At 39.5% G+C, this 1,116,158-nt stretch overlaps 4 protein-coding genes, 3 non-coding genes and 2 pseudogenes across 10 annotated transcripts; 3 read left to right on the top strand and 6 right to left on the bottom strand.

The window, feature by feature from the left end:
- Nucleotides 1-142,505: 142,505 nt before the first annotated feature.
- On the bottom strand, nt 142,506-643,639 carry DOCK4 (dedicator of cytokinesis 4). Its single transcript, XM_032643431.1, is given in 56 exon segments — nt 142,506-145,117; nt 148,356-148,417; nt 151,381-151,494; nt 153,234-153,306; nt 155,210-155,319; nt 155,511-155,592; nt 156,578-156,698; nt 157,026-157,147; nt 157,504-157,623; nt 160,671-160,754; nt 161,488-161,664; nt 170,013-170,099; nt 172,815-172,852; nt 172,855-172,918; nt 172,920-172,958; nt 172,960-172,982; nt 174,357-174,506; nt 179,698-179,794; nt 181,609-181,626; nt 181,628-181,696; nt 183,970-184,118; nt 191,703-191,796; nt 195,930-195,990; nt 196,874-196,969; nt 202,046-202,131; nt 203,810-203,958; nt 211,694-211,752; nt 212,482-212,582; nt 214,483-214,558; nt 225,131-225,225; nt 236,638-236,736; nt 248,773-248,907; nt 251,208-251,335; nt 265,408-265,600; nt 276,139-276,309; nt 277,345-277,426; nt 279,491-279,591; nt 279,779-279,862; nt 279,973-280,070; nt 285,320-285,476; nt 307,708-307,814; nt 313,897-314,059; nt 314,859-314,983; nt 324,400-324,525; nt 365,305-365,393; nt 369,215-369,347; nt 373,293-373,353; nt 373,897-373,978; nt 397,705-397,856; nt 404,808-404,892; nt 412,682-412,830; nt 418,529-418,625; nt 422,570-422,625; nt 424,626-424,666; nt 427,428-427,511; nt 643,353-643,639. Coding segments are annotated over 56 exon segments (5,880 nt in total). The 5' UTR covers nt 643,390-643,639; the 3' UTR covers nt 142,506-144,688.
- TRNAG-UCC lies at nt 294,317-294,389 on the bottom strand. The gene has a single exon. It is a non-coding gene; the product is annotated as a tRNA-Gly (tRNA).
- LOC116759945 lies at nt 341,291-341,396 on the bottom strand. Its single transcript, XR_004351606.1, has one exon. It is a non-coding gene; the product is annotated as a U6 spliceosomal RNA (small nuclear RNA).
- Nucleotides 643,640-643,931: 292 nt separating the features above from the next.
- Nucleotides 643,932-768,669, top strand: ZNF277 (zinc finger protein 277). Of its 4 annotated transcripts, none has more exons than XR_004351520.1 (13): nt 643,932-644,073; nt 705,177-705,378; nt 713,029-713,117; nt 713,385-713,467; nt 734,160-734,251; nt 738,522-738,632; nt 740,649-740,781; nt 753,474-753,541; nt 755,700-755,796; nt 757,379-757,421; nt 758,433-758,607; nt 759,369-764,087; nt 768,640-768,669. XR_004351520.1 is itself a non-coding variant. In XM_032643630.1 (12 exons), the coding sequence occupies exons 1-12, from the start codon at nt 643,983-643,985 to the stop codon at nt 759,553-759,555; spliced, it is 1,371 nt and encodes a 456-aa protein (XP_032499521.1). In that variant the 5' UTR covers nt 643,932-643,982; the 3' UTR covers nt 759,556-765,038. The 4 variants fall into 4 exon arrangements, 2 of the variants coding, with proteins under 2 accessions (XP_032499521.1, XP_032499522.1); XR_004351519.1 differs by lacking the exon at nt 768,640-768,669 and adding an exon at nt 766,871-766,997; XM_032643630.1 differs by lacking the exon at nt 768,640-768,669 and having other exon boundaries at nt 759,369-765,038.
- A 74,631-nt stretch (nt 768,670-843,300) lies between these two features.
- Nucleotides 843,301-868,584, top strand: IFRD1 (interferon related developmental regulator 1). Its single transcript, XM_032643089.1, is given in 14 exon segments — nt 843,301-843,748; nt 848,070-848,174; nt 848,318-848,402; nt 849,167-849,291; nt 851,060-851,217; nt 854,323-854,373; nt 854,456-854,634; nt 854,724-854,832; nt 864,590-864,724; nt 865,224-865,287; nt 865,290-865,351; nt 865,827-865,838; nt 865,840-865,923; nt 867,817-868,584. Coding segments are annotated over 14 exon segments (1,617 nt in total). The 5' UTR covers nt 843,301-843,390; the 3' UTR covers nt 867,907-868,584.
- Nucleotides 859,568-859,676, bottom strand: LOC116759930. The gene has a single exon (XR_004351592.1). It is a non-coding gene; the product is annotated as a U6 spliceosomal RNA (small nuclear RNA).
- Nucleotides 868,585-872,088: 3,504 nt separating the features above from the next.
- LSMEM1 (leucine rich single-pass membrane protein 1) lies at nt 872,089-883,422 on the top strand. The gene is made up of 4 exons (XM_032643642.1): nt 872,089-872,458; nt 876,507-876,638; nt 878,983-879,111; nt 882,842-883,422. The coding sequence occupies exons 2-4, from the start codon at nt 876,512-876,514 to the stop codon at nt 882,970-882,972; spliced, it is 387 nt and encodes a 128-aa protein (XP_032499533.1). The 5' UTR covers nt 872,089-872,458; nt 876,507-876,511; the 3' UTR covers nt 882,973-883,422.
- A 70,400-nt stretch (nt 883,423-953,822) lies between these two features.
- On the bottom strand, nt 953,823-955,035 carry LOC116759638 (annotated as a pseudogene).
- Nucleotides 955,036-1,081,842: 126,807 nt separating this feature from the next.
- LOC116759626 lies at nt 1,081,843-1,083,455 on the bottom strand (annotated as a pseudogene).
- Between the last annotated feature and the right edge of the window lie 32,703 nt (nt 1,083,456-1,116,158).

Genomic DNA, 1,116,158 nt, shown 5'->3' with positions numbered 1-1,116,158 from the left:
CAAGAGCCCAGAAATAAACCCAAGCACACACGATCAACTAGTATTTGACAAAGGGGCCAAGAGTACTCAATGGAGAAAAGACAGTCTCTTCAATAAATGATGCTGGGAAAATTGGATAGTCACATGTAAAAGAATAAAATTTGACCACTGTCTTACACCATTCACAAAAATTAACTTGAAACAGATTAAAGAGTTAAATGTTAAGACCTGAAACCGTGAAACTCGTAGAAGAAAACATAGGACAGATGCTCTTTGACATAGGCCTTGGTAATGATATTTTGGAAATCGCTCCTAAAGTACAAGAAACAAAATCAAAAATAGACAAATAGGACTACAATAAACTAAAAAGCTTCTTCACTGCAAAAGAAATCACCAACAACCAAGTACTTAGATCCACGAAGGAAGGAAAGAGTTACCTGGAGGACCCTGGCCTGCCTCACATTTTGCTGTTTTTTAATTTGCTTTTGACTGACAATTCTGACATATCTGAAGGAATTGCTTAAATTTTCTCATGAATTAGCCATATAATAATTACAAACCACAAATCCATAGTAACTACTTATGGGGGGAAAAATTCAAAATAAAACTGCACACAGTAAAAATTTGTTAAAAGGGAAAATAAACAAGATCCATATCTTGTTGGTAACTCTGAAAACTAAAAACACTGAACAGTTGGGGCTTTCCTGGTGGTGCAGTGGTTGAGAGTCCGCCTGCCGATGCAGGGGACACAGGTTCGTGCCCCGGTCCAGGAAGATCCCACATGCCGCGGAGCGGCTGGGCCCGTGAACCATGGCCACTGATTCTGCACGTCCAGAGCCTGTGCTCCGCAACGGGAGAGGCCACAACAGTGAGAAGCCTGCGTACCGCAAAAAAAAAAAAAAAAAAAAAAAAAAAAAAAAAAAAAGCACTGAACTGTAGATTTAGTAGGCATAATCAGTACAAAATGATGAAGCAATGGCTAAAACTGCACATGATTAAAATGCATAATTGACAAATTCTGTTTTCCTTCATCTGAGCATATCTTTATTTCCCCCACATTCCTGAAGGATTATTTTCACCAGATACAGAATTGACAATTCTTATCTCTCAGTATTTTAAAAACGTGGTGCCACTTCCTTCTGGCCTCCATTGTTGCCAGATGAGAAATCTGCTCTCATTCAAATTGTTGTTCTTCTAGAAACAGTGTGTTGTTTCTGGCTGCTCTCCAGACATTTTTTATTTGTCTTTAGTTTTCAGAAGCATTGGGATATTCTGGCATGGATTTCTTTTCTTTTCTTTTTCTTTTTTTTTTTTTTTTCTACTTAGGGTTTTTTCAACCTCTTAAATTAGTAGGGTTATGCCTTTTGCCAAATTTTGGAAGTTATTAGCTATTATTTCTTCAAATATTCTCTAAGTCTCACATTCTTTCTCCTCTCCTTCTGGAACTTCACTGACACAAATGTTAGCTCTTTTGTCATTGCCCATAGGTTCCTGAGACTCTGTCCATTTTTTTTCGCCCCAGTTGATTTTCTCTCTGTTGTTCAGGTTGGGTAAATTCTATTGATCTGTCCTCAAGTTCACCGATTCATTCCATAGTCATCTCCAATCTATAGTTGAACCCATCTAACAAGTTTTTATTTTTTTAGTTCTATAATTTTCATTTGGTTCTTTTCTTATATAACATTTATTTCTTTGCTGAGATTTTTTTCATTTGTATCAAGATAATTTATAGTTGTTAATTGAAACATTTTTATAATGGCTGCTTTAAAATCTGTGTCAGATCACTCCAACATCTAATTCATCTTGGGTTTGACATCTGTTGATTTTCTTTTCTCATTCAAGTGCTGATTTTCCTAGTTTTTGATATGATGGGTAATGTTCAATTATATCTTGGATATTGTGGCTATTATAGGACTCTGAATCCCACTTAATTTTCTTTTTTAAACAGACAGTCCCCCCTGTTGACATATAACAGGAAGCCAGGGGATTTTGTATGTTTAGTCCCCCACTGGACTCCACCAACATCACCCAGGCAAAAGTGGAGCACTCATTCACACTGCCCTAATGTCATGGTTGAGTCTGACACCTTCACCGTAGAAGTAAGGCACTCACGCCATCTAGATACCTCTTAATGGGGGTGCCACCAGGGAGCTGGGAAGCAGACACCCTATTGACACCATTGTGTTGATGCAGAATTGAGTGGAATCTCAGCTCTCAATTCCTCCTTGAGCCTCATTGACACCAGGGAAGGAAAGGGCCGTAAACAGAGGGCCAACTAGCCCTACCTCTGAGAGTGGAGGCTCAGAACCCATTGGGCTAAGGCACAGCTTCCATGGGGGAATGGGGGGCTGGAGGAGAAAGTGGAATGTGACTAGACTTGAGTCACACCTTCTTGTTCAGTCTTGTTGATGCTGGCACTGGGGGTGGCATGTGAATTGAGACATAGTTGTGACAAACCCGCATCCTACTGCCTCATTAAGTCTGGCTGCTGCCAAGAGTGGATATAAGCTCAGCTCATTGCTGGACCCTGCTGACACTATCCTGGCAGGGAACTGAGGAAGACCTGCTTCTGCCAGACTGAGAACAGCTGTCCCCTCAACCAGTCAACACCACCCTGTGGGAGAAGCAGAATGCTGCTGCCTGCTTCCAGTGAGTGCGGTGGAAAATCAGCTTTCTGCTTGGACTCCATGAAACCTCCAGAGAGGGAGGGGTGTGGTTTTTCCATTGTTGTTTGACTGGAGTAGGGTGGGTATTATGGAAAATTTTGGCTAAACAGGCTTTTCTTGCAGCTTTTTCAGTATATGTCTGTTGCTGCTTCCAGGTTGGAAGCTTCTGCAAGGCCTTGTCTGGGATCTAAGGGAGGCAGCAAGGAAACTCAGGGAACCCACTGCCATCTCAGTCCTCAGGTCCCAAGGTGTCTAAATTGTCCACCTTCTTTTCAGACTTCAGAGACTTCCTATGCTTGTTTGTTGAGTTAGGCCCAGGCTTTTTCATTCTAAGAAGGAGGACCTGGGTGAAATGAGGCTATTTCAGTTTCACCAGAACCAGAAGTCATCTTTGTAAATACTTTAATAGAAGAAATGCAAAAATATGAATTGTTATGAAATATTCCAGCATGAAATTCAAAACTGATCTAATATCTCAATTATCGAAAGCAATATCAATTTCCAAAAGCAAGGCAAGCAGACAAAATAAAAATAAATAAGGGTGCTAATATGACGTTATATGTGCAATAATACTCAACTTCAAGATGCTTTTAGACACTCTTAACAATTCAACAAGTGTCAATGCAAAATAAAATTTTCTACATCTAGAATATTTGTTACAAAACAAAGATCAAGATTATCAGGGCAATTTATGTTTTCTGTATTTTAATTTTTTTATTTTAAGAATGATAACTTTTAAATAAATTTCAATTTTTAGTCAGCTTCATTTGGTGTTTATTATTGGTGTTAATTTTCTTGTCTCAATTTTTTCTGTTATCAGGGAGAGATAATTTTTATATGTTATTCAAATATATACTCTTGTAATATGCATTTGTTCTCTTTATTTTTACAGAAAACCTCTAAAACTTTTAGAATAACCCTATTATCAAAAAATGATACCCTCCTTATTATTATGGTCAACCATCATTATCTAAAAACACATAAGTACATTAAAAAATACATATTAACTTATGATTCCCGGAATTCCTATTTATTTCCTTAATAATGAAAGTATCTGTTGGGAATTTGAAATCACTGTAAAAATGTGAATACACAGACTCATTGCCTTATTAACAAAGTCTTTTTTTTTTTTTCAATGATGCAGACCTTAATCAAAATGTTTTCTCTCTCTAACTCATATATCCAAACTTACTTGGTCATTGTAGGCACTCTGATGCAGGGAAATCATGACATATTCTTAAAGAACATGAGAATATTCAGCCTTTAGAAGAAAAGGCTTAGGTGAGAATTTGATAGCTATCTTCATAAACTTCAAGGGCTGCCCTGAACAAGAGAAACTGCGTTTATTCTTTAAGACCCAAGAGGATAGAATTAGGATAAATGAGATGGAGTTACAGGGAAGAAAATTTTGATTTTATATGTATACCCATTTTCTAGCAACCAGAGAACTCTGAAAAGAGTACCTCCAGAAATAGTGATTTCCTGTCAAGGAAAAAGATTGGATAACCACTTATTGGGGATTGTATCAAAGGGACTCTTAAGAGTTTATGATTCTTTCCATCTCTATTATCTCATGCTATTCTCCTAGTGAGATACATAGGACAAGTATTAAAATTGCCATTTATGGATAAGAATAATGAAACTCAGAGAGTATATTGGGTAGGACCCTTGTTAAATTATAAAAGCAACTTGAGCTAGCCTAAGCAAAAATGAAAGACAGTATAAGATTGAATGCAATTTCATAGAAACCAAGGTTAGTATAATGCAGCTGAAAACAGAAGCCAGCAGAACTCTCTCTCTGTCTTGACTCTGCATCTCTCGATAAACTGCTTTGTTCTCTGTTTCTACAGATGTATTTTCTGTGCTTCCCAGCCACATGATAGGTAGAAGATATTTATTCCACAGCCCCCTAGTCTACATCTCTATCATTCAAGAGACCAGCCCAGAACGACTGACTGCCTCAATTATTTTGGACTTTATGGTACCAATTCATCACATCGTTCTCCCTTCTGATTCCTATGCCAAGTGATAAATAACCACAGTAAAACTGAGTTGGATAATGTGACTTGAACTTGGGGCAGAAATGGAGTTTTCTACAACTTTCCCTTGAATTGAACTCACTCGATCAAAGGCAGATCCTCTTGTCTGGAACTTTGAATCTGGAGCAAGTGATACACACAATTTGGAATTTTTTTTCAATAACCTTAGAATCTAGTTCTCTGTGGCAGTAGTGACAGTAGCAGCTTCCAGTATCTGGTGATATACTGATGACTACAGGGCAATGACAGCAGTCACATTCTACCCAGGTTCTTTCTGCAGCATGACTTTGTCCTATGTTATGGTCTCCTTTAGTTGTTGCTCATTTTTTCCCAAGCCCAGCTCTTCAGGTCTTCTCAGGGATTCTGTGAGCATTCTTAAATTCTTGAAATAATTATTTCTTCTTTTTAAATATGCCAGAATCATTTTGTGTTGTTTACAACTGAGAGCTTGCCTGTCTTGCAATCAGCTATACCAGTTGGTCAGGCCCTGGTAGAGGAAACCTGATTGTCAGAGATCCACCCCATGAATGTCAAGAGCAATTCCCAGGAAAAAAAAGGATGGGAAAATACCCCCCCAAAAGCATCTTTTTGCACAGATATTCAGTGAGTTGTCCAAGATCAGAGAGGAGTTTAATATCAGAACCCTAAAAAAAAGTCTTAGCAATCAACGTTGAGTTTATTCTTTTATCCTTAGGATTAATTTTAACTTGTAAATTAATAATTAGTGGTGAAAACTAGGGTTTTTTAATAGAAAAACCAATATAAGCATTTCAGAATCTCAATAATCTACTCTTCCACCAAACTTAGAAAACAATTTAGAAGAAAAGGCTGAATTCAATTCAACAACTCAGTTCTTTCAAAATAACTTGTTACTTAATTAAACTTTACTATTTCTTTCAACTATATAAGCGTATCCTAAACACTACTATGCTAACACAGGACAAAGTAATGAATTACTGATTAACCACATAGTTAATTGAAAATTATGTTTAAAATATTCTAATACTTTCCACCATGTAATATAAAATAAAACTGTGTGGTCTAAGTGTATCTCTTTTTAGTGACCTATTTGATTTCTGTGAGGGAGATAAATTTTGAAATTGAGCAAAATTAAAAAGAAAGGGAAATAATGACTTGAATAATCAGTTCCAAATAAACAAGGGTTACTATTTGTATTTTACTGTACAAGACTAAGATTAGATTAAAAATTCAAAGTAAACCAGATATGAAGCACAGAGATTATCGTTGAGCACAAATAACTAAAATTAACTAGAATCTTAAATAAACTGAGAATTCCTAGACTCCTGAGGATGTGAAGGAGGCTATTAGAAGTCTGTAAAGATTTCTCCTACTCAAAGATCTTTGGAACCCAAAGATCTAGGAGGAGCTTCAAGCTGTGACTAGACTCCCAGTGGACTCATCAAAGCTTAACCCAAACTGGACCCTGGAGTCTCCTCCAATGTTCATCGATGAAAATTCCCAGGAAGTTCCAGCTGCCTCTAGACCTATCTCTGAAGTATTAATAAAAAAACCTTAGCAAGTTGACTCTCATTCCTAGTACCAAATTGCCTTCCGTACTACCAGAATATCCACTTCAACAGAGTGGACAGAGACTTGGTAAAGGCATACTCTATAGGAGGAAAGGTGTGAGGACATTGTTAACTGCTTGGAAAGAAAGGGGAAAAAAAGACCCACTATGAAGTAGGTACTATTATTTTTTAATTTTACAGATTAGGGAACTAAAAAGAAGCTTTCCTAAGGTCATGAAATTAGTGTATGATGGACCTGGAACACACAAACACAGGTCTGCCTAACATCAAACTTTATGTTCTTAGCCACTCTGCTATCTTCTGCCTCATGAAATATATTGTTCTGTTTTCAGAGAGCTCTAATTACTAAAAAGTTGCTCTTTTATATTCAGTGAAATTATTTTCCCTGTAATTTTCAGTTACAGATCTTAATTTGGCCCTTGAACACAAGATAAATATAATATTTCATAAATTAGATGGTACAGTAAAAGTGCCTTAAAAACAGCATGTGTTCAATAAGAATTAATTTAAATCATCCCGGCAATGGGCATAACAGTCATTGATAAAATATTAATTAAGGCAGGGCCAGCTCTAATTGTAGTCTTCACCCAGTTGGAATTTCTCTAATTTATACAGAAACTATAAGAAAAGAATAAACATAATATTTAACTCCAGCTATACAGATAAACTGTTTTACAACATTTCCTTAATCTGCTAGCTGAGTGACCTTGTAGACAAGGTCAAAAAGGGAAATGACTCCTAGATTGGATAAACAACAGACAATTAGAATGTTTTGGCGGGGCAGGGAGGGAGAGAAGATGAGAGGACATTAAATAAAGCTTCTTAAAATTAATAAGCATTTATCTTATTAATAGGCAATATTGACTTTATAAACGTTGACAAGTGGAAAAGACTGAACTTGTTCAAAGGTAAAGTGTTGCTTACATTAAAAATTTACTTAAAGTGACAAGAGAACTAAGTACATAATCACTATTGATAATAAGAAGGTTGTTAAAGGATGATTTTCAAAATGGTAAAATACTAAGTGAACATATGTTAAAGAGTTTATTTAACTTATTCATTAATGAGGGTAATCTCGGGTGGCCTCTGCCTGAAGTGGCTTGAAGCAGGATTTCAGATCCCTGGCCAGAGATTCAAGTCAGGCCATGTCAGTGAGAGGGCTAAATCCTAGCCACTAGACCAGTGACCAGTGACAAGGCCCCCGCCTGTCAGTTTTGTAGAAATAAATTCCTACAAAGAGACGGAAAGTAGTAAAATAAGTAAAGTGTTTATCAGGAGGAAAAAGAGTACATGTGGATAGACAAACGGGTGGGCTCAGAGAGAGAGTTGCGCCCTCCTGGTAGTCTGAATCACTTATGTGGGGCATTTCTTCCAGGTTTCCTTTGACCAATCATCTTGCTTTGCCTGGTTCTAAGTTCATATTTGGTTTATCTCAGGGTGTGTGTGTGCATGCATCTCTTAGCCAAGAAGGATTCTAGCTAAGAGGCCTATGAATAGGTTGACATCACTCCCTTTTTGACCTCCAAGGAGCCTCTCTGTGCATGTATAGCAAGGAAGATCTCCTTGACCTTGAGAATGAAAAACATGTGGTCTCTATCTTTTATCTGGGCAGGGCGCAGCTTCTCTCTGCTCCTGCTATTTTGGAGTATCTGTCCACAGGGGACAAAGCGCAACAGCTCAGCCTAAGGCCCAACTATCTCCTGCCTCAAGGGAACCAGTAAGAAATTGCAACCTGTTCGAAAAAGAATCAGAACAGACATATGTAAGGCAATCAGGAATCCTGAAGTAAATTTGCTAATAGATGGAAAAAAATAGATCCTATAGGCACTAAATTATAATGCTAGAATCATCTTTACTACAGAGAGGAAATCAGTTGTGTTTCTATGACAAAATTTATTTACATGTCTACGAACAAGAATTATTTGCATTTTACTATCAGTCGGTTTTCTATAATGTTCTGAGTTACAAAATAGCTAAATCAAGGACAGTTCAAAGCACAGGCCCCAAGAGAATCAGAAAACCTGAAGGGAGAGCCAGCCAACGTCAGAGAGTCCATTGAAAGGACACCCAGTAATGGCGCCCATTTCAAAATCTTTCACAATTCGTCCTGATGGGGTTTCCTAACAGGATATGAAGGAGAAAAACTGACAAAGTCTTGGGTTAAATGAAAATTTACAAAGCTTGAAATATTTTATAATTTTTTTAAAAAACATGTGAAAATCTATAAGAAACTGAATAATCCAGAAAAATCATAAAATTATTTTCTTAGATTCTTCTTTGTCACATTCTTCAAATAAACCTGGTTACTCACTATACACAAGGTAAGATGGGAACTGGAGAAAAGAGAAAGAAAAGTAATAAATTCTATTCATATACCTTCTCAATCATCTGCCAAAAATTATATTTTAAAAAGTAGTGTTAGATAACTTATTTTATATGTCCATATGATCAACGACAAGCTGAAGCTTTCCCTGATCTTGTGTTAAAAGATGATTGGTTGGGAGACCTTCAAGATGGCAGAGGAGTGAGACGTGGAAATCACCTTCCTCCCTACAAATACATCCGAAATACATCTACATGAGGAACAACTCCTACAGAACACCTACTGAACGCTGGCAGAAGACCTCAGACCTCCCAAACGGCAAGAAACTCCCCACGTACGTGGGTAGGGCAAAAGAAAAAAGAATAAACAGAGACAAAAGAATAGGGACGGGACCTGCACCAGTGGGAGGGAGCTGTTAAGGAGGAAAGCTCTCCACACACTAGGAAGCCCCTTCACTGGCGGAGACGGGGGGTGGTAGAGGGAAGCTTCAGAGCCGCGGAGGAGAGCGCAGCAACAGGGGTGCGGAGGGCAAAGCGGAGAGATTCCCGCACAGAGGATCGGTACTGACCAGCACTCACCATCCTGAGAGGCTTGTCTGCTCACCCGCCGGGCCGGGCGGGGCTGGGAGCTGAGGCTCGGGCTTCAGAGGTCGGATCCCAGGGAGAGGACTGGGGTTGGCGGCGTGAACACAGCCTGAAGGGGGCTAGTGCTCCACAGCTAGCCGGGAGGGAGTCCAGGAAAAAGTCTGGAGCTGCCGAAGAGGCAGGAGACTTTTTCTTGCCTCTTTGTTGGGATTAACAGCGCTGCTTAAAAGAGCTCCAGAGACGGGTGCGAGCCGCAGTTACCAGCGCGTACCCCAGAGACAGGCACGAGATGCTAAGGCTGCTGCTGCCGCCACCAAGAAGCCTGTGTGCAAGCACAGGTCACTATCCACATCTCCCCTCCTGGGAACCTGTGCAGCCCGCCACTACCAGGGTCCCTCAATCCAGGGACAACTTCCCCGGGAGAACACACGGCGCGCCTCAGGCTGGAGTAACGTCACGCCGACCTCTGCCGCCGCAGCCTCGCCCCGCATGCGTACGCCTCCCTCCCCGCGGCCTGAGTGAGCCAGAGCCCCCAGTCAGCCACGCCTTTAACCCTGTCCTGTCTGAGCGAAGAACAGACGCCCTCAGGCAACCTACACGCAGAGGCGGGTCCAAATCCAAAGCTGAACCCCGGCAGCTGTGCGAACGAAGAAGAGAAAGGGAAATCTCTCCCAGCAGCCTCAGGAGCAGCGGATTAAATCTCCACAATCAACTTGATGTACCCTGCAACGAATCATCCCAACATTGAGGCAGTGGACTTTGGGAGTAACGATATATATATTTTTTTCCTTTTTCTCTTTTTGTGAGTGTGTATGTGTATGCTTCTTTGTCTGATTTTGTCTGTATAGCTTTGCTTTAACCATTTGTACTAGGGTTCTCTCCGTTTGTTTGGGGGTGGGGGGGTGTTCTTTTTTTTTAGTATGGTTTTTAACGCTTGTTATCATTGCTGGATTTTTTTTTTCACTTTGGTTGCTCTCTTTTTTTTTTAATTTTTAATAACTTGTTTATTTTAATAACATTATTTAATTTTATGTTTTTCTTTCTTTCTTTCTCTTTTTCTCCCTTTTCTTCTGAGCTGTGTGGCCAACAGGGTCTTGTTGCTTGGGTCGGGTGTCAGGCCTGTGGCTCTGAGGTGGCAGAGCCAAGTTCAGGACATTGGTCCACCAGAGTTCTCCCAGCTCCACGTAATATCAAATGGCTAAAGCTCTCCCAGAGATTTCCATCTCAACACTAAGACCCAGCTCCACTCAACAACCAGCAAGCTACAGTGCTGGACACCCCATGCCAAACAACTAGCAAGACAAGAACACAGCCTGACTCACTAGCAGAGAGGCTGCCTAAAATAATAATAAGGCCACAGACAGAGCAAAACACACCACTGGATGCGGTCCTGCCCACCAGAAAGACAAGATCCGGCCTCATCCTCCAGAACACAGGCACAAGTCCCCTCCACCAGGAAGCCTACACAACCCACTGAACCAACCTTAGCCACAGGGGGCAGACACCAAAAGCAATGGGAACTACAAACCTGCAGCCTGCAAAAAGGAGACCCCAAACACAGTAAGTTAAGCAAAATGAGAAGACAGAGAAACACACAGCAGATGAAGGAGCAAGGTAAAAACCCACCAGACAAAACAAATGAAGAGGAAATAGGCAGTCTACCTGACAAAAAATTCAAAGTAATGATAGTAAAGATGATCCAAAATATTGGAAATAGAATGGAGAAAATATAAGAAATGTTCAACAAGGAACTAGAAGAACTAAAGAGCAAACAAACAATAATGAACAACACAATTAATGAACTTAAAAATTATCTAGAAGGGATCAATAGCAGAATAACTGAGGCAGAAGAACGGAGAACTGACCTGGAAGATAAAATAGTGGAAATAACTACTGCAGAGCAGACTAAAGAAAAAAAAAATGAAAAGAATTGAGGACAGTCTCAGAGACCTCTGGGACAATAATAAACGCACCAACATTCAAATTACAGGGGTCCCAGAAGAAGAAGAGAAAAAGAAAGGGACTGAGAAAATATTTGAAGAGATTATAGTTGAAAACTTCCCTAGTATGGGAAAGGAAATTGTTAACCAAGTCCAGGAAGCACAGAGAGTCCAATACAGGATAAATCCCAGGAGAAACAAGCCAAGAAACATATTAATCAAACTATCAAATATTAAATACAAAAAAAAATATTAAAAGCAACAAGGGAAAAATAACACACAAGGGAATCCCCATAAGGTTAACAGCTGATCTTTCAGCAGAAACTCTGCAAGCCAGAAGGGAGTGGCAGGACATATTTAAAGTAATGAAATGGAAAAACCTACAAACAAGATTACTCTACCCAGCAAGGATCTCATTCAGATTCAAAGGAGAAATTTAAAACTTTACAGACAAACATAAGCTATGAGAAGTCAGCACCACCAAACCAGCTTTACAACAAATGCTAAAGGAACTTCTCTAGGCAGGAAACACAAGAGCAGGAAAAGACCTTCAATAACAAACCCAAAACAATTAAGAAAATGGTAATAGGAACATACATATCGAAAATTACCTTAAATGTGAATGGATTAAATGCTCCAACCAAAAGGCACCAGTTTGCTGAATGGATACAAAAACAAGAACAATCTACATGCTGTCTACAAGAGACCCACTTCAGACGTAGGGACACATGGAGACTGAAAGTGAGGAGATGGAAAAAGATATTCCATACAAATGGAAATTAAAAGAAATCTGAAATAGCAATACTCATATTAGATAAAATAGACTTTAAATAAAGAATGTTACGAGAGACAAGGAGGGACACTACATAAGGATCAACGGATCAATCCAATAAGAAGATATAACAATTATAAATATATATTCATCCAACATAGGAGCATCACAGTACATTAGGTAACTGCTAACAGTTATAAAAGAGGAAATAGACAGTACAACAATCATAGTAAGGGACTTATCACTCCACTTTCACCAATGGACAGATCATCTGAAATGAAAAAAAATAAGGAAACACAAGCTTTAAGTGACACATTAAACAAAGTGGACTCAATTAATATTTATAGGACATTCCATCCAAAAACAACAGAATACACTTTCTTCTCAAGTGTTCATAGAACATTCTCCAGAATAGATCATACCTTGGGTCACAAATCAGGCCTTGGTAAATTTAAGAAATCTGAAATCATACCAAGTATTTTTTCCAACCACAACGCTATGAGACTAGATATCAATAACAGGAAAAAAAATCTGTAATAAATACAAACACATGGAGGCTAAACAATACACTACTAAATAACCAAGAGATCACTGAAGAAATCAAAGAGGAAATCAAAAAAATATGTAGTAACAAATGACAATGAACACACGATGACCCAAAAGCAGTTCTAAGAGGGAAGTTTATAGCAATACAAGCCTGCCTCAAGAAACAAGAAACATCTTAAATAAACAATCTAACCTTACACCTAAAGCAATTAGAGAAACAAAAACAAAAACAAAAAACCAAAATTAGCAGAAGGAAAGAAACCATAAAGATATCAGATCAGAAATAAATGAAGAAGAAATGAAGGAAATAATAGCAAAGATCAACAAAACTATAAGCTGATTCTTTGAGACGAGAAACAAAATTGATAAACCATTAGCCAGACTCATCAAGAATAAAAGGGTGAAGACTCAAATCAATAGAATTAGAAATGAAAAAGAAGTAACAACTAACACTGCAGAAATACAGAAGATCATGTGGGATTACTACAAGCAACTATATGCCAATAAAATGGACAACCTAAAAGAAATGGACAAATTCTTAGAAGCACACCACCTTCCAAGGCTGAACCAGGAAGAAACAGAAAATATAAAAAGACAAATCACAGCACTAAAATTGAGACTGTGATTAAAAATCTTCCAAAAAACGAAAGCCCAGGACCAGATGGCTTCACAGGTGAATTCTATCAAACATTTAGAGAAGAGCTAACACCTATCCTTCTCAAACTCTTCCAAAATATAGCAGAGGGAGGATCACTCCCAAACTCATTCTACAAGGCCACCATCACCCTGATACCAAAACCAGACAAAGATGTCACAAAGAAAGAAAACTACAGGCCAATATCACTGATTAACATAGATGTAAAAATACTCAACAAAACACTAGCAAACAGAATCCAACAGCACATTAGAAGGATCATACACCATGATCAAGTTGATGCAAGGATTCTTCAGGATATGCAAATCAATCAATGTGATACACCATATTAACAAACTGAAGGATAAAAACTATATGATCACCTCAATAGATGCAGAAAAAGCTTTTGACAAAATTTCACACCTATTTATGATAAACACCCTCAAGAAAGTAGGCATAGAGGGAACTTACCTCAACATAATAAAGGCCATATATGACAAACCCACAGCCAACATCGTTCTCAGTGGTGAAAAACTGAAACCATTTCCACTAAGATCAGGAACAAGACAAGGATGCCCACTCTCACCACTATTATTCAACGTAGTTTTGAAAGTTTTAGCCACAGCAAGAGAAGAAAAAGAAATAAAAGGAATCCAAATTGGAAAAGAAGAAGTAAAACTGTCACTGTTTGCAGATGACATGATACTATACATAGAGAATCCTAAAGATGCTACCAGAAAACTACTAAAGCTAATCAATGAATTTGGTAAAGTAGCAGGACACAAAATTAATGCACAGAATTCTCTTGCATTTGTATACACCAATGATGAAAAATCTGTAAGGGAAATTAAGGAAACACTCCCATTTACCATTGCAACAAAAAGAATAAAATACCTAGGAATAAACCTACCTAAGGAGACAAAAGACCTGTATGCAGAAAACTATAAGACACTGATGAAAGGAATTAAAGATGATACAAGCATATGGAGAGATATACCACGTTCTTGGATTGGAAGATTCAACATTGTGAAAATGACTATACTACCCAAGGCAATCTACAGATTCACTGCAATCCCTATTAAACTACCAATGGCATGTTTCACAGACCTAGAACAAAAAATTTCACAATTTTTATGGAAACACAAAAGACCCCGAATAGCTAAAGCAATCTTAAGAAAGAAAAACAGAGCTGGAGGAATCAGGCTCCCTGACTTCAGACTATACTGCAAAGCTACAGTAATCAAGACAGTATGGTACTGGCACAAAAATAGAAATATAAATCAATGGAACAGGATAGAAAGCCCAGAGATAAACCCATGCACATATGGTCACCTTATTTTTGATAAAGGAGGCAAGAATATAGAATGGAGAAAAGACAGCCTCTTCAATAAGTGGTGCTGGGAAAAATGGACAGCTACATGTAAAAGAATGAAATTAGAACACTCCCTTATACCATACACATAAATAAACTCAAAATGGATTACAGACCTAAATGTATGGCCAGAGAGTATAAAACTCTTAGAGGAAAACATAGGAAGTACACTCTATGACATAAATCACAGCAGATCCTTTTTTACCCACATCCTAGAGAAATGGAAAAAAAAGAAAAATAAACAAATGGGACCTAATGAAACTTCAAAGCTTTTGCACAGCAAAGGAAACCTTAAAAACAGACGAAAAGACAACCCTCAGAATGGGAGAAAATATTTGCAAATGAAGCAACAGACAAAGGACTAATCTCCAAAATTTACAAGCAGCTCATGCAGCTCAATATCAAAAAAACAAACAACCCAATCCAAAAATGGGCAGAAGACCTAAATAGACATTTCTCCAAAGAAGAAATACAAATAGTCAATAAACACATGGAAGAATGCTCAACATCACTAATCATTAGAGAAATACAAATCAAAACTACAATGAGGTGTCACCTCAAACCAGTCAGAATGGCCATCATCATAAAGTCTAGGGCTTCCCTCGTGGCGCAGTGGTTGAGAGACCGCCTGCCAATGCAGGGGACACTGGTTCGTGCCCCGGTCTGGGAAGATCCCACATGCCGCAGAGCAGCTGGACCCGTGAGCCATGGCCGCTGAGCCTGCACATCTGGAATCTGTGCTCCGCAACGGGGGAGGCCACAACAGTGAGAGGCCCGCATACCGCAAAAAAACAACAACAACAAAAAAAACTGGAGAGGGTGTGGAGAAAAGCGAACCCTCCTGCACTGTTGGTGTGAATGTAAATTGATGCAGCCACTACGGAGAACAGTATGGAGGTTCCTTAAAAAACTAAAAATACAGCTACCATACAACCCAACAATCTCACTACTGAGCATATACCCTGAGAAAACCATAATTCAAAAAGAGTCATGTACCACAATGTTCATTGCAGCTCTATTTACAATAGCCAGGAGATGGAAGCAACCTAAGTGTCCATCGACAGATGAATGGATAAAGAAGATGTGGCACATATATACAATGGGATACTACTCAGCCATTAAAAGAAATGAAATTGAGTTATTTGTAGTGAGGTGTATGGACCTAGAGTCTGTCATATAGAGTGAAGTAAGTCAGAAAGAGAAAAACAAATACCATGTGCTAACACATATATATGGAATATATATTAAAAAAAAAAGAAAGAAAAAGGTTATGAAGAACTTAGGGGCAGGACATGAATAATGACGCAGATGTAGAGAATGGATTTCAGGTCACGGGGAGGGAGAAAGGTTAGCTGGGACAAAGTGAGAGAGTGGCATGGACTAATATGTACTACCAAATGTAAAATAGATAGCTAGTGGGAAGCAGCTGCATAGCACAGGGAGATCAGCTCAGTGCTTTGTGACCACCTAGAGAGGTTCAATAGGGAGGGTGGGAGGGAGACACAAGACGGACGAGATACAGGGATATATGTATATGTATAGCTGATTCACTTTGTTATAAAGCAGAAACTAACACACCATTGTAGAGCAATTATACTCCAATAAAGATGTCTTAAAGAAAAAGATGATTAGTTGGAATTCAAAACTGGACAAAGAAAATATTAAAATGGCCAATAGGCACATGAAAAGATGTTCAGCATCCCTAGTTATTAGGGAAATACAAATCAAAACCACAGTGAGATACCATTTCACACCCATTAGAAGGCTTTTATCAAAAAGGAGAAAATAACAAGTGTTTGTGAGGAGGATGACAAAAATTGGACTCCTTGTGCTTTGCCGAAGGGAATGGTGAGCCACTGTGGAGAACAGTATAGTGACTCCTCATAAAGTTAAAGATATGATCCAGCCATTCCACTTGCAGGAATATACCCAAAAGAATGGAAAGCAGTTCAAACAGATACTTGCACACCAATGTTCATAAAAATTGTCTACAAAGAAAAAGGCACAATGCCAGAGTTGTGGGTTTCTGTTTTATTCAGGGACCTTTCTGAGGACCATAGCCTGGGAAATAGCCTCTCAGCTCTGAGGTTATGCTCCTACGAGGTAGGAGGAGAGACATATATATTATGATTTTGGTTAGGGAGTGCTTGCAGTCAAGCATACATCTCAGCAAAATGTTATTGCTAGTCACAAGGATCAGATATCTCAGATAATGATTTTAGTGCTTTTCTATGTATGGGAAGATTCAAGAATCTGGGTTCATTAAAAATTTTTCCAGAGATATCGCTAACAATCTAAGGGGTCTGTTTTTCCAAAACACAGACTGCCTTATCCGGTTTTTCATCCTGAATTTCCTTCAGGGTGCACTGTCAGTCAGCTACTGCAGTGGCTAATGACTTGAACCTTTTATCCTTATAGAACTGGATGGTGGGCAACATCTTTGCTCTACACAGCATTATTCACAACAGCCAAAAAGTAGAAATAACCCAAGTGTACATCAACAGATGAATGGATAACAAAATGTGGTATTATAGGAAAACTTCCTTTTACCTTTGTAGGCTCTGTGGCTGGGCCTAAGAATTAAACTGACAAAACAGATCAACTGGAGAAAAACATACAAATTTTATTTCATATTTTTTCATGTACACAGGAAATCTTCAAAAGGAAAATGAAGACTGGAATAAACCATTAGGCTCCAAAACTTAAGTACCTTTTTAAACAAAGAATGAGAAATTGTGCAGATGTGACAAGACAAAGGGTTTGGGGTAGGGGCAGTAAATTGTGGAACAGTGACTTGAAAATATATGAGGGAAACTAATGGAAGTTATTTTAATAGGTTTGTTTTATTTTAGTAGATTTGTTTGTATAGATCCATTTTGGTGTAGGTTCCCAGTCTCCAGTGATAAGAATGTTCTTCTCTTCCTGGTACAGAGAGGGTACCTCTCTCACGGGAAATTTTATTAACCACTTTTAAGTAGAAAGAGGGAGATCAGAGATCCCTTCGTGGGACTTCCCTGTTGGTCCAGTGGTGGTGTGTGCTTCCATTGCAGGGGACACAGTTTCAATCGTTGATCAGGGAATTAAGATACCGGATGCCAAGCAGCACAGCCAAAAAAAAAAAAAGAGAGAGAGAGAGAGAGAGAGAGATCCCTTCCTGCATCAGTTGCTTCTCAAGTGCTTTCAGCTCAAAATAATTAATATGCCAAAGTGGCATACGTTGGGATGGCACATTCTGCTCCCCTTCATTATATAGATACTGTAGGGGAGAAACACTTTTCCTTCTACCCTTCTAGGGTTTTTTAGCTGGTCTAATAATCAAGTTGGCATAAGACAGATTAACAGGAGAAAACCAATTTAATTCTGTACATACGGGAGTCCATAAAAATATGAGACCCCAAAAGCAAGTCAAGCAGTAGAGACTTGTATGCCATCCTGAGCTAAGGAATGGGATAGGACCCTGGGGCCTCAAAGAGGAGGAAGGTGATTCATAGGACAATAAGAAGAGCTGATGTCTGATGATTAGATGTTTGCCCTGCCATATAGGTAGGTCATTCAGTTAAAAAGTTATCTCTGAAACCATAATTCAAAAAGAGTCACGTACCACAATGTTCATTGCAGCACTATTTACAATAGCCAGGACATGGAAGCAACCTAAGTGTCTATCGACAGATGAATGGATAAAGAAGATGTGGCACATATAAACAATGGAATATTACTCAGCCATAAAAAGAAACAAAATTAGTTATTTGTAGTGAGGTGGGTGGACCTAGAGTCTGTCATACAGAGTGAAGTAAGTCAGAAAGAGAAAAACAAATACCGTATGCTAACACATATACATATGGAATCTAAAAAAAAAAAAAATGGTCATGAAGAACATAGGAGCAAGATGGGAATAAAGATGCAGAACTACTAGAGAATGGTCTTAAGGATACGGGGAGGGGGAAGGGTAAGCTCGGATGAAGTGAGAGAGTGGCATGGACATATATACATTACTAAATGTAAAATAGATAGCTAGTGGGAATCAGCCGCACAGCACAGGGAGATCAGCTTGGTGTTTTGTGACCACCTAGAGGGGTGGGATAGGGAGGGTGGAGGGAGACGTAAGAGGGAGGGGATATGGGGATATATGTATACATAGAGCTGATTCACTTTGTTATACAGCAGAAACTAACACAACATTGTAAAGCAATTATACTCCAATAAAGATGTTTAAAAAAAATTAAATAAATAAAAAATTAAAATCACCCTAAAACTTAGTGCTTAAAAAAAAAAAGTTGTCTCTGGTGATAGCTCTCTCTCTGAGCTAGGCCCCCTATCTAAATTCTTTTAGGTAGTTAAGGGGGGGGAAGGTTAAAAAAAAATGCTCCCTGAGTTTTAGGGGCTTTGATTATTCTCAGCTCAAAACTTTTAAAAATGTGGCCAGTGGGGCTTCCCTGGTGGCACAGTGGTTGAGAGTCCCCCTGCATCTGCAGGGGACACAAGTTCGTGCCCTGGTCCAGGAAGATCCCACATGCCGCGGAGCGGCTGGGCCCGTGAGCCATGGCCGTGGAGCCTGTGCATCCGGAGCCTGTGCTCCACAATGGGAGAGGCCACAACAGTGAGAGGCCCGTATACCGCAAAAAAAATAATAATCCACATGCTAAAGTGGTACATTTTAGGTAGACTTGTTCCTAACCCCTTCAATACAATGCAATATGATTCAGCCTTAAAAAGGAATGAAATTCTGATTCATAGTATAATGTGGATGAACCTTGAAAACATTATGCTAAGTCAAGTATTGTAAGATTCCACTTATACGAGGTACCTACAATTGGCAAATGCATAGAAACAGAAAGAATAGAGGTTTCCAGAGACTGAGAAGAGTGGAGAATGTGGTTATTGTTTAATAGTGATGGGGTTCAGGACACACTACTCCAAAATAGGACAACTTGGCATATTGAATATTTCAAGCTGAAGGAATCTTAGAATGATGTGTGCAAAAAGGGCTTTCTGACCTACCCCTGACAAAGTTTATATAGGAACAATACCTGGAGAAAAGGAGCAGTATCCTTATCTCTAAGAAGGAAGGACACTGAGAAGAATCTGAACTAACTGGCCTTGCTAGGTTTCCCCCAGTTCACCACACTTGGCTCACCTTTGTCCTATCACATCTTCCCACAACTTTTCCTTCTTCATCACTTCTGGCATGAAAACGCTGAGGTTTAACCATTTCTTTGAGACTTCATTTCCTTATGAAGGCTCCCATGTCATGTGCTTACATTACATTAAATTAGTTACATTAAATCAGTTTGTATGCTCTTCTCCTGTTAATCTATCTTTGTCAGTTTAATTTTCAGACCCAGCCAGGGACCCTAAGAGGGTAGGGAAAACTTTTCTTCCTCCCATACTATATAGGCACAAAGTTCTAGAAAGAAACAATGGTGGTGGTTGCACAATGATGTGAATATACTTAAGACCACTGAATTGTACACTTTTAAAAAGTTAAAAGGGTAAATTTTATGTTGTATATATTTTACTGAACACACACCAAAGAAGCTCATTGGGTGGAAGTCAAGTAGGTTTTAAAGCTTTTTCATAGCTCCAAACACTCCAAACTGTCTTCCTTTTTTTCCTCTCAAGTTAATTGTTAAGCATTTGTTGAGAGGCTTTTGTGCTAAACACTGTGCTAGGCACAGCAGAAAATTCAAAATGAGGCATCTTTCTTTCCCTGAAATCCATCATTTAGTTTTCCTAAATTAAGATTAAAGGAAAGCTGTTCAGTTTTTAATATGGTTTTGTGTTCTTTTGTTGGGAAAGTGTTGTTAACAGGGGTGCTGAGGGGGAAAGAAAATTAAATGGAGTTTTTAAAACGTGGGACTTCTTTAATATGCTATTATGTATTTTGAATCTCCAAGACAGGGACTTAGTAAAGGGCATTCCTAAACTTATTTGATCAGGAATTCTTTGTCCTCTTGGAGCCCAATTAATTAATATCTCCCTTGTACTGTGCGTACAGAAGCTGAGCTACAGATGTACCAGCTATGGGGGGGGCGGGGATTGTCTTTCTGCCGGGCTAGATATGTTATGCAAGGTGTAAGTATGATACGAATGTGCACTTTATTTTATCCCTAAGTGTTCTAGCATGTATACATGATTATTTTTAACATTTTTTTTAAAAATTAAAAATATAGATTAAATGTTAGAGACAATAAAAGTAATTTTCTAAAGTAATTTCTTACCTCAATTTAGAGTTCACTGTCTCCTTTAGATGGCTTTTAATGTTCTTTTTAAAAAGTTATTTCCATTTTGGGGAGAGGGCTTGCTAATGGAGATTTTGCAGAAAATGTGATGCTGACTTTGTGGTCTGTAACTTCTAAACCTTTTTAATTAACAAAAAATAAAGCACAAATTCTCATTTTTTCATGATAAAAGTACAATATTTCTACTAAGTTGTATTCCAATTAACAGCTGTAAGGACCTGTGATATTATCTGTGCCTTTGGATAATTGCACTGTATTTTGCAGCTTGTTCTTAATCCATCATTTAAAATACGTCTCCATTTCTCCCATTACTAGACCTGGACTTCAAGTCATAACCTTCAACAATATACTCCCGCATTTTCTACATATTCTCTAATTTTGTACCATTTCTTCACAATTAAACATGGTGGACCAATTTAAGTGAAATGGGTATCTGATTAAAGCCAAAGATACAGCAAATCTGAGCCCATTTCATGATTTTACTGTTGGTCCCAATTATATTTTCATTAGTAGTATCACTTTCATGCTTATAAAATATTGACTAAATGCATTAGGATATTCAAATAATTACACGCGCATTACAAAGGGACGGGATGATGAAGCTGCCAAGATTAAACATTTGGCTGTCAGGTAGAAGGCCCTTGTGATGGTGTGAAACGTTTATCAGTGAAGGATGAAAGTGTACACTCAGCATAGGAAATGGTATTTAGCTGTGTAAATGCACAGAGTTTTCTGAAAGTAAAGCATTCCAAAGCTGGCAACTGCCTGAAACAGAGGAACAACGTCTTACATGAGTTCAGGGATTATTTCCTACTGGATGACTACAGAGGCCTTCATGGAGGAGGACATATTTGGGCTGGATTCTGAGGGATAAATAAGATTCCCACAAATTATTCCAGATGGACGAGAGAGGCTGAGATGTGAAAATACATAATACGTCTGGGAAAGCCATTTGGTGGCGCAAAAGGTAGAGCGAGTGAGGATACGGAAGTGAAATGAGACTAGAAAACAATAGATTGAGGCCAGATCATTAATGCTGACAATTTTAGACTTTATTCTCTAAGTAATTGGGAGCTGAGGAACATTTTTGAGCAGAGGGCATGATCTGTGTTTCAGAACAATTACTCTAGTGGACCCACAGGGAATAGATGAGTCTGGAATAAAGCAGGGAGGCTGGGAGCCTAATTAGGATGTTATAATTGTCTAGTGAGAAATGATGAAGATTTGATTGAATGGAAAGGAAGCAATAAATAGGAGAGATATTTCAAAAAGAAAACTAACTGAGCTTGGTGAGCAAATCAATTAGAAACGAATTTGGATGCAATAAACAGAATTTCTGTTGACTAGGGCTTAACACATAGGGACTTATTTTACTCAAGTAAATGCAGGCGGCTGCTGGTTTTGGTGCAGAAAATCGCCAATTGTTGGGCTGCACCCCACAGGCCTCAGGAGGCCTGTGCTTGCCCAGCTTCAAGACCAAAGAAAGAGCCTGGAGTCAGCAACAGAGACATTGGTAGTTTAATGGATGGGGGAGAACTTACACGTCTGGAGCAAGGTCCTTGAGCGACACCCACATCCTGCGCCATGAAAGGTGGGCAGGACATGGTGGCAGGCTTCCCTCCTCGGGGGAAGGGAAGATCTCCAGTTATAGGGGAATTGGGTCAGGTAAGCTCATTAGTTACCAGGGAAACCAGTAGAGAGGCACGCCCCTCATTGCCCCTTTGATAAGAACAATCACAAACTGGAACCTGGGGCAAGTATGTAGGAAGATCAGTCACGTGTGTAAGGTGTAGGTGAAGCAGACATTGAGTGGGCAGGGGATGTAGAGAGCAAGAGAACAGCCATCTTGAGTGGCCTGACCATACACCAATATCAGGGACATTTCTCAGTTCTCTCGGTTTTTGCCTCATGCTATTGAACAACCCTCTCTTTCACAGCAAACTCTAGGTGTCATTGGCCAGAGCTGGCTCACATGGCAGCCTCTACCTGCATTGGAGGCTGGGGAAGTAGGGGACAGGATGGCCTTGATTGCCTAAGACTGCCCATGGTCCATAACTAGGGGCTGATCACAATGTCTTTTTGGAAAAAGAAAATATTAGCATGGAATAAATAGGCATTGGATAGTAGGTGGACAATTAATAGAGTTTGCCACAGTGACTAATTGGATATAGTGGGTGCAGTGGATTGAATAGTGTCCCCCTAAAATTTCTGTTCACCCAGAGCCTGAGAATAAGGCTTTATTTAGAAAAAGGGTCTTTGCAGAAGTAAATAAGGTAAGGATTGTGATGAGAACATTACTGGATTAGGATGTGCCCTGTATACAATGAGAGTGTCCTTGTAAATATCAAAGATAAAGCCAGACAGTAGTTAAAGTTGTAAGGACAGACTTTAATCGGTAATAAACTATCACAAAAGGGAAGAGGCTCCTTCATGAATTCAATTTGTGCAGAGGTGACTGGGTGTTCTAAAGGCAGAATGAAGGAGTAGGGAAAGAGAAAGGTAGGGGTTTGAGAAGAGTCAAGGAAGCAGAAATTTATAAAAAGTGTGAAGTGGGAGGGAGATTTGGTCCATGTGAAATTCATCTGGGTTTGTTAACTGGCACTTATCAGAGTTAGGCTCCTACTCTCACACAGAGCCTGGGAGAGAAGGTCCTATCTTCAGGAGTTGGCTGGAACAAACAGTAAATTCTTTTGGTAGCCTTGAGTTTTCTGAGGCAGGAATTTAAGAGGGCTGGACTGGTCATCCTAAGAATTCAACCTTGAACTGTTAGAAATTACACTAGTGTTTATTCAAGTCTTTGTGTGTAGGTGGGAAGGGAGGATGGAAAAATCATTTGTGCCGAGCCCGCAGTTTGTTTTTTTTTGTGGTACGCGGGCCTCTCACTGTCGCGGCCTCTCCCATTGTGGAGCACAGGCTCCGGACGCGCAGGCTCAGCGGCCATGGCTCACGGGCCCAGCCGCTCCGCGGCATGTGGGATCTTCCCGGACCAGGGCATGAACCCGTGTCCCCTGCATCGGCAGGCGGACTCTCAACCACTGCGCCACCAGGGAAGCCCAAGCCTGCAGTTTTAATAGACCAAGGTAGAGGCCTGGTCAAGAAGACGGCTTAAAGGAGCCTGACTAGAGTTTGGTAAAAGAGAGAATCTTTGTCGTAAGAGACAGACACAGTGAAGAGGGCCATGTGAAGATGGAGACAGAGATCAGAGTTATGCTGCCTAAACCAAGGAACACCAGGAGCCATCAGAAGAGGCAAGAGGCAAGGTAAGATCCTCCCACAAAACGTTTGGAAGGAGCATGGCTCTGCCTCTTGAACTCTGAGAAAGTCAATTTCTGCTGGGTTTTTTAAAATAAATATATTTATTTTTGGCTGCATTGGGTCTTCATTGCTGCGCATGGACTTTCTCTAGTTGGGGTGAGTGGGGGGGCCACTCTTCGTTGCAGTGCGGGGGCTTCTCATTGCGGTGACTTCTCTTGTTGCAGAGCACGGGCTCCAGGCGCGCGTGGGCCTCAGCATTTGTGGTGTGTGGGCTCCAGGGCACGTGGGCTTCAGTAGTTGTGGCTCACGGTCTCTAGAGCGCAGACTCAGTAGTTGTGGCGCATGGGCTTAGTTGCTCCACGTCATGTGGGATCTTCCCGGACCAGGGCTCAAACCCGTGTCCCCTGCATTGGCAGGCGGATTCTTAACCACTGCGCCACCAGGGAAGCCCAATTGCTGGTGTTTTAAGCCACCTAGTTTGTGGCAATTTGTTCCAGCAGCTCTAGGAAACTAATATACAGGGTGAAGGAGAGAAGCTTCAAAGCATAGGAGCCTGGGAAGACATCAATACCGTGGGTTGAACATGGTGACTAACAGACATCTGGGAAATATTCATGAGGGGATGTTAGGCAGGGATTGGGGTTATGGATTAAGGCTTGAAGAGTGAAGAATAAAGAGACTGCTGCTGAAAGAAAAGTAAATTTCATCAAACAATAGTTTATAACTTAGAACATAAGTGTAGTATTGAATTGCCCACTTCAACACAGTTGTTTCTCTCCTGTTTCCAAAGTCTATTTCTGTATGTCAGGGGTAGAGAGAAAGCTAGCATCATTGAGGGTTAGTGAATTTGGTTTATAAGGACCAACAGATTTCCACAAGTTTGGAAAGAGTCACTAGCAGTGCTTTAACTTCCCATTTGCCCTAGTAACAAATTTAGCAGCCCTTCCTAAACTTCACCATGGAGTACTGTCTCTATTAGTTTTTTGTTTTAATAAGAAAACAATAAACACTAACCATAGCATTGCTATATCCTCAGTGCTTGTAATGTAATTTGTTCATATTTCTAGTATTATATTTGTCCCAATGCATTGTAGTTCTCATTCTGTCTCCCACTCTAAATTGTGAGTTTCTTGAGAGCAATGCACCATTTTAATACATATTTGTATCTCAATTACCTAGTGCAATATTCAATACTTTAAGTAATTTATGTAATAATTGTTGCATGAATTGCAATAACAATAGTAGTTAAGGGCCAGGCTCTGGAGCTAGACCACCTAGGATAAATCTTGCCCCTTACACATTATCTTGGTGACCTTGGGCACATTACTAAACCTCTCGGTGCCTCAGTTTCCTCATCGTAATCTGGAATAACAAGGCAATCCTCATAAAATTGTTGTGACGATTAAATAAATTAGCATATTTAAATCACTTAGAATAGTACTAAGTATATGGTAGATGCTCAATACATGATCAATATCTGTAAATATGCTATTGAATTATTAAGTAGAATAAAGCCTTCTGACATTCCATACTGCTATCCAAAGTAGGCCTTCTGTATTTTCTTTTACATCTTCCTATTTCCTTCATGACAATATTATAATCTGTAGATTCACTTATTTGTCTACTGACAAATCCCATGAGGGCAAAAACCTTGTCTGTTTAGTTTTCCACGCATGCCATGCTTAACCCCTCATCTGCATACAGTAGAGATTAGCAACAGTTTGTTAAAGGAATAAATTGATGAATGGTCCATTTCATTCAATGATCATTGAATGACTCATCTGTAAAGTCTAATTGAACTCTTTCTCACATAGCTAACATTTGTCGACTGAAAAAAAAAAAGCACAACCTAAAAGTTGAGGGTTATGTGGGTTTTTTTGTTTGTTTTTTGTTTTTTGCGGTATGCGGGCCTCTCACTATTGTGGCCTCTCCCGTTGTGGAGCACAGGCTCTGGCTGCACAGGCTCAGTGGCCATGGCTCACGGGCCCAGCCACTCCGTGGCATGTGGGATCTTCCCGGACCGGGGCATGAACCCGTGTCCCCTGCATCGGCAGGTGGACTCAACCACTGCGCCACCAGGGAAGCCTGAGGGTTATGTTTTATTCAGCAGACAAAACTGAGGACTTAAGCCCGGAACACAGTATCTCAGATAACTCTGAGGGACTGCTCTGAAGAGGCAAGGGGAGAAGCCAGGAAATATAGGAGTTTTTGCAACAAAAACCAGGTAGTTGAAACATTGGAAGATTATTGTTAATTAAAGAAAACCAGATATCTTGAGTTAAGGAATTTAGTGGTTTTCTATGCACGGGAAGATGCAAAAGTCTGGGCTCACTGAAATCAACCCTTTGATATGCACCTCAGCTATCTGGGGCCAGTATCCCGTGCTTCTCATCCTGTGTCTCCTCAGGGTATACCATCAGGGATGGCTGCAGTGGCTGACTGCTAGATGGGGGTACAAATCCTGCGTCCATCCTGAGTTCCCTCAGGGCTCACCATCAGGGCGACTGTAATGTGATGGCTTGATGGCTGCAACATCCTTTAGTGATATGGCAGGTGGCATTTTTAGTTCACACACTGAAACTCCTAGTTTGAAGTTCAAAGAAAGGCAATGTGCCATAACAACAGACCTTCAGGCAGATCTGAGAAAGAAGGACTTCCTCTCATTTCTAGGACTAACTACCTGAAAATAAGATAATATCTTATATCACTATAGGAACATACTCATTTTATCTCCTGTTTCTGTTCTTCAGGGCAGTTTTGACATTGGAACAACTAATAATAATATTATGTTCTTAGAGAAAGACTGATGACTCACGTGTGAGAGGGTTCAGGATAGGTTCAGGGAGCAAAATTTGCTGCCCTGAAGTGCCTTATTGGCTTGCAGATTATTTCGAGCTGAAAACAATCAATGCTCAAAAGCATCAGGAATAAACTTTGACCTTCCCCCTAGATACCTAAAAGAATAAAGATAGAGGACCTGTTCCAGGAAGGCAGCTATCACCATAGAAAACTATAGTATGAACTAGGTGTGGTAGACAGGGAAGAACCGAGCAAAGACTGTAAAATTCTTTTTATGTTCCATTGTCTCTGCATATGGCCCAGCAAATATTTGTTTACCAAAGATTTGCTTTTTCATCTTCATGGGAATTGCCTTCCTCCCCTTTGAAGTCCCGAACCACTACCCCCAACATTCTCTTTTGTCTTTATCTGAAGATGGTATGTAAAGTGAGCATTTTGGCCATTTTGGTGAGTTACTCAGTTTTCCTGGGTCTCTTCCATGCATCCATGTTACTAAACTTTTGTTTGATTTTCTCCTTTTAATCTGTCTCATGTCAATTTAATTCTTAGATCAGCCAGAAGAATCTAGAAGGATAGAGGAAAATTTCTTCCTCCCCATGTGAACAAAGAACCAATGACTGTTGCTTACCACCCAGTTCTACAATGGTTAAGTCATAACCCACAGCAGTCATGACCAACAGTGCAATCAGAGACGAATTCAGGATGAAAAACAGCAGGAGGTACTCTGTACTTTGGATAAACAAGTCCCTTAGGTAGTTAGATGCATACCTCAGAAGAATTTCAATGACCTCAGATTCTTGCACCTTCCATATATAGAAAAGCACTAAAATCATTAACTTGAGATATTTGTTCTTTGTGATTAGCAGTAATCTTTTACCAAGATGTATGTTTTCCTGCATGTATTTCTTAACCAAAAAAAGTCATATATAAACTGGCTCCTCTCCTACTTCTTCAAAGCTATTTCCTCAGAGCTGAGAGTCTGTCTCCCAGGCTATAGTCTTCAGTAAGACCCTGAATAAAACTTAACTCACAACTGTTATGTTGTGCATTTTTCTATGAGTTGACACCCTACACAGGGTACCCCCAATATACAGCAGCTTAGCATATTAGATATTTTTAGCTGATGAAATTTGAAAAAAGGCATGTATAGGAAGGACTTTCTTACCTTCCCCTGAAGCAAGTCACAAAACGCTCATGTGAGAAGGGCGCTCCCTATACCTGGAGGAAAGGAGTATCCTTATCTCCAAAGATAAAAGGCCAAGGAGAGGAATCTGAATGCATAGCCCTTTCTAAGTCCCACTCCCACCCCTACCCGCTGCCACCTCTTTTACTGCCCATACTCTTTATCCTGTTGTATCTTTCCAGGATTTTCCACTCTTCATCAAACCCAGCATAAAAACATTCAGGTTTAATCATTTCTTTGAGTCTTCATTTCCTTATGAAGGCTCCTGTGACACATAAACCTTACATTATATAGATTGCTATGCATTTTCCTTGTTAATCTTTCTTTTGTTATAGGCGTCCCAACAGAGAACTTAGAAAGGTAGAGGAAACAGATATTCTTCCTCCCCTCCACTGGAATAAAGTTTATTTTATGTGAATTTTCTTTTTTTTGCAACGTGATTCATATAGAGGGGAATTCAATGATGAAGAATTGGCTGTTTTTAAAATCAATCCCTCTTTTGGGACTTGAAAAGGATTTGGGAAATAAAAACTAATAGAATCTTTACAGTATTAAAAGTTTCCAAACCAAAATGCAAGCTAGTCTTATTTACCAGAAAGCCTTTCCCATTGCTTTGTTCTGACGTCCATACATTTGTCCAGAGAGGACAGCAACGAAGGAAGAATATGTAAACATTTTAATCATTTCTAACTTGCCATCTGTGACAATTCACAGTGATGAAATCAGAAATGATGGGATCATTTTTCCATTTCTTTAAGGTCACCAAGGACAGACAAGCTCAGGACATACTGTATTTGTCAGAAGCAAAAGAGATGACTGGGGAGGTGGCAGTGACAGATCTGTTCTAGGCTTAGCTCATTTTACTGAAGAATGTGTGTCCCTTTCTGACATTTATCAAAAGAAATTCAGTTTTATAAAAAGAAGGATGTCAAATAATAGTACATAGCTAACACTCATTCTGTGGCTGTCAGAAGGCCAGATGGGGCAAAAAGGAAAAGGGTAGATGGAAGAGAAAGTCATGCTGGCAAGAAACAGAAAACCAAATATGGTGGAAGGTCAGTTCTAATATACTTACATGCTTGAATACATTTCTAATTAAATCAGCTCATTTTGAGATCCATATTAATGTCTGGTTCACACTTTGGATTACTGTTTTTCACTTTCTTCAAATACAAGGAATGACACAAAGTAAAGGTTTTGTGTCTGTGTGTGTAGTTTTGGGTTTTTTTGTTGCTTTATTTTATTTTATTTTATTTCTGCTACATCAGGGAAGAAAGCTAATGAAACCTGGTAAAAATCCCACAGCACCCGGTACAATGAAATGCACCCCGTGGGCAAGCAATCAATACTTCTTTACAGTGATGATGATGATTTTTCTCTGGCAGGAAAGGATATTCTGGGTCAAAGAACAAAACCAAAAGTTGTGACAGAGGTAATAGAAAAAGAGAAGTCAGATTAAGATCAGAGGAAGGGATTCTATTAGGAGACTAATGATGAGGCTGACAAAACACTGTAACAAGTGATAGTGTTTTCCCATACGGCATAAAAATATTAGCTTCAGCTACAAATTAAATCTCTTTCTCAGTGAGGGGTTTCTGCAGGACATAAACAATTAGGCTGCTGTCTAGAGAAGGCAGGAAACTTGATTAACGGATCCACAAAGACAGCATAGGCAAGATGGGTTTAACACCAGGAGGTAAAACACCAACTGTTATGCAAATTGACTTTTCCCAAAATGTTGGATAATTTCAATCAAGGACTGAAATACACTTTTATTTTTTTTTAACATCACTGTTCTCTGGCCTTAAACTCGTCAAAGGAGTTTCTTATTAAGTAAATGCTACTGATGCATGTGTCACAGTCTCCCAAGATGAGTACTGAGGCACTACAGAAGATTTAACAATGAGACAGGTTTTTGCTTCTTTTCTGAATTTTCAAATATTCAAGGTGTTCTAGCTAAGGATGGCTGAGCAGGCAGCTTGTGGGACACTAGCTGTGAAGTGTTTGTGTCTGACCTCTTTGCGTCCCGTACTCTCTGTAAGTTGCCTATTCAGTGCAGTCCAAGGTAGTCTCATTTAGAATGGGGACTCTAAGAGGTGACTAAAATTTGTCAATGACAGAATACTTCTGTGTATTTCTCCCACAAATAAGGCATTGTGCTAAGGCCAGAGACATCACACCAGGAATCCAGGAAAAATTGTAACATTATATTCAATCCTCAAACTTGAGATTTTCAAATTCAAGGTCCTAAAAGTTATGCAGAATATTTTTAAATGTATCTGTAATCAAGTATCTTTCCTTGAACAAAAATAAATCAAGCTCAATAGCATATAAACCAGATCTTTCTGCTCCTTCTTCTTGGAAGATGTCGAGAAGAATTAATGTCATGCAGATGCTCTTCTACATGGCGTTAATATAGTCATCTTGATAAGTATTATTACCAGCACAGCTTTCAAGGTTTAAAATTTTTCATGGGACTGGCCACACACATTTGCATAAATCCTTTTGAATCAGGGAATAAATAATAAATGATCAAATAAACTAAATAAGTTAACATACAAATTTTTAACTCTTCGTGTCAGGGATTGGCAAACTTTTTCTCTGAAGGGCCAGATAGTAAATATGTTAGCCTTTGCATTCCAGACACACTTTCACAACTACTCAACTTTGCTGTTGGGACTCAAAAGCAGCCATAGGCTCTATGGAAGTGAACGGGCATGGCTGTGTTCCAATAAAGCGTTATTTACAATAACAGGCAACGAACTTTTGCCGACAAGCCTTAGTTCGCTGACTCATGCCTCATAGCATCATTTTTTCCCCCTTCATTTCTTTTCATTCATCCTCTACCACAAAGTCACATCCTTGCACTCAAAATGCAGAAAAACTGGCTACAGACCAAACATTGTAAACAAAGATTGCAGGGGGGGAACCTGAAAATCAGTTTGAAAAAATCTGTGCTAGGGCTTCCCTGGTGGCACAGTGGTTGAGAGTTCGCTTGCCGATGCAGGAGACACGGGTTCGTGCCCCGGTCCGGGAAGATCCCACATGCCGCGGAGCGGCTGGGCCCGTGAGCCATGGCCGCTGAGCCTGCGCGTCCGGAGCCTGTGCTCCGCAACGGGAGAGGCCACAACAGTGGGAGGCCCGCGTACCGCTAAAAAAAAAAAAATTGTGCTAAAGTATTAATAGAATATACACTGGAAAACATTAGCGTTAACAATCCTTTCCCCATCCTGCTGCTTAAGACCTCTTTCTAAAATGCAGATTTGCTCTTGGAGCTCTCTAGCTTAAAATGCTTTACCTGCAGCCGACAGCCAGCTCTTTAGCTTGTCACAATTGGCTCATCCCACAGCTGACCCTGCTTCCCTCCCAGCCTCATCTCTTGCCATCCCTTCCTCTCAAATTCTATGCTCTAGCTACACGGAGGGAATCATAATTTTCACAATGCTACCTGCTTTCTTGCCTTCCAACCCATGCACTTGTTTACTCACTTTGCCTGAAACCTTCTATAAGCAACCCTGACCTTGCTAAATAACTCCTAGAGGACTGAGCTTAGGTGTCTTAGGTGACCTTGATTCCCAGGCTGTGCTCTCAAAACACCCTTTATATACCTGCATTATAATATTCTCACCAATATCTAGAAATGATTATTTCCTTGTCTATTGCCCCTGATAAATATTAAATTCTTGAAAGCTTAAAGCATGGTGCCTAGCACGTGAAGAACAATCCATAAGTGATTATTAAATCAATCAATCAATTAAATGAGCTTTGGGTCCTTCCACTTTGGCCTATAAATTCAACTATTCCCAACTATGAGCAATCTCTTTTCTTTTGCATATTATCTATAAAGGATGCCCAAATAACTAATAGAGAAATTTTTTAAAAATCAGTTAAACCAGTACCTCAATATCATATAAAGGAGAAAACTATTAATAAAATTGCTTTACATTTACCACATAAGTAGGAATCTTTTCTCAACTGCTAGTCATATGAGAACAAGGTTTTATTTGAAGAGCAATTAAACATTTATGGGGTCTGCAGGAGACATGAACAGATGCTATATAAAGACATCCAGAAGAACAGACTGTAGAAAAAAATAAATTTGTGTTTCAGTGGAAAACTATACATTATCTACACACAGCATATCCTTCTGGGTTATTAGGTTTTAGTCCTTCATAATCTTTGCACTATTTTACAACTCTTTATAAGTTGATACACATGCACATTCTGTCTGGTCTGGAAGAATTTCAACTGACTTCCCTCCATTCCTTTACTCCATAGAAATTAGTGCCTTTTGACTTTTCCTTTAAATCAGTTATACCGTCTACCTGGTTCCCTCATTGAATAAGTAAAATAAAATCTTCAACACATGCTCATTTTAAAATCCATATGAGAGTCATGATTTTACCTTTTCCAGAAAATTAGCTTTTAACAGTTTTGGAGGTTCCACTGAGATGCTCAGTGGATTCATGTACCAGAACCAGGAAAACTTCATAAGGAGGGAAGTACACTCCATGGGCAGCTACACCCACAGCAGCCTTCTCTTGGCTCCCAAATGTGAATCCAAAATGGAAATAAAACTTTGCTTCCTCTCTGCTTTTCTAGTTTTAATTTTCCTCTCTACGAATTTTATGTTTTGTGTTTGGATTGTTTGGGGCCAATAAGTTATTTCCCAGTAATTGTTGAAAATTTGGTTTTATGACCTGATCATTTGACCATCTCTATAAATGGATTAATAGTTAATAGAGAACTCAGCTGGCTGCGAAACAGCAGAGAATCTGGTGTGTTAGTCTTTTCTGTTTGCCTATTTTGAGATCAAATCAATTAAGAATTTCTTGCCCACTGGTGAGTTTTTTTTTTGTTTTTTTTGTTTTTTTTTGCAGTATGCGGGCCTCTCACTGTTGTGGCCTCTCCCATTGCGGAGCACGGGCTCCGGGCGCGCAGGCTCAGCGGCCATGGCTCACGGGCCGAGCCACCCCGCGGCATATGGGATCTTCCCGGACCGGGGCACGAACCTGTGTCCCCTGCATCGGCAGGCGGACTCTCAACCACTGCGCCACCAGGGAAGCCCCACTGGTGAGTTTTTTATTTCTATGTTTACTCTTGATCCATGGCTAAAATTTTAGAATGAAAGCTATAAGCTTTCTCCCTCTCGCTATGTATATTTGTATGTGACTATAATTTAGAAAGGCTTTTACCTCTCATCATGTGAGTGTATAGAATTTTATTACTCCAAATAGTACTAATAAATTAAATTATAAAATATATCTTAAAGGGAGCTTCCCTGGTGGCGCAGTGGTTGAGAGTCCGCCTGCCGATGCAGGGGACACGGGTTCGTGCCCCGGTCCGGGAGGATCCCACATGCCGCAGAGCGGCTGGGCCCGTAAGCCATGGCCGCTGGGGCTGCACGTCCAGAGCCTGTGCTCTGCAATGGGAGAGGCCACAACAGTGAGAGACCCGCGTACCGCAAAAAAAAAAAAAAAAAAAAAAAATATATATATATATCTTAAAGAAATAAGTACTTATATAATTAGAATATTCCTAAAATAAGGGAATTGAACTTCTCATACTTTCAATGTGCCAGATTTTAAAAGTTTTCAGCCCAGAAATATTTTAAGAATTCACTTTCACATAATTTAGTTAATGAGACAAGTTTAATATTACTGGTTTTATAAAAAAAAAAGTTATGTCATCTATGATTTGTCAGTGTTAAAAAGCATAATACATAAGTATAGATTTCTACTTTACTTGGATGTGTACTTCATAATCTTAAATAGATTTGCTGATTGAATAAACTTAACATTACTTCTACTTAATGTTTAAGATTATGAAAAATGTAAATTTGTGTTTACCCAGATTAAATTATTATTCTGATAAACTTATGTCAACAATAATTGTTTTGTCATATGTCAGTTTCAAGACAAGTTCTAAGATCTCTAGGTAACTTAAAACCTTGGGCTGACACTAAGTTGAGTTAATTAATGGACTTTCATATGATAGTAAGTATCTTAAGACAGTAAGGTAGAGTACTGAAATACTGATTACTAATCATAATTTTAAGTTAATATACATCTACTTCTCATTGTTATGACTCTATCTCTTGAGTCCGTAATGGATGTGCTCATTTTCGCCACTTTGAGAGGCAGATATAAATGATGTGTGTGGCTTAGAAAACTGTTAGGTGTGTTCGTGGCCTCTGCAAATGTGCTACAGAATGCTGGTGCGTGGCAGACAATTATCCACTCCCCAGCCCCCTCTGTGAAATAGAAGTTAGCAACTTGGGGTAAAAGTTATAAATAATATATGGTTTAGACTATACTTAGGAGTCATTGCTTCAGAGAAATACAGCTGCACATGTACTTCCATTTTTTGAGAAAAAGAGTAATTTTGTCCTAAAGGAGTCAGGTATATGTGGTCTCCAAACCCCTCTGGGATCATCAAGCTTCTTGAGGACCTCAGAGAACTAAAACTGTCTTTGAGATTTTCCAGAGGGCTCCTTGAAAATCAAAAAGATTTGTTCTTTCACCTTATAAAAAGAGAGGTGCTAGAAAAAAAATTAGGTTTATTTGATATGTTATTATTGATGAGTCACGTAGAAAGAGTTGTCAAGTCAGAAGAGATGGCTAGCCTACTGTAGGTTAAATTTATATGAGTAAAAGCTTGTTAATACAACCACTTCAGAAATTAAAACCTAAATGAAACATTTCTAGAGATCTGTCAATGCCCTCACTGTCCGTGATGTATTTCCATTTATCAGAGTCCTGCTACAGTTTTGCTTAATATCAGACAACAGTATAATGTTATAGGTCATAATTCTAGTTATTATTTTTTATCCAGCTTTAGGTATAATTCATATAACATACAATTTAAAGTATATACTTCAATGGTCCTTGGTATATTATGCAACAATCACCATATACATTTTAGAAAAATTTTATCACCTTTAAACACTGTACCCATGAGCAATAATTCCCCATTTCCCTGCAAACCCACCAACCCAGATTTGCCTGTTCTGGACATTTCATATAAATAGAATCATACAATATGTGATCTTTTGTAATCGACTTCTTCCCCTTAGCATAACATTTCAAAATTCATCCATGTTGTAGTATGTACCAGGATTTCATTCCTTATAATTGTCAAATATTATTCCATTGTATGGATATAACACACTTTATCCATTCATCAGTTGATGGACATTTGGTGTCATTTTCAATTTTTTTGAATGCTGCTATAAACATTCATGTACAAATTTTTGTGTGGACATATGTTTTCACTTCTTTTGAGTGCATACCTAGAAGTAGATTTGCTAGGTCATATGGTAACTCTGTGTTTAACTGCTTTTATGGTGACTGTATAAACACACAGTCACCTGACAGACTGTTTTCCAAAATGGTGGCCGTACCATTTTACATTATGTACAGGAGTGTATGAGGATTCCAATTTCTCTACGTCTTTGTCAATACTTGTTATTTTCTGTCTTTTTGATTATAGCCATCCTAATAAATGTGAATTAGTATCACCCTGTGATTTTGATTTACATTTCCCCAATGGGTAATGATATTGTTCATCTTTTCATGTGTTTATTGGCCATTCTTATATCTTTTTTTGAGAAATCTTTATACAAATCCTCTGCCTATTTAAAAATTGAAATACTTGTCTTTTTATTATTGAGTTGTAAGACTTCTTTACATAGTTTAAATACAAGTTCTTTATCAGATATATGTTTTGCTAATGTTTTCTCCCATTCTGTGGGTTGTCTTTTCATTTTCTTAATGGTGTCCATTGAAGCACAATTGTGATGAAGTCCAACTCATCTTATTTTATTTTATTTTATTTTATTGGTCACTTGTGTTTTTGGTGTTATATCTAAGAAGCCTTTGCTTAACCCAAGGTCACAAAGATTTACCTCTTATATTTTGTTCCAAGAATTTTATTTTTTTAGCTCTTATATTTAGGTCTATGTTCTATTTTGAATTAATCTTGTGAATAATGTAAGAAAAGCATCCAACTTTATTTTTTTTTTATTGTTTTTTTTTTTTTTTGCAGTACATGGGTCTCTCACTGTTGTGGCCTCTCCTGTTGCAGAGCACAGGCTCCGGATGTGCAGGCTCAGCGGCCATGGCTCACGGGCCCAGCCGCTCCACGGCATGTGGGACCTTCCCAGACCGGGGCACGAACCCATGTTCCCTGCATTGGCAGGCGGACTCTCAACCACTGTGCCACCAGGGAAGCCCCCAACTTTATTATTTTGTATGTGGATATTCAGTTGTTATATTTGAGAATGATGCTAATTTAGTCAAATATGATCATGTATTTTAAGCAAGGAACATTTTAGATTTTATAAACAAATGTTAACAAAGCTCTCTTGGGTAAACTGGACTGGTACTTGGCTTACAGGGCTCCCAACCTTCCAGGTGAATGTGGAAGTTTACTTCCTAGTAGGCCCAAGAATCTTAGAATATTTGGGAGAACTTGGAAAAGAAAAGAATTTGCCCACATTTATAGGTAGTGCATGTGAAATCTGCTGGTGAGTTCTTACTTTGGACTCTTAACCTCAGAATAGCACATAACAAGAGGCTTTTAAAAGTTCATTCTGAGATTCCTTATGAAAACCTCCAGCAAAGCCAATTTAAGAAGGCCTATGTGGTATAGTATTCTTGCTGCATCTATATAAACAACCAGACCAAATCCACTAACAACAATCTTATTTTGTTTCTGTTTTTGTTAATTTTTTAAAGTTTTAAAAAATATATTTATTGGAGTATAATTGCTTTAAAATGTTATGTTAGTTTCTGCTGTATAACAAAGTGAATCAGCTATATGTATACATATATCCCCATATCCCCTCCCTCTTGCGTCTCACTCCCACCCTCCCTATCCCACCTCTCTAGGTGGTCACAAAGCACCGAGTTGATCTCCCCATGTGATGCAGCTGCTTCCAACTAGCTATCTATTTTACATTTGGTAGTGTATATATGTCCATGCCACTCTCTCACTTCATCCCAGCTTACCCTTCCCCCTCTCTATGTCTGCGTCTTTATTCCTGTCCTGCCCTTAGGTTCTTCAGAACCTTTCTTTTTAGATTCCATATATATGTGTTTGCATACGGTATTTGTTTTTCTCTTTCTGACTTACTTCACTCTGTATGACAGACTCTAGGTCCATACACCTCACTACAAATAACTCAATTTCGTTTCTTTTTATGGCTGAGTGATATTCCATTGTATATATGTGCTACATCTTCTTTATCCATTCATCTGTCGATGGACACTTAGGTTGCTTCCATGTCCTTGCTATTTTAAATAGTGCTGCAATGAATATTGTGGTACATGACTCTTTTTAAATTATGGTTTATCAGGGTATATGCCCAGTATTGGGGTTGCTGGGTCATATGGTAGTTCTATTTTTAGTTTTTTAAGGAACCGCCATACTGTTCTCCATAGTGGTTGCACCAATTTACATTCCTACCAACAGTGCAAGAGGGTTTCCTTTTCTCCACACCCTCTCCAGCATTTATTGTGTGTAGATTTTTTGATGATGGCCATTCTGACCTGTGTGAGGTGATACCTCATTGTAGTTTTGATTTGCATTTCTCTAATGATAGTGATGTTGAGCATCCTTTCATATGTTGGCAATCTGTATATCTTCTTCGGAGAAATGTCTATTTAGGTCTTCTGCCCATTTATGGATCGGGTTGTTTCTTTTTTTGATATTGAGCTGCATGAGCTGCTTGTATATTTTGGAGATTAATCCTTTGTCAGTTGCTTCGTTTGCAAATATTTCCTCCCATTCTGAGGGTTGTCTTTTCATCTGTTTTTAAGGTTTCCTTTGCTGTGTGAAAGCTTTTAAGTTTCATTAGGTCCCATTTGTTTATTTTTGTTTTTATTTCCATTTCTCTAGGAGGTGGGTCAAAAAGGATATTGCTGTGATTTATGTTATAGAGTGTTATGCCTATGTTTTCCTCTAAGAGTTTTATAGTGTCTGGCCTTACATTTAGGTGTTTAATCCATTTTGAGTTTATTTTTGTATATGGTGTTAGGGAGTGTTCTAATTTCATTCTTTTACATGTAGCTGTCCAGTTTTCCCAGCACCACTTATTGAAGAGACCGTTTTTTCTCCATTGTATATTCTTGCCTCCTTTATCAAAGATAAGGTGACCATATGTGTGTGGGTTTACCTCTGGGCTTTCTGTCCTATTCCATTGATCTATATTACTATTTTTGTGTCAGTATCATACTGTATTGATTACTGTAGCTTTGTAGTATAGTCTGTAGTCAGAGAGTCTGATTCCTCTGGCTCCGTTTTTCTTTCTTAAGATAGCTTTGCCTATTCAGGGTCTTTTGTGTTTCCATACGAATTGTGAAATTTTTTGTTCTAGTTCTGTGAAAAATGCCATTGGTTGTTGTATAGGGATTGCATTGAATCTGTAGATTGCTTTGGGTAGTATAGTCATTTTCACAATGTTGATTCTTCCAATCCAAGAACATGGTATATCTCTCCATCTGTTTGTATCATCTTTAAGTTCTTTCATCAGTGTCTTATAGTTTTCTGCATACAGGTCTTTCATCTCCTTAGGTAGGTTTATTCCTCGGTATTTTATTCTTTTTGTTGCAGTGGTAAATGGGAGTGTTTCCTTAATTTCTCTTTCAGATTTTTCATCATTAGTGTATAGGAATGCAAGAGATTTCTTTTTTATTTTTTTAAAATAAATGTATTTATTTATTTTTGTCTGCATTGGGTCTTCATTGCTGCACGCGGGTTTTCTCTAGTTGCAGTGAGCAGCGGCTACTCTTCGTTGCAGTGTGTGGGCTTCTCATTGAGGTGGCTTGTCTTGTTGCGGAGCATGGGCTCTAGGCATGTGGGCTTCAGTAGTTATGGCTCACAGGCTCTAGAGTGCAGGCTCAGTAGTTGTGGCACATGGGCTTAGTTGTTCCGCGGCATGTGGGATCCTCCTGACCAGGGTTCGAACCCATGTCCCCTGCATTGGCAAGCAGATTCTTAACCAGTGTGCCACCAGGGGAGCCCAGGAATGCAAGAGATGTCTGTGCATTAATTTTGTATCCTGCTACTTTACCAAATTAATTGATTAGCTCTAGTAGTTTTCTGGTAGCATCTTTAGGATTCTCTATGAATAGTATGTCATTGCAAACAGTGATAGTTTTACTTCTTCTTTTCTGATTTGGAATCTTCTTATTTCTTTTCTTCTCTGATTACTGTGGCTTAAACCTGCAAAACTATGTTGAATAATAATGGTGAGAGTGGACAACCTTGTCTTGTTCCTGATCTTAGAGGAAATGGTTTGTTTTTCACCATTGAGAACAATGTTGGCTGTGGATTTGTCATATATGACCTTTATTATGTTGAGGTAATTTCTCTCCATGCCTACTTTCTGGAGCGTTTTTATCATAAATGGGTGTTGAATTTTGTCAAAAGCTTTTTCTGCACATATTAAGATGATCATATGGTTTTTCTCCTTCAGTTGTTGATATGGTTTATCACATTGATTGATTTGTATATATTGAAGAATCCTTGCATTCCTGGGATAAACCCCACTTGATCATGGTGTATGATCCTTTTAATATGCTATTGGGAAATCTTATTTTGTAATCAAGAATAAACTTTTGAGATTAATTTTGATCGAAAGGGGAAAGATTGTAGAAAAAAATTTGTGTTTCAATGGAAACTGTGCATTGTATGCATACAGCATACCTTTCTGTATTAACAGATGCTAGCCTTTCATAGTCTTTGAGCTATTTTAAAACTTTTAAAAAGTTGATAGACTGCCATATTCTGATAGAGTTTCAACTGACTTCCCTCTTTCCTCAGGAAAAAAACACTTTTTCTTCCATTTGCTATTCCATTCCTTTACTCCATATAGATTTGTGCCTTTTGACCTTTCTTCAAACTGGTATAACATCTGCCAGTGTCCCTGAACAAATGAGTAAAGTAAAATCTTTAACACATGTTCATTTTTGTAACTGCATGAAAGTCATTATTCTTACTTTTATTTTTGTTTTGAAAATTATCGTTTAACAATACATTTCAGAATGGGATGGAGACAAAATCAAGTAAGAGAGAAAGGGACAAGCAAAATGCCCAGGTTTTGAATGTGTCTCATTTGGACAATGTATAGACAGTGAACAAAGCCTCAGGGAGATTGACTTGCCCAAAGTGATAGAAGAAGAAAATGGGGCTGCCATCTTGGATTGGGGTGTTGTGAGCAGCGCTTCTGCGCATAGCCCACGGAGCTGAGGCGTCAGTGCAGCCACTTCACGCCAGGAACTCTGGTTTGAAGGGCCTGGTGCGAGGCCACTGCTTGCAGTTCCCTGTGAGCGAGTGAAACCGGACTCAGCACAGAGAAAAAGAAAACAAAAAGGTCGTATATCCAGTCACCTGCTCTCCACATCCAGATGAGATGTCCTGAAGGAAATTCAAGCTGAGCAAGTCCGAAGTCCCTCCTTTCTTTCCTTCTTTGCTTCTTTCTTCCTTCCTTCCTTTCCTCCTTTCCTTCTTTCTTTCCTCATACTTCTAATAATTCTCTCTACTTTTCCTCCCTTTTATTCTGAGACGTGTGGATGAAAGGCTCTTGGTGCTCCAGCCCAGGAGGCAGGGCTCTGCCTCTGAGGTAGGAGAGCCAACTTCAGGACACTGATCAACAAGAGACCTCCCAGCTCCACATAATATTAAACGGTGGAAATCTCCCAGAGACCTCCATCTTAACACCAGCACCCAGCTTCACTCAACGACCAGCAAGCCACAGTGCTGGACAACCTATGCCAAACAACTAGCAAAACAGGAACACAACCCCACCCATTAGCAGAGAGGCTGCCTAAAATCATAACAAGGCCACAGACACCACAAAACACACCACCAGACGTGAACCTGCCCACTAGAGAGACAAGATCCAGCCTCATCCAGCACAACACAGGCACTAGTCCCCTCCACCAGGAAGCCTACACAACCCGCTGAAACAACCTTAGCCACTGGAGACAGACATCAAAAACAACGGGAACTACGAACGTGCAGCCTGAAAAAGGAGACCCCAAACACAGTAAGATAAGCAAAATGAGAAGACAGAAAAACACACAGCAGATGAAGGAGCAAGATAAAAACCCACCAGACCTAACAAATGAAGAGGAAATAGGCAATCTACCTGAAAAAGAATTCAGAATAATGATAGTAAGGATGATCCGAAATCTTGGAAGTAGAATGGACAAAATGCAAGAAACAGTTAACAAGGACCTACAAGAACTAAAGATGAAACAAGCAAAGATGAACAACGCAATAAATGAAATTAAAAGTACTCTAGATAGGATCAATAGCAGAATAACTGAGGCAGAAGAACGGATAAGTGACCTGGAAGATAAAGTAGTGGAAATAACTACTGCAGAGCAGAATAAAGAAAAAAGAATGAAAAGAACTGAGGACAGTCTCAGAGACCTCTGGGACAACATGAAACGCACCAACATTCGAATTATAGGGGTTCCAGAAGAAGAAGAAAAAAAGAAAGGGACTGAGAAAATATTTGAGGAGATTATAGTTGAAAACTTCCCTAATATGGGAAAGGAAATAGTTAATCAAGTCCAGGAAGCACAGAGAGTCCCATACAGGATAAATACAAGGAGAAATACGCCAAGACACATATTAATCAAACTATCAAAAATTAAATACAAAGAAAGCATATTAAAAGCAGCAAGGGAAAAACAACAAATAACACACAAGGGAATCCCCATAAGGTTAACAGCTGATCTCTCAGCAGAAACCCTACAAGCCAGAAGGGAGTGGCAGGACATACTGAAAGTGATGAAGGAGAAAAACCTGCAACCAAGACTCCTCTACCCAGCAAGGATCTCATTCAGATTTGATGGAGAAATTAAAACCTTTACAGACAAGCAAAAGCTGAGAGAGTTCAGCACCACCAAACCAGCTTTACAACAAATGCTAAAGGAACTTCTCTAGATAAGAAATGCAAAAGAAGGAAACGACCTATAATAACGAACCCAAAACAATATAGAAAATGGGAATAGGAACATACATATCGATAATTACCTTAAATGTAAATGGACTAAATGCTCCCACCAAAAGACACAGATTGGCTGAATGGATACAAAAACAAGACCCTTATATATGCTGTCTACAAGAGACCCACCTCAGACCTAGAGACACATACAGACTGAAAGTAAGGGGATGGAAAAAGATATTCCATGCAAATGGAAACCAAAAGAAAGCTGGAGTAGCAATTCTCATATCAGACAAAATAGACTTTAAAATAAGGACTATTAAAAGGGATAAAGAAGGACACTACATAATGATCAAGGGATCGATCCAAGAAGAAGATATAACAATTGTAAATATTTATGCACCCAACATAGGAGCACCTCAATACGTAAGGCAAATACTAACAGCCATAAAAGGGGAAATTGACAGTAACACATTCATAGTAGGGGACTTTAACACCCCACTTTCACCCATGGACAGATCATCCAAAATGAAAATAAATAAGGAAACACAAGCTTTAAATGATACATTAAACAAGATGGACTTAATTGATATTTATAGGACACTCCATCCAAAAACAACAGAATACACATTTTTCTCAAGTGCTCATGGAACATTCTCCAGGATAGATCATATCTTGGGTCACAAATCAAGCCTTGGTAAATTTAAGAAAATTGAAATTGTATCAAGTATCTTTTCTGACCACAACGCCACGAGACTAGATATCAATTACAGGAAAAGATCTGTAAAATATACAAACACATGGAGGCTAAACAATACACTACTTAATAATGAAGTGATCACTGAAGAAATCAAAGAGGAAATAAAAAAATACCTAGAAACAAATGACAATGGAGACACAACGACCCAAAACCTATGGGATGCAGCAAAAGCAGTTCTAAGGGGGAAGTTTATAGCAATACAAGCCCACCTTAAGAAGCAGGAAACATCTCGAATAAACAACCTAACCTTGCACCTCAAGCAATTAGAGAAAGAAGAACAAAAAAGCCCCAAAGCTAGCAGAAGGAAAGAAATCATAAAAATCAGATCAGAAATAAATGAAAAAGAAATGAAGGAAACGATAGCAAAGATCAATAAAACTAAAAGCTGGTTCTTTGAGAAGATAAACAAAATAGATAAACCACTAGCCAGACTCATCAAGAAAAAAAGGGAGAAGACTCAAATCAATAGAATTAGAAATGAGAAAGGAGAAATAACAACTGACACTGCAGAAATAAAAAAAATCATGAGAGATTACTACAAGCAACTCTATGCCAATAAAATGGACAATCTGGAAGAAATGGACAAATTCTTAGAAATGCACAACCTGCCAAGACTGAATCAGGAAGAAATAGAAAATATGAACAGACCAATCACAAGCACTGAAATTGAAACTGTGATTAAAAACCTTCCAACAAACAAAAGCCCAGGACCAGATGGCTTCACAGGTGAATTCTATCAAACGTTTAGAGAAGAGCTAACACCTATCCTTCTCAAACTCTTCCAAAATATAGCAGAGGGAGGAACACTCCCAAATTCCTTCTACGAAGCCACCATCACCTTGATACCAAAACCAGACAAGGATGTCACAAAGAAAGAAAACTACAGGCCAATATCACTGATGAACATAGATGCAAAAATCCTCAACAAAATACTAGCAAACAGAATCCAACAGCACATTAAAAGGGTCATACACCATGATCAAGTGGGGTTTATTCCAGGAATGCAAGGATTCTTCAATATACGCAAATCTATCAATGTGATAAACTATATTAACAAATTGAAGGAGAAAAACCATATGATCATCTCAATAGATGCAGAGAAAGCTTTCGACAAAATTCAACACCCATTTATGATAAAAACCCTCCAGAAAGTAGGCATAGAGGGAACTTTCCTAAACATAATAAAAGCCATATATGACAAGCCCACAGCAAACATCATCCTCAATGGTGAAAAACTGAAAGCATTTCCACTAAAATCAGGAACAAGACAAGGTTGCCCACTCTCACCACTCTTATTCAACATAGTTTTGGAAGTTTTAGCCACAGCAATCAGAGAAGAAAAGGAAATAAAAGGAATCCAAATTGGAAAAGAAGAAGTAAAGCTGTCACTGTTTGCAGATGACATGATACTATACATAGAGAATCCTAAAGATGCTACCAGAAAACTACTAGAGCTAATCAATGAATTTGGTAAAGTAGCAGGATACAAAATTAATGCACAGAAATCTCTGGCATTCCTATATACTAATGATGAAAAATCTGAAAGTGAAATCAAGAAAACACTCCCATTTACCATTGCAACAAAAAGAATAAAATATCTAGGAATAAACCTACCTAAGGATACGAAAGACCTGTATGCAGAAAATTATAAGACACTGATGAAAGAAATTAAAGATGATACAAATAGATGGAGAGATATACCATGTTCTTGGATGGGAAGAATCAACATTGTGAAAATGACTCTACTACCCAAAGCAATCTACAGATTCAATGCAATCCCTATCAAACTACCACTGGCATTTTTCACAGAACTAGAACAAAAAATTTTGCAATTTGTATGGAAACACAAAAGACCCCGAATAGCCAAAGCAATCTTTAGAACGAAAAAAGGAGCTGGAGGAATAAGGCTCCCTGACTTCAGACTATATTACAAAGCAACAGTAATCAAGACAGTATGGTACTGGCACAAAAACAGAAAGATAGATCAGTGGAACAGGATAGAAAGCCCAGAGATAAACCCACGCACATATGGACACCTTATCTTTGATAAAGGAGGCAGGAATGTACAGTGGAGAAAGGACAGCCTCTTCAATAAATGGTGCTGGGAAAACTGGACAGGTACATGTAAAAGTATGAGATTAGATCACTCCCTAACACCATACACAAAAATAAGCTCAAAATGGATTAAAGACCTAAATGTAAGGCCAGAAACTATCAAACTCTTAGAAGAAAACATAGGAAGAACACTCTATGACATAAATCACAGCAAGATCCTTTCTGACCCACCTCCTAGAGTAATGGAAATAAAAACAAAAATAAACAAATGGGACCTAATGAAACTTCAAAGCTTTTGCACAGCAAAGGAAACCATAACCAAGACCAAAAGACAACCCTCAGAATGGGAGAAAACATTTGCAAATGAAGCAACTGACAAAGGATTAATCTCCAAAATTTACAAGCAGCTCATGCAGCTCAATAACAAAAATACAAACAACCCCATCCAAAAATGGGCAGAAGACCTAAATAGACATTTCTCCAAAGAAGATATACAGAATGCCAACAAACACATGAAAGAATGCTCAACATCATTAATCATTAGAGAAATGCAAATCAAAACTACAATGAGATATCATCTCACACCAGTCAGAATGGCCATCATCAAAAAATCAAGAAACAATAAATGCTGGAGAGGGTGTGGAGAAAAGGGGACACTCTTGCACTGCTGGTGGGAATGTGAATTGGTTCAGCCACTGTGGAGAACAGTATGGAGGTTCCTTAAAAAACTACAAATAGAATTACCATATGACCCAGCAATCCCACTACTTGGCATATACCCTGAGAAAACCAAAATTCAAAGAGAGTCATGTACCAAAATGTTCATTGCAGCTCTATTTACAATAGCCAGGACATGGAAACAACCTAAGCGCCCATCATCGGATGAATGGATAAAGAAGATGTGGCACATATACACAATGGAATATTACTCAGCCTTAAAAAGAAATGAAATTGAGCTATTTGTAATGAGATGGATAGACCTAGAATCTGTCATACAGAGTGAAGTAAGTCAGAAAGAAAAAGACAAATACCGTATGCTAACACATATATATGGAATTTAAGGGAAAAAAATGTCATGAAGAACCTAGGGGTAAGATAGGAATAAAGACGCAGACCTACTGGAGAACGGACTTAAGGATATGGGGAGGGGGAAGGGTGAGTTTTGACAGGGCGAGAGAGAGTCATGGACATATACACACTAACAAACGTAGTAAGGTAGATAGCTGGGGGGAAGCAGCCGCAAGGCACAGGGATATTAGCTCGGTGCTTTGTGACAGCCTGGAAGGGTGGGAAGGGGAGAGTGGGAGGGAGGGAGACGCAAGAGGGAAGACATATGGGAACATATGTATATGTATAGCTGATTCACTTTGTTGTGAATCAGAAACTAACACACCATTGTAAAGCAATTATACCCCAATAAAGATGTTTAAAAAAAAAAAAAAAAAAAAAAAAAAAAAAAAAAAAAAAAGACCAAAAGACAACCCTCAGAATGGGAGAAAATATTTGCAAATGAAGCAACTGACAAAGGATTAATCTCCAAAATATACAAGCAGCTCATGCAGCTCAATAACAAAAAAACAAACAACCCCATCCAAAAATGGGCAGAAGACCTAAACAGACATTTCTCCAAAGAAGATATACAGAATGCCAACAAACACATGAAAGAATGCTCAACATCATTAATCATTAGAGAAATGCAAATCAAAACTACAATGAGATATCATCTCACACCAGTCAGAATGGCCATCATCAAAAAATCTAGAAACAATAAATGCTGGAGAGGGTGTGGAGAAAAGGGGACACTCTTGCACTGCTGGTGGGAATGTGAATTGGTTCAGCCACTCTGGAGAACAGTATGGAGGTTCCTTAAAAAACTACAAATAGAATTACCATATGACCCAGCAATCCCACTACTGGGCATATACCCTGAGAAAACCAAAATTCAAAAAGAGTCATGTACCAAAATGTTCATTGCAGCTCTATTTACAATAGCCCGGAGATGGAAAGAACCTAAGCGCCCATCATCGGACGAATGGATAAAGAAGATGTGGCACATATACACAATGGAATATTACTCAGCCTTAAAAAGAAATGAAATTGAGATATTTGTAATGAGATGGATAGACCTAGAGTCTGTCATACAGAGTGAAGTAAGTCAGAAAGACAAAGACAAATACCGTATGCTAACACATATATATGGAATTTAAGGGGAAAAAATGTCATGAAGAACCTAGGGATAAGACAGGAATAGAGGCGCAGACCTACTGGAGAATGGACTTGAGGATATGGGGAGGGGGAAGGGTGAGTTTTGACAGGGCGAGAGAGAGTCATGGACATATACACACTAACAAACGTAGTAAGGTAGATAGTTAGGGGGAAGCAGCCGCAAGGCACAGGGATATAAGCTCGGGGCTTTGGGACAGCCTGGAGGGGTGGGAGGGGGAGAGTGGGAGGGAGGGAGACGCAAGAGGGAAGACACATGGGAGCACATGTATATGTATAGCTGATTCACTTTGTTATAAATCAGAAACTAACACACCATTGTAAAGCAATTATACCCCAATAAAGATGTTAAAAAAAAAAAAAAAAAAAAAAAAATGGGGGTGAGCTAAAGGTAAAGGGGTAAACAACAATTAATGGAAAAGATAGTAAAATCACCAAAAACATGTGAATAAATGTTCAATCCCATAATGGCCTCAAATCTCCTTATCGAAGAGAGTGGCAAGAACTTAAAAGAGGGATACTACCCAGAGCAAGTAAGGTGTTGCTGGAGTAGGTACACTCCTGCTTTGTGAGTGAGTGTGTAAGTTATAGACTCTTTAGGTGGCTATTTAGTAATATTTATTAAAATTTAAATGCAGCTACTCTTTAACCCAGTGACTCTACTTTTAGATATTTAATCAGTGAAAGACTGGCAACAGTATTTGATGATATATGTTCAAGGACACTTATTTCTAGTATTGTTAGAAAAACTTGGGAATACCCTACATTTTCATAAATAAGGGGTTGCTTCAGAATAGAGTTCATATAATGCATTTTTTAAAAAATTATATATATATAGTAGTTATCTTAGAGGGCTGCAGTTATGGAAGACCACCAGTAGACATATTTTGTTTTATATGTTTGTATTACTTTTGTAACATGCAAAAATAATCCAGTGAAGATGTAACTATAAGAGAATCCAATCTTTTAAACTTGATGCAGCATCTTGTCCACTATTATGTGATGGACCGTATCATACAAATTAACTCATCTTTTCAATGCTTCAGTGGAAGTTTATCAGCAGGAATGGGGAAGGTTGTAGAATAGCATTCTTAAATTGACCTACATGGGATGGAAAGAGGTCATTACTCTCTGAGATTTTTCTATGGATGTGCACAATATTCAGACCAGGATCTAATAAAGATCCATACACCCTGCCCAAACTAATCATACCCTTTACCTAATTATTCGTCTTCGGGCAAATAAGCATGAGAATTTTACCAAAATGATTTTGAATAACTTATGGACTATGGAATATACATGTATGAGTGTGTGCATGTGTATGTGCGTGTACGTATGTGTGTATATATATTTTTTAAATTGAAAATGACTAATTGTCTTTTTTTTTTTTTTTTTTTTTATGCGTTACGCGGGCCTCTCACTGTTGTGGCCTCTCCCGTTGCGGAGGACAGGCTCCGGACGCGCAGGCTCAGCGGCCATGGCTCACGGGCCCAGCCGCTCCGCGGCATGTGGGATCTTCCCAGACCGGGGCACGAACCCGTGTCCCCTGCATCGGCAGGCGGACTCTCAACCACTGCGCCACCAGGGAAGCCCCGACTAATTGTCTTTTGACTGTAATACCCAGGGAAGAATTAAGTTGCCGGAAGATGAATTAATGTTAAAAGATCTGAATATTCATCATGTAAATAATCACTTCCAAGTGAATATAATACAGATAGAATCAATATATTTTTAAAAGTTATTTGTGGAATTAATTGATTTCAAACTGCATATACTTCCAATTTCAAAACAGGCTAATTTGCAACTGACCCTTATTAGATGAATAACATATTATCACTTTAAGAATTTAGATCATAAGTTACACTAAACTGCTATAGGAAATAGATTTGATCAGCCAACCAAACCAATGTCATGGTTCACTATCCATAAATACCATGGCAAATAATAATTAACATTTACCACAAGGTTAGTGCATTGAAATTACTTCTGTCAGTTGTGCATCCAAGCAACCCAGTGAAGTAGATTATGATTATCCTGGTTTAACAGGGGGTAACTAGCGGCACAGGACAAGAAAATGATTGATTCCAGATAAAGTGTGCAGACCAATCTCCTGTAGGACAGCTCCATAATTTTGTTAGTATTTATGAAGCCATATTTTGGAGTCTTTTACTTATTGAAAACAATTTTAGAGAAATAAATCAAACACAGACACATATAAGTCCCTCAACAAGGCTGTGTATATAGACGAGATAACATAATCGTCCCCAACAGTTTCCATCCCAAATTTATTTTTTGTTCAATGTACATGGTTTCCAATTGCTTTCTATTTACACTAATGCTACAACAAGAGGCAACAGGGATATTGTGCAGTAAAAATCATGCAACCAGACTGTTCAAACTTTTTGGCAATGGTGATGTTTAGCTTTGTCATCTGTGGTCTAATTCTCAAATTGCTCAGGACTGGGCTCTGAACATAGTAAACAACCAGTGGGTGCTACTGATAGAGCAAGAATATTACAGTGGGTCCCAAAGGGATACTGGAGACTCTATTTCCCAGGAGGTGCTCAACAAATATTTATCTGTCCAGAGTGAATTGTTGGTGTGGAAGCCACAGAAGCTAACCCACTGATAGATGGCACTTTCAGGACTATAATCCTTGAGGAAAAAAAAAATTTTTCCCCATTCATGGTTGGTTATCTAAATAGTTAAATATACCCTCTTCTGATATGGTACTTGTCTGCCATCCTCCCCTTTAGAGAAACTGATTTCTGAATAATTTCTCTTGTACGTGCATTTTAAAGGTGTGTAATTAACTGGTAACAGGTTGTTAGGTAGCTGATGAGGTGTGAGCCAGCCACTAATTTGTTTTCTTTATTTACAACTTTCTTTGCACTTGAAGATAACAGCGTGGTGTTTTTCATTCCCTGCTTACTTCACCAGATTAAAAAGTGATTTGTGAAGCCATTTTTAATTCCTCAAATTCCATTAAAAAGGAGTATCCAGGGGAGTCTTAATCATTAAGACATAATAGGCACGAAAATGTGATCACACAACAGCACTTCTAATGTGGCCCTATCAGCTAAAATGTTAAGGGATTGCCTCCCGTTAACTGAATTCAGCCCTAACACTGACCTACAACTTTTGGAACAACCTCCATTCACTTGGCACTGGCTTTATTGCAAGCCTTTGCAGCTAACATACCTTATTGCTTTAGAATTTATCACAGAACCCACAGGGATAATTTGTTACAAAAGTAAAATTATTGTATCATCACTAAAATAGTTTGCTTTCCCTTTCAAATTGCCTTGCCTCCTATATAATAATACATTTTAAAAAAAAATTACGTTGAGAAGAAATTAAAATAGAAACATAATGGAATGAGAACTGCTAAAAATACAAGACTGGAATATTGAAAATGCAGCTAAAACAGAAATGGCTAAGTGTAGAATCAGCAGGTAACCAAAAGGGGTAATTTGGAACCAGGGAGAATATTGAGTTATTAGATGAGTTTGAAAAGACAAGTAAGAATAAAAACTCTGTCTTGGCCTTTAAAAAATATATAATCAATAGTTAAGGTATAGAATATGTGAAAACATATGTCCAGCACTGTCCATAAGTCTTGGATAGACAGTTAACCAACATGCAGCAAAGCACAGATGTTGGATAAGTGGCAACATTCTCCGTTCTACCTGTCAAATCCCCATCAGTACTTATATCTAGAACACCGTGGCCTCCAGGATCTATTTCTAATGCAGGTATGTCTTGGAGCATCAACTCCAGAAGCTGCTATAGTGATTACTTTTGTATGATATTAACAGCCAACGTGTTTTGAGTACTTGATTTATAGCAGGCATTTGTGTGGGTTTTTTTTGAAATTGTAAAAACATATTTTATTTAACCAAATATATCAAAAATATTATTAGTTTAACATATGATTAATATAAAATTATTAATAATGTATTTTACATTTTTTTCCAACTAAATCTTCGAAATCCAATGTGAGTGTGACATCACATCTCAGTGTTGACCAGCCTCATTTCAAGTGGACAACAGCACAGTGTTGAACAGTGTCTTAGTGGTTACCAGCAGGAGATAGTACCCTGCCCAACTACCTAAAACAGCCCAGCTGCTCATCTACCACATTATCTATTTTGTCTTCTTTGCAGCCCTCACCAATACCTCAAATTTTATTATTTGCTTGCGTGGTTTTGTCCCTTTAAGACAAGGACTCACCTTGAACAGCGCCCAGCACAGGGTAGGCGCTCAATATACACTGTCTCTGTCTGAATCCGTGTCTAGGGATGGAGGTCGGGCCCCCGGGCCCCCTTCACCCTCGCCTGGAGCTGCTCCTCTGCCCACCTGGGCCACCCCTCACCCTTCCTTCTCCAGGGCCATCCCCAGAGTGTGGGTGTGCCTGGGAGAACTCTGCCCTGCCTGGGATTTCCATGTGCCCTGCAGGGACCACAGCTACAGACCACGGAAGGCCCCACGTGAGCTCCTCCCTCGGAGCTGCAGCTCCAGGACCTGCGCTGGCACGTGGAACTCTCGGTGGCCGAGCTCTGCACTTGCGGCAGGGAGCCCTCCACTGCTTCCCCACAGGTTCTGCCTGAAGTTCTTTATGGTATTAATTCATTGAATCTCCCCAGTGACTCCAGGGATAGTACTATTAGGATGCTTATTCTATAGTCAAAGGAGCTGAGGCATGGTTTACAGTTAAAAGTAACTTGCCTAAGGTTACAGACTGTTGGGGAAACATAGTTAAAATGAAATCTGCCAATCCAGAAAACCTCTCCATAGAGAGAAGAGAAAGAAAACAGTTTTATTATCAAATAAGCATCAAACCAGAATGTGATGCACATCACAGACAATCCACTAAGAGACTGATTGCAAAGACAGAAGGAAGACTTACTTTTTTTTCTGGAGCCAAACAGATACAACCCTTGACATATATGTTCTCAAGATAAACAGTAAATAGTTCTCAACTCAGAGGACTGGACGGCACCTTTTGTGACAGATAATCCATCTTAGCTATACCTGGTAATTGGGATGACCATCCATGTTAGCTAACTGGTTTTATTCAGAGGAAACACAAACCTCTTGTGGCTTTATGACAGGAGGAGTTCTGCAACTTGGAGCAAGGTGACTAAATAAGTGAGGCTTGCACTTTCCACAGAAATTAGGAGATAGTGGCGCTATCTCTTAATGTTTGCATTTCAAAGAGATGGCTCCCATGTCCTTCAGAAAGGATTACTGTGTCATAAAGCAGACAAAAAGCCTATCCACTATTCAAAAGGATTTTATACATTTCAAAGAGAGGAGAAAGTACTTCTGATTAAAAGTTTTCCAAAGTAAATGTTTTAAGAAGATGGGGATGGAAATTTCTTATTTTTAACACAGGCTCCGGACGCGCAGGCTCAGCAGCCGTGGCTCACGGGCCCAGCCCCTCCGCGGCATGTGGGATCCTCCCGGATTGGGGCACGAACCCCCGTCCCCTGCATCGGCAGGCGGACCCCCAACCACTGCACCACCAGGGAAGCCCCCAAAACATTTTTGAACTGTTTTTAACATCTTTCTAGTTCATTTACCAATTAATGAGTTAAAGAAAATATTTGACATGTATTCATTCTTTATTTGTCTAAGAGTCATAATTCTACCTTTTTGAAACTTATAATTTAGCAAGTGTGGTGCAAGGTTGAAACCGTGCACCTCAGATTGGGACTTGAACCCACTCGGTTGGGACTCGAACCCGGCCAAAACCCACAGTCTTCCAACTGAGATCACACACCTGGTTTTATGACCTAATGAAGTCCAGGTTCTTGATGTCTCATTGCAGAAACACTTCAGTGAGAAACAAAGTGATAGGTAAGAAGTGGATTTATTTAGAGAGAAACACCCTCCACAGACAGAGTGTGGACCATCTCAGAAGGTGAGAAAAGGCACAGGGGTGTGGGGTTGTCAGTTTTTATAGTGGTGGGTAATTTCATAGGCTAATGAGTGGGAGTATTCCAGCTATTTCAGGAAGGGGCAGGGATTTCCAAGAATTGGACCACCACCCACTTTTTGATCTTTATGGTCACCTTAGAACTGTCATGGCGCCTGTGGGTGTGTCATTTAGCTTGCTGATGTGTTATAGTGAGTGTATACTGAGGCTCAAGGTCTAGCGGAAGTCGCCTTGTCCGCCATCTTGGACCCTTTTGATTCTAATTAGTTTATGTCATGTCCTCGGGCTATGTCATTCTTTTAAGTGTTGTGCCCTGCCCCCTTCCTTCCTGCTTCAAGGTCTGATATCCTGTATTCAGGCAAGGGCTCTTCCTGGTTTGACAATAAAAACAAATCTGTTGAAACCGCACAACTCAGATGGGTCTTGAACCCAGCAAAAACTCAAATTGGGGCTTGAACCCACTGTCTTTTAATTAAAATCGCACACCTGGTCTCAGTACTTAAGCTTAGGTTATGTCTCCGCGCAGAAGGAATTCAGTGAGAGGCAAAGTGACAGGTGTGAAATGGATTTATTTAAAGATACACATTCCATAGACAGATTGTGGTTTGTCTCAAAAGGCAAGAGTGGCCCTGAGGGAAACACTCCACAGAGTGTGGACCATCTCAGAAGGCAAGAGGCCCCAAAATATGGGATGGTTAGTTTTTATGGGCTGGGTAATTTCATAGGCTAATGAGTGGGAGGATTATTCCAACTATTTTGGAGAAGGGGTGGAGATTTCCAGGAATTGGGCCACTGCCCACATTTTGGCCTTGTATGGTAGGCCTCAGAACTGTCCTGGTGGTGGTGGGGGTGTCATTTAGCTTATGCTAAAGTGTTACAATGAGCTTATAATGAGGCTCATGGTCTACTGGAAGTCAAATCTTTTGCCATCTTGGGCCTAATCGGTTCTAACCAGTTCTGTCGTGTCCTCAACAGCTATGTCATTCTTTTAAATGTTGTGCCCTACCCACTACTCTCCTGTTTCACTGTGACCATATTCCCATTATACCACTTGTAAGGTCGGATCTTAACAAATGGCACCGCGAAACAGAGGAACGCTTCAAGTGAGCTTTATTAGGGAGCGCTCCCGGGCGAGGTTCACTAGTCCGAGAGAAAGGGGCCAGAGAAGTCGCACCCGGGCGAGGGTTGGGCAAGATTTTATAGGGGAAGAAGGGAAAGGGGTGTGGTGAATCTGGGACGGCGCAGGGTATTCCTTATTTGGTGGTCTTTTCGGGTATCCTGGGGGACCGTTAGTCCCGCCCCTCGAAAGGCGGGAAGGCTGGGCTGGGTTCAAAGTCCCCAGGTCAGTTCCTGGAACTGGGTGGTCCGGAGTGTCTCCAGGGCAGTTTCTGGAACTGGGTGGTCCGGAGAATTTCGGTCTGATGCCACCTGTGAATCTGATTGTGTTCCCCTGCTTCGGGCCACTTGGACTTACACTACTCTGTATGGATGTCACATGAAATGCTCATCAATCCTTTAAACTCTCACCCCAAAAATCCTACTCCAAGAACTTTTATTTGGCTTACTAATCCTAAAGAAACTCTAAAGTTAACAAGATTCAAAGGGGGAAAAAAAAATAAACCAGAAAGAAAAAATAGGCCATACAAAAAATGTGGATCAGGCATAGAGAAAGCGCTTTAAACCTCCATAAATCCCAGTCAAATTTTAGCCAGCTCTGAGAAAAATTAGTATGAGGCTCACATCCCTTATTTCTCTTACTCTCCAGTCAACCTCTCTTTCAAATTTTTAATACAAATCAGCACACTCCCTGCCCTCCCCATCTCCTCTTAGGTAATTCTTCTGAAACAGGAGGGAAGGATGCAAGGCACAACCTTTGAAAGAATGACATAGCCCGAGGACATGACATAAACTAATTAGAATCAAAAGGGTCCAAGATGGCGGACAAGTCGACTTCCGCTAGACCTTGAGCCTCAGTATATGCTCACGTCATCAACCTAAATGACACACCCACAGGCTCCATGACAGTTCCATAAGGATCAAAAAGTGGGTGGTGGCCCAATTCCTGGAAATCCCTGCCCCTCCCTAAAATAGCTGGAATACTCCTCCCACTCTTTAGCCTATGACATTACCCACCACTATAAAAACTGACAACCCCACACCCTTGTGCCTTTTCTCACCTTCTGAGATGGTGCACACCCTGTCTGTGGAGGGTGTTTCTCTCTAAATAAATCCACTTCTTACCTATCACTTTGTCTCTCACTGAATTCTGTCTGTGATGAGACATCAAGAACCTGAGCTTCATTAAGTCCTAAAACCAGATGTGTGATCTCAGTTGGAAGACTGTGGGTTTTGGCCAGGCTCGAGTCCCAGCCACATGGATTCAAGTCCCAATGTGGGTTTTGGCTGCGTTCGAGTCCTGGGACGTGGGTTCAAGTCCCAATCTGAGGTGCACGGTTTCAGCTGGCAACCATGAAGGGACAGTAAAAGGTAAGAAAATGTTGAGAGCTACGTCTTGGTCCTAAAGAGGCCTGTGGGATGCCATGAGCCAGGCATACTGGGGAAGACGCTCTGCCGATGTCTGCTAATTTTTGACCAGCGGGTCAACCCCGTATACTTATGCACATCCAACAGTAAGTCCAGGACAGAATTACTACTCTCTATACTCTTCTCTTTGACTCTGAGGTTTTTCTCCTACATTCTTGTATCTTTGTTCATTCCTGCTCTATTTCTTTCTTCTATTAACCCCAGAAGACCTGTGTGACTACCAAGGTGTACTTTTTATTGCTTTTACTCCCCTTCCTCTGACCCTTAAAGTGCTGACCCTTTATTCCCAACTTATAGCTAGACCAACTCCAGCTCATCATCAACACCATTGGGGATGTCTTCTGTGCCATTTCTTTGCAACTTTTGGGGCACTAAAACCTGGTTGGGAGACTACCTTGGAAGGGATAGCATCTAAAATTGTAAGTGCAAATCTTTTTTTTTTTTTGCGGTACGCGGGCCTCTCACTGTTGTGGCCTCTCCCGTTGCAGAGCACGGGCTCCGGACGCGCGGGCTCAGCGGCCATGGCTCACGGGCCCAGCCGCTCCACGGCATGTGGGATCTTCCGAGACCGGGGCACGAACCCGTGTCCCCTGCATTGGCAGGCGGACTCTCAACCACTGCGCCACCAGGGAAGCCCGTAAGTGCAAATCTTAACTAAATTGCACGGTGGATTTTGATTGAAGAGTAGAACTTTTGATAGCCCGGGAGTCAGAGATGTCACCTCAGGCTTGTCTGAAATGGGTCAGGCTGCATCAATCCCAACCAATACCCTGCTGGGCCATATACACCAGGGTTGGGAAAGATTTGGACAACAAGAATTAAAAGGAAAGAACTTAGTAGGTTATGTAATCAGGTTTGGCCACAATATGAGTTAGGAAATTTAAAATGGAGTTAAGTACCTTATGTTCAAATTTTCATGGCCTTCTATCTAGACAATGGAACCCAAAAGGAATTTAAGGCATGTGTAGTTCGCTAGAGATAACTCTGAAAAGGACACAGCAGACATTAACTGACCCACCCTACAGGGCCATGGATCCCAAACGAATGTGGCTTCCTCCTCCCCCAAGGTACAGGCCCTTTTGGCTTTGCATTTCATAGCCCGGTCTGCCCCAGATTTCAGGTGCAAAATTCGGAAAGCAACTGCTAGTCCTCAGAGACCAATGAATGATTTGTTCCAACTGGCTTATTTGGTTTGCAGTAATAGGGATATGATGAAAAAGGCTGAACACACCCAGAGAAATATGCAGAATGGCCAAATGATTGCAGTGTCTGTGTCCGCTCAGAGACGACCCAAATGGCAGCCAGCTTTTCTGGGCCAATCTGGCCCTGGCAGACCACAAGGCCCATGGTTACCCATACAAGGCTAGTGTACCCTGTGTGGACAAAAGGGGCACTGGTGGGAGGATTGTGATCCATGTGTCCTTTGCAAACAGCCAGGTCACTGGAAGAGGGAATAACCCCAGATGCCAGAGAGCAATGCCGGCCCCTCGGCCATTGATGGTTTTGCAATCAGAAGACTGAAGGGACCCAAGGCCGAAAGTGGCTCTGCGTAGAGATACCATCTACATAACTAATGTTGAGCCTCGGGTGGTCATTGATGTGGCAAATCAATGTGATAGAATTTCTTATAGACACTGGTGCAACCTTCTCGGTCTTCACCCAAAGGACTGGAAACCTTAGCAATCATAAGGAATATGTAATGGGGTTGTCAGGGAAGAGACATGGGCAAACATTCCTGGAACCCCTTTTGTGCAAGATCAACGGCCAGCTGTTTTTACATTCCTTCCTGTTTGTGCCTGACTGTCCCATCCCTTTAGTGGGAAGAGATTTATTAACTAAGTTAGGGGCCACTCTGTTTCTCGAGGGGCAGGGGAACCACTCTCATCACCAAATGGTTCTAACAAAAAGCAAAAAGGAACAGATAAAATCTGAAGCTAAAATAGAAGCCTTAGTAGACCCTGGAATGTGGAATATCGAGGTTCCGGGCTTGGCCAAAGATATCCAGCAGGTGATTATTAAATAAAAAGGATTATATAGTGTCTAAATGTAAGGTACAAATTTCTTAAACCTAGGGAAGATCCTTAAAAATGTTTGTAAGTAGATTATCAAAATAGGAGATCACTGGTCTGCCTAAACTGACCATAGCTGATATTCAGAGCCTGATAGGAAGTTTGGAAGAGGCCTTCTCCCCTAAGCTAAATGAGGAAAAGTAAAACTTTCCAACATAGGTGAATGAGTATGTCAGTCCTTCAATATCATTGAGGTAACCACCCAATTCTTGGAAAAAGAAAACAAAACTGTCCTTGTTTTACAAATGTAGTCTATATAGGACCAGAGGTGTGGCTCCAAAAATAATCCAGAACCCACCCATCCTTTTACTACTCCCCAAACCTTCCCTATTTAAGAGGCTTGTAAATATTAAACAAAGGGGAAACAAAGTCATCCTAGGAGGAACTTGCCTGTAACTTTGAGATGCAAATGTCCTATCTGGTCTTCTCAGGAACGCATATCTCTGCCATCTTTTTAAATGCAAATTTTAAAGTAAATTTAGAACTTGGATAAATAGAAATCTTAAGTATCTTTACTGTAAAAACTAGTAAAAAGGGTTTAGCCATCTAGGTAGGTGACCTTGATTTGTTCCATCTCCTAGAAGCCCAATTTGAATCCAACCCCTTGTAAATGATAGCCTTTATGTTGTACCTGACTCAGGGCTGAATTTTGGAATGGGAACTGTGTGGCCTCTGTGTTTGTTTGTGTGTTCATATGTATCTATATGTGCATTGTAGTTGTATGGTATTGCCAAAAATTATTTTGTAAAAGAGTTCTACTTAATTGGCTTTTAAAAATTTAAGCACTTATATAAATACTCAGAAATAAAAAGCAATCTGGCCAGAATGAATTTCAGGTTCATGTCATCTGGAAAATATTCAGTACCAAACTGATATCTGGTATTGAACGTGGCTTAAGCTTGTTGGTTTGATTAATATGGACATGTTAGAGTCATCCATGTTAAGTATAATACTTCTGTTGTACCTAGGTTTATCAGAGGTCAAATAAGACCTTATTCTGTTACACATTTGTCGACAAGAAAAGTAACTCTGTGATAAAAACTTTATTTTTTTTTTTTGGTGTTAGGGAATTCCTTTTTTTTTTACATCTTTATTGGAGTATAATTGCTTTACAATGGTGTGTTAGTTTCTGCTCTATAACAAAGTGAATCAGTTATACGTATACATAGGTTCCCATATCTCTTCCCTCTTGCCTCTCCCTCCCTCCCACCCTCCCTATCCCACCCCTCCAGGCGGTCACAAAGCACCACGCTGATCTCCCTGTGCTATGTGGCTGCTTCCCACTAGCTATCTACCTTATGTTTGGTGGTGTATATATGAAAAAAACTTTCAAGAGAAGTACGATATGTGTTCTTAGTTAAAAAAAAAAGGTGTGAAGAATGAAAAATACTGAAAAGAGTTATGCATGATCAGGATTTTCTAAGACTGGATTGAATTTAGTTGGGTAAATGGATTTTGTTTGGAATGGGCTAGAACAAGACTGGATTTGGTTTCTCCCTCCAGAGTATTATTGAAATGCTGCTTTTGACAATAGATGAGTTTCTTTGCCTTTAAGTGACTTGTATTTGCTTTTGAGATCTTTTGTAACTTTGGTTAAGGAATAAGTATTGTCTCACAGTAACCTATGATCTTATTTGACCAAGTGTTTCAAACTTTTTTGACAAACTTCCCAAATATCAAATTTCAATTAAGTTTCTTTTGATTTCCGGCTAACTTTGGGGTACTTTAGAGGTCCCCTGAGGTACCTTAAAGAGAAATATTTAACTAGGATTATTTGGTATGTTCAATGTAATCATTCGTAATTGTGGTTATTGTAACCAAGTTTCTTTATCGATTACACTGTAATCAGATGTTTAACCATGCCTTTTATCATTTATGGATATTTTTGTACTCTGATGCTGTTATAAAAAGTGCTTCATCATCAGGGAGATTCATAGAAAGGCAATGGAAACAATTACAACAGTTCTATAACAAGATGATGGCTATGCGAGGATTCCAGCCCATACTGACTTAAAACAGGGATCTGCCCTGCCCCTGGGGTCCCTAGATCTGGCATCCAGAGATTTTTACTCCCTGACAGGCAGGGTCGACTCCCCTACTCAGCCTTGAAGCAGTTACAGAAGACAGACCATCACCCTTCAGCTTCCCATAACAATATGGGAGTAAAATCTCTGAGGGGTAATGAAACAGGAGGGAGGGAGGCAGGGCACAACCTCTGAAAGAATGACATAGTCCAAGGACATGACATAAACTAATTAGAATCAAATGGGTCCAAGATGGTGGACAAGTCGACTTCTGGTGGACAAGTCGACTTCCGCTAGACCTTGAGCCTCAGTATAAGCTCACGTCAGCAACCTAAATGACACACCTACAGGCTCCATGACAGTTCCATAAGGATCAAAAAGTGGGTGGTGGCCCAATTCCTGGAAATCCCCGCCCCTTCCTAAAATAGCTGGAATACTCCTCCCACTCTTTAGCCTATGAAATTACCCACCACTATAAAAACTGACAACCCCACACTCTCGTGCCTTTTCTCACCTTCTGAGATGGCCCAAACTGTCTGTGGAGGGTGTTTCTCTCTAAATAAATCCACTTGTTACCTATCACTATGTCTCTCACTGAATTCTGTCTGTGATGAGACATCAAGAACCTGAGTTTCATTAAGTCTTGAAACCAGGTGTGTGATCTCAGTTGGAAGACTGTGGATTTGGGCTGGGTTTAAGTCCCGGCTGTGTGGATTCAAGTCCCCAGTCTGGGTTTTGGCCGGGTTCAAGTCCCAGCCTTGTGGGTTCAAGTTCCAATCTGAGGTGCACGGTTTCACTTCCGCTCCTCTCCCTCACACTTTGCTTTTTCTCTGGTCATACTCCATTCCTAGGTTTCCTCCCACCAACATTTAAACAAAAGGAAGCAAAACAAAACTAAACAGAGCACTGGAATTCCAACCCATCTCCTCCAGTTCAAATTCACTGCTCATTGGAAGAGAAGTAGTCTCAGTTTGTTGGTTTGCACTGCTCAGCCAGCAGTGATCATTTTCTGATTAACAGCTGTATTAAAGACATAAATAAAGCCATATGAATATTTTGACATTTGGAATCACAGTGAAGTTCTAGAATGAGGTAGACAAAAAGTAAGATTAAAATCTGTCACTGTGAACTACTGGTATAGATAAGAAATGAATGAAATATTAAAGAATAAAATAGAAAATTAATAAGAATGAGTTAGAATTTAAAATATTAATTGGCAGTGCCCAACTTTAATAGTATTTTAATGGAATAGTTAGTACAGAATGTTAAATACCCTAAGTGATTTTTTCTAAAATTTGAATTCGATATTATCTGTGTCATTTAAAGTCCTTCAGATAGCTTCCCATCATATTACAGATAAATAATAAAGAATTTTAAGAAACTCAGACTATTTTTCTACTTTCATCTTGCACCCATCGCCCTTGCTCAGGATTTGAGGAGTGCATCAATAGCAAATTGCATCACTTTACTGCCCCGTCCCACGATTGCCCAGTATAGCATTCAGAACAGGTACATATCGGTACCTGTTCACTTCAACTCCTCTCCCTCACACTTTGCTTTTCTCTGGTCATACTCCATTCCTAGGTACATATCAGTGTATTGGCTGGAACTCTCCAAATTGTACCTCTACTCTCTCTAGGAAGAGCTATTCTTAGGGCTATAATCTGGAGCTCATTGTTGTGTGGGTTGTGGCAGGGGTTTTGTTTGTTGTTTTTGGCTTTTTTCTCTTGTTAGGAAATACTAGTCTATTATTGTGAGTCCATATTTGATGGCTAACTCCACCTATTCAGGTTGATGTGAGGGAGTAGGCATTTGCCTCTTACTAAATGGAAAAGTGTCTCGAAATGTTGGCCTCCCCGTGCTATCCTAATTCCTAGCATTGAAATCAATTCTATTTTTTTTTTTTTTTTTTTGCGGTACGCGGGCCCCTCACTGCTGTGGCCCCTCCCGCCACGGAGCACAGGCTCCGGAAGCGCAGGTTCAGCGGCCATGGCTCACGGGCCCAGCCGCTCCGCGGCATGCGGGATCTTCCTGGACCGGGGCACGAACCCGTGTACCCTGCATCGGCAGGCGGACTCTCAACCACTGCGCCACCAGGGAAGCCCAAATCAATTCTATTTTTAAAACGTAATCCTGTTTTAAATAAAATGGATTCCACTTTGGACACACTTTAGTATAAATTCATTGATTAATAACAAGCCCCAGTTACTTTCTTGAGGTCACAGGGCCTTGTTTCTGCCTCTACACAAGTCCTCCACACAAGGCAATCATCATGACTCTTGTTCCCTTCACTAATTTTCAGTGGGGACCAGCAGTAGAAGCCAGGGATACCCCTCCCCCAGCATGCGCATGGAAACACATCTTTTGGGGGGGGGTGTGTGTGATGGATGTGATTCAAAAAACTGCTGTCTCCCCAGTCTGATATGCCTTGCCAGAAAGTGAATCCCACTCTTAAGAATTTCTAATCTATGAGAATAAAACCTGAGAGAGGAGCATATAAAATTGAGGAGGTGGGAGAGACTTCCCTGGTGGTCCAGTGGTAAAGAATCCACCTTACAATGCAGGGGATGCGGGTTCAACCTCTGGTCAGGGAACTAAGATCCCACATGCTGTGGGGCAACTAAGCCCATGCACAACAACTAGAGAGAGAAAACCCACATGCCACGACTAGAGAGAAGCCCACGCGTCGCAACAAAAAATCCCACATGCCACACCTAAGACCCAACGCAGCCAAAAATAAATTAAATGAATAAATAATAAATAAATCTTTTTTAAAAAAAGAATTGAGGGGGTGGGAAAGGTGAGAAGAGAGGGAAAGGGTATAAAGATGGAGTGTTGCTCAGAGAGGTTAAGCCTGGACAGGACATCAAAACAAGAGGCCTCGGTGGACACCGGAACCTGGGAGTGGGAGGTGCATGTGGAAGGAGAAGGCCTGCCGAGCACCCGAAACATATTTAGCCCACTTTACACTTTTAGCCAGGGCCAAGTTCATCCACTCTCAGGAGAGTCTCAGCCTGGGGAAGAGCAGTTCTGTGAATTTACATGGGAAAATAATCGGTATCTCCCTGCATCTGAAAGTTTTCCCGAAAAGGAGAGTCTATAGCCTTCACAGCATGCCAAAGGGATCAGTGGCTCAAAAAATAGTTTAAGAACCTGAGTCTCAGCCATTTTCTCATTACCGTGTTCCTTCTCATTACTATGTTCTTGCAATGCCATTTTCTTTTCTTATCAACCTCCTCTCTAAAAACGTTTCCAATTTATTCTTTTGAGAAAACTTTATATCTTTGTGGATGTCTGATACTGTCCTTAGATGAACTTCTTATGAAATCTGTCCTGGTTTGTGGGGACTTGGAAAGAATGGGCTACCTGGTGAAAAATATTCACAGACTAAGGTGCAGCTAAGGACAAGAGCCCTACTTCAGTTTAGAACACGGTGGAGGACTTGTTGACAGTATCGGTGGTACATTTAAAATCTGCAAAATATTTTACTAACACATCCACCAGGTTTTGCCCAAATGCCAAAGAAGAAAGGAAAAGAGCAGACAAAATACCTTTAACAGGAAGACATTACAAACACGATGGTGTTCAGCTCTGCTGCCATGTATCTCAGGCTGTTCAATGCTAACCTCAATTCATCTTCTCCCAGGAAGGAGTGTTTGTAAATTGCATCAAAATGATTCCAGACTATCAGGCAGGCTGGTTGGCCTGGACTCCTGGAAGCAGATAAAGAAGCTCTCATTTGTAATGTCATGTTGGTTTCTTATTATTTACTATGTCAGCCAAGGGGGGAAAATGCCCAGATATTTCTGCTCACAGCAGTATGTGTTCACATCTCTTCTTGTAGGAAGGATTTTAAGGGCTTCCCTGGTGGCACAGTGATTGAGAGTCCGCTTGCCGACGCAGGGGACACGGGTTCGTGCCCCGGTCCAGGAAGATTCCTCATGCCGCGGAGCGGCTGGTCCCGTGAGCCATGGCCGCTGAGCCTGGGCGTCCGGAGCCTGTGCTCCGCAACGGGAGAGGCCACAACAGTGAGAGGCCCGCGTACCGCAAAAAAAAAAAAAAAAAAAAAAAAAAGGATTTTAAGAGGGAGATGATTACCTTGAAGTGCTTGATTGTAAGAACTAGGTGCATATCTGTCATTGGTAGCTCATAACAGTTTTTGGTTAACTTTCTGCTGCAGATGTTTTTAAGCATTCTGCTCCACATTATTCCAGCTGTGTAGTTTCAGATTTTAATGGAAACAACACAGTTCAAAACACATTCAAAGTATTTTAGTGATTAGAGAGCAACTTTAAATTCTGTTTACCTAAGCATTTTAGAAATGCTAGAAAAAAAGTAATTATTCTCTGAAAGACTGTTTCACACTCTGTCAAGAATATTCAAGAGGAAAGAACAGTTTCTTTCCGTTTCTAAACAAATAATAACTGTTCACTTATTTTGTTATCTAATATATATATGTGTATAATATATATAGTATTATACAAAAGTATTCATAAGGCTAAAAAATGTCAATGCAAAATGCTTTTAGATATATCTACCATTTTTCATATTTTCTTAAAACTTTTCATATTTAATTAACAATGTATATCATCAGACATAAATCTTGCTTGTGAATATAACAAATCTCCATTATTTAGGTTCTTTAGCCTGTTGATATCTTTGCTTTATTTATTGACAGGTTGCTACAATTTGAAGAACATTTAAGAATCTAAGACACCTGTAGATGAGAGGCAATTAAGTTTTTGCTCTCTAGTATTACACTAACTCTTTCAGACTATAAGAATCCCATTTTCTAGATTACCTTTTCTAATAGACTGCCCAGTATCCTAGAACCAAGGTTAGTGACATTTCAGGGAGTGATTGGGAACACCAAAGAGCATTGTTAGAAGCCTAAAAATCAATCAAGAAATCACTCACTTATGAGTTGTCAGGTTCAAAAGACATTTGAGTTCAGCCCGAGCTTGCTGGTAAGAAGCCAGTAAATTGCTCTCTTTCGAGAAGGGTATGATTTTTTTTCCAGGACAATTTGAACTGGTATAGTAAATTACTTTATTTAAAAAAGTAGAACTCCTCAACTAGAGTTCCTTTGAGTAACATTCTAACAGTGAAGTTAATGATGTTCTAGACAACCCCTATCTACCTTCAAAGGGGACCCCTGTATGGACCCTGCCCAGAGTTGATGAGACTGAAGAATTTTCTAATAAACTGCCACATTATTCCCTTAAACAGCCAAGGGACTCTTAAATCAAAATTAATGAAAAACCAGAGCCTGCAGAAGGCTCCGGGAAAACTGGCAGAAGCCAGCAAAAGTACGAATTCTTACCAGAGCAAGTTCTCCCAAATCTCTGTCTGTAATGCCCAGTTGTGAGAGGGAAATAAAATTTCACACTGTCCCTCCCTTTCCAAATCCAAACCCATCGTTTATTGATCCTTTCTCTCCTAGGGATAGTTATTGCCTTCTTGCTTGTCTTGTTTTACATCCTAAGTACCTGGACTTGGCTTTCTGCCTGCCTGGGCCATGCAAGTTGTCAGTTCTTTCTTTTGGCTACCTTTGGGAGTGACTCTAGATCTTGCAAAGACAATATGTTTTGCACCCTTTTGGGAGACACCTCTTGAGTCCAAGAGGTTGTTTAATATTGCCAGAAATAACCATTGCTTGTCCCAGCTGAGACCTGACAAGATATTTAAAAGGATTTCATAACTTTATAACCAGAATTCTGGCCAAATTGAAAACTGATATTCAGAGGCTGAAAGAAAAAAATTTTGTGACCATCTCCTCTTAGCTAAATGTAACCAGAGAGAAATATTCCAACATAGGTGGGTGTGTGTGTCAGCCCTTTAGCACCCAGGATACAACCCAGTTCTCTGAGGAACTGAGATCAATTGTCCTTATCTTATAAAACTTTACATAACTAAAAATATAGCTCTAGGAAAGAAAAAGGGAAAAGGGGACTATTATGAAATATGAACTGCTATAGAAGCACCCTCGCACAAAAACCTAATTCAAGGAAAATATTAAAACAAAAACTATAAGATCTCTGTTTACCTTTGTCTGTATGTTCATTTGTGTCTATAAACGTGTTGTAGATGTGTGGTATTTTTCTACCTTCAGATGACACTGATAAAATAAATTTGTAAGGAGCTCTATTTAATTGGTTGAACAAATTAAGAGCTTTTATAAATTTAGTATTAAAACTAACTCAAATGCTTTTCAAGTTTACGTGATCTGGGATAAACTTTAGTCAAAAAAAAAAGCTAGTTTAACTTAGTTGGTTTAATTAAAGGGGGTATGTTTTTAGAGCTGCCAACATTGAATATAATGCAGGCATACAACTTTTTATTCTACCTGATTTGGTAGTCAAATAAGTTCATGTTATCTCTTACAAAATTTTCTGCCAGAAAAATAACCTAGAATGATAACTGACTTTGTCTAATGTCTCATGAAGTTTTGTGTGTGGTCTAAACATAATTTTTGAGAATAATTAAATGGGTGTAAGGGAGACAAAAGTTTCTAGGTGAACTTTCGAAAATAGTTTTCCTAAATCCTTTTGGTACACTGAAACCTTAAAGTTTTGCTAAATTAACTTAAATGATGGATAGTCGTTGAATATCCAGATCACTTGCAAATAAGATAAAATACTGAAACATCAGTTACTGAACATAGGTTTATTCATGTTTTACTTCCTTTTACAGAGGAATTGAAGATATTTTGGTCTATTAGCAAACATGTTTAATGTCATGCCGAGAAGCATGTTTCTAGAAACTATAAAAGTATAAGTCTGCCAATCCACAGAATGCTAATGTAAAAGTTCATAATTGATTACTTCTTAGTTTTCACTAGAAACTAAAGGTTTCTAAGGATTAGTAATTCTAATATATGTCATTAAAATTACTAGAAATAATAAGGAAAAGAAATTTTATGTGTGGTGAGGACTGGATAAGATTGGAATAAATTTAATTAAGTAAATGAGTTTTAATATCAAAAGTTATCTGATGGGGACTTCCCTGGTGGCTCAGTGGTTAAGAATTCGCCTGCCAATGCAGGGGACATGGGTTTGATCCCTGGTCCGGGAAGATCCCACATGCCATGGAGGATCTAAGCCCGTGTGCCACAATTACTGAGCCTGTGCGCCACAACTACTGAAGCGCGCACGCTCTGGGGCCTGCGTGCTGTGAATAGTGAGCCCGTGTGCTGCAACTACTGAAGCCCACACACCTAGAGCCGGTGCAACAAGAGACGCCACCGCAATGAGAAGCCTGCGCACCGCAACAAAGAGTAGCCCCCACTTGCCACAACTAGAGAAATCTCACGTGCAGCAACGAAGACCCAACACAGCCAAAAAATAAATTAAAAAAAAAAGTCATCTGATGCAAAATTGGAATTTGTTTTTCTCTCTGTTAAAAGGACAAAGTTTCTTTTTTTTTTCTTTGTTAAACTCTTCTCTTGATAATAGGATCTTATGGAAGATTTTTCTTTACCTTTAAGTAATCTGCCTAGAAAAAAAAAGGATCTTGTGTCTAATCAAAATAATCACCTATGTTTTATGTTGTTTTTATTAGATCTTGTATTACTTGAATTAACCCAATCCTCTCAATATTAAAAGAGCTAGGTTTTGCTCGGTACTGTGTAAGCTTTTATATTTGCTATGAAGTCTTTAACTGTTATTTTAGTTGAAGAGATAACTAAGTATTGTTTCACAGTAACCTATGATCCTATTTGATCAAGTGTTATAAAACTTTTTTGACATTTTTGACACCCTTCCCACAAATCAAATTCTAAATGAAATCTTTTTGACCTTAAATTAACTTTGAAAATTTCCAGAAGACCCCTGGAAGATTTTAAAAGATTTGTTCTCCCTCTTTATAAAAAAGAGAGATATTAAACTAATTAGGCTTATTTGATATGTTAAATTACATGGGAAGCATTGCCTAATGAGAAGTACTACAAATCCTTCTTCATGTTGTATTTATATAGGTATATGTTACAAGTATTTCAGAAACTATGAAATTCCTAGAAATCTGATATGTCCTGGTATAATGTTGCCAGATGTAATTCCAGTTATTATCTAAAAACATTGTGTGTCACAGAAATAAATAAATTTCCTTGTCAATTCCATCAGATCTTTAATAATGGGTATTTTAGGTATTTTGTCATTTACAGAGAGTTATTATTCTACTCTGATTCTTTGGAAAAATGTTCCTACAAAGGTGTTTCATCTTCAGAGAAATGCAAGAAATAGACTTTTTGACAGGTACAAGTCTGATAATTTTAAGGTCGTAAAACTGAACTGGCAAGAGCAAACACTGCCCTTGAATGTCCTTGGAAAGGACTACACCATATTCTCCTCACCACCCAGATGGCAGTCAAACTTCTGGGATTTGAGCTTTGGGTGCACAGTTCACAGCTAAAGAAGAGTCCTCTTGAAACCTGGTCACATATAAATGCTGGAGACCTCTAAATCAAATTGACTAGGAAGAGAAGAATCTGACATCAAGGTAGACTGCTTCCTCCCAAGACATCAGATCAAGACTTGATACTTTAACCACACATGAAACATTCTCTTCTCTTTCTTTTCTTTACTCTGGCATTGGCCTGGAAAGATAATGCCATTGTTCATATCTCCCAGGCCATTGCTAAGGGGAGTAACCTTCCATACTGCTAGACTTGTCATTAGAAACTATGATCTGTTCATGATGCTAGAGACCCCCTGTTCTGTTTCCCTGTCTCTGCTTAACACCCCAAACTTGGGGAACTTGGTGTCCAGGCAAAGAAAGGAACACAAGGCAAAAGTAACCCAAATAAAACTACCTCCATGGCTGTCATCTTTCCAGTCCTGAGCCACAGATTCAAACAGAAATTATCAGGAGGTATTCATGACGCAAAATTAGCTTCCTTTGACAGATCCCTAATTCCTTGGTTAGGAGTAAATGTAAATAAGGCTATGATCAGGAATCTATTGTTAACTCTTGAAAACATTTCAGAATCTGCTGCTAAAGCAATAACTGTCCTCCCAAAATCCTTAGACTCTCTGGCGAAAGCTGTTATTAATAATAGGATAGCACTCGATTATCTTCTAGTGGATAAGGAGGTATCTGTGCTGTGGCCAACACCACCTACTGCACCTGGATTAACGCTCCTTGGAAAGTGAAATGCAATTACATAAGGTCACTAAGTAAGCCAATTGGCTTAAAAAAGTGACTCCTTCAATGAGGTCTTTCTTTGACTTATTTGATTTTTTTGATTGGTTTCATTCTTGGGGACCGTGGCTCCAAAGTGCACTGCAAACATTGGGAATTATCCTGCTTATTATAATCATAATAATCTCCCTGGTGCATTGTATTCTCTCAACAGCTTTAAATGTGTGTTCACAGCCACTAACTACCAAGCAATGATCTCTTCAAAACTGGAATGTCAGAAAAGGAATGAAGAAATTGACCAGCTTAAAGGCTGAACCTGAAGCCATGACCTGTGAATATCACAGGGATTAAGCAAAAACATCATGACCTGTGAATACCACACAAGGGAAAACAAAGCTGAACTTCAGAGCAGTAGCTGAGAGTGGCGTGAAAGCCTTAAGTTATGATTACATCTCTCAGTTAAGCTGAGAGTCTGATCAAAGGGGGGAAATTGTTAACAAAGAAACAACAGACCCCAAATGGATTCACTTGTGCTGAAATCAAGACTGAATACCTAACTTAACTGCAGTTACAACCTTCCTCAGGAATGTAATCCTAATTGGTCAGTTGGTGTGGAAATTTCTGGTCAGCTCTAATGAAGAAATCTGTCACATGGACCCTCTCCATTCCCCAAAGGATGATGAGGTAATCTGCCACATCACCCTTTCTATCCCCCGTAGGTAGGTTACCTAAGCCTGAAATAAACATTTTTGTTTATGGCTTCCTTGTCTTGCCTTTAAAAATCTCTCCCTTTCCGTAGCCCTTTGGAGAGTCCCTCTGTTCACTAGATGGGGTGCTGCCCAATACATGAGTCATTCAATAAATCCAGTTAGATCTTTAAAATTTGCTCAGTTTAATTTTTGCTTTTTAACACTACCAACTGACTTTAGGGCTTGAAATTTCCAACTTAGTTCAATCTTTGGATTAAGGAAACAAAGGGTTCCTGTTACAATGCAATTCAGCTACTGGTACTTTTATACATATAGTTTATCAGATTGGTCCAAATCTCTAGTACAGTTAACATTTGATGAGGAAACCAAGATTCTTCCCAGGCAGAGCTCTTTGTTGAGGGCAGCCTCGGGTAAGGCACCACTAAAAGGGAGCCCAGGCAGCTGTGGAAAAAAAAAAGGTTGGAATGCCCTGAAAAAGGGGTGCCTTGTGCCCCTTTTTTGTTTATAGCTATGACATTTGAGCAATGTCTTGAAGGATCAACTGGGTTATATGTGGCAGACTTTTCCGCTTGTCCCCAGGGCTCCAAAATATGTCATCAGAGATGGAATTAAGTGGAACTAGCTGATCAGGATTTACAACTCGCTCTAAATCTGCCTGGCTCTTTTTTGTGCTGTCCGCTGTGTTTTGCTAAGTCAGTTTTCTGGCAGACGTGAAGCATGAGAGGCTGACTTCTATGTTTGTCAGCATATATCCTGTCTTCCTTTTGACCACAGGACTTACAAACATTCTCCAGGCCAGAGAAGTGGCAAACACAGTATGAATCATAATGCAGAGAATCGACTCAGGCCCTCCCCGGAGTCTTGTGTATCCCACTTCACATAGTAACACATTTTGAAAAGTTTGAAGAAAACCACACTCTTATAAATCAAATTATATTCTGCCATTGATTTTTCATTTTCTAAGGTATATATTCCCTCACAGCATAAATCTTAACTTCAAAAACATTGTGAAAGATTCATATTTTAAACTGAAAAATAAAACTTTATAATAAAATAATAGCATTAAATAAACATGATTTTAAATATAACTGCTGTCCTAATGAAAAAGTGGTTGTTGTCAGTGAAGAATAGGAAAGAACACTAAACCTTTTTTAAAGGTTCTCAAAGAACAGTTTTTCTCAGAGTACGCTTTCTCGTCTCAGTTTTTAAAAATAGGTTGGTTTCCTTCCAGTAATCTTTAAACTAAAATTAATAACGGCCGACAAAAATAACAACAAAACCCCCACACCAAACCAAACGACAGATAGCTCCCAACCCCAATTAGCATTTGCTGTGTACTAAGAGAGCTACATGGATTCTCTAATTTTATCCTCACAGCAACGTACTATTATCATTACCGCTGGTGAAGATATCCAAGACCTGCAGAGGTATGAATGTGAAGCATCAATTAGTTGCTCTGCAGTATTTCTCAAAGTATATGGCTCAGACTGCCTGTACCAGAATCACCTGAGACCCCATTAAAAATTCATTTTTTTAGGCTCCCAGCATGCAGAGGTTTTAACTCAGAGGTTTGAGGTAGTAATCTGGAATTTGCTTTGTCATAAGCACTTCAGGTGGTTCTGGTGCACAATAAAGTTTATCACTTGAGAATATTCATTTTTAATGTAATGTTCATACATACTTTAATAGAGGCACAAAAGCAAGGAAAAATGGCCCATAATTCTACTCTTGTTATAAAAATTAAAATGTGCGTTAAATAATTCCAGTAAAATAGAAAGTTAGAGGTAAAATCCCCCTCCGTACCACACCCTTCATCACCAACATCCCCCCGACACACATGTAAACACTCCTGCTCCTCCAAATAACCACTCTCAAGCTTCTTGTTACCCCCAGAAAAATGTTACCATATATATGCATATACCTTGTATTATGCCCAGAAAGTGAATCATACTATGTTTACTGTTCTCCATCTTTTTAATGTATCACTCAAACTCTCTATACTGTATATAGGGCTCTACCTCATTCTTTTAAACTGCCGCACCGTATCATTAAATATATGCACTAAAGTTTAATACATTTTTATCTATCCAGTTATTATTATTATAAACAATATTGCCCTGAATATTATATATGATATATATTTTTATTTATATAATATGTTGACTGTGCTGTCTCTTTCAAACTGTAAATCTGGTCTTAAAACTACCCAGGTAGAGACTTCTATGTTTTCTAGAAGATTTAGATCCCTCTGTTAATCTCTTTTCTGTTAGAATGAAAAGAAAGATTCTCAGTAAGCATGGTTCATATTAAAGAAGTGAGCATTTTATTTGAGTTAAACTTAATTACACATAATTGTAGAAGCACATAATCCTATCATTTATTAAATTAACAGGACCACAAATGCAAAAGAAAGAATCAACTAAATTGGAATATGGCAAAATGGAAGAAAACAGAGCAAACTTAGCAAAACTGTAAGAAGGCAGGATTAAAAGAGACCCAGAAAGGAAAACTTAACTCAGTAACAGAGTTATTAAAAGGAAGACTATTCAAGCAGTGGTGATCGTGTCAAACATACATAATAACTTATTTCAGTGAAAGTTAAATTATTCATTTGTTCATTCATTCATTTATTCAATAAACATTTATTGTTAGGCACTGTGCTGAGTTTGAGGCTGTATGGAGGGAAAGATATAGATAGGTCTTACCCTCAATGAGTTTACTGTCTATGGCAATACAGATACAAAATACATACACAGATCAATACAGGGCAATTGCTTTTAAAAAACAATTTAAAAAAATTGCTTTTAGAAAAAGTCAGGGATTTTTTTAGAGAAGGGGTTTCCAGGTGGCATAGAGGAAGTAACATGTGAAGTCACTGACGATTATAAGAGCAAGCAGGTTAGAAATCAAAGTGTAATTCATGTTGCTGGAGTGGAAACTGCAAGGTGAGAACTGGAGGAACAAGAGATGAGACTAGACAGATGACACTAGATAGGGAGATGGGGTTATATCATGAAATGTCTTACTTGTCACGCTCACAAGCTGAGTATTTATACTATGTGCAATAGGGAATGGCCAAGAATTTTCAATGGGAATATCACATAATCAGATCCTCAGGAAATTGGATGGAGTTGAAATAATCTAGTTCACAGATAACAAGACCCTGGTGAGCTACAGCAATTGTGGTAGGGCTGGAGATGACAGGACTCTTCATGGGTAGAACCAACAAGTCTTAGCAATTAATCATCTGAAGAGAGGAGGCAGAAGGAAGAATTTATGATGTTGCCAAAATTTCTGGCTTGGGCAAATAGGTGTCGGGTATTCTTTGAAATGGAAATTAATGAAAGGGGAACAGATCTTTCCAGAATCTCTTTCAGATGTTCTCAGTTTATCAAGACCCAACACACTTGTTTTACAGTAAAAAAAATTTGTAATATCCCCTGCATACACTGAAAATTTATGGATAATATAACCTACTTATATAGAGAATTCTTAAACTTTTAACATAATGGCCCAACAGTAAGATAAAGTATAAACTAAAGGAAAGTAATTGAGGACAAAATATCTATATCAATATGCAAATGTTCAGGCATGGCTACGAAAAACCATTAAGAAGTAGTCAGAGGTTTAGACCTATTTGTGAAGTCACTGTCAGTGACACAGCCACACACATAGATCAACACACTCCACTATACTTCCCACTACACCACCATGTTCCAGAATGTTAGAGGAGAGTTCATCTTGGCTGCAGTATTGGAGAGGGCTTCATAATGCTGGTGGCATTTCAGTTTGGCTTTAAAAAGAAGAATAGAATTTTGAAATGGAGAACTAGAAGAAGAAGAAAAAGGCATTCCCAATACATAGAACAGTACAAAGTGGGCATAAAAAAGGAAAATACAGGACGATCTTTGGCTTTGGCTGTGGCAGAAGCTACATGGAGTTGGCTTATGAAGCTGAAGTATGTTCTGGTTAATTGAGAGAGAGCCTTGAGAGTCTACCAAAGAGTTTAAACCTTAATAATCTCAGTTGAACTTTTAGCTTGCTTTGGTAAGTTATTTGCATTAATCAGCAGCTGGAATAATTTTATTTTCCCATAAATATTGAACAGATCATCTTTAAGCTAACCCTGCCCAAATTATCTCAGATTCCAAGGTGATGACGTACAAATGAATGAGATTTTATTGTCCAAATTGATAAAGCTACATTAAAGAGAGTTTGAAGGTAATGAGTGGATATAAAAATAGATTTCTTTTCTTTTAATGTCAGACTTGGAAGGATCAAATGAGGTATTTTGTACTTTTTCTTCTGGATAATAATCTGGGAAGCGGACATTTATGACCTCTGCTGGCAGTGATGTCAAGAGTAAAAATCACATAGGGGATAAGCGCCAGCTTGAGAGAAGAGAATGAATTCTGTTAAATAACTTCCTAAGAGAGGGCCCATGTTAACATTCTATCATTGAAATCACAGTTTTCTTTTTAAAATATAAAGATGTTCTACATAATAATATCTAACAGTTCTAAGAGGTTTGTTAATTATCCTTGCTAGAAGACAATAAAAGATAAGTTCTATTCAAGCAATATTCTTCTGAGAAAAATTAATCTCTCTCTTTTTATTATTTTTAAATTTTATTTTATTTTTTGCCTGAAATGTCCCATTAGGTTTTCAAAGCCTTATCTACCTACCTTCTCTTCAAACATCCATTTGGCTAAGGAGTCAGCCCACAGAAATCAGGAATAGGACCGTTAAACTACTTCCACACATTTTAAATCTCACAAATAATTGAGATAAAATGGATGGTTGCTAGGCTGCAGTTGATTTCATCCTATCCCATTATAATGTAATTTATGTTTATTGGGTTTTTTTTTCTTGTTTGTAAACCTACGGGGAAAAGCTTTTGGTGATTGAACTGCTATATATGTAATAGTACCTATTCTAAGGCAATGACTTTGAGCTATTCATGTCATTTCTTCTCATATCTTTGAAAAAAGAATGTAAAGAAATCCAATGCTAGCCCCAGCAATGTCAAAGTTAGAGAATGAGTAAAGCCTGAAACTTGCTCTCCTTGGTCCCAAAGTGACTTTTAACTTCAAGACACTCGGAGCAGAGGGCCCCAAATTAAGTTAAATCAGCTCCTCAGGTGGAAATCAACACGTGAAAGGAGTCAACACTTAAATGTTGTAGCATCATGTACTTCAGCCCAGGAACACCAGGTAGGTCCCATCTTCAGACGGCAACTCTGATTGGTGGTAGGTATTTAGAGCAGGCACCTGCAAACTACAGCCAGTAAACCACAGGACTAAAACCCATAGGCCAAATCCAGCCAGCCTGTTGTTTGTAAATAACGCTTTGTTGGAACACAGCCAGGCTCATTCATTCCTTATTGTCCGTGACTGCTTTCACCCTACAGGGGCGGAGTTGAGTAGCTGCAACAAAAAACTGTATGGTCCGCAAACCCTAAAATATTTACTGCCTAGTTTGTTATAGAAAATGTTTGCTGATTCCTGGTCTAGAGTATTATGTTGGGAAGACTGCTGCGGCCTCCGCTAGTCTTAGAAGGAAAGAATGCTAACATTGATTTTTTTTTTTATGTCTGCTATGTTCACAGAGGAAGAGTGTCGTATATTTATCAGCCCTGCTCTGTGCCCTGCCCAGAAGTCAGAACAGCGTGACGGGAGGTATGAGATGGAAAAGAGTAGCTTCAGTGTCAAATCCAGCACCTAATGATCTCCACCAGAAATGCGAGGATGTTGAATAGGAAGTCAAAAAAGTTGGTAACAAGGAGGGGGGAAGTGATGTCACAGAAAAGAGATGACTTGTCAGTGGGGATGATAGAAAACATAAAACCAAGTCTATCATTCCAAATATAAGTGCATTAAGTTTAGTTTTCTATTCTGTGGATTGAATTATACTCATTGGCGATATAGAAAATTTGGAGGAAAAATCTTTCTGAGTTTATTTAAGGGAAGAAAGCAAGGCATCGTGGTAAGAAAGAATTCACCTTTCCTTGAAAAAGGGTGGCTCTTTTTCCTCCGTACCATCCTTCACGTGCACACACATACACTCCCATGCTCAGTCCTCCTCATCTCACAAAACTGACAGATTTCATACAAATAAGAACTCTTCTTGGTCCTGAGATATTGCAGTCAGAACTGGACAACCCTTCTCTAGTGGCCAGTACTTATTTTTTTGAAATGACCTTAAATACAGGACTTGTGAATGGACAGGGGGAATATTTTCACTACTCCCTGGATCCTAAGGGCTTTTTCCTATACCTCATAGAATCAGAATAGAAATTTAATGAAAGACAGTCTAAAAGTGTCCAGAGATTTTTAGAACATCGTGTTAGGGATGCTTGCAGTTGTCATGCAAAAACCTCAACTTGTGGCAAGATACAAACAATCCATTGACTGGCAAATTAACAAAATAAGAGGTGTTGAGTAGTCACCTACATATCTTTAGGAAGGAACCAGCCAAGGAAGTTTAATTTCTTTCTTTGACACACTGACAAAGGAGAAGTAAGAGACATAATATATCCAGACTTCAGTAAGGCTTTTGGTACCATTTCACATGACATTTCTTTTCAACAAGCTGGTAATACATAGCTTAGATCACTGTGCTGTCAAGTGGCTGAAGAGTTGCAATCAAAGAGGAGCTATCAGTGACTTCTTGTCATCCTGAGGACATTTATCAAGTGGTGTCCATCCATAATGGCTGGTTGAGGGCCAGAGTCATCCACAGGGTGATGGAAGTGAGCATAAGTTCAATAAATTTGCTGATAACACCAATCTGGAGCAGCCTCTTACACCTGGCAAGATGGGAATAGTTTTCAATGACCTTGATGAAGCTGAGCTGGTAGAGTAGAACAATCTCAAAGCCAGGATGCCGGGCCAAGACACAGTGGGCAGATTTCCTATTCAGGAGGGCTTATGGCATGTTGCAGTGTACTGCGGCAGTGCTTTATTTCGAAAATTTTCGGAGGCACTGTAATTAACAACTCTCCGTGATGCCAGTGGTTTAGAGCTACTTTTATTGTACCAGTTTTCTGATTTGCAAAATAGAAACTCAAAGACATGTCTCACCATATTCTTTTAAAATTTAAATAACTCCTGGAAAATGCCTGACAGATATTGGATGCTAAATGTTAGTTTCCTTCTTCCTCCCTGTTTTCCCACACTTGTTATAGTGGAACCAGCCCCAGGAAGGGAAAGCCCTGAATTCAATATAGAAATTCAAAAGGAAAAAAGGATCTTCCAAGAAACAAAAATGCTGGCATGAACCTTAAAGCACCCTCTGGCACATCAAAATGTTACCCCTTAATAATATTTTAACGATCAAGTAGAATACTTTTTCAAGGATGAGCAGTTATATGAGTAGTTACAAGAATTTTAAGAAATTTACCTTCAGCAATTGAGTCAGAGAATTATTGCTTCTTTTTCTTCACGGGTCTCATGAACAATCAGTCCCATGCATACAGTGAGTACTCAACAGGTACTTGTTTTATTTTCTTTGTAAGTTGTCAGGAGAAATGAGTTTTTTAAAATGAGTGCTTAATAATAACTCCAAAGCAGGTGTTCTTAACTCCTTTGGGGATTAGACTTTCCTTTGAGAACACGGAACAAGTGACAAGAGCCAGTGCAGCACCTATAACAAGTTTTACTCATAATTTCTTTTTTTTTCCATTTTAAAATTTATTTAATTCAAGTATCGTTGATTTACAGTGTTGTGTTAATTTCTACTGTGCAGCACAGTGAGTCAGTTACACATACATATACACTCTTTTTCATATTCTTCTCCATTATGGTTTATCCCAGGATATTGAATCTAGTTCCCTGTGCTATACAGTAGGACCTTGTTGTTTATATATTCTATATATAATAGTTTTCATCTGCTAATCCCAAACTCCCAATCCATCCCTCCCCCAACCCTCCTCCACCTTGGCAACCACAAGTCTGTTCTCTACGTTTGTGAGTCTGTTTCATAGAGAAGTTCATTTGTGTCATATTTTAGATTCCACACATAAGTGATATCATATGGTGTTTGTCTCTTTTTGACTTAATTCACTTAGTATGATAATCTCTAGGTCCATCCATGTTGCTGCAAATGGAATTATTTCATTCTTTTTTATGGCTGAGTAGTATTCCATTGTATATATATATACCATATCTTCTTTATCCATTCATCTGTCAATGGACATTTAGGTTGTTTCCATGTCTTGGCTATTGTGAATAGTGCTGCTATATTTCCATCTTTATTGCTAGAAAATGATAGCCTGCTGGAATTTCATAAAGACATATCAGTGACACACTGTGTATGTTTCCGGGGCAGAGTGGGCACATCTCTGATCAACACGTATACTAAATGACAGTCGTGCTCAAAGGCTCAGACCTTACTTGAGCAAAAAAGTTATTATTCATCAGAAAGGTACTGCTAACAGGACCACTCATAAATTCTTATCTAGGTTGAGATAGAAAAAGTCAAGTTTGTATTCCCATTAGTAATGACACCGGACAGACCCTGGGGCTTGGAACAGTGAAAGGTGGGTTAGGCAATGAGAAAGCTGGCAGGTGTTCTTGGTCAATCTCTTTCCAAAGTAAACTCAAAGATGTTCTCAACTGTAAACACCTTCTGCTTGTAAAGGATGAGATAAAAGTCTCCTGCTCCCAATTCCTTAAATTCAACTACGGAAAATAGAGAACCACTGCCAGAAAAGAAAGTTTCTGGCATTTAACATCTCTCCACTTATCTTCTTTCTCGGCTTACTACTTTTATTTCACTGAAATAAATTGGCCAGTTAAAAGAGAGCTTCCCCACACTTCCACCACCAAATCTACCAACCTCTCTGCATCTTTGCCTCTTTCCCTATCTAATCCAACCTTGTGCACTGATTCTATTCCTTTTCACCCCTGCCTTATGAGTTGCCCCCTGCCCCCCCACCCTGATCATCCCCATTAGGTTATATGCTTGTTGTTAAGTCTCTAACCTGAAAAATTAAAAATCGAAAAAACATTTTTAAAAAAACCCTCCCTAGATCCCTCTCCAGTTAACATTTCCAGAACTCCATTCTCTGTTCCCTTTTAACTCTTTGTTGGAAAGAGTTGTCTATATTTTTGTCTATACTCTTCTCCTCTAAGTCACTCTTGAATTAGACTCTGTTTAGGCTTTTGTTTCCTCTACTGTACTCAAGTTCCTGTTAACAAGATTCTGATAAACCTCCACATTGATAAATCTCTGTCCTCATTATACTTGACCTGTCGATCACTTTGCTTTATTTGAAACGCTTCCTTCACTTGTCCTCCAAGACCTCACTTTCTCTGAGGTTTTCTTCTACATCATTGGCCACTCCTCCTCAGTCTCCTTGCCTTGACGGAGCTCTTCTTCTGACCTCTAAACACTGGAGTGTCCCAAGACTTTGTCCTCAGACTTTTCAATTTCTGTATTTATCCTAAGGGGCATTTCATCCAATCTCATGGCCTTTATAAACCACCTAAACACTGACAATTCCCAAATATATATCTTGGGCTGAGACCTCACCCCTGAACTCCACACTCACGTACCTATCTTCTTGACACTTGTACTTCATTGCCTAATTGACGTCTCAAATGCAACATGTCCAAAACCAGATCCTTAATGCATTCTCCTGTGCCTCCACTCACACCCCTCCCCCCCATTGCTCCTCTCCCAGATGTTTCGATCTCAATAAAGTCAACTCCATTCTTCTAGTTGTTCAAGTCAAAAAACATGAAGTCATCCTTGACTCCTCTCTTTCTTTTTCAGTTCTGTCAGCTCTACCTTTGAAATATATCCAACTCTACTGTTCCATTATCATCATTTCCTGGTAGGATTATTGCCATCGTCTCCAACTAGTCCCCTTCATCCACCATTTCTCTCTCTAACCTTTGCAAATGCTCTACATACACACATACTCTGTTCTCCAGAGTAGCTTAAGGGAGCCTGCTAAAGCTTAAGTTCAATTATGTAAAGCGTCTGCTCAAAACATTCCCTTTGTTTTCCATCTAATTCCAAACAAAATCCTAAGTCGTCTCCATGACCCACAAGGCCCTACATGATCAAGTCCTGGGAACGTCTCTGGCTTCATCTCCCATCACGCTCCCTTGCTCACTCCTCTCCAGACACACTGCCCTCCTTGTGTTTCTCTAATATCCTGGACACATTTCTGCCCACAGTGCTTGCCCTTGATGCGCTCTGTGCTGGGATCTCTTCCCACTCATCAATCTGCACGACTCTCTTTCACTTCATTTAGATCTCTGCTAAAATGTCACTTACTGGGCTTCCCTGGTGGCGCAGTGGTTGAGGGTCCACCTGCCGATGCAGGGGACACAGGTTTGTGCCCCAGTCCAGGAAGATCCCACATGCCACAGAGTGGCTGGGCCCGTGGGCCATGGCCGCTGAGCCTGTGCATCCGGAGCCTGTGCTCTGCAACAGGAGAGGCCACAGCAGTGAGAAGCCTGCATACTGCAAAAAAAAAAGTCACTTATTCCAAACACTCCATATAAAATCCTACAAACACACCTTATCTCATCACTCTCCAGCCTAAAGCAGGGTAACTATTTTAGTTCAATTCTCTGTACTTATCACCACCTGACTAATATAAATTTGTTTCCTTTCTATCTCCTTCCATTAGGATATGAACTCCATGAAAGCAGGGATTTTGTTCTCTTTATCCTCTGCTTTATCCTCAACATTTAGAACAGTGCTTTGCATGAAATAGGTATTCCAAAAATATTTGTCGCATAAGCACTGCCAATGAAATGGCTCATAGCTGCAACCTTTGCTTCAGGAGATTGAGCTGAAGCTAGGATTAGTTAGAATACTTTAAAAACCAATATATAACACCCAAATTTTTCTCTAGAATAATTCTTCAAAATAAGTGTGAATTCTTGGCCAAGACTTTTGTTGTGGGTGTTACTTCTACTAAAATATAAAAATGGCTTTGGTAGCGTATTCATTAGGGTTATCCAAAGAAACAGAACCAACAGTGTGTGTGTGTGTGTGTGTGTGTGTGTGTGTGTGTGTGTGTGTGTGTGTGTGTATGGAGAGAGGGAGAGAGAGAGAGATTGATTTCAAGGAATTGGCTCATGTGATTGTGGAGGTTTGGCAAGTCTGATGGGGGAGGCCAGTAGGCTGGAGACTCAGGGAAGAGTGTAGTTTGAGTCCCAAGGCAGTCTGCTGACAGAATTCCTTCTTGCTCAGGAGAGGTCAGTCTTTGTTCTATTAAGACTCAACTTTTTGGATGAGGCCCTCCCACACTATGGAGGGTAATGTTCTTTACTTAAAGTCTACCAGTTTAAACGTTAATCTCACCCCCCAAAAAAAAACACCTTCACGGAAGCATTTGGAATAACCTTTGACCAAAATCTAGTCACTGTGGCTCAGAAAAGTTGACACATAAAATTAGACATCACGGATAGGTTATTCTGACTTTGCCTGCTTTGTCTCTTCACTTATTTATAAGCTCCCTGGACACATTGGTTTTCAGGAGAACAGGTGATTGATAGATGTGAGGTGACTGTCATATAATGAGGTCAAGGAAACATGGTGAATGGCAATCAAAGATTTACTTGCACCGTGAGGGGTCTCCATCATGGTGGGGAAGCTCTTGCTAAACTAGTCAGTTGTTTTTCCAAACAAGGTCATATTTGACCATTTATATCCTTTCACAAGCTAAGAGGTGAGTATGGAAAATCTTCCAACGTCAACACTTCTACTGGAGGTGGCCCAACAGAGTCTGGGTTCTTTAATTGACAATGGCCTAGAACATCAATGTCACATACAGCTCTTCTTCGCTTGGACGAAACTGTGAGGCCATAAGCCCAGGGCGAAAGTCTTAAGCCACACAAAATGTCCACAAAGAGGCTATGATCGTTGCAAACTGCAAAAGCTTAGCAACCGTTATGATCAATGCCAACTACATGGCTTTGGAGATCATTGTAAAACATGTTGATTCAGAAAATAAGAGGACGTGTGTGTGGGTGTGTGTATGTTTGCGTGTATGGTGGGCATGTGTCTTTTTACTTTATTGAAAAGAGTGTTCTTGAAGAGTGAACACTGATGCCATGTGGTATTTTGTAGTTAACCCCTAAAAGGTGATCTGTCACAGAATAAGGCAATGGTTTGTATTCATTCAATGTGCCAGCATAGATTTGGAAGTCAATAGATGCTTCACAGTAAACAACTAATTAAACAAACCATTTTGAAAGCCTTCATGTGTGTAAATCTAATGCCATGAACTGCATTTTCCCAGCTGTAGGTACAGTGTTTCAGCAATGGCTGTCTCTTATCAAAGAAAAAATTTGAGGGATCTTTTAAGCAGACTTGAAGCTCTTACTCTCTGTTTAGTATGGATTCAGCAAGAACTACCAAAATATGGGCTCCAGAAAATACTAACAATAAGAATACAGCTCTCTCAACATAGACACCGGTAGCTCTAATTTCATATTTCTATTTTTTTCACTTGGATCCCTGATAAATTGTAATTCAGATATCAGCTGAGGTCATCCTGCCCTTTCAGATTTAAATAAAATTGGTCTAAGTCTTTTTGTTCTGCCCTGTGGGAAGTCTAATGCTTTCCCTGATATTTTCACAAAGATCTTAGAGGTCACATTTCTATGGACGTATCTGCTCTGAGTTCCCACTTCTGCTGAACTCTTAGTGTCACTTTTGTCTGGTCCCCACCCTCACTCCTACTCCACTTTTTTCTGCTGAGTGCTGACCCAGATGTGGACCATTGCCCCATTTCCTTCTTGAGAAAATCTCACAGGTGGGGAATTTGGGTGTGTAGAAGTCTTTATCGATGATTTGGGGAATTGGTGGTTAAACCACAGCAGCAAGGCATGCAACTTTAACTTTTTCCAGCTCTAGCCATCTAACATGGCTTTTTCCTCTTGTATCCCCTAACCCCACCTTTGCTTCCTTCCCTTCTCTGCTTTCCCTCACCACCAAATTTCTGTTATTTCTTATTCAGAGCAGTTCAGTCTTCTTATAGATCACACCCTCAGGGCCTTATCTTCCTCTGAGGGTGATCTTTCAGTGTGTAGTCTTAAACCAACAATAACAACACTGCCTAAATGGTCTGGTGCCAGCTGTTAAATTAGTTTTTCCATCTATATCTGAAAAGGTGACATGAGAAGCTCCAATTCCAAATCTACCTGTCTCTGAACTTGTTTCTTTTTTTTAAAATTTATTTTTACTTTTGGCTGTGTTGGGTCTCCGTTGCTGCGCACGGGCTTTCTCTAGTTGCGGGGAGCAGGGGTTACTCTTCGTTGCCGTGTGTGGGCTTCTCACTGCGGTGGCTTCTCTTGTTGTGGAGCACAGGCTCTAGGTGCACAGGCTTTGATAGATGTGGCATGCGGGCTCAGTTGTTGTGGCTCACGGGCTCTAGAGCACAGGCTCAGTAGTTGTGGTGCATGGGCTTAGTTGCTCCGCGGCATGTGGGATCTTCCCGGACCAGGGCTTGAACCCCTGTCCCTTGCATTGGCAGGCGGATTCTTAACCACTGTGCCACCAGGGAAGCCCTGAACTTGTTTCTTCATGCACCAAAAAACTAAAGACTTGCTGTAGTTTTTTGCAATTTCGTCCTTCTCCTGATTCCATGATAAGCATCGCCTTGTAAATGTTGAATGTGCTTTTAAAAATTCTACATTTGTATTCCTATACTTATAAGCAGATCATGATGTAAACTCTTTGTAAGCTGAGAAGCAGCTAATGCATCTGAACTGACTTATAGACGGACTTTCATTAGAAATATTACCTATTCTACCATCACAGTTCTCTGCTTACATTATTTAAATCATTCTATATCCAGAAAACTAGAAAGCAGAATCTCAGTGTCATACTAGAAAATTTCAGAAGCATCAAGTTATAAAGTAAAGATGCTTGAATTTGAACGTCCCTCAGTTAGTAGGTGGGGACTGTTTGGGTACCTCCAGCAACATCACTAGCAATTGTTTATTGGTAAATCCAAAGACCTTAGTTTAATAGTTGCTCAAAATAACTTTTTCATTGGAGCAAAAAGTGCATTTTAAGAAATAACTTGGCGGAATATTTGGATCCAAATGGAACTTGCAGTTCCTCAGAGGATCCATTTCCTTTGTTTTGGCAAAAAAATACATTTAAGTGTTTACTATGTGCCAAAGACTGTGTTAAGATGTATATGAATTAAATAATTCAGTCATCATCACTGCCCCATGAGGTAGCTATTTTTATCTCCATTTCAGATATGAAAATACTGAGGTTTGAGAAGGTTAAGTAACGTGTCCAAGATCATGAGATGCTGGCACCCCAGGTGTATCAGACAGGGCTCTGGCCAGACAAGGTTGGCACACCTAAACAAGATAAAGGAGGAGAGTTTAATGAAGGAAGTGCTTGTCGAGGTGTGGGCAGGGACAGGCAGGATCAGCAATGGGAGCCATGACAACTCCTAGGCCTCCAAGGCCAAGGGCAGGGAGCAGGAGAGGGGATTCCCAATAGACCCTGACATCTTAGGGAGAGGAAAGCAGACACCGCCCAACTGAGCCCTAAAGGGATGGAGACTGACAGAATATGTTCCTCGAGCTCTCATAAAACCCTTTGATCTGCTAGTGCATCCCATCGTCCAAACTCAACCCTAAGGCAGAAGATAGAGGCACCTGTGAGATACAGTCCATAAAGGTGAGACTTTTTTAAGAGTAGAAACTTAATGAATGTAAACTCCTCTTCCTCTTGAATTGTGCATCGTGTGTTTCCCAACACATGATCTAAAAATCCCCCAATTTTACTGTTGAGAGAAGGGTCACAGCTTTGTCACCAAGGCAACAGGGCTTTCATCAGGCTGTGCATGATTTGGAATGTAAATCTCCAACAGTAACAGCTGATGAGAGTAGACTGCAGTCATCCTGTAAGCTCTCAATTACCTGGGTTTTGGTAAAACAGGAGCACTAGGAGGTCGTTATGGTGCTATGAACTGAATGTTTGTGTTCCCACACATTTATGCTTTGAGATCCTAACCCCCCACCATGTGATGAGATTAAGAGGGGAGCCTTTGGGAGGTAATTAGTTCATGAGGGTGAAGTCCTCATGAATGGGATTAGTACGCTTATGAAAAGACAGGAGAGAGCTTTGCTTCCTCTCTCTCTCTGCTCTTCACCATGAAAGGATATAAGAAATTGGCAGTCTGCAACCCAGGAGAGGGCTCTCACTAGACTCTGACCAGGCTGGCACTGCTATCTCAGACTTCCAGCCTCCAGAACAGTGAGAAATATGTTTCTGCTGTTTACAAGCTACTCAGTCTATGACACTTTGTTATAGCAGTCCGGGCAAACTAAGACACATGGTGTATGCAATGAGCCTGGCATGCTTCTGTATAAAGGCCTGTCTGTGGTAGGCAGCATAAGTGCCCCCTAAAGATGCCCACATCTTACTCCCTGGAACCTTTGAATTTTTCTTACAGGGCAACAGTGACTTTGCAGGAATTAACGTCAAGGATCTGGAGAAGGTGGGAGTAGTCTGGATTTGCAGGTGGAACCAATCTACTCGCATGAGTCTTTAAAAGCAGAGAACCACTCTCAGCTGCTGAGAACCGGAGAGCGTGAGTTGAACCCATCTTGCTGGTTTTGAAAATGGAGGAAGGAGGCCGTGAGCTGAGGAATGTGGGAAGTCTCGGGAAGCTGGAAAAGTAAGGTAACCAATTCTACTCGGGAGCCTCCAGAAAGGAATGCAGTCCTCCCAACACCTTGATTTTAGCCCAGTGACAATTATATCGGATTTCTGACCTACAGAACTATAAGACAGTAAGTTTGTATTGTTTTACGCTGCTGCAGTTGTTTGTTAGGGCAGAAATAGAAAAGCAATACAAGGCCCTTCATCTTTTTGTTTCGGGTTAGAAAGCAAGCCTCTCGGTATATACATTTCTGGATGTGTGATGACTGACATCAAGGTGTTCAATAAGCGCCAAGCATCAGTCTTTAAGCATGGGATCTCTGCAGATTCTAGGGTAGAAGCTGTTTTCAATTGCATACCAGTGTCCCTTGAGAGTAGACTGATGCTTCACACTGTTGTTTTCTTAAATATCTACCTCATCATTAGAAAAAGTTTTGTTTTGGGTGTCAGTAAAACAATCAGGGGAGAGTAGCCTTTGAAAAATAGTCCCAGAACTACTGGCCTAACTCCTGGCCGTGTGTAAGTAGAAGAACCAAAACTCTTTAAAAAAACACCAAGTGGGGCTTCCCTGGTGGCGCAGTGGTTGAGAGTCCGCCTGCCGACGCAGGGGACACGGGTTCGTGCCCTGGTCAGGGAAGATCCCACATGCCGTGGAGCGGCTGGGCCCGTGAGCCATGGCCACTGAGCCTGCGCGTCCGGAGCCTGTGCTCCGCAACGGGAGAGGCCACAACAGTGAGAGGCCCGCGTACCGCAAAAAAACCCCCCAAAAACACCAAGTGGATCACAAGGCCGTCAGTATACAGCACACCATTTCTGCACCAAAGTCATTGCTGGTTTGCATACACTCATGCCTGTGGGGTTCCTGATCAATCTGTGTTCACCATGGAGGAAATAAAATGCCAATGCTCCTCAGGTACCAGGGACTCTAATGGTTTTATGGAGCCACATAGGAAGTGTAAACTGAGTTAAGCCCAAGCCACCTGTGCCTGAGGGGTAATAAGGGTGAGAAGGGTTTGCGAAGACCTGAGTTATCCAGGTATGAACTTTAATTCTTCTCCTCTTGATGTATATGTGAATATAGACCTCAGATCTTCCAGTGTACTGAGAGGTAACTGCCACACGAAGCACGTTCTGGTGTTTTAGCAACTGCAGAACACTCAAAGCACAATTCACTCCACAAAACGAAGCTCATTTCCAGATTCTTCCCTCTGTTTTGCAAGTGGAACCACCTGAAAGGATGAGAATCTGTCTTGATATTAAGCTCCCTTTGTTATTTTTGCTTCAGACACAATTTCTGAGTTTGAAGTCCCAGGATTTTAGATGAAAAGAATTCTTGAATTAGTTAAGGGGTGGGGGGAGAGTCACTACATGAGAACGCCTGTTTCCAATCTCACAGAGTGACCACACGCTGAGGGCCTGATTAGACAAAGGCCACAGAAAGAAAACAAGAAAAACCATCGGGAAGGAGGATCAGAGTTTCACTGTGGTTGAAGCCTATTTATTTTGTGTTTGTAATCAGTTTCTCAAGGGAGAAAGGGGAAATGTGTCACTCTTATCCCAACATTGTTGCAGACCGGTCAGGGCAAAATGTAGGAGTATCCTGCAGAGAAATGGGGCAGGGACACAAAATGTCACCCTCTGTACCTGTGTATCTGGCTGTTCATCTGTATCCTTTATCATATCCTTTATAATAAGCCAGTAATTGTAAGTCAGTGTTTCCTTTGAGTTCTGTGAATCATTATAGCAAATTATTGAACCTGAGGAGGGGGTCATGGGAAACACCAATTTGTAGGCAACCTGGGAACTGAGTACTTGGCATTGGCATCTGAAGGAGGGAGCAGTTTTAGGAGACTGAACCCTTAACCTGTGGGGTCGTGTAATTCCCTGTGCATAATTGAATTGTAGGACACCTAATTGGTACTCAGACAGTTGGAGAATTGGTTGGGGTCGGGAAGACCCCCAAGCACTGGGTGTCAGAAGTGTTGTTGAGAAGAGAGGAAAAGCGAGTTTTCCCTCACTTTCTTTTAACTTGAAATCATGCGTGTGTGTGCGTGTGCATGCAGTTCTCTGCAGTTTTATCCCCTGTATAGGTTTGTGTAATCATTACCAGCATTAAGGTAGAGAAATTTTCATCACCACAAAAGAACTCCCTCTTGCTATCGCTATATATTTTCACCCAATCCCTCTCCCCATCCCCTGACAAGCATTAACCTATTCTCCATATCTATGGTTTTGTTATTTCAAGACTGTTACATAAATGGAATCACACTGAGTAAACCTATTAAGATTGGTTTTTTTTTTCACTCAGCATAATGACCTTGAGGTCCATCCAGGTTTTTGCAGTAGCTCATTCCTTTTTATTACTGAGTAGTATTCCATTGTATGGATATAAACCTTGTTTGACTGTTTATCTGTTGAAGGTCATCTGAGTTGTTTCCAGCTTGGGGCTATTAAAAATAATGCTGTTGTGAACACTGATGTACAGACTTTTGCAGGACATAAATTTTCATTACTCTGGGATAAATTCCAAGAGTGATCTTGCTATGAAGTATACTCTTTGATTCAATTCAATGTCTAATATCACAAAAATGCAAAACTTAAAAAAAACTTCATTTTCTGCAAAAAGATATGATTATTTAGTTTGTTTTTACACAGAAGTTTTTCTCCATGTTTACTGAGGTATATTTCACAAATAAAATAGTAGGGTTTTTAAAGTATACAATGTGATGATTTGATATATTTGATAAATGTATATACATTGTGAAAGAATTCCCGTCAAGTTAATTAATACATCCATCAAGTCATATATTCACTTTTTATTTGTTATGATTTTTGTTTTTTTGAATTTTATTTTTTCTTTATACAGCAGGTTCTTATTACTTATCTATTTTATACATATTAGTGTATATATGTCAATCTGAATTTCCCAATTCATCCCACCCCCACCCATGCTTTCCCTCCTTGGTGTCCATACATTTCTTATCTACGTCTGTGTCTCTATTTCTGCCTTGCAAACAGGTTCATCTGTACCATTTTCCTACATTCCACATATATGCATCAATATACGATATTTTTCTCTGACTTAACTTGACTCTGTACGACCGTCTCTAGGTCCAGCCACATCTCTACAAATGACCCAGTTTCATTCCTTTTTATGGCTGAGTAATATTCCATTGTGTATATGTACCACATCTTCTATATCCATTCGTCTGTCGATGGGCATTTAGATTGCTTCCATGACCTGGCTATTGTAAATAGTGCTGCAATGAACATTGGGGTGCATGTGTCTTTTTGAATTATGGTTTTCTCTGGGTATATGCCCAGAAGTGGGATTGCTGGGTAATATGGTAATTCTATTTTTAGATTTTTAAGGAACCTCCATACTGTTCTCCATAGTGGCTGTATCAATTTACATTCCCACCAACAGTGCAAGAGGGTTCCCTTTTCTCCACACTGTCTCCAGCATTTGTTGTTCGTAGATTTTCTGATCATGTCCATTCTAACTGGTGTGAGGTGATACCTCATTGTAGTTTTGATTTGCATTTTCCTAATAATTAGAGATGTTGAGCACATGTTCATGTGCCTTTGGCCATCTGTATGTCAGCTTTGGAGAAATGTCTCTTTAGGTCGTCTGCTGATTTTTTGATTGGGTGGTTTGTTTTTTTAATATTGAACTGCATGAGCTGTTTATACATTTTGGAGATTAATCCTTTGTCTATTGATTTGGTTGCAAATATTTTCTCCCATTCTGAGGGTTGTCTTTTTTTTTTTTTTCGGTACGCGGGCCTCTCACTGTTGTGGTCTCTCCTGTTGTGGAGCACAGGCTCCGGACGCGCAGGCTCAGTGGCCACGGCTCACGAGCCTAGCCGCTTCACGGCATGTGGGATCTTCCCAGACTCGGGCACAAACCCGTGTCCCCTGCATCGGCAGGCCAACTCTCAACCACTGAGCCACCAGGGAAGCCCGAAGGTTGTCTTTTTGTCTTGTTTATGGTTTCCTTTGCTGTGCAAAAGCTTTGAAGTTTCATTAAGTCCCATTTGTTAATTTTTGTTTTTATTTCCATTAATCTAGGAGGTGAGTCAAAAAAGATCTTGCTGTGATTAATGTCAAAGAGTGTTCTTCCTATGTTTTCCCCTAAGAGTTTTATAGTGTCCGGTCTTACATTTAGGTCTCTAATCCATTATGAGTTTACTTTTGTGTATGGTGTTAGGGAGTGTTCTAATTTCATTCTTTTACATGTAGCTGTCCAGTTTTACCAGCACCACTTACTGAAGAGACTGTCTTTTCTCCATTGTATATCCTTGCCTCGTTTGTCATAGATTAGTTGATCATAGGTGCATGGGTTTATCTCTGGGCTTTCTATCTTGTTCCATTGATCCATATTTCTGTTTTTGTGCCAGTACCATATTGTCTTGATTACTGTAGCTTTGTAGTGTGAGGTCAGGGAGTCTTATTCCTCCGCTCCGTTTTTTTCCCTCAAGACTGCTTTGGCTGTTCGGGGTCTTTGTTGTCACCATACAAATTTTAAGATTTTTTTGTTCTAGTTCTGTAAAAAAAAAAAAAATGCCATTCGTAATTTGATAGGGATTGCATTGAATCTGTAGATTGCTTTGTGTAGTATAGTCATTTTCACAATATTGATTCTTCCAATCCAAGAACATGGTATATCTCTCCATCTGTTGGTATCATCTTTAATTTCTTTCATCAGTATCTTATAGTTTTCTGCATACAGGTGTTTTGTCTCCCTAGGTAGGTTTATTCCTAGGTATTTTATTCTTTTTGTTGCAATGGTAAATGGGAATGTTTCCTTAATTTCTCTTTCAGATTTTTCATCATTAGTGTATAGGAATGCAAGGGATTTCTGTGCCTAAATTTTGTAACCTGCAACTTTACCAAATGCATTGATTAGCTCTAGTAGTTTTCTGGTGGCATTTTTAGCATTCTTTATGTATAGTATCATGGCATCTGCAAACAGTGACAGTTTTACTTCTTTTCCAATCTGTATTCCTTTTATTTTTCTTCTCTGATTGTTGTGGCTAGGACTTTCAAAACTATGTTGAATAATAGTGGCAAGTGTGGACATCCTTGTCTTGTTCCTGATCTTAGAGGAAACGCTTTCAGTTTTTCACCATTGAGAATGATGTTTGTTGTGGGTTTGTCATATATGGCCTTTATTATGTTGAGGTAGGTTCCCTCTATGCCCACTTTCTAGAGAGTTTTTATCATAAATGGGTGTTGAATTTTGTCAAAAGCTTTTTCTGCATCTATTGAGATGATCATATGGTTTTTCTTCTTCAATTTATCAATATGGTGTATCACACTGATTGATTGGCATATATTGAAGAATCCTTGCATCCCTGGGATAAATCCCACTTGATCATGGTGTATGATTCTTTGTTTGCTAGTATTTTGTTGAGGATTTTTGCATCTAAATTCATCAGTGATATTGGTCTGTAATTTTCTCTTTTTGTAGTATCTTTGTTTGGTTTTGGTATCAGGGTGATGGTGCCCTTGTAGAATGAGTTTAGGAGTGTTCCTTCCTCTGAAAATTTTTGGAAGAGTTTGAGAAGGATGGGTGTTAGCTCTTCTCTAAATGTTTGATAGAATTCAGCTGTGAAGCCATCTGGTGCTGGACTTTTGTTTGTTGGAAGAGTTTTAATCTCAGTTTCAATTTCATTACTTGTGATTGGCCTGTTCATATTTTCTGTTTCTTCCTGGTTCCGTCTTGGAAGGTTATACCTTTCTAAGAATTTGTCCATTTCTTCCAGGTTATCCATTTTATTGGCATAGAGTTGCTTGTAGTAGTCTCTTAGGATGCTTTGTATTTCTGCAGTGGCTGTTGTAACTTCTCCTTTTTGATTTCTAATTTTATTGATTTGAGTCTTCTCCCTCTTTTTTTGATGAGTCTGGCTAGTGGCTTATCAATTTAGTTTATCTTCTCAAAGAACCAGCTTTTGGTTTTATTGATCTTTGCAGTTGTTTTCTTTGTTTCTATTTCATTTATTTCTGCTCTGATCTTTATGATTTCTTTCCTTCTACTAACTTTGGGTTTTGTTTGTTCTTCTTTCTCTAGTTCCTTTAGGTGTAAGGTTACATTGTTCGAGTTGTTTTTTGAGGTAGGCTTGTATAGCTATGAACTTCTCTCTTAGAACTGCTTTTGCTGCATCCCATAAGTTTTGGATCATCGTGTCTTTGTTGTCATTTATCTCTAGGTATTTTCTGATTTCCTGTTTGATTTTGTCAGTGAACTCTTGGTTATTTAGTGACATTGTTTAATCTCCATGTGTTTGTGTTTTTTACAGTTTTTTTCCCTGTAACTGCTTTCTAATCTCATAGTATTGTGGTCAGAAAAGATGCCTGATATAATTTAACTTTTCTTAAATTTACTGAGGCTTGATTTCTGACCCAAGTTGTGATGTATCCTGGAGAATGTTCCGTGTGCACTTGAAAAGAAAGTGTAATCTGCTATTTTTGGATGGAATGTCCTATAAATATCAATTAAATCGACCTGGTCTATTGTGTCACTTAAAGCTTGTGTATCGTTATTAATTTTCTGTCTGGCTAATCTGTCCATTGGTGTAACTGAGCTGTTAAAGTCCCCCACTATTACTGTGTTCCTGTCAATTTCCTCTTTCATAGCTGTTAGCAGTTGCCTATGTATTGAGGTGCTCCTATGTTGGGTGCATATCTATTTATAATTGTTATATCTTCTTCTTGGATTGATTCCCTAGATCATTATGTAGTGTCCTTCCTTGTCTCTTGAAGCATTCTTTATTTAAAGCCTATTTTATCTGATATGAGTATTGCTACTCCAGCTTTCTTTTAATTTCCATTTGCGTGGAATATCTTTTTTCATCCCCTCACTTTCAGTCTCTATGTGACCCTAGGTCTGAAGTGGATCTCTAGTAGACAGCATATAGATGAGTCTTGTTTCTGTATCCATTCAGCCAGTTTATGTCTTTTGGTTGGAGCATTTAATCCATTCACATTTAAGGTAATTATTGATATGTACATTCCTATTACCATTTTCTTTATTGTTTTGGGTTTGTTTTTGTAAGTCCTCTACTTCTCTTGTGTTTCCCACTTAGAGAAGTTCCTTTAGCATTTGTTATACAGCTCATTTGGTGGTGCTGAATTCTCTTAGCTTTTGCTTGTCTGTAAAGCTTTTGATTTCTCCATCAAATCTGAATGATATCCTTGCCAAGTAGAATAATCTTGGTTGTAGATTCTTCCCTTTCATCACTTTAAATATATCATCCCTCTCCCTTCTGGAATGTAGAGTTTCTGCCGAGAAATCAGCTGTTAACCGTATGGGAGTTTCCTTGTATGTTATTTGTCATTTTTCCCTTGTTGCTTTTAATAATTTTTTTTGTCTTTAATTTTTGTCAGCTTGATTACTATGTGTCTCAGCATGTTTCTCCTTGGGTTTATCCTGCCTGACACTCTCTGTGCATCCTGGACTTGGGTGGCTATCTCCTTTCCCACGTTAGGGAAGTTTTTGACTATAATCTCTTCAAATATTTTCTCAGGTCCTTTCTCTTTCTCTTCTCCCTCTGGGACCTCTGTAATGCAAATGCTGTTGCATTTAACGTTGTCCCAGAGGTCTCTTAGGCTTTCTTCATTTCTTTTCATTCTTTTTTCTTTATTCTCTTCCACAGCAGTGAATCTCATCATTCTGTCTTCCAGGTCACTTACCCATTCTTCTGTCTCAGTTATTCTCCTATTGGTTCCTTCTCGTGTATTTTACATTTCAGTTATTGTATTGTTCATCTCTGTTTGTTCTTTAATTCTTTCTAGGTGTTTGATCTTTAATTCTTTTATGTCTTTGTTAAACATTTCTTGCATCTTCTCGATCTTTGCCTCTATACTTTATCCGAGGTCCTGGATCATCTTCATTATCATTATTCTGAATTCTTTTTCTGGAAGGTTGCCTATCTCCACTTCATTTAGTTGTTTTTCTGGAGTTTTATCTTGTTCCTTCATCTGGTACATAGCCATCTGCCTTTTCATCTTGTCTGTCTTTCTGTGAGTGTGGCTTTTGTTCCACAGGCTGCAGGATTGTAGTTCTTCTTGCTTCTTGGTCTCTGCCCTCTGGTGGATGAGGCTATCTAAGGGCTTGTGCAAGCTTCCTGATGGGAGGGACTGGTGGTGGGTAGAGCTGGGTGTTGCTGTGGTGGTGAGAGCTCAGTAAAACTTTAGTCAACTTGTCTGCTGGTGGGTGGGGCTGTGTTCCCTCCCTGTTGGTTGTTTGTCCTTAGGAGACTCAGCACTGGAGCCTAGAGGCTCTTTGGTGGGGCTAATGGCCGACTCTGGGAGGGCTCAGCCAAGCAGTCCTTCCCAGAACTTCTGTTACCAGTGTCCTTGTCCCCATGGTGAGCCACAGCCAACCCCCCGCCTCTGCAGGAAACCCTCCAACACTAGCAGGTAGGTCTGGTTCAGTCTCCTATGGGGTCACTGCTCCTTCCCCCTGGGTCCTCACGTGCACACTACTTTGTGTGTGCCCTCCAAGAGTGGAGTCTCTGTTTCCCCCAGTCCTGTTGAAGTCCTGCAATCAAATCCTGCTAGCTTTCAAAGTCTGATTCTCTGGCAGTTCCTCTTCCCGTTGCCTGATCCCCAGGTTGGGAAGCCTGACATGAGGCTCAGAACCTTCACTCCAGTGGGTGGACTTCTGTGGTATAATTGTTCTCCATTTGGTGATTCACCCACCCAACAGTAATGGGATTTGATTTTAATGTAATTTCACCCCTCCTACCATCTCATTGCGGCTTCTCCTTTGTCTTTGGATGTGGGGTATCTTTTTTGGTGAGTTCCAGTGTCTTCCTGTGGATGATTGTTCAGCAGTTAGTTGTGATTCTGGTGGTCTCGCAAGAGGGAGTGAGTGCATGTCCTTCTACTCTGCCATCTTGAACCAATTTCCACATGTTTACTTTTTCTCTAGTGAGAATATTTAAGTTCTACTCACTTAGAAAAGTTCAGTTATATAATAGTGTTATCAGCTATAGTCACCGTGTGATATATTAGATCCTCAGACCTTATTTGTTTTATAACTGTATAACTGAAAATTTGTACCTTTTCACAAACATCTCCCTATTTCTCCCATCCACCAGCCCCTGGCAACCACTTTTCCACCATTTCCATGAGTTTGACCACTTTTTTTTTCATATATCATATTTTCTTTATCCATGCCAGACACTTAGGTTGTTTTCATACCTTGCCTATTGTGAATAATGCTGCTATGAATATGAAGGTGCAGATAGTTTTCCGAGATGATTTCATTTCTTTGGGATATAAACCCAGAAGTGAACTTGTTGGATCATATGGTACTTCTAGATAAAATTTCTTCAGGAAACTCCATACTCTTTTCCATAGTGACTGTACCAGTTTACATTCCTACCAACAGCATACAAGTGTTCCCCTTTCTCCACATCCTTGCCTTGTTAACTTTTTTAAAATAATAGACATCCTAACAAGTATAAGGTGGTAGCTCATTGTGGTTTTATTCTGCATTTCCCTGATGATTAGTGATGTCAAGCACCTTTCCATGTACCTATTGACTATTTGTATGTTTTCTCTAGAAAAATGTCTAGTCAGATCCTTTGTCCATTTTTAAATTGATTTATTTGCTTTTTTTTTTTTTTTGCTATTGAGTTGTATTCCTTGTATATTGTGGATGTTAACTGCTTATCAGATGTGGTTTGGAAGTATTTTCTTCCATTTCTTGGTTGCCTTTTAATTTTGTTAATTGTTTCCTTTGCTGGGCAGAAGCTTTTAAGTTTGATAGAGTCCTACTTGGTTATTTTGCTTCTGTTGCCTTTGCTTTTGGTGTCAAATCCAAAAAATCATTGCCAAGGCTGATGTCAAGGAGCTTACTCTGTTTTCTTATCTCTCTGTGTGATACCTCCAGCTTTAGTTCCTCATTCTCATGATCCCTTAGGCAATTCAGGTTCTTTTGTGGTTCCATACAAATTTTAGGATTGTTTTGTCTATTTCTGTGAAAAATACTACTGAAATTTTGATAGGGATTCCACTGAATCTGTAGATGGTTTTGAATAGTATGGACATTTTTGCAGTATTAATTATTCCAATCTATCAGCACAGAATATCTTTCCATTTATTTGTGTTATTCAATTTCTTTTATGAATGTTTTATAGTTTTAGGAACACAGATATTTTACCTCCTTACTTAAATTTATTTGTAGGTATTGCTTTTGATGATATTGTAAATGGAATTATTTGCTTCTCTTTCTGTTAGTTTGGTGGTGGTATATAGAAATGTGAATAATGTTATATTGATTTGGTAGCCTGCAGCTTTATTAAATTCATTTATTAGTTCTGACAGTTTTTTAGGGGGGGGATAGAGACATTTTACTTTTTCCTTTGCCATTTGAATGCCTTTTACTTTCTTTTCTTGCCTAATTGCTCTGGCTAGGACTGCCAGTACTGTGTCGAATAAAAGTTGTGAGAGTGGTTACCCTGATTTTGTTCCTTATCTTAGAGGAAAAACTTTCAGCACTTTAGCATTGAGTATGATGTTAGCCGTGGGCTTAACTATATATGGCCTTTACTGTGTTGTGGTAAGTTTCCTCAATACCCAGTTTGTTGAGAGTTTTTTATCATCAATGGATGTTGAATTTTGTCAAATGCTTTTTCTGCCTCTATTGAGAGGATCATGTTACTTTTATCCTTCATTGTACAGTATTAACATGATATATCATATTTATTGATTCGTGGATGTTGAATCACCCTTGCAACTTTGGAATCCCACTTGATCATGGTATATGATCCTTTTAATCTGTTGTTGAATTCAGTTTGCCAGTATTTGTTGGAGTTTTGCATGGTCAAATATGACACTATTAAGGGCTTCTACTTGAAAACAAAGTTAGGGATAGGTGTGCATGATACATCTAAGGTGCATTTAAATTTAAAGTATTAATTGCTTTTTAAAAGTTAGGCCTGATGCTTTTTACATTTGTCCTAGGATCAAGCTGGCAATGATATTTGTTTTAAAGACATGATCCCCTCTAAAAAAAGGTGGTGGTGAGATACTTTTCAGCTAAAGTTATATATCCCCTTCACAATTTTTGCTATGTATGTGTGCTAACTCTATTATTATCTCTTTAAATCAACTCACATTTGCTTAAATGTAATTTATGAAGCTCTAAATCACTACTGTAAACTGGATAACATTATTGCTTGTCATGAGGAAAAGACAAATACACACAAAAACTGTTCTTAAATTCCAGCTGGCTACCATTGCTTCCTAAATTTTTTGTTAGAAAGAGATATTATCAGTACCAGAAAGATGTTACAGACTTAGTAACACCAAACTGAGTCTTCCACCTTGGGAAATCAGAAGGTAGAATTAAAAGAATTTTGAATATTAAGAAAACTGAAAAAGAATAGAAAAAATTATTATAATTCAACATATACATAATGCCATTTCAGTGGAACCACCTAAAACCAAAAGGAGTATCAAACAGCTGTGAAGCAAAATGTCCCCTCTTTTTCACAACTAATATTGTACATCTTCCTCCATTAAAATTCATGTAGAAAATCTGACTTATCAAAAGATTTATGTAAGGGATAGGAGTAAAAAATGTCTTACTTCACTAAAAGCTAATCTAGGTAACATTTTTGGGATCATCCCAGCTGAACCTGTTTTGCAATATTTCTGCAAACTGTATTTATAGTGTGTATCCCTTGACCCATTGACCTATATATTAGCACAGTATCTGCCTTCTGCTCTTCAAAGCTAAGTTCATTCCCCTCTGCAATACTCCTTTGGCTCAACAAGGGCTCTAGGCACCCAAGCCTGGAATATCATCATGGGGGTGGCCGACAAAGCCTGAGATGGGCACTAGGCAATGCCCCAAGGATTACACATCAGCAGGAACATACCTTGACCTCAAAGGTGAGAACAGATTCAGCCCAGGCAGTCCTTCCCTACCACTGGCCAATGTTTCAAGCCAACAGCCAGGTACTTACAACATGAGAAAGATGGAAATTGTAAAAGGCAGCATGACAAGCACAAAGACTTTAAAAGGTTTTAACAGCAGACCTTTCTGAGAATTGGTCACATAGTCATTATCCTGCAGGGGAAGCTTAGCAGCTTCACCTGATTCCTGGGAAGCTCCACAGTTGCCCCCCAAGGGGCATTAACCAGGGCTGCAGGTATCAATCACCTGGGGGCATTTAAAATGCCCACAGCCAGCCTCATTCTTAGAGACCTGTGTTTTAATTGGTGGGGAGTAGCTACAGAAGTATTTTCAGAGCTCCCCAAGAGGTTATGAGGTACAGTCAAGGTTGAGAGCCAAGAAGTCATCATACTTAACAGACTGTGTCCACTGCTGGGGCTTTAACAGCAGTCAAGGACCCCAGCCTGGATTGGGGATGAGAAGGTGAAGCAGGCTCTTCCAGGGTTAGATGCCAAGACTGTGCTGGTAGCTTGATTAGACCAGCTGTGTTGTCTGTCTCCTGAGAAACAGGCAGCCTAGATTCCTGGGCCAGGGGTGACCACCGTAATAATTGGTAAAATAACATTGGAAAGAAAGCTAAAAAAGAATTCCCATGTAAATTTTAACTTAGCTAAACAAATTAAGGATCTAGTTGTTTAAGCATCTTGATCTCTCCAGTTCACATCTCATGGCTAGAGAAGGGTCGTTGACGTATCCAGTTAGTACCTTCTTTTCTTCATTTCTCCATGTGCCTGGTTTTTTTTGGTGTTTGTTTGTTTGTTGTTTTTTTGCTTTGCTTTGCTTATTCTTTTTTATATTTAATTTTTAATTGAAGTATAGAATCTTTTTCAGATTCTTTCCCCATATAGGTTATTAAAAATATTGAGTATAGTTCCCTGTGCTATACAGTTGATCCTTATTGTTTAAGTGCCTGTTGTTCTTAAGCTAAGGTTATATATGTACCTTCAAAGGTGGGATGAGATCCATGTGTATCTAGACGCAGATACTTCTCTATCTATGCTCTCTGTAATTTCTCATTATCAAATGGTTGGTTGCATAAAATTTAAAGTGGTGCTACTGAAACAATATCTATGAATAGAACGGTATAGGTAGAACATTGAATTTCAGCTGATTTCAAAACATTAATGAAAAATCAGATCAGTTATAATCCTAGATAAAAAATCTTTATAAAAGTGAAATGATTTAATAGGAAAAGTCACCCCATCTTCCCGTTGGAGCCAGCATCATAGTGTCATTTGTAATTCTGGCAGAATCAGCACATCCTCTCCTCCCACAGGTTAGAGCTCCATGTGCTGATTCTGAGTGACAGGAACAAATGTCATTCCAACCACCCTCTCTGCAGGAGGAGGACTCCTGGGTATGATGCTGGTCTTCTTCCTTGCTGGGGTACTGCAAAGCTTGATTAATGTTTGCAAAACACTTGGAGGACCTTATATAGAAATTACTATGTAATTGCAAAAGATTACTGTGAGGGAAAATGTTAGTAAATCTTACTAGGAGAGGAAGAGGGTTTAATTGGTAAACCTTATGCTTTACTTTGAAAATTATATCAGACAGAAGTGCATGGATGTTATAAGCACCCAGGAATAAAGGGAGTTATCTTAAGAATAATGGTCTATAAATCCAAAGTATTGTCTCATGGCTCAGTTTAATTTTGTTTAAATTCAAGTATTAGTACAAACCTAACCACCTACATTAAAACCATTTGTTACAGAGATTAAGATCTGCTGTTTATATGATATCTGTCTCCTAAAAGCGTGCTTGTGCATAAGGATCTTTAGTTTTCTATGAATTTGAACCAGAAAACCTACCCCAGCCACCAAGATCGTAACTGGATTTACTTTGAGGTCTTTCTTTCTCCACGTATCTTTTGGATGTCTGTCAGAGCTGCATATTGTGTTTGTTGGATTATTTCTTGGGAAACTTCAGCAACATCAGAAGTGACTTGCATTTTATTAGTTTTGGGTTTTTTTGAAGCAGAACATCTAAGCTGAACTTGTTTGTCTGGTAACACAATTTCATAACCGTGTAACTTGTGGTCTCCCCACCCCCCAGACCATTTTATGGTTCAATGTTAATCTTATCTGTTGATTCTCATTTCAGGGCTAATGGATTAAGTAGACTCATTATTCAAGCCAATTCATAGAAACCAAGGTTTGCAAATCCCAGTTACTGTGTGGCTCAGGGCTTGAATGGCTGGGAGTTGAGCAACCCAATTCAAATGGTGCTTTCTCTTGGGTCCAAAGCCACTTCTGCTTACACCCCAACCTACAGGAGCTGGAGTCTAGATCCCAAGAACCAGCCCTTGCCCAGGCTGTGGGACAATGCCCCCAACTGTTGGGAGAGCAGCTGGGTTGCTGCAGCAATGCAGGATTTGCCAATAACTTTCTTTATCCAGGAAGGGCTATTGATCCAAGACATTCCTGGAATGGATTAGAAGCTATGGCCAGGTGTGAGATGGAGGGGAGTGAAAAGATAACGTTCTCTAAGAGAACAGGCCAAAATATGGTGGTGATTTTGTTAGGCACTGAGGTTTCAGGTGTGTGCAAGTCTCAGGGAAAGATGTGGGAACTAGAGACACTTGGTCATCAAACTAAGACATGTTGCTTGGAGTGGGATCCAGAGAACCCAGAGATGATGTCAAAGACAAAAGTGTTGCTGAATTGAACTTGGTTCTGCTCTCCTGCCTCGCTGTGAAGCCAATTTATTGACACCTGTCTGTAGTGAAGGAAAATACAGCGTTATTGCAGGCACCAAACAAGGAGAACAGGCAGCTTATGTTCAAAAGACCTGAGATCCATTATGGCTTTCTGGGAAGGATTTTTAAAGGCAAACTTAGGGGTGAGGGCTGCCAGGTCCATGGCTTTCTTCTGATCTGTTGGTGGTGAGGTAACAGAGTGATGTTTCAGGAATCTTAATAATCAACCTTCTTGTTCCAACCAGTCTGGGATCAGCATGTAGTCACCATCTTCCACCTGGACCAGCATCTTAGTTTCTCAGAACAACTCAAAGATATGAGTCAGATTGTTAGCTGTATTCCTTGAGGAGGAACTAGGATTGTTTTATTGCTGAACTATTTTCATTACTTCTCTTGATAGAGAGGTTAATCTTAAACTTTGCAGGGGAGCTCAGTTTTAGGGGGACTCAGTTTCAAAAGTAAGGAACAGCGGCCAAAGGCAAGTTTTTCTGAGGGGGCAAGTAATGGCAGCTGGGTTGCTTGTACTATTGCTCTATAGCACTCACCTGATTAGGTCTCACTCCTGCTTACAAACCTTGAGTACCTTGAATATCCTCTGTAGTACAACCAGGCTCAAATCTGACAGTCCTGAACTCTGGGTTCCATGCTACCCAAGGCAGCAGTGGTAGAGAAACCACCCTCCTATCCTTGTGATCCTTCTGTGTTCTGAGAAAAGACTCACTGAAGGACTAACATGGCCTTGTATGGTCCCAGATAAGACCCACCTCCACTTTTCCTCAGGGACTTGCCTATTTTATAAAACCTTGTTTTCTCCCTCTCTGAGACCGTCCTCATTAATGAATATTCTCTCTATTGAAATTGCCTGAATAAAATCATTTCCTTAACTGTTGGATGCATTTTCTTTCACAAGTCCAAACTCTTTAGCATTTCACAGAAGGCCCTTCATGGTCCAAGTCTAGGCTCCTCTTCTGCTGCTCTTCCAACAAACCCTGTGCTCAGCCCCATGGTCTATTCACATCTTACAATTAGCACCACGTTCTCCTGGGTCTCTCTGCATTTACACAAGCTACACCAACTGGGCAGAACCCCTTGCCCACTTCATCTTTCCAGCTAGTCCCAAATCATCCCTCAAGACTAAACAGAGCTATCCCCTCCTTTCTGGAAGCCTTCCTCAATCCCCTCCACAGCTCATAGCATGTTGTTTACCTACATCAGAGTACTTACCACACTAGTTTGGGCATATTGTGTTATAAGTCTCCCATTTACTTACCTTAAAACAGATAAAACCCTATTAGACTCCAAGGTAATGTGGTATGTGGTGAGAAAGTACTTCATAAATGTTTGCTGGAAAAAAATCTGCCTGATTAATGATCATAGGGTTAAAGTGGACGGGCTATGGCAATAACCACCTTTGTGCTGTTTATGTGGGAATGAGCATTGCTGCTGTTCTGATTTGATTGATAGCTCTCACCCTTTACAGATGAGAAGCCCTAATTAAATGTCAAAAGAGACTAAATTGCAAAGCATGAATTGTCTCTTAATTAAAGAGAGAAAGCAATTGAATTATATGATCTGGTAATCGTTTAAAGTGACCATGCTGAATTCTTAGACTCATCCTCAGTTTCTTTCCGGCCTCAGCTCCAGGTTAGAGCTGAGGGGCAGGCATTGCAATGTCAAAAACAGGGCCCCGAGAAGGAAACCTTGGGCTACCTAAATGAGAGTCTCCCTCTCTACATTCTTTTCTCTTTTGCCTTCCTCTTTTTTCTCTTTCACATTTTAGTTCACTCTTGGCCAAATTTTAGTCATTACCGCAGAGGATACTTCTAAAATTTCTGCCAATTTTACGTCCCATTTATATTTTTATGTGGCTCGTGTCTTATTTTCTCATTTTCTCAGTGCACACAAAAGGCAAACTTGATGTGACTACCTTAAACAGTAATCAGTATTGCTTGTCATGACCCAAAAGTCACCCCCAAACTATATAACATATCCTAGGTTTCTAGCCTGCCAGGAAATCTCCATCCTGATGGAGCAGAAAAATTCCAAAGGGGCCCCTCCCTAGGATCCTGGTTACCTCTAGAGGATTCTCTGCTTTGCATGAGCTAAAAGGCTGTGTTTAAAATTACCTTCCAGATCCTACCTAAAGCCAGGTAGCTTACAAGTCACCATTTTAAGGCAAGGCAAGAAAAATTTAAACAAAGTTTTCCCCTGCCTGTTCTCTCCCTCCCCTCTTAACCAGACCTCCTCAATGGCAGAAATACCTGCTCAACCATGAAGATCAGTTTTTCTCCTTCTGGTGCCAGCCATGTAACTCCTTAGATGATAATATTCCTTTCTAAATTCTGTAAGGGGTTACAATGACCCAGCACTCACCTTAAATATGCAGACATCTTTGGTAAACTTTATGTAAAATGCCGATATATCATTGCCCTTAAAGACAGCAACTGGTGCGGAACAGACTGGTCAGATGACCTGAGGAGGTGCTGGGCCTCGCCTAATGGAAGTTCTTAGCTTAAATACTTAATTATGACCTATTCAGTTTAGTACCTATATTACTGGCATTCTGCCTACTTTACAAGATTGTTTCTTGCATTACCAAATGTGTGGCTGAGCCTCAGATAAAATTAATGATTAGGTGACTTGAAACAATTGACCAAATATATAGTTCTATAAGATCAATGATTGTAATAGTGTAACTTTAGAAATAGGAAGAAGCAACTAGAGGGAAACCATTTCCTGGACCATAAAAGTCTAGTAAGACAGGTGATTGAGAGGCTTTTGGCTACTGTTAACAGGACCTAGTCCAGTAATAGCACATTGAGTGGCCCATCAATGAAATCCTTGCCTGACCTGGGAATGAGCATTCCCAGCACCATGGGACAAATTGGTCACGAGATGCTTCCCAAATTTGGTTGAAATTAAGATAGAAAGGGAAGGGATTGTGGAATAATGTTGCCCACCATTCAGTTCTACAAGAATCGAGCCATTAGCCACTACAATCGTTGACTTACAATACACACTGAAAGGAATTCAGGGCAAAGATCAGGATGAAGCACTCTGTGCTCTAGGAAAACTCGCAGAACAGGGCTTCGGATAGTTAGATATTTTCAGGAGCTACTTGTTATGAACCTGGATTCTTGAATCTTAGAAAGCACTAAACCTTTAAGCTACCTGTTCCTAGTGGCAGCTTCAATCTTCTCCTGAGATTGCATGTACGCCTTTGCGAAAATCGCATAGATACTGACCTCCCCCTTTACCTTTTTTGTACCAGTTCTCAGAACTCTCTGAGAGACTCTCTCCCAGGTTATAATCCTCAGTTTGGTTCGAATAAAAATTCCCATTTTTTCTTTAGATCGACCATTGATTAATTTTTTCATTGCCATCAGTGGTGGACCACTGCTGATACATGTACCATACTTTGGATGACATTGCTGGAGCTTTCAGTATCAAAATAGTTAAAAACCTTGTTACTATCTGTGTCAAGTAGTACAGATATTTTTCACTTATGTGCCACAAACAATTCTGATTACTTTAACATCTTCCTTATTTTACTTTCCATCCCTTTTAACCACTTGAGATGTGTTGCTCTGGGCCCCTCTCCATGTCCCTTTAAAAATCGTGTGGTTAGAATTTGGAACTGACATTTAGCAAGCACCTATTTTAAGGTAATTTACATGGTCTATCTCTATTAATCCCCATAACAAACTTGAGAAATAGGTATCATGATCCCTACTTCACAGATGATGTGAAAATTCAGCTGATCAATACAGAGCTAGGATTTAACTGGCCCATTTGTTCACCCCTACTCAGTGCTGCCTCTGAGAATGAGCTGGAGTTTTTTCAGTAGTCAAATCATGGCTGAGGATCACGGTAGCCCTGCCTCGAGGTTCCTACTTGCTATATTCCAAGTGATAAAATCAAATCAGTATGCCCATGACTCATTTTCAGTTTGGGATCACTATGACCATTTCATTCAGAGATGACAGATAGGTTTCATCTGAATGTCAATGCCAAACAACAGGCAGAAACTACCTAGGGCTCTGCATTGGGAGACTGTTTCAGGGTTTCTCAGGAAAGGATGATTAATTAGAGATGTCTCCCACAGGCTCTGGAGCAGGGAGTGGCAGCATGAGTACTATGCATTTGCTATGCTTACTGTAATCTTTTCTGGAAATACATATGTGCTTGGTCATTTCCCAGTTAGCACTTACATGCTTTCAATTTTCTCCCCTTATTTATAATGTAGCAGTTGTCTTTTTGGTTTCATATTACTTCTTGGGCTACCCAAGTATGAAATTTAAATTCAGTTTTGTGAAGGTGCTAGCAAACCTCATTACTTCTCTTCACGTAACCCAATAGTATCTACCTACCTAAGGTGATATAGCATAAACTAATACAGGTACCTGAGAGGGAGCAGCATACCCCACTCCAAAATGTACCACTTTGGCACATGGACTCCTTTGAGCTAAAGGCAATTAAGACCAAGCAGACTCAGGAAACGCCTCTTTGCCTCTCTCTTAACTGCCTAAAAGAATTTAGACAGAGGGCCTGTACCAGGAGAGAGCTAGTACCAAAGATAACTTTTTATATCAGAAAGACTCATCGGCATGGCTGGGCATACATTTGTTTCCCAAACATGTGCTCTTGTCATCTGCCTCTGATTTGTCTTCTTTCCCTTTGAAGCCCCAGAGCCCTCTTCCACTTTTTAGCTCAGGATAGCACATAAGCATCAACTGCCTGACTGCCTTTGAGTCTGATATTTTTATGGGACTTCAGCATTTACAAAGATTTTTTTTTCTCCTTCAATCTGTATTATGTCAAATTAATTATTAGGCCAGCCAAATAAACTAGAACGTGTCAGAAAGGGAGAAATTATCCTCTACACTTCTAGGTTCTTCTGGCTGGTCTATGAATTAAATTGACATGAGACAGATTAACAGGAGAAAACCAAACTGAAGTTTAATGACATGTATACATGGGAGAGACTCAGGAAAACTGAGTAACTCACTAAAATGGCTGAAACCCTCACATTAAATACCATCCTCAGCTACAGACAAAAGAGCATGTTGAGAATGGGGAGTCAGTTAGGGAGGTTACCAGGAAAAGCACAGTAAATGAGGGTAAGTTTGTTATTCAGGTGTAAGTCCTGGCCTTCTCCATTGTTAAGTTCCTGGAGGTTCAGTTATCCTCCTCTTCCAGGAACAGGGAGGGAGATACCCTTACAAATGGAGATTTCTCTTATAAGTGTTTCTTACAAAATGGTAACTCCTACCTGGTTATCAGTTTTTCCCATGTCTGTTGTTTCTTAGAAAATAACCAGCTTAAAAAAATTAATATGTCAAAGAAACATATTTTGGGGTGGCAAATTTTGCTCCCCTACAAAGGGAAGAAGGGAAAGTTTTCCTGCCTTACATATTTCACAGAAACAGCCACTAGAACTGTATGCCTCCATGAGATTTTATAATCTGTTAAAAATAAATTTCACAAAATACACGGTAAGGTTTTGCCAATTTTTGTGCTTGTGATTCCTTAATCCAAAATTGTTTGCCTCTGACTGAACAAGTCCAAAATAAAATGGATTACATAATTCATTTCCAATTTCATATATCATATTTTTCTAAGTTTGGAGACCAGTTTAAAGGTTCAAAAACAGCTTTGGTCATTTAAGAATTTTACCATTGAATTTGTTAACTGGAATTCAGTAAAAGTGATTTTGAAAATTTATCTATGGTTTTTAAAGCACCAAATCACCATTTTTCTTCCCTTTTAAATGTAAGTAGTCCCCAGATAACCAGTTTGGAAATAGATTTCCAATGAGTATCTAAGAACGTCTTATTTTCTAATATTCATACAGAGAAACTAAAATTCTTTTCCCTGATATAATTTTTTGATATAAGTATGGAATATATATGAAAGGGAGTGAAAACATACACATATTATGGTTGAATTTAAAATTCTTGTAGGGAATTTTAGGGAGTAGGGAAAACATAGTAACTTTTTCCCTACAAAAACCATCTTACTCATAATTTAAGAGGATGAAGTTCTAAGAACTATTTCATCTTTGTGAGTTATTCATAATTAGAATATTCTAAGCTTTGTATTTGCATACTGATTCTTAGTAAAAAAAATAAAATAAAATAAAAAATGTTGGTCCTGGCAACGAAAATTACCTGCTCCAAATTATAGTATTTTCTCTGAGAGTTTTGTTTTTCTGTTACCCCAACCAAAGGCAAATGAAATAAGAGACAGCACAGTCATATGGCAGTCTAAAGAGAAAATTCATTTTAATTGCATTGATCTTACTTCATAAGGTTAAATACAATTGTTCCCCAAGTTGTATATCATTTTTATTGAGGTTAATATTGAGTCAAGATCTAATTTCAGCAGCTCCTTAAAGTTATTTGAACTGTTTCCTCCAGCTACATGATGATACTTATTGTTCATCTGAAATTCCAATTCACGACTTCTTATTCCATTCATAAGTAGTTGGATATGATTTTAGTAAATTGTGTTGAAAAATAAGAGTATGTGCTAGTCAAGTAAAGAAACTTAAGAAGACTTCAATTTCTGAACTATGGTAAACATGATAACATAAAATAAGCTTGTGGTTGTTTAGAAAGCTTTTACAATATGGGCCTCACATTCTTTGAATCTCCTCCCATTAAGAGGTGAAGTATATACCCCTCCCATTGAATTTGTGTAGGTTTTGAAGATTTCAACGATATAGTTCAGCAGCGACATTAAATGATCTATGAAAACCTGAAACTTGTTTGCTGGCAAACTTGCTCTTGGAGCCCTAAGCCACATGTAAGAAGTTCAGCTACCTGAAGGGCATCATGCTTCAGAAGCTCCCTGTAAGTTTTCTAGCTGACACTTCTGGTTGAGTCCAGCCTTCCTGCCACCTGCAGAAAGCCTCCAGACACGAGTAAAGATGTCTCCATAGAACTCTGGTCCCCAGTCCTTTGAATCAGCTCCAGCTATTTACATCTCCGCAGCCTGAGGTCCCAGACATCATGAAACAGAGACAATCCATCCTCACCATGCTCTATATGAATTCATCACTTACAGAATCCATGAGCACAATAAAATGCCGCTAAGTTCTAGGGTTTTTTGTTATTCAGTAATAGTAACTGGCAGGTAGCTTGGTACCTGAAAAGGGGGGACTATCATAATAAAACCTAAAAATGTTATATTGGTTTTGGGGCCAGGGAGCAGATGGAAGCTTGATGGACATTGAGGGACTGAGGGGAAATATTGAAGGAAATTGAGAGAGATGTTTTGGGAAGTTGAAGGAAAGAGGATCCTTGTTACTCTTAGTGGAAAGTTTGGTAACACTGTCACCTGTGGTAATGTGGAAAATGGAAAATACACCTAATGAACTCAGTGATCTAGCTGAAGAGCGTTCTGTGCAGAATATCAAAGGTATCTCCTGGCTTCATCTATCTGCCTGTTTAAAAATGTGATAAAAGAAGGATACACTAAAGAGTAGAGTTTGGAAAAAAATGAAAAAGACAGAAGTGAGTTTTCCCAGCTAGTAAGTAGAGTGTTCTCAAAGTAAGAAAGGACCTCAGGAGAAAGATCAGATCCTAGCTGCTGTCAGGAAAATGGGAACATGGGGAAAAGACAGTACTCAGGGTGTGATTTATAAACCTGTGTTTAAAACTCACAAAAATTTAAGGTGGGGCCTCACAGACTCTTTCCCAAAAAAACCCCAAATATTCTAGGGATCTTAAAGGTGTGCCTTATAGACATGCTCCGTTAAACATAGGCTTTCTAAGAAGAACAGCTGAATGTAATGATAGACAAACCTAAGAACCTTAAAGGCATTGTTCCACAGCAGGCTCAGAGGAGGCCCAAAGTAGAGAAAGGCTTCCTAGCAGAGATTTCTAGGTATGTCTAATGAAATATAAATGGATAAACAGGAAACATAATTTTTAAAGAAATTATATGTGCTTGGAATAAAAGGGACAGAAATAATATAAAATGAAAGGAGGGCTTCGAACCCATGAACTTCTATGGGCAGGAAGCAAATTGAGAATACTTAACAGATGCAAAATTGGGTGATTTATTTTGGGAAAAGAAGGATGACACAGAAAGTGAAACCATGAACCCAGAGTGTGGAAGCTAGAATCATGATGATCCACTTCCAAGAGGACCCTGATCAAGGAACTGGCAACATGGGCTTGACTGGTTTCAGAATTGCTATGGGCCAGTGACTGCTGTGTGCCTCTGGTTCTCCCCACCACCTCCCTTTTTTTAATTGACATGTGGTTGACTTATAACATCATATTAGTTTCAGGCGTACAACATAGTGATTCAATATTTTTAAAGATTATACTCCATTTAAAGTTATTACAAAATAATGGCTATGTTTCCCTGTGCTGTATATTGATACACTTGTCTATTTATTGGTTCCCCTCTTTTTCTTTTTTTTTTGGTTCCCCTCTTTTTGATCAAGAGTATCACAGTAATTCTAGACGTGTCCTGCCTTTGTATGTTTGCTGTATAGGGGGCAGATAACTTGTTCCTTTAGTTCACAGGTTTTTTTTTTTTTAATTAATTAATTTATTTTTGGCTGCATTGGGTCTTCATTGCTGTGCACGGACTTTCTCTAGTTGCAGCAAGTGGGGGTTACTGTTCGTTGCGATGCACAGGCTTCTCATTGTGGTGGCTTCTCTTTGTTGCGGAGCACAGGCTCTAGGCTCACAGGCTTCAGTAGTTGTGGCTCTCAGGCTCTAGAGCACAGACCCAGTAGTTGTGGCACACAGGCTTAGTTGCTCCGCGGCATGTGGGATCTTCCTGGACCGGGGCTTGAATCCATGTCCCCTGCGTTGGCAGGCAGATCCTTAACCACTGCGCCACCAGGGAAGCCCCAGTTCACAGGTTTCTAAACCAGGAAAAATCATATCTGAGGACCCCAGGGGTCTCATCCACATCTGGACCTGATTTAGATAACAAGATCCTAGACCTCAATCCTGAACTTAATATTGTAGAATCTTGGGACTTTTGTGAGTTCTTGACAGAGAGTATGTTTTGTATGTGGGAGGAATGTAAATACTAATGGCCACTGGGCCAATTGTGGCAGTTTAATAACGTGGCCACAAATTCTTTGACACTTTTCTTTCTTTTTTTTTTTTGTTTTACATCTTTACTGGAGTATAATTGCTTTACAATGGTGTGTTAGTTTCTGCTTTATAACAAAGTGAATCAGTTATACATATACATAGGTTCCCATATCTCTTCCCTCTTGCGTCTCCCTCCCTCCCACCTTCCCTATCCCATCCCTCCAGGCGGTCACAAAGCACCAAGCTGATCTCCCTCTGCTATGCGGCTGCTTCCCACTAGCTATCTACCTTACGTTTGGTAGTGTATATATGTCCATGCCTCTCTCTCGCTTGACACTTTTCTCTTTAAAAGGTGAGGTGCCATAGACTTCCAATCCATGAACACAAATATCTTTTCATTTACTTGTGTCTTCTTCAGTTTCTTTCATTAATGTCTTATAATTCTCAGTATAGATCTTTCACCTCATTGGATAAATTTATCCCTAAGTATTTTATTATTTTGATGCTATTGTAAGTGGAATTGCTTTTTTATTTCTTCTTTGGATAATTTATTGCTAATGTATAGAAACACAACTGATTTTTATATATCGATTTTGAAACCTGCAACTTTGCTAAATTGGTTTATTAGTTCTCACAGGTTTTTGGTGGAGGCTTTAGGATTTTCTGTATAAGATTATTTCATATGTAAATAGAGAAAATTTTACTTCTTCCTGATTGTTTGGATGCCTTTTATTTATTTATTTTTTCCTTGCTTGATTGCTCTGGCTGGAACTTCCAGCACTATTCTTAATAGGAGTGGTGAGAGTGGGCACCCTTGCTTTGTTCCTGATCTTCAGGGAAAAGCTTTTAATCTTTCACTATTGAGTATAATGTTCTAGACATAGATCATAGAACATCTGGTGTAATGTAGGCTTGTCATATATAGACTTTATTATGTTGAAGTATGATCTTTGTATACCCAGTTTGAGAGTTTTTATCATAAATGGATATTTAATTTTGTTAAATGTTTTTTTCTGCATCTGTTGAGATGATTGTGATTTTTATCTTTCATTTTATTAAGTGATGCATCACACTGATTGAGCTGCACATGTTGAACCCTCCTTGTATCCCGGGGTGAATCCCACTTGATCACAGTGTATGATAATTTTAATGTGCTGTTGAGTTGGGTTTGCTAGTATCCTGTTGAGAATTTTTGCATCTAATTGATCAGAAATATTGGCCTATAGTTTTCTTTTCTTGCAGTGTCGTTATCTGGCTTTGGTATCAAGGTAATGTCAGCCTCATAAAATGAGTTTGAGAGTGTTTCCTCCTCTTTGATTTTTTTTTGAGGAGTTTGAGAAAGATTATATTTATTTCTTCTATAATTGTTGGATAGGATTCACCAATGAAACAATTTTGTCCTGGTGTCCTTCTATGATTGGCTCATTTCACTTAGCGTAATATCCTCAAGCTTCATCCATGTCGTAGCACATGACAGAATTTCCTTTCTTGTGTAATTACATATAATTTCCATTAATATAAATACCACATGATTCCACTTATATAAGGTATCTAAAATAGTTGAACTCGAGAAACAGAAAATAGAATGGTGGTTGTAAGGGCTGGGAGAAGGAAGAAATGGGAAGTTGCTGTTCAATGGGTTTAGAGTTTCAGTCATAAGATGAAAAAGTTCTAGACGTCTGCTGTACAACACTGAGCTTATAGTTAATATACTGTACTGTACACTGAAATTTTTGTTAAGAGTAGATCTCATGTCACTTATTTTACCACAATAAAAATAAACACATAACTAAAATAAAATCAGTACATCAAAAAAAAAATGGTTAAGGCACTCAAAAGCTGCAGATATGTCTGGAATTCAGGTTATTGTAAATAATGGTCTCTCTTAAAATATGCCTAACTGTATATGATATTCCAGATCCTCTCAGAGCACACCAGAACCTCACTTCGGTTCTGAGCACACTGTGGAGGAGATGACGTTAGAGCTTGTCTCAGAGTACTAAGGGGTCTTGGATCCATGGCACACAGAATGTTTGAAGGAATATATAGTCTGGCACCCAGACGACTAAGTTGTATTCACACACATGAAGAGTTGTCCTTGGGCAGAGAGAGACTGGTTTGCCAAAGAGTTAGACTTTAGTGGGCTAATGTTGCAGCAAGTAAGCCTTTTGTTCTGTCAAAGTGCCCCAAAGCTCCTCAGGGAGAGAATGCAATGTCTCATGAGGGGGTGAGCTGAGTCAAGTAGTGGCTGGGTGGCCATCTGCTAGGGAAATCATAGGAAAGTCCCTTCAGGCTCTGAAACTCATTGACTAAATGACAACACTTATCAATTAAATTAACAAATTATTCTGTGTTAAGCACTGAAGGTTCAACAAGGACTCCCTCTACTCATTCTCTGCTCTGTGATGAATATTAGTTGTGACTCAGAACTTGAAAAAAAATGTTGAAACCTTCTTTACAGACATCTGTGTGCATTGACATAGTGTCCTGACACTCAGGCTTTCTGGCCGCTGCAGTTGGGGCGATGTAACCTCCTGCTTGGAGAATCGGGCTCTTGTGTCTGTGAATCAAAGAAATTTACTTCAAACCAGCATACGAAAAATGTGGAATGTGCAATGAACATTGGGGTGCATGTGTCTTTTTGAACTATGGTTTTCTCTGGGTATATGCCCAGTAGTGGGATTGCTGGGTCATATGGTAATTCTATTTTTAGTTTTTTAAGGAACCTCCATACTGTTCTCCATAGTGGCTGCATCAATTTACATTCCCACCAACAGTGCAAGAGGGTTCCCTTTTCTCCACACCCTCTCCAGCATTTGTTGTTTGTAGATTTTCTGATGATGCTCATTCTAACTGGTGTGAGATGATACCTCATTGTAGTTTTGATTTGCATTTCTCTAATAATTAGTGATGTTGAGCAGCTTTTCATGTGCCTCTTGGCCATTTGTATGTCTTCTTTGGAGAAATATCTATTTAGGTCTTCTGCCCATTTTTGGATTGGGCTGTTTGTTTCTTTGATATTGAGCTGCATGAGCTGTTTATATATTTTGGAGATTAATCCTTTGTCGATTGATTTGTTTGCAAATATTTTCTCCCATTCTGAGGGTTGTCTTTTCGTCTTGTTTATGGTTTCCTTTGCTGTGCAAAAGCTTTGAAGTTTCATTAGGTCCCATTTGTTTATTTTTATTTCCATTACTCTAGGAGGTGGATCAAAAAACATCTTGCTGTGATTTATGTCAAAGAGTGTTCTTCCTGTGCTTTCTCCTAAGAGTTTTATAGTGTCTGGTCTTACATTTAGGTCTCTAATCCATTTTGAGTTTATTTTTGTGTATGGTGTTAGGGAGTGTTCTAATTTCATTCTTTTACATGTAGTTGTCCAGTTTTCCCAGCACCACTTATCGAAGAGACTGTCTTTTCTCCATTGTATATCTTTGCCTCCTTTGTCATAGATTAGTTGACAATAGGTGCATGGGTTTATCTCTGGGCTTTCTATCTTGTTCCATTGATCTATGTTTCTGTTTTAGTGCCAGTACCATATTGTCTTGATTACTGTAGCTTTGTTGTATAGTGTGAAGTCAGGGAGTCTGATTCCTCCAGCTCCGTATTTTTCCCCTCAAGACTGCTTTGGCTATTTGGGGTCTTTTTTATCTCCATACAAATTTTAAAATGATTTGTTCTAGTTCCGTTAAAAAATGCCATTGGTAATTTGATAGGGATTACATTGAATCTGTAGATTGCTTTGTGTAGTATAGGCTTTTTCACAATATTGATTCTTCTAATCCAAGAACATGGTATATCTCTCCATCTGTTGGTATCATCTTTAATTTCTTTCATCAGTGTCTTATAGTTTTCTGCATACAGGTCTTTTGTCTCCCTAGGTAGGTTTATTCCTAGGTATTTTTTTCTTTTTGTTGCAATGGTAAATGGGAATGTTTCCATAATTTCTCTTTCAGATTTTTCATCATTAGTGTATAGGAATGCAAGAGATTTCTGTGCATTAATTTTGTATCCTGCAACTTTACCAAATTCATTGATTAGCTCTAGTAGTTTTCTGGTGGCATTTTTAGGATTCTCTATGTATAGTATCATGTCATCTGCAAACAGTGACAGTTATACTTCTTCTTTTCCAATTCGTATTCCTTTTATTTCTTTTTCTTCTCTGAATGCCGTGGCTAGGACTTCCAAAACTATGTAGAATAATAGTGGTGAGAGTGGACATCCTTGTCTTGTTCCTTATCTTAGAGGAAATGCTTTCAGTTTTTCACCATTGAGAATGATGTTTGCTGTGGGTTTGTCATATATGGCCTTTATTATGTTGAGGTAAGTTCCCTCTATGCCTGCTTTCTGGAGAGTTTTTATCATAAATGGGTGTTGAATTTTGTCAAAAGCCTTTTCTGCATCTATTGAGATGATCATATGGTTTTTCTTCTTCAATTTGTTAATGTGATGTATCACATTGATTGATTTGCATATATTGAAGAATCCTTGCATCCCTGGGATAAATCCCACTTGATCATGGTGTATGATCCTTTTAATGTGTTGTTGGATTCTGTTTGCTAGTATTTTGTTGAGGATTTTTACATCTATATTCATCAGTGATATTGGTCTGTAATTATCTTTTTTTGTAGTATCTTTGTTTGGTTTTGGTATCAGGGTGATGGTGACCTCATAGAATGAGTTTGGGAGTGTTCCTTCCTCTGCAGTTTTTTGGAAGAGTTTGAGAAGGATGGGTGTTAGCTCTTCTCTAAATGTTTGATAGAATTCACCTGTGAAGCCATCTGGTCCTGGACTTTGTTTGTTGGAAGATTTTTAATTGCAGTTTCAATTTCATTATTTGTGATTGTTCTGTCCATATTTTCTGTTTCTTCCTGGTTCAGTCTTGGAAGGTTATACCTTTCTAAGAATTTGTCCACGTCTTCCAGGTTGTCCATTTTATTGGCATAGAGTTGCTTGTAGTAGTCTCTTAGGATGCTTTGTATTTCTGCAGTGCCTGTTGTAAGTTCTCCTTTTTCATTTCTAATGTTACTGATTTGAGTCCTTTCCCTCTTTTTCTTGATGAGTCTGGCTAATTGTTATGAATTTGTTTATCTTCTCAAAGAACCTGCTTTTAGTTTTATTGATCTTTGCAGTTGTTTTCTTTGTTTCTATTTCATTTATTTCTGCTCTGATCTTTATGAATTCTTTCTTTCTGCTAACTTTGGGTTTTTTTGTTCTTCTTTCTCTAGTTCCTTTAGGTGTAACATTAGATTGTTTACTTGAGATTTTTCTTGTTTCTTGAGGTAGGCTTGTATAGCTCTAAACTTCACTCTTAGAACTGCTTTTGCTGTATCCCATGGGCTTTGGATCATCGTGTTTTCATTGTCATTTGTCTCTAGGTATTTTCTGATTTCTTCAGTGAACTCTTGGTTACTTAGTAACATATTATTTAGCTTTCATGTGTTTGTGTTTTTTACGTATTTTTCCCTGTAATTCATATCTAATCTCATAGCGTTGTGGTCAGAAAAGATGCTTGATATGATTTCAATTTTCTTAAATTTACTGAGGCTTGATTTGTTACCCAAGATGTGATGTATCCTGGAGAATGTTCCATGTGCACTTGAGAAGAAAGTGTAATCTGCTGTCTTTGGATGGAATGTCCTATAAATATCAGTTAAATCTATCTGGTCTATTGTGTCATTTAAAGCTTCTGTTTTCTTATTTATTTTCATTTTGGGTGATCTGTCCATTGGTGTAAGTGAGGTGTTAAAATCCCCCACTGTTATTGTGTTACTGTCGATTTCCTCTTTTACAGCTGTTAGCAGTTGCCTTATGTATTGAGGTGCTCCTATGTTGGGTGCATAAATATCATGGTGCCCTGACACTCAGGCTTTCTGGCCTCTGCAGTTGGGGCCATGTAAACTCCTGCTAGGGGAATCGGGCTCTTGTGTCTGTGAATCAAAGACATTTACTTCAAACCAGCATAGGAAAAATGTGAAACTTTTTTTAAGTTTTAACAGAGGTATTTCACAAAATACAAGTCAGGAAGTACAGTCATGTGTGATGGAATCCAGACTGCGAGAGCCATCAGGCAGCCACTCTGTTTCTCTCCATGTCTGTCTCTCTGTATATCTTGAACTCTGTGGCCACGTGGTCTTTTTATACCTGTAATCAGCCCATTAGCTTCATTCTTCTGTCGGCAGATGAGCTATCTTGGCTTTTCCACACACAGTGCTGCCTCACAGTTCTACATACAAGATTAAAGCCATTTCCAAATTTCTAAATTTCTTGCAAAGATTTTTGATTGGCTGAGTTTGGATAAGGTATGCATACCTGCTCTGGATGGTCAGTGGTTTGTGGTATAAATGTGGTCTTGGGGTTTGTCTCTATAGGTAGAAGTTAGATCTCAGAGAAAGAGAGCAGTTAATGAACAGAGAAGATATCTAGGTGATAGGAAGTTTTATCACAGTACTTGATACATAGTAATTGCTAAATAAATGTTAGATTTAGATTAATTACAATTAATTAGTTATAATTGTATAATTACAATTATATAGAACATAATAACAATTACAGAGGACAAAAATGTTGACCTGAGATAGGGATTCTGCATGGGGTGAACTAGGCTCGTATATTAGCTAGGTGACTGGAAGTTCATGGAATTCAAATTTGTGTCTTAGCCATAGAGAACAGACTTGGTTGCTGAGGCGGGAGGGAGAGGGATGGATTAAGAGTTTGGGCTTAGCCGATGCAAATTAGTATATATAGGATGGATAAACATCAAGGTCCTACTGTATAGTACAGGGAACTATATTCAATATCCTGTGACAAACCATAATGGAAAAGAATATAAAAAAGAATGTATCGGGCTTCCCTGGTGACTCATTGGTTAAGAATCCACCTGCCAATGCAGGGGACATGGGTTCGAGCCCTGGTCCGGGAAGATCCCACATGCCGCGGAGTAACTAAGCCTGTGCACCACAACTACTGAGCCTGCACGCCACAACTCCTGAAGCCCACATGCCTAGAGCCCGTGCTCCACAACAAGAAAAGCCACCACAACAAAGAGTAGCCCCCACTCAACATAACTAGAGAAAAGCCCACGCACAGCAACAAAGCCCCAACACAGCCAAAAATAAAATAAAATTTAAAAAAATGAAAAAATAAGAACATATGTGTGTGTGTGTATATATATATATATATATATAACTGAATCACTTTGCTGTACAGCAGAAATTAACACAACATTCTTAATCATCTATACTTCAATAAAAAAAATTGTCTTAGCAAAGTTCCAATTTATAATATCACAAACTTCCAAGATCACTATTAATAAGTCAAGTTGGATTTTTAAATTCAGTTATGTCAGAGATATAATTCTCTCCTAACCACATCCAACTTATAAAAAAGAAAAAGAGCCAAGAGTTCAATAGGCAGTTTCTAATATGTAACATTGATTTTTGGTCAAATAAGATAGAGCTAAGCTACTTCCTTGAACATTTCAAGTTTGTTCCCACATAATGACCAAAAAAATAATTTAAAAGCAACAAGAAGAATTTTGAGTATGTTCCATCTTTGAAGTCATTTTTGGAAAGTATTAGGTAAACTTCAATATTTTACTTACAATCATCCATCACTTCTCAGTAAAACTTTCACTGGGAATATTGAAACCATCCCAATGGGGTTAAAGCAGGCCCAGAGGCTCAGAAATTTGCTTTACAGGAAAATATAATCTACAGAGCTCTAAGGTCTGAGTTGGTGTGATTTTTTTATATGACAAAGCCAATTATAGACATATTTACTTTCTACTTACTGAGAGTTAATTTAAGCTAACATCATTTCATATAATATTCCTTAGGAACTAAGTCCTTTGTTTTGTAGGTAAGTAAAATTGTTTTTGACTTCAAAAGGAGTTTTGCCCATCTTAGAAACAAGATCATGTTTCTAGGCATATTACCCTTTCGTGATCTCCCATTTCTCTTTACTTCTTTTTAGTTCCTTGATGTTTGAAAATTCTGGTGGACTGTGTATTAATGGATAGGTACAGCTCCCATGATAGTTTGCATTAATGTCTCTCCTCTTTGCCTCAACTGCATAGATTTTAAGAAAAATTCTGTTGGCATACTCCTGACAAATTGCACATTGTAATACATATAATAACTTAAAAATATACCAACATGTATTTAAAATACTAGGGTATGTGTTTTATATACAGTCCACAGCATTGGCAGAATGCACAGATAAGATACATGTGTTCTGTTTTTGCTCTGTTGCACTAGTAAATTACTTTTGAAATGCAGGTATGGGCCATGTAAGAGGGTAGAGAAGCTATACCAAAGGGTTGAATTTTACCAATTATTTGTTAGCTCTAAGAATTGATGGGGCTTCCCTGGTGGCACAGTGGTTAAGAATCCTCCTGCCAATGCAGGGAACACGGGTTCGATGCCTCGTTATGGAATATATTCCACATACCGCGGAGCAACTAAGCCTGTGTGCCACAACTACTGAGCCTGCTCTCTACAGCCCGTGAGCCACAGCTACTGAGCCCACATGCTGCAACTACTGAAGCCTGTGCGCCTAGAGCCTGTGCTCAGCCACAAGAGAAGCCACCATGATGAGAAGCCCACGCACCGCAAGAAGGGTAGCCTCCGCTCGCCACAACGAAAGAAAGCTGGCGTGCAGCAACGAATACCCAACACAGCCGAAATTAATTAATTAATTAAAAAAATTAACTGATTAAAAAAAAAGAATTGATGAGGGACTTCTCTGGTGACACAGTGGTTACAAATCCACCTGACAGCTCAATATCAAAAAAACAACGCAATCCAAAAATGGGCAGAAGACCTAAATAGACATTTCTCCAAAGAAGATATACAGATGGCCAACAAACACATGAGAAAGGATGCTCAATGTCACTAATCATTAGAGAAATGCAAATCAAAACTACAATGAGGTATCACCTCATACCCGTCAGAATGTCCATCATGAAAAAATCTACGAACAGTAAATTTTCTCCACCCTGGAGAGGGGTGGAGAAACAGTAAATTTTCAGTAAAAAATCTACAAACAGTAAATTTTCTCCACCCTGGAGAGGGTGTGGAGAAAAGGGAACTCTCTTGCACTATTGGTGGGAATGTAAATTGAAACAGCCACTGTGGAAAACAGTATGGAGGTTCCTTTAAAAACTACAAATACAACTACCATATGACCCAGCAATCCCACTACTGGGCATATACCCTGAGAAAACCATAATTCAAAAAGAGTCATGTACCACAATGTTCATTGCAGCACTATTTACAATAGCCAGGACATGGAGGCAACCTAAGTGTCCATTGACAGAAGAATAGATAAAGAAGATGTGGCACATATATACAATGGAATATTACTCAGCCATAAAAAGAAACTAAACTGAGTTATTTGTAGTGAGGTGGATGGATCTAGAGACTGTCATACAGAGTGAAGTAAGTCAGAAAGAGAAAAACAAATACTGTATGCTAACACATATATATGGAATCTAAAAAAAAAAAAAGATATGAAGAACCTAGGGGCAGTACAGGAATAAAGACACAGGCATAGAGAATGGACTTGAGGACACGGGGAGGGGGAAATGTAACATGGGATGAAGTGAGAGAGTGGCATGGACATATATACACTACCAAATGTAAAACAGATAGCTAGTGGGAAGCAGCTGCATAGCACAGGGAGATCAGCTCTGTGCTTTGTGACCACCTAGAGGGGTGGGATAGGGAGGGTGGTAGTGAGATGCAAGAGGGAGGGGATATGGGGATATATGTATACATATAGCTGATTCACTTTGTTATACAGCAGAAACTAACACACCATTGTAAAGCAATTATATTCCAATAAAGATGTTAAAAAAAAAAAAAAAAGAATCCACCTGCCAATGCAGGGGACACGGGTTTGATCCCTGGTCCAGGAAGATCCCACGGGCTGCAGAGCAACTAAGCCCATGTGCCACAACTACTGAGCCTGTTCTCTAGAGCCTGTGAGCCACAACTACTGAGCCCACACACCACGACTACTGAAGCCCACGCACCTAGAGCCTGCACTCTGCAACAAGAGAAACCACCTCAATGAGAAGCCCATGCGCCACAACAAAGAGTAGCCCCTGCTCACCGCACTAGAGAAAGCGTGTGTGCAGCAATGAAGACCCAATGCAGGCCAAAAATAAATCAATTAATTAAAAAAAAGAAAAAGAATTGATGAAATACATTCCATTGATGCTTGGAATTCCTTTCAAATGAAAATGCATAATCAGTCTTCCTTGCTTCTCTAAAGAGAGCAGGTATCAAGGTTTCTCTCTTGACAAGTCAAGGCAAAATTTCACTAGATGGATTTATGCAAATTGATATTTAGATGAAGATATCTAAAGTCAAGGTCAAGACCACACCCTGAACTGCATTTGGTTTTCAGAGGGCAAATGGGAACTCCAGAATCATTTGTTTTCATCATTATTTTGCTGCCCCCACAATACACGTCATAATCAAATTCAGTCTCAGCAGAGAAGGTTGACCATAGCTCCCTGATTTGTAATGGTACCTGGCTATAGAATCAAGATATATCCATATGACAAACATGCTTCGTCCCGTCCCGTCCCCCTCCTTGCTGTCAGTCATTACTTCATTCCTGTTTGGGAAAGTAATGTTAAGCTCAGTTATTTGAGTTGTTTTCTTAATTAATTGAGGTTATGTGATCATAACAAAGATTTTGGCAGCAGTGGCTAGAACAGACTTAGTAATGATGATCTATTATGACCAGGTGGACTTTTTGACGGCTGATTTTTACCTGACAAGTGTTGTAAAGCCTTTAATTAGATAAATATAGCTAACAAGCTGACCTCACCATCTGCTGTCATTTCTCTTCCTGGGTAGAGCATATTATGCTCTATGAAATGTTAACGCTGTTTAGTGCAGGCCCCTTCAAGCAGCCCTGCACAGAACTTACAGTTCATCTATCAGTATAATCCAAGGTTGCCTACGTCTCAACTTATTTATGGCCTCCTAACCAGAAAACAATTTTCCAAAATCAGTTGGTGGGGATCTAAACAATTCCATTCTTGCTCCAAACCCAAGGAAGTAAATTAAGCCCCTTTCTCTTTTATCCAGTCAATGAATCGCTGCACATCCAAGAATTCAGAAGCTTGAAGTGCTTGCTTTGCTGTGATAACTGGCGCCAGCTATGGTGACATGGTATAATAATGGCTGTGAGGCAGTGAGACAACGGGCAGCGTAGTGGAGCTGCTGTACCTGACTCGAGTCCTTTTCAGGACTAAGCTGTTCATTTCCCCAGCTGCTGGGAGTCTGGGCAGGGATGGCTCACAGATGTGCTCTCCCACCTCCCCCAGGAACTGCCCTTAGTCAAAGGCAAATGCCTGGCTCTGTTACATGACCTCTGCTACAGAGCTCCCCATGGGATCAGTTCAGGCTCTTTGGCAAGATTATCTCAGCTCAACTTCTCCCTCTGCCTAATCTTGCTTCCCTTACCCCTTACGACATTGTTCCTGAGTTCCCCAATAAAATCCTGCACCCAAATCTCTTTCCCAGAGGCTGTTTCCTGGACACCCAAGCTGTAACATACAGTTAGGTCACAAGGCCTTGCTTGCAGAAAAATGTTGGACTTGTACCAGGCTGATTTTGTTTGTTTGCCGTAAGACTTTCTCCACGTTTTTCTGTCTCCTCCCTGTGGGTAAGAGAGATTGTGGCTTTATTATGTGCTTCATTATGGATAGAGTATGGTGAGGGCTATATCTTATCTGGATTCACACACACTCTCCCAATGCATAAGTCGTATCAGATACAACTAAAGCACTCGTGCATTCAGTCAAGGATTTCAAGGGCACAAGTTGACCTTGGAATGTCTCCTGTCTACATCTTGTGCGTTTTTATGGTGCATCCCTCTATTTCCTCCCTCCCCAATGATCACCTACTCAAACTCCTAGCAGCTCTCCTAAGCTATAGTTTTGCTGCCAGCAGAGTTTGTGTATTTTGTATGCTTCAAGAGTTCGGTTTTTGGCAAACTAAACCTAAGATGCTTCTAAGATATTCAAGAAGAGATTTCAAGTAGGCTATTTGATCAAGCAATCGTGAACTTGGAAAAGAAATGCTGATGTTAGTATAAAAGTGCTATATGAAACCATGGGAACGGGTTGAGGCTATTCTAGGGAGAGAGGAAAGACAGAGAAGAGAAATTAGGATGAGATTGAAATCTCCTTTTAGAGACCTGGCAGAGAATGTAGGGCATGCAAAGGAGACTGAGGAAGAACAGCCACATAGAGAAAATTAGGAGGTGGTGGTATGCTGGGAGCCAGAGTGCTTCAGGAGGGCTGGGGTGGTCAACTGAGGGTTCTTTTTAATAACAGCTTTATTGAGAAATAATTCACATACCATAAAGTTTACCATTTTAAAGTACACAATTCAGACACTTGAGCATCCATTATCACTATCTAATTCCAGAATATTTTTATCCCACCAAAATATGAATTGGCCTATTCTGGACATTTCATGTCAATGGAATCTTACAATATGCAGTCCTTTATGATTAACTTCTTTCATGTACGTTTTCAAGATTCATCATGTTTTAGCATTATCAATACCTTATTCCTGTTTATTGTCAAATAATATTTTATCACATAAGTATACCACACTTTGTTTATCTGTTATTAATCCGTTGATGAACATTTGAGTTGTTTGACTTTATGGCTATTATGAATAATGCTGCTAGGAACATTAATATATAAGTTTTTGTGTGGATATGTGTTTTCAGATCTCTCGGGTATATTTGGAAGTAGAATTGTTGGGTCATACAGTAGCTCTAGTTTAACTGTTTGAGGAACGGGTAGACTGTTTTCCAAAATGGCTTCACTATTTACACTATTTTACTCTCCCCAGCAGCAGTGAACGAGGGCCCCAATTTCTCCACAACCTCATCAACATTTGTTATTGTCTGTCTTTTTGATTATGGCTATCCTAGTCTATGTGAAGTGGCTTTGATTTGCATTTCTCTGAGGATTACTGATGTCGGGTATATTTTCATGAGTTAATCGGCCATTTGTCAATCTTCTTTGGAGAAATCCTTTGGCAGATTTTTAATTGGAGTATTTGTCTTTTATTATTGTAAGAATTCTTACAGTCTCTTACCAGATATATAATTTGCAAATATTTTATCTCATTCTGTGGGTTGTCTTTTCATGTCCTTAGTGATGCACTTTGAAGCATAAAAGTTTTTAATTTTGACGAAGTCCAACTTAACTGGTTTTAATTTGGTTGCTCGTGCTTTTGGTGTCATGGTCAACTGTGCTTTGCCTGTTGGGAGAGATCAGGTAAAGCAAAGACAGAGAAATAGCCACAGGTTTGGCAACAGGAAGTCATTTGTGACCTTGGAAGAAGGTTTATAAAATGCTGAGGTTGGACTCCTGCTGCAGTAAATTGTGAAGGACTAAGGAGAACACCTAAGCCAAGTCCTGGTCCAGAAGTCCATGGGGTATAAGAGAAAACAGCCTCCACTTGACAGGGCTGCAACTTGCAAGGGAGATGTCCTGAGGTGTCAACTTTTTACTTAAGAGAGAGAGTCAAGGGAATGTTCAGGAAAGAGGTTGAAACATAAGACAGTCCTGTTGATCAGTGTTGGAAAGTTAGAGAAGGCACAGGAAAGGGTTATGGGGCTGTGGTATGACTGGTAGATTGGGCCACTTTGAAAGGAAGCCTGAATGAATTCTAAATGTATCCTTTGTCTTTGCATCACAAGACCAAGACTCAAAATTCTGAGACGATCCATCCAGTTAAAGAGACCTCTTTCTTCCAGGGAGCAGAGAGAAATAAGGTCTAGCACTCTTGGCTTATATAGTGGGAAACTGAGTACTACCTCCTACCAATACTACCCACAATGGAGGCATCCACAATTGGGAATGGAAATTGGATTCTGGGTTGCTATTCCTCCCCAAACAAAAAATACATAGACTATTTGTTAAATTTTTGTGTCTACTTTAAAAGAATGTTTTAGATAAAATTCTCTTGGCTAAGTGACAGAGATTCAATATCAAGTCAAATTCACATATAAATATCTGATTTGCTGTCACTTGTAACTATAGGCTTAGTCTAGATGGTTTGAGGTATGAATTAGATCAGCCTAGATTGTGGGGGGAGAGTGTAATCTTCAAAAGTATTTTTAAGGCATCAGATGTTCCTGGAGTTAAAGTATTTTCAACCCATGCATCCACATATAAAGAAGATTCATTGAAAATAATCTTTCCTGTATATGTAAAAATATGCTAAGCATCTGCTTTGATTTTTCCCATTCTACCTATGGCTGCTTGCCGCAGTATAAAAATCCAACAAGAAGCCCTTGGCAAACATGATTTAATTTTACTGACATACTTGCATCAATTCTCTAATTTAAATTCTACATGTGCTGGCTAGGGTTTAACCTAAGCTGCTTAAGTTCTGTGGATTAAATTGGATAGATTTTTTTCCCTTCTCCCCACATAAAAATCCAAATATTCAAGGATGGGTAAATGGCTCTGCTCCATACTAGTAATCTTTGCTCTCAATGTGTGGTTTCCATCTCCAGACCCAAGGCCACTGCTATAGCTCATCCCATTTCCAACTGGCAGTAAGGAGGAAAGGCTGTGGTCCAGGGCAAGCAACTTGTCTTTACATTAGAGTTGCCCCAGAATTTGCATTTGCCCCAGAATTTACATCGCTTATGATCACATCCCATTGTCCTGAATTTAGTCATATGGCTACTCCTAGCTGAAAAGGAGGCTGAGAAATGTCTTTGCCATGAGCCCAGCTAAAATAAACAAGTTCTAGTCCTCAAGGAAGAAGGAAAAAATGGATACTAGTTTAGCAACCTTCACCAAATCAGGGGACAGCTAATGTGTGAAAGTTTACCAGTTTTTCCACAGTTAACTCAATTCTTGTTACAATAAAGTGCAGAGAAGAATGTCCTATTGAACAAGGAAACTCTTCCTGTCTGCTCTTTAGAGGGAAGAAACGATTAAACATTAGAGTCAAGAGCATGGGAAATCTCTGGGTTGATAATTCAAGTTTTGTTATGTACTGGCTCTGAGACTTTGAGTAAATGACTTCACGTTTCTGTGCTTTATTTCCTCATAAGGATGATAGAAATGAAAAATGCTTGGAACGGTGCCTGGGTTATTGCAAGCATTCAGTTGATACTAGTTAATATTCTAGCAGCCACTGGGGGTAATTAATTACTTTTTAGCTAACATTTTTAATTATTAAAATATCCTGAAACTGCTGTTTGTATTAATATGAACATATACTGGGCTCCTAATAATTGTGAATGAATGGATAATAAGTCACTAAGACCAGGGAAACCCAGAGGTCAAAGTAAAAACAGGGCTTTATTTTCAGAGTCTGTCTTCTGAACAGCTTCAGGGAGTGTGGTCTGGTTGTAATTGATAAGGAAAATAGGGGTCTTTAATTGTTTCCAGTGCTGTCTTGTCTGATTAACACCATGATTTATGGCTGTAGTTCCATGGGGGAAAAATGATCTCAGCATTTCAGCTAGTAATTCCAAATGTGACACAGATGACCTGGACACCTCATGGTAGAAAGTAGAAAAGAAGCTTAATGTAAAATCCAATCTTTGAGGCCTTTTGTGGTCACCTCTGCTACTCAGAATCCACTCAGGCCTTATGGGCACCACATCCTGGGTTTAATGCATGTACCTGGTTGATCAGATGTTTCTGGGATCATTATATCTCGTGGGGTTCCCAAGGCTCTGAAACTAAGCCGCTTTGGGCTTTTTTTTTTTTTTTTTTTTTAATAGGGAGAGGAAACAAACATTTTCATCTTCCTATTTCTGTTTTTAGTGGAATATCAACATTTTGGGGGGGTCATATTTGAAGTGATGACTAGTCAGTGAGAAAGCACTGGAGCATGAAGAAATGCATAAGAAAAGATGGTACAAAGAAATGGCAAGTTGTCATCTAGAGACTAAAAATATAGGTGGAGGGGCTCACTTAGGACCAGTTCATGAAGAGAGATACCTCTGAGATTGTACCTCCATAGGCTTGAGTCAATAAAAGTTCATTTGATTCACTGTCAGTTCTTTGGAGATAGAAATGTTTGAAAACTTGGCTCATTTCCACTGAAGAAGAGTTTTTCAGCAATTCCAGACAAGGGTCCCAGAGTCCAAAACTTCCTGTGATGAATCTATCAAGGTGTTATAAAGAAACTTCCCAAATGTAGGTTAAGGTCTGAAGAAGTCTACTTTACAGTGTGTATCAGTGAGTGAGCCAGGAAACTCCACCCCATTTCCCCCGCCACTCCCGCCTCCCAGAAATTCTGACTCTACAGAATAGGAGGAATAATTGAGTATTCTGACCAATGGAAAATAAAAGCTCTCTAAAGACATGAGCGATAGTATATTTGGGGTAGGAAATTGTATTAGTCTTCAAATAATAAAACATCAAAAGTAAAGTATTCCAAGAAAGACTGCATCAAGGGCCATTACAGCAATCTACATTAGAACAAACATTAGTGTTATATATTGTGCTGTGTTTTGATTTCTGACTTTCACTTCCCCTTAACATCAACCACTCCCTTCCACTGCATCCTATGGACTGCTGATACCCCAGAACTGCTCTGAAATAATCCCCAATACTCTACCCTTGGCCCACCACTTCCTCTCCTTCCAGTTCTCACTCCTTCCACATCCTCTCTTTGGCTTTATCTAAACCTCCAGTCACATTCCTCCAAGTCTGTTAGACCTCCACAAGTTTTTACTTCCTTCCCTGCCTGGCCTAGCCCAATGACCCTTTGCTTTACATGTGTCTTTAGGCTTTGGTCTTTCATGCCCTACTAATCCTCAACTATGATAAACCAGGATAAAGGCAACTTTCATCTGCCTTCCTGGGAGCTAGACCTTGGCCACTGAATGCCCTTGGAGAAAGTTACAAAATTGCACCAACTGGTGCCATCACAAAATCAGGATCTCTAATCTCAGTGGGCCCTCCACTGCCTGGTGATTCTTACAGGTATTTAAGCATCACTGACTCTAACAAATTTGGCCAAAACTTCACAACTCTCCTCAGGCCTACTTTACCAACTCACTGTCCTTACTCTCAGTAAATAAGTCTCTTCCTGCTGCATGGATAAAAGAGGGCCACTAGTAGTAAACTGTATAAACTCCTGCTACATCTCTACTGTTCTTTATTCAGCATCAAGAGTTCGAGATGAATAGGCATCCCTGCTTTTCATCCACCCTCTGGATTCCTTCTCATCCTCAGGAACATCTTCACCTACCCTATAGGCCAAAGATTTCTCTCTCAGATGTATTCTGTTGCAGACAGAACTGTTCTGTTTGTCCTTCCTGCTTCTCCACAACTCTGCCTTAGGTCAGACTGACCTTCCTGCAAACCCCCAAAGGAGCCCCTAGCTGGTCTTCCAGCCTCCTCCATTCTTTGCTTCTTCCAGTCTCTCCTCCTCACCACTGTGAGTAATCTTGCACAGCAATCTTTCTAAAACATAAGTCTGAGCATGCTTTCCTCCTGCTTGAAATCATTTAGAGGCTCCTCATCACCACTAGAAAAAATGTCCCAAGATCCCTGGCATGACAAACCATGCTTTTCATAATCTGTCCCTGCCCACCTCTTTAGCTCCATCTCTCTACTCTTGGTTTGCTACCAGGTGCTCCTGCAGTCAGAGTCCACTTAGCATCCCCTAAACACTACATGCTTGCTCCCAGGTCTCTGTTGTGCAGGTTTCTCTTCCTGGAATGTCTTTTGCCTGTCATGTCATTCCTGGTGGCTCTTCAAGTCTTTGATCAAGAGCTACCACCTCTGTGATGTCTGCTCTGTCCCACTTTACCCCAGTACCCCTCACTCTAGGTTAAATGCCTCAAAACTACCATAGCATCTTCCTCATGATCCTTTTATAGGCCTTATCATGCCTTATCATTTATTCATCATTTTAGCTAGTTATTTTTTACAGAAGTAAATCAATCATAGAAAAATGGAAAATACATATAAGCAAAAAGAGAAAAACCCAAACCTAAAATTCCTCTACCCAGATTTAATCAATACTAACTTTTGGGCATATACTCTAGAATATATTTCCAAGTATGTATGTGTAAATAATTATTTGACAATGGGCTTATATTGTATATATTATACTACACATTTTTTTTTAAAAGTATTTATTATTTATTTATGGCTGTGTTGGGTCTTCATTGCTGCTCGGGCTTTCTCTAGTTGTGGCGAGCAGGGCTACTCTTTGTTGTGGTGCATGGGCTTCTCATTGCAGTGGCTTCTCTTGTTGTGGAGCACAGGCTCTAGGCACGCAGGCTTCCGTAATTGTGGCACGCAGGCTCAGTAGTTGTGGCTCGCGGGCTCTAGAGTGCAGGCTCAGTAGTTGTGGCACACGGGCTTAGTTGCTCCGTGGCATGTGGGATCTTCCCTGACCAGGTATCAAACCTGCGTCCCCTGCATTGGCAGGTGGATTCTTAACCACTACGCCACCAGAGAAGTACCTGTACTACACTTTAAAAATAAAAATTTTATATCATAGTTTTTGAGTTAGCAGTGTTATATTACCATGTCAAAAAAAATACATACACATCATAATTTTTAATAACTGCTGAGAATTAGTGTATACATATTTTATTAAAGCTATTCCCTACAGTTAGCCATTTAGAATATTTCAAGTTTTTACTATAATCAGTGTTGCAATGATTATGCATAACTATTTGTGTACATTTCTGATAAGGGTATTTTCTTAGAATAAATTTTTAGAAGTTCAATTCCTGGATCAAGGAGAATTTTAGAGAGTGTTGGTAGTTATTTGCCCAATAGGAAAATCATCTTTTGTTTAAAGATTGGTCTATTTCTCTTCCTTCCCATCAGGGTAGAGACTCCTACAAGCTGGACACATTGTCTTGTTATTTTCTGTGTCCCCAGGACCACACTTGGGAGTATCACTGCCTCACATCAAGCATGTCAGATTCATGCCATCTGGCTGATCGCCCTTTTCTAGGAATAAGAAAACACAAAACAGGTCAAGATCATTAGCCCTAGACAAACTTAGTTCCAGTATTTTCATGAAAATACATCAACCCCACAGTATGATAAACAGGGTATTTGAACCTATGCTTTGAATGGGATATATATCATGTAAATTCTGCATCTATGGGCCTTGCCACTCATTTGGTGATTAATCACTTGTTCATGCTCTCCATGGCACTTCTTGTGATTTTTTTTTTTACTAGTTAACATACATACCTCCATTTTTTTCTCAATTAAGAATAAATTCCTGGAAAATGGGGATGATTATACTTCTTTGTATGCCTGTAAGTTTGTGCCCTCAGTAGGCCCTCAATAAATATTTTTTAATTACCCCAATACATCTAATCTTGATCATGAAACTGCTAGGGGGAGGGACATGGGCCTCATTCTGCTAATGTTTTCACCCCTCATAAAGGGCCAAATAAGAGAATTAACTGCCTTTCACAGTGAGCCCTCAGCACACTCATTAAATATAGTTGGAGGTGACTCTCTGCTCAGTGTCACTCAGGGGTGGTAATGAGTGGATGGTCTTGCCTGAGGCAGCTGTTGGGCATTGCTAGGAGTCACATAGGAGGTCAAGGACAATTTCAGCACCTCAAAATAAATGCATAATTACTGTTGTCACCCAGCCCCCACCCTTCAGCCCACTAGTTTCTTCACTATGTTTCTAATATATATATATATATATATATATATATATATATAATTTTTTTATTTATGGCTGGGTTGGGTCTTTGTTGCTACGCACGCGCTTTCTCCAGTTGTGCTGAGTGGGGACCCTCTTCACTGCGGTTCATGGGCTTCTCACTGTGGTGGCTTCTCTTGTTGCAGAGCACGGGCTCTAGGCACATGGGCTTCATTAGTTGTGGCACGTGGGCTCAGTAGTTGTGGCTCGCGGACTCTAGAGCACAGGCTCAGTAGTTGTGGCGCGTGGGCTTAGTTGCTCCACAGCATGTGGGATCTTCCCGGACCAGGGCTCAAACCCGTGTCTCTTGCATTGGCAGGCATATTCTTAACCACTGTGCTACCAGTGTTCCTAATATTTTATGCATCTGACTTGAACAAATTTTCTGAATAACACACAGCCTTCCACCAATTTAAAGAATATGGGAATGTTCTTTTAAAGCCAGTAGCAGGAATATGGGAGCCATTACCCCCTCAACAGGTTGCTCAAGTGCTTTTGACTTGAAATCTGCAGCAATCAAGCACTCAAGGTTCAAAATGAACCCCACGATCTTAGTCTAGAAAGTCTTTGAAATCACAGCTGAGCATGATGAGGTAGAGAGAAAGAAGTAAAACAGGTTGAAACTTACTAAATAACATAAAATTACTATTAAGAGGCTACATCTCACTAAATACATGAGGTCAAGGTGATAACTAATCAGCTCATTTCTGTAAATTTTGACTTTTATTTTTTTAATTTTTAATTGAAGTATATAGTTGATTTATGATGTTGTGTTAATTTCTGCTGTACAGCAAAGTGATTCAGTTACACACGTATATATCTACATATATAGATAGATAGATACATTCTTTTTTAATATTCTTTTCCATTATGGTTTATCATAGGATGTTGAATATAGTTCTCTGCTGTACAGTACAACATTGTTTATGCATTCTATATATAAAAGCTCACATGTGCTAACCCCAACCTCCCACTCTATCTCTCCCCCAACCCCCTCCCACTTGGCAACCACCAGTCTGTTCTCTTTGTCCACGATTCTGTTTCTGTTTTATAGATAAGTTCATTTGAGTCATATTTTAGATTCCACATATAAGTGATATCATATGGTAATTTTAGATTCCACATATAAGTGATATCATATGGTATTTGTCTTTCTCTTTCTGACTTACTTCACTTAGTATGGTAATTTCTAGTTGTGTCCTTTTGACTCTTGGATTAGGAGTATTAAAAGTAGTTTCTGGGGAATTCTCTGGCAGTCCAGTGGTTAAGACTCTGAGCTTCCAATGCAGGGGGGATGCAGGTTTGATCCCTGCTCGGGGAACTAAGATCCCACATGCTATGCATCCAAGAAGAAAATAAAAAAAGGTATTTTCTGCATCTGTCCCATCTTATTTCATCAAGAGTAATGGAAGCCCCAGCCCCTAGTCACCTACCTACACCCAAACAATGCTCCACTCAGAGAACTGGGCCTCCACCTCCACTCCTCTTACCCTACTTCTCAGCCTTTGAGGTTTCATGAAGCAGTACAATAACAACAAAAAAATGGGGGGACGGTGATAAGGTTGTTACCTTTTAATTGTGCAAGTAAAGATATTGCGGGGAAAAAACCTCATCTACTACCACTAAAAGTTCAAAAACAGAATACTGTAATACCCTGGATAAAGAAGATCCCACAAAGAAAAGTTCTTCTCAAGTTAAGACAATTGGAAATTTAAGCCAATATATAAGCCAAATATATTTTTCTCATTTTACAAAAAATGTGTGAAAACTTCACAGTGGAGCAATATTGGCGTTTGAGAAGCTCCATTAGTCCGCGCTGGCATGCTTGCCACTTTTCCCAACCACACTCCTTTCTTTCTGTTTCCAGTCTATTGTTCTGGGCCACCACTCTCCTGCTCCCCTCACCTAGTACTTCTCCTCCTCTGCTTACACATCTTTTTTCTTGAAGCCCATGGAGCACTGATTCTATTGTGGGCCAGTACCCCTTTTTCTTGCCTTTTAACTCTATTTCTCCCCAGTTCTCTCCTTTAAGTTGCATCCCAGATATCCTGATTACACCCCATTGCCAGGGGACCCCAGCATTACTGAGTAGGAGGAATCAGTCTATCCCACTCACTTCTGGGAGATTGATGAACTTGACCAGATCCAGGCTTGAGGCTGCTCCTGCTTCTCCTGATCCAGAATTTACCCATTTCTAGATGATACTCTAAGTTGGTTGTTCCTTGGCCTTCTCGTCTAATTCCACTGAAACTTAAAAATATATATAAACAACTATTTGGTCATAAATTTAGAAAATTCAAAATAAAGACGTATTGTCACCCATAATTTCACTCCTTAAAACAACTATTACTGGTATCACTTTGGTGTATTTTTTAAGTATGCATCTTTGAAAACACTGCTGTAATCATAGTTTGCATATACATTTATTTATTTATTTATATCTTTGTTAATCAATTATACTCCAATATAAATGATGTTGTGTTAATCTCCTGTGTACAGCAGAGTGGTTCAGTTATACATATATATGTATCTATTCTTTTTCAAATTCTTTTCCCATTTAGATTATTACAGAGTATTTAGCAGAGTACCCTGTGCTATACACACACACCTTTCACTCCTGTGGGACAACTTCTGTAGTATAATTGTTTTCCAGTTTGTGGGTTGCCCACCTGGCATATATGATATTTGATTTTATCGCAATTGTGACTCTCCTACTGTCTTGTTGTGGCTTCTCCTTTGTCTTTGGATGTAGGGTGTCTTTTCTGGTAGGTTCCAGCACTTTTTTGTCACTGGTTGTTCAGCAGTTGTGATTTTGGTGTTTCTGTAAGAAGGGGTGAACTCACATCCTTCTACTCTGCCATCTTGTCTCCTTCTCCTGTACAACCAGTGTGTATACTTTAAATCTTGCTTTTTTTCATTTCAAACACTATTGGTTTTTCCTTGTTGTTCCTAGTCCTCAAATACATTTTTCAAATTAGCATATACCATTCCTTTTTTTTTAAAACATCTTTATTGGAGTATAATTGCCTTACAGTGTTGTGTTAATTTCTGCTGTATAACAAAGTGAATCGGCTATATGCATACCTATACCCCATATCTCTTCCTTCTTGCATTTCCCTCCGACCCTCCTTATCCCACCCCTTTAGATGGTCGAAAAGCACTGAGCTGATCTCCCTGTGCCATGCAGCTGCTTCCCACTAGCTATCTATTTTACATTTAGTAGTCTATAAACATAAGTGCTACTCCCTTACTTCGTCCCAGCTTACCCTTCCCCATCCCTGTGTCCTCAAGTCCATTCCCTATGTCTGTGTCTTTATTCCTGTCCTGCCCTTAGGTTTATCAGAACCTTTTTTTTTTTTTTTTTTTTTGAGATTCCATATACTGTGTTAGCATACAGTGTTTGTTTTTCTCTTTCTGACTTACTTCACTCTGTACGACAGACTCTAGGTCCATCCACCTCATTACAAATAACTCAGTCGTTTCTTTTTATGGCTGAGTAATATTCTATTGTATATATGTGCCACATCTTCTTTATCCATTCACCTGTCGATGGACACTTAGGCTGCTTCCATGTCCTGGCTATTGTAAGTAGTGCTGCAATGAACATTGTGGTACATGACTCTTTTTGAATTATGGTTTTCTCAGGGTATATGCCCAGTAGTGGGATTGCTGGGTCATATGTTAATTCTATTTTTAGTTTATTAAGGAATTTCCATACTGTTCTTCATAGTGGCTGTACCAATTTACTTTCCCATCAACAGTGCAAGGTTCCCTTTTCTCTACACCCTCTCCAGAATTTATTGTTTGTACATTTTTTGATGATGGCCATTCTGACTGGTGTGAGGTGATATCACATCGTAGTTTTGATTTGCATTTTTCTGATGATTAGTGATGTTGAGCATCTTTTCATGTGTTTGTTGGCAATCTGTATATCTTCTTTGGAGAAATGTCTATGTCTTCTGTCAATTTTTGGATTGGGTTGTTTGTTTTTTTGATATTGAGCTGCTTGTATATTTTGGAGAGTAATCTTTTGTCAGTTGCTTCATTTGCAAATATTTTCTCCCATTCTGAGGGTTGTCTTTCGGTCTTGTTTATGTTTTCCTTTGCTGTGCAAAAGCTTTTAAGTTTCATTAGATTCCATTTGTTTATTTGTGTTTTTATTTCCATTTCTCTAGGAGGTGGGTCAAAAAGGATGTTGCTGTGATTTATGTCATAGAGTGTTCTGCCTATGTTTTCCTCTAAGAGTTTTATAGTGTCTGGCCTTACATTTAGGTGTTTAATCCATTTTGAGTTTATTTTTGTGTATGGTGTTAGGGAGTGTTCTAATTTCATTCTTTTACATGTAGCTGTACAGTTTTCCCAGAACCACTTATTGGAAAGGCTCTCTTTTCTCCATTGTATATTCTTCCCTCCTTTATAAAAGATAAGGTGACCATATGTGTGTGGGTTTATCACTGGGCTTTCTATCCTGTTCCATTGATCTATATTTCTGTGTTTGTGCCAGTACCATACTCTCTTGATTACTGTATCTTTGTAGTATAGTCTGAAGTCAGGGAGGCTGATTCCTCCAGCTCCAATTTTCTTTCTCAAGATTGCTTTGGCTATTTGGGGTCTTTTGTGTTTCCATACAAAGTGTGCAATATTTTGTTTTAGTTCTGTGAAAAATGCCATCGGTAGTTTAATAGGGATTGCATTGAATCTGTAGATTGCTTTGGGTAGCATAGTTATTTTCACAATGTTGATTCTTCCAATCCAGGAACATGGTATATCTCTCCATCTGTTTGTATCACCTTTAATTTCTTTCATCAGTGTTCTAAAGTTTTCTGCATACAGGTCTTTTGTCTCCTTAGGTAGGTTTATTCCTAGGTAGTTTTATTCTTTATGTTGCAATGGTAAATGGGAGTGTTTCCTTAATTTCTCTTTCAGATTTTGATCATTAGTATATAGGTTTGCAAGAGAATTATGTGCATTAATTTTGTATCCTGCTACTTTACCAAATTCATTGATTAGCTCTAGTAGTTTTCTGGTAGCATCTTTAGGATTCTCTATGTATAGTATCATGTCATCTGCAAACAGTGACAGTTTTACGTCTTCTTTTCTGATTTGGATTCCTTTTATTTCTTTTCTTCTCTGACTGCTATGGCTAAAACTGCCAAAACTACGTTGAATAACAGTGGTGAGAGTGAGCAACCTTGTCTTGTTCCTGATCTTAGAGGAAATGGTTTCAGTTTTTCACCATTGAGAATGATGTTGGCTGTGGGTTTGTCATATATGGCCTTTATTATGTTGCGGTAGGGTCTCTCTATGCCTACTTTCTGGAGAGTTTTTATCATAAATGGCTGTTGAATTTTGTCAAAAGCTTTTCTTCATCTATTGGGATGATCATATGATTTTTATCCTTCCATTTGTTAATATGGTGTATCACATTGATTGATTTGTGTATATTGAAGAATCCTTGCATTCTGAGGATAAACCCCACTTGATCATGGTGTATGATCCTTTTAATGTGCTGTTGGATTCTGTTTGCTAGTATTTTGTTGAGGATTTTTGCACTGATGTTCATCAGAGATATTGGCCTGTATTTTTCTTTTTTTGTGACATCTTTGTCTGGTTTTGGTATCAGGGTTATGATGGCCTCGTACAATGAGTTTGGGAGTGTTCCTCCCTCTGCTATGTTTTGGAAGAGTTTGAGAAAGATAGGTGTTAGCTCTTCTCTAAATGTTTGATAGAATTCATCTGTGAAGACATCTGGTCCTGGGCTTTTGTTTGTAGGAAGATTTTTAATTACAGTTTCAATGTCAGTGCTTGTGATTTGTCTGTTTATATTTCCTGTTTCTTCCTGGTTCAGTTTCAGAAGGTTCTGCATTTTTAAGAATTTGTCCATTTCTTCCAGGTTGTCCATTTTATTGGCGTATAGTTGCTTGTAGTATTCTCTCATGATCCTTTGTATTTCTGCAGTGTCAGTTGTTACTTCTCCTTTTTAATTTCTAATCCTGTTGAGTCTTCTCCTTTTTTTTCTTGATGAGTCTGGCTAATGGTTTATCAATTTTGTTTATCTTCTCAAAGAACCAACTTTTAGAGTTACTGATCTTTGCTATTGTTTCTTTCATTTCTTTTCATTTGTTTCTGATCTGATATTTATGATTTCTTTCCTTCTGCTAACTTTGGGGTTTATTTGTTCTTCTTTCTCTAATTGCTTTAGGTTTAAGGTTAGGTTGTTTATTTGAGATGTTTCTTGTTTCTTGAGGAGGATTGTATTGCTATAAACTTCCCTCTTAGAACTGCTTTAGCTGCAACCCATAGGTTTTAGGTTATTGTGTTTTCATTTTTATTTGTTTCTAGGTATTTTTTGATTTCCTCTTTGATTTCCTCTGTGATCTCTTGGTTATTTAGTAGCATATTGTTTAGCCTCCATGTGTTTGTATTTTTTACAGTTTTTTCCTGTAATTGATATCTAGTCTCATAGGGTTGTGTTTGGAAAAGATACCTGATAGGACTTCAGTTTTCTTAAATTTACCAGGGCTTGATATGGGACCCAAGATATGGTCTATTCTGGAGAATGTTCCATGAGCACTTGCGAAGAAAGTGTATTCTGTTGTTTTTGGATGGAGTGTCCTGTAAATATCAATTAGGTCCATCTTGTTTAATGTGTCATTCAAAGATTGTGTTTCCTTATTTATTTTCATTTTGGATCATCTGTCCATTGGTGAAAGTGGGGTGTTAAAGTCCCCTAGTATTATAGTGTTACTGTTGATTTCCCCTCTTATGGCTGTTAGCAGTTGCCTTATGTATTGAGGTGTTCCTATGTTGGGTTCATAAATATTTACAATTGTTATATCTTCTTCCTGGATTGATCCCTTGATCATTGTGTAGTGTCCTTCTTTGTCTCTTGTAATAGTCCTAATTTTCAAGTCTACATGAGAATTGCTATATCTGATATGAGAATTGCTACACCAGCTTTCTTTTGATTTCCATTTGCATGAAATATCTTTTTCCATCCCCTCACTTTCAGTCTGTGTGTGTTCCTAGGTCTGAAGTGGGTCTCTTATAGACAGCCTACAAAAACGGTCTTGTTTTTGTATCCATCAGCCAGTCTATGTCTTTTGGTTGGAGAATTTAATCCATTTACGTTTAAGGTAATTATTCATACAGCAGGCTCTTTTTTTTTTGCGGTACGTGGGCCTCTCACTGTTGTGGCCTCTCCCACTGCAGAGCACAGGCTCCAGATGCGCAGGCTCAGCAGCCATGGCTCACGGGCCCAGCCGCTCCATGGCATGTGGGATCATCCCGGACTGGGGCACGAACCAGCGTCCCCTGCATCGGCAGGCGGACTCTCAACCACTGTGGCACCAGGGAAGCCCTAAGGTAATTATTCATATGTGTGTTCCTACTACCTTTTTCTTAATTGTTTTGGGTTTGTTATTGTAGGTCTTTTCCTTCTCTTGTGTTTCCTGCATAGAGAAGTTCCTTTAGCATTTGTTGTAAAGCTGGTTTCGTGGTGCTGAATTCTCTTAGCTTTTGCTCGTCTGTAATAGTTTTAATTTCTCCATCAAATCTGAATGAGATCCTTGCTGGGTAGAGTAAACTTTGTTGTAGGTTTTTCCCTTTCATCACTTTAAATATGTCCTGCCACTCCCTTCTGGCTTGCAGAGTTTCTGCTGAAAGATCAGCTGTTAACCTTATGGGGATTCCCTTGTATGTTATTTGTTGCTTTTCCCTTGCTGCTTTCAATATTTTTTTCTTTGTTTAATAATTTTTGATAGTTTGATTAATATGTCTTGACATGTTTCTCTTTGGGTTTATCCTTTATGGTACTCTCTGTGCTCCCTGGACTTGATTGACTATTTCCTTTCACATGTTAGGGAAGTTTTCAACTATAATCTCTTCAAATACTTTCTCAGTCCCTTCCTTTTTCTCTTCTTCTGGAACCCCTATAATTCGAATGTTGATGCGTTTAATGTTGTCCCAGAGGTCTCTGAGACTATCCTCAATTCTTTTCATTCTTTTTTCTTTTTTCTGCTCCCTGGCAGTTATTTCCACCATTTTATCTTCCAGCTCACTTATCCATTCTTCTAACTCAGTTATTCTGTTACTGATTCCTTCTAGAGTATTTTTAATTTCAGTAATTGTGTTGTTCATCACTGTCTGTTTGCTCTTTAATTCTTCTATATCCTTGTTAAATGTTTCTTGTATTTTCTCCATTTTGTTTTTGAGATTTTGGATCATCTTTGCTATCATTACTCTGAATTCTTTTTCAGGTAGGTTGCTCATTTCATCTTCATTTATTTGGTCTTGTAGGTATTTACCTTGCTCCTTTTTCTGTAGCAAACTTTTTGTTGTTTCATTTTTTTTTTTTTTTTTTTGATGGATGATGCTGTATTCCTGTCTTACTGGTTGTTTGGCCTGAGACATCCAGCATTGGAGTTTGCAGGCAGTTGGATAGAGCTGGGTTCTGGTGCTGAGATAAGGACCTCTGGTAGGCCTTACTCCTACTGATATTCCCTGGGTTCTCTGTTAGTCCAGCGGTTTGGACTCAGAGCTCCCACCACAGGAGCTCAGGCCCAACCTCTGGCTTGGGAGCCAAGATCCCATAAGCTTTGTGGCACAGTTAAAAAAAAAAAAAAAAAAAGGAAGAAAGGGAAAAAGGAGCAGTACAATATCAAAGGATAAAAAACAAAATAAAATTAGAAAGATAAAAAAATACATTAGGAAAAATAAAAATATAATTGAAACAATTGCAACAAGTTAAAATAAAACCACAACAGAAAAAAGAAAAAAAGAAAAAGGCGGGGGGAGAACAAGCCAAAAGGAGAGATCACTAACAAAGTATAAAGAATAAAATAAAATTAGAAAAATAAGATTATTAGGAAAAAGAAAAATATAAAAGAATCAAGAACAATGAATCAACAAGGTAAAACATAACCCCAATCTAAAAGAGGAATAAAGAGAAGAAAAAAAAGAAGAAAAGCCTTGGCTATGGGGGTGGAGTTTAGGTGGGGGGTGGAACTTAGGCAAGGCCAGTGTTTTGGGTAGGGTGGAACCTAGGTGGGTTGGAGGGTGATGTTTGAGCATGGGGTGGGGCCTCTGCTTAGGACCTGCACAGAATGGGAGAGGCAGCACCTTCAAAGGAGTGCCTCTGGACTGTGGGTTTCCGGAGTTTGGAGGTAGGGCTCTGAGTGAGGGTGTGTAGGTGGGGTTTAGGCCCAGCTTGTTGGAGGGTGTCACTGAGTGTAGAAGTAGGGTCCTGGGAGGGATTATAAGAGCGGGGCTTGGGCTCTGTGCGGCAGGAGGGAGGCTCCGAGGGCAGAGGATTAGGCCCAGGAGCCCAACAGGCTTCCTGGTGCCTAAGTGGACAGGTAAATCGCTGGCCCCATTCCCTTCCATTCCTTCATTCCCTCTCCCACTGTCTCCCCCAGGGTCTCCCCCATCGCCACTGGACCCCTAACCATGGGTGGTAGGTGTAGGAACTCCTTCCCTCCCCCAACCACCCCTCAGGGGTCCTGGTCTGGAGGTCTGGCCTTTACTTTTGCTCCCCCTTCCTTCCCTCCCACTCCCTCAGGACCCACATGGATGGAGGGGGCCTCGGTGGGCAGAGGATCAGGCCCGGGATCTCAACAGGTTCCTGGGTGTCCAAATGGACAGGGGAAACATGGCCATGGTGCCTTTTGATCCTCTGCCCTCCCAATGGTTCCCCAATTTCCCCCTTTGGGCATGGGATCCCTTCCCCTCCCCAACCCGCCCCTCAGGGGCACCAGTCCCATCCCTCCTCTACTTTTCCTCCCTCTTCACTCTCCCCACGCCCCATGTCCTACCCAGTCGCTGGGGGCTCCTCCCGTCCCCTTAGGTGTCCGTGGTCCCCCACCAGTTCCTGGTAGGTGCCCTAGTTGTGAGGAGATGTGAATTCTGCATCCTCCTAGTATGCCATCTTGACTCCACCCCCCATTCTTTTGATTGGATGTTATATTTTATGTAGCTATCGCCATACTAACATTTCTATGACTTTAAATTTTTGCCTGTTGTTTCCCCATATACCCATGTTGCATTTTGAATTATTTTCTTCTTGTAGATTTCCAGTCATGAGTTACAGCTCAAAGGACATGACCATTTTTTAGATTCTGGATCCATACTGCCTAATTGCATTTCAAAAAGGTTATCCTAATTTAGTGCCACCAGCTATATCAATGAGGACAACTTATCACCATACTCTTCCCAGAATTGGGTGCTGTCATTTTATACATATAGCTAATTTTATAAGTAACAAATGTTACTTTATTGTTGTTTTCATTTGTTTTTCTTTGATTAGTAGTTCAGTTAGTTATTTTACTATGTTTGTTTATGGTTCATTTTTTGTAAATTATTTATTTGCCTATTAGCATATTTTCTCCCTTCCTTTCCAATACTTATGTCTCTTAACAGTCTTAATTATTATTTTAAAAAATCAATTTAGGTGAATTCTTCATAAGGATATTAACATTGTCATATATGGTGCAAACGTTTTTTTAGTCTGTTTGCTCTTTCATCTTGGCTATATTTTTCTCTGACTTATGTAAGTTTTGAAATTTCATGCCAACTTGTAAATTCTTAGGCTCAGACAGTTGCCTTACCAAGAGGAATAAAAAAGGGAGAAAAGAAAAGTTAACTGAAGTTGGTAAATGTTTAGTTATATTTGTTCTTGTCTTCAGGCCCAGCCATCAGATCAGTTGCATTAATTAGATCAAAGGTCACAGCCAGATTCCCCCTCACTTCCTCATAGATATGGAAGGATTCAGAGGGAGGTGAGGTGGGGTCAACTCATGGGTAGAGAGCATAATCCTGATGAGGGAAGCCCCTTTTTCTGGGTTTGGAACAAGGACTTGGGTAAGTTGTAGGTGGTGTGGCAAGAGGTTGAGGTACAGTGAGGGGAGGGATGATGGATGTACCAGGAGACCCTCTGCCAAGTTTCATTACAGGCTTGAAGTTCTTTTAATGCTGTGTATTTACCTTTTTAAAAAGAATTAATTATTTTCTAATAAGCTAATTTTCTCCCGCTTGGAGGGAAATAATGTGGGACGGTTGCCTCTTGTTCCCAAGTCAGTCACACTAAGACCTGTGTGTGCTTTTTTCAGGATGAGAAAATTCACATTATTGACACAAACGGAACTTGTAAACTGGGGATATGTGCAGAATTCTTTCCAGACCTGTCTAAAAGTTGTTTCTATTGGCTGCTTAGTGCCGCTACTAAAGAACAAAGAGGAGCCAGCCCCTTAAACCTCTTGCAAATGACTTAACAGATGGGCTTTACTCATGAATGGAATTAAAAGTTGCTTGTATTACTGCCAACCACTTCTCCCAGAGGAGTTTCATATAGGACCAGAAACTCCTCCCCTTCACTTCCTACTATCTGCCACATCCATGCCTTTGAAGTAGAAATCTCCTGGCAAACTTTGTATGTGCTTCGCAAAGAGCTCCAAATCCACATCTGTTTTGGATTTGGAGGGGAAAAAAAATAAAGTGAAACCAGTGTGGTCGTATCTGAATGAATGTTGCAGAAATCATTTTTAAAAATCTCTTAAAATATATCACAGTCAAATACGCATACAGTTGTTTAAACCATTGTGAAAAACAGGAGTTTCCTGCAACATTCCTGTCCTGCAGCCATTTTCACTCCAGAGGGGCCATCATTTTCAAGTTATTTCTTAACTTTTGCTCTTATATCTAAATTAAAGCATATTAAATTGCTACTTTTTGCTTGTCTTTAAATTTTAGGCATTACTGATTGACATCCTTATATGGAAGATGAGAATTTGTTATTCTCCACATACACAGATTCCTTCCTTACCCTCATCCTTCCAATATAATTTGGAGTTAGACCAATATATATTTTGCATTTCCATGACTATGTAAATATTATGTATAGCTGACCCCCATGGTATACTATAATTACGTTACTTATCTAAACATTTTTTTTGTTTTTTCTGGAGTACATTTTTTCCCCCCTGACTTGCATAGCTTTCCAGGTACCTCTCTTATCCATCCCTCAACTATCTTACTAAAGTATAATCTCCTCTCGGTAAATTGAAACACATCAAGCATTTCATTAGCCTCATCTTTGGGACACTGCACTCTGGCATTTATTATGGTTGTTCAGGTCAGTGCCCTCACTTCTAGGTTTTTGGCTTCTTCACTGATTGTGAATGACAGGGGTAAACTGGATAAGTGAGATGGTACTTGTGTTCAGAATGTTGGGGATTTTCTAGTATTCTATACAAATAGAGAATCTAAAATGCCTTCCTAGCAAGCTCTTCTCTGAGATGAAGTATTTTCAGTAGGCGCTATACTGTTAGTGCCTGTTACTTTAATGTTGTCTCATTTCTCCTTTTCATTTTCTTTGTAGGGTATCAACTTCCTTACACACAATTCTGTAAAATACTTACCTGGTTTAGTAACATTTTTCTCAAAGTTTAGGTAAGGCAGCAATATTTTCTTCCCACACAGCAAAAAATCACTCCATCAATATCCAATCTTGGAAAAATATTGCTGGTGGCACTAAAATTGGTACAACTCTTTTGGGAAATAATTTGCCAGTATGCAAGGTAACTACAGAAATCATCCTTCCCTTGCCTTTGCAATTTTAGTCTAGGACTCCATGCTAAAGAAGTAACCCAAAACATGGAAAAAGCTGTATGTCAGAAGAGTCCCAGTGGTATTATTTGTGGTAGTGAAGAAGTGGAAACGATATCATGTCCATTAATAGGGGAATGGCTAAGTAAATGGTGGGAATATATACTTCCCTTTTTATGTACATGTAATAACATGAAAATACTTACTGTAACGTTAAACAAAAAATCAGAGTAGTCCATCCAGGTACACCGTCATTAGCACTACGTAAAATACACATGTGGAAAACTGAAACCATCTACTCTATACAGCTTATGTCTACATGAACATGACCTCACTATTCCAATGTTTGCTGGCATAACTTTACTCTTCCAGGAGTCTCTTTGCCAGGTAAATAAGTTTATTTTTCATAACGTAATTTCTCAACAGACCCATCAAATTGTCAATAGAAAGTATCAGTTAACAGAACCCCTCAAACCTGCTGTTTCTAACCAACCCTCAACAATTATATCATGCATGATCTTTACCCAATCTTAAGGTCTGCTCATTGAAAGATCTACCTTAAACAAAACTCCAGAATTTCAATAAAATCTGATTTTGCCCTTGCCTCTCTAAGACACTGCCAAAGCTCTGTTGAGGTGGTGCTCCCCCTTATGGCAGTGGGAAGTGATCTCAGCCCTGTATTATCAGTAGATTGTGTTGGGATACGTGGGAAACCAGCACTCAGCAAAGAAGGAAAACTATGCCACATATGCATAAAGAAAAAGACAAAAGGAATATGTAAAAATAATAGTTATGTTGGGAGATTGGTGTTCTGTCAAATTTTCAAGTCTTTTGAACGGTATCCTTATGTAATGAGGACAAGGTTTATTTCATTCAGTAACTAAGAATTTATTTATTCTGATGATAAAGCCATCTTTTAATGTGTAAAGATCAAATAAAGGCAAAGCTGTGTAACTTGTTATTTTCTTTGTTGTGTTTTGTAGAGAAAATATCAATCTGAAGAGAAGACTACTAAGGTAGGAAAAGAAGCTATTCATATTGTAATGAGGCTTGTAGAATCGAAAGACTCATGGGTTCAGTGGTAATGAAAATGATCCCCAAATGCTCTAAAAATCACTTAATGTTGAGAAATAATCAGGAAGACATGGACAGTGACCTTTAAATGGGTTTTGGTATTTAGTGGAACAGAGGCTTTAGACAGGGGTTTGCTTAGCACTGAGTGACACAAATGTAAATCTAACACAGCATCGACGCATCTCACAAAATTAAAAGCCAGGGTTTATTAACAGACTTGGTAGTCAGTGGATTTTGCAGCGTTAAATGTATTTCCTATCAATCAACATTTTATGAAAATCAGGAGGAAAGCAGGCAGGCAGATAGTTTGCCCAACTGGCAAAAGCTGCACTCAACTAACTATTCCTTTTGTACACTTGGCAGTTATTTACACAGCTTCTGTTCCAGGTAAAGATATGCTGATGACAGGAATAAACACAAATATCAAGATTAATCAGGTAATTTTATTTAATATTTACCATTCAGCAGCAACCAACATGAACATCTGGGCTAACAGAATCTCTTGAAATGTTCTGCTATATAGCTGCTTCAGAAATACACACACATGATCAACTGTTCATTGCCAAAAAAAAAATTTTTTTTAAATGGCTTCAAGAGCAAATAACACTGATTTATACTGTGCCCAAGCACTAGTCAAGGAATCTATTAAATTACAGAGGAAAAGGAAATCAAAGAAGCTTTGTTATCTTATGCATGTCACCTTATTTAAATGGAAGGAAGTCTTTACTTCTTTAAAGCAACAGAAATACGGATCTATATATATATATATTTAAGGATGTGATTACAAACACAAAGTGTTATCATCAAAAGCAAAAGCTAGTTCAAGAAATTTTCAACCGAAAAACTTGCAAGATACAAAGCTAAAATTCATGTTCCTTTTCTCTATTATGAATAATTTCACTAAACATAAATATTTTAACATATATTAATTTTCTGACATTCAAAATTGTGAAGTCAATATGGCAGAATTATTGTTAGAAGCACATATGTACAAATATTTTTTTCCGTACATAAAGTATTTGGCATAATTATAACAATCATACTGCATCCACAACAGTTTGCTTTTATTTTTACTTTTTTTTTTTACACATAATGGTATCTCTTATTAAAATTAACCAGTTATGTACAAAAATACTTGAACATTTATTATAGAAAACCTCTATAACCAGCCTCAACAGCGTATACCTGCTGAATGGTTTCATTTAGGGAATATAAAAAAGTTGTCACTGCCTTCCAGGTAAGCTATCAACAAAAACATACACAGTTAAACTAAATTGAGCTTCCCAACAAAAGAGGGAAAATATTCAACAGTATGATTTAAAATACAGTTCATATCTATTGTCAGTTGAGTGTTATAAACAGTCAGTAAAGAAAACAAAGATACAAAATACGTTCCCACATACAAGGTGCTTTTTCCACACTCCCATGACTGTGGCATGAGCGTCCCTATCTAGATCTAAGATGCTGTGTTGCAGTATTCAAGCTAGAGTGGTCTACGGCCATCCTCCTTCAACAAAAGGACAACAGGATTAGCTAAGAAGACAAGCTCCATCAGTAATAATGGAGAGTTGTGAGGAATTCCTTATTTTGTTCAGGATTGAAAGTTAATGCCCTTGCCTTTTGAAAGTCCTTTTGCCATTTAATCATGCTAATATATTTTCTCTCTGTTTCTTCATTTACTCTATTAATTTACTGCTGTCCTGTATTGATTCCTGAATTCTTGTTAATGGGACACATTAATTTGTGCCTACTTAACACATGAACATCTGTTCTTCTTTAGTGACAAATTTGGTAGAGGAAACTATCAAGTGAGGAAGCACAAAATTCAAGTAAACATTTCTCCTACGGTCTTTTGCTTCATCTACCCGATTGGAACTCTGGAAGTAAATTGCACCTTGAAAAGAAATACAGTAGATACCATGGTGCCAGGGTACTAAAGGGTTTACCAACCAATTGGTAAAGTAGCGTTTTAAGAATGTAGACATCAGCCAAGGTCAAAAGCAACCTTAAAGAAGTATTTTGCTTCAAGAACAAAACCACTTCCAGTCCCAATCCTTGCAACCCCTTAAGTTTACTGTCTCACTAGCTTGCTTTAACTTTTAATTCTGAAGATGTGCACTCATCATTCTGTTCATAGAAAGAGTCAGAAATCTCACCTTATTTACAGAAGTCTTCTAAAATAAGGACTGTTGTGTTTGTTAGGATGTACATCGACTTAATAAGCTTTCTTGAAGTATCAAGTATTCAGTAAAAAGTATACATTATCACGCTTCATATTGTTCGACAATATTCTATTGGTTTTAAGATTAAACTATGTAAAAAAAGTGAACATAAAAAGATACAAAAGAAGGCTTTATTACTATTTATCACTTCCAAATGAGAAACGCTGTAGTGAAAATTCAGCCATACTTGGAACACCTGGCGTTTGAGATCAGTAACTTTTAATATTGTGCAACATTCTATTAACTAGTGAGTTTTAATTCCATTCATCTAAAGACAAATCTGAGTAAGTTATTAAAGTGCCTACACTAAATGTCTTCTCACCATACCTCTTATTTCTTGTAAACGGCAGAGAATTCATGGCAGGGAAATAGAGAAGGGACTTCTTATAACTGGGAGACTTTCCGGGGCAGGGGTCTGGGCCGCGGGCCGGGGTCCATCCTCCTGGTCCCATTCTCCAGGTGTCCCGATCGCGCCGCCAGAGGCTTGGGGGGCAAGGCGGGCGGTTCCGCCGTGATGGGGATGGACAGGCTGTGAGGTAGCGGGACCGGGCGCCGCAGAGTCCGCTCGTACACGCTGTACGGCGGCGGCGTCTTGCTCTCCTTGCGCACCAGCTCTTCAGACCCACTGTGGCCCGACCCCGGCGCCACCGACTGTTCGTTCACCTGATTTTCAAAGCCTGAGGTTTCCGACGTGCTACACCGGCTGAGGGACGAAATCCCACTGCTGTAGCTGCCGGACAGGATGGGTGAGTTGGAGATGAGTCCTGGGGAGTGATACTCCACCGGAGAGGGGGTGAAAGACTGCAGGGATCCCTGTGCGGAGTGGAAAGGGAGGGGTGGGGGAGACACAGCAGAGAGTCACCGACAGACACTGTGATGAGCTCAACTGTGTCCCCCACCCATCCTTAGGTTGAAGCCCTATCCCCTGACCCCCCACCCCCACCCCCACCCCATGTCCCTACATTTGGAGATACAGCCTTTAAAGAACGAGTAAGTGAAATTGAGGCCCTCAGGATGGACCCCAACCCAATCTGGTATCCTTTTAGGAAAAAAAATTGGACACAAAGAGACACCTAAGATGCATGCACACGGAGAAAAGACCCTGAGGACATAGGGAGAAGGTGGCCGTCTGCAAGTCAAGGAGAGAGGCTGCAGGAGAAACCGAGAATGGTGGCACCTTGATCTTGGACCTGTAGGCTCCAGAACCGTGAGAAAATACATTTCTGTTGTTGAAGCCCTCCCAGTCCGTGGGGTTTTGCTCTGCCGGCCCTGGAAGACTCATGCAGACACCCAGACTCAAATCTGAGTGCTGGCGTGCCTCAGAACCGCACATATACATCAGGCATTTATCTGCCAGGGCCGCCAGTCCATTCAGTTCACCTCACTGACCACTTTACTCTTTATCATGGTCAGGACAGAAAGAGGATAAAGGTACTCAGGGAGAAAATGCAGAGGCATATCATTAGTCCCATGGTTTGAAGGATAGGAAACTGGCAAAAACCAAAACAAAACCAAACCCGTTGGAGGTACCACTTCCCTTTCTAGCTCAACAGAACCACTGGAAGTTCTAGCAACAACTGCTCACTTTCTCTTACTGGAGATATTATTTTGAAGCTGAGCAGGGCTGTCCCGTTTGGATGGGGCATGAATTCTTCACTTTCCCACCATTCCCACCCCAACACATTGAGGCCTCCTGGCCTCCTTCACTCATTTGTTAGCTGTCTAGCCCCGCTGGCATTGGAATGTGCTACTTCCCTAAGGGTTCCACCGGGAAATACTGCCCCCTACGTACTCCTTGAGTCCATTCAAAGCATATTAGCTTCTTAAGGTCTTATAATAAAGCAACCTAAATGATTTTGTTCAGCCCAGTGTTTCCTAAACTTATTTGACCATAGACCATTTTTTTCATGTATCACATAAACGGCCTATAAAACCAAGAAACGTTACGCTAGACTAACTTTACCTTGGTTTCTCCTTTGAAACGAAAACAATGCTAGTAGACACAAATCCTTTCATTTAGCAGGAGCCTAAAGTTGAGCATGGCTAGTTAAGAGATCCAAATTTACTGCAATTTTTTGTTAAAAATTAGACACTAAGTTCAAAATAAGGCAGGTAAGCTGAGTCTTCACAGGGTTAATTCCATCATTTATTTGCTGATAAAACTATCAGTCAAGGAGCTTTCTGCATTCTAAGCACAGCAAAGCTAGTAACTTGGTAGCACTACGCCCTCTAATGTAACCCAGGAGTTACAACACAAATGTTCCACCCATTTTCTCTTCAAACCTATTTTGTAAAAATACGGCTACGAAGCTACCTATGGCCGGTAAGAACATAGGCAGGTCTGTGGAGAGACAGTATACACCACTTTGCTAACTATTTGGTGACTACTTGAACATTTTCAGCCCTTCGATTCTTTCTATTTTTTAAGAATCAATTCCTAGTCTTATTACTACTCTACACAATCAAGTTAAAAAATGCATGTGTGAATTCCATAGCAACACGAGGGGCTCTTTGCAAGCAAGGGGAAGTGCAACGATGCGGAAACACCATGTTGCTTTTGTTCCCATCACATCAAGATGACAGTCAATGGCTCAGGGTGAATGCAGTCCCATGTACTTTACAATTAATAGCTGCTCTACAGAATGCCAACCAAACTAGCAAATAATTTGCACCCACCAGCAAATTTTGACATCAGCAATGTTGGCAATGCAAACAAAATCACACTTCTTTGCAGTTTTCTCCATTGGGGGGGGGTTTCCTTCCCGATTCTCAATTTCTACCAGCAACAATCCTTAGCACCACAGATGTATGGGATCACAATGTGATCCCATGTGTTTGTAGAAGCTAATTTGTCCTTTTATTTTACATTAGTTAGAAATGTCTCATCAACAAAGGACATGGAATGTGTAAATCCTAAGTCATTCAGGTACAAAATCATTCTTTCAACACTCTCTTCAACCTCATATTAGCCTCTGGCATAGCAGCTCTGAACACCTGCCTCTGAATGTACTGACAATCCTTGCAGCCAGTCTGATTCAATTTGGATAGAGACTAAATATTATTCTTTTTTTAAAATTAATTTTTAAAAGTTTTGGCTGCATTGGGTCTTCGTTGCTGTGTGCGGGCTTTCTCTAGTTGCGGCGAGTGGGGGCTACTCTTCGTTGCGGTATGTGGGCTTCTCATTGTAGTGGCTTCTCTTGTTGTGGAGCATGGGCTCTAGGCGCATGGGCTTCAGCAGTTGTGGCACGCGGGCTCAGTAGTTGTGGCTCGTGGTCTCCAGAGCACAGGCTCAGCAGTTGTGGCACAGGGGCTTAGTTGCTCCGCGGCATGTGGGATCTTCCCAGACCAGGGATCAAACCCGTGTCCCCTGCATTGGCAGGCGGATTCTTAACCACTGCGCCACCAGGGAAATCCCTAAATATTATTCTTTACCTTCGTGAGGGATTCTGTATGTTTAGAGATGTTAAGAAGCCTATGTCTACATATCAAATCAAATGTCTGACCTTTAAAGCTTTCCAGTTTGTTTCCCAGAAATTTAAAAATTCATTTTACTGCCTTGTTTTTCATGATCAAGTATGTATCTCTAATGTAAATGGAAACCTTGGTGTAAAATATTACAAGAGGAAAAGTTGGCTTTGGCGTTTTCAAAATGGGTGAGGCTGATGAAAAAGGCACTGGACAATATTTAGTAGATCTTGATGATTGTTTTTCAGTATACGTGTTTGTTTTTGATGTCCCTTAAACCAAAAGACCAGGCTGAAAATGCCCTAGGAGATACATGGGGACCATTTCTTTCTGAATTCAGTGTACATTCTCACTCTAGTTTGTACATTCTCTTGCCACCATTTGGAGAAAAAGCCTAATAATCTGAAAACAAACGGCAGGCTCCCCAAAGGGAAAGCCTAGTGCTGTTTTCTTACCCATCTTCCTCTCCCCCTTCTTTATATGTTCTTTGCCTGGTCTGTGCAGATGAGAGCACCTCATTGATGTACCAGGGAAAAAAAGTAACGTGGGGCCAATCTCTAGCCTCAATCTAAACAAGAGCCTGTACCTTCAATGGAGATCGCCCAGCAGGCGATGGGGATACCGACGTCGTGTGTCTTGCTGGTGAAGCTGTAAAGACAGAGAGATCATTTCAATTCAGAAAACCAGACAGCTGACTACCTGCCAAAGCCCTCTGTGTGTACATACCCATATAGATGATCTAGTGCACAAGGGTCTAGGCAAGGGGGTGGGGAGCGACTAAATGGTGCCCACCCAAAACGGATTCTTCACAAAGGATGGCAGCTCCAAGACATGGGGTAATTAGTGAAAAGTCACCAGTGTATACATGATGCTTCAACCACAGTGACAGGACGCCAAGCTGGTCCAAAGTCCTTCCCACTTCCTCAAAGTCCATATGCTTCTCTGCTGCTTGGTCTATTTCAAAAGGTGCTTTTAGGTGTGAGGTGCCAGGGAGCAGACTTCGGGAGATAACTGCTGACTTTGGCCCTGAGCAGGAACTGGAAGACCCAAGTCATCCAGACAGCTTAGAACAGGTCCCAGAAATCTACTGACATCAGCCTCCCCTTCCATCCCCCAATATCCCTGAAATTGACAGGAAAGCCTTGGCCATATCATACAAGAGGTAAGAAGTTTTCCATTTTTCTCCCTAATGTTTGTCCTCGGGTCTTCCCTTTATCTCTGGGAGGTGGTATCCTATGGATTTTATCATCAAGGCCAAGAAGAACCCTCTCTTTGTTTCTCCCACCAGATTTTCAAGCCCTACACCCGGGACACAGCTTGTTTGATGGCACTGCTCTGTGTGTGCGCTTGTGGGTCAGATCCAGCTCTCTAAAGCATAACCACACATACTAAAAGCCTGCCGTGACACCGTCAACATGGTGTGTATAAGCCAGATTTCCCAATTCTGCCTACAGAGGTTTCAATGAGCTCAGAGTTTGCTGCTCTGTGATGAGCTGCCATTCTCCCAGATGTCACAGTGAGGGCTGTAACTCATAAGAAAACTGCAGAAAGGCTGAAGGGAAGAGAGACAGTTACCGATCCCCCCAACAGTGACCACACATGATGACATGAGGACAGACCATGACAGCAATCAGCGCAGAAGGGAAGGCAGCCCTGCCAAGTTAACCGGGAAGAGGTACGGTCGTCCGTGTACTCTGAGCCTAAGGAACCAGGAAGAGTGGCCGGTCCCCACACTGTGGGGTTGTGTGGCCTCCATCTTACACGCTAGGGCATGCTGTCAGCGTGTGCCATGTTCCATCACCACTGTTAGTTCTCCCGTGGCATCAGTTGTGGGTGTTGAGTATGGAAGAAAATCATGCACGTATAGAGAAGCAGATCTTGATTGGGAATGGTATGTCTGGCAGAAATCAAGGTTTACTATTACCTGGGACCCTCTTCCTCTCAACTTAGGCGTTCCCCGGTACCGTCACTGTGGGATGTGTAGCAGCCCCTGTGCGTACTGCATGTTTACAGTGATGTTTCTCTGGAAAGACCTATAGTAGTTCTATCGGTGTCCTTGTCTACAAGTCTGAATGAGCAGGAACCTAGATACCATGAATATTACTGTTCCTTAGAAAATGCTTTTTGAGTTCCCAACTTTAGGTACAGGCCAGGTTTAAATTGGAGGTTGCCTGAAAATATGGACATCATGAATAAAATACCAATTACTGGTTGATGAGTTTTAAACTCTCATGGTCACACTGACCTACTTATGCAGAGTATCAATTAAGGCTAAAGTTATTTCTTTTTCTGTTTAGAGATCTCACATGTCTGTCTTTCCAAATCTATTGGTGACTTTTTGCTTTGGCGAGTATAAAACAAACTGGGTAGCACATAGTTTATTTTAAAAAGAGAGAGGGGCTTCCCTGGTGGCGCAGTGGTTGAGAGTCCGCCTGCCGATGCAGGGGACACGGGTTCGTGCCCCGGTCTGGGAGGATCCCGCGTGCCGCGGAGCGGCTGGGCCCGTGAGCCATGGCCGCTGAGCCTGCGCGTCCGGGGCCTGTCCTCCGCAACGGGAGAGGCCACAACAGTGAGAGGCCCGCGTAACGCATAAAAAAAAAAAAAAAAAAAAAAAAAAAAAAAAAGAGAGAGAGTCATTTTTCTTAGTGAAAAAAGAAACTAGAAAGATGAGATGCTAAAATACAGCAAATGAAACATGGACGATCAATCCCGAAAAATCCATGAAAAACACAGTGTCATATTTTCTCTTGCCTTTAGGCTGTTGTATTTGTAAAGCTTCAAAACTACTCTAAATATACGTTAAGTGTTGAAAAGGCTCTCCCCATCACCAGGATGGGATAAGTAAAGCAGGGTAGCCCCTCTTAAAAACCGCCCCCATATGCAGGTCACCAAGCAACGGCTTGTTCAGGAGGAAAGGGGAACTATTATTGTTATAAACTCACGAAGGAAGTTTCTGAAGCATAATTTTCAGTGGTTCTCAAGTCTAGAAAGGTGTGGTAAAATACAGATTCTAAGGTCTTGGCCCAGAAACAGTAAAATTCTGATTCAGTAGGTCTGAGGTTAAGCCCAAGAATTTTGCTTCTTAAACCAACACCCTAGGGGATTCAGTGCCTTGAATGAACCCTTTGAGAAATATGACCCTTGAATACAGACCTGTCTAAGCAGCAGATAACTACGGATTCACTGTTAGTTGTTTTCCATAAGCCTATCCAAATCACGGTTAGTCAATCCTATTTAGGGGCTACCGGAAACTGGGGCATCAGTCCTGAAGAAAGTGGCTAGACTTAGTAAAGGTTGATGAGAATGAGGTGATTCAGGATAGCATAGAAAAGATGCTAGAGTCTCAGCAAGGTGAGGGTACCCCCTAAATTCTGAGGATGGCATGTAGGAAAGAACATTCTACAAAATCTGTCTGTGGGGTTTATTAGGAATGGTGCACTGCTTGACTTAGTGTAACAGGAGTTCAGGAAAGAGGGGGAACACTACAAAGAAATTATATAGCTACTACTAAGAACACCAAATGCCTACCTTTTTGAGGAATTCAGGACAAGCTGGAGTAGTCAATAAAAGTTATTTTATGAAAGTGATTGTTAAGTGCTTCAAATACCCACCAGTCTGTGTGGGTCTTGGAGGGACAGGGGGAGAGATAAGTTTCCCACCGTCCGACATGTTCTTGGCTTCCTTCCCACTGTCCAGGCTCCAGCTGCTAGGGGTGGGATTCACAGCTGGAAGGGAAAAACACAGCTAAAAACACACGGTCTACTTGGCCCTGTAAACACTCTAAATCTTAGAAGAAAGTCAGAATTATCCAGAATGAAAAAATCAACTGGATTAAAAAAAAAAAACAAACTTCCTAAATACCGAACTTTTACTTACTTGCCTACCTCACAGTTATAGTTGATATTTAATTGGGTGATAGCATGTCTCTTTCTTTCCCTCAAGCAGTCAAACAGAACTATACATCTCTACATGAGAGTGTGGAAACTTGTTGAGAATTATAGATCTGTTTAGATGCTGGATAACAGATGGAAGATGTAGTCACTAGACTATTGTAAAGCTTGATTTTTAGTAGAAATTTCTGGACTAGTGGCACCCTGAAAGGGGGAAGGCAGTGGCACGCTAATATCTCCACTGTCTGGCAGAATTAGTGGCAAGAAACAGCCACGCCACACCGTCCTGTTGGCCCTTGTTTCTAAAGTCAATGGGCTATAGTGAAGAATGTCCTAAAAAAATAATTTGGAGTACTGACGGTATCATTCCTTTTTTGTAATCTGCCTGCTCCATGCTTCAGCAAGATGCAGAAATATGGAACAACCCCGTTAGGAACAAGGGCAAGACACACAAGGTTATAAATAGCCGCTCTGTGATGAGGTTTACATCAAGCCTTTAGAGATTTCCAGTAGCTTGCTGCCTGAACAGACACTGCCACCTGATGGACATATCTAGAATTTCAACATTTTACTATTCTTTATATTCCCACTTTCATTGGATGGAACTACCACTCGTAAAATACTTTTCCTCCGGTCCTTTTAAATGTGCTTTGTGGTTTTCTTTGGTATAAAAGGTGAGAAAAAGACCACGTTCCTAAATTCTCCCGACAAAGATCAATATCTGACTTGTAACTTTAAAGCAAAATGTGTGTTTTAAAATAACTGGCTACAGTTCCGCTGATTTCTATTTTGCAAGGAAAGTTTTAACGTATCGGTGTACTCAAATGACGATGCGGTCGAGCTCTTAATAAAGACAGTTACAATGCACTTTACACGGATATTTCGTTAGTGATTCTTAATTCACTGGCCTGGGGACTGCTGATTTTTTGAGGGCTGACCCTGGGAGGTGAGCGGGTGCCTTGCTGCCAGCCCTGCCCCTCTGGCTGAGGAAGTCGCATTTAATCTGCTCTTCCTCTGCTGTGTTGCACAGACAGATGCTAACTGGCTATATGAGCTGCTAGGCATATGTTTGTTTCTCATTTTTTCAGGTGACCTTGAGGCAGGGCACACTCCATCATGCACGGGATTGCAATTCTTAAAGAACATCTGAGTCCCCGCAAACGACAGATGAGCTGGCAGAATGAACTCTGTAAGGCAGACACAAAGTGGGACCAGGGAATCGATCTGAGAAGGTGCTTTCTTTCATTGCGCTGAACAAGTAGCCTAATTGGCCACTTTGTTTCAGGTAGCGCAGGCCTTGCCTCGGTGACTCACTGAATGACACCGAAAGTCATTAAACAGAGGAGCCCCTACCTTGCTCAGATTCTGCTGTTAAATCCTACAAGAACACAGTTTGTGAAGAACGCATCAGAAATAACTGTCTTTCATTCATCTCCTAAAGAGCAAATTAGTCCAGATCATTAAAGGTCTGGAGATCTGCCTTCCGCACAGACACACGGGAGACTGGAGGAAATGAGGACAAAACAAACCATTACACATTCCAGGACTGATGAAGGGGCTGGCTTTATACCCACCTTTCTCAGGTGCAGAAAGATTTGGGTCACTGCGTGGCAAGGCCCCGTCTCCAATATGATTAAACAGCAGCCTCTGGAAAGGCACAAGAATCTATTTTTATGATGCAATATGCTAATATGTGAGACCTTCTAGAAAATGAGATGATTATCTTATTACTGAACCTTTTCGTTGAAAAAAATGTTTTTATATGCTGTGATGAGGCTAGGAAAAAGAATTCAATTCTATTTAAGGGAAAAAGGGCAGAGACCCTTAGGGTTCAAACAGTGTTCTAAAAGTCTGTATTAGGGCTTTCCTGGTGGCGCAGTGGTTGAGAGTCCGCCTGCCGATGCAGGGGACACGGGTTTGTGCCCCGGTCTGGGAAGATCCCACATGCCGCGGAGCGGCTGGGCCCGTGAGCCATGGCCGCTGGGCCTGCGTGTCCGGAGCCTGTGCTCCGCAACGGGAGAGGCCACAGCAGTGACAGGCCCGCGTACCACACACACACACAAAAAAGTCTATACTAGATTTCAAATATAAATGGCAAATAGGTTTTGTAATAAAATGCAAGGAAAAAATAAACAGTAAGCAGTTAAGTTATGGCGCTCTTTGTAAATACAAATGCTAGACTGGCAATACGAAATGCAAGTAAGAATTAAAGGAGGAATATTAGCTCAAAAAATCTCTAGTGAATGGACTTTACATTTTAAATCCTAGATTAGGTTAAAACATATGAAATGGTCAATATGTTACAATTTTTAACCCACAAAAATGCCAGTTTTGCATGTTTCTACCTAACATATTAAACAAAAAGGCGCAAAGTCCTTAAAAGTAGACGCACCAGAGCGATGTGTATTATTGAAATTTTGGCAACATGCACACTGTTTCAGATTTGACCAAAAGCAGAAAACTCGAGAGGCTAACCAGCACGTCTTTCATGCTAACCAGCATGCTGGTGACATGCTCTCCAGGAGCAGATGGAACAAACGCAACATCAAGTGACAAAGGGAAATTAAACCAGTTGGCTGGTCCAGCCAAATGCACGCAGATATAATTTCTGCGAGACATCAGTGTCGTGTGGATGAGGTATGCTGGAACTTTGGGGAAGATCACACAATCAGCAAAGATAAACCCATCAAGCCAAACCCCACTCACTCTCATCCCTTTCCAGATGTAGCTACAGACTTCTGCCAGGATGGTGTAGAAAAACAGAGAAATGAGCTGGAGGATAAATAACTATTCTCTGCTCCCAAGTTTTCCCCAAATAATCGGTAAAACTCAGGGCTCCACATGAATCTTATCTTTGAAACCCTCCTTCAAAGCGCTTGAAGGGCCCAGAGGGTCAAAACCTTGGCCCTGCTCTCACTCGGACTAACAGAGATGATTGCAAAACCAAGTCTGGGGTGGGTGGTGAGGGCCACGTGCCTTATTCCTGAGGGCTGCAGGGGAGGCCCTAGGATTCAGCTTCCTCCTCAGTGCATCAAAGAAGAATGGCAAAGGTAAAAAGACATGTTCCTCACTCTTAGGTACCTCAGCAAGGAATCCGTGGCAGCTCTCTCGAGTTAGGTAGAGGCAAAAAGAAACGCTACTGGGCAGCCATGCGTCTCCTCAAGGGTCTTTGGCTAATGTAAGAAGTTCCTCCAAATTTCTGTTACAGACACATGCAGACAGACACCCCCCAACTCATTCACCCAATCACCCCTCCTAATGTTCAAGTAGCAGCAACGAAATTAGTCTGATCAAGGTGGGTAAAATCATTTCCCATTTCCCTATCAGCTTTCCTGCTCAGGCAATTACCCACGTATCCACATCAGACACACGGCTCACACAGAAATTCCTAACAACAGGCGCAGGGCAGAGGTGTGCTCTTTACCCAGCTGGACCCGTCAACACAGCCTATCTGGTGGCCTCTGGCAGCTACCGTGAGGTTCTGCAGAGAGACGTAAGCAACAACCAGACGTTGCCTCGTTTTCTAGAATTTCCATCCCACAAGAACTACCTGAGAAGGTTCCACAGGTGTCGGGTAGATGGCACTGCATGGCCGCTCTCTCGGGGACAGGCAAGAGTTTTCTCTGGAATGTTTGTGTTTGTCAGACAACAAAGGAGAAGCTGGCAAGAGAAGGAAAGAAAGGCTCATCAGGGTGGTGGGCTGGGCCCGTTTGGAGGAAAGAAAGGCTCATCAGGGTGGTGGGCTGGGCCCGTTTGGAGGAGAGAGCCTGAGCCTACGGGGGCCACCACAGCTCCTGGGGGCTGGAAGGTTCTCTGGGCACCCTTAGTCCACCCCACACCCTGGCGCTGACCTCTGGCACTCGACGGAGCAGAACTTGTCACATTAGGCGAGGCAGAGTGAGTAGAACTCAAGCTTGAGGTAGATGGACTTGGCTGGAAAACATGGGAGCTGTTATCAAACACGGCTTAGAGGCTGCAGACAACGCTGACACATTTGAAACAAAATCATCAGTTCTTTTTTCAAGTTAGAAAAATAAGTCCAGTAAGAAATATGGAAAAATCTCCCTAACTCAGACTGATAAGGATGCCTGTCTGAATTCATCAAGAATCTGAGATTTTGACTCCTGCCAAAGGAATGCATTTGTGTTCATTTCACCTACATACATCCTATGACTTAGGAGCAGCTAGCAGCAGCTCCCTGACTAAAGCACAAGCACAAAGACTCCCAGCCTCGGGCAGGTCGATAGGTGAGTGCTTCTAAAAGGCAGAGAACACACCTTTGCATTTTCTCCAATGTAATGTGTTCAAAGCATGAATTTGGCAAGATGTATTATGCCCCTTTTCCAAAGACAGTGGTGAGGAAAATTTCCGCTGAATCTTACCGAGTTACTATCAACACCCTATCAGCCGAATCTAAATATAAATTTTGGTTGCAAGAGTTACACTGACGCTAAAATCCCTAAAACCTATGTTTTTTCTTTTGTAAAAAATGTTTTACTATGGGAACTTTCCAACACGTACCTAAGTGGAGAGATCTTACAATGGGCCCCTAAACCATATCTTCTTAAAGGAAAAAAACAAAACACTTAGAAATGCTAAGAGATCAGTGGTTGACAAGCTCCAGGAGTCCCAACTGAAGACCCGACTCAGAGGCAGAGCTCAAAGTGCCCCCCTGCATGGCCTGCCCGGGCTTTCCCATGGCTCGCTCAGGTCTTCTTACAGTGGATGGGGGAGCTTTGAGAGAATCATCTTTGTAGACTCCAGAGACCAATAAGGCAACAGGAGTGTTTAAAGGTTTGTCCTTAAGTCAAGTGCTCGCTCATAGGTCTGTTCCTAAGCACAGCAGAGTGAACGGAAACACTCATGATTGAGACAGAAAGGGAATAAACAGGACCAGACAAAAAAGCTAATCAAGTACCTGCATGTTAAAGACTTCATCAGAGCTTTCTGATTGCCCTGTAATATTGCTTACTTCAGCAGAAGCTTGTGAGGACAGTGAGGAAGAAGAGTACCGGTTGACAGCTGGGTAACTTAATGGGCTGTTTTGGGGGGGAAAAAAAATGGTTGTTAACTCAGTCTCTGAATTGTACTTTATCACACGCTGGCACGGTATAAAACCAAAGGGGGAAAATATATGCACATCCCATTTTGTTGTCTCCTGTCTGCCTCAATATGATCAAATGTCTGAGTTTATTTCTCAGGCTGTTGCTGTTTTACCAGTGGCAGATGTCTGCAGCTGCCTCGAGGGTTAATTATTTCATTAAGAAATTGCGTATTTGACAAATTGTGCCGCAAAGAACGAGAGAATCGTCCCAGATCATCTTGTGGGGACGCCAAAGTGTCAGATAATTCAGAATATGACTTACCTGCGTCTAGGAATTACCCTGGTACCATCTGGGCTCATAGAAGCAGGTGCTGAGTTTCTACACACGCGAGGGCTTCCATTAGGAAAATGGACTGGACTGGCTTGTATACATGCAGAGAATTCCTAAAGAGGTAGTAAAGAAAATATTTCAGAATAGTAATTACAAGGGCAAAATCACTCGTGAGGTATTTTGCTGCACTAGATGTGCATTGTAATTGTCAGAAGTCTTTCTATAGGGACCTTATAAAGGTAAGTTTCATAATTATTAAGCTTTCTCTCATTTACTTTTTTGTTTTCATAAAGGTTGAGAGTGACAAACAGAAGTTAATGCAATTTTAGTATTTGAGGGCTCTCTGGTAAAATGGTGCAGTTTGGTAGAAAAACCAAAAGATGTCACTATTGGATATCTCACCGTCCCTCTACCAAAAAGCAAATGGCAGAGGTCAGACTGCCCCCCCATGGACACTTTGTGTACTTACCTGTATTCCTAAACTGGACTTCATCACAAAGAACTGGTCGACCAGCTTTTTGTGAAGCGGTCTCATATCTTGAGGTACAAACTTCTCATGCACGGCCAAGCCAAATTCCAAAATCTGTGCCTTGATAGTAACATAAGGAGAAAATCCACATCAGTGGGTACCTCCTCTAAGTGCCTGCTAGGGGATTCAAGCACGGTACCATGCATTTTGCATGCAATATTGCTAATCTCTCAATCTGACAAGATAGCAACAATCCTTAGTTTACCAGGGAGGACACTGAGGATAAGAAAATTCTGCATGTACTAAAATTCTGCATGTACTACAGGACAAATGAGGATTTGAACTTAGGTCTCTCTGATTCCAAAGACTTGATTTTCCTACTACCTCAAGTTTCTTTCCCATGATTTTCGACCTATAACAACAACCATTTTAAAACAGTTAAGTGTTTCTTTGGCCCCTTCCTGCACTTCTCAGGATGGGGCAGGGAATGGGGGTTCCCTGTTAGGAGGGTCAGGTGGTTCTCCCCTAGGGACCTCTTTTCTGGATGGCACCCTCTCTGCCATGTTTCCCTTCTCTCTCCCATCAGGTTCTTCTCCCTCCCTCTCTCAGATTTTCAAAATCTGTCAGGGAGGAAGGGACAAGTGAACGGAAATTCTGTAACAGTTGCAATGCTTCTTGTTTTTGTTAAAAAAATATTATTCTTGTTCACTTATTCTAATGCAAAAAGGAACAGCTCCTATTTTTAAAAAAGTTTTCCTGCTGTGAGAACCTAAACCAAGATGAATATAAACATTCAAGTTTTCTCTGTACAGGTATCAAAAGTGCTTAATTCCTTTGATTTGAGTAGCAGCTGTCTTTTACATTTTCAAAAATTCCCCATGCTATAGTGGTCAAAAGAACAAATTCCAGAGGCTGAGAGGAAAACCAATCACACATCACTACGATGGCGCTTTATCTTTACAGCCCGTGAAGGTTCAAGTTTGAAAGCCAGGGCAAACAGTACTGACTCTGGGGGGTGAGAGCATCCAGCACCTTCCAAAGGGGTCAGAACTGCGGCAACTTCTGCTCTGGATGCCCATCTACCACCAGCACATTTGCATAAAGATAAAAATACCTTGAAATAAACATCAAGGACACCTTAAAAGGAACAGCTTGAGTGGAGTGTATGTCTGAGGCATAAAGGGCGAGCTTGGTCTCTGTGGCGAGGGTAGGAGGGATGGAGGAGCTGAGCCTAAGTGTAGATGCCTCGGTCCTTTGCATCTTAGACACTAGCTGGGAGGGGCCCTCCCTTTTGTGCAGATAACATCACAGGTTGGGTTCTCCCAGAAGTAGGCTCCAGCATGGAGATTAGGCTGTTTACTGGGGTGTATCCTTGAGATCACTGCCTGTGGGAGGGAGGGAGGGAGGGAGGGGCAGAAGTGGGACTTGACCAAAAAAGAAACTGAACTGGATGGCAGCCTGGCAGCCTTCTGCCAACCCCAGGGGAGCTCTGGACCTTTAACGGTCTGTCACAGTTGTGTTATGTTGGGCCCAAATGGCCAGGCTCTGTCTCTCCTCCCCAGTCACTGGACGCAGGTCATCTAGGGAGGTGGAGATCTTAGGCTACGTGGCTCTCTGCAGCAGAGGCAACGCCGGAGGACCTGAGAGCCTAAGGTGTCTTCTAGCAGGTAGGGGCCACAACTCCCTTCTGGAAGGGGCACTGGGGCAGTGCATCTCCATGTCTACTAGACAGTTCTCTGAACTACCTCACAGAGGTCCAGAGGATGGTGCCCAACCCCCTTCCTGTGGTCCCACAAAGACATGTGACTCGCCCAAGCTCACATGGCAGTCACTTGCACTACATGGCCTATGATAGGATCTAATGCTTCCTAGGCCATAGCTCTTTCCACAAGGCCCCATGAACATAATCAGGCAGAATGTGGAGGAAACCAAGGTCCCTCAATTTTTATTTTTCTTGAGAGACTTCTTAACCCTTTTGATTTTAACTCGAGGGAAAGAATTCAGTCAGACTGAATACAGCAGGTAATTATCCTGGGGTGAGGCAAATCACTCATAAGAGACTGTACTGGTAAAATACAGACTTTTAAAAATCAAAAAAGGCTAAAGTCACTCCATAATCCTCAGTACTGGATAACCTAAGCTGCTCACTTCATTTCGAGAATCTACATCACCCCCAGGGCCACAATGAGAATTTAACTTATTCTATATTTCCTTGCAGGTCAACTTTAAGTAATTCCTCTCTCTTTTTCAGAATCTGTACAACTGACCCTCTTCCAGCCATGGCCCTTGTCCATGGCCACTTCTTTCCCTTCAGTATTAAGTTTTGTGGACTAGGCCTTCAGAGCATAAAATATGGACTAAAACAAGATACAACCTCATCATTTCTTAATCCAAAACAGCATGCTTTGTTTTTTAATTTGGTATTATCAAGTGGAAAGAGACGCTTTTGTCACATTTTATCGTACATATTCCATTTTTCATGGGTATAAAATTTCCTATTGAACCCAGCCTCCCAACCATAATGTCTCCCACCTCAGAGGTTTTCAAACCATTTTCAGGCCAAGAGCTATCAAAAGGGGCACAGCAGGCAACAGATTTTTCACTCTGGTTCTTTGTACTTGATGGAACCAAAGAAATAAAAACCAACTATGCTTCTGTAACGTTGAAAATGTTGAGATTGTATCTAGTTTTGTCCACAGCATATAATCTATAGGCTTAGTCTGCACAACAGAATACTTCTAAAGCAAAGGGTATTGACTGCCCACATCCTTATTCTAACATTTAAGTAAGAATCTCATTCATTCATTTACTTATTTATTCATTTTGAGTTAGCCTGAACTTATTTGATCCCAAAATCTTGAGTGAAGAGTTGGCATCAAGTCTTTGGGGAGACAGTATTCAAAGAACCTTCCAAGAGATTACATGAGGTTGTTTGTTGTAAGGGGCTGCCATAGTCTACTCATTGGTTTTAGTTTTTGTTTTGCATTAAAGTGGGAAGAAAACGTAGAAATTAGCAAGTTGGGATATATTACAAGTGAATCTGTAACCCCTGACTGCTAGCTTCAGTTAGATCACTGATGTTGAAAACCATGTAGATGGGTCTCCAGTTAAGCAAGTATGTATCTACGCAGAAGAGGGGGAAGGTGATGGGCTTCTGCTCCCCTTACCTGCTCAAGCATCAGCTCTCTTAACCGTGCAATTTTCTCTCCATCTTCAGGGTGACTTAAGATATATTCTTTGACAAAGAATGCCTAGTAAGACAAGGGATAGTCAGTTTACTTCAGGAGAGTTACAAAGGAAGTGAAAGACACCGTTGTTGTTTTTTAAAGCCATCTTTAAAGAAATGATACCATTATACACCACTTTTGGGGGGCAGACATAGTGATTCTGAGTACGGTCAGCTGGTCAGATGGGAATATAAGGAAATGATTGTTAACAGGAGATCAGAGATTGTATAAACTTTGTACCTTTGGTAAAACAAATAGCAAATCCAAATCAATAAGCTTTATGACATTACATCCTAAAATAAATTGCCTTAAGACTCAGAATGATCAAGATGGTGGCCTCACCTTCCAAGCTACTGTACCTTTCTGTTTAAAACTAAGACAGCAGATGAAAAGTCCACTTAAAATATCTTCTAAACAAGATCAAATTTTTTTATGTCCAAGAACCACTCTTTGCTCAGGGAAATGGGTTTAGGTAGACATTCATTAAACAATCCCGATACCCTCACTTCTTTTATTCATCCAAGAAAACACACACACACACACACTTTTATCCTCAAAATATCACATTTTGGGAAACAGAGTAAGTGTGCATCACAAATTACTGTATGTTTGCTCTATCTAACAAAGCAATCTGGTTGTGTTAATGGTAGCCCTATGATAGCAGGCTGATGTGATGTGTGCATATTTTGAAAAAAGATTTCTGAAACCTTAAGAAATCACATATGAAAACTTTCAAACGACACTATCTAATCCTCACCTCTTGATACCTGGAAACTCCACCATTAACCGCAGCATCTATGACTCCATTCAGGCACATGGTCAGGGGATTAATATTCTGCATCTGTCTTGTCTGACACTGACTAATCAGGGTCTTCAGCTGCTGATTCTTATTTTCCAATACTTCAGTTGCATTTTCAAGAGGACTCATTTCTACCTGAGAACAAATGAGCGTAAATATATATTGGATTTTGTGACATTCAGGAAGAAAGACAAGGGACTTCCCTGGAGGTCCAGTGGTTAAGACTTCATGCTTCCAGTGCAGGGGGCACAGGTTCGATCCCTTGTCAGGGAACTAAGATCCTGCATCCCGCATGCCGTGAAGTATGGCTAAAAAAAAAAAAAAAAAGAAAAAAGAAAGAAAGAAGGAAAAGAAAAAAAAAAAGAAAGACAAAGTAGATGATCCATGTTCTGAATTATCTGTGCTCCCCCTTGGCTCCCATCAATATCTCCACCAGGGGCCATAGTAGAATAGACAAGGATGTGGAAGACAAATTAGCTGTTTGTAAGGTCTGGGAAGAGAAGGTGATTCTATTCATTGGTTGAAATGTGGTTTGGATAATCAGCACTAATCAACTACATATGAGCAATGTAACAATCAATTTAAACCTTAAAAGAAAATTCAAGCATGTCTTTTAAAACTCTTTTAAAAGGCTAAGTGTTCAAGGGCCCTGCATATTATAACGTCTTTCTAGATACTAAATGCAAAGTACCACAGGAGATACAAAGATGCATTTACAGATCCTCTGATGTCAAGGAGATTTCAGCCTGGTTGGGAAGAGGGAACATATGCCCATATGAACCCCATATGCATATATAACAGCACCATAAGGTGGCACAGGATGCCACACAGTTGGGAGTTATAGAAAATAAGATACTCATATATGCCGCAGGATTTATTTGTTGAAGGAGAGCCAAATAGAATCATAATGACTTAACAATTCTCGGTTATGGGAGGCCTAATTGTGAAAATGATGAAAGTGCTCTTCAAATGTATAGCACTGTGACTGTTATTGTCACTGACGTTCTCTTTGAAGAGAAGGCCTGCTAAGCTCTCAGCTGTACAATAATTCAAGCTTACTGTAAGCACATTTCAATACTGGTTCTTTCAGTTAAGGAAAGTTTTTAAAGGTCACTTAGATCATCTTAAACCAACACTGAAAAGTACTAGAATAATTTGACTATGTCAAAATTAAGGATATACATTCATCAAAAGACACAATAAAGGAGAAGGAAAGATAAACCAGAAAGTAGAAGATATTTGTAACATGTAAAACCGTCAAAGAGCCTACGTCCAGAATATATAAAGAACCCTTATAAACCATTTAAGAGAAAGGCAAACAGCTGAATTAAAAATGGGCAAAGAAGTAGCCACTTTACAAAGGAAGAAACCCAAATGACCAGTAAACATATGAAAAGTGTTGAACCTCATCTGTGATCAAAGAAGTGAAAAATAATACCACAGTGACATACTATTGAGCACTCACCAGTATGGAAAAATAAATATGACACTAGCAAATGAGAGTGAGAATGTGAGCCTCTGAATCTCTCAGTTTCTGCTGCTGGACGTTCAAATTGGTTCAATCACTTTGGAAAACAGTTTGGGATTATGTATTAAAGATGAAGATATCTATATATTATATTTTATGATCCAGCAATTCTACTCCTAGACATATATCTGAGGAAAAGTATCTGTGTACATGTGTACCAGGAAACATGTACAAAAGTGTTCATAATCATCTCCAAGATCTGTATGTCCATCAAGAATAGAATGCATAAGCATATTGTAGGATACAATGGAATACTTTACAGCAATGAAAACAAACAAGTCACATATAATAACATGGACTAATGTTACAAATAATACTGAGTGACAGATGCAAGTTACAGTAGAATATATATAGTATGACACTGTTATACAGGCATACCTCATTTTATTGTACTTTGCTTTACTGTGCTTCACAGATGCTGTGTTGTTTTACAGATTGAGGGTTCACAGAACCCTCTGTTGAATAAGGCTACTGGCCTCGTTTTTTTCAACAGCATTTGCTCACTTCATGTCTCTGTGTCACATTTTGATAATTCTCACAATATTTCAAACTTTTTCATTATTATATTTGTTATGGTGATCTGTGATCAGTAGTCTTTGATGTTGCTATTGTAATTGCTTTGGCATTCTTTTAGCAATAAAGTATTTTTAAACTAAGGTATGTACATTTTTTCTTAGACATAATGCTATTACACACAAAACACTGCAGTATAGTATAAACATCACTTTTATATGCACTGGGACACCAACAAATCTGTGTGACTTGCTTTATTGTGGTGGTCTAGAACTGAACCCGCACCATCTCCAAGGTATGCCTGTTCAAAACCAGGCAAAACTAAACTGACTTGTTTAAAGAGGCATATATAGGTAATAAACGAAGCAAGAGAATGGATACCATAAAAGTTATGATAAGGGAGGGAGTAGCAATTGGGAAAGGATACACGGGAGGCCTATAGGGTGCTACTGGCAATGTTCTGTTTCTTTACCTGAGTGGTGGTAAACAGGATTTTATTTTCCAATTATTTAGGACATTAAACTTTTGTTTTATGATCACAAAAGCTAAATCATAAAGAAGAAGTCTGAGAGCTCTGATGAACTGAAAGTTAAAAAGTGAACAAAACATCTTAGAAACAGAAAGTAGAACAGTGGTTGCCAGGTGCTGGGGGGAGGGGGAAAGGGAAATGGTTGTTCAATGGATGGTGCACAACAAAGTGCTATAGTTAATACCACTGTACTATACATTTAAACATGATTATGATGGTGACTTTTATGTATTTTTGACCATAGCTAAAAAAATTCATGCTCAACATTATAGATTCAAATGTTATTAATATGAAGAAATTTAAAAAATAAACAAGATATAACACAGACAAAAAACAAATAATAACTTGGGAAAATATTTCCAACATATATTTCAGCTGAATTATTAATATATCTCAAATACTGAAGAAAACTACATAAAGAATATAATCTGTAAATTCACGAAAAAAGAGTCAATAAATATATGAAAACATATCATCTCCACTAGCACTCAACAAATGCCAAAAAAAAAAATCAACCCTACTGTGATCATTTTTGATCTATTATTTGGAACTTTTAAAATAATATTCAACAGGGCTTCCCTGGTGGCGCAGTGATTGAGAGTCCGCCTGCCGATGCAGGGGACACGGGTTCGTGCCCCGGTCCTGGAAGATCCCACGTGCCGCGGAGCGGCTGGGCCCGTGAGCCATGGCCGCTGAGCCTGCGCGTCCGGAGCCTGTGCTCCGCAGCGGGAGAGGCCACAGCGCTGAGAGGCCCGCGTACCGCAAAAAATAAAAATAAAAATAAAATAAAATAAAAAAATAATAATATTCAACAGCCAGTGCTGAAGAGAATGCTGGGAAAATGGTTATTCCCAAGAACAGCTATATACTCCAGACAGGGCATAAATTGATACATGCCATTGCTGATCGATGAATCACAGGTTATACTGTGGACCCTTTGATAGCTCAATTCACTTCTAGGGAAATTATTCTAAGGAGATGATTAAAGAAGTGTGCAAAGAATAATGTGTAAAAATGTTCATCAAGGAATTATTTTTCTTTATTCCCAGTTTGTGATCCTTAATTCCCATTTACCACTAAAAAGAATCAGGAGTCATTGGAGAAATGGTTGCTTTTGGGTCTGGGGCAGGATTGTACAAGTGAGCCTGGACTACCCAGCCATACCAGTAAGCAAGGAAGGCAGCTGGAGGAAGGCATTAGAGCAGCTGGCCTGTGGTCCATTCACTCTCTTTACTGGAGTGATGTCCTTTGGGAACAGAAAAGAAAGCAGGTGACCTGGTCTTATCTCCTTGTCAATTGAACCTTCAAATAAAAAGACTTAACTGCTAGGAGGAAGAGATGGTATCCATGGAATGCCCTTAGCGGGAAGTCCCCAGCTAAAGGATTGCTCACAGTAAATAAACCCAGAGTCCGTAAGGCACACGTCCCTAGAGAATGTCCCAGCGAAGCTTGACAACTCTCTGGAGTATAAAATGGAATGTTTCACAATTTAAGTTTCATAACTGAAACGTGCCCTTTGTATGAGGAACTCTGTGAACTTCACTTGGACACTGTGTCTCTTAATCAGGATTATTACTGACGTGGAGAAGAAGGACGTGGAGGACAAGACTTGAGGTCTCAGATGTCTCTCTGCTTCATCTGAGCCTCCTGATTGCCTAAAAGTTATTAGTAAAGCTTGATGCTGATTCCTACGCTTGATTTGACAAACCGGTCCTGTGTGTTAGCTCAGTAACAAAGACAACTTGGATACTGTCAAAAAGACTGAGGAAACCAATTTGAAGAGGCTCCCAATGGGCAAAGTGGAACAATTTGAAAAATAATGAGTCATAATTGCAATGGATTGAAACAAAACAAACACGTTTAAATCCATGAGTTACTACTGATACTAAAACCCAAGCTAACCAAACAAAACCCTCTTTGGTCACTTTTATAGGGTGTTAGGGAACCAAATTATTATTTTGAAAACTGGCAGGGCAATTCCATGGTGGTCCAGTGGTTAGGATTCTGCACTTTCACTGCTGAGGGTACCCTCTGTATGAGGAACCAGGGTTCAATCCCTGGTCGGGGAACTAAGATCCCACAAGCTTCGTGGTGTGGAAAAAAAAAAAAAAGAAACCATGAAAACTGGTAAATAAAAGGAAAGAATAGAGCATTATCCTTCCTTTCCTATACCTTAGGGTAATCAAATCGGTGATGAGGGCATGTTTCTCTTTACAGAAGTATTCCAATCAACAAACAAAGAAAGAACGATAAAATACCACTGTTTTGTAACCCTTAAGAGATGACTGGATGGGGGCAACGAGCGTCACTGGCTGCCAACCAGAGCATATAACACAACCCATGAAGTAGTCTTGCAAAAAATGAAAAGATAAAAAATAAAAACAAAATAACATCTTATCAAGCTTCTAGATCTAACTGCTAATTTACAAAAAAACAATAGGAAGAAACATGTTAAATGATCCCACTGATTCACAGTCTGCAAAATCCATACTTAAGGAAACACTTCAGGATAAACAACCTGGATTCTTCAACAAAAAAACTTCAAGGAAAATAAATTAATTCGGGGGAACCTACAGATCAAATAGGATCTAGGAGGTATTTCAACCAATTTCAATGTGTGGCCCTTATTTGGGTCCAGATTCAAACAACAGATGACAAAAACAAACAAAAACCTATAAAATAAAGACTTGGAGAACTGTGAATAAACTGGATATTTTATGATAAGGAATTATTGTTAAAATTTTTAGATGGAATAATGGTATTATGGTTATGTTTTTGGTTAATATACAGACTAAAATATTCTTACATAGCTGAAATGATGTCTGAGATTTACTTCAAAATAATCCAGTGTGAAAGGGAATGGAGGGAGGTGTAGATGGAACAAAATTGGCCTTTTTGATCGCTGGTGAAATAAAATGATGGGTAAACCAGGTTCATTATATATTGTCTCTATTTTTATTTGATATAACTTTAGTTTAAAAAGGACACTGGGGCTGTGTACAGAAGTGATTGCAGCAGGGGGAGGGCAGGAGGGCACAAGGTGACCTCTTATACTACTGCAGAAATCAGGCACTAGATGGCACTATCAGTAGGGAGGTGAGGGGTGGTCAGATTCTGGGTAATTTTGAAAGTACCATAGAGCCACACGATTTTCTGACGGATATGATGTGAACTGTGATGATGATTGTCATTATCTTTAGAGTTTAAAAAATCATTATTTGTACATTCTATTTTATAGCTTTTTCATCTTGTTTAAAATTTTTTAAATAAGCTTACTTTTTAATCAAAAAAATAAAGATCCTGTTTGTTTTGAAAACAATAAAAACAATTACTGAGGAAACAATTGTTCAAAGGCATTATCATCTTTGAAAGAATGGGAGAATATGTTCAATAATATGTTCTGGGGTTACGATTTAGAGAATAAAGGCCCACAGTCTCATCTGAAATCTTTGCTGCTACATGTTTTCAGAACTCAGAATATTTCTGATTTTAGAAAGGTAACATAGGGTGCATATAGTATATTATGTAATCCTCAAGATGTGAAAACATCTTTTGGTGTTCAGAATCTTTTAGATTCTGGCATGGCACATAAGGAATTTCAATTCAGTGTGGCATATATGTATTGAGTACCTACTCTGTGCCCAGATCTTTAGGACCTTCCACACTAGGAATTAAAGCAGTAAACCAGCTTTAATAGAAGGTGGGGACATGCCAGGCAGTGGGAATAAGCGAAAGACATGAGGTTGTCAGAAGTGGGCTGTGTTCAGGGAACAAAATGGCCCAGTTGGGTTTGTTCTGTTTGACAGAATATAAGATTGCATATTCTAATAAAGTAGGCAGCTGATATTTGAAAGGTTGTGTTTTGTAATGCTCCTTTAATCATTATCCCCATGCTGCTTTTTATTAGCGGGGTGTATGTGTGTGTGTATATAATATTTCCAAGGTTAGGAACATTGGTGAGTGTCACAGAATTTAATGCTCTCGGTAGCAAGTAGCTGACAAAGCTCTCTGAATCATTAATGCAGCATGGGTGACTAAGAACATCTCTGTGGGTTGGGCCCATGCCATTCAGCAGGAAGCATAACAATAAGACTTTCTGAGCACTGATGTCAGCAGCCTCTCCTCTTCCGCGAAGGCTGCAGGGTCCACCATGTAAGCAACCAGCTTTGTGGACCCTTGACTCAGACCTGACAAGAACACAACCACACTGATGTAATCTGCTGGACTGAGTTCAATTTGTTAAGGGAGCTGTATGAATTTTTCCACCCAGCAAAATGAAGATGCCATTAAATCCTTAGTGTGATTGAGTAGGATAAGCTGAGGGTGGCTTCAATGCTTAGAGAGATTTCAGGTAGGATAAGCCATTCTTGGAAGAGAATTTGGGCAAGAACTGCTCTTTCTTATTGATTGACAGAGGGGGCTTGTTACTTAAAAAAAGGAAGGGGTTAAATGGTATTTTCACAATTGGCACATTTTCTATCAGCCAGAGGACAGTGGCTTGGCCCGAGACATAATGGATATACCAAGGGTGGGAGAAGGGATGCTTGAGATTGCAGGGCTGTGGCTGACAGCAAGGTGCTGGCAGCTTGAAGAGCAGCCCAGGCACGGGGCGGGGTCTCAGTCCGGATGTGGCTACCTTCAGCAACTGCTCTCTCTGTTTCCACAACTGGGGACTGGAGCTGGGAGGTGTGCTTTACAACCCGAAGGCTTCTTGGGTGCTGTGGTTTCCAGGTTCTATAATGACACCTACTGATTTCTCCACTGGTGCCCAGGGAGACTAACACAGCAGCATCCCTTCTACTGTGAACTGTGACAGCATGGACGTACTGTGTGTCAGATACTGTGCTGGGGCTTGACACTGGCTTCATGTTGCCTTATAAGGCTAGAAGTGATAAACATAACTGGCTTTGGAGTCAGAAAAATCTGGGTTCGAGTTTATCTTTTTTTCAATATCTTGCTATGGAACCTCTGGCAAAGGCTTTTAACCTCTTGTCAAAACTTGTGAAAATGGGGATAAGAATACATACCTCAGATATGGAGAAATGAGAACTCTAGTCCACTGCTGGTGGGAATGTAAATTGGTTCAATCACCTTGGAAAATAGTATGGAGGTTCCTCAAAAAACTAAAAGCAGAACCACCATATGATCCAGCAATGCCACTCCTAGCTATATAGCCAAAGAAAATGAAAATACGAATTCAAAAAGATACATGCACCTCAATGTTCATAGCAGCATTGTGTACAATAGCCAAGATATACAAGCAATCTGAGTGTCCAGCCACAGATGAATGGATAGAGAAGATTTGAGATATATATATATATATCTACACACACACACACACACACAACGGAATATTACTGAGCCATAGAAAAGAATGAAATTCTGCCATTTGCAACAATGTGGATGGACCTAGAGGGTATTATACTTAGTGAAATAAGTCAGACAGAGAAAGACAAATACTCTGTTACCACTTATATGTGGAATTCGAAAGTAAAATAAATGTGTATAACAAAACAAACAAAAAAGAATACATACCTTGTAGCTTTGGTGTGGTGATTAAATAAGTTAATGTAGATAACTTTCTTCCAGTGGCCTGGCACTGAAGGTAAGCAGTGAAGGTCACACAGCTAGAGTAGTTAGCAGAGCTGGAATTCCAGTTCTTCTAACTCAAGGGCCCGAGGTGTTGACATGCTGCAGTCATAGCTATTTTTGAGGAATCCCTCTGACTGGCTGGGCTAGGTCAATGGTAATGTTTCCCTTCCTGCTTTGGTCATAGCGGTCAATAAATATCACAAACATTCACTAACTTACTATGAGTGTTTCCAGGGACTTCGAGTCCCAAGCAGAAGCAATAAATATACAGACTGACACCAGGTGATGAGAAAGTCCTTGAGAATAAGCTCTGATCCTTACCACTTCACGCTTCTCCACTTCAAACCAGCGGGAAATTCCGGGTAAACTCTGCACCAAGTATAATGATGTTCTCTCCACCCAGAGACTCTACGAAATACAAAACAAATTAAGTCCCCGAGTTACCTTTCTTTCTAGTTACTGAGCTATGACTGTTTTGCCGTTTCAGTTTTATCAAGTTTTCGGTTTTGTCAGCTTTTCTTTAGTATTCATTCCAGTACTTTAGCAACCCCTTTGCACTCAGGAAGCTATCACAGTAAGACACACTGAAGCTTATGTAAATTTCATTGTATATCACCTGAAACTTTTTTCTATGTAGAATAGATCATCTACTCCAGACAGCATGCTTAAAAATATAAAAACAGGTCATCACATTATTTTCTTTACTACTTCCCCTAAGTTTCTAATTTAAACTCTCTCCACTCTGCAAGGGGTCTAGCCATTTTTATTTGGAAGAGGTAAGTAGTAGTATCAGCTATTCGACACGGATTAGAATAACAGAATCCTCAAGGAGGAAAGGGCTTTAGGAATCACATAGCCTGATCTTTCTGTTTTAAAGATGACAACACTAAGTCTCCAAGGGGCATGTGACCTGCTCAAAGCTACATTCCCATCACCTGTAGAGCTGCCCCTAGGACCCCTGCACTAGAACTTCCGACTTCTCCATTGCTACAGGCACTGTGCCACGTTTTCTCGTGCCGATATTCACTGCTGTGATACAGGAGGATCTGTATGTAAGAGCCAGGGCTCCCCTGGCCAGGATGAGCACCCTCGTGACACGTGAAACCATGGCTGCCTTTGGTAAGAGCTGCTGTTGATGACGACTTTCTCTTTTGTCAACCAGGCTTCTGGAGGCTTCTGCATCTCTGCCTCATGTTTCTTACTTAAACAAAGCGTATTCCTGCATGGATAATAAACTTGACAAAATTCCTGAAATAGAGCCATTTATTCAACAGCAACGACAAATGGAAGGATTTCTTTGTGCAGCCAAGACCTACTGCAATGAATAGGGCAGAGGCCTGGTGACAGGGGCCCCGCGTGCTCTGCTGGTGACAGGGGGGTAAGCAGATCCAGAAGGGTTCAGGGAGAGGAGAAAGGAATGCTCCAGGTGCTGGGGGGGGAAAACAGAGGAGAAAGCAGGCGTGCCCAGCAACCTGTGGGAGGAGGACAGCGCTTCTCAGAGGAGGTGACACGTGAGTGGAATTTTGAAGAGTGAGTAGGAGTTTGCCAGGCAGAGAGCGGGGAGACGGTGCAGGCAGCAGGAAGCAGCAGGCGCAGAGATGCGAGCGGCTTGTGAAAGGGCGCTTGTGAAAGGGCATGGCAGGAGAGGGAGGGAGAAGCTCGGTGCTGCCGGAGCTGACAGGGAGGGTGGGTGCGTGCAAGGGCAGTTCGGAGCCAGATGCTGAGGGCTGTGAGCACAGGAGTAAGGAGCCAGATTCATTTATTTATTTTAGGAGGGTTGCTACAACACTGATAAATGTTTCACGTGATGGCCAAGAGGAAATGTGGTGCAGCGGAAAAAGCAATGGAGACGGCATCAGAAGGTGCGGGTTCTAGTGCAGCGTCTGGGGTGATTAGAACGCCACTCTGAGCAAGTCATCTGTCCAGCTCTGGTGGATCCTTGGACTTTTTACCTACCGGAAACTTGCAATGAAAAGTATATTACACATTAATGATCTTTAATTGGTTTGGAAGGCCAAAAGAAAAATTAAGGTATCCAAAAGGATTAGAAAATGGTCATGGATCTTTTCAATAACATCCTAGTGCTATTTTCCAGTGGTTTCCTGGCCTTGATATTTAACCCATCAACCTCCTTGCCCAAAGGACTATGCTTTGCTCAGTCCTATCAAAACACTGCAAAACTATCCAGATTTCCCTCTGATCACTTGGCTGTGAGTAACTCCTGAAGTTACTGCTGGGAGCACTGGGGACTGACACTTAGGCAGGGGTGACCAAGGCAAGTTCCACATCAGACAATCACAGCTGATAGGAGAACATCTCCCAGCTTAAGTAGAGATGTTGTGATGAAAGAAATTAAGCCAGGTCACCCACAATCCTACATTCATTTTACATTCTCTGTTTAGGGGGAAATACTGACTTACTGGGGATCTGTGAGGTCTCACTCTGTCACTGTTAACAAGGAAAGAGCAGATTATAGTTTATCGGTGGAACAATCTTGCCCCTTTCCCCCAGGGTGGCTGTGAAGAAACCTTTGCCCAGGCATATCGGAACTGCTGAGGATGGAGAACTCAACCCATGCAACAGTCTATGGTTTGTTTTCATTCTGGGTCCTCTCAGAAGTCCTAGTTACACACCGTTCTAATAAGAAAATGCAGCAAAAGATAGCACAGGACTCTCCCACTGCACCAGCAGGCTCCCCAGTGGTTCTGTCTCAGAATCCCCTGTTCCTTCAGTATCCTTTGCTCATGGCAGTCTCTTGTAACTGAGAATAAATATCCTGAGGTTCCCACAGTTGGTTAAACGTGGAATGAATGAGAGGACCGAGATGAATCATGAGAGCTCAAAACTGGACCGAGGACCACTGCCATTAGAATCGTCATAAACTTCAGGGCTTCCTCTATGACCCAATGAGTCAGAATTCCTGGGCTAAGAAATCTGCTTGATGAGAAAGCACCCCATGTCACCCTGATACATGGTAGAGTTTGAGAACTAGACCACATGATTTCTGGTCCCTTCTAGCTTTATCACTTGACTCTATCCTGAGTAATATTTATCAAGCATTTTGCCCCCAGGAGTTCACAGTCTATCTGAGGAAACCGCGTCTCACAAGACCGGCCCTAGTACCTTGAATTCATTCTCTTTATCTTTAGTGCCTTTGTGAACGGTCTGTCGTAGCGGAATTTCCAGATGTGATTCACTTTATAGAAACTTTTGATGTTGTCCGGGACCACCCTCTCTCTGCAGGACCTCCTGGCTGTCCGGGATGGGGAGTCACGGCATATATCTGCAAATCTAGGATTCAAGAGTCAGGAGGGAACCTGACTTGGCAAACTCCGTGGAAGTCTGGCTGAGCTGAGCTGTGGCAGAGAGGAAGAGGCTGGGGAACAATCTGGTGTTTCTATTTGAAGCCAAGTCAAAACTGCCAAGAAGGCACCAAGAACTCGGTTCATAGCAAATCACCTCTCAAACTACAAAGCCTTAAAGTAGTTTTACATAGGTGATTCTGACAAAGTATCAGTTTGAAATTTCTGTGTCCTGTGAATTTATTTTATCATTGATTTTTTTTTTCTTTTTGGTTGGGGGTGGGTGGGAATGGCTTGGATCTCACATACTCAGGATTGTTTTAATTTTAATCCTTGGTCGTGAGACACTCTGATCTTTAGTGCACATATGGTTCTTTTTAAAATCTGTTTGTAAAACAATGTACAAATACCCATGCAACCGAAGATAGTAACCAGTACTGATAGTAACTCATATGCTCCTGTCTCCAGCCTTCCCACGTTTGTGGTATCCACTCTCTCAATCTTGTATTGACAAGCAGAGTGTTTAGTTATAGTTGATACTTTTAAAAACTACTTTAAAGGCTATCATATTTACTTGTATGTTTACCTTCTTCTCTTCTCATTCAAAGAAGGATAGTAAAATTTTTTCCTTACATAACTTCTTGCTTCTGGTGCATTTAAGTTTCTACTTTGAAATGGCATCTGTAATTTTCAGGGGGGAGTTTTCTGGTCTTCTTTAAGATCATCAGTTTCAGAAAAAGACAGAGGAATTCAAAAAAGAGTGCTGAGGTGAATTCCCTTTGCCTCTAATGCCTGTGTAATTTCAGTTGAGTTGTTCATGTTTAGACAATGGGAGTGTCAATTATACGGCAATTATTAAATGATGAAGTGCTGTCCAGGATGCCATGGCTAAGAGTCCCTGGAAGATACGGGGTGGGGGGGTGGGGGACCCTCTCCCCTTCCATCCAGAATAAAAATAGCAAGGGGAAAAGGGGTAATGATATGTCCCAATAAACATAGTGCTATCATTTCCTTGAACTTGAATCAAGTAGTTTCTACAGGGGATGCCAGGGGAAAATTATTCTAAGGGAAATCCCTAAAAGAAGCTTTAAAAGCAGGGCTGAGATAAGAAAAGTTGTAACTAAAAGGAGGAAAATTCTTTAACAGAATCCTTAAGGGATTTCTTTTCAACTAAATCATGAGAATAACTATCATAATTCTGTCTGGAAGGAGCTAACCTAAAATTAAGACGATGAGAAAGACGGGAGCATAAGAACAGAGCTACTGAAAAGGGATCGGTAGTTGAACCACCTGCATGAAAATGCTCTGCAGCTAAAGGCCAGTGTGATCTAACTGGAATCCAGCCCTTCTAGGTGTGGGATACACTGAGCTTCTGCCTGGAAGATGGTCTCGTCGGGCTGGTTGGCATGCTGCATGGCGATGGCGTGGGGGAACTCGTTCAGCATTCTCTGCTGGAAGGCCTCCAGCCTTTCGTAGTCATGCCCTCGACACACAAACTCTTTATTCTGGAGGTGAAATCAGAAAAAAAAAAAAAAAATTAGGACCATAAAATTGGGTGCTTTAATTACAGAGAGAAGCCAAAATAAATGACAGTGGCGGTAACTAAGCATAGGCCCAACATCAATAGACTATAACCAAAAAATACACTGGAACAGTCTAAAGAATTTACCCAAACATTAAAAATGCAGAGCAAAGGTCATGAGCATAACTCTCTATTGCTTTTAATAAGTTCCAGTAGCATGCCTCACTCTTCTGGGTTCACCTGCATGAGGTGCAAAGGGGCGTCTGATTCTCAGAGCACCAAAGCGCAAAACAAAGCAATCCTGTTCCCTCCAATGTTAGCGAAACACATGCGTTACAGATTATTTTCATAAACTGGATATCAAGTTAAGTGGATAAATTTTCAATTTGGAAGAAAGCAAAGTGAGTGCAATCTCTAAAAATACATTTACTGCACTCTTTCTACAAAGGTCACTGAGATCACCCTTAACACGTTCATTCCTAGATCCTTCCGTATAAAGGAAGACTAGCCTGTCTGCATTCCAGTTCTCAACAGGGCTGGTACAGGATGCTTCCAACTCAGCTCAGCCTTCTGTAGCCAGGAATCCTGTTAACTGGCTGAAGCTAAGATTTGGGACTTTTAAGGTCTTGCTAAATTTTTGTCTGTTTTTGGTTTTGTTCTTACAATATGTATAAACATTCTGTGGTTAGGACTCTCTCTCACTGAGGAAAGAATGGTGAAGGTCATCCTTGATGGAGGCCACAGAGCTGGAGAGATGGGCACTTTTCTAACAAGTGCCTTTATGATTCGGTTATCGATAAGGAGGAACTCTTTCTGACAGTTTTAATAATAATGAAATTATAATTGTTGAGCACACAATCATTGACTAGGCTCTCTGCACATACCTTATTTAACGCAAATAAACTTGAGAGGTTGTTACCATCCGCCCCCCCATTTTATAATTGAGACCGAGGATCAAAATGGTTACATACTTTGTATGAGATTTAAGCTCAGGTCTGAGTCCAAGGCCTGAGCTCTCTCTGTTCTGAACGTGGCCTGGTACGTCCAGGAAAAACTCCTAGGAGCTACTGAGACCAAGAAAGATTGTGGGATAATGTGCCTTGCAGATCTTTAAGAAATACAGTGATTTGTGGTCTGGGGAGTTAAGGCCCAAGGGTCTCAGTGTTTCTCAGCTCTGTGAGGTTTCTGTGATTGCGTCAAAATGCCCCGAGGAAGAAGTCTGGGCCAAAGTGAGGAAGTTAAAAACCACCCGTGGGCAGAGGGCTCGGGGTTGCAGCTGAGAAAAAAAGCAGCTGCAGGCACGCAGAGGAAACAACAGCAGGACTGGGTGCTGAGAACCTGCCACAATTCCCACAAGCCTCTCAGTAAATCACGATCCTTTGAAAAACACAAGCTAAGACAGACTCCATAGAAATTAAGACCACTCCCCAAACAATCCTATATTTAAAAACTTTCTTGATAGAAGTCATACATTCTGATGCTGTATTATTTGCTTTTTTTCTACTCGAAAGATAATCAACAAGGACCTACTGTATAGCACAGGGAACTCAACTCAATACTCTTTAATAACCTGTATGGGAAAAGAATCTGAAAAAGAATAGATGTATGTATATGTATAACTGAATCACTTTGCTGTACACCTGAAACTAATACAACATTGTAAATCAACTATACTCCAATATAAAATAAACTTTTTAAAAAAGATAATAAATTGCTTAATAAGATAATACATACCTTCCTGCATCTTACAGAAGTCCCCAGATAAATATCTGAATACTCAAAAAAACTGAAACAGTTCTAAAAAAATGCTTATACATCACAACAATTTGTAAAATCAGGGGTGTTCCTCTAAGTGTAAAGTCATTCAGTGGTATTAAGAAATCATTTTGGAATAAACATAAATTTTGCGTCATATTTGAGTTTCTGAGAAATAAAGAGGAATTAAGCATTCCTCCATCAATGCTTCTTTTTTTTAAACCACAGCTTTACTGAGATGCAGTTCACATACCAGAAAATTCACCCTTTTGAAGTATGCGATTCAGTTGCTTTTAGTATATTCACAGAGTTGTGCAACAATCAGCATTACCTAATTTCAGATTATTTTCATTACCTCAAAAAGGAACTCATGCCCATTAGCAGTCACTCCCTAGTTCCCCTCCCCTCAGTCCTTGGCAACCACTAATCTATTTTCTGTTTCCATAGATTTGCCTATTCTGGACATTTCATGTAAGTGGAATTACATAACACGTGGCCTTTTGTGACTGGCTTCTTTCACTTATAATTTTCTCAAGGTTCAACCGTTTTGTAGCATATCTCATTACCTCGTTCCTTTCTTATTGCTGAATATTCCATTGTATAGCTGTACCTTATTTTGTTTATCCATTCATCAGTGGATGGACATTTGGACAATTTCCTTGTTTTGACAATTATGAATAATGCTGCTTTGAATACTCGTGTACATGTCTTTATGTGGCTCTATGTTTTCAATTCTCCTGATTATACACACTAGGAGTGGAATTGCTGGGTCATATTTATTAATACTTACTTTTTTTTAATCGTCTTTTTTTTTTTTTTTTAAAGGAAATACATACCTGTGGTATAAAGAATTCCCAAAGAGCACAGGGCATACAATAAAAGTAAATCTTTTTTCCCATCCTTGACCTCAGTCATTCTCCTTAGACAAATCATTATTCAAACATATTCTATGCATATAAAACATTGTCAGTAAAGAACCCATTTTCCATGAGGGTAAAAAAACCCTACTTTGATCATACAATCATATAAATATATTAATTTATGTGAGCTTTAAACATTTTCTGGAAGTTGATCAAACAATGAAAGGAAATTTTTAATGTTGATATTTGTTTTTAAATCAAAGAACAGACTAGAGTCTGATTTCCTAAAAAAAAGGTCTAGCTTCATGATTCCAAAGGGTACAGTGCTCTCTAGAAACCAATAGAGGGTGACCCTTCTCTTTCATTTTGAAGGAAATGCCATTTATTTCTAGAAAAAAACTGTTTTCAAAAGAACAGTGATACAGAGATTGATTTATTCCAATTGACTTTTTAACAAAATTCATTTTATTAGCTGATGCAGTCCCTCTAATTTGCTAAATTCCCTTTAAAATTATGGCTCCTAAACTGCTTCTGATTTTTACACTTTTAATTAACACTAATTGCACATACTAGATAGACATCTAGGATACTTCCTAATATACTTGCTAGCTGAATTCAGAATTTGATCAGGGCTACAACACTTTTGTGGGCTGCTTTCTCTATAAAAAATATTAAAAATCATATTGTATGACTCATTTGGTATAAAGACAAATAGATGAATAATAATCTAATGTATAATATACATTATAATATATACTATAACATTTTCTTTAACCTAAAAGTTCACTTTTTTTCTGGGACTTTCCTGGCAGTCCAGTGGTTAGGATTTCACCTTCCAATGCAGCGGGTGTGGGCTCCATCCCTGGTCGGGGAGCTGAGATCCCACATGCCTCATGGCCAAAAAACCAAAACATTAAAAAAAAAAAAAAGAAGCAATATTTTAATAAATTCAATAAAGACTTTAAAAAATGGTCTACATCAAAAAAAAAAAATCAAAAAAAAAGTTCACTTTTTTTCTTCTGATTTTTAAAAAGAAATTAAAACAGTTTTATGGGCCATCTAAGAATAATATGGTCTCTAAACACTGTATCTACTGTGCATAATGGATCAGGTAGCCCTGAGTACGATAAGAAAACATCATCTTTGCATGATTTTGAGCCAAGAGAGGAAGGGGATCTGCAGTAGCAGAGTCATGTCTGGACCCTCCTGTGGGGTCTCGGCCCTTTGTGCAGCTCACAGCTCTAGAACGTCCTTCCTTCCCCTCAGAACTTGGACCCAGGCCCTGTGTACTCTGTGGGGGGTGGCTGATGACAGCCTAGGACCAGCATGTCCATTTTCAAGATGTAGTCTTTCAAATTCAGCATGTGTTCTGAGTTTGCCACTATTTTTTATCTGGAATCAAGTTTTCCTTTGTCTTCAGGCAGGTCCATCTGCAGAGCCAACAATGTGACCGGGTACGTCACGTGGCTCCTCTTTAATCCAACAAAGAGATTTTACTTATGTCTGCGTGGCACCCAAATACACGGTCATTTCAATCAGCTAAAGATGATTGATTTGTTATTTGAGCATTTGTTCTATGTAATACTAAATCAATCTTTGCCTATGGTGTTTGGGTATTTTATATATATGTATGAATAAAGGTTTTATATATATTAAACCTTTATTCTGAAAGGCAGGTAAGTTAATGATTATTAAAGAAGAAATGAAGTCAAATCTTTCTTCTCTCTGTTCGCTTTCAAGTACCCCCATCCTGTATCTATCCATAGGTACTAACAGTTAAAGCAAGGTATTTAGGGCAACATAAATACCAAAATATTTGTATATTGAGATTTAAAGTTTGTAATGAATTCACTCAGTGTTACAAAATTATCCTCGATACTTCTCCTTAGTTGCCTGGGGAGGTGAATTCCCTCTCCCAACCAATGCTTTTAGGCAAGCAAGTGTAAGTGGGATGTTACTTATCGAAATGTTATATAAGTATTCAAGCACATAAGAGGACTACTCGGTACAGTGTGAACAATGGTGAGAATGGAATCAAGTATTTTACTATCCAGTAGGTACCTTAGAGAGTCTGGAAAATTTTCCTTTGTAGAAATAGTTTTCTACTAGCAATAAATTGCATCTCTTTGCTGGGTGCCATTTAGCTTTTCACAGAATCGACTAGGCCAAAAAATGCTCTTCACGTGATTCTGGAGGAAGAGTTTGCATATAATGTGAAACTGCTGTTTTCTGCAACTCCAGCCACTTCTATTCAATGTTAACTCTACGGAAACCGCATTCTGAAGAGAGACTCTCTATCATACAGGGGAAGCAACTGTAATTTCCAGAGACTGCTCATGAGATATAGTAAGCTTAGAAACTTAAGAAGAAAAATCAAATGATTATTTGGAATCTTGGGAAATTACTAGACGAGTGTGTTTGCAAACTACAAAGTTAAAAGAAAATCTCACGACGTTATTTTACCCTGTCTTAAAAGGATAAATGTCATTCAGATCTTAGTTTGCTTGATTGGGATATCTATATTGGAAGTATAAAGGCCAATTAAAGAGTATATTACTTACTCTTAGAAAATGGAAATTTCTTCCCATAAAATCCAACTCTGAAGAACTCTGGTTCAAGACGTTGCTGGTCCATAATTTTGTCATACAAAGAGGCTTCCATCATCTGGCAAAGAACAGGGGAAATTTTAATCATTTTATCTCATCTTTTAGCTCTACCACTTTATAGAAGAGGATATTTCTTCTATAAAAAGGAGAACATCACTTTAGTTCAGTTTGCAGAAAAGAAGGTTTGACTCCCTTTCTGTGCTTTAAGGCAGGGATCAGCAAACTTACTCTGTAAATGACCAGGCAATAAATATTTTAGACTTTGCAGGCCACATGGTCCCTGTCACAATCACTCAATTCTGCGAGGCACACAGGCTGCAGTTTCCCGACCCCTGCTTTAAATGATCGAGTATGTTATTATATGTTCTTACCAGAGAGAATGATTTCTATGCACCTGGTCTATCGAGGAAATATTTTCTTCACAGTAAGATAAAAATTAACATGAACTGTTAGAGGCAAATTCTGGAGAATTCTCGTACTCACCTGTGGATTTGGTTTTCCTGGGTCATGGTAATTTGGGACATTTGGAAGGTGCAACCTTGTACAGGTTGGACAGGGATAAACCAATAAACCAAACCAAAGGAAGGCCCATAGTGCAAAGTGCTGTCTGGGCTGAAAGCTCTTAAATGTGTCTTTGACAAGGTTGGAACTACGAAGTACATAAAGCTTATGGTTCCCCATTCATGGTATTATCATCCCCAGGGTTTTCCACAGAAAGACTAATATTTCACTTGAAAACATTCCCCCTTCCCCCACCCCCAGTAACAGCCCCCCAAAGAGCAGTTGGCAATGAAGTGCAATGCTTTGGGTTTATAAAAATCTTAGTGACTATGGCACCCAAGGGTTCTAATGGGTAAACACTGTAACCTCGATTCTATTCCAGGGACAGGATGCCAAGAGAAGCACAACACATTTTTATATAAAACTGCAGTGCCTGCCAGCGCCCGCATGATGGACTGAAGTTAAAACAAGGTTTTTCCTCCTTGGTTTTGATGTTAGGAGAAATATCGATGAACTGCTGACATGAAATACTACGCCCAAAGTACAGGGCCAGCTCCCGCCAGCTGAAAAAGTTACTTGTGGTGTAAGGGATTTTGAGCTGTTAAAGGTTTATGAGATCATCTCTTAAATTGCTACCTCAGAATTAAAAGGAAACATCATCGTCTTTTTTTAAAATGTATATATAAAAGCTGATGATCCTGTTTTAGAAACCCTGAAGAGCTTAAGTGTTACAAGATGACACCAAATGTTCATGACTTTAAAGAATAGGACTTGGAGTACCAGAGGGACTTGCATGAATTTGAAATAAAAGAAGTTATAAAAACATTTGTTCAGGGACACAAAATATTAGACTCCTTGGGCTCTTGGGTACTAAGACCTTGGTTTCAGTTTAGCAAATAAAAACATATTTCTGAAGTGAAAAAGATTTGACACCTATAGAAGTTAACCCCCAAATAGTTAAAAACGTGTCAGCTAGTCATTTTTACTCTTTTGCTGGTGCAGATTATGGGACTAAGAATGGTACATTGTTACAGAGATTTGTGTTCAAGTGGCAAGCTCTTCTAATAGTGTAGAGAGTTTCCTCAACAAACTGAAAGTACTTATCTTGGGTTAAATTTTATATTCATACGTCAGATGCGTTTAGAATAGATCAAGGGCTCCCTTTCTGTATATTAATCAGAAAAATCACACAGATCAACATGCTATTTCTCTGTATAAAATAGAGGAGTATGCTTCAGAGGAAAGGCATCTTTAAAAAGCTTTCTGCAAGACATATCAAGACTATCACAAAGCTAATCTCATTGCGCCATATTGGAAAGCTAAGCAGAAAAGGATTCCGTAACACGATTAGGATGCATCCAGGTACCTTACCCTCATCTTGCTCAGGTTTTCTATAATCATAATAACTTTCGTACTGCTCTGCAATCTTCCGGCACAAGAGGATGCCATTCTCCCAACACTGTGGACAAATGAATGACATAAATGTTCGTGATCTCACAACATTTACTAACTCCCACCCAGAGGTCAGGAGGTGACTGCTTTCAGATGATCAAGCCTTACTTCTTAATCTTTATAACCTACCCTTAAGGTACCACTGCAATTTTATGCATGAAAAACAGCATGTAATTAATGTGGCTAGCTATTAAAAATCTTTAGAGAATGGGAAATGATAACCCACCACAAGTCATTAACATATGGCACAAAAACAACACTTCCTGGCATCATTTCAAAATTATCAATGTTGAAGATGTGGTGTGTATATATATATATACATACATACATACATATAATGGAAGATTACTCAGCCATCAAAATAATGAAAATAATGTCATTTGTAGCAACACAGATGAACCTAGAGATTATCACTAAAGCAAAGTAAGTCAGACAGAGAAAGACAAATACCATATGATATCACTTGTATGTGGGATCTAAAATACAACACAAATCAACATGTCTATGAAACAAAGAGAGACTCACAGACACAGAAAACAGACCTGGTTGCCAAGGGTGTGGAGGTGGGAGAGGGATGGAGTGGGAGTTTGGGTTTAGCAGATGCAAACTAGTATATATAGGATGGATACATAACAAGGTCCCTACTGCATAGCACAGGGAACTATATCCAATAGCCTGTGACAAACCATAATGGAAAAGAATATGAAAAAAAAATATATGTACAACTGAGTCACTTTGCTGTACCAAAGAAATTAACACAACATTGTAAATCAACTCTACTTCAATAAAAAATTTTTTAAAAAGTAATAATTTATAGGTAAAAAACAAAGAAACAAAATTATCATCTTGAAATAACTGCTGTTCCACAATGGTCAAGGAGATGAATAAACAGGCCCTCAATGCTGGGGTGGGGGGAACTGCCACCGACCCCTAAGGCCCAATTATCCACAACTGGCACAGCGGATTCCTTGTTTGGCCCAATTTCACTTGGAAAATTATGAGGGTTTAACCCAGCTAGTTACTCTAAGGAGAAATGCAGAAATCCTTTGATCTAGCTCAGGTATCGGCAAATTTCTTTCACCAAACAGTAAATACTTTAGGTTTCGTGGACCATACAGCCTTTGTCACAAACCACTCAACTGCTGTTAAATCATGAAAACACATCCGTATAGACACACATGAGCTTGTCTGGGTTCCAATAAAACTTTATGGACAATGAAAAGGGAACTTCATGTAATTTTCTCATGTCAAATCATTCTTCTTTTGATTTTGTTCAACCAATTAAACATGTAAAAGTGATTCTTAGATTGTGGGTCAAACAGAAAACAGTCAGTGAACCATTTGACCCATGGGCCGTAGTCTCCAAGCCCTGATCCAGCACAAGCTCCTGAGAATGGGCCAAGAGATGCAGCCAGAGGTTTTGTAACAGCTCATCTTAAGGGGGGAAACTTTACTGCAGGAGGGCACAGAGGCATTTCTTTGCTATTAATCGTAATGAACGATATGTCAGTGTAGTTTGATAAATAATAGAAGAGGAGAGGAAAGAAGCAATTCCCTTTCATCAAATTTTTAGGTGTACCCAATTATGTCTTATAAGAGAACGACAGCCACTGGTTGTATTTTAATTTCCTGTTTAACCTTGGCACTTTGGAAGATATACGTAAATCTAAGACACATATCACCAAAGCATCCAAGTGTTCAAATCAACTGGGGTCAGATTCACAATTATTTTTCTTCAAGAGCACTGCAAACCCTTGAAGAGGGAGCAGGGGGCAGGGAGGTGATGTGCTGAATTGCCTTATTAGCTCAGGGAGGTTTTCAGCACCCCATGGCAACTCTCAGTATATGACGGGATGCCATAAAATGCTGTGAACAAATTTAATTTCATTTACTTTACCTTAAAAAGAAAGTGGAAGGAGGCAGATTACTACATGCCAATCTGGGGAGCTGAGTGAGGTGTGATAATGGTTTTTCAGAAAATAAAATGCCTGGGTGTCAAAACCTCTAGATCAGTGTTTCTCAAGGTGGGGTCCCATGTTCATACACATTGGAATTTCCTGGAGTCCTTGTTAAAATTGCAGAATCCCTTGCCTCAAGCCAGACTTACTTAATCAGAATGTCCAGGAATAGGGCCTGGGAATCTTAATTTCAATAAACTCTTTGGAGTCTTTAATGCACATTGAAATTCGAGGGCCCCTGCTTGAAGAGGTGGCCATCAACGAACTAAAGGAAATGTGACAATCACCTTGCGAGATGCCACGGGTGGGCGGGGCCACCTACCTTGCCTCTGTCAAAGTTCTGGATGATGGCGAGGTGCAGGTGCTCCTTGCGCTGCCATTCTGTCTGCATGGGGTAGGTCAGGAACTCCCGGAGGGGCCGATCAGACCATTCCAGCAGCTCATCATATAACAGGAGAGTATACGCGGCCTCTGAAATTCAAGTGGGAAGGTGATGATCGAGACAGGACCCCAAAGAACCTCCCTTCAAACGGGGCTGGTTTGGGACAAATTGGAGAAAATACTATTTTCTGAATGTCATGATACTAAAGAAAAAAATGTCCAGAATATATGCAACAGAAGGTTAATGAATGATGAGTTCCCCTGGGAGATGGAATTATCAGAGATTTGTGTTTGAATCTTTTGGTTCTCTTTATTCTCTCTTTCTCTCCTTCCCTCCTTTTTTTTTCCCCCATAACGTTCATATGCTACCAGCATATGATAATAAAAATAAAATGTTTAAGGGTATCTCTGTAGCTGGTTCAAAGATGTAGGTAGGGGAGACATGCCTTTGTTTGCTCGGAAGTTCACGGGTAAAATCCCTTGGAGTGGGACTATGGGCATCTTTCAAAAGGCATGCTTAGGAAGCAAAAATGGTAGCTAAATTCTCCTGGATAATAAAAGGCTGAAAAATCTGAGAGTGGTGTGTGTGTGTGTTGTGTGTGTGTGTGTGTGTGTGTGTGTGTGTGTGTGAGACAGAGAGGGAAAACAAACTGCGGGGGGCTGTGTGCTATGACCCCCATGGTTAGTCCCAACAAATCTTCAGTAATGGCTACTGAAGTCATGACATGTTTGGTGTGGTTGGAATTTCTTGGGGAAACGTGAAAAGAGATGACATTCTATACACACGTGTGAAAATGGTGACCCACAGGCTTAAGCATAGTTGACAGGTAGTGTATTTAACAGAATAATTGCTATTCTGCAGGTCTCTTCTTTTCCTGAACCATAGATATGGCCAAATACATCAAGATAGGAACCAGAATTCACTGTCACCCGATGAAGGACTATAATAAGAATAATCTAACACTATAACAGCCAACTCATTTACTGCATTGAATAAAATGAACAAACCCTTATGTTATTTATCTATTTAACTACCACCCTCCACACACGTCTCAAAAGACACAGTAGGAGCTTTTACCACAATATCCATAAATGGTAATTCTTTTTTTCACTTATTTGCTGGAAGGGTAACTACACATAAAGCTCTTAAGTAACATGTTAAGTTTTAGTACTATGATTTGGCTATCTCAATGTATAACATATAGTTGCGATAAAGAGCTAGATTCCTATCATTTTTCTCTTTTCTCTCAAGTGTAGAAGTCCTGTAAGGCACAGGCTCTGGCGGTTCTTCCTCTTTAATTACCTTTGGTGAGCTCAGTCCTGTAGCTTCAACGACTGTAGCAAAAGCTTTCATCACCCACCAGCAGTCTCCTATCCCCCAGCATTCAGTTTGTGCACTGTTACCAATATGACTTTCCTTCACTGCAAATGATCACATTGCTCCCTGATTAAAACTAGCCAATGACTCTAAGTAACTAACAGAACAAATTTATATTTCCTAAAGTGACAGAGAAGGCTGCCCATGATATGGTCCCTCCAGCTCACATATTCCCACTGTTCCTCCACTTATTGCAGGTAAGAAGGAGCCCACCACTGTCTCTCCTAGAGGCCTCCAGCCCCCTCGACCCCATTATCAGCTTTTGCTGAATGAAACAAGATGCATCCTGACCCAGAGACAGCTGCCCACCAGGGGACAGAGGTGGCTTCTCTTGCTTGGGCACTGGACCAAACCCTTTCTTGTGGTGAGATGGAGAGAGGGAATATCCGCTAAAGGGTGTTGGTTAATAAGTGGATGCAGAAACAGCTGAATTGCCACAACGTAGGTTGCCATGGAAGACTGCTTTACAGAGGACAAGAATGGTGATGATAATAACCAGATCATCAGAGCTGTGCTGTATTTGAATAGCCTTCTACTTTTCTCTGAGGCCTTCCTGAGATAATTTCCTAATCTTTAATTACCCACATATTCTTATCCTGCCAAGCACCTAAGAAAACCCCACGTGTGTCTTTGTTTTTCCATCCACACTCTTTGCTTGTGTTATCCGAACAAACTAAGGTTCCCCTCACTTATCCCACCAACTGACACCTATGGTCCTTCACAGCCTGTTCCTTCAAGCCTTTCCGCTTTAACTACTAAATAACTTCTATTTTCTCTTAGCGACGCAGCTCAGGAATTATCATCTTTGTCTCTCAAATTTCTTGTGTGTCTCCCCTGAGCACTCAAAAAATATACCCTTAGACTAACCATGTCACAGTGAAAAGGGGGAGGGGTGAGGACTGAGGGTCCTCACTCCCCACAGTTGAAGCCTGCAGCTGACCACAGGGTGGTACCTAAAAGGCAATGAAGGTCAAATTCACAGAGACAGAAAGTAGAATGGTGGTTCCCAGGGGCTGGGGGAGGGGAAAATGAGAAGTTATTGTTTAATGGGTACAGGGTTTCAGATTGGACAGGTGAAAAAGTTCTGGAGACGGATGGTGGTGATGGTTGCACAGCTATGTGAATGTACTTAATGCCACCGAACTGTCCACTGAAAAATAGGTAAGATGGTAAATTTTATGTTATGTATATTTTACCACAATAAAAAAGCGAAAAAAAGGGGGAGCAATGAAGAGTTTCTAATCCCTAAACTGCTTTCCAAATCATGTTTGCCCTGGGAAGGTCCAGGGGATGGCTGGAAGGTCACGTGTGGGTGACTTGCCCCTGGGAAGTGTGGAAAAACAAGTAAGCATTGGTGGGCCAGCGGAGGAAGCTGAAAAATGATGGAGTGGTGACATGGGAAAGGTGTGAAAACAAATTACACCTGTTTCAGAATTTGATTCGGGAAAATCATGATGAATACCTGAGGTAAACAGTGTGTGTAAAGGAAGCATTAAAGGAAACATGTATGCCTTTGAGGTGTTAACAACAGACTACTAAGGTTGTTTGAACACATTAACAAATTGTAAATGTTTTATTATATGTTGTATACTTATTCCTCTACATCTTTAGAAGACAATACTACATATTGAAAAGAGAAGGATGAATCACATCCAGAATTTCCAATAGACAATGTTTTTTAAAAGTGTTTATAATTCTGAACAAAAGGCATCATCACATAATTAAATATGGGCTATCTCATTCCATCGTTCTGAGATGTGTACAATGAGGGACACCAATATGCAAAAAGAAATGAACACAGGAGAAGAGTGGAGATGAATCAAGTAATGGAGGGCACTGTCACAGAGGGCTGGAAAGGGTTAAGCCATTTAAACTGAATCCTATAGAGAAGTTTTTCCAATCAATTTCCCTTTCTCCAAGGACACACAAAAATGAGGACAGAAGAGAAATAAGAAAAATGTTATATAGGAAAGAAGTTAATTCTTATGACTTTGGGGAACATAAAAACTGCAAGCTGAGTAAACAAATTAAAGAAAAAAATTTATTCGTTTCCAAATAGATTCGGATTTTCAGAAAATGAAAATGTATCTGTTACATATCTGTAAGAGTTTGTTCTCACTTCCCTCTCTCATTTCTTTTTTTTTTTATGGACTTTAAAATAAAACAAGTCTACTAGGTTGTTTTCACAGATAGAAAAACTAGGTTCACCATTTCTCTCAAAAATTGGCTACAAACTACTTTAAAATGACCACTTAAACTCCCAGACGACAGAGTCAGCTCAAAAATCTTAGCTTTATTCATCAAAACTATCAGCACATCTGTGTGAAGAGATACTGGGGGCTTCCTCAGTGATTAAGGAATTACCAATATTGAAGGAGAGAAGTCTGCTCAGGGTACTAAAATCTCATTGAGTGCATTCATTAGTAATGCATTTATTTAAATCTCACACTGCTAGGCACTAGTCAAAGAACTGGGAAGTCTAAGAAGAAAACATCATTTCTGTCCTCAAGGAACTTATCCTTCAACTAAAGATCTCTCTACTACCTACCTATGTACCTATTAACACACACACACACACACACACACACAATACACCTCATATAACGATGAATAAAAACAATATGATAAATGTTTTAATGGAAATCTGAAAAAATTGCAAGGGGAAAAGAGTTGTAAATATCAACTCAGCCCATGGCAGGGGAGTGCTGGGTCATGGAGTTGATGAGGGAAGTGAAGGAAGGTAAAACTTCATGGAAAGATGATATAGGAGCTGGCTCTTAAGGATAAAAATTAGGAATGTAGTGTAGTGCGAGAGGTAAGGTGAGGCTGAGCAGACAGGTGTTTGTTCAATTATGATGGGCTCCAAATAAAGAGTTTGAGCTTTATTTTGTAGAAGACATGAATTGATAGAGTTATATCTAGAGAAGGGGGTTGGCAAAATTTTCTCAAAGGGCCAGAAAGTAAATAATTTAGGCTTGCCGGCCACACTACAACTTTGTTGCAACTATTTAACTCTGCCAGGGGAGCACAACAGCAACCTCAGACAATATGTGATTAAGTGGGTGGTGGCTCAGTTATAATAAAACTTTCTTTACAAAATCAGCTGGCCGCCTGCAGGTTAAAGTTTGCTGAGGTAAACTCTGGGGATGGTTAGGAAGCAGTCCAGGTGAGAGATGATGAAGGCCTATTTTGAGGCAGTGAAACTGGAAATAATAAAAAGGAAATGGTTTTTGATGTTTAGGAGCAGAACCAATAGCACTTCATGAATAAGAGGCATCAAAGATATCATGAAGTCTCCAGTTTAAGAGTAAACAGTGGGGCTTCCCTGGTGGCGCAGTGGTTGAGAGTCCGCCTGCCGATGCAGGGGACACGGGTTCGTGCCCCGGTCTGGGAGGATCCCACATGCTGCAGAGCGGCTGGGCCCGTGACTCATGGGCCGCTGAGCCTGCGCGTCCGGAGCCTGTGCCCCGCAATGGGAGAGGCCACAACAGTGAGAGGCCAGCGTACCGCAAAAAAAAAAAAGTAAACAGTGATGCTCTTAAGTGATACAGTGGAACTGTAGCTAGAGGCATATTTAAATTCTGGAACAAGAGCACTACTTCAGAAAGGTTCCTTTACCCTTTTAAAGCTGAGGGAGGAACCATGATTCAGGAGTTCTTTGGAAGAACAGTGTGGCAAAAGACTAAGATTTGTAGTTCCTAAATCCAATTAAAGGGTTCTCATTCTTGTTAAGATGTAGTAAGCACATTCTAGTGTATCTTTCCCACTGATTCAACTAAAAACCCCAGACAAAATATGTAAAGCAACTATTGGAGAATTCTGAACAGTAAATGAGAAGGTAGACAGAACAGTAAAATCAATACTCAAAAGAAGGACCACAGAGTGGTGAGTTACTTGTTTTTATTTTTTGCCTTTTCTATCTCCTGGCTTAGCCTTCCCTGCCTCCTGGAACTGCAAATGGAAACAGACAGAAAAAGCTCCAAGAAAAGCTCCTCTCATCAGAGGACTGGGAAGAGGACCTTCTGTGGGATGGAGTACTTTTTTTTTTGCGGTACGCGGGCCTCTCACTGTTGTGGCCTCTCCCGTTGCGGAGCACAGGCTCCAGACGTGCAGGCTCAGCGGCCATGGCTCACGGGCCTAGCTGCTCCGCGGCATGTGGGATCTTCCCGGACCGGGGCACGAACCCATGTCCCCTGCATCAGCAAGCAGACTTTCAACCACTGCGCCACCAGGGAAGCCCGGATGGAGTACTTTTGACTCTTCTGGTCCACTCTGAGTCCCAGGGACAAAGCTGTAAACCTGAAGTGTGACAATAGGGGCAATCACAGTGGCAGCAGCAACAGCTTCCATTTTTCTCTTTTCTTTCACTGCTTTGTCCCCAGGGAGACCAACTGTACATAGTACATCATAGTGTGGAGGATCAAGCCTTGGCTCTGAGTACTTTGGCTTGGATCAAGTGAGAGTACTAGGAAAAGGAGCCCCTGGGAGATGGGAAGAGTGAGAAATATCAGAGAGAGGAAGGAGATGGAGGAAGGAATTTTTAAATTCTGTGTATGACTTCCTTGGGCTCACCCCCAAGCTGCACATGTGTAGAATGAACTAGAATCAACATAACAAAGATTCTGATAAATGAATTATGGTATAGATAAATGTCCATGTCCCAGACTCTCCCTGGGTGACATACATGCAGGAAAGACCAGGAAAGTGCTGCAAAGGCTTTGATAACTAAACTGACCTTCAAAAGGTGGCTCAGGACTTGAGGTCCGAAACTAACTGATTTTCTGCTAAAATAAAAATAGTCAATATTCTCCAGAAGATGAACTCTCATAATATTCAAAATGCCCAGGATATAATCCAAAATTACTTGACATTCAAAGAACCAGGAAACCTAAACAAATCTCAAAGGGGAAAGGCAATAACAGATGCCAATTCCAAGACGATTCAGTTGTTGAAATTATAGGCAAATACTAAGAAATAGCTATTACAACCATGCTACTTGAAGTAAAAGTGAACACTCGTGAAATAAATAGAAAGATACATGTTCTTTGCAAAGAAATTGAAGCTATTAAAAAAACAGCCAAATAAGAATTTTAGAATTATATAATAAAAATAAAATTTCACTGGAAGGGCTCAATAGTTGAATGGAAATGATAGAGGGGAAGCAAAGGACTTGAAAATGGATGAAGCGAAATGATCCAATCTGAAAAACAGAAAGAACAAAAATTGAAAAAAAAAAAAAAAACCCCAAAAAACAAACCAGGGTCTGAGAAACTTATAAAATGATACCAAAAGGTCATAAAACTGGCCATCCATAAAACTGGAGTCCCAAAAGAGAGAATCAGTGCAGAAAATATATTTGAAGAAATAATGCCTGAAAACTTCCCAAATTTGGTGAAGGAAATAAGTTTATAGATCCAAGAAACTCAGCAAACCCAACCAGGATAAACTTAAAGAAAACCATGCCCATATATATCATAACTGAACTGCTGAAAACCGAAGATAAAATCTTGAAAGCAACCAGAGACAATTACACATTACACACAGGGGAACAATTTAAATGACTACAGATCTCTCATCAGAAACAATGGAGGCCAGAAGAAAGTAAAACAACATTTTTAAAGTACTGAAACAAAGATACTGTCCAAACAAAGACACTATCCAGCAAACATTTCCTTCAGGGATGAAGGTAAAATAAAGATGAAGGAAAACTAAGAATTCTTCATTATTAGATCTGCTCTAAAAGAAATACTAAAACAAGTTCTTTAGGTTGAATGAAAATGTTAACAGGAAAATTGAGAATTTCAGGAATGAAGAAAGACCAACAGAAATGGTAAATATCTGAGTAAATATAATAGATTATTTTTAACCTCTTAAATTCTTTAAAATAGATATGACTTAAAAATTATGACATTATCCGATGGAGTTTTTCAATGTACCTAGATGTAATACCTATGACACTATAATGTAAAGTGGAGAGGTCGTAAAGTTCCTATATTTAACTTGAAGTGGTGAAATACTCACTTTAAGTAGACCATGAAAAGTTGCTTTTTGTAATCCCAAAAGCAACCTCTAAAAAACTACACAAAGAGATATAGTAAAAAAAAAAAAAAAAAAAAAAGCCAATATATTAAAAACATAGAGTACTTAGAAACATAAATCTAATTAAAAATAAATTCCACTTTTAAAGGAGAAATGCTCGAGTCCTCAGCTCTAATTCAAAAAACAGAGGAGTTATTATTTTTAATATACCAGTGACCTGCCCACTTCCCCCAACCTGAGCCAAAAGACACAATTACCTGTGAAGTTCTGTGCTTTGAGGTGCAGATCGTAGAGTTTGTGGATATAGCGTATATACATCTCTTCCTTGTTCAGTTCAGTCTTATAGAAGTTCTATAAAAAAGAGTACAAGCATGGATAATTCCTCAACAATTAGGTTGTCAAGTATCTGCCTTTTACTCTGCTTGAAGTTTTGATATCTTGAACCAAGAGAACAGATGAATTTTTCTGTATAAATGTCTTTAAAAAATTAAGTAAGGAGACCCAGTGACATATTTTTTAACTCAGCACTGTCTGTATTAAACATTATTTATCATTTATTGAATAGGCTGGTAATTCCTGGGGGGATGTTATTACCACTGATTCACATTTCATTTGTTACTTTCTGTTGTTTTTTGTTAGTTTAACTGCCAGTGGACAATCAGCCTATTCAACTAAAAATATTAAAATATGTAAGAGATTAACCTGTTTATTAATTTGATCATGGATAGTCAAAGGATAATTTCTTTAATTTTAAACTTAATTTAAAGGTTTCCAGTTTATGACTACAACATAAAGGGATTAATAAGAGATTTTATTTCAAATTACTGTTACAGGGCCATGCTTATTGAAAATATTTGGTTTATTAAAAAAAGGTATCCGGATCTTATTAAACTTCTCTAAACTGTTTTAACATTTGTCACCAAAAACTCAACTCTGACCTACCTGGACATATTACATTGCCATTTTAAAGGTACACTTTATAGGCATCCACATACACTCCTTTACCACATCAGACAGTACATTAGTCCTCACTGAACTTAGTAAACATACGAGCAAAAGTGTAAGAAGCTGGAGTCCAGCAAAAGCATGATGCTGTGAGACTCTACATAAGGCAATTTTAGAAAGCAGATCATTGTTCATTTTGAAATCCCTGCTAAAGCCATCTGAACTGCTATCATTACTACTGCTGTTGTTTTATTTTATTTTATTTTTTTGCTGTTGTTATTTTGACAGATGCTACTTGGTGTGTAGAAGAAGGGAACATGAATAGTGATGGGGGGATAAATCTGCTGACTTGAAGCAGTGACAGGCTTTTCTAGGGGGGGGAAAGTCCAGGAATTCTAAACGTTTTTGAATTTGATTAGCTAGAGAGGTGCTTTGGTAATGGACCAAACTAGCCAATGTGGCTGCTTAAATTGTACTTGGGCTCAAAGCCTGAGGAACTTCTGTCAATGTACTTTCTGGCCACTACCTAACAGGCGTCCATTCTTCAGTATGAGGACTCTTCTAACCTTGAGACACTGACATTTAGTTGAACACATCATAAAAAAATATTTTTTCCAATTTATACCATTATCCTTCCCCTTTTCGTCTTGTGCCTTGTAGATCTTGGCATTCTTTAAAAAGCTAAGTAAACAATGCTCTTCATATCTCTACTATAACCAAAATCATTTTAATTAGCAAGAATTGTTGTACCATAAACATAAATTTAACAACCTCATAGCAGGCTTTTATGTTATTAAAGGATAATTTGTTCTAATAACTCTCTGGTAAGAAGCGTATTTCTTTGGGAACCAAATAAGTGATCACTCTGTAAATGAACAGTTCTTGAAAAAAAAGAAAAGCTCTCTCCAGTCAGCAGATGAGAATCTTTCACATGTGTCTGGCAAAATTAGTGACACAAAGAACAAAACAATAATTACATTTCCTTGTATTAGTCATGTCAAAGATCACCCATTTTTACCAGCCTAATACTACAGTTTAACTCTGATCTTGTAAAGAAAGCCAGAGCTCTCCTGAAGACAATCTGGAATTGATCTTTCCAAAAAGTTAAGAAAAATCTCTAGGAGGGAGGGAGTGGTTAAAAAGAACCATATTGCAGCTAGAAATCAAAAACTTTCCATATGGAGTAGAAGCTAAAAAGATTAGCTTCAAAGTTATATATTTTGTCCTTTAATAATAAGTAGTCGGGTGCTGGCTGAAATTAGAACAGCTTTCAAAGCGTTAGCATTTTCTATACGGATATTCTTTTTTAAAAAAATATTTATTTATTTTTGGCTGCGTTGGTTCTTTGTTGCTGCGCGTGGGCTTTCTCCAGTTGCGGCGAGCGGGGGCTACTCTTTGTTGCGGTGCTCAGGCTTCTCATTGCGGTGGCTTCTCTTGTTGCGGAGCACAGGCTCTAGGGCGCATGGGCTTCAGTAGTTGTGGCACATGGGCTCAGTAGTTGTGGCTCGCGGGCTCTAGAGCACAGGCTCAGTAGTTGTGGTGCATGGACTTGTGGTGCATGCTCCATGGCATGTGGGATCTTCCAGGACCAGGGCTCAAACCCATGTCCCCTGCATTGGCTGATGGACTCTTAACCCCTGCGCCACCAGGGAAGTCTGATAAGGACTATTCTTGGTCAGTGCAAAACTAGCAAGATAAATTCATTGTCTCAGGTGGATACTGACGGGGCCACTGATTTTATTTATTAAGTCTCTGGCTTATTCCTACTGGGAAACTAGAATAAACACATTTAGGTGGAAGTATTCATTCTTTCATCCGAGGAAATGACCTCTCCTGTTATACCGGTTGAGGAAATGAACCTAGGGTCTACATTTATTTGTGTACCTCTAAACAGAGGACGCTGTGAAAGGAGATGGAGACAATGGAAGACGATTCCTTTGGAAAAAGGTAAAGGCTTTCCTTTGAGGCTATTTATGAGACTTTGTGTTTGGAGTTGGGGTAGAGTCAAGATTAAGGAGATAAACTGAGAAAACCTGAAGCTGACAGAGCACTTGGCTTTTCTCCCCAGATACTGATGTACAAGCAGGGACGTGGAAGGAGATCAGGCTGAGGACCTTGACCCTGGTGAAAGGCCCGCAAAAAGCTGGGAAAGCACAGAAAGGAAATTTAAAAGTGGAAATGACTGTGCTCAAGGTTAGAAATAAGTGCTAAGAGGAGAGATAATGGGTTGACCCAGTGAGCTTGGCCTGATGGCCTGCAGGTTACTATTGGGTCTGACGATAAGAATTACGGAAGAAACTGCATAACAAGAAGTAGCCTGATAGAGGATGATCAGGTCTTACTATTTTTAGCAACTGATATTGGAGGTGGAGGTGTAACAATTAAATGCAAAAATGAAGAGGAAGTGGTAGGCGTGGTAAAAAAGGATAAAGTCATATACTCAGAGATGTAGTACAGTGAGAAAACAAATTAGTGAAACAGATTAAAAAGACAGCCATAAGAAAGCAAAAAATCCTGAGCTCTGAAGAAGGGCTGTGAGGGGAATAAACAAAACAAAACAAAAAAACCTGAAATCGATGAGCTAAGACAGGACAGAATCAGAATGGGGGACAAAACAAATTTTAAGGTGCAGACAAATAGAGAAAAAAGGGCATGTGAGAGACTCATGGATCAGACTAAGAGTTAGAATTCTGTCTGTGCAAGTACTTAGAATAGATGGTGAGGTTTCATCTATTCTGCAAAACAAGAAAAACAAACCATGATATTCACTAATTTAGAACCAAAGCAGTCACAACGCATTCCTGTATTTTAAATCTGATTAAGGTAAATTATCAAAAGCATCAATTTATACTATGTTAAAATTTGAAAAAGGAATGTGAATGTATAATCCTTCTTTTGCTCTGTAGTGAGAATACCATTCTATTTGATAATTAGTTATGAGACATTTCAGTACAAATTTTGTGTTCCTAGAACTGTTCTGTTGTAGCCTATTATCCTTACCCAATATTTATTTTTATTCTCAAAAACGTCTTGTTTGGGTGAGAAATTATGTGGTCATCCTAGTTATAATCCACAACTTAACAACAGCGGTATTATGGATTTAATTTGCAAAGAAGCTAGAGAGTGAAAATTCATGTGCTAAATAGGAAACTGTCATTTGTTCAGAAAAGAACATTAATATTTATTAAAACCTAGAATACATATAAGAAGGGCAGAAAGAAACTGTCTACACAAAAGTGAAAAGACTTTTCTCCAGGGACATCATGCTTTTCCCTAGGAGAGCAACAAAAGACTCCAGGGCAGAGGAGCGATGCAACAGGAGAAGCCTGGCGTCACTCTGGGATTTTACAGTGGGACCATTCTGCAGTGTTCGAAGCTCAGAATTTTCTGGCATTTAATTCAACCTGAAGCAAAAACATATCGAAACTCTTTTAAGAAACACCCAGATAAAGACACATGGTGGCTGATAAACAAAACAGTATTTCTGTGAAAAAGCAAACGTTAGGATATAAGGAGGAAAAGGGAAATTGTTTACGAACCAGGAGGCTCACGGTGCAGCCAATCTTTTTGCCATCTACCTCGCCCATTTTCATGCAGTCCCTAAAAACAAAAAGCAAGAGTCAGAACACAGAACTTCCTTCCTAGGGGTGAACACAGTTTGTTCTTTTAGGAAGAAAAAATAAAAAAGGATCTGTCAGAGACTAGAGGCAATTTGCAAGTTGCTGTTCAGATGAGGCTCGTGAGGCTCGGCAGAATAGAGGCAGTGCCCCAGGAAGCGTGAGCTTGGGAGAGGCTGGGGAGGGGGGCGGTCAGACCCTGCTGAGCACCAGCGTCGCTGAGAATTTCACTGCCAGGTGGACTGTGCTCCCTCTCAATAGACGGGGGCTCCAGGAAGGGGAGGAGTGAAGGTGTGTTATTACACACCTCTTACTTGGGGTGAGAAGGATCTGCTAAGCCTGGCCATCAGCAGTGAGAATGAAGCGTTTATTCTTAAAACACCATGCGTTTAAGTGGGATGAACTGCTTCAACAGTTTAGATCATTTCCAAATCAAAAAATGACTCTGAAAGCTAACGGTGTGAGTTTCATCCCCCCTCTCCTTTTCTAAGAAAGCAGCATGGTTGTACAATTGTTGGTTTCACTGTCATCACCCTAAGATGAACGGATCTACTGGTTCTAACGGGTGAGTCTAAACACCAAGAAAAAAGATTTCTTTAATAACAGGACTGTCTCAATTCACTGAGACTTTAAAAGAACTGTCAAAACCCATACAACAAAACATAAAAAAGGAAAAGCAAAGAAAAAACTCTGAACCAGCTAGTTAGAGGTCTGTTATTTTACTGCTCAAGGTTCCACGGTCTGATTATCAATTCTTTGAGTGATTAACCCAAGGGCAATGTCGACTGTATTCTAACTCTCAGACTTTCTCAGGGGAGCGCGGCATATCTGGAAAACCGGGAGGGCGGGGGGTGGGCTCGGCTTACCTGTAATCTAACAACCTCTCCATTAGACGAGTTACAGTGGCGATTAATGAAACACCACTCTCCCTCCATGTTTCCCGCTCAATTTTCTTTAGTAGACTGGAAAAGAAAGAACCCAGGGCATTTTCAACATTTATTTTTATCAGTCACCATGACAACCATTTTACTTTCATCAATACCTTAAATGCCTTAGCAACCACTGCAACATCTCACAAGTAGCACAATTTGCAAACAATGTCTTACCTAGGATAGGGACCAAATAGTGGAATTCTAATCCAGGAAGCATTGACAAAGCAAATTGATTTTCATTATCCAAGTCATCAAATACGAACACATGCATATAAAACATATTTTCAAAATATGCAAGCACCTCACAGCTCAAAGACATTGTTTCCTAGCTTCTCTCTTCCACTAACAGAGGCTTGCACCTCACCACACCAAACCACACTGCGAAAAGCGAAAACAGGAGTGCCTCTAAGTTTACTTTTAAGTAAGATCTTGCTTTATTCACATAAAAATGTTTTCCTACCTCTCAGTGGAATGCATCTTCATCCAAGCAATTTTACTGCAATGCAACTGCTACAGGAAAATCCTTGTACAGACGGTATGACGTTTTGCGTTTTTTTCCTTTCACTTAACATTTGCCCACTCAATACATATTGTACTATCTGTGCACTCACTCAACAGTTTCATTCATTTTGTCATTAATCACAGAGGATTTTCTATGTGGTTGTTACAGCAGATTGATGACAAGTACCGAACCACATCTCTCCTCCTACATTTTCCCTAATCTTAAGCACCTTGGAGCAGAGGCACTGCTATGTAAACACAAAACAATAACAATCATAATAATTAGGCTCTGTTTTACTTTGACTCCCACCTCTCGGCAAATTAACCATATACTTGGCAAAAACCTTTACGACTGAACTTTCCCCAAAAGAAAAAAGTAAGAACATAGGCATGACAATATGAGGATACTTTGCCCTCCTAAATTTAATGATCATTATTTCTAAAATGTTGTTCCCCTTTCATCTTGGTTTCAGGAATAACATAGAGAGAAACCATTTCGTACAAGTACCATCTCAGCCTATCCTATACTGTGCTTTGTAGAAAAAAAGCTATTTTGTCAAAGCTGTTTTTTTTTTGCTCTGTGGCTACGTTCTCTCTCAATCTTCCTTCCCACTCCCCACTGCTTCTTCTTGCTATTACCATTCCAGTGCCCAGCCCTCTGTCTTATCTCCTCATCTGGTGTCTATGCATCCCTGATCATTTGTTTTTCTGGTTTATTCTGAACTGTTTCCTAGATTAAGGAGGGGAAGAGGGGAAGAAATAGCACATGAGGGATGGAACTCACCCTGACTAATCCCCCAGGGAAAGGTCCCCTAGTTTGTTCTAAATGTATTTTCTTTTAAAAAGCCTCTGAGAAGCACCTGTTTCAAGCTTAAACGCCAAACTGGTATTGAACCAAGTACTCAAATGAAAATCTGCCTGCCAAAGCAATGCAGGATGATGGAGAAATCTTCCCAAGTGACAGCCCACACCTCATATACTTTAGAGGCTGAAAAACAAAGAACTCAAGTTAGGTAATAATTCTAAAAATATATAGAGACTTCTTTTACAGGCATGAGTTTCATTAATTTGCACAGCCTCTGGCTGCAGGAAGAAATCTGAGCTACAGAATCCTCTTGTAAAAAGAGGCACAGCTCTGCACAGCCTGTTCCCTTGACTAACACAAGACCCAAATATCAGGACCAAGCCTAGAACCCAGTTCATCTGCTTTCTCGGCCAGGCTAGTTCTTTCTGTGGGGAAGCTTGCCCTCCCAGTTTACCTGATACACACTGATAAGGAGAAGCTATCAGACAAGAAGAGAAGAGTCTCTCTAGATAACCTGGGTGACACTGATCTACAATTTGGTATATTTCTATTTGGTCTATAATCATGCTGATGTGCCCATGGTGAGTACACAGGGAACTCATCTAATCACAGTGCAAGGTGATTTCTTCTTTTCTTTTTTTGAGGCACTAAAATGATGAATGGTTGCTACATGAACTAATGCACTAGACTTTACATACATGTCAAAAGATCATTAACTATGCATCATTCTTTTCTAATGTTTTTAAACCATTTTTAAAAACGGCAGTATAGTTGATTTACAATATTGTGTTAGTCTTAGGTGTACAGCAAAGTGATTCAGTTATATATATACATATATATGTATTCATTCTCAGATTATTTTTCATTATTGGTTATTACAAGACATTGAATATAGTTCCCTGTGCTATATAATAGGTCCTTGTTTCTATTTCATATACAGAAGTATGTGTATTAGGATAAATTAGGATAAACTCCTAATTTATCTCCCCCCCCTACTCCAAGGTGATTTCTTATTGCTAATTGATAGGCAATGGGACTCCATAACATTGAAGAGCAGGATAAGCCACGGTCCTGCAGGATGACACACTGCCCAACAGGCTTTTACTCTGTGAAGGAATATGAAGGGTGTAGAATTTGACCCTCAGTCTACCTCTCTCTGTATCCTAACAGGATTGTGTGGAGGCCAACACTTATATGAAACACCTGTGTCTGTGCACACTTCTTAATCCAAAGAGTTAGATACCTAAGTATGTGCTACATGGCTAATCCTCTGTCTGCAAACTATAATTAAATGTGTGATCACTAAACAAAGATCTATGAAATGATTTGGAGTCTTACTGAATTATTTAGAGCAACACACGATAGAGCACAGTAAAGGACTGAGGTGGAGGTTACCTCTTCCGGAAAGCCCCTTTAGAACCCCCGAGGCTACTGGTACCCCACTGTGTTCTCCTACAGCACAGTCACTGCTGCATCTCCAGCCTTAGAAGAGCACCTAGCACAGGAAGATGCTCAACAAATGAAGCTGAATGAGTGAATGAAGTGGATCCAGGGAAGCAGAATTTCATTCTGATACCTTATTCTGAATATCACATGGATGACAATGATCCACAATTTCAGCATTATCAAATCCTGACCCCTATTTATTCCAAAAAGATGTAGCGTGGGTAAATGCAGATAATGTGAGGGTCAGCGAAAGATGAGTTCTTAGGAAGGAAGTTACTATATAAATTTACAGTCTCATTCTAAGGAGGTTACTTTGGCAAGTACATACTACATTTTCAGTACATACTACATACATAGTACATACTACATACATAGTACATACTACATTTTCAGGAAGCAGTGAGCTCCTTTCAGCTTCTGAACAAATTTTAAGAAGTTTTAGACATGAAATACAGAGAGCAAACGAGAATCTGTACCATAGTGGCATGTGTTCCTAATTCATAATGTGTGCAGTGACTCACTGTGATTATACTAATTCATTGTGATTTCTATTGCCAGAAAAGCATTTTATTGTTTCCTGAAATATAGTTGGATTTTCACTTTCTTTTCTGAGCCCAGGTAGTAATGAAAGAAAAATATTTATAGTAATATTTCTAGTAATATGTTAAAAATCAACAAAAGAATAAAAATCTCCATGGAATGAATCAGGCACCTTAAAATAGTCCTAATTATAGAGGCTTAATATTGTAATTATTGGTTTGATTTTAACGTCAAGGTACATCTTCTATTTCAAAGCCATATTTACACACAAGCAATCCAAACTGCATGCTATCAGGCCTTTATTAAAGTTGATAAGAGGCACTATGGAGCTATGTGAGTGTTTATTAATCTTGTGAATTTATCATACATAATTAATCACAAATCTCAAGAGATTCATTTTACTGAGTGTTTTCTCATTTTAGTTCTTTGTTCAAACCAAGGACTAGTAACTGAACTGAGAGTGGTTTTCAAAAGCAATTTATTATATTGGATGAGGTTTTAATCAGAATTCTTGCTAAACTCCAGCTGTCACGAAAGACAGATGCTTTGTACACTAGAATGAACGAGGGCTTGGTGAATGATTATTAAAAGTTCCAGTTTAATTACAGTATCAGAGGAAAATGGCGTTGTTCAGGACTCAGTACAAAGAATGTATTTTATCATCCACCACTACCACAAGAAATCTGTGTACCCCTTCTTGGCTTTTCCTTTCAATATAATTTTCTTAAAAGCTTCAAGAATGATTTTGAATCAGGCAAGTTGAAATCTATCAGTCACTAGTAATACTTTTCAAACCTATATATTAATGTATCCACTGCCCTAAACTTACGATCATAAAACGAATTACAGAATTTTGTGTTTGGCTATCAGTACTAAAGCATTAATATTTAGTTTTAGGTGATACTTGGGTGTAAATATAAGTAAAAGCGTATTTTGTGATAGAAAAATGTATTGCTAAATTGTTTTTGCACTTATGAAAGAACCGCAAACATTTCCCAAGCACAAAGAACTGGTTCTTCCTTCAAAAAGAAACACTTCATAAGTATAAGAGGTTTGAAAATGACTAAGATCCATAGAAAGCGGTAGAGGAAACGAGTGCTAGAATTAAAATCCTAAAGCACTAGAACCTTCTATGTATCCTCTCTGGCCATTTCACACAGTGGATGAATACTTGGTATAAGCACTTCATCTCATGATAGTGATCACATTCTTTCCTTAGTAAGATAACCTCAAAGTCTCCTTACAATATCATTTCTCTATCCTCCATACAAATCCTAATCACAGAATTTACTAAAAACGACTTGCTTCTGTGATATTCTAATAAGAAACATTTAGGAAGAAATTAATAATGCTGAATGAGCAGTAAGTATCGATGAATTAAATGAATTGTTGAAGAACAGATGCAAACTGGGTTAATTTTCCCAACAGCAAAGCAACCAAGGATATCTCGTTTCGGAAAGCGCTGTGCACAAATACTACAATCACACCACTATCGTGTCTTTTCCTCTCCCACTCGTGACCCTATTTAAAATCATTATCTTGCAGCCCCAGTGTAAAAATTACTAGGCATGAGAAGAGTGGAATTTGTTATATGACGCTTGCAACCTGCCCTAATCAGAGATTAATACAAGGAGGTATGTCTAATTCTCAACATAACAAGATCCATTCGCCAGTTAAGCAATTCTCCTTTATTTCACACTCCACAAAGACAAAGCACTCCTGTGAGACCCGAGCTGTCTTTGTAGCTCTCAGCTGCTTAGCACTGACACCAAATCCCCGGAACAGAATCCACTTGAGATAAACATGTTACTCACATACTGTTGAAGAGCTCACGGTATGTTTCATCACCTTTGCCTTCTGACATCAGGCTGTCCAGTTTGTCAATGAGCTTGGCTTCCACCTGAAACAGACCCAAATGTTACTCTCCTTCCTCCCTTTCACAAGTAGGATTTTCTAGGTATATCGAAACATATTTATTTCTGCACAGGAAAAAGCCATAGTAAATTTTGTGAAAGCGACATTATCAGCTGTGGTTAACAGGAGACGACACCCCCTTGGAATTCTAGGGGGCCAATTTAGATGCAGGCACATACTTCAAACTCCCGGTAGGGTAGCATGTGCTGTCGCCAAAGACTTCTATTTGTTGATTCAAACACAAATGCCTGCAGCCCAGCTTAAATGTTTGAATTCTTTATTTAGGAGCTGTAAAAGCTGGCAAGTCTCATTTTTTTTAAAAAATCATGATATATATAAGAACATCAGCAAACTACCATATCCACAAACATTCATTTAAATCTTTGATGTGTTTTGTATCTATTTTCTTTCTCAAAACAGCTCGAGGTTGCACTAAATCTTTGCTAAAGTTGAGAATCTGTCCTAACCATGTACAGATGGTAGATCCATAGACATATTCTAAGTCAGCAATAGGCAGCGTGAGAGAGAAAGGACATATTTCCTGAAAACTGTAGTCAAAACATTTATATTTTCAAGAACATAAATCCTTTAGGACTTCAGTATCAGGAAGGCAGAAATAAATATCCCTCATCTGTCGGAGGCAACAGAGGAGACAGAAAATGAAGAATCTCTGCCTGGCCAGAGAGAGTTAAACAACTAGGGGTAGGGAGGGATATTTGACTTTGGCAAGGGACTAAACACAATTTCCCTTTGAATCAAATTTCAATAAGGGGATAAAGAGAAAAGGAAAGAAAAGTGGGTCTTCCCCAATACAATTTTTAAACAGCCTTTCATTCATGTACTAGCTTTCTTGAAAGTAAATGTAGAGATTGATACAGATGAAATGCCATGCTTTTGGCAACAGGAGGGTCCTATGTATGCATTCAGCTTGCTTGTACAGTTGACAATCATTTCTAAGACTTGAGAAGGCCTTCATCTGGAGAAGCAAGAAAGATCCTTCACACAGGAGAGTGCAATGACTGTGTGAAGAGATAGTAGGTCTGCTGTCTCCAATAGGAGTGACTTGGCATGGCAAAAGCAGTTGATTTCTGCTATGAGAACTGGTTTTGGAATAAGAACGTCTGTCTTTCCAAAACTGGAGCAGAGCTATTAGATCTTATGTCAAAGAGAAATGTTAGGCTCATCTCCTCAGAATTTCCTTTACAACAATTTCTACTGCTTTTCCCTTTAAATTAATTCTCAATGCTTCAAGCAAAGAGCAATAAAACATACTGTGCATCAAATGTTCAAAGCTAAGCCATTCACCAAATACAATGGGCAGACAACTGAGAGGTCAATGATTTTAAGAATCATTAACCTTCTGATTCCTCCGTGTTGTGTCTAGCTGGGAGCAAATAAAGTCTCTGCCAGTTCTTAAACACAGACCTAGGAAATCACAGGATTTTTTAGCTGAAAGGGAATGAAATTTTTTTTAGGGCTTCTCGGAGACCCAGTGAAACACACTACCAGAGAGGTGTCCGAGGCTACGCAGCTTGGGAGTAGGCAGCCCAGGCTGAAATCTGGTTCGGTGCTCATTCCGCAACTCAGAGTTGAATGCAGTGGCTCAGAGATGCTCAAAGAGAACTGAAACTCTTCCAGCTGCTCCGAGGAGCACATCCGCCTACCTGTTTAAAATTGCCACTTCGCCTCTGCTCCCAGTCCATCATATCGTGAAAAATAGGAATCATGACATTCCGGAGATCTGGCTGGGGTATCAAGGTCACTTCCAGGAAGGGGCCAATCAGGGCAGGGATGAAATGAAGCTTGTGTTCTCCTAAATTGAATACAATATTTATGTTTCAGTATATTTAGTTTGAATAAGATTTCAGAAAATTAGTATTATAGTTTGTTTAAAACTGTCGTCACGAGAATACATTCAATTACAGTTGTCTCCTCAAGCAAGAAAATATTCCCCTAAAGAGATATATAAACAGTAAATTTCCATATGTTAATATTTCTTCATTATTTTTAATTAAAAAACTAGGGATTTACCCTTTTCACAGTTTAAAAAAGCCATAAGATACAATTAAACATTACATAAATCATTGGGAATTGGTTATGTATACTATTGTACATTCACACATTAAAATTCTTATGCAATCATTAAAAATGAGGTTGAAGAATAACACAAGTGAAGTTTTTCAATATAATTAACTGAAAAAGCAAGGTACTATACAGTATACACAGGTACATCTTTCATTTAAAATGAAAATATATATAAGAGTCTAGAAGATTATATCCCCTAATACTAACCACAGTGGTTATCTCTGGGTGATGATATTACTGGTGATTTTTATATATGAAAAAGGTGGTTCCTATCTGTATTATATAATTTTCTTGCTTTTTTATATAATAAACATACAGCCTAAATAAACATTTAAACGTTGGTGCAAACAAAAAATAAACAATTTTCTGAAAAGACTACAACGTGGTAACAGTGAGCTCAAAATGGTGTTTAGCAAGTGCTCCAAGGTATGGTATCGATAATTCAGAGGAAAGGAAGGTGGAGGGTGGGCTGGACGTAGATGATTTTGTCTAGCATATGAGTGTTGAGTTCAGTCCATTATCCTAGTCATCCATGTTAAATCTCAGAGTTTCTATTTTTTTTTTTTGCGGTACGCGGGCCTCTCCCGTTGCAGAGCACAGGCCCCGGACACGCAGGCTCAGTGGCCATGGCTCACGGGCCTAGCTCTCCGCGGCATGTGGGATCTTCCCAGACCAGGGCAGGAACCCGTGTTCCCTGCATTGGCAGGCGGACTCTCAACCACTGCACCACCAGGGAAGCCCCGGATCTTTGTTTTTAATCTTTCCTGAGTCTGGCATTCCTTGACCTCTCTAACAAAGAACATCATTAGCATGCACTTATTTTATTTACCACTATTTCACTGAGTATTGTTGAATCTCCTTTTAAAAAGTGTTTTCCATTTATAGACATTTTACAATGTGATTTTCTTCTTTTAAAAATTTTTTACTATGAAAAATCTCAAATGTACACAAAATTACAAAGATTAGTAAAATCAATCCCCACATAACCATCATCTAGCTTCAATAATTAACAAATTTTTTTTGCTAATCTTGTTTCACCTATCAACCCAACTATTTTTTTCCCTGGGAAATTTTAAACCAAGTCAGAGACATCATAACATTCTACTTGTACAAACATCAGTAAGCATCTTTAACAGGTATGTCATTTTATAAATATAGAATCCCAGTGCCTTTATCACTTCTTCAAAAAAGGCAAACAGTAATTCCTCAAATTAATCTAAAACCAGCCTATATTAAAATTTTCCTGATTGTCTTAAAACATGTCATTTACAGTTGGCTTGTTTCAATCATAATGCAAACAAAATTCATATGCTCTATTTTGTGGCCTGATTTTCTAGGACAGTAGAGAAGCCATACCCACATTTAAATCATTGTGCAGGAATGTATGAGGCTAGCCTTCTTTACTGAAAACAGTTTGGGAACAAAGAATCTGTGCAACCCGTACAAGCCTTCCATCATAGAAAATTTTACTCTTATCCAATCCGCAAAGCAAAGTCTTGAGCTATGTATAGCAATGGTAAAATAAACTTCATTTAGATTATTTCTTTTTAAATCACAGATTTAGTATACTTTTCCCATCTCTAATTGTCAGCCACATGGTCTTGTTTTGAAGTATTTAGGGCACCTGCTACTTGGGCTGTTGTATATTTATTCACACAGAGCAGCCTGTTAGGGAAGTATTGATTTTTCTACAGCAGTTACAAGACACTGTGTTTGCAAATGTGGAAGAGAAGCCCACTTTATATTTAGTAAGAATGTTAGTTCAACTAAAAATAGAAAGAAAAAACTTAACCTTGCAGCATGATGAATGGCAAAGGTGGGACACAGCAGTAAAGAATAACCTCTTTCTTTGTAGACTATCCTTGCAAGTATAGGTACAAACATATAAATTTGGGGGAGAAAATTCATGCCTTCCCCCGTCTTGTTTTTTATTGAGGTAACAGTGGTTTATAACATTATATGAATTTTGGGCGTACAACATTATATTTTGACTTCTGTATATGCTACAGCATGCTCACCACCAGAAGTTTAGTTTGCATCCATCACCATACAGTTGACTCCCTTTACCCATTTCACCCTCCCCCACCTCTCTTCCCCTCTGGTAACCATTAATCCATTCTCTGTATCTATGTGTTTGTTTCATTTTGTTTGTTCATTTATTTACTTTTAATATTCTGCATTAATGAAATCATATGGTCTGACTTATTTCACTTAGCATAATACCCTCAAGGTTGTCACAAATGGCAAGATTTCACATTTCTTATGACTGAGTAGTATTCCATTGTATGTACACACAGCATCTTCTTGATCTATTCATCTGTTGATGGACACTTAGGTTGTTTCCATCTCTTGGCTATTGTAAATAATGCTGTAATGAACATAGGGGTGCATATATCTTCTCAAATTAGTGTTTTGTTTTGTTTTTTTTTTTGGCATTCTTTGGATAAATATCCAGAAGTAGCATTACTAGGTTATATGGTAGATCTAATCTTAATTTTTTGAGCAATCTCCATACTATTTTCCATAGTGGCTGCACCAATTTACATTCCCATCAACAGTATAAGAGCGTTCCCTTTCCTTCGCATCCTGTCCAGCACTGCTATTTCTTGTCTTTTTGATAACAGCCATTCTAATGGGCGTAAGGTGATAGCGCATTGTGGTTTTGATAGGAATTTCCCTAATAATTAGTGATGCTGAACATCTTTTCATGTGCCTGTCGGCCATCTACATATCTTCCTTGAAAAAGATGTCTATTCAGATCCTCTGTCCATTTTTTAATTGTTTTTTGTTGTTGTTGGGTTGTATGAGTTATTTATATATTTGGACATTAACCCTTTATTGGATGTATGACTTGCAAATATCTTCTCCCATTTGGTAGGTTGTCTTTTTGTTCTGTTGATTGTTTCTTTTGCTGTGCAGATACTTTTTAGTTTTATGTAGTCCCATTTGTTTATTTTTGCTTTTGTTTCCCTTGCCTAAGTAGACATATCCAGGAAGATATTGCTAAGACTGATGTCAAAGAGTATACTGTCTATATTTTTCTCAGAATTCTATTGTTTCAGGTCTTACATTCAAGTCTTTAATCCATTTTTAGTTAATTTTTGTGTAGGTGTAAGATGGTGGTCTAGTTTCATTCTTTTGCTGTCCAGTTTACCCAGCACCATTTATTAGAGACTGTAGTTTCTCCATTTATGTTCTTTGCTCTCTTATAGTAAATTAATTGTCCATATATGTGTGGGTTTATGTCTGGGTTCTCGGTCCTGTTCCATTGATCTGTGTTTCTGTTTTTATGCCAATACCTTGCTGTTTTGATTACTACAGCTTTCTAGTTTAATTTGAAATCAGGGAGTGTGCTACCTCCAGCTTTGTTCTTTTTCTTAGGATTATTTTGGCTATTCAGGGTCTTTTGTGGTTCTATACAAATTCTAGGATTGTTTGTTCTATTTCTGTGAAAAATGTCATTGGGATTTTGATAGAGATTGCATTGAATTTGTAGATTGCTTTAAGTAATATGGACATCTTAACAATGTTAATTCTTCCATGAGCATGGGATAATTTTCCATTTCTTCGTGCCACCTTCAATTTCTTTCAACAATGTCTTACTGTTTTCAGTGTACACATCTTTCACCTCTGGTTAAATTTATTCCTAGGTATTTTATCCTCTACTCCCCTCCCACTGCAACAGAATATTTTTTAGTCCTTCAACTAATAAATTGAAAATACTGAGGAATAACACACCTAAGAAAAGGTGTTCACTTATCACTATTTGTTTTACTCTTCAAAAATAAATCGTTTTATCAAAACCACAATGAGATACCACCTCATAGCCATTAGGGAGGCTACTGTAAAAAAACAAAACAAAACAACAAGACGAGAACAAACAAAAAAAACAGGACATAAGTGCTGACAAGGACATGGAGAAACTGGAACCCTGTGCCCTGTTAGTAGGAATGGAAAATGGTGCAGTTGTTATGGAAAACAGTATGGTGATTCCTCAAAACTTAAAAACAGAATTACCACATGAACCACTGCTCACAGGTAAATCTAGGAGCTATAATGATCAGATTTGAAAATCCTAAAGCTTTATGTTTTGTCTATACATTTCTGTATGAAACTTGTATGTATAGTGCAATATTTATATTATGTATCAATGATATATGAACTCTTGATATACATGTTGTATCAAAAAAAAAGCTTTATGTTTAAAAGTAGACTAGTCCCTAAATTATATATGCCCCTTTTTTCCTTGTCCTCAGCAGAACGCAAAAACTAACTTATTTCTAGGATATGGAAGAGTTTCCACACTTCTGAGGTAAACACCAATGACCAAAACCTGATTTTCATATATTGTCCAGTAAAATTTGTGTTTCTAAATTAGGCCAACTGGAAAGTTTCAAGTAATTGTGTATTTAGTGACTCCGGGCATTTCCTCTACTCAATTTATTTTCCAAAACTTAGTGCTTTTTGTATCTACTAAAAACTATTGAGGATTTTAAATTATGAAATCATAACAGCTTACTTGCTTTATGAAAACATGGTGAATATGTCTTTATCAAGCTTTTTACTGCTCCACACAAACTGGACAAAAAGTTTAAAATATCAGATTTAAAAACTAAGCTTTTAATAGGCATGGACCATTTTTTCTTATATCCCTCAAAATAACTTGCACATGGCCAGTGCTTTATGGATTATGTTAAATTGAATCTATTGGCCTGTTCCATTAAAAATGAAAATCTATAATTATCTGAATAAATTTTCCTTTAGCATTCAAAATACTCAATATGACATATTTATAGGTAAACCAAATTATAACTAATGTATTTTGATATTCTTACGTAACAAGCTGACTTAAGCTCTACAAAGGTGTCAAAATACCCTGAATACTTAATTTTTATTATCATATCATATTTATAAAAATATATGTTGGAAAAGAGGTTTTAACATTTCTAAACATTCTCCAATTCCAGTTGTTGTATAGTAGCAATGACCTTTAAAATTCACCTGATGTTTTGGAAGTCTCAGACTGCAACTCTAGGGAAATAATGCAGAAAGGAATGAAGTGAAGATGTACACTCACCCTATCCTTGAACTATGTCATGCTGGGAATCTGTACTTGAGTATAATAAGTCTTTTCTAACACAGTGCTAGAGCTAGCCTTTAGGGCTGGAAAAACAAAGAAAGGGGAGAGCGTTGTCTAAAGCTGTGCCTTTTAATCTTTAGCCAAGTGCAAAAGAATCACCTGGAGAACTTGTAAAAACTCAGACTGCTCTGCCCGTCTCAGAGATTCTCAGAGATTCTATTCCAGTGGGTCTGGGGAGGAGTTAGAGAGTTTGCATTTCTTACAAGCTTCCAGGTGATGCTGTCTACTGAGTATCACTGTTCTAAGAGCACTGACCTCATAACGTGTTATGGGGACCATATGCTCCAGAGATTTATCACATTCTATAGATTTCTGATGAAAACTAAGACATAACATAAAACCCAGAGGGGTAGAAATATTTTTGTTAAAGACAAAATAGAGGAGAAGAGCTCATGAAGTACACAATGACTTCTTTAGTGAGACAAAAGGTGCCAGCTTTATTCAGCAAGCCATGGGTCATGGGCCTAAGGGAACAGGTATGACGGCTTGAAGAAAGATTTATGTGGAAATAACCATACACGGCAATACTGAGATTTATCTAGAAGAGGCTAACCTGCCCTGTTTTCTAACATTCTGTCAATTTAAACGAATCTGTCCTGGTCTTATCATTCTGTTTTTTTGTTTTTTGTGCGGTACGCGGGCCTTTCACCGTCGCAGGCTCTCCCATTGCGGAGCACAGGCTCCGGACGCGCAGGCTCAGCGGCCATGGCTCACCAGCCCAGCCGCTCCGCGGCATGTGGGATCTTCCCGGACCGGGGCATGAACCTGTGTCCCCTGCATTGGCAGGTGGACTCTCAACCACTGCACCACCAGGGAAGCCTGTCCTGGTCTTATCATTTGAGCTCCAACAAGAGCCTAAACCACAACAGCATTTCAATGCAGCATTCTTTGGAAAACACTTTGCTAAATTAATGCCAAATGCAATAGGGACATTCCAAGGGTCTTGATCTGTTTTTGAAAAACAAACACACAAAGAATCAATGAAACATGAAGACTGAGAGAAGTGTTCTTCAAATAAGACAAACTGATTTTTTTTTTTTTTTTTGCGGTATGCGGGCCTCTCACCGCTGTGGCCTCTCCTGTTGAGGAGCACAGGCTCCAGACGCGCAGGCCCAGCGGCCATAGCTCACGGGCCCAGCTGCTCCGCGGCACGTGGGATCCTCCTGGACCGGGGCACGAACCCACGTCCCCTCCATTGGCAGGCGGACTCCCAACCACTGTGCCACCAGGGAAGCCCTGATGTTATTTTTGAGCTGAATCTAAAGACACCTCCTAGGCTTCTTCTGGCTGGTTTTAGACAGTCAGAGGTTACTTTCAAAGATGCTAACTCGCTTTATTTTTCCCTGAAATTATCAGCAAGCATTGAACACTGGGCTCAGTTATATATAACAAAGCTTCCTCAAATTGCCTTGTATATATTGTACATTTGAGGGATATCCTGGTCAAAAATCACTCTGTAACATGAATTGAAGTAAAATGATAATGGTTCTATTTTCACTTACAGAAAACAAATCCTGCCATTTCCAAGTTGTGCTTGGATGAGCCCAAGAGGAAAGATATAATACTTTCAGGTCATTATATATTCAATTCAAACACATCCATCACTTTAATAAATCACAAGGAGGAACTACAATGCAGTAACAGCAAATGAATACTATAAACTTGCATAGTTAACATACCAAAGTAAATACGTTATGACTTTCAATAAAGCAACCCTATGTCAATGAGATTTTAAAACAGCTTATCTTCTAAATATTGTTGTTTTCTACGCAACCAATTTGCTAGATAACATGCTCTATCTGCTGTGGTAGATTAACACAATTGGATCTAATTGTTTCTTAGCAACTGCAGATGCTTTAAAATCCTTTGGCTATACTCTTCATGATATAGGTCATTGGTTTTTAAGTTTCTAAGAGTACAGATGCTCAAGTCAATGTTTCATAAAGTTTATTCTAAATTTATTGTCATTCAGAGCCTCAATTCAGAGTTCTAGAAATTTTGAGCTGCTACAATTCCAAACTCTGAAAGGTTAGCTCATTGCTAGAATAGCATGTATTATTGGAACAATGTTAGATTATAAAATTTGTCATTCAGTAATAATGAAACACACAAAAGAAAGATGATTTTTCAGACAGACACCAATTTACAGAATTAGTTGTAACCTTATTCAATGCCAAAGTGTCAATTACTCTCTATAGATTTCTCTATTGATTTAGACATTTGGTTTCAAATGTTGTCATTGGTAAATTGGCCTTCTTCATTCGTTCACTTAAAAGGACAGTGATAAGCTAAAAATCAAGGTGCTTCTTTTTTCATCACTCACCTAGGTTCTGCCACATGCTGAAAATTTCACAACCCATCGTTACCCGCATGTCACCATACCTGAAATAGAACAAAAATCAAACCTGTTCAAAAGATTCCAGAACAAAGAAGTTATCTGTGTCTCTTTAGGACATAATCTATCATTCTGAATTAAAAGGCAATATGTTTGTAATTGAAGATGTTTAATGCAGGTGACTTTTCATTGAGGTATAACTGATATAACATCATATTGGTTTTAGGTGTCTAATGTAACAATTTGAATATCTGTATATATTGCAAAATGGTCACCACAATAAGTCCAGTTAATATGCATCACCATAACTAGTTACAAATTTTTTTCTTTTGATGAAAACTTTCAAGATTCACTCTCCTAGCTACTTTCAAATATGCAATACAGTATTATTAACTATAGTCACCATGCTGTATCCATGCTGTACCCACCATCCCCATGACTTATTTTTATAACTGGAACTTTGTACAATGTACATGTCTTGATGCCTCTAATTCAAATCCTCATGTAAATCCTTTTGTAAAACAGATTTGTCTCATAATTTTTCGCTTCTATGGTAATTTTGAATCCTGAAAGATTGAGGACAAAAATGTTTAAATAAGTTCAAAATAGTGAAATTTCCAGAAAGGACTGCTTGTTGTCCTCTTGGTCAATGTCTCTCCACTATGATTTCTAGTTATGGAGATCCGATTTATGAATCACTTGAACTAAAATACTCTTTAAAAGGCACCACATTTTATTTGCCTCATATTCTTACCCGATTATACACTGGTACTTACTTTTCTAACACCTTTTTCTTTTTGGAAGGTGTAAACATCTCTAACTGCAGACACAACTGGTTTATAAAAATGACTGCAAGGTAAAAGTAGGAATCCCAGATCTAAAACGAGAATGAGATATTTAAATACTATGGGGTTACAAAAATATTTACAGGTGAAGTGACATGATACCTTGGATTTGCTTCAAAAGTGGTAAGTGAATGGGGGGTATAGTTGCAATAAGATTGGCCATGAGTTGGTAATAGTTGAAGCTGGGTATGGGTACACGAGGGATTCATCATACTATACTCTTTACTTTTATATATGTGTGAAATTTTCTATAACAAAGAAGTAAACTAACTAAATAAATACTATCTATTTTTGTATTGCTTCAATGTTGTATCCCAAGTTTCATGAGCTCTCTGGTACATGCTAAATGGCAGATGTTTTGTTTCTCTTATAACATGTCTGCGTGTCTCCAAGGAGGCTGAGGTATAAGTTGGATTACTTTACTCCTGTGTGATTTCATTTCTGGAACCCCTTTTCATGTAGAACTGAAAAAAAAGATACGTACACTCTTTTGGATATGCTAATTGCTTTAAATTCAGAGAGTATATAAAAATTCCGTACCAAGACAAATCTTCTAAGTTCTCTTATACTAAAAACAGCATCAGAAAGAGATCAGAATAAAATTCCCAAAAATAAACCTAACCAAAAACATGGAGGACATCATGGAAGGAAACTACTTTTCTACTGACACCATGTAAAATTAAAGATAAATAGGAGAAATATTATAAAGAGTTAATATCTTTTATACATAAAGAGTTCTCACAAATAAAAAAGAATATAACACTCCAAGCAAAATAATGAACAAAAATCAAGAACATATTCTTTACAAAATATGAATTTTAGTCAATAATTATTCAATACTACTAGTTAATAACTAATGAATAATTAATAACATAACTAGTAAGAAATGTAAATTAAAGCAAAAAAAATTGTTCCCTTTATCAAATTGCCCCCCTAAATTGTCTCTTCTAGTGTTGGCGTACATATAGGCAATCAAATATAATTGGTACAGTCTTTAACAATATTTTCACTTACAAATATTTATCCAAAGAAATAGCTAGGAATATATGCCAACTTTTATTTTGTAAGAATACACATAAAAAGAGTAATTTATAAGAATAAAACAGTAGAAACAACTTGAATATTACAAAGTAGCACTGTGATTATGAAATTTTGATACTTTATTGTAAAGTATAAAGACATATTATGGAACCATTAAAATTTCATTGGTTTCTATTGTACTTTTTGTATTTCCTAGTTACCTGATAAGGACATTTTATTAAATGTTTAATATAAAAGAGGTTATTTTTAAAAGAATAAGAAACAAAGATGTAAAAAACATCAAACACCACTAAGAAGGGAAACCAGGATAGGCACTGCCCATTTTTATTTATCATTTCCCATTTTAAAAATGGTGTATCGAGAATTCTTAGAGACCCAGGCATATCACATTACACTGCAGACTTACACAGAGATCTGTCTTAAAGAATCTTACTAATCTTTCATTTTTTATTTCTTTTCACTAATTCATTCTAAAAAATGGGAAGAAGTAAAGGAACTAAAGGGTTTACTTTGTAAATACATTCTTCACATAAACTCTATTTTAAAAGATGTCTTAAAAACATTATGCTCTAAGTTCTTTTTGTCATGCATGCATAGGGATCAAAAAGAATAAGAATTAAAATTTACAGTAACAATAAAGAAATTTCTCTCCTCTTAAGCACTATGATTTCCACCAGGTTGATAAACATATTTATAGACCTAACTTGTTCAAAAATATAATGAAAAACTCTTCTAACATTATTCATAAACTAATAGGGCCCAAGATTAACCTGAGGTAGACAGAATAACTTTCTCTACTACTAAGAGAAAGAAAATACGTGAGGTAATTTCCTGAGGGACAATGTGAAACCTTTTAGCCCAGGTAGGATAGTCATCTAAATGGATACTCACCTTATAATCAAAGTTTTCATTTAAGAAGTTCTTACGAAGTGCATCTGACAGGTACAGAACCGTTGTAATAATAACGCTAGTGATAAAAGAGAATACATTTTAAGTTGGAAACATCACGTTAGTGAAAATCATTTATCAGGCAAGAATAAAGTAACTAAGAAGAAAACCTTCAGTAAGCCTGTGGAACTATACTAGATAATTCATATTTGAAATAAAAAAGAGAACAGATGCCCAGGAAAAAACAAGAAGGAAAAGAAATCCATCACTGATATGCAGAAAAATCTATGAATTCATATGACTTAGAATTATATTAATATCTTCATGTTTTGTAATTTGTAAATTTCCAAAGCAAAAATGATTTAATAAACCTATAATATTCTATATTTTATTAACATGGAAGAAAGTCAGACTTTTAAAAAATACAGAAAAAGAGATGGAGCCCAAAGATGAAATGGATAAAATGACAGACCATATTGAGTATTTATTAGACATCTTCTCCTGCTCTCTCCCGTTTAAGGTGTTAGGGGGCATGTAAGAGCTTTGGAAGTCAGATTCCTTCTCTCATGGTGACAAGATTGCCACTAAAGAAACCATTACAGACTGTGAAATTGTCTATAACCCAGTACTTAGCTATGTGAAACTGACAGTGAGTGTTACAGCAATATAGAGAATGGGGCATCTCTGAACTGGAGAAATTAGGGAAAGCCTGTCAGAGGGGGCATATATAGTCATATGTATTTTGTTAGGGAGATTAAAAAAGGAAGATTTGGTGAGTATTCTTGGTTAACTCTTGAGTTATCCATTTTGTTCAAAATCTGCTCCTTTTTACAGCTAAAAGAGTATATATTCAAAATTGAATGTATTTCCAATTGGTTCATTTAATGTTAGATATAGCATTATATTGAAACAAGATAGGTCACTCCCCAAACCACCCAAAACCAAGCACCAACGTATAAATGATTGATATTTAAAACCTCTTTGGCCTTTTTTAAGATGCACGCATAAGTAAGTGCTTGTGATGTGATGAGACCCCAGCTCTCATTACAGGATTTGTAACTGAAGGATATAGCTGTCTGACCCTATAGGTAAAACAACATGAAACAAAACAAAACACCCCCACCAACCTCACACCTCGGTTGTCCTACTGGTAAAATATAGATTAGAAGAGTATTTACTAATTACAAGAATATTTATAGTCTTTGAAGAACTTAAATGTTCATTATTGTAATCTGCTGGAAAACTCACTATTATAGTCTCCTTGTGGGGCAGGAGAGTAAGATTAGCGAGGTTAAGGAGTTGGATGGTTGAATGTGGAAGCTCAAGGTAAGAAGAGGAAAGAGAAGAAAATCACCATTTTCATGGGCATTTGCTCTACCATGAGCAAGCACTGTGTTACATACATGTGCCTTTTATATGTCATCTACATCTTTCAGTGAATTATCCTACGAAAATTAACTATAAGTAAAGCCTATGAGATTGAGAAGTCCTGTGGTTTCTCCTCCCCTCTCGAATGGCAGATATCAACAGCGAATTTCCTATCAGAGACAAATCACCTGCAAGTAACAGGTGTGTAAAGTGGCAATTGTCCAGACACTGGTGAAATCAATAATGGTAACTGATTAAGTCTCCCAAGTAGTTAATTCAAATCTTACTATATGAAACTAAAGCTTACTTGTCAGAAAATGAAATGCTATCAGGCAAGGAAGGGACTCTTTGCCCAGCATGTAGTAGATTGTGGGGCTTCTAAGTTTATTTATTTATTTTTTTAAATTAAAAAAAAATTATTTTATATTGGAGCCTAGTTGATTAAAAATGTTGTGTTAGCTTCTAAGTTTAAAAAAGAAAAATTTGCATCCTTAACAAATGTTCTTTGACATCCAATGGAGAAACACACACAGTCCCACTACACCTGAGTTTTACATCAAAAACCACCTTCTGGCCCACAACTCTAGCTTGGATTGTTGTTCAGAAACAATAACCTCTAGTGTTAGTGAAACATGACATATCTGGGACTTGGGTTATTGGGCCCAATGCTCCGGAAAGGAGCCACCAAACTCAATCTTCCAAGTGAGACAGATTATTCCATGGCAAAGATTACTCACTTGTTATTTATATGCTGGGTCCCAAACACATATACAAAATCCATGGCTTCGGGCTTCCCTGGTGGCGCAGTGGTTGAGAGTCCGCCTGCCGATGCAGGGGACGCGGGTTTGTGCCCCGGTCCGGGAAGATCCCACATGCCGCAGAGCAGCTGGGCCCGTGAGCCATGGCCGCTGAGCCTGCGCGTCCGGAGCCTGTGCTCCGCAACGGGAGAGGCCACAGCAGTGAGAGGCCCGCGTACCGCAAAAAGAAAAAAAAAAAAAAAAAAATCCACGGCTTCTTGAACTGTGCTTTCTGGTAAACAATATGGAGCCTCTCTGGCTTTATGAAGAACCCATGAGTCTCATCACTTGGGAGCTTTAAAAACACAGATGTCAGGATCACACCCCCAGAGATTTAATAACTGGGCTGGGGTGCGACCTGGACATCAGGATTGGTAAAGCTCCCCGAAGAGTCTATGTACACCCAAAACTGAGAAACACTGCTCTAGACTTTTAAAAGTTAGACAAACTTTCCCGGGTACCTGGTAATCTAGTTACGATGCAGATTATGATCCAGCAGGCCTGGGAGAGCGCCTGAGGTTCTGCATTCCTAACAAGCTCCAGGAGATGTTAATGCTGTTGATTCACAATCCACCCTTTGAAAAGCAAGGCTCTAGAGAGGTAGGTCTGAGTCAGAAGCACATTCCAAACAACACTGCTTCACATTCTCCTGCCTTCTAGAATTTTAGGCTGATGACTACTGTGGTTCTTTAAAGGGTCTTGCATCCTTGCTCTGGATTGAACACCTCACCCTCTTATCTTATCAAGGCTACTTTATCATCAGGCACAAGAGGTACAGGGTACAGGGCCTTTGGAAAATATTGAGCCCTGAAAAAGTGTTATGGAATCAAAAACTAAAACTGCAAAATAAAAACTAAAAAAAACGTTCATAACATGTCCACAGAATGCAACATTATCATTTTCATTAATTGTCTAATTTAATATTCATACAACTTCTTTTATATTGAAAAAACTAGAGGTTACTTTTTATAACTTAACAAGAATTCCTAAGTAAACAGAAGTGCTGAGAAATCACAGGTAATTGGAATTAAATGATTTACTCCATAGGCCAATAATTTAAAAAGCAAACTGTAGAGATTGCTTTTCATTCTGGCATGTGGCATGTGGGTCTATTTAATGTTTGATATGATGAAGGGTAAGACCTCCAAAAATAAGACTCCTCAGGGCTAGAAAGATCTTAAAATGACTCTACTTCAATTGCTTTTCATTTATGCTCATAACATTCAGCCCAAGTCACAGAGGCAGCTCCCAAAGCTTTTTATGTCTCAGCACTAAGACAGTTTCCTGGCACACAGGTCTCCAAGCCAGCTAAAGGCATATATACATTATTACTCCTTCACTGTAGTGGATACCTGTAGCGTTTAAGGATTTTTCTTTACTTGTTCTAATTTATCCAAAACCGTGTGGCTCCTTGGGTTTTATTCTTTTACTCATGACTCAGTTTCTGAATATAGGAACATTTTAAATCTCAGCGCTCCAACTCAACAGCTAAGAAAGGCTTTGCAATCTTTTACTACAAACGGTCAAAATACTGATGTCTGCTACAGAAATGCAGGCATAAGGATCACTTTTGACAGCCCTAATCTATGGAACAGCATGATAAATGTATACATAAAAGAGAAAGTGGTGCACAAGAAATCAAAGCTTTCTTCAAGTTTTCCAGTTGCCACTTCATTCCTGGCATTTAGAAAGTATTTTTTAAGCAACGCTATCCCTCCTATAGAAACCTCATCTCCTATAAATTGTCCTTTTGAAAACTACTCCAACCTGATAATTTGCTGAAGCAAAAGCCCATCTCCATAAATTATAAATGGATTGAGAGGAGCACCTTTTGGATAAACTGGGCATCAACAAGGCTGATGTTTGTGCACTGAAAAGCTATGGAGATCTAAATTTGGAGTACGACAATTTCCCTACAACCTGACAGGTTAAGAGGGCAGAAGAAATCACCACAAAGACATTTAGGGCAGATAAAAATCCTGGACAGCCATCAGGGAAACTGAGCTGAGCTAGTGGTCCTCAAATGTCAGTACATGAGCAACACCTGAAGGTTACATAAGACTTTAGGGCCTCACCAGTGCCTATGGCTTGGTGAGATCACACCGGGGCCCAGCCAGGTGATTCTGATGCACGTGACAGTTCATTCTGAGGTCTGGTGTTACAGATGGAAGAGAAGACAAACAAGGGTTGGAACTTGGAAAGCAATGACATTTGGGGAATTTGTCCTTGTTAAACACTGCATCATCAAGGGCCTAGCCCAGTGTTTGTTGAATGACTATAGCCTCAAACCTGTATTTAAATGTATGCTTTGTGATAATTACTTGCTGTACTAGATAATTCTAAAATGTAAAGCTTGTAGAACTTTTTATACTTTTCTATAGATATTTTGAAGAAGAGACTGAAATTAAGACAGGCAAAGCTGATGGAGAAAGGCACTCCAAGTGGAGAGCACAGAATCCGCCAAAATGGGGAAGAAGGAAAAGGATCAGTAATTTTGCTTTCGGTGAAGGAAGCATGCAGTGCGGGTGAGGTAAAAAGAAAGAACAAGAATTGAAATGGAAGAATTTTTTAAAATTCCTTGACCTCCTCCTCTGGGCAGTATTGGCAAAAAATCACTCATGTCACAAAAGCCTCAGTTTTTCTGACCTATTAGGCTTAAACCTTAATGTATTCTTGCCTTTCCTCATGTATTCATTCTCTCTACCAGCTCCTCACAACTCACCTGGAGATGCAGTGTGCAGGCAATTCTTGTGTAAATATTTGCTATAACTATCAAAGTTTTTGGTACATTCATCTCAGTAATATATAGTTTTGATAAAAATCACTATCTTTCCTCCTGGACAGTAAAAGTGTTTAAAGATAATTACCCTAATAGAAAAACACCACCATCAACAAAAAACAATAGTACAATGGGTGTTCAACAGATCAGCTACTCTAACATAAAACTTTTCATGGTCAGTGTCACATACTCTGTCTTCCTTCCTGTTACTATGGAAAAAGTATCAATGCTCCTAGCTAAGGCCAAGCTTCCTTGTGTGCACTAGATCAGTGCTACTCTGAGTGTGGTGAGCTTCCTTCACTGAGAAGTCTCACCACAAAAAACAACGTCAGATGAACTAAACTGCATGCTTACACAGTTGATTTAGTTTCCAGTGCAAGTCGATGGTGGACAGGTGCCACCCTTTAGGAAAGCTGACAGACAGGCACAATGAGAAATACTTGCTCTCATCCCTACTTGCCTATCCAAGGACACCGTTCCTTCACTTGGGCCTGATTTCTTTAGCACCATCAATATTTCTCTTTTCTGTGCCCTTCCTATCAGTAAACCAACATGCATAATATTCCATATTTAGAAATGAATCCTAGTACTCATATCTCCTTCCAGATATAGCCCCATTTCTCTGCTCCCTTTTACAGCAAAATCTTCTAAAGAGCTGATAATTATTGCTTTCACTTTCTCAATTCCCATCTGTTCGCAAATTCACTCTAATAAGACTTTCATCTCCAACACTCCATGAAACAGCACTTGTCAAGGTCACCAATATCTACACCGCACTGCCAAATCCCAGGGATAATTGTCAGTCTTCATCCTCCAACCTCCCAGCAGCTCTTGATACTCCTTCCTTCATGAAATATTTTCCTCATACGGTACTATACCCTTCTGGTTCGCATCTTTCATCACAGGCTACTCCTTTTCAGTCTCTGTTGCTGGTTGCCTCTCAACATTCTGGCCTTTGAATGGTTGGCATGTTCCAGGGCCCAGGCTTAAGTAGTCTTCTCTTTTCAATCTATACTTTCTTCTAGGGTGCTCTCATTCAGTTTGATGGCTTCAAATACTACCCAACGCTAATGACCCTCAAATGTATGTCTCTAGCCTTGACTTCTTCTCTGAGCTCCATACAAGCATGTCCAGCTTCTTCTCCTACATCTCCACTTGGGTATCTAGGAGCATCTCAAACTTCTGTTCAATACAGGATTCCTCACCTCTCCCACCCCTAACGCTACTCCTCTCTCAGCATCTTCCATCTAAGTGAAAGGCACCATCATTTGTCCTTCTGTTCAGGCCAAAATTCTAAGAGCTATCTTCAAATTTTTTTCTCTCTTGCCCACAGCCAGTCATCTGCAAGTCTTATCATCTCTGTCTTCAGAATTGATCTTCTCACTACCTTCACTGCAATCCACCTATTGAAGCCATCATCATCTCTTACCTGGACTGCTGTATTAAGCTCCTAACTGGTCCTTCCTGGTTTCTCCCTTGTCTCTCTACCCCCTAATATCTGGACCCTGTCTTCTTCCAACCTCATTTGTACTTGTTCCTTCCCTCCTGACATTTCTGCCCCACAGTCTTTCAGCTCCTTGAATGTGCCATCTTCACTCTGACCACAGGGCCTTTGTATATGCTATTCCTGCTGATAAGAACAGTCTTCCTTTGCTATCTGCCTGTTAACTCCTGCTTTAGATTTCAGCTCAAGTTTCACTCCTTCAAAAAAACTCCTCCTATCCTAGTCCAGAACAAAGTTCCTTTCATAACCCCTCTCATAGAACTGTGCTTTTTATCTCTATGACATTTATTTTTACACGTTAGACACTGGAAAATATGTACTGAATGAATAGGTCAGTGAATGAATAGATGACCTTCCCTAAGAATCTCTGATTCAATAAATCACTTATTTGCTACACAGATCTCATTTGAAAGCTAAACTGGTGAAGGCAGTAATCAGCTAAACAATTCAGTGTTTGGTGGGAAAAAAACACACACAAAAAAGTATATGTTTGAAGCCAAATGCACACAAGATAAACAAAATAAGGGCCTGAAATTTCAGCTGCAGGGCCAGGGAGTTTTTACTCTTCTCTGTAAGTAAGTCTGTTACAAGATTTATCTCCTTGAAAATATGTATAAAGCTGTAACTTTATTTTTGTACTGTATTTTGCAATGTGTATGGAAGGGGGTGGAGAGAAGCTTGTCTCAAAGTGTCCTGTATTTTTGGTACTTAATTTTCATCTCCCTTATGTTCTCTTTCTCAGGTTGAGCAGTTGTCCTCATCCTACCAAGAAATTACAGTGGATAGGCACAATAGAGCTTTGCAAGCAGGCAGAAGTCAAGTTTCTTATCCTTGTGAAATTTAGCCTGGACGCACTTACTACGTTACACAATGTGAGACATTCAGGTAGAAATAAACAAAAGACCATACTAATCGCCAGGTGTCTGTAGTCACAGCTTTCGGCAGGACTTCACATAAAGCCGAGAAGCTACAGGATTTGGGACAGCACAGTTGATGGAAGAAAGTTAAGGGCATTTAACTGACTTGAAAACACAGGAAGAAAGGACCAGCACATAAAATAACATATTTTGCGGGATGAGCTATTCAGTTGAGTTCAAGTGTAGGGCAATGGTGACTTCTCGGCCAGTTACTATAAATTTGACACGTATTAAGCAAACAAGTGGGTTGTAAAAGTGGGAGTCCAGGTTGAAATGCCTCTTTGAGGGGCCCTTATCAAATATTTGTCTAAGAGAGTTAGTATCATGGAAGAAAAGGTGGTCAACTTCAGGGACCTAGATCTAGCTTCTGCAACTTGCTTCTATATAGTTTAACAAAGTAAAAACTTTTTCCTTCTGGTGTGTGCTCTTTAACATATTTAAAATATCTTTAACATCTTTCAGAAATTTATTTTTCTACCAATATTATTGAGGTTAATTGTTTTTTACAGATAAGGCACAAATAGCTAAAGGCTTATCTCTGAACTACATTGCATTTATAGCACAAGAAAGATCCCACAGGCTTTCATAATTTGAATGGGAAATGGCTATGGCAGTTAAATGAGGAGAGGAGAGGGAAACTGAACAGCAAAGAGCAGGTGGTCTGTTCCAACTTGGCAGGTGCTTTACCAGGCCCTGGGGTCCTGTCTGTGAATCAGGTTGGATCTGCCACAGCCCGTCATCGCCAGTGGAAAAGTAGTGCCAGATTCCTATCGGCACTGACTTGGGTGGCAATGGAATGATGTTATTGCATTCAGCAAACGCTTATGGCCTTTTTTCTTGGGTTTGCTATGGGACTAATCTTCTGGTTAAATGCATTACACAGAGCTCATCTCTAACAAAATCATGTTCCTATTTGGTTAACATTATAGATGAAAATCTTGAACACCATATGTTTACTTGAAAACAGAATCTAGACTTCCAAGTCTTCTACCCACTCATGTGACAATAAAGTCTTCCTAAAGGGAGTAGAGATTTTTAGGTGGGGCAGAGCGTGATGGCATCTCATATCAAAAGCCACATGGTTGCCATGGTTTTCAGAAGCTCAAGCACCGCCTTTGTACAAAAGGAACAAAATGTTAAATTTACTTTCAGTTTGAATTTCTGCCACTGAAAATTCTTTTTTTCTTTTTAATAACAGCTGCTGGTTTTCTTTCAATTTAATTAATTAATTAACTTATTGGCTATGTTGGGTCTCGGATGCTGCACGTGGGCTTTCTCTAGTTGCAGCGAGAGGGGGTACTCTTCATTGCGGTGCGCGGGCTTCTCATTGCGGTGGATTCTGTTGTTGTGGAGCACAGGCTCTAGGTGTGCGGGCTTCAGTAGTTGTGGCTCGCGGGCTCTAGAGCACAGGCTCAGCAGTTGTGGCTTGCGGGCTCTAGAGCGCAGGCTCGGTAGTTGTGGAGCACAGGCTTAGTTGCTCCGCAGCATGTGGGATCTTCCCGGAACAGGGCTCGAACCCTTGTCCCCTGCATTGGCAGGCGGATTCTTAACCACTGCACCACCAGGGAAGTCCCCCACTGAAAATTCTAATTCAACTCAAAATATCCCTCTGCACACAGGGCAGGCAGAATGGCCAAATGATGATGCTGTATGATGATGATGTCAGCAGCCTGGACCCCTTCCCATGTGGCTCCCTGGAGCACTCCATAGCCCTTGCCAGGTACCCGGAATATTTGCTCTTTGGTAATAAGGCCAGATACATGACCAATGGCTCCCACTTAAATCTGTAGCATCTGGACATCCAGATGAAGAGATATTTGATTCTACTCACAGATATCAAGCTAAATATGCTAAACTCTAAAGAGAGCTATTTCAGGAGTCTCAATTAGTCTTCAAAATGGAAAAGCTGTTTCTGTACTTATGTAAAATATAATATGCCATATTATACTGTTTGTTACTTCACCAAGTTTTTAACACAGCATTTTAACACCTCCCCATTTATAAATGTATACTGCAGCAGAAGCCATATTAGGCATATCTAATCAAAATCAAACCCGATTTTCCTGAGGCTGTTACCACCATCATATCTGGGCATCTGGGGAGGACATACAGCGTCCTTGGCCTATGAATAGATACCTGGAGAATCTAACCTTCACCCTAAGCATGGGAGTGCTGGGGATGGGAGAAAAGGAAGAAGGAGAGGCAGGCATATGTGGGCTTGAAGGAAAGAATGCTTATGAAATAGGATAAACTACAAGTGTGGAGATCAGGCCACTTTCCTAAAAAAACTTCATCTTCATTTTGTATCCTGAGATACTAGAGGCAAGAAGGGTGACAGCAGATAAATCCATGACACTGTGCCCTCCAGGAACAGCTCCTGCCATTCTGACCATCCCCTACTCTCCTTTCCTGACTCCTATTCATCCAAGTATTGACCTCAGATCATTCTACCTCCCCCGCCCCCCGATATGCTTAATACAAGCTAATCTAATCAACTCTCAGAGATTCACTTTTACATCAATAACTTCCCATATGTCTGTATCTAGTTCTGAACTTCCTTCAGAGCACTATTTCAGCCTTCTGCTGGTCACATTTCTCAGGTGTGTAACAGGATCTTCAGTCTTCATGTGTCCCACTGAAGGGTCATATCTTATTCCCAGTGCTCAGTACATGGGAGATGCTTAATGGATTCTGCTGAGTTAAAATGAATTAAGAAAGATCAGAAACGACTCAAGTGTCCAGCAACAGGGCTGGTTAAATAAACTATGATACGTCTAGTTAATAGAATATTATACAGCTACAAAAGAAAAAGAAACCATAAATGAATGAGGAGCTTTCTATGTGTTGATTTGGAAAGACTGCCAGGATTTAAGTGAAAGAGAGATGTGCAAGGGAGTTTATCTATTGTGCTACCTGCTAGGCCCTGCATAAAGGAACAATGGAAGGACATGTAAGAAACTAATAAAAGTAGTTACTTCAGGCTGGGGGTAGGTGATAAATAAGGTAATGGGAGGGGGACTTCTCAAGGCATACTCTGTTATACTGTTTGATTTTGAACTATGTTAATATATTGCCTATTTAAAACAAATAGTAATCATCAAAAAAAAAAAACAAAAAATAAACAAGCAAAAAACCAAAAAATGAGTGAGAAATTAATTCAGAGGCAAAGAAAAAGAACTCCAGGATTTGGAGGTTTCAAACTTGAGATCAAAGTGAAAAGACTGTTTTGCAGTCTCCTCTCCCCCTAAGCAATGAGCTGCAATTATTATCAGTGTAAATGTCTTACTTGTTAGCCACCAAGCGCATGACAGTCCAGTCCTTTGGGAACATCTCTGGGCGTATCAATATTCGGAACACAGTAAAGATCTGCAGCAGGAAATCCTTGGATAAGGAGGAAAGAGACAATTTTACTGAGTTATTATAACTGTCAACACACACACACACACACACACACACACAGTGCTGTTGTTACCATTTCCAAAGCAATTACAGAGAAGGGAGCCCTATTTCAATAGTTTACCCAGGAGAGGGAATCATTGCCCTTCCCATTCTTAGCACCCAGCTGGTTTGCTACCCTTCCCAAATGTTCCTTCTTCCTTCTCTTTCTCATGCACAGTGGAAATGACTTTTGGTTTTTCTTCACAAGCTCCAAAAATGTAGATTTTAGAAATAAAATGGAAAACTAGTTAACAGAAGATTAGCAGGGAAATGTATTTTCTTTCTTCTATTACAGTGTCCTAAACTTCAGAACTTTTCAACTCAAGAGAACTGTAAATGGTCCTGGTTCGATTTTGTTTTCCTTTAAGTGGGTGTCAAAATTTAGAAATGTTTTGCTTAAGATGATTTCATGTTCATTAAAAAGCATCTTAAGCAAAAATCCCATATTTCTTAGAGGGCATTCTGAAGATGCAGTATTAATGGGATGCATGCAGGTTTATAGAATCTGAGGGTCCTATGCAGAATAAATAGAAATAATGGATGTGCGCTAAGCTGAGCCCAGTGACAAGTCCTTAGAAGCTAAGAGAGTGTCAAGGTATTCTTCACAGAGATGCCATACCAGGGGGAGTGGTATTTACGGAGATGTTATCTTTAAAGAGATCACCTGGAAACACTCTTGACAAGAAGCTGTTGTCAGGCATGGAAATATTTCTTAAAACGTTACAAGAGATAGGTTCAAAGTGCTGGAGCACATTATATTTAACAAGGAATCAAGAAGATAACACACCGCAGGTAATGAATGAAATGGAGCTTGCCCTACTCAAAAAGAGATTGGCTCAATCTAGCTATCATTTAGATTTATTAACTAGAAAACTTAATAATTTTTTTTGTAACTTAAGTACTGCTAGGAAAATATATTTAACAATCTGATTGAAGGCAACAGTATGGTTTTGCTTAGAAAAAACACCCCAAACACATGAGTTTTATTTACCAAACCCAACAATACATAACAATACATAATGTCAAGCACGTAAGCTGCTTGAACGTAAGATTACAATTGTCACTCATACCATTAGAAGACAGAAAGATAGAATCTAGAAAACTAAGAAACAGGTGGGAGCTGTGTGTGTGCGTTTACATATTCTAACAGCTTTGATCAAACCCATAAATATTTTGACAAGAATTTATTTTAGCTTCTTTGGCTTCAGCACACATACGTTGATGTGTGGTATGTGCCATGTGGAAACATGCCCAATAGGTCATCTTTCTTTAAATGGCCAGACAGATCCTCCCTGTGTTGTCAGAATCACCAGTTTCCCAAACGTATTCTACTACGGGTCAGATAATTTTGGAAAACACCTCCCACTCTAGCCCTCCTTTGGGATAGGACGTCATTAGCTCACTAAAACTGTGAGAAGCCCTTTTTAATGCATTTCTAAAACTTATTCCAAACGGTTTTCCGGTTTATTCTTTTGAGTTTCCCAGACATGAATACATATAATCCCTGAGAAAAATGATGTTTGCATTGTACCTTTCTTTTTTTTTTTTTTTCTTTGCAGTATGCGGGCCTCTCACCGTTGTGGCCTCTCCCGTTGCAGAGCACACGCTCCAGATGCACAGGCTCAGGGGCCATGGCTCACGGGCCTAGCCACTCCGCGGCATGTGGGATCTTCCCAGACCGGGGCACGAACCCGTGTCCCCTGCATCGGCAGGCGGACTCTCAACCACTGCGCCACCAGGGAAGCCCTGCATTGTACCTTTCTAAGTGTTACAGCTCACTTTAGTTTCCTGTCTTGTTGCATTTGCTTAGATAGATATTAAAGAAAAAATCATGAAGGTGGTGAGTTGCTTGTTTTTTCACAGTCTACAAGTACTTAGGAATAGTTTAAATAAATTCTAAAATACTGATGTTTCATCTTTTCTCCTCCAATCTTTTAACGGAATTGGAAATTGTAGGCAGCACCCTTTGCGGGGGGAAATAGGAGAGTGTGATGTCCATTGCACTGAGAAAAAAATTGGCTGAAAAATTGGCGGCAGGAAGCAAGATATCTATCTTCTGGGCTAGCAACTTGGCTCATTCTTTTGTAGTGCAGGGGACAAAGGTGACGTTATTCCAGGTATAGGAGCAGAGACAGACAACCTGTTTCTGTACCGTCTCATTTTTTTATTCCCACTTATCTCACAAAATATAATAAAAGGCGTGCCAGCATGGGACCTTGTGCCAATGCTTATGTATTGACATCAACCTTTATTTCCCTGAAGAAAACTTTTCAGTGTCTCAAGTAGGTTTCTAAACTTTATCTACCTTTACAGAACCAAGGACATTCATTTGTAGAAACCTTACAATGAAAATAAAAGAACATTATACTGAGAATCAGGAAATCTAGATTGTAATCCTGCCTCGGTCATTAACTGGCTCAGTGACCTTGTTAATTTATTTAACCTCTCTGGAACTCAGCTCTGAGGCTTTATAATGCAGGGGCTTTAAGGTCCCTTGTAGTTAGAGAAGATTAAAAATAATTAATATGATCACGTATCTATTCATACAGTATGCAAACATGTTTCTTATTTCTCAACTGTAGGCTAATGTTTTAGCAGATGGTAACACAAACACCTTCCACTGTGGTACTTACATGTAATTTAGTTCAGCAAGTATTTCTTGTCAGCTGCCATGCGACAGGTTACATTTCAAACTCAGTTCCAATGTTTTAAAGCACTAAGACCTGAACGCTAGATTCAGCATCCCCTCCCCCAATACAATGGTATTTCCTTGTCTGTTCTGAGTGCTTTTCAGCTCTGATTATTTCACTAAACAAGAGCTTCTGCATAGATACGTGAAATTATTTTGCACACATAACGATAACTAAATAACAGATTTTTTTATAATCTAGAAAAAGAACACTGCTGTAATAATACTCCTGTTTGGACAGCACACAGAAATAAGTGTTTCTCATATGCCATCATTTCAAAATTGGCTGCCTGGGAGCAGTTTCTTTTCTGTTTGTTTACTTCAAATAGTACAACATGGTTACTTCACTGTATTCCCGGTAATTATTCAAATAAGGGTTCAAAATAAAAAAAGACAAACAGGGAGGTGTTACTTTACAGAAACACTTTTTCTGCAGTGTAAAAGGTTCAAGTAAGAACGTTCATATGAAAACCTTCAAAAACAATAAAAAGTCTCACATTCAAATAGAAAAGAAAGCCGGAGCAGTTGTTATGATGTTACATTATCATTAACACTTACTCATTTATAAATATCGGGTCCTTTAATATGTGCCGGGCACTGTGTAAGATGCTGGGGACACCTAGTGGGGTAAAATATACTCTTTCATTTATTCATGCAATAATATTTACGGAGTGCCTGCAACATGCCACACCAGAGTTAAGTTAGTTGAATGTGACTTTTGCCTTCCTGGAGCTCAGAGTTTTGTGAGAGAGACGAATGCTAATCTATTTACGCACATGGTACAAACTAGGATACATCTGAGGGCCAGGTATTCCACACAGAGGGAAGGGCACCTCCAAGCCTCAGACTCAAGACAGAGGTTGCCCAGGCTGCAAAGGGGAGTGGCAAAAAATGGGGCTGGTAGGTAAGTAGGGATAAATAAAAGATGGATAGGGACTTCCCTGGCCGTCCAGTGGTTAAGACTCACGCATTCCAATGCAGGGGGCGGGGGTTCGATACCTGGGTGGGGAACTAAGATCCCATATGCCTTGCGGCACGGCCAAAAATTAAAAAAAAAAATTAAAAAAAAAAGATGGATAGATAAATAGAAAGATAATGATAAATAGGGACCAATCAAAGGTAAATAAATAAATACAAGGTAAATAAATCTCATACCTTTTCCCTGGTAAGCAGTTTGGAAATTTATCCTGAGGGCGATGTGGAGACACTGAGGGGCTTTATGCAGACATGTAAGAGGATCAAATTCTGGTTTTACAAAGATTTTCTGACTACAATATATAACACATTGTTTTGTGTTTACATGTACTATAGTATCAGAATAGCACAGATAGAAATCAGGTGTATGAAACAGAACTGGGGAGGCACAGAAGGAGGCCTTTTGAGATCATGAAACTTGAGTTAAGAGATTTGGGAAAAAAGCATCATGAAGTACGTAGACAGCCTGGGACACTGTCTCCTTATGTCAAGAGCAATGAATGGGACAGAGCCTTCTAGATACACATTTCCTTTACTTATGATTTAGACTATAGTCAATCTTATTTTAAAATTTTGCCACAAATTTCAAATGTGTAACACCCTTGATGCAAGGTCTGAATTCAATTAAAGACTGTTAATCATCATTATCACATTGAAACTAATATCCTTAAAATTGACTATTTAAGTACATCATGCAAAAATAACTCTCAAATCATCCTCAATCCTCAAGAACTATAGAACTATTTTTCTGTAATAAAATAAAGACCATAAGTTGAAATAACTGTATGGAAAAAGATGGCTTCTGAAGCAGGCAGACATTTATTATGACGGTTGATTCATTCAACAAAGATTTAATGTTCCAGGCTCTGTGCTTAGGACACAAAGACAGAGCCCCTACTCTCAGAGAGCCCATAGTCATCAAGAACACAAGGAAACAACAAATAATAACATGCATTGTTGCACATGCTGTCACAGAGGGGGACTGTAGTCTACGAAGGCTTCATTTAAAAAAAGTGATATCTGGGCCGGATTTTACTGCAGGAGCTGAAATCAGGGAAGGGATTAACGGGGTACAAATTAGGCAATGGAAGTGAGGTGTGGTGGAATAGGCATTTCAGGTAGACAAAAAAAAAAAAAAGATCCAGAGGAATTAAAAATTATCTATATGGTTTGTTAGGAATATACAAGTAATCGTAGTAATCTTAAGTGACTGGAATGAAAGGTATTTGGAAAGGGATGGAGGACAATGAGGATGGAAGGTAGACTGAAGATAAGGAAGACTTGATGAAAAGACTGGACTTTGTCCTGCAGTTAATGTAAAGTCCTCAGAGTTTTAATGTTGGCTTGAGACTTGATCAGATATGATTGTTGAAAGCTAGTGGGCCAGTATAAGGGAGACAATGAAAGGTAATAATAATGCTGTACATAACTTCCAGAACATGTACACTGTCAGGCTTAGAGCAAGATCACCACAGTTCTATATGAAAAGTCACAATCAACAAAAAACAGGAGTCTTACTGCTCTCTATATACATAAAATGCCAGGGATATGGCCCCAGTAGAAGGTAGGTGTATAATAAAACATTACTGACTACAGAAGAAGGAAAAAAAAACCCTAGTCACTGCTTAGTTTTTGCTTTTGTTCACTTCTAAAATAATGGCATGTTCTAGAGAAGGAAGGAAACAATGCAGAGGACCAGCGCTCAGGTCCGCGCTCCTACACACTTCAGGTGACGCTGTGACTCACAAGTACTTGAGGACCAAGGAGGAGAAATGGCCTACTGTTCACAATGCTGAAAGCCACTCCAACGGTAACCCTGGAGACACCCAGGTTCTCCAAGCAAGAATGAAGTTTAAAACTGCACTAGGCTTAGCAGATACTTGAGAATTACAGACTTTCAACTTTCATTTTGATTTAGAGACCCATGGGGAAATGCTAGGCCAAATCTCTCTTTGAATTGATAAGAAGAGAAAAAAAGCAGTGATGCTAGGAATAAAGAACCAAAATAAGATTAATTTGAAAATCTCAATATATAATTTGTCAGTATCAATTAAGAGTAAAATGTATATATCCCATGATCCAACAGTTCTACTTCCAGAAATTCATGCTACAGCAATAAGGGCACAAATCCATAGAGATATATGTATCAAGATGTACACCACAGGATCCTTTCTAATGGCAAAAATCAGAAACATCCTGAATGCCCACTAAAAGGGAAATAATTATGGATCATCATATAATGAGATTCAGAAGAATGAATAATGTACTGGGCTATATAATGTCCATGGTATATTACTGTGTGAAAAGACGTGCAACCAGTATGATTCCATTAAAAAATGCGCGTGAGCATACAGCATAGAAAATAGTCTATGAGGATACACCCCTATGTGTTAACAGCAACTATCTCTGGGGAACAGAATCATGTGCGTGGAGGAAAAGAGGACATACGCTTTATTACTTTAAACCAATAGGGTTATGTGGGATTTTTAGTGTCTAATCCCAATAACAGTTATCATTTTTCATTAATATCACTCTATTAAGTTGTACCTTTCCTTACTGATCATTCCCTTATTTACTCAGTTTCTAACCTAAATGTAGATACAAAAAATCCCCCCCCCAATCCCAAACTCTCCCTCTGCCAATTTAGCCTTTTTAGACGTCCTCACTTCATGAACAGAACTACCTCATTACTTTTAAAGAGCTGACGAAGGAAATGTTATACAATTTGATAGCAAAGATCTTCGTTTAGGGAAGTTTACTGAAGTGTAGGCAAAAGCTGAGTTTAGCTGCCTGAGCAAAGAACTGAGACGTTAATAGAATTCCTAGCCCTCGCAATTACTTGGGAATGATGATAGTATCAGTCTTCATCGCAGGGGGTAGTGAAATGAGACGCTGCAAGAAAAGAGTTTAGCGCTGCATCTGCCTCATGGCTGAGGGAGTGGGGCTGGGGAGGTACTACGTAACCGTTAGCCATTATCACTCTTGTTGCTTATACATATCACACTCATTTACAACTTATGATTTAGATGCCCCGATAACACTAAGGCATTAACAGAGATCGTTTTATTAGTCTTGATATTCCCAACATCTAGCCAAGGTGCTCAACAAATGTTTACTGAGTCAAGCAACTGACATAATAAAATAATAATAGTGCTTACCTCATGGGGTTCTTTTCAGGATTAAATGAGTTAATATTAATCAGCCTCTTAGAACAGTACCTTACGTGTACTAAGTTCTATATAAATGTTTGCTGTTTGAGGTCGTCAGTTCCTTTACCACAATACCCAAATCCCACAGTCCTCTAAGATTTTTGGTTTTATAATACATTTGGCAGCAAAACCTTACCCAAACTACTCATAGTCTTTATTTATCCCAACTAGAGCGAATATTTTATTTGGCTGCAGAAATACTGAGATGTTTGATTATACAGTTGACCCTTGAGCAACATGGGTTTGGACTGTGCAGGTTCACTTATACAAAGATGTTTTTCAATAGTAAATGCTATAGTACTACACAATCTGCAGTTGGTTGAATCCGTGGATGCAGAGCCATGGATGTGGAGGAAACATGGATAGAGAGGAACCACGTGTACAGAGGGCTGACGCTAGGCTATGTGTGGATTTTCAACTACACATAGTTCAAGGCTCAGCTGTAGTTGCTACCCCCAATTCTACTGGAGGTGCTATATGATACTATACAGTATATGTGCCATATTATCTTTCTGAAATCTCAAAAATTCTGATTTCTGAAATACATTTGGTAGAAGGACTTCAGACAAGGGACTAGAGATCAGTGCTATCATCTTTAGAAAATCTTGTAACATAGATTTCAGTAGCATAAATACGGATACTTGACTTTGAAGAAAATTGAGAACAGGAAAACTTTACTTGTTAAAAGGTGGTATCTGAACTTTTAAAATACAGATTAAAACCAGCTGACTAATTAGCCTTTAGTAAAATAAATGCCCTCCAGTCTGCCTTCACTCCAGTTATCCCCCCTTCCATTCTTACACTGGGGAAGGTGTCCTTCCTCCCAGTCAGTCCTTCCTCCCAGTCAAGGCTAATTAGGTCCCTCCTGCTGCTTTCTTAGAGACCTCCCCCTGTGAGTTAGGACCTCTTTTATCTTCAATATCTCCCTCTCCACCAGCTCTGATCATTTTTATTTAAATATGTTTAAGTCTCCTCCATGATAAATATTCCTCTGACATCCCAAGTTCTCCTTCAGTAGACACCTTATACTCCTCTTCTTGAAACACTGTCTACATCCACTATATCTTTTTCTTTTTTTTTTTTAATCCCTCAGTCCATGACATCTTGGCTTCTACCCTCACCAATGCATTGAAAATGCTCAAGTTCACCAAACATTTGATAATTCAATAGCGCAACCAGATAGGTCTTTCTTAACACAAATGTGATCATGTCTGTCCCTTCTTAAAACCCTCCATAGTTTTCCAATGTCCTCAAAATAAAGTCTATGCACATTCACAGAGCCTTATGTCTTACATCTCTCTTCCTCACACTGTATAGTCGGTCTATCAATCTACGAATGTTGCCTGAATGCCTACAGCATGCTAGGCAAGTTCTGGAATCTGAGGATACAGCAGTGAACCAGCCATCGTTTCAGACATCAAGAAGTTTATAACCTAGTAGCTAGGAGTTGGGGATACACGTAAACAAATAAACAAAAATATTCCAGATTCTAATAACCGTTATAAAGGTGGAATGGCAGCTGTGGTATGTCAGTTAGGATATTCAGGTGATGTTTTAGTTGAGAGATCTGAATGTCTCAGCCAAAGATGGACAGCACACTCCCACCCAGCTCTCAGCTGAGACCTCCCTTGGGGAGTTTTCCTCTAGCCTTGAGTTGGGGCTGGCAGAAATTCCTAGATGCTCCAAAGCACTGTGTGCTTACTCTGTGTCTTCACCACTCTCATTTGCCTATGTTACTGCCCATTACCAGTTTGACTCTTCCCCCTATAGGAACTGGCCTTTTTGTTTCTGGTTACATAATAATGCTGGTAGAACTTGGTACGTCGGAATTGCTCAATCTGAAGGACAGATAGAGTAATTAATATTGGTAAAAAAATTTCCTTGGCCTGAAGGTGCAGGTTTTTTTCTTATTTTTTTTTAGGCCCGGCTACTTTGAAGTGGGAAACATGTGTCCCTTGAAAAGGTGTGTGGCTGACTGAAATGAGGGAAAGCCACATAAAACACTTTATTCATTACTTTATTATTGTTAATATGACTATTAAAGCATAAAACTCAATACCTAGGTTAAACAAATCATGTTTTTCAACTTATGCTTTTCTACTATTTTTTTCTCATTCTCAGGACCTGTGAAAATATGTAGTTTTTCCTATGTGAAATTTTGAAATATGAAGTCATAGACTTCTTGAGTAAAACCTAATGGTTCCTCAGCTGTGTTAAATATTCAACTTGTGATGAAAATTAATAACTGCACGATTATTTTCCTTTTTAACCATATGGGTTTCTGTATGTAAGTGGGTAAGTTCTAAGATCTTTATCCATTTTTAATTCTAAACTCAAGATTAAATATAAACATGAAAAACACGATATTTTCAGGCTTGGGCACATGCCAATCAACTGTCAGATAGATTACATCTGCCCAAACCTATTCTTTGTTTCATATGACTCAGCTTGTCAACCGATCCAAGGTAACTGAAAGATTCTTCTGAGATGATACAACAGTTAAAAGTCAAAGATAAGTGATCCCTATGCGTTATCTATATTGAAAAAAATCTAGAAATCTTCCTCTAAGGCACTATGAAGGCTTGTAATCATGCAAACGTTACACGGTGCCTATAACCACTGTCTTATAATTCTCCATCCCCAAGTGATAGGGATAGAGTAGGATAATTAGTTTGTTTAGCAATCCCACTAGGGAAGGGAATTTTAAGGAAGTCTGGGAGACTGCTGTAAGTTAATGACCACTCAACAAAATAATCCAGTAACCTAGCAACAATCTATACTACCTTTTAGGAAGAGCAGGTGCATTCAAGGGCCAGGCACACTCAAGCCACAAATCCTGATAGTTAAAACACAAGACAGTAGGTATGGGATCTGAATCATGTTACACGAAGTCAGGGAATTAATGGTCCTTGATGAGTAGCATTCTGCATGTAGCCAAGACAGGAATATAGGTGAAAGGGGAAAGAAACCAGGTGAAGGGGGACATTATACCAAGATCTGAGATGAACTACCATGTTTAAGTATATGTTAATACCCTTTTGCTAATACACATATGATTTAAATACCGCCAAGACAGTCCCGGTTAGACCATTGAGGGTCAAAGGAGGAACTAATGATGTAAGCCTTGACATCTACCCAAAAATGAGGAAGAAGGTCATCTTCTCCCCTCCCCACTTTTTCTTTGATTATAAAAGTGTAGCCCTCTTTGTTCTTGGGGCCATGCTCCCTTGCTGGCCAGCTTCTATCTCTCACAAGCATCCTATGCTAATAAACTCACTCTTGGCCTATAGCTTTGCCTCATGCTGACTTCTTTCTCTTCTGAGACAAAAGAACCTGAGCTTCAGTAAGTCTTGATACCAGGTGAGTAGTTTCAATTAAAAGACAGTGGGTTCAAATGTAAAATAGATAGCTAGTGGGAAGCAGCCGCATAGCACAGGGAGATCAGCTGGGTGCTTTGTGACCACCTAGAGGGGTGGGATAGGGAGGGTGGGAGGGAGATGGAAGAGGAGGAGATATGGGGATGTATGTATATGTATAAGTAATTCACTTTGTTATATAGCAGAAACTAACACACCATTGTAAGGCAATTATACTCCAATAAAGTTGTTAAAAAAAAAAAAAGACAGTGGGTTCAAGTCCCCTCCTAGGTCAGAGACGGTGCGTTTAAGTCCCAATCTGCGGGTGACTTGGGTTCAAGTCCCAGACCGTGGGTTCAAGTCCCAATCTGAGTTTTGGCTGGGTTCAAGTCCTATCCGAGAAAGCGTACTTAAGTGACCCTTCCATTTTGATGTTTATGTATGAAGCTGTCTAGAAACTGAAGCGATGGAAGAGAAATAAAAGTAAATACGGACAGAAGATAGGTCATTCCTGTGACTGAGGACGATCAGCTTCTAAGGTTTTAGTGAACACCATGAAGGAAGTGTTAAAGTCACCTAAATCTTAGCAAGGATTGGATTTTTACAAACCCAGCATCAATATCTTCCATTTAATGTCACTGTCAGAGTAGCACAGCATATTGATTAGACCAAAGCCCACAGAGAATGGCAAATACAGCTCTGCCTCCCTAGTCAGAATATTGTAGCCAGAACTTCTCACTGTGTTTTTAGAGGGATGAAATCAGCTAATATTGTAATACATACTCCCTTATCTGCTATTAAGGCAATATTTCTAAGTCCACGTAACTAGACTCAGTCTGTTTGCTTTTGTCTCATTAGTTCTGTTATTCTGTTTCTAGGTTACTGGACTTTGATGGCAGGCATTTCAAATCCTATATGCTTCTCCAAAATAAGAATTAATTGCTTGGCTTGAGTACAGAAATTTTAAAGAATCAAGACAGAAGAGCAAATCTGTGTAGAAATCTGATAAAAAACAGAATTTAATGGAATCAGGTAAAGCAAGTGTCAAAAACCCATCTGAATGATGATGAATAAGAACAAGAGAAACTAAAAAGATATATTAGACACTTTAAAAAATGCCACTTACCCTTAGTTCTTCTTTCGTATTGAAACTATCAAGAAGCTGTTGATAATGTCTATCTGTCATTTGCCGTAACAGGGACAAGAGACAAGCAACAAACTCCCCCTAAGAGAAAAAAAAGGAAGCGTGTTTTTTAGTAAGTACATAAAAAAAATCAGTAACTTACCTTCAACTGATCTCAAATAGAACACTTGAAAAGAAAACCCACTATGATCCAAATTTACCCTATGATGTTGTCTTAATCTAAATTAACCATAATATTACAGTAAAATTTCTCCCTGTAATGATTACCATTTACTTGGTACACATGCATTTTAAAATTTAGAGTGGGGACTTCCCTGGTGGCACAGTGGTTAAGAATCCGCCTGCCAATGCAGGGGACACGGGTTCAATCCCTGGTCCAGGAAGAGCCCACATGCCGTGGAGCAACTAAGCCCGTGTGCCACAACTACTGAGCCTGCACTCTAGAGCCTGCAAGCCACAACTACTGAGCCCATGTGCCACAACTACTGAAGCCCGCGTGCCAAAACTACTGAGCCCGTGCGCCTAGAGCCCATGCTCTGCAACAAGAGAAGCCACCGCAATGAGAAGCCTGCGCACCACAATGAAGAGTAGCCCCCGCTCACCACAACTAGAGAAAGCCCGCACGCAGCAACAAAGACCCAACGCAGCCAAAAATAAATAAATAATGAAAAAATAAAATTTAGAGTGGATTTTTTTTTAACTTGGGTGGAAGCTTTTCAGTAGGGAAGTAACTCCACACACTTAAAGAAGATAAGGTACTGAGGCTCCTGACCATTTATTAAGCATTTACTATGTCTTCGTTCATTATACTGTTTGAGCCTCATATCAGTGTTATAAGGTAGGGGGTATAATATTAATTTTTTTTTATTGAAGTATAGCTGATTTACAACATAGTGTTAATTTCTGCTGTACAACACAGGGAATGCTAATTTAAAGAAAGTAAAATGTAGGTTTGGTGGGCTAAAAGACTTGCCCAAAGTCACACAGCTGGACACTGGCAGAGCTGCAGTTATTCCTGGGGTTTTCTACTCCAAAGCTCTTCCTGTACCTTCATGCTCCATTTTTTAATTCACATGACCTTCTCCAGCTCATCAGTGTTCATCTGCTGACTTGTTGGGTGTCAAAAAAGCCATACATTGCATAATGTTTGTTTCAATCTCCTTTTAAGAACAGGTTATTTTTTAAAATTTATTTTATTAAAGTCTAGTTGATTTACAATGTTGTGTTAATTTCTGCTGTACAGTAAAATGATTCTGTAATACAGAACATATATATACACACTTTTTCTTATTCTTTTCCATTATGGTTTATCATAGGATATTGAATATAGTTCTCTGTGCTATACGGTAGGACCTTGTTTATCCATCCTGTATAAACTAGTTTGCATCTGCTAACCCCAAACTCCCAACCCACCCCTCCCCCATCTCCCCTCCCCCTTGGCAATCACAAGTCTAAGAACAGTTTAAGTTAACTGTGATCCTTTTGTGCTTGGGTGCTATGTGATTGACTCCTACAAAGTCCAAATCTTAAAAATTAATAATGAAAAACAAAAAATATATATAGCATCCATAGATTTGAAGACTTATAAAATTGTTATCACTTGCATTTCCTGATGCATTTCTAACTTAAAATATATGTTTTCAATGCAAACTTTTTTGCTCAGCAAAGAATTTATCTACTTTTAGTTACATTTAAAACAATACAAGCACAACAGGAGAAGTAATCAGTGGTAATTGACTGTGGATTTAGAGAAATTCAGTTTAATTTGGAATTGGTTTCTTTGAGTTTACACGGAAAAAGATTATAGGCTCACATGTAAAATCTGAGACTAAAAGCCCTGAGTAATCGGATTTACCAAGAGAGGCAGCTAAGTCAGGACAGTCAAACGTATCCCTACCAAGGCCATGGGAGGCCTGAGGATGCTACTTAATGGCCATGTCAGGGTAACCAGAGATGCAAGCTGGCTCCTTGCATGTGGATAATCATCTGCAACACACAGATATGACAAGTAATTATCCCTACATACCTTTTAGGGCAAATATTTAAGAACTAATCAGTATGGGCTGGCAGAAATACCCTCTAAGCTCTACATATTACTTTGTTACTGCACAAAGGAACCCTTGATACTTAACACAAGAAATAGAAAATTTAAGGGCACAATCATGAATATTTTAGTGTATGTGTATGAAGAAACAACCCAAGGCTAGGAAGAAACTACTTGAAAGGACTGGGAGCTCATACACGACTGGTGCTCATATATGACTGAGAATAGTGTTTATTCTCACCAGTCAGACTGAAAAATCCTCACTATTAATAGGGCATCAGGGCATCAGTTAGAGTACTAAAAGTACTCGTTTCCTCAGTAGTGGGGAAAAATTACTCCTAGAATAAATGCTGCTCTGATCCTACCTAAAAAAGTTCAAAAGCAAGACCTGAAACAATCTAACAGTCCCCAAGAAACTGCCATCCTCATTCCACAGGAAAGGTCAAAGATATTTTTTGGAATTAAAAAAAAATTCACCTCCCAACAAGGTAAAATTTACAATGTCTGGCGTTCAATAAAAAATTACTAGGCTTACACAGAAATAGGAAAAAACATGATGAAACAAATGAGAAGAGAAAATAACCAATCAATAGAAACAGACCAGAAACGACACACATAATAGAATTAGCAGTCAAGGACATTAAAATCGTTTTTATTACTGTATTCTATATATTCAGGAAGCTTGAGGAAAGACTGAACATGTTAATTAGAGACATTTAAGATTTCAAAAGGAACCAAATTAAACTTCTAGAGATGAAGATTGTCATGTATGAGATGAAAATTCACTGAATGGGACTAATGGCAGATTAGACTGTGGACCAGGAATGTCACCTGCTGTTTCAGTATACAAAGGCTGTTGAGTCATCATCTACTACAGCCACCCCTGATGGTGCACCCTGAGGGGAATTCAGGATGGAGAAAACAGGATACTGGTCCTAGATAGTTAAGATGCACATCAAAGGAATAATTTCAATAAGCCCAGACTCTTGAATCTTCTCATACATAAAAAAGCACTAAAATCATTTACTTGAGATGTCTATTTTTTGTATTTAGAAATAATCTTTTGATGTTCGACTACATTTTTTTTTTTTTTCCAGTAAAAACTCCTATATATCCTGGTTCCTCCCTTACCTCTTTGGGACAGTCCGTCAGAACTATCTGAGAGGCTGCCCATCTGGGGCTATACTCCTCAGTAAGTCCGCTGAATAAAACATAATTCTCAACTTTTAGGTTGTGCATTTTTTTTCAGTCAACAGACAATATAGAAGAAGACAGCGTAGTAGATATCCTCCAAAATGAAACAGAGGGAAAAAAAACAACTAAAAGAGAAGAAAAAAGCACAGTGAACTCTAGGACAACTTCAAGTAGCAAAATATATACGTAATTGCAGACCTCAAGGAGAAGGGGTCAGAAAAAGTAGTTGAAGAAATAAGGGGGAAAAATTTCAGATTCTTTGAAAAGCATAAACCTATGTATCAAAGAATTTCAACAACCCTAAGCATACAAAGCATGAAAAAAATTACACCAAAGCACAACATAGTAAAATTGCTGATAGCCAGTGATAAAGAGAAAATCTTAACACCAGTGAGAGGAAAAAAAGACACATTATATCCAGAGGAAGAAAGATAAGGATGAGAGATTTCTCACTGGAAACAATACAAACTAAAGATAAAGATGAGAGATTTCTCACTGGAAACAATACAAGCTAGAAAACAGTGGAGCAACATCTTTAGAGTACTGAAAGAAAACAACTATCAACCAAGAATTTGTTACCCAGTAAAATTCTTTCAAAAACAAAGACAAAATAAAGACTTTTCAGACATCCCCAAACTCAAACAGTTCACCACTTCTACTCAACATTACAGTGAAGGTTCTAGTAAGTGCAATAAAGCAAGAACAAGAAATAAAGAAATACAGATTGGAAAGGGATTTTAAAAAAGCTGTCTTTATTCACAGACAACATATTTGTGTACAAAGAAAATGCTACAGAATCTACAATGAGCTACTAGAACTACTTAAGTGAGTTAATCAATGTTTAAGAATACAAGTTCAGTGTACAAAAATCAATTTTCTGCATAATGAAAATGAACAATTAGAAATTGAAATTTAAAATAATATAATTTATAATACCATTAAAATATGAACTACTTAGTGATATATATGACAGAATATATGTAAGATCTGCTGAAAGCTACAAAACCTTGATGAGAGCAATTAAAGATGACCTAAATAAATAGAGAGATATACTATGTTCATAGACTGGGCAATTCAATATTGTTAAGATGTTAACTCACTCCAAATTGATATATAAATTCAATGCAATCCCACTCCATATCATAGCAGGTAATTTGGGGGGCAGAAAGTGACAAGCTGATTTTAAAATTCATATGGAAGTGCAAAGGACCTGGAATAGTGAAAACAACTATGAAAAAGAACAAAGTTAAAGGTCTTAGACTACCTGACTTTGAAACTAAACTATAACGCTAAGGTAATCAGGATACTGTGTTACTGATGTCCAAACAGAAAAATAGATAAATAGAACAGAAAGCCCAAACCAGAAACAATCCAAACGCCCACGAACAGGTGAATGAATAAACAAATTATAGCATAACCATATAATAAAATATTCAGCATTAAAAAGAAATGAACTACTGATAAACAAAGTAACATTGATGAAACTCAAATAATTATACTGAAGAAGTCAAAATGCCCTCCTCCTGCCCCATTCCCCCAAAAAACCAATGACAATAACCACATACTGTATGATTCCATTCATATAAAAATCTAGAAAATGCAAACTTATCTATGGTAACAGAAAGTAGGTCAGTGGTTGCCTGGGGATGAGGTAATGAAGAGGGGCAAGAGGGAGGGAATACAAACAAGCACAAAGAAACTTGCGAGAGTAATAGACATGTTCATTATCTGGATAGTGATGAAGGTTCACAGGTATATATATTATGTCAAAATTTTATCAAACTGTAGACTTTAAACACATGCAATATTTTGCATGTCAATTATATCTCTAAACTTTAAAAAAGAAGACATTATGACAATATTATCATTTATGGAACTATGTGTATGTTGCTGTATTTTGATTATATTATTAAGTTTATCCCTCACTAGAGCCTTGTTGGGTGGACACTATTAACTTAACGTTACAGTGAGATCTGTTAAAGTTAATAAATATTTATCCCACGTTCCACAGTCAGAAAATGGTGAAGCTGGGGTGTTAACCTAGGTACCTCTGGCTCTTCTTCCTGCTGCTCAGAGACTGATTTATTTTATTGAGGAAATATAACTGAGCTTGGGGGTTATATTTCAAATACAAATAGATATATAAGAATCTGTCTGTTAATAACCAATGTCTGTACCTTTTAGCCTCTCTTATGTCTTGACGTGAAAATGTAAATCTAGTTGGTCGAAATGCATTCAATGTTTCATCTCTTAGTTTTTCTACATCCTATCTACACTGTCTCCAATGCAGCTACTAGATCAATATTCTTATTTATTTCAACATACATTCTGTGAAATATCTTAAATAACATTATTTTTAATAATTTTAGCAATAATAAAAATTATTCAAAAGTGAATAGACTTTCATTAAATCTTTACAGTCACCATACCTAGGAGAATACCTCTTTGAATCCATATCATTACCTATTTATATCTGTCACATCTGGTTTAGGCCCAATGCAAACAACTTGTCATCCCGATATCTAATCTTGGCACAATTAAGACATGTTGTCAATCCCAATATTTACTGTACAATGTCATTTTATTTATTCACTTCATCAATTTAGGAACTCCAAGCACATTTAACCCTGTTAAGAGGCCTGGACGTCCAGTATTTTTTACCCGTAATGTAACTTTGTTTCTAAGAGATTTTTAAGTGTCTACATGACAACCCTAGACTCACAATTTATTAAAAAGAATAAATAAAAAAACACTGTTGGCCAAGATTCACTTCATTTTAGTGTTGGAACTTTTTTATGTACAAATCACCGTCAGAAAGAACTCTATGCTATAGTGGCTTGCATCCATTTAACAACTAGATTGAGCATACTGGGCATTTCCACCAATAACTGTGAATAAAATTATTAGACGGCTACAACAGTCTTCAAGAAACCTTCTATTATACATACCCACAATTTAGAAACATCTCACAGAATTCTCCTGCCTTCTTCTCCTTCCCCCAACCACAGCCCATGGTGCGCAAAAACTTTCAACAAATGCGGAGTATATCTTAGACGTGGCTCCTGCTGAACTGAGTTACCTGCACTATAAATGGTGCTGAACAGAATTATGTGCAAAGAAAAGAAGCATTTATCACTTGTAAGGAACTCTGGAGTCCAATTAGTTTGAGGGTGTGAACAAACAGCCATGTATGCCTCTTTATAAAATCTGCTTCCACATACAATTAGACGTTTGAAAGGAACCGATTACAATGGTGCTGCCTTTTTTTTTTTTTTCCAGCCAGAGAGAGTATTTTAAACCTAAAAGAGCAGTTGGTAGAAGAACAAAAAGTACAATCCTTTTAGATAGTAAAACTAAGGCTACTATTACCTGGAATTATGACAATAGTGGAAGCCGATCGTCCTGTTAGTGTTACTGGGAGGCAGGCTGACAGCCGTGGTACTCAGAGAGAGCTGAAACACTTCACCATGACACACTGTGGGACCAACTTTTACCTACATTATGTCTGCTTATTGTGGGCACCTTTTCTGTAAAGACTGAAGGGTGCTCAGTGTAGGACTGCCATGTAAAGACTCCCTATTCAGAAAGCCTGTTCTCTAAATAAGAGAAAATGATGAAGAAATTAGACAGGTCTTCAGTGCACAGAGAAATGACCTTGTCAATGACCAGAACATATTTCTCACCATAGAATTCATTATAATGTAAGCGCTTTTTACAGGAAACTGCCCTGTTTGCTATAAGAGCAGGAAGCCCCTTTTCTTGTCACTTTAGCAAAGCTATATTGTAACTAACTTTTAAACCAGGGACCTCCATGCTCTACTCATCTCCAGCCCAAGCACACATTTCAAATCTTTTAATCACACAATACCTTGCCTAACTTGTCAGTTCTTTCCGTACATCAAAGAAGTAGAAATGAAGAATAAGTAATTAACAGATGACCAGATCTCTTCCCTAGCTTTCCCTTCAGTAATCTCCCGAACAGAATGTGTGACCAAACTGTATGAACAAGATAACATCCAGAGGAAGATCACAAGGGAGTTGACAAGCCTGCACACATTGGGGATGGCAATGACTGTGACCCGCATCTCAATGATGAACTGAGATTACTACCCTGTTTCCCTTTAAACCCTTTCATGGCTGAGCAGAATCTTCAGAGGTGGTTTTTGAGGGATGCTGAGTCCACCATCTCCCCAGATTGCCGGTATTCTGATTAAAGCCACCTTTCTTTTCTATACCTGTAAGTATGTAACTGATTTTGGTTAATTCGGTAACAATAACAACAACAACACTTATTACTTCTGTAATAATAATAATAATATTATTATTATTACAGAAGTAATAAGTGTTGTTGTTATTGTATACCTGTATACCTGTAATACAGGTATTACTTCTGTAATAATAATAATAATATTACGGACCACTGTTGCTACCACAATTACTAACGGTTAAAATGTACTGATATATTGTTTAAACACTTTTACAGATTTGATGAAACCCTCACACTAACTTTGAGATAAGTACAATTTTTTTCTCTATTTTAAAGGCAAAGAAACAGAGGCTAAAGATACTAGGTAACTTGCCCAAGAGCATGCGTAGTTAATCAAAGGGAAGAGTAGGATTCAAACCAGGTCTGCCTGAGGACTCAAAAAAAAAAAAAAAAAAAAAGAGCCTTAAAGCATAAAACTAAGGTGCCAAATAATTTAAGTGCATGTTTTCTTGCAAACTTCATCCCACATACCTAGAGTGAGCTTGGTTTTTCACACAGCAAGGGGCACAACATAGCTACGTGGGGGAAGGTTTCACTTTACGTGATTTTCCTAAAATTGTAGCACACCGGACGATGAAACTGCCTGCCCAAATCCATCCACGAGCTTCATGCATCGCCTTCTCAAATCTCTTAATTTGCACTGATTATTACACTGTGAAGCCCTACAGGCCATGCATGTCCCAGAGAAATTTGGTAGTTTCAACCCTGCCTATGGATACAAAGCAGTTTGAAAAAGTTTTTGACCTCGGGCAGTCTCTGACCACATGGAGCATTTCCTATGATTTTGTTTGCTCTGCCATTATAATTTTAGAATTGTGTTCGAGCTGTATTGCCAGGAAGCAGTTGAAATGTTACCATCAAAACCAAAATGAAGGAACCTTTCTTCTGCTTTTGGGAAGGTGGAGTATATATGTTTTTCCCAATTCCTCCTGCCAAGTACAACTAAAACCCCTCCATTATATATAAAACAAACAGAAGACGACTCTGGAAGGTGGAAAGAAAAGACTGGCTAGAGACCCTGGACCCAAGGAAGGACATAGTGCTGAGTTCTCTCGGTTTTCTTTTTGCCTTATATATCCCACCCCTGGAGCCGAAGAAGCTGGCCGTCTTGAAACACCAACTACTGCAAAGAAAATCCCCCCCAAAAGCCTATTCTCTTGGGCCAAAGGATCAGGAAATGGGCAGTTTAAGAAGAAAAAACTTTTAGCAGTCATTGCTCTACTGCAGATGAATTCTGCAAAACACTTTGGCCTTTCTCACACCTGCAAAAGCCAAATGGGGAGCCAGGACTTCCATCCTCACAACACTGTGATGAGGCACCCAACATCTCTCTCCAGAGCGGACAGCAAGATAGGGAGCAGGGACTTTCATGACAACTGGTCTGTGTCAGTGAAGACAATGCGAGGAACCTGGACTTCTACCTCTATCTGGCCATAATGAATTGGCACCCAACCCCTTACCCTGCCAAGTCACATGACATAAAGCCACCTGAGACAGGTATAAATAAGATCTAGAGTCTTATAATACAAAAATGTCCAGATTTCAATTGAAAATCACTCATCACACCCAAAATCAAGATATAAAATTGAATGAAAAAAGACAAGAGATGTCAACACTGAGGTGATAGAGATGTTAAAATTATCTGACATAATACAAAAATCAACTTAAAATGGTTCATGGACTTAAATGTAATATAGAAAACTCTAACACTTTTTAGGAAAAAAGAACTAGGAGACAGCCTTCACGATACAGGGCTAGACAAAAAGAGTTCTTCAGCTTGACATCAAAAGCATGATCTGTAAAAGGAAAAATTGATAAATTGGGCTTCATTGAAATGAAAAATTTTTGCTCTACAAAAGACCTGTTAAAAGGATGAAAAAAACAAGCTACAGAGTGGGAGAAAATATTTGTAAACCACATATTCAATGAAGGACAAGGATCTAGAATATATAAAGAACTCTCAAAACTCAAGAGTAAAAAGCAATCCAATTAGAAAATGGGAAAATGACATAAAAAGACATCCCACTGAAGGGGATATATAGATGGCAAATATGTGAAAGATGTTCAGCATCATCAGCCATTAGGGAAATGCAAATCAAAATCATGATAAGATGTCACTACCTACCTATCAGAACGCCCCCATCCCCTCTCCACTCTTCAAAGTGAAAACACCAAGTGCTGACTATGGTGTTGAGAAATGGATCATTCATCATACACTGTGTATATGAGAATGTAAAGTGATACACCCACTAGGGAAAACAGGCCATTTATTACAAAACTAAATATGCAACAACCATACAATTCAGCAGTCATACTCTTGGGAGTATTTAACCTGGAGAAATGAAGATTTATGGTTAGATAAAAACTTGCACACAAATGTTTATAGTAGCTTTGTTAGTAAGAGCCAAATTCTGGAAACAACCAAGATGGCCTTCAATGGGGATAGTTAAACACACTGTGGTACAACCATACCATGAAAACTACTGACTAAGGAAAAGGAACAAATTATATATAGATACACACACACAATGACCTGGATGAATCTCTAGAGGATTACACTGACTTAAGAAAAAAAAAAAAAAAAAAAAAAAGCCAATCACAAAAGGTTATATACTGTATGATTCTATTTGTACAACATTTTTTTTTTTTTAAAGAAGATGTTGGGGGTAGGAGTTTTATTAATTAATTAATTAATTTTTGCTGTGCTGGGTCTTCGTTTCTGTGCGAGGGCTTTCTCTAGTTGTGGCAAACGGGGGCCACTCTTCATCGCGGTGCACGGGCCTCTCACTATCGTGGCCTCTCTTGTTGCAGAGCACAGGCTCCAGTACGCGCAGGCTCAGTAGTTGTGGCTCACAGGCCTAGTCGCTCTGCGGCATGCGGGATCCTCCCAGACCAGGGCTCGAACCCGTGTCCCCTGCATTAGCAGGCAGATTCTCAACCACTGCGCCACCAGGGAAGCCCACGTACAATATTTTTTTAAATTTTTTTAATCGAAGTAGAGTTGATTTACATTGTTGTGCCAATCTCTGCCGTACAGTGAAGTGACTCAAATACAACATTCTTAAAATGACAAAATTATAGAAATGGAGAATAGATTTTGTGGTTGTCAGGCTTAAGAAGGAGGTGAAGATGGGAGGGAAGTGAGTTTGGCTGTAAAAGGGCAAGATGGGGGATTCCTGGGGTGATGGAAATATTCTGCATCTTGATTACATTAATATCAATAGCCTAGTTGTGATACTGTTCTATAGTTCAATAAGAGGTTACCATTGGGGAGACTGGAGAAAAGGCACATGGAATATCTATGTTATTTTTCACAACTGCACGTGACTCTACAATTATTGCAAAATAAAAAGTTCAGAAAAACATGAAAAGACAGAACAAAAAAATTCAAAACAAAACCCCCCAAACTTTCAAACCCATAATGAACTCCAGTGGTTTTCAGGAAAAAACGACGTTTTGAGCATTTACTATGAACCAAATAATAGCTAAATACACAAAGCCAACCCTATGAGGTAGGCAGCATTTTACACATGAAATTCCATCTGACCATGAGAAATTAACTGCTTGCTCTTCTTTTCTTTTAATGAGGCAGTACAGCTATTACACATTTTAGAAAGTTTTTTCATACTCTCTTTAACCTTAGTTTGTTAAAAGAAAGAATTTAACTTTACTTCCAAACCCAGGGCTTGGCAGGAGGAATCAGGTAAATCTTAGCTCTGAAAGCAGAGAAAATAAAGTTCAATGCAAGATGGCCATCCTTAAGCATTCAACTCTGGCAGGAGAGCCAGGGTGGACTTTTTATTTTTTTAAGTAAAAACAAAAATTATTTTCATCAGGGGCTAGGCAAACATTCTTAAGACAGGGGTTCTCTAATGCACAATTTGTAAAAATAATGGGAAAAGGCTGACATTTTTGTAAATAATCTATATGTGAAAACTATAGCATCTACTGCCATTTTTGCAAATGGTATTTGGAAGAATGTTCTTAATCAGACCTAAAAAAAACAAATGTTTGATCAATTGAATGTGAGTTTTAAATAGAAATCAATTTATGTACCAATCCATCCATCTACGTATCTCTCTCTCTCACTCTCCACACACACGTATAAATATATACACAAATGAACTATCACACAAATTATGTCTTAATATTTCTTATAAATCATGTTATATTAGATTCATAATAGTGGAGCTTGAAGACATCTTAGAAGTTACCAAGTCAAACTTTCTCAATTCATAGCTGAGGAAACTGAGCCCCCCTCACCCCACCCCAAATTAAGATTCTTACTAGTCATAGTGAAAAATTCAGGATCAGAACTCAGGACCCCCAGCTGCTATTGCTCTATTTCACTATTCTCACTTCCCCAAGCAATTCGATGGATGAAAAAAAAGAATGAAAAGTTATCAAGAAGACTGGGGATTTAGAACCAGGTTAACTTAAATTGGGCAAAGTGAAAATAAACTGTGCCAATTTGGCCTTTCTGTAATTAAAAGTATCTTATATTAAAAATATCTTATATGCTGCTTATAAACAGCAACCCACCCTCAAAGCAACTGAGGCTTTAACAAGCACAACTATGCTGTTTGGTGTGCCATTTGCTTTACGGCCTTACCGTGACATCCTGGAACTGGAGACGCATGGTGGAGCCGGATGGCTGTGGTCGACTGGTGATCTCCAATATGGTCCTCAGCAGGATGTCCAGCAGGCTGGCCACTATCACATCTATTTCCTCCAGCACAGATTTTTCCTTAAGAAAAGAAATAATGTGTTCAGGAAATTGTGGCTTAAAGTATATATTAATCTCTCTTTACTGGAAAAGGGGAAAAAGCACATTTCCAAATATAGAATCAAAGAGTCAGAGAACTCGAGAGCTTGACAGACCTGGACCTCCCCTAACTCACCTAAGTGAATGACCTTTGTTTATAGATAACAAAGGGCATGGAGATGTACACAGCTTATCCAAGAGCATGCAACTCCACTGTGAAGTGGGTAAAGTAAAATGATGGGGTGGTGTTCTGGAAAGCACCCCAGACTAATTCAGAACAGCAGCTATGTCACTAACATGGTGTGTGTCCCTGTGCAAGTCAGTTTACCTTTCTGGGCCAGATTCTTCACGAAACGTCCCTCTTGGTTTTAAGAAAAATTATAATTTTTTGATTTCAGTTTGTGCTTACATTTACTCTTCTCATCACTGGAGTTGCACAGGTCATTTTCCAAAACTCTATTTTAAGTGCAAATGACTATTTCTATAAAAATGATTTTTTTAAAATCCCTACATGTAAAGGTTAGCAAACAGCATTCAGTCTGGGTGAATAGTTAGTTACAGACTGGACTTAATGTCATTGGTCATGGTGGGACTGCTTCCCCAAAGCAAAATTAGTACTATCTAAGCCCCCAGGACTTGAGCGAGAAATGCAAATTGCTCTGCACTGACTGTATGTAGTGGATTTGAGTTATTATACCAGCACCAGACGAAGCACTATGATTACAAATACTTTGTACCAAGGAGATTGCCTTTGCAAAGAAAACTTTTAGAAAGTATGAGTTTAAAAGAGCTTTTTGGCTAGGATTTTATGATAAACTTTCTTACACTTGTAAGAAAACTACTAAGGATTTTCCCCCAGAGTTTCTGCTCTGAATTCCTTATCAGATAAGTACAAAAATTGACTGTAACTTTAACAATGAAATGGGAGGAAAAAAAAAAAATCACCTCTACTCTCACCTGATGTTTTCAGTTTTCTGCAGTGAACTTTTGAACTTACTTTTAACTCTTAGCAATTACAGTTAGCAAAAACATTCTAACTAGGCCCAGCGTAGCTATGCTTTATTCAATTGGGTGTGTAAAAAGCAACGGTCCTTCCCATGCAGGTGTCTTATACCATAGTTTTATATATTTTTTTCAATTAATTTTTACTGGAGTATAGTTGCTTTACAATGTTGTGTTAGTTTCTACTGTATAGCAAAACGAATCAGTTATACATATACATATATCCCCTCTTTTTTAGATTTCCTTCCCATTTAGTTCACCACAGTGTATTAAGTAGAGTTCCCTGTGCTATTGTACTACACTTTTAGACACAGAGCTTCTGGCCTTTTTCTCTCAAGGGCCAACTCTGTTCCCACAGCACTGGGGCCCTATCTCCACCACTTCCACTGGAAGTCCATGTCAGCTGACTGCTGAGCTCTTCAGAAGGTCATAAGTCAGAGGAACAAAAATGGGGAAACTGTAGCATAGCAGTAAAAGGGAGACAGAGAAATGAATCTTAGCACTCACTGCCAAACCCTGCTTTGTAAAGGTTGTTACAGATGAGGCTGCTTAGTGAACAGATGCAGACTGACAGAACTGAATAGGGCATACTTCATATGTTGACTTCACATCAGACCCCTGAGCCATGAACATGCATACTCCGAGTTGTCCCCGTTTATAAGCAAGCATGTGGTTTTTCTCTATTGACATTGCATTGTCTAATGCAACTGTATTGCCTCCAGAGTCAGGAACGCGACAGGAATTCCTAAAGCCATAACAATTGAATGATTACTGTCATAACAATTGAGTGATTACTGTCGGGTGAGTAACAGTTGTGGTGCAAGATACCCCCAGGCTCCTGAGGCTCTCCTTTGCTTTCTCTATCTCCACGGGGCTGGGCCCAAGGCTCACGGCCAAGCTTGGACCATCATCATGCAATCTTTCACATAATGGGCCCAAACAGGCTGTCTTTGCAAGCAATAATTTATTCTCGCCACAGAGCATTCATCAAGATTAAAGACACATGTGGGAGGCTTTGAGATTTCTAATTTTTCTCATTGGGTATTCAGTTCTTTCTTGAAATACAAGTTTAGGAAACCCAGGTTATTTGGGGTTACAGCGATCCCACAAGGTTAAAAAAACATTCCTTTAGAAGAAAAGTAAAAAGTCCAACGCAGCTGGAAATAAAAGTGAGAGTCTCAAAGGATGACTCTTTGGTGTGGTTTATCTGAAGACTTTTAAAATTTTATTTCCAGAAGCCATTTGATGGGAACTACATCTTATAACCTGTATTTACTTACTGAGCTATTTTTCTTGATGAGACAAAATACGTTGCTAAGGATCCGAGCGCACATGATCAGGTCCTTCTGTTCTTGCAAGTGCATGTGGAGGTGATGTAACACGACAGGTAAGAGAATATACCGGGAATCTGGAGGGAGAAGAAGCATTAGTGTCACATGGAAGAGTCCTGTGCAAACCTCGTGCAAATCCTTATCTACTCTTTCATCTAATTTTAATTGCTAAATTATTAATACATGTAGTTAGAAAGGTACTAGCTCTACAAGGTTGATATTGAAAAACAGTAGTCTCTTCCCCAACCCATGATTCCTGCACTTGCGAGACCTTTGACTCTTTTATTGAAATAGGTGTTTTTCTGGTTTTTTTGGTTTTTTTTACTTCCCAATACCTAAATGGCACACTTCTCTTGCTATTTCCAGATTTTTCATTGAGACGGATCATCTACTGACTTCCTAATATGGTAGATGAGAATTTAGTTTTTTCACCCCCTTTTCTTCTCCCCAGCCTCTCAAAAGAGCTGTATACAATTTCTGGCTAAATGAACACTTTGCGTTTGCTGTTATCCTGACTTCCAACCCTTTGTCCAAGATCAGATTTTTGTTGTATTTTTGTTTTTCTCTCTCTGAAAGCTTTCAGGAAATTATTCTTGGTAATTCAAACTTTCATGACTATTTGACTTGCCTTGACTCTTTAACTCTATAAACCCATGTCCTTCAGTGCTGGGAACTTGCCTTGAATTATTTCTAGGATTATTTCTTTCCCACTATTTCTTCTGTCCTCTGTCTGGAACTCTAACTACATTCACGTCATGAATCTCTTCAGCTTTCTTCTACTTTTCTTGAATATTTCTTTCATCTTCTGTCTAAAATTCTGGGCAATTTCCTTACTTTACCTTCCAACTCCTCTATTCAATTTTCTTATTTACACTATCATATAGCTAACCTCCAAGTGTCCTTCTCATTTTCAAGTCCAGTGTTGTGGCCGTACAACCTGTGCAGTCACACAGATCCCTGTGCCCACAAAGGCCCCGCGCTTGTGTGGACAAAAAATTGTTTCTCGCCATCTGCCTCTACAAGGATGAAGTCACTAGCCACTGCAGTCGCTGACCCTCAACATGCCCTGAAAGGAGTTCAGGGTGGAGATAAGGAATGAAGCATTCTGTGCTCTGGGAAAAACTGGCAGAACAGGTCTTCAGATAGTTAGATATTTTTCACAAGATTTTATGAGCCCAATTTCTTACATCTTCTCATGTCTAGAAAGGCACTAAAATCACTAACAGAGACATGTGTTTAGCAGCCACCTCCTACCAAAACGTGTGCTTGACTGCACATATCCCCCTTCGCCCGCCAAAATCACATATATACCGACCTCCCCTGCTACCTTCAGAGCAGTTCCTCAGAGCTATCTGGGAGGCTGTCTCCTGGGCTATGGTCCTCATTTTGCTCCAAATAAAACTTAACTCACAGCTCTGGGGTTGTGCGTTTTTTTTTTGTTTGTTTTGTTTTGTTTTTCAGGCGACACTTGGTGTAATGATCTGCTGTAGCCATCATGAAATTCTTAATAACTTTCAAACAAGAGGTGTTGCATTTTCATTATGCAGCCATTCGTCTTTATTTCTCTGAATGATCTCTTTATAGCTTCCCATTCTTGTTTCATGGATACACTATCTTCTCTCTCTGGGGAAATCAGAGACAACTTTTTGATTTTTCTTCTCCCTTAATTATCTTTGTCTTTCAAGTTCTTTTTGTTTGTTTGTTTCTTCCTTTGGGCCTCTGCCTTTCACATTAGAGGTTTTTCTCCAGTATTTGGTGATCTTTTATTGTCCCTTCATCTTTTCAAGTGAGGTACTGAAATGCTAACTGGGAAAAAAAAAAAACACCTGTGTGCCTAGGTAAGCTTGTGGACTGGTGAGGCTTCACCACAGGGAGGAGAGACATGCAGATGTTCCATCAGGGGACCCCCAAATTTCAGAATCTGAGATGTCTGCTCTTGGGCTGGTCAGTTTCTCCAGAGAGAAATCTGCTAATCTCCTCTCTGGGGAGCATGAACCAATCATTTTCTGGGTAATGTGGAATCAAGATGGTAAGTGGCTGGTGGGGAAGTGGCTGGTAGGGGTCCCTCTGTTTAATCTGCTTACAGTGTGGAGCCTCACCCCCCAAATTTAGCATTGTCTGATTCTTCTGAATCCAGGCATGTCTCATTGACTTACTCTAGAGAGTAAACTTTCCATTTTTGCTAAAATAGAGGAGGGATTGAGGTAGGGTGGAGTGGGATACTAAATATTCCTTCTAAAGATTTAAAAATTTTCTAGCACCCTTAATCTTCAGAGATACTTCATATTTTCAATTCCTGATCCTTTCTGATACCATCCTGGGTTTTCTGCAATTCTGTGGTATAAACTAGTTTGTTTCTTGGCTCTGCTCCAACTCCATAAACCTGTCTGTGTTTCAGCCTTCTCTTGTCTGCTGTCAGACTTTGTAAAACTGTTGATATCTTATGTGTTGCCATCTCCTCTCCCACTCTCCTGAACTTGTGAGATTCCATATTTTTTAAAAATTCCTTTACTGACCATAGATACGAAACCACAATTCAAAAGTTTAGCAAATCAATGCCAGCAATATATAAAATAAGTATTACTTCAGGACCAGATGAGGTTTATCTTAAAAGCAAGGTTTGTTTAACATCCAAAGCTCATATTCATATTCACTTTCATCAGGGAAGAAAGATACATAGAGTTGATTTCCTCTTATGCATGGTAGTTCATTCCTAAAAAGTCACCGGGAACAGTGAAATGGCGAAAAGGGAATCATTTCTCCTAGGAGAAATATATAGGTACTTGTGTATACCTCACAGAGATTACAATCTGAAATCCTAAAATCAACTCATCAAGGTAGATTCTATTTTCTTTATTTTACAAAAGAGAAAACGAGGTTCAGAAGTGTGAAGTGACCTGCCTGAGGGAGTCCCACTAACAGGGATAAGAGTTGGGAATTAAACTGGCCCCAGAGCTGGAGCTTCCTGCCCTCTGCTGCCTCTGCTCTCTGTTCATCCCCACGTGAGTGGAAACGGAAGCAGAGCATCGCCTTACTCGACCTCAGCTGGGAATGTGTGCATCCCGGAACTCAAAGTGCTCACTACTCTGCGCATGCCCGTGAATGAACATAAAAGTGCCACAGTACTGATTCGGGGGCTACAAATAAGTTTCAGTGAGTCAGTCTGTGAATAATAAACACATGTCTCAATCCTCCCTTAAATGGAAGTCTTATCTCGATCTCTAACTTGGCATTAGTATTTGAAATAGTAAGGTAACAGTAATCTAAAAATTGACTTATGCAGTATATATTTCAATCTTTTGAAAAAGTAACAGTGAATACGCTTATTGTCCTGAAGGTTTATTTTTCAGCATGATGTCATGAGCACAAAATTAGTGCCTACCGGGGGCCAATAATGGGCATATTATTTACGAGATGTGTACTTACAAATGCCCTAGCCCCTGTCCTGCTCTGCTTGATTTTCTAAAAGATGTCATCTGTGCAACAATTCAAATGGATTAATTTTGGTTTATAAAAAACCATGTGTCTTATAAAGAGTTTGCAATAAATTATAATTCTACTTCACTCATTCAAGGAAAAGTGGATAATCTAAATAACTCTATACCTATTAAAGAAACTGAACTTGCTGTTAAGAGCCTACAAGGAGAATTCTAGACTCAGGTGGCTTCTATGAATTCTATGAAGCACTTATTGGAAGAAAGAGTATCAAGTCTGCACAAATCCTCCCAGAAAATAGAATAAACAGGGGATACAACTAACTCATTTTATGAGGCCAGCACTATCTATGCCGAAATTAGCCAAAGACATTACAAGACAAAACTACAGATTTGACATTTCTCATCAATACAGATGCAAAAATCCTTATAAAATTTTAACATAACACACACACACACACACACATACACACACACACACACACACACAATGATTAAATAGGATTTATCCTGGGAATGCAAATTGATTTAACATTTGAAAGTCAATCAATCAATATAATTCACCATATTAGCAGTAGATGTAGGAAAAATGCAAAATTCAGCATCCATTAATGATAAAAACTGTCAGGAAGATAAGAATAGAAGGTAATTTTCTCAAATTGATAAAGGGCATTAATGAAATGCCTGCCATTAGCTAACATAATAATAGTAGAAGATTGGATGAATGCTTTCTCCTTAAGATCAAAAATAAGACAAGGATGGCCAATTTCACCCACTCAGTTTAACCATGCACTGGATTCCTAGACAATAAAATAAGGTATATCCATAGGTGAAAAAGTATATGACCCTGTATCCTAATAAAAATCGTAAGAAATGCAAACAAAGTGTTCACGATTCGGAAAGGGCCTTCAGCAGCGTTTGCCTGACTTCTCTTACTGTCTTCTTTATTTCTTTTAGGAGTGAGGTTAGAAGTCTCATATTTCTTTTAACACCTGCCACCAGGCTACCAGCACAAGGAGGTATGGCCTTAGGTTCACCATCAAAACAAACCACATAAGGCACAGGCACACTTCACTTTAAGAAAACGAACACGGAGTATTAAAACCCAAACTTGTAAAATAATTCATTGCAGGCTTCCTTTCAACAGGAAGCGTGACCGGGGAACTTAAATACTTATTTACAAATCAATTACTTGAGAAAAAGAACCAAGAAAAGGAAACTGAAAGCTTAAATGACAGGAGTCACTGTCTAGTGATGCTTAATTAGAAAGGAAGATAAAGCTTATCTGATATGTTCTTGCAGCCAGTGGGATTTGATTTCTAAAAATTCAATTTGCAGCCAACTGTTAAGAAAATCTCTACTGCCAAAAAAGTAAGTAAGGTAGACAAATAATTCATGTGTGGTGTGTAGATTTGCTGCTTCTCCATTAGTAGGGCAGTATCAGCCAATGCACAGGATAGAATGGGTGGGTAAATGCCAAACCAGCTGACCAGTTAAGAAGATGCTAACACTTACCTTTAAAAGAAAATACCTGGATTCATCAAGAAGGCTCAAAGGAAATAGAAGGGAATTCCCTGGTGGAGCAGTGGTTAAGAATCCGCCTGCCAATGCAGGGGACATGGGTTTGAGCCCTGGTCTGGGAAGATCCCACATGCCACAGAGTGCCTAAGCCCGTGCGCCACAACTACTGAGCCTGTGCTCTACAGCCCGCGAGCCACAACTACTGAGCCCATGTTCCTAGAGCCCGTGCTCCACAACAAGAGAAGCCACCGCAGTGAGAAGCCAGCACACTACATTGAAGAGTAGCCCCGGCTCGCTGCAACTAGAGAAAGCCCGAGTGCAGCAACGAAGACCCAATGCAGCCCCCCAAAATTAATTAATTAATTAAAAAAAGAAAAAAGGAAACCCATAGTTGAACAAACACTAACTTCCTAAACATTTAACAACAGTATCCGTTATACAGCTTCTATCCTTGAAAGGGTCAAAACGCTCATTATGTATCTCATATAAAGCTCACTGTATCGTGTCTCACTTTCTGTTTTGCCTGTACACACTTGAGTGGATAAAGCCAGCTCCTGATAGCAATTTCCAGTGGGCGTGGGGCTGGGAAGGAGGAGAAGCAGCTAAAAAATGCTGATGAATTTCCTCCTTGTGGTTGATTTCGAGGAAAGTCGTCATCTTTGCCTCCTCTATCAACAAAGCTTTAGACAACAATCCCTGTAGCCATCTGTCCCCACGGGAGTGAGGTCTGTGAGTCCTGTGGTGGCATGCAGGGTTGCTGGCCACTCTCCACAAACTGCCCCAGCGTGGGCTGGACATCAGCAAGGACACCTAAGCAGCTGCTCTGTGGCAGCCTCAGGACGGGGAGATGGTAAACCAGGTGGGCAAGAGGTCCAGCTGTGGCACAGCTTTGCATGTAGCAGAGCTGCTGGCTGCAGGGAAGCACCAGCCGCACAGGAAGCCCTGAAATCAGAGCTGGGTTAGGTCTTTGTCATCAAAGCCACCAGGAATTGAACTGCCAATGTTACAGATAGCAACAGAACCTGCAAACAAGCCCTTCAGACATTAGAGGACAGACAACATTCAGAATGGAAAGGATCACAGATGACTTAGGGGCTACATGCCAGGCAGACAAAGTCAGGATCACAGAAGAAAACAAAATACAGGGCTAAGGATGATCTCTCTGTGTGATTCTTACCCAGTGGATTCAATCCCCTCCCACACCCCGCACCTAAAGCAAAATCTGAAGGAATGCAAAGTATCCATCAGTGGGAAAGTGCCTTTATCTGTGTTCGCCTGTCTTCTCTTAGTGATTTCTTGATCTCTTTTGGGAGTGAGGTTAGAAGTCTCGTATTTTTTTTAATGCCTGCCACAGGGCTACCAGCACAAGGAGGTCTGGCCTTAGGTGTACTTTTTACTTTTGTCAACTGTGCTCTGCTCCTGGTCTGGGACTCCAGCACTGAACACTGTTCTGTTGTCATGTTCATGCTCAACCTTAGCTCAAAAGTTGCTTTTGTAATAAAACTTTCCTTCTTTAATTCAATAGCTATCACTGCTCCATCCTGATCCCTAGCCATGACCCAGTACCTAGTATTCACGAAACGTTTATCAAGCAACTATTATGTACTAGGTACTGTTACAGAAGCTAAGATAGAACTGTCATCAAGATAAATATAGCCCCTGCTCTCTGAGGCTTTCCTTCTGGGATAAGGGTAGGAGATGGACATTAAACAACTAAATCACCAATTCTTTAGTTATTACAGATGTGTTAGGTTATCCAAGAAGTAAAAAGCCAAAGAATGAGAGTAATAATGAGGTGGGCGAGGCAGATAGAAGATTTCTGGAGAAATGAGAGTTCAACTGAGCCCTGAAGGGTGCATGGGGGTCAACTAGGTTCAGAAAGGAAGAGGAGAAAGTGGGTTCCAAGCAGAGTGAAGAAATATGGAGATGGGACCAGGCAGGTGGGCCGGGCCAGGTCACAAGGCCTAGAGTGTATGAGTTTCTGAAAGGGAACTATGGCTACACAGATGGACAGGAGAAAGGAGATATGGGGAAAAAGTATAGAAACCACTGAGGCAGGTCAGAGCAGGCGGCAGTCTGTATGGAGAGGTGGGAGCTGGGGAGGGGAGAAATGGCTGGGCATGCGAGACGCTGTGGAGGCCCAAGAGCAGTGGTGGTGGTAGGTGGAGACGAAGGGCAAAGGGAGAAGAGGGCTTCAGGAACGACTCTGAGGTCTCTAGGTGGAGAGTGTTGCCACATAGACTGTATTGTAATTTGCTACATTACTTGTAACCTAATACCTGGAATGGGGTCTGCTCACAATAAACATTTGTTGAATGAATGAATGAGCTACACCATGAGTTCTACTGGATCTGACAGGCAACTGAAATGGACCTGACATTTCTGTGTTCGTGTTTTAACCCAGCTTAAATGGGAAGTAAGTAGGTTGCACATCACATTATCACAGTCCAGTTTGCAGCAACTCCACGGGCTGGCACTCGCCCTGGGCGCCCAGGAGAAAGCAGCTATTCCTAACACCATACTTCAACGCAAACCACAGCAGCTGCTTGTGGCATTGGAAACAAGACACACATCCCAGCTCTACTCCCCCACCCCCCGGAAGTCTGTGCATATGTGATTGAGTGACAGATAAGAAATGAAAAGATAGGGGTTCCCCCTTTCTCCAGAAACGTGCTTGCTCAATCAGTATTGAAGAGATCAGAAACAAGGTCAGAGAACAAAGTTGAAATTGGATGGTGAGTAGCCCAAAATATGTACATTTACCTTTATTTTCAAACGCCACAGATAAAACTTAGGGTTGGCTACGATTTGGGTGATGCATATTTTTCACCTTAAGTTCTATGTTCAGAGTGGCGCATTACCTAAAACTCCTAATTTTATCTTTTTCTCTTCTAGGGAAAGATATGGAAATTCTTTTCCAAAGAAGCCCCTTTCTAAGTACTTCTTTAAGAACCTACACTTTAACATGGTTTTAACTAATATATACACCTTAAAAATTTTATGTGTGCAAATCTTTAATAAAAGCCAAGTATAGAGATTGAACAACTATGAAAACTATGAAACTCTCAGCAAGCGCTTTCAGAGCTCCCTGATGGTGGAGGCCACCCAGAAAGGCCTTTGCTCCTAAGTTTTTCCACTTTGAGCAAGGGGACCTGGGGGAAAACACAGATAAGGGCAGCGAGCAGGGAGTGGATGAAGGAATTGAGACTAGAGGGGGCAAAACACTAAGGATATTTTAACAAAGACTTTCTTGAGGTCTCAGGGGATTTTTAAAGGAAAAAACAAAAAAAACCCTATTTTTATATTGGCTAACCAACATGAAATCTACATTAAAAAAACTAAGGTCTTTACACTTCTTCCAGTGGTCCTGCATTATCATTCCACTTCTAGGGAAAAAGAGCAGCCCTTATTCATGCAACTCTGCTCATCTTTATAAGGCGCATCTACTACAGTGCAAGCTCTGGCTAATAGAAAAGCTTTAAGCAAATGGCATTTTCAAAAGTGAAAGAAATTTAATCACTTGCAGTGCCAGAGAAGTCAATACTCAATTATGCTTTAACTATAGTTCTAAGAAATAAAAGCTACCAGGCACCCGTCAACTGTAGTAATATTTCCCTCTTAAAGTTGTCAAATTAATAGATAAACCATCACACATCCTTCCTTTATATTATGGCTTAAAATGGGAGGTGGAATGGGGAGGTGGAGGCATTCATTCCCAGAATAAACTGTAAAAATAGTCTAATAGTCCACCTTCCTCCCTCTCTCCTTTACTTTCATTGCAGCCTTGTATCAAATCCACAAAAGAGCTAACAGGGACCGAGGAGTTTCTGGTGAAAAGGAAAAAAAAAAAAAAAGACTTTTGGATGCTTTCTTAAGAAAGCTTTCTTTTCTTTGTAGGAAAAGAAAGTAGCACTGTCATGTTTCTCGTCATTACACACTCAGTGCACTTATGCTCACCTCTATTATCTGCACTGAGGTTTGCCTGATAAACTGCTCAATTATCCCAAAGCAGAAATGTATATGACTTTTTCTTAGCAAGCAAATAGCTCAGCAATGACTACAGACCTCTGCTGAACAATTCAAGTGACAAGCAATGGAGCCCAGTGCAAATCTGATGCAAAACCACAGTCCCCCAGAGCCTGACCTTGCTGTCTGAGAAGACTTAGCACCTGCCCTCTCACCCCCATTGCTTAAACCATCCCTCTGCTCCCGCTCTCCACACTTCCCTGCCCCAACCTCTATACTTCAAATCTACTCTTTTTGCCATTGCTAAAGCTGTCTTCTCCAACATCATTGAGACCTTTTCCTGGTCTTCAAAAAACAGGAAGAATAGAATTGTGGGGAAAAAGGGAAAAGTCAGTTGTTCAACTTTTATACCTTAAGTACGTCTGACTGGACCCCACATGATTTAGACATCAAATAACAACCTGCTTAAATTCTAAATCTGAGCTAAGTCTTTCAGGTCTGGCCAGATGCCCTAGACTCTCACCTTGAGGGTGCAGCTCAAAGGGGTTGACTCAGTCCTGCCTGGCTGTGGAATGCCTCCAGCCCTGAGGCTGCCCCTTGGCCCTTAACTCAAGATGGCTTGAACCTTCCTATCGCTTTTTTCATTCCCTTTTGTGGTGCTGACCTTGTATTCTGTATGTATTAATTTCTAATCTAAGCTCAACTAGAGGTATTCTGCAACCATGCTGCTTCCTTTGTGTGTCTCCTCCACTTTTTTTCTCCTTGGGATTTGTAATGGTTACTTTTATATGTCAATTTGACTGTGCCATGAGAGCCCAGATATTTGGTTAAACATTATCTTGGGTGTGTCTGTGTGAGTGTTTCTGGATGAGAATAACATGTGATTTGGTAGACAAAGTAAAGCAGATTGTCCTCCCCAATGTGGGTGGGCCTCATCTAATCCGTTGAAGCCCTGCATACAAGAAAAGGTGGAGTAATGGAGGGTTTACTCTCCCTGCCTGTCATTCAGCTAAGAAGTCCATCCTCTCCTGCTTTCAGATTTAGACTGGAATTTATACAATCACCTCTCCTGGTTTTCAGGCCTTGGGACTCAGACTGGAATGACACCATCTGCTTTCTTGAGTCTCCAGCTTGCCAACTGCAGACCTTGGAACTTCTCAGCCTCCATAAGCACATGGGGCAATGCCTTATAATAAATCTCCTTACATACACATACACACACGCACACAAACATACACTATTGGGTCTGCTTCTCTGCAGAACCCTAATATAGGATTCTAGTACTAAGCCAACTTTCAGAACTTTCTCTCTTTCCTAGGGGCTTGTAACATCTACAGTTTTGTTCTCCAAAATGTTTTGAAATTTATTTTCTTAAAGTGTGGGTCAATTGTGCTCCACATTCCTTTCTAGCTAATATGAACCCCCAGAAAATGAGGTCACTTTCTCAGATTCTTCTCACTTCTCTATCACTAACCAGTTCATCTTTGCTAATCAGAATTCAGCTCAGAGTAGCAATTATCTTTGCCATACACCATGTCCTGAGAAATGGAACTGTCATTACGGCAGTCAAGAATTAAGTACTTTGTCTTCAGCTGAATACATAGCCAGTTGATACCCTGTAACATACTTATCCCTACTTTATTTTGCCCTGTTCAGATTTATAATTTTAATCAGAAAAGTGTCATTTGTAACTTGCATCTGGCCAAGATGTGTATACTTACATGAATGCAGCACTTTGTGTTCCATTTATTTTACTTTCAATAAGTAAATAAAATTCATAGACTTCTGAGTGTTTTTGACCTTCTACGCCATCACACTGCTTCTGAACTGTTTGTTTTACCCATATGTAGTAGGCAGAATAAACAGTTGCCCCCAAAGATACCTACATCTTAATTCTCAGAACCTGTGAATATGTTATGTGAAAAGAATATGTTAGATGAAAGAGATTTTGCAGAAATGATTAAATTAAGGATGTAGAGATAGGGAGATTATCCAGGTGGGCACCATGTAAACATAGGGGTCCTTACAAGTGAAAGCAGCTAGACAGAGTCAGAGGGAGATGTGAAGACGCTACACTGCTGGCTTTAAAGATGAAGGAGGTGGCCACAAACCAAGGAATGCAGGTGGCCTCTAGAAGCTGTAAAAGGCAAGAAGACGAATTGTCCTCTAGACACTATACAAAGGAACGTCACTCTGTTGACACGCTGATTTTAGCCCAGTGAGAAGCATTTTGGACTTCTGCCCTACAGACATGTAACATAAGAAATTTGAGTTACATTAATCCACTAAGTTTGTGGTAGTTGTTGTAGCATCAATAGGAAACTAAGAGGCCAAAACTATATGTAAAACACGAGTCTCATTTCACCATATTTTGGTGATGCTATTCTTTTTTTGGTTATGCTTCTTAGGCAATATTTACCCATTCTCTGTCATTTGGTTATAGGTATTTTGGGGGAAATAAGACAAAACTGGGGCAACCAAATTCCAAACTCCCTTTATAAAAACTCCTTTTCTCATTTTAAGAAGTGTGTGTACTTTTTTTTTTTTTAATTTAAGTAGAGGTCAAATGTATTAGACTTAATCCCTTTACCTGTTGTTCTCTACCAGAGCCTCTCTTACTATGGTTCTCTGCACCCACACAATGCCCTTAGTTACAGTTTTATATTGTCCCTCTTCTTCTTCCAATTAGACAGAATCTGCTTATTTTTGTGAGATTTGCCATGGCCCTTGTAGGGTTCACACTCTTCTCTTAACCACCAGCCAAGACCTCCTACCTGGTTCTCTGACACGGTCTAAGGAGCCAATGATTTGCACTGCACATCTTTGCCTCCAGTATCTCATCTTTCAATCGGACTACACAGATGTGCTCTATCTATCCCCCAAGTCCACAGTTTCTGACTTAGAATTTCAGAGTCACTAGAAGTACTTTCTAGGTTTGCTAACACTATTGCTGGGTCCCATGTGATTTAAATAGAGGGTAGTTTGAGCCTTGGAAGGCTCTCAGAAATGCCTGCTGTTTTTCTCCATGAAGATGGCCTCCTTCCAGATGCGCTCTGCCATTTATACATGACGACAGTCTATTTTCCTCAGTAGTGAGTCACTAAACAGCAAGCTAATTCTATCTTCCTGGGGCACTGACAGAAGTCGACCCTCTTACTAACATCTGCACATGCTTCTAAGTGTTCCATTGATCGGGAGCTGCTTTGCTTCCCAAAAGTTTATGCTTCCCCATAATTATCCTCCATGGTGACTGTCCCACATATCATTAGAGGCAGGTTCCCCCACCTCCCCCTCCTCCTCCACACCAGTGTCACCATCACTAAATCCCAGCACTGGCTCTGAGCCTCTCCTCCAGATCACAAGCACAGACCCTCCAGGGTCCACACATCCTTGGTCTCTTGAGTCCCTCTATCCTGGCCACCTAAATAATCTCATCACCTCCCACAGAGAGCTGGTATCTTTTCTTCTGGCTTGTAGCAGCTACTTTTTGTTTCTCCTAAGTTCTGATTTCTCTACCACCTCCTGAGCATCAGTAATCAATAAGAAACTGAGCCCACAGACAAAACACATCTCCTAGGGGCAATTAATGAACACAACCCCCCCAAATAATTTCCTTATATTTGAAAACAGTTTTCATTACCTGTGTTGCTCTTTTGGTGTCAAATTTTAACCTAACAAAGAATTATCTGGCCTGTGAGGGAGAAATATGGTAAAAATCATCTATTCTTCTGAGAGAGGAATGAACTCTTCTCAGTTTGGTAAAAAAAAATTGAAAGTCTAGTCAAATTGGGATGCCTGGTCTGGACCTTAACCCCTTCCACTTCACACCACCTTTTCTTAACCCTGGAGGAAGCCCCAACCACTGAAGCAGAACCTCTAGGGCTCTCAGGGATAGAGTTTGAAAACTACCATGAGAAACATCTCTTTTCCAGGATGAGATGTGTTTTTATGTGGAAAAATCAGAAGGTTGAACTTTCTTTCATGTTGATTCAAGCATTGTTTACTTCAGAAAAAAAAATCAGAAACATACTAACAGTCTATCAACGGGACAAAAAATAAATTAACCATTATATATATACACACACACACACACACACACACACACACACACACACACACACTCAGTGGAATACTATACAAGAGTAAAAAAGAACTACAGCTATATCTAATAGCATGGATAAATATAAAAGTGTAATATTAGTCAAAAAGAAGCACTCTACTTAATGACATTCAACATAATGTCATCATATAAAGACTAAAAGATGAAAATATTTTCAAGAGGTTAAAAAAATATGTTTTTATAGCTACAGAATAAAGGCATAGAAAATAGAAATGGAATCTCTGATAGTGGAAACTTCTATGAAGGGAGCGAATATATACAAGAGGGCCTGAATATTTCTATAATGACAAATCTCTTAAAAGACCTAGAGCAAATATCTGATATTGCTGAGATTTACTCATATTATGCTTTATTCTTCTTTGTATGTTTAAAATGTTTTACAATAAAATAATGTAAGAAAGCTTTATTAAATATATTTTAAACACCATTTCAAAAATACTGCACTACACACACATATCCGCATTCATGTGAAAACATAATTCTCAGAAGAATTTCTAAAAGTTTTTGATTCAGTGATAATGACAGAAACTTCTTAAATTTTAAAATGAGACTGGTATTTTATTATTTTTTTCAGAAAAAAAATCAGAAGAAACAAGAGGCAATGGGATTTAATAATAGATATTATGACAAAATCAATTTAGTAATTACTCACTTGCTATTAGGATAAAATAAAAAATGACAATACACTGAAACTTTCACCCAGTTTCAGAACACAAATTGATGGAAAACTTTTAAGGACAAAAGAGACAAATAAACAAAGATAATAGCAGGTCCCTGTAAGCATCTCTGAAAGAAAAATGTTAAATTTTGTTGAATGTTAAAAAAAAAATCTAGAGCAAGGAAAAAAAGCATGCCCTACACTACAACTTGTTATGAATAGAATTAATAATTTAATCATTAGAGTTTTCATTCTTTCTAGAAATAAAGTTTGAAGAGCCATACTTTTGTATCTGACTATTTAATAAACTTATTCTACCATCCAAATAAATAATGCTTTTGAGAAAGTTTTTAGTTTCTCTTTTTAATTGCTTCTGCTGACCTATAAGGACAAAATGTAAATAATGGCTTTCTAGAGACACTGTTTCATCCAAGAGACCCAGCACCTTACCTGGGTTTGTATACAGCTGGCTTTCCACGGTTTTGCCGATGCACTGCAGTTTAACAGCTTGCAGGGCGTCATCCACGTGCACGATGGTCGGCAGACTGCCCAGGGTGTCCTGTACTAAGTTGGCCACTTCCCGGACATCAAAGAGCTTCAACAGCTCTGAGTACACAGCTGGGAAGGAGCTCAGAAACACAGCCTTAAAGAGATGAAATTTAAATCAATTCCCAGATATGACCTGAGAAATCAGCTATAAAACGTCAGTGAGTTTAAGATCGTGACAAATATTTTTGAATGCTAGAAAAATGAATGTAAAATGTTTCTGGTACTGAAACTAGAAAGACTAAAAAGGTTAAAAGGCAAAATTTAGAAAAGAAAAAAAGTGTACCAAAATAGAGCAACTTTTCAAAATATGCAAAGGTACAACATAGTAAAAACTGGGAAATTCTGTAAAACTACTGACATTAGCAAGATGATGGACAATATGCCCAGAGAATCAGCAGAATGCAGCATGATCAAATGGAAAGAATGCTCAGCTAAGACCTGGATTGTAATTTTATGTTTCATTCTTTTTGGAGAAGCTTTCTGAAGTGCTCAGTTAAATCTCATTTACTTTTAAGAAGCCAAACACATTAATTCTCTAAAGCACTCAATTTATGATTAAAGAAAAAAACATAGGACATCAGAAGACCTATATTATATGCAGGACTAGTTTGGCTTCTAATAAACTCTGTGACCTTGGACAAATCTTTTTAACCCTGTAGGTTTCAGTCTCATCACCTGCAAAACAACAAGATCATTAGAACAACTCCTTAGGTTTCTTCAAGATATACTGAAAACCCAGAACTGTCTGTATTCTTTATATAAGAAACCTGATAATTATATTCTAAGGGGAAAAGAAAAGATGCTAACATAAAACCCTGAGGAGCATACTTTAAAAACTGGGCTAGGAGAGGACCTTCCACATGGAAGAGGAGTAAGACAAGGAGATCACTTTCCTCCCCACAAACACATGAAAAATACATTTACATGTGGAACAACTCCTAAAGAACACCTACTGAATGCTGGCAGAAGACCTCAGGCTCCCCAAAAGGCAAGAAACTCCCCATGAACCTGGTTGTGTGGCTGACAGGGTCTTGGTGCTCCAGCTGGGTGTCAGGCCTGAGCCTCTGAGGTGGAAGAGCTGAGTTCAGGACATTGGACCACCAGAGATCTCCCAGCCCCACATAATATCAATCAGCAAAAGCACTCCCAGAGATGTCTGTCTCAATGCTAAGACCCAGCTCCACTCAACGACCAGCAAGCTCCACTGCTGGACAGCCCACGCCAAACAACTAGCAAGACAGGAACGCAACACCACCCATTAGCAGAGAGGCTGCCTAAAATCATAAGTTCACAGACACCCCAAAACACATCACCGAATGCGGTCCTGCCCACCAGAAAGACAAGACCCAGCCTCATCCACCAGAACAAAGGCACCAGTCCCTTCTACCAGGAAGCCTACACAACCCATTGAACCAACCTTATCCACTGAGGGCAGACACCAAAAACAATGGGAACTATGAACCTGAAGCCTGCGAAAAGGAGACCCCAAACACAGTAAGTTAAGCAAAATGAGAAGACAGAGAAAACCACAGCAGATGAAGGAGGAAGGTAAAAACCCACCAGACCAAACAAATGAAGAGGAAATAGGCAGTCTACCTAAAAAAGAATTCAGAGTAATGAAAGTAAAGATAATCCAGAATCTTGGAAATAGAATGGAGAAAATACAAGAAATGTTTAACAAGGACCTGGAAGAATTAAACAGCAAACAAACAATGATAACAAAGGAAATGAAATTAAAAATTCTCTAGAAGGAATCAATAGCAGAAAAACTGAGGAAGAAGAATGGATAAGTGACCTGGAAGATTAAATACTGGGAATAACTACCACAGAGCAGAATAAAGAAAAAAGAATGAAAAGAATTGAGGACAGTCTCAGAGACCTCTGGGACAACATTAAACATACCGACATTCGAATTATAGGGGTCCCAGAAGAAGAAGAGAAAAAGAAAGGGGCTGAGAAAATATTTCAAGAGATTATAGTTGAAAACTTCCCTAATATGGGAAAGGAAATAGTCAATCAAGTCCAGGAAGTACAGAGTCCCATACAGGATAAATCCAAGGAGAAACACACCAAGACACATACTAATCAAACTATCAAAAATTAAATACAAAGAAAAATATTGAAAGCAGCAAGGGAAAAACAACAAATAACACACAAGGGAATCCCCATAATGTTAACAGCTGATCTTTCAGCAGAAACTCTGCATGCCAGAAGGGAGTGGCAGGGCATATTTAAAGTGATGAAAGGGAAAAACCTACAAACAAGATTACTCTACCCAGCAAGGATCTCACTCAGATTCGACAGAGAAATTAAAATCTTTACAGACAGGCAAAAGCTAAGAGAATTCAGCACCACCAAACCAGCTTTACAACAAATGTTAAAGCAACTTCTCTAGGCAGGAAACACAAGAGAAGGAAAAGACCTATAATAACAAACCCAAAACAATTACGAAAATGGTAATAGGAACATACATATCGATAACTACATTAAATGTAAATGGATTAAATGCTCCAACAAAAAGGCATCTACTGGCTGAATGGATACAAAAACAAGACCTGTACATACGCAGTCTATAAGATACCCACTTCAGTCCTAGGGATACATACAGACTGAAAGTGAGGGGATGGAAAAAGATATTCCGTGCAAATGGAAATCAAAAGAAACCTGGAGTAGCAATTCTCATATCAGACAAAATCGACTTTAAAATAGAATCAATCCAAGAAGAAGATATAACAATTGTAAATATTTATGTACCCAACATAGGAGCACCTCAATACATATAAGGCAAATGCTAACAGTCATAAAAGGGGAAATCAAAAGTAACACAATAATAGTACAGGACTTTAACACCTCACTTCCACCAATGGACAGATCAACCAAAATGAAAATAAACAAGGAAACACAAGCTTTAAATGATACATTAAACAAGATGGATTTAATTGATATATATAGGACATTCCATCCAAAAACAACAGAATACACTTTCTTCTCAAGTGTTCATGGAACATTCTCCAGGATAGATCATAGCTTGGGTCACAAATCAAGCCTTGGTAAATTTAAGAAAATTGAAATCATATCAAGTATCTTTTCTGATCACAGTGCTATGAGACCAGATATCAATTACAGGAAAAAAAACTGTAGAGGATACAAACAGATGAAGGCTAAACAATACACTACTAAATAACCAAGAGATCACTGAAGAAACAAAAGAAGAAATTTAAAAATACCTAGAAACAAATGACAATGAAAACACAACAGCCCAAAACATATGGGATGCAGCAAAAGCAGTTCTAACAGGGAAGTGTATAGTGATACAATCCTACCTCAAGAAACATCTCAAACAAATAACCTAACCTTACACCTAAAGCAATTAGAAAAAGAAGAACAAAAAAACCCAAAGTTAGCAGAAGGAAAGACATCATAAAGATGAGATCAGAAATAAATGGAAAAGAAATGAAGGAAACATGAGCAAAGATCAATAAAATTAAAGCTGGTTCTTTGAGAAGATAAACGACATTGCTAAACCATTAGTCAGACCCATGAAGAAAAAAGGGAGAAGATTCAAATCAACAAAATTAGAAATGAAAAAGCAGAAGTAACAACTGACACTGCAGAAATACAAAGGATCATGAAAGATTACTACAAGCAACTATATGCCAATAAAATGGACAACCTGGAAGAAATGGACAAATTCTTAGAAAAGCACAACCTTCGGAGACTGAACCAGGAAGAAGTAGAAAATATAAACAGACCAATCACAAGCACTGAAACTGAAACTGTGATTAAAAATCTTCCAACAGGGCTTCCCTGGTGGCGCAGTGGTTGAGAGTCCACCTGCCGATGCAGGAGACACAGGTTCGTGCCCCGGTCCGGGAAGATCCCACATGCTGCAGAGCAGCTGGGTCCGTGAGCCATGGCCACTGGGCCTGCGCGTCCGGAGCCTGTGCTCCGCAACAGGAGAGGCCACAACAGTGAGAGGCCCGTGTACCACACAAAAAAATCTTCCAACAAACAAAAGCCCCGGACCTGATGGATTCACAGGAGAATTCTAATAAACATTTAGAGAAGAGATAAAACCTACCCTTCTCAGACTCTTCCAAAATATAGCAGAGGGAGGAATACTCCCAAACTCATTCCATGAGGCCACCATCACCCTGATACCAAAACCAGACAAAGATGTCACAAAAAAAGAAAACTACAGGCCAATATCATTGATGAACAGAGATGCAAAAATCCTCAACAAAATACTAGCAAACAGAATCCAGCAGCACATTAAAAGAATCATACACCACGATCAAGTGGGGTTTATCCCAGGAATGCAAGGATTCTTCAATATACACAAATCAACCAACATTAAACACCCTCTTAAAATGAAGGATAAAAACCATATGATCATCTCAATAGATGCAGAAAAAGCTTTCCACAAAATTCAATACCCATGTATGATAAAAACTCTCCAGAAAGTAGGCATAGAAGGAACTTATCTCAACAAAATAAAGGTCATATATGACAAACCCACAGCCAACATCATTCTCAATGGTGAAAAACTGAAAGCATTTCCACTATCAGGAACAACACAAGGTTGCTGACTCTCACCACTATTATTCAACATAGTTTTGGAAGTTTTAACCACAGCAATCAGAGAAGAAAAGAAATAAAAGGAATCCAAATCGGAAAAGAAGATGTAAAACTGTCACTGTTTGCAGATGACATGATACTATACATAGAGAATCCCAAAGATGCTATCAGAAAACTACTAGAGCTAATCAATGAATTTGGTAAAGTAGGAGGATACAAAATAAATGCACAGCAATCTCTTGCACTCCTATACACTAATGATGAAAAATCTGAAAGAGAAATTAAGGAAACACTCCCATTTACCACTGCAACAAATGAATAAAATACCTAGGATTAAACCTACCTAAGGAGACAAAAGACCTGTATGCAGAAAACTATAAGACACTGATCAAAGAAATTAAAGATGATACAAACAGATGGAGAGATATACCATATTCTTGGATAGGGAGAATAAACACTGTGAAAATGACTATACTACCCAAAGCAATCTACAGATTCAATGTAAGCCTGTCAAACTACCAATGACATTTTTCACAGAACTAGAACAAAAAACTTCACAATTTGTATGGAAACACAAAAGACCCCAAATAGCCAAAGTGATCTTGAGAAAGAAAAATGGAGCTGGAGGAATCAGGATCCCTGACTTCAGACTATACTCCAAAGCTACAGTAATCAAGACATATAGTAGTTGCACAAAAACAGCAATATAGATCAATGGAACAAGATAGAAAGACCAGAGATAAACCCACGCACATATAGTCACCTTATCTTTGATAAAGGAAGCAAGAATATACAATGGAGAAAAGATAGCCTCTTCAATAAGTGGTGCTGGGAAAACTGGACAGCTACATGTAAAAGAATGACATTAGAACACTCCCTAACACCATACACAATAATAAACTCAAAATGGATTAAAGACCTAAATGTAAGGTCAGACACTATATATAAAATTCTTAGAGGAAAATATAGGCAGAACACTCTATGACATATATCACAGCAAGATCCTTTTTGGCCCACCTCCTAGAGAAATGGAAATAAAAACAAAAATAAACAAATGGGACCTACTGAAAGTTAAAAGCTTTTGCACAGCAATGGAAATCATAAACAAGACGAAAAGACCACCCTTAGAATGGGAGAAAATATTTGCAAACGAGGCAGCTGACAAAGGATTAATGTCCAAAATATACAAGCAGCTCATGCAGCTCAATAACAAAAAAACAAACAACCCAATCCAAAAATGGGCAGACGATCTAAATAGACATTTCTCCAAAGAAGATATACAGATCGCCAACAAACACGTGAAGGTATGCTCAACATTACTAATCATTAGAGAAATGCAAATCAAAATTACAATGAGTTATCACCTTACACCAGTCAGAATGGCCATCATCAAAAAGCTACAAACAATAAATGCTGGAGAGGGTGTGGAGAAAAGGGAACCCTCTTGCTCTCTTGGTGGGAATGTAAATTGATACAAGCACTATGGAGAACAGTATGGAGGTTCCTTAAAAAACTAAAAATAGAGCTACCATATGACCCAGCAATTTCACTACTGGGCATATACCCTGAGAAAACCATAATTCAAAAAGAGTCATGTACCCCAATGTTCATTTCAGCATTATTTACAATAGCCAGGACATGGAAGCAACCTAAGTGTCCATCGACAGATGAATGGATAAAGAAGATGTGGCACATATATACAATGGAATATTACTCAGCCATAAAAAGAAATGAAATTGAGTTATTTGTAGTGAGGTGGATGGACCTAGAGTCTGTCAAAGAGTGAAGTAAGTCAGGAAGAGAAAAACAAATACTGTATGCTAACATATATATATGGAATCTAAAAGAAAAAAAATGGTTCTGAAGAACCTAGGGGCAGGACAGGAATAAAGATGCAGATGTAGAGAATGGACTTGTGGACACGGGGAGAGGGAAGGGTAAGCTGGGATGAAGTGAGAGAGTGGCATGGACATATATACACTACCAAATGTAAAATAGATAGCTAATGGGAAGCAGCCACATAGCACAGGGAGATCAGCCTGGTGCTTTGTGACCACCTAGAGGGGTGGGATAGGGAGGGTGGGAGGGAGATGAAAGAGGGAGGGGATACGGGGATATATGTATACATATAGCTGATTTACTTTGTTATACAGCAGCAACTCACACAACAATGTAAAGCAATTATACTCCAGTAAAGATGTTAAAAAGATAAAGAATACAAAATAAAATACACTTAGCCCCACTTTATATCACAAATATTTAAAAAATATTGAATAATCAATTTTTAAACAAATTCATTGCATTTGTGATGTACCAGGAATTCAGAATAGTCGAATAAAGCAATGATTAAGTCTCTGAAAAAAAAAATTAAAAAAAAAAAACAAAACTGGGCTAGGATTGTACATCGAAACAAACTCAGCCTTTTAAAATTCCACAAAAGGAGGGCAGTGGAAGGAAAAGTCGATCAGCCTCAAACACCTGGTGAAGGAAGAGGCACTTTTTGTAATATGAGATTCAAGGGCTGGTGGGTTTACCATTGAGATCTGACACCAGGAGAAGGTAGCTCAAGTCTACAAGTACTGATGATTCAAACACAGAATTAAATTCAAAGTCATGGAGTTTGGTATTTACCTGTATAGCAGCAGCAGAAATTGTAGAAGAGCCAAGACCTGTTTTTGATGCCAGAACCATCAGAATGCTTAAGGTGCTGGGGTCAAGAGCTATGTTTTCCCCTTGACTCTTAAAATTTATAGATTTTCTTGAATGTACTTAAAATTAATAACCTGATATTCCCTGGTAAAGACTATATTTATATAGCCTTCATTTCACTCTGCAAAGAGCTGAGTCATACAGATGAAATGTAAAAAAAATTAAAATAAAATGAGCCCAGTTTTCTGGTCACTAAAGTCACCTAAGTTGACTTTCCTCAGGAATCCCTTAATTTATCCATCAATTCTTTATTTATACCTCTTTATTTCAAAAAGGTATTTGAATGTGCTTGCAGTGTAAGATACAATTATTAAAAAGGATAAAGGAACAAGGGACGTTGTGATGAGGCAGAAAGACAGCTGTAATAGCTATCTAAGCTAAAGATTTTTACTGAAAATAAAAATAAAAACATGATTTTGTTTTGACCTTCTTGGTAGCCAAGGCAAATAGAGAAAGATAATTAATAGGAACTTGGGGCAGGGTCTTGGGCCTCAACTCCTTCTGCCATTCCTCTTTTCTTGGGGTTTCCAAGGTAGAGACCTGTCCTTGGAATGGGAAAACAAGATCCACTGTATATAGCTGACTAAGCCTTCAGTCCTGCCCAGGGCAGGGCTCCTAAGGACAGAGTCATTAACAGGCTGGGCTTAGGCCAGGAGTACTAAATGAAAGTCCTAGTACCAGGATGGCCAGATATACAGAGCAGCCATCCATTGATCCAACCTGAAGGATTGCTGGGACGGCTATTCTACCTCCAGGAGACGGAATTTGCTCTGAGTTGTAGCTCACATGGAAAAAATGCAAAATGGAGCAAGGATACTGGGTTTTTGTCTTTCAGGCAAGAATCTTTAAGGACCAGTGGGTAACCCTGGCTCTGGACACGGTAGGCAGAGTTCTAAGATGATCTCCATGAACTTTGTCCTCTGATGCTGTTCCCATGCAGAAGTTTTCTCTGGCTCATGGTGGGGGAACTCAGAGATTTGAAGCATGAGAAGGATGTGACAAACTGTGCCTGGCTTCGAGGATGGAGGGGCCACACACCAAGGAATGCAAGTGGCCTCTAGGAACTGAGAGCACCCAGATCCTCCTCCCACCCCTGGGTGACAGCCAGCATAGAAATGGGAATCTCACTCACAAGGAAACTAATGCCTGTCAAAAGCCTGAAAGATCTAGAAAGTGAATTCCTCCCCAGAGCCTCCAGATAAGCCATCAAAGCCAATACCTTGATTTTGGCTGTAGGACCAAGACCTGACCAAGCCTTCCAACCTACAGAACTTGAGCTAATAAAGGGTGTTATCTAAAGCCACGGTGGTCATTTGTTATGCAGCAACAGAAACCTAACTGTTGGATCAATCAGATTAGTGACCTTTCCTTCTTGGAAGAGAGAGCTAAGAAAGTGTGGGGTCAAAGGGGGACTTGGAATGGGAAGAAGTGTTTAGCATTCTCCCAAAACATAAAGGAACAAAGTCCTCATTGCTTAATGAAGAAAACTAACTGCTTCATTATTTTGTATAAATTTTCTCTTAGCATTAAACTAAATAAAATTATCATTTCAAAATTTTCAAGTATAGGATACTGCATAAAATAATAGGGAACGACTTCAGTAGAGTTTATGAAGATATTTAGAAACTATTATACATTTTATATATCATCTCTTGATAAAAAGCTAAGGGCCAAAAAAGAAGAATCAAATATGATTCTTTGAAGGTGCATAAAGTTGTTTTACTATCTTGATGGAGGGATAGAACTTAGAGAATCAAGAGCAGTTGGAGTTCAGTATGTTAAACAAAGAAAAGGAGGCTGCTCTATATTGTGGTTGTACCTCAGCAGCCGAAATCATCTCAGGGTGACTGCTAGGGTTCGGTGGAAACACAACTAAGGTAAAAGAATATTTCTCCAACTTTAAAGAAGAGAAAAATCTCTTGAGTCCCTACAAAGGCATCTCATTAAGAAACCATGACTTAAAGTTACTCTTAAGAGTAAGAGAATATTTTTCAGTTATGGATTAAGTAAGTTTTATCCCTGTAACTGATAAAGGCTTGTTTTGTTTTGTTTTGTTTCAGAAAAATCTCAAAATGAAAACTCAACTTTTCAATAGCTTTTGTAAAAGTAGTGAACTTCTGAGAACTTTCATCTAAAGGGATATATGTTAACCTGTTACAGTATCCTTTTCAAATATCAATGGCTGATAGGTAGGGTCTGGTTAGTGGGCCAACTTGACACTGAGGCTTCTGGCAAGTTTCCTAATGTGCAGTGATTGTACCGTTGACAAGAGAAGCCAAAATTGACATTAAAAGAGCCCGTATCCTTAACCAGATGGAAGATGAGTCCACCTCTGCAAAGAAGAAAGTAACAGAATAGCCCCAAACAGTCAGAAAAACATGGCTCTATTATTGGGGGGGGTGGTACATTTCTAGTGTTTTGCCATTACATATAACGCCTTCCAAATGTCAAATGACACCAAATTACAACAATACTCTTAGGGATCTAGTTTTGTCTCCTAATCTCCCATTTTATTTCCCAACTCTCAGTGATTATAAGTCTCAAGTCTCCAGGGGATGGTAGTAAAGAGGTTGCTTCTCCATCTGACAAGTTATTAAACCAAGTTATTAGAATTAAACATGTACAATAAGGATTAAGAAAGTGTAGAGAAAGATATTCAGAATTATATCTCGGCACATGTTCAAGGCCACGCTATTTGGAAAGTGTATAGATCCTGTTCTTAAACAAAACATGGGCAGCTACTCCTGGTCATAGAATTTGGCAGCAACCGCTCAGCACTGGTCATAGCAGATCAGTTCCAGGACGATTAGCGTCAAGTTAAATAAGACAAAACAACACGCAATCTAGCTGACACCAATATAATGAGTCCCAAGCCCACAGATTAAAATGCGGCACAAGGGAGTTCTCTGGTGGTCCAGTGGTTAGGACTTGGCGCTCTCACTGCGGGGGCTCGGGTTCCACCCCGGTCGGGGAACTAAAAAAAGAAGCAGCACAAGGCCTGGGGAAAACAACTGCAGCAGATTGGCTAGAGCGAAATTCCTTCTCCTTGGCTGACGCTGACAGGGTATCTCTATCAGTATATGTGTTCTAGAAACTGGAATGGAGGCTGGTGCAAACCAACAGGCTCTCCATTCAGAGCGAGAACAGTCCGAGGAAAGACAACCTAACTTCTGTTCTGCTGGCGTTCGGAAGCTGAGGGACTTTTTAAAAGTCTCAGTTAAGCTACAAATATAAGTTGGAGCTACAGGTTGCTGATGGAGAAAATATTCACTTATGCGGTTGTGTAAAAATAAATAAATTGGACTCATTTTTCCTCTATTCAGCAGAGATGAAAAAAAAAATTACCTGTGATTGAGATAATGCTCCAGACCCTTTGCTTTCTTGTGAAAGAAAAAAACGGACTGACATGAGGAGCTCCTGAATGCAGCGGCGAAATTCTTCCTCATTCTGTCCGCCGGTGGCGAGGGAAAACAGCCTTCGAGACTGAACGATATACTTAAAAATATATTCTTGGGCCTTAAAACAAAAGCTTTAAAACATTAGTTTCAAAGGAAACCAAAGGTATTTATTTGACAATAACACAGCACAAAAACCATAGCACAACATTAGACTTTTAAAATATTGACTTAAATACTAAGGCCCTGTGATATTTTTGAACAGTATTTATTTGTAGGGAAAGAGCCATTTTTCTCTGATGCCTAATGAGAGAAAACGTATAGATAATTTTTAAATTCTATGTAATTCTTGAGAGGTATGAACATTAAATGTTTCTGATCCTCAGATGATTTTTTAAATTTAATCAACAAATCTGTTTTTCAAAAATTATTTTGCTTTGCTGGTAGGTACTCTTGCCACTTGCATTTTACCTTCAATTGGTCCAAAATGACAAATTTATAATGAGTAAAGTGCTTGTTTTTTAAAATGTACACCTGTTTACTTTTATCTACTGACATCAAATAGGGTATACTCAATTACAGAAATCAAAAGACTGCCAGAGCTGTTATGGACAATCCTTTTAAGAATCTATATTCTTTACAAACATGTTTGCAGGTAAGGTATCAACATCTCCATATATACTGAGCACATAGGGCCCAGAGATATGGGCAGTGTTAAACCATGATAGTCAGTAAAACCTCAGGTTTCCTCACTGTGATCCCTGCTAAGCCATCCTATTATCCTCTCTTAAGACGAATGGCCCTCAGATGGTCTCTGTCAGGGTGGTGGAAGCAAGAGCCAGGAACTTCTAAGCTTAACTGCCCATCTGCAGTCTTCTTTTCAACCCTTCCTCCTGCCAATCCTAGACTTCAAGTGTTCAGAGCCCAGAGGAGTAAGGATTCAATGCCAGGCAGGTTCTAGTGGGCAAGCTTGGCAAAGTCCCTTTCAAATTTCATCAGCTCTGGAGTAGCCATAAACTGATTAAGATCCTTGAATTGGAATGTCAGTAATACATCATCACCAGTTACTGTCTGTGTAGAGGAAACCAATTCGTTTAGGCATCACCACACAACAGCACTGTTAGACGGTGATCTGTTTTTGACAGCGTGTCATTACCTTCAACACCTCCTGGATGTGCTCTTGTCTCTCCGCTTCTGTGATCCTGTCCACATACCACTTGAGCACTTTGATGAGATCTCTAAAATACAAGGAGACGTGCAGAAGGTAGAATTGCTCTCATTCTCAATTAAATGCCAACAAATCAAATGCTTATGTTTATCATGAGGAGGCTTCATTTCCCAACAGTTCTCACATTTTTCTGTCAAACTGCCATAACATAATAATTTTACAAAGTCTGCCTATCAACATCACTACCCCTTTTTTGAAGCTGAAGAGAGAAACAACACTTCCTCCCAGCGAGATTCCTTTCAATCTGGACATATTCCATCGGCCCTGCTGTTTCTGGCAGTGCTTCCAATGGGTGAACACAAATATCTGAGAAAAGGACTCTGGCCAAGGGAGTGCCTGAATATGACTGTCATGGTCAATCTTGGACAACTGCTAATTGGGATTTCCTCCCCAGCGACTACATAAACAGTTGGATGAAATATTCGGCTGGAGGCAAAAGGGGGTGTGGGGAGGGATGAAGGTAATACCTCCCCATTTCAAAGCACACCCCCATGGAGTTATCAAGCCAATTCTCTGACCTGTGGGAAGAATGAGGCTTACTGTCAAAGTATGCCTTAGTAATTTCCAGAAAACCCAAGTCTCATTGTTTTAAGAAACAAAAATTGAATTAACCTCCACCCCCCCAAATTCTCAAGACTGCAGTTGTGTGACCGTTAACACTGGTCAGTTCTTGGTTTCTAGGAAACAGAGCAGTTTTTAAAAATGCTCCTCTTTTCTGTCAGGAGAGAATCCATGGATGTGCCAGTAGGTAGATGCTGCTGGGAGCGCTATTTTGAAGATGATCTGTCGGTGAGTTTCTGGCCACCCACAGCTCAAGACAACTCCACAGGCCTTATTAGGACTTATTAGCTGCCTTCCTGGCCAACCTGAAATTTAGAAATTACACCCTCTTTCTCTACCTTCCAATGATAGTCTCAGTTGGAGGTGGTGACCACCTCACACCAGAGCCCAAATTGTTAGGCCAAGGGGCAAAGTCGGGCCAACATTTCAAAACTATCCCTGTTGTTACATTTCACCCTCTCATGCTGGCAGAGGGTCAAGTCTTGCAAAAATGATTCCATTCATTTAAACGCCAGAGGCGTAAATCTTACCAGGCTATGGTGGGGAATACCCAAAGGAACGGGATCAAACGCTTAACTGATTACCTACTATCTTTTATACAATACATAGATGGGGAACCCTGATTCCATGCTCTTTAAAACACACCTCTGGGAATAGATGATTGTGCATGTACATACCTATAGGTGCTTAAAGTATAAGGTAAAAACTTTGGCAGAATAGCAATGACAAGAGTGTAATGGGGAGATAGAACTTTGGGGTACATTTCAGGGCTGTATTTAAGCAAGGGCCCCAAACCAGGAAGATGTCATGATAGGACAGAAAGAGGGACGTTGTCACCTTCTGGCAACTATCACCTGGGCTACGTGGAGGCAGGAACCAGCTAAAGCATGTCATTATTCATTCACTTTTAGCCTTGCTTGCATTATCTGAGCTGACAGGAACGGACCAGCAGTTAAAATGGCAGCTGGTAACAAAGGGTAGAGTCCAATGACTGAACTGCTTGCAGCCAGGGACCAGGTCTTCATATGATCAGCACAAAGCATAGTGCCTGGTATGCAGTAGGCACTCAGTAAATATTAACAGATGAATGAACAAATGACTTTAAAATGGTATGATGGCAAAGATTCTTTTCCCATCATATTTCTTTCTTAAAGACATCTAGAATCATCAAGGAGTGTGGTGATTAAATGGGGCTCTTGACAGCCAAAGTGAAATGACCAGATATTTTAGGCTAAAGAATATCAAGTGAAACAGAGACAAGAAGAAAATACCTTATATTTTAGGTTTCAGGGACAGAATTCAGGAAGTTCCTTTTTTCCCCCTTTTAATCAAAATTAGTTCCAGCCATTAAAAGAAGGTGTGTGAGAAAGGAGGAATTGTCGCAAGAGACACTTCAGTGGCTGTGCTTCACTTCTTCCTACACTCCCTTCAAAATTTTCCTGTATAGTTGGTTCTGCTTTAAAAAGCTCAAAAGAAACTGCTTCTACACCAATTACAAGATAAAGGGCCTTACCTGTATGCAAGTGCCCCAGCAAAATGACTCTCAATATAAGTGTCCATTACAGGTTTAAAATGATGAAATTTGCTATCTTGCAGCAAATTTATTATGTGAACCTAAAAAAAAAAAAAAAAAAAAAAAAAAAAAGGAGCTTTATAAAACTGAACACAAACCAAGATTTTTTTTTGGTAGAGGGGAGGGGGAAGGTTTCTTTTCAAGTAAGCTCATGCTATTATGTGCACGATTTATAACAGCTTTAGGAAAGTCAAAATTAAGATATAATTAAAGTGAATTTAAACTCACCAAAGAATCAAACACTTTAGACCCATATTTTTGGGAATTTTCATCTAAAATTCCAAACAAGGTATCCAGTGTATCTTGCAGAAACTGTTGGATAAAGAAGTAAAAGCATAAATAAAATATCCGCTTTCCTTCCCCTCTAAATATTCTTTATCCCACGAATTTCCAAGAGAGGGATAACAAAATAGCATATATACCTTTACTATCTCTGAGCCATCTATTTCCTTTAATTTAGAAAGACAGCCTGTGATCTTGTCTGGGTGGGTTCTCCATTTCAAAAGATCAAGCATATCACCTTTCCAAACAGAAAAGGAAAATTAGTTGCCTTGATAGAGAACACGAAAGTGTTCTACTGTAAACACTGAATTCTTACACACATTGCCTCTTGGTCACCCAAGTTGCAGGCTCCCAGGTCCTCCCACTAGGCCTCTGAATGGCATTTATTACAGTGTATTCTAATTATTTCTCCCTTCCCAATGCCCTTGACTTACAAACTCCTACTTATCCTTCAGTTCTCAGGCTAGCTATCTGTCTTTGCCCCCACTAGACTGTAAATTCCAGCAGAACAAGAGAGTGTGCGAGTTTGGCCCTAACACAGTGCCAGCATCTGGAACAGGGCAGGCACATAGCAGGCACTTGGTAAATACTGGCTGAATGATTTTCTGCCTCCTCCCATTAAAGTGGGAGATTCTTGAGGGCTGGGAACCCACTTTATTCATATTTGTGCCCCCAGCATATAGCACTCTGCCTAGCAACAAATTCCACTCGGCAATGAAGGTCTTCTTGACAATGTGGCCCAAACCTGGCATGACTAGAAGGTCCCTGCACCGTGATGACAAAGCCAGTCAATTGTCAGACCATCTAGTGAGCCTTTGGACCTGAGAGGGCCAGTTCCTGGACTCCATGATCATCTTCCATCCTAGACTCTGGCCCAGCTCTTCAATTTCCTCCTTTCCCTGAACTGATAACATGTGGGTCCTGAGTCTAGCAGGGCCCTCAGGGAACCTCTTCACCTCGTGAGGGAATAAATCCTTCCCTCATCCTTCCTGGGCAGAAGGTCCTGAACACGGTGTCCAGCTTCACTGGTCTCCAAAGGGATCAGGGAGACGGTGGTGTCTGGAGGCCAATGAAAGCAGTGAGAACTGACAAGGCACGTGCGAGCAGGATGTGCCGCGGGCAGGGGAACCTGGCAGGGCTGGTCTCCTGGTGCTCAGTGGGGCTGAGAGACTAGAACGGCCAAGAGAGAAGCCAGGAGGGGTTTTCTACTTCAAAGCACTTGTTTCAAGAAAAACCCAAATGGGACTTGCTGAGAGACAGAAAGACCGATGTGGAAACAAGAAACAAACCAAACAAACACAATCCAAGAGATCAAGGAAGAGTAGTTATGATGAGAAAGAAAATATGATGTAGTGAATAAAGATGCGAAAAAAGCATAAGAATCTCAAGAGGAAATAGAAGCAACCTCTACCAAAGTCAGATTCAAAAGAAAAACTTTACAAACAACTTAAAAGAAAGAAATATGGTACTAAATGAGAATATTTGCCCATAACAAATAGGGGTAAGAGGAGGAGGAGGATTCAGAACTAGAAAAATGAGGGAATTTTTTTCAATACTGACAGTGAAAAAGAGATTTATGACTATTTTCATAACAGAAAATCCTAAAAATGTTAAATACTCATGTCTAACTCAGACACCCTGGAGATATGATTGAAACCTTTTAAAAAATGATTGGTCAGAGCTTCCCTGGTGGCGCAGTGGTTGAGAGTCCGCCTGCCGATGCAGGGCACACGGGTTCGTTCCCCGGTCCGGGAAGACCCCACATGCCGCGGAGTGGCTAGGTCTGTGAGCCATGGCCGCTGAGCCTGCGCGTCCGGAGCCTGTGCTCCGCAACGGGAGAGGCCACAGCAGTGAAAGGCCCGCGTACCGCAAAAACAAAAACAAAACAAAGATCTGTTGTGTGAGGAAACATTTTTTTTTTCCCTTAGCAAAATGTCATTGTTACAGAATTAAAATAAAAAATTTAAATACTTAAAAAAAAATTCATGTATGCCAAGAACTCAGAACCAAGTCAAAATTGTCATCTCTTGGGCCTCTATTTTAGCCATTTGAAGATACATTAGTTGCAAATTTGGAGCTAGGACCTACTTCTGAAAAATGTGAATTTTATAAATTCCATTCAATTATCATTTACGTGTATACTGACTGTATGACTAATCTACCAAGAGCTATAAAATAGGTAGATGGCATGATCCCTACTTTTGTTTTTTTTTAATCACAATCTCAGGAAGAGACTGACTAAACCACCCATCACTGGGGGTAGGAAAGGGACGTAGGGAGTCAGTACCTGCACAAATGTTAGACTTAATTTAAGCACTGTTTTTATTTTCTCATAACTTTTTAAACAGTTGTGTTTAACAGTCCAAGGAAGCTGACAAACAAGTAAAGTAATTCCTTTTCTGATCCCCACTTTTAAGAAGCTTAAAATATCTACTTGATTTGGCAATCACAGACGTCTAGCTGAGCGCTCTGGCCTCGGTATGCGCTATCTAAGAATGACATTGGAACACAGTGTGCAGACACACTTTAGAAACCCTGAAACGCAAATCTGCTCTAGGAAACTGTTCCTAGAGACCACATCACTTACTAAATGCCCAATTGTAATGGTAATGGGATCTGTAAACTTTCCAAGTCAAGTAAAATGAATACAAAGCAATTTAATTCCAATTTGGAACTGGATTACTTCTACACAGAGACATGTGTCTAGCATGTAAATTTCAGAAAGCTCAACTAACTTCCTTCCTCCTTCCCATGTCTGAAAAACACTATTCATTTCCTGCTTCATTTTGAGCTGTCTTACACTGACAAGGTTAATCAATGTCAAAATGATAATTAAGCACTTAGCAGTCTTCAACAATGAGTCAAGCATTGCCTTCCATATAGTGAGATGTTTAATATAATGGTTTCATGAATAGTTTATTTACCTGAAAATGTTCTCTGCTTTTACAAAGTAGCAGCTTCTAATTATCAGGATTTTGTTCCCTCTGTCTTATGTTCACAATTCTAATATCCTAAACCCTAGAACTAGAAAAAGTGAAGGATGCAGGGCCTAATATTTTGACGGCGGATAATCTATTGTTAGATTTGTGTCATTGGCAGAATAATGGTCCCCAAAGGTGTCCGTATTCTAATCCCTGGAACCTGTGAATATGTTTATCTTGGCATGGCAAAAGAGATTTTACAGGTGTGATTAAGTTAAAGATCTTTTTTTTTTTTCCCGGTACGTGGGCCTCTCACTGTTGCGGCCTCTCCCGTTGTGGAGCACAGGCTCCGGCTGTGCAGGCTCAGTGGCCATGGCTCACGAACCTAGCTGCTCTGCAGCATGTGGGATCTTCCCAGACCGGGGCACAAACCTGTGTCCCCTGCATTGGCAGGCGGACTCTCAACCACTGCGCCACCAGGGAAGCCCAAAGATCTTTAGGAATCACAGGGGTTCCTTAAAGATGGAAGACGGTTAGAGTCAGAGAGATTTGAAGATGCTATGCTGCTGGTTTTGAAGATGGAGAAAGGGGCCAGGAGCCAAGGAATACAGGTGGTTCCTAGAAACTAGAAAAGGTAAGTAAAAGGATTCTCTCCAAGAGATTTCAGAGGGAATGTGGCCCTGCCGACACCTTGATTTAGGCCCCATGAAACTGACTGCAGACTTTTGACCTCCAAAATTGTAAGATAATAAATTATTGTTGCTTTAAGCCAATAAGTTTACAGTAATCACTACAGCAGCAACAGATAACTAATACAAGCTGAAATAGTCTAATGGAGACAATCAATTAAATGTGAACTTAGACTCTATAACAGACACACAACTAATCCACATGGGATGAATAAAAATTCCACCGAAGGGAGTCACTAACATGTTGATTTTATTATCTTCATAACCTCCATGGGGTTAGACTGTTCCCACAAAAAATGCCTGAGGTAAATGCTTTATAGTCATTATAGAGATCTGTCAATGAAGGTTTTATTTAAGTAAAATCATTAACCACTGAATACTGATAAAGTCTGGTATAATGACATAACTTGGCAACAGCTACTTTCAATCAGATTTACTAAAAATGAATTACGTAGTTGATTTTTAAAAATATTTCCCAAAAATAATTTTGGAAGGGGAGAAACAAAAGCCAAGATAAACGTGAAAGAATCATTTGCCATTTGCCAACTTCTACATAAATACTGTAGCAATGCATGGCAAATAGAGCGGTATCTTAAAAGTGGTCATTGTAACAATGCCACAGTTTGCTTCTTTTCTCTTTCCATGTTCTAAGAAAAGAAATATATTTCTTACTATGTGACACAGAAGAAAGAATTAATAACACTTACAAAAGCATAGGAGCATTTTCTGACTCACAACACAGGGCCCTGACTTAGGATGGTTTGACTTAAGATTTTTTGACTTTACATGGGTGTGAAAGTGATATGAAATCATTTAGAAACCATACTTCGAATTCTGAGTTTTGCTCTTTTCCTGGGTTAGCCACATGCTAACACAGGTACAATACCCTCTTGCGATGCTGGGCACTGAGCCCCAGCTCCCAGACAGCCATGTGATCTCGAAGGTAAACAACCAACACCAGTTACAACCATTCTGTACCTATACAACCATTCTGTTTCTCACTTTCAGTACAGTATCCAATAAATTACATGAGATATCCAACACTATTATAAACTAGGCTTTGTGTTAGATAATTTTGCCCAGTTGTAAGCTAATGTAAGTGTTCTGGGCATGTTTAATGTAGGCTAGGCTAAGCTATGATGTTTTGTAGGTTAGGTGTAATAAATGCGTATTCTACTTACCTTATTCAAGTTACCATGGGTTTATCGGGATGTAACCCAATCCTAAGTCAAGGAAGAGCTGTGCCTTATTATGAAGTGATTCTCTTCAACATAATGAATCTGATTTTATTAATATGGCATTCAGGATGCTTTCCAGAAGGCTTACATGGCAACCATGAAGAACTCAAAAATGTTTAATTTGCTTCCTTCATTATAGACAATTTTTTCACGACAGTTTGCCAAGGAGAAGAGCTTGCTTTATTAATCATAACTTGCTAAACAATCACTGACATAAAAAGTAATGCTAGAACAGAAAAGCAATATCCATCTAATTAAACAAAAAACAGCCTTCACTCTAAAGTCTGCAATTAGCACTGTCTATGGAGCTATAAAGCAAGAGAAATTAAGGTGGTGGTAATCCTGGTCTTTTTTTTTTTTTTTTTTTTTAAAGCAGCTGGGTTTGACGGTTTATTTTGAAGAGTTGTGTACTTGGGTTCCAATACTGGGATAATTCTATAGTCCTTAAACTACATGCATTTAAGAGATCATTGGGTCACAATTGTTTTCATATTATTGGAAATCACAAACAGAAAGATCAACATTTTTTTCTAGTGCAAAGTTATTATACATAACATTGATGTTTATTGAATATCCTATCAAAATTCACATGACTACTTAAATACAAGGGCTTTCAAATAAAACAGTATTATACATTACCGTTTTGTGTGAGTTTTGTGGAACAGAGAAAAGATGTTATCCAAAAAGACTCCTTCGTGGCCTTCATGGCTTGATTATTATTCCCAAGGAGAATGCCCTTGGAAAAAGGAAGTTTGAGGTAGCGGGTAGTATCCTGAAGATTTGTGTTTTCTTCACACTGCAAAAAATATTTTTTAAAATGGGATAGGGGAGAGAAGAGACCTCATGAGAATTATTAAGCATGATATCCATCTCTAGTGTTTATGAACTGGGAAATATTCCAAATATTATTACAAATAGAATTTGGCTTTTAAGTAAAATGCAACAAAAATGTCTAAGAGGAATTACGCATGGATTTTGGACTCAGACCCGTTTGGGTTTGAATCCTATCTCTGTTACTTCCCACACAAGTAACTGTATCAAGTTGTTTAACCTCTTGTGATTTCCATTTTCTCTCTCTATAACCTCATTGTGCCGTCATGAGAATTAGATTACATAAGGCCTTTATCATAGAGCCTGAAACATTGGAAGTGCTCAAGAAATCATACTGCAGTGACCATCGCATTTAAAAGAAGTGCTTACATTCTTCCCACATCTCCTCTGAGGCGGATATTAAACAACTCCTCACTTTGAAAACTGGCAATTAAAGGACTCTGTATTTCAGGATAATCTAATAGCTCCACTATGTTGAGAAGTCTCTACAGAAAATGCCAGCCAACAAATGTAAAAGGAATTACAGGTTTTAAGAAATACAGTTTCATATTCCTAGTGTAATTCTTATTTTAGTCAATGATTGTCGCTAAGTGCTAAAACCAGCAGGAAAACTGTTGATGAGGAAATGAACATTCATATGATGCCACACAGGTTACCTCCTACTGGCCAGACGACAGACAGATGTCTGTCACGACAGATGCCTGTCACGACAGATGCCCGTGGGGGGACTGGGTTGTCAGCCCTCAAATGCAGGGCAATGCAAAGAAACACATCATCATCTGCAATGTGTTCTTACAAAGCTGTGGAACCTGAATCTGTTACACCTACAGGTTCAACTTCTACTTCACAGGAAATACGAGGGACAGAGCAACATGCTGAATGTTAGGGGGAAGCAACCAGACAAAGCCAGAGGCAGCACTTTCTGTAGGATGCTTGGCTTTGTACCTTCAAGTCAAGTTTTGTGAAAAAAAGGATTGTTCTAGACTTAAGAGATAGATAGCCAGATACAATGTAATGGTCCTGGATTTGGACAAACTTGCCAAGAAGGATTTTTTTTTTTTGAAATGTATACATTGACTAAGTTCTAGATGAGATTAAAGAAAAATTAATGATTGGAAAAGTCATTAACTGAGAAAAGGAAATTAGAAATATATATATAATGAAGCAATCTAGATATCCTTCAGTACATGAACAGATAAACTGTAGTACAACCAGAAAATGGAATACCATTCAGTGCTAAAAAGAAGTGAGCTACGAAGCCATGAAAAGACGTGGAGGAACCTTGATGCATATCACTAAGTGAAAGAAGCCAATCTGAAAAGGCTACATACTGTATGATTCCAACTACGTGACATTCTAGAAAGGGCAAAACTATGGACACAGTAAAAAAGATCAGTGGTTGCCAGGGGTTTTGGGAGTAGGAGAAAGGATGAACAGGCAGAGCACAGATTTTTCTAAGGCAGTATGATATTATCATGATGGATACATGTCCCTATACATTTGTCCAAACCCACAGAATATACAAAACCAAGAGTGAACCCTACGGTAAACTATGGACTTTGGGTGATGATGATGTGTCAATGTAGGTTCACCCTTGGTAAAAAATGTACCATTCTGGCGAGTGCTGTTGCTAATGGGGGAGGCTCCGTATGTGTGGAGGCAATGGGTGGAAGGGAAATCTCTGTACTTTACTCTCAACTTTACTGTACACTAAAACTGCTCTTTTAAAAAGTCTATTAAAAATATGTATCATTTGGGTAAACGAAGTCCATACAGAAAAACATTCAGAAAGATATACACTAAGGGATGAACAGTTAACATTGTTTGGGTAATAACAGTCTGGTGTTTTTATTTTATTTATCTATATACTGCTTTCATAATGAAGGTGATTTTATATTAAAATTCTGAGAAAAAATATTATAACAGATACAGAGATGGTATAGCTTAGCTTATTTTGAGTATAAACTTAGGAACCTTATTTCTTTAAATATTTTCAAGGCTAGTGTCTTGGGAACAGGTAGGAAATTAAGCACAGAATCCCTCTGGTTTTCTAGACTACTCTGTGTGAGTTACAAAAAATTTTTAATAATAAATCTTTAAGAAAGACCTCTCTAACAAGTTGAGAGAAACAGAATCAGAATATTACAAGATGTTCTTCCCAGCACACCTGTCCAGTAACGGGAGGACCAATGAACACAATAAACAGCCTCCATAACTCTCTTCTCATGTTATGACTCCAAATGCTTTCTTTTATTACTGCAAGATATTTCATTTAGACAGAAGAATGCATATATAGTTTAAAGAATAATTATAAAGTGAACACTTCAGATGCTTTCCTGAGAAAAAGTGCTTAGGTAAAGTAATGTTCTGGAACTTGGGGTCACCGTCCCCTCTCCTCAATCCTGTTCTTGGTATCAGGGCTTGGAGCACAGCAAGCTATAACTTGAGTCACAGCAACCCATACTGGACCTATTTCCTACCTGGGTCTGGTCTATGGGGTCAGAAACATGCTCTGGTCTGCCATCCCCAGCCTGACTTATGCTCCATTTGTCGAACCATACATCCTATTGGGACTGAAGTCTCATGCAAACCCAGTCTAGACACTGTCTAGCTATTTCCAGACCTCCTCCCCAGAAGCTGGAGTATGCCCTGGCCTGGTATGTTCCATCTGTTCACAGAAATCCTGCCCCTATAGATAGATCTCTTAACCCCCTTCCCCCCCAGCTAACTAGCTGCCTGCTCTTGAGCACTTCTGGAAACCTCTTAGAATTCCTGCTTGCTGAGCTCATGTAGTTCAAATGGCAGTCAGGGACCAGTCACTGCTGTGTCGTGTCCATAGTGGGCACCGTGAATAGAAGCCTTGGCTGCCTTCACCGGGGCCAGTCACTGTGGCCAGGTCAGCGTCACCTTTTCTAGTTCACTGCACTTCTCTCCCAGCCTGGGGGACCAAGACCTCAGCATCAGAGTCTCTCTGATTCCGAGATGTGACACCTTGAGAGCTTCTTACAGCTAAACTCTATCACCCTTACTCAATGCAAAACACAGTAACTAATACAAATATTACTCTGGACAGAAAAGTTATCTGAAGACCTTGCACCAACAATACTGGTGTGCATATGTGTGTGCTGTGTGTGTTGCTGTTGGTGTGGGGAGCAAGTGGGGGGTGGGCGGGTAGGAATTCTACCCTTAAATTCAGTAAAGAAAGGTACATAATTACCCTTTGGTCTCTGTGAACCCTTTACTATATTTACCAGGAGTTCAGAGCTGTTTTTTTTGTCCAGTAGGAGTCAAGGCCATACGCTAGGTATGGGGTTAGAGTTTTAATCTATTTCCAAAGAACTTAAGTGACCTGCAGAGGAAATCTCATGGCCTATCTTTTCTTGTCCTCTGAGGTTTTCAGCATGCACCCATAACACATCACACAACACTGGAGCTTTTAAAGGCAATCCAAGCAACCACCATTTAGGCTAAGCACTCTGTGTGTATTTCCTTATTCTGATAATAATCCTATGAGGCAGGACATTGTAACCTGGGGAGCTTATGTGATTTGCTCAATATCACAGTATTAGTAACTATCAGAGGCAGGACCTGAACCAAAGTTTGTGCTTACAACTACTATACGACACAGTAGTTATGACTACAATGACTCTTCCATTGACTCTTCCAATGACTCTTGTTTTAACCAGGTTTTGAGTTTTGCTATAACAAATTTAAAATGTATCAATTTATAGATAACTTGGTGGGTATGTCTAAGAAAGACCCCCCAAAAGTTCATTTTTCAAAAAAAAGGTATGTTTGTGGAAGACACCCTGGGAGAGAGCTTAGAGCGGTCTGTGGATCTGGAATAGTTTCATACATGAAGTGGCTATGAGTCCTACAGTGAAATGGCTAGTTGACGTTCTGAAACCACTCAGGGAGCAAAAGGGACCACGTGATCTGGATGCAGTGGGGAAGAGGGGCAGGTAGGAGCAGAGAAGGCATGACATGGGAGACTGGAAACACAACAGGTGAGATAGAGATCATTCGTTCAGTCACTTGATGAGAGAGAATTTATGGAAGAGAAATGAGGTTGAAGAGCAGTGAAGAGTAGAAATGGGTTCCAGAAGATGGGCCTGTAAGGCAGGGGCAGTGGTCAGCAAGGGTTTAAGCCAAAAAGGTTGTCCAGACTCTTAAGAGGAAATACACAGCTCGCCAACAGAAGCCAGGGAGTGAGCAAGAGTCAGCAGTGAATTCCTCGATTCTTCCGCCAGGTGGGAGAAGGGTCTGCACTGTGAGAACCACAGCATGGACGGGAGAAAACACACAGGAATGAGCAATCTCCTTCCAGGTGAAGGGCTAAGAGTTAATGAAATCAAGGAAATGGAGCTGGTAAAGGACAGCATGGCACTGCCTGTGTTTTAATTGGAAAAACAGTACAAAGGAGTTATGGCTGGGCGTCTGAAGGCCTGCGAATCTGAGCAATGTAGGCTCGACACCAAGAAACTGCAGTTTTGCACAAAATTACACTGCATGTAGTTGATAGATGGTTTTGTCACTGCAGTGCAATCCAGTCACACCCCTAAACTACACAGAGGGTTAAATGTGGATCACTTGCATTCCGGGGAACACTTGGAACACAACTGATTCGGTGTTGGCATAGGGACGATTTTTTTCATCAAATCCAGTGCAGGCATGGACCTAGGCAATATGGATATGAGAATAAAAAGGACTGTCCTCCCTGTCCTCTTGCGACAGACACAGACACAGCTAAAGTCTTCCTGGCGTTACAGTAGATGTATGATGACAGAGAGATGAGGGAATGATTCACTGAGCCATTCTTTCTAGGAGAGACAAGGCGACATGACCACAGCCTCTTGAGGCTGCTACTGGATTGTGGGAACAAAACAATATCATTGTCGTAGGAAAGGACAATTCTCTGTGTTTGCTTTGATAGGCTGGGATCTGTGCAAGTCATTTTAAAATGGCATGAAGTTAATTTATTACAAATTAGAGAAGAGGGAGAATAAAGCCAGCCCTTTGCTTTACTCGACATGAATCAGATCTGACAGGAGGGATGTGTTCCCTCAGATTCTTACAGAAGAGTTAAAATGCAGGCTATGTGGCAGCAGGAGTGGCCTCTGTCTTCTGTGAGCTTATATAGCATGGTCACAGTCTAGTTCTTTGTCCAGAATTAAAATCAGTTGGTACAGCATTAAATGTTGCATCACACCCCAGGCTACTTTTTGACCACTGTCCTAGGCACAAGAAAGAGATGCAATGGTCAGTCATAGACACTCTTCCAGAAATGTGGTATCTGCAATAATGCAAGCTATGTGATTGAGAGAAATAAATTAAAAATTTCTTCAGAGATACACTGGTACAGAGATTCATAGTATATTAATCAAATTAAGGGGCCTGTAATTTGCAGGAAGTAGAGAATTAAATTAAAAACTATAGTAATTTAGACAATCCAGTTGAAACGATATATTGCCAGTTAATTGAACCAATTGTGGCAGCAAAATACCTTCTTCTGGGGATACTTTCAACATGATTCGTCATCCTTAATGTCATTACTAAACATTTATTAAAGTCCTACTATTTGACAGTCCTTTAATTCGGTATAAGGAATGTAACAAGGAAATAAACACAGTCCCTGTCTGTGAGGGCATTACATGCCTGACCTCTGCATTCATCTGTTAATACTGATTACAAAGCTGTGATAAAGATCCCTGGATTCCAGCTCTGCCAGGGAAGGGAGAGGAAACCTTATGGGAAAGAGGCTATCTGACCTCAGTCGCAAAGAGTAAGGCTCGCCAGGCAGGTAAGGGAGAGAAAGGCAGGTTATGTGGAAGAAACGATACATAGAAAGACACTGGAGGAAAAACGTACATGTATAAGACTATGGAGATACGGCAACTCAATGCAATGTGGGATCCTGGATTAGATCCTAGACAAGAAAAATGACATTACTGGAAAAACTTGTGAAATCTAAATAAGTTTTGTGTTAACAGTATTATACCAAGGTTAATTTAGTTTCAATAAATGTGCTATGGTTATGTAAGATATTAACATAAGGAGAAGTTGGGTGAAGGGTATACGGGAATTTTCTGTACTATTTTTGCAACTCTTCTGTGAGTCTAAAATAACTTAAAAAACAACTGTTTTAAAAAGTACAGGTGTAGTCAGACAGCTATATGTAGTTTAGTGTGGCTAAAGGCCGTGATTCTTTTCAGTAGCAAAAAAGCCTTGGGACTACCGTAAACATCTTAAATAAAAACTCAAGGTGATTCTGACACCTGGTTTAAATTCCCTAGATTAAAGTACTACCAAGGAGGGCTTCCCTGGTGGTGCAGTGGTAGAGAGTCTGCCTGCCAATGCAGGGGACACGGGTTTGTGCCCCGGTCCGGGTAGATCCCACATGCCGCGGAGCCATGGCCACTGAGCCTGTGCATCTGGAGCCTGTGTTCCGCAACGGGAGAGGCCACAACAGTGAGAGGCCCGTGTACCGCAAAAAAAAAAAAAAAAAAAGTACTACCAAGGAGGGGAGGTGGCACTGACTGGTCGTGAAACCAAGCATTTAGATACGGGGATGAGTGTGAGAAGTCAAGAAAAACCGCAGGGTTCTGTTCACCGCAGGAGACGATGGAGATGGCATAAAGAACTTAGTTTTGGACAAGCTGAGTTTGAGGCATCTCTGCTGAACCGAACTGAAGATGTTCAGTAGGCTGGTAAAAGTTCTGGGCTACAAGCCCATAGCTGGCTGTCAGCAGCAGAGATTTGGCACGTTAATCCACAGAAGTGCATGAGATGGTGTTCAAGGATTAAATCCACGATAGCACCAACATTTAAGATGCAGATAAGATATAAACTAATATAGATATAGGATGGATACACAACAAGGTCCTACTGTATAGCACAGGGAACTATATTCAATATCCTGTGATAAATCATAATAGAAAAGAACATGAAAAAGAATAACTGCGTGTATAGCTGGGTCACTATGCTGTACAGCAGAAATTAATACAACATTGTGAATCAATTATACTTCAGTAAAATTTAAAAAAAAGATGCAGATAAGAGAGAAGAGTACTCAAAGGAGAAGAAGGATGAAACTAAGGTGAACACTGTCAGACAGACCATGGAATATGGGATTTTCAAGAAGGGTAACAAATAGTGTTTCATGCTACAGGGAAGTCAAATAAGGAAAGATTTAGAAAGGGTCCAGTAGTGTTGGCCCCCGCGTTAATGTTAGTGACCTCAAGGGAGAAACTTCATTTGAGCTGCGGGGACACAAATAGCCTGAGGAACAAATGGAAGAGAGTGGCGGGAAGTAGAGACAGTGAGTGAAGACTGGCCTTTCCTGCAGGTGGCTGAGATGGGAAGGGAAGAGGCAGTGTGGTAGCTATTACAATTTTGTTTGTCTTTAAAGAAAGAGGCTTGAGCATGTTAAAAAATCTGAGAATACTGCCAGAAGAGAAGAAACATAGCTGCAGGAGCAAAAGCAGACATTGAGAGGAGCAAGGTCCCAGGGGACTCGGGAGGGAGGAAGATCCTGAGGGAAGCAGGAGGAAGAATCAGCCTTGGAGGGAAGGAGTCTTGCCCCATCCCCTGAGACAGGAAGCAGGAAGGAAGGGAAGGATGCAGATCAGTTTGCAGATGGCAGAGGAGAGAACACAGGAAGTTAAGGAAGTTCCTGTCTGATGGCTTCTGTTTTCTCTGTTAAGGACACGGGAAGTGGTGAGGTAGGCAGAATGGCACAGTCTTGTCGGTAGCTCTTGTGGGGACTGAGACGGGGAGCTGATTAGTTGGCCTGCAGTGTGGATGGTCCTGCTTCTATACCCATCAGGCTGATGCTAACCTACAGGAACTGTATAATTCCCTCCACTAATTAATGTCTAACCACCTAAGGAGGAGTAGAGGAGGGGGCAATGTTGACAGACTGATCTAGGGCTGGTTTTTACTTCCCATGCAGGTACAGCAGAACTAAAGATTAAGGGATAGTCTGAATAATAAAAAGAAGAAAGTGAAGTCAGGTGGGGGGGTTTATTGGAGCAGAATAAGACTGAAAAATAGGTAGAGTATTAATAGAAAATTGGAAGGTTGAAAGGCTGCGGTCAGGATATCAAGAATTTACGATTTTTGATTAGAAGTGGCTCTGATGATCTCATTCATCCACGCATGCATCCATCTGTGCACCCATGCATGCATGCATCCAGTATTTATTTAGCACACATGGGAGGTCCTGCTGGCTGGGGATGAAGGATGGCCAAGAGAGACCACAGTGAAGCAGAACACAAATGAAGGTTGCTGGAGTTGAAGTGACCAAGAAATAAGAGGAGAGGGCACCGGACAGGTCAACCAAAAGGAGGAGACAACTTTGAACTAGGGGCTAGGCTGACTGTAGGAAAGGAAACAGCCACCCACCACCCCATCCTCCCCTCTTCTTTGCTGGCCAGGAATATCTATTATACAGGTAGAAGGCAGTAACTAGGACGGGTAGAAAGTTGCAGCTCTGTATGGAATGAGCCTTATGGAGGGCAGGGAAGCTCTTTACAAGAGGGTGGAAAACCAGTATCTTTAAAGGCACCGGGGCATTTAGAGACGTCCAGACACTAGACACAAGGCTTCAGAAGATGAGCCCTCTCTACTCCAGAGGCCACACAGGAAGCTCTCTCGGCAGGAGAGCCAAGGGTTCAGTTGAGACAGAATGAAAGGGCTTCCTGCACGTCACATTAATAGCCTTCAGTGTTAAGACCAAGTCCACTTATGAAATTATCTTAGACTTTTTTTTTTTTTGGCTTTGCTGGGTGGCATGTGGGATCTCAGTTCCCTGGCCAGGGATCAAACCTATGCCCCCTGCAGTGGAAGTGCAGAGTCCTAACCACTGGACCACCAGGGAATTCCCCCATCTTAGCCTTTTTTAGCCTTTTTTTTTTTTTCCTGTTCAGCTTCTGTGTTCAGTTTGGCATGCTTTCATGCTAAACTTACCAGGTTATCTACTTTTTAATTTAATGTTGCAGGTGTTTACTATTTAATTTCTCTCACAGTGTATAATAAAACAAGGGTTATATGACTGATTCTCCTATGCCCAAGTCCACGGTGGACAGATGTGTTTCAGGCTTGTCTGAGATCTACTGATCATGGTTACAGGGGCGTCTCTTTCAGAATAGTTGCAGCAGCATGCAGAGTTCTCTGGAGAGCAAGATGGGTGACAAACCTATCAGTCTATCTGAGTTTTTCAGATTCCTCTCATGTTTTTCATTATACTTATAAATATAAACATACTCTAGGAAAGGGTAAGTGGAGAGCAACTCAATCTGAGAAATCTACCTCAAAGACGGTAACAAGTGCAGAGAGGCTGTGCTGGACTTCCATGGACTAGGTGAGGAACTGCGATGTAGCATAAGAAACTGAAAAGTTGCAGGGAAAAAATAAGAGCCACAAAGTGTTTATGAACAAACTTAGGGAGCAAAAGTGAAATAAACAAACTCATGAAGAAAAAATAAGAGCCACAAAGTGTTTATGAACAAACTTTTAGGGAGCAAAAGTGAAATAAACAAACTCATAAAAAGACTCTTGTGATCTAGGCCATACATTAACTTAATCCCTTTCCAACCAGGAAACATGATCATCCTCCATTCAGCTGACTTCTCATCTGGCCCTTCTCTTGCTCAGAAGCAATAGATCCCACTCTAAGGCATCAGATTCTCTACCGAGCAAAACCCCAGGCTGGCTGAGTTGGGTCACTTCAGCCATAGTGGTGTTAATCAACAGTAATGAATTTGCAAAACTCCAATTTCTTTAAAGGTAAATTGTATTATTATTATTACTTGTTTATGCATACATCCTAGACCTGACGGTATTTTATTTTATTTTTAATTAATTAATGAATTTATCTATTTTTGGCCGCACTGGGTCTTCGTTGATGCGCAAGGGCTTTCTCTCCTTGCGCCAATTGGGGGCTACTCTTGGTTGTGGTGCACGGGCTTCTCATTGCAGTGGCTTCTCTTGCTGCGGAGCACAGGCTCTAGAGCGCAGGCTCAGTAGTTGTGGTGCATGGGCTTAGTTGCTCCATGGCATCTGGGATCTTCCTGGACCAAGGCTCGAACCCGTGTCCCCTGCATTGGTAGGCAGATGCTTAACCACTGTGCCACCAGGGAAGCCCCTGACGGTATTTTAGAACGTACTTCTAAGAACTAAAAATCCTTCACTGGAATAAGTCAGAATGGAGACTTGAGTGCACAGCTATTAACTTTCTATCCTCCTTCTTTGGATTCTCACACTATTCTCCTTAACAGACTTGACTTCCAGAAAATGAATTATCTTAAGCTCATTATTTCAATGAGCTTAACTTGCTTTTCTTAACTTTAACTTTTCTTAACGTGCTTTCCAGCAGGTAGCTGGCGGGGGGGTAGCCAAAAATATCCCTACAAAGTTAAGAAAGACAACAATCCTACCGGAATGCAGCAAAATAACAGAACTTAGTAAGATTAGATACTGTTACCAGCAAGTTAGCAATTCCAAAGACAGGTTTTGGGTTTAGCCATCAAACACTTGGAGATATTACTGATGTTCTGAGAGCTGAAAAGGGACTCTGGAAGCACAAAATCTTTAATGCTGACTAATCAAGTTCTTTCACTTACCTTCCTAAAGCTGTAGCATTCAGATTTTTGTAGATTTCAGAGTTTATCTCCATCGAACACCCCTCCAAACTTATTATCAATCATGCAAAGGTGAAAACGACCTTGAAAGGGAGCTTTGCCCTTAGAATTCTTTAGCTCCTGCCATAAAGGATGAGTCCAGGTCCTTGCCACACTACTGACTGTTAACTCTGTGAGAACCGTTTCCTTAAAACACACTCAGAAGAGGAGTCCAGCCATTGTCACAGAGGGAGACTATCTCTTTCACAAATTTTAGGCCCAAATTAAGCTATTAAACAGTCTTCAACACAGCAGCTTTTTTTCTTGGCTCACCACAGGATTGAGTCTTTCAAACTAATACCTTACACAAGGAGCAAGTAGATTTTAAATCTAAATAGCCTACTATGAGCCACAGTTATTCTCTGTGTCATATCTACAAGGAGTTAACGACACTTTATTTAAAAGCATTTTTTTCCATCTTTCATCAACCTTAGATTTCATAGACAGTATCTGTCAATGAATGACATGGAATATGGTTTATAAAGATCTGAGGCAATTAATGTTTCTTCAAAACCTTACCATTAACAATACTGTCAAGATTTTATGACAGAAGAATGGCCTTTAGTTAGATCAATCTCCATAATTAAATGGTATAAAACAAAGCTAAGTACAACTTTCTGTCTCTTCTCATTTTTACTTTATCAAAATGAAGATTTTAATGTTTTTAAATGACATGTGCCCACTAATAAAACCTTTAAGAAATGTAAAAATACTTTTGTGTCCAGGAGTCCCACTGGGTCCTGCTTGGTTTCAGTAAGGGCTCGGAGCCAGGCATTTTACATGCACTTATTCTCCCAGCAAAACTGAGTGCTAACCCTGACTCTGTTCTGAAGACAGGGAACAGGTTCAGAGAGGTCACTGGGGCTGAAGCCAGGCAGGATTTGGGGGGCACTCAGGATCCTTCTGATGGAGCTCTGCATTTGAAGCCTGGATGCAGGAATTTTCAGAAGAGGATGGTGCTGTGCATGACGGCTCTTTGGCTTGACAGACAGACCCCTGAGTCACAAAGGACACTTTGATGTCACCCATGGATTTCCCTGTATGCTGCACCGACACATGGCACGGTGTCCTACTTTTCAGAGAGGAGATCTCAGAGGATTCTTCTCTTGCTGCCATTGCTGAGATTTTAGAGGCCACGGCTTTCAAGTACACTGAAACTGGGGGCGCCTTCAAGATGGTGAAGGAGTAAGACATGGAGATCACCTTCCTCCCCACAAATACATCAAAACTACATCTACACATGGAATAACTCCTACAGAACACCTCTTGAATGCCGGCAGAAGACCTCAGACCTCCCAAAAGATGCCCTCAGGTGACCTACACACAGAGGCGGCGCCAAATTCAAAGCTGAACCCCAGGAGCTGTGCGAACAAAGAAGAGAAAGGGAAATCTCTCCCAGCAGCCTCAGGAGCAGCGGATTAAATCTCCACAGTCAACTTGATGTACTCTGTAATTCTGGAGTACCTGAATAGACAACGAATCATCTCAAAATTGAGGCGGTGGCCTTTGGGAGCAACTGTAGACTTGGAGTTTGCTTTCTGCATCTAATTTGTTTCTGGTTTTATGTTTATCTTAGTTTAGTATTTAGAGCTTATTATCACTGGTAGATTTGTTTACTGATTTGGCTGCTCTCATCCTTTTTTAATTTTATATATATATATATAATTGTTTATTTCCTTTTTATCTTTTTGTGAATGTGTATGTGTATGCTTCTTTCTGTGATTTGTCTCTATAGTACTGATTTTGCCATTTGTCCTAGGGTTCTGACTGTCTGTTTTTTGTTTTTGTTTTAGTATAGTTTTTAGCACTTGTTATCATTGGAGGATTTGTTTTCTGGTTTCGCTGCTTTTTTCGTTCTTTCTCCTTTTTTTTATTACCTTTTTATTTTTAATAACTTTTTCTATTTTAATAACTTTATTTTATTTATTTATTTATTTATTTATTTATTTCCCTCCCTCCCTCCCTCCCTTTTCTTCTGAGCTCTGTGGCTGATAGGGTCTCGGTGCTCTGGCTGGGTGTCAGGCCTCAGCCTCTGAGATGGAAGAGCCAAGTTGAGGACATTGGACCACCAGAGACCTCCCGGCCCCACATTATATCAATCGGCGAGAGCTCTCCCAGAGATCTCTGTCTCAACACTAAGACCCAGTTCCAGTCAACGACCACCAAGCTACAGGGCTGGACACCCTATGCCAAACAACTAGCAAGACAGGAACACAAAACCACCCATTAGTAGAGAGGCTGCCTAAAATTATAATGAGTTCAGAGACACCCCAAAACACACCACCGGGTATGGTCCTGCCCACCAAAAAGACAAGACCGAGCCTTATACACCTGAACACAGGCACCACTCCCCTCCACCAAGAAGCCTACACAACCCACTGAACCAACCTTAACCACTGGGAGCAGACACCAAAAAAAACGGGAACTATGAACCTGCAGCCTGTGAAACGAAGACCCCAAACACAGTATGTTAAACAAAATGAGAAGACAGAGAAATACACAGCAGATGAAGAAGCAAGGTAAAAATCCACCAGACCAAACAAATGAAGAGGAAATAGGCAGTCTACCTAACAAAGAATTCAGAGTAATGATAGTAAAGATGATACAAAGTCTTGGACAGAGAATGGAGAAAATACAAGAAACGTTTAACAAGGACCTAGAAGAACTAAAGGGCAAACAAACAATGATGAACAACACAATAAATGAAATTAAAATTCTCTAGAAGGAATCAACAGCAGAATAATGGAGGCAGAAGAACGGATAAGTGACCTGGAAGACAAAATAGTGGAAATAACTACTGCAGAGCAGAATAAACAAAAGAGAATGAAAAGAATTGGGGACAATCTCAGAGACCTCTGACACAACATTAAATGCACCAACATTTGAATTATAGGGGTACCAGAAGAAGGAGAGGGATAAAAAGGGACTGAGAAAATACTTGAAGAGATTATAGTTGAAAACTTCCCTAATATGGGTAAGGAAATATTCAATCAAGTCCAGGAAGAGCAGAGAGTCCCATATAGGATAAATCCAAGGAGAAACACCCCAAGACACATATTAATCAAACTATCAAAAATTAAATACAAAGAAAAAATATTAAAAGGAGCAAGTGAAAAGCAACAGTTAACATACAAGGGAATCCCCAGAAGGTTAACAGCTGATCTTTCAGAGAAAGTCTGCAAGCCTGAAGGGAGTGGCAGGACATATTTAAAGTGATGAAAGGAAAAAACCTACAACCAAGATTACTCTACCCAGTAAGGATCTCATTCAGACTTGATGGAGAAATTAAAACCTTTAGAGATAAGCAAAAGCTAAGAGAATTCAGCACAACCAAACAAGCTTTACAACAAAAGCTAAAGGAATTTCTCTAGTCAGGAAACACAAGAGAAGGGAAAGACTTACAATAACAAACCCCAAACAATTAAGAAAATGGTAATAGGAACATACATATCAATAACTACCCTAAATGTACATGGATTAAATGCTCCAACCAAAAGACAAAGACTGGCTGAATGGATACAAAAACAAGACCCATACATATGCTGTCTGCAAGTGACCCACTTCAGACCTAGGGACACATACAGACTGAATGTAAGGGGATGGAAAATGATATTCCATGCAAATGCAAATCAAAAGAAAGCTGGAGTAGCAGGTCTCATATGAGAAAACAAAATTTTTAAATAAAGACTATTACAAGAGACAAAGAAGAACACTACATAATGACCAAGGGATCAATCAAAGAAGAAGATATAAAAATTGTAAATATTTATGCACCCAATACAGGAGCATCTCAATACACAAGGCAAATGCTAACAATGATAAAAGGGAAAATAAACAGTAACACAATAATAGTAGGGAACTTTAATACCCCACTTTCACCAATGGACAGATCAACCAAAATGAAAATAAATAAGGAAACACAGCTTTAAATGATACATTAAAAAACATGGACTTAATTGATAGTTATAGGACATTCCATCCAAAACAACAGAATGCACTTTTTTCTCAAGTACTCATGGAACATTCTTGATTTGTGACCCAAGCTATGATCCAGCTTGGGTCACAAATCAAGCCTTGGTAAATTTAAGAAAATTGAAGTCATATCAAGTATCTTTTCTGACCACAATGCTATGAGGCTAGATATCAATTACAGGAAAAGTGCTGTAAAAAATACAAACACATGGCGGAAATAATACAGTACTAAATAACCAAGAGATCACTGAAGAAATCAAAGAGGAAATCAAAAAATACCTAGAAACAAATGACAATGAAAACACGATGACCCAAAACCTATGGGATGCAGTAAAAGCAGTTCAAAGAGGGCCGTTTATAGCAATACAGTCCTACCTCAAGAAACAAGAAACATCTCAAATAAACAACCTAACCTTACAACTAAAGCAATAGGAGAAAGAAGAACAAAAAACGCCCAAAGTTAGCAGAAGGAAAGAAATCATAAAGATCACAACAGAAATAAATGAAAAAGAAATGAAGGAAACAATAGCAAAGATCAGTAAAACCAAAAGCTGGTTCTTTGAGAAGATAAACAAAATTGATAAACCATTAGCCAGACTCATCAAGAAAAAAGGGAGAAGACTCAAACCAATAGAATTAGAAAGGAAAAAGGAGAAGTAACAACTGACACCACAGAAATACAAAGGATCAAGAGAGATTACTACAAGCAACTATATGCCAATAAAATGGACAACCTGGAAGAAATGGACAAATTCTTAGAAAGGCAAAAGCTTCTGAGACTGAACCAGGAAGAAATAGAAAATATAAACAGACCAATCACAGGCACTGAAATTGAAACTGTGATTAAAAATCTTCCAACAAACAAAAGCCCAGGACCAGATGGCTTCACAGTTGAATCCTATCAAACATTTAGAGAAGAGCTAACACCTATCCTTCTCAAACTCTTCCAAAATATAGCAGAGGGAGGAAAACTTCCAAACTCATTCTACGAGGCCATCATCACCCTGATACCAAAACCAGACAAGAATGTCACAAAGAAAAAAACTACAGGCCAATATCGCTGATGAACATAGATGCAAAAATCCTCAACAAAATACTAGCAAACAGAATCCAACAGCACATTAAAAGGATCATACACTATGATCAAGTGGGGTTTATTCCAGGAATGCAAGGATTCTTCAATATACGCAAATCAATCAATGTGATACACCATATTAACAAACTGAAGGATAAAAACCATATGATCATCTCAATTGATGCAGAAAATGCTTTTGACAAAATTCAATACCCATTTATGATAAAAACCCTCCAGAAAGTAGTCATAGAGGGAACTTACCTCAACATAATAAAGGCCATATATGACAAACCCACAGCCAATATCATTCTCAATGGTGAAAAGTTGAAAGCATTTCCACTAAGATCAGGAACAAGACAAGGTTGCCCACTCTCACCACTATTATTCAACATAGTTTTGGAAGTTTTAACCACAGCAGTCAGAGAAGAAAAAGAAATAAAAGGAATCAAAATCTGAAAAGAAGTAAAACTGTCACTGTTTGCAGATGACATGATACTATACATAGAGAATCCTAAAGATGCTACCAGAAAACTACTAAAGCTAATCAATGAATTTGGTAAAGTAGCAGAATACAAAATAAATGCACAGCAATCTCTTGCACTCCTATACACTAATGATGAAAAATCTGAAAGAGAAATTAAGGAAATACTCCCATTTACCATTGTAACAAAAAGAATAAAATACCTAGGAATAAACCTTCCTAAAGAGATAAAAGACCTCTATGCAGAAAACTATAAGGCACTGATGAAAGAAATTAAAGATGATATAAACAGATGGAGACATATACCATGTTCTTGGATTGGAAGAATCAACACTGTGAAAATGACTATACTACCCAAAGCAATCTACAGATTCAATGCAACCCCTATCAAACTACCACTGGCATTTTTCACAGAACTAGAACAAAAAAATTGCACAATTTGTATGGAAACACAAAAGACCCCGAATAGCCAAAGCGATCTTGAGAAAGAAAAACGGAGATGGAGGAGTCAGGATCCCTGACTTCAGACTATACTATAAAGCTACAGTAAACAAGACAGTATGGTACCAGCACAGAAACAGAAATATAGATCAGTGGAACAGGATAGAAAGCCCAGAGATAAACTCATGCACATATAGTCACCTTATCTTTGATAAAGGAGGCAAGAATATACAGTGGAGAAAAGACAGCCTCTTCAATAAGTGGTGCTGGGAAAACTGGACAGCTACATGTAAAAGTATGAGATTAGATCACTCCCTAACACCATACACATAAATAAACTCAAAATGGATTAAAGACCTAAATGTAAGGCTAGACACTATCAAACTCTTAGAGGAAAACATAGGCAGAACACTGTATGACATCAATCACAGCAAGATCCTTTTTGACCCACCTCCTAGAGAAATGGAAATAAAAACAAAAATAAACAAATGGGACCTAATGAAACTGCAAAGCTTTTGCAGAGCAAAGGAAACCATAAACAAGATGAAAAGACAACCCTCAGAATGGAAGAAAATATTTGCAAATGAAGCAACTGACAAAAGAATTAATCTCCAAAATATACTAGCAGCTCATGCAGATCAATATCAAAAAAACAAACAACCCAGTCCAAAAATGGGCAGAGAACCTAAATAGACATTTCTCCAAAGAAGATATACAGATTGCCAAGAAACACATTATTTCTTAATTATTAGAGAAATGCAAATCAAAATTACAATGAGGTATCACCTCACACCAGTCAGAATGGCCATCATCAAAAAATCTATAAACAATAAATGCTGGAGAGAGTGTGGAGAAAAGGGAACCCTCTTGCTCTGTTGGTGGGAATGTAAACTGATACATCCACTATGGAGAACAGTATGGAGGTTCCTTAAAAAACTAAAAACAGAGCTACCATATGACCCAGCAATCCCCTACTGGGCATATACTCTGAGAAAACCATAATTCAAAAAGAGTCATGTACCACAACCTTCATTGCAGCTCTATTTACAATAGTCAGGACATGGAAGCAACCTAAGTGTCCATCAACAGATGAATGGATAAAGAAGATGTGGCACATGTATAGAATGGGATATTACTCAGCCATAAAAAGGAATGAAATTGAGTTATTTGCAAAGAGGTGGATGGACCTAAAGACTGTCATACAGAGTGGAGTAAGTCAGAAAGAGAAAAAACAAATACTGTATGCTACACATATATATGGAATCTAAAAAAAAAAGAAAAATGGTTCTGAAGAACCTAGGGGCAGGACAGGAATAAAGACACAGACATAGAATTGGACTTGAGGACATGTGGAGGGGGAAGGGTAAGCTGGGATGAGGTGAGAGAGTGGTATGGACATATATACACTACCAAACGTAAAAATAGATAGCTAGTGGGAAGCAGCCGCATAGCACAGGGAGATCAGCTCGGTGCTTTGTGTCCACCTAGAGGGGTGGGATAGGGAGGCTGGGAGGGAGATGCAAGAGGAGGAGGTATGGGGATGTATGTATACGTACAGCTGATTCACTTTGTTATACAGCAGAAACTAACACACCATTGTAAAGCAATTATACTCCAATAAAGATGTAAAAAAAAAAAAAAAAACAGAGAAAACTTTCATGTGAACCACTGAAAAGGAAGAAAAAACAGAAAGAATGTAAAAATAAAGTCGTTGTTAATATTTTAGGACATCTTTCCAAGCATTGCTATGCACATATATACATGTGGACATGCAGTTAAATAATTTTATAAAAATGGTCTTACACTAAATGTATGCATATATAAAATGCTGTTTATCAATATATTATAAACATTTTTCTATGCACATAAAATTTTCACTAGACATTATTTCAATAACTATGTAGTATTTTCATTCATTATATGGATATAACTAACTCATGTATCTAACCAGACCTATGTTATTGGTAATTTAGATTACTTTCAAGTTTTTCCATATTTTAAGGAATCTGTATTGATCATCATTGAATCATGTTTGCTTACCTTATCTGATTATCTTCTCCCAATAAATACCAAGATGTGGAATGGCTGAGCCAAAGGATATACACATTTAAAATATTGTATTGCCAAACTGTCCTCCAGAAAGACAATACTATTCACATTTCCCTCTATGAATGCAAGAGAGTGTTTGTTTCCCTTTAATCTTCTTTGCCAATTCTCAGTTTTAAAAGTCTTTACCAACCTAATAGGCCAAAAGATTTCTCATTCTTTATTTAACTTACATTTCTTTGACTATTCATATATTTATTTTATATTCTTGCATTTATTATTTTTGAATAGCTTGTTTGCAGCATTTAGTGAACTTTTTCTTTTTTTTTTACTTATTTGTGATAACTTTTGGTAAACTGGGAATAGTCCCCCTTTGTAAGCTGTGTTGCAACCATGTTTCAGTTTATCATGTGTCTTTTAGCCTTGATTATGATGATTTTATCAATAAATAGGTTTTAAACTTTATTTAGCAAAAGTCACACATTTTTTTGTACTGATTTGTAACATTTGAGAGGCATCACTAGAAAGGCCCTCTTTACCTAAACTTTCTAAAAATGTTCACTCATAGTATGTAGGCTCTTACAGTTTTATTTTTTACATATAATCTGGAAATTGCTTTGGTATAAGAAGCAAGGTAGTGATCCAGCTCTTTATTTTTCCCTCTAACACCCACTGTGGTCATCTCAACACCACTTATTAAATGGGCTTTTTTTTTTACCCAGTAATTTGAAATCCACTCGTCTCCCTAACTTTCTTTGTTTTTTTCGTTCAATTTTTCTTTAATTAATAAACTCCAGGCTGCAATCGTCAGGAGGCTGTGCTCCTTCCTGCCATGGCAGAGGAAGGATAAGCATTATGCTCATAATATGGTTTTATAATCATAACCTGCAAGTGGCCTTAAGCTGAAACTGAACTTCTTGGCTCAGTGCTATGAAAAAGAAAACCATGGCATCAACTAGACGAAAAACATAAGATGTTATGCTTGGCAGGTATTCCATACCTCTTTAAGCAACAATAACCCTAATCATAAGACAACTCAGCTACTTAGGGTTTTTCTGTGGAGCTAATGCTTCCTGATGGATCTACACAATGTAGGTCTGCCTCAAATTAGATGATCTACAGATACCATCCTCAGCCTCCTTTGTGATGGAGAAAGATCATTGGGAACACCTGCCGTTTAAATTGTCGATGCTCAAATAAATTTTCATAATGCTTTATGGATTGTAATTCTAGGTATTCAGTGAAAATTTGTGGAAGGGCTTGAGATGATTCAAAGCTCTACTTCTGAGAAAAATGGTTCTGCCAAAGGCACCAGGACAGGCCCCTGGTAATGGAGTAAAATTGTCTGGGAATCAATACCAGTTGGACACCTAAATGCTCACATGGAGAAGGAAGCTCTGCTACTTTTCCTCCTGGCATTTTAAGTACATGGGTATCTCTAATTAGCAAGTAAGAATCTTGGTGTTATTCATACTAGTTTAGAGGAAGTCAACCTGAACTTGACTGGAAACTTAGCACCTGCCCAAAAAACACCCTCTGACCCACAGGTGAGAGAGCCCACATGGTGAAATGCCATAAAGAAGTGATTTATTCTTCTAAATATTATTAGGAAGGTAATGATAACCTTAGCTCTTGCCTTTTCTGTGTGAAGATTTAATGGTATGCAGAGGCAAGATCACAAACATTCATATCAGGTACCATTAATGTCTTTTGGAAAACTGTAGCTGAAGACATTGGCTGTCATGTTACCCATATCACATAAAGGGGCCTCAGACCTAAAGGTGATATAAATAGATTCTCAGGTGTCTACTGCATTTAGCTCCTCTGTTTGCTTTAGTGGTTACTCTGTTTTAAAATATTTTTTCTTTGTATTTTAACACTGTGAGCTCCTTTAAGTCACTTTTGAAGTCTAGAGCATGTACGTGTCAGAAATGGAGGGACTTTAACTGTTTTGTTTGCCACTATATTCCCAGTCACTAGAAGAGGGCCTGCCCTGCAGTTTATAGTCAATGTGTTGAACAGTTAGAAAATAAACGATTCAAGAAATATACACATACATATACATACACAAACAAAAATTGCCAGGTGTGTTGTGCAGGGACACTGATTTTACTAGCGATAATCCAAAGGTAAAGAAAGTTTTTGTTTGTAATCTCCTTCATTCATTCAGTATATCTTCACCACGCATCTGCCGCATGCCAGAACCCCTCTGACACAGCTGTTGCTCCTGAAGGGCTCATATATCTACCAGAGTTAAGTCAAGGGATCACCAGACAATCATGGGACAACGTAATGAGGACAATGGTAAGAGGTGTGTGCAGATATCCAGGGAAATCGTGGGAGCGCACTTAGCCAGCTGGAAATCCAGGGAGTAGGGGGCTGGGGCACGGGGATCGTTCTCCTGAATAAAGGTTCTGGCCAAGGTGTGCCTCTGTGGATGAGGAGGTGTCAGCTGCGGGGAGACAGGGGGAGGCAGGTGTGCCAGGAGTGCCAGGTGGAGCAGGGGGAACCAGCAGGCAGGAGGTGAGGAACCAGAAAGAGCTGGATGTGGCTATGGCATCAGGCAGACGACCGGAAGTGGTGAGAGGTGAAGCAATAGGGAAGAGGCAGCCTGACACATGCTAAGAGCCTGCAATTTTCCCTCTTGGTAATGGGGAGCTTTTCAGTGGGTTTATATCAGAAAGGGGCCTGGTGAGATCTGCACCTTAGATGGGTTGCCCTGGCTGGCTGGAAAATGGACTAGAGGGAGATAAGGTGCAGGTCGGCAGGACTAGTTAGCCCAGGTGAGAGTTCACAAGAGCTTGGAATAGCCTGTGCTTACAGAAATGGAGAAACGCAAAGGAGAAATATTTTGGAGAAGATCATGTACTTCCATTCTCTCTTTCATAGTTGCTAGTGTTTTTATTCTATACTTCATTATTACTGGTATTCTCCGATAACTTCTAAGGATCTCTTGTTTTGTGAGTTTTCTTTTTGTTGCCTCCTATAGTATCCTTTATTCCAAATGTTTTTAATGACAATTCTTGATGCAAAAAATAGAAACTAACAACCACTAAAGTTGTCATGACAAAGAACAGCCATTTCTCTGCTTGCTTAGTGAGAGCAGCAGACAAGAAAAATGAAAGCTGACCTTGCTAAATTTGCTTCTGGGGGTGTACAGATCTTCAGATAAGAAAGCAGGTATTGGGAATATTTAAAAATTTATTTGTAAGGTTTATCTAATCCTATTACAGCAAGGGAAAGGACTTTAACGTCACCCTATAGACTTACCCAAATACCTACACTTCAATTAAGATGAAAAAATAAATCATCTTTAAAATAGGTGTTAGAATATGACAGAATATAGAGACAATATTCTCAAAAGACACTCTCCCTGTCAGCAATCTTCCAGAAGAGTATCTTTGCAGTCATTCTTTTCTCTTTTCCACAGTGAGGATAAGACAGTGAGCTAATAATTCAGCCCTGTTTTTCACAGCTGCCCCCAGCATCTGACTGACGTTACCTTATGCACAATGAGCTCGTGAGTGCCATCTGGAAGAGTCCTACCATCTTCCTGCATCAGGGGGACAAAGGAGAAGCCAAACAACTTCTTCTCTCCTTTCTCCTTTGCTGTAGGGGAAAAAAAATTAGTCAATTTTTTTGAATTAATTGAAGTATAGTTGATTTACAATGTTGTGTTAGTTTCAGGTGTACGGCAAAGTGATTGTCATATATATATATTTTTTCAGATTCTTTTCCCTTATAGGTTATTACAAGATACTGAGTATAATTCCCTGTAAAAATCAGTCAATTATTTAAGTGTATGCTTATACAACCGTGTTCAGATACATAGACTGTGACGATGCGTCATCATCAAGAAATATACCACCCGACACACACACACACGCCAGCTCCTTTTACACAATGAAGAGCAGCTTTTATGATGGGACCTCTATGTACAGTAGCCACCCTCTAACCCCATATTCCTGCCTTATAATCTGCAAGTTACACTCCTTGACTAATTTGCTTCATGGGATTCACTATCTGAAATTATGGTGTTTTTTTTTTTTTTTTAATTTGTGGATTTCCTGTTTCTTCTCCTCACAACCTACCCTCCACTCCTGAACATAAGCACCATGGAGAGCAGGATTCTTGTCTAATTAAGTTAATCTACGCTTGGTCTCTCAAAGAATGCCAAGAACATAGTAGGTTCTCAGTAAATGTACAGTAAACAAATGAACGAGTGAATGAATGAATGTGAAATGCAGTATTTTGCTTACTCCCCCTGGAAAGGGAGGTTCTCAGCTCTGCTTTGGTCCATGACAGAACTCTCCCTACAGCCACATGAGCAAACACAGAGCCCTACAGAAGCCACCTCCTTGGAATAAGACGTGCTGAAAGACATAAACAGCATTCTATAGTTTGATAAGAGCTTACTGCAGTAGTATTCTGGAAGTCAGAAATGAGGCAATGAGGTTTTCAGATGCCTAATTGTGAATTACAACAGCTAGAAATGTCAAGGGTCATTGGCAATTGTTTATAGAGAAGGAAATTGAGATCTTACAATGTCAGGTAACCTGTTCTAGATCTCTTCAGTACCACTGCAGTTCTTTCCACACACCTTCCTTTTCTCCAAAAATGGAGAAAGCATGGAAAGAACCTGGTTTGTTCAACTGGACCCTCTCCTTGTATTTAGACGTGGAGGGAAGAGTTGCAGGGCTGGCAGCCATTATGGGCTGGACGGTTATTCTCTCCCACACAAGTGCGTAAGTAGAGGTTATACTTGATAGAGAAGTCCAGCTTTGGGATGCAGTAAGACCCTCACTAGAGGTGTCAGATATGGTGATCCTGAGGATTAGACAAGAGGCTCTAGCAACAAACACACTGCTTCTGGCATTTAACCACAGGGACATGGAACCCTGCACAGAGAGTAGTAATTCTGGCTGGCTAGCTTAGGCCCCTAGCACGAGGACATCCCTGAAAATGTGATTATAGCAACGGTTCTTCTTTTTAAATCATTGATTTCAACCCCAGAGGTAAATTGGGGAAATAGCAGTACTCTTTAAAGTTAAACAAAAGTCACAGCAAAGATCTCTGGGAAGAGATTTCTATGTCAATGAGCATGCTGGGTATGGAACTTATGATTTAGGGAAGACTTATTTACAAATAATTTTCTAAGTTGATTTGACTGTCATTTTGGTGTGGTTTTTGGTATTCAATTCAGAAAGATAAAAAGAATCCAAGATGCATAAAATTAGCAAAGATAAGGAACAAAGCAACAGTTTCCCCAAATTTGCCTTCTGCTATAAAATAAAAATAAATACCAAACAAAGTTTGAAGTGCATGGCCTTTTGTCCTGAGCTATTAGATCAGGATTAATAAACTGAATGGACTGTTATGTATAACATGCATAACACGGCCCCCTTTTACTAATAAAAACCCTGAGTTCATGGATTCTATCTCCTAACTTTTCAATTCATTCTTTCTTGTACCTCAACTCCAACAATTCTGCCCCCTGGGACCCCCAGCTTATTGACCCATCCCTCCATCCCCTCCACTCCAACTTCCCATTTCTGTGGTCCATCATTTCTAATCACTTCCTTGAAAATACCCTCAACCCCTCCCCCCTCCACACTTCCACTAATAACACTGCACCCTTGTAAAATCCAATTTGTGGGTCATTCCATGCCTACACTAATCTAAGTTTATTTAATGTGCACTAACCACAAAAGCGCCCCGGGACAGGCAAACTTCCTACATTTACCTAATAAACCCACTCTTCTACTTTTCCAGAAAATAATTTCATCCAGTCTCCTCTCCTCTCAACCCTCCAATACCTTGACACTTCCCTCACTTTCAGCTCATGTAGAGAGAATGCCCACATGCCCTAGCATCCACCTATTACCCACCTGCATCTGTCTTCCTGTACTAGGTCTAAACTGCTCTTACCCAAGGCGAATTCTTAACCTTGCGCACCGGGTCCCCTGCTCCTTCCCCAACTCAAGGACACTGCTCCTACAGCTGTCCCCACTCTACTACATCAGTTTCTCCTCTCTACTGAATGATTTCTCTCTAACAAACATGCTTTAAATGCTCCATCTTAAAAAAGAACACCACCAAAAAACCAACTTCTGGTGACCCACTTATTTTTATAGCTACTAACCCATTTCTCTGCTCACCTGTAGTCTTCATAGCAAAGTTTCTCAAAAGATTTGTCTATACTCACTGCCTGCCCTTCCTTTTCTCCAGCTTATTCTTTGACTCACTCCAGCCAGGCTTTCAACACCACAAATCCACTAGAACAACTTGTCAGGTTCAGTGACCTCCATGATGCCAAATCAGGTGATAATTTCTCTGTCCTTATCTTATTTATCACTGGCACCTGACACATCTGATCAATTCCCTCTTGAAAAACTTTCTTCATTTAGTCTCCTGGATTCTATTCTTCCTCGATTCTCCTTCAACCTCACTGGCTATTCCTTCTTAATCCACATAATGGCTACTTTATATTCTCCCCAAATCTAAAGGTGTCAGTGCCCCAGGGATCCATCCTTGGACTTCCCTTGCTATCTAAACTTACTTAGACATCTCACCAGTCTCATGGCTTTGAAAATCTTCGACACCTGTGATGTGCTGGAGCTGGCCTGTACTGGCTCACAAGAGCTGTCAGTGTACATCTTTCCCCAACTCCAAGATCAGTGACGTCATGTTGGCTTGAAATTGACCATGGTGGGAGTATTTACCCCATGGAATCAGCAAATGCTATAATTTAGGGCTTCCCCTCCCCTCTCCATCACCCTGAATGCTGGTTAAATATTTACAGCACACCACTGAACTATATGTTCTCATTGTCAAGTGTAAGTCTTCAGCTTGGATCTCATTCAACTGCCTACTTGATACGTTGAATGTCTAATAGACATCTCAGCCTTAACATATTTAAAATGGAATGTTTGATTTTTGCTCTCCAAACAGATTCTTCCTGTTGTCTTCCCCACTTCATTAAATGACCACTTCATAATGAGGCCAAAATCTTGGGGTCAACCTTGAATTTTCTCCTTCTTTCACATCCAATCTGTCAATAAACCTGTAGACAAGAATCAAACCATTTAAATCTCTTACTTTGAGGACTGCGTAAGCCTCCTAAATGGCCTGTTCCCATCTGGCCCACCTACAATCTATCATCCATATAGCAGCCAGACTTATCTTCAAACTAAAGCCTCTAATGCCTCTTCTCACTCCAAATAAAGTCCAAAGTCCTTCCCATGACCTAAAAGACAATAGGGGATCTGGCTCCCCTGCTACCTCTCTGGTTCTCACCTCCAAACTCTCTCACTTGCTCATTCTGGCCTCCTTGTTATTCCTTGACAGTGCCAACCATGTTTCATGCCAACCATGTTTCAACCTCAAGTGTTTTATACTTACTGTTCTATATGCCTGAAATAATTTTTCCCCAGATTCCCCAGATATCCAGATGCCTGAAATATTTTTTCCCCAGATACTTCACTTCTTTTATGTTGTTGTTGACACACCTCTTTATCAGAGATGTCTATCCTGACTGCCCTATGTAAAACAGCAACATAGCACCACTGCGTTCTAGCACCTAACTCCAGTTTAGTCTTCTTCACTGTATTTAACACTACTTGATATATTATAGATTTATTTGCTCAAGTGTTGTCTGTCTTCCCTCTCTAGAGTGAAAGATCTGAGAGGAGGTATTTTGTTGTGTTCACTGATGTATTTTCAATGCCCAGTAAAATGGTTGACATACAGCAGGTATTTAATAAATATTTGTTTCATGAACAAATATTTTAAAATAAATACATGTACACACAAAGAACACTTGGAAGTTCATGTGATAAAATGACTACACTGATTATTTGTAGGGATTTTCTTTCTTCTTTACGGGTTGCTGTTTCTTCTGAATTTTAACAATGAACATTAAAAACAAAACAAAACAAAACCCTGTGGACAATGTTTGAAGTACAAGGACAAGATGGCAGAGATCTAACAGGTTCTACTGAAAATCACCTTTAGTCCAGTTTCCATGTTCTGAGTTATAGTAACTTTCTCCAAATGTTCTTTTTCTCCCATTTCACTTTTATTTTCCTCTTTTTCTTCCTTAAAGCTCAAAGCTCATATTAGGCCTAAGTGAGAATTTATAACGAAGATTGGTGGAAGGAATGGTATGGCACCATGGAAAGTCCTTTTTTTATTCTCACTTTAAATCCTACCCATGAAACTCTTCTAGGAATTTGGAAGAATGGTAAGACCCTGCTAGCCATCTCCCTATATTCTGAAACATCCACAAAAGCATAACTTGTGGAGCTTCTGAGCTAATTCCAAAACATTCCAAAGTCCCAACAACAAGACAAAGTTCTTCTCCTCTCCCTGAATCTTGGGCGAGTTACATAGCACTCAGGCGAGGTCACCGCATATCTACTGGCAATGCCTCCATTCCTTTCAGACTGGAGAGGAGCCTGCTGGCTGCTTCCCCAATAATGTGATTCTTCTCTACCTCTTGATTTTATTTATTTATCTATCTATCTATCTATCTATTTATTTATTTATGGCTGTGTTGGGTCTTTGTTGCCGCACACGGGCTTTCTCTAGTTGCAGCAAGAGGGGGCTACTCTTTGTTGTGGTGCGTGGGTTTCTCATTGCAGTGGCTTCTCTTGTTGCGGAGCATGGGCTCTAGGCGTACAGGTTTCAGTAGTTGTGGCGCACAGGCTTAGTTGCTCCACGGCATGTGGGATCTTTCCGGACCAGGGTTTGAACCCACGTCCCCTGCATTGGCCGGTGGATTCTTAACCACTGTGCCACCAGGGAAGTCCCTCTCTTGATTATTATACTGCTCTTGAAGCAAGATTCACCAGAACCTTCTCTGGTCACAATGTACACTACCAGAAGTGCACACTTCTGGGGCACAGGGAAAACCAGAAGATCCCTGGACTGGGGGCTGGTGGAGGCAGGGAGTGGGGGCTTCAGAGGGTGGTAATGAATGCAAAAGAATTAAAATAGAGACAACAGGAAATGATAACTTTATGGATAAGTAATGTCCACATGAATACATCCTGTAACGTCTGTGTCTTGCGTTTTTTAGATCTATAAAATGGGGAAATTACTTCACATCATCTCTAAGACCTGTTTGAGTTGACATTACTTGATCCTCATTTGAATACTGTTTGAGAATGCACGGTGATGTAGATATATGCAAATCAATATGAATTGGAGCCAATCAGAGGCTTTTCTAGTGACTTCACTTGCCTAGGAAAGTCCCCGAGGGTACCCCTGAGCTGTCTGAGAGCTGGATCAGCTCTTGGCTGGAGAGACAGCAGATGGGTTAGGACTGCCTAAAACCACCTGAGCCAGTCAGGTCTTTACTGCTGCATCTTCTCTTTCTATCGAGTCTTTCCAGACTGTGAGAGTGATGAACTGGGTTTTATGAAAGTGACCAACTTAAGAAGAACCCTGTAGATTTCCATAGGTATTCTGTTTCTTTCCCCTCTTGCATCTATGTTTCCACAGAGGTCATTGGTTCTTCGAGAAGTGAGCCCATTCACCTCCCAGGACTTCATTCACCTTCGTTTCTCTCTTGTGGAGGTCTCTGGTTTGTCACACACTTTCTACAGATTAGCCCACACTGTTGTTTCAGCTCAGTTAGCAGACTACCCAGCACAACAAAGCCACGGAGACAATCCTGCCAAACACTTACTGGAACAATGCCGGAACTCGAAGCGGATGTGCGCTCCCCTGAATTTATCCACAGGGATAGGAAGTTTCAGTAGCTCAGACCACCTGGGACTGTTGTTATGATAAAGCACAAAGGAGTGGTACTCGCTAGCTGGTGGCTCTCCAGAGCCAAAGGAGATAAAATCCTAATAAAGGAAAAATGCAGGTTAAAGACAGCTTCATTTCAAGATGATGTGGGGAGGAGCAGAACAATTGCTCTGCTGTATCTACCTGCTCCCCAAATAGCACTTCAGGTGAAATTACCTCCCCAGTTCTTTACAGGCCTGTTTCTACACTTGCTTCTGCTGACAGGCTGTGTCTGTTTCATCCTGAGGCTGGTCTCCCAGGGTCTACTCGGCTAAGGGTGGACCTCAGTGACTTGAGTGAGATGGGCAACTGTGTGCCCAATTTGGAGTCAACTACATGACAAAATTCTCAACCTGCTACAGCCAAAAGCCTGTTCTGTGCCTCCCTGTAAAACTCACTAAGCCCCGGGCTCACATGAAACACTTCTTCCATAAAGGAACCTGATATTATAACCCCAATTAGTAAGAGCTTAATCCTCATGCCCTATTTTGGTTAAAATGAAAATACATAGGATGACCTATGATTTTTGTTTTGTTTTACCAATTGCCAAAAGCAAAAGTATGCATCTTCAAAACTATGAAAGATGAAAGGGGAAAAATGAAATGGCATAAAAATGCTGCATTTAAGGAGTAGCTGTTAGGAGGACATTGCTGACACAAACAAACTGTAAAAGCCTTTTTTTTCCTACTTTCTTTTCTGAAAGGCATTTTCATAATTAAAAAAAAAAACTACACAGGGGTGGAAAAGAAAAATAAGATTGGAAATACTGCAAATCAGAAATTAACTGATCTCATTAAAGATGAACCCAAAGCAAGGATGTGGAATTGTTTTACCACAAAGAATCCAGCATTAACGTACCTTCAAGGTCTGGCCGCTACTCTCTACAATGAACATCGTAACTTCCACATTTCTGGCCACACTCTTTCCTCCTTTCTCAAATTCTCCCCTTTCTATAGTGATGTATAAATCATTCCGCATTTCACCTAGTAGGAGAGGAAAATGGAAACCATGTTATATATAGTAAAAAGTGTGATAAAGTTCTCTAACAAGAAAAACTTTAGTTCATAAAAAATAGTGTTATAGCATACATATAAAAGTAAAATATACAATATTTATACTTTTATAGAAAGGTCCCCACCCTTACTACCAACATCCAAGGAAAGCAAAGGCCAGCTTCTGCTAGTCTGAGTTAGCAATACTGAAGATGCACATTTAGGAGGACAGTACTGGGCCTGGGTAGGAAGGTGTTGTCAAATTTCACCATTTTTCAATATTTCCCTCATTTCATTTATGAGGTGCGATTACAAAATGACAGCCTAGCAGGGGTGGCTCAAAGAAACTAGTCTTAATACTTTATAGTCACAGCATTTAGAGAAGAAGAAATACCTAAATGGAAGAAAATGATCGGACTGCAAAGGGTACAGTTACAATTTAAATCTTTTCCAAAATTCATGGATGAAATGACCTCACTACTGGAAGAATCCAGATTAGTGTTTATGAACACAGATGTAGAATAAGTCAGTCATACAGACACACTTGGCTTAATATTTCTTGCCATCAAGCTATAAAACAAATGAGAAAGGCCCTGGATTCAAACTGACATAGTCTATGTACATATATATCATCTTTTTTGTTTCTCCATTAGCTATTTATAAACTTGAATGCTTTTTCATCTTGCCCCCCTTTCTTAGTCCTGCAAGAAAAAAACAGAATATAATGCCAACTAGCAAAGCGAGGCAAACACGCTTGGCAGCATGCTTTGATCTCTCCTGTAAGAATTAAATTAGGGGTAAGCAGTGAATGGATACGGACATGAGAAGTAAGTAAACCAAGTGTGGCTAGAAAGTTTTTGAAGGTAAATGTTGGTGAGGTTGGCAAGGTTGAATTTACTTAACATAGCTTTCAAACAGTTGAAGGCCCAAACGCAATATATTTTTTTGCTAATAAAAAATCTCTCCTTAAGAAAGTAAATCACCAGAAGGAACAATAACCATACAGATATGCCCACACCTGGGAAATTTCTCAAACTTCCTGACCAAAGTGTTCATAAGAAAGTACCCTAGCTTTCAAAAACATGGAGGAATACAGGTGTGCCTGGTCACCTTCCTTCATGAAGACCAACTTTTAATGAGAACATCATTTGCAAATGACTTTGGCTGAACAGGAAACAGATGGGCCATAAAAGAGAGAAACTGAATAAGTTCTAAAAGGGATGACGTCTCACCCACCCTTTACAAAGAGTATATAAGGAATACATTAGTGGAAACAACTAATACAGTGGTCTCTGTCTTATGAATTTCTCAGTACTCTCACACAACTCATACATACTCTCATACAAATCAACCTGGAAAGGCAATGAACTTGGAATTCCAGGAGAAAAGCAACGTATTTCAACACATGTAAAATTATATGCTTTGAAGGTTTTTTGTTTTAACCATATCCATTAAAAAAATTTTTTAAGAGAAAATGGTCCAGTAAATTTTACAAGTTTTCTAGTTTTTTTATAACCCAGTTCATCTAATTACTATAAAGTTATCATTTTATATATATGTATTCATACATACATAACACACATTCTCAATGCTATTTAAACAATTACATTATAGAATAAATAAGCTCACAAACTTTGTCCTCTGAAGCCATCAATTTCAACTCAAACCAGGTCTGCAATGCTAATGGTCTGCACACGTGCTATTTCAACAATCCGAGAGGAAATTCTTTTTTTTTTTTTTTAATTTAATTTAATTTATTTTATTTTTGGCTGCGTTGGGTCTTTGCTGCTGCATGCAGGCTTTCTCTAGTTGCGGCGAGCGGGGGCTACTCTTTGTTGTGGTGTGCGGGCTTCTCATTGTGGTGGCTTCTCTTGTTGTGGAGCATGGACTCTAGGTGTGTGGGCTTCAGTAGTTGCAGCACACAGGCTCAGTAGCTGTGGCTCGCGGGCTCTAGAGTGCAGGCTCAGTAGTCGTGGCACACGGGCATAGTCGCTCCGCGGCATGTGGGATCCTCCCAGACCAAGGCTCAAACCCGTGTCCCCTGCATTGGCAGGCAGACTCCCAACCTCTGCGCCACCAGGGAAGCCCCGAGAGGAAATTCTTGACAATAGTTTTCCCGCGAACAGACTTGGCAGGTAAAAACACAACACAAAAATCAAGGTACTTCAGAGCAAAAGATGTTAGTTAACAGTAGTAAAATTCCTTTGCTTCTTGGAGTAGGTGACACATGATGAGTGGCCGTGCTTACACACAGACTATGAAACACACACTGATTAATGGGAAGTACAGCTACAGGAGTTTTTACCTTAGAAATTTCTCATAATGAGTGATTAGCTTGTCCAAACCACATGGGGATTAACTGTCACGCAAAATGGAGAGTAAGTGTTTCTTGGGAGGGGGACTTCCAACTCTCAACTGTTGGAAGGACCGGCAACTCTGACTTAAGCAAAGCGGGGGGTGGGGAGCGGGGGTGGTGAGGGAGGTTTGCAAGGCAACCTGTCTCCCCGCCGCTGTGTGCAGGCTGGTCCTGCAGAAGAACAGGGGTTGGGGGACAGTAACATACTGCCAGTGCCAGGAAATTCTTTCTTTGTGTATTCATTCAGCAAATATACCGTGAGCACCTACTATGTGCCAGATATTATTCTAGGCCCAGTAGATTCAGCAGTGAACAAAGCAAAAATGCCTTCCCTGTGAAGGGATTCTAGTAGGAGTAGGTCTTGGACAAAGAAGTAAAACACAGAGCACACTGAATAATGCTAAGTGCCATGGATAAAAGTAAGAGGGGATGGGGTGATGAATGGAGGAGAGGGGGTGTCACATGAGAGAGGCCCTCACTAAGAGAATGAGACATCTGTGGAAGCTATGGTGTGTTCCAAAGGGAACAAAGTTAAAAATGGCCTTTGCTTCCCAAATGGACCCCTAGAGCTGGTTTAGCTTATAATTTTGCTGGATTCTTCTCTCTCTTCTGAATTCAAATAAGCCTAAAAAAAGGTAGAGTCACAGGAAGACTGGAATAAGGAGATCTGGATTCAAGTCTTTCTCTGCTACTGTCTATTCTCTGTGACATTAGTCTAGACAGGGTAAGATAAACCTTGGGGCCTCAAGTTTCTGTGTTATGAAAGTGGGGAAGGGGTAAAGGCAGAGGTAGGGATGGGAGAGGCAGTAGGAGGGCCGAGACTATTATGTCATGCTTGCTGTTTCTGTGACTTACAAAAGAACTTCTGGACTGTAACACACTCATAAATTAAAACACCTTACACATATGTTTTAGTTTTCTGTTCTTTAACTATCACTGTCCCTGTCGCTGTAACCCTCTTTATCTTTTGCAAAACTTTTAGACTAAAATAAGATTTCTTTGAAAAGAGAATACATGACAAGAACATTTCTCCTGGATGTCATTCTGCATGTGTCCCCCCAGGAATCTGCAGCTTGCTGTGTTCTAATACTGCAAGGTGCCACGTTTTGCCAAAATACGCAGAAGGATAAAGTTGAAACAAGTGCTAATTAAAGTCAATACACCTGAGGTTGGCTCTGGAGAAAACTAATAAGCCCAAATGGTGTTAAGAAAGCACCTTGGGTAATTAAGAGAGAAATCATAAACTAAGTATGAAATGGAGTCATAGCACCAATCGTGAAAAGCTACTTGCCTGACAATGTTTATTAATACTTTGCACATCTTAAGTTTACTGCTCTTTAAATTTGATGTGCTGACACTTCTCTCTGTTTCACAGGCCCACTGACTGGGAAGCCTTCACACATGTGAAGGCTTCTCAAAACATCACTGTAGACGAGATAGGGATAAGGCCACAGCAATAGGAACAAACTCAAAAATAATTCAGTGACTACAATCAAATGGGGTTGATTTATGGCTTGACCTCAACAGGCAAGAGGTTTTTATCAGTAGCTGAAAACCTGATCCTCGATTCTGTCCTATGAATGAACTGGATAAAGGCATAGAGGACATGCTCATCACGTCAAGTAAACCACTGTCCCCAGCCACAGGGGCTAGTCCAGTGCCTTTTCTGTCCTAGATATTTGCTGTTATTTTTGGAACTGGAAAAGAAAAGTTCCTGTCCTTCTTAAAAACAAAAGAACATACACAGAAGACTCCGGGTTTTTGTGAACTTAGATGATGATGATGATGATGATGCTTAGTAGTAGATAGTAGCATGATAGACAGTAGTCAGGTACTTTGCCAAGTGCTATAAGTAGAATATCTCATTAAATCCTCACATTAACCATATAGAAAGGCCCTATTATTTCCATTTTACAGATGAGGAAACTAAAGTATAGAGATTAAGACACATGTCCAATGTACTATCCGTATCTCTGCTTTACCCATGAAAATGTAATTCAATAGGATGAGAACATCCATCAACTAAGCTAGTGCAATTCAGCCTTTGTCTCCAAAAGACTAGTGCCTTGAGCAAGGAAGGTAACAGGCCCACGCTGATTGGTCAGACCCATTATGAAGCACTGATTTCATTTCTAGGACAGAGACAGACAGAAACGGTATCATCCAGACCATAAAAGATATGGAGAAGGGACACATCAGAGGAGAGATGAGGCAGACAAGAGTTAACTGAATTTTAAAATGTTGAGGTTACAAGCAGAGAAAATCAACCCAATGGATAGGAGGTAGAGGGAGACGAGTTCAACATGAAAGAGGTCATTTTGAGAGAAGATGTAAGATGTGATGGTGTGATCTTGGCCATTATTAATACTCAAGTACAAGCCGGCAAACCATCCTCAGGGACCTCAGGAGGACATTCATGCACTAGACACATGGTTGAGCTGGATGGCCCTTCATGTGTGTAGCAGGCACCCCGTTACCTCCCCAAAGATGTCCAGGTCCTAATCCTGGGAACCTGTGAATAGATTACTTTACACGGCAAAAGGGACTTCGCAGATGTGATTAAGCTGACAATCTTGAGATGGGGAGATTTTCTTTGATTATCAGGGTGGGCTCAATATAATTACAAAGGTCCTTATAAGAGGGAGGCAGAAGGTCAGGGTCAGAGAAGGGGATATGATGAGAGAAGCAGAGGTTGAATGATGTTGGGCCATGAGCCAAGGAGTACAGGGAGTCTCCAGAAGCTGGCAAAGACAAGAAAATGCATTCTCCTTTAGAGAATGCATCAGAAGAAATGCAGCCCTGCTGACACCCTGATATTAGCCCAGTGAGACTCATGCAAACTTCTGATCTCCGGAACTGTAAAATAGTACATTTCTACATTGTTTTAAGCCACCCCATTTGTGACGATTTGTTACAGTAGCCATGGGAAACTAATATAATATGCCATCCACACCTAGGCTTCTACTACTTCAGGATACCTTCAGGGCAGCGGTGGAGGGGGGAGGGGCAGGGTAAGGGATAGGGGCAAGATTCACAAGTAACAGGAAATCAAGGCAGATCACACACAGGGAAAACTTATGCATGGGATGAAAAATTAACGTTGGATTTCTCACATAGAGTACACTTCAGTAAAACATATCTGTTCTCATTTTTGTTTTGCTTTATTTTAAAAGAATACTCTGAGATGTTAAACTTTTGAGGGGGTAGCTTTTTAATTTGTTTATGACTATCAAGCAAGCAATGGCAAATGATACAACAGCAGCCATGAAGGACTTTCCAGACAGTGGTGCACAAAGACAGGAGCAGGGATGGGCTGCCCTTCATAATCTAGGACAACGCATGCATTTCTGGTAGCGCCTGTTAGGGAAATCCTACACCCTTGGGCAAGTGGGGCATGTAAGCTTCATCATTTAGGGGCAGCAGCCTCTTCCCCAATGTGATCTGGGGCTGGGATCCAACCTCAGGGTGACATGCCTCCCCCTCTCTTTGGTCACTGTGGCATTCCTTGGGTGAAAGACCACCACTCCTTGGTGGCATGATCAGGGGTTCAGATCTAAGCAGAGTAGTTGCACCTATATGATATGGAGGTCCAGTGACTTGGACTGGGGCGTGGTGAGCTTTGGTTAGATTTAGGATATATTTTTAGGGAATATCAAATAAAGCAGGGTCCCACTTGCTTTCTCCAAAAGAAGGATTATTTGAGGCAATTCCATCTGGTGATGTACATGTCTCTATCAGTAAGTGGTAAATAATAATATATATATTTAAAAGAATAAAATTATATATCTTCTTAGATGGGAGGCAAACATCTCTACAACATTCTTCTTACCCCAGTCTTATAAATCACTATCTAGTCAAATTTGACCAAATAGAAATTTGACTTATTTGGACTATTGCCTAAAGACCAAAGGAAAAGGAGGCTTACTCTGGAAAATACTTGTAAAATAAACTTAAACAAATCTGGAAATCACTATCACAGCTACTACTGCTGGCAACCATGTGAAACATAGGCTCTGTTCATCGTTTTCAGTGCGAGCCTCTAGCCTCCAAATCTCAACCCTTCCCTCCCCTATCAGTCCACCACTTTTCCTTAATTCTTTTTAGGATTAGGAACTGCCAAGATGTATTAAAAGTGAATGCACTGGAAGGTATTAATTAGGTGTTCCTTAACAAAGAGGGATAGTTTTACCGGTTGATATGTGACAACAAGTCTCCAGGAGAGAGGGTACAGGTAGGGAAGATAAAGTAGGGAGACCATGATGATTGCCTAGAAAGAAGCATTAACTCAGAATACGAATGGACCCTTAGGGTGGGAGGAGGACACCGCCTCACCTCCCATGACATTCTTGACACATCAGCCAGCTTTGTTCCAAAGCGTCTGGTGGATGGAAACTTAGTCCTTCCTGATATTCAGCAACGGCTCGAGCTCTGCTTTGTACAGTCTGTTAAGACATTTAGAGCTTGGCTGTCCAATCCCATAACGACTGCCACATGTGGCAACTGAGTCCTTGAAATGTGACTTGGCTGGAAAGAGATGTGCTGTAACGTATAGTAGTTACCAGCCTTCAAAGACTTAGGTTGAAATAGTGTAAAATAACTCATTATGAGTTTTTTATATGGATTACCTATTAAAACGATATTTTGGATGCACTGGGTTAAATAAAATATATTGTTAAAATTAATTTCATCTTTCTTCCTACTTTTTTTAAATGGTTACTAGAAAAGTTAAAATTACATTTGTGGCTCGCACTGTATTTCAGCTGGAGAGCACTGACTGAAACATTTTCACTGCCCTCCCTCTCATGGGCTCAGAGGCCAGACCATGGAACTTTCTGTAGAGTTATTTGGTTCGTAGGTGGCAGTGATGGAGCTTCACAGAGGGTAACTTTCCTTCTTTGGAAACTGGGTACTCTAAGAAATAAAGTGCTGAATGACTGAGCCTTAGCAACAGGAAGGGTTCAGAGGACTTCGTGACAGGCCGAAAGCACATGGGCAGGTAGTCTCCTTATACCAGGTGACATTCCCGAGACCAGCCCATGCAAAAGCCAGACCAAGGGGAGAATCTCTGTCTACACGGTTTTCCCATCCCAAATAGAGTTTAGCATTGATGACATTCTGTGATCCTCAAGAAGAGTTTTGTGTACGTTCCTGTTAGTGTCAGGACCACAGATAATTCATTCTGCAGAAAGGCAGTAACTAAGTTAATGAAGGTCCTGTAGGTATAAACACGTGCTTCACCCATCCTGACCCCTATTCACAATACTAACTCTGAAGGACAAGTCTAGAAAAACAAAAGGAAAACAAACCAAAAAACCCATCATCCTAGCAGACTGTCAATATAACACTGGGATCAGAAATGCTGTTCACATATATTCTCTTATTGAAAATTCAGCTCAAGTTTTCATCAGAGCCACCAGTGAGAATTAACTGACAAGTCAAAATTCTAAAAAATAACAAAGGAAAACAAAACAATGGCTGTTATGTTTTCCAATGTAAAACATTCCATTGAGTTGTAAAGGTGCTTTCAGCTGTTTAAGCTAATACACACATCCTTCCCTTCTCCATCTAATTTGAAAGACTCAGAAGCCAAAGAAGAAAAAATGAGAGAAGAAAAAGAAGAAAGTGCTTTAAAAAAAATCTCTTGCAGTCTTGGGCACTGCAGACATGTGTCTGGGAGGACCGATTCCCTGGTCAGCATGAACCTCGCCATAACGTGGTGTGGGAAAGGGACAGAAGTGAGACTTATTCCACAGAAAGCTCATTTTCATCATTAAAGCCAGACAAGAGCTGCATGAGCACAGCACACCCCAGACAATTATTCAGCCAGTGAAGTGTCATGTTGCTTAATATTTTTCCATTTCTCAATGATGCTGCTCAAAGACCAAGCTGAGGAATTCTTTTAGCAGCTGGCTGCATTCTGTTCTAAAATATGCTTTTTATATTAGATTTACCCATCAATTTGCTTCCCAGTGGGATGAAATCTTTTTCTTTTTTGTTAAAGAGGAAATACCAGCTATTTATAGCAACTGAACGAAATAATGAATGGTTGCAAGAGCCACTGAATAACATGCCACCAAGTAAACCGTGCTGTAAACAGTCATTTTCGACGATAGTTAACAGAAGATGCTCAGGCAGACTGGGTCCCTAAGCTAGGTCAGGCCATCTCAGGAAACTTTCCAGGCTGTTCTCTTAGGCTTTCCTGCATGAATGCATTTCCGTCAGGAGATCACAAAATGCCGCGACAGTCAATGCCAGTCAGTTTCTGCATCATGTTAGGTCTTTATGGACAACAGTCCTACCATCAGTCTCATAACTGGGCCAGAGGCCTGTCAGATGCAACTTCCATTGCTTGCTTTTTACACATGGGATTTAAACAGTGATTTAAAGGACCTCATTTCTAAAAATACTGTTGACAACTTGAGACTATTTGGTCTTTCTATTTTTTTTTTTCTTGGTTGTGGAAAGTAGGATGTAGAGCCCTGAGAAAGACTTACTTGGCATTTACTTCGTTGGTGTGAATCTCCTTAACTTCTACCATTTCCACTCAGAAACGAACACTTTTTTGGAGTCTCTTTTGGTTGCTAATATAGATCTGATTTATATATACAAATAGAACTAGGAGATGCATACAAATACATATGGCGTTTGCATATGGCTGCTTATTTATATACACACATACATACATATCTCTGGTGGAAAAATCCTCCAAAAAAGGCTAACCATTGCTTAATAACTGTTCTTGCCAAAACCTGTAAGGATTTCCCCTAAGTGACTTCAATAACACTTCCCACCAGAGGTAAAATATTTTCTGGATTCAACTTCAGTTTTCCTATTATGGCCATAATGAAATGCAACCATGACCTCCACAAGTTATCCACCCTAATATAATAAAAATGTAAAGATTTTTTTAAAAAGGAATTAAATATCTAATTTTATTCTTAAGCATGGCCCATTTGAACTCTTTGAAGCTGACAATCTGAAAAACTTCTCAAGCGTCAAAAGCAGACAAAGTAGCCATATTTCATCATGTAGTGCATCCCAAGTCACTTACCAGGCATAATAATATTAGAAAAACCCAACTTCCGGGTAATGGAGACTCCATGAGAAAATACTGATGAGTATTCCCTTCTGATTTGTTCAATGTCTCCATGCAAGAGTTGTAGGGAAACCGCTAAACCTAAAACAAAGGAGACCAGAGTTAAAAAAAGGACAGAAACAGCATGAACAGAAACTGAAATTGTTTCAACAAGCCCAAATCTATGGTATCATTGTTTTAAACTGACAATTAATATTCAGACAAAATTAATGGAATCTATAAGACAAATATCTAGAGAACACTTTTCCAACTTGACTACCTGAGTTTTTCCACTTACAAAGAAGGTTCCAAGAAGCTAGAAAAAACCTGAACAGAACACTAAGAAGAAGGGGAAGTCTGGCTTCCAGTCCCATCACCACTTCTCCAGCACCCTGCCAGACAGAAACACCCCTGCACCAACCTCATCCTAGCAAATGGCAGGGGCTGTCCAGCCCTGGAAGATATTGATCTTAAAAAGGGAGTTCTAATTTCTTTAAAACTCTATAAGGCCTGTGAATAATTACTAATCAAATGTCATAAACATGGACACAAAGCTAAACACATAAAAATTCAAGGATCTTAAGGATATTCAGAGATTTTTAAAAAAAATTTAAGAAAGGTGATTGTAATAAAACCAACATTATATTCTTAATATTATATACAGTAGAAACTCATAATCACATTATTTTCTACTGAGCAGAATTGAGCAGGATGCAGGCCACTTTGATAAACAAGAGGGAATTTAGTCAGTAAAAGAGTAAAATTAAATTTTTTTGTTACCCCAATTATACTGACATTACCACAGCGGGATATACTGAGGACATTGAATGATACGCTTTTCATACCTTATTCTCCCAACTCTAGCTATAGGAAAAAATTAATGTCCTATCTTTTTGAATACTTATGTTTGCCTATTTCCAACATGCTGTTTCTCTTTCAGTCTTTTAATTTCCTGTTTCTTTTTTCCTCTATTATTTTAAAACGAAAAAGATAAAAAAAAAAAAAGTCCCTCACTTACATTAGTGATAGAAAATGATACCAGTCAAAGGTGACTTATCTTTTTAAAAACTTTCAATCATCATTAACCTGAATTCAATTTTAAAATGAATTTGGATGGTGGATCAAGGGAATGATAAATCTGTACTCCAAAGATCCTCCATCTACATCATTACTTATTACCCTTTTCACTCAGTTACATACATACTATGGTGCAAGTAGTCACTCCCAATTCCTAATGCACAGCACTACAATGTTATCTGCAAACATACACCATAAGCGTGGCAACAATCATGCTGGGATGCAACAGAAATGCAAGACATTTGCCATGCACGTAGATTGGAATCTTCCTTTCACTTGTCTTCAGTAAAATGAAGAAACAAACAACAACAAAAGTAGTGTTTTGTTGGTTTGTTTGCTTCCTTTTCAATAGAGTAGGTAAATCATCAGGAAAATTTGTTTTTTTAAAAAAGTACTAGGCTCGGAAAGAAGACGGAGCCTTTCCTGGGGTTAGAATCTGACCTAGATGAGGCATACCCAAAAAGGCAATGACATAAGAAAAGAAGGGCAGGATGTGGCTGCATCACTGTGTCCTCTGGTGTATGGATCTAATAGAATGCCGGTGTCAGAAAGTCGTGAGCATTAGATTAAATCTGGCAGGCACTCAGGAACTTTAATTAAATCTTCATCCTATTTTCACCTAACTATCCTTTAGCTCCCTCCCCGCCCCCAGCCCACACGAGATGGATGACTGAGGGTGATAGAGTGGAGGAGCGTCAGTCCTCCGATAGCCACATGGAATGAAGCAGGGGAGAATGAGTCATCTGGATGGTTGGATGCGGACAACTTGGATGTGGTACTACTGGTTCCTTTTAAAACCCAGAGGCTGGTGAATGAAGATAAACTAACACATGTTATAATCCATCTGTCCCAGCAGCTATTTCTTCCTGACTCACGCTCTCCCGGTACCCCCACCTCATTACTGGTGTCTCTGTTCTCCTCCTACTTCTGTCCTTTTGCCTTCAAAACACTCACCCACACTGTCATCATCAATATGAACATCAGCAGAAGCTGATGTTTGTAGAATAGCAGTGTGTGCCAGACACAGTACGTAACAACCATCCCTCTGCTGGGTAGAACACTGTTCTAGTACCCCAGGACACTATAAGCAATGCTTTCACATAGAGAATCACAAGCACTAAACAAAATTCTTGAGGTCCTGTGATGTTTTGCAAGGACAGATCATTTTACTAGAACTTCTCATCAAAGGACCTGATCAGAGATACTAGCAACCTTATGTGGTACGTACAATGTAAGAAAAGAACTAAACAGTAATGAAAAAACAAAGAGATCATGCTATTCAGGGTAGAGACTGGAGGAAGAAAATTGACCAGAATTCTTGTTTTGCTCTATTGGAGCCAGAATTCATTTAACCATCAGTGATTTATTTTATTTTATTTTTTACATAAGTTGAATACAGAGGATAAGACAATGAGAAAAGAAAGGCATTCAATCAATGTGGATTCTAAAGACAATTAAACATAGGAAATAGAGAATAAATATGTTTTGTGGAAAGACAGATAGATGTAAGCATGAACAAAGAAATGCATCAATGTTCTCGAGGATAGAGAGGACCCAAGGAGAAGACAACAGACAGAAAGGAGCCAGCTAATGGATAAGGGAAGGCAATGAGGAAGTGACAGGGGGAAAACAGACAAAACAGTAGAGGGGAAAAAGGAAAATTAGGCATTCAACAGTTGAATGAATTCTAAAATTTAGTTAGAAGATATGGTAGTTTTCAATCTGAAGGTTTAGAAAGATATAGATGAAAGCCCCAGGCATAATGATTTCATTTGTCTGGACTACTGATATCAATTTGGAGGGGAAGGTATTGTTGAGGTGACCCAATTTCTTCAGAATGAAGAACTCACCGAGAATCAAGAACTGGAAAGGTCAAGTGGGCCAAGGGCTTGACCACAATGTACTTGGCTCTTCCCAAATCATCAATTCAATTTCCATTAAAAAACCACAACACTTAACAAAGAAACATCAAAGAGGGGGTGTACTTTCAGTAAGACAAAGAAACATGACATAGTAGTGAATCTACAGGGACCAGCCCACCAAGAGCCACTGCAATACTATTTATTTTTCAATCAGGGAAACTCCTGTTTTTACAGTGGTTCTTAAATATCTCGACTAAAATGAACAGGTTGGCTAAATGACTCACTAGACAATAACAAATAATGTATGAAGACAAAGAAACTATTCTTCACTACAAAGGGGAGACTTATCAAATATTCGCCCATTCCAATGACCTGAGAATTACTCCTATCCTTTCAGGAGTGTAGCTTATGATACAGGGTATGTTCACAGTGCAGTATTTTCCTTCCTATTCTCTTTCTTGTCATACAACTTCACTGTCCTCGCCTTAGCTGTTACATCTGGGGCTGGAACAACTTCTAAAATTTTATCTGGACACTTTAACTTACTCCTTCCGCAATTCAAACTGTCCACTTTGGGCCAGGCAGCAACTTCCAGCTTGAGTGGAAGGTGGAGGGTGAGAAATAAGGGTGTACACAATAGGCTCTCTGCTCCAAACAAGCTGATCATCCAATAATGAAAGTAAGACACACATACGTAAGTAGAATATGAAGCAGCAAGGGTTAAGTTCATGATAGGAATATTAAAATAAGGAAAAATTATGACTGATTGAGGGAATTTGAAAGTGCAGGGAAGATTTTTTTTTTTAAACTGGGAGTTACGACAACCAATAAGCTAAAAAATTAGGTTAAATTTTTAATTTCACAAAATAGATCAATAATGTTCCACAATCAATTTTTTTTCTGGCTGTTAATATAAATCCCCAAAATGAAATGGCTAAGGGGGAAATGTTCCTCTTATTAGAAGAAACAATCATGAAACAAAACTTTTAAAAATCAGTCTAGATGTTTAAGACCCAATTACAAAGATTTGATATCTAATTTTAAACAGAGGCGTAGTCATTAATTAATCTAGAGTCACAAAACAACAGTTTTTCATGATTAAACTCAGCTTACGGAGCAGAACTACAGGAAAGAAAGGCTTGGTATCTGTTAAACCAAATGTGGTTGATTTTTTGGTAACTCTAACTTCTTAGGAATCGGAGCTAACTCACTCTATGATTCTTTTTAAATTCATGAAATTCTGCACTTTTACATAAAAAAAGGCAAGCACAGCATGATTTATTAAGTAGCAGGCAAAATTAAGTTTAGACTAGATCAGCCATTTTGCCACCAATGAACCAACTAACACCTAACTGCAAATGTATAGCAACACAAAAATGGAAAATAGTGACAAATATATTTGATAAATACATGTTGTGATTAAGTGTGCAGTTTAAGAAGTCTATCATACAGCATCATGACCCTGTCTCAGTGTTAACTCCTCTGTGCTTTGGTTTCCACATCTGTAAAATAAAGATGATAATGACACCAACTCCATAAAATACTTTAGGCAATACCTGGTATAAAGGAAGTGCTCAAAAATGTTAGCAGCTGCTACTACAACTACCACTGCCACTGTTGTTATATCACATTATCCTTTCTCTTTTCAGTTGTGCTCATTTGGTATTTAAGCAGTACACTAATTTTCCTTACATGACTTCTTCTTTAAAACAATTTTAGAAATTCTATTTAGTTCTTTCTAACCACTAGAAGCTAAGCACCAAGAGGACAAAGATTTGTATTTGCTTTCTTAAATGCTATATTACTAGTGCCTTGAATAATGCAGACATACAGATGTTCAATATTTTTTTGATGCATGAATTTGAAACTCTCCTTGTTCATTTTTTCATGGTTTCTTTTTCATTATGAACCTATTTTTCTACCTTTTATTTAGTCTTTTCCTGATAGTTTATTATCTGAACTTCTAGGAGATATAGCTTAGAGAATATACAAGTAATGCTTAGAAGTAAGTCCTCTAATACTGGGCTTGAAAGAACTGTTCTCTGTTTTAAAAAGGTGATGAGGGTACATGATTCTCTGGTGAGATAGAAACTCCAAGCTTAAGCCACTGAATTTAAATTAACTCAGTAGTTTGGAAAAATCCATAGCTATGAAATCCAAGGTAAGTAACTGGTCCCAGTTGAGTAGCCTGAAAACAGTAAATGTATAATCATTCCATACTGCCACTTTCACACCCACGGTGCATAGGATTCCTATGAAAAAAAGCAACACCCACTGAAGTTGAGTCACAATAAAATGATAGTAAAAACACAATCAATCGTGAAATAATCAGCAATGAGGGAGAGGGAGCAGATATAACAAATCATGTCTTGACTTCCATGAGACATTTAAAACTTAAGCCCCCAGTCATCAGGGCCTATATTCACACCCCCCTTCCCTGTTGGAGTGCTTACTTGAGTGTTTACACTTCTGGTATGGAGCTCCCTCTTAATGTCAGCAAGATGTCCCTTCCTTTCTTTGAAGCTTCATTTGCTATTTCTTACCATGTCTTAGTTGTAATTTACCCAGCAGTTTTACATGTTTGAAGGGGAGATTACAAGAGTCAGTCTACCATGTTTCAAAAGCCAATTTATTTTAAAATCCTTGAAATCCCTATTGTTTTACAATAACACAAGCAGTCTTTGAAGAATATATACTAGTGTGTCTTCAGTGCACAATTAAAATGTAATTGTAAATGGGTAAATTAATTAACTGAGCAAAAATTTACTCTACTTATATAGTATTTAAGAACTATCAATCTCATCAATATTTAATTCAAAAACTGTCCTTTGCTTCAAAAAATTTGCAAATGTTCCAAATTAAAGTATAAAATAAAGTCACAATATTGATTAAATAACTGACTTAAATGTAAAAAGTACTTAACATTACACAATTACATTTTTCTTTTTAATTCTCCTGAGTTTCTATACAAGTATAGAAGAAAAATGGTAGAATATTAAAGTATATGTTCTAAAAATACATGTGCTAAAAACATCTGAGCTAAGAATAGATGCACTAATAGTGCAAAAATATTTTCACAAGTGGGATATCCAAAGGTCACATTATAAACCCAAACTAATAACGAACAAATCCCTGAAGTGACGTATGGGGGAGGAAACAAAGAATACATTTGGCATATATCTATTAATCCTTACTCATTTAATTTTCTCAATCAGAATTTTCATGAAGTTTGATGATCAAACTGAAATGGTCTTTTCTTTCCATTTTCAGCATTTAAAAATATCCACATGCTAAGAAAAGACCAAAAAAATTGCTTCATTTACTTTTTCTCAAAATAAAGTGTCAAATAGAGAACGCTGAATTAGGCTCTTTATCTCAACTCAGCCAGAATATTCTAAAGTTTAAGAAAACTCATTTTAGAAAATGGGAGTATTTGAACAAGACTAAAAAGATTTGAAAAAAAATCATTATATATAACATGCAAAATCTAAATGAAAAAAGGCAGGGAATAATTTATCAAAGAAGGTCATTTTTTTAAAGAACAGAGTAGGGAGAGGACACACAAAATACAGCATGGAGTTGTGAGCAAAGACAGAAACACATAGAATGGGTAAAAGAAATGTCTTTGCCCTGTTTTGTTTTGAAATCACTGAGATCTTCTGATTCCTAGTAAAATTATTGAAGGCTGTATCACTAGTTCGATTTCTAATAAAACTATCATAAAGGCATTCACTTCTGGGGTATGAACATTTACAGTATCACAACTCTGTGTGGCTACTAATACCACAATCCAAAGAGGGTTATGTTGGGCTGAAGGCAGAATGTAGGGAGAGGCAATGAAACGGAGACTGGGCCAGATTTTGGAAGCTTGCCTTGCAACACCACAGGAAGGGGCCAAGCTGGCATCACAAGTTGATGAATCAATAAAACTTCAAATGGGGCGTGAGATGAAGAACAGATTTTTATTTGGGAAAGAGGATTCTGGCAGTACAACAGAGGAAGATTTGGCAGGATACATATTACGGATAAATTTAACAGTCTAGGTGAGAATTAGAGAGGGATTAAACTTAATATCATAGGTAATTATAGAGCATGAGAACTTCAGCAATTATCGTGAGCACACAGAGACTGTGAAAGTAAACCTACATTCTAAAACCAGTCTCTTCCATTCAATCCCCAAACAATTTCTTCATCTTTTTTCCACTTTTATTAATTAATACTGCAATTCTGAATCTATAGGTTCCAAACCTTTGAAAAATCTTTGATATCTTTCTTTGATGTCCTCAATAAACTGTCCCAAGTTTTATTCCAAAATGACAATCTCAGCTGCTTTTTATTTTGTTAATGTGGCAAAATTCATTAAAAAGCTCACACTCTCCCTTAATAATCCCATTTCTAAGGTTTTTAAAAAAATTTTTATTGTAGTTGATTTACAATGTTGTGTTAGTTTCAGGTGTACAGCAAAGTGAATCAGTTATACATATACATATATCCACACACTTTTTAGACTCTTTTCCCATATAGGCCATTAAGAGTATTGAGTAGAATTCCCTGTGCTATATAGTAGGTTCTTATTAGTCCTATTTTATATACAGTAGTGTGTATATGCCAATCCCAATCTCCCAATTTATCCCTTCCCCACTCTAAGGTTTTATTTTAAAGACATATTCCAAAATACAGCAGACGTTCCACACATTATTACTTATAAATGTGAAAAACTCCAAAGCCTTTAAGAGTACAACAGTGAGGGTTGGACACATAAATTAGGGCCTTAAATCTCAAAGCTAGGAAAATAATGCAACCTCCTTAGGACACAGTAAATTGTTTTACCTTCTAATTTTTTTTTTTCCTATTTGGTACTAGGAAACCAAAGAAACAAACTTGAGGCAAACAACTGATAATTGTGTTTTCTATTCATTTGTGAAACAGATACTGAGTGCCTGATAAACACTGGGCAACTTTAAATTTAACTAAACGTAAAAAAAATTTTTAAAGTAGTACATGCATACATACAAAAGGTTCTATTATGGAGGAAAATGTACTTCCCTACCTCAGTTACTGAGTTCTGTTTACTAGAATTAATCAATGTTTACAACTTCTTGAGTATCCTACCACAGTTTTCCTCTTTTAATTGTGATAACTGTTATAAAGAAGATAAACAAGAGACTGAGATAAAAATAATAAAGGCAAAGTGGTTATAGAAGGCATTTCTGAGAGAGTAACATTCAAGCTTGGAAACAGAAAAAAACGGCAATGCAAAAGATGGGGAGACGGGAGAGGGGAAAGACAGCAGAAGAGTTAGACGTGGCGATCACCTTCCTCCCCACAGATACATCAGAAATACATCTACATGTGGAACAACGCCTACAGAACACCTACTGAACGCTGGAAGAAGACCTCAGACCTCCCAAAAGGCAAGACACTCCCCACGTACCAGGGTAGGGCAAAAAAAGAAAAACGGAGACAAAAGAATAGGGACGGGACCTGAACCAGTGGGAAGAAGCCGTGAAGGAGGAAAGGTTTCCACACACCAGAAGCCCCTTCGCGGGCGGAGGCTGCGGGTGGCAGAGGCGGGAAGCTTAAGAGCCGCGGACGAGAGCACAGTCACAGGGGAGCGGAGGGCAAAGAGGAGAGATTCCCGCACAGAGGATCGGTGCTGACCAGCACTCACCAGCCCGAGAGGCTTGTCTGCTCACCGGCCGGGGTGGGTGGGGTTGGGAGCTGAGGCTCCGGCTTCGGTCAGAGCGCAGGGAGAGGACTGGCGGCGTGAACACAGCCTACAGGGGGTTAGTGTACCACGGCTAGCCAGGAGGGAGTCCGGGGAAAAGTCTGGACCTGCCGAAGAGGCAAGAGACTTTTTCTTCCCCCTTTGTTTCCTGGTGTGAGAGGAGGGGATTAAGAGCGCTGCTTAAAGGAGCTCCAGAAATGGGCACGAGCCGCGGCTAACAGCGCGAACCCCAGAGACGGGCATGAGATGCTAAGGCTGCTGCTGCCACCACCAAGAAGCCTGTGTGCGAGCACAGGTCACTCTCCACACCTCCCTTCCGGAGAGCCTGTACAGCCCGCCACTGCCAGGGTCCCGGGATGCAGGGACAACTCCTCCGGGAGAACGCACGGAGCACCTCAGGTTGGTGCAACGTCATGCCGGCCTCTGCCGCTGCAGGCTCGCCCCGCACTCTGTGGCCCTCCCTCCCCGTGGCTTGAGTGAGCCAGAGCCCCTGAAGCGGCTGCTCCTTTAACCACGTCCTGTCTGAGCAAAGAACAAACTCCCTCTGACGACCTACACGCAGAGGCGATGCCAAATCCAAAGCTGAACCCCGGGAGCTGTGCGAACAAAGAAGAGAAAGGGAAATCTCTCCCAGTAGCCTCAGGAGCAGTGGATTAAATCTCCACAATCAACTTGATGTACCCTGTATCTGTGGAATACCTGAATAGACAACGAATCATCCCAAATTGAGGAGGTGGACTCTGAGAGCAAGATTTATTATTTTTTCCCCTTTTCCTCTTTTTGTGAGTGTGTATGTGTATGCTTCTGTGTGAGATTTTGTCTGTATAGCTGTGCTTTCACCATTTGTTGTAGGGTTCTATCCGTCTGCTTATTTTTGTTGTTGTAGTTGTTTTTTTTACTTAAAAATTTTTTTTCTTAATATTTTTTAATTTTAATAACTTGATTTTACCTTATTTATTTTCTTTTATCCTCTTTCTTTCTTTCCTTCTTCCTTCCTTCCTTCCTTTCTTTCCTTCTTTCTTTCTACTTTTTCTCCCTTTTATTCTGGGCCGTGTGGATGAAAGGCTCTTGGTGCTGCAGCCAGGAGTCAGTGCTGTGCCTCTGAGGTGGGAGAGCCAACTTCAGGACACTGGTCCACAAGAGACCTCCCAGCTCCACATAATAACAAATGGCAAAAATCTCCCAGAGATTTCCATCTCAACACAAGCACCTAGCTTTACTCAACGACCAGCAAGCTACAGTGCTGGACACCCTATGCCAAACAACTAGCAAGACAGGAACACAACGCCACCCATCAGCAGAGAGGGTGCCTAAAATCATAATAAGGCCACAGACACCCCAAAACACACCACCAGACGTGGACCTGCCCACCAGAAAGACAAAATCCAGCCTCATGCACCAGAACACAGGCATTAGTCCCCTCCACCAAGAACCCTACACAACCCACTGAACCAACTTTAGCCACTGGGGACAGACACCAAAAACAACAGGAACAACGAAACTGCAGCCTGCAAAAAGGAGACCCCAAACACAGTAAGATAAGCAAAATGAGAAGACAGAAAAACACACAGCAGATGAAAGAGCAAGATAAAAACCCACCAGACCTAACAAATGTAGAGGAAATAGGCAGTCTACCTGAAAAATAATTCAGAACAATGATAGTAAATATGATCCAAAATCTTGGAAATACAATAGAGAAAATGCAAGGAACATGTAACAAGGACCTAGAAGAACTAAAGATGAAACAAGCACGATGAACAACACAATAAATGAAATTAAAAATACTCTAGAAGGGATCAACAGCAGAATAACTGAGGCAGAAGAACGGATAAGTGACCTGGAAGATAAAACAGTGGAAATAACTACTGCAGAGCAGAATAAAGAAAAAAGAATGAAAAGAACTGAGGACAGTCTCGGAGACCTCTGGGACAACATTAAACACACCAACATTCGAATTATAGGGGTCCCAGAAGAAGAGAAAAAGAAAGGGACTGAGAAAATCTTTGAAGAGATTATAGTTGAAAACTTCCCTAATATGGGAAATAGTTAATCAAGTCCAGGAAACACAGAGAGTCCCATACAGGATAAATCCAAGGAGAAATAGGCCAAGACACATATTAATCAAACTGTCAAAAATTAAATACAAAGAAAGCATATTAAAAGCAGCAAGGGAAAAACAACAAATAACACACAAGGGAATCCCCATAAGGTTAACAGCTGATCTCTCAGCAGAAACTCTGCAAGCCAGAAGGGACTCGCAGGACATATTTAAAGTGATGAAGGAGAAAAACTTACAACCAAGATTACTCTACCCAGCAAGGATATCATTCAGATTTGATGGAGAAATTAAAACCTTTACAGACAAGCAAAAGCTGAGAGAGTTCAGCACTACCAAACCAGCTTTACAACAAATGCTAAAGGATATTCCCTAGGCAAGAAACACAAGAGAAGGAAAGGGCCTATAATATCAAACACAAAACAATTAAGAAAATGGGAATAGGAACATACATATCAATAATAACCTTAAATGTAAATGGATTAAATGCCCCCACAAAAAGACAGAGACTGGCTGAATGGATACAAAAACAATACCCATATATATGCTGTCTACAAGAGACCCACTTCAGACCTAGAGACACATACAGACTGAAAGTGAGGGGATGGAAAAAGATATTCCATGCAAAGGGAAACCAAAAGAAAGCTGGAGTAGCAATTCTCATATCAGACAAAATAGACTTTAAAATAAAGACTCTTAGAAGAGACAAAGAAGGACACTACATAATGATCAAGGGATCGATCCAAGAAGAAGATATAACAATTGAAAATATTTATGCACCTAACATAGGAGCACCTCAATACATAAGGCAAATACTAACAGCCATAAAAGGGGAAATCGACAGTAACACATTCATAGTAGGAGACTTTAACACCCCACTTTCACCAATGGACAGATCACCCAAAATGAAAATAAATAAGGAAACATGAGCTATAAATGATACATTAAACAAGATGGACTTAATTGATATTTATAGGGCATTCCATCCAAAAACAAGAGAATACACATTTTTCTCAAGTGCTCATGGAACATTCCCCAGGACAGATCATATCTTGGGTCACAAATAAAGCCTTGGTAAATTTAAGAAAACTGAAATTATATCAAGTATCTTTTCCAACAACAATGCTATGAGACTAGATATCAATTACAGGAAAAGATCTGTAAAAAATACAAACACATGGAGGCTAAACAATACACTACTTAATAACGAAGTGATCACTGAAGAAGTCAAACAGGAAATGAAAAAATACCTAGAAACAAATGACAATGAAGACATGATGACCCAAAACCTATGGGATGCAGCAAAAACAGTTCTAAGAGGGAAGTTTATAGTAATACAATCCTACCTTAAGTAATAGGAAACAGCTCGAATAAATAACCTAACCTTGCACCTAAAGCAATTAGAGAAAGAAGAAGAAAAAAACCCCAAAGTTAGCAGAAGGAAAGAAATCATAAAGATCAGATCAGAAATAAATGAAAAAGAAATGAAGGAAACGATAGCAAAGATCAATAAAACTAAAAGCTGGTTCTTTGAGAGGATAAACAAAATTGATAAACCATTAGCCAGACTCATCAAGAAAAAAAGGGAGAAGACCCAAATCAATAGAATTAGAAACGAAAAAGGAGAAGTAACAACTGACACAGTAGAAATACAAAAGATCATGAGAGATTACTACAAGCAACTCTATGCCAAGAAAATGGACAACCTGGAAGAAATGGACAAATTCTTAGAAATGCACAACCTGCCAAGACTGAATCAGGAAGAAATAGAAAATATGAACAGACCAATCACAAGCACTGAAATTGAAACTGTGATTAAAAATCTTCCAACAAACAAAAGCCCAGGACCAGATGGCTTCACAGGCGAATTCTATCACACATTTAGAGAAGAGCTAACACCTATCCTTCTCAAATTCTTCCAAAATATAGCAGAGGGAGGAACAGTTCCAAACTCATTCTACGAGGCCACCATCACCCTGATACCAAAACCAGACAAGGATGTCACAAAGAAAGAAAACTACAGGCCAATATCACTGATGAACATAGATGCAAAAATCCTCAACAAAATACTAGCAAACAGAATCCAACAGCACATTAAAAGGATCATACACCATGATCAAATGGGGTTTATTCCAGGAATGCAAGGATTCTTCAATATACGCAAATCAATCAATGTGATACACCATATTAACAAATTGAAGGAGAAAAACCATATGATCATCTCAATAGATGCAGAGAAAGCTTTCGACAAAATTCAACACCCATTTATGATAAAAACCCTCCAGAAAGTAGGCACAGAGGGAACTTTCCTCAACATAATAAAGGCCATATATGACAAACCCACAGCCAACATGGTCCTCAATGGTGAAAAACTGAAAGCATTTCCACTAAGATCAGGAACAAAACAAGGCTGCCCACTCTCACCACTCTTATTCAATATAGTTTAGGAAGTTAAGCCACAGCAATCAGAGAAGAAAAGGAAATAAAAGGAATCCAAATCAGAAGAGAAGAAGTAAAGCTGTCACCGTTTGCAGATGACATGATACTATACATAGAGAATCCTAAAGATCCTAGCAGAAAACTACTAGAGCTAATCAATGAATTCGGTAAAGTAGCAGGATACAAAATTAATGCACAGAAATCTCTGGCATTCCTACACACTAATGATGAAAAATCTGAAAGCGAAATCAAGAAATCACTCCCATTTACCATTGCAACAAAAAGAATATAAAATATCTAGGAAGAAACCTACCTAAGGAGACAAATGACCTATATGCAGAAAATTGTAAGACACTGATGAAAGAAATTAAAGATGATACAAACAGATGGAGAGATATACCATGTTCTTGCATTGGAAGAATCAACATTGTGAAAATGACTCTGCTACCCAAAGCAATCTACAGATTCAATGCAATCCCTATCAAACCACCACTGGCATTTTTCACAGAATTTGAACAAAACATTTCACAATTTGTATGGAAACACAAAAGACCCCGAATAGCCAAAGCAGTCTTGAGAACGAAAAACGGAGCTGGGGGAATCAGGCTCCCTGACTGCAGACTATACTACAAAGCTACAGTAATCAAGACAGTATGGTACTGGCACAAAAACAGAAAGATAGATGAATGGAACAGGATAGAAAGACCAGACATAAACCCACGCACATATGGTCACCTTATTTTTGATAAAGGAGGCAGGAATGTATAGTGGAGAAAGGACATTCTCTTCAGTAAGTGGTGCTGGGAAAACTGGACAGCTACATGTAAAAGTATGAGGGTAGATCACTCCCTAACACCATACACAAAAATAAGCTCAAAATGGATTAAAGACCTAAAGGTAAGGCCAGAAACTATCAAACTCTTAGAGGAAAACATAGGCAGAACACTCTATGACATAAATCACAGCAAGATCCTTTTTGACCCACCTCCTAGTGAAATGGAAATAAAAACAAAAATAAACAAATAGGACCTAATGAAACTGCAAAGGTTTTGCACAGCAAAGGAAACCATAAACAAGACAAAAAGACAACCCTCAGAATGGGAGAAAATATTTGCAAATGAAGCAACTGACAAAGGATTAATCTCCAAAATTTACAAGCAGCTCATGCAGCTCAATAACAAAAACACAAACAACCCAATCCAAAAATGGGCAGAAGACCTAAATACACATTTCTCCAAAGAAGATATACAGACTGCCAACAAACACATGAAAGAATGCTCAGCATCATTAATCATTAGAGAAATGTAAATCAAAACTACAATGAGATATCTCACACCAGTCAGAATGGCCATCATCAAAAAATCTAGAAACAATAAATGCTGGAGAGGGTGTGGAGAAAAGGGAACACTCTTGCACTGCTGGTGGGAATGTGAATTGGTACAGCCACTATGGAGAACAGTATGGAGGTTCCTCAAAAAACTACAAATAGAACTACCATATGACCCAGCAATCCCACTACTGGGCATATACCCTGAGAAAACCATAATTCAAAAAGAGTCATGTACCAAAATGTTCATTGCAGCTCTATTTACAATAGCCCGGAGATGGAAACAACCTAAGTGCCCATCATCAGATGAATAGATAAAGAAGATGTGGCACATATATACAATGGAATATTACTCAGCCATAAAAAGAAACGAAATTGAACTATTTGTAATGAGGTGGGTGGACCCAGAGTCTGTCATACAGAGTGAAGTAAGTCAGAAAAAAAAGACAAATACCGTATGCTAACACATATGTATGGAATTTAAGAAAATAAAATGTCATGAAGAACCTAAGGGTAAGACAGGAGTAAAGACAGAGACCTACTAGAGAACAGACTTGAGGATACGGGGAGGGGGAAGGGTAAGCTGTGATAAAGTGAGAGAGTGGCATGGACATATATACACTACCAAACGTAAAATAGGTAGCTAGTGGGAAGCAGCTGCATAGCACAGGGAGATCAGCTCGGTGCTTTGTGACCACCTAGAGGGGTGGGATAGGGAGCGTGGGAGGGAGGGAGACACAAGAGGGAAGAGATATGGGAACATATGTATATGTATAACTGATTCACTTTGTTATAAAGCAGAAACTAACACACCATTGTAAAGCATTTATACTCCAATAAAGATATAAAAAATAGGGCTTCCCTGGTGGTGCAGTGGTTGAGAGTCTGCCTGCCGATGCAGGGGACACGGGTTCGTGCCCCGTTCCGGGAAGATCCCACATGCCACGGAGCGGCTGGGCCCATGAGCCATGGCCACTGAGCCTGCGTGTTAGGAGCCTCTGCTCCGCAGCGGGAGAGGCCACAACAGTGAGAGGCCGGTGTACCGAAAAAAAAAAAAAAAAAGATGTAAATAAATAAATAAATAAATGAAAACAGTTTAGTAAGGGATAAAAAAAAAGATGGGGAGACGATGCACCAGGAAGAGAAAAGAGCCCGTGCAAAGGTCCCACAACAGGAAAGAGCTTGGGGTGACGGAGAAAGTGGAGGAAGGCCACTGTGTCTGAAGCAAGAGGAGTCAAATGAGGCTGGAGGGGAGGCAGGAAATAAAAGCAGCAGTCACAGGAGCCATAATTAATTACTCTTATTCTAAATGCAACCAGAAGCCATTGGAGAATTTTAAGTAAAGGAAACATGATCCAATTTGTGTTTTAAGAAAGTATTCTTAGGGTTGCCTGGAAAACGGGATTGGAAAGAGGAAGAGTGACACTGATGAGTCATTGAGCTTCTTGGATGTGTAGATTAACGTTTTCATCAAATTTGGAAAGTTTTTTGTCAATATTTAAAAAAATATGTTTCCTGCTCCTTTCTCTCTCTCCTTTCCTTCTGGTAGTCTAATTTTATACATGTTGGTGTGCCTGGTGGGATTTTTCTGAGGTTCTGTTCATTTTTGTTTTCTTTCTTTTCTGAGAAAAAACACTTTGCCCCCCAAAATCTCCACTGTTTTCAAGAGTTCCTGTAGGCTTAAATTTCTGCAGACTCTGTTTCAAATAAAATCATTTTCGTTCAGCAGAGCTTGTGAGTTTTCTCTCTTTATACATGGCCTCTTCCCTGGGCCAAGTCTCTGACCCACTGCTCCAGAGCTGGATGTGGGTCCATTCTTTAGAGTGACACCTCTGATTTATGAGCCAGTGCTAGGCTGGGCCAGTAACCTCTGGTCTCTTCCTGTGGAACCTCTACCCAGTATGTGAGCTGGGGCAAGGTCAATTGATGCCCCCATATTCTTGGCTTGCTATGTCTACAATGGAGCCCCTGCCGTATGAGTGGGGTGGGGTGGTAGAAGGGAGCCCCCAACCTCTTAGCCACTTTTGCCAGGAATTCAGCCTCTGCAACTCAGACCTAATGGAGATGAGAAACACTGGAGGCCTTCAGCTTTTGGTCAGATACAGTAGCCCTTGATTGAGAGCTGAGGGGAGAAGCAGCCCCATCTTCTTGGCCACAAGTGCCTAGAGGAGAACTTCCATCACACTGAGCAGGGGCAGGTGGGAGGGAGGAAGTGGACTGTGACACAAGTGTCACCCACTCTCTCTGTTCTTATCAAGATTTGGTATTATTCTTTTTTGTTGTTTTTAACATTTTTATTGGAGTAAAATTGCTTTACAGTGGTGTGTTAGTTTCTGCTTTATAACACAGTGAATCAGCTATACATGTACATATATCCCAAAAATATGGAACGCTTCACGAATTTGCGTGTCATCCTTGTGCAGGGGCCATGCTAATCTCCTCTGTATCGTTCCAATTTTTAGTATATGTGCTGCCGAAACGAGCATAAGATTTAGTATTATTCTTGAATAAGTATTTCTTCATTTGCTGTATGTGCTTAACATTTTTTTCAGACTTTAATGCTTTTTAAAAATATGATCTTTGGGCTTCCCTGGTGGCGCAGTGGTTGAGAGTCCGCCTGCTGATGCAGGGGACACAGGTTCGTGCCCCAGTCCGGGAAGATCCCACATGCCGCGGAGCGTCTGGGCCCGTGAGCCATGGCCACTGAGCCTGCGCGTCCGGAGCTTGTTTTCCGCAACGGGAGAGGCCACAACGGTGAGAGGCCCGCGTACCGCAAAAAAAAAAAAAAAAAAAAAAAAAAGATCTTCACTAGTTACAGTTCTAATTTTGAGCGGTTTCATGCAGCTCCTTGTGCTGCTGTTCCGGGGCAAAACTCTAAAAACACTATTTCTTGACAGTACTTGCATACTTTGTGTTTGGAAGGTAGGGGGCTAAGGGTAAAACGTAACTGCTAGGACTTCTAAACCTGAACCACAAAATTACTAACATCGTGAGGCATCAGCAAAACGTCCTAAAGATGGTATTATTAGAGTCTATCATAAATTCATCTTCAGTAAAATTTGTTCTTTTCTTACATCCTAAGACCTCATTATTATCAGAGCAAGAATTTTTACTTCTATTGCCTTCTATGTGCTTGATTTACAAAATCTGTCATCTGATTTTTTGCTTTGGGTACTAGAATATTCTATATTGTGTCTATAAGGCAAGGTAATTGACTTCTAAAATAAAACACCAGAAGCATATATAACTTTCAGGGGTACATCCTGGCTGCATCAAACAGTAAAATCCTGAAGGGATGAGGCGAGGTGTTTATACAGGGAGGTCAGAGACAGGGTCTGAGGGTCTCTGGAACAGAGGGAAGAAAGGAAGCCAAATGTCTGTTAGGAGTGGTTCAAGTGAGACAAGACAGTTGGAAAATGAGTCAACTGAGGAAAACCCAGAAGCATTAGGAAGAGATGAGAGTGTAGAAATGGGCCAGGTTAGATGAAGAAATAAAGTGTGAGCTGTGACAGCACTCTAGGCCTACTGAAATGTGTGTTCATTATATGAAGGAGGGCACCAAGCTGCTCAAAGCCTCTCTCCAGCAGGACCAGATTACCCAAAGGACAAGTGTTCTTTAACATTTCTTTCTTTCTTTCTTTCTTTTTGGTTAAACAAAGGCATTTAAAATAATTCTTAAGGATCTGATCTAACAAACTAAGAACTGGGATATAAGAATGCATTTTATAGAGAATTACACAACTTTATGGATATGTTCCATGTCTCAATATATGTAAATGCAGCATCAGTTTACAAAGAACGAAGTTTTCCATCGCCAGAGGTTTTCCAACTATAAGCGTTCAAATGCATGGAACATATTTGCTTTTTTTTAAAAAAAGTACAGTTTGGCAGATAGCCTCAGAAGTGTTTTAGTCTAAAAAAGATGTTTGGTGACTTACATGGTGTGACTAAGGCCATCCTCCCAGCATTGGCTTCCTCCTCCTTTTGTACAAAATCTCTATGATCTATGAACTCTGCAGCAAAGTCAAAAATTATAAACACTACCAGCATCATCACCTTCCCCATGATCATTTTAATAATGGAGTTAATCTTATTCGAACTTCTTTAAACTCCACTACCATTAAACTGTTTTCCACTAAATCTATGGCATAATTCTATATTATATATTAACACATATATGTGGAACCTAAAAAAATGGTATAGATGAACTGGTCTGCAAGGCAGAAATAGAAACACAGATGTAGAGAACAGACATATGGACACCAAAGGGGGAAAGCCGGGGCAGGGAGTGGGATGAATTGGGAGATAGGGATTGACATATATACAATAATATGTATAAAAGAGATAACTAATAAGAACCTGCTGTATAGCACAGGGAACTCTACTTCACTTTGTTGTACAGTAGAAACACAACATTGTAAAACAACTATACCCCAATAAAAGAAAAATTTTTTAAAAAGACCTTTAACATTTTCATATTGAAAACCTAGACACTTATGTAATTAATGTTGTTACTGCTCAAATTTGGAGATGGATCTCCTCTTACTGATGCACTTTAAAAGCCAATTTAAGTTAAAAAAAATTACTCTCCTTTCTAAAGAATCACACCTTGATTTCTGATTTTCAGCCAGTATTATTCAATTTGTGAATACGCCTATTGCTGACCATTTTAACTGTTTGGTGAAATAAAAATTCATACTTTAAGGCAAGACAAGAAAACTTTATATATAAAATTTTTCTCTGCCCTTTTGGGCTTCTGCCCTCCCCTCTATCTTGCACTTTGCATCTGCATTATGTGTTAACAAGACCTCCCCAATGGCAGAAATACCTGTTCAACCATGAAGATCAATTTTTCTTCTTCTGGTGCCAGCCATGTAACTCCTTAGAAGATACCATTCCCTTCTCAATCCTGTAAGGTACCCAACACTCGCCTTGTGTGTGTAGATATCTTTGGTGAATTTTATGTATAGTGCCAATATATTATTTCTTTTAAAGAGAGCAATTGGTGAAGAACAAACTGGTCAGACAACCTGGGCTGAACCTAATTGAAATTCTTAGCTTAAATACTTACTAACGATCTTATTAATGTTACTAGCTATCCTACTTCTGTTTTGTCTATTTCACAAGATTATTGCTTCTTGCATTACCAAATGCATGATTGAGCCTCAGATAAAATTAATGATGATTAGGAGACCTGAAACAATTGACTAAACATATAGTCCCATAAGATGAAGGAATGAAATAGTGTAACAATAGACATGGGAAGACGCAACAAGAGGGAACCATGTCTTGGACCACAACAGACTAGTAAGACAGGCGGTCAAGAGGATTTTTGCTACTGTTAACAGGACCTAGACCAGTAATAATACACAGAGTGGCCCATCAACAAAATCTTCGCCTTTCCTGGGAATGAGCATTCCTAGCACTGTGGGACAAACTGGTCACAAAATGCTCCCCAAACCTTGGTTGAAATTAAGACTGAAAGGGAAAGAATTATAAAATAAAGAATGTTGCCCACCATCCTGTTCTACAATAATCAAGTCATTAGCCACTGCAGTTGCTGACCTACAGCACAGGGTGAAGATAAAGATGAGGTACTCTGTGCTCTGGGAAAACAAGCAGAACTGGCCTTCACAGAGTTAGATATTTTCAGGAGAAAATTTTATGAACCCAATTTCTTGCATCTTCCCATACTTAGAAAAGTACCATTGACTAAGATATCATTACCTCAAGAGCAGCAGTAACCTTCTACCAAGATACTTAATTGCATATATCCATTTGTCAAGGGGTATATGTAATATGTATAGTGCATATATATGTGTGTATATATATATAGATAGATAAATATGTAATATATCACTACATACTGGCCTCTCCCTTTACCTCTTCAGAACAGTACTCAGAACTCTCTGAGAGACTGTCTCCTGGGTTATAATCCTCAGGTTGGCCCAAATAAAATTTTCCATTTCTTTTTTATTTTTTTATGATTAGTATTTTTTAACATCTTTATTGGAGTATAATTGCTTTACATTGTTGTGTTAGTTGCGGCTGTATAATAAAGTGAATCAGCTATACGCATACATATCCCCTCCCTCTTGCGTCTCCCTCCCACCCTCCCTATCCCACCCCTCTAGGTGGCCACAAGGCACCGAGCTGAACTCCCTGTGCTATGTGGCTACTTCCCATTAGCTATCTGTTTTACATTTGGTAATGTATATATGTCAATGCCACTCTCTGACTTCGTCCCAGCTTACCCTTCCCCCTCCCCATGTCCTCAAGTCCATTCTCTACATCTGTGTCTTTATTCCTGTCCTGCCCCTATATTCTTCAGAAACACTTTTTTTTTTTGATTCTATATATACGTGTTAGCATACAGTATTTTTCTCTTTCTGACTTACTTCACTCTGTATGACAGACTCTAGGTCCATCCACCTCACTACAAATAATTCAATTTTGTTTCTTTTTATGGCTGAGTAATATTCCATTGTATATATGTGCCACATCTTTTTTATTCATTCATTGGTCGATGGACATTTAAGTGCTGCAGTGAACATTGTGGTACATGATTCTTTTTGAATTATGGTTTTCTCAGGGTATATGCCCTGTAGTGGGATTGCTGGATCATATGGTAGTTCTATTTTTAGTTTTTTAAGGAACCTCCATACTGTTCTCCATAGTGGCTGTATCAATTTACATTCCCACCAACAGTGCAAGAGGGTTCCCTTTCCTCCACACCCTCTCCAGCATTTATTGTTTGTAGATTTTTTGATGATGGCCATTCTGACTGGTGTGAGGTGATTCCTCATTGTAGTTTCGATTTGCATTTCTCTAATGATTAGTGATGTTGAGCATCCTTTCTCATGTGTTTGTTGGCAATCTGTATATCTTCTTTGGAGAAATGTCTATTTAGGTCTTCTACCCATTTTTGGATTGGGTTGTTTGTTTTTTTCGATATTGAGCTTCATGAGCTGCTAGTATATTTTGGAGATTAATTCTTTGTCGGTTGCTTCATTTGAAAATATTTCCTCCCATTCTGAGGGCTGTCTTTTCATCTTGTTTATGGTTTCCTTCACCATAAAGGTGCAAAACCTTTTAAGTTTCATTAGGTCCCATTTGTTTATTTTTGTTTTTATTTCCATTACTCTAGGAGGTTGGTCAAAAAGGATCCTGCTGTGATTTATGTCAAACAGTGTTCTGCCTATGTTTTCCTCTAAGAGTTTTATAGAGACTGGCCTTATATTTAAGTCCTTAATCTTATTTCTGTGTATGGTGTTAGGCAGTGTTCTAATTGCATTCTTTTACATGTAGCTGTCCAGTTTGCTCAGCACCACTTATTGAAGAGACTGTATTTTCTCCATTGTATATCCTTGTCTCCTTTGTCATAGATTAGTTGACCACAGATGCGTGGGTTTATCTCTGGGCTTGCTATCCTGTTCCATTGATTGATATTTCTGTTTTCTGCCAGTACCATATTGTCTTGATTACTGTAACTTTGTAGTATAGTCTGAAGTCAGGGAGCTTGATTCTTCCAGCTCCGTTTTTCTTTCTCAAGATTGCTTTGGCTATTTCTTTTGTTTCCACACAAATTGTGAAATTTTTTGCTCTAGTTCTGTGAAAAATGCCAGTGGTAGTTTGATAGGGATTGCATTGAATCTGTAGATTGCTTTGGGTAGTAGAGTCATTTTCACAGTGCTGATTCTTCCAATCCAAGAACATGGTATATCTCTCCATCTGTTTGTATCATCTTTAATTTCTTTCATCAGTGTCTTATAGTTTTCTGCATAGACGTCTTTTGTCTCCTTAGGTAGGTTTATTCCTAGGTATTTTATTCTTTTTGTTGCAATGGTAAATGGGAGTATTTCCTTAATTTCTCTTTCAGATTTTTCATCATTAGTGTATAGGAATGCAAGATATTTCTGTGCATTAATTTTGTGTCCTGCTACTTTACCAAATTCACTGATTAGCTCTAATAGTTTTCTGGTAGCATCATTAGGATTCTCTATGTACAGTATCATGTCATCTGCAAACAGTAACAGTTTTACTTCTTCTTTTCTGATTTGGATTTCTTTTATTTCTTGTTCTTCTCTGATTGCTGTGGTTAAAACTTCCAAAACTATGTTGAATAATAGTGGTGAGAGTGGGCAGCCTTGTCCTGTTCCTGATGTTAGTGGAAATGGTTTCACTTTTTCACCATTAAGAACGATGTTGGCTGTGGGTTTGTCATATATGGCCTTTATTATGTTGAGGAAAGTTCCCTCTATGCCTACTTTCTGGAGGGTTTTTATTATAAATAAGTGTTGTATTTTGTCAAAAGCTTTTTCTGCATGTAATGAGATGATCATATGGTTTTTCTCCTTCAATTTGTTTAATATGGTGTATCACACTGACTGATTTGCATATGCTGAAGAATCCTTGTATTCCTGGGATAAACCCCACTTGATCATGGTGTATGATCCTTTTAATGTGCTGTTGGATTCTGTTTGCTTATATTTTGTTGAGGATTTTTGAATTTATGTTCAACAGTGATATTGGTCTGTAGTATTCTTTTTGTGGCATCTTTGTCTGGTTTTGGTATCAGGGTGATGGTGGCCTCATAGAATGAGTTTGGGAGTGTTCCTCCCTCTGCTATATTTTGGAAGAGTTTGAGAAGGATAGGTGTTAGCTCTTCTCTAAATGTTTGATAGAATTCGCCTGTGAAGCCATCTGGTCCTGGGCTTTTGTTTGTTGGAAGATTTTTAATCAGTCTCAATTTCAGTGCTTGTGATTGGTCTGTTTATATTTTCTGTTTCTTCCTGGTTCAGTCTCGGAATGCTGTGGTTTTCTAAGAATTTGTCTATTTCTTCGAGGTTGTCCATTTTCTTGGCATAGAGTTGCTTGCAGTAATCTCTCACGATCCTTTGTATTTCTGCAGTTTTGTTACTTCTCCCTTTTCCTTTCTAATTCTATTGATTTGAGTCTTCTCCCTTTTTTTCTTGATGAGTCTGGCTAATGGTTTATCAATTTTGTTTATCTTCTCAGAAAGAATTAGCTTTTAGTTTCATTGACCTTGCCTGTCATTTCCTTCATTTCGGTTTCATTTATTTCTGACCTGATCTTTATGATTTCTTTCCTTCTGCTAACATTGGGATTTTTTTGTTGTTGTTCTTCTTCTTTCTCTAATTACCTTAGGTGTAAGTTTAGGTTTTTTTTTTGAGATGTTTCTCGTTTCTTGAGGCAGGACTGTATTGCTATAAACTTCTCTCTTTGAACTGCTTTTGTTGCATGCCATAGGTTTTGGGCCATCGTGTTTTCATTGTCCATTGTTTCTAGGTATTTTTTAATTTCCTCTTTGAGTTGTTCAGTGACCTCTTGGTTATGTAGGAGCGTATTGTTTAGCGTCCATGTGTTTGTATTTTTTACAGCTCTTTTCCCGTAATTGATATCTAGTTTCATAGCGTTGTGGTTGGAAAAGATACTTGATACAATTTCAATTTTCTTGAATTTACCATGGCTTGATTTGTGGCCATTACCAAGGCTTGATTTTTGGCCCAATATATGACCTATCCTGGAGAATGTTCCATGAGCACGTGAGAATAAACTGTATTCGGTGGTTTTTGGATGGAATGTCCTATAAATATTAATTAAGTCCATCTTGTTTAATGTATCATTTAAAGCTTGTGTCTCCTTATTTTTCATCTTGGTTAATCTGTCCATTGGTTAAAGTGGGGGCTTAAAGTCCCCTACTCTGATTGTGTTACTGTCGATTTCCCTTTTATGGCTCTTAGTATTTGCATGTACTGAGGTGCACCTATGTTGGGTGCACAAATATTTACAATTGTTATATCTTCTTGGATTGATCACTTGATCATTATGTAGTGTCCTTCTTTGTCTCTTGTAATAGTCTTTTAAAGTCTATATTGTCTGATATGAGAATTGCTACCGTAGCTTTCTTTTGATTTCCATTTGCATGGAATATCTTCTTCCATCCCCTCACTTTCAGTCTGTATATGTCCCTAGGTCTAAAGTGGGTCTCTTGTAGACAGCATATGTGTGGGTCTTGTTTTTGTATCCATTCAGCCAGTCTGTGTCTTTTGGTTGGAGCATTTAATCAATTTACATTTAAGGTAATTATTGATATGTATGTTCCTATTACCATTTTCTTAATTGTTTTGGGTTTGTTATTGTAGGTCTTTTCCTCTTCTTGTGTTTCCTGCATAGAGAAGTTCCTTTAGCATTTGTTGTAAAGCTGGTTTTGTGGTGCTGAATTCTCTTAGCTTTTGCCTGTCTGTAAAGGTTCTAATTTCTCCATCGAATCTGAATGAGATCTTTGCTGGGTAGAGTAATCTTGGTTGTAGGTTTTTACCTTTCATCACTTTAAATATGTCCTGCCACTCCGTTCTGGCTTGCAGAGTTTCTGCTGAAAGATCAGCTGTTAACCTTATGGGGAACCCCTTGTATATTATTTGTTGCTTTTTCCTCGCTGCTTTTAGTACTTTTTCTTTGTATTTAATTTTTGATAGTTTGAGTAATATGTGTCTTGGAGTGTTTCTCCTTGGATTTATGCTGTATGGGACTCTCTACACTTCCTGGACTTGATTGACTATTTCCTTTCCCCTATTAGGGGAGTTTTCAACTATAATCTCTTCAAATATTCTCTCAGTCCCTTCCTTTTTCTCTTCTTCTTCTGGGACCCCTATAACTTGAATGTTGGTGCGTTTAATGTTGTCCCAGAGTTCTCTGAGACTGTCCTCAATTCTTTTCATTCTTTTTTCTGTATTCTGCTCTGTGGTAATTATTTCCACTATTTTATCTTCTAGGTCACTTATCTGTTCTTCTGCCTCAGTTATTCTGCTATTGATTCCTTCTAGAGAATTTTTAATTTCATTTACGGTGCTGTTCATCATTGTTTGCTTGCGCTTCAGTTCTCCTAGGTCCTTGTTAAACATTTCTTGTATTGTCTCCATTCTATTTCTGAGATTCTGGATCATCTTTACTATCATTACTCTGAATTCTTTTTCAGGTAGACTGCCTATTTTCTCTTCATTTGTTTGGTCTGGTGGGTTTTTACCTTGCTCCTTCATCTGCTGCATATTTCTCTGTCTTCTCATTTTGCTTAACTTACTGTGTTTGGGGTCTCCTTTTCACAGGCTGCAGGTTCGTAGTTCCTGTTGTTTTTGGTGTCTGCCCTCAGTGGGTAAGGTCGGTTCAGTGGGTTGTGTAGGCTTCCTGGTGGAGGAGACTGGTGCCTGTGTTCTGGTGGATGAGGCTGGATCTTGTCTTTCTGGTGGGCAGGACCACATCTAGTGGTGTGTTTTGGGGTGTCTATGAACTTAGTATGATTTTAGGCAGCCTTTCTGCTAATGGGTGGGGTTGTGTTCCTGTCTTGCTAGTTGTTCAGCCTGGGGTGTCCAGCACTGGAGCTTGCTGATTGTTGAGTGGAGCTGGGTCTTTGCATTGAGACTGAGATTTCTGGGAGAGCTCTCACCGATTGATATTACATGTGGCCGGGAGGTCTCTTGTGTCCTATGTCCTGAACTCGGCTCTCCCACCTCAGAGGCCCAATCCCGACACTCAGCTGGAGCACCAAGACCGTGTCAACCACACAGCCATGTTTGTGGGGAGTTTCTTGCCTTTTGGGAAGTCTGAGGTCTTCTGCCAGCATTCAGTAGGTGTTCTGTAGGAGCTGTTCCACATGTAGATGTATTTTTGATGTATTTGTGTGGAGGAAGGTGATCTCCATGTCTTACTCCTCTGCCATCTTGAAGGTCCTCTCCATTCCTTTTTTAGATTGATATTTTTTCGTTGACATACTTAACTCTTAAAGGATGCAATTTTGACAACATGGAGGATTAATCAAAGGGTCTAACTACAGGCTTAACCTTCTGAAGATCATGTCCTCGAGACCTTTGAACAGGTAACCCTATCTACTGGGATGCCTACTTTCTAACATGTAAAAGGTATGGTAAGTATGAGCAAATAATCTTGTGATTTTAACTGCTGGTCCACAATCTGCTATTTCAAAGTTTTGGGAAGGCTTTTATGTTTTCTTTAAAGAAGTGGTTTGCCTAATGGCTAACAGTTATTGAGAAAATATGACTGAAGTAATACATAGTAAGTCATGGAATGTCAAACTAAGGAACATAAGTGACATCTGAAGTTGTTTACTTTCATTGAGTCTCAACCAGAAAAGAAATTTATTGGCCAGAAATGAGAGATGAAGAGGGACCATTGGCACATAGTGGAAGCTGGATGAGACCACTCAGAGAGAATTACCATTTCTTTTTTAACAAAGGAGATTTTTCCCCTTAAAGTTTCCATCTTTATTTCGGATTTGGGATATCAACGTTTCAGTGGCATACACTGAGGATTATGTCAAGGTCAAAACGGTTGTTTGTTTGTTTGCTTTCTACTGTAGCTATTATTACTTACTTGCAATTTTTTCAAGACATGAAACATATAGTAAACCACTGCCTAAAAATGACTTTTAAAAATATATAGAGAGCACAGCATATATGAATGTAATGTAATATCTGATTCTTTTAATTTACAGAAATACTTGTTATAAACTGCAAATTTTTTCTACACAGCAAATCTTCCAAACAGTATTGCTAGTGATTATATCTAAATTAGCAAAATATAAGTAATTTAGAGAATAAAATTAGGCTCTAATCACTACTTCCATTAGCTTATAATTTGGGTTTGAATTTGCGTGTTGTTTTTTTTTAAAGTACTGCATGCAGCTTTGCAAATATCTTAAAGCATATTTTAATATCATATTTTGAACTATATCTTTTTTGTTCACTGTCATTAAAACAGAATGGTTTAAAGGAAACTAAAAAGGTGTGACAACTGCATGCAACACAGCTTGAGTTTGTTTTGTTATAAAGGACATTGAGAAAATTGCCAAAACTGAATGAGATCTACAGATTAGATAAGAGTATTATATCACTGTTACCTTCCTGATTTTGATCACTGTACTGTGGTTATATTGCCATGCTACGGAGTAAGCAGGGGTAGGAGGAATAATTCCTGCAATTTGTTCTCAAATAGTTCAGGTGGGGAAAAAATGTATATAAGTGTGATATATATGTATGTACAAGTATATATATGTATATGTGTCTGTATGTGTATGTATATACATATATATATAAACATCAGGGGCATTAATGCAACCCTTAAGAATTATACCAATTAAGTAATATTAAATTACTATATAAAGAGTCTATATAATATACACAGATATATAATTATACACACATATATACATATATATATAAAGCATATGTGTGTGTGTGCGCGCGCGCACACAGAAAGAGAGAGAGAAGGATAAGCAACTATAGTAAAATGTTAACCTTTGAGAAATTAGGAATTCTTTGTACTATTATTGCAACTTTTCTGAAAGTAAAATTAATTGAAAATTAAAAACTCTAAGAGAATAAAAAAGAGAGCATGGTTTAATAATTACAAAATTCCAAAAGTGAGCAAAAAGACCACACACTATATGTCTAGCCAATAGGTGGTGCCAATAAGTACCAGTTTTCTTTAAACAATATTAGAAAACAAAGTTTCTAAAGGCGGTGCTCAAAAATCAGGAGTATTGGACTTCCCTGGTCGCGCAGTGGTTAAGAATCCACCTGTCAGTGCAGAGGACACGGGTTCGAGCCCTGGTCTGGGAAGATCCCACATGCCGCAGAGCAACTAAGCCCGTGTGCAACTACTGAGCCGGTGCTCTAGAGCCCGCCTGCCACAACTACTGAGCCCACACGCCACAACTACTGAAGGCCGTGAGCCTAGAGCCTGTGCTCCACAACAAGAGAAGCCACCACAATGAGAAGCCTGCGCACCACAACCAAGAGTAGCCCGCACTCACCGCAACTAGAGAAAGTCTGTGCTCAGCAACAAAGACCCAACGCAGCCAAAAATAAATAAATAAATAAATTTATTTTAAAAAATCAGGAGCATTGACACAATCTTTAAGAATTACAGGGGGGACCTTGAAGATGGCGGAAGAGTAAGACGCGGAGATCGCCTTCCTCCCCACGGATACACCAGAAATACATCCACACGTGGAACAACTCCTACAGAACTCCTACTGAAGGCTGGCAGAAGACCTCAGACCTCCCAAAAGGCAAGAAACTCCCCACGTAACTGGGTAGGGCAAAAGAAAAAACAGAGACAAAAGAATAAGGACGGCACCTGCACCAGTGGGAGGGAGCTGTGAAGGAGGAAAAGTTTCCACACACTAGGAAGCCCCTCCGCGGGCGGAGACTGCGGGAGGCAGAGGGGGGAGTTTCGGGACCGCGGAGTAGTGCACAGCGACGGGTGCGGAGGGCAAAGCGGGGAGATTCCTGCACAGACGATCGATGCTGACCGGCACTCACCAGCCCGAGTGGCTTGTCTGCTCACCCGCCGGGGCGGGCGGGGCTGCGAGCTGAGGCTCGGGTTTTGGTTTTGGACGGAGCTCAGGGAGAGGACTGGGGTTGGCGGCTTGAACATAGCCTGAAGGGGTTAGTGCACCACGACTAGCCGGGAGGGAGTTCGGGGAAAAGCCTGCACCGGCCGAAGAGGCAAGAGACTTTTTCTTCCCTCTTTGTTTCCTGGTGCGCGAGGAGAGGGGTTTAAGAGCGCTGCTTAAAGGAACTCCAGAGACGGGCGCGAGCCGCGGCTAAAAGCGCGAACCCCAGAGACGGGCGCGAGCCGCGGCTGAAGGCGCGAGCCCCCGAGACGGGCGCGAGCCGCGGCTGAAAGCGCAAACCCCAGAGACGGGCGCGAGCCGCAGCTAAAACCGCGGACCCCAGAGACGGGCGGGAGACGCTAAGGCTGCTGCTGCCGCCACCAAGGGGCCTGTGTGCGAGCACAGGTCACTCTCCACACCCCTCTTCCGCGGAGCCTGTGCAGCCCGCCACTGCCAGGTTCCCGGGATCCAGGGACAACTTCCCCGGGAGTACGCACGGCGGGTCTCAGGCTGGTGCAACATCACGCCGGCCTCTGCCGCAACGTCACGCTGCCTCTGCAGCCGCAGGCCCGCCCCGCACGCAGTGCCCCTCCTTCCCCCATCCCCCAACCCCCGGCCTGAGTGAGCCGGAGGCCCCGAATCAGCGGCTCCTTTAACCCCGTCCTGTCTGAGCGAAAAAACAGACGCCCTCCAGCGACCTACACGCAGAGGCAGGGCCAAATCCAAAGCTGAGCTCCTGTGAGCTGTGAGAACAAAGAAGAGAAAGGGAAATCTCTCCCAGCAGCCACAGAAGCAGCGGAGTAAAGCTCCACAATCAACTTGATATACCCTGCATCTGTGGAATACCTGAATAGACAAGGAATGATCCCAAATTGAAGAGGTGGAATTTAGGAGCGAGATCTATGATTTTTTTCCCTTTTCCTCTTTTTGTGAATGTGTACGTGTATGCTTCTGTGTGAGATCCTGTCTGTATACTCTTGCTTCCACCATTTGTCCTAGGGCTCTATCCGTCCATGACTTTTTTTTAAAAATTCTTTTTCTTAATAATTAAGTTTAATTGTAATAACTTTATTATACTTTACCTTCGTTCTTTCTTTCTTTCCTTCCTTCCTTCCCTCCTTTAGACAACGAATCACCCCAAATTGAGGAGGTGGTCTCAGGGAGCAGGATTTATGATTTATCCCCCTTTACCTCTTTTTGTGAAGGTGTATGTGTATGCTTCTGTGTAAGATTTTCTCTGTATAGCTTTGCTTCCAACATTTGTCCTAAGGTTCTATCCGTCCCTTTTTTTTTTTTTTTCTAAATATTTTTTAATTCAATAACTATATTATACTTTATTTTATTTTTACTGTATCATCTTTCTTTCTGTCTTTTTTCCTTCTTTCCCTCCTTCCTTCCTTCCTCCCTCCCTCCCTCCCTCCCTCCTTTCTTTCCTTCTTTGCTTCTTTCTTCCTTCCTTCCTTTCCTCCTTTCCTTCTTTCTTTACTCATACTTCTACTAATTCTCCCTACTTTTTCTCCCTTTTATTCTGAGCTGTGTGGATGAAAGGCTCTTGGTGCTCCAGCCAGGAGTCAGGGCTCTGCCTCTGAGGTAGGAGAGCCAACTTCAGGGCACTGGTCAACAAGAGACCTCCCAGCTCCACATAATATTAAACGGTGGAAATCTCCCAGAGACCTCCATCTTAACACCAGCACCCAGCTTCACTCAACGACCAGCAAGCCACAGTGCTGGACAACCTATGCCAAACAACTAGCAAAACAGGAACACAACCCCACCCATTAGCAGAGAGGCTGCCTAAAATCATAATAAGGCCACAGACACCCCAAAACACACCACCAGACGTGAACCTGCCCACTAGAGAGACAAGATCCAGCCTCATCCAGCACAACACAGGCACTAGTCCCCTCCACCAGGAAGCCTACACAACCCACTGAAACAACCTTAGCCACTGGAGACAGACATCAAAAACAACGGGAACTACGAAAGTGCAGCCTGCAAAAAGGAGACCCCAAACACAGTAAGATAAGCAAAATGAGAAGACAGAAAAACACACAGCAGATGAAGGAGCAAGATAAAAACCCACCAGACCTAACAAATGAAGAGGAAATAGGCAATCTACCTGAAAAAGAATTCAGAATAATGATAGTAAGGATGATCCGAAATCTTGGAAGTAGAATGGACAAAATGCAAGAAACAGTTAACAAGGACCTACAAGAACTAAAGATGAAACAAGCAACGATGAACAATGCAATAAATGAAATTAAAATCACTCTAGATAGGATCAATAGCAGAATAACTGAGGCAGAAGAACGGATAAGTGACCTGGAAGATAAAGTAGTGGAAATAACTACTGCAGAGCAGAATAAAGAAAAAAGAATGAAAAGAACTGAGGACAGTCTCAGAGACCTCTGGGACAACATGAAACGCACCAACATTCGAATTATAGGGGTTCCAGAAGAAGAAGAAAGAAAGAAAGGGACTGAGAAAATATTTGAAGAGATTATAGTTGAAAACTTCCCTAATATGGGAAAGGAAATAGTTAATCAAGTCCAGGAAGCACAGAGGGTCCCATACAGGATAAATACAAGGAGAAACACGCCAAGACACATATTAATCAAACTGTCAAAAATTAAATACAAAGAAAGCATATTAAAAGCAGCAAGGGAAAAACAACAAATAACACACAAGGGAATCCCCATAAGGTTAACAGCTGATCTCTCAGCAGAAACCCTACAAGCCAGAAGGGAGTGGCAGGACATACTGAAAGTGCTGAAGGAGAATAGCCTGCAACCAAGACTCCTCTACCCAGCAAGGATCTCATTCAGATTTGATGGAGAAATTAAAACCTTTACAGACAAGCAAAAGCTGAGAGAGTTCAGCACCACCAAACCAGCTTTACAACAAATGCTAAAGGAACTTCTCTAGACACGAAACACAAGAGAAGGAAAAGACCTATAGTAGCGAACCCAAAACAATATATAAAATGGAAATAGGAACATACATATCGATAATTACCTTAAATGTAAATGGACTAAATGCTCCCACCAAAAGACACAGATTGGCTGAATGGATACAAAAACAAGACCCTTATATATGCTGTCTACAAGAGACCCACTTCAGAACTAGAGACACATACAGACTGAAAGTAAGGGGATGGAAAAAGATATTCCATGCAAATGGAAACCAAAAGAAAGCTGGAGTAGCAATTCTCATATCAGACAAAATAGACTTTAAAATAAGGACTATTAAAAGGGACAAAGAAGGACACTACATAATGATCAAGGGATCGATCCAAGAAGAAGATATAACAATTGTAAATATTTATGCACCCAACATAGGAGCACCTCAATACATAAGGCAAATACTAACAACCATAAAAGGGGAGATCAACAGTAACACATTCATAGTAGGGGACTTTAACACCCCACTTTCACCCATGGACAGATCATCCAAAATGAAAATAAATAAGGAAACACAAGCTTTAAATGATACATTAAACAAGATGGACTTAATTGATATTTATAGGACACTCCATCCAAAAACAACAGAATACACATTTTTCTCAAGTGCTCATGGAACATTCTCCAGGATAGATCATATCTTGGGTCACAAATCAAGCCTTGGTAAATTTAAGAAAACTGAAATTGTATCAAGTATCTTTTCCGACCACAACGCCATGAGACTAGATATCAATTACAGGAAAAGATCTGTAAAAAATACAAACACATGGAGGCTAAACAATACACTACTTAATAATGAAGTGATCACTGAAGAAATCAAAGAGGAAATAAAAAAATACCTAGAAACAAATGACAATGGAGACACAACGACCCAAAACCTATGGGATGCAGCAAAAGCAGTTCTAAGGGGGAAGTTTATAACAATACAAACCCACCTTAAGAAGCAGGAAACATCTCGAATAAACAACCTAACCTTGCACCTCAAGCAATTAGAGAAAGAAGAACAAAAAAACCCCAAAGCTAGCAGAAGGAAAGAAATCATAAAAATCAGATCAGAAATAAATGAAAAAGAAATGAAGGAAACAATAGCAAAGATCAATAAAACTAAAAGCTGGTTCTTTGAGAAGATAAACAAAATAGATAAACCACTAGCCAGACTCATCAAGAAAAAAAGGGAGAAGACTCAAATCAATAGAATTAGAAATGAAAAAGGAGAAGTAACAACTGACACTGCAGAAATAAAAAAAATCATGAGAGATTACTACAAGCAACTCTATGCCAATAAAATGGACAATCTGGAAGAAATGGACAAATTCTTAGAAATGCACAACCTGCCAAGACTGAATCAGGAAGAAATAGAAAATATGAACAGATCAATCACAAGCACTGAAATTGAAACTGTGATTAAAAACCTTCCAACAAACAAAAGCCCAGGACCAGATGGCTTCACAGGTGAATTCTATCAAACGTTTAGAGAAGAGCTAACACCTATCCTTCTCAAACTCTTCCAAAATATAGCAGAGGGAGGAACACTCCCAAATTCCTTCTACGAAGCCACCATCACCTTGATACCAAAACCAGACAAGGATGTCACAAAGAAAGAAAACTACAGGCCAATATCACTGATGAACATAGATGCAAAAATCCTCAACAAAATACTAGCAAACAGAATCCAACAGCACATTAAAAGGATCATACACCATGATCAAGTGGGGTTTATTCCAGGAATGCAAGGATTCTTCAATATACGCAAATCTATCAATGTGATAAACCATATTAACAAATTGAAGAAGAAAAACCATATGATCATCTCAATAGATGCAGAGAAAGCTTTCGACAAAATTCAACACCCATTTATGATAAAAACGCTCCAGAAAGTAGGCATAGAGGGAACTTTCCTAAACATAATAAAAGCCATATATGACAAGCCCACAGCAAACATCATCCTCAATGGTGAAAAACTGAAAGCATTTCCACTAAGATCAGGAACAAGACAAGGTTGCCCACTCTCACCACTCTTATTCAACATAGTTTTGGAAGTTTTAGCCACAGCAATCAGAGAAGAAAAGGAAATAAAAGGAATCCAAATCGGAAAAGAAGAAGTAAAGCTGTCACTGTTTGCAGATGACATGATACTATACATAGAGAATCCTAAAGATGCTACCAGAAAACTACTAGAGCTAATCAATGAATTTGGTAAAGTAGCAGGATACAAAATTAATGCACAGAAATCTCTGGCATTCCTATATACTAATGATGAAAAATCTGAAAGTGAAATCAAGAAAACACTCCCATTTACCATTGCAACAAAAAGAATAAAATATCTAGGAATAAACCTACCTAAGGATACGAAAGACCTGTATGCAGAAAATTATAAGACACTAATGAAAGAAATTAAAGATGATACAAATAGATGGAGAGATATACCATGTTCTTGGATGGGAAGAATCAACATTGTGAAAATGACTCTACTACCCAAAGCAATCTACAGATTCAATGCAATCCCTATCAAACTACCACTGGCATTTTTCACAGAACTAGAACAAAAAATTTCGCAATTTGTATGGAAACACAAAAGACCCCGAATAGCCAAAGCAATCTTGAGAACGAAAAAAGGAGCTGGAGGAATCAGGCTCCCTGACTTCAGACTATATTACAAAGCAACAGTAATCAAGACAGTATGGTACTGGCACAAAAACAGAAAGATAGATCAGTGGAACAGGATAGAAAGCCCAGAGATAAACCCACGCACATATGGACACCTTATCTTTGATAAAGGAGGCAGGAATGTACAGTGGAGAAAGGACAGCCTCTTCAATAAATGGTGCTGGGAAAACTGGACAGGTACATGTAAAAGTATGAGATTAGATCACTCCCTAACACCATACACAAAAATAAGCTCAAAATGGATTAAAGACCTAAATGTAAGGCCAGAAACTATCAAACTCTTAGAAGAAAACATAGGAAGAACACTCTATGACATAAATCACAGCAAGATCCTTTCTGACCCACCTCCTAGAGTAATGGAAATAAAAACAAAAATAAACAAATGGGACCTAATGAAACTTCAAAGCTTTTGCACAGCAAAGGAAACCATAACCAAGACCAAAAGACAACCCTCAGAATGGGAGAAAACATTTGCAAATGAAGCAACTGACAAAGGATTAATCTCCAAAATTTACAAGCAGCTCATGCAGCTCAATAACAAAAAAACAAACAACCCCATCCAAAAATGGGCAGAAGACCTAAATAGACATTTCTCCAAAGAAGATATACAGAATGCCAACAAACACATGAAAGAATGTTCAACATCATTAATCATTAGAGAAATGCAAATCAAAACTACAATGAGATATCATCTCACACCAGTCAGAATGGCCATCATCAAAAAATCTAGAAACAATAAATGCTGGAGAGGGTGTGGAGAAAAGGGGACACTCTTGCACTGCTGGTGGGAATGTGAATTGGTTCAGCCACTGTGGAGAACAGTATGGAGGTTCCTTAAAAAACTACAGATAGAATTACCATATGACCCAGAAATCCCACTACTTGGCATATACCCTGAGAAAACCAAAATTCAAAAAGAGTCATGTACCAAAATGTTCATTGCAGCTCTATTTACAATAGCCAGGACATGGAAACAACCTAAGCGCCCATCATCGGATGAGTGGATAAAGAAGATGTGGCACATATACACAATGGAATATTACTCAGCCTTAAAAAGAAATGAAATTGAGCTATTTGTAATGAGATGGATAGACCTAGAGTCTGTCATACAGAGTGAAGTAAGTCAGAAAGAAAAAGACAAATACCGTATGCTAACACATATATATGGAATTTAAGGGAAAAAAATGTCATGAAGAACCTAGGGGTAAGATAGGAATAAAGACGCAGACCTACTGGAGAACGGACTTGAGGGTATGGGGAGGGGGAGGGGTGAGTTTTGATAGGGCGAGAGAGAGTCATGGACATATACACACTAACAAACGTAGTAAGGTAGATAGCTGGGGGGAAGCAGCCGCAAGGCACAGGGATATTAGCTCGGTGCTTTGTGACAGCCTGGAAGGGTGGGATGGGGAGAGTGGGAGGGAGGGAGACGCAAGAGGGAAGACATATGGGAACATATGTATATGTATAGCTGATTCACTTTGTTATAAAGCAGAAACTAACACACCATTGTAAAGCAATTATACCCCAATAAAGATGTTTAAAAAAAAAAAAAAAAAAAAAAAAAAAAAGAATTACATCAAAAAAAAAAAAAAAAAAAAGAATTACATCAGTTCAATACTATTGAATTAAACGACCACCTGACTATGTGATGCTCAATCCCCCAAATGCAGTCTAACTCTCTCAAAAGCCTCCTTTCACCTCAGCTAAATAAAGAACACTGTTCACTTCCTCCACAGAGTTAAACTGCCCTCCTTGTATGTGTGGGCTCCTTATCTAGGTAACTCCTTTTAACCTTCCGTGGGGGTTAAAATGTACAGTCTCGGCAGGAATGAAACCACAACATTCATGTTGCTAAGGCAAAAAGCAGATTGTAGAAATTGACCTCATTAGCAAATATGATTTCTGCTAGTTTTAAGTTACACGTGCAAACTATAGGAAATAGGATTTCATAAACACACAGATAATATGAAAAGATCCTGAATTTTCTCTTAGTACATACTGAACAGGAGCCAAGGATTTTTACACAATTTATTTCAAGTCGCAGAACCAAATGTGTCTCAGTAAATCACACTGGCTCAGTCTTATTTCACATTCCTAGAATTCGATTGCTAACGTCTATCAGAGGTGATGTTTACAATAACAATTTGCTGGACAAACCTAAACCAGGCTCATTTTAATGACTATTTTTAGAATTTCAAACTCTCACAATATGATTTTTGGATTTTAAAATTCCCACAGAGTACAACTTTGGAAATTTCGAATTACCGAACGTAACTAAATCTAACCATACAGATATGTTAATTCAATTATATTTTTATATTTAAAAATTAAATGAATCACGTGAAATTTTCTCCCAGTTTCTAATCTCAATAAAGATAGTGGTTAATGTACCTTCACTACGTAAGTTTTAGGTTAGAGGGAAAAAACCCAGTTATCTAGACAAATCCTTTTATCTATTAAAAAGACAAGATTACAACTTCAAGAGATAGGAGGACATCAATGAAGCATAAAAGGCCTGGAAAGTAGGTGGTAGAATTTGATTCTAAAACTAATTTCAAGGTTGTTATTTTTTTCTTTTTTTAGTACAATGACCAAGGAACAGTAGGAGGAAAGCAGGGAAAAAACAATACTTTGTTGAGTGAACTCAATTCTCTTGAAAATTCTCTTTGACTGCACTGTTTCCATTTAATCGACTACTCCATGGTCCAAGGAGAAAATGTCAACGTATCTTACCACTGTGATAGTTTAAACATCAGGCACCCCAATTTCCAACTTTAATTTTGTATACCCTTGCTTCCCCCTTAAGTAAGCTATCAGATGCCTCCCTTTCAATAATAAAGCCGAGCAGCTCCTAAAACCCTATCTACTGTTTTTATAACTGCCTTCCCTCAAGACAGGTGACAACAGAACAATGACCCACCAAGACTGAAGAGTGGAAACTTAAATGGAAAGAGTAAAGGGCTAATTTATTAATCTTTAAAAGTTTCTTTCTGAGCTTTCTCTCTCTGGAGCAGTTGTTTGGAGTGATGAAGCTTACGGCTGGGTTTGCCTTGCCTTGAGAGAGCTAGAAGATACCAGGAGGAGACCAAAGGAATACAATGCAGGTAGATGCTGGCTGCATGCTGCTGGCTGGAACTCAGGCTTGAGAGGAGGAGGATGGAGAGGGGTGGGTCTTAAGGACAGGAGAGCAGACGGGGGTTTGCAGTAAAAGCCAAGGATAAAGAGTATACATTCGGCTGATGAGAAATCTAAGCATTAAACGGTAGGCAGCAAAATGGAGGATTGATTCTGCCAAAAGGAGAGGAAACCTGGTAGACAGGGCTCTACAGTCTAACGGTTTCTTTTACGCTTTCCAAAGATGCACAAGTAGTTTTTCATTTCAGCACAATGGCTGCAAACACAACAGGTAACACCCAGGGAATAATATGGCTTGGATCTCACTTTCTGGTAGCCTCACACAGGATTCCAGGAAGAATAAGTGGTCAGGTCGTTGGTCAATAAAAGTGACAAAGCACATGGAAAATGTGGAGCATGTCTAAGCACTCGGAGGACTTCCCAAGGAAATAGAATGTGCTGCCCTTCCTCCCTGGAGTTAATCTATGTAATCAGAAGGAAGACCTGGGAAGAGATGTTAGCAGTCAACTGGGCACCGATGAGATGTTAGAAACACAGAGTATGAAGGGTCAGTTCAATGATTCAACCTGTCAATAATCCTGCTGCATTATTCTCAAAGTCTCCATTTAGAAGATCAAATCAGGATCCAATCTGAGAAAATGAAACAAGGAGACTTGACTAAAGAGGAAGGGGTAGAATATTCTAGATGATTACTCCAAAGTGAGTAAAAAATAATAATAGTTAACATTGAATAGACACTTATTATGTATCAAGTGCTGTGCTACATGCTTTGCATATGTTTTCTCTTTTAATCCTTCCAATAACCCTTAGAGGAAGACACTACTATTATCCCAGTAAAACTTGATTGATTCAAGCTTAGGACATCCCACTTCCAGAGGCAAAGCTCTTGGGGCTATATTCTCTGAGATGACTCCCATATGTAAGTAGAGAGAAATTTATGCTTTGGCTTGACTGGTATCCTGATCTCATGGGATACAGGGTCAGTTATGTTAAAGGAATCTATATGTACGTATAAGTCAAAGCCCATCATTGAGTACTTCACCATGATTCAAGAGGCAACTGGGTATCACCTCAGTCTGGACAATGATATATTCAAATGACCCAATAACAGAAGGATTTTAAGGCATATAGGAAAGAGGAAAGGCTTAGGAGTTGACAAGGAGTTTGGAAAGAAGTATATTGGAGGAGGCCAACACACCCTGCTTAGTCAAGACTGAATCAATGATGGTAAGGAGGGAAGGGAATATATGGGAAAAGTCAGAAGGTCAGGGTTAGTTTTATATTTATTTATTCACATAGGAGGCAAATGCAAGCAAATTAAGAGTAATGGGACTCTTGAGGAGAAAGAAAAAGATATACAATGGTTACAGACTTCTCCACCCAAAGTTAGTGGGCAGAAGGAAAGGAGCAAGGCATAATGAATGTTTATGAGGCATCAAAAGAACTCAAAAAGAAAATTCTTTAAATCAAGTCTAGAGCAGCACTGCATAACTGAACTATGATATGAGCCACCTATGAAATTAAACATTTTCTAGTAGCCATATTAAAAAGTAGAAAGAAACAAAATTAACTTCAGTAATATATTTTATTTAAATCAATATATCCACAATGTTATCTCTGAACATATAACGAACATAAAAATTATTAAAGGGATGTTTTATATTCATTTTATATGTATCAAGTCTTCAAAATCGAGTATGTAATTTACAATTACTGCACGCCTCAGTCCCAGTGCTGTACTAGCCTGTCTAACGCTCAGTAGCCACAGGTGGCTGGTGCCTATCAAAGTGGACAGCACAGGTACAGAATACAGTTCATGATATAGTTCACGGTATCAAGAAACACCAAAAGGTTTGAACAAAACTAATGGATTTGGCTAGAAGTTTGCCAATGAATTTGGCAAGGTAAGTTTTTAAAAAGCAGCAGCCCTACCATCTTATTGAAGGCACATTTAAGACAAATCATTTGGTCCCTACACAGTAAGCACTATTTTAATTCTTTCACAGAAAAAGTGAAGACAAGTGTACACAGCAGTTTCTGAAGTATTCGTATTATTTCATGTTATAGTCACTACTAAAATCTCCTGGTCCTTCAGAGACTCCTCTGCCTTCAACAGTAAGTGCAAGTCTTTTGTTTATTTAGTGGTAGATGTAGGACTTCGTGTGAATCAAAGAAAAGCCAAGTTACCTCCCCAGCTCTTGGGAGAGGGAAGAAAAAACTGACCTCACCATTCACTGCGGCCTGAAGCGCTGCCATGTGTGAGCTGTGGATACTTATGGCTCTCGTGGGAGCAAACCGCAAAGTTTCTGTCTGCAGTTACTTTTTCTTTGTGGGTTGTTTTGGCCTGGCAAGATGTGCACAGGTCTGAAAAAAAGGTGGTCTAAATTTAAATTCAGGTTCTTCTAATTGCCAGGCAAGTGGGACTGTCTCACAAATATCTGTATTCAGGGGACTTTAAAAATCAGCCACAAAAAGCAATGCATTCAGTTCAAATACCAGCTAATTTGATTTGAGGATTCTTTATGTAATTAAAGCACACAACTGCATAGTTTATTTTGCTTCAACATGGGTTTGAAGGTGGGATAGGGAGCAAACAATATTCACCAAGTTTTTGTCTACTGATCAAACTTTAAGACATCACTCTATATACTATATAATCTAGATATGCTATATAATATAATACAATCTATAGTATATTACTAGTATAAGACTACGTGACACATAATGTATTATATATAACTTATAATGCTATAGTACATTTCAGTTCCTGCTGGACAGGCATGCACACATTTTTCTATACATAAAACCGCAGCTGTAGGCAGTGAAGCATGTTTGCCCTGGACCTTACTGACAAAAATTCCTGTTTATCAAACCCATTCCACACAGCAGTCATGAAATCAGGCATATTTGTCCTTTGGTTTTTAGCAATCAGTAACAACTTGGAGGTCCCAAGACATGGTACTATAGAACAAATGCAGATACTCTACCTTGATTCAAACCAGAACAGAATATATTTTTTAGAGTCACAGCTACAAGCCTATCGTAGAAAAAGGAGACATACCAGAATGCGGACTGAGCATTTTTAGGGAGTAGAGAAAAAAACAAAGTGCTGATCGTTTTCTTCTTCACAGACAAATAAAAGAAAGCACCTGAAATGAAAAGTGTAGGGACTCAGCCAGATCTATTTACTCACCTGCGTTGGAGCCAGTCAAATTATAACGCGCATTCAACTTCTTGATGATGTTCTCGTGGATTTGGTACCACTCACTCTCTGTATTACACCTATGAAAACATGACCACTCTGTTAAGTTTTGATGATGCATGAGATGACCTTACTAGCACACCTGCCCTTTTTGTTATAACCACTATGATATACTTCCTTAAACCTCCTTGTAGACCTCAACAAGCCACTGCAAGTGACTGTCAGTTTTGGCATAGTTGCCTCAAGATGAGCAGGAATGACCATTTCCGGTAATGCATGACCAACTACTTCATGCCAGAAGTGGCTGGGATGAACAATTCAGGTTATGAGAGCTCCCCATTCCCTGTCTCAGAGAACAATGCATACACTGGAAGGAAGTACTGACTAAGAGTCTGACTCCCTGGATTCGAATCCTCACTATTAACTGAGTTATGTTCTTTGGGGAGTTATTTACTCTCTCTGTGCCTTGATTTGTTCATCTGTGAAATGGGGGTAAAATACTAGAACAATAAACAAGCCTGGGCTTGGGATAATGCCTGGCATATAGTAAATGCTCAAAAAATGTTAATTCTCATTAGCGAGTCTCCACCTATTATATCATGACCAAGTTGGCTAGCATCAAAATGCAACTAATCAAGCAAAATACAACTGAGGTTAACACAACTGGCACTGGCAAAAGGTTGGCAGGATTTACCGAAGGGTAATTAAGGTAACCCTTCCAGATTTTCCACTTGTAGGCCAAAAGGCATCTCTCCATCTTCTCACTCTGACAACCATCTGTACCTTGGTCTTTCAGCTCTTGTCAGCCACTGACTCATACTATCTTTGTATCCATGGTACATTCACCTAGGAGACACTGAAGGTTCTTGAGGATTGAATCTAGGACTGGTAGATATCTGTGTTCCCCTGAGTACTTTGAACACTGTGGGTACTTAAAAAATACCAGCTGCATGAATGACTGGATGGATCTCCCTCTGACTGGTAACTCCTGATGGTTCGTAAACATCTGGGTCTGCTATCTCCTTACTGCTGGGCCTCCCCCAGTTAGGCTAGGGAAAGCCTCCCTCATCTGGACGTGTTTGCGAATTCACTACTATCTTTTATTAGCCACAAAGGCTCCCTCCCAAGAATTCTGAATACCAAAGATTCTATACACTATCAATCAAAATGTTCCAGAGTATAGAGTCCTTTTCCTCACAACCTTGTCTATAGCCAATAATTGACAATTTGTTTACATATTTATTTATTTCATCACTATCAGCTTTTCCAGGAGGAACAGGATGGAGGCTGTTTTTGAACCAGTTAACAGTAGGATACCAAACAGACCACTGACTCTTAGAAGCCTGGAAAATCAAGATGAAATGAAACCATTCCACCTGTCCAGCTGTAAGATACAAAATTGCCATTTACTACATTCTGTCCCCAGTTTTCTTAGTTCAACTCAGTTGGGAAGGGAGAAAGATGGTTTGCTTCTTATTAGATAGATAAGTCATAATTTCAGAAGTCATGCTTTTAACCTACAAAACTCCTAATAAAATAAAAGCTCCTAAAGTATGTGACTGAAATATCTTCCAGGCTCCAATGAGGTATTTGTTATTGTTCTCTGTTTTGAGTCCTAGATGGGCTAGGGATTCGGTCACCCTAACAAATAGAAATTTCTTCCAATTTGTTTCTAACAGGTACTTCCCTAAAATGTTTTACTATATTCATAGTTTCTTCTTAATCTACAATGACTGTTTTGACTGCCTAGCATCCTTCCTGGAACAGATTTGTAATTTGCTGAACTGGAATTTTTAAGGGATCTCTCTTGCAGCAAGAACAACCCCAAACCTTATTTGATACTTGCGAAAAAACAGACAATAACAACCACAAAGAGCAGTACAATTTATTTTTATGGGCGTGAGTGTCTATCACAGAACTGGAATTTATGTGTCTTCCTTTGCTGGCTGCATAATCAAAGGGGATGCATGGAACTTCGGGTCCCTCAGTTTTCCCAGTAGCGAGATAAATCTAACACTTGCTACCCACACCTGGAAAGATCACTCTAAGAAACACTGAGACTGTGCTTGTAAGCAATTTTAGTTTTCTTGAAAAGCAACGCCACCTAACAGCATCACTGTCACATCACTAGACAGTGGTGTGAAATAACACCAGGAAACATAGAACCTTGTAACATGAGAGCTCAGGTTCTGAGTCAGACAGTCCTGACTTCACATCTGGTTCCTGTTCTGATTAGCCGGGTGACTTTGGGCGTTATTTAGCCTCTCTCTTCCCTTACGTGGAAACGGAGCCAACAGCAAATGCTTCATGGGTTTGTCATGAGGATAAAGTGACATGACACATGCAAAGTGCTTAACACGGTTCCTTGCATGTAGTTAGCACAAAGTAAATGGTGGCTATTATAATTAGTATTATTGCAATTAAATTATGTTTTATGAACATCAGTAGAGTTTAGAAAGGGGATTATCATGGATTTAAGCCCGACCATATGATAAAAAGAATAGTGTGCTTTACTACCCACTAGTTTCACTAGAAGTTTTCAAGTTTAAAATCAAGGTCACAGATTTTATTGCTCTTAAAAGAGATAAAGAGAGTTTCCAGTCCTAAACCACAGGCTGTAAGCAAATCTTTGTCAACTAATTAGCAAATGTGTGGCACGGGTCTCAGGGGCACTGGGTAGAGGATGGATAAATCCATGAGACCCTGCAGCTGTGGTCAAAAAGCAATTTGAAGTATATGACCCACAGGCAGTGCGCCACGTGCGTTCCCTCCACATATGGAAAAACTATTGGCACACATTGGATACATCGACTCAACAGCCAGAACAGAAAGCTAAAGCAAGCTCACTCACAGAGGAGGTCAGCCGTGTGGTCCTCAAATCGGGAATGTGGAAAGCAGATCCCCCATCCTTCAACCCCCCATGGGTCTGCTCTGAGGATGTCACTGTGTGTCAACTCTCAATTTTCAGTCCTGTGGGGAGGTGCTCAGGGTGGGGTGATCCAAAACCATGTGCATTTTTAAAAACTTAGGATTTGGAATACATTAAGTGATTTTCTTAGTGGAGTGTTTGAGCTGAACTGTGTCTGTTCCCACTGACCCTCAAAAGATGATGTAAGTCCAAACCCACAGTCTGAGGACCTTATTTGGAAATAGGGTCTTCACATAGTTAATAAAGTTAAAATTAGGTCGTTAGGGTGGGCCCTAACCCCATATAACTGCGTCCTTATAAGAAGGGGAAATTTGGACACCGAAACAGACGCACAAGCACAGAGACAGCCATGTGATGATGAAGCCAGAGATCAGGTGATGCATCTACAAGTCACCGGAAACTAGGAGAGAGAGGCAGGGGACAGATTTTCCCCTCACAGCCCTCAGAAGGAATCAATGTAGTCAACACCTTGATCCAGGATCTGTGGCTTCCATTACTGTGAGACAATAAATTCCTGTGGTCTAAGCCTCACTGTTTATGGTGCTTTGTTAGGGCAGCCCTAGTAAACTAATAATACACGAAGTAAGAGGGAAATCACCTGACCTGAACTTCCTTTTCCTAATTCTAATTAATTTATATTAAAAACTATTTCCGTTTTCCAAGGACAAATGAACTCTCTGAGGGTAAAGACATGTTAGGCTTTAAATTCACGGGAGGTACTCTATTCAGTAGATGGTCCACCCAACCGATAAACTGTCTGTATTTTCTGGTTCTTGATTTCATAATTCCTCTGACAGGCAAATGTTGATTTGTGGGCTCACTTGTAGTGAACCTACAGATTATTTAGTTTTTGAGGAATGAACGCAACCCATCCCTGGCTCTTCCATTACCCACGAAAAGCAGGATTCGCCACGTAGGGTCCCCATGTACCTCTGCGCCCACCCCAGCCCCCAGCCCGTGCAAGCTTCTTACATGTACACTTTCAGGATGAGGTCATCTTTTGTCTCTCCTGTCAGCAGGTCAGCAATGCTAAGAACCGCACAGCCAAAGGGTCGCCGGTACTGAACACTACAGGCATTCTTTTTTTCTCCTGCCCCCATCCGACCTGTTCAATTAAAAAGCACATATGGCCCAAGGAGCCATTTGATTAATCCACCTTAAATAGAGATACATATAGCTATAAAGTAGGCCATATAAAACGTAACTGGGTGATGGAAAAGACACAGCTTTGGGGCAACTGAAGATGTTGCTTCAGCTCTGGACTCTCCGCCCCAACCACCTAGCATGCCCAAGGTCACGCAGCGTAAACTCTGGCCATCAGCTGTTATCTATAAAACATGAAGATGGGAGCTGAGCCTACGTCTGGGTACCTTCCCCCAAGCATTCATGAAGGCATCCCAGGAGGCTCACATCAAAAAAGGCAGTAGTGGTGCCTATCTCATTTTCTACTTTTTAAAATTGCCATATTTAAAAACCTTTTCAAATATTTCACCTTTGAAAGGAAGCAGTTTGAGATTCCCTGAAGGTATAGCAAGTAAGCATAGGTGATCAAATGAGCACGCTCTTTCCTGACTCCGTACCCAGGCTGAAATCTCCAGGGATGTTTTCTACTCTGACACAGTTTCAACTTGTTTAAATTGTTAGACATTTTTAAGCGTGTGGTTGAGATACTGTTTTAATTTATCATTGCATTTAATTACCAATGGGTTATTTTGAAGACTGAAAGCAAAAAGCACACTGGAGCTGTAATATAGCAAGTTAATGTGAGGAAAAATAATGAAAAAAGTCTGTAAGTCTGTTTCCAGATGCTTGGTAACGGATCCGTAAGTTGTTTCCATCTGAGTGAAATTCTCCTACAGCACATCTGCCTGACTCTAGCACTCCCCAAATCCAGTGTTAAATAGGAAAAAAAAAAAAAAAGGAATGGCAACATCCAATTTAGCTTTCATTCTTCAGTAATAAAGGAGAATTGCCTCTGCAATATATCATCTTTAGAGAAATGCTTATAAATAAAAGCCGGAATACCACTTAAGGTGATAAAAAGCACAGAAGATACCAGTAAAAAGAGGACCTCTGAAATAATGGATTTTTCCCTATCGAAGTCCCTTTTGGACGATTGATGTGTGATAGCCTTGAAACATACTTTCTTGGATGATGTCTTGTCATCATTGATATATTATTAATATATTGGTTAACAGGCCTAAGGATAATACGAATGTTGAGCTAAAATGGATTCATATGCTAGATCGGATACTATAAGAGCCGAGAGGCTCCTCTGGGGTCAGGAGCTGGCGTTTACTACGTGACATGCATGGTTTTGGTGGGTCGTTAGGTATTACCATGTAGGTAAAGGCTTACTAATAGGGTTAATACGTAAACTTGACTACTGTGAACTCAAGAATAGTAAGCAAAATAAGAATAATAAATGTAATGAAGATTGTAGTAGAACTAACGATTATTAGGGCTAGCGTTGCTCCTCCGATTAAATGAGTTAGTAGTGCCCGGCTGTAATATTAGCTGTTGGTCATACAGCTAGGGCTACTGGTTGGATGAATATGCTGATAGCTCCAATAATTACTAATATACTGATAAAGAGGGATGGGTGTTCCTGGCGGTAGAAAATAGGTTAGAGATGCTTTTTTTTTTTTAATCGCAGTACGCCGGCCTCTCACTGTTGTGGCTCGTCCCGTTGTGGAGCACAGGCTCCGGACGCGCAGGCTCAGCGACCATGGCTCACGGACCCAGCCGCTCCGCGGCATGTGGGATTTTCCCGGACCGGGGCATGAACCTGTGTCCCCTGCATCAGCAGGCGGACTCTCAACCACTGCGCCACCGGGGGAGCCCCGAGATGCTTTTGTTTTACGGTGAAAGCCAGGAATGACTATTCGTGTTCAGAAAGGAATAGCCATCCCTAAATTTATTGAAAGGCATGGTGGGTACAAATGAATGGTGGTGAAAGACCTCCTGAGTTTGTTGAGCCGATAAGTAAATGATGTAAATATTAATGTTCAAGTCTGTCCTTCAGAGTTATGAATGGCCATTGGTTCGATGTAAGTTGAACTAATCACTGCTGAATAGAAATCATACAGTTATTCACGAACCTGGCGTGGGGAAACTATTTACTTCTCTTTGTTTCCTCCCCTTCTTTCCAATCAAAGATGAGGGCTTAAATTCTGAGGCAGGCGCTATTACTTCCTGCTCTCTGCAGCCAGTGAGGGTCAGCATGCCCTTTTCCCATTAAACAGTATGAGGAAAATTAAGAAGTATCTGTCCCTGATGGACAAGAATCTTCCACTCCTTCATTTCACTGCAGCAGACTAAGTCTTAATCTTTCTTAGAGTTTCTTACCTTCAGTCTTACGGAGTAATCATCAGACAAGTCTTTGTAGTAATGTCAATAAAGAATTAATTTGACCAAAGCTCAGGGAAGGAGGGTAGATAATTTCTAATTCAACATTCATTCTGATGACTTAATGATCATAAAAATCTTAGTAAAAAATACAAAATCAAATGCCAGGTATTTGAAAGGCAGCCCTGTGATGGGTAATACTGTGAAGTGGTTTCCTCAGCTCTATCCTGGGAGTGAAGGACAGAGTTGCCCAGGCCATGGGCAAGCAGGGCATGTGGTCACTCTACCGTGTGTGTTTCTACCACCGAAAACCTATAGATACCTTTTTAAAAGTTCTGAAAGCTAAAGTGGTTTATTTTTTTTCTCAATGCTGTAGAAGATTATATTCAAATTTTAGCAATGTTTACATGAAGATATCCAGAACCACATTTTACATTAACAATTGCTATTATAAATTTGAATAAATTTTTAAAAAACACAAAGAATTACATAAACTGCACCCCTGCCATCCTGGGAACAGAGGCTTTATCTCATAAATACACAGCAACACGCATTACAACTTTTCCAACGTTTTGAAAGATTCTTTCCAATTTCCACCCCACCCCATAGTCATCTATAAAAAGGAAATTAAAACCAAAAACCGTTTACTTTTTTATTTATTTCTATTGTCCCTCAAATATAAAAACAGGATAAAATGAAATGGGTTTTCAGAACAGATTTTTATGAGAAAAAATACTTAGAAAATCTATGTTGAAACGACATGTTTTATAGTCTCTCTCAATGCACAATGTGGTTATCATGTGCATAAAATTAAAAACTATAAAAATAATGATCACTGTGCAGGACCGCATGGTGAGATATCACGATCCTGCAGAAGTATCCCCAGCAAGTCATGTAGCACAATTCATGAGGAAGCGGGAACCAATTTCCAGTATCGGCTGGTTAGCTGCAATGGAAAAATGATGTAGGCTACACCATATAGTTCCTCTGCCATAAAATGCTTGCTTTTAGATGCCTTATATGTGTAAAAACTAGTGACCACATTTTGGCTCTGATGTGCAAGTTCACTGTAGAACACTCAAAGTGTGCTCTGAAAGATGTTAATAAATGTTACATCATATAAATGTTTCCACAGTCAAATCAAATTTGGAGAAAGCTAGGGTCAACAAAATTAGAGAAGCATTTTTATATTTCCCTGTAGGACTTCTCAGACCCTTTAATAAGCTGATGAAATTATACAAGTGAAAAATATATGCAAAGTTTTCAGTATTTCATAACCCTTTTCTTATAGCACTTTCTGTAATAATGCTCTGCAGCCTTCTGTACTTTGGAAAATGCCAATTGGTTTCATAAACCTGTAGGAAATCCAGCTCCTAGAAGTGTAATTTATGCTGTTAACAGAAATTAGAATTAAAAAAAACCAAATACCAAGTGCTTGAATCAAATATGTTTAGAGAGTCCAATAAAACAAAATGAAACACAAGAAACTAACTAATGACTTATACGGAAAGAGAACAAAATCTATTTATGGTGATATGAAAGTCTGGGGAGACCAGGGAACAATTCCCAAATTCTGTAATTACTGGATTCAAATGTGGCCTTGACTTCTTTCTGATCTAGACATCACATAAATCACAACTACATAGAGACCTCTCAGCAATTCTCCCTGTCGTGCTCCTGTCACACCAAGTATCATACCTACCAATTCGGATGATGTGCACGGTGATGTAGATGTCCCTTCTTAGCTCACTGCTACCCAAATCCTGCCAAAAACGAAGTCTGGTCATTTTAGAACTCATAATTTATGCAGAAGCATTTAAAAGGCATATGTAGCACACAATCTTCACAAATAACAGAAGAAAGACAAAGATAAACATAGACATTCTTAATGGAATTTCTGTAGCAGAAGCATAAAGTTCAAATCCTGTTCTAAAATATCACTACAATCAACTTTACTGTAAGCCTATGATGTCAAATAAGACTTAAAAGGAAAGCCCATTCTTATTTCAGCCTCTCACTTACTCATTCTTTAAACACTTATTAAGTACATACTAAATACCACCTGCCATACTGAGCCCTATCACCATTGGGATTTGGCCATAGTGTGACAGGCTCTAATACACACTAGGGACAAAGGTATGACTGTGAATGCTGGTATTCAGATTTTGGGGCACTACTGTAATTTATGTGTTATTTACAAAGTTGAAGCAAATCTACTATGTTCTCTCACAGTAACTTATTTCTCTTAAATAAGATAAAGTACTTAAGGAAGAATCTGCCTCCTGGATAAAACAAGATCCACTTACCACAAAGAGAGAGCACTGTCGTTCTGGTTTATCTGGGGCTTTGGGAAGCCCATTTCTATTCAGCCTCAAGAAAAATCTCTCACTACAAGAGAAAAGAAGTTTAATATTTTGAAAATTATTTAATATGTAAGGACTCATTACTTTTCTAGCTGCTCTTCACCCTAAGAGTTAAACTCAAAACTTATTAGGTCTTTCATTTGACATCAAAACTGCGGATATAATTTAGGAGAGAACCCAAGACAATAAACATTTGCTTCACTTCTGACAAAACTGGCAAAGAGCCAAGTGCAAAAGCAGAAAACATAAGTATATATGCAAGCAAAAAATTAACTTTGAAAAGAATAAGCTTCTATATCAGTGATATCATTATTTTAAAAAGTAGAAAAAAGTACACTAAAAGAAAACATGTGACAATGTGTTTTGTGTATTTGTACCTAAGATTTTTTTTTCATGTTTTGTGTCATAGTATTTAATAAACATTATACAAGGACACCATTCTGAGTGGTAACCATTTATTAGAAGGCTTAATATTTTATGCTCTTATAAACCTATAATCCAAAACACAAAAAGAGAGACCAAGAAATGAAACTTGAATTTTCTTTGGTCCACAAAGGAACAGAAGACCTCGCACTGTCTATAGAACTTGCACTGAAAATACAGTGACACCTAGATTTAATGCAAACACAAATAATGCTGTTGATCAGACACTAATTCAAGTCAATAAATACTTGTGGACACCATTTATACCCAAGATAATGTGTTACACTATTTATGTTCAAAAAAATAAAATGAATATCACCCTCGCTCCCAAATTAATCTACCAGCTACCACAAGCTTCTGAATTTTAATACCCTGGTGCCCACAATAGAATCAAATGGCTGGCTGCCTCAGGAAGAGAACACACAGCCAACATCCCCAAAACGTGAAATTAACACAGGGTATAGACTTGGTCAGTGTAGCTTCAGCCTAGGAATCAAGCAGGGAAAGGGAAGGTAGGGCATTAGTAAGGTTCAGACCCTTCCAAGTCTCCAAGCTTATTTATCACTTGGTCCTTGCCGTAAATAATGGCTCTGTCATCCAAAATCAGCCTTCTCCCCTACAGGGGGAGAAATGAGGACCATAATCAGATCTCTAAGGAAGCATATGGATTTGAATTTATGGTTGTTTTGGAACATTTTTATTCTCTTTTGCCATTTAAATCTAGATAGATATATTTAACAGATTCAACTACCTGGCTCACCCTGTCCTTTTCTTATATTATGCCTATCCCTGATCTCTCACATGAGAAAGGGCGACCAATACACATTTCTAGGGGTCATTTCCACACTTATTACCTATGTCTTGTTCCACAGAGCAGTGGCTGATGAGATGTGAATGAAGAGAATGTAAATTGCTGCAAGGATTCTCAAACGAAGACTATAAAGTTCCCATAGGAAATAATTCTGAAGCGGAGGCTGGAAATGACAGATCCAACCTCGGATGCAGAGTTAAATCAATCTTATCCAATTGTCATTTACTATAATTCACGGCAAAGGACTGCAAACTCTTCAGAAGGGAAGAATATTTACTATTATTTCAAATTTAATAGGTACTAAAAGGAAATGTGCAAAAATTCACCTTGGGATAAATGAATTACACTTTAAAATAGTCATTATTAGGTAATACTATTTTTTTGAGAAAACAGTATTTTTTAGAGAATGGGCACTCTGCTGAGGACTTTACATGGATTAATTCCTTTTATCCTCACTACGCCTTTAGGAAGTCAGTACTATTATTATGCCATTTTATATTTGGGAAAACTGAGAAATAGTAAATAGTTTTGCCCAAGATTACAGAGCTGTTGGAGAAAAGACAGTCTCTTCAATAAGTGGTGTTGGGAAAACTGGACAGCTACATGTAAAAGAATGAAATTAGAACACTCCCTAACACCATATACAAAAATAGAACTCAAAATGGATTAAAGACCTAAATGTAAGACCGGACACTATAAAACTCTTAGAGGCAAATATTAGGAAGAACACTCTTTGACATAAATCACAGCAAGATCTTTTTTTGATCCACCTCCTAGAGTTCTGGAAATAAAAACAAAAATAAACAAGTGGGACCTAATGAAACTTCAAAGCTTTTGCACAGCAAAGGAAACCATAAACCAGACGAAAAGACAACCCTCAGAATGGGAGAAAATATTTGCAAATGAATCAACGGACAAAGGATTAATCTCCAAAATATATAAACAGCTCATGAAGCTCAATATTAAAAAAACAAACAACCCAATCCAAAAATGGGCAGAAGACCTAAATAGACATTTCTCAACATCACTAATTATTAAGAAATGCAAATCAAAACTACAATGGGGTATCACCTCACACCAGTCAGAATGGCCATCATCAGAAAATCTAGAAACAATAAATGCTGGAGAGGGTGTGGAGAAAAGGGAACCCTCTTGCACTGTTGGTGGGAATGTAAATTGATAGAGCCACTATGGAGAACAGTATGGAGGTTCCTCAAAAAACTAAAAATTGAATTACCATATGATCCAGCAATCCCACTACTGGGCATATACCCAGAGAAAACCATAATTCAAAAAGACACATGCACCCCAATGTTCATTGCAGCACTGTTTACAACAGCCAGGTCATGGAAGCAACCTAAATGCCCGTCAACAGACGAATGGATAAAGAAGATGTGGTACATATATGTGATGGAATATTACTCAGCCATAAAAAGGAATGAAATTGGGTCATTTGTTGAGACGTGGATGGATCTAGAGACTGTCATACAGAGTGAAGTAAGTCAGAAAGAGAAAAACAAATATTGTATATTAACGCACATATGTGGAACCTAGAAAAACGGTACAGATGAACCAGTTTGCAGGGCAGAAATTGAGACACAGATGTAGAGAACATACATATGGACACCAAGGGGGAGAAGTGGCAGGGTGTGTGTGTGTGTGTGTGTGTGTGGTGTGCTGAACTGAGTGATTGGGATTGACATGTATACACTAATATGTATGAAACTTATGACAAATAAGAACCTGCTGTATAAAAAAAAAAAAAAAATAATAATAAAAAAAGATTGCAGAGCTGGTGTGTGGCTGAGTAGGAATTCTATGCCACATATAATTCAAAACGCTCGTCCTTCATTTGAATGCTATAGAATAAATTCTTTCTCTGCTTCATAGAATAATTGAGCAAATATTTACAGAATACTGAGATAAGGGAGAAGTCATTCATCCTCCGCGACTCCACTGACTCAGTCAAACTTGGTCCCAAGAGGGACCCCACGTCCTTCCTGGGGTAAGAGGAAAGGAAGAAGTAGAAACCCTGATTTAGCAGGTTTTCAAAGCCATCCCTGGTTTGAAATTGTTCCTTGGTAGTTTTTTCAATGAAACATACTTAGAAAAATGACTTGAGAAATAAATTATTTTACTAAACAAATGCAAACCTCCAGAAAGATTTAAGTATTTGGCTTTAGTTGGTCAAAACTCCGGAGGTTTAAGACCAGTGTTTGGTTTTGCTTCTTAGTCATCAGTCACCTACTAACATATAATGTTTATTGACTGTATTTTAGCCCCAAACGCAAGCAGTGTGGCTATTTTCCCCTCTCCTGATTATGGACTGCGTGCTCTTTTTTTATGTTTGAGGCTTCTCTTTATCCCTACTGAAACATTTGAAACAAATGTCACTATATCTTCTGACAGGTCAGTCAAAAATGATAAATAACAATAATATTAATATATAAAAATCGACATGGCGTTCTACATATGGAGACCTTAACTTTAATACTGATATAAAATACTATTCCATATTCACAAATTCCATCAATCTGCTGGTAAAATAATGTTTCCTAAAGCATTCTATTTCAGACACTCCTTTTGCTCTGTCACTATTTTAATTTCACTAGTCTAGACAGAATCCTGATTATGCAAGTATTATTATCATATCCTATTACAGAAAGAATACCAATATGTACTAAGCCATATCCCTTAGCTTAAGCATGCCTTAAAGGGGAGATAAAAATAGACTGAATATGGGTACTATGGAGAAATAAGTCATGCGCAATGTTTTAAAAACCAGACTTCTTTTAAAAGGAAAAAAAAACCTTTTATGGCCAATCAAATAAAACCTTTTTTATTCATTTGGTGAAAGTTGTTGGTATACAAACTCAATCAATTTCTCTTCAGCTTTGGTGATACAGCAACCACTTAATCAGCAAATGGTTTCAGAGCAAAAAAAAAGAACTACAGCAACACATTTCAGAATCTTCAGATTACAATAAATGCCACCCACACGCTCACACACGTCTGTAAAATGCCAAACTGTTGCCTTCAAGGCGGGGGGACTAAACGAGTGTATGACATTTCACTCCGGCATATCTTCCAAAGTTCTCTCACAGGCTTTTGTGGCCACACACAAAGGTATTTTCAACTCTCTACTGTAAGTCAAAGAGTGGCACCTCATCAGAAAACAGAACTAGCTTTTGTGAATTTAAGAAGTGTCCTATTATAAGATGTGCATACCTACATTACATCATTTGCACTTTTTTCCCCCTAATCGTAAAAGGTATGTGTGTTTCTTTCCATTACACTGTGACTAACTAGAATACAGGCCCATGACAATTAACCTTTACATTCCCAGCTGCTAGCCAACGATTTGGTACCTCCTTAGTGTTTAAAGACTGAACAAATACAATCTTTTAGGAAAAAATACAGCAAAATATAAATTATTGGGAAGCAACTTTTGCTCTCTTCCCTATAATATCTTTTACTTCACAGTAGTGAAAGGTATGAAATTCTCCAGAGACATTTCGATCAATGGCACCTTACCACCAGATGTGAGAGTCACAAAATTAACTTCACAGCCCCTCCAGATTCTAGATCATGCCATTTAACTCTGCCACGCATATCCTATGTCTTTATTATAGTAAACATATAGTAATGGAAATATCTATGGTGACATAATATGTTTTCAAATGAGAATACTGCCTCCTTCATCAGCAAAGAGTGAGTAAGCACATAGAACACTTCTAGACACATTAAGAAATGAGAGTTGGCATTATTACCAGCAGAGAAAAATCATCATTTGACTTCCTGTTATAGTGTCATGTCCTCCCAGAGGAAATATCACTGCCAGAGAAATTTAGTGTCCACCTGAATTCCTTGTGTGAGCCACTATAAATCACCAGATTATAAATCAACAATCTCAAATTCTTTCTTTGGAAATAAAGAACAAAAAATCACAATTATTTATAACCTGCCTTCTTCTACAAAGGATTTGAGAGAACCAAGATAATGAAATAAGAGTGTGCAAGAGTATCCCCAGATATCCCTGGGGAAAAATAGTAAAAGTCAAGATATACCCTGTCCTGGTGCATTTATATATGCTTTACATGGATTTTCTTATTTAATTCTCCCAACCACCCTATAAGGTAGGAGCCCCTCGCATCCCCATTTTACAAATGAGAAAGCTGGAGCTTGGGGATATTGGGTAAGTTGGCCAAAGTTGCACGGTCAGTCAAGGTGGGAACCAGGAAGTTAATTTCCAGGGTCTGATTCCAAAGTTTCAGCTCTTAACCACAATGTTATGCTGTTTTCAAAATAACAGAACACCTCAAAACAGACAAAAAGAACAAGCCTACCCGTGTCACGTGAACCAAGGATTTTATTATGAATATTTTCAGTAAAATACAAAAATAATAACTAAAAATGCATGAGGCCAGACCAAAAAAAATAAAGCCACGAACATATCTGTGTTTAGGGAGTTTATGTCTGTGAACCTGCTCAGCTGCACTACTGACCTTCTGATGTACTCAAAACAACCTCTGATAATAAAGGGTGTACTTCAACAGCATAGTTTGGTAGAAAACTTTTTACCAGTGATGCAAATAATATGGGAGGCACTGTAGGGTTCTGAAGACCCTAACGGCTTCTCCTTCCCCTTCTCAGCAGGATAGGATGCTCCTATCCTCCCACCCCCTCCTCCTATCACCATAACACTCAGAAGCAGCTGTCCTGTAGGAAAGGCCCTACCTAGGGTCTTGGAGGCCTCCAGGCCAGATGTGGGAGGGTCCTCCCAGCCTTCTGACGAATCACATAAAGTGGCTCTCCCATATGGCACTCCTAGGACAATCATTTGCCTTCAAAGAGCAATGCACCTAAAGTTAGGAATGACCAACGCCAAGGAGATTTTTGTATTTCTCCATATGGATTCATGTTTATCACTCTATAGCTCCCCTCTCACAAGAAACAAAACTGCCTAGTGCTTTAATGTTTGTGGAAGTTACACAGTGTACACTTTATCCAAAAATATGTGATTGGATAATATCTTGGGTTGAAGTCTGATTAATCTACAAAAAATTACAAAGAGTATTTCCAAAATCGTTTTGAACAGTTAAGTCACTGAAATAAATTTATGTTCTCCAAAACTGACAGAAACAGGGCTTCCCTGGTGGCACAGTGGTTGAGAGTCCACCTGCCGATGCAGGGGACACGGGTTCGTGCCCCGGTCCGGGAAGACCCCATATGCCGCGAAGCGGCTAGGCCCGTGAGCCATGGCCACTGAGCCTGCGCGTCCGGAGCCTGTGCTCCGCAAGGGGAGAGGCCACAACAGTGAGAGGCCCGCATAACACACACACACACACAAAGTGACAGTAACAAAAGAGAGCAAACACTTCAGTGGTCGTATTCTGGTACACTAATTGGAAAAAGAACTGTCTGGTTCTTTTATGCTTACACTTTTTTTTTTTTTAATTTATTTATTTATTTTTGGCTGTGCTGGGTCTTCGTTGCCGTGTGTGGGCTTTCTCTAGTTGCAGCAAGTGGGGCTACTCTTCGTTGCAGTGTGCAGGCTTCTCATTGTGGTGGCTTCTCTTGCTGCGGAGCACAGGCTCTAGGCGCATGGGCCTCAGGAGTTGCAGCACTTGGGCTCAGTAGTTGCAGCACACAGCCTCAGTAGTTGTGGCTCGCGGGCTCTAGAGCACAGGCTCAATAGTTGTGGCACACGGGCTTAGTTGCTCCACGGCATGTAGGATCTTCCCAGACCAGAGCCCAAACCCGTGTGCCCTGCATTGGCAGGAGGATTCTTAACCAACGTGCCACCAGGGAAGTCCTACGCTTACACTTTATAAAACAATTGTAAATACCAAAAAATAGTAGTGTCTTTGAAAAAGCCAAGTTCCTTGTCTTAAATTTAACTATGCTGTGTGTGAGGACAATTAATGTCTACTCTACACTGAATAGTAGTGCAGGGAGATGCACCCAGTCAGGGAGGAAACAGTGGGAGCGAGAAGACGGAAGGAGAATAGTGAGAAGAGGTAGGAGAATGTTTCAGCTGCGCTGACTCTAGGCCCTCTACCCAAAAGGCAATAGTACACAAATAGAAGATGATCTCAATGCTTCTATTTCACTGCTCCTCCTGCATTTTCTCAAATGCTTTCTGATTGACTAACAGTGTAAGACACTTCCAACCATCTGTGCAGGGAACTGTTACTGTGTTCTTTCCTAGAACGAGTGGCAAAGGACAACTCAAGGAGCATTCTAAATTGTCATAGTAACGCCCCCAGGAGCCAGCTGCCCTGGGGTGGCCACTAGACCAAGAGTTTTGGTGCTCACCATGGCACAGAAAAAGGGGCTCTCATCCAGGCCATCTCTGAACATGGGTGGGTACAACATTCTCCTGGGAGCTGTATAAAGCCCAGGCCCTAGCCTGGGGATCCTGACTTACTATGGACCTAAAAGCTCCCTGTGTGTTTAAAAACACAGTCATATTTAACAACCACTGTTTTGACCCAAATGCCTAGGCACTAATGAGTCAGAATTGTTGACTGTCCTTTATGATCATCATATACAACCAGAAAACAGGCAACAAATGCCTGATACCTTCAGGTCAACGATTTCTCGCCTTTCTTCTCCCAACCACATGACTGATACAAATGAAGTTTTTCCTTGGCAATAAATGAAAGCAACTCCTCAAGCAAGTCTTCCTAGATAAAGTTATTAATGTGCTTTCTAATTTTAAAACGAAAGCAACACAAGGGTCATGAGCTCTTCTGATTCAAGGGAAATGAAACAAGAAGGATCCTTGATACCAGGGTTGCCACAGTAGTTTACCTAAAGAGCAGAAAGACTCTGAGTTTTCTTTTTTAATATTAATACCCAAGTCCAGACTCGCTTTACAAATACTTGAGGTTGAAGGACTAAGCAACCAACTAATGGGATGGCTTTGTCAGGACAATAAAGGATTTTGCTTTAGTTGAATGATGAAAGGGGAGATAATTTTTTAAACTACAGTGAACTCTACTGCCAATGTTGAACATCAAGCTGATTCTTTCTTACTACTTAGAATGACTTAAAACCACTTCATGTTATTTTTCTTTTCAGAGAATAAAGCTAACTGAATCAGAATTCTTTTTGGGAAGGTAAAGCTCAAAGAAAAAGGAGTGCAATGCTTTCTAAAGTTATAAATAAGTGATGTACAGATGACCTGCTGATAGACAGATGAATTAAAGAAAAGATTTGGATCAACTGTTGATTTGAGAAAAACAATAATGACTCTAAGTTCTAAAGACTTGAGACCCTAAAAATCTCATTGTTGAATTCAAGTAAAATCCTTAGAAATAGCTAAACTGTTTAACTGAGCTACTCAGGAAAAAACTTGCTTATGTCTATCTCTAGAGAACCCATTAAGAATTTCACTAGAAAACAAGTTTCTCACAGAAGTAACTAAAAGTAGGTGATGATAGGATCTGGTCAACAGAAACAAGGACTGTGAAATAAGAAGACCTGTTTACAGGCAGAATGTCTTATTGTTCTTGGAATTTACATAATTTGATTATGGTAAACACTATGCCTTTGACATTTCATGAGGGAGGAATCGCTCTGATTTATATACAGTAATTATTCTGACCTTTTTAACAATGCCTCTTTTGTTAGAAAGTATCTGTAGTAAGCAACCTTGCAAGTAAAGCAAACCTGAGCTCTTTATAACTACGCTGGGTTGAAGCATGCAGTTCTTTGCAAAGGCAAAGAAACCTTAATGAAAACAGACTAAATGAAAAAAATCTAAGTAATTCAAGCCTTGCAAAAACAGTAAGTATAATGTCTTTCATACATTTATTATCTCAAAAAAAGTTCTAATTTTTAAAATGAAAGAAGCCAAAATCAAATATCCCTTTCAACAGCTTACTGATAGATTCTTTATATTAATTATAACTTAAAAAAATGAAAACTTATGATTACCAAAGGGGAAAGGAGTAGGGTAGGGATAAATTAGGAGTATGGGATTAACAGATACAAACCACTAGATATAAAAATAGATAAACAATAAGGATTTTCTGTATAGCACAGGGAACTATAATAACCTATAATGGAAAAGAATCTGAAAAAAAAATATGTACATGTACAACTGAATCATTTTGCTGTACACCTGAAACTAACACATTATTATAAATCAACTATACCTCCATCTAAAAAAAAGAAAAGTATCTAAATCATCATTAAATACTATTTATTAACAAGATGACTCATGCAATTGGACTTTCTAAAGGTCAAATGCTTTTTCTTTTTAATCAGGGAGCTACGAAGCCTCTACACTGATATGCAAGTGTTCATGTGTATGAGGATAGGTACATTAGTTTCTGTAGAGCTCCATAGTTTTCATAAGTTTGAAAATGAACTTTAGGCACTGAAAAGTTTAGGAAGCATTGCTTTAGACACCACAAGTATTTTTGGTGAAACAAAAACAGCAATACTGGTTACCATACAAAGAGAAACTCTAGCCTTTAAAAATATTTCTTGACTTAAAGCTTAATAGTATTTTGAACATCAGTAGAATGTAAGTTCTGGGAGGGCAAGAATTTTTTTTTTTTTTAATTCATTTATGTGTCCCCAATGCCCAGATCAGTGCCTTTCCCCGAGGAGAGCAGTACTTGTTTGCTGAATGAATGAAGATCAGTGATTCAACAGCGATAGTGTGAAACCTCTGTTGCCCAATGGAAATAAAAAGATGCAGTCTCTGTTCCATTTTCTAAATGGAAATACTTAGGAGAAGACGCTACACAGATACTCTTCAACTTACAGGGTTACGTCCTGATAAAACCATTCAGCTTTACAAGAGCATTGTACCGAACGTGGCTAGCCCAGGGAAAGATCAAAATTCAAAGAACAGTTTCCAGTCAATGTGTATTGCTTTCACACCACTGTGAAGTCAAAAAATCCCAAGTCGAACCATTGTAAGTCGGGGACTGTCCATAAATTTATCTGCTAATTTTTATTTACTTTTTTTTTTTTTAGCAGGACAGATTTTGCAAATGATGCTCCCATAGAGACATGTCTGACAGCAGAGTTCTGATTAACACAAGAGAACCTGAAACAAATCCATTACCATTGCTGATGCACTCAACTTTGAGTTCTCTCTCTTATCAATAAGCACATCCCCACTGGAGTGGAAGGAAGACAGAAAAAATTAAGACAATAATGACACAATCTTTTAATACTTTGCCTCAACAACAGTGAGAGACTTGTAAACTTCCTTTAACTGCATCGACGCCCAGTCTGTGTAGGGCATTCTGCAAGGTGCTGGAAACAGAAAGATAAGGAGAGGGTAAAGTCTTATCTTCAGAAAAGGAACTAACGAGGACTGTATCATGAGTAATTCCTTTGTCAACGGTGAATCACCTTACAGCACAAATGGCAATGAAGAGCAAAGAAGTCCTTGTAAGGTGGGTCGCTATGTGTGAGCATGATTTGATTGGTAGTGAATTTAGGAAAACTAAATTAATCTGAATTCTCTATAGGCAGAAGACACAGGGCAGAGGAGAACAGACAGAGACGACCAGAATCCTGGTGAAAAGAACACTCATCTGCTCATCTTTTAAAACACAGGAATAGGGGTGGAAAGCCCTTCTGATCAATTTCTAAAACTCTGCACTGTTTAAGTACAATGAGACAAATTGGCTGAGTAAGCGTTTAGAGCTAAAGGGGATGAGAAAGCCAGTTCTGAATACATTTACTCTATGAGTTTTTGGTTTTCTGCCACTTTAAAGTTCCAGCCACTTATTCTTATAATGTAGTAATTTAAAATTTCAAAAGTAATTGGAATTGTGTGGCTCTTAAAATGCTACAGAGAAAAACTGTGGATCACTTCTACGCTGGGTGTTCTCGGCATGAATAAAGTTATTTGTTTGCTTGTTTTTGTTTTAATTTAGATCCTCCTCCTGGCCCACTTCTTAAAATCTCTCCTATTAACATCACTACATCTCAATTTTTTTTTTTGTATGCAACAGAAGTGTGACCAAAGGGGGAGCAAACCACAGAATCTGATTAACTTCGAAGTGACAACAATCCCCATTTTCATGTACCTGCTAGAAGAATCAAATGATGGCAAAGAAGGGGGAGAGTGGAAAGCACTCATGACTTTAAAGAGGAAGCCTGAGGGAAGGTCACTGTGGGTCAGTGATGTACAGACACCCACAGGGAACTCTGTGCCAGCATGTATACACACAGCAGGAAGCACTCTGGGCCACATGGAATTGTTGATATTGCCACAGTCCAAGGAGGACCTCTGAATGCCTTCTATTTCTGTTCTCAAATAGAGTTGTGCTCCCTGCATGCATGGCCAGTCAGACATTTTCCCCTCCAATATTGCTGTACTTTGGAGAGATTATAATTTTGAGTTAATTTTATAACATAAAACTATAAAGAGAGATCTATGCCAACTATCTTTCTACGTTCAAAACAACAAATGCTCTTAATTTATGTAAAAATATAGAGACTGAATTTGTGTGATCACACTATAATAAGTTGTAAATGAGGTATGAAACGAGAAATTCTAGCACAGTGCTCAGAGAATTAAAGAATCATATGTGCTCCCTTAACTGTGTTATGTACTATAATATAGACACAAAAATATTAGCATTTTTTCCAAGAGTGGGCTAAATAACTACTCTCACTAACAGCTCCCTTCTGTAAGGTCTTTAAAAAATTTCCCAGTAACTAAGTCTTTTCAAAAGAAGCCCTAATTCTTTAATTTCCTCTTAAAAATGAAAGGCAGTTAGATCACATCAGCCTCTGAAGAGACCAAATGGAAGCTATTGTTGTAATGTCTTTAATTCTCCTCCTCCTGCTAGATTCCCAGTCTCAGTTTTTTCCAACTGTGATGTGTCAGACTCCAACTCTACCACCTGATACCTCTTTTCTGAGCACACCTGGCAAAAGCTGTCTAACTGGGGAGCCAGGATTCACCACCAATTTCAGATGTCTCTCTTTGGAGGTCCCGTCCTGCACTCAGCAGTCCCATTTTTCATCACTAACTCACTTCCTATCACATTTTTGCTCAAAGGCTGCTGACCTTGTTCCTGCAACTCACTTTCAGCCCTGAACTCCCTTTCATTCTCTCTTTTGCTCTCCAGCAGCAGCTCATCTTGTTTCCCCACTTTCCTTATAAAAGATCAAGGCCACAGACCTAGTCCCTGTTTTCCATTTCAATATCTTACACCCATTTCAGCGCTCTCCCTCCCTCCCTCCCTCCCACATTAGTAGAAGAAGGGACCTTCCTCCTTCTCGAAATAGCTGCCTTCACATGTGTCCTGGATCCCTTCTGCCATCTGCTCCAGGAGTCACCTTTGGGTCTCCAGCAGGGCCTCACGCTGCTCGCACACAACTGTTACTCTTGTGCACTGTGTGATGTGTGAATGAATGAACAAGGGAGTGGTGAGTGGTTTCCTCACCTTTGGGAGAACAAATCTCTACGTTTTTTTAAATTATTTTTTAAAAAATTTATTTAAGTATAGTTGGGTTGAGTTATAATGTGTTAATTTCTGCTGTACATCAAAGTGACTCAGTTATACATATATACATTCTTTTTCATTAGGGTTTATCACAGGATATTGAATACAGTTCCCTGTGTTATACAGTAGGATCTTGTTTTTTAGGACAAACCTTTATTAATTCAGAGTGGGGAAGCTGGTCCTTATACAGACACAGGATTTTGCTTAAGCGTATAAGGTATTCCCTCTCACAGAACATTGATCTTCTAAAAGTTGCCTATTTTGTTTTATATATGAGTCAAAGCTTATGGTTTAAAGATAATACTATTGTAATATATGTGTTATTATAATACTGAATGCCCTAGACCTTCAGAAAACATTCCTGTTAAGTTCTGCCAAAAACATTATCAAAAATATCATTGTCAGTTCAAAGGAACCCAGGATTATTATTCAAGGCAGAATGGAATCCAAACCATGTATGGGGCTAGTGACTAGACCAGATTAATAAACCCGTCTTCTTTCGAAGAGATTGAAAAAAATGCCTGCCCTCGTGGCTTTCCTGCCCACACGCATAAAATATTGATAATTTTAAGGAGGTAATTCATTAACCATACATACTATATGCTAAAAGGTAAAGCAAGCACCCATAGACCTGTCACAAGGAATTCACAACCATTCAATTCTGTCACACCGCTCCGCCTATCCCTTTGCTCTTTCTTTGTTTTTCTCTTTTTTTTTTCCTGTTGCTAAAGTGTTTTAAAGCAAATCATATCCCTGATGCCATTCGACCTGTTTACTAGTCTCTCTAAATCTTATATAACTATAATAACACATACCTTAAAAATTAATAATAATTCCTTAGACTGTATGATTTCTTTAAGAATTCAAGACCAAACACCACATATCATTTCTGGTTATGTTAAAGTACAGTTCCCGTTTTTAATCATCATCATCATAGCTTATAATTACTGACCAATGACCCGGTGTCAAGCATTAGACTAAAAAGTATATGCATTATCTCATGTAATCCTCAAATAATCCCATGAGAGAAGTACTATTATTATCCTCTTTTAGCAGCTAAATTACAGACATAAGAGACATGAATTAATTTGCCCAGGCTGATGTAGCTACTGAATGGCAATGGCAGATCCTCTGACTCTAGAGCCTGGCCACTTATATACTATAGAGTGGTATCTGCACAAGATACAAGATCTGAGTCTTGAGGATGGAGAGAAATTCAGATATAGTCCAGAAAGAGTTCATATAAAAAAAAAATCTGTGCCTCACCAATAATATTCACTACTTTTTCTTAAATGACAGAACTGAAATATACTAAAAAAGAAGGTAATTTTAGGCAATATAAAATGTATATGGAAATGAAGCATTTAATGAAAATGGAGAGTTTAACTGTGTGATGATAGAAAAAGCACATAACTTCAGTCAAGTATGTGAATAAGGTACCAGCAAGAAAGTCAACTTTATCTGAACTTAATTACTATGAAAAGCCTTTTTGTATTTAATCACCAGGATAAGACTTTTTAGAGAAGTACTACTCTGTGCTATTTTCTCAAATAGAAGCCCATGCCAACAGCTTACACGTATATAAGCAACCCTATACTAGGCTGAGGGCTCACTGGTGGAACTTAGGTCCTATTAAATATATCCTCTGATGAGAATGAAATACGGTAACAGATTAGTCCTGAAACTTAGAATATAGCACTAACCAAAGTACTGAAAGTTAAAAGGGAAATAGTCAACAAGTGGACTATGTCATTTTCATTGGCCCATGTAACTTATACTCTATTGTAGATTAACTAACATATTAATATGTCAACACAGGAAAGATAAGAATACACACATCCACAGCTGCACAGACTATGAAAAACATAAACGCTACGACTATTTCTATCACCAAATAGTACAACATCCAATTTTAAATGCAAGCTGAAAGAAACATTTGTAGCATAAGATGCTAAGTACAAGCAGACCTCATTTGATTGTGCTTCGCTTTACTGCACTTCACAGATATTGCATTTTTTACAAATTGAAGGTCTGTGACAAACCTGTGAAGAGCAAGTCTATCGGCGCCCGTTTTCCAACATTTGCTCATTTCAGGTCTCTGTGTCAGGTTTTCGTAATTCTAGCAATATTTCAGACGTTTTCCTTATTATTATATTTGTCATAGTGACCCATGATCGGTGATCTCTGTTGTTACCACTGCAATTCTTTCGGGGCATCTCGAACTGCGCCCATATAAGTTGGGTGTATGATCTGACTGCTCCACCATCATGAGATGTTCCTCATCTCTCTCCCTCTCCTGAGGCCTCCCTGTTCTCTGAGATACGATAATACTGAAATAAGGACAATTAATAACCCTACAATGGCCTCCAAGCATTCAAATGAAAGGAAGAGCCGCATGTTTCTCACTTTAACTCAAAAGCTAGAAACGATTAAGCTTCATGAGGAAGGTATGTGGAAAGCTGAGACAGGCTGAAAGCTAGGCCTCTCACACCAGCTAGCCAAGTTGTGACTGCACAAAGGGAAAGTTCTTGAAGGAAATGAAAAGTGCTACTCCAGTGAACACATGAAAGGTAAAGAGCAAAAGAGCTTTATTGATGATATGGAGAAAATTTTAGTGTTCTGGACAGAGATCAAACCAGCCACAACATTCCCTTCAGCCAAAGTCAGATTCAGAGAAAGGCCCTAACTCTCATCAATTCTCTGAAGGCTGAGAGAGGTGAGAAAGTTGCAGAAGAAATGTTTGAAGCTAGCGGAGGTTGGTTCATGGGGTTTAAGGCAAGAAGCCGTCTCCATAACATCAAAGTGCCAGGTGAAGCAGCAAGTGCTGATGTAGAAGCTGCAACAAGTTATCCGGAAGATCTAGTTAAGGTAATCCATGAAGGTGGCCACACCAAACAACAGATTTTCAAGGTAGACACAACAGCCTTATATCATAAGAAGACGCCATCTAGGACTTTCATAGCTGGAGAGGAGAAGTCAGTGCCTGGCTTCAAAACTTCAAAGGACAGGCTGACTCTCCTATTTGAGGCTAATGCAGCTGGTGACTTTAAGTTGAAGCCAATGCTTGTCTACCATTCTGAAAATTGTAGAGCCTTTAAGAACGATGCTAAATCTACTATGCCTATGCTCTATAAATGATACAACAAAGCCTGGATGACATCATATCTGTTTACAATATGGTTTACTGAATATTTTAAGGCCACTGTTGAGACCTAGTATCCTGGAAAAAGAGATTCCTTTTAAAATATTACTGTTCATTGACAATGTACCTGGTCACCTAAGATCTCCGATGGAGAGGTACAACAAGACTCATGCTGTTTTCATGCCTGCTAACACAACATCCATTCTGCAGCTCATGGATCAAGGAGTCATTTCGACTTTCAAGTCTTACTATTTAAGAAATACAATTTGTAAGGCTATAGCTGCCATAGATAGTGATTCCTCTTGTGGATCTGGGCAAACTCAATTGAAAGCCTCTGAAAGGATTCATCGTTCAAGATGCCATTAAGAAAATACTTGTGCTTCATGGGAAGATGTCTAAATAACATTAACAGGAGCTTGGAAGAAGCTGATTCCAACCCTCATGGATGAGTTTGAGGAGCTCAAGACTTCAGTGGAGGAAGTAACTGTAGATGTGGTAGACACAGCAAGAGAACTGGAATTAGAAGTGGAGACTGAAGATGTGACTGAATGGCTGCAATCTCATATTTAACCTCGAAAGGATGAGAAGTGGCTTCTTAAGGATGAACAATGAAAGTGGTTTCTTGAGATGAAATCAACTCCTGGTGAAGATGCTGTGAAGATGGTTGAAATGACAACAAAGGATCTATAATATTATATGAACTTAGTTGATAAGGCAGGGTTTAAGAGGACTGACTCCCATTTTTGAAAGAAGTTCTGCTGTGGGTAAAATGCTATCAAACAGCATTGCATGCTACAGAGAGATCGTTCATGGAAAAAAGGAGTCAACTGATGCAGCAAATTTCACTGATGTCTTAGTTGAAGAAACTGTCACAACCACCCCAGCCTTCAGTGACGACCACCCTCATCAGTCCGCACCATCAATATGTCTTGCTGGTGGCAAGACACTCCACCAGCAAAAAAGATGAGGGCTCAGATGACGGTTAGCATTTTTTAGCAATAAAGTTTTGTTTTGTTTTGTTTTGTTTTTTTGCGGTACGCGGGCCTCTCACTGCTGTGGCCTCTCCCATTGTGGAGCACAGGCTCTGGACGCGCAGGCTCAATGGCCATGGCTCACAGACCCAGCCGCTCCGCGGCATGTGGGATCTTCCCGGACCGGGGCACGAACCCGTGTCCCCTGCATTGGCAGGTGGACTCTCAACCACTGCGCCACCAGGGAAGCCCAACAATAAAGTATTTTTTGATTAAGATATGCATTTTTTTTCAGACACAAAGACTATAGTATAGTGTAAACATAACTTTTGTATGCACCAGGAAACCAAAAAATTCCTGTGACTTGCTTTATTGTGATACTCACTTTATTTCAGTTGTCTGGAACCAAACCTGTGGTTTGACTTCTTTATACAAATCCCCTCTCCCCTGATATTCCCAGTCCTATACCCCAGTTTATGCACATCCACTCTCTGCCCTTTCGCCCTTTCTCCAGTCCTTGGCTGATCTTCCCACCTGCAATTTCAAGCTTGTTTCCTGATGTCTTCTAAGGAACCTTGATCCAGCAATGACCTCCCCTCTCCCATGAGTGTAACCTCTCCCAGGTTACTGGATCCTTCCTGTCAATTCTTAATAAGCTCAAGCCTCTTCCACTTCAGTTTCTTAAAAAAACAAAACAAAAGGAAAATCCCTCAACAGACCCCTTGCTATACACTGGTGAGTAAAACATTGGTTGTGGAAGAAAACAGATTACTATTAATATCGAAGTTTATGAGAATGGGTATAGGAAAGTGATTAAGAACAGTGATGCCTGCTCAGATTGCATGTTAAAATACAGCTCCACTATATACCAGCTGTGTGGCCTTGGGCAAGTTATTAATCGCTATGTGCCTCACTTTCCCCATCGATAAAAAATGGGGATATAGTCAGCCTTCCGTATCTGTAGGTACTGCATCCGCAGATTCAATCAACTGCAGATAGAAAATATTCAGGAAAAAATATTCCAGAAAGTTTCAAAGAGCAACTATTTAAATAGTATTTATTAGGTATTATAAGTAATTTAGAGATGATTAAAAGTATATGGGAGGATGTGTGCATGTTATATGCAAATACTATGCCATTTTATGTAAGGAACTTGAGTATCTGTGGATTTTGGTACCTGAGGGAGGTCCTGAACCAATTCCCCACGGATACCAAGCGAAGACTGTATTAATATTACCTACCTCGTAAGGTTGTTACAAGGGATAAATAAGTTAATATTTATTAAACAGCTTAGAACAGTGTCTGGCACATGGTTGTGTTATATGGCATATGTGTTAGTTAAATAAACTGAATAGAACTGAATAAAATGAAATTACAGATGCTATCTAGGGAAATGATTCCCTGACTCTTCTAGCTATACCCTTACAGCTTGGAGAAATTATAAACTTTCAACCAGATAGATGCTCTCTAAAAATATTTTACTCATATAAAACTTAATAAAACTTAATTTGGCAAACATTTTTTTTAACTAAGAAATTATCTTTTATGGTGAGAAATCATGTCAAAGACTGTGCAAAACTCACTCAAATAATGTTATTTCTGATGATTTCTGATGATAATTGAGTCCAAAGTAGCTGTACCTGCCAGGGGCTCTGTCTGGGCAGATGCTGTTACATGAACAAATGAGGAAGGAGAAAAGGAAAAGAAGTACAGGTAGGTGTATGTTAGCAAGATGCTGTCAGAATATGCCTGCATCTTTCTGGTACAGTAACAGGTGTCTGCAACATGCGTCAGAGGCTTAATATTCTAGGTCACCTTCAGGCAGAAGCTGTTTCGAATAATATTAATGGGCTTTCTAAACACAGCTCAACATCGATGACTAATTGTTTTAAGTCTCTGTCAGGAAACGTACCCTTCCTGGTACTGAGGAAATACCATGTGCTTCATTTCTCCACACAGTGAACTAGAGGGGGTAATTTTCACGTGTTGACTCCTTTTGCATTTGACATCTCCAAGTACTGAATCTAAGATTCTGATCACTGGCACACAGTAAGAGTTGATGCTTTTTTGCTATTCTTAAAAGTATCTTGAGAAGGACTCAATTTGAAAAACCAATTTCTATAGCATAGGATATTTCTGAGGCCCTATATTAGTTTCAGTGTTATCACTATCAATAATTTATAACAACTTATTATTAGGGCTATCAGTCTCTGAAGATCTCTCTCTGGGCAATAAAATCCTGCTCAATGATGGAAATGTTCAGACAAATATTGAAGCCCTTGAGGAGGAACGTGGCTGAGGCCAACGCAGGAAGGGGGTGTTCACAGGGCAAACTCTGGGGCCAGATCACTGGCTTGAAGCTCTGTGCTTTGCCTCTTGCCTGTCTATAAACTTAGGCAAGTCCCCTAACCTTTCTGTGCCTTGCTTCCTCACCTAAACAATCAGTGCTGATAATATATTTAAAGCATTTAGAACAAAGTCTGGCAGGTGATTAGTGCTCAGTAAAATCCTGGCGGTTTGCTACTTAGAGGAGGTAAGTTAAATGAAAAAGTCCTAGCCAGTTGTCTGCCTTGTGAGAGGAATAAACATCTATCTTTCCTAATCAAACTTCTACAGGGTTTGTACATGTTGTGCCTCCACCTGTACCTGGACAAGGTAATTTCCTGTGATTAATGGTCAGGGCAACACCATAAAGATTACACTTAGATTGTATTTTATTTTCTGTAAATTACAGCACTAATGATTCTATTTAACAACAAACGCATTCCCTGAACTATACCATCTTTTGCCTAGTAAATTTTATGGTTTGGATTGGACTTCGAATGCTGAAAAAGAAATAAAAAATCAAATTATCCATTCTCTTCAACAAATAAATTATAAGGAATTTAAGAAGGAGAGAGAAAAGGAAACTACAGCTGCAAAGTGACTGGCAAACTTATCAGCCATGCAATGGATGGACTTTATTTGGATCACGTAAATTCCAAATTCCAAATTTGGAATCTGTAAAACAATATACATCAGTCAACAGCAGAACTCTGAATAGACTGGAAATGGATAGCTGATGATGTTAAGGGAATATTTATTTTGTGGGTGACAATTTCTTTATAGTACCTCTTTTTTTTTTTTTTTTTTTTTTTTTTTGCGGTAGGTAGGCCTCTCACTGTCGTGGCCTCTTCCATTGCGGAGCACAGGCTCCGGACGCGCAGGCTCAGCGGCCATGGCTCACAGGCCCAGCCGCTCCGCGGCATGTGAGATCTTCCTGAACTGGGGCACAAACCCGTGTCCCCTGCATCGGCAGGCGGACTCTCAACCACTGCGCCACCAGGGAAGCCCTTTTGTTTTTTTTTTTTAAACAGAGAGGTACACCCTGTAATATTTACATATGAAAATTTGATGTCTGGGATTTGCCTCCAATAAGCTGGGGGCAAAGAGGAGGACTAGAAAGGGATGTGGTTAAAACAAGATCAGCCCTGAGTCAATCACTCTTGCCACTGGTAGCAGGTCCGTGAAGCTTCACGATACTATTTTACTTTTTTATACATCTGAAATTTTCTAAAATAGAAGTTTAAAAAAGTAATACGAGTTGATTTTAAAATACCCCCATATGGGCTTCCCTGGTGGCGCAATGGTTGAGAGTCCACCTGCCGATGCAGGGGACACAGGTTCGTGCCCCGGTCCGGGAAGATCCCACATGCCGCGGAGCGGCTGGGCCCGTGAGCCATGGCCAATGAGCCTGCACCTCCGGAGCCTGTGCTCCGCAATAGGAGAGGCCACAACAGTGAGAGGCCCGCGTACCACTAAAAAAAAAAAAAAAAAAAAAAAAAAAAACCCCCATATCCCACACTGCATTCATTGTTGCACATAAGAAGAAACACAAAAATGCCTCAAAAATCATATCTTGCATTTATAATACCTTTTTCTGTGAAGATCCAAATACTTTACACTCATCAGCTATGCCAGAAGCAGTGAGGGAAGCAAGACTTGTCACCAGTTTCAAGATGAAGGAAAAGACAGAGGTAGGTGAAAGGATCAGGGCAGCAGCAGTCAACTGCAGAGACAAGAATCAAGCCCAGTCCTCAGATCTGTGCATCCTAAGGCCTCTTCAAAAGGTAATGGTGACACCACCCTGTGCAGTGTGAATCCGAGCTACTCATAGCAAGGTTTTGAACACTCCCTAAAAGAATAATCGCTGCACTATCTGAGGCCTCAGAGAGTCAAGAAAAGAAATCTGAGATGGTTCCAAACACCTAGTAAGTGGGTGTTTTCACGCTTACTCATTCTTTTGTCAATCACCTTTATAGCGATTATGAGTTTGGGAGGTGAAAGCCGATGGCCAAACTCAGTGAGTAGAAGCAGGGGAGAGAAATTCAGGCTTGATTTCTCCTAGGGTCATTCTGTATCAGGTGTGTGCGACAGAGGGAAAGGGAGATGGGAGGGAAAAGGGAAGCAAGAGGGGAGGGGGAGAGGGTGGAGGGGAAAAAACCGGGAGGGGGAAGGAGGGCAGAGGAGGGAGGCAGGCATATAAGGCAGCCCAACCACATCCAGAGCAGGTAAAAGGCCCAGCTCCCGGCCTGAACCTAGGGACCACAAAAACAGTATTTTAGGGTTTCTGTAGCCAGGTTATTTTCCTACTTTCACCAAGTAAGTAGGAATAAAAGAAAGGGAATTCTGTCGATCAAAACCTAAAAGAGGGCTTCCCTGGTGGCGCAGTGGTTAAGAATCCGCCTGCCAATGCAGGGGACACGGGTTCGATCCCTGGTCCGGGAAGATCCCACATGCCGTGGAGCAACTAAGCCCGTGCACCACAACTACTGAGCCCGCGTGCCGCAACTACTGAAGCCCGTGCACCTAGAGCCTGTGCTCCACAATGAGAAGCCACCGCAATGAGAAGCCCACGCACTGCAATGAAGAGTAGCCCCCGCTCACCGCAACTAGAGAAAGCCCGCATGCAACAATGAAGACCCAACACAGCCAAAAATAAATTAATAAATAAATTTATATATATAAAAAAAAAAAAAAAAAAAAAAACCTAAAAGAACATGTTAGAAAATCTGAAAATGTTTGTAACAAGACAAAACTGAAAGACCAGCTAATATTAATCCTACATAAATGCAATTTGAGTGGCAAAGGGGAATGTATATTCCTCAAAAACTTTAGCTGAAAAGGAATGAGCAAAAGAGTGACCTCATTTCTCCCTGTTACAATCCATAACAAACAATAGCTTGTTAAATATTTTAGAGACCATACATTATACAGACAATGTTATGAAGACTTTGGTTAAACTACACTACCTGGAAACCAAGCTTTCTAACACACACTTCAATATGTAAGCAGGCATTATCTCTAAATAAGCTTTCACATGTCTAAAGCCAGTGCTAAGCTGTAATTTGAATCCTTTTCTCAGGCCTTTATCTTCCCTTTTTAGTGGTGTTGATTTGGGAAGCGTTTTTTAACTCACTGATTCATTTTCTCCAACAGTATATAAAGTCGATTTTGAAACTGAATTACCATTGTTATTTCCACACCTCATAAACCCTGTCCTTGCTGCACAAAACCACCACCTTTAAATTCTATGAACACAGGACTTCCCTGGTGGTGCAGTAGTTAAGAATCCGCCGGCCAATGCAGGGGACACGGGTTCGAGCCCTGGTCCGGGATGGTCCCACATGCCGCGGAGCAACTAAGCCCGTGCTCCACAACTACTAAGCCTGCGCTCTAGAGCCCACGAACCACAACTACTGAGCCCACGTGCCACAACTACTGAAGCCCGAGCGCCTAGAGCTTGTGCTCTGCAACAAGAGAAGCCCATGCACTGCAACGAAGAGTAGCCCCCGCTCGCTGCAACCAGAGAAAGCCCGCACGCAGCAACAAAGACCCAATGCAGCCAAAAATAAATAAAATTTTAAAAATTAAAAAAATTCTATGGACACAGGCCACTGTCAAGAAATAGAAAGTACACTTTCTAGTAGGTAATGAATAACATATAAGTTAATTCACCAAAGATTTTATGGCTACAAATGCACTAAAAATGAACTTCACACATATTTCCTAGAAAAAGATTTTTTTTTACCAGAAAATACTCCAAGATTATTTTATATTTACAAAACAATATACGTGGCTCATTGTTGCTTAAAATTGTCAACGTTCATTTCAGTAAGTATTATTTCTTTAAAGTGTGGTACAATTATGTGTAATTTGTGGTACAATTTTAATTCTAAATTCAAATTTAAACATTTTAGTGTAAAAGAGGGTGTGGATTGTGCTCAACTTTAAGACTTAAAAAATTTTAAACATAAAAGAAGTCTCAAAAAAAGTTGAGACCTTTGGATAACAACCAAAACGTCCATTGTAAGTTTCTCCTAAAGTTTGAAAACTTGCCATAAGAGAACCACAACAGGTAAGACAGAGAAAGAAGAAAAATGTAGGTGAAAATTGTTTATTTCCCAGCTCTGAAACTCTCATGGGAAGGTTTCCAAGTCCTTAGTTGTTCTCAATATCATTTGATGCAGACAGGGTAAGAATCATATAATTGCTTACTGAAAATTTGAAAAATACAATGTATTGAACTTGATAAACAAACTTCAGATTTTAGAGATATTATGTCCTCCTTGCTTTATTAATACAAAATAACTCCAATAACAGACCTGATATCAATGACATACTTTCATTTAACAATAATTATGGTTCCACAGCCCTTTTGAGTTTTTCAAAAAACGTTTGCATGCATCATTTCATCTAATTTTCGGGGAAACTCCCAGAAGTTAGGCAGCTTAGAAATTCAGAGTTCTACAGATGAGAAAACAGGCTGATAGAGGAAAAATGTACAAGGTCATATATCCTGAAGCCTGCCAGTTGCAAACATCCACAATTCCAACATTAAGAAGTTCAAGTCATATCTCCACATGCAGTTACCTGATTGGTCGATTCTCTTTACTGTCAAAGAGTGAAAAGATGACCTCAAGCTCCTCTCCCAGGTTGGAACACATGAGGCTTTTCATCTGCACAAAGAGGTGATGACTGCTGGCCTGCGCTGGGGTATCTTTCTTCCGATGTCGATGCTCCATCTGAATGACACCCCCCCAAAAAACATGATCAGCATGGACCGAATTAGATAATGGAACCCAACAAGCTAGTTAGCTATGGTGTGATTATGCTGCCCTGTGCTTTCTGTTGTTGTTATTGTTGTGTATTTGGTATCTAGTTGGATGTTAAATTCCAAATTTTCTCCCAACTACTAAAATAAAAAACTGAAGTTTGCAGACCATCAAGGAATCCTGCTTTAAGGTTTGTTTCTTAATCATTAATGTTAAAATGATATCAACTCACTGAGTAGATTCAGGCAGCGTGAAGTTCAAAGGGTGCTATCGGTCCCTCATCAACTCCCAGGGTGAGAACAAATTATTAGCCATCTTTTAAAAATCAGACTAAATTGTATCTAGCTGATCATTTTGCTGAATAACGTAGCTATGACTTCACATTTCTCATAATTAAAAATTCTTTTAAAGCATACTAAATTTCAAACTTGTGGTAGTTTTCTGAGGCTGGCAGTATCAAATGATATTCAATCACTAGAGCAAGAAAATGTTTCTAACTTGCTGCAGAGCTACAGGGAAGCAGACCTAAGAAAGCCAGTGAGGGGTCTAAAGGCAGGAACAGAGTCTGTGTCCATCTCTTATTTCCGTCCTTAATACAGCTAGCCTAGGCTATACTTGGGAGGCGGGACCGGAAGTAAGAGTTCCCACAAGTTGAGGAAGGAAAGGCATCACCCATGCTTCCAGGGATGAGGAGAACATGAGAATGCTCATTTAGTCAACATATACTTGTTACGTATCTATTATGAGCCCAGCACTGGGAATGCAATGATGCGTAAACATAGAAACAGCCTGCCTTCATAGAGCTTTCCTACTCGGGGGAGCAGACATCAACAAAATTGTCCCACAAACGGATAGAAAACTACAACTGTGATGAATGGAGAATTTGACTTGTGTCTGGGCAGTCAGAGAAGGTTTCTTGAGAAAATGACACTTTAGCTGAGAGCGAAAGAGTGAGCAGGAATTATGAACCATCTAGGACAGTACTTCTCAAACTACCTGCAGTGAAGGACCAGGTTGGTTTTTCTGCCTAACCTACCGCAGATTGATATTTTCATAAAATATCAAAAATGCCATGGCAATGTCAAAATGTTATAAAGGTTTCTAAACGTTTACTCGCCATTTTTGTACTTGGGCCAGTTACAAGCAGTACACGGCCCAGCTAGTTCTTGGACCACAGTGTGAGCAGAACTGACTCAGGGTAAGAGCACAGGGAAAACATACAGAAAGGCTGTGAATTAACAGAACAGGTGCTAAGAATGTGTAAGCGTATTGCTTTCATAACACAGACTACTAAAGAGGCTACTTCTTGTGGATCACTTGACAATTAAAAAAATATATTAATAGCTCAGGGATTAACTCCAAAGGAGTCATAGCCTTTGTTGAGGCTAAGGTACAGAACTCTATGTCTACATTAGCCATCTTTTTATGTTTCTAAGTATAGTTCAATAACTAATGACTAAGATTTGAATGCAAAAAAATGCCATGTACAATTATAGATGCAACAGCATAAAATCACCAGAATTTTTTCATGCTTTTATTTTTTAAATTGAACCACTTGAAAAGTAGACAGCTAAAAAAATGCAATTAACCAAGTGCATCTATAATTATTGTATACTCAGCAGGTACACTGGACACGCCTCTGTGAAAATGAAGAGTAAGTGCATTTTCTTTTAAAGTTGACCTCAGCATTGCGGTATGTGTTGGCCATAATGACTAGAAAAGGCTTTCTGCAGAGAAATATTCTAACTAGAAAAAAAGCATAATTCTGTCTTTTTTTTCTATGAGGGTTGCTCTATTTTGGGCTTTAAAAATCCTTTATAACAGGGCAAAGGAAACATAATGCATTCATAAAACTACATCTCTTTAACTTCTCAAGCTTTTTATTTTCTGAAGTTGCTAACTTATTTACTGACTTACTTAAAAGTTCAGGGTAACAATGCGCAAACTGCTAGGAAGAAACGAATAACTACTAAAGGCTAGAGCTGGAAAAAAAGATATAAAAACATTATGAATAGAACAGACCTCAAAGAGATGTCTGGTCTTTACTTCAAACAGTGCAAAGTTCCCAGCATCATTCATGACATTCACGAAAAACTGAGGAGAAAAATTAGCTCCCTTATTCCTGCAAAGAATCCAATCTATCTAGATCAGTGGTTCTCAACCTTGGCTGCACTTTAGAATCACCAAGAGAGCTTTTAAAAAATACTTATGCCCAGGTCCCATCCCAGAACAATTAAATTAGAATTTCTAGGGGATGGGGGTCTGGACAGTGGTAGTTTTAAAAGCTCCCCAGGCGATTCTAATGTGCAATGAGGGCTGAGAATCACTGATTGAAATCATGTGCAGAGAGATGCAAATCCTAGAAGAGTGAAAAACGTATTGTTGCATCTCTTGTATAATTACTGCCTTGGTCTTTGCACACATGCTAGTAATAAGCCTACTTAATTCTACCCTTTGTACGTGTGACAGGGGCCGTCACAAATGGCACTGAAATCTCCTCTCTTCCTCACCCACCATCCTGCCATGCCTGAGACAGATTTGAACTTACATAGGTTAGGATGTCTTCTTTATCTTTTGGTAATTCACTACTTTTGGGAACTGCTAAAAAATCTCTCTGTGAATATATTATTGCAGTAGCAAAATTTAAAAGGTGTGTCCACACTTCAAGAACTATGATTTGGTAGTTTTAACACATAGACAAAAATCCATCTCTGAAATAATTTATGGTTACAAAGGCACCTAGCAGTGACTCTAAATGTGCTTACAGTTTAACTAGGCTTTTGATTAGGAAAAGAAACAGATGCATTCCGAAGATTTATTAAAGTGATACAAATTATTAACCCTCACTAATGCATTAATTACTGGGTGAATGGTCCACACCAGGGTTCGCACCTTCAGCACTCCTGACAATTTGGGCTGGTAATTTCTCTGTCGTGGGGCTGTCCTGGGCTTGGTAGGATGTTTAACGTCTTTTTCTGGCATCTACTCTCCAGATACCAGTAGTACCTCTCCCCACTCCCCACCATCCCCAATTGTGACAACCAAAAATGTCTGCGGACATTGCCAAATGTTCCCTGTTCTCTGTTGGAGAACCACTGGCCTACCCACTAAGTATCACAAAGCAAGCAGCTAACCTGATCTTATTAAAACCAAGAAAGGTTCCTAAAAAGATACTCCTCATGCCCAAACAACCAGAGAACCCAGCCAATAAAGTCCTCTTTACTACAGAAGGATTGAGCTCTGGTTGTTGGCAGTAAACCATATCTTCCAACGGGACATATGTCAACACAGTGAGGTTTAGCGCATTTTACTGCTTAGATGAACAAAATCGGGTGAGAAAGATCTGCTAACAGAACTATCAAAAACCCAAAACAAGACATTTTTTTCCTAATGATGCAGTAGGGAGTTTGTAAGATGCAAACACCTGTGTTTCAAATATTACGGGGAGAAGACATAGTAAAGAAAGAGAAGTGGCAACAATTAATCCAGCATCCTGTGTTGGGGCATTTTACCTCCATGCCACGATCCTTGATCTAGGAGTGACAATAAGTCACCACCCCACTCCCACCTTCACCATAAGGGATTGGTGGTGGTGCCTGCCAACTCCCCCTGGCAAAGTCAATACAATCAGTCACGTTTAGGTTGCATAGAGAAAAGGGCCAGTGCTACAGAGAACCTGATTACTGCTGGGCCAGGACATAAATAGGAACTTGAAGCTGCCTTAAAGAAAAAACATGTCCTTCTGAAGCTTATAATCATTTGGGGTTCTCTTGGGCTATTGTCTTTGCTTTAGAAGCAGTAAAATGCAATCACTATGGAGGAGAAATTACCATTTCATGTAAAATTACAATGTTTTATTTTCCTCATCTGTCAAATGAAGACTGTGGACTAGGTTCTGAGCTATAAAATATGAAAAACCCCCTCCAATGGCAGTCATTGCTAATCAATCACAGCCTGGAAGAGACCCCAGAATCTTATCAATATAACACTCCTAACAACCACAACTAACAAATCGGAATGTTCAAAGAGATGAAATAAATTTCCCATCCTATATATGACATTAAGTAAAAAGGAGATAAAATCACATGCATACAAAATCAAACTTGGGAAAATAAAACATATTTGTGACAGACACTGTTAGTTGCTTCTCAAATATTTGACATCCCTAGCTAAATATGGGGATGTGACTGTGTTCTGGCCAACGAAATGTAAGTGCAAGTATTGTGTGGTAGTTCCAGGAAGGCTCATTAAAATAGTTGAGTCAACTGAGAGAAATCTTTCTCCTTCTTAAAGCAGGAGAGCAAGGTCATGGCTAGAGTTCTTGCAGCTATGTTGTACTTTGAAGTATCCTTGATGATGGAGACTTTTTTGCTTCTGACACCATGAAACCACAAACAAGCCCAGGACTTCTGCCTCTGGGCTTGCATACTGTAAAGGAGAAATAATTTCCATCATGTCTAAGCTTCTATTATTTACTTATTTCATTGAACACAGCCAAATCTAATCTTAAGATTTAGCACATAAGGCTGCCATTATTCTTGCCATCTTACCTCCTTAATAAGGATGAAATAAAGATGACAAAGGAATGAAAACTGACTGAATGCTTAGGTGCTTTGCAAACATTGTCAAAGAAAGGCATTTTACATGCATTTCTTATTTAACCTTCCTAACAAACATGGTTAGAATTATTTTTCCATTTAATAGACTAAGAAACTGAAGCTCTGAAAGATTTAGCAGTAAGTCCAAGATCAGAGAGCTGGTGGAAGGAAGAGATGAAATTTAAACCTAGTTTTTTGGATCTATGCCCATAGTCTTCTCATAATACCGTAGTAACATCAAAATCATTAAGTGATTGCTTATTAAGTGCAAATCACTGAACGAGATTATGTTGGACATAACAGAGGAAGTATCAATATAGGACATGGTGCCCACTCTGAAGAAACTTAAAATTGAGTGAGAGATTAAAACAAAAGTGAGAGACAAAATCTGATGCCCAACAGTTAAATAAACTATAATAAAAATGTCCCATTAGAGGATGTCGCTGACAAATCAATTCTAGAGATTTTGTTTGTTACATAAGCTAAGAGTTAGTGGTGACTTTTACTGCGAATATTCTCCTTGTGTGCCCTTCCTCCATCTCTGCCCTCCTCCCTCCAACCAACCTTCAACTGTGTTTTTGCTCTGGGCCTGATACCCTGCTTAGCACTGATGCCACAGAGGGGTGCGGCATGAAACATCACCCTCAAGAAGCTCAACGTAAAGCAAAGGAAATTCTCCACAGAAACGGAATGTATTCCAATGGAAATAATGAGCTGTAGATAATCTGAACAGATTGATGATGAAGGGGAAAACTGAAAGCGGTATTAAGAACTGCTTTCTCAAATCAGACATATGCCTGATGGATTTACTGATGATTTTTTCCACCACGTTTTTCAGATAATTTCAGGTCAAGAATAATCTGCAATGCTATGAAGAATACTCTAAGCTTGGGAAGCTATCCCCAGAGAGGTAGGATCTTCCAAAAAGGAGTCAGCTATTTTCCACAGTCACTCCTCCTTGGAACGTGGGGTAAGATGCAGTGGTAACTAGAGCAAAGCAAAGAAACGCCTGGGATACTGGCTTCTTTGATTTGAGGTTTTAAAATAGCTCAGTGAGTATCTAGAGATTAGGTAAAACTTTATACAAATATTAAGAATACGAGGCTAGGGGGGCTTCCCTGGTGGCACAGTGGTTGAGAGTCCGCCTGCTGATGCAGGGGACACGGGTTTGTGCTCCGGTCTGGGAAGATCCCACATGCCGCAGAGTGGCTGGGTCCGTGAGCCATGGCCGCTGAGCCTGTGCGTCCGGAGCCTGTGCTCCGCAACGGGAGAGGCCATAAGAAGAGGCCCGTGTACCGCAAAGAAAAAAAAAAGAATACGAGGCTAGGGACTTCCCTGGTGGGGCAGTGGTTAAGAATCCCCCTGCCAATGCAGGGCACACAGGTTCGAGCCCTGGTTCGGGAAGATCCCACATGCTGCGGAGCTACTAAGCCTGTGTGCCACAACTACCGAGCCTGCATTCTAGAGTCTGCAAGTCACAACTACTGAGCGTGTTGCAACTACTGAAGCCCATGTGCCTAGAGCCCGTGCTCTGCAACAAGAGCACCGCAACGAGAAGCTCACACACTGCAATGAAGAGTAGCCCCCACTCACCGCAACTAGAGAAAGCCCACGCACAGCAACCAAAACCCAACGCAGCCAAAAAAAAAAACAAGGCAGATGGGACCAGACTTGGGGAACCTAGATGCCAAGTAAATAACTGGACTTCAACCTACCATGTAACTAGACAAAAACCTCAAGTCATGGGTGATGCCACAATGGGCAAGATGACCAAATATCTCAGGATTATTAACAAGCTTCAGCACTTAGGGATGGCCTGGGGTTTGGGAGAGGTGGGGGATAAGTCTAGCATTTGGAGAGCAAGGAAGGGATACTTTCAGGAGTCTGTGCATACAGTGATAGCAGGGCAGGGAGGGGAGCTAACATATTGGTGAGCACTAACTGGAAACCATTAGTCACAACAATATCCTGAAACAGAACAGATAAATATGTATGACTTGTAACCATTCCACTAGACTAGGCAAAATACAAAGATTTCACTAGACTAGGCAAAGTACAAAGATTTGCAAAATAAAACTTCAAACTTCTTTACTTCCTAGTGCCTGGGCATTGAGGGCTCAGTAGGAACGTCAGGGCATTCTGAGGTGGGTAAATTATCTCAGTTTTGTACTTGGGGCATGGTCACCTCAGCTCTCAATTCTCTTTACTTGCTCCAAATTAAACCGGGAACATCCTGTTCTTACAAAATCAAGCAAGTATGAAGAGTGTCATGGAAACCACAAAATTAGCAGTGAGGCTATGAGCCAAGGATTCCTATACCTACCAATCGGTAGAGCTCAGTAATGCTGATGTCCTCTGGATCCACCATCGCGTACTCTTTCCTAGGCACCAGGTCCAGTCCCAGTTGTCTAGAAAACAGATTGCAAACATTTGGTGGAAGAGTTACCTTGATAGGATATATTAAAAATAATTATCTTTGGGCTTCCCTGGTGGCGCAGTGGTTGAGAGTCCGCCTGCCAATGCAGGGGACACGGGTTCGTGCCCCGGTCCAGGAAGATCCCACATGCCACGGAGCGGCTGGGCCTGTGAGCCATGGCCGCTGAGCCTGCGCGTCCAGAACAGGAGAGGCCACGACAGTGAGAGGCCCGCATACACCCCCCAAAAAATAAAATAAATTAAAAAAAATAATTATCTTTACTGTATCACCCTAACATTTGATATATCACCCACCATGCTTCTCTCACCCATATTTTTTACCTTATATTAACCTCTCACTGTGATTGGAGTAAGTGACTAGGCTGAATACCGGTCATAACTTGAGAAACAGAAGATGACAAAGGCAATTAAATGGGGTCGGGTGGGAATGGGCTGGCACTCTTGGTGGAGCACTCCTGTCACTGGGGGCCTCGGTAATCTATGATGGGGAACCTTTAGCACCCTACAAGCTATTACCACAGAAACCCTTCCTCCTTGTACTGGGGTGGAAACTAGAGATAGACATAATTTTGTTCTAGAAACAGAGTTGAGGAGAAGGAAATGTAGCCTTTAGGATTTGACCTGGCACCAAAATTCCTAGTTATATCCAGAGCTAACACATTAATAATAGGAATCTCTGGCAACACATGCATGGTCCTTATTCATAGCAAGTTCTGGGGTCAGTCATTAGGAGAAACTCAGTAAAGGCAGGGGAAAGAAATTAGGACAGCATAGGTCTACGCCTGGGGTAGCAAAAATGGCTTAATCTCTTACATCAGGTTTCACTGTGACTGATATGTGAATTACTATGCTAAGAAATATTCTAACGTTATATCCAGCCTCAGTGGGACCAAGTATGGTATCGGATTTGTGATGTCTTACCATGGACAGAGGAAAATGAGTATAATCTTGCCAGTTTCCCTCTAGTGACCTTGATAACATACTCCTCTCCAGGCATCCACCTTACTACACTGATGTCAAGGCTGTATAATTCTACTCATCTCCGTAACCATCACAACTATCCCAAAGGCTTCATGATGTCTCTCTACCAGACTCCCCTCAATTATCCCACTCCGGGTCTCACACTTAATTCTCTGAGGATATTTTGCTCTACATCCCTTCCACATCATTACTCTCTCTAATACGGAAGCCTTCCTGCATGGCATTTCCAATTATACAACCAAAGCCTTCTTACTTTTGTATTTTAAAAACATCCTAAAATAGATGGAGAGATATACCATGTTCTTGGATTGGAAGAATCAACGTTGTGAAAATGACTCTACTACCCAAAGCAATCTATAGATTCAATGCAATCCCTATCAAACTACCCCTGGCATTTTTCACAGAACTAGAACAAAAAATTTCACAGTTTGTATTGAAAAACAAAAGACCCCGAATAGCCAAAGCAGTCTTGAGAACAAAAAAAGGAGCTGGGGGAATCAGGCTCCCTGACTTCAGATTATACTACAAAGCTACAGTAATCAAGACAGTATGGTACTGGCACAAAAACAGAAAGATAGATCAATGGAACAGGATAGAAAGCCCAGAGATAAACCCACGCACATATGGACACCTTATCTTTGATAAAGGTGGCAGGAATGTACAGTGGAGAAAGGACAGCCTCTTCAATAAGTGGTGCTGGGAAAACTGGACAGGTACATGTAAAAGTATGAGATTAGATCACTCTCTAACACCATACACAAAAATAAGCTCAAAATGGATTAAAGACCTAAATGTAAGGCCAGAAACTATCAAACTCTTAGAGGAAAACATAGGCAGAACACTCTATGACATAAATCACAGCAAGATCCTTTCTGACCCACCTCTTAGAGTAATGGAAATAAAAACAAAAATAAACAAATGGGACCTAATGAAACTGCAAAGCTTTTGCACAGCAAAGAAAACCATAAACAAGACCAAAAGACAACCCTCAGAATGGGAGAAAATATTTGCAAATGAAGCAACTGACAAAGGATTAATCTCCAAAATTTACAAGCAGCTCATGCAGCTCAATAACAAAAAAACAAACAACCCAATCCAAAAATGGGCAGAAGACCTAAATAGACATTTCTCCAAAGAAGATATACAGAATGCCAACAAACACATGAAAGAATGCTCAACATCATTAATCATTAGAGAAATGCAAATCAAAACTACAATGAGATATCATCTCACACCAGTCAGAATGGCCATCATCAAAAAATCTACAAACAATAAATGCTGGAGAGGGTGTGGAGAAAAGGGAACACTCTTGCACTGTTGGTGGGAATGTGAATTGGTTCAGCCACTATGGAGAACAGTATGGAGGTTCCTTAAAAAACTACAAATAGAACTACCATATGATGCAGCAATCCCACTACTGGGCATATACCCTGAGAAAACCATAATTCAAAAAGAGTCATGTACCAAAATGTTCACTGCAGCTCTATTTACAATAGCCCAGAGATGGAAACAACCTAAGTGCCCATCACCAGATGAATGGATAAAGAAGATGTGGCACATATATACAATGGAATATTACTCAGCCATAAAAAGAAACGAAATTGAGCTATTTGTAATGAGGTGGATAGACCTAGAGTCTGTCATACAGAGTGAAGTAAGTCAGAAAGAAAAAGACAAATACCATATGCTAACACATATATATGGAATTTAAGGGGGGAAAATGTCATGAAGAACCTAGGGGTAAGACAGGAATAAAGACGCAGACCTACTGGAGAACGGACTTGAGGATATGGGGAGGGGGAAGGGTGAGCTTTGACAGGGCGAGAGAGAGTCATGGACATATACACACTAACAAACGTAGTAGGGTAGATAGCTAGGGGGAAGCAGCCGCAAGGCACAGGGATATTAGCTCTGTGCTTTGTGACAGCCTGGAGGGGTGGGATAGGGAGGGTGGGAGGGAGGGAGACGCAAGAGGGAAGAGATATGGGAACATATGTATATGTATAACTGATTCACTTTGTTATAAAGCAGAAACTAACATACCATTGTAAAGCAATTATACCCCAATAAAGATGTTAAAAAAAAAATCCTAAAATTCTGTGACCTCCCCAAAACCTCATTAGAGGTTTCATAAGTAAAAACCTCTTATTAATTCAGCACATACTTCAAGCCAGGTACTTCCCCAGCCACCCTGAGGGATTGTTGGTTTTAAGATTACAAGACTGTGGCCCTCTTGACGGTAGGACTTGGCTTTTAGATACTAAAACAGTTTCTCACTTTTCTTCACTTATGTTTCTCTTTAACAAACTTAAAAATCACACTCCCATTCTCTAATTTTTGTTGAACTTTCAAAGCACAAACTCGGTAATTCATTTTCAAAATGCCCATGTCTCCCTGTTAGTTTCTGAACTGTGTCCTCCCAAAATTTGTATGTTGAAGCCTTAACCCCAATATGACTATATTTGAAAAGAGGTACTATAAGGAGATAATATAGGTTAAGTGAGGTCATTTGAGTGAGGCCCTAATCCAACAGGACCGGTGTCCTTAGAAGAAGAAGAGACTCCAGAGATTGTCCTTGTATGGACACAGTAAGAAGGCAGCCATCTGCAAGCCAGCAACAGAGTACTCACCAGAAACTGAATTTGCTGGTACCTTGCTCACGGACTAGTAGCCTCCAGAATTATGAGAAAATAAATATCTGTTGTTTAAGCCACCCAGTCTGTGGTATTTTGTTATGGCAGCCTGAGCAGACTAATAAATCCCCCTTGCTATACCTCATCAGGGGATTCTGATAGGGTCTGTTCCCCATTCTCCATCCCATCCCAAGAGAGGACCACTGCACTACAACATAAGATATCAGAAGACACCAGGTGAGTATTGCTGAGGAAAGATTATCTAGCAAAGGAAAGAGGATATAGGCATACCTTGTTTTTACTGCACTTTGTAGATATTACGTTTTTTTACAAGTTGAAGGTTTGTGGCAACCCTGTGTCAAGCACGCCTGTTTGTGCCATTTTTCTAATAGCATCTGTTCACTTCATGTCTCTGTGTCACATTTTGGTAACTCTCAAAATATTTTAAACTTTTTCATTATTACATTTGTTATGGGGATCTCTGATCAATGATCTTTGATGTCACTATCTTAATTGTTTTGACATTTTTTAGCAATAGAGTATTTTTAAATTAAGATATATATATTTTTAATACATATTGCCATTGCACATTAATAGACTATAGTACAGTGTAAACATGACTTTTACATGCACTGGGGAGTCAACAAATTTTGTGACTTGCTTTATTGCAATATCCGCTTTACTGCGGTGGTCTGGAACCGAACCTGCTTTATTGTGGTGGTCTGGAACTGAACCTATCTCTGCAGTGTGCCTGCATACAACACACGTGAATCATGGCACTTACCTCCTTCCCTGTGTCATGTTCCATGAGAAGCTGCCCTACCATACTTTCTTCTGGGAGGGGCAGGGGGCAGCTGAAGTAGTTTAGTCATCTGACCATCTCCCCTTCCCGAGCCATACCTGACTGGCCCACAGGTAGGCACCTGACCAAAGGACAAATAATCCCTGGACTGGCCAGCAGCTCATGAACAGCTGGTATAAAATGCTCAGTTTGAACATGAATAACGGATACTGGCTGTCAATGAGAACCTAGAAATTCACATAGCATCAACCATCTGAGAAACATGAAGGACAAGTGATCTACATCACTGCAGAATGACTGAGTTAAGACCAACTCCAGCAGCAGAGGTCTGGAGTAGGTGTGGGATCCAGAACCTTCCTCAGCTTTGGGGCCCCAGGAGCTGGTGATCTGCAAGTCTCTTCCTCTCATAAGGCTTGGATTATTCAACTTCTGCTGGCTTCCTGGAGTCCTAGCTGTGTGAAGAGACTTTGATATGTTTCTATTTTGTTCTGTTAATTCCTAGGTATATCCTTAGGATAACCCTCCCACTGTGTGAGGCTTCTAAGCTCACAGAAGAGGATCAGGACAGTGCTCTAAAAAACAAGAAGAAATGAGGCAAAGAGGGAAGGAACAGGATGGAAGGAGAGGACCTAGGACATGGGAAGCCAGCAAGGGAAATGGGTGGGTGGGGGGTTAGTTTTTATATTAACTCAGTCACTGAACTGCTTTGGGACATCAGGAAGGAAGAATGAATGGGTACTCTCTCCTGTATCATTATCACAGGAAAATCAAAGGACAGCACAGGACTCTACGGAGAACCGAGACAGGTGCTATTATTTTAAGTCTGTTCGAGGCTTCCAGGCGAGAACACTTCTTCTGATGGCCCCTTTAGGGAACAAGATGGGTTATCTCCTCCCCCTCCCCCTCCCCTCCCCCCTCCCCTGAAGCTTCCTCCATCTAGAGGGCTTCTCTTCACCACTCTTCAACAGTTTGACATACAACTTGAGATTGAACACATCTTTCACTTATGTTCATCCTGAGATCTACATGCTGATAAACAATTTTGCAGAACAATTTAGTTTAATATGCAAGAGAATTATCTGAATTTGCTTTCCACTTTTGCTTTTCCATTCAGTAAGAAAACTATATTTAAAGGAATACAGTAAATGTACAATCTGTAAACTGTAAGTCATTTTAAATAAGCTGTCAAAGAAATTCAAAGGAAACAGAATGAGACCTCAGAAAATTCATGAATTTGAGGATGATCTAAATAAATTATATTGCTCACTTTCATGCATCAATGTTTTACCAACTTACCATAAATTAGCCAAAGAACTGCCCAAAGTACAAGCTAGAACTTACATGAGTCCAAACTGAGCCATGATTCAGTCATAACCAATGTTTTTCCCTCCTTTCCCTTCTTTATGTCATCATCTTCCTTCCTAAAACTGAAAAAGTATCATCTTCTTGCCTGCTCTATATTTCTAAGCTATTTTTGATAAGCTAACTTCATCCAACTTTCTTCCTATTTACAAACTAGTCTTTTAAAGGAGGATCAGCACAATGACTAAGAGCCAATATAATTCAGAGAAAGCTCAAAGTTTTCTCAAAACAAACAAACAAAAAACACATGAAAGATGGGCAGCCTAAGTCATGGTCAAACAGTCTTCAGGGGCTCCCCTTGGTGGCGCAGTGGTTGAGAGTCCGCCTGCCGATGCAGGGGACACGGGTTCGTGCCCCGGTCCAGGAAGATCCCACATGCCGCGGAGCAGCTGGGCCCGTGAGCCATGGCCGCTAAGCCTGCGCATCTGGAGCCTGTGCTCCGCAACGGGAGAGACCACAACAGTGAGAGGCCCGCATACCGCAAAAAAAAAAAAAAAAAAGTCTCCAGATCCACCCCTCAAAGTGCTACCCCATCTCACACAGCGAGACCGGAGGCTCCATGCATGTGGCTGGCAAATCATCTCTCTCAGGAAGTGCTATGTGCTTTGAATCATGTTGCCCTGGAGCGGAAAGGGGCCTTGGACCTCTTCTAGCTCAACTTACTCCTTCGACAAGTGAGGAAACTGAAGTCAAGGAGGGCTCTGGAATTTGCCTCCCATCATAAAAAAGCAGAGTTCCGAGTACAATATCTTGCTGCATTCCAAACCTGCTCTTGTTTTTGACTCCCCAGAAGGAATAAATCTCCCTGAGATAAATGAATTAGGGCTGCTCTCCCGACTGTGGGTAAAAGGATGAATGGCACAGCTCACTCAACGAAATACCAGAAGGACTCTGGATGAGACAGAGGTTTAAAATGTGTTAGTGGGTCCACGTCTTCATACCTGTAGTATGTGACGTCTTGGCAGGAAACAAAACTGGCTTCTGATAAAGCGACTTTCTATGGTTAGAGGAAGCACACTCTCGTTTCAGATCAGTTTTTCCAGATTCAGCAAGAGGCAAATTTATCTGTGGTGCACATTTTACTGCCTTTTCCTTTTTCTGTCTGCTTTTCTTTTATTCTGTTGCCCTAAGATCCTTTGAAGGTCCAAATAGCAAATGGGGATTTGGGGAGAGGAAACGGAGGGAGGCTATGACCTTGTAGGATACCGAGGGACCATTTACCTTCCTTAAACTTAAGCCCATACAAGTCTAACATCATAGTCAAAGCCGGTTTATTCTAATTTCTCCCCCATATATTAACATTCATACTTAGCACAATATCAGCCTTCATCAGAGCTTTAAGTGATTAGAGATACTATTTAAAGTGCTTGGCTGTTATTTTAGTTAGTCACTCACAGTTTTATTTAAAAGTAAATCTTGGTCAAGAACAGCTTTTTTACTGAGCTCTCCCAAGTAGCTCCTCAAAGAGACTAATATGTATACACAGGCAGAATCAGGGCAATAAGGAGAGCGCGCCCCCCTCCCACCCAGGGTACCTGCCCGAAGACTTTTAACAGAAGCTATTAGCATTAGGGTATCCCTCCAGATTACACCAACGACCTACTGCCACAATAAAGAAGAGGAATATATCTAGAAGGAAATTCACATGCCAAACCTAAAGCCTTGAAACAAGATGAATTTTTAGCAGACGCCCTGTCTGATTGACCCCAGTGAACACTTTGTATTTCATGAGCATTTGCATACTGTCAGAGCACACAGGGCAGTAGAGAACTGACAATGTCCTGGGACCCCCACCAGCCCTAGAGGATGCAGTTCCTGACTCTACTAGTGAGAGTTTGCACTAAGCCCCCCAAAGGGGAAAGATGGAAAAGCCTCCTCTGGTGTCTTCCAGAGATATGACTGCATAGTGGCTCACACCTGTGTTGCAGTCACATCTGTTGTGTTCAGCCACCAGAGACCACCCCCTCAGTGGCCAGTACTCACTCGTTGCCCCAGTCCAGGCGGGCGGTGATGTGGCGCTTCACGTCCTTCATCCGATCATGGGTGAGATGCCCCACAAGCACCTGCCGCCGCAGATCCAGGATTTCATTCATGATGTGCCACAGCCGGTGGAAGAGATCGCCTTCATTTCTCTGGGAAATACACAAATGCGGAAATTCAATGGTCAGTCACTGACACACGGGGTAACCACAAAGGAAATGGGGGGCAGTCCTGCTTACCCTCTGTGTGCTGGCCACTCTGTGGACAGATTCTCCATTAACAGACAAACTCTCCCCTCGGGTCCTCAAATGCACTCATTGCTCTACATGCTTTCATCCCATTTCACAATGCTGTTCTCCTGCCCAAGAATCCAACTTCACTTCTCAGACTCCCCAACACAGACATTGTGTCCCAGGGTCCTCACTAAGTCTCCACACCCAAGCTTGGTCTCTGGCTTTACTTACTCTGCTTCCGTTTCCACCTCAAATCCTCTTTCTTTAGCTCCATCCAATTCTACTACCCTTCAAGGCTCCATCCGACTTCCACCTCCCTCAGGAAATCTTCCCCTTACAACTCTTGCTCACATTCTTTTTTCCCCTTCTCTGAAGTATGCCTGCATGTAATTAAAGCCAATTCAACAGAAAACACGGTTTTCCAATTATTTCTTACATGTTGGTCTTAATGCTTTACTGTGTTCCCATCAGAAGCTGGGTACACAGAGGGCTCTCACACTCGTTCATTGATGAATTTTCACTGCTATTATCTGGTCAGTATTTAGACTTAAAAAGAAATGTTTTCTTTCTTACTTGTTGAACATTCACGTAAATTCAGGCTATTCTCCTGTGAAATTCATCAAGCGAGGAGGCTTAGGTGGAAAAAAGACAGGTTAAACTCCTGGCTTCAAATCTTGGTTTTGCCACTCACTAGTTTTATAGGCTTTGAGTATGGCTTTTGCCATCTGTGAAACAGGCACAGCACTAACTTCCTGTAAGGTTATTTTATGGATTAGAGATAACATTTGTGAAGAGACCCCAATAGTACACTGATTAAGAGCACAGACTTGAAAGACAAACTACCTCAATCTGCATTCAAATTTTGCCCTTCACTGACTGAAAAACCTTTGGCAGTGTATTAACCTCTTTGTGCTTCTTTTCTTATCTGTAGAATGGCTGTCATAGTACCTATCTCATAGGCTTGCTATAAGGATTGATGACTTCATATATTAAAACTCTGAGAACAATGCTTGGCCCAGAATAAATATCATGTAAGTAACAGCTGCTACTAATGCTGTTATCATTAATGTTCTGATTCAGAATAAACCCTCTTATAAATATTGTGTCTTTATCAAAATCTAAATGTATGTCTCTTCCCCAGAGATATTTAGGGTAAACCTTTTATAAGCATTTCATCTTGCATCAACCCTTCATCTTTCTTAAGAAGAAGCCATGCTTTTACTTTCTACAAAAATTATTAGTAGGCTATATGAATAGTGGTATGAAAGTATTGAGATGATCGTTCATCTAAAGTCCTCTACAGAGATAAGCTGCCAGAAATACCAAGTTCTGGGTGATGGGTAAAGATGGTCTTTTTCTTTTTTTCTTTTTTTGGTAAAAAGTAGTGATGGATCTTCTGCTTTATCAATGCTTGGTGACTGGAAAAGCATTTTCATGTACTGTGCAGGTTAGGCAATGTGCCAGCTGACCAAGAAGGATTCTCCATGACACCATCCCTGATCCCCTGAGATATCAATAATCTTGCTCTCAACTCCTAGAGCACTCTCTTGAGCCTGTTCTTCTATAACCTCTCACTCTTTACTCACGTTATACACTCCCATACAAGTCATTACAAAGGTGCTATAATGTTTTAAGTCACTGGTCAGTGTCTGTGTTCTTCACCTGGTGTAAGCTCCCAACCACAATGGCTGAGACTGCACTACGTATTCCCAGCAGCTGAAGAATGAAATACCTTGATTTAGAGCTGTTAGTTTTGGTGGATCTTGAGAGGTGGGTTCTGTTTAGATCATATAAAAGAACAAGCAGGGAAGATCAGGAAAAACTTGAGGAGGATGGACCTAGAGATCATCCTACTAAGTGAAGTAAGCCAAACACAGAAAAACAAACATCATATGATTTCACTTATGTGTGGAATCTAAAAAAAATGTTGCAAATGAACTTATTTACAAAACAGAAGGAGACTCACAGACACAGAACAAACTTACAATTATCAAAGGGGGAAAGTGGGGGGGACAAATTAGGAGTTTGGGGTCAACAGACACATACTACTATATATAAAACAGATAAACAAGGACCTACTGTATAGCACAGGGAACTATATATTCAGTATCTTGCAATAACCTATAATGGAAAAGAATCTGAAAAAGGATATATATATATATATATGTATGTGTGTGTATATATATATATATATATATATATATATATATATATACACATATATATAACTGAATCACTATGCTGTTCACCTGAAACTAACAACATTGTAAATCAACTATACTTCAATTAAAAAATTAATTAAAAAAAAAAAAAAACTTGAGGAACTCTGTGGTCAGAAAGAAAAGTTCACTTGAGTCAAAGAAATTACATAAGGAAAATATAAGTCAAATCTCATGCAGCCGGGGAGAGAGTCAGCTCTGCTTAAAATGACTGTCACAGTGTGAAAGTCACTTGTCCTGCTCTTGGGGAAGGCGTTCTGCAGTTGTCCAGAAGAATGGGCTTGATTTCCTAATAATGTCACCTCTAGTTCTTAAGTCTAAGAGAACATTGAGCTGAGAAGAAGTCAGATCCTTTATAAAAGGAAAACAAGTTGGTCCGCTTTCCCTTTCAGGAAGAGGTGGCAGGAACAGTGACATACTGCAGTCCTGACCAGCAAACCCTCCCTACTAGTGCATGAAAACAGTACATATCTGTTTTGACAGCTAGTCAGAAAATGATGTTTCTTTAAAAACTGGATTTTAAAAATTGGATAGTTATGAAGACTGTTCAGGAAACGTGAAGAATGCTTTTGATTTAATGTCAAATGAAAAAGGTAGGGTACAATATTAAACACTTAAAATAGAAAAATATCTAAACATTTTTACAATGTATCAGAAAATTTCTGCAATATTTTTTGCAAAAAGTGAACTGTAAATATTTTAGTGTTGTAGAGAATGGGTAAGTTTTGGTTTGCCTCAAGATGAAAATAATATCATTTTTTGAGCAGCAGACCTCAGTTTACAGCCAGGCTTTCCCACTTAGCATGGGACCCTGGATAGATTATCTTTGATGAGCTTCGAGAATAAAAACTACCTGGCAGAGTCCCACAGAAGAGAGAGGTGAAATACCCACCCAAAGGCCCGCACAAAAGTACTTGGTAGAAGATGGCTGCTGTATTTCTCCTAAAAGTTTTGTGGTTAGATTACTGATACTTTACTAAGTGATATTTTAAAGGACATTAATTAGGCCATTACCAATGTTATTAAAAAGAGCAAGTAGCATTTCTCAAGCATCTGCCATGTGCTTTTTTATGCTAAATGCCCTACATATATTAAGTATATCTCATATACTACTTACAATTGACAAGATATTAGTGGCTCATCAAGCACCTTCCAGTGGAGAAGCTTGCAGTGGAGAAGCTAGCCTTAAAACTGTTAGGAAAGACCACAGACAGTACCCCAATACACTCAAGCATGATGAACTTGAACTAAAACATTTAGCAAAAACGTTTACATCAGGAAAAGAGAAACCAAAAGGTCTGACAGAGTCAAGTCAGCCTCCTTCTCAAGGTCAAAAACCTGGTACTTCCAGGATAAACTTCATATTTTTTCCTAATAGAACTGACTACCATTCCAGTATCCAAGGAAACTTAGAAAAAATTCTCTCTGTTTCCGTCACTTAGGACGGTAGGAGGTGAGAAGGTTACTCCTAGAGCTTACAACACATAGGTTTTCAAGCCAATCAAGTATGTCCCCAAAATAGATGCTCGCAGCCTCAAAAGCAGGCAAAAATAGCTAGATAAGGAAGAATCAAGTGGAAATTCAACTCTGTTCCTCACCAGCAGCTACATAAAAGGAAAAGTGCTGGTGCCTTAGCTCAGCTAATGGTTGACAATTACACTGTCATTATTTTTATAGTGGGTACTTAGGATGCAGTGATTTGAAAATTTCACATAGTTTCATTTTCCATGTTAGTGTCAGGTACAATATTAAATGAAATAATACTTGGGTTTTATATTCTTTCCAACACAAATTTTTTTAAGTCTAAAAAGGAGATCTGCATTTCCTTTGTAGTCTCCCAGCACAGAGCCCTTGAGTTCAGTTATCTTGACAGTGCATTTACCTCACCCCAGCAAAGCCTAGACACTGTGTTTCATCTAAGATCATCTTGTGGATTTGAGTAGTGAGCTCTAACGCCACCAGCTCCAGGAGGGCATGGTCAGAGAAATCCAACATCAAAAGGGTTTTTATTAGTGACTTTTAAAGATTTTCTTGCCTCAATGAACTATCCTATTACATTTCCTTTTTCTAATTAATTAATTTATTTATTTATGGCTGCACTGGGTCTTCATTGCTGCACGCAGGTTTTCTCTAGCTGTGGCGAGCAGGGGCTGCTCTGCGTTGCGGTGCGTGGCCTTCTCATTGCGGTGGCTTCTCGTTGCAGAGAACAGACTCTAGGCGTGCGGGCCTCAGTAGTTGTGGCTCGCGGGCTCAGTACTTGTGGCTCACAGACTCTAGAGTGCAGGCTCAGTAGTTGTGGCACATGGGTTTAGTTGCTCCTCGGCACGTGGGATCTTCCCAGACTAGGGCTCAAACCCATGTTCCCCTGCATTGGCAGGTGGAATCTTAACCACTGCGCCACCAGGGAAGTGCCCCTATTGCATTTTCTATGTAGCAGAAAATAAAAATGGTCATTTTGTGCCCATATCCCTCACTAATTTGGATTTTCTCTTTGACAGGCTATTTCAAATCATTTTGTCAGGATAAGTACACCTTTGTATTTTGAGCACATCCCTTCAAATGATTAAGCTGTTCTATAAATTCCTTTGAAAATCAGAGAAGAAATAAATTCATCTTCCCCAAAATGTCACCCCCAATTCCCCATATACAGTGGTTCAGAGTGAGGGGAGGATACTAGATTTACATCTGAATCCCAGCTCAGCCATTTTCCAACTACTTGGCCTCCAGCAAGTTCTTCACTCTCGGCCTCATTTTCCTCATTTGTAAACTCAGGATGATCATAGTCTTTTATTTCCTTGAGTGGTAGTAAGGATTAAATGAGATACTACATATAGAGTACTTCCCACAGGGTTTGCACCACAGAAGACTCTCAGTAAGTATAACATGTAAATAGGTATATATATATATATATATATATATATATATATATATATATATATACCCAAAACACTGACCCCTTTTTTCCCCAAGAAACATTTCTTTCTCTTGTATATTTAGAACATTCTCATTGATTCTGGCTAAGCAGCCTATCATTTTTATTATACTTGAATAATTTATAGAGAATTAGAACATAAAAAATACCACCAATATGAAAATTGTATTGAAAATAAGTTTAGTTCCCCCTGAAAATTAAATGTATTCAGAAAGCCTAACCCTGGTTCCATGTAAACCATCCTATTTGATTAGATGCCAGGAAAGTGATCTTTTACCTTCGTGCGGCTTGAAAAAGAACTTGCAAAATCCATTCTAGATGGACACAGGGATTAAAACAACACTGAGTCTTATTAAGCTCTCTATCCCTAATTCCTGGAGGAGTACTAGTGACTTACAGCATGTGCTCAAATATTTCTTAAAACAATTCTTTATCGGAAACATGATGCCATTAAAAAGTTACATACCACATAGAGTTGTTTCCACATGGTTCCCCAGTCTCTTAATGTTGATGTCATTTCCGTGATAACAGAGTCTTCAGTGGGAATAACCATTTCAAATTGTCTGTGAAATTGAACAACAACAACAAAGTGTATATGCAAATAACATAGGCAATAATCTTCTTTTAAACACTCTAAAAGACCAACCAGGAAAGGAAGCTGCAGAGTTATTTTTGGTTCTGCAGACAGTAACCAGGATCCGATCATGAACTTGTGTGAGGAATGCAAAGTGGGTTATGGCAGTACCATAACAGAACGACCAGCCACTTTATCCAGATCAAGTCTGAGCAGTGTGGTGGTGAAGCAACAATAGCAGAAGAGTTCTGCTCCAGCCACAGTTTGACCTCTAAAGAGCAACTCGTTTAACTTCTCCAAGTCCCAAAGTCCTTGTGTGTAACATGAGGTCACCAGGCTACATAAACTGTGAGACGGCTTTTGCCTTCCAAGCTCTATGACTATAGGACTCAAAGGGAGGGACAGGCTCATTCAACGATCAGGCTTTGATGGCTGCAAACATCTAAACTAACTCACCGTTCTAAACAACTAGACACTGATATACTGACTGAACACTCACTTGTTCTCATTAACACTTCATTTTCATGACTTGCCAACAAGACCATGAAAAATGATTACTACTATCAGTAATGTTGTCATGCATCACAGAACTTATTAAGGGTTTGACATCACAGATATTTGAATATCCATTGCAGAACGCTCCGCTCATGATTAAGGTAATATATTTCTCCTATTTCTTTTCTAAACGTCAGAAACTATACTTGGAAAATATTCATACCAACATCTAGCAGGGTATGTATAGTGGTCCTTATATTAAGGAGATATAGAAGGAGATGGAGGGAAAAAACAGAAGATTGAATTGGTCTTCTGTACTCTATCTTTGACATACAATAACCTTTTTTTCTTGCCTCTAGTTTCTTTTTTCAAATTCTTCCAGTTTTTGCGCAGCTTAAAATGGGTAAGTGCCTATTAATACTACAGCTTCTCAAAAGAATGCTAACTGACTGTACTGATGGGGATTATCTCTTCATTTGAGTATTTTTTTCCAAGGACAATATCTAATATGTAGACACTGAACCAGGTTACATGGACGATCAAGGAAAAATTACTTCATAGCATGAGGCCAATAACTGCTCTGCATTCCTTTTTGACGTTGTGTCCAAAGTGCATATAATTTTCTTTGTAAAGTTTTCTTGACAGCAAGTGTGGGAAATAAAATCTTGCCTTGATTTCTTCACCAACAGAGCCTCTTCTCATTTCATACTGCTGCTAAAGTACTGACCCTGTGAATGTTTTACTCCTTTCTAGAGATTAAACACTACTGAAAATGTAAAGCTGGGTTATAAAACTAGAAATAAAAGTAAACAGTAATATATGAACTGTGACATATATAGAACCTTTTATCAAGTCTACGTAATATGACATTTTTAAATGGTAGTGCATTTATTTTGCTTTTGAAGCAGCTGTTGCAATTTAAAGGATGAATATCTGGACACAGAGACTATAAAATGATAGAATGCAAGGTCAGGAGGGAACAGTGAATTTCCAGGAAAACTCAACAACCTACTTAACATTTAAAAACTGAAATGACCTCAGCAGGAATTAAACAATAGAGAAGTGACCTCACAAACTATAATTTAAGGACCCCGTCAGTCCTGCATTGCTCTGAAGACCCAGGAAAGAACATAAAGGCAATTCTGTCTGTGGGAAGTTGATTTGGGGTTTGTTCAACCAAAATGTAAATTTTTAAGAAGCACAGAATTGCCATTTTAGGTGAGGCAGCTGTTTCCTTTTAATTATACCAAAATCAACATTCAAACAGTCTGTCATAAGTAGTTGCCCCTGAAATTATATTTTGTTCAGTTATTCTGAGATGAACTTTGCAGCTATTTCATCCTGGTGGGCAATCAGGGTGCTAATCCTCTGAAAATAAGGCAGGTAACATCAAAATCCCAAAGAGGTTCCTCTCTGGGAAAGCAATCACCTGGCAACACGTGTTTTTGAATGTTTTCAGGCTAAAGTTTTTCTTCCAGTTAATAGTCCTAGAACCTAAAGTCTCAATGAATTCCAACATTTTTTTTTTAAGAAAATAAATTTTGGTTCTCCCCTGAAGTTCTCTTGCTGTATAATGTTTATCATGCCCTCTTTCAGGTGGAGAACCCACAACCAAGTCTTAAACTTACACGACCAAATTCTGAGACACCTTTACCCATATATAAACTTCCTCGGACTCAAGGGAGCCAGATACTCACCACTTACTGGCTGGGACAAAAATAAAAATAAAAAAATAAAAGAAGATACTTGTTTCAATTAAAATTATGTCCCACCCCAATACAGTTTGAGAGAGAGGACTTTCACTGGGTGAAGTGATGCTTGACGTTTTTGCTAGCATCTTCTCTTTTCTCTTCCTCGGTCAGAAGGTAAGATGGGGGCTGGGTGGCCCTCTGCTCTGGAGAGTTGAGGGGATCAGGGTGGGGCTTGGGGCAAAGGCAGCAAAGAACTCTGGCTGCAGGGGGTCTGCTCAAGTGGACTCTTTAAGGGACAGGGTAGAAACCCTGGGTTTCAACATTGCCTAGACCAGATCACTAGGGCAGAAAGGTCAGAACAAAGAGTAAGCATGTGTTTTCTGGAGTGTCCCTTGGCTTACTTGAAGGGAGCTGGATAGAGCCTGGTGGAAGAATTCCAAAAGGATTAATAACTCTGCTTGACTCACTTCTGGTGGATTATAACTGCACAACATTTCTGACGGACACATATTTTTTAAAAGAGTAATAGTAGTGGTAATTATTAGAATTATGTTTTTAATCTACTGTTTTAAATAATTACTACTACTATCAAAATAATAATAATAATACTGCTTAAAGTAACTGACATATAGAAGACATATAACATAAGGATCTCCTAGACTCTTTAAGTTTTATCCACATACTCAAAGTAGTTATACCATATACTCTCAGCCACCTGAAGAAATTATTTCACTGAGCTAAGATTTAATACTCTACCTTTATAGAGAGTGGATATAAGAATCACCCATTTGAATAGCCTCCATGGAACTTTTCTGGTAAAAATAAAGTTTGAAGATATAATTTAATATGCTTTAAAATGTGCTTTAATAAATTCCTATTTTTTGCCATTTGATGAATAATGAAATTTTTATGGTACAACCTGCATTGTTTCTTTTGTCATAAAATGAAAATTATTCAGTGATCCAATGCATATTCCTTGTGACATTGGCAGCAAATATTTGGATTCACTTAAAATGAATAATCTGCTTATGTTAACCACTTAAATAAGCAAGTGCTACTCTTTCATTCTGTGATATTGTATTTGAATAATCTTTTATCATAACAGCTGCTTTAAGTCCTTTTGGACACAGACTGGGAAAACCTTTTCAAATATATCAGAAATCCTAAGTGATCAATGAGCTCAATCAAACAAACAGCACAGAAATGATGTTCTCTGAAGCAGAATAGTGGCTTTGTGAAATGGTCACACAAGGATATGGTATTAACCCCAAATAGGAAAATAATGGCAGACTTGGCTGCTTATAATTCAGTAGTGAATCTAGGAAATTCCTGGGGTTGAGACATGACTCAGCATTTGATGGGTGTGACTGCCATGCGTCCCTACACAGCAGGAAACCAAGAAAAACCAACTCCTTTTGCTTAAAGTAGAAACTAACACACCATTGTAAAGCAATTATACTCCAATAAAGATGTTAAAAAAAAAAAAAAAAGATTAGGCCGATTCCATGATTTCTGGACAATGAGAGACCTCCAGAGCCCTAGATCCTACTGTTGTCCAACACACAGATGTGGTTCTTTAATTTTCTCCACCAACTGCCTTAGTGTAATCTGTCTTTATCAAACAACACAGACAACGGCATGATTTTCTATAGTTCATTTTTCAAGACAATTACTAAGTCTTCAAATTCCAAAATAAGTAATGGTTCTATGAAAAATCCTTCAACTACTAATAAAATTCATTTCTTACCCTTTGTTCTTTACACAGGCATTTTTCAAGTGAACGTAGCTGGAAGGAAATATACCCTGGAAGAGAAAACATGCAGGTTATGGTTCTAGCTGTCTATTACAGCAGAGTTAGTTTTGTAAGTCATATGTATAAAATATAGCCACACAACCATAACAATACTAGGAAGAAGGAATCTCTAACATATTCTTTAGGCTAAATCTATTGTAGCTTAGACCCATTCATTTTATTTTCTACTACTTACCAGTTTACAAATTTAGAGATACTTTAAAATAAATATAATCAAAAAATTAAATCCCACTCAAAAGTATATTCTTTATAAAACAGAAAATTTTTATATTTTCAAGAATTCTATATAGAAAGGATGTTGAATAAGAATTTTTTTTTAATACTCCAGTATTGAAAGAAGGGGGTTTTTGTTTGTTTGTTTTCATTGTAGTTCTTTTTCTTCTCTCCAAAAATACTCATGTGTCTATTTAAAAATATATACTAAAAAATACCACTATGAATCTGGAAACAATCTGTGTATTACATGTTAGGGAAGATCTTTGATGAAAACATAGCAGCAATTAATCACCAGGCTGCCATTTTGACGGGATAAAAATTAAACAAAAGAAGCCACGCTAGCTTAAAGCCTTTTATTGTAGGGAAAAGCTAGGGCAAGGAAATTATTCCTTTGTTCTAAATGAGAAATTGAAAAAAACAACATTAAAAAGAAGAGCATCAATTTTATTATCCATTAAACAACAATATTCTCTGAATGATTTTTTAGGTACAATTAAATGACAAATTCAATTAAATATTTAGGAAAACAAATGTCATTTGAATACATTATCACCACTGTGGATCCAAGGATAATATAAAATTTAACTAGCAAGTTCTCTAATATACAACAGTAGTAAATAGGTATATAGGTTAAAAAAATAACTTTTTTTTCCCTTTGGAATTTAAATTTACCTTAATATGGTAGGAATAACAAATAGAGTAATTATAGTAATTAACAAGAAAAAGTCAGAACTTGAGGTTCAAAGAGTAACAGAAGTAACAAACCATAACACATTTTTTCTCAAGCATGTACTAAATGAAAAATTAAATACTGAAGCTACATTTGCATGTGCCTGCAGATGTCCAAAAATAACTTTAAATGAGGGTTAAAGTATCAGGCTCTCCTTTAGAATGGCCTAAAATAAATGAAATAAAGTAATAAACACAGTTGGATGATCCGGAAAAAAGGTATATTTAAGCAGAAAGGCAGACAAAAGAGTTTAGATTACTTATATTAGACTTTGGTAATGAGAAATGATACAATTTCTTATCTACAATCCTAGTAAAACCAGAATTAAACTGAAAAATGAACATGACATGTAAAAAAATATTAGAGAAATGTGGGTAGCATGGGTAGATTAGAACAAAGTATTAGAAAAAGTATAGATATTAGCGAGGATTAGTGTCAAAACCATAAACTACATAAATGAAAGGTAAAAGAAAAATCATATTACTTCCTACTATAATTCTTTAGGATGTATATAGCTATATAAAGGATAATGAGTCTTAGTTTTTGTCTGTAATGGTAAGAAAGATGGACTCTTTATATGATTTTCCCACATTTCAGCTCCTCAAATCCAAAGGGACTCTTAACATACCCTACAATAAACCTGTTTCTCCACACCAACTTTTTACAAATGATGCCACAAACAACTTAAAGATTAAATACCTCTATTCAGTGTTTCTTTTGGAATATATATATTTCCCCTGCCTGAATTTTACTTTCACTCTCTGTGAAACTAACACTTCAAAAAGATTTTTTTATATATATATAGTAAGCCTATTAAGGTCTTCTCAGTATAAATTTCAAGAGCTACATAGGATTATCATTTGAATAGCATGTCTTAACTATAATCCAAGTTCAAAAGAATTTCCAAAATTATGAAAATCTGTATTGCCATTTAGTATTTCAACTAAGAGTCCCAACTGTAATTTCAATTGTATAATGAAATAAAGAAAAATAACTGTCTTTCTTAAAAATCCCATAATTATGGTTAAAAGCAATAATTTTTACCTTGATATTTGGGTTTTTTAAGGCAAATCCTCTGTACCAGCCTGTGGAGAAATAATCATGGTCATATTTCAATAAATCATTACAATACTTTGAAGAAATGATTAGAAATCAATCTGTCCTTTACTGATGGAATTTTACCCTACATATAAATATTCTAGGTATAAACATAATGGGGGTTGGGATTAGGCTCGACTAACAGTCAAGTGACTACTAGTTTAAGTCTTCTATTAATAAAATCATTTACAAATTGTATTGGAAACGTACATGAAAAATAGAAGCATGCATAACGGAAATAAAGGCTTTGGAATCAGAGTATTGCGCTTAAATTCTGGCTTTGCTACTTATTAGCTGTTGAATCTTGGGCAAATTAATTGACCTCTCTGAGCTTAGTTTCACTTCATTTTATAAAACGCTACACTACAGCCCAGGGAAATTCAAAAATCTACACAAGATTTAACATAGTTCCAAATTCTCTTTGCCTGACTACAAAGCCCAGACTATACCATCAAAGCATAGTGCTCAGCCAGCAGTTCTGTAGTGAATTCACACATTTCTTCAGCTTACTGTCTTGGGTTAGGATCAGTCTGATAGCCTAAGAAGAGTGAAGCCAAGTCTCATCTATTAAGAGAACTAATGGCACTCTTTCATCCACACATAGTTTTTATTCTGTAGAACGCCTGTTACTTAATCTCCAAGGAACTCTGAATCAATTTTACGGCACTATCCTTAATGGGGAACATATCTTTTTATAGTTTAAAACAATTACAGGGTGTGTATATATATATACATATATAGATAGATAGATAGATACATATACATATTTATATGGTTAATATATAGCCCCCTATTAATGTATTATTTTCAATTTATTTTTTCTTCAAGAACAAAAACCATTTTGCTTATTGGTAAGAAATTATTTTTATCATGTAACAAATGTTCTATGGAATTGAATCTTCTTTTGATTAATTGAACTTTTAGAAAGAAGTATTTGAGATTTGCATTTAAATATTTTTGCTCCTCATAAGTTTTCTCAAAAGAATATATTGTAAAACATCACTCTGAAATCAATCTGGAGAGAACAGAATGAATTGAGAAATGGAATCTCTATAATGTCAGGGTTTACTATATCCCTTAAAGACATCCATCCAAGAAATATAGCCATTCTTAAACAACTATTTTAACAGAAACCAAAACTTTTTGAGAATTGCAGATATGTCACAGAGAGGTCTCTGTCCAACTACATCATACAGAAAGGTTTTCAGGTTATAAAACAGCTCCCAGGGGCTTCCCTGGTGGCGCAGTGGTTGAGAATCTGCCTGCCAATGCAGGGGACACGGGTTCAAGCCCTGCTCTGGGAAGGTCCCACATGCCGCGGAGCAACTAGGCCCGTGAGCCACAACTACTGAGCCTGCGCGTCTGGAGCCTGTGCTCCGCAACAAGAGAGGATGCGATAGTGAGAGGCCTGCGCACCGCAATGAAGAGTGGCCCCCTCTTGCCGCAACTAGAGAAAGCCCTCGCACAGAAGCGAAGACCCAACAGAGCCAAAAATTAATTAATTAAAAAACCAAAAATACAGCCCCTATAGTTGTGAAGCCCATTTTCACCAATTCAAAACAGACTTTATATTTATCTGTAAAGAAAATAGAAACAAAATATATCTGGCAATGACAGAGAAAACCTTTATTTTTATTAGTTACATTGGACAAAATAAATGTCCATGTATCACCACAATTTAATAACAGGCTCTAACTAAAAGTAATAGTTCTATTTGGGAGAACACAATTTTGCCAATAATGAACCTTGATATGATAGAATCTTACCATATTATAAATTCCTAATAAGGACAATATATTAAGAGGAAAAACAGTTATCTTTGGATATACTGATAGAACTTTACAATGTGGCCATTTTGATAAGAAAAAAAGAGTAGTCATTTCATCTGGGATCTTTTTAAGGACTAGAGTTTAAGGATGTTTTGTTGACGAGGAACAGAAGCATTTGAGAACATACATATTAGGTCGATTGAATGAGATACATAAATTAATCATACAAGTTCATTTAACTTTTCAAATGCAGTGAATAACTTCAGCCCAGATTTGAGGGAGGTGAGGAGATGGCTGCAGGACTAGAGCAGAGTTGGCCTGGGCAGGAGTCCCACCTGGAGGCATCTGGTTACCCAACCTGGGGTAAGGCATTTCTGCTCTAGACCTCTTTCTTTCTGTCCTGGGGAACCCACCAGACTCCTGACATTCTAAGAAAGGCCTTCTTGTTTGGCCCCAAGTCATGAACTTTCACAAATTCAATAGTCTCAATTGCTTTCTATGTTGGCATCTAGTGAATATAAGTAAATAATATTAGGAAAAAATACAATCAGCTTAAAAATACCGAATAATGCTTTCCCATAAGCCAAACATTCAATATGCAAGAAAAAAGTTTTGTTAAAAATGGTTCACTGTGGGCTTCCCTGGTGGCGCAGTGGTTGAGAGTCCGCCTGCCGATGCAGGGGACACGGGTTCGTGCCCCGGTCTGGGAGGATCCCACATGCCGCGGAGCGGCTGGGCCCGTGAGCCATGGCCGCTGAGCCTGCGCGTCCGGAGCCTGTCCTCCGCAACGGGAGAGGCCACAACAGTGAGAGGCCCGCGTAACGCATAAAAAAAAAAAAAAAAAAATGGTTCACTGTGACTACTGGGGAAATTCCAGGGATTGATAGAAGTATGGAAACAATCTGTAAACTTTATGAACTGTCCAGTGTTGCAGGAGATTGTTTATACAACCTCAAACAATCAACACTAGTCTACTTACCATCACACTTCTCCAGGATCTGAACTGTATCTCCAATTTCCAATGACAGGCCATAGGGGACAGTTCCTCGAAAACTGGCAATAACTGTAAGAAATGACATAGATTATATGGAGATGATCATCATATCAGTTACAGCCAGTTAATACTGCTTACTATTAAATGTTATTGACTAGGAAAAATGAATGTGAGTAGGAAATATACATTGATAGCTAGAGCCAGCTGTCATATCCTAATTTGACAGATTCTTGAAGAAAGTCAATCTTTAAGTTTACATAATTCGCCAACTTCTTGGTTGAATAAGTGTTATTAATACAAATTTCAAAGATGTGGAATTGGGCTTCCCTGGTGGCGCAGTGGTTGAGAGTCCGCCTGCCGATGAAGGGGACACAGGTTCGTGCCCCGGTCCGGGAAGTTCCCACATGCCGCGGAGCGGCTGGGCCCATGAGCCATGGCCCCTGAGCCTGCACGTCCAGAGCCTGTGCTCCACAACAGGACAGGCCACGACAGTGAGAGGCCTGCGTACCGCAAAAAAATAAATAAATAAAAAATAAGTAAGGAATATATTTCTTACTTATTAATAAGCTTGGTTTACCTTTCTGCTATGCTGTTTGCAGGATATTTCTTTTCCAGAAAGTCCTCAAGAGAAGGGACTGCACCTATTTGCTCATTAATATGTCCCCAGGGCCTAGCCCAGTATGTGGCATTAAAGCAGTCTTCTGGTTCTGTAGTAAGCAATGGTGATGCCTGGACCTCTCCCCTGGGTCTAAACACACGGCCACTGTGACAGTTCCCACATGCCTCAGCTCTCAGACCATTTGGAATTGAGGGGAGTCACCATTTAGCCTTAACCTAATGGTTACAGACTGATTGGTTTCTGAAACATTTCACAGGGCTGGGCAGGACTAGGATACCAGAGAGAAAGAGTGCACAGATTAACCATCCCTACATGATTTGAGTGGTTAAGGGAGAATAAAAGCACAGTGATTCTCCCCGGGAAAGTAACACTTGAGTCATAAAGGATACAAGGATAGAAAATTTTAAAAATGTACCTCAACACACGAAAAGAGAAAGAGACATCTCCTGTTAAATACTATACACGCTGAAACCACCTTGCAATTCACATCCAAAAAAACAATAGTAAATGCTTTGACTGCATGATTTTTAAAAGCCCAAAATTTTGGAAGTGAATTTTATAATTCTCTTTCAGATGGTGAGACTTAGATACAACTCCAATCCCCAAAATAAATTATTGTTATTGCTATGAATGTGTTTTAAAAGCCTGAAGGAATACATGAACCTGTCAATAAATGAAAACATGCCAATAAGTAATGGGCTTTCAGAGAAGTCTAAAGCTGTTTTACGATCTCAAAACAAAATTAGCGGTAGCAGTCAAAACACAGGACAGAAAACATAACCTAAAGTACATGAGATAGATAAAAAATAACTACATGGTAACCAAGTTAGAACATTTTAGATAAGCACTAGTTCATGATGTCATTTTCTAACTATAACCATAAATACCCTATGACCTCATGTTGATGTCCTAGAAGACATGTCTGCTTGAAAAATAATCAAAGGTCTGTATATCTTGACAGATTACTTCAAATAATAATTCAGAGACCTCTTCTTATAAGGGATCAACAACTGAATAGACAGCAGATTGAGTACAATTTAAAAGACTCCAAAGCAAGCTTGTACCCAGAATTGCCTGTCTACACTCATGAAGTTACCTTAATCTCTCACAACCCTAGTGTCTCAACCCTGCACTACTGATGCTTCTATGAGAGGTCTATGTGTACGGGCACCCAACCCAGCTCTGTACAGCTCTTACCACTCACAAACGCTCTTGTAACTCCCAAGGCTGCCATGACTATGTCCCCTACTGCTGGTCGCTCTGTCCTACCCCTCATCGCCTTCTCGAACATGGCAGTACCATTCACGAATTCCATTTCTTCACCATCCCTTCATGCCTCGGCCCTTCACTTCACTGTGTTCTGAAACTGCCCTGTTCCCTAACTGTGACCACATTCATATTGCCTTTCAGGAGTCTATCTTCTTTTGAATTTTCTACTGCTTCTCTCATACCCTCCAGCCTTCTTCTGTAGACCTTCTTTCCCTAACCCTCTTCTTAAATGTTGCTGTCAAAAAGGCTGGGTGTAGGAAAATAACATCAAACTTGGCATCATGAGACGTGGGTTTGAACCCAGATCGGACCATTTATTAGCTGTGTGACTCTGGTCAATATACCAACCTCTCAGAATCTCCATTACCTCATGAGGAAAATGCGGGTAACAATGAAGAAACTGCAAAAGGTAGTAGAGGATTAAATAAGGCAACTATCAGAAATAATTTACCACACTGTCTGGTATACTCTAGCTATTTAATAAATATCTCAGTTGTAAAACTATACTTTTTTTCCTTCGATCCATATACATTCTCCCTATTTGGAGAACGTGCTAAGACTTCCAGAATCACCTGTCACCATATGACTTGCCAAGTCTCTCTCCAGTCCTGATCTGTGGCCTCAGCAGCTGACACAAACTTCCAACTTGTATATCTCTATTTAGAGGTCTAAGCACCTAAAACTTAGCATGGCTTCAACTGAATTCATTATCTCCCCTCCGCCTCCAGCCAAATCTAAGCAATTTTCTCTCTCCCAATCACCCACTCTAAAATGTTAGTCTTCTGCTGTAAGTCCTGCTTTCTCTCGCTATTCCTAGGTGGATTTCTCTGCATCACTCCAAAGGGCCGCTGGAAAGCCTTCCCGGAAGGCTCCCTGTCTCCACGGTTGTCCTTCCTCAATACAGCATCTATAAGACCACCAGAGGTCCCTTTGATTCTGTCACACTTGTACTTAAATGCTTTTTGGATATGTGGCATCAAGAAAATTTTATTAGGTTCAATTTCTTTTCTTTAAAGGAAAAGGTAATAAGACATATCATGCCATATCAGACAACAGTTTGATGGGGTTGTTTTCCTTTTATTTCATGCCACCATTTAGCTGATACAATCCTTACATGTCTCCAAGCCAGATCCTCGTCCATTGCCCCCAATTCTGTCGAATGGTAGCACTGTGTCCAACGACTCTACAAGCCAGAAACCCAGGAGTCATTCACATGCCCCCGACCCACATATCCAGTCCAAGACCCACATCACAATGGCCTTATCTCTTTGATATCTCCCAAAGCCATCTTCTTCTCAACTTCTCCACTCCCACCACTGCCCTAGCTTCGCTATCACCTCTTGCCTGGCCTTCTCTAGCAGTCTCCTTATAGGGCTGTGCCCATATACTCAGGTTCCTCTCCAATCCATTTCTCACACAGCAGTTACAGAGGTCTTTTCAAAATTCACATTTGATGATGTCATCATCCTCATAAATATATCAAAGCTCTGAGAATAATAGAAAAAATCAGTACTACAGCCTGTAAGGTCCTGCCCTTTTCTGGTTTCATCCTGTACTTCTCAACCCTGACTTTCTATACTCTGGTCACAAAGACCTTCCTTGTTATACTCCCTCCCACACAGGACTTTGCCCATGATCGACCCCTTGCAAGGAATACTCTTCCTTTCCCTCCCCACCAAGTTAAGCTGTATTCACCCTACAGATGTGGATTCAGTGGCCACTTCTCAGAGCAGCTTTCCTCGACACACATCCCCTCACCCCAACTGCACACTCTCATAGCACCATATACTACTCAACCATCCCCTCTTATTTGTGCAAGTTTTTGAATGATGTCTCCTGCAACAGACTAAGTTCCATGGATATAAGGACGAGGTTAGTTCTAGCTCCCAATTGTCTACCTAATTCAGTTCAGAGCCTGGCACACAAACTGAACTCGGTAAATAATCGCTGAGGGGATGAATGAGGGCAGAGCCATTACTGTTACGTGTTCTAGTCTTAGGCAGTCAGGTTCCTTTATTATGGGCAATTCTATTTTAAGAGGGTGCTCAAAATTCTAAGAACCAAACTATATTACCTGTGAAAACTCATTCTTTCATAGGAGCTGTTTAAAACTGGGATGACAGGTTGTCTGGGTCATAACAGTGTATCACCTCATTTCTTACCCAAGAAGTCTGCGTGGGTGAATTCTGACTTCACTCTTCAGCTATATCATATTTGATAACTATTAAAGGCAAGCTATTAAGTTCTTCAGTCTCACTGGGCTTCAGATGGCTCCTCTATAAAACAAAGGAGCTAGACAAGGTGAACTGAAAGGTCCCTGCCAGCCTGCAATTCTCAGAGTCTGGAAGAGGCCCTTCAGCTCAGCACTGCAGAGCATGATATATAACTGAAGCACTCGGTCCCCAGACCAGCCTTGCTTTGGTTTTAGTCACTGCCTGAGTTCTGAAAGAATGGACATCTGTCCCCACCTGCAACAGCCATCTGATGAAGCAGAGGGAAAGCCTGTTCTCAGTATCTCCTACAAAGTCCTTTACCACTGCTCTCCTGCTACCTTTCCAGGCTCCCATCCCAGCTACCTCTCCACACACTGCCCTCCACACTGTCATACCTAAATTCTCATCAAGTTCTTTCATGCAGGCCTCAGTGCCTTTAAACATATTATCCCCTTTGCAGGAGTTGCATTCCCCAGCCCTCCTACACCGGATACTGCAAAGTAGCCTTAGTTTTAGGTCTAGCTCCAAGGTTAGCCCTTTCAATTTCCTACTTCCTTTTCCCCATCCTTGGGCCCAAATGGAATCATTTACTCTTTCATCTGTGCTCCAAGGGCGCTCTGACCACACCTTAAATAGGGCAAGGTATCACATACTATTTAGCACTTTATTTATCTGTGTCTTTCTACTTGAGAACTTGAACTACTTTTTCTTTCTTTTTTTATTGACATATAGTACTAAGTTTAAGCTGTACAGCAATAATGATTTGACTTACATGCATCATGAAATGAGTATCACAGTAAGTTTAGTGAACATCCATCATCTCATATAGATACAAAATTAAAGAAATAGAAAAAAGATTTTTTTTCTTGTGATGAGAACTCTTAGGATTTAGTCTTAACAACTTTCATATATAACATATAGCCGTGTTAATTATATTTATCATGTTGTACATTACATCTCTAATATTTATCTTATAAATAAGTTTGTACCTTTCACTGTCTTCATCCAGTTCCCCCTTCCACCTAGGGTAACCACAAATCTCATCTCTTTTTCTATAAGTTTGTTTTTTTGTTTTTGAAGTATAATTGACCTACAGCACTATGTTAGTTCTTGGTGTACAATACAGTGATTCAATATTTCTATGCATTTCAAAATGATCACCACAGTAAGTCTAGTTATGATGTCACCATATATAGATACCCATAGTTATTTTTTTTCTTTTCTATTATGGTTTATTATAGGACCTTGCTGTTTATCCATCCTATGTATAATAGTTTGCATCTGCTAGTCCCAAACTCCCAAGAGAACTTGAACTATTTTTAATTCATCTTCCATAAACCAGCATACAAATGTGTCAGTGCATGAATGGATAATGAACACACACATGGAATGAATGAATGAAGCCACTGATAAATGGTAGTCAGGTTTTAATGGATTCAGAGAATGTCAGGGGCACCTCTCATAACTTAAAACATCTAAAATAAATATTAAACTGCAGATCATATTGGAGAGTAACACTTTTTTAGGCTACAGTTTAAGGCATGACTTTGATCTTTACCTTCTAAAATGGCAAGTCATTTCCAACCTTTGAATTACACAAGTAACTCTACCTTGCAATGTATGAAAGTCATGAATGGATGGATGAATGCTACCCTCTTTATGTTTCAGGTTATGAAAGAGAATGTTGAAAGGGGAAGGCAGTTCTAGGTAAAAGAGCAAAAGATCTGAATACATGACTGGCTCAAATTTACTAGTGGTAGTACATAATGTATCATAAAGTAAGGAAAACTGGTTTATTAAAGCAAAGATTCAAAGAAAACACAGGCATTCATGAAACCTCAATTTGCATTTCCATCAAGTGCACTTGAAGAATATGTTATGTTTAGATTCCATTCTGGATACAACTTTCCAACTAAATTCCCAAATCCTCCAAGCATTTTTGCATGAAACAAGTCCACAGTTGAAAATTCATCTTGTCCCCAGTTGTTGTAAAGTAGCTCTGTCTTTATCCAAAGGTCTTCTCATCCTACACTTTCCAGGGGCATTTCCCCACCAGTAATATTTGGGTTTACTGAACATGACCACACATTGTCTTGATCCCTCGATTTTTTTTTTGTTTGTTTTCTTATAAATTGAACAACTTTAGTAGCTACAGAAAAGATCATAGAGAATGAATCATTCATAGAGCTGGAAACATAAAGGTTCAATACTATTGTTTCAGTCCTAAGGATCCTGGGAGTACAGTTTTAAAACAGCACATAAAAACTACTATATGGTATTGTTTTCATCTCTGCCCCTTTGCTACTATATAAAAATTTATTTGGATTAACAAACATGCATGTAAACATAGTTTATACTCAAATCCTTTAAAATTGTGTGTGGGGAATTCCCTGGAGGTCCAGTGGTTAGGACTCCACGCCTCTACTGCATGGGGCACGGGTTAGATCCTTGGTCAGGGAACTAAGATCCTGCAAACCACGTGACACGGCCAAAACAAAAACAAAAACAAAAACACTGGCTAACATTATATGTGTAAGAAAAGTGTTAAATGTATAGGGTAACCATCTTGCAAATCATATCATGAACAGCTTCCTCTTACCACTTATTGTGTTATTCGTTTATATAATATCAGTTTAGTACCTAGTGACCGTTTATTAAAAATTAAATGTCTGTGAGAAACATCCTCATATAACTCACGAGTGTTTTCTATGAAGACGGTGAAAATAAAAGCAAAATTGTGCTGTGAAACAGGGACTCATTCCTCAGTTTCAGAGACACAGCTTGCTCATTCAAAGAACAAATTCATACTTTTAAACTTAGTACAGAGAAGCTTAATCACAGAGTTCTATGACCTTTAAAAGCAAAAAAAGAAACAAATTATAAAAAAACTACTAGATGACAATCATGTAGCTCTACATCACAGATGATAACATATTCATCATCATGGTCAAGATAATATTTACCACGATGCTACACACCACGATTCACGTCGAGCCTGGCAAATGCTGCCCTTGCCCTTTATGGGCTGACAATTTAAGACGAATGGAACATAATACAGGAAAAAAAAAGTAATGAAATACTCTGTCCCTTGTGACACGAAGGAAGGAAACTCATCCCTCAAAGTCGGAGTTCTGGCTTCATCTTTCTGATAAAAGGATCTCCAACTCAGGAACAGGCTGTGGTCTGAAAGGTCACTTGTGAGCTATTTACAACACAGAACACGATGCTATTATTCTCAAGCTCTGAGATTATCCCATGGAATCCCATTTAATACAAAAAATGAAACTCCTGTTTTTCACAACAGAAATGAGCTATGACTGCATGAGAATTTAAATAAACATTTCTATGTGAGTAGTTGTAAAATTCTGAAAGCTGGTACTTGAAACATGGCAGCGACAATGAGAAGGCAGTGAGAAAGCAGCGCATTGTAAAGGAACACCGTCTCTCAGAGGACATTTAAAAGTGGTCCTTCCTATGCCCACGTGCATTTCACACTGTTCTTGGCTTTGGTTTGTCATGGATGTATCTACATTTAGGTTTATCAGTTTTTATGAGTATCATTGCAGTAGGGGGGACACAAATGGAAAAAAGGGGAGAAAAAGGTAGAATTTCTGAAGGATAAGATTTTTTTCTGGATAAGAGCTGGAGGAAACAGTGAAAAGGGGAAGTGGATTAAGGAGAACTAAATTCTTTTCAGGGATTTTATTTCATAAAATAGTGAACTGTGGAAAAAGAGGACAAGGGGTCACCTCCTCTGCACACGCATAAAATTCTCTTGTAGGGAAAGATGAAATAAGGTGGGGGAAAAACAAGTTAACAGTCTTATCAAAGACACTATCTGTTTTCTAGCTGTCTGGATAGAGCTTGAGGGAGGCTGCAATAGAAGTCATCTGGAGATTTCTCTTGGTACGATCACTAGCACAGGATGGAACTGTCTTTCTCCCGTATCCCCCTCCATCTTGCCCCTCATGAGATGAAGTTAAGAGCAAAGTGTCATTTCTAACTTGAAGGGACTCCCAGCTGGTCATCAGTATGACAGTAGGGCCATGGCAGCAGGCTGTCCAGAAAGACTGAAAAAAAGAAATTCAAAGGAAACGTGTGAGGGGGAGATGGGGTGCTAGCTCCTGAACACTGCTTTGATGCTGAAAATGAACTCAGTAGGAAAATCAAAGAAACGCTTGCTAGGCTCCATCTTCTCTGTCCCTTGGACTTGCCACGCATTTGAGATCAGCCTCCATTCTGGTAACCGTCTATGCAGGTCTCACACAACTTGCATGCACGCCTGAGAGGCAGACATATACACATTTACAAACAGGACCCCATTCTTATGCCACAGGTACGGTCAGGCCTTGAGACAGGTCACAGGACTCTCTCCGGCCCTAAGTGACTTTGAAAAATCAGAAGCACACTGAATAAAATGTATTCATCTTCTGACATTTTACAAGTACCTCCTTGAAAATACACTGCTGTCCTTGACTGTTAAGAGGACATTTCTACCAGCTGCAGAACTTCACTCTGCTTGAACCACTGCCCTTTGGACTCGAGGTAAACGTAAAGGACAGTGGTGGGTGCTCCCACAGCAACACCCCTCTTCAGAAATGGATGACTTATTTTCCCAGCTGCCGAGAGCATTAGGGCTTGCGGCCAAGGGGCAGCCTTCTGGGGTTGCCTCAGCTGAAGAGAGCTGTTTTGCCCAAGGCCATGTCCTCTTCCCAGGGTGGCCTGCACCCAGTGACTAGGAGGGCCAGGCCCTCCTGCCACAACTTGGTACAATTCTGAAGGGCCACTCCAGCTGAAGTGATGACGGCCGTCACAGGGCTGGCATCACAGGTCATCTATTCCCTCTCTCCAGTTCTGCTTCTCCTCCCTCCCTGCCATCGGTGTGACAGCCAAGAACATTCCCTGATAAACATCCTGCAAGCTAATCTCCATCTCAGAGTCTGCTTTCTGGAGAGCCAAACCTGCTCCAAGCTTACAACATCAGCCATTCAGAATCGACTTCTTGCCAGATGCATTTTCAAGGGAGGACAGTAGCATGACTATAGTACTATCTTGTGGTTTTAGTAAGTTCTTTATGTATTATTTCTAATCTTCTATGATGTAGGTGTTTCTATTCCCATTTTAGAGATAGAGAAAAAGAAGAGAAGAGGAAAGAGGCAAACAAGGGAACGAATGAACATCAAGAGAGAATTGTTCCCCATTAAGATTTATTTGAAGACATTGTCACCGCGGCAGTAAATGAACACGTTTTATTCCCCAAAGAGTCATAAACATACTCTTCCCCTTGGTTTTAATGTTACAAATGCAAAGGCACTTTCCTAAGTGGCTAAAGGTCAAACAGTAAAACTCTGAACTGATGACTGCATCCACCCATCAGTACTTTTAAAAACAACTTAATATGATCGAAAAGGTTACGGTTTTGGCCAACTGCCAGTCAGGAGGAGCATCTTGGAAAAGACAAGAGTTTAAACAATTATCTCAGAAGTATCCCAGCACTTAGGAAAGGGAGATAATATTAAGAGTTCACAGCCCACCCCCACTTTTTTAAAAAAAATTTTTTTGGCTGTGCAGCATGTGGGATCTTAGTTCCCAACCAGGGACTGCACGTGCACCCCCTTCACTGGAAGCACAGACCGCCAGGGAGGTCTTAACCACTGGACGGCCAGGGAGGTCCTCTAGGGAGACAAATACTGAACAGGGAGATGGAGGCTAAGGGCTTAGCTCCACCACTTACGAACCATATAGTCTTTGGGCCTCTACCGTTTGCAGGCAGGATGACATGACCTGCCCGGCCTACCTCACAGAAATGTCATGAGGATCAAATAAATGTATGAGGAATGGATTTGTAAGCCTATAAATGTAAGTAAATATAGGATATTATTTTTCCATCATCACTGCTAACTGGAAGCTTGGAGACTAGATCTGAATCTGTCATGTGTGAAAATAAGGTTTCTGTGTACAATTGTGTAAATCAAAAACCGTTGCTCTGTTCTGTTATTACAGATTCTTGGAAATCATTATTAACAAGTTAAACTTAGAAAGATTCAGGTTCAACCGCTCCAGAGGGGTAAAAGGCTGACACTATTGTTTTTTCTAACAAAACAGGAAAAAAATCTTTGGCAAATGAGACAGATAAAAAAAAAAACCAGTAACAGAGTTAAGAGAGATTTTCCTAAAATGCTAAGGCAGAGATAGGAAGGGAAGGAGATTCAGCTTTTAATAGTCCCTCTGCCAAACAGCGCAATATTTGTCCAAGGGATACTAGACAGCATCGGGAGGAAAAATTACAACACAGACTTCATGTCACAAAGTGGAATGAAGTTACAGAAAATAATAATTGCTTCCCCCACACTCCAAGGGAAATTTTTTCACTAAGAAGTGAAATACCATTCTCCAAGCAAGCATAATAAATCTACCACCAAGTATTTGGTTTACAAAATTTATATATACATTTTATATACATATATAAATCTACTTAAATAAAATACATATCCTTTTTCCAGTGTGAGATGGCTAATGTTAAAATTATATTATTTAAGAGAATTTTTGAAACACAGGATTAAGTTTCCCAACCCTTTTTTTTCCCTTAATGTCTTGCTATAAGGGAAGAGAGAGAAAAAAACGGCTACATCCTTCTGTGCTTTGTTCTGATTTATCTCTCCAAGTACTAAATACTCAAAGTCAAAAAACAGCACAGGAGAACTGAAGTGGTACACCTGCACCCAGCCCTTTCCCCCTGCCCCAGAGGGACTCACAGTTTGCCCCCAAATGGGGAGAGGTCAGCTTGTTCTCACAGCCTCTTCTAACACCCTCTCCAAGCTAATATTCAGCCCTGCCTCATCTGGTCATTCATCTGCCCCACACAATAAAGCACTCGTATGTCTAACTTTCCCTCCATAGGCTTTTCTTTTTCAAACTTGAATTTGACTTCCATTCCCAAAGCTCACTTCTCAAGAAGTCTGCTAGGATACTACCTACAAACCATGGAACTTCCACCTAAAGAGAATCAAATCCTACATTCTTACTATTCATCACTCCCTCTTCTGCTCTAATGACTAAGCCAGTTTCCAGTTTTGAACAAACACTAGTTTTGACCACTGAAAACCAGTCAAAAGCAATTTCTCTAGAAAAAGGGGAACCAGTGAACAGGTCAATGGAGAAAAGGAACAAAGTTCAAAGTTCTCTAAAAATCTGGTTCCTGCACACTTTTCTAATCTCAGCCTTTACAAACCACGTTCAACAGTCACACTGAACCTCTCATCTGGGCCTTAGCAAGTGCTGCAAATGCTTTACGCTCTAGTTGGAATTCCCTTTTGCCCTTCCCCACAGGGTGTTCTTCATATCAACTCCACCTTCCCTGACTCCACAGTACCCGCCTCCCATTTACATCTAACACTGACTACACCCAGGGTCTCTAGGTCTGAGGCCCCTCTATGCTCCCAACACCACCTAGTGGCTACTCAATAAATAATGAACGAACGCACAATGTAGTTTACTCATTCATTCACTTCTATGTGCCAGCACTGTGGCAGGCACTGGAAAGACAACAGTGAAGGTCACACTTTGCATCTGTTTCATATAGTTCATTAGTCACGAGAAAGAACGTTTCCTATATATTTTTGTTCCTACAAAATACAATGCTGAATTTTGTATCCCCAGTGATTTTTAAATGTATGCACAAAACTGACACACTTATAATTCTATCATTCTTGTGGGGGGGGAAAAATTAAGATTATTGTCCATTTTTTTTTAACTTTTAATTTTGAAATAATTGAAGATTTATAAAAAACTTACAAAAATAGTATAAAAATTGATTCAGCCTTAAGTTAGCTTCAGCAAATGTTAAGATATTAAATAAATAAAGCACACTTACCAAAACAAGGAAATTAACGTTGATACAATATTCTTAACTATCCTACTGATCGTATACAATTTTCACCAACTGTCCAACCAATGTCCTTTGTCTGGCTAAGGATCCAACCCAGGATTCCACATTACATTCAGTTGTTATATTTCTTTAGTCTCCTCTCATTTGACAGGTTCTTTGCCATTCATGACCTTGATGCTTTCAAGAATACTGTCCAGTTATTTTGCAGAATGTCTCTAAATTTAGTTTTGTCTGATGTTTCCTCATGATCAAGCATAGGATGTGCAATTTGGGCAAGCATACCACAGAAGTGATGATGTGTACCTGCTCAGTGTACCTTAACAGAAGACATATGATGGTAATGTGTCTCATTGCTGGTGATGTTAACCTTGATCGCTTGGTTAAGATGATTTCTCCACTGTAGAATTACTACTTCCTTTGTAATTAACAAGTATCTCATGGGGACATAGTTTGAGACTATGCAAATATACCTTTTTTTTAATCATACTTTATAGCAACCATTAATGACTCTTGCCTACAACCTTAGCAAATTTAACTCTGACATTTCTTCATAGGGTTATCCAGACACGGTTTATTTTAATTGCAGTTAAAACCTATAATGGGTCCTTTTTGAAGGTGGCACATTACCCTGACTTTAGCCTTGATTTACTAAGCATGAAGCATAAAATTAACACCACTACTACCATAGGTATTCTTGAGATGACCTACTCATCATATCAAATAAAACCTCAATCTCAACATTTCATTCATTTCAGAAAATCAACAGAATTAATATTTTCGCTTAATTTCCAGTACACTACATGGTCTCCTTAAATACTACTTTCTTAACCAAAGAATGGATATATGTGTGTTTGGTGAAAGATAACTTTTGAACTGTTTCAGCTGACATTTTCAGAAAAGACTGAATGGATCTTGTCATTAACTATAACCATCCACAGATGTGAATTAAGCCTTTCTGTCTTTACCGTACTTATGGGTCACTGATAAGGGAACTGTGGTAAAATTTTCAATTTCTTCTATTTCAGGGAAGGAATCTAGCCTTCTGTGATGGCTAATTTTATGTGTCAACTTGACTGAGACACAGAGTCCCCAGATGAAACATTATCTCTGGGTGTGCCTGTGAGGGTGTTTCTGGAAGAAATGAGCATTTGAATCAGTGGACTGAGTAAAGCACACTGCCCTTCCCAATACGGGTAAGCATCATCCAATCTGCTGAAGGGCCTGAATACAACAAAAAGGTGGGAGGAGGAATTTGATGTCTCTGCCTGTTTGACCTGGGACATCAATCTTCTCTTACCCTGACTAGGACTTAAATCATCAGCCCTCTGGTTCTCACAACTATATCACTGGCTTTCCTGGGTCTCCAACCTCCATCGTGGGACTTCTCTGCTGCTATAATCATATGAGCCAATTCCTTATAGTAAATCATATACATACACATATATACATGTGTGTATGTAATACACATACATACGTACTCATGTACATACATATATTTATATGTATGCATGTATATGAACATATATATGTATGTATATGTATGTGTGTGTGTGTATATATATATATATATATATATATATATATATATATATCCATATCCATCCTGTTGGTTCTGTCTCTCTGGAGAACCCTAATACACCCTCCTAATAATTTTGTACGATAACACTGATTTTTAACTAAAGTCTTGGGTTTTACTGATGTTCCCAACAGTTCTTAAGTTATTAATTCTGTTGCATACTGTATTTGAACTGGTTATAAAAATCTTACTTAAAATAAGACGTTGACTACAAACTAGAGTAAGTCTTTAACTTACAAGTGATTTGCATTTTGGAAATTTTATAAAGTTGGTTACTTAGAACAAATGGATTCTCAAGCTACCACATAATAGTATACTTGATTGATGAAGCAGCTGAAACAATCATTTCACATGCAATGAAAACTAGGGGATGGAGGCACTTATAGTAGGGGAGGTATACTATGGCAGAGGTGGAGAGGTACTGGAAAAGGTGGAGAGACAGTAGGCATAAGCTAACTCCTTCCCAACACCAAGCTTCTCATCCTGGTCTCCTAGAAAACCCCAAGCCCAGAGAGGGCCACTGTACCTCAACTTTGCCACGACCTGGTGATCCATCCACACCAGTCAGTGCCCCCAATACAGACTGTATAATTATGAATACATGTTGGCCTTCCTTCATCATTTCCTTTTCCCCAAGGAAACGTAGTTGTTATCAGAACACCTCTCTCAACTTCACTCCCACCCCTATCCACAGAGCAAACCCAGCAGCTATCTGACCAGTGGGATGGGAGTGACTGAACATCCATGTCCTCTGGAAGCTGGTGGAAGCCCAGCCCAGCCATTCTTGAGATTTACAAAGTATTAGGACTGGAAGGACTTTATAGGAATGATCACATCATTATATACGCGGTATTTGTAAACCTGGTATTCATGTGGCTCATATTATCCAGGAAATTCATCTAAGCCTGATATTTCCACTTTATAAATTCTCCATGAAACCTTTCTGCTTCTCCTCAATGACTATTTTTAAAATTAAAAGATAGTAAAAAAAGAATGCTGCTAGTTTATCATTGAGATTTTAATGACAATTTAAGGCAAAACTCATGAAACTGTAATAGCCAAATCAGGGAACCAGGATAAAAATGAACATTACTGACTCAGCACTTATCAATTATAAATGAACTTTTAAATCCTTCCTCAGGGTTTCTAGAGGGCACCAAGTTCCCCTGGGGATCATGCCCTCTGTTCTTTGCCTCTTCCAATTTTATAAACTAATGAAGCAGTTGCTTCCCGTGCCTTTCTTCTCACTAAATTTCAGCTAACTATTGCTCCCAGATGTTGTCTACAGTAATTGAAATCTGCATTCTTTGTTAGCAAATTGATGCACTACTGAAAAGAGACTTTTAAAAACTATTCCCCCCCCAAATATACTCCTTTTTTCCCTTTTTTTTTCATAGAGATTAAAAATCACTGTGCTTGGCTAGGGTTAAAAATCTTTGTAAATATTTGTCCTTTACCCCCTCTACAATGAAACTTGCCAAACAAATTCGGTAAGTTTTCCAAAATATCTTCAAAAACAGACAACAGGCCTGGTGTTAGGGCCAAACCCCGTCATTTGTTTCATAATATGTTAATAAGGAAGAATCCATCTATTGCAATTCTTTGGTTTGAAGGATAATTTTGCACTTGTTTCTATTTTTCTGAGCATTACTGGAGGTGACTCAGTCTGTTCATGAACTAAATCTGACAATGTGAATGCCCTTGGGGGTTATGTACAAAGTGAGTGTCTTTAATATTCCAGCCAACACAGAGTGAAATAACAAGTGCCCGAAGATGATAAGATTAAAAAGAGAAAAACATTTCAAACAACAGAGAAATTTTTATTTTTTGGAACATAACTCAAATTCCCAAAAAACAACCTCAATGTAAAAAATGAAACTGAAAATGGAATGGATTCTTCCACAGGTGTGTGGGAATTTAAAGATAATTCCATTTAACAGAAAGAAAAATGAGTATGTCAACTTCCTAAGCATCGCTAGAAGAAGTTACATCTACATGAAAAGTACATATAAGAAAATATGGTTATTTCTTCTTTTATTCATGTCTATAATTAAAAGTATCTTATTTTAGAACCTCTGATAACAACCATGTGTTAGCTATGCTTTATAAAGTATTGACAATTTACTAAAAGTTTCACTATTAATAATAATAATAAATGTACGTAAGTGTAGTGAATTCTTGAAGTTAAGAACCTATATATTCATCTATATAAATGAAAAATTAGGTATTTCTAAATATAAATAAATGGATCAAAAAACTGATCGTAGGCTATCCAGATCCCATATGCTTTAAAATCCTGAATTTATGAACTTCTTGTAAACTTCAAATACAAAAATTTAAACAAATAAGTAAACAAATGTTCCTGCCATCTCTCCTAGCTCTAGCTCTGACATTTGAGCAAAATATTAGCAAAATATTAAGATACTTCTTCAAAGAGTTTTCAATCATTGTGTTTTAAGGTCATTTTGTATACTAAATATTTGTGCTTTTTTTTTTTTAACATTTTCAATGAATCCAGAGTAGCAAATCTGGCTAAAAGAGAACGCAGTTTTAAAAAATCCTGCATTTTTCTATGAGTTCTTCTGAAAAACATTCACAGCTAGCAAGGTCAACTTTCTATTTGTTTGTTTATATAGGAGATATTTGTAGGACTAAGTTATTTCATGCCAGGAAATTCCAATTTACAATTAGAGCTACACAGTTAAAAATACCAAACATTGGGCTTCCCTGGTGGCTCAGTGGTTGAGAGTCCGCCTGCCGATGCAGGGGACGTGGGTTCGTGCCCTGGTCCGGGAAGATCCCACATGCCGCGGAGCGGCTGGGCCCGTGAGCCATGTCCGCTGACCCTGTGCGTCCGGAGCCTGTGCTCCGCAACAGGAGAGGCCACAGCAGTGAGAGGCCTGCGTACCGCCAAAAAAAAAAAAAAAAAAAAAACATTATAGGGAAAAACTTTCCTACACTGTATTTGAAGCTGTGCGACAGATATATGTCTTAACTGTTTCTCAATCATCTCCTCCCCACCACCTGCCCCAATTCTGACAAACAGTTAAGCAAATAGGACACATTAACCAAAATCTCATCAAAATAGATAAGATGTACCTATTCTTCCCTCCATCAAGCTAATATTTTTCTTTCTTTGCCGTAAGACTGAACCTTTTTTAGTTCTTAAGACATGTAAAAGTAATAAATCATTCTGTCAGCTTCCCAAAGACTAGTGGGGTTCCACTTGAAGTAACATATGTCAAACTACTTAATGTGCACGAATCTCAAAGCCCCGAGGTGAAAAAGTTCAGCTTCATGCAATTCCTTAGCCGTGGCAGGTCCTTCTGTTTGTTAAAAAACAAAAAAACAAAACAAAAATATCTCAGTTTGAATCTCTGAGGCCCTTCATTTAGTCTGCAGCTTGCACCTGCTGGCCTTACGAAAAACAAATGTCTGACTTACATTTGTTTTTGGAAAATTAGAATAGACGTCAATCATTTCCTGAAAACTAGTCTTAGGCTTAAATGATCAAAACTTCAGTATCCCAAACCCGAGGGCCTTATAAGATCATGTGGCAAAGAAAATAGGCTGAAATTGGTTTTGTTTTTTATGCTAAAGACCCACTCATAGCCTACACGTAAAATTTTTTAAAGAAATTTAATGGATGAGCAAAAAGCTGGGCAAGAGAAGGAGCTAGAAATAATGAGAGGGTGTGGTAGCCACTCATCACAACGGCCTGGCTCTACGTGAACATTATGTCTAGAGATTAGGTCCTAAAGACGTTACGGTCTATACAATAGTGTAGTTTTAAAAAACTGCGATCGACTCATATAATCAAAAAAGAACATCCCTCACTTTGTATTTCTGCTCTCTCCACTCTCCACTCCCCCTACTCAACAGGATACTGTCATCAGTAAATTTTAACATCAGGAAATTTGGGAGGATGGTTCTTGGATTTACCCACCCACATCTGATTCTCAGGCTGGACAATATGTTCACATATCACTGGGCTGGCCAAAGTGACAGAGAAACCGAACGAACTTTTTGGCCAGCCCAATATCATCTGTGTTTTTCATTCTCAGTAATTTCCTGTGCTCCTTAGCCCTCCTCCCACTGAGGCAGCTGCATTGCTTCACGGGGACAACAAAACAAAGGAGACGATGCTCAGCCTTCCACTTCCCAAACAGATGTGGCTCATTTCCCAGGCAACAGTAGGGAAGGTCAAGGCTTCCATTTGCCAAGGCTTTCATTAACAAGAGCCTGGCTTTACTGGGAGAAGGGTCTTCTAAATTCCAAAGGCTGTCCTTTAAATACCCAGATTAGAATCTGGAGAACTCAGACTTTTGGTATAAACCACAGAGCATGAAAGATGCAGAAGGGTTTCCCAACATTGGAAGGAGAAAATCTCTACAAATCTAGAAAAGGAGAGAAGGGGACGGGGAAAAGAAAGATGTGACCCAGGGGGGTGTATACAATCATAGCGCCTGCCTGGTATCCTATTGGGGCCAAGACCCAGGAATGGGGAGAAAGGTTGAATAGATTCCCTAATGGAGTTTGGAAATTCCAAAGCAAAGCGGTCTGAGCTTCCTGTTCCGTGGTACTTTGCAAAGGACCTCAATAAGAACAGTAGCCAAAGTACAGTAGAAATGAATTGGGTCTCAGTAAGGTAACCTTCCTCCCTCCCCTCTCCAGGGGACAGTAGAAGGCAGCTGAGAACACAAAAATCACATTTCTGCCAGGTCTGCAGAGTCAACAGCCCAGAGCCTGCGCTGGATGGAGTCTGCAAGCTGAGTCTTGAAGGGTCAACAGCACCTGCTAGACCTAAGGTGGAGGCCAAGTGAGGATGGGAAAGGGCCCATCACCATGTCCCACCCATGCTGGGAGACAAACACGGAGGGTACACAGAGGGCAAGGGGTAATACCCAAAGCCATTGTAATTTTTCTCCTCTAAATTATTTTGGTCCAGAAATTATCCCTTTAGATTTAGACATGACAGAGAATCAATAAACTGCTAGAATGAGTGTCATGAGCTTTAGAGCACGGACTTCAGCAAATCTATCCTGTTAGTTCGGAAAATTACATGTTAGTTCTTGCCCATGTGGTATAAAGCGAGGTGAGTCTCACAGACATGGGATGTTACAGATACATAAGACTAGGTACCTGTCCTCAAAAGGCCTCTACCGGGCTTCCCTGGTGGCGCAGTGGTTGGGAGTCCGCCTGCCGATGCAGGGGACGCGGGTTCGTGCCCCGGTCCAGGAGGATCCCACGTGCCGCGGAGCGGTTGGGCCCGTGAGCCATGGCTGATGAGCCTGCGCTTCCGGAGCCTGTGCTCCGCAACGGGAGAGGCCACAACAGTGAGAGGCCCGCATACCACAAAAAAAAAAAAAAAAAAAGGCCTCTACCTAGGTGAAGAAAAGGGCAGGTACAAAAGAAAAATAAGTAAAAACTCAATCCTGTCAATCCTTTGACTAGCTTATTAGAAAAGGAAAGAAGTAGTACATGAAGTTCATACGTAGTTCTGCAGTATAAACTGAATGAAAACTTCCTAGGTTACTTGCAATTCAGGAGGAAGTATAACATCTTCCATCAGGCAAGTTAGACTAATCCAACTCCGTGAATCTGAGTGTTAACTTAAGCATTTTTTATCATCCACGAAGGTTCTCATCATCATTTTCATAAATTCACCAAATCTGCTCAGTAAGCTACTTTTCCTGCATCTTTTAACAGCTTCCTTAAAATCTATGTCTTTTCGTTCACCTACTGCACAGAGAGTTCTGGTCTAGTACTTCCTTAGACGATCCCCAAACCATTCCTATGTGTCAAACACGGCTCTACACAAATGGACCACGGCTCTTTCTTACAGGTGTCCTGCCCAGCACCTTCTCCCTAATTTCCCAGTTTAAATAAGCCAGTTGGTCCCCACCACCCACAGACTACCGGGCAGGCAGCTGGAACAATCTCCAAAAAGCCCAACATGTTCAGGGCATACAAAATGCTATTTTTATCAAATATGTATTTGATTATTTATGCTAATTAATGTCAAAATTGTAAGTAGAGAAAGACCACTAGCTAATTGCAGGGACGTGCGTTACTTAGTGCTAGTCTGTATCGTGATGGTGTGAGAGACACTTCGAATGGAAAGTTTACCTTTCCCTCTTCACATGCAATCTCCTCTGTCCCCACCTGAGTTTCCCCACAGAGGATGCTACGGTATGTGCTTAGCCCATTAGAATCACCCACTCAGTAAATGTTTATTAAAGATCTACCACAAAACAAAACAAAAAAAGAGATCTACCATAGACTGGGCACTGCTCTCAGTACTGAGCCAGGAGCATCCACAAATGTATTATAACGACTCCTCTCAGCAACTCGGCACTTTTATCTGTATCTCACAGAGGAGAAAAGCTGGGCTTAGACAAGTGAAGTCATTTGCTTAAGGTCACAAATCTTGAAAGTGGTACCCAGGAGGGTTCAAACCTCAGTTGGTTAATGTATGTTCCAGCTGTGATTACTGCTGCTTGAGAGGAGAACAGGTACCACAGCCATGGGGAAGAGCATTGTTCGGACTTTTGCATAGGTGAGCTCAAATCCCAGTTCTGTTACGTATTCACCAAGTGCCCTCAAACAAGCTATTAATCTTGTTGCGCCTGAGTTTCCTCAAACTGTAAAAGTGAGGTGATAACAGTTATCTGCCTCACAGCATTATGTGTCCATGGAGAACAGGGAAGGCATTCAGCACAGTGACCGGCACACCTGCACAGTCAGTATCTGTGAGCTGTCGCCATGCTATCTCTCCTACCACCACTACTACAATCACAGGCCAAGTCACTAATGTCAAGGAATGTTTCCCTGACAAAATGCTCATTTCCTAACTTTCCAACCTCTGTGATTTACTGGCTATAATTTTCTACTAATAAGCACTCAAAACTAAAGGTCCACAAGTCGCTCCAGAAATAAAGTACAACTTCTATCAAAAAGAAGCGTTTTCTAAGGAGCCTTCCTGACAGGACTTCCGGAGTCCCTACCAGAAGCCGAGGGAGGCATGTAGAAGTAGAAGCCCGGAAGTTGTGACATGTACTATGACATGGTGCCGGGTTCCTGCAGGGCACATTGCAAAGGCCTCTGTTTCCCTGCTAAAGATTTGGTGTTTACGCCCACTCAAATTGTAAAGAGCATCTAAGAAAACCAGCATCTTAGAAAACCATCTAAGATACGGGGCAAAGTTGCACTTCTCACTCACCAAGACACATCATCTGCTTCTCATGGGTCGAAATCTCAGTAAGAAAGTAAACTATTAGATAACATTATGCCTTCTCAATTTGAGGACAAAGATTTTAGGTTATTGTGCTTACTATTTTTTTTTTTTTTGCTGTACGCGGGCCTCTAATTGTTATGGCCTCTCCCATTGCGTTGCACAGGCTCCGGACGCGCAGGCTCAGCGGCCATGGCTCACGGGCCCAGCCGCTCCGCGGCATGTGGGATCTTCCCGGACCAGGGCACGAACCCATGTCCCCTGCATCGGCAGGCGGACTCTCAACCAGTGTGCCACCAGGGAAGCCTATGTTTACTATTTTTAAAATCAGTAAGGTGAAGGCTTTTTCCCCCCTAAACTTTGTCATTGGAATCTAACTAGAATTTCACTAGAATACTAATGAAAGAGAGACGGGCATTTTGTACTCCATCCCCTGAATGATGGTAGTATGTAACTTGTGCAGCATTATTTCTGCAACTTGAAAATCCACAGAGAAAATCCCCAACATGGCAATTCATGATATGTCTTTGAGAATTATTTTTGTTAATTCCTCAAAGACAGACTTGTTCTTTAATTCACATTCTAGCTCTTTTCATGCCATTACAAAATAAAACTTTGATATTTATTGTTGCTAACTGCTAGCCAGGAGACCAAGTGATACCAGCACATAAAAGTATTTCTTTCCCTTGATTTGTCAGTCATATGCTGGTCAATAGCTTTCCTTCCTAAACTGCTTTGTTTATGCCTTTCATAGGCAAGAAAATGTTCATCATGTACATGTTGGTTTGTCTTCAAGAAAGATTACTTATGTGCACATCTTTTAAAAGACATGATCAAGGATATAACGCTTTCAATTTCCTAATAAAATGACTTCATAAAAATAATCAACTTGCCCTAAAAACTTAATAAGTATATTATCCAAATGTTTCAAGAGACCTTTCTCAGCCTCCTGACTTTATATATCATCTAAATGCTAATGATTCCCAAACTGATCTACCTACTTGGGACCTCTCCCTTGAATCCCAGATTAGTATATTCAACTTTCTGCTTGATTTCTCCATTAAACTGAACTCTTAATCTCTCTTTCCCACACTACCTGACTCCACAGTCCAAAACCTGTTCTACTCTCAGCTGTCCATCTCAGGAAATGGACTGCATCCTTCCAGCTGCTCAAACCCAAACCTAAGAGTCATCCTTGCCCCTCTTCTCTTACATCCTTTAACCAACCCATCAACAAATCCTGTCCTCTACTTGTAGCATATCTCAAGTCTGATCACTTCTTACTTACCTTCTCCACCAATACCTACCTGATCCAACCACCATCATCTCTAACCTGGATTATCGCATTCACCTCCTAAAGCTCTCCCTGCTTCCCAAACCTTGATTTTCAAGCAGTCAATTCTCCTCATAGCAGCCAGAGTGATTCTTCTAAAACTGAAGACAGATCATGCCATGCCTCTGCTCAAAATAACACAACCTCTTCCTTGACTGTCCACTGACATTGGTTATTTTCATACATTTTGTTCTTGTAGTGCCCGCCATCAAGACTTGTGTTCTTAGCCATGTAAAATTAGCAAAGTGATACAAAATCTTTCACAAAATTAGCAAAGTGATACAACTTCTTCCTTGGTATTTCATGCTACTAAATACATTTACAAAACAACCAAATTTCCAAGTTTAGAAACTTGGTTTGCATAACACACACAGCTGGTCACTGAGAAAGCACTAATCAACAGAAATGTTGAAGACCAACCTAAAGTCTTCAGTGACACTGATGACAGTACAGATGTCTTCCAAATGCTGACACAAGCCAAATCGTCAACGTTCACTCAGTACCACCGATATGGCAGCACCATGCTGGGGGCTAGGAATCCAGTGATGGATTAAAAAATGCTGCTGCTTCTACCTGATCCTCACTGAGTTTCCTCAGCTCTCACAGAACTCCCAGTTCAACTCTATATTATGCGTGTGAAACCACCACCAGCTCAGAGACACCCTGGATGAAGACAAGGATTAAAAACAGACCCAGCTTCTGATCTAAATTGTGGGTGGTAGCGACACATTGTTCATTTGAGCTGTTTTGGATATTTCTTGACCTTTCTGTCTCAGTTCAAAGTGCTTAGTTATCAGACCAGCCAAGGAGAGGATAACCTACTTTACCAGGATGATAAACTCCTTTTTCAGCGACCCTCAGGCTGTCTCCTGCCTCAGTACCTCTGACGCTGTCTCCTGCCTCAGTACCTCTGACGCTGTCTCCTGCCTCAGTACCTCTGACGCTGTCTCCTGCCTCAGTACCTCTGACGCTGTCTCCTGCCTCAGTACCTCTGATGCTGTCTCCTGCCTCAGTACCTCTGATGCTGTCTCCTGCCTCAGTACCTCTGATGCTGTCTCCTGCCTCAGTACCTCTGATGCTGTCTCCTGTCTCAGTACCTCTGATGCTGTCTCCTGCCTCAGTACCTCTGATGCTATCTCCATTAAGGTGCCAGCATAATCTACCCCAAGCTGAGCTGATCAGGTTTCTGCCACACAAAACCCTTCAATGGCCCTCCACAACTGTTATAACGTTCTTATCCTCTGTGGCCTGGCCCCACTGCCTGCCTTACTTGGGACCTCCTCTCTCACCATCCTTTATTTTCCATCAGCAACATCAGTTCCTTGTATTGATAGTTCTGCTCACACATGATGCTGTCTCTTAACTCCTACTGGCTCATGTGGGTCCTTCTGCGGGGAAGAGCCTTCAGCCCATTCACTGCTTGGTTTATTCTAAATCATTTTAAATTCAGCTAAGAGGGTGTCACCTCCACCCAGGCAGCCTTCCCTGCCCATCTGTACAGACATAGAGCTCTCTCTTTATTCCCTTAGGCTGACAACCTAACAGGTGACAGCAAAGGTAAGAAATGGATCCCAATCTTCCTAGAACGCTATGAAAACATACTACTTTTCCAAGAGCAGAAGCATTTTGTTGGCAGAGTGGAGGCCAGAGCGTGCACCAAAAGGACCAATCAGTATATGTTTGAAAACTGCTGCCCCACTGCTCCTAACACAGGACTATCTCATCTCACTAGCATTAGCTCAGCATAAGTAAATGGCCACATTGCAATTGCCTAGTAATGCCTTAAAAAGATGTAGCTAACCTCTTCTCTTAATCATCACATGGCTGAAATCAAGCGGGAAAAAATTTAACCCAGAAGGAGAGCTTTCTGAAAGGACCTGGATCAAGTGAAATGAAAACTTCGAGAAGAATGAACATCTCCAATCATCCTCTACACAGCAAGTCACAGCGGTACTCTGAGTCTAATTGCCTCCCTGGGCTTCCTTCATCCATTTCTCACTCAGCATGGACAACACACATTTCACACTGAATCATACCACAACTCTAATCATTTAAAAATAATAATGCTAGAGCTAGCATTTTCCAACTGACTACCCAAAACGTAAGTCAGATACCCAGCCAGGCTGGTCCTGCAATATTATGATGCAAGCAAGGTACATTCTGAGTTTTTTCCCCCTTTCTCTCAGCACCCAGCTCCTTCTAGCTGCCCTCGAAGGATCTACCACTGAGCTGGTGGCCCCCAGCTCAGAAATATGCCTTCTCATTCCTTGGTTCTGTGTCACATCACTGGACCCACAGGATCCAAAGCAAATCTGATAACTTAATCGTTGTGAATGTGCAAGTACAGAAAGGCTAACCAGCCACTCTCAGGGAGCACAGTCACCTCAACGATAGCCTTCTGGGTGAAGAACACACACCCACGCTCCCACTCCAGCGCATCTGACACCCTGGGCACCCAAAGGAGGAGGAAGAGCCTTTTGGACCTCTCAAACTATGCAGTATAGAACCCCTTCTTTCATAGGTACGTCCTGGATCTAACTCTGCTTCGTCAAAATGAAAATCCTAAGCAGCTTCAAGGGATGAAAATAAATGGGGAAATACAATTCATAAAATGTCACCATCCATTTTCTGCACAGGACCAACGGCTGGTGTCAGCAACATCTTCTGCAAACTCAAGCTGACATTGGATGAGAACTCTTACTAATCCCTGAACCTCCACGCTAATGTGAAGGACAGAACTTGTCACTTGAGTTTGGATAATCTAAAATGTCAGCCAACAGTTGCTCTTGAACTTACATGGAAATTCATTAGTTCCAACAGACAGCAGTGTTAATAAACGCGATAACTGTACTCACTGGGTGGTTTGTTTGCTTGTGTCGACAGGAGATACTATTATGAATGACTCTGATCCCACTTAATCCTTGGAAGTACAAGGGTAAACTACTGATGCATTACAGAAAGAAATTATTTGTAATATGGCTGAACCTAAACAGGATCACGAATAATTGTTTCTCTAAACATTCATGACAATTAAATAGCTGCAATATTTCAGAAAAGATCCAGATGTCTAAATCACTGCAAATGTAACTTTCTGGTTCAAAACGTCTTTAGGAATTCACTTTCTTAGTATAAGCAAAGCAGTTAAGTGCACAAACCACTACATGTACAGGAAAAATTGATGTCAAGAACTGTGATACTGGTATATCGTGTCTCTAATTTAAATGTTGGCTTCAGAGTCATACTGACCAACCCAAAGAACCAGGACCTTGGTTTTGCAGAAAGCAATAAAGATGCACTTTTAAGGCTAAACTAGCATGTGGGCATGGAACAGCAAATCCTACAGGTATCTGTTTCCTAATGAGAACACACATCAAGACGGAGAAGAGGGCCGGCCTGGGAGCTCAGGCTGGGTCTGAACAGTGAATGCTCACATCTGTGGCACACACATCCCACTGTACAAATACAGTCACTGTCCAAAGCCACGCACAGAGAACCTTTGGTTATGTTAATACTGCCTCAACTAATGCAGTTAAATAATGGATTCACGTTTCCCAAGTGTTTCTAAACCACAATGAAACTACAAAAATCATGAAACTCTAACAAGATGGCTGGAGTGAACACACTTGTACAGTGTGCCTCTCATCTTTTCTACTCACTCTACACGGTCCATGTAGTTTAAGGGGGAATGCCCCACACATTTGACAGCCCAGCAATGAACAAGGTCTAACAGATCCTTCCCCTTTAGCCAGAGCTGATGAGAAAGAAGATCTTTCATTCTTTTGGGACTTGGAGGTCTAAGAGACGTGAAAGGCGAGAGCCACAGAGACAGACCTTACTAGAAAAAGAAGTCTTCCTAGAGGGATAAAGAGAGCTCTGATGGTACACTGAACTCCTGGATCCAGTAGTTGCTGTAATGAGAGTTAGCACTTCAAATTTCACAGTTCTAATGAACATTTTTTAAGCTCGTGTGAATTTGGGGGTATTGACACTTGTAACTAAGAGTACTGGCCATATACCATGGCAAATACACAGAAAGGGATGCAATGGAAGACAAGGGATGGAGCTTTATGAGGCAGAATACATTGTATCCTCTTTCGACTTGTATTCTCTTATGACTTAAGAGTTCTTCATGCCGAACACATGCATGTTGGTGGTCTTCATTTAGTGCCACCAAGCCAGAATAGAGCAGAGGGGAAAATAGCAGGAATATTATGTAAGTAGCAGAGGCATTATACAACCATGGTCATTACCTAATAACAACTAGGCAACAAAATCAGGCATACCAGCAAACATAAAAAAGCATGTAGCAATGACACTGGATCCACAGATGCTGAAAGAGGAGCTGGTTCAGATCCTGCCTTAGTCAGTTTAGGCTGCTATACCAAAGGACTTGGTGGCTTATAAACAAGAGAAATTTACTTCTCACAGTTCTGGATGCTGGAAGTCTGAGATCAGAGTGCCAGCAACATCTTCCTCATTTGCAGATGGCCAACATCTCATTGAATCTTTACATGGTGAAAAGAGAGTGAGTTAGCGCTGTGGCCTCTTCATATAAGGACACTAAGCTCATTCATGATGGCTCCACCCTCATGACCTAATTACCTCCCAAAGGCCCCTACCTCTAAATAATATCAGATTGGGGTTAGATTTCAACATATGAATTTGGAGGGAACACAAACATTCAGCAAGTAAGATACCCAGCAAGTACGGTTGGCCTTCACCTCAATTCACTGCTGACCCAACTAAGATATCTTCCATGCAGTCAATGGATTCCCTTTCTTCTCTGCTGATCTTCACTAGAGCTTCAGTATCACTCTCCCACCTATTAAGGTTAGATGCCAGAGAGTTTTTTCTTTAGAGAACCTTAATTCCATTCTCTTATTCTTCACAGTACTCTTCCTTCCTTCCTTCCTTCCTTCCTCCCTTTCTTCCCTCCCTTCTTTCCTTCCCTCTAAACTGTCCTTCATATGAGCTTTCTTTTCTTAAAGATTAAATCTTCTAGAACACCAGAATCACAACTAGCTGCTGGACAATCATCAACAGGAAGACACTAGAACTCACCAAAAAAGATACCCCACATCCAAAGACAAAGGAGAAGCCACAATGAGATGGTAGGAGGGGCACAATCACAGTAAAATCAAATCCCATAACTGCTGGGTGGGTGACGCACAGACTGGAGAACACTTATACCACAGAAGTCCACCCACTGGAGTGAAGGTTCTGAGCTCCACATCGGGTTTCCGACCTGGGGGTCTGGCAACGGGAGGAGGAATTCCTAGAGAATCAGACTTTGAAGCCTAGTGGGATTTCACTGCAGGACTTTGACAGAACTGGGGGAAACAGAGACTCCACTCTTGGAGGGCACACACAAAGTAGTGTGTGCATCAGGACCCAGGGGAAGGAGCAGTGACCCTGGGGGAGACTGAACCAGACCTACCTGCTAGTGTTGGAGGGTCTCCTGCAGAGGTGGGTGGTGGCTATGGCTCACTGTGGGGACAAGGACACTGGCAGCAGAAGTTCTGGGAAATACTCCTCGGCATGAGCCCTCCCAGAGTCCGCAATTAGCCCCACCAAAGAGCCCAGGTAGGCTCCAGTGTTGGGTTGCCTCAGGCTAAACAACCAACAAGGAGGGAACCCAGCCCCACCCATCAGCAGTCTACCAGATTAAAGTTTTCTTGATCTCTGCCCACCAGAGCAAAAGTCAGCTCTACCCACCACCAGTTCCTCCCATCAGGGAACCTGCACAAGCCTCTTAGATAGCCTCATCCACCAGAGGGCAGACAGCAGAAGCAAAAAGAACTACAATCCTGTAGCCTATGGAACAAAAACCACATTCACAGAATGACAGACAAGATGAAAAGGCAGAGGGCTATGTACCAGATGAAGGAACAAGATAAAACCCCAGAAACACAACTAAATGAAGTGGAGATAGGCAACCTTCCAGAAAAAGAATTCAGAATAATGATAGTGAAGATGATCCAGGACCTCAGAAAAGAATGGAGGCAAAGATCGAGAAGATGCAAGAAATGTTTATCAAAGACCTAGAAGAATTAACGAACAAACAAACAGAGATGAACAATACAATAACAGAAATGAAAACTACACTAGAAGGAATCAATAGCAGAATAACTGAGGCAGAAGAATGGATAAGAGATCTGGAAGACAGAATGGTGTAATTCACTGCTGTGGAACAGAATAAAGAAAAAAGAATGAAAAGGAATGAAGAAAGCCTAAGAGACCTCTGGGACAACATTAAAGGCAACAACATTTGCATTATAGGGATCCCAGAAGGAGAAGAGAGAGAGAAAGGGCCCAAGAAAATATGTGAAGAGGTTGTAGATGAAAACTTCCCTAAGAAGGGAAAGGAAATAGCGACCCAAGTCCAGGAAGCACAGAGAGTCCCATAAAGGATAAACTCAAGAAGAAACACACCAAGACACATAGTAATCAAACTGGAAAAAATTAAAGACAAAGAAAAATTATTGAAAGCAGCAAGGGAAAAATGACAAATAACATAAAAGTGAACTCCCATAAGGTTAATAGATGATTTCTCAGCAGAAACTCTACAAGCCAGAAGGGAGTGGCATGATATACTTAAAAGCCATGAAAGGGAAGAACCTACAATCAACATTACTCTACCCGGCAAGGATCTCATTCAGATTCGATGAAGAAATCAAAAGCTTTACAGACAAGCAAAAGCTAAGAGAATTCAGCACCACCAAACCAGGTCTACAAAAAATTTTAAAGGAACTTCTCTAAGTGGGAAACACAAGAGAAGAAAAGGACCTACAAAAAAAACCCCAAAACAAATAACAAAATGGTCATAGGAACCTATATACCGATAATTACCTTAAACGTGAATGGACTCAATGCTCCAATCAAAAGACAGAGGCTTGCTGAATGGATACAAAAACAAGACCCATATATACGCTGTCTACAAGAAACCCACTTCAGACCTAGGGACACATTCAGACTGAAAGGGAAATGGAAAAAGATATTCCATGCAAATGGAAATCAAAAGAAAGCTGGAGTAGCAATATTCATATGAGATAAAACAGACTTTAAAATAAAGAATGTTAAAAGAGACAAGAAAGGACACTACATAATGATCAACGGATCAATCCAAGAAGAAGATATAACAATTATAAATATACATGCACCCAACATAGGAGCACGTCAATACATAAGGTAACTGCTAACAGGTATAAAAGAGGAAATCGACAGTAACACAATAATACTTGCACCAATGGACAGATCATGCAAAATGAAAATAAATAAGGAAACAGAAACTTTAAATGACACAACAGACCAGATACAATTAATTGATGTTTATAGGACATTCCATCCAGAAACAGCAGGTTACACTTTCTTCTCAAGTGCATATGGAACATTCTCCAGGATAGATCACATATTGGGTCACAAATCAAGCCTCAGTATATTTAAGAAAATTGAAATCATATCAAGCATCTTTTCTGACCACAATGCTATGAGATTAGAAATGAACTAGAGGGAAAAAAATGTAAAAAACACAAACACATGGAGGCTAAACAATACGTTACTAAATAACCAAGAGATCACTGAAGAAATCAAAGAGGAAATGAAAAAAAACCTAGAGACAAACGACAATGAAAACACGATGATCCAAAATATCTGGGATATAGCAAAAGCAGTTCTAAGAGGGAAGTTTATAGCTATATAAGCCTACCTCAAGAAACAAGAAAAATCTCAAATAAACAATCTAATTGTACACCTAAAGGATCTAGAGAAAGAAGAACAAACAAAACCCAAAGTTAGCAGAAGGAAAGAAATCATAAAGATCAGAGCAGAAATAAATGAAATAGAAATAAAGAAAACAATAGCAAGGATCAATAAAACTAAAAGCTGGTTCTTTGAGAAGATAAACAAAATTGATAAGCCACTAGCCAGACTCATCAAGAGGAAGAGGACTCAAATCAATAAAATTAGAAATGAAAAAGGAAAGGTTTCAACAGACACTGAAGAAATACAAAGCATCCTAAGAGACTACTACAAACAGCTCTATGCCAATAAAATGGACAACCTGGAAGAAATGGACAAATTCTTAGAAAGGTATAAGCTTCCAAGCCTGAAACAGGAAGAAACAGAAAATATGAACAGACCAATCACAAATAATGAAATTGAAACTGTGATTAAAAATCTTCCAAAAAACAAAAGTCCAGGACCAGAAGGCTTCACAGGTGAATTCTATCAAACATTTAGAGACGAGCTAATACCCATCCTTCTCAAACTCTTCCCAAAAATTGTGGAGGAATGAACACTCCTAAACTCATTCTATGAGGCCACCATCACCCTGATACCAAAACCAGACAAAGATACTACAAAAAAAGAAAATTGCAGCCCAACATCTCTGATGAATACAGCTGCAAAAATCCTCAACAAAATACTACCAAACAATTATGACATAGTATGAGTGTGTTTCATGTTTGGTAACTGCAATCATTGTTGCTTTTGTTGTGGTCATCCATTTACAAAAAAAAAAAAAAAAATACTAGCAAACAGAATCCAACAACACATTAAAAGGATCACACACCATGATCAAGTGGGATTTATCCCAGGGATGCAAGGATTCTTCAGTATACGTAAATCAATCAACGTGATAAACCATATTAACAAATTGAAGAATAAAAACCATATGATCATCTCAATAGTTGCAGAAAAAGGTTTTGACAAAATTTAACACCCATTTATGATAAAAACTCTTCAGAAAGTGGGCATAAAGGGAACCTACCTCAACATATTACAAGGCCATATTCGACAAGCCCACAGCAAACATCATTCTCAATCGTGAAAAACTGAAAGCATTTCCTCTAAGATCAGGAACAAGACAAGGATGTCCACTCTCACCACTACTATTCAACAGAGTTTTGGAAGTCCTAGCCATGGCAATCAGAGAAGAAAAACAAATAAAATGAATACAAATTGGAAAAGAAGAAGTAAAACTGTCACTGTTTGCAGATGACATGATACTATACATGGAGAATCCTAAAGATGCCACCAGACAACTACTAGAGTGAATCAATGAACTTGGTAAAGTTGCAGGATACAAAATTAATGCAAAGAAATCTCTTGCATTCCTGTACACTAATGATGAAAAATCTGAAAGAGAAATTAAGGAAACACTCCCATTTACCACTGCAACAAAAAGAATAAAATACCTAGGATTAAACCTACCTAGGGAGACAAAAGACCTGTATGCAGAAAATTATAAGACACTGATGAAAGAAATTAAAGATGATACCAACAAATGGAGAGATATACCATGTTCTTGGATTGGAAGAATCAATATTGTGAAAAAGACTATACTACCCAAAGCAACGTACAGATTCAATGCAATCCCTATCAAATTACCAATGGCATTTTTTACAGAACTAGAACAAAAAATCTTAAAATTTGTTTGTATACACAAAAGACCCCGAATAGCCAAAGCAGTCCTAATAGAAAAAAACGGAGCTGGAGGAATCAGACTCCCTCACTTCAGACTATACTGCAAAGCTACAGTAATGAAGACAATATGGTAATGGCACAAAAACAGAAACATAGATCAATGGAACAAGCTAGAAAGCCCAGAGATAAATCCACACACCTATGGTCAACTAATCTATGACAAAGGAGGCAAGGATATACAATGAAGAAAAGACAGTCTCTTCAATAAGTGGTGCTGGGAAAACTGGACAACTACATGTAAAAGAATGAAATTAGAACACTGCCTAACACCACAGACAAAAGTAAACTCAGGGCTTCCCTGGTGGCGCAGTGGTTGAGAGTCCGCCTGCCGATGCAGGGGACACGGGTTCGTGCCCCAGTCCGGGAAGATCCCACATGCCGCAGAGCAGCTGGGCCCGTGAGCCATGGCCGCTGAGCCTGAACGTCCGGAGCCTCTGCTCCTCAACGGAAGAGGCCACAACAGTGAGAGGCCCGTGCACCGTAAAAAAAAAAGTAAACTCAAAATGGATTAGAGACGTACATGTAAGACCGGAAACTATAAAACTCTTAGAAGAAAACATAGGGAGAACAGTCTTTTACATAAATCACAGCAAGATCTTTTTTGATCTACCTCCTAGAGTAATGGAAATAAAGACAAAAATAAACAAATGGGACCTAATTAAACTTCAAAGCTTTTGCACAACAAAGGAAACCATAAACAAGATGAAAAGACAACCCTCAGAATGGGAGAAAATATTTGCAAACGAATCAAAGGACAAAGGATTAATCTCCAAAATATATAAACAGCTCATGCAGCTCAATATTAAAAAAACAAACAACCCAATCCAAAAATGGGCAGAAGACCTAAACAGACATTTCTCCAAAGAAGACATACAGATGGCCAAGAAGTATATGAAAAGCTGCTCAACATCACTAATTATTAGAGAAATGCAAATCAAAGCTACAATGAGGTATCACCTCACACCAGTTAGAATGGGCATCATCAGAAAATCTACAAACAACAAATGCTGGAGAGGGTGTGGAGAAAAGGGAACCCTCTTGCACTGTTGGTGGGAATGTAAATTGATACAGCCACTATGGAGAACAGTATGGAGGTTCCTTAAAAAACTAAAAATTGAATTACCATATGATCCAGCAATCCCACTACTGGGCATATACCCAGAGAAAACTGCAATTCAAAAAGACACATGCACCCCAATGTTCATTGCAGCACTATTTACAATAGCCAGGTCATGGAAGCAACCTAAATGCCCATCGACAGACAAATGGATAAAGAAGAGGTGGTACATATATACAATGGAAAATTACTCAGCCATAAAAAGGAACTAAATTGGGTCATTTGTAGAGACGTGGATGGATCTAGAGACTGTCATGCAGAGTGAAGTAAGTCAGAAAGAGAAAAGTAAATATCATATGTTAGCGCATATATGTGGAACCTAGAAAAATGGTACAGATGAACCGGTTTGCAGGACAGAAATTGAGACACAGATGTAGAGAACAAACATATGGACACCAAGGGGGGAAAGTGGCGGGGTGGTGGTGGTGGTGGTGGTGGGATGAATTGGGCTATTGGGATTGACATGTATACACTGATGTGTATAAAATTGATAACAAATAAGGACCTGCTGTATAAAAAAATAAATGAAATAAAATTTAAAAATTAAAAAAAAAGAAAAAGAGATTAAATCTTCTTACAAACTTCTCAAGAAGAAAACCAGCCCTGGTTTTTACAAACTTTCAGAGTGTGCTCTGCTTTCTAACCTTTAATCAAGTCGGAGCCTCTTCCCTCACTCCTCAACCTCCTCCTTTTCCTCTCTTGAGCTGTAACTCATGGACTGCCTTCTTTTCAAAGAGAATTCATTATGTGTAGCTCATCATTTCAAGCCTCTTCAAATTAATCTACAGGGTGATTTCTTGCTTTACTCCACGAACGTTTTTGGAACTATTAGATTAACCCTTGAAAAATACAGCCTTATAAGTAAAAGTGCTGACAAACCAGAATTAAAGTGAGGTGAACATATCATTAAAACGTTACCAGTCAAAATACCAAAAGATACATGCAGGGTACCTTAGAAACTCAAATCAACCAAATCAAATGATATTGCTTCCTGAGAGTCACAACACAAAGCATGTCTACCAAAAAAAGAAGGCAGTGGGTTTGCATGACAAGCCTGGCCATTATCTCCATAGGAACAAGACTGGAAAACACAAAGTGCAATTGCTGAATCCACTGCAGTCTGCCGCATGCAACTCACCAGAATTTTTAATCTTGTTATAAGACCCTTAAGTAGGTCATAGCAAGCTTTAAAAGTTTTGACAGCAAGAAAGTGTGATGGGTGACAATGTGTACATCATCTTGGAGGGAAAGTCAGTATTTTGTTATTCTGACCAAACCTCAGCTGCATTAAAATTATTAAATATTTAGGAAAAGCATGTACAAAAATATCTACTCTAACAGAGAAACTAAAAGACGTATTATACCACCTTCAACTAAAATATCTGATAACTAATTAGGTTTAAGGTGCTGCTTATCTAAAATTGGAAATCCTAAGTGAATGACTATAAACACCAAATACAATTAAGAAGTTATTTATACAAATGAACTGATTAAATAAAACTAAATCTTTAATGTCTTATTAGAGTGACATGTCACATAAATGCTGTCCTTGGCTTCCACATCTAGGGCTGCTTGCTTTGTTCTTAATAAGGGCCTTTTGGTGTTTTGGTATTCCTTGCAACGCACCAAAGCATTCAGGAAAGATTTGTCTTAATCTGAATTCCTCCCTACATGATAGTGTGTTACAGTAGATTCCTCTGTGTTATATGAACACCATATAAAACAGCAAGTAAGGAAGTGGCTGAAAGGTAGACTAGGTTTTATTCCATTCCACTGTGACCCAACCTTAGTTACTTTTCTCTCATTTTACCCCAATGTCCCTCACTAACCTAAAAAGGGAGGATGGGTAAGGAAGGGGTGAAAACAAATGTCCAGTTGTCCCTCAGTATCTGTTGAGGATTGGTTCCAGGACCTCCTGCAGATACCAAAATCTGAGGATGCTCAAGTCCCTTCTATAAAATGGAGTCGTATAGCTGGCCCTCTGTATCCATGGTGGGTTGAATCCACAGATGCGGAATCCACAGATATAGAGGATATAGACGGCCTACTACATTGCCTTTTATTTGTAGCTTCAAATTAACATTAATTGAATAATTTTGTCTAATATATTATAAGAAGAATACATTCTAACCTCTGAGGAAAAAAAAATCTTTATTACAATATCCCCAAAGGGAAGGGTAAGGGCCTTTATTTATTTAGCTAACAAATGTAAACAAAATAAAACTCACTGGAAGCACCTCTGATTACATTCTAAATGTATCTGTTTTTTTTTAGCTGTAATAAATCTGAACAAACAATCCAATGAGACATAAAGGTACATTTTAATTTTTTATTTTAATTAAAATAATTGTACGTATTTCTGAAAAGCTCAATATAAAGTAAATAATGCCAAAAGAAATACAATATACAAAGACAGATAAAACAGAATTTAAAAATAGGCCAAACTCCCATACCTTTCTAGACTAGAAAAAACAGGCTAACAAAAGCAAATATAAAAATGATTATTTCCTTTGTTAGCTATTGTTTGAAACTCGAAGAGAAAGATGAAAAAGCATAAAACTTCAAATTTATAAGTGAAGTTTCAATCCTCCCAGCCCCTTCCCTTAAAACAAAAGAAAGCCAAACACAAAACCCTCTTCCGGAGGGTAGAGGTAAATGTCTTTTACTCTGATGGCACACGCTATGTGCTACTAACAAATTCAGCAATACTTTTCAAAGTGTGCCTTCAACTTCTTCCTGAAATTTACTTGCAATGCTTTCTCACCTTCATTCAATACTTCAAACCTTCCCCTCTTTCAGGCTGTTATCACTGTAGAATTGTTTTCCTGACCATAACATTTAAGACCGGGCTTCTTTTTCGACTTCACCACTTATGACTGCTTGATCAACTTTAGAGGACACAAAATTCTTCAAGCAGTTGTGCAAAGGACATGGACAGAGAGCCAGCACTAGTTTCCAAAGTTCATACTCACTGCCCTGAGTAGCACAGTCCTCGGAAATTTGAGCCACTACTTCACTATTGGGGGATCATAATCTTCTTTATACTTAAAAAAAAAGACAAAAAAAAAAAAAACTTAAGAGAATAAGTAAGCTCAACATAAAACCCACATTGGCATTAATGTTTCAGTGTTAAATATAGTGCTCAGTCTGGAAAAATCCCTAGAAATAGAAGTCTTAAATGATAGCATCTCAATTGACAAACCTCGCAATAAAGGAGCTCATTTTCAATTCATGGGCTAATCTATTATGCTTTTGATTGGGTTTTGGTTACAAGCCTACTCTCAAACCTCTATTTTTATTTAAGGGGCCTAATATTTTCACTTGCATACATGTATGAGAAAGAGAAAATGAGAGAGATGTGTGTTTTGGGAGGGGGGAGAACAGAAGAAGATGAAAGAGAGAATATACAAGGATGAATCATTTGACCAACCTTATCAAACTTTTATAATGGACTGGGTAACAGCAGAGGAATCAAACAGGATTACTGAATCTATTTCCTCAAATGGTTAAATGGAAATTTTAAAATATCCTTTTAAAGTAACTAAACAAAGAAAGGAAACTAACCATGTACCATCTTTTGAAAAGTGCAACTGGAGGGATGGAGCGAGACTCTGAGCTCCATCCAGCACAGCTCTGAGTCCTATTCATATACTCTGCCTCAGAAGTGGTAATGAGGAAAAGGATGAGCTGATGAAACTCTCAACATTCTCACTTAAATGGTCGCAACTGGAGAGAAGCTGACTTGGAATTAGAAGTCCTAAAGAAAAAAAAAAAAAAAATCCATGAGACTAGAAGAGTCCTGTACTTGACCTCAAGTGCCCCAGGCTTGCCATATTCCAGGATACTAAGGAGAATTGGGCTCAAGCTGAACCAGCTGCAGCTAGATGGAGTGGATGAGGCCTAGAATATTTAAAAATTAGTAGAAAATAAAGTCAATTCAGATAGGTTGACTAACCATCCTGGTGTGCCTGACACTGAGAGGGTTTTCTGGGATGTGGGACTTCCGGTGTGAAATTTGGGCAAGTCCTGGACATACTGGAATGATTAGTCACCCTAGATCCAGGTCCTCCAGCAAAGACAGTACTCAGCTCCAGCTGAGATCTTACCACTCTTGCGTCCTTGGATTATGAGTCCTGCAGTGAAGCTGACAGCCAGCCCTCAAATTGTAGATAGGAATTTAGAAGACAATTTAGTCCCAGATAAAGGAGAAACAGGATCAAGTGAATTCACTTCTACTTGATCAGAATAAATAGATGATGTGGAGAGTGGCCTCTATCGTGCATGAGTGAGAAGAAATAAGAACAATTATAAAACTCTGCTAAAACAAAAAAATGTAAGAAAAGGATCCAGCATGTGAATGACAGATGTGGAACTAAGACTGTAAGGGGGACATCCCTGGTGGCGCAGTGGTTAAGAATCCACCTGCCAATGCGGGGGACACGGGTTCGAGCCCTGGTCCGGGAAGATCCCACATGCCATGGAGCAACTAAGCCTGTGCGCCACACTACTGAACTTGTACTCCTAGCCCGCTAGCCACAACTACCGAGCCCACATGCCACAACTACTGAAGCCCACGCTCCTAGAGCCCACGCTCCACAACAAGAGAAGCCACCGCAATGAGAAACCCACGCACCGCAACAAAGAGTAGCCTCCGCTTGCCGCAACTAGAGAAAGCCCATGTGCAGCAACAAAGACCCAACACAGCCAAAAATAAGTAAATTTATATATATTAAAAGAAAGACTGTAAGGAACATAACCCTAGAAACAGAAGACTCTCAGTGAGTGTTTCACATTCTATTAAAACCTTCATAAGACTATGGATTCTATAAAAGAAGGACTCAAAGACTAGATGATGAAAGAACAAAAGTTCAAAATGAAAGGAAGATTATGCTTCATAAACAAATTAGAAATAGCAAGGGTCAGAAGAGAAGAAAACCTAATTAATGGCCCAGAGTAAAGGTTAGAGATAATCACACTGAATGTGGCAAGAAAAGACAAAGGAATTAAGGGAACTAGAGAGAAGGTGACACATGGAGAATCAAGATAAGCAAATGTAAGGATGATTGTTGTTCTTGAAGCAACACACACATATACACACACAGGAAAGAGAAAAGAAGGGTTCATATTTAAAAAGTGGAGACTTACAACACACTCCTCCAAAGCTCTCTAAAATAAAGAACTGAAACTACAGATCAAAAGGACATTTTTTAAAAAATAAATTTATTTATTTATTTTTGGCTGCATTGGGTCTTCATCGATGCACGTGGGCTTTCTCTAGTTGCAGTAAGTGGGGGCTGCTCTTCATTGCAGTCTTCTCATTGCAGTGGCTTCTCTTGTTGCAGAGCACAGGCTCTAGGTGCACGGGCTTCAGTACTTGTGGCATGCAGGCTCAGTAGTTGTGGTTCGCGGGCTCCAGAGCGCAGGCTCAGTAGTTGTGGCACACAGGCTTAGTTGCTCCGTGGCATGTGGGATCTTCCTGGACCAGGGCTCGAACCCGTGTCCCCTGCGTTGGCAGGTGGATTCCTAACCACTATGCCACCAGGGAAGCCCCAAAAGGACATTCTTATGCCAGGGGAAATTTATACACAGTTAAAAAAAAAAAGAAAAAAAAAATCAAGCAATAGCTTAAGTTATTGAACATAAGAATTAAAAATTTTTCAGGCCTTCCCTGGTGGCGCAGTGGTTGAGAGTCCGCCTGATGATGCAGGGAACACGGGTTCGTGCCCCGGTCCGGGAGGATCCCACATGCCGCGGAGCGGCTGGGCCCATGAGCCATGGCCGCTGAGCCTGCATGTCAGGAGCCTGTGCTCCGCAGTGGGAGAGGCCACAGCAGTGAGAGGTCCGCGTACCGCAAAAAAAAAAAAAAAAAAAAAAAAAAAATTTTCAGACATCAAGTATAAAAAAGCAAGTCATCTACTAGAGGGAGAAAGACAACAAAACTAGGCTGACTACAGACATTGTCACAATAGTATTCAGTGTCAGAAGTCAGTGGGGCCATGTCTTTAAACGACAAAACGTATGACTGAAGAATATTAAATCCAGCTAACCTACAGTTCAAGTGTAAAAGCAAAAGGCAGACATTTGCAAACATTTGAAAACTCAGGAAATAGGATATCCAGGAGTCTTCCTTTAGAATAAACAAACCAAAAAAAAAAAACCTGCTTGACCATGAAATCTGCATAAACAAGAGATGAATCCAAATAAAGAACTCAGAAATGGAAAAACGGTGGCCAAAGGACCCATGGTTCTATTTAAATATAGAACTAAAACTAAACAACTAGGGCATTATGATTGCAAATCAGAGTATGAATGTTGTGAAGCCTGAAAAAAGAAAATCTGATATAAGCAACGTAAGGGGAGGTGGGAGGAAGCACAAGTTTGTTAATTCCTCTCGTTTCCTAACAGGGAGACAATCCATATAATATCTAAGATGTTTAAATTTAGTTTGTTTTTAAAATGTTTAAGTTGAGATTTAATTATATATAATAAAATACACAGATCTCAAGTGTACGTTTGATGGGTTTTGACATATATATACACTCATTTAACCAATATCCCAATTAAGATATAGAACATTGACATCATCCTAGAAAGTTCCTTTCCAGTCTATACTCCATTCACCTCATAGGCAACCCCTCTTCTATCACCAGAGAAAAGTTCTGCACATTCTAGAACATAATATAAATGGAGTTATGGAATATATACTCTTTTGCGTCTGTCTTCTTTGCTCAACAATGTCTATGAGAGTCATCCGTGTTGTTGCATGTCTTAACAGTCCCTTCTTATTTTATGATGTATGCTATTCCACTGTATGAATGTACCACAGTTTAGTTATGTACATTGTTTCTAAGTGCTTCTGAATGAATCTGAAATGAACATGCTTACACAGATCTTTTTGTGGACATGGGTTTTCATTTTGGGGAGGAAATTAACAGCGGAATTACTAGATCCTAAGATAGGAGTACATTTAATTTTATAAGAAACACTTTCTCATAGGGTCTGAATCATTTTACATTCCCACTAAGAGTGTACAAGGATTCCAGCTGTTCCACATCCCCATGTAAACTTTGTATTTTTAATTTCAGCCATTCTAATGGGTGCACAGTATTCAGTGGTAATACTGTGACGGCTCCAACCTCTTAATGCTTCTTAACTCTTCCTTACCTTGCAGGCATTATTTTAGATATTATTGTTTTTACAACACAGAAACTTAATCACAAGTTCAAAAATTCCTCCAGTTGCATTTCATTAAATATAATGCTTTAAATTTTAAAATAACATGTATACACACTGTTATAAAATTATTGGTGCCCATCTACCTATGTGCATTCATTCATCCTTCTATCCATAAATTTTCAGATGCTCATATTCCCCAAATGATAACATTTAACTTCTGGCAGGTAAGATTTGGAGGTGATTTTAATTGTCTTCGTACTTTTCTATATTCTTTGAATTTTAGAAAAATGAGCATGTCTCATATTTTAGAAAAATTGTAAAGCTATTTTTTATTTAGTGGGGATTGGACACCATACAAAGGCACAGAGAGAAAAATATGGAGGTGAAATCTAAGTACTTTTGAAAAATTAATTAACAGACATATCAGCAGGTCATCTGTACTTTGGGGACTTGTGATTCTTCAAAGACTTTGTAGGAGGAGCAACAGAAGAGGTTTAGTGGTGATGAGTACTAATGTCATTCTGCCACACAAATGGATGAGGACACAGATCAATATGCCAAGTGAGGTCAAGAACAAACAGCTTGGATGTGGCAGAATTGTCACGCCAGTGCCACCGCTGGCTGGGGAGCTTCATGTACACTCAGGACAGGCTACACCCTACTCTGTCATTGAGTTTGTCTCCTGAAAACCAACACCAGCAGGAACATGTTTCTCCTCCAGGTGACAAAGTGACAAAAATATAAAATCCAAGTAGAAGGTGAATAATCTTCGATCAGAGATGTAAATCAAACCCTATTTAGTTCTATGGAAAGGACATAACTTTTGGCACCAGCCAGAGCCCATTTCAACCCTTGCTCTTAGTTACCAACTCTAATGTTTTGTGACTATAAAGAGGATCATGTCTATTTCACTCAGTAGGAACTTTTCAGAAAAGCAGCATACTGGACCAATGTCACTACCTTCTGGGCCTAAGAAATGGTGCATATCAACAAGTTCACTCACACGGAGGTCCTCACGTCCACTTTAGTCAGGTCCTTGGCTTCTGAGAAGTGGTTTAGTCTCTTCACAACACAGAGTAAATAACAGGAAAGGGATATAAACAGGGGAGCCAGAACAGAGAGGCTGAGTGTTAACATTCATACATCATGATATATTGTATCGTTTTAGGCTCAGTGAATTTCCAAGACCTCCCAGAATCATCATCCATATTTAAACACAAACTTCAAATGCACTCCACTCAAGTATAAGGATGTCAAAATTGTCTCCAACTCTTACATTATTATTTCAATGGAAAGATATTTACTGATTACCCACAGTGGAAGGACCCCTGCCATAATTTCTGCTGATAAGGCTGAATTATCAAGCATTTACTGTGCTTCATAGAAAACTGAAGATTATATACCTATCCTTTTTTTTTTAAGGTATGATTGTCAACATTAAATAAAAATCTAGATGGCATCACAAAGAGATGTTTGGACTTCCTGGATTTCACATCTCCGGGTGAAATGGGGATTCACACCTCGGTCTTCATACTCTCAATCGTGAGCTCTTTCCATTAACCATTGCCAATAATAGTTTTCACAAACATCTTACTTTGGTTACATGTCATTCATGTTTTCCAGAAAACTGCACAGGCCAGGGGAACCAGAAACCTGGATGTGAAGGTGCCCCAGGTGGCAGGATGTTAAAGACAACTGGTTTCCACAGCCCCTTTTTGTCTGATGCTTGTTGGCTGCAGGAACATTCCCCACTGCAAAGGTCACATCTCAGGGTAATTGGTAAGTTTCTGGAAGGTGGTACCTGGGGAGGTTTCATCATCTGAATATTATACCTATCCTTAAAGTAACTCTGGAAAGATGGATGTAGGAAGCAAAGCCTTCTCTTTTTGAAGGATTTCCTGATCTCCAAAGAACTGAAGACTTGCCAGTGGGGCTACCTCTACATAGACCTGTGGGGTAGATTAGATCCACAGATGTCTCTTGTTTCACCTGCACTGTGTTTTAAAACAATTTAATTATTACCAACGTTTGAGAATTAGGAATTTTTCATAAATAAATTTAATTTTCAGCTTTTCTTGAAAAATGAGAAAATCCAGTTAATCGAGTCCTTATTGCCCATGCTAACAACTTATTTTGATTTAAATAACAGCTGACCTCTTCAGATGAAAAAGATCCCTCCAGCTACCCCTGTTGCTTACCCCTGGCCCTTTGCACTCAGGCCTGGCACCAATAAGCATTTGAATTTCCAGCCCCTCACCACACGTCAGGTGTATTCTACTGGTAACTACTTTGTTCATACTGCATACATGTTCATTAATAAAATGTGAGTGACTTAGACACGGCCTCAAGCCATCTTGTATGTAGCCCACTAGCTGGAAAAGTAGACTCTCCACATATGTATGCTGACCCAATCTAAAGTGAGGTCAAAATGTTTTACAGAGAAAATTTAATGAAGTCAATATGAAAACCAATAAGTGATTAAATGGGGGCTTCCCTGGTGGCGCAGTGGTTGGGAGTCCACCTGCCGATGCAGGGGGCATGGGTTCGTGTCCCAGTCCGGGAGGATCCCATGTGCCGCAGAGCGGCTGGGCCCGTGAGCCATGGCCGCTGGGCCTGCACGTCTGGAGCCTGTGCTCCGCGGTGGGAGAGGCCACAGCAGTGAGAGGCCCGCGTACCGCAAAAAAAAAAAAAAAAAAGTGATTAAATGGAAATCCTCCAACAGGATTCTCAAATGATTGAGATTAAATCTCTAGTTTCTATGCTACCAAATCTTATCTTCTAATTGATCAGAATTCTAAATAGAAAGGCCCTCATATTTAAGTGACACAAATATGGGAAGTTATGTCACAGGTAGACTGCACTTTTATTTTAAAATGTCCAATAATAGAGGTTTAATTAAATAAGTCATCACGTTCCATACAGAAGGATACTAGCATTAAGAATGTTATAGAAGGAAATTTAACTACATGAAACACTGGTATCATTCAGTGAAAGGATCACATTCTAAAATAGTATATTCAATGTAAATCCTTTTAAAAAATGTATAAACTATACATACATGCATTAAGAATGGACAGTTGTATATATCAGACTCTATAAACATGCATTTAAAAAGAGAGAAAGTACATACAATGTCTAAAGTAGTTATCTCTGGGTGGTGGATTTAGAAGTACTTATTATTTTTCTTTTTTTTTTTTTTTTTAACATTTTAACAGTAACTAAATATTATTGTTTAGTAAGACAATAACATACCAGCTCAGGCTGAGATGAAGCCCTAAGTTGAAACCATTAGGTGAAACATCTTATGAACTATTTTCCTTGGGTTTAACAGGAAAACATTGATGAACACTGCTGATAAAAATCCTTCCAGAGTCTCAAGTACCCATCTATTGTGACAGGAAGGTCATAGAATGCCCAATTATTATAATTCTTTTCAGGAGAGGTGAGACCCTGAGGTGTCGCTGTCAGAGTAGATAAGAATACACAATTATAGGAGTTAAAAAATGTATTTCCTCTGACCTCAAGGAAATGGGGAAGAGAAGAAAATGAGGTCAAAGTATATTTCCATATTAGTCAACATTTTTCATCCAGTCACAGCCTGAACAAATTTTAAACATCAAAATATGATATAACTCAATGAACAGACAACAGACAAACTTTAGAGGAAGGCAGGGTCATTGACAGATCTACCATTCAATGGATAACGAACAATTTCAAAAATGATTCATTTGGGACTTCCCTGGTGGCTCAGTGGTTGAGAGTCCGCCTGCCGATGCAGGGGACACGGGTTGGTGCCCCGGTCCGGGTGGATCCCACGTGCCGCGGAGCGGCTGGGCCCATGAGCCATGGCCGCTGAGCCTGCGCGTCCGGAGCCTGTGCTCCGCAGCGGGAGAGGCCACAGCAGTGAGAGGCCCGCGTACCACAAAAAAAAAAAAAAAAGATTCAGTTAATTACTTCAAGTCATACAACTACTATGTAACAACAGACCTGGGCATAAAACCCCCAGTAAACCTGATACTATTCCTACTCTATCACTCTATCTCTTGCTCCATTTCACCAGCAGGGTAACACAGGACTGAAAAACTTTTTAGTTATGGTCCCTGTACTGCTATTAACTCTCATTTTGCCAAAGACACTTCCCATTTATGAGTTTCCTTTCCTCATCAGTAAAATGAAGAAGCAAACCTACATGATATCCATGACCCTCCCAGTCCTAGAATTCTATGATTCGATGGCAAACAGAAGACATTTGCTTGGGCCCCAGACTGCCCCCTTTTGCACTGCATAACCTATTTCTGGAGTGCCAAGCTGTACCCCCACTGGTTTAAGAATGCCAGCATATGGGCTCATAGGGGAGCAGCTGCCAAAATAAATATTCTCCAGTTCATGACAGAATGAAAGTAACAACCAGCTGCAAGGTGATCAAGAGTAATAATCCCTGAGGATGTTAACCTATCATTTTAGTGACTCCCCAACTCTACTCACTGGAACAGACATCACTGTAGTCCAGAGGGGTCAATGATGGGGAGATGAAGACATTATTTTCATGCCTTTTTTGCCTTGGGACAGGAAGATCAGGTCAAAAATATGAAAGAGGATAGTGGACCACGGACAACAAGAAAGGATCAAGAAGTTACCAAACACCACTGGTAAAACTCACATCCAAGACAGCAAAGATTAATAAAACTTGTAGTTATATGGGGAAAAGCTAGGTCAGTATGTGCTGAGTGAAAATTCCATGAATGCCACATGACAAAAATTAGAGCTAATACAATGGGGGGAGGGGAAGGTATTTAGTTGATAATGTACACACTATACAAAATTATATCTTTGCTGTCCAATTGCTTGCTACAGGAATGACCAATTATCCATGGACAATAATGGCTCTATTCACTCACCTTACTTGTCAATTAGCATGTCAGGCAAAAGTGGAAAATAAACAGACATCATCACCTAGCCAATGAAATTGAGAGACGTTCACTTGTCTTGACCAAAACAGTGTCATTAAATCTCTTTTATAATCAGAAAGAACCTAATCAATAATCTCATTATTCCCTCTGAAATACTTAACAGCTTCACTAACAATCATATTCAATTCTTCTACACTCAAGAGACTGCCACAAATCAATTCTTAACCACAAAAGTGGGGCCTTAAAAACAGGAGCTTACTTGTTCTGATCCAAATACAATGATTCATTGATAACATAAAAACACACAAACATCCCAATCCAAAAATGGGCAGAAGACCTAAATAGACATTTCTCCAAAGAAGATATACAGATTGCCAACAAACACATGAAAGGATGCTCAACATCCCTAATCATTAGAGAAATGCAAATCAAAACTACAATGAGGGGCTTCCCTGGTGGCACAGTGGTTGAGAGTCCGCCGCCGATGCAGGGGACACGGGTTCGTGCCCCGGTCCGGGAAGATCCCACATGCCGCGGAGCGGCTGGGCCTGTGAACCATGGCCGCTGAGCCTGCGCGTCCGGAGCCTGTGCTCCGCAACAAGAGAGGCCACAACAGTGAGAGGCCCGCATACGGCAAAAAAAAAAAAAACCCAAAAAACTACAATGAGGTATCACCTCACACCCGTCAGAATGGCCATCAACAAAACATCTACAAACAATAAATGCTGGAGAGGGTATGGAGAAAAGGGAACCCTCTTGCACTGTTGGTGGGAATGTAAATTGATACAGCCACTATGGAGAACAGTATGGAGGTTCCTTAAAAAACTAAAAATAGAACTACCATACGACCCAGCAATCCCACTACTGGGCATATACCCTGAGAAAACCATAATTCAAAAAGAGTCATGTACCACAATGTTCATTGCAGCTCTATTTACAATAGCCAGGATATGGAAGCAACCTAAGTGTCCATCGACAGATGAATGGATAAAGAAGATGTGGCACATATATACAATAGAATATTACTCAGTCATAAAAAGAAATGAAATTGAGTTATTTGTAGTGAGGTGGATGGGCCTAGAGACTGTCATACAGACTGAAGTAAGTCAGAAAGAGAAAAACCAATACCATATGCTAACACATATATATGGAATCTAAAGGGAAAAAAATGGTTCTGAAGAACCTAGGGACAAGACAGGAATAAAGACACGGACACAGAGAATGGAATTGAGGACACGGGGAGGGGGAAGGGTAAGCTGGGACGAAGTAAGAGAGTGGCATGGACATATATACACCACCAAATGTAAAATAGCTAGTAGGAAGCAGCCGCATAGCACAAGGAGATCAGCTCCCTGCTTTATGTCCACATAGAGGGGTGGGATAGGGAGGGTGGGAGGGAGATGATGCAAGAGGGAGGAGATATGGGGATATATGTAAATGTATAGCTGATTCACTTTGTTATACATACAGCAGAAACTAACAAAACAAAACAAAAACCGCACCAGTGAGAGGTTATGGTGTAGATAACCAAGACATTGTTTAAAATGTTAAAGGCAAGATTAAGATCTCTGTTAAAAAGGCATCCATAAAGGCCATCAGTGGAAAGAATGAGGTGTCACAGAATCATGAATGTTTAATGAAGAGGCAGATAAGCCATTCTCACAGAACACAATCAATTTAAAGAACAAAATGATGCAAAAGAGCAGAGTTTGTTACCAACTAATTATGAGCACCAGTATATCCAAATGTCACGAAGAGCACAGGAAAGCCCGGATAGAAGGGATACGAGAATATCTGACTTCAATATGGTTTCTATGTAGTATTTGAATATCCCCAGATACTAGCCAATTCTGGGTCTCCCAGAAGTTGTAATAAAACTCTTAGCTTCAGAGTATTTCTTACTCTGAAATAAGAATCTTAAAGACAACATTTAGCAGGATACATTATTTTGCATGTGAGTCATGTACACTCAGGTTAAGAAACAGGCTTGCTGAAGATCCCCCAACTAGTTAATTAGAATAATAATAAAATTAATGATAATTGTTGTTATGGTTATTATTATTTTGCTGCAGCTTCACTTGGCTAGCACTAAGGTATTGTTTGAAGTGCTTTATATCTACCCTGTCAATTAATATTCCCATTTACTCTATGAGTTAAGTATTATTATCAATCCCACTTACAGATATGGAAACTAAAGCACAGAGAACCTAGGTTATTTATTCAACGTCACACATAAGGTGAGTGAGAGAACCAGGATTAGAACCCTAGGAAATCTGCTCCAGAATTTACGCCCTTCACCACTGCCCACTATCCTTGGCTTTTATGTTAGTGGGGTTCCACCTATTCTATTACTATAGCAACATGGATGGTAGGCTGTGCACTAAGATGGAGATAGTATTAGCTGATGAGTTGAGTGACATGGGTTCCACCAACATCCTGTGTGTCCTCGGGCAACTCACTCTACTTTCCTGGCTTTAGAGTCTTCATTTGCAGAAAGTGTGTTCTGTGTTAGATAATGCCAAATATTGTTTTTATCTAGTGCTCATCAATGTGCATGAATTTGTTTCTTCCACTTTCATGATAATATGCCATAACACATTTTTCTCTCTAGCCCAGACTTCTCCTCTCACTTTACACTCATGTATCCAAGTATCTACTTGATATCTCCATTTATGTCTAACCTATATCTCAAACATACCAGGTTGAAAATCACAGTCTTTCTTCCTACCCACCCTCTCCAAATCCCCTGATCCCACCCCAGTCTTAAACTCCCTACTAAACAATTCTCTTCTACCAGTTGTGAGGTCCAAAAACATTACAGCCATCCTTGATTTCTTTCCTTTTCCACACTCTACATCCAGTCCTTCAGCAAACCCAAGAATGGGTTCTTCAAAATATATCATGAATTCCTGAATTGACCACTTTCACCATACAACTAGCCCTACCCGAGATAGAGTTCTCCATATTCTCTAACCTGGACTATTTCCATAGCTTCTCACTGCCCCTGACCACCTGCAAAGCTTCCTCCCTTGCTTCACAGGACAGCGACCAGCAGGATTCCTCCTAACACTTAAGTTCCTCAGACCTCTTCTCTACGCAGGATCCTCCAAGTGCCTTCCCATCTCACTCACAATGAAAGCTCACATCCTTCCCACCAGGGTAATAAAGCCCAGGTGACCTGGTTCCTCTCTCTACCCCTTCTTTTTGTGGTGCTCACTTTCTGCCATTCTCCTCTTGCTCATTACACTGGCCACTCCACTCTCTCTGTGATTCTACAATCAGCCTCAAGCATGCTCTTCCATTTCTAGTTTTTATACCTACCTCTGTCTAGAACACTCTTTCCCCAGATGGCTGTGTGATTTGTCCTCTCACTTTTTTTAAGGTTCCTGCTCAAATGCCACCTTACAAAGAAAGGCTTTCCTAACTAGAGGAAAATATATAGAAACTTCGCACTGTGAAGATCTATCCCTTTACCCTAATTTAACTTTACAGCATTTACTATTTCTCCTTCCCATCATCCCCTCATTGAAATGTTACTCCATGAGACTAGGGAACTGTTTCCTGCTATGAACACACAGACTGTAATAGTATCTGACACATAGCAGATTCTCAATACATACTTTTTAAACAAATAAACCAGTAAATAATTATCACAATGTGTTATAACGATCATTTGACACTAAACGCTCCTTGGCTGAGGACAAGGATCAAGTCTTTTCATCCATATGTGCCCAAAATGTAGCACTTACCTGAAAGATAATAATTGCTCAATAATATTTATCAAACACTTCAGGGCATTTTCCTCCTGAAACATACTAACTCTTTTCTATGACATGTTAGTAACTAGTAGATTCAAAAGTCATGCCTCTAAATCTGATAGGGGTGAAAGTTTGCCTTTTTATTCAAGAGAGCACTGTTACTGCCCCGCACCCCCCCCCCCCCAAAAAAAAGCCCTAACAGATATCAAAGGCACTGCAATAGAAAATACCATTTAAAAGATGAGGGAATACATGTCAATTGCCATTTGGCAAAAAAAAAAAAAAAAGTACATTAAAATGTACGCCTCGTGATATGAAGTTAAGAAAAATAACAGTACTTTTTCCATGGAACAAAAAGCAAGCAGTTTCCTCTTAGCTATCATTTATCATTCATACGTTTATATTCATGGTATATTGAACTACTGCCTAGGGAAATCATTGTTCAGTACGCTATCTCTTGAATAACAACTGTACTTTAAAAAGACAGAAAAACTTGTCAGCTGAAAACCTACATCTGATTAATCACATCCATGCAAGCAATCATCATCCATACAACCTTGGAATTAACAAAAAGAGCATCCATAGGGGAGCACTGGGTACCAGTTGGCCTATGTTCAAGTCTGGTGCTGGTGCCAAGAACCAAAAGTCTGTCTCATTTGTCCCACCTTGAAATATTTAAGAAAGTTCAGACAGTGGAAAAAGTAGATTTAGGGAAATTGTATTCTTGTAATAAAAGGTAAAGGCCAGTAACAAAAAGGTAAAAACCAAGCTAAAGGTAAATAGTCTCCCAGGAAGCTGCCAAAGTGGAAAAGAAAAGAAAAATCCTTCAGTGAAAATTTACACCTGATACTTCTGTTTCCAACTGAGATGGAATAATAGGAAACAGATATAACCTGCTACCTGAAACAACCAAAAAACTGAATAAAATATATGTAACGATTTCAAGACAATGGACATGACACATCAAAGGACAGTAACCCTTGAGAGAGGAGATACACATGGGGTGAGCCTTATGATTTTTCCAGTTTTCTGCCTTAAAAGATGGTCCAGGCCATGGCACCCTGAGGAGAAGCCTGAATGGAGCCCAGCAGACTCTCTGAGTTGAGGAAATAGAGTTGGGAGTCTGGGGAGATCAAGGAAGCTTACAGGAGCAGAGAGGACAGAGATACACAGAAAGAACTGCAAAGCTCTGCAGAAGGTTTACCTCAAGTACTCAGAATACTAATCAGTACATGCATGTGAGGAAACTAGGTAAATCTGGGGAAATAAAACACCCTGAAGGATTAGGAAGGAATAGTGTCTGGGACTCACACAAGACCTGTTCCCAACAGTCAGACTGGAAATCCTCATAATCCATAGGGTATTAGGTAGAGAAGGGTTTTCCCTCAGTACAGAGGCAAAAGTAGTGCTAGACTAACCACTTCTCTATTCTGATAAACAAATCTTAAAAGCAAGACCCAAAAGGATCAAATTAACTTAAATGCATCCCATAATGAAGGTTAAGAATATGTATACAAAATCAAAATGTCCATCACCCAAAAAGGTAAAATCTACTGATACGCAATTTAAAAATTATCAGGAATGCAAATAAGCAGGAAAATACAGCCCTTCATGTTAAGAAAAGTTAACCAATGTAAAATGACTCAGAAATAATACAGATGTTAGAATTAACAAAGATATTGGAATAGTATTATAACTGCACTCCATATGTTCAAAAGTTAAGTAGAAACATTAAAAAGAAGATATTAGAAAGACTTAAATTTCTAGAGTTGAAAACTACCATGTGCAAGGTGGGGGGACAGAGGGAGAAGAGCCAATAATGGGATTAACAGTGAACACTGCAGAACAAAGCTTAAAGAATTTGAAGATATAAAAATAGCAACGATCCAAAATGAAATAAAAAGGAAACTTTTTTTTTAATAAACACAGTATCAGTGATCTATGTGACAACATCAAGTGGCCTATTACATGTGTAACTGGAGTCACCAAAGGAGGGGCAAGAAAAAAACATGTATTGAATAAATAATAGCTAAAATTTTTCCAATTTTGATAAGAACACAAACCCACATATCCATTAAGCTTAAATAAACCCAAGCATGAGAAACATGAAGAGAACTACACCACCCACATTATAATGGGATTGCTTAAAACCAGTGGTAGAGAGAACATCTTAAAAGCAGAAAGATAAAAAACATGTACAGAGAAATAAGGATAAGGATGACAGCAGACTTTTCTCAAAAAACAAAGGCTAAAGATTTTCCAGACATACAAAAGCTGAAAGAATTCATCACCAGCACTACAAGAAATATTAAAGGAAGTCCTTCGGGCAGATCAGTATGTAAATGTACTCAAAGGAATAAAGAGCACCAGAAATGGAAATTACATGGGTAGATATATTTTTAAATTTTTCTATTATTTAAGTCACTTTAAAAGTTAATTAACTGTTTTAACAAAATAATTATAATGTATTCTAGAGTTTAAAACATATGTTTAAATAAAATATATGACAATAGTGCAAAGGTCTGGAGAGGAGACATAGAAGTATATTACTGTAAGGTTCTTATACTATATATGAAGTGGTACATCACTTGAAGGTAAACACTGATAAGTTAACGATATATGCTAAAACCTTAGAGCAACCAGTAAGTAACCAAAACAAAGAGTTATAGTTGATAAGCCAACAGAAGAGATAAAATACAATCATAAAAAGAAGACAGAAAAAGAGCGAAAGGGACAAAAAAATGGATGGGACTAACAGAATACAACATAGCAAGATGATAGATTAAAATCTAAACATATCAACAATCACATTAAATGCAGATGGTCAAAACACCACAATTAAAAGGCAGGACTGTCAGATTTAAAAAAAAAAAATCAAGACCCAACTATATGCTGTCTATAAGAAAATCACTTCACTATAAAGGCAACAGTAACCAAAAGAATGCCGGAGTAGCTATCAGGCAAAGTAGATTTCAGAGAACAAAATATTAGCATGAATAAAGAAAGTCATTTCATAATGATAAAAGAGTCCATTCATTAAGAGGATATAACAATCCTAAACATTTACATACCTAACAACAGTTCTTCAAAATACATCTAATTACAGTTCTATCAAGTCATATGAGCTGGAAAGAGTATGGTGCTTAGAGGCCTAGAGACTTAAATCTGAATATTAGCCTTACACTGCTTTTGTGAACCAGGGCAAATGATTAAACCCCTCAGAGCATCATTTCTTTGTCTATATTACAGACATCCTCAAACTTACCTATTTTACGGATTTAGGAGGATTTGCCTCAGCACTTAGCATGTCTGATACAGAGCAGGAACTCAAAATTGGTTATTCTCCCCTCCTTTTGGAATGTCTGTTGCAGCATTCCTTCTAAAATAAGAGATTCACCATCAGAAATAAAATCTGGCATTTCCCCCCAGAACTTAAAGAGACTTCCCTCTCCTAAAAGTCTCTGAAGTATTGGTCACGTTTGGACCAGCTTCGTTTTTCTTTAAATTTTATGGGCAGCCTCCAACTGAGATAGAAGGAAAGTGGACTAGGGTGGTAGCTCTGTTGCCATCCAATGCTAAAGTCACTGGGCTTATTCCCTGACTTTAACCGTACACAAATCAGAACAATCTTCAGCTTGATGTTTACTTGCTCAAACACCCTCTTCGTATTCTGCTTCATCTGCATAGGTTATAGAACATTACACTGATCCAGAAAGAAATACTTTTGGATATTGAATTCAAATTGTTCTTCCACATTGTCAAACAACTATTTATGTAGAAAATTAAAGGTAGCCATTGATACAAATGACTTATAAAAGTAGTCATGATAATACTTTTCTAAACAAAAGCCAAATGAAATTCACTGAGGAGTCATTTAAAAAAACAAAACAAAACAAAAAACAAAACGGAGAGCTCTAACTCCCAGTGCAAATTTCCTTTCACCATTAACTATCACAGTAAGGAAACTGCTGGTCTCAATTCTGATTTTTCACTGATTTAAAAGTCTACATAAGATTTCATCTCATCAAGACAAACTAAGATTGCCAAATATTACTAAAATGCAAATTTTGAAGCTAGAATATCTATGGTCTGTTTTTTGTTTAGCTCAGTATTTCACAATTAATAATTTCTGATTATGGCAATATACAGATGAATCAATGATTTGCATAAGTTCTTTGTGGGTTTGCAATATGGCCTATCAGGTATTTAATTCTAAGTGTAAAATATGGTCATTACCCAACGTTTAAAAAAAAGAAAAAAAAAGACACTATTAGGTACACGTATATATTGGTGCTATGTAATACTACTGTACTATACCGTACTATACTCATACCTGCATCAATTAGTGGAACAACGAAAAATAAGGTTATTGTTAAGGTTTAGAAAGGTAGGGCAATGAAATAGCAACATGAGGGTGGATGGGCATCGTAATGAAAAGTTTCATGAACATGTTGGGAATTCCTCAAGGCTTTGCGGGAGGAAGGTTAAAAACTCTCAGAGAAGATGAGGTAGGACATTCCAGCAGCAGGATTTAGTCATTTGATGGCGGGTAAATTCAGTGGCATCAGATTACAAAACACCTTGAAGCTTCTTCATACACATTAGTTATACATTTTAGATGGGGAAGTATCAATGACACTAAATTACAGATTCTTTTTAAAGGACCTCTTTTATTGAGGAGAAGAGGAGCCAGGAAGAGTGAAGAAGGAGTTAGGAGAAGAATAAGCAGGCTCAATACATTTTGATGTTAAGTTCTGAAATAATATCTAAAAATGATTGCAATCATTTTCAGAGAAGCCATTAATAGGTCAGAAAAAGATCAGAGAAAAGAATGACATTTTGTAATAATAAAAAAGTTTAATTTGCACCTGGCTGCAAATATTTTTTCAATAAGAACTTGAGGGTATGAAGGAAAGAACCTTGGGAGCTGTTCAAATGATTATGAGATGATTTGATATTGCTATGAAAATTATTCTGGCATTTTTCAAAAAGGCAAAACCAAAATACTCTTACAGTTTCCCCAGTCTATTCCAATTTATTTTTCAGAAGACTTACTTTTAATTAAAACCTAAAAAAAGGTCTATCTAGATAGATCTGTATATATTGATATGTATAGATCTATACCCATAATATTTATATTTATGTAAATATAGAGACAGGTCTTTATAAAATTTTATTCAAGTATAGTTGATATACAATGTTGTGTTAATTTCTGCTGTATAGCAAAGTGATTCAGTTATACATATATATATAAGACAGGTAGTTTTATACATATATATATATATAAAACACACATGCACATGTATATTTAGTCTATCTTTTAACATCCAAATCCCAATACTCTTAAAGAAAGCTCTATAAATATGTTTTGTATTCAGGAGAATTTTAAACTTTCATTCAACAGTCTTTCCTATTTCCCCTTTCTTCCCCTTTTCGGGGCATACGATGTATTATAGATTTCCAAGCTTTATGTCTTTGAAATCCACTACAAGGTTATGTTATTTCTGTGCTGGATCACCAGACTTATGTTGGGTCAGACCTGATTCCAAACGTATCAATTTACCATCTGTATCTCCACATTATGTCATAATGACCCAGCCCCAAACTATTGTATAAAAAGCTGGGCTTCCCTGGTGACACAGTGGTTAAGAATCCGCCTGCCAATGCAGGCGACACGGGTTCGAGCCCTGGTCTGGGAAGATCCCACATGCCACGGAGCAACTAAGCCCATGTGCCACAAGTACTGAGCCTGTGCTCTAGAGCCCGTGTTCTGCAACAAGAGAAGTCACCGCAATGAGAAGCCCGTGCACCACAATGAAGAGTAGCCCCCGCTCGTGGCAACTAGAGAAAGCCTAGGCGTAGCAACAAAGACCCAACACAGCCAAAAAAAAAAAAAACAAAAAACAAAAGCTTTGCTGCTTCCTACTCACCCACTAGCAATAATGGTTACAGCTTCCTCACAACAGCAGCTGGACTTGTACACCCACCCCCTCCCACCACCACTCCCCTTTGATATGTCCCTACACTGTTTTCACACTCATCTCCAATATTATTATTAAGATCTTCATTCTTCCTCTCAACACTCTCATGTTACTGTTTTACAAACTAAAGCCCAATGAAATTTGCCTAAGTCACACGATGTATAAGGTCAGTCTGTTTTAGAATCAATTGACAGAACACACCCATATGATTCCAGTTTCTTGCTCTGCTTTCTATATCACCGAACTGACAGGAGTTAAAAGGCCAATAGAAAAGCCAGTTAAATACTACAGTTTCTCCTACCCAGTGTTTATTCATTTCAATTATTGTTATTTCAAAGGACTCATATAAAGAGACTCAATTCTCTTAACCATTCAAAGCCTGGAGCTAACAAAAGCACTGATTCTTACTGACCGGCGGTCATTCTGGAGAGGCAACAGCAGGCTATGAACCTTACTAATTATAGTATAATATTTGGCCACATGCAAGACCCTAAGGTGCTATTTATATCCTACTCCTCAGATCAAGTTCAAGGGTTTGAAGTTCAAGGGAAGAACGAGTGAGGTGGCACAATCAGACTTCACCACTGCAGACCATACCACAAAGCAAGTAAAAACACCCTTGTTCATCTCATTTTTATGACTTAATCCACGTGCATCTTTAAAAGTGTTTTCTGTAAGGAAAAAAAAAAACTATTCCACTCATTTCCTCCCTTCTCTAATACCTATTTCTCAAAAGTTCAAGAAGTAACTCTGCCCTCTCTCATGAAAGAAAGCACCACTAACAACTACAACCCAACAAGGCCTTATCCAGCTTAATTACAAAGTGTCACAAACATCACAATAACAACAACAACAAAGGCTCTTTCTAAACAATTGACAATACTCAACTTAGGCTATAAAATAGGAGGGTTTGTTTCCATAGCTTATTTACAATTTTGCTTGCTTTCCCACTCAATGATATGCATGCAATATCTTGGTCTTGCAAGATATCTGGTCTTGCAAAACCAGTTATGTGTCAGAACCTGTAGGAGAAAGGTCCCAGGGAAAGGCAGCGTCAAGCAATGTCATCATCATCACACCATGAGTCAACCCCTCGGGCTGCAATCTGACCCAAACACCTGGGTAAGTAAGGAGTAAAGGAGGACAAATCGCAAATGAAGAGGGGAGCTGGTCCCAGGAGAGGGGGCAATGGTTGCTGGAGGGGCCAACAACAAACGTCCAGGACCTCAGCCTCCGAGCTTCTCCAGCTCCCTCTGCGGGTGAAGTCTCAAGGCTTCTTAGGAAGCACGCCTCTGATGGGACCAATGAACAAATTAATGTATTCAGAAGGGAGGTTCAGAATACAAGTTCCTCCACTTCTGAGCTGGGTCACAAAATAATGACTCGCTCAGCATCAGGTTTGGGACTACAAAACCTTTAATTCCTCGGATAAAAGTTATTTAATATTGCTTTCCTATTCCAAAATAACGAGATCCATCATTACATATACTTTGGTAAATCTCCATTTGTACCCACCAGAACTGATCCCAGTTTTCAGAGAACACAACCTCTGTTCTCCAAGTAATCCCAGCATTAAACCCCTGACCCAAAACTACACAGAAGTCATGACTATATTAGCTGCTAACATAGAATGAGAGAGCTTGGGTGTTCCTCTTTTCTAAACTAACCTCTGAACTCGAGAATTTCTGACCTAAAAAAAAAAGAACTACAAAATAAAGAAATAAAAATGATGTATTTTCCATTTCTTACAGGGAGAAAAAACAATTTTCATGTAACATCAAATTTACCTGACTTTGCTCTCAAAGTAAGCCTAAGTCATTCACTACATTTTGAATTTGCTTATTTTACATTTATTTAGAACTTTCCTTCCAAATGTCATAAGGTTGATTTTTGAATAACAATAAAAAGTGCTATTTTCAGAGCCCTTGTACTTATTTCAAAAGAGATTAAAGTAATTTAAGCTATATATATATATTATGGGAAATTAAAATAAATTTAACTTGTTTAATACAAAAAGAAAATGTAAATTAAATATGAAGCAAAGGAAAATAAAGGTATGAAAGCAAGATAAAGCCAGGAGCAGGGCTGGTATCAAAAATGTATCCCATGCATCTCCATATACTGCAAAAGATACAACAGATGGAACTGAACACCGAACTGCTCGGAACCAAAGATGGAGCTGGCACTAACCTCTTCCTAAAGGAAGGCAAAGAGGAAAATGTGATCACTGACAAGAATCTCAAGATCCGGGGGAGAAAAACAAAGAGACAGCAAAGGAGAAGCACAGTGAGATCTGATACTAACATCAGAGAAGACTTTTTCCTTCCTATCTTGGTCAAACTGTGCTCTGCTACCTTTGCCTGGGATGGGGGAGGGAGGAGGGGGGAGGGGGAGGCAGGTGGGAAAGGGATGAAGCATGTGAGATCAGATGAGACCACAGCCCTTCAACGCTGCTGCCCCAAGAATAGCAGCTCTGGGTAATCTTACATAATTGGCCTCTGCATAAGAAGTTATTGGGGTGGGGGGAAGGTTAGGTGGCTTTAGTTTAAACAATAAATTGACAACCGTTAATAGAGTTGGGTCTACAAGATGAGTCATTGAGGCATAGGAGAACAGATTAGAATCTCCATGTATCTGTGTGTATGGTATGATATATATATATATATATATATATATATATATATATATATATTTTTTTTTTTTTTTTTTTTTTTTACCTTAAAAATAAAGTAAGCTCTCCTAAAGTCTCTTGTTTGAATTTTCCCTGGTGCATTCCCTAAATCACATGATACTGGAACTGTGAGGCATGGAGAGAGAAAAGGGGATTCTGCCTGGAGGGACAAATCCATGCAGTTCTTCACTCCCAGCATATGGTGAAAGACTGCAACACACCTGGGCCTGGCTAAGAGGATGTACAAATCAGTTTAACTGAACTCTTTTACAAATGTACAAATGGCTTAAAAAGATGCCTACGAAGGAAACATGGATTAAGGATAGCACTAATAACATAAGCACGTGCAAACAAACAGAAAACGGACACTTCTATGGATTTACCTTAATCAGCCATATGTTATAGGTAAAAATTGAAGATCTAATCAGATCTGAAAATAAGAGGGCAAAAACAAATCATGCAACACAGGCTGAATCATCAGGAAAACGACTTGAAAAACGGATTATATACCCACTAGCATTAATTATGAATTGTGTCCTATCACTTGTGTTTTAGACATCAGCTATTAAAACCAGATATCAAAATAAACTACTTGGTCCAAAACTCATCAAACTACATACTTTAAAACAGGTGCACTTTTCTGTACATAAATTATAAAGAAAAAATAATGAGGCAAAAGATATAACCTTCAAATGCCTGTATCACAAAGAAGCAAGCTTAGGTTAAAAATAATGAAGCATATTTAATCACATTGCTCTCTCTAAAATCATATAATTTTGTTACATGATTAAAAGGGCTTTATAGTATTAAAAAAATTAAATAATAAAGTTTATTTTACCTTTATCTCCTCTTATAAAATCTGGTTTTGGAAGTGCTTTATATTATGCTTAATAAGAGTATATAGTATATACACATAACTTGTAAATAAAAATACATGTTTTATGAGTGCAGACGCCAATGTTCTACCAATGGAATTTCACTAATACAGGAGATATTGTATGAATTATGTGAAATGGAAATGTTTGGAAAGTGTTTGGATAGGTCCTTGGAGAGAAAGAAGTTCGGTAGCAGTGACAGCACCTTATCTTTGCATCCCCCCCCTCTTTATTCCTCTATCTTCATCCCTACCATGGCAAATTTTTTTTATAATATATGGTCTAGCTAATTATTTTTTTTAATAAATCATTAAAACCTCTGTTATAAGGAATAGTAAGCATAGCCTCCACTACTCCTGGAAGGTTCCAAAAGCAAAATGCAGTGCTAACATAATGTCATGTGCCTAAATTATTTTCGTAATACGAATTACCCTAGCATAATTCACATTAAATTTCATTTGTGACCTTTCATCTAAGCCACACTGCTTGATTAGGATCTCTGGTATGTCTTTTCAGCCCTTTTAAATGCTTGCTGTCCTGAATGGGCCTTCCATAAACTAAATTTGTCACCTGCTCCGTTTCATTAACCCAATCATGAACACATTAAAAATTGAGTCCCTTGGGAAAAGGCCTCATGTAACCAATTCTCAGAGCTTTAGTAAGGCAAGTGCCTTCATTACAGGCTCGTTTGCTGTCTCAGAGGAAACATGGCCAGATAATGAGTAAGAAGGCAATAAAGTAAGCAGGAGAGAAGAACAATGGGAGAGAGGAGGAAAGGAAAAAAACCAACTCTGGAAGTGGGCTCTACAGGAATACACTGACAAAGGTCAAAGACTGCTTCCTCTTCCTCTTTCCACATCTCCAAGGATCACACTGTAAAGCTGGCAAGCTATGGTTCAGAGCGGAGAGAAAAGCTCTTTCTAAGTCATAGGTCAAAACTCTGAAGGAAAAGCTGATTTGGGTGAAAGATTAAGCTCCACTCTGAGGACATCAGGGGTTTCCTCGTCCAGCATGGCCTGAATTTCAGAGGATTCAGGAGTTCAATCTTCTTTTGAACCACTCCTGATATTTTTAGGCAAATGAAATCACAATAATGTTCTTAAATACATGTAACAATTTCACATTCATAAAGTTACACTACATTTCAGAATTTTTTCACTTCAGTGAATATAAAACCATCACGGCCAAACTTAGGAACCTATTCTCTATCATGTATCAGGTCAAGATGTAATGATAACAATCATCCTATATTTACCTTCAATTTCATTTAACAGCAAAAGTGATATACAATTATTTCACCAAGTCATGATATAATCGATCAAAGAGAATTCTAGATATGCAGCCCTAACCAACCCTGTCTCCTCAAAGAAGTCTCACCATTGGATTTAACAGGGATAGTTGACTAAAGGAATATTTTTTGATTAATATAAAACTTAATTTAAGATAAACATGGACACATAAAAAGAAAAAAGATAAAAGCCATGGGACATGGACACAGTTATAAAGATGAGGATATGAACACTTTCCCATGGCTGTGTCTAAAACTTTGAGAAATCCTCCTTTTCAGACACTAGCATTTTCTAAACTCCCTCACAGTGCACTGAACAGGTAAAACCACTCACAGGTACTACTGTCAAAGTCTATACCAACTCAAGAAGAAGAAGAAAGAGAATACATTTAAGAGCCAATAAAATTTTTTCTTTAAAATTAAGAATTTCTTTAACTTTTAAGAGCAAACTTTAGAAAAATTCTTAGTTGTAGCAGAAAGAATTAAGATCATTTCCAAGTGGGCTTCCCTGGTGGCGCAGTGGTTGAGAGTCTGCCTGCCGATGCAGTGGACGCAGGTTCGTGCCCCGGTCCGGGAGGATCCCACATGCCGCGGAGAGGCTGGGTCCGTGAGCCATGGCCGCTGAGCCTGCGCGTCCGGAGCCTGTGCTCCGCAATGGGAGAGGGCACAGCAGTGAGCGGCCCGCGTACCGCAAAAACAAAACAAAACAAACAAACAAACAAAAAAAAGATCATTTCCAAGGTGGTGGCTAAAAGGAGCACCACATTCAATTCAGGAACTTCAAAAGCTTGACCTCAAGCCCAGGTAGCACATTTCACAGGTAAGCAGAGAGAAGACACATCTGCAAAGCACTGCCAACTCCAATAGAAAGACGATTTCATCTCCAACTCCTTCAAGGAGACTTACAGAGAAAAAGAATGGATGAGCTTCCCTCTTTGATTTTAAGCCATTTAAAGGTTAAACGTACAATCTAACAGGAAAAGAATGGCCTGAGTTCATAAGGTTACAAGGTATTTGAGATAACTGTTAATAATCCCTCATGTCCTACTTTACCACTTGTTCTCTTTTTTTGCATTCCTTCATTGCACACAAATGGACACTTTCCAGTATAAAAGGGAACAGATGGAGTTAAAAACTACTCATCTCCCCCGACCCATCTGCGTGTCTTTCCTACAAAGTGATGGTCACACACGTGTACATCATCATTTCCATTAGTCACCACTATGGATGGATTCGAAGCTGCAGCCCATGGATAGAAGGGGCTGCTGTGCACCCTTTGGAGGACAGCTGCATCCTGCCCCAGCTGGCCTGCCCAGCGCCCAGAGGACTGCAGAAGTGGGCCAGACGAGCAGGCAGTGGCAGAATTAAACCACAGAAACATTCACAGTCACAAAGAGAATGAGGGCCACACTGGAAAAGACTGTCCCAAAGTGACAGGCTTTGGTTTATGGGGTAGCTCAAGACAGATGCCCAGGAGTTCGGATGCAGACAAGACTTCCTTCAAGGGAGGTGAGCCCTGGGCCTGCTACACACCAGCCTTCCTGTCACCTGATTTCCACTATCCCATCCTTCCATGTGATACCGAACAAGGGTCAGCACACACAGCAAAGTCTTTTTAAGCTCTCTCTGGCCACTTAAAACGTCTTCAAAATAAATACACCAAAGTTTTCCTTTAAAAAGAATTATGAATGTAACTTTGGCTCATAGTAGCCTTTCCCAAATTTTATTTTGTGGAACAATACTCTAGGAAGATGTTAGTAATATTCCACACACACCCACACAAACAGGTGTATAAGATTTTTTAAGATGTTAAGTGATTCTTTTGCTGGAGAACTTCCCAGTGTCTTTGTTATGTTAATCTTCACTGGGAATTTCCCAGGGAAGAATAAAGTGGTGATGGTGGTGGTGATAGAAATGTTTACTGAGTGGTTCAACAGAAACCAGATCAACATCATCTCATTTTTTTTTTACATGAATTCGCTTATTTAATCCTCAAAACAGATCTATTTAGTAAGCAAAATTGTACAGTATAAAGAGGAGGAAACTGAGACTCAGAGAGATCATCATAATGCAGCTAATAAGGAGGAAAGCAGGAACTTGAACCCGGATCTGGCTGAAGAGTTCTGTTATTCATTCATTCATTCATTCGTTCATGCATGCAGTGAGCTGGTAAATATTTACTGTGTGTAGGACACTCCTAAGATGTATTTTTCTCTAATAATAATGTTGCTAATTATGACCAACATCTTTCCTCCTACCAACTTCATATTTTTAAAAATATCAAACTTACATGAAAAAGCTTAAAAGAAAACCCCAATGAATATCCATCCTTCCTGCCTGTGAAATTCACTTTGTATAAAGTAAGTTTCAAAGAGGAAAAAAACATAAGGGAAGTCACGGAAGTGGGAAAAAGCACTAAACATTCAGAAGACATTTTGAAGGGTCAGTTCTGCCTCCAATAAAAGCAAGGCTAATTTCTTAAATCTTATATTTTATACCAGTTGTCAATACGTGTATATTTAGCTCATGCCTTAGACAGCACCTCTTGATGAATATACTGGAAGGATCATTAAGATGTGCTAATATATCTTTATCGCTGCTCTATCTCCAGCGCCAAAAACAGTGATACCTTGAGTGATAGCTGAGGGTCAACATTAAACAATTGAATTTGCAAACGTGTGCATAAATAGGAGTGTATATTCTGTGAGTTTTACTGTGTCCTTCCTGATAGGACAATAGCACTCATTGCCTTGACCTCACCTGTATACTCAGGTGCGGCTGAGCATCTGCACACAGGTGGTCCCCCCTCCTCCCCTCCCCACCAAAAGATAGAGAAGTTATAAGCAGAAAACTCATTAACAGAGTCCACTTAAAAGTCACAAAGCATGAAAAATTCCCCAGTTTAAAATAAGCCACAAAAGGCAAAGACATCTACAACACCTTCCACTCCGACCAAACTGGAAAAGACTATCTTGAAGATAAAGCTAAGGTTCTAGAGAAGCCTCAAGACAGAAGCCCGGGGGGCTCCAGAATGCTGAGTCTGCACTTCCTACCTGCCAGCCTTTCTCTCACAGCCTTCTACCTTCCTTCTCTCCTGCATAATACAATCATAAAAATGAAAGACATTTACTGATGGGACGCTTACGATCTCTGTCTCATCTCCTACTTGATGCCCTTTGTATCTCATTTGCACCCTCGTAAAGATGAATAGATAATGAATATAGACTCTGCTCGTGCCCTACAACCTTGCCAGTGTACGGTTGGGAGACTTACACTGTGAGCAAATCTTGGAAGGGGGGATAAGAGAGGAGGACACCGATTACAGGACATTTGGGGCATTCAAAATCTTCTTTCTTGTCTAGTTTGAAGAGGAAGGGGCTATCTTTGACAGCTCCCTATACTGTGAATCCTCCCTTCTGTCACTCAGATGTGAGGTTTGATTAGGAAGTAAACTGTGTGAGGAAAGAGCTAGGCCCTGGACACCCTTTGTGCTGGCACAGGTGATGGCAGAGGTGTGAGTACTGAAGTCAGACGTGCAGCAGCTTCATGGGTCACGGCAGAGGCAATGTGGCTCAGGGGTTGGCAACAACGGCAGCTCTCTTGTCCTTTCAGAGTCTGTAAGCCAGCTAATATCCCCTAACAAATCCCATTTAAACCAGCCAGGGTGGATTCTATTATCTTCATCAAAGAACTCTAGCAGATACAGAACTCTCTGGTAATGAAAGGTTTTGAAATTGCAAAAGATCCCAGTCAGTGGAGCAAAAATTTCATAAACCAGTTCCATACCACTCACCACCCCTCTATCTACATTAGAGGTTGTAAGGACACTAAGCCAGTCTTTTGCTTAGGGTTCTTTTAATCCAAAAAAGTAATACAGATTTCTCTCTTGGGGCTACTAGCAGAAGAGAAACAGGTGCTTTGTCTTGTTAGACAAGCTCCTATGATGATGGGGGATTGTCAGCTACAAGAAGGCAGCTCTTACTGGCTGAATTGTGTGTTCCTCCCACCTCAAAATTCATATGTTGCAGCACTAATCCCTAGTACTACAGAACGTGATTATATTTGGAGATCGAACTTTTAAGCAGGTGACTAAAATGAGGAGGCCAGGGTGGGCCCTAATCCAATCTGACTGGTGTCCTCCTAAGAAGAGGAAATCTGGACACACGAAGAGACACCAAGGAGGAAAGACCATGTGAGGACACAGCGAGAAGGTGGCCATCTGCAAGCCAAGGAGAGAGGCCTCAGGAGAAAGCAACCCTGATGACACCCTGATCTTGGACTTCCAACTTTCAGAAATGTGCGAAAATAAATGTTATTTAAGCCACCCAGCCTGTGGTCTTTCATTATGGCAGCCAGAACTGCCTAATACAGCAACATAAAGGGCATTGATTGGACATGCAATCAACAAAGTAGGTTCTGGCCTTTATTCTGCCAGTAACCAGTGCTGGTTCCTGGGTAACTAGTTAAAACAACTTTGAGCTCGTCTCTGCACTCTTCTTCTCTCACTACACTTCAGACGCACTGCCCTCTCAGTTCCTGAAACATGCCAAGCTTTTGCTCCTACCAGGGCATCTGTGTATGCCATTCCTCAGCTGAAGCCTCTTTCCCACGCTCTTCATACAGCTGGGTCTTTCTCAGCCTCAAGTTCTGAGACTTCGTGTCTTTTTCTGAGAGGCTATGCCCAACCACAGTAGCTAAAGTCACTCTCTCTTGCTGCTTTATCTTCAAACTACATACCATGATTCTAATTATTATTTTTGTTTATTTGGTATTTTGCTGTTTTCCCTGGTAAGACATAAACTCCAAGAGGGAGGATACCATGTCTACCCTGGCCATTATATTCCTAAAGGCTAGCAGAGTGCCTGGCTCCCCATTAAGCTGTCAATAGATATCTGGTGAATAAATCAGTGAACTGGCTCTCAAACTCTAGTCCACTGAATGGTGCTCAGCTGAGCTGCTGGTAGAAACTGCCTGGGCACCTTACTCTTCTCAGGCTCCATCACTAAGATTCTGAATCAACTGGCCCAGGATGGTAGCAATTTAACAAGTTCCCCAGATGTTCTCCTGCACAGCTGGATTTGGAGCCACTGGATGAGACAGCTTCCAAGATCCACTTTAAAACTTATTTGTCTCCATGGTACTTTCATGTCATGGTACTTTTCCCCCCTCATGTCATCATATAAGCTATTCTAAGATAAAACAAACACTGTTGGCAGAATTATGAAGGGAGAATCACTGTCATCACCATGTATTGACACCAAGCGTGCAAAATGGGGCTTCCATCCAAGGATCAAAAAAACTAAAAGAAATCCATGGCATTCCCACATGATAAAACTTCAGGTGTTCAGCTTCTGTCCAAAGACAGAACAAACATAAAGAGTGACATTCACACCTGACGCTAAAAGCAAAAGGCCCAAAATGTTAACTCTGGTTATCTCCAGATGGTGAGTTCATGGGTGATTTCATATCCTCTCTTTTTATCTCTTTAAAAAATGTTGGGCTTCCCTGGTGGCGCAGTGGTTGAGAGTCCGCCTGCCGATGCAGGGGATACCGGTTCGTGCCCCGGTCCGGGAGGATCCCACATGCCGCGGAGTGGCTGGGCCCGTGAGCCATGGCCGCTGGGCCTGCGCGTCCGGAGCCTGTGCTCCGCAATGGGAGAGGCCACAGCAGTGAGAGGCCCGCATACCGCAAAAAAAAAAAAAAAAAAAAAATGTTACACAATGAACATTATTACATTTATAATCAGGAAAAATAATCACGTTGCTTAAAAATAATCCTATTCCTAGAATCAAACTGGAAAGTGCCATGACACCAAGCAAACAAAACACACCGGCATCCGAATGTCAAGGGCCTGGCCAGAAAGGCCATGGAGGCAGTGCATCCGACCCCCTGAATGGTTGGCCAGAGCAATGTGAGGCATTCAGAGATGGGCAAGAGACAGGACTATGGGTATGAGTCAGCCGGGGAGGTACTCCCAGAGGAGGAGGTTCAACTTCAGCTAAGTTGTAAAGGAATGGAAAATGTACTGAGCAAAAAAATTAAGTCTTTTACATGCTCATTGGGTGATAACTGGAAGGCTAAAAAACAAAACAAAAAACGTGTAAATGACAGTGGTAAAGTACTGGGACTGCTGACTGCAGCTGAGAGGCATTCATTTCTTGCAGGAAACAGGCAGGGATAGGTTTCCTGCCAGCCCTTCTAGAGCTGATAGCTTTGACTCGCCTCCAGCACCTATGGGGAAAAGGAAAACTCCCCAGAGCAGCAGAGGTGTACAAAACATGCCTTCAAAGGCCACCATTCGAAATCCCCGGGAATTCTTACACCCTTGCCTTGTGATTGCCATAGAAATCTACAACATACACCTATCAGATGAACTCTGGCTGTCTGCTGCCACTAGCAGTTTAATGTCTGCTGCATTATTAGCATTTTTGGTGAAAGATATTGAAGGACTTTGACTGCCTGGTGACTACATCCCAACTCAGCCCATTACTCACTGCACTTAGAGTGTTCATCTCAAAGCAGGTATGTAATTATATACAGAGCCAAGAAAATTATGCATGGCCCACACAATAAGGGGAAGGAAAAAATGAATTGAAGGAAAATATAATAAACTCTAGATTGCTTTGCTCCTGCATAATAAGTCGTTCCTGTTTGTTTCATTGCTACTGGGAGTTGTATTAAAGACTGGACTGCTGTGTTCACAACCCAGTATCACCAGTTAGTAACAGGAGTATAACTTCACTGCAGAAAATCCCTCTGGGTCAGTTTCTTCAACTGTAAAATGGAAAGAGTGTCTTGTATCCCTCATTGAAATGATCATTAAAACGATCAAATGATGCTAAAGCATCCTGTAATGATCCTGAAAGTTCTATTTTCCTAGATTGCTTTGGGCCAAATAAGGAGGCAGACTAATACAGGGATTAGAGCACTGGCTTTGAGTGTGATTCCAGCTCCATCCCTTCTAGGTATGTGGATGTGGACAAGTTATTAACCTCTCTCTAAACCTCAGTTTCCTCTTCTGTAAGACAGAGATAATAATATCTATCCCATAGGTTTATTATGAACTTAAAAAAAATAATTCACATAAAGTGCTCGGCACAGTTTCAGGCATATTACAAATACATACAAATTATTATACTAATGATAACTTCTGTCTAAAGCAAGGATCAGCTATAAGGCAAACTAAAGCAAAACACGCCATACCAGATAGATACTTTCAGGAATCCCCCCTCTGGCTGGAGGGAGACTCACCTTTCTAGAGATAGAGGAGGTGTCCTATTCATCCCTGTATCCCCGAGCATCTCCTACAGGGCCCTGCACTTGGTGGGTGTTCATACTCTGGTCCAATTAATGGTCCCAAGATCCTTCTTGTTGATTCAGAGACCCTCTGATAGGAAGCAGGGTCTCTGTCTCCTTGGATTACCCCCAAGTGGTTCACCAGGAAATCACTTCTTTAATGAGTTAAAATGAAAGTACCCGCGTGAAACAGTTAAAAACAACAAAAAAGAGCGATATTAATGAATGATCTCATTAGGATGATTTCCCAACTTTCATCTCTAATTCCTCCGCGCTATACAAAACTGTGTCTCCTTCAGAGCAGTAAATGTGCCTGCCATTTAAAATGCACTCTGAGAGCCTTGAATAACACTGACTGGCTATTCTGAGCGCCCAAATGATTACCTGTTGCCTGACATGAGTACTGCCAGACAATGAATAAACCAATAAAACAAATCACCAGGTGGATGCAGGCTCAATGCTTTTCTCCTGAGAAGAATGAGTTCTCTTTGGCTCTGTAGGCTAAATACGTTTATAACACTCACACCTTTGCTAGTCTCATTCAAGCAGTCATTTGACCAGCTATTAATGAAAGACAGAATTCTTGCTTTCAAGGGGCTCTCAGCCCAATGAGGGAAGCAGCATGGGGTCACTGTTACAAGGCAAGGCTCAACAGTAAGAATAACTTCTTGAAATCTCAATTCTGCCTCTTGTTGGAAGACTTAGAGAAAATGGCTTAACTTCTCCAATTCTCAGTTTCCTTATATATAATATGGGGAAAATAAGACCTACCACTCTCATAAGAAGAGATCAGAGAGCTACCTAGCTCTCGTTCTGTCTCGTAAAGACAGAGCGAGAAGAGCTCTCTGTAAACCAGGAAGACGGCCCTCACTAAAGACCCCGACCATGCCGGCACCCTGACCTCAGACTGCCAGCCTCCAGAACTGTGAGAAATAAATGCTTGTTGTTTAGGCCATCCAGTCTCTGTTAATTTGTTAGAGCAGCCCGAACTAACTAAGACATGATTATCATTAGCAGTCGTGGTGGTGGTAGAGGAAGATGTTCCACTGACAGACGTGGGCTGGGGTCAGAGCACAGATCAAGGGTACCCAATTCAGTGGGAACTCACAAAAAAGACTTCCTGGAAAAGGAACTACTTACCTCAAAATAGTCAAACAGGCAAAGAAGAGGGAACAGGAAAGATGGCAAACCAAAGATGGCATTTGCCCACAGGCGTTTTTTACTTTGAAGGTAGGAAGAGGATGTAGCTGGGGGGTCCACACTTGCTTGGGTTTTCCTTTGAGAAGCTGCCACTGCTCACCTCGGGCAGGCAGGTGTTTAGAGTAAAGCACTGGGGCAGAAGATGCTTCTTTCTATAGAATTTCTCGCAAACAAGTCAGTGTTTTGGGTTACATGACAGATGGAAAAACATTTTGTTCTACAAAGCCATTCTGTTTTTTAAAATAACGGCATTGGTTATAAAATGATTTTACCACAGCCCACAATGAGGCTCTCCTTCTAAAATAGCTGGCATTTTTATTGATATCTGATACTGGCATCTTACACCACTTTTTTCTGCTCTTCTTAACCATTATTATTTAGTTCTCCTTCATTTTATCTTCCTCCCAACTAGCAGTTTTAAGTATTTTCGGATCAGGAACTTCTTCTACCTTTAGTATTTTCCAAAGCCCCTGCCTGGCAGGGTGTACTAAACATGTGAGAAGCATCAATAAATGTTGTCTAAAGAAAAAAAAAAATTTTTTTAGCATCATTAAGGATAGTTTGAAATTTACATGACTCTACCAGATTTAAGTTATAAATCTTTATGGTTCCACCACCTGAAGGCAAAAACTTTTTTTTTAAATTATAGTTCTATTACTTCTCTAATTGGAATGAACTCAAGAATGATCCTTAGGGCTTCCCTGGTGGCGCAGTGGTTGAGAGTCCGCCTGCTGATGAAGGGGACACGGGTTCGTGCCCCGGTCCGTCAAGATCCCACATGCCGCAGAGCGGCTGGGCCCGTGAGCCATGGCCACTGGGCCTGCATGTCCGGAGCCTGTGCTCCGCAACGGGAGAGGCCACAATAGTGAGAGGCCCACGTACCGCAAAAAAAAAAAAAAAAAAAAAAAAAAAAGAATGATCCTTATATAAAGCAGAAACTAACACACCGTTGCAAAGCAATTATACTCCAATAAAGATGTTAAAAAAAAAAAAAAGAATGATCCTTATTTCAATAGGAAGGCTATACAAACTGTCAAAGTGTTACATTCCCAGAGCAGTCTTCTATCTTCTCAAAGGAATGCAAGTATAATCTTCTTAAATATTTTCTAACTTTTGAATTGATTTTTATTCACAATTCCCAGCTAAATACTTACCTTCTTACTTGAATGGCCTTGCCCTTAACATAGAAAACTAAAAGTACACTAGCTTTAGAGAAATGTACCAGGAGCAATATTCAAAACCATCAGAAATAAAGCTAGAAGGAAATTACCACCTGACCCTTGTCAAAGTAAGGGGAGCCTTACTTGATACTTTCAGTTAAAAAGATTAGACTGATGAAACCCCAAATTACTCCTCTTCCTACATGTTTAAAATTTTAGTGGCATTTTCTTGACTCTCTTAGGTTCAAGTGAAATACATACCCCTTCACCCTGCTGAAATCACTTTACTATAAACTGTTAGGAAAATTCATTCCTGAGTCATAATCTGCCAAACGTCATACAGATTGGGATTCCAAAATACCTTCAGGTTTTTTCTCAAGGGCTCTAACTAAAGAGCTTCCACTTCCAGTAGGAAAGCTCTAATAAACCTTAATAGTTCTGTGTACTCAGGAAGTACAAATGCTCATAAATTATCTCTTCAGAAGTTCTCCTATTTAAAAAAAACTATCCATGACCAGATTATCAGCTTGCAAAATAACATGACAATAGCAAGTCAGTCAACAATTTATTTGCATTTCACTGAATCTTTACTGAATACCTCCACAAGATGATAGGGATGCTAGGCCCTTGAGATCCAAGATCACTTATCAGAAACCTCGGGATCAGATGTACTGTGTAATTCAGTACGTTTCCAGGTTTTGCCAAGTAAGCTGGATTAAATATCATGTTTTACTAACTCTCCCAAGCAGATGTGGGTCAATGTTAATATCTCTGCACCAACATGTATGAATATCATATCAACAAGTTAGATTAGGTTTTACTGTCAAATGAGTTATGGAAAGATGTAGATTTTAGAGGGATCTAGGGATGACAAATAATATACTACTCCTATATCAAGGAGCTCACAGATAAGAGGAAGATATTTATTTATCCCTCTGAGTCAGTTAATAAGCCAGTACCAATCAGCCCCAAGTTCAGCCTTCTACACTCTGTTCTGGGATGCTTGGCTCAGCAAACCCCATTTCTGCTTTGCCAGCTGCTGGCTCTTCTGTCTGCCAACAAACGATGTCGTGGGAGACTGGAAGACCAGAGAGGGAGAAGGGACACATTCCTTCCGGTGGATGGATGTTCCCATGTTGCCTCCTGTCTGTTGGCAGTTCCTATGAGTATCATCCAGGCAATGCTTCTCCCCTAGGCAGTGGCAGGTCCCTCCAGGAGCACTGGAATCCAGTTGGCCGGTTTCTCCACAACAGGAGAACCCGCCACACCCAGAGACCTCAGCAGGAGCTGGACCCCAGCCCACTGGGACTCTCTTCTAAACTCAGCCAGGGCAGCACCCTCTCCTCAGGTCTGCTTCAGTTCTGTAAGGTCCCCCCTCTAAGTTTCTAAGTTTTAGTAACCAAACCTCTTCCTCCAGTTGCTACATCCCTGACACTCTTAGTATTCTCTTCTTGCCTTGTCAGTTTCCCACGTCACACCTTTATACCTAGTTAACAATTCTTTATATTAAAGTATCGCTGTTCAGATAACTAGTGTGGTTACTATTCCTGATTGGACTCCTGCTGATATGCAATTCCCAACTTGTTATAATAAGCCTGGAAACACAGATTATGAAAGAAAATATTACAACAGCAGGACCAGGGAAAGATTCTGAGGGGCTAATATCGATAGTTGAACTAGAACCTTACAAGACAAGAAAACAGGGGAAAGGGAAATTCTGACAGAACATACTAAAGAAGCAAACATACAGTAAAGGCAAAGCCCTGCTCACAGAAAGAGTTTTTGTGAGGGAGGGAAAAGAGGCAAGGCTGCAGGACAGACTTTTTGCTAGTGCTAAGAAATGTTTTCTGGAGACAAGAGAGAGTTGTTGGAGGTTCACATGCAGTTCCCTGTTTTGTATGGCACAGCACTGAGGGGAGTGTAGAGGACAGCTAACAGGGGAGTATAGCATAGAGGAGAGCTTGGAAATCAGGTAGAAAGTTATGTGCTAAGACAAAGTCTCTCCTCTAAAAATTTATATAATAGCAGGAAATTCAGACACAACTCACTAAATACTGTATAATTAAATATAAATAGATCCCAAATGTTGAGCCATACTCATTGGCAGCAAACAATGGAATTTTAGTCCACTTCAAAAAGTGGTATGACAACTTTAATTTCTAAACTAAAAGTTTTCATTAAAAAGTAGTTTCACATAGGGCTTCCCTGGTGGCGCAGTGGTTGAGAGTCCGCCTGCCGATGCAGGGGACGCTGGTTCATGCCCCAGTCCGGGAAGATCCCACATGCTGCGGAGCGGCTGGGCCCGTGAGCCATGGCCGCTGAGCCTGCGCGTCCGGAGCCTGTGCTCCGCAACGGGAGAGGCCACAGCGGTGAGAGGCCAACGTACCGCAAAAAAAAAAAAAAAAAAAAAAGTAGTTTCACATAGATCCAACCACCCTCCCACATACACACATAACCATGATGAAACTTGTGATTATGCAAATGTCAGTAGGGCTAAAATCTGCATTTATTAAAAAAGAAAGAAAGAAAGAAAGAAAGAAAAATCCTCTAGAGAAATAAATATGTAATATAACAGGAATAAACTCTTCCAGTCCAAAAGAAGTACCCAAATAAATTCAGTGACTACTGATTTCCTAACTTGATTTTCTTTGGACTCATGTAGCACTTCTAATTTTAATACAATTATCATTGACTCATGTCCTTGTATTACCTGTTATTTTATCTTCTCTTTTAAGCTAGATCACAAAATTACTCTGTCAAGGGGAAGAATCACACATGACACTTTTGCTATATTCTCCTAGAATCTGTCACAGTGAGTAGAAACTCCTAAAATATTTGTTGATTTGTATGCTAAAATATATAGTATTTTCAGATATCCACTTAAAGAACTCTATAACAAATATTGTGAAATTATTTTGTCAGAATAGTTCTCAGTAATTTGAATAGTGTGATTTATTTACTTTTATATTCCCTGAAAACAAGCATAACCTCTTGCTCAAAGCAGCAATGCAATAAATATTTGCTGATTTGAGTTGACTGAGGAAGAGAATCAAGGGTCATTTAAATATTTTGAAATCAAATTCTTCATTAATTTAGGATCTGGACAACCAGAGTTAATAAAGACAAACTGGACTTGAGAAAAATAGTTAAAACTTTTGGAACTCATTTTCATATTAAATAGCTTATTTTAAAAAAAAAGATGAGGAAAGCTTAGGACACACTGGCACACTTCCACAGATTATTTGATGATCAAAGACATCTGGCTTCTTTGATGATTTATGGAATTCCACCCTTAAGGCCCACTTGATAGTTCCAAAATATGTTTTGCAATATTTGGACATCGTCCAGGTGGCTGGTTTAATTCACATTTCCCCAAACACTCATCTTATTGGGAAGTTTATTATTTCTTTATGGTTACAATTAAGTCCTAAATTCTAGGTAAAGTTTGTTCAGGGTTTTATGAAACAAAATGAGATTTTTTAAAAATTCATTTTTAATTTAAAATTGAAATTAAGCTTAGATCTGCTTAATTTTTCCTAAGTCTCAGTTTCCTGTGTATGATGTAGGGAAGAACTAAACATTACACAGAATTTCACTTTTCAGGAAAAAATACATTTAATCAAGAGATAATTAAATACACTACTTCTTAAAGGTCGACAAGTACAAGTATTATTTCCAATAGTATACAGCAACATAGTATAGTTTGGAGATTCTTTTCTCCAAGAGATCTGTTCAACGTAAATGTCAAGGTGTATATAGTAAGTAAAGTAGTTACACGTTTGATTTTATTCAATGTGATGCCAAATGAGAAAAAGGAAGAGAAAAGTCGATAGGACAGGGAAAGAGCCATTGAATGCCAACCTCTATGCAACAAGTAAGGTTAATCTCTGTCAGTAGCCAGAAGTTCGAAATCCAAAAGCAGTACAGTTTTCTGACAAAATTAACCTTTGGGATAAATCTTCCCCTCAAACCCAAAGTGGATGATTACAGAATAAATTAAGTTATCCAAAAAGGAAAGATGCTATAAGACTTAGCCAAACACCCTACTAGCCATAAAATGCAACGTATTTGGGCTTCTTGGAACATTAAGAACAAAAATGCAATGGTATTCACATCTACACAATGGGAAAAATAAACCATATAAAAGGAAACCAAATTAGAACATTCTTTACTTTATAGTATAAAAACATTTTAGGAATTCACTAGTGGTCCAGTGGTTAGGACTCTGTGCTTCCACTGCCAGGGAACTGGGTTCAATCCCTGGTCAGGGAACTAAGATCCCGCAAGTCATGCAGTGCAGCTAAAAAAAAAAAGGAAAAAAATTTTTAAAAAATATTTGTAGAAGTTAGCACATCTTTTAAAAAATATATTGTTTACAAAACAGAAAATTATAAATTTGTAGTGCCATGTACTTAAGAATGATGGAATAGGATTTTGGTGGGACCTTCAAGATGGCAGAGGAGTAAGAAATGGAGATCACCTTCCTCCCCACAAATACAACAAAAATACAATTACATGTGGCACAACTCCTACAGAACACCTACTGAATGCTGGCAGAAGACCTCAGACTTCCCAAAAGACAAGAAAATCCCCACGTACCTGGGTAGGGCAAAAGAAAAAAGGAAAAACAGAGACAAAAGAATGGGGACGGGACCTGCACCTCTGGGAGGGAGCTGTGAAAGAGGAAAAGTTTCCACACACTAGGAAGCCCCTTCACTGGCAGAGATGGGGGCTGGTGGCGGGGTGGGGGGGGGGGCGGGGGGAGGAGTTTTGCAGCCACAGAGGAGAGCTCAGCAACCAGTGCAGAGGGCAAAGTGGAGAGATTCCCGCACAGAGGATGGGTGCCGACCAGCACTTACCAGCCCAAGAGGCTTCTCTGCTCACCCACCAGGGCAGATGGGGGCTGGGAGCTGAGGCTTGGGCATGAGAGGTCAGATCCCAGGGAGAGGACTGGGGTTGGCTGCGTGAACACAGCCAGAAGGGGGTTAGTGCGCCACAGCTAGCCGGGAGGGAGTCTGGGGAAAAGTCTGGACCTGCCTAAGAGGCAAGAGACCATTGTTTTGGGGTATGCGAGGAGAGGGGATTCTTTCCCTGTCTGCTCAGAGAAGGCAGAGCGCTCCCTAAACAAGCTCCAGAGATGGGCAGGAGCCACAGCTATCAGCTGGGACCCCAGAGACAGGCATGAAATGCTAACGCTGCTGCTGCAACAACCAACAATCCTGTGTGCAAGCACAGGTCACTGTCCACAATTCCCCTCCGAAGAGCCTCTGCAGCCAGCCACTGCCAGGGTCCCTGGATCCAGGGACAACTTCCCTGGGAGAACATATGGCGCGCATCAGGCTGTTGCAATGTCACACCAGGCCTCTGCCACTGCAGGCTCGCCGGCATTCCTTACCACTCCCTGCCCTGGGCCTGAGTAAGCCACAGCCCCCAGTCAGCCTTGCTTTAACCCTGTCCTGACTGGGTGGGAACAGATGCCTGAGGGCAACCCACATGCAGAGGCAGGGCCAAAACCAAAGAGGAACCCCAGGAGCTGTGCGAACAAAGAAGAGAAAGGGAAATCTCTCCCAGCAGCTTCAGGAGCAACGGATTAAATCCCCACAAACAACTGGATGTACCCTGCGTCTGTAGAACACCCGAATAGACAAATAATCAACCCAAAATTGAGGCAGTGGACTTTGGAAGCAACGGTACACTTGGGGATTGCTGTCTGCAACTGACTTGTTCCTGATTTTTCATGCTTATCGTAGTATAGTTTTTAGTCATCGTTATCATTGGTGGAATTGTTTATTGGTTTGGTTGAGCTTTTTCTTTATAACTTTTTAAAAATTTTAATAACTGAAAATTTTTTTATTTCTATAATTTTATTATATTTTTAAATTATTTTTTTCCCTTTCTTTTTTTTTTCCCTTTTCTTCTGAACCATGTGGCTGACAGGGTCTTGGGGCTCTGGCCTTGTGTCAGGCCTGAGCCTATGAGGTGGAAGAGTCGAGTTCAGGGCACTGGACCACCAGAGACCTCCCAGCCCCATGTGATATCTATCAGCGAGAGCCTTCCCAGAGATCTCACTCTCAAAGCTAAGATCCACTTCCATCCAATGGCCAGCAAACTCCACTGCTGAATGCCCCATGCCAAACAACTAGCAACACAGGAACACAACCCCATCCATTAGCAGAGAGACTGCCTAAAATCATAAGTTCATAGACCCCAAAACACCACCGGACACAGCCCTGCCCACCAGAAAAACAAGATCCATATACATCCACCACAACACAGGCACAAGTCCCCTCAACCTGGAGCCTACACAAGCCACTGAAGCAACCTTACCCACTGGGAGCAGACACCAAAAACAATGAGAATTACAAACCTGCAGCCTGTGAAAACAAGACCTCAAACACAGTAAGTTAAGCAAAATGAGAAGACAGAGAAATATGCAGCAGATGAAGGAGCAAGGTAAAAACCCACCAGACCAAAGAAATGAAAAGGAAATAGGCAGTCTACCTGAAAAAGAATTCAGAGTAATGACAGTAAAGATGAACCAAAATCTCGGAAATAGAATGGAGAAAATACAAGAAACATTTAACAAGGACCTAGAAGAACTAAAGAACAAACAAACAATGATGGACAACACAATAAATGAAATTAAAAATTCTCTAGAAGGAATCAACAGCAGAATAACTGAGACAGAAGAATGGATAAGTGACCTGGAAGATAAAACAGTGGAAATAACTACCACAGAGCAGAATAAAGAAAAAAGAATGAAAAGAATTGAGGACAGTCTCAAAGAACTCTGGGACAACATTAAACGCACCAACATCCGAATTATACGGGGTCCCAGAAGAAGAAGAGAAAAAGAAAGGGACTGAGAAAATCTTTGAAGAGATTATAGTAGAAAACTTCCTTAACATGAGAAAGGAAATAGTCAGTCAAGTGCAGAGAGCGCAGAGTGTCCCATACAGGATAAATCCAAAGAGAAACACGCCAAGACACATATTAATCAAACTATCAAAAATTAAATACAAAGAACAAATATTAAAAGCGGCAAGGGAAAAGCAACAAATAACATACAAGGGAATCACCATAAGGTTAACAGCTGATGTTTCAGCAGAAACTCTGCAAGCCAGAAGGGAGTGGCAGGACATATTTAAAGTGATGAAAGGGAAAAACCTACAACTAAGATTACTCTACCCAACAAGGATCTCATTCAGATTCAATGGAGAAATTAAAACCTTTACAGACAAACAAAAGTTAAGAGAATTCAGCACCACCAAACCTGCTTTACAACAAATGCTAAAGGAACTTCTCTAGGCAGGAAACACAAGAGAAAGAAAAGACCTACAAACAAACCCAAACAATTAAGAAAATGGTAATAGGAACATGCATATCAATAATTACTTTAAATGTAAATGGATTAAATGCTCCAAACAAAAGACACAGACTGGCTGAACGGATACAAACATAAGACCCATATATATGCTGTCTACAAGAGACCCATTTCAGACCTAGGGACACATACAGATTGAAAGTGAGGGGATGGAAAAATATATTCCATGCAAATAGAAATCAAAAGAAAGCTGGATAGCAATACTCATATCAGGCAAAATAGACTTGAAAATAAAGACTATTAGAAGAGACAAAGAAGACATAAAGATCAAGGGATCAATCCAAGAAGAGGATACAACAATTGTAAATATTTATGCACCCAACATAGGAACACCTCAATACATAAGGCAAATGCTAACAGCCATAAATAGGGAAATTGACAGTAACACAATCATAGTAGGGGACTTTAACCCCCCACTTTCACCAATGGACAGATCAACCAAAATGAAAATAATTAAGGAAAAACAAGCTTTAAATATGATGGACTTGATTGATATTTATAGGACATTCCATCCAAAAACCACAGAATACACTTTCTTCTCAAGTGCTCATGGAACATTCTCCAGGATAGATCATATCTTGGGTCACAAATCAAGCTTTGGTAAATTTAAGAAATCTGAAATCATATCAAGTATCTTTTCCAATCACAATGCTGTGAGACTAGATATCAATTACAGGAAAAAAAAAACTGAAAAATATACAAACACATGGAGGTTAAACAATATGCTACTAAATAACCAAGAGATCACTGAAGAAGTCAAAGAGGAAATCAAAAAATACCTAGAAACAAATGACAATGAAAACATGATGACCCAAAACCAATGGGATGGAGCAAAAGCAGTTCTAAAAGGGAAGTTTATAGCAATACAATACTACCTCAAGAAACAAGAAAAATCTCAAATAAACAACCTACCTTACACCTAAAGCAATTAGAAAAAGAAGAACAAACATCCCCCAAAATTAGCAGAAAAAGAAATCATAATGATCTGATCAGAAATAAATGAAAAAGAAATGAAGGAAACAATAGCAAAGATAAATAAAATTAAAAGCTGGTTCTTGGAGAAGATAAACAAAATTGATAAACTATTAGCCAGACTCATCAAGAAAAAAAGGGAGAAGACTCAAATCAATAGAATTAAAAATGAAAAAGGAGAAGTAACAACTGACACTGCAGAAATACAAAGAATCATGAGGGATTACTACAAGCAACTATATGCCAATAAAATGGACAGCCTGAAAGAAATAGACAAATTCTTAGAAAAGCACAACCTTCTGACACTGAACCAGGAAGAAATAGAAAAAATAAACAGACCAATCACAAGCACTGAAATTGAGACTGTGATTAAAACTCTTCCAACAAACAAGAGCCCAGACTGGATGGCTTCACAGGCGAATTCTATCAAAAATTTAGCAAAGAGCTAACACGTATCCTTCTCAAACTCTTCCAAAATATAGTGGAGGGAGGAACACTCCCAAACTCATTCTACGAGGCCACCATCACCCTGATATCAAAACCAGACAAAGATGTCACAAAAAAAGAAAACTACAGGCCAATATCTCTGATGAACACAGATGCAAAAATCCTCAACAAAATACTAGCAAACAGAATTCAGCAGCACATTAAAAGGATCATACACCATGATCATCCCAGGAATGCAAGGATTCTTTAATAAGTGCAAATCAATCAATGTGATACACCATATTAAAAAACGTAATAAAAACCATATGACCATCTCAATAAATGCAGAAAAAGCTTTTGACAAAATTCAACACCAATTTATGATAAAAACTCTCCAGAAAGTAGGCATCGGGGGAACTTACCTCAACATAATACAGGCCATATATGACAAACCCACAGCCAACATCATTCTCAGTGATAAAAAACTGAAACCATTTCCTCTAAAATCAGGAACAAGAAAAGGATGCCCACTCTCACCACTATTATTCAACATAGTTTTGGAAGTTTTAGCCATAGCAATCAGAGAAGAAAAAGAAATAAAAGGAATCCAGATAGGAAAAGAAGAAGTAAAACTGTCACTGTTTGCAGATGACATGATACTATACACAGAGAATCCTAAAGATACTACTAGAAAACTACTAGAGTTAATCAATGCATTTGGTAAAGTAGCAGGATACAAAATTAATGCACAGAAGTCTCTTGCACTCCTATACACTAATGATGAAAAATCCAAAAGAGAAATTAAGGAAACATTCCCATTTACCACTGCAACAAAAGGAATAAAATACCTAGGAATAAACCTACCTAAGGAGACAAAAGACCTGTATGCAGAAACTTTAAGACACTGATGAAAGAAATTAAAGATGATTCAAACAGATGGAGAGATATACCATGTTCTTGCATTGGAAGAATCAACACTGTGAAAATGACTATACTACCCGAAGCAATCTACAGATTCATTGCAATCCCTATCAAACTACCAATGGCATTTTTCACAGAACTAGAACAAAACATTTCACAATGTGTATGGAAACAAAAGACCCCGAATAGCCAAAGCATTCTTGAGAAAGAAAAACGGAGCTGGAGGAATCAGGCTCCCTGACTTCAGAGTATACTACAAAACTACAGTAATCAAGACAGTATGGTACCGGCACAAAAACAGAAATGTCGATCAATGGAACAGGATAGAAAGCCCAGAGAAAAACCCACACACATATGGTCACCTTATGCTTGATAAAGGAGGCAAGAATATACAATGGAGAGAAATAGCCTCTTCCGTAAGCGGTGCTGGGAAAACTGGACAGCTACATGTAAAGGAATGAAATTGGAACACTCCCTAACACCATACACAAAAATAAACTCAAAATGGATTAAAGACCTAAATGTAAGGCCAGACACTATAAACATTTAGAGGAAAACATAGGCACAACACTCTGTAACATAAATTACAGCAGGATCCTTTTTGACCCACCTCCAAGAGAAATGGAAATGAAAACAAAAATAAACAAACGGGACCTAATGAAACTTAAAAGCTTTTGCACAGCAAAGGAAATCATAAAAAAGATGAAAAGACAAACCTCAGAATGGGCGAACATATTTGCAAACGAAGCAACTGACAAAGGATTAATCTCCAAAATATACAAGCAGGACATGCAGCTCAATATCAAAAAAACAAACAACCCAATCCAAAAATGGGCGGAAGACCTAAACAGACATTTCTCAACATCACTAATTATTAGAGAAGTGCAAATCAAACTACAATGAGGTATCACCTCACACCAGTCAGAATGGCCATCATCAGAAAATCTACAAACAACAAATGCTGGAGAGGGTGTGGAGAAAAGGGAAGACTCTTGCACTGCTGGTGGGAATGTGAATTGATACAGCCACTATGGAGAACAGTATGGACGTCCTTAAAAAACTACAAACAGAACTACCATACAACCCAGCAATCCCACTACTGGGCATATACCCTGAGAAAACCATAATTCAAAAGGAGTCATGTACCAAAATGTTCATTGCAGCTCTATTTACAATAGCCAGGACATGGAAGCAACCTAAGTGTCCATCGACAGATGAATGGACAAAGAAGATGTGGCACATATATACAATGGAATATTACTCACCCATAAAAAGAAATGAAATTGAATGATTTGTAGTGAGGTGGATGGACCTAGAGTCTTTCATACAGAATTAAGTAATTCAGAAAGAGAAAAGCAAATACCATATGCTAACACCTATATATGGAATAAAAAAAAAAAAAAAGGTTTTGAAGAACCTAAGGGCAGGACAGGAATGAAGACACAGACGTCCTAGAGAATGGACTTGAGGACACGGGGTGGGGGAAGGGTAAGCTGGGACGAATTGAGAGAGTAGCATTGACATATATACACTACCAAATGCGAAACAGACAGTGGGAAGCAGGTAAATTGCACGGGGGGATGGATCAGCCTGGTGTTTTGTGTCCACCTAGAGGGATGCGATAGGAGGGTGGTATGGTGACGCAAGAGGGAGGGGATGTGGGGATATACGTATACATAATGCTGATTCACTTTGTTATACAGCAGAAACTAACACAACATTGTAAAGCAATTATACTCCAATATAGTTGTTTAAAAAAAAAAAAGAATGATGGAATAAGTATTTAGAAAAAGTCTTTCTCTAATTTCTAAGCATTCTGTTATGAGTTGTGGTACCATGTGTTATAAAATCTTATTTTAAACCATGGTTTGTTAACAGATTATCTTCAAAGAGTACCTATCATTTATTTGTATACGTGTATGTGTATGCATTTTTTAATATGTCAGTTATTTGTCTGCAATATTATGGCAACATTTTAAGCTCAATGATACTAGAAAGCACTGAGTAATACTTATAATTTTCTCCATAATCCTCTCAAATTTTCATAAAATATTATTCATTTTAATACTTTTGGGAAGTAAAAACTATAATCAGTAAACTTAATGGATAAAATATAGCTAAGAAATATCAAAGCAGTACCAGAAAGAGAATAAACATCAATTACGCTGTGGTAGGTATGAATTAAAAGTACAAGCCAAAGTGAGTGAAATTCTGACTACTATATTTATTGAACACATTTTCATAGATGCTATACTATTTATGGATAACGCTGACAAATATATAAAATTGTTTTCTACTAAATAGGATACTGATAGATGGATTTTATCAAATTCTTCTTAGAATTTTAGGCTTATCAGTGTATGAATATAATTTTCTCTCTCCTCCATATTTTAAATTAAGAGATGTTAAAAGATGCTCAATTAATTGACACCTAAATTGGAGCTTTTCTTAAAACAAACAAGAAGTGCCCTTCCTCTCACATTCTACCCCATTTCTCTTAATATATTCTGCCCCCAGCTGTATTTAGTATCACTAAAGCTGTTATATTTCCTTACATGAAATAGAAATAGTCTACACTTGCCCAGGAAAATACATTTTCCTATTATTAACTCTCCCACTTTGATTATTGTGAGCAAAGTATTATGAGCAACTGTTTTATTATTTTGGGAGAAACTTTACAGCTGCAAGCAGGGCACCGAATGACATGGTGATTTAGGAATAGTGTATCTGAATAGGCAAGATTGCTGTGGATTATGAAAGGAAGGTTATTTGAGAGTTTGTCAGATTATAAGAGAGAAAAATGCTATAACATAGATCCAACCTTCTTACCCAAAGACGATATGGTCAAAGAGTACATACACACTGATGTCACTCTAGAGGATGTCTACGTAAACCAACTGCGAAGACAGGCAGAGGCTATAGATGGTACAGGGGCTCACACATCATACACATGCTTTCCCTCGGAGTCTGGGTCTCTGTTCTCAACACATATTACTACTACCATTACGATATCTTATAAAGCATTATACAAGATGATATCAGGCAGGAAGAGTGAGGTACAACAAACACTTCCTAAAAATTATACAAATAAACAAAACAAAACAAAACTGTGTACAAACTGAGGGAGACTTAACTTACTTGCATTTTGTGTAGATAGACACCCTAGAAGTTTTATCTGACTAAAAGTTCAGTCTGAGGCAATGGTGTTATATGGAAGTATATTCGCCACAAAAACAAACAAACAAACAAAATCTCATGTAAGCCTTGGGCCACTATTAGAACCACAGCATCCAGTACAAAGGCCATTAAAAATCCTGCTGTTCCCTGCTTATAAATTATACTACATGTGAAGCCAACTTTTAAATTTTGACCGTAACATATTCAAGGGCACTGGCAAACTACAGCAAGCCCAGAGTTGAGCGAAGACGGAAGGGGGTCTAGAGACCTTGTCCTGTAAGGTATAAAAGAAGGAGTTGAAAACTTAGAAGACTACAAAAAAGAAAATACTTCAAGAGTTGACAGAGAGATGTGGCCTTGGTTAAGCTAATTAATGTCTTCGTGCTTCAGTTCCCTAATTTGTAAGACAGAAACCATAAAAGCACCTATTTTATAAGGCTGTTGTAAAGATTAAATTAATTAAAGCAAACACTAGAACAGTACCTAGCATGTAATTGATCTCAGCAAGTGCTATCATTAATAACATCATCTTCATTGTTTTCTTCTATAGCCTCCAGATGACAGAATTAGGAGCAATGGGGAAACGTTAAAGGAAAACAAATATTGATTGAATATTAACTATAAATCCTACTTTCCTATATCAGGGATTCTGTCCAGTCTCTTCATTTTAATCTAATCAAGTTGCAGTCACGTCAGCTTTTAAATGCCTATGCTTCCTTGGTTATCTAAGTTAAATTTCTATCACAAGAACTAAATTTAGAGCAATTGCTTCTGTAAACATTATTTACATTTAAAAAAGAATAAATACTCTAACTTACCTAGTAGGTAAATATAGATCATTAAACTTTTTTAAAAGTAGGATTTCCAGATAAAAATACAGGATGCCCAGCTAATTATAAATTTCAAAAAAATTACAAATAAGTTTTTAGTATAAGAGGGTCCCCAAAATTGCACAGGACATACTTTTACGGAAAAAGTTTTCATTATTTACCTGAAATTAAAATTTAACTGGGTGCCCTGTACTTTTATTTGCTAAATCTGGCAAGGGTTTAAAAGGGTAAATGTTAACAAAACGCAAAGTAACTGAAAACATTTTTTTAAACAAATTTTTGGAAGATCCTTTTATATTTAGAATGTTTTCTAACATGGATAGGGTAATGTCATGTACCTACCACTTTTTGTTTAAACATCATTTAAGAAATTTTTCCTCCCTGACACATGCTTTAGTCATATCTCAGATTTCCAGTGCCAGCTGAAACGGATCCAGAGGAGGTTATCATCAGCCAGGTACTTATGGCAACTTGTAGGAACATCACTTCCCACTCGGCTAAAGGAAGACAGACCTTGTGGTCGATTTCTGTTTTCACCTCTGTTAGGCACAGATAGCACAGTTCCTCTGCTCTTAGGAATATTTACACGACCAATGTGTCCAAATATTTGAAATGACCATTGTCAAAGAACACATCTTCTGTCATTTTCCTCAGGCTCTACAAATAGATCCACCGTTACCTGAACACTATAAACTAGTAACTAGTAAATGGAGACAGTAAGATAGTTTGATGTTTCAACAACATTTATATTTATGCCATTAAAAAGTTATACTGTGGAAAGTGAGAAATGAAAAAGTAGATTTAGGTAACTTCTAGCTATTGTTCAACAACATAAAAAAATTTTAAAGATACAAGTGACCAGGGCTTCCCTGGTGGCGCAGTGGTTAAGAATCCGCCTGCGCATGCAGGGGCCACGGGTTCGATCCATGGTCTGGGAAGATCTCACATGCCACGGAGCAAATAAGCCCATGCGCCACAACTACTGAGCCTGCGCTCTAGAGCCCATGCTCTGCAACAAGAGAAGCCACCACAATGAGAAACCCGTGCACCACAATGAAAAGTAGCCCCTGCTCGCCACAACTAGAGTAAGCCCGCGAGCAGCAACAAAGACCCAACGCAGCCAAAAATAAATACAATTAATTAAAAAAAAAAAGATACAAGTGACCATCGAGGGGTAATTTTGGAGGGTCTGCCAGGTGGCCCCTAGGCCATGGAAGAGAAGCTGCCACCTGAGGAGACAAGGGTGAAACCAGTAACAAATGTGCTGAGATGTGAAGGGGAGTGGGGCTGCTGCAAAAAGCCCACGAAAGAAGAAGTGAAACAGGAGGAAGGAACCCCAAGTCAGAAGAATGCAAGTCCAGTGGATAATTCAAGGAAGCAGTGAGGTTTGGAGGAGCCTGGCAGAATGTGGGCAAGCTGTATTTACATGACTCAGTTTCGGTATGACTGCTGCTTCTCAAAGTTGTAGGGAACAAACAAGACAATCCATGTGAAAATATCCTGCACACTACAAAATCTACAGGAGATGCTGCTCGTCATGATCATGAATCAGGAGGGCTTGAACCCAGGGCTCAAGGTGAGGGTAGAGACCTCTAAGTAAAGTCTGAGGTGGAAAGTGCCCACAGAAGTATTCTCTATGTTCTGCAGAACAGACCAGATAGACAAAGAACATGAAAAAATGACCTGCAAGTGGGACTCTTCTAGATAGTTCCCTTTGAAGGAAGCCATCACATCTTCATGGTCTTTGAGATTTATTTTTATCTTTCTTATTTTATCAGCTACCTCAAATGTTTTATAGACTGTAATAGGAAAACAAAAAAAACCCAAATTTCTGTAGCTCCAGTTCCTAACACAGTACTCCTCACGCAGCTGATGTTTAATACGTCTATTAAATTAAATGATTAACTAATGGTTGTGCCCTTTAGCAGACCAAAAAGAAAGATGGTAACTAAACTTGGGACTCAAGAATGAAAAGAGGGAAAACTGCCTGAAGTACCATAATTCAAAATGTGAAGACCAAAGGAAGCGGATCACAGAGTAATGGGGCACATGGCATAGTGCTCACAGGTACAGCCTCGACAGAGACACACACTTAAAATTGGAGCTCTCCTCTGCTTCTCACCAGCCATGTGACAAACTGGGCAAACTGCTGATCCTCTCTGTGCCTCCAAATCCTCGTGCATCCAATGGGTTGGAGGAACACTTACCGAAGAGAGCTGTGGGAATTAAATGAGATTTCTATACATGCACAGTCTAGGAATCCTTAGCACAGTGCCCAGAATGGAATAACCCCTCAATAAATGATAAGACGAATAGTAATAAAATACTGAAAAACAAAAAACATCTTTTAAAAAACCTATGTCATGACTGGGATGAGAGAAAATCTATGCCAATTGAACCATGCTTTGTGGGATCTCGAACACATATTTTACCCTGAAACTCTCATAAATCATAATGTCAGCAGTGGTAACAACCGTCACCACGCCCTCATCTGTGGGTCTGGAAGACTGAGAACACACCAGGTAGGGATTGGTAATTCCACAGGAAAGTCATGGACAGAAGAATGGCTAAAAATAGGGGTAGTGGTTTCTGTGGTATAAAATCTTCCTTTTTTAAAATCTCTACTGGGGGATGACAAGATTGGAAATCCCTCATCAGGCTGGGATTTCCCATCAAATCAAACATCATAGTAGTTTATTACAAAATTCTTTTTTCTTCCTGTACGAAACTGAAAGGCCTAAGGAGAATTTATTGTGTTTTTTCTTTGTTATCGTTGTTGTTTTTATTGATTTTTTAAATTTAATTTTATTTATTTTTTTATACAGCAGGTTCTTATTAGTTATCCATTTTATACATTAGTGTACAGATGTCAGTCTCAATCTCCCAATTCATCCCACCACCACCAACAACCCCCCCCACCCCCCCACCCCCCCGGCTACTTTCCCCTCCTTGGTGTCCATACGTTTGTATGAGAATATACTGTTAAATTAAACCCCTAGCTAATGGAGATAGGGAGGCACTTATGGAGGTGACAGCTCCTCCTCTCTCCCACTTAGATTACATCACATTCGCTACGTTTAAGGCTTTATATACACACACAAAAAAAAAAAAGAGAGAGAGAGAGAGAGAACTCGAAGGGAGAGAAAAATACTAGCCACCAACCATATCACTTGCTGAGCCATTTCATATCAAAAGTAACTATATGAGATTGGCAGTGCTTTCCCTGTGTATGAAAAATACATACTTTTGTAAACATGGTAAAATCCTACCCATGTGATTTAGTTAAAAATAAATTTTGAATGAAGAAAATATGATTTATTGTGAAACATATTTAAAATCAAAAACACTCTATTACTTTTATTTATTTATTTTTGGCTGAATTGGGTCTTTGTTGCTGCACACGGGTGTTCTCTAGTTGTGGCGAGCAGGGACTACTCTTCATTGTGGTGGCTTCTCGTTGGGGAGCATGGGCTCTTGGCGCATAGGCTCACTAGTTGTGGCTTGTGAGCTCTAGAGTGCAGGCTCACTAGTTGTGGCGCATGGGATTAGTTGCTCCAGGCATGTGGGATCTTCCTGGACCAGGGCTCGAACCCATGTCTCCTGCACTGGCAGGTAGATTCTTAACCCCTGCGCCACCAGGGAAGTCTCTCTATTACTTTTAATTCATTGTGGAGATTGTGAATTTAAAGTTCATTGGGTCTGCTTTGTGAACAGATTAAGCACACTTGAAATTAGCGCTAATTATAATTAGCAATGATTATACCCCCAAATAAATGTTCTAATTTTTATAATGTACGTTTTTTCAGTAGGTTCATAACGCTAATTTTTTTAAATAATGCCTTTCTCCATTGACCGCACTAAGGTAAAGTAAATTTCAGCGCATCTCAGGCAAAATAATTAGGAATTCGAATTTTATATTAATATGATTTTAAAATAGTTGAAAATAATTTTATTTGATATTTGATTGCTACCACAACTCCTCAAGCTTTCATACTGATCATCTCTACTGGTTACATTTACAAGCACCCCCCAGGCAATTTGCCCCTGTTGTTCTGTAAGTTGGCTGAAGATAAAAGATTAGAATCTGAAAATCTAGAGTTACTGGTAGATTGCATGACCCAGTTACTGTAACAAAATGAATTAACCTCTGTTTCCTAGAGGTTTACCTTTACAGACTGAGTTAACCTCTTACTCCCAGAAGTCAAATTTCTGGCAACATCAGGGATTCTTTTTAGAACAAATTAAATACAGAAAAGTAAAGGAAAAGTTTACCAAGTATCCAAAATAGCCATGAAAATGCTTCACTTCCCAGGAGAAGGCCTTAAATCCTCATATAGAATTTATTTATCCTTACCTAAAAATGATTCTTAAAAGACTTAGTTATCTGTGGTACAGAATGAACAAGGTGAAAGGTAGGACTGATGGCTACTAAAGGTATAAAAAATAATTGTACATATAAGGTAAAACCATGTTAGATAATCATATCAATGACCTTGGTTAGTATGATCTACTGTTTAGCAAACTCTTTCCTTCCCCACATTTAGGAACGAAATATACTTCCCTGTGCCACTGATGTTAGGCTCAGTAAGGGACCTACTTTGACCAATGGAATGGAATCAGATGTGATACAAGGAGAGACTTGAAACATGCTTGAGCCGTTGGGCTAGCCCTCTTTTATCTCTGCCATCGCCATAAGAAAAGTTTTCCTTGGTTTGCTGCCCCTTCAGATTGGGCCCCAGACCCAAGCCCAATCCACAGTGAGAACACAAGCTCAGATAGGACTGTAACATAACCTAGAATGACCCCCAGCCAATCAGCATCTGGGGAAAACAGAATGAATGAAAATTATCTTAAGCCACTGAGTTGTGGGATTTGTCACGTAGCAATAACTGTCTGATGCAGTCATAAAGAAAAGGTTAAGAGATGTTTCAATTGTCTTTGCTTACATTTTTAGTAAAACTTTTATCAAAAGCTATCAAAATATCTTTAAAGTTTATCATTTGAAGAGTATAACTTTTAACTGACTGGAAAATTCATTTATATGAAAAGCATCCCCAAGCCACTACTTAACAATGTAATGCATAGTTCTTAAGAGTTGTGTGTCCAGAAAAAGAGAACAAGCACTTTCTTTAAATAAAGTCTGCTTAGCTTTGCTGAACAGTTGTACTGAACCCTGACTTAACATACTTCCATCTGAGGTTTCACACTGTTAGTCAGAAATAAGCAACAGTCGCATGATGCTGTGGACTGAGAAAATGTTTTCTTCTATTCCCACAAATCAACCAACACAGGAAACTTCAAGACCTGCATAATGAAAATGAAAGAAAATCCTTGTTTTCTCAGAAAATCCTCCTTCATGTCTGCACAAAGGGAAGTAACAGATTCAGACTTAATGCCAAATCCCATGGATATGACTTGCTGCCATTTTTAAGCTACCACTTACTGAACATTTCCCTTGTGTGGCAGGCTTTGTGCTGGGTGTTTTACTACTTCAAGTAAATCATGCAGCCACTCTAAGAGGTACGTATTATTACCATCTGCACTTTAGAGAATGAAAAAATGGAAATGTGAAGAATATGAATAACTTGCCAAAGCTGCAGAGCTAGGAAGTGGTCAGGCAGGGATTTGGAGCCAGTATGTCTTACTCCAGACCAGTGCCCTTACTCATACCCTATTCTATGAGAAAACAGTTCCATCATCTTCATTTTAACATCAGAACCTGCCATGGAGATCTTACCACAAAGCTACCTTCTAATCTTTTCTCCTCAAAATGAAGAAGATCTAACATGGTAACATCTGGAGAAATACTTCATTGCTCCCTCTCAATCCCCAAATGCCTACTTGCCATCAGATAGTCAAGATGCCCACAGAGTTATTTCAACCACCCTTTAGAAATCAGTAAACGAGATTAGAGATTAAAAATCCATACCTGATCAAAGATTGATAAGATTGTGTCAAAAAGACACAGGGGTCAAAGTGGCCTAAGACAGGGCAACTTGAGCAAAAAGAATAATGACTGCAATGGATTGAAAGATACTCAATGTCTAAAAATTCATGAGTTCATGATAATACTTATGGGGAAAAGTTAATTACTCCTTACTGGAGGTTCCAAGGACACAAATTTATTATTCCCTAAATTTATAAAAATGATAAAAGAATCAAGTATTTATCTTGCCTTTTCTGTGCAAACTATATGCCAAGGTAATCAAACTGTAGATGAGAGGGAATTCTTCTTTATAGAATTCCAGTCAATAAATGTTGAAGAAATGACAGAATTAGAAAAATCACCATTTTCTAATTCTGAAGAGAAAGAATGGGCAGTGATTATCAACGGATACCAAGTCCATCAGGTGAGAGAATGATGGGGAACTTTATAATGGAATCAGGCTGGCAGCTTCTGCACTTCCTTGAGTAGTGCCAGTGAAGGAGGGACAGCCAAACATCTTGTCCTTGTTGAAGGAAGGTAAACATACACAGTACCACCTATGAGATATTTTTCCCAAAGTAAATAAGTAAACAAAAAGGCTGAATCTAATCACATCTCTAGACCTAAGATCCAACTTACAGAAAATACAGGCTATAGAGGAACCAGTGAAAGGTTAACACACCATGAGAAAGCCATCAGCCAACTCCACAATATGGCACATCTGAACCTATCAACGAGCTTTTCTGCCAACAAGTCAAAGGCATAAGGTGAAAAAACCAGAATACCAGGGGACAGAAGGAAATAATAAAATAAAAGACTTAAGAGACCCAATAAGCACTGCAAAATGTAGACTCTGTTTAGATCCTGAGTTGGGACAGGGACAGGGAACAACGATAAAAACACATCCTTGAGATCACCGGAAATATGGACTGCTATATTAACACTTGAAATTAACGTTCATTATATTAGGTGTGATGAGGAAATAATAATTCACTGTTAAAAAACGGTCCTTCTCAGTTAGAAATGCATACTGAAGACTTCTGAGGTAAAATGACATACTATCAAGGATTTGCCTTAAAATACTCCAGAAACAGGAAAAAAAAAAAAAGGACGTGATGTGATGTTAGATAAGTAAGATTAGCAAACTGTAGCTAATTCTTGAAGTTCAGAAAGTACATGAAGATATATTATACTACCTTTGTATAAATATGTGTTCAAATTGCCACAATAAAACTAAGGCAGAGGGCTTCCCTGGTGGCGCAGTGGTTGAGAGTCTGCCTGCCGATGCAGGGGACACGGGTTCGTGCCCCGGTCTGGGAGGATCCCACATGCCGCGGAGCGGCTGGGCCCGTGAGCCATGGCCGCTGGGCCTGCGCGTCCGGAGCCTGTCCTCCGCAACGGGAGGGGCCACAGCAGTGAGAGGCCCGCGTAACGCATAAAAAAAAAAAAAAAAAAAAACTAAGGCAGAAAGGGAAATAAAAAACAAAAAAATTAACCCACGACAACTAATGCTCTTTAAATCTGGGGACTGTTAAGTAACATTTCAGTTAGTGTTTACCTGATCGTCTCTCTTTGTTTTTTTCTTTATTTTCAAAATTATAGTTTTGTATTAAAATAACTAAATTTGGGAGAAGTTGTGTTTTCTATAACAAGAGTTTCAATGAAACAGAAATTTAAAAAAAAATAGAACTGAGAGCACCAAAATTCATTCATTTAATAAATATTCACTGAGTCCCTACTTTCTCCTCACCAGTCCAGGGCTGTGAGGAAACCTCAGTGGAAAAGACAAAGGTCCCTCTCGTTAAAATCGTGGTTGCTAAAAATGTGGCAAATATCAGCTTCCCCATTAGGGTCAGGAATAAGGATGTGGTAACAGGTGCAATTTCCCAAATCAACTTTGGCATGTAAAATGTCAATAAAACCTAACTCCAAAGTCACATCAAACTGATCCTGACAGGGTTCATGCTGAGCCCAGGCCATTCTGCCCCAGCTCATTAAATGTTAACTGTGAATGAAGCCCACACAGGGGAATTAAATAATATTCAAAGATCAGAATGTCACAGTTTACATGGTCAGGAACACCAGGGATAGGAAAGCAAAAGCACTCAGGAGGACTGGAACATTCTACCATCACCACCGCCACCACCACTTACACCCCACCCCCAGAGGAAAAAAAGATCCATAAAAGACAGGATTTCAATGAGGAACACTGCATGCTAAAGCCAGCGCAAGAAGGAAGAAAAGTCAGAAAAACAAAGAGGAAACTCTTAGGACTATCGGTTCTACATTTTGTGGTGCAGACAAAACAGCTCACTACAGTGGGGCTGTGGTAAAGGATTCCGTTTTTTACATTCCCAGATGCCAGTTTAGATGATGTCAGTCTCCAGCATTGATCTCTCTTCTCAACGGCAAAGTTCCACTCATTCAGTATCCTACCCCGAAGGATGGTGTTAACTGAGGCAGGATAACCTGCTATTAACATCACACATTCTGGAGTTGGATTGCCTGAGGCTGTATCCTAGCTTTGCCACCTAGTTGCTCTATGACCTGAGGAAACTTCCTTAACCTCTCTGAGTCTGTTTTCTCATCTATAAAACGGGAATAATACTAGTACATGAGGTCTGACATTTAAGGTCTGATTAAATAACTTAACGCATTTAAAGAGCTTACAATGATGCTTGGTAAGTACTAAGTGTTCAACAGCACTTGTTATCATATGTTGTCAATGTAAAAAGGCACACTGGATTTTGAAGATTTGATTCTAAGAAAACAAAAGAATATAGAATATCTAAATTTTTTATGTTGTTACATATAGAAATGATAATATTTTGAATACAGTGGGTTAAATAAAATAGTGTCAGAATTATTTGCACCTTTTCTACTTCTATTACTTTTTAGTGTGGCTACTAAAAAATTTAAAATAATATGTGTGACTTGCATTTTATTTCTGTTGGTCAGGGCTGCTCTAGAAGGTTGATCTTTGAAACTAGAGATTCATCATCTCTCCTCCTATCCAGAGCTGTAAATTAGGTTTACCTGAATTTAAGAATACCTGTGTATATATCATCAATAAGGTAATCTCCACCACACCCACCCATTCCACAGCGCTGAAAAGAACAGAAGATATTCACAATCATCTTTCCCAGGTCTTTCTTCACCTAAAGAAGGCTCTTACCCATCTAAGCCCCCAGTTAACGATGTACATGCTCTTGAGATTTGAAATGAATGGCGGTCCATAACTGACACCCAGAATCTTTCCTGCACCTTCTGAAGGCATCAAACCTATGAAGTCCATTTCATAAGCTTGTTATCTCTTTCTGAGTATCATCAGAGCAACCTAACCAGCCTCCCCCGCCCACCATTTGATCACATCAGCAAGTCATTCTGTCCTAGGTGGGATGCTCTCAGTGACTCACAGAAAAACCAAACCTGAGCACTCCACAAGCAAACTGCTAGAGACTTTTGTGTGTGTCCTTAATAGAGTCAGGCCTACTTTCAGCTCTGCTCTCTAACAACCCACGTCCTTACCAAGGCTGCTTGTGCAGTAACTTTGTTCAATCAGTGAAGATGTCAGAGACTGCCATGAATTATTTCTTGCCTGAATAACACACTAAATATTCTCATTCTGCCTCACGCTCATCCACCATGGAAGATGCTTGCTACACTGGTCTGTCACATGCAAGGAAATAAATGAGTATTTATTGAGGGCTTATCATGTATGAAGAACTATTTTGGGTTATCACATTTTATTTTTTAATCCCCTCAGCAACCCTGTGAGATATTTTTACCTACACTTTACCACAGATGAAGGTGTTAAAATTCAATTATATGTCCACAAAACAGGTCCCTGTAGACCTGACTTGTGCATACTTTTGGTGTCAAGGATCAGAGAACTCTAGCCAAGGGAGCGGCAGCCTGTCTCCACCTGAACAGGAAGAATCTGGGCTCTGGCTTGTCCTTGGGCCTACACGAGAACTTTCAGCTCCAAGCTTCCAGTTTCTTCAAAGCGACATCTGAAAGCACCCAAGTGAAAAACAGTTTCTCCAAACGGTACTGCAGTGTGAAACAGCTAAAGATGACCTGGCCTCAAAGAGACGGTGATTTGCACTAAACTTCCCTTCCTTTTCTTGTTTAACATGCCGGACAGGCAGCAGTAGATCAGAAAGCCATAATCACCATTCCAGTTTTGAAACTGCACTGTCCTCCTTCCCCAGGAAGACGGAATAAAAAGCACAGCCAGCAGGCTCTGGGTACTGGTAAATTATATCCCCACACACCTCAGGATGTCAAAGAGGTGTTGCTCTCAGGTGGGAATTTGGGAGGAGTAGAAACAGAATACTGAAATCCCTACCAGCCTAGAAACTCAAGGTGTCCTGAGGAATCAAACCCCACTTTAACAACAAAGGATTTACTTTTTCTATCTTTTCCATATTGGTATCATTATGGAAGATTTGAGCACAGGTGGAGATAATTATACCAGAAGGCAGGAAAGAAAGTAGCCCAAACACAGTGAAGGTGTGTTGATGAATTCTTAAATAGGCAGATAGTTAACCCTGCTGCTTGAAAGGATACAAGTGGGTATATTATTACCCAGAAATTGCTTAATGGTCACCTGATCACAAATAAACATTAAGGGGTTCTTGTCATATGTGCTCTTTCTCAATGCCCCTTCCACCTGCTACTCCTCCACAAATCATTATTCTCATTAACACGGTAATTAATTCTCTCTGGGCAACTAACTTGTTAAAAGTATCATTTAAGCTGTTAGGCAAACCATCATTAGTACCCTCTTCACAAAAATAACCTATCACTTAATACTACAGATAAAAAGTCATCACATGTTTCAAAAAGGGAAAAAAACAATTATATTAATACTACCACTTTGAAGTTAGTTATGACTATGCCCCTGATTGATTCATGTGGGCCAAGAAGTCTAAGCAGGACTGTATTCTCTGTGTTAAAACATTCCTGCAGTACAGTAGAGCTGGCAGTCAGCAAAGACATTGTTTCTTTTCAATGAGAAATGCTGTATAAGCAAAATTACCTTTCCATAAGGAAACTCTCATTAGTGTAATATAATGATTATTATAGATAATAATGGCAATCCAATGTGAAAGAACGGCAATTGTATTACCTCAAAGAAAGGCAATACAATGAGTTGAGAGGATAATGCTGAATTATGGAGGAACGGATAAAGACACTCAGTTGCTAAAAGAAAATAAAAGGCTAATCTCAAAGACTAGTACAAAAAATCCAGTGATTTTGCTCCTCATTTGTAAGAAACAGAATGTCCCATACTCATCTAATATGAAGTTAGCTTTATAAACCTTGCCTTTAAAAAAAAAAATTCTAGGGCTTCCCTGGTGGCGCAGTAGTTGAGAGTCCGCCTGCCGATGCAGGGGACGCGGGTTCGTGCCCGGGTCTGGGAAGATCCCACATGCCACGGAGCGGCTGGGCCCGTGAGCCATGGCCGCTGAGCCTGTGCGTCCGGAGGCTGTGTTCCACAATGGGACAGGCCACAACAGTGAGAGGCCTGCGTACCGCGAAAAAAAAAAAAAAATTCTATTGAAAATTTGAGATTAAAAATTGATCCATCATATATATATATATATATATACATATATATATATATATATATATATATACATAGAGCTGATTCACTTTGCTATACAGCAGCAACTAACACAACATTGTAAAGCAATTATATTCCAATAAAGATGTTAAAAAAAAAAATGGTCCATACCAAAAAAATCTAAAAAAAAAAAAAGAAAAAGGAAAACAAAAATGACCATCAGGATTTTGGGTCCTTATTAAAAAAAAAAAAAATTAATGACTCTGTAATATAGGAAAAATAAAAGAAAAAACTGTCTAAATAGTTATTTTTGAACTCTAAAAACTGTAAATTTAGTTTCTATCTTAGAAAAACATACTGAGCCTAGATATTATAAGACCATTTGACTTACCTGAAGCAGGCAGAAAAACGTACTTAAATATTGGCAACTGATTAGAAAATATTTACATTAAAATATACATTAACAGAACCCTTCAAAAGCACGTTCATGCTCCACGACGAGAAGCCTGTGCACCACAGCGAAGAGTAGCCCCTGCTCGCCGCAGCTAGAGAAAGCCCACGCGCAGCAACCAAGACCCAATGCAGCCACAAAATAAATAAATAAGATAAATAAATTAAAAAAAACCTAAAAACAAAAGCACATTCATGCCATTGTTCTCTCAAAAAAAATACTGTAATTTATTTAATCCTACTAAAATAATACACTTCTTTCTTCAAAAACATTGGTCCATCATAGGTTAAATTAATAGTCATCACAAGAGGAAAAATGCAATAATATCAGATCAGGGCTCAGGGATGAGCCACAGGGAATTTTCTCTTGTGACACAGTGACAAGCTATACAGATGAAATGGGAATATGAGAAATAGAGCTGAAATGCAGTTTTGTAAATTACACCAGCTTAGTTGTAGCTAACTTGAAAGACAGAAACATGACAACTGTCTATTAAAATAAAACGTATATGTAGGGATTAAAAAATATATATTTAGGGCTTCCCTGGTGGCACAGTGGTTGAGAGTCCACCTGCCAATGCAGGAGACACGGGTTCGTGCCCCAGTCCAGGAAGATCCCACATTGCCGCGGAGTGGCTGGGCCCGTGAGCCATGGCCGCTGAGCCTGTGCGTCCAGAGCCTCTGCTCCTCAACGGGAGAGCCCACAACAGTGAGAGGCCTGCGTACCACAAAAAAAAAAAAAAAAAAAAAATATATATATATATATATATATATATATTTTTTTTTTAACAGAAAATGACAGAATCAGCAACAAAGAAAATTTGAAAACTGACCAACTCTTAAGGCTATATTTCAATGATTATAATAGGGGCTTTATTGTTAACTTTTGTACAGCAATAGAATAATTTGTAATCCTGAAAAAAAAAATCCCTCTATTTTACTTACTATTCATTGATCAGCCTTTCAAAAGCTTCTTTATTTTATACAGAACATGGACAAGATGGAGTCAAAGAAAGACAATACAATGAGTTGAGAGGATAATGCTGAATTATGGAGGAATGGATAAAGACATTCAGTTGCTAAAAGAAAATAAAAGGCTTAAAAGGGAAGAAATAGGAGACAGTAAGGGATTTCAAATGCTGTAAGAAATATTTAGTTTAGATTTACTTAAAATCAAAGGAGAATGGTGAATAGGACACAAAAGAGAGTTAAACCCCAAAATTTTAATCTATTGAGCGACAGAATATGTAATTAAGTGGACCATGACATTTCTTGAAGTTATTGAGCTCTATGAATCCTACGGATAGAGAATTCAGCAAACATTTCACAGAAGTCTTCTTTCTCCTATTGTTACAGGGATAAACCCATCAAAAAATGGCTTCATTCTTTCTAAAACATGGATGCTAATTTGAAATACTTTAATAAAGCTCATTGATGTAAAGAGGGACAAAAATAAAAGCAAGAAATTTTAAGAAATCATGAAACATTTCACCAAATTCCCTTAAGACTGAATGAGCAAGTTTCATGAATTCAGGTATATCCAGAACTGATAAAGCATGGGTATAATTAGGTCTTTCTGAAGCAAGTTCTACAATTATGTAAAATTATGTGTGTGTATGTGTGTGTGCTTCATTTTTTTAGGCCATTCCTTTACTCATCATGTATCATGTACCAATTTTATTTTGTCCTCTCAACTGATTATGTGGCTCTAGAAACTGGGATCAGGTCTCACTCAACTCTGTCACAATACAAAGCATTGCCTTATACCCAGCTGGTGTTCAATAAATGTTTATTCAGCCAAAATGAATTCTAATACCTTTGAATTCCACCCAGGAGCCAAGGCAATATTAATTGTCAGTGAGGTACTCCACAGTGACTGAGATTTGGTGCTGGCCAAACCCAAAGACCAAGATGTAGCTGATTGGTAAAGATCCCAGTGAGAAGATCAGAAAGACACAAGCCAAGCCAGCATGGAGATGGGCAACAGGACGTTCCAGCAATGGACCACAGGGCACAGCATTGGGAAATTCAGGAACAGAAAGTCAACTGGTGTTGCAACAGAGAAGTAAACAGTCCATGTAAGAGAGGCACAGTGGCAGGGGTTTAGGGGCAAGATTCAGTCACTGAGGGGGTCTGTCTATAGAAAGGAGGGTACCAATACAGAATAAATGGAATGCATATCAGATAGAACACACCAAGGCAGGGCAGAGGAATGAATACAGGACCTGGTAACTACAACTAGAGCCAACTCGCACTGAAAGGAAAAAAAAAGGCCACTCAATAGAACCCAAGTAACCAATCAGAAGAAAACAAGTGGTGAAGAATACTGGTCCTAAGTCATAAAAATGAGGATTCTTAGACTTCTTTGGCTAGGAAAAGGATTACTTTCAGATCTGAGGGAAGGTCCAAACTGCTGAAATGTTTAAAAAGCTCTAGGGGGCAGTGGTTAAGAATCCACCTGCCAATACAGAGGACACAGGTTTGATCCCTGGTCCAGGAAGATCCCACATGCCGTGGAACAACTAAGCCCGTGCGTCACAACTACTGATCCTGCACTCTAGAGCCCGCGAACCACAGCTACTGAAGCCTGCATGCCTAGAGCCCATGCTCCGCAACAAGAGAAGCCACTGCAATGAGAAGCCCGTGCACCACAACGAAGAATAGCCCCCGCTCGCCACAACTAGAGAAAGCCCATGCACAGCAACAAAAGACCCAATGCAGCCAAAAATAAAATAATTTTTAAAAATAAATAAAATTTTAAAAATAAAAATAAATTAAAAGTTGTAGGTAAAAGGATGAGGATTCAGGTTGTTCTATAAGCCTTCTGTAGACTAAACTTATGTTTTGAACATTTTTTTAATAGCAATGCGGTATGCTTAGCCATGCACACTTCTGGAGACTGCAGAGGTGAACATGTGAACAGAACTCTTAGGAAGCTGTGCGTCTATAAATTTAAGGCCAATTGGTACCCCCTAAGCTGAGAACAGCTTATTAATAATTTTCCTGTCATTAGGCCAAGATGCAGGAGGGAATGCTGAATGTCAGAATGCCACACTAACTCCGAATTCTAACAGAGTTTAGGACACCAGAGGTTTGCCCATAGGAAGCTGAAAAGTTTTGGTAGAACTCAAAGGATTCCACTGTGTATTTCAGCATGGAAATTTTGTTATATAACCAGGGCTTTAAATATGCCATGAAAATAGTATGCTCTTTTAGGAAATGCTTTCTTTCTCTTCCGCCTGTGTCCCAAATGTCTCCATCCTGCACAATTATTAGAAACTGCTTACATGTGAGCAAATGCCAAAATTAAAAGTCCTAAGTGCTAAAAAGAACAAAAAACAAAGATAATCCATATTCCTCTACTCAAATTCTCGAAAAAGTAAACTATTTACCACTAAAGGAAATTTTATTTTTTATTCTATAAATTATATATATTTTATAATCAAATTATATCACTTCCTTTAGCAGTGAATAGTTTAATATACACATCACACAATTTGAGATAAGATAAATACTAGACCCAAATTAACATACACTGAACTTTAAATAATCCAAGAAATACTTTCACAACACCTCAAAAGAAGAAGTGCAGAAGAAATTTAAATTCCTAAATCTGACTACTACCATTTAGAGTCTAGAAAGGCAAATAAATAAAAGTCCACAGAAATAGCAGCAGACATTAGCCCTGATGACCACGTCTACAGTATGATCCTCCAGACACATGCCTCTCTTTAATAACAGCCCCTTTTACTCTTCAACAGGAAAAAATAGTTTACTGTATTCCTAAGCACAATTGATAATTTGTATTTACTTGTTTGTTAACTTATTCGATGCCTGTCTCCAGGACCTCATTGTAAGTTCCATGAGGTAAGGGAAGGTGACAGTTCTGTTCACCACTAAGCAACTATCCTAACACATGGTGGGCATTCATTAACATTGATAGAATGACTGCCTGAATCCATGAAAAAACACTATTTTCTTTTAGGTTGACAGACCTTATACAGACACGTCAGTCAGAAAAACTTGTCTTTAAATCAACGAAGTACGAAGAAACCCCATAATATGTACACATAAGAAAAGTAACAGGGCTTCCCTGGTGATGCAGTGGTTAGGAATCCGCCTGCCAATGCAGGGGACACAGGTTCGAGGCCTGGTCTGGGAAGATGCCCCATGCCGCGGAGCAACTAAGCCTGTGTGCCACAACTACTGAGCCTGCGCTCTAGAGCCCACGAGCCACAACTACTGAAGCCCACGCGCCTAGAGCCCATGTTCTGCAACAAAAGAAGCCACCGCAATGAGAAGCCCACGCACCGCAACGAAGAGTAGCCTCCACTCACCGCAACTAGAGAAAGCCCGCGCGCAGCAACGAAGACCCAACGCAGCCAAAAATAAATAATAAATTAAAAAAATAATAATAAAAGATGCAATTAAATAGACAAGTAGCTAGATGGACACAATAGCAGATAAAACTACCCCCTCTCTCACATTTATAAATATATTTGGAGGTATTTGAGCCCATTAATATATTACTACTGACATAACTGTTGGAAAGATATAAAAATTAAAAATCAACAAAAAATAATAAACAGGTTTTGTTTTTGTGGATTTTTTTGTACAAATTAAACACTGTTAAATATTTGCAAAACAAGGACTCACAAATAGTATTTTATCCTCTTAGTTCTAGGTTATTATAATTTTACAATCATATCTTTATTTTTAGACTCCATGGAATAGTATAACAAAAATAAATTCTGGCAATGAAAATGAGCTGTGTTTCAAACCTACATATGCCAACTATCATACCTCCTTCCAACTTTGAATAAGGAATATTATATTATGCATGAAGCATTTCATAGAATGTTTTGATATAGCTACAATTCAGGTATTGGTAACTATGTAAAGCACTTGTTAAAAGTGTGAGGGTCTCCCAGGAACTGAATGTGTGTGTGTGTTATGGAACACACACAGTGAGAAGATTTCACTTTTGGCATCACTTCTAAAGATAAGAATTATTACAGTCAGCAACCCACCAAAAGACAAACAAAAAAATCACCTACTAAGAATTAACAAGTAATTTTATCACAGGCAGAGAGGGCCCAGGTATAAATTCAGCACCATTATCCCAGTATAAGGTCATGCTGACTTACTATATATCTCACATGCTAGTTAAGAAATTCGTCTATAATACATACCTCGAAATGTTTTTTGACTCAAGATGATGGTGACCCTGCCTACATCATAGCTCTGGTCCCCAGGGAGTTGAAGTATGTGCTATGAAGAAGAAAGGCTTGATTTTTACATGCAGTTGCTTAGCACCAAGTACTTTTATGTCAAAAGACAAATGGCACCAATAAAACAGCTTATTGCAAAGGCTACCAATCAGCCCTAGAAAAGTCATGACCCAGTGCCAACTTCCTGAAGCAATTCTCAGTTGAATTTGATATTTATTGTTGTTATGATTCTCTACACAATGAAATCCCTCAGAACCCCTCTCCTTGGTATTTTCAACTCCAATATTTCACTTCCCAACCATAATTTTTTTGCCTTTCCCCTATTGGCAAATACACTCACTTTTCCTTTTGCCTTCAAATAGAACTGTAGTTCATTCCTGAACTTTCTACATTTTATGCCCACTGACTAATATTTCCTAAGGTCTTTTTTTGCCCAGCCCTTATCCTTTGCCTTCCTTTAAATGCTGGTGCTCTGAGGTCTTTCCTGAGATTCACATGCTCCCCCTCTTTCCCCAACAGAGTGGGTCTGTCTTTCTCCTCTCAACCCCTCCAACAGTTCTTGCTCTACTTCCTGAATTCAAATGCTCCTTGCTCTACAGCTATTTATGTATCTGTCTCCCACTGCTAATCTGAGGTTTTTGAGGACAGGACATATACTCAACCACACCACCTAATTAATAGCAGGTCTCAGTAAATGTAAGATTAGTGAGCAGGTGGCGGAGACACTGAGAAGTGGGTGAGGAAGAAAGAGAAAGCTAGAGACAATGTGAGTTCTAAAAGTAAGCACAGCGCGGTGATAAAGAAGAAAAACTCCAGAGCAAACTGCCAAGGTTCAAATCCCAGCCCTGCCATCCTCTAGTCCTTAGGAAAGGTACCTAGCTGGTGCATGTCATGAGGAATAACTGAGTTAATACACGTTAGACACTTAGAAAGTTATCTTTAAGCATTATGAACATGCTGCGTGTTGGAAATTAACATTTACACAGTGGATTGGCCCTTTAAGAATTCTGGTTACTCTATACTAATAAAATCTTTTAAAGTATTAATAAAATCACAAGTTCAATTTTTTTAAAAGGCTTTTCTTATTGAAAGGAAGCAAACCCACAGATGCCTAGCCTTCTGCCTCTGGTAATGCTGACTTGTGCACACGCATGAGTTCACCTATGACAGCAAAGAAGTCACTTAAAATCGCTACAAAATTAACTCAAGTTACATGAAACACTGCCATTTTTTAAACTTATCAATTATATCCATTTTCCCCACAATACTACAGGACAATAGCACATGATTAGGTTTTCTAATTCTCAGGTTAAAACCCCCAAAGTTCAGAGAGCCAATGTAAAGTAAGAACAAGGTGGAATTTTCCTATGACTACGGATGCAAAAGGACTGAAAAATGAATGGGAACTTGAGTCCAGAGAAGTCATAATCACAAATTCAGATCATCTCCTTCCTCCCTTTCTAATCCCAGCCCCAGGCCCCTGAGAGCCAGTGGGAAAGCCCAATGGGCCACCTCTTAGCCTGGGCAGGAGGCCTATTTACTCAGGGGAATCAGAGCTGCAGAATATTTGTTCATGGCCCTTAAAACCAAGGGCTCAGTCTTGGGATAGGGTAGATTGGTGAAAGATGGTCCATTTATAGGATTTTTTTAAAAAGATAAACTCATGAGTGCTCCTGCCCTAAGAACAGCCCTAAACAATCGCCCTTTTTCTGAAACCAGGGGCCCAGTCCTGCCTATCCCTTCGGGACATGACACAGGGCCAACTTCTCAGAGGTGGACCCACCTTACCAGCCTGAGGACAAGGAGAGTAAACCCAAGCTCCTGCACCCCATCCACAACACACTTCTCCCTGCTGAGGCCAGTGCCTGCAGGGCAGGCTCTTAGAAAGACGACAGTATTGAATTTTTTCCTGAAATTGTGGTCATTAGAGAAGACACGGTTGGTAGGTTAATGCCCTCTCGATTTTATAATGGTACTTTCACAACAGATGTGTTATTGCTACTGTGTGTTCTGGAATACGAATCGTAACACGCAGCAATTATTACTGAATTACTTTTAAGTACACCACTGAAATAGAATGCCTCATTAACCAGCCCTGCTCTCTCCATTAGCAAATGAATCATAGAGTAGGGAGGGCCCTTTAAGAGGAAGCGGGGTGAAACTCCCAACTCACAACCTTTACAGCTTCTTTGCACATAATTGTAGGCCATGGCTTATGAAACTTGGCTCTCTGACTGCTGGGGAAGCGCCAAAACTCACGATTAACCTTGGCTGCTAACAACCCCAGAGAATCAGTCATCAGAAGGAATCTGCTCCGCCCGCTCCCACATATTGTACAGCACGACTTAGAATGGGCAAGTATAAAACACCACTTTTTAGGAGAAAAATATCCAAATGACCTCCTGTATTTTAAATCTGTGCTAAGGAATATAGAAAGAATATAAAAAGTCTAAGGCAGAAGTTTCAAAATGCTTATAATCTGGGGTAGGGGATAGGGGAGAAAAGACAAAAAAGTAACTTTGGAAAAATATAAGATAGTATATAATTACCCTAATGCCAAATTGTGTGATCTATCAATACTAAACAGTAAATGGGTTCCAACAAGGGTGAGATCAGTAATGTTTGGGGGATGACAGTTTCAAGAATATTATGACTCAAGAAAGGGATTAAAGCATCATTTTCAATTATTACCTTGAGACTATTAGTTTAATAATCTACTGGATCATTAAAAAACAGGAAAGACTGGCCATTAACAGAAACACGTCAGAGACCAATATTGAGAACATTATTCTATGCTTGTATCTGAGGAGAAAAACTCCTAATCCCTTTCACCTTGGAAGGTGATCTGAAACATGCTTAAATTAACTCATACATGACAGATTCTATTATTTTTCCTTATTTATCAGCTTTTTTCAACCTTTCTCTAAATAAATTATGGAAAATTACAATCAAGAACCGAGCAATAAGTTTATGCAAACAAATTTAAAATTCAGTGTGAAAATCTAAAATTTCCTAAAATAAAACATGAAATTTTTTTTTTTTTAAAGTAGACACAGGGCTTCCCTGGTGGCTCAGTGGATCCGCCTGCCAATGCAGGGGACACGGGTTCAAGCCCTGGTCCGGGAAGATCCCACATGCCACGGAGCAACTAAGCCTGTGCACAACAGCTACTGAGCCTGCGCTCTAGAGCCCACGAGCCGCAACTACTGAGCCCACACACAGCTACTGAAGCCCGTGCGCCCATGCTCCACAACAAGAGAAGCCACCGCAATGGGAAGCCCACGCACCACAACGAAGAGTAGCCCCCACTCGCTGCAACCGGAGAAAGCCCATGCGCAGCAACGAAGACCCAACGCAGCCAAAAATAAATAAATAAATTTTAAAAAAAAGAAAGAAATGAAAAAAGTAGACCCAAAGCATGAGAAAAGCTGAGTAATGGGTACACAGGACTTCTCTGTATTATTTTCACAACTTTTTACTAGTGTATAATTATCTGAAAATAATCTTTTTAAATCATCAGGAGAACAAAATTAAAATGCAAACATTATAACTACATGAGTTGAATAACCATGATGAAGTTTCAAATTTGGTGCTAAGCTTCCTTGAAGCAAAGACATAAAGCCTCCAAACATTACGAGAAATATAAGAATCTTTACGGTTCTATGAAGGATGGGTAGGCATGTAATGGGCAGTGGACTCTACAGCAGATTCTAATGGGCAGTTCCTAATTGCTATGGTCTGAATAATTATGTCCCCCCAAAATTCATATGCTGAATCCTAACCCCCAACATGATGGTATTAGGAGGTGACTAGGTCATGAGTGCAAAGCCCTAATGACTGGGATTAGTGCCCTTATAAAAGACAACCGAGAAAGCACCCTACACCTCCTTCCACCACGTGAGGATACAGTGAGAAGACAGTCTTCTATTAACCAGAAAGTGGGCCTTCACCTGACACCAAGCCTGCCAGTGCCTTGACCTTGGACCTCCCAGCCTCCGGAACTGTGAGAAATAAATGTCTGTTGTTTATAAGCCACTCCGTTTGTGGTATTTTGTTACAGCAGTCTGATCAGACTAAGACACGTATGCAGCCTTTAGCAAGAGAAGAGAGCAAAATCTTCAGGATCAGCTCAGGGGGGCAGCCATGGAATCTAAAGGGACCTGATAATTTGAGGCGTGAACGGATACAAGTCTTTAGGCACACTAAAATGCCCCTTTCTCCTAAGGCAGGTTTCTGATAAAAGCTGGTTGTCAGAAAGGCTGAGGGTACACTCTAATCTGTGCCCACAAACTGATATTCCTCTGATGAGGACAACTCTATAAACACACAGAGGATCAGACTAGCAGACGGCAGAGCAGGACCTTGCAAATCAAGTTGAGAAATTGAACCAGACCCTTGCAAACAAAGCATCCACACAGACATGGGGCTCTGAGGAGACTGTGGGCTGAACAATACATCTTCTTGGGCAGCAGCAAAAATTCTCCTCTGACACACAGACATGTATTTGACAGTGCATCCAGGAATCCACACATTGGAGGTTGGCAGAAATGCTCGGAACCCTACAGGTTTTTAAAATGGGAATAATGACTTTCTTAACCTAACCAATGATAACTTCAAAAATATTCCCAAGGAACATCTAATTCTGAGTAGCATGGCTTGCTGATGAGGTCTTTGATGTCACTAGCTACAGAGAGCTGAGTGTATTGGCTTGTTACACCCAAGCGTTATTTAACATTTGCCAGTCGAAAGCAGAGAACGACTGCCAAAGGCAGCGAAGATTCCTGTATGGATTTAAAAGGTACATGTATTAAGTTCTGTCTTGACTTCTAATTTCACCTTGAGTTTAGAAGACCGAGAGAGGATATGTGTGCAAAAGAACAATGAGCATTACTTAAGTCTGAAGAAAAAAGCAAGAGAAGAGTAACATAGTATTCTGGCAGTGTTTTGTTTTATAAATTACTTGGCAGCATTTGGCTAAATCCATAAAGAAATTTTAAGTACCCTGTTTTGGCCACAGATCACTTCCTTAAAAGCATAATAACTACACTAAATTTTTGAAGAGTTGATTTAATTAACATTAAATCCAGCAGATATTTATAGACTATTACGTATAAGGCATTATACTAAGATCCTATGAGCCCATTTGTACAAGGCCTTACCTTCAAATACCTCACAATCTAATAAGAGAAATGAAAGAGGAAAAGACATGTAATGTATACAAAGAGCCACTGTTTTGGACTGAACTGTGTTTCCCCAAAATGCATATGTTGAAGTTCTAACCCCCAGGACCTTAGAATATGGCTGTATTTGGAGACAAGGCCTTCACAGAGGTAATTAAAGTTAAATGAGGTCATATGGCGGGGGGCGGGGGGGGGGGGAGCCCTACCCAATCTGGCTGATGTCCTTCTAAGAGGAAGAGATCCCAGGATACAAGGGAGATGTATGCACAGAAAAAAAAGACCATGTAAGGACACAAAGGGAACTCTGAAAGTCAAAAAGAGAGGCCTCAGGAGAAACCAACCCTGCTGACACCTTGATCTTGGACTTCCAGCCTCCAGAACTGTGAGAAAATTAATTTCTGTAGGTTAAGTCACCCAGTCTGTGGTATTTTGTTATGGTCACCATGGAAGACTAATAATAAAGCCACTCTGTAGGGGGAGTAATGATACATACCATAAGAGGAAAGTGATATTTTATTTAATTAAAGGAATCAGGAGAGATTTCATGGAAGAAGCTCATGGGATGGATGGGTGGAATTCTGAAACATAAAGGTGCAGGAAGAGTGGGGAAAGAAATCATTCCAGGAATAAGCCACAATTCCAGGGTAGCAAAGAGTAGGCCATTCGGAAAGCAGCCAGTAGCCCAGTTTGGTGACACTCTGTTTTCCTGTGGGCAAGGAAGTGAGATCCTATTAAAGTCATACAGCAAAGGTCTTTGAATGTCAGCATGAGGAATTTATCCCGAATTTCGCAGAGGCAGGGCCGCACATAAAAGAAATAAATTGTCAATTATACAGCCTTTGAGTGCAACACGAATGATTATTTCTCAATATGGAGAAGAGTCTTGTATAGGGCAATGAAGTTAATAAAGTTTCTCAGTTTTTCTTTTTCAAAACACACACACTAAAGTTCTAAGTATACATTTATTATAAAGAGTCTAAGATTAGCATAATACAAACACTTCTCGGATTACATCCTTAGATAGACAGTGATACTATTTCACTGCAAGCTCATCTGAATTCTGAAGAGCTTGCAAAAACAAATGCCACTCTCTAAAAAAGGATACTAACCCGAATTCTAAATGCATATTCGTTACATAATCCGTTAGGTGTCACACACTACACTGGAGTGATACATATCCTTCTAGGAAACTGAATAGAAAACGACTGAACTAAACAATCCCTCATTAGAAGCGTGCTACTCAATAAATGACAAGGTGTAATATTTTAGACCATTAACTACACTACTTATTATGAGAGCATTGAGGATACTGTTAGAACACTGTCCTGGCAACAAGTCATTTATTTATACTCCCTTAATTTGCAGACCCCAGTGAAACTTAGATAATTAAAAGGGTATTTAAAACTTAGGTCACTAGAAGAACATTGGCCAAACACAGTTAAGTTTCCACTGATATCAAAACAAACTAAAAACCTACTTCAGGAGCTAACCGTTCATCACATCCTTTCTATTTATTGAAGACAAATATCAAAATACCCATATTATTGCATTCCAATGTGAGGAGAAGCTTAACAACTGCTAAATCGCATCCATGATAATGGATGCTGTAATCCTGCTTCTTAGGGATATAATCTAGTAGAATGTAGGGAATTTTAATGTACAGTAAATAAAGTCAGACACCTTATTTCTGCATGCTGCTAGGAACCAGGGATGTAAAGGTGACCAATCACTTCCAGTACTTGGTCTAGATTTATTGGAGGAGGAGAAAAGGAGAGAGAAAAAAACCCTAATCATAACCCCATTTCAAATGACTGATGTGAGAAGAAAGTGCTTTGTCGTTCTTGAAGGATTTCTCTCAGAAAGAGAAGTTTCCTTCATTGAAGAGAAAAAACCCACCTCTCTGGCCGCTTGACAACATCCCAGTGGTGTGGCCAGGAGGCCGAGGTTTCCCCAAGTGGAGCAAACGGGCAGGCAGGGTGCCCACGAGCACTGTAGCACTGGCTCCCAAAAGTCCTCTTCCCGCCTTCCGCTGCCATTTCCCCAAGCAAAACAAACACACACCCAAAGGTGAACAACAGGGGAACTCTTTCCCGATTGCCAAACAGACAAGATGAAAGATCTTTGCTGATCAGGTTTCTTCCCTCCAGTTAGGATTAAGGAGGAGACAACACTGAGGGCTAAGCCACTGGCCAACTCAATTCCTCCGCAGCCCCAAATGAGACACAGAGAAGGAAAAAAAATATATGGTAAGCCTAAAATATAAAAAGCAGGACTGTTCTCTATAAAGTCAGGCAATCCAGCTCTCACATAAATGCAACAAGCTCTCAGGATAGACTCCTGGGCCACCTGCTCTCTCAAGGTAAAACTACTGAACTAAAAATAAGAAGGTATTGATTTTTAGGGATATTGCATCTCAGCAGAAAAGGAAGGTCCTCAGGTTTTAAGAAAGTTTGGACAGGCTGGTTATTGAACAAAAGCCACATATTTGTGAGCAACCAGGGTGCATTTCTATATATAGCAATATTTTTCTGTTAAGCTGCATTAAAAATCATCTTTGGATGCAATATTGTATCCAGAAGGAAAGTCATTTGTGGATGGCCTCCCAGAAAAGCCAAAGGACCGCCAAACATGAATATGAGCCTCCAATCTCCTGATACTGGGTTTTGTTTTGGTTTTTTTTCTTCATTAAAATGTAATAAATTAACAGATATCTTTCCAATAAAGGTTTAAAAAAAATTGAAATACCAGGAAATCTTGTCTTAAAACACTGTTAACACTTGCAGAACTCCATTATGATTAGAATAAAATTCCAAGGCAAAGAATATTTCATAAAAATATGTACAGGGACATTCATCTCTCCACTCACATGCCTCACTCTGTGGACTGAGTCTGGGGTGATGCAGGTCTACCATGCACCCATCCATCTCAGAGCCTTAGGCTTCAAAGACATGACTAGATTATTATATGTCAAGAAACTAAACTAAATAGAATAGGAAACATTTATGCATTATTACTCCAGTATCAGGCCCTGGACACTGGGCCTGTCTAGGGAAGGGCCACATGGCAGACAGATCTCCAGGTCACCTTCATCAGCAGACGAGGCAGGTTAAAGGCTGAATCTGTCAAGCATCATGCACAGTGGGGGTCATCCACAAATCTCTGAGCCAAGAAGACAGTGGTCCTGTTTTCAGAGGCAATGTTGTTCCTGGTTGGGGTAACTTGCTGACTGCAGCCTTTTCAGATCAGACACTCCCCACTCCCATCCTTTAGACACTCTCACAATAGACCCAGGGTCCGTGCTCAGGGAAATCAGACAGGTATTCAGCTGGAGCGTGGGTGCAGTTCACATGCTACAGGAGAAGCCTGTCCCATGGGCTCCATGCAACTCACCTCCCACAGTGAGATGCACATGCAGCTGCCTGCATCTTCCCCATCCGGAACACGCCTGGACCTCAGCAAGAAGTCCCACCTATGTCCCATCTAGCTCTCCCCTCCAAGCTCCCCTCACCCTTCCGACATCCACCCTCGGGTCTTCACATAGCAGAGTGCAGGATGTGCAGGTGACCCACATGAGGAAAAGGGTGCAGTCATTTCTGAAAAGCACCCACAACACGTGATGTCACCTGGGCACAGGAAGAGTTGGCCCTTTCAGCTCTTCACATCTGGGGCACCTGGTCCTGCCTCAATAGCTGGTTCTTTTTTTTTTTTTTTTTTGCGCTACGCGGGCCTCTCACTGTGGAGCACAGGCTCCGGACGCGCAGGCTCAGTGGCCATGGCTCACGGGCCCAGCCGCTCCGCAGCATGTGGGATCCTCCTGGACCAGGGCACGAACCCGTGTCCCCTGCACCGGCAGGCGGACTCTCAACCACTGTGCCACCAGGGAAGCCCAATAGCTGGTTCTTGACAGCATTCACGTAGACCAGATGACACTAAGGAGGGGATGCAAGCTCCCTAGGGAAGAATGGAGCCACCTCAAGGGTCCCAGACTGGCTAGGAATGTCTTGAGGTGTGAGGAGTAGACATGAAGACACTCCCTTATGTGGGGAGGGGATAAGGGACTGCCTTAGTTCCAGTTATTTCTGCCTGCTTGTCCTCAGGACATAGGTGGGAGTCCTGGTCTCAATGCTGTTTCCATCAGGCTGAGAAAAACACTGCCATTTTACAAACTGGTGGAAATCATTAGTTCACATTGACATCAGTTACCATACATAGAGCTTCTGCCTACGTGGGGCATTTTTGCTAGTCATTTGTTATCTCTTTATTTAATTCCAACCAGTAATTTCTATTTTACATAGTTAGACATCTTTTGCAATTTTTCATTGAATAGTTTTAATATTTATGAAGTGTTTATTCAGAAAACCTATCACTCCATGATACTTCAGTTACCATCCTTGGCTTTTGCTCTCAGAACTCCAGTGATAGGACCCTGGAGAGGCCCTGGTTCTACATGTAAGGGTCAGGGCTGAAGTTCCTCTTCTGGACAGAGCATGACCTGCCTGTCTAACCTCAGATCACTAGCTATTTTCATTAAGCACAGACTTCTTCATTCATAAAGAAGAGGAATGAGTAGTCTACACAATCCACCGAATACTCTCCAAGGGCCTCCACGTTGCTCCTCAGCCCCAACCTGGAAGAAGAGTTTTCCACATTCATCAAGAAGATTCCTGGGACTCCCCTGGTGGCGCAGTGGTTGAGAATCCGCCTGCCAATGCAGGGAACACGGGTTCGAGCCCTGGTCCAGGAAGATCCCACATGCCGTGGAGCAACTAAGCCCGTGCGCCACAACTACTGAGCCTGCGCTCTAGAGCCCACAAGTCACAACAACTGAGCCCACGTGCTGCAGCTACTGAAGCCCGTGTGCCTAGAGCCCGTGCTCCGCAACAAGAGACGCCACCACAATGAGAAGCCCACGCACCGCAACGGAGAGTCCCCCCGCTCACCGCAATTAGAGAAAGCCCTTGAACAGCAATGAAGACCCAACGCAGCCAAAAATAATTAATTAATTAAAAAATCATGAGGTACTTTCAAAAAAAAAAAAAGAAGATTCCTCCAAGTAAACTGTGAGGAAGTGAATTTTACTAAAGATTTCACAGAGAGAAGTGAGAGAAGTGCCAGTGTGTTTACACCCGCACGGTCACAGCAAGCCCTGTAGGCAGAGCTCTTCTCAATTCTTTCTTTTCAGCCTCCCGCCACCAGTCTCCTCTCTCTTCACCTTTCCATAAGAGGTCTCTGAATCTCCTTGGCTTTTGTCCCCCCTCAGGGACCTTTTCAGGGACCCCTCAATCTCCCCCACTTTCTTATACAGAAAAACTTAGTTCTATCCCAGTTTCTACCTCTTATCTTGTACCCTTCACCTGGCACTTAACACTGTCTTCAAGGACATGACAGGCTATCACTGTGAGAGAGCTAATTCTACACTCAGCAAACCACAGATTTTCCACAACTAGGATCCTTGGAAGGCAGTGGTGGGTTACCAGTAGGAAAATAAAAAATTACACTACCACATATTCAATGAAAACAAGCTTGCAAATTAAAAACAACAACAACAAAAACAAAAAAACGCAACAAATTAGGTCAGAGGCTATGGTGAAAGACTCCATTATTAGGGAATTCCTGAGGCAAAGTGGGGCATAGGCCAGTTCTAGCAATTTAAAAACCAGGGAGATCTGCTCCGGAGTTCTCAAATACAATGACCAGTGTCTGAGACCAGGAAGAAAAGTCCCAAGTGAGCAGAAGCAATAGAAGAACTGGGACCCTGGTGAACCAGCAGGGCTGCGAAGGCAGCTATGCAAAATTCAGGGGTTCAGACAATGAGGTCAGTAGCCCAAAGTGGGCTGATTTTTGGCGCCATAAAAGATTTTAAAAGGCAACGAAAAGGAAAATTATGACTATTAACGTAAGGAAAAGAAAAAATCTTTGAAAATTGATTTCTCTGCATCTAACTCCATAAAGTCATCCCCAAACAGAAAAGCTTCAGTAAGTTTAGCTTCTTTTCAGAAGATGTGATGAAGGATTAAGAAAATTTCATATCAGGATCCAGCCAAAAGCAGAACATAATTTTCCTTTACCCTCCCTCCTCCCCCACCAGCTCCCCTGGTTGACTTCCATTTTTCATTAAAAGGGCTACTGCTTTCTAAGTCCATGAGGTCAAAACATCTGTGTAGTTTTGGGCTTTCTGACTGACCATCCCTCATGCAGGGGCCAAATCCTGCAAATTTGACCTACCTCATTGTGTTCCCTGAATTAAGGCATGAATACACAAGCCATCCCGGTCAAGCCCTCGTGACACGGTCACTCCCAATGACCAATATTAGAAAACACTGGTTCACTTAGTAATACAGCACTTGCAAATGCTGATGCATCATCTCATTATACAATAACAAAATATCATAAATCTCATCCGAAAAGTTTTAAAGTATTGGTATGCAATAGGATCACAGAGGCAGATACAAAACTTTTTTAACTCTAATTTTTCTCAAGAGGGCAAATTTTATCATCGGTAATAACTGCTGTCAAATGTCTTGAAGTGACAGGCTCGTGATGTTCATTTCCAAGAAAATGTCTGCCAAATACCCAAGACTGAGGGACTATAGTATGTCGGTTTGTCTTCCATGTAAAAAGGATGTTCCTTGGAATAAAGCACCTAGTTCAGCTCGCAACTCAAACATTTGCAGAAGCGCTTTTCCTCAAGACAACCAATGTTGTTTAGCATGCAGCAGAAGGGCTTTAGGAGGGAATTCCCTCGTGGTCCAATGGTTAGGACTCCACATTTTCAATGCAGGGGGCACTGGTTCACTCCCTGGTCAGGGAACTAAGATCCCGCATGCCACACGTGGCACAACCAAAAAAAGAAAAAAAAAAAAAAGGTGCTTTAGAAGAGTGTTTTCCATTTCATCACACAGAATATTAAAAAGATGTGAACCTGAGATTTGAGATTTTTACTGGTCCATCAAGGATATTCTTAAGTGAAACTAGTATTTTTTTCTGTAGGTGCATGGAAGTGAAAAATACAAGGACTACAGCTCCATGCCACGGCCCTGATTTGTACTAAGGCACCAAAAGTTTTCCCAGCATTGCTTTGGCACCATCAATACAAATGCCAAACCCAGTGGAAAAGGCAAATAACATCTTAGTATTATGAAAATAGCTTTGTCTTTGCAGACCCTCCCCAAAAAGGGTCTAGGGGGACCCCTAGGAGCCTGCAGATTTTACTTTGAGAAACTCGGGTCTAGACCCTTAAAATTCATCCCTTACGGGCCCTCCTTTCTCCAGTGATCTATACAGCAGATCATTTTTATCTCAAAATGCTGCCAGATTCACCTATCTAAAGCACAAATATCTATTCCTCCTTCCCCCATCAAAATCATTTGAGTCCTTCCCACTGACAACAAAATTAACTGCAGATTCCCACACTGACATGAAAGATGCCCAGTGAGGTTGCTTAAGCTGCTTTTCTTGCCTAGCTCCCCCATCTTTTGCATTCATATCCTTCTCTCTAGTCAAACAGAACGTAGGTTCTTCCCAGCTGGGCATTTGCTTCTTTAATTTCCTCTGCCCGGAATGCACCTGTCAATATCCCACTGTTCCTTAAACCTGTGGTCTTCACTCTGGCTGCATATGAGAATCCCATAGGGGTCTATTACTAAGCCCCTCCTTCCAGAGATTTTGATTTTATTTGAATGGGGGCCAGGCTCAGGGATAGGTAGTTTTTAGAGCTTCCTAGGTGATACTCAGTTGAGAGCCAGTGATTCCATCTTATGTGCTACTGTCTAAAGGAAAGACTTTTAGATTCCTCCAGAAGAAACAGTGCACTTTTTTTTTTTTTGCGGTACACGGGCCTCTCACTGTTGTGGCCTCTCCCGTTGCGGAGCACAGGCTCCGGACGCACAGGCTCAGCAGCCATGGCTCACGGGCCCAGCCGCTCGGCAGCATGTGGGATCTTCCTGGACCGGGGCACGAACCCGTGTCCCCTGCATCGGCAGGCGGACTCTCAACCACTGCGCCACCAGGGAAGCCCCAGATGCACTTTTTTTTTGCATACCTGCAGCTGACTATTCTCACCCCCTCTGTGGCATATTTCATTTCTGCCTTGTAATCTAGCTCTTGTTTCGTTTATCTCATCTCCCAACTAAGCCAAACAATCCTTTGAGACAGCACCTCACCACACTCCTCACTGTGTCCCCTGTAGTGACAAGGACAGAGCCCTGCCCAGGACACAGATTAAAGATACGCTGTTGCCTTTTTTTTTTTTTTTGTGGTAAAGTACATATCACATAAAGTTTACCATTTTAACCATTTTAAAGTATACAATTCAGTAGCACAAAGTACAATCACGATGCTGTTGCAACCATCACAACTCTCTAGCTCCAGAACATTCTCATTACCCCAAATGGACACCCCATATCCATTAGCAGTCATTCCCCATACCTTACCTCCCCCATCCCCTGGCAACCACTAATTTGTTGTCTCTGTGGATTATACAGAGATATGGTATATATGCCAACATGTGTATATCTATATACAGTTGACCCTTGAACAACATGAGTTTGAACTGCAAGGGTTCACTTATATGTAGATTTTTTTCAATGGTAAATACAAGAGTACTACACAATCCACTGGCAGTTGAATCCAAGGATGAGGAACCTCAGATACGGAGGAACCCAGCTACAGAGGGCCAACTATAAATTATATGTGGATTCTCAACTATGTGGAAGGTAGGTGCCCTGACCCCCACGATTCAGGGGTCAACTGTATATTTTATATATCTCCATATTCTATATGATATATATAAGCCACACACATCGATGACTTCCCTCAGAGTTCTCATATCTTTCCTTCCACAATAACTCCCATCCTGTAGCCCTCTGACGCTGACATTCACAAGCAAACTTCAGGTCTTTGTCAAGTGAAAGTGCCATATTTTTTGTATTTAGGTATGTCTTAACCATTTAACATGTGTAAAACCATGCCCCATTTTTAGTTGGTTCCTGTCTTTTTTTAAAATGTGCCATTGATTACGTTTTTGAATGTTGGGTCCCAACTTTTCCCATAAGTGCTGTGGTTTGGATTGTGCAACTTTGTGCGGCATGGTGATTTGGGGGAAGGCAGAAGTTGCATTATAGCAGAACTGACTGGATGGCTTTTACTTCAAAGTAGAAGCTTGGATCCACAAGACCAAGTTTTCATGACCTGCTTCTTCCTTTGACTCAGTCCTGGACATCCAAAGAAAGATGTCACTGCACTTATTAGAAGTGCATTCAACTCACTTTAAAACTTATTTTCACATCACCATAAGTAGGAACGGCCCCCTCCTCCACACTCAGAAAAATCCGTGCAAGATTTCTCCTGCACAAGATGCAGTGCTGTTGTGTGAAGAAACTCTTCACGCTTATCAAATCATCCCCGTTTTCCACAAAATCTGTGATCTGCTTGCAGATCTCTTGTTTACAAAGGAATGACAGCAGAACCACAGACACAAAATTTAAAAAATCGTTTCTCTGAAAATCCCTGGGGCTTACTTATGCCGTACTCCATTTTCTCCTTCTTAAATTTTAGAGAATTTATTGAGTAATTTATTGCCACACTTAACAAGACTTAATTGGACTACTTCAAATGAAAATCATCCAGAGAGAGGCAAGGTGACAATTAGAAATTTCAGATTAATTTGGGAAGAACATATCAGCCTCGCACTGTACCCAAATATTCCAGTAAAATGAAATTCATACTTCACATAAAAGTAGAGTGAAAAATACTCAATGGCTCTGCACCATACTCAGTAATAACTGCCCCAAAAGCCTTCCTCCAGACCTCATAGTCGGGTGGCCACTAGGACTTCTCTGCTTACTGCGAATTCCCCTCCTGCCTTCCCGCTCTCTGCAGCCCAAGAGGTTAAGACTATCATCTTTTCTAACTCCTAGAACCCCAGACCAGGGTCTGTCTTCAACCTATGTATGAATCAAACAGGCCTATCTGTCAAACACAGGCAGCGGCAAGGAGGGGAGAAAGCTCTGGTAATTGTCAGTCCTCTACTCCACCCCTCCTGCTGCTTCCCAAACTTTACATCTGCTGTGTACATGGAGTTGCAGCCCAACTGCTTCAACGACTACCCAGAAGATTGCACAAAATCTTCATTTTCCCCACAATGTAGACGTGTCTTTCCCCAGAAATTGAAATGTTAAGTGCCCACAGATGGCTCTCGTATGTCTTCATCTTTTCCTAATGACCTTGTGCATCTAAAAAGAGACGGGATGGGGCCAGAGATAGTCACTCCTGTTAGCTGCCTGTTTCCAACAATTGTTGGCAGTAGAAACATCCTTAGACAACAGACAAGGAGTTATGTCAGTTCATCAAGGCCCCGGGACAGGAGATAGGAATTCCACTCAAGAGAAGGAGTGGAAACCATAGCAGAAAACGCAGGGGAGAATAAAAGGCAGAGGAAGATAGGGCATTGACTGAACTGCAGAATCCCAGAGGTTTTGTCAGAAGCCTATATCCCACTCCCACCAAAGCCCAGAGCCCTTAGCCTCTGTCCCCACTGCTCTGCTGCAGTAGACCACCACCAGCCCAGGCAGTAGGTGGAGGAGTGCAGGAGAAGGTAGAAATGCCTGAGAACAGGACAGCACTGTAGAGGGAGTAGCTCCTGGCCCTCCAAAGTGAAAAAGGAAACACTGTCTCAGGATATCAGAATGGCTTTGAGATCTACGGTGCTGTTGACACTTGGATGCCTCAGAAATGTTAAGGCTGGCCCAAGAACCTAACACTGATCAGAACACAGTGTTTACGGCAACCTGTGTGCCAAATCCATTCAACTGCATCCTAAATGAATTTTGGAAATGCGGTCCTTTCATATAAAAGCAGTCAGGGCGGTGATGAAGTGTGGGCTCTGATGTCAGACAGCATGGGTTCAGTTCCTAGCTCCACCTTCTGCGGCCTTGGCTTCAGGCAGTCAACTTACAAAGGATGGATTAGTGAACCAGCAGCACTCGCATACTGAGCACCTACTGTATACCAGACGCCACGCTAGATGTGTTATATATGTTCTATCCTCATAATCAAACCGCAAGATTAAGTAACTTGTCCAACATCACATATGTAGAAAATGGCAAAGCTGGGATTTGAACCTGGTCAACCTGACTCCAAATCTCATGCCTCCTTCCTGTCTCAAAGAGCATTTCTACATTATATATGATAGCTTCTGTATCTCTCAGGAAAGAGCCTCTAAGCTCCAAGCAGTCTTCTTCCTTCTGGGGACAGGAGCAGGGCTTCATCCTGCGATTAGATTCAAAGAGTCCTCCTCTGTGCTCTGCTGAGCACAGGGTCCAAGCACTGATGAAGGAGGTCCACACGCACTCTCAGACATTTTGTCAACCCTCAGAAAATGTTTCGCACAGTTTCCTACAAATCCATGGGGGGCAACACTGCTTCTCCTTTTGTCCACTTCATGTTCTCACAGTCACAAACCTGTTGCCATTAGGTTCAATTCCCTTGAACTTTCAGAAGCTTCTCACTTCTATTATTTCATCCTCCTTGTCTAGGAACCCTCACCTACTCCTACATGAGAGAGAACAGAAACACACTGTTTGAAGACCTTTGTTGTTCACAAATTACATTGCATTTGCACAGATCAGTAGAGAATACTTCTAGGCAGGAAGACTCACAGACCGATATGTAGATATTTTAGTTTGTGGGTCCCTTCTTTATGGCTCCCCTTCATTCCTCTATGTGAGGCATGTGGTTTTTTTTTAACATCTTTATTGGAGTATAATTGCTTTACCATGGTGCTGGTTTCTGCTGTATAACAAAGTGAATCAGCTATACATATACATACATCCCCATATCCCCTCCCTCTTGTGTCTCCCTCCCACCCTCCCTATCCCACCCCTCAAGGTGGTCACAAAGCACCCAGCTGATCTCCCTGTGCTATGTGGCTGATTCCCACTAGCTATGTATTTTACATTTGGTAGTGTATATACGTCCATGCCACTCTCTCACTTCGTCCCAGCTTACCCTTCCCCTTCCCTGTGTCCTCAAGTCCATCCTCTATGTCTGCATCTTTATTCCTGTCCTGTCCCTAGGTTCTTCAGAACCATTTTTTTTTCTTTTAGATTCCATATATATGTGTTAGCATATGGTATTTGTTTTTCTCTTTCTGACTTACTTCACTCTGTATGACAGACTCTAGGTCCATCCACCTCACTACAAATAACTCAATTTCATTTCTTTTTATGGCTGAGTAATATTCCATTGTATATATGCGCCACATTTTCTTTATCCATTCATCTGTCGATGGACACTTAGGTTGCTTCCATGTCCTGGCTATTGTAAATAGAGCTGCAATGAACACTGTGGTACATGATTCTTCTTGAATTATGATTTACTGAGGGTATAAGGCATGTGGTTTTGACCCCACCCATCCACCAAAACTGCTCTCACCAAAGTTGCTAATGATGTTCTGGTGCAGAATGAAAACTGAACTCTTATTTAACATAGATGGAGTTACCCTGTATTTGAATACAGAGTATAAAAGTTCTCCAGCACTACTATACTTTGATCAATTTCTCCATCTACTTCTATTAGTATTTGATCTACACTTATTCCTAAGTAAAAAAAAAATGCTGCAAGCAATATTAATTAAATTCTGCTTTGTCTGATATTAATACTGTCACATTTGATTCTCACTGGTCACTGCTAATAAAGCTTAACTGGTCTTTTTATTTTTAATTTTGACATGTCATTATATTTGTCTACTTGTGGCAAAAAATACAACATAAAATTTTCCATCTGTACCAATTTTAAGTGTCAGTGCAGTGTGTAAAGTATATGCATATTGTTGTGAAACAGATCTCCAGGACTTGTTCATCCTGCAAATCTGAAACTCTATACTCATTAGACAGCAACTCCCCATTCCTTCCTTCCTTCCCCCCACCCCCTGGAAACCACCATTCTACTTTCTAGTTCTATGAATTTGATTACTTAAGAGTTGAGTCATTATGTTTTAAGACTGTGTCTTATAAACAGTATTTAGTTGGATTTTTTAAAACCCAATCTAAGTCTGAACCTTCTAGTGTTTAGTCCAAATACATTTATTAAGATGACAGATATGTTTGCATTTATTTTTGATATTGTATTGAATCCTTTTTGTGTGTTTATACATTATGGACTTTATCTTCCACTTCATTATAAAGACTAGGTTTTTGTCTGCTTTTATTGACTTTAGTCTTTTGGAAGTTGAAATCTTGTTTTTATTTTACTGGTGGCTATTGTTAAGTTCTCAAATAGACACTAAACCCTCTAATGATGCAGTCAAGAGCAAGATCACTTGCAGTTGTCTCACAGTCGGGATAAGAAAGTTAGGATCACAGGGGGACCTTGAAGATGGTGGAAGAGTAAGACGCGGAGATCGCCTTCCTCCCCACGGATACACCAGAAATACATCTACACGTGGAACAACTCCTACAGAACACCTACTGAAGTCTGGCAGAAGACCTCAGACCTCCCAAAAGGCAAGAAACTCCCCACGTACCTGGGTAGGGCAAAAGAAAAAAAGAAAAAACAGAGACAAAAGAATAAGGACGGCACCTGCACCAGTGGGAGGGAGCTGTGAAGAAGGAAAAGTTTCCACACACTAGGAAGCCCCTCCGCGGGCGGAGACTGCGGGAGGCGGAGGGGGCAGCTTCGGGACCGCGGAGTGGTGCACAGCGACGGGTGCGGAGGGCAAAGCGAGGAGATTCCCGCACAGAGGATCGGTGCCGACCGGCACTCACCAGCCCGAGAGGCTTGTCTGCTCACCCGCCGGGGCAGAGGACTGGGGCTGGCGGCTTGAACATAGCCTGAAGGTGTTAGTGCACCACAGCTAGCCGGGAGGGAGTCCGGGGAAAAGTCTGCACCTGCCGAAGAGGCAAGAGACGTTTTCTTCCCTCTTTGTCTCCTGGTGCGCGAGGAGAGCGGTTTAAGAGTGCTGCTTAAAGGAACTCCAGAGACGGGCGCGAGCCGCGGCTAAAAGCACGGACCCCAGAGACGGGCGGGAGACGCTAAGGCTGCTGCTACCGCCACCAAGGGGCCTGTGTGCGAGCACAGGTCACTCTCCACACCCCTCTTCTGCGGAGCCTGTGCAGCCCGCCACTGCCAGGTTCCCGGGATCCAGGGACAACTTCCCCGGGAGAACGCACAGCGGGCCTCAGGCTGGTGCAACGTCACGCCGCCTCTGACGCCGCAGGCCCGCCCCGCACGCAGTGCCCCTCCTTCCCCCCACCCCCGGCCTGAGTGACCGGAGCCCCCGAATCAGCGGCTCCTTTAACCCCGTCCTGTCTGAGCAAAAAACAGACGCCCTCCAGCGACCTACACGCAGAGGCAGGGCCAAATCCAAAGCTGAGCTCCTGTGAGCTGTGAGAACAAAGAATAGAAAGGGAAATCTCTCCCAGCAGCCTCAGAAGCAGCGGATTAAAGCTCCACAATCAACTTGATATACCCTGCATCTGTGGAATACCTGAATAGACAAGGAATGATCCCAAATTGAAGACGTGGAATTTAAGAGCGAGATCTATGATTTTTTTCCCTTTTCCTCTTTTTGTGAATGTGTACGTGTATGCTTCTGTGTGAGATCTTGTCTGTATACTCTTGCTTCCACCATTTGTCCTAGGGCTCTATCCGTCCATGGTTTTTTTTTTAAAATTTTTTTTCTTAATAATTAATTTTAATTGTAGTAACTTTATTATACTTGACCTTCGTTCTTTCTTTCTTTCTTTCCTTCCTTCCTTCCCTCCTTTAGACAACGAATCAGCCCAAATTGAGGAGCTGGTCTCTGAGAGCAAGATTTATGATTTTTTCCCCCTTTACCTATTTTTGTGAAGGTGTATGTGTATGCTTCTGTGTAAGATTTTCTCTGTATAGCTTTGCTTCCAACATTTGTCCTAGGGTTCTATCCGTCCCTTTTTTTTTCTAAATATTTTTTAATTCAATAACTATATTATACTTTATTTTATTTTTACTGTATCTTCTTTCGTTCTGTCTTTTTTCCTTCTTTCCCTCCTTCCTTCCTTCCTTCCTCCCTCCCTCCCTCCCTTTCTTTCCTTCTTTGCTTCTTTCTTCCTTCCTTCCTTTCCTCCTTTCCTTCTTTCTTTCCTCATACTTCTACTAATTCTCTCTACTTTTTCTCCCTTTTATTCTGAGCCGTGTGGATGAAAGGCTCTTGGTGCTCCAGCCAGGAGTCAGGGCTCTGCCTCTGAGGTAGGAGAGCCAACTTCGGGACACTGGTCAACAAGAGACCTCCCAGCTCCACATAATATTAAACGGCGGAAATCTCCCAGAGACCTCCATCTTAACACCAGCACCCAGCTTCACTCAACGACCAGCAAGCCACAGTGCTGGACAACCTATGCCGAACAACTAGCAAGACAAGAACACAAACCCACCCATTAGCACAGAGGCTGCTTAAAATCATAATAAGGCCACAGACACCCCAAAACACACCACCAGACGTGAACCTGCCCACTAGAGAGACAAGATCCAGCCTCATCCACCACAACACAGGCACTAGTCCCCTCCACCAGGAAGCCTACACAACCCACTGAAACAACCTTAGCCACTGGAGACAGACATCAAAAACAACGGGAACTACGACCATGCACCCTGCAAAAAGGAGACCCCAAACACAGTAAGATAAGCAAAATGAGAAGACAGAAAAACACACAGCAGATGAAGGAGCAAGATAAAAATGCACCAGACCTAACAAATGAAGAGGAAATAGGCAGTCTACCTGAAAAAGAATTCAGAATAATGATAGTAAGGATGATCCAAAATCTTGGAAGTAGAATGGACAAAACGCAAGAAACATTTAACAAGGACCTAGAAGAAATAAAGATGAAACAAGCAACGATGAACAATGCAATAAATGAAATTAAAAGTACCCTAGATGGGATCAATAGCAGAATAACTGAGGCAGAAGAACGGATAAGTGACCTGGAAGATAAAATAGTGGAAATAACTACTGCAGAGCAGAATAAAGAAAAAAGAGTGAAAAGAACTGAGGACAGTCTCAGAGACCTCTGGGAAAACATTAAATGCACCAACATTCGAATTATAGGGGTTCCAGAAGAAGAAGAGAAAAAGAAAGGGACTGAGAAAATATTTGAAGAGATTATAGTTGAAAACTTCCCTAATATGGGCAAGGAAATAGTTAATCAAGTCCAGGAAGCACAGAGAGTCCCATACAGGATAAATACAAGGAGAAATACGCCAAGACACATATTAATCAAACTGTCAAAAATTAAAAAAAGAAAGCATATTAAAAGCAACAAGGGAAAAACAACAAATAACACACAAGGGAATCCCCATAAGGTTAACAGCTGATATCTCAGCAGAAACCCTACAAGCCAGAAGGGAGTGGCAGGACATACTGAAAGTGATGAAAGAGAAAAACCTGCAACCAAGACTACTCTACCCAGCAAGGATCTCATTCACATTTGATGGAGAAATTAAAACCTTTACAGACAAGCAAAAGCTGAGAGAGTTCAGCACCACCAAACCAGCTTTACAACAAATGCTAAAGGAACTTCTCTAGACAAGAAACACAAGAGAAGGAAAAGACCTATAATAACGAACCCAAAACAATATAGAAAATGGGAATAGGAACATACATATCAATAATTACCTTAAATGTAAATGGACTAAATGCTCCCACCAAAAGACACAGACTGGCTGAATGGATACAAAAACAAGACCCTTATATATGCTGTCTACAAGAGACCCACTTCAAACCCAGAGACACATACAGACTGAAAGTAAGGGGATGGAAAAAGATATTCCATGCAAATGGAAACCAAAAGAAAGCTGGAGTAGCAATTCTCATATCAGACAAAATAGACTTTAAAATAAGGACTATTAAAAGAGACAAAGAAGGACACTACATAATGATCAAGGGATCGATCCAAGAAGAAGATATAACAATTGTAAATATTTATGCACCCAACATAGGAGCACCTCAATACATAAGGCAAATACTAACAGCCATAAAAGGGGAGATCGACAGTAACACATTCATAGTAGGGGACTTTAACACCCCACTTTCACCCATGGACAGATCATCCAAAATGAAAATAAATAAGGAAACACAAGCTTTAAATGATACATTAAACAAGATGGACTTAATTGATATTTATAGGACACTCCATTCAAAAACAACAGAATACACATTTTCCTCAAGTGCTCATGGAACATTCTCCAGGATAGATCATATCTTGGGTCACAAATCAAGCCCTGGTAAATTTAAGAAAATTGAAATTGTATCAAGTATCTTTTCTGACCACAAGCCATGAGACTAGATATCAATTACAGGAAAAGATCTGTAAAAAATACAAACACATGGAGGCTAAACAATACACTACTTAATAATGAAGTGATCACTGAAGAAATCAAAGAGGAAATAAAAAAATACCTAGAAACAAATGACAATGGAGACACAACGACCCAAAACCTATGGGACGCAGCAAAAGCAGTTCTAAGGGGGAAGTTTATAGAAATACAAGCCCACCTTAAGAAGCAGGAAACATCTCGAATAAACAACCTAACCTTGCACCTCAAGCAATTAGAGAAAGAAGAACAAAAAAACCCCAAAGCTAGCAGAAGGAAAGAAATCATAAAAATCAGATCAGAAATAAATGAAAAAGAAACGAAGGAAACGATAGCAAAGATCAATAAAACTAAAAGCTGGTTCTTTGAGAAGATAAACAAAATAGATAAACCACTAGCCAGACTCATCAAGAAAAAAAGGGAGAAGACTCAAATCAAAAGAATTAGAAATGAAAAAGGAGAAGTAACAACTGACATTGCAGAAATAAAAAAAATCATGAGAGATTACTACAAGCAACTCTATGCCAATAAAATGGACAATCTGGAAGAAATGGACAAATTCTTAGAAATGCACAACCTGCCAAGACTGAATCAGGAAGAAATAGAAAATATGAACAGACCAATCACAAGCACTGAAATTGAAACTGTGATTTAAAATCTTCCAACAAACAAAAGCCCAGGACCAGATGGCTTCACAGGTAAATTCTATCAAACGTTTAGAGAAGAGCTAACACCTATCCTTCTCGAACTCTTCCAAAATATAGCAGAGGGAGGAACACTCCCAAATTCCTTCTACGAGGCCACCATCACCTTGATACCAAAACCAGACAAGGATGTCACAAAGAAAGAAAACTACAGGCCAATATCACTGATGAACATAGATGCAAAAATCCTCAACAAAATACTAGCAAACAGAATCCAACAGCACATTAAAAGGATCATACACCATGATCAAGTGGGGTTTATTCCAGGAATGCAAGGATTCTTCAATGTACGCAAATCTATCAATGTGATAAACCATATTAACAAATTGAAGGAGAAAAACCATATGATCATCTCAATAGATGCAGAGAAAGCTTTCGACAAAATCCAACACCCATTTATGATTAAAACCCTGCAGAAAGTAGGCATAGAGGGAACTTTCCTCAACATAATAAAGGCCATATATGACAAGCCCACAGCAAACATCATCCTCAATGGTGAAAAACTGAAAGCATTTCCACTAAGATCAGGAACAAGACAAGGTTGCCACTCTCACCACTCTTATTCAACATAGTTTTGGAAGTTTTAGCCACAGCAATCAGAGAAGAAAAGGAAATAAAAGGAATCCAAATTGGAAAAGAAGAAGTAAAGCTGTCACTGTTTGCAGATGACATGATACTATACATAGAGAATCCTAAAGATGCTACCAGAAAACTACTAGAGCTAATCAATGCATTTGGTAAATTAGCAGGATACAAAATTAATGCACAGAAATCTCTGGCATTCCTATATACTAATGATGAAAAATCTGAAAGTGAAATCAAGAAAACACTCCCATTTACCATTGCAACAAAAAGAATAAAATATCTAGGAATAAACCTACCTAAGGAGACGAAAGACCTGTATGCAGAAAATTATAAGACACTGATGAAAGAAATTAAAGATGATACAAATAGATGGAGAGATATACCATGTTCTTGGATGGGAAGAATCAACATTGTGAAAATGACTCTACTACCCAAAGCAATCTACAGATTCAATGCAATCCCTATCAAACTACCACTGGCATTTTTCACAGAACTAGAACAAAAAATTTCGCAATTTGTATGGAAACACAAAAGACCCCGAATAGCCAAAGCAATCTTGAGAACGAAAAAAGGAGCTGGAGGAATCAGGCTCCCTGACTTCAGACTATACTACAAAGCTACAGTAATCAAGACAGTATGGTACTGGCACAAAAACAGAAAGATAGATCAATGGAACAGGATATAAAGCCCAGAGATAAACCCACGCACATATGGACACCTTATCTTTGATAAAGGTAGCAGGAATGTACAGTGGAGAAAGGACAGCCTCTTCAATAAATGGTGCTGGGAAAACTGGACAGGTACATGTAAAAGTATGAGATTAGATCACTCCCTAACACCATACACAAAAATAAGCTCAAAATGGATTAAAGACCTAAAGGTAAGGCCAGAAACTATCAAACTCTTAGAGGAAAACATAGGCAGAACACTCTATGACATAAATCACAGCAAGATCCTTTCTGACCCACCTCCTAGAGTAATGGAAATAAAAACAAAAACAAACAAATGGGACCTAATGAAACTTCAAAGCTTTTGCACAGCAAAGGAAACCATAATCAAGACCAAAATACAACCCTCAGAATGGGAGAAAATATTTGCAAATGAAGCAACTGACAAAGGATTAATCTCCAAAATTTACAAGCAGCTCATGCAGCTCAATAACAAAAAAACAAACAACCCAATCCAAAAATGGGCAGAAGACCTAAGTACACATTTCTCCAAAGAAGATATACAGAATGCCAACAAACACATGAAAGAATGCTCAACATCATTAATCATTAGAGAAATGCAAATCAAAACTACAATGAGATATCATCTCACACCAGTCAGAATGGCCATCATCAAAAAATCTACAAACAATAAATGCTGGAGAGGGTGCAGAGAAAAGGGAACACTCTTGCACTGCTGGTGGGAATGTGAATTGGTTCAGCCACTATGGAGAACAGTATGGAGGTTCCTTAAAAAACTACAAATAGAATTACCATATGACCCAGCAATCCCTCTACTGGGCATATACCCTGAGAAAACCAAAATTCAAAAGGAGTCATGTACCAAAATGTTCATTGCAGCTCTATTTACAATAGCCCAGAGATGGAAACAACCTAAGCGCCCATCATCGGATGAATGGATAAAGAAGATGTGGCACATATATACAATGGAATATTACTCAGCCTTAAAAAGAAATGAAATTGAGCTATTTGTAATGAGATGGATAGACCTAAAGTCTGTCATACAGAGTGAAGTAAGTCAGAAAGAAAAAGACAAATACCGTATGCTAACACATATATATGGAATTTAAGGGGAAAAAATGTCATGAAGAACCTAGGGGTAAGACAGGAATAAAGACGCAGACCTACTGGAGAACGGACTTGAGGATATGGGGAGGGGGAAGGGTGAGCTTTGACAGGGCGAGAGAGAGTCATGGACATATACACACTAACAAACGTAGTAGGGTAGATAGCTAGGGGGAAGCAGCCACAAGGCATAGGGATATTAGCTCCGTGCTTTGTGACAGCCTGGAGGGGTGGGATAGGGAGAGTGGGAGGGAGGGAGACGCAAGAGGGAAGAGATATGGGAACATATGTATATGTATAACTGATTCACTTTGTTATAAAGCAGAAACTAACACACCATTGTAAAGCAATTATACCCCAATAAAGATGTTTAAAAAAAAAAAAAAAGAAAGTTAGGATCATAAAAGAGTGACCTGAAGGGATGGTCTTTGTAAAAAGTACCATGAACAAACTTTTGACCCCAAATCAAAATAAAAGTCTAGTTAACTAAATTTAGTTTCCATCAATCATTTCTATAATTCAAGCAAATAGCATCTGGAGTTTTACCTATCAAGATAGGAAACCTCTTATCCCTGTATAGAAGAGGAAATAATTTTCTAAATGACTCTACCCACTGTATCAATTATCTACTTAATAAAGTGTCCACCATTTACCCATGGAATATTCATGGTAAATTGTACTTTCTGGATCCAGTATGCCCTTGAACTATCTTCTTACTATGTCCTCCTCTTAGAATTCAAGGCAGTCAAACTAATTTTCATTCTCCCCTAAATCAGCTGTAACAGGGAAGGAAAATCTGCTTTAAAAACTAAAGAATATATTCTAAATCCTAATAGAAGGATTCTGTCTAGATAGAAGGAATTTGTCCGTAAGTAATAGAAAGGACATCCACAGTTAGGTGGCACCCCTACTGCTCTGTCCTGGTACTAATTATAATCAAGAGTTTATCATGAGAATAGGGTATCCATTTTTCTGATCATGGAGAAGACATTTTAGGTGACATCATAAACCAACATTCTCTACAACTTATTTTTATGTGTAACACATTGGATAAGTGAGAAGTGGTAACGTGGACACATTTCATCACTATCATTTAGATAAGAAATGAATTGGTTAGAGTATTCCACCTGTGACCTCGCGACCACATTAAAGGATACTCCACCAGCCTCTTTTGGCCAAGGACCAAATCCCAGCTCTATTTCTGCTTCCTCCAGTGTAACAGAGGGAAGATCATGGCCTGGAAACAGACAAACAATAAATGAAGAAAGGTTTAGCCACACACTGGCCACGTGACTTGGGAAACCTCGTTTTCTGATTTATAAAATGAGGATATAATATTACCAACTACTTCATAAGATCGTTTTAAGGATAAAATAAAATAATGTATTATTGACTACCTAGTATGGTGCCTGGCCCATAGCAGGTATTCATTAAATACTGTTTCTTAAAAAATAAACAACACTTGGTCAATTTCCTTGTTTTTAATATAAAGAACAAACCCACATTCATTAAGGTAATACCTTCATTGACACATTTCATGTATAACTTAGATTCTTTTTTTTTCCGTCACTTTCCTAACTACAACCTGCTCAATCTTTTAAAAGATAGGTTGTGTTTGCAAATGAACTTATTTACAAAACAGAAACAGACTCACGGACTTAGAGAACGAACTAGGGTTATGGGGTGGGGGGAAGGGATAGTTAGGGAGTTTGGGATTGACATGTACACACTGCTATATTTAAAATGGATGATAACCAACAAGGACCTACTGCGTAGCACAGGAAACTCTACTCGGTATTATGTAACAATCTAAATGGGAAAAGAATTTGAAAAAGAATAGATACATGTACACGTATAACTGAATCACTTAAAAAAAAAGGCTGTATTTTAATCTATTAGCGTGCTGATAAATGATAAGAAATGAACAGACTTAGATGAGACATTCATACCAAAAATGAGTTTGGCTTACCAAGTATCAAAACCTCTTTTCTTAAGGAAGCTTCCTGTGTGAGCACAGCCCTAAAACACTGAGTTAAACCGGGCCTCCCTGTGAAAAGAATAAACCTGAAAGCCCACAGCTCCACCAAGTTTGAAATTATAAACAAGAGTGAATTATACATTTTAAAAGTTCTGTGCCTGATAAAAAGATGGGTGAGTTGACTCTCAGGTAATTGTAATATCTAGTACTTTCTATAATATCTTTATGATTTAAATTACAGTGTGTGGGGAAAAATCATATGTTTTAGAGACAATGCCTCCCTGCCCCCCCCAACAGGGTGACCCAAAGCCTTGTCTATCACGTCATTTAGAGCAATTATCTTGCCTCTCAAAAATCCAAACCAGCTATTTAAAAAATACTAAGGTTAGTTGGTTTTTTCTCTCTGAAATGTGAGCTGATTTTGTATGTGTGGTTGCTTCCACCGACCAGTAGACAAAGCTTAAAAGCACTTCTTAGTGGAGTTGGCTCCTAATGAATGCAGTGAGTGTACCTGGCACCTCAGTTATCACTACACTGTGCAGAGAACTGCATTTGAAAAAGCAACTGACGCTAAGGAAGAGGTACAGGTTAATGATGAGAGAACTAGACTCAGACTGTCTAGGTTCAAATTCCAGCTTCCCAAGATATGTGACCTTTGTCAAGTTAATTAACCTCTCTATGCCTCAGTTTCCCTCATCTGAAAAATGGGTATTATAAGAATACCTAGCCATGGATCTGCTGTGAAGCTTAAATGAGACAGGTAATTCCCACTCATCAAGCATGGCATCACACTCAATATGTTACCAATAATGGAAGGCTCATCATCACTATTCTTTTCATTTTTTCTTTTTTTAAAATTTATTTTTGGCTGCGTTGGGTCTTCATTGCTGTGCGCAGGCTTTCTCTAGTTGCGGCGACCACTTCTCATTGCAGTGGCTTCTCTTGTTGCGGAGCATGGGCTCTAGGCATGCAGGCTTCAGTAGTTAATGGTGCGCGGGCTCTAGACTGCAGGCTCAGTAGTTGTAGCGCATGGGCTTAGTTGCTCCACAGCATGTGGGATCTTCCCAGACCAGGGCTTGAACTTGTATCCCCTGCATTGGCAGGTGGATTTCTAACCACTGCGCCACCAGGGAAGTCCATCATCATCACTATTCTGAAGAATTATCAGTGAATTTTTCTCTCTTCTGGAAAACTAGAGCTAATCAAAATATTAGCTATTTCTAATCATCATAAAAATTAATCAAAAAGGCGTAACACTGAAATCCTCAAAGACAGAGAATCTCTGAGTACCTACCATAATCCAGGAAAACAGGCTATTATCCTGTTTAATCCTCCCAAGAGCCCAGTGAATTAGGTATTATCATCTCCAAATTAAAGATGAAGCTAAAACTCAGATAAATAACCACAGCTAAAATGGGGAAGAGCTGTGAGTTAAACACCAACTCTTTCACTGCCAAATCTATATCCGCACATGAAATCAGGTTGCCCCCTTGGTGTCTGATACTAGCATATTAGACTAAATGTTTGCCAATGAAAACACTGAACAATATGAACAAAATAAATCAATATTATATAACCAATAAGTATGTGCACATGTGTCTTTGTAAAGAAAGCCTAAGCTATGGCTCACTTACTTAAAGCAACATTCAATTAGACAAACAGCACCATAAACACATAATTTAGACAGTTCCTTAATATCTCTTGGCAAGGGAAGATTCCAGTACTATCCTTCTCTAATCCTAGACGATTCTGAATCCTGTACCCAGATGACTTTCTTAGTGTACAAATTACTACCACCTTGAAAACTGAGCCCTCTCATGCATTGCTGGTGAAAATTAAAATGGTAGAGTCACTCTGGAAAGCAGCTTGGCAGTTTCTTAGACAACTAAACATGCACTTACAATATTACCTAGTAACTGTACTTCTGAGCACTTACCCCAGAGAAATAAAAGCTTACGTGCACACAAGAACTTGTACATGGGGACTTTGCTGGTGGCGCAGTGGTTAAGAATCCACCTGCCAATGCAGGGGACATAGGTTCCAGTCCTGGTCTGAGAAGATCCCACATGCCATGGAGCAACTAAGCCCATGCGCCACAACTACTGAGCCTGCGCTCTAGAGCCCAGGAGCCACAACTACTGAAGCCCGTGTGCCTAGAGCCTGTGCTCTGCAACAAGAGAAGCCACCGCAATAAGAAGGCCGCGCACCACAACGAAGTGTAGCCCCGCTCGCCGCAACTAGAGAAAGCCCGCTCACAGCAACGGAGACCCAATGCAGCCAAAAAAACCCAATCAATCGATCAATCAATCAATTAAAAAAAAAAGAAGAACTTGTATATGAACACTCATTTCAGCTTTATTCCTTATAGCCCCAAACTAGAAACAACCCAAATGTCCCTCAAGGGATGAATGCTTAAACAAATTCTGGTACAACCATACTATGGATCAGTACTCTGCAATAAATAGGGATGAACTATTGATCTGTGCAACAACTTGGATGGATCTCAAGGCATTATGCTTAGTTTAAAAAAAAAAAAAAGCCAATCTCAAAAGGTTATATACAGTATGATTCCAATTAGATACCATCTTCAAAATGACAGAATTATACAGATGGAGAACAGACAAGTAGTTACCAGAGGCCAGGGCCAGGGCCAGTGGAGAGATGGGTGAATCTATAAAGGCGAAGCTTAAGGGAGGTCCTTTGTGGTGATGAAACGGTCCATATCCTGATTATGGTGGTGGTTACATGAATCTACACATGGGATTGGATTGCACAGAACTATACACTAGCACATGTACAAACTGAACAAGGCACATGCCAATGTCAATGTTCTGGTTTCAAGCCTGGAGACTAGAACCCATGCCACCTAACTCACCATCCAGTTCTCCATCACACCTTTTATAACGGAAGACAGTGAAAACACAAACGTATTAACATAGCCATAGTCTCTGGCTTTCAGTAATGCCATTCCCTTGGTGTCAAGTCCTTGGGAATCCGTACCAGTAATGCCATTCCCTTGGTGTCAAGTCCTTGGGAATCTGTCCCCAAATGAACAAGCCCTTGAATACATCTAGACTTGGAAGCAATTGACTCTGCCTGAAAAGGTCAGGGGAGGCTTGTTCCAAGAAGAGAAATTTGAGCCTAGTTTGAAGGTTAAGTAGGACGTCACCTGGCAGAACTGGAAGGAACGAGCATTCCAGGAAGCAACAGGCCTGGGACAGCACCCCAGGTTTAGAGGGCTGCAAGGAAGCGGGAAGAGGGTATGACAAAAGTGCAACGTAGCCGTGGGAAAGAAGCAGGCACCAGGTCTTAAACGTCCGTAGTGCTGTGTTACAGGCAGAAAGTTTTAAAGTTCAAGGTCACACACCGACCACACTCCACTGATGACAGGAAGTCTCTTAACACTTCTTCTCTTTATATTTGTTTACAATACCCGTATGATATTTCTTTTCCTCACATGCATCCCTTCTGCTAGTTAAGATAAACAAGATATCATAGTTCTAACAATTCTCCCAATAATTATGATAATGTGATGCTTTGTCAGTTTGTCTTCTAAGCAAAGCAAGTAGATTCTTCTGGGGAAGTAAAATTAAGCCAAGGAGGACTGATATCAAAATCACTACCCCAAATTATACACAAAAGCTAAAGGAATCTCATGTAACATATTCCAAGCATATTTATTTTTATTCAGTCTTGCCCTTTCTCAAAGCTTGTCTATACTCGCAAAATAAACATAAACCATGATTTAAGTTAGTAAATTGGAAAAAAAAATGTACAGGGGGTGAGTAAAAATACAGAGAACATCCTACCAAAAGGAACCAATAATTCTTGATTTAAATTTAACAGCTTTGTTCACTGTGGCAGTAAAATATTAATGGCATTGCAAAGTTGAATTCACATGGGCAGTAATTCACAATTTCTGGAAGAGTCTTTATTTTATATCAAGTCACTACATCAGTAAAAGTTACCAAAAATAAATCCATTTGACTTCCAGTATTTTAGACAATAAATAGAGCCATTTCTCCCAATGTCAAGTTAGCTTTGAAATACACAGGCTTATAATAGTGAAAACCTCCATGATATCAAAGAAATGGCATGCCATATGTCATAAATATGTCTCAAAACTAACAAATGTGATTCTGCTTCTTGTAGTTTTTGAGGTGTCTTCTGCTCTTTGAATTAGCCTAAAACTCCGAGTATGAAATATATGCTGTGTGCTGAATGAGATCAGCTCTATGTTCAGCACTTTAGATCGTTTTCAAATGTGCTTTGGCCCGTGATTGATCAATCACTTTGCAATGACTAGAGAGCATCAGGTACATGCAGTCATGTGATCCCCTGTCTACCTGGGGAGGGCAGAAGGAGGCAAGCAATTCCAACAGGATACAGGGATGCCAACTTAAGGGTCAAACAACAGAGTAGGTCATTCACCTACGTGAGGTACTAAATGGCCCCCAGCTTTATAAGAAAGGAAGGAACCAACTACCTTCACATCTAATAAACCATGGGCTTCATTAGGAATAAGTCTTATCCCTCTTCATATTATCAGTCCCTAATATGATGCCGCTCAATACATGTGTGTGGACTAAATGAGAGACTGATAGAATGAATGCATGCATGGTGCAATGCAAAAAAAACCAGTTAAAAGGTGGTACATACATTATTAATTCACTTATTTTTGTTATAAACATTTATCAGGTGCTTGTAATGGGCCAAGTGCCATCCTAGCTAATGAGGAAGAGACAATAGGAAAGAGCAGATAGGTGACAGCAGAGAAAGATAGGACCCAAGAGAGGAGAAAGGGAAAAGGGCTAAGTATGGTTTGAAAAAATGTCATGATTTCAAACTGATATACTGCTACAGGGGCAAAAGGAGATGCTTTAATTCTGTCCCTGGAAAGAGGCTGATGTCCTGTGGGGAGGAGAACATGCAGGGTCTAGGGGCAGAAGACTAGCTCACACACAAAGGGCCTTCATCATCACCGTGGGTCTGAAAGCTTTAAAAATCTCATTTCAGAAGTATTTATTAATACTGCATAAGGGCTAAGATAAAAGGGATGTGGGGAGGGGTGCCGGCAGCTCCTCAGACCACTAGGAAAACAGTGGTCTGTCGTGGTGTCTGGTTTAGGAGACATGTAACCCCATGTAAATTGGCCCCCTACTTCAGAACCAGAGGTCATTTTCTCTGTGGTCAGTTTGTCTTAACTACAGGGATTCTTAAAGAGGTTTCAGCCACACAATTTCAAAGGCACAGTTTTGCTTGAAATTCGGTTCAACACAGTCAAAAAACAGACTGCCATCCCAAAAGGACTTCGAGCTATCATGAACAAAAGAATGGAACTTAACCAGGAAAAACCTGGGGGGAAAAACAGGACATTTGGTCATCCCAGACTGGTGGCAGCTCGCACAAAGGATGCAATGTTAAAAATAGAATCAACAAACATTCACATGGAGATGGTATCTAGAAACAGCACAAAGATTGATGGCATCCCTCCCCTGAAAGGACCTTGAAGGAGGAAGCTACAGACCACAGGCATGCATGCAAACAGCAAGACATTTGGAGAAATGCTTTAAAGAAAGAAAAAAAAAAGGCCTTTGGTTTTGCTATTTCACCTACATTCAATATGCTTGGTTACAAAGTAGGAGGGAGCATGGGACAGACAGAGGAAGATTATTGAAGGATGAGCAGAACACGCTCTGACCTTAGGGACATTTATTCCTGGTTTATACTGCTCCGTGGGCACTTGGTCCCACGGCCTGACAGACTCGGTCTCCTTGCAGGATTCATTAAGCAGAGAGGCCCACACAAACCCACCCTTATTCTTCGTCAGAAGTTCCAAGTTTTACTCCCAAGTTTCAACTGACAGTGGATGGAAGTGAAATGGATGAATCCAGACGTTTAGTATTCAGGTTCCCCAGAATTTAGAAACCCAAATTCCAGAATCACCACATACCCTTAAATTCCAGAAGAATTATTGACATCTGTAATACTAAAGTACCCCTGAGACTTCTATTTCTTCATTCCAACCTAATTCCCAGAATACGGACACAGGTCATATCTCTGTCTCTCAAGTGTTAGAGGATGAGGAAGATGTGGCTACCTGTGAGAGCCACCAAGCCTCCAACATGCAGAAACATGTATAGAAAGAAACCAGAGTAGAATCCAGGACTGACGGAGGCAGAATGTATCTTGCCAGTCCATAAATGTTTCTGTCATGAGTCTTCTCAAACTTCCTCAAATACATAAGCCATGCTTTCTTGTTTAATCTTATAATGAGGATTTGGGTCTTACATCTCCTTGCCTGAATGAAAAAAGAATATGGTATAAAAAGGCTGCTTGGATGTACACTTATAAAGGACAAAGATTGCTTTTCGGAAAAGCATCTTACAGGCAGGTGTTTATTACTCTGAATCGATGGTTCTCAAACTGTGAGTTGTATCTCATTGCTGGTTCCTAAAATGGTTCGTGAAATCAACTTTTTGAACGGCATAAAGTGCAATGGAATGGAACAGGATGGAAAGGAATATATTAGAATGTATCACATATTGTCAGGTTAACTATTATTTGGTGAAACTTTTACCATAGTGCTGAACAAGATTTGGTTTTTAAAATAAAAAGCCACTACTTTGGATCATGTCAACTTGATATTTTGAAAAATATAAATGCACTATTCATACTATTCACATTACTTTGAATTCTTCACTCCATTACGATGTTTCAGAATCATTTCAGCTGTAATTAGATGAAGCCCCAAACCCTTTACACTTAGTCTCAAGATAAAGAAAATTAATAAAATGGGCTGAGCCTTTACAATAACAACATTCCTCGTCCTTGAGGCGTGGAAAGCCTGCATAACAGCAACAAATTGAAGAAGGGGTAAATCCACCATCCAAAACCATCAAGATCCTATATCTCTTAAAGCGATCTGTTCTAGAGACATCAGACTTGAACATGGCGTCCTGACCCCATGAACTGCGGGACTGACCCAATGAACCGTAGAAGGGTTTTTACTAATATTTCAAATGACTTTAAAAAATTAAAATAGATAAAATATCTAAGACCAGAAAAGTAAAGAAGTGGATACTAAAATGGTTAAGTATATCAAGGTATGTTTCAAAAATCCTCACGTGGGGCTTCCCTGGTGGCGCAGTGGTTGAGAGTCTGCCTGCCGATGCAGGGGACACGGGTTCGTGCCCCGGTCCGGGAAGATCCCACATGCTGCGGAGTGGCTGGGCCCGTGAGCCACAGCCGCTAAGCCTGAGCATCCGGAGCCTGTGCTCCACAACGGGAGAGGCCACAACAGTGAGAGGCCTGCATACCGCAAAAAAAAAAAAAAAAAAAAAAAAAAAAAAACCACATGTGTGTTATCTTTTTAGTAAGAAAAATGCCTGACCTATGATTCAATCAGGCATATCTCAGAGTAGCAGTAATGTATCATGATAAGAAAACATTTACTTCCATAATTTTCTTAATCATTTATCCTTGATTGCTATTAAAACTTGTTTCACCCTTAGAACATATATACACAAATAAACTTCAAATAAAAATACAATCTTTATTGAATAAAGTCCTTTCTGTATAATTCACTATTTCTAAATCCTTAGTCAATCAATTTTGCCTTAACTAGGACATAATCTGCTTTAACTACGACATAATTATTCTGATCGGGGCTCTTTAAATTGATTCTTTTACATTGCTAAATTAAAAGTCAGTGTATTTTTCAAGTAAATATGATTCAAGCTTATTGATAAAGCTCATTGATTCAGATGGACTGAACTTTAAGTCATTTAAAGATAGCTAAAACCATGGAAGTAAATGGCTTATTATTATCCATTTAAGCTTTTCCTTTCTCTCCTTCTTTATGCTTTTGTCAAAACTAGGGCATTAAAATATCCCTATCTATCTATCTATCATCTATCTCTTTCTTTACACTTCCCTGACATACAACCATATATATAGTAGGTATTTGAGAAAAAAATTACTTTCTGAATGGAAAGATTACATCAGACACATTAAATTTATTCTAATATCCAATTAGCCTAACTTATTTATTAAATTTTATTCCCTAAAGCAAGTTCTTATTCCTTCTACATCCTATTTCCCTTAATCAACAGAAAGCCATCAATCCAAGCATTGACTATTATATCCACTCAGTTGACAGCCTGCTGTCTTAAGCTGCATGCAGACTATTATGCAAGGAATTAAAGAGCATATAGAATAGAAATCCAACCACCAGAAATGTTTAAAGAGCAAAAAAAAAACCTTTTTCTAACTCTCTTTTCCAAGGGTTATAAAATTCTAATCATTCCTCTCATCAAAAAATTAAACCACTCTAAATTACCCCAAATATATAATGATGAAAAACAATTTTGTTGCTTGCCCAGGAATATCTGAAAGGCCAACTGAAAAGGCCAATCGGTATAGAAAATAATATAAAACATCAACTATCCCTGTCAGTTCTCTTCCACATTCATCCTAATCACAGGCCACCTGCCCCCAAATAATCATCGAAATCTGCAGCCCAAAGGAGAAAACCAAGCATTAGGCAACAGTCAAGAATTAATCAGATTTTTCTCTCGTGTCATACACCACTGCCATAGGTTTGAAGGAGAATTATTTGGGCCCATTTCCAAAGATGTCACTGTAAATTAAACATACTCTCAGAAGTTTTTAGCTCACTGTAGTTTATAACCCAAATCAATAGCTTGCATAATTTCAAAGCTCTGAAGAAATTGAGAACAAAATAAATGAAACTTGTTTTATGTCTAATAGAAGTGTTTTCACTTTTTTTTTTTTTTTTATAGAAACTATGAAGGACTAGCAACACACAAAAAGCCATTATCTGCTTGTGGATTTTTCTCTCTGTGGTTTATTTCATGTCTGCAATCCCAGGTTGGCTTGTAAATCACTCAGCCTAAAATCATGCCACAATTCCCACTCCCACAGACAAGTACAATGCGCTCAGGGAACACAAAATAATTTTTGTTAGCTTAATCCAGACATTTATGAAAAGAGAAGTCTGTCATGAAATGCCATAACTCATTCACTTATCCACATATTTCTGTGACACCTGCTACGTGTCAAGGTCTCTGCTGGAGGATGACGTTGGGGAACACGATTCGCCTCCGCCCCTCCGAGTTTATAATCAGGTGGTGGACAAAAGACCGGAAACGAGAGTTCAAGGTCAAATGTTGTAAACGCCATCAGGATGAAATAAACAGAGTACTCTAGGAGTCAAGAAGGGGCAGATTATCACCGGTTTATGAGATCAGGCAGGGTTTTCTGGAGGAGATCACATTTAAATTGGGTCCTGAAGGATGAATAGGATTTTGAAAAGCAGAGATGGATGGATAATTTGAAAAATGAGAAGAGACCACTGACATTTCCCAGAGGTCTAGTATGTATGCTGACACTGGGCTATGAGCTTTTATTTATGATATCTCATAATTCCTTTTCAATGGGGAAGCACAACGGGATTCAGCTGTAGGATCTGGGAAAGAAGCAAAAAGGCAAACAAGATGAGGTGAGTGCAAGTGTAGAATATCCCCAGCGCTGGGCCAAAAAGTCTGAACTTTACCAGAAAGAAAAATGGAACTCAGTACTTCAGTTCCCTCATCTGCATAATGGGGCTAACAGCCATACCTGCCTCACAGGCTTTTTGTATGATAAGTACATGGGATAACACATGTAAAATCCTTTGTACACTGCTTGACACGCAATCAACATTCAGTAAAGTGTTAGCCATTATCATCATCTACCTCTAGACTAAAAAATCCCCTCCCTACAATCATCCTCCACATGACATGGTTTCTAATAAAACACCTGCCCACTTCTGGGTCACTCCAACCTGTCAACATCCTCCTAAGATATGTTTTATCCAAAAAGGAACCAATATACCCTCAGTGGTTTGGCTGGAATATTAAACCGAAGGACAATTATTGCCCTTACTCTTGACACTGAATAGAGAGCACGGGCTTTATTCTCTTTGGTAGAGCTAATGTAGAAAGACCAAGAGAGAATCTGCAGAAGAAATGTTACAATTTATATATTCAGGTAACACACGTAGAGCTCAAGGATGAATACCAGAATGGCAGAACACCCTACAGGAAGAGGCCATGAGTGGTTGCTGACTCCAAACAGATTGGAAAAGCTCATTACACAACCCGATTGTGAGAGGAGCCGCTCGCAGCATCCCTGGCCATACCCAACTCCACCACAACTGCCTGCCCTGCAAGAAGCTGGCAGCACCACCAGCAGGAGCAACTCCTGCAACCAATTTATACACATTCAAAACCTCGGCTTCCAGCTGGTAGCAGCTCTGAAGTCAGACAAGCAGCGACTCCTGGGCCGTTGCAAGAGGATGGTAAGTCCAGAGCCTACATGCCAGACTGGCTTCCAACACCCACCTAGATAATCAGCTAAGTCCAAACAGGACTTCATAAAGGTGCCCGGGTCTCAGGCCAGATGGTATATCTAGACTAGAAAAAACAGAACGTGTGAAGCTTGCTCAGCCCTGGCTGAAGCAGACAGAACAACAGATCAATAAGCAGTTTTCATTCCATATGTCATTTCACCTGCCTAACAACCCCGAGAAGGGTTCTGCTGACTCTGACCGTCGCTATGCCACGAAGCCCCTCCATGCCTCAGTAACCGTCTTTGTAAAGTGGGGACAATAAAAGCACCTATGTCACTTTCTAAAAACAAAAAAAAACCCGGTTCTCAGGGATTCAGGAAACAAACTGCAAATGGCATGGAGTCTAGCTACCTCTAAACTGACAAAGAAGCTACCTCCTGGGTGTAAAGTAGGAAGCACGAAAATACCCCCCAAGAGGGGTGATTCCTTTGAATAAAACCATTATGAGTCCCCAAAGCCAGGCAGTCTGCCACAAGAAAAAAGAATTTCTAGTTCCAGTAACCATTAATCACAATAGCAGGCACTCCCATTGTTTCTTTATGCAGTAGTGTCCTCAAAAGTATTTTGAGTATTTGTGAAATATTAAGGACAACATGTGGACAAGACACAGCTTAGGAAAAGGGCAATAGCTAAGTCTAACCTTAGAATACGTAAGAATGCAATTTCATTTTATCTAATCTAAAATGAGAGGGAATGGGAAAAGTATCACATTAACAAATTCAGCAGCAGGCTGATAATTCTGTAGCTTGGTGTGACAAAACAGTAAGTGCTTTACAGGTTAACAGTGATAATTACAAGTTTTCCTGGGGGGGGAGGGGGTGGTGGCGGGGAGTCAAAGCCATACAACTAAGGGAACCGACAAAGATATTCTGAAAGGACAGTAAAGTCCTTGAGGAGGAGAAACGGAGATAGCTGAGTCTGGGGCTTGAAGAGAGCAAGAGAATGGAAATACTGACAAGACAGCAGGTGATGCGCTAGACCACAGGTCACCACTAAATAAAGAGAGGATGTTAGCTGAAGGAAAAGTAGAGGAATCAGGGACTGTGAGAGACTCCAACCAATTTACAAGTTTTTGCCAAGGCGCAGTTTATAGAGCAAGGAAAATATAGTACCTCCAGAATTTTAGTTACCATCCCATTCAACCCCCTTGTGGTTAAGAGAAGGAAGGAAAGGCCCAAGCGACCTGCCTAAGGCTGTGAAGTTAAGGTACCACTCAAGCCAAGATAGGACACCCAGCTCCCAAGTCCAAATTCACTGCCCTTCCTTCCTACTGACCTAGTCCAAGAATAAAAATTAATGCAGCTGGGAATTCTCCCAAGAAAAATCAAGGCTAACCCTTCGTGGTTCTAATGAAGGATACAAGTAGAAGATCAGTTACAATACAAGGCTCTATGCTCTCCCCTCGAACAGGCAGCTCTGAAATGTAGAAACATTGGTGCCTCTACCTGCCATCCGTAGGACACTGTCCCTCACGCCAAGCAGCCGATGTCCAGACTACACCCAGAGCCCACGAACATAGCTCCTACATGCTTGCTCCTCGGTGGCTTAGTATGTCCTACACAGAACATACTTTTTGAGATTAAAACTCTGAGGCTGAGCTGCTGGGGTTTTTGTGTCATTCCTTAAGATTAACTTTGGATCTCCTAGCCAGTCTATTTTTTCATAGAAATAAAACACAAATATTCAGGATTTTAAGTTGTTGTGAATTAGCACAAGACATGTAGAAATGGAGTCTTGAGGCTTTATTCAAACTCCCTATTCACCTACTCTCTGCAAATAAAAAGCTAAGCTCAAAATCATCTTACCTGATGCATTACAAAAAATAATAATGCAGAGACAAACACACATGGAAGATTGTTTCTGCCTTGCCTTTCAGCTTCTCTTTAGCAGTTTTGCAAAAAGCTCTGAGAAACAAAGAAGGCTTTGGGAGAATTCCCTTTGAGCTTTGTTGGCAGCCTTCCAATGCACGAAGCCGGATGAGGCTAACAGTGGGTACAGGTACTCAGAACCGGCATTAGTACCTGACCTGAAGCAGGAACAGCACACACCTGTACACCTGGTTTGTAGGAGGCTCTACAACTGGTATAGAAATCTAGTTCTTCCTAAACACCCTGTTTTCCTTCAAAACTCCCCTGAGAGTTTATGCATGATTATTTCCAACCCTGAGTGGCATAGGCAGTGCTGCCAAACCCAGGATCTCCTGTCACACCCCACCTGGAGGAAGCATTCTGCATCATCAGTCACCAACATGCAGCCTCTGAGATCCCAACCCAGACATAACAGCTTTATTTGCAAAGCTCAGAGGTTCTCAGAGTTTTTTACACTCAACTCCTTCAAAATATCCTAAATGCCACCACCATCCTCTACTATAAAGGACAGAAAAAAGTCTACAGGTGCCACATATATAGACTGCTCTAAAAAATGTAATCTGTGATGGTTAGTTTCATGTGTCAACTTGGCTAGGCTATAGTACCCAGTTATCCAATCAAACACTGATCTAATCAAAACTAACTGCTCTGAAGGTATTTTGTAGATATGGTAATATCTGTAATGAGCTGACTTTGGTAAGACAATTATTCTTGATAATGTGGATGGGGCCTCATCTGACCATTTGAAAGGCCTTAAAAGAAAACACTGCGGTCCTGAAGAAATTCTGCCTCAAAACTGCAGCATCAATTCTTGTCCAAGGGTTTCCTTATATATAAAGTGATATAACATAAATATAAATATATATATATATATATATATATATATATATATATATAAATCTCACCAGTTCTATTTCTTTGGAAAGCCCCATTACATAATGGGGTTCCCTATTTGCATCACTACAGACCTTTTAAAATCAGGATTGTAAACACAAATGCCAGTGGGGGCCAAGTAGGTAATGTCACTGGGGAGAGTGGCTGTTAGACATCAGATAGCAATGAACAGGCTGTCTCAGTGCCCAGAAGACATGAGGGAGTTGCTGGGAATTACACTGAACAGTGGACACTTCTACCTACAGGGGACAGCAGTGTTGCCAGGCTGCAATGGGGAACCAGTGCCAGTAGATGTTCCATTTGTTCAAGAGAAACCAGAAATCCATACTTTTTAAAGGTAACCTCCCCCCAATCAAATTTAAAGCATCCTGTAATCCAGTCCTACGGAGATCAAATAAAACAAGTCTGTAAGCCAGATGGGAGAGAGGAGGAAAACAGGCTCTACAGATCCTACATGCAGTAATTCATTTAGTCTTGAAAACATCGCCATAGGCAGGTACTATTATTATGCCCTTTTTTGCAGATCAGGAAACTGCAGCATAGAAGGTAAGGTCACATGACTAGTAAGTGGGGCAGCCAGGACATCAATTCTGGCAGAATACAGGGCCACAGACAATTTTGCTTACCTTTTGTCTACAGTCCTCATCCTGAAGCGTTTGATGCTCTGATTTTTCATTTCTGGATGTTAGAATAGGCTCGTAAAGGCAGCCATGGAAACTTTACAGGTGGAGAAAATGTGACACAGAAAACTAAAGACATACTGAAGGGCTCACGCATGTAAATGAGCCAGTAATTCAACTGACGCCTCTCTCCTCTGCCTTTCAACTCAGAAGGTGCACGATACTCGTAAGTATTTACCACTTATAGAAGAAACCGGAATCCTGAATTTTGTGTGTATCATTCACATGTCTGTGGCACGGTTTACACTGTTACTTCACATGCGTGCATAGCATCTAATACCACTTTGCATGCTTTTAAGCCTGAAGTAAATGGTATCGTAAGGTGTATACACCCTTCTGCAACTTGCTTTTATTTTCTCGCTGTGATGCGTTTGACATTTATTTCTTTCCGTATTGCATAACATTCCATTGCATGAAAATAACGCAGGGTATTTATCCATTTGTTTGCTATTAGATATTTAGTTCACATTATGCACAATGCAAGAAAGCACATTCCTACACGTGTCTTCTTGTGGACAAGTATGAGGCTTCCTCTGGGGGTGGACAAGTGGAGGTGACAGTTATACTATGGTAATGCGTGAGAGATGTAAGGGGATTCTGTATAATTTTGCAATTCTGTACTTCTAAAATTAGTTCAAAATAAACGGTTTTTAAAAAAGAAAAAGAATACATTCTTTGGGGCCACTCAAAGCAATCTCCCCATACGACTACAAAGCTGTGGGCTAAATACCAGACACAGACTAGGCCTGTGAACAGGAAGAGGCTAGCTCCTCAGCACCCAAGCCCAGAAATGTCACAGCTCCGCCATGTGAACACAGCTGTTTAGAACGCCTCAAATAGTTGAGCTTACATATGGTCAAGCTTACATATGAACTTACATATGTTAAGTAAAAAAATCAAAGCAATTCTTTGAATATTTATGAACCAAGACAGGAAGAAGTTATTTAAATTGAAAAGACAGCAAAAGTTCATTAGAGTCAAAAAGCCTCTCAAGTTATAGCACTTCTCTGTCCAATATATGTAATGACTTGTCTTTTTCATAGGGTTAAACTGAACCTAAGATTTAACTCTATGCATGGAGGGGCACATCTAAAAGTTTGAGGTCCCCTAAAGTATGAGGGGGGAAAAAAACCCTCTGAGTTCAAACATCTTTTACTTCCTCTTCTTTCCAACCAGGCAGATTCCTTGTGCTATGAGAAAATTGTGTTTATGTAAAGGTCCAGAGAGAGGGACTGGGAAGAGCTAATGGGCCAAATCCAAGACCAGCCACCTCCCCTAGGAAGCCTGCCAGGACTAACCTCATCTGAACCACATCACTCAGCTCCTTCTCTCTCCCTTCGGACTTGCACATCGCCTTTGGCCTCAATCACTTAGCACTTGTAGATGTTCTGATTTGGATCATCTGTAAGTCCCTGTTATGTTTTCTCTTCCTACACAGACTGTAAACTTCTCAAGGCATTATGTCAATCCATCAGCAAGAAGCCGAACTGGAAACGAGGAGAAGGCGTGGTTTCCAGTAAGATCTCTGCAACCACAGCCTAAGTATGTTATCCTCTTTGTGGGGACTTAATTTCTTCAATAGTTTTTCTTCAAGATCTTTCTTCAGTAGTTTCTTCAATAGTTTTTCTTCAAGATCTTTCTTCGGTTTCTAATACGATTGTTTCCCATTCGATTCTATTTATAAATCATCCATTCATTTCACCTTCTGCTGCTGACAGTTTATTACATGCAAGATACACGAACCCTGGGAGATATAATCCTTGCCAATAAGAAACATCAGGTGATTTTATTTTTTGATACCTCCCACAATATGAGTAGCTCACTATCAAGCAAAGACTACTTAATAAGTGTTGGTTAAAGTAACCAAGTGATAAAGCCAGTGGCTGGGGAATAAACAATCTCAGCCGATCCTTTTATGCGAAGTGTGTTTTCTCTATCTAGCCTCCTCAATCGTGGCCCACACTCAGGAACAGTTTGACATTTTAGCACCATATGGCTCAGTGAAGCTCCAAAGGCCACACTAAAACTTGCCAGGCCTCTTGGCATTTCCCACACTTGCCAATGTGGATGGTAGCAGGCACCCAGCTCACAGCTGCAGCTTGAGTCAGGTCCAGGCGGACCAGGGGCTCTCCAGGATGCCAGGTCAGCAAGTAGCAAGAGCAGCGGCCACAGAGCTTTGTGGTTCAGTGCCACGATGCCAAAACTAATAATCTAATGCTCATTTACCCAGATTTCTGGCACAGCTGGGAAAATACCCTGGTGGTTTTGGAACCAAGTGTCTTTCCATCAGAGGTATCCCGGAATCGCGCCCTATGCCGAAATGCCATCCCTATGAAGCACTCTGCGGTATGCTCACTCTCCTTGGAATGCTTGCCAACATCAAGGAAGCTATCGGGGCTATCAGGACAGACAAAGCACCAAGGTGTGAAAAGCGGGATCCCACCCCCAAAGGACCTCCTTTTCCAAAAGCCTGGGTTTCATCATCAGAGATTTATTTCCTACTGGGTTATGAAACACTTTTGCTTGTTAAAATTTTAAAGAGTGCTATACTTTATAAGCTATAAACTCAGACCTCTTCTTGGGCCTCTGTAAGGGCAGCTCCCTCTGTGAGGAAACAATATTTATGTTGTGAGAAGGAGGGACACTGTAGGAGCTGAGGCGGGGACTGGGCACCTTGGGAAGCGATAAAGGTAGTAGGTGTCAAAGGGGAAGGGAACGAACAGCAAGAAAGCAGTGCAGAAAGGCAAGGCAAGTGTGAATGGAAGACAGCTCGTCTACTCAAGGTCTGTAATGAGGGTATTCCGTAAATATAAGTGTTCAAGATCAGGCTGTGATCATGAAACCACATCCCTAAGCAATGCTTTGCTCTAACTGGCCACGTCTCATTACTCCAGGCCTTAAAACCTCTCTTCAACAACATACACAGGCACATACACACAGACTAATAAACTCCCATCCTAGACCTGAGATTGGTTCAGCTCACGTATAACCGAGCTACACGCAAGCATACGTTGTTCAGGAAAAGGGCCTCAGGGTTTCCAATACTGCCGTGTTATATGTTCAGAGATACAACAGAAGTCCTCTCAGTTTATAGTGCCCAAACTGGCTATTCAGAGGATGAGAAATTCCAGACGGATTTACCATTCCTTACTTGATAACAGTTAATCTGTATAAAAGCCAAACAGGGTCATTAAACTGGATTTTTATACTTCCTTCAGGCTCACCTAATTTCATCCTTTTCTCTAGTATGCTTTGCATTCCACTAGACATACAGGCACTCCAGGGATGATTTTAGAAACATGATTTGCATGGAAATGCTTATTTTCATCTGACTTTGCCTTTCAAATTGGAAGCCCAGGTCACAGCATCCAAGTCAAAAAATTAAAACAAAGTGGGGGAAGGGTGGGAGAGCAAGTATGCAAAAATATATTTATGACAATCTATTATTTGATGTCATCTAGCTTCTCTTAAACTGCATACTTCATTAGAATGTGTTCAAATGTTTATTTCCAAAACAGAAAATGAAATAGACTGGAAAACATAAGAGTCTAACAGGATAAAATGTGCCTCCTACAGTGAGTGGCCGACGTAACAGATCCGAAGATCCGACATCTAAAATCACAGTGTGGCAGCATTTATCACACTTAACAACATCCATCAGTTTTTGCAGCAGGAATCCAAGGTGACTTTAAAGAGGGACTCAGCTTTGGGAAGCAGTTGGATGTTAAATGCTTTGCCAGAAAGATTTTGTAAAATCAGCCTTTTCTAAGGCTCGCATGGGGAGGAGTTTTGAAATCTCCATCACAAAGCTACAGAAGTCCCCAGAGCTTGGTCATCCTGCAAGGCGTTTACCAAGGCTTTCCTTAATAAACTGGCAAAACTTGATCCCCCTCCTTTCTGGTCACCCCAACTTCAGGAATGCCAAACAAAAGGCAGGAATTTCAAGGAGATCTGAACCTAGGCTCAGATCTATTACTAGAATAAACATTGTTATTACTGGAATAAACATTTTTTTTAATTCCTAGATTAATCCCTAAAATTAATTTTTAAGCACAGCCATTTATAGATATATCAGTACATGCGTGTCACTTCACATTCCAGCCTCACCCAATTGACCTGTAACTTTTCTCTTTTGGCTTCACAAAGACTCAACATTCTTATTGTTACTGGATAGTCTGCCTAAAAATATTTTCTTCTGGAATTATTTTTTACCCATTTCCATGCCCAATACCTCGAAATACCCTCAAAGGTAGACAATATTTCCTACAAGTCAAAAGTTGGCCTATTTTGCCCGGTTTGGTATAAAATCTGGTAATACCACATCAGAAGATTCTGGCAACAACGTGAGCTAAAATAAGGGAGTTATCTGGAAGGTAAGAAAGCCTTCACAGAAAGCCTTGAGTCACAAAAGCTCCATAGTGAAGTAATTATAGACACGGGTGAAGAATCCATCCTTAACTACACAGGAACAGTTCCCAGGAACAAATGTAGATTTTGATAAGGAGAAGTCTCCATCAGGAGTAGGCTGGAAAGCCTCAATTTAATTACCTCTCCATCTTCTTATTATTCCACTCGACTTCCTATTTCCCCATCTCATTTCACAGCCTCCACCAGCTCTCCCCTCGGGCCTCATATTATCCCTTTGTACAAGCACACACTCTCGTTCCCCTCCTCCACACTCCCATGGCTAAATGTTCTCTGCTTTCTGGGTCTTGCTTTCACAGCGTCCAGCTTTCCAATAAACTGTCATGAATCAGCACCTTTCACTAGAAGTTTCTGAAGACAGTACTGCCCTAGAGAGGCAGAAAAGCTAAAGTCTCCTCTTATTTAAGACATGTAAACCACAGGCAAAGCCAGACAAAGAATCCTTGTTGCCAGAGTCAAGAATATAGAACAGATTCTAGAGATGGGATTGATGCTGAACTTTTCAAAGTCCGTATCTCAGCTCTCCAGAGCGCAGGCAGAGAGACACGGTGCAGAAGAAAACATAAGCATGGCTAAGAATCAGGACCATCAGAGAAGCAAACTACCAGAAAACAGGGTTCTTAACTTTTTTACCCCAGAGCCCTTTGGCAATCTGGTGAAATCTAGGGCCCACTTCTCAGAGTAATGTTTTTACAAGCATAAAAAACACAGGATTAAAAAGGAACACAGGGCTTCCCTGGTGGCACAGTGGTTGAGAGTCCACCTGCAGATGCAGGGCACACGGGTTCATGCCCCGGTCCAGGAAGATCCCACATGCCGCGGAGTGGCTGGGCCCGTGAGCCATGACCGCTGAGCCTGCGCGTCCGGAGCCTGCGCTCCGCAACGGGAGAGGCCACAACAGTGAGAGGCCCGCGCATCAACAACAACAACAAAAAGAACAAATTCTAATATAGTTTTATTTGTGCTTCTTTATTGCCACAGTGAATAACAGGATGTAGTAGCATATTTCATAAGTACTATAATTTCAAAGGCTAAATGCTACTATGATTGTTGCCTACATTCATACTTAAAGTAAATTCTAAGTTTTATTTAGGAATTAGTGAAAAATGAAAATTTTTTTTCCCATCCAAGTTCAGAGACTCTAGAATTCTGTCCATGGGCTCCCTGATTATGAACCCCTACCTCAGTTATTCTTCCCAGATCCTAAAATGATTAAAGTTCTTAAAGGAATGACCTCTAGGTTCATGTCAATACAAATCCATTGCCACATCCAATTCAGTGATTATGGGTCTCACAACTACTGGACCAAAAGGTGTAACATTAACTCCAGGGTTTTGTGAATACAATGAAGCCTCTGGAGCTCTAAAGTCTGATGTCCTGGAACTAACGTGAAGGCTCTGGCCACTGAGTATGCTGCTCCTCCCTTCAACAGGTAGGTGTATCAACTCCCTTATTCCTAGACATTAATTTTGTATTTTCCAACTGAAGATACATAAGCACATTTGTGTGGACTCATGAATCACTATGTTTCCTATTCAAAGACAAGATCAATGTTTTAAAAAAATTGCAACATTAATTAAATAAGAGCTTTATGGGGGCAGGGGGAACACTACATTAAGTACATCTATGGATTTTAAGATACATACAATTTTCAGACATTAAAGATTGTGGGGGGACTTCCCTGGTGGTCGAGTGGTAAAGAATCCGCCTTCAAATGAAGGGGACGCAGGTTCAATCCCTGGTCGGGGAACTAAGATCCCACATGCCATGGGGCAACTAAGCCCGTGCCACAACTAATGAGCCCACAGGCCCCGACTAGAGAGAGAAAACCCAACCCACACGCCACAACTAGAGAGAAGCCCACATGCAATAAAAGATCCCACGTGCCGCAACAAAGATCCCACATGCCACAACTAAGTCCCAGTGCAGCCAAAAATAATAAAAAGATAAAAAGATTGTGGGAAGGAGCAGAATGCCTCAGACTTAGAATTGAAGAAAAAATATAAGTGATTTTATGTTATTCTGAGTATGTCAAATATTGTGCTTAGGCTGAAGATATTTGAGAAGTGAAATGTATGAAGTTTCAAAATATTAGCCAATAGATTTTATGAATCATGGAATCTATTTAACCAATGCTTAATTGTGTTTTAGTCTTACGCAGAAACATGCCAACCAACCAGCTCAGCAAATACCCATTATTATCATTTTCAGTATTTAATATTTAACAAATACTTATGTAGTGCCAGGTATCATTCTGAACACTTTATAAATGTTAACCCTGTTAATTTTCAAGATAAGACTATGAGATAATAGCTAACATCCTACTCTGTATGATGGGGCACACAAAGGCTGAATGACTAGCTCAGGGTCATGCAGCTACTAAGTTGCAGAACTTGATTCGAACCCAGGCAGTGTGGCTACAGGGTCCACATTCTCAATTATGCTCTATTGCTTTGTCTTGCTCGGTTCCTGGTTATTTGAACGACACTTTTTAATTTCTTTTTCTCACATTTTAAGAAGCGCTATTTGCTAACACTTCTCTTTCTGGCATGTGGATAGAGAGACTCTCCATGGAAATTTTTCATGCCAGTCAACAAGGATTTATGATTCTTTAACACCTGTGGAGTAAAAGATGGTGCAGCTGCAGGACCAGTCCCACGCTCTGCAAGAGAGTGTCACTGCCGTCCCTTTGTCATTATGAATTCTTGGCTTCCCACTTGAATATATCACTATTTCTATGCTCAAGGACTGAGCCCGTAGGCTGATATAACCCAGGCACTAAGGGGGGAAAATGCAAAACAATCGTATTTTCAGCAGTTGGGCCCTTCAGAGTACAGATTTAGAGCGCACATAATAACTTCTCTGTTATCACATGCCAACATGGGTCTGTCTCTCTGTGTATGAAAATATCGGGTCTTAAAGTTTCTATAGAAAAGAAAGAAACATCTTACTAGGAAAATTAAAAGAAAAGGAGAAGAAAACAACATTATAAAAAGTATACAGAGTATCCTTATTTTGCATATAATAAGACTACCAAAGAAGAGAACATTCTATCACCGACAGGGGAACAGAAGTTCACATAAGCTGGGAAAAGAAGATTAATCTCATATTAGAAGACATTGTTTCTAAGGTACCTATTCCCTGGATTCAGTACATCTGGAAGAAGGATGAAAAATACTGCTAGAGAAAATAGGAACAGAATAGAATAGAATCTGGCCAAGCCACCAGATCTGCTTGGCAAGTACGCAGAGGCTTCTGAAATATGCCCTAAGGGCAACCCCCAGAGGTGTCTGGGTCAGGTTCAACGGCATGTGCTTGGCACATCCTTGGGGAGGATGGGAAGAGGCAATAGCTGCTGACGTCCACTGAACATTTACTATGGGCCAGGCAAGGTACCAAGTGCTTCACATGCACTATCTAATCCTCACAAAAGCACTACTGTACACCATTTTAGAAAAGAAAATATTGACTTAATAGAAGTTACGTAATTTTCTGAAAATAACAATACTAGTAAGAGCCTAGGTGTGGATTTGAACCTAACTGGGACTCCAAAGCTTTGAAATACTTCCCTGCCTGAGGAATTTCTCCTCCTAGGACCCTAACACTACCTTTTTAACCAAGCATCTCCCAAAATGACGAATGCATATTGCAATTGCAGTGGTAAATGCATAAAAACATGCAAATGTTTTACTATAGTTGACAGAAATATCAGAGTACAAATTACCCAACAATTAGGTAGTTCATGGATAAATGGTTTCAATATTCTCAATTATCTTTACTTCAAGAATGAGTCTTTTTTCACAGACATAGAAAACAAACTTACGGTTACCTGAGGGGACAGTGTGGTGTGTGGGGCGGGGGTAGGGGGAGTTAGGGGATAAAATAGGAGACTGGGATTAACATATACACACTACTATGTATAAAATAGATAAATAACAAGGACCTACTGTATAGGGAACTATACTCAATGTCTTGTAATAAACTATAATGGAAAAGAATCTGAAAAAGAATATATATAACTGAATCATTTTCCTGTACACCTGAAGCTAACACAACATTGTAAGTTAACTATACTTCAATTTTTTAAAAAACTGTTTAAAAAAGAATGAGTCTTGGGGCATCCCTGGTGGCACAGTGGTTGAGAGTCCACCTGCCGATGCAGGGGACACAGGTTCGTGCCCCGGTCCGGGAAGATCCCATGTGCCATGGCCGCTGAGCCTGCGCGTCTGGAGCCTGTGCTCCGCAACGGGAGAGGCCACAACAGTGAGAGGCCCACATATCGCAAAAAAAAAAAAAAAAAAAAAAAATGAGTCTTTCTGAGAAATGCAAATCAAAACAACAATGAGATATCACCTCACACCTGTCAGAATGGCTATTATCAAAAAGTGTACAAATAACAAATGTTGGAGAGGATGTGGAGAAAAGGGAACCCTCATGCCACCGTGTAAAACAGTATAGTTTCCTCAGAAAAACTGAAAATAGAACTACCATATGACTATCTGGAAAAAACAAAAACCCTAATTTGAAGAGATATATGCACCCCAATATTCATACCAGCACTATTTACAACAGCCAAAATATGAAAGCAAACCAAGTACCCATCAACACAATTAGATTAAGAAGATGTGGTACAGCTATACAATGGAATATTACTTAGCCGTAAAAAAGAATGAAATACTGTCATTTGCAGCTACGTGGATGGACCTAGAGAATGTTATGCTTAGTGAAATAAGTCAGACAAATACTGTATGATATCCCTTCTATGTGGAATCTAAATATATATATATAAATGAATGTATATGCAAAACAGAAACAGACTCAAAGACTTTTACAGAAAACAAACTTGTGGGGAGAGGGAAGTGGGGAGGAACAAATTAGGGGTATGGGATTAACAGATACAAACTATAACGTATAAAATAGATAAGCAGCAAGGATATACTGTATATACAGCACAGAGAACTACAGCGATTATCTAGTAATAGCCTATAATGGAGTATAGGAAGAAGGGGAAGGAAGGGAGGGAGGGAGGGAGAAAGGAAAGAAGGAAGAATTTTTCCTGTCAACACTGGTTCCAGGGACTTCCCACATGGTCCAGTAGGTGGGACTCCCCACTCCCAATGCAGGGGGCCCGGTTCCATCCCTAGTTGGGGAACTAGATCCCACACGCATGGTGCAACTAAGAGTTCACATGCTGCAACTAAGACCCGGCACACCAAAATAAATAAATAAATAATAAAAAATAAATAAAAATTTAAAAAACCTCCACCCTCATCTTTAAAGATAACCTTGTCTAGTCTTTTTTTTTTTTTTTTTTTGGCTGCATTGGGTCTTCCTTGCTGCGCGCGGGCTTTCTCTAGCTGCGGCGAGCAGGGGCTACTCTTCGTTGTGGTGCACGGGCTTCTCATTGCGATGGCTTCTCTTTTTGCGGAGCACGAGTCTAGGCACGTGGACTTCAGTAGTTGTGGCTCGTGGGCTCAGTCGTTGTGGCTCGCAGGCTCTAGAGCACAGCCTCAGTAGTTGTGGCACACAGGCTTAGCTGCTCCACAGCATGTGGGATCTTCCCGGACCAGGGATTGAACCTGTGTCCCCTGCACTGGCAGGTGGATTCTTAGCCACTGTGCCATCAGGGAAGTCCCATCCCACCTTGTCTAGTCTTGCTTTACCCCTCACAGAGTCCTGTACTGAACTGTTTGCTTCAAAAACAGAAACAAAGTCCACCATTTCAACAGCAAGTCAATCTTGCTCTCGCTTGCAAACCTTCTGATGTGGGACTGCTCAGCGTCCTAGTTTCCACTCACAGACCTTCCCCACTTTCCCAGCATCTGGTCAGCTTACCCTATTGCTCAGCCCTTGAGCCTAGTTTCCGAATGGCTCTAAGTCCTCTGCTCCAGCATGCCTCACAGCCCGAAGCTCCAGGATGACTTAACAAACCCCATCCTTAACCTCCCCAGAACCTTCAAAGTCCCAATGTGAGACTAACAGTGCCTTTTCGGGGCTTCCATATGTTCAGATGCCAATTCCTAGCCACTTTCTTCTAAAACATTAACAAGACTAACATCGTCTTCACGACTTATTTACAAGGCACTGCTTGGCACCAGCCAGACTGAAAACCTTAGGAAGGAATATCTTCAAGATTAGCCTTCCAGAGTTATTAAGTAGAGGGTAGGAGAACCACTTCTATATGTAAAGCACAGCACAATATAAAGTAAGTGGCATTCAACTACATGCGGAATAACTTAATTCTAGATACTTTTACTATAACCTGGAGCCAGTTCCTAGGAGGGATGATGCAATAGCCATCTCTGAAGCAGTTTTACAACAGCAAAGATCTGCACTTACAGCTAGGTCAGTTTAGTGGCTGAAGCCTGAGGCTATGGCACCTGAACCTGAGCAGGTAGCCCATACTCAGCAACTACCTTAGTTTCTTGCAGCCTCAGTTTCCTCACGTGTACAATGACAATAATAATAATACCTACCTTATAGGACTGTAGAGAGCAAATAAAATAATGTATGTTAGGTACTTAACACTCAAAATATAGCAGATATTACTTACTAGCAGTAGTTAAAAAAAAAAAAAAAGGAGTAACTCAATACATATACACTGCCCCACAAGGGTCACACAGCCAGGGTAAGAAAGACACCTGCAAGATTCATTTAACTTTTAGTTCAGTGGGAAGGCAGGCACATTCGAGATGCAGATGGACACCCCTGTGTCTGGAGCTCACCACCAACACAAACCTCTGAGTCACGCACAGTAGTGGAGCATCTTTTCCCAAATCCCGCTTGCATGCTGAGGTTAAATCCAGCAAACATAAACTTCTGTTATTGTGGGCCTCTAAATGCTTTTCTCTCAGAGGGCTCTGCTGTTTTTGTTTTTATCAAATGGATACCTTTTTTCAATAATTAGGAAAGTTCAGCAAACTGCAGGCAAGTGGTTGAACATAAAGGTTTCTAAGAACCAACCACCTACACAAATCTGATCATGAAAAAAGGACCCATGTCTGGCTGCAAGCAGTCACACACAAATGCAGAATGTAGACTATATTTAACTACAGCACCAAACTGCTGCTGATTTGTTAGAAAACAAACTCCAACTGATTGACGCTATTATGCAATAAGTTGATGCTTAGTTGTATTTGAGACAGAGGGGAAAACTAAAATCCATTCAAAGACGTACAAATGAAAAATGAATGCTATTTCCCAAATACTCTATTTATATAAAGGCACATGCTCAACTTTAAGTTGAGAAGGCCTCAAGAAAAAAAATAACTCTTCCATTTACTATGAAAGTAACAATCTCAGAAAATGGACAATTAGACCACTCCATGACAGAGAATATTAGCATTTAACAAACTCTTCTATAAATATAAGCAATAAACAGTTTCAGCACAGCTGGCTTCTGAAGGCTTCAATATTAACAAACAGACTTAATATCCTTGATTTACTACAGATTTTTCCATCAAGTGAAATAGTCACGAGGATGATAATTGGGCCCACGTGCCTCCTAAGGACAAAGCTCGGTGGTGTGATGGGGGGCAAGCCACAGAGCCCCACAGGAAGACCATGTGTACAGCAATTCTTAGCTTGCAGTATTGAAAAGGCTCTGTCTTCTCAATTCAACTAAAAATAAACAAATGGGGGTATATGCAGTCCCAATGTCCCCATCACAGATTTTAAACCACAAACATTCATCTGTTACTCAAAACATGCCAAAGATTGACTCTTAAGAGTACTTTTGCAGTTTATATCCATCAAGCTGAAGGATATATTTTAAGTAGTATAAAATGAAACCATCAACATTTATTCAAACGAAGGTCCTGTGAGAGTAAATGTATAGACTCGATGATGTAATAAGAATTTAAACATATTTTCATGTTGAGCCATTTCAAAAACATGTCACAAATAGGATCAGTATTCACACAGGATACTGATGTCACTTTCAAGAGTAATTTAAGGACTACAGTTTGGAATGGCAGATGGGAAATATCTATATAAAGTAGTCTTTACAGATCAACATTATTTTACAATAAATTGTATTTACCTTTTCAGGATGTAGCACAATAAATTCTCAAATTTATGTCTTTGTTACCACTACTATGTATTGTCTTGTTGAATTTTTAAGGAATTCTCTTTACAACAAAGGAAAAACAGAAAAACAGTGTAAATCAATGAAATGAGACCATTTTTAAATTATATCTAATCAAAAGGCAGAAAAAAATTTAAAAACCACAGCACTAGTTTTTAGCAAAACTTTGACAAATAAACAGGCAACATTAAATTTAGCTCAGCATCCACCAGTTGCTAAATTTTGGGTTGTTTTAGATTGCAGGTTAAAGTTCCTATGAAGGAAGGTAATTCATACACTGAGAAGTCAGAAATAACTTAAAAGATAAGAGATATGATAGTTATTTGTAAATTATATTATAAAAATGAACAGGCAATTCCCAACTTACCAACATTAAGTTATCAGCTGTGTAAAATTTAGCTCTGAGTCAGTTTTTGAGAGCACCTCCAGATTCTAGCAAATATGTTTCTCCTTCAGCTAAACCATATTATGGGTTAATTTAGCTTGGTGGACCATTCTGGGAACCCATTATTTATAATATTATTCCAACTGGAAAATTAATTGCCAGTTCCAATATAGAATGCGGGGTGTGTGTGAAGGACACACTGCCTAGCAAAACAAAGAAATCACCCTCCAATGTCTACCAGCCGCAGTTACTGAATCAGCAAGCGATGTGTGCAAGCCATCATACGAGGTACCTTGGAGGACCCAAAGCAATAATATTTCGGCAGAGTCAGCCTTCAGTTTAAAGGCTGGAAATAAAAACGAACCACTGAGATAGAGATAACAAACTTCCTGTCAAAATAATGATGTAGCAAATTTTTAATATTGTTCTAGGTTAAAAGAATAAGTAATCTTTAAATGACACCATACCTGAAGAAAACCCAGGTTTGAGAGTTACAGTTGTCACTAATACTCTGCTGCCTTCCCAGCTAAGAGCAACATCTCCATTCTGCTTAGATTTTGTCTGAATGACTCCTTTTTCTTTGCACTTGCTTTCTGAAATACGAATCACTGGGAAATTCTACAATGTTGTTCTACATTTGTCACACAACCTTCTAGGCCCAACTAGTGAAAATATTAGATAACTCCCCCCTTTCATGAATAAAGATGGCAGCTAATACATAGAGCACTGTCTACTCTATATCAAGAAAACTGTTCTCTGCTACAGATGTGCTAAGATGGAGGCTGGTATTTATTCCTCCATGAGAGAAAGACTCTCTCATCTCCCAGGAACACTGGCTCAGGGTGAACGAGTTAATAAAGTGAAGACAGCTCATGTACTCCATGGCATCAAGACTCCTCCTCCCCAAAGCATTTTTCATCATGTCAATCGTATCACTACTGACCCTCTCTCAAGAACAAGATCTATCACTGCAAGCGCGTGCCAGAGACATGAAACAACAGAGTGCCCTGAAGGAGAGTTGGACCTCATGCAAAACCTTGCTGTTCTTCAGATTTTAAAAGGATTCAGAAAATAAAGGATCCATGACATGATGTCATATTGACATTTGCAAAGCACCAGTAATTTCCCAAGCACTACCACAAACATCACTTCATTTGAGTCTCCAATGACTCTGACAAGCAAGGCAGACATTATTGTTCCAAGTTATTGATGAAGAAATGGATAAGGAAATTGATAAACCTTAGAGGAGTTAAATGACTTCTTAGAGATCCATAGTAAAGCATTTTTTCTTTTATAGGACACTGTCTCACTTGTCAAAATGATCTCTTTTACTGTACTTTTGAAAGCGATAATAATAAAATACATAGACATTAGGTTAAAACTCCTTTTATGTAACCACCCTCCCAAAAAAAGTCCTTTAAAAACTCTATCCCAGGGGCTTCCCTGGTGGCGCAGTGGTTGAGAGTCCGCCTGCCGATGCAGGGGACACGGGTTCGTGCCCTGGTCCGGGAAGATCCCACATGCCACGGAGCGGCTGGGCCCGTGTGCCACAACTACTGAGCCTGCGCTCTAGAGCCCGCGGGCCAACTACTGAACGCGCGTGCCACAACTACTGAAGCCTGCGTGCCTAGAGCCCGTGCTTCACAACAAAAGAAGCCACTGCAATGAGAAGCCTGTGCACCGCAAGGAAGAGTAGCCCCCGCTCGCCACAACTAGAGAAAGCCCGCTCACAGCAACAAAAACCCAACAGAGCCAAAAATAAATAAATAAATTTTTAAAAAATAAAAAATAAAGTCTATTCCCTGTATCAGAAAACTTTCCTGAGGATTTCAGTATTCGCCACAGTACACTCTGAATTTCAGTTCTCACTAATTCTTCCCCATTTTGGTTTACCCTTCCCCAACTGAATTAAGACCCCATGTTGAGAAAGTACTAAGCAAATGTAAAAGAATAATTTGTACCTGGGAGATACACAGTTTATCATTTATTGGGCAAAGAAACAAATCATTACTCTTCTCACGGTCTGACCTACTCAGAATAAAAATGCTCTTTGGGTAATATTCCACATATACTAGTATTATGGTTATGCTGCAATCCCCAACCAGTGGGTTATGCAAGCCCTCTCCCTTCTTCAGTCAGGAGGCTCCAGACTATGGACAATGTAGATTCCAGAGTTCAAAGAGACATGAGAGTGCATGAGCAGCTAAGAGTGAGTAGAACTCAGAGTCCCAAATAGTATTTCTAGGTGTATTAGTAATTCTACCAATGAAGACAGTGGATGGTAGCGTATAAGGACTTTTCCAGAGGCAGCCTCCAGGCCAGCCTTGTCCAACAGAACTTTCTGTGACAAGGGAAATGCTCCATATCGGCAGTATCCAATATAGTACTCCCTAGTGACACGTGACTACTGAGAGCTTGAAATATGGTTAGTGCGGCAGAAAACTATTGGGTTGGCCAAAACATTCATTCATTTTTTTCCCTAAGATGGGTCTAGTAGAGCTTAGTTGTCTTTAGCTTCATTCGAAACAATTTTGCTAGACTGTATTGTGACAGCTGTCATATCAGCATGCATTTTTTAAAAAGGACATCAAAATTGGTGGATTTTTGTGTAGCCATTTTAATATTGAAGATGGAAGAAAAAAAGGAACTTTTTCAGCCTATTACACTTTATTATTTCAATAAAGGTAAAAACACAACTGTAAAAAAAGATTTGTGCAGTGTACAGAGAAGGTGCTGTGACTGATCAAACGTTTCAAAAGTGGTTTGCAAAGTTTCGTGCTGGAGATTTCTCGCTGGACGATCCTTCACGGCCAGGTAGACCAGCTGAAGTTGATAGCGATCAAATCGAGACGTTGATTGAGAACAATCAATGTTATATCACGCAGGAGATAGCCGACATACTCAAAATATCCAAATCAAGTATTGAAAATCACTTGCACCAGCTTGGTTATGTGAACCACTTTGATGTTTGGGTTCCACATAAGTTAAGGGAAAAAAACCTTCTTGACCATATTTCTGGATGTGATTCTCTATTTAAACTCAATGGAAACGTTCCATTTTTAAAACAAATTGTGACATGTGATGAAAAGTGGATACTGTACAATAATGTGGAATTGAAGAGATCGTGGAGCAAGTGAAATGAACCACCACCAACCACACCAAAGGCCGGTCTTCATCCAAAGAAGGTGATGTTGTGTATATGGTGGGATTGGAAGGGAGTCCTCTATTATGAGCTCCTTCCAGAAAACCAAACGATTAATTCCAACAAGTACTGCTCCCAATTAGATCAACTGAAAGTGGCACTTGATGAAAAACGTCTGGAATAAGGCGATGGAAAACGCATAATCTTCCAGCAGGATAATACAAGACCACAAGTTTTTTGATGACCAGGCAAAACCTGTTACAGCTTGGCTGGGAAGTTCTGATTCAACAGCTGTACTCACCAGACACTGCACCTTTGACCTCCATTTATTTCGGTCTTTACAAAATTCTCTTAATCGAAAAAATTTCAATTCCCTGGAAGACTGTAAAAGGCACCTGGAACAGTTCTTTGCTCAAAAAGATAAAAAGTTTGGGGAAGATGGAATTATGAATTTGCCTGAAAAATGGCAGAAGGTAGTGGAACAAAAGAGTGAATATACTGTTCAATAAAGTCCTTGGTGAAAATGATAAATGTGTCTCTTATTTTTTCTTAAAAACCGAAGGCACTTCTTGGCTAACCCAATAAATTTTCAATTTTATGTAAATTAACTTAAATGTAAATGTAAAGACCCACATATGAACAGCCCCTCTCAAGAGTAATGACATCACTCTACACAGGAAGCACAGCCCAGTTTGTTATCACAGGGCTGAGACCCATGTAACGAAACGAGCTTGGGCTTTGGAGGCTGGCAGACTAGGGTCTCTTACAAGCTGTATCACCTTGAAAGTACTTTATTGAGCCTCAGCTTCTCCATCTCTATGGTGGGGATCTCAACACCAATTTCTCAGGATGGTTGGGAGGAAAGGGCTTCCCTCCCACTATGTCTACCACACAAAACACTGTAAAACATTAGTCTCTCTCCCCTACCACGCCACCCCCCGATCCTCTCAATCCAAAAGAACTGTACACTTGGAACCTACCAGGCAATTATGAGATATAATGTCATGAACAATCAATAAAAACATCTGAGCTTCTTAGAAGTAAGCTAAGAAAGAAAAAAGAAAATCACATCTGGGCTTACATCTTAACTTGGCAAAAAGTTTTACGGCCTCAAAGCATTATAAACTGTACTCGTTTTTCAATATTTGGTTAATTACAACTGCGCTTTAGTAATGAGCCAGAAAGCTAAAGCATGCTCCTCTCTTATCTCATAAAGCATAACATTCTATAATAGAGACTATAAAAACCACATAATGTTGTTTAAACATTACTTTATATGATACAGTCTTCACAAGAAGCAGATTGAATATTCTCTACATTCCCGTGTGAGGGATGAACTATCCAGCATTGCTCTAGTGCTCAATAAATGTTTGATTGATTGTAAAGTAGATAGAGTTCATGAGTAATTACTGACATCCTTAATTGTATACCTGGCCTTAGCGATTATTAAAAGACTATTCACACACACATACATTATTCACGATATTCAGTGTAGCTTTATTTACAATGAATAAAGTGAACAACAACTTTAGCATTCCACTACAGTGGAATTATGTAAGTAAGCAAAGAGACCTTCATTCAGTGGATTTTGTTTGTTTGTTTTTTGCGGTACGCGGGCCTCTCACTGTTGTGGCCTCTCCCGTTGCAGAGCACAGGCTCTGGACACGCAGGCTCAGCGGCCATGGCTCACGGGCCCAGCCGCTCCGCGGCATGTGGGATCTTCCCGGACCGGGGCACGAACCCGTGTCCCCTGCATCGGCAGGTGGACTCTCAACCACTGCCCCACCAGGGAAGCCCTACAGCATAATTCTTTAAATTAAAAATATACATAGAAAAAAGGTGAAAACATTAATAATAACAGCTATTTTCATTAAGAGATGGAGCAACATATAATTTTTCCCTCACATGTCTATCTTCCTAGATTTCGGTAACGAGTACGTATGACTTTGAGAGTGGGTGGTGGGGCACAAATGCTTTTAAAGTTACTCATTTTGGTGGAGCCCCAGTCATCTTTGTTTCCCGTCATTTGAAAGCAGCTCACCATACTGCGGAAAGACAAGCACTCAAACCACAATACCTCAAATACGTTTTGGTCCCCTGCAGCCTGGCAACCAGGCAATGAGAGCGATTACAGAGCGCTCGGCCCATGCCCTCCCTGTGGCCACCACTGGCAACATCACCTTCTCCTCCCTGCCCTGAATGTTGGCACACCAGGTTCTGCACCAGCTCTTGGCTTGCTCCCCAGAGACAGGAACATATTAAGTGTGAAGAAGTACCCTCCTATAGCAACTACACACCTAAGTAACCTGTGTGAAAAGTCTTCATTGAGTCCCAAAGTTTTTTAAAATAGGAAGTCTATGGTCTAATAATTTTTGGAATGACTATTTGGAGGAAAACCACTTCAAGAGCTCAGAGAATGGAGCTTCTAACCCAGCTTGGGTTGCTGAGGAATACCTAGCTATAGAACTTCTGTGTGAATATAAGTTCACCAGGCAAGGAAGAAAGGGAGGAATGTTCCAGGTAGAGGAACAGTCAGTACAAAGGCGAGATGTCACAGGACAGTCAAAGAACTGTGGAGTAGCTTCGGCTGAAGCCAAGGTACAAGGTGAAAAGCCGAAAAGCCTAAGGGAACCTGGAAATGCAGACAACGTCTAGGCCATGAAAACTTCTTGCAAGCCATTCTAATGAATTTGGACTTGATCCCATCTGATCGGTGACTGATTTGAAGGAGTTAAATGGCCGCTAAGAACCATCCCTTTGGCTGCAGTGGGGAGGATGAATTGGGGGAGTAGAGAGCCTGCTGAGAGGCAGGGTACTTAGGTTGTGACTGCAATAGTTTAAGAAGGAAATGAGTCTTAAGCTAAACAAACAAGTGGGGATAAAGAAGAAAGGGCAGATTTGAGAGATACCTCAATAGCAGAATCCACAGGATGTGATGAACTGATAGATAAGAGAGAAAAGGAGGAGGGAGAACGGAAGGAATGTATGCCCACGGGATTCCTAACCAAGCTCTTCTGTGCCACGAACCGCTTTTGTAGTGGTGAGGCCAAGAATGTTTCTCAAAATGTTTTCAAGTGCATAAAGTAAAACACGTAGAATTAAGAGAAACTAGTAACACCGAAATACAGTTCTCCCCATGGAAGCCCTAAGAGCCTATGGCTTTCAACGTTTAGTCCATCTCAGAATCACTAGGAGCGCTTGTTAAAACAGACTGCTGGTTAAATAAGCTACAAGGGTATATTGCACAAAACAGGAAATATAGCCAATATTTTATACCTATAAATGGAATATATCCTTTAAAAATTGTGAATTACAAGGTTGTACACCTGAAACTTATAAAACATTGTACATCAACTACTTCAATTAAGAAATAAAACAGATTCCTGGCCCCCACCTCCAAGTTCCCATGATGCTGATGATGCTGGCCTGGGGAACACACTTAGGCACCATTTACTAGGGCGATGCCCAGGTTTCTGGCTAGAAAGCTAAGTGGACTTGGTACTGCTGATATGCTAGCTTACCTCTGTATCCCTAGAGCACATAGCTTGGTACACTGTATGAATTCAATAAATACTTTGTGAACAAATGAAGCAGCAATACAGATACAATAGTGAATTTAGTGCTTAATGTTTGGCTAAGTTATACCTTCACTTGGTTTTCGTTATGCTTCTTCTGTAATCCTTGGAAGTCCTAACGACAGCGGATTACACTGTTTTGATCTAATTTACAAGTCCTTGTTAGATTCAAAAAATGGCCTTCAAGTTGCCAGTTATATTCCTCTATAATAAGATAAACACTCAAGAGTACGCATTTACATTTCAAAATAATTCTTGGCCAATCTGTGAAAATGCTGAATCCTCTTTATTCATATATAGGGAATCTCTCTATTATTAAGGCTTACAGTATCAAACACTGAAAACTTCAAAGAAACTATCACTTTTAACAAACTCAGCACAGTTCAAAGAATTGCCCAGTAAAAAGTTTTTAGAGAATCTTTTGTAATAAATGGCCGAAAACTACTTTCAATTAGCATCTCAATAGTTTAGTAATAAATGGTTGTTTCTCTATCTCCTGACAGCACTTTAAAAAAGCATTTGTTTCCATAATATTTTAAGTATTCTGGTCCGTTCTCATTTACTATAACCACAGTGTAAAGTTGACACTTAGGTAAGATTTAGCCCAGCTTCATCTAAGTTACTACAAGTCAACTAAAAGAATCCCACTACTGGGCTTCCCTGGTGGCACAGTGTTTGAGAGTCCGCCTGCCAATGCAGGGGACACGGGTTCGTGCCCCGGTCTGGGAAGATCCCACATGCAGAGCGGCTGGGCTCATGAGCCACGGCCGCTGGGCCTGCGCGTCCGGAGCCTGTGCTCCGCAACAGGAGAGGCCACAACAGTGAGAGGCCCACGTACCGCCAAGAAAAAAAAAGAATCCCACTACTGAAGTCCACATGTATTTGTAAGGTGGCCTGCTCTGTGCTGGTTGCTATGGAGATTACAGAAACCAGAGAAAGTCAGAGACAATTCAGCTCTGTGAGCAGCGTTACCAGATCCCTTTGGTATTCTACCAAAAGGTGTATCTCCACAAACACGCCCTTCTCTGAAATATGTTATCTTCCCTTGGAATGAAGTTCCAGGACCTTTCCAAGTCCACACCACTCTACAAATTACACAACGCCCCCCCCACCCATCACTTGCCTGGGGCTGTCTTTTTTTCCTTCACATCTGCATTTCTGCCCCCCCCCACCCCCACCCACGCCAGCTCCCATCATCCCCATCATCAGTACCTATCAGGCAGGCCTCTGCGGCTGTCCCTTATCTTTCTCCTCCTCCCCAGAAGCTCCCTGCTGCACTCCCACTGCACAGCCTTTATCACATCACTCTCTCCCTCAGACACGTTCCTGGGCCAACCGAGAGCCTTGATCTGGCAACCAAGGTCCGTCATCATTTGATCCTAACCTGAGTTTCCGACCTAGTTCCTTCCTGCTTCTCCAAACACTTCACTCCAGCCAAACTGTCCTACTTCCTCTGATCAAAACATGCCTTTTGCTTCCATATTTCTTTTGCTCTGTTTCCTCCCTGACAATGATGCCCTGCATCTGTGAAAGTCTTATCCATCTATTAAGATCTAGCACATGAACGGCCCCCTTCTCCCCCAAGAGACTTCCTCATCCCAATAAACAATCTCCTCCCCACTTTCCGCGAAGTAAATTGTCACATATTTCAGATAACTGTGCACACGTCTCTTCTTGGCGTGACTGTAAGCTTCTACACAACAAGGATTGTGTGTCACACTTAACAACACTCATCCATCTGTTCAGCACAGCACACTTGCATTGAGAGTAATTCTCCATAAATACCTAACCCCAGGAACCACATCTCTGGGCCTCAGTACCTCTGCAAACTAGGCTCCTGTGGTACCTCTCTCAAAGGGCTTTGGTGAACTTCAAATGACATAACAAAATATTTCTTTTGAAAACACTCTACAAATTGAATTGGAAGGATAACGTAATTGGGGAGGCAAATGTGCATTCACACAATACCAAGGACCCAAACAAGACCGCATGCCCTCAAGCTCTAATGGTATCAGATGGCACAGGAATTCCAAGACGGCAAGGACCACTCCTGGCTCCACAGGATTCCTGGGAAACGTTTTCTCTGGAGAGAAGAATTTGAGGTAAACCCTGAGGGAGGTATAGGATCTCTATTAACAAACAGAAGAGGAGCAGCTAGGACAAAGGAAACCTACCAAGCCTTCCCAGCCTCTCTGAAACATCTTAATCCCCTAGTTAGTCATCGAGAATCTGAACACGGCAGTCAGAGGTTACTTAGAAATCTTTGGAACAGCACTGGGTGGTCTCCTTAGACAAGCACCACCACTTCCCCATCCAGAGGTCAGCGGCCACTGCAGGAAAGGAAACAGAATGTTCCTTCAGTGGGGAACAACAATAAATTTGTTAAACTTTAGCTTTCTATACACTTATCTTTCTAAATGACTTACTTGTACTTGGCTACGGCCTCTATTAAAGAACCTATCATTGCATTCATCAGCCTACATTTCACAACTTTTTCCTGAGAGTGCAGGCTTAGCAAATATTTTCACGGGCCAATATGGACTCTGGGTTCTGTAAAGCAGGACCCGAAGCCCACCACCAGGATCACCACCATGATCCTGCATTTCCTCCGATATAGACATTGAACTAATATTTGCAGGGAGACAGAATTAACAACTAAGGTGAGTCATAGGATTTTAATTACGAAAAAATAGCTTTGAAAGCAGACGTACAGAAAAGGCCAATCAGTGGCAAATTTCCTATTGTTTCCTTTCCTGTTATGTCTACATGGTGATATCTAGCTAGTCTCCAAAAATACCCCATACACAAATATTTTTAGAATATTTGTATAACATGCTTATCACTACCTATATACGTTTAATATAAAAGAAAAGTTTGAGAAAACACTTCTGTGGACTAGTAAGCTTGCTATACTTGCTTAGAAAACTGAATAGCACATATACCTGTTGCAGAATCCAAATAAGACAGTTTACTTCACTTTACCATGTAACCTAGTAGCTAACAGCAAGAAACAATCTGGCTAGGCACACAGTAACAAGAAGGAAAGCTAAATACATTTTTCATGCCTGGCATGGAAAATCTAATGGAAGGCTACATTTCCTATAAACTCTAATTAGATGAGAAAGGGAAATCAGAGGATTTTGCTTTGATCCTGGGATCTGTCTTTATCATAGTACCAACTTGTGTAACACAAAAGCAGCTTATTAATTCTGCATTCCAATTTCACACAGCAAAGCCTTTTAGGCTAAAACAAAATGCAGTCTATGCTGACTGTCTAGAGAGATTGGGCTAATTTACGTGATGTAAGGGATGCTTTATTCATAGAAGGAAGGTAGGTTAAGCTCTCCGGAGGTAACAACTTCAGCTCTGGAACAGCCGCTCTGGACCACTTAAGCAATATCAATAGTTCACTTACGACACTTACACATCTTGGTTAATGTGGCATAACAAAACTGGAGGATCTTTACGCCAAAGTAATTTTTTCCTCTGGGACGGTAAGAAAAGGATGACAAAAGCCTTCATCCTGAGCATGCTAACTAAAGAGTACAGTATACTGAAGTCATAGTTGCTACACCCACCCAGACTGGTTTCAACTTTTCTCTTAAGATTTGGAGGGTGGAAAGAGGGTACATCATTTCCAATGTAGTGGTTAAAAAGCTCGTGAAAAAAGGTTCACTTTCCATTATACTATATGTAATAAAGTTTGATTAAAAATGATAGTGTCTTTTTTTTTAATGCATCACAATTTTTATTTTGCATGTTCCCAAAGGGAGTAACTCCAAACAGTGTGAAACCTTATTTATCTGGCATCAAGAGAGTAGAGCTCTGGAGGAGTGGTTTCCTGAATAACAAACACTCTGCCATTCATTTGCCTGGAGTGGAAGTGTCTCTCCTGCCAGCACTCCTCCCTTCTGTGCCTCCCCTCCTCCACTCTGCCTGGCCAGGCTGGCTGTCACTCATGGCATCTCAGTCACCTGGCCTCAGAAGTAACATGTGACCCAAACTGGACCAATCTCAGCCAACACTCCCTGGATATCGTGGTATATCTAGAAGTAGGCATGTGACCCAAACAAGGTCTGTGCCCTTTCACTTAATTTTGTGTACAGACATTGAGAGGAAGAGAGTTTGTTTTCTTCTTTATCCAAAAGCCCCAACCTTGCAGATTTGGAGCAAAAACAACAGAACCCTAAGAAATTCCACTTAACCTCCTGAGTACTGCTTTGCCTCAAGCCAGCCCTGCGTTTGAACTAGTAGTTACACGATCAACATTTTCAAGATGGGTTTTTATCGCTTGCAACTAAAAGAATTGTGATTCAATGTCTAGACATCATCTGATTTAAAGTTACCTGATGTTACAGGAACACTTCCCCAAACAAACTGCATGCTTCTCTACCTTAGTTTAAAAAAAAAGCCATAGTCAACGTAAATTAACCTTTTCTTATTGATCTAGTCACTTACATCGTAACATATGATATTCTCGAGCCCTACTGTATTATCCAGGGATAACTGACTCTTCACTACATAGGTCAGTACTGCTTTGTAACAGATTCCTGTGTTTATGACATTGTAAGCAACATAACACTGCCTGAGTGTGTGGGAGCCAGATGTGAATTTGTCCTCCCTTGTAGCTGCCTCTATTGCCATATCCCACGACAACAGACCATTTACTGACCAGAAACCATTTACTAAAGGGGAATAAATTAAGACATGCCAAGCTAGTTGCTGTGAATGACTAATCACACCCTGCCCTTTGTTTACACAAGAAACAGAGCTTCACTCAAGTTAAACGATAAACAAACAAACAAAAAGATGGGGGGGGCAGGAAGTACAGGCTACCCAAAGGCAGCCACTGTAACAGAGCCCAGCCCCCCACTTTCTGCCCCCCATCTGCTTCTGTCTGCACAACACGTACCACCCTCACCACTGCCCGGGCCGGTGGCAACCCTTGTTGCCTCTAGTGACCACCTTTTTCTGGGCGGTGAATCACCTTTCTCACAGCTAATTGGCTTCATTTCTCAGCTTCCCAAGGGTAACTTCCTGGAAGAGGAATGTGGTTTAGCTCTTCTTTTTGAGCTAGACCAACATCCTGCCAGCATCACCCAAAATCAGCTTACGGACAGCTATCTCTGGCTTGTGTGTCCACCTGGACATAATCAGTGGTAGCCAAAGAGAGGTCCCTTTTATTTATTCATTATTTATTTAATAATTTATTTAACAAACATTTACACAGAACTTAGTAGAAGCAAGGCAAATACTTTTCTAAGTTCTCTTCAAATATTCATTAATTTAATACTCATAATAAACCAATGAGGTAGGTACAATTGTTTTCCCATTATACAGATGAGAAAACTGAGGCATACAGAAGTAAATAATTGCCCCGAGGTTCACAGTTAATAAGTGGATATGAGATGAGACCGTCTTGGGGGAAGAGTTTATACTGTTAAGCACTAAGCCACAGAAAATTTCACAATCAGTTAGGGCTGTATGAAGCTGGGCATGCACACATTCTGAAATGACTTTAGTATACATTCATTCACCCATTCATTCATTCATTCATTCAAATTTTTTGAGCAACTATTATGTGCCAGACACATTTTAGTCTCTGAGGAAATAGCAGTGAACAAAACACACAAAGACCTTGCCTTGAAGGAGTTTATATCTGATATTAAGATTACCCTGCTCATCTTTGTTGGTGATGTAGCACACTTAGTGTGCTTTAAATACATACTTTTATTCTTGTTCTATAGTCTATATATAGCCATATTATTATGGTATGCATTTGTTAGACTTCCGAAAAACTGAATAAATAGCAACAATCAGAGTTGTTGGCTCTAACCTATCTGGATTACTTATTCACTCTGTCAGGAACTATACGAAGTGTGCATTCTTTAATTTATACATATATACTCCAAGCCTATGTGCTCTATCTAAAGTTCAATAGATGGACATCTAATCTACCCAATCTTGCAACTGTCCTGAGAGCCTATCTCATTCTCATTATTTACAATTAATTTAAAAAACCTTTCCATAGCGTGCCCCACAATGTATTAAATGTGTTGCATGTCTTACTTCATTTAACATTCATGCCCATCCTGAGGTGGGTACTATTATTCCTTTATACAGATGAGGAAGCTAAGGCTCAAACACCTAGTAAGCGGCAAAGCCAGAATACAAACCAGGATCTGCTTGAGCTCCACTATAGACTATTGGGAAAATATCACCCACTGTGATAGACATGTTATTACAGCCTCATGGCACAAAGAACTATCTGCTAAGGTGTAAAATAATCTTTATCTTTCTAAATACTATCATCAGCATAAACTGCCTAATTAATATTAATTTTCATATTAGTTAATATGACTATTAATTAATTAATATTACGCAGAGTATAACCTTGGGCTTCAGTCTAAGAATACACACAATAATTGTCCACTACATGGTCTATAAAGTGGATTGCTTTCTTTGGGTGATAAACTCTGGTATGAGATTACTCATAATAATGAGTAATTATTAATGTAATGTAATGGAGAGGATATGGAGAAAAGGGAACCCTCCTACACTGTTGGTGGGAATGTAAATTGGTGCAACCACTATGGAAAACAGTGTGGAGGTTCCTCAAAAAACTAAAATTAGAACTACCATATGACCCAGCAATTCCACTCCTGTGTATATAGATGAAAAAAACAAAAACACTAATTTGAAAAGATAATGCACCCAATGTTCATAGCAGCATTATTTACAATTGTCAAGATATGGAAGCAACCCAAGTGTCCATCAACGAATGAATGGATAAAGAAGACGTATAGATATATACAATGGAATACTACTTAGCCATAAGAAAGAATGAAAATTTTCCATTTGCAGCAACATGGATGAACTTGGAGGGCATTATGCTCAGTGAAATAAGTCAGACGGAGAAAGACAAATACTGTATGATATTACTTATATGTGGGACCTAAAAAGTACAACAAAGTAGTGAATATATAACAAAAAGGAAGCAGACTCACAGATATAGAGAACAAACCAGTGGTTACCTGTGAGGAGAGGGAAGTGGGGAGGGGCAATACAGGGGTACAAGATTAAGAAGTACAAACTATTAAGTATAAAATAAGCTACAACGATATATTGTACAATACAGGAATACAGCCAATACTTTATAATAACTATAAATAGAGTATAACCTTTAAAAATTGTGAATGACTATATTGTACACCTATAACTTATACAATATTGTACAGCAACTATACTTCAATTTTTAAAAATTCTTCTGTTTTCAATAATGGCAGTAGCAATGAAAAACAGATTAAATATTTAAAGTAACTTCTCTTAGGTCACAATAGTTGCTTGGAAGAATAAATTCTGATAATTATAACTGTTTAAATTCTCATTACTTTAATGAAACCTATTGCATATTTATTGAGGCAGGTGTTGAAGAAAAACAGGTGAAATGGTTTATAATTTTCAAGGTTTCCATCAGACACATCTCCAATAGTTCACAGCTACAAAAGAAGTCCTTAGTGGACAAAATTTCATTCAGTCAAATGGCCTATAGCTGGACCAATGTCCCGGGGTCTCAATTAAGAGTTGTTATTCTTCAGGGAACAAAGCCAGGAACAACGATCAACCTTTTGGCTCCCCTTTCCAACTTCTTCTAAGGAATTTTTTGGAAACTGATGTTGATGCCGGAAGAACAACAAACAACCTCCATTTGCAAGTGGAGCAAAAAAACAGAAGCAGGTGGTCGAGTAGCTAAACTGGCAATGGTTCTAGCCAGTAGCTGGATGGCCTGACTTCAGTCTTGGCCAAGGTCACCAGTGACTCCCCAATGCACAGCTGTACAGTGGCCAGTCCTTCCTTTACAAGAAAATGCTTGTGCACCGCAGTGAGAAGCCCGTGCACCACAACAAAGAGTAGCCCCCGCTCGCCGCAACTAGAGAAAGCCCGCGCGCAGCAACGAAGACCCAACTCAGCCATAAATAAATAAATACATAAATAAATTTTAGAAAAATGCTTGTGAAAGACAAGAAAAGGCGTGGCTAAGAAAACACACACCTGAACATAGAATCTGCTAGTGTCATAATGGCCATTAGAAGATCAGCCCATTGATTTAAAATGCTCATGGCAAAAGAAGGAACAGCTAAGATGCACAGAAATTCTTGGTGGGGATGGGTAATTTATATTCAAGAAATTTATTTTAAGGTATCAATCATCAAAACTATCCCTCTGTCCATCCCTCACTCCTAGTGATCATCCTTTATACAGTTCATAGTTCCTTTTACGTGACTCTAGGACTTTGTACTGTTGCCTTGATCGCTGGTTCACACATACCTGAGCAAACTTAAGAAATTCCATTACCACACTCTGGGCCTTGATAGTTTCTTCAGGAAAAAAAAAAAAAAAAAATGAGGTACAATTGACCTTTGAACAACAGGGCTTTGAACTTCACTGGTCCACACATATGCAGGTTTTTTTCAAATACTGCAGTACCATAGGATCTGCAGTTGACTGAATCAGCAAATTCCGAATTGCGGATATGGAGGGCCAGTTATAAATTACACTTGGATTTTCGATTGCACAGAGAGTCGGCACCCCTAACTCCTGCATTGTTCAAGGGTCAGCTGTACTAGACTAAATAATCACTACGACTTGTTCAAGCCTTTCCATTTCAGCATTATAAAATTAAAACATCTTGACTTTCTCCTATGCTAGCAAATTCCACACCAGCCCCTCCTCACTCTCCATGACTGTACATTAACAACTGTCCTACACTTTAAAACCTATTGACTAGGATGCCTAATACAATCATGATCATGGTTCACTCAAATTAAAATTTGAAAACCATACCACAGGGTTTTCTTGGTTTATTGGGTTTTTTTTTTTTTGCGGTACGTGGGCCTCTCACTGCTGTGTCCTCTCCCGTTGTGGAGCACAGGCTCCGGACGCGCAGGCTCCGCGGCATGTGGGATCTTCCCGGACCGGGGCACGAACCCGTGTCCCCTGCGTCGGCAGGCAGACTCTCAACCACTGCGCCACCAGGGAAGCCCCATACCACAGTTTTGAATCATTGAATCCATCACACGTTACATTCTCAGGCAGAAAAATACTACTCTTCATGAGTATTTGAAGATAACCTCTCAGTTTGGAATAAAACCTATCTGGTACTTCCTAGTAAAAAAAAAAAACCCAAGTATTAACCAAGTTTTAAATGCAACATTTTAGACCCATCACACCCATTCTGGTGTCTGGATATACTGTTTGGAGCTGTATAAGTCAAAGTGTCCAGAGAAAGGGACTCGTCAATTTTGGCCGAACTGCCAGCACGTATACAAGATGTTCCTCTGTAAACACGGTTAAGCAATACAAGGAATTAGGCAAGGTAAGTGCTGCCCATGGCTGATGAAAAGAATAATTTTTAATTCTACTTACAGCTATATTTGTAAATCACTGAAGAAGAAAAATCAAGTACATCTGTTTTCCCCCATTTGGGTCAGAAGTCCATGAAAAACTGCAAGTTAACCATGGTGATCTGAAAAAAACCCAGTACCCTGGGTGGTCCTTTTTAGGAAGGTACACGCACATACATTTATGTTATCACTATCACTCCAAAGCTACAGTTTTCCAAGTAAAACGTCAGTAACACAGTTTGAAGGCTGAAATTTTATAAACCAAAATTAAGATGCCTCTTAGAACAAGCTCATTTAAGTCTTTAGAAGGATTAAAATGAGAATTTTACAGCCCAAATATTTGATCTTTTAAAGGAAGCACTTTCTATGGAGAAAGATTATAAACTATTCTGTGGCTTATTCCAGGAAGAAATTTTTGAAAAATATGCCAATAGCTAAGGGATGTGGAATTAGGCAGATAAGTCTAAATTATGCATTTGTGAACCATTTCAGGCCCTTCCCTTATAGCCTTGGATGAGACTTTTGGCCTCTACTCCAAAGTACAAATCAAGACTGAGAGAAGCAGAAACTTTTATTTTTCAACTGCATAAATGGTCATAGCTGATAAGAGAGCAGGGAGACAGATCACCTCTGTGCTTCACCAGCTCCAACTCAGGGAGCTGACCAGCACCAGCACTGGGTGGGGATCACTTATAATAGGCACCCAGTAGAAGTTATATTAATCTGAACAGGTGAGCGACTCAACTAGCTACCACAGAGTCCATTAGCACTTCTTCCTGAAGCAGAGTTTCTTAGGCTTCTCAGGTCACTGATTTATACACAACCACTGTAAGTTCAATTATTACAATCTCCATCCCCATAAGCAAAGCAGAAGCAGCAAACTACAAGGAGGGAAGCGGCTACAAAAAGCGGCAAAGAAAATTCCAAGTGATAATCTGATAACAAAATGGGAAAGGAAAAAAGTAAAAGGGCAAGGAAAACATTCAAAAATCATATATATTTAGGGTTATTTATTGTAGGAGCAAACCCTACTGATCTCAATACCTCCAAAGACATCACTATATTGCAGAATAAGAGATGCTTTCATAAATAATGATGATCTTGATTAATTACATGAAAGGTCAAGCTACATTCAGAATAGCTAAGAGGAAAAGGATAATTAACATGTTTTACAAAAATTTTCTTAAGACATTTTTAAATTAGGGTGCTAAAGAGAGAAACTTACGTATCCACAAAGCCTGATAAAATGCTTTAATCTAAGAAATGTTAGTAATCTAAGAACTGTTAAAGCCCAAAGCTCCCTATGAATAATTATACAGATATTGAGATACTCAGAAATGTCGTCAGCTACTGCCTCAGAGGATAGAATACTCAGAAGCAGTACCATATGTGCCAAAAGGGGTGTTTTCCCAGCACAATGCTCCAGTCAATTCTACCTTGAAACCACTGCCATGAATTTCAAATGTGATTTATCAATGTGCGAAATCTCTAGAGTCACAGTACCAAAAAAAGGCTAAACTGACATGAACGTGGATTGGACCCCCTTTCACTAAATACCCACACCCCGACACCTTACTCTGCAGGTTATGGGAAATAGCTTCAATTCTAAATGTTAGAAATACTTTCACAAACAGTCCTGACCCTCCTTCACAGCAGATATTTTAGGATCACGCGTCAACGGCATAAGCTTCTGCACTTTCATATCACATTGGCAAGGCTGAATGGCTCACTTCTGATATTAATTTTCTCCTTTAATGGAAAAGTAACTAATCTATTCCCCATAAAGAAATAACTAATGAATACCATTATGACTCGCTTGAGAGAACAGACTAGCTATTGAAAAACTATGTAAATGATAGCAATGAGAAAGTAGTCTGACCATGTCATATTCTATTTCACTAAATATAATCCATATAAATATGTTTTTTTCTTTTTTTATATTTAATGGTTTTTTCTTTATCTTTAATATAATGTTTGATCATGGAAAATAACATAATGTTAAAAAGATGTAAGTTATAAAGCATGATAATGCCATGGAAAACAATGAACAGACCACAGGATCCAAGAGGTAGAGCTTTACCAAAAACCTGCGTCATCCAGGTGCACCTCTCCCTGACCCCTGGCTCCTAAGGTGATTTGTTCACATCCACATAGAAATGTTCCCATATTATTTATTATATTTGGAAAATATATTACCAAATATTTCAAACGATTCTTCTACCTGCCTTATTAGTTTGCTTGGGTTGCCACAAAAAAAAAAAAAAAAAAAAAAAACCCACAGACTCTACGGCTTAAACAGAAATTTATTTTCTCACAGTTCTGAAGGCTGGAAGTCCAAGGTCAAGGCAGTTGGTAGGGTTGGTTTCCTCTGAGGTCTCTATCCTTGGCTTGCAGACGGCCACATTCTTACTGTGTCTTCACAGTAAGAAGACTGTCCTTCTGTGCACGCACACCACTGGAGTCTCTGCATGTATCCCAATTTCCTCTCCTTATAAGGACACCAGTCAGATCAGATTAGGGCCCACTCTAAGACCTCATTTAACTTAATTATCTCTTTCAAGGCTCTGTCTCCAAAGACAGTTATTGATACATATTCTGAGGTACTGGGAATGAGGGCTGCAGCATATAAATTTTGGGGGGACACAATTCATCCCATACCACTGCCCAAATGAAATTCAAAGCAAATATTCCAGTAAGTTTCTGGTGCTGTGCATCTCAGTACTCTTCAAAGCAAGTTAAGGAAATGTCCCACCTAGAAGGCTAACATTCATTCGGCCACAAGAAATGCCCACAAGGGGCTTTCCTGGTGGTGCAGTGGTTGGGAGTCCGCCTGCCAATGCAGGGGACACGGGTTCGTGCCCTGGTCCAGGAGGATTCCACATGCCGCGGAGCGGCTGGGCCCGTGAGCCATGGCCGCTGAGCCTGCGCGTCCGGAGCCTGTGCTCCGCAACGGGAGAGGCCACAGCGGTGAGAGGCCCACGTACCGAAAAAAAAAAAAAAAAGAAATGCCCACATAAACAAGAGAAGCACTTCCAGAATATGAAAAATGTATCTCTTCTTTATGGGCTTACTTTATGTGCCAGCCTCTCTCTTTGGGTCCTATAGTAGGTCCCTGTAAGAAGAGGGTTTTGACCAAATCTCTGAGATCTATCCTCTCTCTACCTCTGTTAGACAGCAAACCATTGGAAGCACGTGATCTCAAATAAAGGCCACGTAATGCCATTTCCAGTGTATGAAGAAAACAAGTGACTTTTAGTTCCTCACTGTCAGTGTTAGAAACAGAGGTAAAAATCAGGGCAGATTGCTCCCTCCAAAGCCAGGCTACGCTAATTAAAATTACAGTAATTCACATTTTCAAGTGTTTATCTTCTGCAATAGAGATAAACTCATTAGCTTACAACCTATCGTTAAGTGGAAGAACCATAATACCAAATGGTGAATATTATACAATACTGTTACTAGAGAGAATACATCAAATGTAGAAATAAAAAACACAAAGACAGAAGAAGAGACCTTAAAAAATAACAGTAGGTTATTTCTGGTGGTGGGATCACAGATAAATTTTGATCTCTGTTCTTTACACTTTTTGATAGTTCCACATTTTCATCCATGAAGTGTTAAATCTTATTTTCGGCTATATGGATGCACAGGTCAAAATGACAGCCTACTGTCCTGAAGGACCCTCATGGGGTAGACCTTAGCCCAGATGACACAGTCTCATATCCAAACAAAATCTGGGAACTAGCAAGAAGCTTAATCACCTCCTGTGAGCCTTTCATGACAACCAGTCTGATCACATGGACATTTATCATTTCACTGATACAAAGACATCTGGCATGTCAACAGCTCAAAGGCCAACCAATGATTACCCAGAATCCAATGTAATCCCTCTGACATTCTATACATTTGCCTGATTAATTTAGTGTCAGATTTTTACGGGGATTCTGTTCAAAAACCAGGGAGGAAACAAACCGCTAAAAAGCATGATCTCCCTTGTGCACTGTGCAAGAAAGAAACAGCAAAAGGGGTGACACCCCAATTTATAATTACTTTTCCATGTTTCAACACAACTGTTTCAACTCAAGGGAAGGAGGGAAATGTCACTTCTGGACAATAGCCCTTGCTGTACTAGATTATTTTCCATTGTCTCTTTCTAAAGACTTAGTGGCGAGGCAGCTGTCTTGTAGGCAGCAGGTCCTCTTAACCCGGATCCCTAAGGAATCACTTCCTAAAGAGATTAATAACAGAGCCAAACAGAAGTGGCTTTGAAGCTTACACGCTCTTTTAAAGGCAGGCAGCACTTAGTTCAAAAGGGTTCCACTGGGATCCAGTCTGGCTTTCCAAATAGTTATCAGTTGGGCAATATTTAGAAATCACCTGCTCCCAAAGGCTACCGAACACTCTGAATACACTACGAAGACCTGCCAGACACCCGAGTCATAGCTATACCGGCTGAGGGAAGGCTTGGAAACACCCAAGGGCAGGCGCTGGCCCAGCACAACCCCACAGCAAGACACTTTCCACTGGCAATTCCAAGTGGAAAATGGCCCCCAAGAAAGTTACCTAAGCAGCGTTACATCCAACAATACGGTGACCAAAATTAGTCAAGAGAGCAAGCAGGGTATCTGTACAACCTGACCATAGGGGGACTGGGCCTCCAGGAACAAACCCAACAGGTGACCCACAGGACACCTCAGAGAGGACAGCTCTGGCCCTCCTAATGCAGGCTTTCCCCTCCTCTTTGCCTTTCCCCACCTCCCCTCCTCTACACCAATTCCCTCCTGGTTCTTCACCTCTGTCCTGCTCTGCTCTGGCCGGCCAGGTATGGTTTGGACCACGGCCAGGACCATGCCATCTGCAGACTCCCAGTCTTGACCAGCTGAAGCCCTTCAACCTTTCAGCTGGCTGGGAGAGACTGTGGGATCCCATCAGACATTGGTACACAATCTGAGATGGCCCCTATCATCTAAAAACAGAAACTGTTCACAGATGCAAGCATCATCTGGAAAAGACCGCCATGATCCTTGAATCGCACTCCGTCTTTCCTACCTTGATCTGTTATCAAGGTAGGAAAGACCTTAATGACTGAGAAGCTCTTCCAACTCACTCCTAAAGGGTCAGCTGTGGACATTCCATCACAGAGAGGTACGTGGGTGCCGCGTTACACACAATCACAAACACACTGATTTTTACTTTTGCTAAAAGGACCCCAAAACCTTCTCTGTACCATCACACCAAACAATGACACACACACACACACACACACACACACACACACACATCCATATATATGAAAGAAAGCATGATTTTAGGGAATAAAGGCAGGTCTTAAATAACAGCAATAATAATAATTATTATTATTACTATTTTAATTAGAAGTTTTCACCACCTCCTTAGGACAGTAAAAGATGCTTCTCCCAGCACCTTTCTTCATGTGACCCTAAAGGGCTCCAGAGACTTATAACATCTCCTGATTTTAAGGCTCTGTCACTTCCGTATTATATTCCAGGATGACTGACACCTGGTTCTCACTAGATGATGCTTTAACTCAACGTTTTCCAAAAAGTTTTTGCTTGTATGTCTTCTAAAAGAACTATGACAACTATGTTTCCCCTTGCACATGTTTAAGTTGACACCTAAGTTTTTTCATCTCAAATTTCAATAGTTGAAAGAATCTAATTTCCAAGGAATCATATAATGACATTTGAAACTTAAAGTGTAACATGATTCTCTAAAATGTATCCAACTGAATCAAAACACCAGAGCTATTTGCTATCTACCACTATTCATTAAAAAAAAACTGAGAAGCTCTTGTATAACAAAAATTTTCATTGTTCCTTATTCCCTTTGAATTTATATGTCCATTCCAGCATTCCCACAGAAATTTATCTTAACGTAAATATTTTTGTTTGAAAATTTTATCAGTCATTCTAACATATATCTCTGCAAATTAAGTATGAACAATATATATGCATAATTTACAGAAAATTTTATATATACGTAAATATCTTATGGTCTCAAGAAACTTTAAAAATTTACATATAAATATAAATATTGTGTGGGACAGGATCTTTTTTAATTTACATACATAAAAATACAAATGTGAATATCTAAGTTTCCTGTAACCATAAGTCTCATTTTTTTATCTGAATTGATGTACGTTAGTTATTAGTTATATACAACTGATAAAACCATAAACATTATAATTTTATAAATGATTATTAAAATAAAAACTAGTTGTTAGAAATGCATTACTTAATGAGATGAATGAGCCACTTTTTCCAATTAAATTATGCATCTTTACATACATATTGCTAAAATGAGACAAAATTCAGCATTAGTTTTATTCCTATCTGGCTCTCCCCCTTTTTTAATCTAAAAGCTGAGAAATCTTCTTCACACAACTAACTACTTGGAAATTCAAATTTGTTGTAGTAATTTTCCTCACTAGTTTGAATTCCTTCTGGGACATATGCCAAAAACAATCTCAGGGTGATCTGTCATCAAAATTATTTTTAATGATCAACTGAAAACTCAATTAAGTCCTCTCTCAATTTGTGGAAAATAAAGGATTGGACGCCACCTGAACTGCAAAAGTATTTGTTATCCTGTCATTAGAGCCATTAATTTTCATCAACACCAACAACACTATTTCAATCATCCTTTTGTTTGGAACACAGGAGTTTTTCTACGTCGGGGTCTGAAGGGTCCCCTAGTAAGATTAGAGATGGGTAGGAGATTGGCCTTTCTCTTGTCCAGAGATAGATCTATCAGGGAAAGGAGTACGGTGCGAAAGGAGACTACAGGTAATAAAGAAAGAACACATATGAAAGTTGAGATCTAGAAATAGATTCCCTGAAATCCACTCATACCCCTCACCACGACCTCACACTCATCAGTAGCCTATGGGTCCGTGAACCCCTGTCTGAAGATCTCCCCTTGACGCTGCAATGTGCTATTTGGTCACAACTTTGAAAACAACACAGGGCTGGGAGCTTTGTTCTTCACTCCTACAGTAAGGCAATTCTGTCTGCATCACCTCTCATTTTACCTTCCCATTATTAATAATACAAAACTTTTAATGGCTTTCAGTTTATTAGGGAAAAAAACCTCATATAAACAATGCCCTTATTGGGCTTTTTCAGAATCAAAATAGAAAACCCTGTATTTTGTACAGACCAGCCAATTACTGTATTTGTTTTTTTAACATCTTTATTGTCCAAATTATTTTTTTTTTACATCTTTATTGGAGTATAATTGCTTTACAATTGGTGTGTTAGTTTCTGTTTTATAACAAAGTGAATCAGTTATACATACACATATGTTCCCATATCTCTTCCCTCTTGCGTCTCCATCCCTCCCACCCTCCCTATCCCACCCCTCTAGGTGGTCACAAAGCACTGAGCTGCTCTCCCTGTGCTATGCGGCTGTTTCCCACTAGCTATCTATTTTACGTTTGGTACTGTATATATGCCCATGCCACTCTCTCGCTTTGTCACAGCTTACCCTTCTCCCTCCCCATATCCGCAAGTCCATTCTCTAGTAGGTCTGTGTCTTTATTCCCTTCTTACTCCTAGGTTCTTCAGGAGATTATTTTTTCTTAGATTCCATATATATGTGTTAGCATACGGTATTTGTCTTTCCCTTTCTGACTTACTTCACTCTGTATGACAGACTCTAGGTCCATCCACCTCACTACAAATAACTCAATTTTGTTTCTTTTTATGGCTGAATAATATTCCATTGTGTATATGTGCCACATCATCTTTATCCATTCATCCGATGATGGACACTTAGGTTGCTTCCATCTCCTGGCTATTGTAAATAGAGCTGCAATGAATATTTTGGTACATGACTCTTTTTGAATTATGGTTTTCTCAGGGTATATGCCCAGTAGTGGGATTGCTGGGTTGTATGGTAGTTCTATTTGTAGTTTTTTAAGGATGTCCATACTGTTCTCCATAGTGGCTGTATCAATTCACATTCCCACCAGCAGTGCAAGAGTGTTCCCTTTTCTCCACACCCTCTCCAGCATTTATTGTTTCTAGATTTTTTGATGATGGCCATTCTGACCGGTGTGAGATGATACCTCATTGTAGTTTTGATTTGCATTTCTCTAATGATTAATGATGTTGAGCATTCTTTCATGTGTTTGTTGGCAATCTGTATATCTTCTTTGGAGAAATGTCTGTTTAGGTCTTCTGCCCATTTTTGGATTGGGTTGTTTGTTTTTTTCTTATTGAGCTGCATGAGCTGCTTGTAAATTTTGGAGATTAATCCTTTGTCAGTTGCTTCATTTGCAAATATTTTCCCCCATTCTGAGGGTTGTCTTTTGGTCTTGTTTATGGTTTCCTTTGCTGTGCAAAAGCTTTGGATTGCAAGAATCAACATTGTGAAAATGAATCTACTACCAAAAGCAATCTACAGATTCAATGCAATCCCTATCGAAATACCACTGGCATTTTTCACAGAACTAGATCCAAAAATTTCACAATTTGTATGGAAACACAAAAGACCACGAATAGCCAAAGCAATCTTGAGAACAACAAACAAAGCTGGAGGAATCAGGCTCCCTGACTTCAGACTATACTACAAAGCTACAGTAATCAAGACAGTATGGTACTGGCACAAAAACAGAAAGATAGATCAATGGAACAGGATAGAAAGCCCAGAGATAAACCCATGCACATATGGTCACCTTACCTTTGATAAAGGAGGCAAGAATATACAGTGGAGAAAAGACAACCTCTTCAATAAGTGGTGCTGGGAAAACTGGACAGCTACATGTAAAAGTATGAGGTTAGAACACTCCTTAACACCATACACAACAATAAGGTTAAAATGGATTAAAGATCTAAATGTAAGGCCAGAAACTGTCAAACTCTTAGAGGAAAACATAGGCAGAACACCCTATGACATAAATCGCAGCAAAATCCTTTTTGACCCAACTCCTAGAGTAATGGAAATAAAAACAAAAATAAACAAATGGGACTTAACATATTTATTGGAGTATAATTGCTTTACAATGGTATGTTAGTTTCTGCTGTATAACAAAGTGAATCAGCTATATGTATACATATATCCCCATATCCCCTCCCCTTTGTGTCTCCCTCCCTCCCTATCCCACCCCTCTAGGTGGTCACAAAACACCCAGCTGATCTCCCCTGCAATGCAGCTGCTTCCCACTATCTATTTTACATTTGTTGGCGTATATATGTCAATGCTACTCTCTAACTTCGACCCAGCTTACCCTTCCCCCTCCCCGTGTCCTCAAGTTCATTCTCTACGACTGCATGTTTATTCCTGTCCTGTCCCTACATTCATGAGAACTATTTCTTTTTTTTTTTTTTTTTTAGATTACATATATATGTGTAGGCATACAGTATTTACTTTTCTCTTTCTGACTTACTTCACTCTGTATGACAGACTCTAGGTCCATCCACCTCAGTACAAATAACTCAATTTCATTTCTTTTTATGGCTGAGTAATATTCCATTGTATTTAAGTGCCACATCTTCTTTATCCATTCATCTGTCGATGGACACTTAGGTTCCTTCCACATCCTGCCTATTGTAAATAGAGCTGCAGTGAACATTGTGGTACATGACTCTTTTTGAATTATGGTTTTCTCAGGGTATATGCCCAGTAGTGGGATTTCTGGGTCATATGGTAGTTCTATATTTACTTTCTTAAGGAACCTACATACTGTTTTCCAAAGTGGCTGTAACAATTTACATTCCCATCAACAGTGCAAGAGGGTTCCCTTTTCTCCATATCCTCTCCAGCATTTATTGTTTGTAGATATTTTGATGGTGGCCATTCTGACCAGTGTGAATTGATACCTCATTGTAGTTTTGATTTGGATTCCTCTAATAATTAGTGATGCTGACCATCCTTTCATGTGTTTGTTGGCAATCAGTATATCTTCTTTGGAGAAATGTCTATTTAGATCTTCTGCCCATTTTTGGATTGGGTTGTTTGTTTTCTTGATATAGAGCTGCATGAGCTGCTTGTATATTTTAGAGATTAATCTTTTGTCAGTTGCTTCGCTTGCAAATATTTTCTCCCAAGCTGAGGGTTGTCTTTTCGTCTTGTTTATGGTTTCCTTTGCTGTGCAAAAGCTTTTAAATTTCATTACGTCCCATTTGTTTATTTTTATTTCCATTTTTCTAGGAGATGGGTCAAAAAGGATTTTATTGTGATTTACGTCATAGAGTGTTCTGCCTATGTTTCCCTCTAAGAGTTTTATAGTGTCTGGCCTGACATTTAGTACTTTAATCCATTTCGAGTTTATTTTTGTGTACAGTGTTAGAAAGTGCTCTAATTTCAGTCTTTTACATGTAGCTGTCCACTTTCCCCAGCACTACTTATTGAAGACTGTCTTTTCTCCATTGTGTATTCTTGCCTCCTTTACCACAGATAAGGTGACCATATGTGTGTGGGTTTATCTCTGGGCTTTCTAACCTTTTCGATTGATCTATATTTCTGTTTTTGAGCCACTACCATACAGTATTGATTAATGTAGCTTTGTATTATAGTCTGAAGTCAGGGAGCCTGATTCTTCCAGCCCGTTTTTCTTTCTCAAGATTGCTTTGGCTATCCAGGGTCTTTTGTGTTTCCATACAAATTGTGAAATTTTTGGTTCTAGTTCTGTGAAAAATGCCAGTGGTAGTTTGATAAGGATTGCACTGAATCTGTAGATTGCTTTGGGTAGTAGAGTCATTTTCACAATGTTGATTCTTCCAATCCAAGAACATGGTATATCTCTCCATCTGTTTGTATCATCTTTAATTACTTTCATCAGTGTCTTATAGTTTCCTGCATACAGGTCTTTTGTCTCCTTTGGTAGGTTTATTCCTAGGTATTTTATTCTTTTTGTTGCAATGGTAAATGGGAGCATTTCCTTAATTTCTCTTTCAGATTTTTTATCATTAGTGTATAGGAATGCAAGAGATTTCTGTGCATTAATTTTGTATTCTGCTATTTTACCAAATTCATTGATTAGCTCTAGTAGTTTTCTGGTAGCATCTTTAGGATTCTCTATGTATAGTATCATGCTATCTTCAAACACTGACAGCTTTATTTCTTCTTTTCCGATGTGGATTCCTTTTTCTTCTCTGATTGCTGTGCCTAAAACTTCCAAAACTATGTTGAATAACAGTGGTGAGAGTGGGCATCCTTGTCCTGTTCCTGATTTTAGAGGAAATGGTTTCAGTTTTTCACCATCGAAAATGATGTTGGCTGTGGGAATATCACATATGGCCTTAATTATGTTGAGGTAAGTTCCCTCTATGCCTACTTTCTGGAGAGTTTTTGTCATAAATCTGAATTTTGTCGAAAACTTTTTCTGCATCTATTGAGATATGGTTTTTATCCTTCAGTTTGTTAATATGGTGTATCACATTGATTGATTTGCATATACAGAAGAATGCTTGCAGTCCTGGGATAAACCCCACTTGATCATGGTGTATGATCATTTTAATGTGCTGCTGGATTCTGTTTGATACTATTTTATTGAGCATTTTTGCATCTATGTTCATCAGTGATATTGGTCTGTAGTTTTCATTTTTTGTGACATCTTTCTCTGGTTTTGGTATCAGGGTGATGGTGGCGTTGTAGGGAGTGTCAGGGAGTGTTCCTCCCTCTACTGTATTTTGGAAGAGTTTGAGCATAGGTGTTAGCTCTTCCCTAAATGTTTGATAGAATTCGCCTGTGAAGCCATCTGGTCCTGGGCTTTTGTCTGTTGGAAGATTTTTAATAACAGTTTCAATTTCAGTGCTTGTGACTGGTCTGTTTATATTTTCTGTTTCTTCCTGGTTCAGTCTCAGAAGGTTGTGCTTTCCTAAGAATTTGTCCACTTCTTTCAGGCTGTCCATTTTATTGGCATATAGTTGCTTGTCGTAACCTCTCATGACCCTTTGTATTTCTGCAGTGTCAGTTGTTACTTCTCTTTTTTCATTTCTATCTCTGTTGATTTGAGTGTTCTCCATCAATTTTGTTTGTCTTCTCAAAGAACCACCTTTTAGTTTTATTGATCTTTGCTACTGTTTCCTTCGTTTCTTTTTATTTCTTATCTGATCTTTATGATTTCTTTCCTTCTGCTAACTTTGGGGGATTTTTGTTCTTCTTTCTCTAATTGCTTTAGGTGTAAGGTTAGGTTGTTTATTTGAGATTTTCTTGTTTCTTAAAGTAGGATTGTATTGCTATAAACTTCTCTCTTAGAATTGCTTTCCCTGCATCCCACGGGTTTTGCGTCTTCGTGTTTTCATTGTCCTTTGTTTCTACGTATTTTTTGGCTTCCTCTTTGATTTCTTCAGTGATCTCTTGGTTATTTAGTAGCGTATTGTTTAGCCTCCATGTGTTTGTATTTTTACAGGTTTTTTTCCTGTAATTGATATCTAGTCTGACAGTACTTTGGTCGAGAAAATACTTGATATGATTTCTGTTTTCTTAAATTTACCAAGGCTTGATTTGTGACCCAAGATATGATCTATCCTGGAGAATGTTCCATGAGCACTTGAGAAGAAAGTGTATTCTGTTATTTTTGGATGGAATGCCCTATAAATATCAATTAAGTCCCTCTGGTCTTATGTGTCATTTAAAGCTTGTGTTTCCTTATTTATTTTCATTTTGGATGATCTGTCCATTGGTGAAAGTGGGGTGTTGAAGTCTCCTACTATGATTGTGTTACTGTCAATTTCCCCTTTTATGGCTTTTAGTATTTGCCTTATGTATTGAGGTGCTCCTGTGTTGGGTGCACAAATATTTACAATTGTTATATCTTCTTTGATTGATCCCTTTATCATTATGTCTTCTTTGTCTCTTTTAATAGTCTTTATTTTAAAGTCTATTTTGTCTGATATGAGTATTGCTACTCCAGCTTTCTTTTGATTTCCATTTGCATGGAATATCTTCTACCATCCCCTCACTTTCAGTCTGTATGTTTCCCTAGGTCTGAAGTGGGTCTCTTGTAGACTACATATATAGGGGTCTTGTCTTTGTATCCTTTCAGCCAGTCTGTGTCTTTTGGGTGGAGCCGTTAATCCATTTACATTTAAGGTAATTATCGATTTGTATGTTCCTATTACTGTTTTCTTAATTGTTTTGGGTTTGTTTTCGTAGGTGTTTTCCTTCTCTTGTGTTTCCTGGCTAGAAACATTCCTTTAGCATTTGTTGTAAAGCTGGTTTGGTGGTGCTGAATTCTCTTAACTTTTACTTGTCTGTAAAGGTTTTAATTTCTGTGTCGAATCTGAATGAGATCCTTGCTGGGTAGAGTAATAGTGGTTGTAGGTTTTTCCCTTTCATCACTTTAAATATGTCCTGCCACTCCCTTCTGGCTTGCAGAGTTTCGCTGAAAGATCAGCTGTTAACCTTATGGGGATTCCCTTATATGTTATTTGTTGATTTTCCCTTGCTGCTTTTAATATCTGTTCTTTGCATTTAATTTTTGATAGTTTGATTAATAATTGTCTTGGCATGTTTCTCCTATTTATCTTGTATGGGACTCTCTGCCCTTCCTGGACTTGACTATTTCCTTTCCCATGTTAGGTAAGTTTTCTACTATAATCTCTTCAAATATTGTTTCAGACCCTTTCTTTTTCTCTTCTTCTTCTGGAACTCCCTATAATTCGAATGTTGGTATGTTTAATGTTGTTGCTAAGGTCTCTGAGACTGTCCTCAATTCTTTTCATTCTTTTTTCTTTATTCTGCTCTGCAGTAGTTATTTACACTATTTTATCTTCCAGATCACTTATCCATTCTTCTGCCTCAGTTATTCTGCTATTGATTCCTTGTAGAGAATTTTTAATTTCATTGATTGTGTTGTTCATCATTGTTTGTTTGCTCTTGAGTTCTTCTAGGTCCTTGTTAAACATTTCTTGTATTTTCTCCATTCTATTTCCAAGATTTTGGATCATCTTTACTGTCATTACTCTGAATTCTTTTTCAGGTAGACTGCCTATTTCCTCTTCATTTGTTGGGTCTGGTGGGTTTTTACCTTGCTCCTTCATCTGTTGCATATTTCTCTGTCTTCTCATTTTGCTTAGCTTACTGTGTTTGGTGTCTCCTTTTCGCAGGCTGTAGGTTCATAGTTCCCGTTGTTTTTGTTGTCTGCCCTCAGCTGGTAAAGTTGGTTCAGTGGCTTGTGTAGGCTTCCTGGTCGAGAGCACTGGTGCCTGTGTTGTGGTGGGTAGGGCTGTATCTTGTCTTTCTAGTGGGCAGGGCTGCATCCTTTGATGTATTTTGGGGTGTCTGTGAACTTAGTATGATTTTAGGCAGCCTCTCTGCTAATGGATGGGGTTGTGTTCCTGTGTTGCTAGGTGTTTGGCATGGGGCATTCAGCAGTGGAGTTTGCTGGCCATTGGATGGAAGTGGATCTTAGCTTTGAGAGTGAGATCTCTGGGAAGGCTCTTGCAGATTGATATCACATGGGGCCCAGAGGTCTCTGGTGGTCCAATGTCCTGAACTCAGCTCTCCCACCTCAGAGGCTCAGGCCTGACACAGGGACGGAGCACCAAGACCCTGTCAGCCTATGGAAGAAAGCATTTCCACTCAAACGAATCTTTTAAAATGAATATTCAATATTTACTGTATGATATATTCTCCATTGCAAGTGTGCACTCAGGTCAAGGGAGGTGTAAGCTTTCCAACCAAGAATTCAAGTGCACGACCAAGAATGCTGCTGGATCAAAATGCTGGTGTTACCTCCTACTATCTTTTAATTACAGCACTTTTTACCCCCTGGAGTCTTCTAACCACCAAGTCCTGCTCAGTAACAATGTTGGAACTGTCTCATTACAGTAAGCTGTCTCCTGAGTACCTACTTCTTTAACCAAGTTCATTTGCTCTGAGAGCACTGTACTCAGTGCTGAGACTGCACTTAAGACAAAAGTAAGTTTAGTGATTGTTGTTGGTTGTTTGTTTAACAAAATTGCTGCACAGATGCTGATCATCTAGGTGTAAGCAGCCTGCTATACCATTTTGCATCAAGACCTTAGGTACGGTCATCCTTTTGGGAACTAGGTTGCCCTAGATTATAGAGACAGTGAGGTGGGGTGAGGGTAGGAGGGAAGAGAGTTCTCCTGCCAACCAACTTCCAATTCTAGTCTTTACTGTCAGACAATTAAGCTCCTGGGCACATAATCACAGTCAGACCAAGTAGTTAGACAAAGACAGTGGGAATATGTGTTGTCCCTAAGAAGTGACGCCTGTCTTGCAGTTAAACACACCAGGCCACAATCAGGACAGGCTGAGGGATTTGTTACGAGTTTATGCTCAGTAATCAGACAACCCCGGGTGCAAAGATTGGTATCATCCCTTACTTTACCTGTGACTTTACCTTGGTCAAGCAACCTTTCCAAACCTTAGACAGCTCTCCTGAAATATAGGGGTGATATTAATAGCACCTACTGTGAGAAGTAGACAAGGTAATAATCCATTTAAAAGCACTTAACCCATTGACTGACAAATAGAATTACTCATTTAGCAGTAGCTATTGTTGTTAAGCAAAATATTCTTACATATTTGCAAACCAATTTTTCTTTTTTTTTTTTTAAACATCTTTATTGGGGTATAATTGCTTTACAATGGTGTGTTAGTTTCTGCTTTATAACAAAGTGAATCAGTTATACATATACATATGTTCCCATATGTCTTCCCTCCTGTGTCTCCCTCCCTCCCACTCTCCCAATCCCACCCCTCCAGGCTGTCACAAAGCACCGAGCTAATATCCCTATGCCTTGTGGCTGCTTCCCCCTAGCTATCTACCTTACTACGTTTGTTAGTGTGTATATGTCCATGACTCTCTCTCGCCCTGTCAAAACTCACCCTTCCCCCTCCCCATATCCTCAAGTCCATTCTCCAGTAGGTCTGCGTCTTTATTCCTGCCTTATCCCTAGGTTCTTCATGACATTTTTTTCCCTTAAATTCCATATATATGTGTTAGCATACGGTATTTGTCTTTTTCTTTCTGACTTACTTCACTCTGTATGACAGACTCTAGGTCTATCCATCTCATTACAAATAGCTCAATTTCATTTCTTTTTAAGGCTGAGTAATATTCCATTGTGTATATGTGCCACATCTTCTTTATCCATTCATCCGATGATGGGCGCTTAGGTTGTTTCCATCTCTGGGCTATTGTAAATAGAGCTGCAATGAACATTTTGGTACATGACTCTTTTTGAATTTTGGTTTTCTCAGGGTATATGCCCAGTAGTGGGATTGCTGGCTCATATGGTAATTCTATTTGTAGTTTTTTAAGGAACCTCCATACTGTTCTCCATAGTGGCTGAACCAATTCACATTCCCACCAGCAGTGCAAGAGTGTCCCCTTTTCTCCACACCCTCTCCAGCATTTATTGTTTCTAGATTTTTTGATGATGGCCATTCTGACCGGTGTGAGATGATATCTCATTGTAGTTTTGATTTGCATTTCTCTAATGATTAATGATGTTGAGCATTCTTTCATGTGTTTGTTGGCATTCTGCATATCTTCTTTGGAGAAATGTCTATTTAGGTCTTCTGCCTATTTTTGGATGGGGTTTTTTGTTTTTTTGGCAAACCAATTTTTCTTAAAATTAATTCATAAATGATATGCCAAATACAATAGGGGAGTATTGATTTTTTTTTCACAGAAATTTGAAATAAGCCCTTTCACAAGGTTAAAAAAAAAAAAAGAGTCACCCTTTTGGGGAAATCTAGATCTTTATCAACATGACATTAGGTTTGCTTAAAAGAAAGGATATCTGCTTTACAGAAATTCTGTTCTTCTTCATGCTCTGGGGACACCATGGGCAGCCTCTTGGCTGCCACCAGCCATCATCTGCTTAGCATAAGCTGTGTGTGTGTGTGTGTGTGTGTGTGTGTGTGTGTGTGCGCGCGCGCGCGCATGCTTGTACATTCAGGCATGCACACACATATCCTACGACACTCATCCCCTGGGACTTTCACAGTGATAGTAAAACAGCTGTGGAACCATGGTCAATCCAATAAACAAATTGTTTTAAGGAGAATCCCAAAATGCTTACTGATGCCAGAAGCGTTCTCTCATTCCCTAAGACCTTTCTGAAGACTGCTTCTGGTCTCATCTTCCTTCATCACATTTATAGATGAAATGCAACACAGTATTATAGTCATGGATGCATTAAAAGTTGCCGTGTTTCTGCTTCAAGATGTAAGGAGGAGCCTGGTCATATCACTCGCCTATGTACTTACAAAACGAAGCTTATGGTATGCCTTTCTGCTTATTTAATTGTGGATGGTCCTAAGTCATTCTATAACATAAATGAATAAAGAGCTTTCCCAGAAGAGATTCAAGGAGGGGAGAAGACAAGACATTAGCAAGGGAGTGAGGGAGATGTGAGAGAGAAAATCAGCAGCTATAGTACCTCTGTCTCCCAGCCATACCTATTCAAAAGACTCACTTAGTAAAACTTTTCAACTTCTCTGCTTCCAGCCTCTACAATTTAGCCAGGAACAGAAACACCTACCAGAAGGAAACTGCAGAGAAACACTGGCGAAAGAGCTGAACTGAGAATATACCATCTCCTCCTATCAATCTGCAAGTACCAGATACACACATCATACACTGAGTCCCAGCCTTACAAAGGAGCTGCCTGAACTACAATGACAAGGACATCATTTTGTTGCTGCTAGCAGCTGGTCATGTGGAAATGATTCACTTGCATGCTTTGAAAAAAAGTGATCCAAGAAATAAAAATAAATTTTCTATCCATCATGCATCACACTTCCCTTTAATCGTCCCTTTCATTCTCAGTTCAGAACCACAGAAGAGCTCACACATGGAATATACGTGCAAAGAGCAGCAGGCTGCTTAACTAGAGGCTTTTGTAAGATCTCAATACACTTACCGATCCACAAGAAATCAGGACAGTATTCATTATAAAGGTTACCTGAAAGATGCAGCAACTTCAGACATAAAATGAACCTATGATGGTAAAAAGAATAAATTTTTTTTTAAATTGTGTTTGCCTATAGCCAACTCCTCAAAAGTTATAAGTACCCAAAAAGTTAGAACCCTTATTTAGGAATAGAAATAGACACAGAGGTGACCACAGGAGAAAAGTTTCTATGTGAACTCTCTAGAAACCCTCCCTCACACATATTGAGAATACAGTGTTAATGTATCATTATTCATTAGAGAGTTTCAGCAAAACACCCAACACAAAAGAGTTTTCTTTTAAACTTAGACACACACATACAAAAACCTGAATTAAATATGCTTGGCACTCAAAGAAACCCTTCAAGAAAACAACTGCTCCTAAAGGAAGTTTTTCTAGAATCACTACATGATTTTTAACTGACACATAAGGGCACCTCAAAACCCTTCCACAACTTACAAAAACCTAGCTTAATTAGAAATATGGAAATAAAACTGGCAGATCTGTCAAGATTTAGGAGATTAGGATAGCTTTATTGAAAAGCCTCAAAATCAGGAATGTGCCAATGAAACAGGTACCTGAAATGTGTGATGAATATTAAACTTACACTCGTATCACTTTTGCATATGCATAAACACTTTTCACTTTAGACTCTTCCTATTATATGTACTTCTGGCATGTCGTTAGGAAACTGACAAGTTGTCAGTTCAGTTTTAAAGGTGGAGGGAAGGGGCACAGCATCAGTTCCTCATTCTGTAGCAAGTCCAAAAGTCTAAATTTAATAGAACATGACTAGCAAACAAAATTCCAAAGTAAAAACTAAAACTTGAGAACTTCAAAGTCAACCTGAACAGGATTCCCTGGTGGCACAGTGGTTAAGAATCCGCCTGCCAATGTAGGGGAGACAGGTTTGAGCCCTGGTCTGGGAAGATCCCACATGTCACGGAGCAAATAAGCCCGTGCACCACAATTACTGAGCCTGCGTTCTGGGCCTGTGAGCCACAACTACTGAAGCCCACGCACCTAGAGCCCGTGCTCCGCAACAAGAGAAGCCACCGCAATGAGAAGCCCGTACACCGCAAAGAAGAGTAGCCCCCGCTTGCCACAACTAGAGAAAGCCCACGCGCAGCAACGAAGGCCCAATGCAGCCAAAAATAAATAAATAAATTTAAAATAATAATAATAAAATAATTCGATCTGAGCAGTTGTCAGTACCACATACCTGGAGTTCATTAGGCAGAAAACTGACCAGACAAGAGAAACGGCATCCACTGAGCCCAAGGTTGGGCAGCAGCAGAACACAGCAAGGAAGGATCCAGCTCACCCCAACCCAGAACTCCCTGGTGGCTGCAAAACCTCTTCGCTCCCAAATCACCTAACAAGCGATCAAAGGACCGAAGACCTCAGAGGCACAGCACACCCTGATACACAAAATTCCCCTCTTCCTTCAGCAAACAACCTTGTACCCCACAGAACACAATCTGGGATCTGCCAGGCAGATCAGATGGAAATTCTGCTCTTCCAGGCATGAAAGTTACTGTGAGTTGATCCTCTGGAGCCAAAGAGTTCCGAAATGAATCTGTGGGCATGTAGTTAAAGGCACTGGCGTTTCCTTAGAAAACACTCAGAGAAGAAAGGCGCTGGTGATAAAAGCACAAGCTGGAGAGTCACTTAACGAAGCTTTCTCAATTCCACGATGACAGCACGAGCTTCCTGTCAGTTTGTGTGAGGCACTGTCCCAATGACGGCATCCTTCTTTTGAGTAGCTGGGGAGCCCACAGTGCCGCCCGGGACTTTGTGATTACACACTGCTTCTCTGCCTTCAAGGGAGGGGTTGGCAAAGTGGGCTGGTTGTATAAGTATAGACTCCCTCCCTAATCAATAATAACTGCCTGACCCTAGTTTAGGAAGCATTCCCTGGTTGTGATGCAGCAAAGGCAGTTTTCCTAAAGTAGGTGAAAACGACACATGATAGCTGCACTTTAAAGGAAAAAGAATGGAAGATAATTCTTAGTAACACAGAGTGTTTCTGCATAACTTACACATAACTCCTCTTGACCAAGTGAATCCTAGCATGACTGGATAAGCTAAAAGATCACCAACGCCAAATGTTACTGATTTTGCTCATTTGGGGTATCGACATCACTTTTATACACTAATAAAACACTAGCGATAATATCCAATGTTGGCACAGGAAGAGGAAACAAGTACATCAGTCAGAATATAAATGGTAGAGACTTGGGTGAATATAATTTGTCAAGACCTATAAAAAGTTTAAATGGGCATCCCTTTTGACCAAGCAATTGTACTCTCAAGAATATTTTCTACAGAGATATTCACACGTGTAATTACATGATTGCATATAGTTGCATATTAATATAAATGCAGACATCTTTGAGGCAATATTGTTTAGAAGAACATGATATTGGAAACCACAAAAAAGAGGTGTTTAAATAAATTATGACACTTCCTAGTGTGGAAGAGTATGCAACTATTAAAAAGAATAATTATTCACAATAACCAAGATGTGGAAACAACCTAAATATACATTGAGAGATGAATGGATAAAGAAAATGTAGTATATACATACTTCTTTTTTTCCTCCTTAAAAAAAGAAGGAGGCAGACTCCAGGACGGCTCACACCACGGAGTGCTTCCCAGGGCTTCTGCTGCCAGTGTCCTTGTCCTCACGGTGACATGCAGCCAGCCCCAACCCCTGCAGGAGACCCTCCAACACTAGCAGTTACATCGAGGAGGAACCAAGATGGCTGAGTAGAAGGACGTGCTCTCACTCCCTCTTGCGAGAACACCAGAATCACAACTAGCTGCTGGAGAATCATCGACAGGAAGACACTAGAGCTCACCAAAAAAGATACCCCACATCCAAAGACAAAGGAGAAGCCACAATGAGACGGTAGGAGGGGCGCAATCACAGTAAAATCAAATCCCATAACTGGTGGGTGGGTGAATCACAGACTAGCAAACATTTATACCACAGAAGTCCACCCACGGGAGCGAAGGTTCCGAGCCTCACGTCAGGCTTCCCAACCTGGGGGTCTGGCAACGGGAGGAGGAATTCCTAGAGAATCAGACTTTGAAGCCTATTGGGAATTGACTGCAGGACTTTGACAGGACTGGGGGAGACAGAGACTCCACTCTTGGAGGGCACACACAAAGTAGTGTGCACATCGGAACCCAGGGGAAGTAGCAGTGACCCCAGGGGAGACTGAACCAGACAAACCTGCTAGTGTTGGGGGGTCTCCTGCAGAGGCGGGGGGCGGGTGGGCTGTGGCTCACCGTGGGGACGAGGACACTGGCAACAGAGGTTCTGGGAAGTACTCCTTGGCATGGGCCCTCCCAGAGTCTGTTATTAGCCCCACCAAAGGGCCCAGATAGGCTCCAGTGTTGGGTTCCCTCAGGCCAAACAACCAATAGGGTGGGAACCCAGCCCCACCCATCAACAGTCAAGTGGATTAAAATTTTACTGAGCTCTGCCCACCAGAGCAACAGTCAGCTCTACCCACCACCAGTCCCTCCTATCAAGCCTCTTAGATAGCCTCATCCACCAGAGGGCAGACAGCAGAAGCAAGAAGAACTACAATCCTACAGCCTGTGGAACAAAAACATTCACAGAAAGATAGACAAGATGAAAAGGTAGAGGGCTATGTACCAGATGAAGGAAGAAGATAAAACCCAAGAAAAACAACTAAATGAAGTGGAGATAGGCAACCTTCCAGAAAAAGAATTCAGAATAATGATAGTGAAGATGATCCAGGACCTCAGAAAAAGAATGGAGGCAAAGATCGAGAAGATGCAAGAAATGTTTAACAAAGACCTAGAAGAATTAAAGAACAAACAAACAGAGATGAACAATACAATAACTGAAATGAAAACTATACTAGGAGGAATCAATAACAGAATAACTGAGACAGAAGAACGGATAAGTGACCTGGAAGATAGAATGGTGGAATTCACTGCTGTGGAACAGACTAAAGAAAAAAGAATGAAAAGAAAGGAAGACCGCCTAAGAGACTTCTGGGAAAACATTAAACACAACAACATTGCATTATAGGGGTCCCAGAAGGAGAAGAGAGAGAGAAAGGACCTGAGAAAATATATGAAGAGATTATAGTCAAAAACTTCCGTAACATGGGAAAGGAAATAGCCACCCAAGTCCAGGAAGCGCAGTGAGTCCCATACAGGATAAACCCAAGGAGACACACGCCAAGACACATAGTAATCAAACTGGCAAAAATTAAAGGCAAAGAAAAGTTTATTTATCTCTTGTAAAAATAAAATACAGTGTGTGTGTGAAACCAAAAAAAAAAAAAGAAGGAAATCCTGCCATTTGTAACAATATGGATGGACCTAGAAGACATTATGGTATGGTAAATGAAAGAAGCCAGACACAGAAAGAAAAATAGTGCATGATTTCATTTATATGTGGGATCTAAAATATTCAAACACATAGAGTACAGAATAGAATGGTGGTTTCCCAGGGCCAAAAAAAAAAAGTAACAGGAAGTAGGATTACATGACTGAAATGGATGGGAACCTCAATTGTCCCTACATCACTAACTTTTTGCACCTTTTGAATTTTATACCATATGTTGTCAAGTATATTTAAGAGTATGCATTCTGGATCCATGCCACCGGCTTCAAATACCAATTTTATACTGTTGTCCTACATGATCTTAGACAAATTACCTGATCTTTGTGCCTCAGTTTCTCGAGCTGAAAAATAGTACTAACAATACATATCCTGTAAGGTTGTTCTAATACATGTAAAGGTCTTAAAACAGTGCAGGCACACAGTAAGCCTCAAATTTAAGTATTATATTATGGTTATTATTATCATTATAAATAATTTTTCAAATAAATAAATTTTAAAATAAGTTTTTAAAAGAGCTAGATTTATAATGCACTTACATGGACACATATTTTTTTTAAGTTGCAGAACATAAAAAATGTGATCACATTTCTAAAAATATACACACCAACAGAACAGGAAAGGATCTAAGGCTCCACCCCAAAGCAATACAATGATAATTTCTAAAAAAGAGAGTGGGGGAAAGATGTAAAGGGAGACTTCAGCGTCATAATTTACATTCTTCTATACTGTTAAACTTTTAATCACAAGCATGTATAAACTGCATGTGTATGAGAGAGAAAAATTTCGAGCTCACAGAGCACCAACGCCTCATTTCACTAAGGAAACTAAAGATCATATAAAGTAAAAAGTAGCACCCCTTTCATCCACTGAAGAAATAGAGGAAGCAGGTCAAACCAATGGGGATCAAAATGTCAGCTTTTGACATTCAACACCAGATGGAAGGACAAAATTGGGTGTGTAGACCTTTGGCTCACTACCAAGGCAGGGCATGCAAGACCTAGAACATTTGACACGGAACACATGAGAACACAAAGGTGCCCTCTGGGGTTACGCAACAGGGTGGCCACTGGACTACACGATGTCTTCGTTCAAATGAGCAAAAGGAACTGCTTGGGTCCCAGCGCAGCTGGCTAGGCCCAGCAGAGCTCTGGCTGGCTTCCAAACGCCACTTTCTCCCTTTGTGCAGTACACAAACCACACCACTGTACAGAGGACCCAGCTGACACTCCTCGATATTGAATTTAGGTCATGAACATGCAGGTCTCCTGCACCATCACTAACCTCACAAATCAGAAGGCAGACTCTCTGCAGAGGACAGCTCCCAGTGGAAAGGAAAGACTGAGCCAGGCCAACCTGGTCCGCAGTCTCAAACTAGCCAGACAACTGCCAATCAAACCAGGCAGGGAGGAAAGGAGAGAAGGGGCAGAGAAAGGGCAGACAGTTTCATTAACGGAGTTCTCCACTTGGGAACAGGAGGAAAATTAAGTGTTTGCTCTTAACAAAGATACCAGCTACATAAGGTATTATCTAGAATTTTATAAGGCAGAATAGTAATGAAACATGGAAACTAGAAAGAGCAAAAGCAATTTCAAACATAAGAATAGTAATGCAAAAAGCATTCCAGACCCTACTGATGACCTACAAGCTGTGGACTTTGGCTTTTGTGTCTTAAAAAACAGTAGGCATAACTCACTGCCTTGTTACCTCATGACATGATATTATGTCTACCAGGGCTTTGCAAGGAGTACGTCATAGGCATTTGAGATGGGAGGGTTCTTCCTTCTGAAGGCATGTAAATAGCATTCCTGGCCCTGCCCAATGAAGGCCACCAGGACTTCCCAATTATTCGTCACAAACAACACATTTCCAAATACCCCTGTGAGTAGGGGTAGAGGGTGAGTGATTCAAGTTGAGAGACACTGATCTAAACTGGAATAAGATAATGTGTCAGCTACATGTAGCAGTATTAAGATGATGACAGTTTATATGAGAGTCACCTATGTGCAGCTCCCCAGCCATTCCACACACACCTTTAGCTTACTTGCTTTTACTTATACTATTCCTGTATCCAGGAAAGTCCTCTCTGATTTCTTCCACCTAGTTAACTCCTACAATTCCACTCAACTCTATTCAGATGCCACCTTCTCCAGGACACTTGCCTGCCCAGACAGAAGGGTCCCTTCCTCTGGGTATGCCTGTCTCTCCCAGGACCACAATCAGTGATCCCTTCTCTGCCTTCTCCATGCAGGTTTGAGGTCCTTGGAATTCACCATTCATCTCTGCACCCACAGCACACTGCATATGCCTAATGCATGCACCTAACACATATTTAATGAAGGAGTGAATTTTAAAGCTTCCTGAGGTCCAAAACGCCTTCCCAGACTGACGTTAACTCAGCACAGTGCCTGGCAAAAGAGGAACTCAAAAATCAGTGACTATCGCAGGGATGTAGCTGCATGGGTGACCATCACTTGCTAATACATCTGGGTAGGATCAGGTTATTCCAAACCTTCCTTCCCTCCCTCCCTCCCTCCCTCCCTTCCCCCTGAATGATCAGTGGGCACTTCCCGTGGGTACTGTTCTGGGCAATTTCTTCGCATTGCACCGTACTCTCTACCTCAGCTTCATACAGGAGCAGTACATAGGAAACATTAGCATTTGGATTAACTCCAACTGATTCAAGGTTTAATAAAGCATGTGCTCCAACTTGTCTTTCATTTCTCTTCTTTTTTCCTTTTAGAGCAAAAGGTACAAGCTACTATTTTTGTTTTGCCTCGTTCCAGGCAGCATGGCACTCACCCTCCTAACAACATGCAGTCGATCCCTGGAAATCAGCTACTGACTCCTTCCTAACAGTGAATCTCTGTCCCTACGGTCACATGCCTTGGACACTGGCTCCCAGAGTGTGAGCCAGGTCTTTCCCAAGGGGCTTTAGAAGTCTCTCTGCTCCTTCACAAACACCTGTGTGGCCCCCATACCTCCCCATGGGGCTTGGAGAAGGTCTTGAGAGAAGGAGATATGGATGGTATCATGACCAAGTATTCTGACTAGTGTGGACTTCCATCTTGAACTCAAGGTCATCCATAATAATTCCTTATGCTTGTAAAGTCCTTTATAATTTACATGGCTTCACAAGAATGATCTCACCTGATCATGATAATTACACTGTGAATAAACAAGGCAGGTATTACTATCCCTGTTTACAGAGCAAGGAACTAAAGCTTTCCTTGAGTTTCCCTTAAAAGGACCCTTCCCACACTTTACAAAAAAAAAAAACTGGGACTTCCCTGGTGGTCCAGTGGTAAGGAATCCACCTTGCAATGCAGGTGACGCCGGTTGATCCCTGGTCAGGATACTAAGATCCCATGTGCTGTGGGGAAACTAAGCCCTCGCATCACAACTAGAGAGCCCGCCTGCTACAAACTACAGAGCCCACGCACTCTGGAGCCCACATGCCACAACTAGAGAGAAAACCTGCATATCACAACTAGAGAGAAGCCCGTGCACCACAACAAAGAGCCCATGCACTGCAATGAGAGGTCCCGCATGCCACAACGAAGATCCCGCGTGCTGCAGCTAAGACCCAACCCAGCCAAAAATAAAAAGTAATAAAAACCTGACATGGGCTATAAAAACGATAAAGAATCCATAGGACACCAGTTATACTGAACTACAGAGCAGCCAGTATACACAGCACTGGCAGCGTGGTGCTGAGGTTGGTCTGGGGAACGCAGCAGCAAAGTACGGGCTACACACTGGTGTTTACATCTAAAGATGGTGACTACCCATCAGGATCTTATTGGATCCACTACCTAGACACACGTGCACAAAGCAAGTTCTGCAGGCATGGAAAATGAGTATACAGAGAAACAAACTGAGATAGCTCTTCAAATGAACAGCAGAGCTGGGCTGTCTTGACCGGTGACATTTGATTTACACTCCACTAGTCACTTCATTTGCTGTGCCTTCACCATCTCATCCTTAAAAAAGGAACAACTCCCTCCTAGTCATGTTCTAGGAGGCTGAAAGGATCTAAAAGGACAAGTGAGAAAGCACCACAAATAGTTAAAATCCCACATCAATGGAACGGGGTATTATTTATTCTACACACAGGAAAGTTATGATTTCAGCAGTCAAGTCATTTTCTATCAGGCCCAGTGACTTCACAGGAAAGTTGGAACGTGGGTTACACCCTCAGAGGGCTATCTGGGGCAAAAGTCACTTGAAATGAAAGAGACACTCAGTCTGACCACAATCCTTGCTTGATGGTTTATGGCTAGTTTTCCCTGGTACTGCCCAGATCCCCCCGACCCCACCCAAAGGCCCAGCAGGTCTCTACTGTCATGCATTCTATTTTCCTAACCTGCCTTTCCCACATCATGACAACATAGTCCTAAACTGCCTTTCCTAAGCGGCACCTAATCTTTTATACAGCACCTGACAAATGACGACTACCACAAGGTAGTATGACTACCCACCAGGGTACCTGCCACTGCTGGCTGCAGCTGAGGGAAAGGGTCACTTTGATGGAGGGGCCATCTCAGCTGCACACTTAGGGATGCTCCAACCCCAGGCTCCTGCAAGCACTCCCTGATTGGCTGAGTCTCAGCCCACACTTCTGATGAGCCCTGTAGCAGTGATGGGCTGGGCTGGGCTGGGCTGGACAACCTCTCTGGGACATCATGGGGGTTCTCAAAGGGAACAGATGGTCAAGGGCCCAACCCAATGCAAAGGTTTCAAAGTCACAGGCTGTCCAACCACTAGCCTTGGCTCTGTGTCAGAAGCCATCTTACATCTCTTTATCCCAGTGGACCTGCCTGTTTCCAAAAAAAAAAAAAAAATTAAGTGCTGCAGTAATAACTATGCCTTATGTTGACAGATTGCCTTGAGGGTAATTTACATGCTCCAGTCCTACACTACCACCAGCAAAACAAAAACAAATCAGCAACAAAGACCTGACCAGGGAGACACTGTGACATAGCGGTGAAGGCATGACAGGAAATCATAGTTCCACACCTCATTAGCCTTGAGATCTGGGGCAGGTGCTGTAACATTTCTGTGCCTCAGGTTCTCATTTGTAAAATTACGGGCAATAATAAGAACAGCACCCACATCATGCAGTTGTCATGAACATGAAATGAAATAACATGTACACAACCTTAGCATGATGCCTGACACACACTAAGAGCTCAGTAAATACTATTATTATAAAAGCAAGGTACTGCCTGTAATCAACTATATCATCACAAAATATGGTTGCATCAAGAATCTGACATCAAATTAACATTAGCACTAAGGTAAAAATATAAATGCAAGAAACTTCCCATTGTGCTTAATGAGACACTCAAAAAAAAGAAAAACAAAAACAGCAGTATCATGACAAATATGTCATAATAGTTTTCCTTCTTTGAGATATTAAAAACTCCAAAGAGGGCTTCCCTGGTGGCACAGTGGTTGAGGGTCTGCCTGCCGATGCAGGGGACGCGGGTTCATGCTCCGGTCCGGGAGGATCCCACGTGCCGTGGAGTGCCATGGCCACTGAGCCGGCGCGTCCGGAGCCTGTGCTCTGCAACGGGAGAGGCCACAGCAGTGAGAGGGCTGCGTACTGCAAAAAAAAAAAAAAAAAACCTCCAAAGAGGTCAGTACCCTCTTTAAAGTGCAGCAAGAGCTCTGTGTGAAGGGGGACAGAACTTCAGGGACATATAAAAGAAGTTGCTTACATTAGAGAAACAAAAATCTTACAGCAAAAATGCCATTACTATAAAAAAAAAAATGGTAAGGGGATGAAGAGGTGGTCTCTAATCACACATTTTTGTACACATGCTTATATTTGTTTCTCTTTTTTAAAAAAGCTACTATAAGTTAATATTGACGCCCAGAGAAAAATATATTTTTTTTAAAAGCTAACCACAAGATAGACTAGCACTTGTCAGTTACCTTTTTCTTTTAAATCCTGCTTAAAATGTGCAATTGCCCAAGTAAATTTTAAGTATGCCAAAACACTAAGAAATTACAAAACTCAACACCAAAATAATTCATGTGTTACAACCATAATTACTTCTATAGTTAGGAAATAATTATCCTCATAAGAAAATCCTGGCAAATTGCTTAAAACATTTCCCTTCTGAGTGGATCTAGGAGGAATAAAATGAAAATTCAGAGTTCAGTCACTTTGATGTCCCCATGCCTAAGAAGACTTTATCTCCGTCAATTAGCTACCTGCAATAATTTTAAATGTCTATGCAATAGCCACATTTCCTTGGTTTGTGAGATCTTCCTTCCCTTCCCCCATTTTCATTTTCACAGATGTTTCTGTGGAATACAAAACGAAGGAAAGCTTTCTTCTTCTGTTTCTGTGCCCTCTGCTTTTTTAAGTCTTTGTCTGATCTACTCCACAGAGCTACAGCCAGAAAGAAAATGGGAAGAGAAAGTGGAGAAAGGAGGGTTTGGTTTTGCCCTTAGAAGCCACCATTTCTCAGGTGGAAAATAAGATTGTCATGCCATGATGACATTTTGCCTTGTGTCACAATGATTAATAGTCCTAATTTTTTCCAATTAGGGAAGTAATCGCAAGCCGTCGATAGAATCTGACCAATCTTGCACAGTGTGGTCTGTGAGTGCTATAATTTCAGTGTGGAATAAGATCTGAGATGATTCTTTTCCTTTGACAGTTAAGTGTTATATTGTATTTCCATCCTTGAGTTTTTTCACATCTGAAAAAGGAAAGAAGCTTTTCAGAAATAAATTATTTCCAAATCTGACCCTTTTCACAAATTGGCTTTCTTTGAATTGGTACAATGTGACTCAGAAAGGGAGTATGGGGCTTAGTTTATTCATTTGAATATGTTAATAGCCTTGGCAATCCCTTAATAGGGACAGAAAGACTTAGGGGAATAGAGTGGTTTTATATGATATTTATAAACACTTACCAAAATTCACAGAACCAAATTCTATAGGGAATTTGCCCAAGAGCATCAAGAAACACACAAGGCTGCAAATGCAGTAAACTGGCAGAAGAGAACACTACAAAGGGTAAATATCTCATACACTTCACCTTCGGTTACCTAAACACAAACCAAAACATTTCAGATACAGAATAAGACAGTTCCACTGATATCTAGTCTGAGGAGTGCCCAAGGAAATCTCTAACTTTCAGTGAATTTTAGAATTTCAAGGAAACTTGGAAATCACCTCATCCATCTCTCATTTTACAGAGGCCCTAAGAAGGCCCTAAGAGAGAAATGCTTTCATACAGTTCAGACAGTTATTATGAAGGAACCAAAATTAGAACCCTAGCCTCTTACTTTCATAAGATAAACTTATGGTAATCCTTTCAAATAAGTAATTTATAGCATGATGGTATCAAATGGTTTTTTCAGACATGAATAGCTTTATTACATCAATATAAATGGTGCAAAATGTGCCACATGGCATATGTGCTCTGGAAAATACAATAATTCCATTACAACTCATAACCCCAAACCAGAAGATTTCTCTCCACCACCACTCAAAGCAGAAAGATATCAGCTGATCAGGAGAATTCCGACAGGAATTTCAAAGCTCGCTGTAACAGAAATTTACCTGTGATCCTCCAGTCTTATTTCAAGGCATTCTGCCATGTCAATGGTTTTCAAATTTTGGTTTTCGCAGTAAAGTTTTCCTGTTTTTTGTCTTTTAATGAACTCTTAGATAGAACCTCGACATCTAACATCAATAAAATCAGCATTTTATCCTAATCGATTTATATTTTCAAATGTTTATCTGCTCAGCATCAAATCAGTCAGTGAGAACACTGAGCAGGGTTCCTGTGAGCCCATATCACACCACTGTGCAAATCAGAAAGAGGACGTCTCTCCTTCCCAGCAGAGACTTTACCAAATCCAGCCACCTTGTGCAGAGCACATCCTGCAATACCATACGTGGGGTATGACAGATGGCTTCTAATAAAAAGTTCTAATGAATAAGGCTGTTCCCATGAACACAAAAATTTTAAATGGGAAGCTGTAAATGACAACTGTAGTCTATCTCTTCAGCAGGCCATACATCTCTATATTTTGTTTTGGTTGCTCAGTAGAGTGAAAAATGCTGTTTCTCGCCAACAGCTAATTGCGTATTTGGTAGCAGTTTTGTTTCTGTCTTTTGATAGCAGCTTGCCTTGCAATCTCAGGATACTCTTATTCTGAAAATGCAGGGGTAGGAAACTTTTGTTGCAAAGTTGAATCACTAAAAAGTTGGAAATGCACCCCAAACTTGCAGGAAGTTTGCTAAAAATGTCTAAGATACATTGTTCGCCAGAAGATTTTCTACAATTGACCAGTACATGGTGACCAGAGCATGTGAAAAACAGATGTGTCTGAACATCTGGTGTTTTAAGTGGAGTCCAAGAGCCATATGCTATTGTGAAGACTTCACTTATAAACACTCTTAAAAATTTAGACCTGCCCATGCTGACTCAAATAAATTTATTTTATTTTTATATTATAAATTACAATTTCTTACGTAGCAAATATTACCCAAAGAACAGAAAGTACAAAAGAAAAAAAAAATCCAGTCCTGTCTTCATGGAGTTTAGTGGTTAGCAGTAGGTTTCTTCATGAAATAGCACTCACAACTTTCTGGTTTTTATTCTCCATCTGGATTTTTGGATGCCAACTTTATACAGTCACAGAACAAATAGAACCATGCCACATGCTTCGGGATTTCTGTAGGTAATTTCATATACTTTTGACAAGTTCTGTCACTCTGACAAATATCTGTCTTCGTCTAGATCAGCCCTGTAGGATGTGGGGGGCAGGCCCTGGCTAGTCCGGTTGACCTCATGTCCTCAGAGCCTGGTTTATACAGTCTGGACAACCTGGTAGATAAACTTAACAAAAAACTACAACACACTGAGCTTAGAGCTTTCTCCCTCATCCAAGGAACCCACTGACTATGGTCTCAATGATCGTTTCCCCCTACATTTATATATTGAAATCCTAATGCCCAATGCGATGGTATTAGGAGGTGAGGCCTTTGGGAGGTGCTTAGGTCATGAGGGCACTGCCCTCATGAATGGGATTAATGCTCTTATAAAAGAGACCCCAGAGAGTTCCCTAATCCCTTCCACCATGTCAGGATACAGTAAGAAGTCTGCAACCTGGAAGAGGGCCTTCACCAGAAGCTGGCCAGGCTGGATCCCCAGCCTTCAGAACTGTGAAAAATAAATTTCTGTTTATAAGCTACCCAGTCTGTGGTATGTTGTTATAGCAGCCTGAATGGACTAGAATACCATTTATTCATTGATTCATTGATTTACTGAGCCTACTAAAAGCTAGCTCTGTATTACCCCCGCAGGAAGTCAAAGCTGGATAGCACAGCATCTAGGGCTTCACAAGCCTGTAGCAGAGGTAGACAGTTTCAAATGGTAGTAACAAGAGCCCTGAGAGAGGCAGCTGCGGGCACAAATGTGGAATAAAGAGCAGTTTTCATTTCTGCCAGGAGGAGTCAGATATGGAAACTCTTAGAGAATAGACACCACAGTTAGGTTTTCCAGGTAAAGATGGCAAAGGAGGATGGACCGGCCAGGCAGAGTTCTGGCAAGTGCAGAGACCGAGAGTTCAGAAGCAGCATGGCACCTCTGAAAAGCTCTACCTGGTTCCCTAGGATAGAGAGTACAGGGTGCAGGAGGAAGAACTGTCTGATACGGGACTGGATTGCAGTCAGGGGCCAATTTAGGAAGGGCCTGGTGTGCTTTGAAATGACTTTGGACTCTATCCTGACTGCAAAGGAAACATTACAGGTATTTTTGTGTTTTCAGATGAAGCACATCAACAAAGTTGCTCTATAAAAAAGATCACTTGTGGTTAAAATGCAAGGCATGAGCTAGAGAAAGAAGAGACTCTAGGTAGGAGACAAATGAGGAGGCTACCACAGTAATCAGACAAGAAGTACCAACCCAGCCCACCCAGGTTGCCATGGCATTGGATCCTTGGCCCTGCAGGTCGAGGCTTCCTTGAGCATGGATGGGGCCCAGGTCCATGCAGAGCAAGGACTTCCAACATCAGAACCACCAGCCTCAGAGTTTAGGGTTTCCAGGGCTGCTCCAATCAATGCTGCTCAGCCCACCCTTCTAGTCCCTCCATCACTGAGAACTTGCATTTTGCTCCAGGGTTCCTCCTTGGTCCTGGTCACACTTGGCCAAGGTCCATCCTCATTCACAGACGCACATTTTTACTCCCTTCCTGTCATGCAGCCCTGTTTGGTCCTTGGCTCTCATCCCCCCATTCCCCCCACCCCTTCTGGTACCCATCCATCTCCTGACCCACCTCATGACCCCTCCAGCACCACTGTGCTCCATATCCCTCACCCACATGCAGGCAGCACATGAGGGGCCTGACCATGACCACCAGAGGCTAAGGCTGAAGTAAAAGACAATGAAGGGGCTTCCCTGGTGGCGCAGTGGCTGAGAGTCCGCCTGCCGATGCAGGGGACACGGGATCGTGCCCCGGTCCGGGAGGATCCCACATGCCGCAGAGCGGCTGGGCCCGTGAGCCATGGCCGCTGAGCCTGCGCGTCCGGAGCCTGTGCTCCGCAACGGGAGAGACCACAGCAGTGAGAGGTCCACGTACCGCAAAAAAGTAAAAAATAAAAAAATAAATAAAAAATAAAAGACAATGAAGATACTTATTTCATATAATACTGGAATTAATACAAGCATCTTATTCAAAAAGTAAAGTATGGTGAGCAATTTCTTCACCACTGTCCACAGGCCCCAAAGCTGGGCCTCCAGATTTCAGCCATAGGCCTGTGTGTGCAGAAGAGTGTGGTACCATGACCGGACCACAGGCTTCAGACCTAGATAATGTGACCAAATCTCACCTTGAACAAATCACTCACTCTCTCTAGGTTTGCTAAGGCTTCAGTGCGTATATGTGGGGTCAATCACACAGGCCTAGCCCCTGGTAAACATTCATCTTAAGGCTGTTTTTTCCTCTGCCTAGCCACTCTTAGTTAATATTGAATCCATCTTTCTTCCTCTGCCCAGTCTTAGAAGGAAATCACAAAAAAAGACAATCCATTGTCCAAGATACTTAACATAGGTCAGGTGACAGGAATGAATCCAGGGTTGGTGGGGGGTGGGGTGGGGGAATGGGGGTGGAAATTACCCAGTAGGAAGAGGAAGAAGGTTTTCCAGCTATTTAAAGTACAACTCTACTCAGGTGTTTATACTGGACAATCTCAGTAGCTGGTGACTCACTCTATGCGAAGTATCTTAAAAATGAAACCTCTATTCTTCTGGACAAGTTCTGAGTTTTCCAGGATATGAGACACTCCCTCCTCAGGGCTATTTCCTCAGGCTCACAAGTGAATAGCATCACCATCCCAAGTCCTTATCTTCCTTTTAAAGCTTGAGGGAAAATATGTCTTAACCTTCACACTGATTTCTCTATGATACGTTTATATACTGCCTTACTAAGTGAAATTTAAAAAAAAAAGGGGGGGATAACACCTACTTTGAAAACAATGTTGTGTAAATTAAATAGAAAACTATGAAACACTTCTACCTTCTTCACCTGTCCAGGGACTCAGTTCTAAACCTCTTCGTGTGCCCCCAAAAAGCTAGCATGATTATAGACAGCAGGCATACCCAATAAATAATCACCCAACATAAGTTTTTCCATCAATGTGTCATTAGATATGCCTTTATACTTACCACTAAGGAAAACAATATGCAAGTAAACTCTTAGAGGGATGTACTACCTATCAGGATACGCATATTTAAGGACAGAAAATGGACAAAAAATTCCCCCAATATTGCTTTATTCTCCTCAGGGACTTGGCATTTACTCCCCAGGCAGGCCTTTCAAAAACAAAGTACACCTAAAGTGAGGTCTCCAACTAAATTTCCATATAATAAAACTTCAACTACCTATTCTAAATGCTAACCCACATGGTCAAAACTATTACCCCGAGTTTCTCATAAATAATTGTAGCAGGGAGAAACGACTCATTTCAAGACCCTACTTCTATTAGTTGCTTTGAAGGCACCCAAATTGATTTAATGACTTAAGACAATATGAGCAACTCTGCATAAATGCCATTATTCAAATAAACATATTCCTGGAGTTATCAGCAGACGACCAACATCAAACACTCGGACTCAATTAAGTCTGTGCCTCCGAGGGTGGACCAAGGGAGTTAGTTAGATCTCAGACCATAGACAGGGGCTACAGTGATTACATCTGTTAAACAGAGGCTCAAGATTCTGCTTCTATTTTCTTTGTTCCTCTTCCTACAGTGCCTAAAACTGCTCTAATCCATTGTATTAGTCAGCTCAGGCTGCCATAATAAAATACCATAGCCTGGGTAACTTAACAGCAGAAATTTATTTTCTCACAGTTTTTGAGGCTGGAAGTCCCAGATTAAGGTCCAGCAGGGTCAGTTTCTGGTGAGGGCTCTTTCCCTGGCTTATAGACAGCTGCCTTCTCACTCTGTCCTCACATGCCCTTTCTTAGGTACGTGCATGCTTGAGTTCCTGAAGAGAGCTAGTAAGCTCTCTAGGGTCTCTTCCTATAAGGACAGTAATCTAATTGGAACAGGGCTCCACCCTTATGCCCTCATTCAACCTTAATTACCTCCTTACTTCAAATACAGCCAGTCTGGGGGTCAGAGCTTCAACATAAGAATTCTGGAGGGACACAAACATTCCATCCATGACACCCATAAATAAGCAGTTATTCCCCATAATTGCTAAATAAAACCTCTTCAAGTTCTTGACTCTCTACATTGATCAATTTCTCCTGCATAAATTATCCCAGGACCCACAGTCTCACTGGACAGAGTTTACAGACAATTGAAAGTGAGCAGTGACACCAACATTCATCTTCTAAACAAACACTTCTTGGAGAGAACAGTATTTTTATCTTAGATGATTTGTTTGAAGCTCTTTCTCAAAGAGGGATTAGGGCTCTTTTCCAAAGATTTGTACCCCACAGCCATCTGAAAACACAGCTTTGTGACCACTGGGAAATAAAGCCGCAACATCACAAGTAATCAAGCAGGCATATAGCAAGGAAAGCCACTTTGAAACTTTGGAACACAGTACTTCCTGGGAATAAATGACAAACGAAATTCAGGCCTTCCAGATTCAACTTCCACCAGTCTAACCTCTAATCCTGAGAGGAAAACTCTATATAGGAAATAAAGCTCGGTTTATAAAAGAGTTTATATAATTATTTCTGATTACAAAAGCAATTCATGTTACTTTTTGGAAATTATTAAAAAGTAGAAAGTATAAAAAAATAATGCCACCTCTCAACTGTAACAACTGGTTGTAACAACACTGCAACATGTAATTTTGTATCCCAATTCTTCACTTCTCATAAGTATTTCCTCATTTTAAAACTCATTACCATAATTTTTACATAATTTATACATAATATTTCCTCTGCCAACTTAGTTGGTTTTCTGAATCAACTTACATAAACTATGGATGGGACTATTAAATGAAATGTAGGATGCAATTAATACAAATATAATTTTCCTGAAAAAAACAACTTTTACCTGTGTGTGGAGTTTTATAGGAATCCTCCTATCTTGTCGTTAGTGTTTATCATCCAGATTTCTGGAGAAAAATCTCAGATATTTCTCCTCTCTTGGGTCTTTACAGAACTGCCTATGCATGTTTGGATTTTCCTATTTCTTCCAGAGCCTGGCTAAACCCTAAGCCTGTTAACAAGGAAGCCCTACAGACTCTTCAACCAACTCTGGACACCCTCGGAGAAAGGCCAACAGGTTCTTTCCTCTCCCCGGGATAGTGAGTACTGTTTTCTCCGGAACCTGGGTTAGGGCTATTTTTAGTTGCCTCACAAACATGCATGCCCATGTTCCCAAACATGTTCACCTCCAGTCACCAAGGCAGACAGGATTCTTTCATTTTGGATGAAAAAAAAAAAGAACCAAACCTCTACATTTCTGCTTAAAGATTTCAAGGAGATCTTTATGTTTACATTAATGCCCAATTAACACTCTCAGAAAATCGAACAATAAATTGTTTGGTTAAGAAAACAGTTCACTAGAACTTCCCTGGCAGTACAGCGGTTAAGACTCCGAGCTTCTAATGCAAGGGGCGTGGGTTCGATCCCTGGTCGGAGAACTAAGATTCCACATGCCGTGCAGATCTGCCAAAAAACCAAAACGGTTCACAACTTGGGGGAGTAATGGTTATCAAATTCACCCAGAAAGATGTGTGACTTTCATAACCAGAAGGGTTCTCACCAGCCTCCATCCACCAACCTTCTCTTTCTGGCACACACACAGGGGACACGAATGGGGGTGGAAAAGAAATACACATGTGTAACTGGCAGCTTCCCAAAGCCTCCCATGCGATTGTCATGCTTTCCCTCTTCCTCCCCAGCTGAGAAGCAGCCATGTTTAGTTCATTACAGAGTGACAGACGCCTGTTTCTGGATTTAGCGGCTTTCCTTCTTCGATAGGGATACAAATGTGATCACTGACTGATGCAACCTGGGTCTTGAACCTCTCTGCAATACCAAGGATGGGGCTAAAAATAAAGGTGTGGGTTTGGTCCCACTTACAAGTCTTCCTTCCTGGTTGAAGTGAACAGCTCTAAGCCAAGTTCCCAGTGATAAGTCATCAGGTGCCATGGACCATGGTTTTCTGGCAATTCAGACAAGATTATCTCTTATCCTACCATGTCCTTCTCTGTCACCAATAGATTGCAAGCAAAACTATAAAATCCAGCATGCTTTGTTACTGCCATACTTCAAAGGTGCCTACAAAATCAGATTTTTTATGAAGACCGCAGTACACCTGTCGAAGACAAGATGGTGGGCTTCCCTGGTGGCGCAGTGGTTGAGAGTCCGCCTACCGATGCAGGGGACACGGGTTCGTGCCCCAGTCCGGGAAGATCCCACATGCCGCGGAGCGGCTGGGCCCATGAGCCATGGCCGCTGAGCCTGCGCGTCCGGACCCTGCGCGTCCGGAGCCTGTGCTCCGCAGCGGGAGAGGCCACAACAGTGAGAGGCCCGCGTACCGCAAAAAAAAAAAAAAAAAAAAGACAAGATGGTATTCTCCGTAGACTCCTTTCCACCCAACCAACCACCCACCTTCCTGTCCCAGTTGTTTCTCCAACTGGTCATCTCTCAAGAAAATACAAAGATGAGATGGAACAAGAAGGACCATAGAGGCCTCAGGCGGTAAAGGACACATACCAAGTTGAATGTATTGACCTGGCCTCGAAGGTGGTGACAGTGGGGAGGGGCAACGGGTCTTCCTGCCCAGCTCACTGAGGTCACTGAGGCTGCTCTGCTTAATGAGGGAAAGCAGAGGGAAGCTACCAAGTAGTTTTCATAATGCAGTTCCCCCTGCCTTGGAGAAATTCCTCCTGAATTTTGGCAACAGGTTTTCTGTCAGATTTCATTTCTAATATTATCAATGTTTGCCTCTTTGCATACGTTTATTGATCTTTCCGTGGGAAGTAATGCAGGCTATATTAGGGGAAGGGAGCCTAATGTTATCTTAAGCTGGAATTCCTTACTTAAAATCACATGGTTTTCAGGAGTACACTGGTATAAGTTTAAGAATTCTAAATTTGACCTTGGGGTTCCTAAGAGTTATTACACATTTACTACACACACACACACACACACACACACACACACACACACACAGTCTGTATGCACAAATATATTGCTTTGGATATCTGAGCATTTTCCCATTTGTGGATGTGTATATACACCTATATGCTGTTTGAGGGATGTATAAATCTTGCTTATTGAAATATCATTTGTGGTTTCTGTTTTTCAACGTTCTGTTGAGGAAATCTCACAAACATGCATAATCTGGCATGAGACATTTGCTTGGGAGAGAACTGTCACGGAAATAGAAATAACTTATGCCTTAACCAGGCAATGCACTAATGGGAAGCAAGAAAAGACCATAAAATCTAGTTTCCTACCAACTCCACATGGACAGCTAATATTTCTTATTTTACAGTCCCCATACCCATATTAATAAAGTGCTTCAAGATGACTGAGCTTTGAAAATTTAGGACCCGTCACTTTAAAACTTAGACAAGCTGACTACATAATCAGTCAATACAATTAATAAAGTGGATCACTTCAGTCATCACACACAAACCAAACGACTCTCTAATCATGCTCTTTAGTCTAGAACTTCTCTCCTTTGCCCCAGAGTGATATCCTATTCCTGTCTATGCAGATATCGCCACCTGAATGTTTGATGAGTATGGACAACTCTAGGCCATCACAAACTCTTAATCTTACACCATAAACCTTCCCCACCTACAAAAACGTCTCTGTCGTTGAACAGCACCTATGTTTACCCAGTTGTTCAAGCTGGAAACCAGGAAGACACTAAATTGCTTCCTTTCCCTAACTCCTCACATCCAGTTACTGTTGTTTCCATCTCCTAAACATCTTAGATTATCCACATTTCACCATGCAGGATGGCTCACCGGGTTCAGGTACTTATCTCTCACCTCATCTACCGCAATAATCTCTCTTAGACCATTTTTATGCCACCCCTGTCATCCAAAAGCAACAATATGTGTGAATATTGCTCATATCTCCAACCAAAAGGAATTCTTAAAAAAAGAATTTGCTGGTAATCATTATAGTCTAACAATTCTTATCTCTGCATTAATTACATCTTCTCTCTATGCTACACATTAACTACATCTTCTCTATAATGCTACACATTTTATGTAGTTTCAATCACTGTCTGTATTTCCTTTGATTTATTTTGTCACTTGACACTACATACCTGGAATGTATTTCAGAAATAGCATTATTTATGGAATTATTCCATTTCTTGACTATAAATACCCTGCTGTGCTGATAATCAGAAGTGATTAAAGTATTCCTGTATTGGAATTGATGTTGTTTCACAGACAACATGGCAAGGAATAACTCTGTGCATAAAGTGTTGTGTCCCTATTGATTTTTTTTTCATGTTAACTTTGAGGGGTGGGATTACTGACTCAAACGCCTCCTAATGACTGTCATGTTAGGCAAAACAGAATAGTGGCTAAGGGAGCAGGCTCAGTCTAAAACTTTTTGGGTTCCAATCCTAGTTCCACCATTTCTGTGTGACCTCAGACAAGTTACCTAACCTCTCTATGACTCAGTTTCCTGTAAAATATGAGTGATAACTGAACCTTTCCTCATGGAGCTGTCATGAGGATTAGACAGAGAACACATGACAAGCTCTCAGAACTATGCTTGGCAAATAGTGCTCCACAAAGGCTATTAAATACATACATTCATTTCCAAAAGTATCACATTAATATTCAATACAACCAGCAGGGTAACGCATATCAGTTTTACTGCAACTTTGTCACCAAAAGGCATTAACACTATTTTTGGTGATTCTTATTTACTTAGTAGATATCCAGTGTATCTTAGCACACATTTTTTTTAAATGCCAGAAAGTAAAACAGTTGTTCCTTAAGTACATTTAAATTGCTTAAATAAAAATAGGCTTGAGGAACTTTACTTTATTCTTTAATATTATATATACTCTGACCAAATAAGCTTACCAGTTTAGATTTTTAAGAAAACAAATTACATGAGCTGCCTTGTTTCTTCTATTAGTGGTCAACAATATGTAAAAGGGTAGAAAAGAATGGTGCTGGTAACCCTACAATTGGCAAACTCATTAGTGGCCAGAGATCACTGTCAAAGGAAATTATATAGAAAAATCCAAAATTGGTCTTGAGGCAGTTGATCCCAGCCCTTGTCAAAAAGATCCTAGTAGAAAGACACATGTAATGTTAAAGAGACAATTTATACAATGTATCTGATGGCTTTGTATACTTGTTCCACTGTAAATGAGAAATATTATATAAAAAGATTTTGACTTATATTGAAAGAAAAAAGTATGATTAAAGTTTAAGCTAAAATAAACACAAATATATATTTGTCAAAAAGCAACAACAACATCATGAATGAACTTAACTAGAAACCCAACAAGGTCTAAGTTCCAGTCCTTCCTGTTTCACAAATGTGGTATCTAGAGCAGTGCTTTTCAAACTGTGGGTCAGGACCCATTAAGGAGTCATTACGTTAATGACAACTTTTTTTTTTAAGTTTATAAATAAATTTATTTTATTGAGGTATAACTGACATACATTATATTAGCTTCAGGTATTACAACATAATGATTTGATATTTGTATATATATTTTTAAATGAAAAAGAATAGAACATCAAAGAAAGTATGAGCAAATATTGTTTCACTTATATGTGTGTGGGGTGGTGTTGGTTGTGTCAGGAAATAAAATGTATTTCCTATTATGGATGACAGTTAAACAAGATTAAAAGCCACTGATCTAGAGTACAGGCATATCTCATTTTATTGTGCTTCCCACTTACTGCATTTTTAAAATTTATTTTTTATTTATTTATTTTACAAATTGAAGGCTTGTAGCCACCCTGCAATGATGGTTTGCATTTTTTTTTAGCAATAAGGTATTTTTTAATTAAGGTATGTACATTGTTTTTTAAACATAACGCTATTGCATTCTCAATAGACTACAGTATAGTGTAAACATAACTTTTATATGCACTAGGAAACCAAAAAATTTGTGTGACTTGCTTTATGTGATAATTTGCTTTATTGTAATGGTCTGGAACCGAACGCACAATATCTCCAAGGTAAGCCTGTAAGTCACTTAACTTCTGTGAAGTTGTTTCCTCATGTCTTAAATGGAAGTTATCATTCTACTTCAAAGAGCAGACCCAAGTGAAATAATTTCACAACATTTTTTTACCTATAAAACATTGTATTAATATGGCAAGGTTATAGCATCTTGGTTGGGTTTCCTTAGAGTTTAACATTTCTCTGTTATATATGCTAACAGCATAAAGTCACTATGCTAGAAATTTGGACATACTGTAAGAAATTCTGAAAATGTAGTCTCCTAAGAAATGGAGCTAGAGACAGGAAAGCCTTAAGTTTCTTGAAATTTTTATTAACTCCTTTGTAGTACTTACCATACAGCCTCTGGGGAAAAAACAAGACTAAAGAAGAAAGGCAGCATCTTTGTGTTACTGTGGGGCCTCATGAAAGAATCATCACTTAGGAGAATGACCAAAAGGGGGAAACGTTTACAGGCTATTCCCACAGGAGGCCAGATCAAGAACGTCAGCTGCCATCCCACTGTCTGCACAGCCCTTCAATGGTACTTTACTTGTAGGTATAAATCACTCCTCTTTGCTTCTCGCTGAAAGTTTAGAATCCTGTGCCAGGCTCTAAATGCCACAAACAATTCCAGGCAGCACATCTTTATCTAGCTACACATGTTATCTGCACACATCACAGTACCACAAATAGGAAACATTTTAAGGCTGCTAGCTAACAAACTGAAAACAGCTAAGAGGAAAGGTACACTCCCTCATAACTCTCCCACACAGGCTACCATTAAAGCATGCTTCTGAAGGAAAAGACATTCTAAAGATCCTGTGTAAATAAGAGACGGTACCTCTCCCCCTAAAAATAGAAGGGGCTTTAAAACGGAACAGAATTCCTACTTGGATGAGTTCAAAAAGCACTTCAGGATAAATGGAGGACAGGAATGTTTGTGAGTACTCAGTGATACTGGTACTATAATAATTCATTTTTTAAATGACATCCATGACCTTCAGATCAGCTTGTTCTGAGTTTTGTTTCTTGTAAGCCTCATGGATTTTTTGCAGTGATCAATCCAGCCCATATTCCCCCTCTAAGCTTAACTGGATTCACACATGTAAAACATCTGGCTGGATATAGAGGAGCAGTTTGCAGCTCAGTAAGCCTACTGGCTCACCTGGGAATGCTGCATGAATGCCTGCTGAGCAAATGAATGTAGAAACAGATCTGCAATGGTCCTAACTTTCTCTGTGACTAATTCCCACCACTTTAAGGGAGGGGACAGGGAGTATGACAGATGAGAACAGGCAGAAGGCAGACAGTGGGCGTGAGGTAAGTTGTGAAGAGGTGATCAAGAATGCTTTAGTCATTGCCCACGGAGTTCCTGCTGGACAATCAAACAGACTGAAAAAGCAAGCAACCATCACCTTGGTTCTGGCAGCTTGCCAGGTAGTTTGCTTACCTGTGATCTTAGTTGAAAACCATGTGGGATGTGTCACAGCAAAAGTGTCTTTCTCATAACAATCTTGGCACAATAGAAATGTCTTTCTTACCAAAGGACACACTTGTTTGGAAGAGCTCTACAGAATCAGTACTGGGAAGGATCTTGGATATCATTTGACCATGATGTTGAGACCCTGAAAAGTTAAGCGACTTACCCAAGGTCACACAGCTGGCAGCATTGTCTAGACTAAGACCAAAAGCTAAACAGAATCTCCCAAGATAAAATATGCCTATCATTGTGCCTACTAACATGTTTTTAAAGAGACAAGGTTCCCTATCACTCAGGACTCTAGCTTTATCACTATACCTGTCTGATTCCTTAGAACACTTAGGTATATGACTATGTACACATTGTTTTAAGACTATTCATCAGTTAAATGGAGGAGATAGTGCCCACACATCAGGTTTGAAAAGGAATTTCTATCTCTGGTACACCTTACTACAGGTATGAAATTTAAGTCATTTTATCCATGTTTACAATGTGTTGCTTGAAACTGAAACACTAATATATAAAGACACATAATTATCTCATACATAATTGATGGTAGATAAGAAGTATATTAGAAATATACAATTTGCATGGAAACTTCAGGCACTCAGAGTCACAAAGACCAATTTATTTCAAAGAATGAGGAAAGTGAATTACTACTACACCTGATATCAACCAAACATTTGTGCCCATAAAACATCTTTTCCTTAGTATTTATAAAAAACTAGACAAGAAAAGCACATACACTAACCAAGTTTATAAAAATAAATAAATCAATAACAACTCACAGCATAGGCAGCTACAAACAGTGCTCTCCGTGGTGAGAAATAAAGTACACACATAAGAATCCTAGCAAAATTTTCACCACACACACACACACACACACACACACACACACACACCTAACAGATGGATTCTAAAAAACAGCTAAGCATTTCATAAGCCAAATACTCAAAAATTAATAATAAAAGATGGTTAACATTCCATGTTATGTGTGATATTGTATAAATGAGCACAACAGACAACCCCCGCCCCACCGCTTTCGCCGCTCATCTCACTCAACCTTTTTCCAAATGTGTGCTCATCCTTCCGCCTCCCCTACTCTGCAACCAAATCACAGCCACCCAAAGGCGAGGTGTCTGCTGCAGCCCAAAACACTTGAGTGATAACATCCAGTTTGCCATTCCAGGAAATCCCAGAGTATGTTTTAATCCTCTGCCCACAGCTTGCAAAGAAAGGTGAGAGAAGAACTAATCGATACCAACACCCCAGCTGTGACCTGGCGCATAAAGAAATCAAGAAAGTAAATCCCATCCATAATCTGTATAATTTAACACTTGGAAGAAAGCAACATCTGGGATCAACTCCAAGCGGGACTGTGTTGCTGGACGTGTCTGTGCTTCCTGCACTCAGTGATAACCCGGTGACAAGGGAACACTCCAGGTCCTCACCAGTTCAGCAAAGGCAATGTATTTTCCTAGCCAGGGGTAATCTACTCCAAAAAAGGGGTGAGTGAAGGGAAGGAAACATCTACTGCTTGCCAGTAGAGTGCCTGGCAAAGGCTCCCCTTACACTTCAAAGAGAGGGAAAGGTGGAACCCCTCCCCAAAGGTGGGTCCTGGACAAACTATTGTCTTGCTAGCCAGTCAAAATCCAGAATGAAAGCTAATGTAATATACAAGAATGACTTTGTTTAAACCTTTCAGGGGACTCCAAAGTCCTATCCCCAGGCGAAGTTGGAAAAAAAAAAAATTCCCTGTAACTATGACTCCCTGGAAAGGCTTTCCAGATTTTTTAAATTACAGGAAAATGAAAAAAAATTACAGGAAAATGAATTTAGAACATAAGCAGATACCTACACATCATCTAAATCACTAGATCTATACCCAATTTAAAAAAAAAAAAGTACACCAATCAGCAGGATGGGGCATTATAGGAAATAGAGATTGTTAGTAAAATCCATAATGCTTTCTCTCTGTTAAACCTTCTGAGAGGTTATAATTGCATTTGGCTGCTGCAGGCTTGTCAGAGAGCCTGGCTTAATAGTCGCAACCTAAAAGGAGTAACTGCCAAGGGGCGACTCAGCTGAAATCAAACAACAAAAACGGGAACTGTAATCGGCCTGAAATGGAAGGAGGGAAAGGAAGGGAGACTCCTGTATTCATCAGTCAACATTAATGTCCTTTGTTGTTCACCTTTGCACAGAAGAGCGAGCGCTACCCTGCTCCTTTTCCTCCGAACACCAGTGTCTGGGTAGTCTTTTCCTAAGAGCTGTCTCCTTGCCTCGAAGACCCAAGCTTTCCGATTCCCTCTCCCCATTAACACTCCACAGCTGTCCTCCACCACCCCACCCCCCAACCGGGCTCACCCCGGGCAGAGAGGGTGGTCAGAAGTAAAAACATTGCTGAAATACCCGTTCCCCTCCAAAGACCAAAGAGCAGAGCTGCGCAGATGTTGAAATTTACCAATTTCCCCCCGCCTCTCAACACACACTCGGTAACCCGGGATGGAAGGGAGGAGGGAGGCTCGGGCCGGACTCTGTCAGAGCGGCTCTTTTGAGGACGGTGCCACATTCCGCTCCCCGGGAATGTTGAAGGGAGGCAGAGGGAAGGTTTTGCGCCTCCCTTCTGTTTTGCGGATGTTCTCTCTACGCGACTGTTGTTGCCTCCCTTTCCACCCCGGGAAATCGTCACAGCCCTTGCAGTCTTTGGGGAAAAAGGAGAAGGAGGGAGCGGAATGCCGTTCGCCCTCCTCTTCCAACTTGACATACACACGCCCCGTCGCCACTCCGAACTCCGCAGGCAGAGCCCGCAGCAGGCGGACTGGCGGCGCGCTCCCCTCAGCCGTCCGAGCGCTCCCTCCGGGAGCCGGTGCCTGGAGCGCCCATCCGGCGTTAAAGCGCGAGACCCCGGCGCGCACCCCTCTGCCCGGAGCTGGCTGGGCAAAGCCCCGAACCCGCAGCGCGATGCTAGGATTAGGCATTTCCAGCCGGGTGGAGAGAGAGGGGCGCGGGGGCAAAGACGAGAAATACGCACACGCTCCGGCCAGAGCGGAATAAAAGTTCGCCCAGCTGAGACTCACCCACGCCGTATTTCTCGTGCTCCGTAGGTATCCACATGGCTAGAGAGGGGTCCAGGGTCTTCGGGCTTTGGAATCCCCGCGCCCCTTCTACAACTCACAACAATACACAGCTCCCGAGTAGCGGTTGCAGCGCTGGAGCCCGGCGGCTCCGCGCGGGCTGCAGGCGCCGGGCAAGGTCTGCGCTGGAGGCTCCCGAGCCCAGCGTTGACACCGCGCGGCCGAGGCTGCGCCACCCGCCGCTCTCCCGGCGGTAGCTATTCACAGTCCTCCGACGCGCTCCCGGGAACCCGGAGGCGCAGTCATTGTTCTGATTCACTGAACTAAGCGAACACGCCGGGGCACTCTCGGGCGCACCCCCTCCCGCCAGCGCCTCTTCCAGCCCTCCCTGCCTAGCGCCCCCGCAGCACCCTGGGAATTGTAGTTCTGGGCCACTCCATCCCGGAAGGAGGCGGGGAATTAGCGGCTGGGGGCGGGGATACGTTCCGCTCGCCACGTCCTATTGGCCCAGATAGTGACGGCGCGGCGTGGGAGTGGAGGAGACGCCGCGTCGATGGGGAGTTCATTTCCAATCGCGTTTCCATTGGTTCCGCGCCTGTCCGCAGCCCTCCCTTTTTTTTCCTCAGCCGCGTAATGGCTGCTCCCAAGACACAGGGGGCTGCTACCCAAGGAGAGGAGGACGGTGATGGCAACCGTGGCGGAACTGGGGGTGTCAGTTATGAGGGTGAGTACGGTGCCTCTGAGGTGTCTTCCTTTCGCTCCGACCTGGAGTGCCGCTGACTGCTGGGCGGACCCTAGCTCTAAGGCCACCTGAGCACGAGGGAACCTCGGGCAGGGCCCAGCGGGATGGCGTGGGGTCGGAGGCGGCTAGTTGTTGGGGGCTGTCTGGGAGGGAAGAGAAAATGGGATGCCATAGCCTTCGCAGCCAGGGAAGTTCCCTGGGCGTCTGTCCCACATTTGGAGCCCCCACCTTTGCGCTCGCTGCCGAGTGGGCGTGGGTCATGTCACGTTCGTGCGTGGGTTATTGTAACTCTGGGATTAGCCACTCTCTTTCCTCGCCAGTACCCTACCCCTGCCTCGGTTTGCTTGGTTTGGCCTCGGAAGATAGGTTTTATTTTGATTCGGGTGGATTTCCAGTTGCAGACTGGTTGGTCGCTGCTATCCACTCTACAGATTTTCTCAACTGCTGGCTGGAGTAGCCTCTGAAGGGAAAGTGTGTGTGGCTCTCACAGTTTACCCCCTCGCTCTTTGACTGCCCCGGGCGTTCTCCAGGATTGAATGTGGAGTCTGGGAGATCTTCCAGACTGGGTCCTTAGAACGAGAGGAAGGGAAGTGGTCATTTGCAGTCATGGTTCCAGAGAAAATCATCACAGCTACTTCGGCTTCACTTGACTTTCAAGTTGTCTTCTGATCCAATGTAGAGAGCAAAAATCACACTTTGAAAGCTGCAGGGCGTTTTCTTTAGAATTCCTAGTCCCATTCTTTTACCTTTAGTCTGTCTATCCCCATCTTACTCTCTTCTTTTTTGATTTGTTCATGTAACACAGCTAGTTGTCTTTTTCTAATGGACATGGTTTGGGGCTTAAATTTGGTTCTCCGTCCTTGTTGGGTTTTATAAAAATTTCTTTGTTTTTGCTTTCATGGTTAAATTGACATTTAGTCTTAAGTTTTTGTCTTAGCACAGAGATTTCTTCCCACTTCTTATCAATGGAACCCCTAGCTTTGAAATTATTTCAGTACCTCTACCAAAGAAATCTTTGGCTAAGCTCCATACTTAAATATTGTGTTATATTCACACCTTAAACAGTTCATTTTGGGGTTGGCCATATAGTCAACTCTTATCTTGTAGTAACATGCTAAAGGTTTTCCATATTCTCAAAGTACCAGAGGGCTAGCAGTTTAACATTTGAAGGTGAAATCTTTGGTGAATTTATCTCACAGATTAACTCATAAAAAAGAAAATTGGGTATGCCTTTCAAAAACATTGTATAACTTTTAAATATCATTAGTTACTTTAAAATTATAAAACTTTTCATCATAATCAGTTCAAACCATTCAGAGATGTGTAAGGTAAAAAACTGAAAGTTCCTGCACCACACTCAGTCCCACTCCCAAAGTAACAACTCTTGGGGGTTTGGTGTGTGCTTTTTCTAATAAAATTTTTATATGACACACATCTGTATGGTTTTGATTTTTTTTTAATGAAAAGTGATCATTCTATGTAAGCTTAAAGATCTGCCACCGTCTTTCTCCCAGTGTTCTACTATAGACAGCCTTCCCTATCAGTATATTTGTTAATTCTTTTTAAGGACTGTGCCCATAGTGTTCCATAATATGGACGTCCCATACTTTAACCATTCCTCTGTTAATGAACATGTAGTGTAGCTTTAGTTTTTCAGTGATGTAGTGAACAGCTTTATATACATATCCTTGTCCACCGGGTGTGTATTTCTTGAGGAATTTGGTCAAAGGTGACACGTTTAAAATTGTGATGTCAGATTTTCCTCTTAATGGGTGTGTGTAGACATTCCTACCAGTAATAATATGATTGTCCTTCTCTCCATATCATTACCAAGCTGTGGTGACCAGTATTAATTCAGGATCAGTGTTTAGATGACCATTAGATTGAATTGAGTAACTGATAGAAAGCATAATTTTAGGTTGCAGTTTGTTTTCAGCAGAAGTATTGAGCAGTGAATTTGCTGTGTCTGTAACAAAAATTTCCTCACTCTGGTTCAGAACTGCCCATCAGTGATTAGTGAGAATCAGTATTCTCAGTAATTAGTAGCAATCAATGGGAGAGCTTAATGGCTGATTTTTATGTCATTCTTACAAGGTAAAGTTGTCATTAAAAATTCCCTTAATACATATATACACTAATAAGTATAAAATGGATAACTAATAGGAACCTGCTATATTAAAAAATAAATTAAATTTAAAAATTAAAAAAAAATTCCCTTAATAACCTATGTATCATTCTGTGACTTTATCCACATTCTTTTTCAAAGCCTGCAAAGTGTGATACAAATTTTGGGTGGAAATAATGATGTTAAAAGTATGCGTATTCATATTTTTTGTTAAGCAGCCACTTCAGCTATCAAGTATGTCTTTCCCTGTAAAATCATTAATTTCTTGAAAACTGCCTCTTTTAAGAGGTTTCCCTCTAATTCTAATTAAAATGTCAATCTGTGTGTTTAATATTCTGGGACAGAAGGGACTAGGGAGTCTTTTTATAGAAATCTGTGCAATTCTATAAGATTGCTGCTAGAATGAGTCACTGGGCAGTATGCAGGCAGGTACACCTTCCCTGAGGTCTGTGTGCCAGACTTCCTGAGGCTCCATCTCTCAGGGAAGCCCTTGCTTTCCAAACATTTGAACGGTAACTAGGATTTCATATTGTCCCCTAAAATTAAGAACATGTAATAGACTCAACATTTCTCACATTTGGGGATGTTACTGGGGAATTTTTTCTGATGGCAGTGATTTCGTCTGACAGTGTTAACCTGTGCTTCCATATTGTAGTATTCCGACAGAGTCAACTCTTTTCCCTACAAATGCATGTCCACTAGATGATGATCATGGTAATGCCTCTTTGGATTTATAAAGCTTTTCGTCTGGAGACCTTATTAATTCATTTGTGATGTCTCTAGAAGAAATGGGGGTATCAGGTGGCATCATCTCCTCATTCTTGTATTTCCTATTTTAATAAATGGCGTCAAGCCTTTTCTAGAAAACGAGGAAGCACCCTTGATTCCTATCTTGCCCTCAGGTCCTGAATTTGATCAGTTACCACGCCTTATTTTCCTGTGCCTGAAAGAATCTTTTGAATCTGTTCTTTCTCTCCATCTCTTCAAGTAGCCACTATTCTGTTTCTAACCCTCACTGTTGCTGCTGAATTACCTGTGTCCCCACGCTCCAGACTGTACTCCTGGGGACCAAAACCGTGTCATTTGTTTTTGTCTGCTTGACCCTGTTCTTGGCACCTCGTCAGTGTTTAATAAATGTTTGACCAGAACTGAATTCTAGCCTGGATGATTGCAAAACCTTCCTATTGATCTCATTGACTTTTTTTTTTTTTGGCTGCACTGGGTCTTCTTTGCTGCGCGTGGGCTTTTCTCTAGTTGTGGTGACAGGGAGCCACTCTTCGTTGTGGTGCATGGGCCTCTCATTGCGGTGCCTTCTCACTGCGTAGCAGGGTCTCTAGGCACGCAGGCTTCAGTAATTGTGGAGCGCAGGCTCAGCAGCCGTGGCACAGGGCCTTAGTTGCTCTGCCGCATGTGGGATCCTCCCAGACCAGGGCTCCAACCCGTGTCCCCTGCATTGGCAGGCGAACTCTTAACCTCTGCGCCACCAGGGAAACCCTGATCTCAGTGACTCTTGATTTTCCCTTTCTTAATCCACCTTCCCAAACTCAAATGTATTCATGGATTTTCACTTCAAATCTTCAGTGTAACTCTAACGTGTTACATTTAGGTTCCAATCTACTTTTCCAGCCTCATGTTCAGTCACCCTGCTTTACTCCCAAATCTCCATTATCACACTTACACCATATCACACTGTAGTTATTTGTTGGCAGTTTTGTCTACACCAGTAGACTGAACTTCTTGAGGGCGAGAGTTGTCTTATTTTAGTTTTGTACATCCAGTGCCTATCAGAACTGTGTGTAGTAAACACTCTATAACAATTTAATGGTTACAATCTTTGAAATTTATCCAAAGTACTTAGAATGACTGCTATTTTTAAACAGAGGAATTGAAGTAGAATGAAAAACTGAGTAGATGTTGTGTGCTTGTGAAAGTTATGCATACCAACTGGAAAATTCAGAATGTCATCATGAAGTATCAACTTTGTCAGAGATAATCATAGTTAGCATTTAAGCATAGTTTTTCAGTCTTTTTTTAAGTGAAGTGTTAGTGTTTAGATAATGATTAAATATTTAAGAGAATACTTCAAATCTGTCCTTTATAACCTTGAACCCATAACTGAGTAAACTGCTACAGAGACCTTGAAATCTGTCTTCCATCATCTGTGTGGCTCTTATCTAGTTTTCCACAGGTTGTCATCTTACTTCCAGCATTAAGGCTTAAGTCCAGCCTTGTATATTTGGCATGACAGTGGAAAGAGGACTAGACCCTATCTTGGAAAAACTGTATTTAAATTTCAATTCCGATTTTTAGTAGCTATATAATGTAGTTTTATTACATATCTGCTACATTTATGAAAATATAGCTATAATATCTACCTTGCAGAGTTACTATGATTATTGCATTGAATTATACATTTAGGAAAGTCCAACATATTTCCTTTTATAAAGTTGGAACTCAGTAAATATCAGTTGCATTCAATATAAAGATATGCCTAATTGAACTGTAAAACTGCCTGCTCTGATTAACTTAGAAGCAATCTAAATTGCGGTGTAACCAAGGGGAAGCTTAAGAATGTGGTGGTGATAACTGCTTAGGCTGCCCTTGCATTCCTAGGGGTTGTCAGGGTGTCTGTTGGTGCTCTGTACTGGTATTGCAACTATGTGCTCTGAAGGCCTTTTATATTATCTTCTATACCCTTTCTCACCCCTGCCAAGAACTGCCCCCTCATACCCAGCTCCCAGCTCTTCACACATACACCCACATTCATAGTCAGCAAGAAGCTTAGATAATCTTACATACTCAGATGGCCTTGCAAGGTACAGGCCAGAGGGTGTCAAGGAAGAAAAAGAATTATAGATACTAGGTTTGGTGTAAGGTTCTGAAGGGGCCTACTTCAGAACACCCTTTTGTTTTCCTTTAAAACATACATGGGACCCAGCTTGCAGGATATTAAGAGAAGATATTATAAAAGAGGTATTATAACAATGATGATACTGATGGTAGCTAACATTTGTAGAGCAGTAACTGTGCCAAGTACTGTTTCAAATGCTTTCAGAGATCATTTTATCTTAACATCCCTGAGATAGATACTCATATTATTCCCTTTTTATTTAATACAAATGAGAAAACTGGTGCAAAGAGCAACTTGCACAAGGCCACACAGTAACTGAAAGAGAACTTTTAACCCAATTACGACTATAAAGATGTCACATAGTAACTAAATTCCATTGGATGAGGTCTGAAACATATTTTCCTTAAACATAACTTTGTTCTAAAGTTGATGTTACTATAGAAAGACAATACAGTATGAAAAAAGAGGTCAGGACAACTTAGGATCACATCCTGGTTACTCACCAGCCACAGGCAAGTTAAGCAACCTCTGAACCTTAGTTTCTCATCTGTGAAATGGGTAATAATCATACCTGTCTTGCTGGAATGTTGAATTGAGTAGTGGGATCATAATTATAGTACCTAGTCTTCAATAAATGGTGACTTTTACTTCAGTCATAGGTTTAGGGACATCTTTGGCATGTGTGCCAGAGGTGATACAGGTGATGGTTTTGAGTGCTACAATCTTAACGTGTCTTTTCCATTTTAAGACCAGGTTTCTGTTACGGGATTTGGTAGGTACTTGTAGTATCAGACACTGAGTTTACATACACTTCTAATTGTATTGACATAGATCTTGCGTTCATGCAGAAGAATAGCACTGTCCTCCACAGCACATTCTCATACACGTCCCATCTTGAAAAACTGAAGATGATATTCACCAGATTGATGTAATAAAAATCATACTTTCTTCTAAATGTAAATCCATGAGTATATAGAAATAAGAAGTACACCTGAACTGCCCTTCCAGTGATTGAATTTTTAAATACTTCTATTAGTTGTTCATGGAAAACTTTACCATAGAGTTAGGATTCCGTTTTGCTGTGATTTATTTAATAAACTTACGAGACTGAATGGATTGGCATTTCACGGACAGTTCCTTGAAGAACTGCCATCTCTTGCTGAAATAAATGTGTTCTACTGACTTGATTGACCCAAAGGTGAGCAGGACAGTGAGTGGTGATGGATTTGACTGATCAGTCTTCTGCCTTTCTTTACATCTCAACCAATGGTCTTTGTGACCAGTGTCGTTATTTGTAAGATAGCCAGCTGGGACTGGGTATTGTCTTTAGCTCTAGGCATCAAGTAGTTTCTGGAATTAAGTAGGACTTAAACCTTTGGGAAGGGTGTTCAACAATAACTGGTAGAATATTTTAAGTGACATAAGCTGATGTGGGATACTTTGGGGCTTTCTTTATGTGTAATATATTTAAATTCATCAATACATTGAGTAAAAATGTATGGAAGGAAAACCTGGATTAAGAGTCAGAAATCTGGGTTCTTAGGCTGCTGCTTTGTGGCAGTGTGAATTTCGGGAAAATCCTTTAACCCCGCTGAGCCTCAGTCTCATAAAAATGCTGCAGGTAAGTACCTTAGCGATATTACTGGGAGGTTGAGTGAGACACTGTATATGAAAGCACTCTGTAAACTTTGATACATTATGAAAATGTAGGGATGAATGATGCTGATGAAGGTCTGTCACAAGAGGCAGTGGTGAGTCTTTGGAATTGGACAAACTGGATTCCAAAGTAGCTATCGGTTAAAACCTGTGTAACCTTGAGCAAGTCGGGTGACCTCATTATTATTATCATCACAACTGCTGCTACTACTACAATAATCTGGAGATATGACTTTAAAATGATTGCAGACTAATTAACATTAGAGTTTGAATCAAGACATATCCCTGATTTTATAATATACCCTTTGAGGACAGGGACTGTCACATATAGCTTTGGATCACCTCATCTTCTGGGACAGTGCCATGCTGTGTTGGCATTTGGTGTTGGTTGAGTGGTGACTGTGGATGGGCTCCGTGTTGGGTGCTGTATGGGGCACAAATGAAGAAGAACCCCTGGCCTTATCCTTGGGGACTTTTCAGTGTAATTGGTGGGGCGCCACATTCATATTTTACCAGAGGTAATTGGAGAGTCCTTTCTGTTTCCATACTACACTCTGGGAAGAACTGGATACATTTGAATCTGCAATTTGTATTCATTGACTGAGGAGCTGAGCAGAGTAAAGCTTTTAAATGTGGTTATTTTTAAAAGAAAGGAAATGCATGCTCATCTCCTGGTTTCCCTAACACTGTCCTTATTTTGTGTTTTTTCTAAACTGAAAGATGATTACAGAGTAATTACAAGTAATTACAGAGGCCCTGCCTTTAACAATTTTTTTTTAGTGTTTTTATTCAAAAACTTAAGATTTGTTTCTTAAGAGAAAGACTTCGGAATTGTAATTGTGGTTATTGATTTAACACAATCTTTCTGTTATGTAACAGGCTGCTATTCACCAGTAATAGCCAATTAGAAAGGAAAATATCTTGTACCACAAATCGTAATTACCATTTTAAAGCAATTAATAGCAGGAACTGTTGCTGAACAGTAACATAACATCAATCAGTTTGTCTTTGCTAAAGCACCATACAACTAATTTCCACAAATGGAGGAGGGGAGAGGAAGTTCAGTGAAAAGGAGTCTGAAAGCTTATTGGACTTGCTTACAAACTAGTTGATGGATGGCTTTTGAAAGCTTTATAAATATGCACCCACATGAAGGAAAGTAATGCTGATAATCTACAGGGACTTTGAGTTATTTTTCCAACATCAATGATCATAGACTATATTGTTTAGTGGAAAGCCCACTGGACAAGGAGTTAAAAGACCTGGGTTTTAATCCCACTTCTGCTTCTGACTGGCTGTGTGATTTTAGAGAAGTTATTTGCACTTGTATTTAAAATTTCCTGGTTTGTAAATGAGAGAATTCTTTATATTAGCATCCTTTCAACTGATGTTCCAAACATCAATAAAAGAGAGAAAGTAGACTTACAGCTAGGGAGCCCAATTATACATATCCTAGAGTCTGTGTAGAAAGAAAGAATATATATCTGGATTTTTCCCTTAAGAATTAGTTACACATTAGTTGCACATGTGAATGTCACTAATCAGGTGTATCAAGTTAGAAAATTGGCGGAGAACCACTGGCAATAGATAACTTCTAGGGTCTCTTAATCCAAAAGATTATGGATAGATCATTATGATGCATCCCATCTTCCCCATCTCCTCTCCTTTCCATGTTTTAATAAACGATGCAAATCTGAAAGAGCTTTGATAGAACTGAGAATTAATTCATTCAGAAAATTTTATTAAGCATCTGCTGTGTGCAAGCTTCTATATTTTAGATGCTATAGAATACAAAGATGAAAATAAGATAGGTCTTGCCATCCAGGATCTTATGGCCTAATAGGAAGATAATACGTGCATAAATAACAGTATTACAAAGTAGAAAGTGTAAGGATCATCAGAGTGATCAAGATGGAGTTGAGCAAGAAAGAGATTGTGCGCAACAGGTGGTACTAGGTCTTGAAGTTGAATAGGATTTGGACATGCTGAAATAAGGAAAAGCGTTATAGACCTAGGCAAAGGGAGGGAACAATAGAAAAACTAAGGGCATCTACAGCAGGTAACAAGTCAAATTCATTTTGCCTGGAGAAAATGTTAGGTAAATGGAAGCAATGAAAAGTTTGGACAGTTTGAAGCTAGATCATATAGCCTCAGACATTAGACCCTGACTCTGCAGACTTGAGGAAAGGGAATGACAAGATCAATGTTTAATCAGATAACAATGTCCTGAAGAGGGAAAGTTGAGTCAGGAGGCAGGGGTATTTGCCAAAGAAAAAGATAATGAAGACTCATACTAGACTTTAATAATATGCCCTTGTTAATGAAGTCAGGTGATTAATCAGTCCTGTAAGGAAATTCCTGAGATTAGAGAAATATGCCAGGACAGAACAGGTTGTATATAAAGATTCTTTCTTTGATAGGTTGGGGTCTGCTTGGGCTCTGTCATAAGGAAGGCCCAGGGAGTACAGGCAGAGAACACCATATAGATGACAAAACAGGCAGCAGGGTACAGACAGGTGGAGAGATCTGAGAGCAGATAGTATTAAAGAAAACCAGAGCTGGACAGTAGTTAAAGTGGTAAAGAACAGAAGTTATTCATCAACAATTGCCGTAGAAGGGAAGAGACCTCTGTATAGAATTGGGCTCAATTCCAGATTCAAGGAAAGGTGGAGATTTTTAGACAAGGAGCAGGTTGGGGAGGTTGGGTGATGGAAGATTACTAATAGGAAACATCAGGGGGATTCTGGTGTAACGGAGCAAAGGGTTCATGTGCCTGTGGTACAGAAAGCCAAACTCTGACAGTGGGAGTTTGCAGCAAAGTCAGGATTTATTGCAGGATGCCAAGCAAGGGAGTGGGAGACAAGCCTCAATCCACTCCAATTTGGTCTTTGAGTTAGGGGGTTTTATTTAAAGGGAAAGAACAAAGAAGCTGGGGGTAATCATCATCTTGTGACATTTCTTTTTTTTTTTTTTTTTTTTTTGTGGTACGTGGGCCTCTCACTGTTGTGGCCTCTCCCGTTGGGGAGCACAGGCTCCGGACGCGCAGGCTCAGCGGCCATGGCTCACGGGCCCAGCCGCTCCGCAGCATGTGGGATTTTCCTGGACCGGGGCACGAACCCGCGTCCCCTGCATCGGCAGGCGGACTCTCAACCACTGCGCCACCAGGGAAGCCCTGTGACATTTCTTAATCGTCATTTTGGGAGTTAGGATGTCGCTGGTTTACAGTTCTCTGCCCATGTGGTCCATGGCTTGGGGGTCTATTAGCTCATGCCCTGGAGAAATAACCTGAGTTTGTACATTAATGATGATATCAGCGACAGCAGTTTTAGTCATCTGATTCTGGTTGATTAGTGTTCAGTTAGCACAGGATTGAGGTCAGAGGGGGACAAAAAAGGGAATAAAGTTTCAGATAGAGAGGTTAATTATAAGCTCAGCAGGGCAACTCCATTTTAGGGGGACACGGTTTCACTGTCTAAATAGACTCAACAAGGTTCTTGCTGCAGGCCGGCCCAAGTAATACCACCTGGAGGATAGTAGAAGCAGAAGAGCCCCATCAGAGATGGAGAGTGGGGGATTCTCTCCAAACTGATTTAGCAGGATTCTTGCTAAAACCTGGCTATGCAGGTCTAGCATGGCCTGATCCAGAAGAGCGTTCAGAGGATCCCGACTAAAGTTTGGTCAAGGAGAGCGCCTTTGTCATTAGCAGGAACACAACCACAGTAAACTGGCCTTTAGAGACAGGATTCAAGTCAGTTCAAAAGCCTTAGAGAAACAAGTTTAGAGGAACATAGATTCTGGGTGAGGCATGGATTCTGGTTTATGGTATCAGGGCAGCAGGTTGAAGACTCATTTACTGGAAAAGGTATACAAGTTGAGGCTTGGTTCCAATAAATTAGTCACATGCCCCGTGACTAGCATCCCAGACCCAGATGGAGATGAAGCCAAGAAGACTGGGTTGGTATAGAGCCACTGGCTTGAGGTGGTCCCCTGCTGGAGCAGAGCCAAACTGCTGGTGAGCTTAGAGATCCCTGCGGATGCTGATTGGCAGTGTTAGCAGGGGCCTAGCTGCAGGCAACTCATTACAGTTGCCCATATGGCCACTGAACTCCTAACCCTGTGCTCATTAATCCTGAATAATCAGCCAGTTGTAATATAATTCTCAAGTATAGGGTGATAACACCCTTTCTTTTTCATGACCCCTAGACTACATGGGTATTTGATACCACAGAGAAAGATTCCTGTTCTTGATCTTTTTCCTTTTGAAACATCTTAGAGTTTATTGACAAAAGAGATTAAAATATGTTAACTATTTCCCCCATTTGTAAGGTATGTTTAAGTATCAGTTGTTATAGTTGTTTCAATAAATAGAGCACAATTCTGTTTTCCTTTCATTACATGAGTCCCAGAGTACATCCAACCATATAGATTTACATGTTCTTAGAGTCTAAATGAATTTAAAATGAATAAAACCTTTAAGTAATGAACTGAAAAGAAATTCATTTCTTTGATATCATACTTTTGAGATACATTCATAGAAAATTGTGTTCTGTTTTTGTTCATCTGTGTGATGGAAGTAGGTAGGGCTAATGTAAATTTAATATCTATTTATGTTTTTAGGGACAATATTTCAGGACTCCATAGAATTCTACGACAGAAAAAGTATTAATACCGTTTTACACAAAGAAATTTTCATGTGCAAATACTGAGGTAAATAAAGCTACGTAGCATTCTTCAGGACTTTTTAGTATGCAAATTTTTGTGACCATCCAAGAGATAAATATTACATTGCAGTTTCCCAAATATTTAACTACACTACCTTTTTCTCAAATAACACCTATTAACATTTAATGGGATGCTAGTGTTCTGTGGAATTTGATTTGGCAAATGCTAATCAGGGTCATCTTCCCTTAAACAGATCGTATTTATTAAGAACTTAGACACACCCAACAGTTCCATCTGTAAACATCTTCAAGAAGAGATCATTCACCCTGTATCTATAATAATAACCATTGTCATTCATTTTATAGCTTTCCTGTTTTACTTCCAGCCCTTAGTGGGGAAAGAATGTAGGAGTATTAAGCCCAAGGTAAACACAGCAAACATAACTATTTGTTCTGTCTGAGAGAGATGTGACATCCATCCTCTAAGTAGCATTTTTCCCCCTTTCAAAAGCTAGAATTTTTTTGAAAATGTTCAGGATAGCCTTGAAATAAATATTTGTATAAATAAAACCTACCACTTTAGCACAGTATGAGGACTCTTCAAATTGTCTTTTGTTTATTTTAGTGTCTCTTCCTTAGTACATTAGAATTAAGATTTGAATATTGAACGATAAAAAAAGGAAATTGTTCCCAAGTAACCAATTTCTGACCTGCTGTTCCAGAGCGCTCAAGCCTGTGCTTCTTTTTAAAGCCAGGTAACCATAGCTATTTAATGCATTATTTAAGGTTATAAAATTTTAATTCACATTCTTCTATCAGCTTTCTTTGACTTCAAGAATGTAGGTTAGTTGCAATTTTTTTCTAATTGCCTGTGTTTGGCATCATTGTCAGAAATGTCAGTTTCTGAATTACTGTTTATTAATGAAATGATGAATCCAGGCATCTCTTTGATGTAAAATCCACAACTAGTGTGATATAGAGGAATTTTTTAGTGAAAGGTTTTTTAAACAGCTTAGAAATGATTCATGGGACCATTGTTATTCACGTCTAGTTAGCAGTATTCAGAGCCAACTGGCAAGTCTCCATTTCTTCAGGATTCTCACTGTTACATTAAATGTGGTTTCAAAGTAGACTGATTTAGGCAAGCAGTGTATAAGTGAAATAACTGGATTGCTCTCTTCATCTTCTCACGTTTTCTAAAAATTACGTTTGCTGATATCCTTTGTGACAATACATTAATGAATCAGATTCTGAATTCATCTTATAGATCGTTATCAAAAATTATGTTATTAATATTAGCTGACCGTTGGACCCTGCTGTGAAGTGCACACATACTTGTGGAAACTCATACACATTTTCATATACTTATGGGCAACATTTTTTAATGTTATATCCTTCATAAGTTATAGTTCATAAATATTATAATCCTCATAAATATATAACCTCCCTTTCTCTTTCTGGGTTAGTCATGTTCGTATTTCAAATCTTAGCTTAAATGTCACTTTTTATGTGAAGCTATTCTTGAAACAGTGTGAATTAGCTACACACTTCTTTGTAGCTTAATCATATTATACTATATAATTATCTAGGGGAATCCCATTACCTGCTTTGTAGAGAGAAAAATTTTATTTCTAATAGTTCCATTGATATATACTATGTTACTTTTCAAGGGCTGCCTGTAACAGATTACACAAACGGGGTGGCTTAAAGCAGCAGAAGTTTGTTCTCTCACAGTTCTTAAGGCCAGAAGATGGAAATCAAGGTGTCAGCAGGGCCACACTCCCTCTTGTCTAGAGTAGAATCCCTTTCCTTGCCTCTTCCAGCTTCTGGTGGCGCCAGGCATTCCTTGACTTGTGGCAGCATAACTCTACCTCCGTCTTCAACCTGTCTGAGAGGTTAGGTAGGCTTCACGAGGGAGGTGAGACCTAAGCAGTGGTCTTTGCCAGGTGGGGTAGGTCTTCTTGATAGAGGACGCTGCATGAGGAAGGGCTTGGAGAACCTCTACACCTGCATACTATCAAAGCCTGAAATGATGTGGTAGAGTAGGAGACAAGGCTAAAAAGGGCACACAGGCTGTATTAAAAAGGAGCTTGTGGGCCATGCAGAAGAACTTGGGTTATGGCCTACATAACGGGGAGTGTTTTAGGCGGGTGAGAAACATGAATCAGATTTGCTAGATAGGAACAGCCTTGTGGCAGTTATAATGTGAAGATGAATACAGACTTCAGAGGCTCTTGTGAGAAAAGCACATTCCTTATGTAGTCCAAACTGGGTGCCAAGCTAAATAAGTCTCTCTAAAGTGTGTAAACCATGATGTAACCTTCCAGCTCAGAAACCAGATATAATTTCTCTGTGCTTATAGGAAAAATCCCAAAATGAAAGGATATCTTTATTCAGGACTCCTCATTGCCTGACCCCACTAATTTAATCTGCTGCTTCTCAACCACAGAGATGGCTGTGAGTTTTCTTTTGCTGCCTTGTTTGTAACCACACCTCAGGTGTGAGTCCCACAGTAGAAGAATAATCTAAGGGGCACAGATGGGAGAGTAAAGCCTGTTCATTGCGTGCTCACTTGACTTTGTCATGTGGAAATCTGCACTTTTAAATTTTATTTTCTAGATGACAGTGAATTTTTAAAGTTATGTTTTTCTTATTTCCAAGAAATTTTTGTTCTCTAAGAAAAGTGGGTATTTTTTCCATAATTAAAAATGGCTATATACCCCTGCAATTCTGTATTTTGTTTTGATCCATGGCAAGTTTTACCAGATAACTCCTAATTAAGCTCCAGATTTTATACAAACTTCGAAGAATTTTCAAACAAGATCTTACATCATTTGGGAGAGGGGGTGATTGTGTATCTTTAAAATTGTGTGCATGCACATATGTGTATGTAAAAAAAAAGTTGATTTGTTGTAAACATTTTAAAATGTTGATGTGTTAATTGGAATGAAGTTTAGTCTGATTAACCAGAAAGGGGAAACGCTGCTTTATTGCTGTAATTTTTCTCTTATTGAAAACTTTTTATGTACATATCTACTGCAAATCCTTAATTCTGATTTAGCACAACTGATAAATCCAAGGTCATCCTTTCAGAGGCATTTAATCCTCCACTGTAGTACCTCTTTTTAATGATAAACTGCATTTTTATGAGTAGCCCAGTTACTTCTGAAGACTCTGATGAATGCCATCTGGTCCTAATGATGGATTGCAACTTCTCAGATTGCTTTTTTTGTGTGCTTCCATCTCCATGTTCCCCTATTTTTTCCATTTTGATAATTTATTGTTGTAACAGATTACTTCATCGCCAATAAGTGTTCTTTACTGTTTTTCTTTAAATTTTCTTTAACATGAATGACATCTCCTTTCATTTCTGAAAGTAATCAAACATCAGCATGGTTCTGTTTTATATCATGTATTAGGATCAAGTCACCCATAGGACTCACTAATTAAAGGAACCTTTCAGTTGATCATTATACAGCTTATCTTATATATTCCTTCCTAATATCAAGTGTATTTGCTGGAAATCAGTAATTTGGGGGAGGGGAGTCTAATCTACTATTTCAGAAACACAGACAAGATAGTAGTTTCCACTTCATTAGGAAAGAAGATTGGTATCAATTTAAAATAGTCTGCTGTTTTCTCCAGCTAGTTCCCTTGGTAAAAACGGAGCAGTATCCAGGGACTGCCACCCCCTTCTGCCGAAAAAAGGTTTTTTTTCCCCCTTAACTACAGTGATTTCAAAGCCTTTGTCCCATAAGTGTCATATATTAAAGACTGGACAGATGATTTTAAAAGTGAATAATGAGATCTGGGGAATTGAGATTGGGAGTCAATATAATTGGAATTAAAGTCTCAGGGGAAGACAACATGAATTGCAGGAAAAAGGAACAAGGTATCAACGAGACAATAGAAGAAACCTTGTGAAATCAAGATGTGTTCATTTGGAGAATTAGAACAACTAGTCTGGAATAGTTTGTAGATTAACACTTAAATTCATGTAGGATAATGCTCTGAATTTTCAAGTGTTCCTCTGTAGTACCTGTTTTGAGTTTATTTGCCTTCTTTGAATTAATTTGAAAACCAGATTACAAATGAAATACTGAGAATTGAGGCCACTTCTCTGAAGTTACTAGAAGTGTAGACATGTGTATGTGAACAAACAATAGCACAACTACTAGTTGATGATAATGTAAGTGATGCAAGCAATGGGCAAGAGTTGAAACTGCATGCTGTCTGGGATGTCCTCTCCTCAAGATCCCCTTAAGTCCTGAATCTGAGTAATAATTTAATAGCAGTTTTGTCGTTAGAGCGGTTCTGAATCAACTGTTGTATACAGTGTCCAAAGCAAGAATCTAGTGATGCAGTTCTTACCCTGTCAACCTCACTACACTGCACTTTTGTCTGTCACTGGAGTACCTTATAATCTTGAGAGTGATGGCTGGTGGTTCCAAAAGCCTACAGTTACTTGAATAGTCCACTTCCATTATCCCTGCATAGTTTGAGAAATTTTGTCATCTTCTGACCAGTCTAACCCTAACTCGTATTCTCCCTGGCTAGAGTATCTTTTCCCTGCCTTTCTACTTTACAACCCCTACTCATTCCTCAAGAGTCAGTTTAGATGACACCTTCACCTTTTCTGTGAAATGTTCTTGTTGACTCCTTGTCTCCACCTGAAAGTTAACCCAGCATTTTCTGTTTTTTTAAAAAATATTTATTTATTTTTTTGGCCGCGTCAGGTCTTAGTTGTGGCACACAGGATCTTCGTTGAGGTATGCAGGATCTTTCATTGCACCACGCAGTCTCTTCATTGCAGTGCTCAGGCTTCTCTCTAGTTGTGGCATGCAGGTTTTCTCTCTCTAGTTGTGGCGCATGGGCTTCAGGGCGCATAGGCTCTGTAGTTTGTGGCCCTCGGACTCTCTCGTTGATGTGCATGAGCTCAGTAGTTGTGGAGCACAGGCTTAGTTGCCCTGCAGCATGTGGGATCTTAGTTCCCTGACCAGGGATCAAACCCACATCCCCTGCATTGGAAGGCAGATTCTTTACCCCTGGACCACCAGGGAAGTCCCACATTTTCTCTTCTTAATGTTTTGTTTCCATCATCAGTTTCTCATTTCAGCTGCCATTTTGGGATTGTGACCTCAATACACTTTGCTCCTGTATTTTTTTTTTTTGGCTGTGTTGGGTCTTCGCTTCTGTGCGAGGGCTTTCTCTAGTTGCGGCAAGAGGGGGCCACTCTTCATCGCGGTGTGCAGGCCTCTCACTATCGCGGCCTCTCTTGTTGCGGAGCATAGGCTCCAGACACACAGGCTCAGTAGTTGTGGCTCACGGGCCTAGTTGCTCCGCGGCATGTGGGATCTTCCCAGACCAGGGCTCGAACCCGTGTCCCCTGCATTGGCAGGCAGATTCTCAACCACTGCGCCACCAGGGTGCTCCTGTATTTTATGTTCAGATGCTCAGTCAGTGATGCCAGCATTACTCCTCAGTTGACACTTGACACTTGGATGGGATTAGACATACGTCTGCTGTATATCCAGGGCTGAGGCACCCCTGGATTCATCATCTTTCTCCTGCCTTTCATCTGTTCGAAGCTACTGTCCTTGTAGAGCCGATACTACACTGACTGTCCTCCACAATCCTCCCTATATTTTCCAAGTCATATGGAAAGTCACAATCCTCCAAGTCATATTTTCTGGAGCATGATTCCATGCTTGATCTCATTCTATCACTTCAACTACATTTAGAAGATAAGCAAGTTACTGAGCAAAAAGCACAAGTTACACAACTAGTTTTTAGCAAGCAGTGCTATCATTGGAACCCCTGTATCTATTTACTCTTAGTGCATTATCATTATACCAAGCCACAAATTCTCTCATGTTATCGTTTTAAACATCTCTGCTTTGAATGAATTTTTAGGTGATTTTTGTGTATGGTATAAGGAAATGGTCCAGCGCTATCCTTTTGCATATGGACATCCAGGTGTTCCAGCACCATTTGTTGAAAAGAGTATTGTTTCCCCAACTGAGTTGTCTTGGCATCCTTGTCAAAAATCAATTGATCATAAATTGTGAGGATAAATTTCTGAACTCTCGGTTCTCTTCCATTAATCTATATTGATTTTTTCTTATGCCAGTACCACCCTGTCTTAATTACTGTAGCTTTTTAGAAAGTTTTGAAGTCAATTAAGTGTGAGATCCTCAACTTTGTTCTTCTTTTTTTTTTTACTTACCTGCTGATTTTTTAGCATTCAAGAACATCAAAAGAAAGACAAATACCAGCAGTAACCCTTTGTTTTACCATAAAAATTATCTCTTGAAATCTTTTCTTAATTGGCTATTTGCAGGTACTATTCTTTGATTACACTAGACCCAGGTAGTAATCTGGGGCAGGTGGTATCTGAACCTTTCTAGGCTTTAGTTTTTTCTGGTGGTTAGACATTGAGTCAGATACCCTTCCAGGCCCCTGGTAGCCTTTAAAAATCTGGGGCTCAGTAATTTCTATTTCCTTTCTTTAGTGAACAGGGAAGTAAAGTAGAGGCAAGAAAGAGGATTTCCTGGTGAGTCAGTATTAATGGAGCACCCATGTTGTACAATTCGCGGTATTAGAATGAAAAGCTTAAGTGGTTATGAGTGCTATGGTAAATAGCTTAAGTTTTGTTGACCCTAAAAATTCTACAAATTCTTTCACTAACAGTCATTCACCTTCCATGTTTATAATTAAGCACAATCTAATATTTTAAAGTAGAACCCAAATGACACTTAGAAACATTTACACTGTAAAAGGGGGTCTCTCTGTGCCAGTAAGATATAGTTCCTATGACAATGAATGCAGTATTAAACCTGATTATGTATGATATTTATATTTCTTTGTCACCCATATTTCTCCTAACAGGCATTCTTCTAGGTTCTCTATTTATGTAACCTATTGAGGTTTGAAATAGTGTTTTGTGTTGTAATTTTAGATCATTATATACTTCTCTTCATCAAGTTGGACCCTTTGACATTCTGGGTACCAGTGACTTCAACTTCCTTAGAATTAAAACAGAAAAATTACTAGCGTGAATTTTTATATACAGAAAAGATACACAGAGTTAAAAAAAAGAGTAGATACATTTTGTTTAACCAGATGGTTTTTAAATATATATATGTATATAGTTTTCTTTATTATATCTTTCGGATAAGATACCTGATGATATCTATCTTTATGAAGTCACTTAGTTGCCTAATTGTATTAATGTATCTAGATTAGAATTTATGGTCATGTGATTAGTTAATAAGCTTCTTAAAACATTAATGTACATTTTCTATTATCTTGATATATGCATTAAACATAATTTTTATAATTTAGTAGTTTAAAGCCTAATAATATGCAGTTATTTGTGTGACTAGAAAAAAATTTCAAAAGGCAATTATGAACAATTTTCAAAAATGTGATGTGTTGTACCCATTGCTAACCTAGGAAAAGAAGCACAAATCCTGTTATTTTATTTCACTTTGAATACCTGGTTACTGGCAAGGAAGAGGTCAAATTATATGTCTTTTGAACAATTATTTCTGTTTATAATGTCCAAAATATTTTTTTTTTCTCATACATGCTCTTCTTAACTAACTTTCTGTTCAGAAACTTACTCCTCTCCTGGCTTTCTGATGACTTAGTAACTACTCTTCTCCCAGTTATTTTGGCTCATGGTTCTTCAAGTCCTCATTTCCTGTCTTCAGTTGTTCCTTCGCCTCCACCCCAAGCCACTGACAGCAGTTAACCCATACATTGCTTTGGGATCCCTGGGCTCTGAGGGCCAGTACAGCTGGGTGAAGATGAGAGAGAATGCTAGCTGAAGCTCCAACCACCCTTCTCTCTTCCTGCAGTTCTCACACAGGTTGAAAGTGGAAGAAGGAAGAGCAGGCAGAGGGAAGAAAGTGAAGGAGAACTTGGGCTCTATGTGGTTGCAACCTCTTAGATCCTGTTCTGATGTCCTTTGCACGCCATTACAAGGGAGAAGCTCAGGTCCGCGATTGTGGGTTTATTAGTTTGCTATGGCTGCCATAACACAGTACCACAGACTGGGTAGCTTAAACAAGAGAAATTTACTGTCTCAAAAGTTCTGGAGGCTGATAGTATGAAATCAAGGTGTCAGCAGAGTTGGTTCCTTCTGAAGGTTATGAGGGAGAATCTGTTTCCTACCTCTCCTAGGTTGTGGTGGTTTGCTGGCAGTCTTTGGCATTTCTTGGCTTATAAGTGCATCATCCTGATCTATGCCATCAACCTCAGATTGTATCCTCCCTGTGTGTGTGTGGCTTTCTCTGTATCCAGATTTCCCCTTTTTATAAGGATACCAGTGATGTTGGATTATGACCTCAAATGAACTCGTTTTAACTTAATTCTGTAAAGACGCTGTTTCCAAATAAGGTCATATTTTGAGGTACAGTAGGGATTAGGACTTAAATGTATCTTTTTGGGAGGACACGATTCAACCCATAACTTTGGACATCTTATAATAGTTAGTGCTCATAACATCCAAAACTGAGACACTCACCTTCTTTCTTTGATAAGCAGTTACCACCATGGAAGGAGATTGAGGGCAAGTGTCATTAGAAAATTGGTGGCTCTGAGCTTCCCTGGTGGCGCAGTGGTTGAGAGTCCGCCTGCCGATGCAGGGGACGTGGGTTCATGCCCCAGTCCGGGAAGATCCCACATGCCGCAGAGCGGCTGGGCCCGTGAGCCATGGCTGCTGAGCCTGTGCGTCCGGAGCCTGTGCTCCGCAACGGGAGAGGCCACAACAGTGAGAGGCCCGCGTACCGCAAAAAAAAAAAAAAGAAAGAAAAGAAAAGAAAATTAGTGGCCCTTCTACTGCATAGCACCGGGAACTCTGTTCAGTGTTATGTGGCAGCCTAGATGGGAAGGGAGTCTGGGAGAGAATGGATACGTGTGTATGTGTGGCTGAGTCGCTTTGCTGTGCCCCTGAAACTATCACAACATTGTTAATCGGCTATACTCCAATATAAAATTAAAAGTAAAAAAAAAAGAAAAGAAAATTAGTGGACCTTGATTGTTTATGCATCATAGTTCGCCTATGGTTTAGAAGGATGTCTATAGTAGAATTTTAGACTTCACCCAATTTTAGCAAACAAAAATGCCAGTCTCCACGGAAGTTTCTCCACATTTTATGTTTCAAATTTTAGTTCTTTGATTTTAGAAGAAAATCAAACCGCTAAATTCTTAATTATATTTATACAACAAAGAACCAAGATTTATCATACCTCAAATATGATGTTGAATGCCTAGCAACGTAGACTTCAAATAAACCTCCTCTTGGAGGCTTCTCTGTGAAGACTTCAAAATCATATTCACCTCCTCCCTGAGTATTCCTTGTCAAAGATACCTGCCTGTCACCTCCCTTCACAAGACACCACTCATTAGACCATCTTGGGCTTTGCCTGGTTACAGGCCTGCTTTCTGCTCTGGAACTTTGTCAAGGACAAAATCAATGTTTCTTTCATTGTTCTATCCCCAGTAACTAGCCCAGTTCCTGAGACACTCTAGGTGCTTCGGAAATACTCTTTAGTTCATTTGTTTCTCTGTGCACTCACTCTCCGACTTTACAAAGCCTGAAATGCTGAATATCTTTAGTGTCTTACTGGATCTCATGGTCAGGATCTTATTCATATTGTCACTGCACTTGAATACAATGGCCTAAGCACATTTGAGGAGTGTGCTTCGTCACTACTTTTCAGGTAAGGAAACAGAAGCAGGGAAGGATCAAATGTTTTGTCTGAGGTCCAAGGCTATCACTGGCAGAGAACATTGAAGGTCCCCAGATTCTAGGTTTGCTATTCTACCTTGACAGACTTCAGGAATCAGGCAAAATTGGTTTTCTCCTGGAGACAGTATGGGCATATATGTATAACGTACCCTTTTGCCAGAAAAGAGTTTTGGTTTTGTTTTGTTTGTTTTGTTTTGTTTTGTTTTCTCTCAGTGACTCCAGAAAACCACAGCTCTACTCCTGTACTGGATACAGGAACAATATTACCGTGCTGTCCTGCTCAGTTCACTCACCCTTTTAAGGAAATGCTTAAAGAACAGCAGGGCCTTATGGTGACAAAGGCACTTTATTCTCTGTTCAGTATTCCACTTGGCAGCCTTGTCTTTCTTTTCCTTAATTGCAATAAGCTAACCTCTTGCATCTCAAATGTAGTTGTAATCCAAAGGAAATAACCAAAGTGAATGTTTTATTAGTTGTATATTTCTTAATGAGCTAAGAAAAACATAAATAACGGGTCTTGGCAATGCATGTAGTTTAGTAAAATGTAGCAGTTCATATTATATTTGTGCATCAATGTACAAAAAGTTATGTAAACCCAAAAGGCATGAATAGGATTGGTAAATTAACTATATGTCCCGAAACTGACCCAGTACCACAGACTGCTAATTTAGGTGGCCTGATTTGAGAGACATTGAAAAACCTCCATTCCTCAAAAATCTTTCTTGTTTGCTGCTATTAAAAAATCGTATCTTTATCAATCCATTGCTTTGCGTTACACACCACCCCCTGTGAAGCACTGTTTTTAAAAATGTGAAATATTCATCTCAGGGAGGCAATACATTGTGTCACTCACCTCAGTAGAGGTCACCTCAGTATGAATTTTACCAGATCATTTACAAGATGAATTTTTAAATGAGTCGGTCAACAAAACAGCATTTTGCTCATTGCTGAGCTGAGCACAATGGGGAAAAGAAAGATCAGCTTATTTTAAGGAGCTTCCAGTATAATTTATGAGACAAAACATATACACATAAAACAGAAATGCCAGTAACAATATTTTCTTGAGTGACAAATGGTTTGGTGCATTAGAGAGCAGTATTTCTCAAACTTTTTCTTTGAACAATGGACCTGCTTTCCAAATTATCTTACACAAAATCCCATTATATAAAACCTATGAAAATTGGGCTTCTTTGGTTCGAGAGGGTGAGGGGAAGCCAAGGGAGCCGTCTGCTCCAGTTGTCCCTTCATCCCTGATGAGACTCCTTGGGATCTAAGGCATCTGGGATCACAGTTAAGAATCATTAAATTTAGCACATAAACATGGGGTAAGTTGACAGAAGGGAAAATCCACTCTGGGTCTGAACAAGAGAGGAAAATCCCAAGTAGGAATTCGTCCTCGAGTTGGTATAAAAAAAGTCATAGGGATAGTGAGAAAAAAGTTGGGTAAAGAAGGTAGGTAGACATTAGCTCAAGCCGGAAAAGCAGGCAGAAAAGTTGAGATTTGTTGAGACAGAAAATAGAGAGACACTGGGAACTGATGTGGTGAAAGCAGACTTGAAGAAGGAAGACTGGTAGCAGGTGCAAGATGGTTTAGAAAGAGAATTTATTCTTATTCTCAAGTTATTCCTTCCTCTCTGGCTTTTCTCAGTTTCATTATCTGAGACACTGAGAGGAGGCCATCCACCTATCCTTCCCGCTTTCTCAATCCCCAGAGCTGTGTGTTGTACCTGCCTGAGCCTTCTATCTCTCATTCTGTGCAAAGCTGAACCCAGTTGAGCAAAATACGCATCCTTTCCACATAGCCCCTGGCTTCAGGGTCATCATGACTAACTGATGCCTAATAAACCCCATGATGCCACTTTCCTTTTCCTTTTTTTTAAAAAGATTTTGTTTTTATTTCCCTCCCTGAATTGCAAAGGGATTATGCATCTTCTGAATTTGGAAAGATTTATATGTGGATCTTTATAGATCTACTTATTAAAGGAGAATTTATACCTTAAGTTACATAAATGCCAGAAAATTAGCGATATGACTTGACTTTTATTTTCTCAGAAATGTTAAGTTCTTTTTTTTTTAATTCATCAATTCCCTCTTTTCATTTTCTTGTGTACTGATGATTCCTCTCCAGTTGGTCCCCATAGCAACACTGGATAATGCTAATGAAACTACAACATCTTAAGCTCTCCCACAGAGCATCTCTGTTAAAACTGCCATGAAACACAGTTGCTTTATTTTCTTTGCTTAAAAGAAATCGATATTTTGGGATCTTTCCCATGATGGAGGCTTAACTTCCCAAACTCTCTGGCTAGAATTGGAGCCTCTAATTTAGAGAAGATTTTTCGAAGATGATAAACCACGATTAGAATACCACTTCCTCCCCTTCATTCATGCCCCATGTTGGTGTACAGTATGAAAGTGGTTCTCAAAATGTGATTCCGCAGCAGCAGCAGCATCTGGGCATTGGTTAGAAATGCAGATTCATGTGCCACACCCCAGACCTTTTGAATCAGCTACTCAGGATGGAGCCCAGTGCTCTGTTTTAACAAGTCCTCCAGGTGATTTGGATGCACACTGAAATTTGAGTACCACTGGTATAGACGATAGAACTGTAGTAGGCAACAACATCACATCCAGTTTGATGGATTTTGCTAACACGATTAGAAATTATTTTACTGTTTGTTTTTTATACCACCTAGATTTATTTATACTATGAAACATTAGCTAAGAGTCAATTTGTGTTAAGATAAAATATGGCAGTGGAGAGTGTTAATTGATTTGAGCTACTGAAAATGTCTCCTGATCCCTTATTTATCCATTATTAACAAGCATTAGAAAGGCCAAGTAATTGCCAGTAAGTCTATGGTAATAGGTAATGGCTCAAACTATAAAAGCATGTGTTTTTTTCTGTTTCTTATGTTTAATGTATGGATGCTGACAAGTATTCGCCTTTTAGAAAGGAGTACAGTTGACCCTTGAACAACACCATGGTTGGGGCTCTGACCCTCCACACGCTGGAAATTCAAGTATAACCATATTCACAGTTCCACATCCGCAGATTCAGCCAACCTCAGATCGTGTAGTACTATAGTATTTACTATTGAAAAAAATCCGAGTGTAAGTGGACCTGCACAGGTCAAACCCATGTTGTTCCAGGGTCAACTGTATTTTAAATAGTGCCTCTTCTGCTTGTAGTAAGTAATTCATCCTTTACGTGCAGAAACACACCAAAAGCAGGAAGTAAAAGCAAGAATCTTTTTGAGGCCATGATTTAGAGAACAAAAAATAGGAATCAGATGTAGTAGAAAATAACAAAAAAAGGACAAGTTTATTTTGTTACCTAAGTTTTAAGTGGCAGGTAGGCCCCAAAACATGGATATCAAGGCAGAAATTTGAGCTGGAGAGAGGCACTCTGAAAGTTATTTTAAACTGCTGGTTATCACAAAGCTGAACCATCTGTATACCAGGATGTTGGAACAGAACCTAAGGAAGTTGTACTTGTTGGTGGTCAGGTCCCATCTGAAAGCCACGCTGTCAGGCATTACAAAAAAAGAATCACATGGGGTTCAGAAACCAGTATAAGTAAGATACACCTGGTCAGGAATCCAGAGAGTCCAAGCAAACAATACAAGCAGAGTGATTCTTATCAGCACCTGACATTTGCTCCTACCTCTTGATCACCACTGCCCTATTTCAGATCCTCTCTGTATCTCACCAAGACTGTTCTTATTGCTTCCATATTGCGGTCAGATTCCTGAATATTCATAGTTCCCTGAATATACTGTCTCTGCCTTTCTGCCATATTACTCCTTGAAGTGCCTGGGGGCACCCTGCTCTCTCCAGCTACGTTAGCTCCTTTCATTTACTCATTATTTGCCCTTAAGGTCTTAGTTCAAATAATGAACTTCTTCACCTTTGACTGGCAGACTTAGGTCCGCTGTATACCCTGGATTTCCCTTATACCTTGTACTTACCATTATTTATAACAAATGCCATGTATTGTAATTGTTTGTGTCTCTACCTGTGCTTTGGTAGCTGGATCCATATCTTCATCTCTAATCCTTTCTCTTCTCTTGGTGCCTAGCACACTGTAGATTTTCAATAAATATTTTTTAAATGAATGTTTAAGAGATTTTTATGTATTATAGGCATGGCAAACAAATTATGGATTTTCTGAAGTCTGATTTGAAATTTTTTTTTCCTTTTCTCTCAGCTACTGTAACTTCAGCTGTTTCACTGCCCCAAAATTTATCTCCTAAGTGTCTTATGTGCAGATATAACAAAAATCCTCTAAAGTTACTATATATCAGGGATCTGGAAAGATGGAAAAGTGTATCTCTGCCCTTGGGGAAGGGTATGTTAGCCATTTAAGAAAATCTCCAGGGAAGTCTGTTAGTAAAATCTGAAGGTTGGATGTTGGAATAGGGTGTTTCTGTGCTTGTTACAGGTATTTAATTAATATAATTCTTGGACCGAATTGTTCAAACCTTATAGAAAACCTCTTCTGTTCTTTCCTCTCTTTGCATTTCCATGCTATTCCAAAATTCAGAGTACTAGGGGAATGTGGTTGGAATTGAGAGATAAAAAGAAATTCTAGATTCTTTCCATGGGTAATGGTTTATAATGCCCTTTAATTTATCTGGCAGCATCTCAGAAAACAATATGTTTTGTTTAAGTAGCTTACCAGGTTTCTGAAGATTATTACATTGAGTAGTTTTTCAAAGGGCTGTACATAACTGACTGCAAACATCATGTCTTGATGACTATCAGCAGAATAAACACATTTTTACTTACTGATTCCACTCAAATATTCCTAAATAGCTTTACTTGTTTTGGTTTTTGTTGCCATAGTTATTCTTCTCCCTCTTTGATGATCATTCATTTATTAATCAAACAAATATTCACTTAGCATCTACTGTATGCTGCACACTGGGCTGGGGGGCTAGAACCAGAAGAATGTATAAAGCGGACAAACTTCCTGACTTCTTCAAATTTTAAAACTAGTGGGAGAGGGGCTTCCCTGGTGGCGCAGTAGTTAAGAATCCGCCTGCCAATGCAGGAGACACAGGTTCGAGCCCTGGTCCGGGAAGATCCCACATGCTGCGGAGCAACTAAGCCCGTGTGCCACAACTACTGAGCCTGCACTCTAGAGCCTGCGAGCCGCAACTACTCAGCCCACGTGCTGCAGCTACTGAAGCCCGCGGGCCGAGAGCCCATCCTCTGCAACAAGAGAAGCCACCGCAATGAGGAGGCCACACACTGCAACGAAGAGTAGCCCCCGCTTGCCGCAACTAGGGAAAGCCCACGTGCGCAGCAACAGAGACCCAATGCAGCCAAAAATTAAATAAATTAATAAATAAATAAATTTATTTTAAAAAAAACTAGTGGGAGAAATAGACTTTAGCAGAATTTCATCTTCTCTCCATATCATAATTTGTGGCTTCAGATCTTTGGTGGAGAGAACTGGGTATAAAATGAATATATATAGCAGAACCCAGGCCACAAACTCAGTGAAATTCAGGGAACTGCCAGGTAACAGAAGTGCTGGAAGTGGGGTGGAAAACAACCACTTTGAATTGCTGCTACTTTCAGCTTGATTTTGGAATAATAGGAGGTGGTGAGGATCATGGCAAATGGGAACATACCTACCCTGCCTGAGGAAGCAGCCATCCAGATCTGGATTATTGACATGTGGAAATGGACTCCCAGTGTTATCAGGGTCTGGAAATTTTTTTAATGTGTACTCTTTCAGTTTTAATGATGGTAGCTAATTGAAATTAAAATACTGTACATATCAAATAAAATATATCAGAGGGGTAGATTTGGCATGAGGGTTGCCAGTGTATAGACTCAGAGTCTGAGCTCCCTATGAGTAAACTGCATGAGTTTTAGCATCTAATTTGAATACAAAGAAGCCTTGTATTCTTCCTTCCTTGTTAGAATTACCAGATTAAGCAAATGAAAATAAAGATTGAGGACCAATTATATTTGCATTTCAGATAAGCAGCTAATAACGTTTTTAGTATATACCCCAAATATTGCACAGGATATGCTTATACTATGCAATACCATACAGTATTTGGGACATACTTATACTAAAACAGTATTCGTTGTATATCTAAAATTCAAATTTAACTGGGCATCCTATATCTGGCAATCCTGTTCCTAGTACTGTCTACTGTTTTGAATTTAAGTTTGCCAAATAAGTGGCCTATGGGTGAAATATTTACTTATGTTCCCAATTTATTAATAATTAATGTAAATAATTAAAATTTTAATTTTTATTAAGTGATGGCTGTGTGCCAAGCTGGGCATACCTTCAAATAGGAATAGGGTTTTTTTGTTTGTTTTTTAAATCTGGCTATCTATGGGGAAGCCTTCTTATTTAGCCTTTATATATAAACTTCTAAAAATGTTTTTACAGTGTATTATTATTTTGACACAAAAATAATAATTCTTTCTATAGTTCAAATGAACATTTTTATCTACGTATTTATCCCCATGCTACCAACTTACCTTTATGACCTTTAAAAAAAAAAAACATATCTTTGTAAATGTCCTTTCCACGTTAGCACATTGATTTTTATTTTAATCTTTGAAAAGCTAAGTTCTGAGCACTTTGCTTCAACTAGTATTCTCCCTGATGCCCACGTCACTGTGCAATTTTTTTTGTACTTTTTGAGATTCTCCTATTCTTCCCTTCGTGATACTAACCATCTGTATTAATGAGTTACTAAACCAGGCTTGTTGCTAATGAATCGATTCATTCAACTCTAGATTTAATTAGAAAGACATTTAACATGCCAGCAGATGTTCTGGTTTTGTTTAATTGTCCCCAAATATAATAAAATACAATTAATTTTTATATTTTTGCATAAATTAAACTAAATCAAGATTTGTTACTCTATCATGTATTATAAAAGGCTAACTGATGGAGTTTTGTTACCATTGTATTCCAAGTATCAGAAGGAAAATCAGTTTCCTTCTAAAAGCACTCACCTAACTCTTAACTGGCACAAGAGTAGGGTCTAGGAGTAAAGAGTATCCTGACCGTCAAATCTATATAAAGGAAACTAAGCCATAGATGCATCCCAAAGTGTTGGGGTATTTTTTTTCTGTCGTTACTTTGATAGGGGACGCATCTTCTAAATTAATTAACCAATAAAAAAGTTACTTAAGAACTGTAATTCTAGAGACACTATCTAGTGAGTTTTTTTAATTGTTTGCTTTTCATGGTTTTGCTTGCAGTATTCAGAGGGACTTTTACTTTAAAAAAGAGAAAAAGAAAAAAGTCAAAGTTTTAGGAGAGATTTTAATGTTCAGGGCTTTTATTAGAGAAATTGGCAGGGAAGCTTTTAAATGTGTTAGTGCATGCACAAAAGTAACAGCTCAGACAAACTGAGCAGTCCTCACTTTGGACCTTCAGCCTCTAGCATGCCCTTCCTAGAAAAGAAATGAAAGGATTCTATGCAGTATCCCAGATACCAAGTCAGTAGATGACATGAATTAAGCAATACTCAGATACAAAGGAAATTACAGATACATTAGGAAAAAACTGTCTTAAAAAAATTACCAAATGGATAAATTCATCCATCCTGGACACACTTCCTGAGGTAGGGGTATAAAGACTTGCAGAGTAGTTAAAGAGGAGGAAGAAGACAATAGTAATTCCTTTCACCCTTCCAGGTCAGCTTTTTTGTTTTTTTCTTTGGTAGTTCCTTTTGTTTAAAAATATGTATTTTTTTAAAAATAGGGATCATAGCATAAATATGGATTTATACAGTTTTTTCCTGAGTATTTCCCCATGCCACTAAATCTCTCAAAACACATTTTTAATGACTTGTTTAATGTCTATAATTCATTTAATCATTCTCTTATTGTTGGATATTAGGTCATTTTATTTTTTTCTATCATTAAATTAACATCAATAGGTATTCTTTAGTAAACCCCCCAATCTTGCTTTTATAGGGTAGTTATTTCTGGGAAGTGATCAGCCTTAGGTACCAGTTAAATTTTGATTTTCACATTACATTTCAGAGTGTAAGGAATGCAACAGTTTCTAAAACTAGGGCAAGAAGAGAATGAAATCAGGCAGGTAGGCCAGGCAGAGAGCAAAGGTGATGGAACAGAAAGTTGTACCTACTCTGGTTTATGTACCATCCCAACTTCTGCACTGAAGTTACAGCATAGAGTGATGGTTTTTTTTTCATCTGAGGTTCACTTCTTACAACTTTGCAATATTTTTCTTTTCGTTTTAACAATTCTTTCAAGGATTTGGTAGGATTGTTAATATCATTCATATACAACCACAGAAATGTGTGTGAGACATAGAGATTAGACCTTGTAATGATAGGCTACCATAATCCCTAATATTTAATAGTCTCTAAGTAGAACTTGTCTCAGTGGTTCTCCTACTTATAAGTTTGCTCAGGCAGCTTGGAGAAGATTCCAACCACCATAAAAACTTGAGGCAGTAAGTAGCTTCGTGAATTTCGAGTGTCTTTCTGGGCGCTACACTAGCATCTTTGAATTCCCTTCTGGGCTTCCCCTATATTCAATACTGTAGGCTGTCTGGTGTTGTTAGCTTCAACCAGGTGCTTGGGTGGTTGGAATGAAGGTTCAGCTTTGACATTTATTTGCCTTCAAAACTAGTAATAAATGTACCTGGAGACCAACTGTGTCTCATTTCACAATTTGTAAAGTCAGTTTTACCTAACAGCCAACAATTAGGTTTTCTGCCTATAAAAAAAAAAGTGAGAGGATGCAAAATACATTTGCTAAATCCCATAAAGAGCTAATGAATGACATTTTATATGCCTAGCTATGTCTACTTCCTGGCTGTGTTTTTGATTTTTCAGATTGAGAAAGGTGATTGTAGTTAACCCTTGAACAACAGCTGTCTGAGCAGTGAGAATCTACCTTTACCTGGATTTTTTTTTCTGTAAATACTGCAGTACTGCATGATGTGCAGTTGCTGAGGTTGCTGTGGAACCACAGGTAAGGAGGGCCTGCTGTAAAGTTCTAGGCTGATTTTCAGCTGCGAGGATGCCGCCCCAATTCCCGCCTTGTTCAGGGGTCAACTCTACTTCATTTGGGTCCTTATTTCTTGCTTTTTCTGGCAGAAAAGAATAACTCGTATCGAAGGTGGAAACAAAATCTCATTTTTTAGAGATTTTTAACCTCTCCCCTAATTTTTTTTTTTTTTTTTTTTTGTGTGGTACGTGGGCCTCTCACTGTTGTGGCCTCTCCCGTTGCGGAGAATCGGCTCTGGACGCGCAGGCTCAGCGGCCATGGCCCACGGGCCCAGCCGCTCCACGGCATGTGTGATCTTCCCGGACCAGGGCATGAACCCATGTCCCCTGAATCGGCAGGCGGACTCTCAACCACTGTGCCACCAGGGAAGCCCTCCCCTAATTTATTTTTGTGCTTCTTGTCTGAATTTTACCACATGTAACATTTTGCCCCAAATGCTTATATTCTTAAACCTTCATGGTCCCTTTAGAATTGTGTTTTTAGGAGTTTCTTCATGATCTGCTCTCTATCAAAAGACACCAAGTGCTCATTTGTTTAATCCTCTTGAATATCAAAGCCTCTAGTCAAAGCTATTGTGTCATTCTGCTTGCTTTTACTTGAATATTCTATAATAGAAGACTTTTTTAAAGCAAGGTGACCTGAACTACCCTTTGTTCCAAATAAAGTTGCTTCATTTTTAAGTAGCATCCTTTGATTTATACCAAGACAATAAACATTTTAAAAGTCTACTTAGTTTTTTAAGTGCCGTGCTAAAAGTTTAAAGTCTTATCCTCTACTAAACATTTATTCTTCTGTTCAGTGTCTTGTAGCATGTGAGTACCAAGGGTGTATTCATTTTCTGTAGAATTTGGTGTTCCCTAACTCATTACTTTATATTTCTCTACAGTGAGTTCTGTACACTGCTCTCAGCCTGCCTGCATAGCTCTCCTCCTTCCTACAATCTGCCCTTCTAGTCTTGTGGCCTCAATAGATTTCATCTCCCTTCATGTTCTGTCTTCCAAATTACTGACATTTTTAAAAGCAATTAAATTTAAAAAGATTATTATTGAGCCATGTGTATAGACTGCTTGCCCAAATTTATGGATCTTAAAATTGTCAAGCTGCTGGCCAGGAATTTTCAGCCTTATATTAAAGCTCAGAAAGAAAGCCAAGGGGAGAACAATGCAGGGAGTATTGTCTTACAAAGAGAACTTTGGACTTAAAGTTCCCATTGTAAATAATATTTTTAGTTTCAGTTTTTTTAAGAGTTTTTTTTTTTTGGTCTATTTGCCTTAAATACTTTTTATTTACGAAAAAATTACTGCATGTGATTTATTTTCTTAATATGTTAAAAGCCTAATAAGTGAATTATATTAATAAAGGTAATTTAATGACATAAAACATTTGTTCCATGGGATTATCTCTCAGAATGTTTTATAAATGATATAGAGGATTATATATTTTTTTAAATACATTTTGTCTTATTAGTGCAAAAGTATGCTGTTAATCATATTTAGATACTCTTCAAAGCTTAGTATTTAAGAGGCTATTTTGTTTTAGATTTGTTTCAATTAAAAATATGGATACTTTTGGTTGTAAATGTTGATGAATAATACTGCCTAACTTCATGGGGACTCTGCCGTTCACAGTGTCCATTAAATAGTAATAAAATTAGAAAGGAGCAATAATAAGTTACTATACACCGTATTTAAATAACAACATTTCTATGGTCATGAAAGGGTGGGGGCATCAAGGTCTCTCCATCATAATATAGGATATTTGCTCAGGGAGAGTATAATGACTCCAAGGTTAGGCTCTGGAATCAGACTGCCTGCATTCCAGTCCTCTGTGGAACCCTTTGGTCAAGGAGGTCATTGCTCAATCTCTGAATCAAAAAGCTGGATTTACTGTTGCTGGACAGTGGAGACCTGTACTGAAAAGGCATAGTCTTTCTGACAAAGCAGACTACTGATCTTGTTTTGGGTTTTGGGAATCATAGAGATCAGAGACCGTTGGACTCTCAGAAGCAGTATTGTGTGGGGATTGGTAGACCTTTAGCTATAGCAGTATAGTTGCTGAATGAAGCCTTTGCCAGTTAACTGACTTTCAGAAGTATCCTAATGGATTGAGTTGTCACTAACCCACTGGTATAAGTTTAAAACTGTGATTCTCTTACTACCTAACAATAACAAAACTGCCTTCCTCATAGAACTTTTTTTGATAATTAAATCAGAGATTGTGTATAAACATCCTAGCATAATGCCTAACAAAAACAAGCCATCATCGGGGCTTCCCTGGTGGTGCAGTGGTTGAGAATCCACCTGCCAGTGCAGGGAACACGGGTTCGATCCCTGGTCCAGGAAGATCCCACATACCACAGAGCAACTGAGCCCGTGCACCACAACTACTGAGCCTGTCCTCTAGAGCCTGTGAGCCACAACTGCTGAGCCCGCATGCTGCAACTACTGAAGGCTGCGCACCTAGAACCCGTGCTCTGCAGCAAGAGAAGCCACCTCAACGAGAAGCCCGCTCACTGCGATGAAGAGTAGCCCCCGCTCGCTGCAACTAGAGAAAGCCCACGCGCAGCAACGAAGACCCAACACAGCCAAAATAAATAAATTAAATAAATAAATAAATTTTTAAAAAAACAAAACACAAACCATCATCTTCATCAGTCTGGCCTTTAAGAAGGTAGACTGTAAAACCTTTAGAGCATTCAATCATCATATTGGGTCAGTATACCACCTCACATTGGCCTCATTGTTATATAATACATACTGTTCATTTTTACTTTTTTTTTTAATATTTATTTTTATTTATTTATTTGGTTGTGCTGGGTCTTAGTTGCAGCAGGCGGGCTCCTTAGTTGTGGCTTGCCAACTCCTTAGTTGCAGCACATGAGCTCCTTAGTTGTGGCATGCAAAGTCTTGGTTACGGCATGCATGTGGGATCTCATTACCCTGACCAGGGATCGAACCCAGGCCCCCTGTATTGGGAGCATGGGGTCATAACCACTGCGCCACCAGGGAAGTCCCCATTTTCACTTTTATGTGTGCTTAATACACGGCTCTACAGTGTCAACATTTTATGCAGTGTTTATTTCACTTTTAAATAGATATCATTTGCTTTCTAGACCAGTGGGCTTTTTGTGGCTTTGGTTTGGTTTTTAAGCTTTTGTGAGAATCACAGATCTCTTTGAGAACCTGGTAAAAGCTGTGAACTCTTCCCCTGAGTGATGTTTGTGTGCATATACTTATTTTTATATACAATTTCTTAAATTCTCAGATTCCATGAAAGCTCAGGCCCTGCTCTTCAAAACTACCTCTGTTCCAAAAGATATAGTTTTCTGTGAGAATCTTTACATCTAGAAGCATAGGTTTCAGTTGTAGGACACTGGGTAATACCAATAAAAATAGCCCTTTATGATAGAAAACATAAAATGTATCTTGGAGATTGAGGGTGAAGGTTGAAATGGATTAGACAAAAAGGTGCCAGTTCCTGGAGGCCACAGTGGCCCTTTCTAGGCAACAGTGCAGGCTGGGCAGTAGCTTTTGAACATTAGTATACAGAAGCACACCTGGGATCCTGCTCTGGGCCCAACGCCCCTAATTTGATTAATTAGATCTGGCACTGGATGATTCTGGTCCTAACTACTCTTAAAGGAAAACTGAAGTTATCAAATCCAAACATTGTTATGATGTAGCAAGTTCTCCCCACTTTCCTCTCCAGTCCAGTTTTTTTTGTAATATCTGTCTCTCTTGCACTGTAAGGAATCCTCTGAAACACAAGTGTTTCACTAGAAGATTTTGCGGTGTCAGGTCACTAGGCCTTTGGTTCTTAAATTGCATCACCTGTTAAAACAGGTTGCTTGTTAAAAAGCAAATTTCTGAGCCCCACCCCCAGAGTTTCTGATTTAGTAGGTCCTGGTCTGGAGCCCAGTGATTTGCATTTCTAACAAATTTTCAGGTGATGCTGATGCTGCTGGTCCAGGGGCCACACTTCAAGGACTACTGCTCAAGGCATTGATGTATCATTGGTCCTCTAGGCCCACTTACTACTGGTCACAAACACGAGATTGTTTATACCAGCTATTCAAACTCAATTTAACTTGTGTTGAGTATTTGTAATAATTCTAGGTCAGTTGATAGGGATAATTGCCCTTGGTTAGTGCCTAACAGTCAATAAAAGTGTTGCAGAAATGTCTTCAGGCTTGAGAGAATGGGGCAAGGGCAGAAAGAAACTTTTAAGTAAATTATTTAGTAAGATTTAAAAAAAAAAAGAGGAACCACAGCAACCCTGACTTTAAAATGCAGAGTGCTTCCTCTGGACCCTAGCCTGACTCTAGTTGAGAGAAACTTCTGAGCAAAGGCTGCATCCGTAACCAGGAATAGGTCACACTTATAATATGGCCCTACCTAGGTTATGCTTCCCTAGAAAGGAAATAAGGAGCTCCTATAGCTAGAGAGATTGTTGACCATCTTTTCTGACTCTCTTCATATCAGAATAAAAGAAAGAAATCAAGTTCATGTTCAAAGTCAAAAATTATGATATCTGGTTACCCCTGCTAATCTCACCTCCAAATTGCTAATGACCAGACTTTTCTTTTTTTAAAGAATCAATTTTATTTATTTATTTATTTTTGGCTGCATTGGGTCTTCATTGCTGCACACAGGTTTTCTCTAGTTGTGGTGAGCAGGGGCTACTCTTCATTGTGGTGTGCGAGCTTCTCATTGCCGTGGCCTCTCCTGTTGCGGAGCGCGGGCTCCAGGCGCACAGGCTTCAGTAGTTGTGGCACACAGGCTCAGTATTTGGGGCTCATGGGCTTAGTTGCTCCGTGGCATTGTGGGATCCTTCTGGACCAGGGATCGAACCCTTGTCCCCTGCATTGGCAGGCGGATTCTCAACCACTGCGCCACCAGGGAAGTCCCGTGACCAGACTTTCTTCAACCACTTCCATAACTAAAGATATATATGATCCACATTAAAATATTGGTACCCTTTGACCTAGAAATTCTACTTCTAATTAATCCTAAGAAAATTACTATTTTAAAAAGAGCAGAGATTTAGCTAAAGGTATATTCACTGCAATTTTGTTTATAATAGCAAGAAATGTGTACAGTTGGTTAAATTGTTATATTCCATAACAACCAGAATACTCTGGTTACTTTAAGTAATTTTATAGAAGGATATTTGGTGGTGTGGAAAGTTCCTTATGGCATATTAAGTGGAGGGAAAAAAACATGTATCAGGAAAGTATTTTTGGGATTTTTAATTAAAAATGTGTGGAGATATATATGAAGAAAAATCTTCATAATCTTAATTGTGCTTATTTCTGAATCATGGGATCATGGGTGCATTTCCCCTTTGTTTTGCTTAAAAGTCCTACAATGTACTCATTTTTGTTGTCTGAAAATTTTGCTTTAGAAATCTGTACGATTTAAACTATTTTAGTGAGAGTTTTAATCAAGTATTACACCAGTCAACCAAGAAGTACAGAAAATACCTGAGAGCACTTTCTTACATTTTGAATAAGAAGAAAAAGTGAAAGTCTCAGAACAGTACTGGATGCTTCTCCGTATTAAAGAAAGGTGGGAGAGGAAAGGGTGCAGAAGGAAACTGCTGGAGACTGCCCTATTAGCCTTTAAATGGTAAAGGCAGACAGAGCTAAGTGTAGTATTGCCATCAAACTACAGAGAGAACTCTGCCTGTTACCAACATTTCTACACTTATTAGTTTAATTCTTTTTTTTTTTTTTTTTTTTTTTTGGTGGTACGCGGGCCTCTCACTGTTGTGGCCTCTCCCGTTGCGGAGCACAGGCTCCGGATGCGCAGGCTCAGCGGCCATGGCTCACGGGTCCAGCCGCTCCGTGGCACGTGGGATCTTCCCAGACCGGGGCACGAACCCGCATCCCCTGCATGGCAGGTGGACTTTCAACCACTGCGCCACCAGCGAAGCCCTAGGTTAATTCTTAAGATGACTATAGTTGCTGTCTGGCCAGTGGATCACTAACAATGGTCCAGGGTTATCACTGGATATAAAATCACAGACCAAGAAATGAAGACTTTTTTTTTTGGACATTGGGTAAGAGTTGTAATAACTTCAGCAATTTCCAGTAAGATATTTGAAGACCTCACCAGCGTATCATAACAAACTTTTGAAAATAATTATAAAATTTAAGTTTGTTGAATACTGAAAACCTCACTGAAAGCTCTAAAGTTTTACTGTACTCCTAAAACAATTGCTTACCAGAAACTAGCAGTGCCAATAATTTGTTTTGTAAAATATCCCTTGGCTATTTGTAGTTGGAGGTCTTCTCTTATGGAGCTCTTGGTGTCACACATATATGTTAGATTTAAAGAGCTCATCCTTAAAGTTTCTTAATCCTTAATGCAACAAAAAAAGTATATTTATCTTTTAATGAATGTAGGACTCATCTCTTTAATATTAATAAACTTTCTACTCTTTATTCTTTTTTAAGTAAGAGTTTGTTCAACCCAGTGGCTTTCATCTGGATGAGTGGTTTATGAAGCTTCCCAAATTATTATAACAATATCCCTTTCCCCCACTGTAAATTACGTGTTTGGAGCACAGCAGAAATGACAGCTGGCAGTGAGATTCAGAGTGAAGCACCTTTCTGCTCTGTAATAGATTCCTTTGACCACTGCTATATCCTCTTATATTTAAGTATATTGGGTATGTTGAATAGAATTACTGTCCCATTAGCTTATTTTATACAGCCCAAATAACTTATTTTGTGGGGGGTTTTTGTTGTTGTTTTTTTGCGGTACGCGGGCCTCTCACTCTTGTGGCCTCTCCCGTTGTGGAGCACAGGCTCCAGACGCGCAGGCTCAGCAGCCATGGCTCACGGGCCCAGCCGCTCTGCGGCATGTGGGATCCTCCCGGACCAGGGCACCAACCCGTGTCCCCTGCATCGGCAGGCGGACCCTCAACCACTGCGCCACCAGGGAAGCCCTTATTTTGTGTTTTATATTTTATTTAGTAGCTATTGTGCATGATCAATAACCAACGTTGAGTGGAGTGCTAGGATTTGGGAAACCTAATGTCTTTTGGTGCTGATCTTATCTTTATCGATTTTATCAGTCAAATATTTCCCTATTGTGTTTTAACTTTAAATACATTCTGTTCAAAAAGTCTTATTTCTTAAGTGCTTTACAGCTTTATAGAGTCAGAGCTGAGAATGAGAAGAGGTTGGAGAATGGGCAGAAGAGAGCAAGGGTGATGAACAGCCCTTTTAAGAATTGCTAACATTTGACTAGCTTTGTTGGCTGTTTTGGGGGTTTTTTGTTTTTGTTTTTTTAATCTCTTGTCTGATTCCAAAAGTCCCCTTCATTTTTTTTTCCCTTTCCTGTTTTTCTGTTCTTTTTTGTTAGTGCACTTCTAATTGCTAGGGAATATCTGCTGACTGGAAGAGGACTAGGAGGTTTGAGTCATCAGACCTAGGAAGCATAGAGGAAGGCAGGATGTTCTCTACTGTTGACATCTCCTGATTCCACAAAGGGGATCTGAGCCCACTGCACTTTCAAAATAACAGTGGTGACAGCTTGCCCTATCAGAGACCTTCCCCAACATTTCCCTGGATGCTCCCTCAGATGATTGAAATTCTCAAGCAACTGGAACTCACCCTCTCCTTTCATGGGGAAAGCTATAGTTTTGTTAACTAGCCCAGTGTAAGACCCATCCAAATGATTCTGAATGGTTTTGAGTGTCATTTCTGGAAAGTCAAAAGTACCTTATGACAATTTGACTTGAAGGTGAATTTATCTATATGTTCCTTAAGGGTTTACAATGTGTTGCTTTTCTGTCTTTTCTGTTCTTTTTGTACAGAACTTTATCCCACATAGAATCATTTGGTGAACACTCGAAATTTGGAATGAATTTATAACACAAGAAGTACAAAAATAATTTATAGATCATTGCTTCTGAACTTTTTTTTTTTTGGCACGTCCAAAATTAAAATCCAAAGTGGATTTTGTGGAATTATTTATCTTCAGATCAAAGTAAAACATACCGAAACTATGGATGGGTTGCTGCTGTTTTGTCAGTACATACACCATATACTCTTTCCTTGGCTTGCTTATTTTGAATTGCTGTCAATTTTTTGAAGATAATTTTGTGTATCTATTTTAGGTGGTTTATGTAAACATCTGGTGAGGTTTCATTGATTGCCACTTAATAACTTCAAATACACAGTCATTTAAGCATTTTGTTTTAATCTAGATTTCTTGAGAGGTTTCTTCACTGTTAAGACTCTGCACCTCTTTGATATCAGTGTTTTTTTATTCCATGAGTCAATACACTGAATCTCACAGACTGGCACTCCTGAGTGATACTTATTATCTTCCTCTATTTAGTATTTTTCTCTCTCAGAATGGCAATTTTATATCTGGATTTTGGGGGATAAATCCATTCCAGTAAAATTGGTTATAAAGCATGTTTTGATAAAACAAGTGCTATTTTCTCATTGTTTTGCAGAATAAAACTGGAACTGCATTGGGGAAGGACAAAGCCTCCTTGTTGACTTGGCTGTAACGTGATGCAGAAACTGTTAAGATGGCCAGTTATTTGGCATAATGAACATTGGCCTATACAAGAAGACTTGTTGTAACACTTTACTAGGGAGGCAAGATACGAAGTAGAAAATAACTTCTAGGTTATAGTTTTCTCATGCCTGAAGTGGAGTTTTGATTCTAGGTCCTCACTCGCTGTAAGCTGTGATGTGCTATACCAGAAGCACTTTTTCAATATGTGGAGTACTGTGATTCCCTAGTCCCACATTCTTTTATTAAGGGTTTTTAAGTCTAAAAGCTGAGCTATGTTATCAGTAGATGCCCTCGTCTGTCCCGGTGTATTCAGCCCTAAAAATACTTTGTTATATACAAATAACAGAGGTGCTTCTACTCTAGTAACCTTATGCATTCCTGAAAAACTGCATTCTACAGAAGTACGTGACACAAATAACAGGTCTTAAGCGTGGCAGGGGGTCGGGGATTGGGTTAGGGATAGATCATTCAAAACCAATAGAACTTTGTAAACCACAGCAATCCTAATAAAAAGAGCAGCATGGTTAAGTCTCCACTGGATTTACAGTCCAGTTAATTCTTTGCATCATTGAACTCTGGAATTCATGCTGCCTCCTTCAAACTATAGTTCCTTGGAGACATTTACTCCTAATGAAGACCAGTTTTATCAAAATTAAATACCCAACTCACTGTGTAGACTTCTATCAATCAAGTGTTTTGTTTTGTTTTTAAGACTTTATTTTTTTAGAGCAGTTTTAGATTTACCACAAAATCGCAGAGGTATAGAGGTTTACCATATACTCCTTACCCCCATACATGAATAGCCTTTCCAATTATCAACGTTATTCACCAGAATGGTACATTTTTTACCAAGGATGAACGTATATTGACCTATCATAATCACCCAAAGTCCATTGTTTACTTTAGGGTTCCCCCTTGGTGTTGTACATTATAAGGGTTTGGACAAATGTATAATGGCATATATCCATTTTTATAATATCCTACAGAGTATTTTCACTGCTCTAAAAATCCTCTGTGCTCTGCATAATCATCTGTTCCCACCCCCATCCCAGCTACCACTGATCTTTTTATGGTCTCCATAGGTTTGCCTTTTCCAGAACGGTATATAGTTAGAATCATACAGTATGCAGCCTTTTTAGATTGGCTTCTTGTACTAAGTAATATGCATTTAAGATTGTTCCATGTGTTTTTATGTCTTGATAGCTCATTGCTTTTTAGTGCTGAATAATATTCCATTGTCTGGATGTACCAAAATTAATTTATCCATTTGCCTACTGCAGGACATCTTGGTTGCTTCCAAGTTTTGACAATTATGATTAAAGCTGCTGTAAACATCTGTGTGCAGGTTTTTGTGTGGACATCAGTTTTCAGCTCCTTTGGGTAAATACCAAGGAGTACGATTGCTGGATTGTATGGTAAGAGTATGTTTAGTTTTGTAAGAAGCTGCCACACAGTCTTCCAAAGTGACTATACCATTTTGTGTTCCCACCAGCAATGATGAGAGTTCCTGTTGCTCCACATCCTCACCAGCATTTGGTGTGTTCAGTGTTCTGGATTTTGGCCATTCTAATAGCTGTATAGTAGGATCTTGTTTTAATTTGCATTTCCCTGATACCATATGATGTGGAGCATCTTTTCATATGCTTATTTGCCTTCTGTATATCTTCTTTGATGATGTTAATATCTTCAGCCCCATATAATATTGTAAATCAACTATACTTCAATTAAAAAATAATAAAGATCTTCAGCCCATTTTTTAATCAGGTTGTTTGTTATCTTATTGTTGAGTTTTAAGTGTTTTTTGGTATATTGTGGATAACAGTCCTTTATCAGGTGTGTCTTTTTTTTTTTTTTTTTTGCGTTACGCGGGCCCCTCACCGTTGTGGCCTCTCCCGTTGCGGAGCACAGGCTCCGGATGTGCAGGCTCAGCAGCCATGGCTCATGGGCCCAGCCGCTCCGCGGCATGTGGGATCCTCCCAGACTGGGGCACGAACCCGTGTCCCCTGCATCGGCAGGCGGACTCTCAACCACTGTGCCACCAGGGAAGCCCTATCAGGTGTGTCTTTTGCAAATCTTTTCTCCCAGTCTGTGGCTTGGCTTCTCATTTTCTTGATACTGTCTTTTTCAGAGTGGAAGTTTTTAATTTTAATGAAGTTCACCTTATCAGTTATTTCTTTCAGGGATCCTGTCTTTGGTGTTGTATCTAAAAAGGCATCATTATGCTCAAGGTCATCAAGGTTTTCTCCTATGTTATTATTGACTTAAAAATGCACAACATAAAAGCTGTGAGTCTGGTTTATTCATTTTCTTACTAAGGACTGTAGCCCTGGAGACTGCCTCTCAGATAGCTCTGAGAAACTGTTCCAAAGAGGTAAGCAGGGAGGTCAGTATATTTGTGATTTTGGCAAAGGTGGTCTGTGCAACCAAGTACACCTCTTGGTAGAAGGTTGCTGGTAGTCACGAGGAGCAGATGTCTTAGTTCATTGTTTTAGTGCTTTTCTAAGTATGGGAAGATGCAAGAATCCAGGTTCATAAAAAAGTTTCTCCTGAAAATATCTCACTATCTGAAGGCCTGTTCTGCCAGTTTTCCCAGAGCTCAGAGAGCCTCATTCCTGATCTCCACCCTGAACACCTTTCAGGACGTGTTGAAGATCAGCAACTGCGGTGGCTAATGACTCAATCCTTGTGGAGCTGGGTGGCCAGTGGCATTTTTTAGTTGGCATTATTGTCTAAGAGTTTTACAGTTTTGTGTTTTACGATTAGGTCTGTGATCCATTTTGAGTTAATTTTTGTGAAGAGTGTAAGGTCTGTGCCTAGATTGATTTTTTTTTTTTTTTTTGTGGGGAGGGGCCTGTGAATGTCCATTTGTTCCAACCATTTGTTGAAAAGACACTCTGTCAGTCAGGTGTTATTTAAACATGGGAAGAAATGCCATTGCACCTTGTTCATCTGTATCATCAGCTTCCTTGAACAGCTTAACATAATGGAAAGAATAGCAGTTCTTGAAGTTCCTACTTGCTGTAAGGAAGAACTTAACTAGATTTTCAGGAGTTTTGTTAAAGATTGTTGTATATTGCTTAGGCTTTCTTTAAATAATGAGAAAGCATGCCATGATTGCTTCAAATCACTATTTTGCTGGAAAAAAATACACATGAACTAATACAACTTCTGTGTTATGCTGACGTTATTCTTCAGTTTATCAAATGTGTATGAGCAGATTCACAGTAAAGAAACATACTGCATCAATGACTTCAATTTGAATACCTTTCATAAATAAAGTGCAAAGGTGTTGTTTTTCCCAAAACCAGAAACCATTTTTTAACCTTCCCCCATAAAATGTCCATCTTTTTTACTCTTACATTAAATTATGAAGTCATAGAATTGATCATAAACAGGTTTTCCTTAGAACAGTAGTTTGTGGATTCACATAAAACATGTACCAGTCACCACAGAATGATTACATTAGAATCACTGTGTGGAAAACATAATGTTTCCAAAGCTCCCTAGTTGATTTATATGTACTATCAGGTTTGAGAATCACTGCCTGAAAATAAAAATAACAAAAGATATTCATCAAGTATCATTTTTAGTAAAGTTGCATTTGGACATCCAGTGAAGCCAGTGATAGTCAGATGAACTGCTGACAAAATTCTGTGTTTGCTGTTGCATGAGTAATTTGCAACATGTACTATCTTATGTTAACTAACTTCCACTCATTCTTTTAAGGATACAAGATATATATCACTTTTTGGATTAATTTTTGTAATTATGAGGTAAACCATGGGAAATTAGTACTACATCTGAAATTCTAGGATTAAAATCTGTTGTATGTTTTATTGTCCAGCAGCTTTTTATTTCCTCTTCCTCTGTATTGGAAGGCAAGTGATTTTTGTGATGTAGTCACATTTAGAGAAGGTTATTTTACATCATGGAGATGGGATTTATACTAAACTCACTGAAGATACGGGAGAGGTTGTCAGTAGACAAGTAAATTGAGAATTATATATTTTTTAATGTCCTGAAAAATGATTGGATCACAGGTGTTTTGCAGAAGCTTAAAAGACTACTCACAACTGTCTTTGTAAAAGCAGCAGCTCCAGATAACTTGAAGAAAAAGGATTTGTTAAATACCTCAAAGTAAGACCAAACAACTACCCAAGCAGTCTGGCATGTAACTGGAACTAAGGAAGTGCATCCAGTGCTTCAGTATTTCACTTGCTGGATATAGGCTACCTTACCATTGTGCTTTGTTCTTTTCTCTCCTCTGGTGCTTCTTACATTCTAGGTCGTGTGAGATGTATCTGTGAACTTGACCAGCCTCCCTGGTGGAAAAGATGTGGATTCCTTGAGAGCAGGGTCGTTCTTATTCTTCTTTATTTGCTCTCCAGTATCTAGCACAGCTCTTTTGCTTGAAAGTGGGCTGGAAGGAAAAATTACTTTCTAGGGAAATATTGTTATAAAACAGAGTGATACAATGAATATCAGCCAAGACTTCGCCTAACTTTCAGAACGTTTCTATTTCAATATCAGGGCTGAGAAGTAATCTGTTATTATTTTCATCCTCAAATCCTTTAGAGACTTGCTATTACAGAGCTGCTTTATTGCTGAGAAGGCTGTTATAAAGAGGTCTTTTACTATTTCAACAATTAAAATCCATCAGATGGAATCTCAGCTGACTTAACCAGTGCTGGATAATCTAGTAAATACTGTCATAGCCAAGGTTCACTGTATTAATAATAGATTTTCTTCTAAAGAAGTTAGAATAAATTAGTAATTATTAACTTTAACATATCACCCAAAGAATTAGCAAATTTTCTTAGTTTTATAATTTGCCATGATATTTAGTGCTTAAGATAGCAAAATTGCTTGTCAGAAGAGCAGAGAACGTATTCAGTGACTTTTCTCCACGTGAAAAATCCGTTCAGCATAGATACTGATTTGAAACTACTGCTTGATTTTATTCTAAATTATTATGTTTGGGACATAAGCCAAAGAGAGAAATGCGTTTGTAGAGTTGTTAACAAGACAGCATTTTCATTCAGTAAAAGACAAAAACTAATTTTTTTCAAGGAGCTAATTGATATCTGATATATACATACATATATATGTATATAAGTGTAAAGAATTAAACTGTTCTAAAACAAGAATTTAAATCAGTGATTATGTGGTACTTTTGAAAAGTTCCTATTTATTAATGTGCTTTTCTGTGCCTAAAAATAATTATTCTTAACAAAACTATTGTACTAACAAATTATTCATACTGATGAATTTAGACATCAAACATTAAAATTAAAAGATGACATAGCTATTTAATTTTTTAAATAGAGATATGTTAGTCCCACAACTCAAAATTTATGATTCTATCAAAAACACTAATTATACTTAATAGGGAAATATCAGATAGGTAATTTAAAATTTTCTAGTTGCCAGCCCATTTCATTAAAATATTGACTAGAATACTAATTCCAAAGTAATAGCCTGTCAAATCAAATCAATTAAATTAGGTTAAACCCAGCCTCTGTGGATGCACTGTGAAATCTCCACTGGGCGCTGCTTACTTAGAAAGCATAAGGTAGGCCAATAACCAATCAGGTGTTTATGAGTCAGAATTTACCCTTCCTTCCTTTCCATCTTTTCCCCCATAGATTTCAGTAAATAAGAGTATTCATCAGTTTGCTTTGTTTCTCCCTTCCTGCCAAAAACTCAGTTATTTGTCAGTATCTTTTGTTACATTGGTCTCCTGTCAGGATCACCAGGAGATGATCCTATGTTTCAAATAGGTTATCCTGGTTAATTAAATTTTCCATTAACTGAGGTGAAAATTTTATTACCTTTTTTGTTTATTTCCAGATTTATATTCCCAGATTCCTGATGTCTGCCTCCTGCCTACTACTGCCTTCTCCTGGTAGATGGGAGATAATGTTGAGGACTTAGTTCCAATTTGTTCTGTTACTTAGAATGAAATATATATATACCCAGCCTTGAATTCCAGTTGGAGTCCCAGCATTCCTATCAAATAAAAACTTGTGGTAGTTTTACATTTAAGTACTGTGAAGTATCTTTGATAGTGTAGAGTAGGAGCAGTAGAAGATGTGAAATATCAGTGATGTGAGAGAGAGAATAAAGTAATAACACAGTATGTATTTTTATCTTTCATTCCAACTCCTTTTGGATTCTAAATCTTTCATTGCCAATAAGCTTTAGAGTTAGAGAAAATATTTCTGAAGAAATGAATATACTTAACCATGTATGTTTTAAAGTGCTTTTTTTTTTTGATATGGTAACTCTTTTTATTTTTTTAAGGAACCTCCATACTGTTCTCCATAGTGACTGCACCAGGTTACATTCCCACCAACAGTGTTCCTTTTTCTCCACACCCTCTCCAGCATTTATTATTTGTAGACTTTTTAATGATGGCCATTCTGACCAGAGTGAGGTTATATCTCATTGTAGTTTTGATTTGCATTTCTCTAGTAATTAGCAATGTTGAGCATTTTTTCATGTGCCTGTTGGCCATCTGTATGTCTTCTTGGAGAAATGTCTCTTTAGGTCTTTTTTTTTTTTTTTTTTAAGAAGATGTTAGGGGTAGTAGGAGTTTATTAATTTATTTATTTTTGCTGTGTTGGGTCTTCATTTCTGTGCGAGGGCTTTCTTTAGTTGTGGCAAACGGGGGCCACTCTTCACCGTGGTGCGCGGGCCTCTCACTATCGTGGCCTCTCTTGTTGCGGAGCACAGGCTCCAGACGCGCAGGCTCAGTAGTTGTGGCTCACGGGCCTAGTTGCTCCGCGGCATGTGGGATCCTCCCAGACCAGGGCTCGAACCCATGTCCCCTGCATTAGCAGGCAGATTCTCAACCACTGCGCCACCAGGGAAGCCCCTAGGTCTTCTTAAAGTACCTTTTTAACAGTAGAAATCTTAATCTGATTTAAATTTACAAATAATCATTTATCATATTAATAAGGAAGGATTTATTTTTATACATTTACTTTCTCTTCCTAGGATTTATTTCCCTCTGAAATGTCATGAACTTATATTTCAAACAGCTATTGCTTTCACATTATTGTTACTACTGCATTATTAAAGTAGACACTACTAATTCCTCTTTGTGGAATGGATTAAGATAAGAAGGTATCATGTGTAAACCAGAAACAAGTAATCGATAGCCAAAAAAGCTGCCTGAGAAAGGAAACTTAATCACATTTCACTATTAAGTAGTTTTGAAAGTAGGAATTGTAGCATGAAAAGGGAGGCCCCAGCCAATATTTTAGATTCTGCAGTGCTTTCATATTACAGTAGGGAAAAGGAGCTTAATTAATATCATCTCAGTCATAATCTGAGCAGGAAATCAAGTCATTTCTGCATCGTCTAGTCTACTACATCATTTGTTCCTGAGTTCCATTTTTTTTTAGTAACTCCTAAACTAATTGAGAGTTTTCTAGACAAAAAGAGTAGATCTACAGGGGACTTCCCTGGTGGTCCAGTGGTTAAGAATCCACCTTCCAATGCAGGGGACGTGGGTTTGATCTCTGGTCGGGGAACTAAGATCCCACATGCTGCGGAGCAGCTAAGCCCACACGCCACAGCTAGAGAGCCTGCGTGCTGCAACTAAGACCCGACACAGCCAAATTAAAAAAATTAATATATTTTTTTTAAAAAGTAGATCTACAAGTAACCAACTTCCCAGCCCACCCTCAGGGAATTTAGTAGGATGGACAGTGGTTTGAGGATGTATGAGAAAGCAATTTCTGAGTATTTCTAGAAAGATTGGACCTGTTAATAGCTTTAATATAACAGTAGGATGGTTGCCACACGTTCTCAGTCTTTTCCTGACTTCTCTTTGCTATTGATTTTGCTTGCATACAAATTGAACAAACCTGCGTCACTAGAAATAATCAGGTGATAGCATATGCTATAGAACTTAACACTTACAACACTTACAGTTTTTCTTTATAGAATGGGAATGTAAAAAGGAAAATCTTTGAGGAACAAGAGAGTTAATTGTTAATCCTAATTCTATGTGAAAAACATTTTGCCTGTTCTCAAATAAATCTTCACTGTAGACAGGATGCAGTAATCTGGTCCTATTAGAAACTCTGGAATATATATCCCCACAGGTAAAGAATCCCTCCTATTACATCTGTTCTCAGTAAATTCCTGTATTTATATAAAAGATACCGTATATTTTACTTTCAAAAACAGTAGTCCAGGGGTTAATGTTAATGGTGGAGATTTCAGGCACTGTGATAACCAATTTAAAAAATTACTTTTGCCAGGGGATTTGTTTGTAGTTTCTATATTATACCCTGTATAAGTATTGCCTGTTCTGTCTTCAGGGTGTCTCCTTCTGCTCTGCCTGCAAAGTGAGGTCATCTAAATCCTGTTGCAAAATGGTGGTTAATTTAGTTATGTAATTGCTTGAAATCCCCAAATAAGGACACTATTCACATACACGTTGTAAATAAAAATGTTAGACTAAATGATAAAAAATATATTGTAAGTGACAGGATGCATGGTTTTAAAACTTTTTGGAGTCACCAGAACCCTTTAAGAATTAAATCAAAAGACCTTCCTAGAAAAATTCATACACACATAATTTTGAATACAATTTCACATTGAATTCTACAGATTGAGTTTGAATCGTGTAGGTGTTCATGGACCTAAGATTAAGGTCTTCTGCATTAATTAGATCTGCTCTGTCAAATGTGATAGCCAATAATCACATGTGGCTATTTAATTAAAATTAAACAAAATTGAAGTTCCTCAGTCTCACTGTCCACATTCTCAATGCTCAATAACCACATGTAGCTAATGGCCACCATGGACAATAGCCAATAGGACAAAGCAGATATAGAACATTTCCTTTCTCTCAGTAGGTTCTTTTGGACAGCACTGGGTTAGGTGTTTCTAAAATACTCTATTTAAAAATCTTATCATTATGTGTATTTATGTATACGTATTTGTGTAGAGCTGCATGATTTGACAACCCAGAACATATATGTTGTAAGAAAAGTCAAGCTCTTTTTGACACAATACAGATCTGTTCGCGAAATATAAATAGGACTCAAAGTAAGGCAGCTAGCTAACCTCAGCTGGACCTTCAGGACTATTCTACAATGATTTTTTTCTAAATTGCATTTTCCATTAGTAGTAGTTCTAAATCTTTTCCATTTTTTCCTTAAGTTCTTGTCTTCAGTGTAGTTGGAGACCTCACCTCCTATGTTCAGAAAATTGAGGCTGTCAGTATAAATTCCTTCAACTTCCCTTATCTCTGTATAAAAATCTCATCGTGTTTTCTTTTATTGTAATGTGCTACAGGAATAGCAAGGTGATCAAGAGAATGCAAAAGCCTTTGAATTCTAACGATATAATCAGGACTTAAGAGTAAGTAGACAGTTATGAAGTGAGCTTATTCTTTGTTAGAAGTCTGGGATCCACTCTTACATGACTTGGTGCTTTAGATCTACTTTAGGACCATGGAATGTGTATTTTGAATTAATGTACAGGAATTGCAGTACATCTCAGTGCATATGATGCCTGTCTCTCTCCATCCTCGAACTTACAGCCATACTCATTATTATCAGTAGTAATAATGGGAGCTAACCTTTATTGCACTAATGTGTCGACCACCCATGTGCTTTACATCAGTTTCCTCAATTAACCCTCATAACAACTCCATCAGGTAACTATTATAATTAATCCATTTTACGTTGTAGAAACAGACTTGACGTTAAGTAACTCACCCAGGATTGGTTAATGGGACCAAGTGTACAGTATTTTTAAGTATATGCACATTGTTGTGTAGTGGATCTCTAGGATCTTTTCATCTTGCATAACCAAAACTCTATACTCATTGAACAACTACTCCCCATTTTCCCCTCCTCCATCTCCTGACAACCACCTTTCTACTTATGCTTCTATGAGTATCACCACTTTAAATAACTCATATAAATGGAATCATGCAGTATTCATCCTTTTGTTATTGGCTTAGTTCACTTACATGTCTTTCAGGTTCATCCATGTTGTACTGTATGACAGAATGTCCTTTTATAAGGCTGAATAATGTTTCATTGTATATCTGTACCACAACTTCTTTATCCGTTCATATGTCGATGGACACGTAGGCTGTTTGCACCTCTTAGCTATTGTGAATAAGGCTTTGTTGAACATGGAAGTGCAAATTTCTTCAAGATCCTGTTTTCAGTTCTCCTTGATATATACTGCTGGATTATATGGTAGTTCTGTTTTTAATTTTTTTAGGACCCTCCATCCTGTTTTCTGCAATAGCTGTAGCAGTTTACATTCCAAGAACAGTGTACAGATTTTCTTTTTCTCCATACCCTTGTCAACACTTATCTCTTGTATTTTTTTTTTTTTTTTTTTTTTTTTGCGGTACGCGGGCCTCTCACTGCTGTGGCCTCACCCGCCGCAGAGCACAGGCTCCGGACGCGCAGGCTCAGCGGCCATAGCTCACGAGCCCAACCCCTCCGCGGCATGTGGGATCCTCCCGGACCGGGGCACGAACCCATGTCCCCTGCCTCGGCAGGCGGACTCTCAACCACTGCGCCACCAGGGAAGCCCCATTATCTCTTGTATTTTTGATGATAGTCGTTCTAACAGATGTGAGGTAGTGTCTCATTATACTTTGATTTGCATTTCCCTGTTGATTAGTGATGTTGAGCACCTTTTCATATACCTGTGGGCTATTTGTATGTCTTCTTTAGAGAAGTGTCTATTCGGGTCCTTTGCCCATTTTTTAATTGGGTTATTTGTTTTTGTTTTTGCTTTTGAGTTTTATGAGTTCCTTGGGTATTTTGGATATTAACCCTTTTGCCGTTATATGGTTTGCAAATATTGTCTCCCATTCCATAGATCGTTTTGTTGTCTTTTTTTTTTCCTTTGCTATGCAGAAACTTTGTAGTTTCATGTAGTCCTACTTATCTATTGTTTTCGTTGCCTACACTTTGGTGTCATATTCAAGAAATCATTGCCACCCTTAGAATGGGAGAAAATATTTGCAAATGAAGCAACTGACAAAGAATTAATCTCCAAAATATACAAGTAGCTCATGCAGTTCAATATCTAAAAAACAAACAGGGCTTCCCTGGTGGCGCAGTGGTTGAGAGTCCACCTGCCGATGCAGGGGACATGGTTTCGTGCCCCGATCCGGGAAGATCCCACGTGCTGCAGAGCAGCTAGGCCCGTGAGCCATGGCCGCTGAGCCTGCGCGTCTGGAGCCTGTGCTCCGCAACGGGAGAGGCAGCAATAGTGAGAGGCCCACGTCCCGCCAAAAAAAACAAAACAAAGAAAAAAACCAATCCAAAAATGGGCAGAAGATCTAAATAGACACTTCTCCAAAGAAGATACACAGATTGCCAACAAACACATGAAAGGGTGCTCAACATCACTAATCATTAGAGAAATGCAAATCAAAACTACAATGAAGTATCACCTCACACCAGTCAGAATGGCCATCATCAAAAAATCTACAAACAATAAATGCTGGAGAGGGTGTGGAGAAAAGGGAACCCTCTTACACTGTTGGTAGAAATGTAAATTGATACAGCCACTATGGAGAACAGTATGGAGGTTCCTTAAAAAACTAAAAATAGAACTACCATACGACCCAGCAATCCCACTACTGGGCATATACCCTGAGAAAACCATAATTCAAAAAGAGTCATGTACCACAATGTTCATTGCAGCCCTATTTACAATATCCAGGACATGGAAGCAACCTAAGTGCCCATGGACAGATGAATGGATAAAGAAGATGTGGCACATATATACAATGGAATATTACTCGGCCATAAAAAGAAACGAAATTGAGTTATTTGCAGTGAGGTGGATGGACCTAGAGACTGTCATACAGAGTGAAGTAAGTCAGAAAGAGAAAAACAAATACCATATGCTAACATGTATATAGAATCTAAAAAAAAATGATTCTGAAGAACTTAGGGGCAGGACAGGTATAAAGATGCAGACATAGAGAATGGACTTGAGGACATGGGGAGGGGGAAGGGTAAGCTGGGACAAAGTGAGAGAGTGACATGGACATATATGCACTACCATATGTAAAATGGATAGCTAGTGGGAAGCAGTTGCATAGCACAGGGAGATCAGCTCGGTGCTTTGTGGCCACCTAGAGGGGTGGGATAGAGAGGATGGGAGGGAGACACAAGAGGGAGGAGATATGGGGTTATAAGTATATGTATAGCTGATTCACTTTGTTATAAAGCAGAAACTAACACACCGTTGTAAAGCAATTATACTCCAATAAAGATGTTAAAATAAATAAATAAAATAAAAATTTAAAAAAACTCATTGCCAAGGCCAATATTAGGAAGTTTTTTTCCTATATTTTCTTCTAGGAGTTTTATAAGTTCAGGTTTTATATTTAAGTCTTTATTTTATTTTGAGTTGATTTTTTGTGTGTGGAATAAGGTAAGGGTCCAGTTTCATCTTTTACACGTGAATATCCAGTTTACCCAATAATAGTATTTTTTAATGAATGGTTGTTGAAAAAACGATATCCTTTATTGCACTGTAGTCTTGGCATCTTTGTCAAAGGTCATTTGACACTATGTGTTTGGGTTTATTTCTGGGCTCTCTATTCTGTTCCTTGATCTATATACATCTCTCATTAAGCAAGTACATACTGTTTTGACTGCTGTAGCTTTGTAGGATGTTTTGAAGTCAGGAAGTACCTCTAGCTTTGTTCTTCTTTCTCAAGGTTGTTTTGGCTATTCACAGTCCTTTGTGTTTCCATATGAATTTTAATGTTTTTTTTTTCTATTTCTGAAAAAAAAAAAAGCCAAAGGAATTTGATAGAAATTGCATTGAATCTGTAGATTGCTTTGGGTAGTTTGGACAATATAACATTTTACATCTTCCTATCCATGAACATACGCTGTCTTTCCAATTATATTTGTATCTTTCATCAGTGTTTTGTAGTTTTCGGTGTACAAGTCTTTTTGCCTCTTTGGTTAAGTTTATTCCTACATATTTTATTCTTTTTGATAGTATTGTAAATAGAATTGTTTTCATTTCCTTTTCAGAAAGTTCATTATTGGTGTATAGAAACACAACTGATTTTTGTATGTTATTTGTCCTACAACTTTACTGAATTTGTTTATTAGTTCTAAGCATTTTTTTCTGTGTGTGTATACTCTCTATAGTAATATAAGATCATGTAATCTGCAAACATAATTTTACTTCTTTTCTGATTTGGATGCCTTTTTTGTTTGTTTGTTTCTTGTTTGTTTGTTTCTTGCCTAATTTCTCTAGTTAGGACTTCCAGTATTATGGTGAATATAAATGGCAAGAGTGGGCATCCCTACCTTGTTCCTCATCTTAGAGGGAAAGTTTTCAGTTTTTAACAGTTGTAAATATTATGAGCTTTTAATATATATTGCCTTCATTATGTTGAGACAGTTTCCTTCTTTTTCTAGTTTGTTGAGTGTTTTTATCATGAAAAGATGTTGAATTCTGTCAAATGCTTTTTTCCATCTTTTGAGGTGATCCTGTGATTTATGTCTTTCATTCTGTTAATGTGGTATATCATATTGATTGATTTTCGTATGCTTAACCATTCTTGCATCCCAAGGATAAATTCCACTTGATTATGGTATATGATCCTTGTAATGTGCTGTTGAATTTGGTTTGCTGGTATTTTGTTGAAGACTCTTGCATCTTTATACATTAGGGATATTAGTCTGTAATTTTCTTGTAGTGTCTGTCTCGCTTTGGTATCATGGTAATGCTGGCCTCATAAAATGAGTTTGGAAGTGTTCCTTCCTCTTCAGTATTTTGGAGGAGTTTGAGAAGAATTGCCACTAATTCTTTAAGTGTTTGATAGAATTCTCCTGTGAAGCCATTTGTTCCTGGGCTTTTCTTTGTTGGGAGGTTTTTCATTACTGACTCAGTCTCCTTATAGTTACAGATTTTCTATTTCTTCAGTGATTCAGGTTTGGAATATTGTATGTTTCTAAGAATGTATCCATTTCTTCTAGGTTATCCAGTTTGTTGGAGTATAATTATTTATAGCAGCCCCTCATGATCCTTTGTATTTCTGTGTTATCAGTTATAATATCTCCCTCTTTCATTCCTGATTTTGAGTTTACCTTTTAAAAAAACACCCACTCTGGGCTTCCCTGGTGGCGCAGTGGTTGAGAGTCTGCCTGCCGATGCAGGGGACACGGGTTCGTGCCCCGGTTTGGGAAGATCCCACATGCCGCAGAGCAGCTGGGCCCGTGAGCCATGGCCGCTGAGCCTGTGCGTCCGGAGCCTGTGCTCCCCAGCGGGAGAGGCCACAACAGTGAGAGGCCCGCGCACTGCAAAAAAAAAAAAAAAACCAACTCTTATTTTTGTTGATTTTTTTTCTATATTTTTTCTATTCTCTATTTCATTTATTTCTGTCCCAATCTTGTTTGTTTCCTTCTGTTAAATTGGAGCTTGGTTTGCTCTTCTTTGACTAGTTCCTTGAGTTATAAAATTTGTTTATGGGAGATCTCTTTTCCTTTTAACATACTCATTTACCACTATAAACTTCCCTGGTTTTCCTGCATACCACAGGTTTTGGTATCTTGTGTTTTCCTTTTATTGAGACTTGTTTTGTGACTTAATATGTTGTGTTACTTCCTTGATTAAAGACCATCAGGATCTACTCACAACTTTCAAATTAAATATAAATCTTTGGCCTGGCATTAAGGCTCACCAACATGTGATACATCTACCTTTACAGCTTTTTCTTACTTAGACTCTAGCACTATTTGGACTATTTTGATTTTTTAACTACCCATATGTACTTGCTGGAATTCTTTACCATTTCAGGAATCCTCTGTGATGACTACCCTTTATTTCTCCAGTTTTAAGGGGTTTTTTTCCTCCCTATTCTAAGCCCTTGATTTATATGGTCAGCTTCACATATGTTAACCTGTATTATAATTGTTTGTACAGTTGTCTCATATTTTCTTCTAGACTAACAATTTCTTCAGGATAGGTATTTTTATTAATAATCTTTGTATTTCTTTTAGTATCTAGAATTTACGTGATGCATAATAGGCATTCAATTTTTAAATGGTAAATATAATCAAAATTTTTCATCTTAGATCTTAAGACTTAGAAAGTGACTGAATAAAATGGTGCTTGCTCTACTTCTTTCTCTTATCTGTCACAGTCACATTTAGGGACTCATCAGTTGGCATGCTTTTTATTTAAGAATTTTTCAGTGTTAAAAAAATTGGGGGTAAATAAATGCATTCATAATCTCATTGTTTTGTATATTCTCTTTCAAACCTTGTACTTGCATTTGAGTGTATGTACATGTATGTTTATAATTGCCAGTTAGCAAATGCATAATGTTATATAGGATATGCCAGATATTATAGAACAGTTTTCATTTGCATGACATTTAGGTTGTTTCCATTACTTTATAGGTGATGCTGTAATAAAGTTTTCATAGCTTTTTGCCTGTTAAATTAGCTCCTTTAATTTTCAAGCATGGGTTTATTAGGTTTAAGGGTTGACTATGTTTGTAACTGTTTTCATACCAGAGGAAGTGGCAAACTTTCCAGCTGTATAGATGAGTACTAATCCAGCACAGCCTCATCAGCAGTCTCAATGTGGTATTGAGACTATGTAACAATGCTGATCTAAGTCCATCCCCCAACCTTCCCACTTTTAGTAGGAGTATAGTAAATTAATCTTTTATATTTGGGGCCTCATTAATTTACAAGATGAATTATTAGCCCAGGGGTAATTAAATAAGGGTGTTATATTCTTACTCTGAATTTAAGAGATTGATAATGGTTAAAAAGACTAGACCTAGTCTTTGCAATTTTCCAAATGCATCTGCTGGGGAGCCACTCTTAGAAATCAAAGAACTGACTTGTTTAGGAAGTAGAAGGCCATTTTTTGGTGTAAGAGCAAAATACTCTCAAGAATTTAGAAATAGGGCTTCCCAGGTGGCGCAGTGGTTGAGAGTCCGCCTGCTGATGCAGGGGATGCGGGTTCATGCCCCAGTCCGGGAAGATCCCACATGCCGCAGAGCAGCTGGGCCCGTGAGCCATGGCCGCTGAGCCTGCGTGTCCGGAGCCTGTGCTCCTCAACGGGAGAGGCCACAGCAGTGAGAGGCCCGCGTACCGCAAAAAAAAAAAAAAAAAAAAAAAAGAATTTAGAAATAAAGTTACCTTCTTGGAGTTTAATTTTTAGAATAAAATCAACATATAATCAGTGAGATTGATTAGGCATTGAAATCCTATGGAAATATATGATATCTGTCAGATCAAAAGCTTAGCGAACAGGCCTGAAAATATTATCCAGACTTGTTAAAATACGGAAGTGAGCTATAATCAAATAAATTACACTAATATATATAAAGAACAAATGTAAAGGAAATGTTTACTTTGGAAACTAGAGTGTGTTTACAGTGTTTTCAGAATTAAAACAGTAAAAACAAACAAAAACACTCCACCTATCTCAATATTCCAGTTTTTATGATAGATATCAATTAGATGATCAGAGTGTGATGAGAGTAGCAACTAAATCAATTTTATCTGGGTTGAGTATATCACCAAATTACTGCTTCGTTTTCACAGTTTCAGTAGTGGTGTGATGATAATGTGCAAAGCAGGTTGCAGGGACTTCTTTAAAGGGGAAATGATGTGTGAGGTGTTCTACAATTCCTTACGATGGAATGCTGTAAAAGTTCTTATCAATTATTTGTTGATTTGGGCTTTTCTTCTCTCATTCAACTTAAGGGAGACAGAAACCTCAGTCTTCTTATTTTTTCTTCAAAGCACCAGCAGCCAGCTATTTGTTTGGCAGTAATGATATATTGCAAAGTCTAGAGCTGCCTATTTTAGCATATAGGTATATTATGAATTCATTACTGGTTTGTTCCCTAGATAGAACTTTGCTACTCAAAGTGTGGTTTGTGAATGAGTGGGCTGACAACATCTGGGAACTGAGACATGCAGAATTTCAATCCTGTCTACCTCTTAGGCCAACTTTGTTAGTTCATATACTCCAAGAAGCACACACTAAGATGGAATTTGACGTTTAAGAGATTTGTTAGGGAAGACGCCAGAGGGAAAAAGGAGAGATGGGTCTGACCTGTGTGAAGGAAAGAGGGAAAGGAGGGTTGTGTAGGAGCTCGGAGTACAGCACAGTTCTAAGCAAGTTTCTGGCAAGCCAGTGGGGAGTCCTCCAGCCAGTGTCCCATGTCAGTGAAGTTCCATCTCTCACAGGAATGAGTGTGCCTTGCTATTTCTGCTACCTCCAATCATTTAATGAAAGCAGTGTATGGAAAGCTTGGCTTCAGTGCAAGTGGGATTTCAGAGCACAGCACCCAAGGCCTTCTTTGCATTATGGTCACAACAGCAAGAGATTTGATTGGCACAGTTCCCTGGCCGCCACACCTACTGAATCAGGTGCATTTCAACAAAATCTCCAGGTGATTATATGCATATTAAGCTTTGAAAAGCACTACCCTAGAATAATAATTTGACACTTTGAGGATCTTACCCAGAGTCAGTAAAATTGTTTATAATCAGCATAGGATCTCCTCAAAAATTCAGCTCTTTCGGAGTGGTATTTTTTATAGTTCATTTGAACAGAGTTGCTGTTCAAAGTGAGAACTAGAGCAGATAATTTGTTGTTAATTTGTAACAAATGTGTGAAGCAGATTTTGAGCCAAAGCAGAATTTCCAAGATACTTTGCCTCTTTGCTGAAAGGAGCTAGATATAATTTACTTCCTTTGTCCTTTTAGAGTTCAAAGTTCTTGTAGCAAAGAATTACGTATTTCTGCGTCTGTTGTCTTTTTACCATGTGGTAAGATGTAGATATGATTCTTGTGGTGACAGCTAGAAATAAACTGTTAGATCTTACTGAGTTTCCTCTGCTGACACAGTGCTTAGCATTTGAGGGGCTCTCTCTAGGACAGACTACACTATAAAGTTAGATTTGCCACAAGGCATTGTCACCTAACTTATGGATTTTTCCATGAGTCCAAGGTATCCACACTCTGGTATATATATGATCAGGAGACCCACAGTCCCCATGTGATCATCCTCTGAACCACTGATTCCCGGGCTTCAGTGTAGAGACTACTGCTTGGTAAAAATTACAGTTCCTCTGTCTACAATAAGGTCTTGAAATCAGTACTTTTAAAAAGCCTCCCAGGTGATGAAACTTAATTTGGAAGTCACTGCTCTAAAGTAAAATATATACAGAGGATTGGCGTCTATCCCACAGAAACATCCTCAGATGGAGTGGTTATAACTGACTCAGCATTCCAAATGATGCTTGTTCCTTGTTTACTAGAGAGTATCTTTACATGAAAAATTAAAAATAATTTTGAAATCCCTAATTAAAGATGAAATACTTTTATTACACTCAGTAGTATTTATTGTTATCTCAGAATTCAATGTAATTTTTACATCATTATTTATTAATTAGCAGTGGGCCTGTTAACACCAAGGCTCACGGGACTGAATATCTGGCTATAATTATAGTTGGACTACTCTCAATCCTGGGCAGAGAAAGTTCTCCTAAAGACAGACAGCCACAGGTGTTCCCTAAAATAGAATTTACCTAGAAACTGAGTTAAAGGTATAACTCTAGTTGTAAGTACCTCTGGTCCATTATTCATTCTTTTATTTCTTTGTTCAGCAAACACTTGTGAAATACAATCTGTGTTTCAGGCACTGTATAATCGATACCAGAGACCTGAAAATAAGTAAGACTTAGTCCTTGACCTTGTGGAATTCACTAGACTACCCTAGTGGCAGAGATATACGTGAAAACAATTAATTACAACAGAGATATTTGTATTGTTGAGCATGGAGAGATGGAGTAGGTCAAGCCCACAAGCAGCCGTGGGGCGAAGGTGGGGGGACAGAGTGAGGGACAGCTGGCAAACACAAAGAATAGCACAGGAGCATCGCATGAGACACCAGTTACTACTGCCTTTGTCCACAAGCCCTGTCAGGAATATCTAAATTCTGAGCAGATCACCTGAGCTATCTAAAACTTAACTCATTATCCATCCCTCTCAGAAAACAAAAATCCTGCTTCTCTACATGTATTTCTAGATTTGTGACTGGTACCTCCATTCATACAGTCTTTCCAGCCAGAAACCTGGGAGTCTTCCTCATCTCCTTTTTCTTTACTCCCTGTGGCCAGCCATTAATCAGGAACTGTCAGTTTCATCTTTGTAGCCTCTTCTCTATTCCTCTCTTCTAAGCACTGCTAACATTGCTGCTTCAGACAAGCTCTCAAACTTGGACATCTGCAGTAGTCTCCTAACTGGTCGGTCTCCCCATCTTTAGACTTGTCCTCTTTTCAATCCATTCTCCCCATATCAGTTTAAAACAGGAGAGACCCTTCCTATAAGGAAAGGTCTGAACTCCTTAGAGTTAGATATAGGTTGAGAGTGCAAATGCTTGAGCCGAACTGCTTGGATTCAAATCCTGACTCGACCACTTACTAGCTATCTGAAGGGCAAGTCACTTAGCCTTCCAGTGACTAAGTTTCCTCAACTGTAAAATAAGAGTAGAAATTGACTCTCTGTCATAGGATTACCGTAAGAGTTAATTGAATTAATACTGTACCTGTAAAGTGCTTAACAATGCCTGGCACAAAGTAAACACAGTGATGGTGGGTACTCATGGTAGGATAATAATGCACAGTATTTGTGCCAAGTAAATAAAGATGACCAGGACTCACCTTGTCTTCCAGAGACTAACAGTCTGAAGGTGAACAGATTACTTCTTATGATCAATGCTGTTATAAATTTGAACACAGTGCTAAATGATTATGGAATCAGGAGAAAATTGTAGAACCTTGTGATCTAAAAATGTTTTTTTCTATTAATTTTTTTTATTTTATGGATGTATAGCAGCTTAAGTTCCCAAATACAACTTAGTACCTCTCAAACCACAAGTTCCTCATACATGAAATCTGTAGATTCATGATTTTGCTCCTGTATACCCTTACAGTGACAGTAAGCAATTTGGTTCTAGTATGTGTGAACATTTAGGTCCCTTTTCTGAGGAATAATTTGAAAAAAGAGAAACTGACATTGAACAAACAAAAGGGAAGAGACATGAGCCACAGAAGAATAGTAGAGAGTTTGCAGTAAAGTCTTGGAAAGAAGACGATGGTAGAGTACCCAGTGGTTTTGAAGGATGTGGGCTACTGAGGTTTAAGAGTTGCTGGTGGAGGTGGTATGGGGGAGGCTGCAGGACACGGCAGAATGCATATAAATTTAGTATGACTTACAAGTACATATGAATTCAAAACAGCACTGAACATAGTTTAAACAAGAAACACAGTTGAGGAATTGCCTTTTGGGGTTGGAGGCAAAAAATGTAGTGTTTGAATTTAGGCTCAAATTAGTAAGTTTAGGCCATTTACTAACACTGTGACTTGGGGAAATTATTTAACTTTTCTAAGTCTCAATTCTCATCTGGAAGATGGAGGTTGTAATACTACTAATCGAATGAGGTAGTTAGGGTTAATTGAGAAAGTGCCCTAAAACACTTTGCTGGTAATTTACAAATAGCAAACACCTAGTAAGGTTAGGTCTTGCTGTTGGTGGTGATTATTAATATAGTGTTTGCTTTCTTCAGTTAAGAAAAATGAATTTACAGATGCCTCAGTCAAATTTGGGAAGAAGAATATAGTACAGTACTTGTTATTTCCTAGATGGCAGGTAATGTTACTAACGTTTATTTAGAATATGCTGCCTTTTGTTTTCCTATTCTAGGGAACGTAAAATATTATTACAGAGTTTCATGAGTACATCACTTACCTTTTTCCCCATCCTATTTTTCACATGCAGGTTTAAGTTCCTGCAGAACTTAACCTATAACTGAAAAATATATCCTGCAACTAAAGAGCTATAGCATTCCAGAACTTGATTTCATTACCTAATTTAATGAATATAATAATGGGTAACACACCAGTCTTACTAATAGTGCTTCTAAAGTGCTTAAATATTTTTAATATTCTCCCTATTGTCATGTGTACCCTGTTTTCTTCTTTCCAGGTATTTAATAATTTTAGGTAACTAAGATAAACAGTTTGATTTAGCATACTTTATTATGAGTGATATATTAGAGGACATCCCTTATGGGACACGTTCCCTCTCCAGCTCACTAAGGTGACTGCTGTATCCCCATGCTCCCATAAATCTTATACATTCTCTCTCTCTCTTTATCCTTTTAACTTATCTTTACCTTCAAACAAATTTCAAGCACTTAGGCCTTGATGGTAAGAATAGTGTCATGCAAAGTCAAGCAGGAAAAAACTCAGTAGATACTCAGCTAATTTTTGTTAAGTGAGTGAATGAATGCTGCCCTCTTACATCATTTATCCAGTTCTTAGGCCATGGTCAGCAGTGTACCAGTAACTGATTCAATTAATTATTCAATTAAGAAGGCCTTTAAAAATAGGTAAAGTAAAATAAAAATAAGGAATAAAATTTAACAGTAGAATTAATAGTAACCTAATTCCAAAGGTTTCTGTCTGTGAAATAGCTGTCTTTCTTTCCAAAGAAGGTCTCCTGCCCTTCCTCAGATGCCAAATGCCTTACGCTAGTTACCTTGTTGCTGACTACTCAGTAGCCTGCATAAGGTGACAGGTCCAGCCTTCCACACTAGAAGACTGAAGAGGACTCCTGACACAACTGGCTATAGTTTGAGGCCCTGAATTCAGAGCTGTAGACCTTACATACTTCAACTCTTAAGGATACTATAGGTGATGTTAGGAAAAGGAATAGTGTAGACAAGAAAAATGTGTAGCATGTATGTCTAGTAATTGAGCATTCATCTCTTTGTTTGCAAGAACTTGAATTATGATACATAATTATATAATCAAATGATACATATAAATCAACATCAAAAATTGCCACCTGGACCACGCAGCACATGCTGTGTTAACCCAATATGAGACCTGTCTTCTTTGCACATGACAAATAATCAAAAACAGGAAAGAGTTTGCAGGTGTAACAGGAATCAGCTTAAAAGATCGTCCTGGCATCACCTCTAGCCTCAATATATACCATTTGCCTCCCAGCGTGATGACTTTCAGCCATAGGTCACAAATGGGCCTTAGAACCTTAACCCAGTGTGTTGCAGCCTTCCCCCTCCAGGTACCCCTAGATTTGCTGCCATTGGCCGGTATCCAAGAAGAAGGCTTGAACAGCTGTCCTGACAAGTGGGTTTTCCCAATTCAAGCTGGCAAATGGGGAGTTTGAGCTGCTTTGTTATACTCCCTGCCTCTGGGTTACAGAAGCTATTTAAAATGGTAATAAAGTATCCTGCTCTCTGGTACTGTGTATTTTCTTTTTTGGAATTATGTAAATATCTTTAGGATCCTTTTAATGCAGGAGGTGAGAAATCATCCTTCTAAAGAGAGTTGATTTCAGTTTTTTTTTTTTCTTTTTCTTTTTGTCTCTCCCAGACAGTAAGGATTGTATCCTGGAGCCGCTTTCCCTGCCAGAAAATCCAGGTGGCACCACCAGTTTAGAAGGTTCTCCATCTGTGCCTTGTATTTTCTGTGAAGAACATTTTCTTATAGATGAACAAGACAAACTTCTGAAGCACATGATCATTGAACATAAGACTGTCATAGCTGATGTTAAGTTGGTTGCTGATTTCCAAAGGTAAATTTTGTTTTTATCCATAAAAGAATTGTTTATTATTTCTTAAAGGAAAGGCATAGCATATATAAAATTATTCCTATAGAAATATGAAAATTCATATTATCAGGTTTCACCTTAGTCTTTTTTAAACTTTGTACTTATTTGCCTTCATGAGTGTGTAAGTTATGTTTGAAAATGTCACATACCTTTGCATGTCCTACAAATTCTGGAAGCAGACCAACTTTCCTTTACCACATTCCATGAAATTTTGGACATTGTTGATCTCTATCAGATTGATGTTCTTTCCATGTTTCAGGACATATGCATTCTCCAACTAAGTGAGTTCTTCCAGAAAGGTGAGAATAGACTTGGAAAAGGCCACCCAAAGGGCAGTTTTGGGGGAAAGAGATACTTGGAGCCTTTTAAGCCAAAAGCTTATCATCCAAACACCTGTCAGCTTAAATGCTGTTATATGGTTGAAAACCAGGAAAATATTGAGTCTTTCAACAAGCCAGAGGGCTATAAGAGTAGACAGCAATTAAGGTCAGTGACTGAGGTACTTAGAGGAAGAGGATGAAGAGTAGATGTGAGTAGTTGGGGAACTGCCAACATTGGGCATGTATGAAATGTAGGAACCTGACCTATACAACCAGGCCCCCAAAGTGAGCTAATTATAGTCACTAATTCTAGACTAATTCTTGGTAGTGATTGTCTAAGAGAAATGCCTTCTCTTAAGCAGATATAGTGGAGTAGTTATGTACAGGTCATTATTAGTTGAAATTTGGAATCATTTTCCATATAAACAGTATCAGTGTAGTTAACTGGCTTTGTATAGTTACTGAAAGCACATATTTTGGTATATCTGGTAGGGTCCCATTTTGAGATGTTCTGCATTGATTTCCCTACAAAACGTTAGAGTAGCCCAGATATTATAAAATCCCTGCATCTAAACTCTGTATCTCCCAGACCACATTATTCTTAGCAAGCAACTTGTTTCTTAGAATGGGTTTTGCAAGCAACAAGCTGTATTATTAAGAGTGGACTGTGAAACCTGGAAGGCCTAGGATTGAATGCAGACTCGGTGACTTTCTTTACCACATGGCTTCCAGCAAGCTACTTACCACTCTAAGCATCAGTTTTCTCATCTATAGAATGGGGGTAACACCAGCCCTCATAATATTATTGAGCATTACATAAAACAGGGCATGTATAGCACCAGTGTCTGAGATATCTTTTATACACAATAAATGGTAGCCAAATTTTTAATTATATTTTGATTACAAAAGATATATTTGAAGTCTTAGCTTCCTGCAACGGTAGCTTAAGATTTCAATAGGCATTTATGCTGGTCTGAAGACCTAATTATCATTTGTAAAATTTGTTTTGAGAAATTTTCATTTAAGTTTCTAAGTACTCTGAACTTCTAGAATGGCAGTTTGTTTTTAAGGACAAATAGCCACAGTGCTCAAAGGGGTAATATTAGCTATTCTCTAGCCCTTCTTGGCCTTCTCAGATGCACAGCACCAGTAATGAATGTCTGCTGTGTGCCGTCTCTGTTATGGCCCCTTATATCCATCCACTCAGCATTGCTACTTGTGAGTAGACTTTGGGGCTGTATGGTTAGGGGGCAGAGACAGAATAGGGAAGGAGAGTTATATGAACAATATATGCCACCAACTACTGGAATAAACTAATTTTTACATGCCTTCAGAGGAAACACTCTGTGCTTCTCATTCTCATTCATTATTCTTTATTTTCAATTAAATTTTGTATGTGTGTATATATGTATATACACATGTGTGTGTTTTGGGAGTATTCTGGGAGTTTTTTCTTATATGATACCTAGTTATAGGTGGTCAGATCTGTCGATTTTGTTTTAGACATTTCTTAGCCTAGAGAGCTTTGAATTCTTCAATTATTCAAATAACCATTGACAAGACTATCAAAAGAGTTATTCTTTTATAAATTTCCTATCATTTGGCCTTGCTTTGATGTAAAACTTTTTTTTTTTTACTCTTTTTTACCACATAAATGCAAATTCTCCCTCAGGAATTGCAGAAAAATATGATGATCAACCAGTGATAATTGAGTAATGTTAAGATTTTCTTTGTCTTCTTCTAAAATCTGTGAGAAATGTCTGAATCAGTTCGTATTTTATCCTTTGTACTTATGTATGATGGCTAAGTGGCTATATTTGTACTAATCAATCTCTTTTATCATTGTTGTCAATCTCATCTGTATGTGGGCAGGAAAATCAAATTATTTACTAGGTCTCAGGGCTTAGGAATTAATAATTAAATATTGAGATCAATCACACTATAAATGCAGTTATGTAATAAAATGGATGCTTTAATTAAAAAGAAAAAGATGCATGTCTGATATAAGTGCTTTCTAAATAAAGTGTGTAGTTAACATGTACTTTAAATTTGGAAACCTAGATTTTCCTTGTCAACTCTCCTCCTAATTAAATAAAAGTTTCACCCTCAGGAAGTAAAAATGTGATTAATTCACACTGACCAGGAATGGATATGGCTAAACTTTGTTATTTTTAAATACCATTTAATATATTAACAGTGTTGTGATTAACAATGTTGCGTTAGTTTCAGGTGTACAGCAGAGAGATTCAGTTATACATATACAAGTATCTATTCTTTTTCAAATTCTTTTCCCATTTAGGTTCCACAAGGACCTACTGTATATAGCACAGGGAAGTCTGCTCAATATTATGTAACAACCTATGTGACTTTTTCTTAGCAGTTATTGAGGGGAGGGAGGGATAGTGAGAGGTTCAATTGGCATGAGTTAATTCACTCAGAATTTCTTTATAGGTTGAATAATTCTTATATATATATAAAACTTCTCAGAGAGGAGTTGTTGCTTCTGAGTACAATAAGTAATAAAGACGATAAATAATAGATAAGAGATGGACTTACCTTGTCCTTTGTAAGAAATAAGCTCTAAAGTTTCCGTTTAAATATATTTAACATTTTCTTTATTGGAACAAAGTAACAGTAAAATTTTCTCAGAGCAAATAAAACAAAAGTAAAAGTCTCTCCTTTGAGCCGTTTATTAACATAGTTATTTATACTGAGCTTCTTGCTAGCTTTATTCAGTAGATAAAATTTTTCCAGAAGAAAAATGTTAACTCCTTAATTCTTGCCCCTTTCTATATTAGAGTCCACTCATTCAGTGCTACTTAATTAATGACTATCTCAAATCTTTATGCTTCTGTCAATAAGCACGCCAGTTACAATGGGGAGCTGGGCAGGCAAAATGATATTACTACAAGGATTTCTTGTGAGATGTGATTAAAGTTCTTTTAAAAGAAAGTATTTGCTGGTGACCTAATAATTACTTTTATGGCTTTTTAATAAAATATGAAATGCTGTGATAACTGTCCTCCAATTAAAGGGTTCATACCACATATTATTTCTTGGCTTCCTTTATATATTGAGTGGTTGCTTTAAACAAACTAAAGAAGTAGGAAAAAATGAAGAAGTACTAAGTGATACCTTAACATGGAACAATAAATTTTAGTGGGCGGGAAAAAATGCCACCAGTGCATGTATTGAACATCTGCTATCTTTAAAACATCTCTCAATTGAATACAATTTATCTGAATGCTTTTACCAACCACAGGGAAATGGACATATTGATACCTCTTAATTTTAATCATAAACTAAAAAAGTACTATTATGTGATAACTAGGATACATCTTAAATTTAGACTTAGGTCAAAAGTTTGTTGCAATTCAGATCTATTTATATAGTATACCACAATAAGATATGATACATAATTGTATATGTTTAAGTTATATGGTAGTTTATGGTTATATTTTGCTTTTGTAACATGATTCTTTTTCCCTTTGATGTTATTGTCACCCAGCCTTTGGTCAGGAGGAGACCACTCAGATGACACCTTTGTGCCTATTGGACTGGCCTACTACCTGCTTTATCCTCCTTCCCCCAGAAGCTACCTAACAACATCTCAGAGATGCTCTTAGAGATGGTGTCTGAAAAGCATCCTTTCCAGAATTCATGACCACTTGTTCATGGAGCAATAAAATAGCTTTTAACCAATGTAAAGACTACCAGACATGAGCATATAACAGTATCTTCTTTCTCTTCATCCCATTGGACGCCTTAACTATTTGAAGAGGGTAACTGAAGTTCTGTCAGACAGAATCTCCCCATGATTTTAAGTCAGCCGATATTAGTAATCACTTCCCTTGTGCCTACCACACTGAGGTAAACTGTGATACAAAACAAATACGTGATGTGAGCCTTCTCTTCAAAGATCAAGGAGAAAAGGACTCAACATGGAAGTCCTTAGAGACTAAGAGCCATTGACTTTTGGAATCAGGACATCAGAGGAATCAGTGCCTCTGTAGGTACTGTACCTTTTGCTTAGTCAAGCAGTTCCAATTCAACAGTCCCAAACAGCTGGTGTCAACTTTCAACACTTGGGCAGGAAGTTAGGAGCAGTTCAGACCAAGAGCTGCTTTTAGGTAATATGCTTTTCAGAAAGGGAAGACCTTCCCTCTCCCTTTAGACTTCATGTCTGTACTTCAGTTTTGCCATGTCAAAAAGCATTCTCCTTGGTCTCTAAGGAAGAAAATTCTTCAAGTATCCATTACAACTGTAATTCTGGAGGCTTTCTCCTGTTTCTGCCTTTTTCTGAAATTCTTGTGTAGATTGGTCCTCACGTGACATGAGAGGCATTGTGTTGTAGGAGACTTGAGTTTGGATTTGGAGACAACAGTTCCCAATTCTAACATTCTAATTGTGTGACCTTGGGCAGGTAGGGTCTCAGTAATGGTAGCTGCTAATAACTGATATCCTTCTGATCACCATCATCATCATCACTCTACTCTTCCCCGCCTCAGCCACTTGTGTGTGCCCTCTGACACTACTCATATAACTATTTTAATTTGCTCATTAAATGTTTGATGAAACGTTACCATTGTTGTTTTTGTTGTTGTTTTAGATACCAATATTTCTCTGGAATAACAAATTCTTTACCACTTTAATCTTATCTAAATATGTTACTTTTTCTTATAATAATAACTTTCATTTATTAAACAACCAGCATGGTGGACACTGCTTTACATGTGTTATCCTGTTTAATTATCAACAATCCATTTTGCAAATGAGTAAGCTTGAGTGTCAGAAAGGTTAAAAAATCTTTTAATTCAGGTTCATATCTCTGAATGCAAAGTCCCTGCTTCTTTCTTCCCTGTTGCCTGCAGGGCTGGTGGAGTCAGTTAATAAAACGTCAGCCACAAGGGTTGGACCATCCTCTTAATTTAAAAAGCACAACTACTTCTAGCTCAAGATCTGTTCAGATAAGAGACTCTTATTGTGTTGACTCTGTTAAAGAATTAGTCAGTGACAATTCAAAGGCCAGTCTGGTCACTAGTATCTGCTCTTACCAGGTCATCTGCTTCATGTAATTTTTTACATGTAGTTATCACTGCCTTTTAACGAACTGTAGGCTCATAGTGGAAATAATATAAAGGGCTGACAACAACTATTCTGTTTTCTCCAGAGGGTGGCACCCACAGAGCCTTCAGTGGAGTAGTAATCAAGAGTGATGAACCTCTCCTTGGTGTGTTCTAGTGGTAGCCATGAGGAAACTCCAGATAAAACTTGACTCCCTTTTCTTTCTGTTTCCCCTGGAGGGGAAGGAAAAGCAACTAGTGGGGAATGGAAAAGAGGAGAATAACAGTAACTGTGTAAGATAACTGGGGAGTGGAGGGTGCTGAAGCTGGCCAGCATGGCAAAGGGAATAACGTGTCAGCCTTTTGTAGGTGCTTTTCCTCTTTTTGTGTACTCTGATGGACCTGAAATGCCTTCGGCTCTGATACTTCTAATGTGGGAGCCAGGGAGCTAGACATAGGGTCATGGTTCATCATTTATAGTATTTATGGTTTGAGACTGAGCTGGAGCCTCAGATACATCATTTTCAGATCTCTTAAAATAAGGTCTAGCACTGTTTTATAAGGAAAGAGTTCTACCCCTTCTTACCCATCCAGGTTGCCAGCATGGTTATACATGAGAAGGAAGAGCTAAAGCATGTGGTTCTATTGTTATACATTATTCTTTTACTTCTTTTTTTTTTTTGGTAAATTTACTTATTTTTATTTATTTTTGGTTGCATTGGGTCTTTGCTGCTGTGCACAGGCTTTCTCTAGTTGCGGCGAGTGGGGGCTACTCTTGGCTGTGGTGTGCGGGCTTCTCATTGCGGTGGCTTCTCTTTTTGCGGAGCACGGGCTGTAGGCACACGGGCTTCAGTAGTTGTCGCACGCGGGCTCAGTAGTTATGGCGCACGGGCTTAGTTGCTCCGCAGCATGTGGGAATCTTCCCAGACCAGGGCTCGAAACCGTGTGCCCTGCATTGGCAGGCGGATTCTTTACCACTGCACCACCAGGGAAGCCCATCTTTTACTTCTTTTACTTATATATTCTATATTCAGTGTTGTCATCCATTTATATTTTATGTTAGCTCATGTCACGTTTCTCTCTTTCTCTCAGACCTCTCTCCCGGCACATTTTTTTTTCCTAATGTATAATGAATGCCCTTTCTATAGAGCACCATGGGTTGGGAAAATAAGAAAAAGAGAGATTAAAAAGGAGTCAAAACATTGGGAGCTGGAGAACTACTTAGAGAACCTTACAGGAATCTTCAAATGCTCTTCTACCTCTTTAAAACATTTAGTGTGGACCTACTATGTGCAGGACACAGGTGCTATATCAAGCCATTTAAATATACTCTTTCTGTGTGCTTTGTCTGTTTAACTAAGTTCCATCTCTTGTGCAGGTTTTGATCCTTTGTTGTAAGTTTCCTGTTTTATCCATCAACATGTAGCCTGATAAATTGTCAACTGCAGAGTCAACCTTTCCATTTCCTTTTTCCCCCTTGAAGCAGATCACATTCTCTTCTTCTTCTTCTTTGATAAATGAAATTGTAATTGTCAATATAAATCTTGTTAGATAAATGGAAAGATGAACAGCTTGAATCCTGTCATCTTACTCCCTCTTTCATCAAATAATGCAGGTCTGGGTGTTATGCTTTGCTTTTACATATAGCCAGTGTCCTTCCTCTAACTCAGCTCATTAGATATAGGAATTGCAAGCTTGGCTGTTTTTCTAAAAGCTAAATTTCAGACACAGTGTGGACGTATGGAATTGTTCTATCTTGTTATATAGATATTGAATTTAGACTGACTTCTCATTGCATTATCATGATCTGTTCTTTTGATGTATAAGATAACCACCTAACTTTCAATTTATTGGAAAATGTGTGATAAAGCCTATTTAATCATTGTTGCATTTTAAATTCATATAAACTTAGATGTGATTTCAAAAAAACTTCATTATCACATAAAAATAATTCATTTTAATTTTTCCATATGTCTCTTTATTGAATTTGGGGATGGTAAAATTTAATCATTTTCATGCCTTTACAGGGTAATGTCATTTCATTAAATATTTATTTCATATTTCTACAATGCTCTGCTGCCTTTCTATTTACAAATTTTCTAGCTAGAAGTTTTCAGTCAACATTTGATTTATTGCTTTAGGGTAATTAAATGTTCTTATAAAATCCTATCATTCTAAAGTAAGTAGGGTATTGAGTCTTCTCACCATTCTTTGTTTTTGATTGTTCTAAGGTACATTTCATATTGGAGGAAAAGGTTCACTGAACAGCCCATTACAGATTTTTGTAGTGTGATAAGAATCAATTCCACAGCTCCATTTGGTAAGTGTACATCTTGACTACCATCTTTTCCCTGCAATCCAAAAATTCAAAGGAATAATCTTTCTTAAATTATAATTCTCTAAAATAGTAGCTAAAATTAAATTGCTCTGTTCATGTTTTACAACTTCAGTAAAGCTAAAACAGAACTATATACCAGAAGAGAGATCGTCATAGACATAGATAGATATATTTCTCTTAAGAAAGATAAATTTTTTTTGAAAAAGTGATAAATATCATTTCTTATTTATTTTCCTGATCTCTCAACAGAAGAACAAGACAATTATTTTTTGCTGTGTGATGTTTTACCAGAAGATAGAATACTTAGAGAAGAACTTCAGAAGCAGAGACTGGTAAGAGTTATTTTAAAGAATGAGCAGTGTGTTGGAAACACATACAAAATCATTTTTGTTATTGCCCTTTTTTGTTTGTTTTTATTCTGGAAACTTTCAAACATACACAAAGAGGAGATAATACATAAAGATCTTAAAACAGGAAAGGTAGACACTTGATTGAAGATTAAAGCATTTCATGTTAAAAATGCAGAGAGAATTTTTGGCTTTGTTTTGCTTCCTGGATTATCTCTAAAATAACAACAGAGCTTACACATTTTAGTGTAATTTTAGCTGCCTGACACATGCTAGGGTTCAGCAATCGTGGAAGAATGCCCTCAGCTAAAATTGAGCTGAATTGATTAACTTTTTTTCTCCCCCTGGAATGTGATATGCACTAGCACTTCTTTTGTTCCCCTTTATGAATTAAGCAAATAGTTTGATCATAATAGTCTTTCTCATTTTCAGCCTTAACGATAAGGAAGCTGATTTGAAAATCTCAGCATCTTTAGTCTTTTAAAAAGATAACAGCATATACAGGTGTGAAAATTTTCATTTTCAGAAGTTGAACAGAAATTGGTTAATTTTTTGAAGTTAGTAATTTTATTTAAAAGTATCCAGTTTTCCATTATTTGTCACTAAATCTCAACTATTACTTGAAAATGACTTGCTCTTCCTTTAGTGGTTACTTATAAGTGTTCCCTGTATCTTTGGACTTGGCTAGATATGTTGTGAAAGAAAACTATGATTTCAGTGTTTCTGCTAAATCCTCAAGAGATCTAGGAGGAAAATAAATCCTGTCTACCAAAGTCGTAAGATTTGAGAAAATCCCCTGAAGCACATTATATTATGTAAACATGAGATGATGTTGTTGGATACTGATTTATGTAAGAAAAAGTATGCTTTTCCTATAGCAACAAACCCAGTGAAGAAACAGGACTTCCTGAGTTTCTCTTCTTTCCCTATTGTAATATCTAAGAAATCTGCAGAATAAGGATAAATTGACTGTAAAATTTTATGGATTTTGTTTGGTAGTACTTATTCATAATTTTTTATTTCCATGAGTTTTTTCACTCTTACTCACAGTGGTCTTAATCAAAAATGATCAAACTGACATAATCCTAGTACCCCTATGTATTTCTTTATAAGAACTCAAACTAACACAGCAGCCATTACCGTTACTCGATACACAGAATCTTTGTTGTATGTCTGTAGACAGACTCAAGTCCCTAGAAATATCTACATCTATAAAACTTAGATAACCTTTTAAGATTGTGAAACCACCTCCAACATGTGGGTTCTTTCCCCACACCACCATGCAATTAATTCTCTGACACCAGCTGCATGTTCTACAATTCAACGCAGTCCTGATACTGTCTACTCAAAGATAGCATCAGATCCCACAGGTTAAGGGCCCAGTCCCACAAGACTGCTATCCACTTCATATACCAATCGCAAATCCAGGTTGTCACCTGTACTTCTGACCAACTGGCTGTGAACCCCTATAAAGGGGTTCTCATGACCCTCCTTCCTTGGGTTTGATTAATTTGCTAGAGTGGTTCACAGAACTCAGGAAACTAGTTTACTCAATAGATTACTGGTTTATTACAAAGGGTATTAATGAATGTGAATCAACAGCCAGATGAAAAAATACATAGTGTGAGATCCTGAACAAAGAAGCTCTGTCCCCATGGAATTTGAGGCCCACCAAGACAGCATGTAGATGAAGTTCAGAGAGCTTCATCAACCTGGAAACTCTGAACCATGTCCTTTTGGGTTTTTAGGAAACCTCATTACTTAGGCATGATTGATTAAATCATTGACCATTGAGGGGAATGAAAGTTCCAACCCTCAAAATGACATAGTTGGCTCTCATCCTTAGGTTACCTAGTACTCTCTGAAAGTCAGCTCGTTAGCATAACAAGAAACACATTTATAGCTCTCTACACTTAGTAATTCCCTGGATTTTAGGAGCTAAGTGCCAGGAATGGGGGCTAAAGCCAGATATACATTTCTTATGACAAATCACAACATCCCATCTTTTTACCAACTTTATACTTTGTCAGAGTAGTAGATTTGATGAAAGTGAGTGTTATGGCAGCTTAAAAGAAACAAAATATGATGAAATTGCAGTCAGTGTATACATACATTCATGTTCATTGAATTCCTGCTTAACTAGATGATCATACAAAGAAGCACAAGGCATGGTTCATGTCATAAAAGAGTGTACAATCTAGAGAAAAACCGCAAACGTGTTCTTGAGAATGGAGATAATGATAGAATGTAGGGCTTGTGAAGATTAAGTGAGATAATGCATGTGATATACTTACGATAGTATCTGCTATGTAGAAAGCACTCAATAAATGTTGCCAGTAATACAAATAACAATATATTGTGTCTTAACAGTGAGATGGATTTGGGTATTTGGAGAGTTGTAGAAAAGGGAGGAAAATACATATGGATGTGTATGTTCAAGGTATATTCAGGAAAGTTAAGTCTGATCTGAAAGATTTTTGGAGGAGTGTGAGATAGGTTTGAAGAGGTAAGATGAAGCTAAATCATGAAAATCCTTTGGTGCCAGGATTGACTTTCTAATGAGAAAGACCCATTGATGTCTCTTCATTGCCCATGAGAGTGAAATGAAGAAAAGATAATAAATGTAGCTGTATAAAAATCCATTTAAAACTGGCAAGTTCTGACTACAGACCAACTTGGAAATGTGGAAAGAAACTAGCAATTACTGAGTGCCAGCCATATGCCATGCTTTTGCATTAGATCCTTGCTTCATAGCAACCCTGTGAGATAGCTATTAAATGCTGTTCTACTGATGAGGAAACTGTGGCATAGAAAGATGATTTTGTCCAGGAGCACTTAGTGAATGAGAAGCAAAGCTGAGTGGTGTGCCTTTATACCAGTGGTGTGCCTAATACCTGCCTTTTTAAGCCATGCCACGCCATGCGAGTCTAGTAGTTATTTACTCTGCTTCCCACAACTCTTGTACTCTTTTTTATTCTAGGCTCTGATAGTTGCTCTGTCCTGGATGCTCATTATCTTATAGGTCTGTGTAGAGAGGGGATTCAGGCTAGGATTGGACTTTCAGGAAAGCAGAGGAGGCTTACAATAGGCTACCACTGGGAATGGTAGCTAGAAGATCAACAAAAAGAAAAGATTTGCCAAGTAACAGGAAGACAGGCTGAATTTGCAGTCAGACATTTCATTGTAATTTTATGCTCTGTAGTGTGGAAGCAGGAGGTTGGCGTGGGTGATCTTCCTGTGGGAGTTGGCAATAATGACAGGATGTCTCTCTTTTATGTACAACGAGCTCTACAAGTCAGTAACAGACATTTCCAGAAAGAAGTCCAAATGATCAAATGAACCAGTCTTCAACAAAAGTAATAATGCACATTTTTTCTTTTATCAAATTAACAAGATTTGAGAACAGTAACCTAAATGGTGGCAAGAATATTAAAGGACAAGCACTTTTTCAGCCACTTAAAAGAGTGTGAGTTGGTATACCACTCCTGAAAGGCACTTAAATGTAGTTTAAACCATTTAAATTGCTTCATGGTAATGGGTATATAATCCAGTCTGTGTTTTTCAATGAACTCAGCTCAGTGTCAGTAGGATCTCAAGTCCATGAGAGAGGACCCTCAAACTAGATTGGCATTTGCTCTCCTGATTTGCATTAGTGATGACTTGCATAGGTATCGTTCATAGGTACTCTCTCATTTGGAACTCTAGGGAATTCCCTGGCGGTCCAGTGGTTAGGACTCTGTGCTTCCACAGCAGGGGGCACAGGTTTGATCCCTGGTCGAGGAACTGAGATCCCGCAAGCCACGTGGCATGGCCAAAAACAAATTTTAAATAAAAAGTCATTTGGAACTCTAAATAAAGGATTTAGTATAAATACCTGTGTATGATTTGCTGTTAATTCAAAATGACTTCGTAATTTCTTTGAGGTAGGAATTATGTCTTATATTTAAATATCCTTCATTAGCACTCACTATATTGCTAAGTTCACATTGGTGTTTTTTCCAAGCCCCATTTTTTGGGGGGTAAAAAAATCTGTTTCTGTGTGAGTGGCTGGAAGCATATAGTATCTAAATGATCCACTTTTTCCATTCTTTTTTAGACCTCACTGGTTCCTTGTGACATTTATGAGATGTGTCTGAGTTCCCAGTTTTCTTTTTGAAGAGCTTGATTCCTACTTGACACTTTTTGAAATTTTTCATCTGTACTCTGAAGGTGGAACTACAGAATTAGGAAAGATTCTTGAGGGTTTGAATAGCTTGTATACCTTCCTCCCTTTTAGCTTCCTTCTTTAAAAATATTCCCTTGATCCCATCATTCTACCTTAATCTCCTCCAGTGGTTCTTTTCCCTCTTTTCTTTTAAATGGGTAAGTTTTCCAAGGTCCCCCTTCCAGGGAGTGCACTCTCATCAATACCACTGCTATGCTGATGGCTTAAATTTTGGTCCTGGCACACAACAGGCAGTCAGAGTAAATATCCATTGATTGGTTCATCTCCAGCTTTCTTCCTGGCTTACCTCTAAACTCCAGTTCTAACTTGAATTATGTTGAACTTTTCCATATGAATTTTCAATCAACATCTTAATTTTAATGTGCCTAAAACTGAACTTATTTTTTTTCTCTACCAAAATTTGTAGTTTGCTTGTTTCCCTTTTCTTATATAATAGTACCACCATTCCCCTGGTCACTCAGTTTGGAAATTTCTGGAATCATCTTTAACTCATCCCCATACCTAAGTCATTTGTCAAGTCCTATCAGTTCCACCTTTGAGTCCCATATACATCCTTTTCTTTGCACTCCTAGTGCCTTTTACCTTGTAGGTGGAATCACTTCTCTAATCAATTGGCATTGCCTCCAGAATTTTAATATTAAAATACATAGCAGATCATTTTATTCTCCTAAAACCTGCAGTGGTCTTTTTCATCTACATATTCTTAAGCTTTTCTGGGCTCAAACTGCATTTCCAGTATCTTTTCCCATTTTTTCTTTCAATTACCCAGGGTCCAGTTTATTCATTTATTTAATAAATATTTATCTTGCCCCAGACACTGTTCTAAATTCTGTTGATATAGCAATGGATGAAATAAGCCACAGCCCCTGCCCATCTAGAGATTGTACTCTCGTGAAAACACTACTTGTCTCACAGTTACTCGTTTGTTAGGTGGTTTCAGGAATCTGCGTCATCAATCAGGAATGCCAGCCCCACCTGTGTAAATAACATACGCCTCAAGACATTGTTCAAATACCATACTTTCCACAAAAGCTTCCTGATGCCACCAGTCAGAATTAATAACCTCTTCTAAGCTCTATTAATACAGTATTTTACTTGGCTTTTCAATTATAGTTAGTTGTTTAAAAATCTTTCTTACTGGATTAGATGCCTCTTAATGGTTGGGACTGTCATGTTCAGTTTTGTATCTTTTCTGAGCCTTGTTCATAAAGTATTAACTTAAATTTGATCCTGAAGTATTTGTGTGGCATTTCTATAGAGCTGTATAGTCAGATCTCCTTGATTTAAGGAAGAGAGGTCAAATAACCGAGGCAGACATCTTTAATCATGGGTTACACTTTTCACTTAAGCATAAAAAAATACTAGTTTTTACATTTGCCTACAGTAGAAGATAAATGGCAGTCATAAGCTCCCAGAGCAAGATATAACTTTTAATTAAACTGGGAAGAGGGGAAACATCTATTTAGCTGCATCAAACTGGGTTTTTTTAATCACTATTATAAATGTCAGCTTGAGAGATCATTCATGACAGCTATAAATATTTTATGAAAATTTTAACCTATATAACAATTTGATCCTCTAGAGAGAAACTGTTTTTTTGGTTTTTTTTTTTACTGCTACTTCATATATCCCACCTCCCCCGACAATAAAACAACAAAATGAAATTACCTATCTCCCACTAAGAAGATTATTCTCCTTTGTGCCACTTTTCTGTATAGATTTCAGAGATTTTTAATAAAGGATCAAATTATATCAGTGACTTATAAAGTATAACGTTATACCTTTCCTGCATAATTCCTAGCTTTGTAGCACAAATTTTCTAATTGCACCTACAGTAACTTTCCCAAATATAAGATGATGTTTCCCATTGAATGTAACATTATTATTAACAGTGCAACAAAGATCGAGTTAGCTAGAGTGTCCACTGAGTAATATTAACCTTCAGATTAATTAATGTTTCCATTTAGGAAACAAATGTAAACCCAGTCTGAAACAATACTAAACTGAATCCTAAAGTTTACCACTTTGAACATCTTCAACAAGAGCTTAAATTTTGCATGGCATTTTTTTATATACATTGGCTCTGTGAGATCACTAAGGCAATATCATTATCTCTGTTTAGATGGAAAAACAAGTTTAAAGATATTAGGAGATATGCTCAAGGCCACAGTTATATAATGTATTAAATAGGAAGGGAGGATCTCAAACTCCTGTTTCCCAACTCTAAGCACCATTTCTCTATCGGGATTCTTTATCAAATTGGATCTTCCTTCTATAAGCAAATGTGACATTTTCAAAATAGTCAGTTTTTAGAATTAATAAAAATGGTTGAACAGGACATAAATACATATGTAAACAAATAATAGTGTTCTGTTTCCATTGCTAAGAATTTTTTTCATCTACTTATTATCTTAGGTCAGTCATAGATAGGAATTTCTTATTCCTTTGGGCCTAAGCTGCTTATATTTTCTTTTAACACTTGAAGATAGTGTGTTTTTGGAGTTGCCTCTATCTTTAGAGAAACATAGGGCTATACCTGAGCTTGAGTTTAGCCAGTAAAATACTTCCTCGGACAGATAATACTATACTGATCCATGCCATGCTGATAGCTTCTCTTTTCTTCAGTGTAAATTATTTTGCAGTCTCCCATAGCCACCTTTCCATTTTTAAAAGTCCTCATCTTCTTGCCTAGGCTGGATTCCCTTTTATCTTTAATACAAATATAAATAAGGCTTTTCTAGCTCTCACGTGTTTAACTCTTGCTTTTTTTGTTCTGTATTTCAACTTCTCTTTTTTTTTTTTTTTTTTTTTTTTTTTTTGCGGTACGCGGGCCTCTCACTGCTGTGGCCTCTCCCGTTGAGGAGCACAGGCTCCAGACGCACAGGCTCAGCGGCCATGGCTCACGGGCCCAGCCACTCCGCGGCACATGGGATCTTCCCAGACCGGGACACGAACCCGTGTCCCCTGCATCGGCAGGCAGACTCTCAACCACTGCGCCACCAGGGAAGCCCTCTTTTTTTTATTGTGATGACCTATTCCATGTAAATGAGAAATCTATATAATTTTTTTCTCCACTAGTTAATTTGTTAAAGATGTTCGGTCTATTCTGTTTCTTCCTTACTCTTCAAAAGCCACCTCATGGAGATTCAAAGTAGGAGAAATATACTGACTGTGTATCCTATGTAGCAAGCAGATGGTAATTGCCTTTATCATTGCAGTTTCAAAAAGAGTAGGATGGGGCTTCCCTGGTGGCGCAGTGGTTGAGAGTCCGCCTGCCGATGCAGGGGACACGGGTTTGTGCCCCGGTCCGGGAAGATCCCACATAACGTGGAGCGGCTGGGCCTGTGAGCCATGGCCGCTGAGCCTGCGCGTCCAGAGCCTGTGCTCCGCAACGGGAGAAGCCACAAGAGTGAGAGGCCTGCGTACCGGAAAAAAAAAAAAAAAAAAAAAAAGGGTAGGATGTACTGATATCTTTCAAAAAGGTGAGATATTAGATCAAATCTCATGGATTTGGGGGAGTATATCATCATCCAGTTAAGAAATTTCTCTCTGGCTTTTTTGTTTTACTGTTTTACTTTGGTCATTGACATGTGTTTTCTTACTCATTTAAGATGTCTTGATATTGCCATAAACTTAAGTTTCCCTCATCTCAAAATGCTGAGAACACTGGGTTTTATTGTATTTTAAGAAACTGTATTGTGTCATTGATAATCCTTGTTTTAATACAGTTATTCCTGCCTCTACATGCAACTCATCCTCATGTTTCTTTGCCCTACTCCCAGTCTTTCTCCCGAAAACTTGGAGGAAACCTGTGGAAAAGAGCTGGATCCTTTTGTGTCCAAGGCTCCCAGGGACTTAGCCTTTAAAACTTCTTTAAAATTTCAGCTATTTTCTTCCTACTTGCCCTTTTCGTCTCATGCTCTGCCAAAGGTGAAATAGTTCTTCAGTCCCTGCCTCTCTTCAGGGAGCTTGTCACCTTTTGGAATTCAATTTGTCTTTTTGCCTTTTTTTTTTTTTTTTTAAGATTTATTTATTTTTATTTATTTATTTAGGCTGCACCAGGTCTCAGTTGTGACACGCAGGATCTTCTTTGCAGCACGCAGGATCTTTTAGTTACATCATGCATGCAGGACTCTAGTTCCCTGACCAGGGATCGAACCCGGGCTCCCTGCATTGGGAGCACAGAGTCTTACCCACTGGACCACCAGGGAAGTCCCTTGTCTGGTTACCTTTTGAGTTCAGCTTTTTGGAGTCAAAATAAGTTGTGTGGGGCTTCCCTGGTGGCACAGTGGTTAAGAATCCACCTGCCAGTGCAGGGGACGTGGGTTCAAGCCCTGGTCCAGGAAGATCCCACATGCCGCAGAGCAACTAAGCCCATGCACCACAACTGCTGAGCCTGCGTTCTAGAGCCCATGAGCCACAACTACTGAGCCCATGTGCCACAACTACTGAGTCCATGTGCCACAACTACTGAAGCCCACACACCTTGAGCCCGTGCTCCGCAACAAGAGAAGCCACTGCAATGAGAAGCCCGCGTTCCACAGCGAAGAGTGGCCCCCGCTCACCACAACTAGAGGAAGCCTGCACGCAGCAATGAAGACCCAACGCAGCCAAAAATAAAAATAAAATAAATTTATAAAAAAAAAAAGACAAACATGATTGGCACAAATTTATCCCAGCTTAGCTTATAGCTACAACAATCAAAAGTTGCATGAGGGCTTCCCTGGTGGCGCAGTGGTTGAGAGTCCACCTGCCGATGCAGGGGACACGGGTTCGTGCCCCAGTCCGGGAGGATCCCACGTGCTGCAGAGCGGCTGGGCCCATGAGCCATGGCCGCTGAGCCTGCGCGTCCGGAGCCTGTGCTCCGCAACGGGAGAGGCCACAACAGTGAGAGGCCCGCGTACCACAAAAAAAAAAAAAAAAATCAGTTGCATGAGCTCAAATGGTCAACAATAGGGCAATGCTTTAATAAGTTACAGTTTATCCATATATTGGAGTATAATGACAGTAACCCCTGCTCGCCGCAACTAGAGAAAACCCGCACGCAGCAACAAAGACCCAACGCAGCCAAAAATTTTAAAAAAGTTGTGTGTGGGTTTTTCTGTTTGTTTTTCTAGGGTTTTTTATTATCCACCTTTTTCTCATTGTAAGGATATTCTCTTGTGGCTTTCCTCATCCTAAGCAGAGTGAAATTCTTCCTCCTTCTGCTTTATTTTAATTAATATCTTAGTGATTAAGTGCCACTTTTGGTTAAAGTAGATGCTTTTCCTCTTTTCATACAATTCAGAAAGACATATACATACATATGTATCTGTCTACTAAAAGAGACAATTGGCTCTACTAACTAGTTGTCATAAATAAATTCCAAAACCTGTTATTGTTTAGTATCTAATCTTGGACTTTTGACCAAGGTATCAGTGAATATTGTATCAGTAAATTACCACATTTAGTTACCTTGGTATACATTTTGCTAGAAGTTTGTCTTTGGAGTATATGCCAGCAAATTAAGTCAGTCACTGTCAGGTGTTCTTTGAGTACATTCCTGACAACCCCCCACTCACCCACCCAGTCAGGGCTAGGCAACTGGTGACACCTTGTTAAAATTTAATCCATGTTAAAAATTGTGACCATGATAAATGAAGTACAACTTTGGAGGCTAGTAATTGATGTTGGGAGGGTGAGGTAGGGATTTAAAATGATTTTTCTAGGGGACTCTTTTGTCTGGTGTGTGGCTATCCCCTTGAGTCATTTTTGACAAAGATTCAATGACTTTCCATGTCAACTCCAGTCCATGTTTAGGACTATGCAGTTTTTATAAGAGAGTGTCAACTCAGATAGTCTCCTGGTTACCTTCTAAGTCCAGGGGCTCTGCATCCAAGTGAGAGCTTAGAAAAGTAACATTCCAGCTACTTGACTGGAAGGACAAAGTCAAGAATATTATCAACTGATATTTATAAAAACGATGTTCAGGGAAATTTGTTTAGGGAAGTTCATAATTTTTCTAGGAAATCTTAAACTCTCAACCTCTAATCAAGAGGAAGCAGGTATCTGTATTGCATCATGACAGTTCTTATCCCACCCCTCTGTGTTGCTTTCACTAAGTTTTGGGATATGCTTTGGCACGAGAGACAGCTTTGGAGAATCAATATGAGAAACAGTCCATCTTGTTTGGTCTATTTATTCTTGGTATATTGCCCATTATATCACATAGTATACTTATTTTCAATGACTTCTAGCTTCCCAGTGTTAGGCCAGACTTCACAAGACTATCCTCACTTCAAACATCAGCCACAAGTTGGGGGATCCCCAGGCCGCCTTCACTTCTGACCAGCTGGCTACAAATTCAAGGGGTCCCCACTAACACCCTCAGTTTCATTAATTTGCAGTAATGACTCACAAAACTCAGGAAAGCAGTACATTTATGATTACAGTTTTATTGTAGAAATAGGTCCAAATCAGAACCAGCCAGAGAGATACATAGGGTGAGGTCTGGGAGAGCCCCAAACACAAAGCTTCCATTGTCCCCATTTTCCCCAGGGATGTATTGCCCTTCTGGCACATCCGTGTGTGTCATACACACAGTATTGGCAACCAGGAAAGCTGACCTGAGCTTTGGTGTCCAGAGTTTTTAATGAAACTTCATTAAGCTTGATTGATTGACTAATTGACCACATGGTTAAACTCAAATTCAAGTTCCCCTCCCCTTCCTGAAGTCAGACTGATATTCTGTGGCTCAAAGCCCTAACCCACTAATCATATGGTTGGTCTTTGTGGCATGGCAGTCCCCATTCTGAGTTATCTCATTAGCATAAACTATCAGGTGGAGTCAAAGGGCCCACCAGGAATAACAGACACTCCAGCCACTCAAGAAATTCCAAGGCTTTAGAGGTTATCTCCTAGGAACAGGGGACAAAGCCAGCCAAATTCTTTGTTACACAAACTCCTGTCCATCTGTTTCCCTCATCTAAGAAAGCTGATAGCCAAATTTGAGGCCCACCTATAAGTGTGAATGTGTGGGTTTGGGTGTGTATATACATGTACACGTATACTTCTTTTTATTTTTTATCTTTAATTTATGTGCCCATCCCACACGAATTTTTCTTTCTTCCTTTACTCATTTTTATGCTACATTGTTTTGTAATCACCTGAAATACTTAAATGAAATCATTCCAGATACCTCAGAGATAATACATGGTTCTAGAAATAGAAAGCAGGAGGAATAAGGAGTTCTACTGCCCTTCTGTGGAGCCTTTGGTCCACTGCTCTACCTTTATTAGGGAGATTTGTTGTGTTCTTCATTGGAGGAGGGCAACTGGGCTCCTGGACTGAGAATTCCTGGCAGGTTCTGCCATGCTGCTGCCTTTGAGCTAGGTTGGGAGGGAACCTTTAGAGTGGGCGATTTTCTCTCATAGTCACTCATACAACCATTTAGCCAGGAAACTATTGTGAATCTAATATGTCAGTATCAATAAAATGTTTTTGATATCTGTAATTAATAACATCAGCCTTAGTTTTACTTCCTTATGTTAATGCAAGCTGTTTCCATTGGATTTGTCATTTAAGCATCAGTTTTTTCTTTCCTGTGTACAAATACTTATAAATTGACATCTTCTAAATTACTTTTTCCCAAATTGGATGATTTTTATAATTTCCAACCTAACTCACAAATTTCATTTTCTACCTATATGTCAGTCCCCTGTGACGGTGTTGCATGCCATCTGCTATGTCTGCTGTTTCATTAATGTTTCCTCTGCTTCGGCTTATGAATAAAGATAAAAGACTATGCACTGACCCCTTTGCTACCATTCTTGACATTTTAAACCAATTACATAAACATACAGCTTGTTATTATGACTCTTTGCCTAATACCTCAGCTGTATTCTTACAGCTATGGTTTTTATCCAAGCCTATTTTGTAATGAAAATTTTATCTGATTTCGTCAGCTGCTTTGAGAAGTTCCAACGTATAACATCTGTGACGTTCTCTTCATCCCTCTATTCTGTAAATCATGAATAAAATCTAGTATATCTACCTAGCATGGGATTTTTTAGAAAAATAAAAGCACAAAAATGGTGGCTTGGATTTGCACATCTTTGTGATGCTTTCTATGGATTGTTCTCCTAATATTATATTTTTCTGTTCATAAGTGACTTCAAACATATGCTATGATTAATCCTATCAGATACCAAGCTTAAAGAAAGGAAGGACAGGAGGAAAGAAAAAAAAATTTGTTCTTGATTGCCCAAGTGTCTTCCACCCAGTTTCTTCCTCACTAACGCTTGATCAGCAGCAATCAACATGTGTGCCACAGAAGAAGGAAATACAGAATCATTAAAGCTCAGTGTTGTTTTGTCACATCATACCAAGTTAGCAGCAGTGGGAATAAGGGTGGAGGGACATAGTGGTGATGTGCCTCTCTGTTACCTAGATTCCTCCTGTCTGTTCAAGGGGTCTGAGGAAGTAGAGGCCATAGGAAACAGAGCACTTCCATTCAACAGTTATTGCTTACTTCTGTCGGTGAGGCACAGTAGGGACTACAAAGATGAACCAAGCAGTTCTGCCCCTTGGCAAGCTTTTTATCTGGTGGGGTACATTACATAAAAGTAGTAAAATTAGCAAGGTTTTCCTAGCAGTCATCCGTATACTTTAGAAGACCATTATTGAGTTGGGAAAAGTTTCCCTTTACCAGACTTCAGAGCCTAAGTCCCAGGCTGGTTAGTTATTTTGTGGCTTATGATTTAGAGAGTGGGGGAATCGGATGGATGAAAAAAAGATTTTTTTTAAGAGGAAGGGAAGGGGGACAAAGATTTGGCAGCAGGGCACCCAACAACCAAATGAAATGTGTGAACTGATGATGGTCTTGGTGGGAGTTGGGGAAGAGAAGAACATTAAAAGACATTCTTGGGACAGTTGAAGAAATTTAAATATTGCCTGGATGTTACATACTATTTTGGAATTATTATTGATTTTCTTAGGTATAATGATAGTGGCACCGTGGTTGTATATAGGAGAAAGTCTTATTAGAAGAGGGATGCTGAAGTATTTGAAGTGTCATGAGGTCTGCATCTCACTCTCTTACTTTCAAATGATTCAACAAAACAAAAGATGTTTAGTGGTAAATATATATGTGTATAGTGTGTGTGTGTGTGTGTCTGTGTGTGAAAAGAGAGGGAAGCTGTGGTGAAATGTGAACAATTATTGAATATATATATTGAGTATAGGCATGTTCATTGTACTAGTCTTTCAACTTTCCTGTTTGTGAAATTTTTCATAATAAAAAATGGTAAGAAAATAAGAGACACTGACAGAGTTACATGACTTGAATAGCTTCCAGGTTTACTAACTCGTTTGGCATATCATGACATAACTGTCAGCAAAGCCAATTTCAACAAATGAGAACTATCTTCTTCATTTACTGAATTGATTACAACAGGATGATGAAAGCTATTATAGGATATAATAGTTGCAGAATTAAAATAATTTCTTTTTCATCTTCACATGATTTATTTTATGTATAAGTAAAATTTGACTAAAAGTATATCTATATATTTCGTGTTCCTATATTAAGAAATAATAATTTCCTATTTTATAATGTACAGACATTTCATAGAGTAGGCTTTATTAGAGTAGATAAGAGGGAGAGTATGTTGCCATTATTTTATTTCTTAATATGTTTAAAGAATAAAACAATAACATTCTACTTCAATATACTTAGTTTCCTTAATTGTTGGATTTAATAATTATCATTCTAGTTCATCTCCTTATCTTGATTTGCATCTCCTGTTTCTCTCAAAAAGTCATCTTAGAAACATGAATTGATAATTATGCTTTTAAGATATATACTTATTAAAAGTATATATACTGTATTAAAATGAAAGCGTTTAAGTGAAAAAAAGTAAAAACTTGTTCTCCAAATTCCTATCCCATAGCAATCTAAAATTCTGTATGTAACTCTTTATATTTCTAAAAATTATCAGTTGTGAGTTTTTTAAAAAAAACAGCTACTTTAGAACTTTTAAATTAATAACCAATAATAAATTCCATTTTTTAGGATAGTTTACATATACAGTAGGCTTCTTTGTTTAAATAAATATCAACTTACTATTGCTGTGGAAAGCTCTCCATTTTATAGTCTATATGAAGTGCCAGTCCTATATGAGTAAGAGATAATCAATTGTTTTATAAACTCGTCTCCTTTGAGAATTTCATTTTGATTTTCAGGAGAGCATTCACATTTGTAGTGTGTATGTTGTTGCACTGGGGGTGTAAATGTAGTTATCATGTATTATTAAGACTCTACTGTAATAAATTGTGTACATGTGACATAAAGAAGCTCCATGTTCTCTTAGTAGAGATGGTTGGGACATAGTTTTCTTGAAGACCAAGCAATATAGATGTCTATGGAACACTACATACTGTGGTGGCAAAAGAAGATACTTCTAGCACAGAAGTGGTCAGGGTCAGTCTACTTTATGATTTGTAGAATGTTTCAGAAGCAATTTAGAGATCACCAGAACCTAAGTCCTAGAGAAGTGGCATGTTTAAGGCCACATTTAGAGCTAGTTAGTCACAAAACCAGGACAAGAATACACATCTCCTGAGTCCCCATCAGTTGTTGTTCCCACTCACCACAGAGATGTAGTGTTTGAACTGAGCTCTGAAGGATTAGGGAAGAGAACTCCAGTTGGCAAAGATGGATGAAAAAAAGAGAGGACAGTTACTCCAGACCATTGAGTGGCCTGAGGAATCACAATAAGTAATTGAGAACTGCTATTGAGAAGAGTAATACACAGATTATAGCAGATGTTCTTGTTTTTCCCTGTAACAGTTTATATGGAGAAGCAATGCAAGAGAAGGCTTTTAAAAACCTAGAGTAGAATCAGGTACAAAGTAATGTGAATGCCATTCTAAAGATTGTGGATTTTATTCAGTAGAAAACAGGGAGCTATTTCATGTTACTTTAAGTACCAGTTCTAATTGTTTCACTTTCAGATATAGTCATTACATATTTATATACTAGGGTTTTTTTTTTTTAAGGTCCATTTACAATCAGATTTTGACTTCCATCTCTCTGGACATGCTTTGGATAAACATACTTTTTAAATGTGTGTGTACAGGGAAGGTCTTTCCTATAAATTTGTCCATCTGGTATCTGGTAACCTCAGTAGATCCAAATAGCACAGAGGACAGAAATCAGAGAAAAAGCACCCCTATGAGGTAAAAATAACTTCCACAAAGCCCATCCAAATACTGGGAGCTACTCTTTCTCAGATACCAAACAAATTTGACTTAATTTTATCCATAGAATTTGATTATCTATTTTTCTTTAGCTGGATTTTAGGAATTCCTATAATCTTGTTCTAGTTTAAGGAGAAAAACAGGAGGTCTATGCAGAGGATAGCAAATGAAAAGGAGGTGTAGATGGCAGAGCCAGTTGGTGGGTACAGAAGTAGACTCACTGACAGTGATAACCATAAAAGAGTGAGAAGGAAGGCCAACCAGAAGAGCACAACAGTTTAGAGTCATTTGTAGGGACAAAGAGATCCTGTAAGTAAATTGATATGTTATAGCACAATATAGTAGTAATTGTTCATAGCAAGGACCCTACATCATACAGAAAAGGTTAAATCATATCTCAAGTTTTGAAAGTAGGGAAAACATGAGAGGTGTCTTGGAAACCATTTTGTATAAAACTATTAACCCTTTAAATACCAAATTAAAATTTATATGATCAAGAAAATCGACTTAGCCAGTATACCTCTTTTTATAATTGTCAGAAATAAGTCATGATCACATTTGTATATATTATCTCTCCTGTTATTTTACCATGTTCTAAAGCCTCAGATGCTGAGAAGTAATCCGTCTAAGACTGATCTAAATGAAGTTTTTGGGTGGATATTTTGTAAGAAAGATTTTTATGTTGCCCTACCTTTCCAGATATCTATCCCCTGGATTCTGAACTTGTTTGTTCACTAAATAGAAAGGTTATTGTTATATGCTATGTGTCTAGATATGCTACAGTGGGTACGTTCTGAGAAAAAAAAAAGCAAATGTGGTATCCAGATATGGCACCAAGTAGCTTTGTAGCTTTAAACAGGTCACCCTAACATCTCTTTATAAGGAGTTAGTCCGTAGTTTCATGAGGTCCCTTTCAGTTCTCAAATTGTAAAATGCCAGTACTGAGCAGCATTGGTCAGAAGGAAATCTTACTGGAGAGTTTAGATGTGGTTAGTAGAAATAGAATATGTTAATGGGGAGACAGGAAAATAGCCAAGAAGGAATAGGTAGAGTATTCATGTTATTGCAACAACAAGAGTCAAATATGGCAAGAATACAAGTTGGAGCTGAACAGTTGCAGCAGAGAATCCAAAGCTGAACTACCTGGTGGCCATGTCCATTTTTCCCAATTATAGAACTCTTTCTTACATTGATGTTATTAAAATGAGAAAAGTCTTATGCAAATGAAATAAACAGAAAGCAGAGGTGAAACAACAAATGGTTTAAGTAGCTCCCCTTGGCAGAAGGTCTGGGAAAGAGTTTAAAAAGAGTTTGTGCAGTGAACAGAAGGCAGATCGTGAAAGAATGAACTTAGATAAAAATGAAAGGAGTTGTATGGAACTTGCCAGATTAGGGACGACACAGGTACTCTAGAGCCCTTGTCTTTCTTACTGTGGTTGTAGGTAGTGCAGATAAACTAGCAGAGAATTCACAGTGCCACCTCATCACCATGTGAGACAAGCTCCAGAATGCGAACAAAAGAACAGTGTGGTTTTAGTTACTTGCCATTAAAAAGTGGCTTCTTGGGGACTTCCCTGGTGGCGCGGTGGTTAGAAATCCGCCTGCCAATGCAGGGGACACAGGTTCAAGCCCTGGTCCGGGAAGATCCCACGTGCCACGGAGCAACTAAGCCCATGAGCCACAACTACTGAACCTGCGCTCTATGAGCCCATGTGCCACAACTACTGAAGGCTTCACGCCTAGAGCCTGTACTCCGTAACGAGAGAAGCCACCGCAATGAGAAGCCCACGCACCACAACGAAGAGTAGCCCCTGCTCGCTGCAACTAGAGAAAGCCCGCATGCAGCCAAAAATAAATTAATTTTTTTTTAAAAAAGTGGCTTCTTGCTTTAGTGCCCTGTCTACTCCATGCTCCTTCTAATTCACCAAAATGTAAATTAGGCTCTCCTAAGAAGAATCAATTTATACACAACTTCAGGTGTCTACACTCAGGTTGTGCAATACAGGGTCAACTGATAAAACTTAAATTTGGCCAAAGAAAACTGTAGATGGCTCAGTATCACTCTGGTTTAGACTCACAAATCTGTTATATTTGTGCTGAGTCAAAACCAAGGAAATATTAAGTTGAATAAGATTTTTCTTTAGCCAACTTTGGGTTATATCATCACCAGCCTGAGAAATATGAGATGATGATTTTTAATAAGCATTAACAGGTCTTGTAGGCTGAAAACAGGAGCAGACAGAGAAAGTATTGCTCAGCCTTACTGTGGGATGTTTATAGTGATCTTTATCAAGAGCTTTATCTATTGGGTTTTTGGTTTTGCTGCTACCAAAGTTGTAAATATAGAGCTCTGAAGCGTGTTTTCTCTTTTTTAGTCGAACTATACGTTTGTAAAAGTTCGGTTTTCCTTTAATTTGACTTTTACTGTCACTTTCAGTTTTTATGTAAGATTCACTTAAACTTAAAAAGCAATAATTCCCTGGTGGCGCAGTGGTTGAGAGTCCGCCTGCTGATGCAGGGGACATGGGTTCATGCCCCGGTCCGGAAAGATCCCACATGCTGCGGAGCGGCTGGGCCCGTGAGCCATGGCCACTGAGCCTGCGCATCCGGAGCCTGTGCTCCACAACAGGAGAGGCCACAACAATGAGAGGCCCGCGTACTGCAAAATAAAAAAGCAATAATTAAAATTGTCTGATACATCAACCTTACTCCTTTTATTTCTTTGGCTTTTATCTATCCACTTGCTGCCAGCTTTTAAAGCCCTAAACTTCATGAAGTAAACAGTGTTCTTTTATATTTGCTGTGTGCCTGAAGTGTTGAGCAAGGTGTCTCCATTCTGTATGTCAAAGCTCCAACATATTCCAGTGCTGTAATTTCCAGAATCTTCACAGACCCTGGCAACTCCTTTGTAAAGTCTCACAGAGTTCTGCCCTATACATGTACAGCTCAGTATTTGGACCAAGGTAAAAAGAATCCCAGTCCAGGTTTCTTGAGCTCCTCCTCTGCAGCTCTCTTCTTTCTAGTACCTTGTCCCACAAATTCCCCTTGCTTTTGTATCCTGAATGCCCGTCTTTTTTTTCTTCTACACCAAGTGAGGTAGATACATAACCTTCATTTGGGTTTAACTTCCCTATGTTGCAATTTGGAAAACACTACCCAACAGAAAACTGGCAATGTATTATTTTTTTACTCATCAATCACAGCCATGTGCTATTGTCCATTTTCTTTTTGTGTGGTGGAGGGGGGGCTGTGTTGGGTCTTCGTTGCTACGCGTGGGCTTTCTCTAGTTGCGGTGAGCGGGGTCTACTCTTCGTCGTGTGTGGGCTTCTCACTGTGGTGGCTTCTCTTGTGGAGCACAGACTCTAGGCACACAGGCTTCAGTAGTTGTGGCACGTAGGCTCAGTAGTTGTCACTCGCGGGTTCTAGAGCACAGGCTCAGTAGTTGTGGTGCACGGGCTTAGCTGCTCCACGGCATGTGGGATCTTCCTGGACCAGGGCTTGAACCTTTGTCCCCTGCACTGACAGGCGGATTCTTAACCACTGAGCCACCAGCGAAGTCCCTATTATACATTTTCTGAAAAAAGGTAAGATATGTGAAGCAATTTGTTTTACAGTAGTTTACAAGGGGAGGAGAAGTGTTATATACATTATTTCATCATGGCTGAAACCAGAAGTTGATTGAATTGATTTTTATCCTGGCAGCTTCTTAATTTTTTTCTTCAGTGGATTAATATTTCTAAATGTTTGGTGATACATTTCCAGAAATGCCACATGGAATTTGTTAAGCTTCTAGATACAAGGTCATTTTTTATGCTGTCCTACAGATATTTACAGAATCAGCAATAAACTTTATGAAGTTCGTGTTTTGAGCTTCATGTTATAAGAATAGCTGGAGAGTCGTATGCAGGTGTAAAATAAGAACAGCATAAAGACTTTCTTTTAATTTCAAAGAGTTTTCATACCCATTTAGAAGATAAAAGCAAGCAAAAGAGATGATGGTAAAGCAAGTTACCAGTTATTGGGGAATTGACATCAGGTGAGCTCATTAGTTACCAGGGAAACCAGTAGAGAGGCACACCCCTCAGCGCCCCTTTGATGAGAACAATCACTAGCTGGGGCCTGGGGCAAGCACACAGGAAGGTCAGTCATGTGCGTAGGGTATAGGTGAAGCAGGCATTGGTTGGTCAGGGGATGTACAGAGAGCAAGAGAACAGCCATCTTGAGTGGCTTGACCATACACATGCACAATTTGAATTCTGTACATGAATTTCTGATCTAATCCTATAAACAATGCTATGAGGTAATATTTTCATTTTCATCTTAAAATTGAGAAAATTGAGTATTAAAGATGTTAAATAAAATATTGAGTACAGGTGAGAGCCAGATTCAAATCTAGTTCTATTTGATGTTTCAGAGTCTGAGCTCTTAACTATTGTATTGTAGTCCAGAAATGACTACATGGCAGAAATGGGAATCAAGTTGGACCTTAAAGAACAGTTAATATTTATAAGAGTGAAAAAGCAAAGAGAAATAAAATTACCTCATGGAAAAACAATGTGTAGAAGAACCACCATGATTAGAATAGGGTGTTACCAATGTATATTTTAAATTATTTGAGTTGGAGAGTAACAGGGTAATTGTACATGAAAATAATTTTAAGAAGTTTTTCTAGCAACAAAAGAGAGGATAGATATGATAGAAAAAAAGGATTGAAATAAGGCAGACCCTCTAAGAGACTTACTTATAGTAATCTCATAATGACTGATTAAAGACTGGATTCAGGGTGATGGCATTGGGAATGGTGGAGAGAAGTAATATGAAAGACAGTCCAAGTGAAAAATTGATCAGAACTTGATTACAGACTAAACTGAGAATTACAGAAAGGAGCACATTTTTGCTTTTGGAAGAGAGTGAGGTTGGGAAATGATTAATAAAGACAGGAGGAAGGACAGAGTAGTGAAGGATGGTGAGACCCTATTGACTTCAAGTTTTCTACATAGCTATCCTAATGGTATGTTGTCTGGCATTTAACAGTAGAGACTTGGAGTTTAGGTACAAGGACAGGAATGGAGAAATTCAAAATATCATCAGTGTTCACATAATTCCTTTTATGCTTCTACCCCAATTTCCTCCCATCCAGACTATGACATTTTTCATTAGCTAACTATGGATTTATTAAAGATAATATCATATATCTGTGTTTCTATTTTACAGAAAGAAATTCTGGAACAACAGCAACAAGAGCGAAATGATAACAATTTTCAAGGCAGTTGTATGTTTTGCAATGAGGAATTCCTCGGAAACAGGTAGCAATTATGTATGTCTTTAAATTTTACTGTTTTTCATCTGAAGACTTACCAAAACATCCACAATGGCTATATAGACTAAGTTCTATGGATTGGCTCAGAACCCTTTCATATATCCACAGTAATTTTTTTTTAATCCACCAGACATCAAAGATGGAATGTAGTTGCTCTAAGCAGAGTAGGGGGATAACTTTTTTAGATGCCAGAAATAGAATTGTGTTTAATGTTGTAGGGCTTTTTAAATTGTCCGACAGGCAAGACCACGTGCAGCAAACTACAACAGACGTGCCCTTCTGTATTAACCTGTTAACGCTAAACCTTTGGCTGGGACTTCCCTGGCAGTCCAGTGGTTAAGGCTCTGTGCTTCTACTGCAGGGGCCACAGGTTTGATCCCTGGCTGGGGATCTAAGATCCCAAATGCTGAGCCAAGTGGACAAAAAAAATCCTTTACCAGTTTTTGGTGTTTCACTTTTGAACGTTAAAAATGGTAAAGATCTAAGGGGGAAAAAAATGGGGAATTGGTAATTCTCTCACCAACCCCAACTGACCCAAACCCAACTGGTGTACTTTAATTCAGTTCTAATGCTAACCACCCAGAGTTAGCATCAGACTCTACAGGTTTAAGGGCATCATCCCCAACAAGCCTGCCCGCACTTCAGACACCAGCCACAAGTTTAGGGGTTCCCCAGGACACCTGCACTTTTGACCAACTGGCTACGAATTAATTCATGGCTACCCACCAATAATTTGCATAGGTTCATTAATTCACTAGAATGGCTCACAAAACTCAGGCAAGTGTTTATCATAAAGGATACAGATGAGGAACAGTTAAATGAAGAGACACATAGAGCAGGGTCTGGATGGGTCTTGAACACAGAGCTTCTATGCCTTCTCCTCAGAGAATCAGGATATATCATCTTCCTGGCACATCAGTGTATTTACCAACCAAGAATCTTCACTGAGTTTTGGTATCCAGAATTTTTACATGCTTCATTATGTAAGCATGATTGATTTAATTATTGAACTTAATCTCCGGCCCCTCTCTCCTTTCTGGAGGTCAGGGTGGCTCTAAGTCCCAACCCTTTGATCACATTGTTAGTCTTTCTGGTAACCAATCCCCATCCTGAAGCTTTCTAGAGGCCTACCACAAATCACTTTATTAGCAAAGGTAATCTGATCATAGAGAAATTCCAAGGATTTTTGAAGCTCAGTGCCTGGAACCAGGGACAAAGATCAGACAAATTTCTTTTTATGCAACAGTAATATTTACAAATGTACATTCACTTAAATATAAGTCATGAAGTTGTAACCTCTAGGAAATGGGAATAGTTTCAGTGACAGCATACAATGGACAATCAGAAAAATATCATTCTCCCACCCACTTGAATGAAAGCAGTCTTTAGTTTCTAAAAAAAAAGAAAAGCCTAGCACAAACTGACATCATTGTCTGAAAAACATTGAAGAGGAGAGGGTAGCTATTTGTTTGAATTTAGAAAAGGGTTTGGATGAAGCATCAATGTTGAAAACACCAGTGATGAAGATTTGATTCTCATATAGAATCAGTTAGCATGGAGAAAAATCTGTGCCAAGGTCACTAATTATGCTCTAACCCTTTCAGTTTCAAAGGGCTTTATGAGGATGGCAGTGAGGACCACTATCAAAAAGTTTACCAAGCATTGCTACTTCTTTTTAGCATGTTGTTTCTGATTTTATGTTAAAACTATTATTAACCTAGTGAGAAGACGTGTGATTATTATTAGGAATCTCTAGTATTAAAAAGCTATAAATATTTTTATATTTATATAAAGTTTATTTTATAAAAATATTTTATATTTATATAGAGCTTAAGTTTTTATGATAAATGTAGGGACTGATGTGATTTGAAGTATATGTCCATATGATATGAAATTCTGATAATATTGGTATTTCAACTTACTGAATATTGGTACTCCTATAATTCCTAATATAATCCTCCTGTTCTTTTCTACCTGTATCTGTATTCTCTGTTGACTGGGGTGACATGGGAATTAAGTGAACTCCTCAGTAGTTTTGATTGACTATGTCATTGTTCTCTAATAAATGAAATTTTTAAGAAATTAACCAATGACAAAGATAAGCAGCATCTCATTTTTATAAAATGTCCCCTTCTGCAGTTCTTGTTTATGAAAAGGTCAGTTTATAATAAAAGATTAAAGATATAACCTGATTCCAGCTATGTACTTTATTAGCAATACTTTGGGATTATATTTGTGTCCTCCCAGCCTAGGGACATAAAAAGAATAGAAAGACAAAGGACATGGGTTAATGATAAGGATAGAAGAATAAGTACTTTCTTGCTATCCTACATCTGTCTCCCCTCTCCTATACACTTTTGACTCTGGAATGTATGAAGCTATTTCTTTCAATCTTAATCTAAAATGTGTCTCCTGTAAACAGCATATAGTTGGATCATGTTTTTTAATCCATTCTGCTAATCTCTGCTTTTTGGTTGGAGTGTCTAATTTATGTTTAATGTAATTACTGATGAGATGGGATTACTTAGACCATTTTGCTGTTTGTTTTATGTTTTAAGTTTCTTTTTTTTATTTCTCCCCTCCATTACTGCCTTCTTTTTTGTTAAATAGATATTTTCTAGTGTACCATTTTTATTCCTTTGTTTCTTTTACTATATTTTTTGAGTTATTTTCTTAGTGGCCCATTCACTATCCACTACAATTCACTGGAGATTACAATTAACATTTTATTTATTTTTTTATAAATTTATTTATTTTTGGCTGCACTGGGCCTTCATTGCTGTGCATGGGCTTTCTCTAGTTGCAGCGTGCGGGGGCTACTCTTCATTGTGGTATGCAGGCCTCTTATTGCGGTGGCCTCTTGTTGTGGAGCACGGGCTCTAGGCGTGCAGCCTCAGTAGCTGTGGCACAAGGGCTCAGTAGTTGTGGCTCGCAAGCTCTAGAACGCAGGCTCAGCAGTTGTGGCTCACGGGCCTAGCTGCTCCATGGCATGTGGGATTCTCCCAGACCAGGGCCCAAACCCATGTCCCCTGCATTGGCAGGCGGACTCCCAACCACTGTGCCACCAGGGAAGCCCCTAACATTTTAACTTAAAACAATTGAGGTCAGATTAATACCAACGTAATTTCAACAGTGTACAAAAACTTTGCTCCAACATAGCTAGCTCTTTCCCACTCCTTTGTGCTATTGTTTTCATACAAACTACATCTTTATACATTATAAGCTCATTAACATGTCTTTAAAATCGTTACTTCATGCAGTTATTTTTACATCAGACATGGGAAGAAAAGATTTGTAAACAATAATTCATTTAATACTGCCTTTTATATTTGACTGTGTAATTACTTTTACTGGAGCTTTTTACTTCTTTATGTATGTTTGAGTTACTATCTAGCATCCTTTCATTTTAGCCCAAAGGACTTCTTTTAGTTTCTTGTTGGGCAGGTCTGTTAACAGTGAATTTTCTCAGGTTTTGTTATCTGGGACCTGTCTTGATTTCATCTTCATATTTTTTCTTGGTATGGGTCTCTCTGATTTATTATACTTGAAGTTTATTGGGCTTCTTCTGTTTGGATTAATGTTTTCCATCAAATTTGGGAAGTTTCTGGCCATTATTTCTTCAAATATTCTTTCTTCCCCTATCTTTCTTTGCCTTTTGGGAATCCTATTATACAGATGTTGGTATATGGGATGGTGTCTGAGGCTCAATTTCTTTTTCTTCATTCTTTTTTCTTCTGTTCCACGGACTAGAAAATCTAAATTTATCTTCAAGTTCATTGGTTCTTTGTTCTGCCAGTTCAGTTTTTCTTTTGAGACCTTCTAGTGAATTTTTCATTTCAGTTACTGTACATTTCATCTCCAGATTTGTATGTTTTTTTTTAATTTCTGTTTTTTTATTAGTATCCTCTTTTTTATAAGATATTATTCTCATACCTTTTTTGATTCTTTAGACATGGTTTTCCTTAATTCTTTACACATATTCTTATTGTCTGGTTTAAAGTCTTTGTCTGACAAGTCCAACATTTGGGCTTCCTCAGCAACAGTTTTTGTTGACTTTCTTTTCATATGATAGTGTTTATATGCATACTTTTTTTATAACATGTCACTCTTTCATAGCCCAAATGTGTGTTTCAGTGTTTATTAACCTTTGCTTGTACTTCTAATTAGTGTTGTTATCATTATACAAACACTACTCATGACCTGATTTGTTCCTAGATAAGTTGTAAATAATGCAAATTGCTCAAATTTCTTCCTAGATCTGTTCTTTTGAACCATATGGCCAGAGAACACACTTTCAACATTGGGTTGCCAGACAACATTGTAAACTGCAATGAATTTCTGTGTACATTACAGAAAAAGCTTGACAAGTAAGTACTTTTTTATGAAACACGACCTGAAGCTGTCTCAATCTTGGATTCTGTTTTGAATTTTTAAAAATTAATTTAATAGTCAGAAGTAACTCAAGAAATGAAATTTTCTCATTTCTCGTGTTGGAGGAGTTCACATTTTGTATGACAATCCTTATTTTTTGTAGATCATATTGCCTTTTAGTAGTTTTAAAATATAAATGTCATATATACCAAACAATGTATATGCCATTATAAGGTATGTTATTATATAGGGTATGAAAAATATACTTAACCAGCCTAAGAAAGAGAATGTTATTATTTCCTTTGAATCTTGCTGTGTGCCCTTCCTCAGTAGTATCTCCCCCAGAAACCACTATTCTTCATTTCGGATTCATAATTTCTTTACTTTTCTCTATAATTTTTCTACACATTTAGTAAAGTAAATATATTGTCACATTGCTAGATGTTATTCAGTTTTATGTGAAACATAACATACTGATTGCATTCTTTTACCTTTTAGTATTTATTCACATTTATATATCATAACACTCCACTTTTCTCAAGGTCATATTCTGGCAACCGTGAGTATCTAGAGTTTAGCTTGTAGAAATAGGGAAGGAAATTCTCTACATCACCAAAATGGCTTTCAAAAATCTATCCTCTTTTCTTTCTAGGAAAGGGCCCAAGATTTTACTCTCAAAACCTAGTTTTATTCATTTAATATAATACTAATGAATGTGGTATCTCAGACCACAACATTTGGAGCAATAACATTGAGAAAGAAATACCCATTATAAAAAGTTCTGAATTCAAATTCTGGTATCAACAGTACATTAAAACAAGTCTCTTTACTCTTTTATTGAATGACCATTCATTTATAAAATAACACCAGGTGTGCTTTCTAGCAAGATTAGCAGTAGTGATGTCCCTAATCAACTTATTGCCCATAAATTGTTTACTATAAAAGAACATAGTTACTTCTGTGGCATAAGAAATAATTGAAAGGGTGTTTAGTAAAGATGAAAAAGAATTCAGAATAGAAACAACAACTGATTTCAGTCATTTTGTTGTCAAACCCAAGTTCATGTGCCCAACACACAGTGAGGCCAAACAAAGCAAAACATCAGAGTTTTGGTTTTTGAATAAGTTTTCATGTATACTTATTCTGTGTTACTCCAGAAAGTAGAACTCTAATGGCTGTTGGGTAATCCAGGCAGTATCAACTGTCAAGCTTAGTATGAGAAAGACATTTTGTTAGTAATCTGTTCAAAACTGGTCATTACTGCCTCATTAGGTAATGAATTCCCAGTCAGTGGAAATATTCTAGCAGAAGATACATGCGAATGATAAGATAGTAAAAAAAGCACTTACTGTATGCTATGAATGTGCTAGGTATTTTATTCGTATATATATCAATAAATTAAACATGTATACATACATTTATATTTTGTGTGAATTGTTATCATGATTATGAATTTATGTGCACATGTATGTATACATTATCGTAAAAATTCTCTAAAATGTATGTTTTATCATCAGGTTAGCAGAAAATGAGTGGTATCAGAGGGGTCAAGTAACTTGACCACATCCCACAGCTGGCGCTAGGAATCAGACCTGCAAATTAGGTCACAGGATATACCAAACCATGGACTAATTGTTATACTCAATGGAGGCAACCAAAGCTAGTTATCATATATTTATTTGAAGAACATACCTACATTTTCATTTTTAGAATAGGTAATTCGATTAGTAAAGCACCAAAATCATTTTTGGATAATTGCTATCTATATCACAGTTTTAACTAAATAGCCAAGTTGGCCAAGTTAGCCAACTACAAAATAAACCACAGCATGCATCCTCTAAAGCCAAATGAATAAAATGAGAGGGATTCCAGAAGGGTATCATATGCCATTTGAAGATTCTGTGAGTCCTAAAATGAATAAATTATAAGACCCAATAATAATAATAATAAAGGGCTATGCAACAACTATTTGAGAGACTTATTTAATCTCAGCATTTGTGTCTTTCTTGTAGCTTGCAGTGCTTGTACTGTGAAAAGACCTTCAGGGACAAAAATACACTTAAAGATCACATGAGGAAAAAACAGCATCGTAGGATCAATCCTAAGAACAGAGAATATGACCGATTTTATGTCATCAATTATTTGGTAAGGCTTTCTTTTCTCTTCATAACTTACAATTTGATTGCATATCTACAAACATCAGAATGTAATTGAGGGATTCTTTCAAGCAATGATAATCTTTAAAATGGTTAGTTTACAAAGAGTAAGTTGATTTGATTTGTCTTTGATTTGCCAGATGTTTATATAGTAAAAAGGTCATGTCTCTACAACTCATAGTGATCTTGATTAAATAAATAGCCATAAATACCTGGATAGCCATGCATTGCCCCCCATTGATTGTCCATTACCATGAGTACAGGGACTTCTGTACTCAACTCAGAAAACGTTGTTGACTTCTGGATGTGCTAGATGCTATGCTAGATAAATGTTTACAGACAGTCTCTTCACTCGTTCCTTTTTCCCCCATTAAAATATCTTCCCATTTCCCATCAAATAAATAAATAATAAAAATTTGTCTTGTCATTCTCTTGGGCCAGCTTATTTTTAATGGAAATTTTAAAGAAACCAAGTGATTTCACTCAGCAAGAGGACTTTCATTTTTTGGACTAATAGGATGGACTAATGGGGATACCATGTCAAAGATTTTAAATACTTTCAAAGCTCTCCTAGGCCAGAAACCTCAGTACCATTTGCTGGCCTCTATAGATTACAGTCCCTTTTATTTAAGAAGACGTATTCAGTTGGAGACAAATGTCCATCTCTACAGGGGCATTTGGAAATTTGAGAAGGGAATTTTGATTGACACAATGACTGGAGAGTGTCCCCAGTCTGCTGATTTTTTTAGGTATACATAACAAAGGACGGAAACTGTTGCATGAAGGGACACCCCTTCCAGGGCCGAGAGTGGACTCATATCTAACACTCAGAAATGTATTGTCCAAGGAGACACACGTGCTGACAAAGCAAGAGACTTTAGTGGGAAGAGGCACCTGGGTGGAGAGCAGCAGAGGGAACCCAGGAAGAGTACTCTGCCACGTGGCTCACAGTCTCAGGTTTTATGGTGATGTGGTTAGTTTCCAGGTTGTCTCTAGCCAATCATTCTGACTCATGGTTCTTCCTGGTGGCGTGCACATCTCTCAGCCAAGATGGATTCCAGCAAGAAGGATTCTGGGAGGTTGGTAGGACATATGGACTGGCATCTCCTCTCTCCTTTTGACCTTTCTCAGATTCTTCCAATTGGTGGTACTTTGTTAGTTCCACGTTCCTTACCAGGATCTCCTATTGTACAATAAGTCATGCAAGTGGTTATCGTGCCTATCCAGTGTGGGCAGTTTCAGTCAGTGGTTCCCTAACAAAACTACTCATGAAAACAGAGGGAGTTAAGTAGTTCTCCAGTAAAATTGAAATAAAGATTGGCCCTGAACCAAGATGGCGGAGTAGAGGGACGTGCTCTCACTCCCTCTCGTGAGAACACCAGAATCAAAACTAGCTGATGGACAGTCATTGATGGGAAGACACTGGAACTCACCAAAAAAGATACCCTACATCCAAAGACAAAAGAGAAGCCACAATGAGACAATACGAGGGGCACAATCACAATAAAATCAAATCCCATAACTGCTGGGTGGGTGACTCACAGACTGGAGAACACTTATACCACAGAAGTCCACCCACTGGAGTGAAAGTTCTGAGCCCCACATCAGGCTTCCCAACTGGGGGTCCGGCAATGGAAGGAGGAATTCCTAGGGAATCAGACTTTGAAGTCTAGTGGGATTTGATTGCAGGACTTCAACAGGACTTGGGGAAACAGAGACTCCACTCTTGGAGGGCACACAGAAAGTAGTGTGCACATTGGGACCCAGGGGAAGGAGCAGTGACCCCATAGGAGACTGAACCAGACCAACCTGCTAGGGTTGGAGCGTCTCCAGCAGAGGCGGGGGGTGGCTGTGGCTCACTGTGGGAACAAGGACACTAGCAGCAGAAGTTCTGAGTGTGAGCCCTCCCAGAGTCTGCCATTACCCCACCAAAGAGCCTAGGTAGGCTCCAGTGTTGGGTTATCTCAAGCCAAACAACCAACAGGGAGGGAACCCGGCCCCAGCCATCACCAGTCAAGCGGATTAAAGTTTTACTCAGCTCTGCTGACCAGAGCAACAGTCAGCTCTACCCATCACCAGTCCCTCGCATCAGGAAACTTGCACAAGCCTCTTAGGTAGCCTCATCCGCCAGAGGGCACATGACAGAGGCAAGAAGAACAACAATCCTGCAGCCTGTGGAACAAAAACCACATTCACAGAAAGATAGGCAAGATGAAAAGTCAGAGGGCTCTGTACCAGATGAAGGAACAAGATAAAACCCCAGAAAAACAACTAAATGAAGTGGAGATAGGCAACTTTCCAGAAAAAGAATTCAGAATAATGATAGTGAAGATGATCCAGGACCTCGGAAAAAGAATGGAGGCAAATATTGAGAATATGCAAGAAATGTTTAACGAAGACCTAGAAGAATTAAAGAACAAACAAACAGAGATGAACAATACAATAACTGAAATGAAAACTACACTAGAAGGAATCAATAGCAGAATAACTGAGGCAGAAGAAAGGATAACTGACCTGGAAGACAAAATGGTGTATTTCACTGATGCAGAACAGAATACAGAAAAAAGAATGAAAAGAAATGAAGACAGCCTAAGAGGCCTCTGAGACAACGTTAAACGCAACAGCGTTTGCATTATAGGGGTCCCAGAAGGAGAAGACAGACAGAAAGGACCAGAGAAAATATTTGAAGAGATTATGGTTGAAAACTTCCCTAACATGGGAAAGGAAATAGCCACCCAAGTCCAGGAAGTGCAGCAAGTCCCATACAGGATAAACTCAAGGAGAAACACACTGGTACACATAGTAATCAAATTGGCAAAAATTAAACACAAAGAAAAATTATTGAAAGCAGCAAGGGAAAAACGACAGATAACATACAAAGGAACTAGCATAAGGTTAACAGCTGATTTCTCAGCAGAAACTCTACAGGCCAGAAGGGAGTGGCATGATATACTTAAAGTGATGAAAGGGAAGAACCTACAACCAAGATTACTCTACCCAGCAAGGATCTCATTCAGATTCGTTGGAGAAATCAACAGCTTTACAGACAAGCAAAAGCTAAGAGAATTCAACCCCACCAAACCAGCTCTACCACAAATACTAAAGGAACTTCTCTGAGTGGGAAACACAAGAGAAGAAAAGGACCTACAAAAACAAACCCAAAACAATTAAGAAAATGGTCATAGGAACATACATATCGATAATTAGCTTAAATGTGAATGGATTAGGGCTTCTCTGGTGGCACAGTGGTTGAGAGTCCGCCTGCCAATGCTGGGGACATGGGTTCGTGCCCTGGTCCGGGAAGATCCCACATGCTGCGGAGCAGCTAGGCCCGTGAGCCACGGCCGCTGAGCCTGCGCGTCCAGAGCCTGTGCTCCTCAACGGGAGAGGCCATAACAGTGAGCAGCCCACATACCGCAAAAAAAAAAAAAAAAAACATAAATCGATTAAATGCTCCAACCAAAAGACAGAGGCTTGCTGAATGGATACAGAAACAAGACCAATCTATATGCTGTCTACAAGAGACCCACTTCAGACCTAAGGACACATACAGACTGAAAGTGAGGGGATGGAAAAAGATATTCCATGCAAATGGAAATCAAAAGAAAGCTGGAGTAGGAGTACTCATATCAGATAAAATAGACTTTAAAATAAAGAATGTTAATGTTAGAGACAAGGAAAGACACTACATAATGATCAAGGGATCAATCCAAGAAGAAGATACAATTATAAATATATATGCACCCAACATAGGAGCACCTCAATACATAAGGCAACTGCTAACAGCTATAAAAGAGGAAATCGACAGTAACACAATAATAGTGGGGAACTTTAACACCTTACTTACACCAATGGACAGATCATCCAAAATGAAAATAAATAAGGAAACAGAAGCTTTAAATGACATAACAGACCAGATAGATTTAATTGATATTTATAGGACATTCCATCCAAAAACAGCAGATTACACTTTCTTCTCAAGTGCACATGGAACATTCTGCAGGATAGATCACATCTTGGGTTACAAATCAAGCCTCAGTAAATTTAAGAAAATTAAATCCTATCAAGCATCTTTTTGGACCACAATGCTATGAGATTAGAACAGGGAAAAAAACGTAAAAAACACAAACATATGGAGGCAAAACAATATGTTACTAAATAACCAAGAGATCACTGAGGAAATCAAAAAATACCTAGAGACAAATGACAATGAAAACACAATGATCCAAAACCTATGGGATGCGGCAAAAGCACTTCTAAGAAAGAAGTTTATAGCTATACAAGCCTACCTCAAGAAACAAGAAAAATCTCAAATAAACAGTCTAACCTTACACCTAAAGGAACTTGAGGAAGAAGAACAAAAACCAAAGTTAGCAGAAGGAAAGAAATCATAAAGATCAGAGCAGAAATAAATGAAATAGAAACAAAGAAAACAGTAGCAAAGATCAATAAAACTGAAAGCTGGATCTTTGAGAAGATAAACAAAATTGATCAACCATTAGCCACACTGATCAAGAAAAAGAAGGAGAGGACTCAAATCGATAAAATTAGAAATGAAAAAGAAATTACAACAGACACTTCAGAAATACAAAGCATCCTAAGAGACTACTACAAGCAACTCTGTGCCAATAAAATGGACAACCTGGAAGAAATGGACAAATTCCTAGAAAGGTATAACCTTCCAAGACTGAACCAGGAAGAAATAGAAAATATGAACAGACAAGTGACAAGAAATGAAATTGAAATTGTGATTAAAAATCTTCCAACAAACAAAAGTCCAGGACCAGATGGCTTCCCAGATGAATTCTATCAAACATTTAGAGAAGAGCTGACACCCATCCTTCTCAAACTCTTCCAAAAAATTGCAGAGGAAGGAACACTCCCAAACTCATTCTGTGAGGCCACCATCACCCTGATAGCAAAACCCGACAAAGATACTACAAAAAAAGAAAATTACAGACCAATATCACTGATGAATATAGATGCAAAAATCCTCAACAAAATACTAGCACACGGAATCCAACAACACATTGAAAGGATCATACACCATGATCAAGTGGGATTTATCCCAGGGATGCAAGAATTCTTCAATATACGCAAATCAATTAGTGTGATACACCATATTAACAAAATGAAGAATAAAAATCATATGATCATCTCAGTAGATGCAGAAGAAGCTTTTGACAAAATTCAACACCCATTTATGATAAAAACTCTCCAGAAAGTGGGCATAGAGGGAACCTACCTCAACATAATAAAAGCTATATACGACAAACCCACAGCAAACATCATTCTCAATGGTGAAAAAGTGAAAGCATTTCCTCTAAGATCAGGAACGAGACAAGGATGTCCACTCTCGCCACTATTATTCAACATAGTTTTGGAAGTCCTAGCTATGGCAATCATAGAAGAAAAAGAAATAAAAGGAATACAAATTGGAAAAGAAGAAGTAAAACTGTCACTGTTTGCGGATGACATGATACTATACATAGAGATTCCTAAACATGCCACCAGAAAACTACTAGAGCCAATCAATGAATTTGGTAAAGTTGCAGGATACAAAATTAATGCACAGAAATCTCTTGCATTCATATACACTAATGATGAAAAATCTGAAAGAGAAATTAAGGAAACACTCCCATTTACCATTGCAACAAAAAGAATAAAATACCTAGGAATAAACCTACCTAGGGAGGCAAAAGACCTGTATGCAGAAACCTATAAGACACTGGTGAAAGAAATTAAAGATGATACCAACAGGTGGAGAGATATACCATGTTCTTGGATTGGAAGAATCAGTATTCTGAAAATGACTATACTACCCAAAGCAATCTACAGATTCAATGCAATCCCTATCAAATTACCAATGGCATTTTTTACAAAACTAGAACAAAAAATCTTAAAATTTGTATGGAGACACAAAGGACCCCGAATAGCCAAAGCAGTCTTGAGGGAAAAAAACAGAGCTGGAGGAATCAGACTCTCTCACTTCAGACTATACTACAAAGCTACAGTAATCAAGACAGTATGGTACTGGCACAAAAACAGAAACATAGATCAATGGAACGGGATAGAAAGCCCAGAGATAAATCCTCACACCTATGGTCAACTAATCTATGACAAAGGAGGCAAGGATATACAATGGAGAAAAGACAGTCTCTTCAATAAGTGGTGCTGGGAAAACTGGACAGCTACATGTAAAAGAATGAAATTAGGACACTCCCTAACAGCATACACAAAAATAAACTCAAAATGGATTAGGGACCTAAATGTAAGACCGGACACTATAAAACTCTTAGAGGAAAACACAGGAAGAACACTCTTTGACATAAATCACAGCAAGATCTTTTTTGATCCACCTCCTAGAGTAATGGAAATAAAAACAAAAATAAATAAATTGGACCTAATGAAACTTCAGAGCTTTTGCACAGCAAAGGAAACCATAAACAAGACGTAAAGACAACCCTCAGAATGGGAGAAAATATTTGCAAACGAATCAACGGACAAAGGATTAATCTCCAATATATATAAACAGCTCAATATTAATAAAACAAACACCCCAGTCCGAAAATGGATAGAAGACCTAAATAGACATTTCTCCAAAGAACACATACAGATGGCCAAGAAGCACATGAAAAGCTGCTCACCATCACTAATTATTAGAGAAATGCAAATCAAAACCACAATGAGGTATCAACTCATACCAGTTAGAATGGGCATCATCAGAAAATCTACAAATGACAAATGCTGGAGAGGGTGTGGAGAAAAGGGAACCCTCTTGCACTGTTGGTGAGAATGTAAATTGATACAGCCACTATGGAGAACAGTATGGAGGTTCCTTAAAAAACTAAAAATAGAGTTACCATATGAACCAGCAATCCCACTACTGAGCATATACCCAGGGAAAACCATAATTCAAAAAGACACCTACATCCCAATGTTCATTGCAGCACTATTTACAATAGCCAAGTCATGGAAGCAACCTAAATGCCCATCGACAGACGAATGGATAAAGAAGATGTGGTACATACATACAATGGAATATTACTCAGCCATAAAACGGAATGAAATTGGGTCATTTGTTGAGACGTGGATGGACCTAGAGAGTGTCATACAGAGGGAAGGAAGTCAGAAAGAGAAATATTAATATACAAATATTAATATACAAATATTGTATATTAATGCGTATATGTGGAATCTAGAAAAATGGTACAGATGAACCAGTTTGCAGGGCAGAAATAGAGACACAGATGTAGAGAACAAACGTATGGACACCAAGGGGGGAAGGTGGCTGGGGGGTGGGGGTGGGGGTGTGATGAATTGGGCAATTGGGATTGACATGTATGCACTGATGTGTATAAAATGGATAACCAATAAGAACCTGCAGTGTAAAAAAATAAATTTTAAATATTTTTTTAAAATTAAGGCTCAAAAAAAAGATGGGGAATTCTGGTTCTGACACTTTTCTAAAGCAAATGGAAATTGTTTTTTGCTCTGAAATTTGAATTTTAATCCAAACCCATTGGCCACGAAAAGCATAATTGATAATAATGCACCATTTTATGTATTGGACAGAAACAAGCATATTCTGAATTATATTGGAAATCTCTGCTTTAGGATAGAATTTTTGCCTGTTCTAACTAATCCTTAGCATATTAAAAGAAAATTCCCCTTGAGAAACAAGTGGAATAAGGGTGTGTGAAGATTGGCTCTGAGAGGTCGCCATGTTTTGCTACACATGTTTTACAACTAGCTACAGGCAAAGGCACCCTTTGAGTCTTTCAGTCTTCTCTTGAAATCACTCAGTCGTTAATTCCTAGAGCAAACGCTGCTTCAGGGCCCAGCCCAATCCTACAGGGGGTGGACTTCAGTGTTAACTCTAAGAAATATTGAGCTACTGCAGAAAGCTGTGGAAGCAATTTAATAGCACTTCCTTCTGGGGCTCTTTTAAACTAATAGTCAAGAGCTTGGGACTAGCAGAACATTGTGTATAGCTGGAGGTGTTTATCTTTTAGAGGAGACTTCAAAGAAACTGCTCACTCAAATTCTGCTGTCACTTTTAGAAAAGTTTGATACTTCATTCCCTGGGCATCAAGTAGTGTGACTGTGAAAACTGAAATTATCCGTTGGGACCAGCTGTCTCTAGATGAGTGTGCTAGATTGTACTGCCCACAGAGTGCCCAGATTTCATGTGGGATGAATCATGATTTGAGAGAAGTGCTTCAAGAGAATGTAAAGGCTTCAGTAACATATAAAATGAAAATTAAATCATTTTAGGGTAATATCGTTAGAAGTTTTTGGTTTGGTTTTAACTAGGAGCATTTGAGTACCTGATACGTGCCAGGTACTGTCTTTGGTATTTAAATTAAGTCTTTTACTCTTAACCACAGCCTTATGACACAGGTTTTGTCATTATCCTCATTTATAGATTAGGCAACTACAGCACAGAGAAGTTCAGTAATTTTCCCAGGGTCACATAGCTGGAGCTTTCTGCATCAGTTTCCTTCAATTTTTCCTCAGTTTTTACAATTGAAATAATAGTAGTACCTACCTCTTATACTTTGGGTTGGGTTTTTTGGTCAATTAATGGTGATAAATTCATAATGATCTCCACACACACACACACACACACACACTTTTGCCTATTGTCTTTTACACCAAACTAGAAAGTGAACCACGGTCAAGGTAAAACTAACTTTAATCAGCTCCTTAAGGGCTCTAACCCACAACCTTAGCCATCTTAGCTATATGCTTTCCCATTGAGGCCAACAATAAGATTTGTTTTTTCTTTTTTGGCCACGCTGCGCGGGTTGCATGATCTTAGTTCTCCGACCAGAGATTGAACCCAGGGCCCCGGCAGTGGAAGTTCAGAGTCCTAACCACTGGACCACCAGGGAATTCCCACTTTGTTTTTTAAAAAGCTAAAAAAAAGAAAAAGAAAAGAAATGAGAGACGTTCATTGTTTATTCCTCTGAGGGAAAGAGCTGACATAAGTATGTGGATGTGGGCAAAAGATTGAATTGTTGTGTTAGTAACTGGTGTCTGCACATCCATTTCTCACATCCTCTTCCCTTCAGAAGCAATTTCATTGGCTGCATACATTCTACAAATGTTTGAGTGACTTCTAGGTACCAAACCCTGGTGGAACAGAAAGAAAAATATGACAGAACAGGTGGTTGATTTAAGCCACTACTTTCAAGGAATTTAGAGGTTGGTATGAGAACCAGACATGTAAACACATTAATTTCAGCACTTTGTAATGGTGTGTACAGAGTTAATGTTTCAACCTCTCCTGTAGCAGATCTATATAGTCATTGAGTCATGCATCCACAGTGTCTCACTTCCAAGGAGAATTTTCAGACCAGCAGTAATGGAAGCATCCAGGATATTCCTGGCAAGATACGCTCTGAGAGTCATAAAAGGTGGGAGAGCCATAAAAGGTGTCCAGATCCCTAGTTGGGACATGAGGCTGTTTTTGGTCTCTTCTCAGCTCAGCAAATTGATAGATTCCTTTTTCTTTCTTGGGTGAAATAATTTCCATGTTTAATTACTCATATCAGTTTTTTAATATTAACAGACTTGCAAATAAGTATATTAAAGGTCTTTTGCATGGTCTAGATTATCTACTTAGAGTTCTTGCTTTATTTTCTCACAAACAGAAGGGTTCAGTGGAGAGTGGAGAAAGGTAAGGGGACGAGGTCCCAGGCAGTTTCACATTCAAATACCCCTGCCTCAGAGGGCAGCAGACTGCTTAACATCATCACTGAGGCTTCACCTACATATTCCTAAAGTGCTCACATTTCAAGCCCTAAATTTTTCTAAAGGGAACTATTTTTACAGTGATATTATCATTTTGACTTAATTTTTTTTATTTTTAAAATACACAAAGCCATTTGTAACAAAAGTAGGCTCTTAACCTGTTTTTCAGTTTTGTTATAGTTCTCTCTACTGCAGTTATTAATATTTACATTTAAAACACTGCCTCTGTTTCTGGTGGATTTCTTGTGTAAGCACGTGTTAAGTTTTTTCCATGTTTTTTTGCACCCTGTCATTGATCATAAGCCAGCTGATGCAGAGGTTTGAGGAAGTGTTCTGAACATCTTTACTGGCATGCCTTCCAAACTTTGTTTTTCTTATATTCTTTTCTTTCCTAACATGATTCATTAGCAGGCACAGTGTCTTAATTAGAGACTAAATTTTTTTTCTCTTTGGGTCTTATTCCTGTAATAAGTCATATATTTAACTGTACCAAGGCAGAGCACTCTAGGAAAGTCTCAGCCGCTGTCACATGCAAATCACTTGTTTCCTATTCTAATGAACACAGAGTTCCATTTTTCTCTCAAATGGTAAATGGTTAGTGCTGTATTGCCTAGATAAATCCCCGTGTTGTACTTAATACTGAGAAAGCTGCAAAGTAATGCTTTGACTTTGGAAGTTTGACAGTGAAAGATATTTTTCATCATTTTGGGCTCAAAACATTTATTGATAAGTAACATTTGCCTGTATTGTTGAGAATGATAGTACCCCAAATGGCCCATCAGGGTATTAGTCCAAGTCCAGAGAGACATAAAAGATTTAATTCATCACCAAAAATTCCATCTAACAAGGATCCTGTTGGCAATGGTGAGGCCATTCTTGATGTTCATAATGATGCTTAGACACTTCATGACTACTCTGGGAAGTACATTATAGAGTCCAAATTAACTATCTCTAATGACGTTATGGTAAATCTGCATGTCTGAGTTTATGCGTCATTTAGCTGATAGGTGATGACAGCTTCAAAACCTCTCATTAAGTTGATGAATGATAGCTTTTCTCTAAATCATAATGGCTCTTGTAGTTCTTTGTTTTTAGTTAAATGAATACCTTTTTAGAAAAAAAAAAATGTTCATGAGGTGAATTCTGGTAATGTTTTTCCAAAAGAAGGATATCTGTATTATATCAGGTGAGGTTGGACTTGACAGTTGCCATAGTTTAACTGCTTGAAAAAGTGCCCACTAGTATTTCTACATCCTTCTTTAATGCACTGTCTGCTTTTGCATGGCATGGTGGGAAGATTGTGTGGAGAGAAAAGAAAGGACAAGAGAAAGAAAGAAAGGACTCAAGGGATAAAAGAGACATGGTTGGGCCAAAAGAAATCATTCCTTCTCATCACTACATAAAGTTTTGCTGAAACTATGACTAAATTTTCCAGACATAGCCCTAAAAGGGTGGAACTCCTCCATGAACTGTAAGAGAGAAAAGAGATTTGAGTAGATATTTGAGTACCTACTGTTACCTGGTACCATGTACCATGTGCTTTTTATACATTAACTATTTAACCACATTACGAAACCTTTTGAGGTAGGATCTAAATTGACATCATATTTTTTAGATGTTTTCAGTTAAAATTCAATTCAAAAAAATACCTCTAGTAACCACTGTGTGCCCGGCTCTGGAAATGTAACAACGAACAAAGGCCATGTCCAAACAGACATTCTAGTGGAAAAGACAGAGAGCAAATAAGAAAACAAATAGATACACAAAATGATTTCAGGGTGTGATCAATGCTTTGAAGAAAAATAAAACATCCTAGAGGAATAAAAAGTAACTTGAAGGAGGGGTGTTTTAGACAGAGTAGTCAGAAAAAGAGGTAGTAGCGTTTAAGCAGAGACCAGGATGATGGAGCCATGTTAGGATATGTGAGGGAGCAGTGTTTCAGGCAGACGATGCGACAAGTACAGAAGTAGCTGGGTGGAAGTCAGCTTGCTGTGTTCAAGCAATAGCAAAAGAGCAGTCTGGCTGGAGCCAGCTGAGCAAGAGAAAAAGTGGTGGGACATAGTGATGGAGAGGGAGCCAGGGCAGAACATGGAGGCCTTATAAGCCATGGTAAGGCCTCTGAATTTTGTTCTGAGTGTGTGAGAAGCCCTGGGAGGGGTCATACAAACAGGGAGGTACCCTTTAGAAAGCTCACTGTGGCTGCTGTCGGGGAAATAGACTGTAGGGGACCTCAAATAGAAACAGAGTCCAGCTAGGAGGATGTTTCAGAGTCTCTGTCAAAACATATTAGTGGGGTTTTGTTTGTTTGTTTGTTTTTTTGCGGTACAGAGGCCTCTCGCTGTTGTGGCCTCTCCCGTTGCAGAGCACAGGCTCCGGACGCACAGGCTCAGCGGCCATGGCTCACAGGCCCAGCCGCTCCGCGGCATGTGGGATCTTCCCGGACCGGGGCACAAACCCGTGTCCCCTGCATCAGCAGGCGGACTCTCAACCACTACGCCACCAGGGAAGCCCATTAGTGGTGTTTTGAAAAGATCCCCAAGAGATTCTTATGTGGATCCAGGGTTGAGAAATGCTGATTAACATTTAAGAGAAAAGAACTTCACTGAAAGCTTATTACTGCTTCTTCAAAAAGAAAAACATATGAAAATATTATTAAACATTTTTGCATATTTTTAAAATGTTTGATTTAGGATATATCCCAAATCCTAACCATTTAGGATATATCCTAAATCCTAAAATTTGATTATCATTTCTTATCCGTGAAATAACAGCTTTAATATATTCTGCTTGTATTATTTTAAAACCATTTCCATTTGGGTTCTGTCTTGTTTTGTTTTTGAGTTCTGTGTCTACTTTCTCCTTTTGCCTCTTCCTCCTTCACCCCTCCTTTTTATCTCTAATCCCTCTGTTCTTCCTACAAAGGAACTTGGAAAATCCTGGGAAGAAGTTCAACTAGAAGATGATCGGGAGTTGCTGGATCATCAGGAAGAGTAAGACTTACTATTGATGCTACTTAATTACAGTGGTTTAAGAGAAGGAAAACAGTTCCTTAGTTTGATTTAAAATTACCATTCTGAAAAGACAGAGTAAAAAGAAAGAGAACCCTCTCTCTAAGCCATGCATCATTTCATGTAATATAGCAAAAACTTGAATTCAAAATAACTTCTCATACCAGTCAGAATGGCCATCATCAAAAAGTCTGCAAATAATAAATGCTGGAGAAGGTGTGAAGAAAAGGGAACCCTCCTACAGTTTTGATGGGCATGTAACTTGGTGCAGCCACTGTGGAGAACAGTATAGAGGTTCCTTAAAAAACTAAAAATAGAGTTAGCATATGATCCAACGATCACCCTCCTGGGCATATATCTGGAAAAGACGAAAACTCTAATTTAAAAAGATAAATGGGACTTCCCTGGTGGTCCAGTGGTTAAGATTCCTGGTCAGGGAAGTTCCACGTGCCGTGAGGTGTGGACAAAAACAAAACAGAAAAAGAAAAGATACATGCATCCCAATGTTCATAGCAGCGCTGTTTACAGTAGCCAAGACATGGAAGCAACCTAAATGTCCATGGACAGTTGAATGGAAAAACTGTTTGTGGTATACAAACAATGGAATATTACTCAGCCAAAAAAAAAAGAATGATATAATATCATTTGCAGCAATATATATGGACCTAGAGATTATCGTACTAAGTAAAGTTAGTCAGACAGAGAAAGACAAATAACATATGATACCACTTGTATGTGGAATCTAATAAAATGATACAAATGAACTTACTTAGGAAACAGAAATAGACTCACAGACATAAAAAACAAATTTATGTTTACCAAAGGGGGAAGGGGGGTAAATTAGGGGTTCAGCATTAACAGATACACAGTCCTATATATAAAATTGATAAACAACAAGGTCGTACTGTATAACACAGGGAATTCTATTCAGTATCTTGTAATAACCTATAATGGAAAAGAATCTGATAAAGAATGTATATAAATATATATGTATATAAAAGAATATGTATATAAATATATATGTATATAAAAAGATTTTATACATATGTATATAAACTGAATCACTTTGCTGTACACCTGGAACTAACACATTTTAAATCAACTATACTTCAATAAAAAATAATAATCATAATACCAAAATAACTTGGACATAAGAATCACTAAAGCAACTGTTATTCCAACCAAATACTGTTTTGCTACTAAAGCTATTCATTGAACACACAGGTAGTATATAAGTCGGAGAAAAATATATTCCAAAGTGCTTTGCTTATTAGTCCATTGGTCCCTAGACCTTAAAGTGATATGATCTTTGAACTCTCTCTCCATGCTGCTTGCCATTGGAGTAGTGAATATAACTCAATGGAGGTTAACCTTGTTCTGTGTTCATCCCGTTGATGACTAATGTAAAACAGTCACAGCTTCTTTGTTTGAAATTATAAGCTTGAGAAGTATTCTTTTCAACCTAAAAGGATTCCCTGTTATTCATTCTCTTTTCATTCAAAGCTGTTCAGCCTTTTGTCTCTCCCAGGATTTTGGTTCTCCTGGTTTAGGAATGACAAGAAGTTGACAGTATCTCAAAAAATAAATGCAATGAGGGGAGAAAATGGTAAAAAGGGCCCTGTATGCCTTTTGATTTCTCTATTTGCCATCAGATTTAACACTTGCCCCATTTAAAATGATCAGTATTTCCCACATGATAGATAAAGGTTTGCCTTTTTAAAATACGCCATTTATCATGCAGAAACACACTCCCAGCACTGCACCTCACAGCATGCGCACTTAGTGGTCATGGTTAATGAGAGAGAGCTTACATTTCCTGATATATCTTCTCCGCAAATTAAAGCTGGTTTTCTCAGAAAGACATTGCACTGATCTCGTAGTGAAATAGCTGCTCAGAGAGGCAAATGTAAGAAAATGGAGCAGCACCTGTTTGCTATTTATATTAATTTCATGGTGCTACTTTGAATTTCAAAAACTGTATCAAAAAGTCATAATATGATATGACAGTCTTTACAGAAATGTCAGAGTTGAAAGAGAATGGCAGGGTTTCCTAGGGAGCAGAAAGTAATACCAAGTCACTGTGCAGGACGCCCTCTTAATGAAGAGAATCTCCATGTTTGCTCTTTTCTTTCTAACACAGTGACTGGTCTGATTGGGAAGAACACCCTCTCTCTGCTGTCTGCCTATTTTGTGAAAAGCAAGCAGAAACAATTGAGAAATTATGTGTCCACATGGAGGTGAGACACTTTTATTCATTTGAATTTTGTTTCGTTGTTCCAACAGGGAGAAGCTGATGATAACTGCAGCCTCATCATCTTACACCTTTAGTTTCTCAATTATTTTCCCCTTCCTAAAAGTGCTATAAGCAAAACAGAAGAGACAGGGCAGGTCCATGGAGGAGAACTAGAACTCAGGGCAGTTAAGTACAACTGACTGGACCTGGGTGAACTGTTAGTTTGGGATTTCACAGACCACTGATGCCATCCCACCTCTGAGATGCTTATGAGATAGTTCTGGCCTAGACTGTGGGATCTGCAACCACGATTAACAATACCCAGGATATGGACAGGTTCTGAGTCTTTTTCCAGTGCTTCCCATGCTGGTGAACAAGGAGAGCAGAAAGAGAAAAAGATGCCGTTTACAGAGCCCTTGGGGGAAATGGGGGTGGGGGAGCCATGGAGGTGGAGAGGGCACAGGGTGTGGTCTTGCAGCTCCTTCAGTTAAAAGGATTTAGAGAGAAGAAGTTTGAGGACATTTCCAGTTTGCGCTTTCCTTTCTGGAGGCCATCTTTATGTTATATTGGGAGTAGAGAGTTGAGTGTAACAGAAAAATATTACTGTATTATTCTGATGTGCCCTCCCTCCCCTCCCGCCACTCAGCTCTGTCATAGTGGAGCAGACTCTCCTTTTTCACCCATGTTCATTCCATTCTCATTCATAAAAACAAGGACCTGAAAGGTGTTCAAAAGGCTATGGGTATTTACTTAAGTCAAAACAGAGTCATTTTGTCTGAAACAGGTTGCCACTAGTATGTGTGTATAGTTTCCAGTGTTTAAATGTAACTCATAATATCCTAGTATCTTTGAATTGGAAGGAGCCTTGGTCCCCCTATCCTGTGTAAGAATTCCCTTTGCAGTATCCTTGACTGGTGTCCTCAACCTCTGCTCAGTTACTTTCAGTGATAACATATCATGGAATTCTTAATTATCCTGACTGTGATGCTACACTGAATACCTTCACGGGGAGTTAGGCGGTCTTTATTCTCTGTGAGCTTATAAGTTGAAGCATTTACCCAGATGGGCGATTGCAGGGATGGAACAGAATAAAAATAAGTCTATGCATCATGAAAATCAAGACATGCAATTTGTGGGAAGGTATGAGTGAAGAGAAACTTGCAGATTTAAACACTGTATTTGACAGCATAAAACGAAGAGCAGAATTTTTTAAATTACCTATCTGCTTGTGGAGCATAATTCTAGTCCAGACACACAGTACAGTAGGGCCACATCTTACCTAGCGACTGAGGACACTTCTGTCAGACTGCAGAATGCATACAGAGTAAATTTGTAAAGACTGGAGATACAAGCTGTGAACAATTAAATGTTTTAACTGATTGACATGACTTGTTTGGACTGTGCTTTATAAAGCAGTTGGATGTGGGGGGAAGCAGTTAGATTTCGAAGACTTCAAAAGCAGATGATGAACCGAGACTGAGTTTCTACAGTGTTCAAACTCCTGTGAATAAGCTGTCTGTTTATAACTTCAGCCTGAAAGATTAAATAATTTATATGCTCACAGATATATTCGTTCCTTTTTTTAGGATGCACATGAATTTGATCTCCTCAAAATAAAGTCAGAACTTGGTGAGTTTGATTCGGAAGTTGTTTTCCATGATGCTGCATTTTTTTATACACCATCCCGTAAACGATGCCTGCGTTGCACAGTTGTGATTGGAGAGTGCACAGCCAAAATGTGTCTCTCCACAGATGGTCTCAACAGAACTGCCTGAAACCGTGATTCACAACCATTTTGAACTATAATATTCACATATGGTTTTGATTTCATATAGTCTTTCTTCTTTTCTACATATATGATTGCTTCAAATAAAGTACAGGTTAATGGTTAATATCATAATGTGGTGGGGACTAGTGGAAAAAACGTGGATTTTGAAGTCACACTAGAGTTCATATTCCAGCTCTAGCACTTACTGGGTGTGTGACGTTGGGCCTCGGGTCAGCAGAATGTTACAGAGAGTGGATAGAGTATGTAAAACACTACTGCGCTGCTTGGTAGTGTAGCTAGATTATTTATTATAGATGGACCCAATTGGATCACTATGATAGAAAGATTAGGGTCATGAAGACATAAAGTACTGACTTGCTAATGTATCCAAGACCATAAAAAGCTCACTTCCCACACCTCAACTCACCGACTACTTTCCTAGACTCTTGGACATGTTACTTTACTTTACCACTCTTATGGCATGTGTATATGTTATATATGTAATAGATTAATAGTCAAGAACATGGGCTGTGGAGCCAACAGCCTGGTGTCAAATCCTGGCTCTACACCTACAGGCTGTGCAATTCTGGACAGTTTCCTAATGTATAATGTGGATATGGTAACACCACCTATGTGATAGGGTATTGCGAGGATTAAACGTATTAATGCATGGAAAGTGATTAGAACAGTGCCTAGCACATAAGCCCTATATAAGTATTGGCTGTTATTATTTGATATCTATTAATATGCTTTAAAACTGCACTGCCTCTTCAGGTTGGTTAATAAAGAGAAGCGGTTCTTTTAAAAAATTATAAAAATGCAAAAATGGGTCTGACCAGTTGTCTGATGATTCTGTGTACTGTCATTTTCAGGACTGAACTTCTATGAACAAGTGAAACTAGTCAATTTCATTCGGCGGCAAATTCACCAATGTAGATGTTATGGCTGCCATGAGAAGTTCAAGTCCAAAGCAGACTTAAGGACTCACATGGAAGAAGCTAAACATACTTCACTGCTTCCTGAAAGACAGACATGGGATCAACCACAGTGAGTACTGCTCAACCAGACATACATTTCTTTGCTGCTTCTCCATTATTTCATCCCTTTATTTAATTCCTCTTTAGAAAATCCCAGATTTATGAGAGGCAAGGTCAGCCCTGGATTGACCTGAGACCCTGTTCCTATAATTCTCATTCAGGTCGAAACCTTTAGATTTCAGAACTAACTACAAAGTGTGTCCAGAGAAGGAACCAGAGTAAAAATTCTTTAGATATTTTAATGTTTGATAATTTATAATGAAGGAAATAGTGATGATTAGGTTGGGGGAGGGAAAAAAAAACCTCACAAGCAGAAGCAGTTGTTTTTATCAGATACAACTGATAAAAGGAGCAGTGTATGAAAGAGTAACTGTATTTGAACTTGTTAACCTTAGGGAAGAACTGGGCCCTTTGAGTAGAAATGAGAGAGATGTCATTTTTAGCTTTATCGAGAAGGTATTATTTAATAGCTAGAGTTGCCTGATAGTGGGGTAGGCTGCCTTTTAAGATAGTGAGTGTCTTGTTATGGTAGATATCAAGCCAAGGCTGAATTGCCAACTAGCAAGGATACTAGTAAGACTGATTTCAGCCAGTAAAGGTCAAAGTAAAAGTAATTCAGGAGTTCTCTCCCTTACAGCCTTTGCAAAATGCAGTTGAAATTGTTGGCAAGGAAACCTAGCAAAATTATAGTGATGTGTACATTCAGCTGCCTAGAAATTTTCTGGATAATGTATAGTTTTGGTTATTCAGTATATCTGTGGTTGTTTTCAGGTATTATTTTCCAACCTATGAAAATGACACTCTGCTATGTACCCTGTCTGACAGTGAAAGTGACCTGACAGCTCAGGAACAAAATGGAAATATCGCCATCATTAGTGAAGATACATCTAAACTGCATGCTTTGAAACAAAGCAGTATTTTGAACCAGTTGCTACTACATGAGTCCTTGAAAAACTAGAAGAAACTGCCACAGAAGCAATGTTTCATGTTTTCTCCAATGAGACAGATGCAAAAGAATACTTTAAATTTGAACATCAGCAAAGGATTAGTCTTTGGTAAAATATATATATATTTTTTAAATTGGCTGTCTTGGGTCTTCGTTGCGGTGCGCGGGCTTCTCATTGCAGTGGCTTCCCTTGTTGCGGAGCACGGGCTCTAGGCTCGCAGGCTTCAGTAGTTGTGGCTCATGGGCTCTAGAGCGTGGGCTCAGTAGTTGTGGCACACGGTCCTAGTTGCTCTGCAGCACGTGGGATCTTCCCGGACCAGGGATTGAACCCGTGTCCCCTGCTTTGGCAGGCGGATTCTTAGCCGCTGCATCACCAGGGAAGTCCAAAATAAACTTCTAAAAAACTAATTTTTTTCCCAAAAATAAAGTAGAAACTAAATAAAATGAAAACTTTTTATATATGAGCTCTGAAGTTTTGTTATGTAATCATTGTAAATGATCTCATTTCATTAGACTCATTTTTATCTATAATAAGGAAGACGTGCCAATCACAAAGAAGTGAAATGTTCAAATTATTTATAAACCTAATTTCAACCAGTAGTTTCAGTCTCTTCCCCACAAGCTTTCGTCATCCAGCAAGTCACAAAATTTGACAGACGTGTGCTTTCTGTACTACATTGGGTCAGCTGTGAATGTAGTGACCAAAAGAGGAGCCACAGAAGAGAGGAACAGTGGTCAAAGTCCTGGATGATGCACAAATCGGACACTATTTCAGAAAAATCAAAATCTGACTATGTTATTATTATTGCTTTCTACCTGGAGTTATTAAACGCCCTAGAAATGGACATCAAGACAAATAACTTCACTTTCCCCTACAATGTATATACGGCTAACAGATGAATACCATTTTTTTAAAAACAACCACAATACCATTATGACATCTAACAAAATTAACAATAACTTCCTAATATCATATGTTTTCAGTTTTCCTTAGTTGTCTCAAAAATGTCTTTTTACAACATTACCAGTTACAGGACAAATATTGTATGCCTCCTGATAAGATGCAATGAGGAAGACAAAACATCACTTTTCAGGGTTCTTCCCCAAAATGTATAATATGAATATACTGAAGAAACATCAGCTAAACCCAAGTGAGGGACAGTCTACAAATAATTGGCCTTCACTCTTCAAACAATCAAGGTCATGAAAAACAAAGACTGAAGTAACTGTACCAAATTAAAGAAGACTAGAGAGGTATCACATTGTGTGATCCTGGATTGGATCCTGGACCAAGAAAATATGGTTTTCTTCTGCTGTAAAAGATATTAGTGGGACAATTAGCAAAATTTGAGTAAGGTCTGTAGTAAATGTTATGGTATTCATATTAATTTCCAGATTTCAGCAATTGCAGTGTAGTATGTGTAAGAATGTTCTTGTCTTTAGAAAATACACACTGAAGTTGTTAAGGGAAAAGGAGCACTTTGTTGGCAATAAAAAACTAATATGGGGAATTCCCTGGCAGTCCAGTGGTTAGGATTCCGGGCTTCCACTGTAAGGACCCTGGCTTTTTTTTTTTTTGGCTGCAGTGGATCTTTGTTGCTGTGCATGGGCTTTCTCTAGTTGTGGCGAGCGGAGGGCTACTCTTTGTTGTGGTGTGCAGGCTTCTCATTGTGGTGTCTACTCTTGTTGCAGAGCATGGGCTCTAGGCTCACAGGCTTCAGTAGTTGTGGCACATGGGCTCAGTAGTTGTGGCTTGCAGGCTCTAGAGTGCAGGCTCAGTAGTTGTGGCATATGGGCTTAGTTGCTCCACGGCATGGGAGATCTTCCCGGAGCAGGGCTCAAACCCGTGTCGCCTGCATTGGCAGGCAGATTCTTAACCACTGTGCCACCAGGGAAACCCAGGGGCCCGGCTTTGATCCCTGGTCAGGGAACTAAGATCCTGCATGCCATGCAGCGCAGCCCAAAAAAAAAAAAAAGAAAACACACACACACACACACACACACACACCCCTAATATGGGTATGTATATATAGAGAGAATGATAAAGTAGATGCAATAAGATGTTAACATTTGGGGAAATCTAAGTGAAGGGTATGTGGGAATTCTTTGTACTATGGCAACTTTTCTATAAGTAAAAATAGATTTTTAAAAACTTTTCAAGATGTCTTTTTACTTGGTTTGCTTAAATCAGGATTCTAGTGAGATACATACTTTGCATGTGGTTGGTGTGGTCCTTAAGAGTCTAATGTATAACAGTTTATGCTCCCTTTCATTTTAACTGCCACTTACTTGTTAAAGAGATTAGGTCATCTTTCTCACTTTCTGAATTTGGATAGCGTATCCTCTTTGTGTCATTTAACATGTTCCTCTATCACCAGTTTTTCCTGCAAACTGGTATATCTAGAAGCTCCATTAAAAATTTGTGTTCAAAAAAATTTTTACAAAAATAATTCATAAGAGATGTGTGCTTTCTCTCACATCACATCAGGCACATGATATCTGATGTGCCACTTATAGAGATGTCACAATTGATCAGTGCATTCAGGTGCTGTCAGTCTGGTGCATCATTATAAAGTTTCCCATCAAACCATTTTAATATCCACTGGTTTATGTTATCTAGAATTTTTTTTAGGGCTTGCAAAATGGTGATCTTCTAATTCTATGATTTCTTTACAAATGCATACTTTACACAGCATGTGTACTAGAGAGCACTGGAGTCTGAAGTTCTAGTTTTCAACTGTTAATGCAAGCCTGTATAGGCAGTGCACCAAGACTAATCTTGAAGTCATGTGGTACAGCCTGTCCAGAATCTCAAGAGTAATCTCCCACCATGTGATCCACAATTGACTGGATTTGTAAATTATATGAGCTGTGGCCAACGCTTTAGAATCCAAGCCTCAAGCTGTGCAGACACCCATACAATGCTTTTCATTGAAAACCAGCAAACAATAAATGGGAGCCTTTATTTAATGAAAAACCTACCGTTGTTTCAAAACCAAAGATCAAGAAGGAAGTTAGTCCTGTGCCTAGAAACTTGTGTCTCTAGGAATCAGATTTGTTCAGAAAATCAAGGAATATCTGGGGTGTTTCTAGAATGTGCTTCAGTCTTAGAACAGGACCAGTGACAGGATGAGAACAAAATAAATGAAGAGTAATTAAGTTTGAGAAGGAGAAAGCATTTTTGGAGATAAAGTTGAGATTTTAGAGAACAGATCCAACAGATATTAAAGGAAAAGTGAAATTGAAGATAAAAGGGACAGGATACTGTACTTGGAGTTTCATTCATTTAAGAGGTTTTTTTCTTAGGTTGGTAGATATTTGGGGGGGATCATCTGGAACATAAGGACAGAAATAATAACTTAGTTCCAAAGAAATTGAACAAGAGTATAAGCAAAGTCTCAGCAAACTGTACTGACTGTCCCAGAGGGAGCGCGGATACAGGCCACTACTGGCAAAGTGCTCTCTTAGAGCCACGCAGAGACTCCTTGGGAAGAACCACTGGTGAATTGCACCTTAAAGACTGGGACAGTGGTGCCAAGTGTACCTGAAAGTCTGGACCATTTGAGAGGGGAATAGCAGTCAAATGCAAGTAGACTGTTCGGGGGGTATTGAATGAGTGTCCAGATGTCGCTGTGATTGTAGGTAAGGACGTGAGTGCTGTCTGTGCCCAGAGTGGGCACACCTGAGAAATTCTGAGCATTAAGACTCTAAAGGAGGGCAGCAAGAAAGATGAAGCATAATAGAAGAGAGTGAGCAGGGCAGTGATAAATGGAATCCAACCCTGGATTGGCTGTCAGCCCAGTCAGAAAATACGTGCTGATTATCTCACTCGGAAGAGTGAGAGTGCTCAAGATTTTTTTTGGACAGTAGTTGCCTTTGACAGACCAGAACCTAGTGACTTATCTCTCAGAACAGAAGACCCCGTTAGACAAAATCTAGATGAGAAAGGTAACATTATCTGGGCCAGAAAGGAGAGAAAGTTTAAGAAAAAAAAAGAAGGAAGGAAGCATCAGATCCTACAAATACTGTTAGGCCTATATGTGTTAGGGAAGGAAAGGGAACAACTTAAGAAATAAATTATACTGTGACAAACTCAGCTGTTCCTCCCAGAAAGGTGTAGAGGGAAATCAAGCCCTAGGACATATCCACTATTGCTGGAAAAGGCAGAGCCGAGAGAAGTACTGCTGGAGGCTGGGCCAATCAAAAGCAGGAGAAGGTGGTGTGCTGAGGAGGGCTCTCCAGAAGTATGTGTCCTCACCAGGGCAATTAGTCTGGTAGTCCAGTTGCCCCCAGTATTTATATATGTCTTTAATAATAATAAGTTTAGTTGGGTATATGGCTGCCTAAAATGAAGACTACATTTCTCAGCCTCTCCGGTAGTTCAGGCTATAGGCATACCTTGTTTTATTGGCACTTTGCTGTATTGCATTTTTCAGATGCTGTGTTTTTTACAAACTGAAGTTTCGTGGCAACCCGGCGTCAAGCAAGTTTATCCGCGCCGTTTCTCCACCAGCATTTGCTCACTTCGTGTCCCTCACATTTTGGTAATTCTCACAGTATTTCAAACTTTTTCATTATTACTATATATGTTATGGTGATCTGTGATCATTGATCTTTGATGTTACTATTGTCATTGTTTTGGGGTGCCATGAGCACCCGAAACCAGCCCATCTCTCTCCCTCTCTTCAGGCCTCCCTATTCCCTAAAACACAACAATATTGAACTTAGGCCAGTGAAGAGCCCTACAATGGCCTCTGAGTGTTCAAGTGAAAGGAAGAGTCACACATTTGTCGCTTTAAGTCAAAAGCTAGAAATGATTAAGCTTAATGAGGAAGGCATGTTGGAAGGTGAGAGAGACCAAAAGCTAGACCTCTTATACCAAACAGTCAAGTTGTGACTGCAAAGGGATAGTTCTTCAAGGAAATTAAAAGTGCTACTCCAGTGAACACATGCATAATAAAGCAAAACAACCTTATTGCTGTTGTGGAGAAAGTTTTAATGGTCTGGATAGCAGATCAAATAAGCCACAACATTCCTTTAAGCCAAAGCCTGATCCACAGCAAGGCCCTAACTCTCTTCCTTTAGGAAGCTGCAGGAGAAAAGTTTGAAGCTAGCAGAAGTTGGTTCATGAAGTTTAAGGAAAGAAGCCATCTTCATAACATAAAAGTACAAGGTGAAGCAGCAACTGGTAATAAAGAAGCTGCAGCAAGTTATCCAGGAGATCTAGCTAAAATAATTTATGAAGGTGGCTATACCAAACAACAGATTTTCAATGTAGACAAAGCAGCCTTCTATTGGAAGAAGATGCCATCTAGGACTTTCATAGAAGTTAATGCCTGGCTTCAAAGCTCCAAAGGACAGGCCGACTTCCTGTTAGGGCTTAATGCAGCAGGTGACTTTAAGTTGAAGCCATTGCTCATTTACCATTCCCAAAATTTTAGGGCCCTTAAGAATTATGCTAAGTCTGAGCTTCTCTGGTGGCTCAGTGGTTAAGAATCTGCCTGCCAATGCAGGGGACACGGCTTCAAGCCCTGGTCCAGGAAGATCACACATGCCGCAGAGCGGCTAGGCCCGTGAGCCACAACTACTGAAGTCCGCACACCTAGGGCCTGTGCTCTGCAACAAGAGAAGCCACCTCAAAGAGAAGCCCGCACACCGCAACGAAGAGTAGCCCCTGCTTGCCGTAACTAGTGAAAGCCCACATGCAGCAACAAAGACCCAATGCAGCCAAAAATAAATAAACTTATTTTAAAAAATAATTATGCTAAGTCTACTCTGCCTGTGCTCTGTAAATGGAACAACAAAGCCTGGATGACAGCACATCTGTTTACAACATGGTTTACTGAGTATTTTAAGCCCACTGTTTAGATCTGCTCAGAAAAAAAGATTCCTTTCAAAATATTACTGTTGGGCTTCCCTGGTGGCGCAGTGGTTGAGAGTCCGCCTGCTGATGCAGGGGACACGGGTTCATGCCCCGGTCCGGGAAGATCCCACATGCTGCAGAGCGGCTAGGCCCGTGAGCCATGGCCGCTGAGCCTGCTCATCTGGAGCCTGTGCTCTGCAACGGGAGAGGCCACAACAGTGAGAGGCCAGTGTACCGCAAAATATATATATATATATATATATATATATATATATATATATATATATATATATATATATATTACTGTTTGTTGACAGTGGACCTGTTCACCCAATATCTCTGATGGAGATGTGCAATCAGATTAATGTTGTTTTCATGCCTGCTAATACAACATCCATTCTGCAGCCCATGGATCAAAGAGTCATTTCAACTTTTAAGTCTTCTTATTAAGAAATACACTTTCTAAGGCTATAGCAGTCATAGATGGTGATTCTAATAATGTATCTGGGCAAAGCCAATTGAAAACCTTCTGGAAAGGATTCAGCATTCTAGACACCACTAACAATATTTGTGATTTACGGGAAGAGGTCAAAATATCAGCATTAACAGGAGACTGAAAGAAGTTGATTCCAGTCCTCAAGGATGAGTTTGAGGAGTTCGGGACTTCAGCGGAGGAAGTAACTGCAGATGTGATGGAAATAGCAAGACAACTACAACTAGAAGTGGAGCCTGAAGATGTGACTGAATTGCCATAATCTCATATAAACCTTGAATGGATGCAGAGTTACTTCTTAAGGATGAGCGATGAAAGTGGTTTCTTGAGATGGAGTCTACTCCTGGTGAAGATGCTGTGAAGATGGTTGAAATGACAACAAAGGATTTAGATTACATAAACTTAGTTCATAAAACAGCAAGGTTGATAAAGGAGTTAGAATATTACATAAACTTAGTTCATAAAGCAGCAGCAGGGTTTGAGAGGATTGACTCCAATTTTCTTTTTAATAAATTTATTTATGGCTGCGTTGGGCCTTGGTTGCTGCACGCATGCTTTCTCTAATTGTGAGCAGGGACTACCCTTTGTTGTGGTGCATGGGCTTCTCATTGCAGTGGCTTCTCTTGGTGCAGAGCACGGGCTCTAGGCGTGTGGGCTTCAGTAGTTGTGGCATATGGGCTCAGTAGTTGTGGCTTGCAGGCTCTAGAGCGCAGGCTCAGTAGTTGTGGTGCACGGGCTTAGTTTCTCCGCGACATGTGGGATCTTCCCAGACCAGGGCTCGAACCCAGCTCCCCTGCCTTGGCAGGCGGATTCTTAACCACTGCGCCAGGGCAACCACTGCGCCCTGACTCCAATTTTGAAAGAAGTTCTGTGGATAAAATGCTATCGAACAGCATGCGTGCTGCAGAGAAATCATTCATAAAAGGAAGAGTCAATCAATGAGTCAAACTTCATTGTTGTCTTATTTTAAGAAACTGCCATGGCCACCCCAGCCTTCAGCAGCCACCCTGACCAGGTAGCACCATCAACATCAAGGCAAGACCCTCCACCTGCAGAAAGATTACAGTTCACTGAAGGCTCAGATGATGGTTAGCATGTTTTAGCAATAAAGTGTTTTTTAATTAAGGTATGTACATTGTTTTTTTAGATATAACACTATTGCACACTTAATACACTACAGTATAGTGTAAGCATCACTTTTATATGCACTGGGAAATCAAAAAGTTTGTGTGACTTGCTTTGTTGAGATACTTGCTTTGTTGCAGGAGTCTGGAACCAAGCCTGCAGTATCTCCAAGGTATGCCTGAACTCGTGTGTCTTCTTTAAGAAACGACACAAGCACCATTTGCTTTACTTACATCCTTTCCTACCTTATTTCGCTTAGGATGTAGATGTTCTGCATATGAGACAATGAGGTCCAAGCCACGCATGGTGGGGCAACAGTGTCAATGGAATCTGGATCCCTGACACTATGGAAGGGTACACCAGCACTGGAATGCTGACCTAGACATTTATGTGAGCAGAATAAACTTCAACCTTCCCCCTGTTATTTTGGATTTTCTGTCATTCATATCCAAAACTAATCATAACACACCTAGAGATTCAAGCTGCGGAAATGTCAACAACAGCTTTAGTTCAGGAATCTGCTGAAAACAAATGAGGAAATGAAGGAGAAACTCACCTTGCATGGCAGGCTTCACATGCCCTAGCAATTTCACAACAAAAGGCAACAGCAGGAGCCACTGTGTCATTATTTAGAGCCCAGGTTCCATGGATCAGGGAATGTTGGAGACAGGGGGCTCAAAGGGGAAATGGAAGTTAAGAGGCATTTAATATTCAAGCTGGGAGAGGGACTTCCCTGATGGCACAGTGGCTAAGACTCCGTGTTCCCTATGCAGGGGTCTGGGTTCAATCCCTGGTCCCTAAGAGTTCACATGCTGCAACTAAGGAGCCCTGGAGCCATAACTAAGACCCAGCATAACCAGCATAAATAAATAAATTAATTTTTTTTAAAAAGGTTCAAGGTGGGAGAGAAAGACCTCAAAACAGACTAATGACTGGGCCTGCCATCACTGCTATTTCTAAACTTCGCAAGAGTGTAAAAATCTTTTGGGGAAGAAAATTCTCTTCTGCCCTCTTAGGTTCTCTGGCTGGGTCTGCAAAATAATCTGACAACAGACATATTAATATGAGAAAAGACATACAAATTTCTTTGGTGTTAAAAGGTTTACATGATGTGGGGTCTTCCTAGAAAGAGAGAACACTTACAAAGAAACAGCTAAACTTAGAGGCCTTTATAGCATTTGAACATAAGAGGTTACATTTAAAAAGAAGTGTCAAGACAAATGGAAAGGACTTCGAGCTTCTAGGGGCAGCAAATTGTAGGAAGGCAAATATATAGGAAATTAATGGTAGATAAGGCCTAGTTGGTAAGGTTTTGTTTGTGTAGACTCTCGCGGGGCCATCTGTCTCCTGTATCACTGGAAGTTGTTACTCCCTTCCCATGGACAGTGGTGGGGTGGGGTGGCAGTGGGGAGACACCTTCACAAGGGGAATTTGTGATCTTACTTTCCAGAAGATAGGGGACAGCAGAGAGCTCATCCTGTGCCTGCTTTTTCTGAGTTGCCTTCAGCTCAAAATAGTCCTTATGCCAGAGTGGCCTATATTGGGATGGTGTATTCTGACCTCCTACAGTTGCATATGTCACCCTGAGAGAAATATATGTTGATTCTTCCCATAGGAATGATAAAACATGTTGCCAACGTTAACTTCTTGAGGGAGCTTCCTCCTAGTTGAGTTTGTTTACGGATCAAGGATTTCAGATAACTTACACAGCATCGTGGTGAAGCCCAAACCAAGATTTCACAGTCTGTTTTATGGAAGGTGCAAGGTTCTGGGAGCACCACTTTGTCTTGATAATTACTTGAAAATCTTGGTATTGGTTTTTTTTCTGTTGTTTAATTTTGTTGGTGTCGAGTGCTTTGATGATACTCTTTAAAAAGTGAGGTGTAACAGAAATTTGGTGTTTAACTTCTGAGACTCTGAAAAAACCACACTAGTGGTTCTAGTGAGACCCTGTCCAGGCTGCTGAAAGAACCACAGTGCTCTTCAGGTATGAAGAACCCCTCTGGTTCAGAACGAGCAGAATCAGAAATTGGGAGGGATGAGTTTTAGACGTTAATGCCTTTTAACTTTAACTCAAGCAGACAAGAGAATCTAATCTTAGAACTTTAATTTCTCCCTGGGAAATTCACAATGGTAGAGGGGTTATTTTTAAATTGGGGACATCAGTATTTTACTGGAATGTTTTTTATTGAAGCATCTTTACAGTGTCATATAATCTCTTTGCAGAACCTCTGATAGACTGTTCTAAACAACATGGTTAGATGTAATTTAGAATGAAGAGTGAACGGGGAGCTTTCAGCTGGAGTTCAGCGTGGCCTGTAATTACTTCAGTCGATAAATTGCCTTCTGAGGGCAATAGCTACCCTCTTCACCACCAGGCTCAGGAGAACACACAAAGGAAGAGTAGTTGGCATTTGGGCGGGAGGGGTCGGGGGTGTGCTCATGGTAAGGGCTGCATTGTCATCCTAGATTGTTGATCTCCTCCTGCAGGGGAGACAGGCACACTCTCAGTTGGCCTGTAGTTTAATGGTTAAGCCCAAGGAGCTAAGAGAACACAAACCTGGAGAATATGGGAAAAGGGGAACTCCTTTCCCCTAGCATCTTGTTTCCATGAGAAAGGAATCCATTACAATAACATTCTGGGTTTCTTTCTGGCCCCTCTCATTCCTAAAAGGGAGGAATGGCAGAACAGGAGCTTGGCATGTGTGGCTCAGCCCCTTCCTCCTTTTTCTCTTTGGGATCTGTCTCTGCATACAGAACACATCCTGTTCTGCTCCTACTTTCTGCAAACTTTAGACTGGCAGGCTCTGCCAGGGCAGTTGGAGGCCTTCAGTTGTCCAACACTCTCTACGACTGTGTGGGTAAGTCTGCCTGACTTTGGGGTTCAGTGTTAGAAAGCTCACTTGCCCACAGCTACAAGCCACGTTCTCCAGTATCATCTTTATTAGCAATAATGGTGATATTTAATCTCCGTCTGCTTGACTCGTGTTTCAGCTGGCCCTTCTATAAGATATATGGTCTCTCAGGGTATGGTGGGTGTGGCCAGAATTACTTGGAGACCACCTCTCAGAGAGTTACCGCTAAATACACTAAGTCCCAGCAATCAGGACGCAAAATAGACTTAGTTCCATCCAGGGCTAAGGCTGGGCGATAAAGCCAGAGAATTCTAGCATGTCATCGGTGAGCTAGCTGCACATATACTTTTTGAAAGACCATTAGAACTAGGGTCTTAGGTTGAGTTCCACCAGAAACAGACTTTAAGATAAGAATTTGAGGGCAGGTCATTCGTTTGAGAGGTAAACCCAGGAAATACCAGTTCAGGAAGTGAGGAAGTAAAACATAAAATGGAACACAAAACTGTGCGTTAATGAAATTACTACTGTGGGAACGCGGCTTAGCTTACTGAGGACCTCTGGGAGACTGCATAGGACACTTCTTAGAGTTGTGCCACGCCTACCAGCACCACCAAGGGGCAAAAGGCTGGGATATTTATCCACCAACTCCACTGGCCATGGGTTGAGGACTGCTCTCAGGGGCATAAATTCCCTGGCACTTCAGCCTGCCTTGCACATTGGTCTAGTGTCCTCAGGAGGCTGGAGAAGTCCCTCATACAAAGACTGAGGAAGCGGTAATGCAAAAGGGCCCCGACGGTCACTGCTACAATTGCAGGTGCTGCATTATCACAAAAGTAGAAGTTTTATGGAGGCCTTAGCAGTCTTCACAACGTTTCCATGTATCATCTCACTTGACCTTCAAAACAATGTTGTGACGTATCTAGTCAGGAACTTGGATCCTAATCAGGGGTAAAGAGAGGACGAGAACACTGACGATCAGAGAGATGGGGCAAAGCACAACGGAGTAATATATGACAAAATAATATATGGAAATTTAAAATGAGACCAAGCCAAGTCCCGGACTTCTTCAGTGAATGGAGAAATAGCGGTTCTTTTTGAGAGGATGGAGTCGAACTTGAATGAGAACAAGAGTGAATTCTTTAATGTAAGTGCTTTGCTGAATTCATATGCAGAATTGACATACCAGTCCACTTCCATCAAGGGCATCAAATTGCAGGTATTGTTTGCTTAGGCTGCAAAAATAGTCACCCTATATCCTTGAAGTTTAATTCAACTATTTCTGTAAGCTTTAGATGATGGATAGCTAAAGGGTTAAACCAGAAGCTGCCGTTGAACTCTCATGCCTTATAATTGATATTTTGAAAAGCTAAAGCACATTCAATTCCTGAGGATAGCAATTTGCAAGATTGAATGGCATTGGAGCATGCTAATTCAAACTGGAAACGTTCAACTAAGTTAATATTAATCTCAGAGTATTCTAAGATTCAAGTGAAGATGTGTCCTTTGGTCCTTGTAAAATTAGACTACAAAAAACAGATTTTTGAGGATATTCTCAGTCACTTGGATACACAGTGAGCAGTAAATAAAACTCTTGTAAAACCATAGATTCTGATTTTGGTGTTTTCATCATCTTGTGTTTTCATTACAAGAACAAAAGAATATGCTGTGGTAAATTGTAAAAAGTGGGGGAAAAATTTAAGGAGGAAGAGAAAGTGAAAGGCAAACCAAAAAAAATAAAAATTATTAATCTCTTACTCTCACAAAAGGCAGCCCACTTTAACACTTCCATCGCTGACTACAAAGATGAAGTCCAAAACCTGGTATTTGAGATCCCGCAGAGTCGGGCCGAAACTACCGCCTCCAACACCCCATCCATCACGAAGTCCAGTCAATTCTATCTCCAAAATGCATCTCAGTTTCTACCACCGTCATCTCAGGACTGAACTACTGCAACAGTCTCCTAACTGGTCGCCCTCCTTCCTTGCTGGCTCCTTCAACCTGTCCTCCTCAGAGCAGCTTTAAAAATCCTTCTCTGGTATAATGAACTTTCTTGATTACCTACCCAGCATCTTCCCCTTTCTTCCTTTGCTAATAGTTCCCAAATTATTTGGGGGAACCTATTCTACCCTTACTAAGTAGCAGCCATGCCACTGGGATTGACTCCAGCCCTAGCTTCATGGGGGTCCTGATTGGAATAAGAACTTCACCGCAGAGTTACACAGAGAGGTTATGCAGAGAGGTGCATAGCGAGGGCCCGCCCACAGTGACTGGTCCGGGCCGAACCAATCAGAGTGAAGGTGAGGAATTCTGTTACATTCCTCACCTGCTTAAAGAAGCTAGACCCTTTCCTGTTGAAAAAAAGACACCCGTACCCTGGTTGCTGCCAAAAATCATCTTGCCACCCTTGAGAAAAACTAGCTCAAGGCCTCTCACAGAAGAGCAAAGAAGAGAGTTCCTGAGAAATGAAGCCAGAGCCCTCACCTCAAGGTCCTCTGAACTTTTCGGTTACTCGGGTCAATAAATCCCCTTTATTGTTTAAACCCTTGACATGGGGTTTTCTTTCTCATACAGTGAGAGCTTCCCATTGAATATGGAGGCAAGTCTAAACTTCTTACATGATCTGCAAGGCCCTCAGGAATTTCATCTCCACCCTTTCATGTCACTCTTCTGTGCCCGCTACTCTCCAGGCAACCAGGCCTCCTTTCGTTCCTTGAACCGACCTTGCTTTTCACACGTCTGTGTTTTCAGCACTTCTGTTCTCTCTGTACTCTTGCCCCAGCTCTTTAATGTCACCTTGTCATCCAGGCCTCACTTTGACTCTCCCCACCTGCTGGCCCAGTCCACTTTCTATCCCTGCACTAATGCTTCTGCTGCCAGTGCAGTTTCAAATTCAGCACCCCATAAGACAAGCAGAGGGGGACAGTCAGACTGTGAGTAAATAATAATCTTGGGTGCCACAAGCAAAAATTGCATTTGTTCTCCTTCCACTGTCACCTCTAGGAGGAAATTATACAATAGATTTGTGGGGACATCAAATTTTTCTGGGGCTAAGATGGAGAATTTTATTGCCAAGAATTCCAAGAGGCTGCTCCCCATGAGACAAAAGCCAAACTGCACTTTGATGCCAGTTATGTGGGCCTAGAAGGTCTCGGCTGAGAGCTGATAGGGGTGGGACACGAGGAGAAGGCGGAGGGAGAGAGCAGCAAGGCACTGAAAGGTGAGGAAGGTTGCAGGGGTCAGAGGGAGCAGACCATTCAGCACCGGAGAGAGTTGAAGAGGACTTAGAAGATATTTTGATGCACGATGCCTGGTGCACAGTTGTCTCCTTAAAAACATTTCATGGGAAACAGAAAACAGACTAGATGTTACCAGGGGTGAGGGAGGGGGCATGGGAGTTACTGTTTGATGGTTACAGAGTTTCTGTTTGGTGTAATGAAAAAGTTCTAGAAATAGACAATGATGATGGTGGCACAACATGAGAATGTAATTGATGCCACTTAAAATGTCAAAATCGTCAATTGTATGTTATGTATATTTTACCACAGTTTTTAAAAATACCAAAAAAGAAGAGATTTTTTTTAAAACTAGCTAACTGTATATAGGATGAACTGGAGTAGGTCAAACTTACCACGAAGGAGGCTGGCACATTAATCTAGTCAGGAGGTGATGAGAACTTCAACTAGAGCAGTGAAAGTCAGTCAGGGGAAAAATTAGAAATAGAATGGTCAGGACCAAAAGCATTTGGTTTGGGACCTGCTGAGTTTGAGGCGTGTGGTGGATATTGCCCAGCTCTCTCCATCAGGACTGAGGTCTTCATTCCCTCAGCTGGCCTGGATACAGGTTGATAACAGCCCACAGCTGCAGCCCTCTCTGGACATGGCCGTTGGCCAAATGGAGCTGCATTGTACAAGGGGTTGTGGAAACTTGGGAAGAATGATTTCTACCAGAAGGAGGGAGTGATGGGCAGAGAAGGCAATCTGAGAAACTCCATTGGATTTGGCAACATAGAAGTCCTTGGTGACCTTGGCAGGAGAAGTATATCTGCGGAGGAACAAGGTCTAGATTGCAGTGGGATGGAGGCCACAAGGGAGGCAATGAGGAAGACCTGGACCTGCATCTGGAAGGAAGGGTAGGAAGTAGGGCACGGAAAGACCTGCGAGGCAGGGAAAATGGTGTGAACTAGGAAACCCAGGCTGGGGAATCACCCAGTTTAACTGGAGGAGGTCAGGGGAAGGCAGGAGGGATGGCTAGAGAGATGGATCATGCCCATGCATGGCTGTCTTAACTGGTAGGCTGTGGGGTTTGAGCAGAATTAACAAGGCTGTTTCCACACTTGTGCCTGAGTTCCATTGGGTTCAGGAAACTGCCTTCTGGTGGGAACTGGGCATTCTCTCCCCAGAGTGTGGCCTTCACCATTCGCACCAGCTGAATGTTTTGGCTGCAGTCCCTTGGACTCCATGTTTATGAATGCATACGTAATACATTTTCTGAAGTGAATTCCATTAAGCCAGTTTAATTCGTGCATCAATCCTATTCTGTCATGTAAACTTATATCTAATACTTCTTACTTTTATTTTTATTTTACTAAAATTATTTTCAAAGGATTTATTTCTGTTTTGTATAAATTGTACAGGAAGTATTTAATACATCTATCAAATTGCATCCATTATAGCTTCTGCCATTGTATATTTTCTTTTGTGAGCTGTGTTTTTATCAAATCCAATTTCCCTAGACAAATATTTGCAGATCTAAATTTTATTAAGGCTCCCAGGAATGCAAGGATTCTTCAGTATACACAAATCAATCAATGTGATAAATCATATTAACAAACTGAAGGAGAAAAACAATATGATAATTTCAATAGATGCAGAAAAATCTTTCAACAAAATTCAACACCCATTTATGATAAAAACCCTGCAGAAAGTAGACATAGAGGGAACTTACCTCAACATAATAAAGGCCACATATGACAAACCGACAGCCAACATCATTCTCAATGGTGAAAAACTGAAACCATTTCCTCTAAGATCAGGGACAAGACAATGTTGCCCACTCTCACCACTATTATTCAACATAGTTTTGGAAGTTTTAGCCACAGCAAGCAGAGAAGAAAAAGAAATAAAAGGAATCCAAATCAGAAAAGAAGTAAATGGGAGATGATTTGCAGATGACATGATACTATACATGGAGAATCCTAACATGCTACCAGAAAACTACTGGAGCTAATCAATGAATTTGGTAAAGTTGCAGGTTACAAAATTAAGACACAGAAATCTCTTGCATTCCTATACACTAATGATGAAAAATCTGAAAGAGAAATTAAGGAAACACTCCCATTTACCACTGAAACAAAAAGAATAAAATACCTAGGAATAAACCTACCTAAGGAGACAAAAGACCTGTATGCAGAAAACTATAAGACACTGATGAAAGAAATTAAATTAAATGATACGAACAGATGGAGAGATATACCATGTTCTTGGATTGGAAGAATCAACATTGTGAAAATGACTATACTACCCAAAGCAATCTACAGATTCAGTGCAATCCCTATCAAACTACCAATGGCATTTTTCACAAAACTAGAACAAAAAATTTCACAATTTGTATGGAAACACAAAAGACCCTGAATAGCCAAAGCAATGTTGAGAAAGAAAAACGGAGCTGGAAGAATCAGGCTCCCTGACTTCAGACTATACTACAAAGTTACAGTAATCAAGACAGTATGGTACTGGCACAAAAACAGAAATATAGATCAATGGAACAGGATAAAAAGCCCAGAGATAAACCCACGCACATATGGTCACCTTATCTTTGATAAAGAAGGCAAGACTATACAACGGAGAAAAGACAGCCTCTTCAATAAGTGGTGCTGGGAAAACTGGACAGTTATATGTAAAAGAATGAAATTAGAACACTCCCTAACACCATACACAAAAATAAACTCAAAATGGATTAAAGACCTAAATGTAAGGCCAGACACTATCAAACTCTTAGAGGGAAACATAGGCAGAACACTCTATGACATAAATCACAGCAAGATCATTTTTGACCCACCTCCTAGAAAAATGGAAATAAAAACAGAAATAAACAAATGGGACCTAATGAAACTTAAAAGCTTTTACACAGCAAAGGAAAACATAAACAAGACGAAAAGATAACCTTCAGAATGGGAGAAAATGTTTGCAAATGAAGCAATGGACAAAGGATTGATCTCCAAAATTTATATGCAGCTCAATATCAAAAAAACAAACAACCCAGTCCAAAAATGGGCAGAAGACCTAAATAGACATTTCTCCAAAGAAGATATACAGATTGCCAACAAGCACATGAAAGGATGCTCAACATCACTAATCATTAGAGAAATGCAAATCAAAACTACAATGAGGTCCGTGGTGGGAGTGGGGCAGGAGGAAACTGAGCCAAGTGCCTTTTCCTCAGCACTGCGGGGAGGGGCCTCATTTCTCTTTCCTCCCCACTCTGAGCCCCAGGGGTAGGCGGCTGCCCCTCTGGGCCCACGCCGACCCCTCCTCTCTCAGACCACTTTCTTCCTGCTGCTCCCCATTCCCCAGCCCCAGGAATCATCACGCCCTCCCCTCAAGTTCAAGACCAAATTTGCTAACTTCTCCCCCCCTTCTTTTCCCTGTGGGCTACAACGAGGTATCACCTCACACCTGTCAGAATGGCCATCATCAAAATATCTACAAACAATTAATGCTAGAGAGGGTGTGGAGAAAAGGGAACCCTCTTGCACTGTTGATGTGAATGTAAATTGATACAGCCACTATGGAGAACAGTATGGAGGTTCCTTAAAAAACTACAAATAGAACTACCATACGACCCTGCAATCCCACTACTGGGCATGTACCCTGAGAAAACCATAATTCAAAGAGTCATGTACCACAATGTTCATTGCAGCTTTATTTACAATAGCCAGGACATGGAAGCAACCTAAGTGTCCGTCAACAGATGAATGGATAAAGAAGATATGGCACATATATACAATGGAATATTACCATAAAAAGAAACGAAATTGAGTTATCTGTAGTGAGGTGGATGGACCTAGAGACTGTCATACAGAGCGAAGTAAGTCAGAAAGAGAAAAACAAATACTGTATGCTAACACATACATATGGAATCTAAAAAATGGTTCTGACGAACCTTGGGGCAGAACAGGAATAAAGACGCAGACATATAGAATGGACTTGAGGATACGGGGAGGGGGAAGGGTAAGCTGGGACGAAGTGAGAGAGTGGCGTGGACATATATACACTACCAAATGTAAAATAGATAGCTAGTGGGAAGCAGTTGCATAGCACAGGGAGATCAGCTCGGTGCTTTGTGGCCACCTAGAGGGGTGGGATAGGGAGTGAGGTAGCAAGACGCAAGACGGTGGAGATATGGGGATATATGTATATGTATAGCTGATTCACTTTGTTATAAAGCAGAAACTAACACACCATTGTAAAGCAATTATACTCCAATAAAGGTGTTAAAAATAAATAAATTTTATTAAGGCAGTTTGAGCTTTTTTAAAATCTCTAACAAATTGTACAGTGTAACATTTTAACCATTATCAGTTCTATTTTGAGATTATTCCTTCTAATAAAATTCATTAAGACTAGGGGGGAAAATCCTTGATAAAAATCTGTTGTCAAGACTTCTGGACTTCATCTGTGTCCTTTTTGGATGTGTCAGTCGGAAGGTGGAACCAGGACAGCCTCATCGTAGTCCAGTTACAAAGGGATAAACAGAAACTTCAGGGTGATACTTAACATATCCTGTTATCAATGAAATTCTGAGGCACTAATGAAAGAGTTCTTTTGACTCTCCATGCCTCTGCCTTACAGTCAATGAATGATTTAAGCTCTGAAGAGAATCTGGCTGATTAATTTACAGGATAGCTTTCATCTTTGTACATTCTTCTTTTCCTCAGAAAGTGACAACATAGTTATTTTAAATCTCCCTTGAAACCAGTGATAATATTAATCATGTTTTTTAAATGCCTTGCTTAGTGAAATTCTTTCAGTAGCATGTTACTATCCCAGGCATTGAAATAACCTGGTTTAAATTATTAAAGCAAGCTCTCACCATGATGTATATAATAAGCAGATTTATAAGTAGGTTGACCCCCACAAAATCCCTTTCTTAGCATTTAGAACCTAAAAAAATGGCAGATTCATGTGAGTCAAGCTGAAAGGCTTTGTTTTCAAAGTTAAGGGGTTGGGGGGCTTCCCTGGTGGTGCAGTGGTTGAGAATCCGCTTGCCAATGCAGGGGACACGGGCTCGATCCCTGGTCCAGGAAGATCCCACATGCTGTGGAGCACCTAAGTCCGTGTGCCACAGCTACTGAGCCTACACCCTAGAGCCTGTGAGCCACAACTACTGAGCCCATGTGCTGCAACTACCGAAGCCTGCGCACCTAGAGCCCGTGCTCTGCAACAAGGGAAGCCACTGCAGTGAGAAGCCCACGCACCACAATGAAGAGTAGCCCCCCAATCGCCACAACTAGAGAAAGCCCACGTGCAGCAACAAAGACCCAACGCAGCCAAAACTAATAAATAAATTTATTTAAAAAAATTTTTTTAAATTAAAAAAGTTAAGGGGGGCAAAAATTATCCGGCAGCGCACAACATGCCAAGATGAGATTATCTTCATGTTAGGATAGAATCAGAAATCCTCATGTCTAGGCAGTAGATCTGATGTCAAAGCCTCAGTTCCCACAGCTCCATATTTAATATGAGTGAGTGAGGTGGGCTGGGCGGACTGCAGCGGCCCCAAGGCACGCCTGGCATCCTTCCCTCAGGGCTCACTGCTGGACTCGTGCCCACTTTCCCTGAGAAACCCCTGCCAATCGTTTGATCAGAAACTCTGGCCCAGGTGGCCAAATCTACTATTTTTTCAAAAGAAGTCAGAAATCTGGATTTTTATGTGAAATTTTCTGACTTTTAATTCCTGCCTGAGGGCTAATTCCAGTTTATAACTCTTTATATGAATGACATGATAAAATAGAATAGCAAAGTCATGTTGTACTGACTATAGACCAGTGTTCTCAAAGGGCAAGTGGAGTGAATGCACTCAGGAGATACTTTTAAATTTGTATTGTGAAAAAAAAAAATGGTTCTGAAGAACCTAGGGGCAGGACAGGAATAAAGACTCAGACATAGAGAATGGACTTGACACGGGGAGGAGGAAGGGTAAGCTGGGACAAAGTGAGAGAGTGGCATGGACGTATATACACTACCAAATGTAAAATAGCTAGCTAGTGGGAAGCAGCCGCATAGCACAGGGTGATCATCTTGGTGCTTTGTGACCACCTAGAGGAGTGGGATAGGGAGGGTGGGAGGGAGACACAAGAGGGAGGAGATATGGGGATATATGTATATGTATAGCTGATTCACTTTGTTATACAGCAGAAACTAACACACCATTGTAAAGCAATTATACTCCAATAAAGATGTTTAAAAAAACTTTGTATTTGTGTATATATATATGGCATACATAATAATTAGAACAATGGCATCTATATATTAAATGGTAAAGAGTAATTTATAAAGAATAGATATAATCTGGAGAGAGAATGGGAACACACAGGAAGACATTTTAAAACATTTTACAGATAAAGGTGTAGAATCAAGAAAGTTCAGAGAACTTCTGATGAAGAAGTCCTGGGGCCACAGTTCTCAAACTTGGATGTACCTAAAAAACATTTCAGATGCATATTCCTAGGCCTCACACCATGGTATTCTCATGCACTAATCTAGGATGGGAGTGAGAAATCTGCCTTTTTAACAAATGCCCTAGTGGTTTTGAGTCAAAAAGCCCATGGACCAGACTTAATAAACACAGGCATATTGTTAGCAGAGGCTCTTCCGTCAAAAGATACTGGGTTCAAATCTTGCCTCTGACATTGATCAGCTACAGGGCTTTGAGAAAGTGAACTTTAACATCTCAAAGCCACAATTTTCTCATTTGTAAAATGAGCATAATAATAATAATGGCTACCTCATAAGTTTGTAAAACAGTGCTTATCACATAGCAAAGGTTTAATAAATATTAGCTATTTCGTTATGATGGATTTATTCTTAAGTCCTGTGGGAGGCATCACAAATGTTCCTAGGGCAAGGTGAACCATCACCCTTGTGGCCTTTGTCATCCATCTTACAAAGAGACTTTGGGTGCGACCTGTCCCTTTTATCCCACCTTCCTTTTTCTCTTTTTTCTCAAATTATTTTCCTCTTCAAAGCTGCCCTTGAAGTTCTTTTTAACTTGATTTCATCTATATAAACATATTCAGACATGGGCACTCGTGATACTACTGTCTCTACTTATGAATATGTTAGAACTTTTCCTTAATAATAAGTTTTTAAAACACATTATTCACTTGAACTGCTCCAAACACCCTCCCTAAGGATGGCTCTGAGTAATAGCACGTGAAATTTACACCTGGGCAATGAATTTCAGGCACCATCTCTGGAACTACTACCACATGTGAATCACTGGAGAGCTGATATGACAACAATACATACAAGGTGTGAGGCTTATTCATGTCCCTAGCGGGACCCTCTGTGAAGAATGTCAACCATCCCAGCACATACAATGCCAATTTGTCAGAGCTACGGGAGTCAGTTTTTCCAGGCAGACTGTGATCTCACTGCTGGGATAATCCAGCTCACAAGGACCTGTCTGGGGCCCTGGGGCCAAATCTCCAACTCCTGTCAAGACTCCCCACATGGGCTTCCCTGGTGACGCAGTGGTTAAGAATCCACCTGCCAATGCAGGGGACACGGGTTCAAGCCCTGGTCTGGGAAGATCCCACATGCTGTGGAGCAACTACTGAGCCTGCATTCTAGAGCCCACATGCCACAACTACTGAAGCCTGCACACCTAGAGCCCGTGCTCCTCAACAAGAGAAGCCACCGCAATGAGAAGCCTGCTCGCTGCAACATAGAGTAGCCCCTGCCAGATGCAGCTAGAGAAAGCCCACGCAGCAATGAAGACCCAGCACAGCCAAAGATAAATATTTTTTGAAAAAGACTCCCCACAGACAAAAACAGATGATTATAGGAACAAAGTAAAAAGAATGTAGACAGATGATGATGATAATAATATTCATTATTACTAGTGGGAAAGAAATTTAAAGCACTTGCCTGAATTTCCATAGCTCAGTGCCAACATTTTTGTAAAAAGGTACTAGATCAGTGCCTCTGCTTTCTTATGTGTATTTTGGAAATAATAATAGAACGTATCTCATAGGTTGTCATAAGAAATAAATGAGGTTGTATTTTTAAAGTGTGTCCCTATCAAAATATCAATGGCATTTTTGCACAAATGGGAAAACTCTATCCTAAAATTCATATGGATTCTCAAGGGACCCAAATAGCCAAAGCAATCTTGGAAAAGTAGAACAAAATTGGAGATATCACACTTTCTGATTTCAAAACATATCACAAAGCTACAATAATAAAAGCAGGGTGGTGTTAGCATAAAGACAGACACCAAAATCAATAAAATAGTATAGGGAGCTCAGAAATAACATAGTTTCCAGCCTGTATATATGAGGCATTTAATAAATGTACCACCATCACCGTCACTAAGCTTGCTTATAATTACCCATTTTTCTCCCAGCCTCCTTTTCAGTATGCTGCACACTGATGCCAGTCATTTATTTCAGGTTCATTTCTTCACTTCTTTTATAGACTTTGAGTTTGGCAAGTGTTGAGTAGGTATAAGGAGACCTGTGATTTAGGCAGGGATTAAGTGAGGAAGAACAGGTTCCAATCTTATTAGGCCCCAAGGACTCAACCTGACAGAATCTTTTCTACCTTCCAGGGTTTTGAATAGAAATGAAGGAACTTATCTTTGTCCCACCATTGGGAGTTACTGGATGAGCAGTGGTGGTCAGCAAGTCTATAGGCGAAGCCATAGCTCACACAAAGCCAATTATGACCCCTGGGCGCTGTTCACAACTTTATATAGAGTCTTCAGCATACGGGAGGCCAAATGGGGTTTGTGCTCTTAAATGTCACACTCCTGGGTACATTCTCAATATCTGACTGCACAGAGAATGAAACAGTCAAACAGTGTAAAGGAGAATTTTATTGTGCCGGTAATTTCAGAGCATCCTTGAGGTCAAGAAATAAAATGTTGGGCAGACAACTCAGACGTCAAGGCCTGCGCATGTGTTTTTCACTGCCTTCAGCTACAACTACTCCTGGAGTTCCAGAGGGGCTTAACAAGAGCCAAGAAAATTTCCGAGGTTTATTGGCAACTGCCAGAATTCTGGGTTGACATTCTCTCCGAGGAGTTTTATTATTTTTTTAAATTTTTATTGAAGTATAGTTGATTTATAATATCATGGAAGTTTGAAGTGTACAGCACAGAGAGCAACGTTATTTGATGTCCCAGGTAGAAGCTGTTTGCTTTTTTCTTCCCTAATATAGCTACAATTTAAATATAGTCAACTGTAATGACCAAATTTGAGTTTCATTTCATGTTGCAAAATTTGTTAGTCCCACTTTACTTCACTCATGCCATTGTAAAAGTCTACTGCTGCTGAGTTTTGTTTAAAGGTCTATGTGTGGGAGATGGTCTGTCTTCAGTCCTGTTTTTCACCAGGAGATACTTATAAATTCATCAACCTGCAAGCAGGTATAACTCTTACAAACACAGCCAAGGAAGGGGTGCCAGCCATGACGTGCTGTCGATGCCATCACAGGTGGATTCTATTGAAGCTGCCCTTCTCTCATGACTCAACCCTACCCGAGGCGGCTGGTGACTGTTCCCACACTCACACACTATAACAGGGAGCTGTCACCTCACTGATTACCCAGATCCTTGGTGTCTGCAGCTCTATACTGGAGACCCTAAGGCAAACTGAGCTTTCCAGGGAATTTACACAAAGGGAGAGTTTTCTGTTTTCCCAGGAACTGGGCCATGATGAAAATCAGAATGATACTGGTGCGCCCCCTCACCACCTGCCAAGGAGTCATGGGATGATAAGCATTTAGGTAAATAAATAGGTACCAGCTGCTGGTGTGCACAGCTCTGGACTTCAGTGGATATGAGTTCTGGATGTCTTAGAGAAGCTGACACATCAGGGGCTGGGTCTGTGCTACAGTCTCAACTGGAGGTTAGTAACCTGGGGTTCCTGGGCTCTCCCCAAGGGGTATCTGAATGTGAATGGGAAAAAATGACCTCTATATTGTCATTAACCTTAAAGTCAAATTTGGCACTTCCTTCCACTGTGAATGTAGGCAACAAATCAGTAGAATTAGCAGTGCTTTTTTTTTTTTTTAAACTGAGCAACTTTCATGGTTTGGATGCTTTTTTTTTTCAAATTTATTTATTTGTTTATATTTATTTTTGGCTGTGTTGGGTCTTCGTTTCTGTGCAAGGGCTCTCTCTAGTTGCGGCGAGCGGGGGCCACTCTTCATCGCGGTGTGCGGGCCTCTCACTATCGCGGCCTCTCTTGTTGCGGAGCATAGGCTCCAGACGCGCAGGCTCAGTAGTTGTGGCTCACAGACCTAGTTGCTCCATGGCATGTGGGATCTTCCCAGATCACGGCTCGAACCCATGTCCCCTGCATTGGCAGGCAGATTCTCAACCACTGTGCCACCAGGGAAGCCCTAGCAGTGCTTTTGGTAATAGAAACCACAGACATATTCATATTACACTCAGCTGTCTCAGACATCTCAGTATATCATTTACACTCTTACTAATTCAACAGTTACTATACCCACCACTGGATCTTGTTGTTGAATGCATTAATAAAGATGCACATATATTACAGTATCTTAACTTTTATTAACATTTTTATAACTATATTTAACATATTTTGTTTCCTCTGTATTTAATTTCATTTTTGAAAGCTATTACTCTGAAAAAATGTCCATAGTCTTCACCAGGTGGCAATGGGCCCATGACATGCCAAAAAAGCTTTTAAAAAAAAAGCCCAAGTCTAGAGGAAGGATGTCACCACTGCACTAATCATGGGACAGCTTCTCTCAGAGACTGGATTTAACTTCAGAATCCTACTCAACACAGTGCATCAGACAGCCACCAGCAATCAACTGGAGTTGGCCTCTGAGATGATGTCTATTTACTATCTCTGGTCAGTAAGAATAAACTGACACAATGACAGGCCATCTCCTGGTTCTACAAGGTTCAGGTCCACTTGGAGATTAAGACATAGCCCTGCATTATTATATCTGTCCTGGGATTCTTCTGCCAATGGGGAAGTCTTTTGAACTTTTGCTGAGTATTTGCAATGAGTCCCCAGGTGTCTACAAAACTCCTGAAGAAGACTGGCCCCTGGAAGGAATGATCAGTCACTCAGGGATTTCTGGTCACAGCACTGTGCAAAGATCTTCCAGTGTTCCTTAGGAAGCCATCCTGTGTCCATGTGTCATAACCAGGGCTGCTCCCAGTACAGCAACGAGCATTAAGAAAATATTAAATGCTCCTTACTCATTAGTGAATAGGCACTGGCCCGAGCTCCCTGCACGCCCTTCCACCTCTCCAGACACCCTGGCCCCAGGAAGCCCTCGTGGGCGCTAAAGCAGAGGACCCCTGGAACTGGCTAAGTCTCCAGCTGCCTGAGGTTGTCTTGCATGTCCCCCCTCCTCCACCCACCTTCTACCATTGTTGCCAGAGCATGTCAGACCCCAGCCTTCCTGGGAGAGGGACTGTCATCCTGTAGGGAAATATGCCCACTGCCCACCTGGACACCCCAAGTCTGTAGTGTCCTGCTTGCCTTCCCTCAAGGGTCACTTTCGCATGGCCTCATTGGGTCCATAGTGCTGAAATATTCTGACTGTCCTCATGGTCATAGCTACCCTCCCCTGCCCCTAAATCTCTGCCACTTTCACAAGGGAAAGTACTTGCTGAGATGATTGTGTAAAGGACCCCTGTGTCACTTCTCTACATTTTTCTAAAAATACTACCACCGGATGAACTGAATGAAATTCACAAGGAGGGGCAATGTTGCATAGAAGGGGAGGCAGCTCATAGGCACTTTCCCTCTACCATGTCAGCTGTCATTCACTGAACCAAACCTCTCACTGGAACTCAAGCACTGTGGTCCTTGGAGGACTGAGGCCATGGCATTCTCCTCGGTTCTGAGCACATGTCTAAAACAACTGAATCTACTAAAATCTAGACTCGGACCTCTGAGTGAAAGTGGCTAAATAGCAGCTCTCCAGCACCACCTATGATACCTCCCACCCTGAAGTGGGGGCCTTTTTCCTAACTCACAGCACATGTATAGGTAGATGGCTTCATTCTTGCTTTAAAGTAAGGAAATTAACACAAAACTTTGGAAATTTCTCTGTCGATCCAAGAATGTCCCACCCAAACATTTTCTTCACAGCCTGTCATATTATTTCAGACCCTAAATGATGAACAATGCCTTCTGGACATTATTCAACAATAAAATGTGTGCCAATCTCTGTGGTGTGCTGCTGAGCTGTTGCTAAGGCAGCCGTGCTTGTGTGCCAGCCGGGAGTGGCTTTCCGGCTGCTTCAGTGGGCTGGGCACTGGAGGTCAAAATAGCTGAGTGGATTTTCTCTCTGCCACTTCCCAGCTGCTTTCCCCTGGGGGAACATTTGGGTTTCCAAGCCTCAGCTATTTATCTCACCCGAAGTTGGTGTGAGGTCTAGAGGAATGTAAAAGGCCCAGCCCAATGGCTAGCATATAATAAAGACCCTGTCATTTGTTATTTTTGTTGTCTTAATGCTCTTTGGTATTTGACTGAGCCAAAGCGCTGAGTGCAGGCAGAGTATTGGTGCATTTTGAAGGATACAGGGAAGGCTCAACCCTGTCATTATGTCATTGTTGCCTGAAATTCTCCATTAGAGAGGCATTCTTGGGGTTAATAACTTTTTCCAAAACACAGATAACTCTAGGGTGTAGTTCATTAAACTATTGGCACTCATTTGCACTGATAGGATATGTGTGATTGGGACAAAAATATAACATGTGATTGTCCAGAGCTTCCCCTCCCCTGGAGATTGGCGGTGAATGAGGTGAAATATGATTTGAGAGAGAAAGAGAGAATGGGGGGAGGGGCGGGCCTGAAGTCTGGAGCCCACCTTCCACTGTGCGGCCTGAGAAGGAAGAAAGAGTGCTTTGGAGAAGCACTAAAAAGAGAAAACCTGAAGCGGTTAAAGTTTTGGAAGAAAGTTGGGAGAAGGGGGAAAAGGGACTCTGATGAATCACTGCTGTGATGGACATAATCCTTGTTTCAGTTGGGGTTCTCCAGAAGCAGGGCTATGATGGAGCCTGGGTTGCGAAGATTTATCAGTCCGTACACCTGGGAAGGGACGTGGGTGCCCTTGAAGGAAGGACTGGCCTGGCCTCCAAGCCTCAGCCAATCAGTGTGGAGGTCGTCCAAGCCTCGGCCAATCACTGTGGAACTCAGGCGAGGCCACCACCCCCCCCCCCCCAGGCCCTCCCACTCCGCCTCTCTCAGTCTCCATCCGTCCTTCAGTCCCTCCGTCCGTCTGGGAAGAGCTGGCTGCTGACTAGACTCCTCGGCTCTGTGACTCTCACATCCTCCCAGCCCAGGGCTGGGAGCCCCATTTCCGCACCCATTTGTTGTGCGCTTCCTCCATTGCTCCGTCGTGCGGTTCCTCCATTACTCCGTCGTGCGGTTCCTCCATTGCTCCGTCGTGAGCCTCGCTTCCTGAGGGAAACCTGGCAGAGGGAGGTGAGTGGACAGAAGGCAGCCACCACCGCTGGGCTGGTCACAGTGGCAGCTACTATTCATTGTTGTCCTCCTTCACTGTCCATTCTAAGCTCCCCTCGTCCCCAGCCACCCCCTCTGCTGGCCTCGGTGGCCTAGCTGGTGCCACGACCTACCCAGACCTTTATTTCCAAGAGGCCTCAGGTTCTGGTCACCATGCTCTTCTTGGGTGGGGTCTGGTACACATGCCCATTTTACCGTCACGGTTGGGCAAGGGAATGTCAGCGAGTGCCCAAGGGGGGCGCACCTATATTCCTCACGGTCCCCACTGCGTGACAACAGGCCAGCCTCCTTCTGATGACAGAGGCAATTACCTGCACCAAGATGCTTAAGTTCTCTTCTTCGTCTTGGTCCCTGGACACAAGGAGCCCAAACTGCCCCAGTGGAAGCCATAGCTTATAATTCAAGAGACTCTTGCTGTGTCCCCTGGCCGGAGTGTGCCTGCTTTGAGTACCAGGTCTTCTAACCCTGCAGAGCCTGGAACTGAAGGAGCTGGGTCACTCAGAGTGACAGTGAGTGGGTCAACTCCTGCTTCCACTCTTGTTCCTGATCTCATCTATTCTTTCTCTTGGAGACAAAGCATGTAAGTTCTTTTATTTGATGAGTATGCTGCACCCTAGAGATTGGGACCCCATCCTATCAGAGTAATGCCTCTGCTGGTGCTTCAGCTGTGCCCTTAGCAGGCTGTTTCAGTGCTCTCTCAGGCAAGCAGCTTCTGAGAGATTTGGAATGTGCTGCAGCCCGTGGATCCCATGATCCTGGGCCTACCCTTGCTCCTCCTTTGCTGGGAAGTTGTCCCATGGTCTGATGTGATGTTGTATAGAATCTCATACCAGTGGATCAAACACTCTGTAAGCCCTTAGATAGTGGTCTTGGCTGAGGCCTACAGGTGGGAAAGACACATCTGTATCCAGAACACATGTATATTCCTGAACTTCTGGCTTTTCCCAGATTGAAAGGGCCCAGTATAGTCAATTTGCTGCCAAGTTAGCCACTTGGTCTCTTCAAGGAATGGTACCATACTGGGGGCTCAGTGCTGGTCTCTGTTCAACAGTGGCAATTTTCAACCGTAGGCCTTTTTTCTTCCACTGAAAAGGGATGACCAGTAGGTATATCAGTCTTGGAAAATGAGGGTGCATACTGCTGGCCCATGCATCACCTCCATCTTTGCCACTGTGTTCAGAATGGCTGCTTGCATCACAGCCTGGGCCTACTGTAGAGCCCTTTCCTGCTTTGCAGCCCTCAAATCCATAGCCACTCACCTCACTCAGTACATGGACCATGAAACTCTCACTAGCTATAGAACACAACGTCTTTAGAACCCAAAGAGGTGTACCAGGCATTGTGTGTCCTTCTTCATGGTAGGTGGTGAAGGATGTAATAATTTGTCTTTCCCCTAGGAGGGGATTTCAGCATGCCCCTGACCACTGGACCATAAAAGTTTAATGGATGAAGCAGGCCCCTATATATTCAGTTTATCTCCCGTCTTCTGGAGCACCTGTGAAGGTCTTACCAAGTCCACTAGGCTGCTGGTCACTTCTTGTTCATCTGGCCTAATTAACATAATGCCGATAGATGTCACAGGTAAATATCATGTTCTGAGGAATACCAGGATAGTCCAGATATCTCCTGTAATATATCTATGTAATATATATGACAGAGGGCAGAAGTTTACATAGCTCTGGGGTAAAACTTAAAATGTATATTGTGGTCCATTTGTTATGAATGTGAACTATCTCTGATCCCCTTTCTTGACTGTAATAGAAAAAAATGCATTCACCATGTCAAGACCACATGCCATATTCCTGAGGCCCTGTTACTTTCTCTAGCAAAGATACCACATCTTGCCTGGTGGCTGTAATTTAGGCTCCTGTGTGGCCGTGCTTGTTGTGGTCTGTAGCAGGAGTCAGCAAACTCGAGCCTCAGCGTCACATCCAGCCCTCTGCCTATTTTTGTACATAAAATTTATTTTATTTTAAAAATACGTTACTGTGAAAAAAAAAATATATGTTACTGTGTTTTATTGGGAGCCACTTTACAAATTGTCTATAGTTGCTTTCATGCTACAACAGCAGAATGGAGTAGTTGAAACAGAAACTATATGGCCAGCAAAATCTGAATATTTATTATCTGGTCCTTTATGGAAAAAATTCATTGACCCCTGATCTACAGTAATCTTCCACGATCCATCTGGTTTCTTCAGGGCCTGGATTAGCAAATTAGATGGAGATATTTTGGGGACCACCACCCCTGCATCTTTTTTATCCTGAAGAATGACGCTAATCTCTGCTTTTTCTCCCAGGATGCAGAATCACTATCTTGAGGGGCGAAGGGGTTCAGAGCCTTCCGTATGGCTTTTCCCATGACAGCTGTTACCCCACAGACCAAGGACTGGGAGTTACTGCAACTGCCAAGTATGTCAATCCAGTTGTACATTTGGTGAGAGGTGAACAGAGCACAGGGTGGGTTCACTGACACAGTAGACCACTAAGCCAGGACTTGGCTAGGATTTCATTTATTATCTAGTCTCCATATCACTTCACTGTAATCAAGGGCCTATGGTAATGTTTCAAGTCTCTGTGTATCAATGTCTACTCAGATCTGGTTCCAACAGTCCTTTAAATGTCTAGGAATTCCCCTTTCTCCATTGCACAATTATGTGACAAATGCCACTGATGCCCTCAAGAGGGAGAGCTTCTGCTTTGTCTTCTGGGGTGGGGAGATGGAGGGGTAATAGCTCTTAGTAGTGTAGATGAGCAGCTTCTATACGTCTGTAGGCTCAGCAAGTTCAGAGAAGTCTGAGAGTCAAAATCTCAGGGGCCTTCACTGGGTATTGAAGCCTGCTGAACTTGGCCCTTGGCTTTCTCCACCCTCCTAGAGGAGATGAGACCTTCTTTGTATACACCTAAAGAAGCCCTCTGGCTTCCATGTCTGGCTTTCAATTGCCTCTTACTCAGCCCTTTAATGTTCATTATATTTCTGTAGAGCATCATTGGCACTTAGCAATCGCTCCAGTACTCTTATCCATGCAGCTGCTCTTTTCTCCATACATCTCAAACGCCTGATAAATCATTCTAGCTAGTTCATTCCCTTCTACCAGTACATGCTCCCACAGGTGAAAGTTTTAAGTTGGGCTGCCACCTTGCCCCAGGGATGTCTGTGTTCCTCCTGTCACCAGTGATTGGTGTCCTCACTGCCAGCCCAAGGTGATTGATTGATAAACTGCTCCAAAACCCCATCTTATTGCCTACTTTCTTGGACCACTCCTGGTACCAACTCTCATAGCTTGGCTTCTCTGGAAGTAGATGCCGAGATGCAGTTTGGAGTGTAGGATGTTTATTAGGAATCAACACCTGTGAAGGGAAGAAGACAAAAACGGGACTGGAAGAGGACAAAGTTGAACTGCAGCGCAGGCTCAACATAGCCTTGGCCAGTTGGCAAGGAGCTGTGGAGAGAGTGTTCTGTGCCGAACCAGAATGAATGTGCCTTTAAATCCCCAATTTGCTCAGTCGGAGTGTGGGCTGCCTTGAAAAGGGAGAGAACTCAGGAGAAGCAGCTCCCTGCAGCTGACTGCACCACATGTTCCTTCCCCAACTCCCAGCTGGGAAGCAAGTCCTTCTTTAAAGGGGGTCTGGGCCACCCCTCTGTGTGTCTACCCCAGCCCCTTTCTCGGTAAAGGAAAGAACTTGAGTTATTGTAAAATGATGTTTTGGCTTGTTAACATTTGCTTCTTGAATGTGACGCCCCTCAGAGTCTTCAAGGAAAAAGCATAATGGCTGAGGAACTGAGGAGGAATCAGTGCTCTAGAGTTTGGGCAACAGCAGCTTATAGGAATGGAAAGAGACAGAGCACTGGGAGAGGCACTGGGTTCTTGGCAGAAGACATAGTTAGGAAGGAGAGGGAAGAAAGGGGAAGAGGAGGGTCCAGGAGTCAGAATTTGCCTACCTTACAAGACTGCCTTGTGTTCAAAAAAAAAAAAAAAAAACAGATAAAAACAGGGGTGAACGAGGATGAGGAGCAGTTGGAACCCTCACCCGTTGCTTTGGAAAAGAGTCTGGCAGTTCTTCAAAGGTTAAGCATAGAGTTAACGAATGACACATAAATTCCACTCCGTTATATACCCAAGAGAACTGAACCTTTATGTCCACACAAAAACTGGCACATGCATGTTGACAGCAGCATTATGAATAATACCCCCCAAAATGGAAACAACCCAGCTGTCAATCAGTTGATGAGTGGATAAACATAATGTGATATGCTCATGCAATGGAACATTATTTGGCAATAAAAAGGAATTAAGTATGGATACATACTACAACCTAGATGAACCTTGAAAACACTATGCAAAGTGAAAGAAGCCAGTCACAAAAGACCACATATTCTCTGATTGCATTTTTATGAAATGTCCAGAACAGGGAATCTATAGAAATGGAAAGGAGATAAGTGGTTTCCAGAAGCTGGGGAAAGGGGAAACGAGAAGAGGCTGCTGATCAGTGCAGGGTTTCTTCTTGGGGTGATGAAAATGTTCTATAATTCATTGTGGTGGTTGCACAATTCTGTGAAAATACTAAAAACCATTGAATTGTGTACTTTAAATGGGTAATTCACACGGTATGTGAATTATTTCTCAATAAAGCTTTAAAATAAGAAAATATTTCAACTAAAAAAAGATGGCTTTGCATTGACCCTGACCAGAGCTATCTCTGAAAGGCCTTAAAATCTCAGAACTTGCCCAGCCCTTCCTGAAGTGTGAATACCATTGGTTTCTTTTAAATTGGGAGACTATATAAATCAAAATAAAATAAATTATGGAAAGGCATCTATAATACTTAAAAACTCGAGATTGATAATGTGAGAATGTGATGTATTTTATATCAGTTTTTAAGTTTAAATTTCTAAGATTTCTCTTCCAATACTTGGAATTTTTTTAAAGTTAAACACCAGAAATTTGAGCAAACTGTTGCAAAGAGGTTAGTGATGTCTGAGAGATATTTGTGACTGTGGCATTGGCAGTTGAGCTTCCCATGGGTATGAGGAAACTTTCCTATTTATTGTAGCCGAGGATTGTGCAGCTCCCTAACACCAGAGATGCATGAGCTAATCCACTCCCCTACCCACCCATCCATCCATTCATCCACCCACCTACCTATCCACCCATCCACCCATCCACCCATCCACCCATCCACCCATCCATCCATCCATCCATCCATCCATTCATCCACCCACCTACCCATCCACCCATTCATCCATCCAGATACCAGTACCTACCGTGTGTTAGACCCTGTGTGATTGTTGGAGACACAATGAAGAACACAGTAGTCACCATATTTCTCCTTAAGTTTAGACTATAGTGGTAAAGAAATAAGATAAAAAGGTCGTTGAAACACAATGTAGTTCACACGCTATAAGAGATGAACATAGGAGTTATGAATAAACATAGGTCCACCTTGATAAATCAATCCACTCAGTGCTCACCTCATCCAATCATCTTTCTGTATAGATGAACTCCTTCAATTTTCTCTCTTCCTCTTGCTCTTTAATAACCATTTTCCCTTATTCAATTAACTTTAAGATATATTTTGTTAGTGAGTAATCAGAATATCAAATTCTAACTGTATACATTAATAAAGTACTCCTGTGATATTATCATTTTGTGTCAGATCCTTGCTGCTATATTATAAATAGATGACCATACTGTCAAGATCACAGTCACATGGATGTTCTAGAAATATTTTAGCAAGAATCTCAAGTTTATTGAAATAATTGTATTAATTGCCTTCTCTTCTGAGACCTGGGATTTTTCTCCCCCTAGTAACTTTCTTCAGAGAAAGTTTTATTGCCTAGCCCTATGTATTTGTCTCCATCTGTCTTAGATGGCTGTTTGGGGTTTTCCTATGTGCTTTTAGTGGTTCTGTGAAATTGTTTGCCATTACTTCCTCAGCTCTGTCATGATTTGAGATACTTTGAAAGAAGAGTAGTTCGTTGCTGTCTGCATTATGTTGACCACATCCTCACCTGTATCAATTTACTTCAGAGTTCCTTTTTTAACCACAGTATCAATCTCGAGATTTTAAATATTACAGATGCTTTTCCATAATTTATTTTATTTTGATTTATATAGTCTCCCAATTTAAAAGAAACCAATGGTATTCATACTTCAGGAAGACCTGGGCAAGTTCTGAGATTTTTGAGTCCTTTGAAATAGGGCACTGAAGGAGGTGGGCTATTTCTAGTTTTCTTTGTAATGTCTCAGCAATGAAAATTTGGAAGTGAGAAGAATTTAAGAAATACTGTATAGATAATAGATATCACTTTGAGAGATGATGAAAAGGGCAATTGAGTGCTATTGATTTATATGATAAAATTTAAATATTTTAAAATAATTTTTGCAATAAAGACCCCATTATAAAGTTTGGACATAATATTTAAATTCCACGGTTTGTTTCCAATCTAAGTATTGCTTTAAAAAGTTATTGACAATTCTAGTTGTTTCTGCCTCAGCAGGGCAGTTTCCTCAAATTGAAACTAATTAAGGAAACAACTTTAATTATTCAAGAAAGATTGTCTAATATACTATCAATAGAACTGAAAATATGTAAAAATCTTGATTAAAACTACATAATTAGTGGTTCTATTGAAATAAAGGCCAAAAAATAGTGTGAAATAAATACAAAACACATTGCAAATTATGCACATCATTATTTTATTACTCTTCCAAACACCACCAAACCATCCATTATACACAATAATTTAATTCTTTTGTGTTTGGTATTTTGCCATCTTTCAATTTTACATTTATTTATCTGTTTTTGTCATTAAGTTTATTTTTCAAGGTAGGAGAAGAGAACATATTTTATTTAACAGTTTGTTAGTTTGATTTATAGCTTCTACATAGTGTATGGAACTATATGTAAATATGGCTTCTTTTCTACCCCCAAATATTAGCATACTATGTACATCACTCTTTTTCCACGTAATATACCATTTTGCAAATCTTTCCATATTAGCATACGGGGAAGTTTCTGAATCTTGGTAAACAGCTGCATAGCATTCCATCGTTTGAAAGTACTGCAAATTATTATTTAGTCCACGTCAAGAAGGACATTTGGTTTATTTCCTGTCTGTTACTATTATAAACAAAACTACATTGAATAAACTTCTACATTTATCATTTTGTTTGTGTGCAAGTAAGTCTGTGGGGAAAAAAATGACAAGAAGTGGGAATGCAGCGTTAAGAGTTATGGCAGTGTTTCTCTCCTAGTGACCTTAAGGGAGTGCAAATTCGTCATTGTTCAGGACTGTCCTGCTTATTGTAGCGTGTTCGCCGTAGCTATTCTTCCTCTGCTAAATGCCAACAACACCCTCTAGTCTCAGAGGTCAGCTGATGTGTGCCCTCTCACCTTTCCAGCTGCCTCCGAGCAGCTACCTACCAAAACGTACTAATGGACCATTTGTAGGGAATTGGTTAGATAAATTATGATATATCCTTATAACGAAATATCATTTGGCCTGTAGTTAAACGTTCTTGTATGTTAAATTCTGTTCTGAGCACTTTAAATCTTAATATGCCTTTGATCTTCAAGATACTCTTATGAGACAGATGGTGTTGTTACATTCTACAAACATAGAAACTGTTGGATCCAGAGATTAAATGACTTGCCCAAGGCCACATAGCTGATAGGCATGGGAGCTGGGAGTGGAACCCAGGCAGTCTGACTTCAAAGCCCACATGTTTGACCCCTCCTCGGTCCTCTCTTAAGAAGCAGGAGGCACAAAGCAATGTGGATGTACTGAACACGACTGAACTGCACAGCTAAAAATGGTTGAAACGGCTGATTGTATGTTATATATATTTTACCACAATTTTTTTATAAATCCTATTTTTTAAAAAACAGGAAAAAACATAAAGTGAGGCAGATCTCGTCCTAATCCAGAGAGAAGACCATGAAGAAGTAAGTGGAGAGGGAAGGGGAGAACAGTAAGTAAAGCATCCCTCATTTTTCATTGTCTAAATAATTTTGTGTGTGTGTCTGTAACGTGAGTATATATGAAATATACATTCATAGGTAAGGCATCATATGTGCACAGAAAAATATCTAGAAGATAAACATCAAATTGTTAACTGTGATGACTTGTGGTTAGAGAGATTAGAGAGGAAGGACTTTAAAACTCATATCCTCCTTTAATTTTTAGGAAAAAAATTACAATGAATGAACATGACTTTGGGAATGAAATAGACAGAGAAGATATAATAGGGGCCCGCAGAAGACACCCATCTCTACATCCCACACACCTTCCTCTCCCAGGGGCTTTCTTTCTGTCCTCCATCCTCAATGCTTCTTTACCAGGGACAGGGGCCAGTGTCCGATTGGTCAGTTTGTCTGAAATTACCTATCGGAAATCCCCTTTCACTCTCTGGGTTTGCCCAGCACTGGACCTTGGAATTTCTTTGTCTTCTTCCCTTATATACTAATCTGTCTTGGAATATTCCAAGGGCTGATTATAAAATGGACATTTTGTATCCTACCAATAGTAACTGGTGTATGCTTATATGTAAAACAGCTTAAAATTTTAACTAAAAGCAGACCCTGCATGGAACACAAATGCTACAAGTGGTGGGGCATGTCTGGCAGAATGTTCCCAAAGATAGTGTCACCTCATGATACAATAAAATGAAAACAACTCATTTCTTTGGGTAACATTTTAACTTTTTCTTTATGAGTCAAAATCATAATTTTCCTGGGCTATAGAACCCTCCAGAGTTATAAGGTGGGCTAGAGGTTTGGCTCTCCGACATCTGTGTTCATATCCCCTCCATCTCCGTGACAGCTAACATTGCCTCACTGTCAGCAAATGTGGACCCTGTGTTCCTTCCTCTGCTCCTCATCACACCCCTCCCACCTGTGCGCCTGCTGTCTTCATGCTGCCTGCCTTCCCTTCTTTTCTCCTTTCTCTCTTCTCCCACGCTTCCCCTGCTCTTCTCCTCTTGGGTGCCATGGCATATCTGGAAAAGAGAACATTTTAAAGATCATTTTGTTCCAGGAACTGATACCTGGAATTTTATCTTTCAGACTCTCTCTGTTCTCTCTTATTCTTTCTCTCCTGATTCCCTCTCTTTCTCTTGCAAAGTTTTTTGCTAACTGGCATTGTATCGTTTGTTTTATCAAGTAAGGGGAATGTTTGGTTCTTTGCTAGTATTTGTTTGCCTGTTATTATGCGTCCATTCAAATACATACTGATGCAATATTTTCTAAAATATTCTTAGGCTACAGCATATATAAATGTTCTTTATGGATTCACACTCAAGCCTTCATTGCTTCTTAACATTGTTATGCCTGTTGGTATAATCCACTAGTACATGTGATATTTTTCTTTTATTGTTGCAGAAAACATAACCAAAACTATAATTAGTTGATTGAACAGTGCATGAAATGTGCAACATCATAATCTCATGCTTAGATATTACTAATTATAATCCAGTATAATGAACTCTTTTAAATTATACATTAGTATTATTTATTTCGGCCATAAGAAAGCATACTCTGAGGTTTTTGGCTCTCTGCCTAGACATTTCAGTGTGGATGATAAAAGTGCCAAATTCTATAGTAATATATGTATGTACACACACACACACACACACACGTGCATGCACACACATATTTAATTTTTTTTCACAGATTTCATCCTTGTGTGAGGCAAATGTTCTACCTTATCAATTAAAACCCGTTAGTGAAACTGCTCATTTGGGTAAGGAAACATGAAGTACGTGTAATACCCTGAGGTTTAATAGGTAGTTTCTAGAAAGTTGCATGGCTGTTGCTGTGTAACTGTTACTACAAGGTTGTTATTACTCGATTAGCTCACTGCAGAGAAGTCTTCTACTGAGATTTTGCCATGGATCACTGTCTGCATTTGATAGCTTGTCTCCTCAGCTGTAGGAGTAACCCATCAATTCCCTCTGGAGGCTCAACCCGGGGATGTTGCCATCTTATGCTCTAAGGAAACATCCCAAGTGTGATTAACCTCTTTTAGGCTGGTTAAAAATGAATTTCTAGGGCTTCCCTGGTGGCGCAGTGGTTGAGAGTCCGCCTGCCGATGCAGGGGACACGGGTTCGTGCCCTGGTCCGGGAAGATCCCACATGCCGCGGAGCAGCTGGGCCCGTGAGCCATGGCCGCTGAGCCTGCGCGTCCGGAGCCTGTGCTCCGTAACGGGAGAGGCCACAGCAGTGAGAGGCCCGCGTATCACACACACAAAAAAAAGAATAAAAACAAAAAAAATGAATTTCCACAGCCTAATTTGGAAAAAGAAAACACTTTTTTTCTTACTTGTTGATAATATCAGAAACAACTCTTAAATATGTAGAAGAAATATAACCATTTTCTTGAGTAGTTAGAAACCTGGTGAAAAAGTCACTTTTGCTGAAGCTCTCTGTCATTAAAGGAACTCTTCTCTTGTCTTTTGCCTCAGACCCAGCCCCTAGTTTTGTTTGTTTTTGTTTTTTTGTTTTTGTTTTTTCCGGTAGGCTCTTGTTCAAGTAGCAGAAACCACCTCTCGATAGATTAAGCAAAAAGAGACTCTACCAGAAGAATATAGGTGTCTCCTGAGATTGAAGAGAAGCTGAAGAACAGGGCTTATAATGGACAGAGATCTAGAGGTCCTGGCCTGACCTGCCTTCCTTGCTTGCCCATCTCCCCTCAAAAATCAAAGTACCAGGAGAGAGTAGTTTTTGTTTTGTTTTCTTTTGCTGAATTTAAGTTGTATAAAACTAGTTGTGGGAAATTCCCTGGTGGTCCAGTGGTTAGGACTTGGTGCTTTCACTGCAGGGGCCTGGGTTCGATCCCTGGTTGGGGAACTAAGACCCTGCAAAGTGCGCAAAAAAAAAGAAAAGAAAAAAAAAAAACTGATTGGACTTGATGATAGACTGACTATGGGTGGAGAGGGAAAGAAAGGGACCAGGAATGATCTCCACATTTCTGGCTTCCATAAATACATTGCTAATGGTGCCATTTCCTAAGATTAGGAACATGAAAGAGGACCAGGCTGGCTAAATCTTGGGAGGGGTTAGATGAATGGTTTGGTTTGGTGCATGCTGAATTTGAGGTGCCTTGATACATGAAAAGATGTGAAGTAGGTAACCGGATACATAAGTTGTGCTGCAGCTTTTCTATCTGCATTTCCAGCCTCCTCTCTACCCTGCCTGCTGTCCTGGGAGGCTGACCTGCAGCAGCCAACTCCCTTTGCTTTTGGCTTCAGATTGGGTCGGTTCAATGGAGAGCAATGGCAGGAGATCAGAGGAGGAAAGGGAGTGAAGTGGGTCTTTATTTTCCTGGCTTCTTCCCTGCAGAGTTGTTGTGGGCTGGCTGCAACCCTGAACCAAAGATCACAGCTCTTGTCGGACAGCCTTCTCCACCAAGCCCTCTCTCTCCAGGGTCTGGCTGTGCCCTTGCTTCTTTCAGAATACTGTGCTACCTCTGACAATTTCCCTATAGTCTGTCCACCCACTCAAGTTGCACCAATCTGAGGGTATTATTCATTTCTGCCAGAGTCCTGACTGATACATCCATGCAGAATTCAAAGGACAGGTTCAGGCTGGAGATGTATTTTGTGAATCACCTGTTTGTAGATGTAGCAGAAGCAGATGTGGAGATTAAACTCCTTTGTGGGGGAACAGAGTGGAGAGTGTTTAGGATAGAGCTTCAAGAATCTCTACCTTGCCTCCCACTGAAACAGGGCAGTGAGAAGAAGCCTCACTGAACAGAGCCTCTGGGACCCCCTTGGCTCATTTAAAGGGAGGCTAGGCATCTAGTCTTGACCATCCACCGTGGCATCACACAGCAAGAGAGGGACAGTTCACTAAAGGGAAATCAGAATGATATTAAAATGGGAGAATGGATGCTGGCTGGCTGGATACAATACACACACACACACACATCCACACATACATGCATACATACCTACATACGTTTATTAAAATGGGATACACATATTTCTGCTTTTTCAGCAAGATTATTTCTGCTGTAAGTGACAGAAAATCAAAAATGGTAGTAACATAAACAAGGTAGCAGTTTATTTCTCTATCACGTAAATGAAGTTTGGAGATAGTTCAGGGCTGGTATAGATAGCACTCATGGTTTAAGGATTAAAGTCCCTTTATCTTGTGGTTCCACCATCCTCAGCATACAAGTTCCACTTCATGGTTCAGGATGGCTACTTGTGCTCCAGTCATCTTGTCTGCATTCCAGCCAGCAGGACGTTTTTCAGATGTTGCACATAACAGTTATATCAATACTTATATCTCATTGGCCAGAACTGAGATATATGACCATATCTACTGGTGAGCTATTGAGGAATATCTTTGCTTCAGATGGCAGTGTGCCCAGCATAAAACCAGGAGTTCTAATATAAAGGAAATAGGGGAGAATGGAAATTGGGATACCACTAGTGGTCTTTGCCAAACATGTTATTGTGTAACTTGTTTTCTTTTTCATTCAAAAATTTTTCCAACTCTTGATGACTCTTTACCTGGTAAAGAGCTCATAGCTATGCTGTAATATCCTTCCATGATGTACTGTGTCTTCTAATCCAAATCACCCATGAAAAATATTAGATGACATCAAGGATCCAACACACAGCTAGCACAGCTTAGAAAGATTTCTTAAACCAACTCAGCTCAACTCCACAGATCTTACAACATTAGAGTCAAAAGGGCCTATAGAGAACATCCAGTCTAGGAGATGGAAGAGTGACAGGTCAAGGCACATATTTCAGCAAAGTGCAGCCTGGCTGCAAAAGCCTGCCTCCTGCAGCTAGTTCAGACTTTCTGTGATTTAAAAATTCTAGGGGATCTTTGATGCATGGGCACATTTTACACCCTGCTTTAGGCAGATGTGAATGTGCACATGTTACCCCTGGCTACACATCAATTTCTAGACAGGAATAAACTACCCATTGCTTCTTTTTCTAGGAGGCATATGATGCTGTGGTGAAAGGGGCCATAAATTTCTGTAGGAGATGAAAATCCCACAGTAGGCACTCCTTACCATGTCTTTGGACTGCCTTTTCCCATAGCAAATACGGTCAATTTTGTTTGGGGGGCTGGTAGGGAAGGTAGTCGTTGGCTCAAAGAATTTGGCTCATTAAGTCAGCGTAAAGCAACCAAAAAAAAAACAAAAAACAAAACTTAAGCGATGTGGAATAGAAACAATCTCAAAGTCCAGCCAAAGGTAGGTTGGGAAGTGGGTAGGGTATCAGGATTTTTCTCATTATGATGGATCTATTTACTTCTTATGCAGGCATTTCATGGCTTAAGGGATCAACAGCTACTCTGTTTGTGGCAAATTGTCTTTGAATTCTAGAGTTATCAAACCTTGTCTTAGATACATGACAAAGAATGTAGCATTGTGAAAGGGGCTTATAATAAAAATGGTATCTAGTATATAAGATTTTTGGTGAGAAACAAATGAAACTGTGAATGACAAATAATATTATCAAATTTAGACTGCTCCACCAGTGTTATTTTAATCATCACCTTTTTTGTGTCATGGCTCCAGCCCAGATGTTACTATTTAGCCAGCAGGAGTTATATGTATTAGTCTGATGTAATATTAGGTCCTAGAGAGTCCTAGGTTATTAATCCCAAAGATCTATCTTAGCCAGATGGCCAAAAGGTTGTGTGCAGCTCTGTTCAGTGGGAGAATTAGTGAGTCATCATGAATTCTACCCATTTGTGTGGGTAGAAAGTTGTTTAATTTGAACCTAGCATCAGCAATTAAAGATATCTCTCTGGAACACTTTTAAAAGAACCTAATAATTCTCTAAGGTTATAAAACAGTAACAAGAGTTGGATAATGCCAGAGTTACTTTGGTTCCTGCTAAATTCTGTCCTCTTACCACATTGCTCATTGGTGACAATAGTTGAATAGATCGTGGTGCCAAATTATTACAGATTTTGAATCTCCATGTGATAGCTTGCCACATGCTGACTTGTTTACCAATCCATGAAAATACCATCATACACAAAGTAGCAAGTAGAATGATTGCCTCATATATTATGTAGAAAGTGTCTTCAGGATTTCTTTATGAATAAGATACTGAAACTGCTGAATAATAGCTGTATTAGTTATCCTCTGCTGTGTAACAAATCACCCCAATCCTTAGAGATGTAAAAGTATTCCTGCGGGTCAGGAATTCGAGCACAGCATAGTTGGGTGCCTCTGGCTGCATGTCTATCAGGAGTTTGCAATCAAGCTATCAGCTGGGGTTGTGATCTCATCTAACAGCTCAGCTGGTGGCAGTGCTGGGGTCCACCCTAAAGCTCACTCACAGGGTCATTGACAGGCCTCAATCACTTGCCATTAGGGCCTTTCCATGGGGCTGCCTCATGACATGGCAACTGGCTTTTCATGGGGCCAGTGAGAGAGAGAACCAGAAGCTGGTCTTTTATAATTTAATCCCCAAAGTAACATGTTATCACTTCTGCCATATTTCATTCATTAGAAATGAGCCAATAAGTCCAGTCCACAGGACTGGAGGGAGTACACAAGGGCATGAATATTAGATAGTGGGAATCGTTAGGGATTTTCATAGAGGCTTCCTACAGCAATGGCATTGGAGTTTTATAATTTTGAAATAATAGTTTGGCAGATGGCCTTCATTTTTTAAAATTATTTTGCTTTTACATAGTAGCTAATGTTGAATATTTGTTATTGAAATGAGGCTCTGTGAAGTTAGGTATCTGCTGATAATTTCCTAGAATGTGCTTAATGTCAGCTAAAGTTTTATGGAGGTACTGAGCCTGTAAAATCTACATAGTATTTTTTATAGGTTCATTACAGTTCATCTAGTAAATTCTCCTTCAGTAAATTAAATAATGAACTAATTTCTACTCCTCTCTTTTTTTAAAATTAATGAACAGAAAGTACATTTTACTTGGTAAGAATTTGGCTTATTGTATATTTGGCATGACTGGGCTAAATGTCATATATTCTTCCTAAACATAAGACAAATGTGTGTTTGTGTGTTCATGACTTTAATCTCTAGGCACTTCTATCAATTAGCAGAAGATGCATTATGATAAAACCAACCAATATCATTTTCTTTGCCTGAAGAGCTTCATTTAATATTTCTTATAGCGCAGGTCCTCTGGCATGAATTTTCTCAGTTTTTATTTATCTGATATTTTCTTTGAGTAAAGCATTCTAGCACAACAATTTTTTCTTTCAATGTTTTAAAGATATTGTACCAGTCTCTTCTAGCCAGCATAGTTTCTGATGAAAAGTTTGCTCTCATTCTTATCTTTGTTCTCTGTACATATGTTTCATAATTTGGCTTTTTTTTTTTTTTTTAATGTATGCTCTGCTTGGAGTTTGTTGAGATGTTTGGATCTGTGGATTTATAGTTTTCATCAAATTTGGAAAAATTTCAGCCATTATATCTTCAACTATCTCCCCTCCCCCTTTCTTCTGGGATTGCAACTACACATGTATTACAATCCTTGATATTGCTTAGTCACTGATGCTGTGTGTGTGTGTGCACATGTATGTTAGTCTTTTTTCTCTCTGCTTCACGGGTAAGTTTTCTATTGCTGTGTAACAAATTACCACAAACTTTGAGACTTAAAATAACACCCATTTATCAACTCACAGTTCTGTAGGTCAGAAGTCTGGCACAGTATGTTTGGATTCTCTCCTTAAGATCTCACAAGGCTGAAATCAAAGGGTTGACTGGGGATGAGGTTCTCACCTGAGGCTCAGCATCCTCTTCCAGATTCACTGGTTGTTGACTGGTTCATTTTCTTGGGGTTATAGAATTGAGGTCCCCATTTCCTTGCTGCTTCTCAGCACGTTGCTGGTCTTTGCAAATGGAGGCTGCCCACTTTCCTTTCCACATGGGTTTCTCCATTATCAAGTCAGCAGCAAGTACTTTGAATACTTCTCCTGATTTTGATCCCTGACTTCCTCTCTGTGATCACCCAGAGAAGCTCTGTGCTTTCAAAGGGCTGTGGTGCTCAGCTCAGGCCTACCTGGATAATCCCTCTTTCTTAACATCATCAGTGTCCTCGGATATAACAATCACCAGGGTGGAATCTATCATATTCATAGTCTTGTGGATTATGTTGGGGGTGTACACCCAGGGCACAAAATCTTGGGGGGACATCTTAGAATTCTGCCTACCGTGGATAGTTTTACTGCTATTTCTTCAAGTTCAGTTATCTTTTCTTCTGCGGCATCATACCTGTTATTAATCTCATTTAGTATATCTTCTATCCAGACATTGTATTGTTCATCTCTAAAAGCACCATTTAGGTCTTTTAAAAACCTCCCATTTCTCTCCTCATAATGGTCCTGTTTTCCTCTACCTTCTTAAATATAGACCATATTTATAATAACTGTTTCAACATCCTTGCTAATTCCATCATGTTTTTCATTTCTGGTTCTATGTTTTTTTAATCAAAATTTCTCTTGGTTATAGATAATATTTCCTGCCTCTTTGCATGCATGGTGATTTATGTTTAGATGTTGGACACTGTGAATTTTACATCTCTCAATGTTTGGTTTTGTTGTATTCCTTTAAATTGTGTTGGATTTTGTTTCGGCACACAGTTAAGTTACTTGGAGTCAGTTGGATCCTTTCAACTTTTGCCTTTAAGCTTTGTCAGGGCAAGTCCTGAGCTGCCTTCAGTCAGGAAATAATTTAGCCCTCCCACTAAGGTGGCACACTTTTGATAATTCTTCATAATGCCCCATGTATTAAAAACCTTTCCACCCAGGCTTGTGCAACACAAACCATTCCCAGCCCTGTGTGATCTCTGGGAATTGTTATGCCTTCGCTTTTTCAGTGGGTCTTTTCCTGGCCTTGGGTAGTTTCCTTTCACACAAGCAAACAGTAGAGCTCAGCCAAATACTTGAGGGTGTTTCTCTGCAGATCTCCAGAGCTCTCTCTTTCTCAGGAGCTCCCTCCTTTCTGGTAATTTGTCTTGAAAATTCTACTTGCCTTAGCCAATATCTGCCTTTCAACTCAGCAAGACTTCTGTGGTCTGTTTGGGTTCCCTGCTTTTGTACTGCAGCCTGGAAACTACCTCCAGGCAGTAAACTGGTACAATTATAGGGCTGACCTTGTTTATTTCTTTTCTTTCAGAGATGGTAGATCTGCTCTGCCTTTTCTCCAATGTGTGAAAATAGTTGTTTCATATATTTTGTCCATTTTTCTAGCTGTTTAAGGTGAGAGAATAAATATGGTCCCCGTTATTCCATCTTGGCTTGTAGTGGAATGTTTATGATGAAACCAAAATAAATATAGAATTTTACTTTTAAGAACTTTTAGAGTATAGAATAATCTTCATTTTAGGTCTAATTGAACTCTGATTAGTCTGCCTTTCAAATATACAGCTAGTGCTAAATATTAGAGTGTAGTTGCTTTTCTATGTCTTAAATAGCAAGGAGTTCACATAGGAAGAGGGTGTGTAGGGGGTTTTTGAAAGAGTGGAAAAGTGTTAAGAAGAGCATGGAAGAAGATACCATGTCAAGGGGACTGTTGCACTGGCTGGGCTCATTGATTCCACAAGTATTCCCTCAGCAAACATTTTTGCCAAGTACCTGTTATCCTGGCTTTCCCACAGCCTGGAGCAAGCTAAGGAGCAGGTGCAGCTGGAAACTTTTGACTACCAGGTGCTCCCCTTGTGCTCAGGAGCTGCTGTGGCTGCTTCCCTCTTTTCGTCCTTTGGATGCCATTTTTAGGGATCAGGACCATCCTTAAATCCAGGCAAGATGGTTTTTCTGTCCTGAGCCCTGTGCTTTCGACATCTGTATTTCACAGATACAGAAAACATACGTTTTTTAAAAACACACCATATCCTGTCACTGGGATCCAGAGCTCAGCTCTGGCATAGTACAACGTGTAGCATTACACATCTACTCTCGGGACTAATACTGTTCAGAACCCAGGGAAACACTTATCCACAACTTTTGCCAAAATTGCTTTTAAACAACAGGTGATGGTATCTGAGTGCCCTGAAGGTCTGTGTTTTACCACAGCAGACGTTAGAGATGGATGCTGCTTTGGCATGAGGATTTGAGTGGCAGAAATGTGTAGTAAAGAGAAGACAAATTAACTGTTGAATGCGTCCTCTCAGATAACTTGAATGCAATAGATTCTCGCACAATGAAACATCATTTTCCAGTAATGCCGTGTGTTCATGTTCTTGCTTCTCCTCATGTTCCAATCTGTGGTTCCAGAGCGCAGCGTTCACAGCAATCGCATATGGTGGCCAAGGAATAGTTTGCAATATTAATTCGTATTATTTTAAAATTTGTTTGTATGTAGGCCTAGATGTAACATGAGTAAAATGCAATACCAATGCTTTGCACTGTTGACTAAATGGATAATATTGTGCCAGTTTGAGTTTTCCAGGAAGCAAATGCCAAGACAGAGTCAGAAGAGCAAGAGATTTGTTTGGGGAGATGCCTGTGAAAGATACAGGGAAGAGGGAGAAGAGTGGGCAGGAAAAGCCTTCAGACCACAAAGTAGGTCTAACACCGATGAAAGGAGAGAGGAAAGGAAGGAAGTTTGGGTAGGAAAAGTCTCAGACTGAAATACAGCTCGGAGAAAATCTTGACCAGCCCAATAAAGAATAATTTTTAGTTTTACTTGGGCCCTTGGTCCTACAAACATTAAAGCCTGCTGAGTTTCCATTTCTCTCAGAGCTAGACCTCTCTGCCTTAAGTGTAGCAATCTGACCCTAACGGCCTGTTTTTTTAGGCCCACTTTGTTGTTTCAGAAATCTGATTCTTAACTATAACTTGTCCCAATTCATTTACAATGTGCCCAAACCCCTTCTCCTGGCCCAAGCTGGGTCAAATGGACAGAGGGAGGGGCAAATTGGGAGGAATAAAATCTCAGGGGTGGGCAGAGCTATGAGACTGGTGGTATTTGGTGTAAATGTTGCCAACATTGAAACTAGCAATGAAGAGTGGGTGTTATAAGGCAAGAAAAACATATTGTCTTCAGAGGAAATTGAATAGTGAACTTAATGACAGCACACAACCGACATATCTGGACTTTTCATTTATCTTAAAGAGAAAAATAGCATAACGGACTCGCTCTTAACATATACTTTCAAGTGTCATTTTAAGATGTCAAACAGATCAGTGCATGCTCAGAAATATTAATGAGAAACCTTGAATTCATTCTCAAGATTTTCATTAAGTCAGACTCGCCTGGCTCTGTTCCTCTGTTTTCAAAAGGTTGAATGCTTGGCAGAAGATGTAGGTATTTGGGGAAATTTTAGAATTGCATATATTGGAGCAGATTGGTTGTGTCCAGAAAGTGCTGTTACTGGGAGCACTGAATTATTATGTTACTGTGCAAATGAATACAAAATAACAGGCCTGGCTGGGCAGCATCCAGATGGCAGCCCTTACAAGCTGTTTGGCTTTGGAATAGTCACTTGACCTCTCTGTACCTTGGGTTCCTCATCCATAGCAAGGAGGGATAATGATAGCTCTTATCTCATTAGACTACTGTGATGATGAAATGAGATTATACACGTGAATAAAATAGTAGAACGGCACCTGGCACATACCAACCATTCAATAAATATTCTTTATAATGATTGTTTCTTTATCCGTGGGTATTTGCTCCCCTCCGTGGATTGATTATACTTCTAAGCTTAGATGGTTGCCTTGCAATATGTGTTCATTAGGAGAGTGTTGAGTGGATCAATTTAAACTCATTACTACTACAAATTACTAAAATAAAACAGCTCAAGGATCCTGTGATAATAGCGGTGGGTCACCCTTGCAGCAGAAGACGAGGTGGATGAGGATGGATCGTCCGTTTAAAATCACTGCCATCGGGGCTTCCCTGGTGGCGCAGTGGTTGAGAGTCCGCCTGCCGATGCAGGGGACGCGGGTTCGTGCCCCGGTCCGGGAGGATCCCACATGCTGTGGAGAGGCTGGGCCCGTGAGCCGTGGTCACTGAGCCTGCGCGTCCGGAGCCTGTACTCCGCAATGGGAGAAGCCGCAGCGGTGAGAGGCCCGCGTACCACAAAAATAAATAAATAAATAAATAAAACCACTGCCATCAATCTACCACACAGGTTTCGAAATGATTCTTCTAAAGGGCATAAAAGTAGTTTATTTTTCATGCCTGTTCTTGTAATATGCTACAGACGCTATGAAAAACAAGGACAAGAAGTGGGAGGCAGGAGTTCTTAGATGAGATTTAAGATATTACTTGCCAAAGAGTTTTGGTCTTGCGTTCTTATAATTCAAAATTGTTTCCCACAGGTCTCAGTAGTGACATCTTGAAGTTGGTTGAGTGGCAGATGAGAAAAACATACGGTTCTCTCTGACACTCCAGGGCCTCTGCTCTGCTACTATCCACCGTTCACCCTCAAAGACCAAGGAGCCATGGGACCAGAAACCCCTATATTCCTTTGGAATTCCGAGTTGGTAATATCAACAGGGAATATCGGAATTCGGGGGCCTTGAAAGTAACTTGAAGTCAGTAAATCAAATTCTATTTGACCTGCTTAGATTTGCTAAGATTTCTTTCTTCCATTCTGGCCAACCTCACTATGGATTAGAAGCCAGAATCCTTCCCATTCTTCCCCAGGAGTCAATTCTGAATGCTTTTCTTTCTTGAGATGCAGACCTAGGAGAACAAAACCTAAGATATACAATCCCATCCTTGCCTGCTTCTCAGCCCACCTTTGAATTCTAGTTCCATGTCTGAAGAATTATTCCCTCCTTGACACTGGACATTTCAAGGGAGAGGAGCTCACCAGAAGGGAATGGCCTCGCGTGTTAGGTCTAAGGATAACCATCTCTCCTAAAAGATAACTTGGGGTCAATTTGACACAAAGGTTCTTAAGACAAAACTCTCCACCCTCTAACACTCATAGTGGCTGGCGTGCCATCTGGAAGCACACATATGACTGCCACTGTGACACAGGCCACAGCTCTCAAAATGCATCCCTTAAGTCTCTTACAGGCTCGACATCCCAGGTTTCTTCCACTTGCTCATGCATCAGGGCTTGGAATCTTCTCCCTCTCCTGTTTACAATTCTTATATTACTTTGAGGCCACTTGCTTCTAAAGGTGAGGCCCCTGGAATGAAATCCTTGACTCCAGGTGTGTTGTGACAGGGCCAGGTAGATAAATGATAACCAGTGAGGTAGATTATTTCTGCTCAGGAATCTTGTGGAGAAATCCTAGACTAGACTATACTCAATAAATACTTTTGTCTGCTCTTAGGATGGTTAAGGTATCCAAGCTGTCATTTTCATCTTCCTGCTTTGAAGTTCCAGGGAGAACTTGATGTCACCTACCATTAGCCACTCTCTTGAATTACAAGTCTTCTCCATGCCACCCAAAATCCTGCCCAAGAATTCAAACACTTTGTGTTCTAGGAAAACTGACAGAACTGGCCCTCAGGTAGTGAGATATTTTCAGGAGAAATTTTTCATGAATCTGGATTCTTGCATCTTCCTGTACTTAGAAAAGCACTAAGACATCAACTAAGACGTTTGTTCCTCCTGAGTAGCAGTGACCTTCTACCGAGATATATGCTTGGTTGCATGTACCCCCTTCACCAAAGTCACATTTATACCAACCTCCCCTCTTACCTCTTCAGAGCAGTTCTCCGCGCTCTCTGAGAGACCACCTTCTAGGTTATAATCCTCAGGTCAGTTCGAATAAAATTTTCCATTTCTTTTTTAGATTTACTATTGATTAATTTTTTGTTGACATCCTCATCCCAACTGATGTTCCTTTGGGGTCTTAGGAGGATGATTACAGCATGGTGGCCCTCTGTGATGTCAAGTTGGCCCGTGGGAAACAAGCACCCTTGCCTACCATTGGTGGGAGTGTTGCTTCCACTGCATGTCTCTTTTCTTGCTCTAGCAGCTCTAGCCAGTCCCTCACCTTACATCCCCGCAGGTGAGAATCAAGTACCAATTGCCATATTCTTCAGTCTCTGGGGGACGAGTGTCAAGCAGTCTTACTTCGGTCTCATGGCAGTCCCTTCACTGGCCTCTCTCTCCTGCTGTGCTGCCAGCTCCTTCACGAAAGTTCTCTCTGATCAGTTTCCTTGAGAGTAGTTCTTTTTTTTGTTAGTTGCTGGGGAACTCTTTTAAAAATTGTTTTATTGAAGTATAGTTGATTTACAATGCTGTGTTAATTTCAGGTGTATAGCAAAGTGATTCATATACATATATTCTTTTTCAGATTCTTTTCCCTTACAGGTTATTACATAATATTGAGTATAGTTCCCTGTGCTATACAGTAGGTCCTTGTTGGTTATCTATTTTAGATATAGTAGTATGTATATGTTAATCCCAAACTGCTAATTTATCCCTCCTCCCGATAGTAATTTTTTTTTTTTCTGGCCATTCCATACGGCATGTGAGATCTTAGTTCCCTGACCAGGGGTTGAGCCTTTGCCCCTTGCATGAGAAGCACGGAGTCTTAACCACTGGACCTCCAGGGAAGTCCTGTAATAGTAATTTTTCATTGACCTGTACTCAATATTTTTGTAATTTTCTGCAAGTATGCTAAACTTCAATAAAGAAGCTTATTTGAACATTTATCTTGCATTGGCAGTTACAACTTAGCTTCTAGTTGCTTAGCTACAACTCCTGACAAGCTTAGGAGCACACACATGTGAGTAGGAAGTGTCATTAGCTATACAAGGACATGCCACAGGGTTTCTTTAAAGCAGTGGTGAGCATACTTATGTGACCTAGGGGTTCATTTGCAATCACCATTAACCAAAATAATGAGGCAATGTCTGTGTACCCTGGAGAGTGTAACAGAGGAATTAGAGGTTTTCAAGAGCTACAAGCTGCAAGTGAAAGAACTCCAGCAGCTAAAAGGCTTGTGATTTGATAATGAGAATGCTGCGGTATTTGTGTTTTTTTGTTTTGTAACTTCAGACTTGTTGAATAGGTTTTTTAGAACTGAGATGTATATGAACTCTTTTGTTGAAATTAAGAAGGGTCAGTTCGACTGAAAAGTAAGCTAGGTGACTGAAGGGCATTTTATCACCTCAAATAGAAATATCTACTTTTATGTATATGTATGTACGTATATGTATATATACACATTTTTGCCTTATCGCTTAAATACTAAGGATAGTGACAAACACGTTAGACCTTTTATATCTTGCCTCTCATTAATCACTCCCTCAAAGAAAGTGTCTTACCCCAATAGAAACAAAAACTTCCCTTTGGGGAGATGATTCTGTATTTTAAGTGTTAGCAATTGTCTGGGTACCAGTGGTGGTACCATGCTTTGGTTGAGTATCTCTGACTTAACCTAACGCACCTCTTTATCTCATTGGATAACCTTGAAAGTGAAGCCATGGCCTTGTCTTTGGGTGTTTCTTTTTAAAGAAAGACGGTTAGAGAAGGTGACCTTCTGGTATACTCCTCATGGTTTAACATGAGGCACACCAGCTGTGTTCTGTGAAATAAGCAACTTTCCCAAACAATGACCCTTATTCATCATTAAGGCCTTCACAGTTAAAAATAGGTTAACCAAATTTGCCGACTACTCTTTAGTGTACTGTATTACTGTGCAATTTGAAAGATAGAAAGATACAGTCTAATGGCTTACAGTGGAGAATTTGCTCCTAGGTTGAAGACTTTTTGATGAGCTATAAATGAGATTTCACTCACAGGGGCAAATCTCTCTTGTAATCCTGAAAGCATTTTTTTTTTTTTAAATGCAGTTACCTTATGCACAATAGTTTTGACATTTTATCAGCATGCAATTAAAGTCCCTTTGTCTAAGGTGCTAGCTCTAAACTCTTGAATAGATAGAAGCTCAGAATGAACTGTGTTGTGCGTTTCAAGAAAGAAATTAATTTGACAATCGGTGCAGTTCCGTCCCCAGGAGGGAGTGAGCAGTGCAGTGCTGCTCTCTGTCGGGCCGCTGCAGAAACATACAGGATGCATTTTGTTTGTCTGCCAAGAAAGTCTTCCCGAGGAAATTTTCCCAATCACTTCCCTGGGAATAATCTGGCTGCTTATTCAACACAGAGACTACTTTCAGCTGAAGTGCAAGAGAAACCCAATAAGCTAAGCAATAGAGCGGAAAACAAAATAATGTTAAAACTCCTTTGGTGGGTGCTGAATGTTTTTTCCCCCCCAAATTCATATGTTGAAGCCCCAATCCCCAATGTGATGGTATTTGGAATAGGGTCACTGGGAGATAATTAGGATATGAAGGCACAGCCCTCATGAATGGGATTAGTGCCTTTGTAAAACAGATGCTTTCACACAACACTGTAAATCAACTATACTCCAATATAAAATAAAAATCTAAAAAAAAATGCTTTTTCTGCATTGATTGAGATGCACATGATTTTTCTCCTTTATTCTGTTAATGTGGTATATCACTTTTATTGATTTGTGATCGTTGACTCATCATTGCATCCTAGTGATAAATCCCACTTGATCATGGTGTATGATCCTTATATAATGCTGTTGAATTTGGTTTGCTAGTATTTTGTTGAGGATTTTGCATTCATTTGGTACCTTGATCTTGGACTTCCCAGCCTCTAGAACTGTGAAAAATAACTGTGATCTAGTTCTGGCCAATGAAATATAAGAGGAAGTCAGGGGGTGGGGTGGAGGGAGAGATTTTCCTTCCTGATAAGAACAAGAGGTGCATGCAGGAGAAGAAAGTTAATTTGCCCACTCATCCCTCCCTGTTTATAAAGCTGGTATGTGAGGCTGGGCTGCCTCGAACCTGGCAGACATCTGGTGAACATCAGGTGTTAATTCTCTGGATGAAACCACTGAGCTGCTGACCACCCTGGAAGAGCTAGCTCTGAATTTCTTGTTCCTTATGGTTTAAGCTTCTGTGGTTGACTATTCTGTTAATTAGAGCCGAATACATTGTAGCCACTGCAGATGGTCTAATGTCTGGGTAGGAGATAATGCGTCCTCACACTGCAGCCTACAGGAATACTAGAACTGGCTGTCCTAACTTCTATTCATTCTCTTAGTTGCTACTTTGATTGCTCAGAGACCTAAGAGCCCTAAGGATTACAGTTCAGTAAGATTCAGGGATGTGTAAAAGCAACCTGTATATCCAAGCTGAAGCTGGCCTCTAAAAACACGGTTTGAAAGGCACCAAAATCCTCCACCCAGCATATAAAATAAAATGAATTTCCTTATATCCTGCTTTCAGGTCTGAAATTCTGTTGGTAGAGATTAATTTTCTCAGGGTCTTCAAGAGTCCTTTCTTAAATTACATATTTGCTTGTGCAGAGACTAGCATCTTACACTCTTATTAGCTCAAGTGTTAACTGAGATGGGGAAGTGTAAGATGGGGACAAAATGAACAGAATCTTAGGCTCTGTGAGTTAGTTGGGAGCTTTGAGGTCACCTGGCCTCACACCTTTCTTTTGTAGATGAAAAATACTATGGACCAGAGAGGTTCAGTGGTTTACCCAGGTAATCTCCACCTTACAGCCAGAACCCTCGTTTCTAGACATCCAACCCAGGGGATTTTATACTCTCCTGCTATCCCCAAATTAAGTGGATGACACATTTTAAACACCTGGAGGAACTTTGCTGCAATTTCTCTAACTGGGTCTGGAATCTGTGGGCTTGAAGCTCCATTTGAATACTAAGTACAGTTTTTGCAACACGAGGAGAGCTGATGGACCCTGGAGAGAGCAGACACGTGGCCAGTGGCCTCAGGATTTTGCTGAGGTCTAAGCCTGCTCTTGCCATCTATGCACTGGAAAGGGGAGCTCTTCCTCTCACTCCTCCCACCTCCACTATTATTTACCTGGTAGATTACACGTTTGTTTTTAATAAATACCCATTTAACGTTTTGACATTTGTTAGCCCATTTTAACAAACATGCTATATTTACAATAGCATGATGTTCTTCAGAGAAATCTATTTCTGAGACTTATCAAAGTAATCACTGCTACGTAGGCTTATTAAAGTTTTTAGAGACTGTATCATTTTTATGGGATCTTCAAATGAAAGTGTTTCTTAAAATATTAGGTCATATATTCAGACATAGTCTCATATTTTTGTCAAGCAGTTAAGGATTTATAAAGAAATGCATGCATCATTTAAAGAAAGTCTGACTTTTTATAAAAGAGCAAGAATTTGTTGCAGCATCAACAGTAATAAGTTTCTGCTTTAGACATGCAGTTTTAAAATATATTTGTTTCAAAAGAGCCGCATTTGTGATTGTTTTTGTTGTTTGCTTTTGCAAAGACACCTATACAGTCCTTCGATTCCAAACATTTCTAAGATCATAAATCCTGGAATGGTTTCTGTGTTCTCTTGCCCTCTGCTGGCTAAATTGAGACCTTCTTTGGAAACGTGTCCATCAGCTACGTTATGGTCACCAGTGTACACCCTCCATCTTGTTCATTTTTAGGTCCATTTGACAAAAGCCTCCTTAACAGTCTTTATGCCAAAGATAAAAATCTAGCTTGAGGCCACCACTTCTCATCAAGATATCCATGACCAGCTCAGGACATCTGTCCATTCTCAAGCATCTTTTGTATTTACCCCTGCAGCCTATGATTAGCACCTTATTATATACTGTACTATTCCTGAATTGTCTCTACTGAATGATTTAACAGATATATCAGTGTGTAACTATAAGCTGTATCATTCTGTCTTGGTTATTAATTGCTTGGTGTTTCTCTTGTTTTCCCAGTGTGACTGTCAATTCTCTAGGACTTCAACCCCCTCAGCTGAATTTAAAAGAGGCCTCGGCCATGGAAACTAAGCCCTCACACATCCCCTACACTCTCATGGAGTGATGAGGGAGCCCTTGTTCTTGCTGTGACCCTGCCATGACCAGGCATCCTCCAGTCTACTTGCAGTAGTCAAGATGGAGCGCACACACTTGGATAAGGTCAGCGCTTCCCTGGTGAGCCCAGAGGAGGAGAGGGAACCAGCTCACAGTCTTAGATCTGATCCCCCCACTCTCCTGCTGGTAGTGAACCCCAGCTGATGTTATTTAGGTTCTGCTGTCCCTGAGAACATGCTGCTCTCTCCTCTCTTCCATGTTAATTCTCACAAGTCTGATGTTCTGGGGAAACTCTGAGAGATTGCTGCTCTGGGTTTCTACTTTCCCATTTACATCTAAATTGCAATCCGCATTATTCTGTCTCCTAGTTATTCCGAAGGTGCAAGCTTCTCTCCTTCTCTCTCTCTTTTTATTAATCTTACCTTTTTTTTTCCCCAGAGGGAGGGTGGGTGGATAGATTTGAATTTGGGAGGCTGGCATTATTATCCTATGGAAAAGCTGCAGAAGTTCTCTTCTGATTTCTTCCGAGTTTTTGTTTTGTGTTGTTTTCTCGGTGAGGTAGAAAACAAGTCAATCAGCTGAATGAGGATGGGGGAGGAGAGAGGAGAGGGTATGAATAGCTGTCTGGGAGAGCCGGAGACTGGAGGACAGTATGACTGCCTAGGAGCATGAAGGCAACACTTGAGGTTTGTGGTAATAAATGTAAAGTAAGACCAGTCAGCCACGTTCCGTTCAGCTGCATCCTGTTGTGGTTTTGCCAGATGAGTACAAAGAAATGTGCAAAACAGCTAGGAGGAAAATTTCAGAGCACTCTGGTGAACACGAAAATAAGAGTTGAACAAATAGGGAGACGTGCCATGTTCTTGGATTAGACAGCACAGCGTCAGGAAGACACCAGTTCTCCCCAAGCTAATACGTACATTTATTGTGATTGTGTTAAAAGTGGCCATTTATTTTTTTTCTGGAATCAGAAAAGTTGATTCCAAGCAAGAATACTCAGGAAAGCCCTGAAAAAGAGGCACAGTGGACTAAAGATATGAACAGGCTCTTCAAAGAAGAAAAAAAAAAAAAAAAGAAAATGGCCTTTACATAGTAAAAAGCTACTCAGTCTTGCTTATATTAAGAGAAAATTGAATTAATAAGTATTTTAAAATATGAATGCTCACCTATCTGATTGGAAAAACTCAAAAAGTTTGATAGTACCCTCTGTGAGTGAGGCTGTGGAGAAACAGGGGCTGTCCTAATTGTTGGGAGTGCAAAATGGTCCAGCCTCTAGAGAGAGTAATTTGGAATTAACTAATAAAGCTACATATGCATTTGCCTGTTGACTTAGCAGTTCTACTTTTAGGAATCTCGATAAATTCATGACTATGTGCAAGGAGTTAGTCATTCTGACATTATTTATAGTAGCAAAAGATTATAAACAATCCAAATATCCATCAGTAGGGGACTTGTTACATAAAAAACAGAGCAGCTGTTAAAAAAGAAAAGGAGTGAGAAGAAATGCTCCCTAAAAGCAAGATTCAGAACCACAGATTAGATAGATAGATAAAAGGTAGGTATAGAACACTATCTTTTATGTAAGAAAGGAGGAGAAATAAGAATGTTTGCTTATTTTTGCCCCAAATTAAAGTCTTAGAATGTTAAGCCAAAAGTTAGTAAAAATGGTTTCCTAGAAGGGGCAGGAAAAAGGGCCTGAGAAGACAGAGATGGAGATGACACTCCTCTAAATATATTGAACAATGGAAAGTCTTACTAACGTTAAAAATAATAATAAAGTAAAATGAAAAGCAAACCCTAACATTGAAAACAAATTGATTTCATGTGAATAACAGATTGAGGGACGATGAGCGTCTTTTTGTTGACCTTCCACTTGTGAGCTTCCCCAGTAAGTCTTGCTCTTCATCCCCAAACCATGGAAAGCTGTGAATTTGCACAACTTGCCTCAATTATGTTTACTGTCTGTTGTCTATCTTTTCCTACTGAATAGTCAGCTCCACAGGGCAGGGATCTATATTTGTTTTGTTCACTGATGTATCCAAACAGCATATACAGTGTTTTGCATATAGTAAGTGCTCAATAAATATTTGTTGAATGAATGAAACTCCTGTGGGCAAGGAAGCCATTTCTTCTTTTTTTTTAAATCCTTTTTTAAAAAATTGAAGTATAATAAGGACCTACTGTATAGCACAGGGAACTCTACTCAATACTCTGTAATGGCCTATATGGGAAAAGAACCTAAAAAAGAGTAGATACATGTATATATATAACTGATTCACTTTGCTGTACACCTGAAACTAACACAGCATTGTAAATCAGCTATATTCCAATTTTTAAAAAAAACAAAAAATAAAAACTTAAAAAAAATTGAAGTATAGTTAATTTACAATGCTGTGTTAGTTTCATGTGTGCAGCAAAGTGATTCAGTTTTATATATATAGATAGATAGATAGATATTCTTTTACAGATTCTTTTCCATTATAGGATATTATAAGATATTGAATATAGTCTCCTGCGCTATAGAGTAGGTCCTTATTGTGCATCTAGTTTGTATATAGTAGTGTATATGTGTCAATCCCAAACTCCTAATTTATCCCCGCCCCTGCCCACAACCCAGCTATTCCCTCAGGTAACCATAAGTTTGTTTTCTATGTCTGTGAGTCTATTTCTGTTTTGTAAGTAAGTTCATTTAAATCATTTTTTTAGGTTCCACATATAAGTGGTACCATATTATATTTGTCTTTCTCTGACTCACTTCACTTAATAAGATAATCTCTAGCTCCATCCATGCTGCTGCATATGAAGGAAGCCATGTCTTGTTTGTACTTTATTTAATGCCCCAAAGCTGGTAGTGGGCTAGCACAGGAATTACTAAATATATATTTTTATCTGAGCCCAGATGTTTTTAGCAGAACTCCAACTACATTTCTGTCCTCACTGTCATTATTCATGTCTGGCCAATAGCCTGGGACCCCACTGCCGTGACTTTATCTGCAGCTGGCAGTCCCTGGCAGCCAAGACATTGCCCAGGCCCGTGCTGTGTTGACTGTGGCCCAAACTGCTGAAGATTTACTCTCCTTTCTCCTTTAGTGTACAAACTTCCAGCTGAGCTGCTTTGCAATTTCAGAGGTATCTCTCCCCTTCTTTCTAGTCAGCTTACAGTGACAAGCAGTGATGTTTTGGATTCAAAAAGAAATAAATCTTTTTAAAATGACTATATACAGCTGAAGAAATTTCTCTCAGTAGGTTGGATTTCATAATAAACTGGATAGATCTGGCTGTGCAGTCTCACTAAGAATAGCATTAACCTGGTGGTCCAGTGGTTAAGAGTCTGTGCTTCCAATGCAGGGGGGGTGTGGGTTTGATCCCTGGTCGGGGAGCTAAGATCCCACATGCCACGTGGTGCAGCCAAAAAATTAAAAAAAAAAAAAGAAAAAAGAATAGCATCAATCTTCCCACATTCCTCTCTCATCATTTCATTCTTTCCATAAAACCGACTAAAAGGCTTCAGTGTGGAGTCTACTTTTTAGAAAATTTTGCTCTGGGAGTAAGACATGTGGCTTTGAACTAATTCATCTTCCTGGGGCTCAGTTTCCACAATTTCAGCAACCCCTATCTTTCCAAGTTGCTGGAAATGCAAGCAAATATATATGTCACTCTCCTAGCACAGCGCCCGTTCTTGGCTGAAGAGTGCTTTTAATAAAAACAGGCCTCCTATTCCCACTAAAAATTGTAAGAAAAAGATATTGGAAGGAAATATATCAAACTGTGGACAGTTATTACTGTGGCGTGTTGAGATTATTGTGCCTTTTATCTTGGTGATTTAAACTTTCCTGGGCTTGTCATATCTTGTAAAATGATTATATAGTAGTTTTATAATCAGAAAATGTGAATAAAAATGATAATTTGTATAATCCTTAACAGTTAAAAATTATTTCTCATTCCGTGATTCTGTCCCATTTCTTAGTAATAATTCACAACAAAAATCAAACTAAATAAGGGAATTCCCTGGCAGTCCAGTGGTTAGGCCTCTGTGCTTTTACTGCCGAGGGCCTGGGTTCGATCCCTGGTCAGAGAACTAACATCCACAAGCAGTCCAGAAAAAAAAAACCAAACTAAATAAGAGAATTCGTGTCGGTTCATTTCATGTACCACCAAAAGAATTAATATGAACACACAGACCCAGGGCCCGAAAAAAAAGCAGCCTGCAAACAAATGTGAATAAGAACGAAAACTGAGGACTTGATCTTTGGCAGAAACGTTGAAGTCGGAACTTTTAGGACTTAGTGCGCTGATGGCGAGTCTTTTAAAGCGTTGGCCGACAGAGTGGCCTCTGTGAGGCACAGAGCAGAGTGGGGTGCACTTCTCCTGTTGAGAGCGGCACCCTCTCTCTGCAGGGAAGGCGTCCTCTTCGGTGGCCCTTTCGGAGGGTCATGCATGGAACAGCCAGGTGGGAAGCACTCAGCCACACTGCAGCCACCCTTGGTGATCAGCACGGAGAAAGATATCACAGCCAGGTGGGGGCAGGGGGCAGTGGACAGTCATCAGAGATTGGAACCCGAGAGGGAAGGAAGTGGCAGAGTTGGTGGCTCCTGCTCTTCAGACCTGCCAGCCACTCCCCGCTGCTGTCATTTGCAGGGCCTGTGGTCAGGGTTACAAGAGGAGCACTGAGGAGAAAGGAGGCATTGGTGGCCGCACAGACCTCGTGCGTGACACTTCTGACCACCCCGCATTTCACAAGCAGGGAAGTAGGAAGTGAGGGCCTAGAAGGGGACATGGGGCTGGCAGCCGTACACTCAGGACTTCAAAGGGCAAGCATTTTTGCCAGTACAGTTCTCCGGTAAGTGAAGATGCTGAAATTCATTTCCCGTGTGGCTTCTTTTATAGAGTGCTGACCAGCCCTCTAACTCTGGGCATCTGCAGTCTGTCGCAGAGCTTTGCAGCCTGAAAACCAAAACCAACCATTCATCTCACAGGCCTACCACATAAAGCAAGGGTCAGTTAGTTACCAAAATTGATATTTATTATGGGGAGAATTTTTTTTTTTTTCTCAGTATGCGGGCCTCTCACTGTTGTGGCCTCTCCCGTTGCGGAGCACAGGCTCCGGACGCGCAGGCTCAACAGCCATGGCTCACAGGCCCAGCTGCTTCGCGGCATGTGGGATCTTCCTGGACCGGGGCACGAACCCGTGTCCCCTGCATCGGCAGGCAGACTCTCAACCACTGCGCCACCAGGGAAGCCCTATGGGGTGAATTTTTAACAGGAGATGGCAAGCCACCTTTATAAGTCTGGCAGCACCCTCAGACTGTACAGATAGAATTAGGAAATTAATAAAGTAGTTGCACTCATCTGTCTTCTGCAAAACATATTGAACTTTCCCCCTTTCCTTCGCTTTCATCCATTTCCACTATGAGCAGGTTTTTAAATTTGCTTCCTCCTTCCTCTCATTTAACTCTTTTAAAGGAAGAACCTGAGCAATGTTCCCAGGAAGAAAGTTAGCACCTTTCTCTGCTCAGGGCCTCCCCTAATTAGCAGGTGGAAATTCCCAGATAAGAGCACCTGCCCATTTGGCTGTGGCTCAAGAACTGAGGTTGGGAGGCTTGTGCCTACGGAAGGAAAATAACCAGTTGGATCAGTGGGTGAGAGATGAGAACATAAATAGGGCTGAGACAAAGAAAAGGTCAGCTGCAAGTGGGTCAGGAGATCAGAGTGGACGAGTAGGCCCTGGAAGGTTCTGCTGGGAGGCCTGCCACAGAGGATTTCAGTCCCCACCCCACTCCAGGGACAGGATGACTCAGCATTTCCTATTACTATTATTAAGGCCAACCCCAGAGGCCCTAGCAAGGCTGACTGCTGTTAAAACCGAACTGTTCTTCTGGCCCCTGGTTCATTCTAGGTCTACATAGTAGAAGGCTATTTCAGAAGGGATGTGTAATTCATCCTGGTATTTAATGCTCTTATATTACTTTTTTTTTAAACTTCAGCCAATAGGCTGAACTGGTCAGGCTTTGGGCTGACATCTGCTGCTTTATCTGGTCGCATTGTCACATAATAATAAGTAACCTTTATTTGTGATCATCAGGTGCTGACATTTTGTGAAGACTTTACAGGAACATCCCCTTTAACTCTCAGAAGCAGGCCACAAGGTAGGTATTGTTATCTCCATTTGCAGATGAGTAAGCTGAGGCTGAGAGATGTTAATTGCTCAAGGACTGAGAATGTAACTCAAGCCTTTTCACTTAAGAGTCTGTGTTCTTCACCTGTACCCTCTACTGCTTGGCAGAGATTAGAAATGGTTTATCGAGCTGAAACACAAATCAGAAGGTGATCATAGGCAGGAGAGCATGGAGAAAATGAAAAGCAAACAGTGGGGCAGGAATGTGATGAGAAGAATAGAGGGAGGGAAGCATATGCTGTGGCAGAAAATCAAGGTGGGAAAACCATTGGCCCTTTATGGCCACGTAAGGTCCTACCTAGAGGCTAGGTTACCTTGTTAACATGTCTTCAAGATGGACAGCTTTTGTTATCTCTGTTTTCCATGTATGCATTCCATGGATTTATTACCTAGGTCTGTATTCTTCCAGCTACCAAGGGACTGGTGTGTATTCAGTGTGACTGGAGAGACATCTGTCATACTGTTGCCCCATCTCATACCCTCCCTGAAATTTCACTCTTAAAGTAACTGGGTGAGGCTGTGGAGGCTGAGCATTGTCTTCAAAAGGTTATTGTTGAAATGTACATGTTGTCCTCAAAGTTAAACTCCATGAAGGCAAAGATTTTGTCTTGTTGCCTCATATCCCTAGGGATGTAGAAGGTGATATTTATGTATGAAATTAAGAATGTATAAATAAATGAATTCAAGAAGTGAACAGTAGGCAGAGTGTCCCTTGAAGCCTTTGTTGATACTCTTGTCTAGCTGATTCATTGACTTTGCAAAGTAGAAAATGAGGAGGAATGGGTCACAGGTAATATGTTGGGGGGAGGTGTGTTTGGGTAGGATTAGGGACGGGAAACTTTGGAGCTTGGGGCCCTAGAGCAGGAGACCCTGGAGAGCTGGTGGGAAGTGTCAACTTCCCAATCCACCTTCCTCCCCACTTCAATATCAAGGTACTCTGTACTGTTCTGTCATCCTTCCTTCAATTTCAGGAGCAGATTTCTGATTTGCCAAGGCTTAAATCACAAGTTTTAGGCGTTCTCCAGCATTTTTGATCTTTCTTTCCACTGACATCTTCAAACAAGCACAGGTATTCCTCCTTCAAGAAAAACAAAACAAAAACAAAACCTGGTTTGACTCTCATTCTTTCTAAGTCATCACTCTATTTCTCTTCTTCCATTTACTGTTAAACTTGAATAAATGATCTGCACTTTTTTTTTCCTTTGCGGTACACGGGACTGTCACTGTTGTGGCCTCTCCCGTTGCGGAGCACAGGCTCCGGACGCGCAGGCTCAGCAGCCATGGCTCACGGGCCCAGCCGCTCTGCGGCATGTGGGATCTTCCCGGACTGGGGCACGAACCCGCATCCCCTGCATTGGCAGGCGGACTCTCAACCACTGTGCCACCAGGGAAACGCTGATCTGCACTTTTTATCTTCATTTTTCCACTACCTAAAACTCTTAATCCCTTGAAATCTGGCTTCTCCTTCTGTTTCTACTACAATACTTTACTAAAATATTCTTTTTCTCTCTCTTTTACAGAAAACAAACAGAACAGAACATTACATCAGAACACTAGTTGTCCCTTTCCTGTTCTTCCTTTTAATGAATAAAACTCTCCCGAGTTTTAGCTGGGCATATGGGTGCCCAACTAGAGACTACAATTCTCAGTCTTTTTTTGCAGCTGGATGTGAGTATTTGGCCATCCGCTGGGGGCAAATTCCTGCTTCTCTGAGAGCTAACTGTGCTGTCTTTCCTGTTTTGTTCTCACTCTTCCTTGGAAAAGCAGCCTTGGAAGTTGGTGGTCAAGTTGGCGGGGTTGGCATGTTGAGGGCAGCAGTACTGCTCCACCAGCCTGGGACAGATCACCTCTGGATCTCTACATGAGAGAGAAATAAACTTATACTGTATTTTAATCATTCTATTTGGGGGTCTTTTTTTGTTAAGCAGCTTAGCCTGTACTCTAATAAACTCCTTTTTCTTATTTAAAAAGTAATATGCAGGGCTTCCCTGGTGGCGCAGTGGTTGAGAGTCCACCTGCCGATGCAGGGGACACAGGTTTGTGCCCTGGTCCGGGAGGATCCCACATGCCGCAGAACGGCTGGGCCCGTGAGCCATGACCACTGAGCCCGTGCATCCGGAGCCTGTGCTCCACAACTGGAGAGGCCACAGCAGTGAGAGGACCGCGTACCGCAAAAAAAAAAAAAGTAATATGCATTCACTATAGAAACTGAATAAGTAGAAAGAAGATGACCCAAAAATTCCTGTTGATCCTCCTCCTTTTCTGATTGATTATTCCCACGAGCCTATGCCTAATTGCCTTCCTTTCTTTCTTCCACCTACAATCTTGGGCGTAGCCCAGCACTAAGTTCTCTACTCTCTTGTCTCTCTGTACTCTGTCACAGAGAATAGCTCATATAGTGATTGATTTAGTCATTAATTAGTTCATTCATTTCAAAAAATGTACCGAGGCCCTACGTTCTGCTAAGTGCCAGGGACCTACATTCTGCTAAAAATTAACTAGACATGTCTCCTCCCCCCAAGAAGATCACCAGCTGGAGAGGAGAAGGAAAGGCAGATTATAAACAAGTCCTTCGAACATAGTGTGCTGAGTACCTGATGGAGCTCTCATGTGAGATTACAGAGGGCACCTGACCGGCTTGTTGGTGTGGAGGGCTGGGTATTGATGAAGGCCTCCAGGAGAAGGTGAACCTGGTAAAGAAAGGTAAAGAAAGAAGGAGGGATGAGGAGAAAGGGAGATGATTCCAAGCTAAGAGGTCAGTGAGGAACCAAAAGCTTGGAAATGAAAACTTTCAAGGTGTTCGCAAGGAACTATAGGCCACAAGGTGCTGATACTGTGAGAAGTTTTGCTGCGGGTGGAGAGATGCAGGTCATGGAGGCTTTGCTTGTCATGCTAAGGAGGCTTGGGCTTTCTTCTGAGGAGGCCTTACTGAAGGGTACTCAGCAGAACTGTGAAATTGTAGATCTACCTTTTAGATAGATGTTGTATTCTGGGTGGTTGGGTGAAGGATAGATTTCTGGGAGGTAAACAAAAGTGGAAACAGGGTACTGGTTAGGAGGCTATTTGCAGTGGAGTAGGTAAGAGGTGGTGATGGCTAGATCCAAGGTATTGGCAGGAAAAATTAAGAAGGAAATGAATCTGAGAAACATTCAAGAAATAAAATGGCCATGGCTTGGTGACTGAAGAGAAAATAACAGGAAGGATCAAAGATGACTCCCACGTTTCTAGTGTGGGTGCTGGATAGATGGGGGTGACGGCGTTAGTGGCTTTAGCTGTCACCCCTGAGGTAGATTATTGTGAAGGTAAGGGAGCTTAACCTTCAGGCCTCCTTGCAGGCATGGGCACGTTCAAGGTCTCTGGGACTGGCCCTAGCAATTTTGTATTCTTAAGTCTGTATTTGTTTTCTTAAAGAGGGCCCAGACCCTCTTTAAGCTGGTATTAACTTCAGTGCTGATTACCACTAGATTAATCCTCCAAAGAAAACCGTTGATGTCGTGTCATTCTTCTCCTCAAAAGCCATTGTCACTGTGTCAATGACTTTTTGCCAACTTGACACTTTAACCTTGAGGTTGCCTTTTACTGAAATGCTCTCCAACAAGTGTTTATAGTTTCAGACATCCCTGTCTACCAAAGGGTCTTTGGCCCTTCAAGACCTATCTACTAGTAGAGCTGCTTTAGGTGCAATTACAGTTGATCTTTGAACAACACGGAGGTTAATCCGTGTATAATTTATAGTCAGTTCTCCGTATCCTCAGTTCCTCAGCATCTGCAGATTCAACCAACCACCAACCGTGTGGTATTTACTATTGAAAAATATCCACGTATAAGTGGACCCACGCAGTTAAATGCCGATGTTCAAGGGCCAACTGCACTCTGTTGAACTTTGTTTACTACCAGTCTTCTTGCCAGTTGTGGCTTTTCTACCTGAAATATGTGTCTAATCTCTGACTTGGCCTTTCAGTGGTGACTGGTGTCAGGAATGTCTCATACCCACAGAAAGCCTCTGGCAGAAGCAAACATCACTATATAGTGTGGCCCTGGTGGACATCCAACATGTGATGACACTTTAGCATTCTGGTTTTTGATAATGTTGAGTCAAAGGCAGTTTGTACTCTAGAGTGTTCACTCTGGGCTATAAACCCTTGAACATTAGTTATTCAATAGTTCTGATATCTGGAATATGACATGCAGTCATCTGCAGTCACAGAGCTGTCCTGGACCATCCTCTCATCTGAAAGAAGAGTTGTCTTCAGTGTTCGTTGCATTGCTGCCTGATGAGTGACTTCATAGGATTTTTCTGCTATCTGAATAGCTCCTACTCCGGGAGCTAATTCACTTCCTAAGCTTTTTCCCCATAATGTCCCTTCTGCTTCAATAGATTCTCACTCAGACACACCAAAATGGGACTCATAATATCGATTTATAATCTTAGCAATCTCGGTAAACAAGGCAGTCTCACCGTGTTCTTTTTCCTTCAGGGATAAGGCGGGCCTAGCATCTTCCTAGAAAGAACACACTGTATGGCTTCATGTTACAAAAATTGCAGCTTGGTTAAAATTTCCATTGACAGTCCTTCAGTTTTTTTTGTAAGGAGATAACTTATTATGGAGAAATGTTGTTCTGTAAGTAAAATAAAGCTATAACGTTACTATTAGGAGACAGTTCTGAGCCCTAGAGCACAGTGCTGATGTTTCATACCGGATCTTTCTCACCTCCTCCTTCTCAGCGTCTTTGTACTCCTTCAGTCTCTCCATCTCCCTGTTATATGTTAGCAGATACAAATCAAAGGTGTGGTGAGGCTGACAGCACCTGCAGAGGCCCAAGGCCTTCCCTGAGACAAAGGGATTTGGGTCTGCCCACTGTAATTCTGCAAAAGGAATTATGAACCAAGGAAAGTAAAACTTATGATTCTAAGTGACATAGAACAGATGCAACCTGGGGAAGGAGGAGGATTTGGGAGCCCAATTCTCTTTGGGGAAAATACTGTTTTCTATGTTGTAATTCTCTTCTGTTAGCCCGAGCCTTCTGATCTCTGCAGCTTTGAAGGGTTCAGGGACGGGTCTGCGTGGGTGGCTGAAGCAAAGCAAAAAAGGAAGCCTGGCAGCAGCCTGGGAAGGTGGTTATGAGATGGGAGAGGTGACCTGCTGAGAGCTGGGACTCGCTCCCTGCCACTCCCGGGGGACAGACAGCAGCTGGTGCAGAGGTGGGAGTGGGCGAACAGCCCTCAAGGATTCTCAGAGGAACCTGGAAGGAGAACCTGGTAAAAGATAAAGTTCCTTTTTGTCACACATGACATGAGCTCTAATCCTTGTTGCCCTTGGAAGCCTAGAGAGGTCTTTGACATCTGGCCTGCCCAGGATAAACACTGCTGAGCCCATGTCCAGGAATGGGGCTATTTCCCACCTCCCATCCACACACATACTCCTAACTGCCTTTCATGCCACTTCTGTCTCTTCCAATGGGGGCTGCCCAAGCAGGAGGAGAAAACTAGAAGGTATTTTACATAAAGGGAGCAAGGAGGATATCAAAGACTCATATCACCTGTTTGCAGCTTGCTACCCCCAGAAGTGGCCCTGGGCACTCATGTAGCCTGCTGTCTGAAATCAGGGATTCTCCCAGCATCCTGATTCATATAGGTCAGCATCATGTCTCTCAGCTAATTGATAAGACAACCCGCAAAGGCCAGTGGGAGTGGAAGGGCTATTTCTCAGACCTCCTTCAGCTCAATGTTTTACATAATTGATCCTTGAGATGGATGGAACTTGTTAGGTTCATTTATTATTTCTTTTCTTTCTCCCTCTCTCTTCTCTCATTTTTCTTCTCCTCTTCCTCCCACCTTCTCTCTGCCCTCCCTTCTTTCCTTCTCGCATCGTTGGTCCTAGGAAGTTTTCTGCTCATTATCTTTCAAACAGTGTTGCTGCTGTTCCTAGTGTCCTGTGTTTCCTGCAGTGGCCAGAAATCTGCTCCCATCATTAAAGGCTTAGAGAGCACAAAGGGAGCTGAGGAAGCTTAAGTCTAGGCTTCAAGGTTACTGCTTAGATCTTTTTGCCTAGAAATGATTATATGAAGACATAAAACGTTGTTTTAACTCTATGTCCTATTATATGTTTTGCATTAAGAATCTCAATATAGAGATATGTAAAATTCAAATTGTTAACTCAGCCTTGGACTTTTCCCTCCTCTTCGATCAGTAGTACTCCAATATGGTTTATGGAGTCTGCTTTCCTATCTTGGAGGACAAGAATGACATGCATCAATTTGGAATGTTTTAGGTGAGATCACCTAGGAGCCAGGTTACAGATGAAGTGTAATCATTTATCTTTAGACTCCCAGCTTTGATTTACCCGCCTTCCACCCAGTCCTCATATCTACATAGTCCCATCTTGTACTAATGGGAGGGTAGTATCCAGGGCAGTAGGACACTCCCTTGTCCTGATCTCCATAATCTGTGTTTCTATGCTATCTGTATTTGTGACAAAAGGCATAGGGGCTACCTCCGTTTGCCTAAATAGGTGGGAGAAGAAAGGTCACAGTTATGAAAGTAGTATTTGAAACAAAGAGAGAAAGGACAGGTATTCTGTCTGTTCATTATGGTCTTTTTGGAATCTCTTTTTACATGGAAATTCCAGTCATCTGTGATCTCAGATTCTTGGAAAGCAAGCACCTCCATGTTCTGTCCCTGATATAGATGTATTTATTCCTAAATATTTTATCCACCTTGGTGTTCTCCACATCCTTAGTGCTCCATAAATAGTTACTAAACGAATGATTCTTGCTGCCTGTATCAGTGTTGCATTGGGGGTGTGAGCACAATTTAATAGCAGAAGGCACTAGTCACTGGCCAGCCATGTACTCTTATTGTCTCTTCCTGTAATTACAGTTTGGTTTTATATAATAACATGGATTCAATAAAATTTTCTCTTTTTTAGTAAGAGTATGTGATAAGTACATGGGCATGGGTGCTCATAGCATTTTTAATCCTATTTTTTTACATCCATTTGTTTTGACAATCAAAAATCAGTGTGGCTTACTATGTACCGGGCACGGTAACCATGACTGGCATTTTATATATACATTCTTTGTAATTCTTGCAATAGTGCTGTAAGGAATTACCGTCATTTTTCATTCATTCGTTGGTCCATTCATCAGCTGCTAGGTTCGCTGTTAGATGGTAAGGACACGTCAGTCAATGAGACAGACAAAATCTAACATTCACAAGGCTTAGAAGCTGAGGCTTAGAGAAATGACTTGTAGTTAGGGGACACACTGAGTGACCAAGCTGGGATTCGAATCTATCTGATTACAAAACTCATGCTGCCTCCAAAACATAGCGATAGTTAGTTACAAGGACCCTAAGTGCCAGTCCTTCACAACTTCACTCATTTTCAAACCTTCAGACCAATCTCATATGTTCGGTGTTATTATCTCCATTTTACAAGTGAAGAAATGGGACTTGGAGAGGCTGAGTAACCTACTCATGATCTTGTAGCTGGTAGATAGCGGGGCCGTGATCTGGATGCAGGGTGGCCCAGCTCCAGAGCCCATTCTGCTTCCACTTGACGGTGCTGCTGCCCCGTGTAGCAGAGAAGACCATGGTCCACAGGCCCTGCCCTGCTGGAGCTTACAGGACAACAGGCAAGAGAAGTAAAAGACAATTAGAGTACAAAGCGGAAAGGAATAAGGCCACAAGAAGAGTATAAACAAAGTGCTTTGGGGTTGAGGAGGGATTATTTTAGTCTAAGGAGTACTTGAAAACAGAGGACAGGGGAAGTGCTCTATGTGATAAATCTTCAGGGTATCATTTTTCAAGCAGGAAATAATCTGTTATTCTGAGTGAAAACATAATAAATAGAAGTTAGAATTATTTCACTTCCTTTTTTTTTTGGCTTAGTAAGTATATTCATTATATAAAATTTATTGAGTGGCTGACTGGGTATAAAACTGTAAGAAACATTTCAATTTCAGAGATATTAAATTGCTAAAAAATATGCATCTTAAAATAATTAAATACAGTTTTTTTGTGTTTTGTTTTTAGTAAGAGTATGTCTTGGTCTAATTTCAAAGTATTTTAAGTAGAGAAAGTAGAAAAAAGTCATGATATATTTTCACTTTCATTGGGGTCCCAGCGGGACTGCTGTGTACAGTTGTACAATTTGTGTACTATACAAAAGAACCCAGCTGAGGGGGTGAGAGGGGGCTGAAATCTCGTCTGCATTTCCCATGCCAAACAATGCTCCCCATTGCAAGACTGCCTCCCTCCCAAAAGGAAGGACATCTTGGTGCCTTTTTAAATTTTGTAGGAGTTAGAAAAGATTGTTTATGGGTTTGCAGTGACCCTGGGTCCCACAGCAAGAGCAATAGTAATGGTGCTGTAGCAGCCATGGTTGAAGTGTGGTGTTAAATATGACAGTTTTATTATATGTCTACTGTAGACTTTAAAATACTGTAGGAGTTTATTAAATTCTAAATTAAATTTAAGATTAACTCAGTAATTAAGTAAAGACTAACAACATTGTAGAATCTGTTAATGAAAAATTTTATTGAATCCATGTTATTACATAAAACCAAACTGTAATGTGGGATAGAATGAAATATTATAACTTTAAGTCTCAACTACACAGTATTTTTGCATCTAATTTCAGGCATTTCACAGACCATCTAAATCCCATTTTGGACCTCAGATTAGCATACCTATATTATGGTACAGAATGATTCAAAAAAGAATTGACAATATAATGTATTTATGTGTTTGTAGTATTTGTTTATAACAAATATAAACATGTGGTCAAAACCTAATACTTTCCCTATGGCTAGACACTTAAAAGGTCACCCACATGATGCCTATTTACTGGTTACTGAGTAGTCCATTTTGGAAGTGTTTAATTCTTTTTGAATCACCCTGTGTCATTTAACAGCTTCCTCTGGGAGGGTTTAAATGGCAACTCAGCACTCCGGGTTTTGGGTGCTAGTGTGCCATGAATACATATTTATTGTGGCTCACTTTGCAGGGTGCCTTTTATAGGTTGGGTTAATGGTGAACAGAATAATGCTTTATCAGATGACAATAATTTTCCTTTAGATTTCAATGAGTGATGGTGCCATTACCCCCCACTACAACGCTCCCTCAAGGTCAGATCCACAGATCCAGAGTGTCTCTGAAAGGTTCAGAGTTGTCACAGTGACCATGAAATTACGAGCTACTCCAGGGCTCATTCTCATAGAACGGGAAGTTTTCCTGGACAATGAGTCATTATTAAAGCATGGCTCCCTTATTGGACCAGCCAGTGTGCGACTGTAAAACACGCCTCTGGCAGTGTGGTTATCGTCACTAGCCAGAGGCTGTCTTTCACATCACAGGCTATGTCATGAAACTGTCATGTTAAGTGTTTATTTTCCTTGTCACATGTCATCTTTAAGAAATATTTAATTGGAGAGTTTGCTGAGAAGAGACTGGCTTGGGATTTTTATCATGAGCCAGATGAAATCTGCTGCAGGTGGATGGGGTGGGGGACCACTAACTGGTTTACTAGTTGAAAATGCCCCGTGATCTGACTGCAGCCACATACGTGAGCTGCATCAGCAAGTATAAGTTAAAGCTGACCTTAACAGCAATATACTTACCTGGTCAATTTAGAGAATAGCTCTTTATAAAGTTTTAACTGACTCTTATTAATATGAACATTCATACTTGAATATGTCATTAATATTGAAATGTTTTATTTATTTTACTCTCTATCAATGTTTTTCTTTTTGAAGGTATCAAATAATGGTGACTGATTAAAGTAGACACTATTTCCTTAAATTTTTCCTTTGTAAAAAAAAAGGGGGGAGGGGCTTCCCTGGTGGCGCAGTGGTTGAGAGTCCGTCTGCCGATGCAGGGGACACGGGTTCGTGCCCCGGTCCGGGAAGATCCCACATGCCGCGGAGCGGCTGGGCCCATGAGCCATGGCCGCTGAGCCTGCGTGTCCGGAGCCTGCGCTCCGCAACGGGAGAGGCCACAGCAGTCAGAGGCCCGTGTACCGCAAAAAAAAAAAAAGGGGGAGGAATATTTGTTCAAAGAAGACATGTTTTAATCATGAATGACATTCATGAATGACATCATGAATGCAAGAAATGCAGTATGAGATCACCAGGACACTTGCCAAGCATTTTGCTTCACCACCTAGAGCAGCAGGGATGAAAGTGATTGCAGGGGGGAATTTGTGCTGGGGATATTCACTATCAATGATTCAGTGGGTGGCTGTTTTCCTTGCCTTATACATAAAGGATCCATAAATATTTATTGACATTTTATTCATTCAAAAACATCTGGTGAGTTTCTCATCTGTGTCAGTCATGGAGATGGGTGGTTGGGATACAAAGATGAATAAGGCAGAGCCTCTGTGTGCTGAGTCTTGAGTCACCCGTGCTTCGCAAAAGAGGCAAAGAGTGATGTGGGAGTGTGAAGAAGGGAGGGATCAGCTTTAGCTACAGGGTGGCCATGAAGTCTGGAAATGAAGATACCTTATTTCATCCTGTATTGTAATATAATACCAACAAAAAATTTATTATGTATTTGCCTGTTTTTTAGACTTGCTGGTTATCTGTAAGAAGGTCAGGAAAGACTTTAAAGAGAAGATACTTGGTTTGGGTCTTGAATACCAAAAGAAGTTCACCAGGTTTGCGGAAAGGGCCTGGAAAGACATTCAATGCGATTGAAGGAAATGTATGTTTGGGGAACTGCAAGTGATCTTGTTTAGCTGGAGTGTAGAAGATGAGGCAGAATAGATGGGGAGGAGCCAGATTTCAGAGGTTTTGCAAACCATGCTAAAGAGTGTGGATGTTATACTACAGGCAATCAGGAGCCAATGAAGTGTTATGAGCCAGGCAGTAACATGGTCATTCAATCAAAAAGCAATTTTCAGACCAGTGCTAGGTGCTGAGCTACAAGGATGAATTAGATATAGGAAACTCAAAGCCTACTAAAGAAAACGATAAACAAGTTAGTGCAATGGAAGTCATAGATTTTCTGAAATAGTATCATTATTATTATATTTATTGAATATTTACCGTGTGCCAGACATACATGCATAGTGCTGAGTGCTAAAATGCATTGTCTTATTTAATTCTCCCAATAACCCTAAAAAACACTATTGATTAGTTAGTGTCATTTTATAGAAGAGGAAACTGAAGCACAGAAATTTGATACCTTGCCTCTGGTAAGTGGTGGAGCCAGGTTCAAATCCTAGTGGTCTGACTCCAGAAAATACACTTTTACCAATAAGGACTATGTTGTTTCCCCATGACAGAAATCTGTCTGACTTCTAAGAGCACTAGGGGCCACATTATCCATTCTGCAGAAACAGAGGTAGGGTTTGGAAAGTCTTCATGGAGATAGTCATGAGATTTGTCTTATGGAAGATCACTCTGTCAGCTTGGAGCTGGGCAAGACCAGAAGTGGGAATGTGAGTTAGGAGGCTAGGTAACAGTTGGTAGTATCAGTGGGAATGAGGGGAGAGGATAGGATCCAGAGATATTTTAGATGTGAAATGGTTTATTGTGCTGGTTGAGGTTAGGTTTCTGACTTGGATATAAAGGTGGATAGTAGAGCCGTTAACCATGATTCATAATACCAAAGGAGAAACAGGTAGGTGTGGGGTAAGGGTAGAGTAGATATGTACATTTTTAATTTGTTGAATCTGTGGAGTCTGTAGGGCAATAAATATAAGTAAAAGCCAGTGACTGGATATACAGTTCTAGAGTTTAGGAGAAACTAACTAAGAACTAACTAGAGTTTAGGAGAAGCTAGATATTATATTGGGTGTCACTTTGAAGATTTAAAAACTAATATATTAGTTAATTAAAGGTATCTCTCTAAATGTCAAATTATAACTATTGATTCTATCCAAAAAATTGGGTCAAATACAACAAATGGATAATACCACTAGAAAGCAAACAGTGAAGCTGGCAAAATGGACCACCCCATTTTAAAAAAAACATGTAGGCAGGTACTCTAGCTTCCGGAACTGTGAAAAAATGGTATTGTACTGTGCGTAACTTTGGGTGGGCGAACACCAGGGATGGGGAGAGGGTGGATTAAGATATAAGAGGTAGAACTTCAGAGAACAAGAGTAGGGAAAGAACATTACTGAATGTTGCCTTAATCATATGGAAAGCACAAAAGTATAAAAGTTGTTGGTTTACTTCCTATTTTGAGAGTTCATTGATCAACCTCAGGGGACAAAGGCAAATTTGCATGGATGCACGAATGGAGATAATTTGAGACTAGAAGATATCTCCTATACAAAAAAGACTAGGCTATGGAAATCAAGCCAACAAAAAAATACTCTTCAAAGAAATTACAGTTATCACCTATATATTAGAATTAAATTAACCCCATTATCATGTGGGTAGAATACATTTTGTTCCCTTGGCCTTTAGAATATAGAGAGGGCATCATTGCTCACCCATCATGGCAGCCCTTGTTTAGAAGGAAAACTACCAGTCATGAATCATCAACCTAAGCATAATGAAAGTTAGCCACCTGGGATACCATTGACAGAAAGATTGATTCTTCTCATTGAAAGATGTTTCAGTTACAAAAATTGTGATGCCAATTAACAGCAACAAACGACCCTATTAAGAACCATTAAGGGAAATAAAAACTCTTAATTAGGAATGCCAAAGATGGAGAAAGAAAAGGATACTGGGAAAAAAGCCCACAAAACATTCGTGCATGATAACGGTGGGAGTGGAGGAGAGGAAATTCTCCAAAGAAAGAGTTTTAACGGGGTGTTCTTGGACAGAATTCTGTGGAGACAGCATGAAGTGGCTAGTGGTGCTGTGTTGGTACATTCTAGGTACAAAACAGCAGATGACAGGAATGCAGATTTCAAAGACATTTCCTCTCTTAGAACATATGGGACTTTTAAGGGTTGCAGGGGAATAGTTGGGGGATTCTTTTTATCAACTCACTTTTGAACACATATAAGAATGTTAGAAATTGTCAAATGCTACCATCTTTTTAAGGGGATTGTTAGATATAACAGTATCAGTTGGGATACTTTCAGCCCCAAGTCACAGAAATCTCCAGTTAAAATTGACTTAAATATATAGGGCCTTCATTATCTCACAAAATGGGTGGTCTAGAAGTGGTAGGTGGTGCCGGTTGGTGATTGGGTGAGTGATACAAAAGTCTCTTATGGGTTCTTTAATCCTTCCCTGTGGCCGTTCCTGGTATTTTAGCTTTGTTTGCCCTCATGTCACAAATGACAACATCCAGAGAAAGAGAAAACCATCTTTTCATTTGTATTTCTCTTGGAATGGAGAAATCCTTCTGTAAAACCCCTCAACTCTTCTACTTCATTGGCTAGAATTATGTTGCATGTCTAAGACTACACAAACCATTTGTAAGAGGAATCAATCATGGGATCAGTTATGACCCAATTCCTGGAGCTGAGGCCAGGTCCAGCTTTCCCTGAAGCACATGGCCACTCATAGCAGGTCGGAAATCTGGACAAAACTGGGGTTTTGTGAATGAAGAAGGAGGGTTGGATAGTTTTGGGGTAGGCAACCAATGGTGTCTGTTACAAATGAACTACAAAAGCCTTTCTTTCTTTTTTTTTTTTTTATTTGTGGTACCTGGGCCTCTCACTGTTGTAGCCTCTCCCGTTGCAGAGCACAGGCTCCGGACGTGCAGGCTCAGCGGCCGTGGCTCACGGGCCCAGCCGCACCGCGGCATGTGGGATCTTCTCAGACCGGGTCACGAACCCGTGTCCCCTGCATCGGCAGGCTGACTCTCAACCACTGTACCACCAGGGAAGCCCAAAAGCCTTTCTTGAATGGAATGAAAAAACATTTTTCATTAAATGTTTCTTACTAATAAAGTTTTTAGTCTTTAACTATGTGTTCAATGGCCAGTTTTCTCTTATTTTTAGTAAAATAATAAAAATGATAATTTTAGAACTATTTAATGTAACTGTTTCAGTGTGATAAACCTGGTATGGTCACTTTAGTTTGGCTTAAGTTTTTTTCTTTGATTTTTTTTTTCCCGGCCACACCATACGACATGCCAGATCTTAGTTCCCTGATCAGGGATCCAACCCAAGCCCCCTTCAGGGGAAGCGCAGAGTCTTAGCCACTAGACCACCAGAGAAGTCCTAGTTTGGCTTAAGTTTTCTAAAATACCTTCTCAGAATTCTTTTGGCTGGGTTGGTTCACATCAATATCACTGATGATGGATGAAATTTGGCAGTTCTCTCATTCTCCATAATTAGGAAAAATGCTAACATGCCTCCAAAGTGTTGCAGAATCTATTCCTACTTCCTACTGCGTTTCATTGGAGACTAAAAGATAGGCTTTGCAAGTCCCATTTGCAACTACCTGGACAGTTTCCTGGGTTTTCCAGAGATACTAGACTCAATAAAACAGGGGGAGCACTAAGAAGAATTATCAGTTACTCTGGCTTGCAAGAAATAGAAATCAACTGGACCTAGCTTAAGCATAAAGAAAGAGGTTGTTTTAATAACAGTTCAGGGGTGTCTCCTGGAACCTGAAGGCAGGAATTCAGTTGAGTGTTTGGAAGTTCTGCTGCCTGGAAGTGGAGGACCACTGGAAGCCGGGCTGTTCCGTCTCTTGTCTCTGCTTCTCACTATAGTCCTATTTTGTTCTTTTCTTTCTGCAAATACTTTCTTGTTTTATCGTGTCTGTGGTGGGCAGATGAGAGCCACTTTTTATTCCTTGACATCACTTCTCATGTCTCTCAGTGTCTCTCAGACCCTCAGTGTCTCTCAGTTCTAATTCTGAATTCCCAGGCAAGAGAATCTGATTTACAAATGAGGAAACTGTGGCTTAAATGAAGCATCACCCAACTCAAGGAAGGCTCAAGGTCACCCAACTAGAAAGGCTTTTTTTTGGCCAAGTTCCCCCACCAGAGATCAAAACTGCGCCCCCTGCAGTGGAAGCGGAATCTCAACCACTGGACCACCAAGGAAGTCCCGATAAGGCATTTTGACTCTGGGTCTGTTTGGATCTTAAATGTGGTGACCTTCCAACAACATATGTGAACACCAGTGAGATTTTCAGGAGCAATGCTTGATACCTCGTTGACTCAGTCCAGTCTTGTATTTGTAGGTGAGCCTGATTTGGAAGCTTGGTACAGTTTCTCTTCTCACTGCCTCTATCAACGCCCAGCCGAAAGATCTTCCCTTCCCATCATTAGAAGAGTCATTTCTTTCTTAACACAAGGAGTATCTCATCGTTATAGAGTACCTGACAGGTTCCAAAGACCATGTGATGATCTCCTTTTATTTTACAACAGTCCAGTGATGTGGTTGGCTGGAATTATTTACTCCCATTTACAGATAAGGAAATGGAGGTTCACAGGGGCAAGGTGATTTGCTCTAGTAGAGAGGACTAAATTCCCTGGGGAGGTGGACTGGTTGCTTAGGAGTAGATGAAGGATCTTCTTGGTCATGTCCCTGGGGGACCCAAGTGGGCTGACAGGGCAGGACAGCCACAAGCCACCTGGTGCTGAGCTTTCTTGCTAGACTGGGGACTTCTTGAGGCCAGATACCTTGTTCTCACTCATCTCTTTGTTCTCAGGTTCTAGCACAGTATTTGGTACATAGCAGACTCTTGCTGAATGTTTGTTGAAGGAATATGAGACTTTCCTAAAAATGATAACTTTTCAATATTGGAATGAACTGCCTTGAAAAGTTGGGTGATTCCTAGCACTGGCAGAGTTTAAGAAAAGATGGATAAATATCTGCTTGCTCATAATAAAGGCTAACATTTATTGAGCACTTGCTATGTGCTGGGCACTGGGTTAAGTGCTCTACATGTATTATTTCACGTATTCCTCACTCCATCCCCCAAAACAGTTTCTATTATTATCCTCATTGAAACCGAGGCACGGAGAGGTGAAGTGACTTGCTTAAGAATCCATTGCAAGTTGTGTGGCCATGATTTGAACCCTAGAAGACTGAGTTACAGATCTGGATCCTAGTCATGTTGTCCAAGTGTTTCTAGATGAGGCAGGAGATTGAGGTAGATTAGCTCTCAAGTATTTTCAACTTTGAGATTCCCTGATTGTTTGGCCAGGAGATTGGTGCCAACACATACAGAGAAAGCAGGGAAGGAGAACTGGTTGTATAAGGATAGAGGGATCGGTAGAGAACAAGTTGATTTTGATTATGTTTGGTATGAAGTGTCAGAGGATATCCAAATGAAAAAAGTCCAACGGTATCTTTAGCTTGAAAGAAAAGATAATTCATACGTGTGCTGTTGCCATGAAAAGCTCTTTCAACACAGGAAGTCATAACTATTACTGCCTGGTTGTGCATATAATGGTAGTTACGGCTCACATTACTTTTCTAACACAGCCTTATACTGTATTGGGGATAATACCATAGCTTTGTGAGATAAGCAACATTCTCTTTTTAGAAAAAGATAATTGAACTTACCCTTATTGTCTTTTATTTGTCAGAAATTTCATTAGAGAAAGCGTATGCAATTTCAAAACTGAACACCACAAACAAATATCTCCTAAATAAGAAAAAAGGCAAACAAAATATATTTTAAGGCTTAAGAGTTCTAACTAAATTTGCCACTGTATCCTTTCTTAAAAGAAACAAACAGGGACCTCAAATTTAGCATGTTGCATTATCACCATTCCTGACAATAAAACAAAACTTGCAAATGTTAAGAAAGCAATGTAACCAAAAACATAACAAGTGATAATCCATTTTTAAAAAATTATTTGATTAACATTGCTATTTGATAATACAGTTCTGCTACAGCCTTAGAAATATCAGAAAATTCTAAATCTGCTAGTCATCAGGCAGTCAACAACACTAGGGGCTGAGAGACACTGAAAAAAAGGAACAAGGCAAGATTTTGCCCAGATGGGCCTGTCCTAGCAGGACTTCATACATAACCCGTGACTCCTGGGAACACACAGTCAGGTTCCCGTGTAGCCAAGGCCAGCCAGGGACAACCTTGAAATCAGAAGGGCCTGGGTTTTAATCACAGGCTCACTGTTTACCAATGGTATGACCTTGAGAAAGTTGCAAAACTTCTCTGAGCCCATTTCTTCATCCACAAAATGGAATGACTAATCCTTCCTTCATGGGGTGTTGTAAGAAGTACATGAGATGTGTGAAAAGAACCTAGAATGAAATGTTCTTAACACATAAGTACACACGTGCGCGCGCACACACACAAGGGTGAGAGGAAACTTTTGGGGATGATGGATATGTTTACGGTATTGATTTGCTGATGGTTTCATGGGTATATACTTATATCCAAATTCATCAAATTGTATACATTAAACATGTACAGCTTTTTATATTTCAATCATTCCTCAATAAAGTGGTTTAAAAAAAAATACCCTAGGGCTTCCCTGGTGGCGCAGTGGTTAAGAATCCGCCTGCCAATGCAGGGGACACAGGTTCAAGCCCTGGTCTAGGAAGATCCCACATGCCGCTGAGCAACTAAGCCTGTGCGCCACAACTACTGAGCCTGCTCTCTAGAGCCCGTGCTCCACAATAAGCGAAGCCACCACAATGAGAAGCCTGCGCACCGCATTAAAGAGTAGCCCCCACTCTCTACAACTAGAGAAAGCCCACGTGCAGCAACGAAGACCCAACACAGCCAATAAGTAAATAAATAAAAAAATTTTTTTAAATACCCTATAATAGTACCAGCGACAGAGCAGGCTTTTGATAATTGTTGTCTCATTCATTCCCCCACCTTAGTTTCTTTGCCTTTAAGAAACTAAGATATAGAGGAGATTCACTCCCTCATTGAATTAAACAGTTAGTGTCTACCAGGGCCACCATGTACAGGTGCACAGGTTGCTCCCTGCTGAAGTGAGGGGGGTGCGTTCCAGCCCACTAGCACTCGTCAAGCTGGGTGCCCTGGCTCTCTTTCTAATTTGCAGAAACGTGCTACGTGTGCTTGTAAAGCCCCGGCATCTGTTTCAGGGATAATAAATTTGAACTTTGCCCACTTTGTGACTGATGGGACACAGACAAGTAATCAAGGGTTATAATACATATAATTAATGCTATTCTAGGGAAGGTACTACAGGCACACAGAAGAGAGACACTTAAATGAGATGGGGTGAGGGATGGGATAATCAGAATCTGTGACTTAAAGCAGCGGTCCCCAGCCTTCTTGGCTTCAGGGACTGGTTTCGTGGAAGACAGTTTTTCCACAGACGGGTGGTGGTGGGGGAATAGGTCAGGCCGTCATGCGAGCGATGGGAAGCAGCAGATGAAGCTGCGCTCACTCGCCGCTGCTCGCCTCCTGCTGTGTGGCCCGGTTCCTAACAGGCGCAGACCAATATCGGTCCTCAGCCCGGGGGTTGGGGAACCCTGACTTAAAGGATGAGGGGGGAGATTGTGTACAATGTTTCAGGCAGAGCAGTGACATTCAATCATTTATCCATTTATTCATTCAGTAAACACAAATTGAATAGCTACCAACTTCCAATACTGAACTTGAAGAAAGAGCAGTAAATAAAACGAACAAAACCTCCTTTCTCATAATCTTAACATTCTGGTAGGGCAGAGAGACGATGATAATTGAACTAGAAAAATATTAGGTAGTGAGATGTGCTTTGGGATAATAACACAGGCAGGGTGGTGGTAGGTTGGGTGAGGGGGTATATGAGAGTGGAGGGTGGGACAGGCATTGCTAGGGAGCTGTCATTTAGGCTGAGATTTAAATGGCAACTGTAGAAAACTCAGCTGATGATCTTATCAGGTGGGGGGGAGGAGCTGTTACAAAAGTCTTAAGGGGGAATGAACTCTGTATTTTGAGTTGGCAAAGAAGATGCTTGAGGTGTGTTTGAATTGGCATGGGTGAGAAGAGGCTCCTGAGACGAGAAGGAGAGGTGGGCAGGTACCAAACCTGTGTGAGCATGGTGACCTCACAGACCTTCGAGGCATCCAGTATTGCAGGAAGTAAGGGCCTTGTTGTTAGGCGATAAGAGGTGAGTCAAGAGAGACAGGCAGGAACCGGATGATGACAAGTCTTAAATGGAGAATCTGGGGCTTCCCTGGTGGCGCAGTGGTTGAGAGTCCGCCTGCCGATGCAGGGGACGCGGGTTTGTGCCCCGGTCCGGGAGGATCCCACATGCCGTGGAGCGGCTGGGCCCGTGAGCCATGGCCGCTGAGCCTGCGCGTCCGGAGCCTGTGCTCCGCAACAGGAGAGGCCGCAACAGTGAGAGGCCCGCGTACCGCAAAAAAAAAAAGGAGAATCTGGGAGGCATTTATTTCTGCTTAAAGCTATGCAAAGAATCCCAAGGAAGCCATGACTAAAGTCAGTCAAAGAAATCCTTTCATGGTCTTCAAGGGAGGTTTGAATACCAAGTCTTGTGTTACTTGTTCTTGAACCAAAATCCTCAATGTATATACCCCATGAGAGATTAGAACTCTTCTCAAGTCCACAAATTCAGATTAGTGTAATTTTTGCAACATCTGAATATACTTACCATGATGTTGATATCTGTTAGGTGGAATGTTAAACTGGATTAGGTTGTGTCTTATAGGAGGAGGATACATCTTCCTATGAGTAAGAGGTATGAGGGAGCACATAACATCAAGTTGGTAACAAATATGTGATATTTATTAGAGCATTTCAAGGGAGACCTTTGCCTCGTAGTACCTGAGGGAGACACTGCTAGCTGCCTGTCTTATAGGCGTGATCTTCATTCTCTTCGACAGAACCTCAGATTTGATTATCAACGAACTTAATGAAAAATACTTTTCTTCTAGACTCCCTTGTAACTAGGAATCGTATTTGACAAAAGTGTAGCCAATGAGATATAAGCAGAAGTCCCTGCAGAGGCAAAGTCTGGCTAGGAGAAAATCCCTTTGTCCTGTTCCTCTTCCCTCCTGGTTAATTGTAGTTATTCTGTGCTTATTTGATGTTGTTTGGAGTCTTCTAATTTCTTCAGATATATTGCAAAACCAATATGTTAAGTTAAGGACCACTGTTTTATGACATCTATGGCTAAATCTTTCTGGTACTTTTACTGACCTGGAACTAAACTATGGACATAAAGACAGTAAGATGATTTTATCAAAAATATCTCTGAGTTCATTATACTAAAAGTAACACTCCATGTATGTAATGTTGCTGCCTTTTCTTGACCCAGAAAAATCTAGTCAACAAATATTTCTTGAACATTCATTTAACATATACTGACCCCCTATAATTACAAAGATAACACTTCTTTACATGCCATGAGGGAAAGCGATGGTGCAAACAGGGTTCTTGTTTTGGGGGAGTTGACAGTTTCATGAGATGACAGATGTGTTTACAAACAAATGTAAAGCAAGTATGTATATGATGTGGTAGGTCATAGCTAGGCCTTCCCAGTAAAGACCTCCAAGTGGATGTGAATGGATGTAGATAAAAGGAGCATGCCCCAAACGTAGGCAAAGCACAAGTTACAAGGCCTGAAACCTGGACATTAAGCCTGGGTGATGTGGCTCACAGAGTAGCAAAATTATTGCCTTACTTGTAGTATGAGTTGTTTCTGGATGACCAAGAGCCTGGGGTTATGAAAGGTATAATTCTATGATCCTCCAGTCTGGGGTCATCTCACTCAGTGTGGGCCAAGGCCACTGGGCTTCAGACGTACAGTCATCTGAAGGGATGATACAAGGGCATCAGTGGGAGCTGTGTCCACCAACCGGCATCCTTATCTGGTTTACTTGCAGCTTCAGGATTAAACAAAGTAAAAGCAACGCTGAAATAATGCCCTTTGAATAGCATCCTTGAATAGGCTGTGTGGCCTGTGCGGGTGTAATAAGTGCCATTAGAGCATTACAGAGAGTTTTAAGAGTTGTGAGGAAAAAGAAACAATTTTGGTTGGAGGCTTTAGGAAGGAAGGAAGTTGAATTTGAGCTAGATCTTGAAAGATGGATAAAGTTTTCCAAGGTGAACGTGGGAGGAAGGACATTACAGAGCACTGGACAACGTGAATGATAAAATGGAGGCAGGACAGCAGAGCTGTGTACTGGAAGCGAGGAGCAGTGCAGTGTGGCTGAAGCACAGGGCATGTACCAGGAAGCAGTGAAAGATGGGCTGAAGAGGGAGTCCAGGCCAGGGGAGGAAGGTTGGCATTGGATATATTGGTAATGGGAACCAAGGAATGTTTTTGAACAACTACTAAACCATGTGAATTAGTAAAATAGGGGATATATGAATAAATCTGGCAATATTATCATGCATTAAATATGGTGAAATGACTGGCAAGATCCCTTAAAATGCTCAGGCACCAACTGAGGTCATGTGTGATCGGAGAAGAGGACATGAATTTAGGTGTTTTATGGTAAAACTGATTGTTTTTAGGGAAACCAGGTATGACTTTGAGTTCTTGAATTTGGACATATGGGAGGACAGTAGTACTGTGAACACACAAAGGGAAGACAGGAAAAGGGAAACAGTATTAGAGATGCTGGACTGAGGTGCATATGGAACATTCAGGTGGAAATGTGCTACTTGCCATTGAAAAGAAAATAAGAGGACTCAGGAGGGAGGTGGAGTGGGAGATGAGTCACCTACATTGAGGTGAGTCAGTGAGTTTGTCTGTCATAAGCATAATACATGAACTTAAAAACAGGTCCTAAATACATGACAAATGTAACAAGGAAGACAGAGATCTTAGGCGCACCTTGGAAAATAAAAAACACTGAGAGTATTGGTATTCATAGCCCATGTTTGTTTTACCAGCTGTTAAATTCCCAAAACCCAATCTTTATCTCAGATTGACCTCCTAACTGGCAGGAAGAATTGACAAAGGACACATTCTTGTATAGAAATCTGAATCGCCAGATCTTTCTAGTCTAGAGCAGGAGAAATACAGGAACTACATGACTAAGTAGATTAAAGCACATCTTTTTCAAGGTGGGGTGGCACATAGCCTTGAACCACAATTAATTTGAGATTTTTCTTGTTTCTTGAGGTAGGATTGTATTGCTATAAACTTCCCTCTTAGAATAGCTTTTGCTGCATCACATAGGTTTTGGGTTGTTGTGTTTTCATTGTCATTGGTTTCCAGGTATTTTTTGATTTCCTCTTTGATTTCTTCAGTCATCTCTTGGTTATTTAGTAGTGTATTGTTTAGCCTCCATGTGTTTGTATTTTTTACAGTTTTTTTTCCTGTAATTGATATCTAGTCTCATAGCATTGTGGTAGGAAAAGATACTTGATATGATTTCAAATTTCTTAAATCTACCAAGGCTTGATTTGTGACACAAGATATGATCTATCCTGGAGAATGTTCCATGAGCACTTGAGAAAAATGTGTATTCTGTTGTTTTTGGATGGAATGTCCTATAAATATCAATTAAGTCCATCTTGTTTAATGTGTCATTTAAAGCTTGTGTTTCCTTATTTATTTTCATTTTGGATGATCTGTCCATTGGTGAAAGTGGGGTGTTAAAGTCCCCTACTATTATTGTGTTACTGTCGATTTCCCCTTTTATGGCTGTTAGTATTTGCCTTATGTATTGAGGTGCTCCTATGTTTTGAACCACAATTCAATGATAAATATTGATGATCGCTAAACTAATTCAACAACTAAAACCATGGAAACATACCTAAGGAGGGGTATGGCTGAGCATGGGCAGAGCCCACAGGCAAGTAGGGTAAAGGTTAAGGAGAAGAACACGAGCTTCTGGAGACAGACCAGCAATGCGGATTGCTTAGCTCCCAGTTGGAAGCAATCCCAGTTGGAAGCGGGCTGTCGTCATTCGGGATGCTCCTCACTGGCTACCACCTCCGTCAATTCCAAGGCGGGGCCACGGGGCGGCAGGGGAAGGGTCTCGAGAAACAAAGCAAGCGCGTAGCAAAGCCCGTTGGGAGGAGCTGGGAGCCGGCTCACCAGGGCTGACTACATTTCCCAGAATTCAAGACGGCAACTAAGACCGGCTCCGGGCCGCCGCTGGAAGACTTGTGGCATGGGATCGGTAGTCAGCATCCTTTGGCCGCTCTAAGTCCGCCTCTGGTGGGGAGGTCTATAGGGATTGGCTAGTGAGAGTTCGAGTCCCGCCCACGTATGGTGACGACAGGCGGCGGTCTTGCTACTTAAGGCGTCGTGGCCTCACCCGCCCCGCCTTAGCTCCAGCGCTAGAGAGAAACATGTATCGTTTCCGATTACAGCTCTTCACGGGGATTTCTGCTGCCGCCACCGCCCACTCTTACCCGCGCCGCTTCTCGCCTCTGTTAGTCGAAAACTCGCCTCTCAGCCGCCCGCCGCACAGACGCACGAGTAAAAAGTGCAGCTCCATCGGCTGATCTTCGCTAAGCTCCGAGTTTAGGCGGCACCGGGCGTCCCACGATGCCGAAGAATAAGAAGCGGAACACTCCCCATCGCGGTGGCAGTGGTGGCGGCGGCTCAGGGGCAGCTGCAGCGACGGCGGCGACAGCAGGTACGAGAGTATCCCCGCCGCCGGCGTCCCAGTTGCCGGCCAGGCTGGCAAGTCTCTTAGCCTTGGGTACCGTGGGAGGTGTAGTTCTTTTCCTCTAGACGTTTGCGTCGGCGGGGCACCTGCTGTGGCCGGCGAACTACACTTCCCAGCGTGCCCCGGTGGCCGTACCTCGCGCGATTTGGATCTGGCACGCGAGTCCAACTCGGGCCCGGGCCGTGGAGTCTGGGAGGGGCGAATGGGTCCTTGGGTCTGGGAAGGGGTTGGCATCGGGGGTGACCGGGAGCTGGCAGGAGAGGAACTATTTTCAGAGGCAGGTGCTGGCTCTCTAGAGCTCTCCTTGACGGAGGATGGGGCTGGGCTCGGAGTTCCGTCCATGCTGTCACTGGTCACCTTTGACCACCCGGCTCCAACATGGAGTTCTCGGGAATGCCAAACGTCCGGCGGGTTTGGACTGGCTCTTGCGTCACGCGGCCTGGGCCTTACGTGGTGGGGCCGGGGTGACGCAGAGGTGCCCATGTGGTATCCCGTTCTGCTGCCGCCTTTCGCATCCCGCGTGTCCACCTGGCCTGGCGGAGGCGTCGGAGGCTGGGGGCCACTGTCCCAGAGTAGGCTCTGCTCCTGTCCCTCTCTGGCACCCGAACAAATCCCGAGCCCCCAGCTCTCCTGTGACCAGTCGAGACGACCTCCTACTCCTCGGGGCAGAAACCACGTTCTCCTTTGTGCCGTATTCTGTAGGTTCTCTGATGGGAGCCCGGGATAGGCGGGAATGGTGAGGAGCTCAGATTGCAATTGGCCAAAAGTTTAGGGTTTTTTGTCTCCTCTTTGCAAAGTTAAAGCTTTTCCTGGATGGGTAGGTGCTTTACTGAATTAATGATTCTTTACTCCTAACTATACGGCTAAGAAAAAAGGACTTAAAGCAGAAAGCCCTACGAGACACAGCATACTGAAAGCTAGTGTTAAACTGGGTAAAATCAGCACGTTTAATAATTGCTTTGTTGAAACTTTGAAATTAAATGTTGGAATATCCTCAGATGTTATCACATCGGAACTACTACCAGCCACATATACTTGTCAACACAGTTGCCACTTTGACCCTCAGAATATGCCTTTGTTCTTTAGCAAGTAAATAGGCCAGTTTTCTTGTTAAAGATGATTGGAAGCTGGTATTTTAAAAGCTTTCCTATAGGATTTATAGCAGCACGAAAACTTTGTGATCATGTATCAAATGTTTAATAATTAACAAGAATGAATTATTATAAATGTAGTTTTTTCCCTTTTCTTTATATCGCTCTTTATTTTGATTGAATGCTCTCGGTGTTCATGAAATTCATTCTTGATCAAGATATAAAATACATAGTTTGTTGTGGCATCTAGTTGCTCTGTGTGAATTGAGGATACATACCTCTCTACCTTTCTGCTTCAGCTTTCCTCATCTGAAGTAAACATTTAAATTCTGTCTAGAAGGTCCGTATTAATTTTATTCTTCTTTAAGTTTACCTTTTGTTGATGGAACAAATTATGGAGATGCAGCAAGCTAAAGTCATTTTGAAAATGGTAATGATGTTACTAATGGCTTCCTTGAATCACAAACAAACCTTTATTCCCTTCTGGAGCTTCCTGTCCAGCCTCCTTCCTTCCTGGTACTTAGAGAATAATATCAGGAGGCAGTGGGGGATTGCCTTTCAGATTTTACCTTGAGGTTCATTTGCGAACTTTCATCATCAGGTAAAGAATTATTTGATTAGTTTATAAAACTATACATGCTTTGACTATCTTTGGAAGTTTACACTAGAACTTATTAACTGTGCTTGCCTCTAATTGGGCCTGGGGGGTGAGCTTTACTTTTTGAAAAGTTTCATTTGGTTCTTTATGAATATTACTTAAATCAATAAATGAATAAATAATAGTTGAGTAGAAGAGTTGGAAAATTGTCACAAACATGTACTTAAAAGTCTTATCTTACTGGTATTTTTAAGTGACATCTAGAAGAAATGGGATTCAAATGAGATCTTCCCGTGTAATGCCGAAAGATAACCAACTTCTCTATCACTTTGGGTTTCCCATTTAAATTCTCTGCTTTTTAAGTTAGTGGACAGGTCTAGGAAACTAATAAAATTGACCTTTTGTTCAAGTGTGCTTATTTTTCGTGACACTTAATTTGAAGAGAGCATTTTTCGGAAAGAACAAAACTTTGTTAATACATAAGCCCTCTAAGAAATAAGGACTTTATGTGTGTAAGTGCCACCTCATTAATGGTACTTGGGATCACAAGGTGGGGTGAGTATGACCTAGATATCAGACATTCATACAGGATTTTTTTCCTCGTTTTTTTTTTTTTTTTTAATCTCTTTTTCCCTTGAGCCTTGGGAAATCATTGAAACTTAGAGAAGGGAGCTGTGTAAGACCTGGATAGGAAACTCTTCATGATAATTTAAAAATAGGCTGAATATGAAAAATAAAAAATGTAAATTGATTTGTGAATAAATGTTAGTAAAAGTTAAGTAGATGACTCAACTGTTGCCACGACTTCGAATCATGAAAACACATGAAGATAGATCCAGAAATAGAGTATGATGGCATAGGTCTTTGTTTATTTGTTTATTCCTGTCCTAAGCACTGTGATTAAGAAGTTTTGGGATCTTGGTTTCATTGCTTATTTTTTTTTTTTTTTTTTGCGGTACGCGGGCCTCTCACTGTTGTGGCCTCTCCCGCTGCGGAGCACAGGCTCCGGACTGATACGCAGGCTCAGCGGCCATGGCTCAGGGGCCCAGCCGCTCCGCGGCATGTGGGATCTTCCCGGACCGGGCACGAACCCGAGTCCCCTACATCGGCAGGCGGACTCTCAACCGCTGCGCCACCAGGGAAGCCCCATTGCTTATTCTTTATGCTTCACTACTTTGATTGGCACACTTTATTCTCTTTGAGATAGCCGGCAGGTTTGAAGGCCGCTTGCTTCCTGTGTTGATTTAAAAATCTGCTAAAGTCTCACCTCTGTTGTGATTTAAAAAAAAAAGACAACCCCCATTTAAAAAAAAACAGCAACAGGCTTAATTAAACTTAGAGAATTTTTGAAAAGCTTATCTTATGATATAGTAAATGCTACAGATTTCTTGAATATAGAGACCTAAGTGATACAATCTTAGGTTTGTATTGTATCCTTGTACCTAAGCATACAATTTTAGGTACAATCTTTGAGCTCAGAGGTAAATCAGATGACTCAAGTCACTTTTGGGGCAGAATTTGGGACTTATTTTAACTCGGTTCTCAATGTAATTGATGACTAGGTAATCTTTTTATTAATATGAAATTCCCACAAAACAAAAGTGACTAGAAATGACAGTGACCAGGAATGTACATTTACTCCTTAAGTTAATGAAGGTGAGAGAAAGATTCTAGCTTAAAAAAAAGGATTTTAATTTTTTACTAATAGGGCTGATATTTTAAAACTGTTGGATTTGTTAGAACCTTTCTTTTAAAGGTAATTTATCTGTCGGGCTTTTACCTATCTTTTTATGCTACATCAAATACCAAAACTTTTTTTTTTTTTCTTAAATCTTGGCTCTTTATTGCTGGAAAATACTCACACAAATTTTAAAAGGGCACTGTCAATTTTCCCAAGGAAGCGACAGGAGTGTCAGCACTTGTGACTAGGTACAAATGTTCACGTGTGCACCCATTGTAGTAGGAAAGTCATCATCCAAATTAGTCACTAGTCACCACAGTAAAGTGGGTTTTTAAAATACCGTAGTCACTTTTGAAATCGGCATGTGAAAAAAGTCAAATCTTAAACATTGCTCACCTCAATAATTCAAAATCTTCGAAGCAAAGTCCCAATTTTAAACACACCATGTCTACAGTCTTGATCAGCTTGCAGCTTGCCCATAGTTTCTTTACCTTGCAAAATGAGGCAATTCTGTAAAGACTCTCAATTGATGCTTTCTATCTCCAGTGGATGTGGCCCTGTGAAGTCCGCCATAGAGTACTGGCCAAGAGAAAGGAGGACCTTTGTGCAGTGCTTGAGGACCATTTAAGGGGTCCTCACTTAAGAAGCCCTGCCTCTTAAGTGATTCACACGCTAGTTCACACGACTTCTCAGCTCTTCTGACTTGCATGACTCAGGAGCAAAAATCCTGTAGTTCACTGCACTGGGCATCACCCAAATAGCCCATCAGAGCTCTTTATAATTTCATACACATCTCATCAGCACTGTAGTTCTTTAGTGATCAATTACTTCATCCAATTCCTATCATTACTTTCTATGCCATTTTGGATCCATTTGTCAACATCCCCATCCAAAACTTCAATTTTAAGCCTTTGTTGACCATCTCAATTCAAGTTGTCTTTAAAACTACCATCCCTTACCTTCTTAAATTCCCCTTCACATAAGACATGTGTAACCTAAAAACTAACCCATTCACCAGTTAATGTTTACTAAGCCCAGTTATTTTCATTGGAACATATATCCGTCTTATTCTTATGATGGTCAGTTTTCATTGTCTTCGTGATTTGAAGTAGTTTTTTCATCTGTAATACCACTTTTTGTATCACCAAAAATGGGTGCTGCATGTTAGATGATTGATATATTTCTTTTTTTTTTTTTTTTTTTAAATTTTTATTTATTTATTTTGCGGTACACGGGCCTCTCACTGTTGTGGCCTCTCCCGTTGCAGAGCACAGGCTCCGGACGCGCAGGCTCAGCGTCCGTGGCTCACGGGCCCAGCCGCTCCATGGCATGTGGGATCTTCCCGGACCGGGGCACGAACCTGCATCCCCTGCATCGGCAGGCGGACTCTCAACAACTGCGCCACCAGGGAAGCCCCTGATATATTTCTGAAGTTGATGTATATTGTAAACAGTTGGTGCTCTGAAATACACATTAGGTGAACTGACTTATGTTAGGAATTTAAGTGTATTCTTTTGTAAAAAATCATCTCATAAATAAGTTTGGGTTTTTATTACTGGATTTTTTGTAAGTAAATTTTAAAATCCCAAGTTAAGTATTTGCATATATGACAACAAAATCATTTACCTTCACCCTCTTTTACCTATTAGGTGGCCAGCATCGAAATGTTCAACCTTTTAGTGATGAGGATGCATCGATTGAAACAATGAGCCATTGCAGTGGTTACAGTGATCCTTCCAGTTTTGCTGAAGATGGTATGAGTTTTCAGTTAAGATTTGCAACGTTAGATAAAAGGATGATTTAGGTGGAGGAATTCTTGTAGCTAAGTGTACTGTTACCGCTCCCTGTCTGCTTTTTTCTATTTAAATTACAGTGGTTGGTTTTTATTATTCCTTAGGACCAGAAGTCCTCGATGAGGAAGGAACTCAAGAAGACTTAGGGTATAAATTGAAGGGATTCATTGACCTGACCCTGGATAAGAGGTAGGAATTACTGGAAACTCTTTTCTTCTGGGTGATTTCTGTTAGCCACTTTTTATTTAAAATATGTGCAGTTCTTTCATTTAACATTATGTTTTTCTAAAGCTCGATTTGTTTACTTTGTATATTTTAGTGTTTCTTATTCCTTTGGACTTTTAATGTATCAGTAGATAGGAACATGCCACTAGAATTTAGATTAATAGCCTAAGATTAGTCGTTGTTCAGCATAGGGGACATAACTGTATTTGATAATTGAAGTGGATTTGTTGAATTAAAAGTTAATCTTCAACTAGAAAGTATAACTAAACTTCGAAAAGTATCAAAGCTAAATTGTTTTCTTACTTAACAGTAACTCTAGAACCAACTTAAAACAAATGGAATTAAAAAGCCCAGAAGATTCAAACAAGAACTCTAGACTTCTGTAGTGTTAAAAAAAGTCCGAGTTTACTTGAATATGTAAGGTAGGAGAACATGTCTTATACAGTGAAACTATAAAATTCTATGTGGTCATTTTAACATTGTGGTTATTGAACTAATAAACAGAAAACATTATGATATAGAGTAACTTAAAATCTTTTGTATAATAAGGTGAGTTGTAGATGAGAATTAAATTATTGAAGAACTGTGAGAGCTTGATGAAAATTAGATTTTAAATAATCTATAAATAGAAAAACTTGAGAGGGAAGTAAGCTAAGTTTTTAAAAGTCTCATTGACCAATGGTATACTCCAATTGGATATTCTTTCTCTTACATTTTGTTTTAAATAGTGCGAAGACAAGGCAGGCAGCTCTTGAAGGTATTAAAAATGTACTGGCTTCAAAGATGCTTTATGAATTTATTCTGGAAAGAAGAATGACTTTAACTGATAGCATTGAACGCTGCCTGAAAAAAGGTAATGTCCATATTTTTGAGTCACAGTCACAGAACTGAACAGGAATTTGCTACCTTCTGTGCAGTAATATTTGTTAATAGCACTTAGAAGTCTGGCTCACTCTTATAACTTTGTAATTGGCAGGAAATATGCCAGGCTTGTTAGAACTCAAAATCAAACTTGTTATCTTTGTTTTGTTTATGTAATAAACAGTTTGAAACTAGGAGGGATTGGGGTGGATTATCAACTTTAGTTGTATCAGAAGAGGTGTTTGCCATTCTTTTGTATATAAGAAAGGCTTGAAACCATGTGTCAGATGTCAACAAAAAGTATTATTTATAAGCCATCCTACTTCATTTTTCTAAAATTAAAAAAGTATCATAATTATCTACCTCATTTTCTTATTTAAAACATCAATCATACCTGTCAAAGACATCATTTCAGGATATCCCTTGGAATATTTGAATTCTAGAACTTTGTAATGGAGATTCTGGAATTCATATTATGATTGTAGAACTTTTACGATCATAGAACTTTTAAGAATGAAGAGAGACCTTAAAGATTAAGTCTAGTATTATCAAACTTTCAATTTTAGGAGCTGCCAGATTTAAAAAGATTTGGGGCTGCCAGCTTAATTATTTTGCCAAGTAAGAGCATTATGAAAATAATTAGCTTCAACTATCATTATCACTTTATCAAAAAAATACTTCTAGCACCAAAAGTGTAGGAAGCACACATGTTCCTTTAAATTGAATGTGCTTAGCTTTATGTTCTTATTCTCATTTTGCTTCAGGTGGAAGCTTTGTCAAGAATCGGTGTTTGGAAACCTTTGATCTAATCCACCTCTCATTGTATAGGAAAAAGAAAGGCCTAGGAAACAGGAGACTAGTCTAAAGTTATATACCTTGTTACTGGTATAGTTGATAACAGAGCCAACTTTTTTGAGATATTACAATGGCTTTGTTAAAAGTGTTAACATTGAAACTGTATCCACAAGGTAATTGGACTAGGTGACCTTTAAAAATTTCTTACAACCTGCATAAATATTTAATTTATCAGATAATAAGTTCAGAATTTGCCCAAATCCTTTGGTGTATACAGTTCTCAAGAGTTAACTTACATTTACCTTTATATTAACGTATTTTCTATAGTTTTAAAGAATCCCTTATTTTTTTAATATTTTTATTTTTTGGCCGTACCATGCAGCTTGTGGGATTTTTTGTTCCCCGACCAGGGATGGAACCTGAGCCCTCGGCAATGAGAGCTCGGAGTCCTAACCACTGGACCACTAGGAAATTCCCAAGAATCCCTTATTTTGAATCCCTTATTTATTAAAAAAAAAATAAAAAAAACACTGGTGGAGGAAGCCCTGACAGTTTAGTTTACCTCATGGGCTGTGTACATCTGAAATGCTTGTCAGATTAATTCAAGGGCTACTTGAGCACTATTCTATAAGTACATGAAGGATTTGGAAGGTCAGATCAGCTTGAAATGCATTATCTGGCTGAACTGTTACAGTAATCCCTTAAAATTGGTGTTAATCTCCATTTTACAGATGAGGAAATGTTTTGAGAATAAGAGTAATTGGTTGAAGATCATTTGGCTAATACGTGGTAGATCTAGGAATTGAGTGAGGTCTAGATTTATCGTTCATGTCAAAGCCTTGAGCATATTACAAGTTTCATAATTGGTAGATGCTATTTTGAAATTGAACAAATTTGGGAGATTGCTGCCTTAGTAAGTCTATTGGAAATGATTTGTCATAGTTGCATCGTGGCTTCTTTTATAGGTAAAGGTGATGAGCAGCGTGCAGCTGCAGCATTAGCATCTGTTCTCTGTATTCAGTTGGGCCCTGGAATTGAAAGTGAAGAGGTTTTAAAGACTCTTGGACCAATCCTGAAGAAAATAATTTGTGATGGAACAGCTAGTATCCAGGCTAGGCAAACTGTAAGTATAGGATTTAAATTTATAGATCTATCTAGGCATGACAGTCAGACCTTGTGATGAATGATCTAGGAAAATAGCATCTTTAAAAAATGTAGCAGGTTTTTTATTAACATTTTATTCTCATTTGTCCCTTTGTTTTTTGAATTTTATTTATTTTATTTACTTATACAGCAGGTTCTCATAAGTTCTCTATTTTATCCATATTTGTGTGTATATGTCAATCCCAATCTCCCAATTCATCCCACCACCACCCCCATTTGTCTTTAATTTTAGTGAGCAGGCTCAATACGACAATTGCCCTCTTAAATTTTCTGAGACTCAGTAGAGCATCCCATATAGAGAAGATTTCTACATCTTTGAAATTGAACATCATTTGCTGATATGAAATACAGTGCCATGTTGAGTTATTTAGGATGATCCAGTTTTTATTGGAGCTTAACGAAATGGTCTAGACAATGTTTATTGTGTGGTTACTTTTTATTCTAAGAAATGTAATGGAGTGGTTTTCTTGAAAAAATTCTGGCTGTTGTGGCCTAAAAGTCCTTATGAGAGAGCTGAATGCTGTAGTTACATAGGTGGATTTGGTAGATGTAGGAAACTCTGAAACTCTGCCTTGTGAAATATTCATCTGGTTTGGGGGTTTGGAAAAGCTTTCATTCTCTAATTGATATATACCACTTGCAACACTTAAGACTGTGGGTTTTGTTTTTGGTTGTTGGTTTTTGGTGTGCTAGTAAGTGATTTAAATGATCACATGAACATGTTTTGCTTTATTCACAGAAACATGAGGTGGTTGTAGTGGGTTTAGAAAGTGGATTTGAATCTTAATGAATTTTAAGATTTGAATGTTATGGATCTTAAGAATCTTAAGAGTCTTAATAGATCTTAAAAATTTAATTTTAGTGGATTTGAATCTTAAGCTGTTTTCCTAACGAGAACCATTTTAAGTTTAAAGCTTTTTCATACTGATTATTCAAATTAGCTTCCTCTTTAGTATTACTTACGGTAAATGACATTAATCTTTGTATCAGATAAACCCTGAAGTCTTAGTGGCTTAATAAAAGTTTACTTCTTGTTCATATCACTGCCCAGTCAAGTCAGCAGGGTCCCTAGGCATCCATCCTGCATCTCTGCCCTACCTCTAGGTCCTTTCAGATGGCAACTATGGTAGCTAGATGGGGAAAGCTAGAGGACAGAGACACATCGCTTCTGCCAAGAGTTCCTTGGTTTACCAACTGTATGGCTGCTGGGAATAGTCTAGCTCTTTCTCCCAGAGGCAAAGGAATAGGAGTTTGGTGACATTATAGGAATCTCTGCCCCCAATAGTTAGTAATCCTAAAATATTTAATCACGCTTTTGCTATTTGCCTTTCTGTTCTTCCTTTTTGTGTAGTTTCATGCAGCTTTTAAATTGTGCAGGAGTATAGGGGTATTTGAAATGTTTGACAGAAAACACTATTGATTAGATATTTGAGGTGATCACTTAATTTTGGTTGCGTGTGAGTTTGTTGTGGTCATCTAAAGGCCCTTTATTCATCCTTCTCACTCTTTCTGTGAATTAAAATAAAAAAATAAACTAGCATTCTTCTGCATATTAGCAGAAGGAATCTTTATTAAACGTAGGCAGTCCTAATTTTTAATCTGCCATTTCTCTTAGTAATCAAAAGGAGAGATGTGGCCTTGCTTCTGCTGCTTACTTAGGAGAAGGGATGATAGATTGAAATTTTTCTTTACTAAGAATAATGCATAGGCTACTTTTGAATTTTAACAATGTCCAATTTTACCAGGATAAACTAATGAAAATAAAATAGTGACACCAAGCAGATTAATATTACAAGTGTCCTCATATTACTGGAACAGAACTAGCTGAAACCTGGGCATATGAATGATGACTTTAAAGACTTAAGCTTTAAGCTTTAATGGTACTTGGAACAACATGAGGGAATTTTAGTAATAACATATGGGGAAAAGGGAAATGAAGAATAAGAAAGCCGTATGAATTTCAAATTGTTTTTTTTTTTTTTTTTTTTGCGGTACGCGGGCCTCTCACTGTTGTGGCCCCACCTGCTGCGGAGCACAGGCTCCGGATGCGCAGGCTCAGCGGCCATGGCTCACGGGCCCAGCCGCTCTGCGGCATGTGGGACCCTCCCGGACCGGGGCACAAACCCATGTCCCCTGCATCGGCAGGCAGACTCTCAACCACTGCGCCACCAGGGAAGCCCTCAGATTCTGTTTTTATATGATTAATTTGTTAGAGCAGTGTTCTGAGAATTCATGGCTCCTATTTATGTTGCAGGTAGATCATATATAGATATTCTGAATCTGTTTTATTAAGTAAGATTACCTTGGGGAGCTTCCCTGGTGGCGCAGCTGTTGAGAGTCCGCTTGCCGATGCAGGGGATACGGGTTCGTGCCCCGGTCCGGGAAGATCCCACATGCTGCGGAGCCGCTGGACCCGTGAGCCATGGCCGCTGAGCCTGCACGTCCGGAGCCTATGCTCCGCAGCGAGAGAGGCCACAACAGTGAGAGGCCCTCGTAAAAAAGAAAAAAAAAAAAAAGATTACCTTGGTAATCTTGGACTGTGTACTCACTCGTTTAGCATCCCCCCCCCCCCAAATAAACAATTATAGGATTCCCAACCTCTTTTCAACGTATTCCAAAATAAGTAAAATCTGAGTTAATGAGATCCTTCTTTAAGTCGGAAGTTTGAGGACAACTATTTAAATTTTTTGAGATTTGTGTTTTAAAGGTTTTTAATAGAGTAGGTTTCTTTATCTCAAATGTCCACACTTCATCTCTGTCTTTCAGTTGGAGTTGAAGTTTGAAATGATCTGCTAGATTAATGAAGGAAAATCTGAGAGAAATGGAGTAACTTTCCTAAAGTCATAACTCTGAGCTTAGTAGCAGACGTTAGTGGCTTTTAGCCAAAACCCACTTCCCTTAACTTTTGACCTTATATTCTTTCTTTCTTTTTAATACTGTACTTGGGACCTAATGTAGTCATGTGGTTGAGAAATTTTTCACACTGAATTATAAAAGCAGGAAGATGTAGAATTAATAAGAAAATAGCAAACATTAATGTCTGTTTTCATTTTGCTTTTTTTAGTGTGCAACTTGCTTTGCTGTTTGCTGTTTTATTGCCACAGATGACATTACTGTAAGTAGACAACCTTTTGAATCCAGTTGTTTGCACATTTCTCATTTAAGATGGTATCTTATTTCCTGTTCTTATGCATTAGGAGCTGTATTCAACTCTGCAGTGTTTGGAAAATATCTTCACCAAGTCCTATCTCAAAGAGAAAGACACTAATGTTGTCTGCAGCACCCCTACTACAGCGCTTCATATCAGCTCGCTTCTCGTGTGGACATTATTACTGACCATATGCCCAATCAATGAAGTGAAGAAAAAGCTTGAGGTGTATGTATTTTTAGTTTCTTGCTTTATAAAATCAACATTTATTGACATAATCGGTTGTGTTCACATAATAATGACTGACTATTTTCTAGGCATTTCCATAAACTTCCAAGCCTCCTCTCTTCTGATGATGTAAACATGAGAATAGCTGCTGGTGAATCTCTGGCACTTCTGTTTGAATTGGCCAGAGGAATAGAGAGTGTAAGTATCTGATAGGTAAAACAGAAAGCTTGCATCACAAGGACCATTATTCCATCATAATCCTTACAATTAAGAAGTGAATGATAACTTTAGAGCATGGCCCACTGAGAACCTAGTGATTGGTCGTTCTGCTTCTTGGCAGTGGTGATGTCATACTTTTAAGAGCATAAACCAATAGGGGTTGGTAGAGCAATATTTAAGTGTAGTTCATTATATTTAGTTGTTGCTGCCTACAGAACTGAAGTTTAGGTACACTCTTATTACTCATGGAGAGAGTTGTCCCGTATAATCTTTTGGATCTGCTTGGATTTCTCAGACATCAGACACATTAAGGTAATTCATGCATGGATGCTTTATAATAAATGTTGGACAAATGGATGAAATATTAAGTCAACATAGGTTTGGGATTAAGTCAGATGAGTTTAGTACTGTTATGTTTAACTTTTAAGCCAAAGATGGAAATAAACATAGCCCATTAGTCTAGGACATGTGCTTTGCAGTTCTCTACCACTGTCGACTCATAGTTGTTGTTTTTTTAAACCTCAGTTTGGCTTTTGAAGGTATTTGAGTTTGTGATAGGTGACCAATAGGTGATCCACCATCCTGATGGTATTCCAAGTTTAGCACTGAAAAGTCCTGTGTTCTAGGAAACCCTTTGTCTTAGGCTGTATGGAACATTTGGTCATCCTGGTTTGTGACCTCTATTGTGAATCTTGGGTTACTTACTAGCTGCTTCTTAATTTAAGGAGAAAGACTATTTCTGGAATGAAACTTTGTCTGCAATTAAAGAAGTTATTTAACAGTGGATAATTCTAAATAAGATTAATACGTGTTCTGGGTTGCCTTGCTTATTCACATTCCATTCTGGGCCTGTGTTTCATTGCCCCCCACATCCCTCCTTACTTTGAAAGAGAGCAGGTATGAGGTAAAAGTAAGTTATTAATGCTGTCAGTAGCTAATGAGTCTCCTTATGTGAGAAATTAGAAGACTGAAGTTTAGCAATCCATTTAATTTTATTGAGCTACTTAATGGCTCCTTAACCTCAAGGCACAGAAGCCAGATGTCCCCATTTTTAATCTTGTATTCCTCTACTGACTAGAAATGGTAAATTCTTTTCTTTTTCCTTTGAAATGCATATTAAAAGTGAACTAATTATGCAGTTTAAAGTATATGTGTTGATTTGTTTAAATTTGCATAAATGTAAATATATTATTACCTGCATATCTTACGTTATCTGACTTAAATAATATGTGATAGCCAGGAGAACTCATCCAGATGTATTTAATTTGACTGAAGTCCTTGTCAAAGACAAAAATGAACTGGGTTATAAAACAACCTAGTGTTTTGTTTGCTTTTTTTTTTTTTTTTTTTTTTGCACTAGGAATTTTATTTTGAATTTTTTGAGGAACATCCATACTATTTTCCAAAGTACCTGCACCAATTTACATTCCCACTAACAGTGCACAAGTGTTCCCTTTTCTCCACATCCTCACCAGTATTTTTTATCTCTTGTCTTTCTGATGATAGCTATCCTAATAGGTTTGAGGTGATTCCTCATTGTGATTTTTTTCCTAACATCTTTATTAGAGTATAATTGCTTTACAATGTTGTATCAGTTTCTGCTTTATAAAAAAGTGAATCAGTTATACATATACATATGTCCCCATATCTCTTCCCTCTTGTGTCTCCCTCCCTCCCACCCTCCCTATTCCACCCCTCTAGGTGGTCACAAAGCACCGAGCTGATCTCCCTGTGCTATGCGGCTGCTTCCCACTAGCTATCTGTTTTACGTTTGGTAGTGTATATGTGTCCATGCCACTCTGTCACTTTGTCCCAGCTTACCCTTCCCCCTCCCTGTACCCTCAAGTCCATTCTCTAGTAGGTCTGCATCCTTACTCCTGTCTTGCCCCTAGGTTCTTCGGACCATTTTCTTTTTTTTTTCTTCTTTTTTTTTAGATTCCATATATATGTGTTAGCGTACGGTATTTGTTTTTCTCTTTCTGACTTACTTCACTCTATGACAGTCTCTAGGTCCATCCACCTCACTACAAATAACTCCATTTCGTTCCTTTTTATGGCTGAATAATATTCCATTGAGTATATGTGCCACATCTTCTTTATCCATTCATCTGTTGATGGACACTTAGGTTGCTTCCATGTCCTGGCTATTGTAAATAGAGCTGCAATGAACATTTTGGTACATGACTCTTTTTGAATTATGGTTTTCTCAGGGTATATGCCCAGTAGTGGGATTGCAGGGTCGTATGGTAGTTCTCTTTTTAGTTTTTTAAGGAACCTCCATACTGTTCTCCATAGCAGCTGTATCAATTGACATTCCCACCAACAGTGCAAGAGGGTTCCCTTTTCTTCACAGCCTCTCCAGCATTTATTGTTTGTAGATTTTTTGATGATGGGCATTCAGACCGGTGTGAGACGATATCTCATTGTAGCTTTGATTTGAATTTCTCTAATGATTAATGGTGTTGAGCATTCTTTCATGTGTTCGTTGGCAATCTATATCTTTGGAGAAATGTCTATTTAGGTCTTCTGCCCATTTTTGGATTGGGTTGTTTGTTTTCTTGATATTGAGCTGCATGAGTTGCTTGTATGTTTTGGAGATTAATCCTTTGTCAGTTGCTTCATTTGCAAATATTTTCTCCCATCCTGAAGATTGTCTTTTCATCTTGTTTATGGTTTCCTTTGCTGTGCAAAAGCTTTGAAGTTTCATTAGGTCCCATTTGTTTATTTTTGTTTTTATTTCCATTTCTCTGGGAGGTGGGTCAAAAAGGATCTTGCTGTGATTTATGTCATAGAGTGTTCTGCCTATGTTTCCCTCTAAGAGTTTGATAGTGTCTGGCCTTACATTTAGGTCTTTAATCCATTTTGAGTTTATTTCTGTGTATGGTGTTAGGGAGTGTTCTAATTTCATTCTTGTACATGTAGCTGTCTAGTTTTCCCAGCACCACTTATTGAAGAGGCTGTCTTTTCTCCTTTGTATAGTCTTGGCTTGTTTATCAAAGATAAGGTGACCATATGTGCGTGGGTTTATCTCTCGGCTTTCTATCCTGTTCCATTGATCTATATTTCTGTTTTGTGCCAGTACCATACTGTCTTGTTTACTGTAGCCTAGTAGTATAGTCTGAAGTCAGGGAGCCTGATTCCTCCAGCTCCATTTTTCTTTCTCAAGGTCTTTGTGTTTCCATACAAATTGTGAAATTTTTTGTTCTAGTTCTGTGAAAAATGCCAGTGGTAGTTTGATAGGGATTGCACTGAATCTGTAGATTGCTTTGGGAAGTATAGTCATTTTCACAATGTTGATTCTTCCCATCCAAGAACATGGTGTACCTCTCCATCTATTTGTATCACCTTTAATTTCTTTGAACAGTGTCTTATAATTTTCTGCATACAGGTCTTTTGTCTCCTTAGGTAGGTTTATTCCTAGATATTTTATTCTTTTTGTTGCAATGGTAAATGGGAGTGTTTTCTTAATTTTACTTTCAGATTTTTCATCATTAGTATATAGGAATGCAAGAGATTTTCTGTGCATTAATTTTATATCCTGCTACTTTACCAAATTCATTGATTAGCTCTAGTAGTTTTCTGGTAGCATCTTTAGGATTCTCTGTGTATAGTGTCATGTCATCTGCAAACAGTGAAAGCTTTATTTCTTCTTTTCCGATTTGAATTTTATTTCCTTTATTTCTTTTTCTTCTCTGATTGCTGTGGCTAAAACTTCCAAAACTATGTTGAATAAGAGTGGTGAGAGTGGGCAACCTTGTCTTTTTCCTGATCTTAGTGGAGATGGTTTTGGTTTTTCACCATTGAGGATGATACTGGCTGTGGGTTTGTCATATATGGCCTTTATTATGTTGAGGAAAGTTCCCTCTGTGCCTATTTTATGGAGGATTTTTATCATAAATGGGTGTTGAGTTTTGTCAAAAGCTTTCTCTGCATCTATTGAGATGATCATATGGTTTTTCTCCTTCAAGTTGTTAATACGGTGTATCACATTGATTGATTTGCATATATTGAAGAATCCTTGCACTCCTGGGATAAACCCCACTTGATCATAGTGTATGATCCTTTTAATGTGCTGTTGGATTCTGTTTGCTAGTATTTTGTTGAGGATTTTTGCATCTATGTTCATCAGTGATATTGGCCTGTAGTTTTCTTTCTTTGTGACATCCTTGTCTGGTTTTGGTATCAAGGTGAGGGTGGCCTCACAGAATGAGTTTGGGTGTGTTCCTCCCTCTGCTTTATTTTGGAAGAGTTTGAGAAGCATAGGTGTTAGCTCTTCTCTAAATGTTTTATAGATTTCGCCTTTGAAGCCATCGGGTTCTGAGCTTTCATTTGTTGGAAGATTTTTCATCACAGTCTCAACTTCAGTGCTTGTGATTGGTCTGTTTATATTTTCTATTTCTTCCTGGTTCAGTCTTGGAAGGTTGTAATTTTCTAAGAATTTGTCCATTTCTTCCAGGTTGTCCATTTTATTGGCATGTAGTTGCTTGTAGTAATCTCTCATGATCCTTTGTATTTCTGCAGTGTCAGTTGTTCCCTCTCCTTTTTCATTTCTAATTCTATTGATTTGAGTCTTCTCCCTTCTTTTCTTGTTGAGTCTGGCTAATGGTTTATCAATTTTGTTTATTTTCTCAAAGAACCAGCTTTTAGTTTTATTGATCTTTGCTATCATTTCCTTCATTTTTTTTCATTTATTTCTGATCTGATCTTTATGATTTAAAATATGGAATGCTTCACACGAATTTGCATGTCATCCTTGTGCAGGGGCCATGCTAATCTTCTCTGTATCGTTCCAATTTTAGTGTATGTGCTGCCGAAATGAGCACTCTGCTATTTTTGTCAAGTTTTTGAAAGGAGGGGAGTGTCTGCTGGTGGGTTAGTGTGGTTACAAGGTGTTCAAAAAAATTAGTTAAAACCATAGGTTGATTTAAATTAGGTTTTTGTAGCACAAGTGTGGCAATCAAATTATTCAGAACCTTTTGCTAACATTAATTATTTTGTGTTATTATTAATCTGGAAATCTAGCGATGTGATGAAATCAGCCTGGGAGACTTAGTAAAATTCTCTCTGAAGAGCTGGCTTTTAGGTTGGGTTTTAAAGAATGAGTTGGTGAAATATTAATAATAGCTATTTGTTCAAAGTTGATATGAAGAATTAGTACTCCTTCGTTTTTGAGAGCTCCCTTAGTTTACTTTGTGTGTCTGCCATGTAACCAAGCAGGTAAAGAGCGTACTTAGGAGCTGCTGTGCCTGGGTTCAAATTTTGTCTTCCACCCTTATTACCTGATGATGTTGGGCAACTTCTCTATGCCTCAGTATCCATATCTTTACAATGGAGATAATAATAGTCACTACCTAATATGGTTCTTGGGAACACATGCCAAGTACAGTGTAAGTGGTAGCAGTTCCTGCACTATTAACTGAATCATGTATTACCTCCCTCTTACTAGTACTCTAGTAGTGGCCTTTTAGGAGCTCTCTAGGGTAACTTAAACTAAGACAAGGACTATTTAGTGAGTGGAATTATAGGTCTGAGGTCCATGTGATATGCTGATTCAGGGAGATATATCAAAATATAGTATAGTCAAACCTTCCCTAATTTTCCCTGCTCTATCCCCCACCTAAGCTGACAGGGGAAGTGCTTCAGGACACAGAGACAGAGCAGAAACAAAGAAAAGAAAATTTGAAGACTCACAACACACTCCCCAGGCCTTAAATCACTTAGATTGTATATTTCCAGAAAGGACAACCCCACGTACTTCTCATTTCTTACCTTTGTTTATAGGATAACTGACTCATGTAAAAATGTCTCCATACCCTGATGGAGACATTCTGCCTCAATTAGCAGGGAATGAAAAGAATAAAAGTCTTTGTAGTTGCGTAGAGTCAGATAAAACCATTCTAGAAATAGTAGTCATCACTTTGCAGTGAAGTGGGGAGAGATCAAATTCTGTTTTAATGTTAGGCTTCCCTGTTAGGATTATTTTTTAATACATAGGACAGCTGTGCAAGATCCAGCTTATTTCATTTTGTTTACAGTCAGTGCTCCAGTAACTTCTGTATAGAAATAGTAGTTTGGGGGGTGATTTTTGTGACCTTAAGCATCTCATCCTGTGTATTTAAACTCTTCTAAAAGTTTTCTGTGGTTTCATTTCATTCTAATGCCACTCAGCCTTTGAAACCATTTAACTTATAGTCATTTTAGTATGAAATAATTATCTTTAGCTGACCTGTTTGAAGCATTTATATTGTTATACTGAAACAGGCTATATCATAAAAGAGCTGTATGGGCTTCCCTGGTGGTGCAGTGGTTGACAGTCCGCCTGCCGATGCAGGGGATGCGGGTTCGTGCCCCGGTCCGGGAGGATCCCACATGCCACGGAGCCGCTGGGCCGGTGAGCCATGGCCGCTGAGCCTGCGCGTCCGGAGCCTGTGCTCCGCAGCGGGAGAGGCCACAACAGTGAGAGGCCCGTGTACCGCAAAAAAAAAATAAAAAAAGAGCTGTAGCATAATGGATGTCTATGTACTGTGTTTTATATATTTTTAGAATATATAAATATATTTTACTTAGGCCTTAAATAAACCTGTGAGATGTGGGTGGTATTAACTATCCCCTTTTTATATCAGAGGACCTGAGACACAGATTGCTAATGTAATTATGCCCAAGGTTATATATGTCTAAGTAATGGATGTTTGTGATTCAAACATAGATGTGTTCTGACTGCAAAACCTGTTTTGTATGACAATAAACTTCCTCATATAGCTGAAATTACTACACTGATTTTTTAAAAGTCCAATTCTATGTAAATTCCTCTAGATCTAGAATACTGATGTAATAGTTCATGCTTCATAATTTATTGGGCAAATTTATATTTCCTGTCCTTATTTAATCCTTAAAAACTATCATGTGGTGGGAGGGTGGATATTTTCATTTACAGGTGATGAAACAGATTTGTAATTTTTAAAACTTGGTGTAGTGAGTAGTAGGCTTGAGGTTCTCATCTAGGACTTTTGACCCCGTTGTGTGGCAATGACCATGCAATTTCTTTTCATTATTGATAAGAGGTAGGTATTTGTCCCTCTAGGAGCCCATTTTTCATTTGTTCCTGAGTGTGAAGTTTTACTATGCATTTATCCCAAACTTCAGTAAATTGGCTTTTGGATGCTGTTTATGGACTATTTTTGTTATATTTTATGTTTTCTTTCTTTTTAAAGCACAGGCACTTTATGGAGACATTTCCCTACAGTACTTAATATTTATTTTCATAAGTACTATATTCAGCTCAATGGTTCAGACTCTGTAAACTAGATTGAGTTTTATTGATTGCTAAGATTATTTACCATGGAGTTTCTCAACTTCAGCACTGTTGATACGTTGGGCTGGATAATTTTTGTTGTTGGAGGGGGCGCTGTCTTGTACATTTCAGGATGTTTAGCAGCTTCCCTAGCTTCTACTCATTAGAGGCCAGTAGCACCTCCTGGCAGATGATGATAACCAAAAATGTTTTTAGACATGGCCAGATGTATGCTGGGAGGTAAGATTGTTGAGACCACCAGCAGTAGTTCCCAGTTCTTAGAACAAATTAAGGTAATGCATAAAGTCTTGTTAATTTTTGGTGTATTCTCCCATATATATTTTTTTAAATCTTCCATAAATTTTATTTTTGAGAATAATACAAAAGAACAAGTAGTCAATGAAATGAGTAGAGAACTTCTAGTCCTTGGAATGTATTTGTTTCTAGCAGTAAAATGATTCCCGTTTTTTTTATGATGGAATCAAATTTATTGGAATTTAAATATACAGATCAAAGTATCATTGGACTGTTTTAATAACATCTTATCAGCTTTGGTACCTGCTTTTCTAGATGAAAATCTTCTTGACAGGTGTTATTTCCAGCTAACTCAGACATAGGAAGTTGAATCAGAACATTTGAAGAAAACATTTGTTAGAACAGTTAAGGATATACAATCTCTAAAATACTGACAATGAGAAAATACTTTAAATTAAGAATATTTGGGGCTTCCCTGGTCATAGTGGTTAAGAATCTGCCTGCCAATTCAGGGGACGTGGGTTCGAGCCATGGTCCGGGAAGATCCTACGTGCCGCGGAGCAACTAAGCCCGTGAGCCACAACTACTGAGCCTGCGCACCTAGAGCCTGTGCTCCACAACAAGAGAAGCCACCGCAACAAGAAGCCCGGGCACTGCAACAAAGAGTAGCTCCTGCTCGCCACAACTAGAGAAAGCCTGCGCACAACAACGAAGACCCAATGCAGCCAAAAATTAATTAATTAATTAAAAAGAGAATGTGTTAATTTCAAGCTTATTTTCCATGAGTGTAATAATGTTTTTCATTTTAGACGTGAAAAGAAATTATATTTATATTTTTTGAGATTGAACAATTATGTATACAGTGTGAAGAATGCCTAGAATAAGAGCTGCTTTATTTTATTTTTTTATCTTTGGCTGCATTGGGTCTTTGTTGCTGCATGTGGGCTTTCTCTAGTTTCGGCGAACGGGGGCTCCTCTTTGTTGTGGTGCATGGGCTTCTCATTGCGGTGGCTTCTCTTGTTGAGGAGCATGAGCTGTAGGTGCACGGGCTTTAGTAGGTGCAGTATACGGGCTCAGTAGTTGTGGCATGCGGGCCCTAGAGCGCACAGGCTCTAGGGTGTGCGGGCTTCAGTAGTTGTGGTGTGCACGCTCAGTAGTTATGGCTCTCAGGCTCTAGAGCACAGGCTCAGTAGTTGTGGTGCATGGGCTTAGTTGCTCCATGGCATGAGGGATCTTCCCGGACCAGGGATCGAACCTGTGTCCCCTGCATTGGCAGGCGGATTCTTACCCACTGCGCCACCAGGGAAGTCTGAGCTGCTTGTTTTAATAGAATAAGTTAAGTGATTGTTACCACCAATGCAAAAAATGTTAAATAGGCATTAATAACTAGAACTGGAGATGGGTCACATTCTGGCTTCCATGCGTGTCTTCTCTAGTTTTGGTCAGCTAAAGAACTTGGAATAATCTTTTAGTTTAATGTGGTTGTAAAATTTAATCAGGGAGTAAAAACACCCAAAATAAAGAGACTTTCAAAGTATAGCCACTTAAACTGTAAAAAGGAAGCCCATAGTCAACTTAAGGTCATAGCAAATAGTAATACATTTTGTGGCTTCCCTCCAAAAGGGATTAAAATATCTTCCTTTCTTAAATAATTTAATCACTTGAGTTGTGCACCTGATGTAAATACTCGGTTGCTTATTTGAAATATGGCCAATAAATTAGAAATTAGGTGCTTTAAAAAGCATTACTGATAGCTTGCCCTTTAAGAATATTTGGAATTCTGGGAATATGTGCTTTGGGGACTAGGGAGCCAGGGGATAGAAGCTGTATTGGTTTATGTGTATCTGGCTTGGCTATCACTGAACTTGGAAATCCCAGTAATGTCTTGAATACAGTAGGAACACAGTAAGCATTGGTTGAATGCATCTGGTTATACTTGGAAGAGGAATGTTCATTGTTTGGTGGTAGTGTATCATCTTGTAGGCAACATTTCTGGATTAAATTTTTGCATGACAATGAGTGTTTATGTGTGTATCTGTGCGAAGATCTCTAAATAGCTCAAAGATTTGCCTTGCTCTGTGTAACCCTGTTGGATATTTCCAAGGTGGACTGTTTTTTGTTAATTCTAGAAGAGGGTGGGGGGAAAGAAACAACAAACTACAAACAAAACCAAATTTTTTTTTTGACCAGGACTTTTTTTACGAAGACATGGAGTCTTTGACTCAGATGCTTAGGGCTTTGGCTACAGATGGAAATAAGCACCGGGCCAAAGTGGACAAGAGAAAGCAGCGGTCGGTGTTCAGAGACATCCTTAGGGCAGTAGAGGTAGGCCACTTAATGCTGTAATAGATACTCCTTGGTGGTTGGTCTGTAAACCCCATTTATCTTCCCTACCTTTCCTAGATTTCTGCTTCCCCCAATTTCACCACTGGCTTGTGAGGATATCTTGTCTTTCTGACTTGTCCTGTAACCTCCCCTCCCTCCGCCCCTGCCAATCCTAGACCAGTACAAATATCTGACTTTTCACCAAGTTTGTTGAGTGCTTTTGAAATTTAAAAACATTCACAACAAGGTGGTTTTGCCATTAATATTTATCCAAACTTAGTTGTGTCTTTAAGTCTACCACAACTAGGCAAATTCTACACCCTTATATGTGGGATAGTACTTCCACTTTCTAGTCTAATTCATATTTCAGGGATGGAGGTATCGGTTTAAACCACATTATTCATTTCAACATATACATGTCTATTTAGAAATTGTGTTTATGTAGGATCTCTTAGATCATTTTGGTTCCTCTTACAATTGTTGTTCTTCTATTGGCCAGGAACGGGATTTTCCAACAGAAACTGTTAAATTTGGTCCTGAACGCATGTATATTGATTGCTGGGTCAAAAACATACATATGACATCTTTAAGGAGGTTCTTGGATCAGGGATGCAGTACCACTTGCAGGTGAGTGGGTGACATCCTTTCTGTATGTTTGCTTTTAAATTAGGGAGAATTTTAAATCTACCTTACTTAACTGGCTTTTGAAGTTAGTTTGAATATACAGAATGTTTCAGCATATGATATGCAAAATAGCAAGTTTATTTTTGAAAGTTAAATTAATAAATATGAAACTCTTCTTTTTGTTTGTTTGTTTTTTTTTTTTTCTTTTTGTTTTTGTATTGTGTAAGCCTAGTGGAGCATCTGTATAGCTGTTGGAACACTTGTTATCTTTGTAGGGAAGCAGATAGTTTGACATAGCTTTCTTGAATTCAAGGCATTGGAAAACCATTGGTCTTACGAGAAACAGAAAGAAAATAAGTACTTACATTCATATTTATAAGCTCTACATAACTTCTGTTAACCAGATTTCACTTTATGTAGTTAAAAAAAAGAGCTGATATTTAATACTGAGACTTATTGCCTTTCTCTTTTATTTAAGTCAAATGAATTCCCTTCGCAATGTTTTTGAACTTGGACCCCCCGTGATGCTTGATGCTGCAACACTTAAAACAATGAAGATTTCTCGTTTTGAAAGGGTAGGTTTGGTTTTTGTTTTCAATAGAAACTAAATGCACAGAAGAAAAGTGGAGCCAAAGCTTTGATTCTGCCAGGTGAAAGGTATTTAGCTATGTCTGTGAGATTTTAGTTCTCATGATGTTTCGGACACAGAGTAGCTGGACTAAAAGGTATAGAAACGTCACTGCATTTAGAGTATGGAGGGTTATGATGAAAAATTTTTATCCATAATCCTGTTAACATAGAAGCTATTTTTATCTTTTGCTTCCTTTTGCTTATGAAGTTTATATAGTTAAGGATAAATATTTACACAGTGCTTCTTCGTATCAGATAACTGAGCCTAAACTTAGTACCAGATTCATTTTTACAAATGAGGAAACAAATGTGCTCAGAGAGTTTGTAACATTAAATAGTGGTTAATATATTTATTCTAACATTTCAAAACCCTTATATTTTTATTTTTTTTACTAAGGTAAAATTCACATAACATAAAAAACATATTCTACACTGTGCGGTTCAGTGGCATTTAGTACACTTACAGTGTTGCACAACTGTCACCACTATCTAGTTTCCCAAACATTTTCACCACCTCAAAGGAACCTTATGTCCATTAAGTATTCATTCTCCATTCCCCTTCCCCTCTTCTCCCCCCAGCTGCTGACAGTCACTAATGTGCATTCTAATCTATGGATTTACCTATTCTGGATATTTCATATAATAGAATCATTATAATGTGACCTTTTGTGACTGGTTTTTTCATTTAGCATAATGTTGCCAAGGTTCATCCATGTTGTAGCGTAGTCATTACTTCAGTCCCTTTTTTTGTGGCAAAATAATCCTTCATTGTGTGGATATGCCACATGTTTATCCGTTAGTTGGTGGACATTTGGCTTGTTTCACTTTTGGCCCTTTTAAATCGTGCTGCTATGAAACATATATGTACAAGTTTTTGTTTAGAGCACCTGTTTTTGATTCTTTTAGTTGTATGCCTAGGAGTGGAAGTTGCTTGGTCACGTGGTAATTCTGTGTTTAACTTTTTAAGGAACCACCAAACTGTTTTTCTACAGTTGACTGTAGTGCATTTTGCATTCCCACTAGCAGTATAGTTCAAAATTTTGACATCCCTACCAACACTTTCTTGGTTTTATTTTTGTTTTAAATTATAGCCATCCTAGTGGGTCTGAATTGTTTAATTGTATATTGTAAAGAATCTTTACATTTAATCATTTTGATAGCCATATAATTGTTGGATATTTTAAAACTGTTTTGAATAAATACTAATATTTTTACATAATTTCTCTTTTGAATTATTTCTTGGAAGAAATCCTTGCATGGGGCTACAGGGCTTGATTATGATTTTTTGATATGCATTGCCAAATTACCTTCCAAAATAATCTATCATTTTTAATTATTTTCAGTGGTGAATGAAAGCATGTAGCTATTACACACATATTTGACAGCATTGGGTTTTATAATTTAAAAAATTTGTTAGTTTGAATGAAACCTTATGATAGTTTCCCTTATTATTTTTTTTATTTTTTATTTATTTATTTATTTTTTCCCTTATTATTTAATTAACAGCAAAGTTGAGTATTTTGTTCACATTAATTCATGATTTGTCTTTTCCTTGATCAGAATAGATGTTTATATACTTAAAAAAATTTTTTTGGCTGGAATTTTCTTGGTATTTTACATGTTTGGGTGTTTTTTTCATATAGAATAGCCATGAACTATAATGTGTTAATTTTCCCCCTCATTCCTTTGTGTCTGTCTTATACATTTAAAATATTTCTAGAGTCAAATTAGTTCATTTCTTTCCTTTGTGACTTTTTTATTTATCTTTTTTTTTTTTAACTTTATAAGAATATCTGAAGCCTTAGTGGCTCACCTGTATTTTCTTTTCTTCATTTCAGCATTTATATAATTCTGCCGCCTTCAAAGCTCGAACAAAAGCTCGAAGCAAATGTCGAGATAAGAGAGCAGATGTTGGAGAATTCTTCTAGGCTTTTAGCATTTGAAGACCACTTTCTAATTTCCCTTTTTAAAAAAAAAAAAAATTTCTAATGTATTTAAACTCTAGAGACAGTTTTTTATCTTGGGTCAACAGATAGCTTTTGTAGTAGGGTTATATTATAATTTAATGTGTAGTATTGCAACTGGTGAGTTCTGGTTATTGAATATTCTCTGTATATATAATCAGTAAACATGAATAAAGTGTTTGTAGTGTGTGGTCATTTTCTATTTATGAAGAGAGCAAAATATAATATTTCACTTGATTTCATGATGAGAAAAGCTATTAGCCTGAGGTTAAATTTCTTACGTTGTGGTTGTCAGAAATATTGATTATAATGATATAGATATACAAGGTATTTAACTTAAGATCTTAGACAGATGAGTTCTGGGTACAATTTTGGGAGCTAGATCTTCTGGAAAAGCTGCTATTTTCAATTTTAAATGGAACCTAATAATTTTGTTACTGGGATCAACAAAGGGAATTTACCATGAGACCTTTACAGCTGCACTTACAGGCCATTCAGTCCCATCTGTTATTCATAATGAATTTGTATATGCCCAGAACATTTGCTAGCCTTGACCTCTGAGAGGCAGTAGTAACACTAATTTTATCTGCTGTGTAAGACCTTGTGCTCTTTATTTTGAAATAAAGATCTTTCACACTAAAAGTGCTTCTTTTTTAATAGAAGAAACATTTATGGGTTTGAAGTTCAGAGTTCAAAGTGATGAAATGGGGTAGGGAGAGAGTGAAACAGAACTTGCTTTGTATATTTGGAAACATGAAATAAATGAAAAAATATAGCAATATATCATTGGCATTCCAACTATTAAGGACTATTGCTGCTTGGTTGCCCATGAGGTGATTTTTTTACTTTATCGGGAAGTTGTAAGCATTTTGACAACCGTATTAGGGTTTTGTTATTATTAAACTTTATATTAAAATTACATTGTACAAGTAATACCTGCAGTTTAGAATTCATAGATTTATTTCTTTTATATTAATGCAGAAGGAAATAGTGATGAGGGGTGGGGAAGCATGTAGATAAGGACCAAAATAGTTTTCTAAACTAGCATCTCTCTGCCACATCTTCAACCTCTTCTGGAAGGTCTGATGTGCCTCTTCATTGAAAATCATTGGCCGGCCTGTGCAACCACTATTGCTTCTGGGAGTATGAGTTCCATCCCTCAGAAACAGTGCAATGAAAAACAGACTTGGAATCTTGAACCTGGCATTGTGTGTTGTCACCTCTTTATATTCCAAGTAGGTTAGAAACCATGGAGAAGAGATTGCAAATATATTTTTTTTCTAAAATTTTCAATTTCATATATGTATATTTTTAAAATATTAATGAATTTTTATTTTATAAAGTGATATACTATATATACATAGATATAATAGTATTTCAAGGCTTTATAAGGAAGTTAGCTCCCTGTGCCATCCTTTCCCCATTTTCAGGAGGCATTTCATTTCAGCCTTTATAGTTTTTTTTTCCTAGCACCTTAGTTTCAGATTCTAAGTAGTATGCTACACAGCTATTCTTTATTTTGATAGGTGAAGATTTCTGCCTTTTTACTTTTCCCTTCTCCCATTTGTTTGGTTTTTGTTGTTTTTTTTGGTTAAATTAGCATCGTTTGCATTATAGTGACCCATATTTCTATTCATTTCTGAACTAGATGGTTTACTATGCTTACATTTCCATTCTCATAGGACATCTTGTCTTGGTTTTACACACATATCTCTAACTTTTCCAAAATAGCCCAAGTAAATTTTGTAAAAATTCTGTTAATCTACCTTCACATTGGTCAAAGCGAACAGAGTACTTGTTTCAGTCTAGACTAACTTCTCTCTCATCATTGTATACAGCTGTTTCCTGAGACTTCATCATCCTGGGAATTTGTCTTTCTCTCGCGAGTGGATTACGCATCTCCTGGACCCCCCTGTGTGTCGTTATTAGGTTACTTCCTGTTAAAGTGGAACACTTCCTTCAGTAACTTCTGGAATGAGACATTAAATTTCTGACAGATACTTTGGCTTGGTATATAAAATTCTAGGTAGAAAACCAAATTCAGGATTTTGAAGGCATTGCTCTATTCTAATTAAAGTGTTGCTGTGATATCTGGTGGATTTTAATTTCTGATTTGTTTTTCTTTTGTTCTTTGAATCTGTACTGTTCTAAAAGCGGAGTGGTACTGTGCTTTGGTGGACTCTGGCAGTCTGGAAAATACTAAGTTCTTGATCTCACCTCCCCCCTTCACACACACATACCCACATTTCTTGATCTGGAACTCCCATGAGATGCTAGAGCTGCGGGTTGAGCGTCTGGCCTTATTTCTTTTTTCTTGGAAGATTTCTGTAACATGGCTTTCCAGTATCTTATTGGCATTATATTTTCAGCTAACGTGAAATTACCTGCCTGTATTTAGCTCCATACTTCACTTTTGCCTCCAGTTCCTGAGCCTGCCTGAATTCTGCAGGGTCTGTCACCTCACTCAGCAGTGATGTCCTCCGGAGGTCTGCTAAGGCAGGTACCAACCCACTCTCTCCTTCCATGTTTGATACATTTGTTGAAATCCTGCTCAGTGTTGTTTCCTCCTATTTTTATACGTGTGGTTTTATATTTTTATTCTGCCTTTTTACTGGGATTTTAGGAGGAAGAAGATAGAAGCAAGTGTTAATTTGTATATTAAATTTATAGACGGGTGCATTTTTTTGTCAAATTGATGGGTAGTTGCTAGACAGGATAACTGGGGTTCAATGTGAAAGAATGCTTGAGTTTTCTTCAGGGCAATAAATGGTATATGAGAGACCAATTCATTCCTTGATTCTTGGTTAACCTTGCTGGCTTAAAGGAATTTAAAAATGGTCCCTGCCTAGTAAGTTTCTTCGAGGTTCAGTCATTAATTTTGAACCAACTGGTATCTTTGACTCAAGTCTTTGTAGCATGTTTTAATTTCCTGGGAATGAGATATAATATTTGAAAGAAAAAGCAAGAAATACTTGAAAATATCCCCAGGTTGAAAAGTTCATGTGAGAATACCTATTTTCTTTTTGTGACTCAAAACTTCTGGCTGTGGCCTTTCAGATACAGAGTAGATAAAATGAGGTAGGTTGTCTTGTTTTGTTCTTCGCTGGTTCTCCAGAAGTCTAACGGCTCATAAGCCATAAAAAATCTCATCCCCCTCACTGGTGTAAAATAGGGTCGAGTTCAGACTTTGGCAGGAGGAGTTGCTTAGTCTCCATTTTCCTCACCTTTGAGGCGGAGTGGAGGTGACTGATACTTCAAGGGTTAGGTTTACAGGAGAGAGAAAAACAGTCAATGTTCAAAATGAGGCCATCCTATTATTTTTTTCAAAGAATAGATGGTTTAAAACAGATGAGGTAGTTGGGAGATTAAAGCTGAATATGATAATTAAAATAATAGCTAACATTCTCATTTTCCAAGAAATTTGGTATAGATTTTAATATATGCTTCTAAGAAAAAGTTACTAGTTACATTGTCTTTCTTCATGAACTGGTCCTCAGGTATAGATGAAGCTTTGAAAGATGACACTCTTTTCCCCCAAAAGGAGAGTGAGGTCCATACTGAATACAGACGTAAAAGGAATTCTGTGGAGCAAACATTTTCTAATTGACATGCAATATGTCTCAAGGATGAATTAATGTCTGTCTAGCAATGGCAATGGAGGGTAGGATTATAAAGGGTTATATGTCTGTTTACCACTTAACCCTCAGTATCCTGCTCAGATAGTCAGGGGGGTAGGCTTGTGGTATAGTCTACTCCTCACTGTGCTGCTTTTATGTACCCCAGAGGGCAGATGGTCCTTGGCATGTGTGAGAGGGAACACGTCAGAGGCTGACATTCCTGAGAAAGGAGGATGCATTAAAAACTCACAGAATAAAGCCTTTGAAAAGGAAAGAAAGTTGTTGAATAAAGTGCCTCCACTGCCAGCAGTGGGGGCACTGGGTCTGTAGCCATGCAATCTCCCACGCACAGTCCGCTTCTGTAGCTACTGCAAGCCCTAGGCGTCCGCTGATCTGCCCTCATCCTGGTTAGACGGTCAGCCTTATTCTTTTCCTGTTGACTGGAGTCCTGTGCAAGTTAGTTGTCAGAGTGGCAGCTCCAGCCTGCTACCCGATATTTATATATGAGAGCACCTCCTGGCAGAAGTGCAGGAACTGTGTCAGTTTACACATCTGCCAAATAAGGACATAAATCTCAGTCCAATCAGAACCTCATCAGTTACCATTTAAATCAAGGCATGGTGGTTTTTTTTCTTTTTAAAGCATAGTCCCAGTACTATATTTACTAAAAACCTTAGGCACTGTGAAAAAAAGTCACTATTTGGAATCTTACACTGCTTGGCTAAGTTAACACTAAATATAGACCAGCAGTTTCCATGCTGGGGTTTATGGGCCTTATAAGAGCACCGTGTGCTGAAGGGAGGCAAAGAAAGAGCTACAGAATTTCTAGAAAGTCATTATAGTTGCTTCTGAATAATTTGTTTTTTCCTGGTAACCTAGCGGTCAAAGCTCACATTTTTGTAAGTAATTTGCATGCTATTACTCTACTGAGACTGAATTATGATTCTTGAGGCTGGGATGTTTTTTGTTGCATGTGCTTTTTTTTTTTTTTTTAATTTATCTTTGGCTGCATTGGGTCTTCGTTGCTGTGTGCGGGCTTTTCTCTGGTTGTGGTGAGTGGGGGCTACTGTTCGTTGCAGTGTACAGGCTCCTTATTGCGGTGGCTTCTCTTGTTGTGGAGCACGGGCTCTAGGCACACGGGCTTCAGTAGTTGTGGCACGCAGGCTCAGTAGTTGTGGCTTGCAGGCTCTAGAGCGCAAGCTCAGTAGTTGTGGCCCACAGGCTTAGTTGCTCCGTGGCATGTAGGATCTTCCAGGACCAGGCTTGAACCCGTGTCCCCTGCATTGGCAGGCGGATTCTTAACCACTGCACCAGCAGGGAAGCCCTACTCTGTGCTTTTTTTAACTTTTGATACAGATGATTTAGACTTGATTTTAAAAATTACTTCCTGGATGTGAAGAGGCACTGACTCTGAACTGGAATTATAGAACAAATTACCATGACTTGCTCAATAAAGCTTCCTATTAGCTTTGAATTAAATCCTATTATAACAATTTTTATTTTGTGGCAAGCAGTGCTGGTTTGAGTTATTTCTCTGGTTTGATACCAAGCACCTATGGTAAAAAGTAAAGAGCAAAGCAAATTTTCATAGACGATGATATTGGTCAGTATTTATTAGTAGGTAGTCAAAGAATTCTTAAATGAGGAAAAAGAATCAGCTGTTAGCATTGATCTAAACTGGAGGAAAATAAAATTACTTACATGTTTCAGCTCAAGGTATTAGAAAGGGTTCCATGAAAGGATGCTACTTTGGTTGGTCAATCTTAATGAGCAAATTTGCACACCGCAGTCAAGAAGGAGGGTCAAGTTAGTGCAATGCAGAATTTAGTAACACTCTGGCTGCTCCAGCACTGCTGGTTGTTCCCAGATGCTCTCATGTGGAGATGCAAAGATAGCAACAACTGGGTGTCAAACAGCTATGGGTCCTGGCTTGAGGGCCCATGTGATCCTGTATCCATTTACTCACAGGGTCATTTGCAGGCTCTTGGCGTCCATGAACCACACTCAACTCAGTTTTTTCTAGTGGCTCTTTATTTTTCATTTGCATGTTGCATTTAATTAAAAATGCATTGAAATAGCATCTATTTACATTGTGACTTACTCAAATGAAGAGATTTCCATTCAGAGCACTTCAGAGTTCACTCTAAGTTGTTACGTTAGTGCTTCTGGGTTTGATGTCGCATTGAATCACCTTTTGAGTCAGCAGCAAGGCCAGTAGTTTGGAGATTTTATTAGTCGTGCAGCTCTTAAGTCAGTTTTTGTAGCTATGATTTTCTAGCTAGTCCTCTACTTTGTAAACACTGATTCAAGCCTCAGTATGAGACTTAAGCAATAGTAATTACATCCCTAGAGGGGAAGCTAAGGCTCAAGGATGTCAAGTCAGAGATCCAAAAATGAACCATGTGTCAGCCACCAAGCCTAAAATAGATGCTGTGTCTGGAACGATGATCCTATGATGGGACACAACCTTTATGCCTCATCAGATATTAGTGTTTGGGATAATATATAAAAGAGAGGATAAAATATAAACATTTTTAAAACAATAGGAATCTGTGACCATGCATCAGTCAACACTTTTGGTTTTATCTGTAAAAGGATGAGATTTGATTGATCTCTAAGGCCCCTCTGTTCTATATGCTGTTACTTTTTTTTTTTGTCACTTAAAGTCATTCCCTTAGGAATGATCCATGAAGTATATTTGGAATTCAGTAATATCTATATCTAAAGTGCTTCGTAGTATCTTACCTAAAATATTCAGGGAGTTAGGTGTTCTTGTTAATTAAAATTTCAGCATAACTGAAACACCCTTTTAGATTTTTACTTTGAAAAAAAATCTAACTAGTTCATGGCTTTTCGAGCTCACTGTGTTTCTTAGCTAGGGTTCTGGGGGAAACTTTGTTTTGTTTTTACAAGTACTAGTAGTAGGTTTTAGTTATTACTGGGAAATTGTTCGGTCTTAATATTTTAGTGTGCAGTTTAATCGTTTAGTAAATGGCTGATACTATTTTTTTTTTTCAGATCTTCTATAGGTGTTCATCTTTTTTTTCCTGAATTCGGTTTCTCCTAACTCTAATCATATTTGCCTTCATTCTGTAGCTGGGCATTAAAGGAAAATTTTAAAATGTAAGAGGAAGTCAATAGTGTGTTGCCACATATAGGCAGACGTGAAGTTTTCTGCGTTGCTTTTACTAAAGTCCAGATAGATATGACACGAGGATTCTTAACCTCAGTTTTATGTTAGTGTACTTATTATTAACTGCCTCAAATTCTTTTGGAAATAGTGAGATTTAAATCCTAAATAAAATATTTTAGGTGTTCCAACTTAACATAAATCACTCGGCTTCTAAACTTGGCACTGGCATTTGAAGAATAGGATTGGAGATTACCCTATGGAGTGTTCAGTCACTTGGGGAAATCAAAGATGTAGGCAAATAAATGCGATAAAATAGAACAGATGTTCTGATAGAAGAATGTACAGTATCCAGCAAGGGCACAAGGAAAAGATGGGTTGATTCTTAATGGAGGTGAGGTTTGAGCTGAGTCTTGACAAAGGATTCGGGAAGGGTGTGGAGAAGAAAGGTAACACAAGGGAAGGGGCAGTGAACTCTGAAGTGTGAGGCCTCCTTCCAGCCCAGCAACTAGCTAATGTATGATCTTGGGCATTTACCTTCTGAGCGTCAATTTTCTCATTTGTGGAAAGGATGGGGACTAGATGAGAGCATGTCTAAAATCCTTTCCTGATCAAAAAAATCCCACATCCATTATTAGACTCATTTTATGAAAAGAGATAACTGTGAAGAAGAAAGCTTTGATAGCAATCAGAATTTGTCTTCCTAGAACCTTCTTTTCACATAATTAAAAGGTCACAGGTTCTCTGTGCTAGAGAGACATCTTAAAATAGAACTTTTTAATCCATTCAGATTTTTCAGTGTAGCTTGAACTTGTGCTATCATTAGAGAATATTATCTTCAATGTAAACCACAATTTTAGAATTACTTATTACGTAAGTGACCGCACTCTAAGGAAACACAGAAGGAAGAGACCTGAGAGGTCCTGAAGTTTAGCCTCCAACAGCTGCAGTATTCATCTCCGTACTCAGTTTGCTAAGATTTTTGTCTTGAGGTCTCAGAGCCAGTCTGTAATGACTAAAGGATACCTTTAAGGTGGGGACTCCTATACCATATTGAGGGAGAATATAAAAAGTATAGTTTTGTATTAAAGCCTCATCAATTAGAATGGTTCACAGTAACATTTTCTTCTTCTCAGAATTTTTATGGCCACAGGCTGCCTAGCTTAATTTTATCTTTTTATGTGTTTATACATTGTCTTCTTGCACAAGGGATTTGAGAAGTCTCGCCAGAATACGAACAGTGTAATAAAGAGAAACATTCAAAAATCAATTACAAGGCTTCCCTGGTGGTGCAGTGGTTGAGAGTCCACCTGCCGATGCAGGGGATGCGGGTTCGTGCCCCGGTCCGGGAAGATCCCACATGCCGTGGAGAGGCTGGGCCTGTGAGCCATGGCCGCTGAGCCTGCGCGTCTGGAGCCTGTGCTCTGCAACGGGAGAGGCCACAACAGTGAGAGACCCACATACTGCAAAAAAAAAAAAAAAAAAATCAATTACAAAAAATTAAAAGAGGCCCAGGGTAAATATAGACAGAATTGAGAAATCTGAGCAGGAAGAAAGAGCAAGTGCAGATAAGCAGGGTATTAAAGCATTAAAATTGGGACACACACTTGACTCTGAGCTTCCAGGCAAGCAAAGCAAAAAGAAGAGTTTCAATATTGTCCCTAAAGGAACAGCTAAACTTTTCTAGCCCTTCATTTGGCAGTAGTATGTGTGGGTGGGTCTTCACATGCCAGCCCAACTTCCTGTGGGCTGTGATCCATTTGAAGGCCGGCTCCCCAGCCCCGCCTCTCGTGTTTAACAGCAGTGTTTTCTTCCAGGGACAATGAATCCTTCTTCCCAGGACACCGGCTCTGGCGGCATTCCTGAAGATAGAAAGCTTTATGTTGTGGATTCCATAAATGACTTAAACAAACTAAACCTCTGTCCTGCCGGATCGCAGCATCTGTTCCGTATGTGTGCCTTCCCAGGCTTGGCTGCCCGTCCGGGCTTCTTGGCCACCTAAAAATAGCGAATGCTGAGCTGGACCTGTGGTCGTGGGCTGGGGGCGGGGTGGGCATTAGGAAGCCTCCGCGTTAGAGATGCTGTTTAGTATTAGGCAATTTTTGCTTTTGTTCTCTGAATACTTGCCAGGCTTGTGGGCTTTCTTGGCTGTTAAGCAAGATTTGAACTCTTGTCTTTAAAAGTTCTAAGAAGTTCCCTGTGGAGTTTCTCTCCCTGGAAAGCGGTGGAGGCTGCTGAGATGAGGCTTACTCATCCCTCTTGGCCGCTTTTGTGCCTTCTAGTGACCACAGCCAGGTCACCGAGGGTGCCCACTTTCCTAGAGAGGTCTTACTTTGTAGCGGATTGTTCCACACGTTTATCTAGTTTTAAAAAAAATCATTAAGATTTTGTTGGGCAAAAAAGTCAGCTTCATTTTTTTAGATTACAGATTGCCTCAAAGCATTAGAAAGAGGAGGGGGAACACAAAATAAAAAGCTGCTGAATACTAAATACTACATGTGTATCTTGTCCCCTAAATATTATAAATGAGTTCTATCAGGTTATTCTGAGCCCCATCTTTTCTAGCTTAAACGCTGACATTCCAACACAGGTGATAAATGCCCACTTGCTGTTTGTTTCACATGCACTCGAAACTCTTATTGTCCCAATTTTATGTCCATTATTCCCCTTCTAAATCCTTTTTGTTTCAATTTTATTTATTTTTATTTATTATTATTTTTTGGCTGCATTGGGTCTTCGTTGCTGCACGTGGGCTTTCTCTAGTTGCGGTGAGCGGGGTCTCTTCATTGCAGTGCATGGGCTTCTCCTGCAGTGGCTTCTCTTGTTGGGGATCATGGGCTCTAGGTGCACGGGCTTCAGTAGTTGTGGCATGCAGGCTCAGTAGTTGTGGCTCACGGGCTCTAGAGCGCAGGCTCAGTAGTTGTGGTGCATGGGCTTAGTTGCTCCGTGGCATGTGGGATCTTCCCGGACCAGGGCTCGAACCCATGTCCTCTGCATTGGCAGGCGGATTCTTAACCACTGCGCCACCAGGCAAGCCCCCTAAATCCTTTTTGAATTCTTGTTTTTCTCTTCATTTTAATTTGTTCAGGTTTTCATCTGTTTTTACTGCAGTCGGTCTCAATAAATGCAGGTGTTTGGGTGTCAGCTTATGCCGTAGCTATGATTAGGAAGGAAAAGCTCTGGAGGGTGTGACACAGGATGTCCCTATAAAGCACAGGACCTAAGCCCCCACCTCTCCATAATCAAGTAGCAGAGGGTGTGGGACTGATACAAAGTAGGAGGGATTACAGAAGGCAATTCAAGGATCTCCATTACCACAAGTTTCTGTATTTCTTTTTCAATTTAATTTGGGTGTTATTAGGCAAATAGGCCTTACAAAACAGTGACCAAATGCAGACAATTCATGGTTTGGGTGAACCAAGCTGTTTTATAAGCATGGTTGCATTTTCAGTTCAATGGTAAAACATTTAAGAGAACCTTGCTTCCAGAGCATGTCCATCCTGGAAACAGCTTTTAGAAACCAAATCACATCAGGGTCATTTTGATGTTGTTGTTTAAATGGATATAAGCATAACTGGTTATTTTTAAAATTTTTTTTAAATTTATTTATTTTTTTTTGCGGTATGCGGGCCTCTCACTGTTGTGGCCTCTCCCGTTGCAGAGCACAGGCTCCGGACGCGCAGGCTCAGCAGCCATGGCTCACAGGCCCAGCCGCTCTGCGGCATGTGGGATCTCCCCGGACCAGGGCACGAACCCGTGTCCCCTGCATCGGCAGGCGGACCCTCAACCGCTGTGCCACCAGGGAAGCCCATAACTGGTTATTTTTATAGGAAATAAAGTTTTCTGGGAGATATCTCAGAGTGTTCAGCCTTTCACCCAGAGTAAGTGGCCCACAGCCAGCTGTGTTTTATTCTTGGCTCACTTTGGGAAAAGGGTAATAGAGCCTCCATCACTCTGAACCCTTAACTTCTTTATTCCCTGCCCACCACCCACCACCACCCTCCCCCAAGCAAAAGAAAAATCCAAGTCTGGCTACATCAGTGTTAACACGATCTTCAAAGAATTTTCCAAATAGGGGCTGAAGAGATAGCTTGACCTGACTTGTTCTTTGGATACTGATATAGAAGAAGGTGAAAAATTCTCAAAGAGCACCCGATCCAAAGACATTCCTCAAACATAAGTCTCTTTCCAGAGTGATCAGAGGGAAAATGGGCATATCCCTTACATCTCTCTCTCTCTCTCTTTTGTAATGCTGAGGAGTTTTTGTCTTTGTTGTTGTTTTTTTCACATTAGCTCTAGAGGAGAAAATCCCGGACGTCGGCACTAACTCAGGAAATGGAAACCACAGTCTGTTTTTGGTGGGGCTGATCATCGTGCTGATTGTCAGCCTGGCACTGGTTTCCTTTGTGATATTTCTGATAGGTGAGTACCATCGACACACTTTTCATCACTGCTGTGCACTTACTTTGTAGCTGGTTGTTTAGCTTTGCTCTGGTAACGAGGCAGTGCTTCCTGGCAGTCAGTGCGGCCGCTGAAGGCTGAGGGGGCATGATTGCCTAGGGTACCTGCTGCTCTGGGCCGGGTCGCTGGGGCACACATAAGCCCTCAGTGCCAGGAGTTCGCAAACATGGACATTCAATGTTTCTATAATGCTTTAATTTCTCATCTGGAGTCCCTAGCTGCCAATGGTAGGCAGCTTATTCTAGCTAACTTGGGGTTTTCTTCAGCCAACACATGGGTTCTCCATGAACTCAGGTCTATAATTTTCAGTCACAGTCAGGTTCACCCCCTCTTCCAGGTTCCCTGGCTTCCCTGAAATCCATTAGAAGCACTAACTGGGCTTGCGCCAGGGCCCAGAGGCAGTGCTGGGCTGGGAGGAGACTGCTCCTGTCTGACACCGCCCAGGCTGGCGTCCTGCCTGCCCTTGGCCTGGGCCCTGCATGTCCGCCCTTGAGTGGTGACCCAGGCTTTCCCACACAGCCCCTCAGCCAAGAGATCCCCTGAGGTCTCGGTGCCACTCTCATCTCTGCCTCAGGTCGGGGAGGGGTGCTGTCCATCCTGAGGCACGTTGCCCTTTCAGGAAAGCCCACCAGCATCCTCCCTGAGCTGTCCCCTGCAGACAACCATCTGGGGTTACTTCAGTTCCCTCCCACCCCTCTTAAGAGTGGATGGAGCCTGAGAGAAGGAGTCACGCTTTATACCCTTTTGCCTGGATCCACCACACTGTCATTTCTTCTGCCCTGCAGGCCTTGTAACCTTCAGAACTCCTAAATGAGCAGTGGATCCCATGGCTCTGAAATGCCTCTATTTCAGATTCATTCAGGATCAGTGGAGGCAGCAGTGGTGGTGATGGGAAGTGGGCAGAGGGCATGACTCTTACAGCTTCTAACCCCTTTTCCTCCCCCAAACTTCGTCTCCCTTCCAGCTTAAAAGTCTTTTCCTGGTATAGGTTTCAGAGCTGGTGCGAAGCGGTGATGTTTAATTGCTTCTTTGTCACCCTGCTGATGCCCTTTTGCACTTAGAAGCTACAGTGTGAACTCTCCTTACAATAGTGGTGCCCTTGCATGTGATTATTCTTTGGAGGAGGGTTGGCCCTGAACCTGCAGGAAAGAGCACACGGATTACTCTTCTGAAATGTTATACCACATAAGTTGATGCTCCAAATATCATCCTGCCTCACCTGCCTGGGAAATGACTCAGTTACACTATTGAGAAATTTTAGGTATGCCTACCGACTTGGGAGCAATCCAAAGGGACTGCTGTTTTTTGTGGGAAAATAAGTAGTAAGATTTAGGGCAATGATAAGTAAAAATGTTATGTATTGGGTGCCCACTCTGTCCCAGGCACTGTGCTAAGCATTTATGTCTGTTTGCTCACCACCTCATAACAACCCTATGGTGTAGGACCTATTGTTATTTTGGTTTTATCAATGCTGAAACTGAAGCTTAGAGAGATTAATTAATATGCCCAAGGCCAACAGACAATGGTGCCTAATCAGGGCTCAGAGACACCCCTGCCTGACGTCAAAGACCATTCACTTTATCACCATATTACACCCCGTTGTATGAATAAGATTTATTTTATGTTTGCTTCTAGTGTTTTATATTGAGGGCAACGTCATATCAAGAAACAGAAAGAAGGGACTTCCCTGGCGGTCCAGTGGTTAAGACTTTGCCTTCCAATGCAGGGCGTGTGGGTTTGATCCCTGGTCGGGGAGCTAAGATCCCACGTCTTGCCGCCAAAAAACCAAAACATAAACAGAAGCAATATTGTAACAAATTCAATAAAGACTTTAAAAAAAATGGTCCACATCAAAAAAATCTTAGAAAAAAAAAAGAAAATGTGAATAAAGAAGAGTGTCTTTTTATTGGACAATTACTCTTTGCTAGACACATTAATTTCATTATCTTAAGTCCTTACTCTACCCTTCAAGGTAGTGTCTAATATTTCTATTTTACCGATGAAAGACTAAGGCCCAGAGAGTTTAACTCTCCACATTTATCCAGCTAGTCAGAAGCAGAACTGGGATTCATACCCTGAGCTGTCTGCCTGCAGACCTCACTGGCCCTCCACTGCCTGTGTTGAAGTAATAATAAAGGCTTCCTGTGGTTTTCAGATAAACCTTAACCCAACCTAAGACCAGAGTTGGCACAGGCAGCTATAAATGAACTTGGCCTGTGCTCATCTTTAACAAGGAAACCTTTTTGCTGTCAGTGGGGTTCAGTGCAAATTTGTGTCATTTTAACTGAAGTGTAAGAACTTATATTCTTTATAACCCTGACATTTTTATGCAAGAGAAATAAGGCTATTTTATACTGATTACCTTGAATAAACTGTTGGGCCTTGTGTTTTTGTCACAATCTCTGTCCTAAAGAGGAATAACGGACAGCAAGGATAGGTTACTGTGGGTGCCTACCTGCCTCTGTAGCAGTTTCCAGTGGCCAAGCAATGTAGATATGTGGGATGTGATTAAGTATTGCCTTAATTTAAAAAAGGGTTCTATGGTCAAATGAGTTTGAGAATTGCTGGGTTAGTAATACTTAAGGTATTTTATTTTACTTCTTGTGAATTTCCAAAAGGCAGGTCAGGCATGATTTTTCTCTAATGTTTTTGCATATAGAAACCTTTTTCTCTTTTGGAATTTAACTTGGAACCACTGTATTGCGGAACAGCCTTAGTCCAATATGGCTGCTACTTCCTTCTGTGTTTGACTAACGTAGAAGGTTCCCAAGAGGGGATTTATTTGTTTCACACTTTTCTCCAGAAGCAAGTGGTATCTCTGCCTGGCTCTGCATCAAAGCTCAATTAAAACATTTCTGTCATGTCTTGGACCATAATTCATCCAACATAATTTTTCAGATATGAGGGAAAGGCAGCTTCTGGGCAACAGTTTGTCCCAAGCCTGGAAGGTGAGGCTTTAACACTTTCCCACGTTAGTTTTTGGCTAAACCCAGTAGCAAGTTACCACCATCATTAGTTCCTGAAAGATATCTTGGAAAAAACTTGCCTGCAATGGAAATGATAAGGAGCTCATGTATTAAATACTGATTTTGTGCTGCTTTTCTTGGAAATTTTAACTCAAAAGCAGACCTCAGAGTATTCCATTCCCTGACCTACTCAATAACCAGGGGTTCTATTTATTTTGGAAATATGGACTCTCTGCTCTCAGGGTGGTCTGAGGGGAATTATTATACATTCATTATGGGCTGGTAATTTAGAGCCAGGAGAGCTGTGTATATCAAACTAGTCTGGAACCCAAGATATCCCACCTCCCACATGTGGAGTGAAAACCCTTTTCTGAGAATGGGTCTCAAACTGAGACAACATAACAGTCACTTCTGTGGGGATAATCAGACGCTGGTGGTTTCCTTTGGTTGCTCACAGCAAAGTCCTTCTTAGCGAAAATCTGTGTGGAGTCTGCCAAAGGTAGTCAAGTCTTTCACCAAGAGGTCATAAAAATAATTCACTTGATAGGTAACTTCAGTCTTCATCAATTTCTCTTCTGGGCTTCTGGGCTGCGTGGGATACTGGAGCAGGGGATTTGCCAAGAGGGCCTCTCAGCTCTCAAGCCAAGCAACCCAACGGGGCTCTGATGAGTCCCAATGGAACACACTGGAAACCAGTGTAACACTGTCTGTTTTTCATTTTAAAGTTCAAACTGGCAACAAGATGGAAGATGTGTCAAGAAGACTAGCAGCTGAGGGAAGGGACATAGATGATCTTAAGAAAATCAACAGCATCATTGTAAAGCGACTCAACCAACTGGACTCTGAACAGAACTAAAGGAATGATCTTCCAAGAGCAACTGCTAACACCTGAGCTTCTCGCTGTCCTGGGAGGGTACAGGGTTAAGAACCGATCAAGGGCATATCTGCAGGCAACAAAAGGCCAACTTTCCACTACAGGGATGGGAGCAGCTCCAAGGCAAGAGGGGCTGGGGACAGCCGCCAGAAGGGGGCTAGTTTTGTGGTAGGGTCCTTCAGCTTTCATGGGGTTGAAGGTGGCTAGCACGGAAGAGAATCAACAGGAAACAAGAACGGGAATTTGGCTCTGTATGTACAGCTTCTTTTACGAAAGGAGCTTTGGCACCAGAATAAGTTCACTGTGGCCAGTAAATTTCATGGCACCTCATGTAACTTTATGAACTCCCTCGAAAGCCTAAGGAATTCATTGAATTATTTGTAGTCAAGGGAATCAGGTGATAACTCTTTACAATAAAATAGATTCTGCTCAGGTGATTACACTTTGACTCATTTCTCCAGTGACAGGGGGTGGGCGACCTCCAAGCTAGTTGCCTACTGGTACTTGCTAATAGTAGTTATGTGCCTATGGTAGGGTGGGGTCAAAAGAGAGAGCCCTATTTATTCAACTAATGTTTATTGAGCTGCTGCTTTGTACAAACCACCATACTCCAGAGAAGCTTACATTCAAGTGAGGAACAAAGGAGATGTATAGTTATGTGTAGATATATAAGCTTTTTGACTTTGTTTCTGATGGGAAAAAAATCCTTCAGTATGCTGCTGATTAATTGTGAGGAAATCTGATAGGTTTGTAGCCTTTATTAAACTACAGTGGGAAACCATATATTTGGAATATTTGGAGCCTGCCTTGTTTTAGCACAAAAGGTAAGGCACAGAATTTATGAAATTGGATATGTTGTGATATAAATCAGCTTTAAAAGCATGAGTCTTAGAAAATCTTTTATTTAATATAAATATATTGTGTAAGTCTGTTGTGTGAAGTCTATTGCAATTCTATCATTTTGGGTTCATCAGAAACATCTGGGTTTATTCTAAAGTTACACACATACATAAACACACATTTTATAACACTAAATAGTTCATGAAATAAACACAAGACATTTCACCTATCCATTTTTGCACTCAAAAACATTTGTACTGCATACTTAATTTTTAAAAATTGATATCATGCAGAATATTTTAAAAATCTGATTTGTATTTATTGGAAAATTCTTATTGACCTGTTGATGGGGTGTGGCAAAATAACTTATCAGGATTTGCTATAATATTGTTTCACAAACTACAGATGAGCTGATGCAACAACTCTTTTTAAAAATACCCATTTCTTTCTTTGAACCCGTTTGGTCTTGTTATGCCTTTTTTTTTCTTTCCCCTACACAGTGGATATTTTGTGCTCAGTAATAAATGATCTTTATTCCAAGGAATTTATGATTTTTATAACATGAAGTAGTGTAGTGTCTGATAAATCATTTCATCCATCTTTTTGCATCCATCTTGTTGGATCTGCACTGTCCTGCCTGTATGGCATCGATGGAGCCATGGTCACATACACAGCCTGGGGAACTCCAGGCATTACAGCTCCTGGTATTTGGATTCACAGATTCGCAACTTCTATTGATCCTGTTTTAACATATTGGCTGGCTACATGTAGTCTTTTTTTTTTTTAACACAGGGATTTAAATTTGTTATTAAAACTATTATTGGAACAACTGGAATAATCTGAATAGGGTCTGTAGACTAGATAATAGTATTATATCAATGTTAATTTCCTGATTTTACTAATAGTATCATGGTTATCATGAGACAGTTCTTGGTTTTAGGAAATACACATGGAAGCATTTAAGGATAAAGGGACATCATGTCTTCAATTCCAAAATGGTTCAGAAAAATAAAAGTGTGTGTGTGTGAATAGATAACTAATAAGAACCTGCTGTATAAAAAAGTAAAATAAAATTCAAAAATTCAAAAAAAATGTATGCGTGTATAAAGCCACTATGGTAGATGTTAACATTTGGAGAATTTTTGTTTAATAAAATCATCCATTTTTTTCTTTCCTTTTTCTTAAAAAACAGCTTTGAGATATAATTGACATATAAAAACTGTATATATTTAAAGTGTATAACAATGTTTTGATCTATGCATACATTGTTAAATGATCACCATAATTAAGCTAATTAACATATTCATCACCTCTACATAGTTACTATTTGTATGAATGTGTGTGTGTGGTGTGTATGGAAAGATCTAAGATCTATACTTAGTAAATTTCAAGTGTACAATACAGTATAGTTAAACTATCGTCACCATTCTGGACATTAGGTCTTGAGAACTTGTTCATCTTGCATAGCTGAACCTTCATACCCTTTGGTTACATGTAGTCTCACTGCAGTCAAATATGGTGGTTGAGACATGGGCTGGGGAACCCAACTGTCTGGTTCGAATCCTGGTGCCACCATTTACTGTGGCTTTAGGGAAATTAACCTCTTTCCTCCTTTATCAGTAAAATTAGATCATTATAAAATGTTTTTTAGTATTGTTGTAAGGCTTAAAAGAGTTGATAAATGACACTGTGTCAGAAACAAAGTACTCAGTAAATGCTAGTTATTGTAATTATTAATGTTAAAAGTAGTAGGTGTTGTATAAGGGAAATAACCCACTAAATTTAACATCTACTGATGGGGACTTAGGGCCAAATGTTTCTCTGCTGCACTTAAGACCATAGCATCCTGATCTGATCTGACCAGGGATGGTGGGGTAAGAGCTTTTGGCAAAACAACATGTTAAGCTAATTTACAAGAGGTGATCAATATAAGCAGGAGGGTTTGTGGTTTTCCAAACGATCTAGTCTGAAGAACATATCAATCCACATTTGCTTCTCTGAGGTCTGTCCTGGACCAAAGCACAACGCGCAGTGGCAGGAGGGAGCCGGGACAGTAATGTGAGGCAAAGGAGTAGAAAAAGAAAGAAGGGACTGCTGAACTGAGACATGTCCTGATAGGGAAAGAAAAGAAAGTTTTGCATCTTTCTTTGGACTTTGTACATGTTCACAAGAGGCTCAGAGAGAGGTGATTTTTTTCTGGCAATGGGCTCTGTCTGCATGCCCTTCCTGGTGTTGCCGTGATAGAAGGATTATCTACGTCTTCTGACCCCAGGAACAATGCCATGCACTTTTCAGTCCACCAGGAGGACCCTAGGAGAGCCTTCCTACAGCTCCTCAAATTGTTCTGATTGGCAACCACCTGCAGGTGAGCCCGCCCCAGACCCGCCCACCACACTCTGCTGTGACACCTGGAGGCCATTGGAGCGTGGAACAACCCAGAAGGAGGAGGCTTCAGCTTCCCAGTGTGGCTGCCCGGCCACAGATTAGGGAATACGGGGTGCTTCTCTCTCCTGCAAAGACCAGGGTCATCTGGCCAGGACTCTGCCAGTGGACACCAATCTCCAAAGCAAGGCTCTTAGGTAAGAAGAAAACCAGGAGGGTTAAAAATAACACAATTGCAGGGGCTTCCCTGGCTGGCCGGTGGTTAAGACTCTGCGCTTCCAATGCAGGGGGACAGGTTTGATCCCTGGTCAGGGAACTAGGATCCCACATGCCGGGGGGCCAGAAAAAAAGAAAAACGCAATTGCTTTTTTTTTTTTCCTAACAGCAGTCTGTGGTGGAAAAGAGAAAAATTTTGGTGTGCATGACATTTGGACTGAGATGTCTTGGGAAATATCGCACAAACCATTGTGTTATAATCCATTTTTATTGCTTAGAAAGAGAATTTTAATGGAAACAAGGTCTCTCTGAGTCATGGTGTATAAAATAATTTTATTCCCGCTTAAAATAATGACCCCATTTAAATTCAGTAGAGGATGGCCAAAAGAAACATCATAAGAAAAGACTGGTAATCTATCCCCTCTGTGAATGAGTTTGCTCAGAAGAAGCTGTGAAAAAGCATTAGGACTATGAGCTATCTTTCCACAGAATCAGGAAGTGTATTTTTTTAAAAAAAGGAAATTAAACATATTCTTATTGGAACCCATGTGTGTACTTATTCTCATTTGGTAAAGATAAAAACTTCTCAGTAAATTTTTTTATAGGCAAAACCTTACTGAAATATAATTCTGCTTTTCACGATGATGAAAAGGATTAAAAAAAACAATGACAAGCAATTTAGAACAAACTTAATTCCCTATAACAAGCAGGTGTTGAGCGTACATGTGGTGCCCGCCTGTGTGGGCTGATGGTACAGAGGACTTAAGAGGAGGCTAATTGGTCGTGCAAATAAGACACGTAAGAAGCCAGTAATGATCTGTAATAATGAACAGGAGAAAGCAGCTCCCCAATGTGGCTGTCCAAGGATCAGCTGGGAGGCTTAGAAAGACCCAGGTTCTTGGATCCTATTCTCAGATATTCTGACTTAGCAGGCAGGGCGGATGGGATTGAGAATTCATGATCTTAAAAAGCTGCTGTGGTGAGTCTGATGCTCAGTTTGGTTGAGTTGCTGGACAAATGATGTATTCGGAGTAAACTTGTGTTTGGATTCTGGTTCTGCGCACAAGTTACAGTGAGGCCCTCACCTCTCTTGCCTCTTGTTTCTTTTTTTTTAAATTTCTTTGTTTTTGGCTGCAATGGGTCTTCGTTGCTGCATGTAGGCTTTCTCTGGTTGCGGTGAGCCGGGACTACTCTTTGTTGCGGTGCACAGGCTTCTCATTGTGGTGGCTTCTCTTAGTGCGGAGCACGGGCTCTAGGTGCACGGGCTTCAGTAGTTATGGTGTGTGGGCTCAGTAGTTGTGGCTCACAGGCTTCTTGCGGTGGCTTCTCTGTTGCGGAGCAGGGGCTCTAGGCGCGCGGGCTCGGTAGTTGTGGCTTGCGGGCTCTAGAGCGCAGGCTCAGTAGTTGTGGCGCACAAGATTGGTTGCTCTGCGGCGTGTAGGATCTTCCCGGACCAGGACTCGAACACGTGTCCCCTGAATTGGTAGGCAGATTCTCAACTACTGCGCCACCAGGGAAATCCCTTGACTCTGTTTCTTAACCTCCCTGACTTTTGGGAGTTTCGTCTGTATAGTGGGAGGGTGTTGCTGCTGGTGAGAACAGTGAAGTTGACAGAAAGTCTTTCAGGCTCTGTGCTGTTTATAAGCAGCTCATAAATTGTATGTTAAAGAGGGGGCCCAATTGTGGATGTTATTTTTAATCCTCAGGGAACACTATTAGTCTCTTGTCAAAGGAACCATAAAAGTCTTCAGAAGAACCCTCCACTTCCTCCCTCACCTGTCTTTTTTCTTCCCTCCCCCTTCTCATCTGTGCTTGGCTGAGGATCCAGTTTAGGGGGCTGTTCAATTTGACTGAAGAGCTGGTTGAGGGCCATTCTGAGAGCAGAAGGTGTCAGTGAGAACTTGGGAATGCTGAAGGGCGAGGAACCTAGGGAGAAGCCAGACAGAGGGGTCTGCTCCACTTCCTGCCCCAGGAGAGCAGAGAAGAATTATTGCCATAGGAGCTTTGTGGCGCCATGACCTAGGGGCTTCCTGGGAATGTGAGACACGCAGGCCTGGCCAGGCTGGTAGACTGCCCAGCAGTTTGTCTTTTCACATGTTGGAAAAATTGTGATCAATCTTGATCTCAAGACACAAATGATTCAGATTTCCGTTTTGTTTTGTTTTTAAGAAAACTAATGCTGTTCAGGGCCCTAGAGTCCTGTGAGTGGCCTGGTAGCACCTTAGAGTTCCCCCTGCCCTGGCCCCAATTATCAGGATCTGCCTCCTGGTCATTTGGAATGGGAACCTCCTGTCTTGGATATTTTCATCTGAAGACATTTTATAGGTCCTTTGACAGAATTTTGACATTCCCTGGACATTGAGAATCATGTCTGGGAATGGTCACCCTCCTCTTTGATATACAGTTATAAATGACTCAGAGTTGGTAGGATAAAAAAAAAAATCAATACCCAAATATTCAATAATCACCTGAAACCAATGACAGTCATGGGCCATGAAGTGAGGCAAATAATTAATTCAATCCTCAGCACCTGAGGAGCAAAATCAACAGTTGAAACAGGGACTAGGCCAGGTGCAACTCTTAAAACTGCAAGGATTAGAAATCCTGTCTTCAATTTAGGTGCATTTTCTGTCTTTGCAAGAGTTCATTTGGACACAACTTGTGTTACCCCTAAATTTCTCACCACCTAAGAGAAATCAAACTGCCCCTAGAGAAAGGCACATTATTGGTCAAAAAGAAATCAAAGAAACTGTTAATTTTGTTTCATTTCTTCTTTTTCTCTTTTTTTGCCTTCAAGGCTGGTCTTGCCAATAAAATACGTAGGGATTTTTCTGTAGACATTTGCTTTTAGACCAGGAATGTGGGAAGTAGGATATGAGGGTTAATAAGGGCAGAGAAAGCAGCCCTGGAGTGAAGTATAGATCCCACCTGTCAAGCTGTGGCGTTTTAAGTCTTCCCGGATAAAGGCAGATGAGCTCTGTCCCGCGTCTTGTATGTGAAGAACGAATGGGCTGTAGAAAAGGAAGTCATGATCCTAATTTCTCGTTGTTTCTTGGCCTCCTCTGACTCTCACATCCCCTTTCAAATTATGAAACATGATTCATTCTTCATGCATGAATCCTCAAAGAAATGGATTGTAACAGCTTATTCCATGAGGAATATCCTTCCTGAATGTGGAATACTGCTGCCACAGAGCATTTATTGCCTGATGAACAAATGGGGCAGGTCAAACAATTGAAAAACCAATTAATAATCTAATTATGGCCTCTCAAATGCTAAAAATGTCTAATGTTCCATGCCCCAAAGTGGTTTTAAATATTGCCACAAATAGACTAAATTAGAATTCTACCCACATCCTTCTCCCTCCCCCAAATTTAGCAAATTTCTTTAAATATTGATGAATTGGGGTCAACTTCTGAATTACTATAAATCCATTCAGGGGCTCAAACAGTTTCTTACAGGCTCAGAAAACACGATGGAAAAGACATTAGGTAGCCTTTGAGGTACATTCCCTGACCTATGTTTAACCTTCATTTAGTACAGATGAGAGAAAACCCAGGTTCTTTCCATATTACTTGTAGAAGTCACAAAGGAATCATTCATAATTTTTTCTCCAATGGACACAATGCAATCCTTTGAGCCTAGAACTTCATGTGAACCTCTCAGATTTTGCCTTGTCATTGTGTACCTGTGTTGTACCCTTTGCATGATGTTCTCATCTGGGCATCCTCGGGCTATAGTGATGGCTCAGTAATGGGAATTTGTGTAATTAATCTAGGACGGGTTTCCATGCTGCCTGCATTGCCTCTGACTTGCAATAGAGCCAAGTGCTGCTCACTAATAAGAGGGGAGACACCTGGTGGCAGTTGGTTATTTCAGAGGAAGGAGGTCAATTTGAAAGGAAGAAAGAAGGCAGGAGTTAAAATATAGTGTGTGATGCTGGAGGGAGAGTGAATGGTTGCATCAGACATAGGACAGCTGGGGGCTACATGTGGGAGAAATGGCCACCAGGCTAGGAGGCCACCTTGATGGTGGTGAAGACCATGGGCTTTGGAGTCGAAGGACCTGCCTTTGAATCTGGCTCCGTTGCTCACAAGCTGTGCAACTCTGGCTAAGTTACTTACCTTTTCTGAGCCTTGGTCACCTCATCTGTAAAATGGGAATAATACCTGCCTCACAGTGTTGCTGCAAAACACCTGGTGTTTGGTAAGCTCTTGATTAATGGGAGTGGCTATTACCTTCCCTTGTTCACATAAAGAAGGTGAGAGCAGGGTTTGAGGTGAGGGAGAGGTTTTCTGCTGGCTCTAGTGAAGGGCTGATATTTCTTTTGAATTTGGAAAAATTCCCTGGAAGGGGCCTCTCTGATCCTACTTTTAGGAAGGTCCACAGAAGGTAACTTATTGTCAGGCCTCTGTTGGGAAGTATCTTCCCATGAAGCAATAGGAATTTATTAATTTCCAATGTCTTTTCACTATGCAGACATGCTGCCCTCATGGAGCTTACCCCTAAGTGGGGAGACAAGATTACCAGACAGAGGCAAAACAAGAAATAAGGCATGGTTAAGTTCCCAATTTTGTGATCCACAGAATAAGATCTGGAACAGTTCAGAGGAGGAAAGGCATCTTCCTGAGCTGACAATAGGCTGGCCATCTATCCTGGGAAAGTCTTCATTCGCTGGCAAACTGGGATGGTTGATCATTCTACCTTCAGAGAGAATATTGATGCCACCAGAAGGGTTCCTCTGGATGGCTACCTTCTCTCTCTGCAGACTTACCTACAACTTCACCCCAGCCATGGCTTTTCCTCAAGAATCAGATCAAGGTGAACTGCCTTCTATCCTTGATCCCAATCTCTTTTCTTTATCAGGGACCATGTTCTATTTAGTCAGTCTGTCCCTTTCCACTAGCTCCTATTCCTATAGATACCCATTTAAGTCTCTCCTATCCTTGTAAATCCTTCTCCAATTACCTCCAATGGCCACTATCTTTTTTTCTTACTTTCCTTGTCTAGCCTTCTCAAAAATGGTAGGCTGCACTCATTGTCTCTTGCTGTTTAACTTCCCATCCATTCCTCAGAGATGTGACATTCACCCCCACCTGTCTACTGAAACTGTCCTTGCTAAGGTTATAACTGATGACCTCATTACCAGATCCAATGACTATTTTTCAAATGTGTTGTTAATGGAACTTTATGTTGCATTTGACATTGTTGATCATTGCCTTCATGAAACTCCTTAGTCCCTTGACCTCTGGGTCAGCACTCTCCTGGTTTTCCTTGGATGCTTCTAGGGTTTCTATTCTATTTCCTCCTAGGGCCCCTCTTGCTCTACCTGCCTCTTCAATGTTGCTGTTCCTGCTCTTCTCTCTCTACACACTCTTTCTGGGTTAGTTCATTTTATGGTTTCAAATGCCATTTTTATTTATAGATGACTTCTACATCTATTTCTTCAATCCAGATCTTTCCACTGTGCTTCAGATATAGAAGAAATTGCTCAGTATCTGGACCTAGATAGATTCAACATGTCCAACACAAAACAGATTGCCTTTCCTCATGAAAATTTCTCCTCTTCTTGTATCTCTTTGCTTAGCTGGGGGCATCACCAACTGCCCAATTACCCAAGCCAGAAACCTGGGGGATCACCTTTGACTTCTCTCTTTTCCTTACTTACCATATGTGGTTAGTCATCAAGGATTTTTTATTTGACCTTCTAAATCATTTCTCAAATTCATCCTTTCCTCCCTATCCCTCCGACCTGTGCCCAACTTAAGGTCATCATTGCCCTTTGTCCGAATGATCACAATAGCCTCCTAACTGGTCTCTCAGACTCAATGTTTATTTCTTTCAAGTCTTCACTCTGCAAAGTCATTAGAATAATCTTTCTAAAAATATAAATCCATATTCTCCCCGGTGAAAAATCTTTAATAGTTCCCAAATCCTGCTTTGTGGGTCCTTACAGCGTGTCGTTTCCACTGCAATGCCTTCGTTCATAGAGTCCCTTCTGTCTGGGGGACCTTTTCTAATCCCTCCATCTCAACACCTCTTCTTCAGATATTGAGGCTTCTCAGACATAGTCTCTAAAACATTTTTGGATTTATCACCTCAAGGAGACCTACCCTAATATTTTCAGGCAACAGAAAGACTTAGAGTCGGGCATACTGGATTAGTATCTTAGGTCTACTTCCTGATAGTTGCATGGCCTTGGGAAGAAAACTTAACCTCTCTCCACCTTAGTTCTCTCCTCTATACAGGTGAGAATGATAATCATCAACCCCATGGTGTGTTTGAAGGGAGATGACATGTTCGTGCAGTACTTAGCACAGGTCTTGGCTCAGTTTTACCCTGGACTCTAGCCACCATGGCAGTAGAAACCATGTCTTTTTTTTTCTTTAACCAGTTAAGGCGAAAAAGGGACTTTATTGGCTCACAGAACCTGGGTCTCAGGGACAATTGAGACTAGGAACTCAAAAGCCATCAGGACCATCCCACTCCCCTCTCGGTCCTCTTCTTCCGTGTGTCAGTTTTATTCTTTTTAATTTTTTTTTTTATTCTCCTGCAGATTGATCCTTCCAGGTATTGGAACTATGGCACCAGCAACTCCTGCCTTAATGTGAAACCGTGTCTATCTTATTCACCCTTGAATCCTCAGTGCCTGACGGTGTCTGGCAACAGAAGGAGACTTTTTAAATAAAAGAATAAAGAAATTGTATCTATTAGGAATATTTTTATGTACATGTATCCTACAATTTTCTGCTTATTCATAATGTTTGGGGATAAGAAATCTATAATTCTCCTAGGCCTTGAAGGGCCACTCTCCTATTTAATAGTGTAGCTTTTTACTCATCACATTCATTCTGCAAGAAGAAAGGTGATTTAATATGGGAAGATTAGAGATGTCAGTTGACCAAAGAAGGACTTTTTGTTAACATGTAGTGACCACTCTGGAGGAAGGCATTGCTTAGTGGACTCTGACCAGGCAGCTTTTGCTGCTAAGGCACATCCTCTTTAAACATGTGTCTGCTGTCCTGGGGCAGGATGTCTGGGGGAAGCTCAGTCAACAGGGAAGACAGGAAGGGGATCTTGCAGAGAAAGGAGGTGAATGGATTGTCCTTGTTCTTGCTTTAGTCTCTCTCCAGATTTGTCTTATTTCAGAGGTGGGGAAAAAAAGACCTTTTGCTAATAGTGGTGAAGTTATTTACAATCTGAGTGTATTGAAGGATCAACTATATAATTTGTGGGGTCTGGTGCAAATTGGAAATGCAGGCCCCTTGTTTGTAGATTACTAAGAATTTCAAGATGGCAACAGTAGAGCATTAAACCAAGCCCAGGGTCCTGTGTAAATGTATGAGGTGACCACCCATGAAACTGCCCGGGTTTAGAGGCTGTAACAGTGTTGGCAGATAAGAAAGTTGGTGTGTTCCTGGCATTTTCTACTGTGTTCTGCTCAATTCCTGACCCATGAAGTTTAGAAAAAGAAATACCCAGCCAACAAGTCCTCTCTCCTTCATAAAGCTAGGCTGTGTTCCCTATGATTCACACTCTTTGTTTGTTTGTTTTCTTGCCCCAAACCCTCAACGTCCTTGTATTATGGGTTTTGCAGGTTTAATTCTTTTGTCCTCATGCCCTTGTTCTGCTCTCATCCTTTCTATTAAGAATTTGTGTACTGTTTTTATTATTAGATTTCATCTGTGCATCCTTCCTTCTTTGTCTTTGCTGTCTTTAAACCAGATTTTCCATCCTTAATTCATTTAGATTGTTTTAAAATATCTACCCTTCTGTGGTCACTTTTAGTTTTCTTTGGATTCCTTCCAATTTTCACTTGGTCTTCAGCAAATAAAGTGGATGTGTAGGCAGTGCTAGGCTGCCTTATCTCAGGAGACCCAGCTTATCAGTTGATGGCTCACCAATTCCTAACCATTGTTATGACCCAAATTATATCCACACTCTTTTCTCATAATTGGCTCCTCTCTCACCATATACTTGGCATCTCCTCTTTTCAAGCTTTTCCTATATCTATTCAGTATCAGTTTCCTACATAAAGTTTCACTTCCAATTGTTTTTGTTAGCACTCACCTTTAGTTAAAGTTTGATTGATTTTTGTGTCTATTTCTCTACAGTCTTTGGCTCTGTATCAACTTATATTTTGGTCTTTATTGTTGTCCTAATTTAAGAAAGGCCACCCTTTCTAAGAAAGGGTTAGATCAGAGATTTATTTAGCTTAGAATTCTGCCTCTGACTCTCAAGGATACTTTATGGGTAGAATACAGTGGCTCTCCATAGCTCATCTGAGTGATTAGAAATTAAAAACACATTATGGATCTGTAGTCTATGATATTACTTGTGTTCTTCTTTGTAGTTACTTGTTTATATATTCTATTTTATTTTGATTTTTGACTTCCTGACATCCCCTGCCAAACTATGACCTATACCAGGGGTATAAAATGTCCCCTGCCATCAGCTCTCTTTTTCCCCTTTTTAGGAAGTTAGGTATACCTGGAAGGATGCTAATGTTGAGTATTCCCATGCAGACTGTCTGGTCTGCATCTTTCCCCGCAAGATCAGGAGAAGAATAGTTACCTTCCCATGAAGAGATTTAAAGGTACAGGAGAAAAAAGGATAGTTTTGCATATTTTTATTTTAAAAATTCATTTAAAAAGCACATGAATTCTACTTGTTCAATGTATCAGATATTTTGCTTAGGCAAAAAATGGAATTTCTTTGAAGGACATTGGTTAATATGAAGAAATCCAAGAAAAAATTGACAACAAGCCTTAGGAAATGGGAGACGGTACTTCTGCTTCTGATCAAGACTGAGTAACTAGGACTGGATTCCCCCCTCCCCCACCACCTGAAAATATACGCAGCTATGATTTCAAGACAATTGGCATCAGGCATTGAGCAATTGTTATTTCTAGAGACTGGAAACAAACAAGGTGAGCCTACAATTGTCCCAGTGTACTGCCTTGAACTGTATTGCATATGTTTAAAAAGCTAGAGACAATAAAAATATTAAAAAGACCTAAATTAAAGCATATAGAGATAAAAACTACATGTGTGAGATGAAAACACAGTATGTGGTATTAACAGCACATTAGACACTGCAGAAGAAATTATCAGTGAATTTGAAGACATAGCAATAGAAACTATTTAAAATGAAACATGCAGAGAAAAGAGAATTAACAAAAGGATATAGACCATCAGTGAGCTGCAGGACAACTACAGCAGTCTAATATTTGTGTAGTTGGAGTCTTCAAAGGAGAGGAGAGAAAAAATATTTGAAGGAATAAAGGCCAGACATTTGATGGAAAGTAAAACTCCACGGATCCAAGAAGCTTGACAAAACCCAAGCACAAGCTAGATGAAGAAAACATATTATAATAAAATTTCTCAGCCAGTAATAAAGAGAAAATCTTGAAAGCAGTCAGAGAAAAAAAGACAAATTAAATGCAGAGGAACAAAGATAAAGATGACAGTAGATTTCTCATTGGGAAAAATATAAGCGAAGGGAGGGATAAATTGGAAGATTGGAAGTGACACATCTACACTACTATATATAAAATAGATAACTACTAAGGACCTACTGTATAGTATAGGGGACTCTACTCAATACTCTGTAATGACCTATATGGGAAAAGAATCTAAAAAGGCATGGGGCCGCATAGCACAGGGAGATCAACTCGGTACTTTGTGTCCACCTAGAGAGGTGGGATAAGGAGGGTGGGAGGTAGACGCAAGGAGGAGGAGATATGGGGATATATGTATATGCATAGCTGATTCACTTTGTTATAAAGCAGAAACTAACACCATTGTAAAGCAATTATACTCCAATAAAGATGTTAAAAAAATAAAAGTAAAAAAGAGTGGATATATGTATAACAGATTCACTTTGCTGTACACCTGAAACTAACACATTGCAAATCAACTATACCCCAATAAAAATTTTTAAGAAAAAGACAGAGTGAAACAACATCTTTAAAGTACCAAAACTTAAAACAAAACACAAAACCTCTGAACCCAGAAAAAATGACTTTTAAAAACAAAGAAGTATGGCTTCCCTGGTGGCGCAGTGGTTGAGAGTCTGCCTGCCGATACAGGGGACACGGGTTCGTGCCCCGGTCCGGGGAGATCCCACATGCCGCGGAGCGGCTAGGCCCGTGAGCCATGACCCATGAGCCTGCGCGTCCGGAGCCTGTGCTCCGCAAGGGGAGAGGCCACAACAGTGAGAGGCCCGCGTACCACAAAACAAAACAAAACAAAACAAAGAAGTAGAATCATTCAGACATACAAAAGCTGAAAGTATTCAGCAACAATAGATCCACACTACAAGACGTTAAAGAAAATCCTTACCAGAAAGAATTGAGAGGTTCTAGACACAAGGAAGACTGATGGAACACAGGCGTCTCATCAGTCTGTTTCCTGTGGGAATATGTGGTTCTTCTGTCTCTGCTTCATTCTTCTGTCTCTGCAGACCAATCTTGGCTTTACTATGGAATAACTTCTCAACAGCTTCTGAGTTTATATGTCCTTAGCTTCAGAAACAATCTGGCTCTCTTTGACCCCATTTCAAATTTCTAGGAGAATCTGTGGCTCAGCTTTTACCAAGTGACCGACTATTTCTGGTCCATTCACCTGTGGCTGAATTGAGGTGTGGGGTCATACTATACAAGCGTGGCTTTTGAGGGGTAGTTCTCAGAGGAAGAGTTTTATTATGAGCTGGATATACACCTAAAGGTGACTGATTGAGCCTTTAATTGCCTTATATCCTAACCTTTCATTGAAAGTGTCCTAGAAATATCTCGATCTGAATCAATCCTAAACATCTGTTGAGAAATAGGAATGCCAAGGAGAGATCATCAAGGATACTTGGTGACCATATTTTATGGCAGAGGGTGAGAAGGGAGAGAGAACATTAGTTTGGGCTCAGATTTGCCAGAAGCAAGCACGTAAACTCTGAATGTGGGTAGACATTGGTGTTGGTGACTCCAGGTGTGCTGTGACATGGACTTCAGAAGATGGGAGTGGAAGAGGATACTTGTGATCTCATCTCCTCATTAAGACAGTATAATCCAGAAGATATTAAAGCTCCATTTTAAAAGGCAGGGAGGGAATCTGTTGACAGGAGGCAGCCAGCATTTTCCTCAACAGAGGAGGCAGGAAGAAAGGGAAGACACATTTAAGATAACAGGGCATTCATACATGGTGTAAGGAATGGAGGTAGATGACTTTTAGAGTGTAAAATGTGAAAGTAAAAGATGAACACTATTTCATGGTGTAGGAAGCCCAAGGTGAGTGAATCAAATACCAGGTGATGTGTAAGCACCTGGATATTCCAGCAGATAAGCAGACAAGGCATAACACATACCAGGCAGGATGTTGGAATACCAGAAGTATTATTCCTATGTCCCTATTGACAGGTGTTTTTTTCTTCTACCTTGTCTGGAGTCATCTTGGGCTGGGGCCAGTGATGGCACGAACTAAACCTAAAATTCCATCTGGAAGACAGAAGGAAATGTGGAGAAGTGCAAAGACCTTGTGTTTCTTTCAATGTCAACTCATGATGATTTAGTGTTGAAATAGACTGAGGTCTCCCAGGAAAATTAATCGGTTTCTTCCTCTTCTCTCTTTCTCTTCTCTGTTGCCAATCAGATCATTGGCCCATAATTTCTGTGGCAAGTTGTGTGCCTTCAACACTATTGCCTATGATGGAGTAGCCAAGCTAAACAAAGCATCGGAAAATTCGTATCTATGAATAAACGGAATTGTTTACTCATTGTAAGTGTGTAACCTCAAAATCTATTGAAAGAATGGGACCCTGCTTCACAGACTTGAAGGAGAAGATTTTGTCTTTTCTCTCAGTTTGATTGACTCCCAGAGGCAGATGTGGATGTGAATTTATGCTTAACATGTGCAAGAGGTTAAAACCGTGCCTGATGTCACCCACTTGTGTTGTCAACACAAAACACAAAAATGGAAAAAAGTCCTAACAATGGAAGTAGATCTCTGAAGTTCCCAGTAACTACTGCCCACCTAAGAGGTAGTAACATTGCTGAAGTCTCTGAGGCCAAAATTTACACAATCCTTCATTGATTAAAGGTGTTTTTAGCATTCCCTTAAAACTTGCATGTGTAGCTAATGGCTAACGGCTAATGCATTCTAATTTCTAAAAAGGATTTATAGTAAATAATGGAGAGTTTTTCTACTAGGTGGTAGGCCATGGTCCTAAGTCTCAAAATGTTGGGAGGAGGGAAAGTAACTTAAAATTAGAAAGAGTTGAATCAAGAAGGAATGTGACTGTAATAATGACACTACACATTGATCAAATAGATTTTTTTTTTCTTGGTACAAACACAGAAAATTACTCCTAATGCTCTTCTTGAAGTAGGCCCAAAATAACACAATTCAAAGATTCTAAAATTTCAGAATAAAACTGTGACTTTAAAGAATACTCTTGGAGGGAGACTTAGTTTGTAGTTTATGCTCTTTAATACCGATTGAATTTTTTTTTAAATTGAAGTATAGATCATTTACAATGTTGTGTCAGTTTCTGGTCTACAGCAAAGTGGTTCAGTTATATATAATATTTTTCATATTCTTTTCCATTATGATTTATTACACCTGTTGAATTTTATATCATGTGTGTTTTACATATTCAAAAAATTTTGATTCTTTTAACTTTTTTTTTTTTTTTTTTTTTTTTTTGGGGTACGCGGGCCTCTCACTGCTGTGGCCTCTCCCGCCGCGGAGCAACAGGCTCCGGACGCGCAGGCTCAGCGGCCATGGCTCACGGACCCAGCCGCTCCGCCGCACGTGGGATCCTCCCACACCGGGGCACGAACCCGTGTCCCCTGCATCGGCAGGCGGACTCTCAACCACTGCGCCACCAGGGAAGCCCCTCTTTTAACTTTTTAAAGAACCATCTTGAATCTTTGCAAGACTTCAGTCCTCTTTGATTGTTGAGTGTCTTTTAGCAAGTATGTCACTCTAGCATTTGCCAGAATTGATTATTTTGTTAACAACATCTTTTTAATATTAGTACTTCTGAAAATGAAAATTCAGACAACTGGAGAGAGAAAAATCTCAAAAGATAAAATTCTTTACTTATCAAAATAGTTTTTATTGAACATCTAGTTTCTTGTTAAGGAAATCATTCTAAATCAACCTCCTTTGTCTGATTTACTTAAATGTTACTGTGTTGATAGCAGTAATTACTGTACATCCCACAAAATATGCTTTTAATCCATTATTCCTAGTTCTAGTGAAGAAATAAGATAATATTCCCTGTTTTTAAAGTTTTTTACTTGGCCAAGGAATTAAAGTGTTTATATTTCCATCTAGTTTCTCTGAATAAAATCTTGTCTCCTTAGCTAAACTCCTTTAATTTTCCTTATCCTTTCATCGTTCCCCTGGTGACACCCTGGCCCTTTTCCCTGGATCTTTTGAGCACCATAGAAGACTCTGTTGAAAACAGGATTCAGCTCTCACCTCAATATATTTGGGTCAGGCTCTATGACTTATAATTTCAGGCCTTAGATAAAGGCTGGCTAGACATTGGTCTAAACTCACAGTATAATTTGCCATCCAGAGCCATAGCCCCGAACTTTTGGCTTTTCTGCTATCTGGGTCTTTCTTCCAGGGCAGAGCTTGCTTTCCTTTCATGAAAAATTCACAAATTGAAAGCTATTTTTGTAGTGGAATTGGGCTTAGGCTCTTGTTAACCCTCACACTGACTTGAGGTGCTTCCCTTCATACAGTAAATGATACATCTGACTCACTGGGTGCATGTTCTGGACTTTTTTCCCTGTTGTGTGATGTTTTGGGGAGGTCGTCTGGTGCTCTTGGGGCATTCTGTTATGGGATATTTGTTGGAAAATTATTATTGATTGCCTTTTTTTTGCCAGACACTGCAGAGTGCTGAGGAGACATAGATGTGTAATGTGGTCTCTGACTTCACAGATAATATCTAACATGGGGTAAAGATGAGTGAGTTGACAGTGATAGCAGTATGAAAAGTTAGGATGGGAAAGGCACAAGTTGCCATGGGAGTCTAATTCATACCTGGGTGGCCAGGAAAGTGTATCAGTTCCTAGTGCTGGGTAACAAATTGGACCAAAACTTAGTGGCATAATACAGCCATTTTATTACACTCAGAATTTGTTAGTCAGAAATTTGGGAAGGGCTCAGTGGGATCAGTTCTTCTGTGTTCCACAATGTGTGGGACCTCAGCCAAGAAGACTCAAGGGGCTGGGGGCAACTCAATGGCTGAGGGCTGAATCCTTGGTGTTTTCACTCACATGTCTGGCACCTGGGCAGAGGGTATCAACTGAAACACCCACATGTGTGCTTCCTCACAACATGACAGCCTTAGAATAGTTGGATCCCTTATGTGGTCAGCTCAGGGCTCCAAAGAGCATGTGGGGTAAAAGATATCATTGTGGCCATCTTTGGAAAATCCTTCGTAACTCAGTTACTACCTAGTGCCTCATAAATCACACATTACCTTATCTGATGTAGCCCAAGGCCTCCAGCTAAATGAAGGCACTCATCAGGAAGGACATTTCAAGGGCCTAGAGATCACCTTCCAGGAGCCAAGGGCAAAGGCCAGACCTCTGTTTGGGTGAGGTTAGTTCTTTACTACACAATGGGTTTACGGGTAGGTTAGTGGAGAGAAAGTAAAAAGTCACTTGATGGTTTCAGTCTGGTGACTGAGAGAACTCAGGTGCTATTGTCAGAAGCAGAGCTAAGAAGTAAACCTGGTTATGAGACGAGGACAGGAGGAAAGGAGTATATTCCTGAATTCAGCTTTTGTGTTTGACACGGTCCAGCATCCAAGAATGTTAACTGACTACAGAATGGCAGTGGTGGTGGAGGTGGCAGCCCTGTCTCAGTAGCGTAGGAGGTGGAGGCCAGCGGCTCAGGTGGGAAGGGCAGCTGGTGTCAGGGCCCTGAAGAGAGACAGTGAATGGAGTAGCTTCTGGGACACCAGGAACCACCACTTATCCCACCCACAAGTCTCAGACTAGGAAAATGACCTCTGAATAGTCCTCCTACCAGGCACTGTGGGGGGAATTGCTCTTGATAAATGCCTCCAGTGACAAACCTGTCGCTCTGTTTGGGCCATTCTGATGTGCTGTAAGAAAGTTTTATCTACCATATTGATGTGAATGATTTTCTAATCAATAACATCAGTAACAGCTTTGAGGTTTATTTCTCTTCAAGTATTCCCCCCCCACCCTGCCCATTTCAATTTACAGCTTCTTCAATATCAGTGGTATCTGCCAGGTAACTCAGTCTTTATCCAGAGCAGAGCGTATACAGATCTGGTTTCTCTCAGTACCTTCCAAATGTTCATTTTCCTAGCAGACCCATAACACTTTGTGTTTACAATATCCCTTACTTAACTCGAGTTTAAATTTGCCTTTAATTTCTCTTTGTAAAGATGCTTTGGGGATGAACAGAGCTAAAATGCCTTCCCTGGGTATGCTTCTGCTTTCTGTGTTTCCCCCAGCCAAGCCAAATTTCCCAAGACCCCTGGGCCCTCTCGTCTACAGAGTCATTGAATTGCCATTGCTTTTGCCCAGAGCCTTCCTGATGGTGGCAGCAAAACCATAAATTAAGTCAAAGCCAAAGCCAAAGGATTTAAATGGGACTCTGCAAAGCCCCAAGCAGATGTTCCTGGAGCTTGGAAAACAAACATACCCAAGCTCCTAGGGAGGTAACAGGCTGGGCTGAGGCAGGAGATGGGGGAACTTCTCCTCCCCTTTCCTTGCAGGGCGCGGAGGAAACAATGCACCGAATCTTTCATTCTGAAAGGCTGCGAATCTCCCTGCTGTTGACTGTCTTCCATCCTTGCAGGGATGTGCTGGCTACATGCCTCTCAGAGTGTGGAAAGGAGATGACTTCCTCTATGTGCTGTTTCTCAGAACTTCCCATACCCTTGGTAGAGTCTCAAGTTGGCAGGAAGGGACCTACTGAGGAGGGGTCCCCCAAAGCCAGTGTCTCTCACACACTCTACAGGTACCTGACCACTGTTAACATCCTTGCTGTGCCCTGCCAAGTGCCGCCTCCCCACATGCCCTCAACCCTTCTCCCAGAATTACCTGTACATAAATTTAATTAATAGGTCTCAACATGGCAGAGGCCAGACTGGTAAATGTGTATCTGTGTCACAAGGCCTAGAACAGAGATGCAGCTCTATCTGGCATATGGGGTGACAACCCTTCGCCTCATGCATCCTTTTGCCTCCCCTTGTATAACAAGGTGTCCCATAGGCTGCTTTCCTTGAGTGTTTTTTGTTTGAGAGAAACTGACAGCTGTATTCTTAGTGAATGGAATCACATGGGACCAGATCTTTCACTGACGGTCAGTGGAGTGACTCCACTGCTTGATTGTCATGAGATTCATACGCAACAGAAGAGGAATTGTTCCCCCAAAGAAATAGAGTCGCCGGCGGGCAAAAGTAAGAACCAGCTACTGTTGCTGATGGATAGCAAGATGTTGGGTAAAGAGTTGAACAGCTTCTCTCTCCACAGACCTGTGCTCTGTGGCAGTAGATTCAACCCATATCTTGGATGCTGCTTCTAAAATAGGTGGGGGAAATCCCCAAAGGTTGACTCCTGGAGATAAGAGCGGTGAAGGGCGGGAGGCACCGCCTGTGTGACTCGGCTTTCCTTCTGTGGGTTTGCAGATGAATTATTGGGTGCTGTCTCTGCCTTTCCCCTGGGAGTATCTAGTAGACACTGGTGCAGGGCAGGGAAGGTGAGGGGCCCAGGCCACGTCCCAGCAGCTTTGTCTCGTGAACTGTCACCCACACAGACCTCCCTTGTCTTGCACACGCTGTTTCTGTGCAGGGTTTGGAGACAGAGCTCCTCCTGGTGCAATGAGGAGACACTGGATTAATCTGATTCATTCTGTTTTTTAAAGGATTATTTTTATCAGCTGTGGGCGATTCGGAGTTAGAAGGTAGTTGACAGGGTTTAGGTTTGAGTGGTAACCTGCCTCCTATTTCCATTCACTGTAATTGGATGTGGATGGGTTTTTCAGGAGAAGGTAGGATGAGAGGGGCCTCAAAGAAAGGAGGGGAGGACCCACGATGGGAGATGGCTCCAGGCAGAGCAGCTAGAGAGCAAGGAAGATTTATAGCTGGAGGTGGGTGAAGCCAACAGAAAGGGCAAGGAGGAAAAGGCATCTTCCCGGGAGGGAAGGCTGTGGATGGAGATGGGTGGAGATGGATGGAGATGCACAGAGAGGGGAAGGTGCAGAAAGAGGGGCCGATGGAGGATTTGCCAGCCAGGAGTGATTTAGTGAAGCGGCCATATGGAAAAAAGGATTTGAGGAGAGTTGTGACGTTTGTGAATCAGTAATTCAGATAAATAATTTTAGCTGTCATGGTAGAAAACGCACATCACAATTTACGGGGTGTACAAAGTAAAATCTAGGATGGAAAAGATTGCAGATGGATGTCCACTGTCTACTGTCACTGTAATTTGGTAATTTGATTCTGTGGCCACTTAACAGGAGCCAACTCACATTTATTGAATGTTTACTATGTGCCAGGCACGGGGCTAACCATGTGACCAGGATTATCTCATTTACTCCTCATATCAACCCTCTGGAAAGGCACTATCTAAGCAGCCCCGTGTTATGGTTGGAGGAACAGGCTTGAAGAGCTAGCCAACTGTGTAAGATCACAGGCGGGGTTTTGGAGCATGGTGGCTGGATTCCAGTGCCGGGGGATGGAGCCTTCCTCCACCCACTCAGACCTTCGTTGGCCCAGTGTATATTTCCCAGGGCTGCCATCACAAGCGGCCACAAACTGGGTGACTTAGAACAACAGAAATTTATTTTTTCACAGTTCTAGAGACCAGAACTCTGAAATCAAGGTGTCAGCAGGACCATACTCCCTCTGAAGCTGCTAGGGAAGGATCTGCTCCAGGCCTCTCTCCTAGGTTCTGGTCGTTCCCTGGCTGGAGCAGTATAACTCAGATCCTCATAAGGCATCCTTCTGATACATGTGTTTGTCTCTTCACATGGTGTTCTTTGATAGACATCAATCATACGGGATTAGGGACCCACCCTCCTCCAGGATGACTTCATCTTAACTAATTACATCTGCAACAATCCTGTTTCCAAATAAGGTCACATTCTGATGCATTGGGGATTAGGACTTCCACATACTAATTTTGGGGAGACAATTCAACCCATAACACCCAGGGACCCACAGACGGGGTCCTGCGTCTAGGCAGTCCTCTCCGCCTATTCCCACCTCTGACTGGACCCCTGGCAAGGTCCCCTTTGCTGAAGAAGCAGGTGTCCCTCTGGCTCCGCTGCTGGCTCTGGGGCTCAGCTGTGGCATGCACGCTGTAGCCATGGCCTTGGCTGGATAGACTGGAGTCTCTGCCAGGGACAAATGTTCTTCCCCTGCCATCACTGCTAGCTGCATCTTTGTCATCACCATCATGTCTTGCTGACCTTCTGGAGGATCTCCTGCTATTCTCTGTTCACCATTCCTGTTTGTCATCTGCAAGTAGACTCCCAGCCTCCATCTGTGTGCTTGTGTGTCTGTGATGCCTGTGTAATTGTTTAATAAATGCTTTTGGAAAATGACTTCATCCCAATTGCAAGTGCCCCAGGATCCATTTCCCTCTTTCTCTCTGTGGCCTTAAAATGGGTCTCCTCCTCCACCTGCTAAGATCCCAGGAAGGCACATGTAAAGAGCATACCTGCTTGGGGGTCCCACTGTCTTTGAGAATGAAATTATAAGCATCCTTTCTCTTTCTTCGACTGACTTTAAGAGTGGAGGCCTGTTGATCTAATTTCCTGGCTGGTTTCTATGCAGCAGCGTATTTGATAGGAAACTGTGGTTTGAATGATTCTGTTTCTCCCCAGAAAAGCCAGCCTTTTTGTTATCCCTCGTCTTTCTGATTTGGAAGTCTGCAGAGGACACACAGTCACATTCCCCTTTCCTGTAGAATGTTCCAATCAGCAGCCAGCATAATGAAATCCAATTAATGTGTTAGGCTGTTGTGATTCTAAAAATATTTCACATCCCTCAGAGGGACTGAGGAAATTGGGGGAATCAAGGTATTATAGCCAACCCGTAATTTGCAGAGAGGTTCTTCAATCATTTTGAAGGTGGTAGATTTGTTCTTGAGAAAACAAAAATAGATCACCTCTCCAAAATGAGGCTGTCCCTGAGATCATTTTGGTGATTCTTTCTTCAGATGCCAGCCCTTGTATGCAATGTAATGATCCCTTGGTTTGGATATATATGAATTATTAAGGTCAGTTAATTAACACATTTTTCTTCTGCTGAAGCAATTAGATGAATAGAGCTCTTGCCCTCTTCTTGGCTTTACTGCTAATTGCTCAGGGCTGAATGGAGACAGTAAACATATTGCCACACAGATGCTAACCAGAGAAGTAATTTTTAGGTTTCTGTTTGATTTCTGAAGCGTCATCCTGCAACCCAAGGCAGCTCCACCTGGGGAGAACAGGGGGACGGCAGTGGGGAGCTAGAGGGGAGAGGAGAGGAGAGGAGAGGAACAGGCAACAAGCCCTCACACAAAAGCTGATGGAGAGCATCTTCTAGATGCCCAATATTCATTTGTCATTCCGCCCAGTTTTAGGCTTTGCATTTTACAATTTTGTCCTTCCCTCACAAAGCCTCTATGTCATTTCTCCACAAGTTATCCAACGTGAATAGTTATCACAGCTGCATGTATTAATATTCCAAGGTCATTTTCTTTCTGTCTCCCGTGTGGCCACAGAGTTCATAGTTGCCAGAAATTAGAATTTGGTAGGTTTAAAGTGATTTTTTTCTGTAATCTGTGTTTCCTGATTTTCTAGGTCATTGGTTCCCAAAACTGCCTATGTGAGAGTCATCCGGGGAGATTTACAAAGTTCAGATTCCCGGCCTTCACCTCACATCCGTGGTCTCACAGTCTCTGGGGATGGGGCCTGGAAATCTGGATTTTAAAAATCTCCCAGGGTTAGGCTGATGCTCAGTCCAAGTTTGGGAACCACTGTTCTTTGTAATAACCATGGAAATGGCAACACTTAGCATCTCTCCTGTTCTTTGCTGACGGGTAGCCTGCTGTCATTCTTCAGGTGAGGCCTGATCTCCAGTCCAGGAGGGCCCTTGATCCCCAGGCAGACACACAGAATGGCTTGATTTGTGGGTGTGAGAGGTCTTTGTCTACATCACTTGACTTTTTTTCCTCTATGGCTTCTGCCCACCAAAACAACCAGCATTTTATGGAAATTACCAGCTGTGAGAAGGCTGGCTGAGTGAGGAGATCATGACCATAGAAAAGAAGGATAAGACATAGGTACCAACCACCAGACTTCCCACAGCTTCAGTTTCCTCGCCTGTGAAATAGATTTAATGATAGCAGCCCCATGTGGCTGTGAGGCAGAAACAAGGTGACGTATGTAAGAATCCTAAGTAGATTTTAAAGCACTGTATCATGGAAGCATGATGATGGTGATGGTGATGATGACTTAGCAGAACTCTGATTGAGGCAACGGAGCAGAATGGAGGACCGGAGAAGATAGGAGGAAGACACTGTGCTGTCTTAGGGTAGGGCAGGTGGACAAGGTGCGCCATGCCTGGTCCATGGTATACAGTCAATAAATGTTTCCTTGCTGACCATTGTCTCACTGAGGTTTTATGTGGTTTTCCTGGTATTTTTCCCCCATCTTTTACACTTCATGCTCACTTTTGCTGATTTTTACAACATTTTGCTTTTAAAAACATTCTGGATGCAGAAGGTCTCCCATGGTGTGAGTCACCCCAGCTTCACACCTCCCACGATGGCCCTGCAGACAGGTCTATGCATGGGGGTGAGGGCAGGGCTGTTCACTAAGACCCACCTTAGGAATTTCGAGACTGTTTGCACAGACTTGCTAGGGCTTCCAAGAAAAATGGTGGTGGGCATTAGGATTGGTGGTAGGGCTCAGAGACTGTAAAGATTAGAATTCACGATTAAAGGGGTGATTGAAGATGTCCCCTGCTTTGGGAGCTCTTTGAGATAGCAGAGTTGAAGCTTGGGCTCCGTAAGTGGGATACTGGGTCATGTTTGTTGTCAGGCAGGAGAATATCAGATTCCAAGTGCTTTGTATGCAGCACCTCATTTAAGTCTTAAAACAACTCTGAAACAAATAATATTATTATAAGAGGGGCATAATCCCTTATCTGTAATTCTGAAATCCCCAAAGCTTTGAGAGTTTTTCTTAACTCATTTGAATGTAAAACTGACCTGAAATCTTTTGACAGGAAAATCTGACTTGAACTTATGTGAGGCTATTTATAGTTTTGACTTACCCCACTCAGTGTGAATATTCTTATGTTTTGCGGCAGAAATATTGATGGATTTGATTATACAGGACTGCGTCAGACCTCGCTGTTTGCGTAGGTAACATATGATAAGGGCAATGCGTTTCTGTCCTATAATCCAGAAAATCTGAATTCTGGAAACACATCTGACTCCACTCTGAGTTTTGGAAGAGGGATTTTCATTCTATCCTCTGCTTCTATAGAAAAACTGAAGCTCAAAGAGGTTAAGTAATTTGTCTGGGGTCACAAAGCTGCTACATTGAGAGCTATGGTTCCAACACAGGTCTGTTTCGAGCTATTCGGCTAAAAGTTGGTATTTCTGCCTTGGTTTTGAATCACGTCCCCCAAAGTTGCCCTCTTTTGTTATCCTGGCTTGTGTGGCAGGCCCCAGGAGGAGGGTGTGCGTGGGTGTGTGGTGGAGAGTGGAGTTGTCTTCTCGCTGCGTTACCCACACTGGTTCTGCCCTCCATTCTGGAAACACTTTACGTTTGTCCTAAAACATATGTCTGATCATTCTGCTCATCTGCTTAAAGTCTTTCGGTGCTGCTGGAGAGTCCAGTCCAAGCTCCTTAGGATGGGATGTGAAGTCCACTCTGAACTGGCGCTCGCCTGACTATAGGAACAGTGCTTAAGAGTGTGGACTCGAGCTGGGTCAGGAGGTAAAACCCCCTCTCTGCTGCTCCCTAGGTGTGTGTGACCTTGGGCATGTAACTGACCCTCTGCCTCAGGTTTTTTTTTTTTTTTACCAGAAATGATATCCTTTATTATAACATACAAAAATTATGTCCTTATTTTGAAATTTTTAGATATGATTTAAACTTTTTGGAGGGATTCATAATTTTAAAAATTATTATTTATTTATTTTTACATCTTTATTGGAGTATAATTGCTTTACAATGGTGTGTTAGTTTCTGCTTTATAACAAAGTGAATCAGTTATACATATACATATGTCCCCATATCTCTCCCCTCTTGCGTCTCCCTCCCTCCCACCCTCCCTATCCCACCCATCTAGGTGGTCACAAAGCACCGAGCTGATCTCCCTGTGCTATGCTGCTGCTTCCCACTAGCTATCTACCTTACGTTTGGTAGTGTATATATGTCCATGCCTCTCTCTCGCTTTGTCACAACTCACCTTTCCCCCTCCCCATATCCTCAAGTCCGTTCTCTAGTAGGTCTGTGTCTTTATTCCTGTCTTACCCCTAGATTCTTCATGACATTTTTTTTCTTAAATTCCATATATATGTGTTAGCATACGGTATTTGTCTTTCTCTTTCTGACTAACTTCACTCTGTATGACAGACTCTAGGTCTATCCACCTCATTACAAATAGCTCAATTTCGTTTCTTTTATGACTGAGTAATATTCCATTGTATATATGTGCCACATCTTCTTTTTTTAAAAACATCTTTATTGGGGTATAATTGCTTTACAATGGTGTGTTAGTTTCTGCTTTATAACAAAGTGAATCAGCTATACATATACATATGTCCCCATATCTCTCCCCTCTTGCGTCTCCCTCCCTCCCACCCTCCCTATCCCACCCATCTAGGTGGTCACAAAGCACCGAGCTGATCTCCCTGTGCTATGCTGCTGCTTCCCACTAGCTATCTACCTTACGTTTGGTAGTGTATATATGTCCGTGCCTCTTTCTCGCTTTGTCACAGCTTACCCTTCCCCCTCCCCATATCCTCAAGTCCGTTCTCTAGTAGGTCTGTGTCTTTATTCCTGTCTTACCCCTAGATTCTTCATGACATTTTTTTTCTTAAATTCCATATATATGTGTTAGCATACGGTATTTGTCTTCCTCTTTCTGACTAACTTCACTCTGTATGACAGACTCTAGGTCTATCCACCTCATTACAAATAGCTCAATTTCGTTTCTTTTATGACTGAGTAATATTCCATTGTATATATGTGCCACATCTTCTTTATCCATTCATCCGATGATGGACATTTAGGTTGTTTCCATCTCCGGGCTATTGTAAATAGAGCTGTAATGAACATTTTGGTACATAACTCTTTTTGAATTTTGGTTTTCTCAGGGTATATGCCCAGTAGTGGGATTGCTGGGTCATATGGTAGTTCTATTTGTAGTTTTTAAGGAACCTCCATACTGTTCTCCACAGTGACTGTATCAATTTACATTCCCACCAACAGTGCAAGAGTGTTACCTTTTCTCCACGCCCTCTCCAGCATTTATTGTTTCTAGATTTTTTAATGATGGCCATTCTGACTGGTGTGAGATGATATCTCATTGTAGTTTTGATTTGCATTTCTCTAATGATTAATGAAGTTGAGCATTCTTTCATGTGTTTGTTGGCAGTCTGTGTATCTTCTTTGGAGAAATGTCTATTTAGGTCTTCTGCCCATTTTTGGATTGGGTTGTTTGTTTTTTTGTTATTGAGCTGCATGGGCTGCTTATAAATTTTGGAGATTAATCCTTTGTCAGTTGCTTCATTTGCAACTATTTTCTCCATTCTGAGGGTTGTCTTTTGGTCTTGTTTATGGTTTCCTTTGCTGTGCAAAAGCTTTGAAGTTTCATTAGGTCCCATTTGTTTATTTTTGTTTTTATTTCTATTTCTCTGGGAGGTGGGTTAAAAAGGATCTTGCAGGCTTCCCTGGTGGCACAGTGGTTGAGAGTCCGCCTGCCGATGCAGGGGACACGGGTTTGTGCCCCGGTTCGGGAGGATCCCACGTGCTGCGGAGCGGCTGGGCCCGTGGGCCATGGCCACTGAGCCTGCGCGTCCAGAGCCTGTGCTCCGCAACGGGAGAGGCCACAACAGTGAGAGGCCCACGTACCGCAAAAAAAACCCAAAAACAAACAAAAAAAAGGATCTTGCTGTGATTTATGTCATAGAGTGTTCTGCCTATGTTTTCCTCTAAGAGTTTGATAGTTTCTGGCCTTACATTTAGGGTTTAATCCATTTTGAGCTTATTTTTGTGTATGGTGTTAGGGAGTGATCTAATCTCATACTTTTACATGTACCTGTCCAGTTTTCCCAGCACCACTTATTGAAGAGGCTGTCCTTTCTCCACTGTACATTCCTGCCTCCTTCAGGTTTTTTTTTGTCTGTAAAATAAGGGTAATGGAGTCATCTGCCACCTGAGGTTGTGTGAGGAGTGAATGATTTAAAGCAGTGTAAGCTATGTAGTGCACACGATAAGCACTCAGTTGATATTATTATTAGGGTTTCTCCAGCCTTTTAAAAATATCACCCAGGGCTTCCCTGGTGGCACAGTGGTTAAGGGTCTACCTGCCGATGCAGGGGACACGGGTTCGTGCCCCGGTCTGGGAAGATCCCACGTGCTGCGGAGCGGCTGGGCCCATGAGCCATGGCCACTGAGCCTGCATGTCCAGAGCCTGTGCTCCACAACGGGAGAGGCCACAACAGTGACAGGCCCACGTACCGCAAAAAAAAAAAAAAAAAAAAAAATCACCCAGGTTTACAGAGATGTAATTGACACATAACACTGTGTAAGTTGAAGGTGTACAGTGTGCTGATTTGATATCTCGAACCTTTTCTCTTGCTGCCCAGACTCCTCCTTCTTTCCCCAACCCCAGGCTTCGACTGTCCTCCCAGAACGAGGAAGACCATGGTCGCATCCTTGTCTCTCTAATGCTGTTGCCTTTGTCCTGTTGCCCGCCTGCATGTTGACCATCTGTTTATATTTTACAGCGCAGCTCAAGAGCCATCTCCTTAAAGATTTTCTGAACTTGCCCTCCTTCTCCCTATCTGCTGGGCCTATCTCCCTATCTCCCATGATGCTGCATTTGTATTTCTGTCATGGCCATCTACGATATTTTAAAGTTCTTCTTGGTTTGCTGATTTGTCTCTTTCCCTGAATTTTAAGGCCCTTGAGAACGTCCTGTCAGTGTTTGCATCCCCATTCCCTGGCAGAGTCTGACACAAGCCACATAATTAATGTGCATGGGTAAATGCTATGGAGAGAATTCTTTCCTACTTGGTAGGAATTTCTGCTTCAGATGCTACTCGGAATCCACTCTTGCTAATTTGAGCTGAAAAGGAATTTATTAAAAGATATGAGGTAGCTCACAGGATTTCCAAGAAGCTGGAGAACGGGACTTGGATTTTTTTATAGCCAGGAGGAAGATGCAAGCCATGGCAGTTCATTGTTCCGGTGGAGGTCTTCCTACCATTCTGGTCCTGACACTGAGTGTGGGCACTGCCTCCAGACCATCCCCACTACTGCCTCTGTAAGCTGACGGTCTCTCTTGCCACCCTCCCGCATCCTTGCCAGCAGGTTGTCATGCAGTGCCCAGGTGTTGCCTTCTAATTGTGTGGCTTTCTCCCACATTGAAATCTCCATGGATGCACCTGATTGGTGGAGTGTAGGTCACATGCCTCTCTGTAGCCTGCAAAGGAGGCCGGCAAGGGGAAGGCATCTACTTTGAGAAAGCATGGGTTCATTTACTGGGCATGCCCAGCAAAGAAAGGAGTTTCAAAGGTACTGAGGGGCCAGAGTGTCTTGGCAAGAATGGCAATGATGGCCAGAATTTATACCACGGCAGCAGTAGAAGTGAAGGGGTGATGGGTGAACAAGGTCGTGAAGTGGTGGAGGGAGAGGGTTTCCTGGGCAGCAGAAGGAGAATTTTCATGGACTTGCAGTGGGCAACTTCTAAGACTATGTGGAAAAAATGAGGGAGACATTCGAGCTTAAAGTTCTAGACCCCTGCTTTTCTTACCTGTGCTCGTCACTGTCCTTTCCATATCAAGACGGACATTGTCTGGAGAAGTGAGGCTCGTGCTCACACATCACAGTTGCTCTCCTCTCTGAACTGTTGACTGTGAGGCGTTCATTGATAACAAAGAAAAGGAAGGAATTATTCCTTGTCCAAATTAGTGCTGTTCAACAAATGTTCTATATCTGGACTGGCCACTGGCCTCACATGGATAGCACTTGAAAGGTGGCTAATGTGACTGAGGAACTGAATTTTTATTTATGTTAATCAGTTTATTTAATCAGTTTAAATGTAAATAGCTACAGGTGGCTATTGGCTACCTTGTTGGATAGTGTAGGTCTAGATAATTTGACCTGTTTAGTGAGGCACAAGGGATCACTTTTTTTTTTAATGTGAAAAAATATTTTTAAATGTATCACAGACTAGCTTATAATCAATTGTTGCTTCTTGGCAAGTAAAGCCTTTATTGATAGAAATATGTCGTGGCATGTTGATTTAACAACAAACAAGTGAATGGTGAGATACTGGATTTAATCCTCAGTAGTGAGTCCTCACTTGAAGGTTTGTTAAACTAAGAATCTAAAAGCTAGAGTTTGAATAACAATATTTTCCAAATAAATCACTTTGGAAAATGCTATTATTTGCCAAAAGTAGAAAAAGGGACAATGTTTAGGACGGTGAATCTCAAACCACTCATCAGAGTCACCTTGGAGGGCTTGTGATAACACAGACTTCAGGGTCCTATCCCCAAACCTTGGATTCTATGGGTCTTGGGTGGGACAGCAATTGACACTTCTAAGTTCTCAGGTGGTGCTCCTGTTGCTGGGCTGGAGCCACGCTTTAAGGACCTCTGGCTTAGGAAATGCTCTTTTCAATAAAATTAAACCAAGTTTTTCATTGTAGGACATCTCTGAATCTTTCATCTACAAATATTACTCTGAAGCTCCCGGGGAGAACTATGTATGTGGCATATCACACACTGATTTGTTCATTAAAACCCACTTCCCACTGAGTATCCCATGGACTAGAGTTGGAAAAACACAATTCTATGAAATTCTGCTGAGTTAAATATAAAGCTTAGTTTTCCATTCTTCCACTTCCTCTATCTAGTCACAGAAATGGTGTTCCCTGGGGCTCAATTCTGAGAGGCTTTTCTTTTCTATCTGTCCTCTCCTCACAGGAGGGCTCATCTCAGGCCGTGGCTTTAACTGTGGATGGACACCCAATTTGACACCTCCACCCAGTCTCTCCTCTGAACTCTACAGAGTGTACCATGGCCTACGCGGCATTTTCATCTCAAACAGAACACATCTTGAGCTGAACTCATGTTTACAGCTCCCTACTGACCCAGTCTGACTCCTCCTGATTTCCTCTCCTCAGTAAATGGCATCACCATCCACCGCCTGGACTATCATCAAATTCATCAGCAAGATCTGTCATTTCTGCCAAAAAAACCAGGCGTGTATAACAGTGTGTATGTGTATACACTTAGATATACATGAAAACAGCCAGAATACATATGTGTATTATGGTTCATAAACATATGTATATCTCCTTTTATTCATCCATATGCCACATGCTAGTCCAAGATATGAGCCATCTTTGATTACACCATCACATTCTTTTTTTAAAAACGTGATGATTCCTATTTCCCTGGGCCATGCCATCCTGGAGGTTATAATGGGGTCATAATGCAGGAGAGGATAGAAAGGCATTTCTGTAGCTCTGCTCCCATCTATAATTATGGAAACTCATATGGTTCCCAGACCTTTCCAGCTGGTTCAGGGAGATGCTGAAATGCTTTGCGTGTGCTCAGGAGCCGGTCCTCTCTGCCAACGTGCCCACTCTTCCTGCCTTGGCTGTGGCGATCTCACCTGTCACCCAGAGAGGAGCCCAGACGCATGTCATTCTCTCCTACTTTTCTGTCCCAGGGAGAGGTGAGTCCCGCTTTGTGACCAGCCTGCTCTATCCCTCTGTTGTAACGAGCTGCCTCCACATTCCTCTGACAAGAGATATGAAAGGGTACTGAGCTCCTCCATATTGTTTTTTATGTTCTCCATCTAACTGGAAATTTAGTGAAATAGACCTTCTGTTTTTCCTTTCTTGCAATTCAGGCTCTTTTTCTGGGACTCAGGGAAACAGCTGTCCCTAAATCTCCTCTCCTTTTCTACCCCCACCTGGTGTTCTTGGATCAAGTTTGTATGACGTTATTCTCCTTTCTTTAGGAAGACTTTTAAAAAGTGGGTTCTGATTCCTCATACATATAGAACCATGGGGGTCTGTCCCACACTGGCCTTTCTTGTTTTCTTCCTGGGGTGAGCCCAACCTCTTGCTTACCTGCCCCCCAACATGGACATAAATGTTCACATCTCTGTGCATGTGTGTTATATATAAATTATATGCCTACTTCTCTCCATTTTATTTGCATCACACCATAAATAAAATCCACGAGTAGGCTCCACTTCTTGCCCCCTTCCTTTTGGACTGTCCTGAATTGTTCTTGGTTACCTTCAAAAACAGTGTATGAAAGTCAGAGAAGTAGATTTTGTCCTTCCAACCATGTTGGAACTCTAAAGCCCATTAGGCCTCTGAGCACAGGTTCTTCAGATTTTACTGGCTTTATTTACATCGAGGGAAAGAGCCAAACTGCAACCTGAGCTTCGAGGAGAGCGCCGTGGAAGGGCATCTCCACCCACCTCGCCCTGTCCACGCCTCAGGTGCGCTGCTTCTAGCGGAATCGCCCTTCTCGCAGTGCCGGGGGCGCACGCGGGCTGCAGAGGCTGCCAGGAGTCCTGCAGGTGGAGCGGGGCTTTGTGCACAGCTTCGCTGCCTTGATTGCTCATCAGGAAGCTGGGTGGACAGATGGAGGCTCTTTTCAGTTTCTCACTTATTAGCAGTTTGTCACGTAGCATAATCCCACTTAGGCAACTTGGTGCAGTTCGGGCTCTGTAATTTAAAAGATCAATGAGGGGGGCTTCCCTGGTGGCGCAGTGGTTGAGAGTCCGCCTGCCGATGCAGGGGACGGGGGGTTCACGCCCCGGTCCGGGAGGATCCCACATGCCGTGGAGCGGCTGGGCCCGTGAGCCATGGCCGCGGAGCCTGTGCGTCCGGAGCCATGGCCGCTGAGCCTGCGCGTCCGGAGCCTGTGCTCCGCAATGGGAGAGGCCACAACAGTGAGAGGCCCGCATACCGCAAAAAATAAATAAACAAAACCATTTAAAAGATCAATGAACAAAGAATGAATGAGTTGTGAATTAAGTGTGCTGTGGATTTTTTTCAAAGTTAAAACAGCACCTAAGTAGAGGTAAAACACACATTTAAAGGGAAACCATGTCTGTGCTCAGTTGTTCCTCTTCCTATCACAGTCCCCAATAAATAATTTAGAGATTCATTTGTCGTGACCCTATGCCAGTTTAATACCAAATCATTCATGTCATTGAAGGGGTCTGATTTTCACTTGAGACTTTTTCCAACAATTAAAAAAACCCCCATAGTTTTCTACTGTAGAAGGCGATAGAAACACCTTCTACTGTATATCTAAAAAAAAGGGAGATTCTTAATCTCTGGGAGGGAGGGGAAGGTGTGGGGAGCATTAAACCAAAGAGCTGATTCCTGACCACATGGTCCCTGAGTGTTCTGAAGTCCTGCTTTACTGTCACCAGAGAGGTTACCAACAGTGTCAATATTAGCTTGATATTTTTCTCTCCAGAGCAATAGTTTCCAAACCTGGCTGCTCAAGAGAATCACCCAGAAAAGCCTATTAAAAATATAGCTTCTTAGTCCAGTTTGGGATATCGGATTCCCATATCCAATATCCCAAACTGGGATAGGGTATTTGGGATACCCTAGGTCTAGGGTAGACGTAAGGACCTATGCTGTCTTCAGGGTAGGTAGCAGCCATTTGAATTTCCTTCCCTCTGGGATTTTTGCCTAGGAGAAAACACAACCCATAACCTAGAGCTGGTCTGCTTGCTGACTCTGGTCCCAGTATGATTTCTTGTAAAATATTTGGAACAGCTTTTCATTTCTTCTCAACTTTCTTGCAACTCTCTCTTTAAATTAGATTCTTTGTTCAAAATTTTCTTGCTTGGCCTTCCCTGGTAGTGCAGCGGTTGAGAGTCCGCCTGCCGATGCAGGGGACACGGGTTCGTGCCCCAGTCCGGGAAGATCCCACATGCTGCGGAGCGGCTAGGCCCGTGAGCCCTGGCCGCTGAGCCTGCGCGTCCGGAGCCTGTGCTCCGCAACAGGAGAGGCCACAACAGTGAGAGGCCCGCATACCGCAAAAAAAAAAAAATTTTTCTTGCTTGTCTGGCAAATATTTGGTGGGACACCATGTACCTACCAAATACCTTCATTATCATTAGTGACCATTATTAATGAATTGTTTCCAAATAGAATCCTTCAGAAAGTATTGCTTCTTGGCAAGTACTGTGCATTGCTTTCAGAATTGTATCAGTTATTTTTAGAACTATTTCGAGTCCATTTGGCTATGATTTATTTTATGATGTTAGTTATTCAATTTAAATTTCAGCACAGTCTGTAATAAGCATGGTATTTCAAAAATATGTATATATGGTTGTTTGCTTCTCTTTATATAAGTAGGTAAAAACATAATCAGTCTTTTCTTCTCTAGAAGTGACAGAAAGGAAAAATGTAATCTCTATCCTCATGTTAGTATTTTGAGAAATGGTTTGGAAATCAGTTATTTAAATATTAGTTGCAAATGTGCATTTTTATGGACATTTCTCTCCATTTGAATGTTCAAAAATCTAAAAATTCTCATCATATCTCTTCAAAGAGTGATTAGAGGAAATAGAATCCTCTGTTTAAGGCAAAAACAACTTAGAAACTTATCAGTCTTTCCTGTTACCGTGAAGCTAATTTGAATAAATTTTTTTTTACAGTGTAATAACTCTGATTTAAAACTCACTATTCAACTAAAGGACTAACATCACCTGTGTACTCATTAAATTTGAAATGGTTCTGATTATGTCAACTTCTTTTTCCTACCTTGGACCATTTTCTTTATTAGGAGACAACTCTTCATCCCCTGTCAGGTGCAAATCCGTGCCTGATAACCAACTGCATGAGTGGCCAGGAGCAGCGATGTTTCCGAACTCACAGAAAACTGAGTGCCGAAATTACTTGCTTCCCCTTCTATTTCACACTTGATTTCCTAGCGAACCATTGATCACATTCTACCCCAGTCCTGTTAATAGCATTTAAACATCTCTTCTTGCTCTCTATCCTCCCTTTTTAAAGATCGTGGCTGTTTTTCTTTTCCTTCTTTTCTTTCTTCCAAGTTAAGTTGTCTCTGAAATTCAGAGCTTTCTTGTAGGAAACAGTTTTTCTCGCAGGAAACAGTTTTTACCTTCAGGCAGTTCTCTCTGCCGGAAGCACTTTGTACATCAAGTAGAAGTAGACTCCTCTGGGGTACCTGCTCAGATCACGATGACCACCCCACCACTGCTTTCATTTGGGAACAGTCTCCTGATCTGTAGGGTGGCCCCCAGAAGCCAGGTTGATACTAAGAGTCTTGACCATCTCCTCTAGCCATAAGGGTCGACACTTGACCCACACTGGGTCTACTGTAGTCTCTCTCCTCAGAAAGTGAGGGTGGGACTCGGACACAGAGACTTAGTCTCTGTGAGTGATTTCCCAGCCTCCAGAACTGTGAGAAATAAATTTGTCTTGTTAATAAGCCACCTAATTTATGGTATTTTGTTACAGCAGCCTGAAAGGACTAGGGCACAGGGCAATGGCAGAGCACAAATGTACACGTGGAAGTGAGGCAGGCCTTACAAGCCTGGGTTTGGAACTGGCATGCTTTCACATCTGCCTCATTCTGTTTGCCTGACAAGTCAAGTGTTGAACCCAACATTAAGATGTAGATACATATACACTTTCCTTTGGTAGAACTGTAGCCATAAGGCACATTGCATGGATATGAGGCCCAAAGGGTGAGTGGTGGGTGGTGAGAAGAATCAAAGTGAATGATGTAATCTATTACACACGTGAACTTGGGTTTATCTGTGGGGTGGCCCACATACCCCTCCATGTGGGCTAGAAAATAGAGAGAATGCATCTGCCCTGAGAAGGAAGAACAAAGCAGATACAAAGAATCAGAAAGGAGGGATAGAGAGTTCTGATGACTTCCCTGTTTCCTATTCCAGGTCCTTTTTTTTTAAATTGAAGTACAGTTGCTGTACTATATTATATATTACAGGGGTACAAGATAGTGATTTGCAACTTTAAAGGTTATACTCCATTTATAGTTATTATAAAATAGTAGTTGTATTCCCCATGTTGTATAATATATCCTTGTAACTTATTTTATACCTGATAGTTTGTACCTCTTGATCCCCTAGCTGCCCTATATTGCCCCTCCCCATTGGTAACTACTAGTTTGTTCTCTATATCTGTGAATCTGCTTCTTTGTTATATTCACTAGTCTGTTGTATTTTTCAGATTCCAAATATAAGTGATATCGTACAGTATTTTTGTCTTTCTCTATCTGACTTATTTCACTTAGCATAATGCCCTCCAAGTCCATTCATGTTACTGCAGATGGCAAAATTTTGTTCTTTTTTATGGCTGGGTAGTATTCCATTGTGTGTGTGTGTGTGTGTATGTGTATGCGTGTGTGTGTGTGTATGCCACATCTTCTTTATCCATTCATCTGTTGATGGACACTTAGGTTGCTTCCCTATATCGGCAATTGTAAATAATGCTGCAGTGAACATAGGGGTGCATATATCTTTGTGAATTGGTGTTTTTGTGTTCTTTGGATAAATACTAAGAAGTGGAATAGCTGGGTCATATGGTAGTTCTGTTCTTAACTTTTTGAGGAATCTCCATACTGTTTTCCATAGTGGCTGCACCAATTTACAGTCCCACCAACAGTGCACGAGGTTTTTCTCCACATCCTCTCCAACATTTATTTCTTGTCTTTTTTGATGATAGCCACTCTAAAAGGTGTGAGGTGATATCTCACTGTGGTTTTGATTTGCATTTCCCTAATAATTAGTGATGTTGAGCACCTTTTCATGTGCCTGCTGGCCACCTGTATATCTTTTTAAATGTCTACTTAGATCTTCTGCTCATTTTAAAATCAGGCTGTTTGGATGATTTGGCATTGAAGAGGTTCTTGCTTTAAGATTAAGCAGAAGTGGCAGCAGGCTCTTTTTGAGGGGTCTTAAGCAAAATTTCAGCCTCAAATGTTTGCCTGGATGTCAAACCCAATTGAAACAAAAAAATTTTGTTTACTACTGCACCCTTTGTTTTATATGTTTTTCCTTTTCTGCTCTCTTTCAAAAATACCCTGGCAACTCATATGTGGATATCTTCACAAGAGAGTGTCCACTCTCTTTCATGTCTGAAGAGAAACTAACCTTTTATTTAATACAGTACTGAACATTGAAGAATTAATGAATTGTCAAATACTCTGAAGCCTTACCGTAATACAGACTTTGGGAGCTGTGTCAAAGAATTATGCATTCATTAACATATAGTGGAGTGATTTCTTTTGAGAATTACAATCTATGGTACCAGATCCAAGACTGAATTTTGTCTTATACCAATTTTCAAGCTTTATGGAACTGGGTTATAGTGGTAACCCTCTAGCACCCTCCTTGTGGTTTTAGGGTAGTCACTTAAATTGATGGTGGGCTGGTATGTGTAAAAAAGAGAAAAATGACTCTTTTACAGTCTTCCTGAAAGACCAGAGAGGAACTCATGATTACAGTGTTTTATTTTGTTTTTTCTTATTTATTTATTTTTTAATTTTTGAATTATATATATTTTTTTCTACAGCAGGTTCTTATTAGTAATCAATTGTATACACATCAGTGTATACATGTCAATCCCAGTCGCCCAGTTCATCACACCATCCCCCCACCCCCCTGTGGCTTTCCCCCCTTGGTGTCCATACGTTTCTTCTCTCCATCTGTGTCTCAATTTCTGCCCTGCAAACTGGTTCATCTGTACCATTTTTCTAGGTTCCACATATATGCGTTAATATACGACATTTGTTTTTCTCTTTCTGACTTACTTCACTCTGTATGACAGTCTCTAGGTCCATCCATGTCTCAACAAATGACCCAATTTCGTTCCTTTTTATGGCTGAGTAATATTCCATTGTATATATGTACCACATCTTCTTTATCCATTCGTATGTCGATGGGCATTTAGGTTGCTTCCATGACCTGGCTATTGTAAACAGTGCTGCAATGAACATCGGGGTGCATGTGTCTTTTTGAATTACAGTTTTCTCTGGGTATATGCCCAGTAGTGGGATTGCTGGATCATATGGTAATTCTAGTTTTAGTTTTTAAAGGAACCTCTATACTGTTCTCCATAGCAGCTGTATCAATTTACATTCCCACCAGCAGTGCAAGAGGCTTCCCTTTTCTCCACAGCCTCTGCAGCATTTGTTGTTTGTAGATTTTCTGATGATGCCCATTCTAACTGGTGTGAGTTGATACCTCATTGTGGTTTTGATTTGCATTTCTCTAATAATTAGTGATGGTGAGCAGCTTTTCATGTGTTTCTTGGCCATCTGTATGTCTTCTTTGGAGAAATGTCTATTTAGGTCTTCAGCCCATTTTTTGATTAGGTTGTTTGTTTTTATAATACTGAGCTGCATGAGCTGTTTATATAGTTTGGAGATTAATCCTTTGTCTGTTGCTTCATTTGCAAATATTTTCTCCCATTCTGAGGGTTGTCTTTTTGTCCTGTTTATGGTTTCCTTTGATGTGCAAAACCTTTGAAGTTTCATTAGGTCCCATTTGTTTATTTTTGTTTTTATTTCCATTACTCTAGGAGGTGGATCAAAAAAGATCTTGCTGTGATTTATGTCAAAGAGTGTCCTTCCTATGTTTTCCTCTAAGAGTTTTATAGTGTCTGGTCTTACATTTAGGTCTCTAATCCATTTTGAGTTTATTTTTGTGTATGGTGTTAGGGAGTGTTCTAATTTCATTCTTTTACATGTAGCTGTCCACTTTTACCAGCACCACTTATTGAAGAAACTGTCTTTTCTCCATTGTATATCCTTGCCTCCTTTGTCATAGATTAGGTGACCATAGGTGTGTGGGTTTATCTCTGGGCTTTCTATCCTGTACCATTGATCTATATTTCTATTTTTGTGCCAGTATCATATTGTCTTGATTACTGTAGCTTTATAGTATAGTCTGAAGTTAGGGAGTCTGATTCCTCCAGCTCTGTTTTTTTCCCTCGAGAATGCTTTGGCTATTTGGGGCCTTTTTTGTCTCCATACAAATTTTAAGATTTTTTGTCCTAGTTCCGTAAAAAATGCCACTGGTAATTTGATAGGGATTGCGTTGAATCTGCATGTTGCTTTGGGTAGTATAGTCATTTTCACAATATTGATTCTTCTGATCCAAGAACATGGTATATCTCTCCATCTGTTGCTATCATCTTTAACTTCTTTCATCAGTGTCTTATAGTTTTCTGCATACAGGCCTTTTCTTCCTTGGTAGGTTTATTCCTAGGTATTTTATTCTTTTTGTTGCAGTGGTAAATGGGAGTGTTTCCTTAATTTCTCTTTCAGATTTTTCATCATTAGCGTATAGGAATGCAAGAGATTTCTGTGCATTAATTTTGTACCCTGCAAGTTTACCAAATTCATTGATTAGCTCTAGTAGTTTTCTGGTGGCATTTTTAGGATTCTCTATGTATAGTATCATGTCATCTGCAAGCAGTGACAATTTTACTTTTTCTTTTCCAATTTGTATTCCTTTAATTTCTTTTTCTTCTCTGATTGCTGGGCTAAAACTTCCAAAACTATGTTGAATAATAGTGGTGAAAGTGGATATCCTTGTCTCGTTCCTGATCTTAGAGGAAATGCTTTCAGGTGTTCACCATTGAGAATGATGTTTGCTGTGGGTTTGTCGTATACGGCCTTTATTATGTTGAGGTAGGTTCCCTCTACGCCCACTTTCTGGACAGTTTTTATCATAAATGGGTGTTGAATTATGTCAAAAGGTTTTTCTGCATCTATTGAGATGATCATATGGTTTTTATTCTTCAATTTGTTAATATGGTGTATCACATTGATTGATTTACGTATATTGAAGAATCCTTGTGTCCCTGGGATAAATCCCACTTGATCATGGTGTATGATCCTTTTAATGTGTTGTTGGATTCTGTTTGCTAGTATTTTGTTGATGATTTTTGCATCTATATTCATCAGTGATATTGGTCTGTAATTTTCTTTTTTTGTAGTATCTTTGATTTTGGTATCAGCATGATGGTGGCCTCATACAATGAGTTTGGGAGTGTTCCTTCCTCTGCAATTTTTTGGAAGAGTTTGAGAAGGATGGGTGTTTGCTTTTCCCTAAGTGTTTGATAGAATTCACCTGTGAAGCCGTCTAATCCTGGACTTTTGTTTGTTGGTAGATTTTTTTTTTTTTTTTTTGCAGTATGCGGGCCTCTCACCGCTGTGGCCTCTCCCGCCGCGGAGCACAGGCTCCGGACACACAGGCCCGGCGGCCATGGCTCACGGGCCCAGCCGCTCAGCGGTATGGGGGATCCTCCCGGACCGGGGCACGAACCTGCGTCCCCTGCACTGGCAGGCGGACTCCCAACCACTGAGCCACCAGGGAAGCCCCTGTTGGTAGATTTTTAATCACAGTTTCAATTTCATTACTTGTGGTTGGTCTGTTCATATTTTCTATTTTTTCATTGTTCAGTCTTGGAAGGTTATACCTTTCTAAGAATTTGTCCATTTCTTCCAGGTTGTCCATTTTATTGGCATAGAGTTGCTTGTAGTAGTCTCTTAGGATGCTTTGTATTTCTGTAGTGTCTATTGTCACTTCTCCTTTTCCATTTCTCATTTTATTGATTTGAATCCTCTCCCTCTTTTTCTTGATGAGTCTGGCAAATGGTTTATCAAGTTGTTTATCTTCTCAAAGAACCAGCTTTTAGTTTTATTGATCTTTGCTATTGTTTTCTTTGTTTCTATTTCATTTATTCCTGCTCTGATCTTTATGATTTCCTTCCTCTGCTAACTCTGGGTTTTGTTTGTTCTTCTTTATCTAGTTCCTTTAGGTGTAAGGTTAGATTGTTTATTTGAGATTTTTCTTGCTTCTTGAGGTAGGCTTGTATAGCTATAAACTGCCCTCTTAGAATGCTTTTGCTGCATCCCGTAGGTGTTGGATCGTGGTGATGTCATTTTCATTTGTGTCTAGGTTTTATTTTTTTTTGCGGTACACAGGCCTCTCACTGTTGTGGCCTCTCCCATTGCGGAGCACAGACTCTGGATGTGCAGGCTCAGCGGCCATGGCTCACGGGCCGAGCCGCTCTGCGGCATGTGGAATCTTCCCGGACGGGGGCACGAACACATGTCCCCTGCATCGGCAGGTGGAGTCTCAACCACTGCGCCACCAGGGAAGCCCTCTAGGTATTTTTTGATTTCCTCTTTGATTTCTTCAGTGATCTCCTGGTTATTTAGTAACGTATTGTTTAGCCTCCATGTGTTTGTGTTTTTTACGTTTTTTTCCGTGTAATTCATTTCTAATCTCATAGCGTTGTGGTCAGAAAAGATGCTTGATATGATTTCAATTTGCTTAAATTTAATGAGGCTTGATTTGTGACACAAGGTGTGATCTATCCTGGAGAATGTTCCGTGCACACTTGAGAAGAAAGTGTAACCTGCTGTTTCTGGATGGAATGTCCTCTAAATATCAATTAAATCTATCAGGTCTATTGTGTCATTTAAAGGTTCTGTTTCCTTATTGATTTTCTGTTTGTATGATCTGTCCATTGGTGTAAGTGAGGTGTTAACGTCCCCCACTATTATTGTGTTGCTGTCAATTTCCTCTTTTATAGCTGTTAGCAGTGGCCTTATGTATTGAAGTGCTCCTTTGTTGGGTACATATATATTTATAATCGTTATATCTTCTTCTTGGATTGATCCCCTGATCATTATGTAGTGTCCTTCCTTTTCTCTTGTAACATTCTTTACTTTAAAGTCTATTTTATCTGATATGAGTATTGCTACTCCAGCTTTCTTTTGATTTCCATTTGCATGGAATATCTTTTTCCATCCCCTCACTCTCAGTCTGTATGTATCCCTAGGTCTGAGGTGGGTCTCTTGTAGACAGGATATATACAGGTCTTGTTTTTGTATCCATTCAGCAAGCCTGTATCTTTTGGTTGGAGCATTTAATCCATTCACGTTTAAGGTAATTATTGATATGTGTGGTCCTATGACCATTTTCTTAATTGTTTTGGGTTTGTTTTTGTAGGTCCTTTTCTTCTCTTGTGTTTCCCACTTAGAGAAGTTCCTTTAGCCTTTGTTGTAGAGCTGGTTTGGTGGTGCTTAATTATCTTAGCTTTAGCTTGTCTGTAAAGCTTTTGATTTCTCCATTGAATCTGAATGAGATCCTTGCTGAGTAGAGTAATCTTGGTTGTAGGTTCTTCCCTTTCATCACTTTAAGTATATTATGCCACTCCCTTCTGGCTCTTAGAGTTTCTGCTGAGAAATCATCTGTTAACCTTATGGGTGTTCCCTTGTATGTTACTTGTCATTTTTCCCTTGCTGCTTTCAATAATTTTTCTTTGTCATTAATTTTTGCCATTTTGATTACTACGTGTCTTGGTGTGTTTCTCTTTGGGTTTATCCTGTATGGGACTTGCTGTGCTTCCTGGACTTGGATGGCTGTTTCTTTTCCCATATTAGGGAAGTTTTCGGCTATAATCTCTTCATATATTTTCTCTGGTCCTTTCTCTCTCTCTTCTCCTTCTGGGACCCCTATAATGCAAATGTTGTTGCATTTAATGTTGTCCCAGAGATCTCTTAGGTTGTCTTCATTTATTTTCATTCTTTTTTCTTTATTCTGTTCCACAGCAGTGAATTCCACCATTCTGTCTTTCCAGTCACTTATCCGTTCTTCTGCCTCAGTTATTCTGCTATTGATTCCTTCTAGTGTAGTTTTCATTTCAGTTATTGTATTGCTCATCTCTGTTTGTTTGTTCTTTAATTCTTCTAGGTCTTTGTTAAACATTCCTTGCATCTTCTCGATCTTTGCCTCCATTCTTTTTCCTAGGTCCTGGATCATCTTCACTATCATTATTCTGAATTCTTTTTCTGGAAAGTTGCCTAACTCTATTTCATTTAGTTGTTTTTCTGGGGTTTTATCTTGTTCCTTCATCTGGTACATAGCCCTCTGCCTTTTTATCTTGTCTACCTTTCTGTGAATGTGGTTTTTGTTCCACAGGCTGCAGGATTATTGTTCTTGCTTCTGCCGTCTGCCCTCTGGTGGATGAGGCTATCTAAGAGGCTTGTGCAAGTTTCCTGATCGGAGAGACTGGTGGTGGGTAGAGCTGACTGTTGCTCTGGAGGGCAGAGTCAAGTTTAATTCAGTCAAGTTTAATTCACTTGACTGCTGATGGATGGGGCTGGGCTCCCTCCCTGTTGGTTGTTTGGCCTGAGGGAACCCAACACTGGAGCCTACCTGGGCTCTTTGGTGGGGCTAATGGCAGACTCTGGGAGGGCTCATGCCAAGGAGTACTTCCCAGAACTTCTGCTGCCAGTGTCCTTGTCCCCACTGTGAGCCACAGGTACCCCCGCCTCTGTAGGAGACCCTCCATCACTAGCAGATAGGTGTGGTTCAGTCTCCCCTGGGGTCACTGCTCCTTCCCCTGGGTCCCGATGTGCACACTCCTTTGTGTGTGCCTTCCAAGAGTGGAGTCTCTGTTTCCCCCAGTTCTGTCGAAGTCCTACAATCAAATCCCACTAGGCTTCAAAGTCTGATTCTCTAGGAATTCCTCCTCCTGTTGCCAGAACCCCAGGTTGGGAAGCCTGACGTGGGGCTCAGAACCTTCACTCCAGTGGGTGGACTTCTGTGGTATAAGTGTTCTCCAGTCTGTGAGTCACCCACCCACCAGTTATAGGATTTGATTTTACTGTGATTGTGCCCCTCCTACCATCTCATTGTGGCTTCTCCTTTGTCTTTGGATGTGGGATATCTTTTTTGGTGAGTTCCAGAGTCTTCCGTCAATGATTGTCCAGCAGCTAGTTGTGATTCTGGTGTTCTCACAGGAGGGAGTGAGAGCACATCCTTCTACTCTGCCATCTTGGTTCCTCCCTATTGTTTTTTTTTGTTTTTTTTTTTTTTTACTGTATTTGTAATGGCTTTCATCTCTGGAGTGTGAGTCGGTATATGTGTGTGTGTGTGTGTGTGTGTGTGTGTGTGTGTGTGTGTGTGTAAGTAAAGATTTAGAAGAAGATGGGAGAATTTATATCTGGTAAGGCAAGTCTCCAACTTGTTATCTTCTAAAACTATTTTGTCTTTTCTTGATCCTTTATTTTTCTAGGTGAGTATTAGTGTGAGCTGATCACATTCTGTGAGAAGTCCTGTTGGATTTGCACTGATTGCACATACATTTTGGAGAGAAGTAACACTTTGTACATGTGTGGAATTTGTATCCAACCACCTTCCTAATGCTAATATTTTGTCTGTAGAGTCCGTTGGATATCTATGTGGGCAATCATATATTCTCTGCAAGATGACAACTTCATGTCTGCACATCCTATTTTGAAACTTCATACAACATTTTTTAGTGTTCTTGAATCAATTATGACTTTCAGTATACCTTGAATAGTACAGGGAATTGTGGCAATTTTTCTGGTTTTTACTTCAGTGAGGGAATGTTGCCAAAGATGTATCCTTTGCTGCTGGTTTTTGATAGACTACTTAGAGTTAAAGTTGTTCCAGAGCAGTGATTCTTATCCTGGATGCACATTGGGCTGTCCTGGGGAGCTTTATAAAAATACCGATGCCTGCTTCCAACCCTAGAGATTCTGGTCTAATTGGTTTGCGATGCAGCCTGGGCTTTGGGACTCTTAAAAACTCCCCTGATGCTTCTAATATGCAGCCACAATTGAGAACTACTGTTCTTGATTAATGCCTACATTTATTGGCCAAAAGTCTATTAGTGATGGGTGACAGAAATACAAGTACAACTAGCTGAAGAAAAATAAAGAGGAGAAAGATTTATAAGTTTATAAAGTCATGGAAGTTGCAGAGCTAGGAATAATTGAATCCAGAGATAAGGCTGTCTGGATCCTCTTTTTTTTCATCTCTTGTCTCTGCCCTCTCTGTGAGTGGCAGTCATTCTCTACTACAGCAGTGGGTTATCTCCAAAGACTAGTGGAAAGCTCTGAACTTGTCTTGTAATAGCTTCAGTGATGAGAGCATCTCTTACCTGATAGCTCCAGCAGGAGAAGTCCCCAAGAAAAGTTCTGATTGCTTGACTTGTGTGCCTGTCCTCCTCTGAACCAATCAGTTTGCCCCAAATATGGGCAGGTGACTGGGGGGAAGGTTTGTTGGGCAAACTGAGAGTAATTTATCTAACATTTAGACTTCGGTTAGCTTTAACCTTCTTGAGTATAGTCATAAACTTGACAGTAAGAACAAGTCTCTAAGAAGGCATGAAAATAATATTCACAAGAGAGATGTGAAGACATTCTTAAATATTGTGTTAAATTATGTTACTCATTTAATAAAATTGGTAATTTGGTTTTCCCTGGCAAGTTGCTTAGGTTTCAGAAAAAAGATATTAGGAGAAGGGAAGGATTACTGCTGAAGCTGATATATTGAAAAGTGATCATTGGTATCAAGGGAGGACAGAGGTTAAATCATCCTGTAATAGCTCAGTAACCTGGCCTGTTTCGTTATGGGGTAAACAGTCCCTGAGGGAACCCCCAGCAAGAAATAGCTATAAAAAACAATTTTCAAAAGTTGGAGGGGAAAGCGCAGGAAGGGAAATAGGAAGGCTTTGGAATCAGACACTACATATAAATTCTAACTAAAGATATGTTTGATTTTGAACAAGTTAATCTTTCCAAACCTCAGTGTCTCTATCTGTAGAATGGAGATGGTGCCTAGTGTATAGGATCATTGAGGAAGTTAAGTGTTATGCATTAGGCACATAGTAAGTGCACAATAAATGTTACCTCTCATCCTTTATATCTTTTACCATAATAAATAATGATCATAACAATGATCCTGAGTTTGCAAGCAAGATTATATTATGTCTAGTGTACTGTGTATTGGGAAGGTAGGGAAATTTTAGTGACAAAACGATGGCTAAAATTAAAGGTTTAGTTCCTAAAGTAGTAAACTTTATCTAGAAAATTCACTCATACAAATAAGGCATTGTTCTACTACTATAACATAGAGGAATTTGAGGGTGCCAACTTTATATTTCCAACAAAGCTGTAATCTCTAACTTATTTGTTAGTAGGCAGGTGGTTTTGTCAACCTTCCATGATTCCATGCTTTTTAAGAGTTTTCCCACTGAACTGAAGCTGCCGTTGGCCAGCTGCTGAACAGTGGGATAAACTCTTCTTTCTGCTTCAAGGAAACCATGGGCCTTCTGGCTGACCTGAGATATGAGTGCAGAGGAGAATTTTCTGTCCTGGGCCATTGCTGTCATGGAGGCTTCCAGGAAGCCTGCACCCCAGGGGCTGCTCTTGGATACTTGGGCCTGAGGTCCTAGAGAAGACTCAAGCCTTGTTCATTTCTAGACAAAACTTCTCTTGGGTTGATCTGATGAGGATGGAACACTTGATCAGGCCTTTCTCTCTCAAATGCTTCCCTTTTTCTCCTGTGTCACTATATCGTCCTGGTTTCCCTGCAAGCTCTCTGGTCTTCCTTCCCACCACCCATCTCCCTTTTCTACACGCTGTATGTTTCTCTTGGTTCTCTCATTCTCATTTACACTGATGGCTTCAACTACCAATTACGTGTGGCCACTCACAAATCTATGTTTCTAGACTGCAACCCCTCTCCTGACTAGTTTTCACATATGCAACATATGCGTGTTTCCCAAGTACCTCTAACTCAGCATCTTTTTTATCTTCCCTTCCTCTCACCCAAGCCTGTTTTTCCTTCTGTATTTCCAGCCCAGTGAAAGGCATGTCTACTTAAAAGTCATGTAATCCAGAAACCTGGAAGTCATCCCTATCTCTGTTTCTATGCAATATACCTAATAATACTAATAGCTGCTATTTCTATTAGTCTTACTAAGCCAGAATTATTAATAATACAGAGCCATAATTCACTCTATCTAGAGTCCTGCTCTTAATCTCTCTACTTTAACTGCCAATCAGTTCTCTGGTCTTACTGACTCTACCTGGCTATTATATTTTAGACGTTTCTTCTTAATGTGTGACATATTTGACCTGTCCTTTCTATCCAACTCTTACTGCCTTAATCCAGTCCTCTAAATGGTCTCTCTGCTCCATCTTGTCCTTGTTCAACCCTTTCCACACTGCAGCACGATCTGAACCGCTTTCTGAGACTGACCACAAACCAAGTAAGCCTTTGGCTTATACCCCTCGGTGTTAGACTACTCCTTTATACACCCTCAAAGCAATGTCTCATGTAATTCTTTACCCATCTTCTCTTTTCTTCTACAACCCCAGCGTGATAAACATTTTAATTCATTTTAAGCAACTGAAACAGTAGCTGATCAGCTGTCCTTTCAGAGCTTAGTCTCACTGTATTTAGTATTCACAGAGGGTTCATTTCAGCTTTTCTCAGCACCTTGCTGAGTTCCTCCCAGCTACATGTCTCATTGATGGAGATGAGTGCTGTGGGCAAGGGAATAGATGAAAAATCGCCTCATAATCTCCATTGACACAGGGATTGAGATGATACATTACCATGGGAAGGAGGACTCGGTGGAGAACCATGGGAGAGCTTCAGAAGAGCTGGTGCTAAGCACAGATAGGCTTATTTTCAAGTCGAGATGAATGCTACATACTAGAATCCTCCCCATGGAGCTATCGTGGTTAATTAAGAATATGTTCAGGGTCATAATATCCTCAGTAACAAACAATAAACTACTGTATGGTGGTTGGAAAATAGAGGTAAAATTTCTTTTTTTAGAAAAAAATTAAGATGAACAAACAGAAAAGTTTGTCAGAATTTGTTAACTTGCTACAATGTGGAATGACTTTTAATGAGATATAAAAAACAAATTACATGTTATAAATTATTTTCTAGAGGATTTATGGAATGCATAGGACTTTAGAAACCAATCTTTTTGAGTAAATAATACACAGACATAGAATACAAAATTCAAAAAGTGAAAAAGGGTATACTATAAAAATTAAGTCTCCTCCCCAGAGGTAAACCTGTTAACAATTTCTTGTGTTTCCAGATAAAAGTCATGGAATGAATTTTGAGTTAAAGTTTTTATCAAAATAAGCCTCTCCATTTCCCCAATACCTAATGTGTTGCCTGTTTTTTAGTAGGCATTCTATAAATACTGATTAAAGGACACTAATTCTGAGGGATATTTTAGCCAATTTTATGAAAGTTTCTTTTTTTGGCTGCAGTGAGTGGCTTATGGGATCTTAGTTCCCAGGGTTTGAACGCACGCCCGTGTCAGTGAAAGTATCCGAGTCCTAATCACTGGACCACCAGGGAATTCCCAAGTATTTTTTTTAACATCTTTATTGGAGTATAATTGCTTTACAGTGGTGTGTTAGTTTCTGTTTTATAACAAAGTGAATCAGTTATACATACACATATGTTCCCATATCTCTTCCCTCTTGCGTCTCCCTCCCTCCCGCCCTTCCAATTCCCCCCTCAGGTGGTAACAAACCACTGAGCTAATCTCCCTGTGCTACGTGGCTGCTTCCCACTAGCTATCTATTTTACGTTTGGAAGTGTATATATGTCCATTACACTCTCTCACTTTGTCACAGCTTACCTTTCCCCCTCCCTATATCCTCAAGTCCATTCTCTAGTAGGTTTGCGTCTTTATTCCCATCTTACTCCTAGGTTCTTCATGGCTTTTCTTAGATTCCATATATATGTGTTAGCATACGGTGTTTGTTTTTCTCTTTCTGACTTACTTCACTCTGTACGACAGACTCTAGGTCCATCCACGTCACTACAAATAACTCAATTTTGTTTCATTTTATGGCTGAGTAATATTCCATTGTATACATGTGACACATCTTCTTTATCCATTCATCTGTTGATGGATACTTAGTTTGCTTCCATGTCCTGGCTATTGTAAATAGAGCTGCAGTGAACATTTTGGTACATGACTCTTTTTGAATTATGGTTTTCTCAGGGTATATGCCCAGTAGAGGGATTGCTGGGTCATATGGTAGTTCTATTTGTAGTGTTTTAAGGAACCTCCATACTGTTCTCCATAGTGGCTGTATCAATTTACATAACCACTAACAGTGCAAGAGGGTACCCTTTTCTCCACACCATCTCCAGCATTTATTGTTTCTAGATTTTTTGATGATGGCCACTCGGACTGGTGTGAGATGATATCTCATTGTAGCATTGATTTGCATTTCTCTAATGATTAATGATGTTGAGCATTCTTTCATGTGTTTGTTGGCAATCTATATATCTTCTTTGGAGAAATGTCTGTTTAGGTCTTCTGCCCATTTTTGGATTGGGTTGTTTGGTTTTTTGTTATTGAGCTGCATGAGCTGCTTATAAATTTTGGAGATTAATCCTTTGTCAGTTGCTTCATTTGCAAATATTTTCTCCATTCTGAGGGTTGTCTTTTGGTCTTGTATATGGTTTCCTTGGCTGTGCAAAAGCTTTTAAGTTTCATTAGGTCCCATGTGTTTATTTTTGTTTTTATTTCCATTTCTCTAGGAGGTGGGTCAAAAAGGATCTTGCTGTGATTTATGTCATAGAGTGTTCTGCCTATGTTTTCCTCTAAGAGTTTGATAGTTTCTGGCCTTACATTTAGGTCTTAATCCATTTTGAGCTTATTTTTGTGTATGATGTTAGGGGGTGATCTAATCTCATACTTTTACATGTACCTGTCCAGTTTTCCCAGCACCACTTATTGAAGAGGCTGTCTTTTCTCCACTGTATATTCTTGCCTCCTTTATCAAAGATAAGGTGACCATATGTGAATGGGCTTTTCTCTGGGCTTTCTATCCTGTTCCATTGATCTATCTTTCTGTTTTTGTGCCAGTACCATACTGTCTTGGTTACTGTAGCTTTGTAGTGTAGTCTGAAGTCAGGGAGCCTGATTCCTCCAGCTCCATTTTTGGTTCTCAAGATTGCTTTGGCTATTCGGGGTCTTTTGTATTTCCAACCAATAGTGAAATTTTTTGTTCTAGTTATGTGAAAAATGCCAGTGGTAGTTTGATAGGGATTGCATTGAATCTGTAGATTGCTTAGGGTAGTAGAGTCATGTTCACAATGTTGATTCTTCCAATCCAAGAACATGGTATAGCTTTCCATCTATTTGTATCATCTTTAATTTCTTTCATCAGTGTCTTATAATTTTCTGCATGCAGGTCTTTTGTCTCCTTTGGTAGGTTTATTCCTAGATGTTTTATTCTTTTTGTTCCAATGGTAAATGGGAATATTTTCTTAATTTTACTTTCAGATTTTTCATCATTAGTGTATAGGAATGCCAGAGATTTCTGTGCATTAATTTTTTATCCTGCTACTTTAACAAATTCATTGATTAGCTCTAGTAGTTTTCTGGTAGCATGTTTGGGATTCTCTATGTATAGTATCATGTCATCTGCAAACAGTGACAGCTTTACTTCTTGTTTTCCGATTTGGATTCCTTTTTTTTCTTTTTCTTCTCTGATTGCTGGGCTAAAACTTCCAAAACTATGTTGAATAATAGTGGTGAGAGTGGGCAACCTTGTTTTGTTCCTGATCTTAGTGGAAATGGTTTCAGTTTTTCACCATTGAGGACGATGTTGGCTGTGGGTTTGTCATATATGGCCTTTATTATGTTGAGGAAAGTTCCCTCTATGCCTACTTTCTGGAGGGTTTTTTATCATAAATGGGTGTTGAATTTTGTCGAGAGATTTCTCTGCATCTATTGAGACGATCATATGGTTTTTCTCCTTCAATTTGTTAATATGGTGTATCACATTGTTTGATTTGCGTATATTGAAGAATCTTTGCATTCCTGGAATAAACCACACTTGATCATGGTGCATGATCCTTTTAATGTGCTGTTGGATTCTGTTTGCTAGTATTTTGCTGAGGATTTTTGCATCTATGTTCATCATTGATATTGGCCTGTAGTTTTCTTTCTTTGTGACATTTTTGTCTGGTTTTGGTATCAGGGTGATGGTGGCCTCGTAGTATGAGTTTGGAAGTGTTCCTCCCTCTGCTATATTTTGGAAGAGTTTGAGAAAGATAGGTGTTAGCTCTTCTCTAAATGTTTGATAGAATTCGCCTGTGAAGCCATCTGGCCCTGGGCTTTTGTTTGTTAGGAAGATTTTTAATCACAGTATCAATTTCAGTGCTTGTGATTTGTCTGTTCATATTTTCTATTTCTTCCTGGTTCAGTCTCAGAAGGTTGTGCATTTCTAAGGATTTGTCCATTTCTTCCAGTGTTGTCCATTTATTGGCATATAGTTGCTTGTAGTAATCTCTCATGATCCTTTGTATTTCTGCAGTGTCATTTGGTTACTTCTCCTTTTTCATTTCCTAATTCTATTGGTTGAGTCTTCTCCATTTTTTTCTTGATGAGTCTGGCTAATGGTTTATCCATTTTGTTTATCTTCTCAAAGAACCACCTTTTAGTTTTATTGATCTTTGCTATTCTTTCCTTCGTTTCTTTTCCATTTATTTCTGATCTGATCTTTATGATTTCTTTCCTTCTGCTAACTTTAGGTTTTTTTGGTTCTTCTTTCTTTAATTGTTTTAGGTGCAAGGTTAGGTTTTTATTTGAGATGTTTCCTGTTTCTTAAGGTAAGATTGTATTGCTATAAACTTCCCTCTTAGAACTGCTTTTGCTGCATCCCATAGGTTTTGGGTCGTCGTGTCTCCATTGTCATTTGTCTCTAGGTATTTTTTTATTTCCTCTTTGGTTTCTTCAGTGATTATTGGTTATTAAGTACTGTATTGTTTAGCCTCCATGTGTTTGTATTTTTTACAGATCTTTTCCTGTAATTGATATCTAGTCTCATAGCGTTGTGATCAGAAAAGATACTTGATACAATTTCAGTTTTCTTAAATTTACCAAGGCTTGATTTGTGACCCAAGATATTATCTATCCTGGAGAATGTTCCATGAGCACTTGAGAAAAATGTGTATTCTGTTGTTTTTGGATGGAATGTCCTATAAAGGTCAATTAAATCCATCTTGTTTAATGTATCATTTAAAGGTTGTGTTTCCTTATTTATTTTCATTTTGGATGATCTGTCCATTGGTGAAAGTGGGGCGTTAAAGTCCCCTACTATGATTGTGTTACTGTCGATTTCCCCTTTTATGACTGTTAGTATTTGCCTTATGTATTGAGGTGCTTCTATGTTGGGTGCATAAATATTTACAACTGCTATATCTTCTTCTTGGATCAATCCCTTGATCATTATGTAGTGTCCTTCCTTGTCTCTTGTAACATTCTTTATTAAAGTCTGTTTTGTCTGATATGAGAATTGCTACTGCACCTTTCTTTTGATTTCCCTTTGCATGGAATACCTTTTTCCATCCCCTCACTTTCAGTCTGTATGTGTCCGTAGGTCTGAAATGGGTCTCTTGTAGACAGCATATATACAGGTATTGTTTTTGTATCCATTCAGCCAGTCTGTGTCTTTTGGTGGGAGCGTTTAATCCATTTACATTTAAGGTAATTATTGATATGTATGTTCCTATTCCTATTTTCTTAATTATTTTGGGGTTGTTATTGTAGGTCTTTTCCTTCTCTTGTGTTTCTTGCCTAGAGAAGTTCCTTTAGCATTTGTTTGGTGGTGCTGAACTCTCTCAGCTTTTGCTTGTCTGTAAAGGTTTTAATTTCTCCAGCAAATCTGAATGAGATCCTTGCTGGGTAGAATAATCTTGGTTGTAAGTTTTTCTCCTTCATCACTTTAAATATGTCCTGCCAGTCCCTTCTGGCTTGCAGAGTTTCTGCTGAAAGATCAGCTGTTAACCTTATGGGGATTCCCTTGTGTGTTATTTGTTGTTTTTCCCTTGCTGCTTTTAATATGTTTTCTTTGTATTTAATTTTTGATAATTTGATTCATATGTGTCTTGGCATGTTTCTCCTTGGATTTATCTTGTATGGGACTCTCTGTGCTTCCTGGACTTGATTAACTATTTCCTTTCCCATATTAGGGAAGTTTTCAACTATAATCTCTTCAAATATTTTCTCAGTCCCTTTCTTTTTCTCTTCTTCTTCTGGGACCCCTGTACTTTGAATGTTGGTGTGGTTAATATTGTCCCAGAGGTCTCTGAGACTGTCCTCAGTTGTTTTCTTTCTTTTTTCTTTATTCTCCTCTGCAGTAGTTATTTCCACTATTTTATCTTCCAGGTCAGTTATCCGTTCTTCTGCCTTGGTTATTCTGCTACTGATCCCTTCTAGAGTATTTTTAATTTCATTTATTGTGTTGTTCATCGTTGTTTGTTTCAGCTCTAGTTCTTCTAGGTCCTTTTTAAATGTTTCTTGCATTTTCTCTATTTCCAAGATTTTGGATCATCTTTACTATCATTATTCTGAATTCTTTTTCAGGTAGACTGCCTATTTCCTCTTCATTTGTTAGGTCTGGTGGGTTTTTACCCTGCCCCTTCATCTGCTGTGTGTTTTTCCGTCTTCTCATTTTGCTTATCTTAATGTGTTTCGGGTCTCCTTCTTTGCAGGCTGTAGGTTCTTAGTTCCTCTTGTTTTTGGTGTCTGTCCCCAGTGGCTAAGGTTGTTTCAGTGGGTTGTGTAGGCTTCCTGGTGGAGGGGACTAGTGTCTGTGTTCTGGTGGATGAGGCTGGATCTTGTCTTTCTGGTGGGCAGGTCCACATCTGCTGATGTGTTTTGGTGTGTCTGTGGCCTTATTATGATTTTAGGCAGCCTTTCTGCTAATGGATGGGGCTGTGTTCCTGTCTTGCTAGTTGTTTGGCATAGGATGTCCAGCACTGTAGCTTGCTGGTCATTGAGTGAAGTTGGGTCTTGGTGTTGAGTTGGAGATCTCTGGGATATTTTCACCATTTGATATTATGTGGAGCTGGAGATCTCTTGTGGATCAGTGTCCTGAAGTTGGCTCTCCCACCTTAGAGGCATAGCACTGACTCCTGGCTGGAGCACCATGAGCCTTTCATCCACATGGCTCAGAATAAAAGGGAGAAAAAGTAGAAACAAAGAAACAGGATAAAGTAAAATAAAGTAAGATAAAATAAACTAATTAAAATAAAAAATAATTATTAAGAAAAAAATTTTAATGTAAAAAAGAAAAGAAAGAAAAAGAATAAAAAAACGGACAGACAAATGGTGAAAGCAAAGCTATACAGACAAAATCTTACACAGAAGCATATACATACAGACTCACAAAAAGGGGGAAAATAATGTATCTTGCTCCCAAAGTCCACCTCCTCAGTTTGGGATGATTCATTGTCTATTCAGGTATTCCACAGATGCAGGGTACATCAAGTTGATTGTGGAGCTTTAATCCACTGTTTCTGAGGCTGCTGGGAGAAATTTCCCTTTCTCCTTTGTTCTCACAGCTCCTGGGGTTCAGCTTTGGATTTGGACCCGCCTCTGCATGTAGGTCGCCTGAGGGTGTCTGTTCTTCGCTCGGACAGGACGGGGTTAAAGGAGCCGCTGATTCGGGGGCTCTGGCTCACTCAGGACTGGGGGAGGGAGGGGTACAGAGTGCGGGCCGAGCCTGAGGCGGCAGAGGCCAACATGACGTTGCACCAGCTTGAGGCGCGCCGTGTGTTCTCCCGGGGAAGTTGTCCCTGGATCCCAGGACCCTGGCAGTGGCGGGCTGCACAGGCTCCCACGAGGGGAGGTGTGGAGAGTGACCTGTGCTTGCACACAGGCTTCTTGGAGGCGGCAGCAGCAGCCTTAGCGTCTCATGCCTGTCTCTGGGGCCTGCGCTGTTAGTCGCTGCTCGTGCCTGTCTCTGGAGCTTCTTTAAGCGGCGCTCTTAATCCCCTCTCCTCGCGCACCAGGAAACAAAGAGGCAAGAAAAAGTCTCTTGCCTCTTTGGCAGGTGCAGACTTTTTCCCGGACTCCCTCCTGGCTAGCCGTGGTGCACTATCCCCTGAAAGGTTGTGTTCACACCGCCAACCCCAGTCCTCTCCCTGTGATCCGACCGAAGCCCGAGCCTCAGCTCCCAGCCCCCGCCTGCCCCGGCGGATGAGCAGACAAGCCTCTTGGGCTGGTGAGTGCTGGTCGGCACCGATCCTCTGTGCGGGAATCTCCCCGCTTTGCCCTCCGCACCCCTGTTGCTGCGCTCTCCTCCGTGGCTCTGAAGCTTTCCCCCTCCGCCACCCACAGTCTCCCCCCACTAAGGGGCTTCCTAGTGTGTGGAAACCTTTCCTCCTTCACAGCTCCCTCCCACTGGTGCAGGTCCCGTCCCTATTCTTTTGTCTCTGTTTTTTCTTTTGCCCTACCCAGGTACGTGGGGAGTTTCTTGCCTTTTGGGCGGTCTGAGGTCTTCTGCCAGCGTTCAGTGGGTGTTCTATAGGAGCAGTTCCACGTGTAGATGTATTTCTGATGTATCTGTGGGGAGGAAGGTGATCTCCACATCTTACTCTTCCGCCATCTTCTCAAATCTCTCCGCTGAAGTATTTTTTTCCAAGTTAAAATTTCAGTTTTGTCATCACATAAAAGCAAAAACTACACAAAAATAAGCAATGATATAACACAGTGAAAAAGATGTATACATAGTCTGAATTGCTTTATTACAAACCAAAGCCTAACATCATATTCAGCAATGAAAGCATGGGAAAAGAACGTAAAAAAGTATGGATATCTGTATATGTATAACTGATTCACTTTGCTGAATAATGGAAACTAACAACATTGTAAATCAATTATACTCTAATAAAAATTTAAAAAACAAAGAAAAAGCAATGAAAAGTTGGAGATTTCCTGCTAATATCAGCAAGACAAGGATGCCCACTCTCCCCACTCTCATTCAACATAGTACTGGAATTCCTAGCCAGAGAAATTAGGAAGAAAAAGTAATAAATTCATCCAAATTAGAAAGGAAAAAGTAAAATTCTCTCTGATTGCAGATGACATAATCTTATACATAGAAAATCCTAAAGACTCTATCAAAAAAACTGTTAGAACTAATAAATGAATTCAGTAAAGTTGCAGGATACAAAGTCATCAAACAAAAATCAACTGTGTTTCTATACACAAACAATGGACTATCAGAAAAGGAAATTTTAAAAAATCCCATTTACAATAGCATCAAAGATAATAAAATACTTAGGAATAAATTTAACCAAGGAGGTAAAAGATCTATACACTGAAAATTACAAGACATTGATTAAAGAAATTGAAGAAGACACAAATAAATGGGAAGATAATCTGTGTTCACAGATTGGAAGAATTAATATTGTTAAAATGTTTGTATCCAAAGCCATCTTTAGATTTGGTGCAATCCCTATCAAAATTCCACTGGCATTTTTCACAGAAATAAAAAAAAGAAAACCTAAAAAATTTTTGGAACTACAAAAGACCCCAAATAACCAAAGTTATCCTGAGAAAGAACAAAGCTGGATGTATTACTATTCCTGATTTCAAACTTTATTACAAAGCTATACTAATCAAAACTGATTGGTATTTGCATAAAAACAGACACATAGATCAATGGAACAGAACCAAGAACTCAGAAATAAACTCCCACATATGTGGTCAACTAATATTTGACAAGGGATCCTAGAATACCCAGTGGAGATAGGAGTCTCTTTAATAGGTGGTGTTGGGAAAACTGGATATTCACATGCAAAAGAATGAAACTACACCACTCACGAAAATGAACTCAAAATGGATCAATGATCTAAATTTAAGCCCCAGAACTATAAAACTATTGCAAGAAAACATAGGGAAAATTCTCCTCACATTGATCTTAGCAATGATTTTTTGGATACGACACCAAAACACAAGCAACAAAAGCAAAAACGAACAAGTGGGACTACAAATTATAAAGCTTTTGTACAGCAAAAGTATCAATCAACAAAATGAAAAGGCAACCTGTGGAATGAGGGAAAATATTTACAAACCATCTATCTGATAAAGAGTTAATATCCAAAATATATAAAGAACTCATACAATTCAATAGCACAAAAAGATCCAGTTAAAAATGGGCAGAGTAAATAGATGTTTTTCCAAAGAAGACATACAAATGGTCAAACAATACACAAAAAGATGTTCAACATCATTAATTATCAGGGAAATGCAAGTCAAAACCACAATGAAATATTACCTCACACCTGTTAGAATGGCTATCATAAAAAGACAAGAGATAACAAGTGTTGGTGAGGATATGGAAAAAAGGGGACCCTTGTACACTATTGGTGGGAATGTAAATTGGTGCAGCCACTATGGAAAACAATATGGACGTTCCTCAAAAAATTAAAAATAAAACTACCATATGATCCATCAATCCCACTTCTGGGTATATATTCGAAGGAAATGAAACTACTATCTTGAATAGATATCTCTACTCCCGTGTCTATTACAGAATTGTTTACAACATTCAAGACATGAAAACAACCTAAGCATCTAATGATGAATGGATAAAGAAAATGCAGTACACACACACACACACACACACACACACACACACACACTATGGAATAATATTCAGCCCATTGAAAGAAGGAAACCCTCCTTTTTTGTGACTACATGGATGGATCTTGAGGGCATTATACTGAGTGAAATAAGTCAGACAGAGAAAGACAAATACTATATGATATCACTTATATGTGGTATTTAAAAAAGCCAAACTCATAAAAATAGAAAGTAGAATGGTCATTGCCAGGGGTTGGGTTTGGAAGAGTGGGAGAAAGAGGACGTTGGTCAAAGGGTACAAATTTCCCGCTGTAGAATGTAAGTTTTGGGGATCTAATGTATACCATGGTGACTATAAATAACAATACTGTGTTACATACTTGAAAGTTGTTAAGACAGTAGATCTTAAACATTATCACTACACACACGCACACACAGGTTATTTGAGGTGGCAGGTGTGTTAATTAACATTATTGTGGGAATCATCTAACAATATGTACTTGTATCCAGTCATCACATTGTAAACCTTAAATTTACAAGTATGTGTCAATAATATCTCAGTAAAGCTGGAAACAAATACCTTTCAGATGAGTCAAAGATTTTAATGTAAAAATAAAACTATCAAAGTTATAGAAGCAAACATGAGAGGGAACTTCCTGGGGGATAAGGAGTCAAGGAGGCTTTTCTCACTGTAGACTCTTGTACTTTATGAATGTTGTACCATGAACACGTATTACCTAGTCAAATATTTTCTAATATAAATGAAATAGTTAATAAGGATATTGTCTTGCCCAAACAGTCAAGTCTAATTTCTACTTCAAAAGCTGAGTACTAACGCATTTCTTTCCAGCTTCATTTCTGCTGTAACTGCACAAACTTGAAGGCAGTGAATATAAGACATTTTTTGTTCTTGCTGCAGCTCTCTGAATGAGGAGGTGGCGGGGGAGGAATTACAGTAGGGCAAGAGGAAATACTGGAAGTGAGAAATAAAACACATTGTATAATATTTCAAAATATTTACCTAGACTGCCCCTCTCTCCTCACTACCTTACCTCCCTGAGAATATTTCTGTGTTTTATTATCTAGTGGTTCAAGAGGATGACTGCATTATTTGGGCTTCCTGATCAGTGAGTCTGTTCTGATCTGTGTAATTCACAAATATAAGAAACTTGGTAGAAATTGTTTGCTGTGTTTATATTGTTCTTCCCATTTCAGATTGTAGCTGACTAAAACTAAGATGTTATCTTAGTGCAAGCACATGAATAGGTAATATTCAACAGTTTGAGCCGTGAAAAAGTTGATAGAACTTAGAGCAGAAAGGATCTCTAATTTTTGCTCTAGATTTGTTAATTATTAATTAAAAACTTTCAGGAATTTGCTTTTAGTAATAATGGAGACATGAAGTGGTCCCATAAATTCTGAGCAGATAATTATAAAATCTTGTTAAATAGTTAAAAAATTATTTAAAGATTATGGAAATTATCCAAAGCAGATGAAAGTCAGAGGAGTATTTAAACGGGTAAGAAGTGTGAGTTTGTCTAAAACCCAGAATAGCAACTGAGGAAAACTACAAAACACTGCTAAGAGAGACTTTATAACATACATTTATTTATTTATTCATTTCCGAAGTATAGCTGATTTACAGTGCTCTGCCAATCTCTGCTGTACAGCAAAGAGACTCAGTTATACACACATAAATTCTTTTTTATATTCTTTTCCATTATGTTTTCTCACAGGATATTGAATACACTTCCCTGTGCTATACATTAGGACCTTGTTTATCCATTCTAAATATAATAGCTTGCATCTAGCAGCTCCCAGTCCATCCCTTTCCCTCTCCACCTCCCGCTTGACAACCACAAGTCTGTTCTCTATGTCTTTTGAGTCTGTTTCTGTTTTGTAGATAGGTTCATTTGTGCCATATTTTAGATTCCACATATAAGAACTATCATATGGTATTTTTAAAAATTTATTTATTTATTTTTGGCTGAGTTGGGTCTTTGTTGCTGCCCGTGGGCTTTCTCTAGTTGTGGTGAGTGGGGGCTACTCTTTGTTGCGGTGTGTGTGCTTCTCATTGCAGTGGCTTCTCTTGTTGTGGAGCACAGGCTCTAGATGTGCAGGCTTCAGTAGTTGTGGCTTGTGGGCTGTAGAGCGCAGGCTCAGTACAGTAGTTGTGGTGCATGGGCTTAGTTTCTCTGAAGCATGTGGGATGTTCCCAGACCAGGGCTTGAACCTGTGTCCACTGAATTGGCAGGTGGATTCCCAGCCACTGCGCCACCAGGGAAGCCCTATCATATGGTATTTGTCTTTCTCTTTCTGACTTCACTTAGTATGATAATCTCTAGTTGCATCCATGTTGCTGCAAATGGCATTATTTCATTCTTCTTTATGGCTGAGTAGTATTCCATTGTATGTATGTATGTATGTATGTATATATATATACCACATCTTCTTTATTCATCTGTCAGTGGACATTTAGGTTGTTTCCATGTCTTGGTTATTGTGACTAGTGCTGCTATGAACATAGAGGTACATGTATCTTTTTGAGTTATAGTTGTGTCTGGATATATGCCCAGGGGTGGGATTGCTGGATCATATGGCAATTCTATTTTTAGTTCTTTGAGGAACCTCCATACTGTTTTCCATAGTGGCTGCACCAACTTACATTCCCACCAACAGTGTTGGAGATTTCCCTTTTCTATAAAATTTAAGTAAATGGAAAGAAAGGCCATGTTCATGGATTGGAAGATGTAGCATAATTAAGATGTTAATTATTCTAAAACTGACTTATAGATTTAATAAAACCCCAATCAAATATCTCAGTGGGCATTGAAAAATATGAATAGACAACTGATTCTAAAATTTATATGAAAGTATAAACTACCTAGAATAAGCAAACGATTTTGAGTGAGCAAAATTGGATAGCTTTTGAGTGAGAAAAAAAAACAAAGTTGGAGAACTAATTCTACCTGATTTCAAGATTAACTATAAAAGTTACTGTAATCAAGATAGTCTAATTGGTGTAGGGATAGACATATAAATCAGAGAGTCCAGAAATAGACTTATACATACATTCAAGTGATTTTTGACAGATGTGCTAATGTAATTCAATAATGGAAAGAAAAGATGTTTTTTCAACAAGTGTTAAAGCTATTGAATATCCATATGTGAAAATAATAAAGTCCACCCTAACCTCAAAACATATAAAATTGTCAACGCAGGTTAGATGATAGTTCTAAAGGTAAGAGCTAAAACTATAAACGTCTAAAAGAAAACATAGAAGGAAATATTTATGACCATTTATTAGTCAAAGACTTCTAAGGCAGAACACAAAAAGCATGAAGAAAAAAATCGATACATTGAAATCCATTACATTTAAAAATACATGTATTTGATGAGTCATCTATTTTCTCTCAGCTCCAAACCCACTCTTCTAGTCCAGGCTTTGTAATAATGGAGCTGCAGCTGGTAAACATTTCTTTGCCAGTTAGTGTGATGCTAGGCTCAGTAGAGGGCACTGGAGTAATGATGCAAGGTGATAGCAACAAGAACTTTTTGGGGTGATGGAAATGCTGTGCACTAATATGGTAGTCCCACATCACATGTAGCTGCTTAAATTAAGATTTAACTGAATTAAAATTAAAGTTAATAATTCAGTTCCTCAGTCCCCAAGCCACATTTCAAGTGCCCAATAGCCAATGTGGTCAATGGCTACAATATTGGGCAGTTACAGAACATTTTCACCAGCACCAAAAATTCTACTGGATAGCGCTGCTCTATATCTTCAATCTTCATTGTGTTGAATGGTACACTGCTGTATATATTTATCAAAACTCATCAAATCATACACTCAGAATTAGTGAGTTTTGTTGTATGTAAGTTACACTTCAATAAAAATTACTGTTTGATTGAAAAGGTGTTAATGGGCTAGTCTAGGGTTTTAGTCATTTTTATCACTGAAATTGCACCATTAAATAAAAGTCTTGCAAAGCTTAATGTTGCCTCCCACCTTTTTGTTTGTTTGTTTGTTTTTTGAGCCAGGATCAAGCAGTGCTGCAGTGCTTTACAGTCTTGTGTTAATATTTATTCTGAATTTCCATTTTTAAACCAGATTTTCAATTCTTATCTTGCTTTAGAAAATTAAAAACATATCCTTTGGAGATTTAAACAATTTTGTAATCATTTTTCAATGCTATTCATAAAGTTTAATATCCTAAGAGAACTGCCAACAATTTAAATGTTTTTCTAAGATGGTTTAAGCAGTTATTAAAAAATTATTTGGTTCATGAAATAAAATATTCCTCTCTAGTTCAACTCCAAGATGCTAGATGATTGCCTTTCCCAGAAAAATGAATAGCTTTTGAGTGAGAAAAAACAGGGAGATGATTCTATAGAGAGGCAGAAGCTGTGTAGGTTTTGTTCAACAAATTGAATCTTGAGCACCTGAACAGAACCTGACAGTCAGTAAACTTCTGGTGAATGATTGACTGAGTGAATGAATGAATTCAGGTACTGGGGGAAGTCTGTGATTAGTTATGGATTTTGAAACATATACCACCAGCAAAGAACAGAAGACAACTGGGGAAATGCATAGCTATTGTTTTTTAACTAAACACTCCCCCCAAAATCTCTTTTGACTGAGTACCTGGGAAAATTTCCTAATATCTTCTTTTAAAAATATTTATTTATTTATTTATTTGGTTGCGCTGGGTCTTAGTTGCGGCAGGCAGGCTCCTTAGTTGTGGCTCAAGGGCTCCTTAGTTGTGGCTCACCAACTCCTTAGTTGCAGCATGCAAACTCTTAGTTGCAGCACGCATGTAAGATCTAGTTTCCTGACGAGAGATCAAACCCAGGCCCCCTGCATTAGGAGTGTGGAATCTTAACCACTGAGCCACCAGGCAAGTCCCAAAATTTCCTAATTTCAAAATCCATTTCCTATAGCAAAGGACAAGCTGGAAGGCTCATTCTAGGCATTTAAAATAGCAAATACTGAGCTTCTGTGTGTCTATGTAGTTTAAATATTTGAAACAGACAACTGAACTACTTCCTCCAGGACTTCTATCCAGCTACCTGCAAAGCCACTCCCCCTGCTATCCCCTAGACACCTCAGTGTCAGTGTGCTTCAATCCAAACGCTTCCTCTTTGCTTAACTCCCTCTCCTGGTCTAATTTTTGCATCTTAGTAACAAGAACTGCTACTTTACCCAGTCACCCCTGCTAGAAACCAGGAAGTTACTAGAAGAAGAGGAATATTCTTCTCTCTTTTGACTTTCCAGAGCCAATCAGTTGCCAACTCTCGCTAATACATTTTAAACTGGACTGTCTCTAGTTGTGTCCAGAAGCATCACTGAGGTGGGTGAACACTAGAAGGACAGACGGGAAAGTTGGAATTGATGGTAGCTGGGAAGCGGAGGCTCCCTTAGAGCACATTCTCAAAAAGTGGTCTCCCATTTTTTCTGCAACAGTTGTTAAAATTATGATGAAAAATTCTTAGAAGAAACAATGTGAAGTAAAGACTCTGATATAGAGAAAGTAGTTGGAGCAATAGTGCCATTTTAACTTCTTACCTTTTCTAAGCAGCCAGTGACAGAGAGAGGTTCATCCTTTGTTAGAATACTTTGTCTCTAGTCCCACTTCTATTTAATTCTTTTCACATCTTGATGTCAGTGTCATCCTCCTAAAACTAAAATTTTTATTTCTTCCCTTTTTAAAAACCTTTACCAGTACTCCTTGATACCCAGTAGGATGGCTAGAATAAAAAAGACTAATAATAGCAAGTGTTGACAAGGATGTGGAAAAGTTGGAACTCTCATACACCACTCGTAGGATTGTAAAATGGTGCATCCACTTTGGAAAGTAGTCTGGCAGTTACTTGAGTGATTAAATATGTGTTACCATATGACCCAGCAATCTCACTCCAGGGTATACACTCAACAGAAATGAAAACTTATGTCCACAAAGAAACTTGTACATAACTGCCTGTGGCAGCATTATTCATAATAGCCAAAAGGTAGAAACAACCCAAATGTCCATCAAAGGATGAATGGATAAATAAAATATGGTAAATCCATACAATAGAATATTATTTAGGCATAGAAAGTTATGAAATACTTGCTACATACTACAATACAGATGAACTCTGAAAATATTATGCTAAGTGAAAAAAGCCAGTCACAAAAGACCACATATTATATGATTCCATTCCTATGAAATGTCCAGAACAGGTAAGTCTATAGAGACAAAAAGTAGATAAGTGGTTTCTTAGGGCTAGCAGAGGGCATAGGGTATGGGGATTGATAGCTAAAAGTTGTGGGGTTTCTTTTTGAGGTAATGAAAATATTCTGAAATTGTGGTGATAGTTGCACACATTTGTGAATATACTAAAAACCAATGAATTGTACATTTAAATGGGTGAATCATATGGTATGTGAATTTTATCTCAGTAAAGTTGTTAGAATAAATGAAAATTTTAAAATCTTTAGTGATCTACATAGTAAAGCCCAATCTCATCTCACCCATGCTGTATTCTGTGCAGGGCTGGCTTCATGGCCGCATGCTTAGCAGTACACCATCACTTGGCTCCACAATAATGCAATCAGTCCTGACTCAGTGTTTCATCCCCATATTGTCCCTGGATGTTCCAGACTGCTCCATGAGTCCAGTTAACTCTCGTTCATGCTGTTTCCTTTGCTCAGAATGTCTTTCCCAATTGCCCCTTCTTTCTGAGTTCTGCCAGGGAAACACCTACCCATCTTCCAGGTTTATTCACTGGTCACCTCCATTTTAAAACGTTTACCCAACTTTCCCAGGCTGATTGACCACTCTGGCTTTTGTGGTCCATTCTACAAACTTCTATCACAGCATCTCTGGAGCTTGTTTGCTCATGTGTTTCTTTCTCCCTACTTAGACTGTGAGCTTTTCATTGGCAAAGATATTGCCACTGTGTTTTTCTTCTGCATCTTTTCACTGATTGACTCTGTTTGACATCTGCTGGCTCATCCCTGCCACATACTGAAATTGAAGCTTAAGAAGAAAGATCAGGCAGTTCTATCTTGGTTTACCTCACACACTGCGCCTGCTGCTCTGTGGTCCTATGTGTTCTGATGATTGCAGAGGGCCTCCTTCCAGATTATCTGTCCAAATGCTGAATCTGAATCTGAACTCTGACCCATGCTAGCAAGCGTTTGGCTACGCTGTACACCCTGGCTGGTGTCTGTTGAACATATACCTCTGGAAGTTGACTGCAGAACTTGCACTGGACTGTGAACTTTGCCAGGCCTCTCCAGTTCAGCTATCAACTCTGCTTTGATTTAAGACTGATGGGACCAAGATCCATAACCTGAGCACTTCCCAAGCTGTCCCAACCCAGGTCCTGCTTCTGTGTCCTTAGTCAGGTTTATCCCATGTTAGCTGTGGCTTGGCACAGTCTCCTCTAATCTTAACCGCACCCTCTCCTATCAGCACAGTTTTCTCTGACCCTTTCTGTCTTTTTAAAAAAAAATACCCTTTTAGAATCTTTTTAAAAATTGTAGTTGATTTAAAATGTTGTGTTAATTTCTGCTGTACAGCAAAGTGATTCAGTGATACTTATATATACATTCTTTTTGTATGTTCTTTTCCATTATGGTTTATCACAGGATATTGAATATATTTCCCTGTGCTATACATTAGGACTTTGTTGTTTATCCATCCTATATATAACAGTGTGCATTTGCTAACCCCAAATTCCCACTCCATCCTTCCTTCTCCTCCCCCTTGGGAACCACAAGTCTGTTCTCTATGTCTGCAAATCTGTTTCTGTTTCATAGATAAGTTCATTTCTGTCATATTTTAGATTCCACATGTAAGTGATATCATATGGTATTTGTCTCTTTCTGACTTACTTCACTTAGTATGAAAATCTCTAGTTCCATCTATGTTGCTGCAAATGGCATTACTTCGTTCTTTTTTATGGCTGAGTAATATTCCATTGTATATATGTACCGCATCTTCTTTATCCATTCATCTGTCAGTGGACATGTAGGTTGTTTCCATGTCTTGGCTATTGTGAATAGTGCTTCTATGAATATAGGGATACATGTATCTCTTTGAGTTATAGTTTTGTCTGGATATGTGCCCTGCAGTGGGATTGCTGGATCATATGGCAATTCTATTTTTAGTTTTTTGACAAACCTCCATACTGTTTTCCATAGTGGCTGTACATTCCCATTAACAGTGTTAGGAAGGTTCTTTTTTCTCCACACCCACTCCAGTATTTATTATTTGTAAACTTTTTAATATTGGCCATTCTGACTGGTGTGGGGTAATACTTAATTGTAGTTTTGATTTGCATTTCTCTAATAACTAGCAGTGTTGAGCATCTTTGCATGTGCCTGTTGGCCATCTGTATGTCTTCTTTGGGAAAATGTCTCTTTAGTTCTTAGTTCCCATTTTTTGATTGGGTTGTTTGTTTTTTTGTTATTGAGTTGTATGAGCTGTTTGTATATTTTGGAAATTAAGCCCTTGTCAGTTGCATCATTTGCAAATATTTTCTCCCATTCCATAGGTTGTCTTTTCATATTGTTTATGGTTTCCTTTGCTGTGCAAAAGCTTGTAAGTTTAATTAGGTCCCATTTGTTTATTTTTGCTTTTATTTCTATTCCCTTGGGAGACTGACCTAAGAAAACATTGGTACAATTTATGTCAGAGAATGTTTTTCCTATGTTCTTTTCCAGGAGTTTTATGGTGTCATGTCTTATATTTAAGTCTCTAAGCTATTTTGAGTTTAGTTTTGTGTATGGTGTAAGAGTGTGTTCTAACTTCATTGATTTACATGCAGCTGTCCAACTTTCCCAACACCCCTTGCTGAAGAGACTATCTTCTTCCCGTCATATATTCTTGCCTCCTTTGTCAAAGATTAATTGGCCATAGGTGTGTACGTTTAGTTCCGAACTCTCTATTCTGTTCCATTGATCCAGATGTCTGTTTTTATGTCAATACCACACTCTTTTGATTACTGTAGCTTTGTAGTATTGTCTGAAGTCTGGGAGGGTTATGCCTCCTGCTTTGTTCGTTTTCCTCAGGATTGCTCTGGCAATTGTGTGACCCCTCTCTTTCTCTGCCTGCCCACAGCATCCTGTGTTTACATCAAGTGCTTATGACTGCACCTAATAGACTATCCTGTAATCATTGTCTGTCTGCCTGTTTCCCTCTCCCACTAGATCTAGGCTAGAGCTTGTCAACAATTTTTTCTACTTTAACACATGATAGTGATTTTCATTTGCTGGCACACCTCCATGGATTTATCCAGATGAATCGTAACTCTATCCCTTCTATTCCTACTCAAGAATGTGTATCATGATGTCAGTAAATGAGTACAAAGTTATTATAAGGATAACCAAATCCATTCTAATCTTTTAAAGTAAATATTTCACCAACTTCAGTACTTGGTTATTAATAGCAAATCACTTGTGCTAGCCCTCTTGGGTGACTGCACTACACCAATGTTTTATGAGGGTCTCTATGCAGAATCATGGGTTCCCAAGAGCTGGAGCTACATCACAGCTATCTCTGTAAACTCAGTGTCTAGCACATTTTCTGACAGTAGCAGGTACTCAGTATGTGGTTGTTAAATTGGTCGCTGATGATGAATTATAAAATGAGATTAATTTTTTTACAATTTCCTAGGTTTTCATAAAAACAAAAAGGAAACCGAGGGTAACTATCTCCAGATATGTCCAGCTGTCTAATGGAGGCAGCTTCTAAGGCCAGAGTTCTTTAGAATTGGGTTTCCTTTCACAATAAGGCCATGAAAGAGCTTACTGTTCAGGAGAAGCAATATACAATGTAGTTAATGAGCTAGTCCACTCCTGGAATATTGTTAATTTTACACACGGATGAGTGGTTTCCAGTCTGTAATTATGGATCTCTTTTGGGTATCTGTATGGAATCTACTACATGAATCCATAAATCTATTTCATATTCTTTTGGTCAGATGCTTACATAATAATACTTCTAAGGTATTATTACTCCAAGGAGCTCACAATCACAAGTAGCACAGTAGAAATAGCTTCTGTCTTAAAGAACATGATTCCAATACTGGGTTCACTAGTATCAAAAGTGTGACTTTAGCCAAGTCACTTTGATTTGCTGAGGCTTTAAAATGGGAGTTAAATGAATAATCTCTAATCTCCTCACTCACTCTAAAGTTCCTGAGTCTAACAAGTATTGAAAGACTTTAGAAAGTACATGGACAGATCGTCGCCCTACAAAATGAGAATTAAAAATTGTAAAGGTTAGTCAAAATATTTATGTAGCCTTCCAAGGAGGAAAGATTGGTGCCTTAGCCCCCAGGTCACAGGAGACACTGGGCTCCCTTGTCCATTTCTATACAGAATGGGTACCTAGCCAGGGATGGGGAAAAACAAAGTAATCATGGCAAGGGTTCCAGATTTGCCACATGGCTGGTACACAGAGATTGTTTCTTGGAGTGGCTCCATAATTAGGGCCAGACAGGATCCTTTGGGGAGTGTATTAGGGTTTGGATTGTGGTTTAGACAGAGCATTGCTTCTTCTGGCATTTAGGATTCACCAGCCTATAGTTGTCTTCACCAGTCTGTGAGATTTGTGAGAGGGCAGCCTGTCTAACTTGAAAGAGTGATGTGATGGGAACTGGAGTCCAAAGGAAAGATGAGCCTTTGAAGGCAGAGAGACACACCTTCCACTGTAACAGGAGGAAGGATGGAGAAACAGGTATTAACACAGGTAGGTTTCACATATGGAGGTGAGAATGTGAGGGTGTTCCCATCTAATAACATCTGTTTCCTCAAAAAGTCAAGAGTCAAGGTCATCAACTGAGAATGAAAAGGGAAGGGGGTGTAGGAGGTTTTTTGAGAGGGAAGAGGTATGAAATAATTGTCTTAGAGAGTGGGAAAGTGAGCTTACTAGGGAAACACTGTAGACTTTCCAGGATGTGTTGCATGCCCATTTGAGATATGTATTCATGAATTTAAGTGGTGCTCTAGCATCACCAAGATACAGGAAAAGAGGCTATTCAGGTTCAACCAGGGTTTTGTTAGGATTGTACACTCAAAGGTGAAAGCATAAAGGGAGTGATAGTCTTGATGATTACCAAAACAGATAGCTGAAGACAGAACAGGGGTATGTTAGCAATAGATAGAAGGGTCATTGAAAATTGTAGCAGTGGAGGAGGTTGTTAAGAGAATAAGTGAGCTCAAAGAAATGGAAGGTGGGAGTAGATATGGGATGTTTGAAACAGATTATGGGAATGGCTGGCTGAGATGCTGTGGAAGAAAAAGTCTCTGGAATTGAGTGGGTTGAGAAATTGAGACACTGAGGTGTGTGATGGGTCATCTGTATGGATGTCATCATCACTAAGAATGATGACAGAAGTCGGAATGATAAGGAAGACTGGTCTAGGATCTAGGATCTAATCCTGTCAAAGAAGGAGTGGGGTAACTAGGCGATAAGAATATGATAGCATTGAGGAGGTAGAGCAGCTAGTATAGCGGGCTGGCATGAGCTTCAAATTCATAGAAGGAAGGGGGAAATGATTTGATGTTGTAATGGAAAGCATGGAGGATAATTTACCTTCTAACCCTTTTGTATGTGCAATGTGAGAGGGGAAAAAAATCACCTCTACTTGAGAAGATTACAGAAAAAGCAATGCCGTTAGGAGGTAACCTGGTTTCATTTAAGGCAAAGAGAAGGGAATGTTCAGAGAAGACATTGAAGATACAGTGTTTACTGATGAGGAATTTTAGAGAATTCAAGAGCAACATTTGGAAGGGAAGGTAGGGTTGTGTGCTGGGTCAGATTCAGGGATGTATTGGGCAGAGTGGGGGAAATTGATGACAGTGGAAGAGTGTGGACTTCTAAAAGGGCAGGAATAGAATCGTAGATGTGAAGTCTCTACCCCGAGAGGGCCAAAGGGTCTCAATACTTATCTCAGTGGTAAGATATCTTAGGAACCTTACCTTTCTGTACTTTCTGTGCTGAATTGTGGAGGCTTTTAGGTAAGAGTAGGAGTAAAGCAAACCTCTGGGGCATGAACTTATTTTCAAGTTATAATTATGAACTTGTGGTTCAGTAGAACTTGTTTAATAAATATACTGGTAGAAACCGTTAGAGCTCAGAAAATGATAAGGCATTGGCAGTAGGAGACTGTCTAATAACATACAATATCACTGGTTGATAAGTGAAAAATCACTGTTTCTTCTTCTCCACCATAAGTTCTTCACCTGGTCCAGATTTTCAGGAGGGAGAATCCATAACTTTCACTAAATTCTCAAAGCAGTCTTTGAACCTCCAAAAGATTACCAACCACCGGTCTACATGATCAATCAAACATTGGATGAGTTTCTTTTTCTCTGAATTAATTGAAATTCAGACTGGATTTACCAAGCTTTTTGTCATCACTTGGACACAAATGTTAATCTTTAGTTTACATAATTGAGTTCTCTGTGAACTCTTGTTGGAGTATAATGAGAAACACTATGCAGAGGAAGCTTAGTAATTTCCCATAATTCCTAAGAGAGCCTTTTCAATGTACTGCACTTCATAAATCAATGAGTAAATAAAGAGACATGGTTAACAGACAACGGCATGTTGTCCCTATGAATATGCTTGATTGCATAATAAAAAAGCCTCCATGAACTACTTGGGATGTACATTAATGGTTTGAATAGTACTCTGCACAAAAATAAATACCTCATTAACAGACTTCATTGGAATCGATGATAATTCTGACCTGTAGTCAGAATTTTTATGTCTTTGCATTAAGAAAAATGTGTTTGATATGAATATTAATCATATAAACAAAGGAAATGAACAGCTTATTTGAATGAAGTCCTTTAGTCCAATAAGCTATTTTCAAAAGCATTTGGAAAACCATAGAGTTTTTGAATAGTACCAATGAATATGTTAATGACAAATGGTTATTTATTTACTAAAGAACTCATAAACATTTTCTAAGAACCATAGCCCTACTTCACTACCCTGCCAGTCAGCAATGTGACTATAGGTCCTCACGCTATAAGCCCCACATGCGCCCTCCAGTTAGTGTATATTTATTAAAGTTAATCAATTTTAAGTTTTTCTTTTCTCTCAAATCCATAAATATAAAAATAGACAATAATTCTATTGTAAGAGACTATTTTGACACAGATATTCAGGCTTGTGAGTTAATGAAACTAATAGTTTCTTTGGCTTGTGATAATTTCAAATGCTTTGAAACGATTCGTAGATGGTTGGATAAACTGAAGTTTTTTTGTTTTGTTTTGTTTTTGTTTGTAAAAACAGCTGGTTTATTCTTTTGATTTATTGTATGTATTAAAAGTTACTTCCTTGAGATGGCACATTGACAGGTTTGCTGTTTCCTGACACTGTGAATATTTAAAAACAAATTATTTTTGAAAGTTTTATCATCCACAAAGAAACAGGAAGAATAAGAGTTTTTCTACAGTTGAAATGGTAATTTTTCAAAAAATGTTGAGAGGAAAAAATATAAACCATTCTTGATAAAGCAATGAGGCAGTTTCAAATTAAAATTACAAATTTAAATGAAGTAATTTTATAAAATATTGAAACTAGCTAAAATGACATGCATAGGTATTTAATCAATAGTAAGAGATGAACAGCAGTGGAACTTAAATATGATAGGATTTATCAACAATAAATAAACATTTTTTAGTGCAGAAAAATTTCTCAAAGCAAAGATCATAGCAATCATTCTAATCTGTACAAAATTAGTCTCAGTTCTGTATACAATCTATATAGTTTATCTATGAATTCAGCCACTGTGATGAAATGCCAATTTTCAAATCATAAACATAAATGTGCTTAGTTTTGTGTCCCATTCCTCTCTTGGCAGTTCATGTTTTCAGGAAAATCTACAGTGGAGAATGAAATTGGCTGTGCATTGCTATCACTTGTTGAAGTTTCTCTCCCTTGGCTCTTCTACAGTGGCAAATTGTTTTCTTTTCCATGAAGCTACTGAGAAAATCTTCTATGTCAGTTTTTCCCTCCAAGAAATCTTCTGCAATATTATCAGATTCCTCCTCAGCTTCATGTGCAGCTACTTTCAATCTTGCCTATTGGACACTCGCACTACAGCTCTTGCTAAGTTCGTGTTGCCTTTGCATCTTCTTTTCAAAAGTTGATTTCATTTGTGTAAGTAATTCATACTCATCTAAAACAGTTTGCCTTTTGGCTTGCAAGCTGGGCTCCAAAAGGAGATTTTTTCTTGCTAGTTCCTCAGTACTTTTTACTAAGTCGTCCTTGTCAGTAATAATTTGTTTTAGTTGAGGCAAAGTCAGAAACTGTTCTAGTAATACCTCCTCTTGTTCATTCATATCTGTAAGTTGTGATACACTTAGTTCTGGAAATGCATCAGGGATATCAGGCATCTTGTAACCAAAAGCATTTTGGCTTATCGGTGCTGAAGTGTCTGTTGTGGGAATGGGCAATGGCAGATTTGAAAGCACACCAAATGAAGGAGCAGCAGAGCGGGTTTGGCTGTTGTATAACGTTGTTGAAGAGGAAACAGTGTCAGCAACAGATAAAGAACTGATAGTCCTGGTAGCTTCTTGTGGGGAATATGGAGGAAGAAATGGAAAATGCTGAGAAGCATAAGGAGGAATCCCACCTGGGTTACTGTGCAGGTATGGGAATGCTGTTGAAGCAGGAACTGAAATTGGAGGATTCTTCCAAAACTCATCCAATAGACTCCGAATAATTTTCCCAAGGTCTGAGCGCATTGTTAAAATTGTTTCCTAATGAAGAGGTAACTCCTTGTTTATCCACTAAGTGATGTCGTATTGGTGGATAAACACTGATCACTGGTTTTTCCTGAGGAAATTGTGGAGGAAGCAATATATTAATACTAATTGTCAGGGTGTTTACAGTGAATGGTAACCTGTATTCCACATCTTTCTGTATTTCGGCTACACTGGAGTGTGCGTTTCAGAGGGACTCGATCAGGTGTTGCTTCTGCTGTTGGGCTGGGGAGACCACCGGGGGGCCCCACCACAGGGGAGGAGGTGCTGTTGGTCAGGGAAAGAGCCAGCTCATCCTCCACGGGTGCCCGGGCCCGAGGCCCTAGAAGACTCTGGCCTGCTTCTCCCAGCTGCTCAGCGCGGCGGTTCTCCAGCAACAGAGGGGGAACGGGCAGGGACAGAGGGGGAGCGGGCAGGGATGCCCCAGCTCAAGTGCTGGGGAGCCGCGTCTTCTCTAAGCAAGCCAGCCAGGGGTCCTAGCTCAGGGGGCCATGCTCTGACTGGGAACAGCTGGAGACAGGGAACTCGCCGCCCGGCACTGGCAGTCCTACCTTCACGGCCCTGACGGCCCAACCAGCCGATAAACTGAAGTTTTCAGATAAGGTTTTATTTTACTGTTCTTAGGACAATGAAGGTAAATCAAATTGTATAATCTTAGAAGCTAAAATAATAAAATTTGGAATACAAATATAAAACGCTCTCTATAATATGAGCTAGATCGTCTTTTATTCCCTGTATGTAACAGAGGGCCTGGCTCATTGTGAGTGCTCAAGGAATACTTTCTATGAGTGAGTAAAATATAACAAATTATTCACACTTTTTTTTTATACAGAAGGTTCTTATTAGTCATCAGTTTTATACACATCAGTGTATACATGTCAATCCCAATCTCCCAATTCATCCCACCACCACCCCCATCCCCCCGTCACTTTCCCCACTTGGTGTCCATACGTTTGTTCTCTACATCTGTGTCTCAATTTCTGCTCTGCAAACCAGTTCATCTGTACTATTTTTCTAGGTTCCACATATATGCGTTAATATACGATATTTGTTTTTCTCTTTCTGACTTACTTCACTCAGTATGACAGTCTCTAGATCCATCCACGTCTCAACAAATGACCCAATTTAGTTCCTTTTTATGGCTGAGTAATATTCCATTGTATATATGTATCACATCTTCTTTATCCATTCGTCTGTCGTTGGGTATTTAGGTTGCTTCCATGACCTGGCTATTGTAAATAGTGCTGCAATGAACATTGGGATGTATGTGTCCTGTTAAATATGTTTTTCTCTGGGTATATGCCCAGTAGTGGGTTTGTTGGATCATATGGTAATTCTATTTTTAGTTTTTTCAGGAACCTCCATGCTATTCTCCATAGTGGCTGTATCAATTTACATTCCCACCAACAGTGCCGGAGGGTTCCCTTTTCTCCACACCCTCTCTAACATTTGTTGTTTGTAGATTTTCTGATGATGCCCATTCTAACTGGTATGAGGTAATACCTCATTGTGGTTTTGATTTGCATTTCTCTAATAATTAGTGATGGTGAGCAGCTTTTCATGTACTTCTTGGCCATCTGTATGTCTTCTTTGGAAAAATGTCTGTTTAAGTCTTCTGCCCATTTTTTGATTGGGTTGTTTGTTTTTTTAATATTGAGCTGCATGAACTGCTTGTAAATTTTGGAGATTAATCCGTTGTCCGTTGCTTCATTTGCAAGTATTTTCTCCCATTCTGAGGGTTGTCTTTTGGTCTTGTTTATGGTTTCCATTGCCGTGCAAAAGCTTTGAAGTTTCATTAGGTCCCATTTGTTTCTTTTTGTTTTTATTTCCATTACTCTAGGAGGTGGATCAAAAAAGATCTTGCTGTGCTTTATGTCAAAGAGTGTTCTTCCTATGTTTTCCTCTGAGAGTTTTATAGTGTCTGGTGTTACATTTAGGTCTCTAATCCATTTTGAGTTTATTTTTGTGTATGGTATTAGGGAGTGTTCTAGTTTCATTCTTTTACATGTAGCTGTCCACTTTTACCAGCACCACTTATTGAAGAAACTGTCTTTTCTCCATTGTATATCCTTGCCTCCTTTGTCATAGATTAGGTGACCATAGGTGTGTGGGTTTATCTCTGGGCTTTCTATCCTGTTCCATTGATCTATATTTCTGTTTTTGTGCCAGTATCATATTGTCTTGATTACTGTAGCTTTATAGTATAGTCTGAAGTTAGGGAGTCTGATTCCTCCAGCTCCGTTTTTTTTCCCTCAAGAATGCTTTGGCTATTTGGGGTGTTTTGTGTCTCCATACAAATTTTAAGATTTTTTGTCCAAGTTCCATATAAAGTGCCATTGGTAATTTGATAGGGATTGCATTGAATCTGTAGTTTGCTTTGGGAAGTAGAGTCATTTTCACAATATTGATTCTTCTGACCCAAGAACATGGTATATCTCTCCATCTGTTGGTATCATCTTTAATTTCTTTCATCAGTGTCTTATAGTTTTCTGCATACAGGTCTTTTGTTTCCCTAGGTAGGTTTATTCCTAGGTATTATATTCTTTTGGTTGCAGTGGTACATGTGTTTCCTTAATTTCTCTTTCAGATTTTTCTTCATTAGTGTATAGGAATGCAAGAGATTTCTGTGCATTAATTTTGTATCCTGCAAATTTACCAAATTCATTGATTAGCTCTAGTAGTTTTCTGGTGGCATCTGTAGGATTCTCTATGTATAGTATCATGTCATCTGCAAACAGTGACAGTTTTACTTCTCCTTTTCCAATTTGTATTTGTTTTGTTTCTTTTTCTTCTCTGATTGCTGTGGCTAGGACTTCCAAGACCATGCTGAATAATAGTGGCAAGGGTGGCCATCCTTGTCTTGTCCTGATCTTAGAGGAAATGCTTTCAGTTTTTCACCATTGAGAATGATGTTTGCTGTGGGTTTGTCATATATGGCCTTTATTATGTTGAGGTAAGTTCCCTCTATGCCCACTTTCTGGCGAGTTTTTATCATAAATGGGTGTTGAATTTTGTCAAAAACTTTTTCTGCATCTATTGAGATGATCATATGTTGTTTTTTTGTTTTTTGTTTTTTTTTTCGCGTTACGCGGGCCTCTCACTGTTGTGGCCTCTCCCGCTGCGGAACACAGGCTCTGGACACGCAGGCTCAGTGGCCATGGCTCACAGGCCCAGTCGCTCTGCGGCATGTGGGATCCTCCTGGACTGGGGCACAAACCCGCGTCGCCTGCATCAGCAGGCGGACTCCCAACCACTGCGCCACCAGGGAAGCCCTATCATATGGTTTTCATTCTTCAATTTTTTAATATAGTGTATCACATTGATTGATTTGTGTATATTGAAGAATCCGTGCATCTCTGGGAAAAATCCCACTTGGGCATGGTGTATGATCCTTTAAATGTGTTATTGGATTCTGTTTGCTAGTATTTTGCTGAGGATTTTTGCATCTATATTCATCAGTGATACTGGTCTGTAATTTTCTTTCTTTGTGACATCCTTGTCTGGTTTTGGTATCAGGGTGATGGTGACCTCATAGAATGAGTTTGGAAGTGTTCCTCTGCAGTCTTTTGGAAGAGTTTGGGAAGGATGGGTGGTAGCTCTTCTTAAATGTTTGATAGAATTCATCTGTGAAGCCATCTGGTCCTGGACTTTTGTTTGTTGGAAGATCTTAAATCACAGTTTCAATTTTATTGCTTGCGATTTGTCTATTCATATTATCTATTTCTTCCTGGTTCAGTCTTTGGAGGTTATGCCTTTCTAAGAATTTGTCCATTTCTTCCAGGTTGTCCATTTTATTGGCATACAGGTGCTTGTAGTAATATCTTAGAATGCTTTGTATTTCTGCCGTGTCTGTTGTAACTTCCCCTTTTTCATTTCTAATTTTATTGATTTGAGTCTTCGCCCTCTTTTTCTTGATGAGTCTGGCTAATGGTTGATCAGTTTTGTTTATCTTGCCAAAGAACCAACGTTTAGTTTTACTGATCTTTGCTATTGTTTTCTTTGTTTCTATTTCATTTATTTCTGCTCTGATCTTTATGATTTTTTTCCTTCTGCTGACTTTGGGTTTTGTTTGTTCTTCTTTCGCCAGTTCCTTTAGGTGTAAGGATAGATTACTTATTTGAGATTTTTCTTGCTTCTTGAGGTAGGCTTGTATAGCTATAAACATTCCTCTTAGAACTGCTTTTCTGTATCCCATAGGTTTTGGATCGTCGTGTTTTCATTGTCATTTCTCTCCAGGTATTTTTTGATTTCCTCTTTGATTTCTTTGGTGATCTCCTGGTTATTTAGTAACGTATTGTTTAGCCTCCATGTGTTTGTGTTTTTTATGTTTTTTTCCCTGTAATTGATTTCTAATCTCCTAGCATTGTGGTCAGAAAAGATGCTTGATATGATTTCAATTTTCTTAAATTTACTGAGGTTTGATTTGTGACCCAAGATGTGATCTATCCTGGAGAATGTTCCATGTGCACTTGAGAAGAAAGTGTAATCTTCTGTTTCGAGATGGAATGTCTTCTAAATATCCATTAAATCTGTCTGGTCTGTTGTGTCATTTAAAGCTTGTGTTTCCTGATTAATTTTCTGTTTGGATGATCTGTCCATTGGTGTAAGTGAGGTGTTAACGTCCCCCACTATTATTGTGTTACTGTCGATTTCCACTTTTATAGCTGTTAGCAGTTGACTTATGTATTGAGGTGCTCCTATGTTGGGTTCATATATATTTATAAATGTTATATCTTCTTCTTGGATTGATCCCCTGATCATTATGTATTGTCCTTCCTTGTCTCTTGAAACATTCTTTAAAGTCTATTTTATCTGATATGAGTATTGCTACTCCAGCTTTCTTTTGATTTCCATTTGCATGGAATATCTTTTTCCATCCTCTCACTTTCAGTCTGTATGTGTCCCTAGGTCTGAAGTGGGTCTCTTGTAGACAGCATATATATAGGTCTTGTTTTTGTATCCATTCAGCGATCCTGTGTCTTTAGGTTGGAGCATTTAATCCATTCACATTTAAGGTAATTATTATTATGTATGTTCATATGACCATTTTCTTAATTGTTTTGGGTTTGTTTTTGTAGGTCCTTTTCTTCTCTTGTGTTTCCCACTTAGAGAAGTTCCTTTAGCATTTGTGTGGAGCTGGTTTCGTGGTGCTTAATTATCTTAGCTTTTGCTTGTCTGTAAAGCTTTTGATTTCTCCATCGAATCTGAATGAGATCCTTGCCGGGTAGCGTAATCTTGCTTGTAGGTTCTTCCCTTTCATCACTTTAAGTAAATCATGCAACTCCCTTCTGGCTTGTAGAGTTTCTGCTGAGAAATCATCTGTTAACCTTATGGGAGTTCCCTTGTATGTTATTTGTCATTTTCCCCTTGCTGCTTTCAATAATTTTTCTTTGTGTTTAATTTTTGCCAATTTGATTACTATGTGTCTCGGTGTGTTTCTCCTTGTGTTTGTCCTGTATGGGACTCTCTGCGCTTCTTGGACTTGGGTGACTATTTCCTTTCCTATGTTAAGGAACTTTTTGACTATAATCTCTTCACATATTTTCTCAGGTCCTTTCTCTCTCTCTTCTCCTTCTGGGACCCCTATAATGAGAATGTTGTTGTGTTTAATGTTGTCCCAGAGGTCTCTTAGGCTGTCTTCATTTCTTTTCATTCTTTTTTCTTTATTTTGTTCTGCAGTGGTGAATTTCTCCATTCTGTCTTCCAGGTGACTTATCCGTTTTTCTGCCTCAGTTATTCTGTTGTTGATTCCTTCTAGTGTAGTTTTCATTTCAGTTATTGTATGGTTCATCTCTGTTTGTTTGTTCTTTAATTCTTCTAGGTCTTTGTTAAAGATTTCTTTCATCCTCTTGACCTTTGCCTCCATTCTTTTTCCAAGGTCGTTGATCATCTTCACTATCATTATTCTGAATTCTTTTTCTGGAAGGTTGCCTATCTCCAGTTCATCTAATTGTTTTTCTGCAATTTTACCTTGTTCCTTCATCTGGTACATAGCCCTCTGCCTTTTAATCTTGTCTGTCTTTCTGTGAATGTGGTTTTTGTTCCACAGGCTGCAGGATTGTAGCTCTTCTTGCTTCTGCTGTCTGGCCTTTGGTGGATGAGGCTATCTAAGAGGCTTATGCAAGTTTCCTCCACACATTTTTGATGTCTAGAAGACATTGTCAGTTTGGAGAGACATATTCTAAATCTTTTTCTGTCGCTCAAACTGTATATAGTTAAAAATATATATTTAAATTAACTTGGTATATAGGATTAAGGGCTTTCTGACTGGTGTGCATTTTGTAAGCCAACTCTACATGAGCAGCAAATACTACAACAATTTTTACTTATTTACATATGGATGAAGAAATACCAAATAGTGAAGTAAATCATAGTGCACCAACCAGATTTTCTATATCTAAAAAATCTTGTGATATGTTTCAACAGCAAAAAGACAAATAACCAAATTTAAAAATGGACAAAGGACATGAATAGATGTTTCTTCAAATAAGATATATAATAGGTACATGAAAAGATGCTCAACATCACTAGTCATTGGGAAAATGCAAATTAAAACCACAATAAGATATTACCTTATACCTGTTAGAATGGCCATTATCAAAAAGACAAGAGATAACAAATGCTGGCAAGGATGTCGAGAAAAGGAAACCCTTGTGAACTGTTGGTGGGAATGTAAATTAATGCAGCCACTAGGAAAAGCAGTATGGAGGTTCTTCGAAAAATTAAAAACAAAGCTATCATATGATCCAGCAATTTCACTTCTGGGAATATATCCAAAGGAAACAAAAACATTAACTCAAAAAGATCTGCAACCTTGTGTTCATAGCAGCATTAGTTACAATAGCCAAGATATGAAAGCAACCTCAGTGCCCAACAACAGATGAATGTATAAAAAAGTTATGATATATATATATACAATGGAATATTACTTAGCCATAAAAAATGAGGAAATCCTAACATTCACATCAACTTGGATGGACCTTGAAGGTGTTATGCTAAATATATCAGACAGAGAAAGCCAAATACTGTATTATCTCAATTATATGTGGAATCTAAAAAGAAAACAAAGCAAAGCAAAACAAAATAAAAACCAAACTCATAGAAAAGGAGTCAGACTTGTGGTTACCAGAGGTAAAGAATTGGGGGAGGAAAAATTGGAGGAAGGAAGTGGTCAAAAGGTACAAACTTCCGGTTATAAGGTAAATAAGTACTAAGGATGTGATATATCCAATACAACATGATGACTATGGCTAACACTGCTGTATGATATATAGGAATGTTACTAAAGGAGTAAATCCTAATTCTCATCACAAAGAGAAAATTTTTTCCTTTTTTCTTTCCTTCTTTCTTTTCTTTTTATTTTATGTATATGAGAAGATAGATGTTAACTGAATCTATTGTAATCATTTCAGAATATATGTAAATCAAACCATCCTGCTGTATACCTTAAGTTTATACAGTGATGTATATCAATTATTTCTCACCAAAACTGGGGGAAAATCTTATGAAAGATAGAATTAACTATTTCAATTGTATTTCAAGGACGAATAGAGGGGAAATGCATTTAGGTTGTAGTTACTGGGAATGAAAACCTTCAGTACATTTTTTAAAATTTTGAGTTAATTAGGTCTACAACTTGGAGCCATAAGAAATTGCTTAAACTCCAAGTTTTCTTACAGAATTAATAGATGCTGGCAGAATTTGTAATTAGTCATATTACCTGGTGTTGGTAGAGTCCATATTCCCATTACTTTCTTTCCTTGTTTGTATGGATTTCATTAACAGAAATGTATTGGGGAAATGTACACAATAGGTGTTTAATAAATATTAAGTGAATAAATGAAAAATGATGAAGGAAAATGATTTTGTAACCTATTTTTACAGTTGAATGTTCTGGTTTATTCATTTAGCAAATATTTATTGAGCACCTACTTTGTGCTGGGCACTGTCCCAGGACCCCAGATACAGACACAGTGGAGCCCAAGTTCCTACCCTTATGGAACTCACATCCTAGAGTATCAGGCTAGTCTTGATGGAGTGTTTAGTTAGTGCCTGGCAGAGTTCTACTACATTACACATATTAACTCATTTAATCTCCACAAGTGCTCTATATTGTTGGTGTTATTATTATCCATCATCATTTTACTGATGAGGAATCTGAGGGTCAGAGAAGTTGAGAAACTTGCCTATAGTCACACAGTTAATAGGAACTGACAAGTTCAAACCCAGGCAGTATAGTTCCAGAGCTGTCTCTGTGACCTGTTTATGACTACAGGAGAAAGTAAAATATGAATAGGTTTGGTGATGAAACTCCAAATGGGCAACTATTTTACTAATGGGTGAAAGTTTTATAGTAATTTAGTGTCCATTGTCAATCAAAAATCTTTTCACATGTATTGCTTGAATAATTGAGTGACTCTTACTAGACACTGGGTGAAAGTTTTGACACTAGTACTTAAGATTCTTAGACTAAAATTTCTCTTTATAGACCAATATGACAATTCTCACTGCTTTGTTTATATATTTTTTAAAACAAGGAGTGTGATAATATATTCTGTCAATATATTTTTCTTTCACAGTTTAATTCTAAAGATTTGAAAGAGTAGAGGTCCTGATAAAGAGTAAATAGAAGGATATAATGCCATGTTAGACATTCCTGAGTGGTAATAATGGGAGTAGAAGCTTTTAGATATTATATTTCCAAAGGAGTTACATTAAATCTATTTACTATAATACAAAGAAATGTGATTTTTTTTGCTTATTTTTCACGCTTTGACCTGAATTGGAGATTGCTTCTTCATGTAATTTATAAATATATATAATTTCAGAGCTATAGTAAGATGCTAGCATTATGGCTAGAGAAATGAAGAAGGGTGGAGTTGGACTATTTTGTTGATGTCTAGGCAGCTAGTCTGGGCAGGTTAGGAAAGAAGAGAACTGTTTGAAAAAGTTTGAAAAAGTGGACGGAAACCTTGAAAGACTTACACAGAGGTGTGTGAAGAACAGTAAAGAAAGGTGCTGAAGAATAGATATTAATTAGCAAGATTGCAAGCTAACTTCACTAGGATGAGAGGAATAATACGTAGTATCATTAGATAGGCTTTTCTGGCTCAAAAGTTCCAGAGCATTCACAGGGGAACAAGCTGTTGCTGAAGCAAGAAGCTTGATATTTTTAAAATTCAATATACATTCTTTTTTTTTTTTAATGTTTGAGAACCAGTAGTTAATTTAATTTAATTTAATTTATTCGTCTGCACTGCACAGCATGCAGGATCCCAGTTCCCTGACCAGGGACCAAACCCAAGCCCCTTGCAGTGGAAGTGCACAGTCCCAGCCACTGGACCGCCAGGGAAGTCCCTTGATGTCCTATTTACATCCTCACCCAACAGTCCTGAAGCACCGGCTGGCCTCTTCCTCTTCTGTAAGCTCTTGGGAGTAAGCTGCAGAGGCAAACAGGGGCAGGATGGCTCAACAATGACTTGCCTGAGCCCAGACCACACTGTGTTTTTCTGTTAGTGTTTGGAACAGAATTCGAAGTCCTTAAGATTTTATATTATTTAGCCTTCAATAGATTTTCAGATACCTGAACTTTAAAGTATCAGTCCTTCCCTTTGCTTTTCCATGATTGGGCATATTTATGAGAACAACTGAAACTTTAAATCTCCTGCTTTCATTGTCAGTAAAAGCAGCAGAAATGACAGCAATAAAAAGTCTTGGCTTCTATTCTAATCGATGACCAATCCTTTCCTATCTAAGCAAGCCCATGTGACAGAAAGCAGTGATCTGTAACACCATTATCACTAAAGGCCAGCCAGCGATTTTGTTACAAAACCTTCTGAGGCAGTTTGTAATTTGGCTGTTTTAATTAAACCTTACCAGCCCAGATTGCAGAGGGAAAGTACTGGGAATTTTCCACTGAAATGTCACTCTTAAGATAGTGTTTTACTATAAATTTGATATCAGAAATCATAACAATATTTAATGCCAGATAATTGGCATAACAGTGATCTTGACTGACAGCTTGTGAACTTGGGAAGCTAAATTAAAATTGGTATGCTTATTTGTCTCTTGAACTGTCAAATCAACACAAGCACCTTTTGCTTTTTCAGCACTGCTACAGCTTCAGGCAGTTGGCTGCAATCCATAGTTAATTCTGTGCATTTTAGCAGGAGATGGGATTTGAGTTCATTTTTCTCTTTTCTTCTTGTTTTTGACCTTAGAGAAGGATAATGAGAATTATGGTATTGGTAAATTTACCAGTACAAACTGGGGCCATAGAAATCTAAACGTCTAGAAGAATATTTTCTTTGCTTAATTCATCTCTTCAGAGAGTTTAGGACATGTAAAGCGGCTAATAATGGCAATGGCTACCATTACTGAGTGTTTACTGTGTGCTGGGTACTAGGCTAAAACCATTCCTGCATTTACGACTATAGAACCACTCTTATAGAGGAAGATAACAGCACCACTTCATAGATGAGGAAATTTGCCCAAATCTCTCAGCCAGTAAGTGGTGGATTTGTGATTTCAACTTTGCTCTGCTTAACCCTGGAGACCATGTTTTAAACTATATCATAATGCTTCCTGTCACAAACTACCCCCTTTCTACCAAAAATCAAATTCTTTTTCCAAGAGTCTAAGGTGAGGTTTTTCTTATATTGTCTTTTATCTAAAGGAAAGCTATTTATTCTAGAGCTACATACAAAAAAAAAGAGATAAATATAAAACATTCAACTCACCTACTTTTAGCTTAAGAACAGTCATAAAACAATATAATTTTACAAACGTGAACATTATTATTTTTATTTTACTTCTATATTACAGCTGGTTGGGAGAGAGAGAAGTAAGGCGAAGCAAAGAGAAGATGAAAAGGAGAAATGAAAAGGAATGACCAGGAAGTTGAGGGGAAAGGAAGATTGATGGGAGTGAGGATAGTAAGCATGGAAACAATTCCTAGAAACACTGAGGAAGGCTATTGTACCATCTTTGACCTTCACCACTGAGAATTTTTTCCATGTCTCTCTTTAATCAAGTTCTTTCTTTTTTTTTTTTTTTTTTTTTTTTTTGCGGTACGCGGGCCTCTCACTGTTGTGGCCTCTGCCGTTGCGGAGCACAGGCGCCGGACGCGCAGGCTCAGCGGCCACGGCTCACGGGCCCAGCCGCTCCGCGGCATGTGGGATCTTCCCGGACCGGGGCACGAACCTGTGTCCCCTGCATCGGCAGGCGGACTCTCAACCACTGCGCCACCAGGGAAGCCCCAAGTTCTTTCTTTTAACATGATCAATTTCTTCCCTCCATTGACTTCATCTTCTTTGCCTTCAAAAATACACAGCTCTCTTCTAACATGAAGAAACCTTCCCTTGGTCTTTAGCCCTTTCTATCACTGGTTGAATTAGTGATTGACTTGAGAACAAGGTCTGGGCATCCATTTACCAGGCATTAGCTGCTAAGTCCTAGGGGTACAGAGAAGCACCAGGACGGGCTCTTTCCTTTTCACAAGGAAACTTTCTGAATGATTGGAAATTAATCATGAGCAGGTAGATATATCTAAGACCATATTTTATAATGATAAATCAATTAAGAATAAAAATCTGCCAAACCAGCTTATGTAGATAGATCAACTACTATAGCAATTGTTTTCCCTTTTTCAACCACTTATTTCTTCTTTTTGTGGACTGTGATTACTACCTTCATTTCATTTCTGTCCTCTCATTGTGACAGTTTGGTACATGACTATCCCCCTTCTAAGTTTCATCCTTGAATGTCACCAATTACCACCTTATTGAAAAATCAAATGTTTCTTTCATACCTTCTCTTCTTTCTATTGTACACATTGTGTATATGTATTGTATGATTTCCTTCAGCTCTTCTCTCCACCCTCAAATTATTTCCTTCTAGAACTGTAGCTCAAATCATTCTGGTTTAGAATAGCTTTATCTCAAACTGGATAAGCTTGGTTAGAAACGCTTTATCTTGAACAATCTAAGTTTGGTTTGCTAAATTTGGGGCAAGCCACTCAAGCTGAGGTTCTGAGTATTCTAAGTCATATATTCAGGTCATAGATTTCATTCTTTTACATCTGGAATATACCTTCAAATGATGATGGTTTCTCTCCTGAAAGGAGATAGGGTCTTGTGTGCAATTTTTCAGCTGGGGGGATTATTTTATATTTGATACACATATATCAGAAGTAAACATGGATTTTAGAAACCTCACTTTTAAAAAAAATTAATTTTATTGAAGTGTAGTTGACTTACAATGTTGTGTTAATTTCTACTGTACAGCAAAATGATTCAGTTGTACATATATATATACATTCTTTTTCATATTCTTTTCTATTATGGTTTATCACAGGATATTGAATATAGTTCCCTGTGCTATACAGTAGGACCTTGTTGTTTCTCCATTCTGTATATTATAGTTTGCATCTACTAAACTCAAACTCCCAATCCATCCCTCCCCCACTCCATTCCTTCCCCTCGGAACCACAAGTCTGTTCTTTGTGTCTGTGAGTCTGTTTCTGTTTCATAGATAAGTTCATTTGTGTCATATTTTAGATTCCACACTTAAGTGATATCATATGGTATTTGTCTTTCTCTTTCTGACTTACTTCACTTAGTATGATAATCTCCAGGTCCATCCAAGTTGCTGAAGATGGCATTATTTCATTCTTTTCTTATGGCTGAGTAGTATTCCATTGTATATGCATACCACATCTTCTTTATCCATTCATCTGTTGATAGACATTTAGGTTGTTTCTATGTCTTGGTTATTGTAAATTAGAAATCTCATTTTTTTTTTTTTTTTTTGTTTGTTTGTTTTGCGTATGCAGGCCTCTCACTGTTGTGGCCTCTCCCATTGCGGAGCACAGGCTCTGGACGCGCAGGCTCAGCAGCCATGGCTCACGGGCCCAGCCACTCCGCGGCATGTGGGATCTTCCTGGCCCGGGGCACGAACCCGCGTCCCCTGCATCGGCAGGCAGACTCTCAACCACTGCGCCACCAGGGAAGCCCTGAAATCTCATTTTTTGATATCCAATGATTCAGGCTTTTTGGCTTTCTGGGTATAGGGTTTGGGGGTCCAGGGGGAAAGTCCAACTTTGCTAAAAGTAATCTAAGTTGAGTTCTAACTTTGTCCCATCCATCTTCTCTTACTTTAGAGGGAAGACCACCAAACTTCCTGTATTTTACCATAAGAACTTTAACAACAATATCCTTACTATACAGGCACAGACTATCTGCTCAAATATTAGGTAACATCTTGCATATTTCTTTTCTCCATTTTGTGTATACTCATTGTGGAGTTACTTATTTTGGGAATTGAATATCCCTTGAAGGTTATCAAATTTATTATAGATATAGTTACTCTTTGCCCTTCTCTCTTTAGAATTACAAAATTTTGCATTTTTAAGTGATTCTGTAGGTTTTGCTTACTGACATAGTAAAGAGATTTGGGTTATGTCCATATAAAGAAAAAATAAGTGGTTGAAAAGAGGGGAAACAGTTAATATGGTCATTTATCTATCTATATGGCAGTAAATAACTGGTTTGTCAGACTTCTATTCTCAATTGATTCAGTTATCATTGTAAAATATGGTCTTAGATATCTACCAGCTGATGATTAATTTCTGATTCATAATGCTGCCTCTTCTGACAACTTGCTCTTAGAAATTTTCCAATAGAAATGAAATCTTGAAAAATAAGTATTAGCTAATTTGAAGATCTTGGAACCCAGATGAAGGACATAGAGACAATTTATATAATGAGGCTCCAGTTTATGCAGCTTTAAAAGACTGTACAACATTTGGGTTCTGGAATTCTTAAGAATATGGTTTCGACTTGGATTTGGTAGTAAATATCCACATTTACATTCATTATGTATAATTATTACTCCAGTAGAGCCGGTGAGGTCTGAGTTTTATTAGCCATGAATAACGAGTGAAAAAAGAGATAACACATGTAAACACACTTAGTGAACTGTAATTTCTATGTATCTGTTAACAACAACAGTTACTGTTTTAACAGACAGGCTAACTCTCTGTAGTCAGTGGAAGAAGCATGCAGTCCGTGGCAGCTTCTATCAGTCAGGATGCAGACAAAAAATAAATGACTCGCTTAAACCAAGAAATAGAGGAGAGCTTAATGAAAGGACTGTTTACAAAGATGCATAGAAAGTAGGCAAGGTCAAAGTGAACCAGTAGGGAATGATGCAGCACAACAGAACTAGCAATAGTAGGGAAATACCACCTCCCTAGGTCTGAAGCAACAAGACAAAGGGAGAAGTTACCCGAACCCAGAGAGAAAGTAGCTGTAGGAGTCTTTTTGACGGTGTTGTGGTCTTTAGTAGAGGGAAAAAGTCCAACCATGGTCAAGAGAACAGATACCTAGTCTCACTCTCCTCTCGCTCACTTTGATCTACTAGTGTCTCCCATTGGCTGGACCCAAATGGAGGCCAGAAGACAACACAGCCCATTGGTGCACTTCATGTACATCAGCCTCTGGAACACAAAGTAGGGAAGAGAAGCATCGAGTGAATTTGCTCTGGAAGAGCAAGTAAATACATCCAGTTCACAGGCTAGGCTGATATCTATGGCCTATAACAATTCATTTGGAGTCAATTAACTTTTATTGGCCTGGATAACATCACTCCTTCCTTTGAATGTCACCAATTACTTCCTTCTTGACAAATGTTTCTTTTACTCTCACACTTTCTTTTCTTTCTATTGTACATACTGGATTATCTCACCTACATTTTTTCCACGCAAGTCATTTATTTCTAGAACTATAGCTCAAATCTTCATTCCAGTTCAGAAAAGCTGTATCTTGAATTGGATAAGCTTGGCTTCCTAAATTTGGGACAAGCCACTCAAAGGGAATTGAGGTTCTACCTGATGCTTCCCTCCCAAAAGAATATGTAAAACTTAGAAGAGATCATTGCCTTGGGTAGACAGTTGAACCATGACTTATGAAGTCTATGACTACTGTGAGTTAGACGCATGACAATATTGGTAGCATGCCAAAGTACACAATACTTGTCTTTACAGATCACTATCCACTGTACCAACATCTCCTGAAACCGTCTGGCAAATGGGGAAAAGGAAGAAAAGTCATACATCTTAAATTTACACAGAAACTGCTGTATCAGGAAGTGCTAAGCTGTTAGAAGATTCTGAGTCTTAAAAACACATGCAGCCATATTAGCTTTATCTTCATGTGAACAGAGTCCATTGCATGATGGCTCTTGTTGAGTGAACCAAGATGGCTTTGCCAAGATGCGATTACCTTGAAGGAGGAGTAATTTGGCCCCCGCTTTCTCTTCAATCTCATCTTTCGTTATTCCCTCTAACACCCACAGTGCACATGCACGCACCAGACACACACCCTCAGACAGACACACTCCACCCCACCATACTAAGCCTCCCTCTTAACTCTGTTTTGTACATGCTGTTCCTACTGCCAGGAACACTCTTTCTGCTCCTTGTATTTTTCTCCTCCCGCCACTCACCATATTATATTATATTTGCTTACTAATGACATTATGCTGTGAACACCCTGAGAGTAGGGGCTATTTCTTACTTATTTGTCATTAAATCTCCAGGACCTTTTCCAGTGTTTGGCATATAATAGCTTCTCATTATCTGTTGAATTAATAAATGAATGAAGGAAATAGCAATGGGAAAAACTTTACTCACTGATATTTATTCTCAAGTTAGTTCTGCCTAGGATGATCTCATTTGTAAAGGTGAAAGGAAATTGCAAAGTGCCTGAATAGCTTACAAATACAGTGTAGGTCCCAAATAAGCAGCAGAACAATAGCCAGCCTGTTGCATTGTGAGGGCTCCAGACTTGTGAGACAATGGTGAGGAAACTGGCTCTGCCAGTGCCGTCCAGGTTAGATGCCCATCAGAATCCCTTCAGGTTACTTATCTCAATTACTGAAGCCAGGCCTTCTGCTTCTCAGACCTTCTGAGTCAGCACCACAGGGGGTGTGTTCTGAGAGTCTGTGTTTCAGCATCTGCCCCCACGAACCCCCAGGTGGTGGTTCTGGTGCACACTCTAGCAAGAGAAGCTTTGCTTGACCTCCCTGAGGACTTGTGATCTTGCCATGGGCATGAGTCATTAACAATCGTAAGTTTGTAAATGATATTTGTAAATATTCAGTTTTACGTTTTAACTTTTTATGACTTGTCGGCTTTTCCCTGGGGAGATGTTTAACTTTTGTTTGCTGTTTTGTATTGCAGGGCCTTATTCACTTGATTAACTTTTAATCGAAGAATCACACTGAGCTACTTCTGGACTCTGAGTGGAGACAGCGCAGGACTGATTTCCCGGTGCAATTCTTATTAACGCACTGTCTCTGTGGTCCCTGCGGATCACCAACTTCCTCATCCTCCAATTATATTTATTCTGTGGAGAGGAAGGCAGAAAGTTGGGGAAAGGTAAGCACAGCTGAGCAGTGTTGAGATATGCTGGGTAGCAGAATGTTAAAACCTCCTTTTGCATGTCTGCACGTAGGAATCTACTTGTGTGTTTCCATGGAATCATCCAGTATAGTTCTGCCTCTTTGTTTTCACAATCACTTGCTTTTATTGGAAAATTGTTTATTCTAAAATTAAGCATTTAACTTCAGCCGAGACCTCTGCTAAAACTTCCTAATATGCATCCCAGTCTTGAAAATGATTGTTAGAGTCATTTAGTTAGATGGTTCTGCTGATTCTTCTATTTAGGCTTGTTACTGAAGCCAAGTGAGTCATTTTCTTATTATAGCTCATTGTAACTTAACAGATGATCTTCAGAATAGTCAACAGACCGTTCCTGATGCTCACCTGGGGGCTTTGCTGTTTCTTCATGCGAATCAGATTTTGAATTTTGTACAAAGCTGCACGAAAATGTTAGATATAAAAGAAGCCTGACATATAAGATTACGGAAGGATAGTGGATTATTACCTACTTCTATGTAACAAATTTCCACAAAGTTAGTGGCTTACCACTCATTTCTTAGCTTAGAGACCCATAGGTCAAAAGTCTGGCAGGGGCTTGGCTGAGTTCTCTGCTTAGGGTCTGTACAAGGCAGAAATCAAGGCAGTGGCCTTGTGGGAGAGGGGCATTTTTATCTGGAGGAATCTACTGCTACACTCACTCAGGTTGTTGGCAGAATTCAGTTCCCTGCAGCTGTGGGACTGAGGTTGCCATTACTATGCTGGCTGTTGGCTGGGGGTCTTTTTAGCTCTTAGAGGCAACTATCTAGTCCTTGCATGGCACCCTCTCCATTTTCAAGGCGAGCAATGGTGCATCAAAATTTCTTTCATGCTTCAAATCTCTCTGGCTTCACTGTCTGCTACCAGCTAGAAAAAATCCTGCTTTTAAAAGGGCTCATGTGATTAGGTCAAGCCTACCCATATATCCTCTATATCTTAGAGTCAATTGATTTGGGACTTTACAACTTAAAAATTCCATTACAGCAGTACCTAGATTAGTGTTCAGTTGAATAACTAGGGGACAGAAATTTTGGAAATCCATCTTGGAATTCTGGCTAAAACAGACAGGGACAGCATTTAAATGATAAAACAATTATTATAGTTTATAAATATATGTAATCTATATTATATATGCAACCTATATTATTCGATTTTAATTGGCTGATAATAGGCTGCTATCTTTGGGAAAAATACTAGTTGTGACAGTATATAATATCATTTGTATATTATATGTAAGCCAGAAATTAGGGTACAAGAATGTAAGATCTTTTACCAAATTTAAAGGTATACTTCCCCTTGACTTTTTTTTTTTTTAAACATCTTTATTGGGGTATAATTGCTTTACAATGGTGTGTTAGTTTCTGCTTTATAACAAAGTGAATCAGCTATACATATACATATGTTCCCATATGTCTTCCCTCTTGCCCCCTTGACTTTTGAACGAAATATTTCATCTCTACAGGCAGGACTTTCAGGTCATGTAAATGCTCACTTCAATGCTGAAATCTCCTAGAAATTTCCCAGTAGTTACCTGCCAGGCATGAGGACTCATTCTTTCCTAAGTCTGTTGCCCAGTATCAAGAATTCATTTATGGACCAAGATAGCTAATACAAAATTCCCATTCTGATTGGCTTATATTATGTTTAAAACAAGTAACATTTCGTGAGAAGTCCTTTTCCTGACCACTTCCACAGGCCAGCTAGCACATTGTGTCAAAGTTGTTACTAAACATATACATTTTTTTTCTTCAGTAGCATTGAGTGACAAGTAAAGGGGATCTGTTTACGATAATGTACTTAAAGTCTGTGAGAGAAAATAGTTTTTACAATGAGTAGAATCATAAGAACTGGGTCAAAGATTAGCACGTATGGTTGAACTATGGATTTGCATATTGACCTTGGGACCAAGAACAAAACTATAGCAAGGTGTGCAAAGAAGAGGGGAGAATCAGCAGAAGGATAAGACCAGCAAAGTGCCAAGGGGAGGATGGCTAAGGATAGCTAAGGGCTGGGATGAGACGAGCTGTCCAAACTGGCCAGAGTGAGGTTGTGCTTCTATATCTGGGCACATCCTGAAGCTTGAGTTTGAAGCAAGGCAATGAATGAAACTAGAAAGAATGCAGAAACCAGGAGAACACAGATAATGGAGATCAGTGGATCTTCACTTCTAATAAAACCTATCATCTCCCTTTCTAAAAAAAAAAAACACACACACATACAAAACCACACATACAGTTTTGTATTTAATTCCGGATCCCATAGGAATTGGGACTCTGTACAAATGTTTAGGTCAGCAGTCACCCAACACAGGCTCTGGATTAGATGCAGACCCAGAATTCAGGGACAAGCCCTGAAACCACCTACAGAACCATAATGGGGCAGCAATCAGCACCAGGCACCGCTATCCTTGATTCTGAAGTTACCCTCTTCGTTCACCAAGAATCTTATACACTCTGGTCATTTAGAAGTCAATCTTACAGCTGGACCCCTGCAAGGTTTAGAAGGAGTGAGATTACAGAGGATGGACTTATGCATGTCAGATAGGAAGAAGGGTGAGTCCTAACATCTAGATTATATTCTCAAGCAGATATAATGGGTACTTAAACTGGAACTACCTTTCATTTTTTCCTTTACAGATTCTTATCCTCCTCACACATTTCTGGCTCCTTTATGATCTAATTCTTAAACTTGCCCATCTGAGAAAACTGTTAAAAGTCTTTTTAAGCTGGATGTTCACACAAGCTTATTTAGTTTATATTCCTGAATTATTTAAATAACTAAAAAAGAGCCTCAAGAAATTGTCAAATGAAATAGATACCTAATAATTGATGAAATACAAATGACTTTGAACTAGAAAGACAGAACAACAGCAGATTTAGCCTCCAAGGGAAGATACTCAAGAGGAAGCATTAGAAAATATCGTTTGGGGTTTGTCTAGGGACATTTGTCAAGAAGTCACTAAAGTTAGAGTTTTAAGATGGCACTGTCTTCTCTCCCTTTTATCAAATCTGTAGCTGGAAAAACTAGGCCAGTTGAGAAATTCATTGATTATGAGTATCTACACTGCGTCCAGAGAGGCCTGAGAATTATCCACATAGCCTGTTCCACCAGGGTGGACTCTCCCGGGCCATCTACATGTTACACTCACACTAGGGATTCAGTGTGTCAGTTATTCTCTCTGACTGGTATCACCATCAGTGGTTAAAATTTAGCTTCAGGAAGGAACAGTTTGGGGAATTTTGGTTCACTAAGCATGCCATAGCTGTCATAACTGAAGGTTAGTCTGTGTTCTGAGCTCAGGTTCTCTTTAGGAAGGAGACATTGCTACTGATGAGGAACATCCTGAATGCTTGGGACTCCTTCTTAGGTAGGGGACTCATGTATAAGGACAGATCAAGAAAGAGATTCCAGAAATGAGGCTGTGTTGGGGAAATCTATTACTAACATGTTTGGAAAGATTCAACTACCCTTCTAGTGAGGAATCAGTTGCATTGAACATGACCTAATTGATTATAAGTGGCAATTATAATTCATAAATCATTTAATATTTGGTTGTCATCCTTTCTGTGTAGGTGAGCAGGTACATGATTATAGTCCTAAGCCTCATATGTATTCAGGATGCAGAGTGTTCTTAGCTGCAGTATTTCAGTGATGGTTATAACTCTCTGACGTAGGAAGGGACGTTATTAATGTTGTTATCTCTAACAGATGTATAACTGGGGCACAGAGGGATAAAGTAACTTGGCCAAAATTACAGATGTTGTAAATAACAGACCTGGGACTTGTACCCTGTCTCCTTACTCTTGCATGCCTGTAGAGGCTCTTCTCTGTCACCATCCTCAGGGAAGGTGCTCTGTGATTGGTTTTTCCAGAAGTGATGATAAGATTGTGCTTTTTAGTGGTGCCTTGGGAGCCCCATTAGCAATACCCATGTCAGGAGTGAGTGGCACAGCCTGTGCACCTCGAATGGGGCTTTTCTTCAGGTGGCAATTAACTGGCATATCATTATGATCAAAATCATGTCCTATTCAACTTTAGTAGATGAATGCAAGCCAACCTCACTGAAATGCCTAGAACAGTGCCTGGCACTTGATAGACACATAAAAACATATGTTGAATTCACTGTTATTAGTGTTACATATATGATTGAAACTTTTATAAAGTAGGTTTAGTCAGAAGAGTTTATTCATTAATCTGTGCTTGGCATTGCTCTGGGCTCTAGGGGTTCAATGGTGAGACAAAGGTTCCTGCTCTCATGGAGCTTATTGTCTAGTACAGGGAAACAGATATTTAATAAGTAAGAAAATGTCATAAATGGTGAGTGATCCAAAGAAAATTTAAATGAATCAGGAAATAAAATGACAGGCCAGGGAGTGGGCAAGCATTTCAGAAAATTCCCTTCTGAGGTGGTAACATGTGTATGACATGTGTGCTGAGGTGGTAACGTGTGCTGAGACCTGAATGATATGATGGTGCCTGTTGTGCAGAGATCTGGATGATGAGATTTCCAGGACAGGACTCTTAGAAGTTAATAAGCTGGGTGTGGGTTTTTTTTTCAACATCTTTATTGGAGTATAACTGCTCTACACTGGTGCATTAGCTTCTGCTGTATAACAAAGTGAATCAGCCATAGGTATACACATACCCCCATATCCCCTCCCTCTTGCATCTCCCTCCCACCCTCCCTATCCCACCTCTCTAGGTGGTCACAAAGCACCGAGCTGATCTCCCTGTGCTATGCAGCTGCTTCCCACCAGCCAGCTGGGTGTGTTTGAGGGAACAAAAACCCCAGAGGACCAGTGAAGTTGGAGTGTCCTAACTGAGGGGACAAGGAGAACACAGGGAGGATGAGGAGCTAGTCAGGGCCTTATGGACCATGATAGGAATTCGAAATCTGTTCTAATTATACTCAGAAGTTGTGGGAGGGTTTGAAGCAAGGTAGTCATAAATCTGATTTATAGTTGAGATGATTTAGACTCTTGTGTCATGAGTGGACTGTGGGGGGCAAGGGAAGTGGGTTCAAGTGAGGGATGTTTTTGGTGGGGCAGAGAGAGTGTCAGTGGAGGTGGTGAGAAGTGCTTGGGTTTGACATGTGCAAACTAGAGGTAGGACTTGATGTGATTGACTGCAAGGGGGGCACAGGGGAAGAGATGAATCCAGGATGATTCCTAGGGTTTAGGCTTGAGCAACAGGTGGCTGGTTGTGTCATCACTGGAGGAGCAGGATTTGTGTGTATGGGGTGGGGATGGAGAATCAAGAATTATTGCCCAAGACACAAATGAACTTATCTACAAAACAGAAACAGACTCATAGACATAGAGAACAGACTTGTGGTTGCCAAGGGGTGGCGGGGGAGGGAGAGGGATAGAATGGGAGTTTGGGCTTGGTAGATGCATAGATGCAAACTATTATATTTAGAATGGATAAGCAACAGGGTCCTAATGTATAGCACAGGGAATTAAATTGAATATCCTGTGATAAACCATAATGGAAAAGAATATAAAAAAAGAATGTCTATATGTGTATAACTAAGTCACTTTGCTGTACAGCAGAGACTGCCACAATATTGTAAATCAACTATACTTCAATTTTTAAAATTAAGAAAAAGAGAATTATTGCCCAAGAGCATCCTTGCCACCAAGAAAACTCTGCCTGTGAAGGGAGAAGCTGAAGAACGGGCAGAACTAGGATGTCAGAAGGTTGAGGCTTTCTTTGATCTCTCCCTGTTGCGGTATGTAGGTCCAGGAAATATATTCTTAACGCTTTCTGTCTATTTCCTTTCTTAAGGAGGCGAGGTTAAATACATAAAAGTGCGTATGCACAATACCCTTCCCCAAGAGTTTTGAGCTCCTCGGGTTTCGGTGTTATACAAGTGTAACTGGTTTCCCCAAAGGTCACGCAGTGTATCTCCTCGAGAGTGATTTATGTTAGCAGCTCTGATTGTTTATCTCTTCAGCAACTCTGCTGCCAGGAATAGAAAGAAAATCCTGAGACATCTTATTCTTCATTAGGTGGCAGGGGAAGTGGTTTAAAGTCCCTGTCAAAGTTATTAATTAGCCACTTAGCTCAGTTCTATACTAAAGTGTAAGGAATTCTTTCTCCTCATCTTGTAGGAATATTGAAGAAAGCAAAATATATAAAATAAGCAATATGAGTGTGTAGGTTACTGAAAAATAATACTTGTCTCCTCGCCACAGTTGTCTCCACAAAAGTAAGTCAAGGCTTTGAGCATCCATTAACAGTTGGTTATAATTTATTCAGCCATTCATTCACTGTGGTAAAATAAGCTGTCACCAGGAGATGATACTTGGGGGCCAAATGACTTCCCTGATTTCATCAAAGACGCTAGATGGTCTTTAGACTGGTGCTAATAATAGGAGTAATGAGTGAAGTCAGTCAGAATGATTATCCCCCATACACTGATGTGGAATATTTAACACTCAAAGACCGCCAAGCATTTTTAAGACCCTAAACTTGTGAGACTTGACAGCTGAGAATTTGAGGCATTGAAGAGGTGGAGGGCTTATCTAAAGTTAGGCTGGAATTAGACTCTGAAGAATCTAAGTCTATTGTGGGTAAAAAAGTGGAAATTTACTTCCAATGACTAATGACCCCACCTCCCTTATCTGAATCATTCCCCTCCCCAATGGACCAGGGCCTTAGTGTGTGCACTTCCTGGACCTCTCATTTCAGAAGAAAAGGTTATAATTAATGAATTCATGATTGAACCAGACTGGTCACAATTTAAAATGTTATTCCTCCAGACAGGATTCACATTTTTAAGAGTATATACTCAGGGAAATGCTTAGCTTAAGGGGAAAAAATGAGTCTTTGATAGTGGACTTTTAGTCACATGACGAATCAAAGATCGCCAGCTTTATCATTGTTAAGACTGGTCCTGGTGCATCTTCCATTGATTCTCTGAGGCCCAAGAACAATAGAGACCGAAATCTCCACCCCACCACTTGTAGGGCTTTCTGTAAAACAAAAAGAGTGTTTTTACTGAAGCACCCTCTATTAAATATTATTTACATACATGTATTTTAGAAAAATAGTAAAATGTTTCTTTCTTAAATTCTTTCTGCCATGCTTCCTCCTTACCTAAATTACCTCCTACCTTATTTTACCTCCTCCGTACATAAATAAAGATAGCTGGTTAAATTAAAGCCAATACCTGGCTGTGCGTCAATGACTGAGAGCTTACTTCAGCATGGTGGGTCTCAAACTTGAGTGTACAATGTACATCAGAATCATCCAAAGAGCCTGTTAAAACACAGGTTGCTGGACCCCATTTCTGGAGTTTCTGATTTAGGATGTCTGGAGTGGGCATTGAGAATTTGCATTTCTTGTCAGTTCTGAGGTGATGCTGATGCTTCTAATCTGAGGACCACATTTTGGGGTCTACTGGCCTAACCTTCACTGTCATCTGACTCCCCTCATTTGAGTCTCTGTTGGAATAATGAAGAGTGGATGTTACAGGAACCAGAACTTTTCACTTTGAACCAAAGGACCTTAAGTCTCAAAACCTAATCCCTAAATTATTCCCTACCTTAATTTTGTCAAGAACATCTATTTCACATGACTTACTTTTTAAGAGTTAAGAATTGTATTCACCTAGACAACTCTCCCAACTTGTTATAATACCAGTTCTAGAGACCCCACAGAGCTCAATCAAATGTACTTCTCTGTCTACTCATGGACTGAGTTTCTCTGACATGTTGGAAACTTGTGTTATCATTCGGTTTAAAAATTAAATTGCAAACTGAGCTTAAGGTGTGTCAGTACTCTTTAGTGGGTTGATAAAGATCAAATTACCTGGTGTCACAATTCCCTTCAGCTGCTTGTGATATAATTTACTCAGGAGCTATTTCAAATGTCACCTTTTCATGAACCCTTCCCCATTTCTCTCAGGCAAGAGGGAGCCTCCCTTGCAAGGTCCACACTGCACTTAGTTCACACGCTGCTGTTTATCACAGGGAACTACAATATATTAAATGACTTTGCTTTTTTGTTTGTTTGTTTTGACCATGTCACACAGCATGTGAGATCTTAGTTCCTCGACCAGGGACTGAACCTGGGAAGCATGGAGTCTTAACCACTGGACCGCCAGGGAAGTCCCTCAGAGGGAACTACAGTATATTCTACCACAGGTCTTTTACCTTTCAGTAGATTGTGAACTGTTCAAGGAAGGACCAACTGTAATTTTTTGTAACACCAGGGCCAATTATAATGCCAAGTATGTAATAGATAAATAAATGTTGCTAAATGAATGGGATTTTTAAAAGTTATTGTGAGGCAAACATTGATCAACAGCAGAAGAGGAGAACCACATTCTATCAATAATAGTATACCATTTCCCTTTTGGACTAAATAATAAACTCAATAACAGATACAGCTGATTAATCTTGTGGCTGTTTTGAAGTATAAAGATGAGTGATGAATGAACTGGATTCGACTATTAAAATGGTGACATTTATTATAAAACTAATATATGTTTATTGTAGGAAATCTGAAGAATACAGAAAGGATGATATTTTAAAAGTCACCCCTGGTTCCACACTCAAATTCAATAACAAATATATATAGTTAAAACAGAAGTCCCTTTTTTGTCTCCTTTCTCCCTGGATATATCATGTTAATGATTTGGTTTACCAGTTTCACATAGATGAGATCCTATTTATACATTGTTCTCTCACTTGACTTTTCACTTAATATTCTATATTTTGATTACACTGGGTGCCAATATCATAAATTTACATTTTATTCATCTGCTTACTGTCAGGATGAGAATATTCTCGTGTTTCTGCATAGTTTGAATTCCTAAGCAAAGGAAACTGACAAGCTACAGAATGTCTCCATTTTCCCAGATCCATTTGCTCCTCACATTCAAGGGTTTTAGACCTGCAGCCATCTGCTCCCATCCAAAGAGTAATAAACTTATCTCCTCCAAACTGTGGAAACATTCCAAGGTTGTAAACTTAGAGATATTTGTCCTATCATCCCTCTGGAGACATTTATTTATATTCCAAAGGGAAAGAGCCTAGCATACCTTCCCTTTTGTTCCCAAGTAGAGTTTGCTTATTTTAAGGAACAAAGGTTTCTTTCTTTCTCAGGAGAGAAGCAGGGTGAGCAGCTGTTCCAGATTCATGTTTATGGGGTTCCTCACCACATATGTGGGATGACATCTGTCAGCCTCTCATTCTATCATCCCAAAAAGGGGAGGAATTTGGACAAGGGGGAGACACTGTGGTTATTGTAAGTAGTAATCTGTCCCTGCCCCAGAAAATTTTTGTCTATTTTTAGGATACTATGACTATATGTAGATATTAAAAACTGATCACTTGTTATTTTGTGTAATGGCCATACCTAAGTTATTTAACACTTTTTCTTCTTGAAAGCATTTAAGTTGTCTATATTTTTCACAATCACAAATCATGCTTCATAAACAGATTTCTGTAAGTCTGATTCTTAGAAGTGAAAATGTTCAGTTAAATGACATGTGCATTTAAATTTTTGTCAGATGTTATCAAATGGCCCTCCAAAAAGGCAACACTGATTTATACTTCCATCAACTGTGTATATTACCAGTTAAAAAAATTTTTTTAAAAAATATGATTGATAAAAATCACATTACCTTGTTCCAATATGCATTTTACTCTTCACTAGTTGGGTTAAGAATATTTTCTTTGTTTATTTTTCATGTATATTTCTTTTTTTCTTCATTGCTTGCTCTGGTGCTTTGTTCATTTTCTACTGTATTGTTTTTCTTAGTGATGCAGAGATCATTATATAATATATTATGAGCATTGATGTTCATCTGCTCTATATATTGTAAATATTCTCCCTCTGTATTTTGCTTGTTTTTGTTGTTTATTGTATTTTGTGTATGGCTTCTATTGCTATATCAAAATTTTAAATTTTATGTAGTTCATTTATCAATCCTTTCCCTTATGGTTTCTGAGTTTTCTATCTATCTTATTGTGAAATGAATTGTAAATAAACCCCCTTGGTGAAATTCCAGCCCCCTTGCAGTATGCCTTTCATGCTAAAGACTAGAAAGTAGAAAGGCTAGAATGTAAAAGACTACATTTTATAAAATCCATCAAAGCTTGAATTCTACACGTGAGCTAGTAATTCCTAACAGACAAGCACCTTCTCCCCAAGATTTAGAAGATGGAAGTGAGGTGGATCCACGCCTGTGCTATTCTAGCTGGTTCCACAGGTGGGCATGGTGGAAGGGGCACTTGGTTTTCAGAGGCAACAGTAGTAGAAACCCCAATTCCTGGTTTTTACTTTCATGAATATCAAGAAACAAGGTGGATGGGGTGATGGGTTCAGTTAGCTTGTATGGGAAAGGCTGAGGTGGAGTGGTCCTTTTGTAAAAATTTTAATTTTATATTGGAGTATAGTTGATTAACAATGTTGTATTAATTTCAGGTGTATAGCAAAGTGATTCAGTTATACATATACATGAATCAATTTTTTTTCAAATTCTTTTCCCATTTAGGTTATTACAGAGCATTGAGCAGAGTTCCCTGTGCTATACAGTAGATCCTTTTTGGCAGTCTATTTTAAATATAGCAGTGTGTACATGTCAATCCCAACCTCCCAATCTATCCCTCTCATCTACCCTTCCCCCCTGGTAACCATAAGTTTGCTCTCTAAGTCTGTGAGTTTGTTTCTGTTTTGTAAATAAGTTCATTTTTATCATTTTTTTAGACTTAAGTGATATCATGTGATATTTGTCTCTCTCTGACTTACTTCACTTAGTATGATAATCTCTAGGTCCATCCATGTTGCTGCAAATGGCATTATTTCATTCTTTTAATGGCTGAGTAATATTCCATTGTATATATGTACCACATCTTCTTTATCTATGGAGTTGTCTTAAAGTTAGCCGATTCACCCACTTTCTGATCATGGAGTTTTCTGATCACAGCAGAGTTAGTTATTAATAATTTTGGTGGGCCAGATCTGCAGTGATGTTCTAGAAATCTTTTTGAAAGTTCTACTTAGATCTTGCTCCACAAATCCCTTCTAATAATTTTCAAAGCTTTAGGTTCTCTGTATTTAATTTTTTTCTACTTAAGCCAGATAGAATAATTTCTGTTATGTTCAACTGAACCCTGATTAATATACTTGGCAATGCCTCCTTAAAGTTGGACACTCATTCTCATATTTTCTTCTAATACTTTTGTAGTTGTAGTTTTTCATTTAAATTGCGACTACATCTGGAATTATTTTTGTGTTTGGTGTTGGGTAAAGATATAATGGATAGTTATTAGTTCCAACAAAATTCTTTGAATAATCGATTATTTCCCGTGGATTTCAAATGTTACATTTATCTTACATCATATCCCACTATACAGATAAAGGAGTCCATTTATGTCCTTTATTTTATTCTATTATTTATTCCTTGAAAGACTTGTCTATTATTTTAAGAAATACTACAGTGTTTTAATTACTGAAATTCTCCAACGTGTGCTTTGAAATCCAGCATGGCAACTTACCCATCATATTCATAAGTTTTCATAATGTCCATAGATAATTTTAACATTTATATATATGTAGATGAATAAGAGTTATCTTTTTCAAGCTTCATAAAAGTCTTTTTGGGATTTTATTTAGAACTGCATTGAAATTATAGAATTTGAGAATGGACATATTTTTTATTAATAATGATAATGATTCTATTATAGTTTACATAAATTAATTCGCTTAATTCTCATAACAACCCAGTGAAGTAGATACTGTTTTCATTTCCATCTTACCAACAAGGGAGAGACAACACAGAAAGGTTAAATAATTTATCCTACTTACACAACTAGAAAAACAGTATATCCAGAAGCATAGTATGTCATTTCACTTAATCAAGTGTTTATACATTTCCTTCAATAAAGTTTTATGATTTTTTTCTCATAGGTTTAACACATTTCTTGTGATGTTTATTTCAAGATGTTTTATAAGTTTTGCTCCAGTGTGAGTGAATATTTTCCCCATTACTTTGCAGATCTGTTAATGCTGGCATGCAGAAAAGCAATTCACATTGACATGTTGCTCTTGTATTTGGCCACCTGACAAAATTCTCCTGTTCTCATAGTTTTAAAATATTTTTGCAAGTATTATATATTCACTGTGATAACTGATAAGCGAAATCCAGAATATCACACACAGCTGTGTACATATATATAAATGTGTGTGCACACACATGGATACCCAAAGGACACACATGCATACACAAGCACACATGAGCATGCACGGTATGCTGCAGAGCACAAAGGACCTCAACAGGCATCTGGGGTCTCAGCCCTGCTGGCTCAGTGTCTACATTTATTCCTCCAGCAATAGGATCCCTGCCAAATCCGAACCAGAGCAACATACCAGTTGGCTCAGGTCATTCCACACCCTTTAAGTCACTACCTCTCTGAAAACTGCAGTGTTTTCCTTGCTTGAGTTCTCAGTCGAGCTGTTATTCCTTTCAAATTCCACCAAGTCAAAGCCCTTCTCTTAGATAGTTCAGTTTAAATACCCTGGCGGGGGGGTGGCTGGTGGGAAACCAGATCTTCTAATCACAAAGACTGATTGATTATATCTAGGGCAGCCAGTACTTGAGTGTTAACTTCTCATTCACTAGCCTGGAAACACGAAAGCTCCATCCATGCTAGGGTTAGGGAGAACATAGACCATAGCTTGGTTGTCCTGTTGGGAAGGGTAACACTTTCTTTTATTCCTAGCTAACCAGTCTAAAGGAGTGGGAACAAAATTCACATTAATTTCTTACAGAGCATCCAATTCTCATCCTATTCCTAGATTACTAAATTTATTTCAGGAGTAGGATTGGGGTTTTTTAACTCCTTTTTTCAACATCAATTGCAAGATCATATAGAATTTCTCTGTTTTTCTATGTATACAAGGAATTAATACATATCCCATTGTTTAACCATTTAACCACACTTTTATTCTTATAAAAAGTCCTACCTGGTCATGATATATTCTTCTTGTAATATGCTACTAGTTTTGATTTATAATTTTTTAAAAGATTTTTACTTTTATAATTTTATGTGAAAAGGCTATTTTGGGCAGTTTTTGCTCAATTTGGTGTTAAACTAGCTTTATAGAACAAAAAAAGGAATTTTATATTTATTCTATGCACTGAAACAATTTAAATAAAACATGAAAAAACAATCCATTATTTCAAGGTTTTGTAGAACTCACCCATAAAACAGTCTGGGACCAATGCATTTTTTAAATTGTAGATTTTTTTAAATTATGTTTTCAATTTTTTTTCTAGGGCTGTTTATCCAGTTTTACATCTTTTCTGATATTATTCTAGTAGTCTATATGTCCTGAACAATTCTTTCCTCTAAAATTTTAAATTTATTGGTGTAAGTATTAGATAAAATTCTCTTGATTTTGCAATTATTATCTTTATCTTTGGCTATGTTTTTTTTTTTTGGCTATGTTTTAATTCTTATTTCTGTTCTTATTTCTCTCTTCCTCTCTGTCATCAGAATTACCAGAGGCTTATGAATTTTACTGGGCTTTTCAAGAACTAACTTTATTTTAATTAACCTAATCTGCCTTTGGGGGTTATTTTCTATATAATTTATTTCTGTCTTTATCTTTTTAAATTCCTTCCTAATTTTTTTTGTTTTGTTTGGTTCTTTTTCTATCATTGAGAGTTAAAAGTATAATGCATTTATTTTCTGTCTTTCTTGTTTTCTAGTAAATGTACTTAAGAATGTACACTTCTGTGATTATTGCTTTGGCTGCATGCCATACAGGAGAAGTGCTGTACACTCACTGATGTTCATTTTATCAGTAATTTTAGATGTGATTTCTCCTTTGATGCAAGAATTACTTAGAAAAGATTTTAAATATCTCAAAATGCCTTTGTTTTACCCTCCCACCTGTTTTTAATAGATGATTTCAATTGTGCCCTTTAAATATCACAAACAGGTAGTGAGTGTCGTTCAGCATTTCATTGTTTCTGTAGCTCGGCAACTCCCAGATATCGTTCATCTGCCCACTGAACTGTTCCTTTATCAGAGACAGATACCATCCAAAACTTTTCTGATACCCTTGTTTTTAACTAGCATGTTTTTTTAAATGGAAGCAGCTTCAATACAAGTTTAAAGCTGTTTCCTTCAAGAACTAACTCATCTTTCTCAGCTTGATATATTAAACAAATAATAGCCTGGCCTTATCCCAAATTTGTGGATATATTTTTCACCCAAGCAATTTCAGATTTCAAGAGAGACCATTTTCCTGAATAATGATGCTGATGGGGAAGTAAGGACCTCACCTTATAATGAAAGACTGATGTTGCAGCCTTGATGATGTTTTGTACATGACGACAGAGAGTGGGAATGATGCATAGCAAGTTCCTTCCTACTTCCCCACTCGTCATCAACCAGACCGTATTCTTTTCTTTCTAAGGAGATTGAGTTCTATGCTGTTGAAACTGAGTTCTTCTGTGGTGTTCCTGTGTGGTCTTTTGTAATAAATGTGCATCCCTTCAAGTTAACTAAACTCTGTGTTCTTGGAGTTCAAGAAAAATAAAATACAGTCTTCCTAAAAGAAGCAAAATGCTAGCAAAGGGTGTCATTCTCCCATCTTTCAGGACAGGGAAGATTGCCTGGCTCCTCTGTAGTTCCTCAGGGGACAGAGGGGACAGCAGCCTTCACCCAGGGGACCAAGGATCTCCACTTGCCAAGCTTGCTCTAGAATACTCAGCCTGTTCTGCTCTTCCTCCTAAGCCTTTTCGCTACTGGTCCCCAGCTGTTCCTTGGGTTCATCTCTCTCTTTCAGGACTGGCCAGAGCTGCAGCCTGCCCACACGCTCAAAGCCCAGGAGCCATTTGGCTGGAAAGTGGTGTGGCAATTAGATTGAGGTGAGGGCCAGTGAATATGAGAGCACAGAGACCAGTTCAAACCACCACCTTCCTCTCTCAGACTTTTAAGTTTTTGCCAGTCGTAATGACCATAAAATGGCATTTCATTGTGTTAATTTGACTTTCTTTAATGACTAGTAGATGAGCATCTTTTTATATGACCCTTCTCTCTCTTTTTAAAATTGCTACTGTCTATTCCTTCCCATTTTCCTGTTGGATTGTTTATTTTTTTCTAAATATTTGTAGTTCTACAAATATATATATTCTGGACTAACCCTTTGTTATTGTTTCAGTTTTATTGAGATATAATTGACATACAACACTGTATGAGTTTAAGATGTATGGCATAATGACTTGACATATATATTGTGAAATGGTTGCCACAGTAAATTTAATTAACATCCATCACCTCATGTAGATATAAAAAAGGAGAAAGAAAAATATTTTTTTTCCTTGCATTGAGAACTATTGAATTTATTCTCTTGGCAACTTTCAAATATACCATATAGAAGTGTTAACTGTAGTCATCATGTTGTACACTACATTCGGTACTTATTTATTTCATAACTGGCAGTTTGTACCTCTTGACCACCTTCATCCAATTCCCTCATCCCCCTCTCCCTGCCTCTGGTAACCACAAATCTGATCTTTTTTTTTAGATTCCGTATATAAGTGAGATCATACAGTATTTGTCTTTCTCTGACTTACTTAACTCAATGGCCTCAAGGTCCATCCATGTTGTCACAATCTTTTTTATGGCTGAATAGTATTCTATTGTATATGTATATGTATATATATCACATATATATCATATTTTCTTTATCCATTCATCCATCAATGGACACTTAGGTTGTTTCCATGTCTTGGCTACTGTAAATAATGCTGTTATGAATATGGGGGTGCAGATATCTTTTTGAATTTGTGTTTTGATTCCTTCAGATAAATACCCAGAGTGGGATTGCTGGATCATATGATAGATTTTTAAGAACTTTTGTTTGCAACCTCCATACTGTTCTCCATAGTGGCTGCACCAATTTCCATTCCCACAAACAGTGCACAAGGGTTCCCTTTTGTCCACATCCTCACCAACACTTATTATCTCTTGTCTTTCTTATGGTAGGCAACCCTTTACTGTTAATGCATCATAACTCTCAGCTGGTGGTTTATCTTCATTTTGTAGTGTCTTTTGCTGTACACAAATTTTAAATGTTAATCTAAGTAGCTTATATTTTTCTTTTTGAAGAAGGAAATAAAATTGACTGAGGATGTTCTATCTTCTCCACCGCCTCCAATTCCTAAGAAAATGTTGAAAGGGGAAAATTGATGATTCAATTCTCTGACTACAATAATAAATACTAGGCGATGTTAATAGGAAAAAAAACCCAGGCTGTTTTAACATTTTTATACAAGAGCTTTGAAAAGCTGCTTAAATGTCAATTTGCACTAAATTACAGGCTTTAAAAGGGGCCCGCAAAATTAACTATCAAGGTTATAAATCCCAAGAAAAAACGCAGACCTTAGGTCACATGAACGTCTGTCAGGACTGGGTAATTTTCACTTTAACCACTTTTTAGTTAACAGGAGTAATCTGTAAATGTTGGAACCTTATTATTTATAGGACAGGGTGGCTCAGTCATTTTGATAGTCAGAACAAAGAGTTTAAGTGTGTTGTGGATCACCTTAATGTTGTAATATTAATGGGGAAGACACATAGAAGGAACAGAGTTGAAAACAATGGATCTGAAACATTAATAGTCATGTTTCATCTACAGAGAAGGAAGGGGCCACCATGGTAACTGCTTTTATATGAAAACTCATTATCACATAAGGATACAGAGTAGACTAGAAATAATAAAGATGCTATTTTTACATTTCAAAAACAAAAGTGAATCCTTTCATACAAAAATGTTTTCATGATTATATATCTTATGGTCCCACATCCTCACCCCAAACTGCATACATAACTTGATAAAAGCATGCACATGTTTCTAGTTGACTAATTAATTTTGCAAACTTGCTTATGACATTTTTAATAATTTAAAGCAGTGGCTTTGGCTATAATTAGCATTATTTTTTATATCAATGCATGACATTGGAAAAAACCTTAAAATAATCAACCTCTGACCTAATAATTTAAGCAATTTATTTCTCTAATCTTTTTTTTTTTTTTTTTTGCGATACGTGGGCCTCTCACTGTTGTGGCCTCTCCCGTTGCGGAGCACAGGTTCCGGACGCACAGGCCCAGTGGCCATGGCTCACGGGCCCAGCCGCTCTGCGGCATGTGGGATCCTCCCGGACCGGGGAACGAACCCGTGTCCCCTGCATCGGCAGGCGGACTCTCAACCACTGCGCCACCAGGGAAGCCCTATTTCTCTAATCTTTTAAAAGTGACCTCCTGCAAGCTCCTTTCCTCTTCCCAACCCTCCAGGGCAAACTAAGCCCTATGTCATGAAATGGACCCTTCTTAGAGGGCTGGTCTTTTATTGGCTCCCCTTTGGGGAGCCAGCAGGCCAGGTGCACCTAGGGTTGGTCAGCTACCTCCTGTGTGGTTTCTGGATGATGATCTGGCACCTGATTCTACATGACCTTGACCCTAGTTCCATCTTCTAACTTCTAGACTTAATCCACCCTGGACTTGGACTTGGAATTGGACTTGGACTTGGACTCTGGGCACTGCCAGGCAGCCTCAATTGTTCTGCAGGTGGTTCTTATTTCTTCAACCCTGACATCAACCCCAAGCCAGTTCTTCAACCTGTTCTAAAAGGTGATAGGTAGCAGCTTTAAATCACTATAAAGATGTTCTTCTCTCCTAACAGTTTGTTCTTTTTAATTGGAAATGTTGACGTGTTGATGGGTATGGGGAACAAGTGTCCCTTTCGGCTCCCTTAGTGCTCTCTGTCTCTCTTAGGTAGGTTGTTTGTACCTGCTTCAATGCTAGGAGCTCTTTTCCCTCAGACAATCCAGCTCTGGGGGCGTCTCAGCTTTCAAATCAAAGGCTTCATATTCTCATCCACAGTGAGGGAAGCTCCAAATTCTCCAACCCCAAGCCCAAGCTACTCTCTTGGACGGGAAAAGAAAAATGCTTTCCTATGAGGACAGACAGGACTGGATGGAGCGGAGGTGGGGCACCCTGAGCAGGTTCCCTAAATGATACAAAATCTAATGAGGCTGTTGTCATAGCTGTTGCTGTTATTGCTGTTATCATTGTTAGGTTTTTCAGGTTGCACTCAGAAAACTGTTTTCTCTTCCAAACACACCTGAGCTTCCAGGGTAACAACAGTTAATACGTGTTAAGTTCTCTCTAAGGGCTTTACATGCAATACCTCAATCTATCATCACAGCGACCCTATGAAGGATGGTACAGGGACTACTACCATCATCCTCCCCATTTCACAGATAAAGACACCGAAGTCTAGAGATGCTGAGGGGTTGCCAAGGTCACACAGGAGGTGATGCCACAGGCATTTCAGAAGCTGCTATCAGGAGGGTCCAGGGGCCATGTTCTTATCTCCAAGACAAATGCCTTGCAGCTGAACCCAACTGCTGACTGCATCAGAACCTCTCCTTTCTTCTGTGCCCCACGCCAGACTCTTCCTTCTCTAGGGGTGAATTCTCTCTCAGGGACTCACCTGGATTCTCTTAACTTCCCTGCTTCTGGTTCTGGTTCATCAGATGAGTGACTTGACTTGACTTGACTTGCCTTGATAATGATGAGTCTTTGAACTCTGTACAGCTGAATTTGACTTGTGGTTTGAAATTTTTTCCCCCAAGAGCCTCCTTCACTCCTATGTAAATCAGAGGATGAAAATAAGTATTTACTTGCCAAGCAATTCCAAGTTCTGGCTATAGTCTAACCAGAAACTCTGCTACATGTAGGAATCACAATCCTAAAATGCAGTTACTTCTCCCTCCCTTCCTCTCTTCTTCCTCCTTTTCTTCCTTTCTTCCTTCCTGGAAGTTTTGTGTTTCTCCTACTCACCAGTCTACAGTGCAGAAACGTTACATCAGGTGAAGAGTAGCACACGGATTGCATTTTTGTGGTGTGAATATAGATTGGGTTCACTGAGAATACGAGTAGCCATCTTTACACTAAAATCAATCAATCTATTTATCCATCTATCTATTACCTATCTATTTATATCTTATTTTCCTTGCAAAGCTGATATCCAGGAGGCATATATTGGTATGACCATAGTGGTTGTGTGCAACCAGCTTCTGTCATGGTTAATTGATGTTGCATTAGTTGAAATATTTAAAATATCATTCCTGTATATGTGTACTCACAGAATTATATATCTATCTCCATTAAAATAACAAATCCATAAACTTGGAATCATATAATTTTAGATTTTAGATTTATATACTCTGAAGCATCCAATGAGAAACAAACTATCAGTGGCAGCATTTGGAAATGAGAGAGTTTTCATGGCTTATCCAAGGAGACAGAATTAATAAGAGACAGAATCAAGCCTATAACCCATATCTGCCTTGTCCCTTGTTCAATGGCACTCTGCTTTCTTTTGACAACTTCCATTAAATATCAAGGTTTAAAGAAAGATAAACATCTAGGTATACTTAGGTAAGTTGCCCTCTAGCTTTTAACAGATCTCAATCATTTTTATTCTAAGCTTTGGTTTTTCTGACCTTGGTATTTTAACTACAGCTAACAACAGTGGATACAAATACTTCAGTGTAGGACATTTTCCTCTCAATGACAGTTCTCTCATCTTCCATCTCCTTCTCCCTGTCTTCTTCCTCTTTAACATTCATAGAATTCGCATTCTGTGGAAGGCGTCTTGCTAGCATAATGTTCTCCCAGACCTGCCTGGATCATCCTTCTCCACTTGAATTCCTATACCTAACTTTTTCCCCCATACAGAAACAGCAATTCTTTCTTTTTTTCCACTTTCCCTTCCATCTAGTTCTCCTCTTTCTTTCCATTATATATTTACTTTAAAATACCGTATAATTGTTAAATTGGCTTATTTAACATTTCCTTTATCAATGCATCTTTCCTAAATTTTTTCAGTCTGTCCTTTGTGATAGATGGATTTTGAAAGACATTGGAGATACAAAATGGCAGTTTGTCCCAGGTATAACTTTTAAAAGTACATTTAAGGAAATATAATAAGATTTTGTTAAGAATTTTTTCACATATATTTTCTAGTCTGATAACTGAACTGATTTCCTATGTACAGCAGATTCCAGAACCCCTAAAATCATTTAAATCTGAATGGAAATTTTTCGTCTTGGTAAATCTTATGATTTAATTCAATTTTGGCACTTCCCATCAGTCTTTTGTATTTTAAAATCACTATCAAAATATTTATAAAGAAACTCATTTTCCTCCTTTTCACTTGAGGAAATGGAAGATGAGCAACGCCAAGCGTATAGCAACATGGGGAGAGGTGTGTATTATGGAAGAAACTGTCTGGACTATAAAAAAAACTTAACTAAATTCTATGTGTTAGAAGGATTCTGCCACTGAAAAAGATGAAGAAGCCTCATCTCTCCTCAAGGAAGGTGGTGTCATCAGCCTTTTGCTTCTAAACATAAACAAGTTTAATAACGATGTTATTTAATGATGTTGTGCATCCTTTTGAAACTGCAGGGTTGTGGTTATAAAGGTGTGCTTATTCATCAGGCATTTAAACTCTTATACCTTAGTAAACTCTGGACCATACAAGAGAAGTAGAGGACATAGCTCTTATACTTACGGATACTGTTTCTAGTTTGGCAGACAGCTACATTGAGCTTATTTAAACTCCTAACATAAAAATATAAATACACACAAAATCATCATATCAACAATCTTTTCACTAAGTGCCTGCCAAGTGTGAGATAATGATACTCTGTCCTCACTCTCCCCTTTTAAAAACTTTGTACCTTGGGCTTCCCTGGTGGCGCAGTGGTTGAGAGTCCGCCTGCCAATGCAGGGGACACGGGTTCGTGCCCCAGTCCGGGAAGATCCCACATGCTGCGGAGCGGCTGGGCCCGTGAGCCATGGTCGCTGAGCCTGCGCATCCGGAGCCTGTGCTCCGCAACAGGAGAGGCCACAACAGTGAGAGGCCCGCGTACCACAAAAAAAAAAAACAACTTTGTACCTTGTACCATATAAAAGTTTGTGTTTTGGTGTTGTCCAATTATTAGACTTTTTCTTTATCGTTTCTGGGTTTTGTGTCTTGCTTAGCAGGACCTTTCCCTTACAAGATTTTGAAACTTTTCTTTGTTTCAAATTCTTTTGTGCTTAGATATTTAATTTTATGTTTGGTAGGGAGAAGAGATTGAATTCTCTGCTGCTTAAGGTATAGCCAGTTATTATATTTAGGAAAAGTTCATCATTTCCACACAGATATTAAACATCAACCTCATCAAGTACTCCATTATGGAAATGGAATACCATGGAGCATCTGAAGAGCAATTTCTGGACTTTCTAGTCTGGTTCATTGATCTGTGTTTGTATATCTCAATGCCAATTCCACTCTGTTTTTTATTATTGGGGCTCCATAGCATATTTGAATACATGTTAGGGCAGCTCCTCTCTTATTCTTTTTATTTTTGAACATTTTTTGATACAGTTGAGTACTTTTTCTTGCAGGTGAATTTTAGAATCAGCTTGTTAAGTTACATACTCAACAAAAATCCTGTTGGGATTTTGAATAAAATTATATTAATTAAATTAATAACAATTCCCTTGGAGAAAACAATTCAAGAACAATGTGGGCCTCTGAACTTATTAAAATATAATTTTATGTCCTTCAGTTGAGTTTTGTGTACTTCATGTACTTTTTGAGTATTTTTGATAGGTGTCTTCCTATATATTTTATATTTCTTTGGCTATTATAAATGGTAGGGTTTTTTTACTATATTAAAATAATGGATTATTATATCACAAAGTTATAGATGTTTTTATACACCTATCTTATATCTGCCTATGTTACTAAACCTCCTTAAAAACTAACAAATTTTCAGTTGGTTTCTCTTGATTTTCTAGGTAAGCAACTGTATTTCTTTGTAAATAATGAAAATTTGATCCTTTTCTATTATTTATCTCATTTATCTAATTATCTAATTGCATTGGGCAGGATCTCAGGTACATGGCTGAATAGTTCTGGTAAGAGTGGACATCTTTGTCCTGTTCATGACATCAAGTGGAATTACTTCCAATGTGTTCCACTTTGGTATGATATTTGTTCTCTGTTTCTGGTAGATATCCTTTATGAATTAAGAAAATTTGGTATGACATTTGTTCTCTGTTTCTGGTAGACATCCTTTATGAATTAAGAAAATTTCCAACTATTCCTAGTTTGATAAGATTTTATTTTGTATTATTTTTAGTCAGTAAGAGATGTTGAACGTCATCAGTCTTGGGCTATAAAATTGATGACTTTTCTTTTTTCAATCTGTTTGTGTAGTGAATCACATAGATATATTAATGTTAAATTATCCTTGCATTACTGATATAAACTCTACTCTGTCAAAAAATTAGTCCATGTTTTTATTTGCAAGCAACAAAACCAACTCATGCTAAGTTAAGCAGAAAAGCAATTTATCCTGGAATCTCTGAGAAGTCAAAAGAATCAGGCTACATGGTCCAGAACAAAGCCTCACATTATTTCATAGAAGTGGTCCAGCAAAGATACACTGCAGAAACTGCAGAGCACAGATACCACAATTTTTATCACTTAAGCTGGTCAGCAGATACTTCATTTGTCCCCACCATCCTTGTGCTTGGATGTAGCCTCTACTGCCCAACAGATGGATTCTGAGCAGTCTCTGCTTCTTCATGTCAGTTGCTTTCAACTCAAAGTCTGGAGTGGTGCTCTCTGATGAGCAAAGCCTAGGTCATGTACTTCTTGCTTTAGCTTTGAGGGAAGCTGGGAAAGAAAATATGTGGCATGGGAAGCCTTTTTGATAGGAGATTGGGAATTCCCTAAACAAAGGACGGGTTGTCAGATACCAGGCAGCCCAGAAGAATGACTAATGTCCCTGATAGTTCTGACATATTACTTAAAAAAAAAACTTTTGGATTCTGTTAGATAATATTTTATTTAGGATTGTTACATCAGTGTTTTAAAATGAGATAAATGAGATTATTTATAGCATTCTGTTTTGAGCCATCCTTATTTATTTTTGATATAAAGGTAACTGTTCTTATAGAATGATATGGGAAGATTTTCATGCTTTCTATGCTCTGAAAGAGTTTATATAACATAGTAATTACCTGCCTTTTATAGATTTAGTAAAACTTATAAAACCACTTGGGAGTGGAGCCTATTTTTAGGATAGAGCTTTGACAACTCTTGCAACTATTTTTACAGTTATTGCTATAGTCACACTTTTTCTTCTCTCTGGTTTAGTTTGATAATCTATATTTTAGGAGAAAATAATTTCATCTATATTTTAAAATTAATTGGTATTAGAAATCAGTATCCTTTTACAGTATAAACAATCTCCTCTGTATTTGTAGACATATCTCTTTTCTCATTATGAATGGTATTTATTTTTTCTCATTTATTCTAAACAAAAGATTCAAAGCTGGTATCTATTTTATGGGACTTTTCAAAGTGCTATGTTTGATTTTATTGATCAATATTACTCCTTTATGTTTTCTGTTGCATTCTTTGTAATTTAACTTTATGAATTCCTTTTTCTTCTTTCTCTGAAGGTATTTTATTATTGTTTTTCTAGCTATCTGACCTGAGAAATTAACTTATTTACTTTATTTTATCCTTAAAATTATAAATTATATCAAGCAAATAGAAGAGTTTAGAGAAGGATATGTCTATATTCCTCATACAACTTAGATAAATCTTAATATTTTGCCACATTTGTTTCAGTTAATTTTTTTAAGGAATAAAATATTTCAGTCAGCAAGTCCCTTATATATCCTTCACAAGAGAAAACTACTATCCTAAGCTATCTATCATGCTTTTCTATTTATTACATTTATACATGCCCACAAGCAACATAGAGTTTATATAAAGTTTTTAAGCTTCATATAATTGGATCATACTGTATGTATCCTTTTGCAAATTGCTTTTGCTAAACACATTATGTTTAAGATTTATCTATCAAAATAAATGTAGCTCCAGTTTATAAATTTTGGCTACTCTATAGCTTCCTTTGATGAATGAGTCACAATTTATTTACAGTACCATGTTGATGAGTTTGAGGGAAAAAATGCTTTATCTGGAATAATACTAAAAGGAGCAGAAGAATGACTGTAGAAAAAGATATTAGAGTTCAGACATTGCTATAAGAGTGCAGGCAGAACTTCAATTGGCATCATGCTTGGAAATTGATGAATTTCTTTTGCTGTTTCTTTGTCAAAAGATTCAGAAATTTTTTTGTGGAATCCAAATGGAAACCACTTAGGTAATGTAATCAATGGTATTAAAGTTTATTTTTCACTCAATGGTTACAAATTTTGTAAAGCCTGTTTATTTCCAGTTTAAAATTAGAAAAACAAAAATAATTTCAAAATGGTTGGATTTTCTGAGGTTAGGTAGGGATGACTTCAAGTAATAATGGTGAATCCACTCAACTTTTGTCCTTTCAGGATGTGATGAATACCAAATTTTCATCTACCTACTTTCTTAGATTTTCCTTTTTTTTCCCCCCTCTCTCTCTCTCTCATCTGTTACACTCTAACCTGAATATAGTACAGAGCTAAAATATAGAATGGCTTGAGTTCCCTGTTCTAAGTTTAATATAGAATATTTCTATTTCCTCTTTAGTATAAAAATTGCTTTTTGATGGATTTTTACTTAGGTCAGAAACCTCAATTTAAAAATGTATGTATGTGGGTCATCTGATTTAAGGATTTGAAAACTAAAGTAAAACACCTGAAATTGGTGGCTTGTATTGTTTCACAGAAGCCTTGTTCTATAGGGTTGACCTAAGCTGGATGGTTTGTCTGTATCATGGCATCAAATCTTTCATTAAAAAATTCTGCAATGTCTACTCATCAAAATTATATATATATATATAATATATATATATGTACACACATGCATATTTATATATATTTTTTTAGATTTCAAAACAACTTCTGTCCCTAGGCATTTAGGACTCAAGAAATACATACAAATTATTAAGAATGGATTATCTTTTTTTTTAACTTTAGGCATGTTATTGTAGAGCCAAAATAAAAGGACTAACTATATGTTGCTAATGTTGGAAGACTAAGAAAAAATGGTTGACACATGGAGAATAAGAATGAGCTATAGTGCACTGAACAGATTTTGGCACCTGTCTTTTTCCCTTCTTCCCCACTCCAAGTTATTTAAAATAAATACAAAGTTTAACCCATTAAAAAAAAAGAATGAGCTATAGCATTTTGAAATGTATTATCAAAATATATTTTAAATTTGAAAACAAAACTTAAAAAGTTAGGCTCCAAGGAAAGGGGTCAGAGTATTTGAAGAGAATCTCTGCCATTCATAAGTGTTCCTCAGAGGAGATGCCAGCGGGTGAGGAGAGCAGAGAGGTGGGTTTCACTTTACTGCCTTCTCTTGGCAGCAGAGCTAAACTTGGGAGAACTCAGGAAGATAGCCTGAAGTTCCTACTCACTTCTTTGTGACTTAAATCATAGTATTGAAGTAAACTGCTGAGACTTAAGTCATTGATGTGTTGAGTGTTTCCTGTGTGTCAGGCAGCCCCTGTGCTATCTTCTGGGTATACACTGGTGAATTGAATAGATATAGGTCCTGCCCACAAAGGGATTGCCTGTCTGAGCCATTCATTTGTTTAGGTATAGCAGGAGTTTTTTGGGGTTTTTTTTAACCTCTTCTTTCTAGACTGGAGGCTTTTTACTGCTTTGCTTCTCTAGTAAAGATCTGGAAACTGTCATTTGTCTTCTGCTTAAAGGATAAATGTGTTCTCTGTCTTCTTTAGTGGTCTTCCAGAGACAGACCCAATGAGCATAACCCAGTTAATAGTAGTAAGACAGCCAGCTGGGAATGTGTACAGTGTGAGCTCTTCCCATACGCTGGCACCAGACAGACACTGGAGGACCGATACATGTTGGAGGGCTGATATCTCATCTAGTGGGCAAAATACAGTGCCCAAGAATAACAGCAAACACTTCCATAGCACTTAATATGTTCCAGGTGTAAATAACATCAAGTGTGTATTAACCTGTTTACTGCACATCACAGCCCCATGAGATAGATGCTAGAGTTTGCCTTTCTATCTTAATTCAGGAACCAAACAGATTCAAATAACACAGGATGCCCTCTTAATTAATCTCATTTTAGGGATGAAGAAACTGAAGCATGCAGAGGTTAGTGACTTGCCCAAGGTCACATGGTTGGAGAGCTCAAGGTTCAAATCCAAGTAGTATGGCTCTAGAATCTGTGCTCTAACCCCTGCACTACCACCTTCCCCACCAACCACCATTAGTCTTTGTTACTGAACTTCCAAAACACTTTTCACCCCAGTCTATTTATCCTGCCTTCAAGGCCTCAGAATGGTCCTGCCCTGGAATTGGCTGATGCCTTAGGAAGTAGCAGGGGATTTTGAATAGGATAGTAAGGATCTCTAACTATTAAGGATGGTTTGTGATTGTTGCCCTGTGGCTATTGTACAGTTTATTTGGAGAAGGCAGCGGTGAGGAAGTGGAAGAGCTTTGTGACTCCTTGGCCTTTAGGGTTATTTTTCCACTGTGACAGTGGGTTGTGTGAATTTGTATCCTGCGGGCAAAATGATGGTCATGCCTTGACCTTCAGTCTTTTTGAGTGTTCTGTTTCATGATCCCTAGCTGTCCAGCTTATTGGCCTGGGCTCTGACTCCCCAGCATCACCCAAATTTTTGATCTCTTAGACTTCTTATTTCTTCTACAGCAGAAATCAACCTGGGATCATGTACTCTTAAGGCATTGGATCGAGGTAGGGGGAGCCTGTGAAAACTTCTTACATTGTATATGGACTTTTATGGGTATGTGCATGGATGCACTTCTTTTTTTTTTCTTCAAGGTGGAAAGCCTACAATGTATTAAATTCTCAGAGGAGTTTCTGTGATATACAACCCAATTTTATAATCTGCTCATTTTTCACCTCATGTGTGTATTCAATAAGCTGCCTTAAATTCTTTTTTTTGAAGGATATATGAGACAAATATATATAATCATAACTTATTTGAAGGATTCATCGTTAATTCCTTGTGTCAGACAGACTCTAATGTTGTGCTAAGGGTTGCATTAACTATGCCCAACTTTAAATTCCTCATTTTCAGGAATGTTTAAAGCAATTGTGATCCAAGATGATATCAATCTGTAAGCATCTGTAGTCTACCTAATGGGTAAAGGATTTTGAGGTTTAAGATTGAGGGAAATGGTAGAAAAAGATGGGACAGAGAAACTTGGAAGATGACAGATTTTGAAGGAGGCAGTGATATCTGAAACAAAAGAAAGGGTGTAGGTAAAAAGATATTCTAATGGATAGAAGGTGAGATGAAGAAATACACAAGTGATGGCTCAATATTTTCAGGAAAGAAAGAAGGGGAAGATTTTAAGTAATCTGTGTGAAAAAGGGAGGGACTGGTCTTAGTTCTGATATGAACGTCTCATTGAGGTGAGAGGACTCAATAAAAGAGTAACAAAAAAAGTGGGGAGGTCAATTCAACAGTTCAACAAATTTTCTATGAGCATTACTGTGGTAGGATACCGTGTAGGCACGGGGTCACAGAAGATACAATCCCTTTTCTCATGGGTGTCACGTTTAAGAGGAAAGCCACTACCAGGTCCTGGTGGAAAGCAAGTGAAAATGAAACATTAGCATAACCCCATGACAATCTTCAACAATGTTTGTTGGATTTAGGAGGAGAGCAAGTTAAGGTCTATGAAGATTCGGCCTTGGGACTATTCAAGGCAACATTGACCTTTGTGAACATGACATCCAGACTGGGAAAGGAGATGTGTAGACTAAGGGAAAGCACTGCTCCTGTGTGGAGGGAGTGGAATAGGTGTCCAGAAAGGTGGTGCCACCTTGAAGGGGTCCATCAAAATAGAGATCTGCTAAGTGATAAGAGGCCCCACAGTTAAGCCCTGATGGTGGGTCACCGAGACAAAATAGGAAGTACACAGAGGTGGTGGGGAGTTGGCTTCCCCGCAAATCTGAGAGAGACCAAGACATGTAAGTTCCTGCTCAAGATTGAAAGTCTCTAAGTACAGGAAGACTGATTCTAGAATCATCTCCATTTCTATTGGTTTAGTTTTTTGAGACACTTAGTTGTCTATGAGCTGCCTTACTATGAAGATTCATTACCTTCTTTTCTTAGCTCTTCTTTCTTCTGGTCTGTTATCTGCCGCAGGTAAGACTTTAGCAGTAATAAGGGAAGAGCTGACATAAACGAGAAGTCTATATGAAATGGCGCAACAACCATCCATCTCCAGTGGTACTTGGTAGATGCTCAATGAATGTTTTGAATGACTGAATCGTTGTTTCTTTACAGATAACCCCTTGAGAATTGAATAGAATTTGGAGAATTCTAAGATTCCCTTTCTTTTTCATACCAGATTTCTTATCTCAGCTATGAGGTAGAATCTTAAGATTGTTTCCAAGGGGAAATTTTAAAAAGAATGATTTTGAGACCTTGAATCCAGGTCCTCTGACTTCCAGTACACCATGCAAATTTCACTGGCACTGCTTTGTTTCTCTGCCTATTATAAGGAAGGTACAAATAGTGTCCATTTCACAGACTTTTATTGTGACTCTTAAATGTGTTAATCTATGTAAAGGACCTTTAAGAAGTACTTGACAAATAGTGTTCAAGAAATATTAACTGTTATTATTATCATTATTACAATTTTTACTTCTCCATTAATTTATCCCCTTTAGTAATTTTTCCTTTCAGTTCAGAATATCCTCAATCAGGATAAGCTCAAAAAAGAACTGTGAAGTTATTGTTTATCTTTAGAACTTCAGGTGCCCATGAAGTGATAAGGCTTGATAGGGTTGAGAATGGGAAGCAAGGGATGGAGGAGAGAGATAATATCAGGAGGATCAAAACATTGATGGTACAGGGGACTTCCCTGGCGGTCCAGTGGCTAAGACTTCACCTTTCAATGCAGGGGGTGTGGGTTCGATCCCATATGCCTCGTGGCCAAAAAACCAAAACATAAAACAGAAGCAATACTGTAACAAATTCAATGGACCATTTAAAAATGGTCCACATCAAAAAAAAAAAAAATCTTTAAGCCAAATAAACAAAAAAACATTGATGGTACAAAGGTGAGAAGAGGGAGGGAGAGTTAGCATTGGCACTGGGGATTAGGCTGAGTGTTTGAGGAAGTTTTGGTGCCATTAATAGAAATGCAAATGCAGGGGAAGGGAGCTGGTTTGGGGATGAAGCCAGTTAAAATGATTTTAGAAATGGTTACTTTGAAGTGACAGTAAGACATCCAAGTGGAAATAATCTAGTAGACAGACAAGTGGAGATATGGAACTAGGAGAAAGCTTGTGGCTGAAGATAAACATTGTGGGACCTTCCTAAGAGTATGATAGTTGAGGTTATGTGAATAGATGACTACTTCAAGGGTAATTCTCCCTCTCTCCTCTCTCTTTCTCTCATGCATGTTGTATTCTGGGCATGGTGATGACAAGCACTGTGTACTAGTGGAAGACAAAGGCAACACAGCAAACCATCATTCTCTTTTTCTTTATCCCCCTCCTTCCTACTCTTCTCCCCTTCACCTTGCTCTTTCTCTATATATTTTTCTATTTTTCCTGGTCCTGTACATATAAGGAATTTTACAAATTGCATACAGTAAGTTTTTTCAAGCTAAATAATTAGGAAGAAGATTCCAGCAGAGGAAAATTAGCTTAGTAAAAAGTAATTTGGAGCAGTGATGATACTGTGCTCCAAAATGATCCCTGGGAGAGGCAGCTGAAAGTGGAGGAGAGAGGAACTCCTTGATATGGATTTCAATTAGGAATGGAGTGGTAACTCCTGAGACACTGCACTGATGCTTTCTGACCCTGTTGTCCTCACCTGCCTGGAATGGCAGGACATCCAGCAAGGTATGATCTTCTAGAATATCTAGTATTGACCTTTCTCCTAGGATCGTCCCATAATGCTGGGCTTATTCAGTCCAAAGGGAGGGTGATCAGTCTTCTACACCAAGTCAGGAGACCTGTAGTCTCTGTCAGTTCTTTCTAGAATGTATTTTTTAAAATTTGATTAAAAACTATTTTGTTCCCCTGGGCCACTGTCACTGATAATTCCACAAGTCTTTATATTTGCAGTCTCTGCTAGAACTTTGTGAAATATCTGCAAATAAATGTAGTCTCCTGTTTTTGCTTATATATCTCCTTATTTTTAGGAACTGAAGATGGTCATGTCATCTCTAGCTTTCTGGAGTGTAAAAATCAAACACTGTGTGATTCTTCAGATGGAAAAGAAAGCTGCTCTTATGCTAATAAGGAGGTTGGAATATGTGTGTTGCATCTCAGAAAACATGCAAAGCAAGTAGTCATGAAGAAATAGAAAATTAGGGAGACAGGACAATCAACTCCCATGTTTTATTAAAAAAAGTCAGTCTTTCTTTCTCTTTTTGTCTAAAGTGACATATTTACTGACAGTTTAGATAAAAGTTTGTCAAGGAATTATAATGAGAGCCAACATTTCTTCTTTAGTTCCAACAGATCAAATATTTTCAAAGATTAAGAAAACAAAAGAATCTCTGGTCTCTCTGAGTTGGGGTGAAAAGTTTGGGGGGAGTGTGAGGTTCTAGAGAGAGGACCTGAAGGGGCATCTATAGTGTGCGTATGAGATACAGAAAGGGCAGGTGGGATCAGACATTACTAAATTTTACTGTAGATTATGAAGTTTTCCCTCCCTGTTTGCAGATTTTGGTAAAGTCTTACGTTACTTTTCAATGATTATTTTGGCTCAAAAATCTTTGATTGTAATTATCATGTTAGTGTTTGTATCATAACCTGTGATTCGTTTTCCTGACTTTTTATGCCAAATACCCAAACACCACCGGGACCTGGTAAAGTAGGAAAGTGATTCTTTTAGCCTGGGATTCCTTTCCATGGCCTCTGGTGCCTATGAGGTCCATGCTATCCATAGCAAATATAATCTCCTGCTTGGCGTGCTGAACAGGGCTATCTGCCCCCAGTACCTTATCCACCAAAGTTCAATGATTGCGCTACCCCAGCTTCTCTCTGAAACCGCTCTCTTAGCCTTTTAGAAAAAAACGTGATTGAACGTATCCGATTTGGGTAAAAAAGACCGTCTGTATTTTAAATAGAAAGCTTAGTGCTTGTAGGTGAATTTTAGACTGTATAACGACAGTGAAGAATTTCAGGCAAATATGCGTATCAGTCGGGGTTCAGGCTGGAAACAAAGGAGACATTCAAAGAAGTTCCCAAAGGTCTGGGCGAGGCTGTGGTCCTCAACCAGCGCGGGGCGGTAAGGGGGGCGGGGCGGGTGAGGGGGAAGCAATGTAGGAAGAAGACTTTCTCTGATGCGCTGCACCTGGAGGCCCCGCAGGGAGGCTGGGAGGAGGAGTTCCCGGACACTAGCCCTGGAATATAAGGGAGTAGCAAAGGAAAAATTAGCAAGGTAACAACAATGATTTGTCTCATTATTAATAGAACAGGGGGCAGCAGTAGGCTAATAAATGGAAATGTTGGTCCAGATGTGCTTAGAGGAAAGAGTTTTTGTTTAAAGAATTCAGGGTGGCCCCCCGCAGGCCCTGCCTTTGGGGTCTAGGTGGCCTCCTAGAGGGGCGCTGTCCCTTCTCAGGGTCTGCCCCTCCCTAGGTGAGCCAGGTCCCCAGGGTCCCTTTGTGATGCTGATGAAGGTGCCCAGGAGGGGGATGTAACGACAACTCCCTTCCATGCCCATCTTCAGTCTTCTCGCCTGTCGCCGACCCTCAGGCCCGGCCCCAGGGGGTCAGATGTCCCTGTCTAGCAGGTCTTCGGAGCGTTGGGCGAGGCAGTCCCAGCTGCAGCACGCGGCCTCCGTGGCACTTTGCAGGGCCCTGGTCAGGGAACGCAAGCGCTCCTGGACGAAGGTAACCGTGCGGGACCCGCGGGGCTGCGGTGGGAAGGCAGGGCCCCCAGGTGCTGCAAGGGGCTAAGGCTGGGCGGGGCTCGGCTGTCGCAGTTCCCATAAAGCCCTCTCTGCCCTGTGGATTGTGGAGATTATAGCCCTGTTCCCAATGTTCTGTGCACTTTAGAAGCACCAGTGCGTTAAAAACAGGTAAAATGTACTGTTCAGCTTCTTGCTGCTATAAATGCATCATTTTTTGTTTCTATACTTAACTCTGCAGCCGCACCCCTATCTCCCTGAATTCCCAGAGATGACTGCACTAGTTTTCCAACTGGCCTCCCAGCCTCAGGCTTACTCTCAGATTTATTCTTCAGTATCCCACCAAAAAAGGGGTGTGTGTGTTTGAAGGGGAGAGGGGGAGAGAGAGAGGGATCCTATTATTTAGCTGTTTCTTAGGGGGAAGAGGCTGAATTTTATATGCACAGACTCACATGTTTACTGGTGTGTAGACTGAGTGTACACGTAGTGTCACCTACATTCTCTGGGAAATGAGTGCCAGAAATTCCCATGGACCTTGCTTTTGCTTTGGCAAGCCAGGGCACACCGAAATCACAGTCCCTGAGTCAGCGAGGCCAATAAATTAGAAAGGATGGATGGCTACTCCTACCATAGCTGTGTTGTAAGCTAGATGGAGTTGCAAATAGCACGTTCCTCACCTCCACCCCCCCACCCCCCCAAACAAACAAACAGTAAAACTGAAAAGCAATGGCAAAGGCAACCGGGCACAATGATGATAATTAACACTTACGATACTTACTCAATTACCTGTGTGAAGTAGCTAGTATTTATCACTTGTGTACTGATAAAGAAACTGAGGCACCTGAGAGGTTATAGACCCTGCAGGTTGTAAGGAGTGTTGCCAGGATTCCAATCCAAGCAGAAGCTTTAACTCATTCTCCCAAGAAAGCAACTGGAAGCAACTGTTGCTTCAAGTGTATAACTTGAAGGTATACAAGTTATATACTTGTTCCATAACTGCTGGAACAAGTTCATAGGAGGCAAAGCCAACTAGCTTGAGTAAGTAAAAGTTGGGGGTCCTTTCATTTCTACACAAGGAGACGTGTTGACCTTTTAAGTGGAGCAGTAGGAAGCTGGAGACAGCAATAGGATCTGAAGGTATTATACAGAGTAGGAACCACTTTTAAAACAGAAAAAGTACTTTTAGTCTATAATATCTCAAAATGTAATGCATTACAAGAGACTGCAATCTCTTTTAAGAAAAATAATCATGTACATTAATATCAGAAATATATCATTTGGAACCCTGATCTAGTCATATTAAGATTCAATGGTGAAGCCAAAACTTCTTATTGCTCTTAAAATAAGGCTCTGCCATGGTAATTATAAGGATGGCAATCAAACTCTAGAAATTAATATGACCAAGCTAGACAATTTATTAAAATTTTTCCCTTCCAATTTTAGGTTGTTGAATATTACACTGAACTACTGGGCATTCTAAACCAAGTGGAAATATACCAGATATACAACCCTGACATTCCTTTAGTCCTACTGATGATTTTTAACTTTCTTGCCAAAGAGTATTATTTTGGGTGGTAGTGAGATCATACTTGAAAATAGAGTTGAATTTCTAGAATGAAAAGTGCAAACTATGTATTACGATTTTCATTATTAAGTGTTGTTTATTATTATTATCCTAAGAAGTACCCATTCGTGGATACAAAGTAGGGTTTCTTTGTTTGTGATTCAGAAAAACTAGTGAGACTGGATCAGTGCCATTATTCGGCCTCCTTAAAGGATATTTATGCAGCATCATTCTGTTGGATTCACCTTTGCAAAGAATAGAACAAAATAGAAATCAAAGTAGTAGACAGAAAAACCAAATCTATCCACTCTGCTCAAAGAGTGTGCAACCTAATGACGCTGATAAACATATAAACTTTGTATTGTTAAGAGCACCAATCCTCCAGAGCAGTGCTTCTCAACAAGGGCTAAACATTAGACTCACCTGGGGAGCTTGTAAATATTCAGATGCCCTGGCTATACATCAGAATCTCTGGGGGTGTGACCTAGGTTGTACATTTTTTAAAGCTCCCCAAGCAATTTCAATGGTCAGTGAAGCTGGAGAATTAAGAATAACTGTATCACCTTATTAATGAATTTCATTCTTTCAAACCTTGAGAAAAGCCTTTTAAATATGAACCTGAATTTAAAATACATGTAAATTTCAGACAGCAGAAGCAGGAAGAACTATAATCCTTCAGCCTGTGGAACAAAAACCACATTCACAGAAAGATAGACAAGATGAAAAGGCAGAGGGCTATGTACCAGATGAAGGAACAAGATAAAACCCAGGAAAAATAACTAAATGAAGTGGAGATAGGCAATTGTCCAGAAAAAGAATTCAGAATAATGATAGTGAAGATGATCCAGGACCTCGGAAAAAGAATAGAGGCAAAGATCGAGAAGATGCAAGAAATGTTTAACAAAAATCTAGAAGAATTAAAGAACAAACAAACAGAGATGAACAATACAATAGCAGAAATGAAAACTACACTAGAAGGAATCAATAGCAGAATAACTGAGGCAGAGGAATGGGTAAGTGACCTGGAAGACAGAGTGTTGGAATTCACTGCTGTGGAACAGAATAAAGAAGAAAGAATGAAAAGAAATGAAGACAACCTAAGAGGCCTCTGGGGCAACATTATGTGCAACAATATTCACATTATAGGGGTCCCAGAAGGAGAAGAGAGAGAGAAAGGACCTGAGAAAATATTTGAAGAGATTATTGTCGAAAACTTCCCTAACATGGGAAAGGAAATAGCCACCCAAGTCCAGGAAGCGCAGAGAGTCCAATACAGGATAAACCCAAGAAGAAACTCACCGAGAAACATAGTGATCAAACTGGCAAAAATTAAAGACAAGGAAAAATTATTGAAAGCAACAAGGGAAAAATGACAAACAACATACAAGGGAACTCCCATAAGGTTAACAGCTGATTTCTCAGCAGAAACTCTACAGGCCAGAAGGGAGTGGCATGATATACTTAAAGTGATGAAAGGAAAGAACCTACAAGCAAGATTACTCTACCCAGCAAGGATCTCATTCAGATTCGATGGAGAAATCAAAAGCTTTACAGACAAGCAAAAGCTAAGAGAATTCAGCACCACCAAACCAGCTCTACAACAACTGCTAAAGGAACTTCTCTAAGTGGGAAACACAAGAAGAAAAGGACCTACAAAAACAACCCCAAAACAATTAAGAAAATGGTCATAGGAATATACATAGAGATAATTACCTTAAATGTGAATGGATTAAATGCTCCAACCAAAAGACACAGGCTCGCTGAATGTACACAAAAACAAGACCCATATATATGCTGTCTACAAGAGACCCACTTCAGACCTAGGGACACATACAGTCTGAAAGTGAGGGGATGGAAAAAGATATTCCATGCAAATGGAAATCAAAAGAAAGCTGGAGCAGCAATACTCATATCAGATAAGATAGACTTTAAAATAAAGAATGTTACAAGAGACAAGTAAGGACACTACATAATGATCAAGGGATCAATCCAAGAAGAAGATATAATAATTATAAATATATATGAATCCAACATAGGAGCACCTCAATACATAAGGCAACATCTAACAGCTATAAAAGTGGAAATCGACAGTAATACAGTAATAGTGGAGGACTTTTAACACCTCACTTACACCAATGGACAGATCATCCAAACAGAAAATCAATAAGGAAACAGAAGCTTTAAATGACACAATAGACCAGATAGATTTAATTGATATAGGACATTCCATCCAAAAACATCAGAGTACACTTTCTTCTCAAGTGAACACGGAACATTCTCCAGGATAGATCATATCTTGGGTCACAAATCAAACCTCAGTAAATTTAAGAAAATTGAAATCATACCAAGCATCTTTTCTGACCACAATGCCATGAGATTAGAAATGAATTACATGGAAAAAAACATTAAAAACACAAACACATGGAGGCTAAACAATACGTTACTAAATAACCAGGAGATCACCAAAGAAATCAAAGAGGAAATCAAAAAATACCTGGAGAGAAATGACAATGAAAACATGACGATCCAAAACCTATGGGATGCAGCAAAAGCAGTTCTAAGAGGGAAGTTTATAGCTATACAAGCCTACCTCAAGAAGCAAGAAAAATCTCAAATAAACAATCTATCCTTACACCTAAAGGAACTGGAGAAAGAAGAACAAACAAAACCGAAAGTTAGTAGAAGGAAAAAAATCATAAAGATCAGAGCAGAAATAAATGAAATAGAAACAAAGAAAACAGTAACAAAGATCAATAAAATTAAAAGCTGGTTCTTTGAGAAGATAAAGTTGATAAACCATTAGCCAGACTCATCAAGAAAAACAGGAAGAGGACTCAAATCAATAAAATTAGAAATGAAAAAGGAGAAGTCACAACAGGCACCACAGAAATACAAAGCATCCTAAGAGACTACTACAAGCAACTCTATGCCAATAAAATGGGCAACCTCGAAGAAAGGGACAAATTCTTAGAAAGGTATAACCTTCCAAGACTGAACAAGGAAGAAATAGAAAATATGAACAGACCAATCACAAGTAATGAAATTGAAGCTGTGATTAAAAATCTTCCAACAAACAAAAGTCCAGGACAAGATGGCTTCACAGGTGAATTCTATCACACATTTAGAGAAGAGCTAACACCCATCCTTCTCAAACTCTTCCAAAAAATTGCAGAGGAAGAAAAACTCCCAAACTCATTCCATGAGGCCACAATCACCCTGATACCAAAACCATGCAAAGATACTACAAAAAAAGAAAATTACAGACCAATATAACTCATGAATATAGATGCAAAAATCCTCAACAAAATACTAGCAAACAGAATCCAACAACAAATTAAAAGGATCATACACCATGATCAAGTGGGATTTATCCCAGAGATGCAAGGATTCTTCAGTATATGCAAATCAATCAATGTGATACACCATATTAACAAATTGAAGAAGCAAAACCATATGATCATCTCAATAGATGCAGAAAAAGCTTTTGACACAATTTAACACTGATTTACGACAAAAACTCTCCAGAAAGTGGGCATAGAGGGAACCTACTTCAACATAATAAAGATCATATATGACAAACCCACAGCAAACATCATTCTCAATGGTGAAAAACTGAAAGCATTTCCTCTAAGATCAGGAACAAGTCAAGGATGTCCACTCTCACCACTATTATTCAGCATAGTTTTGGAAGTCCTAGCTATGGCAATCAGAGAAGAAAAAGAAATAAAAGGAATACAGATTGGAAAAGAAGAAGTAAAACTGTCACTGTTTGCAGATGGCATGATACTATACATAGAGGATCCTAATGATGCCACCAGAAAACTACTAGACCTAATCAATGAATTTGGTAAACTTGCAGGATACAAAATTAATGCACAGAAATCTCTTGCATTCCTATACACTAATAATGAAGAATCTGAAAGAGAAATTAAGGAAACACTCACATTTACTATTGCAAGAAAAAGAATAAAATACCTAGGAATAAACCTACCTAGGGAGACAAAAGACCTTTATGCAAAAAACGATAAGACACTGATGAAAGAAATTAAAGATGATACCAACAGATGGAGAGATATGCCATGTTCTTGGATTGGAAGAATCAATATTGTGAAAATGATTGTACTACCCAAAGCAATCTACAGATTCAATGCAATCCCTATCAAATTACCAATGGCATTTTTTACAGAACAAGAACAAAAAATCTTCAGTTTTGTATGGAGACACAAAAGACACTGAATAGCCAAAGCAGTCTTGAGGGAAAAATCAGAACTGGAGAATCAGACTCCTTGTATTCAGACTATACTACAAAGCTACAGTAATCAAGGCAATATGGTACTGGACAGAAACAGAAATATAGATCAATGGAACAAAATAGAAAACCCGGATATAAACCCACGCACCTACGGGCAACTTATCTATGACAAAGGAGGCAAGGATATACAATGGAGAAAAGACAGTCTCTTCAACAAGTGGTGCTGGGAAAACTGGACAGCTACATGTAGAAGAATGAAATTAGAACACTCCCTAACACCATACACAAAAATAAACTCAAACTGGATTAGAGACCTAATTGTAAGACCAGACAGTATAAAACTCTTAGAGGAAAACATAGGAAGAACACTCTTTGACAAAAATCACAGCAAGATCTTTTTTGATCCACCTCCTAGAGTAATGGAAATAAAAACAAACGTAAACAAATGGGACCTAATGAAACTTCAAAGCTTTTGCACGGCAAAGGAAACCATAAACAAGACAAAAAGACAACCCTCAGAATGGGAGAAAATATTTGCAAATGAAGCAACAAAGGATTAATCTCCAAAATATATAAACAGCTCATGCAGCTCAATATTAAAGAAACAAACAACCCAATCAAAAAATGGGCAGAAGACGTAAATAGACATTTCTCCAAAGAAGACATACAGATGGCCAAGAAGCACATGAAAAGCTACTCACCATCACTAATTATTAGAGAAATGCAAATCAAAACCACAATCAAGTATCACCTCACACCAGTTAGAATGGGCATCATCAGAAAATCTACAAACAACAAATGCTGGAGAGGCTGTGGAGAAAAGAGAACCCTCTGGCACTGTTTGTGGGAATGTAAATTGATATAGCCACTATGGAGAACAGTATGGAGGTTCCTTAAAAAACTAAAACTAGAATTGCCACATGATCCAGCAGTCCCACTACTGGGCATATACCCAGAGAAAACCATAATTCAAAAAGACACATACACCACAATGTTCATTGCAGCACTATTTACAATAGCCAGGTCATGGAAGCAACCTAAATGCCCATCAACAGACGAATGGACAAATAAGATGTGATACATATATACAATGGAATATTACTCAGCAGTAAAAAGGAACATAATTGGGTCATTTGTTGAGATGTGGATGGATCTAGAGACTGTCATATAGAGTGAAATAAGTCAGAAAGAGGAAAACAAACATCGTATATTAATGCATATACGTGGAACCTAGAAAAGTGGTACAGATGAACCAGTTTGCAGGGCAGAAATTGAGACACAGATGTAGAGAACAAAGCTATGGATGCCAAGGGCGGAAAGCGGCAGGTGGGGCGGAGGGTGGTGTGATGTATTGGGAGATTGGCATTGACATGTATACACTGATGTGTATGAAATAGATGACTAATAAGAACCTGCTGTATAAAAATATGTATATATATGTGAGAGACACAAAAAATAAAATAAAATACATGTAAATTTTAATGTGGGGATCACAGAGGCAAATGTGGAGTTCTTTGCATACTGTTTCTCTGACTGAGAATGGGAAGAATTAGGAACCAGATGGTATGAATTTTAGGCAAGAAATCAATGTGTAAAAAGATCCTTAATTCATTGTGATACTTCAAAACCCAATTCCTTAGATTGGGGGAAGGAAACATGTGATGAAAACTTGTTTCATGGCAGTCTCTGGAAACATGCTCATCACCATGACTTGAAACCTGAGTGTGAAAAGAAGTCTCATCCAATCCTGTTGTCTTTTCTGTGGAGACTGAAACAACTAAGGTTGTTGATTTTACAAGCACTCACTATTTCTTTTGGCTGGCGGGCTCCAGATGATTTTCATTTATTCATATATTCAGGCTGGAATAACTCTTCCAGTTAACTTATTTTCTTCCTCTTAAAAATATTGAAGAGGTAGAATTAAAGCTATGCCAAGTGGTTGAATGTGCACTTCGAGGGCTGTATCTGAGTATCTTCTGTGATGATACCCTTCGTTTTGCCAACCAGCTCTTCACTTAGAATCTTAGTGGTACTCATCCTCCTCAGAAAGCCACCCACTTATTCTGAGCTCAGTAGCAAGAGATGAGGTTTTCGTGCTTATGAGCCATGATTGGTTGTCAAAAGCTCATTGGAACAAAGCAGAAATTAGCCCCAAGGCATTTTCCTCAATAAGTCTCTTCCAGTCCTACCACCATTAAGTTGGGTTTAGACATTTTAAATAAATCATCTTCTAACCCATTAATTACTAAAAATTATTCGAGGTTTTGAATTCCTCACTTTTATTAAATACCATAAATTTTGTTGTTCTCATTTTTTAGGAAAGAATAACAAACCCATCTAAATTTATTAGGTAGCATGTATTTTGAAGTTTTTTTTTAACTGTGCTGAAGCTGTAGTTTCAATCAGTGCAATTCAACATGCTTTGTAAATAATTGGTTTTCATAAATATTATTCCAAGTATGTATTGGCAATGATATCTGATGGAAATATTATAAAACAATAAAAATGGCAACTGTTATGCTTAAATAAAAAGTATTTTGGACCATATTACCAAAACCATCTTGGGCCTGATCACTATTGAAAAAACCCTGTTTGTTGAATTGCCAGTCAGATTTAGAATTCCTTGCAACCTGTCTTTCTATTCCTCACAGTGATAAGGGACATTTTTCAGAGGTCATGGCTGCCTTTCATGATACCTCAAAAAGCTAAGCTGTCACTCAGACATTAGGTTAACAGATGAGAAAGTATGATTTTTCCAAGCAAGTAAATATACAGACAGAAGAGCAAAGGAGAAAGAGCTGACCTTTATGGTAAATACAGGGTTAAGATGGGAGAAGTGGAAGAAAAGTCAGAGAGAAGCAGTCATAAAGGGGGAAGAGAATGAGAGTAGGGCTAAGACCCCACCCAGTAGAGACTTTCTTGAAAGATGAGCAAGGAATAAAAAAGGGTTAAGTCTTTCAAAGAAATGGAGGAGAGTGATGAATGAGAAAAAACAGATTTGGTGACCTCCATGAACTTATAAATACTAAGTATAAGTAGCATTAGATATAACTACACTTTATTTTGTCTTACTTATTTTTAAGTTGTATTTTGTCTCATTTCTGGTATTTTATTGTTTGTTTTTGGTAACAGAAAGAGTGAATTATTGCTTCTCCGAGTGTTTCTGGGTCAAGAACCAGAAATCTTGCCCAGAACTTAGGCACCAGCAAAGTCGGAAAACCACAGAATATTAGCATTGAGAAGGCCCTCAGGAGTGTGTCCTGGTTCATTTCATCTTATTGGTGGGGAAATTGAAGTACAGAGTGGTTGAGTGACTCCCATCTGAGAAGCTCCCTAAGATGAGCCTGGAGGTCGAGCCAGAACCAGGTCCCTCCTCTTTCTGATGTGTCTCCATGTGGCTTTGGAACAATCGGTAGCGTCAGCTAAAAGCCTTAGGCTCTCTTCTGACTTACGTATTCAGTCCTTCCTTGGTTTCTACAGGGGTTGGTTCCGCAGCCAGTACCAAAATCCTTGGATGCTCAAATCCGCCCCTTAAATAAAATGGCATAGTATTTGCATATAACCTATTCACATCTTTCCATATATTTCAAATCTTCTCTAGATTATTTATATTACCTAATACAATGTAAATACTACGTAAATAGCTGTAAATACAGTGTAGACCTGTGGATGTGGAACCTGCAGTTTCAGAGGGTGGACTGTATCTCGACTTGCATCAATTTCACATAACAGAGGGAGACCCTAGACCAAAGAAAGATATTTTAAAAAAAACCTTTATTGTTGAATCAGAACACTGAGCTGTGTCTGATTTGTTTGGTTCAATGCTTTGACTGCCTCAGTGCCTCTTTTAGACATAACAACATATTTAGAATCAGTATTGTCAGAATGAAATACATACTTTTTCTGGAAATGGATATATATTTAAAGACTTTAAAATTGTGGCACATAACTTACAGCATTGGAAAATATTGAAAATAACAGTGGTTGAGATTTTAAGAATGAATTTCTGTGTAATTTTGTGTAGTTTAGCACATCATGGTAGAAGACAGCTGCTGGAATCAGCCCTGTTATTTTTCTACCTCTGCTGCCTGTCCTTCTGGCTGTTAATGTATCTGTTTACTCACAAGGCCAGGAGATTTGCTCTTACATGGTTAGGAATGTAAACTGACGGACAAAAACTTTCACAGTATCCAGGAACCTATAGGAAATGTGTTGTCATACTTTCAAAAGGGAACTGTAAGCTAGTTTGTACTACAAGAGAATGTGTCTGCCATTTCAAACCACTAAACTCCTAGACTAGTAAGGGTTTGGAGCTGTATTGTGTAGGGATCTATAGATGCCTGTCATCATAGACTCATGAGCTTACTTTGGTTTATCTGTCTTTGGACTGGTCTGTTCTCAGTGGCACTGCGGAGACTGAGGCAACTTCCCCTACATCATGGATGACATTAGTAAAAGGGCAGAAAGAACTTCTTTTTTATAGTTTAAGCTTAGCCAAAAGCTTGCTACTTCAAAAAACAAAACAAAAGCACAGAAACCTGGAGTATTTTCACACCGCTTTTCTCTTCCAGCTCTATGAGCGTCATTTTCATTTAGCAGTTGCTCTCCAGAACCTGAATCTCCACAAGAAAGCCACCCAGCTATTAACAAATGCCTCAAGGATTGCCTCCATACCAAAGGTAAACCTGGGAACTGTTGCTTAGAATTTTCAAAAAGGTGCAAATTGTAGGAGTGCAATGTGCTATTTGATGACAGCCATGTGTTTCCAGCAGCTATACATGGCATCATGTAAAAAACATGAAATGCTCCAACCCAGAAAACACAGCACATTATGTTGTTCATATCAGGCATCACTATCAACCATTTTTCTGAATATTTTATGCTGCTTCATGCTTTGTTGTTGTTGTTGTTTTAAGTGACTATTTTTCCAGTTGTAGAGGTCATATGTATTCTGTGTTGAGAATTTGGAAAATGAAGAAAGGTACAAATCTCATCAACCATAGTATCTTCTGAATCTCCTAAAACAATATCACTCTCAAATAAGTAAATGATAGACTTTCGTTATGAGTGGAATTTTTCTTTTCTTTTCCCTTAAATTTGTGTCTAGTAGAGTAAGTTAAGGAAAAAATGGCTCTTCTGACTGTTCTGTAGTGTCATTTTACTTACATTTACTTATATTATTATTACTACTAAAAATGAACTTTCTCCCTGAGCACTTGACAGGTTTGGGACGGAATGCTAAGCACGGCATGTGAATTATCTCACTTAGCCCTGACGAGAAACCTAGAAGATTGGCAGGATCCCCAGTAACTTAATACAGGTGGATTAGTGGAAGCAGAGTGAGAGTATAACGAGCCCAAAGTTAGGCAGCTGGTAAGAAGGAAGGTGGATTCACACTGAGTCCTCTGCAATCATTCCACTACCTAATTGTGAAAGGAATGGAGGGAAGGAGGTGATTTATGGAGCTTCTCCATTATGTAAGGTACTGTACTGGTTACTTCCCTTGCTGATCTCGGTCCATCCTCACAGCCTCACAAGGTAAGGCTTGTCATTTACAACCATAGAAACTGAAGCTTTGGGGGATTAAATACTATGTTAAAAGTCACACAGCTAATAAGTGGCAGAGCTAGGAGACAGACTCAGCTGTTTCCAAAGCTGTCATTCCTAGTCAACCACACACAAAAAAGACTGTTTTTGTACAAAAAACTATTTTTGTATCTCTTTTTCCCACATGGATTTATAGGACAAAAATGGCTTTCCTTTATATATATATATATATATATATATATATATATAAATTTGTACAGGATAATATGCACACTGGATCTGAAAATTCTTTAGCCCTGTAGATTCATGCTGACTTGGATTTTGAGGTCCATCTTGAAGAATTTCACCACAGATTCAACATAATGCCCGAAGATTATATTGAATGCACAATCTAATGTCTTGATATTTTAATGTTGAATCTCAATTTAAAATAAATTGGAAAGAATAGATTTGACATTTTATAAGAGATAGCGTTTTAAATATGTGTAGGAGGAATTTCAAGCACATTGCTGAAGTTTCCCCAGTCAAGAATGTTCTCTCATTTACCGATTAGATAACAAATGAAAATAAATAGATTTGTCATAACTTAGAATATACTTTGCCTGTAAAATAATTTTTTAAAGAAATTATAAATAGTAGAGAAAAGTGATATGAGAAACCTGGCTTAAGAGTGGTATCATAGTTTATTCAACAGTTATCTATTGACTACACTTTTCTAGGTGCTGAAGGTACAGCAGTGAAAAAAGCAAAATCCCTGCTCTTGAGGAGATTACTTCCTAGTGGCGAAATGCAGACAGTAAACATAAATAGTATATCAGATGGTGAGCTGTACTATGGAGAACAATGAAGATGAATAATGGGGGATAGGAAGTCTGGAATGTAAGGGGAGGTTATTGTATAAATAGAGAAGTCAGAGATCCCCATGTAAAATGGAAACTACAATTTCTGCCTAAAAGCAATGTTGTAAGAATGTGGGGTAAATAAAAGTATCCAAAGCTCCCTGTACTGAGAGGAAGGTTATATTATATTTTATAGATGAGAAACAGATGTGGAATAACAAGGTTGAGTTCACTCAGTTACTGCTAATTGGCAAAACAGGATTTGAAATCCGTTTTTCTGACTCTAGAATCTGTGATCGTACCATTTCACTTTGCAGTTGTGGTGTTTCCCATGGGTATTGATCGCCCTTGGACAGACATTGAAGATAATATTTGCTTGCAAATGAACCTAACATAAATGCTTATTTTTCATTTTCATAAATTTTTCTGTGATGCATTTTTGTTTTGAAAGTGTATCTACTGTTAAGTGTAATTTTTATGTCTGTTAAATGTATTTTAAAAATTATAATCTCTAAGGATGTGAATTGATTTATATTAATGTGTGGCTAATGTTACAAGTTTTTAAAACAACCTCTTGAATTTTCATGTTGTTTTTAAAAAGTGAGTGTTATTATAGGAAACATTTATGGAATGATGGCATAAGTCAACCCTAAAGGAATAGCAAAAGTCCTGGGGTAGTTTTGTAGAGACCTGTCAAGATTAATAAGGTTGGTGATTTAAAACAAAGAACCTAATACTTTTACATGTACCTGTCCAGTTTTGCCAGCACCACTTATTGAAGAGGCTGTCCTTTCTCCACTGTACATTCCTGCCTCCTTTATCAAAGATAAGGTGACCATACGTGCGTGGGTTTATCTCTGGGCTTTCTATCCTGTTCCATTGATCTATCTTTCTGTTTTTGTGCCAGTACCATACTATCTTGATTACTGTAGCTTTGCAGTATAGTCTGAAGTCAGGGAGCCTGATTCCTCCAGCTCCGTTTTTCGTTCTCAAGATTACTTTGGCTATTCGGGGTCTTTTGTGTTTCCATACAAATTGTGAAATTTTTTGTTGTAGTTCTGTAAAAAATGCCAGTGGTAGTTTGATAGGGATTGCACTGAATCTGTAGATTGCTTTGGGTAGTAGAGTCATTTTCACAATGTTGATTCTTCTAATCAGGTACATGTAAGAGTATGAGATTAGATCACTCCCTAACACCATACACAGAAATAAGCTCAAAATGGATTAAAGACCTAAATGTAAGGCCAGAAACTATCAAACTCTTAGAGGAAAACATAGGCAGAACACCCTATGACATAAAACACAGCAAGATCCTTTTTGACCCACCTCCTAGAGAAATGGAAATAAAAACAAAAATAAACAAATGGGACCTAATGAAACTTCAAAGCTTTTGCACAGCAAAGGAAACCATAAACAAGACCAAAAGACAACCCTCAGAATGGGAGAAAATATTTGCAATTGAACAACTGACAAATGATTAATCTCCAAAATTTATAAGCAGCTCATGCAGCTCAATAACAAAAAAACAAACAACCCAATCCAAAAATGGGTAGAAGACCTAAATAGACATTTCTCCAAAGAAGATATACAGACTGCCAACAAACACATGAAAGAATGCTCAACATCATTAATCATTAGAGAAATGCAAATCAAAACTACAATGAGATATCATCTCACACCACTCAGAATGGCCATCATCAAAAAAATCTAGAAACAATAAATGCTGGAGAGGGTGTGGAGAAAAGGAAACACTCTTGCACTGCTGGTGGTAATGTGAATTGGTGCAGCCACTATGAAGAACAGTATGGAGGTTCCTTAAAAAACTAAAAATAGAGCTACCATGTGACCCAGCAATCCCACTACTGGGCATAAACCATAATTCAAAAAGAGTCATGTACCAAAATGTTCATTGCAGCTGTATGTACAATAGCCCAGAGATGGAAACAACCTAAGTGTCCATCATCAGATGAATGGATAAAGAAGATGTGGCACATATATACCATGGACTATTAGCCATAAAAAGAAACGAAATTGAGCTATTTGTAATGAGGTGGATAGACCTAGAGTCTGTCATACAGAGTGAAGTAAGTCAGAAAGAAAAAGACAAATACCGTATGCTAACACATACATATGGAATTTAAGAAAATAAAAAATGTCATGAAGAACCTAGGGGTAAGACAGGAATAAAGACACAGACCTACTAGAGAATGGACTTGAGGATATGGGGAGGGAGAAGGGTAAGCTGTGACAAACTGAGAGAGAGGCATGGACATATATACACTAACAAACGTAAAATAGATAGCTAGTGGGAAACAGCCGCATAGCACAGGGAGATCAGCTTGGTGCTTTGTGACCACCTAGAGGGGTGGGATAGGGAGGGTAGGAGGGAGGGAGACGCAAGAGGGAAGAGATATGGGAACATATGTATATGTATAACTGATTCACTTTGTTATAAAGCAGAAACTAACACACCATTGTAAAGCAATTATACTCCAATAAGGATGTAAAGTAAATAAATAAATAAATAAAATAAAACAAAGAACCAATTGTGCTCATCCATTACAGTGTAAAATTATTGTTAGATTTGTTGCGAGGGATTTTTATATTTGGCAATTCTAGCTGACCACTAAATTGCTCTGAAAAACTGTGCCACCAAAGAAATGACAAAAGTATTTTAGTGTATGTAATCAGAGCTAAAGATGACATATGAAAAGTACATTCAGTTGGAAGCAAAAAGTTGTACCCCAATATAACTGGCAAACACAAAATTTCATCCAAAAAGAAGTAGAACTATTTAGGAACCAGTAAAAATGTTTGTGGTTGCTACTAATCATAGAATAATATTAAAAGGCAGAACAAGTTATTTTTCTACTCAGATTAGTTAAAGGAAATGGTTGAGAAGAGACAATGAAAATGGTATTTTTATACCTTGCAAGTGGGAAGACAAATGATACAACCCTCATGAAAAGCAATGTGGTAACAGGAACCAAGAGCCATGAAAAGATTTGTAGTATTATTATTTTTTTTAATATACAGGATAGCCCATTCTCAAGGCTCTGACCTTTATTTATTTTTTAAATTTATTTAAATAAAGAGAAAATGGTCTTTTCTCTAGAGGCAGCGAGTGGGGACTACTCTTTGTGGTGGTGCGCGGGCTTCTCATTGCAGTGGCTTCTCTTGTTGCGGAGCACGGGCTCTATTCGCATGGGCTCAGTAGCTGTGGCCCGCGGGCTCTAGAGTACAGGCTCAGTAGTTGTGGCGCATGGGCTTAGTTGCTCTGTGGTATCTTCCCGGACCAGGGTTCGAACCTGTGTCCCCTGCATGGGCAGGCCGATTCTTAACCACTGCGCCACCAGGGAAGTCCAAGATTTGTAGTATTTTATCCAGCAAGTCAATTTATTGAATTTATTCTGTAAGAGTAAACTAAAATAAAGGAAAAACCTTGTTGAGGAAGATGTTCGTTGCAGTGTTATCGATAACAGCAAAAAAATTAGAAGAAAAAATATCTCACAATAATATCGTACTAGGTAAATTAGGGTGGACGTACTTGTTAGAAGATTGTGAAATTAGAAGAAATGATCGTGAATGTAACATAGCAATGTAGCAATACCCTTAATATCTTAAGTGAAAAATAAGTACAGGAAGTAGAGTGCAGGCTATTATGATAGCTATAAACAATTATGTAGAGAAGGCGGAAAGGAAACATAAAAAATTGTTTGTAACTTATTTAAGGATAGTGGGATTATATATTTCCCCATCGATTTTTCAAATATTCTGCACTATTGTTATATTGCTTTAATAATAAAATGTTAATTCAAAGATTATTAATAAAATTCTTCATTTATTTCCAGTATGGCTATAATGTTGGCTGTAACTATGAAACTTTCTTCCACACACCAATATTTTCAAGAATGGCATATTCTCATGCAGTATGTGGTAAAATGCATTGTTTCTCTCTGGATTGGGCTGATATATTTTCAACCTAACAAACCTGTTTCCTCTATGAAATTTAGTTTCCACTGGAGACCTTACACTCACTGTATATAAGCAGTAGTTAACAAAAAGCTACTATTTTGAAATGTCAAGTGCTTCCTATACTAAGATGTTTTTATATATGGATAAGTTACAATCAGCTTGATTAAAGCACTGCATCTTAAAAGTGCATTGGGACAACATCTTCATATTCACAGGATAAACCCAGAGGTTCAAATACAGAACTACTATTTTTGAGGGAGGTACCACTTAGGAAAACCATGTTTTGTATGCCAGGAGAGATGTACTTAAATCCAAGGCTTTCATCCCTTGGAAGATGAATGAAGATCCCTTTGTTTTTATCCTTCACCTCCTAGATTTCCCAAAACCTGGCTTGGAGAGAAATCTGCTTCTGTGGATTGAGCAGAGAAGGGTGCAAATAGCTTGAGCTCAAACAATAATGCTGTATCCAATTTCATACAAGATTCCACATTCCTAAGACTTTCTCCTCAAGTCTGCATCTCTTCCTGCGTTCCCTATCTTGATTCATGGTTCCATCTTTCAGGAATTTACCTAAGAGAAACACTTCAGAGATATTCCAAGGCTTCCCTCTCTTTCATCCAAAAACTGTCAACTTCTGTCAACTGAACCTCTAAAATGATTCTTGAGTTGATTCCCTGTTTATTTCTATACCTGGACTATTGTATTAACCTTTTGATAGGCTTCTACCAGAGTTATCTTCCTCAAACACTATTTCAAAATTTCTACTTTTATATTAAAAATCTTTGATGGCTCTTTACTGGCTGCCAAAAAAGGTCCATATTTCTTTTAATTTGAAAATTAAAGCCTGGGACGTGGTCAGGCTTTACCTCTTCTAGCTGTGTTTTTTCCAACGCTCCCTTATGCATTTCACATTTAATCCCAACACAGCAAATTGTTTTAATTTCCTCAAACCAGGAGGCCTTTGCATGATTGCATGCCTTTGCTTGCATATTTTTTGATAGCACATTACAAACACATGGCCATAATCTGCTTACATCTGTCCCCCTCACTAGATTGTCAGTCACTTAGCACAGAGACCATCATTGGATATCAAGCAGCTAACAGAGGTTGCATTAGTTGAGTGAATGAATGATTTAATAAATCCTACAGTGTAGAGTGCAGATAAAGTTAATGTGATGTTCCAAAGAGATGACTCTGGTTTTCATTGTGGGAAACTTTCGGAGGGGAAAAGCTGGGAGTGGGGAGTGTCCACAGACGTGGCCCAGATTAGAGCTGGAAGCAGAGCTCTGACAAGTGTTCTAAAGCTAGGGAGGAGGGGACCAGACTAGGAATGTGGTGGGGCTGCACTGGAGGTCAAGAACCACGGACCAAAGATACTGACTGAGTCAAGAATAAAATTGAATATAATTAGAGAAACATAGATCCTGTATTATCTTTCCTATAGCCTCCCATAGATACTCTCTTGGAGCAGATGGGAGCAAGTTATTTTTTTCTGCTAAGAACTTGAGGTAGACAGAACCTGTGTAGGGAGAGTAGAACCAAATATTTTGACAGGCAGCTGAGTTAAGGGCAGAGTTGACTTCCACTCTTGAATGTTAAGGAACTTAACCAACACATGCATGCATCTCTGGCTAGAAGTGGACTGAAGACATTCCAGTTAGAAGAAACAGAATGTACAAAGGTTCAGAAATGTGAAGGTGTGTATTATGTTTGAGGAATTTCTAATACTCTCATTCAGTAGGAAAATAGAATGTGAGAGAGTAGTTAAGGAGAAGAGGATTAGAGAATTTGGGGAAAGAGTGAAAGATCCAAGGTGGCCCCTCTGATCCCTGCCTCCTGGTGTTCACATAGAATCCTCTCCCCTTAAATGTAAGCAGAACTTGTGATATGATTCTAACCAGTGGAGTATGGCACAGGTGATGAGATGTCTTATGATAATATTACATTCTACACTACTCCATCTTGCTAGTGGACTCGCTCCCCCTTTTACTTTGATGGTTTTGAAGAAATAAGTGCCATGAATTCTGTAGCCAAAAGGAGCTGAATGCTGCCAAGAACTGCACAAGCAGGGAAGCAAACCCCTCTATAGTTGAGCCTCCAGATAAGAATGCAGCTGTGGTCACCACCTTGATAACAACCTGTGAAACTCTAAGCAGGTGATCCAACTAAGTCGTGTCCACACTACTGACCCATAGAAACTGTGAGATAATAAATGTATGTTGTTTTAAGCTACTAAGTTTGTAGTGATTTGGCACGCAGTAGCAAACAAATACAGATTTTAGTATTTGGAAATGGGATGCTGCTATAACAAACACCTAAAAATGTGGGAATGGCTTTGAAGCCAGGCACTGGGTAGTCTAGAGAGATTTTGAGTTATAATAGAAAAGGCGTAAATGCCTTCAAACAAGTTGTTAATAGATATCTGGACTTTAAGGACTCTTGGAAGACTCAAAAGGAAGTGAGCCTGTTATTGGAAAATGGGGGAAGGGGGATCCTTGTTGTATAATAGCAGGAAGTAAGCAAATTGTTTCCAGCAGTTTGTTGTTCTTCAACTATCTCAATAGGAGCCAAAGATAGAAAAAAGATTATCTTGAAAAGATATGTGGGTATGGCTTTTGTCTAATGGAATGAACCCCTGTTGAAATCTATGAGAGACCCACAAAATTTTTGAGAAAATTGTTTCAGCAGAAACACTTCCAGCCTGAGTGGAAAGGGGCAGAGAGAGAACAAAATGAAAGGAGGTTGTTGGACTCCCAACATTCTTCTGTCAGGAAGTAGGCTGATAAAACTACCTGGCTGTAAACCTATGCTACCATTTATGAAAAAGGAAAGATGATTTGAAGGGCAGAACAAAGATCGCAGAAGACTAGGCTGAGAGACATGGAGGATTATTTCCAGCCTTTGAAAATTAATAAAGGAACTCCCAACTTTTGTCTGGCTGGATTGATTTCTAAACTCCTGTAGACTAGTAATGGTTTTTGACCTTTGATTTTGCCCCTTTATGAATTAGGATGTCTATAGCAATTTTCCTACACCTATCCCACCATTGCATGTTGGCTCTGTTTGGACAGGTAACTTTAGTTTCACAGGTCTGAATATGGAGAGTAATTGTTTCTCAGGAGTTGTACTTAACAGATTATACCTAAGAGCCTAATCTGCACCTGGACTTAATTCCTAATTTAGATGATGAGAGTTTAGACTTTGAGCTGATGCTATAATGCAGTGAGACTCTTGGGAATCTTAAGAAGAGAAAAATGTATTTTGCATGTGGAAGAGATGTGAATTATTGATGCCAGAGCATGGTCTATGGCAGACTCTAAGGCGGCCCCTATGACCTCCGTTTCCTGGTGTAATTACCTCCTCTTACAAGACCTGTGACTAGCTTGATTCTAACCAGTAGAATATAGCAAATGTGATGGAATCCCACTCTACTGATTGTTATGTTATACTAGAATCTGTCTTGCTAGCTGACTTTCTCTCTTTCTCCACTTGTAGTTTTAAACAAGTCAGCCTCTATGAATCCTATAACCGCAAAGAAGCAAATGCTTACAACAATCACATGAATGGAGAAATGGATCCTTCCCCAGTTGAACCACCAGACCAGAACCCAGCCCTGGCCTAGGTCTTTGTATTGTAGTAATTTTTTACTCAGCAATAGATAACTAATACATTAGCATAGGAGGCAAAAGCCCCTGATAATCTCTACTTTCATCCCAGTCTATAAAAATGGTTAAAATATTAAATTTGAGGGGGAAACAATTATATTTCATCTTATCAAGATTTGTCAAATCTTTCTGAAGCATTTTAGTAGGCTTCTATCCAAAGAAGTAAAGAATTATTAAAACCAGTTTTCCTCTCAGATTAATCTTCTATTTTCTTCTCTAGCTCTTTTACATTGCTTATCTTCATCTCCAATTCAAGCTATGTCCGAAGCCAACCCTCCTGGTCTGATTTGAGGTGATAGGCCCTTTACTTCCATCAACTGTATTTAGATTACTTCAGTGGCTCATTTTTATTTTAAAAAACCTTTTCTCACTTTATACATCTGTAAGAATTTCAGCATGTCCTGCAGTACTTTTCAGTAAATTGAAACTGTCTATGCACATGTCATATAAATGAATATCAGAATATTATATGCATTTATTATCCAGTTTATCCTTGGCAATGAAATGTAAAGAGAGACTATGGAAAAATATATTTACTTTCCACCTTCTCTACATTGATTTAGGACAGATGAGAGAAGCAATAAAGGATGCTAATAAAGCTATTTCTTTGGACTTTCTTAACCCGGTAGGTTTGATAAATTTTAATGTAAATAAATGACTAAAAATAGTGTACTATTCCTATGATTCTTTCCTTTGTCATCTCTGCTTGCTAGTTTTTAGATACTGCAATTACCTCTCCCTATTTTTATGTATGTCTGTACCACTATGTATCTCCTTGACTAGTTTTTAAGTCAGTGAAAACTGTGCACCTTGGGATGCACAATGAAATCCCAATGAAATTTAGGAACACTTAAGTTAAAAACTATTATAATCAGTAACACTATACTATAGTGATTTACTACCATACGTCATTTTCATAGAATGTGCCTCTAAGAACTTTACTTTCTGTGAAATAGATTGATAAAATGTTGCATTAACATTATTAACAATTTATCACCAAATGGCATATGCAGTTTTCTGAAAACATAGGCAGAGCTAAGGAATGTAGTGAATGAAAATGCATGGAGAAGATGGTTGTAAGTCTATAACTTGAGAAGCCTGAACGATATCTGTTGCAGTTGTCTCACTTTGCAGATGAAGAAAGTAAATCCAGGGAACTGATTGGTTAAAGTTATGTGGGCTCCAGGGCCACCAGGTTGTGAATGACAGCAACCTTGAGGGGCATGATTCACATGATCTAAGTTTGGAGCATGTGAACGGTGCTCCCGAGTTTCCAGTGCACAACCTGCATGGCTGCACAATTAGTACAACCCTGTTAGTTAATGGAGCTCATGGGACGAAATCCAGATTTCTGAACTCATGGGCTGGGGCCCTTTAAACTATGTTACTCTAACCTGCCTGTTTCTTTTTTACTTGTTTTGATTCTTTTTTTTTTTTTTAAGCCTAAAGATTAACCACATTTTAGAAAATGAGTTTTATGTTTTCCAGGATGTGTACTGTGTTAGACCTCTCGTGTGGAATTCATGCAAAGAAACCAAAAGAGCCATTTATGATTTAAACTATGGCTTCAAGCTAAATCCTTCTCACATTTGTACCTTAATATTAAGAGGAGTTATCACTTAGTCTATTGGAAATGAAAATGATCAGTTTGATGAGAATAAAGATCATGAAAAGGTAAACAAAAAGGTTTTGACATCACAAATTTGAAATTAATACTTTTTCCTTCTATTATGTCTAAAATTTTAACTCTAATAAGAAATGTGATGTGAAAAGCACTAAATTAGTAATTATAAATTTGGGGGGAGAAATGTAGAAATTATTGCATCATGATAACATTACCCAAACCACATTATAAAACAAAGTAAGGCATTGTATACGTGAGTGATGTAAAGGTATATCACATAAACTCTCAAAGTATAATACACTAACATACACTTTTATATATTAATTACCTTTGAAAAAAGATATTTAAATCTTTACACTTATAAAATCTTGGAAAGAAATGCATGAGAGAAATGTTTTATTGTTTTGTTTGTTTGTTTGTTTTTTGCGGTACGCGGGCCTCTCACTGTTGTGGCCTCTCCCGTTGTGGAGCACAGGCTCCAGATGCGCAGGCTCAGTGGCCATGGCTCACGGGCCCAACTGCTCCGCGGCATGTGGGATCTTCCCGGACCGGGGCACAAACCCGTGTCCCCTGCATCAGCAGGCGGACTCCCAACCACTGCGCCACTAGGGAAGCCCAGAAATGTTTATTTTATACCTGTTATTTCATTGTCACATTTATGGCATCTATCCATTAACTAAGCATGAAATGAGTTGCAAATAGTCCTATTTTTACCACAAGCCCACTTTGCAGAGTCTGAAGCTACCTTTTGGCATTATGGAAGAGGCACTCCCATGATGACTCTGAAGTAATCTCATGGAATGATTTTGAGTGCAACTGAAAACACTTAGAAAGCTTAGACTTCTAGTCCTTTTGTTTCAGTTGGATCTATTGCCAGTAATCATACTCAAACCTCTTTTATGGACATAGTTCCTTCACCTCTGTTACTGGGAGAAGGCAGGTGTAACCTGAGTTTCACCACACATCTTTACAAGGCTTCTCAGTCTTAGCACTACTGACATTTTGAAACAGTTTTCTTTTTTATCCCCAGCTTTATTGAGATACAGTTGACATGTAACCACGTGTAAGTTTTAGGTGTACAACGTAATGACTTGATATATGTATATATTGCAAAATGATTACCACGATAAAGTTAGTTAATACATCCATCACCTCACATAGTTACATAGTAGCTTTTTTATTGGTGGTGAGAACTGTCAAAATCTACCCTTCTAGCAACTTGCAAAGATACAGTACTGTTAACTATAGACACCACGCTGTACATTACATCCCCAAAGTGTATTTATCTCATAACTGGAAGTTTGTACCCTTTGATCCCCTTCATCCATTTCTCCCACCCCATCTCCTGTCCCTGGAAACCACCCATCACTTCTCTGTTTCTATGAGTTCAGGTTTTTAGATTCCACAATTATGTGCGATCACATGGTATTTTTTTCTGATTTATTTCACTTAGCATAACGCCTTCAAGTTTCATTCATGTTGTTGCAAATGGCAGAATTTCCTTCTTTTATGGCTGAATAATATTCCAGTATATAATGTGTGTATGCATATCCATTCATCCATCAATGGACACTTAGGTTGTTTCCATGTCTTGGCTATTGTAAATAATGCTGCAGTGAACATGGGGGTGCAGATATCCTTTTGAGTTAGTGTTCTGTTTCCTTCAGATAAATACCCAGATACAAGATTGCTGGATCATATGGTAGTTCTATTTTTAATTTTATGAGGACCCTCCACACTGTTCTCCATAGTGGCTGCACCAATTTACATTCCCACCAACAGTGCACAAAGGTTCCCTTTTCTCCACATCCTCACCAACACTTGTTATTTCTTATCTTTTTGAGAATAGCCATTCTAACAGGTATGAGTAATCATCTCATTGTGGTTTTGATTTGCATTTCCCTAACGATTAGTGATGTTGAGTACCTTTTCATGGACCTGTTGTTTGAATATCTTCTTTGGAACAATGTCTATTCATATCCTTTGCCCACTTTTTGAATTGAATTGTTTTTTTGCTTTTGTCTTATTTATTGTTTCTCTGCAGTTGTGCTGTATGAATTCCTTATATATTTTGGATATTAACCCCATATCAGATATGTCATTTGCAAATATCTTCTCCCATTCTGAGGTTACCTCATTTTGGTGATTGTCTTTTGGTGTGCAAAAGCTTTTTAGTTTGATGGAGTCCCACTTGTTTACTTTTGCTTTGTTGCTTGTGTTTTGGGTGTCATATTTATAAAATCATTGCCAAGACCAATGTCAAAGAACTTTTTCCTGTGTTTCCTTCTAGGAGTTTTATGGAGGTTTCAGTTAAGTCTTTGTTGTGTAGGGCTTTTCTGTGCATTGAAAGATGTTCAGCAGCATCCCTGGCCTCTACTTAGTAGATGCCAGTATCACCCTCTATCTCAGTTGTCAGAGCCAGAAGTGTCACTAGACATTGCTAAGTGTTCCCTGTGGGTGGCAAAACTTCCTCCCAGTTGAAAATCTCTGCTTTATTCCCCTATTTAGATTCATGTAAGGTTTTTGGAAAAGGCTTTAAGTAAAAACAATCTTATCTCCTGCTGTTTGGGAGTGCACACATAGTTAAACTTTTCCAACCTTGTCAAGCCCCAGATTTCTAGATATTGTAGCCCTTTACCTCTTGCAAACTGGCCAGTTCTTGCCTGATCTCATATCTCTCTCTCTTTTTCTCTCTCTCGTAATAACTTGCCAAAAAGTGGCAAGAAGCTGCAGGTGCATGGTGACATTCTGGCTTTTTGTTTAGCTGCTTCCCCTAAAGCAGTAGGCATGTAGGCATATGATTTGCCATCCAGATTATCATGGGAGACACTGTTACCAAAAGTTTTGCTGTAGCATAACGAGTCACAAGATTTTTAGCTTGCAGTGTCTGTGTGCTTTATTCCTGCCATCACACTGCTAAGCCAGTACCACATTTTAGGCTTTTATAATGGCAGCGCTCCACTTCTGAGTATCAGTCTCTGTTACAGGAAAAAATAAGCCATTTGAGGGTTAAGGAGAAGACTTGAACAGAAGGAACAGCTAGTAGAAAGGTACAAGAGTGGGAGCATACTTGGTCTAGTTGAGGAACCAAAAAAAACCCAATGTGGATGGAACTTAGTGGAAAAGGGGTGGAGCAATCTGAGATGAGGTCACAGAGGTAGGCAGGGCCTAGCTCTAGTTGGGCTTTCTAGCCAGTGTAAGAAGTACAGATTTGGGGCTTCCCCGGTGGCGCAGTGGTTGAGAGTCCGCCTGCCGATGCAGGGGACACGGGCTCGTGCCCCGGTCCAGGAAGATCCCATATGCCGCGGAGCGACTGGGCCCGTGAGCCATGGCCGCTGAGCTTGCGCGTCCGGAGCCTGTGCTCCGCAACGGGAGAGGCCACAACAGTGAGAGGCCCGCGTACCGCAAAAAAAAAAAAAAAAAAAAAAGGAGTACAGATTTGTTCTAGGAACAATGGGAAACCATTGGCATATATTAAGGAGGAGGGGAAAAAAACTTGGATCATTCTGGCTACCATGGGAGAAATGGGTTATTGGGAAACAAGAGCAGAAGCAGGGAGTAGTCCTATAAGAAGTTCGTGTGAGATATGATAGTTGTTTAATTGTGGACCGTAGTCAAAGAGTTGGAGGAAAATGGATGGGTAAGGGATGTTTCAGAAATAACACTGGAAGACTCCTTGATAAATTGAATATTCAGTGTAAGGACAAAAGAGGGATGAAGGATAATTCCTGGATTGTGACTTAATTACCTGGAGGAATAATGGTTTAATATATTTAGCTGAAAAGGATTCAGAGATAAAAACAAGAGTTTTTGTTTTTGTCAAATTAAATTTGAGGTGCCATTCATCAACCATGCAGTTATATTAAGTGGCCAATTTGCTATATGATTCAAAATTTCCAGAAAGGTGTAAGGAATAGAAATTTTGACTGGAGAGTCATCAGTTTTTGAGGATATTGAAAGCCATCATCCTAAATGAGGTCATTATTGGAGAATGAAGAAGAGAAGGGAGCTTAGGATAGGTTCTGAGGCTTGCTGACATGTAGAATGTGAGTACAGTAGGAGGAACAAGCAAAGGAAACTGACAAGGGGCAGACAGAGAGGTAGGAAGAAACAGAGAGATTGGGAGTCTGGGATGTATAATGAGAGGTGAATCTTCTTTCTGCTTCTGATTTCCAGTTCTCTTGTCAGTAGTGGTTTCAGGTATATCCTTCCAGGAGGTATAAGCAGGTAGTTTTTTCCTAGAGGATTCATATTCTTTAAAGATACTCAAATCCAGATAGGAAGATACCACAATATTATTTTGCAGCTTGCTTTCTTAACAGTACATCTTTCCATATTAATACATACACATTGACCTCTTCTTTACTATGACTTCATAGTATTTGAAACTTCAAAGTCTAAGCAATGCTCCAATTTTCAGATGAGTCTTTTTAAAATGCTCTGTTTACACACGTACACACACCCCAATGATATACTGAATAAGAAGCTACCAAACGTGAAGCAATTTCAATTTCAATTAATGAGTTTCAATTAATGAATACTTGGAGAATCAGCTCTGACCTTAACTTAAAGATTTAATAATTGCCAAAACTGAGGGTTATAGAAAACCAGCCACAATGTTTTCCTCAATCTCCAGAAGAGAAAATGTGGAGAAACAAGAGAAAATGTTCCTTATGCAAGTTTCGTGTGCTCAGAAGTAATAGATAAATGAATGCCCTCTGATAATGCAGTGGAATGGAGAGTTATTTAAGCCATCCAATCATAAACCCTGGCTGCTGGAATCCTTGCTCCAATTAAGTAAATACAGCAGCTTATTTTGGTTTTATTGAGTTATAAGTAGAAAAACTCAGCCTGCTGTTTTCTGAAAAAGTTAATAATCATGGGTCTAAAAAGTTTCTTCTCCATGTATTACTGAACAATGATGTTTCTTACTGCAGTGAAGCAATGCGATGTGTAAAAAAATGAATCACTGGATTTTTACATTACCATCAAACTATTCAGATTCATTTATTAGATTCCTTGTAATTGGAAAACAGCTTTTTGCACCACAGAAATAGACTTCGTGTAACAATAAGTATACAATTAGTCACCATAAACGAACAGATGACTTAAAACAGTAATGACTTTGAGATTAAAAATTTCTCACACTGTTGTTCACTCAGTGATCACTGCATTTAAGCATCATTAATGAAGCATTAGCAATTCACATTAATGCAGTTGAGATGCCATTTTTTTCTTTAATAGGTTTGTAAAATATGCCCAACTAATAAGCATGTCTTAGATGTTACAGACTTCAACAGTCCTAAAATGGCTGATTTCTATGACAAGTAAGTGGTGTAACAGATGAGAAGAATTTAAGTTACTTTTTAAAAATTCATTGTTATAATGAAATCAGCTTAATTTTTTTTCAGTCTGTTAGTATAAACATGCGTCAACGCCAAGGCCTGAGAGCCTGGGGAGGGAAGGGGACTCAGGCCTGCCTGAGCAGCTGTATCATATCTGACATGTTCTTTTCTCTTGAAATTATGTTCCAAACCCACACAAAGGCCACCCCATGACTTGAGATCTGTGTCTTCCCCAGAAGGGCTCTCATTCTGATCTGATGCACAAGCCTCCAGTGGCTTCAGGCTTTGCCTTACTCTCATTTTTCTCCTCTCCATCTGGTCAAGCGTATGTATACTGTCAAGAACATTATCCTGAAAATTCTTTTTCTTATACCCTCTTTGCTTGTCTTCTCCTGCTAGAAAGTTTTTTTTTGTTTTTTGGGTTTTTTTTTTGTGGTACGTGGGCCTCTCACTGCCTTGGCCTCTCCCGCCGCGGAGCACAGGCTCTGGACGCACAGGCTCAGGGACCGTGGCTCACGGGCCCAGCCACTCCGCGGCACGTGGGATCCTCCCAGACCGGGGCACGAACCCGTGTCCCCTGCATCGGCAGGCGGACTCTCAACCACTGCGCCACCAGGGAAACCCCGCTAGAAAGTTTTAAAGAACAGAATCTGTGTGATTCTTTCAGCCCACACCAAGTCACTGTCTGCTGATCATAAGGAAGAATTCTTCTCGGGGTGTACTTTGTTTTTTCACAGATAGCCACATGCCCCAGTCTCATTCCTCAAAGTAGAGTTTATATATATATATATATATATATATATATATATATAGTTGTTGTTGTTTTGTTTTGTTTTTTTCGGTACGTGGGCCTCTCACTGTTCTGGCCTCTCCCGTTGGGGAGCACAGGCTCCGGACGCGCAGGCTCAGCGGCCATGGCTCACGGGCCCAGCCGCTCCGCGGCATGTGGGATCCTCCCGGACTGGGGCACAAACCCGTGTCCCCTGAATCAGCAGGCGGACTCTCAACCACTGCACCACCAGGGAATACCTTTTTTTTTTTTCAGAATTTTGTCTTCCTTCTTCAGTGCACTGTACTGTTTTCCCAAGAGGTGTGTTGATTTCTGGCACTTTTTTCACTTAGTTCCAAATTGCTCTGGTTTTAGTATTTCTCAAAATGTGAAGTTTGAGTTTTGGACTCTTTCCTGTTGGCAATGCTGATTGTTATTTGTTATTTTTGTTGCTATTTTTCATCTGGTTTGGGGGATGGGCTTCTTCAATTCTGCACCAAACTACCAGTTACCAAAATACAAGCTCCCTGAGAGCAGGGATCTTGTTTTATACTCCACTCTCTGCCCAGTACCAGACTAATTTTGAATAATGAATGAGTCTTACACAATAGCTTTGGGGGTATATTGAATGTGACAGGATGAATCAGTTATCCTACAAGTCTCTGGGAACTATATTCAGTGAGTGACGTGGACCTACTAGACTAAAAGCATCAGGGTGTGGATGTTTCCATTACCACCTACAGCTCCTCATCCAGGTGAACAGTCCCTCTTGCCAATCCATGGTCTCTCCTGCCCATCCCCCTTCTCACCAAAGGCTGCCTCTGGACACCCTCAGATCTCACCCAAGCACTGAGAATTGCAAGGGGTGAATTCCATTTTAGGCACTTGGCCTGACTCAGATGAACACTGTATGCTAAATAGTAAATACTTATATACAGTTCCTCTGCAGAAGGTGTAGCAAAGGCTCTTCCTCAATTGTGTAATATTTTTTTTCTCAGTGTGAACAATTGTGTGTGTATTGACTAAAGAGAGATGTGCCCTGCCTGCCCGCTCTGTGTCTGGCCTTGAGTACAGTCATGACTAAAATAATCTCTGCCCTCAGAGGGTTTATGATTGAGTGAGAGAAAAAAAAAGTAAATACAAATTATATACATCTGCAACCTGCTTTGATGGATTGGGTGAAAAAATTTTCAAGTTAGATACATCCTGCAGGATTCAGGGATTATTGATAATAGAGATGAAAGTTCAGAGAAGTCTTTATGTTTTATTCCCTTACAGATTGGAGGAACAGGTTTGTGATTGTTTTTTAAAAGTAAAATGCTTTCGAAATTTTGGCTGAAATTCAAATGAAAGTTTTGCATAAAATTTCTGGGCTTCAGTGAGAAAAATAATATTTGGCAACGTGAATATCTATTGTTGTGTGGTTAGGAATCTTTTAATGTCCCTTTTATATGCACTTAAAAGTCAAAGATTCACACCAGCTATTCAATTCATTGAATTTAACAGCTGTGTCTTCTGCTGAATTACTAGTTTATTTTTCCCTTGCTCTTTGAAAGCGAATGCTGTATGCAAATTGCTAGGTATACTTGGTAAGGTGTAGGCATAAATGGTATAGTCTGAAATTGTTAAAATGCGTTTTACCTATACAGCTGTTCCATGGAAGAAAGTTAACAATGACATTTTATTTACTATACCAGGAAAACGCTATGTTTATCTTAAATCATTATCATTTCAAGATGGTATTTCCAACGTCTTGTCAAGATTTTTCCAATAGAAAATTTAAATTCTGCATTGTTGTTTTTAAAATAAGCATTTTTCCATTCCATTTCTATTTCATTCCATTTTCCAAAAAACTGCTAATTTCATTTTCTTTGAGAAACAAAGTACTGGTTCATCTTTAAATTGGTCGTCTTTTTTGTTCTCAGTAGCCTGCTCGGAACCATACTCTGCACCCAGGTTTTTAGATATTTGATCTGGAATCTAATGGAATTAGAAAACAGGAACCTGTAAAACCATTACTTTATCATTATCTGTCTTCTTCTGGTAACACTAGAGAGAGATTCAAAGCATGTCCTATTTGTGTGTGGCAGCCCTCAAAGCTTTCCTTGAGAGAGGAAGAGTAGCGTAATCCAAGGTCATCCGCAGGTTACTAGGGCAAACATTCTGGGTCTACCTGTAATCCTGTGAGGAGAGGAAATTGCATAGAATGCTGCCTATACCTTTATCAGGTTCTGTAGGTCTTTGCAGAAATGCAAACCTGCAGAAGCCTGCCCTACACAGATTTCTTTCAGTCCCATATCCGGGTCTCAGGAAAAATGTGCAAGTAGGACAAGAAAAATAGAATCCCACAACCAAATATTTACTTGCTCACCCTTCTCTGTCTTGGGTCTTATGTTAATTCACCTTTACTGCTTTGAGGTTTCAGGTCCAGGTAGAATGGCAGGTAAACTATTTGGAAGTGTTCTACATGTGGGAAGGTGTATCAGTTAGAGGTTGTTGGTTGCAAGCAACAGGCCAATAAAAAAAGAAACAGACCATTTTGCTTCATGTATTTGAAAGATTAATACATTAGTGTATTGTGGCAGTGGCCTCATCTTAACACTATAAATGCAATTTAAAAGACTCACCCCCAGAAAAAAACATCCAAGTAAAACAGAATCTAACACACAGAAAAAAACCTGTTACTCCTGTTTTGGGAAGGTAACCTGGCAATGTGTATTAATAGCTACGAAAATGATCATGCCCTTTGACATAATCTTAACCTGTAGCCATCAAAAAAGTTTGTTATTTATTAAGTTTACATTTTTGGTAAATTTTCAAAATGCATTTAACCTTGACTTTCATTTGGAGAATACCTTCATAAATTATGATTCAGTGGAATTCAACATTTAATCAACATTTCAAAATATTTTTTGGATAGCTCTGTGACCATGGAACTTTTTTTGTTTTTTGTTTATTTTTGTTTTTATTTCCATTACTCTAGGGGGTGGATCAAAAAAGATCTTGCTGTGATTTATGTCAAAGAGTGTCCTTCCTATGTTTTCCTCTAAGAGTTTTATAGTGTCCAGTCTTACATTTAGGTCTCTAATCCAGTTTGAGTTTATTTTTGTGTATGTTGTTAGGGAGTGTTCTAATTTCATTCTTTTACATGTAGCTGTCCAGTTTTCCCAGAACCATTTATTGAAGAGACTGTTTTTTCTCCTTTGCCTTTTCTCCTTGCCTCCTTTGTCATAGATTAGTTGACCTTAGGTGCGTGGGCTTATCTTGGGGATTTCTATCCTGTTCCATTGATCTATATTTCTGTTTTTGTGCCAGTACCATATTGTCTTGATCACTGTAGCTTTGTACTATAGTCTGAAGTCAGGGAGTCTGATTCCTCCAGCTCTGTTTTTTCCCCTCAAGAGTGACCATGGAATTTAACACTCTCAAATTTGTGACTCAGAGTTGCAGTAATCACTCCCAATGGGGTACCATTCCCAAAGATGTGCAAAATATGAATCGTTGACTCAGGCAGAGAACCTTAATGCACAGAGAGCTGGTTTAGAGCCAGCTCCCTGAATCTGAGACTCACAAACATACCTCTGCCTTTAGCTGAGAGTGCTTTTAACTTGGAATTTGAATCAAATTTAGCACCAAGTCTTCCGAAGTGAAAGGTCAGCTATTTAATGGAATAGTTTTAATTAAATGATAATGGCTTTTGTGTTATATAAAAAGAAAGTAAGCAAATTCCAAAATGGAAGACTGAATAGCTAATTCTAATGAGGAAATCAGACTTATGAACACAGACAACAAAGTTCTTATTAATTGCTTTCTTTAATGAAAATTTATTTTGTTCCATTTGCCTCTGTATTAACTTTTATAAGTAGAGTATATTTCCTATATTTATATTAAGTTTTTAATTACAATAGGTTTTTCTGAGTCATCCTACTCAGGATGTAAAAAATAGAATGAGAATACTGAAGTTAAATTGTTACTGGGACTTGAGATAAACATTATGTGCATTGATTAAAACTCACTTTCAATATGCTTTATTTTAAAAAACAAATTTTTAAGCCAGATGTAGTATTAATTTAAAGTCAAAATTATTTTTCCTCCAAAATTAGCCATTAATATCTCAAAACTGAAAATATTTCTCATTTCTGTGGATAGGGTTTTGGATGTTCATTACTGAGTTTATGTTTACTATGATTAATTTAAACAATAGGAACCAGAGCAAATTTGAGAAGATTTGCACTCAAGTGAAATTAATAATTGAGTGATCAGCAACTTTAATGTGCACATAACACAGGTATGCTTACCACTGTTTATATTGGGATGACCTGTTACTGGGTGTGTTACCAACTCGGGTCCCTGGACATTTTAATCAATAGAAATTGATAAGAGGCCAGAGGAGAAATTCAGGCAAGGCCTTATTGAGACTCCTGCTTCAGCAAAGGGGAGAGAAAACAAGTAAGAGGTGTCCTTGCTCGCTCCCTGAGGAGCGTGTGCTGGTTCCTTAAATGGAGGGCGGGTAGGGGCGGATAGGTGGGTTGGGCTGAAGGGGTGGGTTAGTTGGTCTGCCCACCTCATTGATGGTGCTGTGTGCAGGGATCCTGTGCAGTACCCTGCTTTTGCTGCCGGCACCTCAGAGGTGGCAGTAGGTTTGGGCCTTTTTGTATCTTATTGTTCGTAGTTTGCCCCAACTGCACATGTACAATATGTGGTTATTTTTAGTCCCTTATAGTTCCTTGTGTTCTGTTGCTCTAGGAGACATCTGTCCAGGTACAAGTACTCCAGTAAAGGGCCCCGGGTCCCAGCCTATCTGAGTGGCTTCAATCTTTTCAACATTCATCTATCAACAGCCTCCATTTCTTTCTTACTTTCACCTTATATAAAAACTTTAAATCTGTCTTTTAGCCAAATTAATCTATTGAAAATGTTCTGAGAAATCCAGTGATTTTTCTAATTGCCAGTGCCAATAATTTTTAATACATTTTAAACAAGTTTAACATAAGACATTGAAAAATGCACAGATCATAACTATATAGCTCAATGAATTCTCTCTTCTAAAGATAACCACTAACCTTTACCTTTATGGTTTAGTTTTGTCTGATTTTTGAAATTTATGTAAATACAACCATACAGCTTCCCCCCACCCCTGCTTCTTTTACTCCACACTGTATTTTTGAAATTCTCCTATGTGATTAGGTGTAGCTATTTATTTATCTTTCTATAGTGTATTCCTTTATAGAATATAATTTACCCATTTTACTGCTGTGGGACATTTGGCCTTTGATCAGGTTTTGGCTATTACGAATAATGCTTCCATGAACACTTTTGTGCACATATTCTATTGAGTTATATATTTAGGAGTAGACTGCTGTGTCATAGAATGAATATTCTCAACTGTCGTTGACAATACCAAAAAGTTTCTTAAAATTGTGGTAACAATTTATGTCTCCACCAGAGCTATAGGGTTCTATAAAAACCTTATTTTGAGTCTTTTAACTGTTTTGGTAGGTGATTAGTTATATCTCATTGCATTTTTAATTTGCATTTCCTTAATTACTAGTGAAATGTGTCACTTTTCACAAGTCTGTTGTTTACTTGGATTTCCTCTTTTGTGCAGCAGTGGTTCAAGGCTCATGCTCATTTTTAAAAAATGGGTTGTTTGTCTTTTTCTTATTGATTTGTGGTTATATGTGTACATATATCTCCTCCTAGTCTGTGGCTTGCCTTTTACTGTCTTAACTGTGTCTTTTGATGAACATACATTTTTAATTTCAATAAAGTCGTATTTGTCAATTTTTCCTTTATTGTTAGCACTTTTTATATTTTGTTAAAGAAGTCAGTCTCTCATCCCGAAGGCATGAGAATATTTCCTGTATTGTCTAAATATTTTATTGATTTATCTTTTAAAAATCACTTCCAGACGTTGTGGGAATTAAAGAACAAACCAAACAAGGCTTGTAGGAACATTATTTACAAAAAGTGGAGGATCTTAAGTGCGATATAAATGGCTCTAAGTCAAGGGCTCAAGCAGTTTTTACTTAAAAAATTATATACTCCAAGGTTCAGAAGAAGGAAGATATAAATAGCATTTTTAGGGACAATGGTGGCTTATCCTGGCAGCTGTGGGCTTTGTGATTTTCCGCTTAATTGGATTACAATATTCCTGAGTGTGCTAAAGAGTGAGTTGCTTGGACATGTCAGGAATGCAAGCCCAGCTTCACTGAAGACCATCAATGGGGAGCCGCATAACTCATACAGAGGAAGGGCTTTGAACTTGCAGGAAAGGCAATACATCTCAACTAAGATATATGTGTTTGGAGAAAAATCATAGTCCTTGTTTTTTTCCATTCAGTTGGATTTTTATCTTAATTCTGGTGTATATATCACCGAACAGAAAATAAAACATGAGCCATTTACCTGGAAGATAAAAGTATTAAGGGAAATCAACTTCACTTTTACTTAAAATGGAATCAGTTCTACAATTTGGTTTCTTTTTCTTTTCTTTTTTTTTTACAACTCCTATTTTACACTTCCAATTAGTACTACTTTCATGAAATATCTAACAGATGGAATAAAAGTATATATAGATATGAAGATAAATATACTTACTGGTCCCACTTGCCTTGTTAAGCTAACTTTCTATCAGACAAAATAGTTCCAACGCTCTTGGTTAAATAAATTAATAATGATTAAAATAGTCAGGATTCCCGGAAAGGGGCAATACTTGAACTCAGTCTTGAGTGAGTTTAATTTTAGTCATTTGAAAGAACTTGAGTAAAGAAATCACAGAAGTGTGAACCACCTGGTTTGGGTTGGGTTCTTGAAGGGCGGTGGATGGTGGGGAAAGTCCAAATTTAAGTGACGCCTGATTTGGAAAACATCGAAAACTTGGCAGACGCTTGTGGATTTGATGCATCAGGAAATGTGGAAAGCTGTTAGAGAAATTGAAGAGTGATGAAAGCATTGTTTAAGAAATGCTAACTGTGCAGTTGTGAGTGGAAGGAACTACAGTGGTGAGATTCTGTGAAGGGCAGGCCGGCTGAGGATTGATCATGTGGACTGCACAGGGGCTTTCAAATCAGAAAAGCCTGGCTGTACTCCCAGCTCTACCATCCAGCCTCTCTAAACCTCCTTCTCCTTGTGTTAATCAGTAATCTTTTGCTGGCAAGTGACTGAATCTCACTTCAATCTGTGTTGAAAAAAAAAAAAAAAAAGTGTTGGACAGTAAACTGGACTGACTCCCAAATCTGAGGGAAAGTTGAACAACCAAGCTTTAGGAAACACAAACCAAGGCAACCGGGGGGGGGGGGCTCAAGAAATGAAACTAGAGATTTAAAACTGCCCGGATTCTCTCTTCCTCTCTGCGGAAGGGGTGTGAGCAGATTTCACTGTGAAGTAAGGGGTGTGAGCAGATTTCACTGTGAAGTAAGGGATGTGGCTACTGGTAACTGTAGCTCTTCTTAGCTCCTTCACCAAGAGAAAAGGACTCTTTCCATAGCTATGGTTCTTAAATTTTGAGAAAAGACTAGCTCACGACCTTAGGCAAGTTCTCTCTGTGCTTCTGTCTCCTTATCTGATAAATGGGAAAAGTACTGGGACCTAAGTCATAAGGTTGTTGTGAGAATTAAATGCTTTAAAATATTTAAAATATTTGGAATAGCTGCCAGCACAAAGCTATCATTTTTGCTGTTGTATAATTGTCATTAGCTCATCCCTGGACCATCATTATGGTTCCATGGTTGACCTAAACATGCCTGGGAGGAGGGATAAGTTCACTGTCATTGGCACCACTGGGGGGGTGGGAGATAGTGCCCCAAAAAACTGTGAGGGGAAGAAAGGGGTGTCAGGCAGACAAAAGCAATAGCTTTCTTCCATTCTTCATTTGTAAAAGCTTTAGTATTGAGTTATAATGTAAATGTGAGTATTAATAATAATTAATAATAACAATAATAATGCATATAAAGTATCTGTCCCATCTCAGGCCTTCAAGATATGTCAGCTATGCAGTCTGCACGTGAAAAAACCCAGGCCTGGGCTGGATACCAGTAATGCAAATTAATGAAATAAATATTTTGAAGGAAAATCAGATAGACTTGGATTGGCTTATGGATTGTATTGATGGTGGACATGGACTGTCACTTTGGATGTTTTATCTTTGGCTGTGCCTTGCAGCAAAGAGCAGTCATATCATATATGTTACATTAAAAATATAAGTTTTGATCCTTTCTCCTACGGGTGGGAGGGTTTCCCAGTAAAAGGTGCATCCTGCAATCTCTCCAGCTGAGTGGTATTCAGTCTGCTCTAATAGAGTCAGGCCTCAGCAACCTGCCAGTCCCCTGGGACCCTGGGTTATAGTTCCTTCTGTCATCAGGTCCCAGTAGAGAAGGCAGTGTCCATGCTTGGCCAGAGAGACCTTGCTAATCCAAACAAGTTCATGGGAAAGGAATCTTCTTTTTATGAGGCTAATGGGGTATTGTGGCTCTTACCAGTTACTACCAGATGATCCAGTCATTTACTCTTCGCTCCACACAAATATTCACATGATTCGAAATGCAAACCAATATTTATATCATCATATTACATTGTTTACAAATTTGAGTCTATAGGCTTCTACTAATTAAATCAGTACTCTTGTGGTTGTGTTTTTAAAAATCCATTATATGGTGCACTGAGAAGGGAAATCAGGCCCAAGAGTGATAATCCCAGACCATTTGCAGGCTCAGAAATAAGAGAGAGGCCTGAGTCAAAGATAATTCCAGGTTTTTAAAGGCTTCAGTTGAGAAGCAGGAAACTATGTTTTCATTTCAAACCCTTTGGAATGTGCAAATAAATAAGCATGCAAAGATCTCTATGTATATGATGAGCAAGGAAAGCTACAGATTTCAGCAAAACTTACCATTGTGACATTGCTCGAAAAAATTTATGTGAAAGAAGGAGTTGGGTAAGGATTTGATTGACACAGATTATCCCTGCAGGAAAGAAAAAGCCTGGGGAGACAATAAGGCAGAGAAACTATACTTGTGAGTTTTTCCTACAAGAGCCCAGCAGACCAGAGGGAATTAAAGAAAGGAGGTTGGGAACGAAACAGGGAAGGTCAAATGTAGGGGGTAGAAAAAGAAGCTGCAGAGGCTTCTGTAAAACAGGAGATTGTGAGATACCTTTGCTTCAAAATGATACTCTCTAACATGCGGAAAAGTAAAAGAGGGGTTGTTATTTGAGATGTTTATTTGACATCATGTTAATCGTTTATGACACTCATTGACCAGAGTTTTATTGGACATGAAAAATGACTAGCCTGTACCTAACCTTTCTCATGTCTTTACGATCTTAATAATCCCCGGGGCTGCCATATGTACACAGTCCACCCTGTCCCTCGCCACACACCTGTGTATATGTGTATAAATATAATAATTCTTTTAGAGAAGGAAAAGGCAATGCTGATCACACCCATTTTGGGAGTGTGCCTGTGGAGCACGTAGCTCATTTACTTGTATGTCAGTTTCACGTGAACTTTATTATTCATGCATCAGCTCACTTTGGAATTCGAGTCTTCTAAATTAGCTAATTATATTGACTAAATGAATTCATAAGCACCAGTCACCATCCTAGTTAATTAGCAGCAGGAGCAGTAACCATTTCCAGCTCTCTAGTATTTTATAATTTACAAAGCATTCTCACAGATTTATCTCATTGGATAAATGAGCGTGCAATGAGTGCAGCATGCCTTCGACTGGCTGTTTACGTAAACAAAATGATATATTTAAATAAGGGTAGGTAACCCTTTTCTCACAACCATAGAGATCGACTTCTGTCCCAAGGCCTATTTCAATAAAAAGTTTATGTGGACCAAATATCAGTCGCAACATGAATAACAGGTTTAATTAATATGAGAGACACAGAGAGAGCAGTTTAACATCCAAAATTCCAGTGGCCTACGTGCTGAGCATTGGGGCTGTGCTAAAGAAAAGTACAACGAGCTCCACTGCTGCTGAAGATTAATTGGAATGATTCCTATGTAGTAGGAAAGTCTGGCTCATTTTTGCTTGAAAAATGTTAAATGTACTTAGCACTCATTCCTTTTGTGATTAATTTTTGGCTGATCATCATTGAAAAACAGTTTTTGGCCTAATGTTTTCTAACAGCTTTATTGAGGGTTAATTGACATATAATAGCTTATATTTACGTGTACACTTTGATGAGTTTTGACACACGTGTGCTCTCGTGAAACCATCAGCACAACCAAGATAATGAACATATCCATCACCCTGAAAATTTTCTCAGTGCCCCTTTGCAATTCACTTCCCACGCCCCCCTCTCCAGGCAACCATGGATCTGCTTTCTGTCATTACAGAGTAGTTTGCATTTTCTAGAGTTTTATATAAATAGAATAATACGATATGTACTCTTTTGGTCTGGGTTCTTTCACTTAGCATAATTTTTTAATTTATTTATTTTTGGCTGCGTTGGGTCTTCGTTGCTGGGTGCGGGCTTTCTCTAGTTGCGGTGAGCAGGGGCCACTATTTGTTGCGGGACGTGGGCTTCTCCGGTTGCAAAGCGTTGGCTCTAGGCGCGTGGGCTCAGTAGTAGTGGCTCACGTGCTCCAGAGCACAGGTTCAGCAGCTGTGTCGCACGGGCTTAGTTTCTTCACGGCATGTAGGATCTTCCTGGACCAGGGCTTGAACCCGTGCCCCCTGCATTGGCAGGCGGATTCTTAACCACTGCGCCACCAGGGAAGCCCAGTGTAAATAATTAAAATTTGTCCATGCTGTTAATGTGTATACATAGTTATTTTCTTTTTATTGCTGAGTTGTATTCCATTAGATAGACAGTTTATGATTTGGTTATCATTCACCTGTTGATGGACATTTGGTTTTTTAACTTTGGGTTCTTGCAAGTAAAGCTGCGATGAACGTTTATGTACAAGTCTTGGTATAACTATATTCTTTCAGTTATCTTAGGAGTGGGATAGCTGGATCATATGGTATATGTATGTTTAACTTTTTAAGAGACTGCCAAACTGTTTTCTAAAAATGGAAATCTAGCAGATTGTTTAAAAAACAAACATTTCTTCAACATAAATTCTAACTTGCCACTGTTTGAAACAATTGATTCCTGGTGTGTTTGTGTGTATTGTTCAAATTAATTAATACAATTAGTCTTAATTGAGTTGATACATGTTTTAGAATTTTTGATTGACATGCTAAAGTTTGCTCCAATAGATTTTTTTCAATCTATTTAGAGCTAATATGCCAAATATAATCTCATTACCCATTTGCAGCACCCATTCCATTGCGTGGGCTGTTGCATGTCAGTCACTTGCTCTGCTTCTTCCCTTGTTTATTTTGAGGTTAATAGAAAGATCGTTACTAAAATATCCACATGAAGATTTGCATTATATGGAGATTTTAGTTATAAATACAAATTAATTGAAATGAGGAATCTCAGAAAAAGATTTATTTCTGGAAATACACATCTCCTTAGAAACCGTAAGTAACCAAGTTTGACACACAAGCCATAGAACATAGAGTTGAATGCAAATTTACAGATGCCTGTCCCCAGCCCTGCTCTCCTGCTTTGTGGGGTTTTCTTCCTTTAACGTGAAAATTACTATCATCCCCATTCCATGCATGGAACCAGCAACCCCGCCCCTTCCCACGTTGCTGAAGATTTGGGGGCCTGTGTTTCTCTTGCTTTAAGTTCCTGCTTCCTTTGAGGTCTTGCTCTTCTCTGTGTCTTGCCTCCTGCAACTGGCTTCTTCTGTCTGCCCCAGACCAACACAAATACAGAGCAGCCAGCTTTTCTTCAATACAAATGCAGGGCTCTTGCCTATAGCAGAGTAGTAGTGCAGGTTTGGATACATAGAGGACATAGGATGTGAGGGGCAAGGGATTGTTTCACAGCACAGCAAACAATTTAATTGAAAATGAAACATTATTTTTCTGGAGGTCTTTAACCATCTGCCTTAGAAAATTTTTGCCCGACACCATATTGCTCTCCCCCTCCCCCTTTCTCCAGACCCTTGTCAGTCTCCCCTTCTCTCAGCTGTCTAGAATCCCTTAATACCTAAAGCGTTTCCAAAGAGCCTTCATTTTCTTTTTTTAACATCTTTATTGGAGTATAATTGCTTTACAATGGTGTGTTAGTTTCTGCTGTATAACAAAGTCAATCAGCTATACATATACATATATCCCCATGTCTCCTCCCTCTTGCGTCTTCCTCTCACCCTCCCTATCCCACCCCTCTCGGTGGTCACAAAGCACGGAGCTGATCTCTCTGTGCTACGTGGCTGCTTCCCACTAGCTATTTTACATTTGGTAGTGTATATATGTCCATGCCACTCTCTCTAGAAGTGCCTTCCTTTTCTCGCATAGACTAAAGCAGTCCTTCTCAATTTTAATGTGCACCTGGATCACCTGGAGATCGTTTTAAAATACAGATTCTGATTAATATGTCTAGAGTGGGGCCTGAGATTCTGCATTTCTAACAAGTTCCCAGGTAATGTTGGTTCTGCAAGTCGAAGGGCCATGCATTTAGAACTACTGGCCTGGAACAGTCTAACTCTGGTCTCTATCCATGTCTGAGCCTACCTTTGTCTATCCTAGTGGTTTTGAACTTGGGTCAATTTTGCCCCCCGAGGTACATTTGGTGACATCTGGAGACATTTTTGATTGTCACAGCTGGGGGAAGAGTGCGAAATGCATCTCATGGTAGAGGCCAGGGATGCTGCTAAACATCCTGTAATGCACAAGACAGCACACCTCCTCAAAAGGAATTATCCAGTCCAAAATGCCAGTAGTGCGGTGGTTTACAAACCTTGATTTATTCCAATGATTGAAACTACTTTGCTGAATACAAGACCACCTACCAGTGTCTCCACCCTTAGAAGAACATTTATGTGGTGATTTTAAGTTTTAATAGGATTCAACTTTGAGGCTTTGCTTCCTTAGCTCAGCTGCTAGTTTCTATGTGGAGAGTCCATCTTCCCCTTCTATCTCCTCTCCCTTTATTTGAAGGCAGAAGCAGCTGAAGTCAGTTTGTTGGTTTTGTTTGTTTTAAATATCAATAAAAAAATTTCCCTGCCAAGTACAAGTGCAATATAAATGTATATTTATTGTTACAAACATAAAGGAGACCTCAAGCATCCTGCTAGCATAATAAAAAAAATTATTTTATGAATGTATGAGGAAAGGAACTAATTTACCTGACAGAGTTCTGGTTTAGGTTAAAGAATAATTCTCTCTGCTTTCCTCAACTTCTACCTGTGACCTACCAGTTACCATTCTAGTTACTTGAAGGTCTGTTTAACTAGAGTATAAAATCAATATGCATGATAATGAATAGTCCCTGAATAATATAAAAGAATTGACCTTGATGGAATCAGAGACTTACCAAGAGTGAGCTTGGAGGGGTTGGTATTGCCAACATTCCTAGGAATAAGCCCATGGGGACAGGAATTATGTAAAAGGAAAAAGTCCTAGATTAGTATAATGGTTAAGGGTAGGGACTGGAGCCAGAGCGCCTGGGGTGGAATCATAGCTACACTGACTACTCACTCTATCACCTCGGCAGAGAAACTGCATATAGCAGTGTAGGGTGTCTAATGGCACGCCCTGGAGTTGTGTAATGCACAATCTACACATGTATAGCCCTGAATCTTGGGCGCCTTTAAAAATTATTCTGTGCCTCTTTTTCCTTATATGTAAATGAAGGATTTAGAACAAAGGCTGGCATATGGTAAACATCCAATAAATGCCATGCCATTAATTTTCTTTACAAGGTAAGCAAAGAGGTAATAGGGATTTCCACGAAACACAGGATTTTTTGGTGACTTTGGGAGGAACTACAGAGAAGGAAATAGAGGGGATTGAAGACAAAAGAATATTTGATATATACCCTTATTGTTAATGCAAAAATAATAGGACAAAATTCTATGCAGTTAATAATTATGACTCCAAATACCCAGCTTTAGGACTCTTGAGTCAGAATGAGAGACAGTCCTTTTACTTAGGAAGAAATTAGGTCAGGATCAAGAACAATAGAGATAGCTAAAGGAGAAAAATGTGGCAAGACTTTCATTCTACGTTATTCAACAAGTATTTATTGAACACAATGATAGGTGCCAGGGATGCAGTGATGAATGAGGTGACAAGGTCTTGACCTCTGAAACTTATCATTCAGCTGGAAAGACAGACAAGAGAACAAGCAATTACAGTGTGTTAAGTAGGACAGGGTGATTTGAGGGCACACATTTTGTGTTCAGCCTAGGATTTACTATATGTTTTTCTGAAATTTTTGAAGGGAAGTGTTTTAAAATTTTTAATGGTAACAACTATAAGGGAGGAAAGTTGTAACTATTAAATACCCTCTTCTTAAGATTTCACATGGCGCATGCTTCTTTCCCGCTATCTCCTGGTGGAGCATATGAATGCCGCCAAGCTCACTCCCTCAGCATTCCTTCACCTCCCACACCACGCCAAGGAACAGGTTGGGAAGAGGCTGTGTGTGATAACTTCCCATTGAAATGAAAGGTGGTTTGGGTTCACTTTGTGAGGATTCTGTGAAAGTAATGGACTAGTTGTTCTCTGTCAATAAGATTCCAGAGAAGATGGAGAAATGGCCAGAGGTTCTTGAAGAATTGTGACCTGCTAGCTTCACTTTCACCTTGTCCTCTTGTTCCTTGACTCTTGAGTCAAGTCTTAGCATCTCCCTTTTTCTCTAGAACGTGGGTTGGGTATCTCTGGTGCAAGGAGGGGTACGCTACGGCTTGCAACTCCACCTTAGTCCAGCTCCGCACCCTAGTCCTGAACAGGCTCATTTATCATCCTACTTGATCCATACCAGCCTCATTTCATTTAGAAAAGCCTTCATAGAACTATGATAACACCATGCCCACAGATTTTCTTAAGTGGTGATCAATGCTTTGGCCACATGAAGAGCATTTTTTTGCATCTTTTTAAGGAACCACTACTGAGAGTGTATCTATTACATTACTCAGTAAAGATCACTGTGATTTTTTTCCAGAATTTACTGCCAGGCAAGTGATGGTCTCTGGAGAAAATAGTATAGATAGTTACAGCTGTGAAGCCACCTGCCTCAGCTGCAAGGAAGTTCAGAGCTAAATTTAGTACTCAGGCAGAAGATTACATCATCCTGTTTGCTTTTTTTCTGTTAATTTAGAGTCTGTCTTAATTTTATTTCCCTATGTACGTGCCTTTTCTATAAGAAGACTGGTTTCTTTTTATGAAAGTAGGAAAGATATAAATTATACATTTATTTTTAAGGTAATAATATATTTGATAATGTCTTCACGATTCTTCAGGTCATCCAGGGTCAAATCTTATACTCCTCTCTCCCCCACCTCCCTCATTCCCTAAAGCTATGTCATATCAGTTTTTTCTCTAGAAAATCTTTATAGCCACTTCCCCCCCCCCACCATGCCCATTGCTCCTACTGAAGTCCAGGCTCTTACCATATTCCACCTGGGCTATTACAACATCCTGCTATCTGACCACTTGGCCTTAAGTGTGTCCCCCTGAATCTAGCCTCGATACCCACATTCAGTAAGTGCGAATTTCATTATGCTACTCATATGCCCAAAAACTTACAATGATTCTCCATTCATTTGCTAAGTTTTACCTTTGCCAAGCCCTTTGGCCATATCTTGCTTGCTTGTCTCTTATTTCCATCTAACCTCTATTATTCAAACTCCACTCTTGTTAGCTTGTTTCCTACCACCCCGTACCTGTCTCCAAATTTTCTCTCACCAAGAATGCTTTCCTTCCTCCTTCCCCTGCTCAGTTGAAATGCCTTTTTTTTAAGTAGTATTATCTTAACAGGTGGTATCAGAGTTTCTCTTAGGAAGAGAATCATCTTTGTTTAGGAAACATAAAAAGTATACTTTGATAAGTTGCTTGGAGTGAAAGATGGGACCTTGTGGGCATGGGTCAGCAGCAGGTAAGGCAGAAAAGGAATACCTGATGCCTCTGCATTAGAGATGGGCAGAACTAAGAATGGAAAGAGCAGAGGAGAGCAAAGGGGCGGCCTAAGCAACAGGTGGAATGTTTTATGAACAGGGAGGTCCGATATTCAATTTGAAATTCTTTTCTTTGCGGTGATGGAAACTCCCTCCTCATTTTCCCCAAACTTCACTTTGACTTGCTCTTTACACACAGGCCTAGTATGAGGGTTTCCTCATAGAAATCACAGAAATGACCTGTTTCTCCTTTGATTCAATGCAGAACAGAATATTGTCTTCTTCTGAGCTAGATTTTAAGCTCCTTGAGGGCAGAAGTGACAACTTAACTTCCTTGAGATTCTTCACAGGGTGAAGCACAGAGCTGGGCAGTCACCTACCCAATTTACCAATGACAGAACTGGCCCTCAAGTAGTGATGAACAGCTCCCAGGGGTATTTACAACGGGCAGAGTAGGTAACATACTCACATGTAAGAGGCAAGTAAATTGCTGCAAAACCTGTTTTTAGGAAGTGAGCTACAATGTTCTCATTTACAGCAGAGGTTGGCAAACTTTTTCTATAAGGGCCAGATGGTAAAGATCTTTGTCTTGTGGATGATAATGTCTTTGTCACAAGTACTCAAGTCTGTGTTGTAATGTGAAAGCAGCCATACACAATAGGTAAACAAATAACCATGGCTGTGTTTCAATAAAACTTTATTTATGGACACTGAAATCTGAATCTCATATACTTTTCATGTGTCATGCAATATTCTTCTTCTTTTGATACTTTTCAACAGCTTTAAAATGTAAAAACCATTCTTATCCTGTGGGCTGTATTAAAAACAGGTGATAAAACAGATTTGGCCCTGAGGCCTTGGTGGGTAACCCCTAATTTAGAGAATCTATCTTGCTTGCTTGTGTTTTATGAAGTAAGCTCTTATTTTTTAAAAAAATCTACACTCTAAGCTCTTATTTTTAAAAATCAACACTCTACCCTGGGAATTCCATGTATAATTTTGTTTGAAAATAAAGTTTTCCTGCTTTAAAAAAAGTATGAGAACTCATAATAATGATTTTAGACCATCATCAAATGGTTTTATTTCCCTTGAGTCACTATTAGAACTATGAACTGCGTGTCAGAGCAAGCAACTATAAATGACTCAAACACATGGGTTGAGAGAGAACACATGTAGGGCCTGAATACCTAACATTTGTATATTTGATGGCCACATCTCATAGACTGTTTTCTTTTTCTTTTTTCCCAAATCTCTAGAACAGTTGGAGACTCTGTTTCAATTAACTGTATGCCTATTTGCATCTTTGCCACTCTTGGAGAACTTAAAATGTGTCTACATTAAATTTGAGCAACATCCCTGAGATTGGTATCTGGTGTCTGGTGACTTTAGGAAAATTATTTAAGTTTTTAAGCCAAAATTCAGAAGAATATTTTGACTTCAGATTGAAAATAATGCAAGGTTGTAATTTTCTTACAGAAATTCCTAAAGTTATAGCTTGACTTGCCTGGGGAAGAAATTCATAATTCAGGAGTTCCCATTAGTTTTTTGGAAGCCCAGAAAAGCTTGAGTCTAATTCATATACTATCAAATTTTTGTTGTTGTTGTTGCATTTTTCCCCACCATGGGTCATTTAACTGTAAAGTCTCATTAACCATTTTCGTAAAGATATCACAATACACTGAAGAGATTATTGTAGCATTAAAAAAATTATTTTGATAACCCATTTTACACTGATTACACTCCTGACTCACCATAGTTAGAACACATTCTGTTCTAAATTTGTCCAAAAGGGCTAGAGAAAAAAAATTTTTTTAAGATAGAAAAGGATAATGATACCAGAAAAGCGAATACACTTCAGTAAAGCCACAGAAAAGAGCCATAGGTATGCTCGTGCCAAATAAATGTGAATGTATTGGAAACAAATATAACATGAATCATAACCTGAATGACCCCCCACTCCCATGTATATCAATGGGATTTGCCTTCTTATTGCTATAAGGTTTTCTTAGTTTTCTTAGTTTGGGTTTTCTTAGTTTGTCTTCTTCCTGACTACACCTATCTGTTTGGAGAAGATAACAATTTCTTCCAGTTTTAATGTTTTTCTTTTTTCCTATTGTGAGTAGCATTTAATCTTTTTGTGTTAAAAATGTATGGAGTTCATATTACATGTAAAATAGCCAAAACAGTAAAGAAAATTGAGGCAAGTAAAGAAAACAGTTACGTTTGGCTTACTAAAATTGTCTTTCTTCTAGATTCTAGTGGTCTCTGGACATCCCTTTCACTATCACAGTGGTAAAATTATCAGAAAGACATACTTCATCTTCTAGCAGAATGTATTCAGATCTAGGTACGTATGCTTAAAGTTGGGGATAAATGTTAATTAGATAAATGTTGATTTTCAAGCTATTAAAACCAATGATGACTAAATGAAGAAGGGAATGTGTATTTCCAACCAGAAGCAAAGCTACCAGAAGTCTCTGCAGGAAAAAAAAAAAAAAAAGACAAGTTTGGGTTCCAGCTGTGCATATGGGTGATAATGTTTATAGTGTCAGTTCAGTTTTGAAAATCCAGTGAAACTAATTTATAAACAAGTAAATTTATGATTTGGTAGGTTGATTTTTTCACTTTTTTTTTTAACCAGTTTTATGTTCCTTAGCTACAACCTATGTATTAGAAAGTAACACAGTGATTGGAAGTGTAAGGTTACAAATGATAATAAATCAAAGAAAGAAAGAGAGAGAGAGAGAGAAAAGGAAGAACTTGAGAAAAGGAAGAAAGTTTCTAATCAGGGCCCTCTGGGAATGATGAGATGATCTTTTCTTCCTCCACTGTCTAGTTTTCAAGATTACAGTGAATATAAAATTCACTCAGTTGAAGAGGATGAAAATCAAGGCAGTTTCATAGCATTCTTGAAGTTGGATAGCATTAGTACTCCAACTTTGCTCTTCTCCTTCAGTACTGTGTTGGCTCTTCTGGGTCTTTTGCCCCTCCACGTAAATTTTAAAATGAGTTTGTCAATATTCACAAAATAACTTGCTGTGAATTTGACTGGGATTGCATGGAATATATAGATCAAGTTCTGAAGAAGTGACAACTTGACAATTTTGAGTCTCCCTATCCATGAACATTTATCTCTCCATTTATTTAGTTTTATTTGATTTCATTCATCACAGTTTTGCAGTTTTTCTCATATAGCTCTTGAATATATCTTGTTAGATTCATACTAAGGACTTCATTTTTAGGGGTGCTAATGTAAATCATACTGTGTTTTTAATTTCAAATTCAATTTCTTCATTGATGTATATGAAAGGCATTGACTTTTGTGTAATAACCTTGTATCCTGTAACCTTGCAATAATTCCTTATTGATTCTAGGAGCTTTTTATGGCAATTCTTCAGGATTTTCTACATAGACAATCATGTCATCTATGAACAGACAGTTATGTCTTCCTTCCAAATCTTATACACTTTATTTCCTTTTTTGCCTTATTGAATTAGCAAGGACTACCAGTGTGATGATAAAAAGGTGTGATAAAAGGAGATATCTTTGCCTTGTACCCAATCTTAGTGTGAAATGTTGTAATTTCTCACCCTTAAGTGTGATTTTAGTTGTAGGTTTTTATCAAGTTGAGAAAGTTCTCCTCTATTCCTGGTTTACCTAGAGGTGTTTTTTTGTTTGTTTTGTTTTGCTTTTTTAAAAAATCATGAATGGGTGTTGGATTTTGTCAAATGCTTTTTCTGTATCTATCAATTTGATCATGTGATTTTTTTTTTTTTTTTAGTCTGTTGATGTGATGGATTACATTAATTGATTTTCAAATGTTGAATCAGCCTTGCATACCTGGGATAAATCCCACTTGGTCCTTTTGGTTTACATTCTTTTTAAACCTTTTTGGATTTGCTAATATTTTGTTGAAGAATTTTGTCTACACTCATGAGAGATATTGGTCTGCAGTTTTCTTTTCTTGTATGTAGTAAATTTTTCATTTCATTTTTTAACTCCAGAATCTTCATTTAAAAAAATAATTTTTAATTTATTGATATTTTATATTTGATGCAACATTATCATACCTTTTTTAACTTCTTTAATCATGATTTCCTTTAGTTTTTGAACATATTTATAATGACTACTTTGAAGTCTTTGTTAATTCCAGTGATCTGGTTGTTTTCGCAGGTAGTTACTGTTGTATGCATTTTTAAGATATTGATCATACTTTCCTATTCCTTTCTGTGTCTCATAATTTTTTGTTGTTGTTAGAAACTGGACATTTTAGAAAATATATTGTAGCCACTCTGGGTGCTGGTCTCTCTCATCCCATACCAGGGTTTGTTATTGCTGTTTCTTTGTTGAGTCGCTGGCTGCATTTTTTTAGTGAAATCTATTTCCTCCCTGCCATATGAAGTCTCTGATGTTGCTTCAGGGGGGATGGGAGGTAGGGGGTTAGGGACGCAGGCTTGGGTAGGCCACAATCACCCTGGGTTTTGCCAGGGTTTTCTTAGTTTGTCTTCTTCCTGACTACACCTATCTGTTAATTTTCAGTACTAGTTGCTGGCTGACTGCTCTATTGTTTTCAACATGCCCTGGGCATAGATTGTACCGTCCTCTGATCCAATCAAATTCAGGCTTCTTTGAAGGGGTGCTCCAGATGTGGGTGCTTGAGATTTTTACTGGGCTCAGGAGGGCTCCTCCCAGATGTCTCTTCCCAGCTGTCTGCTCTCTCTGATAAACTAGTTGATGTACAGTTTAGCTTTTATCTCCAATGAATCTATCAATTTCTTCCCAGTTTTCTTTCACCAAACCTTCACTGCTTTTGAGAGGATGCTTAGACTTTAACTTCTCTACAGTCTGTTACAAATGGAGTCAGTTAGTTTAGGACAAGATTTGGAGCTGTCTATTTTATGGCCTGCTTCTTACTCTGAGCAAAGTCTCAGAGTGGGGATAAGGTTGCTTTTCTCTCTGAGTGATACATTCATTCCAGGAGCTGAGCACTTGGTGGAGGGGGTGACCAGTAGCTTCAGGTCTTCTCAGCTTGCCTCTCCTGGCTTGGAACCTCTGATTTACAGACTACAAATGAGTCATGGCAAAGGCCCCAGCATTCTTAGTATTCCGTACCCAAGGTAGAGCCTGCATCACACCAGCGGGTGATGGATAGAAGACAGCCCCCAATTCTCAGCTACATTCACCCAGAACTTAACCTCAGCACCAGGTAGTTGGGAGCAGGATGAGAAATGTTGACATTGTACTTCTCTTGGATGACAGCTCTCTAGCTGGGACCTGTGGGGAGATGGAGCCCTGTGTAATTGTCTGAACCAGTCTGGAGAGGAGTTTTGTCTCACTGAGCTGGGAGGGAATAGCAAGGAAGTATATACTGGTTCAAATACCACAGCCTCTGTTATTACTAAGTTTTAGTAGATTTTGAACTCTTTATTTGCTGTATATCCTTCAGACCATTTCCCATGACTTTAAATGGTGGGTTGTTTTTTAAAAATAATTTTCACCAATTTCACTGGTAAAATGGAAATGGGTTTGTGGAATTCCTTACAATATCTTGCTGGAAGTAGAATTTGATTTTAATTAATTGGAAATCACACACATTAACACATACACACATGTGTATATGTACATGTATATACATACACACATGCTTTACTAATACATTATGCATATTATAAATATTTATAATTTACTATATAAATTTTTGAATGATAAAATTATTTCAAATAAACTTTTTAAAAGGTACTTTGTATTTGTGGTACAAAGTATCATATTGCTCTTTTAAAAAATAGGTTATTATAAGTGATTAAATTATGCTAATATTTTTAGTGAGAGTAGTGTGATTGAAATGCTTCTTTGTTTTTAAAGTCCTAGTTCTGATACAGTTTATTTTGATGCTTGGTTTTAATGGTGCCTTAGCTGGGAAAATACCTAACAAAGAACTCTAGATCTGAATGGATGAAGTACATGGCTGGATGTACTTACTAAATCACTCTTAGTCCTATTCAGCAATGAAGCAAAGACTTGTTGAAACATGACTAGTAAATTTCCATCTCCCATCATGCCTATCACTTGTTTTTGCAAACTCAGTTGGATGGTTTTGCAGTTTAATATTTTTTTGAAAAGGGGTTCAAGCCCAATGAAAGTCTTCATTTGAAAGATTTTAAAACAAATAATAAAATTGTTTCCAAGTTTTTAAAGTGTTCAGACATAAAAATGTACCAGAGTGATAAATTACATTGTTTTTGCCCCAAACATTGCATAGCAATGGGAACATTTTCAAATATGTGTTTTCATAGTACTGTTTCTGTAGTACAATTTATTTTGAAAGACTTTCCTTCAAAAATCTGGTGTATTCTCTCTCTTTTTAACTTCTAAAGGATGGATTAGGTGTGTTCATGTGTTTGAAAACATTTGATGGATAGCATACTATCAAACTGCCACCAGTCATCACATTCGTCTCTGGAAAAGAGAAATATCCACCGTCTTTAAATCCAGTAGTTCTCTTAAGTATGAGATAGCCAGTCAACATCTGCTTGAAATTTAAAATTCACTGTTAGCTGCTCATCTTTTTATAAAATATTAGGGATATACTATATTTCAGTGTCCTGTCTTTATATAATTAATTACATTGCTATGTGTTTTAGCATTTTGTTCACTCCTGACTTTAATACTTTTCCTGTAATATTGACCTTGAATAATCTTTTGAAAATTGTTCCAGTTAAAGTTGCAGCTCCAACTAACACAGTTTTCCCACAAAACATTTTTTCAACCTAAGAAGTTACTGTGGAGACTATATCTTTTCTGATGCATCTTTCATTTGTTGACTCACAAAACAGGAGCTCTGTGTGTTTCAGAACCTAGGGGCTCATGCCTAACAATTGTGGATGTATATACTCATATTTCAAATAGTATTCTTGGTTACTTCTTTCTTCTTCTTCTTCTTCTTCTTCTTTGGCTGACTTCCTGTCAGATCTAATTTCATCATTGTTGTTTCTGCATTGCAATGTGGCTATGAAGGGCTTATATTAGGAATAGAAGAATCAGGTCTGCCATTTTCTTACTGTTTGCCTGTACTTACATTATTAAGTCTGTCTTTATTCCTCATTTCCTTTGCAGACATCTTTTAAAGATGTTTATTCATTTTGTGAAGGTTAGTTTCATTAAAATTAGAGAATATAATCTGGAAACTCTATGAGGTATGGCAGTTTCTATTAACAGAAGGATTTGCTGGGGGGAGGGGTGGGATGGATTGGGAGATTGGGACTGACATACATACACTACTGTGTATAAAATAGATAACTAATGAGAACCTACTGTACAGTACAAGGAACGTTACTCCATGCTGTGTGGTGACCTAAATGGGAAGAAAATAGAAAAAACAGTGGACATATGTATACATGTGACTGATTCACTTTGCTATACAGCAGAAACTAACACACCATTGTAAAGCAATTATACTCCAATAAAAATTAATTAAAAAACAAAACAGAAGGATTTGCTAACTCACCAAAGGAGTTGTAGTTTACCAACTTTATATAGCACTTACTATGTGCCAGGGTCTATTTTAAGCATTTTATACACATTATCTCATTTAATCCTCATAATGATCCTATGGCATAAGCACAATTATTTTCTTACTTTACTTAGTAGGGGACCGAACCCCTGGAGCTGGGAGGCTGTCTGGTTCTTAACTAGTACACTCAGCTATCTCTGCCTATTGAACAATTATTAGAAAAGTGTAACTCAAGTTTGGAATGCAAATGGAAAATCAAGTCCTGACCTTCCTTCCCAATCTCATTCCCACCAATTACAAGGTCAGAAATCCTTTTGTGCTTCATTCTGGATAGGAAACCCTCTCGGAGATTCTTCTGTTTTCTCAGAATAAGTCTGTTCTAGGGAATGGTCTGGGAATACAAGTGGAATTAGAATATTATTTTATTCTGGTTAAATAATATTTATTCTTGGTAGAATAAACTCTGCTCTTAGGAAAATCAGAGTTGGGGAGAGAGGAAGTTATTACAAATGAAAGAAAAAAGAGAACCTGTCCACCCAGGTGATTAAAAAAAAAGAGAGAGGAGGAAGAAAACCAAGTATGCTTTGGAGGAAAAACAAGCAGGGCTCAGTACATTTCCTATATGTTTGAGGTCGTGGGGAGGTGAAGGATAGCAAAATGACAAAGATGAAGGAAGAAGAGTTTGTCAGCAAAATTAGAGACATGAGAAGGAGGTGTAGATTTTTAAAACTTAATTTCATTTTTTTTTTTTTTTTTTTTTTTATTTTTTTTTATTTTTTTTATTTTTATTTATTTATTTTTTGCGGTACTCAGGCCTCTCACTGCTGTGGCCTCTCCCGCTGTGGAGCACAGGCTCAGGACACGCAGGCCCAGTGGCCATGGCTCACGGGCCCAACCGCTCTGCGGCATGTGGGATCTTCCCGGACCGGGGCACGAACCCGCGTCCCCTGCATCGGCAGGCGGACTCCCAACCACTGCGCCACCAGGGAAGTCCTTAATTTCATTTTTAATCTTTAATTTTTTAAAACCTTTTTGTGATGAGGAATTTTAAACAAATACCAAAGTAAAGATAATTATGTGCATGACCCCTTGTGTAACCATCACCGGCTTCAACTCATGTTTTATCTTATTTCATCTATAACCCCCAGTCCCTTTCCTGATAGAGGATTTCAAAGAAAAATCTCACACATCACATAATATCATCCATAAATATTTTAGTGTGCATCTCAAAAAGATAAGGACTGTTCTAAAACATAACTTCAATACCATTATCAAACAAAAACTTTAGCAGTAAGTTCATGATATTACAAATTTCCCTGATTGTACCATATCTTTTTCCAGCTTTTATGAATCAGGTTCAACATATGATCCACACAGTTGATATGTCTCTTAAGTCTCTTAATCTATAGGTTTCCCTTACATTTCTCTCTTGGCTTTTTTTTTTAATTGCAGTTTACTTGTTAAAAATAAAAATGAGGGGGGTATTAGGGTAAAATGACCGATTTGGTGTTGCTCATGTTGTGTTGGAGGTGCCTGTTGACCATCCAGATGGAACTGCTCTGGAAACAGTTGACAGTGTGGGTCAGGAGCTTAGGTCAAGGCAAATCATATTGCTCTGGTAAATATTTGAACTGAGGTTTATATTGCAGCCATAGGAGCAGATGAGATCACCTCCTGAGAGGACACAGGGCAGGAAGAGGACTGGGTCAAGAGCTGGGCTGTGGGGAAAGCGAGGACAGGCAGGGCCAGAACAAACCAAGGGAGGGAAGTGCTTCAGGAGTTGTTGTCAGTAGTGCCCATCTCTGAACCAGGACTAAGGAAGACGACTGACCAATGAATTCAAGTGTACAGTTATTCTGAGATCTTTGGCAGTAAAGAGGAGAGATAGCACACAATTAGAGGGAATTGTGTTTTGTTTTGCTTTTAGAATACTGGAACTCTGGTGAACTCAGGAGAAATAACCTGTGGAGAAGGAGAGACTTATGGCCTCTCCCTGGAGAGGGAGAGACAGGGGAGATAGGAAAAAGTCACTGAAGGAGAAAGGTCTTGGAGGTTTTGATTGACCACGGAAGCAAAGACACATGTAGAGGAATTGGCCTTGGGAAGATAGAAGGGCCTGTACCCTCTGAGTGAGGAGGGAAGTGACACAGGATGGATGAAGGAACAAAGAGCTTGGAGTGGAGAGCAAGGGAAGCTGAGGGAGCCCACATGGAGTAGTCTTCACCTCCCAAGAGACGAGGAAAGTGAGGGTAAGGTTAGGGACGTGAAGAACAGTAAATAGTCCTTTTTTCTGCTAACCCTGTTCTCTACTCCTAACCTTGTAATTAATACCAACCTGAAGGACAAAGAAGTGAGGAGTTAGTATGTGTCCAAATGTTGAACTTAAAAAACTACCTCACAGGGGGCTTCCCTGGTGGCGCAGTGTTGAGAGTCCGTCTGCCGATGGAAGATCCCACATGCCGCGGAGCAGCTGGGCCCGTGAGCCATGGCCGCTGAGCCTGCACGTCCGGAGCCAGTGCTCCACAACGGGAGAGGCCACAACAGTGAGAGGCCTGCGTACCACAAAAAAAAAAAAAAAAAAAAAAGGTAGTAGAGAAGTATATGCCTTTTATGAGACCAGAGAAGGGGAAAATAATATTAAAAGAATTTTTAAAAACTTTAACATTCAAATTAATAAAGGGAAAAATTGAATGAAGTACAACTTGATCAATCCAATAAAAAATAAGAAAAAAGAAATATAAAACAACAATGTAAAAAAAGTAATAGGTAACATACATGATGGAAGAGTAAAATTAATGTCATTACACTAAATATGAATGAACTAACTCCTATTGAAGGGCAGAGTATATCCAGTTGAGTTAAAAAGTAAACCTAGTTGTGAACTCTCTATAAGAAACACACTTAAAATACTAAAGAAATGTTGAAAATATGGCACTAGAAAAAGATAGATACATTTAAAAAAATGTAGACATGACAATGTTAATATGAGATAATGTAGAATTTACAGTAAAATAACTAAAGATATGGAGGTAATTTCACAATGAAAAAGATACAGTCTACAGAAAATACACAGTCATAATTCTGTATGAATCAAACAATATAACAGATAAATATATAAGCAAAAACTGGCAGATATACAAAGAGAGCTTTTTAAAAAATAAAGTTATAGTGGAAAACTTTAATACATGATTGGACAAAATGAGCACAACTTAGAGAACTGAATCACATAATTTAAAAACAATGTGATGGATAATGTGTGTGTGTGTGTGTGTGTGTGTGTGTGTGTGTGTGTGTATACATATTTTCTAGCCCTTTACTAGAAAATAAGCTTTTTATCGTGTATTTCTGAAATATTTATAAAAATTGATTGTGTTATCAACTAAAAAGAAAACCTTAGTAAATTTGAAGTAGATATTTACAGGTCACACTCTTTTGTCATAATCCAATAAAACTAAAAGTATGTTAAAAAGAGTGACTGAAAATATCATAATTCTTGGAAATAATCTATCTTTTTCTTTTTTAATCTATTTTATTTTATTTATTTATTTTTGGCTGCCTTGGATCTTTGTTGCTGTGCATGGGCTTTTCTCTAGTTGCGGTGAGTGGGGGCTACTCTTCATTGTGGTGCGTGGGCTTCTCATTGTGGTGAGTGGAGCACAGGCTCTAGGTGCGCAGGCTTCAGTAGTTGTGGCTCACGGGCTTTGTTGCTCCACAGCATATGGGATCTTCCCAGACCAGGGCTCAAACCCGTGTCCCCTACATTGACAGGTGGATTCTTAAGCACTGCACCACCAGGGAAGCCCTAAAGTAATCTATTCTTATAAACCTTATTTATATCAAAAAGGAAATCAAAAGAAAATTTATGAACTTTTAGAAAGCACTGAAAAGAAGAACATTTCATTACACTTCATAACTAGAGACCCAGTGAAAACTCAGAGGAAAATTTAAAGCCTTAAATTTTTTCATTATTAAAGAAAATGGAGAAAAATTAAGACACTAAGCTGTTCTTACTGCAGTGTTTAAGAGGACCCAATAAATGGCATTCCTTTTCCTGCCCAATAAGAGAAAGTAATAAGATAGATGAAGACCATAATATCAACAAATGACCTTGATCACTTCCATTCTCATTTGATTGGCCAGAGCAAGTCATTTGACCACACCTGAGGTTCAAGGGGACAAGGAAGTGCATTATTGCCTTTTACCCAGAAGTAGAGAAAACAGGAATATTTGTGAAAGCCCTAAAGACTCCCATATTTCTTAATCCGAAATGTCATTTGTCTGGAATTTAGATAACATATTCATATTCAAATCTCCAATTGAAGCCTATTTAATACAAAATGTAGGTGAAACAGGAGCTCTTAACCACTGAAAATTTCAGTGTATTAATCCTGCATTTCCTTTAAACATTCTTAAATCTCTCTAGGTCTGATAGCTGAGTTGAAGAAGTCTGTATTTGCACAGCTTTCTAGGCATTGGTGAGTCAAGTGTCTAGTGAGACAGTAACAGCAATTCTATCTCTGTGTATGTCATTATTAGATCAAATATTAGTAAATTAGTGCACGTACACCTTATAGTTAATGAGAGCTGTAAAAAATCTCCTTGGTTAGAAAGTACTGGTCTGAATATAAGTTATTTTATAATATAGACATTTCTGTATTTAGTGATAGTTCAGTGATGTAAGTAAAGTATTTTTGTTGAAAGGGGGAGCTCGCTATCTTACTGAATTAATAAGCAGGGCTAATCTGAAATGTAGCAGTAAAATCATTAACAATAAGTGTTTGTGTATTTGCATTTACATTTGCTACCCAATTTGTTAAAAGATTCTGCTTATAGTGGTGTGTTAAAATATTATGGAAATTATCTCTTAGAAAACAAATTTATGTCTGATTGGTTGTTTAGCATTTCAACAAAACACATACTGAATAATCATTACTAAAGAAAAAAATTCACAGTTTGAAATTGAACACTGCTAACAAATACTGAAGTATAAAAATGATATGATATAGAAAATTTATAATGATGCAAGTTTTCAAAGACAACACAAAGAACTCCAGGACCATCTTCTGTATCTAATAATAAGGCTTTCATGACTCACCAATGACAAAATTATCCACTATTTTCTCAGGTAAAAAAATAATAAAAAATATTCTGATTGAAAACAGAATGAACATGGAAACAATCCACTATATGTGGTATGTATACCAAGAACTATGATCTCTCTCGATACAGATATAATCTTATTGCTTTGTTCTTTATAGTAGTAACAATAAAACCTGAAAACTTTAAAATCATTTCAACTTAGCTTTTTCCTCCACCTTGTATTAATGTATCAGAATATAACTGATTTTCTTAATTTCTTGGAGGCTAACACCTTATGGAAACTCTTATAATCTCATCAGACATTCCGTCTTTTTTTTAATTTTTAATTAATTTTTAACATTTTTATTGGAGTATAATTGCTTTACAATGGTGTGTTAGTTTCTGCTTTATAACAAAGTGAATCAGTTATACATATACATATATCCCCATATCTCTTCCCTCTTGTGTTTCGCTCCCTCCTACCCTCCCTATCCCACCCTTCTAGCTGGTCACAAAGCACCGGGCTGATCTCCCTGTACTATGCAACTACTTCCTACTAGCTATCTATTTTACATTTGGTAGTCTATATATGTCCATATATACACTACCACTCTCTTGCTTTGTCCCAGCTTACCCTTCCCCTCCCCCTGTCCTCAAGTCCATTCTCTAGTAGGTCTGCGTCTTTATTCCCGTCTTGCCCCTAGGTTCTTCATGACCTTTTTTTTTTTTTTTAGATTCTATATATATGTATTAACATACAGTATTTGTTTTTCTCTTTCTGACTTACTTCACTCTGTATGACAGATTCTAGGTCTATCCACCTCACTACAAATAACTCAATTTCGTTTCTTTTTATGGCTGGGTAATATTCCATTGTATATATGTGCCACATCTTCTTTATCCATTCATCTGTCGATGGACACTTAGGTTGCTTCCATGTCCTGGCTATTGTAAATAGAGCTGCAATGAACATTATGGTACATGACTCTTTTTGAATTATGGTTTTCTCAGGGCATAAGGCATTCCATCTTGCAATTACAAAACTACTGATTAGCCTTAGTTCATTTCAGCTGTACTCAGAATTTTTCTAAATGGTTTTCTCTCTATTTCACTATCCATTTTATTTTTAGAATTCTTAAATTTTGGGAAGATCTTTACAAGTATCACTCTGTAGTATAAAACTTTCCCCTCATTGTCCTCCCCTCCCCCTAAACCTGGGAGAGATTTCTGTGTTTGACCCTCAATTTACCAAATGTGCTCAATTATAATGTCTTGAAGCCAAACAATTTATTTAGAATTCCCTAAATAATTTTTGTAACTAATTCCAGATTTTTAAAAGAGGTGTGATCAGAGTATCAAAGAGACAATAGAATCATAAAGTGCCTAACTGGAATGAGAGAAATAAATCCGTAAGTTCCTTTAAATTTATTTGTTTATGATTGTAGAGGTAGTGTATGATCATTGTAGAAAACTTGGAAAAACCCAAGGAAGAATAAAGAATAGAAATCACTATAAGTTCTCCACCCAGATAAAAAAGATGTAATATTTTGATTGAATTATGTTTTAAAATAGACTACAAGCTGCAACAGACTTTTATACAGCAATAAGAATAAATGTCTTTCTCTTTCAAATTTTTTCCTTTTGGAGACTCAGAAGAGTGATACTAAGCAAAGGAGAAAAGAATGAGAAGCAGGAAGAGGAGAAATTAAAGGCCACCATGTATGTAGTGTGCCAAAAGAGAGCCATTCATGTGCTTTTTCTGCAACAATATCTTCCTTGGAAAACAGTCAAGTTCAGCTGATACTTCTACTTGGCAATTTATATTACAGCAACCATGATATTAGCAATATTGTACTTTATGATACTGATATTTGGTAATTTTGGTTACAAAAATTAAGCTGGAATGATTTAAATGTGTCTGACACATGAACTGAGCTTCTATCTTAGTTTTTCTTTGTTTGGTCTCAGTCTACGCACTATTTCAGCTCCTTTAAGCGATCATCTTTTTTATTGTACTTTTGAAATATTACCAAGAAAGACAGTGTCAATATCAGTAGGTTTACCTGTGCTATGTGGTTTAGGGAACATCTGGTCTCTAGATCAGGACTTTCTCATCTGTTTCCTCTATCTCGGTGCACTTAGGATCTTTTCTAACACAGGTACATACCTTTGAAGGATGTTGGACCTTCCTATTCAACTGTCTCTTCTTCAGGCTATTCTTCTTCACATAATTTTTCCCTGAAGTCCAGTTTCTATAAATGAATAATTTTTGTTGTTTCCTTCAGGACTACCCAAAGATAACTTTCCCTGTCTCCTTCAATCTTTACTTGAAAAATAAAATATTATTCAAGACAAAAAAATTTTTTGACTTAAATTCTCCCACTACCTGGGCCACAAGGTTTTATAATAGGCGAGTAGCTGGAGACTTTTAAAGTCAGGTCAGGTGCTTACCCTTCAATCCTAATTCCTTATCTGCAAATCTCTTTCTTTCTTGTTTTCTTTATCTTATTTTCTTCATTATAAAATATTTTTATCACCCTTAAATAGTTCACTGGATTATGCTTACATTTAAGAAAAGATCTTCTGCCTTTTCTATAATAATATCATATTTAAAATTTTTCTGTGATATATGTTCATTTCATTTTCAGAAAATATTAGCAAGACAGTATTTTCAATGTAAGAGATAAATCAGAGCTTATTAATTGAGAAATAAAATTAGACCCAAAAAGAATGAAATGGCTTTTATTTAAATTAACTGCAGCGTCTAGAAATTTTACCTTGAAAACAGATAACTACCTGATGTTATAGAAATAAATAGCTTGAAGAAAATGGTTTAGAAAAAAAATATTGTCTTATTTTTATATAAGCTCATCTAAATATGCTTTAAAAAAAATAAAAGGATGAACAGAAATAAAAGACTGGTTAAATTATTCTTCTAAAATTTATCTCTAAAAAGCAAATTGATTACTTCATCACATAGTAATAATAATGTATCTTAATGACATAATTAATTGATTGATTATAATCCCCAGAAAAATATGTCTGAAGTAGGGAGCAAAGTTTTAAAAATCCTTAAAGACAGATCGATTTCCTCAAAACTTAAAAGATTTCAAGGGCTTCCCTGGTGGGGCAGTGGTTGAGAGTCCGCCTGCTGATGCAGGGGACACGGGTTCGTGCCCCAGTTCTGGAAGATCCCACATGCCACGGAGCGGCTGGGCCTGTGAGCCATGGCCGCTGAGCCTGCGTGTCCGGAGCCTGTGCTCCGCAATGGGAGAGGCCACAATGGTGAGAGGCCTGCGTACCGCAAAAAAAAAAAAAAAAGATTTCAAAATCTGGCACTATCCTGTCAGTTGTCAACATTCAAAAATACGCATGAGTAGAACGTTGAAATCTAACAATTACTATAAATCAGAATATTATAAAATACATATATGCCTTGATTTATCTTGGAACTAGTTTATTAAGTATATGATATGTAAGGTGTATTTCAAACCAGAAATCTTGGCTCAGGCTTTTCAATAAGTATTATATTGACAAATGGAGACTACCTGAGCCATTACTGAGTAAGTTTTCCCCCCAAAGATATTAAGCCTAACTCCTAAATGTTCTGAGTTTGAGTCAGATTCCATACTAAAAGGTTTCATTTGCTTGAGTACACTGATATCGTCACTCCTCCCAAACTCTCTCAAATTCATTCTTTCTCCCTTTCCTCTATTTTCTCCCTTCCCTGAATTCATTGATTTACATATCATTTCATGTGTCAACTTCTTCCTGATTGCCTCTATATGCCAAGAACTGTGCCAGATAAAGGGAAGACAGTAACGAATAAGAAGCATTTCTGCTTCTGACTATTACAGAGTAATTGGCACTAGATTAATGTTTATGTTATAAAAAAAACCATATAGGGCTTCCCTGGTGGCGCAGTGGTTGAGAGTCCGCCTGCCGATGCAGGGGACGCGAGTTCATGCCCCGGTCCGGGAAGATCCCACATGCCGCGGAGCGGCTGGGCCCGTGAGCCATGGCCGCTGGGCCTGTGCGTCCGGAGCCTGTGCTCTGCAACGGGAGAGGCCACAACAGTGAGAGGCCCGCGTACCACAAAAAATAAAAAAAAAATAAATAAATAAAAACCATATAACTGTGTAAAATATATGAGGCCATTGTTTTCAGGTATTGGACAAGGGACAGCACAAGATTGTGATCCCTGAAAAGAAAACTCATCAGGTAATATCCCATAATCATTCCAGCTCTCTGCCTGGAGACACTTAATTGTGGCTCAGTGAGCTAAAGTCTGAGCAGAGCATGGAAGTCCCAGTTAGAAGAATAAGAATTGGGGTAGATATAGTCACCGGAATGTGCAGGGTAGGAATTGAAGAGGGAGCAGAGTCAGGGAGGGCACAGAAGTTCTGGGTAAGATGACACAGGCTCACCAGAGAGCATTTGCTGTGAGGTAGAGATTGAAACAAAGAGTCTGGGAGACATTGGAGTTCCAGCCCAGAAAGAATGTTGATGAATGACAGGCATCCAGATGAGGCACCACAAAGGCCAGGCCTTAAGACCAAGGCCTATGCTGTTAGAGAAAGTCTATTCTAGAGCTACCCTAGTAAGGCTGAAAACCACCAGCCTAAAAATCTGTATGTAGTGAAATTATCTTTCAAAAGTGAAGGAGAAATTACCACCTTCTCAGGCAAACAAAAATTGAGGGTATTTATTGCCAGTAGACTTGACTTGCCAGAAATGTTAAAAGAAACCCTTGAGAAGGAAGAAAAAGGTCAGCAGTTTAGATCTTCATAAAGAAAGGATGTGTGTCAGAGAAAGAATAAATGAAGGTAAAATAAAATTGTTTTCTTTTTTCACTAATCCTGCAGATAAAAATTTGTTCAAAGTAATAATAGCAACAATGTATTTGGTGATTGTAGCGTATGGATAAGTGAAGTAAATGACAGCGATGTTACAGGGGACAGGAGGGATTAGGAATATTCTGTTAGAAGGTACCCATACTATTCATGAAGCTGTACAGTGTTATTTGAAAGTGGACTTGTATTGGTTGTAAATGTATCTTGTAAACTCTAGGACAACAACTAAAAACATTTTAAGAAAGGCTATTGATATGCAATTAAAAGCAGAAATCAGAGAAGGCAGAAAAAGAGTAAATGAAAAGAAGAGGCAGAGAAAGAGGAAGAGGAAGAACAACAGCAACAAATAACAGCAACAACAATAATGGCAATGAATAGAAAACAGATACAAATATGGCCAATATTAATCCAACAATATCAATAATCACTTTAAATGTGAATGGGCTAAATAAACCAATTAAAATACAGAAACCATCAGAGTGGATACAAAAATAAGATCCAACTGTATGTCTACAAGAAACCACTTTAAATAAAAAGATGCCAATAATTTAAAGTAAAGGAATGAAATAAGATATACCACAGTTAACAGCAATCAAAAGAAAGCTGGAGTAGCTATATTAATCTCGGACAAAGCAGACTTCAGAGCAAGGAAAATTATCAGGGATAGAGAAGGGCATTATATAACGATAAGGTATCAATTCTTCAAGAAAACATAAAAATCCTTAATGTCTACTTGCCTAACAACAGTGTCAAAATACATGAGGCAAAAGTTGATAGAAATGCAAGGAAAAATAGATAAATCTACTGTTATAGTTGGAGACTTCGACACCCCTCTATCAGTAATTGACAGTTCCAACAGGCAGAAAATCAGTAAGGATGTCGTTAAACTGAACAGTAATGTCAATCAACTGGATCTAATTGACATTTATCGAATGCTTCATCCAACAACAGCAGCATACACGTTCTTCTCAAGCTCACATGGAACATTCACCAAGATAGACTACATTCTGGTGATTAATACAAATAAAACACACCTCAGCAAATCTGAAAGTATAGAAATCATGCCAAGTAGGCTCTTAGACCACAATGCAATTAAACTAAGAATCAATTACAGAAAGAGAGCCAGAAAATCCCCAAATATTTGGAGATTAAAAAACAGACTTCTAAATAAAATTTGGGTTATAGAAGGCTCAAGAAAAATTTAAAAATTCTTCGAGGAGAATAAAAATGAAAACAGAACTTGTCAAAATTGTGAAATGCAGCAAAAGCAGTGCTTAGAGGGAATTTTATAGAATTGAATGCATATATTAGACAAGAAAGATCTATAATCAGTAATCTAAGTTTCCACCTTAAGAAACTAGACAAAGAAGAGTAACATAATCCTAAAGCAAGAAGAAAAAAATAGATGACAAAAATTAGAGCATAAATCAATGAAATTGAAAATAAATTAATAGAGAAAATTAACTAAATCAAAGGTGGTTCTTTGAAAAGATAAAAAAAAAAATTGATAAACCTCTAGCCAGGTAACCAAGAAAAAAGACAAGACCAAATTACTACTATCAGAAATGAAAGAGGGGCCATTACTATTGATCCCATGGACATTAGAATGTTCTGTTCCTCTGGTGGGATCCTGAATAAGAAAGGTACACACATTAAGTTCATACATGTGTGTAAAATACAAGGTATGAAAGGATATTCACCAAAGTCAATAAAATGGTTGTTTGGGGGGAAGAACCAGGATTAGAGTTGGAACTTAGAATTGGGTTTTAGGCATCATTCTTTTTTTAAACCAAGAGAAGATTTCTTGTGCAATTAAATAGCATTTTCCAAAGAAAAGAACAGTTGAAAGCCTGGATAATCATCTAATCAACAATACACAAGGCAAAGGTAAGTGTTGTTAACATAAGAGTGCAAAACATCAGAAAAGAAAAGCTTTCTATCATTTCTGATAGCGTAATACATGTTCGTAAACGCTCGCGATGTGCTAGCAAGATACTAGGAGTAACAAAAAGAAGCATAGGGCTTCCCTGGTGGCGCAGTGGTTGGGAGTCCGCCTGCCGATGCGGGGGACACGGGTTCGTGACCCGATTCGCGAGGATCCCACATGCCGCGGAGCGGCTGGGCCCGTGAGCCATGGCCGCTGAGCCTGCGCGTCCGGAGCCTGTGCTCCGCAGCGGGAGAGGCCACAACAGTGAGAGGCCCGCGTACCGCAAAAAAAAAAAGAAGCATATATATGGTTTAGCATACACCACTTGTTATATGGGGATATATGTATGCACACGGCTGATTCACTTTGTTGTACAACAGAAACGAACACAGTATTGTGAAGCAATTATCCTCCAATAAAGATGTATTTTAAAAAAAAAAGCAAAAGGGTGTCTGCCCTCCCAAGACGGAGACATCCTCATCGATACCATACTCTTCACACCTGCTTTTATTCCTAAGCGTCAGTGTTTATTGAGTGCTAACAAAATGCCAGGCACTATTCTAACCTGTTCGTCATGTTTTACACGTGATTTTCCAGTCAATCCTCATAACAGCCACATGGACGTAGGCATTATTTTTATTATCCATGTTTTAAAGATAAGGAACTAAGCCCCACAGGTGAGTTACTTGCTCAAGGTCCCCCAGCTAGAAGCTGGGATTTAAACTATGCAGCTGATCACAAGGCCTAGCTTCTTAACCAATACTACTTTGTTATCTCGTTTAATCCGCACCCAAACCTGGCCACCTGCTACCCATTATTTACAAACGGGGAAACTGAATCCTGCAGAGGCTGTGGAACTGGCGTAGGTTACGCTAATGGTGGAAGGCAGACCAGGTTTTAAACCAGCCCTTCCTCTATTATTCTTCAAGACGTTGTCGAAATAAATAACTGTAATCACGTGTCACAGAGGTTTGGCTAACGGACACCTCCTTGGTGACTATGGAGCTTCTTTGCCACAACGTTTCTCCTGTACCTTTTTCAGTCCTCCTCAGTGTCCTTCCCTTGGCTCCTTTACCTGCCATTTCTCTGCATGGATTTTCTCCTCATCTGCTTGGTGGCTGCTTTCTACAGCCTTTCTCCCTTTCCCCTCTGTCTGCTTGCCTCTCTTAACTCCACCTTTCTGAATACTTATACCACACACCTATGTTAAAAAACAAAACTCTTCATACTTCTCAGTTGAGAGAGGGGCAGGAGAGGAAGCATTTATGGTCTTGGTTAAATTCAGGTCTTTTTTGATCAATTCCTTCCTGAAGAGTTAACAGTGTTTTTCTTCCTGTTCAAATTCACAATCATTGTGCTTGCAGTGGTTTTATGTGCATCTGTGTATCCTTCTACATGACATACACAAGTGTTGATGGCATACTGCCTTAATTGGTAAAGAACTGCCCGTTGGTGCCTGGGTGCTTAGACTGACTATTGCTTTTGAATCCTGTGCTGAAAACTTCATAATGAAACCCAAATGACAGAAGCATAAACACAGCTGCTTATGCCTATAAAGTAAGTGGCTTACAAGGGAAAGCATAATCAGTGGAATCTAGTGTTTAGTCAATTACATTAACAGCAGACAAATAGAAATCATATGTATTTGACAGGAGGCCATTTTAAGAAACTGTATATTTGTATGCTGCAAACGTAATGAGACATCTTACAAGAAATGTGATCCATTATTCATGAACTTGAATAAAATACAAAGAAATCACCCAAAAAACCAGAAAATTTAAATTCTGTTAAAAATGTGAGGTTTTCTTTTTTATTGAAGTATAGTTGATGTACAATATTATATGTTACGGGTATACAATATAGTGATTCACAATTTTTAAAGGCTATAGTCCATGTATAGTTATTATGAAATATTGGCTGTATTTCCTGTGTTGCACAATACATCCTTGTAGTTTATTTATTTTATACATAGTAGTTTGCACCTCTTAACCCCCTAGCCCCTCTATTGCCCCTCTCCCTTTCCCTTTTCCCACTGGTAACCACTAGTTTGTTGTCTATATTTGTGAGTCTGCTTTTTTTTTGTTATGTTCAAAAATGTGAGGGTTTTATTTTGGTAGTTTATTTTATTTCTTAAATTAATTCAGAGGTTTTTTTTTCTTAAGTGATTACCACCAAAGAGATTTAATATATCTTAAGTATGCCATAGGTATTATTTCAAAAAACACTCTATTTGGGTGTTTTCCAAGGCTGTAAGAAACACAACCAATATCAGAACTTGAACTGGGTTGGAGGAGGGCCATAGTGAATTGTCATCCAGCAGAAGGTGGGAGGTGATTAAGGAAGTTCCTTAAATGGATGATAGAAGGTAATCAGTGAAGGCAGCTGGACCATCGGTGCAATCTCGTAGCATGTGAGGGTCAGAGGTCAAGCCAGAAAGCTTAAAAGACCCATTGCCGGCTCATTGGTGGAGTTTCAGCCCTTGGGTTCAGAACGCAAAGAAGTTACTGATGAAATTGATAAAGGAATCTGGAAAGACCCCTATGCTGGGACGTGGGTACAAGGATGCTGCTATTGGAATTGGGGCTCAGGCAGGAACTTGGTACGAGGACAATTTCCAGGACATCCAGACCTAAGGTACAGTGGTGGTCATTTGTTTCTTAAATTCTACTGATTAAGGACTGTTGTGAGAGCCTGGACTGGGGCTTAGTCTTCAGGTTCCAGGTACATTGTCATAGTTACAAGTCCTGTGGGGAGCGGGAGAATGCCAGTTGCAAATGAAATTTTACTAATTTGGTATAACTGCAGTGGTGATAAATTGATAAAGTTCCAGTGTGAACAACTAGTAATTGCAAATTTCACAGGGCATTTTTGAAAGCCTTCCTAGATTTCAATTATTACAGGACTGGAAGTCCTTAAGGTATCTGTTAATAACTAAGATAATAATAAATAAATGGATAAGATGCATGGTTGTGTAATTAGCAGAGATCCCCCCAACAACTGTGCATGAGTCAGTTGCATCTGAAACACCTGGTGTTGCTTTAAGACATTAACTCCCAGGCCCACAAGAAGCCTACAGAATCAGTATCTGAGAGAAAGCCTAGAAATCTGAATTTTCTCCAAACTCCCCAGGTACTAATGACAACTCCCCTTAGAACCCTGTCAGGTTTATTCCACATAGCATTTCAAGTGCTTCAAAGAGTTTGAAAGTTTGAAGATTTTGTTATCACAAATAGTTTAAGCATTCCTTTTCCAATAGTATCCAATAAATACACAGATAAATACAGCTTCTTGTTATACCACAGTGTGTAGCTTTAGCTCAGTGCTTCCCAGAATTACCATGAATTCCAATTTAGTAAGCCTAAATTAGTGAACTCTTAATTCCAGAAAATCATCCCCCTAAAATCCTATTCCTCTGCAGTTGCTCCATCCACCCCTGGGGTGCATATTTCCATGGAGACAATGTCCTTGAATAATCCCATCTGTATCTTTATTTTGGGTACCTTATTCTTTACTATCTTTCATGTCATGCTGAAGTGACTTTTGTCTGGTATTGTTGGGAAGTGAGGAGAAGCCTTGATCCGCTTCATCAGAAGGCAAGGATTCTACATCCAGTCAGATGATTGTTCCAGCTATAGGTGAAGATGCAGGTGCATAAGACTTTGCCACTCGCGTGCGTTTCCTACCACCTGCCCTCTGAGCAAATCTCTCTGCCCAGCTAGCAGCTAAAACTGTTTTCTAAGTCTGTTCACGACCCCTGGTGATCCCAGACTCCTGGATGGGGAATCAGGAGATTCCTGGTTTTTGCCTCCAGGACTAGCTAGCTGTATGGCCTTACACAAATAGCATCACTTCTCTGGGCTTTATTTTATTTTAGTGGTAGGATCAAAGGTTTGACTCATGACTTCACTTACTATTTGTGTAATTTGGGGCAAATTATTGAACACCTAGTGCCTCGATCTCCTTACTTACAAAGCAGAGACAATAAAAGGACCCATCTCAGAGTAGTTGTGGCAGTTTGCTTAGATATTGCCTGCTAAGTACTTAATACAGTGCCTGGCACAAAGTAAGTTTTCTGTAAATGTAAGCTATTATATTTAGGAAGATGTGAGATAATAGATGTGAAAACACTTTGAAATGTTGAAAGTCCAGATGTACATAAGTGAAAAGTATAAGTATTAGCTATCAAATGCTGTATAACAAATGGCCCCAGTTAGCAGCTTAAAATAGCAAATATTTATTATCTCACACAGTTTCTGAAACTAACTGGTTTTGGCTCAGGATCTCTTGGTGTCAGGAGCTTAGCTAAGCTTGAGAAAGAGCTGAGCTGACAGGTGTTGGAGTAGCTGGTTAAAGCACAGGCCCGAAAAGAATTAACAGTGGACCCTTTAATCACTTACTGCTATGGTAGAAGCAAGAGTCTAAACCTGGAAAAGGTGTCAACTGCCCCCATTCCATTTTCTCCCATAGGGGACTGTGCTGGTCATGCATGAGGCAGGGAGGAAATGAGGGATAGGAGTGGAAAAGTACAGGGTACTGAGTCAGAGTCTGAAAAAAGTATCTTCAAAGTCCTCCCCCATAGAGGCACCTGAGGAATGCCTTGGCTGAAATGTGCCTGGGTTGGCCAGACGGGCTCCAGTTCTTGACTGAAATGCCCTTCAGAGACTGTAATGCCTTGGCTGTGCACCAAGTCTGACATAGGGAGAGCACCAATCCCCCGTAAGGCCTACCAAGCAAAGCCTTTGTAATTGCCTATAGTCAGGCCTGAAAAGTCACACATCGTTTTTCATCAGGAGCTGGACTCCTCAGTTCCCCCAGATGTGATCTGCTGGGGTCATAACACCACACCACATGCAAAAGGCAGGCCTCAGTCACAGAGCAGCTGAAGCAAGAAGCTACAGCCCACTTGGATGAAGAGTGCAGGGAGAACAGAGGGCAGGGCCAAATAGATCAGTTCAGATAGACGTACACAGGAGGTCAGGTGAACAAGGTGAGCAAATATCAGAGAGCCAAGAGCCAGAGTAACTCCCCGGTCAGTCAGAAACAGGGACCTTAGAGCGTTTCTCCATGTGTAGTGCTGGGACAATCTGTGTCGTCACCTGACAAACTTGCTAAGCACTCCCGGCCCCACTCTCAGTTTCTCACTCACTAGTTTTTTGTTTTTTCGTTTTATTTTATTTTGTATTTTATTGAAGTATAGTTGATTTACAATATGGTGTTAGTTTCAGGAGTACAACACAGTGATTCAGTTATATATATGTGTGTGTGTGTATATGTACATATATATATACACATATATATATATATTCCTTTTCAGATTCTTTTCCCTTTTAGGTTGTTACAAAATATTGAGTGTAGTTCCCTGTGCTATACAGTAAGTCTTTGTTGGTTGTCTAGTTTATATATAGTAATGTGTATGTTAATCCCAACCTCCTAATTTTTCCCTCCCCCACCCCCCTTTCCCCTTTAGTAAACATAAGTTTGTTATGTCTGTGAGTCACTTTATGTTCTGTAAATAAGTTCATTTGTATTATGTTTTTAGATTCCACATATAAGCGATGTCATATGATATTTGTCTTTCTCTGTCTGGCTTACTTAGTATGATAATCTCCAGGTCCATCCATGTTTCTGCAAATGTCATTATTTCATTCTTTTTATGGTTGAGTAATATTCCAGTGTGTGTGTGTGTGTGTGTGTGTGTGTGTGTGTGTACACACACGCCACATCTTCTTTATCCATTCATCTGTCGATGGACATTTAGGTTGCTTCCATGTTTTGGCTATTATAAATAGAGCTGCAATGAACATTGGGGTGCATGTATCTCTTTGAATTATGGTTTTCTCTGGATATATCCTCAGGACTCACTAGTTTTAAAGTGGAATCAGAACTTTTTTTAAAAAAATGTTTTTAGGAAGTTCCTCTGTGATATTGATGCAGACAACAATTTGAGAACCACTAGATGAAGAGGTCAGGAAGGAGCAAGAGAGCAGGTCAGAAACAACCGGAGAGACCAGGCAATGGCAAGGCCATTGAGCACCAAGGCAAGGCTGACTGAGCCCCATGCCCACTCTACTAGGTTTTAGTCCCCTCTTTTCAAGGTGGGAATCTTCCACCTTTGGTGAGATCTAGCCTGGAAACAACACAAGAAATGGTAATTGTGTGGGGATTTCCATTTAATTCCATTAAATGTAATTGAGAATAGCTAAAAAAAAAAAAAAAAGCAGGACAGGTGTGGCTCTTAATATTGGTACCTGGTAATAGCTCAATAACCCGAGCACCAGGGCTGTTCTTTGCCTTCTTTCTGGCTTGGGTTTTCCATCCCAGGTGGGAAATGCAAACTTTGATTGACGTGTGAACCCTTTAGGTTGCTTCTCACACATGATCTGCGATCATTGTGACAGGACGACTTAGTTTACGTGGTTCAACCTCATAGAAGTATTTCAGGTTTCACTGAACTCATGCTAAAGCAAAGTTTATGTTGCTCTGTGAGAAAGCCAGCTGGACTTCAGTTGTCTTCTGAGATAGTTAATTGCTTTAGTGGTATAGTGATTGTGGTCACTGGTCATGATGCAGTGAGTGAGTAGTTAGTAAAGCATGCAAAGCCTAATGACCAGTGGCTGTCTAAGCTAAGAGAAGAGAATCATCGAACTGAGAAATTCACAGCCCTCATTCTTGGTAACATGCTATAGAGCACCATAAGCATTTGTTATTTGTGTCTGCTGTCCCCACTGGCGACAACCAACAGTTTAGAAAATCCGGGAAAGATGTTTCATAAAACCCTAAAGATTCTTAGGATGTTAAAAAGCCCAAGGGCATAGCCTAGGAAATGTGAATGAGACTTGTACTCACCTACTGATTGCTTTCAGACCAGATTATATGTTACACAGAAGTCCAATTTAATGAAAAGGGAGGTCTCATAGTGGGGTTCCATTTGGGGCAGTATTATGGGTCAGATATTCTGAAAAGCTATCCTGCTGAAGTACAGATAGATCCTGAACAGCGAATATATTTAAAAAAATGACTGAGTCTGTGAGAAAGTAAATTCCTAAGAACCAAAAGAAAAACCTGTGAGCTGAAATCAAGGTTATAAGTAAATAAAAGCCTGCCCTATCACGGAGCAAATGCTAATACCTGGAATCTAAAGCTTTGGGGCTTATAATTGTTAAAGAAATGAAGGGGTAAGCTTTGTTTCCATGCGAAACAGGGAAACAGACCCTGAGATGCAAATATAAAGTCAGGACCCTTTTGAAGGGGCTGTGACACCAATGAAATAATGTGTAAGAAAACAAATCTGACAGCCAGCAAAGGGCAGCTAATAGGAAATTTATCTGGGCTGCAGTACTGGATAAAAAACAATAATAACAAAACAACAATATCATCCCTTCTGAGAATTTTTAACCTTATCCATTTGTGATTTGGGGATTTAAATTTATACTATTCATTGAATTTATACTACTGACAAACAGGAAAATCCCAAACTGAAAAATAAAATAGTTCCAGACTGGAAGTATTCCTAGTACCTGCCATATACAAATACAAATCCTAGAGACAGCATCTCCTCCTTGAGGCCTTGAGAATTCCAACATATTACATTAAAACAAATAAAAATTCCCAGTGAAAAATTAACAAACTCTTGTTTGAAAGTCTGCAAACACAACAAATGATAGATTTAGATAATATGGAATTCAGATAATGGGATTTTCCAATATTGGCAATAAATAACTACCTAAAGAAATAAAAGACAAAATAAAAAGATTGAGAATGCAAAAACATATTGGCAAACAGAATCCAATACCACATTAAGAAACTAATACATCATGACCACATGAGATATATTCCCATGAATGCAGGGTTGGTTTAACTTTAGGAAATTCAGTAATATAATTTACCATATTAATAGTTGGAGGTGGATGTACACTTCTTAAATTACACTTTATTGAGATATAATTAACATACAATAAATGGAACATATTTTAAATGGGCAGTTTTGTAAGTTTTGACACATGTGTATACTCATGAAACCAGCACTAAAGTCAGGATAATGAACATATCCATCACCCCCAAAAGTTTCTTCCTGCCACGTTGTGATCCTTTTCTCCCTTTCCTTCTTGTGGGCTCCCTCCCCATCCTCTTGATACCACTGCTCTATTTCCTGTCACTATAGATTAGTTTGCATTATCTGGAATTTTATGTAAGTGGAATCACATAGTAAGTTTGTACTCTTGTCTTGTCTGGCTTCCACTAGGCATGATTATTTTGAGGTTCATCCATGTCATGTGTGTCAGGAATTCATTCGTATTTATTGCTGAATGTTGTTACAATGGTTGGCTCACTTTAGAAAATTACTGGTAAGTCCTCTCTAGTTGAGTGGGCTCTAGCAATGCTGGAAGCTAATGGGCAATGGAAGAATAGGAAAGACCTGCACTTGCTTCTTGAGACTTGGCTCAACAGCCATAAGCCTGTGTGAATTCACAAGCACCAATAATCCTTAAGTTTGGACCATCTCCTTGGATTGAGTAGAGCTCTTATTGGAAGTAGGTCTGTGGCTCTAACTTGTCCTGGTTTGTGTCTACAGTGAGGCAGGGAACAGGGTTCATGTGCTGTACTCCTAGGTGTTTCCATTGGTGGGCATGCTGGAGGACCTTGCCACAAATGCTGGATTTTCTTCTTGATTTCTTCTGAAGAACCAAGATGAAAAACCTTGGTCAATCAACTCTGTATAGGCTTGGGCCCCTCCCAGCTCCATCATGGGAGACCAGAAGGAAGCTAACCCAGCGTTTTTGCTGTGGGTTGTATTGTAGGGAAGGAGGGAAGGAGAGAAAACAGTTTTGAAATGGGCCACAATGATTTATACCCACCTACCTACTAGCATGCTCATCATTCCTTCCATTTCTTACGAAACGCTCAGGCAGGGGGAGGAGGATACAGAGCAGAAAGCAAGAAAAGAATTCAGGAGGACTCATAATTGTCTTCAAAGATATAGAAACCTGTGGGTCCACAGCAATTTCCTCAATCATCTTTTTTACTAAGGTACAGCCAGCAACAGACAGGCCTACAGGACGGCAGAACCAGAAAAACTGTCAAAGGGCCTAAGTAAAGACTGTAGATTTGAGAGGGGGTCAGAATGGTCCAGAGACAGAATCCAGTGATCAGCCTGTTCTGATATTCCAGGAAGCGTTGAGAGGAGCCAGGACAAACATTGGCTGAGGGTCATGAGGACTAACTTTGCGTAGGCCTAGGGAAAAATGAAGGATGGGCCAGGAGACAGAGAACTGGCATTTGACCATTTCAGGAAAGGTAAGAATGACTGATAATGGAAAACGTCAATCAGTGATTTTCACAGCTGAGACACATATTAGCCAAGGTTATTGGCCATGTCAACTCTTGCCACAAACTCCCTTCCAACACAGGCTGGAACCAGTTCTCAAATAGGCTGACACAGGCAAACTGGCACAGCTGCTAGGGGAATGTGGTGGCAGAAGGGAAATTTACTTTCTTAGGGGTAGTCCTGAAAAAGCAATTATGTGCTTAAAGAAGTTTTTTGAATAGTGGCTCTTCTGGTGCCTTAGAAATATTTGATTTATGTACAGAATTCCCGCTTAGTACCCAATGTAACATATTTTTAAAAATACAGTAGTCCTCACTTAGCCACAGTTTTGCTTTCTACAATTTCAGTTACCCACGGTCAACCACAGTCCAAAAATATTAAATGGAAAATTCGAGAAATAAACAATTCATAAGTTTTAAATTGCATGCTGTTCTCTCTCACCAACCTGCCCCATCCTTCAGGGGACAAGAATCATCCCTTTGTCCAGCATGTCCTGCCCATTAGTCACTTAGCATCATCTTGGATATCAGATGGCCTGTCATGATATTTTAGTGCTTGTGTTCAAGTAACCTTTATTTTACTTAATAATGTCCCCAAAGTGCAAGAGTAGTGATGCTGGCAACTTGGATATGCCAAAGAGGAGTCATAAAGTGCTTCCTTTAAGTGAAAAGGTGAAAGTTTCAACTTAAGGAAAAAAATCATGTGCTGAGGTTGCAAAGACCTTTTATTTGTGATTTTGTGGAAAGGGAAAAAGAAATTCATGGTAGTTTTCCTGGTGTACCTCAAACCACACATGTTACAGCCACAGTGCACGTTACATGCTTAGTTAAGATGGAACAGGTATTAAATTTGAACAATAAGATATTTTGGAAGAGAGAGATCACATTCACATAACTTTTATTACAGTATGGTAATAATTGTTCTATCTTATTAGCTATTGTTAATCTCTTACTGTGTCTGGTTTATAACTTTATCATAAGTATGTGTGTATAGGAAAAAACATAGTATGTATAGAGTTCAGTACTATCTGCAGTTTCAGACATCTGCTGGGGGTCTTAGAATTTATCTCCTGGGACTTCCCTGGTGGCGCAGCGGTTAAGAATCTGCCTGCCAATGCAGGGGACACGGGTTCAATCCCTGGTCAGGGAAGATCTCACATGCCGTGGAGCAACTGGGCCCATGAGCCACCACTACTGAGCCTGCGCTCTAGAACCCACAAGCCACAACTGCTGAGCCTGCACACCACAACTATTGAAGCTCATGTGCCCTAGAGCCCGTGCTTCACAACAAGAGAAGCCACAGCAGTGAGAAGCCCACGCACCACAATGAAGAGTAGCCCCCGCTCGCCGCAACTAGAGAAAGCCCGCGCACAGCAGCTAAGACCCAACGCAGCCAAAAAAAAACCACACACACACAAAAGAATGTATCACCCAAGGATAAGGGGGGACTACCGTAATAACCACTGTAATTCCAACATAGCTGTAATCCCCAGCCTGAGGATCTCGCTAATGCAGATAAACAGAAGCTATATCTGTAAGTAGTCACGGCAGCAGTAGCAGCCAACACTAATTTGGCTTGCTGTGTGTCAGAGGCCGCTCTGAATGCTTTCCAAACATTAATTCAGTTAATTCTCACAACAGTCTTTTGAGGCAAGCATCATTATTCCCATTGTATAGAATGGCCTGTTTGTGTGTCACCAGCCTAACGATACTCTCATTAGACTAACAGGTTTTTTTAAGGTCATGTAATGCGTATATTAATAGTATTAAGAAAAAATTTAAACTCTCTTCAACTAATGATATCAGTTACGATGCTAGCCGTATTTATTCAATGAACTTCATTAACTAGAGATTCTTTGGGGGCCATGTACTGAGAAGAGCATCTTATGCAGACTGCATCTTTAAATTCTGTCTTTTGAAAAGAAATCATTTCAACTTGCTTACGAAAGAAGTAATGTTTAATTATTCTGGACACAGAGCAGAGTGTTTGGTGGTTGTTTTTGCCTTTTAACATAACTCTCAGTGACTTCTGGTTTCTCCATTTCGGTGACAATTTGTACTGGTTATCTAGTGCAGTTTACATTCTGATAAGCACATAGATAGAATAAACAAATTACACTTTTGAATTCATTGTTGTATAAGATAGGTACTTCTAAAAATGAATCTGGTTCTAAACCGGTTCTAACCAGTTTGGTTTTTAGAAGTTTTGCCTTTTTAACAACTGTCATACTATGAAGAGATCTCATTTTATTAACCAGTATTGTATTAAGGAAAAATTAAGTGTGATATGTATGCTGAGTTATAAAGAGCGTAGAAATGACTTCCTGGCTAAAAAACGTACCCTACCACCCTGACTTGGGCCCTGATAGCTAGAAAGGGTCAAGCATTAAATCTGTATCTTCCAGACTTCCCTGGTGGCACAGCGGTTAAGAATCCACCTGCCAATGCAGGGGACACAGGTTCGGGCCCTGGTCTGGGAAGATCCCACGTGCTGCGGGGCAACTAAGCCCATGCACCACAACTACTGAGCCTGCGCTCTAGAGCCCGTGAGCCACAACTACTGAGCCCATGTGCCACAACTACTGAAGCCCGCGCACTTAGAGCCTGTGCTCCGAAACGAGAAGCCACCACGATGAGAAGCCCGCGCACCACAATGAAGAGTAGCCCCCCCGCTCACTGCAACTAGAGAAAGACTGCACGCAGCAACGAAGACCCAACGCAGCTGAAAAAATTAAAATAAATTAATTTTTAAAAAGTCTGTATCTTCCATCAACAATTCAGCATTATGTTCCATTTTATACTGTAACCCATTTTCCTAAATTTCCTTCCATCCACTGCTCTTGAAAGAAGGAGTGGAGAGAGAGAGAGATGAAGGGCTTAGTATTCCTGTGGAACAGGTCTAAATTGAATGCTGTAATGGGAGATACCGGGGCCTGAACATCTTCAGCACAAGGACTGGGTCTCACAGAGATCATGATGAGAATGATGAAATGCTTTGGCAACCACATGGTGCGGCAGAGAGCTGTTAGAAGGCGAGCTGGTCACCGGCGCTTGATCTTGACTTTCCCACTCTTCAGCCTTCCCCTAGAGTAGCTCGGTATTGTCCTGGCTTCTGAGAGGACCTACATTCTACATCCTGCTGACTCGCACATTTCTTTTTCTAAAAACAGGTACAAAGTTTATTTATTTTATTTTTTTATTAGCTATCTACTTTATACATATTAGTGTATACATGTCAATCCCAATCTCCCAATTCATCCCACCACCACCACCCTGCTTTCCCCACTTGGTGTCCATACGCTTGTTCTCTACATCTGTGTCTCTATTTCTGCCTTGCAAACTGGCTCACCTGTACCATTTTTCTAGATTCCTCATATATGCATTAATATACAATAGACTCCCACATTAAAAAAAAAATTTATTTATTTATTTGGCTGTGTTGGGTCTTAGTTGCAGGTCTTAGTTGCTCCTCGGCATGTGGGATCTTAGTTCCCTGACCAGGGATCGAACCTTTGTCCCCTGCATTGGAAGGCAGATTCTTAACCACTGGACCACCAGGGAAGTCCTGACTCCCACATTTTTAATACCAACCCAAATCTCTCTTCTGAGCTGCAATTCCATATAATCTCGCTGCCTATTCAACATCTCCACTTGAATGTCTCTGGAGGCACAGGTTGCAACAGTGAACAAAAAAGCCAAAAAAACTCTCATCCTGGAACTCATATTCTAGCCCATATTCAAACATGTCCCAACAAAATCATATACCTTAAACCTATCCAAGCCATTCAGTTGCTGTGGTTAAAAACCACATCTCATTAGCTTTACGTTTAAGGTATTTTTCCTCTTCAATACCAACACAATCATCCAAGAAATCCATCATTTCTCTCCTAGGCATCTATAAAAGGCCCCTAATAGTCCTCCTTCATCCACTTTTGTTCTCGGCACCCCCCCACCCCACCCCCCGCCCACCACGACCCGCCATCTAAGTCATATGGTTACTTTGTTTCATTTTCCAGGAGTGATCCTTTTAAAGTTACAAAGCTGATCATGGCAATCCCTTGCTTAAAAATACTTCAAATGCAACTTGAATAAAATTCAGAGCCTACTAGACTCAGCAGGATCTGGCTCCAGCTTTCTTTTGCAGCTTTTTCCCTTTTATGCTCTGAGTTCCAGACACAGTGACATTCTGTGAGTTCCTAACTAGGCCAAAATCCTTTTCACTCTAGTAACACACTTCTTCTTCCGTTTGTCTCTGTTAACTCCTAATCATTATCAGATCTCAGGCTGAGCATCATTTTTTTTTTTTGCGGTACGCGGGCCTCTCACTGTTGTGGCCTCTCCCGTTGCGGAGCACAGGCTCCGGACGCGCAGGCTCAATGGCCATGGCTCACGGGCCTAGCTGCTCCGCGGCACGTGGGATCTTCCCGGACCGGGGCACGAAACCGTGTTGCCTGCATGAGCAGGCGGACTCTCAACGACTGTGCCACCAGGGAAGCCCTGAGCATCATTTTTGATAGCCTACAATTCCTGCCAGGTTACCAGTCCCTTTATGTGTACATTTGTAGCATTTTTTTTCTTATGCTTGCTAGCATTGTAATTAATTACTTGTGTGATGATCGGTTTAATGTCTCTCTTCACCATTAGGCTGTAAGCTCCATTAGGGTAGGAAATTTATCCATCTTTTACACCACAGAATTTCCAGTGATATCACAGTGAAAATAGTAGGCATTCATTGAATATGTGTTATATTTATTCAATATAAGGAAAGGCTACAACTCCTTCAAGTAAGCCAGTATTATAACAACTAATAAGAAATAAAAATTCATCGTTAAGAGGGTTATTATGGGAAAGGAAGGAATTCTACTGGACTAATTAGAAAAAATTTAAATAAAATTTTTATTTTCTGGATAAGAATAGTGAATTAATACAAAATGCTACAGGGGAAAATGAATGTTGATAATACATAACTGATAGGAACAAAGAAAGATTGTAGCAGCTCCTACCTGGATAGAATGAGGAGGGAAATGTCATCAATGATGAGAAGTGACTTTTGTCTGTATAAAAGAAACTGAAGACCTCACAGTGATTATACATAGGACTTCTAGGGACCTTCCTGCACCAAATATCTTGGGAGCTATGATCTCTTGCATTCAGATATTCAGATGTGGTGGAATAGAGTTGCGTAGAGAATAGTATGAAATACTCAACTGGAGTGGGTGGGACCCTAGGCAGCTGGTATGTGGAGAAAGCAGAAAATACTGAATAGTTTGCCTGCAGGTAGATGCCTGTGATGACTTTTAAATCCGGTTTAGGATGCATAAATATTTCATGAACTGAAAAGCTTTAAGGTTAGGAGTGGCCCTGTACTGGTTGCACGTGATTTTCTCCTGCACAGAACTCCTGTTGACTTCAGATTTCAAGAGAACAGATTTGGGCCAAAATTACTTGCTGTGCAGTAACGATTTCATAATTGGAATATTATGTCTCAAGGTTTAGAACTTTCTAAATTATTCAAAAATCTTCTGAAATTTTTATTTTTCAGCTTCAAAGGATAGAGTTCATTTTGTTTTGGGGAAGAGAACATGTATCTGTATTTCTGAGGCCTTGTTCTTTTATAAAAATAAATCAAGATAAATAGGTTTACATACTTGGGAACATGGGAAGAACGTTTCCGTATTTTAATCCCAAAACGTTGAGTAAAACATTCAGTCTGCTCAGTGCCAAATATTACATCAGTAGACCGTGAAAGCACTACAGATACTGAGCTCTTAGGTCACCGTTAAAAACAGTTGTGAAGTTTTAAGCTGCTTTTATTAATAAATTGCTTTTTTTTTCCAAAGACACCTTGATAATAATGCACTGTCACCTTTTCTCATTAATTAAACTATGATAAGAGGATCTGAATTGACTTCTAGTTTCCTATTCCTGTAAAAGAACTAAGCTTGAACAAAGATGTATTTTCTTTGTCTTTCTTTTGTCTGGTCAGTACTAACAATAAACAGAACTACTTTTTCTTTTCTTTTTTTTTTTTTTAAACATGTAACCATGCTGGACTGGCTTGTGTTGTTGGTGAAGGGGTCATGAAGCTAATAGTGTGAGGACACTTGGAGCCTGAGGTTGGGAAGAATACCCTCCCCTCCACATACATGCCTACTCCCGGCCCCCAAATCACCAACTATGCGAGAGCAGCTGTGACAGTGACTTAAGCGCCAGGGGTGGGACACATGAAACCCTGGGGCAGCAGGAGAGACCGTGTGTGTGCTAGGAGGGCCCAGAGGCTGCACAAATGACTCCAGTACCAAGTCTCTGTATCTTCCACATAGGTCTGTATAAACATATAGAGAAGATGTTCGCCTTTTCCCCTTCTCTCTCTCCTGCTCTATGCTGCTTGCCACAGTTCCCGCTCCTTTTTCCACATGAGGGTGAAGGGAAGGGTTATGATGAGCAAGTCATCACTGAATTGCAGTCAGACCCACATCCAGCAGCTTCTGGATCTTCTGCACTATTACAGGATTCTTCATGTGTCCGCTGAGTGCCTGGGGGTCCTTCTGCATCTGTTGCAGGATGAGCCACATGGCCAGGTCACTCATCTGCTGCACCTTGGCCATGGCCCACCGCTTCACATCTTCAGGGCTGTCATGTTGGTTGTACAGAACCATCATGTAGCCATGGTGAGCATCTGCTACCTCCTTACAATGGAGTCCAGGTCTAGTGCCTTCTGGCAGACATCCATGGATTTTGTATGGTCCTTCATTGCTTCTCAGGGCAGCTGCTTTCCATGTATAACACTTGGTGAGAGTCAGTTCTAGCTGGATACACTCCTCAGAGTCCTTGAGTGGCAGCTGAAACTCTAGGACTTTGATGAAGCAGGTAGCTCGACTGCTGTACAATTTGGTATCTCTTGGGTTCCTGTTTGATGGCTTCTGTATAGTGCTTCCTGGCCTGGGGATATTTCCAAAGCCAAGCTAGGGTTTATGTGGTCTAGCCACTCTTGCTCCTTCAGGATTTTCTCTGCCTGTTGGCATTTCTTGAGCACATCTGGGGTTCAGTGCTCTGCCAGAGATTTGTAGAAATGGATGGCATCCTTGTACTTTCCTTCTTTGAAATAGGCTCTGTCAATTTGACATAAGCTTTGGCAATCTGTCGAGCATAGTCTTCGTGTCTAGCCCCTCTTCAATGGTCTTCTCACAAAGCTCCTGACATTCACTCTAGTCGCCCTTTGTGAAATACACGGCTGCTTGATTGGTCGTGTGAGTCATGTTGGTGGGGTCCTGGCCGTTGCTTCTGTCATACTGTCTCAAGGCTGTGTCAAAGTCTTTTTGCTTACAGGCATCCTTCCCCAACTTTTTCTTTCAGTGCCTGCTTATTATTCCCTGGAATATCTTCTTCCATTGGCTCTGACTTGGTCTCCTTTTAGGGAGAAGGTGGTGGCGGAGGTGTCTCAACTTCTTCCTCCTCATCCATACTGCCCAGATGGCCTCGAAGGAGACACTGAGGGTAGTCACGATCTGGGGATGTTGCAGTTTTTGCCCAGGTCAGACGGCCTGTTTGACATTGTTCTATCAGTTCCTGGTAGGTAGGATCCATGAGCAGTGTCTTTGACCTGGGATCACTCTCCAACTTCTGGTACAGATCGGACATGTTGAAAGCATTCTTGAATTTCATCTCTGCTGACTGAGGCTCGATATTCTGTAAACCCTCTTTGAGCTGAGGATCATTTGCTTCATGTTTTAAAACCTTGTCATAGGTTCGAGTGGCGGATTTAAAGAAGTTTAAGAAATCAAGAGCTGCTGCTTTTTTTTTTTTTTTTTTTTTTTTTTTTTGAGCTGCTGCTTTTTGGGAATAGCCTTTGCCCCAGTCAGGTTTTAAGTCAATGGTTTTGCAACCATCCTCATAAGCCTTCTGGCGGTCTCTGTTCTTGGTGTAGGATGCGAAGCGATTACTGGAGAGCACATGGGCCTGGGGATCTGACTTACTGCCTCAGAGCGACACTGTAATCCACCATCCATGTTGCCAGCACTCAGGGCCTTATTGCCCTTCACTTTAGCTCATTTACCTGCTCCATAGCCTGGCGGCAAACACCATTCAATAGACTTGATCTGCTCGCTGTTCCAAGCCTAGAAGTTGTTGGGATTTTTTTTCTTTTTACATCTTTATTGGAGTATAATTGCTTTACAATGGTGTGTTAGTTTCTGCTTTATAACAAAGTGAATCAGTTATACATATACATATGTCCCCACATCTCTTCCCTCTTACTTCTCCCTCTCTCCCACCCTCCCTATCCCATCCCTCCAGGAGATCACAAAGCACTGAGCTGATCTCCCTGCGCTATGGGGCTGCTTCCCACTAGCTATCTACCTTACGTTTGGTAGTGTATATATGTCCATGCCTCACTCTCACTTTGTCACAGCTTACCCTTCCCCCTCCGCATATCCTCAAGTCCATTCTCTAGTAGGTCTGTGTCTTTATTCCTGTCTTACCCCTAGGTTCTTCATGACATTTTTTATTTTCTTAAATTCCATATATATGGGTTAGCATATGGTATTTGTCTTTCTCTTTCTGACTTACTTCACTCTGTATGACAGACTCTAGGTCTATCCACCTCATTGCAAATAGCTCAATTTCGTTTCTTTTTATGGCTGAGTAATAGTCCATGGTATATATGTGCCACATCTTCTTTATCCATTCATCTGATGATGGACACTTAGGTTGTTTCCATCTCCGGGCTATTGTAAATAGAGCTGCAATGAACATTTTGGTACATGACTCTTTTTGGATTTTGGTTTTCTCAGGGTATATGCCCAGTAGTGGGATTGCTGGGTCATATGGTAATTCTATTTGTAGTTTTTTAGGGAACATCCATACTGTTCTCCACAGTGGCTGTATCAATTTACATTCCCACCAACAGTGCAAGAGTGTTCCCTTTTCTCCACGCTCTCTCCAGCATTTATTGTTTCTAGATTTTTTGATGATGGCCATTCTGACTGGTGTGAGATGATATCTCACTGTAGTTTTGATTTGAATTTCTCTAATGATTAATGAAGTTGAGCATTCTTTCATATGTTTGTTGGCAGTCTGTATATCTTCTTTGGAGAAATGTCTACTTAGGTCTTCGGCCGATTTTTGGATTGGGTTGTTTTTTTGTTATTGAGCTGCATGAGCTGCTTGTAAATTTTGGAGATTAATCCTTTGTCAGTTGCTTCATTTGCAAATATTTTCTCCCATTCTGAGGGTTGTCTTTTTGTCTTGTTTATGGTTTCCTTTGCTGTGCAAAACCTTTGAAGTTTCATTAGTCCCATTTGTTTATTTTTATTTCCATTTCACTAGGAGGTGGGTCAGAAAGGATCTTGCTGTGATTTATGTCATAGAGTGTCCTGCCTATGTTTTCCTCTAAGAGTTTGATACTTTCTGGCTTTATATTTAGGTCTTTAATCCATTTTGAGCTTATTTTTGTGTATGATGTTAGGGGGTGATCTCATACTTTTCCATGTACCTGTCCAGTTTTCCCAGCACCACTTATTGAAGAGGCTGTCCTTTCTCCACTGTGCATTCCTGCCTCCTTTATCAAAGATAAGGTGACCGTATATGCGTGGGTTTATCTCTGGGCTTTCTATCCTGTTCCATTGTTCTGTCCGTCTGTTTTTGTGCCTGTACCATACTGTCTTGATTACTGTAGCTTTGTAGTATAGTCTGAAGTCAGGGAGCCTGATTCCTTCAGCTCCATTTTTCGTTCTCAAGACTGCTTTGGCTATTCGGGGTCTTTTGTGTTTCCATACAAATTGTGAAATTTTTTGTTCTAGTTCTGTGAAAAATGCCAGTGGTAGTTTGATAGGGATTGTATTGAATCTATAGACTGCTTTGGGTAGTAGAGTCATGTTCACAATGTTGATTCTTCCAATCCAAGAACATGGTATATCTCTCCATCTATTTGTATCATCTTTAATTTCTTTCATCAGTGTCTTATAATTTTCTGCATACAGGTCTTTTGTCTCCTTAGATAGGTTTATTCCTAGATATTTTATTCTTTTTGTTGCAGTGGTAAATGGGAGTGTTTTCTTGATTTCACTTTCAGATATTTCATCATTAGTGTATAGGAATGCCAGAGATTTCTGTGCATTAATTTTGTATCCTGCTACTTTACCAAATTCATTGATTAGCTCTAGTAGTTTTCTGGTAGCATCTTTAGGATTCTCTATGTATAGTATCATGTCATCTGCAAACAGTGACAGCTTTACTTCTTCTTTTCCAATTTGGATTCCTTTTATTTCCTTTTCTGCTCTGATTGCTGTGGCTAAAACTTCCAAAACTATGTTGAATAAGAGTGGTGAGAGTGGGCAACCTTGTCTTGTTCCTGATCTTAGTGGAAATGCTTTCAGTTTTTCACCATTGAGGATGATGTTGGCTGTGGGTTTGTCATATATGGCCTTTATTATGTTGAGGCCTTTTATATGTTGAGGTTATTATTATGCCTACTTTCTACAGGGTTTTTATCATAAACGGGTGTTGAATTTTGTCAAAAGCTTTCTCTGCATCTATTCAGATGATCATATGGTTTTTCTCCTTCACTTTGTTAATATGGTTTATCACTTTGATTGACTTGCGTATATTAAAGAATCCTTGCATTCCTGGAATAAACCCCACTTGATCATGGTGTATGATCCTCTTAATGTGCTGTTGGATTCTGTTTGCTAGTATTTTGTTGAGGATTTTTGCATCTATGTTCATCAGTGATATTGGCCTGTAGTTTTCTTTCTTTGTGACATCCTTGCCTGGTTTTGGTATCAAGGTGATGGTGGCCTCGTAGAAGGAATTTGGGAGTGTTCCTCCCTCTGCTATATTTTGGAAGAGTTCGAGAAGGATAGGTGTTAGCTCTTCTCTAAATGTGTGATAGAATTCGCCTGTGAAGCCATCTGGTCCTGGGCTTTTGTTTGTTGGAAGAAGATTTTTAATCACAGTTTCAATTTCAGTGCTTGTGATTGGTCTGTTCATATTTTCTGTTTCTTCCTGGTTCAGTCTTGTCAGGTTGTGCATTTCTAAGAATTTGTCCATTTCTTCCAGGTTGTCCATTTAATTGGCATAGAGTTGCTTGTAGTAATCTCTCATGATCTTTTGTATTTCTGCAGTGTCAGTTGTTACTTCTCCTTTTTCATTTCTAATTCTATTAATTTGAGTCTTCTCCCTTTTTTTTCTTGATAAGTCTGGCTAATGGTTTATCAATTTTGTTTATCTTCTCAAAGTACCAGCTTTAATTTTATTGATCTTTGCTATCATTCCTTTCATTTCTTTTTCATTTATTTCTGATCTGATTTCTTTCCTTCTGCTAACTTTGGGGATTTTTTGTTCTTCTTTCTCTAATTGCTTTAGGTGCAAGATTAGGTTGTCTATTTGAGATGTTTCCTGTTTCTTGAGGTAGGATTGTATTGCTATAAACTTCCCTCTTAGAACTGCTTTTGCTGCATCCCATGGATTTTGGGTCATCGTGTCTCCATTGTCATTTGTTTCTAGGTATTTTTTTATTTCCTCTTTGATTTCTCCAGTGATCACTTTGTTATTAAGTAGTGTATTGTTTAGCCTCCACGTGTTTGTATTTTTTACAGATATTTTCCTGTAATTGATATCTAGTCTCATAGCGTTGTGGTCGGAAAAGATACTTGAAACAATTTCAATTTTCTTAAATTTACCAAGGCTTGATTTGTGACCCAAGGTATGATCTATCCTGGAGAATGTTCCATGAGCACTTGAGAAAAATGTGTATTCTGTTGTTTTTGGATGGAATGTCCTATAAATATCAGTTAAGTCCATCTTGTTTAATGTGTCATTTAAAGCTTGTGTTTCCTTCTTTATTTTTATTTTGGATGATCTGTCCATTGGCAAAAGTGGGGTGTTAAAGTCCCCTACTATGAATGTGTTACTGTCGATTTCCCCTTTTATGGCTGTTAGTATTTGCCTTATGTATTGAGGTGCTCCTATGTTGGGTGCATAAATATTACAATTTTTATATCTTCTTCTTGTATCGATCTCTTGATCATTATGTAGTATCCTGCTTTGTCTCTTCTAATAGTCTTTATTTTAAAGTCTATTTTGTCTGATATGAGAATTGCTACTCCAGCTTTCTTTTGGTTTCCATTTGCATGAAATATCTTTTTCCATCCCCTTACTTTCAGTCTGTATGTGTCTCTAGGTCTGAAGTGGGTCTCTTGTAGATGCCTAGAAGTTTTTAAAAGATAATTCCTCGCCATTCTTGCAAAACAGTTTGGCAGTTTCTTAAACTAAACATGCAACTACCATGATATCCAGCAGTTGTACTCTTGGGTGTTTATCCCAGAAAAATAAAAACTTATCCTCATGTAAAAACTTGTAAACAAATGTCTATAATAGCTTTTTTCTGAATAGCCAAAAACTGGAAATAAACATTCTTTAGTGGGTGAATGACTAAAGGAACTGGAATTCATAACTTGAATACTACTCAGTAATAAAAAGAAATGAATTATTCATACATGCAACAATTTGAATGAATCTCCAGGGAATAGTGATGAGTGAAAAAAACCCAACCCAAAAAGGTTAGATAATATCTGTGTGATTCCATCATACAACATTCTTGAAATGACAAAATTATACAAATTGAGGAGACATTAGTGGTTGCCAGGGGTCAGGGACAGGGCAGGGAGTGGAGTGGATGGTACAGTGGGGAAGGGAGTGAGTGTGATTATGAAAGGGCAACATAGGGATCCTTGTCATAATGAAAATATTCCGTATCATTGTTTACTCCTCCACTTGCCAATGGACATTTGGATCATATGTCTCTTAAAGTAATTATAAGAAAAGAAAATGGATATTTATACATTTGTTTTTATAGTTACCCACATATTTACCATTTCTGGTGCTCTTTTTTTTTTTTTTTTTTTTTTTGTGGTATGCGGGCCTCTCACTGCTGTGGCCTCTCCCATTGTGGAGCACAGGCTCCGGACGCGCAGGCTCAGTGGCCACGGCTCACGGGCCCAGCCGCTTTGCGGCATGTGGTATCTTCCCAGACCGGGGCACGAACCCATGTCCTCTGCATCGGCAGGCAGACTCTCATCCACTGCGTCACCAGAGAAGCCCTCTGGTGCTCTTTGTTTCTTCCTGTGGATTCAAGTCACCATCCTGAGTCATTTCTTAGTAGTCTGAAGGACTTTCTTTAGTAAATATTTGTTAGGCAGGTCTAAGTTCTCTCAAAGTTTGCCGGGTATAGATTTCTTGGTTGATAGTTTTTTCTTCCAGCATTTTAAATATGCTATTCCTCTGTCTTCTGCACTCCACTATTACGGTAATCCTAAGTAAATTTGGCTTCTACCTTCTTTTTGAACTCAAAATCCAGGTCCTTCCTGCCTCATAACCTTGGCCCTTATATTGCCCTTTTTTCTGGACTCCTTGGCCATATGTTTCATTATACAGTAGTCCTGGAAATCCCTGAGCCTTGGTGATTGTACTTTCCTATAATGAATGGACTAATCTGTGGAAGAAAAAGTGAACTTTACTTGTCCATAACAACAATGGTGCTGTGGCTTGTCAGAAAGCTGAAAGTTAAATTTCATGCAAAAAATAATCACTGACTCTTAATATAATCACCTTTCTTTATAGAACTAGCAGTCTTTCTAACAACTCTAAAATTTTTTTGTTTTTAAATATTCTGATAGTGGATCATTAAAGAAACCAGGTTTCCAGTTGGGTTTAGTTTTTAAACTTCTAGGACCACAATCCTCATTTTATTTTCCAAGCTATCATATAGAAAAATTAGCCCTGGTGGGTGATTTGGAGCTTTCCTACCCATGTGTGATTCATGCAATCATGGGTCTGACTAACATAGTCCATTTACACATCCAAAGGAAGCAAATTACAATCTTTACAATAAGTATTTTACCAAAAATTAAAAAGGGAATAAAACAATGCTTTACATGCTTCTTTGTTAAAAGAAACATTATATTTAACAAAAATTGGATATTATGGGAAGACGTTTACCTTAATAGCTCAGGAAGAGTGTGTGACTGTCTTAGGAGGCTTACTGCTTCATGTAAGTAAACATGTTAAGAGACACTGCCTGGTATCCGTTAAGATCTAGTCAGGAGACTGCAGTCAGACTAGTCACTTAACAGAGAAAATAGAACATAAGTAATTATCAATTAAGTATAAAGTTAAGTGGGTGACTGAAAAGGCAAAAAAGAGAAAATGAGGAAGCAGCTACCTCCCTTAGAGCTGGAAGAACAAAGGAAAGATGTTGTATGTATTTAAAACTTCTCTCTCTCTCTCTCTCTCTCTCTCACACACCCACACACCCACACACACAGAGCACAATTGGTAGAGCTTAATAGGGAGTCATCTGGCAAAGAGGTTTGCAAAGTCCCCACTCCAGTATCACATAAAACAGCTGGAAGGAGAGTCAAAATCTTAGTAACTGGCACATTTCTTTAATCCTAAATAAAACCTTTTTCCTACCTATCCAGTTTCCCCTTTGCCTAAGATTACCAGAATGTTCTGATATGAAATAATCAAATGTTATTTTGGCTTATGTTTTCTGACAATTTTAACAAATGTTGATTCAAAGTTGACTTTTGCTTTTTTATTATTAGGAGGGATAAGTACGAAAGAGGGGAAGGATTACTTTTCATTTCCATAATGGACACAAGTTTTATTGTTGACTGCCGCAAATATGTTGGCAATATGTAGAGTATAAATTGTAAATAAATAAAACTCAGTTGTCCCAACTAATAAAAGAGATTCTCAACATTTCCCCAATTGTCTAACTTGGGGATGGGGGGTACGATTTTAATAGCAAATATTTCAAGCTAGATAGCAGACACAGTGGAAGAAAGAGGAGATAGTTTGAGCAGACACAGCATTTCTTCAATCTCAACTGCATTTCTTACTCACCTGAGGGCCACCAGCCTAAAGGAATGCCTGCCAACTTCAGGATAGAATAGCCACTTGGGAGATACAGAAAATGACAAAGTACATACATATTTAAAGTAAGAAAAAAAAGCTAAGATTTCTTTAAGTGAAAATCAAGATGGAAATAATTTTACTCTGAAAACCTTCAGAGAATTAGGAGGAGTCTTTAGTTTTTTCCCTTTAACTGATATTTTTAAAACTAACAGCCTCTTTGTCAATCTAGATTTGAAAGAATCTTTAAAATTGCTGCAAAAAATATATACTGATACATCTTACATGGTAGTACTTAACATTAAACAGGATGCTTTTACTTGCTCTAAGGAAAGCTTGTTACATAAGTGCATTTAAACATAGAACCTTCCTACCTGACATCAAAAAAAAAAATCTATAAATTCCTAAGGATCCTGAAACTCTTGAGTTTAAAATTTTGAGGGATTAGGGAAATGTAGGTTATACTCCACTTTTCCCCCTCAAGAATGGTGGTTTTCAACATAACATAGTCTTGCAGAAGGGAAGGGTAGAAAGGTATGAGTTATACAGAATTTTTCCTTGGCAACTTTGATATTCTCCCCTCTCACACACCAGGTTTAGAACCTGGTAGAAAAAAGCAAACATGGAGGTAGAGAACTGCAATATCTGAAAATATGTTACCATTTAAAAAAGATTTTCCATTTGATTATGTTTATGATTATTTCATTGTTTTGCATTATAAGCTATCCTACATAATGATAAGAAGAGCACTGATAACAGCAACCATCACCAAAAAAAAAAATCTTCATTCATAACTGGGGATTAAAATGACCCATCAAGGCAAGCAGCTCAGTGTAGCTGGAATCTGCCACAAGGAATATAGATCGCACAAAACAGTAGACGAGGAATGAGGACAAAATTTAATTAGGCAAGGACTAGTCTCTGCTGAGACGAAGCCAAACGACATGGAGATCAGAACTTGTGGGGCTGCATTCACAGCAGGCACAGGAGGCAGTGGACCTGCCAGCAGCCAAGAACTGCCCCAGGCTGTGGTGCTTCTCTCCGAGAGAGCCCTGCGAATAGGCTCTTGCTGCTAATTTTTCTAAAATACAGCCAAAAAAGGCTCATGTTGCCAGGTTACCAGCCCAGCAGAGGGCTTTTTCTTTTCCTTTTTCTGTTTCTGCAATTTCAAATGCCCTTGACTTGGAAAAAGTCTATGAACCAACCCAGTTTCCACATTATCTTAACATCGTCACCCCATATATCTCCTGTATTAATTTATCTATGTTAGAAAGACTTTGTTATAATGGATGGACCTAGAGATTATCACAGTAAAGTAAGCCAGACAGAGAAAGACGAATATTATATGATATCACTTATATGTGGAATCTAAAAAAAAAATAATACAAATGAATTTACAAAACAGAAACACTCTCACAGACATTAGAAAAAAAACATGTGGTTACCAAAGGGGAAAGGGGTTGGATTAGGAGTATGGGATTAACAGGTACACACCACTATATATGGTAGATAAACAATAAGGATTTACTGTATAGCACAGGGAACTATATTTAATATCTTGTAATAACTTAGAAAAGAATCTGGGACTTCCCTGGTGGCACAGTGGTTAAGAATCCGTCTGCCAATGCAGGGAACATGGGTTCAACCCCTGCTCCGGGAAGATCCATGCTGCAGAGCACCTAAGCCCGTGGACCACAACTACTGAGCCTGTGCTCTAGAGCCCGTGCTCTGCAACAAGAGAAGCCACTGCAATGAGAAGCCCGCTTACTGCAACGAAGAGTAGCCCTCGCTCACCGCAACTAGAGAAAGCCCGTGTGCAGCAACGAAGACCCAACACAGCCAAAAATAAATAAATAATTTTTTAAATAAAGAATCTAAATATATATATATATATATATATATATATATATATATACACACAACTGATTCACTTTGCTGTACGTCTGAAACTAACACAATATTGTAAATCAACTATGCTTCAGTTAGAAAGAAAAGAAAAAGAAATCTTTGTTATAGAACAGACTATCAGAATATCTGTTGATATTTGAGGTCTCAAATTTTTAAGGGAAAACTTTTCACAAATATATAAAAAGGATGTAGAACTATATTTAACCCTTGGCGTTTTCAGAATATTTGTAGTGTCCTCTGCCCTCATTTTCACAGAAGTCCACATCGTGTGTTGATTTAAATGAAGATAATAATTCCATTGTATTCTATAAAGTTGTTGTGAGGATTAAATGATATAAAGTAGAGCACTGAGCAAGACTTTGAGTGTCAGAGGTGAAAGTCTGCAAGTCAGTCTACTGTTAGAGAGGGAAGAACCCACTGATGGGGGTTCACTAATCCAACTAATGAGTGGCTCCATTTTAAAGATTCTTTGAGGCTTCCTGCAATATACTAGAATTCCTCCAACTATTCTTCTATGCTTTTGATGAAAGAAAACATTTTACACTCAATTTGAACACTTCAATTGAAGAGAGATAGCACTTTGGTTAGAATTAGGCTTCTGAGCCAGACCACCTAGATGGGATCCTTCCCTTTCCTACTGAAGGATCCAGGTGATTTATTTTTCCCTTCTGCCTCATTTTCTCATTCCTGAAATATTGATAATAGTACCTCCTTCACAGGATTTTTGAAAGGATTAAATGAGTTAACATATATCAAGGCTTACAACAGAGGTTGGCTATGTGAGCCAATGTTAGCTATCCTCTAGGGGTAAAGTAAAAAATATCTCCCATATCAGCCTGGCTTCTGGAAAATTATTTTTTACTTAGTTCCAGTAACAGCAAAGCTAGCCTTAACAGTTTTGTTCACCACCAACTATAAGTAAACTAACAAAATCATGTTTAAAACCTAGTTTTCTACTTACTTTTTAAAATATGGCTCTTTATTAAAAGGAAAAAAAACTATTCCACGCAACTCTACAAAGCTCAATGGATTATTTACTGAGTCTATAGAATTGGCATTTTAGAAGCCGCTTTGAAAACTGATGTCTTTGGCTCACTTTAATCGGCTTTGTTTTGATGTGCAACAATTTCCAAATCTGTTTTCTCTCAATGACAAATATGTTGGTGATGCAGATGGCCACACTGTAGTATTGTCAGAAACCTTGGCTGAAAGATGCTATGGAAATACAAAAAAAAGAAAACAATATTGCCCTGTTTTTCCAAAAATATCTTCATGATATGTTGACAATTATTAAGGTTATTTCAAATAGAGTGGCAATTATAGCTGCCACATTTGACTTTGATAATCAGTAATTTGTATCACAAAACAATTCTTGCTCATCAACTTTATGTTTCTTCTCCGTGAATTATTCTTTAAAGTGCTTTATATAGATGATTCAGTGAGCATCACCATGGAACTAGTTCATCTTATAAAGCTTAATTTTAAATGTATATAAAGAATGGGAAGAGCTCATAAATGATGAACATAGGCATTAAAAATCAATTGCTGATAGAACTTGGGCATAAAGTTAATGAGGCAGTTCATGTTTTCTGGTAACTTTTCATCTACTGAATGGGAATTTCCATTAGAAACAGAGTTTAAGGTCCAGTGTGTCACCCATTTATCTTTTCTAGTGATGATTTTTCTTTCTCCAACTTGTTCTCTTGTAATGGTCTTGGGACAAGCTAGAGTCACTTCAGCATTATATTGAATGATATTAAAATACAGTTACAGTTCAGTACAGAAGGCATTAGGGATCAAGCAGTAAAGAAGTGATGGAAATAAACGTGAACATACCTGGAAATAAATGACTTGAAGGAAAACAATCAAAGTTTTCCTTTTCTATCATTTGAGCAACAAAGTTCTCATTTTGTGGTAAATAGATAATGCAACCCTTATTTCTGAAAGAGCATAAAAATAGGTTGAATACTTGTAAAAAGCAATATGGTTGGAAGATAACAGTGCTGTGTAAAGAATCATAGCCAACACGAGTTTCTTCCTGGAAAGTCATTAAAAAAGAATTGATTAGCAAGTTTGATATCCTTTGGCATAAATTAGATTTTATTTTGCACAAATCTTGGCTGGAAATGAATTTGCAAATTATTATGTCTTCTAATGTAATTATATTGTCCTCCGGTATCAATCACTTCAGAAATGAAAACTACTTTTAACAAGAAATGAATGCATATTCTTGGCAGAATTACATGAAGATCTAAGTAGAAACTGAAATGCATATGCACTGTGGGCCACAAAATGGAAAAATATAAGATGCATATAGCATCTCCATAAATGCTTGCTTTGAATATGAGTATCTTTGCACAGGACTGTAGGCTAAGTTTGGTACATTTGTTTTAAAGATCTATTTATTTAACTTGAGGAATCTCAGGAATTTTACTTTTTAAAAGTTGGGTTTGTTGCAAAACGTTTGTCCCTCTGTTTCTTCTGGGCAGTTAAAAACTTAAGATGTAGTTAGATAACATGACCAAACCTTGTTTATTAAATGGTAAGAATTGTGTCATGGTTGGATGCATATTCTGGTTGGGATGAGTTTGAACTGTTTTGAATCCTGTTTGGTCACTTACCGCCTGAGCAACCTCAGGCAATCCTCATCTCCAATTTGGGTATACAAAACCCACCTTGCAGGTTCATTGTGAGGATAAAAAGACAGGATGCATGCAGAGTGCCTTGCTGGTGCTGAGGGTATCTAAAGCATCCAAGAAGTAGCATTTTTATTTATTTATTTATTTTTGCGGTACACGGGCCTCTAACTGTTATGGCCTCTCCCATTGCGGAGCACAGGCTCCGGACGCGCAGGCTCAGAGGCCATGGCTCACGGGCCTAGCCGCTCCGCTGCATGTGGGATCTTCCCGGACCGGGGCACGAACCCGTGCCCCCTGTCAGCAGGCGGACTCTCAACCACTGCGCCACCAGGGAGAGAAGTAGCATTTTTAAATTTCCAATTGGGGGAACTTATTAAGGAGAACTTCTTTGGACAAAGTAAAGTGATTAAATCAGTTATTCTTTTCAATCATACACCCATGAACTGTCCTCAAGAGTCTTAAAACAGTAAATGTGGGTTTAAATTTACCATTTTGCTGTTTTCTGTCTATTCTGCTCATGCTATGTTCTATGTTTTCCCCTTTCTTGCTTTTCTATGAAGTCATTAAGTATTTTAATTACACTTTTTTCTCTGTTAGTCTGAAAATTTGGCAATTTTTGTTTACCCTAGATAGAAATGGTAAGTTAATTAGTACTTTAACCCTACACAGGAAAATACAACCAATATGCTATTATTTACATATGCTTTCTATTTTAATACTCTCTATACTTTAAACATCAGGTTATTATTATTACTTTACATAGTCAAAGTTCATTTAGATTTACCATGTATTTATGGCTTTCTTTGGAATTCTTTCCTTCCTACATAACTAACCTTCTTAAACCATGAATGTTTCCTTCTGCCCAAAGGATATACTTAATTCCTTCCTGAAGTTCTGCTGGTAGTAAATTCTCTAAATTTTTGCCCAACAATATCTTTATTTCATCGTCATGCCTGAAGGATATTTGTGCTGGAGGTAGACTTCTATGTTGGTCATTATTTTCTTTTAGCACATTGATTTCATAGTTCTATTGTGCTTTGATTTTTCTTGCTGCCCTTGCTTAAGTAGAGTTGTCAGTATACATTTTGCCTCTTTGAAGATAATCTATCCTTTAAAAAAAAGCTAGTTGCTTTAGATTTTTCTTTGTTTTTTTTCCTGCAATTTCCCTGGTATGTCTACATGTAGATTTTTAAAAATTTTATCTTGATCAAAATCCATCATTAAAATAATTCCTTTTCACATCACAGGTAACATTATAAGATCATTCCTACTTGCAAACACCTTACTTGCAGAAAGCTAGTTACAACCATAATTTTCTACAGTCCTAATACCCATTACACTCAAAGAAAACAATAATATCTGGACTTATAAAATAAAGGAAGCTGGAAATCTTTTTAGTTATTTTCCACCTTTCCCTGAATAACAAACTGAATATAATAGTGCTTTTTTTAGCTTTCCATTCCTATAAGTGTGAGGTCAAAAACAAAGGGTAACTGATTGACCAAGGATTCAAGGAAAGCAGTTGAACGGTTTTAATGAAGCTTTTTTTTTGACCATCCAAAGCCAATTGGTCCTGAGAAAGGGTGTATGAAAACAAATTATTCTGAAGAACTTTGATGTTGAATTTAAAATATTTTTAAATTACCCTGTGACTTTTTTCTTGACCCAGCAGTTATCTAGAAGTATGTTACTTTAAAATATTTGAGGATTTTTGTAGATACCTTTTCATTTTTGATTTTTAATGTATTCCTCTTTTCATAGAAAATGTTTGATTGCAGTCATCTGTAATTTAATGAGACTCGTATTTTGGCCCAGCATATGCTCTATCTTGGTGAACCTTCCAGGTGCACTTGAAAAGACTATATACTCTGCGGTTGTTGACTGTAATATTCTAGAAGTATCATTTAGGTCAATTGGTTAAAAGTGTCAAATCTTGTATAACCTTACTGATTTTCATCTAGTTATTCTAGCAGTTAATGAAAGAGCAGTGTTTCAGTCTCCAAATATGTTTATACATTTTGTCTTTTTTCTTTGTTTCTGTCAGTTTATGGTTCATGTATTTTGAAGCTCTGTTACTAGGTGCATGCACATTTAAGTCCTTTTGATAAGTAGATTGTTTTTATCATTATGAAATATTTCTTTTTCTGGAAATGCCCTTTTTCTTCAAATCTGCATTGTCTGATATTAATATAGTCATACCAGCTTTCTTACAGTTAATATTTGCATCTTTTCTCCATCCGTTTCCTTTAAAACTATCTGTGTCTTTATAATTAACATGTGGTGTTTTGTAAACAGCATATTGTTGGCCTTGGTTTTCATCTAGCCAAGTGGTTCTCAATCAGGGCTGATTTTATCCCTCAGGGCACATTTGGAAATATCTGGAGACAATTTTGGTTGTCATAACTGAAGGGAAAGGGATGGTGTTACTGGTATCTAGTAGGTAGAGCCCACAGATTCTGTTAAATAGCCTGCAGTGCACCTCCTACAACAATTATGTGGCCTAAAATGTCAGTAGTGCTGAGGCTGAGAAACTCTGATCTAGTTTGAAAAATCTCTGACTTTTAATTGAAACCATTACTTCATTTATATTCAATGTAATTATCAATAGGGTTAATTTTAAATATGGCATCTCACTATTTGTTTTCTATTTTTCTTAATGGTTCTCTGTTCTTCCTTTCCTACCTTCTTTGGAATTAATCAAATATATACATACATACACATATATATGTATATATATTTAGTATTCTATTTTATCTCCTCTACTGATTTATTAAAATATGCCTCTTTGTTTTTTTCTTTTCTTTTTTTATTAACATCTTTATTGGGATATAATTGCTTTACAATGGTGTGTTAGTTTCTGCTTTATAACAAAGTGAATCAGTTATACATATACATATGTTCCCATATATCTTCCCTCTTGCGTCTCCCTCCCTCCCACCCTCCCTATCCCACCCCTCCAGGCGGTCACAAAGCAACGAGCCGATTTCCCTGTGCCATGCGGCTGCTTCCCACTAGCTATCTACCTTACGTTTGGTAGTGTGTATATGTCCATGACTCTCTTTTGCCCTGTCACAGCTCACCTTTCCCCCTCCACATATCCTCAAGTCCATTCTCCAGTAGGTCTGTGTCTTTATTCCTGTCTTACCCCTGGGTTCTTCATGACATTTTTTTTTCTTCTTAAATTCCATATATATGTGTTAGCATACGGTATTTGTCTTTTTCTTTCTGACTTACTTCACTCTGTATGACAGATTCTAGGTCTATCCACCTCATACCTCATTACAAATAGCTCAATTTCATTTCTTTTTATGGCTGAGTAATATTCCATTGTATATATGTGCCACATCTTCTTTATCCATTCATCCGATGATGGACACTTAGGTTGGTTCCATCTCCGGGCTATTGTAAATAGAGCTGCAATGAACATTTTGGTACATGACTCTTTTTGGATTTTGGTTTTCTCAGGGTATATGCCCAGTAGTGGGATTGCTGGGTCATATGGTAGTTCTATTTGTACTTTTTTAAGGAACCTCCATACTGTTCTCCACAGTGGCTGAACCAATTCACATTCCCACCAGCAGTGCAAGAGGGTTCCTTTTCTCCACACCCTCTCCAGCATTTATTGCTTCTAGATTTTTTGATGATGGCCATTCCGACTGGTGTGAGATGATATCTCATAGTAGTTTTGATTTGCATTTCTCTAATGATTAATGATGTTGAGCATTTTTTCATGTGTTTGTTGGCAGTCTGTATATCTTCTTTGGAGAAATGTCTATTTAGGTCTTCTGCCCATTTTTGGATTGGGTTGTTTGTTTTTTGTTATTGAGCTGCATGAGCTGCTTGTAAATTCTGGAGATTAATCCTTTGTCTGTTGCTTCATTTGCACATATTTTCTCCCATTCTGAGGCTTGTCTTTTGGTCTTGTTTATGGTTTCCTTGGCTGTGCCAAAGCTTTGAAGTTTCATTAGGTCCCATTTGTTTATTTTTGTTTTTATTTCCATTACTCTAGGAGGTGGGTCAGAAAGAATCTTGCTGTGTTTTATGTCATAGGGTTTTCTGCCTATGTTTTCCTCTAAGAGTTTGATAGTTTCTGGCCTTACATTTAGGTCTTTAATCCATTTTGAGCTTATTTTTGTGTACGGTGTTAGGGAGTGATATAATCTCATACTTTTACATGTATCTGTCCAGTTTTCCCAGCACCACTTATTGAAGAGGCTGTCCTTTCTCCACTGTACATTCCGGCCACCTTTATCAAAGATAAGCTGACCATATGTGTGTGGGTTTATCTCTGGGCTTTCTATCCTGTTTCATTGATCTATCTTTCTGTTTTTGTGCCAGTACCATACTGTCTTGATTACTGTAGCTTTGTAGTATAGTCTGAGGTCAGGGAGCCTGATTTCTCCAGCTCCTTTTTTCGTTCTCAAGATTGCTTTGGCTATTCGGGGTCTTTTGTGTTTCCATACAAATTGTGAAATTTTTTGTTCTAGTTCTGTGAAAAATGCCAGTGGTAGTTTGATAGGGATTGCATTGAATCTATAGACTGCTTTGGGTAGTAGAGTCATGTTCACAATGTTGATTCTTCCAATCCAAGAACATGGTATATCTCTCCATCTATTTGTATCATCTTTAATTTCTTTCATCAGTGTCTTATAATTTTCTGCATACAGGCCTTTTGTCTCCTTAGGTAAGTTTATTCCTAGATATTTTATTCTTTTTGTTGCAATGGTAAATGAGAGTGTTTTCTTGATTTCACTTTCAGATTTTTCATCAGTAGTATATAGGAATGCCAGAGATTTCTGTGCATTAATTTTGTATCCTGCTACTTTACCAAATTCATTGATTAGCTCTAGTAGTTTTCTGGTAGCATCTTTAGGATTCTCTATGTATAGTATCATGTCATCTGCAAACAGTGACAGCTTTACTTCTTCTTTTCCAATTTGGATTCCTTTTATTTCCTTTTCTGCTCTGATTGCTGTGGCTAAAACTTCCAAAACTATGTTGAATAAGAGTGGTGAGAGTGGGCAACCTTGTCTTGTTCCTGATCTTAGTGGAAATGCTTTCAGTTTTTCACCATTGAGGATGATGTTGGCTGTGGGCTTGTCATATATGGCCTTTATTATGTTGAGGAAAGTTCCCTCTATGCCTACTTTCTGCAGGGTTTTTATCATAAACGGGTGTTGAATTTTGTCAAAAGCTTTCTCTGCATCTATTGAGATGATCATATGGTTTTTCTCCTTCACTTTGTTAATATGATTTATCACATTGATAGATTTGCGTATATTGAAGAATCCTTGCATTCCTGGAATAAACCCCACTTGATCATGGTGTATGATCCTTTTAATGTGCTGTTGGATTCTGTTTGCTGGTATTTTGTTGAGGATTTTGCATCTATGTTCATCGGTGATATTAGCCTGTAGTTTTCTTTCTTTGTGACATCCTTGTCTGGTTTTGGTATCAAGGTGATGGTGGCCTCGTAGAAGGAATTTGGGAGTGTTCCTCCCTCTGCTATATTTTGGAAGAGTTTGAGAAGCATAGGTGTTAGCTCTTCTCTAAATGTTTGATAGAATTCGCCTGTGAAGCAAACTGGTCCTGGGCTTTTGTTAGTTGGAAGACTTTTAATCACAGTTTCAATTTCAGTGCTTGTGATTGGTCTGGTCATATTTTCTATTTCTTCCTGATTCAGTCTTGTCAGGTTGTGCATTTCTAAGAATTTGTCCATTTCTTCCAGATTGTCCATTTTCTTGGCATAGAGTTGCTTGTAGTAATCTCTCATGATCTTTTCTTTTCTTTTTGTTTAAGGAGTGAAGCAGTCCTTTTATTCTTTAAAAAGTCTTCTCCTTGGTGTGTGTGTGTGTGTGTGTGTGTGTGTGTGTGTAGTCTTTTATATATATAGTCTAGTCCATTTGGAAAATAATGTTCTAATTTATGCAAATATATATGCTATAAATGTGTTATATAATATGTACTGTAAATTAGATATTAAGTATGTAAAATAGAGCATTATTTTTCTTTGTTTTTGTTTTGTTTTTTTGTTTTGTTTTTGTTTTTCACACACACACATTGTATTTTATTTTTATAAGAGATAGACTGACACCAAGCATTGTAAATAGATGACCACAACAAAAGCAACAATGATTGCAATTACCAAACATGAAACACATTCATACTATGTCATAATATTGACATTCAGTCCAGTAATCCTCCACTGTAACAGCTTCTTTACTTTGCAGTGAAAATTGATTTGTATATTTTTTGCCTCTGAGTCCTTGTGGGATTTTTTTTTATTTAAACAAAGTTACCAAAATTAATATCACCCTCATCAGTTCACGCAGTCCTGTGTAATTAATTTTTTTTTCATCTTGATCTTTTGTTAGCACTTTTATGAGTTCATCAGTTTTCCATTAGAGTTCTGACAATGCTTATTCATTCAGTTCAGCAGTATAGTCAGTTACCAAAAACCTGTACTTGTCAGAGACTTTTCCATGAATTCCTTGAAGATGAAACCCTTTTATAGGAAAATATTTGCAAAAGCATCAGAGTACACACAGAACTTTCTGTAAATGACAAAAGACTTAAAAATGACCACGGTTAAAGATTTGATGAAAGTTCATAATAATGCAATTGACAAGGAAATTTAGTTATTTCTGAGGTATACATTTTAAAGTATTAACTAGAATTATGACTTATAACATTATACCAGAATATATAAAATTTTTAGAAATTTCATGTAATGTCTGAAACATTTATATTAACATATTTCCATACAAATAACCCAAAGAAAGTTTAGTATTAGTTACTTTGTTTGTCTGTTTGTTTTTTTATACTGCAGGTAGTTACTAGTCATCCATTTTGTACACATCAGTGTATACATGTCAATCCCAATCACCCAATTCAGCACACCACCATGCCCACCCCACCGCGGTTTTCCCCGCTTGGTGTCCACACGTCTGTTCTCTACATCTGTGTCTCAACTTCTGCCCTGCAAACTGGCTCATCTGTACCACTTTTCTAGGTTCCACATACATGCATTAATACACAATATTTGTTTTTCTCTTTCTGACTTACTTCACTCTGTATGACAGTCTCTAGATCCGTCCAGGTCTCAACAAATGACTCAATTTCGTTCCTTTTTATGGCTGAGTAATATTCCATTGTATATATGTACCACCTCTTCTTTATCCAATCGTCCGTTGATGGGCATTTAGGTTGCTTTCATGACCTGGCTATTGTAAATAGTGCTGCAATGAACATTGGGGTGCATGTGTCTTTTTGGATTATGGTTTTCCCTGGGTATATGCCCAGTACTGGGATTTCTGGATCATATGGGAATTCTATTTTTAGTTTTTTAAGGAACCTCCATACTGTTCTCCATAGTGGCTGTATCAGTCTACATTCCCACCAACAGTGCAAGAGGGTTCCCTTTTCTCCACACCCTCTCCAGCATTTGTTGTTTGTAGATTTTCTGATGATCCCCATTCTAACTGGTGTGAGATGATACCTCATTGTAGTTTTGATTTGCATTCCTCTAATAATTAGTGATGTTGAGCAGCTTTTCATGTGCTTCTTGGCCATCTGTATGGCTTCTTTGGAGAAATGTCTATTTCTGCCCATTTTTGGTTGGGTTATTTGTTTCTTTAATATTGAGCTGCATGAGCTGTTTATATATTTTGGAGATTAATCCTTTGTCCGTTGATTCGTTTGCAAATATTTTCTCCCATTCTAAGGGTTGTCTTTTTGTCTTGTTTATGGTTTCCTTTGCTGTGCAAAAGCTTTGAAGTTTCGTTAGGTCTCATTTGTTTATTTTTGTTTTTATTTCCATTACTCGAGGAGGTGGATCAAAAAAGATCTTGCTGTGATTTATGCCAAGGAGTGTTCTTCCTATATTTTCCTCTAAGGGTTTTATAGTGTCTAGTCTTACATTTACGTCTCAAATCCATTTTGAGTTTATTTTTGTTTATGCTGTTAGGGAGTGTTCGAATTTCATTCTTTTACTTGTAGCTGTCCAGTTTTCCCAGCACCACTTATTGAAGAGACTGTCTTTTCTCCATTGTATATCTTTGCCTCCCTTGTCATAGATTAGTTGACCATAGGTGCGTGGGTTTATCTCTGGGCTTTATATCTTGTTTCATTGATCTATATTTCTGTTTTTGTGCCAGTACCATATTGTCTTGATTACTGTAGCTTTATAGTATAGTCTGAAGTTAGGGAGTCTGATTCCTCCAGCTACGATTTTTTCCCTCAAGGATGCTTTGGCTATTTGGGGTCTTTTTTGTCTCCATACAAATTTTAAGATGATTTTTTCTATTTCTGTAAAACATGTCATCGGTAATTTGATAGGGATTGCATTGAATCTGTAGATTGCTTCGGGTAGTATAGTCATTTTCACAAATTTGATTCCTCCAATACAAGAACATGGCACATCTCTCCATCTGTTGGTATCACCTTTAATTTCTTGCATCAGTGTCTTTTTTTTGCGGTAAACGGGCCTGTCACTGTTGTGGCCTCTCCTGTTGCGGAGCACAGGCTCCGGACACACAGGCTCAGCGGCCATGGCTCACGGGCTGAGCCGCTCTGTGGCATGTGAGATCTTCCCAGACCGGGGCATGAACCCATGTCCCCTGCATCGACAGGCAGACTCTCAACCGCTGCGCCACAAGGGAAACCCTCATCTGTGTCTTATAGTTTTCTGTATACAGGTCTTTTGTCTCCCTAGGTAGGTTTATTCCTAGGTATTTTATTCTTTTTGTTGCAATGGTAAATGGAAGTGTTTCCATAATTTCTCTCAGATTTTTCATCATTAGTGTATAGGAACGCAAGAGATTTCTGTGCCTTAATTTTATATCCTGCAACTTTACCAAATTCATTGAATAGCTCTAGTACTTTTCTGGTGGCATGCTTAGGATTTTCTATGTATAGTATCATCTCATCTGCAAACAGTGACAGTTTTACTTCTTTTCCAGTTTGTATTCCTTTTATTGCTTTTTCTTCTCTGATTGCTGTGGCTGGGCCTTCCAAAAGTATGTTGAATAATACTAGTGAGAATGGACATCCTTGTCTCGTTCCTGATCTTAGAGGAAATGCTTTCAGTTGTTCACCATTGAGAATGATATTTGCTGTGGGTTTGTCATATATGGCCTTTATTTTGTTGAGGTAGGTTCCCTCTATGCCCACTTTCTGGAGAGTTTTTATCTAAATGGGTGTTGAATTTTGTCAAAAGCTTTTTTTGCATCTATTGAGATGATCATATGGTTTTGCTTCTTCAATTTGTTAATATGGTGTATCACATTGATTGATTTGCATATATTGAAGAATCCTTGCATCCCTGGGATAAATCCGACTTGATTGTGGTGTATGATCCTTTTAATGTGTTGGTGGGTTCTGTTTGCTAGTATTTTGTTGAGGATTTTTGCATCTGTATTCATGAGTGATACTGGTCTGTAATTTTCTTTTTTGCAGTATCTTTGTCTGGTTTTGGTATCAGGGTGATGGTGGCCTCATAGAATGAGTTTGGGAGTATTCCTTCCTCTGCAATTTTTTGGAAGAGTTTGAGAAGGATGGGTGTTAGTTCTTCTCCAAATGTTTGATAGAATCCACCTGTGAAGCCATCTGGTCCTGGACTTTTGTTTGTTGGAAGATTTTTAATCACAGTTTCAATTTCATTACTTGTGATTGGTCTGTTCATATTTTCTGCTTCTTCCTTGTACAGTCTTGTAAGGTTATACCTTTCTAAGAATTTGTCCATTTCTTCCAGGTTGTCCATTTTATTGGCATAGTGTTGCTTGTAGTAGTCTCTTAGGACGCTTTGTATTTCTGTGGTGACTTTTGTAACTTCTCCTTTTTCATTTCTAGTTTTATAAATTTGAGTCCTCTCCCTCTTTCTTTTTTTTCTTTTTTTTTTTTTTAAACATCTTTATTGGGGTATAATTGCTTTACAATGGTGTGTTAGTTTCTGCTTTACAACAAAGTGAATCAGCTATACATATACATATGTTCCCATATGTCTTCACTCTTGCGTCTCCCTCCCTCCCACTCTCCCCATCCCACCCTTCCAGGCTGTCACAAAGCACCGAGATAATATCCCTGTGCCTTGCGGCTGCTTCCCCCCAGCTATCTGCCTTACTACGTTTGTTAGTGTGTATATGTCCATGACTCTCTCTCGCCCTGTCAAAACTCACCCTTCCCCCTCCCCATATCCTTAAGTCCGTTCTCCAGTAGGTCTGCGTCTTTATTCCTATCTTACCCCTAGGTTCTTCATGACATTTTTTTCCCTTAAATTCCATATATATGTGTTAGCATACGGTATTTGTCTTTTTCTTTCTGACTTACTTCACTCTGTATGACAGATTCTAGGTCTATCCATCTCATTACAAATAGCTCAATTTCATTTCTTTTTAAGGCTGAGTAATATTCCATTGTGTATATGTGCCACATCTTCTTTATCCATTCATCCGATGATGGGCGCTTAGGTTGTTTCCATGTCCTGGCTATTGTAAATAGAGCTGCAATGAACATTTTGGTACATGACTCTCTTTGAATTTTGGTTTTCTCAGGGTATATTCCAAGTAGTGGGATTGCTGGGTCATATGGTAATTCTATTTGTAGTTTTTTAAGGAACCTCCATACTGTTCTCCACAGTGGCTGAACCAATTCACATTCCCACCAGCAGTGCAAGAGTGTCCCCTTTTCTCCACACCCTCTCCAGCATTTATTGTTTCTAGATTTTTTGATGATGGCCATTCTGACTGGTGTGAGATGATATCTCATTGTAGTTTTGATTTGCATTTCTCTAATGATTAATGATGTTGAGCATTCTTTCATGTGTTTGTTGGCATTCTGTATATGTTCTTTGGAGAAATGTCTATTTAGGTCTTCTGCCTATTTTTGGATGGGGTTGTTTGTTTTTTTGTTATTGAGCTGCATGAGCTGCTTGTAAATTTTGGAGATTAATCCTTTGTCAGTGGCTTCATTTGCAAATGTTTTCTCCCATTCTGAGGGTTGTCTTTTGGTCTTGGTTATGGTTTCCTTTGCTGTGCAAAAGCTTTGAAGTTTCATTAGGTCCCATTTGTTTATTTTTGTTTTTATTTCCATTACTCTAGGAGGTGGGTCAGAAAGGATCTTGCTGTGATTTATGTCATAGAGTGTTCTTCCTATGTTTTCTTCTAAGAGTTTGATAGTTTCTGGCCTTACATTTAGGTCTTTAATCCATTTTGAGCTTATTTTTGTGTATGGTGTTAGGGAGTGATCTAATCTCATACTTTTACATGTACCTGTCCAGTTTTCCCAGCACCATTTATTGAAGAGGCTGTCCTTTCTCCACTGTACATTCCTGCCTCCTTTATCAAAGATAAGGTGTCCATATGTGCGTGGGTTTATCTCTGGGCTTTCTATCCTGTTCCACTGATCTATCTTTCTGTTTTTGTGCCAGTACCATACTGTCTTGATTACTGTTGCTTTGTAATATAGTCTGAAGGCAGGGAGCCTGATTCCTCCAGCTCCTTTTTTCGTTCTAAAGATTGCTTTGGCTATTCGGGGTCTTTTGTGTTTCCATACAAATTGCGAAATTTTTTGTTCTAGTTCTGTGAAAAATGCCAGTGGTAGTTTGATAGGGATTGCATTGAATCTGTAGATTGCTTTGGGTAGTAGAGTCATTTTCACAATGTTGATTCTTCCCATCCAAGAACATGGTATATCTCTCCATCTATTTGTATCATCTTTAATTTCTTTCATCAGTGTCTTATAATTTTCTGCATACAGGTCTTTCGTATCCTTAGGTAGGTTTATTCCTAGATATTTTATTCTTTTTGTTGCAATGGTAAATGGGAGTGTTTTCTTGATTTCACTTTCAGATTTTTCATCATTAGTATATAGGAATGCCAGAGATTTCTGTGCATTAATTTTGTATCCTGCTACTTTACCAAATTCATTGATTAGCTCTAGTAGTTTTCTGGTAGCATCTTTAGGATTCTCTATGTATAGTATCATGTCATCTGCAAACAGTGACAGCTTTACTTCTTTTCCGATTTGGATTCCTTTTATTTCCTTTTCTTCTCTGATTGCTGTGGCTAAAACTTCCAAAACTATGTTGAATAAGAGTGGTGAGAGTGGGCAACCTTGTCTTGTTCCTGATCTTAGTGGAAATGCTTTCAGTTTTTCACCATTGAGGATGATGTTTGCTGTGGGCTTGTCATATATGGCTTTTATTATGTTTAGGAAAGTTCCCTCTATACCTACTTTCTGGAGGGTTTTTATCATAAATGGGTGTTGAATTTTGTCGAAAGCTTTCTCTGCATCTATTGAGATGATCATATGGTTTTTCTCCTTCAATTTGTTAATATGATTTATCACATTGATAGATTTGCGTATATTGAAGAATCCTTGCATTCCTGGAATAAACCCCACTTGATCATGGTGTATGATCCTTTTAATGTGCTGTTGGATTCTGTTTGCTAGTATTTTGTTGAGGATTTTTGCATCTATGTTCATCGGTGATATTGGCCTGTAGTTTTCTTTCTTTGTGACATCCTTGTCTGGTTTTGGTATCAAGGTGATGGTGGCTTCGTAGAAGGAATTTGGGAGTGTTCCTCCCTCTGCTATATTTTGGAAGAGTTTGAGAAGGATAGGTGTTAGCTCTTCTCTAAACGTTTGATAGAATTCACCTGTGAAGCCATCTGGTCCTGGGCTTTTGTTTGTTGGAAGGTTTTTAATCACAGTTTCAATTTCAGTGCTTGTGATTGGTCTGTTCATATTTTCTATTTCTTCCTGATTCAGTCTTGGCAGGTTGTGCATTTCTAAGAATTTGTCCATTTCTTCCAGATTGTCCATTTTATTGGCATAGAGTTGCTTGTAGTAATCTCTCATGATTTTTTTATTTCTGCAGTGTCAGTTGTTACTTCTCCTTTTTCATTTCTAATTCTATTGATTTGAGTCTTCTCCCTTTTTTTCTTGATGAGTCTGGCTAGCGGTTTATCTATTTTGTTTATCTTCTCAAAGAACCAGCTTTTAGTTTTATTGATCTTTGCTATCGTCTCCTTCATTTCTTTTTTTTTTTTTTTAAACATCTTTATTGGGGTATAATTGCTTTACAATGGTGTGTTAGTTTCTGCTTTACAACAAAGTGAATCAGCTATACATATACATATGTTCCCATATGTCTTCCCTCTTGCGTCTCCCTCCCTCCCACTCTCCCCATCCCACCCTTCCAGGCTGTCACAAAGCACCGAGCTAATATCCCTGTGCCTTGCGGCTGCTTCCCCCCAGCTATCTACCTTACTACGTTTGTTAGTGTGTATATGTCCATGACTCTCTCTCGCCCTGTCAAAACTCACCCTTCCCCCTCCCCATATCCTTAAGTCCGTTCTCCAGTAGGTCTGCGTCTTTATTCCTATCTTACCCCTAGGTTCTTCATGACATTTTTTTCCCTTAAATTCCATATATATGTGTTAGCATACGGTATTTGTCTTTTTCTTTCTGACTTACTTCACTCTGTATGACAGATTCTAGGTCTATCCATCTCATTACAAATAGCTCAATTTCATTTCTTTTTAAGGCTGAGTAATATTCCATTGTGTATATGTGCCACATCTTCTTTATCCATTCATCCGATGATGGGCGCTTAGGTTGTTTCCATGTCCTGGCTATTGTAAATAGAGCTGCAATGAACATTTTGGTACATGACTCTCTTTGAATTTTGGTTTTCTCAGGGTATATGCCAAGTAGTGGGATTGCTGGGTCATATGGTAATTCTATTTGTAGTTTTTTAAGGAACCTCCATACTGTTCTCCACAGTGGCTGAACCAATTCACATTCCCACCAGCAGTGCAAGAGTGTCCCCTTTTCTCCACACCCTCTCCAGCATTTATTGTTTCTTGATTTTTTGATGATGGCCATTCTGACTGGTGTGAGATGATATCTCATTGTAGTTTTGATTTGCATTTCTCTAATGATTAATGATGTTGAGCATTCTTTCATGTGTTTGTTGGCATTCTGTATATCTTCTTTGGAGAAATGTCTATTTAGGTCTTCTGCCCATTTTTGGATGGGGTTGTTTGTTTTTTTGTTATTGAGCTGCATGAGCTGCTTGTAAATTTTGGAGATTAATCCTTTGTCAGTTGCTTCATTTGCAAATGTTTTCTCCCATTCTGAGGGTTGTCTTTTGGTCTTGGTTATGGTTTCCTTTGCTGTGCAAAAGCTTTGAAGTTTCATTAGGTCCCATTTGTTTATTTTTGTTTTTATTTCCATTACTCTAGGAGGTGGGTCAGAAAGGATCTTGCTGTGATTTATGTCATAGAGTGTTCTTCCTATGTTTTCTTCTAAGAGTTTGATAGTTTCTGGCCTTACATTTAGGTCTTTAATCCATTTTGAGCTTATTTTTGTGTATGGTGTTAGGGAGTGATCTAATCTCATACTTTTACATGTACCTGTCCAGTTTTCCCAGCACCATTTATTGAAGAGGCTGTCCTTTCTCCACTGTACATTCCTGCCTCCTTTATCAAAGATAAGGTGTCCATATGTGCGTGGGTTTATCTCTGGGCTTTCTATCCTGTTCCACTGATCTGTCTTTCTGTTTTTGTGCCAGTACCATACTGTCTTGATTACTGTTGCTTTGTAATATAGTCTGAAGTCAGGGAGCCTTATTCCTCCAGCTCCTTTTTTCGTTCTAAAGATTGCTTTGGCTATTCGGGGTCTTTTGTGTTTCCATACAAATTGCGAAATTTTTTGTTCTAGTTCTGTGAAAAATGCCAGTGGTAGTTTGATAGGGATTGCATTGAATCTGTAGATTGCTTTGGGTAGTAGAGTCATTTTCACAATGTTGATTCTTCCCATCCAAGAACATGGTATATCTCTCCATCTATTTGTATCATCTTTAATTTCTTTCATCAGTGTCTTATAATTTTCTGCATACAGGTCTTTCGTATCCTTAGGTAGGTTTATTCCTAGATATTTTATTCTTTTTGTTGCAATGGTAAATGGGAGTGTTTTCTTGATTTCACTTTCAGATTTTTCATCATTAGTATAGGAATGCCAGAGATTTCTGTGCATTAATTTTGTATCCTGCTACTTTACCAAATTCATTGATTAGCTCTAGTAGTTTTCTGGTAGCATCTTTAGGATTCTCTATGTATAGTATCATGTCATCTGCAAACAGTGACAGCTTTACTTCTTCTTTTCCGATTTGGATTCCTTTTATTTCCTTTTCTTCTCTGATTGCTGTGGCTAAAACTTCCAAAACTATGTTGAATAAGAGTGGTGAGAGTGGGCAACCTTGTCTTGTTCCTGATCTTAGTGGAAATGCTTTCAGTTTTTCACCATTGAGGATGATGTTTGCTGTGGGCTTGTCATATATGGCTTTTATTATGTTTAGGAAAGTTCCCTCTATGCCTACTTTCTGGAGGGTTTTTATCATAAATGGGTGTTGAATTTTGTCGAAAGCTTTCTCTGCATCTATTGAGATGATCATATGGTTTTTCTCCTTCAATTTGTTAATATAGTTTATCACATTGATAGATTTGCGTATATTGAAGAATCCTTGCATTCCTGGAATAAACCCCACTTGATCATGGTGTATGATCCTTTTAATGTGCTGTTGGATTCTGTTTGCTAGTATTTTGTTGAGGATTTTTGCATCTATGTTCATCAGTGATATTGGCCTGTAGTTTTCTTTCTTTGTGACATCCTTGTCTGGTTTTGGTATCAAGGTGATGGTGGCTTCGTAGAAGGAATTTGGGAGTGTTCCTCCCTCTGCTATATTTTGGAAGAGTTTGAGAAGGATAGGTGTTAGCTCTTCTCTAAACGTTTGATAGAATTCACCTGTGAAGCCATCTGGTCCTGGGCTTTTGTTTGTTGGAAGGTTTTTAATCACAGTTTCAATTTCAGTGCTTGTGATTGGTCTGTTCATATTTTCTATTTCTTCCTGATTCAGTCTTGGCAGGTTGTGCATTTCTAAGAATTTGTCCATTTCTTCCAGATTGTCCATTTTATTGGCATAGAGTTGCTTGTAGTAATCTCTCATGATTTTTTTTATTTCTGCAGTGTCAGTTGTTACTTCTCCTTTTTCATTTCTAATTCTATTGATTTGAGTCTTCTCCCTTTTTTTCTTGATGAGTCTGGCTAGTGGTTTATCTATTTTGTTTATCTTCTCAAAGAACCAGCTTTTAGTTTTATTGATCTTTGCTATTGTTTCCTTCATTTCTTTTTCATTTATTTCTGATCTGATTTTTATGATTTCTTTCCTTCTGCTAGCTTTGGGGTTTTTTTGTTCTTCTTTCTCTAATTGCTTGAGGTGCAAGGTTAGGTTGTTTATTCGAGATGTTTCCTGCTTCTTAAGGTGGGCTTGTATTGCTATAAACTTCCCCCTTAGAACTGCTTTTGCTGCATCCCATAGGTTTTGGGTCGTTGTGTCTCCATTGTCATTTGTTTCTAGGTATTTTTTTATTTCCTCTTTGATTTCTTCAGTGATCACTTCATTATTAAGTAGTGTATTGTTTAGCCTCCATGTGTTTGTATTTTTTACAGATCTTTTCCTGTAATTGATATCTAGTCTCATGGCGTTGTGGTCGGAAAAGATACTTGATACAATTTCAGTTTTCTTAAATTTACCAAGGCTTGATTTGTGACCCAAGATATGATCTATCCTGGAGAATGTTCCATGAGCACTTGAGAAAAATGTGTATTCTGTTGTTTTTGGATGGAGTGTCCTATAAACATCAATTAAGTCCATCTTGTTTAATGTATCATTTAAAGCTTGTGTTTCCTTATTTATTTTCATTTTGGATGATCTGTCCATGGGTGAAAGTGGGGTGTTAAAGTCCCCTACTATGAATGTGTTACTGTTGATCTCCCCTTTTATGGTTGTTAGTATTTGCCTTATGTGTTGAGGTGCTCCTATGTTGGGTGCATAAATATTTACAATTGTTATATCTTCTTCTTGGATCGATCCCTTGATCATTATGTAGTGTCCTTCTTTGTCCCTTTTAATAGTCCTTATTTTAAAGTCTATTTTGTCTGATATGAGAATTGCTACTCCAGCTTTCTTTTGGTTTCCATTTGCATGGAATATCTTTTTCCATCCCCTTACTTTCAGTCTGTATGTGTCTCTAGGTCTGAAGTGGGTCTCTTGTAGACAGCATATGTATGGGTCTTGTTTTTGTATCCATTCAGCCAATCTGTGTCTTTTGGTGGGAGCATTTAGTCCATTTACATTTAAGGTAATTATTGATATGTATGTTCCTATTTCCATTTTATATATTGTTTTGGGTTCGCTATTATAGGTCATTTCCTACTCTTGTGTTTCGTGTCTAGAGAAGTTCCTTTAGCATTTGTTGTAAAGCTGGTTTGGTGGTGCTGAACTCTCTCAGCTTTTGCTTGTCTGTAAAGGTTTTAATTTCTCCATCAAATGTGAATGAGATCCTTGCTGGGTAGAGTAGTCTTGGTTGCAGGCTATTCTCCTTCATCACTTTCAGTATGTCCTGCCACTCCCTTCTGGCTTGTAGGGTTTCTGCTGAGAGATCAGCTGTTAACCTTATGGGGATTCCCTTGTGTGTTATTTGTTGTTTTTCCCTTGCTGCTTTTAATATGCTTTCTTTGTATTTAATTTTTGACAGTTTGATTAATATGTGTCTTGGCGTGTTTCTCCTTGTATTTATCCTGTATGGGACCCTCTGTGCTTCCTGGACTTGATTAACTATTTCCTTTCCCATATTAGGGAAGTTTTCAACTATAATCTCTTCAAATATTTTCTCAGTCCCTTTCTTTCTTTCTTCTTCTTCTGGAACCCCTATAATTCGAATGTTGGTGCGTTTCATGTTGTCCCAGAGGTCTCTGAGACTGTCCTCAGTTCTTTTCATTCTTTTTTCTTTATTCTGCTCTGCAGTAGTTATTTCCACTACTTTATCTTCCAGGTCACTTATCCGTTCTTCTGCCTCAGTTATTCTGCTATTGATCCTATCTAGAGTGATTTTAATTTCATTTATTGCATTGTTCATCGTTGCTTGTTTCGTCTTTAGTTCTTGTAGGTCCTTGTTAACTGTTTCTTGCATTTTGTCCATTCTACTTCCAAGATTTCGGATCATCCTTACTATCATTATTCTGAATTCTTTTCAGGTAGATTGCCTATTTCCTCTTCATTTGTTAGGTCTGGTGGGTTTTTATCTTGCTCCTTCATCTGCTGTGTGTTTTTCTGTCTTCTCATTTTGCTTATCTTACTGTGTTTGGGGTCTCCTTTTTGCAGGCTGCAGGTTCGTAGTTCCCGTTGTTTTTGATGTCTGTCTCCAGTGGCTAAGGTTGTTTCAGTGGGTTGTGTAGGCTTCCTGGTGGAGGGGACTAGTGCCTGGTGTTGTGCTGGATGAGGCTGGATCTTGTCTCTCTAGTGGGCAGGTTCACGTCTGGTGGTGTGTTTTGGGGTGTCTGTGGCCTTATTATGATTTTAGGCAGCCTCTCTGCTAATGGGTGGGGTTGTGTTCCTGTTTTGCTAGTTGTTTGGCATAGGTTGTCCAGCACTATGGCTTGCTGGTCGTTGAGTGAAGCTGGGTGCTGGTGTTAAGATGGAGGTCTCTGGGATATTTCCACCGTTTAATATTATGTGGAGCTGGGAGGTCTCTTGTTGACCAGTGTCCTGAAGTTGGCTCTCCTACCTCAGAGGCAGAGCCCTGACTCCTGGCTGGAGCACCAAGAGCCTTTCATCCACACAGCTCAGAATAAAAGGGAGAAAAAGTAGGGAGAATTAGTAGAAGTATGAGTAAAGAAAGAGGGAAAGGAGGAAAGGAAGGAAGGAAGAAAGAAGCAAAGAAGGAAAGAAAGGAGGGAGGGAGGGAGGGAGGGAGGAAGGAAGGAGGGAAAGAAGGAAAAAAAGACAGAAAGAAAGATGATACAGTAAAAATAAAATAAAGTATAATATAGTTATTGAATTAAAAAATATTTTAAAAAAAAAAAAAAAAGGGACGGATAGAACCTTAGGACAAATGTTGGAAGCAAAGCTATACAGAGAAAATCTTACACAGAAGCATACACATACACCTTCACAAAAAGAGGTAAAGGGGGAAAAATCATAAATCCTGCTCCCTGAGACCACCTCCTCAATTTGGGGTGATTCGTTGTCTAAAGGAGGGAGGGAAGGAAGGAAAGAAAGAAAGAACGAAGGTAAAGTATAATAAAGTTATTACAATTAAACTTAATTATTAAGAAAAAGAATTTTTAAAAAAAAGTCATGGACGGATATAGCCCTAGGACAAATGGTGGAAGCTAGAGTATACAGACTAGATGTCACACAGAAGCATACACGTACACATTCACAAAAAGAGGAAAAGGGAAAAAAAATCATAGATCTCGCTCCTAAATTCCACCTCTTCAATTTGGGATCATTCCTTGTCTATTCAGGTATTCCACAGATGCAGGGTATATCAAGTTGATTGTGGAGCTTTAATCCGCTGCTTCTGTGGCTGCTGGGAGAGATTTCCCTTTCTCTTCTTTGTTCTCACAGCTCACAGGAGCTCAGCTTTGGATTTGGCCCTGCCTCTTGCGTGTAGGTCGCTGGAGGGCGTCTGTTTTCTCGCTCAGACAGGACGGGGTTAAAGGAGCCGCTGATTCGGGGCCTCCGGCTCACTCAGGCCGGGGGTTGGGGGATGGGGGAAGGAGGGGCACTGCGTGCGGGGCCGGCCTGCGGCGGCAGAGGCAGCGTGACGTTGCGGCAGAGGCCGGCGTGACGTTGCACCAGCCTGAGGCCCGCCGTGCGCTGTCCCGGGGAAGTTGTCCCTGGATCCCGGGAACCTGGCAGTGGCGGGCTGCACAGGCTCCGCGGAAGCGGGGTGTGGAGAGTGACCTGTGCTCGCACACAGGCCCCTTGGTGGCGGCAGCAGCAGCCTTAGCGTCTCCCGCCCGTCTCTGGGGTCCGCGGTTGTAGCCGCGGCTCGCGCCCGTCTCTGGGGTTTGCACTTTCAGCCGCGGCTCGCGCCCGTCTCGGGGGCTCGCGCCCTCAGCCGCGGCTCGCGCCCGTCTCTGGGGTTCGCGCTTTTAGCCGCGGCTCGCGCCCGTCTCTGGAGTTCCTTTAAGCAGCGCTCTTAAACCCCTCTCCTCGCGCACCAGGAAACAAAGAGGGAAGAAAAAGTCTCTTGCCTCTTCGGCCGGTGCAGGCTTTTCCCCCGAACTCCCTCCCGGCTAGTCGTGGTGCACTAACCCCTTCAGGCTATGTTCAAGCCGCCAACCCCAGTCCTCTCCCTGAGCTCCGTCCAAAACCAAAACCCGAGCCTCAGCTCGCAGCCCCGCCCGCCCCGGTGGGTGAGCAGCAAGCCTCTCGGGTTGGTGAGTGCTGGTCGGCACCGATCGTCTGTGCAGGAATCTCCCCGCTTTGCCCTCCGCACCCGTCGCTGTGCACTACTCCGCGGTCCCGAAACTCCCCCCTCTGCCTCCCGCAGTCTCCGCCCGCGGAGGGGCTTCCTAGTGTGTGGAAACTTTTCCTCCTTCACAGCTCCCTCCCACTGGTGCAGGTGCCGTCCTTATTCTTTTGTCTCTGTTTTTCCTTTTGCCCTACCCAGTTACGTGGGGAGTTTCTTGCCTTTTGGGAGGTCTGAGGTCTTCTGCCAGCCTTCAGTAGGAGTTCTGTAGGAGTTGTTCCACGTGTGGATGTATTTCTGGTGTATCCGTGGGGAGGAAGGCGATCTCCGCGTCTTACTCTTCCGCCATCTTCAAGGTCCCCCCCTCTTTTTCTTGATGAGTCTGGCTAATTGTTTATCAATTTTGTTTATCTTCTGAAAGAACCAGCTTTTCATTTTATTGCTCTCTGCTACTGTCTTCTTGTTTCTATTTCATTTATTTCTGCTCTGATCGTTATGATTTCTTTCCTTCTGCTAACTCTGGGTTTTTTTTTTGTTCTTCTTTCTCTAGTTCCTTTAGGTGTAACATTAGATTGTTTACTTGAGATTTTCTTGTTTCTTGAGGTAGACTTGTATAGCTATATACTTCTCTCTTGGAACTGCTTTTGCTGCATCCCATAGGTTTTGGATCATCATGTTTTCATTGTCTTTTGTCTCTAGGTATTTTTTGATTTCCTCTTTGATTTCTTCAGTGATCTCTTGGTTATTTAGTAATGTATTGTTTAGCCTCCATGTGTTTGTGTTTTTTACGTTTTTGTCCCTGTAATTGATTCTAATCTTATAGCGTTGTGGTCAGAAAAGATGCTTGATATGATTGCAATTTTCTTAAATTTACTGAGGCTTGATTTGTGACCCAAGATGGAATCTATCCTGGAGAATGTTCCATGCACACTTGAGAAGAAAATGTAATCTGCTGTTTTTGGATGGAATGTCCTATAAATA

This window comes from Phocoena sinus, chromosome 9 (genome assembly GCF_008692025.1).
Source record: "Phocoena sinus isolate mPhoSin1 chromosome 9, mPhoSin1.pri, whole genome shotgun sequence".
NCBI lineage: Eukaryota > Metazoa > Chordata > Mammalia > Artiodactyla > Phocoenidae > Phocoena > Phocoena sinus.
Note: the sequence above shows the minus strand (reverse complement) of the source record. Positions and strands in the feature narration are given on the sequence as shown.

Excerpts from the sequence above, each read along its gene's own strand:
- ZNF277 (XM_032643630.1), top strand. The coding sequence starts at position 643,983 with ATGGCTGCTCCCAAGACACAGGGGGCTGCTACCCAAGGAGAGGAGGAC. Across the intron at positions 705,379-713,028 it reads TTGGTTGCTGATTTCCAAAG|GTACATTTCATATTGGAGGA; the intron begins GTAAATTTTGTT and ends GATTGTTCTAAG. Across the intron at positions 740,782-753,473 it reads TTTATGTCATCAATTATTTG|GAACTTGGAAAATCCTGGGA; the intron begins GTAAGGCTTTCT and ends CTTCCTACAAAG.
- LSMEM1 (XM_032643642.1), top strand. The coding sequence starts at position 876,512 with ATGAATCCTTCTTCCCAGGACACCGGCTCTGGCGGCATTCCTGAAGAT. Across the intron at positions 876,639-878,982 it reads CGGATCGCAGCATCTGTTCC|CTCTAGAGGAGAAAATCCCG; the intron begins GTATGTGTGCCT and ends TTTTCACATTAG. Across the intron at positions 879,112-882,841 it reads CTTTGTGATATTTCTGATAG|TTCAAACTGGCAACAAGATG; the intron begins GTGAGTACCATC and ends TTCATTTTAAAG.